Source organism: Microcaecilia unicolor, chromosome 2 (assembly GCF_901765095.1).
Source record: "Microcaecilia unicolor chromosome 2, aMicUni1.1, whole genome shotgun sequence".
Lineage (NCBI taxonomy): Eukaryota > Metazoa > Chordata > Amphibia > Gymnophiona > Siphonopidae > Microcaecilia > Microcaecilia unicolor.
This window is the reverse complement of record NC_044032.1, coordinates 407,296,464-408,174,150: the sequence shown is the minus strand read 5'-3', so window position 1 is coordinate 408,174,150 and position 877,687 is coordinate 407,296,464. Positions and strand designations below refer to the sequence as shown.

Genomic DNA, 877,687 nt, shown 5'->3' with positions numbered 1-877,687 from the left:
GACTCATGGCTCTGCTCCCCCACATAGGGACCTCCAGGCCTACTTCAAGCAATCACTTGTGATCTAGAAGTCTAGGGTAAGAGCAATCCCCAGTCACTCCTGCCCTTGCTGGTACTGGGTTCAAAATGGCACCCATGATCCCTAGCAGTAATCTCATGATAATACTACTAGGGTTAGGGTGCTAACCACTAGTATTTATTGTTGCAGTCACCTATATCTTCAAGAAAAAAGTCACAATCAGGAAAGATTTTTTTCCTTATGTGCCCATAACCAAATGATGGGTACATAATTCTTTTTTAAGAAGGTAGAGATGCTTAATCATGTCCTTCCTATGTGAACAGAGGAGGGCACAGAACTCTCTAAATAATAAAAAAAAATCTCTGGAGGTTCTTCTACATGTGAAGAGAAGGGCACAGCACACTTCCAAATAACAAAATATATAAATTGGTTATAACTGCTGAATGCAAGTTACAGGTATAAAATGCATCTAGCACCTAGATGCAAAAAGTCATATCCTGGAGGGGGAAAGCATAAATATGCTGATGTCAGATTTCCTAGGTTTGAGGTTCCTATATGCTTCATTGTATGAAAGGATGGCCACATAGCAATTCTCAAAAGTCTGGAGGTTCATTCATGTCTTTCCACATGGGAGAAAGGGGCATAGTACACTCTTATAATCATTATCTTATAATCTTATTATCAACTGTAACGGCAAATGCCTTTACAGTACTTGTAAGCCACATTGAGCCTCCAAACAGGTGGGAAAATGTGGGGTATAAATGTAACAAATAAAAAAATAAAAATAAATAAATCTGGGCTGCAGGTTCAGAGACACAAGACCCAGTCAAATATTCCTGTTATATCAATGGCTGTCCACAATTTTTTTTAGATAAAAAAAAAACACTCCACAAAACATATACTCTACCTCCATATGTATGTCTCCTGGATGAAGATACCCTTTAAATACACACAGTACAACATCCTGATGGCCCTCACATTAAAAGAGGCCTATATGCACTCCCCAGTTATTTAGATTGTAAGCTCTTTTAGGCAGGGACTGTCTCTTTGTATCAGGTGTTCAGCGCTGCGTGCGTCTGGTAGCGCTATACAAATGCTAATAATAATAATTATGAGTGGGACATTCAGATAGCAACCCACCCTGCATACTTCAATACACTCCTTCATGAATCATTACGAAGGTTAATGTAAGGTTAGAAGGTAAAGTAACAATACAGTGTGACAAGGCGGTGGCCGTAGACAGAAGGATGCTAGGCTGCAATCGAGAGAGGCGTAACCAGCAAAAGAAAGGAAGTGTTGATGCCCCTGTACAAGTCGCTGGTGAGGCCCCAACTGAAGTATTGTATTCGGGTTTGGAGACCGTATCTTGCTAAGGATGTAGAAAAGACTAGAAGTGGTCCAGAGGAATGTGACAAAAATGATATGGGGCTTGCTCCATAAGACGTATGAGAAGAGACTGGAAGACCTGAATATGTATAGCCTAGAGGAAAGAAGGGACAGGGGGAGATATGATACACACATTTAAATACTTGAAAGGTATTAATATAGAAATACATCTTTTCCAAAGAAGGGGAAACGGTAAAACTAGAGAGCATGAACTGACGTTGCGGGGTGGTAGACATAGGAGTAATGTCAGGAAATTCTTTTTCACAGAGAGGGTTGGGGATGCCTGAATGCCCTCCCAAAGGAGGTGGTAGAGACAAAAACAGTGATGAAATTCAAAAAGGCGCGGGATGAACACAGAGGACCTTCTTTTTATAAAATGGATGGTGTAAAAAAAAACACCTTAAATGGCTGCATGTGAGTGGATGTGTAAGTGGCTCATGGATGGCGACTCCGGTTGTGAAGAACTAAGGCCAGTGCTGAGCAGGCTTTGTAGGTCTGTGTTCTGTATATGGCAATCCAGTTAAGGATGGACCAGAAAGGGCTTCAACAGCAACTTCAGTAGCCTTAATCGAGGACAGTGCTGGGCAGACTTTTATGGTCTAGGTCCCGCAAATGACAAGATGGATTCAGATAGGCTGGAGTGGGCTTTGATGACAACTCCAGTAGTTGGAACGTAAGGACAGAGCCAGGCAGACTTCTATGGTCTATGTCCCAGAAACACCAAAGAAAGACCATAATCAAGTATATATATATCATGTTCATTGTTGATTTAATCATGAATTGATAATCAGTGTGACTATTGGACAAACTGGATGGACCAATCAAGTCTTTATCTGCTGTTATTTACTGTTACTATGTAATATCTGTTAGAAAGGTCACACTGAAGTTAGCAGAGAGAAGATTTAAATAGGAAATCCAATAAAATAAATTTCTGTATTTACACTTACTAAATAAAGTAGACAGTACACTTCTCCCCTAATTCTATAAAAGTCACCAAAAATTGCACGTGCAAATTTGGGCATGCGCCCAATTTGCATGTGCAATTTAATTGAATAATGAGCTAATTAGTGTCAATAATTGTCTTTTTAACAAGGAATTATTGGCACTAATTAGATTTAATTGGCATTTATGTGCATAAGTTTAGGTGCAAGATCTGCACCTAAAATTTATGCACAATCTGAAAAAGGGGTGTAGAAATGGGAGGGTCATGGGCATAACGGGGGCTTCTTAAAATTAATGTACATTATTATAGAATAATAGGGATAAATACATGCTAATGTAGGTGCGTACATTTGCACCATGGTTCAGTTAGGTGAGATTCCAAGACGTAAGTGCTATGCTATAAACCAAGCCTAACTTTAATCGCTGCTTATAGAATGATGCTTTTTTTCAGCACTGATTATTTTTTGGTGCCATATACAGAATCTAGCCCCTTATGTCAAAGTACAACCAACACTTTATTAGACAATTTCAAATCTTTCCTTCCGCAGTCATTACAGCTTCAGGGCTAACCCCTGGGACTATGTATAAACATTGCATAATTTATACAAACTACAAATAACACTTCACAAAGTCCATTCTCATTTACACAGACAGTAGTCCCACAGCTGCCAACTTCTGTGTCTGCAGGATACTGTGGCTCCTCTAATAAAGCACAGATAGTACAGGCACACAACATTTAACAAAAAGAGGTCCATGGAAACAGTTCTGTTGGAAGTCTCTCCTTTAATGACCAGGGGCCAGTCAGCATTTTTTTTAAAGAGTCTATACTAATTAGGGTCCAGTTTTCATACCGTGTTGCCTTCAGGGAAGATACAAACATAAAAACACAGAAACATGACAGCAGATGACAAATGGCCCATCCAGTCTGCCCATCCTCCATAACCACTACATAAGTATTGCCATACTGAGACAGATCGAAAGTCCATCAAGCCCAGCATCCTGTTTCCAACAGTGGCCAATCCAGGTTGCACGTACATGGTAAGATTGCAAAACAGTACAATACATTTTATGCTACTTATCCTAGAAATAAGTAGTGGATTATGGACTTTTCTTTTAGGAAGCTATCCAAGCTATCCACTATCTCCTCCTTTCCCTAAGAGATCCCGCATGCCTGTCCCATGCTTTCTTAAATTTAGACACAGTACTTATCTCTACAACATCCTCTGGGAGGCTATTCCACGTATCCACCACCCTTTCTGTGAAAAAAAATATTTTCTTAGATTACTCCTGAGCCTATAACCTCTTAAGTTCATCATATGCCCTCTCATACCAGTGTTTTCCTTCATTTGAAAAAGGATCAATTCCTGTACATTAATGCCATGGAGGTATTTAAACATCTCTATCATCCCCTCTCTCCCGCCTTCCTTCCAAAGTATACATATTGAAGTCTATGTCTGTCCCCATATGCTTTATGACACAGACCACAGACCAGTTTTGTAGCCACCCTCTGAACTGACTCCATCCTGATTATATCTTTTTATAGTACGGTCTTCAGAATTGCACACAGTATTCTAAATGGGGGTCTCACCAGAGACTTATACAAGGGTACTATCACCTCTTTTTTCCTGCTGGCGATTATTCTCTGTCACAAACTCAAGGAAGCTGAGCCCTTGGGCCACCGCCAGACACCGGCTAGCGGCTGAAAAATCACATGGGCTAGGCACAGGACTAGGCAAGAACCAGGAACAGGGCTTGACTCTGGCAGGAACTGGGAACAGAGATTAGCAGGAGTAAAAACCAGGACAGAACACAGCTGGAGCAGGAACCAGGCATAAGGTTTGGCTGTGGCAGGAACCAGGAACAGAGCTTGGCTGTGGCAGGAACCAGGAACAGGGCTTGACACTTGCAGGACAAGAAACAGGGATTGTTTGAAGCATGAACCAGGAACAGGCTTTCAGGTGCAAGGCTCAGGAACAAGTTTTACAGGAGCGAGGCTTACAGGAACAATGCTTACAGGAATAAAGCTTCAGGAACCAAGGCTTTCAGGAACAAGGCAAATTTGCAGGTGCAAGACTTCAGGAACAAGGCTTCAGGAACAAGACTCACAGGAACAATGCTGGGCAGGAACGAGGCATTCTGAACAAGGCTAGTTCATAGGAACAAGACTCACAAGAACAAGGCTTTAGGAACAGGACTTACAGGAACAAGGCTAGGCAGGAACAAGGCTGGCTTTCAGGAACAAGAGTAGCCTGTTGCGAAGGCAATGCATGAAAGTCCCACGTTTCATTATAAAAGACCACACTGAAGATGTCAGAACGTCTGGTGCCCTGGAATGAGGCTTGGAACACACTGCAGAGCAGACCAGGGACACCAGAGAGAGGCTAAGATACTGGGACAGCAGACTGAGGCTTGGATAGATTCTGGAGTGAAGCTTGGATGTGGGAACATCAGAGTAAGGCTTGGATAATTTCTGAAATTTAGCATGGAAAGCAGGCAGCAGAGTCATCAGTGCAGGGAGAATGCAGTCTGGAGAAACAGCAGAGCGTGACTACCGGAAGGAAAGGTGAGTTTGGACGTGGGGGATGGCCACAGCTGTGACACTCTCCCTATGCACCTGAGCATCCTTCTGGTTTTGACCATCACCTTTTCTATCTGGCCACCTTAGGATCATCAGATATGATCACCCCCAAGTCCCACTCTTCTTTCGTATACAGAAGTACTTCACCCCCTATACTATACCATTCCCTTGGATTTTTGGAACCCATGTGCATGACCCTGAATTTTTTAGCATTAAATCTTAGTTGTCAATTACTGGACCATTCTTCAACCTTCACTAGGTTTCTTCTCATGCTATCCACACCCTATGGGGTGTCCACTATATTACAGAGTTTGGGTTACTAAGTAGTAGTCGGGTTTTCCTGCTCCATCTACCACCATTTCTGAATGTTTCTGGATGGATGTCCCTCTCTGCCACTCCCAGAATTGTCTGTCAGTGGAGCCCTTGATGACTGGGTCAATTGGACCAAATCCAGAGTAAGCTGGATCAGGTTTCGTGCAATGGTAGACATCAACACAAATCCAAGCATCTCGCTTGGCTTCTACAACGCATCACTAATAGAGTGACATAGGGGTACCAGACCTTCCACAAGTTCCATAGAAACATAGCAAATAATGGCAGATAAAGGCCATATAGCTTCCCATTTATTTTTGTTTATGGTACAAAACCCTGGTCCTTACTCATAGAGTGCTTCACACTGGTATTCCAGCTTATCTATCTTCTTTGATCTCCCCTTACTGACCTTCATGTAACCCTCATTCTGCTTACAAGAATCATCTTTCTCTCCCTCCAGTTCATTGTTCCCGTCTCCAGGCTACATATCACTCTGCCTTCTTTTATACTGCTCCCTTGCTATGGAATTCCCTTCCAATTTATCTCTGCTCACAATACTCCCTTTTAAAATTTAAAGCAGCTCTTAAGACTTATTTGTTTACCCTAACTTTCCCCGTGTTTTCTGGGCTGGGGGACCAGTAGCTCAACAGCCTTCTGTGTGCTTAATTTAGGCTCGTGGGGTTTTTTCCTCTCTCTCTCTCTCTCTCTCTCTGTCTCTCTTCTTACTTTTTCTATCCTTTTTGATTCGAAATATTGGAGTTCTTTTCCTTTTCTGTTGTTAAATTGTACACCAATTTACTTCTTTCTTTTTTTTTTTGAAAGTCGGTTAAGCAAAAACTTAATAAACTAAACTATCCAGTCTGCTCATCCATATCATTTGTTATCTCTTCCTCCCCATAACAGATCCCACATGCCTGTCCCATCCTTTCTTAAATTCAGATACAATGCTCATCTCCACCACCTCCACTGGGAGGTCATTCCATGCATCCACCACCCTTTCCATAAAGAAGTATTTCCTTAGATTACCTTTGAGTCTACCGCCCTTCAACTCCATCTTATGCCCTCTTGTTCTTGAGCTTCCTTTCAGGTGAAAGAGACTTGTCTCCTGTGCATTTATGCTGTGGAGATATTTAAATGTCTCAATCATATCTCCTCTCGTCTTTCTTCCATGGTATACATATTGAGGTCTATGAGTCTGTCTCTATATGCTTTATGATGACCACTGACCATTTTAGTAGCCGCCCTCTGGACCAGCTCCATCCTGGTTAAATCTTTTTGAAAGTGCGATCTCCAGAACTGCATACAGTACTCTAAATGGGGCCTCACCAGAGACTTATATAGAGTCATACCATCTTCTTGACAAACCGCTCTGCTTGGCTCCATCTGTGTATCTTCTGTTCTCCTTCCTGACCTGCTTCTATCCAGGAATCTCTTAAGAGTTCAAGTGAAATGGGCACATTTATCAGGTACAACCCTTCAGGTGACACAGCCAGACTAACTAGGTGAGAACCTAGTCCACTGCTCTCATCCCTAAAAACTCCAACAGCATTATGTCTGACTGGACTGCAGGCAGTCCAGGGCGTAGACACTCCAAAGGGTGAGCTATCTTTTAAAGTTCCTACCACTGGGTACACAAATTCAAAAATGTTCACCAGCACCAGTAGACCGGTGTCCATGTATTTTTTAATCTTTCACAGCTAACTGCTGGCCATGGAGACAATGCTTATGGATTCAATGCTTATGGATTCAATGCTGCCCACATCATTTTGGGATTATGGGGTTAATGGGAATAATATACCTTTCACTACCAATTATCACAGCAGGAGATCTCAGTACCGTCTAAAGGACTCTCATTTTGCCCTTCTAGTAAAGTTGATACAAATTCAACTAGTCTCAGATCTAGAAGAGTTTTGCTTATTTTTTTAAGGTTTTTAAGGAAACTCCACCTAAAGGTATGTGTCCACAAAAGAGAGACCTCAACGCTCAACAGAATGGAATACAGTTTTAAACAAAAGAATACATTTTTTTACCCACAAGATGAATAAAACAATAATTCAGACAAGCACATAGAAGGGAAGATTCAAGAAAGAGTGACAAAATTTAGGCACAGGGAAGATACGTGCTAAGAAGATATGTTGGCAGACAGTAGGGAATTTTGATCTACATATCCCCTTCTTGGATAAGTACTGACTGGTGCACCACTTGGGTTTTTTTTTTAACCTGATGATTATTTTGAATAGATTGCTTGTTTTAGAGTAACAGCACACTTTTTCCTCATAGTTTCGTTTTGTTAATGAAACATTGAGAAATGAGTGGGGATTTTTGGAAACCAATGGTCTTTCTCTGTATAAAAAATGTTTTATGTTGGTTCGTTTTTTTTCCCCCTCTTCATTGATTATAGACCAATGATATCACTTTGCTCCAAATATAGTTGAGATGCACCCGTCGAGGGTACAGATATTCATTATTGAATTGTTTCACTAGGAAGCTTTGAGGTCTCCTTTATTCAATATATTGATTGGATTATAGATACTGTGAGATAATCTGCTCAATATTCAAGCTGGTACTAGCTTCATAAAATATATGCATGAATCGTGACTCCACCTGCTTCTGCCCAAACTTCACCTCTGAGTATGCCTATATGCAGGTCATATAAAAGCACATGCCTTCTTATCACTGCATATACTTTTATGCACAAAGTCTGTAAGGTAATTTTATAAAAGCTGTTTTATGCACATAAAATGACCTTCATGCACATAAATTCTTCTATAAAATCATCTCCTTAAAGTGTTTGAAAAGGAATGGCTGCGCTCATGTTCATGCATCTTTTCAGTAAATTTGTTAGTAAATGTTTCCCTTTTTGCAAACTATGCATAGAAATCTTCCATTACAATGCACACATGAAAACTGCAAAAATGAATAATGCATCTTGAATTCATAAATCTTTTACCAATCTCAAATCCTGGAACTTTTTAACTCAGAGTTCATTGAGGAATATTTATATGCATTATTTATCAATTTACAGAGGCACATGCCTTAGTAAAGGCTCCATGACTACTTCAAACCCATTTTTTTTTTAGTTTCACAGAATTAGTTATACATGTCTGAGCAGAAGCTTGGCAAAGAAGATATGACTGCCATAATATGCAGTATATTATTTCAGCATTAATGTGGTGCCTTCAACCTTTTACAAGGTATGATGGACTACACAAATAACAGAGAGGCCATACATAGTGACAGGAGTGAAAATTGAAAACTAGCCACTGCAGGGACCCTTTTACAGAGCAGTGGTAAGCCCAATACACTCTGCTCGCTCTTCTGGGACTTCCGCCGGTCCAACACAGCTGCCGGCGGTAGTCCCACCCCAAATGCGTGCCATTTCTGGAGAAAAAGAAAACCCCCAGAAATGGCTTGTGCGTCGATAACCCAGCGGTAATCAGACATCACCATGTGCTGCCCAGTTACTGCTGGGTTGGCGCGGGAGCCCTTATCTCCACCTCAATGGGTGAAGGTAAGGGCTGCCCACCGCATGGCCATGCGGTAAAAGTTCTGTCACCACGTGGCTATTTTTATTCAGTTTTTTACCAGCTGCAGGAAAAATGGCCCTGATGCATAGGAAAAATGTCCACGCCGCATTTTCTGATGCTGAGCTTTGAAAAAAAAATGTTGACTTTGTTTTTGAAGGTGATCGGCATGGATGACTCCTGGATATCACGAGGGCAAAGAAAACATAAAAATGTGAAGAACTTTACCAGAGACAGTAACTACTGAAGATACTATTAGCATATAACTCAAAGGGGCACCAAAATAAAGTAACAAGTGTATGAACTCATTTGTGTTTATGAAGGGGCCCTTTTACTAAAGGGTGTTAAGCCTTAACACACACTTACCCCCGAATTCTATATAAGGTGACTAAATTTACGTGGGCAAGTCACATGCAAATTAATTGATTATTTAGCCAATTGGCTGCTAATAACTGTCATACTGTACAACAACACACATAGAAATCCTACAGTGTGTATATTCAAGGAGGCATGGCCAGGGCATTTCAGGGGTGTTCCAGGGGGCATTCCTAGAATTTACATGCATTGTTACAGAATAGACTCAATCGGTGCCTTAAGTTAGATGCTATTCTATAAAGGGTGTGGATCCTTTATAGAATAGTGCTCATCGCTTAAATTTTTCAGCACCAATATAGAATCTAGTCCTTAATGTGAGAATGCCATGTTAAATATGGGCTTAGAGTATGGAGAAATATCATGTTAAAATACACTAAGCCCATTTTTATGCATTTTAGTAAAAGATCCCCCAAATCAGCTACATGCCATGGGGGTCCTTTTACTAAGCAGCACTGCCCAATTATCGCCGGGCACATCCCTGGTGCTAGAAAATACAAACTATTTTCTAGAGGCGGAACTAACACCATGCTCCCCCGGGAACCTGGCAGTAAAGCCAAATTGCCGTGCAGCAAGCCAACTGTAGGCCCACCATGCATTTGTAAAACGTCCCCTTTATGTGGTAAAGTTATCCAGATGCCAGTCTGAATATTAGCCAGCACCTGGTTAACATCTGGGTGATCGCTGACACTCAAATAGTCAATTCTAGGAGCTGCACATGCCCCAGCATTGAATATCCAGGACCAGTTTAGCCCAGTGTTATGAACTCAGATGCCACTTACCGCTAGGGGCTGAATATTGGGTGATCAGAGTTTATGAATGTTTTAATGTCACAGGTACTATTGTTTGGTACCTTTTCTGGTGGAATCAAATAAGTATGTTTATGTCACTTAGGAGTCATCAGTGCAGAAAGGCACCAAAACTGATCTTTTTTTATGTTTATTCAATAAACCCTTGTTTGTTGTTTTTCTTTGATTAGGGGTGTTTTATCAGTTAAAGTCCTACTTATAGGTTACCCTTAAGATCTTATATAAAAAAAAGTAATATGATTCCATAGACCTCCTCTATGGAATCCATGCAATAAAAATACATGCTAAAAAGTTTCAGTGTGGACTCACAAAAAATTAAAACACACACATTAAAATGACCCTTAAGAAATGATATAATAAAGATTCAGGGGGCAATTCTACAAGTAGGCACCTCTATTTAAACACACTAAGGATGTGCAATAAGAGATTATTCTGTAATGGTAGCTGAGCACCCATGTGTGGTTATAGAACACCACCGTAACCCAGTATCAACACAGCTAATATTTACATGCCTGCAATTACTCCAGCCATAGATTTGGGGGAAGTGCAGGTGCCTAAATGTGGCAAAGACACTTGTACAGTATTGTGTAAGGTATGTGTGTATCTGGGAGTCCTACTCATGCTCCGTCTATATACATGCCCCTCTTGTATTTATACACTATGGGATCCTTTTACTAAGGTGAGCTAACAGATTTAGCATGCCCTAACAATTAGCATGTGCTAAATTATAAGACACCCATAGGAATATAATGGGTGTCTTATCAAATAGCACACTCTAATCATTAGCGAGTGCTAAATCCATTAGAACATCTTAATAAAAGGACCGCTATGTTAGTTAAATGTGTCATTACTGCATAACACTTAGATGCCTTCCTGGCACTTTGTGGGTAAGTGTACACTTACCACTAAAATGCTTGTATTTTAGACCGATGCTTCTAAACCCAGTCCGTGAGGCACACCTAGTCCCATCAGGTTTTCAGGATAGCCATAATGAATATGCATGAGATAGATTTACATAACAAGGAGGCAGTGCATGCAAATCTATCTCATGCATATTCATTGTAGATATCTTGAAAACCTCATGGGACTAGGTGTCACGATGGTGACTGTTTCCTTGTCTGTGCTCTCCTCGCCCTCTGGTGGCCAGAACCAGTGGCTGCTATGAACTGTCACCCATTCCAGACTTCAGCCCAGTCCGGTCCGGATCTTCCGGGCTGCTAGACTTGCTTCTCTTATTTGTGCCTGAACAGCACCCATAGCTGCCTTGTGATTCCTGCAGTGAACTTCAGCAGCTGATGGGCTTTATTAATCACCTGGAAACCTCTGTGTTTGCCTTTGCATAATCTAAGGTCCCTGGTATGTTGTTGTGCTTGTTGCACTTCTGCCTAGTCTGGTTTCTTGCCCAGTTCTAGTTAGTCTGTGTGTAGTTTAGCTTAGGTTTATTGCTTATTTCCCTAGTCTTGTTTCTGGTCTTTATTCCTTGTCTAGTTTCTGTTTGTCTGTGTTCTTGCTTAGTGGCTGCTCTGCAGCTTTCAGTCCTGACTCTTGTCTGTCAGTGTTTTCCAGTGGCTGCTTGGCAGCTTTCAGTTCCTGTCCTCTAGCTTGTCTATTTCCTGCCTTGTGTAGTATTGTCTGTCTGTGAGTCCTAGCCCAGTTTCCTGCCTTGCTGCCCATGTATATTCCCTTTCTCTCTGGCCCTCAGTCCTTGTTCAGCCTAGTGGGTATCCAGTTCCTGCCCTGTCCGGTAAGTCCTGCCAGCCGCCTGCACCCAGGGGTTCAACTCCTGAGGAACGGCGGTCAAGTGCAGGTGAAGTCTAGCTGTTTCTGTCAGAGTTCTGCCTTGTCTCTGGTGTGGGGTGGTTTTGCCTGCCACTGCTGCTCCATGGCAGTGGCCCAAGGGCTCACAAACCTAGTTTCTGCCTTGAAAACCTAAACTAGGTGTGTCTCAAGGATTGGGTTGAGAAGCACTGTTTTAGACCAGTGATTCTCAACCCAGTCCTTTATATATTTATGTATTTATTTATTTATTTATATTTATATAATTTCTAGACCGCACTATCCAAAGTTCTAGGTGGTTTACAATCTAACATTCATAATAATAAAATGACATACAAATAATAAAACACTCATAATCATAAAATAAAATAACCATCTTATATCATGAAGAATAGATCAGATTTACCACAGAATATTTGAAAGCATCTTGGAATATAAAAGCTTTAAGTAGATTCTGAAAGCTCAGATAGTCTTTCATGGTACGTAGTGTAAATGGAAATGTATTCCATAATTTACCCCTTCCACTTAGAATATTGTACATCTATCCTCTTCCACTTCTATAAGAAGGAAAGAGGGCACATCCAGCACCAATTTGTCAGACGACCACAAAGAATGCAGAGGACAATAAATCCTCAGAGTTGTGACCAGTGTCAGCGGTACATCATTGCTTAAAGCTTTAAAAATAAGAATTAATACCTTAAACTGAATGTGTCATTTAACTGGCAATCAATGCAATTTATTTAAAATTGGTGATACATTCTCAAGCCTAAAATGTCTAGCTGCTGCATTCTGGGTGATTTACAAACATTTCAGAATATTATTTGATAAACCCAGAAATAATGAAGTACAATAATTGAAATGTGGAGTAACTAATGCATGAACAATCTTACAAAAATTATCCACTGAAAGTAGATACCTAAGTGGCCCTTTTACCAAACTGCGATGAAAAGTGGACTTAGCACCACAACCTCAATTCATGTCTTCTAGTTTTACTGTGTTCTCTTCTCTGGAAAATATTTGTTCCTATATTAATACCTTTCAAGTATTTAAACGTCTGTATCATAATGTAATGCAATAAAAAAATGACCATGGGACATCTGAGTGTACTGTAATCAAGCGGAATAGGTAGAATCTATTATCAAACAAAGTTACACCTTCCTACCTTATTTACAACGTGTTTGAGAGTAACAATGGCAAACAAAAAGTGAGAAAAAGCAAAAACACGTGGAGAAAAAAAGACATCAGATCAAACGGAAACTCCTCGTTCTTAAAGGACATGCCTTTTGTATAATGAGGGAACCGTATCAGTCATGTGTCTTCAAAAAAAACTCCACTCACAACTTTCACACTAGCTCAGCCATGTACTCCCCAAACACTTGTAAAGGAGACATAAGTATCATGATTTCCAAAGCTTGGCAAGAGTACTTATCTCAGCTGACGAATTATCCAACCTCATGTTATAAATCCAGCCTCATGTGTAGTATACTCCTCACATCCATAAAGTCCCGACAGGGCAACACTGTTTCACTACAATATAGCTGCTTCAGGGGAATATTTCCATGCTTAAAGTCAGTCCAAACTCTTCACGTCTCACCATCTCCAATTCACTCTGGTACAAAAAATGGGGTACATCTGAGTGTACCCCATGGTAAGGCCTTTTTTGCTGCGGTAAGCACACGTTAGTGCTTAATGCAGCTTAGTAAAAGGACCCCTAAATCTCCTTATCAATTTCAATGTGAACAAAAAAACGTTTTTCACCAGTTTTTATGTGTGACCTAAAAGACAAAGAGGAACAACGAGTGAGGTGATTAAATATGCAGATGATACAAAACTGTTCAAGGTTGTTAAAACACGTGCGGACTGTGAAATATTGCAGGAAGACCTTAGGAAATTGGAAGACTGGGCCAAATGGCAGGTGAAATTTAATGTGGACAAATGCAAGGTGATGCTCACTGGAAAGAATAATCCGAATCATAGTTACCTGATGCTAGGGTTCACCTTGGGGATCAGCACTCAAGAAAAAGATCTGGATGTCATTATAATACGCTGAAATCTTCTGTTCAGTGTGCGGTGGCAGCCAAAAATACAAACAGGATGCTAGGAATTGTTAGGAAAGGGATGGTGAATAAGACCGAAAATACTATAATGCCTTTGCATTGCTCCATGGTGCGTCCACACCTTGAGTATTGCATTCAGTTCTGGTCGTCGTATCTCAAAAAGGATACAGTGGAATTAGAAAAGGTTCAAAGAAGAGCGACCAGAATGATAAAGGGTACGGAACTCCTCTCGTATGAGGAAAGGCTAAAGAGGTTAGGGCTCTTGAGCCTGGAAAAGAGAAAAGCAAGGGGAGATATGATTGAGGTCTACAAAATCCTGAGTGGTGTAGAATGAGTAGAAGTAAATCGATTTTTTACTTCCCAAAGTACAAAGATTAGGGGACACTGGAGGAAGTTACATGGAAATACTTTTAAAACAAATAGGAGGAAATATTTTTTCACTCAACGAATAGTTAAGTGCCAGATATTTGTGACCTGGCTTGGCCACTGTTTGGAAAACAGGATACTGGGCTAGATGGACCATTGGGCTGACTCAGTATGGCTACTCTTGTGTTCTTATATTCTTATCCTGTAAGCCTGACGGCTGGGTGTGCCCCAAGGACTGGGTTGAGAACCACTGTTTTGGTTGAGATCACTGTTTTACGCACACATGATGCAGGTAAATGTGAGTGCTTAGATTTTAGAATTGCCCTTTTAGTGTGACCAAGATAAAACAAAGGTCTGATTTCATTGGCTCAATAGCCTGGACATGTTAAGTATCAAACAGAAGCCTAATAGCACGATGACACTACTCTAGGATTGAAAATGGACTCAGATTTATAAGACAGGTGCATCCAGTTTTGGTTTTTCCCTGGTACTTACACGAAATCAGACATTCCCAATACAGTCCTCAGGGCACACCTAGTCCAATTGGATTTTCAGGATATATTATGACATAAGGAACACTGCTTGATGAGCCTCAGTGATGTGTGACTTTTTTGTTTGAGAAGATTGTGATGTGAATATGTATGTAAGAATTTTTGTAAACAGTTTTTTATTTTGGCACAGATAAGTGTAGTTAAATGTATAAATCCTCCAGGGCATATCATCTCTTGTCATGGCTTTCATTTTTTTCAGCTTTTCTGTTTACAGTTAGCTGAGCCCTTGGTATTTTCGAAACGAAAGATGGACGTCCATCTTTTTTCAAAAATACAGTTTTCCCCACCCCCAGATTAGGATTTTTTACAAATACATCCAAATCCCAACTTGGATGTTTCTTTCGAAAATGCCCCTCTATATCTAGCACTTTGGGGCCCTTTTACCAAGCAAAACTAAAAAGTGGCCTGCAGTAGCCCCAATACTGGTCTTTCCCGCATGCTGAGGCCACTTTTAGTGCTGCAGGTAAAAGACAGATTTTTCTGTTTTCCAATAATGGCCATGCACTGATTTCCCCATTAGCATCTGGTCATTAGTGCCTGAACCATTATCGCCACCTATTTTGTAGGTGGTAAGGGCTCAAATGTTAATCCTGCGCTAATCAGCATACAGCAGTGCCCACATGCTAACCAATTAACATAGCCATGCCCACAATCTGCCCCCCCCCCCCCAAACACGCCCCAGAGCTGGAAAAAATACATTTTATTTTTAGCGCATGGGTAGAGCGCGCCGATTCCAAAACTACCATGGGACGCCTGAGCATGTCCCATGCTAGTGCATTTTAACCTGTGTTATGCACACATTAGTGCTTGCTGCAGGGTAGTAAAAGGGCCCCTTTATCTGATTACATTTACTATTTCTCTTAAATCCATTTCCATCATTACAGCAAGTCACCAGAACAAAACTACACAAAGGTTCAAATGCTAACAATGATTTAAAACTTAACTGAATTTAACACTGACAAACTACATTCATTACCAGCAATGTTATAAATCAGTCTAGACTTCTGAACAATTTATCTCCTCACCACTAAATTTATACTCCACTGATGTAATGTCTATAATGGGGAAAACCTGAACGATAAAGGAAGGCAACAAAGAGCATCCAACCTTCAGTAGTTCATAGCATACAAAGGGGGGGGGGGCGGAGGGTGTTAAACTCTTAAAGAAATGCGATGTAGAAATGTAATCTACAACCATGGACTTCAAAGTGCTGCATGTAATCATTTCTACCTCCTAAATGTTTTTTTAAGTCTTGAATATTTGAAACAGTGCTATGAAGTTGAGAAAATATCTTACAGCAATAGTTTGGAAAGTAATATAAAATATCACCCCATTCCCAACAGTGCCCATTACCACTGCTCCCCCTCCACCATGTTCATCTCCATAAAGGGTATGATAGAACTTGCAAAATAATACATTCCAGCAAAGCCAAATCATGCCAGGCAATACTTATTCATGCCAAGGAGTTAAAATCTAATTTTACATCTTAAACATCAAAATACTGAATTCAGTTCTGAAGGAGAAATTACTGGAGATCACACACTGAGAGAGAAAGGACTTGGGTTTCACTTAAGTTTGGGAAAATGTATGGCTCTGGGATGAAAGCAATTTAGGGGCTCGTTTTCAAAACAGAAAAATGTCCAATAAGCAGCAAAAAGCGGCAGATGGATGTTTTTTTGACAAACGTTCAAATCGCTATTTTCAAAACCATTTCAAGATGTTTTTCTATCCAGTTTGTATGTAGTGCGTTCAAATCACAAGGAAGTGTATCGGGGTGTGTTGTGGGCGAGATTTGGGTGTTCCCAAAACTTGGATGTTTTTCTGTAATAATGGAACAAAGCAAAAATGTCCAGGGCTAAAAATTAGATGTTTTGGTCTACACCTGTTTCAATCATGACTAAGTCACAAAAAAGTGCTCTAAGTAACAAAATGACCACTGGAGGGATTAAGGCATGACCACCCTTACTCCCCCAGTGGTCACCCTTCCACCCCCCCCCCCCCCCCCCAAAGATGTGAAAAAAAAACAGTTCATTCCAACTCTATATGACAGCTTCAGATGTTAAGGCCAGGCCTATTAAAGCAGCAAGCAGGTCCCTGGAGTAGCCTAGTGGTTGATAGTAGAGAATGACATGAGGACGGGGACCCACAGTAACCGAGGGGATGGGGAGGAGGACAGGGCAGAGACAGATCCCACGGGGACGGGGCGGGGACAGAGCCCTCAGGGACGGGGCGGGGATGGGGACAGCGCCCACGAGGACGGGGACAAAATTTGTCCCTGTGTCATTTTCTACTTTGAAGCCTGTTAATGAACCAGACTGTTACTTATGTTTGAGTGATGCCGACAATGATATTTTGATTTCTTGGAAAAACATGCTAGCCACAGCTAGCAAAATTTGCATGTGGAATCCTGTACATTCTGCTACCAGCACATCTTCTAAGACATTTTCTATTGTAGGAAGGACTGTGGAGAGCTAGACTGAATCCTGAGATTGTTGATGACTTCTTATTCATCCACAGATTAAAAAATCATAACAGTGCTTCATAGGGCATATTTCTCCCCTGTAGGGCATACAGAATGGGTTGTACTTTGTACCCCTGGACATTTTAACAGGGTGGTTTAGGATTCCTTGGGGTAGTAGAAATCAGCTATTGTTGGGGTTGGAAGGGTAGAGGGTGGTGGTGAGGAGGGTTATTATAGCTGCTCACTGTTATTATTTTTTTTATTTGTAATTTATATACAATAGTTGTACAGCATATTGTTCCTTTTTATACTTTAATAAAAATATTTAAATATAAAATCATAATTGTTCGAGGCTTCTGCAGATAAGGAATGGAGCGGGGGATGGGGAGAGAACCTGTGGTGATAGGGCAGGGATGGAAACAGGGCCTGTGGGGACGGGGCAGGGATGGAGACAGTCACAGAACCCACGGGGATGGGATGGGACAAACTTTGTCCCCGGATCATTCCCTAGTTGGTACAGTGCAATGTAGAGAAGGGAAGCCAGACCCATAATCCACTCTAACTGTTACACTTGTGGTGGAAAGTGTGAGTCATCCAAAACCTATGAAAAACCTATTGTACCTACATGTAGATGATACCTGCAGTCAGTCATAAGGGCTATTGTAGTGGTACACAGTTGGGTACAGTAGGTTTTTGGTTGATTTTGGAGGGCTCATCATACAATATAAGGGTGTAATGGTGAGATATGTTCCTAGGATCTTTTATGTGAAGTCCACCACAGTGTGCAGTGCCCCCTAGGGCGCCCCACTGCTCTGCTGGGATGTCTGTGTGGCCAGTCTACTAAGAATGCTGCCCCCCTCCCCCATAGATCCCAATAGCTTTTTTGTGGGTTTTTCCCACACACTGAGTACAAAAACATCTAGTAAATGGCCATTTACAAAACAAAAAGATAGACATTTTTCTGGTTCAAAAATCACTATGTTCAACTCTTGATTTTCAGCAAAACATCCAAAATCAGATTTAGACATCATATCGAAAATGCCCCTCTGCATCAAATAATAATTAATAATAAGACATCACTGACATTTTATCAATACATTTCTGATAAGTTTTTTTGCTTTAAGAGATTTATCAGTATTAAAATGTATTCCAAAAAAATAAAAATTGTGCTTTGGAAGGGATTTAACAGATGGAAGCAGTGTGAAAACTCTTTAAGGGGAGGTGAGAATAATCCTGTTTTGTCCCTCAGCCGCCCCCCCCCCCCTCCCCCCCATCTATATGTCTGGACATTTTCAAATAGCATTGTGCTCTTCTGAATTCAATTTAAGTTTTATCCTGCATAGTTGTTAATATCCGGAATAGCAGACTTGTCACATCTGGTAGTAATATCTTACTATACTTTGGAATAATTTTACTGCTCTTGGGCCCCATTGTGTAAATAATACTACAGAGGGAAAGATTTGAGTCCAGAGCATACATCAGGTAACAGCAAACAAAAACCTTTTAGGACCTTTTATTTTACATTACAAACCTTTTTTCCTAGCAAGTTAACATTTTTGAGAGCTACTTGGTACTCATTCACAGGTAGACATGGAATCAAATGATGTTAAATAAATAAAGGAACATGCATCAAAACAGTGGATTATTTTTGACCTGAATACGTCTACCTGCTCCTTTGAGCTTTCAGCTCAGTTAGAAATGGGCTGCAATCTGGCAACATAAGCTTTTATTCACAGCTACTTATGTTATTCTAGTCATTGCACTGATAGTTTTCAGCTAGAAGTCATACACTAGCCACCTTATAATTGAAAGAGAAAAACGCCTAGATTTCGACCCAAATCGGGAGATAGACGTTTATCTCACAAAAACGAATAAATCGGTAAAATGGAAAGCCGATTTTGGACGTTTTCAACTGCACTCCATCGCGGAAGCGTACAAAGTTGACGGGGGCGTGTCGGAGGCGTGGCGAAGGTGGAACTGGGGCGTGGTTATCGGCCGAGGAGAGATGGGCGCCTTTCGCCGATAATGGAAAAAAAGTATGCGTTTGTAGCTAGAATTTAGGGCACTTTTCCTGGACCCTGTTTTTTCACGAATAAGGCCCCAAAAAGTGCCCTAAATGACCAGATTACCCCCAGAGGGAATCGGGGATGACCTCCCCTGACTCCCCCAGTGGTCACTAACTCCCTCCCACCACAAAACATGATGATTCACAACTTTTTATTTTCACCCTCAAATGTCATACCCACCTCCCTGGCAGCAGTATGCAGGTCCCTGGAGCAGTTGTTAGGGGGTGCAATGGACTTCAGGCAGGTGGACCCAGGCCCATCCCCCCCCTACCTGTTACAATTGTGCTGCTTAATGCTTAGTTGTCCAACCCCCCCAAACCCACTGTACCCACATGTAGGTGCCCCCCTTCACCCCTTAGGGCTATAGTAATGGTGTAGACTTGTGGGCAGTGGGTTTTGAGGGGGATTTGGGGGGCTCAACACACAAGGGAAGGGTGCTATGCACCTGGGAGCTCTTTTACCTTTTTTTTTGTTTTTGTAAAAGTGCCCCCTAGGGTGCCCGGTTGGTGTCCTGGCATGTGAGGGGGACCAGTGCACTACGAATCCTGGCCCCTCCCACAAACAAATGCCTTGGATTTATTCGTTTTTGAGCTGGGCGCTTTCATTTTCCATTATCACTGAAAAACAAAAACGCCCAGCTCACAAATTGTCGAATAAAACATGGACGTCTATTTTTTTCGAAAATACGGTTCGGTCCGCCCCTTCACGGACCCGTTCTCGGAGATAAACGCCCATGGAGATAGATGTTTTCGTTCAATTATGCCCCTCCACGGCTCCTTCAAAAACCCCACTAGTCTAGTCACTCAGGGCCCAATATTCAGCCGAAGGCGGGCAGCACATTTGCTGTCCACCGGCGGCGTTATATCTGGATATTCAAAGCTTGGCCATATCCAGCAGCCAGCACTGAATATCCAGGTTTATTTTGGCTGCTAAAACGTTAACCGACTGTGCTGATATTAAGCACTAACTGGTTAACTTGTTCAAAGATAGCCCTGCTATTTAAGCAGCTGCCTATATTGACACAGCTCAGCACAGCTGGTTTGGCAGTGAACATCTGTGACTAACCAGCTATGTCACACGATGTACTAGTTTGGGCCAGATTCTATATATTCCTCAGTTTCGCCTAAGCATATTCTAAAAGATTTATGCACGATACATAGAATATGCTTAGTCGATATCATCACGCCAAAATCTGCGTGTGCCCACTTACACCAATGAAAAGCTTGCGTAAATCCTGACATGTAGATTTAGGTGGACTCTGCCATATTCTATAACTTGTTAAATATAATGAGAAAATAGAAAGTTTCTATGGTCAGTGGAATGCAAGTATTAAGGCAAAAGAGCTATGAGTCATAAACCTGTGAAAATAATAAGGGAGTCATAGAATCAGCCTGGAGCTGGGTAACCTTGTGTGAAACAGAGACAGTCTGTGCTAGGGCAGAAAGAATGTTGCTGGCATTTGTAGATAAGGAAGAAAAAAAAAGAACAGGCAGGCTTCAAAGAAAAGGGTTGCTGACGTGTAGGCATTGGGTGCAGCACGGATGTAAGTGTATATAAACTAAGGAGAATATATGTATCTTAAGCAAAGCAAACATATATCTCTGTATTACTGCTGAGCAAACATATATCTCTGTATTACTGCTAAAAATATATTTTGTGAGTATACTTTGCTTTCAGTGTGATGTTCTCATGCTGCCTCTGTCCAAGGGAGGACAGTTGAAAAAATAAAAAAAATGTTATTATTCTTCTTTATAATAGGTGTCAGTTTCTTTGTTTACACACATATAAGGTGTAAATAAACAAACTAAGCGCGTAAATTTTGGAATGCCCATAAACACACCCCTTTTGAACGATGCACATTTATTTTGAACCATTTAGGCGAGTTCATTGTATGCGGTTACCGAGTTGTGTGCGTAACTTGCAATTATTGTCAATTAGTGCTCATTATTGCTTGTTAAATGCTGTTTAAAATGCTGATTGGATTGTTGAGCCAATTAAGTGCATAGTTTTAGAATGCACCTGGATTTCAGCATGCAAATCTAGATGCTATATTTAGAACCTCCACCTTAGCAGCTAGCCACTAACTGTCATGTCCCCTACCTCAACGCAAGTGGCGTCCTCGGGCTGCGGGGATCCTGTCGACACGCTTACTTGACTGGCACAGCCCTGAGCCATGTGTGTGTAGTTCTTTTGCTGCAGGCTCCTTGATTGCTTTGCTTCCATGCACCTGTCTGCTCTCTCTCTCTGCCTGGCTTCCCTTGCCTCTCTCCTATTGGTCTTCTGGTTCCTCCTTCCCCTGCTCTTATCCTATGGCTGTGCTACTTCTCCCTGCTGGTCCCTGCTGATGTCAGACACCAGCACTTTATCAGCTGAGCTCTTCCTGGACTCCATGCTTCAGCTTCTACTTTGGTAGGTGTTACTTGCTCAGTAGTATGCTTCTTCTCTAGTTTGTTCCTCATTGCTGACTTTGCCTGTGTCTGGATTACTCTCTTGCCTGCTGCCTGCCTACTGACTTTGCCTGTACCCGGATTACTCTCTTGACCTGCTGCCTGCCTACTGACTTTGCCTGTACCTGGATTACTCTCTTAACCTGCTGCCTGCCTACTGACTTTGCCCGTACCTGGATTACTCTCTTGAGCTGCTGCCTGCCTATTGACTTTACCTGTGCCTGGATTACTCTCTTGACCTGCTGCCTGCCTACTGACTTTGCCTGTGCCTGGATTACTCTCTTGCCTGTTGTTTGCCTATTGACATTGCCTATACCTGGACTACTCCCCTGCCTACTGCTTGGCTGCTAACATTGCCTGTTTCTGGATTGCTCCCTTGCCTGCTGCCTGCCTATTGACTTTACCTGTACCTGGATCACTCTCTTGCCTGCTGCCTCTCTGGCCATCACGTTCACCACTCCGCTTCCTGCTCCTTCTCGTAAGCCCTGCAGGCCGCCCACACCTAGGGGCTCAACCTCTGGGGAATGGCGGTCAGTGCAGGTGAAACCTGGGGTTCTCCGGCCACCAAGCAGAACCTGGTCCGAGTACCGGGCTCAGCAGCGCTCTACTTGGTACAAGAACTCGGAAGTCTGACACTAACAGGGGTATTCAGTGGGAGATAACCAGTTATCTCCCGCTGAATATCAATGGTTAGGCACTTTAATGCTATTTAACTGGCCTGGAGCCGTTCCTGACTGGTTAACTAGTTTTGAATATTGGGGGATTTGAGTCACTACTGTGGAATGACCGAGACTCCTCGCCTTTTCGGGGCTAACAAAGCTGCAAAGAAAAGCTACGAAAATAGTATGGGATTTGTGTGGCAAATCATACAAGGAGAGACTTGCTGACCTGAACATGTATACCTTAGAGGAAAAGAAAAACAGGGATGACGTGATACAGACGTTCAAATATTTGAAAGGTATTAATCTGCAAATGAACCTTTTTCAGAGACAGGAAGGCGGTAGATATAGAGGACATGAATTGAGGTTGGAGGGGGGGCAGACTCAGGACTAATGTCAGGAAGTATTATTTCAAGGAGAGTGTGGTGGATATGTGGAATGCCCTCCCGCGGAAGGTGGTGGAGATGAAAACAGTAATGGAATTCAAACATGCGTGGGATAAACACAAAGGAATCCTGATTAGAAGGAATGGTTCCACGGAATCTTAGCGGAGATTGAGTGGCGACGCCAGTAATTGGGAACAAAATGGGAACTGGGCAGACTTCTACAGTCTATGCCCTGATCATGACTGAATAGATAGGGATGGGCTGGTGTGTAAATTTTAAGGGGCTTCGACATTAGCTTCAGAATTTAGTACAAGAACAGTGCTGGGCAGACTTCTACGGTCTGTGCCCCAAGAAAGGCAAGGAGAAATCAAACTTGGGTATACATATAAAGTAACACATATCATGTAAAATGAGTTTATCTTGTTGGGCAGACTGGATGGACCATACAGGTCTTTATCTGCTGTCATTTACTATGTTACTCTGTTTCTAGAGTTCCCAGCCTTGATCAACCTGAGAAGCGGAGACCTGGCCCAGGAACCAAACACAGATCTTCTGAGCTGCTACCATGCCACAGGGATGGTCTAAAATAAAATATTTTCATAATCTGGGTATTGGTGCGAAAGTATTTGAACATGCTAAACGTGAAGTAAACATATTTGTGCCAGCAAATTTTTTAATCTGTCAAGGGCGGCAGGATCTACACCCAAGTTTCAGGGGAACCAAGAACTTGAAATATGTAGATTTGTGAAATAAAATAAAACTTTAATTTAGAGTGGGCACTTTAGGATGCATAATTGGGGAAGTGTAAACTATTGGGGAGAAAAAGAGAAGGAAGATAAGAAAGAACTGAGAGGGACAGAATCGTCAAAGAATCTCTTTCCAGTGAATATTTGTTTTCAGTGAATTGTGTTACATGTGTTTTACTGTGAGGAGCAACAGGAGACTAAGGGCAGGCAGTGGGAGTCCATTCAATTTCAGAAGCTAGAGTCCATTATGGAGTACTAGCGTAATGCGGTATCGGTGCACCTAATATTTAGACGCCAACACATCCACCAGCCATTGAGCTGACGTATGTGTGGGGTCCTAAATACAGCAAGGACACCTGCAACTTAAAATATACTGTGAGCTCTGTGTGTCAGTAGAAACCCCGCTTATGTCCCACTCCGCTCTGCCCCTGTGTATGCCCCCTTGCACATAAGCACTATGCAAGATAGTCATAACAGAATAGCACTTAGGCAGCATACTGGCATATACTCACGTAAGTGCCCACCTACACGTGGATATGCTAGTATTCTAAACATTTATCTGCCCAATATTCATAGAGATTTAACTAGGCAGGAGAGGCTCATTTGTGACAGTTTAAGTGGTGATATTCAGTGGCACTTAACTGGACAGTGCCACTAAATATCACCACAGACCGACCCTGCACTGTCTGGTTAGTGTTGCGGCAGTCCATGGGCGGAGCCTGGGAGGAGCCAGGACTTAACTGTTTAGTGGCCATATTACTACTACTACTACTACTACTTATCATTTCTAAAGCGCTACTAGACATACGCAGCGCTGTACACTTGAACATGAAGAGACAGTCCTTGCTCGACAGAGCTTACAATCTAATTAGGACAAACAGGACAAACAAGAGATAAGAGAATATGAAAGTGAGGATGATAAAATAAGGGTTCTGAACAAGTGAATAAGGGTTAGGAGTTAAAAGCAGCATCAAAAAGGTGGGCTTTTAGCTTAGATTTGACCTCTAACTGGTTAAGGGGGTCTTTTACTAAGGCATGCTAGCATTTTTAGCACGCGCTAAAAATAGGTACGAGCTAAACACTAGAAACGCCCATAGGAATGCATTGGTGTCTCCAGCATTTAGCATGTGCCTATCTTAAGCACACGGTAAAAATGCTAGCGCACCTTAGTAAAAGACCCCCCTAAATAAGCAGCTAAAAGTTAGGACAGCAAACATGTTTTCCTAACATTTTCTGCAAAGTTAACAGGACTCCTGACTGAATACTAGACAGTGGTCAGTTAACTTCCAGATTGCAGCATCATTCCTTCTTGGTGCCTCCTCCCTCCCCTATGATCCCAATCCCTCATCCCTGATGAATCAACCCCAGCCCCCAATCCTCCCACCTCTATAGGCACCCCCCCCCCCCTGGCCTACCTCCTACGTGTTTGGTAGTTTGCAGTTGATCATACACATGGGCACAGTCTGGGTGCAGCACAGGAAACAGGAACCCAAACTATTGCTACGTGATACAAGGTTCCACATAAGGAATCGTCACCCAGGAAAAAGATCTAGGTGTCATCGTTGATGATACATCGAAACCCTCTGCTCAGTGTACAGCAGCAGCTAAGAAAGCACATAGAATGTTAGGGATTATTAGGAAAGGAATGGAAAGCAAAAATGAGAATGTTATACTGCTTTTGTTTCACGCCATGGTGCGACCTCACCTCGAATACTGTGTGCAATTCTGATCACCACATCTCAAAATTAGAAAAGGTAGAGAAAAGGGTGACAAAAATGATAAAGGGGGTGAGATAACTTCCCTATGAGGAAAGGCTAAAGCGGCTAGGGCTCTTCAGCTTGGAGAAGAGAAGGCTGAGGGGAGATATGATAGAGGTCTATAAAATACTGAGTGGAGTTGAATGGGTAGACATGAATCACTTGATTACTCTTTTCAAAAATACTAGATCTAGGGGGCACGCAATGAAGCTACTAAGTAGTAAATTTAAAGCAAACCAGAGATTTCCTCCAGGGCAACTTTGTTTGTTACTTTTTTAACAGAAAAGGATAAATTTTCAGTTTTGAAAGCTTATGCTTTCAAGAAAGATTTGATAGATTGTGGTCAGAAGATTACTAATTTTCCAGATGTATCTAGAATTTCCCAGCTAAGAATGAGACAATTTCTTCAGTTAAAATCTAAAGTATTAGATATTAGAGCTACTTTATTTTTGCATTTTTCTTGCAGATGTTTAATTTCCTATCAAGAGGTTAAATACATTTTAATGACCCTTCTCAGCTGGAAGCCTTCGTCTTGAATAAATAGGTAAATGTGGAAGGGAATGTGTAATTAATAGTTTCATTATTCTATTTTCTTGTAGAAGATGGGTGGGGGGGGAAGGTTATGACATCTCATGTAATGTAACTCTGTTATAAGTTGAATATTTCTCACTTCACTCATATTGATTGGCTTTCTGTAACGTGGTTTACTAAATTGGATTGTTTCCTTTTTGTTGTCAGTATGGATAACTTGACTTATTTGTTGTGAATGTGTATTTTCTTTGTAATTATTTTTTCAAAATGTAATAAGCTTATTTCTAGGAAAAGCAGCATAAAATCTGTTCTACTGTTCTGAGATCTTACCAGGTACTTGTGACCTGGATTGGCAATGTTGGAAACAGGATACTGGGCTTGATGGACCTTCAGTCTGTCCCAGTATGGCAATGCTTATGTTCTTAAATACCCAGGGCTGACCCAACCATTAGGCAAACTAGGCAGTCAGCTAGGGCAGCAGCTTCTTGGGGGGAGCAAAATGCAGCTGCAGTTTATTTCTTGGGATTTATTTATTTATTAGGCTTTATTAACCACCTTTATAAAGAGATTCACCCAAGGTGGTGTACAGCAGGTACAATTTAACATAAAATGTATCATTTTTGTTAACAGCATAACAATGGTAAAATAATCCTATATAATAATTCTCACCTCCAACGTTCGAATGTGCCTGGGACCGTTCCTTCCTCGAAGGTGGTCTGCTAGGCAGGCACGCACTGACGTCAGTGATGTCAGTGACAGCTGATTCCAAAGCAAGGGGAGGAGTAGGGAAACACGCAGAGCTTGTTTCCCTACTCCTCCCCCCGCCTGGGAATCAGCTGTCAATGCACCGCTCCCTGCCACTTCGGAGCAAGTGGCAGGGAGCGGGGCAACACAGACCCCCCTCGCCCACCGAGTTCCACACTCCACACTCCCTCCAATTAAAGAACCCTCCCCCCCCCCCCCCCCCCCCCCCCGTGTTATGGCCCACTGGACCCCACTTCCGCGACACTGACGACCCCCCTTCTCGGAGAAATCCATCCCCCGCCGCCGTCCAGTACCTGTGCTGATGGGGGACCCCAACCCCCGTCAGCCGAAGTCCTGGTCTGGCCTTCGCGGCGTTGCTTCTTCAATGATCTTTTGTTCAAGTTCCTCTGCGTGCATCTGACGTCAGACTCATGCAGAGAAACTTGAACAGAGGATAATTGAAGAAGCAACGCCGCGAAGGCCAGCACAGGACTTCGGCTGACGGGAGTCCCCCGTCAGCACAGGTACTGGATGGCGGCGGGGGATGGATTTCGCCGAGAAGGGAGGTCGTCAGTGTCGCAGAAGGGGGGCCATGACCGGGCCGGCTCGCGAGGCTATGGGCGGGTAAGAGGCATCCCCTCTCCTCCCGGTCCTTTTCCAGTGACGATACCCCTCTGGGAGGGAAGCAGCGCCCAGGTTGGCTGGAAGGGGGCGGTGACCGGGCCGGCTCGCGAGGCTATGCGCAGGTAAGAGGCATCCCATCCCCTCCCCTCCCAGTCCTTTTTCTGCAGTGTTGCCAATGCCACGTTGGGAAGATTTTCCGCCAAATTGGCCTACATTTGAAGACTTGCAGTAGGAATTTTTTATCTTTTTTGCAAGTGCAACACTCATTGCTTGAATAGCAAATATTCAACCAATGAGTGTTGCACTTGCAAACAACCGTCAGTCTGCTGTTTCATCTCTCTCTGACAGTAAACCAAGCCTCATTTTGGTACTCTGCTACTCTCAGTAGTTGCATTCCAAGCTTCATTCTGAGGGTGGGAGGGAGGGGGGACCCTGGAACAGGGAGGGAGGGAGGGAGAGGGTGGGTGGGTGGACCCTGGAACTGGGAGGGAGGACCCTGGAACCGGGAGGGAGGGAGGAAGTGGGTGGGTGGGCCCTGGAACTGGGAGGGAGGGGGGAGAGACACACACACACACTTTGTCACACACACTCACACATTCAACTCTCTCTCTATCACAGACACACACACACTCTCTCTGTCACACAAACACACACACACTCTCTGTCACACACACTCACACATTCAACTCTCTCTCTATCACAGACACACACACACTCTCTCTGTCACACAAACACACACACACTCTCTGTCACACACACTCACACATTCAACTCTCTATCATACACTCACTCTCACACACACTCTGTAAAACACACACACTCCGAGGAAAACCTTGCTAGCGCCCATTTCATTCCTTTCTGAAACGGGCCTTTTATCCTAGTTAAGAATAAAAAAATACAATAAATGAGGTAAACTTGAAAACAGTAAATTGAAACCTAATAATAGATCTACCGCGAAACAGTGTAAAAAAATATACACATTTAACAACACTGGAATTCAAATATTAGAGATATAATACAATGTTAGCATAACACTAACGATCCACATAATAAGCATGCATTAGAACATTCAACTAATATAGTAAAGCAAAATGATAGGATCTGACAGCCACACAAACTCAGAGAACTATCAGTACATATGTTAACCTATATTTTGATAAGAATGATGATCATGAATATTCAGTTCAATTTGGTAATTGAACTCTTGGAGGGGTTGTGAAGGCTACAGACTAGGGGCAAGAAAGTTGAGGGTGGCACCCCCACAATTACACCCGCTCTGTGAATATCTGTGTATAAGCAAGTTCACTCACTGACAAGATGGTGTGTACTTATATGCTTACCTGGAAGTGTAATTTGGACAGAGCAGAGGTAGAGTTCTGATATACGCACATCCCCCTGACATTCAGCCAGCAGCAGTGAGCATTTTGCATTATTTGAATATCTGCCATTATTCCCAGATATTCAATGTTGGGCCCTGTCCAGGCTTCAGCTTTGAATATCTGGGGGGGGGGGGGGGGGGTTGAGTCAGCTAACACATAGCCAGTTAAGTCAATATTCAGCCCTTGACCACATAAGCCAAACTGCTTAAAGATAGGACTGCAATATATGTGGCCTGATTTAAGCAGTTTACTTATGCAGTGAGGGGCTGAATATCAGCACTTAACCCGACTCCGTTCCTGGAATGCGTACAAGCTAGTCACTTTTGAATTTGGTGCTAACTAGTCATTTTCGGCAAAGATAACCAGTTAAGTGCCGCTGAAAATGACCGGATAGCAGTGAAAAGTGATTTAACTGGTCAGCGGCCGTTTCCAGTCAGTTAAATCATTTTGAGTTTACAAACTATGGGGGTCTTTTACAAAGCCACGATAGCATTTTTAGCTCGCAGTAAAAATCAACTGGCAGTAAACGCTGAGATGCCCATTATATTCCTATGTGCATCTCAGCATTTACCTCCAGCTGATTTTTTCACGAGCTAAAAACACTAGCGTGGCTTTGTAAAAGACCCCTTATGAGAGTAAATAGAGAGAGTATATGCACACATCTTTGTCTTCTCAGCAGGTGTAAATTTGCATGAACATTTGTGTGTTACTGGGGATCATTGTGCCTATCTTGCCTTTATAAAATAATTACCTTTTTGGACTTTCCACATAGATGCATTGTTATAAAATTACCCTTCTCATCATAGCCATAGTAACTATTCTTGCTTTTCATGAGGTTATTCCTAGATTGCTCACAACCACCTTCAAACAGTGACGATCCTTGGTCGGCTGCCACACAGGGTGGATCGCCACCGCTCACCACCACCACCACCCCCCCCGGGGTGCAGTGGCATCTGTCCCCTCAGGGTGCAGCACGACCCCCCCCCCCCCCGCGCATCAAACTCCCCCACCCCACCCCCCGGGTGCATTCTTAGCTGCTGGGAGCAGCCGCACGGCTCCGCTGGTTCCCTGCTCCCTCTGCCCCGGAACAGGAAGTAACCTGTTCTGGGGCAGAGGGAGCAGAGAACCAGCTGAGCCGACAGGCGCGCGGCTACTCTTCACCCCTCCAGCAGCATGCACCTGGGGCGGACTGCCCCCACCACCCCACCCTCGGTACGCCACTGCCTTCAAATTGCCTACAGATACCTATACGAAACTTTAGCTTTTTACGGATCATTACACTGGTAAAAAAAAATATGCCCACTGCTGTTCTTGTATATGCATTTAGCTCTTGTTAACAGCTGCAGTGTTCAGAGATCCAGCAAAGGAAATAAGGCAACATTTGCACAGCTGGCCTTGCTAAATTTCAAACCATTTCAGCCGAAGGACTTCATAACTGGTGTCATACCTCTATCAGTGCAATGCGTAATTGCTCTCAATTTATTTCTTTTTAACCCAGTTTCTCCAGCGGGAGATTCTCTGCTCATAGCTGGATTGCAAAGCAAAACTGTAATAGATGACTCTCAAAATGCCATGTTGTATTACTAGATATTTACTGTTTAAGCCAAAAGCACTTTTTTTTCTGCACTATGTGATAAGAAAGAGATTTGTCTGAGGCATGGCTGAAGGTAAGAGGAACAACAGCATCCAGATTGAGGGGTCCTTTTACTAAGGTGCACTGAAAAATGGCTTGCATTAGTGTAGGAGCGGGTTTTGGACACGCGCCGATCCATTTTTCAGAGCGTCTGAAAAAAGGCCTTTTTTACTTTTTGCCGAAAATGGACATGTGACAAAATCAAAATTGCCATGCATCCATTTTGGGTCTGTGACCTTACTGCCAGCCTTTGAACTAGCGGTAAACACTCACATGGTAACCAGGTGGTAATAACCTGCACGCGTCCAATACGCGCATCCAAAAATAAAAATTATTTTTTGGACACGTGTATCGGACGCACGCCAAAAATGAAATTACCACAAGAGCCACACGGTAGAGGGGTGGTAACTCCATTTTGTCTATGCGGCTTAGTAAAAGGGCCCCTTTGTTTAACTTTGCACTGGGATTTGCTCTGAGCAGAGTTAGTATACAGGTGGGATAATACATGAGAAATGTGTTTCTGAATAAAACCTTTAGTAAACAGTTCAATAGTTTGCATTTCATTCATATATAGATGTGAGCAGATACATTTTTCAGTTGATGCAGCCATTAGTTATCCATTTAATTAAGGTTGACTATCAGGCTTATTTTCGAAAGAGAAGGGCGCCCATCTTCCAACACAAATCGGGAGATGGGTGTCCTTCTCCCAGGGTCGCCCAAATCGGCATAATCAAAAGCGGATTTTGGACGTCCTGAATTGCTTTCCATCGCGGGGACGACCAAAGTTCATGGGGGCGTGTCGGAAGCATAGTGAAGGCGAGACTGGGGCGTGCTTAACACATGGGCATCTTCGGTCAATAATGGAAAAAAGAAGGGCGTCCCTGATAAACACTTGGGTGACTTTACTTGGTCCTTTTTTTTATGACCAAGCCACAAAAATGTGCCCTAAATGACCAGATGACCACCGGAGGAAATTGGGGATGACCTCCCCCTACTCCCCCAGTGGTCACTAACCCCCTCCCACCCTAAACAAAAAATTTAATATTTTTTCCAGCCTCTATGCCAGCCTCAAATATCATACCCAGCTCCTTGACAGCAGTATGCAGGTCCCTGGAGCAGTTTTAGTGGGTACTGCAATGCACTTCAGGCAGGCGGAAAAAGGCCCATCCCCCCCTACCTGTTAAACTTGTGGTGGTAAATGTGAGCCCTCCAAAACCCACCACAAACCCACTGTACCCACATCTAGGTGCCCCCCCCCCTTCATCCCTAAGGGCTATGGTAGTGGTGTACAGTTGTGGGTAGTGGGTTTTGGGGGGGGGGGTTGGGGGGCTCAACACACAAGGTAAGGGAGCTATACATCTGGGAGCTTTTTCTGAAGTCCACTGCAGTCAGTGCCCCCTAGGGTGCCCGGTTGGTGTCCTGGCATGTCAGGGTGACCAGTGCACTATGAATGCTAGCTTCTCCCATGACCAAATGGCTTGGATTTGGTCGTTTCTGAGATGGGCATCCTCGGTTTCCATTATCGCCGAAAATCGGGGACGACCATCTCTAAGGTCGACCTAAATGTTGAGATTTGGGCGTCCCCGACCGTATTATCGAAACAAAAGATGGACGCCCATCTTGTTTCGATAATACAGGTTTCCCCTCCCCTTCGCGGGGACGTCCTGCAAGGACGCCTCAGGAAAACGTGGGCACCCCGTTCAATTATGCCCCTCCATGTGGGCCTACTTAAGCAGGTAATGATAACCACGTAGCACTTAGTATCAAACACTATCTGAATATCTCATAGATCTACCCCCTCCTTCTAAATACCCCCAGTCTGTCCTCATGTCTGAACAACTTTTGGTCAGATATCAAGACATCTAATCAAAAGCTATGTGGTGGGCTGCCTGAGATGTTAAAAGTCAACAATTTATGCAGTTAATTACCACTTATGCAGTTAACTTACAGAATATTGTAAGTTATGCATGTCCCTGACACATTTAAGTACCTGCACTATGTGGTATAAATGGGAGCATATAAATGTTAGATGTGCTGATATCAGGGTATGCTAGCATGCTGTTCCTAAATTGTTACAGCTCAATGAAGCATTTCACATGACCCAGAAAACAGCAAGGCAGGCAATCCACAAAATCCAGAACAAAAACAGAAGAAAGCAGATCGACACAATATATACGTAACCATAAAGCAGCAGAGCACAGAAGATTGTCCATTCACCATATAAATAAATCACATTAAAAGCCCGAAACGGGCATATTTTGCCCACTTCTGAGCTGACTCAGTGGCTCAATTATAACTGTTAATAAATATATTAAAACAAGTTAGTAAAATCATAAAATCATACTCATAATAAAGACAATGATAATAACACCTTAGGCAATTCCTTACATATATAGACTATTGTATTAAAAGACTAGTAAAACAGGCCCGTTTCTGACACCAATGAAATGGGCGGGCCGCTAGCAAGGTTTTCCTCGGAGTGTGTATGTTTGAGAGAGTATGTGTGAGATTGACTGTGTGTGAGAGAGAGAGAGTGAATGTGCGAGTGTGTGTGTGTGTGTGTGTGTGTGTGTGTGTGTGTGTGTGTGTGTGTGACAGAGAGATAGTGAGACTGCTGGGTGCGAGTGTGTTTCCTCTGCCCCCCCCCCAGCCACCCAGCGATTCTCCTCTCTCCCCTGCCCCCCTCCAGCCACCCAGTGATTCTCCTATCTCCCCTGCCCCCCCTCCAGCCACCCAGCGATTGTCCTTTCTCCCCTGCCCCCCCTCCAGCCACTCCTCCACTTTAATCCGCATATATTAAATTCCCCCCATGTGCTACAGAAAAGCACCAACCACATCCTATATAATAAAACGCACCTCCAACGTTCTGAAGCCGCAACGTTCCAGAACTACATGTCGTCAATTGAGGAGATGGAGCCTTACAGAGCGCACGACACGTAGGTCCGGAACGTTGCAGGAATGCTTCAATGCTTGAAGGCTTCACTTTCTCAGCTTCAGTACGTTGGAGGTGCATTTTATTATATAGGATTATGGGCACTGTTTATTAAGCTGCACTAAGGGCGCACTAGCGTTTTTAGTGCATGCTAAACACTAAAGACACCCAAATATTCCTATAGGTGTCTCTAGTGTTTAGCATGCACTAAAAATGCTAGAGACTTTAATAAACAGAGCCATGTATATCATTCCAGATCAATTAGAATACAAAGTTAAATGTTTTAACCTAAAAAATATAATATGAGCAAGTGGTGGAATGAAGAGCCAACATACCTAAGCGGTGTCTTTTACAGGTATGACCTTTGTAGTTCAAAGCTAAAAAAAAAAGGCAATAAGTCATACTTTTCAAGTACTCAGATGAACAACAAATTTAGAACTTGAAGCTATAAACCATCCATACTTAATATGTAGCTCAGATAAAATATGTCTAAAAAAACAAAGTCAAAAACACCTACCAGCACTTTCTCCAGCACACATGCTGTCTGACTCACACATTTATCTCAGCTGCCAAAGAGGTCAAAGGTCACTAAATTAAAACAATTTTAAAAACTGGAATCGAAGTATCTCAAAACTTAAAAATTCTTAGTCAGAAAGTGTTTAAACACCAGAGCTGCTAAAACAAAAACAACAAAAATTGAGGAGTGAAAATGCTTGTGCTGGCTTAAAAATGCTAGAAATTGTAAACCTGCACCAATTTAAAAACTGATGGTCTCATTTTTGGAAGAGCTTCTGGTGCTGAACAAAATAGCATATGCTCAAATCACAAAAAAATGCATGCATTCCAATCTATGCTTTCCAATGAAGTCATCAAGCATTGATGATGTGATTGAATGCTCCAGGCACAGGAAAAAGTAGATGATAGCTTGGATACCTCTACAACTCCTCAAAACTACACAAAAACATCTGAAAAAGATATAAAAGCAAGGAGGAACTTCTAAAAACAATACTTTGAGTGCAGGGAAAGGTTGATGATGACTGGGTGATGCCTAGAATACCTCTGAAACTCCTCAGAACCACATAATACTTGGAAGCTATCCAGTGGAATTCAGCAGTGATAATATTACATGGTTCCAAAAAGTGGATTCCTGTTGAAGCAAGTCTCTTACTGCTCCTGGAATAATATCTGAAACAACTCAAGGTTCTTCTGGTGAAATTGATGTCAGTTTCCTAAGGATTCAGCATCATCGAATGAGCTGCTGCTTTTGGAGGAATGTGCACCAATATCAGCTTTATTCTGACTGCACAGGATCACAGGAAGATTCTATGATTTCAGATGAGAGCTTAAAACTCAGAAATGGGGGAGATCTCGCAATGCTGTGAGCTAAGAGGAAGCCTTGCGCTGTAGCTCCGGAACCCGCACCCCCGTTCGCCCCATTAATTCTACATTAAACGGCAGAGAAGATCGCCTTCTAACTCCAAGTGGAAGCAAATCGTATGGACAGATATCTGAGACGCTCGCTGGTGACGATGGCACAGAAACTAGCAAAAAAGGAGAAAAACAAACCCGGGAGTGAGGCCAAGATGGCAGAGAGTGATCCAGACACAGAAACAGGGTTTACAGAAGGGCAGTTGGCGCAAATCACCACGGCGATAACAAAGGCCCTAGCTCCACGGTGGGACGCTCTCTCGCAAAAATTGGATAGTTTTGTTGCTGGACTGGATGGACTGCAGATCTGCATGGGAGATGTGGAAACCCGGGTGGTGGCAGTGGAGGACGACATGCACACGCATCTCCCAGAGGTAACTCGAATTGAGAAACAGCTGAAAGAAGTGTCTAGCAAACTAGAAGACCTCGAGAAGCACTCGAGGCAAAATAATATCAGAATAGTGGGACTGGCAGAGAGCGTCCCAGAGAAAAGCTTGACAAAGTGGGTAGAGCAATGGCTGACGAAAGAACTAGCCCTATCAGACTCGATGGGCCCCTTGGTGGCCACGAGTGGTAGTAGCACAGATTCTCAACTACAAACATAAACTGGAGATCCTACAAGGATTTAAACTGAAAAGAGACTCACCATGCCATGATAAAAAGAGAATTCTGATATCTCAAGATTTCTCGCAAAGTGTGCAAGAACGACGAAGGCAATTTCACCCTCTGTGCTCAACAATGATTAAAAAGAAAATAAGATTTATGTTAACATATCCGGCACGCTTGTGGATTTTACATCAAGAGGAGTGGCACCACTCTGACAAAGAACAGCAAGCGAGAACCTTTTTGAATGATATAATTGCAAATGTTTAATGATGGATCAATGTTGAGACTCATGAAGTAACTGAAGGCCCTGTATTTGGAGGGGGCTTGCGGGGATGGGGGCCCTTAGCATCATAAGAGATCTCACATCTTCCAGACAGAAATCTGGAAGAGCAGGGGAGCATAAGGAGAGGAATAGAGGGGGGAGGGAGGGAGGAAGGGGGGGAAGGGAGTTTCATATGTTGGCCCTTTATGGACCTAACACACCAGATGTAAAGTTTTTTCAGCGTTTGATGTAGAAATGTATGGCTATCCCGAAAGGCCGGTTAATGGTTATGGGAGACTTTAACTTGATAAATGATTATACACTAGATTGCTCTAGGCAGGCCTCCCCATATTATGTGGGATATAGATCGGACACACTGCAGATGTTTACTAGAACACTTAACCTGGTGGACGCTTGGCGGGTTTTACACCCGGGAGAGAGAGATTATACACACCGGTCACGGGCGCACTGCACACAAGCGCGCTTGGACTATGTGTTGGTGGATCGGTTAATTTTCACACATATAAGAACGATGCACATAGGCCCCGAAGAAATCTCAGACCATGCTCCGGTATGGGTGGATATGAAGACGACCGCGGACTCAGAGGGAGGGGGCCCGGGCTGGCGATATCCCACATACTTAGCTAAAGATCCCCATTTTCTTCAACACATACAATCTAAATGGAGTGAATATATGATTAATAATGCCACGAACATAGATCAGCCGATATTGTTGTAGTCAGCCTCTAAAGCGGTAATAAAGGGGGAAATTATTGCCCATGTGAGCAGGAAAAACTGGCGAGTAGCATATTGCAATTAGAAGAACAACTAAAAAAGGCCAAAACACAATATAGTCAGCAACCTACTAGGCAAACACTAGAGAGCCTAAAAACTGCCCAAGTGGCACTTAACACCCTGCTACACGAAAAAGAAATGCACCTTTTTGTGCCTTATTCGTAAGAAAAACAGGTCCAGCTCAAAACGTTCAAGTTTTAGTGCTGGACGTTTTTGCTTTGTTTCATTATGGCTCAAAGACGTCCAAGTCTTTGAAACACCCAAGTCCCGCCTTAAACACACCTTCGATACACCCCCTTGAGATTTGGACGTCCTTCCGACGGACTTATGAGAAAGACGTCCAAAATGCGGTTTCGATTATACCAATTTGGACGTCTCTGTGAGATGGATATCCAAATGCCAATTTATGTCACTTTTTGGACGTCCATCTCTTTCAAAAATTAGACTGTTAGTGTTTGCTTCTCAGAAAGTAATTAAATGCAATTAAAACTAATGAAAACTCCCCTTTTGTTATCCTAATTAGAATAATTGACTATTAGATAAGACTATAAATGAAGAGATGTGCTAGGTGTGGGTGTAAGTTGGGGAGGGTGGGTAGAAATAAAGACTAAACCTATCCTGCTGTGCCTTCTAAAGGCTATCTGTTAATGCTGTATGCTGTGGTTCAAGTTTTAGAAATGATGGGGGAAAGGTAGAAAGACTAGTTAATGAAGTTTGCTTTTCTATATTCTAACTGTTTTTATCAATAAACCTACCTTACCTTTTTTAAATCTCAACCTTTAAATCATCAAAGCAGAGAGTACAAAAAATGTTCACTTACCCAGAGAAATATACTCTTCTTTCAGAGCTTCTCAGAAAGAAAGTTTCCTGGGACCTTTCCTCACTATATAGTTTTGATTCTAAAGGGACTGCTTCAAACAGACATTTTGAAGCTAACACAGTAATCAGATTGCCCTAGTAACCATTGCAGCTATTCTACCTTCCTCACACCTTAATTAACGCCAAATTCAGGTCGTAGCACTGCTACCTCACTTTCAGGCAAGAACAGAAAGTAACTTTCTTTTAAGACAAAGTTTATGTCCTGCTACTATCTTTATAATGTTCTTGGCTGTTACAGTTATGCTTCTGCCTCTAGAAGAAAGTTTCAGTTTAAAACTATGAGAAAAAAGGGTTGTACACCATAGAAACTAGTTAATAAAGCTTGATTCTTTTTTTTTTTTTCAATGAAGACTGAACTAGGCCCTGTTGTGCCTTCTAAAGGCTATCTGTTAATGCTATATGCTGTGGTTCAAGTTTTAGAAAATAAGGGGAAAAGTGTAGGGAGACTAGTGAATAAAGTTTGCTTTTTTATATCCTGTCTTTAACAATAAACCTACCTTACCTCTTTTAAACCCCAACCTTCAAAATCACCAATGCACAAAAAATGTTCACTTACCCAGAGAAATGTCCTCTTCTCTCAGAGCTTCTCAGAAAGAAAGCCTACCTCAGTGCCCCCTAGGGTGCCCCACAGCTGTTCTGGGATGTCTGTGTGGCCAGTCTACTAAGAATACTGGCTCTTCCTACATCCTAATGGCTTGAGTTGGTGTGTTTTTCACTTGGACATATTTTTTTTAATGGTTCAAAAAAATAGATACACTGAGCACAACAATGTCTAGCAAATGGCCATTAAAAAAAAATGATGGACTTTTTTCAGGTTCAAAAAAGTCATATGGATGCAATCCCTGTGACAACAGATCAGCACAAAATGCCACTCTGCCACAAGTTATATTTCCTGAAGGTGGCTAAACAAAATTTTCAGAAATGAATGACAGTTTTTTTTCTTTTGTACCAGATTTTAACAGATAATCCTCTCTGGATTAGAGGATTGCTTTCTAGCCCCACATCTTTATTCTAATTCAGCAGGAATTGAGGATAAATAAACATTTAAATAAGATGTGGCAGCTATTTTTAAATTCCTGACTTCATTAGAGTTTATAGAATATAAATTATGCATTGGTATCATTGCTCAGGGACTGGATTCACAGAGGCAAGTGAAAGTGTAGGTTGCACCAGAGCTGTTTGATTCCCACTTCTCTTTTCTCTCACAAATTCTGTCACAAATTATATTCTCCAAAACTAGTTAAATGAGGGTTTACAGCATGAATGCCTTTTACTAAAATAAACAATGCTTCCATTCCAGAAACTGACACCGCTTTACAGAGGGGCAGCCAGGGGAGCTTTAAAATCATGAAAAGTGCTTATTGGTGATAAATAAACATAAGAACATATGCGTTGTCATAATGGGGCAGACCAAAGGTCCAGCAAGCCCAGTATTCTTTTACAAACAGTGGCCAATCCAGGTCACGAGTACCTGGAAAGATTCCAAAACAGTAAAACAGATGTTATGCTTCTTAACATAAAAGTAAGCAGTGGAGTTTCCCCAAGTCCATCTTAATAAAAGCTTATGGACTTTTCTTTTAGGGAGATATCCAAACTTTTTTTAAAAACTCTGCTAAGCTAACTGCTTTTACCACATTCTCTGGCAACGAATTCCAAAGTTTAATTACACATTGAGTGAAGAAATATTTCCTCCAGTTTGTTTTAAATTTACTAATTAGTAGCTTCATTACATGCCCCCTAGTCCTAGTATTTTTGGAAAGAGTAAACAAGCGATTTACCTCTACCTGTTACTCTTCACTCAGTATTTTATAAACCTCTATCATATTTCCCCTCAACCGTCTCTTCTCCAAGCTGAAGAGCTCTAACTGCTTTAGCCTTTCTTCATATTGAAGTCATTCCATCCCCTTTATCATTTTCATCACCTTTCTTTGTACCGTTTGTAATTCTGCTATATCCTTTTTGAGATTCAGTGACCAGAATTGCACACAGCATTTCTAGGTGCGGTCGCACCATGGAGCAATACAAAGGCACTATGACATCCTCGTTTTTGTTTTCCATTCTGTTCCTAATAATTCCTAACATTCTATTTGCTTTCTTAGCCACCGCTGCACACTGAGCAGAGGGTTTCAACATTTCATCAATGATGACATCCAGATCCTTTTCCTGAGTGGTGATTCCTAATGTGGAACCTTGTATCACGTAGCTATAGTTTAGGTTCCTTTTTCCCACATGCATCACTTTGCACTTGCTCACATTAACCTCCGGATTCTATATAAGGCCTGGCGAGTAACACACATTAAATTGTGCGTGCAGCCAATTTACATGTAATGCTCAATTGAGTAACAAGCCAATTAGTGATGATAATTGGCCAATAACAACCAATTGTCATCATTAATTGGCAATAAGTAGACTTTATGCATGCTTCTTAGGTATATTTAAATCTGTTTATTGATAGACATTCAAAAGATAAGGACATTAAGATCAGGCATACCTGAGAAAGATACATATAATTTAATAACACCTGTTCGAGACTATATCTAATATGCAATACATAATCATAAAATATACAATTGTATAAGTTAAAACTAACCCATACTATAAGATATCAATCTAGATTTTTAACAAAGCTGAAACTCAGCAATTCAAAAATTTCTCAAATAACCATTTTTTCAGCACTTTTCTAAATCATAAAAGACCAACTGTCTGAGAATAGCAGGAAGATCATTCCAAAATGTAGCCCGTATAAAAGAAAATGAGGATTGAAAACCTCTCTTGTACCTCACTGACCTGGGATATGGAAGATGTAAGAGCAATCAGAGACATCACGTACTCAGGGACAAAACCATACAATATTTTAAAGATGAGAGAACAAATCTTAAAATATACCCTTGCCTGAATTGGTAGCCAATGTCCTCTAATCAGCAGGGGGGTAGCCCTGTCAAACTTCTTAGCGTAAAATGAATTGTCACGTTCTGTAAACTTTGTACCTTCTTCGAGATTGTGAACAACCTGCCAGCAGAACATTACAGTAGTCTAATTGACTTAAAATCGAGGCCTGAACAATTAGTTTAAATGCAAGGATTCGAAAAAGTGCCTAATTATTCTTAACCTTTTAAGGTAAAAATGCTTTTTTAGTTAGCTGAGCTACTGGTTTCTCTAAGGAAAATGAAGTGTCCAACACTATTATTCATTTTATTTTATTTTTTTTTTTGTTGATATAACATCATTCGAACGATTAAATTGACTTCATAATGATTTACAAAACTAAAATGTGTCTGAAACAAATCCACATAAAACTGTAGTCTAGGAGGAGAACAACAGGGCCAGCAGACTAGAACAGAAGACTTTTATTATTGTTTCAAACACAAATACTTCAATTTCACACACAAAATCTCTCTGTCAGACAGCACTCCAGCAGCACTTCTGCTCTTCTCCAGGCTGTCAGTTGCTCTGCTCTCCACAAACTGTCAGGCTTCCTTAGTTACCACAACAGCCAATCAGAAGGCTCATAACAACCCTGCAGCTCCCTCTAACATTCCAATTATCTATTGTATATAAAAAAAAAAATAAACCCTAATACCCTCGGTTTTGGATTTTAACATTACAAATCAAATAAGAGCCATGCTCTCACATCTACCCTATAAAAATCTGCATTAATTTCAACCCACAAATACCCAAATTAGAACTCCCTAGAAACAAACTCATTTGCATAAATCCTGAGCTCAGGTAAAGCCACAGCACACATACATCTGCTTCTTACATCTGAATACTGCCATTAAAACTTTTGCACAACCTTTTAAAATTTATTTTTAGTACTTTTAAAATGATCGTCTATTATTCTGGTATAATTAACTTTTACCCTCTCTAACAATATTCTGTATTCCTTTTACTATGTAAGCTGCATTGAACCTGCTTTGAGTGGGGAAAGCGCATGATACAAATGTAATAATAAATAAATAAGTATCAGTGCAGGTCTCCCTGAACCTTACTGAGCATGCACTGAAATTCGCGTCATTTTGGGGTTACTCTGACAACCAAGGATACCTTAATAGCTCCCCTCATCTCCCAGCACTCACTAGGATGAAATTAATTTAAAGTGCGCCACATGCGCACGACTCATGCATGCGCAGATGCACCTATGCCCCAATTTCAGCCATAATTGTAATTTAATTATTAAACCTTTCCCAGATCTCCACTGATCCCCCCTTTGTTATATTAATTATTTTAATTGGTGCTTCAGTGCTTCCTGAAGCTCCAAAAATGCACCAGCACCATCAGCCACATTTACCCCATTGCACATGCACACATGACATCATTGTCAACATCACTGCACTCTTCAAATGCTGCACCCACACAAGTCAGTGTTCCCCGAGCTCCTGTAGACCCAGAAAGCCCGGAGCTTTTCCTGCCGACCATGCCTGGCTTCCTCTTCTCCAGCCACGGTCTGGAATTGCATGGTTTGCGCCACCAACACAGTCCTGCAGTGGACCTGTCCCGGTCACAGACTAACCCAGAGCCCCTCTGCTAAGCTCCCAGGGCCGGATGAATTATAAAAATAAATAAAATATTTTTTCTTTTGGTTACATTACCTACCTTTGGGGTGTATCACCCACAAAAAGCAGGCCAGATCGTGTTTGATTCCAGTGCTCAATTTCAAGGAACCTCTCAACAAGGTGCTGCTTTCTGGGCCTGACATGATTAACAGTCTAATAGGGTCTTGGTATGCTTCAGAAAGGACCCTATCACAAAACAGCAGATATCCAGCAAATGTTCTATTGCTTTGTCGTACACTCAGTCTACAGAAATTAAAGATTCCTGTGGTACCATGACAATGACATCAACCGGGAAATCATAGAATCCAGAATGAGAGTTCTTGTCTTTGGTAACAGTCCATCACCTACAATAGCAGGGCAGCCCAAGAAGGTGAAAGAGAATATGGTACAGATGCCAGATGCTTCCTTGAAATAGACTTTTATGTGAATGATGGTTTGAAGTCCTTACCTACAGAAAGAGAAGCCATTGACTTACTAAAGAAACATAGGCAATGCTGGCAGAGATCAATCTGAGACTTCATAAAATCACCTCCAGTCCAGAAGTAATGGGAGAATTTCCTGCAGAGGATCATGCCAAAGATCTAGCTCTAAGAGTAGACACCCCTTCACTTCAGTGAAACCTCAGATTACATAGGGATCTAAAGAGAAACATTTTCATCTTGCAAGTCTCCACCCAAGAGAATCTATATAAACAGAGAGGTGTCTTGTCTATTGTTCTGTCCTCTAACAGCCTTTCCCTGATTGTGATGTGGCTCTGGGGTGAGTGGGACACTTTTTCTGTCATTCTCACTGCAGAGTCACATTAGCGATGCATTGTGGGGGTGTAGTTGTCAGGCAATGTGACTTCACTAGCCTGTCTGTATAGAACTGTTATATGATTGGTTATGCTGTTGCTAGCAGTGTTGCCAGGTGGGCGGTTTTACCGCCCAATTGGGCGGTTTTCCGCGACCCGCCACAGGAAATTTTTGCCCGCGGCGGGTTGCGGTTTTTTGGGCTTCTTTTTTGTCTTTTGGGTGTTTTTTTAGGCGTTTCTTTTTGGCCGCGGGGGGCGGGGTTAGTGACGTTTTGGGCGGGGTTAGTGATGTTATGGGCGGGGCCGATGACGGGGGAGGCGGGGCCGATGACGGGGAGGCGGGGCCGATGACGGCGGGGCGGGGTTGATGACGGCAGGGGCGGGGGTGATGACGCGGGGGTGGGGGTGTCAGGGGCAGGGTTTGAGTTTGGGCGGGTTTTGGGCTGGATTTAGGCTGGTTTGGGTGGGGAAAAAAATTTTCCACCTGGCAACCCTGGTTGCTAGTTGGCAAGCTCTGTTCCCATTAGTGGTTTTCCCCCTACTCACTGGGTCAGAGTGTGCCCTTTTTTGTTCCCTCTAGTCATAATGTAGGCTCCATTTTGTTAGGCAGTACAGAACCCTTTTCTGCATTACCCTCTGTTAAAGTACTTAATTTTTACCTTGAATATATCTTGCTGAAAAAGATATTGTACACCATTCAACCAGCTCTGAGCTAATGTTGTTCTCAGTACCACGGAGACTCTTTGCCATTGGGGCAGAACCTCTGATCTACAGCTGACTGTGAGCAAACATTGTGTTATTCAAATAAAGGACTTTCAGAGAGATAGAGTCTTCAGGTGTGAACTGGTGTACCGAGGTTATACGTCAAGATATAAGACTTAGAGGCCTGAATATCTATAGTAAATAGTCTGTACGATCCACTGGGTTTGTGGCTCCAGTCACCATTCAAGGACGGTCCCTACTGAGAGAGCTTTCCCAAAGTAACGATGACTGTGAAGCTCCATTACCATTAAATAGTGGTATCTACCAATACTGGGCGGGGAGTGTACTACCCCCATATTCATGTTATATATATTTTATATGAGTATTATTTGTATTTAATTGCATTGTGTGTAATAGATAGCACTGTGTATTAGGACTGTTTTTCCCTATAGTTTCCAGTTCCTCTGATTGACTCCTTGTGAGCTTTCCTTGTTGGCTGTTAGCTCTGAGCCAGGGCCGGCCCTCCCTCTCTGCACCTGCAAGATATGTGAGAGATCCCAGTCTTCCCAGCATGCCTTTGTGATTAGCAGCTGTTCTAAGGGCTGATCCCTCCTTAATCTACTGTAATTCCATCAAGATTTTACACCATCATCCCAAGACTTTCCCCGAGTCATCGCCCAAAGTAATTTTCCCAAGACATTTCCTCAAGTCATCTTCCCAAGTCATCTCCCAAAGACTTACCCGAGTCATTCCCCATTTATGTTCTCTGAGTTCTTCCCCTTAATTTCCCTGAGTGTTACAGCTTTTCCTCTCAGCTGAGCTGAGGTTCTGGCCATGTCCTTGCTTCTAAGGTGGATACATACAGACTCTATGGGCGAAAGGCCACAATTCTTTTACAAGCAACTGAACTGTAAGTTGGATTTTCTTTGTTTATTCTGAGTACTACAATAAAGAAGATTTACTTAAGAACTGATAATCTTCTAGTAAAGCTTCTACTTGGGGATGGTTTATGCTGGCTATTTAAGCTACAGTATACTTTGCCTAGAACAGTACACTTTTACTACTGCTGAAATCCTACATACACAACCATGCATCCAGTCTGTGAAATGCAATTTTGTACAATATGTTTAGCATGCAATTTCCAAATTATTATTGTACTTTTCATTGTTCAAGAAGATCCTCAATAAATTAGCATTCAAGGATCCATACTTAGTCACTCTGACTTACTCTCCTACGTGTTACCACAAAGCTTTGTGATAATCAAGACAGCTACCAAAGCTGGCATAAAGATTGTTACCTGACTATCAGCTTATCTAGGTCTTTTACCCCAAGATGAGTTTAGCAGCCTGAGGAATTCAGCAGTAAGAGAAAGGGGAAAGGGAAATGGGACTTGATATACCGCCTTTCTGTGGTTTTTGCAACTACATTCAAAGCGGTTTACGTGGAGGGGCATAATCGAACGCGAACGCCCATCTCCATGGGCGTCTATGTCCGGGAGGGAAACCTATAAGGAACAGATCATTATTGGAGTTGGATGTAATAGAAGAGGTAAAGAAAAAAGATGGACAGAAAAAATGAGAAATGGACAGGAGACCTTTGGAAATAGAATTAAAAGAAGACAGAAGGAAAACCAGGAGATTGTTTTACGTTTTACTGCACCAGATGCGCTCAGACACTCTCCTCAAGTACTGCTGTGAACAGCTCCAGACCTCCGTGGATAATGGGGAAAAGGAGAGGGAATGTGCGGTAGAACCCCTCGACCTCCACCGGGACTCACCTTCATCATCAGACAACTTTGGAGCAGTTCAGGCTGACGTCCAGTCCCAGGCAAGCCTCTTCTCTTGCAGTCGGAGCCAGCGTGTCAGCGCTGGCCAGCAGTGTTGACGGGGTCTCCTTGAGCCCCGTCTTACATGCAGCTCCCCCACAACCAGGAAGTAACAGCATGGAGATAAGTCCTGCAGTTCAATCTCCCAATGTAGAGGAGACAAACACGCAGGGAGGGAACTTGCCCAGCTGGATGAACAAATTGCATCTATGATATTGTCATCACAGATAGTGAGTACTTTAAAACAGTCTTTAAAGGCTCCCCTTCCTGCTTCTTCTTTGGGGCTTTTGGCAAAGCCAGCCGCAGTGACAATGGAGTCACTCTGGGACTTGACATTTAACTTAGTCTTCTTTACAACTATTGATAACCAAAAATATAAGTGAAATTAAGGTATTGTCTGATGCAGTCCTTATTGAGGCACAGGCAACTGCTCAGCAAACCTCAGAAGTGAAACTTCTAGATGAAAAAATTTAAAAAAACTGGAATCTTTTGGCCAAGTCTCAATTAGGGACAGAAATTTTACATTTCGTAGATTGGAATTCTTAGAGAATCAATCTAGGAGATTAAATCTGAGGCTGACCAATTTTCCCAGATCACCTTTGATTACGCCGATAGAAATGGTTACAAAATATTTGGTGGAAATTTTAGGAATGTCTGCGGACTCATTACCTCTGATACCTCGGGCACAGTATTTGCAGAGTAATGTAAAACCTTCATCTGGAATTCCTCAACCCCAAGTAAGAGATAATATGAACCTCACATCTTTCTTGGAATTCTCACTAGAGGCTATCACCCAGTGGACAACTGTGGTGGTTTCTTTTGCTTTGGAGATGGATCGAGATGCTGTGTCGAAACTTTCTTTTCGTCATTTAGACTCTCTCTTCCTGGGATCTAAAATAAGAATTTATCCTGATTTGGCTAAAGAAACACAGAAAAGGCATAAAGCCTTTTTGGCTCTACGCCCAAGGACTTTGGTATTAGGTGCAAATTTTGTACTTAAATTTCCTTGCATATGTTGAGTATCATTTCAGTCTAAACAATTTCAATTATTTGATCCCAAGCAGTTAGAAGAATTTTTGCTGTCTAAAGAAGAGGTAAATGTTATAGTCTAGTCACAGATAGTACACTGTATGATTGCTTGGAGTAAACTAGCTGGGTAGCAATAATTATAAATTGATTTCCTAGATTAATGGGTTTATTTAAGCTCTTGGATCTAATTTACCTATTTACCTAATTATAGTGGTCGAAAGCGGGGAAAAGATTTCTGTTATTGATAACATTGAATATTTCTTTGTTAAGATTTTCCAATTTATTGTATTATCTCTCTAAGAGTTGTATAATATATAATTTGAATAAAAATGAATAAATCCGGAGGAAAAAAAGACAGAAAGCAATAACCAGAGACTGGTGTCAACACAATTAGAAAAATTAAGTGGCCAGACAACAAAGGTAAAGTTATTGTTAGTAATATGTAAGTTATCTTTAAAATCAAGCATGGTATTAGAAAACTGGAGGGTGTTCAATGTAACATCAATTTTTTTAAAAAGGGTCCAGAGGTGATGCAGGAAATTATAGACTGGTGAACCTGACGTTGGTTCTGGGCAAAATGGTAGAGACTATTACAAAGAACAAAATTACAGAGCATATACATAAGCATGGATTAATGAGACAAAGCCAATCCTGGATTTAGTGAAGGGAAATCCTGCCTCACCAATCTACTACCTTTCCTTGAAGAGGTGAATAAACATGTGGATAAAGGTGAGCCAGTCAATACTGTGCTTCAGGATTTTGAAAAGACGTATAAAAAAGTGCCTCATGAAAGACTCCTGAGGAAATTAAAAATGGTAATGTCTTATTGTGGATTAAAAACTAATTAAAAGATAGAAAACAGAGAGCAGGGTTAAATGGTCAGTAATCTCAATGGAGAAGGGTAGATAGTGGGGTTCCCTAGGGGTCTGTGCTAGGACCACTGCTTTTTAACATATTTATAAATGATCTAGAGTTGGGAATAACTAGTGAGGTAATTAAATTTGCTGATGACACAAAGTTATTCAGTCATTAAACTGCAAGAGGATTGTGAAAAATTGCAAGAGGACCTTATGAGACTGGGCATCCAAATGGCAGATGACATTTAATGTGAGCAAGTGCAAAGTGAGGCTTCTGGGAAAGAAAAGCCCAAACTATAGCTATACGATGCAAGGCTCCACATTAGGAGTCATCACCCAGGAAAAGGATCTAGGTGCTATTGTTGATATGTTGAAACCCTCTGCTCAGTGTGCAGTGGCAGCTAAGAAAGCAAATAGAATGTTAGGTATTATTAGGAAAGGAATGGAAAACAAAAATGAGGATGTTATAATGTCTTTGTATCGCTCCATGGTACGACCACACCGCAAATACTGCATACAATTCTGGTCGCCACATCTCAAAAAAGATAAAGCAGAATTAGAAAAGGTACAGAGAAGGGTGATGAAAATGATAAAGGGAATGGAATGACTTCCTTCTGAGGAAAGGCTAAAGCAGCTAGGGCTCTTTAGCTTAGAGAAGAGACGGCTGAGGGGAGTTATGATGGAGGTCTGTAAAATACGGAGTGGGGTGGAATGGAATGGGTAGACATGTTTACTCTTTCCAATAATACTAGGATTAAGGGGCATGCAATGAAGCTACTAAGTAGTAAATTTAAAACAAATAGGAGGAAATATTTCTTCACTCAACATGTAATTAAACTCTGGAATTCGTTGCTAGAGAATATGGTAAATGCAATTAGCTTAACAGTGTTTGAAATAGTTTGGATACTTTCCTAAAAGGAAGATGGACTTGGGAAAATCCACTTCTTATTTCTAGGATAAGCAGCATAACATCTGTTTTGACTCTCTTGGAATTTTGCCAGGTACTTTAATAATTACCTTGGACTAGTTACCCCACAGGTTGTGTAATTCTCCTGCACTAATTTTCTTGGCCTAATTAACCTGGGGTAATCAGACCACCTCGAGTTATTTCCCTGGAATAATTATCCTTCATAATTAACCTAGGATAAATACCCAGAGTAATCATCATAAGAAAATGATATAAGGTTAATTACATTGGAGTAATTCCCTTGCAAATGTTACCTAGACTACTTAGCCCAAAGGAAATACCATTAAAAAATTCCCCAGGCTAATTACTGTTCTCTGGGATACTATCATCAGGATGTCATGGTTTACCTGAATTACCCTGAAATAATTATCCTGTGGTCAGTGGCGTACCAAGGGGGGGCGGTGGGTGCGGTCTGCCCCAGGTGCACGCCGCTGGGGGGGTGCTGCGTGCCTGTCAGCTCCGCTCATTCCTTGCTCCCTCTGCCCCGGAATAGGTTCCTGTTCCAGGGCAGAGGGAGCATGGAACGAGCGAAGCCGACAGGCGCGCAGCACCCCCTCGCCCAGCAGGTAAAAATGCACCTGGGGGGTGTCCTTTCACCGTGGGGGTCGCGCTGCACCCAGAGGGGGGGGCGCATCGGCGATCCACCCCGGGTGTCAGCCACCCTAGGCTAAATACCCCAGGATAATTATACTAAGTCCAATCCAAAACCCTAACCTTTATGCTAACCATAACCTAAGCTTCTTCTCTAACCTTAACCCTAATCTTACTTCTGACCTTAGCTCTAACAGTAGACACAGCATACTGTGAAACAGACCCTAATACTACCTGCAAACCTTAACTGAAGTTTAACTGTAACTAGAGGGGGCTATTTTCTCCGAAGCTGGTAAAAGCCCCCAAAAATGGCCACGCAGTGAGATAACATTTAACACGTGGCCATGCAGCAGGGAGCCCTTACCACCACCCATTGAGGTGGCGATAAGGGCTCCTGCGCTAACCCACCAGTAGCTGAGCAGTGCGTGGCGATGCCCGATTACCACCTGGTTATCTCAGCACAAGCCATTTCCGGGGGGGGGTTCATTTTCACCCAGAAATGGCGCGCGCTCATGGCAGAACTACTGCCGGCAGCCGCATTGGGCTGGCGGTAGTCCCGGAAGAGCGAGCGGTAAGCCTGCATTGGACTTACCGCCACTCCTTAAAAGGGCCCCTAAATGAGGGTATAGCAAATTGAAACCTAATAATAGGACCACCATGAAACAGGATCAAAAATATACACATTTAACAGCACTGAAATTCAAATAACAGAGATATAATACAATGTTAGCATAATATTAATGATACACCTAATAAGCACACATTAAAACATTCAACTAACATAGATATGGCGCTAATGGTTTTCTACAGTACAGCTTGTGGTTAACACTGCAAGTCATATTATTCCTGAAAAATTACCACCAGCTTTATTTTTCTGTCCTGGGAGCATTAGGCCACAAAGCCGCTGCCTGATGCTCCCAGGCCACTTCTTAAAGGGGCCAGCAATAATATTCCCCTTCCCCCCAATAGCTTCCTAGCTCTCCTTCTCTGCTGACTGCATTAATTCCTTTTGAATATCAGGAGATAACCACTGAAGTGGAGAAACTGGATCACTATAACTTCCAAGCAAAACCAAGGAGACGAGAGATGGAAAACATGTCAGCCATTTCCCTGCTCAGCAGTTCTTATGGGACTCGATTCTTTTTAAGTTTCCTTTGTGCTTTTAAGTAATGTCACTTGCATATTCATCAATCATTAGTCTTTAAAAAAGACTTGATTTGGTTTGCTCACTCTTCAGCTGCATCTACAAGTGATCACCATATACAGACTCCTGAGGCAGGCGTTGTTCACCAAAACACGGTACCATGTCGAGTCTTATCTACTATTAACCCATTAGTGCCCAACGTTCCCATATGGGAATTTGTTCCCATATAGCTTATTATGGGAACATTGGGCACTAATGGATTAAAGAACATTTTTTCCATCTCTCGTCTCCTTGGTTTTGCTTGGAAATGCCTTTTTGAATATCAGGCCCATGCAATATATCACAATATATCACACTTCATAGGTTTCTGCAATATTTTTAGTGAAAATGATGACAAACCATTTTGTTACACAAACTGTACTTCCAAAATCCATCACAAATCTTTTGCGTATAGCACACAGGATATTATAAGAAAGATTAAAAGCTGTCACTTAAACTTTTATAAATGAGAGACAGAACGCTGGCACTGCCAGAAAGTCTGACTCACCTTTCATTGTCTTCCTTGTCATTCCCTGTGTGATAAATCAGAAAGAGAATGAGGGGAATTTCATTGCAATTTCTGTTGAAGAATACTTCATTTTGAAGAAGCATTTATTATGCAGCCTAGAAAAATGAAAATTAATGCGAGTGAGTTGTACCGTGACACAGAACTGGTTCTTGTAGTCCAGACTATTGTGTCACATATATCTCTGTCAACATTTTTCTAGACCATTACTGCTTAATAAAAGTTTGCTTGCTTTGCCTTTTGTGATACTGAATGCAATGCACATACAATGAAGTTCCTGCTTTCTCTGTCAGCTTGCTTTTCAGAGCACGTTTAACAGATCGGCTGCTCATTCACCAGTGCTCTTTTGAGGGGCATGCCAAGCACAATTCATATCGGTTAAGAAAACTGAAAAATTCTACAGTTAGGAGGGAATTCTATATATGGTGCCGAAAAAAATTGGCAGTGAAAAAAACACGATTAGCGCTATTCTATAAACCTGGCCTAAAAATAGGCATCATTTATAGGATATGCGTAGAGCCGTCCCCGCAACTTAAATTTAGGCACAGCCATTTACACCCATTAAATCCTGGTATAAATGCCCACACCTAACTTAGGTGTGGATCAGGCATATTCCATAACTGTGGGGCCCTTTTACAAAGGCAAGGTAGGCTGTATGCACATGCAGCGTGAGCCAAAACGAGACTATCACCAGGCTACTGCACCCCTGGTGGTAATTTTGGATTTGGCGTGCGCCCATTCTGCCAGGACAAATAATTGTTTTATTTCCTACCGGTCACGACATTTCTGGCATTACTGGCAGTTGGCGTGTGCCGACCAGTCACCACACGTGTAGCATGTGAGCCCTTACCGCTAGATCAATGGGTAGCATTAAGGGCTCAGGCCATAAATAGGTACACGCTGGTTTCAATTGTACTGCAAGCTCTTTCCCAGTGGCTTTCTCACAGTGTTTCTGGAGTAACAATTGGCAGGTATTGGTGCAATCAGAAGTGACATCACACGTGCATTGACATTACTACTGCTACTTATCATTTCTAAAGCGCTACTAGACGTACACAGCGTTGTACATTTGAACATGAAGAGACACTCCCTGCTCAAAAGAGCTTACAATCTAATTTCCTGAGTTTCCCCGCCTCCTTGGAGCCTTTATTAGTACTACGCTGTGGATTGTCAACTGGGCTGGCGGTATAGTCGAGGAAGGACAACGCTAGCCCAAGTCCCTGAAGAAAGTTCATCTGAAACCCGCGGTGTTGGGCGAATATTTTTCCATAGAGGAGAGCAGTCTTGTCCTGATTGTTTGCAAGTGTTTTAAACATCGGAGCCCTTAGTGTTGGAGGTCTATTGACACAGGGCTCATAAGATAAGTACTAACATTTACTTTATTATCATAATATATGTTGCTGCGATTGAAATTTCAGGCTGGCTCAGTTGGTTTATAACAGTGCATTGGATTAGTATTTTAAAGGGTGCACAATTACACTTAGCACATATTTATGCACATTATTGCACACAAATATCACAGGAGTGAGCTACCCAATGAATGAAGTGCAATAGTTCAACCGTTAGTGGTCTAGTTAGGCTACCACGTGGGTGTTTACGTTTCTGAGGGTGCTCCTCTTTCATGGATAGATTGCAGCAGGTACATTCTCCTGGTTCGGTTCTTACTGGTGGTATTATAGACAACACATAGAAAGATGGAGTGGCATGAAGAGATTATGTGAAACTATGAAGATGCTTTGGAAGGGGTGAGAGGGAGAGGAAAGCAACAGGTAATATATAAGAATTGTTTTGTCATTTTCTATTGTTAGCTCTTACAAGTCACTTGGTTTGGAAAATTGCTTTGTCAATTAATTGATGAACATGTCTCAACATCTTTAGGAGTATTCAGGGTCCTCTGGTTTCAGACACTATCCTTGCCCCCATGCCCCTCTCATCCAGAGTTCCCTAAGGCTCTATTCGTGGCCCTATTCTTATTCTGCCTATTATATTTAATGTTTCTTGAAAGTACATAATGAAGTATTGTTATCATAGTTAATGCTCTCTTGAAATTATATAATGGACTCCCAGGAAAGGAATTGATAGCATTATCATATTAAATGATGAAGTGATTTGTACTAAATGGAATAACAACATGCTTAGGGCTAAGGATGACATTTCACATGAATCTCTGGAAACCTGGCCAGTTCCTGGGGATGCATTAAGAAACGGTCACATCCTTAAATACACGTCAGCCTTATTCAATTAAATGATGAGATCATGTTTATTGGTAGGTATAAAAGACGGGAGCTAAGGGCAGACAGATAGAGGCTTCATACTGGGAGCAGACGTGCTGCCCAGGTCCATTGTGCCCGCTCAGACTCTCTGCCTGACTGCAACCGGAGCCTCCCAGTCGCTGGCAAAGATGTTGTCTGCAACTCAAGCGGTGATGTATAATTTATGATTTACTTATTTGAATAAAGTTTATGTAATAACCTTTGACCACCTCTATAGTATCTGTCTGACAGAGATATACCCGAAAGAACCTTTTGCTCAGAATTAAAAAGCAAAACAAAGGGGCAGCTCAAATTTTAATACATTGCGCTGTTGCTGGTCAAAAAGGTCATCCTTTAGTTTTGGTCCTCCCGGAGGATCCTCCTTACTGTAGCTGGGTTCTCCGGATGAAGGAGATCGCATCCTATGAACTCAAAATCATATGCCAAAAGTCACTCATTGGAATGGTTAGTCTATGTTTCTTTATGGAATCGTTTTCTGGCCATATGTTCCCACAGCTAAACCTTGGATAACAAAGTACCTGTATAACCTGATTCTACATGCCTTCTTTTGTTATTCTTTCTTCCATGTTCTAATTTTTCTTTCCTTTGCATTTGCTTTACTGGACCAGAATGATTTCCTGACTTAAACTCCCACTGTGATGATTTGTTTGTAGAATGGGAAGCAGACTGAGGGGGTATGGGGGGGAGAGTTCTCATATTTAAAAAATGTTATGCTTCATACATACGTGCTTTTAATGTATGGACAATTTTGATCACTGTTTTCATGTTTGTATGGTCTGATGCATAATCAATAAACATGATGTTTCAAAAAAAAAAAAAAAAAACTACACTAACCTGGATATTCAAGTTTCAGAGGGTGGATATGCCCCAGCACTGAATATCTCAGGCTAATTTAGCTCAATGCTGTGAGCATCATCTACAGAATGCAGTGTTCTCTGTATCATGCACATGATTACATAAGAGTAGCCATACTGGGTCAGACCAATGATCCATCTAGTCCAGTATCCTGTTTTGCAAACAGTGGCCAAGCCAGGTCACAAGTACCTGGCAGAAACCCAAATTGTGGCAATACTCCATACTACAAATCCCAGGCCAAGCAGTTGCTTCCCAATTCTGTCTCAGTAGTAAACTATGGACTTTTCCTCCAGGAATTTGTCCAACCCTTTTTTAAATCCAGATACACAAGCGTTGTTACCACATCTTCCAGCTTGATTATTCATTGAGTAAAAAAATATTTCCTCCTATTTGTTTTAAAAGTATTTCCATGTAACTTCCTCGAGTATCCCCTAGTCTTTGTACTGTTGGAACGAGTAAAAACTCAATTTATTTCTACTCATTCTACACCACTCAGGATTTTGTAGACCTCAATCATATCTACCCTCATCCATCTCTTTTCCAAGCTGAAGAACCCTAACCTCTTTAGCCTTTCCCCATATGAGAGAAGTTCCATCCCCTTTATCATTTTGGTCTCTTTTCTTTGAACCTTTTCTAATTCCGCTATATCTTTTTTGAGATATGGCAACCAGAACTGAACGCAATTCTCAAGGTGTTGGACACACCATGGAGCAATACAAAGGCATTACAGTATTTTCGGTCTTATTCACTATCCGTTTCCTAATAATTCCTAGCATCCTGTTTCCTTTTTTGGCTGCCGCTGCACACTGAGCAGAAGATTTCAGCATATTATCTACAATGACACCCAGATCTTTTTCTTGAGTACTGACCACCAAGGTGAACCCAAGCATCAGGTAACTATGATTCGGATTATTCTTTCCAATGTGCATCACCTTGCATTTGTCCACATTAAATTTCATCTGCCATTTATAAGCCCAGTCTTCCAGTTTCCTAAGGTCTTCCTGCAATATTTCAAAGTCTGTACATGTTTTAACAACCTTGAGTAGTTTTGTACCATCTGCAAATTTAATCACCTCACTTGTCTTTCCGATTTCCATATCATTTATAAATATGTTAAATAGCACTTGTCCCAGTGCAGATCCCTCCGCACTCCACCTCCTCCATTGAGAGAAATGACCATTTAAACCTACCCTCTGTTTTCTGTCTAACAACCAATTCCTAATCCATACCAGAACCTTGACTCCTATCCCATGACTTTAATTTTCTCAGGTGTCTCTCATGAGGAACTTTATCAAAAGCTTTTTGAAAATTTAGATACACTACATCAACTGGCTCACTTTTATCCACGTTTATTAACGCCTTCAAAGAAATGAAGCAAATTGGTGAGGCAACACTTCTTTCGGCTGAACCCATGCTAACTCTGTCCCATTAAACCATGTTTGTCTACAAGTTCTTATTGATCATCTACAGAGTGCAGTGTTCTCTGTATCATGCACATGATTCCTTTATTGATCGTCTACAGAATGCAGTGTTCCCTTGTATCATGCACAGGTTTCTCTTATCGATCTTCTACAGAGTGCAGAGTTCCCTGTATCATCCACATGATTCTCCTATTGATCATCTACAATGTGCAGTGTTCCCTGTATCATGCACAGAACAATTACCTGTAAGGTGTGTTAAATCAGGAGTTTGTGAAATACCGTTATAGGGAATACTACCTCTAAACAGGTACAGTGTCATACTCCTTGCTTCTTCAGGTTGTTTTGTTTTGTTTGATACTGTATAGCAGGTGTGTCAAAAATGTAGCCCACAGTGAATTTCTATGCAGCCCACACTATAATATCTAATGCGTTTTCTAAATTTAACATTTAATTATGTGAAGGAGAATTTTCAAAAGGACATTCAAGTCAGAATAGAGACATCCAGTTTGTAACGTCCAAAACAAATGTCCATCTCACATGTATTTTCCAACAGGAAACATGTCAGTTTTTCCTGTTCGAAAATACATGAGATGGACGTCCGTATCCTGAGGACATTGAGCATGAACATTTTACAAACCGGAACGTCCAACATATGAACAGCAAAAAAGCAGGGACAAGGACATGCAGCATTCTTAGAAGAATGGTCACACAGATTTCCCTGAAGAGCAGATGGGCAGCCTATTGGTTAGTGCAGTGAACTTTAATCCAAGGGACAGTTCAAATCTTACTTTAACTCTTTTATGTTGTAATTGTGAGCCCTCCATGAACAGAAAACAACCTACTGTACCTGGATGTACACCACTTTAATAGCCTTCAGGCTTGTAGGTGGCTTATATATTTAGGTAGAGTAGGTATTTTTCTGTTTCTGGGAATGAGAAGGGGTGCTTGGGTAAGAAGACACCCCAGGTAGGAGAAGTTGGAGCAGAGGAGCCTCACTTCTGGCAGGACTTTCATTAACACTCAAAAGAACCCTGGTCTGGGATGGGACAGAGTTATTGGAGATTGTGATAAAGCTGATTGTGACTGAAATCATTGGTATAAATGTCTGAAGCTGTTCTGTGTCCTTCTGATGCCCTGATTATGCAGACCAAGTTGATGTGTTTCATGAACTGTTTTTCCAAGTCATTGTTTAGTAAAGCAAGTTGAAGTTTATCACTGAGGCTGCTGGATATATTTTTGAGTGAGAGTGAAAAAAAGTGTACCAAGAGAAAAAGTGCCCTTCGGCCTACCGAAGTTAGTCTGGCCCTGGCCTGCACCCAGGTCGATCAAATTACAACTTGTGTTTATGTGAATCCTGATTCTGGGTACTTGACCCGGGAAGCTCAGCTGATGGCCCCAATTGAGGGATAAGCCAGGATTACACTAAGAATGCCCATAATATCTAAACCAACCACCTACTAATCCCTCTAAACTGATTATATTAGCCATATTATCATATTTTTTTCTTTTTCATTATGTGTTATGTAAATTATTCCACAAACATATCTTCCTTAATTCTTACATAGTAATATGTTAATTTAGAACAAACCTCTTACTCTGTTCATAACTATATCTTTTGCAATATAATGTAAGCCACATTGAGCCTGCAAATAGGTGGGAAAATGTGGGGTACAAATGTAGCAAATAAATAATACCTGAAGCTGTCATAGAGTCTAGTATCCCCTTTCAGTTTCACTTTCAGAGGAGGAGGGGACAGCAAGTACTGGGGGATTAAGGAGGTGTTATGCCTTCTTCCCTCCAGTGGTCTGCTGATCATCTATCAGAGCAACGTTTTGTAACCTGGACATGACTGAAACAGGTCTAACATAGGACATTCTTCTTTTTAGGCATGGATGGTTCTTCCCCTTCGGTAAACGCTATTAGACTTCCTGATTTTGGGTCCTCCCTAATCCTGCCCAAAACATGCCCACAACATGTCCCCTTGCTATTTGAATGTACTGCAGTGTTGGATGTCCCTTTTCTGCCTTTGCAAAATCAGGATTTGGGCTTTTCAAGCAAATGGACATCCATTTGGGCATTTTGAGACATCCATGTGCTTTGAAAATAAGCTCCATAATGTAAATTTTGCTCCTAAGTAATTGTGATGGGGAGACTAGGGAGATGAATGTTTTAGTACAGCCCAGCAGTTCCTAAGTAATTGTAATGAGAATAGGGACAATGAATGTATAAATGCACAGCTGCCATAGTGGACCATCATTAGTCACAAGTTTGACATACCTACTATATAGGATCAGTAATGGAAATGGAATGCACATTCCTTAGAACACATAATCAAGGGGGGGTCTTTTACTAAAGATTAGCTTGAGTTATCTGCAACAGGGCCCATAGGAATAAACTAGGACCTGATGCAGATAACTCGACCCCCCCCAAATGTGTTAAAGATTGGCTATGGGGAAGATGATTGGTATACCTAATAAGGAAGTGCATTTGTTTGAAATGTCGTTTGGTGTTTTTTTTGGTCAAAATAACAGTTTAAAAAAACAAAGATTGGGATTTTTTTCTTGTGTTGTTAATAGTGTACAGTCCCCTGAAACAGTATGTACTCTCAGGGGAATGTATACTATTAACAACACTTCTTGAATTCCCTCTTCAAACAGTACACACATTCTCAGGAGTGTGTGTACTTTTTTGGGATAGTATGCACTCTTTCTGAGAGTGTGCACATTTTTAACAATACTGCTCCTGTATTGAAAAAAAATACCAAGCAAACAAAACTAAAATTCCCATAAGCAACATGTGAAATTAAAGGACATGAAAATTTGGGGGCTACACGCCCCTAATACTTACTCTTATAAATTTGGGTGTGTGTCAAGTTTAAGACAGTTACGTGACAGTCCATGCATATGGTTAAAGTAATGTGCTTCTCAGCAGTTAGATTCCAAGCTCACATTTGCATTTTTTTGTAATACAACCATGATTTGTTGTGTGCAAAACAACCTTGTGACCCATGGTTCGTTTATTTTATTAGTGATGACCTTGAACTCACTTCCCTTTCACACCTGACTTTTAAAAGTTCCAGGATTGATTGCATGTTGAAAAGATGAAAACAACACTCCAATAGGATGTGAATCACTCAGGAAGCAGAAAAGTAACATGAAGTACAAACTCAGCATTAACATTTAGGCAGTTCTTTTTGCATGCACATTAAACAATACGATAGACAAATGCTCTAGGTCTCAATCCCCTTATAAGATAATCAGATAACTTTTCCAGTATTCTTTCAGCAGTTTTTCAGCCAACTAATCCAAATAAGTCAGACCACTCAATATACAATGCTAAAGTTGGGTGAATGAGTGATACTAATAAATTAGGAAAGTTCCAGAACTTCTCTTGGTGAGCCTCCACATAAACCCATAAATTTTGGCCAGTCACTGAGATCAGCTGGCCCAAATTTCCAAGGCAAACAATCTTATCTTATCTTTTCAATAGCAAAGCAAAGTCAGCTACACTCAGGCAAAGAAGCATATTGGGTCTCCAAAGATTTGAGGAAGATGAAAAAGAGCATAAGAATAACTATACTGGGTCAGAGCAATGGTCCATCTAGCCCAGAATCCTGCTTCTAATAGTGGCCAATCCAGGTCACAAGTACCTGGCAGAGGCCCAATTAGTAGCAGCATTCCATTCTAACAATCCCAGGGCAAGCAGTGGCTTCCCCCATGTCCATCTCAATTGCAGGCTATAGACTTTTCCTCCAGGAACTTGTCCAAACCTTTTTTAAACCCAGATATGCTAACAGCTGTTACCACATCCTTCAGCAATGAGTTCCAGACCTTAACTATTCTTTGAGTGAAAAACTATTTCCTCCTATTTGTTTTAAAAGTGTTTCCATGCAATTTCATTGAGTGTCCCCTGGTTACCTTCTGCCCAGAAAGAGAATAGGGATAAAAGAATGCAAATTCATTATTATAATCAGAGTACTGAAGAGGCAAAAAACTTATATGTCTTCTATGCCCAAGAGATCTAGAAAAGTGATAAGGAAAGTCAAACATTATTTAAGAAAGTGAAATCCCTGTCTAAGACAAACATTTCAGGGAAGGATGTTGAGCAGGAGTTTCCAACAGCTTCAGAATCAGCTGAATTTTTTTTTTAAACAAAGATAATATTTGAGCCTATTTACTTATTCAATTGTATGATTCTGATCTGGGAGAGGGGGACATGGGGTTAGGACAGGATGGCTGCTTTTTTCTTTTTTTTACAGATGGCTTTTTTTCACCCTTGGAACAAGAGGAGGACTGCTCTTAAGGGGTCTCGGTAGACTGTTTATGGGACAAGTTTCTTTTAGTGGGTGAACTGTAGGTGAAGCATTACCTAAATATGCAATAGGGTAGTTGTGACTTAGACCATTGCCCAGCCTCCCTTTTTAAGAGAATATCAATGAAGGTGATAATTTGGTTAACATTTTTTTAATTAATCAAGTTTTAGGGTATGTAACTTTTCCAGTATCCGTAGGGGATATTATTTTGTCCCCTAGCCTAGGTTAAAGGATGTTGGACAGGCTGGTGTATCTTGCACGATTCATCACCTCACAGGCCATATACCATTACTGGCTAATTTGTTAGAATCTATTACAGCCAGCCAATTACTACACTATTATATTTTAATATTTCAGATCCAAAACAATCAGGGTTAAAAGGGAAATGGGACTTGATATACCGCCTTTCTGAGGTTTTTGCAACTACAGTCAAAGCAGTTTACATATATTCAGGTACTTATTTTGTACCAGGGGCAATGGAGGGTTAAGTGACTTGCCCAGAGTCACAAGGAGCTACAGTGGGAATCGAACTCAATTCCCCAGGATCAAAGTCCACTGCACTAACCACTAGGCTTATTGCCTTTTTTTTTTCTTTAGTTTTGAACTAAGAAGGTCATACCTCTAAAAGACACCGCTTAGGTATGTTGGCTCTTCAGTCCATGTTAACAGACTTGAGAAAAGTGGTAGATACAGAGACAGAAGTATTGGTCCTCCAGTGAGATCTTTCTGCAGCAGTTGATGTTATAAATCATGACAAGAAGATAAAAAATTTGGAAATGACTGGTGTGGCTTACAATTAGTTTTTCACCTTTTTTAAAGAATCGATATGGAAAGCAAGACTTCTTGAGATTGACAAACTTATAATAAGGTTTTCTGCTATCACCAATTATATTTAAGCTGATGATAGTCAAATCCTTATTCCTTTTTAGGAATTGTTACCCTATAATTATGAGAGGGTCAATGCTTTTTTTCAGGTAGTAGTCTCACTGCCTTAAATTAAATACTGACAAAACTAAAATGATATGGGGTGGGAATAGGCATCAAGAGGCACCTAATGTGGGACTTGGTAGGAATTGTTATTGCCTCAGCGTTCATTGATACAGAGTCTTGAGGTGATCATAGACGCTTATTTTACTATGAAACAAGTAAGAAAGGAACAGTGACAAATATTTATAAAGATCAGTGAGACAAATTGCATTTAATAATCCAAGCAATAATATTGGCACAACTGGACTTCAATATCATTGTTTATTGAGGTCTCCCAAGGAGGCTTTTCTTCAGAATACAGATGCCAAGCTGATTTTTTTGTGGTCACATATTTGATAACATATACTGGTTGCCAAAATTAGCAAGAATTGATTTTAAAATAATATGTTTCGTTTTTAAACTGTTACATAGTTTAAGTCCAGAATATTTACCATCTCAAATAAAAAAACAGAATCCAAGAAAACGGTGGCATAGTGCCACTGTTTTTATGCGTCTCTGCCAGTTGTCTAAGAATATAGATTGCTGTGTACATGACTACGCATTATTGGGTTGTGTGCTAAATACTGGAATTTGTTTCCAATCCAGGTTTCAAAGAAAGGCTTTTATTTACATTTTTCTAAATTGAAAGCATAGCTTTTTATGAAGTATTTTGGGGTTTAATAGTTCTGTAGATCAGATTTTATACACTGGGACAGGTTAATTATTATAGGGTCCGTTTACAAAGGTGGCCTTAGTGTTCCCGTAAGCAGGTCTTTCCTTTGCACTAAAGCCATTTTTTCCAACAGCTGGAAAATGGCCAATTTCCTATTTCTGGCATTAATGGCCATGTGCTACTGTTGCCATTAGCATGTGGCCATTAAAAAAGATTATTGCGTGAGCCTTTAATGACACCTATTTTTATAGGCGATAAGGGCTCATGTGCTAATCATGCACTGATCAGTGTGTTGAAGCTAACTAATTAGCTTAGAGACTCCCACTCAGACACGCCCCTCCACAAAAAAATAGAATATTTTTTAGCACATGGCATGTCCCACAGTAAACCCGCTTACACTGCAGTAAGCACATGTTAGTGCTTACCGCTGCTTAGTAAAAGGACCCCTATGGGAGTTACGGAACATGGATTGGCTAGAGGTAGAGCTATCTGTCACAATTCAAGGAAAGTGAACCCTTGGACCATAGCAAGGTTAGCTCCACCTGTGCGGAGCAAGTGCAGCACGGTCCCTCACTGACAGCTGCTGGCAAAGACACTAGACAAACTGGAAGTGGCAAGGGCCAAGCCCAGCAGCAGACAGATCAGGTCTGGAACAACTAGGGCTACCATATTTGCTCCCTTCAAAAAGAGGACACATGCCCCACCCCCTGCCACACCTGGCCTGGCATCGGTTCAGCATTTTGGCCTCCTGTAAATATAATAACTTCTTGTGAGCAATGATGAAAGGATGCAAAACCCCCTCTAGTAGATGTCTCCACAGAGGAGGCATCCACTTCCACAAAGAAGGGATGTGAGATATCAGGGCATTGTAGCATGGGGGCTGATAGAAAGGCTTCCTTAGGCTTTGAAAAGGCTACTGGGCCTCAGGCGACCAGTTGCGTATGTCTGCTGCCTTTCGAGTGAGGACGGTAAGAGGGGCCATAAGGCTAGAGTAATTCTGAATGAATTGTTGGTAATAATTTGCAAAGCCCAAAAATCTCTGGAGGGCCTTGAGGCCCATAGGTTGCAGCCAGTTTTGGATAGCAGCAGATTTGACCAGATCCATTTGGAGGCTTGAGGATGAAATTATATATCCCAAGAAAGGAAGGGCCATCTGCTCAAAGGACCACTTCTCCAGTTCAGCATGTAGGCTGTTCTCCCGCAGACATTGTAGCATAGTCTTAACATGGATTTGATGCTCAGGGAATGATGTAGAAAACACTAGAATGTCATCTAGGTACACTAAAACACAGGAGTAGTGGAGGTCTCAAAACACCTTATTAATGAAGTTCTGAATTACTGCCAGACTGTTGCATCACCCAAAAGGCATCATCAGATATTCATAATGTCCTGTGTACTGAAGGCCAACTGCTCGAATATTGATTAGATTATAGGCCCTGAAGAGGTCAAGTTTGGTCACCCCTTGTAGACAGTCAAATAACTCTGTTATGAGCGGTAAGGGGTACTTATTCTTAATAGTGATAGCGTTCAGGCCACTATAACATAGTAACATAGTAAATGACAGCAGAGGTCCATCCAGTCTGCCCAACAAAATAAACTAATTTACATGGTATGTGATACTTTATATGTATACCCAAGTTTGATTTGTCCTTGCCTTTCTCAGGGCACAGACTATAGGAGTCTACCCAGCACTGTTCTTGTACTAAGTTCTGGAGCTAACTTCGAAGCCCCTTAAAATTTACAGCCCATCCCTATCTATTCAGTCACAATCAGGGCATAGACTGTAGAAGTCTACCCAGCTCCCATTTTGTTTCCCAATTACCGGTGTCGCCACCCAATCTCAGCTAAGATTCCATGGAACCATTCCTTCTAAACAGGATTCCTTTGTGTTTATCCCATGCATGTTTGAATTCCATTACCGTTTTCATCTCCACCACCTCCCGTGGGAGGGCATTCTACATATCCACCACCCTCTCCATGAAAAAATACTTCCTGACATTAGTCCTGAGTCTGCCCCCCCAGTCCTGAGTCTGCCCCCCACAGGGCCGTAAGGATGCAGGGCCATAAGAATCTGTCTTTCTTCCCAACAAAAAAAGAATATGGCCCCCACAGGTTCTCCTGAATATACTCTTCCATAGTCTTTGTTTCAGGAATGGAAAGCAAGTAAACTTTGCCCTTGAGTGGCATCTTGCCCGGCAGGAGGTCAATAGGGCAGTCATACTCCTGATGAGGTGGTAGTCTCAGCATGTTTCTTGCAGAAGATGTCGGCATAAGTGCCATATGCTGCTGGAAGACCAGGAGGCAGTGATGATTTGGTTTTAGCCAGAGTTAGCCGAGGTTGAACAGGTGTTAAGCAGAAATGAAAACAGGCCGGGCCCAAGGCTAGAATTTCTCCAATCCGCCAGTCAATACAAGGTTTATGTTTCTGTAACCAAAGAAGCCCCAAAATGACCTGATTAACTGATCTAGGGAGTACATAGATTTCTATTGTTTCTTGATGCAAGAGGCCTACCTGAAGAGAAATAGGGCTAGTGATCACCAACAGGTGCCCAAGCAGTAGGACCCTGTTGACCAAGGAGATACAAAGGGGTTTTCTGAGGGAATTTACAGGAATATCATACTGCTATATCAGACATTCATCCACAAAGTTCCCGGTGGCCCCAGAGTCAAGGAAGGCTTGAACAATAGTTAGTATATCTCCCCACTGAAGAGTGACTGGTAAGGTAATGATGGAGGTTGAAACAGTTCGAAATAGACCTGGGGTGCCTCCCCAACCAACCCTAGGCCTTGGAGTTTCCCAGTTTCTTGGAACATCTAGTTATATAATGTCCTGGGTTTGCGCAATATAAACATAGATCCTGCACTCCTTGACTTTGTTTCTCCTCTTCCAACAGTCGAGAATGCACCCTCCCCCCCCCCCCCCCCCCCCCCCCCCATTTGGGAGCTTCCTCTTTCACAGCGAGAGAGGAATGAGGCCTGTGACTGTATAGGCTTCTGAAATCGGGATACCAGACTTATAGGGCGACATCTTTCTCCATATTCCTTAGCTCTTTCCTGGAATCAGATGTCAATCTTAATGCATAGGGAAATAAAGTCCAAATTGATGGGGAGATCCCTCCCCATAAGTTCATCCTTAATGCTCCCCACAAGGCCCTGCCAAAAGACAGCCACTTGGGCTTCTTGATTCCATTGTAGTTCTGAAATCAGGGTCCGGAATCGAATGGCATACTGACCCATAGTTAGGGTCCCTTGTAGGCACAGGAGCTCTGAAGCTACATAGAAGGAATGCCCTGGCTCATCAAACACCTGCCGAAAGTGAATGAGGAAGTCCGCCAGAAGTGGGTCATCGTAAGGAGGGGAAGCATCACAGTGCCATCACAGTGGCATGCTGTGCCTGAAAATTGTCCTCTAAATTTTTATATATCCAAAATTTCTCAGTATTATTTATTTGTCAGGTTATAATGTTGTGTGCAGGGTGGGGGTAGACTCTTTCACTTAGCCATGTATGCCAAATTATCTGGCAACAGCTCTGGGTATGCCTCGGCTAATATAATAGATCTACTTTAATGAAGACAATACGGTGTTTTTATATCTCTTAATACAAAGCTGCTAATTCATAAGCTTTCCATCGGGTCCTGCCAGTTACAGTGAAATTGGAAATCAGATGAAATCATTGTGAGGGTCCATGCCAATAATGTGTCATCTGGCTCTGTGTGGCATCCTGAAGTGCTCTCCACAATGGGGAGGAGGTGAGGCAGATGCTGGAGTTTATGCAATAGGCTTCCTTTGGTGTTTCAGAAAACAATAGTACTGTTCCATTGATTCCATTTGGTAACAAAGTACATCAACAGAAGGTGAGAACAACATTCATAACAGTGTTATTGTTTCATTGTTCTTTTAATAGAGCCCTGGCACTGTAGCCTCTGCAAATTGTGCTGTATCCTAGATATTTCTAAAAAAAAACATCTCCCCCCCCCCCCCCCCAGTTAGGTTTTCCACTTTCATCTGATCCACACACTACTGTGTTTAAAGATAGGGGAATATCATTTAATACTCACGCTAAAACCCTTTCTGCATTGCTATCCCATGGTGAAACTGAGCTACACCTGCAGGAAACATATAGGAAGTTTTCTGCATCGACCCCTAGGTTGGGTGGGGTGGAGTGGAGTTAAAGCAGAATGGCAGCTTAGCTGGTTCAGTGATATTCAGTCTGCTAACCCACTAAGTCTTCACCACGGAAGATTTGGGTGGGATACCAGTGCCGGAAATGGTATTCGAAGCTGATGAGTCGGAGAGACTTAATGAATTCTCTGTAAACCTGGAGGATGTAATGGGACAGTTCTACAAACTGAAGAGTAGCAAATCTCCTGGACCGGATGATATTCATCCCAGAGTACTGATAGAACTGAAAAATGAGCTTGCGGAGCTATTGTTAGAAATATGTAATTTATCCTTAAAATCGAGCGTGGTACCGGAAGATTGGAGGGTGGCTAATGTAACGCCGATTTTTAAAAAAGGTTCCAGAGGAGATCCGGTAAATTATAGACCGGTGAGTCTGACGTCGGTACCGGGCAAAATGGTAGACTATTATTAAGAACAAAACTACAGAGCATATTCAAATGCATGGATTAATGGGACAAAGTCAGCATGGATTTAGTGAAGGGAAATCTTGCCTCACCAATCTACTACATTTCTTTGAAGAGGTGAACAAGTATGTGGATAAAGGGGAGACGGTTGATATTGTGTATCTGGATTTTCAGAAGGCATTTGACAAAGTACCAGAGGAAATTGGAGAGTCATGGAATAGGAGGTAGTGTTCTATTGTGGATTAAATACTGGTTAAAAAGATAGAAAACAGAGAGTAGGGTTAAATGGTCAGTAATCTCAATGGAGAAGGGTAGTTAGTGGGGTTCCCCAGGGCTCTGTGCTGGGACCGCTGCTTTTTAACCTATTTATAAATGACCTAGAGATGGGAGTAACTAGTGATGTAATTAAATTTGCTGATGACACAAAGTTATTCAAAGTCGTTAAATCGCGGGAGGATTGTGAAAAATTACAAGCGGACCTAACGAGACTGGGAGACTGGCCTGCTTATAATCGAAGGAGAAAAACGCCCAAGTTCCGACCTAAATCGGGAGATGGACGTTTATCTCACAAAAACGAATAAACTGGTATAATCGAAAGCCAAATTTGGACGATTTCAACTGCACTCCGTCGCGGATGCGGACAAAGTTGATGGGGGCGTGTCGAAGGCGTGGTGAAGGCGGAACTGGGGCGTGGTTATGGGGCGATCAGAGATGGGCGCCTTTCGCCGATAATGGAAAAAAAATATGCGTTTTTAGCGAGAATTTAGGGCACTTTTCCTGGACCCTGTTTTTCCACGAATAAGGCCCCAAAAAGTGCCCTAAATGACCAGATGACCACTGGAGGGAATCGGGGATGACCTCCCCTGACTCCCCCAGTGGTCACAAACCCCCTCCCACCACAAAAAATGATGTTTCACAACTTTTGATTTTCACCCTCAAATGTCATACCCACCTCCCTGGCAGCAGCAGGTCCCTGGAGCAGTTGTTAGGGGGTGCAGTGGACTTCAGGCAGGTGGACCCAGGCCCATCCCCCCCACCTGTTACAATTGTGCTGCTTAATGCTTAGTTGTCCAACCCCCCCCAAACCCACTGTACCCACATGTAGGTGCCCCCCTTCACCCCTTAGGGCTATAGTAATGATGTAGACTTGTGGGTGGTGGGTTTTGAGGGGCATTTGGGGGGCTCAACACCCAAGGGAAGGGTGCTATGCACCTGGGAGCTCTTTTACCTTTTTTTTTGTTTTTGTAAAAGTGCCCCCTAGAGTGCCCGGTTGGTGTCCTGGCATGTGAGAGGGACCAGTGCACTACGACTCCTGGCCCCTCCCACGAACAAATGCCTTGGATTTATTCGTTTTTGACCTGGGCGCTTTCATTTTCCATTATCACTGAAAAACAAAAACGCCCAGCTCACAACTTGTCGAGTAAAACATGGACGTCTATTTTTTTCGAAAATACGGTTCGGTCCGCCCCTTCACGGACCCGTTCGCGGAGATAAACGCCCATGGAGATAGACGTTTTTGTTCAATTATGCCCCTCTGGGTGTCTAAATGGCAGATGACATTTAGGCCCAGATGCATCAACCAAACATAAAAAAATCTAAAACGTAAAAGTGCTTACCAAATTTGAAAAAACGAATGCACCAAAAAAATAAGTTGCACATGTTCGGTGCGGTATTGTAAAGTACAATGCATTACAGATTCGTAACCCCCGTTGGTAATCGGCCCCTAAAACATGCACAGAGCAGCCAAGCATTATGCTGGCTGCTCTGCGCATACCACAAACTTCAACACAAACGTATTAAACCTACGTAGGTTGCTTACGTCAGATGGGGGCGTGCGAGGGGGGGGATCAGGACGTGCGAGCGTTTAGCTCTATGATCCTAGCAGGAGAGTGCAGTTGAAGACGTCCTCCTCAAGACTCCAAAAAGGACGTCCTTCATAAACTCCCCTTTCTAACAAAATACCTCTTTCACTGTGATCCCCTTTAGCTCAGCAGAGAGACCTGGGCCCGCCCTCGGCTGGGGGAAACAAAGGAAGGGAGGGGGACCTGGGCAGCTTAAAGTTGTTTACAGAACCTGGGAAATTGGCTTCACAGGAGAGCAGAGTGTTAATTTTCAAAGCTGTGGGAGAAGGAGAAATAGAGAGAGAGGAAGGGAGGGGGGCTGTGGCTGCTACAGTTTTGAGTTTTCTTTTGATTTTTTTTTTAATACAGGGGGAAGCGGGGAGCCATGTGTTTGTGTGGGTTTTTTTAATTTTCAAACATGCCAGCTTAGATTTTTATGCTGCGGGGAGAAGCGGGGAGCAGTGTCTGTATGACAGCTCAGGCCTTAACGACAGGTCTGACTTCACGTTAAATATATCACGGTAAATGATTCGTTGCAATCGTCGGTATGGTTAGTGCATTGCGAATTGTTCACATTTCAATTGGAAGTGACTCGTTTGCATTCCATTTTCGTTAGCTGCTAGCGTCGTCGGAAAATGGCCTTTAATGCATGCTACGGTTGAAAATTTCTTCGTTAAAGGGTCGTTAAAGGGTCATTAAAGTTTTGTGCATCTGGGCCTTCATGTCAGCAATTGCAAAGTGATGTATATGGGAAAGAGGAACCTGAATTATAGCTATGTCATGCAAGGTTCCACATTAGGATTCACGGACCAAAAAAGGGATCTAGGTGTCGTCGTTGATGATACGTTGAAACCTTCTGCTCAGTGTGCTGCTGCGGCTAAGAAAGCAAATAGAATGTTAGGTATTATTAGGAAAGGAATGGAAAACAAAAATGAGGATGTTATAATGCCTTTGTATCGCTCCATAGTGCAACCGCACCTCGAATATTGAGTTCAATTCTGGTCGCCGCATCTCAAAAAAGATATAGTGGAATTAGAAAAGGTGCAGAGAAGGGCGACGAAAATGATAAAGGGGATGGGACGACTTCCCTATGAGGAAAGGCTAAAGCGGCTAGGGCTTTTCAGCTTGGAGAAAAGGCAGCTGAGGGGAGATGTGATAGAAGTCTATAAAATAATGAGTGGAGTTGAACGGGTAGATGTGAAGCGTCTGTTCACGCTTTCCAAAAATACTAGGACTAGGGGGCATGCGATGAAGCTATAATGCAGTAAATTTAAAACAAATCGGAGAAACGTTTTCTTCACTCAACGTGTAATTAAACTCTGGAATTCATTGCCAGAGAATGTGGTAAAGGCGGTTAGCTTAGCGGAGTTTAAAAATGGTTTGGATGGCTTCCTAAAGGAAAAGTCCATAGACCATTATTAAATGGACTTGGGGAAAACCCACTATTTCTGGGATAAGCAGTATAAAATGTTTTGTACATTTTGGGGATCTTGCCAAGTATTTGTGACCTGGATTGGCCACTGTTGGAAACAGGGTGCTGGGCTCGATGGACCTTTGGTCTTTCCCAGTATGGCAATACTTATGTACTTATGTACATCCATTCTATGCAAAGCCTCTTGGCCTTCATGTTCTCTTTGAGAGTAAAGTGAAAGATTATATGTGACTAGGAGGTGTATTTTCAAAGCACTTACAAAGTTCCACAGATTACTATGGAACTTTGTAAGTCTATGTGATTTGAAAATTAGCTTCTAGGTAATCAAAATGTATGTTTTCACTGAGTAGTTATGTGATTTTAAAATAATTTTCCCTTTGTGTTTTGACACACAATCTTCAGGATATACATTCTATTTATGATGCATTACATGTTGTACTCCACAATACCCAAAATACACTGAGCTACCAAGCATTAGGCCAAGTACCACAGGGTAGCTTTGACCCTTCTCCAGTGCTTCTTTATATCAGTTTAAAAGAAAATACCATTCTATATAAAAGCATTAAATGCAATCTGCAGAAAGACCACAAGATGGCGCCATTATAACATTATAACAAAACTGCTCCTTAGGAAAACAAAATACTACCTCAGAAGATACAGCAAGCAAAAAGATATATTTTTAATTTCTTTAATCAAATGTCTTTGATCATCACCTCTGGGATCACAACACCCTAGTTGTTCGGTCCCCAGCAATACTGCAAGCTGCATGTCCCTAAGTCCCCAAAATTCATGAGCAATGCAGCCTATACACAAAACACAATTTGCCAGAGGTGCCAAGGCAGATCATTCATCAGGACATAATCAGACATCAGCTCCTTTTTTTTTTTTTGCCAGAAGATAGTAGTGCGCACCACATTGCCTGCTACATTTTGCTGTTACCTAGATGTGTATAGTCTGGTGAAAGACATACCAGATATTAGGTCATTTTTTAGACGCCATAGAACACAGAGAAATTCGTCTTGTGTATTATACAGGGACTCCTGAGGCAGGCCCTCGCGACCGAAACACAATTCATGTCAAGTCCATTGCATATATGTTTGAATAAAATTTCTGATGTGAACTCTCTAAGTCCATCGGACGTTTTTTCTACAACATCATTTATTTATTTATTTATTTATTTATTTATTTATTTATTTATTTATTTATTTAATTTTATTTATTTATTTGTAGCATTTCTATCCCACATTTTCCTACCAATTTGCAGGCTCAATGTGGCTTACATTTACCGTAATGGCGGTTGCCATTTCCGGTAACAGAATTACAAATGGTGTTGCATTAAGGTGTATAAATACATGGTAACATATATGGAACATAACATACATGGAACAGTTCATGGTATATATATATATATATATATATATATATATATATATATATATATATACCATGTGCATACATACATGGTAAAGAAGAATACATTATCGTATTGCATGCAGGTTCCTGAGTGATAATTGGATTATAGCATACATTAGGTCATCGACTATGAAGAGATCATATTCGAGATAAGGATTGAAGTTATAGTGCTTGTTCACTAATAGCAAAGAGGTTAATCAATCAAGTAATAAGAATTTGGTTGTGTCTAGATCGTGTATAGTCTTATTATTTAGTATTTAAGATGGATGTTTATGGTATGCTTTCTTGAACAGATCTGTTTTCAGTAGCCTTCGGAAGATAGTTAGGTCTTGCGTTGTTTTTATGGCCTTCGGTAGTGCGTTCCATAGCTGGGTACAAATGTATGAGAAACTGGTCACGTATTTTAGCACTTTGCAGTTAGGGTAGTGGAGATTGAGGAATGTGCATGCTGATCTTTTTGCATTCCTAGTAGGCAAGTCTATAAGGTCTGACATTTATGTCACCTTTGCTGTGTTTGACTGCTTGCATTGCCCAGTGTGGAGGTCCTTTTGTTCTTCTGAGCTACAGAGGCTCCTTCACTGCAACTTGAGCTCCCAGAAATGTGACCTCAATGGCAGAAGGTGACACCTGCCACTGGAGGAGCCCACTGGACCATCCAGAGGTGTGTCTTATCAATGGCAGTATATAAGGAAGTCCAGCCATGCACACCTATGATGGCTCAAGTTTTTGGTAGGACTGACCTGTTTCCTCTGCAATCCCAGTTCCTTGTACTTCTCCGGTGCAAGTTCTTCTCTACTTGCTTCATACTTATTTCCTGTCTCACACCTGATTCCTGCACCATGGTTGGTTCCTGCTGTACATGGCATTGCCGTTCCTTGTCTAATTCCAGCACTATGGCTGGCTTCCACTTTGCCTCTCTATCCATGCTCTTGTGCAAGAGAGAGAGAATGCTGGGGGAGAGGAATGTTGAGGCACACTACCATGTGCTACATTATTTGCACTGCTGTGACTGGGATGGTGTTCATAGGCGCACTAGAAACTTGCCCACACACACAGTACCCAGTAGTGACAGCCAGCCTGCCAACTGTCGTGCTATAGATACATGTTTTCAAAATGCAGTTGTCCCACTTGAAATGTAGGCTCTTCTTAATTGTCTGTTTCACTTATCATAAAATAGGACTCAGTTCCAACCTTTCATCTAATGCATATCTATAGCAGTGAGAAGATTTACACATCAAAAAAAGCTATATCAGTTAATCGGATTGTTCAGTTCTGCTTTTTCCATTTCATAAATCCCTTCTGTATGGGAGATATATGTCAGGTCTTGTATCGAGCTCTTATCTTTTGATAGAGCCATTTCAGGATTTGTTTTCTTTTCTTGTGATATACAAGCATTTGAGACAGTATGTGCTCGCTCTCTCTCTCTCTCTCTCTCTCTCTCTCTCTCTTTTTCCATTCCTCTTAATCAAGAGTTGCTTGCTAGTTTTTTACATAGATATATATAGTAACCAAATGCAATTGTGGAGAAACCCCTGTGAATATTCAATCAGTAGTTTTCATCCATTCTCTTTCTAGTGGTGGTAAGATGCTTTTAATAAGTATCAGGTGGAGGAACAGTATATTTGACATTTTATTGTTGTTGCTATGAATAAAATATCAACCAAACAAGAATCCCAACACTTGCAAAAGACGTTTCTCTCTCTCTCTCTCTCTCTCTCTCTCTCTCTCTCTCTTTTACTGCACATCAACTTGTCTAAAATTAACAGACCGACTGACATGGGCCATGTTTCATGACTGCATCAGAGACAGTGACCAAGCTATAACTTCTTCAACTTGTTTAACATCACAGTCTCTGATGCAATCATGAAACATGGCCCATGTCAGTCGGTCTGTTAATTTTAGACAAGTTGATGTGCAGTAACAGAGAGAGAGGGAGAGAGAGAGAGAGAGAGAGAAACATCTTTTGCAAGTGTTGGGATTCTTGTTTGGTTGAGTTTTGTGTCCCCCGCACTGTAATCTCTACTAGTGTAAACTTGGATGAATTAAATATCAGACATAGGTAGTGCAGTTCTGGAACCTTTTTTTTTTTTTTTTTAATTCCCATGTGAGTACGTTATCAAGTACCACTTCAAGAAACAGATCCTCTATGAGCCATCTCAGCTCACTGCATCAGGGATCTAAAATATTACAGACAAATAAATAAATAAATAATAAAACATAAAAACTATATACATAATTAAATCCAAGAAATGAATGATAAAAAGACATAAATTGACTTGTATAATTAAAATCATAATATACAAAATCAATTGCATAAATACATACAAGAATATAAAAGCAAAAGAACGGCAGAACATAAAACGCATTAATACAGACTTCAATATCATAAAAAAGTGATTATATGAATGAAAGATTACAAAAAGGCAGAACATAATCTTAAAGGCCATAATTTAAAAAAAAACATGACTTAAAAACATAATTCTCAATTACAATCTCCATTAGATACATATAAAAAATTAAAGACGTAGTACAAATAAGACCAGCAGAACTAAGAATAAATAAGAACTGGCATAAAATAAAAGATATATAAATCAAGGAATGAAAAAATAAGGGATGGCATAAAATAAAAGTTATTTAAAACAGAGAAATGAAAAAAAGTATATGAAACTATGTATGCATGGACTACCACAAACTATTCTAGAAACAAAAATATAAAAAATAGGACATATCAAAATTATAAAAAAAAGTGGGCACTATCAAAATCAAATACTAGAAAGTCTCATAAAACATTACTGTAATATTTTAGACCCCTGATGCAGGCCGGTAGGTCCGAAACACGAGTCGTGTCAGGTCCCCTTTGTTTTTATTGAAGATTGATGTTAATAAAGATCTTTTCTGGACACCGTCTGCAAGAGGTTCTGCTTTTTTCCTCTACTGTTTGATGCCTGGTGTTTTCCTTCAGTGAAGTTTTTCTTCTGTTTTTGCTTAACCCTATATATACCACTTAGACCTAAGCGGTTTACAGTTTTCATTTTACAGGATCTGAGTCTGTCCCTAGTGGGCTCACAATCTAAGCAGTACATTGTACTACTGTTGTACCTGGGGCAACAGAGGGTTAAAGTGACTTGGTTCCCCAGGATCTCAACCCACTGCCAACCATCAGGCTGCAGCGGGAATCAAACCCAATTCCCCAGGTCCGCAACCCACTGCACTAACCATTAGGCCACTTCTTCCTGAGTTGGGACCTCTTGGTGAACATCAGCATACTCATCTCATTGCTAGATTCCTTCAGTTTCCAGTATTCCACTCTGGCTCTGGCTTTGTGGTGGCTGCCAGCAACAGAGAGTTCAGCTTGAAGGGAAGGCAGTTGGTTAGGTGGAAGACAACATCCTGGGCTCAGGATTACTTCAGTCAGTGACTTGTCTTGCCCTGGGACCTCAGGTTGCTGATTATTTCCTGGTCCTTCCTACTGACAAGATTGGGGAGGGAGGAAGAACATCTGCAGTCCCCCCCCCCCTAGTCGCCCTTCCCCATCCCGAGCACACACACATTTCCACCCCTGAATACAAACACACATACTCTCTTTCTGAATATACAACAGCCCAATGATAAATACATCCCTGGACAGGCTATTATGTGGTGACCCCATGGGCGTAGTTTGACAGTTTCATTTGGGGTGGCGTGTCTCTCTCCTGCCACCGCCCCCACTCCACCGCCGCCCTCCCCCCCCCCCCCCCCCCCCCCCCGGAGTCTTCCAGTGGCGCCCGGTATCACCCTCCCCTGTCTTCCAATCCCCCAAGCCACTGGCAGCCTCAGAGAAAGAAGCACGCACGCTGCTTTAGACCTGCCCCGGAGGCCCTTCTCTCTCCTACAGCTTCCAGCCTACATGGGAACAGGAAGGCTTCCGGGGGCAGGTCTAAAGTAGCGTGCGTGCTGCTTTCTCGCAGAGGCTGCTGGCGGCTCGGGGATTGGAGGATGGGGTGGCAGCTTGTTTGGGGGGGCACTGCCCCCCTTGTCCTCCCCAAACTACGCCCATAGGTGACCTCCTCATACAAACAGTTACATACAGAAAATTTCCCCCTCCCCCTAACACACACATAGTCCCACTGCAATTAGCAGCAGACTTCACTACATTCACAGTGATGTCAAACACCTTACACCTCTGTGCACTCACAGCAGCGCACTCACATTCACGCTGACCCCACATAACCCAACCCCCCACTCATATACAAGTCGCACTTTCAAACATCTCTTCCCTGCATTCACACACACACCTGACCCCCCCCCCCCCCCCATACACACTCACACACACACTTATAGCCAGTACCACCTTCACACACCCTGCCCACTCATTCACTCCATGAAACATGCCTCAGTGCACCACTTAGATTAGTCTGTGGAGGTACCTACTGCTCTTTATATGTTCTGTAAGAGCTGAAAGCAAGCTGTGGAAAGCTAGCACAAATGAATCATCTTTTAAGGGATTATCACGAGAGCATTTTTAATATTTTAACCTCACCATCCCAGCCAAATATTTTGCTGAATAATTTATTGAAACCACTTTTGTTCAGCTTGAGGTTCATTATAAATAGTTAATGTCTTACACAGCAAAATATTTTAATATAGCTGATGTTACACCTTAAACAGTGCAACTACAGATGAAAAAACTATCATAAAAAAACTTATACTATATGTATGTTTGGGCTATCCCCAAAAAACAAGCCTATGATTTGTTTGTAGATTTTACTACTACTTATCATTTCTATAGTGCTACTAGACATAAACATTATCCCCCGGATTCTATATAGCACGACCAAAATTGTGTATGCAAATCCTGTCATATTCTGGATTTTTGTGCGCTATTTAATTACTTAACAAGCCAATCAGCACCAATAATTGCCACGTAAGCAATTATTGACACTAATCGGCATTAATTAGAATTTACACACACAACTTGCTAGGTGTATTCTGTAAAGTGGTGCAAGTGAATTCTAATTTGTGCTGCTAAAGAGGGGGTGTGGCCATGGGCATGGAATGGGTGGACCGTAGGTGTTATGAAAATCTACACGCACAGTTATAGAACACACCTGCTCCATGCCTAACTTAGGCACTAGTATTTACACCAAATTTTACTTGGCACAAATGGACGCGTCTAGAGTTTGACGCAGGCATGGCCGCTAGGCTTATTCTATAAACCGCACCTAGTAATTGCGTCTAAACACCACAGAGTGAACGGATCGCTTCACCACTCATCTCAGGGGCAGATTTCATCTCCACTTCCACCCAATTATGGAACGCCTTGCCGAGAGCTGTTCAACAAACCAGAACCGTCTCAGCACTGGGAATCTACCTAGGACCAGCCTATCTCGGAAAGCCTTCTTTAAGGATTTAACATATAACCTAAAGTCCTTCCTAATAACATATCCGTGAACCATTTTAGACTCTTTAACCTTTCCCTTTTTCTTTTTTTACCCTGTTCCTTCTATCCTAATTTGATTGTACTTGTATAACAACAGGTCTGGCGTTAGCCTCATCAGTACCTTGTAAGCCACGTTGTGCCTGCAAAACTGTGGGAAAAAGTGGGGTATAAATGTGCTAAATAAATAAATAAATCTAGTGACAGTTTACAGAATACACCTAGATAGAAATATTTTTGGCACCGATTTTTCAGGTGCCATATATAGAATCTAGTCCTATATGCAGGTATTTTCTCTGTTTCTAGTGGTCTCACAATCGAAGGTGGGTTTTTTTTTTGTATTTGGAGCAACAGAGAGTTAAGTGACTTACCCAGGGTCACAAGGAGCTGCAGTCAGAATTGAACCCAGTTCCCCAGGATCTCAGTTCACTGTACTAATCATAAGGCTACTCCTCAATGCCACAATTTTTGATGATGTTGTCATTGTTTCTGTGTGTTTGTTTTATCCTGCCCTACATATTTACTGAGGCAATACAACTATTTCTTGAGAGTCTTACATACATGAACGAGTGTAGGAATAGAGGAAGCAGAAATGCATCAGTGTTACATTGTAAGTGTACACATTCCAATTTTCTAAAATGTATTTTCAAAGATTATTAATAATTTCCTTGTGATCTAAGCAGTCAAATTCTCATCTCTGTTTAATGTTCTGCACTGGGTTTTAGCTTATCAATAGTTATGGCCAATTTGATTCACTGAATTATTATACAAGAGTCTGTTTGAGACAATCAAGGTCTTTTACTAAAGCTTGGCTCGAGTTATCTGCAGTAGGTCCTATAGGAATAAATTGGACCCTGCTGCAGATAACTCAAGCTAAGACCCCCAATGTTATTGTTGCAGGATAGAAATTTTGCTCTGAAATTGTAATTTACTATATTTTAAAATGCTTGCAATTGTTTTATGTCTGGTTATATTATGTTTATGTATTTTACATTTTACTATGTGATCCTTTGTAGCATATTTATGAAAAGGCAGACTGTCACCTATGTTTACTAAGGTGCGCTATGGGTGTGTTAGCATTTTTAATACGCATAAATGGTTTACACATTGTAAAAGGGGGGGTCTGCTTCCTCCTCTTGGGTGGAGCCAGCAAGCCTGCGGGGTTCCCAGGGTTCCAGGACAGAATGCTGCTGATACTGGGACTCGGGGCCAAAGTATTTTATTATCAAGGCAATTTCATACCAAAATTCATAATATATTCTTCAAAACAAAAGGTACAGCCCTCTTAATATAGTCTTCAAAAGAAAAAGGTACAGTCCTCATAAGATAATCTTCAAAAGAAAAAAGGTACCGTCCAGGTCCCAAAATCCCTCAGCAAACACTTAGCTCCTCAAGATCACAGGTCTTCTATTAGGGCATTAGCTTTCCCTTCCCCCTCCTTCAGAAGGGTTTAGTAAGAGTTCAGGACACTTCCAATATAGCAGCACAACAGTTCAGAACAAATCTTCATGGACAGTCTTTGCACATCAAACCAATACCACAAATCACCTGCCTTTTCACAGCACAGAGGGAACCCTTTAAGGAGCAGGGTTGGCAGTTTCTCCCACCTCTCAGCACCACGCCAGGTGTGGCCTCCTCCACTGCCTTCAAGTGCTGGGCAGGGCAACCTTTGAATTCTCCCACTCCATGGTAGCTGGCTCCTCTCCCTTAGGCAGCTCTAGTGGCAGGCTACTTCCTTCCTCCACATACTCCATGAAATCTCTCTCTCCATTCGTCTCCCCTCTTTCCTGGTGACTGAGAGCCTCCAGGAAATCTGCCCTTCCCTTCTCACAGCTGGGGGAAATTATATACTGAAGGTGAAGCCAGGGAAACTGAGCTTCATCCTTCCCTCTCCCTCTGCCTCCAGAGTAGCTACAACTTTTAAGGTATTTTTAACCATGTGGCAATTTCACATAAACCCCCACCTGTGGTGTATCCAGCAATCCCAGTAGTATCTGTTTCAGTCTATTAGCCAATATCTTGGCCAACAATTTAGCCTCGTAGCAGATCAGAGATATGGACGGATATGATTCAGGTTTAAGGTGGTCCCTACTGAGCTTGGGAATCACTACAGTTTGTTCCGACACAGATTTGAACATGATAATCTGGTTACAGATAGCTACAAGGGATCGAGACACAATTTCTTTCAACAATTTATAGAATTCTGCCCAGAGCCCTCTTCCACACAGATTAAAAAGCCCTCTTTCCATGCCATCTACATATGGCAGATCCAAACTATCCAAGCAAGTGGCACCATCTAACATTGGAATATAGCTCAGCATAAAAGTTGGATCTTACCAAATGTCCCCTCTCGTCCCTTAACAGAAGCATCATCCAGGAACCTCCCCAACTTCTGGTCAACTTAGCTAGCATTTTCCCATTTTTATTCCCAAATCAATATAGCTGGTACTGGTAATACACTGAGTTCATTTGAGGGTTAACTGTGTCACTAGTAATTGCCTGCTTATTCTCTTTGGCTGCCTGTCCTGTCTAATCTGCCTATCCCTCACCTTTCTATGACTGAAGTAAGCAAAGTCAGCCCTTAATACAGATTTAGCCATTTTCCCAGAATAGTACCACATCACTCTCATGAGCTTGACTATGTTCTTTGAATAAATTCCCTTTCTGCAGTATATATTCAGGAAATTCAGAGAACTTCTATTGTTTTGTGCCTATCTCTCCTCTACTCAAATCCACCTCTATCCAAATCAGAGTATGGTCTGATAGTTCATATGTTTCTATAATAGCATTTATGTACTTTCCCGAAGAGGTCACTCAAGATCAAGATATATAATCAATACAGGTTTGAGTTGAGTGGGCCTGAAACAGATGCATGTAATCTCTCTTAGTAGGATGCAGGACCCTCCAAACATATCAATCATATCCACAAGTTCAAGGGCTAGTGGAACCCCTTTGGTTCAATTCAGCTTCTCATGTTGAGGGTTATATGTTTTATCTAGTTCTGAATCATGTACCTGATTGAAATCTCCTTTTTTTAAATTTAGTCTTTATTCATTTTTCATAATTATCAAGACAAAACAATTTTTATATGAAAATATCCACTTTAACAAGAAATATAGGACACTTACTTAAACAAACAGGAAATATATGAGATCCTTGTCCACAATTAGCAGAGATCCAAGCAAGGGCGTAGCCAGACCTCACGGTGGGAGAGGGCCAGAGCCCGAGGTGGGGGGAACATTTTAGTCTGCCGCCCCACTGCCTCCCCCCATGCCACCTCACTGCTCCCCCCTCACCTCCTTGTCGCTTCCCCTCACCACCTCATCACTCCCCCCGCAAAAGCAAATACCTTTGCTGGCAGGGGTCCCCAACCCCTGACAGCCAAAGCCTTCTTCAGCGCCGGTCTCCAACGCAGCCACGTTCACAGCCCTGCTCTTTCTTCATCCTGTGCAGGCTCCTTTACGTGAACCTGAACAACATGGTCAGTTTCACTTAAAGGACCATGCAGGATGTCAGGAGGAAGAAAGAGCACAGGTTAGGGAACGCGGCATGCTGGAGACCGGCGCTGAAGAAGGCTTCGGCTGGTGGGGGTTGGGGACCCCCGCCAGCAAAACCAGGGGCCAGTACAAAATTTGCACCAAGAATCAGAAAAGGTCACAGAACTATTGAAAAGAAAGAATCATCAATCATATAATTAGCTACTAAAATTCCTCAAAACCATAAAACTACAAATCTCCTTGTCCATTATTAGTTGAATTCACAGCTACCATGCTAGATGAACGGCTCTGAACTAAAATCTGCAACTGTTCAGTTTCATTAAAAAAAAAAAAAAAAAAAAGAGGCTTCTCTCAGTTGTATCACACATTTATATGGAAATCTAAGGAGAAATTTTGCTCCCAGTAACAGCACTTCCTGCCTCATAGCAAGAAATTGCTTCCTTTGCTCTTGGGTCTTCTTACAAAGATCAGGAAATGTAGATTTCTACATTTTGGTAGTGGAAATATAAATGCATGATGGACTTCTTGTCCTAAGCAAAAACAAAAGATACAACTAAGGTAGTTCTTCCAGTCACAAAGGGGTCCTTTTACGAAGCTGCGGCAAAAGGGAGTCTGCGCTGTCATCGGCACATGTTTTTGACGCCTGCCGAGACCACCTTTTACCGCAGCAGGTAAAAGGCAGGTCTTTGGGGTTTTTTTCAAGAAATGGCTTTGTGGCCTGTGCACAAGTGAAGCACTTGCCGCACAGCCATTTTGGGGGGGAGCACTTACCACCACCCATTGAAGTGGTGGTAAGGGCTCCCACACTAACCCGGCGGTAACCAGGCAGCACGCGGCACTGCCTGATTACCGCCAGGTACACACCGGCGCTACAAAAATTGAAATATTTTTACAGTGCTGGAAATGCCGCACGCTGGGGGAGGGAACTATCGCCGGGCTGCTACGGTAGCCTGGCGGTACTTCCCGTTCAGTGAGCGGTAAGCTCGCATTGGGCTTACTGCTGCTTCATAAAGAGGCCCCACAGTCACCTGATGTTTCCAAACCAGTAACATCCAATGTTGAATCCAGAATTGTGGGGGTCTACCTTGCCCTGGTGCAATGGTTTTAATATAATATGCACTATTCAAAGGTGCCATCATTGTTTCTGGAGTCCCTTTAAATATCTGTAGAACACATCCTTAGGTAACACTGAGAAAATCTGTAGAAAATTCAGAATTTTGAGGTTTACAAAAGTCATATAGAAAGGTTGCAATATTAAAAGGGGAATCTTTTAACACAGAAAACCTCCACAGAGGAACCAACAATGAAAAGTAGAAAAGAAAGTTAGCCAGGGACACAGAATGGGCAACCCAGAGTTAAAATCTTTCTAGATCGATAAGGCAGGGAAATGACATCTTATTCCACAATAATTTCAAATAAGGGAGCTAAGAGCTCAGTATGTATAGAAAAGGAAAAAATTAAAAAGGAAATACATTAAATTATATAAGGACTAAATCATCCATGCACACTACTAGTAAGAGTTGGAGAGGAACAGAAAAGAGGTGACCAGAAGTCGTTATACCTCCAGGGCTTGTTTTTGAAGCCAAACTAACTTTTCCATTCTGGCTACTCACCAAGCTTAATATTGGCACTTGCATCGCATCCGTTCCTGACTCACACATGAACAAAGAATACTATGATAACCATGTACATTGGAGAAATAATTTTGGCCGCAGCTTTATTAACCAATCAAAATTTCATAACCAACACAAATAAAAATTTTATTATCAATATCTCAATGCAACCTTCACTTACATAGTAACATAGTAAATGACTGCAGATAAAGATCCGTATGGTCCATCCAGTCTGCCCAACAAGATACACTCATTTTACATGGTATGTGATACTTTATACCCGAGTTTGATTTGTCCTTGTCATTCTCAGGGCACAGACCCTAGAAGTCTGCCCAGCACTGTTCTTATACTAAGTTCTGAAGCTAATGTCGATACCCCTTAAAATTTACACTCCAGCCCATCCCTATCTATTCAGTCACGATCAGGGCGTAGACTGTAGAAGTCTGCCCAGCACCTGTTTTGCTTCCCAATCACCAGCGTAGCCACCTAATCGCCGCTAAGATTTCGTAGATCCATTCCTTCTAAACAGGATTCCTTTGTGTTTATCCCACGCATGTTTGAATTCCATTACTGTTTTCATCTCTACCACCTCCCGCGGGAAGGCATTCCACACATCCACCACCCTCTCTGTGAAAAAATACTTCCTGATATTACTCCTGAGTCTGCCCCACTTCAACCTCAATTCATGTTCTCTAGTTCTACTACCTTCCCATCTCCGAAAAAGGTTTGTTTGCAGATTAACACCTTTCAAATATTTGAATGTCTGTATCATGTCACCCGTTTCTCCTTTCCTCCAAGGCATACATGGTCAGGTCAGCAAGTCTCTCGTCATACGGTTTACAACGCAAATCCCATACCATATTTGTAGCTTTTCTTTGCACCACTTCCAGTCTTTTTACATCTTTAGCAAGATACAGCCTCCAAAGCTGAACACAATACTCCAAGTGGGGCCTCACCAATGACTTGTAGAGAGGCATCAACACCTCCTTTCTTCTGCTAGTTATACCCCTCTCTATGCAGCCTAGTATCCTTCTGGCCATGGCCGTCGCCTTGTCGCACTCTTTCTTCACCTTAAGATCCTCAGACACCAACACCCCAAGGTCTCTCTCCTGAGTCGAGCTTACTAATCTCTCCCCTCCTATCCGGTATCTCTCTTTTGGATTTCTGCACCCCAAGAGCATCACTCTACACTTCTTGGCATTAAAGTTTAACTCTACAAAATATCAGAAATCCAAACTATGATATAAAAAATTTTTTTAGTATTTTTAAATATGCAAGTAGTGCTCAGTAACTAGGCTGTCACTCAAACTGACTAGCAGTATTTATAGTGTCAAGCCCATCCAGCCATCATTGCACCAGCTGCCTCCTATCCTTTGTATTGCATTCTGCTGGAGCTAATGATTACCGAAACCCCCACAGTACTTATAACATATGGGTATAATAACTTAGAGTCACTTATCTTTTTGAGGCGATGGCTGTAGGCATCACAGCGTTCGGTGGTAGCCAACACAAACCGTAAATGAAAGCATAAAGTGAAAAAAGTAATAAAAACAAGGATTCCCTTGTTAAAGCTTCAGTTCTTGCATTATCAGGGGAACCAATGTTTGTGGTATCTAAACAGTAGCATAGCATAAAATAAAAAATAAAACACTAAACAAATCCTAACATTCATGGGTCACAAAAACCTAACAGTCTTAGGTTATTATTATTGAAAAGCTATTATTATTATTATTATTATTATTATTATTATTATTATTATTATTATTATTGAAAAGCTACTATTTATGTAACAGTCTTGAATAATCATCCTATACGGTTACATAAATAGTAGCTTTTCAATAATAATAATGTTGAGCAAACCTGTAGAAGGAACTGATATCTCACACTCCCAACCGGCAGAGAACACCGGTGCATGCGCAGAAGTTTGATCAGCCCCACCCTCTATTTTATAGCTGTTATCGGAGGTGTGTGATGATGGACCCCCAATCATAACATAGGCAGCCGAGACCCCTCGGGCCTGTAGGTTGTTTGATATCACAATAATCACACGACACATGGTATTTATTTAACATGGCACAACTCGGCCGCAGCTTTATTTATAAACACAACATCATAACCCTGGGAATACCCAAGCCGATCCAGCCTCTGGCTCATTATCCAACCCCCAGTCTGCCGTCCTAGCAAGACTGGCCAATCGTAAACCGTGCTCCCCGCCGCACAGCAAGGGAGCTCAACCGTAAGCGCAGCTACCCCAGCTGCTTAGCTTATACCATCAGGCTTGGGTACCCCGCCACCAGCCTGGGGTAACACAGCTTGCCCCGGGCCCCCCCACCAATGCTGCGGCCGGTTGGTTGTGCCAATTAACAGGGTCTAACACATTCGGCGACAGGTCATTTCGACTTGCCAACGAGATGGGTCCGTCTCTTCGCAAGAACCCTGGGCAGATCTCTTCCGCCCCATCGTGCATCGCATGCCGATTTGCCAATTCACTTTCTTTCTGGGCCTGCTGGCGTTGGATTACTGGGATACGGAGATAGCCCTGGGCCCATTTTGTCCCTCTGACTCCCGTCTCGTGCGTTCTTATGCCCTCACCTTTCTTGTTCAGGCCGAGTGTGCGCCTTACGGTCGCCCAATTTTTGCCGCGAGTCCACCTTCTCGCTCTGCAATATAAGTTAGAGGTTGGTAGGCAGTCATAAATACCAGCATCCTGGCCGCAACTGGCGGCCAATCCCGTCATGTGTTACTGGGTGTCCAACGTCTATCCCTGCAATGTAAACTAGTGGTTGTAGACAATCATAAGTACATAGGTACTGCCACACTGGGAAAGACCAAGGGGCCATCGAGTCCAGCACCCTGTCCGCGACGAGTCCAACATATTGTCCTGCAATTAAAATAGTGGTTCGTAGCTAGTCGTAAGTACATAAGTAAAGCCTCACTGACTGGGAAAGACCAAGGGGCCATCGAGCCCAAGACCGAGGGGCCATCGAGCCCAGCATCCCGTCTATGCCGGCGGCCAATCCCGTCATGTGTTACTGAGTGTCCAACATCTCACCCTGCAATATAAAATAGTGGTTGGTAGACAGTCATAAGTACATAAGTAATGCCAAACCGGGCAGAACCGGGGGGGGGCATCGAGCCCAGCATCCTGTACACGACTGTGGCCAGTCCACCCAAAGGTACACGACTGTGGCCAGTCCACCCAAAGGCACTTGGCCATCTTCTAGACACACAAACATTCTATGGCGTTATTCCTGGCTCTGTGGGTTTTCCCCGGTCAATCCGAAGTGGTTTATGGACTATTCCTCTAGTAAAACCGTCCAACCCCTATTAAACTCTGTCAAGCTAACCGCCTTCCGGAGTTCTCTGGCACAGAATTCCAGAGTTTAATATGCTTTGGGTGTAAAACCAGGTTGTATCTATATATACTTGGTTTTTTTTTTCGTTTTTTTTGTACCCTGTGGTTTCGATGTGAACAGACGCTTCTCATCCACCCGTTCTACTCAATTCGTTATTTTGTACGCCTCCTCTTAGCTGCCTCTTCTCCGGCTTGAGAAAACCCTAACCACCTTAATCTTTCCACGACCATTATCTGGAAGAGCACTTGGGCCTCTGTCCATACTACTCCAGCATTGTAGTTGCTCGGGAACTTGTCCACTGCCCCGTGGTCTTTCTACATGGACCAAGGAACATGCTCCATAGCCGGATGACGTTCTATGTGTGCTTAGGTCGCCCCCACGTAATGGGAAGGCTTTCAACGACTCTGCACCGGGGCGTATCGCCTATGGCTGAATGTCCTGCCCATGCATATCGCCCAGCCCGTTGAGGTTATCTACTAGTGATTGCATGTTTTGCCTTGTTACCTTTTTCTTTATCCAGAAGCCCCTGCCCTGGATGCTTTGCCTGGTTGCCGACTAATTATTGCCTTTCTCGCCTTGTTACCTGTTCCCTACCACAAGGCTCCTGCTATGAGAGTTTTTGTCTATTAGGTTTGTCACTGGAGAGCCTAAACACCATGTCGCGTGCATACCGCTCCGAGCCCGAGAATTGCTGTCTCGCATAAGTGCTCCAAGTTTTGTGTTTCGCTAGGGGAGTACCGACTGACTCTGCTAACCAGGGAAATGGTTTAGTGAGGACTGGGGGGGGGGGGGAGACTGGGGGGGCTTCGCCGTCCGTGAACGTTATTCGTACTCGCCGGGCTTGCTTCGCGCCCCAGTGCAGCAATGTGCTGACGCCTTCACCCCGGAGGAGGAATGTCAGTGGATGAGAATTAACGGATATCTATTGCAATCTGCTACACCAGATCATGGATCAAATTTCATCTCATCTAAATCGAGGTACTTGCGTCCCTATGTTCATGCTTTGCGAAACTTCATTATGTGCGTGCATAGAAATTATCAGGGGGTGAAATGTGGCAATGTGCTGACGCCTTCGCCCCGGAGCAGGATGCCGAGCACTCATGTGCATGCGCTTATCATAGTTACATTAAACCCTACTTACAGCCCGGACATCGTCTCGGTGCACTGGCAACCGTCGTCGGGCCGACTCGATGTCTGCCTTGTCCCTGAAGGATCCCTGCCCTACTTGCCCCATTTGAACACTGATTAGGGAAAGGGGGGGGGCCCGCCCCCTTCCATCAGATCACTACCTTGTCTGCTCTGGACTGAGCCCCCTTGCGCATCCCTAAAGTGGAGTTCCTAACGTTCTTCCAGGACCCGGGATGGAATCAGGAATTGTAAACCCAGGGTAAAACCTTCTTCGAGTATGTGGGCTTCGTTCTTGTGCCGATCACACCCGCAAGTGATTATGTCATTCTCCTATGCCTTCATGCTACAAGCTTCCTCCTGTCAGTTGCTTTGCCCCATTCACATGGTAATTAGTTTTCGACTGATGGAAACCTGCTGCATTCAAATTACATTCGTGCATCGAAACGGTGAGACCCCGCCACTGAAATGTCAATTTATCCTATCTTTTAGTGTATCCTTTATACATGGCTATACCTGTACATATACTCATACCGATATATGTATATACATACCCAATATACTTCCCAAATATGTTGCCACCAGCATGATCTCGCTGTCATCCGAAGCTGCTTTTAGAGAAGGAGAGAACGATATGATTAAAGCAAGCCACTTTGCACTCCGAAATTACCCCTTCTTCTGTGCAATTCCCATAGCCATGTTATACTACCCTCCGCTGGTGGCTGTTGGGGACATCTCTTTAAACAGCAATGATAAATGTTATGCTGATGCTGGTGAACCTCTCTTTTACATACACAGCTACCTTCTTTTATTGGCCGCGGGGCCCAGGTTTTCCCTCTTTTTGTTGAGAGAAAGGTTTTTGTTACCGTCTCCTGGAATTTAGGGAGCTGTTACTGGCTGGCCTGCAATCCCTCACCCACCATTCACAGGACGCTACTCTTGCTAGCTGTAAATTTTCATAAACAGCTGGCCTACCTTTACTTTCTTTCCATTACGTTTATTGACTACTTTCTTGCTCGGGACTCTGTAAATTTAAGAAATAGGCCCCTTATAAGGTATTAGTCACTCTAAGTCAACTGCGTCTTCTAGATCCATAGGGACGAGCTCGTGGACTCGCTTCCCTTTTTTTTTTTTTTTTACATACCTCCTTGTGTTCATGTGCACTGTAGGATACCACGTTTTTTTTTTTTGTTTTTTTTTTGCATTGTTACCATATGCTGCCATCTGCTTTAGAGTGCTGCTAACTGAAACCTGCTAAATTGCGAAAGACAGAGAAAGAGATGAGACATAAGCCAGTTCAACTGCTAACAGAAATTTCCCTGTTCTTCTGTGCAATTCTCTTATCTATATTCGACTGCAATCTGCTGTTCACTGGTGAGGACATCTCTTTCGAGGCCCAGCATTTTTTTTTTTTTTTTATCACACGTGCGTCTGTCCTGGGAAATGTAAACACAAATCAAGTTCTAGTATACACGCAAAGTATCAAACTACATGGACCGTGCAAATCTGTTCTTGCCGTCTCTGTGTGTTTGCTTGCTTTGTTTGAATGAATGGGAATGGTGGCTGCGCGGGGGAGTGGAAACAGAGATTACCCAAATTGGCTTACTTTTATACAATGGACTAGACAGGCTACTGCTACTACTACTATGTATCGTTGCTATAGCGCTACAAGCACGCACGGCGCTGCTCAACATCAAAGAAAGACAGTCCCCGCTCGAAGCGCCCCCCAATCTATTGGGAGAGTTATGGCAGACCAATACGATTAATGTGCAGAAGGAGAAGAGAGTAGTGGAAACAGATATTACCCAAATTGGCATCCTTGCATACACTGGACTAGCTAGGCTTACTTCCACTGTTGTCTATTAACTCCTTGCAGCAGTTAATAGGTTTGCATGCTTTGCTTTGTGTGTACTGGATGACGGCTGCTGAGGGGTAGTAGAAACAGAGATTAACCAACTCGACTTCTTTGCTTACTGCGGACTAGCTAGGCTCACTTCCTATCCTGTTTATTAAACCTCCTTGCAGAAGCTCATAGGTTTGCTGGCTTTTGCTTTGAGTGTACTGGATGGGGGGGGGGGAGTGGAAATAGAGATTAACCCATCGGCTCTTACCAAGATGGCTGCCCCTGTCTCTTGACAAGATGGCCGCCCCCATGCATCCCATCCCAATATGGCTGACATGGGGCCATCCCCCTACACTCCGATCGGGCTAGCTAAGAGCTGAAACGTGCACCCGCCGTGCGTTCACGCGCTGGATTGTGTTATTAAAACTCGCAACGCGCACATTTTTGTTTTTTTTTTTAATTAAAGGAGCCGAGAAAAGGAGGCAATGTGCGGGGAAACAGAGTGGCGATTGGAAGGGCCGACCACACTCCCGCCGCCGCCGTTGGGCCTCACTCTAACCCAACTCCTATCTCCCGACCGTATGGCCCCCATCTATTAACAGTAGGGCTGGGGCTCGAGGATCCAAACGGATCCCACCCCGAGTTTTTTTTTTTTTTAACGCAAAATTGGCTCGTAATAAGGTCCAACAGCAGAAACATGTGGCACTGCACAACTTTTAGCTTTTAATATCCCCGTCTCTCTCAGTCCAGGGGCTCTGGGCAATTCCAGTCCAGTTTTCCCTGGCAACGTTCACATCATTCCTTATTGCTGTACTAAAGTTACAATCCGATTTATAGTCTCGAAAGTGGCAGAAAGCAACGACCATAAATCTCAATATCCAAACCAGAGGTTTACCCCTGCTGGAAAGTTTGCAGCAGCGCCTGTGAACAGACAAGCAAAGTTACCTTCTTCAGCCTGCCGCAGTGTCTTCCCACCCGAGCAGGGGCTGAGGGGTTGTCGGTGTTCCAGTCACATCATACCGATCGCTCGGAGCCCAGTCCGAGTGCTCGGTCGCGAAGCGAAGCCGTCTCCCGGTCAATCCTCCTCCTCCTCAGCAGATCGCTGCCAGTCCGGACTGGTCAGGAGCTGGAACCCATTTTCATTTGCAGACTGGTGCCCGGACGCCAGAAGAGGTCGTCCGGGCTTCGCCCAGGGGTTTTTAACCCCTTCTACTCTCCTCCCCTATCGGCGGGGTGCCCTTGGACGGCGGGAACGTGCCCGCCCCGCTAGCACCCTGCCGGCCCCGGCGCGCATGCCCATCGGGGCACGGCGCCATGTTATCTGTGGCTCCGTGCACTCTTGGGCACTACGCCTATCTTATCTCCTTGTTCAAACCCATGGGGCTGATCATATGCCAATGATATATAAACTGTTGTTCTCTATATAACAAGGTGGACATTGTGTCACCCCCCCCCCCCCCCCCCCGTAGTACATTGATTCTGAAATAAAACCACAAACTGAAGGTCCACATCTGCATGTTTCATTTGTATCCAATGGGTTACTAGTGGGGCCTCCAATTTCTGATGATGTAAATTGCTCAGATGTTCTGCTATTCGATTTTTCACCATGCACTTTGTTTGACCAATATACCATTTCACACAGGGACATTGGATTCCATAGACCACTTGTGTGGATTCACAATTCGTGTTTCCCCGTAGTGTATATAGTTACGTCCAGTAACCAGATGTATGACAGATGAAGTTGTCCAAGTATATTGGCAATACACAAACTTGTAGCATTTATCATACCTTTTCCATAAAATTATTTGTGAATTGAATTTATGTTACATTTGTACCCTGCGCTTTCCCACTCATGGCAGGCTCAATGTGGCTTACATATTGTATACAGGTACTTATTTGTACCTGGGGCAATGGAGGGTTAAGTGACTTGCCCAGAGTCACAAGGAGCTGCCTGTGCCTGATGTGGGAATTGAACTCAGTTCCCCAGGACCAAAGTCCACCACCCTAACCACTAGGCCACTCCTCCAACACAATCTAGATGTATATACAAACTGTTCTTCAAAGTGTGCCATATACATGCACGCCACTATTAGGGCTACCATAGTCCCCATTGCAACCCCACAGATCTGAAGGAAAAAACTCTCCTTCAAATTGAAAGTAATTAGTAGAAATAACCCTGCGTGCCATAGCATTCAGCAGCGTTACCTTCTCATTTGATAAGTCCAACGACTGAAGTTGTATCAATTCAAGAGCTTTCTGTTGGGGTATGACTGTATATTTTAACTGCCAGACCCTCAACCATTCTTCTAACATTTGGCGATCCCTTCTCATCATTTCTACTCCCTCCAGGGTATCCACTCTATTGGTTATTTTCATGTCATCCACAAAAAGGCAAACCTTTCCTTCCAACCCTTCAACAATATCTCCCACAAATATATGAAACAGAATAGGCCCCAGCACCGACCCCTGAGGAACTCCTCTGCTCACCTTCCTTTTCTCCGAGCAGATTCCATTTACTACCACTCTCTGCCACCCTTGGTCAACCAGTTTCCTATCCAGTTCACCACTCCTAAGTTCAACCCTTTCAGCTTATTCTTGAGTCTTCTGTGGGGGACCGTATCAAAGGCTTTGCTGAAATCCAAGTAGATTACATCTAGCGCACATCCTTCATCCAGTTCTTTGGTCACTCAGTCAAAGAAGTCAATAAGATTCATTTGGCAAGATTTTCCATTGGTAAAGCCATGTTGCCTCGGGTCCTGTAACCCATTGACTTCTAGAAAGTTAACTATCCTTTCTTTCAGTAGCGACGCCATTATTTTTCCTACCACCGACGTGAGATTTACCAGTCTGTAGTTTCCCACTTCTTCCCTGTCTCCACTTTTCTGGAGAGGGACCATATCCACTCGTCTCCAATCTCGCAGTACCTTTTCTTATTACCTTTTATAAAGCTAGTCAGTGCCAACCTAGCTGCACATATTTATTCCATCAAATGTATTAATACTCTATGAACCACCTTTTAAAATGAGACCTGCGGTGACGTCAAGGCCTCACTTCTGCTTCTGGCGGTTTCGCACATAAGCAAATTACACTGTAAAATCCATATAGCCAGTAAATTCATTGTCCTTAAATGAAGGCTGCTTGAAAAATTCTCATTTAAATTACCGCAGCTGCGACTTAAACTACCCCTTTTAACATCCCTAAACATCGCTATCCCAACTACAAAATTATCCAAGATCTCATTCCCAATCCTCACTCTTCTTAATTTTGGGAGGGATTGAGTGGGATGAAATTTCTTGCTTCAGTTCCCTCAACTACCTTTCCTCCTTGCTGCCCATCAATTCTCCTCAGCCCAGAGCCCGCCAATTTTCCTGACCTTCTCGTGCTATTTTGCTCCACCCCCAACCTTAAAAGAAATTTACATACCCTTTGAAGTCACCATTCTTTCTGCTCTAATTTGGATGCCTTACTAAACCTCAACATATCTTCCCAGTAATCCCTTCTCATTTGTTTACCCCTTTTTGCTAATTAATTTGTTAATTAATTAATTAATTCAATTACATCAAATTTCATTAATTTTAATTTTTAATTCCTAAGTCTTTATAACACTCACATTGCAAAATAATGAAATTATCTTCCTATCGAGTATATATCTCCCTGCCACCACCCATTTTTCTTTTATCGTTTCACCATAACAAACTATATATAGGCACTACTGCAGCAATGCCAATATTATCCACCCATAATTGATCTTATGGGTTTTCTTTATTCAACCAAAATGCTGGGAAGGTAGAGTAGAATCTTTCTATTTCTATGCAATACACACTTTAGCAATAAGCAGTAATAGTCTAATTAAGTCTAAATGTTCAAAATTAACTAAGGGCTAGGTTTAGTAAGTGACACTATGGGCACGTTAGCGTTTTTAACACACGTAAATGGCTTATGCATGTTAAACACTAACGCGCCCATAGAAATGTATAGGCGCGTTAGCGTTTAACGTGCCTTAAATTTACAGGCGCGTTAAAAACGCAAACACACCATAGTAAACAACCCCTAAATGTGGTAGAGGCATTCCTAGAATAAAAGCAGGGTCTAGAGGAATTTATGCACTCTTTGAGGTGTAAGATAAGTACAGTAAAGAAGTCGCAGTTGTTTGTTAACAAAACTTAATGAGACAGACAAACAAAAACAGTAGGACCAAATGTTAGTCCAAAAATGTTCAACAGATTGTTTCCCAATAAGATTCTCCCAGAGATCCATATAGTGAAGCAGGCAGCGTCACTAGGTAGGCAGCAGGCAAGAGAGTAATCCAGGTACAGGCAATGTCAATAGGCAGGCAGCAGGCAGGGGAGTAATCCAGGTACAGGCAAAGTCAGCAACAAGGGACAAGTAGATAAGAAGCTAACTACAGAGCAAGTAACACCTACCAAAGTAGAAGCCGAAGCATGAGTCCAGGAAGAGCTCAGCTAATAAAGTGCTGGTGTCTGACATCAGCAGGAAACGGCAGGGAAAAGGAGCACAGCCATAGGATAACAGCAGGAGGAGGAGGAGGAAACCGGGAGACCAATAGGAGAGAAGCAAGGGAGGACAAAGAATGTTCCTACCAGAACTCAGTCAGCACACATAGCTGATAGGGAAAGGGAAGCCAAGCAGAGAGAGAGAGAGCAGACAGGTGCACGGAAGCAAAACAATCAAAGAGCCTGCAACCACCGTCTCTCTGAACCAACCCAGAGAAGAACTACACACACATAGCTTAGGGCTGTGCCAGTCAAGAGTGCATGTCAATGGGACCCTGCACAGACCGAGGATGCTGCTTGCGTTGAGGTAGGGGGCATGACAATCTCCATTCCTTTCCAGCTTCAGGTGGGGGTATTGTATCAAAGAGATCCAACTCATAGTCCTCTCACAGTCTGTCCATCCAGTCGTGTTGGGACTCCCTTGGTTGAAGCTTCACTCACCGAGAATCAACTGGAGAACCAACTGGAGAGCGATGGGGCCCTGGTTGTTTCTCGAAATGTATGACTTCAGTGAATCCACGACCCATGGTCTCTCAATGACATCACTATCAGTACCGGACCCCGGCACATCTTTACCTGTGGAATACTCTGATTTCCAGGATATCTTCAGTGAAAAGAAAGCAGACCTCCTACTACCTCATCGAAGTTTTGACTGTCCGATTGACCTTATTCCTAGCAAGATGCCTCCTTGGGGGCAGCTCTATACCCTTTCTCGGGACGAATCCAAGGCCATGAGGGCCTATGTCAAAGAGAATTTGACCAAAATCTTCATTCGACCCTCGACTTCTCCTGTTGGATCTAGATTCTTCTTTGTAACCAAGAAGGATGGTACACTCTGTCCATGCGTTGACTATAGAGGATTGAATGCTATCACCATTAAGAACTGGTACCCTTTACCAGTAATACCTGAGCTATTCCATCGTCTTCAAGGTACTGTAATCTTCACTAAGCTCGATCTCCAGGGATCTTATAACCTCATTCGCATTCGCTCTGGAGATGAGTGGAAAACAGCATTCAATATGCACAAAGGACATTTCGAATACATGGTCATGCCTTTCGGCCTCTGCAATGCACCCACAGTGTTCCAGAATTTTGTTAACCATATCTTCCAAGACCTCCAATATTCGTCACTTATTGTCTATTTAGATGGCATTCTCATCTTCTCCGCCTCACCTCAAGAGCATCCCTATCATGTACAGATGGTTCTCCAATGACTCAGAGATAACCACTTATTTGCCAAATTGGAAAAATGTGCATTCCATCAACAGTCTATCCCTTTTTTGGGATATATCATTTCATCCCAAGGCCTACAGATGGATCCTGACAGACACATGGGGTGTGAGATGCATGAGATGACATGACAGGGAACCCTGGATGCTGTTCTGAAAAAGAGTACACTATAAGATGTGTTGGCAGGGAACACTCATTTCTCAGCAGCATAAATATGAAAGAGTGGCGATGGACTGCTCAAGAGAGTTACAATCATATGAAAAGATCTGGGTTCTTTTACCTGAATTCTCACATTACCCTTAACATTACTTGACTTTTTTCTACTTCATATTTTCTAGACTATGTTAGTTTCTTGATGCTTGTTTATATTGCCTGTGCATTGTGAGTTTTATATTGGTTACAACTTGCATTCTCATGTGCATTTGTTTTATTACGTTACATCTGTTCACTTGTTAATTGCTTTTATACCTCACAAACCTTGAATATAAATATTGAACTGAAAAAAAAGGTTAATGGTGGTTGGGCCTATTTCACACAGCAAAGCGACTGTGTTAGATATGAGACCTCTTGTGAAGCTAAATATTAATGGTTGCTATGGCAACTGTGTGCTGCTTCTTTGCCTTCCTGCTTATTTTAAATGCATGCATACACATTTCAAAAGGCTTTTTATTGGCTTTTCTATCCCAAATCAGCAAAGCCCATTATGGTGAATATATATACTTGTTCCAGGGAATTTGTACACAGCATTCATTTCTCATCTGATAATTTAAGATTTCTTCTTTGACAATAAGGGAGCAGTTCTATAACTGGGTGTCACCATTTAGGTGCCCTGATGCCACAGGATGACAGCCTATTTTCTAATTACATCTAGGCGCCCAGTTTCCATTATAGAATACTAGCATAATCCAGTATCGGCACTGCTATCATATACGTGCCCGCAGTTCTGCCATCCTGGCATTAAAATGGTCATGTATATGCAGCAGGGATACCCTGATTAACACATGCAAAAAGAGTATAAATATGGGCACCTTGTTTACTCATTTTCTCCATTGTTTTGTTGTTTTGGGACGACTTAAATCAGAGAATCAGGTCTTCTGCAGCTAAAGTGAGTTTCTTGTTTGTGTTGTAGATTTGTCCTTGACTCAAAGCACCAACATGCAGCCTAGAAAAGAATCATCCTTCTCAAATGCCCTTTGGTGCTGTCAGCATTCTAGTAACAAGATAACCCGATGAATTACAAAAGGTGCATATAACATATCAATAGATCATCCAATAAATATCTTTCTACTAAGATCTGGTAAGTAAAAAAAAAAAAAAACACCTACATTGTTGTAGTCATTGAGGTTAGAACACATTTTTCTTCCATAGTCGACCGGCTGTCCCAACCAGCTACCCTGCACCGCACCGCTCCTGACCGGCTTTTGACCGAGAAGGCACGGCATCAAGAACAACCAGTTGAGGCAAAGACACCCACGATCACCAGACAAGCGGAGGCAGATTGGTCTACCACGTGAATCTGAAGGCACACTTTCTTTTTCTTAGCTTACCTTAATCCATCTTCCCCTCACTCTCCTCCTCCCTGTACCTGATTTCTGCAGGCATGCGACTCAGCAAAGGGGCAAGGAAAGCGCAGGGTGGCAGGAGTGATTTCTCCCCAGGGAATGAATGCGTTTTCAGCAAAGGACCACCTCACCCTCCCCTAGCAAGACACGGGCCATATAAGAAGAACGGAGGGCAACATGTATCCCTTACCGAGTTCTCATGACCCCCAACATGCCGAATTTGGCCGAAACTAACCACAGGGCCAAGCATGCAATTACTGGAAAAATAACTAGAGAGCAGTCACTGACGGGCCCCACACTGGGGAACATGGGCTTACACAGAGGAATTCTACCCTAGTTCTCTTCAGTGAGGAAAGAGCCCACCGGCACATGTCACCGACGGGCTCTACTCTAAAGAGCATGGATACACCTGGAGGAAATCAGCCCTGAATCTCTCCAGCAAGGAAAGGAACTTCCCGGCACAGCGTCCATAATGGAGAGGGACAAACTCTCCCATGGCACAAAAGTGCAGAACCCAGACAGCCCAGTGCCCATACCCACAGTACAGGAGCACAGAGAAGCTCCCAACTAAAATAAAAAGCCTCTCTCAAACCATTTATTTAAAAAAAAACCTTGTCCCCCACCTTAAGACACTACCTACCCAACTGGTACATCATGCATAATTTTTATCCCCACCCCCAAGGAACCAACTATCCAACAGGAAAGCTGCTAACTTCCTATAAATGAGACGGACCCGTGTGGAGGGGCATAATCGAACGCAAACGCCTATCTCCATGGGCGTCTATGTCCAAAAATGGGTACGTGAGGAGGCAGGACAGACCGTATTTTCAAAAACGTCCTAATCCGAGCCATTTGGTCATGGAAGGGGCCAGGATTCATTGTACACTGGCCCCCCTGATATGCCAGGACACCAACTGGGCACCCTAGAGGTCAGTGCGGTGGACTTCAGAAACAGCTCTCACATACATAGCTCCCTTACCACGGGTGCTGAGCACCCAACCCCCCTCCCCCAAAACCCACTACCTACAAATTTACAACACTACCATAGCTCTTAGGGGTGAAGGGGGCACCTACATGTGGGTACAGTGGGTTTTGGAGACCTCCCATTTACCAGCACAAGTGTTACAGGTAGGGGGGGATGGGCCTTGGTCCACCTGGCTGAAGTGCACTGTGGTACCCACTAAAAGTGCTCCAGGGACCTGCATACACGCAGGCATCTAGGACTTGTTGCTACTATATAACATTGGCACACCAGTTGACACCTGAAGACTAATCTCTCCAAAAACATCCTTTATTGGAATAAGCACGCTTACTCACAGTTAACTGCAGATCAGAGGTTGTGCCCCACTGGCAACGAGTCTCCCTGGTACTGAGATGAGCAGTAGGTCAGAGCTGGCAGAATGCTGTACAATGCCCTCTTTCAGCCACATTCAAGGTAAGAACTAAGTTCTGTAATGTGGCTAACACGTGAAAGGGATCTGAACCTGGCTTACAAAAATGGCCACTACCTCATGGACTACCGGAAACAAAACAGGGCACACTCTGACCCAGTAAGCAGGGGGAAAAGCACCATGGGAGTAGAGCCTACCAACTACCAACATCGTGAGCATTTGCCACAAGCTAGTGGAATCACGGAGCCCAATACCCTACACCCACCACAATGCATTGCTGATGTGACTCTGCAGTGCACATAACAGAAAAGGTGTCACACTCACCCGAGAGCCACATCAGAACCAGGGAAAGACTGTCACAGGATAGAACACATTCTGCTGTCATGGAGGTGGGTACGGCATTTGAGGCTGGCATAGAGGCTGGAAAAAACATTTTTAAAGTGGGTTTTTTTTGGTGGGAGGGAGTTAGTGACCACTGGGGAAGTCCGGGGAGGTCATCCCCGATTCCCTCCGGTGGTCATCTGGGCAGTTGGAGCACTTTTTTGGGACTTGTTCGTGAAAAAAAGAGGGTCCAAAAAAAGTGACCCGAAAAACACCTTTTTTTCGATTATCAGCTAAAGACGCCCATCTCTCCTCGTCCGATAACCACGCCCCAGTTCCGCCTTCACCAAGCCTCCGACATGCCCCATCAACTTTACCCGTTTCCGCGACGGATTGCAGTTGGAAATGCCCAAAATCGGCTTTCGATTATACCAATTTGGGCGCCCACGGGAGAAAGACGCCCATCTCCCGATTTGGGTCGCAATATAGGCGTTTTTCTCTTTCAATTATAAGCAGAATAGGCTGCCCAGTCCTCAATATCCTTTTTGCTACCCAGCACCCCGCATCTTGGATACACTACCCAGCACCCCACACCTTGGACACCCTTCAGGGAGGGTGAGATTTCCCCATACGCAGTGACCATCACGGAACAGGACAGATCCTCTGCAGCACAAGAGCTCAAGGCCAGACAAACAAAGTAACTAAGCAAACACCACAGCAACCATCAGCAACCACAAAATGAACACCACAACAACAAAAGTGAGCAACCACAAAACATAAAATACCACAACAACTGCCAGAAACCACGAACATAAACACCACAAAGCCTAAACACACACACTTCTGAGCCATAACAATCCCCCTCAAAATGGCCAACACAAAGGCATGGGTCTTCTACTACACCATAATAGTATGGATATTGAGAATATCAGAAACAACTTCCACAGAATGGAACAAAATACCAATATGCATCACAGGAAGAAAACACTCACTCCACCAAATGGAAGAGCCTGACCACAACCTAAACAGCAACACAGAGGCAAAACAAATAATCTGCAACTTGAAACCAAATTTAAACAACACCCAACAAAACTGCAACATCAAAATAGACATATCACACAGACAACTACAAACAACACTAAACACGACAGGTGCACCCTGATACCAATATGCTACATAAATGCAAGATCGGCAGTAAACAAACAACACTACTAAGAGATTGGATAGACACAGAACAACTAGGTCTACTGCACATTTCGGAAACGTGGTTACATCTTGAAGATGACTCTGCAATACTAGATCTCTGTCCACTAGGCTACAAAATAATACATATCAAGGCATAGCAATAATATACAAATCCACCTTCACAACAGAACCAGTTGCTAAACATGCACCCACAGAACTCGAAATCATGGCTTGCAAAGCCACTGACAAAACACTAAGTGACCAATTATGCATAACACTATTCTACCATCCCCCAGGAAGCTGGACAATCACTCAAGACAACTTCATGGACTTCGTATCAAACATCTGCACCAATCACTCAAATGGCCTACTAATAGGAAACCTGAACCTGCACCTAGAAAAACAAAGCAACACAAACACCAGAGCCTTAATGAACTTCTTAAACCAATGGAATATCATAACAGCACAAGGTGGTTCATCACACTCAAAAGCACACCTATCTATTGGACATACTAGCCCACATATTCTCTACACAAAACAATCAAATGCTAACAAACCACTAATGGGAAGAGGTACCATGGTCAGACCATAGCAAACTCAGTTTCACGCTATAATGAAAAGTAAATGGCAAAAAAAAAGGACCCAGAACTACATAAACAGTCACAGCCAGAGGGAAAGTGGACACCAATACCGCCTGGACAATAACGACAAGCGAACACAGCAACCTATCACCTGAAGACATACACTTCATAAGAAACTGGAATGAAGCAAGCAAAAACACACTAAACAAAATAGCACCACTAAAAACGAAAACAAAAAAAAAAACAACCATGTCCACAGTTTAACGACAACTTACTAAACATGAAAAAACTATGCAGAAAACTTGAAAGGACATGGGCCAAAAATAAAACAGACACAAAACCGTATAGAGAAAATTGATAAGAACATTCACAAACAACATAAAGAAAGTGAAAGCAGATCACTAGAGCACATATATGAACCCCGAACAGACTAACACGAAAAAAATATTTGAACTCATGAACAAGCTACTGAAAACCCAGAATGTACTAGTGACAACTGAAAAACCACCAACTGCAGATTAACTTGCACTACATTTCAAAGCCAGAATAGCAAACATAAGATCAAACCTCACAAAACCACAAACAACCATCACAGAATATCTACAAAAATGAGAAACAAATGACAACTACACCACAGCAGACCGAATATGGACCACGTTCATACCACCCCAGGTAACACAATACAATCACTACTGTCAAAATAGGCGCCGCCATGCTGCTTACTTGACAATTGCCTCAACTATATGATGAAAAACTCACTGAACTAGTTCATTGAGTGCTTCACCAAACACATCATGTTGCAAACAGGCCAATTCCCTATAAATGAAGGCGAGATAGTGCTCACACCCATCCCTAAAAACGCAACTAGCAAACTCAGCAACATCACAAAATACAGACCAGTGGCTTCAATACTACTACTGACCAAAACGATGGAGGATCTTGTAACACAACTAACGGAATACCTGACAAAATTCTCAGTTCTACATAACTCCCAATCAGGCTTCAGACCACAACATAGCACTGAGACAGTCATACCCACCCTGCTAACGAAATTTAGAAGCATAATAAGCCAAGGGCAAAATGTATTACTACTACAATTCGATATGTCAAGTGTGTTCTACCTAGTAAACCACATCACACTAATGACACTGCTCAACTACATGGGAAACAGCGAGGCAGTGGCAACATGGTTTAATGGCTTCCTAAGGACCACATCCTATATTGTAAAAATGGCTAACCAATTATCTACCCCATGGATCTCTGAATGCGGGATACCACAGGGATTGCCAATATCACCAATACTGTTCAACAGAATGATGGCACCACTCAACAAAAAACTGAAATAGGGTTCAACCCATTTATATATGCTTACAATCTACATATCTTTTCACAACAATATTGCAAACATAATGGACAAAATCAAAAAAGGTCTGGACCTCATGGAAGAATGAGCAACAACTTTCAAACACAAACTGAACAGATACAAAACCAAATTCCTGGTCCTATCCAGCCCACACAACCCTACATCTTACCAAAATTTCAAAATCAACTAACAGACATACCAAATCGAATCAAAACTAAAAATACTAGGAATCATCCTTGACAAATATCTAACCATGGATGACCAGGTATCAGCAGTCACTTCAGACTAAGAAGGATAAGAGACTACTTCCCAAAACAATCATTCAGGATATTATTCCACTCAACGATATTATCACAACTAGACTATTGCAATACAGCATATATTGGATGCAAGGAAAACACACTAAAATCTCTACAAACAGTCCAAAACACATTAGCAAGACCAATTTTCAAGAAGTCAAAATATGAGAGAGCAACCCCATTACTTGAAAAACTACGTGGAGAGGCATAATCGAAAGGGACGTCCAAGTTTTGTTGAGGACGTCCTTGCAAAACGACCCGATGGAGGGGCGGGGAAACCTGTATTATCGAAACAAGATGGACGTCCATCTTTCGTTCCAATAATACAGTCAGGGACGTCCAAATACTGAAATTTGGTCGTCCTTAGATATGGTCGTCCCTAGACTTGGTCGTTTCTGATTTTCGGTGATAATGGAAACCAAGAACGTCCACTAATGACCAAATGCAAACCCTATGGTCATGGGAGGAGCCAGCATTTGTAATGTACTGGTCCCCCTGACATGCCAGCACACCAACCAGGTACCCTAGGGGGCGCTGCAGTGTTCATAAATTGCTCCCAGGTACATAGCTCCCTTACCTTGTGTGCTGAACCCACAACTGTACACTACTACCATAGCCCTTACAGGTGAAGGGGGGGCACCTAGATGTGGGTACAGTGGGTTTGTGGTGGGTTTTGGAGGGCTCGCTGTTTCCTCCACAAACATAACAGGTAGGGGGGATGGGCCTGGGTCCGCCTGTCTGAAGTGCACTGCACCCACTAAAACTGCTCCAGGGACCTGCATACTGCTGTCATGGACTTGAGTATGACATCTGAAGCTGGCATAGAGGCTGGCACAAAATATTTTTAAAGATATTTTTTGAGGGTGGGAGGGGGTTAGTGACCACTGGGGTAGTAAGGGGAGGTCATCCCCGATTCTCTCCGGTGGTCATCTGGTCATTTCGGGCACCTTTTTGTGCCTTGGTCGTAAGAAAAACACAACCAGATAAAGTCGTCCAAGTGCTTGTCAGGGACGCCCTTTGTTTTCCATTATGGGTTGAGGATGTCCTAATGTTAGGCACGCTCAAGTCCCGCCTTCGCTACACCTCCGATACGCCCCCTTGAACTTTGGCCGTCCCTACGACAGAAAGCAGTTGGGGATGTCCAAAATCGGCTTTCAATTATACTGATTTGGACGACCCTGTGAGAAAGATGTCCATCTTCCGATTTGTGTCGAAAGATGGGCATCCTTCTCTTTCGAAAATGAGCCCCATTGGCTACCAATTAAGACACGACTACTTTTCAAAGCATGCACCCTAATCTTCAAAATACTGTTTGGTATGGCACCTGAATACATGTTGGGCTTGATCGAGTTATCCCCCAGAAATGCAAGCCCAGAAACAAGAAACAACCTACTTTTACACCTATCCAACTGCAGAAATATTACCTACAAAACCATCTACACAGCAGGATTTAGTTACCTGGGTTCCAAATGGTGGAATTCGATATCAAAAGCCATAAGAAACATCTCTAACCTCCTCCATTTCAGGAAAGAAATGAAGACCTATCTCTTCAAAAAATTCAACAACTAACCGCAGAGAGTACTTCGCCTTTCCTCCTCAAAGCGACCCTGCAAAACAAATGAAAATAACTCCAAAGCATAACAAAAATGACAAAAGCCACAGATGCCATCTCCCGTCTAATCTACCTCCTCATAAATCCCAAATAACCACACGAAATAAAGATAGGGTCCCACACTGCAAAGCATGATTGTAACTTCACCAAATGTAAATTAACATAGTAGATGACGGCAGAAAAAGACCTGCATGGTCCATCCAGTCTGCCCAACAAGATAAACTCATATGTGTATACCTTACCTTGATTTGTACCTGCCTTTTTCAGGGCACAGACCGTACAAGTCTGCCCAGCAGTATTTCCCGCCTCCGAACCACCAGTCCCGCCTCCCATCACCGGCTCTGGCACAGACCATATAAGTCTGCCCTCCACTATCCTAGCCTCCCAACCACCAACCTCTCTTCCCCCACCTGCTCCGCCACCCAATTTCGGCTAAGCTTCTGAGGATCCATTCCTACTGCACAGGATTCCTTTATGCATATCCCACGCATGTTTGAATTCCGTTACCGTTTTCATCTCCACCACCTCCCGCGGGAGGGCATTCCAAGCATCCACCACCATCTCCGTGAAAAAATACTTCCTGACATCTTTTTTTGAGTCTGCCCCCCTTCAATCTCATTTCATGTCCTCTCGTTCTACCGCCTTCCCATCTCCGGAAAAGATTTTTTTTTGCGGATTAATACCTTTCAAGTATTTGAACGTCTGTATCATATCACCCCTGTTCCTCCTTTCCTCTCCACCATGTAAACTGTAAGCCATTTTGTAAATTGTGAACCACTTTGAATTGAAACTGAATAATAGCGGGATACAAGAATGCATAAATAAAATAAATAAATAGTCTGTATGCAACATCAATTTTTCTTTTAAATAATTTATTCATTCAGCTAAAAAGACGTGGTATTGTAAGGTGCCAATGGTGATCTGAAGTCCAGGAACAAGGCAACTACTATTCTAGTTTTAAATAATAAAACAAACAAACAAAAAGTCTGGTGGCAGCTTGAAGCAGTTTAATGACAGTGTTTGAATGTTTTCTAACCTCTTCAAACTAATTATTCTCAGCCCACAATAATTAATATTGCTGACGTCAAGGTGATTGATAACAAGTGCATGTATTAGTAGATTTAAGGCCTCTTTCTTGAGGCAGGAACAGAGGGTGTGCAGTTGTAGGGAACAGAGGCAAGATCTGAATATAGTGGTGATTTGTTCTCAATGGAGACCCATTCACTCATTCATGTGGAGAGCAAATAGCTTTCATGGAAAGCTCTTTGACTCTCACAGCACTCGCCACTCATTTCTTAAAAATACAGCCAATTAATAATTTTGAATTAATGCACACTCTCCTGACAGGTTTGGGATTACTGAGTCATGGTTATTGGCTACGGATACTGTTATTGCATCAATTATGTCCGTCCACTTATGACTGTTTTCATTTCCCTCATTTGATTGAAGGGATGGTGTATTGTGCTTGGTGAAAAAAAAAACCTTTGCTTGAGTCAGAAGAGTTTGGACATTGAAAAAACTGCTGAAGCATATTTGGTGGATAATAAAGCAGACCTGACATTTTGGGTGGGCCCAGAGCTAATATGGGTGGGCACTATGTATATATAGGTGTGAGTAGTTTTCTGGGGGGAATCCTAAATAAATTTTAATAAACAGTCTGCCCAACAGCAACATAAACCACATACATATTCGGAACCTGTTATAATAAACATTATACCTTTTTGAAATATACGTCTCCCTTATTGATTGGAAAGAGCCTATATTCCCCCACTCTTCTCTTTTTTCTTCTTGCAAACCTTAAAACCACCATACCGAGAATACAAAACACTGAGGACCTATAGAGCAATTCTACCATACCATAAGCAGTCATTTCTACAAGTCACACAAGGAAAAGGAAAGCATCTTAAACACTACAGTGAGCACTAGAACATCAATTCACCTCTTCCAAGTGTTTCTAATCATATACAGCTACCATTGCCCCCAGCTCCAAAAATGCAACAGAACAAAATGCACAAAGAACTGATAAACTGACAATTCTACAAGCGTATAAGTAACAATGTTAAATAAAATATTGTGCATTAAATATTTACATGCATAGAAAACACATAACCAAAGCTAAGCCCCGTTTTACAGAGATGCATCCAATTAACAAAACCCAGAAAACCACATGAGTCAACGGCCGCCCCTTTCCCCTTTTAATTGTCCTGTTGGTTATTTTGAAACCTCCATGTTAAAAACCTGTTTATCCAGACTGGTTTCCACTCCACCCCCAATCCTTCCTTCCCTCCATTTCTCAACCCCCCCCCCCCCCTTTGACACAAAGCCATGCATTGCCCTACCCACCTTCTCATCCCACCCCAGCAGGAAGCTGCCTCTGCAGTAAAGCCCCGGGCTTTGCAGGGCCCTTTTGTGTGGACAAGAACAGCATAAAATAAAAATCCTAATTAAAAAAAACAACAACACACATACACACCATTCAACTATCTACGACAAGGCACAGCCACCTCCTGCAAAAACCAAACAGAAAAACACTATCTCATCCCTTCCCTTCCCAGGCTCATGTATTTTCTGGCCACACTTAACAGGAGCAAAAATTTAAAAAAAAAATCGAGAGATCAAAGAAAGCCCCAGTTCATTGAATCAGCCATGGTGCTCACCAGCTGCTTCTCAGGAAAGTTGAAGCCAGTCCCCATCCAGCCGTGATGCAAACCTCCTCCAACCCCTCTGCTCAGGATAAGGAAAGGAGCAGGCCCCCTTTGGGCGGGACACAGTAAGGGAAGGCCCGAAGACGACAAGGCGATTTCTTCTTTTGTGCAATGCACGCAGGACAGACTCCACCCCCTTCTCCGCCTGGCCTGGAGGGAAACCTGCCAAAGTCTCATCTCTGGAGCCAATGGCTGGAATGCGCCACTGCCCCACGTTCGCCTCTGGGTCTAGCGTTTCCCCTCCTCCCCCTGGAGCGCCAAGGCAAGGACCATTGCAGCGGAGGAACAGACGGAGCAGACGCGAAGCGGAAATCTACTCGTCATCTTCGGGCCTTTCCTCACTGTGTCCCGCCCTCCGAGGGCGGGTCACAGTGAGGGAAGACCCGAAGACGACGAGACAATTTCCTTCTTTTCCAATGCAGTGCACGCAGGGCAGCGAAGCGCTGCCTGCGAAAGCAAAACAGTTTTTTTTAATGCCTGATTTTCCGAGCGCTGACTGGGTGGGCCTGAGTTGTGATTGGGTGGGCCTGGGCCCACCCAGGCCCACCCGTAGCTACGCCCCTGTAAATAAAGATATTTGTTTTTTTACTGATTATTACTTGCCTTGTGTGAGTGAAATTAAATTGATCTGGATGTATTAATTGTGTTTGGAGATTTCAATTTGCATGTAATAGATACTCCATTGTCTGCTGATAAAATTATAAATAGATTGTTGAACTGCCTACTCATCCAAAGGAACAGATTTTGGATCTTATATTTTTTCCCTCAGGATTGGATGTAATGAGAGTTACGTCTTCATTACATATAACTCTGGTCCCATGGACTTATCATTTTATGTTAGATGTTTCTGTGTGTCTTTCTACTCGGGGTTTTCCTGTCAAATAGAATGGCTTACTGAGCTGGATTCTATAAAGTTGCACATCCATATTTCTGACTAGCTTGCAAATTTGGGCATGCAAGTTATAGAATAGCGCAGTGGTATGCCTAACTTAATTGTTAATTAGGAGCAAATTGGCCTTAAGTACCATAAAAACCCTTAAGTGGGGGTTAATTGGTGCTAATTGGCACTAATTTGTAGTTATGTGTATAACTGCACTTAGGTGCTATTCTATACAATTAGGTTCTTATTCCAAAAAAATTATGCTCCTAAATTTACACTCCTAAAATGTATGCTCCTAAACATGCACTCCTAAATTTATGCTCCTATATTACGAACGTAATCTATTCTGGAGCACAGATTAGGCTTGTAATTTAGAAGCATAAATTTAGGAGCATAAACTTTATAGATTAAGGGGCCCTTTTACTAAACCAAGTAGGCGCCTACACGCATCCAACGCGCACCAATTTGGAACTACTGCGTGGCCCGGGTGGTAATTTCATTTTTTACGTGCATCCAATACATGCGCCAGAAAATATTTTTTATTTTGCAACTCGCGGCACTAACCAGGTGGTAATTGGCAGTGTACCTCTGCTGACAATTACCACCTGGTTAACGCGTGAGACCTTACCACTAAGTCAATGGGTGGCATTAAGGTCTCAGACCCAAAATGGACGCATGCCAATTTTTATTTTGCTGCACATCCATTTTTGGCCAAAAAAAAGGCCTTTTTGACAGGCGCGCTGAAAAATTGATCTGTACACATCCAATACACATGCCTACACTAGCGCAGGCCATTTTTCAGCGCACCTTAGTAATAAGACCCTTAAGGCCCTTAGGGCCTTATTCTATAAAGGTTATGCTCCTAAATTTATGAGCATAATTTGTGCTCATAAATTTATGCTCATTAATTGTGAGCATATTTTATGCTCCAAAATAGGTTATGATTGTAATTTAGGAGCATACATTTAGGAGTGTAAATTATGCTCATACATTGAGAGCATAACCTTTACAGAATAAAGCTGCAGGCTGTTTGGAAGCTTGGTGGAGGCTGGCACCTGAGCTGTGCTTGAACCTGAAAAGCTGATGATCCTTTATTGGCTTGCCAATGGAAAAGGCCTATATGCCCCAGTGTAACCGAATTTATAGTGAAAGACTTCCTGCGAACTGTGTTTAATTTAAACTGGTGATCTTTTGTTGGCTTGCTACTGGAAAAGGTCTATAATATGCCCCAGAGAGCCTGCCTGTAAACTATATTTAATTCTCAGCAGCTAAGTGCTGCTTCTTAGCCAGGGAAGGCAGTTGAGACAGGTCTCCTAGTAGGGACAATAATTATTTATTGATTTTGTTAGTTATCTAGCCACAGTGTTTAAAAGAATTAAAAGCCAGTAATAGTAATTTGTCATCAGAGAGGGAAACATGGTTTTTAAAAATCCTTTTAAGTTGGTTAAAGTGACAGGTTCCGAAAATGGCACCGGGTGGACAATGCTGGAGCAACAAGTGCACCACCTTCAAGAAAGACCAAAGTTACCATTCAAGCAAGGTCTACAGTTCCAGCTAAGTGTCCACAACATCACATCGTACAGTTTAAAAGGGACTCTGTTTATAATTTGGGGTATTTACCCAAAATCCAGATCCCTATGTTCATTCCTATGGGAGGAAAAGGAAGCTTGGTTCTGTAAGATAGTAAGATGACACAAAGGATCAATTCCTTGGGCAAAGTTTTCATTGTTAGTAACAAAGCTTAAACAAAAACGTTAATAAATTAAGACACTTATCTGATAATCCCTGTATCCTGAAAGTTCCTGAGAAAGCAAAACTTGATTGAAGTTGGATGCATAATCACTAGTTAAGATAAGTTGTTGTTAAAAGAACATTTTGGTCTTGAATAGCACTTTACACACTTATAAACATCTGAAGAAACAACTTGGCAACCCTAAATTGCACAATATATAACATTCACAATCTAATCTACTGTTTCCTCAAATTTTCTCTGTAAATTCCTTAAGTGGTGTAGGTTGGGAACCCATACACCATGATTAATTCCATTTTACCCCTTTAAAATCTCACCACCAGTAATCTACAATATCCTGACTCCAGCAGTGGCCAATCCAGGACACAAATACCTGGCAAGAACCCAGCAGCAACATTCCATGCTACCAAACCCAGGGCAAACAGTTGCTTCCTCCATGTCTATCTTTATAGCAGACTATGTACCTTTCCTCCAGGAACTTGTCCAAAACTTTTTTAAACCCAGATACGTTAACTGCTGTTACCAAATCCTCTGGCAGTGAGTTCCACATGAAAAAATATTTCCTACTATTTATTTTAAATATATTTCTATGTACTTTCATTGAGTACCCCGAGCCAGTTTAATTATTTTGCTTTGATTGGCAGTTGATAAACAGATAAACAGGCAAAATACAGCACTTGAACACTATGAAATTATAGTACAGTACAGTCTCAATTATCCGATCTTCGCTAATCCAACCATCTGGCATATCCAACAGACCTCCGCCCCCCCCCCCCCAATGATGTCATCACATCGCCGTTAGGAAGGGTGTGTCTTCTCTTTCTGTTTTCTGGCATAGCGCAGAGGAAAGTTTTGCACATGAGACAATCGGTTTTGATCCTAGGATCCTGCTTTTAACCTAAAACAGAACTGTTGTTAGCTGGGACCTTGCTTTTACTGCTCAGTGAGTTTTAATTTCTTTCTGCAACATTTTTAACAGGTACATAATAAACTACAGTTCTTCCCCTTCAGATCTGTAGAACATCACTTCTGCAATGGCCAGTCAAAAGAGGAAAAAAGTTGTTTTGTCTATAGAGCAGAAACTTAACGCTTTAAAAAGAATTGACAAGGGTGAATTCATCCAAAAAAAACTGTAACAGAAGTAGGAGTGAGGAAAGTAACAGCTCTTGACTGGAAAAGGCATCGCAATGAGCTGGAGAAATGGGCCTCAAATTGTGACTCTACATTTTCATTGGACACTAGGGGCCTCTTTTATCAAGCTGCACTAGTGGCTTCCAGTGCAATAATGTCGACAAAGCCCATTCTGTCAGCATTGCCACAAGGGAACCACTAGCGCAGCTTGATAGAAGAAGCCCAAGAAAAACTATGAAAAAAATGTGAATAAGAGAAGGTAAGTGAAGTCTTAGTCCTGTGGTTCACACAGCAAAGACACAATGGTATATCTGTATCAGGGCCTATATTGCAAGAGAAAGCCCTGGTTTTATTTTTTCAAAAAGGAATTCAATTAAAGTGACCTTTATTTCACTACTAGTATTGGGTGGCTTGATTGTTGGAAGAAAAGATATGAAATAAGGCAGCTCTACATTGATGGGGAAAAGTTGTCAGTGAATTCTCAGGAACTTGTCACATTGAAAGCGAAATATCAGAGTTTCCTTAAAAAGGAAGGTGTATCAAGTGACCAGATATACAACTGTGATGAAACTGGGTTAAATTTTAAAATGTTGCCATCAAGAACTCTTGCATCACAGCTCAAAGCCTCAGCTCCATGTTATAAACGGAGTAAAGAAAGAGTGACTATTCTGGCCTGTAGCAAATCTGGAAAGTCAAAAAATCTTTCAGCCTTTAAAAACATGGCTCCTGCTGCACTTCCGGTGACCTATAGGAACCAGAGGAATGCCTGGATGGACAAAGACATTTTCCATAACTGGTTTTTCAAGGAATTTGTTCCATCAGTATAAAACATCTTGAAAATGATAAACCTGCCTAGGAAAGCAATCCTTCTGTTGATGAGGACAAAGTGAGACGTGTTGACATAAAAGTGCTTTTTCTGCTTCCCAATGTCACATCATTGTGTCAGCCAATGGACCAGGGAGTACTGGAAGCCTTAAAGAAAAAACATCACCATAAGCTTCTTATAACGCTTGTTTGTGCAGCGATGAAGGGAAAGGAATGATTGAAGTTTTAAAGAAAATGAACATCAGTAATGGAATGAAATCAAAACTCCAACCCTAGAAAAATCATGGCGAAAAAGTTAATTCCTGAGAATTAAAATGACAGAACATGGAGCAGCCGAGAAAGATCTCCTTCCTTTGTTACAGGAAATACCGGGCTATGAGAATGGTTGTGAGGATGACCTACAGGAATGGATGCAGGCAGACGAGCAAGAAGAGCTGACAATGATGTGATTGCTATGGTGAATGGGAATGGATGCCCATGAAGACACTTCGAGTGAGGCTGAACATTCAATTGTAAAAGTCAGTCATACTGAAGGCATCAAGGCAATTGAGGTTGCACTGGCATATGTGGAACAACAAGAGGAAGTGACAGCTACTGATGTAATGTTATTGAGACGCTGGTGTGACCTTGCAGCGAGAAGTAAAATGAGAAAACAAACATTAATCACAAAATTTTATAAAACAATTTTATAATTTATGGTTACAGTTGCATTGCTACTAGGTATGTGTTGTTACAGTTCTGTATTGATCTTATTTTATGGTATAATACAGTGATTACAGTACGTTTTATGTCTAATCATGTTGCAGAATGTGTTATAGTGCTGTTAAAGAATTTTCGAAAATCAGGAACTCTATGCTTTTGTTTCTGTATTGTTTCAGCGGTTACCATTGTTTTACATATTATCTGACTTTTCACTTATCTAGCACCGGGCAGGTCCCGTTTACACTGGATAATTGAGACTGTACTGTAACGTCACAGAAAGATAAGTCTTGCCTTTTCTCTACTACTGGAGACCATAGATCTTATAGATACCATATATTGATCAAAGAAAAAAGAACAACTCCAGACTTCTTTCTCCTTGCTTAAAGCCTGCGTTACAAATCACTTTCTTTCCTTGAGATTCACTGTTTGGCTCACATGGTTTTGAAACCATCCAGATATAGGACTTGCTCTATGATGTATACTGCCGAGTTGCTTTCTGTCTCTTAGCTGGGCAGCCACAGGTTCACTTCTAGTTCTGTTTAACTCCTGCAATAAAAGTTATTAATTTACATGTCTGCAGTTCCTGTTCTAGTGTTTCCTCAAACTGCTATTGTGTTATATAACAAACATATTGTGGTTTCAGAAATATGAGATATATGTAGCATGTTTAAATATGAGCAAGGTCAGCTTGAGGGGTGCAAAAGTCTTTAGAGGAATCCTGTGCAGAAGGAATGGATCCTCAGAAGCTTAGCTGAAATTGGGTGGCGGAGCAGGTGGGGGGAAGAGGGGGTGGTGGTTGGGAGGCGAGGATAGGGGAGGGCAGACTTGTACGGTCTGTACCAGAGCCGGTGATGGGAGGCGGGACTGGTGGTTGGGAGGCGGGAAATACTGCTGGGCACACTTATACGGTCTGTGCCCTGAAAAGGACAGGTACAAATTCAAGGTAAGGTATACACATATGAGTTTGTCTTGGGCAGACTGGATGGGCCATGCAGGTCTTTTTCTGCCGTCATCTACTATGTTACTATGTCTGTCTCACTCTTACCCCCTGCAGTGATAGGAGTTTGCTCCTTCAATGTCACTGCTCTGCCTTTCTACACCAGTGCTACTAATTCTTTGAAATACAAAAACAGGTATTTCTTGTTTATTGGGAAAATACAGGAAGTGTCTCTTCTCACATTTCAAAACTGCTACAGTGTGGGCAGCTGGAAAAGGACAAAGGAAAGCAGCAAGCTCCTGCTGCTGTATCCAGAATTAATCAAAACGTAGGATTGGGTTTGAGGCTGAGGCTGGAACTGATGCTGGGGCTGGAAATTTTGAGTCTCCACATGGAGGGGCATTTTCGAAAAAAAACATCCAAGTCAGAACTGGAATGTTTTGCTCAATACATCAAAAAAGAAAGAGTCCATCATAGAACCATTTTCAAACAGGAAAAAAGGTCTGGGTTTCCCTTTCAAAAATGGCTCATAAATAGAAATGTTTGCACAGAAAGTGTCTACAAAGAAGAGCCATTTCCCAAAATGACACATCCAACTTATAAATGCCAAAAAAAACAGACACTAGAATGTCTGTGTGGCATCATTTTGAGAGAAATGGCCACAGACGACCCTGCAGATCAGAGGGACAGCCTAGTGGCCAGTGCAATTAACTTTAAAACAATAGCACCAAGGTACAATTCCCACCAAAACTCCTATATTTTGTATTATGAGCCCTCCAGGAACAGAATAAAACCTACTGCACATAATTACAATAGCCTTCCACCCTGCAACTGTCTCCTATATTTAGGTAGTTTTGGAGGGCTCACAATTTCCAGTATAAATGTACCAGGTAGAGTGGGATTTGGAGTAAAAACCTGAAACCAAGATGAATCACCAGAGAGCAGACAGCACTCAACAACAGGCACTGCCCTCATCCTGTCCGATGAAAGATTTGATCCCATTCATATGCAATGAAAGATTTTGCAAGCAAATATTAGAAAGCAGGTAGCATCACAAAATTATTTATCAGCAAATGGTACTCTGGAACTATTCATTTATTGGCAATGATCAGGCATGTAAAGCATCAATTTAAAATAAATGTTAAAACAATGTAAAGATTTTCTGATCTTTTGGTGGGGGAGGGGGGACTACACAGAGCCAATCTGTGAAAAATAAAATGGGGCTCATCCACAAAAATTTGCCCAGAGCCTATAAATCGTCAAAATGGCCCTGAATCTTACGAGAATGAAGAGAACCTTTTCTTACCTTCTTCTGCTGGGTACTAAGGGGAGGGGGAGGACTGGCTTCAGGGCTACTTCCAATCCCACTTTATGTGGGCTCCCAGCACTGCTCTCATTATTATGGTCTCCATGCATGAGGCTCTGATGTCCAATCTGGTAGGCTGTGCATAAAATATAATTTGCATGGTGAATCTACAGTTTTCAATACTGTTAATCTGTGAAGCTTCAAACACAGAAAATCAAAAGCTACAGAAGAATAAAAATGATTTCAATGCCTTGGACTCTACGATCTTCCATAAAGACTCTTTATTTTACTAACTCTTCTGCAAGCAGCAACTCTAGAACCTGCAGACACTTCCAAGCACCATTGTCTCTAGCCTCTTCAATGGGTTCCAGACGCCAATCTGGTCATCTCCTAAGAAATACACTCCTCTTGGTTACTGCCAAACTCCTCTGGTAAGTGAGAGTTCTTTATATCCTTTCTCCCACAATGAAAACGGGCGGGGAAAAGCTGAGGAGGTAGAAGATGCTCTTCTTCGGTGGTTTTCTCAAGTCAAGAGCAGACAGTTTCCTGTCAGTGGTCCACTGCTTATGGAGAAAGCTAACCAGCTAGCTGAAAGTCTTGGACTAACTGAATTCAAAGCCACTGTTGGATGGTTGGAAAGATGGAAGGAAAGGAACAGCATAAAATTCAAGAAACAGCGTGGTGAGAAACAAGACGCTGATGACTTTGGTGCTGAAAATTGGGTTGTTTCAGTTCTTCCTACCATCTTGAATGAGTTTGCACCTCGTGACATTTTCAATGCTGACGAAAATGGTCTCTACTGGCGAGCGATTCCTGATGGAACACTTGCATTCAAACATGCCGAAACTACTGTAGGTAAAACGTAGAAGGACCGACTGACAATCCTCCTTTGCTGCAATATAGATGGGAGTGAGAAGTTGGAACCCCTCGTCATTGGAAAGAGCAAACAGCCCCATTGCTTCAAGAAAGTTAAGCGACTTCCTGTGTCATACGAGGCTAATGCAAATTCATGGATGACTGAGGAAATTTGGAAGCAGTGGCTAAAGAAGTTAGACACTAGAATGCAGGCACAAAAGCGTCAGATTTTGCTGCTTTGTGATAATTGTGCTGCACACAGGGATGATGTCAGGCAGTCTAATGTCAAGGTGGTCTTCCTACCACCAAACACTCCTCTCTGATCCAACCTATGGATCAGGGCATAATAGCCAATTTCAAACAACATTATCGGGCTCTTGTGCTATGTCATCTGATGAGCGTTATGGTTGACCAGACTGGCAAGGATAAGCGTGCTGTTGAACTGGCTCGTAATCTATCACTGTTGGAATCCTTACATATGCAGAAAGAAGCCTGGAATCATGTTACACAGGCAACCATTGTGAACTGCTACAAGCAGGCAAGCTTTGTTAAGGATGTGGAGAGGGACAAAACAGATGCAGCTGTTGCAAATGTGTCAGATTAACAGGTTATTGACGTCCCAGCTGGTGTTACTGAAGAGAAGTTTCATCGCTACATAGCTGTTGACTACGATCTACAAACAGCTGACGACAGCACTGATGTCGAGATATGTGCCTACATACAGGCAACAACGGTTGATGATGAAACAGAGAATGAAATGAGCAGCGAGGCACATGCTGACGAAATTCAACAACCTCCTCCTATCACTTTTGCAAGAGCGCTGGAAAGTCTCAACATCATGCGGGCCTACCTGGAGGCCACTGGATGTCAGTGCTATGACAGTTTTTACCGTCTGGCAGACGTAGTCTATGGAACTCACAGACCCAATAGTGTACAGAGGACTATAACTGATTATTTCAAGTAAGCCTAACATCAGTTAACGGAGACTGTATACTGTATGTATAAACAGTACTGTATATATGTTTATCAGATGTCAAGCTTCTTTGTTCACAACGGTTAAGTGCACGCTCCAGTTAACTGCATGCATTTCTTTGGTCCCAGAGCCTTGCACTTAAGCGGATTGCACTGTATATATATTGCACTGTTCATGGTAAAATGGTCTAATGTCTGGCAGTTCTAATTTAATGCAAAGTGCAAAATGATGCACTTGGGGTACAGAAATCCAAAAGAGAGGTATGTGCTAGGGGTGAAAAACTGAATTGCATGAATCAGGAGAGGGACCTTGGGGTGATAGTATCTAGTATCTGAGGATCTCATGGTGACAAAACAATGTGACAATGTGGTGGCCGTGGCCAGAACAATAGTAGGCTGCACAGAGAGAGGCATAACCAGCAGAAGAAAGGAAGTGCTGATACCTGCCGTCATTTACTATGTTACTATGACTCAGGAGCGCTCTTCCACCTCTTATCAGTAGAAACAAGAAGAAAAACAAGTTTACGCCAAAAGTCCTCTGTCTATACCCATTCCCAGTGGGAGTGCCAGCTAAAAAAATCACTCCCTTTTCTATCACATCACATCTACAGGCAAGGACAAATAGTACATCTGCACTAAAAGAAAATCACACAGGTAAGCAACCATTCGATGTTTATTTTCAAATCTCAAAAATATTCAATTTCAGTGAAATGTAAAATTAGCTCCCAAACCCTCCTGTTTACTAAGCCATGTGCTAATGCTAACACAGCCCATTTACTTTGAATGGGCTATGTCAGCATTGCCGCACGGCGGAGGAAAAGTAATTGAAACCTGGGCCTTTAAACATAAGGACAGTGCATAAGTCAGAAGAAAAATTAACTCAAAATCACCCAGCTGTATAAATTCAACATATTTTAAACTGTATCAAATATAACTTTTTTGGATCAAGAACTGAGGGAGTAAATTGTACATAAGCTGCGTGGTAAATACACTTATAAACAAAACAGTGTCATCTAGTGGCCAAGACATGAAGTGTGGTTGTGTTAATATGGACAATAACAATTTGCAAAAGAAATGGAATATAAGGGAAATTGTGCTTTCATCTACATTAGTAGTTTCAATAAATATCTATGTAACACCTCTTTGCTTGGGCGCTTCTGGGTCCGGGGTCTGAGTGGGCTGGAGCCCCCATGAAGGGCAGACTCCATCACTCCCTCCCTCACTCACTCACTCACTTGGTGTGCACTGCCTCCACCTGGGGAAAGAAGTATTAGTGGGTTGGGTACCCTCTTCTCCCCCAGGAACCTGAATACCAAAATCCAAAAGCCTTTTTGAGAAGTAAGGCTGGCAGTTAGATTTGGCTGTAAGGTGGTGCTCCTTTCAGGTTCAGACCCTCCTGGTTTCACCTCCATCCAGGGTGACCTTTGCGTTAGCCCACCCTGGCCTCGGGATGGGCACTCCCTGGCTCCTATTCTGCACTCCTTGGCCTGGGTCTCTCCACTGCCCACCCAGAGCTGTCCTTCACAGTTACTGTTTTTCTTAGCAGCAGCAGCTCTCCTTGTCCTTAGCCAATGGATTTGCTTCTTTTAAATGGGATCCTCCTTCTCCTTCTTCAGGTCACCTGGCAAAGGCTTACAAGCAACCAAAAGACCCCTCCAACAGGGCCGGTCTTAGGCAGGGGCAACAGGGGCAACCGCACAGGGCCTCGAACTCACAGAGACCCAGTGACCGGTCACGTCCCTGTTGTGATCAAACTCTGCCTCTCTCGTCCCCAGCCCACTCCCGCCACCATTTCTTGTCTGACTCTCTGCGTGCACTGGCCGCCTCGCCACGCCTCACCCACCACTGGCCCACTGCAAGAATGTCTGCTGCTGCGCTGCCTGCGCATATCTTCTCTACTTTGCCATCCCGATACGCCAAGCAGCTGCGGCACTTGTCGGTCCTTCTGAATTGACGCCCCGCCCGCCTGGTCCACTGATGATGTGATTGACGCCGGAACTTCTGTCTGCCACACGGCCCATTACCTGATGTAACTTCCTTCCTCAAGGGCAGGCCACAGCAGAGAATTCCAGGCAGCACCCACGGAATCTTAGCGGAAATTAGGTGGCGACGTCGGTAATTGGGAAGTAAAACTGGTGCTGGGCAGACTTCTGTGGTCTACGCCCTGATCATGACTGAATAGATAGGGATGGGCTGGAGTGTAAATTTTAAGGGGTTTCGACGTTAGCTTCAGAACTCAGTACAAGAACAGTGCTGAGCAGACTTCTATGGTTTGTGCCCTGAGAATGGCAAGGACAAATCAAACTCGGGTATAAAGTATCACATACCATGTAAAATTAGTTTATCTTGTTGGGCAGACTGTACAGGTCTTTATCTGTCGTCATTTACTATGTTACTATGTTACTTCAGCAGAACAGACCACTAAGGACAGAAAAGAGTACGTACTAACTTGGGGGAGGGGGTTGGAATGGAAGAACAATATAATCAAAGTCTGAGTCTCAATAATTTGTCTTTATTTGAAATTTCATAAATAAAATTTTTTTAAAAATTAATAATCTTGTCACTGGGGCAGCGCTAGGGTGGGAGCGGGGCTAGGATGGGGCACCACCAAATCAGTCTGCATAGGGCCCTGCACTTGCTAAGACCATCTCTGCCTCTAAAGGGCAAACACTTAACTTTATCTCCTTCCAAAGTCCTCCCTCCTTGTCACTCTTCAGTCTCCTAGCACTTCAGTCTCTGCATTTTATTTTAAAGCACTCCCCTTGGGCTGGGCTTCCTCCCACCTGGGGGCCTCCCAGTCACTCCCCCCAGTGACTCTATAGGGACTTACTCAGTAATCCCAAACTAACAGGGAATTACTTGTAGTCACACACAAACATTGCAATGTGAGACTAGTCAATTATTATAATTGCATTGTGCATCTAGCCACAGCAGAGGCAAGGAGATGGACAGAACCCAGCGGCGTACTGAGGGCAGGGCGGTAGGGGCAGTCTACCCCAGGTGCACGATGCAGGAGGGGTGCAAAGAGCAGCTGCGCGGCTGTCGGCTCCGCTGGTTTCCTGCTCCCTCTGATGTTACTTCCTGTTCCTGGGCAGAGGTTGCAGGGAATCGGTGGAGCCGACAGCCGCGTGGCTGTTCTAGCACCCCAGGAGATAACAGCAATGCACCGGGGGGGGGGGGGGGGGGGGATCCATCCCAGGTGGCAGCCCACAACTGCCAGAACCTCAGCCTAGCTGAGAAGAAAAGTTGTAACACTCAAAGGAGGATAAGGGGAAGTAGCTCAGGGAAAATAAAAGGGCAATGACTTGGTGAGATGGTGAAAAATCTTGATGGAATTACAGTAGATTAATGAGGGATCAGCCCCCTAGAACAGCTGCTTATCACCAAGGCATGCAAGGAAGAAATGGGCTCTCTCACACAGATGCAGGGGCAGAGAGGGAGGGCTGGCCCTAGCTCAGAGCTAACAGTCAATAGGGAAAGCTCAGAAGGAGTCAATCACAGCAAACTATAGGAAAAGCCGTCCTAATACACAGATGCAATTAAATACAAATAATACTCATATTAAATATACATCACAATATACCCTGCCTCTATTTCTGATTTGGAAAGTTCTCAATGAAAATGTAAATAAAATCTTACTGGGACAGAGTTACAGGCCATTTCCTCTTTATGGTCTGATCATTCTGTAGTTATCCACCGTGTACAAAAAGGCGGGGCTATAGTAGTTCAGAATGCTTGTGATTATTTGGAAGAGGTCAATCGTCAGCTAGCTTGCTGATTCTATGTTTTATACAGAATTTTTGCAAGATCCTACACCAGGCTTATCTCAGTATATACAGCATGTTTTATTGAATGGTTTAGAGTCGCATGTTATCACTGATCAAGAATTTCAATTTTTGTTGCAGAATCATCCTGTCATCCAGGTGATTTACTTTGTTCCTACGATCTCTTCATTTGCCCCCAGGATGTTCTACAGTCTCGGGTATAGGATCGATTTTGGAAACTTTGCCAGATCTGATTGATTATGTGCTGGTCCAGTGGTTCCCAAACCTGGTCCTGGAGGCACCCCAGCCAGTCAGGTTTTCATGATATCCACGATGAATATTTTTATTTTTGTTACATTTGTACCCCGCGCTTTCCCACTCATGGCAGGCTCAATGCGGCTTACATATTGTATACAGGTACTTATTTCTACCTGGGGCAATGGAGGGTTAAGTGACTTGCCCAGAGTCACAAGGAGCTGCCTGTGCCTGAAGTGGGAATCGAACTCAGTTCCTCAGTTCCCCGGACCAGAGTCCACCACCCTAACAACTAGGCCACTCCTCCATACTTGAGAGAGATTTGCATACCAAGGAGGCAGTGCATGCAAATCTCTCTCATGAATATTCATTGTGGTATCCAGAAAACCTGACTAGCTGGGGTGCCTCCAGGACCAGGTTTGGGAACCACTGTGCTATTCTGAAGTTTCTAAAGCCAAGTCATATGTAAAAGAAACTACTGACATGATAAGTGTTTTTACAATCTTGTGAATTGGTTCCAGCTAATGCGCTTCTTGTTATTTTAGATATTACAGCTAATTACAACAATATTCCCCAAGAGGATCTGTCACTATCTGAAGTGAGGGTGGAGTTTCTGATGACTATGGCAAGTATAGCTCTTTATAAGAACTATTTTCAATTTGGTGAGAGATTCTTTATGCAAATAAAAGGCACAGCAACGGGAGCTATGATGGCCCCCACTTTGGCGTGTTTGTACGTGTCTAAATTTGAGGAGTTTCATTTGTATACTTCTATATATGCTACGAAACTTTGGACCTGGAAACGTTATAATGACCATTTTTTTTTTCAGTATGGCTTGGAACTGAAAGTGACTTTAAGGAATTTTTTTACAATGGCTGAAACTCCTTGAATCCCCATTTACAATTCTCTGCTTCAACCAGTTACAAGGCTTTATCATTTTTGGACATTTCAATTCATCTTCAGCAGTCCAAGTTTGTTCTTACATTACACTGAAAAGATACTGATCGCAATACTTTGCTGCACTATACTAGTCACCATCCTAAACATCTGAGGAACGATGTGCCAGTAGGACAATTTTTGCGATTACAACGTTTATGCACTGACATTGAAGAGATTTGAAGAGCAGGGTTATTCCTGTAAGGCGATACGTAGAGCCTATAAACGGGCGCTATATGCCAATAGGGATCTATTATTGCAACCATCATGAAAATCGGATGATACAGGTTTAGTAAGCGTTACCCTATTCAGATTTCAGGTTTCAGATTAAGTACATTAGTAAAGACAATTGGTTCATTCTACAGCAATTGGATGTGTTTAAGGATTTGCCACATTTTGCTTTCTCAAGGGAATAGGGAATTGAATTCACAAGACCACATTACCAGCTCCAGTTTTCGGTCACTAAACATGAAAAATGATGATATACTTAATGGATGCACTTGCTGTGGACATTGTACTGTTTGTAAATATACTAGTTAAATTTTGGAAGTACACCATTTGACTTCAAATTTACAATTCAAACTGAGGGGCTAAACCGATTGTTCCACCCAGGGATCAGTATATATATGATACGATGCCTGTGTTCTAAAATGTATATCGGCCATACTATGTGACCAATCCGATCACGGATGATTGAACATTTAAGCCGCATTAGGACAGTGTATTAGAAAACCCTCTTACTCAACATTGGATTACTCATCAACATGCGTTGGAGGATTTGTATTTTGTGATTTTGGAAGCTCTTTAATTTTCGAGGGGTGGAGATTAGAAGAAATGTTCGTGGAGAAAAGAACAAAAATGGATCTTTGTATGGAATACAAAAGAACCAATGGGGTTGAATAGGGAGGTGGAATGGTGGGAATATCTGTAATGAATTTGATTTCAATGGAATGAATGGGTTCTGGTGAGGTCACGTGTCCCTGTGATGTTTTAAATGCGGGCCATGCCTACTTCCAGGTTGCCTGGTGTCTTGTGTGAGCGTATGAAGTCTGTTCATGAGGTTCTTTCTTTAGCCAATGTGTTGCCTTAAAGTTTATGGTTGGAGTATGCTTATGTTTGAGAATTTGTACAATGCTTATATACATGTATTTATTTTTAGGGATAAAACACAGCCAGAGCACTTGTCAATTGAGTTCCTTGAGACAGCTCCATTGTGAAACATGGTCCTTATCAGGACCTGAAAGAACTGTAAAAAAAAAAAAAGCTTGTTGATAAAGTTCTTTAAAAAATGTAAAAAGAAGTATGCAATAATTACAAAGGGTGGGACTACAGCTTAGACTATTCTGGTCTGTGAGTGTCCTTTGAGGATATATGAAGAGGAAACTACACATCTTATTTCCTCCTCGAAACTAACTACCTGTTCCTCTGATCCTATTCCCACCCATCTACTTAACACGATCTCTCCTACTGTCATCCCTTTTATCTGTCATATACTCAATCTTTCACTGTCCACTGTGGCTGTTCCTGATGCCTTCAAACATGCCGTAGTCATACCACTCCTTAAAAAACCTTAATTGGACCCTAGCTGTCCTTCCAACTATCGCCCCAATTCCCTCCTCCCTTTCCTATCCAAGATACTTGAACGTGCTGTTCACCGCCGTTGCCTTGACTTTCTTTCATCTCAAGCTATTCTTGATCCACTTCAATCTGGCTTGTTTCGCCCCCTTCATTCAACTGAAACAGCACTTGCTAAAGTCTCCAATGATCGGTTCGTGACCAGATCCAAAGGTCTCTATTCTATCCTCATCCTTCTCAATCTATCTGCTGCTTTTGACACTGTTGATCACAGCCTAATCCTTGATACGCTGTCCTCACTTGGATTTCAGGGCTCTGTTCTTTCCTGATTTTCTTCTTATCTCTCCCAGCGTAACTTTAGTGTATACCCTAGTGGATCCTCCTCCTCTATTTCTATCCCACTGTCAGTTGGTGTACCTCAGGGATCTGTCCTGGGACCTCTTCTTTTCTCCATCTATACTTCTTCCCTTGGTACTCTGATCTCATCCCTTGGTTTTCAGTATCATCTTTACGCTGATGACTCCCAGATCTACCTCTCCACACCAGAAATCTTAGCCGAAATCCAGGCCAAAGTATCAGCCTGCCTGTCTGACATTGATGCCTGGATGTCTTAGCACCATCTGAAACTAAACATGACCAAAACTGAGCTTCTCATCTTTCCCCCTAAACCAACCTCTCCTCCTCTCCCATTCTCTATTTCTGTGGATAACACTCTCATCCTTCCTGTCTCATCAGCTCGTAACCTTGGGGTCATCTTCGACTCCTCCCTCTCCTCTGCACATATTCAGCAGACAGCTAAAAAAATCTGTCATTTCTTTCTCTATAATATCAGCAAAATTCACCCTTTCCTTTCTGAGCACACTACCAGAACCCTCATCCACACTCTTATCACCTCTCGCTTAGACTATTGCAACTTACTTCTTACAGGTCTTCCACTTAGCCATCTCTCTCCTCTTCAATCTGTTCAAAATTCTGCTACACGACTAATATTCCGCCAGTGTCATTATGCTCATATTAGCCCTCTCCTCAAGTCACTTCACTGGCTTCCTATCCATTTCCACATACAGTTCAAACTCCTCTTATTGACCTATAAGTGCATTCACTCTGCAGCTCCTTGGTACCTCTCCACTCTCATCTCTCCCTACATTCCTCCCCGGGAGCTCCGTTCACTGGGTAAATCTCTCTTATTTATTTATTACATTTGTATCCCGCGCTTTCCCACTCAAAGCAGGCTCAATGCGGCTTACATAGTAATAGGAATACAAAATAATGTAGAGAGAGTCAAAGTTAAGTATACCAGAATAAAAGAAGAGATGAGTAGGTAGAGATAGGCAATGGGGGGGGGGGGGGGGGGGGGCAAAGTGGGATATATAGTCTGGGTCAAAGTTGTTATCATATGGGTATGTGATAGGTAGATGAGTACATATCTTATCTCCACCCTTCTCCTCCACTGCTAATTCCAGACTGTTCCTTTTATCTTGCTGCACCATATGCCTGGAATAGACTTCCTGAGCCAGTACGTCAAGCTCCATCTCTGGCCGTCTTCAAATCTAAGCTAAAAGCCCACCTTTTTGATGCTGCTTTTAATTCCTAACCCTTATTCACTTGTTCAGAACCCTTATTTTATTATCCTCACTTTAATATTCCCTTATTTATTTATTTTATTGTGAACATTTATATTCCCCTTATCTCGTTTGTCCTGTTTGTCCTAATTAGATTGTAAGCTCTGTCGAGCAGGGACTGCCCCTTCATGTTCAAGTGTACAGCGCTGCGTACATCTAGTAGCGCTTTAGAAATGATAAGTAGTAGTAGTATATGAGAACAGCTAAAAAATGTTTTATCTGTTAAGAGTTTCACTTTGAGTATTAATCTCTGTGGATTCATATTTTGTGGGGCAGAACATTGTATAGGTCAAACATAAACCAGAAATAGCAGAATTCTAACTTGTAGCTTCCTCCAAATTATCAGGAATTAATCTCCCAGTTTAGACATAGAGGGGCATAATCGAACGCGAACGCCTATCTCCATGGGCGTTTATCTCTGAGAACGGGTCCGTGAAGGGGTGGGCCGAACCGTATTTTCGAAAAAAAATGGACGTTTTTGAGCTGGGCGTTTTTAGTTTCCATTATCGCTAAAAAAAACAAACGCCCAGCTCAAAAACGTCCTAATCTGAGCCATTTGGTCGTGGGAGGGGCCACAATTCGTAGTACACTGGCCCCCCTGATATGCCAGGACACCAACTGGGCACCCTAGGTCAGTGCGGTGGACTTCAGAAAAAGCTCACGCATGCATAGCTCCCACATGCATAGCTCCCTTACCACAGGTGCTGAGCTCCCAACCCCTCCCCCAAAACCCACTACCCACAAATGTACAACACTACCATAGCTCTTAGGGGTGAAGGGGGCACCTACATGTGGGTACAGTGGGTTTTGGAGGCCTCCCATTTACCAGCACAAGTGTTGCAGGTGGGGGGGGGGATGGGCCTGGGTCCACCTGCCTGAAGTGCACTGCGGTACCCACTAAAAGTGCTCCAGGGACCAGCATACACACAGGCCGCTAGGACTTGTTGCTGCTGTATAACATTGGCACACCAGTTGACACCTGAAGACTAATCTCTCCGAAAACGTCCTTTATTGGAATAAGCACGTTTACTCACAGTTAACTGCAGAGGTTGTGCCCCACTGGCAACGAGTTTCCCTGGTACTGAGATTAGCAGTAGGTCAGAGCTGGCTGAATGCTGTACAATGCCCTCTTTCAGCCACATTCAAGGTAAGAACTAAGTTCTGTAACGTGGCTAACACAGGAAAGGGAACTAAAACTGCTTACAAAAATGGCCACTACCGCATGGACTATAACAGGAAACACAACAGGGCACACTCTGACCCAGTAGGCAGGGGGGAAAGCACCATGGGAGAAGAGCCTACCAACTACCAACATCGTGAGACTGTTACACAAGCTAATGAAATCACGGAGCCCAATACCCTACACCCACCACAATGCAATGCTGATGTGACCCTGTAGTGCACCCGAGAGCCACATCTGACCCAGGGAAAGGCTGTGAGAGGATCGAACACATTCTGCTGTCATGGAGGTGGGTACGGCATTCGAGGCTGGCATACAGGCTGGGGAAAAAGTTTTTAAAGTGGGTTTTGTTTAGTGGGAGGGGGTTAGTGACCACTGGGGGAGTCCGGGGAGTTCATCCCCGATTCCCTCCAGTGGTCATTTGGGCAGTTGGGGCACTTTTTTGGGACTTGTTCGTGAAAAAAAAGGGTCCAAAAAAAGTGACCCAAAATCGCAGTAAAAACGCTTTTTTTTTTTTCGATTATCAGCTACAGACGCCCATCTCTCCTCGGCTGATAATAACGCCCCAGTCCTGCCTCCGACACGCCCCGTCAACTTTATTCGTTTCTGCGACGGAGTGCAGTTGGAAACGCCCAAAATCGTCTTTCGATTATACCGATTTGGGCGCCTTTGCGAGAAAAATGCCCATCTCCCGATTTGGGTCGAAATATAGGCGTTTTTCTCTTTCGATTATAAGCTGGATAATGTACTATGTGAATTCATAAACATTATCTAAAGAATAGGATCCATCTAGACACCTCAACAAAGCACAGAGAAATGAGCTGGACTTCAAATCCCTCTGATGCTTCTTGTGGTCCTTGGTAATCACAGATGTCAAGTTATTACATCCCAAAGCAGTGTGGAAGTTGTAGTGCTGGATCCTGCCCATTGAAATCAGTGCTGCAGGTCCCATAATGCAACAGGATAGGGTTCTAAAAAATCCAGGACTGTACCATAATCTCCAGCCTAGAACTAAGTTACAGGTAACTTCCCATCTCTAGTTAATGCCTTCAAATTCTAATATAAGGAATGTTGGAATTATCTAAAAAATCAGTAAGCACGCAAAATAACTTTCTAAAGAAACAGAAAGCCATGAAATTTGGTTTACAGAAAGAGAATTGGAACATCTCAGACATTGATGTTCAGGGCCGGTCTTAGGCAGATGCGACCGAGGCGGCCGCATAGGGCCCCGCGCCTAAGGGGGCCCCGCGCGGCGCACCTCAGCTCTGCCTCGCCGCTGGACTGCCGCTGCTCGCCCGCCCTCCACCCATGTCAAACGACAGGACTCTCCGCGTTCCCCTGCTTCCCCTCCCTCCAGGCACCTGAGCCCCCCTCCCGTCCGAGCCCCCCCCTCCCCGACCCGCCAAACGACCCTCTTCTGCCACCCGACCCGGCCGGCACCTCACCTGACCCAACATTTAAAAAAAAATCTTCAAGCGGCGATGCCTGCGTCTGACTAGAAGAAGAAAAACCGCTTTGCGGTTCGTCCATTGGCCGGCCTTCCCTCATGTCCCACCCTTGCGGAAGTTACATCAGAGGGCGGGACATGAGGGAAGGCCGGCCAATGGACGAACCGCGAAGCGTTTTTTATTCTTCTAGTCAGACGCAGGCATCGCTGCTTGAAGATTTTTTTAAAAATGTTGGGTCAGGTGAGGTGCCGGCCGGGTCGGGTGGCAGAAGAGGGTCGTTTGGCGGGGAGGGGGGGCTCGGATGGGAGGGGGGCTCAGGTGCCTGGAGGGGGAGCAGGGAAACGAGTCTCGTGCTGGACAAGGGTGGAGGGCATGGGGGACGGGGGGGGGGTTACTGGACATGGGTAGATGGCAGGGGAGGGGGGGTTGGACATAGGTGGATGGCAGTTGGCAGGGGGGACAGGAGGGTCGCTGGACATGGGTGGATGGCAGGGGAGGGGGGTTTCTGGACATAGGTGGATGGCAGGGGGGACAGGAGGGTCACTGGACATGGTTGGATGGAGGGGAGGGGGGTTTTTGGACATAGGTGGATGGCAGGGGCGGGCAGGGAGGACAGGAGGGTCACTGGACATGGGTGGATGGCCGGGGAGGGGGGGTTGGACATAGGTGGATGGCAGTTGGCAGGGGAGGGCAGGGGAGGGCAGGGGAGGGCAGGGGGGACAGGAGGGTCGCTGGACATGGGTGGATGGCAGGTGAGGGGGTTTCTGGACATATGTGGATGGCAGGGGGGACAGGAGGGTCGCTGGACATGGGTGCATGGAGGGGAGGGGGGTTTCTGGACATAGGTGGATGGCAGGGGTGGGCAGGGAGGACAGGAGGGTCACTGGACATGGGTGGATGGCAGGGGAGGGGGGTTTCTGGACATGGGTGGATGGCAGGGGAGGACAGGGGGTCACTGGACATGGGTGGAGGGCAGGGGAGGGGGATTTCTGGACATAAGTGGATGGTAGGGGCGGGCAGGGAGGACAGGAGGGTCGCTGGACATGGGTGGATGGCAGGGGAGGGGGGTTTCTGGACATAGGTGGATGGCAGAGGGGACGGGGGGGTTGCTGGACACAGATGGATGGCAGGGGGGATAGGAGGGTTGCTGGACATGGGTGCATGGAGGAGAGAGAAGAAATGCTGGACAGGGATGGAGGCGAGGGAAGAGTGAGGAAGGCGATGAGGTGAGGGAAAAGGAAGAGAGGAGAAAAAGTGCACATGGATATAGAAAATAGGCAGAAGCTGAATCCACTGGACAGTCAAGTCTGCAGAGGACCCAGCTTTTACTTACGGATGTAGGGCAAGAAATGAAGAAGAAAGGCGGAAAGTAAAGAAATAAATGGAAAGGAAGCCCTGGAAACGGAGTTAAGAGGACAGATAGCAGCACAATCGGATACTGAGCCAGCATGACAGAAAAACGAAGTTACAAGACAACAAAGGTAGAAAAAAACTATTTTATTCAGGATTTATTAATTGGAATATGTCAGTTTTTGGAAATGGTGGGGGTTCCCTAGCGTTTACAAGCTGCCGTCATTTAAAGATAATTTTATGCACTGAGATATGTTGGGCATATTTTATTATTAAAAACAGTTTTGCTGGATTACATAAATTATACAACTTGGAAATTAAACAGTGTGATATGAATGATAAGAAGGGGATTCAATGAGGATTTGCACCACACCATTGCGCTTGTGACGCAAAGAACATAACTGTTCAGATGGATGTGAGAGGCAGTTAGATCTGATGAACCCCGAAAATAATTTGGAGTAAATCGTGGATGACTATAAAAATTTGTAAACCCTGCAGTGAATATATATGTTTGGGACACTAATAGGATATTGGATGGAAGTTTAGTCCCCACATTTGTTCTATCTGGTGGGCTGTAATTTGAATAGTTTTTGGAAATGTGCATCTGTGATATTTTTCAAGTAAGTTTCAATTTTTTTTGTATTGCTGCATGCTGAGTCTGACTTCTTGAGGTAACTTTCCAGTTCAGTATTTTGCCTTCATGTGTTTTTCAGGTGTGATCAAGGAAGGTACAGTATTCTGCTAGCGTATAGTTTGCAGCCCTTTTTGTTTGGTTTTTTTTCACTAGGTTGTGCACTGGTGTTTTAGAGCCCGGTGTAATTACAGTTGCCTTTCCACGCCACACATAAGGTTGTAGCTCGTCCTGTCCTTGGAATTAGTGCTGTTTATGGTTTGTTAAGGTTATGAGTGTGTTTTTGCACAAGTTTGTGTACAGTGTTTTGCAGTGGAGAGATAGTGTGTTGGCCTTACTAAGGTGGCACCAAACATCAGAAAGGGTGTAGAGCCTAAATCATGACACACTACCTCTAAAAGGGTGATTTGTGGCTCTACATGAGAATTGTGGTATTATGATCCCTTGCTAGCTTCATATTGTTGACGGTCTGCATTTTCCGTATGGCTGGTATATTGGTGTATAAGGTATTAATTGTGTCTATTTTATTTTTACTTATTTTTTTTTCTGTGTGTTGTCAGACAATTATGGATGACAGACAGAATCGGAGTCTTCTTGAGTCAGAGAGTTGTGGTATATATTTTAAAACAATTTTAATACCTTGGTGGTCTATATGTTTTTATATTGTACATTATATTTTACACATCACTTAATTTTATTGTATATCTTTTCATTTCATTTTTATTTTATTGCATATATGGGTTACAGAGTAATAGGGGAATTTGAAAGTACTGAATCTTTTCTTAATATTTTTCCTTTATTCTGCTTTGTTATGAGAATTGGAACTACTAATTGTAGTGGACTTGAACTGAATAATTTCTGGGGAGGGGAGGTTTCATGATAGCATTGTGCTTATTATTTCAATCAGTTTTTTTGTACAAGTTTAGCTTCATTTGTCTTATTTGAAATTTCATTATAAAATGTTATCAAAATTGAATAATCGTATCAATGGGGCGGAGCTAGGGTGGGGGCAGGGCTACAGTGGGGCAGGGCTAGGATGGGGCCACACCAAATTGGTCTGCATAGGGCCCCACTTGCTAAGACCGGCCCTGTTGATGTTTCTAGTCTTCACACTCAGATTCCCATTGCCCTCTTATCCAAAATTTTGTGATTTTTCTCTTTAGTTGGAAAGTTATTTTGCCTACTGACAGACAGGGACCCCCTTACATAATTCTTTCCAATAATGTTGGAAAGCACAGACCTGGATGCTTAGAAAGAGTGAAAATAGCACCCATCGCACTGTGTGCAGGAAATGGTTAATTGGCAGGCTCTCGGGTTCTTCCTGTGCAGGGAGGGATCCTCCGCGCAGGAAACTGAGGAATCATGCTACCTTTCCCCCAGTCTTACCGCGCTGCACCTTGCAAAAAACAGACAATAGAGTTGAATTTTCCGGCTGTCTTTTCTCTGCTAACCTGCGCTCAGCATCTATAGGCACAGTGGGGGATTTTACTTTGTTCCTTAATGGTGCGTGTTCGGATTTAACAAGGAAGAGCTTGCTCCTAGATGATGAATTTCTCTGCAAGGTCAGCGCCTCCTTCGGTGCAGTGTTGGTGCGTCTGAAGGTAAGGGTGAAGCAAGAATTGCCAAATTAAATGTTGCAGTGTTACTTTGAGCCCAATAATGCTAGTCTCTGGGGTTTCTTTTTCCAAAATGTGGAAACTTTCTCCGATCGATCTGTTCATCTAAAAGCGCAAGGATACTATATGAAGTTGCAATATGGCTCCTCCCCCCTCCCTGCAGAAATGTTTATCTCCCCTGCGTCCATGCTTCTGGTGGTTGTGGTTGCCACTTTCCAGCAGAGATAGGCTCTGCATTGGAAAAGGAGCCCGGCACGGTAGTCACAACCCCCAACGTTTCTCCGATTTGTACAACACACTCCCATTCCTGTAGTTGAACTTTGGAACCACTTTTTGTGATAAGGCAATATTGCTTATAAGTTTAAAGGAGGAAATGTGGCTTTTTTATGGTAGGGGACGTCTTGGGATTTTTCAGGTGTGTTTTTTTTCAGCCAATGCACACATCAACGTGCTTTCCTTTTTAAAACAAAAAGTAATGCACAAAGGCTGCATAAATTAACTTAAAAGAAAGAAAGAGGTTGAACAAGATTGTGTTGAAAGAATTGTTTATAATGAATTGGACTACTATTGATTGTGTTGAAAGTATGAAGTCGCTATTCCCCGAAATCCATTTATATTTTGCAGTGCAAATCGTGGCACCATGATAGTCATAATGGTGGTGGTGGGGGGTTATTTAAGCCTACGACCATGGTGTCGAAAGATAGCTCAGAGGCAGCACTGAAAACGCAGAGCTGTTGACTGCATTTTCTGCCACAGTCATACTGGGGGAGAGAGATTAGAATAAGTATGTTACACTGTGGAAACGTTTATCCAAGGGTCTGGCAAATCCAGTGGATCAGTTTAACTTTGTTTTTTTTTACATTTTTGTGTATCTCTGCCGTTCTTTTCAGGTGGAGGGCCTCTGCGGACTAGATTTGAAAAAAACAAAAACCTCCCAGGTCCTGAGGATCTGTTCAGGTGTGGAAACGTTCTCATGGGCCGTCATTCTCTTAGGGGCCCTTTTTCCAAGCTATGGTAAAAAGTGGCCTGCTATAGTGTAGGATTACCATGTGCCAAGGCCACTCTACGGCGTTTGTAAAAACTCTATTTTTAAATGGAGGTCCTTAACGGCTGTGTGCTAATTTTCCAATTGGTGCACGGCCATTTACTGCCAGAGCCCCTTACTGCCACCTATTTGGAAGGCACTAAGGGCTGACGCAGTACTCCTATGGTAATCGGGTAGTGCATGGTGATGGCTGTTCGCTGCCTGATTACCAATGGGAACCTACTCCCTGCCCCCCATGCTAGAAAATAAAAATGATTTTCTATCATGGGAAATGGTGAATGCCAAGAGAGAACGACCACAGGGCGCCTGGGCATACCCGGCAGTTCCGCTGTGTGCTACCCATTCAGTAGCCCTGCAGCCCTTTTTTAAAAGGACCCCTAAATGTAACCGGTGATATTCTGACACGTTCTTATTATGGGTCTCCATATACATTAGCATGGATGAATGAGACAAAGCCAACATGGCTTTAGTTAAGGGAAATCTTGCCTCACCAATCTACATTTCTTTGAACAAACAAGTGGATAAAGGGAAATGGGACTTGATATACCGCCTTTCTGTGGTTTTTGCAACTACATTCAAAGCGGTTTACATAGTATACTCGGGTACTTATTTTGTACCACGTGAGCTGGTCAATATTGTGTATCTGGATTTTCAAAAAGCTTTTGACAATAACTCATGAAAGACTCCTGAGGAAATTAGAAAGTCATGGGATAGGAGGTAATGTCCAATTGTAGAATATGAACTGGTTAAAAGACAGAAAACAGAGCGTAAGGATAAATGGTCAGTATTTTCAATGGAGAAGGGTAGATAGCAAGGCTCCCTAGAACCTAGTTCTAATAGCTTCCTTCACCTCATTTTTTAACCATGCCAGCTGTTCTTTGGCCTTTGTTCCTCATTTTTAAAATACATGGAATATATCTGGTCTGGGCTTCCAGAATGGTATTTTTGAACAGCATTCACTCCAGATATAATTTTTTGACCTTTACAGCTGCCCCTCTAAGTTTTTTTTTTTTTTTTTTTACCATTCTCATTTTATCATAGTCTCCTTTTTGAAAGTTAAATGCTAACATATTGGATTTCCTGTGTGTACTTACTCCAGAGCTTACACCAAATCTGATCATATTATGATCACTGTTCCAGCACCATTACCTCCTACACCAGACCATGCACTCCTCTACGGACTAGGTCTAGAATTGATCCCCCTCGTGTTTTCTGAAGCTACTGCTCCATAAAGCAGTCCTCAATTTCGTCAAGGACTTTTACCTCCCTAGCATGCCCTGATGTTACATTTACCCAGTCAATATCGGGGAAATTGAAATCACCCATTATTATTGTGTTACCCAGTTTGTTAGCCTCTCTAATTTCTGATAACATTACCGTATCTGTCTGTTCATTCTGGCCAGGTGCATGGTAGTACACTCCCATCACTATCCTTGTTCCCTTTTTACACATGTATTTTCTATCCGTAGGGATTCCCGGATGTGTTTTGTGTTCTGCTGAATTTGGTCTATTTGATTCAAGGTCCTCTGTAATGTATAATTCTACCCGTCCACCAATTAGATCCATCTTATCACTGTGATATATTTTGTACCCTGGTATGACAGTGTCCCATTGGATATCTTCTTTCCATCAAGTCTCGGAGATGCCTATTATATCGCTTTTCATTTAGTGCAATATATTCTAATTCTCACATCTTATTTCTAAGGCTTTTGGCATTTGCATACAGAAATTCAAACAATATTCCTATTTACAACAACCTCAGCAATTGACAGTGAAAATTTGCAGTCTCTGAAATCTGCTCTGTATTTAAAGACACATAGGAGTATTTTCAAAGCTCTTTGACTTACAAAGTTCTATAGGTTACTAAAGCACATAGACTGTAAAATATGAAACTTTGTAAGTCTGTGTGCTTTGAAAATAAGCCTCTATTTAACTTTGTAAATGTAAGTGCTTTGAAAATGAGCTCATGGTCTTTATTGGAACTTCGCTATCGAGATTCCCTATCTTCCCAGTTTTGGTTGTCTTTTCAAGATACCTTGTTGTGAACCATGTGCTTTTGAGTGACTGTCTCCCTCTCTCTCCCCCCTTCTAGCTTAAAAGATGCTCTATCTCCTTTTAAAATGTTGATGCCAGCAGCCTGGTTCCACCCTGGTTAAAGTGGAGCCCTCCTCTCTGGAATAGGCTTCCCCTTCCCCAGAATATTGCCCAATTCCTAACAAATCTAAAAACCCTCCTCCCTGCAGTGCACCATTGCCTCATCCATGCAAAGATACGTCTATGCTTTTAAAAAAAATGCTTAAAATAATAGTGCAAGAGTTGTGTGTCAAAAAGAGATTGGAGGCATAATTTGTGTTTCTGTTTAGCAATAACTAACAATTCCCATAGCAACCCCATCCTCCTGTCTGATACACAAATGCCCAGCAGAAGGCATTGAAAAAACATTTAGCTCCTGCTTTTCAGGGGTGTGATTATCACAGACAGTGTAAAGGAGATGAATGCTGTCTAAACGAGATTTCTTGTTTCAAATTTACCAATAGACACCAAATCTGGGGGGGGGGGGGGGGGGGGGGGGGCATACGAAGGTCCATTTAGCACACAAGAGGATACAACTTCCCAGGTTAAGAGCTTGAGTTATCTGATCCAGGAAACTCATTTCCATTGTGAAAGTTTGTCTTTTCTCTCTGCTGAGAATGGCTGTTGCTATCAACATTAAGTGTCATTCTTCATATAAATAAAGTTCTCTCTGTGGTAGCTTTTCTTTTTTTATGTAGGGAATCCTGGGCCACCAGTAAAAGTATTTTTATGCATTCTGCTTGACACAGGCAAATGTCCCAGGCTTGGGAAGGTTTACGGGGTTGAAGTGTTGCCCTTTAACTCAAGGCTGTTGACCAGAATATAACAGAAGAAGCTAATGATAAGGTCTCTCTCTACTCAGCTCCCAGAACTTTTCGTTCTAGAGACAAGGCTGAATGTCCCTTCTGTTGCAGTTTGTTGAAAGGTGATTACAAGGCACAGATCTTTAATTGGAAGAGGCCCAGAGTTTTGGAATAACATTAAAAAACATTAAACATCACCTGTTGTTCTGCATTCAGGAGAGCAATTTAGACTTTCCCGTTTGCTCAGTATTTGAAGGACGCTTCAGTATTGAAGGAAGGAGTATTTTATTGATTGTAAGTTAACTGTAACTCAGTGGGATCTGTCTCATTTTAATTTACATTGTTATCCGCCTAGAGCCTCTGTGGTGAAGCAGAATATAAACGCCAATATTAGATTTGATTAGATTAGCAGCATCAGTGACCTGTGGGAAGCAGCTGGGGAAACTGTGGCCTTGAGGGCTGTCTAAGGAAGGGAGAAGAGGACTTGCTTCCTTCATTTTGGACAGCAAGTGTCTCTCCGGGATTGTCTTGGGGGGAAGTCAGCAGCTGCAACGGCCTGTGCAAGCGTATTAGGCACCCTGGGATCCCTCTCCCCTGATATTTGAGGCTACCATGATTGTTCAGTTTAATTATTATCCAGGGGCGAGGGACCCCAGGGTGCCTAATACACTTGCATAGGCCCTGCAGCTGCTAACGTCTCCACAAGACAGTCCTGGAGAGACATTGTCTCTCTCCTTCCAGAATGATCTTCCAAAAACACATTATTTGGACATCATACTTTTAAATGTTAAACTTTGATATATACACACATGTGAGGGCAATTTCCAAAACTTATTTTCCTGGATCTATTTGAAAATTGTCCACCCTTCCTATGGGTTTGTGTGGTTATATGTTGGGTTTGACTTCAGGTGCTCTTTGCCCCTCCCCCTTCCCTCAGAAGCTGCTGCTCTAATCTTCCTAGTGGTTAAGCCTGCCCAAGCAGCAGTAACCATGGGGGTGGAAGTCTTCATGAGATTCAGGGGTAAAACTGGAATGCTCTTTAACATGCTTGGGACTGTGGTCTTTTGACAGACACAGAGGATTACTCTTGGCAAAGAAAAGAGAAACGCTAGTGGAACGGGAGAGGCCCAGTTTTTTATGTAGGGAATCCTGGGCCCCAGTAAAAGTATTTTTATACATTCTGCTTGACACAGGCAAATGTCCCAGGCTTGGGAAGATTCACTGGTTTGAATGTGTGTGTCTGTGAACTCTGTGCATTTTCCTATTTCGTAAAAGGGTAGTGTGTTTCTGCTCTATCATGTTGAGTATTTTTCCTGAATATCACAATTTTGGAACTTTCAGTAAACCGCGGTGGAAGGGGTGGCAGAAGTGTAACAAGGTTTTAATGTCAGGGGGAGCAGACCTTTTGCAAAACAGGCGTCCATGCAGCTGAAGGGCTGATCCGTACAGGCACCATTTTATTCAAAATCTGTTTGGGGGAGCGGCTGCTTCCCTTGCACGCCACCCAGTTACACCTTTAGGTGGTGGTCCATTTTGAGCACAAAACCTGAACTTGGGTATTTTCTTGGTTGGAATGGAGTGAGGAGAGTGATCCAGTGGGGATGGAGAGGGACATGGTTCCATGAAGCTTTTCTTATTCAAGTGCAAACTGTAGCAGCCATAGCACCAGTGGAAGAAAACGCTACACCCCAGTGTTAGCATTCTGATAATATTTGAAATGTGTTTAGCGGTACCTGGTCAAAATAGCCCCGACGAAAAAGCTCCAAACAATAAAAGCTCCCAACATAATAGTCCCTGCCATAACAGCCACTGTCAAAACGGCCTGCCCACAATATAACCCTTGACAAGTTAGCCACATGACAAAAAGGCCCGATCAGGCTGCCCAGAATATGGGACTGCATTTTTTTTCTGAATAATCTTACCTTGTCAAACAGGATAAGGTTGGCAAGACTATGAAAATGATGACAATATTGGATTGTTTTTTTTTTTTAATTAGCGTGGTGATGGAAGAATAGCTTCTTTAAATAGCAGAACAGATCATGAATACCAGTTTGTAGCTATAGAATTTTGTTTATATATGCTTTATGCAATTAAATGCTGGTAGGAGTCTTTATCAGTGAAGATTTCAGTTGTAGTTTATTATATTTTTTGTGATGTGCTATTTTTTCTTAGGAGGCTGTTAGGGGGACTATTTTGTGTAGAGGCTATTTTGTCAAGGGTTGTTTTGTGGGAGGGGCCATTTTGTCAAGGGCTATTTTGTTAGGGTGTGAAATGTCAAGGGTTATTTTGTTACAAGGCTATTTTGTCAGGGCAATTATGACTGGGTGCCGTGTTTAGCATATTTTGGAAGCAAAGCGAAAATTGGATAACTATCAAGCAATAGAACCCAGGCGTTAGTAGAGATTCTGGGGAAATGTAGTCAAGATTTGGATAGACTGGTTTCTTCTTTTTTATGCTTGGGATTTTACTGTGGGTTTTTTTTTTTAAGGGAATATAGATGCTTTGAGAACATTGGGAATTCCCAAAGTGGGTTGTTGATGACTAGCTAACAATGTTAAATTGGTGGCTGAGGAAGATCAGCTAATTTCCTGCAGGCAAGTCTCAGTGGGGGAGTTGGAAGAGTGCAATTAATTTTAAAATATTTCTAACAGTATTATTGATCTGTTGCCAGATTTTAATGTAAAGAATATTACGTGACTTTGCCACTGTTGCCTCAGGTAATTAATTCTTCCCTACAGTTAAATGACATGGAGGTGTATTTTCAAAGCACTTAGACTTACAAAGCTAAATAGTAACCTATGGAACGTTGTAAGTCTAAGTGCTTTGAAAATGAGCCCCTTTGTCTCAAGGATCTGATACGTGCCCTAGGCAATCCGGTTTATAGAAAAGTGGCGGAGATAAGAATTATCTGTTAGAATATTGTCCTTTGTCTAACTTCCTCTTTGTGGGAAAATTCAATTGAGAAAGTGGTTCCTTGTACAGTTCTGGATCTTTAGATACAAAGGGTGAATTCTCTAAATTTTCCATCAGGATTTTGAAAAGGGCAAGGATCTGGGTGGGTATGTGTGACTGCATTAGTGGCGAGTGACAATAGGTTGTGTTCAAATGAGTGGGATCTGTGTATGCAGTTCTGTTCAAGAGTGTGTCTGTATGTGTGATGAGTGTATTTGGGTTGGTGGGTGCGTATGACTAGGTGTAGTGGGTTTGAGTGGGTGGGAGTACTGGGGTATGATAAAGGGGATGGGAAGATTTCCCAATGAGGAAAGGCTGAAACGGCTAGGGCTGTTCAGCTTGGAGAAAAGACGGCTGAGGGGAGATATGATAGAGGTCTATAAAATACAGAGTGGAACGGGTAGACGCGAATCACTTGTTCACTCTTTCCAAAAATACTAGGACTAGGGGGCATGCAATGAAGAAGCTACAATGTAGTAAATTTAAAACAAATCGAAGAAAATATTTCTTCACTCAACATGTAATTAAACTCTGGAATTCGTTGCCAGAGAATGTAGTAAAAGCAGTTAGCTTAGCGGGGTTTAAAAAAAAGGTTTGGATGGCTTCCTAAAGGAAAAAATCCATAGACCATTATTAAAATGGACTTAGGGAAAATCCACTGTTTATTTCTAGGATGAGCAGCATAAAATGTATTGTACTTTTTGGGGATCTTGCCAGGTACTTGTAACTTGGATTGGCCACTGTTGGAAATGGGATGCTGGGCTAGATGGATCTTCAGTCTGTCCCAGTTTGGCAATACTTATGTATCCAGTGTGTATGTATGTAAGGGGATATGTACGCCTGAGAAAGAGTGCATGATTGTGTGGCTGTGTACTCTGTACAGATTCATGCACTTCCAGGATCACCTCCTCCAGACTGAAGAAGCACTCATTCACGCTCCCCCACCCATGCTTATTCCTTCTAGTTCATCCTCTCATGCTCAGCTTCTTCCCTTCCCACCCAGTTCATTTATCTATTATTTCACTTCTCCAGCTCATCCTCCCCAGATAACTTTCCTCTTCCTCCCCCCTCCCCCCCCCCCCCCCCCCACCACTGATCCACCTCCTCCTCAAGCTCAGGGCCTCATTCTCTTACACTCTTCAGATCATCACCTGTCTCTTTAAAGCACATACCCTTTCCAGGTCGTCCAATCAGTCAACAGGAAGGTTAGCTGATTAAACCTTCCCCAGGGAAATCATCTATGAAGGAGATGATGAGAAAGGGTTGAGTCAGTCGCCAGTTCGTTGTTTCGCTGGCCTACGATGACCTAGAGTTGAGCCAACTCTGTTTGTGAATCCCAAGAGCACCTTCACAGTGCCAGTTGTGTTCCTTCTACTAGCTTGGTGGCTATGTGTGATGTAATTTCCTCTTTTTTGGTGGAAGGGGGAGTTAGGGTGGGTGGTGCTGCCTGTTTTCCTGATGTTGTGCAGCTGTGCCATTTCAGCTGGGTTTCTTAGTTGGAGTGAGGCTGGAGCAGAGGAGGAGGGGCTGCCCTTTAGGGTGGAGCTTAAAGAATAAGAAAAATAAATATGCTGATTTTCAATGGTCTTACCATCTAGGATTGTTCCACCTTGGCTAAAAATATTTGCCCAAAATGTGAACCTTTTATTTGACTATTTAAAGGTAGTTCAGTCATCCTAAAGTTGAAAAAAATAATACATTTATTAACAAAAATGCAGAAACACAAATTTATTTCATGAATCAGTTCTGTATCAATTATGCAACATATTCAGACAAACATTTGTTACGTACAAGTCTATTATGCAGCAAGGCTGTAGAAAAGCAACAAAATAGTGTGGTCCTGACAATGTTTCTTGCTATCTGGAGTAAAGTGGTGTGATAGCTGTCTTAATAAAGGTAATAAATAGAAATAAAACAAAACAAAGAAAATAAAATAAGATGATACCTTTTTATTGGACTAACTTAATACATATTTTGATCAGCTTTTGAAAGCAATTCCTGCTTCAGATCAGAAGAATACATGTGAAACGTTGGAGCATTCCAATGACCACAATCTCAGGACCATACCTGGTTGAACACAGAGCTTGGCTCCGCAGCCCCCAGACGCCTTGCCTGAGGGGTGCGGGTACCTATCTCCCCCACCCCTTTTGCCTGGTCACCCAGTTTGGGTGTATTCCTCATTGGCTCCCCTTACAGTTTCCAGGTTTTCTAAAAAGTGCTCCCTTTGGCAGCACATATCCCAAATAATGATGATAACACTAATAATAATTAATTCAATTGGTCTGGCTAGCTTCGTGCCCCTTGTCAAAGACTAATTCTATTGTAATATACTCAGTAGAGAATTTCCCTCTAGATACAACCAGAGGGCCAGAGATAGCAGAGATGCCGGAGCCCTGGGCCAAGGTAGGCAGTCAGGCAAGCCAGCATGCTGAGCAGGGGTACTGGATTATTTTTCTAGTGTGTAAATGTGGCATATTCAATCTGTCTGCCTTTCTCTCAGTGAGCATTTTACAGGCACTGCTCCCTTCCCCACCTTCAGCACAAAAATGGATACTTCCTTAGCGTCCCTCCGGACCGGCCCAGGGTTGGAGTGATTGATGGGTTGTGCACGCCTTCCAGCAAGTAGAGACTGAGAAACGTCTGACTCTAGAGAGCCAATAAGAGCCCTGGCCATGTGATCCTAGCCTCAGTATTTTCTCAGTCTCCAGCAGGCTGTAGAAGGTGAGCCCATTAGTTTCTCTCTTTCTCTTTATTTAAAAAAAAAAAAAGAAAAAAATTACCCTTCTGTGCCTGGGGAATCCAGTATAGAGGCTAGGAAGAGTGCAATTTTTTTCCTCTCCAGCCTCTGGGGTCCCTCCCCATCTCCCTTTGGTGCAGGGAAGGGCTAACCTTTTTGGAGTCTCCCTTTGGTGCAGGGAAGAGCTAACCCTTTCGGAGGAAAGGTGATTAGCCTTTGGGAGAGGCAGCCACTTTCACTTTTGATTAGAAAAAAAAAAAGACCATATGTTACCTTTCCTCTCCCCCAGGCACAAACGAGCAAGCAGCTCTGTTCATGCTGCACTAATTTGTGAGCCTGCTTCAGTTCCTCTCATCTCTCAGCTCGTGTTTTGAAAAAAAAAAAAAAAACCCGTGGCACAAACGAGCAAGCAGCTCCGCCGTGATTGCTGGTTTCTTTTCAGTTGTCTATCTTCCTCGAGTTCAGCGTCGGCTGCATTTGTATTTAAAAAAAAAAAAAAACTTCACTGGGGCGCGGAGCGAACGATGCTATGGCAGAGAAGTTAAAGCGTTGTGCTGTGTGCCAGAGCAAGGGAGTAGGTTCGCTCGGGCGTGTAAATTTTGCACCGCGATTGTTGAACCAGAGCCACCCCTTCCCCCGAATGCTTCGCAGGCTGCGCCTGTCTCAGTGTCCTTCCGTTCATCCGCAGAGCTGGCTGGCCCGTCGAGTGTGGCAGGGAAGTCGGCCATCTTGCCTGCAACTTCAGCCTCTGCAGCACGCGAGCTCCCATCTGCTGCACAGCCTTCAGTTCAGCCTGAGGCAATGTCTGGAGGTCCTCAGGGGGAGGGTTTTCCCCCTGAGTTTGTCCTCCAGATGTACCAGGCTTTCCTCATGAAAAGGAAGGGATGGGAGTCGCAGGGATAGGGGAGTCGGCCTCCAGACACTTTGCTCCCCCTAAAAGACCTCGAGTCTGCTTAGACCTGGAAGAGGATCTGGGCCCTTTCCTAGGAGAGGAGGAAGGATTAGAGGAAGAGTTTTGGGAAGACCAGCTACCTTCCGATCCCAATGTGGCTCCCTTGCCTCCGAGAGATGATCCTTCGGTGGTCCGGATTTTTCATAAGGAGGACCTTCAGGAACTCATCTCCTTAATCTCATCCATGCTCCATTTTGAAGAGGACCAGACGCCAGCTTCAGAAGTCTGAAAGGTGGACCTCTTGGTCAAAGGTACCAGGTCTTCGCCGAGAACTTTTCCCATGCATCAGGACATACAGGATATCATTCAAACTCAGTGGGATATTCATGACTCCTCCTTTCATCCAGCCCGAGTTATGACCCCGCCTTTACCCGGTGCCAGAGTCAGATAGGGCCCTTCTGAAGGTCCCAGTGGTCGACGTGGTAGTCTCTGCTGTTACCAAGTGCAATATGGTCCCGGTGGACGGTGGTACTGCCCTAAGGGATGTTCAGGACCGGAGGTTGGATGCTGCCCTGAAGAACAGTTTTGATGTCTCCTCTCTGGCGGTTCAAGCGGTGGTCATTGGAAGCCAGGGCCTGCTTCCGCTGGGTGCAGAGAGTGCTAGATAGGTCCTCGGATGACCCATCTTCTATCGATGCAGAGGTAACCAAGATTGAGATGGGCTCTGCGTTTTTGGCAGATGCCTTGTACGATCTCCTGAAAGCATCCTCCAAATCCTTAGCTTTGGGGGTTAAGGCCCGCCGCTCCCTATGGTTGCGGGGTTGGTCAGCGGATGCGGCCTCCAAATCTAAGTTGAGCAAGTTTCCCTTCCGGGGTTACATAAGTACATAAGTACATAAGTAGTGCCATACTGGGAAAGACCAAAGGTCCATCTAGCCCAGCATCCTGTCACCGACAGTGGCCAATCCAGGTCAAGGGCACCTGGCACGCTCCCCAAACGTAAAAACATTCCAGACAAGTTATACCTAAAAATGCGGGTTCTCTGTTGTTTGGGGAAGATTTGGATAAATTGGTGCGTACTTTGGGTGATACGAAGGTTCCTCATCTCCCAGAGGACAGGCCTCGCCCGACTAGTCAGGGTGCATTGTTTGGCCGTGGACGGTCGAAAAGGTTTTACACCGGCTGGGGAGCTCAGGTTCAGAGGTCCAGGGTTTTCCAGAGAACTCAGTCCTTTGGATGTTTACGTAGGGGAGGTTGGGACTCAAGCACCCCTTTCCACTCCCCTTCCCATCCCTCCCAATGAAGGGCGAGGGTCTCTCCTCTGATCCCTGTAGGAGCTCATCTGTCTCAGTTCTTTCAGAGGTGGGCCCCATGTAACCTCTGACCAGTGGGTCTTGGAAATTATTCGAGACGGGTATGCCTTAGAATTTGCCAGGCCTCTTTCAGACGCCTTTCTGGAATCTCCCTGTTGTTCTCGCCTCAAAGCGGGAGCGGTACGGGACACCTTACAGAGGCTCTTGGACCTTCATGCCATTTGCCCAGTTCCTTCTTCAGAGTGCGACCAAGGCCGGTATTCCATTTACTTTGTGGTCCCCAAGAAGAAGGGCTTCTTCCGTCCTATTTTGGATCTCAAAGTTGTCAATCGGGCTCTCAAAGTCACAAGTTTTCGAATGGAGACCCTTCGGTCGGTCATTGTCGCCATCTGTACGGGAGAGTTTTTAACAGCCTTAGATCTCATGGAAGCTTATCTGCACATTCCTATCCAGCCCGGTCACCGGAAGTTCCTTCGGTTTGCCATTCTGGGCCGGTATTTTCAGTTTCAGGCTCTGCCGTTCGGGTTGGCTACAGCGCCTCTCACTTTCACCAAGGTCACGGTAGTACTGGCGGCAGCCCTTAGGAAGGAGGGAATTCTTGTCCACCCATACTTGGACGACTGACTCATCAGAGTGAAATCTTATCAGGAGAATGTGTAGGTCACGGGCTGGGTGATGAATTTCCTGCAGTCCCTCGGTTGGGTGGTCAACTCCGCCAAGAGCCATCTGGTACCGTCGCAGTCCCTGGAGTATTTGGGGGTTACCTTCGACATGGTGCAGGGACGGGTTTTCCTTCCCCAGGGCAGGGTGCTCAAGCTGCGATCTCAGGTTCAGGGGTTATTTCACAGACACGGCCTCTATGCTCGGGATTATCTTCAAGTTCTGGGTTCCATGGCAGCGACGATAGAGGTAGTTCCCTGGACCAGGGCTCACATGGGGTCTCTCCAATCTTCTCTATTGTCCAGATGGTCCCCTCAGACAGATTCCCTTCAGGTGAGGTTGCCCCTGCATTCGGAAGAGTGCAGCAGCCTTTTCTGGTGGTTGCGGGAGGACAGTCTCACCAGGGGAATGCCACTGGAGTACCTCCATGGATAGCGTTAACTACCGATGCCAGCCTAAGGGGCTGGGGAGCCCATTGCTTAGGAAAGCTTGCGCAGGGTCTCTAGTCTCCCATGGAAGGGTCCCAGTCCATCAATTGGTTAGAGACCATGGCACTTTGTCTAGCTCTGGAGAAGTTTCGTTCATAGCGGGCAAGGCCGTGCAGATACTATCGGACAATGCCATGGCTGTGGCCTATGTCAACCACCAGGGGGGAACGAAGAGTTGACTCTTGCAATGGGAGGCAGTGAGTCTCATGGCATGGGTGGAGCTTCACCTGACCGCCATCTCAGCTTCCCATGTGGCGGGAGCTGAAAACGTTTAGGCAGACTTTCTCTGTCATCACACCCTCGATCCAGGAGAATGGTCTCTCAGCCCTCGGGTGTTTCAATTTATAGTGGATCAGTGGGGCATTCCAGTCTTGGATCTTTTGGCCTCCGGACTCAACGTGAATGTTCCCTGCTTTTTCAGTCGTCGAAGAGATTCAAGAGCAGCGGGGATAGATGCACTCTTATAGCAGTGGCCTCCCGGTCTTCTATATGCGTTTCCTCCGTGGCTTCTCGTGGGTCATCTCTTACAAAGAATCGAAGCTCACGGGGGTCCGGTAGTCCTCGTGGCACCCGATTGGCCTCGTTGTCCGTAGTACACAGACCTTCAGCGCCTTTGGTCTGCGCCTCCTCTTCGTCTCCCTGTTCTCAAGGATCTTCTGTCGCAAGACCCAGTCCTTCATCCAGATCCAGCTCGATTTTGTCTTATGGCCTGGCCCTTCAATGGGCTCGCTTAACAAAGAGAGGTTATCCCACTCCGGTGATTTCAACCATGCTCCGTTCGTGTCTTCGGTCTACGTCCCTGAATTATATTCGTACCGGAGGATTTTTGAGGCTTGGTGTTCAGAAGGTGTTATTTCTCCCTTCCGGGCTTCGGTGGCGGAGATTTTGGATTTTTTGCAGCATGGCTTTGATAAAGGCTTGTCTCATCCCTTAAGGTACAGGTGGTGGCACTGTTCTGTTTCCGAGGCCGGGTGCAAGGTAAGTCATTGGCTACTCTTCCTGACGATTCGCGTTTCCTGAAAGGGGTCAGCCTTCTTCGTTCACCAGTCAGAGCTGCCTTTCCGGCTTGGGATCTCAACCTGGTGCTTTCCGCACTGACGGGTCCTCACTTTGAGCCGTTGTCTTCTTGTTCCCTTAAGGACTTAACTCTTAAGACTGTGTTTTTGGTGACCATTGCTTCTGCTTGGAGAGTCTCTGAGCTGCAAGCCTTTTTCTGTAGGCCTTCGTTTTTGGAGTTTTCTAAGGAGCGCGTGGTTTTGCGCCCAGTACCTTCTTCCTTACCTAAGGTACTGTCACGGTTTCATCTGTCCCAGTCAGTCTTCCTCCCTGTCCTGGGGTCTTCCTCAGGTACGGGGTCTCAGAGGAAGCAAGCAAAATAAAACAAAACCCTGTTAAGCCATACCTCTTCTCCTTGGCGGAGTTGTTGGTGAGCTTTGCTGCACGGCTTTGCCGTCCTTCAAGCACGGTTTATGACTGCTTGGTGGCTGCTTAGATTCCACAGGCCACAGAAGGTTGGGTCTTTCTCTTCTTTTCTGCTTTGTTAGTCAAATACTGAGGCTAGGGTCACATGGCCAGGGCTCTTATTGGCTCTCTAGAGTCAGAAGTTTCTCAGTCTCCACCTCCTGGAAGGCGTGCACAACCCATCAGTCCAACCCTGGGCTGGTCCGGAGGGACTAAAGGAAAGCAAATTAGCAGGTAAGGTCTAATTTTTCCATTTGCACTCTCACACACTGTTCGTGCCAAGACAAATTGACAGAATCCTCTGTTCTCTCTCAATTCACTCAGATAGATTGATGATAAAAATCATTAAAAATTTGCTGCTGGTAGGAAGGCGTAACATCTTGCCCTCGCTGGAGCAGGCCCCATCCTCTGGGTAGTGGAACCAGATTCTCTTCACTCACCCCCCCCCCCCCCCAGCAGACCTGCCCCAGGAGTGGAGCCGCCGTGGGTGTATCGGGCGGTTCTGGACCTCAAGGAGGCCTACTTTCTTGTTCCTTTTTAGCCCCCACACTGGCGTGTTCTTCGCCTTCAAGTCTAGGGCATCTCTTTTTAGTTTCAAGCAATGCGGTTTGGGTTAGCTACAGCTCCCAGAACCTTTTTGAAGGTTGTGGTGGTGGTAGCCACCTTCCTGAGAAAAGAGGGAATCGGAGCCTATCTGTGCAGCTGGCTACTCAGGGCCTCGTCAAAGCAGGTGAGTTGTCAAGTGACTACCCGGGTCATGGCACTTTTGCAGTCTCAAGGTTGGATTGTCAATTTGCACAAAAGTCATCTGGTCCCAAGACAGACTTTGGAATATCTGGGAGTATGATTCAACATGACCTTGGGCCAGTTGTCTTTCTCAAAACAGAAGATTCAAGCTTCAAGAGCAAATTCGCTGCTTGTTTCAAATTCCGAATCCCCAAGCTTGGGATTATGTTCAGGTGCCGAGTGCTTGGTGGTGTCCATGGAGATGGTGTCTTGCTGGAGCTCACGTACGTTGACTCCTGCAGTCTTTCCTGTCCGTTAGCGTCTCATCTGGGAACATCTGGCGAAGCCCAGTATGTCAGTGTGGCTTCAGCCGAACAAGCTGCTCCAAGGGGTGTCTCCTCTTTGGATAGTTGTAGTCACGGATACCAGCCTGACAGGTTAGGGAGCCCACTATCTTCAACACACTGCTCAAGGTCTTTGGAGCCAGGTGACAGCGCTGTGGCAGTGCAGTTGGCGTGTGCTCGGAGCAGCGCACAGTGCTCTTCAAGCCTTTTGTTATATTCTGGAGGGAAAGCCGGCTTTGGTTCTCTCAGTCAGCATGATGGGAGAGGATTCCATCAACAAGCAGGGAGGCACTCGCTGCTTTCTCTGACAACAGAAGCATTCTATTTCACTGGGTGGAAAGGCATTTGCAGCAGCTTTCAGCAGCCCACCTAGTAGAAACTCTCAATGGGCAAATGGGTTTCTGCAGTAGGACTTCCGTGGACCCAATTGAATGGGAGCCGGCGCTGGACACATTCCAACTGGTGACTCAGGTGGGGCACTCCCTTCATATATCTTATGGTAACACGTCACACTGTCAGAGTTTCCAGGTTCTTTGGCAGAAGACGGGAGGTCAGTTCAGAAAGGCATAGATGCTCTTCTTCAGCATTGGCTAGAGTTCGCCCAGCTTTGTGTTCCCTCTGTGACTTCTAAAAGGATGAGTTCTTCACAGAGTTCTTCATTGTCAAAGGTTGGTCATTCGGTTTGCTCTGGATAGGCTCAGGAGCCCGGAGTATGTGGGCTTGATTTGTTGTCTGGTAGTTAACTGTTTGCCTTCCTCTGAGTCATGGACTTCTCCATCAGGGTCCCATTAGGATGGAGGATCCCTCCTGCTTTGGTCTTACGGCCTGGCTCTTGAGAGGCCAAAATGGAGAAGGAAAGAATATGCTAACGATATCATTCCTTAGCGTCCCTTCGGACCGGCCCAGAATGTGACTGATGGGTTGTGCACGCTTTCCAGCAGGTGGAGACTGAGGAAAAAACCTGTGACTATAGAGAAAGCCAATAAGAGCCCTTGGCAACAAGAGAAAAATCCAGTAATCTCAGTCTCCAGCAGGTGGAAGATGGTGAGCCCTTCAGTCTCATTCTTATATTATATTATATTTATGTTATATTATATTCTTTGTTTTTTTCTATTTCTTGCTGTAATTCATTTAGTTGGTTTTAATATATTGGTTTGGGTGAATTTATTTCTGTGCATCCGGATATATTAGAATAAAAAAGCCTGTTATTTAGAGTCAGAGGCCCGTGGGGGTCTCTTAGCGCCGCGGGGGTGTCAAACTCAGGTGGCCGGGTCCCTCCCCCATGTCCTCCCTGGTATTCTTTTAAGCTGTGCTTGAGTTAAAAAAAAAAAGGAAATCTCTGCACAGAAAGGCAGTTTCCTCAAGCTCTTCAGGGGAAGAGCTTTTGAGGCAGGGAGAAGCAGCCACGAGAAAAAAAAAAGACAAGCTTTGATTTTGGTTCTCTGCCCTTTCTCTTTAAACGAGCAAGACAGCTTCTGTTTTCTCTCTGTGACGGTTTGCTGCTGTTTTTTTCTGGCTCCTGTTTGGTTTGCAGTTGGCTTAGGCAGACACAATGGCAGAGAAGCTCCGCCGCTGTTCAGTCTGTCAGTGGCAGGGAGTCGGCTCGAGCGATGCTTGTAAGTTTTGCACCGCGGTAGATGCTTTGTCGGAGCAGGGGCTGTAAAAATGTTGGCACCGTTAGCAGGGGGGTCCGATTCGGCAGTTTTAAGTGTGGTCGGGTCAGCCTCACTGGCAGCGCCGATTTCGGCGAGAAATGCCACCATTTTGTCTTCCCCTCTAAATGCTGCATCCTTGCCTGCTTTACCGGCCTCTCTACCGGCTCTGCCTCAGACTCCTGTTTCTTCAGCGGGTGAAGGAGGCTTCCCACCTGACTTTGTGGTACAAACGTACTAAACTTTTTTGTTACACAAAGCTGCTCCAGGAGAGGCTTCAGTGAAGAGGTCTTAGGAGGGTCAAGCAGCAGCTGCTAAGCGGCCCAGGCAGTTTTGAGATTTAGAAAAGGATTTTTCTTCTGATTTGGACCAGGAAATGCCGTCCTTGGAGGAGACATAGGTGTTTCCAAAAGGTCATTTTCCTGAGGACTTCGGTCAGCTGGACGGTGGTGCGGAGCCTCTCTCTGCGGGGGAGGATCCTTCAGTGGTGAGAATTTTTCATAAAGATGACCTGCAGGAGCTTATTTCTCAGGTTTCCACTACCTTGTGGACCAGGAGACTCCAGTGGCGGAGTCCAGAAAGATGGATTTACTGGTGAAAGGTATTCGTAGGCCAGGTAAGACTTTTCCAATGCATCAGGATATTAGGGACATCATTCAGGCACAGTGGGAAGTTCTGGATTCTGCCTTTCATCTTGCTAGATCCATGCTCAGGCTTTATCCTGTTCGGGATTCAGACAAGGATTTTTACGCCCTCCAGTGGATGCCGTAGTGTGCGCAGTCACTAAACGAAATACGGTTCCCGTGGATGGCAGGACGGCTTTGAGGGATGGCCAGGATTGCCATATAGAATTCTTGTTACATAATAGTTTTCATGTTTCTGCTCTGGCAGTGCAGGCTGCTATCTGTTCTTCTTTAGTAGTGACAGCCTGTTTTCTGTGGTCTGAAAAGGTCTTGGACCGTTCCGATGATTTTTCAGCGATAGATGCCGAAGTGGCGAAGTTGGAAATGGGTTCGGCCTTTTTGGCGGATGCTCTTTACGAATTGCTTCGGGCCTCTTCTAAGTCTATGGCTCTTTGCATGGCAGCCCTTCGCTCTCTTCGGCTTCGTGGCTGGTCTGCGGATGTGGTCTCTTAAGTCCAAGCTTAGTAAATTTCCTTTTAAGGGTTCTTTTCTCTATGGCAATGAGTTGGTTAAGCTGCTGCATAGCCTGGGTGAGGCTAAAGTTCCGAGGCTTCCTGAGGATTGTCCCAGGGGGCCTGGACGTGGTGTTTTTTCCGGCTGTGGTAGGGGCTGTGATTTTCGGTATAGACCAGGCAGAGAAGTTCCGTTTCAGTGATCCAAGTTTTTTTTCAGAGGACCTACTCCTTTTGGGGTGCTCGTAGAGGCGGTGAGGAAACAGGAAATTCTTTCTCGTCTTTTTCCCATCCTCAGCAATGAAGGTTTGTGGGCCCAGCCTCTGGTTCAGGTAGGAGCTCAGTTGGCGCAGTTTTATGGGAGGTGGTCCCAAATTACTTCAGACCAGTGGGTTCTAGAGGTTATTCGCAATGGGGTTCGCCTTAGAGTTTGCTCGTCCGTTGTCAGACGCTTTCGTGGAGTCTCCCTGCCGTTCTCTGCTCAAAACCACGGCTGTCAGGGACACCCTATGCAGACTTCTCAACCTTCAGGCTATTTGTCCAGTTCCTTTGGCAGAGCAGCGTCTAGGATGTTACTCCATATACTTTCTGGTTCCCAAGCAAGAGGGTTCGTTCAGACTGATTTTAGCGGTCAGTCGAGCCCTCAGGGTGCCCTCGTTTCATATAGAGACTTTGCAGTCAGTCACTGTGGCACTGCAGACCGGGTAGTTTCTGACGTCGCTTGACCTCACAGAAACCTACTTGCATATCCCTATTTGACCGGCACACCAACGTTTCCTTCGGTTTGCAGTGCTTGGCCAGCATTTTCATTTTCGGGCTCTTCCCTTAGGGCTCGTGACTGCTCCTCGGACGTTAACCAAAGTCATGGTCATAGTAGCCTCAGCACTCAGAATGGAAGGCATTCTAGTCCATCCTTATTTAGACGATTAGTTGATCAGAGCAAAGTCTTACCAGGAGAGCGTTCAGGTGACAGTTTGAGTAGTAGACTTCTTGAAGACCCTAGGTCTTTCGGCTATTTGGCGCTCTCCATGGGAGTTTTGGATTCCCACCCTATATGAGAACTGCTTTGTTACATCCCACAAGTCTCTGGATTCATCTGCTGCAGGTGCAATGGAAGGAGAAATTAAATCTTACCCTGATAATTTTTTTTCCTTTAATCACAGATAAATCCAGAACCCCAGCCTCCTTCAGTGCTCTGTTCTCATGGTTTGTTCATTTCTCCGTTTTAGGGTTTTGGTGGTAAGTTTTTGCTGTTTAGAAAAACATGAACAGTAGAAATGCTTCTTCTCTGTGAGGAAGGGGATCTATTATGACTCTTTATTCTTTCCGCTTTGTTATGAGAAATACTGACTAACCAAGGAGGAGCATACTGTCCTATAAGACAAAGTTCAGTGCTCTCTATCTCTACCTGCTGGTAGATGATCACAACCCACAAGTCTCTGGATTCGTCTCCTGCAGTTAAAGGAAAGAAAATTATCAGGTAAGACAAAATTTCTCCATAGACAGCCAGGTAGATAAGGGGGTAAGCAGTGAAGACAAATAAGAAGGGGAACCAGAACGAACAACCTTAAAAAAAACCTGAGTTAGGATCTTATGTTTAATTTGAAAAGAAATGGGAAGCCAGTGATACTGTGCTAAGAGAGTAGTAACATGTTCGTAGTGAGACATACATGTAAGATACCGAATAGACATATTCTGTACTGACTGAAACCTTTGCAGTAGGGATAAAGGAGGACCCACATAGACCATATGGCAGTAATCCAAGTGTAATGCTACCAAGGCATAAAGTGCCACAAGATGCTACATCCAAATAATGACGAACAGAGCAGATACATCAAAGCAAATAAAAACATGATTTGACCACTGGGGTAATCTGACATGAATCATGACTGACATGAATCAAAAACTACACCAAGATACCTGAAAGAGTCAACCAACATGATGGTTGATCTGTGAAGGGTTAGGGTAAGTGTAGGAGATAGAAGACAGCCTGTGGCTAATAAAGTTATAATTTTGGATTATATTGGTAGGTTCAAGAAGGCGGTGCTGTGATGCTCATGTGCGCATTCAGTCAGTACCACTGTCACCTCTACCCTCCGTCATGTAAAGTTTTTGCGTTTGCTGCCAATCCATTTTTATCAGCCTGTAACAACCCCCTCATATTCACCTCCCCATTCCTCTTATATTCCTTCCCCTTCTCAACAATAACTCCCCTCCCTTCCCCAGGTCTCATACCTGGCTTAGTTTCCCTCCTCAAAGCACTTGCTCTGCACAGGAATTTACCCCAGCTCAGTCCTCCATGTAAAGTTTTTAGCCTGTAACAACCCCCTCACCCCCCATTCCTCTTTTAGTCCTACCCCTTCTCAAGAACATACCCCCCCCCCCCCCCCCAGGACACTCACTTGTTCCACAGACTCTGTCCAAGGCATCATGTACATCTTAGTCTCCCCCTCTTCCCCTCCACACAACACTTGCCCAGAATAAGAACTTGACCCCAGCTCAACCCCTCCTTCTGTGACTATAGCACCCTTCCTATTGCCCAGTTTCTGCACTGGAAGGTGGGAGCATTGGACAGCTATACAGGCTAAATTCAGAAAAATATTCAGGAGTTTAGCTATCCTTTTGGCTTCAAGACAGGTAATTTACAAATATGTAGAATCCTAAAAGAATCCAAAAGGTGGGAATTCTAACTTCCTAAGTCCATCTGCCAGGGCCCCCCTAAACTTCTGGGTCCTAGTTGTGTCCCTAGTTTTCCAAAGCCTTAATCTGAATCTGCACCCAGGACCTTCCAAAGGGGCATGAGTCTCATCCAAGTCTTCCAGACCTAGGTGTAGTCATCCTCAACACACTCACACATGCTCCAGTTTAAGGCAAAAGTTCAAAGCTGCCCTCTAAGTCTCTCAGAAAGCGCAGGCATCTCAGTGCAGACAACCCTCAGGATGCACACTCAAAGCCAGAGTTTCCCAAACTTGGGTCGGCACCCCAAATGGGAGTTACAAAACCTACCTTTGGGGTCATGACCTAGGTGTGCTGTCCATAGGTGCCTCATTATTCTGCACCTCCAGGAGGTCATACATTTTTATGTGGCTGTGATCAAGGAGTCACAGCCACGAAAAGATTGTGAAGCACTTCTTCTAAACCCAAACCATTGTAGGTGTCTCCTGCACTACCCATGCCATCTACAAGACTAGTGCTGCCATTGGTTCCCTACCCTTAGCAGCCTCTCAATGCAGATCATAACATTTCTATTGCAATGCAGGATTCATTATGCCCCACTCTCTCCAGCACAGAGCCAGTGCTGATGTCATCCTGTTTTCCAGTCACAGCACTGTCATTAAAATTGACATTTTCTACGCATTGATTTTCGGTCTGACCCCCACTGATGGTTAAAAGCTGATGTTTCTGATGAGCTCTTTTTTTATGGAACCTTCCTGCATTTTTTAAAGAAGATTTAATGCAATATTTTTGCAAATTTTGCAGTAGGCTGTTTGACAATTCTTTATCAAAATTATTGTGGCAAATGTTGACAGTGTTAGATGGGAGTTTGTTGGTTATAATTAGCTATATTAATGCTGGCTATTTCTCTAAAAGATGATATTCTGATACCTAGAATGGTATTAGTGCAGTCTATAAATTTTTAAAAATAAATAAATACCTCCTCTTTGGGGACAAAACCATAGCTATTGTTGTTTGTCTTTTTTTTTATAACGTCTGACATTTTGTAACAGTGCCTTGGGGTTCAGCAGACCTTAAATATTGAGGATAATTTGTTTGGATTCATTGTGATTAAATTGGGCACGTTGGCATGCTAGTAATTTTCATGAATGAACGTATTTATAGAACCAAAGTAATGGTACCGTTTTGTTTTTCCCTCTGGAATGTATTTATTCTTAAAATTCAGTGCGACTCTGAACATAATGATGGATATGGTGATTTAGCACTGTGCATGAAGTGAATCCTTTTTATTTACAATTTAAATTCCACACCGTCGGAAAATTAACCATCTCAGCAGCAAATAAAATATTGAGAATACAATAAAGCTTTCTGTTGCTTATATAAGGTTAGATAATCTCCACTTGCAGTGCAACAGGAAGCGAATTCCATAACGGAGATCCTGTTACTGAAAAGGCTGTTCTACAAGTAGTGGATAACCTCTCTAATTGAGCAGGGGTATGCGTGATAAATTTGTCCCTATTAATCACAAACTGCATTGCTGTTCCTCTACAGAAGGAAGCAGAACCTCAATCAGATGCATTAGGCCATTTGAAATACATATGTAGCTAGCCTCTCCAAAGGGGGCGAGGGTAGCCTCGGAGATCCTATACAAAAATGTACTTTATCTAGGACTTATATTCTGCTCACATCCAAAAAGATTCAGAGCGGATTACAGTAAGAAAAAACAGTAACAATAACTGGGACAAAGTACAATGTTTGATTAAACTATCCAAATGTAGCAATATATAATTCTCAGGTAGTCAAATGTTCATACCTATAGCAGTATATGATTCTTAGATAGTCAAGTTTACATATCTATACAGGACAGGGCAAGAATAGTAAATATTACAACTTAATGCAACAGTACATATTTCTTAAAGTAGTTTTTATAGCTTTACAAAATGAAGCGTAACGCAGCTCAGAGATCGTCAGAACATTCCAGACCTTGGCTGCTTGGTAAGAGAATAAGCAGGAAAAAAATTCTCTTTGGTGAAGGTGGAAAAAGATAACTTAAGAGAATTTCTAGTACCATGGCCTGAAATTAAAGTCCAAATCAGAGGAAACATGTATGCTGGATCAATTCCTTCAATAATTTAAAAATGAAAACAAAGGTTAAAAATTATTCTTGCCTCTATAGGCAGCCAATGAAATTGGACATACAAATAAGACATCCTATCAAACTTTTGTACTGAATTTTATAGGGATATCATATTTTAAACAGTGGGAAAATAGAAAAACAGCAACTATTGTAAAATTAAGGGCCCTGGTTGATGGGGGGGAGGCTAAGCTCCAGAGCTAAACTGCAGGAAAATTTAAAGTCAAAAGGAACCTGGGCACCAATAAGTATATTCAAATAAAACACTCTAAACATACTATATACTCCTTTAAAATTGGGCAGAAATAGTATAACTGACAAAAAGTAGAATATGGAATTCCGAGTCCTTGAATCTGAAGTACTCCTTGGAACTGTTCCTCTTGTTTTCTCCCTTCTAATGGTCCCTAAATATTTATTTATTAGGATTTATTTACCACCTTTTTGAAGGAATTCACTCAAGACTGTGTACAGTAAGAATAGATAAAGCATGAGCAATAGACAATTACAGCAGTAAAAATATTCAAAAACAATACAAAGTATGGCGTGGTATACTATTTACTATGTCAACACAATACGTAATAGAACATTATAGGTGATAGCGAAGGGTAAAGCAAAGATGTAACATATAGAAGGGTAAGACAGTAGGAAGAGTTAGAAAGTAGGGTGATTGATTTAAAGAAAGTTGCACATGAGGTCAGAGAAATGGTTAAATGTTATCTCAGTAAGAGTAGGAGTGGATAAACATGTTCTGCTGCAGTATGTGCAGCCTGAGTGCTCCTTGTGTGTGTGAGTGAGACTAACGAGTTATTTCTTCCATTAAAGGCCTGGTTGAAGAGCCAAGCTTTCACCTGCTTCCTGAAGTAGAGATAGTCTTGTGTTAAGCGCAGCCTTTCAGGCAGTGCATTCCAGAGTGTGGGGGCTACTCCGGAGAAGGCTCGCTTGCGGGTATCACATTGTGTAATGTCTTTTGGAGAGGGTGTGGTTAGTGAAAGTCCTTGGGAGGACCTTAGTGTCCTTGGTGGTGTATGGAGGATCAACCTATTTTTCAGGTACTCAGGGCCATTTCCTTTCAGGGCCTTGAAAATCAGACATAAGAGTTTTAAATTTAGCCCTGTATTGTACTGGTAGCCAATGAAGTTTTTGCAAAAATGGTGTGATATGATCACGTTGCTTCCAACCTTCTATAAGTCTTGCTGCTGCATTCTGAATCAACTGGAGCTGGTGCAAGCGCTTTGTAGTCAGACCATTGTATAGTGCATTGCAGTAATCCAATCTTGATGATATCATGGCATGTACAACTGGGATAAGTTTTACCTTCTCAATGTAAGGAGAGAGGCAGTGTAGCTGTCAAAAATAGTAGAAGCAGCTCTTGAAGGTTGCTTGGATTTGGGGAATCAGAGTAAGTGTTGAATCTAACTGTATTCCAAGGTTTCTTTTTTTTTCATTATTTAATCATTTATTTATAATTTTTCATTTTACAAGGGTCACTTGCAAACAGTAATACAGAGATGACTGTACATTAATACAATATTAGAGGAAAACAATCTCAACTAGATAAATGGATTATATACAGTCTTTCTCTTTCTTAGACCACAAAATGAATTAGGGAGAGTGAAACAAGACAAGGAGATCAATTAAACAACAGTAAACAAAGAAAACGTATTCCAAGGTTTCTGACTTGTGATTTGAGGGAACGTTCATACTTCCCAAAAGGGATTTTGATATCAGGTATGTATCCACTTGTGTTAGGGACCCAGAGAAGCTCAGTTTTACTTGGGTTCAGGCAAAGTTTGTTGTGTTTAGCCCATTGATGTTAGACAGGTAATCAGTTTATTCAAGGCTGTAGGTAAGTCAGGTTCAATGGGTATGAGTAGCTGCACATCATCCACATAGATGTAGAACTGAGTGTCCATTGACCGAATCAGCTCAGCTAGTGGTTTGAGGTAGATATTGAACAGAATAGGTGACAGTATTGATCCTTGTGGTACCCCGCAGGACAGTATCCATGGTGGTGATGAGTTGCTGCCAAACATTATGGATTGTTGCCTGACTGATAGATAGGATCTGAACCAAGCAAGTACTGTTCCATTGATACCTGTTTCTGTCAGTCGTGCTAGCATGATATCATGATCCACGGTGTCAGAAGCTGCAGAGAAATCAAGCAATGCTAACATCGAGGCAAATCCCTTGTCTCGGTTTCTGTGAAGATCATCTAGTAGGGATACAGGGACCGTTTCTGTACCATAACCAGGTCTGAATCCAGATTGGCATGGATCTAGCCAGTTTCTCTTTTCTAACCAGTCATTAAGTTGAACACAGACTGTTTGTTCTATGAGTTTCCCTAGAAACGGGATGTTGGATACTGGCCTGTAATTTTCAAGTTTATCCTGATCAAGATTGTTTTTCTTCAGCAAAGGATGGACCACTGCCCTTTTTAATGCTTTTTGGTAGCTGCACATTAGAAAGAGAGGTGTTCACAATTTTTGTGGCGCTTTCTATGAGGTCCATACTTGCCTGCTGCACTATCTTTGATGGGCAGGGATCCAGGGAGCAGGTAGTAGGTCGAAGGTCTCTTAGGATTTTGTCAAGGCTCTTCTCTGTCATTGGGTTAAAAGTGTCCCATCCATCTCTGTCAGGAGGGGGCGAGTTTGTACACCCCTGGTTGACTGGTTGGGAACTGAGTGAGATTGCCAGTGAATCCTGGCAGAGACTTTTAATTTTGTTGGCAAAGTATGCAGCAAAATCATTGCAATTCAGTTTAGACTGGGCAGGCTGGTTCTGTTGTGGGGGCTGCAGTAGGCTCTTTACTATACTGATCAACTGCTTGGTTGAATTGGCAGCCTGTGCAATGCATTGTGAGAAATACTGTTTTTTGGTTGCTGTTAATGCTTGGCGGTACTTTGCCATGTGCTTCCTACAGTTTAGTGTGTCTTCATCCAGGTGAGATTTGCGCCATCTCCTTTCCAGTTTTCGTCCTTCACGTTTAAGGATCCGAAGTTCTGGAGAAAACCAAAGTGAGCATTTGTGAGTGGGGCATAAGACCTTTCTTAGTGGTGCTGTTTTCTCTAATGTCTTGGCTAAGTGTGTTTTCCAGATGTCAACTTGTTCTGACACTGTTGTCTTTTCATCCACATATGGATAGTCCCAAGGCCTCTAGGAAATTCTCAGCGGTCAGCTTTTTTTTTTTTGTCTCTGATCTCCTTCCAAACTCTGGGAGGTGCCATTTGTTTTAGGTGGCCACTTATGGAGAATTTAATTAGAAAATGGTCTGACCATGATAGGGGTGTTATTTCAATACTATTATCCCAGAATTCTGGGATATCCACCCCTTTGTAGAATACCAAGTCTAGTATGTGATCTTTTTCGTGGGTTGGACAATTGATCACCTGTGTAAATCCTAGTGCTGTCATCATGTCCAAGAAGGCAGCTGTGGTGGTATCTGGGATTTTGATGTGTAGATTGAAGTCTCCCATGATCATCAGCCCAAGGTAATTCAGGGTCACTTGAGTAATCAGGTCTAGGAGTTCTTGCACAGATAATATGTTGTTACGAGGTGCTCTGTAAAGCATGAGCAGCCAGATTGGTTTCTCCTCTTCAAGTTGTATTAAAAGAGTTTCAGATTCATTTAGCTGGGGGATGGATATTCTGCGCAGTTTGATTGTATCCTGAACCAAGACTGCTACCCCTTCACCCTGTCTTTCTTAATAGGCATCATTCTTCTCACTGTGCTGGTGCTCTCTGGTAAGAGACTATAGCTTCATCGCCAGACAAGTGGGTACCTAGCAACCAAGATAGCATCCTGAATGCCCATACGTATTTATGCTCCAAAGTCCAGTTCTCTCATTTGAGTCATGGGTGTAAACATAAATTTGAGTTAGAGTGGTAGCTCCCTTTCCCTGCAGGGGCCTCGGCTGATTCAGATGAGTTTTTGTGGCAGTTCTCCGGTGTTTTCAGGGGTTGGAGATGAATTCCCTTGACTTGGGTGCAGGTGTAAGGGATGTACCTGTAAGACGGGTCCCTTCTGCCTCAGTACTGAATCTTCTCAAGAGCGATGCAAAGATGAACCTGAGAAGCTGGTCCTCCTCACAGCTCTGGATAATTTACCTCTTTCCTTCCCTCTCAACGGATGGACACACAGTTACCTCTTCCCTTGATACTACCAGCTCCTGTGAAACTGATCTCTATAGGAAATCTTCATAGGCCTCCCTGGATTTGTGTTCCTTTCTTTCAGCCCATTGCTAAATCAAGCATAGCTGCCTTGTGGGTGGATGGCAATCTGTAGCAAGTGTCGAGGCTAGTCAAATTTAGATGCACCTCTGACTGCACAATAACACCTTTACTAAGCTTCACCAACAGGAGAGAGGGCAACCAAAGCAGTTGCCTCCTTTTTGACTCTCCTTTCCAATCACAGCCACCATTCGTAATGGATATACATTCTGCCCTATCCACTAAGTGGATGGGTACAGTTTTTCCTTTCAGCAATGAAAGAAAATAACAACTGATGCTATGGGCTATTTTCCTGTGTTTCTGTCACTTTGAACAGCAAAACCCTACACTGGTGTGAAATACCTCAGGGCCTTGCTCATCTGCTTCAGAAAATTAAAATTCTCCTTAAAGCAAATACCATAGAATCTGTTGCATTTTGGAAAGGAATTGAGGGCTTCCATTCGAGGCATTTACTGATTTCCAAAGAAGACAGAAGGATTGTGTCCTATTCTAGATCTTGGGAACCTCAGCTTTTTCCTATGAACACAAAAACAAACAAAAAAAATGATTCAAAATAACTTTCTCCATCCCACTCTACTTGATGAGGGGAGATTGGCTGCTCACCCTGTATTTTCAGTATGTCTGTAGTTTATCATAATTACAGAAAATATCTGATTACTTTGATACATGTCTGGCTGTACAGTAACACATTTTTGGGTAATCACAGCCTCTCCTGCTTCCTGGACTTTGTTGGGAGGCAGACAACAGGCTCCCGATTACAGGGTCCTGTATACCAACCATTACCAATAATAGTCTTCCCCTTCAGACTTTTCTTTGCCCCCATGCTTTTGTTAATCAAATGATTCATAGTTGTAGCCATTCACCTGCACATGCAGGGATCAGTGACTGACTATGAGCAGTTTTCCTTGAGAGCCCTTGTGTTTTTGACCTTCAAGGCCTGGGTTTATGCTGTTCTCATAACACATATCCATGCATTATTAAACAGCTAGCTAAACCAGCCCGACATCCAAAATAAGATTTGCTTTTCTTAATTTCCAACTGCTTACTGTAAATAAGTAAACCAAATAAATTGCTGCATGCAGATAGCAGAAAACAAAAGTTCTGCTCAGGCAGGATGAGTTCTTGAAACTGGATGCTGATCAATTGGCTGGCAAATTGACTAACTGAAGAGATGGATGTTGAGTGACTGGAGAGAGAAATTATAAATTATTACAGAGGTGAAAGTTTAAATTTTAGTGGGGAAAGTATGTCTGTTGACTGGATAGATGCATGGACCGTTGAAAGAATAATGTTGGGTCTTGTGGTAAAAAAAGAGAATACCTTCACCAGAGGGGAGAAAGGGACAAAAGGCTGTAGATAGCTTGGTCTTGAACCCAAGATGGAGAAGTCTGACCTGCAGGGAGGGGGTGCAGAGAAGCATTGTTCCACTAAGCTCAGCTGGAGTCTTCCATCTACAGTCCTGCCAGTGGGGGGTGCTGTTTCACTATCACATTTTCAGTAGTGAGGGACGACAAGTTCTGCAGGATTCCAGGGAACTTGCCTGTCTCTAGAGATTGAAAAAACAATATTAAAGCACCACCTCCTACCGGTAGCAATGCGGTTGGAGGGCACCCGCTCAGCTTAGAGGGAACAGTGCCCATAAGGCTAAGGAGCTGAGGAAATGACCTATGAGCATGAACTTTGGGCTGAAATTTGACTGAAGAAAATAGGTCACATTCCAAGGAAGACCTGTGAAAACAGAGATTAGAAGTCCTGGCAGGAAATTACTGCTAGTTTGAATCATATAATACAACTGCAAACACAACAAATCTAAATATGCGCACACAACTCTAGGGACAGAACAGGGTTTTCTCATCAACTTTCAGAAATGGAACACTTCAACCTACAATCCAGATTTCATTCGTAGGACCTGTTAGCTTTGTTAGACGAACATCAAATACGAATGCATTACATCCAGAAGATTCAGCTTCCCAGTGAACATGGCTAGGACCTTGTTGCAGATGTTAGGCTATTATGGCCACAACTGTACATATAAAACCAAATAGCAAAACAAAAAGCACCAAGGGCCTTCAAAAAAAAGGGGTAAAAACCTTTAATCATATACGTTGGTGACACAATTCTTGAATGGACCCGACACGGTCCGAGTTTCGGCACACAGCGCCTATGTCAGGGGTCGCGAGAAATTGCAGAAGACGTGCGGCGGTATTGTGAAGCACAATACAATTGTAAGGAGTAATATACTGCAATGCCGTTTGGTCCCAGCTTGGAGAGGAACAGCTTCTTGGCCTTGATGGAAGCTCCCGCTACCGGCCCAGGCTGCACCCGGGCTTTAAATCAGAGCCAGAGAGGAAAGGGACAAGCTGTGGTACTATACTGAGGAAGCCCGGAAAGGAGGAGATCGAGGAGGAGGAAAGGGAGCCTGGCTAGAGCTGCTGCTGCTTCTTTTGTTGCCTGCATCCGCTGTTTCTCTCCAAGCTGGGAGAATACCGCCGCACGTCTTCTGCAATTTCTCACGACCCCTGACGCAGGCGCTGTGCACCGAAACACGGACCATGTTGGGTCCATTCAAGAATTGTGTCACCAAAGTATATGATTAAAGTTTTTTACCCCCTTTTTTTGAAGGCCCTTGGTGCTTTTTGTTTTGCTCTTTGGTATTTTGTTTGTACTTTGCTCCCTCTCTCTGCTATACTACACAACTGTACATATGTCTTTTGTCTGCCTTAAGTGAGAAGATTCTCACATTCCATTGGAATTGGCAAACCTCTACCCTCTTTTTACCTTGATTCATCCTTTTCCTTCACAGTAGTGGATATCAACATGCAGCTTAATGCTCCCTTTGTACCACTGCATCATTCTTGTGTCTTGACAGCAAATGCTTCCAACATCAGCTAGAGAGCCCATTTTGGCTCTCGACTCAGGAACCTTTTTCCAAGTCAGTTGGATGCTCCAAGTCAATTACCTAGAACTCAGAACAATATTTTACTCCTACTGAGTGTTTGCACATTGTCTTCAGGATCAATCATATTTAATACTGATTGACATTCAAGGAGTAGCCTAGTGGTTAGAGCAGCAGGCTTTGAACCTGGAAAGCTAGGTTCAAATCCCACTGCTGTTCCTTGTGATCTTTGGGCAAGCCACTTAACCCTTCATTGCCTCAACTACAAGCTTAGATGTAAGCCCCTACGAGGACAAGAAAATACCATACGTGAATATAACTTGCCTAGAACTAATGAGAGGCATGAACAAATCCAACAAAGGGGCAGGTACCCTTTGTCTGTGCTGGGAAATAGCATGAATTTGGAACTCGGAGATTTTTCTCATTGCATAAAAAGTCATGTCATTTAAAACCCAGGAAATCAGAACCACATAGTAGATCAACTGAATAGAGAACTTCAGCCCCACAAGTGATCACTGGGCCATTGAACCTTGCTATGCCAGCCTTGAAAATTACAAAGCTGCCCTTTTATTGTTTAGTGCGCTCATTCCAAGATTGGCTAACAAGAGATGTGCCGGTCATAAATGTAGTTGGAGGGGCCAAGTCCAGCATCACTCTTCTAGCTGAAACCAGGCACTTGTTTTAGAAACAGCCTAGCACAGGGGTTCTCATAGCTTCATCAGAAAAACAGATTTTCTTCTGTGCAGGTTTCAAATCTTGATGATACAGAATGGGACTCCTTTCTGCATTCAAACCTCAACTAAACAATTATGACAGCCTGAAAGTTCAACAGTGTTTTGTTTCTGCCTTGATCTACCAACAACTACCTATTTCAAGATATCTTCGTGGCAACAAGAAAGCCTTCCACGTTTACCATCTGGCATTTCACTAATGGTCATAACCCCATTAGATATTCTTCAGATACCATGTTACAATACTTGTTTTTTTATCTTCTCTGCCATCTTGAACTGCAAACAGCCTTCATCAGAATATGTCCCAGTGCACTCTATTGTGTTCCCATAGATGGACTTTTGTCTTCAGTGTCCAGTCATTTCCAGATTCATGAAGGGGCTTTTTCAGAAGCCTGAGAGTAACATAGAAAATTACAGCAATTATAATAGACCTTATAGTCTATCCAGTCCTGCCCATCCATACAAACTACTAATCTCTACTATCCTTTCTTCTCCCTTTGAGAATCTCTGGGCCTGTCCCATGTTTTCTTAAATTCAGATACAGCCCTCATGTCCACCACCTCCACTGAGAGACCATTCCACAAATTCATCACCCTTTCTCCAGATATTTCTTTAGATTACTCCTGAGTCTATCCCCTTTCACCTTCATCACATGCCTCCTTTTTCCAAAGCTTCCTTTTAAATTGAAAGAGACCCACTTCCTGTGCATTTATGCCTTAGAGCTATTTAAATGTCTCTATCATATTTCCCCTCTCTTGCCTTTCTTCCAAAGTATACATATTATGATTGTTTGTCCCCATATGCTTTATGTAGAAGACCACTGGCCATTTCAGTAGTCACCCTGGGCGAACTCCATCATACTTGTATCTTTTTTTTGAAGGTGTGGTCTCCAGAATTATTGTACATAGTACTCTAAATGATGTATCACAAGACTTTCACAGAGGCACTATCATCTCCTTTTTCCTGCTGTCTTTTCCTGTCGCTATGCACCCAAGAATTCTTCTGGCTTTTGCTATTGCCTTTTCTACCTGTTTGTCTCCCTTAAGATCATCAGATATGATCACCCCCCAAGTCCTGCTTTTCTTTCTTTCACAGAAGTACTTCATGTCCTATACTGTACTGCTCCCATGGGTTTTTGCAGCCCAAATGCATGATCCTGCATTTTATTTTAGCATTAAATCTTAGTTGCCAATTCAGGGTTGGCTGTGGTCTCCTTTTGTGAGATATGGTGGAACTCAGTACCACTGGAAACTTAATAGCAGTTTCCTAGATGTATAAATTTATTGATCAGTAGGGTTGGTGGAATAGTATTAAAGATCGTAGACAAGCCTTCGCTTTACGCCCTTCAAGTAATTGTCAAGTCCCTAGCTCTTTTCCACTGAGACTGTGATAATTAAACTCAACACTCATGATTTCCCCAACATCACTCTTCCCAGAACAATTCTCAGCAAAGTGGACATTATAATTTGTTGTCATTTATGTAAATATATACAAAGCCATTTATCCAAGTAAGTGGGCTATTTGAAACTGCTTACCCTTTATGTGAATAAAAGTGCCTGACTGTCAGGACCTATTGTTTTGCTTGGCATGCAGCTGCTCCTGCTGCTCTCTTCCCCCCCCCCCCCCCCCCCCTCAAGGTGTCCTTCTACTGCAGTGGTTTTATGTCAGGCCTCAGGGACCGCCTGTCCGATTGGGTTTTCAGGCTATCCACAATAAATATGCATGAGAGAAATTTGCATATATTTGTATGCACTACCATCATTATATCTCTTGCATATTCATTGTGGACTGCCTGAAAACTAGACAGGATAGGTGCATCTTTAGTGAGAACACCTGCTCTACTCAAATGAAAACTGCCTTGGGTATGCATGTTTTTGGAACCCAGGTGTGGGCAGCTATTATACCTAGAGGGCTGCATGAATGTCATTACTATCCATAGCAGGCTACATGAAATAAATGAACAAATGTGCCAACAAAGCACTGACCAGTAGTGGTTAAAATATGGGATCATTTTTTCTTCTCTTTCATATCTCCTTTCTCTCTCCCCCCCCCCCCCCCCCCCCCCCCAAGGTCTCCAGCATCTCTCTCTCCTTCCTCTTCCCCCTCCCTCCCATGGTCTCTTGCATTTCTATTCTTCACTATCTCCCTTCCTCCCTCCCTGGTCTCCAGCAACTCACTCCTATCTCCTATCCACCTCCCTCCTCACCTACTTCCTCCCTTCCTGGTCTCCAGTATCTGTCTCCTACCTCCCATTCACCTCCCCCCTCACCTGTGAGCTGTTTTAATAATTTACCTCACTCCCTTGGGGAGGTGAATCTACAGTCACCATAAAAGACAGCATGCAGCGCAGATGCTCAACGCCTACTGGCTTCCACCCCTTCCCAAACAGGAAAGGGCAGTTGTTCAAAGCTCTATGCTAACCGGCCACGTAAATTACGGGGATTGTAGGTTCACCACCCCAAGGAATGAGGTAAATAATTAAAACAGCTCACAGGTGAGAGGGAGGTGTAAGGTTCCGATGCCTATAGTCTGGCAGGCCACATAAAATTCCATGGCGGGACAAAGAGTGCCCACTCCTCTGGTAACTGAATAGAGTATGGATCTGGGGAACACTGTGCAAGAAGGGGAGGGTTGATGGCATGATGATGGAGATGTATCTTGGAGATATGTCATGCTGTCTTCTTCTGACCTATTTTCACCTGTACTTGCTGAGACTGATTTGGAGAAGGAGGGCCAAAAAGTATTGTCAACTTTTCTCCTAAAATAAGAGAAATGAAAAGGAAAATAATGTATTCTTTTCAGTTTTACTAATTGCACCTAAAATTGTACATCAGCCATACATTAGTGTGTATTGCAGATGTGTAACAGTGTGCACGTGGCCTAATTTTAGTATGACACATCTTTGCTAAATATAAAATCAATCATTGTCAAAGAATAGATCATTTAATCCAGTTCACTAGAACACTCTGTGCACATTTTTCATGTCACGATGCAAGCTAAAAATGGATTGTCAGCTGCTAAGGAGGATTAAGTGGTATCATTCAAGTAAGAAAGAACATAAAACCTATTAATGCGCATTTAAATTAGCATTTTTTATTTTGCATTTGCCTGTGTTATAGTAAAACATAATACTTCGCTAACTGAGCATTAATGAATCTGGCAGTTGGAGCAGTTTACATAAAATGACCACTTGACTTCATGCCACGAGGAACCAGTAGGTCTTGGTTTTTCAGTCTCAGAGCTGTAAAAATTTGGTAATGAGTTAAAAAAAATTGATTCTTTATATGACCTGGCTCCTGCCTAAATTTACATTTTCTCTCATAATTTTGTGTATGATGGTCTACAGAAAGATAGAATCAGATCAAAATTCCATATTAACTCAGGAGCGTGCAGTCAAAATGATTTAAAAACAAACTGTCTTATGTAAATAGTTACACTTTAGGGCCAAAAAATAACTGCACAGACAATAAAGATTAAAAAAAAAAAAGATTTTGAATTTATTAACTGGAATATATCTGTCTTGTTCTGGAAATGCAGTTGTTTCTCTGTTTCTAGTGTTGCTCTGCATGCGGAGTCTGGCATCCTGGGGTTCCCAGTTCTGTTTTTTGTCGCGCGCTCATGTGTGTCACATTTTACTGGTATTTACTTTCTGTGTTGGAATCCGTAGCAGCCTGACCTACAGTGCCTCATTACCACTGGTACGTCTTTTCCCAGTAAATAGTGTATTGGGGTTCTGGGGCTTGGTGTAATATCCTGCAGTGCCGCATTACCACTGGTATGGATTTTGTTGTGCGGATCCTGAAAGTTAGTACTGATAACGGTATACAAAGTGCAGTTTTTGAAGGTTTTATATTATGGTAGAGGGAAACTTTCTGTTAACGTATGGGGTAAACCAATGTCAAAAAATACAAAATCCCAGAATAAACCACTGGTAAAATAGAATAGAATGTAACTGAAAAACCAGGGTCCAATTAGAGAGGAACAAATGAGAGAACAGATGTAATAGAACAAATACCGTTGAAGCTTAAATACGTGTATAAATTTATATTGTTTTTATGGAGCAATCTCAGAGTAAAAACTCACCCAAGCGAGGGAACGCCAAAGCGATTTAAACCTCTAAGGGTGGCTAAGCTTCTCAATCATAGATTTACTCCTGTAATTTTCAATTTTCTTAAGTGAGCAAACACCCAGTGCTCTTAAAATTAAACTTCACACTCTAACAACCGTTTTCTCATAGTCCCCCTCTAATGTATTCACTCTAGCACTCCAGTAAGTAGTGCTACGGAGGTATTTTCACACAAATCTTTAATTTCCAAATCCCCTCAATGATTAATATATCAAAATGATTGTTTATTATAAGGGGGGGAAAAGGAAGACTTTCTCTTAAGAACACTTAGCTTTAGTTATTCTGTTGTTCTGGAGGGATACGTTATTTCTAGCTTTTCCACTATCACATCTCTGGAGTTCCTGACGAAGTTAATTCGAAACCCTGCAGAGTCGAACTTGCAGAGGATGAATTTGGATTACAAAAAGCGGTGATATATGATTGGAATGGTTTAGCGTGGATTTGACGGTATAATGCAGCGTGTGGGAATTTTTTTGGTCAAGATTGTGACTTTTCCAGCATCTGTTATTGGCTTTTAAGAAGTATTGGAGGGGACTTTGTATGCTGTAATGAAGAAGGATACAACAGCGGACCACCTCTACTAAAGCTAAGTGTTCTTAGAGAAAGTCTTCCTTTTTTCCCCCTTATAATAAACAATCATTTTGATATATTAATCATTGAGGGGATTTTGAAATTAAGGATTTGTGTGAAAATACCTCCATAGCACTACTTACCTTGAAGAATGGGAACTATCCAGCCAGGGTTTTCAGCAGATAGTGGACCAATAGGGTTCGCCACATCTGGGTGGCAACAAAAAGGAATGCCAAAGTTTCCTGGGCTTGATGAGGGTCAATGCCGTACTACAGCCCTAGTTGGAGACGCATCTACTGTATGTCTTCCCTCCTTGGCCCATGGTAGGCCACGTGTTGAAACGGATCGCATTGCACTGGGGTCGAATAATTCTCGTATCCCTGGATGGGCCATGGAAACCGTGGTACACGGATCTAATTTGACTGCTGGACAGGGATCATCTCTGTCTTCTGCAAGTATATGGCCTACTGAGGCATGGTCCGGTGCTCATGGAGGATCTGTGCCCCTTTGGTTGTATGGCTTGGCCATTGAAAGGGCTCAGTTGAACCAAAAAGGTTATTCTGATTCAGACATTGCTACCTTGCTTCAGGCTTGGAAATGCTCCTACATCTATGGCATATGTAAAGGTGTGGAGGACGTTCAAGGGCTGGTGTTCTGAGTGCAGACTTTCTCCCTTCTCTGCTCAGATCACGAACATCCTAGTGTTTCTCCAGGCAGGCCTTCAGAAAGGATTGGCGTTGGGTTATCTAAAAGTTAGTTGCAGCTGTGGCTTGTTTCAGGGACCAATTACAGAAGAGGTCTCTTGTGGCTCACCGATATGTTTATATTCTTGCGGGGAGCAAGCCATTTGCGGCCTCTGTTTTGTACACTATGTCCAGAGTAGAACCTTTTCTAATCCTTTGGGTTCCTCAGAAACCTCCTTTTGACTCCAGAAGGCATCCTTGAAAGATCTTACGCTAAAGATAGTGTACTTGGTGGCGGTTGCTTCAGTACTTAGGGTTTTGGAGCTTCAGGCTCTCTTGTTGGGATCCCTTTCTCTGCTTTTTCGGAGGCGGGGGTCTCCCTGCGCATGGTTTCTTCCTTTCTTCCAAAAGTGGTATCATAATTTCATCTCATCCAATCTGTGGAGCTTCCATCCTTTTGCAGAGAGGATGAAGAGGCTTAGTATTCTTGAAGCTTCTCATTAGATATCTGGAAGTTACAAATGAGTTTCTTAAATTGGACAGAGTGTGCTTTTTGGTAAACAGAGGCTTGGCCTCATGGCTTTCAAGCCCACAGTTGCTAGATGGCTGAAGGAGACTATTGCATCAGCTTATTTGCTTGTGGGGAAGCAGGCTCCTGAAGCCTAGCAGGTTCATTCTATAAGGCATACAGCAACATCCTAAGTAGAGACTACCTTACTGTCTCTGGTGGATATTTGCAAGATGGCAACATGGTTGAGGCCAATGTTCACCTTAAGTGGAGTGCATGAGCAATTGCTCATACATTTTAGGAGTGTTGCTCACAAAAATGTATTTTTTTTTTTTTTTTGCTATATGCATTGCTAATACTGGTGCTCAAACATTGTTGGCTTTTAAAACTTGTTGCTCACACAAAAGAAAGGTTTGCACACACCAGGCCACTCCTTAGAGGAAACATTGAGGTTGCATACCTTTGTCAAGTACTACAGGGTGGAAATTGCAACGTGCTCGGAAGCCAGTTTTGGGGCTTCAGTCCTCAGGGCAGAAGTGCCAGGATCCCACCCACTCTAAGGATTGCTTTTAAACATCCCACAGATTCTGGAATAGTGGGAAGCTATGTAATGGAAGGAGAAATTAGGGCTTACCTGATCATTTTCTTTCCATTAGTCCTTCCCACTATTCTAGAGGTTTCTGAGATATTTAGTCAGAGTGAAGTAATGGGTCAGATAACAATTGTCACCTTTCATTGTTGCTTCCTGCATATCACTTTTCTAAGAACACAAGCATTGCAATACTGCTTCAGACTGAAGGTCCATCAAGCCCAGTATCCCGTTTCCAACAGTGGCCTTTCCAGGTCACAAGTACCTGATCCTAGAACAGTAAAACAGATTTTATGCTTCTTATCTTAGAAATAAGCAGTGGATTTTCCCCAAGTCCATCTTAATAATGGCATATGGACTTTTCTTTTCAGAAATTATCAAACTGCTTTTATTACATTCTCTCGCAATGAATTCCAAAGTTCAATTACACGTTGAGTGAAGAAATATTTGTTTTAAATTTACTACTTAGTAGCTTCATTGTGTGCCCCCCCTAGTTCTAGTGTTTTTGGAAAGAGTAAACAATTCAGATCTACCCGTTCCACTCCCTCAGTATTTTATAGTCCTCTATCATATCTCTCCTCAGCTGTCTCTTCTCCAAGCTGAAGAGCCCTAGCCACTTTAGCCTTGCCTCATAGGGAAGTCGTCCCATCCCCTTTATCATCTTTGTCGTCCTTTTCTTTACCTTGTCTAATTCCGCTATATCTTTTTTGAGATGTGGTGACCAGAATTGCACACAGTATTCGAGGTGCGGTCGCACCATGGAGGGATACAAAGGCATTATAACAATCTCATTTTTGCTTTCCATTCCTTTCCTAATAATTCCTAACATTCTGTTTGCTTTCTTAGCTGCCGCTGCACACTTTGCAGAAGGTTTCGACGTATCATCAATAGATCTTTTTCCTGGGCGGTGGCACCTAATGTGGAATCTTGCATCACTTAGGTATAGTTTGGGTTCCTCTTTCCCACATGCATCACTTTGCACTTGCTCACGTTAATTGTCATCTGCAATTTGGATGCCCAGTCTCTGTCTCGTAAGGTCCTCTTGCAATTTTTGACAATCCTATTGCGATTTAACAACTTTAAATTTGCTGATGACACAAAGTTATTCAATTACCTCACTAGTTATTCCCATCTCTAGATCATAAATATGTTAAAAAGCAGCGGTCCCAGCACAGGGACCCCTCATGAACTCTGCTATCTACCCTTCTCCATTGAGAATACTGACCGTTTAACCCTACTCTCTGTTTTCTATCTTTTTAACCAATTTTTAATCCACAACAGGACATTATATCCTATCCTATGACTTTCTAATTTCCTCAGCAGTCTATATTTCTCTGTCCACTGAGATTTCGTCTCTCCTTCTCACCCAGTGTACCTTTTTAATCTGCATTTACCAGTTAGTTTTCCATATTTGTATTTGCACCCTTCCTCCTTCCCCCACTTCCCTACAGCATAGATTTCTGTCTATTCTTACCCTATCCCCAGCCTTCCCATTTCCTTTTCTTCTGTCTTTATTTCTTAAGAGCCACGAAATGATAGTGATGATAATGTTTTATGTTCTTTATTGCAAGTCCCCTGACTCTTTCATTGTACACATTCATCCAACTTTGACCTAAGACTTCTTGCTGGAACTGTAGTTGTTCTGTTTCTACCTATACCACTATATTGTTCCCCATCTGGGAGGGTTGTTTGCTATGGAGTACCCCTATTGTTTTTTTCCACCCCCCCCCCCCTTTAGTGTTGTGATTGTACTTCTGCCCCATTACTGTTTTTGTATCCTGTCTTTGGCTTATTGTCCACTGTTTTTCCCCATCTCTCCTCCCCCCCTTTCATTTTTAGATTGTAAGCCGCCCTGATGGTCTCCAAAGGGTGGGTTAGTAAATACTAAAGAAGCTTGAAAACTTGGATAGCTTTTTTCAGCCTGAGGCAAGGATGAGATAGCACTCCCGGCTCTCCCCCCCCCCCCCCCCCCAACATCTCTCTCCCAACTCACTTCCTTCCTCCCTCAACCCCCTTCCCCAAGTGTACCTTCTTTTTTGGCGGCAGCAGTAGCAGCGATTCCCATATGCTTCCCTGCCGCAGGCACCGGCTACTTCTCTCTACTGCGGTCCACCTCTATGACGTAAATTCCTGTTTCTTCAGAGGTGGGCTGCAGTACAGAGAAGAAGCCTATGCCGGCAGCAGGGCAGCATAGGGGAATCACTGCCACCAACTTTTAGAAAACCAAAAAAAGAAGGTACACTCAGGGAAGGGGGGAGAAGCCAGATGGTGTGGGGGTGCTGCACCATGAAGAGTGCCACCTGATGCCCCTGCATCAGTTGGCGTAATGGTAGGGTTACCACTGGCTCTCACAAGTTTGGAGTGGCCTAGTGGTTAGAGCACCGGTCTTGCAATTCTGAGGTGGCTGGTTCAAATCCCACTGCTGCTCCTTGTGATCTTGGGCAAGTCACTTAACCCTCCATTGCCTCAGGTACAAACTTAGATTGTGAGCCCTCCTGGGACAGAGAAATATCCAGTGTACCTGAATGTAACTCACCTTGAGCTACTACTGAAAAAGGTGTGATTAAAATTTAAATAAATAAATAAAAATGTACTAAATTCACATCTTTCTCATGATACTGAAAGATCAGCAAAGGAATCAGGGCACCATGTAGTTCAAAGTCACTGAAAAGTCAAGAGGTGCTGGGAGAAAATAGAATAGCTGTTCCAGAGGCCAGCAAGCCTCTGCAGAAAATATAGAGAGGATTACACAATTGAAGGCCATCTTGAAGGGGCTGAGGGTAGATTCAGGATGGTAAAAGGTTGACTGGTGGGAATGGAATTTGAGACTAGTTAGGGTGTAGCAGTGGTGTAGCTATAGGGGACATGGGAGGCCCAGGCCCCACCCCCACTCCATTCTTATCTCAGGTCCCTCCTAGTAGCAAATCAGGTGCCTGCTTTTTAGGTGCCAGTTGCCCTGCCCTCACAGCTGCTGCAATTAGGTCAGCAGGAGCCACATGCAGCAATAGTGCCTCATTGAGGTCTGTGCAGTTCTGTTTTATTTTTTTTCCTGCCCTCCTGTTGACTTGCCTGCCTTGTTTGCTGCTGCTCTCAGGGCTTCAGATGGGCTTCCATCGGATGCCGTGGCTGTTCTGGAATTCTACTTTGTCAGTGTGCACCCGGGCTCCCCATGCAGGTCAGCTCAGCCGCAGCCCATTGTGGCTCTCGCTGGCACCTGCTCCCATGGCCCGCACACACAGGTGTATGGTCTCTGGGAGTCGGCGAATTGGGACTTGGGAGCCCCAGCTGGTGCCACCTTTATTAGCCAGCCCTTGTGCCACTGAAGAAATCTTGCCCCCTTGGCCCATATGCTCTGCTAGCATTCAGTCTCATCCAGTTCAGACCTCCACTTCCCAGGTTTCATGCTAGTCTTCAGGGATGAGGGATTGAGAAGGGTTGAGGTTAATGCCAGGCTACAGGGGTGAAGGTGGGTAGGGAAGGACAGGATTGATGCCAGTATGGGGGTAGGAAATGGCAGGGGAGATGCTGGGTTATAGGCGGGAGGTGGGGGAGGGGTGGAATAAGGAAGGGCAGGGTAGTTGCAGGGCTAAAGGAAAATTACTGTATCTTCCCTGCCACCTTTGTTTGGTTTCTTATTGCATTAGTGCTTGCCTGCTTAAGGCTCCGAAGAACGCTACCTCTGCAGTTGCATTCTGTATTCAGGGACTGGGTAAAAACTGGATCTCCCAGATCTTCTGGATCCAGTCCATACCACCTTAAATCCAGAGTAATCTGTCTTTTACCCAGTTGGCTGCATCCCTGGATCCTCTGGTATCTTCCATAAGTGTGTATGTGGTTTATGTTGGTGCAGGACAGCTGTTGGGCAGACTGTTTACTTAGAAATCTGTCATCAAGTGTACTCTAAGGCATTATTTAGGAGTATACCAAGCATTACTCACACCTATATGCCTAATATCCACCTGTGTTGAACTCTCTCTCCCCCCATGTCAGGTCTGGCTATGTCACTGGTGTGTAGTAGAGAGGAGACTTGCCGACCTGAACATGTATACCTTGGAGGAAAGGAGAAACGGGTGACATGATGCAGATGTTCAAATATTTGAAAGGTATTAATCCGCAAATGAACCTTTTCCGGAGACGGGAAGGCGGTAGAACTAGAGGACATGAATTGAGATTGAAGGGGGGGGCACTCAGAAGTAATGTCAGGAAGTATTTTTTCACAGAAAGGAAGGTAGATACGTGGAATGCCCTCCCGCAGGAGGTGGTGGAGATGAAAACGGTAATGGAATTCAAACATGCGTGGAATAAACACAAAGGAATCCTGATTAGAAGGAATGGATCTACGGAATCTTAGCAGAGATTGGGTAGTGACGCTGGTGATTGGAGAGTAAAACCAATGCAGGGCGGACTTCTACGGTCTGCGCCCTGATCGTGGCTGAAGATATGGATGGGCTGGAGTGTAAATCTTAAGGGGCTTTGACGTTAGCTTCAGAACTTTTAGTACCGTTCAGGTCTTTATCTGCCATCATTTACTGTGTTACTATGAGAATGTGTGAGGGGGGGGCAGATAGCGGGGAGACATGGGTAAAAATGTGTGAGGAGAATATGGACGTAGGGAAAGGGAGAGTGTGGGGAATAGATGTTGTTTCAGTTACAATCACTATAAAATGTGCATAAGTAGCCAGGCTGACCACATCATCAGAGGGAGAAGCCAACAGCTGTGTCATTGGAAAAGTAATCCCCCCTCCCCACCCAGTATGTTTGTTTACTTTGCCCAATGATGATCTTGACTCTCCCATTGAGGATTTTTGTCACAATGGGCCCCCATTGGAAAAATAGCGAAGCTGTCTGTATTACAAAGTTTGTGTGCTCATCCAGCACCCCAGCACAAATCTATCTCATGCATATTCATTGTGGGTGTCCTAAAAACCTGACTGGCGTGGTGTGTCCCGAGGACCGGGTTGAGAACCCCTGCGTTAACTCTAAAGCTCAGACAGAGTCCATTCTCTAAGCCTACTACTGAGGGTAGCAGGACACCCTTACAGTTCTTTTTAGTAGTGACTTACAGTTCTGATGTTAGCTGCAGTGAGACTCGGGGATTAGCTGAGTTGTATTGGATCTTCAAGACCTTACTTCAGATCAGTGGATGTTCCTGGACCATTATTAGTAGATGGGATGAAACCAGCCAGCTTATTTTCGAAAGAGAAGGACGCCCATCTTTTGACACAAATCAGGAGATGGGCGTCCTTCTCCTGCGGGCGCCCAAATCGGTATAATCGAAAGCCGATTTTGGGCGCCCCCAACTATAGTCCGTCGCAGGGATGAACAAAGTTCACAGGGGCATGTCAGAGGTGTAGCGAAGGTGAGACTGGGGCGTGTTTATCGGCCGAAGAGAGATGGGTGTCCTCGGCCGATAATGGAAAAAAGTGGGGCGTCCCTGGCGAGAATTTGGACCCTTTTTTTAAAGGTCCAAGTCACAAAAAAGTGCCCGAACTGCCCAGATGACCACCGGAAGGAATCGGGGATGACCTCCCGTTACTCCCCCAGTGGTCACTAACCCCCTCCCACCCTAAAAAAAAAACAACTTTAAAAACTTTTTTTGCCAGCCTCAAGTGTAATACTCAGGTACATCGCAGCAGTATGCAGGTCCCTGGAGCAGTTTTAGTGGGTGCAGTACACCTCAGGCAGGCGGCCCCAGGCCCATCCCCCCCCCACCTGTTACACTTGTGGTGGAAAATGGGAGCCCTTCAAAACCCACCAGAAACCCACTGTACCCACATGTGGGTGCCCCCCTTCACCCCTTAGGGCTATGGTAGTGGTATATAGTTGTGGGGAGTGGGTTTTGGGGGGCTCAGCACCGAAGGTAAGGGAGCTATGTACCCGGGAGCAATTTGTGAAGTCCACTGCAGTGCCCCCTAGGGTGCCCGGTTGGTGTCCTGGCATGTCAGGGAGACCAGTGCATTATGAATCCTGGCCCCTCCCATGACCAAATGCCTTGGAGTTATTCGTTTTTGAGATGGGCGCCCTCGGTTTCCATTATGGCTGAAAACCGAGGGCGTCCATCTCTACAGCCGGCGATCTCAGCATTTGACCCAAATGTTGAGATTTGGCTGCCCCCAACCGTATTTTCGAAACGTAAGATGGACGCCCATCTCGTTTCGAAAATACAGTTGGCCCCGCCCCTTCATGGCGCCGTCCTCGGAGAAGGGCGTCCCTGATCGAAAATGCCCCTCCAGGTCACCTTGCTGGAGAAAATACATACCGTATTTTTCGGACTATAAGACGCACCGGACCATAAGACGCACCTAGGTTTTAGAGGAGGGAAATAGGAAAAAAATTTTTTTCCTTTTTCCCTCCTCTAAAACCTAGGTGCTCCGGTGCGTCTTGTCCGAGTTTTGGACCGCCGTCCCGTACTTACACGATGGGGGGGGGGGGGGGTGTACCTAGGGTGATGGAGGGTTAAATGATTTGCCCAAGATAAGAAAGAGCTACAGTGGGAACTGAACCCATTTCCTCCACTGCATTAACCCATTGGGTTACACAGTTGTCACTAGCTGATCTGGGAATCTTTGCAGGCACTCGGACGGCAAAATTACCAGCTGCCCTATATATATCCTCAGTTTTCAGGTAAATGACGTGTGGATACAAAATAAGGTTGAATAAATATCCAGTGAACAAGAGAAAAGAACATGTTTGGCAGTTATGTAAGTTAAAAAGTTTTTACCTGATTCTTGTGTAGTCCTGGTTTCAAATTGCCACCACATATCCCTTCTGGTTATAATCTGAAGCCACAGTGAGATCATCAGCAAATCATAATAGCTTCCATTTTCATCTGTGATTTGAGTCATTTTCTTCTTGTGCCATAAAAGATAAAAGTTTGGGTAGGAGTTTTCCACCTGCATACCCCTCCCTCTTTTGCAAATAAAGGGATCTGGAATATCCTTTTCATAGAGGCTACTAGATTATACATGGGAGGGAAAAAAGTTTATTAATTTAGTTCAGTAAAGTTCTGTATACAGTATTGTCTCGCTGATCCGACCATCCGGAACATCTGACAGACCCCCAGTGACATCATGTCTTTTCTTTCCATTTTCCAAACTCAGGACCCTACTTTTGCCATATTGTGAGCTGGATAATTGAGACTTTACTGTATTTGAAATCTGTGACATGATGCAGTAAAGAAATAAACAGGCTGCCACCATCAGTCAGGTTACATTCTCTGGAATGGATTACAATGCCCTTATTCATGTCCTCATCTGACAAACATGCGGCAGAAAGCTCAGTTGCTGTTCGAAACCTCCCATGGTGTTTGTTTTTAGTATATTTCAAGTACAACCACACCAATATTTTTTTTCTTCACACTGAGAACATAAAAGCATGCTACTGTTTCAAAGTCCCTAGTGACTACAGCAAAGGTGTCAAATTCCCTGCCATGAATTACAGTGAAAAATGCAGGCGATGATGCAAAACTCCCTGTGCATGAGAAAGTCCTGTTGTGCAATCAAAACATCTTCCTTATTCTGTTCATCCTCCCCCCCTCTGCCCTGATAGCAAAAATCAGGTGATTATTCATCTGCTTGTCAGCATAGCATAGCAGGGGAACTGCCTTTGACCAGAGTCCTGTTTTACATGCAGCAACTGAGTTGGGGAAGGGGGTGGGGGGAGGGGTAAAGCTCCAGTGAAAAATCATTAATTTGGGTAATAAAATACAAAACATTGGGGTCGATATTCAAAGCAGTTAACCAGCTAGGAATGGCTCCTGGCTGGTTAAATCACTTGTTCAGAGCTAACCACTAATTAACCTGTTATTGCCACTGAAAATGACTTGTTAGGACCTAACAAGTCCTGGGGGGGCTTTCTGGGGCAGAGTTGGCACTTGGCTGGTTGTGCCAATATTCAGCAGCACATAAAGACAGGACTGACTTTTGTTCAGTTCTCTCTGTATGTGGTGCCCTTTAGCCAGTTAAGTGTTGAATATCACACTTAACTGGCTATGGGGTATCTGGCGCCTAAACCCGGAAATTCGATGTTGGATCCCAGACGAGGCCCGGCATTGAATTTCCAGGTATAACACTGGCAGCGGTCAGCAAAACACTAAGCACTAGCAGCTGAATATCGACCCCCATTGTCTTCACCTTGAAAACAAATTATAGTTGTCAGTGCTACAAGTGTTAAGCTATGGATACAGCAGGAACAGTGGGGGGAGGGGGAGGGAGATTTCCTGCTATCACAAAGCACTGACATCTAATGCACAAATTCAGAAATCTGTGGATATGGCCTAGATGAATTGCCACAGTAATGTCTTGACTGGAAAGGAGTCGAGATTAACACTTGAGGAAAACCCTGGGCCAGTTGTAACTGAGGGTTTGCAGCGCTGTATCTTGTAACCAGTCAGTTTTGGCTGAGCTGGAAGCCCAAAAGAGCAGGAAAAAAATTCTGGGCCGCAAAATGGTTATTTTGCAACTGGTTATGACCCAATAATTTCTAAAGTAGTGTCATTTGCTGTTATAGAAAGGCTGATGTGCAGCAGCTAATGAGCCTGTGGGGCTTGGCTTGGTGTTGGTCACAGCTGTGTCAGCCTCCATTGTGATGGGAGCAGCTTCCCCACCCCTTCAGTGCTGTTAGGTACAACACTTCATGTGACAGTTACTGCCAAATTTTCAATATAGACTGCTATTTTGAAAGAAGAACAAATAGTAAATATTAAGCCCTTTTTAATAGCACTGCCCACGTCTGTTTAAATTTATTATCTAGTCCACTGATTCTCAAACCTGGTCCCTGGAGGCACTCCAGCCAGTCAGGTTTTCAGGATATCCACAATGAATATTCATGAGAGAGATTTGCATGCACTGCCTCCACTGCACATCACGCTTGAGCAAGTCTGTTAAAGCTGAGGAAAGTCTTCAAAACTAAGATTCTGTTGCTCAGCATGAATGTGACTGATTTCCCAGCTCACATTTTGGCTTCTCCGTCAATTCTCTGCTAGTTAGCAGAGAGGTTCCTCAGTTAACACACACATGACTTCTAGCCACTATCTGTGTTATATGGGAGTAATTAACTGGGCTCCTAGTAAGGAGTCTATTCTATAAAGAAACACAGGTGCCACTTTCCTTTACAAGAATACTAGTGTAACAGTGAAAATTGCACCTAGAAGATAGGCACGAGCACTTACACCAGCCATAAATATATGTACTTGAGTGCCAGTGATACGTGTGTACTTTATAGTACTCTGTGTGCAAGTGTGAGTACCGCCCAGATCACCTTATGTGTACACCTGTCCTAAATATATGCTGTGTAAGATATGCACATATTTACAGAATAGTGCTTAGGTGAAATTTTGGTGATGATGTGCATTCTTTACAGAATTGCTTTTAGAGATTGACGAATTTCAGCTTTGGCACCAAAAACAGCCCGAAATCTGGATACAGCCATGCTTCGGTTTTGGACAAAAATGTAAATGCATTTTTGGCTGAAACTGAAACTCCTTGTCCCCTCTGGCTGCCCACCATCTCTGCCCTCCCCAGACTTACCTGCCAAGTCCTGGTGATCTAGTGGCCTTTACAGGGCAGGAGCAATCCCGAGTTGTTCCTGCATCTGCCACCTCTGCATTCAAAATGTCTACCGTGACTTCCTGAGGCAGTCTTGTGAGACTGCCATGGGAAGTCACAGCAGCCATTTTGAGATTGGAACCAGCATTAGAAGGAGTGTGACTGGGAATTGCCTCTACCCATGCTGGTTCCAATCTCAAAATGGCTGCCTCGACCTCCCATGGCAGTCTCATGGCAGCCATTTTGACTACAGAGCCGGCAGGGGCAGGAAATACTTGTATCACTCCTTCCCTGAAGAGGGCACTAGACCACCAGAACTTGGAAAGTAGGCCTGGGCAGGGCAGAGTTGGTGGGAGGCCCAGGGGGAGGGGTTTTCTGCTGGGGGGAGGCTGACCTGGGGTGACAGTCTACAGGGGAGGAAGAGGGGTGGAGCAACAGTTTAGGCTTTGGTTCTGGACAAAACTGAGCAGCAAATTTCAGCCACAGGTTCAGTTTCGGCCACCTCATTGCTCTCTGTAAGTCCACACCTGTTGCAGTAACAAAAGTTTTTTAGTAGCCTTCCAGCATGGATGGGCCAAGCTTTGGTTTTAACCCTACTACTCCCCAATTCAGTGCATATCCTAGCCAGGGGCGTAGCTGCTATGGGGCCACAGGGGCCTGGGCCCCCGTATATTTGGCCCTGGACCCCCCTGCCAACGACCCTCTCAACCCCCCCTCCCGCTGTCAACGTCTGCTACCTTTGCAGACCCCAACCCCCGCCAGCCGAAGTAATCTTTCTTTGTTTTGTTTCTGAGTCTGATGTCCTGCACGTGATGTCAGACTCACAGAAACAGAACGAAGCCCTGCAGATCGCAAGGCTTTGTTCTGTTTCTGTGAGTCTCACGTCCTGCACGTTGTATGTGCAGGACGTCAGAAACAAAATGAAGAAAGAAGACTTTGGCTGGCGGGGGTTGGGGTCCCCCGCCAGCAAAGGTAGCAGATGTTGACGGCGGGAGTGGGGGTTGAGAGGGTTGGCGGTGGGGGGGGGGTCAAAGTTGTTGGTTTCGGCAATGGCGGTGGGGGGGGGGGGCGGCAGCGCCGGGGGGGGGGGGGCTAAAATGTGCCCCCTCACCTCGGCTCTGGATCCCCCTCCTGCCGAACTGTGGTTACGCCCCTGATCCTAGCTACTGCTTTTTGGGTTTAGCGCAATCTCATGTTTTTCTGTTTGTACCATTTACCTTGACTGACTCTCTCTCCTTTGCTTTGTGAGAATCATGGCCTTTAGTAACAGTCTAAATTTCTCTGAGTAGGTGTTTCCTATATCATCATGCTATGCTCTGCCAGAGTGACAAATGGTGAGCGCCAGGTCAACAGGTCACCTAGAAATTGCACCCTGACGCCTGGGATTTCATGCCCCCAAATGTGTTTCTTTCACAGAGCTGCTTGAGGCAATGTGTTTCCCACTTCTGCACTGTAGAAGCTTGAGCCATATGATTCAGGTGAAAAGTCTTAACTATGAGACCAGTCTGAACTTCCTGCACTGTGTGGGTCAAGCTTCCATAGGGTGAAGCTTTTCCCCCGATTGTGAAGGCTTATTATATTACAGGAGTCAAATCAAATTTGGGCGTAGTCCCGGACTTAAACCTCACACAATTTCTTGAAACTTCACTAGAGGCTATTACTGAACGCACTACTCTCCTAGTGTCGCTTTCGAGACTGACAGGAATAATATTTTGAGACTTTACTTCAGATTCATGGCGGCTCAGTTTTATGGATTGAGGATACAGGTTTTTCCAGATATTAGTAAGTCTACACGGAAAAAAAGGCGAGAGTTTTTGGGGCTTAGGTCTCGAATTCTCTCTCTGGGAGGAACATTTAAATTAAAATTTGCATGTAGATGCCTTGTATCGTGTAGTAATATTCACTATGTATTCTTTGACCCAGATAAATTGAAGCACCTCGTAGTAAGTAAGGAAAGCAGGGACGCTCAAGTCTCGGTGGCACCAGTAGGGAGCTAAAACCGCTGGTAAAGTTTGGAACCCCGTTCTCTCTTTGTTATAAGAATTTTTTCTAATTATTGTTTGGATATCATTACCTTGTATCTTGATCACTATCTCTTTGTGGACTAAGTAACTATGATATTTTCTGAAAATCCATGAATATGTAATGGATAGAGCTTATTTTTCTTTTGGATGTATTGCCTGATTGCCTACATTTATTTTATGTGAATGTATTATTTTTGAAATCTTATAAATAATTAAAAATAAAAGCTTCCATAGGGTGGAAGTGGGAAACACGCTGCTTCTTGGGAGTCCTGCCCCCCTCCCCCAGTCTTTGTACCTTTTTTAAGAGAGTAAAGTATGCATAGCAGCTCAGTGTTTTATTTAACAAAAATGGACATGCATGAAATACTTCAAAGCTTGTTTTTGCAAAAATGATAACAGCACCTCAGTAAGGTGTGGTTATGTTATATGGGTTAAAAAATTTTGGGGGGATAAGTTCCTAGAGGAAAGGTCCATAACCTATTATTAAGTGGCTTTGGGAAAATCCATTGCTTATACTTGATGATAAGCAGTATGGATTCTATCTACTTTTTGGAATCCTGATAGGTGCTTGTGACCTGGATTGGCCATTTTTTTTTAAACAGCATATTGGGCTTGATGGACCTTTGGTCTGTATTCTTACGTTCTTAAGATATGAGTTTTTACTAGGTTTGACACAGTTTTTTATTGCCTTTTTTTCAGAATTACAATTCAGTAAGAGTCACTGGGAAAACATTATTCAGAGGTAGCTTTTCCCGGACCAGTGCCCAATAATGTGTGTAAAAAGCAAACCTTTAAAAGGATACAGACTCTATAAAAGTTAATAGAAACAAATACAATACAATAAATTCCTTTCTAAGGACAAAAGACCCAGACGACCAGGATGAGCTATCCCATATGTCCTTTCAAAAGAGACAGAAAACAGTAACAGCCCATAGGACGAGCCCCCATATGTAGAAGTACTTAGGTTGGCAGAGAATTATGCAGTCATTACTCTGGACTTGTTTACTAAGGCTATGACAGTATTGCTTATGTGGCCCTTAGATTCCTGTCAGGCTGACTACCAATGAAAGAAATAATGCCAAAATGGAAATATATGATTTATTATAGATATAAAAATAACAATATGGCAAAATGGAAAGCAAGTTGCAAAATTTTGTATACCAATAAAATATACTGATTAATATATACACAACTATAATATATCCTGAGAAAAGATTACCCACAGCAGCAGAATTAGACTAATGACCACAGATCCTGGGACAAACCAGTCCTTCACAGGGAAAACCCATACTAACTATACCCTGCTATAGGAAGAAAAATCCTACAAGCTCGCCCTTTCAGGTCCTGTAGATTCAGAGTCCAAGGGGGTGATGAATCGGCTTCTCTTCTAGACTCCAGCAGATTACCTGCAATCTCTAATAGATCAGGAATAATCCAAAATCCCTACTCTCAGGCTGGTTACTCAGGTCATGGAAGGCCAAAGAGCAGGAAGCCAGCAAAAGAATCAGTTGGACCTCTAGATGACCAATGAGTAAAAGGGGCAATCAGAGAAGACAAAGACGTAGCGGAGAGATTAAATGAATTGTTTGCTTCGGTCTTCACCGAGGAAGATTTGAGTGAGATACCGGTGCCAGAAAGCTGACGAGTCGGAGAAACTGAATGAATTCTCTATAAACCTGGATGATGTAATGGGGCAGTTCTACAAACTGAAGAGTAGCAAATCTCCTGGACCGGATGGTATTCATCCCAGATTACTGGCAGAACTGAAAAATGAACTTGCGGAGCTATTGTTAGTAATATGTGATTTATTCTTAAAATCGAGCATGGTACCAGAAGATTGGAGGGTGGCCAATCTAACACCGATTTTTAAAAAAGGTTCCAGAGAAGATACAGGAAATTATAGACTGGTGAGTCTGACGTCGGTGCCGGGCAAAATGATAGAGACTATCATAAAGAACAAAATTACAGAACATATTCAAAAGCATGGATTAATGAGACAAAGAGGGCATTTTCGAAAGAAACGTCTAAGTCGGAATTTGGACGTCTTTGTAAAATGTCCAAATTCAGAGGCGGGGAAAAGGTCATTTTTGAAAAAAGATGGATGTCCATCTTTTGTTTAGAAAATACCAAGGACGTCCTTGGATTTGGACATCTTTGATTTTCGGCGATTTTTGAAACCAAAGATGTCCAAGCCATTTGGACGTTGGAGGGGCCAGCATTTGTAGTACACTGGTCCCCCTGACATGCCAGGACAGCAATGGGGCATCCTATGGGGCACTGCAGTGGACTTCATAAAATGCTCCCAGGTACATAGCTCCCTTACCTTGTGTGCTGAGCCCCCCAATTGTACACCATTACCATAGCCCTTACGGGTGAAGGGGGATACCTATATGTGGGTACAGAGGGTTTCTGGTGGGTTTTGGAGGGCTCACTGTTTCTTCCAAAAATGTAACAGGCGTGGGGGGGGGGGGTATGGGCCTGGGTCCACCTGTCTATAGTGCACTGCACCCACTAAAATTGCTCCAGGGACCTGCATGCGCTGTCATGGACTTCAGTATGACATCTAAGGTTGGCATAGAGGCTGGCATGTAATATTGTTAATGATGTTTTTTGAGGGTGGGAGGGGGTTAGTGACCACTGGGGGAGTAACGGGAGGTCATCTGGTCATTTCGGGCACCTTTTTGTGCCTTATTCATAATAAAACATGGGTCCGGGTGAAAACGTCCAAGTTTTAGTCTTGGGACGTCTCTGCTTTTTTCGAGTATGGCTCAAAGACATCCAAGTCTTAGGAATGCCCAAGTCCCGCCTCCACCATGCCTCAAATACGTCCTCTTGAGATTTGGATGTCCTTGCGACGGACTTCCACTAGAGACGTCCAAAATCGGGGTTCGGTTATACCGATTTGGATGTCTCTGAGAGATGGATGTCCAAGGGCCGATTTATGTCGAAAGATGGACGTCCATCTCTTTCGAAAATGAGCCTGAAAGTCAACATGGATTTAGTGAAGGGCAATCTTGCCTCACCAATCTACTACATTTCTTTGAAGGGGTGAACAAACATGTGGATAAAGGCGAGCCGGTTGATATTGTGTATCTGGATTTTCAGAAGGCGTTTGACAAAGTACCTCGTGAAAGACTCCAGAGGAAATTGGAGAGTCATGGGATAGGAGGTAGTGTTCTATTGTGGATTAAAAACTGGTTAAAAGATAGAGAGTAGGGTTAAATGGTCAGTATTCTCAATGGAGAAGGGTAGTTAGTGGGGTTTCCCAGGGGTCTGTGCTGGGACCGCTGCTTTTTAACCTATTTATAAATGACCTAGAGATGGGAGTAACTAGTGAGGTAATTAAATTTGCTGATGACACAAAGTTATTCAAAGTCGTTAAATCGTTGGAGGATTGTGAAAAATTACAAGAGGACCTTACAAGACTGGGCGTTTATATGGCAGATGACATTTAATGTGAGCAACTGCAAAGTGATGCATGTGGGAAAGAGGAACCCGAATTATAGCTATGTCATGCAAGGTTCCCCGTTAGGAGTCACAGACCAAGAAAGGGATCTAGGTGTCATCGTTGATGATATGTTGTAAGCTTCTGCTCAGTGTGCTGCTGCGGCTAAGAAAGCAAATAGAATGTTAGGTATTATTAGGAAAGGAATGGAAAACAAAAATGAGGATGTTATAATGCCTTTGTATCGCTCCATGGTGGGACTGCACCTTGAATATTGTGTTCAATTCTGGTTGCCGCATCTCAAAAAAGATATAGTGGAATTAGAAAAGGTACAGAGAAGGGTGACGAAAATTGTAAAGGGGATGGGACGACTTCCCTATTAGGAAAGGCTAAAGCGACTAGGGCTCTTCAGCTTGGAGAAAAGGCGGCTGAGGAGAGATATGATAGAGGTCTATAAAATGAGTGGAGTTGAATGGGTAGATGTGAAATGTCTGTTTATGCTTTCCAAAAATATTAGGACTAGGGGGCATGCGATGAAGCTACAATGTAGTAAATTTAAAACGAATCTGAGAAAATTTTTCTTCACTCAACGTGTAATTAAATGCTGGACATCGTTGCCAGAGAATGTGGTAAAGGCAGTTAGCTTAGTGGAGTTTAAAAAAGGTTTGGACGGTTTTCTAAAGAAAAAGTCCATAGACCATTATTAAATTGGACTTGAAGAAAATCCACTATTGCTGGGATAAGCAGTATAAAAGGTTTTGCATTTTTTGGGGATCTTGCCAGGGATTTGTGACCTGGATTGGCCACTGTTGTCAACAGGATGCTGGGCTTGATGGACCTTTGGTCTGTCCCAGTATGGCAATACTTATATATACTTATGCTTTTGAACTGTGTTGTGCAGTGCTCAGCACAGAGTTCAGTTCACTGATGTTTGGCAGATCAGTCTCTCTAGCTCCACTGAGAGATGTATACACCAGGTAAATCTTCTCTTCTCCCTTCTTCTTTCTCTTCTGTTCAACCTTGGCATCCCTCTTGGTCTGAGTGACCAAGTGGATCAATCACAACTGTGTAATTCTGTCCAGCAGAATTTATGGTGATGTCAATAAGAGGCCTTGTGATTCCAGCTCTTATCAGTCACAAGCAGTTCCCTCCATGGTTCACAGATGCTCCCGGAGACCCCATCTCTTGAGAGGCATGCTCCGCATTGATGCATTGTTAGAGCTATAGCCTCAAAAAAAGTCCCTTGTACATGTTTCCACCATGACCATTCATAGCCAGGTAGTGTACAGGATTGCCAGTCATCCCTTTTTTGTGATCCTAATAGCTCCATACTGGATTCTTTGACTGTGGTATGCAGATGTAGTAAGGTTGTTGGCGGGGGATTCAATCCAGTTTCTGCAGTATCAAGGCATATAATGGCAGGGACCGATACTCATGGAGGATCTAGACATGGATTTTGAGAGGCGCTGATTGATGCACAAGGGGTATTACACAGCTGGAGTGACCACTGTTCTGAAGCACAAAGAACTTCAACCTCCCTAGCTTATGTGAGGATCTGGTGGATTTTTGAGAACTGGTGTGCAGCTTAGAACTCTTTGATGCAGAAATCGGATACTCCTATGATTCTGGCTTTTCTACAGGGCAGTCTCAAGTGGCATCTATCACTTTACTTGTTTAGGGTTCAGGTGGAGTACTAGCCTGCTTTTGGGGCTGGGTGGATGGTAGCTCCTTGGTATTATACACAGACATTGCGTGTTTAACAGTGTTGTCCAGTTGCAGCCACCATTCTTAGCAGTAGTGCCCCAGTGGGCCCTTTCCCTAGTCCTGAAGGCCTTGGTAGGGCCCACCTTTTGAGTTGCCAGCCCTCACCTGTAGGATCCCTTATCTGTTTTTCTATTTTTTTTTAAACGACTGACCTCCTTAACTTGATGGATTAAGGAGGTGATTGAGTTGGCATATCTTACACCAATCCATTATAGTGCAAAACAGCACACTGGGGCATGGCGCCTTTACCCTTTCTCTTTACTCTGTTATTAGTACATTAGCCCATATTTTCTATCTTCTCATCTCTTTCTTATCATTTGATAGGTAAACTGATTTGCTGTGTGCACCAGGTAAAGTGGTATATCAAATCTAACAATCCATACCTTCTGAGCTACAAGAAGATTTCAACCACAAAGTCGCAGGCAATATCCTGGGCTGAAACAAGGGCAGTGACCCTGGAGGATATTTCCTTGCTCCGTTTTTTTTTTTTTTTTTTAATTCGGCATTACAGATTGGATGTCCTGGATAAGGTGGATTGCATCTTTTGGTAAAGTTTGGCTGCATCCCACTTGACTGGACATAGCATAGAGAGTTGCACAGGGATAGAACTGTTACCCATCCCCACCCATCCCTGCAATAATTTAACCTGTCCTCACCCAGTCCAGCAAGAATTTAATGGTACATAAAAATTCTGGTCATCTCTCTGTCTCTCTCTGGGTTTGGGCCGCAGCATTACAGGCAAGGAAGAAACGGAAGTTGGAACACTCTGGTGCGCACATGTAAGACTTGTCTCTGATTCACTGGCACTATGTTTTAAGAGGTCGCCACATGCACGTGTCAGTAGGTCAGGTGACATCTGATGTTGGTGCCTATGTCAGAGCTGAGGTCTGTGCATCAGCCCGGGAGTAGAGAGGATTTAATAGTAACATAGTAAGTGACAACAGATAAATAAAAAACAGAACGGCCCATCCAGTCTGCCCAATAGTCACACTCATTATGAATTCATGATTAAACCAACAATGAATGTGATATTATATGCTTGTTTATGGTCTTTCTGTGGTGTTTCTGCGAAATACTCTAAACGTCCACCTGGCCCTATCCCTATGTTTCAACTACTAGAGTTGGCTTCAAAGCCCACTCCAGCCTATTCATCTTCTAATTTGCGGGACAAAGTTTGTCCAGCAGTGTCCTCATGTTCTGCCTGTCGTACTTCATAGTTCATCACAGCTAGAGTCGCCATCTAAGCGTCACACGACACATTCATTTTCTAATTAGAGATCTTCTGTGTTCATCCCACGCCTTTTTGAATTTCGTCATCATTTGTGTGTCTACCATCTCCTTAATGGAGACTTTCTGCATCTGTGCTGTTAAAGCAAGGAGGAGGAGACATCAGTCAAAGAACTTGGTACTCGGTAGGTGAAAGGCTGGTGCAAGTGCAGCATACATTTCCACAGGAACCCTGCAGGAACTGCTTCCGTCCCCACAGGATCCCACAGAACTGCTTCTATCCCCACTGGATTCCAGCAAATCCCGCGAACCCCGTTCCCGTGTGGGAATCTAGTCTAGCAGGATGATTAGCAGACAAGCCCAAAATTCACCTTCCTGATTTCCTTTCCTTGAATCCTACTAGACCAGTCAAGGACCTGCCCAAGACGACTAAGTATGGAGCTATTAGGATCACTTCTGGAGTTTGTCCTCCTCTCGGTTCAGGGAACGTTTATAACATTTTCTTCTTGGGCTAGCAGAGCTTTTGCAGCTTAAACCCTTAGCCTGTGGGGCTTTCCTTCTTTCTGTCTGTCTTTCTTTTGTTTGACGTTTAGTGGTAAGTTCAATTTCTGCTTTTGCAACTAGTTGGAAAGTAGGACCAGTGCCAGGCAAACTTGGCAGGGAGAGACTGAGATAAAGTATACTAGTATTTAATCATGAAGAAGTGGAACCTGTACAGTGCCAGATTCAACTCTGGTCATCTTGATGGACAGACTGGATGGACCATGCAGGTCTTTATATGCCAACATTTACTATGTTACTTTTGGGCTCATTTTCAAAGGAGAAAAATGTCCAAAGCGTGGCATAAGTCTGCATTTGGATGTTTTTCTCACAAAAATGTCCAAATCAGTACTTTTGAAACCTGTTTTTAGACGTTTTTCTCTGAAGTCTGTCAGATGTGCATCCAAATCTCAAGGGGGCATGCCAGGGGTGTGTTCAGGGCAGAACTTGGGCATTCCTAAGACTCAGATATTTTTCAGCCATAATGGAACAAAACCAAACCGTGCAGGACAAAAACTTAGATATTTTGAGTTAGACCTGTTTTTATAACGAATAAGGCACAAAAAGATGCCCTAAATAACCAGATGAACTCCCCTTATTCCCCCAATGGTCACTAACCCCCTCCCACCCCCCCCAAAATGTGATGAAAAACATTACTTGCCAGCCTCTGTGCCACTCTCAGATGTTATACTCAGGTCCATCAGAATAGCATGCAGGTCCGTGGAGTAGTCACAGTGGGTACAGTGCCCTGCAGATAGGTGGACCCAGGCTTCTACCTCCCCCTACCTGTTACACTTGTGGAGGAAACTTTGAGCCCTCCAAAACTCACCAGAAACCCAATGTACCCACATATAGGTACCCCCTTCACCCGTAAGGGCTATGGCAGTGGTGTACAGTTGGGGGTAGTAGGTTTTGGGGGACTCAGCAGACAAGGTAAGGGAGCAATGGTGAGATGTGTACCTAGGAGCATTTTACGAAGTCTACTGCAGTGCTACTACCTAGGGTGCCCTGTTGCTTTCCTGGGATGTCAGGGGGACCAGTCTACTAAAAATGTTGTCTTCTCCTACATCCCAATGGTTTGATTTTATTTGTTTTGCACTTGGATGTTTTTTGTTTGAAAATGGACCAAAAAACAAAACGTCCAAATCACAAAACCTTCTATTTTTGAAAACAAAAGATAGACATTTTTCTTTTTTGAGAATGACCTTCTTTACTATTCAGATTTTGAACGTTTTTGCAAAACGTCCAAAGTCGGACTTAGACGTCATATCGAAAATGCCCCTCCACGTATACAGGTAATGTAACTGAAAGTCAGTGTCCTCTGCCTCCATTTGCTGGTTAAGGTGAAAAACAGGTGTGGTCCTTCTCCACAAAAGTGGAAGTAAAGAAGAGGTTGGGAACTATAGGCTGGTAATTAAATTAATGGAAACACTTTTAAAACGGATAAAAGTAAAGTTTTTGGAATCCAGTGGATTACAGGACCTGAGGCAACATGTTTTCATTAGAGGCAGGTCTTGTCAGACAAATCTAATTAATTTCTGTGACTGGGTGACCAGAGAGTTAGATCGAGGGAGAACGCTAGATGTAGTGTATTTAGATTTTAGCAAGCTTTTGACATAGTTCTACATAAACGACTAATAAATAAACTTGAGTGCCCTTGGTATGGGCCCTAAAGTGACTGACTGGGTTAGGAACTGGTTGAGTAGAAGGCCACAGAGGGTAGTGGTAAATGGAGCTCATTCTGAGGAAAAGGATGTTAACCTGGTGTGCCACAGGGTTTGATTCTTGGGGCGGTTCTTTTTAACATTTTGGTACGAGATATTGCTGGAGGGCTGTCTGGTAAGGTTTGCCTCTTTGCGGATGATACCAAAATCTGCAATAGGGTAGACACCCCTGATGGTGTTGATAACATGAGGACGGATTTAGTGAAGCTAGAGGAATGGTCTGGAATTTAGCAGCTTAGATTTAATGCTAAAAAATGCAGGGTCATGCATTTGGGCTGCAAAACACCAAGGGAAACAGTATAGTTTAGGGGTGAAGAACTTTTGTGCACGAAAGAGGAGCGGGACCTTAAGATGGCCAGACAGGTAGAAAAGGTGAGGGTGAAAGCTAGATGGATGCTTGCGTGCATAGGGAGAGGAATGGCTAGTAGGCAAAAGGAGGTGATATCCCTGTACAAGACTCTGGTAAGACCTCATTTAGAATATTGTGTACAATTCTGGAGACGCACCTTCAAAGATATAAACAGGGTGAAGTCTGTCCAGAGGGTGGCTACTAAAATGGTCAATGGTCTTTGTCATAAAGCATATGGGGATAGTCTAGAGATCTCAATATATGTACTTTGAAAGAAAGGCGGAGAGGGGAGATATGATAAAGACATTTATATAATTATGCGGCATAAATGCATAGGAGGCGAATCTCTTTCAATTGAAAGGACGCTGTGAAACGAGGGGGCATAGGATGAAGGTGAAAGGGGTTAGACTCAGAAGTAACCTGAGGAAATATTCCTTCACGGAAAGGATGGTGAATTCGTGGAACAACCTCCCAGTAGAAGAGATAAGGACTAAAACTATTCTGAATTCAAGAGAGCTCGGGACAAGTACATAGGATCTCTAAGGGAGTGATATGGAGAATAGATGGCGTGGATAGGCCATATGATCTTTATCTGACTACATTTTTCTGCGTTTCTATAACCCACTCATCTGAAGTGGCCTAGCAAGAAGTTATCAAGAAAGCCCAAATTCCACCTTATTTTTTCAAACCTCTGATCATATATTTTAATCTAATAATATCTGGCTTAAATATTTTGAATAGCTGACACAAAGCAAATGACCTACAGCCAAAGTAGGCATTTATACTTTTAAATGAGTTGTAATTTAGAACCACCAGATAGAAGAGTGAACACAGCACTAGGTTGCCTAACTGTAATAAATGCTTTTACGTATAATCATCAGTCCTAAAAGCCATTAATTTGTAGACCAGTTTTTTTCTAAAGGGTGTAAAAATTGTAAGGACAACAAACATCTTTGTCCCTTTTTTCTTTTTTAGATGTGCTAATGACAAAAAAAAGTGTGAAAGTGACATGAGACTCGGAGGTGAAAAGGAGGAATTTGTAGAGGCTGATGAGAAAAAAACAGAATTGCTTAAGAAATATTTTTGCTCATTGTTCACAGAAAAAGGGTTAGGAGTAGGATTGGATAAGAATGGATGTAAGGCAATCCTTAAACAGTTTTCAGAAGACAGTGTTTGTGAGGAGTTAAACTAAAAATAGACAAAGCGATGGGGCTGGATGCATACATCCAAGTGGTACTGCTGTCTGACCTTTTCAGTGCTTCTTAAGTTAGAAGTTGTCTTGGAGATGGACAGATATGGTTCCTGTTCCTGGAAATAAGGAAGAGGCTGGGAGCTACAGGTGAGATAGTCTGACCTCGGTAGTGAGGATGGTGCAGTTTCTGGAACCCAGAAAGAAAAAGGAAAAGCCTCCACAAATGGAATGAATCCAGAAAAAAGAAACAACAAGTTTCTGGAATCCTTTGGATTGCAGGATCTGAAGCAGAATGCTTTTACTTAGAGGTAAGTTTTGTTAGATCAATCTGATCAGTTCTTGAACTAGGTGATCAGAGAGTTGGACTGAGAGAGAGCACTAGATGTGTTGTACTTGGATTTCAGCAAGGCTTTAGACAGGGTTCCTGAAAATTAAATTTATAAGTAAATTGTTACGCTTGGTACAGGAGATCTAGAGTGACTGATTGCGTTCGACATTGACTGAGTGGGAGGGGACAAAGAGTAAATGGTGTTCACCCTCAGAATAGAGCCATTACTAGTGGTGTGCAGCAGAGATCTGTTTTTGGTCCAGGTCTTTTCAACCTGTTTGTAAGCCATATTGTAGAAGGGCTAAGTAGAAAGGTTTGCTTCTTTAGCAGATGATACCAAGATCTGTAATAGGGTAGATACCCTTGAAAGTGTGGATAACATGAGGAGGGATCTAGCAAAGCTTGAGATTTTGGCAGCTAAGATTTAATGCTAAAATGTGCAAGGTCATACATATAATTTCCTTATTTGAATCATTTACAGCTCACCCATCTAAATCAAGGGGTCACTATTCAAAGTGGAGTGGAGGAGTGGCCTAGTGGCTAGAGCACCAGTCTTGCAATCCAGAGGTGGCCGGTTCAAATCCCACTGCTTCTCCTTGTGATCATGGGCAAGTCACTTAACCCTCCATTGCCTCAGGTACAAACTTAGATTGTAAGCCATCCTGGGACAGAGAAATATCCAGTGTACTTGAATGTAACTCACCTTGAGCTACTACTGAAAAAGGAGTGAGCAAGATGGAAATAAAATAAAAATAAAAAAAGTGATTTAACCAGCCAGGATGGGCTCCTGGCTAATTAAACCACTTGTGCAGAGCTGTCTGCCAATATTTAGTTTCGCTTAACTGGTTAATGCCACTGAATATCAGCTCTAACCACTAAAGCCATAGCTGGCTAATTTGTGAGTGGTCTGGGGGTAGAATCAGCACTTATGTGGTGAAGTACCTATATTCAGTTCTTAACCACCTAAGTAATTGGACAACTCTGTCCTATCTTTATCTGGTTTCACTTAGGCATTAAGTACTGAATATCTCACTTAACCAGATGATAGCCGGCTGCACAAACCTGGGTATTCAGTACCAGTGCCCAGACATGGCCTGGCATTGACTATCTGGGCATAATTCCGGTGATGGCCAAAAAAATGCCGTGACTGCTGCCAGCTAAATATTTACCCTCAATTAAATAAATCAGTCAAACTTTAAACATCATAAAGCAATAACAAATAGTAAAACATAAATCAACATAAAAACTAAAATCTAAAACAATACAAACTACCCCCCCCAAAAAAAAAAAATCCCATCAGACAGGTTACAGGCATCTGTGCTTTAGGAATAAAGGTGGCAACTCCAGTGTTTAACCTCTCCCTCTTGCCGTCGCTTCACCCCTGCCATTTACCCTGTGTTATCCCCTGTTCCTTCCCCTCCTATCACTTTCTGATTCTGGGCCATCATTGTCTTGTATTGTATCCACTTGAGCTATTGTAAGCCACATTGCGCCTGCTCATGTGGGTAAATGTGGGGTAGAAATGCACTAAAATAAATAAATAAATTAGGTTCCAGGGCTTAAAAGTCGCCTTCCTCAGGTTAGGGTAGAAAGGGGGCTTTTTAGCCACAAAAGCTAGTTAAAAAATTGACCTAATATTCTTTTTGTTTTGTATTTATTTATTAACCTTTATTTCTATGTTTTCATGTGGACTAACACAACAACCACAGTACTTTATCGTATGCTTTATGGTTGGAAGCGTGGCTGTTTTGCAAAATCTAAAGGAGTGGTAACGTATAGGCGGTGAAGGTCTATGCATGACAGAAGAGCAGGATCTAGAGGTGATCCTATGTGATGATCTTAAAGTGGCCAAACAGATCAGGCAAAAGGTGTATTAGGAGAGGAATGCCAAGCAGGACAAAGGCGGTAAAGATTCCTTGTATAAATATCTGGTGATTTCTTCATTCAGAGTTCTGTGTGCAGTTTTGGAGAGAGCACCTTAAAAACTGAGGATGGTTAATAAAATAGTCAATTGTCTTCATCATAAAATATATGGGATCAGACTTAAAGATTTAAATTAGGGCTACAGTTTGATTAAAATTTTTAATCATAATTAAATGCGAGGCATATCCAGCAGTCCATGAGGGGGGGCACAGGGATAGACTGGGGGAGAGGGCATACACATTTCCTCTCCTTCCCCTCCCCCCTTTGCTAATGAGGATGCCAGTGGCCCCCTTCCTTGTGCTACCTCAGGAGCAAGGAAGTCAGAGGGGTGCCTCCCGTCGCTGATGCTGGCTCTTCCTGAACATGCTTGGAGAGTACAAGCTTTGGTGGCTGGAGGCACCCTGCTGACTTCCTCGCTGTTGAGGCAGTATGTAAAGGGAGATGGTGAATCAGGCAGTGGATTTGTTCAGCTAGTGGGACTTGACCCGACCCCACCAGCCATTGAACCAGGTGGAGGGGGCCTAAGTCCAAAGGAGGGGTTCCAAGTCTCCAAGGCCCCTCCCCTCTCCTGTGGCTATGCCACTGATTAAAGGCCCGTCTTCATTTCTTCCTCTTCCAGGTCCAACTCTCTCTCTCTCTCTCTCTCCCTTCCTCCCCTCTACACCCAGTCCATTACCTCTCTCTCCCCCCCACCCACCCCCGAAGTCCAACACCTCTTTTATTTTTCTTCCTTCTTTCCACTTTTTCCACCCCGGGTCCATTATCTCTCTCTCCTTCCGCTTCCCTCCCTCCATCCTTATCTCCCTCAATTCGGCTTTTCTCCCTATTTCCCCCTTCCCCTCAAGTCCAACGCCTCTCTTTTTTCCTTCCCTTCACCCTTTCCACTCCAGGTCAGTTATCTCTCTCTATTTCTGAGGCCAACATCTCTCCCTCTCCCTTCACTTCACTTCGCTCCCTCCATCCTGCTCTTCCTCAATTCAGCATCTCTCCCTAGTACCCCCTTCCCACATGCACAGTCCATCATCTCTCCCTCCCCTTTTAGTCCTACATGCAGTTCTCTCTCCCCTCCCCCTGGCCACCTGAGGTTCTGTTTCCCCCTCCCCTGGCCACCCGAGGTTTTGTCTCCCTCCTCCCCACCCCCCTCGGCCACTCGAGGTTCTCTCTCCCTTCTCCCCCCCCCCCCCCCCCCCCCGGCCATCCAAGGTTCTCTTTCCCTCCTCCCCACCACACCCCCGGCCATCCGAGGTTCTCTTTTAATCCCCTCCCTCTGCACCCAAGCGTGGTCTGGCATCTCTATTTTCCCTTTCCTTCCCACTGGTTTACATTTTTGTTTGCAGTAAGTCTTCAGCCCTGCAACAGCGGCAGCCATACTGAAGAGCTGCCTGCGGCCTGCACCAGGCCTTCCCTCTGATCCATCCCAAACAGGAAGTTGCATCAGCAGGGGGCAGGGTGGGACAGGTGAGAGGGAAGGCCCGATTCAGGCTGCAGGCGGCTCTTCAATACGGCTGCCACTGCTGCAGGGTTGAAGACTTACTGTAAATTGAAAAAAGTAAACCGGTGGGAAGGGAGAGATGCCGGACCATGCTTGGGTGGAGGAAGGAGGGAGGTAAATTATTAATTGTGATAAAATGTTTTAATCATGATTAATAACACGTTGATCATGGCATTAACCACGATGAATGTGCAGCCCTATTTAAATATGTGTACTTGGGGGGGGGGAGTTGGATGGGGAAATGTGAGAAAGGTATTTGAATACGCCAATGTATCGGGGCACAGGAGGTGGGCCTCTTTCAATTAAATGGAAGCTTTGGGACAAGAGGTCATAGGATGAGGATGAAAGGGGGGGGGTAGGTTCTCCCAAGTCTAAGGAAATAGTTCTTTATAGCCAGGGACGGCCTCCCGGTGAATGTGGTGGAGACGAGGACATTATCCGAATTCAAGAAAGAATGGGACAAGCATAGGGGATTGATGGAGAAAAAAGGATCATAGAATGTAGTATTTACTGTTGATGGGCAGACTGGATAGGCCATATATGGTCTTTATCTGCCATCTGTTTCTATTTTTCAATGTAAACGAGCCAACGTCAATCTATTCAAAGTTAGGGACATATCGTCTCACAATTAAGTGAAATAACAAACGTTGATCATTCTTTTCTAAATATATTGAAGGATTCCAGAATGCTTCAGGGAGGAAGCACGAAAGGAAACTGACCGGGGTGGGGGGGGGGGGGGGGAGGGCTCAGGAATATAAGAAGCACAGAGAAAAAAATCACAAGCAAGCAGAGATGTGGGAAAGACAGAAATGATGGAAAAGACAAAGGGTAGAGGCATCAGGAGGAAGAGGATTCTACGAAGTTTAAATGAAAACTAATGCCTTTACTTCCATCAAACATATAAATGGCAAGAGGCGTACTCACTCGCAAATGCGCAGTAGAGACCCTCTCTGTCCCGCCCCGCGTCAATACGTGATGACGGGGGCATGACAGAGAGGGAACCTGCGCACCTGCGAGTGAGGGAACCGCCGTCGCCACCGCTCCCCCCTCGGGTTGCTGCTACCGCTCCCCCCACCCAGCCCGGGTACCTGGCTTCACTATTCAAACCTGCGGAACGCAGCACACAGCTCAACTGAGCTGCCGTTGGCCTTCCTTACCTGCCTGTGTCCCGCCCTCGCCGACGTTACGTCACACGAGGGCGGAACACACGCAGAGAAGAAGGAAGGCCGACGGCAGCTCTGATGAGCTGTGTGCTGTGTTCCGCCGGTTTGAATAGTGAAGCCAGGTACCTGGCCCGGGTGGAGGGGTGGCGGAGGGGACTCCGGGGGGGGGGGGGGGCGGCGGCGGCGACCTAGCCGGGGGGGGGGGCCTTTCAACCCCCCCTTCCTTTATTAGCCCGTTTTTACGGGCTCAACGGCTAGTAATTCATTAAAAGATGGCAGTACGTATTCACCTGTTCTCTGAAATCTCTTCCTTCACCTCAGTTGGCGAGAAGTGTCTGTGTGCAGAGGCTGTTTTGCTGCTGTTTGTGAAATGGAAGTATGCAGTGAGCACTCATTAGTGTGATTTAAGCAACATACCAAGATAGAATTCCTGACCTTTGAAAGAGTCTTTCCAATTGAAAGTCACCACTGCATGTTTATGGTGATAACTGTGTTGATCATTGGGCCAAAAATGTAAAGATTGTGAATCGGAAGGGCCAATTTGTGTGATCAAAAATTAACGACCCATGATAGCAATGGAGAGGTCTCACACCAAATTGTGAATCGAAATTTTAAAATTGATGGAGAAGTTTATTCATTCAATCATTCATTGAAACTTTTCTTAGATAATAAAATGTCAGTGGAAAGTCAAATTAATTCCCTTGTAAGAAGTACATTTTGTACTTTAAGAAAATTAAGAAGCATTAGGAAATATTTGCAGGAGAACCAATTTAGGTTGGTGGTTCAATCATTGATTTTGAGTTAACTTGATTACTGTAATATTGTCTATTTGGGGCTTTCAAAACATCTGTGAAAGAGAATTCAAACAATTCAAAATGTGGCAGTGTGGCTGATTTTTTTTCTTTAAAAAAATCAAACAGGATTACTCCTTTTTTTGTGATTTTTACATTGGCTCTCAATAGAAGCTAGAATATTGTTTGTTTGAACAATGTCTATTAATGATGCAGCAAAATAGGTACAATCCAGCAATGGTAAAATAACACAACCTCAATGGACTCACAACAACAGAGCCTAACAACAATAAGAAAATTACATAACCTGTCATCAAGATTTTCTACCCCCCACCTCAGCCCCACTGACAAATATGCACAAGGGTCTGTGGGCGGTAGTCTTGAAGCCCCAGACCCTTATTGAACCAACCCTTCCCTCAATCTCCCCATACCCACTGAATCCCCCCCCCCCCCCCCAAATGGATAACAAGAACTGTTCCCAGCATTGTCCTCCCACTGAGCCAACCCACAGTCAAAACCACTCCTCCCTCATTTACAAATGTTTTAACAACAAATTACTTCCTCTAGGACTCAGTGTGTTCAGGTAGGCAGTCCACACCAGCAAAAACGCTTTTTCCATTACATTACTTCCCACTATTCCGGGACATGTGGGTAGTCATGTCTATCGATCAGCAGGTGGAGATACAGAATACAGAACTGAGCACCACTACATAGCCCTGTGCTAGCAGCCCAGTTCCTCAGAATCTTCTGTCTCCAGCATGTGGATGGACAGACTACCTATGTCTCTGGCTCCGAGGCATTGAATCCTGGTCCAGTTGGTCAGTTGGTTACCAGTTGAGCACGGTGTTTTGAGTTAGAGCAGACATACCTGGTGGTGCTTGGGTTCCTGTCATGCTTCCTGCCTGGGATCTGTGCTTCCCCTGTCTTTCCTCTTCTCTGTGTGAGGTGCCTGATCAGTAACTGGTTTAAAAAAAAAAAGGTTAAAGTTAGTAATTAAGGACGACTCCGGATAGCTGAGGCTGTAAGCTTAGGCAGTACAGAGAGTTTGTGCTGGCCAGCAGGGTCTGCTTACAGGGTGTGATTGTGGCCTTTGGCGCTGGATCCAACGCAGTGAGTCTCCAGGGTATGTGGGTGTCGTCGAAGGAACAGAGCAGCAACTTTCTTTTTTATCTGGGGCTTTGTTTTACAAGAAAAACAAACTAGCACCGGGAGATTCTTTGCAGCAGCTCGGTGTGCTTGCTGTTTTGGCAGCAAGTGGAATACCGTCTGTTTCCTGTCAGGCACGTTCGCTGGCATGGCAGCCCCCATGGAAGGGGTGAAACGCTGCTCTTCTTTTTGGGGATGGCGCTCCTGCTTGGGCTGCTGCACAGTGTGCAGGCTGCTAACCCCGATTGGAGAAGGTGGTTCAGGCTGTGGCCTGGGGGAGGTTTTCCGTCGCAGCAGCAAGAGGCCTCTTGTGCTGGCTGTCCAGTCCAGCTTCTTGGTGCCTCTCCTCAGCAGGAGATGGGAACATCGGCCATTTTGTTTTCGGTTGACCACAAGGCTCCTACGCTAGCTGCAGGGGATGTAGGGTTTCCTTCAGGGGGAGTTCCAGAGCAGGCCTTGCCCTTTTCTCCAGCATTTGTGCATCTGTTCCACCAGGCCTACCTTCTGAAGCAGGGAGCTTCTGCCCAGGCGGTCTCAGAGCCTCTGGGGGGGTGGGGAGGCGGGGGTGTCCCCTCCTCCTTCCAGAGGATCGCAGTCGGTTCCTGTGGATGACCCTACAGAAACTTGGTCTCAGGTCTCTCTGCAGTCGGAGGTGGTGTGTTTGCTCTGAGATCCCTCACTGGCAGAGCCTCTGGGAAGGGGGATGATTCTTGGGTGCTCCGGTTTTTTCAGCGGGACGAGTTGGGCTCCCTAATTTTGGAGGCGTTGGCAGCACTTTCCATTGAAGAACCTGTGGGGCTACTGCAGGGTGCCAGCTGGCTAGTCTTATGAAGGGCCTTAGGGGCCTGTCCAAGGCATTCCCTATGCACCCGGATATTCAAGACCCGATTTCCATAGCGTGGAGCGCTCCTGACTTGGTCCTTAAGGTAGGGGAGGGTCATGGTCTGTCTATACCCCTTGGTGCTGGAAGAGAAGGAGAAGTTGGCCTGGTGGATTCATTGGATACAGCAGTCACGAAGAAAACTACCCTGCCAGTTGAAGGCGGTGTAGCCTCGAAGGACCTGCAGGATAGGAAACTGGAGCAGGCTCTGAAGCAAGCCTTTGAGATGGCCATCCTGGGATTGCAAGAATCCATTTGCAGTTCCTTTGTTGCATGTGCCTGTTTGTAATGGCACCAAGGTTCCGGCTCCCAGAGCAATCCTAGGGCAGCCCGGCTGGAGGCGGGCCTAGTCTATTTTGTTGACACACTGTAGGCTTCGGCCAAGGGCATGCCATTGACAGTCACCACCAGGCGTCAGCTTTGACTGTGGGCTTGGGCAGCAGATGCTGCCTCTAAGACCCGTCTGGTCAAGTTGCCCTTTCGAGGAGCTGGGGGGAGACTAAGCCTGAGTGGCTCCCAGAAGATAAGCTTTGTTCTTCTGGTCACCTGGTTCGAGCCCGTTTTCCAGACAGCAAGAAGTACAGTCCGGGTCGCCAGCCTTTGGCCAGTGGGCGCAATTTCAATCTTACTTTTGGGGGGACAGGAAACCTTAGGAGGGACGCCTTCAGGCATTCCAGGACATGTAGGCTGCCATTACCACAGAAAAGTGGGTGCTGGATATTACAAGCTGGAGTTCTCCCACCCGGTCGCTCCTCTCTTTTGGCTTCCATGAAAACACGTGGCCATTTTCGGTGGAACACATGGTTGAAAATTAAAACAACTTTTTGGCCAAACCTGGGCAGAAAAAGGATTTGGGGTTGATTTTGGCACCATAACTGAAACCGAAATTTGGTCATCATCTAACTTCAGGGCTATTTTATCTTTGCGGGTGGGAGTTTTTAATACTGTTCAGTTTTACAGTTAAGTTTTGAGTGTCAGAAGCTAGCATTTTATAAGACCTATTTTGTATGGTGATGGGAATTCCAAGTCAGTGTACTAGAAAAGATTATTCTGCCAGCAGTGTGTGGTATATCGCACTAACCTCTGTGCTGCAACTTTCAAACCCCCATTTTTCACCAAGGTTTCCCCATCCTTTTTGAAATAAATAACGGTTTTAAGCATCTTGCACTGGAAATAGTCAAATTGCAGCGACCATAATCCCCATAAATCATATTGGAAAAAAAAACACAAAAAATCTCGCACATAGCTTATATGAATTATTACTATGTTATTGATGGAACTCTAGGGATGCTAAATCTTATTGATAAAATCATGCCACAATGTCATTTTCACCATGTGTTATGATAGCATGAGATTTATGACCATTGGAGTTGAGGGAGCATATTTTATTTATATTTATAAACACACATTTATGTAATTCCAGCAGTAATAAATCTTCCTGATTAAAAAATAAATAAATAATTCACATGAGGAAGCGTACCACACTGTTTCTAGTGCTAAAATCATATTTCATGTCTTCCTGAGGATGGCAAATAGGAGAGGACGTATACGCTAACAGCCCCAGTGTCACCCTTACTGGGACTCATTTATGGCCATAATCCACAGCTGTGGGACTTCCTGTCACAGCAAATAAGGCACAGTTTATGGAAAGAACAAGTATAGAAAGTAGATAAAGACGCTCTTGAGGCATCATAAAGGGTAATTCCATAACTGCTTGCTCGTATTACATGCCGCTCGTTCAAGTAAATGCACAGAATATCATCACTTTCACAAGTGGCAGTATGGCAACTGAGGGGCATAATTATGAAAATGGGCTACCATAAAGACAGGTTATTTTACCACTAACTTGTGATGTTTTTGGCACAGGACCCATTTTATGCATTGAGACTTAGTTACTAGTAACTGAGGTTTACAATAAAATAACCCCTCTTCATGGTAACCTGTGTTGATAACTCTCCCCCCCCCCCCCCCCCAAGCACTATTCTGTAAGGTGCACGTAAGTAGCATAGTGTGTAAGTGCAAGGGGGCTTTCATATGGGAGGAGCATGAGCGGGGCTACCATTTACATGCAAAACTTATAGAAACATGATGGCAGATAAGGGCCAAATGGCCCATTCAGTCTGCCCATCCTCAGTAACCACGAACTCCTCCTTTTCCTAAGGGATTCCACATGCCTATTCCAGGCTTTCTTAAATTCTGACACAGTCCTCGTCTCTATGACCTGTACCGGGAGGCCATGCCACGCAACCACCACCCTTTCTGTGAAAATGTATTTTCTTAGATTCCTCCTAAGCCTGTTTCCTCTTAACTCTATCATATGCCCTCTCATTCCAGAGTTTTCCTTTTTTTTAAAAAAAAAAGGCTCACCACTTGTACATTAATGTCACTGAGGTATTTAAATGTCTCTAAAATATCCCTTCTCTCCAGCCTCCCTTCCAGTGTGTACATGTTGAGGTTCTTAAGCCTGTCCCTATATGGACCAACTCCATCAGGGCTGGTCTTAGGCAGAGGTGACCGAGGAGGCCACATAGGGCCCTGCTCTTAAGGGGGGCCCCGCACGGCGCGCCTCAACTCTGCCTCTCCGACCCCCCGCTCGCTCGGACCGCAACCACATCATGATCCCACTGCTCGCTCGTCGCTCCGGACCGCATCGTGATCACTCGCTCCCGCCACTCCCCCTTTTTTCAATATATTACTTTTGTAACAAGATCTACCAGGTATCTGAGTTGCCTTAGCAACAGAGGTCCCATCAGAGTACATGACCAGCCAGAAATTCCTTCATGTGGCTGATAGGAAAAGAGAGATGGGGGATGGGAACTAGTAAAGTATACCTGAAGTAGAACTTTATAGCTTATAACTAAAAATTATAGGACAGGGTGAAGCAAGTAGGTTGGAGAGTGAACAAGAGACGGCCTAATGTCAGAAGGCTGAAGCTGGTTTTCCCCAGCAGCCGCCATCGTAGTACACTCAAAACAGTCATACCGCAAATCAGTTGTCAATGCAGTTTATAAAGCTACATTTAAGAGTGGAGTAGAGTCTGCGTCTTGATCTGTGCAGTGGATCCATTCTAATTTTTTTAGTCCGTTGGCTTTGGCTATCAGGGCTCGTTTCCTAAAGTCACCCACACTCCCCACCGCTTTTTTGCTCCCGAAAAGTAAATAGGACTTGTTGTGGCTCCACAGAGCCCCAGGAGCCTGCATGCCACTGCACCCGGAGCTCACACACTTTTATAAATAACTCCTGTCAGCAGCCAGCAGGATGTTTCACACACAGACCCACAAAAACACCTGATCCTGGAGCTTCAAAAACACCATGGTGACCCCCGATGGAGAGCCCCCTCAGAACCATCCTATTCTCCTTAGTCAAGTCTCTTTGTCAGGCCAGGCCGAGGCCCCCCTTCTTCTTCTGCCTCCCCCACTGCTGCTTCCTATCGGGAACGGCCACAGATTTTCAGCTCTCCACTGAACCGTGCACGTGTATACAGGCGCATATGCTGCAGCTCCGCACCTCCCCTCTGTCCCCGCAACGGACCAACTGTGGCTGAAGAGTAGCCTAGTGGTTAGTGCAGTGGACCTTGATCCTAGGGAACTGGGTTCAATTCCCATGGCAGCTCCTTACGACTCTGGGCAAGTCACTTAACCCTCTTTTGCCCCAGGTACAAAATAAGTACCTGTATATCTACTATAATAAAACTCACCCTCAACATTCTGAAGACAACGTTCTGAAGTCACTCAGTCACTCACTGAAGGGTTCTTCATGGATTCATGGTGGTGAAGCCATAACACTGACCATGTCTCTCTGCCCCGCCCTCGCATGACGGACCAATCAGAAAAAACACCCTCAACATTCTGAAACACAAAGAACCATCACAACACCGTTCCCAGGCAACACTAGGCAACGTAAGACGGACCAATCAGAGGAAACTACGTGACAATAAGGGAGGAGCATTCCCCAGCAGAATGGCTCATTATCTGTGCAGCATGGAGAGCACAGAACCACTGCTGGAACGAGAGAAGAATATTCCTGCTGTGAGTATGTGCAAAAATAGACCGGGGGGGGGGGGGGGGGAGAAATTTTTAAATGCCTAATGCCAGTACTGAAGAGTGCCAGAGGGCCTATAGCACAAACTATATTTGGGATCGCTTGACATGGAGTCAGAGGAGCCGGAAAACAACGTGCCCGTCACCATCTGGGACGTGGGCGAACAGGACAAGCTGCGGCCCAGCTGGAAGGATTACCCGCGACCCAGCCAGCAGCAAACAGCAACCAAGGAAGGGGGAGGAGTACTCCTTCCCTGCCTAGGAATCGCTGGAGACTGGCTGCCAAACTAACGAAACAACCGCACACCGATGCACCACCTCCATCATTCGAAAGGCATCCACTCTTTCTTCAACAGAAATGCAAACTAATAATACAAAACAAACAAACAATACATGGTTTCTCAGGCGGCTGCAGGTAACTCCCCACCCACTTCCTCTTCCCCTTTTGCTGAAGCAGCCAAGGACGTGCCCAACCATCCCCAGCCTCAGGCAAGCTGTCTCCCACCTCAGGGATTCCCCGAGCACCCGGAAAAAGACGGCGCTGATTCCTACAGCGCATAAATGTTCCAGCATTCCCCTGCAGCTGGCCTGAAATGGACCAAACATACCGGATCACCCCCCCCGACGGCCTGAGACTGTGCTCTTCTCCCTTCCGCCAACTTAAAACAACCACCCCCTTCTCAGGCAAGCCGTCACCCACATCCCCCAACCCCCAAGCAAAAAACAAAACAAAACAAGACACACATCAACAACCTGCACACACACCGCACACTCACACACACACACAAAATAACTCTGTGACACATACACACACACACACAAAAAAAACACATGCTAGCGCCCGTTTCATTGGTTTCGGAAACGGGCCTTTTTTACTAGTAATATATAAACCGCTTTGATTGCAAACACAGAAAGGCGGTATATCCGGTCCTATCTCCTTTCCCCCCTAAACTCACCAAGGAGGTTTAAAAGAATGGAGTAGGAGGAGGGGAGTGGGATGGGGCAGGGAACAGAGACAGTGTGGAGAAGAGTGGGAAATGATTGAAATGCACAACTCTGTGTGGTGTGCTCCAGACGGGTTCTTGCTTCCTGCTCAACCTTGCCTTCCTTACATCCTTCCTCCCTATTCTGGACAACATCTGTGCGTCAACTACATAGGATGGAGCCTAGAAACTTTCGCCCAAGGAGGTTGGATTTGGGTAACATAGAGGCATATTTTCAAAGCACTTAGCCTTCAAAAGTTCCATAGAAACCTATGGAACTTTGGAAGGCTAAGTGCTTTGAAAATATATGCCATAGTAACATAGTAGATGACGGCAGAAAAAGACCTGCAAGGTCCATCCAATCTGCCCAACAATATAACTCATATGTGCTATTTTTTGTGTATACCTTACCTTGATTTGTATCTGTCTTTTTCAGGGCATAGACCCTAGAAGTCTATGTGGTAATTTCAACTTTGTTAAATGTTTCAGACATATCCGTCTTCTTGCTCCCTTGATGTTATTGAATTTTGTTGTTCTGTCTCACTGTATTTTCAAGCCACATTGAACCCAAGTTTGCTTGGGATAATGTGGGATATAAATGCCAAATAAATAAAATAAATTACTAAAATAATTTATCCACCACCCTTTAAGGCACTGCCTATCCAACTGGAATAGCTTTAGACTTTTTTTTTTTTTTTTAGATGAACCACACATAGGCAGTTCGTTATTTCTAACAAGTATTTCTTATGCTATTATTTTGGGTGACTCAATATGTCGGCAAGCTCCGCCTACTGTCTTTGGTCCACAGAATGGGCCAAGCACGCTCCTCTCCGTCCTGACGTCGCTTGTGTTTTCTCCAACCTCCGTGGAGCGAAGATATGTGGTTGGCGTTTCGGGGGTTGAATTGGCCACTGCACCTTTTAAGAGATAGTGAACCCAAGTTGGGGTCTGCTCTCTCCATTACTGAGGCCAGGGATTCACGATGTTTCTGGCTGTAGCAATGCAAATTCTTATTTACTGCTATTTTACCACTGCTTAGTGACTACCCCTCTAGTCTTAAGCCTTCATGCAAATGTAGTATTTTGTTTTGTTGTAAGCGCCGCTTTGTTCTTCATGTAGAATGGCTTTCGATCAAATCTTAATAAGAAATGTGCTTCATATTCTATTCCCGAGGTAAATATATTGAAATCGCCTTCTGCCATTATAAGTCCAGATACGATGCTGGCGTGTGGCTCCTTATCAGAACCCCGTGTGCTTATCAAACTGGAAGGAATTGAACACCAACAGCTGAAGATTAGACTTGTTTGTTTTTTTAATGGAGAATATGATGAGAAAAAGGTGCAGTTATAAAGAATATAAATATTAAAAACACACACACAAAAGACCTGGGAGTACGACCAAAAGAGGAAGCAAGTGAGAGTCATGTAAACATTTGAGTTCAGCGTGTCACGCTTCTAACCGAGCGCACTCTGAAGGAAACTCTCATAAACACGTAGTTCTCCAGTTCACAAACTGGAAGTTGGTGTTAATAATTTATCCGAAATATTTCTTTTACCCCCATTTCCTTGACTACCCCATACAGCAGTGAAAACATAACATCAATAGGCACAGTAACACCCCCCTCTTTTTTTTCTCGCCACCACAGCAATACAAATAAAACAAGCTCACCCCTGAGATTGTGAAATTGATAAGACACCTTAATTGTGTGCCTGATCAACCCGCAGCCTACATTAGCCAAACAGAAAGGAAAGATGCCTACGTGGTTCTGACGTGCTGCCACTGTTGCTTCTACCCCTTCTTGCATAGTAATTTCTGCTGCACACCGGGAACTGAAGGCAGATCACGTAGAATAATTTTCTGTCCTCTTTTGTGTCTGTGCATCAGCCCTGAAACAAGCTAGCCTGGCTGATTGCTCTGCAGGATCCCCCCCCCATCTCAGTGAATGTTTGGCAATTCTGGCGCTTTTAGCTTCCTGCTGGGGGCACAGACTTGCGAAGGTTATTTTATTTGCTGTTTTCCCCTCCTAATGAAGCTTTTATTCCTACTCGGCATTAACAGCAAGAGCTGTTCACAGAAGACACATTTCTCTGCAAGGTCAACGTTACCTTTACAACAGGCTCAACGTGTCTCACGGTAAGGGAGGCTTTTGGAAAGACCTCTGGGATTTATTTATTTTTTAAGATGGTAAGAATTTTTTTTAATAACACTTATTTGTAACGGGTGGTAGTGACCCATGCCACACACTCAAGTCATAATTATATAACATTTTGTCGACTTGTTTTATGTTAACTGCATTTCGGTGAATGAAACTTTGAAACTGTATGTTGTGAAAAACTGAATATGACAATTTTTAAAGCTGAAAAATTAGTGCGTGTTGATGTTTCAGAGGAAAGATATTGATCTGTTTCGGGGCACGAGGGGGAATCAGACGGCATTATCTGAATTTATTTGAAGTTAATTACACAGGAGAAATGGAACTTCAACAGTACTGAATATTTTTAATTGAATAAGGAGGTTATATGCGTTGATGACCTATTATTGCCTTGTCTTTATTTTGAAACGGGAAGCTGATTTGATATTCTGCAGACCATGGTGATGGTGTGGAATTCATAATAAAACCAAGGCAGAGCAAGACATAGACCTAGAGCAAAGGCAAAAGGAAAATACAGCAAAGACAGGCTACAGATCAATTCATGTCCTACAGCATTGCCAAGTAGATATGGATGTTTGTCTAGGATTACAACTAAATTTGAAATTACATTGTAAATTAAATAAGTTATTGGTGTGTTTTTTTAAATCCTAAATCAAGGATTGTGGTGGTTTTTTTTTTTTTTTTTAAAGGAAATCGGGCAGTGGCTAGTATATAACAAGTTTCACTGCTGATAAACAACAACAAAAAACACAGCAGCAAGGTACTACAGTGCACTGGTGGGCTGGTATGAAGAGCGCACTTGAGTCTGTATGCTGAAATGGTAACTTAGCCCCTCCCAAAATAAAGTATAGTTGTGTTTTTCCAAAATAGGTTCTGATTTCATGAATAACAAATGCATTTTTTTACGTCTCCTTGTGAATGGTAATTCTGTGACTCACCAGAGTTTGTCATTCGAACAAATGTGTGGTTACGCCAAGCAGATTTCTAGTAAAGATATCTATGTGCTCAGTTCTGTGGGTCAGATGTATCAACATCTTTTAACCCAGTTCAGAATTGCTCCAGGTGGTATCAATGAAAATTTCCCAATGGTGAAAATGCCAAAGCAAAGGTACATTTGATTACAGCTGGCTCAGTGTGTACAATGTGTATGTTACTGTGTATTTTGTTTGGAACAATTTCAGCAAAGAACCACATGAAAGACTAAAAAAAATGTAATGCAAAAATAGTTTTTTAAACTTTTATATTTCCTTTAAAACAGGGGTTCTCAATCCATTCCTGGGACACACCTAGCCAATCAGATTTTCAGAATACCCACAGGGAATATGCATGCATATTGATGGTGTGTATCCCGAAAACCTGACTTGACTGGGTATGACCCAAAGACTAGGTTGAGAACCCATGATTTAGAAGTCACCTAACCTAACTGATGCTGTAAGTGGCATAAAAAAAACTTTAACAATAAAACAGTAAACAAGATATAAAAATAATATAGTAAGAAAATATAAAATGATGAAACAAAATAAAACAAGCATAATAAAAATATAAAATAAAACATAATATCCTGAAACTAGGAAACTCAAACTTTACAAACCATAACCTCAAAACTCAAAATAGTCAAGGATTTCTTTTACTAACTGCGGTTCATGCTAGCATGTGCTTATCGCTTCTTAAAACAGCTTACCGTGGGACGTGTTAATTCATCCTGCACTATTATTTGGATCTACGCACACAAACTGCGTGCAAAAAAATTGTTTTTTTGCACAGAGGGGGCATGTCTGGGGGGCAGAGAGTGGATGGTTCTGCGCTAATCGGCACATCTACATTACCACATGCTAACCGATTAGCATAGGATTAGCATGCGAGCCCTTACCACCTGCAAAACAGGTGAACTCACACACTAATATTTTTTAATGACTACACACTAATGGCAAAAAATAGAAAATTGGCCCATGTAAGGGTACGCTAAGAACACTTTTTACCTCAACTTAGTAAAAGGATCCCAAGTTTTTATTAACTTTAAATAAAACAAGCAAAAAAAGCCAATTTCGCTAAAAAATGAAATGGGCACTAGCAAGGCTATCATGTAATGGCGATTATGTTTTTAAGTGAACCGTGATTCTCCCCTCGCCTTACCTCCCCTCCCCTTCCCTCCCATCCATATCCACCGATTCTCCTCTGCCCTCCCCTCCATATCCACCGATTCTCCTCTGCCCTGCCCATCCCGCGATTCTCCCCTCACCTCCCATCCCATTAATATCCAGCAATTCGCCTCTGCCCTGCCCTCCCATCGGTTGTGATGTACAGTACGTTGGAGTGTCCCTCTGCTTTTCCTCTCTCCGCTGCCCCCCCTCCATGTCCAGCGATTCTTCCCTCCCATCCCCTCCCATGCCATCTATATCAAGCGATTCTCCTCTGCCCTGCCCTCCCCTCTGTGTCCCGCATTTCTCCTCTGGCCTCCCCTCCATGTCCAGCGATTCTCCTCTGCCCTGCCCTCCCATCCAATCCATGTCCAGTGATCCTCCCCTCTCCTCCATGGCCAGTGACTCTGTCCTTCCTGCTGCCCTGTCTTTAAGCCATCCATCTTACCTGAGGTCGCAGCGGCGGCAGGCAGGCTGGGCTCGCGTCGCCTCCAGCCTTCCCTCTCAGTGTCCCGCCCTCCTCTGATGCCATTTCGTCTTTATGTGAGGGCGGAACACTGAGAGGGAAGGGAACGCTGGAGGCGAGCTGACGTCAGCATGCTGTTACGAAACCAGCCATCCAGAGAAGCAGAGGTACAAATTATTTATATAGATGTTCAAATCCCACTGCTGCTGCTTCTGATCTTGGACATGACTCTTAACTCTCCATTGCCTCAAGTACAAACTTACCCCCCTGTTTACTAAGCTGCACTAATGGCTGCAGTGTTCTAATGCTAAGGGGCCCTTTTACTAAACCACTGCAAAAAGTGGCCTGTAGCAGTGCGAGTGTGTCTTTTGGGAGCGTGCTGGGCCAGTTTTTATTGTGTCCTGGAAAAAGGGCCTTTTTTTAACGGGGCAGAAAAGACGTGTAGCAAAATAAAAAAAACAGTGCACCTCCATTTTCGGCCTCAGAAGTTACCGCCACCCGTTGACTTAGCAGTAAGGTCTCACGCGCTTCTCGGGTGGTAGGCATGCAGTGCACGCCCACTGCTGTTTGCTGCCGGGTAAGTGCCACATGGTAATAGAAAATATTTTCTACTGCGTGTTGTCAGCGCACGCAAAATTCAGAATTACTGCTCGGGGCACGCGGTAGCCGGTAATGCCGATTTGGCGTGCAGTGGATGTGCGTAGGCACTTGCTATGCTCAGATTTCAGTGCACTTTAATAAAAGGGCCTCGGAATGGCGAAAAAGGCTTGTTCTGCCAAGCCAGACACTAGTCTGAATATTGGCCAGTGCCTGGTTAACTCCTGGGTGACCACACTTCCCCAGCTGTTCAGTGCCAGAGCACAGACATTGTTTTTAATATTGAATATTCAGATTTAATTCATCCTGTGTCTGACAGCAGCTTAACGACTGCTGTGGGCTGAATATCGGGTCCTAAGCTTTTCCACAGAAGAACTGAACTTCCATTTTTTTTGTGAACTCTGTTAGCTTGTTAAATTAAAAATGGATTATCATCCAAAACAGCAGCAAAAAAAGGAAAACAAATGCCTTTTAAGGATTTTAACATTTTTCTTTCTAGTCCATTTATCAGGGAAGAAAAAGTAATTTTTTCAATCTTGCCATCTCCCGGCAGTTCCCAAACTACATCTCAGTCTAACTGTGACACCTGTATTCATTTGTGAAGTATCATAGGGGTGTGGGCTGGGAGTCAGAATTCTAATGAGTCATTTCTTGTTATTCTGATGTCATGCTTGTCTTATTCATCTTTACATAAACAACTTATCTTGAAGTACTTCATTTTAACTGTTTAAAATTGACATCCTCTGGCAACCAATGACATGCACGCCAGTTACAGAGATTTCCAAACATACCTAGCTTGTACCGGAACTGTATTTTCACCAGGCAGATAGGAAGGAAGTGGGTGCAGCTCAGAGCTTGCTGGTTTTCAGTCTTCTGTGGGTGGGTGCTTTTTCATTTTACTCATGTTATTTTCTCACAGATGTTTGTCTATAAAGTCATACTTTTCATTCTGGCACTTAACGTTACTCCTATGTCCTGTTCCTTCAAAGACCTTTGCGTCCATGTCTTGCTACTGTACACATGGAGGATCAAACAAGCAGGAGGAATCCTACCTCACATGTCCTAAGGTTCCTTCCAGATTCTTTCATAGTGGTTGCTCCTGTCTTGTGTCCTCCCTGTGCCGAGAAAGCTGATATAGCTATCACTTTTTTTCCTTCCCAATTGGAGCGTTCTGACAATGCAGACTGTGCCTTGCTTTTAGGCCTGAAAGTATTTCCATCTTTCTAGGCATAAACAGCATGAGACTTAGGAGATCAGAGGTCCACTGGAGTGTACCCGAGAAGCTTTAAACTTTTGTAGAGACTCATGAGCAAAGATATCAAGAGAGTTTAGTGAATGAGTTGTAAGAATTTGTTCCCTGTAAAAATGGTTCAAAAATGATTATAGTGTGGGGGGAGGGGGAGACTTGTAATCAGCCATTACAACCCTGAACACTTTACTGGACAGGTTGGATGGGACATTGTGCTCTTTAATGGGGGGTGGGGGGGTGGGTAGTAATTTTATAACAGGATGCTTATGTGAAAGTTCCGAAAGATTCCCATTTTATAAAGGCAACATGGCCGCCTATGTGCATTCATAAACTAGGCACCCCTAGATTCAACCATGTATCACACAAATGTCGGCACACAAGTTTGTACCTGCTCCAGAAAAGTGTAATTTCTGCATTCATAAAATACGTGATTACGTCACAGGCTCTACCCTGCTCCATTTAAACTCCACCTCCCGGAATACCTATTCACAGATCACGTAACAGATAAATCATATAAAAGTAAGCACTTATGTTCTGTGTATGTACATTTAAGTGTGAATGTGGTCACACCGTTTTATAGAAGCCCTCTTCTGCATGGAAAACAGGTTTAATAGAGGGAAAAAGGCTTTTCATAAAAGAAGTCCCTAATTTCTGTGATCTATATTACAGTATATAAAAAAATCTCACCCTTTTAACCAAGTAAAATTTTCTATGGTGGTCTAAGTAAGTGGTTAGATTTCAGTATCCAGGAAAAGGATTGGGTATGGATTTGCACAGGTAACTCGTTCTTTATTTCTGTTCTTTCAATTCATTCACGGGCCCTTTTACTAAGCTGCAGTAAAATGTGGTCTGTTGTAGTGCGAGTGCGTCTTTTGGATGCATGCTGGGCCATTTTTTACCGCGTCTAGGAAAAAGGGCCTTTTTTTTAAAGGGGCTGTGAAATAGAAGTTCACTAAAATTGAAACCAGCGCGCATCCATTTTTGGCCTGAGACCTTACTGCCACCCATTGACCTTAGCAGTAAGGTTTCATGCGCTATCCAGGCGGTAAGCATGCAGCGTGCTCCAACTGCTGTTTACTGCTAGGTAGGTGCCCTGCAGTAGATAATAGAAAATATTTTCTACCGCATGATTTCAGTGCGCACCAAATTCGGAATTACTGCCCAGGGCATGCGGTAGCCGGGCGGTAATGCCGATTTGGCATGCACATAGGCCCTTACACGCCTTTGTAAAAGGGCTCCTAAATCTGAGTGTATTTTCCTACTATAAAAAATACCTAATTCCTTACATTCAAAAAGAAATGTCCCCATGTCACATGAATTTCAACCAGGGGCATGGGCCCCCACAGATTTAGCCCTGGCCCCTCTACTTTCGACCCCCCTTCCCTTCACCACTGCCAACCCTTCCCTGCTGCCGCCAGGTACCTTTGCTGGCGGGGGTTGGGGACCCCCGCCAGCAAAGGTACCTGGCAGCGGCGGGGGGGGGGGGTCAAAAGGGACGGGGAGGGGCGGCAGCAGGGGGGGAGGTTGGTGGCTGGGGGAGGCAGACTAAAATGTGTCCCCCCACCTTGGGCTCTGGACACCACCTTCCCGCCAAAATCTGGTGCCAGTTAATGCCACTTAAGGGTCATTACTGGCAGTTACAGCCAATTAGCACTCAAATTAGGTGCTGCTCTCTAACTTGTGTGTGCAATTTTGCACTCTAGTTTCAAGATGGTGCACCCGAGTTTATAGAATTAAGGGGGTAAATATTTTAAAGCGCACCAGTGAATGCGCATCCCTACTTGTCTCCTGGTCCCGTATTGGATTTAGCTACCTAGGTTCAAAATGGTGGAACTCAATTCCCATGGTCGTAAGAAACAGATCAGAAAAGATCTAAAGACCTACCTCTTCAGGAAATTCTATGAGTAAAATATGCACTAATCATTCTGGAACAACAATACACAACCTTAAACTGTAACACATCTTTTCATTTAAGAAATGAACTAAAACATATATTCTCAAGAAACCCACTGACTATTCCATGTGCACTAATAGTTATCTTGCCAACCACTGTAAAACACGTGTACACTATTGCATCATACAACCTTGTAATTGAATCAATGTAATCTCTAACAACTATTAAATGTAAGCCACATTGAACCAAAACTCATTTTGGATAATTGTGAGATACAAGCATGAGTAAATAAATATTTAACATCAAGCTATTCATTTCTTCACAAAATGGTGGATGGCCAGACAGACCATCCCCAAAAGGTGCTATCATAAGTACATAAGTACATAAGTAGTGCCATACTGGGAAAGACCAAAGGTCCATCTAGCCCAGCATCCTGTCACCGACAGTGGCCAATCCAGGTCAAGGGCACCTGGCACGCTCCCCAAACGTAAAAACATTCCAGACAAGTTATACCTAAAAATGCGGAATTTTTCCAAGTCCATTTAATAGCGGTCTATGGACTTGTCCTTTAGGAATCTATCTAACCCCTTTTTAAACTCCGTCAAGCTAACCGCCCGTACCACGTTCTCCGGCAACGAATTCCAGAGTCTAATTACACGTTGGGTGAAGAAAAATTTTCTCCGATTCGTTTTAAATTTACCACACTGTAGCTTCAACTCATGCCCTCTAGTCCTAGTATTTTTGGATAGCGTGAACAGTCGCTTCACATCCACCCGATCCATTCCACTCATTATTTTATACACTTCTATCATATCTCCCCTCAGCCGTCTCTTCTCCAAGCTAAAAAGCCCTAGCCTTCTCAGCCTCTCTTCATAGGAAAGTCGTCCCATCCCCACTATCATTTTCGTCGCCCTTCGCTGTACCTTTTCCAATTCTACTATATCTTTTTTGAGATACGGAGACCAGTACTGAACACAATACTCCAGGTGCGGTCGCACCATGGAGCGATACAACGGCATTATAACATCCGCACACCTGGACTCCATACCCTTCCTAATAACACCCAACATTCTATTCGCTTTCCTAGCCGCAGCAGCACACTGAGCAGAAGGTTTCAGCGTATCATCGACGACGACACCCAGATCCCTTTCTTGATCCGTAACTCCTAACGCGGAACCTTGCAAGACGTAGCTATAATTCGGGTTCCTCTTACCCACATGCATCACTTTGCACTTGTCAACATTGAACTTCATCTGCCACTTGCACGCCCAATCTCCCAGTCTCGCAAGGTCCTCCTGTAATCGTTCACATTCCTCCTGTGACTTGACGACCTTGAATAATTTTGTGTCATCGGCGAATTTAATTACCTCACTAGTTATTCCCATCTCTAGGTCATTTATAAATACATTAAAAAGCAACGGACCCAGCACAGACCCCTGCGGGACCCCACTAACTACCCTCCTCCACTGAGAATACTGTCCACGCAATCCTACTCTCTGCTTCCTATCTTTCAACCAGTTCTTAATCCATAATAATACCCTACCTCCGATTCCATGACTCTGCAATTTCTTCAGGAGTCTTTCGTGCGGCACTTTGTCAAACGCCTTCTGAAAATCCAGATATACAATATCAACCGGCTCCCCATTGTCCACATGTTTGCTTACCCCCTCAAAAAAATGCATTAGATTGGTGAGGCAAGACTTCCCTTCACTAAATCCGTGCTGACTTTGTCTCATCAGTCCATGTTTTTGTATATGCTCTGCAATTTTATTCTTAATAATAGCCTCCACCATCTTGCCCGGCACCGACGTCAGACTCACCGGTCTATAATTTCCCGGATCTCCTCTGGAACCCTTCTTAAAAATCGGAGTAACATTGGCTACCCTCCAGTCTTCCGGTACTACACTCGATTTTAGGGACAGATTGCATATTTCTAACAGTAGCTCCGCAAGTTCATTTTTTAGTTCTATTAATACTCTGGGATGAATACCATCAGGTCCCGGTGATTTACTACTCTTCAGCTTGCTGAACTGACCCATTACATCCTCCAAGGTTACAGAGAATTCGTTTAGTTTCTCCGACTCCCCCGCTTCAAATATTCTTTCCGGCACCGGTGTCCCCCCCAAATCCTCCTCGGTGAAGACCGAAGCAAAGAATTCATTTAATTTCTCCGCTACGGCTTTGTCCTCCCTGATCGCCCCTTTAACACCATTTTCATCCAGTGGCCCAACAGACTCTTTGGCCGGTTTCCTGCTTTTAATGTATCTAAAAAAATTTTTACTATGTATTTTTGCTTCCAACGCTAATTTCTTCTCAAAGTCCTTTTTTGCCCTCCTTATCTCCGCTTTGCATTTGGCTTGGCATTCCTTATGATCTATCCTGTTACTTTCAGTTGGTTCTCTTCTCCACTTTCTGAAGGATTGTTTTTTGGCTCTAATGACTTCCTTTATCTTACTGTTTAGCCACGCCGGCTGACGTTTAGTCTTTTTTCCCTTTTTTCTAATACGTGGAATATATTTGTCCTGAACCTCCAGGATGGTGTTTTTAAACAGCATCCACGCCTGACGCAAGTTTTTTACTCTGCGAGCTGCTCCTTTCAGTCTTTTTTTCACCATTTTTCTCATTTTGTCGTAATCACCTTTTCTATAGTTAAACGCTAGCGTACTTGATTTCCTAGTTTCACTTCCTTCAATGCCAATATCACTTAAGCAAAATGCTCCGAAAAATATGCAGATGGTCAAGACAAGAACTGATGCTTCCTTCCCTGGTCTACACCCTAGCGCTGGTCAAAAAATATGAGAAAGGAGGAGTCAGAAGGGCAAAGACAGGTAAAACGTACATGTTGTTCACTTTGTTTGTGGACAGTTTCTTTGTCTGAGGTCATTTAAACCTTTTTTTTTCCTGTTACTGCTGCAGTATTCCTTAAATATACTCATCAATATGCATACAGTCAGGTTACTGGAAATATCTCCTTGGAAGTTCAATATTGACAGTCCATTGTGCATCTTTATATAATAGGCAATCTCAGACCTTTCTGAATTTTTTGGTCTCCACAACATCTTTGTTCTCAGAGATCACCTTTCATCTGTCTTTTTTATTTGTTCCTTTTCAGATTTTTCCCTCTACTGTTTTTCTTATTCATTTTGATAGATAATACTTCAGAAATAACACGAGGGCTTAATAGAAACTTGGTTTGCTTATCTCACTAGCAGACATGACACAACTGTCTTTCTATCACCTCTTTTTATCAGTCTTTAACAGGGGTGCTCAACCTAATCCTAGGGGGGGACACAGGTTTTCAGGATATCTATAATTAATATGCATGTGATAAGTGTTCATACAGTACCTCCATTGTATGCAGGTACAACTCTAGTAATCTTGCTGGGTAGGCTAGATGGACTATACTGGTCTTTGCCGCCATTTTCTTTGTTACATAAGACCCTGGAGTAGCCCAGTGGATCAGCAGTTCCTTAATCATGGACAATTCCCCATGCTGGTCCAGTCGGTTCTTCTGCTGAATCTACCTGTCTCTGCAGCTCTTTTGGCTTCAGTTGTTCAGTTGGCCTCTGCTCCAAAGTGTTGAGAATTCAATCACCAGAGAGCCTGAAAGACAGAATAGAGACACCTTGGAAGATTCAGAAAAGAAGCAGGAGTCACTTGAACCATCAAATTGTTTTTCAACAAGCACCCAAACAAGCCTATCCCAGCCTCATGTCTAAAATCAATAGCTGATATCATGAATCTGAGATGAGCACTGCTTCCTTGACATTTCTCCCTTAGATTTCAGAGGGACGAAAGCATATATTACTTAAGTACATAAGTATTGCCACACTGGAACAGACCAAAGGTCCATCAAGCCCAGCATCCTGTTTCCAACATTGGCCAATCCAGGTCACAAATACCTGGCAAGATCCCCAAAAAAGTTCAATACATTTTATGCTGCTTATCCCAGAAATAAACAGTGAATTTTCCCCCAAGTCATTTTAATAATGGTCTGTGGACTTTTCCTTTAAGAAGCCGTCCAAACCTTTCTTAAACCTCGCTACACTAACCGCCTTTACCACATTCTCTGGCAACAAATTCCAGAGTTTAATTACACGTTAAGTGAAGAAAACATTTTCTCAGATTCGTTTTACATTTACTACTTTGTATCTTCATCGCATGCCCCCTAGTCCTAGTATTTTTGGAAAGAGTAAACAAACGATTCACGTCTACCCGTTCCACTCCACTCATTATTTTATAGACCTCTATCATATCTCCCCTCAGCTGCCTTTTCTTCAAGCTGAAGAGCCCTAGCCGCTTTAACCTTTCCTCATAGGGAAATCGTCCCATCCCCTTTATCATTTTTGTCGCCCTTCTCTGTACCTTTTCTAATTCCACTATATCTTTTATGAGATGCGGCTGTCAGGTTCTCAGGTTCAGAGCCTGCGGGGCCGGGCTCTGGAGCAAACGTGAGCCCTTGGGCTGCTGACGAGGAGCGACAGCAGCAGGCAAAACCCACCAACCAACGCTGGGCAAGCACACCGACACCGGCAGGGACTGCAGGCACCGCCCAGCGAGCCGGAACACACGGACTGGAACACTGGACTGGAATTCCCCGGACTGGAGGGCAGAGGACTGGAACACTGGACGGGAATCCCCCGGACTGGAATACTGGGCTGGAATCCCCGGACTGGAAGACACAGGACTGGAACACTGGACTGGAGCACACCGGACTGGTCCACACAGCTTCACCTGCACTTAGCTACTAAGCCCCCCAGGAGTTGAGCTCCTGGGTTCGAGAAGCCGGCAGGACTTACTGGACGACACAGGGACCAGGACTAGAACAAGCTGTAACTGAAGTGCACCTAAGTGACCAAAAGTGTTCCTAAGCCCAGCACCAACAGAAAAGCTCCTAAGCCCTCCACTAACAGCAGTGCTCCTAACAAACTAACAGGGGTGCCCCTACGCCCTACACTAACAGAAGTGCAGGGAAGCCACAAGGGAAAAGGAAGGGAAGACAAATGCCAGACCTAACACTGGTGCTTCCTAAGTACCAAGCTGCAGCAGCTAAACACGGGTTCTCACCCCGGTGCTTCCTAAGCACCAAGCTACAGCAGCTAAACACAGGTCACGAGGAAAAGCGGGGAAAGCACAAGGAAACAAGCAGGAAAGCCAAATACCCAAACAACAAAAGGTGCTTCCTAAACACTTACTAACAAGGGTGCTCCCAGCACCAAACTCCAGCACTGCACTAACAGCAGTGCTACACACCGTAGCAAAAGGGAAAGCAGGGAAGTCAAACACACACAAGACACATGTGCACACTGACTGCACTAAACTAACCTGGACCTAAAGCAAGTAGCCAGAAGCAAACGTTGCGAAGGCCCTGAAGGAAAGAACCCACTTCCTTATCAAGGCCCTCCCAGATGATGTCACTCTCCCTAGAGCCAGGCAGAACACATTCAAACCCCGAGAGGCCCAACCCACATCAATGCAGCACAGAGAAGTTCTTGAAGCCAGTACACCCAGGGAGAGGTAGAGCAACTCAGACCACACCCACAGCTGCAGTGAAGTGAGACAATTAACCCCATGCTGCTGGAAGCTGCCAGCACAGAGAGACAGAGCCAGCTCAGAAAGGACAGAGAAAAGAAACAGAAGCCAGCTAAGAAGCTGACCCCCAGGAAAGAGGTAAGTTTGAGAGGGGTTCTGACCCCAATCATAACAGCGGCGACCAGAATTGAACATAATATTCGAGGTGGAATCGCACCATGGATCGATACAAGGAAGGTTTAGGTTCCAGAGGGAAAAGCGATGGAAATTATTATTACATCAGTATTACATCTCACTTTTCTATACCACTAAAACCCCAAGTTCTAAGCAGTTTACAAAATCAAGAAACCAAAGTATAGTCCGAAAAGTTTGTTTAGAAGCTCCTAAAAATACAAGATTACTGTAATCTAATTTGGATAATAGTAATGATTGTACCAAAAGTTAACTTGTTAAGTTAATTGTTCTGATTCTTCTGAGATTCCTCAGCATGAAAAAAAAACTCTTAACACAATATAAGCATCCAAACATAAAGACTGGTCAACATGAACTCCTAATATTTTGATGACTGGAAGTAGCAGATATTCTGTTTGCCCTACTAAAATATGATCTGCCAAAGGATGTAGACTATAATCCAGTAACAAAAATATAGTTTCCTTGGAATTTAAGTTCAGATGATATGTGCATTAACAATGAATAAAAAGGAATCAAAACTGTATTACCTGCGTAACTGAAATTGACAAAACCTAAATTTGAAAGTTCAGTTCCCAAAAATGAATAAACAAACAATGGTGACAGAGAGGAGCCCTGTGGGACTCCACAAGGATTACTCCATCGGTCAGACAGGGCTCCTCTCTGCTTAACTCTATAAGAGCGGGAAGTCAAAAAATCATTTTAAAACCATTTTAAAACATTGTTAACAATTCCGATTCTGTCACATTCAGAAAGCAGAATATTGAGATCCACTAGATCGAATGCGGATTACAGGTCAAACTAGAGTAAGAGTGCTCTACCCTTTTCACTCAGTACTCTCCTAGCTGTGTAACTTTGTACTATGATAAGGCCTAAATCCAGATAGGGATATTATGTAAAACTAGTAAAAAAGGCCCGTTTCTGTTTGTAAGGAAACGGGCGCTAGCAATGGTTTTTTTTTTTTTTTTTTTTTTTGTATCTGTAGAGTTGTTAGTAAAATGTGTGTGTTTGAGTGTGTGTCACAGTGAGACACAGAGAGTGGAAAAGAGTGTGTGTGTGTGTGTGACACAGAGCTACAGTGTGCCAGAGTATGTGTCTGCGTGTGTGCATGACCCCCTCATTCTGTCAGATGTGCAGTTACCCCCACCTTTTGTGTTTGAAGTTCTGGGACCACAGGGGCGAGCAGTGAGTGTGAGTGTGTGTGTGTGTGTGTGAGAGAGTGTGTCTGTCTCTGTGTGTGTGTATTTGTGTGTGTGCATGACCCCTTCCTTCTGTCCGTGTTGCAGGGTCGTCCCCTCCCCCCCATGTGTTTGTATTTTCAGTAACTTTTCCTTGTTTTAATCCTGCGATTGTGCTCTTTTGTCCATGCCCTCCATCCATCCATGTGTAACATTTGTCCTCTCCCCTTTCCCTCTCATTCTGTTCTCTCCCCCCTCTCCATGTGTTTTTGTCTGTCTCCCCTTGAAGTTCCAGGCCCCTCTCTTTTCCTCCCCCCCTCCCTGCATGTGAGAGAGAACGTGTGTGTGTATGACCCCTTCCTTCTGTCTGAGGTGCAGGGTAGTTCCCCCCCCCCCACCCCGGTTTTTCTGTTCCTTTTCTTTTTTTTTTTAATCTCGTGATTGTGCTCTTTTTTTTTTTTTCCTGCCCTTTCTCTCCCATAAGTGTACCTGCTGTTAGGAAAGTTGGTCCGTCTGCTAGGCTTCAAGCAGCTTGCATTATAGTCGACCCCGCTGATACGCTGGAGGCTGTGTCTTCACCTTTGTTTTTGTTTTGTTAGTGCGGGTCCAGAGGGCTGTTCAGCTTCCTGCTGCTTGCTGAGGTGCCCGGAGCCTGTGTGTTCACTTTTTTTTTTTTTGGTTAGTGCAGGACTGGAGGGCGATTCAGCTTCCTGCAGCTTGCAGTGTGGTCGAGGGCCCCTGCTGAGTTGCCCGGAGGCTCTCCCTTCACCCTTTTGGGTTTTTTTTTTTTTTTTGTTACTGTGGTTCTGGTGCCTTTTTTTTTCTTTTTTTTTGCACGTGCCAGCAGCCAGTTCCTGCGTTCAGCTGTGTTTGTTGACGTCATTGAGTTCGATGCTGCCTAGTAGACCACCTGCTGAGGGAGCCACGGTCCCAAGCATTAGAACGTTGGAGGTGAGTTTTATTATATAGGATATCATGTTTTGTCAAATAATCATTCAGCTAGGAACAGACCAGATTTTCCATTATCTTTGTAAATAATGGCATCGAAGCCACTGGTCTGTAATTTGAAACCAAATTATTAGGGTTCTCTCATATCCTTTGTCATTAGAGTAATAATAATCTTACTCAAATTCATCATAAATTGCCCTGTAGATCATAAATATGTAACCAATTGAACAATAAAGTCAAAACTTCAACAGGAGGAGAGACCAATAAATACAGTGGACAGTGATCTAAAGTACAATATGAGAATACTTATAAAATAAAGTGGTAAATAAATCCCAATCTATAGGGAAAAAAGACTCTGACCATATCCTATCGGTTGGAAAAACCTCTGAATCGGACTCATTATGGGAAGGTACATTTATCACTGCTGTCAAGAAAAATAGATCTAGCCTTCAGAATTTTAGTTTGGAAAAAAGTAGACAACTGAACGGATGGCACTTGACCCTCATTCTGCTGAGAACATTGAGAAGTGTCTGTGAGTTTATTAACCAACTGAAAGAGGGCCTTTATATCAGAGTCATCTGTCCCAATTTGTTTGAAATACCACAACTTCCTTTTGGCATCTAGAGCAGCCTTATAAGTATTAATTGCTACTCTCCAGTCCCTTCTTATTTCTAAGTCAGGAGTCTTTATCCGTTTTTTGCTCAGATTTCCTTCAAAGTGCAAAGTTCTGCATCAAACCACTTATTCCTACAAACAATTTTTGATCTCAAAGATTTAGGAGCAATCTCATCCAAAATTTTCTCACTAAACCAGTTGATTCCATAATGCTCCAGGTTATTAAATAAATTGGAATTATGATGAAATGTTTCCTAAAACTGAGCAAAATCAATTTATTTATTTATGCATTCTTGTATCCCACTATTATCCAAAAACAAGTTTTGGTTCAAAGTGGCTTACAGTTTACATTTTGGTGCAGTTACAATAGTGTTGTGCAATGTGGAGAGGGCATCCGTAGTTCATGTAGTTGTTTAAATAGTTTCTGAAGAGACAAATTTGAAGAGGAAAAGGTGGTGGTGGTTCTTATGTTCATTGTTGAGTTTTGGTGGTGTTTATTCACATAATTTTGAGAGGGAGTGTTGAAAGGAGGCGGCAATTTTTAGCTGTGGAATTTTTTGAAGAGAGAGGTTTTGATTTCTTTTCTGAATTGGAGGAGATTTGTGATGCTTCTTATGGTTTTTGGTATCGATCTCCACCATTTGGAATCCAGGTAGCTAAATCCTGTTGTGTAGATGATATTTTTGCAATTAGGTAGCTATAGGAGTAGGTAGTTTCTGTTTTCTGGGTTTGAATTTCTTGTGGATAGTTCAGTCATTTCAAGCATATATTTTGGTGCCATTCTGAATAGTATCTTGTAGATTAGGGTGCTCGCTTTGAAAAATATTCTTGCCTTGACTGGTAGCCAATGTAGTGTTTCAAGCTGTGGGGTTGCTCTTTTGTATTTTGATTTCTTGAAAATCAATCTTACTGCCGTGTTTTGGACTATTTGCAGTGATTTTAGTGTGTTCTCCTTGCACCCTTGTTATGTTCCTCACCTGGTTCCAGGCCTGCGCGGCCGATTCGCCGGTGAGGCGCGGTCCGCAAGAGATAGCCGGCTATTTTGGATGTGGTTTCTCCAGGATGGGTCTGTTTGTTTCCTATTTCTGGCAGCCGTCAACTTGGTTGGATCAAGGACAGCAGCCATCTTGGCTAGCTCATGAGGGGGCAGGCATCTTGTATACGAGAACAAGAAGGAAGCCCATATTTGGGCGTAGAGCATCTCTGCTGATGGGGGCAGCCATCTTTAATCAACTGCACATGTTTGAGCCTAATTCCTCCATTACTTAAGGCTCTGCCTCCAGCCCTTCGTTGCTTCGGCTTCTGCTGCGTAGAGGTCGTGGTTCTCATCCATGGTCCATATCGGCTATCCGGATTCCAGTGTTTCCTGTGTTCCAGACCTTGGCTTGTTTTCCTGACCACGCTCGTTTGCTGTCTGCCTAGACCTTGGACTGTTTGACTATTCTTTGCCCTACGGATTACTTGGCTATTGGACTGTGCCTGCTTGCCCGCCAGCCTGGTCAGCGGTTGTGCAACCCCGCCGTTTCCAGAAGTCCTGGTGGCCGCCTGCACCTGAGGGCTCAACTCCCAGGGAACGGTGGTCGCTTCCCAGGTGAAGCTAGGGGTTGTCTGGCTGCCTGACCGAGTGCGGTGCCACTTCATTTTCGCCGTGCTCAGTCGGGGCACAAGGGCTCACGCTTACCAGGTCATAACAACCGTATGCTGCATTGCAGTAGTCTAGTTGCGATAGTATCATTGACTGGACCAGTATTCAGAAGGATTGTCTAGGGAAATAGTCTCGTATCCTTGTCAGTTTCCAAAGTGTTAAGTATTTTTTTTTTTGGAAATGTCTTTATTAAAGAATGGTTCACAACATAGTTATAACAAAACATTTTGAAAAGTAATTAACTTTACAATTGACATACATTTCATAGGTCACAGTACCTATAATAGAATGCTCGTTTACAACCAGTACAACAGTATCTCCACGTGTACCACTCATTTTTCTTTTTTCTCCCCTAAGCTCCCCCCTCCCCCCAACTCCCTGCTATTACTCCATGCCCTTCCCAGAAGGATTAATACTCTCCTGTCTGTCCAGGAAGACCTGTGCAGATTTCCAAATATCCCTGTACCATCCCCTTCCAATTGGATTCTCCCCAGTGAGAGGCTTACTCATCAGCTCCCAAGTTTCCATTTGTTTCATACTGGCTTTCCACTCGGCCAGTACAGGAGGGTCCTTACCCACCCAATAGTGGCGTACACTTTTTCTCGCCAATAAAAGTGCAAGCAAAATAAAGCGCTATTGATGCTCATCCAAACCCTGGGAGTCTAAGATAGAGTCCAGGCCCAACAACAGGGACCCGTACATCCATTCACATGTTACACCCACAATTCCCTCTATGCACGAGAGTACACCCGTCCAGAAAAGCTGAAGTTTAGTGCATTCCAAAAAGTGATGCACCGTGTTACCCTTGCCCACTGCGTATTTATCACACGTGTCACTCTCCCAAAGACCACTCAGCTTCCCCTTGCTTTTTGATATATATGCATCATGAAGAAGCTTAAATTGGGTTTCATGTAGTCGCGCATTTGGTGTTATCCTAAAAGCCAGTTCAAAACAGCGGGCCAAGTCCTGTCTGACAAAGGATTCCCCCAGGCTCGCACTCCAATACCCCACTAGTTTTTCCAGAGTCAGAGAGACTCGCTGCTCCTTTCCCAGCCTATACCACCCAGAAAGCTTATTGGAGGAGGCCAGCAGCTGCCATCAGCTGATCCAGTTGTGTGAAAGCAGGGGTACAGTCTTTAAATTCCAAGGTGGAAATAATATAATGCCTGAATTGGTAGTAGGAGAAAAGCAACTTATCAGAGAGATGCCACTTTGCTTGGCTTTGCTGGAAGGAGGGTATGCTGCCCCCTCCGAGTTCCACAAACTGACCCACATATCTGCAAACCCTTTTCTTCCATACATCTCAAACCGAACACCCTTGCCCTGCAGGGAAGTCTGGATTGCACACCGCTTCCAAAAAAGGTGAAGCTCCCCTATTCGTGTGTGCCACCACTCCCACGTCTTTCTTAACGGTCTCAATAATGGTGATAATGTGGAACTCATTCCCTTGGCATGAAGGGCATTGAACATGGTATATGGTTGTGCCTCCTGGGACCATATGTACCCAGGAGAGTAGCGGTCTGCCCCCGTATGTATCTCGTGTAGCCAGCGAAGCAGGGCCGCCACATTATATAAGCGTAGGTCTGGTAGATTAACTCCCCCTTTTGCCCTGGGTTGCTCTATTTTGGTCACACCTATGCGTGCTCTCAGTGCTGATCGAATAAAAGAGGACACCGCAACCTTGTATGTCCCCTCATCCTTCCTGGATACCCAAAGGGGCAACATTTGTAGGGGTTATACGATCTTAGGTAGCAGAACCATCTTAACCAGGGCTACTCGTCCTAGCAGTGAGATAGGCAAGTCCCTTCATCTGTGGCACATGGCACAGACTCCCTCAATTCGCTCCTGCACATTTTTCTTGTAGCTAGTCACAGGGTCCAGATGCAGATATACTGCCAAATATTTCATGGGGCCCTTAGTCCATGTTAATGGGAAATCTACCAGGGACCTACACGGGCATGCCGATGACAATGCCATCGCCTCTGATTTCTCAAAATTAATCCTCAGCCCAGAAAAGGAGCCAAATTGTTGGATGATGGTCACCATGGAGTTTATATTGTGGGAGGCATCATCCAAAAATATCAGCATATCATCGGCAAAGAGGTTAATTTTATACTCCTGTTGGCCCACCCATATGCCCTATAGAAGACTAGACTGATGGATTTTACAAGCTAGTGGCTCCAACGAGAGGACAAACAGCATTGGCGACAACGGGCATTCCTGTCTCGTCCCCCTTTGCAGCATAAAAGAGGGAGTGAGCTGTCCATTTACCATAATCTGCACTTTGGGGCATGTATAAAGTGCCCGTATGCCAGTCAGAAATTCTCCCAGAATTCCAAATTTGGGGAGTACCCAGAACAAATAGTCTCACAGGATTTCGTCAAATGCCTTTTCAACATCCAAACTGGCTATGACAGCATCCCCGGGTTTTGTTTCCTTTTGCTTGAATTGCGCTCATTGCTCTTAGTATATTCGCAGATGCATACCTCCCAGGCACAAACCCAGTTTGATCCACATGCACCAGCCCGGACAACACCTTGCCGAGCCTCGAGGCCATGATCCTGGCAAACAGCTTAAGATCTTGATTCAATAGGGATATAGGCCTGTATGACCCCAACAGTTCCTTGTCCCTGCCCGGTTTGGGGAGAACCACTATGGTGGCATGCGCCATCCTACCAATATCTTGTCCTCTAGTGCATAACGCCTGATATAGCTTTTGAAACGGGCCTGCTATGTTGTTTCCTAATATTTTGTAGAATTCCGGGCCTATCCCATCCGGTCCCGGGGTCTTTGCCAGTTTCAAGCGCTTCAAGGCTAGCTGTATCTCCCTCCTATTAACCGGGGCATTCAACTGTTGCAGTTGGTCTGGAGACAGGCTGGGATGCTCCAGCCCTCCAAAGAATCTCTCCCTTTCCTTCACCTCACAGCACCCCTTCTCATATAAGGACCTATAAAAGTCAACAAAGGCCTCTTCTATATCCTTCTCCTTGGTTGTTAGCTTGCCTGTTTTGCTCCTGATTTTATTAATCACATGCCTCAGGGCTCTAGCGCGAATCATCTGAACTATAAGTCTTCCCGCTTTATTCCCCCACCTATGTAACTGGTATTTGTATATTTGAATGTCCTTAAGGGCTCTCTGATTTAATAGTGAATTGATCTTATGCCTGATATCCAGGTACTGCTGCCAAACTTGCTCTGGACCACCCCTCACTAGCCGTGCCCTAATGGAATGTAGTTGTGCCAGCGCTAATAATGCCCTCTCTTGTTCTTTGCGTTTCCTGGAGCTATATTCAATTATTGTTCCTCTAAGGACTGCTTTCCCTGCTTCCCAATATACCACAGGGTCCACTTCATCTGGATCATTCTCCTCCAAATAGTGCTTCCACTCTTCCCTAAAAAACACTTAAATTCAACATCCAAATAAAGGGAAGGGTTCATCCTCCAATCTCCCTGTTGTCTCCTAGGAGAAAGACTCATCACCACCCACACCATACTGTGGTCCGAAACCACCCCATCCTCTATATCTGCTCCTCTGGCCACTGATAGAAAAGGTTGAGAGATTAGTATGCAATCCAGTCTTGCCTACACTTTATGGACCTGAGAGAAGGTGAAGTTACGTTCGTCCAGGTGAAACACCCTCCAGATATCAAAGAGGTTCAGTTCTTGCATTAAAAAGTTTACTCCCCGTGCCTCTTGGCCCTTGAGCCTTCTCTTTGGGGGGTTGCAATTGATTAGTGAGTCAGCTGTTATATTGAAGTCTCCTCCCATGGATACCCATGAAGGGTTACCAGCAGAGCTATCAGTTTGGAGAAGAAACTGTGTGAGTAAACATTAGGGGCATAAACAGAGCATATGGCTACATTTTTCCCTTGCAATTCCCCCATCCAAACTACATAGCGCCCATCAGGGTCTGCAATAATCTTGTTTCATACTTGGTCTAATTTCTTATGGATCAGAATGGCCACCCGCCCCCCCTCTGCCTACCATTATAGGATACAGATGCAGCCACTGAGTCCTTCAGTTCATTCATAGCAACATGCAACTTGGCAAGTTTGTCGTCTAAGAGCTGTGACATATTTTGCATGGAGAGCTGGATAGTATTGTCGGTAACCTATGGCGCCGGGGACTCCCGCTGCTGGGCCGCCATCATGCGCGCGCTCCCTGCAGCTTGTTCCCTGCCGGATCGAGCTGCTTTAATCTGCATACCAGCCTTCCCCGGCCTCTTCTGCCGTCAATTCGGTGTCCAGTGAGTCCCCCCCCCCCCCCCCCCCGAGTTCCAACGTTGGTGGGTCCCTATTAGGTAGAAAAAATTCACAGAGGGGGTGCCATAAGAAGGAGGTTTATCAAAGCGAGGGAGCAGATCTGAGCTTGTAGGCATCCGCTCAAGCTGCTGCCATCAAGTGACACCCCCCCCCCCCCCCCCCCCCGTGTTAAGTATTTTGATATTATTGCTGATATTTGGTTGTCCAGCGTTAGGTGTTTCTCGAGTATGATCCCTAGTATTTTAAGGCGTGTTTCAATTGTGTATGTTTGTTGGTTGAGTGTGAATTTTTGGTAGGATGTGAGGTTTTGCTGGCTGTTGGAGTGAGTGTCTTCTTCCTGTGGTGCGTACTGGTAATTTGTTCCATTCATTTGGAGTTGTTGCTGGTATCCCCATTATCCATATTGTTATTGTATAGTAGAAGATCCATGCCTTTAGGTTGGCCATTTTGGGAGTTGCTTCTGGCTTGGGGGTGTTTGCGTGTGACTGTGTGTGTGTTTGGTCTCTGAGATTCTTGTGTTTGTTTGTGGGGCTGTCCCCCCCCCCCCCCCCCCCCGGGCTTAACCTCTACGATCAGACAAAGAGAAAGCAAAGAGCACCCAAGGGAGTTAAGCACTGGCTGATTTTGTGCCAGAGAAAATTCAGGCTGTATGATGCAGAGCAGGCAGATTCCATAGGAATAAGCTTGACAGATATTTTAAAAAGAGCACTACCAGTGTTTGTGACACATTGCCCTCTTCAAGTGCTTTGGGGTCTTGATAATGTTTTTACTGATTTGCCCCTCTTTTGGTACCTGGAAATCTTTGCTTTACCCTTCTCCTGGTGCCATGGTATCTTTATTCCACTGTTTGTGCCACTTTGCCTTCTCATAGTGGTTTAAAGTCTTTATGTCACTGAGTGCCCTTCACCGCTCTTTCGGTGCCTGGTGTCTTTGTGTCAACTTTGGTGTCTTGTAGTGCTGTTCCTTCTGTTACAGATAAAGGTCAGCAAGTTTTAAAAATATTTTGATTTAGATCCCAGTAACAGTTCAAGTGAGTTACATTCTGTGGTTGTAGCCCACCACTGTAACAACTATTGTTTTCTTCGTTGAATTTAATTGAAGTGAACAAAACAAATCATGTGGTATCTGAAAAAGAATTGAATGGAAGATTAATCTGGAACTGAACTGACAAATTTTCCCATGCTAATTGTTTAGTCTTGTTTTTATATGCTTCCGCCCTCCAGCGCTAAAACAGTTTGTTTGTACTACATTACCAAAGCAGTGGAGTTAGACAAAATACAAAAGACATCTTAATCTTTGGTGCTTTAGTATTTCAAGGCGATACTGATGCAGTATTATTAATCAAGTGGGAAAGTATTCTGAGTCTGCTACTCTGCTCTTCTGAATATATGGAGTACTTCCAGGGAGGAACAAGTTCCAAAAGAAAATCACATATAACTAATGCAGCCTGGCTGGATTAAAGAAGTAACCTAATACAAAAGTAGCAAAAGATTCCAGCCAATATTCATGTGTTGGTGCGATGTTTAGTGGGTAAAAAGGAGAAAAAGCCCTCAGAAACCTTTGGTGAAATACCAGCGGTTTAGTGCGAGGTTATGCAAGGTTTTTTATAGTATAACTCACGCAACAGTTCTATCATGGGGCTTTTTCTCCTTTTTACCCACTAAACATCGCACCAACACATGAATATTGGCTGGAATCTTTTGCTACTTTTGTATTAGGAACAAGTTCCACCCAGAAGTTAAGAAGCCTATTTAATGGAATGTGTGAATGTACACATCATGCACATGCATGGATCTCAAAACAAAACACCCTTGTCGGAGACATCGTGTGTCGTCCCCTGAAAATGTTGGTGTGGCTGGGACATCAAACCCAAAATATATATTTGGTTGTGGGAGAGAACAGATATATTGATTGGGTATATTGGAGTGGAGGGGTGGACTTTGGTCCTGGGAAACTGAGGAACTGAGTTAGATTCCCACTTAAGGCACAGGCAGCTCCTTGTGACTCTGGGCAAGTCACTTAACCCTCCATTGCCCCATGTAAGCCGCATTGAGCCTGCCATGAGCGGGAAAGCACGGGGTACAAATGTAACAAAAAATAAAAATATATATATATTGATCTGATGGAAGCCCTCTTTTCTTTTGTAAAAAGGGTTGAATATGTTGCTTCTCTCCAAAATTCATTCCAATGTATTATCCCTGGTGGTTAAAATTAAGAGGATCTTCTCTTGCTCTTACCTCGAAAACTTTAGGACTTTCCCTTCAGACCACAATAGGATTAAAATGGGCTCTCTGGGGATGTGTTTTCCCATTTTGATTTACTTGCTTAACCGAGACTGGGATCACTGATAAGCAGAGCCAATGCAAGGGTATTGGACACCCTAGGTAAATTTTCAGCCTTGTTCCTCCTCCCCCCTGCGATTTGCATAATTAAAATCAACAATCCATGATTATCCCATCATCACCCATTCCGGATCAATCCTGTAAATATATATAGATGGACATAATAAAGTTGTTCTGTGTGTATCTATGCATGTGTATGTACATAAAACCGTCCAATTAACGGGCAATATTGTACAAGTAAGGTTAAACTTGATCAAATATAGGAATAGGTATAAATAGGCAACATTATAAAAGTCATGTTCCACTTAGTCATACATATAGATAGGTATATATACAATTTACAGATTTATCCCACAAGTCGTTGCATTAAAACCAGTAGAGTTAGTGTGTGTGCCATAGTAAAGTACAGTATTAGAAAATTCCTGACAACTGATTGTACCTAATGTTCAATCTTGGGTCATATAGCTGAAGTGGTTATAGTGTTACAGTACAGTATTGAAGTAATAGAGTAGCCTTAGATAACTATCAGCCTTATTTTCGAAAGTGTTGGGCGCCCATATTTTGACCCAAATCGGGAGATGGGCGCCCATCTCGCAAAGGTGCCCAAATCGGTATAATCGAAAGCTGATTTTGGGCGTCTTCAACTGCAATCTGTCATGGAAACGGGCAAAGTTGATGGGGGCGTGTCAGAGGCGTGGTGAAGGCGGGACTGGGGCATGTTTATCAGCCAAGGAGAGATGGGCACCTTCGGCCGATAATCAAAAAAAGAAAGGCGTTTTTTAGCGCGAATTTGGGTCATTTTTTGGACCCTTTTTTTCACGAACAAGTCCCAAAAAAGTGCCCTAAATGACCAGATGACCACCGGAGGGAATCGGGGATGACCACCCCTGACTCCCCCAGTGGTCACTAACCCCCTCCCACCAAAAAAAAAAAAATAACTTTAAAAACTTTTTTTCCAGCCTGTATGCCAGCCTCAAATGTCATACCCAGCTCCATCACAGCAGTACTGTGCCCACATGTAGATGCCCCCCTTCAGCCATAAGGGCTATGGTAATGGTGTAGAGTTGTGGGCAGTGGGTTTTGGGGGGGATTTGAGGGGCTCAGCACCCAAGGGATGGGAGCTATGGACTTGGGAGGTATTTAACTTTTTTTTTTTAAATTGTTACAAGTGTCCCCTAGGGTGCCCGGTTGGTGTCCTGGCATGTGAGGGGGACCAGTGCAGAACGAATCCTGGCCCCTCCCACGACCCAATGCCTTGAATTTATTCGTTTTTGAGCTGGGCGCCTTCGGTTTCCATTAACACTGAACAACGAAACCGCCCAGCTCAAATCCACACAAATCCGATGCATTTGCGGGGCACAAACCGTATTATCGAAAAAAAAAGATTTTTTTTTTAAAATACGGTCTGTCCCGCCCCTTCACGTACCCGTTCTTGGACATAGACGCCCATGGAGATGGGCGTTCACGTTCGATTATGCCCCTCCACGTATTCATAGATGGAGTGAGATGGAAACAATATTTTGAAGTATGAATGATATTGTAGTGAAATAATTACATGTTCTAACGTGCTTTGATTCTTTGAGTGAAATTAGCGGGATTAGAAAAACCGGAACAGAATAGAATATCTCCCGTGGGCAGGAACGTTTAACAACGCGTTAGCAAAGGCATTGGGTGTTTGGTTTGCATTGATTTTAGGTTCAGGGAAACAGGGGTCTAGTCTCATTCTTTTTAGTTTGTTTATTCGTTGTGTTAATCCCTAAGGCTTTATTTTATAGGGTTGTGGTTCAGCTTATTGAGAGTCAAAGGCATTCCGTAATATTTGTGAAAAGGTCAGGTTTTCAGTCATCGTCGGAAGTTCATATATTCTGATGTTAGTCTGGTTTCTAAAGTTAGGGAGTTCATAGCTCAGCACCTCTTCCTTGTAGGGTAGTGTTGAAGGTTCATTTTAGCCGGCAGACTTGATTGTTGGGTATGATCAGTTTAATGTCTTTGAGGGGGTCTTTTACTAAAGGTTAGCTGGAGTTATCTGCAGCAGGTTCCATTTTATTCCTATGGGTCCTGTTGCAGATAACTCGAGCTAATCTTTAGTAAAAGACCCCCAAAGAGACCTAAGAGCCCTCCTGGGCTGATAGACATGTACAGTCTTTTGTATGTATCCTGGAGACAGACCATAGAGACCTTTGAATATGGTCAGCAGCTTGAATTACACTCTTGCTTTGCAGGGGAGCCAGTGCAGCTTTCTGAGGAATCATCAATGTTCATTAATATAGGAGACTTAGTCTGAAGGTATTTCTTAAATAAATTTGGGGTCCTATATGTGAAATGCAGAACTTTAATCAGTGTGACATAGAGGCCAGGGTGATTCCATGAATAATTTTGAATAGTAAACAATATAATTTATTCAAGTAAATGGACTTGAATACATTTCCCATCTGCCCAACAGATGAAAGTATGTGCTAGTGCTTCCTGGAGTTACCTGGCTTTCAGGACCTGTTTTGCTTTGACTGTATTTGCCCTTTACTGCCCATCACAAGCTGCTACTCCAGGTGCCTGCCTATTTTGCATGATGGTTAAGCTGGCCCTGCTGATGAGGGTCCAATATAATGCAAATATTCTTTTCTCCTTCCCAAGGAAGATTTTTCAAACTTAAAGCAGAAACTAGAATCCTAATTCTCTTATGTTTGGAAAGGGCACTCCTCACTACAGGATACAATTCGTCAAAGGGCTGATCCCTTCTTCTCTTTCTTCAGATCCTCAGTAACCCCTTTTGGAGCAGTCATGGTGGACTACAATGGACCAGTCCTGCTTTAAAATCAGGAGTCCAATGAAACCACTCAGTTTCAGCCACAAGTCACATGTTTACTAACATTGGGGGTCATTTTCCAACAGTGCATGCTAATGTCATTAACCTGCATTATTTTTCGCATTAAAATGGGTCCTGAGGAAAATTACACACATTAGTAGCTTTAGTTCATGCTGTTATTAAATGGTTCTAATTATCTATTATAGACATATTCGTCCCCCCCTTTCTTTCTTTTTTAAATAGTGCAGCTCACCAAAGGGGTCCCTTTCTAAGTATCGCTAACAGATTTAGCACGTGCTAAATAAGACATCCATAGAAATATAAAGGGTGTCTTATCATTTAGCGCATGCTAATCATTAGTGTGCACTAAATTCATTAGTGCACCTTTGTATAAGGACCCCCAAGTAATTTTTGACTTATATGGTCTGATCATTTTGACACCCCAGGAGGCTACCTATTTCTGACTATACTGCTGGGAGTAAGGGTAACTGCATTTTGAATTTTACATGTTTAAAGTAGAGATAGAATACTCTATGGAAAATATTCAACTATTTGGGTTTTAGGGATTTTTAAAAAATTTTTTTAGTAGCATAAATGCATGTCTTTTTTTTCTGCCTCTGAAAACAGTAATCTGAATAGGGCTTGAGGTGAGCCAAGTGGACAGGAACCCACCCACTTTAAGTTCAGGCCCATCTTGTGTAACTGACAGAGATTCCCCAAGCCCTGTCAGTAGAAGATGTCGCTACTGGAACTCATCCAGCCTATGTGAACACTGGGGAAGTTGACAGCTCAGTTCACATAGGGGGAGGGGGGTTCCAGCAGGTGACATCTTCACTAGCAGGTGCTTGGGAATCCCCAACAGCCGAAGTATTTTTAACCTGGAGGGTGGGGGGGGGGGGGGAGGAAATGCTTGGGCCCACCCAGAAATTTACCTCTGGCTACTCTACTGCTTGAGCACTCTGTTGCTTTACACCCATGTCCTCCTCCTGCTAGGACAACAAGATAAGCACTTTTCCCTAGAGCTTCCCCTTTCTGTAAAAAGGAAGTGTTTCTTCTTCTCTGTTGTCAGCCAGTTCACATAGAAAAAAAAAGGTTCTCATAAATCAGAGCTCTATAGATTTTTTTTTAAGTATGTCATAAAAGGCAAATTGTTGTGCCTGCTTAAATAATAAAGTTAGATGTGACAACCAGGGTAAAGCAGGAAATCAAGTTAAGTCTGCAGTTCTGCAATAAGCACCTGATTTATTAAGGCCCTTGTCCCATTCTAGGCTCAATGTAATAAGCTGTGCATTAGAACAGTGTACTATCTCCAGTGTACAGCAGGGGTGTAGCCAGACACCCAATTTTGGGTGGGCCTGGGCCCGAGATGGGTGGGCAGAACTCCGCCTTGTCCCACAAGTGATATGGTCTCACTCTCTCTCGCCTGCATGCCATATGGTCTCTCAAATATCCCCCCTCCCCCCGCATACCTTTTGAATAGTACATTTTCATTGGCAGTGAGCAGCAACTAGTACACACTGCTCATGTTGGCCCCATAGCATGTATCAGTTGCTGCTAGCTGCAGGTGAAGATCTGCTATTTACGAGGTACGCAGTTGTTGAGAGTTTTCGGCTGGTGGGGCTTGGAATCCCTGCCAGCCACATCATAGGTGTACTGCTACTGAGTGGGCCTGAGCTCAAAGTGGATGGGCCTGGGCCCACCTGGGCCCACCCTTGGCTACGCCACTGGTGTACAGCATTCTAACGCACACCAAAATACCTTATACTTCTGTCGCAGTAAACTAATGGCATGCATAAAGAAACAATGAGACCTAGAATTATTTTTTGCAACCAAACTGATTAATTTGTACAAGTATAACAACAGTGTGTCTTTTGTTGCTTATAGAGTAATTTTTTGTCTGAGACCTCAGTTTGGGGTTTCAAGCACACCAATTATTTACGGTGAATGCTTAAAGGCACCCGACTCGTCACTGGTACTTTTAATGTGCTCGTGTTTGTAATGAAACCAAGTTTTTCGAAAATTCTTTGTTTTTTCCTTATAATTTATTATTTTTCCTTTCTTTAAAGTTATATTATGCTATAAATTTGCTTAGCTTTTTCAGTGAAAGCATGGTATCAGCTTCAGAGGGATGTTGTTCCGACATAAGTCATGTTTCTTTTTCAAGGATACCCCCTGGATATGGAATAAACATTTAGTTACCATTCAGTTAAGTATATACAGTTGTTAGTAACTACTGAGAGCAAGATCACTTTTTGTTAAATGGTTATTCATACCTCTTATTGTTGCTCTGCTAACATGCTGGCCCATCTGGGATTTAAAATATGCCAAGATGGCGGCTAAGCGTCCTACTTCTAATTTAAAGGTCTACCTTTGGATGATGTGGCCCAGTAGGGAGGCTTGAGTTCTGAATAAGTTAGGGCTCGTTATTTAAATGAGGGTGGACCATTCTAGCTCTGCATTTAAACCCCTAGGGGGGGGTTACTGTGTTAAGTGTATAAATCCACTGTCTCTGTTTTTGGTTTTACTCCAACCAGGGACAGAAAACTCCAGAACTGGATAAATCTCAAGGGGGCTGGAACCTTCATTTAGCCAGTCTGTCACAATCATGTGGCTCTGTGTGTGTGTTTTTGACCGGGACAGTAAAGAACAGGAGACAATCCTTTTTGGAAAGGTGCAATTCCCAGCCTAACTGCTATGTTTTATTGTATCAAAGTTTCAATTCCTTAGAACAGGGTTCCTCAAATCCAGTCCTTAAGGTCCACAACCCAGCCTGGTTTTCAGGGTTTCCACAATGAATATATATGAGATCTGTTTGCATTCACAGCTTCCATTGCATGCAAATAGATCTCACTGTGGAAATCCTGAAAACCAAGCTGGGTTGTGGACCTTGAGGACTGGATTTGAGGACCCCTGTTGTAGAAGCTAAAACTGCTTTTCCCATAGAAATGCATTGGGCCATTTTTTTTTTTTTTGGAGGGGATTATATTTCTCTGTAACTAATAGTCTAGTCTGACCCATTTTTGAATCTGAAGTGTCTTTTCTGCAGTTTTTTTCCCCCATGGCAAATTTGATCAAATTTCTTTATATTTTTGGAGAGTCAATACGCTCCCGGGCAGACATTCTCGACCCCTTATGTATCATTCCAACATAACTTTAGGTTGGAAAGAGTAAAACTACATTAACTAGCAAGGCTGTCTAGTTTATTTGGATTTGCTATATCACCTTTCCTGACAGGCATCTTTAAAATGGTTTACAATGTAATAAAATAGAAGGGAAATAGAGCTACATTATCTAATAGGATAGAATGGCAAACAGAAACCATAAATTAAGCAACAACAAAAAAAGACAAGGCACATAGTATATCCACAGTAATCTAGTAGAACGGAAACTTCAGCTTTGGATGTGTTCATGCTGTTTGAATGTCACAGTTGGGTGGGGATACTATTGTTTTTACCCATAAGAGCTGTGATCCACAGAAGTTAGTTAAGACTATCACCAGCTCTCACTTCACACTCCCTTGTAACTTTGTCTGGTGTATTATTCATCTCTTGCCAGTCCTATTTCTGGGCTCTCTGCCATTGTGAATAGTTTTGTGCAGACTGCATGCTGCCACCTCAGAAACATACTGGCTTATTTTGTCAGGGTGCTGCTGCCTGCTGTGCAAGATTAGTCAATTAGAGCAGCAAAGGGAGAGACCCACCCGAAACCTGGAAATGATGACACTTGAGAATAACAGGACTATTGTCAACCTGTGTTCTCTTCCAGCTTTGTGGTGGGCTGTTTTATTGGACAATTTCTTGTACTAATTTAATGTTGAATTAGTGGATTGTATTAGCTTGCTACATTATTTTCTGATTCAGTGAGAATGGTTATGAGGGGGGGGGGACACATGGGTGGTTTTTTGAAAGATGTTTCCCTTAACTTTGTTGCACAACCTCTTGCTCCCCTTCCCCCCCCCCCTCAATTCCCCCCCTTTTTCCCCTTACTCCAGTCCCAGTCTTTCCACCTTCTATATTTGAGGTTCTCCAGGTTCCAAACCAGCTCTGTTTTCTCTTTTAGTTTAATCTCATAAGTTTATTTCTGTTTTATTTGTTCTTTTTCTGTCAACTTAGCATTGTAAACCGCTGTGATATGCACTTTTGAGTGTCTGCAGCAGTATGATAATCACTTGTCTAATATAATAAAACGCACCCTCAACGTTCTGAAGCCACGTTCTGTGAAGCCGGAAGCTTGAAGCCGGAAGTCTGAAGCCTGAAGCCTTGAAGCCTTGAAGCCGTGAAGCCATCTGACGTCACTCCCAGGCTGAGGCTGAAGGGTTCGGGGATTCGTGGTGTGAAGCCTTCAAGCCAGCCAGCCGTCTCTGCCCCGCCCTCGCGACAAAACAAACAAATCCGGAAGCGAAACGTCAGGGAAGGAGGCGGCACTCCCGACGTCTAGCCTTCCCTTCGCTGTGTTCCGCCTTCAAAACAAGGCGGAACACAGCGAAGGGAAAGCTAGACGCCGGGAGCGCCGCCTCCTTCCCTGACGCTTCGCTGCACGAACCGCCACGGAGGTAAAGTTAAAAAGAATTTAAAAAAAAAAAAGGGATGCATGGATGCGAAGGGGTGGGGGGGCATGGATGCGAGGGGGGGGGCATGGATGCGAGGCATGGATGCGAAGGGGGGGGCATGGATGCGAAGGGGGGGGAGAAGAGGGCGGGCCAGGCTGGGACATGGGAGAGAGCGTAGCATGGATGCGAGGGGGGGGGGTCATGGAAGGGCGAGAGGGGACTTGCTGGAAAAGGATGAATGGAGGCGGCAGGGGACAGAGGAGCATGGATGGGTATGGATTAGGAGGGCAGGGCACAGGGAGAGAGGGGAATTACTGGAAATGGGTGAATGGAGGGGGCAGGGGACAGAGGAGCATGGATTACAGAGCAGGCCTCAGGCAGAGAGGGGAAATGCTGGATAGGGAAAAATGGAGGGGCCAGGTGACAGATGAGCATGGATGGGCATGGATTGGAAGGGCAGGACTCAGGGAGAGGGGAATTGCTGGATAGGGATGAATGGAGGGGACAGATGGGCATGGATGGATATGGATTACAGAGCAGGCCTCAGGCAGAGAGGGGAAATGCTGGATAGGGAAAAATGGAGGGGCCAGGTGACAGAGGAGCATGGATGGGCATGGATTGGAAGGGCAGGACTCAGGGAGAGGGGAATTGCTGGGTAGGGATGAATGGAGGGGACAGATGGGCATGGATGGATATGGATTGCAGAGCAGGCCTCAGGCAGAGAGGGGAAATGCTGGATAGATGAAAATGGAGGGGCCAGTTGACAGAGGAGCATGGATGGGCATGGATTGGAAGGGCAGGACTCAGGGAGAGGGGAATTGCTGCATAGGGATGAATGGAGGGGACAGATGGGCATGGATGGATATGGATTGCAGGGCAGGCCTCAGGCAGAGAGGGGAAATGCTGGATAGGGAAAAATGGAGGGGCCAGGTGACAGAGGAGCATGGATGGGCATGGATTGGAAGGGCAGGACTCAGGGAGAGGGGAATTGCTGCATAGGGATTAATGGAGGGGACAGATGGGCATGGATGGATATGGATTGCAGGGCAGGCCTCAAGCAGAGAGGGGAAATGCTGGATAGGGATGAATGGAGGGGGCAGGTGACAGACAAACATGGATGGCCATGGATTGGGAGGGCAGGGCTCAGGGACAGAGGGGAATTGCTGGAAAAGGATGAATGGAGGGGGCAGGGGACAGATGGCCATGGATTGGAAGGGCACGGCTCACACTCTCTCTCTCATATACAATGTCTTTCTCACTCTCACACACTCTGTCTCACACTGTATCACATTCACTCTCTATGTGCCACACAGTCACTCACACACTCGCTTGGTCTCATACACTCACTCAAACAGAGAATCTGTGTCTCACACACACTCTCTCTCTCGCCCACACACACACACTCTCACTCACACTGTGTCTCACATACACACTTGCACACACTCTCATTCTCACACACACACTCTCTCACAAACACACTCACACCCAGACTCACGCTCTCTCTCACACAATCACACTTTCACTCTGACTCTCAAACAGTCACTCTCACATACACTCTCCCAAACATACACACTCCGAGGAAAACCTTGCTAGCGCCCGTTTCATTTGTGTCAGAAACGGGCCTTTTTTACTAGTCTATATATATAATTCTCACCTCCAACGTTCTGTCCTGCCTGGGACCGTGGCTCATGTGGTCTGCTAGGCACCATCATGACGTGTGCCCCCCCCCCCTTCCAGACGAAAACACTCCCCCCGCCGCCGTCGCGTAACTGTGCTGACGGGGGACCCCCGACAGCCGAAGTTCTCGGCTGCGCCGGGGCGTTGCTTCATGAATGATCAGCTGTTGAAGTTTCTGTGCATGCGTCTGACATCAGACACATGCACAGAAACTTCAACAGATGATCATTCAGCAAGCAACACGCCGGCACAGACGAAAACAGAACTTCGGCTGTTGGGGGTTGGGGTCCCCCGTCAGCACAGGTACGCGACGGCGGCGGGGGAGTATTTTTTGTCGGGAAGGGGGGGGTCGAGGGGGTCGCAGCAGGGGGGTCCAAGGGTCCATAACGCGGGGGGGTTGAAGTCGGAGGGAGGGGGAGTCTGAAACTCGGTGGGAGGGAGGGAGGCCTTGAACTGGGAGGGAGGAAGGCAGGGAGGGAGGGTGGCCTTGAACTGGGAGGAAGGGTGGGTGGCTTTGAACTGGGAGGGAGGGTGGGAGGTGGGTCTGGAACTCGGAGGGGACAGAGCGAGACAGCGAGGGAGGGTGGGGGATTGCCTTGCTAGCGCCCGTTTCATTTCATAACGAAACGGGCCTTTTTTTACTAGTAATAAATATTTCATATTTGGGCGGGAGAACAGCTTCATTCTCTTTTCACCTGTCTTGAACATAGGTGTCTTTTGGAATAGCAGAATATTTATTTATTTGAAGATTTGTATGCCACACAATCTACCATTCTTGGCAGCTTACATAGTAACAAATGCAATGCAAAAACCATAACCAATACTGTAAAACATAAAACACAAAATTTCAGTAGCAAAATAAAAACAACATAAAACACGTCTTGTTTTTATTTTGTTCATGAAGTTAAAATAGCATACTTGAGACCAAAAAAATGAAATACAAAACCAAATTTAACTGTACCTACATTTTCAAAGCGATTCACTTTAAAGAGCACGCAGAAAAAGTTCCCACATACTTTGCCACTACTTTTACCTATTTGCAAATTAGTGACTGATACATTCAGACTTTGCCTGACAGAGAACCATAAAGTAGATCCACGCTTACTGAGCAGAATAATGCTCCCTGGCTAGAATTATTTCTCAGAAGTTGTTTGCAGAACTCACATTGATATTAGAACATGAAGGGTTCCCTATACAAATGGTATCCACATTTTTTTGTTGTCTAATACGCTAATCTAATATGTCATCTGGCTCAGAATCTCAGTTGGCCTGCAGTATGTATTTCGAATTCCTAAATTTATGTGAAACACAGACTTCCCCAGTAAACTAATTTGAGTAACTGATTAAATCAGAAAAGTCCTTGCATGTGTCTTGCCAGGAGAGTGATAATCAGTGTGCATGAAGGTGGCTTATGTGTTCGGGAAGGATGGTGTATATGTGTTACAGATACTTCAGTTATGCTAAGGAGCAAATTTGTTTGAGAGAGTCTGAGGGTTAGTGGGGGTGGAGGGGGAATATTACCTTTTTCTAAAATTGTGGGTGGGAAGTGCTTGGAACCCAAGTGATGCAGGTCAGCAACTGACATCAGCCCTTTCCTTTTCCTCAGACTCAGGGGAGTACAGCTCATCACTTTCCCTCTCCCATGTCCTCAGGCATGGTGTTTGTCTAGTTATAGCTCATGGAAAAGTTGGCAACCCTAACACAAACACACACAATTCTGGTGGTGTTCTGCTGCTCGTGTGCTCACCTATTGAGCACCATGACCCCCCCCCCCCCATTAACAGCTCTGCCCTTCATCATGTAAAGTTCTTGCAGTTGTTGCCAGCTCTTTTCCTCAGCCTTCAGTAGCCCAATGGTTAGTACAGAGAGCTGAGAACCTGCAGCTCCTTATGACTCTGGGCAAGCCACTTAACCCCTCCATTGCCCCAGGTACAAAACCTTAGATTATGAGCCTACTGGGGACAGAAAGTACATGTATTTAATATATGTAAACCACTTTGGTTGTACCTCAGAAAAGTGGTATATCAAATGCATTACCCTTTCCACTGTCATCACTTTTTCTCTCCCATTCCTGTTCCTCCTCAGTACCTCCCTTCAGGACACTGTTCTACCACTGGATCTTTCCAAGATCAATTCAGTGCCCCTTGCAAAGCCCAGTATTTCCCCCTCCCCCCCCCCCCCCATCTTATACAGAAAATTTACTTGCACAGCACCAAAAATGCTCCATAGCTTTCAGACTCTCTTCCAGTGCCTAAAGCAAACCTCCAGTGCTCTCCGCCCTTCCTAGAAGCTGGATCCTACCCAAAGTGTCTGCCATTAGCAACCCTGGCAGTAGGCAGGACAGGCTCACTCATGCAGGGAGAAGACTGAAAAACTGCAGATAGAGGTCTAAACTCTAGACACTTTTCAGCTACTTAAGCCATCCTTCTGGCTTGTGGACATTACTGTTTTTACTGTATTCTTTACCATGTAAGATGCTTTCTTTTACTATGTAAGCCGCACTGGACCTGCTGTATGTGGGAAAGAGTGGGGTACAAATGTAATAAATAAAATAAAATAATGCAAAAATGTGTTCCATCCTGCAAAAAATCTACACCTGGCAACCTTCCCCCCTGAGTCCCGAACACAGCTCATAAGCCCCCATAAACATTTGGGCCCTAGGCATGGGCCTAATTTGCGTATGCCTTAATCCTGCCATTGCAAACACTGCCACAAACAGATTTCTCTAAAGCCTAGAAAGATAAGTACGGGGAACAAGAGGATGGTGGGGTGGGGGTTGGGACTGCTAGGAGTGAGAGGGGACTGGTGGGCAATGGGAGGAGGGAGACCTGAGACAGGTGGGGAAGTTAAGAGGGAGATACTGTAAATATAGAAGAAATTAGAGAGCACTGTGGGTAATGAGAAGAGGAGGCGAATGAGAGACCAGAAACAGGGGGGTCAATGCAGAAAGCAACCACAGGGTTATCGAGGGTTCGACACCAGTTGTACGTTCTGAGGAATGCAGAGAGGACTTGTGCGCGCGAGTGCAAAACACAGACACAAATTGTATTAAAATGTATGCTGATGAGGTAATTCAGGTATTCCGTGGTATGCCGCCCACTTTTAACGTGTGCACAATGCAAGAATTTTTCCGCAAGGGTCCGGGGTACTGTAGAAGGTTTCAGAGAGAGAATTTCTTGTCTGTCTTTCACATTTAAAGTGCTGGTTTTTCCTTGTTATGAAAGCAGAAGGAAGCCCGTTCAAGTTTTAAAGGCAGATAGTAAGTAACAAATGTGTGTATGTCTACACAAAACTGAAAGTGAAAGCATATATTGACGCCTGTTCTGCACCTAAATATGAGCCTTTCAGAATTTTCAAGTGGAAACAAATTTGTGCAAGGTTCATATTTAGGCACAGAAAAACAAGCACCGATTGTTGTTATGCTTTCGTTTTTGGTTTGGAGATGCACACAAGAAACCGTGCTTACCACGAAACCTTGTGTGCATGTGTCCAGCGTACTTCCCCCCCCCCCCCCCCCCCCCCCCCCATATTTGCTGCAGGTTTGCCGTGCATAAAATTTGTATTCAGTTTACTTCCTGCATGCTGTGGTATTATGCTCTTGGTAGAAGCCACACACTCCCACATGCGGCTCTACTACGAGCCTGTTCGCATCTCCCTTAGTGTGGAGGACTGAAAGAATGATTGGTGGAGATGGTGGCAGCTGGTTTAATTAGGAGCCCAATTTACTAAGCTTTCAAAGGCAATCAATATAAATAAATTAAAATAAAACATAGAAAAGCAAATAAGATGATACCTTTTTTATTGGACTAACTTAATACATTCTTTGATTAGCTTCGAAGGTAACCTTCGAAAGCTAATCAAAAAAAGTATTAAGATAGTCCAATAAAAAAAGGTATCATCTTATTTACTTTTCTATGTTTTATTTTATTTCTATTGATTACCTTTAAAAGTGGACTAGCATGGCTACCACATCTCTCTCTAACCTAAGCTTTCAAAGAATTCCAAAACTGCCTTCATAAATCAAACTTAAAGAAGCTGCAGCAGTCTTCAGAAAAGATCTCTTCACCTCACTCCTCTGCTCTTTAACTTCAGTTGGGGGGGGGGGGGTGGAGGTGTGATCTGTTGGCTTCCTAGATTTGGTGAAAATTTGTCAAGGCTTAGGTTAAACCACAGAGCAGCACAGCTTGGAGGACAAGTTCTTTCCTGCTTGACATATAACCGTAAATCCCTTGAGAGCATTTATCAGTTTACGCAGTTGTCCTGTGTGTTTGTAGATGCAGTGCAATTAAATAAAAGTATTTTTCAAGGATGTGTTTAACAGCAGCCAATTTAGTTAGTGTTAGCGCCTGCTGTGCTCACTTGCCACTTATTTTTTTTTTGTGCCAGATATAGTAAGCATTACTCACATTGGATAGCGGTGTGTACCTCCTGCATAGCTGCCATAAATTTCAAGCACAACATTGCAAGCATAGATAGATGTAAAGAAAAGACACAACCACCTTGATATTTTAAATAAGATGAGAGAGAATTGAGGAAATGTATTTATCTGTTTGGAACCATCAGCCACCTAAATTGCTTTAAGCATCATCTCTGTCGAGCTGCAGTAACATAACACAAAACTAGGGCAAGAATTTAGCTGAAACCCAGTAGTGCTTAGAGAGAAGGGCAAGCTTTGGTTGCCCTGCTTTTCTCATTACAGTGTAAGCCTTAGGTTTTAGACATGGCCCTTTAATGTCGAGAAAGCTAAGATTCAGCAATTAAGATACGTTCAGGTGTACATGTACTGTACTGATGAGTTTGCAAAAATTGTGTTCATAATAAACCTTTCTAGACATGGTACAGAAAGGCCCAAAAGTGTTGTTACATTTCTTTATGTATTGGGCTCACAGTCTGCCAACGCATAGTCCTGAGAAAGTATTCCGCTGGTGGAAATCCTTCTGAGGCACAGAGGAACCTTCACAGATTGAGGCTTTTTAATAGCTTATTTTAAATTACAAAGTATAAGCACCGGTAGCAGGTAGCAAGACGGGTGGTGTTGGTTGCAAAGCGTTTTTTGCTATACAAGTACACAAAATGGTGATTTCTCAGCTGTGAGTTCAGAGCAGCCACCTGTTAAGAACTATAAAAGTTATCTTAAATTCTGACATCTCCATGTGCCTGCTGTAATAAAACCCCTTCAATTAGGTGTTATAAACAATTACTGTCGAATACATTGTTTAAATACGCATTGTTACCTGTTTGCATTCTGTTATAGTGTTCTTATTTTCCCATTTAATTTTGGCAGCATCTATAACATGAGTGTATTATCTGTAATAAGGTGTTTGCTGCTCTGTGTCTTTACTTTGTAATAGGGATACAATTGAAAAAAGCAGAAAATCACCAAACATTACAAATTAACAGGAAGACTAGGGGACTGGCACAGAGTTGCAGAGCCTTTCACTTGTGGGTCACCGGTTTAAATCTAGGTCAGGCATCCAGTGACCAGAACCTATTCAATGGCATGTCTGAATTGAAATTTGCCAGTGGAAAGGTGACCACACCAGTCTTTGACACATGCAGGCATTTTAAGCCTACATGCTCCTTGGCTGCTGGAGAGGTAGCTCATCAGGGACCTCAAGTGTTAATTAAGGTGTGGGGAAGTAGAATACTTGCATAGGCTGCTGAGTCAGCTTCAAAGAGTCTGTTTAAAAAAGGCCCCTTAGATTCAAAACTATATAAAGAGGAAAGGTCCCACTGAACTTTCTTTCTGAGAAGTTCCGAGAGAAGAGGACATTTCTCTGGTAAGTGACCGCTATTTTGTTTTGTGCTTTGGGAACTTAAAGATTAGGGTTTAAAGGAGGAATTGTAGGTTAGTGTTAGGCAAAATAAAAATATAAAAAGCAAATTTTATCAACTAATCTCCATAGTCTTTTCCACTTAGTTTTAAAAACTTTGTACCACAGCATTAACAGATAGAATCTAGCAGGCACTGCAGGATCTCATGCGTCACCTAGATAGGATTTTAGATAGTGCTGGGGAGGAGCCGGCTGTCTTGGTACATGTGGTTACCAATGACATAGGAAACTGTGGGAGAGAGGTTCTGGAAGCCAAATTTAGGCTCTTAGGTAGAAAGCTCAAATCCAGATCCTCTAGGGTAGCATTTTCTGAAATGCTACCCATTCCATGTGCAGGGCCCAAGAGACAGGCAGAGCTCCGGAGTCTCAATGCGTGGATGAGACAATGGGGCAGGGAGGAGGGTTTTAGATTTGTTAGGAACTGGGCAACATTCTGGGGAAGGGGGAGCCTATTCCGAAAGGATGGGCTCCACCTTAACCAGGGTGGGACCAGGCTGCTGGTATCGGCATTTAAAAAGGAGATAGAGCAGCTTTTAAACTAGAAACGGGGGAAGGCCGACAGTCGCTCAAAAGTGCATGGTTTGGGAGAAGGTATCTTTCAAAGATATCATCAAAACAGGGAAGATAGGGTATCTTGATAGTGAGGTTGCAAAAGAGACTGTAGTAGATCAGGCGTCCTTAAATAAAAATCAGACAAAAGATTGCAAATTAATACTGTCAAGTACTAAGCATGATGTAAATAGGAACAGCAAGCATACTTTGAAATGTCTATATGTGAATGCCAGAATATATTGCACTAAATGAAAAATTAGATATAATAGGCATCTCTGAGACCTGGTGGAAGGAGGATAACCAGTGGGACACTGTCATACCGGGGTACAAATTATATTGTAGTGAAAGGGTAGATCGAATTGGTGGAGGGGTAGCATTGTATATTAACGAGAGCCTTGAATCAAATAGATTGAAAATTCTGCAGGAAACAAAACACTACTTGGAATCACTATGGATTGAAATTCCATGTGTAAAGGGGAAAGGATAGTGATAGGAGTGTACTACCATCTGCCTGGCCAGGATGAACAGACAGATGCAGAAATGTTACAGGAAATTAGGGATGCCAACAAACTGGGCAACACGATAATAATGGGTGATTTCAATTACCCCGATATTGACTGGGTAAATGTAACATCAGGGCATGCTAGGGAGGTAAAATTCCTTGATGAAATCAAGGACTGCTTTATGGAGCAGCTGGTACAAGAGCCAATGAGAGAAGGAAAAATTCTAGACCTAGTCCTTAGTGGAGCGCATGATCTGGTGCGGGAGGTAATGGTGCTGGGGCTGCTTGATAACAGTGATCATAATATGATCAGATTTGATATTAGCTTTGAAGTAAGTATACATAGGAAATCAAATACATTAGCGTTTAACTTTAAAAGAGGAGACTATGATAAAATGAGAAGAACAGTGAATAAAACTTAGAGGAGCGACTGCGAGGGTCAAAAATTTACATCAGGCGTGAATGCTGTTCAAAAACACAATCCTGGAAGCCCAGGCCAAATATATTCCCCGTATTAAAAAAGGAGGACGGAAGACCAAACGACAGCTGGCATGGTTAAAAAGTGAGGTGAAGGAAGCTATTAGAGCTAAAAGAAAATCCTTCAGAAAATGGAAGAAGGAACCGACTGAAAATAATAAGAAACAGTATAAGGAATGTCAAGTCAAATGCAAAGTGCTGATAAGGAAGGCTAAGAGGGACTTCGAAAAAAGATTGTGTTGGAGGCAAAAACACATAGTAAAAATTTTTTTAGGTATATTAAAAGCAGGAAGCCGGCAAAAGAATCGGTTGGACCGCTAGATGACCGAGGAGTAAAAGGGGCGATCAGGGAAGACAAAGCCATAGCAGAGAGATTAAATTAATTCTTTGCTTCGATCGTCACCGAGGAAGATTTGGGTGGGATACCGGTGCTGGAAATGGTATTCAAAGCTGACGAGTCGCAGAAACTTAATGAATTCTCTGTAAACCTGGAGGATATATTGGGGCAGTTCTACAAACTGAAGAGTAGCAAATCTCCTGGACCGGATGGTATTCATCCCAGAGTACTGATAGAACTGAAAAATGAGCTTGCGGAGCTATTGTTAGTAATATGTAATTTATCCTTAAAATCGAGCGTCGTACCAGAAGATTGGAGGGTGGCCAATGTAATGCCGATTTTTAAAAAAAGTTCCAGAGGAGATCCAGGAAATTATAGACCGGTGAGTCTTGCATCGGTGCTGGGCAAAATGGTAGAGACTGTTATTAAGAACAAAAATTACAAGATGAACTTACGAGACTGGGAGACTGGACATCTAAATGGCAGATGACATTTAATGTGAGCAAGTGCAAAGTGATGCATGTGGGAAAGAGGAAACCAAATTATAGCTACGTCATGCAAGGTTCCACATTAGGAATCACAGACCAAGAAAGCGATCTAGGTGTCGTCGTTAATGATACGTTGAAACCTTCTGCTCAGTGTGCTACTGCGGCTAAGAAAGCAAATAGAATGTTAGGTATTATTAGGAAAGGAATGGAAAGCAAAAATGAGGATGTTATAATGCCTTCGTATCGCTCCATGGTGCAACCACACCTCGAATATTGTGTTCAGTTCTGGTCGCCGCATCTCAGAAATGATATAGTGGAATTAGAAAAGGTGCAGAGAAGGGCGACAAAAATGGTAAAGGGGATGGGACGACTTCCGTATAAGGAAAGGCTAAAGCAGCTAAGGATATTCAGCTTGGGGAAAAGGCGGCTGAAGGGAGATATGATAGAGGTCTATAAAATAATGAGTGGAGTTGAACGGGTAGATGTGAAGTGTCTGTTTACGCTTTCAAAAAATACTAGGACTAGGGGGCATGCGATGAAGCTACAATGTAGTAAATTTAAAACAAATCAATTTTTCTTCGCTCAATGTGTAATTAAACTCTGGAATTCGTTGCCAGAGAATGTGGTAAAGGTGGTTAGCTTAGCGGAGTTTAAAAAAGGTTTGGACTGCTTCCTAAAGGAAAAGTCCATAGACCATTATTAAATGGACTTGGGGAAAATCCACTATTTCTGGGATAAGCAGTATAAAATGTTTTGTACTTTTTTGAGATCTTGCCAAGTATTTGTGATCTGGATTGGCCACTGTTGGAAACAGGATGCTGGTCTTGATGGACCTTTGATCTTTCCCAGTATGGCAATACTTATGTACTTATGTAAAGCCATTGATCATGTGGGCACTGAGATTGAAACTGTTTTCTGGCCGCTAAAAATAATCCCTCCAGACACAGTGCTAGGGGTCAGTATAGGGAAGTTTGCATTTGGTCTTTGAAGAGCTTTTTCGCTTCCTTCCCTTTTGGTGCCGGTGGATTCTCACCAGTGGATTTTTTCTAGCAAAAAAGGTGCCGGTACTCAAATGCTAGGCCCACCCTTCAAGGGTGGGGTGTTCACTGAGGAACCCACCCCAAAATAGCCAGGCCCCCTGCAACCAGTCACAGAACCTATGACAAGGCAGAATTGGTGTGTAGAGCCTGAGCCCTTTCATTAAAATGTGGGGTCCATGGGTCAATATTAGAAGGCAATGGAAAAGGTGCCGGTACTCAGTACCCCCTCAAAAAAAAACCCCTGATTCTCACCCACTCCTTCTACTCTTCAGAAAGCTTGGCCACATTTACTGATGGCAATGTTTTCTGGAAGCTTTCTTTCATATCTTCATACTTTTTGTGCATTTGGATTTAATTATGCCATTAAATAAGCCTGGAGGCCTGTGATAGTAACTTCATAGGTATAATCTATTTCTATGAAACCCATTCCTACTATAGCTCTGGGGAAATACTATCTTGGTATACACTCTCTCCCCCCCCCCCCCCCTCCTCCCTCCCACACATCCTGGCATCACTTTCTCTCTCTCTCTCTCTCCTCCCTCCCACACATCCTGGTATCTCTTTCTCCTCCCCCCTTCACCCCTACCACACTTCCTGGCATCTCTTTCTCTCCTCCCCCCTTCTTCCATCACCATCCTGGTATTCTTTTCTCTCACCTTCCCCGATATTCTCTCCCTTTCCTTCCCGAGCGGCCCCATACGGCATCTGACACTTGCCTGGCTCCCGCAGCCCACCGACCATGCTTGATGCTCCCGGCAGTATTGCTGAGTAGATGCTACCTCCAACCAATGCGGGGCCATTTTCTACTGCACCGGCCTCCTCTGACACTATTTCTGGTTTCTGGAGGCAAGGAACAGCAGAAGAAAGGCCCCGCGTTGGCCGGAATCAGCATCTATTCAGTGCTATCACTGGCAGCCTGAAGCATGTTTGGCAGACCACGGGAGCCTCAGCCAGGAAAGTGAGAGATGCTGAGCCAGGCTTGCGGGAGTAGGGGCAGGAAAGGGAGAGGGCAGCAATGTGTAAGATTCATGCAGTTATGTGTATGAGCTGGAGTCGGGGCCCAGATGCATGAGTTACATGCAAAATGTGTATGACTTAGTATATCTTTTCATCTGTAGTGTCTGCACTATCAATAACACCATCATTAGCCCTAGTACATAAGCTACAGGTGGGGGCACCTTTTATCATCAGTGACATGCAGCAATATATACTCTTCCTTTTCTTTCCAACTGTTAGTGTCGCTGTTCTGAGATTTGGTAAAGATTTTAGGATCACCATGTGTAGGTACTCGGCAGTACTTGAGGGGAAAAAAATCATTCTCTCCCCCTCAGAGATGCACAGCGATCCACTAGCTACTGCTGTTGAACTCCATGCTGCACTTCCCTTGACCCCTCCCCCCTTTCTCAAAGAGCGTCCTTAATGGTACCCTCACCAGAGGAAATCGTGCACGGTGACACCTGCCAGTGAGCCTTCTCCTGGAGCAGCACCCACACCCTGGAAAGAGGTGAAAGCCTGGCTCTTCTCCTCAGCCTTTAAGAACATAAGAATCCATACTGGGTCAAACCAATGGTCCATCTAGCCCAGTAAAGAAGGTCCAAGAACAGATTTGGAAAATAAAGTTATACAAGTCCTAGTGTAGATGAAAAGGATCTAGCATCCGTTATTTTTGTGCGGGCTCTAGATATTCTAGTGACATCAAGAAAAGGATCTAGGACTTGATTATAAATTCCTATTACAACAAACTCACAAGGACACAATGCAGCCAATATAGTGATAAGTCCTGCAAAGAATTGGGAAGTAGGACCAGTTGGCGCATTAACCACTACAATCTCTCTACCGCCCTTTTTTTTTTTAATATTAAAGCTTTCTACCATTTTTATCAAATTGGTTATCTATTATATCTATATTAGTAGACTTATTAGAGTAACCACTCCAGATTTCCGCCCTACAGCAGGAGCTGAATGATATTCTTTTACCCACCCACCCCACAATTTGCAGGCTTCTTCAGTAGGTACATGGGTTTGTTAAAGAAAACATATATCTACTTTGACTTTTTTCAAATTAGAGAGTAGCGCTGCGTGCGTCTGGTAGCGCTATACAAATGCTAATAATAATAATAATATTCACTTTTGTTTAATCAGGTAGTTAAGACCATTTACATTTGGTGACACAATGTTTAGCCCTCCCATAATACTTTGAAGAACAAAATATTGAAAAGCTCTATAATTACTACTATAGTACACCTTAGTGAAAACAAAATTGCATCCTCAGAATATAAGAAAATATAATTAAAAATTTCCAACACATACATGCCACTACACCACCCGCTAGTGATCCAATCATTAATACATCCGATCCACCTCATACCCTTAGACCCACACTAGACCATTTATTTCTGTTCTCCTTAAGAAAAATATTCAGATGTATTTCCTGCATATAGTAAAGCAACATTTAGGCAAGATATATAATCCACAGATCAAATTAGAATCATACCCATCTCTTTCAAAGAAACATTGTGGATCAAAAGAAATTAAGTAAAGTATCTTCACTGAATATATTAACAAGTAATAAACAAAACTTGAGGATCAATAGCATCTGTTAACAGACCTCACATAGTGCAGCAGCAGTAGTTCAAAAACCATCAAATTCATGGAGTAGTTTTCCCATGTTCATTAAGAAATTTCTGTAGAGCCTTTGAAGTTAAAAGTTGTGAGTACGATTTTCAAGGGTCTAGCCAGGTAAAATATCCCAAATTGCATTCCAAGTGCTCTAAGCTGCGGTCAAAGGGCCAAAAGATCCTTTAGCTTCTTTATGGTCATCTGAGCTAGATCAGGTAGAATAATTAATTTTGCCCCATTCCAAGGAATGTTTCTGGCGGACTTTGCCTTAGACAGTATTGCAAGAGCTTATGGATATCTCAGTATTTTTAACAAGAAAGGCCTTGCTCCCTGCATGGATGTCGAATATGTACTGTATGTGCCCTTTCGAGCTCAGTCTGCTGAAAAGTGAGGCCAAGCAGGGCAGGAAGCAATTTTCAATAAATCCCACCGGGTCTTGACCTTCTTGTTCTGCCATGTTACTCTTTGGGGTTCGACATGGAATGTTGCTACTAATTGGGATTCCGGAATCTTGTAACTCTTTACAATTTAGGATTCCAGAATCTTCAGAATTTTTAGTACAGTAACAGTACTGGGCAGACTTTTACGGTCTGTGCCCTGAGAAAGGCAAGGACAAATCAAACTCGGGTATACATATAAAGTATCACATACCATGTAAAATGAGTTTATCTTGTTGGACAGACTGGATGGACCGTACAGGTCTTTATCTGCCGTCATTTACTATGTTCTTCTCCCTCAGTTAACCCTAATATAGGAACATAATCTCAACGGCTAGGATTATTAGCCGCCTCAATCTCCAGCTGAATCCTCTCCAGTGATTTTTGCTATTGTAAATCTTTAACTGCAAATTCATTTTGTACCACATGGCCCTCAAGAAACGCTTGTTGTTCACATATATTTATTTGGATTTTGTTCACACCTTTTTCAGTAGTAGCTCGAGGTGAGCTGCATTCAGATACAGTAGGTATTTCCCTGTCCCTGGAGGGCTCATGATCTAAGTTTATACCTGGGACAATGGAGACTTAAGTGACTTGCCCAGGATCACAAGAAGTTGCAGCAGGATTTGAACCCTGGCTTCCCTGATTCTTAGTCCAGTACAGTAACCACTGAGCTACTTCTCTGCTTTACTCTGCGCTGCTCTGCATCATGTTTTATTTTTCTGTAGAACAAACAACTGGGAATAGAATAATAAAACTCTGCCCCCCTAAAATAGGTCTATGATAAAACTATAAAATTATCTCTGTCAATGACTGTCACTTGTATAAATATCCAGGAAACTTCATGATGGCAGAACCTACTTAAATAAAGGGGGACATTCCTTGATACCAAGGCAGCATTTGAAATTAACAATAATCATCAACTTTGTAACCAAGTGACCATTATTTTTCAGGAAATATTTTAAGAAACTGCTTTGCTCCATAATGTTTTGTTTGTGTTAGAAATTTTATTGTGTCCTTATCTTCTAGTGAAAAACCCCTGCCGACCAACTGTAATTACTGAAATATAATTATGTCATGATTTGCAAAAAATATTTATCACGCTACATATTTGTTACATCATTTTATAGCTCTCATAAATAAAAGGGGTCTTTTTTTTTTTTTTTTGAAAACTGTATTTTAAATGTACTTGTCTGCAGGCTTTGCACCAGTGGCGTAGCTATGGGGGCTTGGGCCCCCACAAATTGGCTCTGAGGCCCCTGGTTTGGCTGGCAGGGGTTCCCATCCTCCGCCAGGTGAAGTGTTTGCCCTGCACTGGTCTCACCGCATTGCCTACCCTGCTCTTAGTCGCACCGTGCATGCTTGTTTTAGTGAAAATGAGCATGCGCAACACTTCACGCATGCTCGGTTTTGTTAAAATGAGTGCACATGGGTTTTGTTAAAATGAGTGCACATGGCATGACTGAGAAGAGAGCAGGGCAGGCAATGCGAAACCAGCATGGTACAAATACTTCAGATGGTGGGGATTGGAGACCCCAGCCAGCCAAGGTACCATCATGCAGCGGTGGATGGGGGGGGCATTGGCAGCAGGGAGGCGGGCCAAAATGTGTCTACCCTCCCGTCGAGGTCTGGCTACACCCTTTTTTTCTCCCATGGAGCCTTTTTAAAATTTTATTTATTTATTTATTTATTGCATTTTCCCACCTCTTTGCGGGTTCAGTGTTGCTTACAATAAGATATGAATAATGGAAATACATTTGTTACAACTTGGTTATAGGTTACATTGTGCAAGTTTTGTGAAACCATCGAAGTATCATTAAGAATATGACAATGGGAGATCAACATTGAAACGTTGGAAAGAGACAATGGGAAGCTTAGAGGGCAGTGTTAAGACACAGAGATATATGGTGTACATATTCCTGTGAGCAGATGTATGAGTGATGTGGAATTACTGGGGATGAAGGTTAGAAGTGGATGTATGGAGCATTGATGATCAGTGAATGTGGACTCTATGTGTTTTGGCTCTTGCCATAAATTTTTTCAAACAGATGAGTCTTCAGTAATTTGTGGAAGGAGGCTTGTTCGTGAGTCATCATCAGTGTCTGTAGGTGACTGAAGAGTAGTATGGTCTTATTACTTGAGTAGATTTAAGATTGGCTTTATGTTGCATGGATATTTTCAGCTTGTTGAAGATCCTGCATCCTTTGTTGGCTCCCTTCTGTTTTTAGGTACACATTTGATTATTTACAAACATTTGATATACCGCTAATCGCAATATGAAAAAAGCAGCTAAGTGGTTACAGTCAAAGAGAGAGAAACAAACTGTAGCTCCTTCTGGGGAGGGTCATTCTGTTTGTCCATCTGTATTCATATGTTTGTGAATACACAAACAATCCTACACATACCAATTAAAGCTGAAGTGGAGAACATCAGAGGAAGAAACAGTGTGGTGATGAGGAGTTAAGGCCTCCGCCCAAAGATGGTCCAGGGCACTGGATGAGAAGTTGATGCTGTGCAAATGCCAAACCTACAGCAGAAGAACAGAAGGAAGCTTGCAGTGGCACAGTCTGGGTATGCCAGAGCTGATCCAGCCCCTCCCAAAAGAGGAGCTGCGCATTGATCAGCAGGCCAGCAGCAACCTGACTCCTGCACCTGTGGCGGTGAAGGAATTGGCTTGGGGCAAAGAAAATGAGAAGAGCAAATGAGTGCCGGGAGGACAGATACCATCCCAAGTGTATGGGTCAAGTGTGAAAAAATGTACTACACACATTCACTCTTCTGATTCACCCAGATTCATGCAGCACACACACATGCAACAAAGTCATTATGGGCTAGATTCTATATATCACGCCTAAAAAATATTGGCACTGAAACATAATACACCTTTATAGAATACGCCTACATTTCTGCACAGTTTAGAGAATATGCCAAGCGCCCATCCACATAACTAAATTTAGTTGCGGGCAGTTACGCCAAGTAAAACTTGGTGTAAATGCTGACGCCTAAATTACACGTCAAGACTTGCTTTCTCAATCTATGGAGAGAGGCAGCGTAGTTGTCACAGATGATAGAAGCAGCTCCTGAGGTTGCTTGGATTTGGGAGATTAGCAAAAGTGTTGTCTAGCTATATAACCCAAGGTTCCTGATATGATTTAAGGGGGTGTTTGTATCTCCCAGAAGAATTTTGATGTCAGGTATGTACCCACTTGTGTTAGGGACCCACCAGAGCTCAGTTTTACTTGGATTCAGGTACCACCCACAGAGCACAGCTATACCACTTCTTTTAGAACAGTGAGCTACATTTTAAATTACTTTGTGTCATCTGTTCTTTTTTGTTTGCTGGATAGTTCATGCTGCAGTGTTTTTAATTTATTATTTATTTATTTATTTATTGCATTTGTATCCCACATTTTCCCACCTATTTGCAGGCTCAGTGTGGCTTACAATACATTGTGAGTAATCGAAATACAATTGGTCACAGTACGATTATGGGTACATTGTGAAGAGTTATGGGAAGACAAAATCAAAGTCAAATAACATCTGGTAGAACAATAGATTGTAGCAAAGGGGACATGATAGGGCGGTAGAACAATAGCAAGAGAACATTGGGTAACAATTTTATCTATGATGGAGTTTTAAGTGTAATGAAAGTAAGGGGAAGAGTATTCAGAAGAGAGTGAATTGGTGCTTTTCTATTGGCGTGTATGGATTCATGTGTTTTGGTCTTTGCAGTAGATCTTCTCAAAGAGGTGAGTCTTCAATAGTCTGCGGAAGTCGGTTAATTCGTAGGTCGTTTTCAGGTTGCGTGGTAGTGTATTCCAGAATTGCGTGCTCATATAAGAGAAGGTTGATGCATGCAGTACTTTGTATTTTATGCCTTTGCACTTGGGGAAGTGGAGATTGAGGAAGGTTCAGGATGATCATTGCGTTTCTTGGTGGCAGGTCTATTAAGTCAGACGTGTATGTAGGGGCTTCACCATGAATGATTTTATGAACTAATGTGCATACTTTAAAGGTGATACGTTCCTTGAGTGGGAGCCAGTGTAGTTTCTCACGTAAGGGTTTTGCACTTCCGTATTTTGGTTTTCCGAAGATGAGTCTGGCTGCTGTATTCTGGGCTGTTTGAAGTTTCTTCAGTATTTGTTCCTTACAGCCTGCGTATAGTGAGTTGCAGTAGTCCAGATGACTGAGTATGAGTGATTGCACTAGGCTACGGAAGACAGATCTCGGAAAGAATGGTCTTAGTCTTTTCAGTTTCCACATGGAGTAGAACATCTTTTTGGTGGTGTTGTTTGCATGAGTCTCAAGTGTGAGATGGCGGTCAGTAGTGACTCCAAAGATTTTTAAAGTTTCTGAGATTGGCAGATTTAGTTTGGGTGTGCTAATAGCAGTAAATTTATTCGTGTTGTATTGGGAGGTAAGTATGAGGCATTGAGTTTTTTCTGCGTTCCGTTTCAATCGGAAGGCATCTGCCCAGGTGTTCATGATGTGTAGACTTTGGTTGATTTCGTTGGAGATTTCATTAATGTCTTGTGTGAAAGGAATATATATCGTTACATCGTCGGCATGTATGTATGGGTTTAGGTTGTGGTTTGATAGACGTTTTGCCAAGGGGACCATCATAAGGTTGAAGATAGTTGGTGAGAGGGGGGATCCCTGCGGTACTCCACACCTAGGTGTCCATGCAGCAGACGTAGTTGAATTTGATATGACCTGATATGAGTGTGAGGTTAAGAACCCCTTGAACCAGTTTAGGACATTGCCTCCGATGCCAAAATATTCAAGTATGTGTAGTAGGATTCTGTGGTTGACCATATCAAAGGCACTTGACATGTCAAATTGTAGGAGGAGTATGTTGGTGCCGGTTGCAATCATTTGTTTGAATTTGGTCATTAGGGTAATTAATACTGTTTCTGTGCTGTGATTTGATCGGAATCCTGATTGGGCATCATGTAGTATTGAGAACTTGTTGAGATAGTTTGTGAGTTGTTTGGTTACCATCCCTTCGGTTATTTTGGTTATTAGTGGTATAGATGCTACTGGTCTGTAGTTAGTTATTTCATTTGCATTTTTCTTTGTGTCTACATGGAATACAGAATACAGCGGCGCGTATGATATGTAGGGCCCGGAGAGATGACAGAGTAACACCTTTACTGCATCAATTGCATTGGCTTCTGGTTGAAGCAAGAGTCAAGTTTAAAGCCTTAGTCTTAACTCATAAGGCCTTTCATACACTAAACTCGGATTATCTGTCAAATTTAACAATTCCTTACACCGCTACGCGAACCCTTAGATCTCTAACTGATAACAGGCTAGTCATTCCTCCTCTTGCTAGAGCCAGATGGCAATCTACTCGGAAATCGGCTTTTTTCTATTTGTCACCTTCTCTTTGGAATAGCCTTCCAAAAGAGATCAGATTAGAGAAATCTTACATTCATTTTCAGAAACTTCTTAAACCTTTTACTTTATCACCTATGTAGAACAGAATAAGGGAAACATGGTTTCATTCATCTTTTTTTTTTGTTTTTAGTTAATTTTGTCATTCGGTGTTGTCCGTATATTGAAGCATAACCTGTATTGTTATACTATGTAGTTAATTCTGGTTTGCTGTGCTTTCCTGTCATGATTGGAGTTCCATTGTCTGTTTTATTGTACATAATGTTGCAATGTTTTCTTTTTACAAATTGTAAACCGTTCTGTTTTGCAGTAGCAATAAGATACGGTATATAAATTGACATAAATAAAATGAAGAGGGACTGTGATACTTGGAATAGTCCGTTTATTTCATTCAGAGATTATGTTCTGTGTAATCTCTCTGTCCCTAGTAGTGGTCTGATTTAAAAATCAACCAGAAGAGCTCTGCCTTGTGAAACATATGGTTCATGGCATTCCTAGTTCCTAGAGGATAAATTACTCCAGAATGCTAAGGGCTGTCGTAAACAGAACCAGTATCAAAGATATTGAAGACACCTTTGAACCTATATGACGTGGGTGGACATTTTTAACATGTATTAGACGGACCTTGCATTTAATTGTTCATTTCAATAAAAATGACCGTTTTTGTAACTTTGAGTGCCATAAATCAGATTTTGCACTTTTAGAATGAGAGTCTTGTGAGGACTCATCTCATCATTAGCCCTGTGATTCACCTCCACAAATGTCAGTGCCATTAACTTCATAAATATCAAATCAACAGCATTATAAGCAAGAAAGGTTGCAGTCGGTGATTAAATTGGTTGAGAGGTGCTATATGATATTAATGGTTATTGTGTTCCACTTTTATTACAGGAGACCAAAATCTATTACAATAGACATCATCTAAATACAATACAATAACCGCAAAATCTAGCGTGTCAGGATGTGGTGCTGTCTAACCTTTGTGTGTTAATTATCTTAAGACCTCACAGTAACAAATCCTCCTACAGGAAATGCTGTTTGTGGATGTCAGTACTGATGCATCTGCAATGTTTTGTGGTCTCTTATAAAGCTAGGAAGTAGATCTGTGTTGCAGTAATATGTTACCAGGCTGAACCAGCACTTATGCATGAAGAATAAGGCATCATAACTATGTAGCAATCTAGGAAGTGTTAATACTTCACTACACAAGATGCTATCTCAGGTCTGTAGTCGGTGTCCTAGAATGTTCAAGCAAACCAAATAATTTTATTAGCTAATGTCCTGTACTGTATAATGATTATCATATGCACAGACATTTCTACTATTCCCTGTTAAATGCAGTGTAAAATATATTAACATGGTAAATGAGGCAGATGATGACTAATTTTCTTATTCATTCTTCTCAGTCTTCCTCTTTGATTTTCTACCGCTTTGAGTACGTGAGCATATAAATTTCCCTACTTATATGAGTGGGGATACTGCTGTTAGTTTATTTTATTTGACCTCTCATCCCTGTTCCCAGGGCTGGCCCTACCACTAGGTGGACAAGATGTTTGCCTAAGGTGACACAATTTTGGGGGTGCACTGACACAGCTGTAAAGAAGAGTAAGTACAGCTGGCAAGGGACTTTTGAGCATATGTGCATGCTCAAGGCCTGCTGCGTTCCACCATGCTGCACATTCTGCTTTGAAAGAGGTAAGACTTGGCAGGTTTTGAGTATGTACGGTGGTGCTCAAAGGCACTGCATCAGCCATGCTGACTCTTTTTTTTAGTTCCCTGGGCCTAGGCAGAAGGTGGCAGCAACAGCAACTACAATGGGTGGGGATAGACCTGGCAGAGAAGGGAAGTGTAGAGAAGATGCTGAGTAACTGGGGAGGGGAAATGCTGGACACCTGGGGGAGGGGTAGCCAAGGGCAAGTGGGTGGTGCTGGATACCTGGGAGGGTAGGCAAGGGAAAGGGGGAGACTCTGGACACCTGAGGGTGCACATAGGAAGAGAAAGGAGAAGCTAAACACCTGAAGGGGATAGGGAAGGGATGGGGAGATATTGAACTGTGGGAGGGATGTAGAGACACAGAGCAAAGAGAAGGGAATATGCTAGATTATGCGGGGGAGGGGTAGAGAAATAAAGATGCTGGACTATGGGGGAACTAGGGAAGAGAAAGGGAAATGCTGAGCATGGAGCAGAGGGAACGGAAGTGAAAGGGAGGTTATGGACATGGAACGTGGGGGCGATAGAGAGGAAGGAAGTTAGTGAAAGACTGGTGAAGGGGAAAGAAATGTTTGATTGTTTTATTATACTGCCTTCCGAATAAACACACAAAGTGGTGTACAGCTAAGGTTAGAGGAGAAAGGAACATCATTAGCCAACAGGTTAGGACAGAGCAGCAGACTAGAAGAATTTAGAGTTAGAAGCAGACAAGGGGCAGACCTAGGACTCCTCAACAAACAGCTTTCTGAAAAAGGTAAGTTTTCAGAGCAGAACTGAACCTGAGATAAGGAGATTCTGACTGAAGGGTCATGAATTGAGCCAGCCAGGATCTTGGATAGGAAGCCAGTGGTGGTGAGTCAATAGAGGAATGATATGGTCAGATCACTTAGCATACAAAGTACCCAAATGGCTATGTTCTGAATAGTTTGGAAACACTTAAATAGACTGGTGTTAGTGCCTGCATAAACAGTGTTACAATAGTCTAGACATGAGACAATAAGAGCATATATAAGTGTTATGCAGGCAGAAGTATCAAAGAATTTACAAGTTACCCGAAAGTGATGGAGAGCAATGAAGGTGGATCAAATGACGGAGGTTATTTGATAATCAAAATTCATTTCTTGATTTAAATAGACATCAAGGTATTTGAGGGTGTTTGCTAGAGTGATTGTTTTACTTTGGATAGAAGACGAAACTCTAGGGTGATGAGCAACTGGTGTGCCAGGAGACAGTGGTCTTAAAGATTTAGAATGTGAGCTAAGTGATAATGGATTCAAAGCAACGCTGAATTGTGGTGGTAAATGTGAGCCCTTCAAAACCCACCACAAACCCACATGTAGGTGTCCCCCTTCACCCATAAGGGCTATGGTAGTGGTGTACAGTTATGGGGAGTGGGTTTTGGGGGGCTTAGCACACAAGGTAAGGGAGCTATGTACCTGGGAGCAATTTCTGAAGTCCACTGCAGTGCCCCCTAGGGTGCTCGGTTGATGTCTTGGTATGTGAGGGGGACCAGTGCACTACGAATGCTGGCTCTTCCCACAACCAAAGGGCTTGGATTTGGTTGTTTCTGAGATGGGCGTCCTCAGTTTCCATTATTGCCGAAAATCGGGGACGACCATCTCTAAGGACGACCTACATTTCGCAATTTGGACGTCCCCGACCGTATTATCAAAACGAAAGATGGACGCCCATCTTGTTTCGATAATACGGGTTTCCCCACCCCTTCGCCGGGACGTCCTGCGAGGACGTGGGCGCCGCTTTCACTTATGCCCCTGAATGTTCTCTTGTGGATTAAGAATTGGTTATTGGACAGAAAGCAGAAGGTAGGGTTTAATAAGAATATAAGAGTAGCCATACTGGATCAGGTCCATCTAGCCCAGTATCCTGTTTTCCAAACAGTGACCAAGCCAGGTCACTAGTACCTGGCAGAAACCCAAATAGTGGCAACACTCCATACTACAAATACCAGGGCAAGCAGTTGCTTCCCATGTCTGTCTCAATAGCAGACTATGGACATTTCCTCCAGGAATTTGTCCAAACCTTTTTTTAAACCCAGATACACTAACCGCTGTTACCACATCCTCCGGCAAAGAGTTCCAGAGCTTAACTATTCATTGAGTGAAAAAATATTTCTTCCTATTTATTTTAAAAGAATTTCCATGTAATTTCCTCAAGTGTCCCCTACACTTTGTACTTTTGGAACGAGTAAAAAATCGATTTACTTCTACTCGTTCTACACCACTCAGGATTTTGTAGACCTCAATCATATCTCCCCTCATCCATCTCTTTTCCAAGTTGAAGAGCCCTAACCTCTTTAGCATTTTCTCATACGAGAGGATTTCTATCCCCTTTATCATTTTGGTTTCGCTTCTTTGAATCTTTTCTAATTCTGCTATATCGTTTTTGAGATACGGCGACCAGAACTGAACACAATACTCAAGGTGCGGATGCACCACGGAGCAATACAAAGGTATTATAGTATTTTCAGTCTTATTCACCATCCCTTTCCTAATAATTCCTAGCATCACAGAAGATTTCAGCATATCTACAACACCTAGATCTTTTTCTTGTGTGCTGACCCCCAAGGGGGAACCTAGCATCAGGTAACTATGATCCGGATTGTTCTTTCCAATGTGCATCACCTTGTATTTGTCCACATTAAATTTCATCTGCCATTTGGATGCCCAGTTTCCTAAGGTCTTCCTGCAATATTTCACAGTCCGCACGTGTTTTAACAACCTTGAATAGTTTTGTATCATCTTCAAATTTAATCACCTCACTTGTTCCGATTTCCATATCATTTATAAATATGTTAAATAGCACCAGACTCAGTAGAGATCCCTTTGGCACTCCACTGTTCACCCTCCTCCATTAAGAGACATGGCCATTTAACCCAACCCTCTGTTTTCTGTCAAATAACCAATTCCTAATCCACATCAGAAACTTGCCTCCTATCCCATGACTCTTTAATTTTCTCAGAAGTCTCTCATGAGGAACTGTATCAAAAGCTTTCTGAAAATCTAGATACACTACATCAACTGGCTCATCTTTGTCCACATGTTTATTCAAAGAAATGAAGCAAATTGGTGAGGCAATACTTTCCTCGGCTGAACCCATGCTGACTCTGTCCCATTAAACCATGTTTGTCTACGTGTTCTGTAATTTTATTCCTTATGTTTCCAGTATTTTGCCTGCCACCGACGCCAGGCTTACCGGTCTATAGTTTCCCGGATCACCTCTAGAACCCTTTTTAAAAATCGGCGTCACATTAGACACTCTCCAATCTTCAGGTACTACAGACAATTTTAACAACAGGTTAATTATTACTAACTGCAGATCAGCAATTTCATGGCCATTTCTTTCAATGGAGGAGGGTGAATAATGGAGTGCCACAGGTTGTTAAAACACATGTGAGCTGTGAAAAATTGCAGGAATACCTTAGGAAATTGGAAGACTGGGCATCCAAATGGCAGATGAAATTTAATGTGGACAAATGCAAAATGATGTACATTGGGAAGATTAATCTGAATCACAGTTACCTGATGCTAGGGTCCACCTTAGGGGTCAGCACCCAAGAAAAAGATCTAGGTGGTATTGTAGACAATACGCTGAAATCTTCTGCCCAGTGTGTGTCAGCAGCCAAGAAAGCAAACAGGATGCTAGGAATTATTAGGAAAAGAATGGTAAATAACACCAAGAATATTGTAATGCTTCTGTATTGCTCCATGGTGCGACCTCACCTTGAGTATTGCGTTCAGTTCTAATCGCCATATCTCAAAAAAGATATTATGGAATTAGAAAAGGTTCAAAGAAGAGCGACCAAAATGATAAAGGGGATGGAACTCCTGTCGTATGAGGAAAGGCTAAAGAGGTTAGGGCTCTTCAGCTTAGAAAAGAGACGGATGAGAGGAGATATGATTGAGGTCTACAAAATCCTGAGTGAAATGCCAACTTTTACTGCACCTTAATAATTACCCTCCTAAATGTTTATTTAAAGATATTTTGAGGCCTATTTTCAAGCACTTAGACTTACAAAGTTCCATAGAAACCTATGGAACTTTGTAAGTAAAAGTGCTTTGAAAATGAGCCCCATTGTCTCTCTTACTTGACCTATGTTATCAATTGGATATCCTAGTGAACTTTTTCCTGTATTTCTGTGTTTAGTATATATTTGGAACTTTATACAATTAAAATCAAATATTTGCATAAAGTTACCAAAGCACACCTGTGAATTGATTCAAAATAGGACTGCAAGTTAATCGCAGTTAACTCTAAGATTAATGTATTAATTATTAATTGCAGTTTTTAAAAAATTAATCATATTGCAATGTCTCCTGTCTCCTCCAAACATCTCTTCTGCTCTCTCACTCCCAATCTGTCTTTGGTGCAATCTGGCATCTTTTCCCTCACCCGTAACTTAACATCTCTCTCTCTCTCCATCTCGAGAATGAGAGATGTTGGATCTGGGGGTAGGTGGAAATGAGGGAGATTATCAGTCCTTTAGGAAAGAGAAGAGGGGTGGGATTTGATATACAACTTTTCCGTGTTTGCAGTCAGTGGTTTACATATATCCAGGCACTTATTTTGTACCTGGGGCAGTGGAGGGTTAAAAGACTTGCCCAGAGTCACAAGGAGCTGCAGTTCGAAATAAACAGAAAATAAATAAATTACCTCTAATTTTTCAATTAATCATGATAAAAATTATTAATCGAAATGCATCCCTAACTTAAGTGTTAAGAAATGTGAATGATGAATACAGGTCTCGCAAGTTTGTTAAATATTAACAAAGAGATTATTTTTGAACTGTGACAGTAACGAACTCTTAGCAAAATCAGAAAAATAAAAAGCAATATTTGTCACATTTGCCAGAATATTTGTAAAAGTGAAGAGAGAAAAAATTAATTTCCCTAAGGTATGTAAAATTTAGTGGTATAAACTTTGTTATTTGATGGATGTGGACCCTCAAGCATTCTTAGCATGCCAGAGCCCAATATTCCTCATAATGAGCTCTGCCAGGTCCAGAACCTGTCAATAATCATCATACATTTTGTTGAAAGGAAGGGCAGCCATTCTCAGCAGCTACATTTGACCTGCTTTGAAGCAGGCACCAGGGTGCCCACGGGAGAGAACACTGGGCTTCAAAACTGAAATCGCCGCACATACCCTCCCTTCCTCAACCTTACCTTTCTAGCCACAGATTAAAGCACCTGCATTGTGATCAACATGAATATTTTAACCTCAGTGTATGGAGGGGGGGGGGGGATGCAATTTTTAGCTGGCCTTGTTCTGTGGGAAAACAGCTGTTTATCCCCGGAGAAATATTTGAAATGTTTTTTTCCCCATTTACAACATTCATAGCTCTTTCTGCCATGATCCAATCAAGGGAACATCATTCCTGAAAGCTAATCACAAGTATAATAAATTTGTTCACTAAAAAGCTTTCCCCTGCATCTTGTTTGGCCTTTTTATTTCTTGAAAATTTCAGACGTACTCTAGATTCAGTCCCTGCTGTTCTGCTACTTTGTCATACAGTCATTCATGAAATCAGTACAATGGACCAGAAGCTTGATGGGGGAAAAAACAACAACCTGAATTCAGAATATGTCTATACTTTTATAATATCTATGAGGGTTTTTCTTAATCTGTTCACCCTCCCTCAACATTTAGCCACTGTTTGCCCTGGGATTGGTAGCATGGAGAGGAGGCGGGTAGAAAGAGAGATCAGGAAGACACTAGAGAGAGGTGGATGGAAGGAGAGATCAGTGGAAGATGCTGGAGAGAAGGCCATGTGAAAAGAAATAGGAGAAGATGCTGGAGAGGAGGCCGGGTGGAAGGAGAGATCAGGGGTAGACACTGTACATGGTAGAAAAGTAGATGGTAGCATGTACTGGACGTAGAAGGGGAGATCAGGGGGAGATGCTAGAAATGGAGGAACATTGGAAATCAGGGGGGCATGCTGGACATAGTGGAAAGGGAGATGGGAGGGCATAATGAACATGAAGGTAAGTGATAGGGAGGAACAGGGAGAACTAACTGGATATGAGGGAAGGGAACAGTGGAGAGATGTTTGACAAGGGTGGGGGAGAGATGGAGAGCTAGATAGAAACAGTAAAAAGAGAGAGCTCGAAGACTGGAGGATGAGAAGGAGACATGAAATTTGAGAGGCAGAAAATAAATTGGAGAAAGCTGAGTGTGAAAAATCAATGAGGAAGTGATCAGAATATAGAAAAGAAATGGCAAATGGACAGGAGGCCCTAGGCAGCACACAAAGAGGATAGAAGAAAGAAGAAGCAGAAACTAGGTTATATGATTAGAAAAAAAAAGTAGAAAAATAATTTTATTTTCCATTTAATTGGAATGTGTCAGTTTTGGTAATTGACATCTGCTGTTTATATTGTGAACATTAGAGGAGCAAATGCAGAGATGGTATTTCTCTGGTGTTGTGCTGCATGCAGAATCAGTCTTTTTGAAGTTTCACATAAATTTTGTCTACATATTTATACTTTTAGTTTGTGGTCACATTCTGTATTTGGAGAGGGTCTTTTTGTGTTCTGCATGTGTGACTAGGGTCAGTTATTCTGATACAGTATTCCGGCTTGTTCAGATATCTCAATACGGATCACCTGTGATATTTATGATTCTTCCTTTTCCTAGGAAGGTCCTTGTCGGTGCTGATATGGAATAGTAGATTTGACTTTTGCAAGGTTTTGTATTCATTCATAATAGGTCTGCTGATGGAGTGGGGTTATGTTGGTGCAACTGAGATGAAACTAGAATCAGATTTTTATTTATTTATTTATATGGTGAATTCTTTAAGAACATATTGTTCTGCTCTGTACACATTGCATGCGAGAAAGACTTCTGTGGATGCAGAATGTATGTTTGCTTTTAACACTTGTGTCAATGCAGAGCCAGGGTTCTGTATTTTTTTTATGTTAGAGTTCCAGGCAACATAATTTATCTCAAACAATTTTTTTCTGATAAAATTTACTTTTTTTTTTTTTTAAGTAAAGCTTGAGCCTATAAATTGCATTGCATTATTTATTTTTCCTTGGGACAACTGCCTGACTAGTCTTCAGAGTAAGAGGATCTCTTCGCTCTCCTTCCTAACCAGAGTTTTCAGAGGCCTTCTTTTTTGGGAACTTTGGGAGGGGGGTGTCACCACATCCCTCCATGTGGCATGATATGGTACTAAAAGTATCTAGCTGTTGTTAAATTAGAAGAACTAAACAGGAGGCAATGTTTTGCTTATGATGATTAGTGTGTTATGCATTTTTATGAAAATGTGTATGTTAGTTTGTACACCACATAGAATGGTAGATATTGTTATGTATAAGTTTTGTAAATAAATAAAATGGGGACATGCTGGTAAGGAAGGAGAGAGATAGGGAGAGGAAGGGAGAAAGTTTGGAAAAGGAGAAAACAGGAGGGTGTTGGTGTCAGGCCTAGGGAAAGGAGAGAGGGAAAGTGTTCTTTTTCTGTGCCAGTTCATGTGAATGCAAGAGGGGGCTTTATGAGAGAAATGTTCCATGGTGCTGGCTCATTTCAGTTAAAAAAAAAATATATATATATATATATGTATGTATGTGTGTGTGTGTATATATATATATATATATATATATATATATATCTTCACTATTTTGGTATGCTGCTTCAAATTTGGTCTTGGCCTGTTTGTTTTTTTCCTTTGGAATAATCATGAATATGTAAGAGATGTCTATATGCAAATGAATATGTTAATGCACTAAGCAGCACCCTTCCCCCCCCCCCCCACCCCCCCCCCCCCCACCCACCATGAAACACTCAAACTATGCCCATGGATATAGATCACGAATATATGTTGTATTGCAGTACATGCTGAATCTATTTTATTGGGCAGACTGGATGAACCAGGTCTTTATGTGCCGTCATCTAGTATGTTACTATGCATAAAAGCAGGTGTGGTATTTTATGAATGTCTACCTTTGTGTGTATGTGTGTATATACAGTGGGGGAAATAAGTATTTGATCCCTTGCTGATTTTGTAAGTTTGCCCACTGACAAAGACATGAGCAGCCCATAATTGAAGGGTAGGTTATTGGTAACAGTGAGAGATAGCACATCACAAATTAAATCCGGAAAATCACATTGTGGAAAGTATATGAATTTATTTGCATTCTGCAGAGGGAAATAAGTATTTAATCCCTCTGGCAAACAAGACCTAATACTTGGTGGCAAAACCCTTGTTGGCAAGCACAGCGGTCAGACGTCTTCTGTAGTTGATGATGAGGTTTGCACACATGTCAGGAGGAATTTTGGTCCACTCCTCTTTGCAGATCATCTCTAAATCATTAAGAGTTCTGGGCTGTCGCTTGGCAACTCGCAGCTTCAGCTCCCTCCATAAGTTTTCAATGGGATTAAGGTCTGGTGACTGGCTAGGCCACTCCATGACCCTAATGTGCTTCTTCCTGAGCCACTCCTTTGTTGCCTTGGCTGTATGTTTTGGGTCATTGTCGTGCTGGAAGACCCAGCCACGACCCATTTTTAAGGCCCTGGCGGAGGGAAGGAGGTTGTCACTCAGAATTGTACGGTACATGGCCCCATCCATTCTCCCATTGATGCGGTGAAGTAGTCCTGTGCCCTTAGCAGAGAAACACCCCCAAAACATAACATTTCCACCTCCATGCTTGACAGTGGGGACGGTGTTCTTTGGGTCATAGGCAGCATTTCTCTTCCTCCAAACACGGCGAGTTGAGTTCATGCCAAAGAGCTCAATTTTTGTCTCATCTGACCACAGCACCTTCTCCCAATCACTCTCGGCATCATCCAGGTGTTCACTGGCAAACTTCAGACGGGCCGTCACATGTGCCTTCCGGAGCAGGGGGACCTTGCGGGCACTGCAGGATTGCAATCCGTTATGTCGTAATGTGTTACCAATGGTTTTCGTGGTGACAGTGGTCCCAGCTGCCTTGAGATCATTGACAAGTTCCCCCCTTGTAGTTGTAGGCTGATTTCTAACCTTCCTCATGATCAAGGATACCCCACGAGGTGAGATTTTGCGTGGAGCCCCAGATCTTTGTCGATTGACAGTCATTTTGTACTTCTTCCATTTTCTTACTATGGCACCAACAGTTGTCTCCTTCTCGCCCAGCGTCTTACTGATGGTTTTGTAGCCCATTCCAGCCTTGTGCAGGTGTATGATCTTGTCCCTGACATCCTTAGACAGCTCCTTGCTCTTGGCCATTTTGTAGAGGTTAGAGTCTGACTGATTCACTGAGTCTGTGGACAGGTGTCTTTCATACAGGTGACCATTGCCGACAGCTGTCTGTCATGCAGGTAACGAGTTGATTTGGAGCATCTACCTGGTCTGTAGGGGCCAGATCTCTTACTGGTTGGTGGGGGATCAAATACTTATTTCCCTCTGCAGAATGCAAATAAATTCATATACTTTCCACAATGTGATTTTCCGGATTTAATTTGTGATGTGCTATCTCTCACTGTTACCAATAACCTACCCTTCAATTATGGGCTGCTCATGTCTTTGTCAGTGGGCAAACTTACAAAATCAGCAAGGGATCAAATACTTATTTCCCCCACTGTATATATATATAACGCACCTCCGACGTTCTAATGAAGCCTCACTTTCCCAACGTTCTAAAAGTGAAGTGGCTGAAATCGATTTTTTTCCATGAGTGTCTGCCCCGCCCTCGTGTCACAACGTGATGACGTCGAGGGTGGAACACTGACACTCAACCAATCGCATCGCTCAACCTATTTGACACGTTGGAGGTGCATTTCACATAGACAGATGACGTCCCATAGCAACGTTGGAGGCGCAGTATCCGCCCTTCGCCACGGCTCCCCAAAGTCGCAGCACCTCACCCCTACACTCCCCCAAGTTGCCACCACTACCACCTTCCCCCCCCCACATGTTGGCACCGCTTCCCCCCTCCACCCACCCCCCGAGGTCGCAACAGCCACTGCTCCACCCTCCACCCCCCCCAAGGTTGCACCAGCCACTGCTCCACCCTCCCCCCCTAAACAGGTCGCCGCCGCTCACCCCCTCCCCTCTGTCCTACATCAGCTCAGCGATGCTACCCCCCCCCCCCCCCCTGTCTGATACAAAAACAAAGAAAAAAAAAGAAACTGCAAAAAAGATTTTAAAAAGGAAGCGGGGCACCGCAGGCAGCCATCAGCTGTCAGCTGTGCATCCGCTCCTCCTCTCACCTCTGATGTCGCTGCGCAGTGCGCTCCTCCGGGGTTCTTCTCCAGGGGCAGTGACGTCAAAGGTGATAAGAGGAGCGGATGCACACCTGACAAACGATGGCTGGCTGCATGGCCCCGCTTCCTTTTTAAAACCATTTTTAAAGGTACAATTTGATTTTTTTTGTTTTTGTATCGGGGGGGGGGGGGGGGTTGACCGGCGCTGAGCTGATGTAGGACAGAGGGGGGGTGAGTGGCAGCGACCTGTTTGGGGGAGTGGAGGGTGGAGCAGTGGCTGGTGCGACCTTGGGGGGGTGGAGGGTGGAGCACTGGCTGGTGCGACCTCGGGGGTGGGTAGAGGGGGGAGCAGTGGCAATATGTGGGGAGGTGGAGGGTGGTGTGGTGGCAACTTTGGGGGGGAGGGGTGAGGGGCGGGGAATTTGGGGGGCGTGGCAGAGGGCGTCCTGAGAGGGGGAGGGAGATGAAAGAGGGAGGAGGAGGGAAGGGGGAGGGGTCATGAGACCTGAGAGGAGGGGGAGAGGGGGAAAGAAGCAGGGGAGGGGTCCTGTGACCACACAGAGGGAGGTGGGAGGTATCTCTGGCACACACACAGTGTCTCTCTCACTCTCATACACTGTCCACCACACACTCTATGTCTCACACTGTGTCACATTCACACACACACTCTCTCACAGACACACTCGCACCCACACTCACTCTCTCTCTCTGTCACACACACACATATTCACTCTCTCTGTCACACAGTCACTCTCACACACAATCTCTCAAACATACACACACTGAGAAAAACCTTGCTAGCGCCCGTATCAGAAAAGAGCAAGGCAAGCGGTCTACTAAATCCAATGTGGAAGATAAAACAAAGAGGCATACCTTGTGAGAAAAAAGTCTTTATTTATTAACCGAAAGCTCCCAGGAATTCAAACATCTGTGCCCGACATGGCCATATTTCACCTGAGATACGAGCTACATTAGGAGCAAGATCACTAGAAGGACAAACATAAAAGCATCCAGATATTATAGTAAAAATACACATGCAAATAATGTTAAAATGTGAACTCCTTCATATAAAAGCTATAATTAACAATAAATGCCACTTTAAAATTAAATGAGACTAAACGTATTCAACATCTACATCAAAATTAAAACTCATACATACTTGAGGACAGCTAAAAATACACAGAACTGAAAATGCAGGTGTAAAAATCACTAAAAGAAAGATAGTGAGAGGCTTATTCAGATGGTGTAAAGCTACAGACGTCACCAGGGCTGGTCCAACAGATAAAGTGAAGCAAGCACAGTGTTATAGAAATAAAAATGTCCACCATGTTGTTAAAACAATCAGTAGCTAAAAGGAATTAAAACATTTTAACAACATGGTGGACATTTTTGCTGCTATTTGGGTTTCTGCCAGGTACTTGTGATCTGGATTGACCACTGTTGGAAACAGGATACTGGGCTAGATGGACCATTGGTCTGACCCAGTATGGCTATTCTTGTGTTCCTCTACTGAAAAGTAATTCAGCTTTTATTCACTTTCGTTTCAATCTGGAATGAGTTAATTGGTACTGGCCAAGTTCACTCAACCTGAAAGCTGGATAACAAACACAGAAACAAAAAGCAGCATCATTTATCATATTTGTTTTTCCTCAATCAGAGCTTCATAGGTGCTTGGAAAATATGTATATTTACGTTCATAAATTTTACCTGATGTGTTTTATCCAAGCCCTTAACTCCTTAAAGTGCTTTGCCAAGGAAAGATCATATCAACAATGATAATAAGAAAGCAAGGATTGATGGAAAGAGACAGCGAGTCACAGTAAAGGGAAGCTGAACCTAGTCCCTGGACAGTGTTTTAAGTGCAATCAATACTTTGTGAGTGAAATTTTCATAGCCATTTACCGGGGTAAACTAGAGAACAACTGAAATTGCTTTTTTCAGTTTCGTCCAAAACCAAAACTTCTACTGAACATAAACACTTTCATCCGTAACTGAAACTTAGGCCGAAACTTGTCACCAGTGGCGTACCGAGGTAGGGGCGGTCCGCCCCGGGTGCACGCCGCTGGGGGGTGCCGCAGCGCGCGCCTGCTCCGAGTTCGCTAACTTCGCTCGTCGTTCGCTGCAGCTTCCTCTGCCCTGGAACAGGTTACTTCCTGTTCCGGGGCAGAGGGAGCTGCAGCGAACGAGCGAAGTTAGCGAACTCAGAGCAGGCGCGCGCCGGTGCACCTGGGGGGGGGTTTATTTCGCCGGAGGGGGGGGAGGTGTCATTTAGCAGGGGGGGTGGGGCGCATCGGCGATCCGCCCCGGGTGCCATCCAGACCAGGAACGCCACTGCTTGTCACCTGGTTTCAGCTGAAACCGAAACCTAAAGTTGTATGAATGTCAACACATGAGGTCCACTGGGGATTGTCAGAGTTTACAGTCTGCAGCCCTCTGCTAAACTGACAGATTAACTTCCAATCCCAGGAACTGCATGCACGGGTTGACAACTGGGAGTACAATTTTAAAAAGGAGTTCTCAACAAGTCTAGCACATTTAGATTCCCAAGTCAATGCAGATGTAGTTAAATAGCCTCTGAGGCAGGAACTTTGTGAGAATGTGTAAAATAAAAAATAGTAATCATGATTACCAGCTTTTTATGCTTACCCAAACTGTGCATAAGTAACAAGAGAAAGTAGCACTGAGATGTTTCCTGTTTTGTATTTAGTTATAAAACTGATTAAGGACAAGCATGATAGAGATTCTTACTAAAGCACTGCAAACTATACCAGTCTGATGATAATCCAGAATTTAAAAAAGCATTGAATGTGAGGATTATAGGAAGAAATATTTTTTTCACTCAATGAGTAGTTAAGCTCTGGAACTCTTTGCTGGAGGATGTGGTAACAGCGGTTAGCGTATCTGGGTTTAAAAAAAGTTTGGACAAATTCCTGGAGGAAAAGTCCATACTCTGCTACTGAGACAGACATGGGAAGCAACTGCTTGCCCTGGGATTTGTAGTATGGAGTGTTGCCATGATTTGGGTTTCTGCCAGGTATTCGTGACCTGGCTTGGCCACTGTTTGGAAAACAGGATACTGGCCTAGATGGACCTTTGGTCTGACCCAGTATGGCTACTCTTATGTTGTTATGCTCTGAAAAATTACAATTGAGCAATACATTTCTCAAAATATTTTCTAATATATAAACTTCATTTCATTGTAAAATCATTTCTCTACTAACACTATAAGCTGACCAGTACTTGTGCTTGAAAACAATCACTGCAGGTTCCTTTCTCATAGAATCTAGCTTTTGCCTGCCACAAGTTTGACTAAAACGCTGCATCTTCATCATACCTAACAGAGCCTGGAGATTCTTTAGAATCCCCCAAGTAGTATCCAAGCAAGAATATATATAAGAATTTAACTAATGAAAGACTATATTTTACCTCCAAGCAAAATAGCCTCTGCACACATGCTCCTCAGCTCAGGAGCGACTAGGGGTCACACCTGCCTGATTACACCCCTAGTCCACTAAGGGTTGTAAAATAGGCCCAAGGGGGGGGGGAGGCATCTCCTGTTCAAGGGGGAGGGAGGGAGACAAAAAGGACAAAGCACACATTTTCAGCTTCCACTGAAAACCATGGTGGTAGCCTTTTGGACGAAACTGAGCAGAAAAAGGATTTTGGGCCAGTTTCGGCACCATTACTGAAACCGAAATTCGGTCGGCCTCTAGGGTCATCATTAATTTATCCAAATCATCGGCTAGTCTGAAAAGGTTTCCAGTCTGTGTAAAAGTGCACAGGGCTCCGCAGCACATGTATGCAGCATTCTCAGCATAGTATTTAGGTGGGGGAGTAAAACAGTGTGTACACATGGGATTTTCAAAAGTATGTGTGCTATTTTTACTCTCCCTCTTCATTTGTCCTCCCACATGGATTGTAGGTGCAAAGCATGTGGATGCTTTAGCATGCATTATTTACACTATCTAATATTCAGAGAGACGCTACCTGGGTAGGTTCACTTTGAAAATTAACTACAAATTATGTGCAGTATATTTGAAAATTTCTCCCTGTAATTTCAGAGGATATCTTTGACGATCTCACTGAGCACTGAAAGGGTGGTGGTGATGGGGGGGGGGGGGGGGGGGTCACTGTCATATCTTCAAGGCTGATATCCCAGTACAAAAAAAAAATGCAGACAGCGGTATGCTGTTTTATTTACCAGGTGCATATAAATTCTGTTTGCATTTAAAAGCTGATCACTAAGAAATAATGTCCATGAAACATTGAAGAGGTAGAGAAACATTTTACATTTGCTTACACATTTTTTTGACTATACAGCAAGGGGTGGATAATTAAAATCATGCGTTTGCAAAATAGATACATTAAGTAGCTTGATGCATAATTAATGGAATTTTTCAAAAGCATGGTGAACTAGTTTTTATACAGTGCATGATTTTTTTGATGAGTGATTAAATAAGGGAACACACATTTGAGTCAGTATATACTTGCCTTATGGGAAGTTTTAAAGAGGAGGAATAGGGAAGACCATAGAACAGATGGTTGTACAAAGACCGTCTAACTCTTCAGAACAAGCATATAAACTGATTAAAGACAGCTTCAGTTCATAAGTTCCCTGGGGTGGAGATCTAATATGTGGAAGGTCCAGAACATCACCCCGTCTCACAAGAGAGCTGATGAGAGGGCCTTTAAAAGCCATAGTTTAGGATGTGCAAGTTGGGAGAGCCATGATGGGCATAGGTAAAGGGGAATCCCTGGGCCACAGTGCCCAGGAAGGATTGGATACCCTGGCAAAGAGAGAGTGGAGGAGTTGTTACGTAGAGGATAGGAAGGTAAGGTCATGCCAGATTGTAAGTGGGTTCAGCTGCACACAAGGCAAATTATATAGGGGGCCTTTCCTCGCAGGGTGGAGTTAGGCAAGGCAGTAGGTTGGGTGCCAGCTTAATAATGGGGAATTTGGTGTTGGCAAGGACAAGGTTATGGGCCTGGGTGCATTTGTTCCAAAAAGCGCCAAAGAATTGTTAAGGGCAGGGCAGGATCAGTGATAGTTTCATAATAACTGGCGGGGGGGGGGGGGTACCACTGAGCAAATTGGAGGGGAGAAATAGACCTTGAGTTTAACTAACCATCAGATTATCCCAACTGACTCTGTACCACGCATCTTATGATACACTCAATAAACATGCATTAGAACTTTCAACTAACGTAGCTATGATGCTAAAGATTTTGTACAATACAACTCCTCTTATTTTGTACAATACAACTCCTCTTATTGACCTATAAGTGCATTCACTCTGCAGCTCCTCAGTACCTCTCCACTCTCATCTCTCCCTTCATTCCTCCCCGGGAACTCCGTTCACTGGGTAAAAATCTCTCTTATCTGCACCTTTCTCCTCCACTGCTAACTCCAGACTCCGTTCCTTTTATCTTGCTGCACCATATGCCTGGAATAGACTTCCTGAACCAGTATGTCAAGCTCCATCTTTGGCCATCTTCAAATCTAAGCTAAAAGTCCGCCTTTTTGATGCTGCTTTTAACTCCTAACCCTTATTCACTTTGTTCAGAACCCTTATTTTATCATCCTCACTTTAATATTCCCGTGTCTCTTGTTTGTTCTGTCTGTCTGTCTGTCCTAATTGGATTGTAAGCTCTGTCGAGCAGGGACTGTCTCTTCATGTTCAAGTGTACAGCGCTGCGTACGTCTAGTAGCACTTTAGAAATAAGTAGTAGTAGTTACCATATAGCTGAGGTACCAAGAGCAGATATATGATGGTAACAAGAGACATAAGTACATAAGTATTGCCGTACTGGGACAGACCAAAGGTCCATCAAGCCCAGCATCCTGTTTCCAACAGTGGCCAATCCAGGTCACAAATACCTGGCAAGATCCCAAAAAAGTACAAAACATTTTATACTGCTTATCCCAGAAATAGTGGATTTTCCCCCAAGTCCAATTTAATAATGGTCTATAGACTTTTCCTTTAGGAAGAGTTTTAAAAAAAGTTTGGATGGGTCAATCTACAATAAATTCAGAAAGAGGTAGTACAGTCGGGGGGTATATCATGCTGATGGTGGGATGTTCTCGTGCCAGGTAGGTGCAGTGGTAGAGATGGCTCACTGCGTAAGGGTACAAGCTCCTACTCAAGGATGTGGGAGGTTGAAGTCCCCAGCCAGGGGTTTCCAGTGGGTGCAGTAAACAGGGTACACCCCACACCACCGTGCAATGTTCTCATACAGGTGACACAGGCGAGGGCAGAGCAAATGGCCATTTTACATCACGTGGACAAGCAAATGGATTTGCTTGGTAATGGCTGCCAGAATACTCTGGGTGTCAAGCATGGAAGTGCATCGTAGGAGGCAGCAGATGTGCATAAGGTCAAGGCAAAGTAACCAGAAAATAACTATCAATAAGGGCAAAGTAACCAGGAAGCTATTAATAAGAGTATCATCCACTGTGGAGACAGGAATTGCTAGGGTGTTTCCAAGGGCCCCGATGACTGTTCAAAGTGCTGCCAACTGGGCTCACAGACAGAGCAGCCAGAGCTAGACCTTTAAAAGGCTGTGCAAACAAAGTGGGACATGTACATCTGAAGGGTCTGGGATGCTATTCATCACCAGCTGATAAATATGGACAAATGTTAGGATGGTGTACACCAGTCAGCCAGGTGGACTGATTTAGTCAATGGGATTCAGCAATTTTTGTGAACAAGATCACCGCTTCATGGGGTGCCTAGTGGCGGGTATGAATTGCTGCACCTGGAATGTGGCAGATATCCAAGCCTTAAGTCCATCCAATAGGGACAAGTAAGGCCTGGACGGCCAGGTGGAGATGCATGGGAAAAGGATGTGAACTAGCACCAGATGGCAGCCCTAGCCACTGTCCTAGCTGGACTGGCCCCAGAAGGCAAGCTGGGGTGCACATGGAAGGAATGGCCAAGTTATTTGGCTCAGGTAATGTCATAGATGTACATCCAATAAACCACGATCTTGTAACTCCAAGAATGAAGTGTGTGCAAGGAATTATTGTGGCATGGGTGTAGAGGGAGCTAAATGCCATCAGAGTTAGGAAAAGTATCTTTAAACCAAGTGAAAGTGAGAAGTTTTGTATGCATTGGTCACCGAGGATATAAAGTGTACCCACAAGAACCAAAATTGAACGCTTTTGCTTTCTGTCTTTCTAAGTAGGAAAAATAGAAGACTGGATTGATGTTTCAGTATGATCAGAATGCCTAACTATGAAAGTAGCCTTAGGCCAATTGCCAAACTACTCTGGTGGATAACCGGATTAAGCCTTTCTGGGGCCCAAGCAGCTGAATTAGAAAAACTTGGCTTGGGTTTGAAACCAAGACTGTCATAGCTGCTGCACTAGAGGATTAGGAACAGAAATGTTCTTTGTTCAGTGACTGCACTACAAGTAGTTACTTATAAGCCCTTAAGTTGGTATTTGGATATTGCTATTAATAAAGCCAGTCCACACCAGATCTGGTAAACAGATGCCTTCAGACTGTACAGGAGAGCTTAGAATGTTGACCAGCATGGAGCCTCCCTCAACATAACATCTCATAACCTCAAGGGGCCTAACCTGTACAAAGCTTTTTGTAGTTACTACACGGTAATTGCATAACTTCTGTGTTAACTGTAGAGGATAGTGCCACGTTGATTTTTGCTGGTGTTCAGCAACACTGTCCCGTTAAATGCTACTTTCAACAGAAGCCTTCCCACCCAGTTAAATCCCCCTGAATATTGATCAGGCAGACAGTAAGAGCACATAAAGACCATATTGGCCCATCCAGTTCTGTCTATTCACATGAACTACTAAGTTCTACAATCCCTTCCTCTCCTTTAGAGATCCTCTCAGTTTGTCCCATGTTTTCTTTAATTCAGATACAGTAGTCATCTCCACTGGGAAGCAGTTCCACGCATCCACTATCCTTTCCATACAGAAATATTCCTTGTCATCAAGCAGATGAAGCCATTACGTATGGGTTGTGTCCATCAACCAGCAGGGGGAGATAGAGAGCACTCAACTTTTCACAGTGCCTCATGGCCAGCCAGCTCCACTGCCTCTTCAGTATTCTCTATCTCCCCAAGCAGGGTGGCTGCAGCTTTTTCGAGCTCCATCAAAAATCTGCCTGGGGGTGGCTCCTGGCTTGCCAGTTGTTAGCCGGGGTGTTAGAGGCTATATTAGCTTCACTTTGAAGGCACATAGGTTAGCCCTTTCCCTGCCTTACCCATGCCTCCGTGGATGTGGACATATTAGCTTGCTTTTCCCTGACCTTTCCCACTCAGTGGATGCAGGCACATTGGTTCGCCTTTCTCTGCCTTTCCCACTCATCTGTTCTTCCAAAACATACATATTCAGATCTCCGTGTACTTTATGACAAAAAACACTGACCTTTTTAGTAGCCACCCTCTGGACTGCTTCCTGTTTATTATTCTTTCCAACAGAACAAAAATTGGAAAGAATTAAACAAAAAGGGTCCAGACTGTCCATCTGTCTGTCTGGAGGCAAAATAGTTCTCCAAAAATGTATCCAAACAAGTGAAACTTGGCATGTGGGAAAAACCATTAATAAAAAGACATGTTGAGTCCAATAATGATTAGATCGGATTGGAGGTCCAGAGAAATAAGCCCCCCCCCCCCCCCCCCCCCCGTAAAAAAAATGGCCCAATGCATTTCTGTGGGAGATGCAGTTAGAGCTTTTGTAGCACAGAAACTTACAGTGAAACATTACAGCTTTAGGCAATTACTCCTTTCAATCTGCCTCACCCTGGTCTCCACTCTCCCAACCTCCTAAACTGCCCAGCCCCCCCCCCAAAAAAAAAAAACACTCCCTCACCACACAAATTGTCCCACTACAAAAAACAGCCACCCCCCAAAAAAATTACTCCCCCCACCAAAACTACTCTTCCCCACAGCTACCCCACTACCCTGCAAGTTGCCCCATCCTTAAAATGTACCCCCACAACTCTTTCCCCACCCTGGAAAATCTACCCCCAACCGCCTCATCACCTTGCAAACTGCTCCCATTCCCCTAACAGTTCCCGCAACTTCCCTTGCACCCCACAAACTGCCCCACCCCAAAAATTACTCTCTACCACACCTGCCTCATCCTCCAAAAAATATATACCCCACAACTCTCTCCTGCCCCTCAAAGCTACCCTCTGCAACTCCACCACCATGCTGCAAACTTCTGCTTCTCCCCCACAGCTGTTTCCCACAAACTTCCCTAGCCATCCCCACAGACACAACACATACAGAGCAAGCACAGACACACATACATGGATTACAAATAATTCCCTAACTGCTTTACTGCATTTTAAGTTATTCAGATATATATTTCATTTTCTTTGATATTTTTTCAGGGGAAACTTTGTGACTGAATTGTACTGCCAACAAATATCTGTTGCTGTGGACAGAGCTAGATTACGACACTGGCACACTAAGAACTTCTACTTTTTAGCTGTAAAATTTAGGGGAGCCCTGTCAGATGTGCTCAGGACTCAGGAATTTAGGACTGACAACTGTGTGGCCTTCAACAGCTGCAGCACACAAATACAGATTCACAGTAACACCTCCGTTACGGAATTGTACCTTTCCAAAAGTCCTCCCTTATCGCCTCTTCCTGTCACAGAACACTGGGGTGCCAAAACTGTATCCTGTCCATAATGATGTCATACAAGTGGACAGAGTGGGAGCGTGATGGGAGCACTTGGGGGGTGTGTCACACACAGTGTATTTTGAACTTGTGATGATCCTGCTTCATTGTGGCTGCTCAGCGAAATAAGTTAATTGGACTAGTATGGCAAGACCTACAGTTAGAAACCACGTCTGCTTTTGTGGCAAGGGACCATATCTACTACTACAAACTTTAAAGAATCATTGAAAATGTCAGACAGCATCGCCTCAATACCCTCAGATGTAACCCAGCTGGCCCCATTGGTTTGTTTACTTTTAGTTTAGCTAGTTCCTCATGAAAGTCTTCTGAAAATCATTTGGTATCTACCTCACTTCAATTCTTATATCTGTCTTTTTTTCTTTTTTTTTTTGTGGTCCTGCGCCCAGTCCTTCATCTGTGAATGCAGAACAGACATATTTGTTAAGCAGTTCTGCTTTATCCTCATAAGCTTCTACATATTCGTCTTCACCCTTAAACCTCACAATGCCACTTTTGCACTTCTTCCTATCACTAATGTATCTACCAATCAATCTTGTCTCCTCCGTCATTTTACAGTATATATTCTATATTTTCTTCTATTTGTATCTTTGCTTTCCTGACTATTTTACCAGCTTCTCTTTGCTTTTCCAGATACGGTTGCTTGTCTTTGTCTCTTGTAGTTTATGAAGGCTAACCTTTTTTTCCTTTACCTTTCCAGCCAATTTCAAGGACCATAGTGGCCTCCTTTTCCTCTTACTTGCATTTACTTTCCAACAAAAAGATTTGTTGCCCTTAAAATAGCACCTTTCAGTTTTGCCCACTGCTTTTCTACTTCCCCCCAGATGTTCCCATCCAGCTAGCAGTTTCTTTAGGTACTAGTAAAAAAGGCCCGTTTCTGACACAAATGAAACGGGCGCTAGCAAGGTTTTCTTCGGAATATGTTTGAGAGAGTGGGTGCGAGTGTGTCTGTGAAGAGAGTGTGTGTGATTCTCTTCTCTCCCCTGCCCTCCCCCTCCAGCCACCCAGCGATTCTCCTCTCTCCCCTGCCCCCCCCCCCCCCCCCCCACAGCCACCCAGCGATTCTCCTCGCTCCCCTGATTACCTCCGTCGACGCGGCGGCATCATTGAGAGCCCTGCCCATCTCCAGCCTTCCCTTCAAGTTCGTTCCCTCAGAGTCCCGCCCTCGCGGAAAGAGGAAATGACATCAGAAAGCGGGACTCTGAGGGAACGAACTCAAAGAGAAAGCTGGAGACGGGCAGGGCTCTCAATGATGCAGCCGCGTCGACGGAGGTAATCAGGGGAGCGAGGAGAATCGCTGGGTGGCTGGAGGTGAGGCAGAGGAGAATTGCTGGGTGACTCGGGAGAGACCTGTGAAGTGACGCATGCGCAGAAGAGCTGTGCTGTTCTGCGCATCCGCGGCATGTTGGTCACAGCTCATTTATATAGTAGGATTCCTCCATCTTGACAAAGTTAATTTTCTTGAAGTCTAGGATCCTCACTTTTGAATGAATTTACTATGTGCATGGCCTAGTATTGAACCACAGCACCCAGTGATCACTGAATTCCAGATGACTGGCCACTATTACATCAAAAACATTCTCCCCATTTATAAGCACCAGGTCCAGTATGGGACCATTACAAATTGCCAGAACAGTTTGTTTTATGTTTGTTTATTTTTCCTGTAGAGAATCCAAGATCTCCCTATTTCTAGACACCGCCACAGTCGGGAAGCAGATTGAAATCATCTATCAGTAGTATTTCTCCTTTCAGAGCAGTATTGTGAGTGTCTTCAATTAAAGTTCTGTCCACTTTTTCTGCCTGTGAAGGAGGTCTATGTATCACATCAATAATAATAGATGTTCAATTCCCTCTTTCCAGATTAATTCACAGTGCCTTGTCCTTTCCTCGTAAGTTCTAGAACTCTGTTCCTTTACTATTATCTTGCACATAGAATGCCACTCCTCCTCCCTTTCTTCCTACCCTGTCTTTCCAGAATAGATTATAGCCCAGTATAACTATATCCCAGTCATGATTCTCTGAATGGTGCCTCCTCCTGCATTATGCGATTAACTTGGAAATTACTTGTGTGCTAACTGCTAACGCACCGGATTAACTGTCAGCGCAATTACCAAATAAATAGCTAATGCAACATAGTAAATAGGGGTCTAAGAGAGCAATATACATACTGTAAGCCCAGACACCTCAGCACTGGTTTTGACTTCCACCAGTCTCAAGAGGCAATAATTTTACCGATTTATCTCAGATTTTTGTAAACTGTGACCTAAGTAGGGAAAGGGTCCTTTGCGTGTACTTGCATGCATAAAAGACCCCAATTGTATTTGCAAACAGTCTTTCACAGGGATGGGCAACCTACTTCCCGACAATTTTATGTGGCCTGCAAGCAGATCGCCACTCTCCCTTCTGGTCCTGTGGGACTGAAGGAAAGTACCTGGCCCAGGTCAATACCAGTGATTAAATTCTGTCCGCAGGAGCCTTGGTGCCACATATGCAAAGGCCCTGTTGGTCCCACCCCTACCGATGTATACACAATGCGTATAGAATGCATCAGAGGGGGCAGGACAAGCAGGGTTTTTATGCATGTGACGCCAAGGTTCCTTCGCGCCGAAGGTAATCACCGGTAACTCAGCGGGCTTGGCCAGGTACTTTTCTTCAGTCTTGCAGGACTGGCAGGGAGGGGTGAGGTCTGTTTATGGTAAGACAGAGAAAGACAAGGGGTGATGGGGGGATAGTGTAACTGCGGTCCCTAGAAAATTGTTTAATATGTAGCAAAACCTGCTCCTAGTCACTTTAAAGCAGTGGTTTCCAACCTAGTCTTTGGAGGACCCCCAGTTAGGTTTTACAGATATCCATAGCGTGGTCTCCTTTGAACCTAGTGCCTTGCTACCATGGTCAGGGTACCCTTTGGGGATTTTTGTGATCTGTAATCAAAACCTGCTCTTGGTCATTTTCCACCCGATTTTCAAAACGATTAAAGCAGGCAGGAGAGGTAACTGTCCCGTTAAATCGCTTGTTTGCGGCTGAAGGCTGCTACTCAGCAGCACGTAACCGGTTAGCACTGCTGCATATTCGTGGTCAGCTCGTTTGCCACAATCAGCTAACTTGTGGGTGCTCCAGGGATGGAATTGGCACTTATGCAGTTAAGGGCTGATCATCCCTTGACCACATAAGATAACTGCTTAAATTGGGCCGCTTAAATAGCAGTCCTATCTTTAAGTGGTTCAGCTTATGTGGTCAAGGACTGAATATTGTACTTAACCGCATAAGCTTTAGCGGCCAACCTAGAACCTGATATTAAATGCTGGTACCTGGACATGGCCTGTAATTGAATATCCAGAAATACAGCCTACGTCGGACATAAAAACGCTGACTGCCACTGGCTGAACACCGGCCGGTTCAAATATATCTGACATGAATTTTGAGCCTTCCAGTTAAATGGTCCAACTAACTCAGGGGAGTTCCTTATTTGGCCTTGTTGGGTCGAACTATGAATCTTATATTTGACTTCTATGAAAGGAATATGGTAATTAAAATCAGTGACAGGACATTTATGGGGTCAGTTCCACTATTATGCAATTCTTTCCTTGTCCATTTATGTCAGAAATTAAGTTGTGTGTTTAACAGCGCTGCGTAACCCTAGTAGCGCTTTAGAAATGTTAAGCAGTAGTAGTAGTTTAAGAAAACTATCAACTTGGACTTGATCCCTGCTTTTATTGCTCGTGTTTAAACCAGAGGGGCCATTGCAATAAAGAGCACTCCGAAGCACAGTACCAGAGAGAGTCGCACAAATCCAGAAATATTTACCCTGAAGAAAAACTAAAGCAGTCGCAACTGCCCAGAGAACCTGCAAGTCCCGAGAGAGAGAGGTTTACTGGCCTCCTCAACCATGAAACAAGGAGTGATTCCCTACGAGAAGGCTAGGACAGCTGAAGGAGTAGGGAAGGGATATGTAGGCCTAACCAAACAGACTGATCTCCAAAGGTAGTAGTAAAATTTAACTTTCTTGAGGAATCAGTCTGTAATATCTGGTTTGGCCTACATCCCTTCCCTGCCTCCTCTGTCGGGGGACAGTGTCAATCGGGGTGCTGTTGGCTGCCAGTAAGGGTAGTTGAACAAGTCCTTTGGCATCAATGCTGGTTGTCATCCAGCTGACATCACTGAGTGGGGTCAGAAAGCAAAACTCTGGGGAAGTCTTGTTTACTTTTTAAAATCTTGTATGGTCATTGTCTTGAGTATCTTGTTCCTTATAGGTTCTCGCAGGACCCGCGGGGATATAATTAGATTGACACACTTGGAAATTCAACCAGAAATATTTACGCCTGACGTGACCACATTTCGCCAAAGGCTGCTTCACAGGCAAAACTAAAAAGGCACAGTCAAACACACACCTCTCTAGAGAAACAATCTAGGCATAAGTATTTCTGGTTGAATTAAAAGTTCTTGCTACTGCTTTTCATGTGTGTTGGTCTGCGGTTTGTTCTGCTGTGCTTGCATCACAGATCTTCTGCCTCTCCTGCTTTTTTCTACAATTAGACTGATCCATATGAACAAATTTTCAGTTCCTTTACTGTCTTCCTTGAAGCTTAATTCTTCCTGTAAAAAGCTAGTTTTGCAGCAATTATATCTTGGAATTGTAGGCAAACTGACTTAGAATGGAACGGGATTATTTGAAATTTTGTAAAAAAAAAAAACAAACGAGCTATTTCAGAAACATTTTAACTAATAGATAGCAGTCTTTGTTTAGGTTAATGATTTGAAATTATTTTGTAAAATTTTGCTAATGTTAATTTTTGCTTTGTAAACTGTTTCAAGCCATTGGTTGCTACAGTATATAAAAACCATTATGTTATGAAAGTCACAGAAACCCAGTTGTGTTTGTCCTGAAGAAAAGCAGATGCATCCACAAATTCTTGGATAACCTGAGAATCCCTAACACTATGACCTCTATTAAAACAGTTTAGTTAGATGAGCTGTTTCATCAGCTGAAAAAAAAAAAGACAGACATAATCCTTTGACTACTTGTTATTGTACAGTATACTCATTGAAAATCTAAGCTGCTGCACTGAAATGCTGGGCACAACCATTTCCTTTATTTTCAGCACTTCATATACCGCAAGTGATCCCTGAGTCGACTATGCGGTTTACAATTTCTATTACAGGTACTTTGCACTGTCCCTAATGGGCTCACAATCTAAGTTATATATATTGTACCTGGGGCAACGGAGGGCTAAGTGACTTGCTGAGGGTTACATGGAGCTGCAGAGGGAACTGAACCTGGTTTCCCAGGTTCTCAACCCATTGTATTATGAATACAGCTTTTTGTATTTGTCATAAAGGTTACAAGATTATCTAAAACTATAAAGAGTGGTGTGCAAGCAGTGCTTCCCAGCCATGTCCTGGAGACACACAATCTGCTTTCCAAGATAGCTGCCATGAATATTTATATACCCCGAACCTCCAATGTATGCAACTATATTTCATATATAATCATTATAAATATCCTGAAAACCGGATTGGTTAACATAACATAACAACATAGTAACATAGTAGATGACGGCAGAAAAAGACCTGCACGGTCCAAACTCGAGGACAGGGCCCAAATTGTCTTTACTCATAACAATGAGCTTCTCTGGCTGTGCTTCATTTCTTGAGGCTTGCTTCATGACTGAAAGCAGCCCAACACGGACAAGCTGTATAGCAAGTCCAGGCTCACATTTAACATAGTAAATGACGGCAGATAAAGACCTGCACGGTCCATCCAATCTGCCTAACAAGATAAACTCATTTTACATGGTATGTGAGAGTTTAATTTCCCCTTGCCATTCTCAGGGCACAGACTGTAGAAGTCTGCCCATGAGTCTTCTCTTAATATAGATGGCTTACTTTAAATGCCCTTTTTTAAACTGAGAAACTTTTAGTCACACATCTAAAATAAGATGTATTGGAAAATAAATTACATTATTTTAGCTTTTGTTTATGTACAAAAATCTCCTGAACTCAAATTCCACCATCCATTCTAATGATCAGATTGTCTGAAAAGCAGCAGCTGACTTTAGTCTTCCCTCTCTCTCTATCTCTAATTCTAATTCACTAAGCCCTGGCCAATTATTGCAATTTTAACTTAAGATGATTAGTGGATAAGGAAATGAAAGGAGAAACCCATTTCTGGATTACATCTCCAAATGAATAAAGTCGTGCGGTTGCCCCTTCAGACAATCACTGGATTGCTTATGATTCAATTACATTTTCTAATATTGTCATCTTTTGCTCATTTTCTTTACCCAGAGGGAAGACTGTTTTAACTCTCGCGAGCTAGTCAAGAAATCTGGGCACCTATTGGGACCTCTGTATAGAATGTTAGCTTAAAGGTCAAAGTTGCATCTAGATATTAGGTGTGAGCACTTAATACCAGCCATAGGGCTGACATAAATGCTCACACCTAGATTGCTGAAAAGTGCATGTAAATTGTAGTATTCTATACCCATGTATCTGTGCATCTTGTCCAGACTCCGCTCAAGTGTACACCCACCTTCAATACATACCATCATATTCAAGTACTTTTTTGTAGAATAGCACATAGCTGGAATATTGGCATTTATGCATGTATGTACATATTTAGGACCAGATTCAGTAAATGGCATTTAAAAATGGGTGCCGACTAACTTTAGGCGCCAGACTCACGCCTGCTGAAACTGATTCAAATGCTGGTGCTCAATTTAGACAGGCTGAGGCAGTATTCTAGAACTACACATGCACCATTTTGGAATGCCCCTGGCACACCCATGCCATGCCCCCTTTTGAGTTACATACTATTAGAGTTAGGCACGAAGCCTTATAACAGGGGCTTTCAACCCAGTCCTCGGGGGACACCTAGCCAGTCAGGTTTTCTTGATACCCAGTATGGTAATACTTATGTACCTACATAAGTACATAAGTAAAATTAGGCACAGCCATTAATGAAATAAATAGAAAGGACTATTTTACGGCCACAGTAAAAATGGCCTTAGCGCGCGGGAAAGATCCAAGTAAGGGCGCATTAAGTTATTTCTTACCATAGCTTAGTAAAAGAGCCCCTGAGTCTTCTCCTTGGATGCTGGTTTATCTCACCGTTTAGTACTGCAGTGGAATACATTATCCTTAATACATTTTCACACATTGTTCAATAAGGAGGTCATGCTAGATAGTTGTATGGCATTTACACAGGTAAATGGTAGTTGCAGATGTATAAATAGTGGTTTTATAATGCCGCTATTGACACATGTACATGTCATGGAATGAATAGATTGTAAAGCATGTTCTTCACATTAGAATATAAGAACAGCCATTCTGGGTCAGGCCAATGGTCCATCTAGCCCAGTATCCTGTTTCCATCAGTGGCCAATCCAGGTCACAAGTACCTGGCAGAAACCCAAATAGTGGCAACATTCCATGCTACCGATCCCAGGGTAAGCAGTGGCTTCCTCCATGTCTATCTCCATAACAGACTATGGACTTTTCCTCCAGGAACTTGTCCAAACCTTTTTTAAACCCAGATATACTAACTGTCATTACCACGTCTCAGGCAATGAGTTCCAGAGCATAAGTATTCTTTGAGTGAAAAAACATTTCCTCCTATTTGTTTTAAAGTATTTCCATGTAACTTCTTGGGCCGTTCAAAAACTGTGAGGGCAGTTCTGTAACTGGGCACTTATGTAGGCTTCCCAATCAAGATGTGAAGCCTTTTCTACAATGGAACCTCGTGCCTAGATTCTGTTCTAGAATACTAAGTAACCCAGTATCGGCATGCCTAATATTTAGGCGCCTGCACTTATGCCAGCTGTATGGCACAAGTGCAAGTGCCTAAGGGGCCCTTTTTACTAAGCCACAGTAGGCACTAGTGCATGCCTACCGCGCTCCAAAAAAGCACTGCCACAGTACATGCTAAGGCATTTCGTGGTAGTGTGCTGTTCAGCACCTGCTAATCCTATGGGCCATTACGGGCTTCGGCACTGAATTTCCAGGTTTGTAGAGCTGGCTAATGCATAGCTGGTTAAATCAATATTCAGCACCAAACTGGCTATGCATAAAGATAGGACTGACTTTTATACGGTCCTATTTACATGGTTACCTTGGCCAGTTAGGTGCTGAATATTGGCACTTAACTGGCCAAGTGCTGACTCCTCCCCCAAAACACTCCTGTTAATGACTGGTTGGCTGTGAACAAGCAATTTAACTGGCCAGAAGCCGTTACTGGCCAATTAAATCACTTTGAATATTGATCCATCTGTGTTGAACAGAGAGCCCTTTTTGTAAAATACTCAGAGAACAGTGAACCTTCTAAGGTGATCGTTACAATTACGAGCTAAACGTCTTAGGCAAAATGATGCCACATGTGTTTTAATGTGTTTGGTTCAGCTGAAAATCTCAGAATGCGTTTCTGCTTTCATCTCTCCCAATCAGTTATTTTTGTAGTAATATCACAGTTGAGAAATCAAGAATGATTTGTTAAAGACTGAAGTGTGGATTTTAGGGATTCTGCAATGAATGTGCATGAGATAGATTTAGATATGCTGCCTTTGTTGTGTACAAATCTATCTCATACACCTGTATTTTAGATATCCTAAAAACCAGACTGGGTATACTCAAGGATTGGCTCGAGAAGTGCTGTGATACATTAAATGCTACAGATTTATTCTGTATCAAATCCAGAAGAAAACCATCTTTGCCTGGTAAATACAGGTTAGAATGCCATGCCTGTCAGGTTTTGCTAGGGTTACCATATTTGCCATGAGAAAAAAAGAGGACACAAAATGTCATTCGGGCCTCTTACTCTCGGCGCCGCTTCAAAGTGGTTGCAAGAGCTCAAGCAGTGTGGTCTAGTGACCTCTTTGGGGTAGAAAGGAGCCTCCTCTTTCCTACCCAGTGTGGCTGCAGACCTCTTACTTCTGGCACCACTTCAAAATAGCTACTGAGTGTTCAAGTGGCGGCCTTGCGAGACTTCTGCGGAAGTCTCGCAAGGCCACCACTTGAACACTCGGTAGCCATTGAAACTGCGCCAGGAGCAAGAGGTCTGCAGCTGCTCTGGGCAGGAAAGAGGGGGGGATTCTTTTCTGCCCCAAAGAGGCCACTAGACCACCAGGGCACAATAATGAGGTAGGGAAGGATAGGACACGCTAAGGCCCGCCTGCTCGCAAACCCAGACAAACGGGCAGGCTGGCAAAACCTGCCTGGATGCCCCGCAGTGTGCTCAAAAAGAGGGCATGTCCGGGTAAAACCGGATGGATGATAACCTTAGGTTTTGCCTTGCTATAGGGTGCCATACTCAGGCTCAAAGAGGAAGGAAGACTACTGTTAACTCAGAAGCCTCCTTCCAGTCTGACTCATCTAGGCCAGCCTTCTGGAGAGGAGGGAAGGAGCAGAGATTGTTAGAAAGAGAAAAAAAACAAAATTAATGTGGTGCTACTTGGAAGTTATTTTATGACTTACTAAAATAAATTGTTCTAAATACTGAGCACATATCTTTCCCATACATACATGAGGTCCAATTCAAGCTTTGAGGCCAGTGTACTAGAGTGTGCAGAACTGTACCCAGGCCACTTCATACACTAAATTGACAAGCTTGCGCATTCTGAGGCTGATGTAATAAGCCGTGCACTGAGCTTCAGCACACTGTATTCTAAAGCATATGCTGAAAAAACTTTTATTTCTAATGTAGAAAACTAATGGTATGCAAATTACCTTGTGTTAAAAAAAAATGTGCACTAAGGAAAAAAACAATAGCATTCCATTGTTTAGAGCAATGCTTCTCAACCTGGTCCTTGGAGCATACCCAGCCAATCAGCTTTTCAGGATATTTACAATGAATATTCATGACAGATTTGCTTGCACTGCACTGCCTCCATGGTATGCAGATCTATCTCATGCATATTCATTGTGGATATCGTGAAAACCTGACTGGCTGGATATGCCCTGAGAAGCACTGGTTTAGGTTATTGGGTGTAAGGTATCTCCCTTCCTGACAGTTTGTGGGCAGTAATTGGTTCATGCACTGACAAGAAGTGAGGATAAAAGCCCACCAAAAAAATCTGGGCTGGTTAGTGAGCCCTGGACCTCTTGATCCCACCCCACAATCGTTCTCAGGTGCCTCAGTGGACTCCAGTCTCCTGACCCTCTTACCAACCTCTGGAGTTGAGATGTATTAATAATGTCCACTCATTCTTCTTTCAGTACCACCATCTTTCAAAGTGGCAGTGTCTAACCGTTACCAGTGTATATGGGACATAATGCTAGGGGTCAGACTATCAAGAAAGAGGGAAAAAAATGTCCCTTAAGACTGTCTAGTTTAGAGCACTGGGGGCCTGAGCACATGGTACTGGAGGCTCTCAAAGAGCCTCCATTGCTGCCTCACCCCGCTCCCTATGCGCTACCCAGTGTCACATTACAAAATGACAGTGTCTGGCCCCTAGTGGTACATTAGGATGCAATGCTAGGGGTCAGTCTGCCAACTAAGGGAAGTGTTCTCTTATTTGGGGATCTCTGTCAAATAAGGGACGCACTACCTTATTAGGCAGACTGACCCCCTACCAGTGCATTCTGATGTATCACTAGGGGTCAGGCACCACCAGTTTGGAAGATGGCAGCAGAACAAATGGCTGTCTACCTAGGACCAAATAGGTATTTGTTGGTCCACAGGGATAGGGTGCCACAGCACTGGAGACTCTCTGATCGAGGGCCTCCCTATGTTGGGTGCCCTTATCCAGGGTGCCCAAGCCAAGGATGGTTTGGCCTGGGGCACCCTGGTCCATCTAGCTCCCAGGAATGCTGTGGTGGGGGCGGAGAGTGGAACGATACATCAGATGAGCTGGAGTAAAGATTCAGCGCTCTAAAGAGAGTATAAAACTGTGCCAAAATTTGTGCAGTTGTTTTGGCATTTTACATGCCTGCTGTGCTATCATTTATTGCAGTGCTAGTACTTTTGATTTTTCTGTGCTAAAAAAATTGACTACATCAGGAATAAAATGAATGCTGGAAAACTGAGTAAACTGCTGTGCTTCAAAGTTAACACTGCTTAGTACATCAGCCCCTTGGTGGGATAACCAGAACTAGTTGCCTTTTAATGTATAGCATTTAGCCAATAACTTAATTCACTGATGTTGGAATACCTCCAAAACAATCTGGACTTAAGCAATAGACAGTTTTAGCAGCAAAATAATAATAAATAATATTATTCACTAGAAGATGCCAAATCAGTCAACTAAATGCCTTTTCTTTTGGTGTCTCAAAACTCAAATATGGGGGTTGACCTACAGTTGCAGACAAGGAGGTAGATGTAATAAAATAGGCAGAACTGCATGCATTATTTCCATTTTAGCATGTCTTATTATGCTGCTGGGATTTATATGCAAATAATCCTTGCAACATAGCAAGTATAGGTTCTGAAAGAAATGTTTTATAAAATCTAATTACACTTCCTTAATATATAGTTACTTTTTTGTGTGTGCAAAACATTGTCAGATAACATCAAAAATCATAATCATACCCAAAGTAATAGTTATTCTCTTATACAGCATAACCACAAATAGTGTTGCTTGTTTTTTTTATTGTAGGCTAGAACCACTGGTTATTCCTGATCTGTAATGAAATTTGAATTGTTGTTGATGGGAGTGAGGCACAGCGCTTTGTGTTTAACGTTCTGGGTCTATTTGAATATCATTTTGCCTTAGGTTAGAATAAGACAACCATCTTTGAAGAGGGCCCTTTTATGTTTTATGAATGTTTCATTGAATTTCAGTTGGGAGGTGGTGGATGAATTTAGAAAGTTCAGTAAGGATGTCAAACATCTTACAGTAGTAGAAAGATTGACGTGATAGCAGCAGCTGAAAGATTTCATAGCTGTTGTTCACAATCTGCTAATAATCCTTTTGCACTTATTTCCTTTTGTCTTTCAGAAACAGAGTCTGAGGATCTGCTTCTGGTGACATCGCTACTAGCAAAAGAGTGCTGACAGAGCCTGACGTGCGTCACAACACCAGGGCAGTTCCATGGGGACTGTACCAGATTCTCAGATATCTATCAAATCACCTGCAGTTACTACTTCTGAAGAAGAAGAAGAAGCTAGTCTTGGAGGCTTGCCGGTTGCTGATCACCCACACAGCCAGCCAGCCACAGATAAGAATAGTAATGGCATCTCTCTATCAGAGTCGAAACTCAGAGTACTTTGCTTGTTTGATCCAAACTGCAATACAGTTGAAGAAACCCCCATGGGTGAACAGATCTGTGGGCATAGTGGATGTGATGATGCTCACCAGACTGTGATGTCTTCTCTGGAGATTTCCGGCAAAGATGGAAAAATAAATGCTTTGGAACCAGAGCATTCTTATGAGCCACAGTGTAGCAACGACTCTGGAAAACAAACTATAATGAAGAGCACCTCATGTAAAGGTGCATCCAACCACTCCATTCAAAAAGACTTGTCAATATCCATTCCATCAGTGCAAAGTGAGTGTAACATCGGGATGGTACATCAGGCAGCTCTTGAGATGCCTAACAGTGTGTCTCAAGCAAATGCTGAACAAATGGAGCAAATAAAAACATCAGCAAAAGATGTCCTTATGCACGAGTCCACTCGGTTGTCTGCTCATGTGGTAGACTGTGAACTGGAGGGAACAGAGTTTTCCTCCAACCCGCCAAATAATTCAAAGACCTGCCCTGTTTCCAAAACTGTAACAGCGCAGGGTCTTGAGTCATCTCCACAACCCCTCTTAGTTCACGCACAGGTAACTTATAGTGCAGAAATGGATCAGCAAAAACAAGCCCAATGTAAAGAAATAGGTACAATGACAATTCAGCCTGAGATCTGGACTAGGCGGGATGTTGAGGTTCAGGCTGTAGCCAATGTAGAGAGCAAATCAGTATGCACCAGCCCAAGTATCCTTGCAGCTTATGTAAAAGAAAATCTTTCTTGTGATGCAAAAAAGAGTGGTTCCACCCAGAAGCAATCAGAACCGGCTGGCAACTTTTCAGCACAGAAAGAGTTCACTCAGAATGCCATATGCACTCCAAAAGCCTGCTTTCAAGCATCTGGCAAAACACATGCAAATACAGGAGAATCAACTGACATAGTCTGTACAACATCACCAGACGTAACAACGCATGACCATCAATGCCTGCAATTAGCTACGGACTCCCAGGAAACATGTAAAGGTGTGTCAGGAGATCAAGCAAACAGTGTTGTCATAGATGGCCATGGCACACCTCAAATTCAATTAGCTTCTCCAGCGTTTCCGAACGTGAAGCCTGTTTACCAAATTACCATTGAGACCAATAACCAACAAAATGAATGTCAAAATCTCTTGGGAATGAAAGATGAAGAATCTCAACTTAGAGCCAGTGATCCAGAAAGCAAGCAGCCACACAGCATTCACAATGAAACTGGGCTATCCGAGATAAGAGAAAGCAGTGTAGCTCTAAAGCCTTTCCAGTTCAGAGTAACTGATGAACTAGGAGCTACACAACCTCTAATCAGTACAGACACAAAGCCAAAGAACGAAGGTAAACCAGTTTCTCTGCATCTTGAGGCAGAGATAAGCAGCAATATTGGCGCAACTGGTGGCACTGCTGAGGAATTTCTTCAAGTTTTTGTCAGGCAAAAGCAAGATAGGCTCTTAGAGGACGAGGAACAATTAAAGAAGTCTAGCAACTTAAGCTTGCAGTCCAAAACGGCTTCAGATTCTAACCAGAATTCTGTGCCACATACCCCTAGGTTCAGAAAAGCCCGGGAAGATAAGAAGGAACAAAAGCTGAAGACCTCAGCCTCTGAGCAGCAAAAGCTCCATTCTGGGAAGAAGTCAAGCCCAAATACCGAGGCCAAAAACCAAGTGAAGCCATCCAAAAGGGTTAAGGATGTCGTCTGGGATGAACAGGGCATGACATGGGAAGTTTATGGTGCTTCCATGGATCCTGAATCTTTAGGGATTGCTATTCAGAATCATTTACAAAGACAGATACGAGAGCATGAGAAACTTATCAGGGCTCAGTGCAACCAGAACCGGAAGTCCATTTCCTCTGATACATCAAGTAAAAAGCTCAAAGGGAGACAGCATAGTGTGTTCCAATCAATTCTTCAGAACTTGAGGCGACCCAACTGCTGTGTCCACCCTCCCTCTTCTTCTGTGCTGGAATGAGAGGTTCCGGAAGCAAGATATATGTCTGTATCTATATCTGTCTATCTATATATATAGATATATATATACCAACAGTGGTGATGAAATCTTGGTATTTCCTTCAGGCTTATGCAGCAGCTGTATTATAGAGTATTTCCACAGTTGATGATTACACCGGTGTTGTTTTAAAGCACAAGCAAAAGTTTAAATCACTTGCCCTGGGGACCAGTTATCAGATATTTATCTTAATATAGTTAAGTCTAAAAATGTGTTTAAAAAGGAAAATTGTTTATATATTCAACGGTGTTTTATCACAGGTCTTTTAAACCCTTTGCATTCATGCTTACACCCTAAAGTATTATATGTAATAAGGACAGAGTTGTCTTTGTCGCACTCCCATGAGTCTGACTTCATAATGTCATCAATCAGCTTTTGAACCAGTTGTCATGCAGGCAAGCAACCACGTCGCCAGTCTTCTGCTCAAAGCCCCTGTTACCTGAAAGGAGATTCCCAGAAATCACTATAAGAAGTGAGTAAGGGAGGCTTTTAAGACTAAGGGAGATGATGGTTGGGGGGTCAGTTGAGGTTGAAGGAAGGAAGTGGCTTTGGGGAAAGACTGTGTCGGTTTTACAGAAAGAAAGGAATGAGTTGCAGAGGAGGGAAAGATGCAGAGTGAGGTTGCTGGGGGTGTACTGAGGGGGACAAATGAGCCCTTGTGATGGGGTACTGAGGGAAAGGTAGGGGAGGGGAAAGAGGATTGAGCACCGTACAGACAGACACACAGTATAACCAGTACCTTTGAACTATTGTGTATTCCATTATTGAGAGGGAATGGACTGTGTGTGTGTGCTACATTATCACATTCAGAACCCTTATTTTATCATCCTCAATTTAATATTCCCTTATCTCTTGTTTGTCCTGTTTGTCTGTCCTAATTAGATTGTAAGCCTGTCGAGCAGGGACTGTCTCTTCATGTTCAAGTGTACAGCGCTGCGTACGTCTAGTAGCACTTTAGAAATGATAAGTAGTAGTAGTAGTAATTTTTAAATGCTACAATCCTGTCTTGCATCATGGGCATTCGTCTAGATGTACAGAAAAGGGGAGCTTGTTAGAAACCAAATTCCATCTACGTATCTTTTGGCAACACTGCATTAAGTATGCTGGCCAGATTTGAGAACTGGACCAAAAAAAAAAAAAACTCACAATGAAACCCTCCACAATTGTGAGAATTTGCAGTAGCAAGCTTTGGGGCCCTTGAGGAAAAAGGATGCTTAGCCCTTAACACAGCATTAGCACAGGAAAACAGGCTACCGCAAAACGCATTAATGTGTTTTGCAGTATTTTGCACATGTTAAACTATTTTTTAAAAATATTTTTGTAGATGGGGTGTCTCATGGGCAATCGTGTGCTGTCCTGCTACCGCATCCTGATTAGTGCAGGCAACCCGGATAACGCAGAGTTAACGCGGGAGCACTTACTGCCTCTTATTTAGGAGGTGCTAAATGCTCACTTGTAAACTTTTTGTAGGTCTTGCCAGCTAATGGCATTAGTGCATGACCTGTAAAAAAAGAAAAAAAATGTAAGCCCTAAAAAGTGCCATGTTAAATCTGTTAGAAAGTGTTAAGCCCAGATTTCAGCCCACTTTAATAAATGGGCCCCTTTATTTAACATATTGCCAAATTTAAGGCTGATGCAAAAAGTGTTTAAAATTCTAAACTTGTACCAATAAATCTGCCAGTTAAAATGAAGTAGCACTAGGGATTTTTTCATCACAAAGAGTAATTGTCATTTTTTAAATAGCATTAAGTTAGGTCTTTGGAAACCAAATTTTCCCTTCGATTTTTTTTTCTGCTATGGCTGTTCTATATCTGAAGCTAGTATGTTGTTTGTCAGTTTGTAGTCTGTATGAAATAAATTTCTTGTTGTTAAAAATCGACAAAAACAATTTCTTCCTTTTTAATTCTGAATTTCCTCTTACCAAAGGAGATATAAGAATTTATGGGCCCTACTTACTAAGCCGCGCTAGCGTTTTTAGCGTGTGCTAAGCATTAGCTTACGCTAACCGTGTAGGTGCCCATAATATTCCTGTGGGCATCTACATGGTTAGTGCCTGCTAATTTGTAGCACGCGCTAAAATCGCTAGCACACCTTAGTAAACAGGGTCCTGTATTTGTTGTTCTCTTCGTGTATAGGTGAAATCTACACATTCTATTTGCATTTAAATCAGCAAGTTGCCAATTAAGCTTTGACAAACAAATTAAAAAATTTCTAAACTACATGTATTAAACCCATTTCTTTGGTGAAAATACGTGAAAGGCTAAGAAAAAAAAAAAGAACCCTGTTTGTCCTCCAGAGCTGTGAACTTGTATAACCTTTTCTAAAGTGCCAAGCAATGAGGCAAAGTCCAGCTTTCTCAAGGGCCCTTTTACTAAGCCACAGTAAAAAGTGACCCACGCTAGTTTGGATGCTAGTTTTGACATTAGCTCACACTGGGCCGTTTTTTACCGCAGTGGGTAAAAAGGCCCTTTTTTTTTTAATGAGGCGGTAAATGTCCGTTCGCTAATATTAAAAGTAGCACGTGGCAATTTACTGCCTGAGCCGTTAACACCACCTATTTACTTGGTGGTATGGGGTCACACGTACTCCTGTGGTAGTCAGACAGCACGCGTTAATGTGGCAACACTGCCGATTACCGCCGGGAATGCCCTCTGCGGTAGAAAATAGAAAATTATTTTCTAGCGTGGGAAACAGCGCACGCTAACTTCGAAACTACCGCAGGGTGCCAGCACTACCCCGGCGGTAGTGTTGATTTAGCACGTGCTACTCACGCATTAGCCCTACAGTGGCTTAGTAAAAGGACTCCTCAGTCTTTTGTCCAAAGTTTAAATCTCATCTAAATCTAAACTGTTAGCTGCATCAACTTCTGTAATTACTGTACTATATAATAGACCTCCTCAAAATTGCCGCGCATTTAGAAATTGAGCAAAGGTGGATGCAAAGCAGCAACACAGATTGAAATAGCACACAATGGCCGAAAAATTCTGCTCAGAGAAAGCTGAGCAAGAAAAAAAAAGTGCACGGTAAAAGGTGTGCAAAAACTGCAAGACTTTTGGCCAGTCCTACTATAACATGAGGTTCAATATTTGAAGTACAATGATGTATAAGTAGGAAAATGGTACTTCCTTTTTGGAGTTTGCAAATATTTGAAAGCCTAAATAATATTTTGACCTTGGAGAAGTATTATGAAATAAGAAATACATGCATAGAGTCTCTGTGCTCACATAAGCTGTAAATGTTCAGATTTCGGAACCCACAAGTGCAAAACATCTGCATTCTCACAGTTTTGTCACGTTAACCTGAATTATGACTGTACCTTCAACAGGATCATTTCAAAAATGTGTAACATGTAAGTTGCAATTTTGAACTGCTCACATTGGTACAAGATGCATAAGTACTTCTGAGTCTGCAGAGCTTGTAGCAAATTTTCAAGGGGCAACTGAGTACTTTCACTTCGAAAAGTGCCTGCAAACCAGCAGCACACTTTGTACCCACTTTACATGCAGCTTGAAAAATGGGGGCAACCCAAAGGTGCCAAGTTACCCATTTCCAGGTGGGAGACTTTTTGGCTGGTTCAGGTTTTGAACTTACCTAAAACAGTGTGATATTTGTAGTCCCTGATTCTGTGCATCCAAGTCAGCACAGAGCCCATCATGCATCAGGGCATACTTGTCAAAAATCCAGGACTGGCCTACAATCTCCCTCCTGGAATTGGATAACTTGGAAGCTCTGAAATCACATGTAGTTATCAATCAAATATTTGTGTCATTTTTGTCCTCCAACCTAAATACCCCCCTGGTACCACCTCAAATAGATCGGTGGATAAACGTATGTGTGTTAAAGTCTGTTTTTAGCTTCACTGAAGGGAACTGTTTTCATGCAGCATAAGCTGCCTCTTTAAGGGGTCCTTTTACTAAGCTGTGGGGAAAAGGGCCCTGCAGTAGCCGTTTTTCTCACGCACCAGGGCCCTTTTTAACCGCAGTGAGTAAAATGCCCCCCAAACTCCTACCCCATGGCTATGCGGCGGGGAGCATTTACCGCCACCCATTGAGGTGGCGGTAAGGGCTCCAGCAGTAACTGGGCAGCGCACGGCAATGCCTGATTACTGCTAGGTTAGTGCCGTGCTATACATTTTTTTCCCAGCCCACTGGAAATGGTGAGCACTAGAGCCGGAACTACCGCTGGCAGCCATGTTGGGCCAGCGGTAGTTGCAGAGTAGCATGCGTTAAGACGGCGTTGGGCTTTACTACTGCTTTGTAAAAGGGCCTCTAACTGTACTTTTCAAATTTATCCCCCTAAAGAACATCACTCTATCATCAAATGTGGTACCTCTGTTTTTCAGTACTATTTGTAGAAGAACCTTAAGTTGCATTATTACATTCATGGTTTATCCTACTTTTTTAAATAGAACACTTAATGAAATATCTCCCTTTCCAGCATGCCTTCTAACAGCATCTTGCTTAAACACGAAGGACTAGAGTTCGCACAAGGTTGGGGCTTGTGAACATTAGCTTTAATCTGCAAGGCAACATCATTTTCCTGGGGTTCTACAAACTGAAATTTTCCACACTGTCAGTGTGGAAAAGCCTGTGGGTGCAATAGTTTGTGTATCTACTCTAGTACTCATGTGTTTTGTTTTTTTTAAAGACACTCTGAGAAATGTCTCTTCTGCCCTTTTTATGTAGCTCAAGTTCTCCACGCAAGCCGTGATACATATACTCCCCAGACTCAGGATCATCCACTATTACATCTCTAGCAAATGGGAAATACCAAACCATGTCAGAATCTTATTAAATGACCGCCTGTTTTAACAATGGTGTTGTTAACTTACAGTTTTACTTCACTGCAAAGTAAAGGATGGATGTTTATTTATTTAATTTTGTATCTACTGCCTGCAAGCCCATATTCAAGGTGGGCTCACAGTCGGAGTTTGTTTCTGAAGCACTAGAAAGTTAAGTGACTTGCCCAAGATCACAAGGAGCTGCAGTGGGTTTTGAACCGGCTCCTCTGGTTCTCAGCCTGCTGCTTTAATCATTAAGCTACTCCTTCACTATTCTTTGAGTATTTGATTTGGTAATCACAGCACTTAGCACAAGGGTATTAGAAACCTCAGGTGAGTCTTTGGTTCATCTATGAATTAGTGGACATTAAACTGATTTTAACACATTAGAATTTTTTTAATATGAATTTTAAAAATTTATAAAAATGAGTGTGTGAGAAACCAAAACAAGCCTTTAAAATTGGTGTCTTTATTCCTTAGATCACGCCTCACTTTTTTCTGTTCATGTGGTGCAGACTTCCTGGTTCATCAGTAAAAATACCACTAGAACTTTTTGCCTATTTTTCCTTTGCAGATTTTGGTGATTAGATGCAGGAAGGGAGAGGTGTCTGGCATGAACTTATGGGTAATTTGTATACTCGCCTGCTCAAGATAGTAAAATACAAGTGAAGTCCACAAAAACTGCCCTGGATAAGGAGAGAGATTTTATAGGTAGCTGTGCTTTTTGGCTGGCATGAGCTAGGATAGATCACTGACTTGAATAACTGGAAAGACTGGTTCAGATTGGCTTTCTCTGCTATCACCTACCATGATACTGTGTTACTGACTCCTCTGCAATATTACTTCTAAACGTGTTCAAGTGGCTCCACTGGAAACCCTGTTTCTGTGAAGTAAACACCATTTATCACCATACTCTTTGCTAACATTTTATCTTTGCATTGCTCAGCTTACTTATGTCATGTCTTACTGTCTCCTTTCAGCCCTTCCAGATATTTCCCCTGTTTTCTTGTCTCTGGGATCCATTGTACCTTGAATGTTCATAATTTTGTCCTTACTGTGTCTGACACCTTTTTATTAAGATCTCTTTTCCCATATGATTTTACTTTCCCAATATAAAGCTGTGTTGCTCTTACAATCGCATCTTTTAGTTTGAAGTGCTGTTCTTCTAATATTTAAACTTGTGAAGTGGAGAATTGCCTAGTGGTTAGAAGCAGTTTGCAGTCCACTGAAGCCAGGGTCAAATCCTGTTCTCCTGCTGACACTGCTTATGATCTTGGGCAAGACACTTAACCCTGCATTGCTTCAGGTACAAGTTAGACTGTGAGCCTTCTGGGCCTGGAAAATACCAACTGTACCTGAATGTAACTCACTTTGAGTTTGTATTTTGAAAAGGCAAATAAATTGAACTATAACTAAACTGTAAATTCTTTTTCTAGAAGGTTGCAATGGAAAGAAAATTGTGAAAGTGCCCAGACATATTTTGTTTATTTATCTATTGGGATTTATTAACCACCTTTATTAAGAAATTCACCCAAGATGGTGTGTAGCAGGTACAGTTTAACATAAAACTTACAATTTTGTTAACAGCATAGCAATAAACATAAATACAATAAATGAGGTACACTTGAAAACTGTAAATTGAAGCCTAATAATAGAACTACTATGAAACAGTATCAAAAATATACACATTTAACAGCACAAGAATTCAAATACCAGAGATATAATACAATACTAGCATAATACTAATAATACACCTAATAAGTTGCATTAAAACATTCAACTAACATACATATGATGCTAAAGATTTTCTACAATATGGCTTTTTACCATATAGCTGAGGGACCATGAGCAGGTAAATGATGGGAACAAGATGCGTGGTGTAGAGTCAGTTGGGATTGTTGCCAATTACCATCAATTAAAGCCAATTATATCTAATAATGCCAATTAACAGTGAATTTGAATTAAATTGTGTGCACAACTAAACTTGGCATACAAAGTCACACAGTTTATAAAATGATTATAAAGTTGGGCACTCAACTTTATAGAATTAGGTACACTATTTGATGGTAATTATGCTTATAAACGAACTTGAGATGTGGATCACAGTTTAACCAATCTCAAAAAAAAATCTCTTTAATTGACACACAGTACTACACCATATCAAAAATAGATAATCTGTGAACCTTCTTCAAAATTGTATTCGTACTCTATGGGGTGAATTCTATAATTCGCACCTAAACAAATTGGTGCTGAAAATGCTTAAGCGCTATTCTATAAGCTGTGCCTAAAGTTATGTGTGGTTTGTAGACTAGTGGATACGTGCAGGGATTGCGCATAAATTTAGGCACATCTATTTGCACCAACGAAAATGTGCAAATTCCCCCTCCTAAATTTGCGCACATAACCCCCTTATTCTATGATTGTGTGTGTAATGAATCCACGCCCAAGCTCTGCCCTAAAATGCCCATGATCCATTTCCATCCCCCCTTTTCCAGGACATTCTTAACAGCTAATTGATTTCAATTAGCCCAATAATTGCTTGTTAAAAAGCCAATTAGCACTAATTGGCTCATTCAATTAAATAGGGCGCATGCCCAATTTTGCATTTTTTTTCAACGTCTATAGAATTAAGGGGTATATGGAGAAGAAAACAAAAACATCTCTCCAAATTTGCCAACATAAGTTAGCCACATCTGGGGCCATTGTGGCTGCCATAGCTATATCCTTAATCTGCAAAACTAGATTGTGAAACATAAAATTGGTAAAGCAATGACGGCCAAATCACATTTTAAAAACTAAAAAGAGGTTCGTACATGGGCAATATTTTGTTCCACTACATCTCATAAAACTTGGATATCTGCCAATTGGAGGATATTTGTATGTAAGATTTCAATATCAGTTGTTACCATCAGAGTACTTTCAAAAGGACCAGTATATTGTTGCAACTGGACCATTACATCTGTGGCATACCTAATAAAAGATGGCAACCTAGGGACAAAAATCTCAAACATTTGTCCATAAAAATAGACAATGGCTCTAATAAGGAACCCTTAGGTGAAATGTTAGGATGGCCAAGTGGATTCTGCAAGTCCTTCTGAATCCTAGGCAGGACATATATCACAGTCATAACTGGGAATTCCACTTACAGAAAATGGAACTGTGGAGGTAATAAACCTTTGTTTCAACCCAGAATGTAACTATCAATTTCATGTTTTATCTGCATTATGGGATTGGATTCTAGTTTCATATAGAAAGATAGTTGTCTCTCAATCTCATTCACATTCTTTATAGTGGCACACTTTTATGTGCCAGCTTAATTTTTGTTTTGTTACATTTGTACCCCGCGCTTTCCCACTCATGGCAGGCTCAATGCGGCTTACATGGGGCAATGGAGGGTTAAGTGACTTGTCCAGAGTCACAAGGAGCTGTCTGTGCCTGAAGTGGGAATCGAACTCAGTTCCCCAGGACCAAAGTCCACCATCCTAACCACTAGGCCACTCCTAGTGTATGTCAGTATTGTCCTTCAAAGCTCAACGTTCTTAATGAGAGAGATTGTCATATCACTGTCATATCTGAGTGAACAACATGAAATTACATGTGACAAAGATGCAAAAATCACAGTGTCAACAGGACCAGAAAGTAGCCACTCAAACCATCTCCTCACTACAGACCCCCTCTCTTCTTCTTCTTCCTGATAGGAAAGAAATAATTTCAAATTAAACAACTGAAAAAACAATTGCAAATGTAACTGGGTTTCAAAAAGGTCCAGTTTTACAGCTGGTACAAATAACACCTTCTGTAGTAGTGTCTATTGCACTGCAAATAGGTATGTGAAATATTGGTCTCTGAGGTGGTTGGTCCCCCTGGGATTGAATCCAGGGCAATAAGTTGGGTTACACTATTCTGTGGGCTCCCCCCTTTGTTGTCCCCAAAATCACTGATATACAGAACTGCAGGACTGTCTACTGTGAATATAACCTTCATCTTAGGAGGGCTAAAAGGTCATATATTTCCAATAGACTTCTGAAATCTAATCCCTCCAAAGACCTTTTTTCAATTTACCAACAAATGTGTCTCCAGCAATTTCTCCTGAATTTTTACTCATCTTTTTCTTCTCCGCTTAACCTTTCTTCTCTGGGGTTCTCTGTATCTGAAACCACTTCCCCTTCGTGTCTTGCTTCACAGTTTGGTCTACACTCCAGCCATAATCCTTGCAATCTCTGAAAGCCATATTGTCCTCCATGGAGTCTATCTTTTGCTCAGCAGATCCCATTCCTGCATCCTGATTGAAGAACCCTATATTATGATCTAAGCCTGTCCACTGGCCAGTTCCCAGATTATTGAAAACTAGCCATAGTGCATCACATCTTAAAGAAAGCCACACTTGATCCTGCAATTAGTAGTCATTACCTCCCCATGTCCAAAGTCCTTGAAAAAACTGTCTTCTTGCAGCTTTCTGATTTTGCTGAAAAGACACTTGCTTTACATTCTCGTCAATCTGGCTTTAGGACTAATTACAGCACTGAAACTGTTTTGACAACACTATTAAGTGAAATACATTCCCATTTCGACAAACATAAACTTGTTCTGGCAGTTTCTTTAGCTCTATCTGCTGCCTTCGATCTGGTTAACCACTCTCTCCTGATCTCTTGTCTTTCTTCTATGGATATCTGTAGCGAGGTCCTCTCTTGGTTTACTTCCTTTTTTTTTTTATCCAACCACTCCTTTTAAGTTGTTACATCCATTTCAACCTCTCTCAAGACGGATGTCTGCTGTGGGGTCCCTCCAGTGTCAATCCTTTTACCACTCCTTTTCAACCGATATCTCAGCCCATTGACCACTCATGTTCAATCATTTGGAATATCTGCTTACTTCTACACGGATGATATTTGATTACTCTATCCAACCAATGCATCCTCTTTTTCTATCTCTCCTTTTCAGTCTTGTCTAGATTCTATTGCTAATTGGCTTTTTTAGTCCTAAATGCAGCCAAGACTGTGGCATGTCGGTTTTCAAGCTCAGTGAATCCTCCGCACCCATTTCTCTTTTTGGGACAGCAATCACTCTGGTCTCCCACTTTCACTATTTAGGGGTAATTCTCGACTCTTTCTTTTTCACAGCACATCTCACACTTGTCCAAACTCTGCTTTTTCACTTTTCGACAGCTACGAACTATCCGTCACCTTTTTAATCACAATGATTCCTACACACTTATTCTTGCATTCTTTACCTCACGTCTTTGACTATTGCAACATCATCTATTCAGGTTTACCACTTTCTGCTCTTAAGAAACTTCAAACTTTACAGAACACGGCTATCAGAAAACTTTACTTTGTCACGTTAGTCGTTTTGATCACACTTCAGCCTTACTCAAACAACGTCACTGGTTTCCCATACAATTTCAAATTACTTACAAAATCACCCTATTGACATTTGAGGCTTTTAAGTACACTAGACTGTCTCTCACATCTTACTATTCCCTACTCACCAGCAAAAGTCCTCCGTTCTTTGAACGATCATTTTCTCGTACTACCAGGTCCAAAACCTGCCCAGCTAGAAACAACCAGACACCATGTCTTCTTTTTCCTCTCTCCCCATATTTGGAATTCTTTGCCTGTTTCCCTTCATAGCGAACTGTCCCTTATAAACTTTAAGGTAAACCTGAAAGCCTGGCTTTTTAGTCAAGCTTTTGAAGCTCAGAATTAACCAGAAATTGCTGCCAATTGATTAGGTGAACCAACCCTTGTTCTTGGCTGTGTGCTTTATTTATCTTTCCTGTCAAAAATTAGAGTTCATTTTCTTTTTATGTTTTAGTCATGTACACTGCTCTGCTCTGCCCAGGCAGCTAGAGTGGTGTAGCAAATCTCATAAAGTATAAATATCCCCAAAGAAACATGATAGCAGATAAAGGCCCATCCAGTCTGCTCATCTGCGGCATCCACTATCTCCTCTCCCTATGAGATCCCTCATACCTGTCCTGTGCTTTCTTGAATTACATGATATGGGTGTCTTCCTAAAAAAAATTTTAAAAAGACTGAACCACCCAATGAATTTCCTCTTGTAGATGCAGCTATGTCTTATTCAAAAGTTACCCTACAGAATAAGAACAGATTCCTTGCAGTTTCATCCATGGATATACATTGTTCTTAATCATTTTCATCCCTTAAATTTTTCCAAATTTAGTTATCCTTCATGATTCCTTAAAAAGTCACTAACTGTGAGTCTATGAGGTGTATTTTCAAAGCATAGACTTACAACGTTACATAGTAAATGAGCCCCCTTGTCTTTCAAAGAAATAATTAGCACCTCAACAGAAAAAAAAAGTTCAAAATCTTCTAAAGTTCTGTGCATTTCAGATGGAATACAGCAGGACATTTTTTGTACTTGCTCAACTAACAAAATAATTAGCTGTAATGAATACTTCTTTAAAATCTTTTCCCCATTTTTGTACAAACTCTTCATCATCTTGGTATAGATGAGGTTCTTTTAGCATATGAAGCTCTCTTGGAATCCATTGGACCCTCAGATATTCCACCAAAGTGCCAGCATGTAAATCAGTCCTAATCAACTTACGCTTTACATCGTGGGAACTGGGGGTAGGGCTATATCTGTGAGGGTCTCAGTGAATATGGGAGGGGCAATTGGGTTTAGTGGTTTTGAAGGAATGAATGTTGATATGATTTAAAAAATTTTGAAGATTGCAAGAATTGATATGCACAGTATTTTGATAAAATAATGACTTGTTCATTTTAATGAACCGTTTTTCAATCCTAGGTGTTTTGGAAGTCTGAAGCTGTCCCAGTTGAACTTGTTTGAAGAGCTGCTGTTTTGCATTATCATTTTAGCTTTCTGTAATTGGTGGTTGTATTTGTACCAGTGCAAAATGACTAACATTTGTTGCTTGCTGTCAAACTATCCCTTCTATACCCTGCCAGACTTACTGATTTTGCAAATAATTGTAAGCATTTTTACAAAAAGTGTAAAATGTATTTTCTGTTTTCATAAACAACCAAATATTCATGAAGCATTTAGAAAGTTAACTAGCAGGCAATGTGTTGTTTGTTTTTATTTTGTTTTTTAATAAAGAAATTAAGAGAACTGGAAGCAGATGCTTAGAAAAGAGTGGGATGGGGATTATCCTTGTTTGATTAAAAGATATAAATGTGTTGAGAGGTGATAACAAGACAAGAACTTCTGCCACATAATATTATTCAACTCATTCAAGATTCAGGGAAATGGAGAGAGACTCCTTACTGTATTTCTTTTGGTCTTCTCTCTCCTGTGGTGGTTATCTGTATTCCTAAGTATATAATCTGTGTGCTTCCAGATTTCCTTCTTTCTTGGGCTAAAACCAAACTTTCCCCATGGTTAAGGTTACATGGATACTTTATTGCTTGTTAGGTAACAGTCCTCTGCTTCTGTGCTTATATCTACCTGCCATAGCACTCCCAGCTATTATCACTTAGTTATTTTGAGTAAGGGCTTGATTTGCTAAGCTTTTTCCCTTCAAACACAGAAAGAGTAAAAATACCTTAGGGCAGGGTTCCCAAACCTGATCCTGGAGGCACCCCACCCCACAGAATGTGGTAAAAGCAGCTAGCTTAGCAGGGTGTAAAAAAGTTTTGGATAATTCCCTAAGAGTCTATAAATCATTATTAAGATGGACTTGGGGAAAATCCACTGCTTTTCTAGGATAAGCAGCATGAAATGTGTTGCCAGATACTTGGATTGGCCACTGTTGAAAACAGGATGCTGGGCTTGATGGACCTTCAGTCTGTCCCAGTATGGCAACGCTTTTGTTCTTATGGTAGTCCACAATTAATATTTATGAGAGAGAGATTTGCATGCAGTAGAGGCAGTGCATGCAAATGTTTCTCATGAATATTCATTGTGGATATCCTGAAAACCTGACTGGCTGGGGTGCCTCCAGGACCAGGTTTGGAAATCACTGTCATATACTAACTGCAGTGTGCAGTGCACGCCAATTCTCTGCCCATAACCTGCCCAGTTCTCACCCCCTAACACGGCCTGCAGTTAATACATAAATTAGTACACAGTTTTATGCCAGCACAGTAAAAGTTAACAGTAACATGCTAATTTGCACATTTGCCTCCAATTTCTGTAAATGGTGTGTAACTTTGTGCACAAAATCATATGTTGTTCTGAGATGTCCAAGCAACTAAATTGGTTGAGCCAATTAGCACCAGTAATTGGGTGCTTACAATTATTGGCATTAATAGGCAACAGTTTGGATTCACACATGCATCTTGCTAAGCGCTATTCTGTAAAGATCTGCATGCAACTTCAAAAGGGGTTATGGCCATGGCAGGGGCATAGGCGCATCAGGAGCATTCACCAAAGATGCGTGCAGTATTACTGAATACCGGGATCCGTGCCTAGCTTACACGCCAGGTTTCAGTTGATGTAAATCCTCATTCCCAAAGTTTGGCGCAGAAATCGGCTGTAAGCACTATTCTATAAACGGTGCGCAACTCTGAGCACCATTTGTAGAATAATGTTCCACACGTATTTTTTTCGGCACCAAAATATGGGCACTATTTACTGAATCTAATCCTAAAGGTGTAATCCTACAACAGTGAACCTATATGGCACTTATTCTATAAAGGAAAGTAGGAGCCTGCTTTACCATATAGAAGATGATGAGCATAACAGGTAAGAAATGCATGTTTAATAGGCACAGATGGGTGTAACTGTGTACACCTATGTTCCAGAGATATGTGCATAACTTATAGTATTCTAAGTTATGTGTACAACTGCCCCTTGTCCATGCTCTGCCCAAACTCCCCTTATATGTACACCCACCCTCGAACTAAAAGAGATACAAACAGATCTTATTGTCTTGCACTTAAATATATATTACCCATAAGATTAGAGGTCAATGTTCAGCCGCACAGAGACCCCAAAATTCTATATGTGGTGCTCAAAATTGCATGCACAAATTTGTATGCACAATTTAATTGCATATTGAGCCAATCAGCACCAGTACTTGGGCACTAACAATTATTGGCTCAATTGGCAGCAATTTAAATTTGTGTGTGCATCTTCCTAGTCAGGATTCTATATAGATGCGCGGGTAGATTTTTCCAAACATCCAAAAAGGGGACATGGGCATGGGTGGGTCACGGGCATTCACTGAAGATGTACACATTATTATAGTATATGGAACATCCATGCCTGTGGAGTGGAGGAGTTGCCTAGTGGTTAGAGCACCAGCCTTACAATCCAGAGGTGGCCGGTTCAAATCCCACTGCTGCTCCTTGTGATCTTGGGCAAGTCACTTTAACCCTCCATTGCCTCAGGTACAAACTTAGATTGTGAGCCTTCATAGGACACAGAAATATCCAGTGTACCTGAACATAACTCACCTTGAGCTACTACTGAAAAAGGTGTGAGCAAAATCTAAATAAATAAATAATATAGGCACAAGGATTTCCACCAGTTTTAATTGGTGGAAATCCTTGCACCCAAAACTGGGCACGGATATCGGTGCTAGGCGTGATTCTATAAACAATGCCCAGTTTGGAGGGCCGTTTATAGAATAGCACTTAGCACCCATTTTTTGGCACCCAAATTTGGCTACCATTTACTGAATTTAACCCAGAATGCGTAATTGGGAAATGTCCAATTTAGATTGTTTCAAGTCATACGTATATTTGGCGATGCTAAGTGGCACCACTCAATTGCCATCCTAAGATGGGCATTCTAAGTTGTACTCGTTCTTTACACAAGTCACCTAGGCCAAATTTTATAAAGTCATTTCCAGGCCTATATATACCCCTTAGGGCTAGATTCTATATATGGTGCCTGAAACTTCCATAAGGAAAAGAAATATGCCTAGGCGTATTCTCTAAAGTATGCCTAAATTTTATAGAATAGGCTTAAATTTCCACGCGGTATATAGAATTACACCGAGCACCTCTCCACGTGACCAAATTTAGTCCTGGCCATTTATGCCACGTTTTACTTGGTGTAAATCCCGACGCCTAAATTAGGCGCAGAGCCGGGTATATTCTATAACAACACGCATAGATTTTAAAAACGCCCTGCCCATGGCCATGCCGCCTGTTCAACTATTCAACTTAGAATTTATGCACACCACCTTACGGAACACACTTTGCAAGTTCTACTTGTAAATCTTAATGCCAATTAGTGCTGATAATTGCTTGTTCACATCCAATTGACAGTGCTGATTACCTAGTTAACCAATTAAGTTACGCACATTGTTGTAGAATATGCTTCGATTTCTGAGTGGAAATTGAGACACGATGTATAAAATCCTAGGGATAATGCCTTATATAAAATTACCCCCTAGATAGAAGGACATGCATTCACTGTATGCCTGTTCTTGGGCAGAGAATAGGCAGAGTCACAATTTACAATCTAGTTTTATAAAATTATGCACTATCATGGGTATTCTACATACCTGGATTTACACCTGTTTTACCCATGTTTCTGCAGGGTTTGTTCTAGTATTTTATAAAGACACACCTATGTTTCTTTGTAAAAGTAGGCTGCATATAGTTGCCTCGCTGCCCTCATAATCCAAGTGTTCAGTTATAAATTTATCCTCATAGCAGCTGAACATTGCCTGACCCTATTTCTAATTGTATTTGCTTAACCCCTACCGTACTTGGCGCTCACCAATACAGTTCTTGTAAGCCACATTGAGCCTGCTAGCGTGAGGGAAAATGTGGAATATAAATGCTGCAAATAAATAAATTAATAAATTACTTGGCTAAGTGGTGCTACTCCTGGAGTATCTCAAAAACCCATTCTCTTTTTGGATGGAGAACTATGGACATACAACAATTTATATGTTCAACAACCTTGGGTGTGTTTTTATTTAAACACTTAGGGCCCTGTTTACTAAGCCGTGTTATAGGTGCGTTAGCATCTTTAACATGCGTTAACCATGTACACACCTACAATATCCCTATAGGCACCTACATGGTTAGCGCATGCACTAATTGTAGGTGTGTTAAAAACGCTAACGCGCCTTAGTAAACAGGGCCCTTAGTGCATTGCTGACCTCATAATTACTTTTGAATGTATACATAAATCCTGAAAAATAAAAACAATGCATTTGTTCTCTAACTTCTGCTACAAAAATATTCTCTACATCATGTTTTCATCCCATAGAAAATCATTCTGGCATAGTTCATTTGTATATATGCAATCTAGAAAACAAATAATTGTGTGCAGGCACATTCAGGGGGCCTTTTACTAAGCTGCAATAATTACTAACGTGGTTACCGCAGCAAAAAATAGCATACTGTGGGGCAAGCTGAGGTGTCTCAGTAATTTTGCTATGTATGCGTGCTACTCTTGTGCTACAAAACAAAATGTATTTTTTCGTAGAGGGGGTGTGTCTAGGGGTGGAGAGTGGGCGTGTTTCACACCATTGGTTAGCACAGCTACATTGCCACACTCTAGCCAATTAGTACGTGCTTAGTGAATGAGCCCTAACCACCTATGTAATGGGTGGGGTTAGGAGTCATGCCCTAATCTGTTTTAATGGCCATGTGCTAATGGCAAAATTAGCTCATGACCATTAATCTCAAAAATAGGAATTTCAGTCATTTTACCCCAGTAATAAAAATGGCCTTAGCATACGGGAATGACCCACCTAAGGGCAGGTTAAGGCCACTTTTTATTGCTGTTTGGTAAAAGTGCCACTCAGTGTTTTGGAATTTTAGTTGCTGTATTGATCCCCAAATTAAGGCTGTAAACTACAGAAGTCTGAGGGCTTCCTTTACAAAGCCATGCTAGCGGTTTCTACTCAGCAAATGAAAGGAAGCCCAGTCAGTTCCTATGGGCTTCTCATTTGCTGCGCAGGAATCACTAGCACAGCTTTGTAAAAGAGGCCCTGAATGAGCTATATTTCCTATTCTGTAAACATCAAGTCTGTGTGCAGAAATTCCTTTGCTGGAAAACACCTTGCATCAACCCTGACTCTATTTTTCTAATCACATTGTGCCCATCACCATGCCTTTGAAATGTTTATGTATATATAATACTGTGAGCGAGGGTTGAGGGTAGGCCTCCACATTGCAGATGCTCTACAGTACCTTCTAACTGATAAACACTACTGTAACTGTAAAACTTTAAGCCACTTTGAACCGAAATCTGTTTTTGGAAAACAGTGGGATACAAGAAAGCATAACTAACTAACACAGCTAGCCAAGGTTGTGGAAATAAGGTAAATACTTTATTTACTAAACCTGAAGCCTGTTACTTCACAGGATCAGGAATAAAAGGTAAGGTCTCTTCAATTCAGAAGGACAAGTCTTGACACGGGCTTGTGGCTGTCAAGGCCCAAACACAGTCCATGGCCTGTGACTGCCACGCCTGAAACAGTCTTTAAAGTTTCTCCCTCACTCTCTCTGGGCCAGCCAGGCCTCAGAACTGGGTTCACAAGTACTCAAATGAAAAGGTTGGCTTACCTAAGCCAAGTCATAGTGGCTAGACGTACGTGGTGAAGGTTGTGAAGAAACCGTGTGTTGTAAGCCTGTATAATGTATTGGATGCTTTCCTGTCTTAATTCTGAAGAATGTTTCTCTAGTTTGAACTAAATTTTGAAAATGGGCGTGGAATAACAAACGCAAAGGGAACGCAGTCTGTGAAAATTATTTTTGCCTGCTGGGACCCTGAAGCAGTTTTTGAAACGCTGGCCATCGTTTGCATTTCCAAACATCCACCTGATGCAGTTTCAGTGATTGATGCCATGAAGATAAGTGTTTTTCAACTTTTTTTTGAGCATTATATACACGTAGATTGCATTTGTTTGTTATATGAACTCACTGCAGCTTCAGGAAGGTTTTTGCCTATGATGAACTAGAGATCTACATAGATCAGTATAGCTCTTTAGACCTATGTTGAGTGGTTTTGTAGGAAGTTGACCGCACCTTGCAATGGCCTCTGGTAGAAGTGGTAGAGGCTGGTCTAGTCTAAGTTTTGGTATTCACTCAAAATACTCTTCCAAAAAAAATTTTTTAAAACATGCATAAAGTACTTTGTAAACAATGAATCACTTGCGTAATACAATAAATTTGAGAGGGGAAAAAAGCCTCAGTACTCTCACCTCCACCCATTTTAAAACTTACAAGGTGAAAGGACTTAACAGGGGTCAACTTTCATCACAGGCATAAAATACCCTTCCAAAAAGAATTGTTAAAACTCCACTTGTGTTCAATTACATTGGATATGTTCAGCAACTCTCCTCTTTCCCCTGCCCTCCCCTCCATCCATCCATGTCCAGCAATTCTTCTCTCTTCACTGCCTTCTCCTCCATGTATATCCAGCAATTCTCCTCTCTCCCCTCCATGTCCAGCGCTTTCTCCTTTCTCCCCTCCCCTCCCCTCCATGTCTGACGATTTCTCCTCTCTCCCCTACCATCCCATCCATGTCCAGCGATTCTCCTCTGTCCTCCCCTCCAATCCGTGTCCAGTGACTCGCCCCAGCCCCCACCTGCCCCCCTTTTAAGTCCCTGAGTTCTAGTTCAACCCCAGCCCTCACCTGCCTGCCCTCTTCTCCCACAACAGCCCTCCTTTCCTTCCTGCCTTTAAAACTTTTATTTTACCTGAAATTGCGGCAGTGAAAGCGGCAGGCTCGGCTCCAGGCTTCCCTTCCAACCTATGGATCAGGGTATAATAGCCAATTTCAAACAACATTATCGGGCTCTTGTGCTACGTTGTCTGATGAGTGTTATGGATGACCAGACTGGCAAGGATAAATGTGCTGTTGAACTGGCTCGTAATCTATCACTGTTGGGATTCCCTACATATGCAGAAAGATGCCTGGAATCATGTTACACAGGCAACTATTGTGAACTGCTACAAGCGGGCAAACTTTGTTAGGGATGTAGAGAGGGACGAAACAGATGCAGCTGTTGCAAACGCTATTGACATCCCAGCCGGTGGTACCGAATAGGAGTTTCATCACTACGTAGCTGTTGATTACGATCTACAAACAGCTGACGACAGCACTGATGTCGAGATATGCGCCTACACACAGATGATGAAATGAGCAGCGAGGCACATGCTGACAAAATTCAACAACCTCCTGTCACTTTTGTAAGAGCGCGGGAGAGTCTCAACACCATGCGAGCCTATCTGGGATGTCAGTGCTATGACAGTTTTTACCGTCTAGCAGACGTAGTCTATGAAACTTAGTCTATGGAACTCATATATAAACTCATATATATATATATATATATATATATATATATATATATATATATATATATATATATATATATGCAAATGAATATGCTAATATGCCCTGCCCCATCCTTTGCCCCCCCCCCCCAAATGAAACAGACAAATTACATCTTTGGAATTACCGCCTGGGGCACACGGTAGCCAGGTGGTAGTTCTAATGTGATGTGCAGTGTACATGCCTAGGCGCCTATGCACCTTAGTAAAAGGGAACCTTTAGCTGGTTAGCAAACTGAATATTTCTGCTAATTGGCTACATTGCTGCTCTTCCCAAACTCTGCCCCCAGCCCACCCCTAACCCCACCAGTTAGGACACAACCAGTTAGCAGGAATATTCAGTGGCACTATCTGGTTAAGTGCTGCTGAATATTCCCGCTTAGCCCTAACCAACTGATTTAAACCATCAGGAGCCTCTCCAGGCCATTTAAATCACTTTGCATATCTACCCCATCATTGAGGAGCATAAATTTAGGAGCTCACCTTTTTTTTTGTTTGGTTTGGTTTTGCTTTTGGGGGGGGGGGGGGGGTTGCTTTTTTTGGGAGGGGTGAATATTGGGCCCTTACAACATAGTCACAACAGCTAACACAAGCATAAAATTATCAGCAAATCAGATGAATTGCTCTGCATCCCTGAGAGGGAACAGAATAAATTATTATCCCAAGATCTTGCTGACTACCTTTACAGAGTGACACCATTATATAAAATCTATAGTAAATCTCAGCAAGGTAAACTACAATGGAATATGGATGGAAGGAAAAAGGATATATATACTAGCCGCACGTCACCCAGGATAAAGCGGTGGGTTCCATTATCTTATCCACTAGGGCTAAAGATGGTGTCGCAGTAGGTCAAAACCTTCAGGGCAAAAAAAACATCCCTGATGTTGCAACAGGCCACAATGAACTTATTCACTGCAACAGGGGATAAACCACAGAAGTTAATGAAAACGTTAAGAAGATTAAAAATGATTACTAACTCCTGATGATAAATGGGAGATAATGTACTGCTTCTATTACATCTAAAATACCATATTTGAAAAGGCCAGCCCTAGAAGTAAAGCTGAGAGATTGCGATCATACCCAACATACCCTGGTGCTGGAGTGAAGCTCGTTACTGTTATAGTATGCACAAAATTAACCACTTTTGGATACACCACCCATAAAAGAAAACAATCTACCTCATTATTTAGTCTCCAGTAATTAACAAAAGGCTTTAAGTAGTATCAAAATAAATAAATAATTTGTTATTGTCTTTAACTGCTGTGAAAGACTCTACCCTAATGCAGGGACAGCACCTGAAAAACCTCTTTGCTGTAATCTAACTGTATGAAATGCTCCTGATCCTATGATGGCAAAATTCCACAGCTAGATCAAAGCACCTGCTATTTTCTCAAGCTTTCCCTTTTGTTAAAGATCCCTAATGGTTGCAGAAATTAACCAAGCACACTTATCAATGAAGAGCTTATCCTGACTTCATATGTTTTTTTCCCATGACCTTTACTGAGGGAGGGGTTATAGATAGGCCAAAACACACAATTAGGGGAACTATTCTGTCAAACACTTTGATGTTTCCGGCGAAGCCAGCTCAGATCTCCAGGGAGTTAAACTGTTAATGTGCCAAAACCTGAATCTGCAGTGAACAAGCATTCTCAATATGATAAAATTAATTTTCCCTACTCCTATTAGGTATAATATGGGGGTTATTTTAGAAGCCTAATTCATACTTTCCTTGTGGAAATTCCAGCATTTTCACATGGATATGACATCCCCATGTAAATGACACTTTTAGAAAGAGTTCAATTTACACTTGGATGCCCATAATACGTAGAAATTTCAAGGAGGATGTTGGGAGTGTGGCCTGGGCGGGTCAAAAATATATACATGTATTTCTGTTTTATATAAGGAATCCATGCATATGATCTAATATTTCCATGTTAGGATTTACAGCTGCTCCATAGCATGTACAGCTTTTTGAAAAAAAGCTTGTTTCTGCCAGCCCATTACAAGAGGGATTAAAGGCCTCTTTTACCAAACTGCGATAAAAATGGCCCTGCGGTAGCACTGGCACGTGGATTTGCCGCACACTGAGGCCCTTTTTGCCGCAGCAGGTAAAAAGCAAAAAATAAAGGAAATGGCTGTGCGGTAACTGCACACTTACCGCGAGGCCATTTCGAGGGGGAGCCTTTATTGCTACAGAGGCAGTAAGGGCTCCCATGCTAACCCAGTGATAATTAGGCAGCGCAATTACCACCAGGTAATCCCGCGGCACAAAAATAATAATTTCCATCACGCCAGAAATGGCGCATGTGGTGGGCCGGTGGTAGTGTCGGACTGGGGCACGCCAATGCTGCGGTAGCTTTACTGCAGCATTCTAAAAGAGAGCCTAAGGGAGGTATCCTCCTTAATTCTCCCTTCAATTTGAAAAGAAATACAGATTGTAGACCCTGTAGCATTTATATGTAAGCTGGTTAGGAAAATGGCTCACATACATATGTAAGTGCCAAAGTACCAATTTATGTAACACGCCTGTTAATGGGAATTACCCAGTTTGAACATATACACCAATTTCAGCAAGGTTACATTGGCTTCCTGTTTGTGGAGGACTCAGTTCAAGGTATTGATATTGATTCATTAGTGATTGAATGGTGAATTACCTCCCTCTCTAGGTCTTCACTCTCATTACAGAAAGGTCTACTTGGAGTGCCGTCCTTCAAGCAAACACAACTTGAAGAATTTTGATCTTCAATTTTTCATGTAGCTGGTCCTATTTTGTGGAACTCTCTACCATTAGAACTGAGATCATTGACTAATCATTTGCATTGAAAGCGTTTTTATATTGGAAGGCTTTCCATGATATTCTATAATTATGATTTTGAATATTTGTTTTTAGAATTATTTTGCTTATTAGTATTGTTTTATAGAGTTTTTTTTGTTTCATATTATGGGTGCTTTAATTGGAAACTGCCTAGGATGTTAAGATAGAGTGGTTTATAAATTTTAAATTTAAATAAATAATAGGCTCCTACATGTCAGTTGTTGAGTTTCCTCCATTGATTTTTTTCCCATGTATAGATTTATAAACTGGCTGATCTGGCTGCACATACCAGCAAATACATGTGCACTTCTGCAGGTATTTAAGAAAGACGCCACATCAGCAGGTCCTTTTCTAAACAGTGGCGTAGCCACAGGTGGGCCTTAGGGCTCAGGCCCACCCAACAGTAGCACATGTTTAGCGGTAGCTGGTGGAGATCCCAAACTCTGTCAGCTGAAGCAGTGGCGTAGCAAAGGGAGGGCCCAGGCCCATCCACTTTGGGTTCAGGCCCACCCAGCAACACATCTATAATGTGGCTGGCAGGGATTCCCAAGCCCCACCAGCCGAAAACTCCCAACTGTCCCTCCTCCATACCTTTTAAATAGCAGATCTTTGCCTGCAGCAAGCAGCAACTGATATACACTGTTTGCACCGGCCCCGCAGCCTTCCCTCTGATGTATTCCCGCCTATGCGGAAACAGGAAGTTGCATCAGAGGAAAGACTGTGGGGCCAGCATGAGCAGGTGTATTAGTTGCTGCTCACTGTTGGTGAAAATCTGCTATTTAAAAGGTATTCAGGGAAGGGCGGATGTTTGGGAGATCATATGGATGCAGGCAAGAGAGGGAGAGACCAAATCACTTGTGGGACAAGGTGGAGTTCTTCTGCCCACCCATCTTGAGCCCAGGCCCACCCAAATTTGGGTGTCTGGCTATGCCCCTGAGCTGAAGACTTTCCCCTGATAGTAACAAAATTCTACTCTCCACAATACTGGCACCTGCGCATGCTCAGCTTTCAGCGCATGCCTGCTGCAGACTGCCAAAGTAGAAAGAAGCATTTTCCTGCCAGATGAGATATTTTTTTGGTGGTGGGGGGGGGGGGGGGGGAGAACATTTGGTGTCCACCCACTTCTTACCTAGGCCCACCCAAAATCTGTTGTCTGGCTACGCCCCTGTTTCTAAATATCATCAGAAATCTGGACATCTGAATTCTGATCTCTGCAGTCTATGTAAAATGGGACTCCACATCTACAAAAGAGTATAAAAATGAATGAATGGAATAATTATTGTTTATTCAGCTATTATGTTTTCACTTAAGGTAACATATGTAATTATTGTGTGCTAGTTATAGGACAGCAGAGCTAGTTGGTGTGTTGGCTTTCCTCCCTCCTTGTACAGCTAAGCTATGTCCTAGAACACAAAGGGGGTCTTTTACTAAGGCGCACTTATGTTTTTAGCGTGCGCTAAAAATAGGCGCTCTACACGTTAGAGACGCCCATAGGAATACATTGACGTCTCTAACGTTTAGCATGTGCCTATTTTTAGCGTGCACCAAAAACGTAAGCGCACCTTAGTAAAAGACTCCCAAAATTTGTTCTTTCATTTACAAGCATTGTTTAAACACAGAGTAAGTGAAAATGTGTAAAACATTAATGTAGATTTTTGCTGAAATGATGGTATTCATATGAACATCAATAAAATGGAAAAGCAATATTTGGAAACTGCATGAATCGTTCTAGAAATGGTGTACCTGCTCGGGTGATGGTCCTTCCTTACCGTCCCTACTCCTCAACATGCAGTATGTGCTCATACCGTAGAGTCATCCTGTTAACTTAGATTTCAATATTTTTTTTAAATAATAACGAAGTACAGTACAGCACTATCAATAAAATTGCACCACAATGAACATGTGACAAAATCTCACGCAAACAGTAAAAAAAAAAAAATCCATTAACATTTCCCAAATGTCCCCCCTCCTTTCCTCTCCCCCCCCCCCCCCCAGCATCACCACCCCACACTCTTCAGCTATACTCCCATACCAGTGAACAAATTCTAACAAGAAAGAAAGTAAATTAAAAAAAAAAAAAAACAATCCTGTGGGGCAATAGGAGCTTTTGCCCACCCATTCTGTAATACCAGACACACACAAGGCCCGTTTATGACATCCCTGGCATCTAACACCTCACAGTCCCTGGGTCTCTACATAACAGTGCCAAAGAGGGTCACACAATGAGGAATCAACTCAATAACGTCAAAGAGTAACCAATGTGAACTGTTAATGTGGTCTCCACCTTTTATATAGGCCTCATGATAATGTATTAAGCATTACACTGTGGACTCTGGAAGAGAGCAATTGTATATATATATGCATCCTGGTTGTAATGCAAAGCAGTTCCTTCTTCTCCAGCATAGAAACTACCCAGTTACCCCCAACTGCCACGTCACCCCCATACTGCCCTCATCCTCCTAAATATATCCCAAAGCTACCCCAACCCTGCCAAAAATACCAGTCCAAAACTACTCCCACAACTGTCCCACTCCCCAAACTGCTCCACCCCAAAACTACTGCTACAACTGCCCCATAACCTCTAATCTGTCGCACCCCTCTAAATTACAGTCACAACTATCTCATCACCCCTAAACTGTCTCCAATCCCCAAAGGTATCCCCTACACGTGCCCCACCACCTTCCATGCTGCTACATCCCCAACTGCCCCTACCCTGCAAAATATCCCTCACAACTGCACCAGTCCCCAATATTACCTTTACAACTGTCCCACCACCCCCAAAACTGAATCACCTCATAAAACTGCCAAAATAAACCCTGCAAATGGCCCACCATCCCTAAATTGCCCCACCTTGTTAAAATACTTCCTGCAACTGCCCCACCCAAATCTACCCCCTGCCACCTCCCCAACCCCCAAAGTGCCTCCAAATTCCAAAACTCACCTAAAATGTACCCACCTGCCCCAAAATTCTCCCACCCACCAAAACTACACCCAATTACTCTACCACACCACATTGGCCCTTTCTCCTACACATGTACGCATACATTCACAAACTCACAAGCAACACTTGCAAACAGGCACAAATAAACACATACATATTTCCACACCCACCAACCTACAGGCAATACAGGCATACATGCAACCAAATACATGTACAATGGGTTTGGAAAAAAAATCATGAGTCATGCTTCACATTCTTCACCACTTTTTTTTTTGTTTGTTTTGTAAATTCAGGCCCTTCTAACAGGTTTGGCAAGTGGAGTCAAAATGTATTGGTTTACGTTTAGGAGGGGCCAAGAGCATTCCAGGTGTGTGGACAACACTTTATTGGATAGTAGTGATATTCAGTTGCTATCTAGATAAATGTATCTGTTTAAGACCACTGTACTACTAGCAGTCCTAACTTGAAGGGTGTAATGTTATAACCTTTTTTCACACATAAAACAGTTTTTATAAATTACCACATCAGTTACATGCATAAACATACACATGATGCCTATATTTTTATGTGACCTATGTGTAAATGTGTTCTGGGCTGAAGTTTGGGTAGAATACAGGTAGAGTCATGACTTACACATGTGGCTTATAAAATATGTGTGTACTTTTATCTAATATAATAAAACGTACCGTGAACGTTCTGAAGACAACGTTCTGAAGTCACTCAAACACTCCCTGAAGGGTTCGTGGATTCATGTGGTGAAGCCAGCCAGCCGTCTCTGCCCCGCCCTCGCGTCAAACGTCATGACGTCGAGGGCGGAAAAAAAACGGATCGCACCCACGCACGGGGAGGAGTAGGGAAACACGCGGAGCGTGTTTCCCTACTCCTCCCCCTGCCGACCCACCCGCGGAAAGGGAAAACACCTCCAAAGCTCCGGAGTCCACAGTCCCGACATCCAACACCCCCCCCCCCCCCCGCCCGCACGCCAAATGTCAAAAACTAGAAGCCCCACCCACATAATGGTAGATCCGCCCACCTCCGACCCGACCCCCCCCAAAGCTGCAGGTCAAAAGAAGGAGGTCCAACACCCCCCCCACAACAACCCCCTACTAAGCCACCCACCTTCGTGTTGCTTTGCCGGCGGGGGACCCGAAACCCCGCCAGCACAAGTCCTGTCTGCTGACTACGGCGTCATCTTCGGCGTTGCTAGCCTGTGCAGGCAGCCAGGGCTTCTGTGCATCTGACGTCCTGCACGTGCAGGACGTCAGACGCAAAGAACCCCGCCCTGCACAGGCTAGCAACGCCGAAGATCGCTGGAGGAGTCTGACTCACTCAGCACACACACAAGACTTCTGCTGGCGGGATTTTGGGTCCCCCCGCCAGCAAAACTACGCGATGGTGGGTGCGATGGCCACGGCGGGTGGGATGGCGGCAACCGGGTGCATCGCTGTGGGTGGGATGGCGGCGAGAGGGGGGGCATCGCGCGGAGGACACGCTTCATTACTTCTTCTTCTAAAAAGCAGGATTCTCCCTCCCCCCCAAAAACTGAACCATACAACACACACACACACACTCTCATCCTCATCTGGCACCGCTTCCTTACCCCCCCCCCCCCCACACTTACTCACTCACTCTCATTTGGCCACACTTCCTCAACGCCCCCCCCCCAACACACACACACTCTCATCTGCCAGCGCTTCCTGAAACCCCTGCCCCCCCCCACACTCACTCATCTGGCTGTGTTTCCTGACCCCCCCCCCCAAACACACACACTCACTCTCATTTGGCCACACTTCAACGCCCCCCCCCCCAACACACACACACTCAGTCTCTCTCTCTCTCTCTCTCTCATCTGGCAGCACTTCCTGAAATCCCTGCCCCCCACATACACACTCACTCACTCATGTGGCAACCCCCCCACCACACAAACACACACTCAGTCTCTCATATCGCACCGCTTCCTGAACCCCCCCCCCCCCCCACACACACACACATACTCTCGCTCATCTGGCAGCGCTTCCTGAAGCCCCCCACCACACACACACACTCTCATGTGGAAACACTTGATAAAACGCCCCCCCACACACTCACTCACTCATCTCGCAGCACTTACAGACACCCCCACACACCCCTCCTCTTCCAAGCTGAAACCCTCAACACACACCCCCCACACACACCCCTCCAACACACACACACACACACACACACTCTTTCTCACTCTCATCTGCCAGCGCTTCCTGAACCCCCCCTCCCCCCACATACACTCTCTCTCTCTCTCATCTGCCAGCGCTTCCGGAAACCCCGTACACAGACACTCACTCTCTCTCATCTGGCAGCGCTTCCTGAACCCCCCCCCCCCCCCACACACACACACACACACTCTTACTCATCTCGCAGCGCTTCCTGAAACCCCATACACACACACTCACTCTCTCTCTCATCTGCCAGCGCTTCCTGAACCCACTGCCCTCCCCCCCCCCCCCACACACACACTCAGTCATCTGGCATCGCTTCCTAAACCCCCCCCCCCCCCACACACACACACACACACACTCTCTCACTCGCATCTGGTAGCGCTTCCTGAACCCCCCGCACCCCTCTTCTTCCAACCTGAACCCCCCCCAACACATCCCCCCTCCCCCTCTTCCAGCACTCCAATTGCTTGGGTGCAGTGGCGGGAATCTCAGACACCAGAGACAGAGGGGAGGGGGGCCTGACACCAGAGAGACACAGGAAGGGAGGTATCTCTGTCACACACACACTCTCTCTCTCATATACAATGTCTTTCTGACTCTCACTCTTACACACTCTGAGGCATATTTTCAAAGCACTTAGCCTCCCAAAGTTCCATAGAAACCTATGGAACTTAGCCTCCCAAAGTGCTTTGAAAATATGCCTCTCTGTCTCACACTGTATCACATTCACTCTCTATGTGCCACACAGTCACTCACACACTCGCTTGGTCTCATACACTCACTCTCACAGAGAATCTCTGTCTCACACACACTCTCTCTCTCGCACACACACACACACTCTCTCTCACACTGTGTCTCACATACACACTTGCACACACTCTCATTCTCACACACACACTCTCTCACAAACACACTCACACCCAGACTCACTCTCTCTCACACACACACACTCACACTTTCACTCTGTCTCTCACACAGTCACTCTCACATACACTCTCCCAAACATACACACTCCGAAGAAAACCTTGCTAGCACCCGTTTCATTTGTGTCAGAAACGGGCCTTTTTTACTAGTGTGCTAATATTTATGCCTGCTCCCAAGGCATGTAAATGTCTGGGCTTCAATCTATCCATGATTTCCACCAGTTTAACCCTTTGTATTTTAAAAAAGATAATGCTTATGTGACCTTCATGCATCGACAACCTGTTATAAAATTAACCCCTAACGCCTGGATTCTCTATATGGCACTAAAAAATGCATGCACAAATTTGCACGTACAATTTGAGTAATGAGCCAATTAGCACCAATAATTGGGTGCTAACAATGGCATTAATTGGCAACCATTTAGATTTGTGTGTGCGTCTTGCCTATAAAGATGCATATATAAATCTTAATAGCATATAACTGAAAAGGGGGCATGCCCATAGAAGGGGGCATGGGCGTTCGCTAAAGATGTGTGCAGTATTATAGAATTCAGGGGATCCACACCTAATTTACACATGAGGATTTACACCAGGTTTCAGCTGATGTAAATCCTCAGGCAGATCCCTATGCTATTCTGTAAACAGCACCATTTAAAGAGTAGCACTTAGTGTATGTTTTTTTCGGCACTCAAATTTGAGCACCATTTACTGAATCTAGTCCTAAATGGATAAGTTATCCATTTAAGTTTAGAAAAGCATATTTGTCTGTCATACTTAAGCGGATAGAGCTATTGAATATTGAGCTAACAGATAAATGGCTAACTCATCTGCTTATTTTCATGGACAGGCCATTGCTTTGAATATTGGTCCTTTCTTTCTGCCATGCAAGATGTTGGTTTAGTTTTGTTTGCTGGGCCCTCCTATTTTGTAGCTATTTATTTCTGTGAAAAGTTTGATATTATAATAAGATCTTATAATGCACCCAAGGAGCATTAATGAATCAATTGCTTGTTAGAGTTCTTTGAAGAATGTTTGTTTAGGTTTCTTATTTGACACCCATATTTTTCCTTTTATTTTTATTCATTCCAACCAAATATTAAAGCTGAGCAAATCATTTATTTTAAGACTGTAGCTACAACTGTATGTATTCATTACACCTTCTGCTGAAGACACTTATATAATACTTAAAAGATTCTATAATGTTCTATTTCCAGAGAATAAAACCTTCTGTTCTTGATGTCACACTTGATGTCTTTGGAAACGATTGGGCTGTTTTCTGCTTTAAGCCAAAATTGCCAGTTCCAAGAACAGAGGAGGCATTTGAAAACCATCAATTTAAAAGCATGTTTGCTCTCTCTCAAGGATCTTGTGAGAGCTTAATTTGCAATAGGACAAAAGGAGTTGAGAGTTCAATGGTTTAAAAATTACATATCTCACATTACAGCGTCATTGTCAGGGCAAAATACTGCTGTTCTGAAGGCAACCTAAAACAATCCTCTACGCTTGCCTTTATTATATATAGAAAAAAAGGCTTTATGCTGAAAATGAAAACACTAATAAAACACTCTTTATAGAAGTTAGGTAGCATTGTGACAGTGAACTAAATTTCCACAGGAGGAAATGGGTTGAAAGTTATTTGACTCAAAAATGAGACATGAGATTCTTCTAGTCAGGAATCTGGTGGATATTTGGTCACTGATGAAACAATACTTTTTGCAGAATTCTGAATCAATAGAACATCACCTTTGCTACTTTCGCCCTCAGAAAAAGCTATTTTTGTGTTCTGAATAGGTTTTATCAACAGATAAAAGGAACAGCAATGGGGTTCACTATGGCCCCCTGATATCACAAATTTTTATGTTGGAAACTCTGAGAGTTAATTTTTAACTGACCATCCTTTTAAGATCAATGTTTGTTTTTATAAAAGGTACACTGATTACATATTTCTTTTATAGAGAGGTAGAGAACAGCAACTCATAGCATTCTATTTATGGCTAAACATGAAGGACACCAATTGACATTCAAAATAAATACAGTATAGTATAAAATAAATTAATTATTTAGATATTTTCATTAGACACGATACATACCAACTCACTAACTCCATCTACAAGAAGTCCACCAATAGGAATGCTTATCTTCATTATACAAGTTTTCTTAATACTACTTTGAAAAAGAATTTACCATTATATCAATTTCTTAGGCTACGGCACCTGTATACAGACCAGCAAAGATATTGAAAGACACACAGGAGCAATGAGTTAGGTTTAAAAAGAGAAGCTATCGTGATAAGTGCATAAGGGAGGGATATCGAAAGGTGAAAGTGGCAGATAGAGAAGAATTACTTACCTCTAGTAGAACTAAGCCTACCACAGATATTGTCTGTACGTTACATTTTACACATTTAGCAAGCCTGATTAGAAGGTGATCCAAAAGCACTAGCATATCTTAGAAGGACAATCCTGTTTTAAAGACAAACATTTGGTAGTAGCTTACTGTAGAGGAAGGAATTTACTTTGCCTGAACTTGAGGCTATGAATAGGAAAGAACAATATCTAGGCCGTCGGAAATGTGATAGGTGTAGTGTGTGTATACACTCTATTGATGTCTCAGTATTTAAACATCCATAAACGCAAAATAAATGTGTTAAGGCACAATTCTAACTGCAATGCAACTGATGTTAGCTATATCATCATATGTCTTTCTGTATGTTGCTCTCTTCTGTATGTTCTGTATGTTCTCTTCTGTATGTTGGAAAAATTCAACGTAAGATAAAAACAAGAATTATATTTTTAGAGCTGCCTTAGGCCCCCTTTTACAAAGTTGAGCTAGTGGCTGTCAGTGTGGTAATGCCGACACAGCCCATTCCCCTTTGTAAAAGGGGGCCTTAGTCGCAATATTGTTACAGCCCCTTTAATGGAACAATGGAACAAGGCAGAACATTCCATCAATGATTTAAAATGTTTAGCATTTAGGAAGTTCTAAAAACATGGAGAGCTGGCGATGTAGTTTCCATGTTGTTATGCAGTGAGCAGAGACTGATTTTTCAATTGAATTCCATTATTCCAAATGGGCTTAATATGGACATTGATTTAAAACCCTTTTTATAAGATTTAATGTGTCAGAGTACTTGGTATGTTTTTTAATATTACATATTTTTGTTTGTTTACATGTTGTAAAACAAATGTGGATTTATTGTTCATACAGTTATAAAATTGTATATCAGTTTAGAATAATTTGCACATTTTCTTATACAGTAGAGTTTGAGTAATCAGTTTTCTACCTTTTTAATACATATTTTGTCATTTATACATTTATTTCACATACATTTATATTAGCTTTTTATTCATGTTTAAATTCTGTATTAATATAGTCACATCATGTGTGTGTACATGTATCCATTTAGAACTAGGACATAACAAATTTTTCATTTGTATAACATTATTTTATTGGTTTTTAAATCTTATTATTTATTTATGTATTTTTATGACATTTGTATCCCGTATTAGCCTGAGTAGAACTCAGGTTCAATATGGCTTACATAACAATTAGAAAAGCATGAGCATGTTCAAAATATATTAACAGAAAGTAAAATACATCATATAATATTAGACCAGTAAAACTTGTATTAGGAGCAGATGTAATTAAATACTTAGGGCCCTGTTTACTAAGCCGTGCTAGAGGCACATTAGCATTTTTATCACATGCTAATCAGTGTGCGCTGTGTAGACGCCCATAATATTCCTAGCACACTTTAGTAAACATGGCCCTTAGTGATTTAAGCTAGACAATTGAAATATGGAGGAAAAAGATAATGGCTAGGATTAGCTGGGATAAACAGGAGTAGTAGGAGGTGAGATGAGGTAAAAAATTATTTCCTTAAAGACTAGACTAAAGAAGAGTGTTTTCAATAGACTTCAGAATAACAAATAATCATCGGTGCATTTAATGGCTTTAGGTAAGGCGTTCCAAATTTTAGTGCCTTGATATGAATAGTTAGTAGTGTGGATTGCTTTGTAGGTTACTTTCTTACAATTCAAGAAATGTAGGATAAGATATTCTCTAGATGATTTAGAGGCATTACATGAGGATAATTTAATTAGGTTGTTCATGTATATTGGAGTCAAACCATACAAAAGTTTGTGAATGAAGGTATAGAGCTTGAATGATATTCTATCTTTTATTGACAGCCAACGCAAATTGTACAGAAGGGGGTGCTTTGACAAAGCATGGTAATCTGAATATGGCACATGTGCTAGTGTTTTGAACAGTTTGTAGTTTTTTTAAGGAGATCCTCTTTATGTCCTGCATAAATAGAGTTGCAGTAGTAAAATTTTGTTACAACTAGGGATTGAACTAGAGTATGGAAGACTGAGTTTGCGAAAAATGGTCTTAGTCTCCTCAATTTCCATAAAAGGGATATGTGATGTTCTCAGTGGTAAATGATTTACGATTTATAGCGTGATGAGGATTAGTAACTATTAAGAATTTAGGTTTATCGGTGTTGACTTTTAATTTGAAATTGGATGCAAGATTCCTTTAGAGAGATACCTAATCTGATGATATGAGTAATTTAATTTATTTCTTTAGTGTCTGGAATATAGATGAAAACATTGTCTGCATAAATGAATGTTGTGAGACCATTTTTTCTCCAGTATATTGCCTAATGGAACCAATATGATGTTGAATAGGATGGGGGACAATGGAGAGCCCTGGGGCACTCCATAAACAAGGGACCATGCTGATGAAATTATACCTGATTGTTTTACTTGGTATGATCTAGACCTTAGGAAGCCTGAGAACTATTTTAACACAGCTCCACAGATTCCGTAATGGTTGTTTAGAAGGATATTATGATCAACAGTGTCAAAGGCACTGGCCATATCAAGTTGGAGTATTAATATTTTATTACCAAACCTAAGTTCTCATTTAAATTTAGCTAGGAGGCTGGTGAGAGCCATTTCAGTACTGTGAGAAGGTCTAAAACCGGATTGTGAGCTATGTAAAATGGAGTGAAGGTGGAAATAGTCCATTAGTTGGTGTGTGACTAACCCTTCCATTACCTTTACCAATAATGGGATTGAAGCCACTGGTCTGTAGTTAGAGACTACACTTAGGCTGGTTTGGTTATTCTTCAGTATGGGAGTCAAAATAATATTGCCATTTTAAGGGAAGAATAGGCCCTGAGATAGTATTAAAGTTATGTTTTAGTGCAAATAGCTTATGAGTAAATTTGGGGCTGATTTGAGAAGGTAACTAGGGCAGTTATCAAGCAGGCATTGCGGGGCATAATCGAATGGGGCGCCCAAGTTTTCCTGAGGATGTCCCTGTAGGACGGCCTCATGAAGGGGCAGGTAAACCGCTATTATCGAAACACGATGGGCGTCCATCTTTCATTTTGATAATACGGTCAGGGACGCCCAAATTTCAACATTTAGGTAGACCATCTGAGATGGTCGACCTTAGAGATGGTCATTCCCGGTTTTTGGCGATAATGGAAACCGAGGACGCCCATCTCAAAAATGACCAAATCCAAGCCATTTGGTCGTGGGAGGAGCCAGCATTCGTAGTGCACTGGTCCCCCTGACATGCCAGGACATCACCTGGGCACCCTAGGGGGCACTGCAGTGGACTTCATAGCTCCCTTACCTTCAGTGCTGAGCCCCCCCAAACCCCCAAAAACCCACTCCCCGCAACTGTACACCACTACCATAGCCATAAGGGGTGAAGGGGGGCACCTAGATGTGGCTACAGTGGGTTTCGGGTGGGTTTTGAGGGGCTCATATTTACCAGAACAAGTGTAACAGGTAGGGGTGATGGGCCTGGGTCCGCCTGGCTGAAGTGCACTGCAGTCAGAAATACAGAAGAAACCTGTCTTCGCAACAACAACAATAATCAAAAACAGCGAAGATGACACAAAAAAGAGGGGAACGACAAAAATAAAAAAAGAAAAAAAGAAAAAATGATTAAAAATGAAATTAAATAAAAATTGTAGAAAATATAAAAATCAAAAAGGGAGACGACACAAGAAGAATAAAAAAATAGATAGATTTATTGAGGTGATATGACTCGACACAGCTGTGTTTCGGCCCAACTGGCCTGCGTCAGGAGTCTGTTACACCATATATGTCCTCTCTGCACACAGCCTTTTTAAAGGTAGAGTGTTACTGAATAAAGGTGTGTTTATTTGAATACTCTATAAGGACTTTGATTGCCAGAGAGGACATATATGGTGTAACAGACTCCTGACGCAGGCCAGTTGGGCCGAAACACAGCTGTGTCGAGTCATATCACCTCAATAAATCTATCTATTTTTTTATTCTTCTTGTGTCGTCTCACTTTTTGATTTTTATATTTTCTACAATTTTTATTTAATTTCATTTTTAATCATTTTTTCTTTTTTTCTTTTTTTATTTTTGTCGTTCCCCTCTTTTTTGTGTCATCTTCGCTGTTTTTGATTATTGAAGTGCACTGCACCCACTAAAACTGCTCCAGGGACCTGCATACTGCTGTCATGGAGCTGGGTATGACATTTGAGGCTGGCATAGAGGCTTACAAAACAAATTGTAATTTTTTTAGGGTGGGAGGGGGTTGGCGACCACTGGGGGAGTAAGGGGAGGTCATCCCCGATTCCCTCTGATGTTCATCTGGTCAGTAAATAACTTACATAGCATGTATTTGACAGGAGGCATTCACATGGATGGAGTCAGGGCATAGCATGAGTGGGACTCATATACAGACCATAGAATATTATAAGTTATGCACGTAGTGGACACATAGGGGCTCATTTTCAAAGCACTTAGCCTCCCAAAGTTCCATAGAAACCTATGTAACTTAGCCTCCCAAAGTGCTTTGAAAATATGCCTCATTGGCACCCGGTATAAGAGGCTTGGGGAGGCTAAGCCTTCCCAGCCGCAGCAGGAAAGAGTTAGGCGTTGGGCGGGCAGAGTCCCGCCTTCTGACATCATTTCCTCGAGGGCGGGACTCTGCCGAACAAACACATCGCGAAGGGAGGGAAGAATAGAGACAGGCAGCAGGGCGGGCTTTCAAATGACGCGGCGGGCCAACGCTGGGACGCAGGTAAATTAAAGATGGCGCGGGGCAGATAGTAAACAAGGGGAGGGAAAGGGGAGAGGAGAATCGCGCTGGCGCTGGGTATGGATGGAGGGGGGCAGGGGACAGAAGGGAATTCAATTGCTGGATATGCATGGAGGGCAGGGGAGAGGAGGGTTGCTGGAATGGGTGGATAGAGGGGATGGCAGGGGAGAGAGGAGGGTTGCTGGAATGGGTGGATAGAGGGGATGGCAGGGGAGAGAGGAGGGTTGCTGGAATGGGTGGATAGAGGGGATGGCAGGGGAGAGAGGAGGGTTGCTGGAATGGGTGGATAGCGGGGATGGCAGGGTAGAGAGGAGGGTTGCTGGAATGGGTGGATAGAGGGGATGGCAGGGGAGAGAGAAGGGTTGCTGGAATGGGTGGATAGAGGGGATGGCAGGGGAGAGAGGAGGGTTGCTGGAATGGGTGGATAGAGGGGATGGCAGGGGAGAGAGGAGGGTTGCTGGAATGGGTGGATAGAGGGAATGGCAGGGGAGAGAGGAGGGTTGCTGGATATGGGTGGAGGGAAGGTCAGGGGAGAGGAGATTTGCTGGACATGGGTGGGTGGCTAGAGGGGAGAGGGAGGGTTGCTGGACATGGGTGGATGGAGGGGAGGGCAGGGAAGAGAGAGGAGGGTTGCTGGACATGGGTGGCTAGAGGGGAGGGTTGCTGGACATGGATGGCGAGACGGGAAGACAGGAAGGAGATACACATGAATGAAGGGGAGAAATTCTGGACATGCATGGAGGGGAGGGAAGACAGAGGAAGGAGATGAGATGAGGGAAAAGGGAGAAAACCTGCACATCGATGGAGAAAATAGGCAGAAGCTGGATCCACTGGACAGTCAAGTCTGCAGAGGACCCAGCTTTTACTTACGGATGTAAGGCAAGAAATGAAGAAGAAAGGCAGAAAGTAAAGAAATAAATGGAAAGGAAGCCCTGGAACCGGAGTTAATAGGACAGATAGCAGCAGAATCGGATACTTGGCCAGCATGATCAGAAAAACAAAGTCACCAGACAACAAAGGTAGAAAAGATTATTTTATTTTCATTATAGTGTTTGGAATATGTCCACTTTGAGAATCAGGTGCTCAACATTAAAAGTTTATATTTATTTACTTATTTATGGCATTTTATCCCACATTAAACATGAATTAGGGTGTTTTGTGGCTCTACATGAGAATTGTGATATGATCCCTTGTTTCATATTGTTGACGGTCTGCATTTTCCGTATGGGTGGTATATTGGTGTATTAGGTTCTGCTCAGTGTAATATTTATGGTACAGTAAGGTTCTGAGTGTGTTTTTGCACAAAGTTGTGCATAGTGTTTTGCAGTTGAGCGATTGTGGTTAGTATATGCTTTGAGCAACCACTTTATTCTTTGACATATGATACATAGCTAATATCTAAATTTAATAAAAGGTATTAATTGTGACTTTTATTTTTTTTTTTCTATGTGTTATCAGACAATTATGGATTTAAGCTCCACCCCTGGCCCCACCCCTAACCCCACCCCCTTTAGCCTCCCCAAACAGTTGGGCCACCGACCGCCTATGAGTGGACACTTACATCAGCTAGCATAAGTGTTCATGCCTGTTATGCATGTATTTAAGCAATTAGCTTAAGGTTCCCAGGTGCCTTGTTATAGAATTGCCCTCTAAGGGGCTGATGCTCTTAGTATGCATTATTTATTATTATTATTTGTTACATTTGTACCCCACATTTTCCCACCTATTTGCAGGCTCAATGTGGCTTACATAGTACCATCAAGGCGTTCACCAAGTCGGTTGAGAACAAATACAAGGTTACCTAGATTGTAAGCTCTTTGAGCAGGGACTGTCTCTCTATGTCAAATGTTCAGCACTGCATGCATCTGGTAGCGCTATATAAATGCTATTAGTAGTAGTAGTAGTAGTAGTAGTAGTAGTATATAGTGATCGAATGAGGTAGTTGTGAAGGGTCAGGAGGAATGGAGATTGTATGTTGACCAGTATAATCACTGGTCATGCTGTGTTGCTGGATGAAGGGGTTTACGTAGGATTGTTGGGGTAGGTCTTTTTGAAGAGGTTGTTTTTTAGTGATTTCCTGAAGTTCAGGTGGTTGTGGACTGTTTTCACAGCTTTCGGGAGTCCATTCCATAGTTGTGCGCTTATGTAGGAGAAACCGGTTGCGAAAGTTGTTTTGTATTTAAGTCCTTTACAATTTGGGTAATGTAGGTTTAGGTATTACCACTGTGTAATAGGTACTGCCTTGACTAATGTGTGTTAGCAGTGCTAGCAAGCATTAACTGTTAGTAAATTACCTCCTACATGAAAATAAATCTCTCTCTTGGTTTTAAGTAAACCTTCCCTTTCACCAGACCTTCTTGTGTTGACCTTAATTTTTTCACTCATTGAGCACTCACTTCCTCTTGGGACTGTTGCTAAAATAGAACATCTTCCTCTTTTGATCTTGAAATCCTTTAGCTGACTCACTCTTTCTTCAGTTGACTGATTCTCTCTCTTTCTCTTTTCAAAGTTCCTGCTGAAAACTTCTCTGGGATGTGCTGTTCTCTGAATATACTTTAAGCCAATGCGTTTTGTTATTTCTCTGGCTTACTGGATGCTGTGAGAGCGATCATAGGAAAGCTACAGAAAACAAAAATACCAGAGCAATCCATCATTTGTGTGCCAGATATGTCTACATTGTTTCTTGTCAACCCAACTTACTGAGATGCTGTCATCTTAGTTCTCCTGGCCTACACAGAAGCATTCAACCATTAAATCCAAAGACTATATTACTATATTATACAAAAGCAGCCAAAGCTGGAACAGAAACCTGTACACTATTCCAAAAGTAGTTATGTCAAATAAAAATACATATTTTTATGATGATTAAAAATGTCTCATAATTCTATATTCTCTAAGCAACCTCCTCAATTCCTAGAACTAGCTAATAAACAACCATGGCTATACTAGCCAACAGATCAGATGAGGAAACATATTTTAACTAGCTCTACCCGGCCACGCGTTGCTGTGGCTCAGTCTGGTTAAATGGAAAAGAAAGAAAAGAGGGAGCGCACATCTAATCTAATATAATAAAACGCACCCTCAACGTTCTGAGGACAACGTTCTGAAGCCATCTGACGTCACTCCCAGGCTGAAGGGTTCGTGGATTCGTGGTGTGAAGCCTTCAAGCCAGCCAGCCGTCTCTGCCCCGCCCTCGCGTCAAACGTCATGATGTCGAGGGCGGAAAAAAAAACAAACAATTCCGGCAGCGCAGCGTCAGGGAAGGAGGCGGCGCTCCCAACGTCTCTAGCCTTCCCTTCGCTGTGTTCCGCCTTCTTCTGACGTCAAGGATGACGTCAGAAGAAGGCGGAACACAGCGAAGGGAAGGCTAGACGCCGGGAGCGCCGCCTCCTTCCCTGACGCTTCGCTGCCGGAACCGCCACGGAGGTAAATTTAAAAAGAAGAAAAAAAAAAAAAAGAAGTTGGGGGGAGAGAAGAGGGTGGCCAGTAAAGTTGAACAATGGGAGCGGGAGGGCAGGGGAGAAACGACAGCATGGATGCGAAGGGGGGGGGCATGGATGCGAAGGGGGGGGAGAAGAGGGCGGGCCAGGCTGGGACATGGGAGAGAGAGGAGCATGGATGCGAGGGGGGTCATGGAAGGGAGAGAGGGGAATTGCTGGAAAAGGTTGAATGGAGGCGGCAGGGGTCAGAGGAGCATGGATGGGCATGGATTGGGAGGACAGGGCTCAGGGAGAGAGGGGAATTGCTGGAAAGAGATGAATGGAGGGGGCAGGGGACAGAGGAGCATGGATTGGGAGGGCAGGGCTCAGGGAGAGAGGGGAATTGCTGGATAGGGATGAATGGAGGGGACAGATGGGCATGGATGGATATGGATTGCAGGGCAGGGCTCAGGGAGAGAGGGGAATTGCTGGATAGGGATGAATGGAGGGGGCAGGTGACAGAGGAGCATGGATGGGCATGGATTGGGAGGGCAGGGCTCAGGGAGAGGGGAATTGCTGGATAGGGATGAATGGAGGGGACAGATGGGCATGGATGGATATGGATTGCAGGGCAGGGCTCAGGGAGAGAGGGGAATTGCTGGATAGGGATGAATGGAGGGGGCAGGTGACAGAGGAGCATGGATGGGCATGGATTGGGAGGGCAGGGCTCAGGGAGAGAGGGGAATTGCTGGAAAAGGATGAATGGAGGGGGCAGGGGACAGATGGGCATGGATTGGGAGGGCAGGGCTCACACTCTCTCTCTCATATACAATGTCTTTCTGACTCTCACTCTCACACACTCTGTCTCACACTGTATCACATTCACTCTCTATGTGCCACACAGTCACTCACACACTCGCTTGGTCTCATACACTCACTCTCACAGAGAATCTGTGTCTCACACACACTCTCTCTCTCGCCCACACACACACACTCTCTCTCACACTGTGTCTCACATACACACTTGCATACACTCTCATTCTCACACACACACTCTCTCACAAACACACTCACACCCAGACTCACTCTCTCTCTCACACACACACACTCACACTTTCACTCTGACTCACAAACAGCCACTCTCACATACACTCTCCCAAACATACACACTCCGAGGAAAACCTTGCTAGCGCCCGTTTCATTTGTGTCAGAAACGGGCCTTTTTTACTAGTTTCTAATATGTTTAATTTCACAATGCTTGTGGGTATACAATATTTTTTGTTGTTCCATTGTGTGTGCAGAGATAGAGATTGTCTGGTTTGCCGACTGTAGAACATGCAACATATAATTGTCCATGTGAGAAGCAATCCATGTGTAGATGTAAACGGGTGAATTCTAAAGATTGGCCCTGAGCTTTGTTGATGGTGATTGCAAACGCCAATCGAATTGGGAATTGCAATCTGTTAAATTGAAATGGGATATCTGTTGGAATCATAGGACTGAGGACATGTTCACCTTTGAAAGGTCCTGTCAAGATTGTTGCTTGTACGACATTGCTCATTAATTTTTTTACTGCAAGCCGCATGCGGTTGCAAAGCTTTGGTTGGTTGATATTTCACAACATGATAATTGGCACGCCGATTTTCAATTGCAGTACGTGCGGTGGCATCCCTGGCAGATCGAGTGAATTGAAAAAGTCTGTTGGATAATTAAGCGCTTCATCTGCTTCCAGAACAGTGTCGACGGACTTGTATGTGAGTGGCTCACTTTGAATGTTAGACTGAATAATATTGTTCAGTTCGTAGACGTGTTTGTTCTTGGCTGCAAGAATAGCTCGTTCACTCAGCGAATCGTGATTCTTATAATTGGTTTGACTATTGGGAAATACTTTTTCAACCAATTGTTCTTTTGAGGTCACAAAATTGCAGAAGTTATGAGGCAATGAAATTCGTCCTGAGGTCAGATCAACCAGCACCTTTCCGTTCCCAATTTTCAGCAATTGATATGAGAATATCTGAGCTGATTGATCGTTTTGCAGCTGGACACGCATATTTGTAGTTAAGTTTAACGTCTTTACCTGTTGCCACACAGTAGAGTATTTTAGGAAGCATTTATTTCATCCGCTGGTGTGGATCGAGGAACTACAGGTAATGTTTGCCTGAAATCTCCTGCAAGCAATATTAATGTGTTCCCAAATGGTCTGATGTTTCCACGCAAATCTTGCAATGATCGATCAAGAGCCTTGAGCGATGTTTTTCGCTGTGCTGTTTCCTCGGCACGTATTTGAGCCATTCTTTGTCTGTTTCGCTCGTTCGCTGATGCCCGTTCTTCCTCATTTTGATTTGCAATTGTAGGTATATAAAAACACGCGCGTATTCGAATGCAATGTTGTGTCAAAATTTCAAAGCAATCGGTGAAGAACTTTCGGAGATTTAAGCCACTCTCAGCCTGTCGCGTTGATTCTGTTGAGAACGAAGGAGATCTGAAGCTGCAGAACGCGATCGCCGTGCTCGCAACCGTGCATCATCAAGTCTGGCTGCATGTCGCTCTGCTGCTTCCTCGGCACATATTTGAGTCATTTTTTGTCTGTTTCGCTCGTTCGGTGATGGCCGTTCTTCCTCAGTTTGATTTGCAATTACTCGTCGCACTGCTTCCGCTCCGCAAGTACGACAGCTGTGACATCTATATAATAGTAGGTAAATAAAAACATGTGCATATTCGAATGCAACGTTGTGTCCAAATTTGAAAACAATCGGTGAAGAACTTTCAGAGATTTAAGATTTTGAACAAACGAACATTTACATTTTTATTTATATAGATATTATTGTCTCAAAAGGATTTTTTGAGAAACTTTTTCAAAGGCAGAGTGACAGCAATAACATGGAAAGCAGGAAAACTTTATAAGCAAGTATATATTTATCATATTTATAGTCCTTTATCCAAAGCGGGTAACAGGTTAATATACATAGAGGGTCTTTTACTAAAGCTTAGCTCGAGTTATCTGCAGCTTGCTTCAGATAACTCGAGCTAAGCTTTAGTAAAAGACCCATAAAAACTTACATGGAGACATAGACAATTACAAACTTATATATATATATATATATATATATATATATATATATATATATATAGATATAGATATAGATATATAGATATATAGATAGTGGGATCTCTTGTTTTTGCTCCCTGGACTCCTTAGCAGTGACCTGGATAGGCAGCTCACCCTCTCTCTCTCTCTCATAAGAACATAGGTGTTGCCATACTAGGACATGCCAAAGGTCCAGCAAGCCCAGCATGCTGTTCTCAATAGTGGACAATGCAGGTTACAAGTACCTGGCAAGATCTCAAAACAGCACATTTTATGCTGCTTATCCTAGAAATAAGCAGTGGATTTTCCCCATCTTAATAATGGCTTTTGGACTTTTCTTTTAGGAAGCTATCCAAACCTCTTTAAAACCCCACTAAGCTAACTGCTTTTAGTACATTTTCTGGCAGCGAATTCCAGAATTTAATTTCTGGATGGACCATTCAGGTCTTTATCTGCAGTCACTTACTATGTTACTATGTTGAGTGAAGACATATTTTCTCTGATTTGTTTTAAATACACTACTTTGAAGCTTCATTGCTCTTTCTTCTCCTTTCCACATGACCAGGTGCCTCACTTCTCACTTATGTGAAGATCTTCCTTAACACTTAACAGACCTGAGTTCTCTTTCCCCATGAAACAACTTTCCAGAATGAGATGTTTAACCGCTCAGAGTGGGGATCCACATCACTCCACTCACTGATGGATCCCTCAGGAACTGGTCGAAGCAGCTTCACAGGCACTGTACTGTGTGACCCTCTGTATTCAATGCAGAAATTTATGCCCAGATGATCAAAAGCCCTGCGCTGTTCCAAACAGCGCTCTAAAATAGCACTGGAACAGTGCGGGGCGCTATTGGACCTATGATCAGAGATAATGCATGCAAATTTAAGCAGCACAATTATCTCTGATCATGGGGTAGAAGTGCGGGAGAATTGTGCCTGAGCATGCACTCAGCACAATCCTCCTGCACTTGTTTGACAGGTCTGGGCTGTCAAAAGCCCAAATCTGTCAAACACAGGGGCTTGGAGGTCCATGGGACCACCAGGCCCTGACTACTCCTGCCCAAAGCAAGGGGGGCTGGAGGTCCGGCGGACCTCTGGTCCCCCCCCCCCCAGGTTCAGGGAGGGCTGGAGATCTGGTGGGTCTCCAGCCCCCCAACCCCCTAGCAAATGGTCCCTGGTGGTCTAGTGGGCGCCGACCAAGCCCCACCCCCCAGCGACAGGGGGGCTGGAGGTCCACTGGACCGCCGGTCCCCCCTCCCCAACCCAACCCCCAGCATTGACAAGGGTCCCTGTGTGATGGACCTGTCACTCCATCCGCCGCCCGCCCTCTCTCTCTGCCCGCTCGCCCGTCCCCCTACCTTGGTTGGAGGAGGAACGCAGCCTGCCTCCCTCCTCTTCCTTCAACGTCGCAAAATGGTGATGCCCAGCCCTGCCCAGTGCATCCTGGGATGTGCTGGGCGGGGCTACTCACCATATAAGGGAGTGTTTTGAGCAGTTTGTAGTTTTTTGAGGCGATCCCCTTTAAGTCCTGCGTACATAGAGTTACAGTAATCAAATTTTCTTAGGATTAAGGATTGAACTAGGGTACGGAAGACTGATTTTGCAAAGAATGGTCTTAATCTCCTCAACTTCCATAATGAATTGAAGGTACTTGATACCACTTTGGAAATTTGGTTATCTAGAGTGAGGAACTGGTCAATTGTGACTCCTAAGATTTTCATACTTGAGTCAAGGGTCTATGTGATGTTCTCAATGGTAAATGATTTAAGATTTATAGCATGATGAGGATTAGTAACTATTAAGAATTTAGTTTTATCAGTTTTGAGTTTTAATTTGAAATTGGATGCCCAAGATTCCATTAGAGAGATGCCTAATCTGATGGTATGAGTAATTTCAGGAATATAGATGGTAACATTGTCTGCATAAATGAATGTTGGGAGACCATTTGTCTCCAATAAATTGCCTAATGGAATCAACATGATGTTAAATAGGATGAAGCAATGGAGAGCCCTGAGGCACTCCACAAACAGGGGACCATGCTGATGTACCTGATTGCTTCACTTGGTATGATCTAAATATGAAAGGAACTCCATTAAAATATAGGAAAGCAAAGCAGTCACACCAAGAGACAAGTAAAACTAAGGAGAAGAAGGCAAGGAGAAAGAGAGGGAAGAGGGGATAATCAAATGCATTAATACCAAACATAAAAGTAGGTCAGAGGCAAAAAAAAGGTTCAACTGATGGTTTCAGACTGTTTCTCCAAAGGCTAATCAAAAAAGCCAAGCATTTAGCTCAGTTTTAAAGATCTTGAAGGAGAGATTTCTATGGAGAGATACAGATTGTTTCAAGTGTGAGGTGCAAGGACGAAAAAAGCACTATGACATGTAGATTCCAGATAGGCACATCTTGGACTAAGGAAGGACAATAAGGATTATTAGTTTGATAAGAAAGGTAATCGGGAATGCCCAGTCTAAGGACCTTGAAGGTAAGAGTTGCAACTTTATATGTGATCCATTGTTCAACGGGAAGCCAATGATAATTTTTTTCAGTAGGGGTGAGGTATGATCAATGCAATGGGAATGACATTGTAACCTGATGACTGTATTCTGGAGTGTTTGGAGTTTCTTTAATGTGTTATCAGGTATATCTGCATATACTACATTGCAGTAGTCCAGATGAGAAGTGAAAAAAGAAAGGACCAGTGCATGTAAATGCTGAGTATTGAAAAGGTGACAACTTGCTTGTAACTAGTGGAAAATCAGAAAGTTGACTTTAGTTAAGTGCGAAATTTGTGTCAAGAAGAAGGATAATGCCCAAATAATGAAAACTGGATACCAGCATAATTGAGGTGCCAAATAGTGTAATGTGAGAAGACAGAAAGGTGTGCCAGAGAATCAACAGGTGACAGTTTTATCAGGATTGACGGTCACTTAGTCAACTGGCAACTGATTCGAGAGGAAAGCTTGAAAAGGAACAAGGAAAGGAGAAGAGGGGGGAGGAAGGGTATAGCGAAAGAATGTCATCAGAGTAGAAATAGGCAAAAATTCTGAAGGACTGGATGAGAGCAGCAAGAGGACTCGGGAAAACGTTAAAAAGAAGAGGGGAATGGATTGAACTATGGGGCACCTTATGGTGTAGTTCTCACTGTTAGCGACAAGGTTAGGTTAGTGCATAAGTAAACTAGACACATGCCTAGGGTCCAAAATCAAAGAAAGAACCCACAGACTTGATGAGTCTTCAGCATCAGAGCAACAAACACCCACAGAATGTGGCAGACTGGAGGCCAAAGCACAGTTGTCAACAGGTGCTTTTCATTATGAGAGGCCAGTGACCAGTAAAAAATTTAAACCAGCAATATAACTGAGAGCAATCCACTGACTTCCAGCCTCCCTAGTTATCTCTGGTAGCAGTCACCCTAATCTCAAGCATCATGACTCTAATCCCTCCCCAGTTCCCCCAACTCCATGCCTACTCTCTTGTTCCCTCGCTACCAACAGCCTGGTCTTCCCACGCAGATCCCTACCATCAAGGACTCTCCTATACCACCAAAGTAAGTGGTGTATACCTAGGTTGAACTCAGGATTCAAATATTACTTTTCTGCTTCATCTCTCTCCAGCGTTTCAGCTGCCACATCCCTCCCCGGCATCTCTCCTTCCATCCCCGCCCCCCCTACCCCGAGCCATCTCTCCTTCCTTCCCCTGTATTTACTATCATTTGCTTTCCAAATGTTGCTGGTGGCAGCAGCAGCGATACACGTACACTGCCCTACTGCCAGCCCTGGGGTCTTCTCTTTACTGTGGCCCGCACTGAGGAAACATGAAGTTATGTCAGAAAGGGCGGGCTGCAATAGAAAGAAGATGGTAGGGCCGATGGCAGTGAATTGCTGCTGCCGCCAGCAACTTTTGGAATACAAATGAAGGTATATTCGAGGGAAGGAGGTTGAAGAAGGAAGGGGGAGATGCCAGACTACAGCTCAGTGAGGGGGGGGGGGAGGATTGGGGAGAGAAAGTGTGAGTGATGTTGGATAACAGGAGGCAGAAGGGAGAGATATTAGACTTGGGGAGGAGCTAGGAAGAAGGGAGGGAGCGATGTTGGACTCAAGAAAGGAGTGGAAGGAGGGAGAGATTTATTTGTAAAACTTGTACACTGCCTAAAAAACTAAGCAGCTTACAAAAATACATATATAAAATCAATTATATACCATACATATAAAACTCATCTCTGCAATCACACACTGCCATATTTCAAAATCATCTGCTTCAATAGGGCACCGCAGTAAATATTTGTATAAGCCCTATAAGAATAAATGTGTTTGGCTCCTGGCAGGGGGTGGAAGAAGGGAGGGAGAGATGGACATTGGAGAGGGAGTGCCAGGAGGGAGGGAGATCTCCGATTTTAGGGAGGGGGTGGAAGAGGTAGACATGACTGGGAGGTTGGGGGCAGAAGGGGGAGAGAAAAAGAGAGTCTTGGGGAAGAGCAGAGGGCTGTAGAAGAGGCACGGAGAGATAGAGGGCAGAAGGGGAGGGAGAGATGGATTCATGGGAGGGTGGAGGGGAGCAGAAGATGGAGGAGAAAGAGATGGACTCAGGGGAGGGCAGATGGAGCCAAAGCAAGAGAGAAAGCGATGGACTCAGTGTAAGGTGGATGGGGCCAAAGGGGAAGAGGAGAGCTGGACTCAGGAGAGGGTGAAAGGTGGCAAAATGGGGAGAAATGGAAGGGATAGAAAGAGAGAGATGGACTCAAGGAGAATAGAGGGAGCAAAATGGGGAAATGGAGAGATGGACTTGGGGGAAAAGAAGGACAGAAAGGGGAGGGAGAAATGTCAAACTTGGGGGGTCAGAAGGGGGGAGAGAGAGATGGACAGGGAGAGGGTGGAAGGGGAGAAGGATGAGGAAGGAGATATGGGCATAGGGGAGGGCAGAGGAAGAGATGGACTTGGGAGTAGAAGAGAAGATGTCATGTACTCAGGGAGGGAGCAGGAAGGAGGGCCAAATGACAGACTTGGGAGGGGGAAAGGTGGGAAGGAGAGATGCTGTACAAATAACACTTAGATTGTGAGCCCACCTGGGACAGAAAGTACCTGTACAAAATGCCTGTGTGTGAACTGCTTAGGTTTAGGCAGTATATAAATAGTGAAAATAAATAAATAAATGTTGGCCGTGGAGGGAGGTGGATGGGATGGAGGGAAAAATCAGGTTTCAAGCGTGTGGGGGGAGGGGATAGAGGGAGGGAGGAGATGCTATGTAACAAGGGTGGAATAAGGGATAGGGAGAGAAGATTCTAGGAATGGTGGATCCATGTAGGAGAAGCCATGCGAGGGTTGTCAAGGACATGAGTGAGAAGATGATAGGGAGTACAGAGGATAGAAATGTGGTAATGAGGAGCAGATGAAAGATAAAAGGAGAGGGGAAGAGAAAGAGATAGAAAGTTGATAGGTAAATAGAAAGTGAAAAGAAGGTCAAGAAGTTGAAATTTGAGTGGACAGAGAGGCAGAAAAGGAAAAAAAATGGAGAAGCTTTAAGAGAAAGATTGATAAGTCAGAGACAGGAGTAGTAAGGGAATGAAATAAGACAGCAGAAGAGAGGAAAATAACAAATGGACAGTGTCCCTGGAAACAGAATTAGCAGAAGACACGAAAGCAGAAAACAGAAACTTGGAACTGTGATGTAAAAATAAAATGCCCAGACATACAAAGGTAGAAAAGAAGTGTTTTATTTTGAATTTATTAACTTGAATATGTTAGCTTTGGGAGATGCAATACCATTCACCACTGATAAATCTAAACAGACCTCAGCAGTGTTGCTGTTCTACTATCAAACTTCTTCACAGTTGCATACACCTCAATCGTCATTGGTCCCAATAAATTTTGTAAGTTTCTATTTCTCTCTTTTTTTTATCAAAAGACTTTCTCCTTTATTATTCATATGAATAATTGGTGGTGAATTTGTTCTGGATTTTGTATGTAATCTTTTGTTATCCGCATAGTTAATTAAGCAGAATATAAGTGAATAAACTAAATTAAAGATATACCCTGATTTTATACTGAGAAGTGCTTAATTTAAAGATATTGTAGCTTTGGGAAATGTGCATTGCAGTATATGCTGAGCTTAAGTTCTTGGGGTTCCCCAGTTCAATTTTGTCTTCATATTTCTTTCTCTAATTTGGGATACCTTGTTCTGTATTTAGTGAGGGTCTGTCTGTGTTTTGCATGTGACTGATGTGTGATATTTGTTTGCATATAGTTTCTGTGTTGAGATCTGTAGCAGTTCCACTTGTTCTGCTTTACTTGTAGTAGGCATTTTGGTGTTTTAGGGTCCAGTGTAATATTTGTATTACTACCTATACATAGGTTACTCCTGGGGAAATTCTGTGCCACTGCGCAATGCAGAATTTGCGCAGAATTTTGCATTTACCTTGCAGAATTCTGCACAGGGAACAGAAGACAGAATATTTGCCAGGTTTCTGATCCCTGTTCCCTTGCAGTGCATACCCACAGACTGCTTGTAAAATCTTCTCATCCCGGCTTACCTGTCCTCCCAGATCATGTGGCATAAGGAAGAAACAAGCGGCTGCACATGCTGGCCTGGGCCCAACTGTTGTGCAGAGTCCTGCCTGGCTCAAAAAAGCAGTGGGCCGAGGGCAGCAGAGGAGGAAGAAATGGTCTGATATGCAGCTGCTTGTTCTTGCTTATAATGCCACATGATCTGGGAGGAAAAACACGATAATGTGGAGGCAAGGACAGAAAGAATACAGAGGATAGGGGCTGGGGGCTAAGCAAAGAGAAAGAACTAGATGGCAGTTTTCTTTAGCAAGAAACAGGTTCTTTGATAATAGATTCTTACAGGAATTACTTCAGCCTTCACTGGCTGCCATAGTTTAATTGCTCAGGAATCTAACTGTGCTTACCTGATCGTAGTCTGTCTCCATTACTAATATTGTTCAGCCCCTAAAACCATTGCTTTATTCTGAACATTCACTTCCTATCTGTCTTCGGCCCTTTACACCTCCTTTCCTTTATACCAGGGGTTCTCAATCCAGTCCTCAGGATACACCCAGCTGATCAGGTTTTCAGGATACCATAATGAATATGCATGAGATAGATTTGCATACAATACAGGCAGTGCATGCAAATTTATCTCATATATATTCATTGTGTGCATCCTAAAAGTATGGCTGGGTGTCTCCTGAGAACTGGGTGAGAACCCCTGTTTTATACTATTTTTTTTCCTGTAATAAGCTAAATTTGTGTTTTAACAGATGTTACAATTTTCTAAGGTACTTTAACATTGCTTGACCTTTATCAAAAACTAGTAAAAAGGCCATTTCTGACACAAATGAAACGGGACGCTAGCAAGGTTTTCCTCGGAGTGTGTATGTTTGAAAGAGTGTGTATGAGAGTGACTGTGAGAGAGAGAGAGAGAGAGAGAGAGTGAATATGCACGTGTGTGTGTGTGACATATGAGACTGTGAGAGAGTGGTGTGTGTGAGAATGAGAGTGTGTGTGTGAGAATGAGAGTGTGCGGCAGGGGCCCCCCTCCCCTCTCCTTCCCCCCAATCCCCTCCCAGTGTCCAGGTTTTGTCATCCCCCCTCCCTCCGCTTTCAGGGTCGTCATTCCCCCCTCCCTCCCTCCCTCCCCCTTACCCACCCTCCCACCCACGTTCAGGCTCCCTCCCTCCTACGTTCACCTCCCACCCTCCCACGTTCAGGCAGGCTCCCTCCCTCCCTCCCTCGTTCAGGCTGGCTGGCTCCCTCCCTCCCTCCCACGTTCAGGCACCCTCCCACGTTCAGGCAGTCTCCCTACGCTCCCTCTCTCCCACGTTCAGGCTGGCTCCCTCCCAGTTTTCAGTGAAACGGTCCCGGTCTCCGTCAACCACGGAGTTTCCCAGGTGCAGGTCCCAACGTAACTCGACTGTGCTAAGCCGTGCGCTCAAACCTGGGTTCTTCTATTGGTCGCGATGCGGTCAGCTACTCCGTCCCTCAACGCTTCTGTTTCTCTGTGAAGCTCCGCCTCGCCCCTGTGCCCTGTCCCTTTCGCCCCCTCCTCCTCCGTCTCTGACGTCGGTCGCTGTCAACCATAGAGTTTCCCCAAGTGCAGATAGTAACGCAACTCGACTGTGCTAAGCCGCGCACTCGAACCTGGGTTCTTGTATCGGTGGCGACACGCTGGGCTACTCCGTCCCTTGATGCTTCTGTTTGTCTGTGAAGCTCCGCCTCCGCCCCTGTGCACTGTCCCTTTCGCCCCTCCTCCTCCGTCTCTGGCGTTCTACATGACGTCCACCTGGGAGGGGGGGCGACGCATGCGCAGAACAGCCTGAGCTACAGAGCCTAGCAGACCAAGGAACCATGGTCTGAGTCAGCAAGACGATTAGAACGTTGGAGGTGAGAATTATTATATAGGAGGAAGTAGCTATAATGAACCTCAATTTCTACATCATGTTCCTTTTTACGACCATGCTTAGAACAGAAAAGGGAACATTCACTTTGAAAAAGGTCAAATACAGATCACAAAATTCTTTTAAAAATTACTGCATTGATAAGTATAAATGTAGAGCCATCAATTCAATTAATTCAATTCTTGTGTACCGCTAATATCCCCTTTCCAGGGTTCAGTGCAGTTTACACTTCTAGGTGAGACAAAAGCAGACAGTGTTAGTGTGAGGTATGAGAAACTTAGAGACCATTGGTATAATGCATGAGACTAAAAACATTAAAGGAAAGGATAATGGGTGAACTAGGAAGTAGAAGTCATGATGGATTATTATGAAGCAGTCTTCGGGAAGAGAAAGTTTTTAGTCTCTTCCTGAAGCTGAGGTAGCTGTTTTCTGTTCCTGATGGAATAAGTAGAGAGTTCCATATTTTGACTCCAAATACGGCGAATAGAGAGCTGAAAATCTGATTTGAATTGTCTTTTGAAGAGGTGATGCTAGCATTAGTTGTTGTTTCAGTCTGTTAGACTGGACCCAAATATAGCAAAGCGGTCTTAGTTAGCAGTTCGAGGTGACGCCCTGTAAGATTTGAAAAACTAAACAAGCAGCTTTGACCTGAGTCTTTCTGCTATGGGAAGCCAGTGCAGTTTGTTTAGATGAGTTGAAACACTAGTATATCTATTCAATCTGTATATTAGTCTTGCAGCTGCATTCTGATGATTTGCAGTTTTTCTAATATTGACACTTGCTACCAGAAATAGAACATTACAGTAATCCAAGTGAGGTAGGACTAACATTTGGACTAGTAGTGTGAAGGCTTTTTGGTCGAAGAATGGTCTGACTAGACATAGCTGTCTCATTTGGAGTAGTGTTTTCTTCCATAGCTGATTAATATGGAAGAGACCATTGGACAAAGATATTGATGATGGGTCCTCATCCCCTGATTTTGGAACCACAGGACCTTGGTTTTTTGCGCATTCCAGTTTGTTTATTGGTCATGGCCCAGGTGCTACAGCAGTCATACCATTCACTACAGACTGAGTTGGATCTTTAATGCTTTTACTGGTAAGAGAAGCAGAATGTCATCCTCATAGGATAATAGTAGTTCATTAAGGTCCCAGGTGTATTGAGGCAAGGGATTACATAATGAGGTTGAACAGGATGGTGAAAGGGAGATCCCCGCAGTTAGTAGACCAGTAGTTGAAAAGTTGGTTGATTTGCTTGACAGAATAACTTCAGTTTGAAAGGAAGTCACTGAAACATTTGAGCACAGTCCCCTGTTATTCCTATCTGATCCAGGTGTTCGAGTAGCAATGTGAGGCCAAACTGCATCAAACATGCTGATATATCAAATGGAGAAGAATTACTTGGTCGCCTTTCATAGGTGTTGTTTGACATATGGTGTTAGGAACTTGCAGTAATGTTTCCGTACTATGGGACAACCAGTGTAAAAGAGAAAATTTTTCCAGTTAAAAAAGAGAGTTCTTTACTAAGGTAGTTTCTAATGCTTTTAGTAAAAAGGAGTATGCTTGCACTGGATGGTAGTTTGAGGCGATGTTACATGTAACCCAGATCCCTTCAGTAGTAGAGTGAGAACAATTTTGCCCATATCAGGAGGAAGACAGCCAGTTTTTAACAGCTCATTGAGATCATCGAGTAACCAGTTTACTGCTTCCATAGGCAGGGCCGCCAAGAGACTGGCCCAGGCCCAGGACAAGGCCACCCCCGGGCCCCCCCCCCCCCTGAGGTCGCTCCGCTCCCCTTCCGCCCACCACCGGGCCAGGCCCCTGCATTGAAATCACAGCGCCTCTCACCTCCATGTGAAAGCGCTGCAGGCAGCAGCAGATCGCCTCCCTCCTTCGGGCCTTCTTCCCTCCCTGTGTCCCGTCCTCGTCTGATGTAAGCTTCTGTGAGGGCGGGACACAGAGATGGAAGGAAGCCCGAAGGGAGGCAATCTGCTGCTGCCTGCAGTGCTTTCACATGGAGGTGAGAGGCGCTGTGATTTCATGCAGGGGGCCCGGCCCGGTGGCAGACAGTCGACGACGGACAGGGCCGGTCTTAGCAACTGCAAGGAGCTGTGCAGACCAGTTCGCTGGGGGCCCACCCACCCCACCCCAGTATACCCAAAATGGACAGAAACCAAATTAGCATACAGATTCTGCATGCAGCACAATACCAGAAAAACAGAACATTGCTATACATTGCAAAATAAGACAGCACATGTAAAATTCTCAAATTGGACATATTCCAAATATTAAAATGAAATAAAATGATTTTTCTACCTTTGTATGTCTTGTGACTGTTTTTCAGATCATGTTGGTCCCAGTCTCTGATTCTGCTGCTCTCTATCTGCTCCCGTAACTCCACTTCCAGGGTTTCCTTTCCATTTATTTCTTTACTTTCCTCCTTTCTTCTTCACTTCTTGCCCTCCATAGGTAAAAGCTTGGTCCTCCGTGGACTTGACTGGAGGAGGTATAGAGTGGATCCAGCTTTTGCCTATTTTCTCCAGCCATGTGCAGTTTTTCTCCTCTTTCCCTTTCCCGAATCTCCGTCAGGATGCATCTCCTTCCTCTCTCTTCCCTCTCCTCCATCCATGTCCAGTATTTATCCTGTCTCTTCTCCCCTCCATCCATGTTCATCTCATGTCCTCTCTTCCCTCCCCTCCATCCATATCCAGCATTTCAACTCTCCCCTCTCCTCCATCCGTAGCCAGAATTTCTTCTCTCCCCTCTATCCATGTGCATCTCCTTCCTGTCTACCCTCACTTCCATCCATGTCCAGCAGTTTTCTCCTCCCCTCATCCATCAATAGCAAACTCTCCCTCTTTCCTCTGCCCTCCCCTCCCATCTATGTCTAGTGATTCTCCTTTGCCCCCTGTCCTCCCTTCTCATTCACATCCAGTGATTTTCCTCTGTCCCCTGCCCTCTCCTGTCTCTCCCCTCCAGATTTGAAGACTCTAGCAGATCCCTGAGTAGAGACACTTGTTCCCACAGAATCTAGCGTTGATACAGATGCTGGGACAGGAGTGAGTTGAGACTTGTGTTCCAAAGGGGAGAGTGTTTGGTTAATTGCAAAAGGTAGCAAGGTTTTTTAGGCCTTCGAATATTAGCCATTTTGTTCTGGTCCGTAACCATAGTGGTATTCTGACAGTACATATTGGCATTGCCTAGAAGGTATCTGACATTACAATTAGGGTGTTTCCTTTCCAATCATGAGAGAAGACATAGTCTGAAGTCAAGGACAAACTGAGGGGAATTCTATAGTGGGGAACTAGAGGGCGCCTGATTGGAGCCTATTTTATAAAGCACCAATATGGCAACCTTGTCCTTGGGGCCTTCCAGCCAGTCAGGTTTTAAGGGATACTATGATATACATGAGATAGATTTGCATACCAAGGATACAGTGCATGCAAATCTCTCTCATGCAATACATACCCCAGATTCTATATATCATGCCTAGTGTTCTGTGCCCAAAATCCAACGTATTCTACAACACACATATCTTAATTGGCTAACCAAGCTAATCAGTGTTGATAACAGCACTTAACAAGCAATAATGAGCACTAATTGGCAATAATTAGAATTTACAAGCACAACTTGCTAAGGGTATTCTGTAACGCAGAGCACCTAAATTCTAATGCGTACAGGGCAAAAAGGAGCATGATTATGGGCAGAGAAATGGGCATTTCATGGGCATTCCAAAATTTACGCACACCGTTATAGAATATGGCCCTAATCAATGCACCGGTACTTACACCAAGTAAAACATGGCCTAAATGAACGTGACAAAATTTGGTTGTGTGGAGAGGCGCCCGGCGTATTCTATATACTGCGTGGAAATTTAATCCCGTTCTATAAAATTTAGGCATACTTTAGAGAATATGCCTAGGCATATTTTTTACCACGCTGGATTTTTAGATGCCACATGTACAATATGGCTCATTGTGCATATCCTGAAAACCTGACTGACTGGGTGTGCTCCAAGCACTGGACTTAGCAGCACTGCTATAAAGAAAAGCAGGTGCCTGCATTTCTTTATAGAATACGAGCATAACTAGCTATACATGTATACATGGTTAGGCACCAGCACTTATGCTAGCCATGCTGCTATATAGATTCAGGAGATACACACTTAACATAGTATTTATTGCATGCGTGTAAGTCCTGCTCACGCTCTGCCCAGACTCCACCCATTTGAATGCATACCTGTAAAATATGCACATCTCAAAGATACCGTATGCATATATTTACAGAATATGCCATCGCTGGATGTTTAGAAATTCCGTGCGTGCGTGCACACATATACACATATATACGGGTATTCTAGTCCTTTATGCATATTTATTATTAATACTTTGTTTATTATTTTTAGTGATAATACAAAGAATACATCTTTGATAAGATACACAGGATATTAGAAACATATTCAATAAGATTTATACTAGATAAAGAAAATTCTTACCAATCTAGTCTAGAACAGTCCACTAATTAAATGGATTCAAGATATGATACACCAAAGGAAGTTGGCACTATTAAACTTTAGATTTTAAGAAAACAAGCAGTGGTACTCCTTAATTTACAAAACCAAAAATGGACTTAACATTGGTCTCTCCTCATATCAAGGAATGACCGTAATTGTTCAGGTTCAAAGAATATATATTTTTTATCCTTGAATATCAAAATACATTTACAGGGAAATCTAATTGGAAAATTGCCCCAGCACTCAAAGATTCCTGCTTCATGTACAGCCCTTCCGGATGCATGCGGAGGCGTCGGGGTCACAGGTCCTAAGGGACTGATGCGACAACTCACTCTCCTGAGTGGGGCTCTTCCCTGCCCTGCTAACGGAAACGTCTGGAGTCGGAGTCTATACCAAAAATGTAGTCAAGGACTGCTGCCCAGGTAAGGTAGGAGTCTGCTTTGGGAGGGGTGGTCCCCTTGGCTTTCCTTTCCTTTCGGCATAGTTTGCAAGAAAAAAATCATCATAGGAAAATTTTTTCTGGGAGCGTCCTTGCTACACGTCCTGCTTGGTCGCCATCTTGAAACCTCCATATATGCATATTTATAAATGACCTAGAGATGGGAGTAACTAGTGAGGTAATTAAATTTGCTGATGACACAAAGTATCCAAAGTCGTTAAATCACGGGAGGATTGTGAGAAATTACAAGTGGACCTTACGAGACTGGGCGTCTAAATGGCAGATGACGTTTAATGTGAGCAAGTGCAAAGTGATGCATGTGGGAAAGAGGAACCCGAATTATAGCTATGTCATGCAAGGTTCCACGTTAGGAGTCACGGACCAAGAAAGGGATCTAGGTGTTGTCATTGATGATACGTTGAAACCTTCTGCTCAGTGTGCTGCTGTGGCTAAGAAAGCAAATAGAATGTTAGGTATTATTAGGAAAGGAATGGAAAGCAAAAATGAGGATGTTATAATGCCTTTGTATCGCTCCATGGTGCGACCGCACCTCGAATATTGTGTTCAATTCTGGTCGCTGCATCTCAAAAAAGATATAGTGGAATTAGAAAAGGTGCAGAGAAGGGCGACGAAAATGATGAAGGGGATGGGATGACTTCCCTATGAGGAAAGGCTAAAGCGGCTAGGGTTCTTCAGCTTGGAGAAAAGGCGGCTGAGGGGAGATATGATAGAGGTCTATAAAATAATGAGTGGAGTTGAACGGGTAGATGTGAAGTGTCTGTTCACGCTTTCCAAAAATACTAGGACTAGGGGGCATGCGATGAGCTACAATGTAGTAAATTTAAAACGAATCGGAGAAAGTTTTCTTTACTCAACGTGTAATTAACTCTGGAATTCGTTGCCAGAGAATGTGGTAAAGGCGGTTAGCTTAGCGGAGTTTAAAAAAGGTTTGGACGGCTTCCTAAAGGAAAGTCCATAACCGTTATTAAATGGACTTGGGAAAATCCACTATTTCTGGGATAAGCGGTATAAAAATGTTTTGTACAATTTTGGGATCCTGGATTGGCCACTGTTGGAAACAGGATGCTGGGCTCGATGGACCTTTGGTTTTTCCCAGTATGGCAATACTTATGTACTTATGTGGTCATGTAAGTGTTAGCACTTTCTTTACAGAACTACCCTCACAGTGCCTTCGATAAAGGGAAGCAATGGCATGAGCTGACTTCCACATCACATCTTCACTCCATGTTACTGAGCTTTCACACACTTAGCAAGTCATCACTGGCAGATCATTTATAGAAATGGCATTTAGCCACATTAGCATTCTGTATGCTGCAGCAAGAAATTATATGATTAAATGTACATCACAATACACTAGGGGCCTTGTTTACTAAGGTGCGTTAGTGTTTTTAGCTCACCTACACTTAGCGCGCACGCTAACCATCTAGGCGCCTATAAGGATATACAGTGGGGGAAATAAGTATTTGATCCCTTGCTGATTTTGTAAGTTTGCCCACTGACAAAGACATGAGCAGCCCATAATTGAAGGGTAGGTTATTGGTAACAGTGAGAGATAGCACATCACAAATTAAATCCGGAAAATCACATTGTGGAAAGTATATGAATTTATTTGCATTCTGCAGAGGGAAATAAGTATTTGATCCCCCACATCCAGTAGAGATCTGGCCCTACAGACCAGATAGATGCTCCAAATCAACTCGTTACCTGCATGACAGACAGCTGTCGGCAATGGTCACCTGTATGAAAGACACCTGTCCACAGACTCAGTGAATCAGTCAGACTCTAACCTCTACAAAATGGCCAAGAGCAAGGAGCTGTCTAAGGATGTCAGGGACAAGATCATACACCTGCACAAGGCTGGAATGGGCTACAAAACCATCAGTAAGACGCTGGGCGAGAAGGAGACAACTGTTGGTGCCATAGTAAGAAAATGGAAGAAGTACAAAATGACTGTCAATCGACAAGATCTGGGGCTCCACGCAAAATCTCACCTCGTGGGGTATCCTTGATCATGAGGAAGGTTAGAAATCAGCCTACAACTACAAGGGGGAACTTGTCAATGATCTCAAGGCAGCTGGGACCACTGTCACCACGAAAACCATTGGTAAACACATTACGACATAACGGATTGCAATCCTGCAGTGCCCGCAAGGTCCCCCTGCTCCGGAAGGCACATGTGACGGCCCGTCTGAAGTTTGCCAGTGAACACCTGGATGAGCCGAGAGTGATTGGGAGAAGGTGCTGTGGTCAGATGAGACAAAATTGAGCTCTTTGGCATGAACTCAACTCGCCGTGTTGGAGGAAGAGAAATGCTGCCTATGACCCAAAGAACACCGTCCCCACTGTCAAGCATGGAGGTGGAAATGTTATGTTTTGGGGGTGTTTCTCTGCTAAGGGCACAGGACTACTTCACCGCATCAATGGGAGAATGGATGGGGCCATGTACCGTACAATTCTGAGTGACAACCTCCTTCCCTCCGCCAGGGCCTTAAAATGGGTCGTGGCTGGGTCTTCCAGCACGACAATGACCCAAAACATACAGCCAAGGCAACAAAGGAGTGGCTCAGGAAGAAGCACATTAGGGTCATGGAGTGGCCTAGCCAGTCACCAGACCTTAATCCCATTGAAAACTTATGGAGGGAGCTGAAGCTGCGAGTTGCCAAGCGACAGCCCAGAACTCTTAATGATTTAGAGATGATCTGCAAAGAGGAGTGGACCAAAATTCCTCCTGACATGTGTGCAAACCTCATCATCAACTACAGAAGACGTCTGACCGCTGTGCTTGCCAACAAGGGTTTTGCCACCAAGTATTAGGTCTTGTTTGCCAGAGGGATTAAATACTTATTTCCCTCTGCAGAATGCAAATAAATTCATATACTTTCCACAATGTGATTTTCCGGATTTAATTTGTGATGTGCTATCTCTCACTGTTACCAATAACCTACCCTTCAATTATGGGCTGCTCATGTCTTTGTCAGTGGGCAAACTTACAAAATCAGCAAGGGATCAAATACTTATTTCCCCCACTGTAGTAGGCATGTACATGGTTAACGTACATTAAAAACGTTAACACGCCTATAACGCTGCTTAGTAAACAGGGCCCTAGGTAACCAGTGTCCCCACATCCAGCCTAGAGTGAAAATGTCACAGAATACACAGGACAAATCATCCTGAATTTTTCTCTCTCATCTGTTGTTAGTGAAGGCTCAAGACTGGCATCATTTATAATGGCCTAATAGTTTCTTGCAAGTGTGCTGGATATATTTCTATTTATTTTATTTAAGTATAATTTTCTCTTGATAGTTTATATCTAGTTGGGGGTTTTCGGTTTACATGACATTTGCCAAACAGACAAATTAAAATAATGTTTATTGATGCTGCAAATACAATTCAGCATATGCAGAACTGCAGACAAGGAATGGCCAAAAGGGGATTATAGTAATTAAATCAGAAGTCTGGTTTTTATCAGTTTCCAAAATTATCCCTTTTTATACTACTCTAACAAATGCTTCTGTCCAGCTACCTTTATAGATTCTCATCTGTGTTCTCCACAGCTAAACTTCTCTCATATCTCCTTAAAAAATGTTCCCTAGCTCCTTAAAAGTGATGTCCTTGCTTTATTTTGTTTAATTACCGTAATCATTATCCAATAAATGAAGTGGATGCTAACTGTGCAGAACATTAAACAGGAAACTTATACATGACTAGTGACAGAAACAAGATAGGAACATTGTAATGGACTTTCGGACTTTAGATATCATCTACTAAGGACTTTGCATCCTGTTTAATGGTGACCTAATGTTACAAGTTTGAGATTAAGTTTTATGTAAAACTTGTTTCCTTTTTGTACATTTCTTCATTTTCTCAGACTTGTAAGGGTTTCTTGAGCAATTATATACTTGTGTAAACTGTATTAAACCTATAAAAAAATTAACAAAAAAAAAAAGGCTCACAGAGCCCTAAATGGTTGATAAAGACCTACAGAGCAGCTTCTCTCTAAAGGAGAAGCCTAGAGAGTAAAGCTGTAAAAGTACTTTTGCTAAGAACCTCTACCAAGAGAGTGAACATACGGAAATCTACTAGAGACTGTAAGCGCTCAAACCTGTTTTCCATCTTTACCTGTATATAGTTGTTGAGAATTGTCCCATTGTTCCCACCCCACAGGCCAATCAGTTCTTTTCCAATTAGAATACATTTGGGCTTCTCCACAGCCTTTCCCAGTATGGGCAATATTTCCTGTGGGTGTTAAAACATTTAAACCCTTTATACTAACCTGCAAAAACAAATAAAACATTCAACTAGGAAAGCTATATCTTCACTTATCTTTAAGAAATGTAACCCTGATCTCACCACATACACATTCCAGGCACCAGCTAGCTCATCACGGGTCAACACCCTTGACAAGGGCCACAAAGAAATCCAAACAAAGAACCTCACTTGGTTACACTGAGCTGTGCGCAGGCCTGGGCCGGATAAAAATCCAGTAGGACACAGGGTTATGAGCCGGAGCTTTATTTCTCGTTACTCTCTTTCTTTTACCAATCAGGGAGTAAATAAGTTTCACTCTCACTCAAAGAAAGACTCCAGTCCAGAGTGTATGCAAACAAACCAAACTTCACTGAAGATTCTACAACAGGCAGTTCAAATCCTCTTTGGAACAAACAGTCAATTTATAATCCAATTTGGTAGCAGATACAATCCAGACCCAACCTTAGGGATATGGTGTATCTTCTTCAATACAATTCATAATCCTACAGTATGTACATATTTACAGCTCCTCCTGTCCATACTCATCCCTTCTAGGTGTAACAACCTAAAGCTGTACCTGCAGCACGTGTAGAGCAAGCAGATATTCCTCTGGTTCAGACTTCTCTGTCTGTCCACCTCCTTTCCTCCAAAGAAGAACTCTCTGGGCTACCACCTTTGACTCCAAACAGTTCTTTACTGTTCCTACTCCTGGGCTGGGATCCCCTATTTCCCACCTGGAGAACTCCTCCACTTCATGGTTAATGCTTCACTGGAAGAAACCTCCTCTTTGGTCAGCCTTAGTTTCTTGAACCGATTCAGGATCCCCCCCCTTCTTCTCAAGGGTTGCGGCAGGGGTAGAGGCAACCAAAGACCTCATGAACACCCCAACAACATTTATTAACTCCTAAATCCTCCCCTACTATCATTCAACAACCAGGAACATTTCCCTTTGCAACTTACCCTGGAACCCACCCCCTTGGGCTGGATCCTTTTCCACCTACAACCTCAGAACCCCACCCTTCAGAAACTCTGGAAAGTTCTCTCATAATCTTTAAAAATCCCCATTATAATGGGGGATTACAGAAACTTTTCTAAATGAATAGGGTCCAAAAAGGTATACCTATTTTCCTTATATGTGACCAGGCATTTACATGAAAATTGCAAAAAAAAAAAAAAAAACAACCCAAAACAACAAGTGTGGCTGCATTATCCTTGTTCATGGGAAACCTTTATTCAAATGGGATCTGACATGCAGGGGCGTAGCCACAGGTGGGCCCGGGTGGGCCTGGGCCCACCCAATTTGGGGTCAGGCCCGCCCAGCAGCACAGCGATTCCGGAGGCTCTGGCCCCCATCATCATCCATTCCCCCGTGGCGTGCCGCAACTTTCATCCCCATCTTCCCTCACCCTCACCCTCGCAGGCCCGCCCAGCAGCGATTTCGATCGCAGGCAGCTCCTTCGGCTCGTACACGCTGCCTGCCGGCTGCCGCTCAAATCTCCTTGCAGCTACTAGCAGCGCTAACCCGGAAGCCTCTCCTCTGAGCTTCCGGGTTAGCGCTGCTAGTAGCTGCAAGGAGATTTGAGCGGCAGCCGGCAGGCAGCGTGTACGAGCCGAAGGAGCTGCCTGCGATCGGAATCGCTGCTGGGCGGGCCTGCGAGGGTGAGGGAAGATGGGGGTGAAAGTTGTGGCACGCAACGGGGCAAGGGATGATGGGGAAAAGATGTTGGAATGGGGGAGGGAAGACGGGGACAGCAGCTGCACGGGGGGGGGGGGAGGGAAGAAGATGGAAGGAAAGATGCTGCACAGGGAGGAGGGAAGATGGAATGATGAGGCATGGTGGGTGGGGGAGAAGCTGCATGGGGAAGAAGGGAGAGATCCACTAAAGGGGTGGAGGGGTCAGGAAGGGAGAAGTCTTGACTGCATATGAGGTGGAGGAGAGGGAGACATGCTGCATAGAGAGGGGATAAGTGGCGAGAGGGGGAGATATGTTAAACATAGGGGTGGAGAGGAGGGCAAAATGGTGGGCATAGGGGTGGAGGGAAGGGAGAAATGTTAGACATGCTGGTAGAGGGGAGGAAGGTAGATATGCTATATGGGAAGAGGAGAGAGACCTTGGACAGTGGGAATGAGAGGGGGAGATAGACATGGGGGTGGATGAGAGGTACACAGTAGGTGGTGAGGGGGGAAATGCTGGGCCATGGGGGAGAGGACTACTACTATTACTATTTAACAGGAATGAAGAGAGAAGGGGCAGGAAAATATAAGGCTACCATGGTGGGGCGGGGAGGGGATCAGATGCTGGTTAGAAGGGTGGAGGGAGAAGATGATGGGAATGGTGGAACCCTGTGGGAGAGGGCAAGAGGGGGAGGAGGGGTGGCAAGGAAATGAATGAGAGATAGTGATTACAGAGGGTAATATGGTAATGGGGAGTAGATTAAAGATAAAAAGAGAAAGTAGGGATGGGGAGGAGTAAGATGGGGAATGGGAGAGCTAGTGGGTGAAAGAAGAAGATGGAAATTTGATAGGTAGTTGAAAAGTAAAAAGGAGACAAAGAAGGGTGAGAGAGAGGCAGAAAAGAGCTACAAAGGAATGACCAACATGTCAGAGGCAGGAATATTGAGGGAACAGACAGGAGAGAGGAGAAAAGACAAATGGACTACAGCCGCTTGAAGAAGAATTAGCAGACGGCAGAGAGGAAAGCAGAAAAGAGAAATTGGAACCAGCAAGATGGAAAAATAAAATGTCCAGACAACAAAGGTAGAAACAAAGCATTTTATTTCAAATGTTTTAAATGGAATATGTTAGCTTTTGGAAATGTGCATAGGAAATGTCTTTGTATTGTGTTCTGTAGAAAAGGAAATGCATGTTTTGTGTCTCCAGTGTTGCAGTAATGCTATGTTAACTTCTTGGGGTTCCTTTTCAATTTTTGTCTAAATATTTTTATTTCTAATTTGTGATCCCTTGTTCTGTGTTTGGTGAGGTTCTGTTGGTGTGATAGTAATGGCAGGTGGAAAATTGGAAGGGAGGCAAAGAGGAGAGGGAATCGGGGAGGGGAGCCCTCCTTTATTTCTGACCTGGGCCAAGTAGGTCTTACAACAGTCCTAACCCTTGCTGTATAGCTGGTGAGGATTCCCAGGCATCCCCAGCTAAGGACCTCCTCCAAAGGCGGCCAGAACTCCCTTCTACCAAGCTCTGGCAACAGCATCCTTGAGCCATCGACAGCTAAGCATGTGTGGGGTGCTGGCATCAGTGGCTTAGGGTCATTGCTGCTGCCTGCCAAGCTTGGTAAAAGAGAGTTCTGGCCACCTTCAGAGAAAGTCTTCAGCTGACTGAGCTTGAGGATCCTCATTAGCTAAAGTATTTATATTTTGAGGTGGAGGTAGGGCGGAGCAGAGAAAATTTTGTGCCCACCCACTTTGGGCTCAGGCCCACCCAAAACTGGCTGTCTGGCTACGCCACTGCTGACATGGCCCGTGTTTCATCAACAATGCCTGTGTCAGGGGTCGGTATCAAGCACATCTATTATACTGGACAAGTGGTTCACATCCTGCACAATGTTTATTCAAGCAAATAGTATACCTACAATACCCAGCCCAGGGAAGAGTTTTTGTCTTTAGGTTACTGTCTCTTTCCATTGTACTAGGATACTGCTAAGGGACCAGGCCTGGCTCTTACATCATCAAAACCCATCTATTTTAAAGAAAGAGTCCCTGGCCATCTAGGCCAGAACACTTGAAGAAGGGAACTAAAGGACAAACAAGCACTAGAGCTGGGGAAACCTGTTGCACTTGTTGAAGGACGAAATTGCTATGGGGGAACTACGTTCCCTATCCCTATATTCTACAAGGAGAAATTAAGATAAAGCCTGAACCATCTGATCAGCAATTACCACAGGAGTCACAAGCTAAGTTCCAGGGGGAAAGGAACCCATTTCAAGGACTATAAGGAGAGACTCAATAAACTTAAAGCCTTAAACATATCAGGAACTGTACAGGCAGGGGAGTTCCCTCTGAGGCCGAGCCCACAGAATTAAATGATATTGGCTTTTCTTTGGAGCGTCTGAAAGAATACAAAGTGAGGAACAGTTTGGGTAAATTTTTTGAGCTGAAAATTGTCTTCCACCCTGTAGTTAAAAATATGTATATCAGTTTCCGAGCACATGTACTTGCAGTAAAGGGGAAAGGAACAGGGCAAGTTGTTCTCAGATTTCTTCTTACTGGTTGGACCACTTGGTTTATTTCTCTAAGGCTTGACATTCACTAGGGTTATCATATTTGCCTAACAAAAAAGAAAACACCAATAGCCACACCTCACCACCTCACACAGTCACCTTGACAGGAGACAGGAACAGAGGAGGAGGAGAAGGGGGTCTGGAGCGAGCTGGGAGTAAAAGAAGAGCTGTAGCAGTAGCCACAGAGGCCATTCTTCAGACAGAGAAGCAATACTAGCAAACTTTAATAATTGGTACCAACATTAAGGAACATAACCAACAAGTGTTTCTATTTACTTTACCATTTAATAAACTATTTAATATTTTTTTTCTTGTCAAATCCCTTGGTTGCGTGGAGTTTATTTGGGAACCCTGTTTGAAACTGTGACATTCCTATATATTTATTTCTTTAATTATTGTAATTTACCTGCTCCACGACTAGGGGGTTTACACTATTATGAACCTTAGCATATTTGGCATTTTCTGTTATAGTTTTGTCAACATTTTGATGCAACTTCCCAGGGCCGCCGAGGGGGGGGGGGGGGGCTGGAGGGACAAAATTCTCCGTGCCCAGGCCTCCAAGGGGGGCCTGGCACTGCAGTCCCCGGTCTCACCCACCTGCCCTCGCCTTCGTCGACAGCCCCCCTCCGTCCGCCACAGGACCCCCTGCATTCAAATCACAGCGCCTCATCTCCGTGTGAAAGCGCAGTGGCAGATCGCCTCCCTTCGGGCCTTCCCTTGTCTGATGTAACTTCCTGTTTCCATGAGGGCTGGACACAGGGAGGGAAGGCCCAAAGAGAGGCGATCTGCCGCTGCGCTTTCACACAGAGGTGAGGCGCTGTGATTTGAATGCAGGTGGCCTGGTGGCAGACGGAGGGGGGCTGGGGTGGGCGGGTAGAGACTGGGGTCTGCGGCGGCAGCGGGGGCCTGGGGGGGCCCGGCCCAGTCTCTCGGCAGCCTTGCAACTTCCCAATACTGTACTCTGGTCTGTATTTTGTAAACTGCCTTTGACCATCTGGGATTAGGAGGGCTCTACATGTACAGATTAGATATACCCTTGAGCCAGCCCTCTGTATAACTTGACAGATAACACTAATCAAGTTTTCAACCCAACTACAAATTAAAACCCCTAAATGCTCAGAAATCGGAGCAAACATAAACCAATTTCACAAGTCAACATAGATGCCGCTGCAGCCGCTCCTCATCATCACCACGAGATGGCGGACACGACCTGCGAAGGGCAGGAGATCTACGGGCTGGCACGTGCACTGGCAGCCACTCTGAACACGCAGTCAGACACCACCAAGGGATGGGGGTTAGGAGATTCAACCTCCTTCTTTAATAGTGTAGCCTTACGCTAACGCCATACCCCCTTCTTGTAGCTGCATGGGCAACCGACGCAACGTAAACAGTCTCGGTGAATAGCCGGAGGCAGCGTGCACGTGGCGCATGTTTACAATCTGCAGGGAGACAGGGAGTGAGGTAGTAGGCGGGCTGAATGGGTGGGGTTGGCATGTTTGGACTACGGCAGGTCTTGGAAGAAGGGTGGCACGCGGAGGAAGGCGTGGCGCAAAACCCCCCATTCGGTGCAGGTACTTAGACCCGTCACTCACGTGCCTTTGAAATAGGGCGCGAGGCGGGAACCTTGGGTTGGCCGCGCGCCTGCCAGTGCCCACAGGTGGTGGCCGCTGGAGCTGGGCTTGTGGAGCCTTGCCTTTTTCTCATCGCAGGGTGGGTGTGCGGCGCGCCTTGTGCTTGGTAGAGGAGGGCAGGAAAGCACAGTGTACTGTTCGCGGCCTTGCTCGCTTCTGCAGATTTGTTTTACTGTGTTTGGGGGCTGGCGGGAAGAAAGGAAGGCTCTTTTAGACTTGTAAGTCGGGGACTGCCTTCCGTCGGAGCAACGTGCAACCCCCAAGGGCGCAGATTTGCCTTGCTGGTAAATTTCTGTCTACAAGCTGAAAGAATTCCAAGATGACGCTGGTAAATTTAAGTGGAAAGTTGCTTAAGAGAACTGGGTTGAGGGAAACATTTTTTTCTTCATTATTTGATATTGTTTACAATTTCTAGTACAGGTACTTTGCATGGTCCCAAATAAGCTCACAATCTAAGGGCCCTGCAGGCTGTCAACCCACGGCTGGCCATCAGGCAGCAGTGGGAATCAATCAAACCCAGGTCCGCAACCCGCTTTACCAATCAGTGCCAAGTGTCGCACAATATTGTGTCATTTTGAAGGTTCTCGCTCATTACAGCCTCAGTGTCAGTCAGGGTTGCCAGGTGGAAAATTTTTTTCCAGCCCACTGGAGCCCAAAAAACAGCCCAAAAACCGCCCAAACACAAACCCCGCCCCTGACAACCCCCACCCCCGCGTCATCACCCCCGCCCCCGCCGTCAACAACCCCGCCCCCGCCGTCACCGGCCCCGCCTCCCACGTCACCGGTCCCGCCTCCCCGTCATCGGCCCCGCCTCTCACGTCATCGGCCCCGCCTCCCCGTCATCGGCCCCGCCTCCCACGTCATCGGCCCCGCCTCCCATGTCACTAACCCCGCCCAAAACGTCATTAACCCCACCCAAAAACGTCACTAACCCCGCCCCCCCGCGGCCGAAAAAACCGCCCGAAGCACAAAACCAGCCCAAAAAACCGCAACCCGCCGCGGGCAAAAATTTCCCGCGGCGGGTCGCGGAAAACCGCCCAATTGGGCGGTAAAACCGCCCACCTGGCAACACTGGTGTCAGTGCACTGAGTCTGATCATTACTTTTATTAAAGACAAGCCTAAAAGAAGAATAAATAAGTGGCCCCATCAGTAGAAAGAAATCTGTGTACATCATCCTACCAACACTGCTGCCCTCTGCCCCATCCTTTTTTCCCTGCACCTACAGTGGGCCATATGATCTGAAGTCATTATTTATTTGGATTTATTTACAGCCTTTTCGAAGAAATTAGCTATCAACTGACTATTGTTTTCCAATTCTGTACTGAAACTGGCCCAGTAATCCAAGTTTGGATTTCTGCTGAAAATGCTAGTGCATTTTTGTCACAAACCAAAACTTACCCCCCTCCCCCTCATCCACAGGCCTACCTTACAACCTTAACAAGCCCTGGTAGTCTAGTGGCCTCTTCCCAGTGATGCTGAGACTTCCCAAGGCAGCCTTATGAGAGTGCTGTGGGAGGTTATGGCAGTCATTTTGAGACTGTTCTTGCTTACACCGGTGTCAATCTTAAGTCACTCCTTATGCCAGTGCCAGTCTCAAAATGGGTGCTAGGCCATCCCACAGCAGTCTCTGGCCATTTCCATTGAGCAGTGGCACTGAGCAGGAACAAGTGAGCTTCATTCTTGCCTCTGAGGAGGCCACTAGACCTTCAGGGCTTGTTAAGGTAGGCCTGGTGGCCCAAGGGACCAGGTCTCTGGGGGGGGGAGGAGGGGGGTTGGCCTTAAGCGAACATCTGCCTGGAGGAGATGGGTTGGTCTGGCCAAGCATGACACTTCAGATTTTTGTTCTGGCCGAAACCAAAGGGCAAATTTTATCTACGAATAGTTTCAGTCAAAACCACCAGTTTTGGTTAACCTCTTGTGATGTACGAAATCAAGCTGAACATAGACGAGACAATGGCAACATAAAAAACATATTCAAGTAACAGTACATATTATGGCCCAGTATGCTGCTTAAAATGTTGACACAATAAAACATCTTAATAATCAGCATAAGGTATAAGCAAAGGTGGTGCATATAGACGTAAGATAGAATAAAATAAGTTGGAGGATAAGGTTCTCTAGAAATGGAAGTTGCATCTGAAGTCAGAAAAGTGTATGAAATTGATCTTGGATAGAGTAGGAGTGGATGTGCTACAGTATATGCAGCTGGTGTTAGTCCATGTGTGAGATGAGCAAGTTGGTTGCTTCTTCCAATAAAGACTTGGGAGAGAAGACAAGCTTTCACTTGTTTCCTGAAGTAGAGATAGTCTTGTGTTGAGTAAAGCCTTTGAGGGAGTGAATTCCAGAGTGTGGGTCTACTCCGGAGAAGGCTCGTAGTGTGTTATGGCATGATTTAGATTAATCAAAATCTGTGAAATCTCTTCTGAAATAGTGACTTCATATCCGTTAAATAGCTTTGCAGTGCTTCCAAACCATATTGTACTATCCATTGAGGTTTTTAGTAAAAACCTTAAGTGGACTACATTCCCAGATATTAGATGGGTTGCAGTTGACACTCGGGGTACACCCTGGATGGCCCTAAAGTACAAGTATAGGTTCTGTGAAACCAGTGAGGGTAACTTCAACCCAGATAATTTACTTAGGTAACTGCTTAGTTACCTGGGCAAACTTTGTTTGAAAATTCTCATATTGCCTGCACTCACTCTCATCTGTAAAGCACCAAAGAAAAGCAAATATCTTACACCCCCCCCCCCCCTTTTTTTTTTTTTTTTTTTTTGGCAAAGCAATATAACTTCTAGATTTATATTCTGGAAACACCAACTGGAAAAAATCAATTTGTTGGCCTTTACTCTCCCTCTTTGGGGTGGTCTATTCTTGACATTTGTTTTGTATAAGAAAGTTGAGAGTTGAAGAAAAGACCAAGTTGACCAAACTAGGATGTAAAGCTCAAAAAGCATTATTGTAGTTTGCTTCTTACATTTGGGGAGGTGAGCACAGGGTAAGGAGTTCATATTGGTGGTGGTGGGGGGCATGGGCACCATTTCAAAATTATTGGTGCCAAACAATACAAATTACCCCTCCCCAGACACAATGAAGGAGCTTGCCCAATATTGGAGGTGCTCAGCTGGCTCTTATGGGGGAGATCAATTCAGCATTAGTGCCTGCAACCTTGGGGGTGGGCACTGCTCACCCCAACTACATCTCTACCAAAAAAGGAGTTGCATAGTGTGGGAAATTGGCCAAATTCTATATGGTGAATATAAAGGAGAATACACAAGCTTCTATGGATAAAATCTAGAAGGTGAGGTACATTCAAATAAGAAATGAGAATGTTATAACAGAAAAGAGAAGGAAATATCACATGCTTTTATATGGGAGGGAGGCAGCTTAACTGATTATTAAGTTGACTAAGTGGTCACCTCGGGTATGCGCTTCTGGAAAGTTATGAAGAACAGCTGCAGTAAAGGCAAAACAGCCACACAAACTTATCAGCACGTCCTGGGAGGATGGGCAATTTTCAGTTCACCCAGCTGGCGTTTGGAAAGTACTCTCATATATGAAGCATGACTTTATATTTAAGTAGAGAGACTCATAGATCACTATGTAACTTTGTAAGTGTATGTGCTTTGAAATTGAGCACCATAAATTCCAATAAGCAAAGTTTAGGGGCTTGTTTAAAGATGCACTGAGGTTTTGAGCCTAGATGCATTAACAAGCAAAGCTAAGATGCACTGGGTGTAAAGTTTCTGAGTTTAGTGTTGGGGGGCATTCCAAGCACTTTGGGGAATGCAACCTTGCAGTTAATGCAGAGAAATGATCACTAATAGGTGTTAACAGCACAGCCAGTAATGTGGATTGCAGTTAACTACCCTTGGTAAGGTATAACCTTAACTGCACTATGTTATCTCCTGCATTTGTAAGGGTAATGGGATTTGATATATCGCCTTTCTGTGCTACAGTCAAAGCAGTTTACAATTATATGCAGGTACTTTTTCTGTCCCTAGTGGGCTTACAATCTAGTAGTCGCTGTTAACACAGAGGGCATTACTGCACATTAAGGCACAGTACACTAGCAGAAAATTCTGCATTCGGTTTTAATGACAGTTGGCGTGTACAAATACTTATGTGGCACTGTGCTGCTAGCTTGCAATACACAACATGGTTTGTCAAATAGGTACCTAATATTTAAAAGTATGACGTCCAATTAAATGTTTCCACATGATTCTTCTGCAAGGGTTGGGTTGGGGTGATTATGATGTAACAAAATTTAGGAAGGGGCTGCCTGAAAGCTGTTATGTCTGAAGGTTTGTCTAGTGTGCTTAATGCCCTGTACCGGACTAGTACAGAGGAGAAACTTGCTCCTGTTTCCTCCCTGAGGTATTCGTTTGTCTTCCTCTCTTTGTGACTGCAACTTTTAGGAAATTTTACATCAGAAGTTCCAGTCTGAGGGGACATTTCAGTTGCCACCTATAAATTGGAACAATTGCTTTGGCAGCTATTTATCAGTGTTTGAAATAAATATTTGTGCAAACCAGCTTTTCTCTTGTACTGGCATATATCTTGTTTTTACTGTTCCGGACTGGAATTTACAGCCATGTTCCCTACCCTGCCAAAGGTATCTTTGCACTTCACAGTTTGTAAATGGTCAGATAATAACATAAGGGTTGCAATACTGGGACAGACTGTAGGTCCATCCAGCCCAGTATCTTGTTTCCAACAGTGGCCAATCCAGGTTACAAGTACCTGTCAAAATCCCAAAACAGTAAAATAGATTTTATGCTGCTTATTGCAGAAATAAGCAGTGGATTTTTCTCAAGTACATCTTAATAATGGCTTATGGACTTTTCTTTTAGGAAGTTAGCCAAACCTTTTTTAAATCCTGCTAAGCTAACTGCTTTTACCACAATCTCTGGCAACGAATTCCAGAGTTTAATTGCAAGCTGAGTGAAATATTGGTTGGTTCTCCGTAGCTGTTTTTTTGGACAGGTTTTGATAGCTCATGGATTTGTAACTTTCCTTCCAAACTCTGCTTGAATCCTAGTCTGGTCCCTGATATCAGCAGACACCTGTGTGTTCTTCTCTGCCTTGTCAGTCACCCACACTCCTGACTTAACCTGACAATCTGTAGTTCTTGGACTGTCAAGGCAGATCACCCACATGCCTTTGCTTCTCAGTTTGGTTCCTTAAAGCTTGGACAATGATTTTAACCTACAGTGGCACATGGTGCTGCAAATCAGTAGATGCTGGCTGTTACTGGGCTGGAAGAGCAAAGGAGCAAGAATGAAAAAACCCAAATTGCTAGATTGTGGAAGCAGGCTGTTATATCATGGTAACTAAGTATTATCCCCCCCGATATTCAGCTGGTGGCAGGCAGTGTGGTTAGCTGCTGGCAGTGGCACTGACCCTAATTATTCAATGCCAGGCTGTATCCAGTGACCAGCATTGAATTATCTGGTTTCAGTTTTGGTCACTGCAACTTAACCAACTAAGTGAATATTCAGCACTATTTGGTTAAGTTAATAGCGGTTAGATAGGCCAAGCAGCTTATCTTAACCACTGAACTTAGCTGGTTTAGTGCTGAATATTCGTGCTTAGCGGGCAATTTGCATGACACAGCCAGTTAGCAACTAGCCACTAAGCGCTAATATTCAGCGGAGATAACTAGCCCACCTCTTTAACTCTGTTTTTGACTCCTAACCACTATTCACTTGCCCTGTACCCTTTTATCCCCACCTCTTGAATTCCCTTACCTCTTAGTTGTTCTGTCTGTGCCTGTCCTGTTTAGATTGTGAGCTCTTTGAGCAGGGACTGTCTTTTCATGTATGGTGGGTGTACATCACTGCGCATGCCTTGTAGCGCTATAGAAATGATAAGTAGTAGTAGTATCTTGCACTGAATATTAGTGATTAGCCAGCTAAGTGATATTTAACTGGCCAGGAGTTGTTCCTGGCTGGTTAAATAGTGCTGAATATCAGACCCAACGTGTAAAACTCTTACCCCTCCCACACACACAGACACACGCTTTTACAAAGCTGTGCTAGTGGATGCCACTTGGCGATGCAGACACAGCTCGTTCATTCTGTTTTGGCATTACCGCACCAGCAACCACTAGCGTGGCTTTATAAAAGGGAAGGTTAAACATAACCACCTGCTTACTTTATAAATAGATACAGTTCTGTACTTACCTTTGTAACTGCATTTCTAATCCGGATTGTCCTCAGATTCCTGCGGAAGGCTCACATTAAAATCTCAAGGATAGTGTCAGGGCTAATGTTCTTTTTTTTTTTTTTTTTTTTTTTTTAATTCTTTTGATCCAGCAGATTTCTCTTGCTCCTTTTTTACTTCCAGTTCAGTTTGAACTAGGGCTGTGAACTAGTGCTATGAGCCTTAATTTACAACTACTAGAAGATTTATTTCTTGTTATTTTATATCCCCCTTCAACATAACAGGTCATAGCAGTGGCAGTCCTCTGCAGGGTGCTGTGCTTCAAAGCTTCCTTTGGAGCTCATGGACATTAAATCCAGCCACTAAGAGTCACCTTTAAGCTATCATCATCATCATCTGTGAGTCACTGTGATTGGGTCTGCTACTTTGCCTTAAGTCCACTGGCCTGCATCCTGTTGGTCACCAAAGCTCCTCCTTGAGATGTAAAGCATTTGCACAAATAGGCCCAAGTTGGGCAAGTCTGTCAGCAGGTAGCCTACCCTGGCTCTTTCTGAGAGTAAGTGCTCTTTGTGTCCCCAAGTAACAGTCTGGGCTTTAAAACCCCCCAGTAGATTTCTTTAGTCTTTAAGCCATTGTCCAGCACTGGCAGGATACATGCTGAGGACAACAAAACAAACAATGCTCAAAAACCAGTGGGTTGATGCTCAGAACTCCCTTGGTAAGACACCTAGCTCACCAATACTCAAAGGGAATGGTATTCAAATTATATGTGCTCTGAAAAAGTGAAAGCAAGGGAGGGGATGCGCTTGGCACTCGTGCAGAAGAGTTTTGCTATAAGCTCAGCTCCTGTGTGCATGCGCCTGGAAAACCCAAAAGTGAATAACACATTGGCGTCTGTGTTCTGTGCCTTTAAATATAAGCATTTCAAAACTGTTTTTTTTCTTGGAAAGCTTATATTTAAATGCAGAAAACAGGCACCAATGTTTGCTTTCGCTTTTGGGTCTGCTCTGACTTGCATGCATTCCTCTCTCAATACCAGCGCTTAGGGCTTGCATGGGCTTCCTTGTGCTTCCAAATTACATTAAAAAAAGGCACATTTTAAAGAAAGAATCATGAGAAATACTCTTGTGTTATTTTTTCAGCAGTAAGGGCGACCTTGTTTTATATGCTGTTCTCTGAGCATTGGGAGGGAATTGGAAATCTTTGGCACACATGTTGTCTCCTGCATTAGAGCCTCTGAGTATTCTGCGCTCAGTAATGCAGCTGCTAATCGCCTCTAGCGCCCGTGTTTGCTTCTGAGCATCGGCCCACAGGAAACTATCTGGTACCCTCTACTCTGCACCACAAGCATGATATCCTCTTCACCCACTTTACAGGTTTTTAGTTTTTTTTTTAATCCTTTATTAATCATTTAACAATTCACACAACAATGTGATCATGCAATTCACATTCAGATAACAAGAAAATCTCTTTACATAAAGATATGAGGAAACAGTAAGCACTATTTTCCGTCCACTATAAAAAGAAAAGCGATTCCAAGAAAAGGAAAAAATCAAAAACATTAGATTATTATTACACAATTGCTACCTCTAAGTTTAGACTCCAGCCTGCTATGTAGGAGGGCATGTAACAGTCACTTCAACTCTAGCATCTAGGAAATCTTTAAGCTGTTTAGGGTCTACAAATTGAAATTGTTTGCCCTCAAGCAATACGATACATATACAAGGAAAACGTAAAACAAAATTTGCTTTCAAGGCTTCTACTCTGGGACGCAGTTCCAAAAAGGCCCTACGTCTCGCTTGTGTCGGCCTAGAAAGATCAGGAAAAATCCTAACTTTGGAGCCCATAAACAGTTCATCTAAATGCCTCAGGGAAAGTCTTAACACTGCTTTCCGATCCGGCTCCAGCACAAAAGTGACTAGCATTGTAGTCCTATGGGTAATCACATCCAATGAACTTTCCAGGAAGGAAGTAAGGTTCATTTCTTCACCCATTTCTCGTCTAGGGGGGTCTCCCAATGTCCCCCAGATATTCCAGATGTAATGGGCCCGAGTTATGGGAGGCAATGAATCTTTGTCCATTCCCAGAATGTCAATCATATATTTTTTCGCCATTTCAGTTGGAGGAATTAAAGGAGACTTGGGGAAATTAAGGAACTGAAGGTTAAGTCTCTGAGACTGGTTTTCAAGGTATTCCAAACGTTTATACAAAAAGTTATTATCCTTAACCAAAGTGGATTCCAAAGACCCCATTTCTTGAATTTTAGTATCCACTTTTTCAATCTTGGAGGCCTGCTGTGCTGTCACCTGTGCCTGTATCAGAACTGCTTCTGAAAGAGTTTTAATATCGTTAGTATTTTCTTTTAGCATACTTTGCATAGAGGAGTGGGTGTTATATACCATATCCCACAGTGACTCAAGTGTCACGATAGAGGGCTTGCTTATTCCACCTGATGGTAAAAGGAGGTGTGGTGGGATCTCAGTATGAGAGAGCTTATTAACAATACCTTGCGGCAGTACCTTTAAGGCCAATTCGGCCGAAAACATAGGGTCCGAGGTCCCACTCAAATTCGCCGCTGTCAGCTCCGAATTTACCCCTTCGGTGTCGGATACTGGCTGGGCTGCAGCGAATAGTTCACTTCCTGGCTGTGGTGGATCCCTGCAGTCTCTGGGGCTCAGAGAAACCCCATCTCCGCTTCCCATTGATGTCGGCGCGTCGACAGTTGCAGAAGGAGTCGACGTGCATAGAGGGTCCCGGTGGCGTCCTGGGGAACTGTAAAATCGATTGCTTCAATGCTGACGAGGGCCCAGGAGCCGAGGGGAGCTCCCTTACCTTCCCCCTCCGTTTTCCCATCGCGAACGACGAGACGAGGGACCCGCAAGAGGCAACAGTTCACAGCGTCCCCAGGGAGCTTACTCAGGTGCGTGTGATCAAAGCGCCATCTTGGATTCCTTCTAGCAGGTTTTTAGTTTTTATCTCCGAAACCTACGTAGGTTACTGACGTCAGACGGGGGCAGGCCCAGGAGGAGAGAGACGCGCGACCAAAGCTGTGCGAAGACAGGCATCAGCTTTTCTTCTTGCCCGTGCAGTGCCTTCGGACAGAGGAGAGAGGTGCTGCATGGGCCCGGTAAGAGGGAGGGGGGCCCGGTGGAGGGGGGGAATGGCAGCAATGACCCCCAAGAGGGGGCGGGGCACAGGGCGGAGGATGTCGGGAGGCGGAGCTGAGGGGAGACAGAGTAGTGAGGAAGGGAGGGGGGCCGGGGCTGCTAACGATATGTTTTGCTTTTTAATTTATAATGCAGGGGGAAGTGGGGGGGGGGGGGGGAACGGCGACCTCGGGCGGGGGGGGCAAGGACGGCCATATACAGGACGCTCCTGATGAGCGCCTTTGCCCCCTCCTGACCCTTTTTTTATTTTTGTTTTGATTTGGGAGCCATGTGCTTGTGTTTTGACTGTTTGTGGCATGCGCAGAGCAGCTAACATAACGCTTGGCTGCTCTGCGCATGATTTAGGGGCCGATTACCAACGTGTATTGTGATTCTTTGATACATTGTACTTTTCAATGCCGATCCGAGCATGTGTGACTTGTTGCTTTGGTGCATTCTTCGTTTTTTGAAAATCGTTAGGGACTTTAACGATTTAGATTTTTTAACGTTTGCTTGGTGCATCTGCCTCTAGGTAGCTATCGCCTCTTTCTTCAGTCTCCTGAGGAAGAATGAGGTTTCACTTCCTCTTCTCTTTTCTTATACCATCTTGCTCCTATAGTAAGGGAATTGTATTCTAAGACTCTTTTTCAAATTATCTACTCCCCCTATCAAGTGGAGAAGAGATGTTATCAAAACAGTCTACTGCTCAAGAATTGGCACTTTTTTCATTTTATATTTCAACATTTTTATTGATGACAGTTCATAATAACACCTCCAGATAATATAAGTATACAGAGATTCAAATAAGAAATTGTACACAACTTATACAAACTTATATAGTCCATCATCAAAAATTTTTTTTTAACATTTTCCTCCCCACCCCTCCCCTATCCTCTTTGCTAGTTCCAACAGTTTTTATTGTTATTTTAACAGTTGTAAAATGTGTAATTAACATTTGACATTTGGTATTATACTTCCTACTTATGTATATACAACCTGAACTGTTATCCTCAGTGTTTTAATTCCCCTCCCTCTCTTCTTCCCCCATGATGACCCAAATGCTTACAGATATCGTGAAACTAACAGCACAATAAAGTGATTAAATCAACTGATGTTCCTTGTTGTGTGATAGGTATTATTGTTGTATCTGAGTTAGGCTATTGGTCATTGTAATTCTTTAAAGCTTGTTCGAACATGGACATTCTTTATGAACTTTCCCCCTTTCCCCTCTTCCCCCTATCCCTACCTCCCCCTCCCCACCCCTCCCCTATGATCCAATAAAGTTTAACTGTGGTTGTTGTCCTATCAGTGTATACCCACATCTCAAAGCGTATTAAGTATTAGACTCCGGCCTCTCTGAGACAGTGTATCTATCATAGGTCCCCAGATTTTAAGAAAACATTTTTTCCGGCGGCAGCTACCTTTTGCTTCTCTTGCTTCCCATGTCAGCAAGAGGTGTATCTGGTTGCGCCAATGCCAATATTCAGGGGGCCTATCTGACGTCCAGTTTTGTAAGATGCATTTTTTTGCTACTAAGCAGAGCTTACGACATAGCAACGTCTCATCTGCCGTAAGGCCTCGAAATGCCCCTGGGCAGTCCAGTATCAATTGTAGGGGGGTGCCCACTATTTTCCGTGATGTGGTGGAAGTCAAAAAATTCACTACTTTCCTCCAAAATGACCTCACTTTTGTACATTCCCAAAATGCATGATAAAAGGAATTTTCAGCTAGCTTGCATTTCAAACAGGTTGGCGTGTCGATCCCTCCCATTCTAAAGAGCTGGAGCTGTGTAAAGTATGCTCTATGTATCACCCGGAATGCGCATTCTCTATAAGTTGCACCACTGATCAGTTTGGGGATGCTCCGAATATAGGCTGTTATATCCCAGTTATCTAAATTTGCCCCCGTATCTGCCTCCCACCGTTCACGGAGTGGCAACCACTCCCTTTGTGTCGTCAGTGTCCACAGTTTTATTTGGATTTGGGAGATCGAGGGAGCCTCATCTGATATGTCATCATAAAATTGTTTGACTTTTTCTCCCAGTTGAAACTTTAGCGCTTCCTCGTCTAAGGAGTGGACATAATGTCTTACCTGACCATACCCAAAAGCATCCCCCCAGCCCCCACCCTCAGCTGGTATGAGTTGTCTGAGGGGCTTAATTTTCCCTTCCCCATCTAATAGTGTCCGTAGACATGTGATACCTCTAGCTGTCCATTGCTGAAAAACTGGATTATCCATACCCGGTGCGAACATCGGATTTCCTCTTATGGTCAACAGTTCTGATGTATGTGGCTTGCCCCCTATTTTCTTCCCTAAAATTTTCCATGCCTCTTGTAGGGGGAGCAATAGAATACTACTTCTAAAAGTCTTGGGTATCCAAGTAGTAGTGAGATGCAGCAAGGTGACTAAATTATAAGGACTAAAGTATGTTTTTTCCAACTGTAGTGGTGAATGTGTGTTTGTGGAAAAGATCCAATCTCTCACCAGCCGTAACAAACTAGCTATATTATCGTATTGCAAGTTAGGCAAACCAAGACCGCCCTGTTGCCAGGCTCCCAGCAGAAACTGAATCTTGAGCTTAGCTTTTTTTTGTGCCCAACAAAACCGCCCCACTAGCTTATAAAAACGCTTGATATCTTTCTGTAGTAATTTCAGCGGCAAAACTTGTAGCACATATAGCCACCTGGGCAGAATTACCATTCGTATAAGACAGACCCGACCTATCAATGGCACTGGAAGCAACTTCCACTTTGTCAATTGTTGTTCTGTTTGGCTTAACAGCTCGGTGACATTTATTCTATAGATATCCTTTGTCTGTGAAGCCAAAAGGACTCCCAAATAGCGGAAGGGGCCTTCCGTCCATCTCAAAGGAAAATCATTTTTCCAAAGGGTTTTGGTATGTAATGGAATTGCCAAGGCCTCAGATTTATCGAGGTTTAATTTGAATCCTGAGTAATCCCCATACTCCTTAAATACTTCAATAAGATCTTCAAGTGATTGTTTGGGATTAGTAAGAATCACTAATAAATCATCGGCAAATGCTGCAACTTTAAATCCCATTGCTCCTACCGCGACTCCCCTAATGGATCTAGTTGAGATTATGTCTCGAATCAAGGGGTCTAGGTATAATGCGAATAGTAATGGGGAGAGAGGGCATCCCTGTCTAGTCCCTCTAGAGATCTCGAAGCTCACAGACCACCTCCCATTGACCAAGACTTTTGCTCGAGGTGAAGTATATAGGGCTTTAATTGCTTGCACAAACCAACCCGAGAAGCCATAATTGTCCAAAACTGAGAACAAAAAAGGCCACTCCACGCGGTCAAATGCCTTTTCAGCATCAAAGCTGACCATCAGCGCTTGTTCTGAATTCCTCCTGCGGTGTTCTAGGGCCAATATGATACTTCGCATGTTCTTAGTTACAGAACGTCCCTGAACAAATCCCACTTGAGCTTCATGAATCAAATGCGGTAATACTTTTCCTAGCCTCTTAGCTAATATTTTTGCTAGCAATTTGACCTCATAATTTAATAGGGAAATAGGTCTATATGATGACACGAGTTGCTCATCACGTTTCGGCTTTGGCAACACTATTATCTGGGCTAAATTTAGGTGTTCCGGCAGCTTCCCCTTTATCACCCATTCATTGAAAACCTCCGCTAATATCGGAGTAATGTGGTCGCTCATTAATTTGTAAAATTCGGTTTTTAGCCCGTCTGGCCCCGGCGCTTTCCCCAGTTTACTTTGGGTAATTGCCCAAGTGACTTCATCACAACTTATGGGTTCATTCAGGTGTTCCAACTCTATCTGGTTCAGCGATGGTATGTCGATATTCTGCAAATAAGAATCATTCTGTACTCCCTGGTTATCCCCAGCACTATATAATTGTTGATATTATTCCTGGAAAATATTGCTAATTTCTGTATCCTTATTTAATAATTTGCCGTCCTTGCCTTTAATAGCAGCTATATGTCTTGATATAGATGGGGGGTTTATCAGTTTAGCCAAAAATTTGCCACCCTTATTACCATGTTTATAAAGTTGAAAGCGGTAATAAGTTTGGGACTTCACTGCCCTCTCATGTAATACTGAATTTACTTCGGTCTGAATTGAGATTAGTTCTTTATGCTCCCCTGAGGTCGGATTCTGCCCATATTGTTTTTTCAAGCGTGCAAGTTGTTTTTCCAACCGCAGTAGTTCTCTATCCCGTTGTTTTTTGTAGTTACTGACATAACTAATGACCTCCCCTCGGAGGACCACCTTTGCTGCTTCCCAATATGTAGTTGTCTCCATTACGGACCCCTCGTTGAGTTGTCTATATTTGTCCCATTTAGCTATTAGGTAATCTTTAAATTTCCCATTCGAATAGAGGTAGCTAGGGAATGTCCAACCTCCCTCTCTCTGGGAATTGTCGCCCCCCTCTTGCCAGGTCATCCAAACTGTAGCGTGATCAGATATCACGCAAGGACCTATCTCCGCTTTATCTACATACGTAAACATCGTACGTGAGATTAACAGATAATCTATCCTGGAGTGGGTCTGGTGAGCTCTAGATTGGTGTGTGTATTCCCTTTCTGTTGGGTGCAGAGTACGCCAAACATCTATCAAGTACTTTTTTCATTTTAAAATTTATGAAAATTAGATCTGATCTTTTGTTGAGTAATATTACCGTAAATGTTATGAATATGAGACAGATTGATTCTTCTAACCTTATTCCTACAGATAGATTATGGCTTAGGTTTGATGATATTTCATTTCAACAGGTTCAATCTCAGTTGTTTAAATTAACAAAATCTTCATTTTCACTTGACATGTTGCTTTTTTGAAAGATACCCCATTTCAGATTGTTTACTGGATTACTTTTTTATTTTTTTTTATATATTTATTTATCATTTTTAATCAAATTAAACAGGTTATTAAATTTGAACTGGTAATACAGACAAGAAAAATTTAGAAGAACATAATTTTCTCCCATAAAGGGAGCAAAATTAACAAAAAGAAGAAAAAAACCCATTTTACTCTTCTTTAGACCACAATATTGAGGGGGGAGGTCTACCTAATAAAGAAGACTAAAATTTCCAAGTAATTAAACAGCGGTAATATGCATAGCATGCAACCTAACTCAAATTATATTTCTATTATCTTCAAGTGGGTCAACGGCTGGCCAATTTCTTTGCACTTGTAAATGCCTTTAACTGCTCTGGTTGATGGAAAATATACTTTAAACCCAAATACTTTACAACGCATTTACAGGGGTAATTAAGGTAGAAGGAAGCTCCTATAGATATAACCTCTGTTCTCAATAATAAGAACAACTTTCTCCTTTCTGGGGTTTGTTTGGTTATATCGGGATATATCCATACTTTTTTACCCCTGAACAGTGCCTGCATTTTTAAAAAATATAAACGTAGGACAGCATCTAAATCTTGCTGAAAAACAAAAGACACAATTAGTGTTGATCTTTCAGAGTTCACACTTAAAGTTGTCTCTAATATCTCAGTAATATTTAAAGAGTCCTCTTGATTTTCCTTTGGGATAGCTGGAAGAGAAGTTACAGATGGGTTTTTTTTTTTTGAATTAACTGGTGAAATGGATTCCGGGGAAAAGTTTAGTACTTCCAACAGGTACACTTTAAAGGCATCAATAGGGTTAATCCCCAGTTCTTTCGGGAAATTCAAGAGTCTCAAATTAAGTCTCTGATTGAAATTTTCTACTTGTTCTAGTCTACGTTGTGTAGACAAATTGTCTTTTATCAATGATACGGAGACTTCATTTAATTTAGTAACATCTTGTTTTAGATCATCCAGTTGTTCCTTAGTTTTTTGCTGCGCTGTAGTAAATGTTTGGGATAAAGTCGCTACAGTACTTACAAGGTCTTTAATTTCTTTTGCCGAAGTGGCCACCGTTGATTCCACTCTCTGGAGAGCAGTCCAAATGCTCTCCAGGGTCACTGCTGGTTTATTCCCCGGCGTCCGGGCTTGATGTTCAGCCCTCGACATCGGGCCTCCCTCAGCCTGTGCCGCTCCTGTTCCTCAAACCGAGACCGCCGCATCGACCTCTTCCGGGTCACGCGGGTCACGCAAGGAAGGGCACGCTTCGGGGTTCGGCGGTGGTTGAAGCTCCGGAGGGGAGAGTGTAACTTCAAGCCCCAAGTCAGCTAGGGAGTCTTCACCCACAGAGACAGCAGGGCCCCTCTCGGATAATAAGGTAGGTGGCTGCGTGGCATATCTCTCGATAGACTGCTGAACAGGAGAGGACGTCCTAGTAGCCGAGGCTGCTACTTTGACTGTCCCCTTGCGCTTGGTGTGGGGCATCAGGATAGAGGAAAATCGCTAATTACAGCAGAAAAACGGAGAGCTCCAACGCAAGCTCTCAGCATGCCGCCATCTTTGGACACCCCCCCCCCCCCCCCCGGATTACTTTTTTAATTAATACCATTCTCGGCTCAGGTTGTTATCCGGAAAGTATGGGCCATATTTTACTGACTCCTATTCCTAAATCAGATGGATTAGATCTTGCATTACTTTCAAACTTTAGACATATTGCTAGTATTCCTTTGCTGTCTAAGCTAATGGAATCTTTGGTAGGGTTGCAACTTTCTCAATGTTTGCACAATACTCAGTTTGACTTTAGGGGTCAGCATAGCACTGAATCTCTTATTTTGGTTTTGTTAAATAAAGTTGAAAGAGCTTTGAGTCTTGGAAAACAGATGGTACTCCGACAGTTTGACGTATCTGAGGCCTTTGTTTCTGTACGTCACTTTAAACTTCTTGGGTTTGGCTTGGGTGGCTCAGTGATTAGTTGGTTTCAAGGGTTCTTGAAGAACCATAGTTACTGTGTACTGAAAAATGGTGTGCGTTCTAATATTTGGGAACCTTTACGTGACATTCCTCAGGGTTCCCCACTTTTGCCATTACTATTTAATCTTTTTATGTCGGATTTGGGTGCAGTTGCCTTGCCTAAGGATGCCTTTTAATTTTCGTATGTGGATGATATTTATGTTCTGGCTCTGGTATAACAGTTGACTTTTTCAGTTCTAAAACAATGTATTACAGTGAGCTTAAACATCTGTTGAAACTGAATGCAGAAAAGACTAATATTCTCCGGTTCAGTAATTCCTTTGTTCGATATTTCTGCCTGTTACTTTACAAAATAGAGTATTTTTACCAGTAACACATTAAGCACAGGTACTGGAAGTTATTTTAGATTCAACTCTGTCCTTTGAGGCTTATGTTAAAAATATGATTAAGAAGGTGTTTTTCAGACTTAAACAGTTGCGATCTGTAAGCCTGTATTTTCATCAGAAACATTTTGCGCTAGTAGTTCAAGCAACTGTATTATCTAGCCTAGATTATTGCATGCTATATATTTTGCTTTTCCTCAGAAGTTAATGTCTAGACTACAACTACTTCAAAACACGGCTGCTAAGATGATTTGTTCCAAGTATGATAGAGCTACTCCACTATTGTGGACCTTCATTGGCTCCCGATATCAGCCAGAGTATGTTTTATGTTCTATTAACGAGGCAAGTTATGGCTTTGCGCTGGGTCTTGCTTGACAACTAAATTTGACTTCCTTTTCTAGGAGTAATATATGTCATTCTAGGAATCGCTGTATATTGTCTTCCCCTTCTCCATTGGGCTTAAAATATAGCAGACATTGGGAAGCTTCTTTTTTTCTGTTTCTTCAGTTTTACTTTGGAATGGTCTTCCTTTGGTGATTAGTATAGAGTCCTCATATCTTTTCTTTAGGAAAAGTTTGAAGACTTACCTTTTTGAAAAAATTTTCTTAATGCATTTATTATTGATCTTTATTAGGTTTTTGTAATATGTTTACTTTGTTATATGTACTATTTTCTATATTGTAAACCGCTTAGGACCTGCTTTGATTCTGCAGTATATAAATACCTGGATTAGATTAGATTGAATCTGTGTTTCCTGTCCCCTACCTTGTTTTTTAGAGGGGGGTACAAAAAATTCTGTGGCTCTCTGTTATTTTGGTGTTACGGGACATATACTTCAATCACCCTTAAGCAATGATCATCACTACCCCCTGCCCAGCTGATCTGGGGAGCAGATGGCTTGAATTAGGTATTGAACAGGGTGCTGTTGGCATGGTAATACATAGCATTTGCCATTCTACATAATAATGTTGAATGGAACTACTTTGCCTCAATGGATACTATGTTATTGCAAGAGATGGATTCCTAAAGCAGTTTAGCTGTGAGGGTGATTACTTGGAATGTGGGGGGGGGGGGGGGGGGGGGGGGCATAAAATCCCAAATCAAAAGATCTGAGATATTACAGCAACTACAGAGATAAAAAGCAGACGCCCTATTATAAGAAACCCATCTCTCAGATAAAGAACATACTAAACTGAAAAGGTGATGGGTAGGTGATTGTATTGTGGTCTCAGCTGTTGAGAAGAAAGGAGGAGCAGTGATTCTTTTTCGTAAAGAAGTAGCTGATCAAATAAGAGGTATCATAAGAGACCCAGGGGGTAGATATATTTTTTGCAGATCTTTTAGAGTGAGAGAGGAGGTGCTACTAGGTAGTGTCTGTGCCCCAAATTATATGGAAATACCTTTTATAAACACTTAGAGCCCTGTTTACTAAGCAGCGATATAGGTGCGTTAACGTTTTTAACGTGCTTTGACCATGTATACACGTTAACCATGTACGTGTCTACAATATCCCTATAGGCACCTACATGGTTAGTGCACGCGCTAAGTGTAGGTGAGCTAAAAACACTAACGTACCTTAGTAAACAGGGCCATTACTAATCGTATTGCTGAATTGAGGCCAAAAACATTTGTTAATTGGAGGAGAATTCAGTGCAGCTTGGAACCCAGACCTAAATAGGTCACATAACTCCAAGAATTTGAAACTAACTGGTCTAGAGGGCTCCCCAATTTTTGCTGCTTCTTAGATCTTCTTCTTGATGTTTGGAGAGTTTTATACCCTTTGAAGAAAGACTTTACAAATTTGTTGCGGGCACACTCCAAGCAGTCTCACATTGATTATATTTTAGTCTTGAGGAAAACATTCACTTCCATTACTGAGTCACAGATAGATCCATATATGGTGTCAGATCATGCTTTGGTGTGGCTTGACGGTCTCCCCTATGGGACTAGTAAACAGGCTCATAGTGTGGAAATGTCCATCTATCTATGTAGGGATATGAAATTTAAAAGAAAATAAAATCACAAACAGCTGAAATGGGATTTGAATCTGGGTCCCCCTGGCTTTCAGCTCACCATTCTAACCATTAGATTACACCTCTGCTTTACATGGAAATAAATGTATGTGCCCATTTGTTAACAAGGATGTTCCTATGCTGCCACAGAGATATCCATATCCCTTATTTTTCCTGTTCATAATTTGGACATTTAAATTTGTAAATTGAATGTTAATAATGGATGTCACCAGCACATGGAAGTCCATTTCTCATGTATTTTAGAACAGGCTGTATCTTGGTAGATCTGTTCTAAAATACATGAGAAATGGACTTCCATATGTGACGTTCTGACTTGGACATTCATATTCTAAGTTGGACGTCCTTTCCAGAAGCGGAGCCATGTTGACGGCATGGGGGGAGCGAAAGCGGCGTGAGAGTTGACTTGCGCCAGCGCACATTTTCTATGCAGCACGATAGGCGCCAGCAGAACTCCATCTTTACGCAGACGATTCTCAGATCTACATCTCCATCCCTGAAATCTCAACCTTAATCCAGGACAAAGTTTCATCCTGCTTATTTGACATTGCTGCTTGGATGTCTCTTTGCCATCTGAAGCTAAACATGACTAAAACTGAACTTCTCATTTTTCCCCCTAAACCCACCTCCCCTCTTCCCCCATTCTCTATCTCTGTTAATGGCTCTCACATTCTCCCTGTCTCCTCTGCTCGTAATCTTGGTGTCATCCTTGATTCCTCTCTCTCTCCTCTGCACATATTCAACAAATCGCCAAAACCTATCGTTTCTTTATCTACAACATTAGCAAAATTTGCCCCTTCCTTTCTGAGTACACTACCAAAACCCTTATCCACACCCTTGTCACCTCTCGCTTGGATTATTGCAATTTACTTCTCACTGGTCTTCCGCTCAGTCATCTCTCTCCTCTCCAGTCTGTCCAAAATTCTGCAGCACGGCTTATTTTCCGCCAAAATCGTTATACCCACACTAGCCCACTCCTCAATTCACTTCACTGGCTCCCTGTCTGCTTCTGTATGCAGTTCAAACTTCTCTTACTGACCTTTAAATGCATCCATTCTGTAGCCCCCCATTACATCTCCACTCTCATCTCTCCCTACGTTTCTCCCCGTGACCTCAGCTCGCTGGACAAATCTCTCTTGTCGTCCCCCTTCTCCTCCACTTCTAATTACAGGCTTCGTTCCTTTTCTCTCGCGGCACCTTATGCCTGGAATAAACTTCCTGGCATAACTCCATCTCTACCTGTTTTCAAATCTATGCTGAAAACCCACCTTTTCACTGCTGCTTTTGGCTCCTAGCCACTACTCATTTGCCTCCCTTCTCACCCAGTACTTCCCTCGCCCTTAATTGTCTTGTCTGTCTGTATTATTTTAGATTGTAAGCTCTACTGAGCAGGGACTGTCTCTCTATGTCAGGTGTTCAGCGCTGCGTGCGTCTGGTAACGCTATACAAATGCTAATAATAATAAGTCCGTTTGGGGGAGCGGCCGCTCCCCTGGCACCCCACCTAGCTACGCCACTGGCCCTTTCTAAATTGCCATTCCATCTTAACATAAAGATAATAAACTTTCAATCTCCTTTCTTCATGTGGTAAGTGAAGAAACAGTATAGTCACATCAGGTTTAAATAGTACAGAATGCGCCTCCTGATACCCTACCAAACCCAGGGCCAGCAGCATGCAGGCAGGATAACTGGGAAATATATGTGGCATGCAGCAAACAGAGAGAGTGAGAGTGAGTCCACTTCTCTGCTGATGCAGTGCACATTGTTTTATTTTTTTTCTTTTAGGCTTTCTGTTAGGACATTGATTAGGTCTCAAAGATTTGCTCTAAGAAACTGAATTTGAAAGGAAAATGTGAATAGGTTACAATACACTTATCACATGATCAGTCTGGAGTACCAATGGAAGGGCTCTGGATCAGATTTCAGTTGCAAGGCCCAGATCAGCCCCAGCTTTGTGTGTGTGTCCAATCCTAGCAGCAAGCAGCACGCCAGTGAAACTGGCAGAGATTTGTAACAGTAGCATGCTGCAACCAGAGGCAGGCTCTTCTGTTGTTAGCAACTTCTATTTTGTTTTGTTTTTCTCCCCATCCTGGTTGTTCTTTGGCCAGTTCACCCACTTTTTGGCTTGCGGTGCTGTGATGGGACAGACTCTTACCTGTCTGTTGGAGGAGTGTTTCTGAATGCTTGTATCCCGAATGCCAGTCACTTCCTCAGAGGATGGGGGCAGGAGCATTAGCCCTCTGTGTAAGTACAGGCGCCGTCTATTACTCTACACCATGCGGCTGGCACAGGCCATCAGCAACAGCAAATGTGTGAAACATTCTCCCCCTCACGCTGCCCCCCCCTCACACCCACCCACCCACCTTTTAAAGATCTATTGAATGTTTCAAAACTAAGAGAAACAGAAACATTTTGTATATTTGGTAACCCTTTGTGTCACTTTTTAGCGTTCATTTATGGGTAAATTTTTACTCTTGCTCATAGCCCCCCTATTTGGGGAAACTGTGTTTGATTCACTTTCTCTTTTTTTTTTTGTTAAATAAATGTTGCATGGTGTAGTTAATGGTTAAATTACAAGTACAGTTTTTAAAAATTGTAGAAGAAAATAGGCATGGGCTTTGCAGTTCAGTACCAGATACAAATATATAAAACTATTTTATAGCTGAAAGCTGATTTGCATGTGGACCTTACATTTCAGGATGTGTGTGGGTTTTTTTTTTCCTTTGGTGTTTGATATAAAGGAATAGCTGAAGGGCCACAAGTTAGCATGCGTTTTCTATTGCATTGGCTACGCAGACTTATACGGTCTGTGCCAGAACCGGTGGTGGGAGGCGGCGGGGCTGTTGGTTGGGAGGCAGACTTATACGGTCTGTGCCCTGAGAAAGACAGGTACAAATCAAGGTAAGGTATGCACAAAAAGTGGCACATATGAGTTTATCTTGTTGGGCAGACTGGATGGACCATGCAGGTTTTTTTCTGCCGTCATCTACTATGTTAATATGTTACTTCTAAGGTTGTCTTGTGATGTTTTCTATGGAACCTGTGTGTGTGTGTGTATGAGAGAGAGAGAGAGAGAGAGAGACTGACTGACTCTGTGTTTTGCTTACAGTAGGCTGCATTGGAGAAATTTGTAATAGTATAAGGTCTGAAAAGTAAATGTATATATGGCATATATCTGAGAAGAAGGGTTCACAGAGGTGGGCTGTTGGTTTGGAGAGGGAGACTGGATAGGCCATATGATATTTTTCCTTCTGTCATTTTCTGTTTTTCTGTGTAGCCAGCCCCTAGATAAATTATGCTTGGCAGTTCCAGGACTCAATAGATTTTTGCCAGAGATACCTCCCCTTACCTCCTTTGACGCATCCTGAGGGGCAGGGAGAAGATTATGCTTCGAGGCCACCACTCACTACTTCTGTGTCTTGGTACCCTGTCAAAATGGCCCTTGACAAAGTAGCCCATGACAAAATAGCTTACCTATAGAAAAACAACAAAAATAAGTTTAAATGTAGTTAAATGGAAGATATATAACCCAATCTCCATTCTAATAGGCCTATAGAAAATGATACAATACTGAAAGTTGTTGCATATCATATTAAAATTGATATGCTTAATACAACATAAACTGCTGCCAATCATCAGCTGCAGTCTCTATTCATAATGTGTATAGTGACAATAAATTTCATGCAAGAACTATCATATATTTTAATAAAATGAATTGAAGTACCAACTTTAAGGGCTAGATTCTATATTTGGTGCCAAAAAAAATCTGTGCCGAAAAAAGCACTATTCTATAAGCCGCACTTAAAGTTAGGCACAGTTTATAGAATAGTGCTTATGCCCAATAATCGTGCTGAACATTGGGTGCAGCCATGTATGCGCCTAAATTAGACACATATCCCTGTTATTCTATAACAATGTGTGCAAATTTTAAGAATGCCCCCATAACACCCATGACCCATTTTCACACCCCCTTTTTCAGATCACATGTAAATTTTAGGTGCGGATCCTGTGCTTAACTTTACTTACGTAAATGCTAATTAAATCTAATTCCATAGCGTCCCACAGATCAATCCAGAGACTTGTGGGTTGTGTCCCTCTACCAGCAGGTGGAGATAGAGAGAACCTCCGAGGTTTGCTATATGTGGACCTGTGCAGCCAAGTAAACCTCAGTATTCTCTCTAGCGGGTGGAGGGACATCTCTGTGCAGCTCTGGTTTGATCTGGCTACTGGTGTCCTTTGGGCCTAGTTTAGCACAGTCAGGGGTTGAGTGGCTGTTTGTAGCTTCTGGTGTACACCTGGTGGTGCCAGGTCCCTCCCGGTCTCCTCCTATCTTTCCTCCGCCGCTGGGGGCTGTGGGCCTGATCTGGTGTTGCCTTTCTCTCTTGAGTGAAAAAAAAAAGAAAGGTAAGCGGTGAGTCTGATGTCGGTGCCGGGCAAAATGGTAGAAACTATTAAGAACAAAATTACAGAGCATATTCAAAAGCATGGATTAATGAGACAAAGTCAACATGGATTTAGTGAAGGGAAATCTTGCCTCAACAATCTACTACATTTCTTTGAAGGGGTGAGCAAACGTGGATAAAAGGGAGCCGGTTGATATTGTGTATCTGGATTTTCAGAAGGCGTTTGACAAAGTACCTCATGAAAGACTCCAGAGGAAATTGGATAGTCATGGGATAGGAGGTAGTGTTCTATTGTAGATTAAAACTGGTTAAAAGATAGAAAACAGAGAGTAGGGTTAAATGGTCAGTATTCTCAATGGAGAAGGGTAGTTAGTGGGGTTCCCCAGGGCTCTGTGCTGGGACCGCTGCTTTTTAACATATTTATTAATGACCTAGAGATGGGAGTAACTAGTGAGGTAATTAAATTTGCTGATGACACAAAGTTATTCAAAGTCGTTAAATCGCGGGAGGATTGTGAAAAATTACAAGCGGACCTTACGAGACTGGGAGACTGGGCATCTAAATGGCAGATGACGTTTAATGTGAGCAAGTGCAAAGTGATGCATGTGGGAAAGAGGAACCCGAATTACAGCTATGTCATGTAAGGTTCCACGTTAGGAGTCACGGACCAAGAAAGGGATCTAGGTGTCATCATTGATGATACGTTGAAACCTTCTGCTGAGTGTGCTGCTGCAGCTAAGAAAGCAAATAGAATGTTAGGTATTATTAGGAAAGGAATGGAAAACAAAAATGAGGATGTTATAATGCCTTCTTATCGCTCTATGATGCGACCGCACCTCAAATATTGTGTTCAATTCTGGTCGCCGCATCTCAAAAAAGATATAGTGAAATTAGAAAAGGTGCAGAGAAGGGCGACGAAAATGATAAAAAGGGATGGGACGACTTCCCTATGAGGAAAGGCTAAAGCGGCTAGGGCTCTTCAGCTTGGAGAAAAGGTGGCTGAGAGGAGATATGATAGATGTCTATAAAATAATGAGTGGAGTTGAATGGGTAGATGTGAAGCGTCTGTTCACGCTTTCCAAACATACTAGGACTAGGGGGCATGCGATGAAACTACAATATAGTAAATTGAAAACGAATCGGAGAAAAGTTTTCTTCACTCAACGTGTAATTAAACTCTGGAATTCGTTGCCAGAGAAAGTGGTAAAGACGGTTAGCTTAGCGGAGTTTAAAAAAAGGTTTGGATGGCTTCCTAAAGGAAAAGTCCATAGGCCGTTATTAAATGGACTTGGGAAAATCCACTATTTCTGAGATAAGCAGTATAAAATGTTTTGTACATTTTTGGGATCTTGCCAGGTATTTGTGACCTGGATTGGCCACTGTTGGAAACAGGTTGCTGGGCTTGGGCTTGATGGACCTTTGATCTTTCCCAATATGGCAATACTTATGTACCTTTGTACTTATGTACTCTTTAAGAGACTTTGTTGTTGTTTAATCATATGGAGGAGCTAGACGGGCTGCCGAGTCTGTTTGAGGGGCAGACGTTTGTGGAGCATGTCAGTGCCTTCTGAGCCGGCTAAGTGCTGCTCCCAGTGTGGGGCCGGAGAGCAGTGTTGGGGAAGTGTGAGTCATGCCGCCGTCAGCCCACAGCAGGTGTTCAGCGCGACGGGGGTTCACTTCAGGTGTCCAGTGAGTTGGAAGCGCAGGGGATAGTTTCGGCGGTTTCCTCAGGGCAGTTAGTGCAGTGCGCATTGGCGGGTGCCATTTTTTCCTCTCAGTCGCGACCAGCTCCGCACGTGGTGGTTGACAGACAGGAGGCACAGTGCGCTTCTGTGGCACAGGCTCCAGTGGAGGAAAGCAATTTAGAGGGAGCAGAGGAGTCCCTTTCAGTTTCTTTTTCCCCGGATTTTGTTTTATTAATGCACAATGCCTTTCTTCTGAAGAAGTCAGGAGCTTCTCTTCAGGCAGCCCCGTCTCTTCCTCAGCAAACTTTGGTTGCTGCAGCCTCTCAGTCTTTCCTGCCAAAACGTCCCCGGGTGGAGATTTTGGATCCCGAGGAGCTATCTGACACAGATGGCCCGGTTTTGTCTCTGGGCTTTCCCTCAGAATCATTGGATTTGGCAGATGAGGTCACCCTGCCTTCTGAGGAGGGGAATGACCCGACGGCTGCCCGCCTTTTTTGCAGAGAAGAGCTTCCCTCCCTGATTGTTAGGGCTTTTGAGGTTTTGGCCTTTTCACCCCCTGAATCGTCAGGGGGAACAGGTCTGGTGCCCTCTATTATTTCTGGCACCAAATGCCCACCTCATTCCTTTCATGTGCATGAGACCATGAAAATCCTTATTTTGGCACAGTGGGATACACCAGACAGTGGGCTTAAGGTTGCTAGAGCTATGTTGTATCTTTACGCGCTGCCTTCTGTTGACTTAGACTTGCTGAAGGTTCCTATGGTGGATTCATTAATCACAGCGGTCACTAAGAAAACCACTTTCCCTGTGGAGGGTGGCACGGCACTCAAGGACCCTCAGGATCGTAAGTTGGAGACTTGCTTGAAGCTGTCCTTTGAAGTAGCGGCCCTTTCCCTGCAAGCTTCAGTTTGTGGCTCCTATGCGGTGCGGGCATGCTTATCGTGAGTACAGAAATCCTCCTCCCTGAAGGACCTCGTGGCTGTTTTGCCAGCCTTAGAGTCCGGTTTAGCCTTCCTTGTGGATCTTCTTTATGATCTTTTGAGGGCTTCGGCAAAGGAGGTTTCCCTAACGGTCACCGCTTGTCGCTGGCTGTGGTTGCGACATTGGTCTGCAGACGTGGCTTCTAAGTCATGGCTGGCAAGGCTTCCTTTTAGGGGAAAGCTTTTGTTTGGTACAGACCTAGAACAGATTGTGAAGGACCTCGGTGACTCTAAAGGCCAGCGCCTCCTGGAGGACAGGTCCAAATTTGTGCGACCAGCAGGACCTAGACCTAAGTTTAGGGATACATGTTATTTCCGTATAGGTCACGGGGCCTCTTTTCAGAGAGCAAGGTCTTCTCAGAGACCTCAGCGCTTTCGAGGTGACGGGAGGGCCTTCCTTTCCGGTAACAGAAACCAGCCCGCAGCCAGGTCCGCCCAATGATGGGACCCTGGTCCATCTCCAGCCGGTTATTGGGGGCAGGCTGTCTCTATTCCTGGTGGAGTGGACCAGGGTAACATCTGACGGATGGGTCTTGGAGGTTATCAGAGATGGCTAAAAGTTGGAATTGGCTCGTCCGATAGTAGACTCATTTCTGGAATCTCCTTGTAAATCTCCCGCCAAGGTGCGGGCAGTTCGTCACACCCTTCTCAACTTACGACTGGGAGTCGTCCAGCCTGTACCCCCAGCAGAAAGAGGATACTCCATTTATTTTGTGGTGCCAAAAAAGGGCAGTTCTTGGCGACCTGTCCTAGATCTCAAGTGCGTCAACAGGTCCTTACGGGTTCGGCATTCCCGCATGGAAACCCTCCGCTCGGTGATTGCAGCGGTACAGCCAGGGGAGTTTTCAACATCTCTCGATCTCAAAGAGGCCTATTTACACATTCCAATTTGGCCTCCCCACTGGCAGTGCTCGGTCGTCATTTTCAATTCAAAGCGATGCCCTTCGGCCTAGCCACAGCACCTTGGACTTTTTCCAAGGTCATTGTTGTAGTGGCAGCCTATCTCAGAAAGGAAGGGATTCAAGTCCATCCTTATCTAGATGACTGGCTTGTGCGGGCGTCTTCTTTCAAGAAAAGTCGACGGGCAATCAACAGAGTGGTCGGGTTGCTTCAATTGCTTGGTTGGCTGATGAACTTCCCATAGTGCAGCCTTACGCCCTCCCAGACGCTGGAATACTTGGGAGTGTGCTTCGATACCCGAACAAGGATCGTTTCTCTTCCTTCAGCTCGAGCACAGCGGTTGCAGGGTCAGTTGCGAGCTCTATTCCAAACTCCGAACCCATGGGCTTGAGGACTGCTTGGGTACATCCCACAAGTCTCTGGATTGATCTGTGGGACGCTATGGAAGGAAAAATTAATTCTTACCTGATAATTTTCTTTCCATTAGTCCCAACAGATCAATTCAGAGGCCCCCCCCCCTGGATTTACTGTCTGCAGTTTTGTTTGGTTGGTTAGTTTTTTCGGGTTTTGTTGTTCTGAATCTTCCTTTGTTTGATTAAGTAATAAAAACAAATAAATTTGGAAGTGGTAGAAGTATGTTGGGCATTTGGTCTGACAGTGCCAATAATTGCTTGTTAAAAAATTGGCACTAATTAGCTTATTATTCAGTTAAATTGTGTGCACAAATTGGTTGTGCACCCAAATTTGTGTGAGCAAGTTTTGGTGACTTTTATAGAATTAGGGGGTAAGTGTGTATTTCTCAACAATCCAAAGCATTACAAATTGGTGAAGCCTTTATTTCTGAAGCCTCCTTTTAATCTTCCATGCCACTTTTTATCAACCTGTTTGTTTAAATCCTATTAAACATCAAAGTGTAATTGGGCCCTATTGCCAGGGGCTGATTTCCCATGAGCCATTTTGTCCAGGGCAATTTTGTGTATAGGTCATTTTCTCAAGGCTGTTTTAACTAGGCTATTTTAACTCAGTACCATGTGTCTCACTTTTCTTCTTGGGCTCTCCCTCAATAGAAGGAAGCCCATTGTTCGCTCCAGAGTTCACATGCGTGATGTGGAAGCCAAGGATATGACCCCTAAGAAACAGGGAACCAACCTGAGGGGTGGGGTTTCCAGATTCCCAAAGCCTAGGGCTGTCTATCAAAGGAAAGAGTGGCCTTTGGGGAGGGGATTGAAAACACAGGCAGTTAGAAAGGAGGAAGGGGAGGGGCGAAGAAAACCGGATATAAAGGAAAAGCCTCAGCCTACGGAGGTAGAAGCTGCAGAACCAAATGCTGAGGAGGATTACCAGGACATGAAAGTGGAGGAGGCCAGAGATCTGGGTATCGAAGGAAATAATCCTGATGGAGCAGAGGAAGACAAGTTCATGATTACTTTTCCTGGCTAACTGTTTTGTAATAAAAAATTCCAAGAGAGAGACTTCTGTTTATGATTGTGAAGAACTATATTAGCTGAAACGAATCTTATTTAGGAGAATTGCTCTATTTTGGTCTGTGACTGGCTGGAAAACCCCAAGGAAACAAGAACACCCAGGATCAGGGTTATCTTGCCTGTGATTCTATTTATCTACGTGTATAAAATACACTTAGAGCCTCTGATTTTAGGTTGTAACCAATAAATATTGATAAAGCACCATGGTAAAAATAAATTAAAATAAATATTTATTGGGTAAACACTGAAAAACACCACTTCTCCTAGTGCTATCTCCCCTCCCCTGTCTAGTCTTGTACTTTCTTAGTTTTGGTGCTTTTTCTGCATCAACAGTGCCTAAGTGACACAAACACACATTTGATTCTACTGAAAAAGGCTGTATTACAAAAGAGGCATTCCCTTGGGCATGTTTAAGTTGGGAGAGGAAAATAGCATGTGTAAATGACATTTTAAAATGTAAGAATGCTGTTTTTTTGCCCCACCCGCCATACGACCCACACACAGAATAGCTAGCACAGACTATATGGTTGGTTGTAAGGCATGTTTCATCTGCAGATTTTCAATGGGTGTGCAGTTGCATAGATTCAGTTTGAAAATTCAGGTGAACTGAACGCATTAAGCCACCTATGTATTTAGCAGCTGTGTGGATGTTGCAGTGAGGGCAGAGGTAGTCGTTGGGACTTCTGTTTTGGTGATGGGGGTTTCGGCTCCCCACCCAGTTTAGGTACTGCTTTTCTACATCCCTCCTGTCTCTGGGTTCATCTGCTGCTGACGCTAAGGAACAAAACATTTTGTCTTACCTGATCATTTTCTTTTCTTTAGTTGCAGCACATGAATCCAGAGTTCCATCCTGAGCCGAATAGAACGTGGTGGTGGGGGGGGGGGGGGGGGGGGGGGGGGTGGATGTCTGGCGGAGGTATGTGCTGCAAGGGGTGGCTTAGTGTCTCTGTTCTGTTTTACATTTCAGGTTATGTCAATTTATTGTTGGAGGGTTCTGTGTGAAAGGATTTGTGTTTTTGTTTTCATAATATGTTTCTCTGCTTTATTATGAGAAATACTGAGGATGCCAGGTGCACACTGTCCAATAGAGTTCAAATCAGTGCTCTCTATCTCCACCTGCTGGTTGATGGTCACAACCCACCTGTCTCTAGATTCATCTACTGCTGACGCTAAGGAAATAGTTGTTCTGAAATTAACAAGCCTCTACAGAAAATTATTGGGGGGGGGGGGGGGGAAATAAAACAAAATATGGAGTGAAGGCCAGTGGTGTATTTAGGGTAGGTGCGACTAAAGGAAAGAAAATTATCAGGTAAGATAAAATATTTTGTTAGTTTTGTTCCAGCAACACTTGGCTTTAGAGAGTTTGAACTGTATGATGCCTTGATTCTGTTACTGCTCTTTCAGTCTTGTGAAAAAAGCGCGGGAGTTTAGGATGTGACAGAGGAATAGCCTGGTGTGTAAAGCAGCAGTCTATGAGCCAGAAAAGCTAGGGTTCAAATCCCACTGTTACTTCTTGTGACTTTGGGCAAGTCACTTAACCCTCCATTGCCTCAGATAGAAAATTAGATTGTAAGCCTACCTTCTTTGCCTAAATGTAACTTACCTTGAACTACTGGAAAGGTGAGAGCTAAATCAGTAAACAAAAAATATAAGTACATGGTTCAAACTTAGAGAGCTATATAGAAACAGGACAGCTGTGCCAGCTGCAAGTCTTGGGTCAAGGTAGGGGGATACAAAACTAATGGGGGCCATCACTGGCCCTGGGCCTTGTAATGGTCTATGATGAGGGAACTTGAAATATTCACTCCACCTCAACCTTTGTTAATGAAGGAAGAGAGAGATGCAGGTTTGTTTCTTGCTCTTCTGAGTACTGTTGTGGACCTTTGAACCAGCAGAAGTCTTTACATTTAAATGGCAGTGCTTTTGAGTTTCTTTATGCTGAGTGCTTGATCTGCGATTATTCTCTTCCTTGTTTTTTTTTTCGCTGTGCTATTTTTATTTTGTTGCTGTGGTGTCATTTATGGCCTCTTCAAAACGATCATTGGTGTTGCATTAGAGATTTGCAAAGGGTTTTTGTTTTGTTTTCCAACACTGACCAACTGTGACTCTCATGTTAAGCTTAACCTGGGTCTCCAAAAGTTGTACTCAAGTGATATGCTTCTTTCTAACTCTATTTCAAATCTATTTATTAAATTTTAAACACATGAATAATAATAGGAAGATGACTAGCTGCATTTACAATTAGTTCATTAATGAAACAGGGTTAAACATTATGTAGAGAGCTTGGACTCTTATAGCTCTCCACTATAATGGAGCAATACCTCATAGAAGTTAATTTTATTTAAAAAAAAAAAGCACCTCTCTGTGAAGGGTAAAAGTGTACCTCAGCAGTGTAGCCATGGGTGGGCACAGGCCCATCTACTTTGGGCTCAGGCTTACCCATAAGTGGCACATCTATGATGTGGCTACAGGGCTCCCCATGCCCCTCTAACAGAAAACTCCTGGTATCTCCCCCTCCCCTTCCCTGTTGGCATTCTGGCACCTTTTAACTCCACCCCCTGTACCTTTTCAAACCTTCAGTTCTTCACCAACAGTGAGCAGCGATTGATACCCACTACTTGTGCCAGTGCAAAGCCTTCTGACACAACTTCCTGTTTCCTAGGGTTACCATATGGCTCCAGAAAAAGGAGGACGGATTGAGCCAGCAGGGTTTTACTTCCATTGCCTTCAATGGAAGTAATTGACCCAGCCGGGTTTTACTTCCATTGCTTTCAATGGAAAGCAATTGAGCCAGCCGGGTTTTACTTCCATTGCTTTCAATGGAAAGCAATGGAAGTAAAACCCGGCTGGCTCAATCCGTCCTCCTTTTTCTGGAGCCATATGGTAACCCTACTGTTTCCTCATAGGCAGGACCAGGTCAGAAGGAAGGCTCTGGACCGGCACAGGCAGTGGTATTTGTCACTTCTTGCTGCACTGAAGGGTTGCAAAAGTACAGAGAGGTGGAGGGGAGGGTGTAGAATTGAGAGATAATTGGTCACTTGGGGGGGGGGGGGGGAAGTGAAGAGAGATATGCTGGATGTAAGGGGTAGGGTTCTTGTGCCCACCCACTTTGGGCTCAGGCCCACCCAAAATTTGAGTTTCTGGCTATGCCCCTGGTGTGCCTGTTTTATAAAGACATGATGGTGCCTCTAGGGCTCTTACTAAAGAAGTGATAAGTTTGCACATTAAAAGCAAAACTTAATATACAATAACTAGAAAACCTGTGTGATAAATGCAGGAGGCGTGTCCTGAATCTGCCCTTTATTTAGCACACAGGGCACACAGTTAATACATGGCCACTGAGTTATGTGTGTGGGCCACTAGTGCAGAAGGCATGCGCAATTGTTCTGGGCATATAATGCAGTGGCTGTGAATTACACACACTACAATAACTATCCACGACATCACTACCTGTTCTTGTTCTCCCTCCCACTCACAGCCCTAACCCTGCACCCTGACGTAATACCAGCCCACCTGATACAATCCCAACCAACCCCAGTACTATCTTTACCCCCCAATCAGACCTGATCTGACCCCTCGCCCATAACCAAACCCATCCAGCCAAATCCAAAAACCCTGCCCCTCCTCAAGATGCCTTGCCCCCCAACAGAAAACCCTGACTTCCCCCATAGCCCTATCCTCTCCCTGACCCCAACCAAGATTTACCTGGGGGAATGTTATAGCTCTCCACTGTAATAGAGCAATACCATCCCACCCTACCCCCCAACCCTTAAATTGATCCCCAAAACCCAGTATTTACAGTAGTAAGAACCAAGTTACTGGCATGAGAGAGAAGAGTTTGCACATAAGGTCCCTAAATAGATCAAAATCGTTTCTTGTGTTTATCAGTGAGACATGCATCATGAGCTTCCATCATCATTAGTGTATGAAATGCATCCCTCCAGTGCCAAAATGTAGGGGGATGATCCTGAGTCCAGTGTTGCAAGATACATTTTTTTCCGACTATACACACTTAAATAAGAGAGAATGCCCACCACTAGAAAGGAGACCACAATGGTCCATTTTCCCAAATAAAATACCTAAGGGAAAGGGTATAATAAATTCTCCAAATAAGTGAGCAGCTGATTCCAGCTTCTTTCTAACTTTAAAATTCAAGTTGCAGATGCATTCAGATCTGTGAAGATTAAAAAAAAAAAAAGAGTAGTGGAGTAGCCCTTGCTCATGATCAAACTTTTAGTATTGTGGACTTTAAGCAGGCCCTCCTTATAACACCACTCTCTTTGACCATCAGTTTTTGCATGGTCTTATCTTGCTCAATTGCCATTTCCATTGATAAAAAAGAAAGGGTTACATATGTTAGATATGTTATGAGTAATTCTATAAACCATTTTTGCAATTAAAATGCTGTTTTAGTTGTGTAAAAGGGTGTGTACTTACAAGCAACATTAGAGTTGGAGTGTTCAAGGAAAGAGTTTGGGCAAAGCATGGGTATAAGTGTGATTTGCTTGGGTATTTTAATGTCTGCTGCTTAGTGTAGGCACTTTCTACAGGATTTGTGGTAGCATTTTATAAAGACACGTGAAGGGGCATAATCGAACGGAAACGTCTATATCCATGGGCGTTTATCTCCGAGGAAGGGGCAGACCGAAGCGTATTTTCGAAAAACATGGACGTTTATCTTTTTTTGAGCTGGGCGTTTTTGTTTTTCAGCGATAATGGAAACCGAAAGCGCCCAGCTCAAAAACGAATAACTCCAAGACATTTATTCGTGGGAGGGGCCAGGATTCGTAGTGCACTGGTCCCCCTCACATGCCAGGACACCAACCGGGCACCCTAGGGGGCACTTTTACAAAAAAAAAAAAAACAAAGTAAAACAGCTCCGAGGTGCATAGCACCCTTCCCTTGGGTGTTGAGCCCCCCAAATCCCCCTCAAAACCCACTGCCCACAAGTCTACACCATTACTATAGCCCTAAGGGGTGTAGGGGGGCACCTACATGTGGGTACAGTGGGTTTGGGGGGCGGTTTGGAGGGCTCCCATTTGCCAGCACAAGTGTAACAGGTGGGGGGGATGGGCCTGGGTCCACCTGCCTGAAGTCCACTGCACCCCCTAATAACTGCTCCAGTGACCTGCATACTGCTGCCAGGGAGGTGGGTATGACATTTGAGGGTGAAAATAAAAAGTTGTGAAACGGCATATTTTGTGGTGGGAGGGGATTTGTGACCACTGGGGGAGTCAGGGGAGGTCATCCCCGATTCCCTCCAGTGGTCATCTGGTCATTTAGGGCACTTTTTGGGGCCTTATTCGTGGAAAAACAGGGTCCAGGAAAAGTGCCCTAAATTCTCGCTAAAAAGGCACATTTTTTTTTCCATTATCGGCGAAAGGCGCCCATCTCTGATCGGCCGATAACCATGCCCCAGTTCCGCCTTCGACACGCCCCCATCAACTTTGTCCGCATCCGCGACGGACTGCAGTTGAAAACGTCTAAATTCGGCTTTCGATTATACCGCTTTATTCGTTTTTGTGAGATAAACGTCTATCTCCCGATTTGGGTCACAATATAGGCGTTTTTCTATTTCGATTATAAGCAGGATAGGCATTTATAACGACACACAGGGGCTCTTTTACTAAGCTGCATTAAGCGGCTGAAGCAGGTTTTACCATGCTGTAGACATTAGCATGGGCCTGCACTAATGTCTCCTGTGCTAGAAAGGCAGCCCTCATAGTTAAAAACACCATGTTAGCTGCCTGAGATGGGTGTGACACGGGTGGGTGGAAGTGTGGCTGACTAGCTGTCACAACTGCTGATAGCGCTGCTGTACTTCCCACCACGTCAAGAGGAGGTGGTAAATATAGGTGTGCTGCTAACAGCCCACTGGTGCACAGCATGCTGTCCACAGGAGATGCAGCAGCACTCCTCCTGATTTCCTCTCCCCCCTTCCTGATCAGACCCAAAACTCCTTGTTGACCAGTCCAGATTCCCCTCCCCCATGACACCTAACCAGCCAGATTAAGAAACCTCCAGGACTTACTTGGGGGTTAGCATTGGTGGGGCAGTGGACCTGGGTGGCAGCAATCCTGCACTGCTGCCTGGGTTAGCACTGTAACCCAAAATGGCATTGATGACCCTTACCAATAGTTTGAGGTACTACCACTAGAGGGTATTTTATATGGAAGAATGCCCCTTAATGGGGATCATCAGCATAACTTTGGATTATGGTACCAACCCAGGTGGCTGCAGAGGAGGATTACTGGTGCTCGGGATACTGCCCCACCAGTGCTGACCCCCAGATAAGTCTTGGGTAGGATCAGGGGAGGCTACTGCTATGGTGAGGTCAGGGTTTTCTGTTGGGGGTGAGGGAATCTTGTGGAGGGGCAAGGTTTTGGATTTGGCTGGTTGGGTTGGTCATCGGAAGGAGGGTTGGGTCTAACTGGGGGGGGGGGAGTTAAATAGTGCAGGGGAGGTTGGGATTGTGTCAGGTGGGCTGGGATTATCTTGGGGGGGGAGGGTCAGGGTTGTGATCGGGGGGGGGGGGGGGGGAGGGCATAGGAACCGTAGCGCTGTTGTTGTTAGTTATTGTAGAGTGTGTGTAACGCACAGCCACCGCATTATATGCCTAGGCTGATGTGCAGAGGGCCCAAGCTATCAGCCCATGCATGTGTGCCCTTTGTATTAAATACGGTAGTTTCAGGACATGCCTCCTGCATTTACCACAAAGGTTTTCTATTTACTGTATGTTAAGTTTTGCTTTTAATGTGCACTAAGTTCAGAACTTATCCCATTTTTAGTAAGAGCCCCATAGGTACCTGTGTGTCTTTATAAAATAGGCACATTTACCCTTCACACAGAGGCGCAAATTTTATAAAATTAACTTCTGGAAGATTTTGTTTTTATTATTTCTTTTTAACTGTAAGGATAATTACGGAGTGGAATATATTACTGGCAGTAGGGAGGGAAGTAGACAAGCATCAGTCTTGGATGGTGTAGGTACAGTAGTTACTGCCTGTTGACAAAGGGAGGGACTGGTGGGCCCATCCAGTGTTATTCTGTGATTTGTGGTTTTCTGTGTGTGTTGTACCAGTTAAAAGTTGCATTAACATCTCCTCTCAATAACTCACAGCCTTACTGGCTCAGAGACCAGGTAGAAAGAGACTCTTAAAATATTTCGGATAGGATTGTGTTGAAATTCATGGAGAATGGCCGAATCTGAGAGAAATAGTCCAAATAATGCAAGTTGTGCTTATTGTAAATAGAGTGATATTGCCATAGTTCTGTGACACATATTTTCTCAATACCTATTTTGACAACATTTCAGGTTTCCTAGGGGCTTTCCTGTGCTCTGGAAGATAAAATTCTCAGAATCCTCAGACTCAAGGGAGGGAGAGACAATAGTAAATATTTCAAAATGTTGTGATTTGTGTAATGTCTAAGCATTGCTTGTGTTTGATAGATCAGGAAATAAAGATGGATTTTTGCATCATTGCAGGTGGTTTTGAGTTTGTTTTGTTTTCTGATTTTACTTTTTAGTTTGGAATATCAATTTTCTTACCTCCCCCCACCAATTATACTTTATGGTCTCTCTCTTTGGCAGCTTGCCAAAGATAGTACTACAGACAGGTGAGGCTGCAGTCTCTCTGTCTGCCCCAAACACCCACAGGGGCCATGATGCTGAGTACAATACATGCTATGAACAGGTGTGTACCTTACTTGTGCTTATTTATAAGGACTGTTGAATCAAGGTGCACCACAAATCTGTTTTTCAAATGCATGTGTTGATATATGAGCATTATATTATGATCATGATGTTTCTATATATAATAGCAGAAGCCCTTTCTCCCATTGTTCCTATCAACCACAATGATATATATTCAAATGCCTACAGAAGTTCCTTCTCCCTCCTCCCCTCCGCTCTGTGGCTTCCTCTTTTTGCTTTACATTTGCAGTTTATTGAAGCTGAAGTCACCTCTCTGTCACTCCATCCACATACTCTAGATCCCCTCCCACCTGCACCTAACAAAAAAACACCCTATCCCATCAAACACCTTACTTATACCACTCCTTACTCATTGCATACCCTTCATTCCTTCCCCATCCACCAGAAATCCCACCCATCTCCCTTTTCTATCACACACACACTTCACCTACTACACATCCAACGTAGACCTTCAACCACAACACAATACACATTACTACTCACACTTCTCACTAATACATACCTTGGTATCCACATACGACTGCTCCCCACTACACAACTGTGATACACCATCCTCAATACCCCACCCACAACACACTACATACCTCACTTCACCCATCACATACACAGTTGATCAGTCACCAAATACCCTATACACACATACCCCCCCATTCGCCAGAAATCTCACACACACAGTTTGTCTGACACAAACTCCACATATGTCCCTCATCCAGAACACCACTCTTAATTCACACATCATGTATGCTCCTCACACACCACTGGTAACCCAAAGCACACCCCACACCCTTCAGACAACCCCTTACACCTGACACACTATTCTCTCTCACACAAATCCCAAATACTCACCCTCACCCACCACTAATGCATGCACCCTCACTCAACTTACAAACATGCCCCTCTTTACCCATCTCAGCTGACTCATAACTCCTTTACCAAACATGCACCCAATTCACCACACATTCCATAAATTTCCCACCACACCGCTGTAACATTCCCTCTATCTGTCCATCATAAACTTTTGTTTACCCACCACATGTCATCACCATAATTCTCTTCTCTCTTTCTCTGCTCATATCCATCAGATCGCCAAGACCTGTCGTTTCTTTCTTTACAACATCCGTAAAATCTGCCCCTTTCTTTCCAAGCACTCTACCAAAACCCTCATCCACACCCTTGTCACCTCTCGTTTAGACTACTGCAATCTGCTTCTTGCTGGCTTCCCACTTAGTCACCTCTCCCTTCTCCAATCGGTTCAAAACTCTGCTGCCCGTCTCGTCTTCCGCCAGGGTCGCTATACTCATACTACCCCTCTCCTCAAGTCGCTTCACTGGCTCCCTATCCGTATTCGCATCCTGTTCAAACTTCTTCTACTAACCTATAAATGTACTCACTCTGCTGCTCCCCAGTATCTCTCCACACTCGTCCTTCCCTACACCCCTTCCCGTGCACTCCGCTCCATGGATAAATCCTTCTTATCTGTTCCCTTCTCCACTACTGCCAACTCCAGACTTCGCGCCTTCTGTCTCGCTGCACCCTAAGCCTGGAATAAACTTCCTGAGCCCCTACGTCTTGCCCCATCCTTGGCCACCTTTAAATCTAGACTGAAAGCCCACCTCTTTAACATTGCTTTTGACTCGTAACCACCTGTAGCCACTCGCCTCCACCTACCCTCCTCTCCTCCTTCCTGTACACATTAATTGATTTGATTTGCTTACTTTATTTTTTGTCTATTAGATTGTAAGCTCTTTGAGCAGGGACTGTCTTTCTTCTATGTTTGTGCAGCGCTGCGTACGCCTTGTAGCGCTATAGAAATGCTAAATAGTAGTAGTAGTACATTACCCTATACCACACCCCACACAATTTTCCTCTCCCATCATACACTACACACGTTACTGGCAGACCCGTTATCACACCACACACTATTCAAACTAGTCCTTTCTTAGCGTCCCTCTGGACCGGCCCAGAAAGATGCTGATGGGTTGTGCACTCCTTCCAGCAGGTGGAGACTGAGAATTCTGACTCTCGTGAGAGCCAGTAAGAGCCCTGGCTAGGTGGAAGGTGGTGAGCCCTTCAGTCTCTTATACTTTATTCTATTTTTGTCTCCTTTTGGTTAAAAGACAATCTTTATTGTTGGTCCTATACTTTATTCTGTGCAGCAGGATTAAAAAAAAAAGGCAAGTTTTGTTACTGAAGGAGGTTGAGGCCGTGATGGTTCTCTTACAGCCTCGGGGGGGGGGGGGGGGGGGTCACCCTCAGATGGCTGGGTCCCTCCCCCCACAATTATCTCCCTAACTTCTTTTATTAGTACAATTTAATGTTAATTGGGTCTGCCATTCTGCACTAACCTTAGCCCCTTCAAGGGAAAGGTTTCCTGAGGACAGAGAGACAGCCACACTGCTTGGGGTTGTGTAAAAAAAAAAAAAAAACTGCCAAAAGAGCAAGGCAGCTTAGCTTCTAGCTTGCCGCATCTGTATTGCAGTTGGTAGTTAATTATCCTGTATTTTCAGGAGCTCTTTTTTTTTTTGTTCAAGCGGTTTTTTGGGTAAAACAAAATGGAGAAGCTGTGGCTTAGTGTGGTATGCCAGCGCAGGAGCCTCATGGCATCTGCTAGTTATAAATTTTGTACCACCAAAGAGATCCTGACGCATTTCTCGGAGTCGGGGTGTGTATCGGGCACTCTTCTTTCTTCTCTGGTGCAAACAGCTGTTCTTGCTCAACCTCCAGTTTTGGCGGGAAGCGCTGCCATTTTGCAGTCAGTCTACCGCATCAGAGCTCTCTTCTTCGGCTCCAGAAAAGTCCCCAGAGGTTTATTTGATGCCTGGGTTGTCACAGGGGGGAGAACATCAAGGGGGTTTTCCTCCCAAATTTGTGTTGCAAATGTATAGAGCATTTTTAATGGATTTGGATCCTGAGATGCCTTACCTTGAGGAAGACCTTGGGGTAGAAGAAACAAGTTTTTCTGAGGAAGCTGCTCCTGCTGATCCAGTATCAGACTCTCTCCTACCTGGGAAAGATCCTTCTATAGTATGGATTTTTCATAAGAAGGATTTGCATGAACTCATAGCTCTGGTCTCTTCTACATTAAACTTTGAGGAGGATTTAGTAATTGTTCAGGATTGCAAGGTGGATCTTTTGGTAAAAGGCATTAGGAAAGCTGGTAAAACTTTTTGTATGTATCAAGATATATCATCCAAGCACAGTGGGATATGCCAGATGCTCCCGATGGTTCGCCTTTACCCGGTTCTGGATCCAGACAAGGCTTTTCTTAAACTTCCTGTTTACCCCTCTTATTTCCTTACCCATAATACACTACACTGCACAATCCCACCTCACCAACACATACCCCACACACTGCTTATCCATCTCATACACTAGATACCCCATATAGCCCCCTTACACCATTCATTTTACACTGCATTGTTCACTAGCACACATCTCAACACCCCCCAACCCAGTACACAATCATCCACACATGCCCCACAGTCTTGAGATCAGTTTTCACTCACCACACACTCAACATACCATCCTTGTCTACCACAAGTCCCACACACCCCTTAACCCTCACAAACTCCATACTACCCTCCCTCATCCACAACATATCCTCACCCACTTCACACCCTAAGCATAGGTCCTAACCATTCCCCTCCCTCCAAATCCATACAAAGTTGCTTACTCACTACACACCTGCGGCAGTACTCCTCAACACCCAGCACCCCACATATCTACCTACACACCACTCACTTTTGAGACAAGTCTTCATTCACCACATCATACCCACTTCTTCCTCATTCAACAGACAGTGCATGTGCCCACAGACCCTGCTCATCACCCACAAAATAGCTCTGTCCTCTTCATCCACCACACACCCAATGCTCTCAAGCCAGCAGCACATTTCCACACACTTGACACATCACACAGACCCTTCCTCACCCATCACATCCCCTGAGATCACTCCTCATCCACCACACACACTTGAAGCACCCCATGTCACCCACAACAATCCCTACCTATCCCTCACATATTTCTGCACACGTACTCAGTGGTGTGCTGAAGCCGGCTCGCACTGGCTTGCAAGAGCCAGTTGTTAATTTTTGTAACATTTTGCGAACTGGTTTGCCTCTCCTCCCCCCCGAGCCGCAGGGTCCCAGCGCATACCTGAAGGCAGCCACCCTGGTGGTCTACTGGATTCTTCAGGGCAGGAAAGATCCACAGTCTTTCCTGCCCGCTGCTGGCGCTGACCCTCCCGATGCTGCATCGCTCTTTAAAAATGGCTGCCAAGACTTCCAGCAGCGGCCTCGCGAGATTTCCGCTGAAGTCTTGCGAGGCCGCCCTTGTAAGTCTCGGCAGGGCTGGCTATACCAGGAGAGTGAGCCTGTTGTTAAAAATTTACCAGCACACCACTGCACGTACTCCACCTGTGACACACATCACACACCACTCAGCATCCATTGTACACCTCTCCCATTAGCCTCACTCACCACAAATGTGAAATAAGAGGAAGTGACGTCACCGCTGGGCTGTTGACACTTGGAGAGTAAACTCTGTCAGGACCTCAGTTTAAAAGCTATACTTTCCAGCTATCCTACAAGTTTTGCTCCCTCTCTCTATGTGGACTTTATTCTTGTGCATCATGTCAACCTGCAAGAAGTTAGAGAAATTTAAATTTGTGGTGGAAAGCAGGGGCGGCTGTCAAAGCATACTGCAAAAGGCCACAATTCCTCGTCGGAAAATGGTGAAGGCAGAGTCCGAATCTGAGGATGAGACGTGAGGACGTTATTCATAGTGAGGGTGAGAGCTCTACGCATACGTTGGCTGGCTTAAAGATATTAAAGCAGAACTCTCGGCTGTCCCAGCAGATATTAACGCTGCAGTATTAGACCTGAGACCTGAATAAGCAATATCGGCAACAGAATTGAACAGTCTGAAGGCAGGCTAGACGGCATTGACGAATCCCTGCACTCACTTGAAACCAGTTTGCAATGTGAAACTAAACTGAGACAGGAGTTACACTTGGTGTTGGAAGATGTGAACAATTGTTCAATGCGACACATTCTGAGATTCAAAGGTATATCAGAGGCTGAAAAATATCTGAATTGCCAGCAGGTTATTAAAGGTATTTGTGAGATGTTGCTAAAGGGGCCTAATGGCGACTCTACAGAGCAACCAACATGCCAGGTGGTGCTGGATAGCGCCCACAGGAGTCTGGGGCCTCAGACAGAGCAGATAGACCAGGCTCCGAGAGATATAATAGTATGTTTTCACGATTATAGAATCAAAGACCAAGTGTGGCATAAAGCTCGAGCTTTTGGAGAAGTGAAATGGGACAAATGCCAGATTTCAATTTTCCAAGATTTGGTGCGGAGCACTCTTCTCAAATGCCATGAATTGAGAGAGGTTACCAACTATCTGCAACAGGCTGGAGATCAGTTGTCGCTGTTTCTAGGGGAGTGGGCCAAGATGACTTCAGACCAGTGGGTCTTGGAGGTCATACGGGATGGCTGCAAGCTTCAGTTGGCATTTCCCCTTTCAGATTTTTTCTTGGAATCCTCCTGCAAAGCACCAAGCAAGGTGATGACAGTCAGGTCCATGCTCTTGGCGTGGGTCATTCTTGTGGCCCTGGCATGGCCCAGGTGCCTGTGGAATGTGGACCTTGTCAGGTTGCTGATCAACATCCCCTTTTGGCTGCCCCCTCCAAGAGGGGTCTTCTTGCACAGGGTCCCATTTTCATAGAGGATCCCGCCCCCTTTGGTATTGCGACATGGCTCTTGAGAGGGCGAGTCTGAGGAAGAAAGGCTATCCGGACACTGTCATTGCAACAGTGCTTCAGGCCAGGAAGCAGTCCACCTCGGTTACACACTCATGAGTGTGGCGCACGTTTGAGTCCTGGTGTGCGGCAGCGGGCCAGGTGTCTTCAGCGTCAGTAACTCACATTCTTGCCTTTTTGTAGGCTGGGTTGGAAAATTGCCTCTCAGTTCCATGAAGGTACAGGTGGCAGTGCTGGCTTGTTTTTGGGGACGGGTGTAGAACATGTCCCTGGTGGCACACCCAGATGTAGTCCACTTTCTTCAGGGAGTGAACCATCTGCAGCCCTCTCGGTGCCCTATTTTGCCCCCGTGGAGCCTGAACTGGGTCATTCAGGCTCTCCAGAGGCCACAGTTCGAGCCTTTGGACTATCTTTCTTTGAAGGATTTGACCTTAAAGACAGTTTTCCTGGTAGGCATAACTTCAACTTGGAGGGTTTTGGAACTGTAGGCACTATTGTGCAGGGATCCATTCCTCTGCTTTAAGGAGGTGAGAGTTTCCATCCAGACGATTCCGTCCTTCCTCCGAAAGGTTGTGTCGGTGTTCCATCTAAACCAGCCGATCAACTGCTGTCTGACTTATCGTTTTCTTTTGCTGCTTGGACATGGGAAGGATTCTGGTCAAGTACTTGGAGGTCACCAATGACTTTCGACACTCAGATCATCTTTTTGTAAGAAAGGGGATCGGGCCTCTAAGGTGATGGTGGTGCATTGGCTGAAGAAAGCCATCGCTTCTGCTTTAAGCTAGCAGGCAAGTCTCCTCCACCATTGTTGAGGGCATACTCAACTAAGGCACAGGGAAAGGCGTAGGCGATCTCTGTCGGAGACTTGATAGTTGGCCACGTGGTCCTCTGTTTGCATGTTCTCAAAGCATTACAAACTGGACATGTTGGCACTTGGGGATGCAACTTTTGGGGCCTCAGTGTTGAATGCTGGGGTCTCCGGGGCCCTCTGTACTTGAGGACTGCTCTGATAACATCCCACAAGTCCCTGGATTGATCTGTGGGACACTATGGAAAGAAAATTTAGTCCTTACCTGTTAATTTTCTTACCATCAGTTCTAAGAGATCAATCCAGAGCCCCCACTGATATTTGTTCTGGGTTTATGTGCAGTCTGGTTGAAGCGGATGGCAGAGTATGAGCTTTGCTGAGGGCCCTGCACCTCAGCGCTTCCTGTTGTGAGGTGGTTGTTTTCTTCTCCTGGGGGGGGAGGTGGTGTTTTCCTTTCCCAGGTTGAGCTGCTGCTTGTTCTTCTTGAGTGAAAAAAAAAAAGGAATGAAAAATATAATTGCCTAGTGGGTGAGCGTGGCTAGAGGACATATTGGTGTCCTTAATGGAGGCAAGAGATTATTGTGTTCAGTGGTTTTTGTCACTGCGTTAGAGAGTGACACAGGGACAAAGATTCATCACCATTCCCTCCCTGCAACTAAAACTTTTTTCCGTCCCCACCCCATCCCCGCAGTCAAGCGGACTTTGTAATCTTATCCCCTCACAGTTTCTGCATTCTCCATTCCCGTCCCATCAACATCCCCACAGTCTTAATTTTCTTCCAGCATCTCCTCGCTGAAAGGAAGTTTTTATGCTTCCCACCCTCCCCTCACCCCTTCCTGCATCTTCTCTTCTCCTCTCTGTCTGTCACTCTCGCTGCTCCTGCGAGGAAGTGTCTTGGTGGTAAACTTTTTCCACGTTATAATGATAGATCTGACAATGTCCCAAACTATATTCAAACACATTGAAATTTTCTTTTAGCCTTCCACAATCTGTAACATAACATAGTAGATGACGGCAGATACCTTTGCATAACTTTATCCTGGAAATCTTTCAACAGCAACTTGTTTGGCATGTTTTGATCTTTGCTTGAAACTTACTTCGTACAACAAAACATATTGATTCTTCATCTCAGAGTATCTGAATCGGTTCAGCCACTGTAATTGGATACAGGTGGGCTCTGTCTAATATGGAAACAAAAAGAGAGAGAGAGTAGAAGGCACCAATGATGAGTTCTCAGGATAGCCAACAAGGCTCAATTTATTCAAAATAGTCGAATCATATATACAAAACAGTCTTAAAATGCCATATACAGGATGCGTTTGACATACAAATTCTAGCACAGGCCTTGTTTTGGCAGAACGAGTCTTCATCAGGGGTCCTCATGAGAAAATTTTAAAAAATGAACTGAAAATCTTAAAATATACATAAAAACAAAAGAAAAATAACATACATAATAACTTGAATGGATACTCCATAAAGACGTGAAAAAAAAAAAACTAAACAGGGAAGATGTGCGACATGAAGTGACTAGAAAACATATGTTGCGGACAAACAAGAAAAAGAATGACTATAAAAAGAAGATAATACAAAAAGGAAATGATGCAAAGCCAGAAATTAGAAACCAAAATATGTGCATAAACAGAGGGAAACAGAAAAAGTGTGTCAAAGGGTTATACACATATATTTCAAAGAACAAGTGAAAATGACAATATAGAGCCATGCAGAAACATCATTGTAGTGAGAGAATTGTAGTTTGTCTGTCTAATATGGGTCTTGTTAAGGTAGTTTTCGGAAATTGTGTTAATTTGAGTTTGCTGTGAGAAAGGATGTGAAGACTTAAGCAATCCATTCTTTTGTTTCTTAATTACCTTTTGAATATATATATATTTTTTACATTTGTAAGTGTAGCCAGAAGAAATTTGTTAGGTGCCTGCCTCTTTAACAAGGAAAATATGTAGTTTATTTACAAGTATTTGATCTACCGCCCATCACATAAACAAAGTAACTATCTAGGCAGTTGACAATAAATAAAAAAAAAAAAAAAAGGAAGGACCGGAGGGGGGAGGAGGGTGAAAGGTAGAGAGAGAGAGAGAGAGAGAGAGAGAGAGAGAGAAAAGCCTTTTGGAAGGGATGTTAGATAAGTTTGCTAAAAGAGCCAGGTTTTGAGCAGTTTCTTGAAGTTGGTGTAAGATGATTCCAGTCTAAGAGAATGGGGCAGTGAGTTCTATATAGTTTGGGCCCAATGAAACAGAATGCTAGAGTCCAGGTGCAGGACAGAAAGAGGGGGAAACGAGAGAAGAAATTGCTGCGAGGGATCATAAGGTGGATGACAGCATGTAGAGGGTTAAGAGACAGTGAAGATAAGTAGGCAAGGAAGAAAGATGGTCTTTAAAGACCAATGTTAAAATCTTAAATTTTATTTCGGCGGATATGGGTAGCCAGTATTGTGCAATGAGAATGGTCAAAGCGATGAGACTTATAAAGTAATTTCATGGCAGCAGATTGTACTAACTGCAGATGTTTAAGAGCAGTGAAGGGGAGGCTAGCTTATCGGGGTTGCAGTAATCAAGTTGAATAATGACAAGACTAAGGAGGATGGAGCGAATGGCAGGAAGGGGCAAGACAGAACAGACAGCATGAATGTGATGTAAAGCAAAAAATGATGAATGAAGGACTGAATCTATTTGTGATTTAAATGTCAATTTGGAGTTGAATATGAAGCTAAGAATTTTCACCGAGTCTTTAAATGGGAGAGGTTTGGTTGTCAATGGTAGGTGATGAAGGAGTGAATGAACCAGGGTTGGGGGAATGTATGGTCTCATATTTAGCAGTGTTGAGAGAGCTTTTTGCCCATGACCAGGAAGAGATTTGATGCAGCGAGGTAAGAAGTGGGAACTCAGTAAAGAATCTGGTGTAGCCATATGATCGGATACGAGTGTGCAGAGATGCTCCTACTTTTTTTCAACATCTTATTGATCCTCGAAGAACCCCTAATGTTAAGGGGAATAACACAATAGAACAGAGCATCTAAAACAGAGGGTCCATGTGGATGGGGGAGAATGAGTTCAGGGCCTAATAGGTAGGTGCCTGCCTCCTCTCTCGCCTCTAATGCTGATGCTCTCTTTAGAGACAATTATGTCTTTCTAATTAACACTGACATCTGAGTTAAGGGACTCCAAAATATAATCTCTGTTCTCTAGGCTCTATATATATACATTAGAGGATCCACTTGTTCTACTCCCAAGTGCAAATATATAAAAGTATTTAGGAAAATTATATTAAATGGAAAGTTGGGGATGCACCAGGTTTTCAGATTTTTTTTGTTCTGTCACACTGCTGCGTTCTCAAATTGCAGGGTTGGGATGCACCTGAGTGTTCGGTCCATTCTTATAAGCTGGAGCGCAGAGATACCAAGGTGCTAATTTTTAAAGTACATAGACTGTGGAGGGGCATAATTGAACAGGGACAGCCATCTCTAAAGGCGCCCATCTCTAAGGACGTCCCGGTGAAGGGGTGGGGAAACTCGTATTATTGAAACAAGATGGGCGTCCATTTTTCATTTCGATAATACGGTCGGGGACGCCCAAATCCCAACATTTAGGTCAACCTTAGAGATGGTCGTCCCCGGTTTTCGGCGATAATGGAAACCGAGGACGCCCATCTCAGAAACGACCAAATCCAAGCCATTTGGGCGTGGGAGGAGCTAGCATTCATAGTGCACTGGACCCCTTCACATGCCAGGATACTAACCGGGCATCCTAAGGAGCACTGCAGTGGACTTCACAAATTGCTCCCAGGTGTATGGCTCCCTTACCTTGGGTGCTGAGACCCCCAACCCCCCCCCAAAAACCCACTCCCCACAACTGTACACCACTACCATAGCCCTAAAGGGTGAAGGGAGACACCTGTATGTGGGTACAGTGAGTTTCGGGTGGGTTTTGAAGGGCTCCCATTTACCACCACAAGTGTAACAGGTAGAGGGCGATGGGCCTGGGTCTGCCTGGCTGAAGTGCACTGCACCCACTAAAACTGCTCCACGGACCTGCATACTGCTGTCAGGGAGCTGGGTATGACATTTGAGGCTGGCAAAAAAAATTTTTAATTTTTTTTTTTTTTTAGGGTGGGAGGGGGTTTGTTGAGCACTGGGGCAGTAAGGGGAGGTCATCCCCGATTCCCTGCGGTGGTCATCTGGTCAGTTCGGGCACCATTTTGAGGCTTGGTCGTGAAAAAAAAATGGACCAAGTAAAGTCAGCCAAGTGCTCGTCAGGGACGCCCTTCTTTTTTCCATTATCGGCCGAGGACACCCATCTGTTAAGCATGCCCCAGTCCCGCCTTCGCTATGCCTCCGACATGCCCCCGGGAGCTTTGGTCATCCCCGCAATGGAAAGCAGTTGAGGGCGCCCAAAATTGGCTTTCGATTATTCCGGTTTGGGCGACCCTGAGAGAAGGACGCCTATCTCCCGATTTGTGTCGGAAGATGGGCGCCCTTCTCTTTCGAAAATAAGCCTGATAGTAACCTATGTAACTTTGTAAGTCTGCGTGCTTTGAAAATGAGCTTCCAAGTAACTCAGTTCCAGGCTGGAGATTTTGGAACAGCCCAGGTTTTGAACTTACATCCCAAAACAGTGTGAGATTTGTAGTGCCTAATTCCTACCCATTGAAATCAATGCTACAAGTCCCATAATGCACCTTGATAGGATGGTCAGAAATCCAGGACTGTCCAAAAATGTCCAGCCTGCAACTGAGTAACTTGGTGTCTCTGAGTGTTAAAGAGAACTTTTATCTTACTTTACCACAGATAGGATCCTCTCCTCTTCACAGACCTCTTCTACTTTCTCCCTTGTTTCAGTGTGCTGCTGTTCCAGGCTAGCTGGCTTGCATGTGACTGCTTCCTTTCTTGTGTGACTATATTGTTCACAATAGGACGCAGCACCATGGTTGTTCTGTGCCTCACCTGTGGGCTCAGACAGCCTTTCTTTACTTCCCCAAACTTTTTGTGAAAGGAGATCCTGGACACTGGCTTGCCTGGTCCTTTCATAGTTCTCTCCAAATTTGTGGAGATGGCTCCTCCTGTCCAGTAAGGAACTAGACTACTCTAGAATGTTTCTCATAGAAGCTATGGGAAGCACATGGTGGTGTCCTGCTACAGTGTGGAGTATAGTGCGTGAAACAAACCATTTAGTGCATTTTGTAGTGGAGGGTTATCTAATGGTTAGTGCAGTGGGCTGAGAACCAGTCTCAATTCCACTTCAGCTACTTGTGAACAGTGGGCAAGCCATTTAACCCTTCGTTCCCACAGGTACAGGAAAAAAAACCCTTAGATTGTGAGCTAACTAGGGAAAGGGAAAATATCTACTGTACCTGTATATGTAATATGTAAACTGCTTTGGTTGTAGCACATAAAGGTTGTGTATCAAGAATCTAATGAACAGGAAAAAAAATTTTGAATTGTATTTGTTAGAATCAGAATGTGATAAAATGTCAAGGGTGTGGTCAAGGCACTGTATTTCCAAACTTTTGAATTAGCTGTATTACAGAGTCATTAAACATCTGCTGGGTTACTTGCTGATAGGAAATGTACCAAAATTTTGGTCTACCGCTTGTCTCCCTAAGAAAACCCCAAAATATTTAGCCGCTGCTGCCATCAGCTGCTGTTCCTCCACCTTCCTACCTGCATGCAGGAGACACTCCTTTCCTTCATGTTCAGATGCTGCTGCAGGTCCTTTTCCAGCTACTCTCCACCTCATGCTGCTGCTTTCTCCTGCATGCTCCATCTTCTGCCTCTTCAGTCTTCAAACTCCCCATCTTATGCTGCTGGTGCCATTTTTAAGGTTCTCTTCCTTCTCCTTGCCACTGATATTAAACCAATAAATATACCACTCACTCAACAGTACAGACAGGGGGGCCCACACCTGACCTTCTTTGTGGCCGCTGAGTTCTTCTACACTCCCCCCCCCCATACCTGAAAATGGGGTTTACTGACGCCCTCATTTTTATTGTGGTTTCTGTCAGCGGCTCGTCTAAACATGCTGCCTGCCTGCCTACCTCCCACCCCACATTTGTATTCATCTTTTCTTGCTAGCAACTTTCCAGATGGAACCAAAACCAACGTACTTCTAAAAATGGCCTTGCTGGAGCATTATGACATTACTTTTACTCAGCAACCCTTGGAACAGAAAGCACAATACTGTACAAAGAAATCCACGATTTGGGGGGAGGAGGGAGGAAATAGCTCCAGGAGCATTTTTTTTTTTGTTACAAGCTAGACACCAAGGCAGATTCTAAGTATCCACACGATCTACTGAAAGATCAGAGCCTATTAACATGATGGTGAAGTTATACAATCATTTTAGCAGAGAAATTTGTGACCCCCTGCCTATGTTGCATTTCAGGTTCACAAACATCCTTTTTTTTTAGCCTAGTTTGCTACAGGGAATCTGCTGTTGTAACTTGTAAGATTGATGTATATTGCTTCCCCCCCTCCACCCTACTCCAAGTGTATCTGTTTTTTCCCCCACTTAATAAGTATTCAATAGTTTATCCAGAAAGTTGACTTAGAAGAAAAAAAAAATCCTACAGGTAATAGAGCTCAGTGATTCCAGGCTCACATTTTCATGTGTATCATACTATTACCTGACTAGAATCCCTGCTTTCTCTTTCCTAGAGGATAGGCATACCCAACTTTGACCCTGGAAGGCCACAAACGATTCCAGTTTGTAATTTCCACAGCGAATAAGCATGAGTACAATCTGTGTGCATTGCGTCTATTATTATTATTATTAGCATTTGTATAGTGCTACCAGACGCACGCAGCGCTGAACACCTGATACAAAGAGACAGTCCCTGCTCAAAAGAACTTACAATCTAAATAATACAGACAGACAAGACAGTTACGGGTGAGGGACGTAATGGGTGAGAAGGAAGGAAAGAAGGGACAAGGGGAGGGCAATTGAGTAATGGCTAGGAGCTAAAAAGCAGCAGTGAAAAGGTGGGTTTTCACAGTGCCGTAGCGAGGGCTGCTGACACCCGGGGCGGTTCGCCGCTCCACCCCCCCGGGTGCAGCACGGCGCACGCAAGTACCCCCCCCCACCCAGAGCACGCACCCCCCCCGAGCGCATTCTTACCAAGGGGGACGGGCGGGAGGGCCACTCCACCCCTAGTGCACGTCGCTGGGAGCTGCGTCGGCTCCGCTGATTCCCTGCTCTCTCTGCCCCGGAACAGGAAGTAACCTGTTCCGGGGCACAGAGAGCAGGGAACCAACGGAGCCGACACCCCCCAACGGCGTGCACCTGGGGTGGACCCGCCCCACCACCCCCCCCCCTTCCTACGCCACTGGGTTTTCAGCATAGATTTGAAAACAGGTAGAGATGGAGCTAGACGTATAGGTCCAGGAAGTCTATTCCAGGCATAAGGTGCCGCGAGAGAAAAGGAGCGAAGTCTGGAGTTAGCAGTGGAGGAGAAGGGGGACGACGAGAGATTTGTCCAGTATGCCTCTATCGTATGCAGATATATCCATGGTGGGCTTAACCATTAGGCAAGACTAGACAGCTGCCTAGGATGGCAGTTTCCAGGGGAGGGGTGAGCAGGGCAGCAAAAAAAGCTGCAGTCAAACCAATATAATTATGTTCTAACAGTCACATACTTTTTCTCACAGGAAGAGTGGCAGTTTTCAGATTGCCGTTTAGCCATTAATACATCAATATCCTTATGTGTGTGTATAGATACACAAGTTTTAAATCTATGATGTCCAATTTTGGCATTTTTACAGGATTGTTGTGTGGGAGGAGGAGTGGTGTTGGGATGTTCATGAATATTTAATTTTATTATCGAGATGTAAGGGGGACTATGAGTCTGAAAATGAATCAGGGGTAAGGAGCACAAGACTGAAGGTTTCTCTAGGGTGCTTAATATAGATTTGCATTGGCCAGAACTATATTTCATGCATATTTATTTTGAAAATCTATACTGGTTTGCTCTGCTCCAAGGCTGGATTTGAAGATCTCTGCAATGAAGAAACAGTTCAGTTGAAATCTCAGGGAGACTTGAGCACATTTTGATCTCAAGAAGCGTTCTGGAAGCTGTCCTACTGGTTGACCCAAAGCATTTGTGAAGCTGTTCCTGTGATCACACAGCAGACTTCATTAATTTCCTAGTTTCCTGTTGGGAAAAGCCACGTCTGATTTTCTTGCTTTGCAAAATTCACACAGCAAACGTCATACTGTAGAAACTTTTGTGGAAACAAGACACCATGAAATGTTCACACATCTTGCAGTCCGCAGCTGCCCTGTCTATGGGCTGATATGTGTCCTATCCCCAAATCTATGGCTTTCCTCTTATGAATATATATAAATAAAGGTTAATAAATAAAACAAAAAAAGAATATAAGGTGAGTTTTATTGGACTGACTTAATACGTTTTCTGACATGCATTTGAGATCTAAAGCCTCCCTTCTCAGGTCATGACAGAGTTGTGTCCTCCTCAGCCTTTGTTTCATCAGGTTAGCGGCTGTGGTCCTTGGTTCTCAAACTGTGAAGTTTCTGGCCTTTGAGAGCTAGTGCAAAAACATATACGTTAGTCCAATAAAAAAAATCATTTTATTTTCTTTTTGTGTTTTGCTCTATTTCATGAAGGGGCACTGTGCCTGCAGAGTTGCTGCTGGTGCTTACCCTTGTGGCGGGGCTTGCCTAGTAGATATCCAGTTTCTCTTCCTAGCCATGAGTCAGGGCTGACAGGCGAGCTCCTCCTACCAGCTGGAGCTCTTCCGTGAGAGCGGCTGGCCTGCAGCCTCCTCAGGGAAGACGGGGCTCTGCTATGGAGTGAGAGGCAGGGAACGCTGACTGACATGCCACAGCAGTCTGTAGCCATGCAGCCTCCCGTTGTAAGCCTGGCTGACTGCTCTCTCTTCCTCTGCTCCTTTAAGCAAAGCAAGACGGCAGTGAAGCTGAAGGAAGACATGAAGAAGATAGCGGCCCAACGCAGTTGCACAGGAAGCAGGAAAGTGTTTGGAATTTCTCTCCTGGAACTGCAGCAGCAGCAGAGACTGGCACAGAATGGCATTCCCAATGTGGTGTGCGATGTTGTGGAGTACCTGAAGACCAGCAATGGTAAGTAAGCTGCCTGCTGCTTGCCTTTTTAGAGCAGCATTGGGTGTGTTGGAGAAGAGTGTTTTATCTGCTATCTCCCATTCTTTAATTTAAAATTTTCCCTGTTTTATTTGTGTGTGTGTTTCTGTTTTAAGTTAGAAACTAAGGAAGTTATTTTAGAAGGCATTTACACATGTAAAGTGCTACTTTACATGCAAATAGGCATTCACAGGTAAGTAGTGATTTTAGAAAAGCCACTACTTACATGTGTATATCCACAGCATACACAGAATTCAAGGGGGCATGCTCTGGGCTTACTTAGACTTTTATAAATGGAGTACATCATGTCAAAACATTCCAAAGGAGAATAAAAGAATTGTTATTTTATTCTCATTTGGAGTCTATAGCATCAGCCTCTCTGTATTTAAAATTCTCCATCAACATTTACATCTCTCCTGAATTGCACACAAGCGTGAGCAAACTGCTTGTTTCAACCTGGGGTTTTGTAAAAAAAACAAAAAACATAACCTGAAATAAACCCTCCAAATTTGAGGTTTAGAACTGGGCTCCTTAATTGGTTCCTCTTGTATGTCTAGTTTTACAAACTCTGGTACTTACACATGTATGTCGTAAAATCAGTACTTCCTTAGAGCCCTGTTTACTAAGGTGCATTAGTGTTTTTAGCTCGTACATGGTTAACATGCGTTAAAAATGTTAATGCTTAGTAAACAGGGCCCTTAGTGTCCAGGCTGGATCATCCTGACTAGTGGGTTATCGCCACCTACCAGCAGATGAAGGTAGAGAAACTAGAGCCCAACCAAACCCAGGATCTTCAGTTTCTTCTAGTAGAGTGATGTGGTAGCCGCGTTAGTCCACTTTTAAAGGTAATCAATACAAGTAAAATCAAACATATAAACGGCAAGTGACCGACTCACCTGCAGATGCGCAGTAGAGACTTCCCTCTCTGTCCTGCCCTCGAGTCAAGACGTGATGACGTCAGAGGGCAGAACAGAGAGGGAAACGGAGTTGGAGTCACTGTCGGACGCTGCCGCCTGGAAACGAACATCGCGTGCACCAACCTCCCCCCAATCCCCGCCGCCGCTCTCGCCCTCCTCCGCATCGGGCTCCCTGCACTGACCTGACAGCGCCTCTCACCTCCGTGTGGAAGCACTGCAGGCAGCAGCGGAGAGATCTGCTGCCAGTAGCGCTTTCACATGGAGGTGAGAGGCGCTGTCAGGTCAGTGCAGGGGGCCTGGCACGGAGGGGGGAGGGAGCGGCGGCGAGGAGGGTAGCTGGAAATTTCACCCGTTTTTACGGGCTTAACGGCTAGTATAGAAAAGAAAATAAGATGATACCTTTTTTATTGGACTAACTTAAAACATTTTTATATTAGCTTTCTAAAGTAACCCTGCTTCTTCAGACCAGAGATACTGAAACCAAATCTGCAGCTGAAACTGACTGCTCTGTTTTGGCAGAAATCGAAACTGTAAATGAAACTCACTCCCCTCCCTCCCCCCCCCCCCCCCCCCCCCGACTTCCTCACCTGACAAAAAAAGGCCACTTCCCCTGTGATCATTTCCCCCACCCATCCCACCCTTTGGCCCTCCACAAGCCTATCTTAGGTAGGCCTGATGGTCAAGTGGCTTCATGGGGCAGGAATTACAGGGGTGGGGGGGGGGGGGTTGATCATGAGGGAGGGAAAAGTTTTTGGTTTTAGCCAAAAATGGACAGGCATTTTCATTTGAAACTTGAACCTAGATTTCGGTCCAGTTTCGGAACCGAAACCAAAATTCAGTTGGCCTGTAAGGGAAACTGACTTCACAGCGACATCCCCAAGGTCTGCTTGGAGTCCAGGGTGGTGCGCATCTTCTTGCATTTGGTGGCCCCCACAGTAATGGGCCAAAGGTGGCTCTGTCTGCATCATAGTACTGCAGATGCAGTGTCCAAGGAGTTTCTCAGTCAACTGCCTTTCAGGGGGAGGTTTCTGGAGAAGCCGGTTAAGGACATAGGGGGATGCTCATCCTCTCTGGCTCCCCAAATTATGCCAGAACACAGCATGTCCCTTCAGCCAAGGCCTGCTCGTAGGGCTTGGGGGATACTTCCATTTAGACAAGCATCAGTCTTGGTTGGCTCTGGGACATGACTCTCTTTCATGACCCCAACAGAGCTGGAGAGTCAGGCTCCAGAGCTTCCCAATGGACCTCTCAATGGCTTGAATAGGAGCAGACTGTCTCTCTTCAGCCATGAGTGGGCTCGTATCACCAGTGGCTTCTCAAGGTAGTCAGATGGAGCTATGCTCTGATGTTGGCTTGTTCAGTGCCTGAAGCTTTCATGGTTTAATGGTTTAGCCCTGTTGCTCAGTGGTAAAGTGGCAGGCAGTCATTCTCACTCTATACCACTTTCTAGATCTGGGAGCAGTAGAGCCAGTATTGCTTGGACAATACTCCCATTTATTTCTTGTTCCCAAAGAAAGGGGGATCATTTTGGCCAATCCTGGACCTCAAAGGGATAAATGCCTGCCTCAAGGCCCCGCACTTTTGAATGGAGATACTCCCGCTTGGTTATCACCTCAGTCTGCCTAAGCGAGTTCTTGACCTCCCTGGACCTTTTAGAAGCCTATCTCCATATTCCAATCAGGGTGGAACACAATTGCTACCACCATTTTTGTATCCTGGGTTTCCACTTCACTTTCAATTTTGAGCCCATCCCTTTGATCTGGTGACTGCCCCTCACACCTTCTCCAATATCATGTTGGTGGCTCATCTGGGTTACCAGAGCATTCAAATTCATCCTTACCTGGACAGTTGACTGGTCTGGGCTAATTCTGTAGTGGACTCCGTAGCAGTCACATCTCATGTCATCCTACTTTTGGAGTGCTTGGGCTGGGTGATGAATCGGGCATAGTCATTTGTCCCCTCCCAGACATGAAATACCTGAGGCTTCTCTTCGATACAGCTTTGGGAGTGGTCTTTCTCATGGAACAGCGCATAAGCAAGTTGCAGGCCCAGAAGCACAGCCTCTACAGTCTGAAGGCCCCTTGGGTCTGGAACTCCTAAGTTTTTCAGCTCCATGGCGGCAACCCTGGAAATGGTACCCTGTGCTCAGGCCCATATGCGTCCTCTTCTGGTGGCCCGCTTGTCTCATTCGGCACTGGTGTCACAGGACATTGATCTGAAGAAGAAGGATTATTTTCGAAAGCTAATCAAAAGATGTTTAGCCCAATAAAAAAGGTATCATCTTATTTTCTTTTCTATATTTTGATATATTTCTATTTATTACATTTAAAAGTGGACTAACACGACTTCCACACCACTTTACATAAAATAGCTGGGAAATCTTGACTGTCCTGACTTGCATGTCCCTTTTCTGACCTATATTGCCTATGAAAATGGGGCTTTAAATGTACAAGGTATAAGAAGTGGTATATCAAGTTGTGAGAGGAATGTGCGGTTCCCATGGTAAAATGTTAGGTTGAGTGTGCCAATGATAAAGCAATGAATTAATCATTTTTATTTCCTTAAATCTAATTCTTATTTCTTGCCATCAGTCATAAATCTGTGCTGCACAGCTAAGGATTGTCAAGGCTGGCTAGACCACTAGGATACCAGGCAACCACCTAGAACAGCACAATTTGTGGAGGGCAGCACTGGGGTGGCAGTCAGTATGTCAATAAGACAGAAGATTGATCGTGGTTGGCATGGGATCTCGAATATCCACACATGCTGGGTCCCACCCCTCTGAATTTCCTGTTTTGGAGGGGGGTGGGACCTGGCAGGCCTTGAGCACTTGCGCATGCCCAAGGCTTTGAACCAACCATGATGCCACCCTGGAGGGGGTACAGAAGAGAAACAACTGAAAGCCTCGGAAGGGTGAAGGGGCAGTGATGGACACCTGGGGAAGGGAAGGTAGGGAAGGAGAGAAATACTGGACACTTCAGGAGTGGGGGAGGTTGGGAAGGAAAGATGCTAGACTACTGAGAGGAAGGGAAGGGGAGATACTGGATATGGGGGTGGGGGAGGCCTTTAGCTGCCCCTTGGTGGGGAGGCAAAGAGCTGAAAGTTCATCTACAGTGGCAGATACTCTTGAACCAGCCCAGTTATTTAAAAAGAAACTAAGCAAATGGGTGATGTACTCACTGTCTAGAATACGTCTTCTCTAAGTCCTGAATTTAAGGCTGGTCAACTGGTGCTTCTTACAGCTCCCTTTTCTGTCATTGCATTGGAGCCAGGATAGATGAAACTCTTTTGCAAGTCCGAGTCTCAATGCTGCCTTTTGTGAGAGCGATCTGAAACCCAGTTGTGATGAAATGCATAATTGAATAGTGCTGTGCTTCCTTTGCAAGTAGATACAGCTTTAAAAGCAGAATTTCAGCTCTTTCTACAGCAGTTCCGCATTACAGAATTTACCTCCTGTCTTGGGAAACCAGTCCTGTCCACTTGGCCTCATCCATAATCCAACAGTTTCCTGCTGCCATTGGTCTACATCTGCCTGTCCCCACCCCCTTAGCTACTTCTTGGATAAAGTATTATGACATTATGTGTTGGCTGGAGTGGTAGGGTGGGGAGACTTGTTTCAGCAATGAGAACTGGCAAGTTTGGGGGGGTGGTTCAAATGCAAAAGAAATTAGGAAGGAGAAGAGGGGCATAGAATAAGGAAGCAGAAAGATATACTGGAGGCTAACGAGAAGAGAGAGAATGAGAGGAAACCAGAGGATAGACTAGGTGATAGAGTGGAGAAGTCTTGACAGAAAGGAAAAGAAGACAGACCATAAGGAGGGAAGAGAGATAGAAACCAGAGAAGTAAGCAGGAAAGACTGGGGTAGAAGGAAGATGAGGGTGGAAAGAGATAGATGATAGAGCAGAGGGGGAAGAAGGATGGTGGGGAGGAGGTGAATGGCATGGAAAGGAGGAGAGATTGGTGGACTGGGAAAACAGGCAAATGAGAGGAAAAGCAAAACGTTTGAGATCGGGAGAAAGGCAAAGGAAGATTGAAAAGAAGAGGGAGCATAAAGGAAGTGTGAGAAAAAAAGAATGAAAAATAAAAATAGCAGAGAAATTGAAATGACAGTCTGGGAGCCTTACATTCAGAATGCCTGATAGAGCATGGAGTGTGATAATCAATAAACTTGATTTCTAAGTAATAGGACAGTGCTTACTCTCCTTGAGGATTGCCTGGAGGAAGGGAAAAGAGGGGAAGTTTCTTTATGAGAGGCTGAGTTGGAGATTTCTGAGGGTGTATTGTTTAAGCTGTTACCAAAAACAGAACGATTTGTCCTATCAGGTATTTTTACTCTAGGATTTTACTGTGAGACTATAGCTTTGTTTTGTTGTAATATTGTTCAATTAAATTGTTTAAACAAAAAAAACCAAAATGGATGTGCTGTTATGGTTTATGGTTTATTATTGGGTGGCATTAAAAGAAAAGGCTTGGAAGGCAGAGTGAACTGCGGAGGCCACATGAGCATAGAGGCCTGTGCTGAATGTGGAGTACAGAAGGGGTGAAAGAATAAGGTGTATAAACCTTACTTGGCAGCTCAAATTAAACATTTGGTGGATTTGAAGGTGGGTCAGAATAAGCATGTGGTGCAGACAGAGCAAGTGTTGATAAAGGGAAGAGTGTTACAGGAAGTATTATGGTGTGGTAGTCGCTATATAAGAAGGAACTGTGATAATCCATTCTAAAGCATTACCTTACAGTGTGGGAGGAGTTGTTAGCGCACATAGGTTTAAAATGTAAAATGTTTGATTAGTTAATGGGTTCAGATTTTAATAAGATGGTGAGTAGGTGGGCCCAGAAGGGGTTTTTAGGTTTCAATAGTTAGTGTGTGTGTGTGTGGGGGGGGGGGGGGGGGGGGGAATTTAGATCCTTTAGGGCCCTGTTTACTAAGCCGCACTGTACATGCACTATCATTTTTAGAGCGCATTAAAGCTAGAGACACCCATAGGAATATATGGGTGTCTCTAGCGTTAGCATGCGCTAAAAACGCTAGCATGCCTTATTGTCTTGCGGGCCTAGTATGGGACTGCTATGGATTCAGTTCATGATGAAGAGGGATATATATGTTGAGAGAGGGTGAGGGGGGTAAGGGTTTTCCACTTTGGTGGGATATGTTAGTATTCCATATCATCAAGCTGATCAATCCATAGACTGGTGGGTTGTGTCCATCTACCAGCAGGTGGAGATAGAGAGCAAACTTTTGCCTCCCTATATGTGGTCATGTGCTGCCGGAAACTCCCCAGTATGTTCTCTATCTCAGCAGGTGGTGGTCACACACAGCAGCAGCTCTGGCTAGGCCTCCAAGCCTAATTTTTAGGTTTTGTTGAGTGCCTGGGGTTGAGGGCTCTTTTGAGCAAGTGCAAACCTGGTGGTGCCAGGTCCCTCCTTTTCTCCCCCCCTCCCGCTGGCTCCGTTAAAAAAAAAAAAAAAAAAATTTTTGAACGTCTTTAAAGGCGTTTATTTCGACGTTTATTTAAACGTTTATTGCAGCTACTCACTGGGACACCAGGTCGTTACAGCTCGGAGCGGCAAGCAGGTAATTTTTACCTTTTTATAGCGGGCAGGGGGTTCCCCGATTCTTCTCCTCGTGGCATATGGCGTCGGAGGGCGAGGGCGCAAAGGGTCGCTCCCCGGATCGCTTGAGCGCTTCTAGAGGGGATGCGGGGGTTTTAAAGCCTGATTCGCCCTTGTTGGGTGACAGTTTCGTGACCGATGAATGTCCCGGTCCTTCCTCCGGCGTGGCGGTTTTTCCCGCCATAAACGCCCATCCCCCGCTCCTCGCCTCCGCCATCTTGGCCGGCCACGCGGCTCGGACGGCTTCTTCGTGGGCCGCCCTTGAGGTGGGAGACATTAATGCCATGAACGCCCTTAATTTGGGCGACGGCACAAAAGCGGCTAAAGTTAAGCGCCGTTCTTCCCGCGTGGCTCCTTTGCGGAGTGTCGCGCCGGACGCCATTTTGGATGCGCAGCATGTCTCTCCCCCGCTCTTGCGAGCGCCGGTTGAGGGTGCGTCTAGGGCAACCAGGCTGCGGAAGTGCACAGTCTGGGGGGTTTCTCCCCCGGGTTTGTTTTGCTGCTGCATCAGGCCTTCCTCATGCAAAACGCTGCCCCTGCTCCCTTGTCTGGTAAAGAGGTTGAGGTTCCCAGAGGTAAACGCCCTCGGGTTGATTCCCAGGCCTTGGAGGACTTTGTCTCCTCCGATGTAGATGACGGCAGCGTGTCTGAGGTCTCCCAACGGTCCTTTGCGGATTCCTTGGAGGAGACGGATCCCCGCTCGGATGGAGCGGATGACCCCTCTGCAGCGCGGCTTTTTAGCCCAGAGGATTTGCCCAACCTGTTGATACAGGCCATGGACACTTTGAAGATTTCCTCTCCGGAGGACGTCTCTTCCTCAGCCCCTGTTGGCTCTGCCATTATGCTGGGGACGAAGCGCCCGCCTAGAACCTTCCACGTGCATGATGCCATGCACACCTTAATTTCGGCTCAATGGGATGTCCCGGAAGCGAGCCTTAAAGTGGCTAGGGCTATGTCCCGCCTCTATCCTTTGGCTGTGAGTGAACGTGAGGCCTATCTGTGGCCTACCGTGGATTCTTTAATCACTGCGGTGACTAAGAAAACGGCGTTGCCGGTGGAAGGTGGCACGGCCCTAAAGGACGCCCAAGACAGAAGATTGGAGGCGGCCTTAAGGTCGTCCTTTGAGGCGGCTGCTTTAAGTTTGCAGGCCTTAGTTTGTGGCTCCTATGTGGCCAGGGCGTGCCTGACTATGGTGCAGCGGGCTTCCCCCTCGGATCATTCCTTGAGGGCTGATTGGCCGGCCCTGGAATCGGGCTTAGCCTATTTGGCAGACTTGCTGTGTGATGTCTTGAGGGCCTCAGCGAAAGGCATGGCTCAGACAATCTCTGCGCGGCGGTGGCTTTGGCTGAAACATTGGTCTGCTGACCACGCCTCTAAATCCCGCCTGGCTAGATTGCCTTTTAAAGGCAAGCTGCTCTTTGGGGTCGAGCTGGACAAAATCGTGACCGATCTCGGCACGTCTAAGGGCAAAAAATTACCAGAGGTCAGGGCTCGGGCTAGTACTCGTCCCGGTACCTCCAGAGGACGGTTGCAGGAAGCCCGTCGGTACCGCCCGGGCAAGTCGGGTTCCTCTGCCCCCTCTTCCTTCAAGAGGAATTTCTCCCCCGAGCAGCATTCCTTTTGCAGAGACCGCCGTCCCGGAGGTGCTTCCTCCGGTCCTCCCCCAGGGTCTCGTACCCAATGACGGGGCCTTGGTCCACGCCCCAGTGCAGATTGGAGGACGGCTGTCCTCGTTTCTGGGCGAGTGGACCACAATAACTTCAGACGCGTGGGTGCTGGAAGTCATCAGAGACGGCTACAAGCTAGAGTTCTGCCGACCCTTAAAAGACGGGTTTGTACTCTCTCCCTGCAAGTCTCCGGTCAAAGCTGTGGCAGTGCAGCAGACCTTGGACAATCTGATCCGCCTGGGCGCGGTCGTTCCGGTGCCAGAAAGTCAGCTTGGCAAGGGACGTTACTCCATTTACTTTGTGGTACCAAAGAAAGGAGGTTCTGTCCGGCCTATCCTCGACCTCAAAGGGGTCAATCGGGCCTTGAAAGTGCGGCACTTTCGCATGGAGACTCTCCGCTCTGTTATAGCGGCAGTGAAGGCAGGAGAGTTCTTGGCTTCCTTGGACATCAAGGAAGCGTACCTGCATATTCCCATCTGGCCTCCTCATCAACGCTTTCTGCGTTTTGCAGTCCTGGGACGACACTTCCAGTTCAGAGCCCTCCCATTCGGGTTGGCTACTGCTCCGCGGACCTTTTCCAAAGTAATGGTGGTCATCGCGGCCTTCCTACGAAAGGAAGGGGTACAAGTCCATCCTTATCTGGACGACTGGTTGATCCGAGCCCCCTCTTATGCAGAGTGCGGCAAAGCTGTGGACCGGGTAGTTGCTCTTTTGAGCTCCCTGGGATGGATCATCAACTGGGAGAAGAGCCAGCTGCGCCCGACTCAGTCCCTGGAGTACCTGGGAGTTCGATTCGACACCCAAGTGGGCAGAGTGTTCCTGCCAGACAATCGGATTGTCAAACTTCAGGCTCAGGTGGACCAGTTCCTAGTAGCCTCTCCTCTTCGGGCTTGGGACTATGTGCAGCTGTTGGGCTCTATGACGGCCACGATGGAAGTAGTGCCCTGGGCCAGGGCTCATATGAGACCACTTCAACACTCTTTGCTGCAGCGCTGGACTCCGATGTCGGAGGATTATGCTGTGCGCCTTCCCTTGGACCCAGCAGTGCGCAAGGCGCTGAGCTGGTGGATGCAGACAGACAAGTTGTCTGCGGGAATGCCTCTGGTGACCCCAGAGTGGATTGTCGTCACGACGGACGCCTCTTTGTCGGGCTGGGGAGCCCACTGCTTGGGAAGGACAGCGCAGGGGCTCTGGTCTCCTGCAGAGGCAAAGTGGTCTATCAACCTCCTGGAACTCAGAGCCATTCGGTTGGCGCTTTTGGAGTTCATCCCGGTACTGGTGTTGAAGCCTGTACGGGTCCTGTCGGACAATGCCACGGCTGTGGCCTATGTCAACCGCCAGGGAGGTACCAAGAGCGCCCCTCTAGCCAAGGAGGCTATGAATCTTTGCCAGTGGGCGGAAGCGAACCTGGAGCAGCTTTCAGCGGCCCACATTGCCGGAGTCATGAATGTTAAGGCGGACTTTCTCAGTCGCCATACCTTGGAGCCCGGAGAGTGGCAGCTATCTGCTCAGGCGTTCTTGGACATCACGAAGTGCTGGGGCCAGCCGAGCCTAGATCTGATGGCGTCATCGGCCAATTGCCAAGTGCCGCGTTTTTTCAGCAGAGGACGGAACCCTCGATCCCTGGGAGTAGATGCTCTTCTCCAACAGTGGCCGACACAAGAGCTCCTCTATGTGTTCCCGCCCTGGCCCATGTTGGGCAGGGTGCTAGACCGGGTGGCAAAGCATCCCGGCAGGGTAATCCTGGTGGGTCCGGATTGGCCCAGACGTCCCTGGTATGCGGACTTGGTCAGGCTCTCAGTCGACGATCCTCTGCGGCTGCCAGTGGAGCAGGGCCTGTTACATCAGGGTCCCGTGGTGATGGAGGATCCCTCCCCCTTTGGTCTTACGGCCTGGCTATTGAGCGGCAGCGTCTGAGGAAGAAGGGCTTCTCAGACAAGGTCATCGCCACTATGCTGAGAGCGAGGAAGCGCTCTACTTCTACTGCTTACGCCAGGGTTTGGCGTATCTTTGCAGCGTGGTGTGAAGCAGGCTCACTTTCTCCCTTCACTGCTCCAATTTCTTCAGTGTTGGCGTTCCTGCAAGAAGGTCTGGAGAAAGGCCTGTCGCTCAGTTCCCTTAAAGTCCAGGTAGCGGCTCTGGCTTGCTTCAGGGGCCGCCTGAAGGGTGCTTCCCTGGCTTCGCAGCCAGATGTGGTGCGCTTTCTCAAGGGAGTAATCACCTGCGCCCTCCTCTGCACTCAGTGGTGCCTGCGTGGAATCTCAACCTGGTGCTAAGAGCATTGCAGAAGCCGCCTTTTGAACCCTTGTCGAGGGCATCTCTGAAAGACCTGACGTTGAAAGCGGTCTTTTTTGGTGGCTATCACTTCAGCCAGAAGAGTTTCCGAGCTCCAGGCGCTCTCATGTCGAGAGCCTTTTCTGCAGTTCACTGAGGCAGGAGTGACTATTCGCACAGTGCCTTCCTTCCTGCCCAAGATTGTTTCTCGCTTCCATGTGAATCAGCAGCTCTATCTCCCTTCCTTTCGTAGGGAGGACTACCCAGAGGAGTACTCTGCTCTTAAATATCTGGATGTGAGACGAGTCATCATCAGATACTTGGAAGTGACCAATGATTTCCGGAAATCGGATCATCTGTTTGTCCTGGTTGCAGGTCCTCGTAAGGGTCTGCAGGCTGCTAAGCCTACAGTGGCAAGATGGGTCAAGGAAGCCATTGCAGCGGCTTATGTGGCCGCGGGGAAGGTGCCGCCTATCCAGCTGAAGGCTCACTCCACGAGAGCTCAGGCGGCCTCGATGGCAGAGGCCGGATCCGTCTCCTTGGAAGAGATATGCAAGGCGGCAACTTGGGCTTCGGCTCATACATTCTCCAAGCATTACCGTTTGACTGTGGCTGCACGGGCGGAGGCCCGGTTTGGAGCTTCAGTGTTGAGGTCAGGGATTTCACTGTCCCGCCCTGGGTGAGTACTGCTTCGGTACATCCCACCAGTCTATGGATTGATCAGCTTGATGATATGGAAGGTAAAATTATGTATCATACCTGATAATTTTCTTTCCATTAATCATAGCTGATCAATCCATAGCCCCTCCCAGATATCTGTACTGTTTTTATTCTGGTTGCATTTCAGGTTCAAGTTTAGTCTTCAGTTACTTCAGAAAGACTTCGTGTTCAAGTTTTTTCACTTGGATTCTTCAAGAGTTGAGACGAGTTTGTGTTACAGTGAGCTGCTGCATTCCTCTCCCCTCCGTTTTACGGGGCTGGATTGAGACTTAAAATTCTGCCGGCACTCCCTCCCGCTTCGTGCGGTTGTAGGGCAGCTTTGTACCCCTCCCGCTTCGGCGGTGTTAGGGTCAGTCAGCTCCTCCCGCGGTTGCGGTTGCAGGATAAGCCAGATCCCCCCGCATCGGCGGGTGTGGTGTCCCTCCCCCGCTCCGCGGGGATGAGCTGGACGGATTCCCCTCCCCCACTTGTGTGGGGATGAGCTGGGTTAATTCCCCTCCCCCGTTTCGGCGGTGGTGAGCTGGGCAGAGTGTCCCTTCGTGGGTGTAATTCTCTAAGTGCTGAGTCCTGCGGATGGAGCTTTGATATCAACATACTGAGGAGTTTCCGGCAGCACATGACCACATATAGGGAGGCAAAAGTTTGCTTTCTATCTCCACCTGCTGGTAGATGGACACAACCCACCAGTCTATGGATTGATCAGCTATGATTAATGGAAAGAAAATTATCAGGTATGATACATAATTTTACCTTAAGTAAGGAGCTATCACATAGGTTTCTCAGGGGGAGAATAAGGCATCTACAAGGTTTGAGTGCATAGGAGAGAGGTATGGGAAGGAACTTGAAGAGTAGTGGAAAAGAATATTTAAAGAAGTGAGTAAAACTTCTATTTGTGACTCTTTAATAGAGAATGCATATAAGATCTTGTATCGTTGGTATTTTGCCGTATTTCGGCAATAGGCCTGTGTCAGGGGTCTATTAATAAAAATATATATAATCACCTATTTAAAAAGAACTACAACATATAAATCAGTACAGTTAAGAGCTACAAAAATATTGCAAAATTAAAATCATAAAAATATATACAAACATGCATGTACACCACGTGTTAAATTGACAAATGGAATGTCGAAGTCAAATGAAAAGATAACCACATATATTAGTGCTTTAAAAAGGCATGAAGTTTACCAGTTAATGTGTGTTCCAAATCATACAGAAATTCTTTAAAATCAGTGAGTAATGAAATCCAATATATATCTAAAACTGAAATGAAGTAAAATCCCAGATATTGAAAAAAAATAACAAAATAAAATAACATTCTGTATCACAAACCATTATTATATACTAGTAAAACATGCCTGCTTCTCACACAAATGAAACGGGCACTAGCAAGGTTATCCTCCGAGTTCCAGCTTGGCCCCCTCCCTCCCCCCCCTCTCATCCGAGTTCCAGGCTCCCCTTTCCTCCGAGTTCCAGGCCTCCCTCCCTCTGTCTCCTCTGAGTTCAAGGCCCCCTCTCCTCCCCTCCCTCCTAGTTCCATGCCCCCCTCCCTCTCCTCTGAGTTCCATGCCCCCCTCTCCTCCTAGTTCCATGCCCCCCTCCCTCTCCTCTGAGTTCCATGCCCCCCTCTCCTCCGAGTTCCATGCCCCCCTCCCTCCCTCTCCTCCGAGTGGCAGCCCGACCTGCGTTGCCTGCCCTCTTCTCCCAGTCCTCTGCCTGCCCCTCGCCTTCCTGCGTACCCCTGAATTTAAAAGTTCTTACCTTGGGGTCCGGCGGCAGCAGTGAAAAGCGAGCAGGCACGGCGCTTCAGGCTGCCTTCCCTTCTGTCTCAGCTCTGCCTCTGGTCCCGCCCTCATTTCCTGTTTCCAGGAGGTACAGGTAGGTACAGTAGGCATTTAGTGGGTTTTTATGTTTTTGGAGGGTTCACAAGTTCCACCACAAGTGTACTAGTTAGAGTGGGACATGAGCCTGTGTTCCCTTCTGTAGTCCACTGCACTGGCCACTAGGTTACTTCTGGGACCTGCATGCTGCTCTAATAGGATTGGCAGGGGATCATTGAACACTGGGGGAGTAAGGAGGTGTTATAAATCCTTCCAGCGGTCATTTGGTTATTTAGGGCACCTTTTGGTCACTTAGTCATGATTGAAACAGGTCTAGCCAAAAAGTCTTAATTTTGGCCCTAGATGTTTTCATTTTGTTTGATTATTGTAGAAAAAATTATTTCTTTTGGTGCCACTCAGGTCCCACCCACAACCTGCCCTCTTGAAATATGGATGAACTGTAGAGCAAAATTGGGTGTAAATAATCGCAGCTTGGATGTTTTTGAGAGAAAAAACAGCCTTCTGCCACCTTATGACGTTTTTTGGATGATTTTTTTGTTTGAAAATGAGCCCTATAATATACTAACTCAGTACTTTAAGAGTTTTAGATATATTGGATTTCATTTTTTAAGTAATGGGCGATTGTATGTATTTTTATTGTAGACCCCTCACACAGGCGTATTGCCAAATCATGAACCGTGTCAGGTCTTCAAATAAATTTGTTCCTTCATACCAGTTCTTGGGGCCCATTGTGCTTGTTCTCTACTGTGTAGGTATTTTTGAGAGAAGAGTTTGGCAAAATCATGGGTAGAGTCGCTATTTATGTGCGTATTTTGTAAAATATGGAGTCGACAGGAATACAGAAGAACAAAAACCTCGCAGAGAAAATCACACTCAGGAGACAGCAGATAGATTGTCTCCTGAGTGTAGTCATCTTCGCTGTCTCCTGAGTGTAAAATATGGAAGTAGCATATCCATGGATTAATTTTAGCCAGAGTTTCTTCAGGATTTGTGGGGCAATTTTATAAAGACATATGCATGTATTTGTCTATAAAATAGGCACTCAGTCTCCCTAGCTAAGCACCTTTTTAAAATAAAATTACTCCTTAATTAATATGCTTTGGTTAGCATATCTGGGGTTAAAAAGATTTGGACAAGTTCCTGGAGGAAAAGTCCATAGTCAGCTATTGAGATAGACATGGGGAAGCCACTGCTGTCTCTGGGATTGGCAGCACAGAATCTTGCTACTATTTGGGATTCTGCCAGGTACTTGTGACCTGGATTAGCCACTGTTGGACGCAGGATACTGGGCTAGATGGACCATCGATCTTGCCCCAATATGCCTATTCATATATTCTTTATGTAATTCTCTCACTTCTGATTTTCAAGGCCCTTAAAGGAAATGGGCCAGGGTACTTGAAGAACAGGATCTCCCTCCATGCACCTCTGAGATCGCTAAGGTCTTCCTCAAGGAGCATTCCTAACCACACCCTCTCCAAAGAAAATCATAGGATGTAACACCCACTAGCAGTGGCATAGCTGGGTGGGGCCACGGAGGCCTGGGCCCCCCAAATTACCTCCGGGCCCCTGGTTTTGCTGGCAGGGGTCCCCAACCCCCGCCAGCTGAAGCCTTGTCCAGCGCCTGTCTTCGGCGCCACTGAGTTGCCTGCCCTGTTCTTTCTTCCCCCTCATGTCCTGCACGCTCCTTTTAGTGAAATTGAGCAGTGGGTGGGGAGCGTCAGGGCGGCGGCAGGGCAGCAGACTAAAATGTACCCCCCCATCCACCTCGGGCTGTGGCCCCTTCCCACAGCGAGGTCTGGCTACGCCCCTGCCCACTAGTAAGCTTTCTTAGGAGTAGCTCCAATACTCTGCAACAAACTCCAGAAATGCATTGCCTAACACAAGACTATCTCTACTTCCTTTGTGTCCTTGCCAGACCAGTCCAGACAAATAAGTAGTTGTGCTCATCCACCAGTGGATGGAGAGAGAAATAGAAAGTAGATCCATGTGATTCGCCCTCTTAAGGCCCTGTGCAGTTGTAGAATGCTCAGTATATTCTGTCTCCAGTGGATGGTGGATGGTATGAGCAGCTCCCTTCTGTGTGACTCAGTCACCTCCCGTCCTGGCGGGGGGGGGGGGGGCCCTCTAAGAGTCAGTTGAGCAGTATTTCATGGCTCAGGAAGAGGCTTCCCTTTTGCACTGCAGTGTGGTGCATTTGGAGCTGGGGGAAACCTGGTGGTGCCAGGTCCCTACTCCACTTTCCTTCCTTCAGTTGGCCTTGTCAGGGGCGAAGTGGTACCGGAACCTATCAGGTGTTGGAGACACTCCATGCTGTGGGTTTGGGTTGAAGAAAAAAAATGATTACAGTAAGTTTACAGTGGTCTTCTGTGCCTTGGTTGACCGGACCAGGGGTTTGCTGTCTTCGTTTTGGCAGCATATTCTGTATGTTGGCAGCTATGCGGTAATGGCACAGGCCAGCATTACTTGCCAGCTGTGTGTTTCCTGTTGTGGTGTTCGGGTCTGTCTCTTTCTTCTAGTGGGCGCCTTTTTCTGGGTGCGTGTTGTGGCTGTTCAGCTTGGCATTGGGGCCACTCTTTGCTGGACTTTTCTTTTACAAAAAAGAACTCAAAACAACTGACAATGGTACTGTGGCTCTTTAGGGTGGTAGTGTAGCACTGCTTCATCAGTGATGCCTTACTATTCCTGTTTGTGTTTTGGTGTGGACCTGGAGGTTTCTTCAGGGCCTGTGGATGCTTCCTGCAGCACAGGCCTTGTTGGGCTACTCGTGTCTTAGGGCTGTTCTAGGGGTGACAGTTCGTTCTTGGGCTCTCAGGGCAACTAAGTCTTGGGCCTCTAGGTGTCCAGGGGGCATTGCAGCAGGTTCAATGGAAGGGGCTCGTCCTCCTTTATGGCTGCATCTTCAGGCTAGTTGTGTCAGCTGGAGGTAGTGTTGCTGCATTTTAGAGTGCCATTGCTCTTGTCTGTTCCCTGATGCCCTTTCCTCTGGGTTGCTGAGGTCTCCTGTATAGCAGCGCTGCAGTGGTCTCCTCGTGTACAAGTCAGGACTTTCCAGTGTTTCAGAGTCTCCTTAGTCTTTTCTTGTCTGGGGGCAGATGCCTTCTGTGTTGGAGGGTGTCAGCGGTCTCCTCTCTTTGCTTCAAAGTGGTAGCCGTTGCCTCTAGGGCTGCAGCAGCAGCTCCTTCTCCGTAGAACCATTAGCCTTTCTGCTGAATCCCAGTCCCCTTTCTCCTGAGTTTCAGTCATTTCTGGTATTTCACACCTGCCCCAGTCTCCTCTGAGTGGCAGACCTCCCCAGGTTTCACTGCTGCACTAGTCTCCTCTCTTCTGGAATGCAGGCATCTCTCCTTCTCCCGAAGGTGTTGGGTTCAATATGACTTTGAGTCAGTCGTCTCTGTTCGGAGTGGTGGCCCTCTCTGGAATTTCACAGCTATGACAGCCACCAATCTTCGGGGTTGTTGACGTCTCCGTTGTTTCATAGGGGCACCAGTGTCTGCTCTTTGGAGTTGCAGACCTCTTTAAGGTTTCATGACTAGGCCTGTCTCCTCATAGGATTTGCAGACATCTTTAGTGTTTTATTCCTGTGTCTGTCTCCTTTCTTCGGAGTGGCTGTCTTTGCCAGTATTTCACAGCTTCACTGGTCTCCCTTCTTTGGAGCTGTAGTCTTTGCCAGTTTTTCGTAGCTGCACCGGTCTCTTCAGACCTTGCTGGTATTTTATGGCTGCACCTAGCTCCTCTCTGGCCATTATTTCACAGCTGTGTCAGTCTCCTCTTTTCAGAGCTGCAGACCTGGCCAATATTTCACAACTGCACTGGTCTTGTCTCGTCGGAGTTGCAGACCTGGTCAATATTTCACAGCTGTGCTGGTCTCCTCTCTTCGGAGTTTCAGACCTTGTCAGGTTTTCGTGGCTGTGCTGGTCTCCTCTCTATGGAGTTGCAGACCTCTTCAGTATTTTACAGCGGCACTGGTCTCCTCTCTGTGGGGTAGTAGGCTTCTCCGAGTTTCTCTGGTGCACCAGTCTTCTCTATGTGGAGTTGCAGACATCTCTGTTATTTCTCAGTAGCATCAGGCTTTTCACTATTACACCAGTCGCCTCTCTTCGAGTGGGCAGGCCTCTTTTCTTGTTCACGGCTCCAGCGGTCTTCTCGCCTGTACAGTAGTAGTTTTTATATTTCTCCGCTGCTCACATCTCCTGGGGTCAGCAAGTCCAGTGTTTCTCGACTGCATCTGTTTCTAGAGGGTTGCAGCTACTCTGATTTCCTCTAGCTCTCTGGGGTACAGATGACCGATTTGGCCATTCAGCATTGGCCTCTTTGGGACGGTGGTATGCCACCATGCTCTCTCTGTTTCGTTCTGAGCAGGACAGCTCTGACACACACTGGTCCTGTGTGGGTTCGGTGGTGCCAGCAGCACTTCATCCTTGCGGGGCTTGCTTTACATCAGTAAGGCTGTCCTCCTTCTTCTTTGAGGGACTTATTTTAACCTGGGCTTTTTTGGGGTTTGGCCTTTTCCTCCCTTGGGAATAACTTCGACTTTCTATCTCTGTTCGGGTCAGGTCATACGGCTCTGTCTGCTCCTTTGCAAGGGGCATAGTTGGGCCGTTCTTTCTCTGCCCAGTTCTGGTTCATATATATTCAGCTCTATGCTCTTAGATGAGTCTGGGTTATATGTGTTTTCCGCACTATGGCAATCTCCACCGTCGGAGGAGATGGTTGTTCTTTCTTTATTGCAGAGACCCTCTCAGACTCTCTTAGAGAGTGGTCTCCTTCCTTGGAGATATCAGCTGTCTTCCTGTACCAAGTAGCTCGGTTGAGCTTCTGTCTCCACGTTCCCTCTTATGTGTGCTGCTCTTTTGGAGCAGAATGGATCGTCAGCTGCCCTCTTTTTCCTGCTGGCAGTTCTGTTTTTGGCTCCTCTGGGGAGGTTCATCTCTAGCCTGTCTGTCAGGTTAGCAGCGTTATTTGGGAGACTTTGATACATTATTGGGCCTGGTTGATGATGAGCCATTGCTTTGTCTGGTATGTGCTTCTCAGCTGGTATAAGGGATGAGTGTAGAACTGTCATCGAGGGGTGTAGTTCTACAGTGCCTACCATTCTGGTTTCTCTCTGTTAACCTGGTTTTATGGTTGGGCTGTCTCGTCCCTCTTTCGCTGGCGATTGTTCTCTAGCACTTTTTCGGTTGACCCTCTTGGGTGGTATTCCAGTCAGCATGCTTTTGTGTTCCCAACTGAGGAAGTTGTGGGGAATGTCACTTCTGCGCTGTGATAGCAGTAGTTTTCCAACTGTGGTTTCCAACTTCGGTTGTTCTGGGGTTCCTGGGCTGGTACTGGGGCCAGCTGTGTCATCTTCCTAGACTTGAATGCGACATCCTTCCAGTTTGCTGGGACAAGTTTGTTAGACTTCCTCCTGTTTACGTTTGCCTTGGTGCTGGGTTGGAATGGACTGCTATTGTTGAGCGAGGTCTGCTTTTTTTCTTCCTTATTGGTTCACTTTCTGGTGTTTTGCTCCTGGGCCATTAATGTTGGCCTGTGCGGGTTCTCATGGGGCATTGCATTCTTGTTGGGGGTGTGCTGTGTTTCCTTTTTCTTATGGGCCAGCGTGACCTGCTGATTTGGTTCTGTTGGGCTGGTGTCAGTGTGGTAGTCCCACCCTATTTATGGAACTGCTTTGTCACATCCCTTGTCTGAACTGGTCTGGCAAGGATGCAAAGGAAGGGAAAATTTGTCTTATCTGATAATTTTCTTTCCTTTAGTCCTCCCTGTTTGTCTAGTTGTTTTGCAGGTTGTTTCCTTTCTTTGATGTTGGTCTTCAGGCTCCATTTCAGTGGTAACTCCTCTGTGAAGTGGTGCTCTGTTAGTTGACTGCAGGCCTACTGTTGCTGTAAGGGCCTGAGTGGGTGCCTCCAGTCTCAGTACACCAACTGGCGGGCAGTGGAGGTAGTACCTTCTTTCTCCAGTCACTTTTGTGCACAGTGTGTGTCTCCTGACTCAGTGGTATATCCGTTTGTTAGTTGAGAGTTTGCCTGTTTTCTTTGGGCGCGTTTGGGCTGAAGACTTACCTCCTAACTCGGTGAAATATCTGTCTGTCAGTGGAGGATATGCCTGACTGATTCAGTGTTGTGCGGACTGATTACGCCATTCTGACTCGGTGAGATTTCTGGAGATTAGTTGTTGGTTTGCCTGCTGTCTGCAGTCATATTCTGGCGATGATTGAATTTCACTCTCCTTTGTTCTTTTGCCGATTGTTCAGAGTCAAGCACCATGGCTTGGCTAGACGATGTACTGAGCAATGTATAGCTGTGCGTGGCCTTAAGATGGCAAATCACATGGATCTACTTTCTATTTTCTGTCTCCATCCGCTTGTGGATAAGCACAACTACCCATTTGTCTGGACTGGTCTAGCAGGACTAAAGGAAAAAAAATTACCAGGTAAGACATAATTTTTCCCTTCAGGAAGCAGGCAAAAGCTTGGCTCATATTCCACGCCTTTAATAGAAGAGGCAGCTAAGTGGTAATCACACACACACACATACTAAGCTCGGCTGCACCTACTGCAACATAATTTACTTATCACGTGTACTCTAGCTGAGAACAGTTGCATGCACCTTTGTTGTCTATTAAGATTTTTTAATATGTATAGTGTTGACATTGTAAGTAGCTTACTATGCTATAATGTGTAATTTTATTTGACTATTTTGCTATTGCAATTAGAGGGCAGTCTATAATGGGGTGCCTGGTAGGAGCCTGTTCTATAGAGGAAAATAGACACCTACTTTCCTTTATAGAATATTAGTTTTAACAGGGTATATACATGCTTAATATTTAGGCATGAGCACTTATGCCAGCCATAGGGTGTTAGTACTTAAGTGCTTAACAGTATTCTATAAGTTAGGCGCGTAAGTTTGAGCTCTGCTCATTCTCTGCCCACGTTTCATCCACATTTACATACTTCTAAATTCATACTATGTAAGTTGTTGGGGCAAGCCAGCCTTGGTGTTGATAGTCCCTTTGCCCCCAACACAAGTTCATGGAAACAACTCTTTCAACATCATACAACACAATTTTTTAAATACATTTTCCAAAACAGAACACAGACTTAACATGAGCAGTGAAATTAGCCCAGCAGTATCCAAGGTAGTACATTCATTACTGCAGCAGGCAGCCCCCTTCTCTTCATCGACATTACATTCACCAGCATTTAGAACATCTTTTTTAGGTCAGGTTTCCCTGCTCTCAAGGGTTGCCATGCCTCATGCCAACTTCTGCTCCTGCGGGGCCTTTGCAGAAGCAGAGAGGAAGGCTCCTGCCTAATTCCCTTTACTCTTTGGGAACCCTCCTCCCTTCCTTAGACAGCAAACAAACACAGGATTCTGCTTGCCGTTGTCTTTCAAACACACCGTACAAAATTAACCTTGAGCATAACTCCCGCTCTCAGTTCATCTTTCCCAAAAATCAAATGTCCCAAAACTTTTCAGGGAAAATCCTCTTGGACAGTACCTTCATGTGGTCATACCCAGGTCACTCTGTTCCAGGCTGGGTCTCTCCCCACGCTTTCCATCAGGCTAGGCTTAGCCACATTCCTAGCTTCTCGCCTGCCTTTTAGGGAATACTTGACTCTGGTCGAGTTTGTACTTTGTGGTCCTCATTGCCCTGGGTTAGGTAGCCCACTTACTCTCGCTGGCCAGCTCTTAGGGAGTTCCCTTCTTCCTCTTTCTTCCTGTTTGCAAAACTCTTTTCTGGGCCTGAGGACAGAGGCATAGCTAAAGGGGGGGGGGGGGGGGGGGGCACAGGAGAGCGACTACTCCCCCAAATGGTCTTCCAGTGAAAATGGTGCCTATGTGGTTTTATAAACCTACTTGTGCTGGTGCCTATTTTAACACTTTCTGCTCCCTGATGCCAAAACCTGGCTATGTTGGCTGAGGACTGCCAGGTGCTTCTATAACCCTGCCCTTCTCCTGGCTCAGGGAGATGACATCATCAGCCCTCTTACTTTCTAAGAGGCATAGGGCTAGACTACAGTTCCCAGAAGACCTAGCTCTGCTCCCCAGACTCTAGCTACTGTGGATTTCATGAAGCCTATTCACCTGTCCCTCGTTGGTCAGACATACAGCTTTCTCCTATTACATGAGAATTCTCTTGCTGCTGTCCCAGACAGGAATCCTTGTAACTAGGCGATAGCTGGGCTTACCCTGCTTTCCCTTCCGTTTGTGGCCACTCCTGTGACCCCTTAGGTGTCGCAAAGTTAAGCGCATCCTATATAATAAAACGCACCTCCAACATTCTGAAGCTGACTGCATGGCTGAGGCATTTCTGCTCTCTGTATCTATCTCCTGAATTGACATCACAAGCAGAAGTGACCAACCACACGAGATTTCTCGGCTTCAGAATGTTGGAGGTGCATTCTATTAAATAGGATTGGTCAGTTCCTTGAAGCACAGCCAGAGCTCAGCGTCCTGCACAGTAACGCTCGGACACCAGAGAGAGGGGGGGGGGGCTGACACCAGAGAGAGGGAGGGAGGGGGGCCTGACACCAGAGAGGGGGGGGGAGGTATCTCTGTCACACACACACACACTCTCTCTCTCACAGTCAATGTCTTTCTCTCTCTCACTCTCACACACTCTATGTCTCACACTGTATCACATTCACTCTCTATGTGTCACACAGTCACTCACACACTCTCTTGGTCTCATACACTCGGTCTCACAGAGAGTCTGTGTCTCACACACCCTCTCTCTCACACACACTGTATCTGTGTGAAACACACTCTCTCTCTCACTGTGTTTCACATACGCACTTGCACACACTCTCATTCTCACACACACACTCTCTCTCTCACAGACACACATGCACCCAGACTCACTCTCTCTCTCACACACTCACACATTCACTCTCTCTCATACACACTCCGAGGAAAACCTTGCTAGCGCCCATTTCATTTGTGTCAGAAAAGGGCCTTTTTTTACTAGTATTTATATAATAGTGCTGGGGCAGATTTTTAGGAGTTACATGCATGTGTGCATATATATGTGTATGTAAATACCATTATTCTAGATGTTTACGTATGTAATTTTCATTGTAGAACTACCTCCTTATTGCCTATGCTCAGGTCAATAAAATAGTTAAAAGCTCTTTTTTACTTCTTAGGAAGTTGAGGGTTATTTGCAAGTTTTTTTTTGTATTTCGACTGCTGGTCAGTCTTTAGTGCTTTTAAAGCTTGACTATTGTAACTCCATAATTGAAATTTATGCACGCATCTTTTTAGACATATTCTAAAAAGAGGTGCGTGTAAATTCTAACTCACGTAGCTGAAAAGGGGGCATGGCCATGGGAGTAGTGTGGATGTGTCAGGGGCGCTCCTCAAATTTACATGCATGGTTGTAGAATTGAGGGGAATGCACTTAAATTTGGCATGGGTATTTACACCAGGTTTTCAGTGATGTAAAAGGCTGTTCCTAAATGCAACTGACTGGGTCTTCCCTCCCCTGCAGATCCTGGAAATCCAGCCCAGACGTTTGGCTTAGCTCCTGCCTTGCTTACTGAAAGAAGAGCTCTATGCATTATTCTATAAACCGCGCCTAACTTTAGGTACGGTTTATAGAATATCGCTAAGCACTAGTTTTGAACGTGCCTGTTTTTTTAGATGCCATTTACAGAATCTGACCCATGGTGTGTACATGGCATATACAAGGGTGGACTCTAGAATGAGTGTGGGTGAAGCACACATTTACACACATAATATATAGGATATTGTAAGTTATATGTGTATCACCGGCACTTAGGTGCACACACTTATGCCAGCTCTAAGGTTGGTGTAAGTGCTCATGCATATATATCTGGTTTTGGTAATATTTGGTAAAGGAAAGTAGGCACCTACTACTACTTATAATTTCTGTAGCGCTACTAGACGTATGCAGCGCTGTACACTTGAACATGGAGACAGTCCCTGCTCGACAGAGCTTACAATCTAATTAGGACAGACAAACAGGACAAACAAGAGATAAGGGAATATTAAAGTGAGGATGATAAAATAAGGGTTCTGAACAAGTGAATAAGGGTTAAGATTTAAGAGCAGCATCAAAAAGGTGGGCTTTTAGCTTAGATTTGAAGACGGCCAGAGATGGAGCTTGACGTACCGGCCTACTTTCCTTTCTGGAACTTCCTCACTCTCTCTCTTGTTTCCAAGTTGTAGGGGAGATTTTTGGATTTATAATATGACACTGTGTTTCTTTTTGTCCTTCCATAATTCTATTGTGCTTGTTTAGCTTTTAAGTTTCAACAATTTTTATTGATGACTATTCACAAGGTACGCATACCACAACCTGAATGTACAGAAACTCAACTGTAAACAAGTTTACATTAGTTCAAAGTGTTCCATTTCGTCGTCATACGTTTTAAATTATTTCTCTCCCCACCTCTCTATGTTAGGTTGCAACAATAATGGATGTTAAAACATCAACTTAAACGTACAATTCCTAGGCCCTATTGATTGTGCTTGTTTAGCTTTTTACAAAGTGTCAGCCACGTTGAACTTCACGGATAAATGTGGGATAGAAATGGCTAATAATGTAATTCTAATCATCTTCATGTGTTATCAGTGTGTAAATATTAGTGTTTATTTTATAGAATTATCCCTTTAGGGCCACTACATCGAGGGGTTGAAGGCTTCTCTGTGGAAGATTTTGGACTGTTTGTGTGCACATGCTGATAGTTTCTGCACAGGGGAAGCTTTTTTTGAGAGTTTTCCATCAGTAACTTATTTTCGGCATCAAAATTCTCGGAGTCCATTGAGGCGATCTTTGTACTCTTGGTGACATTTGAGCACAATGTTTGATTGTGTTCAGGACCGATGCACAGGAGGCATTTGGTGTGCATGTCGAAATTCTGGATTTTCTTTTCACATTTTGGGCGTGGGCAAAAGCCTGACTTAGGCAACATAGCAAATGAAAATTATTAAAAAAAAAAAAAAAACTCGACAAAAAACATGCGGGAACAGAGGGCATGGGAGACCATGCAGCTGACGAGGGAAAAAAGGAAACCGTGGAACTGAGGAGACTGCTGCGCCTGGGAAAGGCTGCGCATGCTCAGAACTTTGCACTAAAGATCTACACTCTGGGAGCACAGATCCTTCCAGGCACCATCAGATGGCATCATCCATTTGTGTGACTGTCTCAATCCTGCTTGTCAAAGGCAAAATTTCTTTCTTCTCACTGCCTTTGCCATGGGAGAAGCATGGGGACAATGGCACTTACCTGTTTTCTGTGTAGAATACTTTACTGTTGCCCCTCTTGGTCACTAGCCATTTTCTTTAATTAATTAATTTAAAGAGTACAAGAGCCTTTGATTTTTATAGCATAATTGCCACCAAATTAATAAGTGATCAATTAAAGGGCCCACTTCAGTTACACACAAAAACAAACACTCTCTCTCTCTGACATGCCCACTGGATGAAAAAGAGGGGGATGGGACCCGAGATCAGTTAGTGTTAAAGTGGAGATATATGGGATAAAACTTTGGGGAGCAAAACTGTAGACTGTTCTTTTAAAACTCCCAGAGTGATCTCAGCCTTGCTGCTGTATGTATACACCCTATGTTGACTAAAAGGTGTCCTCTGTTAACAGCAATACAGTTCTCTGTATATTACATAGTGTTCATATCCTTTTATAGTATAGCAGGGAAGAGGAGAAGGGACCCTGTGAAACAGTTAGCCTTCCCTGATACTTGCCTTATTTATAGTAGAAAAGCCCTTTCAAAACAGTCTGCTCTTATTTCAGTAAGCAAGGCAGGAGCTGTGCTGACCCTGGGGGGAAAGGAGAGCAGAATTCAGGTCCCGAGTGGGCTAAGCCAAAAGTCTGGGATGGGTTTCCATGATCCGCAGGGGAGGGGACCAGGATATTCTCTGCCCCAGAGCTTCTGGCTACTTCCGGGTTCCAACCAGCAGGGGTGTGGAATCCTGTATAACAGGAGAGCCTTAAGAGAGAAATGGAGAGACTGGGAGGAGGAGGAGGAGGCCTAGCCAGCTGCTGTTTCACAAAACCATATTGGGGAAGAGATGAGCACCCAAAAGCATTTTCCCTGTTGCCATTGCTTTTAAAAATACCTTTTGGAGTTGTTGGACTGGTGAGGTATCTCGCTGAGCCAGACTCCTTGGCTGCTGTTTGGGCCTGAGGGAAGTAGATCCATAGTTGGGTAGTGAAGAGTGCAAGTATTCCCACCGGCCCCATCTCCCAAACTCAATGGTACAGGGCAAAGCCCTAGATTGCTCTGACTGTTTGCCTGATTTTGAACTCTTGCACTAGAAAGACAGTAGTTCTGCCAAGTTTAGTTTCCTACCAGTGGGGACATTATTTGTAAAGAGAACAAGAACTGAGAACAGCCTGAGTTGGGACTTTGTGCTGGGTTTTTTTTTTCTTTTGGAGGCAGCAATGAAGACAGCTGGTGCTGTATTATAGACTGTTTGTTTGCTTTTAAGCAGGCAGAATTTGGGCCTGCTGAGTTTTGCTTTTGTTTGTTGCTGCTAGGAGGTCGTTCGTTCGGGAGGGTCCTGCAAGTAAAGGATTGGATGGAGACTTCCTTCCACTTGTCCCCTAAATTTTGTGTATTAGGAGCTGTTTTTCTTTTGCTGTTTTTAGAATGTGAGCACTTTTTTGGGGACTGTTTTGGACAGAAATATATGATTATTTTGGTGTGGATGCATTGTTTAGGCATCACTTTAAGAAAATGGTTAAAACCGGGGTGTAGCCAGACTTCGCGGTGGGAGGGGGCCAGAGCCAGAGGAGGGAGGCACATTTTAGTCTGCCGCACCCCCTGCCACCCAGCCTCTCTCCACCCACTGCTGCAGCAAATACCTTGGCTGGCAGGGGTCCCCAACCCCCGCCAGCTGAAGCCTTGTCCAGCGCCTGTCTGCCCTGCTCTCTCTTCCTTCTCGCGTCCTGCATGCTCCTTTAAGTGAAACTGAGCATGCTCAATTTCACTAAAAGAAGCATGCAGACGTGAGAGGGAAGAGAAAGCAGGGCAGGCAATGCGGCAGCGCCAGAGACAGGCGCTGGACAAGGCTTCAGCTGGTGGGGGTTGGGGACCCCCGCCAGCCAAGGTATTTGCTGCAGCAGTGGGTGGGGCGAGGCAGGGTGGGAGGGGGAGCGGCGAGGCAGAGGGGGGGGGACAGCAGGGCGGCAGCGCCAGAGACAGGCGCCGGACAAGGCTTCAGCTGGTGGGGTTTGGGGACCCCTGCCATCAAAACCAGGGGCCCAGAAGAAATGTGGGGGTCCAGGCCCCCATGGCCCTATGTAGCTACACCACTGGGTTAAAAAAAAAAAAAGAGAGAGCAAAATTACATTCACACTTTAAAAAAGGCATAGAGAGGATAACCTGCACAGTTTCTTGCTGGCCAAGGACAACAGAGGGCTCTCTCTCTCTCCATTTCCTTGATCCTCCTCAGCTCACCCCTTGCCCAGTCCCTACTTTGAACATTATTGAAAACTGCACGCAGTGGTCCTATCCCCTCCACTCTGATCCTCCTCCTTCCCCCATCTTGGATGATCCTCTCGCACCCTTCTCCCTCATGCTGAGCTCCCCACCATCCAGCTTGGTGTCAGTTCAGGCAGCATCCTGTTCCTCTTCTTGGTTTTTAAGAAGGTTTGTTTACTGGTTTATTTTTCCCTTCTGGAAGATTTTTTTTTTCTAGATTTATGACCTCAGTGACAGCTATTCACCAGTAGGTGTCACAATAGTTATTAAGATACAAACTAGCCATACCTTGCCAGAGGTAAAACAATTTTTTTTCCAGTTATTTTTAACTCTTGATAGTGTTTAGACTTTGCGATGATTTGGTTTGAATGGGAAATCACTAAGCCTTGCAAGAGACCTTTTCTGTAGCAGATTCAAGTGTTTTGTTTACTTGAATTTTTCTTTCATTTATGCCAGCATTCAGAGTTCAGTGTTTTAAGATGTTAGAAGGATTTTGTCATAGTTGTTCCCTGCTATGTGTAGACTTCTTGTGTTGTTTTCTTTCCATACTCATACAGGGCAGGGTGTGGTTTATGTTGGGATATTTTCACTCAAGAATGCTGTGATCACTTTCTCCAGTATGTACATCTGAAAAATAAGAATTCGAATACCATGTCAGCCAGGAATGTTTGTTGCTGCAACTAAGGGGGAAAGATATCAGTGTGGGACGGGCTGCCATTAAGATGTTTTATTTTACCACAAGTTGTACTTGAGGCATTGCATAAAATGGGACGCTGTGCTGGGAGAGTATGACTTGTCGTAAAGTAACACATCATAATGATGGCCCATATAGATAACTCCCCCCCCCCCCCCCCCCCCCCACTGTAAATGTGTATTGTAAATAGGGGGAGGTTGTTAGATTTATGTTTTATGTTCAGATTATTATCTGATAGAGCTGTGTTCTTCACTGTAAAGCCTGGGAGCTAGTGGTGGTTTCCATCAGTCCTGTGTGCAGCAAGCAGCCTGTCTTTCTGCCTCAGTATATGTTCTCCTACCTTCTCTGCAGTCTTGCAGTCAGTGATGCTTCCAGAAAGGCTGTTCCATTTTCTTCTGGCACCCTGTGGCTCTTGCTGAGTGTCAGCAATATGGCGTCTGGACCCTGCTCTTTTTTTCGCAAGATTGTGAGAATGGTGCAAAATGAGACCCACTGAAAAGTGTGTGGTGATGGATGAAAAACAGAACTGCTGTTCCAGAGGTGGTAATTGCAGAGAAAGTTAGAGGGGGAAGGATGGGGCTGTTGAGGAAGGTGGAAGAGTGCATTGGGACATCGGTGTAGATTTCTTACTTGGGTTGTGGAGTGAAGGGCAAGGAAGTCATATTAAGGGTGGGGGAGGGGACAAATTCAGCATTAGCACCCGCAACATTTGGGAGTGTGCTGCCCACCTGTGTCTCCCCAAACTACGCCTGTGGTTGGGGGTAACAGAAAGAAAAGAAGAGTGAGAAGAAATGGACTGAGAGGGAAGGAGATAGTGTGGGGGAGAAGGGCTGAGGCAGAGATAGCGGGCGTAGGAGAGCACTTTGAATGCCAAGATAGTGGAATGATCTCCCAGCAATTGTAATCATTTACAACTTAATTTAAATTAGTGCTTAAAAATTAAAATTGATACCCCATTTATAGGGCAGATGAGGATTAAAGAGGTGTATATGAGGACAGGGAAGGGCTGGGGAAAAGCTGTTTTAACATTGGTAGTAAATTAATAGAGGCCTGTGGCCTATAAAAGTTTCATTAATTAATTAATAAGGGAATGGGGAATGTTCTGTGTGTGCATAAAATCAGCATGTTGCTTATTGTAAACATGATTGTTTTTCAGTGTTTGTGATAAAACTTACCAATGAAAAATTAGTTATACAGTAACCATCCTTCACTGTGGCTTTACCGTACTGTGGGGTCCATTTACTAAAACCGCGTAGGTGCCTATGTGCGCCGAATGCACACCAAATTGGAGTTGCCGCCCGGTTACCACGTGGCCCTTGCAGTAATTTCAGTTTTTGTGCGCATCTGAAAAACATTTTTTATTTTCCAGCGCATGTAATGGATGCGCTTAGGTCATTACCGCCCAGATTCTTTACTGCTAGGTCAATGGCTGGCGGTATGGTCTTAGACCCAAAATGGACACGCAGCAATTTTGATTTTGCTGCACGTCCATTTTCAGCAAAAAAAGAGGCCTTTTTTACAGGCGTGTTAAATGGATCGGCGCGCACCCAAACCCATGCCTACACTACCGCAAGCCATTTTTCAGCTCGCTTTTGTAAAAGGACTCCTGTATGATTTATATTTGTGTGTCCATATTGAGTAAACACAAGTGGGTTTGGTCTGTTTTTAATTCAATCCTCAGCTTTTTTTTTTCTCCATTTGCAGGGCTGAGACAGGAAGGTCTGTTCAGGGTGAGCGGCAGTGTGAGGGTGGTGGATCAGCTGCGTCTGAAGTATGAGAATGGAGAAGAAGTGGAGCTGGCCAGGGATGCGGATGTAAATTCAGCAGCGAGCCTCTTAAAACTATTTCTCAGAGAGCTGCCGGATAGTGTGATTACCGCCGCACTGCATCCCAGATTCATACAGCTCTACCAAGGTAAGAATGATGCAGACTTTTTCCATTCCAAATTTCTGCAACAAACATTACCATTTGATCTTGTTGAAAGCTTCCTTGTTTTGTGATTTTATATTATACTAGTAAGAAAGCCCCGTTTCTGATGCAAATGAAACGGGGGCTAGCAATGTTTTCTTCTGTGTGCATGTGGGAGTGTGTGTGTCCCTGCCCTCTGGCCTCTCTCCCCTCCCCCCTCTGAGTCCTTCACTGTTACAGAGCCAGCGATTTGATTTCCTGCTCTGCTGTTTTCCTTCACTGACTGTGTTACAGAGAGGGCGGGGCAGACACTCGTAGGGAAACCGAATATCTCGCCCCCTTCACACTTCCGGCTGGAGGCTTCATAGAACGTTGGTGTTGCTTTTTATATAGAGAGATATATTGTTTCACAATAATTCTATTATTAGGTTTCAATTTCCTGTTTTTAAGTTTCTCATTTATTGTATTTATTTTATTTTTTTATTTTAGTTACATTTGTACCCTGCGCTTTCCCACTCATGGCAGGCTCAGTGCGGCTTACATATACAGGTACTTATTTGTACCTGGGGCAATGGAGGGTTAAGTGACTTAGCCCAGAGTCACAAGGAGCTGTGCCTGAAGTGGGAATCGAACTCAGCTCCTCAGTTCCCCAGGATCAGAGTCCACCACCCTAACCACTAGGCCACTCCTCCACTCCATTCTTGGTTATTTTATTGTTATGCTGTTAACAAAATTATAAGTTTTATGTTAAACTGTACGTACTGTATTCTGCCTTGGGTGAATCTCTTCATAAAGGCAGTTAATAAATCCCAATAAATAAATAATATCTATATCAATTTATCTTATCGCACTTTGTTGTCAGTTTCATGTGTGTGCCAGGGCATTTCCCAGGGGATTTCTGGCCTGAAGCATCAGCAAGGGTAACTTGCGCTTTCATTTTTCTGGTCTAGATAAAATGACCTAGTGTAGGCAGACAGCAGTAATTGTGCAGTCTGTAGAACCATTTCTGGTAGCACCACATGACAGCATACATGCAAAATATCTTATGTTTTACTATCCATTGTTTAATAAATAAATAAATAAAAATGTATCAGAGTGACAGATCTGGTTACATTCCTGAAGGTTGGAAACCAAATAAACCTTCGCTGCTGTGTGCTAGGTTTGCATGCCTAAGTTGTTGGATTGGTGCAAAAGGATGCTTAAACAACCATGTCTTTTACTCTATGCAAGGTTGCGGTTTTCATAAGGTATCAGAGGGCAAAATCAGCTGGGCCATTTTCAAACTTAAAAAAACGTCTATCTCTTTGTTTCAAAAATTGCCATTTCCTAGACGTTTTGTGCTTAGTGCGTCTATCTTTTTGGACCATTTTCAGAAAAAAAGAAGTCCAAGTGAAAAATGCACAAAATCAAGCCATTGGGATGTAGGAGGAGCCAGCATTCTTAGTAGACTGGCCACAGACATCCCAGCCGAGCAGTGTGGCAGCTTAGGGGGCACTGCAGTGGACTTCACATCAAAGGTCCCAGGTACACATCTCACCCTTACCCCCTTATATTGTATGGTGAGCCCTCCAAAACCCACTAAAACCTTACTGTATCCAACTATATACCACTACAATAGCCCTTGTGCCTGCAGGTGTCTTCTATAGGTGTGTACAGTAGGTTTTTGTGGGTTTTGGAGGGCTCACACTTTCCACCACAAGTTAGCATGGATAATTGGCCTGGGTCTAGTAGGCTATTCCAGGGACCTGCTTGCTGCTCTAATAGGACTGGCCATGACATCTGAAGCTGTCATAGAAGCTGGCATATACTGTTTCTTTCACATCTTAGGGGTGGGAAGGGGATCATTCCTTTGTTCCTCCAGTGCTCATCTGGTCATTTAGGCCATGTTTTTGTGACTTAGTCGTTATTAAAACAGGTCTAGACCAAAACATCCAACTTTTAGCCATGGATGTTTTGTTTTGTTCCATTATGGAAGAAAAAAGTCCAAGTGTTAGGAATGGCAGAATCCCACCCTTAACACACCCCTGACATGCTTCCGACACGTCCCCTTGTGATGTGGACGCACTGCAGATGAACAGCATAGAAAAACGTCTAAAAAATGGGTTTTGAAAATAGCGATTTGGATGTTTTTAGGAGAAAAATGTCTACCTGCTGGTTTATTCCACTTTTTGGACATTTTTCTCTTTTAAAAATGAACCCCAAAGTATTTTAACCCTTTTGTATGTCATATTCCTTACTATGGGGGTAATTCTATAACTGTACGCCTGAATGAGGGTGCATACTTTTTTCTTCATAGAGTTGTAGCGTAACTGGGTAGATTCATACATAGTATTTAGGTGTGACCATAGAGCTGATGTAACTGTAGGCATCTGAATGCCAAAGATATGTGCTTTCTTTATAGTATTCTTTAAGCCATGTGCGTTGAGTGCCACCCATGCCCCATCCCGACTCCTCCTGTGTGTACAGTTACCAGTGAAATACATGGTATGTAAGATATGAGTGTACATATTGAATAACACCAATGGATTTTGGCATTTACACAGATAATTCAAATAATTACTGGGTGTTCTCTAAATTCAGTTCCTATTATATGTCAAATATATATAAATCAGGAACCATATTTTAAGCTCAATGCAATAAAATAAAATTATAAAACAAATATCAACATAAATAAATATATGTGAACTTGGGAATATTTGATTTTGTTTTGTGAATGATTGAAAATAAGTTGCACTAGAAAAGTATTGCACTGACCAGGAAGCTACACAAAATACTTCATACACGTCAAGAAACAAGATTAAATCTACAGCTCAAGCTAAGTAACAGCTTCATACTGCATATAATTTTGCAATTTTGTATATTGAAGAAAAACTTTTGAATAATTCCCTTTGTAGGAGGCGGTAGGACATGCTATGATGTCTATGAAGGTGTTATTACATCTCAGCTCCTGAGCCTTTGTATATACACCAAAAAACTGAGCACAAATCACATATATTTATTTATGTTGATATTTGTTTTATAATTTTATTTTATTGCATTGAGCTTAAAATATGGTTCCTGATTTATATATATTTACACAGATATGCCATTATTCTAATTGTTTACGTATGCAATTGTGTAAATGTAAGTGATACTTTATAGATTTAGGGTAAGAGGCCAGTCTAGTAAAGCATGGTAACAAGGGTAATGCACACATTATTTAATGGTTCAGCCCCACTGTAAATAACAAGAACTATGGGGCCCTTGTACTAAGTTGTGTAGGTACAAACGTGCACCTAACACAGCAAAAATGACCTAATGCAGGACATGCTAAAGCGTTCTGCATTAGTTCTGCCATCGGCACGCAGGGTATTTATTTATTTATTTTTTGGAGGGGACGTGTCGGGGGAAGATAATGGGTGCTGATGCACTCATCAGCTAGAACACTGGTGTTACCAGCATGCTAATGGTAATTTTAAATTACCGCAGGCTAATGTTAACAAAAAAAAGTGATCTACAAAACTGTCCACTCTGCAGACTTCACTTACCTAGGAACCTAATGGTGGAACTCCTTACCACCCAAAATAAGAAATATACAGGAATATACTAGATTCCACAAAATCCTCAAATTGTTCCTATTGAAACAAACCCTCACAAAGAACAACCATAATTTCAAACAACTAATTATTACCTGAATTGGTTATTACTCTATTTTCCATTAACTTTCTCTTTGCTTCATGTACAATTTCTTATTCATAATAGATTTTCATAGCTATCCCAGTATGTTTATGACACTGTTTTGTAAAATTGGATTCTTACAACAAATTACTTTCTTATGCATTATTCTTTATGTATCCTATAGTATTTGCCACATTGAACTCAAACTTGATTGGGATAATGTGGGATATAAATGTCATAAATAAAAATAATATTCGTGCACAACCAGAAATAAAACAACTAGAGAGCCCTTTTTGACTAGAAATGGGCTTAGCGCACAGGAAAGGCCCAAGTAAGGGCGCATTAAGCCCTGTCCTTAGCGCAGCTTAGTAAAAGGGCTCCTATGTCCATTAACGTACGTAAATCTGTGTTAATATTAGCTCAAGTTAATGTGCCTTAGTGAATCAGTCTTGGAGAAGGGCCCTCACGGCAACAAACTGTTGACTCAAATCATGTGGTCTTGATCCCTGAACAGGTTACTAGTGTTGCTGCTGGTCATAGCTTCCTTTCCTCAGGGTCCTTTGAACTCTCCAGCATCCCTAGCCTGCCTGGGGATCCAAATCTAGGTCCTGTGGATGGCATTGCACCGTGCTGCTGCTGGGCAATTAGGTTGTCCTATTCCTTCAGTTTTTCTTTCTGTCAATATATGGTTTTACAGATATGAGTCCACTGCCACTCCTATCTAGAATGCATCACAAATGAAATTGCACCAGATGAATAATATAACTCAGTTTAGAAAGTAAGCGAAGGACCATTTTTTTCATTGGGCTTTTGTTAGAAATCGATATTCCTTATGATCCTTCTCCCCTACTAACAGATTGAGGCAGTGAAAACTGGAATTTCAGTGACATCACCACCAGAACAAGGGGTTGAGCCAGTGGTATGCTGGAACCAGCTTTTCACCAGCTCACAAGAGCCATTTGTTAAGTTTTTAAGAATTTTTGGGAGCCAGTTGTTAAAGTAGGCCCCCGTGGCTACTTTAGCTACTTTAACAACCAGTTCCCAAAATTTCAGCTTGGCCCCCTCCTGAACTCCCTTTTACTTTGCTGGCTGGGATGCCAAGCTCTGCCAGCCAAATAAATAGACTGCTGCAGCTCCCCACTGCTTGTTTCTGTTTCTGAACAGCATGCTGGGACAGTGCCAGGAAAAAGCAGCGGGGAGCGGCAGCAGTCCATTTATTTGGCTGGTGGGGCTCGGCATCCCTGCCAGCAAAGGTATGTCTAGTGCACCAGCACGGGCCCCATTCCACCCCGGACACTTACCACCAAACAACAGGGCTGGCTACACCTGTAGAGAGAGCCCATTGGTTTTTTTTTCTGTTTATAGCTTTTATTAAAGAGTGCAGCAAATCGCAACAGTAAATAACCAGTTTGGGCACAACATCAACCACAAACACAACAAAAAAACAAATATTTCAACACATATCTCCCTACTAGAAAGCTATACAGATAGTCTTTAAACCCCCCTCCACAACTGACTCCCACCCTTCATACTCTGCTGTCTCTATAAGACAAGAAGAGAAGAGTCCGAGCAGGCAGACCATTTCACGTATGGGTCCCAAACTTTATGGTACGATAAGCGACCAGTTCACAAGGCTGTTAACTTAGACATCAGTGCTGTCTGTTTCCAAGCCGCCGCAAGCACCAGCTTGCTGGCTACAAACACAAAAGTAATTAAATGATGCACTTGAGTCTTTACCCCTATCGGCTTAACATGCAGGAGACAGTAGTCCATCTTCATAGGGTATGTAAGCTTAGTGAGGCTGTAAACAAACTTCAGAATATTAGACCAATACTTCTGGACACAGGGACAAGCCCACCATATATGGTACATATCACCCTCTATACCACATTGACGCCAGCATAAAGCTGGCTCCAAATGAAACATTTTATGCAACCACTTAGGAGTATAGTACCAAGTATACAAGATCTTGTACCCATTTTCCATTAAAGCACTAGAAATAGATACTTCAAGCAATGATCTAAAGATCCGCTCCCACTTTGAGAATTCATAAGACACACCCAAAGCCCGCTCCCATTTCAACAAATAATACATGTTTACTGTGTGAGAGGAGAGCCCTTGTATAATCTGGAGATTCCCCCTCTTCCCCCTCCACTCATCATCGCCCTTTCCAAATTTGTTTCTGCTAAACTCAAATCCCCTCTATCTTTTCTAAAGATAAAATCCCGCACTTGGTGATATTGAAATGTCTGAGAGATAGGGATCCCATATTCCTCACGAATATCCTCAAACGAAACAGTCTCCCTCTTCCCAAATCTGCCCCAATTCACATAAACCCAATTTTTCACATAAACCGTACCCAGAGGCCACACCTCCCAGGGCAAACTGGGGGGCAAATCGAATAAACATATGCAGATAATATCTGCGACCCAGGAAAAACTTCCTCCTAATATCCCTCCAAATTGACAGGGGTCTCTGGAGCAGTGGTAGCGTCTCTTTAGCCAGCATCCCTAAAAGTTTGTCGGGCAACCAAGGGACTGCTGCCAGTGGGAACTGGTCCAACCATGTCTGCTTGATGGATTTCCACAATTTACCTGTCCCCTGCATCCATTCTGCCAAAATGCGGAGATGAGCTGCCTGATAATAAGCCAAAAAAGAGGAAACACCCATCCCTCCAAACGCTCGCAATTGATTCATCACCTCCCTTCTCACTCAGGGTGGTCTCCATTTCCAAATAAATGAAAAGACTCTATGTCTCAAGCCTCAAAAAAACTTTTCAGGTAAGAGAATGGGAATCGCCATTAACAAATAAAGCAACTTAGGGAGCAGAATCATCAATTGCTTCAATCCGGCCCAGCCATGAAATTGTCAAGCCCTCCCAGCGCTCAAGTTCCAGAAAGAGCTCCCTGAGCTTTCCTGGAAAATTTGCCTCATATAAATCCTTAAACCTTTTTGTCAAAGTTACCCCAAGGTACCGGATACCTCTAGACGCCCAGCTAAAAGGAAAACTAATCTTTAGCTACTTGGTCCTCAGGGATAGTCATATTCAAAGCTTCTGACTTATCCATGTTAATTTTAAAGCCTGAAACCTGACCATATGCATATAAAACCGAGGTTAATACTGGAAAGGAAGCACCCGGGTCAGCAAGAGTCAACAATATATCATCGGCAAACAATAGGATTCGAGTCTCAAGCCCCCCCCCCCCTCTTATTCCTTGAATCTCTGGATGCATATGGGTGTAGCCTGTCAAAGGTTCAACCACCAACGCAAAAAGAAGAGGGGATAGGGTGCAACCCTGTCTCGTACCCAGAGACAGAGAAAACGAAGGAGACCTCTGGCAGTTAACCCGAACTGAAGCACAAAGAGCCGTATAGATAAGATGGAGCCAGTGGAGGAAGGAACCTGCTATTCCAGCTCTCTCTAGAACCGCAAACATAAACGGCCAATGTACCCAATCAAACGCCGTCTCTGCGTCAAGCGATAGTAAACATAAAGGTACCTTTGCAGATTCAGCGTACTATAGGAGGTGTAGGGCGCATCGTATATTATCAAATGTTTGACGACCATGAACGAAACCCACCTGATCTTCATGAATCAACAAGGAGAGGTAGTGCTGTAAACACATAGCCAATATTTTGGTGAAAATCTTATAATCTACCTCCGAGAGAGAGATTGGGTGATAAGAACCACATAACTGAGGGTCCTTACCCGGCTTGGGTATAACTGCAATGGTCACCAAATTCCACGTCTCTGGAAGGTTCTGGCTCTTACTAAAGAAATTAAAGACCTGCAAGAGCAATGGGGCCAGCAGCTTGCTAAATATCTTATAAAACCTATTAGTAAAGCCATTCGGCCCCGGTGCCTTCGCAAGAGACAGGGCTTGAATTGCTTGAAGAACCTCATCTAATTCAATGGGCCTAGACAGTTGTTGCTGAGCCCCAGGAGTAAGCCTGGGTTGGTGAATTTGTTCTAGGAAGGCAGATATATCCCTTTCTGAAGGGGCGATATCTGGAGTATAGAGCCTCTCATAAAACTGCTGAAATAGCCTCTGTATATGCAATGGGTCCGAAGTTATCACCCCGTTTTCATCTTTCAGACTGACAATATGATTGCATGTAGTCTGCTACCTAAGTTTGTGAGCTAAATGTTTGCTAGCCTTATTGCCAAACTCAAAATGAGTCTGCCGAACCGCTGAAGTTGCTCTGAAAGATCCTCTAATTGTAGTTCATGTAATTCCTGACGGAGCCTATGTGCTTGATCTGTCAACTGGGCCGAATGTTGGGGCGGCTGTCGACTTAAGCATCTCTCTACCTCCAATAGTCTTCTACACAATGAATCTTCTGCCTGACCACGCTGCCTTCGAACATGGGCCTTCAGTACAATAAGTTGACCACGCATTACCGCATTCAACCCATCCCACAGAATGCTTGAAGAAACCTCCACATTATCATTAAATTGAATATACTCTTTAATTTGCCTTTCGATCTGAAATACGTAGGACATATCCAATAATAAAGAATCATCTAGTCGTCATTCCGGATGGGTTTTAGGGGGATCCGAAATATGAAGCTGTAATATCACTGGGCTGTGATACGACCAAGTGCGTGACTCAGTCTTAAGATCTAAAATCCTATGGGAGTACACCACCTCACCCAGCCACAGATCTATTCATGAAAAAGAATTGTGCACAGATGAAAAATAAGTAAATTCCTGGAGAGTAGAGTTAGCTTGACGCCAAAGATCTATCACGTGCCATCGCACGAGAAATGCACGAAACATCTCGTGATCCCGCTGTGCATACTGAATTGCCATGGTAGAAATATTTAATCCAGGGTCCATCGTTAAATTTTATTCTCCTCCCAATAGTAGTGATCCTACCTTATGTTTTAGTAATATTTGATCTAATTGCTGGAAGAAAATATCATGCTCAGCATTAGGTCCATAAACATTTAATAAAGTATATAACGCCCCCCACTATCCTGGACTACTTTCTCAATCTTCCACGGTCGGGAGCCAGAAAACACCACCAATACCCCTTTAGTCTTTGTACCATCTCGATTGGAAGCAAAATATTGTAGGGGAAATTTACGATGCTTGCATAAGAGCTCGTTAACTGGTTTCAGATGTGTCTCCTGAATCAGGGCAATATCAACCTTTAACCGGATCAGCTCTCGAAACAGAAGCTGACGTTTCATAGGAAATACTACTACTACTTAACATTTCTAGAGCGCTACTAGGGTTACGCAGCGCTGTACAATTTAACAAAGAGAGACAGTCCCTGCTCAAAGAGCTTACAATCTGACATTCAGGAGCACTAAGGTTATATCAGACATCAGAGGTCAAGTTTTTGAATACCAAACCCCACATGCAGTCTCCCTCCTGAACCCAACTCAGTCCCCTCCTCTCAAGCCATAACCACCTAGAAAAAGCCCATTGTTAAAAATTTACCAGCACACCACTTGGTGGTGCATCTCTGGAACATGCCAGTATTTCTCTGCCTCCAGCAGGTGGTGCAGATTGACTGACTGGTTCAGCAAAGGCCCTTTATTTGGAGGGGGTCTACTATTTGTGTAGCCCTGTAGTGAGGAGGAGGAAGGGGAGCTCTCGAGGATTGGTCTATGGACCTTTCCCTTGACTGAGTGGGATAATTCCTCCCCTTTCAGTCCCCAAGCCTTGATTTGCAGGCGTTTGCTTGGTGAGGGAGACTGTTGGATAGGCCTCAAGTCACATTCTCCAGGGCTTGGTTGGCTGAAGAGGTGGCTAGTAGTGGTCCCAGGGGGCTGCCTCCAGCAAGGGTGAGTATCAGTGTTCTGTGATTCCATGCCTCCCCTCCCCTGCACTGCAGCTGCCCTCTCCCATCTCTCCAAGTGGAGGAGGGTTTGTTAAAAAAGAGAAAAAGACATTTAAGGGAGCAACACAGAGGCAGCATAGATCTTGTAATGAAAAAAATCAAACAGTATCTTCCATAGTATCCTACAGATCAATCCAGAGACTTGTGGGTTATGCTCATCCACCAGCATGTGGAGATAGAGAGAACGTCAGAGGTCTGCTATATAGGGTCCTGTGCATCAGTTGCTGTGTTTTCTGTTAAAAAAAAAAAAAAAAGAAGAAAAGAAACATAGGGGACAAGGAAGATTTTGTGGATCAGCAGCGACGTCTTTGGAGAAGTTAGTTCCTTTCAAGAGGCAGGAGGTTGCTAATGTCCGGGAACCTTTTGGCACTGCTTTGGTATCGACAATACTGAAAGGAAGGCTGCTGCACAGGACCCTATATGGCAGATCTTTGACATTCTCTCTATCTCCACCTGCTGGTAGATGGTCATAACCCACAAGTCTATGGATTGATCTGTCAGAACTAATGGGAAAAGAATAACAGGAAAGAGCTAATTTTTCCTTGCCGTTCAGATTCAAGAGGGAGCTGCACAGAGGCAGTGTGAAGAATTGGGCTATAAAGTAAAACCTAGTCAAGCAAAATCAATGAGAGAATCTTTTATTCAGTACTGCATAATAAATAAATCGCCAAGGTAATGAAGGCAGGCAGACCATGAAAGAGTAACCCATCAAGTCTTGAGTTCCTTGATGGACAGCGGAAGTGGTACAATTTATATAGGTGAGGCAGACAAAAGAGAGGGAATCGAAGCACAGCAGACCAAACAAACTGGTGAAAAAAGCACAAAGGGCCTCCAAGAACAAGTTGGTGTCAAAATGTGGCTTTATAGAAAGATCTGACACGGTCCATGTTTCATCAACCTTGCTGTGTCACGGGTCTGATCAAAAGGCAATAAATATTACATAAATCAATTATACAATATAAAAAAGGTTACACAGTATGAAAAAAGATAAAATCATAGATAAAGACATTGAAATTATAGCATTAATGTTAAATGTATAAAACATACACAATGTCAACAGAAACTAAAAAACAGCCAGTAAATTGCCTTAACATCAATATTATTTATTAATGCATGCATGCATTATTATATCCCACTGTTATCCAAAAACAAGTTTTGTTTCAAAGTGGCTTACAAATTTACAGTTAGTTGAAAATTACAATGGTGATTTACGTTTAGGATGTAAAGAGGTCATTGATAGTTTATATGGTTATCTATAGAATTTTGTGAAGAGGTAGGTTTTCAGTACTTTTCTGAACTGAAGGTAGTTAATGATACTTTTTGCAGCGTTTGGTATTGCGTTCCACCATTTGGAACCCAGGTAACTAAACCCTGCTGTGTAGATGGTTTTGTAAGTTATGTTTCTGCAGTTGGATAGGTGAAGAAGTAGGTAACTTCTAGTTTCTGGGCTTGCATTTCTTGAAGATAGTTCAATCATATCTTGCATGTATTATTCAGGTGCTATTCGAAATAGTATGTTTAATATGAGGGTGCTAGCTTTGAGAGTAGTCTTGCCTTGATTGGCAGCCAGTGTAGTGTTCCAAGTAGTGGAATAGCTCTTTTCGTATTTTGATTTTTTTGAATAGCAGTGTGTTTTCCTTGCATTCTACATATGCTGCATTGCACTAGTCTAATTGTGATAGTATCGTCGATTGTACCATTATCCGGAATGATTGGGAAAATTATCTCTTATCCTTCTCAGTTTCCATAGTGTTCTGATGCATTTTGATGTTATTGCTGATATTTGACTGTCAGTAATAGATGTTTGTCTAGACTAACTCCCAATATTTTTAGTTGTGTTTTGATTTGGTATGTTTGGTGGTTGTTTGTGAAATTTTGGTGAGATGTGGGATTGTATGGGCTGGGAATTTGGTTTTGTTTCTGTTTAGTTTGAGTTTGAAAGTTGTTTCCCAGTTTTCCATAAGGTCCAGGCCTTTTTTTTTTACTTTGTCTAGTATTTATGTGATACTGTTGTTAAATGTTATGTAGATGGTGACAAGAGGCCACCTGGGAGTCTGGATCAATATCCTTGAAGTTCTTATCCAAGGGATGAGTTGTGCCAGGGAGGACTGAGGGAGGGAAAAACAGAAAGAAATTAGAGGTCAAATCAGGGAACTGGAGGTGGGATGGGGGGGAGGTTGTTTGGCAAGAATAAGATCTAAGATGTGAATTGCTAAATGTGTCAGAAATGGAACATAGTGTGACAGATTAAGATCAGAAAGTAGATGAAAGAAATATTTGTCCTGAAATCTGACAGGGTTATCCATGTGAAAAAATCCCCAAGGATTAGAATTCTGGGATATTGCACTGTCACTTTTGATAAGGTCAACAAAAGTAAGTCCCAGAAAACAGGGTCAAGGGAGGATGGAGAGAAAAAAAAGGTGAGTAGGGACAGGGATCCGAATCAAAGAAGCAACGCGTTTGGGTAAGTGATAGAATCAAAGTGAAGTTCCATAATCTGGAGCGCGTCATGGTTCTGGTTTATTAGATTTGATATAGCATCATGGCAATCAGATCATGGCAGTTAACAATAGTCCAAAAGGGAATATAAAAAGAAAGGAACTGCAAAATTCGATAGGAAAGAGGTTAGTCATTCCAGCAAGCACACACAGATAAGGACTGTCATGGCTACACATCCATCCCTTCTTGTAAAACAATCTAAAGTTAGATGGAAAACTGAGGACGTAACTACAAGGAAAAAAGAGAGGGTCCAAAGTACACCAGTCAAATAAAGTAGAACAAATGGACCTCTAGGAACAGGACAGTGGGAAATTCTTTATTTGAAAGACCCGATATGGTCCATGTTTCAGTTACCAAGCGCCTGCATCAGGGGTCACGACAATAAGCAGAATCCTTTACGAGGGAATATAGAAATCTGCCACTAAACAGGGCACAACAATACAATCCCACTTCTGATAAAAAAGTAAAACATTCATATAATCAGAGTAATTCTGTTAGTTCTGTGGTTGCAAAAACTGCCGTCAGAAAAAACTACCAAATTAGAAAGTGAGGACTTAGCTAGTCAACTAAAGAGATAGGTGTTTAAATTGAGTAAACAGAGGGAACAACTGCAGGCATGAGGGAGGTGGGTAGAAACAGGGAATAAGGACTTGTGGTCTAATAAAACTAGAAACGTGTGTAGGAGGGGATGGACAATACCCCCAGAACATGGGGATAGGCTGGGAGTAGCCAGGATTGAGAGAAAAAGAGATAATCAAAGTGACGTACTTCGAAATAGGGCATGGGTTGAAGTGTGAGGTACAGTAAAAAGGCTATAGTACCACAAAGGAGTTGCACCAAAGAAACTCGCTCAAAGAGCATGACCTGCTTCTTTGGCTCACTCCTGTGGTGCATACCACTGCAGCACGAATGCCATAGTAGGTGCAGTTAAATAGAGGTTTGGTGATATCACCTGGGCATGAGAACAGTAGGTCAATGAGTGTATGACATGGCGCCCAGATCAGGACAGCATCTGCAGAGGGAGAGAAACAGTAAAGCAACAGAGGTCAGTAACAGCACAGAAAAACACTAAAAAGCAAGGAAGCAATCAAACACCGCAGTAGAAACAGTTAAATAGAAGGCTGGTGACATCACCTTGGTGCATCCAAGTAGGTGGGTCATTTGGGTAGAGTTGACAAACATATGGCAAAGAGTACAGGTCGGGTCGGGACAGCAACTTGGCATGTCATTAGGGGGGACTAGGAGGGCTGGGATGATGGAGATGGACAGCTGCTGGTTGATTCAGTTAAAAAAAAATGAGAGGGAAGTTGAGGACTGAATGGTAAAAAGGAAGAGTGAAATCTGAGTGGATAGAGAAGCAGAAAATTAAATAGAAGAAACTTGAAAGAGAAAGATCAGTGTCCGAGATGGAGATATAGGAGGAGGGAAAAGAAATGGCAAATGGATAGGAGACTTTGGGAACAGAGTGAAGAGAAGACCAACAGAGGAATGCAAAGATCAGAAAACTAAGAAAATAAAATTGCTAGACAACAAAGTTGGAACAAATAATTTTAATTTCCTATCAGTTTTTGGAATTTACATCTACTGTCTCTGGAAGTCTTATCTGCCATACCATTGATTGTAACCAGCAAATTTTCCTGGCATCTATTTCTACAGTTTACAAGGAAGAGATTTAACTGAATGAGATCGTTCCATGGTGCGACTGCACCTCGAATATTGTGTTCACTTCTGGTCGCCACATCTCAAAAAAGATATAGTGGAATTAGAAAAGGTACAGAGAAGGGCGATGAAAATGATAAAGGGGGATGGGACGACTTCCCTATGAGGAAAGGCTAAAGTGGCTAGGGCTCTTCAGCTTGGAGAAAAGGCAGCTGAGGGGAGATATGATAGAGGTCTATAAAATAATGAGTGGAGTGGAATGGGTAGACGTGAAGCGTCTGTTTACACTTTCCAAAAATACTAGGACACGGGGGGCATGCGATGAAGCTACAATGTAGTAAATTTAAAACAAATCAGAGAATCTTTTTCTTCACTCATCGTGTAATTAAACTCTGGAATTCATTTCCAGAGAATGTGGTAAAGGCATTTAGCTTAGCGGAGTTTTAAAAAGGTTTGGACACCTTCCTAAAGAAAAAGTCCATAGACCATTATTAAATGGACTTGGGGAAAATCCACTATTTCTGGGATAAGCAGTATAGAATGTTTTGTACTTTTTTGGGATCTTACCAAGTATTTGTGACCTGGATTGGCTGGGCTTGATGGACCTTTGGTCTTTTCCAGTATGGCAATACTTATGTATGTTCATATCTGCACATATGAATGGGTTAAAGTCCATTAATTCCAGTTTTTTGCCAAGTGGTGTCAATATTACATTGAACAGTATAGATATTGGAGATCCCTATGGTACCTCACATTCTGGGATCCAAGAAGCTGATACCTGGTTACACATCGTTACAATGTAGGATCTGGTCCTTAGGAAGCCATTGAACCATGCTGCCACTGCACCGCTGATTCCCATGTTGTCGAGTAGGGCCATTAGTGTTGTGTGGTCTACTAGGTTAGACGCACTTGACATATCGAATTGTAGTAGTGGTCTGAAACCTGATTGGGAGTTATGAAGGATTGAAAATTGTGTCAGGTATTCCATTAGTTGCTGTGCTACCAGACTCCCCATTGTTTTGGTCAGTAGTGGTATTGAAGCCACTGGTCTGTAGTTTGTGATGTCGCTGATCTTGCCAGGTGTGTTTTGGGGGATTGAGGTGAGTATGATGTCGCCTTTGTCTGTTAGGAATTGTCCTTTTGAAAACATGTATGTGATGTGTTTGGTGAAGCATTTGATGAACCAGTCCAGTGAGTCTTTTATCATATAGTTAGGGCAATTATCTAGCAGACAGTATGTGTGTGCGTATTTTGTCAGTAATGTCTTTACAGAGTTTAGTTTGGGTGATTTGAAGGAATACCAGATTCTGTCTGCTGTGGTGTGGACGTCATTGATTTCACATTCTTGTAAAAAGTTTGTGATGGATGTTTGCGATTTCTTGAGGTTTGACCTTGTCTTTGCCAGTTTGTATTCAAAATATTGTGTGAGCTCATCTGCAGTAGTGTTTCAGTTGATGTCAGTACATCTTGGATTTTCAGTAGGTTGTTCATGAGTTTTAATATTTTTTTTCGTGTTGATCTGTTCTGTGTTGGCATATGTGCTGTAATATTCTGCTTTAGCTTTCTTTATGTTGTGTGTGTATGTTCTTATAGCTTTTCTCCATGTGATTTTGTTTGTCTATTTTGTTTTTGGCCCGTGTTCTTTCAAGTTTCCTACATAGTTTTTTCATGCGTAGTAGTAGCCTGTCAATAAACCAGGGGCATGGTTGTTTTTTATTTCTTGTTTTAGTTTTGAGAGGTTCTATTTTGTTTAGTGTGTTTTTGCTTGCTTTATCCAAGTTTCTCATGAAGTGGATGTCCTTTGGTGATATGTTACGTTCATTCATCGCTATTGTCCAGAAGGTCTGGTTGTCTACCTTCCCTCTGGTTCTGAATATGAGTGGTGTACACCCTTCCAACCTCCTCTTCTACTACTGCATCCCTAGATTTTTGACTTACCTCTGTGTCTTCTTGGCTGCAAGAAAACATGCTGTTCCTTAACATCTCCAAATGCAAGGCTATTCACTTCCCCAACCCTGGATGTCCTCCCTCCCCCGCCTTAATTTCTGGTCAGTTAATTCCATTTTGTGAGTCTGTAAAAATTCTGGAGGTTATTTTTGATCCATTACTTTCTTTAAGCTACAAATTGACTCTGTCATACAGTGTTCTTTTTTTTTATTGCTCTGTCAAGCCTTATCTTCCCACCTCTCTAATTCACACTGTTATCCTGGATCTAGTAATTTTCTTGTTGGACTATTGCAACTCTCTGTATGCAGGCCTTTCACTTTCTTCTCTCATATGCCTACAAGTACAACTTGTTCAGTCAGCGGCTGTCAAACTTCTTCACAACTTCCCTCACTTTGACCATGTCATGCTTCTCTTAAGGGAAAGGGAAATGGGACTTGATATACTGCCTTTGAGGTTTTTGCAAGTACATTCAAAGCGGTTTACATATATTCAGGTACTTATTTTGTACCAGGGGCAATGGAGGGTTAAGTGACTTGCCCAGAGTCACAAGGAGCTGCAGTGGGAATCGAAATCAGTTCCCCAGGATCAAAGTCCACTGCACTAACCACTAGGCTACTGGGTACCTGTCTCTGCCAGAATTAAGAGTGACCCACTGAGCAAAAAAATGGCAAAAGTGATGTAATGTAATGTCAGCAGAACATATTACAGAAAGGCTCAAGTATGGAATAAATATATAATAAAGAAATAAGCTACATCAATTTAACGTCAAAATAAAAACAAATGTAATTATTAAATATTATATACAAATTAAAAGGTGAAACCTATTCAGTGGCGTTCCTGGGGGGGGCGGTAGGTGCGGTCCGCCCCGGGTGCACGCCGCTGGGGGGGTGCCACGCGCGCCTGTCCTCCGTTGTTCCATGCTTCTTCTCTGCCCCGGAACAGGAAGTAACCTGTTCCGAGGCAGAGAAGAAGCATGGAACAACGGAGGACAGGCGCGCGCGGCACCCCCCCAGTGGCGTGCACCCGGGGGGGGGTCCTTCGTGGGGGGTGTCCATTCGCCGGGGGGGAGCCGCTGCACCCAGGGGGTGGGGCGGGTGTCAGCCCCCCTAGGAACGCCACTGAAGCTATTAAAAAGTGTTTAAAATGGGAAGGAATGAAAAAGTCCAAGTAGACATACCTTAATGGAAATTATCATCTGCAATGATATGCTAAGTCAGTGGAGAAAGCCAATTAGAATATTATTTTTAAAATGTTGAAAAAAGGTTAAAAATTATTGTGAAGAAACATTGCCAGTGATTATCTTAGTGATCAGAATATGTGGAGGATGTTACAAAAACCTTTGTGCTTCAAAAATAGAGGTAATGTCACTAAACTGTGTGATGTAAATTAGTAACAGTAATACAAGGGTGCGATACATGCTAAGGTGGGCGTGACATCACCGCGGTATAACTTTCAATGAATTGCTAAAAATATTCAAATTAGAGATCAGATAAGCCTGTGGGTAGAGTGCTATATGGACAGCTCTTAGTTCAACGTGAAAGATGATAAGGAAACATAGGGCTTCTTTTACAGAGCCGTGCTAGCGATTCCCGCTCGGCAAATGAGAGGAAGCCCATAGGAATTGAGTGGTCTTCCTCTCATCTACTGCACCGAGAGTCGGCAACTCGGCTCTGTAAAAGAGGTCCATAGTGCTGGAAAGCAAGAAGTTAGTTTTTATTACGATTGTGTTTTTCTACAAATATGTAAAGTGCAAGCAAACTTATCCCCCTGTTTACAAAGCCGCACTAGAGGCTGCTGGTGTGGTAATGCGGATACAACCCACTCACTTTGAATGGGCTCTGTCAGCATTGCTACGCATCTTTGTAAACAGGGGAGTTAGTGCGTGCCATTTGTATGGGTGTGCTTTGTGCTTCAAAAATATAATTGATGTACTAAACTTGCTTAATGCAAATTAGTGACGCTGATACAAGTGTATAATACATGCAGATGAATTGGTTGTGGTGTCACCAAAAAAAAAATGGAAGGACTAGACAAGACCAAAAAAAAGTTCTTGCATATAGTGCAAATACTATGCACAGTATATGGTCATGAAGAGTGACAAATTTTATCCCACACTTACATATAAAGTCAGCATATTGACATTAGGATGAAAGGGTAATAGCTAGGCATTTCCAAAGTGCAATAATGTGAATGTTAGGGCTCTTCAGCTTGGAAAAGAGACGGATGAGGGGGATATGATTGAGGTGTACAAAATCCTGAGTGGTGTAGAACGAGTAGAAGTAACTTGATTTTTTACTCTTTCCCAATTTCACAGCACAGTAATTCTCATTATTGTCACAAACATCTCTCGTGTTTTTTGGATGTCACAACACTAGTGTGCTTTTGACATTCTGAAGCTCTTTCTAGCATTTCTTTGCTCTTGCTTTTTTCTGGTTTTGATCTACAGCAGCTTTTGCTGGATCTTTCTTTCTTATATCACAACTGTTACAGTGAATTGAATCATATATTTGGCATGAGATTTAACATATTGTATGGTACATTTCTATTCTCTTAGGGCATGGAATGTTCACATTATTGTATTTTGGAAATGCCTAGCTACTACCCTTTCATCCTATCTGATTATCTCAGTATGCTGCCTTGTTTATATGTAAGTTTGGGTTGAAATTTGTCACTCTTCTTGACCATAACTTGTGTACTATATTTGCACTATGTGCAAGAACTTTTTTTGGTCTTGTCTAGACCTTCCTTTTTTTTTTGGTCTTGCCCAGACACTGGTTTTGCTCTTGTTCTAAGGAATAGCACATTGATTTTCATGATATGAGCACGTTGTTTTCCATGATTTTTCTTGCTTTATATATTTAAGTAAGCCTATTACTGTATTAATATATTTTAGTTATTTTATCCTCATTTTTACATATCACTTACAATGTGCCTATTTATACATTTTATTTATATTTCATGTTTTAGAATTTATATTGTCCGTCCACTTATGTGAACTTTGTAAATTTTGGCATTCATAAGTATGACATGGTTTGTGATGTCCCCTTTGTATTTGATTTGTTTTTTAATTGATCTTTTGAAAACTGATTTGTTTTATTCCTATGTAATCTTCTTTACACTTTTTGCATTTTTATGTCCATTTATGTTCGTTTTTCATGCATATATTTGTTTTGACTGAGGCAGGCACAATCAGTGCCAAAACATGGCACCATGCCTGCAAGTTGTTAATAAACTCTGTATATGATATCTTTGACTCTCTTGTGTTGTTGAAAGCATTATACTACTCCTTTGATTTGTCCCTACCACATTTATGGTATTCTCTGTTCCTCACCCGGGTGGTTGACCTCTACAAGTGCAAAGTGACACTCATAAGAGCAATCTAAACCAGTGGTTTTCAGTTGTTTTTCAGTCAAGACACACCTGACAGACCATGCTCATATACGTGGCACACTACATGTATAAGCTTCATGGACCTTTGGTCTGACACCATATGGCAGTTCTTTGGGTGTTTGTGGATGCTGAGAATGTTCAAGTTTACCCCTGGATTTTATATATATGGTACCCAAAATTGCATGCCAAAATGTGCACATAACTTAATCAATGAGCCTTTATCTAGCAAGAATTGGGCACTAACAACCAATTATTGCAGTTAATTTGACATCCATTAGAATTTGCACGCAACTGGCCACGTGGGCATGCTTCCTTTTTTTGTGCCATTTATTGAATTACCTCTCCCCCACCCTAATCAGCAGTGCCAATCAGAACTAGCACACTCCATGGAAGTCGTGATACAATAAAGTATTTTGATTCTCATGTTATCTGAGCAGCAATAACATAAATCTTTCTACTACCAATCAAATGGTGAAATAATACAAAATCTGAAAAAAATCATAATTCAGCATACATGTAGGAAACCTCCTTCCATACAACAGTAATACTTATTCCTTTAAGTCAAACAACATGAACCATACTTATGAACAAAATTAGTCCAGAAATTTATAGATAGTGGGGGTAATCAACACAATAATATAGTATCCCATCACTAAACATTTATTTCTTTACCAGTTTATCACACTGAAGTGTACCCAAATCTTCAGAAACGTCAGTGGCAAGACTTTTCACGTAAGGATCTCAGCCTTATGATTCACCAACATCTTCATCAGTTTCACTGCTTTTATAATTCATACCACATATTTTCATAATACTTTAATGGAAAAATCTTAAAAAAAATGTTTTTTAAAGTAGCTTCAAATTAGAACCCCTCACCAACATGGGCCGTATTTTGCTCCAAGAGACTGCTGCGCTACTGAATTAAGTTAAAAAAAATCCAGCATTGCTCTTTGTAATTTAGAAGACTGATATTGTAACCACCCTCCCACCCCATCTGCACCTGATCCAGGACACGCCAGCAGATATCAACAGTATGTTTCATTTCTGTTCAGTGTGAAACCAGCAGAGCTGTGAGCACTGAATTAGAGATACATGATTTATGTTCACTCAGCCTAATTTTTATAGGTCTTGATGTTCTACTTATTTACAGGGGCATATGATCACATAAATTATATAAGTTGAATTGCAAGAGGTATTGTATTGAGAGGTTAAAATGCAACCCGTTTCAGGATGTCTCCAATCCAAACCTTCAATAGTACTTACACACCAGTGGTACATTCCACAGGCTCTGAGGCTGAGTATTTTTCTCCCTTGTAAATTGTAGTTAATACACTTATATGACAAATTCACCAATAGAATGGCCCCTTTTATAGACAATAAGAGACAATTATTTAAAGAATTTGTGAACCGATAATACTATCCAAAATTTTCAGATCAAAGCAGCTACACATTTACTCTGTTCATAAGGTAGTACTGCTACCAACTTGTCTTGCAGTTGGTCATTCGTGTACTGTGCATACTTCACTCGCAAACGCACTTTGCGATAATTCTTGCTGGATAACCACGCTGTGCAAAACTCACTATCCTCCTCTCAGTCATCTCCTTGATAAACCCCTATGGCCTCTCCCACAGGGATCCACCATTCCAAGCATCTCTCTTCCTTCACCTTTTTGTAGCCCAGCATCTTCTCTCTCTTGCCCCCTATATATATGTATGTACTTTCACGCCCATCCTTGTAGCCTGACATATACCTGTCTCCTCTCCTTTCCCTTCCACCCCTATGGTCCAGCATCTTTCCGTCCCACATCTCCCCCCAACAGTACTTCATCTTCCCTTCCCTGATTCAGCGCAGCATCTCCCCTTTCCAATGTGACAGAAGACATGGCCCACGCAAGCCTCAGTATTCTCCTGTAATTTGTCGTGAGCTGCACTCCTTCCTCAGAATATAGCAGTGCACAATCACCTTTCTCTATTTGTAACTTGGTATGCCCAAGCCCCAACTCTGCTTTACTTCTGAGCTGGCTGACCTCTGAGGAGCTGTGGGTTTCTCAGGAAGTGGTTCAGTAGGGGCATGCCTTTCCCTGATTCCATACAGTATCTTCATGCTAGAGACGATGTATGGTTGTTGAGAGAGTTGCCTTTTTTCAGACACTTTTAAATGTAAGTTCTTTCATTTTTGTAGGCATTTAAGATCTCATGACTTTTATTGTAAGCTTATGGAATGGGGTGCTTAACCCAGTATCATAGTTAAATTTCAACATGCCTAGACAGTGGCTCTTGCCATAATTTTCCCTGTAGCAAAACTGATTCATCTCAGGCAGAGATCCATCTTCTTTGTTTTATTTATAGGTCTCTTGGCAGACTCTGTACAGTGACATACAGTTCTTTATTCTGACATTTTATTGGCATATAATTGTTTTTATGTCCATTTTACCCACTAGATAACAGAACATGCTTTAAGAGTTTAATCAATTTGGGAAAACCTCAAGGTTTTTGGCTGTATGTTGTGACATCTTTGTGAGCATGTGGCTCAAGCTAACGGGAGCCATCTCAAAATCCATGTTAAGTATAATGCCTTGGTCTTGGCAAAGGCTGGGTTATTCATTGGAGAAAGTGAAAGAGATAGAAAGAACGGGCCTGTTTTGCTTGTAGAATTCAACCTATTAATATATGACACAATTTTCACCATAGTTGACATTCCAGACAGTGAAAGAAATAGACTGTGATTTAAGAAAGCTTTGGGTGGGAGTAGAGGGATCCAAGTTAGACCACTGAGCATCATGCTCACATGAACTCTGGGCTCCCATCCTCCTTATTAGAGATCTGCCAGCATCTGCTTGGTTCAGCTGCCTATATTATTGTTAATAGCAACACGTATAAAGGGCAGATAGTATGAGGCAGAACATACAGTTGTTACCTGTAGCAAGTGTTCTCCGAGGATAGCAGGCATATATTTTGACATGTGGTTGGCATTATCCAGAACCCGATGCAGACACTGCTGTCACGTCTATGGCCGTGACCACCCTCACGGGTGGTCAGCTTCTAAGCTGGCTTCTGCCTATCCTTTCTGGAGTAGTTTTCCTTCTGTGTGCTGGCTGCTTCCAGCATGGCTCTAATTACTCCACTCTACTGCACCTGGGAGTGCTGCCTGAGTTAGCTCTTCCTCTGTCTCCAGCCTGGCTCTGTTTGCTCCTCTGTGCTGCACCTAGGTATTCTAAGTCTCTCTATTTTCTGTGTGCGCTCTGCCTGCTCCTTGGTTTGTGCTCCTCTCACCCGCTGGTGGCCAGAGCCAGTGGCTGCCATAGTTTGTCTTGCTGTTCCTACCTGTTCCAGACTTCAGCCCAGTCCAGTCCGGTTCTTCCAGGCTGCCGGACTTGTCTCTCTTGTTTGTGCCTGGACAGCCTCCGTAGTTGCTTACTGATGGCTGCAGCTGCTCCTCAGGTGTTGAAGGGCTTTATTAATCACTTAGAGACTGCAGCCTTTGCCTTTGCATCGTCTAAGGTCCCTGGTATGTTTGACTGCTCTGTGCACTGCTACCTTGTCCAGTTCAGTGTGAGTTTCTAGCTTGTTACTAGTAGCTTGGGCATAGCTTTTCTTGTTGGCTTGTGTACAGCTTTACTAGTTCTCCTGTGTTTTGCTTAGTGTCAGTTTCTAGCTTGTGACTAGTTAGCTTGGGCATAGCTTTCTTGTTAGCTTGGGTACAGCTTTACTAGTTTTCTTGTGTTTAGCTTTCTGGTTTCCCCGTGTGTGTTTTCCTTTGCTTCTGGAGCTTCAGCCCTAGTCCTGTCCGCTGCCAGTACTCCTTGCTACTGGAGCTCCAGCCATAGTCTTGCTACTTGACCTGACCATTGCCTGAATCTGACTACTCTCTGCCTGCTGCCTGACCTGACTATTGCCGGAACCCGGACATTCCCTGCCTGTCTGCCTTGCTTTCGCCTAGGTGCCTGGGGGCACTTCTGTATCCTGATTCCTGTTGTTCCTGCTTGCTAGTTCCAGTTTTCCTGTAAGCCCTGCTGGCCGCGCGAACCTGAGGGCTCAACCCTTGGGGAACGGTGGCTAAGCGTAGGTGAAGCCTAGGTCCAGTGTGTTCCTGTCCAGCGGGTTCCAGTCCAGTGGGCTCCACTCCAGTGTGTACCAGTCCAGTGCACACCCGTCCGGTGCATTCCAGTCCTGTGTATTCCAGTGCAGAACTCCAGTCCGTGGTTCCAGTCCAGCCTTGCCTCGTCTCTGCTTTGAAGGTGACCTTGCCTGCCACTGCCGCTCCTCGGCAGTGGTCCAAGGGCTTACAAACCCAGTGCTTCCAGGGAAGAAGCCTGTCAACTGCCAAGTGCACTATCACTTTAAATCTCCAGTGCCTCCACCGCGCATGCGTAGGTGCCTTCCCACCCAAGCGCGGGACCAGCAGTACAGTACTAAATCTAAGAAGACATCTCCAAGGGGGAAGGCAGGAGGTATATGAGAAACTCATGCCTACTGTCTGCGGAAAACACCTGATGCAGGTAAGTAACTTAGCTTTCTCCGAGGACAAACAGGCTTGATATTCTCACATGTGGGACTCGCTAGCTGCCAGGCTCACAATATAATAATGAACCTGGCAACTATGAAGAATGTGAGCCTGGCTGAATAAAAAAGGGCTGGAGGGCGGATTTGACTTTTAAGTTGTAAAAAGATTTTGCAGGACTGCTTGTCCAAACTGGCTAGCCCGCCTATAATGCTGCTGTAGACAGTAGTGAGCAGTGAAGGTGTGGATAGAAGATCATGTAGCTGCCTTGCAAATGTCTTCAATGGAGGGAAAGCACAAATGGGCTACTGAAGCTGCAATGGCTCCTACATTGTGAGTAGTGACCCAACCATGAAGGGTCAGCCCAGCCTGAGTATATGTATAGGAGGTACAGTCAGCCAACCGTGTAGATATTGTACGTTTGGTGATGGGAATCCCTAATCTTGGGTCGAAGGATACAAAAACTTGGGAGGACTGCCTATGAGGTTTGGTAGGCTCCAGATAACACGCTAGAGCACACTTGCAGAATAAGTTATGTGGTGCTGCTTCTCCAGGATGAGTGTAGCTTAGGGAAGAAGTCAGGGAGTACAGTGCACTGATTGAGATGGATCTCCGATACCACTTTAGGGAGGAATTTGGGGTGGGTTCAGAGGACAATCCTATCATGGTTGTCCTCCGAACCCATCCCAAATTCCTCCCTAAAGTGTCCTCCGAACCTTGTGTAAGGTGGGTCTGTCACTAGGATTTGACATTTGCTTACTCTTCTGTTAGAAGTAAGAGCTATTAAGAGCACTATTTTATATGTGAGGAATTTTAAGGAACAAGAATGAAGTGGTTCAAAAGGATGTTTCATGAGAGCTGTGAGGATCACATTGAGATCCAAAACCACAGGGGGGTGATTTGATAGAAGGTTTGGTTTGAAATAACCTTTTCATGAATGTTACTATCAAGGGATGAACAGAAACTGGTTTGTTATCAACTTTGAAGTGAAATGCATTAATGGCACTCAAGTGTACTCTGAATGAGTTTGTTTTGAGGCCAGAATGAGAAAGATGGTAAGAGTGGGAAGAGATCACCTAGAAGGGTCGAGTACTTTGGCTGCACACCAGAGGAAAAAACTCTTCCACTTGAAACTGTAACATTTCTGCATAGAAGGTTTTCCTAGAGGCTAGGCATATTCTAAAGACTCCTTCAAGAAGGTTTAAGGAATGTAAATCTATATCAGGAACGAAACTGTCGGGGCTAGAATGAGGGTCTGGATGGAGGAGAGACCCCTTGTTCTGAGTTGTTAGGATTGGAAAAGGATCTAACAATGTTTTTTTGGATGATAATTCTGGGAAAAAAGGGAACCAAATTTGACGCAGCCAGTGTGGAACAATTAGAATACATAGTCCCTTGGTCTTGACACAGTTTGAGAAGAATTTTCCCTGTGAGAAGTAGTGGGGGAAAGGTGTATAGAAGATCCATTCCTCAGTGGAGCAAGAAGGCATCTGGGTCTACAGGGTTGGGAACTTAGAGTCTGGAACAAAAGCTGGAAAACTGCTTGTTCTGAGGAGCAGTGAACTGGTCTGTCACTGGGGTTCCCCACAGCTGGAATATTCAACAAACTACAGGCATGCTGAGGGACTATGAGTCTGAAGGACTCTGCTCAGTTTGTCTGCTACAGCATTTTGTTTGCCGGCTAAGTAGACAGCTCTTATAAAGATGTTCGTGAAGCTTCTCAAGTCCATATCTAGATTACTTGTCGACAGAGGTGGTGAGAACATTTTCCTCCTTATTCGTTCAGGTAGTACATCACAACATGGTTGTCTGTGTGAACAAGTATTATCAGATTGAATATGTGGTTCTGGAACATTTTGAGAGCATTCCGAACTGCTCGCTGTTCTAGGAGTTTGATATGATGTTGTTTCTCCCGTGAGGACCAAGAACCCTGAGTGTAGAGACCATTGAGGTGAGCACCCCAACCTACTATGGATACATCTGTGGTGAGGATCTTGTGATGTGGAGAGGGCTGAAACAGAAGACCCTGGATTAGTTTCTGGGACATCATCCACCACTGTAGAGAGTTGTGCAGCTGTGGAGTGACTCGAATACGGGCTGAGAGTAATCCCATGGATTGGAACCACTGAGGAATGTGGAAGTGGCGTCAAGCCACTGGTTTTACATGGACTGAGTAAGTGAAGCATCTGACAAGCAGATATTTGGTGGATTTGAAAACTTGAGTTGAGAGATGTAGAATATGTTCGCTCTCGGTTGAGAAAAGAAGGCTCGGCCCTAAATAGTATCAGGGAGGGCTCCTATTAATTCTAAGGTCTGAACCAGTTGACGATGCGATTTTGGATAATTGATCACAAACTCAAGAAGTTCTAGGAGCCTGATGGCGGATAGAAAGGAGGTGTGTGCCGACTCCCGTGAGGCTGCTGTGATTAAGCAGTTGTCTAGGCAGGGGAAGACATGTATGCCCCACTTGTGACTCATTGCAGCTACCACTATCAGGCACTTTGTGAAGACATGAGGAGCTGAAGCCAAGCCAAACAGAAAGACCTTGTTTTGATTATTCAGAATGCCACAGCAGAAGCAGAGGAACTTTCTGTATGCAGGGAGGATAGGTATATGCGTATATGCCTCCTTGAGATCTAGAGAGCAAAGTCAGTCATTGAGTTGTATCATGGGAAACAATGACCCCAGAAAAACCATGCAAAATTTTTTTTTGAGTAGAAACTTGTTTAAGTCTCATAGATCAAGAATTGATTGTACTCCCCCCATCTTTTTTGGTATGAGAAAGTATCTGGAATAGAACCCCTGAGCCCTGTCTGGCAGAGGAACTGGCTCTATTGCATTCTGCTAGAGAACGTCTGAGAGCTCCGTTTGAAGTAGTGTCATTTGGAGGGAGTTGAAACGAGGCTCTCTTGATGGATGGTTGGGAGGTCTTTTTTCCCAATGCAGAGAGTAACCATGCTGTATGGTGTATAGCACCCAGTGGTCGGAGGTTATGAGAGGCCATCTCTATTAAAAGAGAATGAGTTTTTCTCTGACTGGTAGGTCGCTTGGCATGGACAACTGTACAGTGGCAATGCTCTCTAGGAAGGAGTCAAAAACTGGGTTGTTGTTTAGACCAGTGTTTCCCAAGTTCGGTCCTGCAGTACCCATTGCTAGTCGGGTTTTCAGGATATTCCCATTGAATATGCAGGAAAGAGATTTGCATATAATGGAGGCAGTGTATGCAAATCAAGTTCATGCATATCCATTATGGATATCCTGAAAACCTGACTGGCAAGGGGTACTCCAGGACTGGACTTGGGAAACACTGGTTTAGACTGAGAGGGTGTCTGGTATATTTGACCCCGCTGCTGCCTTGGACATGAGCATTGAGGCGTAGTCCTTTGAGGTGGAGGAGGAGGAGTATAATGACACTTATAGTAATTGGAGCATCAAAATCCTCCTACAAATCTTCAAGTAGAAGAAGAGGTAGCACAATTCTGAGGCCTGGATAGAGTTTTTATGGTATCTGTATGTTTTTTGATTAGGTCAGCCACCACCTCGACTTTGTCACCAAAGAAGTTTTCTGCACGACAAGAGACATCCGCTAGACGCTCCTGGACAGCAGAGTCTAGGTCGGAGTCTCTAAACCAGGAGAGACGTTGCGTTGCTACTGCTAAAGCAAAAATGCATGAAGAGACATAAAAGGCATCAAAGGCTTGCCTTGCCAGATACTTACTGTGAAGCTTATGGAATTCCTGATCTTTCTCAGGGGTAAAGGATTCTGCAAAGAATAGAGTACTCTGTATTAGAGATTTTAAGTAAATTGTGGAGTAAAGTCGATAATCTATTACGCAATTGGTTAGAATTGAAGCCTGAAAAGTTTTTCTGCCAAAAGAGTCCAGTGTTCTAGTTTCCCTTCCCAGAGGAGCAGAAGTATGAGATCTTGCACTGTAAGTGCATTTTAACGTAGATTCCACGTCTAGGGAATGATGAGGTAACTGTGTTTTTTCAAACCCAGTGCATTTTTGTATCCTCTACATTATATCAATTTTCTTTGGGACTACCTGAACTGTCAGTAGAGTCTTCCAGTTTTAATTTAAAGTATTTTTCATAATTGTATGAAATGGAACAGTGATTCCTTTTCTAGGAGGAGAGTCATAATCCAGAACCTCAGAGGTCTGACCGAGGTTCTTTCTCTGCCTGTAATTTGAAGGGTATGCTTGAGCCATCTTACGGATGAAGCCAGGAAAGGACATACTTTCTGGAGGTGACCTACATCTCTCAGGTGATGGAGAAGGATCAGATGGAATGCCATAGGACTCCTTAGCTGAGAGGTCCTGTGGGTCCTGATCCATCTCCTAGGAGAGGTCTGAGTCTGACTGTTCAAAGTACAGTTCATGGGAAGTATGTGGAAGAGAGTATCGACTAGAGCTTTGGCTGTGTGTTATGGTGCATCGAGGCAGATGAGTCTCCAAACATAGTAACATATTAAATGACGGCAGATAAAGACCTGTATGGTCCATCCAGTCTGCCCAACAAGATAAACTCATTTTACATGGTATGCGATACTTTATATGTATACCCAAGTTTGATTTGTCCTTGCATTCTCAGGGCACAGACCGTAGAAGTCTGCCCATCACTCTTTTTGTACTAAAAGTTCTGAAGCTAACATTGAAGCCCCTTAAAATTTACACTCAAGTCCATCCATATCTATTCAGTCACGATCAGGGCGTAGACCACAGAAGTCTGCCCAGCACCGGTTTCACTTCCCAATTACTGGTGTCGCCACCCAATCTCCGCTAACATTCCGTGGATCCATTCCTTCTAAACAGGATTCCTTTGTGTTTATCCCACACTTGTTTGAATTCCATTACCGTTTTCATCTCCACCACCTCCCACGGGAGGGCATTCCACATATCCACCACCCTCTCTGTGAAAAAATACTTTCTGACATTACTCCTGAGTTTGCCCCCCTTCTACCTCAATTCAGTCCTACCACCTTCCCATCTCCGGGAAAGGTTTGTTTGCAGATTAATACCGTTCAAATATTTGAACGTCTGTATCATATCACCTCTGTTTCTCCTTTCCTCCAAGGTATACATGTTTAGGTCGGCAAGTTTCTCCTCGTACGGTTTGCAATGCAAATCCCTTGGAGAAGATTCCTCTGCCATTGTTCACACATGCGTCGGTCAGGTTCGTGCTGCTTCAGATGGTTGGTGCTAAGCCAGCATGTGATATCTCTCCAGTGACTGTCTCTGTGATGTATCAACGGGCTGGACTGAGGCTGGCGTACGCACCCTGTAAGCCTGTATAGACTACGAATACAGTAGCCCTGAAAGTTTCTTCTTGAGCATAACCCTGATTTCCTCCTGTAGAGTAGGCGTTGGTACCAGCTGAGAAAGTGGTGTGGATGCATCTTGAGTTATAGCCTGCACAGGCATAAGAGATCTCGAAGATCTCAAAGACTTTCAATGAGAAATGTTGAAGAAAAGGAGAACGGTCACTGCGGCATGGACAATTCCTGTCCATCGAGGTGTGGGCAGAGTGCATAGTGGGAGAACAATGGCAATGCTTCTTATACTTTTTATGCTGCAGGTCCCTCTATGTACGCAGTACTGAGGACATAGAGTCCTTATACGTTTGGGGTACTGAGTCTGATGTAGGACCATCTCAGTGTTGCATCGGTGCACCTGATGTCGATGCCAATGTCAGTGCAGAACCAAAAAGTTTTTCATGCTGGAATCTATAGACTTTAAGGGTTCTCGCTTGCATGCGCAGGCAGAGGCTACACTGTATGTCCAAGTGCTCTGAACCCAAGTATTAAACACACCAATTATGGGGGTCTGTGCCTGAAATAGTCCTATTGCATTGAGTATTCTTAAAGCCACTTGGCACCCTCACTGATCCGGAGGGAAAAACAGCCAGCACACGGTCAAAAGGTTCTATGGCCCGGAGAGCTCAAGTAGTCGCGTACCTGAAATTGGTCAGTGTTTTCTGGGCAAAAGAAGGGCGCAGAGGCCCCAATGGATGAACAATGAAAAATAATTGAAAAAAATGAATACATTGAACAACTTAACACAGAAAAAAAGAATAGAAAGAAAAATTATCCCGAAAAGGGAAGGCACCAAAAAAGCAAAAGTTTGAAGCACTGATGAGAGATTAAAAAAAACCAACCTCTCTGCTCCGTGGAAAACAATAGACTGCTGGTTTCGCACTCAAGCATTGGGCAGGAAGGCACCCATGCATATGCAGTAGGGGCACTACCTCAAAGATTGAAAGTGACAGTGCGTTTGGCAGTGTCTGCACCAGGTTCCATAGATGACATCACCCACATGGGAGAATATCATGCCTGCTTTTCCTTTGAGAACTAGACAATCACAGATTACTCCCAGTGTAATGCTGACAAGGAAGGAGGCTGAGATTGACAAAATGACAGCTTTAGAGGTTAGAGTTGGAAGAGCAGCATGTACAAAAGAGCATTCTAGTGTTAGCTGAAATTCACTTTTTCCTTTCCATTATGAAACAAATGACAATTGATGCAGCAATGTTAAAAGTTAAGATGTTTGTTTATATTAAGTTTTAGGTTTTTTAAATAATTTTATTTAATTTTGCTTTATTTATTTTTTGCTATACTATCTTTCTGATATGCATCAAAACAGTTTACAACGAAGTCAATTAAAATAATGCAACGGGGTGAAAAATCACAAGTAGAAAGTATAAAACCAACTTTACGCAGAAGGAAAATTATATTCTGTTATATAAAGGAGAGAGAGGTCAACTGTCTTTTGGGAGGAAGTGACAGGAATCTGAGCTGGCAGCTGGATTTTATGATACTAAATGCTCAGGAATCTAACATCTTCTATCATTCCTGCACCTGACCTCTGTGTATGGTGAAGGCAATGGCAGTATTCAGACAATGTGAGTTAATGACTCAGAAGATAACTAGTAATACATTTGAAAAAGAAAAGTCTAATTGAGGTGCAGCTGATTCATCTTCCACCCAATTAGTTTTGAATGTTGAGTTTAAAAAAAGGTTTGGACAAGTTTCTTGAGGACGAGTCTATAAACAGTTATTAGTCAGATAGACTTGTGGTTCTTCATTTCCTACTTATGTGAGTAAGGAGTAGGGAATAGACTTTCCTAATAGGATCTGTTAGATTCTTCCAACTAAACCAAGCTATCCACTGTCAAGACAGGATCAGCAATGTAGCCAGGCACCCAATTTTGGGTGGGCCTGAGCCCAAAGTGGGTGGGCACAACAACCTCACCCCCTGCCCAGCATCTCTCGCTCCTTCCCCATGCAATCAGGGGGGTCACAGTGCCACTTCCCCGACCCCCCCCCCCCCCCTCCAGGGTACCTTTAAATCCTGTAGGTCTTCACTGGCAGCGATTAGCAACTCATTCCTCTTACTCATACCGATTCCAAGCTTTCCCTCTGATGCAACTTCCTGGCCCAGTCAACAGGAAATTGTATCAGAGGGAAGGCTCGGCCCGGTGAGAGCAGGGGGAATATGTTGCTGCTAGCGAAGCACTAAAGGATTTAAAGGTACTGGGGGTTGGGTGAGTGGAGTTAAGTGACCCCCTGATCTCCTGGAGGAAGAGATGCCAGGAGCCTTCAGCTGGCAGGGCTTGGGGATCCCTGCCAGCCACATTGCTGCTGTGCCGCTGCTGGGAGGGCCTGAGTCCAAAGTAGGAGGACCTGGGCCCACTTGTGGCTATGCCACTGGACTGGATGCTAGGCTCAATGGGCCACTGGTCTGATATTGCATGGCATCTCTTTTGTTCAGAATGTGGTAAAACTGGCAAAATGCATGCAAGAATCAGAGAGCAGGGTCATTACAGTAGAAGCATTTTCCAAATGCAATTACATTCTGTCAGACATTCACAAGATACTGCAGTGTTTTAAAACTAAGCCAAAGAACAAGAAAAGCAGGTGATACCTTCTTATTGGACTAAATATGTTTTTTGACTAGCTTTTGAAGACCAAAATCTCCTTCTGGTTGGGAAAGTACACTGCTGTTATGGCAGTCACTTAGCCAGACCTCAATGTGTGTGTGTGTTGGGGGGGGGGGGGGGGGGGGGGGGGGTCGAGAGTCAAAAGTTGGGGGAGGATATTTTGGCCCGCCTCCGCTGCCTCATATATCTTGGCTGGCAGGGGTCCCCAACCCCCGCTAGCTGAAGCATTTGTCCAGCGCTGGTCTCCGCCGCATTGCCTGCCCTGATCTTCCCCTCACATCTCATACACACTCGTTTTAATGAAATTGAGCATGCGCAAAGTGTCACACGTTCTCAGTTTCACTAAAACAAGCATGCACGCGATGAGAGGGGAAGAGCAGGGCAGGCGATTTGGCCGAGAGCCAGAGACCAGCGCTGGACAAACGCTTCAGCTGGCGGGGGTTGGTCACCCCACCAGCTAAACCTGGAGCCTTTAAAGGACAAACCTTGCCCGTCTACAGCTTTGGACTGTTTCAAGTTGATTGCTTTCTTGAGACTTTTAGGTCACCTAATTTCTTTCATGTACAGTCATATTACATTTGTTTTAGGTTTTCTTTATTTCTTAACTCTCTTTTTATTTTCTTTGTGTTGTTACCAAAATACTTAAATAGAAGAAGATTGTTTTTAGCATTAACATTTGTAATAGACCAATGTTGACATTTATGTCTGATGAAGGGTCCATATTGTTTCTTAACTATTCTTTTAGCTTGTATGTTGTGTCTTCCTTTATACCTTTGAAATTAAAAAAAAAAGAGCTTGTATTTGCAAGGGGTAATGCACATGGGCAGAGCATAGGCAGGACTCACACTTAGCACATGTAACTTATAGAATCCTATCGGCTATACGCATATCTCCCTCAGTTAGGCAGTAACACTAAAGCAGCAACTCTGTGGCTGGCATGGGTTATGCTAGTATTCTATAAAGAAAACTATCCACCCAGTTATAGAATTCCCCCCCCCCCTTGAAATTTTCCTAGGTGTGAATGATTTTGTATTTTTGCTGTTTGCAACCATTTGCAAGTTGGGATAGATCTTTCTGCATGTTACGAATGGAACTTTTTGGAAACCTCTGTTTTACTTTCCAGACAGTGTAAATGAATCGGAAATGGAAGCTGAGTTGAAAACATTAATAAAGGAGCTGCCTGATGCCCACCATAGTCTGCTGAAGTATCTGTGCCAGTTCCTGGCTGGTGTTGCTGAACATCATAACGAGAATCGCATGAATGTTTTCAATCTTGCAACAGTATTTGGACCCAGTTTTTTTCGGTAAATTCTCTTACTGTTTCTTTATCACTTTGCTGTTTAATCCAATCAGAATTTTACATTTTTATTCTTCTATTTGATTCCTGTTCCTAAGGGAGAAAATTTAAATAAGTACCTTTTGTTTGATCACTCTGTCTGTTATGAATGATAATAGACTGAAGGACTGCTGTGCTACTTCTCTTCACACTAATACTATAAAATCCAAATAATGCCAACTGGGGGGGGGGGGGGGAGATTTTTATAAAAGGAAGAGAAAGGGAGGCAGCAACTTATGATAAAGTGCACCTGGTAAATCCAAAAAATTGTAAATACATTCAAAATTAAAATAGAATATGTTGTAGAAATCAGGGGTAAAAAAGAGACAGGTGCACCACAAAAGAGAAGAAGAAAATGCATTCCAGAAATAACAACAAAAACAAGAAGAGCTCTTTTTAAAAAAGAAGTATTTATTGACATAACATGATCCACCTAAAACCCGATATATTTCACTGTCAGGCTGCTTGATGGGTAAACAACGAAAGTAAATCAAGCAGGTTTGCCTTTGATGAGACTCCCCAAGCACAAAGACGCAAAACTCAAGGCTTTCCAGCTCACTAGCACATGTTATTACTGCAACTGGAACAAACCCCCACACTCCACTAGGGGCCCTGTTTACTAAGCCACGCTACAGTTTTTAGCATGCGCTAATGATTAGGACGCGCTAAACGCTAAGTCGCCCATAGGAACATATGGACAATTCTAGCATTTAGCGTGTGGTAAAAATGCTAAAGAACCTTAGTAAACAGGGTCCTAGGTGTTATGTTACGTTATTCCAGTTCTTGTATTCTGCCGATACCTATTCAGTTCAAGGACGGCTCACAGTTAGTCAAGAGCTGGACTAATCAATCTAGGGATTACAGAAAGATAGAATGACTAATGACATATCTTTAACATCAAATGAACCTTTGTTAATAGTTCATAGATTAAGCATTAGATAGCCCTGCCCTACAAAATAAGACGATTTTTAAAAGCTTTCTAAATTGAACGTAATGAGAACAGAATCTCAATGATACTGGAAGTTGATTCAACAAATTAGCTAGCTGATATTGGATAGACAGAGTAAGATATTTAATTGACTTTAGGATCTTATGCATTGGAAATTTAAGCTGAAGGAGGTTGCGAGTGTTATGTCTAGGAAAAGAACCGCGTAGCAAAGGTACTAAATTCAACATGTAATCAGGGATATCCCCAATAAGAATTTTAAAGGTAGTAATACCTAGTTTAAACTGTATTCTCTCACTAATTGGTAACCAACAAATGAATAATAAATAGTTATTTCTAGTTCGCACTTTCTTTTCTTATGTAGAAATCAGGCCAGCTAAATGATGGCAAATAATACAACCAAGAAGAAGAGGTGGTAATATTTTGTTCTGCCCCACAGTTGTATGTGCATATTTACATTTGTTATGTTTGTATTTGTATTATGTAATTCAAGCTGGCAGTGACTTCCTGGTAGGTCTAGTAATCTCTGTTTTCATAGGTCATCCCTTGCATGTGACCCATTTCATTAGTCACTGAGAAATCTGCCAGGTTCAGGCTTCAGCTCAAAGTTCATACTCTGATCTTATTGGTCATTTCCTCAGTCCCTACTCTTATATATATTCTCTACACCCGTCCCTGCAAAGCAGATTTCTTCATTTTGAACTGAAGAGCAAGCTGACCATGACCTCTGTTCCTTTTTTCAACAAGCCCTACATCTATCCAGTCAACAGATAGACATCCTTATCCCACTGAAGTTTAACGTCCACCTCTGCAATAATTTAACAAATCCATCTCTCCAGTCTCTAAACATCCATTCTGCGAGGACAAGCAGGACATCATTTACCACTTAAAGGTGACGTCATTGACAGAGCCCAGCATAGATGCTACCCAGCATGCCAGCATTTTCTGAAGCCTTTGGCAGCGCTGTACCGTGCATGTGCAGGTGCCTTTGTGCCTGATGTTAGTGCACAGTTGCGTCTTGCTGGCTCTCCTCAGCACGATTCTTGTGTTCTATTGTGTGCCTTTCCTTGTGGTATGTGAGATTCCTTTTCTTGTTACTTTTTCGTTTTCTAAGTTACTTATCCTCCCCTTTTAGTTTTATTAGAGTTTTTTTTACCTATTTTAAGTTTGTTTGTTTGTTTTTTTTTGCTTGGCTCCATTGGCCTGGGCACCTGGTTAGGTATCCCTTTCTTAAAAAAAAAAAAAATTGAACCATTTGATTTTGCTTTGACTATTTCTGCTTCGTCCCTTAAAACTCCCAGTGGTTTTAAGAATGTTCTAGGTGTGGCAAGGTCTTTTCTGTGATTGACCCTCACAATTGGTGCTTGCCTTGCCTAGGACCTGACCATGAAGCCTCTAACTATAACTGTGTTCTCAAATCAGAAAAGAACCCAGAAGAGTTGAGAGACCGTGTTTGGGAAATCTATTGGCACATCTAAGTCCAGTCCATTGACATTGGCATTGGCGGCATCGGTCCCCATAGTTGGTGGAGTAGCATTAGACCCTGGGGTACACTGAGATTGAGGAGGTCTTTCTCTGCCTTGACCTCAGGCTCCAGTAGGGCCCCGTTGGACTGACCTACATTGGACCCAACATTGAGGATGAACCAGGATTTAACCATCCTTATCAACACTGAGGGATCCTGATATCATGCACCTAGCGAAGGTGAAGGAGCATTGGCACTGGTCCCACACGAAGCACGTTGCCAGGAGCTCTGGGATATTGGTATTGCCAGTACTGGAGAAGAGTCACAGTGGAGAGGACTTCTCCCCCTCTGTGGAGTTATTGCTGATGTACCAATATCCTCAATTCTGGGACCAGCCTTCCAGTTCAGCTCAATCATCTTCACAGTCTGTTCCCATACCAACACTGGCCCTGCCTTTGCTGATGCTTGCCCCTGGCAAATGGCTCTGGGCCCTACTTCAGGAGGAATTTGAATGGATCTTGGCTCGGCACGATGCTGAAGCCTCGAGGGTATTGATGCCAACCATGGCTCCAACCCAACTGATACTTGAGGTCCATTGCCCTCGAGGCCCATGCTCTGTCCATTCATTGACACCGATGCCTCGATAGGGGCCAGTGCTGGCATCAGAAGAGGCAGTGCTCCTCTCCAGCCCGTTGGGGGAGGAAACTTTCCTGATGTCAAGGAAAGGACCTGTCCCTCAGCACTTTCACTCAGAGCCTAGATGTGAGTCCAGTAGACTGAGACGGTCACAGGCTGAGCCTACTCAGGAGTATTTTGCTGAGTGTGACTGGGACCACTCTTGAGTGTCTGATATTGGAGCAGAGGAAGGCTCCCTTGGTCTACCATGAAACTCCTCCCCACCTCAGGCAAGGAGAAAGTCCCCACCAGAGCAACTCTTCCAACTTTGCCAACTTTTTGAGGGAGATGGGGAAGATCATCCCATTTGATTTGGAAGTTGAGGATGAGCTCAGGGCCAAGATGTTGGACATCCTTGACTATGAGGATCCTCCTAGGGAAGCTGTGACAATGCCTGTGGAAGGCATCCTTTGTGCAGCATATCTGTAGAACTGGGAGAGACTCCTCTCTCTGTGTAGCCTGTACCTCAGAAGGCAGATTCTATGCACAGGATCCAGAAGGCTTCCAGATTCAAAAAGCAACAGTTGCCACACCATTTTATGATGGTCAGATCAACTCTGAAGAGAGCTAAGAGTTCTAGGACCCCTCACCTCAAGTGCCCCCCGGAGCAAGATGCTAGGACTAGAGTCTTTTGGGAGGAAGGTTTAACAAGGCTCTGTGCTCATGCCCACGTTTAGTACTGTCATCTCTATATGAGCATCTACTTGTGGGACTTGGTGTGCAGTGTGTTGGAGTTTGCAGACACTCTGCCCTCAGACAAGGCTGGAAGAACTCTGTGCATTAGCAGCCAAGCAAAAGGAGAGTTGAAACCACTGAGCCCAGTCAACCTATAATGCTTTTTATCAGTGCTTTTTTTGTAGAAAAAAAGGTGCTGGTACTCATTATGACTCCACCCCTTTTATAGCCAGACCCACACTAACCACACCCCTTATACCAGCCATGGCGCATATAAACAGACATCCTTGAAAGTATTATACGTAATAAAAAATAACGTAATTTATTTTCATTGTAAATAATTTCTGTAAGCTGTTACAGCTCCAGTATACCCAGTGCAAAATAAGACAGCAGATGTAACTTCTCAAATTGGACATATTCCAAACACTAAAATGAAAATAAAATGTTTTTTTTTCTACCTTTGTTGTCTGGTGACTTTGTTTTTCTATCCATATTGGTCCCAGTCTCTGATTCTGCTGCTCTCTATCTGTTCTCTTAACACCGTTTCCAGGGCTTCCTTTCCATTGATTTCTTTACTTTCCTCCTTTCTTCTTCATTTCTTGCCCTACATTCATAAGTAAAAGCTGGGTCTTGCTCCGTGGAATTGACTGGAGGAGGTATAACGTGGATCCAGCTTTTGCCCATTTTCTCCTCTCTTCCCTTTCCCTCATCTCCATCCATGTGCATCTTATTCTTTTTTCTTTCCTCCCCTCCATCCATGGCCAGCACTTCTCTTCTCTCCTCCCCTCCATCCATGTTCAGCATTTCTCCTCTCTCTTCCCTCCCCTGTATCCATATAAAGCAATAATTTTCCGAGGACAAGCAGGCTGCTTGTTCTCACGACTGGGTGATGTCCGCGGCAGCCCCCACCAACCGGAAGAAGCTTCGCAGGCGGTCCGCACGCAGGGCACGCCCACCGCGCATGCGCGGCCGTCTTCCCGCCCGTGCGCGACCGTTCCCGCCAGTCTTGTTTTTTCCGCGCTGGAGAGAGTCGTGCGTGAGCCGCTCTCTCTTGTCAGCCTCGGAAAACCGTCGCGTTTCGCAAATTTCTTATTTTTTGTTTGTTTCTGGTTCCCGCGCGTTCCGGACCCTTTTCTTTTTCTTGTTTAAAAAAAAAAAAAAGGTGAACGCGCTTGTTTTTCCCTCGTTTTATAGCGGGGGCGTCGCGTTGCGGCCTTGTGGCCGCGCGGTCGATTTATTTTTCGAGGTGTGATTTACCGCCACCATCGACGACTTTAATTTCGCCGACGCGATTTTTCCGTCGATGTCCTCGATGGTCCCGAGTGGATTTAAGAAGTTTGGTCGGTGCGGCCGGCCTATCTCGCAGACCGACACCCACGCTTGGTGCCTCCAGTGCCTCGGGCCGGAGCACAATATCAAGTCGTGCTTTTTGTGTCTTGGTCTCCGGAAACGGACTCAGGTTGCGAGGCAAGTTCTTCGGGACCGTCTTTTTGGAACTTACGCCGGCCCCTCGACGTCGACCTCGACGGCATCGGTATCGACGGCCGGTTCTTCAGTACCGGTATCGATGTCCGCGAAATCGGCACCGATGGCATCGACCCCAGGAGCACAGGTCCCGTCGGCCCGCCGGTCCTCCGGTGAGGGTAGGGGTAAGAGGCTGCGTGGGCAATCGGCCCCGGTCACTCCCTCTACCCGTGGCCCTCGGGACCGAACCCTGTCTGACCCGGTCCCTCGAGACAGAGGGGGATCGACCTCCTCCTCCTCCATTCCACCTGGTGCCGATGACGGGCACCGCAAAAAATCAAAGAAGCACCGTCATCGGTCGCCTTCGATGCATCCGGCTCTCGGTGCCGGTGAGGAGTCGACGCAGAAGCGTCAGCGTCGAGAGGAGAGGTCCCCTTCGGTAGTGGAGGTATCGACGCGTCAGGGTCCCAGCACTTCGGTGCAGTCTCCTGGACCCGAGCAGCTTCCGGCACCGACACCTCTACCGGCCCCCCCGTCTTTCCCGACAGCGGGCCTGGACGAGTGCCTCCGAGCCATCCTTCCGGGGATCCTGGAAGGGCTGATGCGCCAGGCTCTAGCCCGGTGCCGAGGCCTTCGACACCGCCGCCGCTTGCGGCGCCGGTCTCGACCGCCACGCAGGTGGAGTCCCCATCGATGTCGATGGAGGGAGCTTCGTCCCCGCCGGCGCGGGAGTCCACCGCTCAACGACACCGAGGCCTCGGTGCCTCAACGTCGAGCCGGGCCCGGTTAAGGACTCAGCTACATGAGCTTATGTCCGATACCGAGGAAGAGGCCTCGTGGGGGGAAGAGGAGGACCCCAGATATTTCTCCTCAGAGGAGTCTGTGGGCCTTCCCTCTGACCCCACGCCTTCACCAGAGAGGAAGCTCTCACCTCCTGAGAGCCTCTCCTTTGCCTCCTTTGTAAGGGACATGTCCATTTGCATTCCCTTCCCCGTGGTCTCTGTGGATGAGCCGAGGGCTGAGATGCTCGAGGTCCTCGACTATCCATCACCACCTAGAGAGTCCTCCACGGTGCCGTTGCACAATGTCCTCAAAGAGACACTGCTTCGGAACTGGATGAGACCATTATCTAATCCCACCATTCCCAAGAAAGCAGAATCCCAGTACAGAATCCACTCGGACCCAGAGTTAATGCGGCCCCAATTGCCCCATGACTCGGCGGTTGTGGATTCTGCTCTCAAGAGGGCACGGAGTTCGAGGGATACCGCCTCGGCGCCTCCGGGGCGGGAGTCTCGCACTCTGGACTCGTTTGGGTGGAAGGCCTACCAATCTTCCATGCTCGTGACCCGCATCCAATCTTACCAGCTCTACACGAGCATCCACATGCGGAACACTGTGAAGCAACTGGCGGACCTGGTTGATAAGCTCCCGCCGGAGCAGTCCAGGCCTTATCAGGAGGTGGTCAGGCAGCTGAAGGCGTGCAGAAAGTTCCTGTCCAGGGGTATCTATGACACCTGTGACGTGGCATCTTGTGCTGCGGCCCAAGGTATAGTGATGCGCAGGCTCTCATGGCTGCGTGCCTCTGACCTGGACAACCGCACCCAGCAGAGACTGGCCGACGTCCCTTGCCGGGGGGATAATATTTTTGGCGAGAAGGTCGAGCAGCTGATGGACCAACTACATCAGCGGGAAACCGCCCTCGACAAGCTCTCCCACCGGGCGCCTTCAGCACCCACCTCAGCAGGTGGATGTTTTTCCCGGGCCCAGCAGGCTGCGCCCTATGCTTTTGCCAAGCGTAGGTACACCCAGCCGGCCCGAAGGCCTCGACAGGCACAGGGACAGCCCCAGCGCGCTCGTTCTCGTCAACAGCGTGCGCCTAAGCAGCCCCCTGCGCCTCCACAGCAAAAGCCGGGGACGGGCTTTTGACTGGATCCACGGGAACATAGCCGCCCTCAAAGTGTCCGTGCCGGACGATCTGCCGGTCGGAGGGAGGTTAAAATTTTTTCACCAAAGGTGGCCTCTCATAACCTCCGACCAGTGGGTTCTCCAAATAGTGCGGTGCGGATACGCCCTAAATTTGGCTTCCCTTCCACCAAATTGTCCTCCGGGAGCTCAATCCTTCAGCTCCCATCACAAGCAGGTACTTGCAGAGGAACTCTCCGCCCTTCTCAGCGCCAATGCGGTCGAGCCCGTACCACCCGGGCAGGAAGGGCAGGGATTCTATTCCAGGTACTTCCTTGTGGAAAAGAAAACAGGGGGGATGCGCCCCATCCTAGACCTGAGAGGCCTGAACAAATTCCTGGTCAAAGAAAAGTTCAGGATGCTTTCCTTGGGCACCCTTCTGCCAATGATTCAGAAAAACGATTGGCTATGTTCCCTGGATTTGAAGGATGCATACACTCACATCCCGATACTGCCAGCTCACAGACAGTATCTCAGATTCCGCCTGGGCGCACGGCACTTTCAGTATTGTGTGCTGTCCTTTGGGCTCGCCTCTGCCCCACGGGTGTTTACAAAGTGCCTCGTGGTGGTGGCGGCGTATCTACGCAAGCTGGGAGTGCACGTGTTCCCATATCTCGACGATTGGCTGGTCAAGAGCACCTCAGAGGCAGGAGCCCTCCGGTCCATGCAGTGCACTATTCAACTCCTGGAGCTGCTGGGGTTTGTGATAAATTACCCAAAGTCCCATCTCCAGCCAACCCAGTCTCTGGAATTCATAGGAGCTCTGCTGAATACCCAGACGGCTCAGGCCTTCCTTCCTGAAGCGAGGGCCAACAACCACCTGTCCCTGGCTTCGCAGACCAGAGCGTCTCAGCGGGTCACAGCTCGGCAGATGTTGAGACTTCTGGGTCATATGGCCTCCACAGTCCATGTGACTCCCATGGCTCGTCTTCACATGAGATCTGCTCAATGGACCCTAGCTTCCCAGTGGTTCCAAGCCACCGGGAATCTAGAGGATGTCATCCGCCTCTCCACCAGTTGCCGCACTTCACTGCTCTGGTGGACCATTCGGACCAATTTGACCCTGGGACGTCCATTCCAAATTCCACAGCCCACGAAAGTGCTGACGACGGATGCATCTCGCCTGGGGTGGGGAGCTCATGTCGATGGGCTCCACACCCAGGGTCTGTGGTCCCTCCAGGAAAAGGATCTGCAGATCAACCTCCTGGAGCTCCGAGCGATCTGGAACGCACTGAAGGCTTTTAGAGATCGGCTTTCCTGCCAAATTATCCAAATTCGGACAGACAATCAGGTTGCAATGTATTACACCAACAAGCAGGGGGGCACCGGATCTCGCCCCTTGTGTCAGGAGGCCATCGGGATGTGGCGTTGGGCTTGCCAGTTCGGCGTGCTCCTCCAAGCCACATACCTGGCAGGTGTAAACAACAGTCTGGCCGACAGACTGAGCAGAGTCATGCAACCGCACGAGTGGTCGCTTCATTCCAGAGTGGTACGCAAGATCTTCCGAGAGTGGGGCACCCCCTCGGTGGACCTTTTCGCCTCTCAGACCAACCACAAACTGCCTCTGTTCTGTTCCAGACTTCAGGCACACGGCAGGCTAGCGTCGGACGCCTTTCTCCTTCATTGGGGTACCGGCCTCCTGTATGCTTATCCTCCCATACCTTTGGTGGGGAAGACCTTACTGAAGCTCAAGCAAGACCACGGCACCATGATTCTGATAGCGCCCTTTTGGCCCCGTCAGATCTGGTTCCCTCTTCTTCTGGAGTTGTCCTCCGAAGAACCGTGGAGATTGGAGTGTTTTCCGACTCTCATTTCGCAGAACGACGGAGCGTTGCTGCACCCCAACCTTCAGTCCCTGGCTCTCACGGCCTGGATGTTGAGGGCGTAGACTTCACTGCTTTGGGTCTGTCTGAGGGTGTCTCCCGTGTCTTGCTTGCCTCTAGAAAGGATTCCACTAAAAAGAGTTACTTTTTCAAGTGGAGGAGGTTTGTCGTTTGGTGTGAGAGCAAGGCCCTAAAACCTCGTTCTTGCCCTGCACAGAACCTGCTTGAATACCTTCTGCACTTATCAGAGTCTGGCCTCAAGATCAACTCAGTAAGGAATCACCTTAGTGCGATTAGTGCTTACCATTATCGTGTGGAAGGTAAAGCCATCTCTGGAGAGCCTTTAGTCGTTCGATTCATGAGAGGCTTGCTTTTGTCAAAGCCCCCTATCAAGCCTCCTACAGTGTCATGGGATCTCAACGTCGTCCTCACCCAGCTGATGAAACCTCCTTTTGAGCCACTGAATTCCTGCCATCTGAAGTACTTGACCTGGAAGGTCATTTTCTTGGTGGCAGTTACTTCAGCTCGTAGGGTCAGTGAGCTTCAAGCCCTGGTAGCTCATGCTCCATATACCAAATTTCATCACAACAGAGTAGTGCTCCGCACCCACCCAAAGTTCCTGCCGAAGGTGGTGTCGGAGTTCCATCTTAACCAGTCAATTGTCTTGCCAACATTCTTTCCCAGGCCGCATACCCGCCCTGCTGATCGTCAGTTGCACACATTGGACTGCAAGAGAGCATTGGCCTTCTACTTGGAGCGGACACAGCCCCACAGACAGTCCGCCCAATTGTTTATTTCTTTCGACCCTAACAGGCTAGGGGTCGCTGTCGGGAAACGCACCATCTCCAATTGGCTAGCAGATTGCATTTCCTTCACTTATGCCCAGGCTGGGCTGACTCTTGAGGGTCATGTCACGGCTCATAGTGTCAGAGCCATGGCAGCGTTGGTGGCCCACTTGAAGTCAGCCACTATTGAAGAGATTTGCAAGGCTGCGACGTGGTCATCTGTCCACACATTCACATCACATTACTGCCTCCAGCAGGATACCTGACGCGACAGTCGGTTCGGGCAGTCGGTGCTGCAGAATCTGTTTGGGGTGTAAATCCAACTCCACCCTCCAGGACCCGAATTGGTTCTGGTCAGGCTGCACTCTCAGTTAGTTGTTCTTCGTAGGTCAGTTTTCTGTTGTATCCTCGCCGTTGCGAGGTTCAATTGACCTGGGTTCTTGTTTTGAGTGAGCCTGAGAGCTAGGGATACCCCAGTCGTGAGAACAAGCAGCCTGCTTGTCCTCGGAGAAAGTGAATGATACATACCTGTAGCAGGTGTTCTCCGAGGACAGCAGGCTGATTGTTCTCACCTACCCTCCCTCCTGCCCTTTGGAGTTGCGTTTTCATCATTTTTGCTTGTCATTCAACTGGCGGGAACGGTCGCGCATGGGCGGGAAGACGGCCGCGCATGCGCGGTGGGCGTGCCCTGCGTGCGGACCGTCCGCGAAGCTTCTTCCGGTTGGTGGGGGCTGCCACGGACTTCACCCAGTCGTGAGAACAATCAGCCTGCTGTCCTCGGAGAACACCTGCTACAGGTATGTATCATTCACTTTCTCTCTCCCCTCTCCTCCATCCAAGACCAGCATTTCTCCTCTCTCCCTGCCAACTCCTCCATCCATCCATGTCCAGTAATTCTCCTCTATCTCCTACTCTCCTCTCCATCCATTTACAGCATTTCTCCTCTCTCCCCTGCCATCCCCTCCCATCCATGTGCATCTCCTTCCTTCCCTTCCCTCCATCCATGTCCAGCATGTCTCCTCTCTCCCCTGCCCTCCCCTTCCATGTCCAGCAATTCTCTCTCCCCTTACCTCCCCTCTCATCCATGTCCAACGATTCACCTCTCTCCCCTGCCCTCCCCTTGCATGTCCAGCGATTCTCCTCTCTCCCCTGACCTACCCTCTCATCCATGTCCAGCATTTCTGCTCTCTCCCCTGCCATCCCCTCTCATCCATGTGCAGTGATTCTCCTCTGCCCCGTCCTCCCCTGCCATCCATGTCCAGCGATTCTCCTCTCTCCCCTGCCCTCCCCTCTCATCCATGCCCAGCAATTCTCCTCTCTCCCCTGCTCTCCCCTGTCCATGTCCAGCAATTCTCTCTTCCCTGCCCTCCTCTCCCCTCCCCTCCATGTCCAGCATGTGTCCTCTCTCCCCTGCCCTCCCCTCTCATCCATGCCCAGCGATTCTCCTCTCTCCCCTGTCCATCCCTGTCCATGTCCAGCAATTCTCTCTTCCCTGCCCGCCTCTCCCCTCCCCTCCATGTCCAGCATGCCTCCTCTCTCCCCTGCCCTCCCCTCATCCATGCCCAGCAATTCTCTTCTCTCCCCTGCCCTCCCCTGTCCATGTCCAGCATGTCTCCTCACCCCCTTGCCCTCCTCTCCATGTCCAGTGATTCTCCTCTCTCCCCTGCCCTCCCCTCCATGTCCAGCAATTCTCTCTCCCCTCCCCTGCTCTCCATGTCCAACATGCCATCCCCGTGGGGGGGGGGGGGCAGTATGCAGGTCCATGGGGGGGGGAGGTATGTATGTGTCAGCGGAGGCTTAATGAAGCCATGGACGTCCTTGTTTCAAACATTTTGGACATCCTCAACTGCCCCTCACAGGGATGGCCAAATTTCAAGGGAGTGGAGTAGAGTGGAGGAATGGCAGAGTGGCCTAGTGGTTAGAGCACTGGTCTTGCAATCTAGAGGTGGCTGGTTCAAATCCCAATGCTGCTACTTGTGATCCAAAATCCAAATAAATAAATAAATAAAGAGGGTGTCAGAGGCATAGCAAAGGCATGGCTGTCCTTCTCACAGAAACATATTGGACGTCCTCAACTGGCGTCACAGAGAAGGACGTCCTCAACTGCCATTGCAGGGAAGGACGTCCTCAACTGCCGTCACTCCCCCTCCTTAGGATGGAAATCGTGTGCAAATGAGCAGCTCATTTGCATGCAATTTCCTTCATGCATGCCCACTCCTTTCCAGATTGGTAAGGGAAGGACTTTTTACATTCAGTTAGTGGGACCAGTGCACTACAAATGCTGGCTTCTCCCATGACCAAATGCCTTGGATTTGGCCAGTTTTGAGATGGCCAGCCTCGGTTTCCATTATCGGCGAAAACCGATGCCGGCTATCTCAAACCCAGCGATCTCAACATTTATGTCGAGATTTGGCCGGCCCCAACCGTATTATCGGAAAAAAAGATGGCTGGCCATCTTTTTCGAAAATACGGTTGGCTCCGCCCATTTGCGGAGACAGCCACGGAGATGGCCGGCGCCGTTCGATTATGCACCTCTTTATGAAGTAAGTTATCGCTTCTTTGAGTATTGTATTGAAAGGAAATAATAAAAAAATTATTGGGAAATAAATTCTAAGGTTCAAGGTTCACTTTATTTGATTAACCGCTTAAGGAAGCTCGCAGAGTAGAGTACAAACAAACTACAAAGCATTAGAAAAGAACTCCATTAGTTTAAAGGAAAGTCAAGATAATTGAGTACTGTAGTGGCCCTCCTATTCTGTCCAGTTTCAGTTCTAATGGAGTGCCACACACTCCCAGTTGATCTTTGGATTTCCCCTCTTTGTCTCACCACCTCCATTTGTGGTAAGCATTCTTTGTGCCTCATACAGTTACTTGTTCTAGTGCATTCTTTCCTGTGAAAAAGGTTTGCCTCGTGCATTAGTTATACCTTTGAGGTATTTGAATATCTCTCTCATGTCGCCCGTCTCTTCTGTTCTCCAAAACATACACACTTAGGTGTTTAAGGGGGAAAGTTATCAATGTGGACTACTGTTAACATGGGCTATTTTATCACAAGTCATGCTATTTTAGCACAGTGTCTCATTGTATACAATGGGACCCTGTTCTAAAGTAGTATGACTTGTGGTAAAATAACCTCTTTAACAGTAGCCAATGTTGATAACGTCCCTCCTAAGCCATATACAGTATCATATGGATTTGTAACTCCTCATGTGTTTAGTATGACTTGGCATGGAGTATCGTTTTCAGTGCACAATTTGTTTCATCATCTAATCTTTATATGCTTTGAATTGTTTTACTTTGTAGTTCCAATGAATCAATTGATTATTGTCTACTGTGATATAGTTCATGCATTACTGTTGAAATAGAGAGAATAGTTTGGAGGGGGGGGCACTGTACTTGGTTACATGTAGTTTGCTCTGGTAGCTGAAGAAAGAGTACTAAGTATTAGTTTGTCGTATGTGAAGACCAATTTTAGATAGAATGCAGAAATTGGAATTGAGACACCCAGACTCGGAAGTACAAATATTGGTAGTATTTTAGAAAAGGATATAACATAGAGGTTTTTCTAAAATACATGGAAGAATGCATGTGTATTCACCTCCATATGCAGTGGGAGAAGTCATTTTACAAAGATACATATTGAAATAGTGAGTGGAGGAAACCTTCCCCCCCCCCCCCAAGAGCTCCCCTAGGCCTATCTTCTGTATTCATTGGTAATCCAGAGGGTCACGGAGTCACTTGTGTCCCTGCTAGCTCCAGGTTTCAAAATGGCAGCTATGACCTCTAGTGGTAGTACCATGAGACTACAGCTATGGGTCAGGCTGCCATATAAAGGCAAAATGAATACAGAATTTAGGCCCAGGGGGTGGGGGAGGGGGGTCTTTGAGGTTGTCTGGGGGGGCAACAAGGAATGGTGGGGGACAAACCTCTTGGCCCTTCCCTGTCTTCATGTGTTAAGGGGTCTGGGGGTAGGGTGGGGGAATCTTGAGATATTTCTTGAGGGCCAAGGCAGGATTTCCATATCTTGAGACTTGTTGAAGGTACTGGCCCCTTTAAAAGAGGCTCCCCAGGTGCGTTGGGCTGCATGTTAGAGGTTTAACCACAGGGTGCCACTGTCCCATAGCTACAGCTATTGACGTGCTTTACCACAACTCTTAGGGCCTTGTTTACTAAGGTACGTTAGTGTTTTTAGCGCACCTGCACGTAGCGTGCACACGCTAACCATATAGGCGCCTATTGGGATATTGTAGTCACATACATGGTTAATGTGCATTAAAAATGTAAGTGTCAAGCTCGTCACACTGAGAGGTGAGCCCCTGTACTCAATGAGGGAAATCCCTCATTGGGCTGTCGGCCAAAACCCTGAGTCCTCCCCCGGTGCCAACCACCGGTCCCCAGGGGTTGAGCCCCTGAGTGCAGGTAGCCAACAGCGGAGAGAACAAAGTCCAGCACAAAGTCCACAGGGTAAGACCAGGCAGCGAAAATCGTAGATCCAGGGACAGGCGGTCAATAGCAAGTGCAGAGACAGGCAAAGGTCAAAACCAGGCAGCGGTCAATAGCAGGTCCAGAGACAGGCAAAGGTCAATACCAGGCAGTGGTCAATAGCAGGTCCAGAGACAGGCAGAGGTCAATACCAGGCAGCAGTCAATGGCAGGTCCAGAGACAGGCAGAGCAACTATCCAGCGAACTGAGTAGAAGCCGAAGCACAGAAGAACTGAGAACAGGGCCTTAAATAGTGTGAGAATTAGAGCTAAGTTTGCACAGCTGAAAACAAGATGGCTGCCCCCATTGGAGACGCCCTGTACCCAAATATGGGCTTCCTTCCTGAAGCTGCCGCACTCCAAGATGGCAGCCACCACCACAGCTGCCCCTAACAAAGATGACCGCCAGAACCTGGAAAAACCCCAAACAAAGATGACCGTCAATCCTCCAGTGCCCTATTCTGCAGAGACAGAGAACATGACAGTAAGTATACATAGGAAATCAAATACGTTAGTGTTTCACTTTAAAAAAGGAGACTATCAGGCTTATTTTCAAAAGTGATCGCCGGCGATCTTCCAACATAAATCGGGAGATCGCCGGCGATCTCTCAAAGGTGACGAAATTGGTATAATCGAAAGCGGCATTTTTGACACCATCGCCGTTTTCCCGTCGCCGCTCCAGCGAAAGTTCAAGGGGGCGTGTTGGCGTAGCGAAGGCGGGGCATAGGCATGGCTACCAGATGGCCAGCTTTCACAGATAATGAAAAAAAAAGCGGCGTTCATCAGTATTTCGCTGGGTTTACATGGTCCTTTTATTTTCACGACCAAGCCTCAGAAAGGTGCCCCAACTGACCAGATGACCACCGGAGGGAATTGGGGATGACCTCCCCATAGTCCCCCAGTGGTCACCAACCCTCTCCCACACTAAAAAAATACAAATAAAAAACTTTTTTTTACCAGCCTGTATGCCAACCTCAAATGTCATACCCAGCTCCCTGACAGCAATATGCAAGTCCCTGGAGCAGTTTTTAATGGGTGCAGTGCACTTCAGGCAGGCAGACCCAGGTCCACCCCCCCCCCCCCCCCCACCACCTGTTACACTTGTGGTGCTAAGTGTTGAGTCCTCCAACCCCCCCCCCCCCCCAAAAACACACTACTACTACTACTACTTGACATTTCTAAAGCACTACTAGGGTTACGCAGCGCTGTACAATTTAACATAGAAGGACAGTTCCTGCTCAAAGGAGCTTACAATCTAAAGGACAAATGTACAGTCAGTCAAATAGGGGCAGTCTAGATTTCCTGAAAGGTATAAAGGTTAGGTGCCGAAAGCAACATTGAAGAGGTGGGCTTTGAGCAAGGATTTGAAGATGGGTAGGGAGGGGGCTTGGTGTAAGGGCTCAGGAAGTTTATTCCAAGCATAGGGTGAGGCGAGGCAGAATGAGCGGAGCCTGGAGTTGGTGGTGGAGAAGGGTACTGAGAGGAGGGATTTGTCCTGTGAGCGGAGGTTACGGGCGGGAACATAAGGGGAAATGAGGGTAGAGAGGTAATGAGGGGCTGCAGACTGAGTGCATTTGTAGGTAAGAAGGAGAAGCTTGAACTGTATGCAGTATCTGATTGGAAGCCAGTGAAGTGACCTGAGAAGAGGGGTGATATGAGTATATCGGTTCAGGCGGAATAAAAGACGTGCAGCAGAGTTCTGAACAGATTGAAGGGGGGATAGATGGCTAAGTGGAAGGCCAGTAAGGAGTAGGTTGCAGTAGTCAAGGCGAGAGGTAATGAGAGCGTGGACGAGAGTACGGGTGGTGTGCTCAGAGAGGAAAGGGCGAATTTTGCTGATGTTAAAGAGAAAGAAGCGACAGGTCTTGGCTATCTGCTGGATATGCGCAGAGAAGGAGAGGGAGGAGTCGAAGATGACTCCAAGGTTGCGGGCAGATGAAACGGGGAGGATAAGGGTGCCATCAACTGAGATAGAAAGTGGAGGAAGAGGAGAAGTGGGTTTTGGTGGAAAGACGATAAGCTCAGTCTTGGACATGTTCAGTTTCAGGTGGCGTTTGGACATCCATGCAGCAATGTCGGATAAGCAGGCCGATACCTTGGCCTGGGTCTCCGCGGTGATGTCTGGTGTGGAGAGATATAGCTGGGTGTCATCAGCATAAAGGTGATACTGGAAACCATGAGATGAGATCAGTGATCCCAGGGAAGAGGTGTAGATTGAAAAAAGAAGGGGTCCAAGGACAGATCCCTGGGGAACTCCAACAGAGAGCGGGATGGGGGTGGAGGAAGATCCATGAGAGTGTACTCTGAAGGTGTGGTGGGAGAGATAGGAGGAGAACCAGGAGAGGACAGAACCCTGGAACCCAAATGAGGACAGTGTGGCAAGAAGTAAATCATGATTGACAGTATCAAAAGCAGCGGATAGATCAAGGAGGATGAGGATGGAGTAGTGGCCTCTGTACCCACATGTAGGTGCCCCCCTTCACCCATAAGGGTTATGGTAATGGTGTAGAGTTGTGGGGAGTGGGTTTGGGGAGGATTTGGGGGGCTCAGCACCCAAGGGAAGGGAGCTATGCACCTGGGAGCTATTTGTGTATTTTTTGAACATTTTTAGAAGTGCCCCCTAGGGTGCCCGGTTGGTGTCCTGGCATGTCAGGGGGACCAGTGCACTACAAATGCTGGCTCCTCCCATGATCAAATGCCTTGGATTTCGCCGGGTTTGAGATGGCCGGCAGCTTTTTCCATTATCGCTGTAAAACAAAACCGGCGAACTGAAACCCGGTGAACTCTGGCATTTGGCCAGGCTAAACCGTATTATCGAAAAAAAAAGATGGCCGACCATTTTTTTTCGAAAATACGGTTCCGGTTTGCGCAGCCCCCAAAATAGATCGCCGGCGACCTATTTTGCCAGCGACGTTCAATTATGCCCCTCCATGATAAAATGAGAAGAACGGTGAAAAAAAACCTTAGAGGAGCGGCTGCGAGGGTCAAAAATTTACATCAGGCATGGATGCTGTTCAAAAACACCACCCTGGAAGCCCACGCCAAATGTATTCCGCGTATTTAAAAAAAGGAGGACAGAAGACTAAACGACAGCCGGCATGGTTACAAAGTGAGGTGAAGGAAGCTATTAGAGCTAAAAGAAAATCCATCACAAAATGGAAGAAGGAACTGACTGAAAATAATAAGAAACAGCATAAGGAATGTCAAGTCAAATGCAAAGCGCTGATAAGGAAGGCTAGGAGGGACTTTGAGAAAAAGATTGCGTTGTAGGCCAAAACACATAGTAAAAATTTTTTTTAGGTATATTAAAAGCAGGAAGCCAGCAAAAGAATCAGTTGGACCGCTAGACGACCGAGGAGTAAAAGGGGCGATCAGGGAAGACAAAGCTGTAGCGCAGAGATTAAATGAATTCTTTGCTTCGATCTTCACCAAGGAAGATTTGGGTGGGATACCAGTGCCAGAAATGGTATTCGAAGCTGATGAGTCAGAGAAACTTAATGAATTCTCTGTAAACCTGGAGCATGTAATGGGGCAGTTCTACAAACTGAGGAGTAGCAAATCTCTTGGACCGGATAGTAGTCATCTCAGAGTACTGATAGAACTGAAAAATGAACTTGCGGAGCTAATGTTAGTAATATGTAATTTATCCTTAAAATCGAGCGTGGTACCGGAAGATTGGAGGGTTGCCAATGTAACGCCGATTTTTTAAAAAGGTTCCAGAAGAGATCCGGGGAATTATAGACCGGTGAGTCTGACGTCGGTGCCGGGCAAAATGGTAGAGACTATTATAAAGAACAAAATTACAGAGCATATTCAAAAGCATGGATTAATGAGACAAAGTCAACATGGATTTAGTGAAGGGAAATCTTGCCTCACCAATCTACTACATTTCTTTGAAGGGGTGAACAAACATGTGGATAAAGGGGAGCCGGTTGATATTGTGTATCTGGATTTCAGAAGGCGTTTGACAAAGTACCTCATGAAAGACTCCAGAGGAAATTGGAGAGTAGTGGGATAGGAGGTAGTGTTCTATTGTGGATTAAAAACTGGTTAAAAGATAGAAAACAGAGAGTAGGGTTAAATGGTCAGTATTCTCAGTAGGGAAGGGTAGTTAGTGGGGTTCCCCAGGGGTCTGTGCTGGGACCGCTGCTTTTTTACCTATTTATAAATGACATAGAGATGGGAGTAACTACTGAGGCAATTAAATTTGCTGACAACACAATGTTATTCAAAGTTGTTAAATCACAGGAGGACTGTGAAAAATTACAAGCGGAACTTCTGAGACTGGGAGACTGGGTGTCTAAATGGCAGATGACGTTTAATGTGAGCAAGTGCAAAGTGATGCATGTGGGAAAGAGGAACCCGAATTATAGCTATGTCATGCAAGGTTCCCCATTAGGAGTCACAGACCAAGAAAGGGATCTAGGTGTCATCGTTGAGGATACATTGAAACCTTCTGCTCAGTGTGCTGCTGTGGCTAAGAAAGCAAATAGAATGTTAGGTATTATTAAGAAAGGAATGGAAAACAAAAATGAGGATGTTATAATGCCTTTATATCGCTCCATGGTGGGACTGCACCTTGAATATTGTGTTCAATTCTGGTCGCCACATCTCAAAAAAGATATAGTGGAATTAGAAAAGGTGCAGAGAAGGGCGACGAAAATAATAAAGGGTATGGGACGACTTCCCTAAGAGGAAAGGCTAAAGCGGCTAGGGCTCTTCAGCTTGGAGAAAAGACGGCTGAGGGGAGATATGATAGCGTTCTATAAAATGAGTGGAGTGGAGCGGGTAGACATGAATCACTTTTTTTACTCATTCCAAAAATACTAGGACTAGGGGGCATGCGATGAAGTTACAATGTAGTAAATTTAAAACGAATCTGAGAAAATTTTTCTTCACTCAACGTGTAATTAAACTCTGGAATTTGTTGCCAGAGAATGTGGTAAAGGCGGTTAGCTTAGTGGAGTTTAAAAAAAGGTTTGGATGGCTTCCTAAAGAAAAAGTCTATAGATCATTATTAAATGGACTTGGGGAAAATCCACTTTCTGGGATTAGCAGTATAGAATGTTTTGTACTTTTTTGGGATTGTGCCAGGTATTTGTGACCTGGATTGGCCACTGTTGGAAACAGGATGCTGGGCTCGATGGACCTTTGGTCTTTCCCAGTATGGTAATACTTATGTACTTATAACGCTGCTTAGTAAACAGGGCCCTTAGGCAGTACATGTAGCAGCCAGTGGAAAATTACATGGTTCACTTACTAGGTGACACTATACAAAGCTCTGACTGGTATATAAAATTCTAACAGCTGCTGACTTAACCTGCATCAGCACACTCCTCCCAATCCTCTTATCTCTTTGCTGTTCTCACTCCTCCTCAACACCCCCCCCCCCCAACAGACTCTCCAAGGTCAGCCCAGTACCTGTTGCAGAGTTCAGTCCTTCCACATCCACATCATGGTGAAGCAGAACTTACAGACAGGAACTTCTCCCTCCCTTCCTGTGACTAGAGCTGCCTTATACTGTTCCCATTCCCAAGACTAGATGATCCAAAGTAAACTCGGGCGCTAGAGGCCATTAGCGCTCAGAGGGGTCTGGCGCAGCAAACAACGAGCACCAGGCCTTAGCACAGATAGCATGCAAATGTAGTCAAGCTCATTTAAATGTGGAGTGGAGGAGTGGCCTAGTGGTTAGAGCACTGGTCTTGCAATCCAGAGGTGGCCGGTTCAAATCTCACTGCTACTCCTTGTGATGTTGGGCAAGTCACTTAACCTTCCGTTGCCTCAGGTACAAACTTAGATTGTGAGCGCTTCTGGGACAGAGAAATATCCATTGTACCTGAATGTAACTCACCTTGAGCTACTACTGCAAAAGGTATGAGCAAAATGCAAATAAATAAATGAGGTCATTTTGTATCCCTCCCTAATGATCAGAAAAGAGTGCCCAAAACAGAGGTGCCTTTACTGCTGTAAAAAAATAACGCCAGGTCTGAGCAGCCATTAGGGTGTTGGAAGAGAGGATTTCCCATTAGTCTCATGCTTCTTTCTGCAAAATTTACCGGTTTTGGTTGATTGTGGAAATATAAGAAAGCCCATACAAGCCCTTGAGCACTGGTTGTGAAAAACAGCAGACCCGAACATGAAGCCACATTGGCGTTCTTGTCCTGCATCTAAATTTAAAGCGGCCATGTTTAAAATAAAAAACAAAGCACACATAGGTGTCTGTTAATTGCATCTAAATATAAGCATCCAGAAAAAAAATTTAAAAATGCTTATGTTTAGGCTGCAGAAAACAGATGCCAATGTGTGCTTTATGTTTGGGTTTTACCAGGCGCATGTGCACAGAAGCTGAGCTTACTGCTGAACTCTGCGCATGCGCCAAGCACAATCCTCCTGCTGAACTCCCTAATTCTCAAAGCTATGAGCGCGCCTATATTTGCATCTCATTAGCTTTGAGCATTAGGGCTTTGTTCTGCGCTGTTCCTGTGGTATTTTTATGGCGCTTTTCAGAATAGCACAGGAGTTTTGTTCATGGCCCCCCCCCCCCCCCCCCAGTGCCTCCTCATTGGCTGCACCCTACCCACGGGCTGTACTTCTGGTCACAGTGAAAACCAAGACAAGGCAGGCTGCCTTGCATAGGGAGAGGATTGGAGAGCTTCAAATAGTTTTTAAACGCTGAAAAATGTCCTGAAATATTAGCCATCCATCTAGGTTATCAATATTAAAGTAAAACTCTGTAGACTCCTGAAAAAATTTCAGACGTTTGGCAGTGTTAGCCTCCTGAATTCTGACAGGGTCCCTCTAAGCATTTAGCATCTAGGCATGTGCCTAAGGGCATGTACCCTAATCCATCCTTCACTTTGGCAACAAGTGTTAATACATATAGCGACCATTACGAACATTGTACAATTCTGTCACTGTTTCACAGTAGAATTTACAGCAAAGAAAGTGAAATACTCTGAATCCTAGGAGCCACCCCAGAAGGGATAGGGGTGTAGCAGCACATATAGGGGGAAGGGGAGGGGAGTTGCATGGTGGGGAAAGCATACTGAGCATGCTTCATGGAATTATTCTAATCTTTCTGTGTTTGTGTGCGTGTATGCTTGTATGTCTGTGTGTGTACACAGGGCCACCAAGAGGGAGGGCAGTGGGGCAAGATTCCCTGGGCCCGGCCTCTAAGGGGAGCCTGGCGCCGGAGTCTGTAGCTCTCCTTCTCCTGTGTGTCAGGACCTGACTGACCGTGCTAATGCGATAACCCAGGTCCAGGCACACAGGAATAGGGGAGTAACAGACACCCAGGAAGGAAAGGGGGATAGTAGAGGGGAGCAGAGGGCATTGGCTGCAGCAGTGCTGCCCTGGGCCCAGCTCTGTCTCTCTGCGGCCCTGTGTGTGCAGGTTAGCTCTGCATGTATCTTTGACAGTTTGGAAGGTGAAATTCCTTAACTGCTGTGTTTCAATATTTCTGTGCTACAGAAGCTTAAACTGCTTCTAACTATAGGAATCCATTAGGCCACTTCTTTAGGGTTGATTTTTTTATTAAATTTTGAACAATATAGAATGACATAGAAAGCAGTAAAACATTGTAACAACAATAATGGTAATAGGAATATAATAATGTTAGTGGGTAAGAGTAACAATATATTTGTGAGTTATTTTCTGGAAGAGGAATCACAAAATTTTAGTAACGGATCCCAAATCTTATTAAAGTTGTCTTAATTTGTTTTGACGTTCTGCTAAAATCCTTTTTATATTTAACTATATTTCATATAGAAGACCACCAAAATTGAAAGCAAACATGGCTATGATTTTTCAAATTATGAATTGCGATGGTTAGAGCAGTAGCTATAAGAGGGAGGTTTATTTCCTTAGAACCACCAGTCTGATCTAGCCCATTTTCATATTCAATGTGTCTTCTCACTGTCCCCCCACCCCCCCACATACACACCACAGTTAAGCTTTTGTAGAGTTATTTTGCTCCCAGACTGACTTTCTTCAGCTGTTATATATATACTGTAATTTCTTTCCAGCATCCTTTGGATTGGAATGAATATAAAAAGATTCATCCTCAAAGGAATCAGAAAGGCCACTGTAAAGCTCATCTGAAAGAAGCAAGATTTTAATTGGTCAGATTTAGTGAGGACAATCTTGGCAGCCTGATACTGTATTATATACTTACAGGAAAACTTGAAAAAACTTCTATCTCAGTAGACAGAGTCAGTTGTACTACAGAGTTTTCCCCATATTGTATCTGTGGAAAAATGCTTAAAGCATCTACACAGAGTTTGCTGATGTAATTTTAAACAACTTCTATTATTCTGCATAATTCTAGACATTAGGGAAACACATTTTTTATCCTTTAATGAGGGGGAAATATGTGAAGCATGGCCAATGAACAAATCAGGCTATTCAAAGATAGGGACATATCGCCTCACAATTAAGTGAAATATGTTTCCAATCCCTATGTGTGTGATGTGCACTGTTTGAATGGGGTAAAGTCCAAACATCCTCATGGTCTGTAAACAATAATAAAATGAAACAGTGTAAATATATAGAAAATGATGTCAATGTCATTTTAAAGGATGGACTTTACAGTTTAATCACAGGTTGCCAGTGTCCATTGCTGTGCTTTTCCATTACTAAGAAGCCACATATGTAGCACCCAGTAGCAAACTATACAGTTCAGTCACTAGGGAGGCAATTCTATAACCATGCACCTACAAATGTAGGAGCCTATTCTATATGTAAAGGAATATAAGCATCTCTTTCCTTTATAGAATACTAGCTTAATGGGATAGATACGCATATATGCTCTTAGGTAAGTGTATGCACCTATGTTCTTGAGATACACACATAACATATTCTACATAACTGTGCATTCTGCCCACACTCTACCTTTGTATATGCCTACCTGTAAATCACATATTATCAAATATGTGAACAGAGTTACAGAATAATTCTTAGGCAGAATATTGGTATATATGCTTGTATTTGCACATATGTATGACCATCTCTGGGACATGATGATGAAATTAGCAGATCCAAAATGTTGCGTGGCTGATTTTTCATTTCATAGGTCCATAAGCAGTCTATAAAAGTTATTTATTTGAACAACTGTAACTTTTTTAATTTTTTTTTTACATAAAAAGATGGAGTTTGGACTGTAGTATTACAAATTGTTTGCTCTACTAGAATTTATTAAAACCTCATTTATTGTTTCTTGTGACTTTAGTCGCCTTTTCTTGTTAATATTCTAAACATGTGCATAACTGGTGTATAAATGTGAGTGCCTACTTTATAAAACCAGCCCATAGATATCACCATACATAGTAACTATTAATCTCAGTAAAAATTACAACAAAGAAAATGAAATACACATGATCCCAGCAGGGATACGGGTGTGACTGTAGTGAGGGGTGCTTGGTGGGGAAAGCATATACAACCTGCCCAATACATCTACATGTGTATGGTGGTGTGTGTGTTTATTTTTTTTATGTGTGTAATATGGGTCAGTGTATCTGTTTGTTTTGTTTGTATGTGTCTGAGCTTGTGCTTTATATGTGTGTTTGTGTTTCTATGTCTATTTTGTTGATGTGTTTGATTTGTGTGTTTTTTTTTAATGTGTGTGTTTGCTTTTTTTTTTATATGTGTCTGTTTTGTTTATGGGTATTTGTATATATGTGTTTGTGTGGCTATGCTTTGTGTGAGAGTGTGTTTTTGTGCATGTGGCAGTGTTGATAGTTTTAAGGTTTATTAAAATTTGATTAACTGCCTTTTGTCAAAAACAATAAAGCACTCTATAAATCATCAGTAAAATTAAAATAAAATTTTGTTTTTAAAACCAACCAAACCACAAACAAAAGGATTAAAGACATAGGTTTGTAAACTGCATTAGTTATCCTTATCAATAAAGGAAACATGATGAAAGGGAAAGACAGGACGAGAGAACCCAGCTATCTTTAAATTATACAGGAAGACCTAGTGAACTATGGAAAATGCCTGATGAAATAACCAAGGGGCCCTTTTATTAAAGCTTAGTTCGTCCTAAATGCCACATGGCCCATAGGTATAAAATAGGATGCGCAGCATTTAGCGACCCGAGTGGTGACACCGTGAAAAAGTATTTTCTGATGTTACTCTTAAGTCTGATGCACCACAACCTCTATCATTTTCCCTGTCTCTGAAAAATATCTGTGTGTCCAGAAGAGTTGCAGTAAGAGGACTTCAAAAGAGGGAAAGAATTTCATTGATGAATTTGCTGGGGCATTGCTTTTAAACTTGAGGAAAGGTAGACGTAGAGTTAAATAGGTAACCTCAGGGACTTAATAAAGTTACTCTGCTTAGCAAAGGAGTTTAAAGAATAGTTTTTAAAAATGTTTTGGAAATATAGAGTCTCTGTTACAATTCTATAGGCTAGCATTTAAAGGGACTATTTTAAAGTTACAGTAATATCAGTACAAAGCACAGTTAATAGTCACAGTAAACCTCAGTTTAGACTTTAATTCCCCCACCCACCCTTAGCCTGATCTCTGATTTATAGGTCCTTGAACCAGTTAGGAGGTTACAGATTGAATTAGGGCATCTCTATCAGCCAGAAATTAGTTCTTAGAAATAGAGTCTACTTAAATCCATACAGGGGAACCTACTAATAACATAATAATAATTTATTTATTTATTATATTTATACCCCACCTTTCCCCACAAGATGCAGGCTCAAAGTGGCTTACAGTAGTCTGAAAAGGCTGTCGCCAATTCAGTGATTATACAATTACAATATTAAATAGATAAGTAAACAGAGTAGAGAGAAAGAAAAAAAGAGGAGAGATAAAAGGAGTCCAAAATGGCCCATTTAAATAATAATTTAAAAACCTAAATATTGGCATGGCCTAGCACAGCAGTTCCTAAACTGTGTGCCGCAGCACCATAGTGCGCCGCAGTGAACTTTCAGGGGTTCTGCGGCAAATCCTGACTTCCCTCCCACAATCCAGCATCACTCCCTACTATCCCCTCACGCAGGACTGGAATCTGCTGCTTCCTCCTTCTTCCCCCGCCACCGCTGCAGTGCTTGCAACTTATATTTTTGGGCCATGTATGATTCACATGGGCACTGCAAGGACTTCCTCTGCCTTGTCCGGCCCTCACAACAGGAAGTTGCATCAAAGAGGGCTGGACGCAGCAGATGTAAGGCACTGGAGTGCCTTTGTGAATCACGGACAGCCCGAAAATGTAAGCTGCCAGCACTGCAGCGGTGGCGGGGGAAGGAGAAGGAAGTGGCAGCGATCCTAGACCTGCGAGAAGGAAGGTAGTGAGTGATGCTGGATTTGGGGAAGGCAGAGTTGTGCTATACTTATGGGAGGAGGGGGCTGCAGGGAAGGGAGAGTTGTGCTAGGCTTTCTGGGAGGAGGGGGTCTGCAGGGAATGGAGAGGTATGATGGACTGGCTGGGTGTGTCCCAGTGAATGAGTTGAGAACCCCTGCTCTAGGGCATACATATTCAGGTCTTCAAGTCTCTTCTCGTACATCTTTTGGAGCAAACCACATACTATTATAGTCACCTTCCTTGAACTTTCTCAAGTTTTTTTATGTCCTTAGCGAGATATGGCCTCAAAAACTGAACGCCGTATTCCAAGTGGGCCTTAACAGTGACCTATACATGGGCATTAGCACCTCCTTTCTTCTGTTGGTTATGTCTCTCTCGATGCAGCTTAGCATCCTTCTGGCTTTGGTCACTGCCTTGTCACATTGTTCAGCCACCTTTAGATCTTGAGACATTATCACCCCAACGTCCCTTTCCCAGTCTGTGCTTATTAGCCTCGCTCCCTATCACATACAACTCCTTTGGATTTCTACACCCCAAGTGCATCACTTTGTATTTTTTTTTAATTTTAACTGCCATACCTTACACCATCCTTCTATTTTTTTGTAGATCAATTCTCATGGTCTTCACTCCCTCCGGGGTGCCCACTGTTGCAGATCTTTGTGCCAACCATAAAAAGGCAAACCTTTCCATCTAACTCTTCAGTAGAATCAACCCTAGTACCAATCCCTGAGACACTCGTCTACTCTCCTTCCTTTACTTTGAAGGAATTCCATTTACACCACCTTCTGTCATCTGTCAGTAGACCAGTTTCCAATCCATTTTGCCACTTTGGGTCCTAACTTCAACCTGCTCAGTTTATTTATGAGCCTCTTGTGAGGAACAGTATCAACGCTTTGCTGAAATCAAAGTAGACTACATCTAGCACATGTCCTCTAACTAGTTCTCTGGTCACCTGGTCAAAGAAATCAATCAGATTTATTTGGCACACTTTCTCTTTAGTAATATTTTATTTTTTGTTAGGATTTATTTACCGCCTTTTTGAAGAAGTTCACTCAAGGCGGTGTACAGCAAAAATAAGTCAAACATAGGCAATAGACAATTACATTAGTAAAAAAATATTCAAATAACAATACAAGTTATGCTACATTACAATGTTAATACAACACGCAATGAAACATTTTAATAGACAGCATAGGGTGTAAGCAAAGATGGATCATATAGATAAGATAGAGAAACAGGAGTTAGAAAATAAGGGGACTAATTTAAAGAAAGTTGCATGTGAAGTCAGAAAGGTGCTTGAATATTATCTTAGCTAGGGTAGGAGCGGGTAAACATGTCCTGCTACAGTATGTGCCACCAGTGGCGTACCAAGGGTGGGGGCGGTCCGCCCCGGGTGCACGCCGCTGGGGGGGGGGGGGGGGTGCCGCGCGCCTGTTGGCTCTGAGTCCGCTCGTTCCCTCCCTGCTGCTCCCGCTGCGCGGAACAGGCTACTTCCTGTTCCGGGGCAGAGGGAACAGCAGGGAACGAGCGGACTCGGAGCCAACAGGCGCACGGCACCCCCCCCCCCAGCAGGTAAAAATGCACCCAGGGGGGTGTAATTTCACTGGGGGGGGGGGGCGCATCGGCGATCCGCCCCGGGTGTCAGCCAGCCTAGGAACGCCACTGTGTGCCACTGGTGTTACTCCTTGTGTGTGTGAGTGAACCTGTTGGATTACAAGATTCCGTCCTGTAACATGGGAATCTTATTTTCCCAGTCATGATAACTGCCACAACATAGTTGCAAAATATTGTTAAAATATAAAACAAAACTGCTTTTCTGTTCAGTACTCATGAGTATGTGTACAGTATGTTGCTTGAAATGTTTTCACTTGTTCTTTATCAGTGTGCCCACTGGAAGTGAAGGCATGAAAGAGCTGGAAACCTGCAATCGAATTGTGATAAAATTGCTGGAGTCCCACAGTACACTTTTTGAATCTGAGTTCACAACGGTGAAAGAGGAGCCATGTGAAGACATGTCCAGAATCATTATAGTGAAAGTAAGGGCTTATTTTGTTTCCCAGTTTTGAAAGCAGCACTTTAATAAAAGGTTAGAGCGCATGTGGGTTCAATAATAGCAGAAGTGGATTAAGAAGTATTCAGCCAAGCCAACAATTATGTAGTTCAGTTTACACCAAAACATGGTTGGGCTGCAAATAATATATAGCGGGGGTCTACCCTGAACCATTTTTCAATATGTGTTGTTTAATGCACTTAGACAATATCTTGGAATCTCAAGCATGTATGCGTTTCTGATCCATTTTTACTGTATTCCTGGAGTGAGTCTAGAGACCATCTGGTATAATCATTGGTAAAATTGCTTTTACTACTGATTTGTGGCTCATACTTATATGGCTCCATTATTTGTATATCCCGAGGAGAAGCCTGATGTTACATGGGTGACAGCAATATGCAGCCACTATTCATATACCCCAAAATTCTATAAATGGCACCTTAAGTTGTGCGCTAATTTGGCTTCACAGTCAAATTGCACGCACAGCTTAATTGATTAAGAAGCCAATCAGTGCTGGTAATTGGTATTTAACAACTAATTAGCAGCACTAGTTAGCTTTAATTAGAATTTATACGCACAACTTTCTAGGTGTATTCTATAATACGCACAGCCGAAGATGGGGCGTGGTCATGGGCATAGAATAGCAGATAATGAGCGTTTCAAAAAATTATGCACACTGTTATGGAATATACTCTATCTGGTATTTAGGCCTGGTTTTACGTGGCCTAAATGGGTGCGCCTAACATTTAGCCGCAAGAACAGTCGCTAAGCATATTCTATAAACTATGCCTAACTTTAAGCGTAGTTTATAGATTCGCGCTAAGCGTGTGGTTTTTTAGCACTGATTTTTAAGAAGCCATTTATAGAATTTGGCCCATAACCTATATTTATAAATCAGACTTTAGAAACAGAGGGCTTGATATTCAAAATGATTTAAGCAGCAAGAGAGGCTTTTGCCCATTTAAGTTGGATTGGAAGGAATATCCACTCTGACTGCTGCAGCACTGTCCGTGCAGTGTTGGATGGTTGAGTGGCGTCTGGGTAGACCGCTTAAATAGTGGTCCTAACTTTGTTATGACACTGAATATCAGCCAAACCCACATAACTGGAAGCTGGAAGACTGGGCATCCAAATGGCAGATGAAATTTAATGTGGACAAATGCAAAGTAATGCAGATTGGGAAGAATATTCTGAATCATAGTTACCTGATGCTAGATTCCACCTTAGGAGTCAGCACTCAAGAAAAGAAGATATAGGTGTCATTGTAGACAATACACTGAAATCATCTGCCCAGTGTGCAGCAGTGGCCAAAAAAAGCAAACAGGATGCTAGGAATTTTTAGGAAAGGGTGGTAAATAAGACCAAGAATACTATAATGCCTCTGTATTGCTTCATGGTGTGACCTCACCTTGAGTATTGCGTTCAATTCTGATTGCCATATCTCAAAAAAAGATACAATGGAATTAGAAAAGGTTCAAAGAACAACCAAAATGATAAAGAGAATGGAAAGCCTCTCGTATGAGGAAAAGTTGAAGAGGGATTTTCCCCAAGTCCATTTTAATAATAGTCTATGGATGTTTCCTTTAGGAAGCCATCCAAACCTTTTTTAAACCCAGCTAAGCTGACTGCTTTTACCACATTCTCTGGCAACGAATTCCAGAGTTTAATTGCACGTTGAATGAAGAAACATTTTCTCCGATTTGTTTTACATTTACTTCTTTGTAGCTTCATTGCGTGCCCCCTAGTCCTAGTAGTGTAGTGATGGGTGCAGGTGTAGACAGGTGGACCCAGGCCCATACCTCCCACTACCGGTTACACTTGTGGTGGAAACTGTGAGCCCTGATTTACTGTTATCCACCAGATCTGTTAAGTCCATGATATTATTATGCACAATGTTGTACTGTTATGTACTGTTCCATATTGTTTGTTATGTAAGCTACATTGAACCTGAGATTCTCTCTGGATAATATGGAATACAAATGTCATAAATAAATAGATGAAGAGAGTGTAAAAGCAGTCCAGAGAAGCACTACTGTACAATAAGATTATAAAATAAGACATGCTCCAAATATGTAGTCATTTTTGTTATAAATATGAACATTTATTTGCTTGGTGGGTTTTAAATGTCAAGGGAAAGGGGATTTGATATACCACCTTTCTGTGGTTATAATCAAAGTGGTTTACATCTTTTATTCAGGTTCCTATTTTGAACCTGAGGCAATGGAGGGTTAAGTGACTTGCCCAGAGTCACAGGGAGCTGCAGTGGGAATTGAACCCGGTTTCCCTTGTTCTTAGGCCACTGCACTAACCATTAGGCTACAGTGTATACCCTAGAGCAGTTCACAACTTTTTTTGAGTGTTCATATACCTTTTAAACCTACATTAGTTTCACATTCCAAGCCTATTCCCAGTCATTCTAGAACCCCCTACCCTTTAGCCCATCCCTTATTCTCCACCCCCTAATCTGTCGCCATCAAACTCTTTTTCCCGGTTATTCAGCCAGTTCCCACCATTCTCTTCCCCCTCCTCCTCCACCAGCACAACCTGTTTCACTGCACGCTGTCCCTCTGACTCATCCTAGTGCTGCTGGTGTCAGTCTCCTGGCCTGTGCATGCATCTGCTGCTGTTGTTGAATCTCCCAGGAATAGATCCTTGTGTGATTGTTTTTCTTTCCCATAGACCACCAGGAGTCTGTGGACTACAGACTGAGAACTACTGCAGTAAAGGGCAGAGAGAGAAGAGGAAATACGATTAGAGATGTGAAAAAGGGAGGTGATGGGGGGAAAACCCACATTTTGAGAGGGAGTAAATGAGTCAGGAAAAATGGGAATTTTGGTGCATATATGTTTAAAACTTCAGTATATGTTTCCCCGTTTTCTTAAAATCAGTAATGTAAATTCAGAATAGTAAAGTAGTTCTGAATATTCTTAACATATATATTATTTTGTAGGAATCATGGAACAATGGTCGATTTGCACCTCTAATTCTACCACTATCTTCACCAGGGACCCTAGCTCCATGTTTCTCCTCCTTTTTTCCATCTTTCTCTTATCGGCTTCCATTTTTGCTTCCTTCCTTGGTATCTCTTTTTACTTCTCTATAGGTTCTTTCACATTTTTTTTAACTCCAGTTTCTTCACTGCTGCCCACCAACTCCTTTATTCCTCTATCTCCTTGTCATTTCCCTGCTTGCCTCCTACTCACCTTTTGACTCTTCCCTAACATCTGCGCTCTGTCAATTTCTGTCCCTTATGCTGTATCTGGCCCCTGCTTCTTACCTCCCATTCTCAGTCTCTCTTCCCCTCTGCATGCTCCTCTGGGCCTGCATCTGCCCTCTGTCTCTCTCAATTAACTAAATAGCAAGAGCCCTCCTCTCAGCTGCCAGCCCTTATGTGTAATCTGTACCAGCACGGCAAATGTTTTCATAGCTGGCATGTCCTGGCTGCTAATCATATGCGTCGGAAGATCAGTATAATGTTTCTCCTGTGTTTCAGAAATCAGGACCAAGGGCTTACAGTTAGGATAGTTGTTGTCATTCTTTCTTAGGGGATGATAAGCTAAATTGTGAGTTCCCTCACAGAAATGAGCCAGCTCTATGGGATGTTTTTCACATAAGTACTTAATTTAGCTGCTCTGAAGTATAGCTAACTTTTGCAGAAAATCTCATCTTTGCACAATTTTCCTCATGTATTTTAGCTGTGCACCAGTGACATTTCTGGACAAAAGTATTTGGGGAGACAACAGAAAGGGCAAGCTAGGTATAGCGAGGACAAGCCTAAGTGACATTTCTGCACCTCACAGCCCTCTTGTCCCCACACCACCCCACATTTAGATCAGCTATAAAAGGTACTACAAAAAAGGATCCAACAGAATTTTATGTATAAAGAAATCCTAACTCAGTTTCAACTACTCAATACAATTATCATTTATTCATTTCTTCTACCTGAGAATGAAGTCCGGAGTTTATAGAATGGAACAGAATCTCACTATCAGCCCCACTACTCTCAGCTCTGTAACACTCTCCACATTCCCCAGCAATGAAGCTAGGACTTTTCCCCTTACAACTCACCATACATAGTATATAATTATTAAAATTGATATAGGAACAACACATGTGCTTCCACTACTAGGCACTTTGTGAAGTAGCATACAAACCTGCAAAAAAACATACCTAACAATATAGCAAAACATCATACCAAAACACACTAGCTCCTAAGACTCAAAGTGCAAAAATCCTACCTATGAAAAGGCAGCGCTGCAAATATTTCACTGGGTCCTAGAACACTCATGCTTCTTCTGTTGGGAGGTGGTGGAAAAGAAAACAGTAAGCCCTTCCGCGGGAGGTGGTGGAAAAGAAAACGGTAACGGAATTCAAACATGCATGGGATAAACATAAAGGAATCCTGTTCAGAAGGAATGGATCCTCAGGAGCTTAGCCGAGATTGGGTGGCAGAGCCGGTGGTGGGAGGCGGGGCTGGTGGTTGGGAGGCGGGGATAGTGCTGGGCAGACTTATACGGTCTGTGCCAGAGCCGGTGGTTGAGAGGCAGGGATAGTGCTGGGTAGACTTATACGGTCTGTGCCCTGCAGAGGACAGGTACAAATCAAGGTATACACAAAAAGCAGCACATATGAGTTTATCTTGTTGGGCAGACTGGATGGACCGTGCAGGTCTTTTTCTGCCGTCATCTACTATGTTACTATGTTACTATGACTGATACAGAACGTTACACTAGTACATAAGTATTGCCATACTGGGACAGACCGAAGGTCCATCAAGCCCAGCAGCCTGTTTCTAACAGTGGCCAATCCAGGTCACAAGTATCTAGCAAGATCCAAATAAAGTACAATACATTTTATGCTGCTTATTCTAGAAATAAGCAGTGGATTTTCCCCAAGTCCATTTTAATAATGGTCTATGGATTTTTCCTTTAGGAACCCATCCAAACCTTTTTTAAATCCCACTAAGCTAACCACTTTTACTACATTCTTTGGCATCAAATTCCAGAGTTTAATTACACATTGAGTGAAGAAACATTTTCTCTGATTCGTTTTAAATTTACTACTTTGTATCTTTATCGCATGCCCCCTAGTCCTAGTATTTTTGGAAAGAGTAAAAAAGCGATTCATGTCTACCTGTTTCACTCCACTCATTATTTTATAGACCTCTAACATATCTCCTCTTAGCCATTTTTTCTCCAAGCTGAAGAGCCCTTGCCGCTTCAGCCTTTCCTCATAAGGAAATTTTCCCATCCCCTTTATCATTTTCATTGCCCTTCTCTGTACCTTTCTAATTTCACTATCAAGCTCATTTTCGAAAGAGATGGATATCCATCTTTTGACATAAATCGGCACTTGGACATCCATCTCTCAGAGACGTCCAAATAGGTATAATCAAAACCCAATTTTGAACGTCTCTATCGGAAGTCCGTCGCAAGGACATCTAAATCTCAAAGGGGCGTATCGGAGGTGGGACTTGGCCGTTCCTAAGACTTGGATGTCTTTGAACCATAATGGAAAAAAGTAAAGACATCCATGACTAAAATTTGGACTTTTCACCCAGACCTGTTTTTATTACGAATAAGGCACAAAAAGATGCCTGAAATGACCAGATGACCACTGGAGGGAATCGGGGATGACCTCCCGTTACTCCCCCAGTGGTCACTAACCTCCTCCCACCCTCAAAAAAACATCATTAAAAATATTACTTGCCAGCCTCAGATGTATACTCAGGTCCATGACAGCACATGCAGGTCCCTGGAGTAGTTTCATAGTAGGTGCAGTGCACTTCAGACAGGTGGACCCAGGCTCATACCCCCCCCCCCCCTACCTGTTACATTTGTGGAGGAAACAACAAGCCCTGCAAAACCCACCAGAAACCCTCTGTACCCACATATAGGTGCCCCCCTTCACCCTTAAGGGCAATGATAGTGGTGTACAGTTGGGGGTAGTGGGTTTTTTTTTGGGGGGGGGGGGGGCTCAGCATACAAGGTAAGGGAACTATGTATCTGGGAGCATTTTATGAAGTCCACTTCAGTGCCTCCTAGGGTGCTAGACTGCTGTCCTGGCATGTCAGGGGGACCAGTGTACTACAAATGTTGGCTCCTCCCACATCCAAATGGCTTGCATTTGAACGTTTTAGACTTGGACGTTTTTGGTTTTGAAAATCACCGAAAGTTTCTGTCTGCCTCCCCCCAGCATGTAAGCGCGCACACACATTTCTCCATCACCTCCCCATATACCCTTCTGTGGCATATGCTTCTCTCCGCCCCCCCCCCCCCCGGGTAACTGTCTCCCACTGATGAGTTCCCCCCCCCCCAAAAAAAAAAAAAAAAAAAAAAAAACTGAATTCTTAATACTGCTCTCCAGCTTTTTATCTTCTCCACCTGCACTTACTTCCCCAGCTCCTGCACCCCAGCACACTTACACTAGTCCACGCTTCCCTTCCCCCTGCCTCTCTCTCACTCCCTCTCTCACCCCCACTCCCTCCAGCAGCATAGACACCCAGGGCCCGATGCACAACAGTCCCTGTTAAAAACCGTGTGCATTTAGATGCTCTGTAGACCTTACTGATTTGGAAATAGGAAGCAATGCTCAGAGAAATTGCATGCAAATGAGCTGCACATAATTTCAGCAAGCAGCTCAGTAGGGAAAGCACCTAGCACAGTGATGGCGAACCTTTTAGAGACCGAGTGCCCAAACAGCAACCCAAAATCGAATTATTTATCGCAAAGTGCCGGTACTCATTATGGGCGGGGTCACCACATATGACTCCACCCCTATGATAGCCACACCCCTTACACCAGCCATGGCGCATATAAACAGACATCATTGAAAATATTATACTAGTATAGGAGAAAAAAATAACATAATTTTCTTCCATTATAAATCATTTCTGTAAGCTGTTACAGCTCCAGTATACCCAGTGCAAAATAAGACAGCAGATGTAAATTCTCCAATTCGACATATTCCAAACACTAAAATGAAAATAAAATGATTTTTCCTACCTTTGTTGTCTGGTGATTTTGTTTTTCTATCCATATTGGTTCTAGTCGCTGATTCTGCTGCTCTCTATCTGTTCTCTTAACTCCGTTTCCAGGGCTTCCTTTCCATTGATTGTCCTTGTTCTGCGCATGTGCTAGCGCTGGTGTACTCTTTCCTTTCTCCTGCAGTTCTTGCTGGCTCCACTGTCCCCCTGTCTCCTTTCCCTTGCAGTGCTCTGGTGCTGGCTCCACCTTCCTCTTGCAGCTTACTAGCCTTCCCTCTGCCCCAGATGATTCGCTTGAGAATCTCCTCCTTGCTGACCCCCCCCCAGCTGACATCATAGGGGCTTTCCCCAGCCGATTGGCTGTCTGCTTGTTTCTCTGCCCCCCCAGCTGACGTCGTAGCTGACATCAGACATAGGGGCTTTCTTCAGCCAATTGGCTATCTGCTTGTTTCTCCACCCCTAAGCTTTTCTGTGCTTTCGGACACTGTTTGCTGTTGAAAAAAATCTCCACCTTGCTGAAGGCCCATCCCCCCCCCCCCCCCCCCCCCCCCCCCCGGTAGCTGTTTCTCTGCACCTCTAAGCTGTTTTCTGGTATCTAACACTGCTTGCTATGGGAAAAAAAACCTCCTTCTTGCTAAAAGACCCCCCCCAGCAGTTTCTCTGCCTTTCTAAAGCTGTTCTCTGCTGTCTGACAAGTTTCGCTATTGAAAAATGCAAGCAGACTGCTTCTCCCAGAAGTCTCCCTCACAGAATGACAGCTCCAGATCTGATGGAAAATTTTGCATGTTAAAGGTAGGTGCTCCTTTCTGTGTATCGCTTGGAATGCTCATTTAGTTTGGTATGCTTTTCTCTGTTCTTCCTGCCTTTTCAGGGTCTCCTGTCTATTTGACTTTTCTTCTCCATGTCTTCCATCCACCTTCTCTCCATGTCTTTATCTATTCTACCCAGCATCTGATCTGTCCCTGTCCCCCCCCCCCCTCCCATGTTCAGCATCTGCTCTTTTAGTGTCCTATCCTCACGTTATATTCAACATTGTCTCTTTATGTCCCTATCCTTCTCCCTGTGATCAACCATGCCCCTCTGTGTTCCTATCCCACCCCTTTTCCAGCATTGCCTTGTGTCTGTTCTAACTCCATGCCCAGCATCTCTTGTCTGCTCTGAACTTCCTCTCTCTTCCCTTCCTTCCACACATCTGGTCCAGCATCTGTCCCTCTCTTTCCTCATGCTCTGGCATAACCCTCTGTCTCTGTCAGTGGGTCCTCCAGCCTGCCCCCCCCCCCCCAAGGTCCAGCACATCTCCATGTTCCTCCAGCCACCCCCCCCCCCACCAGGTAAAGCACATCTCCCTCTGCTCCCCCAGGTCCAGCGCATCTCCCTCCAGCCCCCCTTCCCGGTCCAGCGCATCTCCCTCCAGCGCATCTCCCTCTCCCTACCTCCAGCCTCCCAAATCCAGCAGCAGTCTGTCACCCACTCTGCTTCCCCCCTCCTCCCAAAGCTTATCTTGATCCCCAGACATGCTGCTGTGGCTGGCTTCGGAGCTTTCCCTCTTCTGATTCCTGCCTGTGAGGAAGCAGGAAGTTGCCTCACAGAAGGAGGGACCCAGCAGAGGGAAGGCTCCAACACCAGCCAGAGCAGCGTGTCTGGATGGCAGCTGCTGCTGCTGGGGATCAAGATAAGCTTTGGGAGGAGGGGGGAAGCGTAGTGGGTGAGAGATTGTTGCTGGATTCGGGAGGCTGGAGGTAGGGAGATGGAGAGAGAGATTTCAGCTGGATCAGGCGGGGGAGAAAGGACGACAAAAACCTAGGTGCCAGGTCAGATTTTTTTTTTTAGGCGCCATGGCAATCTGGCACCTGGTGTTTGTCAAGCCCTGGCTTACGCCATCTCCTATTGCCTCTTTTACTATCTTATTAACCCCATTTCCACCTTCACTGAACCCCTCCAGAGACTATTGCCTTCCTTTCTCATACCCTTCCACAGTGTTCTCACAGTACCTCTCATCCTGTCTCCAATCCTCCGGGTTATTCTCAGCATGTCTCAACCTCTTCCCACACTTCATCCCCTTTCTCTTAACCACTTTTCACACCCTCATTCATACACCTAATCCATTAACATACCCCCAATCATACCTCCAATTGTCAGGTCCCTACTATCCCCTTCGAATTCCCACTCAGTTTGTCCCATCCATAATTCTATGCTCTGCCCTCCAACACTCTCTCACTCACTTTTTCCTAGTTCTTATGAGTCCTGTTCTTCTTTTGCTTTGTTCCCACTCCACACCAAGTCCTATACACCTTCTGTTCTCTTCCTCCTAGTCTCATCCATCTGCTGCTCCTCCTCTCCCTCCTTGAATCCCATCCATCTTGTGCTCTGCATCTACCCATCTACACCTCAGTCTTCAAGTTCCCAAATTCCATTCTTGGCCTAACAGTTGTAAGCTGGTCTGGCTGTAGTTGCAGCTCTGATGGCAACAAGTCACAGGGCCCCTCCTTCCCTCTTTCTTAAAGGGACTGGGCTATGTGGTTCAACTGTGCTGTCTTTGAACCACAGGACTCTTTGTCTGTGGCGTCCTGTGTAGTTCAGTTTCAGCTGCACCATTGATACAGACGAGTTTCAGACACAGACACAGCCCTGTGGTTCAAACAGAGCTCAGTTGAATTATAGAGCTGCATGGAATGGGGATTGTGGGAATCCTGCAGAATCCGCAGGATTTCTGTGGGTATGGAAAGAGTTGCCACGGGATTCCTGTGGGGATGGAAGAAGTTGCCATGGGATTCCTGCAGGATTGTAGTCACAATCTCTGGTGACTCCAGAATGAGGCTTGGAATGCACTGAGAGGCAATTGGAGCACCAGATGAGGCTTGGAACGTATGGAAAGAGGCAGTTGGAATACCAGAATCAGATGATGTTTGAACTGCACAGGGCTCTGTAGACATGGAGCCCCTGGTTCAAAGTTCAGCAGAGAAATTGTGTGGCCCAGCCCCGATGAGAAGATGAAGCTGCCATCAGCGATTGCCAGCACAAGCGCAGCAGGTTAGGTTGGATGCACCCCAGGGAAGGAAGAAAGAAAGGGGAGCAAAGTAGAAGCTGGATAGCTGGTGGGTATATGATGGCAGGGGGAGAAGCTGGATAGAAATATGAGAAGGGGGAACCTGGATGGGACTTGGGGCATGTAAGGAAGGAGAGCAGAGCAAGTAGCTACATGCGGTAGTGGGGGGGGGGGGGGACAGGAGAAGTAGGGAACACAGCAGAAGCTGCTTGTGACTAGGAGGGAGAGGGAAACAAGGCAGAAGATGGATGTGACTTGAGGGGTAGGGAACGGAACAGAGCAGTAGGGATGTGACTGATGGTGATGGAGAATACAGAAGAAGCTGGATGTGATAAGGACAGGGAGGGGAACAAGGCAAAAGCTGGATGGACTGGGAGGAGGGGAACAGGACAGAAGCTGGATGTAACTCGAGAAAGGAAGGGTACAGAGCAGAAACTGGATGGGACTAGGAAGAGAGAATGAGAACAAAGCAGAAGAAAAATTGGACTTGAAAGAACTGGGACTTGGTGATTGAATGGGAGTGTGTTGGGGACAGAATAGGGAATTATAAATGGGAGAGACTGAGTGGGAATTTGGAGGGTATAGTGAGGTGTGTGTTCCAGGGAATGGTGATATTGATAGGAATTTTGGGGTAGGTATGAATGAGGGTGTGTTAAATGGGTTAGGATTATGAGTGAAAGTGTGAAATGGGGGTAAGAAAAAGGGGATGAAGTATAGGGAGAGGTTGAGATGTAGTGTGAATGACCTGGAGGACTGGAGTGAAAATGAGACATATTGAAAAGGTATGGGGATACTGTGGAGGGGTATGAAAGGTAAAGGGGGTGAGTCTTTAAAGAGGTTGAATGAGGATGGAAATGAGATTTAAAAGATGGTAAAAGAGAGGCAGTAGGAGATAGAAGAATGGCCTGGAGGTAAGGGAGGGAATGAGAGACTCATGAATGGAGCTGAGGCTGGTGAGATGAGAGGCAATGGAGGATAGATGAGGGTAGTGAGGGTGAGTACAGAGGATAGAAATGGGGGTCTCGGGAGTTGGTGAAAGAGAGGAAATAGGAAACTGGGGAAAAAGAGAGACAGAGGGGGGCGATGGAAGTCCTGCAAAGTGGATGAGAGAGATATTGGAAAAGCTGGTAGGGAGATGAGGGATGAAAAGAATGAGACTAAGGGAAAAAGGGAGAATGACTGGTAAGATCAGAAAGGAGTGGATATAAAGGCAAAGAAGAGAAAAGGGGGAAAATCCCCCATAAAGATCAGTGCCAGACAGATGCAGAAATGAAAGGGAAGAAGACAAGTGAAGAAAGACGAAATGGAAAAGGCCAATGTGGAGAAGAATTTAGGAAAAGACCAATTTGTAAAATGAAATAGAACAGCAAAGGTAGAAATTATGAAATGTATTTGTATTTAATACTTCTTAAGGATTGAAATGTGTCCACATTAAGAAATTTACATCTTGTCTATTTTTTGTATTTAGCAGAGTACAGGAGAAAAGTATTTCTGTTTCTTTTTTTCCTGTATTTTAATTGCTTATTGAGTCTGGCTTTCTTGGGGGTTGCCATTTCAATTTTTTTCAGGTTTTTTTTTTTTTGTGATTCCCCTATTTTGTATCAGGTGAAGGTCTGTCCATGTTCTGCATGTGTGACTGAGGTGAAGGATTCTGCTAGCATGTAGTGTCTGTACAGGAACCTGTAATGGTCTAGCTTATTCTAGTTTCCCAGAAATAAGTATACTGGTGCTTTAGGGCCCAGTGTAATATTTATAGCACTGTCTTTTCATAGATGTTAGGGCTGTTATAGTGCGATAAGTTTCCTATATAGGTCTTGAGTGTGTTCTTGCAGGGTCTTGTGTTATTTTGCAAAGTGTCTGGCCCTTTTTGAAAGCAAAGGTGGCCCTTGTCACCCCAAATGAAAAATGCTCAGGACTAACGGTCTCCACATCCTATAGAGTCACCACACAGACAACAACCTGTCTGGCAGTGGAAGGAACATGTGCTGTTCCTGAGGTGATAATCACAGTTTGAAGATGTTTGTATGGTATGTTGTAATATGTAGTTCTATTGTTGGGGAACATTGTATTGACACAAAAATGGAGAAGCAGGATTTATATTGAGATTCTCTCCAATCCGGGAGAGATTCCAGACTTCACTTCCACAAAGAAGAATGATGGGGGGTATCAGTTATAATAGTGTTTTTACTGGGTAACTAAAATTGGCTGCGGGGGAGGGGGGAGTGGGAGTTCTGTATGTATAGAAGGCGTGATAACTTATATTGCTAATTTGAAAGAGGGGTATCATGTGGGGAAATGTTATTTTGGCTTGCCCACTCCCCATATCTATCTTCCCCCCCCTATTATCACCCCAGATTTTTCTGTCTAGAGACGCCACTAGCCAGAATGAGGCTTGGAATTCCCAGAGAGGCAGCTGGAACACCAGACTGAAGCTTAGAACACTCATTGGTTGAATGGTGAATACCATCCAAAAAAAACCCACTGGAGGCCGTTAGGGTTGGGAGGAAACAGAGGGCTAAGAGCGAGTAAATAATAGCGTTTACTCCTGCAGGTATGGGTGGGGATGGAGGCGATTAATTGTGGGGATAGAATGGGTCTTAGTGGGTACGGGTGGGTTTGGGTTAGATTCCATTGGGGATGAGTAAAATTTCTGTCCTCATGCAACTCTCTAGGTTGAATCATGCAGCTCAGCCCCTATTAGAAGGACAAAGGTCATGCAACCTGAAGCCACTGTTGCTAACACCAGAGCTGCAGTCGCAGTTGGTGCAGCTTAAAAGTACTGGTTGAGGTGGCAAGCCAATTTTTTAGGGTGGCAACTGCCACCCCATGGCAATACATGTGCTATGCAGAAATACTAATGAGCTTATTTGCATGATATTTGAGGTCATTAGATGATTTTGCTTAAAATTTATAAACTGGGTTACCTGTGAAAAATTATGTATGCTAAAATAGCAAATCGTGCAGTCTATTTTTGTAAATGTATTAGTGCATGATATTTCACACTTGCAGGAAGTGGCATATGCTGTTTGACATTTTGATATGTGCTGTCACATTTCTGATTCCAATTACAGATTAATATTTCACCCCAAGTTGCCTTTATATGAAGCCAAATTTTTAACCTCTGGTGGATTAGTGCTTCTACCCAGAATCTGGTTTGGAGCATAAGCAGAACTGAACTAGTAGGAAGCACAAGTACATCCTGCACAGAGCTTCTCAAATATGTCTGTCAGGGTCATTACAATCAGCAGCCAAGAACTGTTGGTCCCAAAGTTTTGAAAGTGTCTGTCTGTGTTTCTGGTGCAAACTATACATGGCAGTTTTCAGCTGCAGGATGAGCTCCCTCTACTTCTTCTGCCAGGTCCTCAGTACTTTGGATGCAGCAGTCTGCACAGCCAGATTTGCAGTGTTGTGCCCCTTTGAGGGAACATTAACCAGCCCAGGAAATTGTTGTATCACAGCTGGGCTTCTGCTGTACCAATCCTGAAGTAGAAGACAGGCTAGAAACAAACAGAACTTTGTGACTTCTGTTACCATATTTGCAGAGACAAAAAAAGAGGGGACAAAAAATAAAAATTGTTGCTACCTCTGCAAAAGAAATATTTAATCGTAGCAAATGTGTACATGGCTTAGTGTGCTTAAATGCTTTTTCTTAGTGCCTGCATTCACTTCAGCTTCAGAATATAATTTCAGCTTCAGTTACCAGATGCATGTAGGCATAGGCACCATTACTACTACTACTAATCATTTCTATAACGCTACTAGACGTACGCAGCGCTCTACTCTTGAACATGAAGAGACAGTCCCTGCTCGACAGAGCTTACAATCTAATTAGGACAAACAGGACAAATAGTCTATGGGTGCCAAAGCACCTCCAATATTTTTCCCTGTAAGTCTGTCTGTAGATTTGGTATAGCAAGCTCCATACCGCAGAGCTACAGGAAAACACTAAACACATGAAGTGTGCTTCTGTATCCTAGTTAACTGTTCCCACGGCCCGCCTCCCCCTGCAGACTGTTGGCTGGCTTTGTCTGTCCAATAGACTGCAGGGAGACGAGGAAGTTGCTGTAGTCTAGCAGCTGCCAATTGGGAAGAGAAATGTAGCAGACACAGACAAAAGGACCATATAATTTTATTGGCATAACAATTTTACGGATGTTGCTAAAGTAATACCTATAGCAGTAAGGTAAATAAGAAAGAGGTACTGGGGAAGGAATAAAGGGGGCTAGGAAAGGGTGAAGGAATTTAAAGGTTATTCTGGCTGGGAGAGAGAAATGTGGGAAGAGACAGAAAGGAGCTGTGAAGGGAAGAGGGCCTGGGTGATGGGGACAGGGACATAAGTGGAGCTGTGGGAGAGGAATAGACACATGCTGAGAGGGTGAGAGGAACTCATGGTCTGTGTGAGAGAAGGTTGCTAGCAGAAGACATGATCTGGGAGAGAGGAAAAAGAGCAGGTGAAGGGGACACAAGCTGCAGACAGAAGAGTTGCTGAAAGAGTACCTGTGTGGCCTGGGACTGGGAAAAGATTGGCTGAGGGAAAGGGCGGTCATGGTGGAGCGAATAGACATGAAGGTGAGAAAAGGGTGAGAAGTGGAGGAAGGAGTAGAAGAAAATGAGATGATAGAAACCATGGAGAGATAAATTTACATGGAGGAAAGAGAAATGATGGTGACATGGGAAAAAGACTGGAAGAGAATCCTTAAAAGAAGGAATGTGAGGATAGAGAAAACCAAAAACAAGTAGAGACAGAGGCCTGAAGTTAAACAATTTTCCAACCTTTGTGTTAGTAGTATAAGTTTTTAGTAAAGATTTCTGTGCCAGCTGGGCTGGATCAAGAATAGGCAATAGCAGTATTTTGCCCTTCTCCAGCCCTGTAGTCATCAGAAGTAATGTTATTTTACTGGAAGGATATGGGGGAGCAGGAGGGGATTGTGTCAGTATTTGGTGCCATGGTCTGAAAAATATCTTTAAAATTGCTTTGCTTTGGCAGCTCTGAACTGTAGAGACCTATTATGTTTGGTAAAAGGAGAGAGAGGGATGTTGTGCTGGAGTCACCACTATTAAAGGAGGGGGCTTTGTGCCAAAGCTGTTACCACCAAGTGAGGTGTCAGTTTTCATTTTTGCAGAAGGCACTAGTCAGTGCTAAATTAGTTCCCCAAGCCAACCATTTGCTGTGCCATTGTATTTCAGTCTGTGAGTTCCAGTTGTGAATGGTGCATGGGGCTCTGGGAGGGGGGAGTAGGAATATGATCCTTGTCAGGAAGAGTGGGTTGAAATGTGAGATGAATCTGCTTAGGAGATATGAGGGCTGGGTGAGTCTAGCCTGCAAGGGAGGGGCACTGACCAAGGTGGAGTGAGGGGGAATCCAATGGGAGGGAAGAATTAGTAGGGGGCAAAACAGGTCAGGAGGAAGCAGTGCTTTTTTTGTAGAAAAAAAGGTGCCAGTACTCATTATGAGCGGGGTCACCACATATGACTCCACCCCAATGATAGGCACCCCCACATTAGCCACACCCCTTATACCAGCCACGGCGCATATAAACAGACATCATTGAAAGTATTATATTAGTATAGGAGGAAAAAAAAATAACGTGATTTTTTTCATTATAAATAATTTCTGTAAGCTGTTACAGCTCCAGTGTATCCAGTGCAAAATAAATTCTCAAATTGAACATATTCCAAACACTAAATTGAAAATAAAATGATTTTTTTCTACCTTTGTTTTCTGGTGACTTTGTTTTTCCTGATCATGTCGATTCTGCTACTCTCTATCTGTTCGCTTAACTCCGTTTCCAGGGATTCCTTTCCATTTATTTCTTTACTTTCTTCTTCATTTCTTGTTCTACATCCATAGGTAAAAGCTGGGCCCTCCGCAGACTTGACTGGAGGAGGTATAGAGTGGATCCAGTTTTTGCCTATTTTCTCCATCCATGTGCAGTTTTTCTCCTCTTTTCCCTTTCCCTCATCTCCGTCAGTATGCATCTCCTTCCTATTCTTCCCTCCCCACCATCCATGTACATCTCCTTCCTCTGTCTTCCCTCTTCTCCATCCAAGTCCAGCATATCTCCTCTCTCCCTAACCCTTCATCCGTGTGTATCTCCTTCCTCTGTCTTTCCTTCCCTCCAACATTTCTCTTACCTGCCCTCTACGTCCAGCATTTCTCCTCTATCCCCTCCCCTCCATCCATGTGCATCTCCTTCCTGTCTTCCATATCCTCCATCCATGTCCAGCATTTCTCCTCTATCCCCTCCATCCATGTGCATCTCCTTCCTGTCTTCCCTCTCCTCCATCCATGTCCAGCATTTCTCTTGCCCTCCCCTCCATCAGTCCATGTCCAGCAACTCTCCTCTCTCCCCTGCCCTCCCCTCCCATCCATGTCCAGGGTAAACTTCTACAAAACAGATGAAGATGTGATTCCATGTGCCCCAATGAAAGGAGAGTTTAAATCTACTTCCATTTCATTTTAATATATTCCATCGTCTTTATAAACACCAGGCTTCCCAAGGCAGATTACAACCAGTTAAGATGAACCCATCAGGAAACAGAGGCTGTCAACGAGGCTGTTTCTTCTTACAACAATACTCTATCCTCTGCCTTAGACACTCTTGCACCTTTGATGACCCGCCCTGTAAGGCGTACAAAACCCCAACCTTGGCTGATTTCTAATATCCGCTACCTACGTTCCTGTACCCGCTCCGCCGAACGCCTCTGGCGGAAATCTCGGGCCCTTGCTGATTTCTTACACTTTTAAGTTCATGCTGACCTCCTTCCAATCTGCTCTTTTACGTGCCAAACAGGATTATTATATCCAACTGACCAACTCTCTTGGCTCTAATCCTTGACTTCTCTTCACCACATTGAACTCTCTCCTCAAGGTGCCCCCTCCCCCAACTCCCCCTTCATTATCTCCTCAGACCCTTGCTGAATTCTTTCACAACAAGGTTCAAAAGATAAACCTTGCTTTCTCTACCTCACCACCTCTCCCTCCACTAGTCTGTTCCTCTCTCTCTCCTTCCCCTCATTCCCTTTCCTCCTTTCCTGAAGTTACTATTGAGGAAACTACACTTCTCCTTTCTTCCTCAAAATGTACCACCTGTTCCTCTGATCCCATTCCCACCCACCTTCTTAATGCCATCTCTCCTGCTCTTATTCCTTTTATCTGTCACATTCTCAACCTCTCACTTTCCACTGCGACTGTCCCTGCTGCCTTTAAACATGCTGTGGTCACACCTCTCCTTAAGAAGCCTTCACTCGACCCTACTTGTCCCTCTAATTACCGACCCATCTCCCTCCTTCCTTTTCTCTCCAAATTATTTGAGAGTGCTGTTCACCGCCGCTGCCTTGATTTTCTCTCCTCACATGCTATTCTTGACCCACTACAATCTGGTTTTCGCCCTCTCCACTCAACCGAAACTGCGCTTACTAAAGTCTCCAATGACCTATTACTGGCTAAATCCAGAGGTCAATATTCTATCCTCATTCTTCTTGATCTTTCCGCTGCTTTTGACACTGTCGATCACAGCGTACTTCTCGATACCCTGTCCTCACTTGGATTCCAGGGCTCTGTACTTTCCTGGTTCTCTTCCTACCTCTCCCTCCGCACCTTTAGTGTTCACTTTGGTGGATCCTCTTCTACTTCTATCCCTCTGCCTGTCGGCGTACCTCAGGGTTCTGTTCTTGGTCCCCTCCTCTTTTCTATCTACACTTCTTCCCTTGGTTCATTAATCTCATCCCATGGCTTTTCCTACCCTCTCTATGCTGATGACTCCCAAATCTACCTTTCTACCCCTGATATCTCACCTTGCATCCAAACCAAAGTTTCAGCGTGCTTGTCTGACATTGCTGTCTGGATGTCTCAACGCCACCTGAAATTAAATATGACCAAAACCGAGCTTCTCATTTTCCCCCCCAAACCCACCTCCCCGCTCCCCCCGTTTTCTATTTCTGTTGATGGCTCTCTCATTCTCCCTGTCTCCTCAGCTCGAAACCTTGGGGTCATCTTTGACTCTTCTCTCTCCTTCTCTGCTCATATCCAGCAGATTGCCAAGACCTGTCGTTTCTTTCTTTACAACATCCGTAAAATCCGCCCCTTTCTTTCTGAGCACTCTACCAAAACCCTCATCCACACCCTTGTCACCTCTCGTTTAGACTACTGCAATCTGCTTCTTGCTGGCCTCCCACTTAGTCACCTCTCCCCTCTCCAGTCGGTTCAAAACTCTGCTGCCCGTCTCGTCTTCCGCCAGGGTCGCTTTACTCATACTACCCCTCTCCTCAAGACCCTTCACTGGCTCCCTATCCGTTTTCGCATCCTGTTCAAACTTCTTCTACTAACCTATAAATGTACTCACTCTGCTGCTCCCCAGTATCTCTCCACACTCGTCCTTCCCTACACCCCTTCCCGTGCACTCCGCTCCATGGATAAATCCTTCTTATCTGTTCCCTTCTCCACTACTGCCAACTCCAGACTTCGCGCCTTCTGTCTCGCTGCACCCTACATCTGGAATAAACTTCCTGAGCCCCTACGTCTTGCCCCATCCTTGGCCACCTTTAAATCTAGACTGAAATCCCACCTCTTTAACATTGTTTTTGACTCGTAACCACTTGTAACCACTCGCCTCCACCTACCCTCCTCTCTTCCTTCCCGTTCACATTAATTGATTTGATTTGCTTACTTTATTTTTTTGTCTATTAGATTGTAAGCTCTTTGAGCAGGGACTGTCTTTCTTCTATGTTTGTGCAGCGCTGCGTACGCCTTGTAGCGCTATGGAAATGCTAAATAGTAGTAGTAGTAATATTCTCACTGACATCTGGCCATCTGAATTGTTTAGAAGAACAGTGAAGAAAAACGAGCACATACAGAATTTATGATTGCTGTTTCTACTAGCTCCATGATGGCGAACCTATGACACGCGTGTCAGTACTGACACGCTTAGCCATTTTCGGTGACACGCGGCCGCATGTGGCCGCATACAGAGAAGCAGCGGCGTTCCCCGGGGCGGATCGCCGATGCGTCCCCCCCCCCAGGTGCAGCGCGACCTCCCCCCCCCCCCCCGCGGCGAAATCACCCCCCCCCCCGGTGCATGTTTACCCGCTGGGGGGGTGCCGTGTGCGCTCCTATTGGCTCCCTCCGAGTCCTCCGCTTGTTCCCTCCCTGCTGCTCCCTCTGCCCCGGCTCCTGCACGGCCGTTAGGGGATCTTTGACCTCACTTCCGGCTGGCGGAGCAGAGAGCTGCGGAATGCCATGGGGGACGCATCTCTGGGGGCCCTGTGATCGCCATTACCACATAACCACAGCAACCATCATCCAATCTACTGTTCTGGGGTGTCGTGGATTTCTAATTGACCATCATTGCTGAGATAGGTGAGGGGGAGGCTGGGAGAGGCGAGGGCATGTGCTATGGGTGCCGTTTCCCGCCATTAGAAATAGCGGCAGCCATCTTAATTTACATAAGGTGGTCAGTTAGGCTAGTTAACCCCTAATTGCCTGCAGGGCTAACAGGCTATCTATAATTCTATCTTCTGTCACTGCCCCCCTGATGGAGAACCCAAAAAATAAAAAAACAAGGTTAAGTAAAGGAAGTGGTAGTAGCAGTAGCCGACCCTTTCAAGAGACATGGACCGAGATGTATGGCATTATAGAAAAAAATGGCAGATCATTTTGCGTTCTATGTACTGAAACGGTAGTAAGCAGAACGTGGAATATAAATAGACATTTTGAAACTAATCATTCCCAGCTCTTGAAAAAAAGTGAGGATGAAAGGAAGGAATACATTTCCAGGCAGCTACACTTTTATAAGAGCCAATCTAAGTCCATCCTTAAATTTGTAAAAGGTTCTACAAATTTAACATCTGCAAGTTTGAGCATTGCTCACTCCATAGCTCAGCATGGAAAAGCACTCAGTGAGGGAGAATTTATTAAAGAAACTCTCCTAAGATGTGCACCAGTTCTATTTCACGATATGCAGAATAAAGATGCAATTATTAAGAGAATATCTGAGTTACCAGGAAATTTGGAGTGCCTGGATCCGATTACCAGACACTTTTAGCACCCTGAAAAATATAGCAATGGCTTTACTCACAATTTTTCCCTCTACGTAGTTTTGTGAAACCTTATTCTCAGCGTTAAATAATATCAAAACCAACAAAAGAAACAGATTGAAAGATGAAGTTAGTAGTGCTTGCTTGGGCTTGAAGTGTACAAATTACCAACCTTCAATTGAAGATTTAGCCAATGAAATTCAGCAACAAAAAAGTCACTAATAGGCAGATTAGTTAAAGAATTCCCCCTCCCCCTCACTTATCTTAGTTCACGACACCCCACACAAGTTAAATAATATCAAGACCAACAAAAGAAACCGACTGACAGATGAACAAAGAAGTCACTAAGCAGGTAAGTTAAATAAATAGGTTTTGGTTTATTAAATACAGTTATATATTACAATTATACATTTTTGTTATTTAAACTATAAATATCGCGAAATTATGGTTTTTTTCTCGAAGTGACACACCACCCGAGTTATGCTCGGTTTTTTGGCGAATTTTGACACACCAAGCTCAAAAGGTTGCCCATCACTGTACTAGCTACAATAATTTTTGAAGTTGTTTTAGTGATGTTCAATTACGTTTTTTCTCCTCCACCTGATAAGGCACTGCCTATCCAACAAAAACAATGTTAGACTTGTTACAGACAATAAAGAACAACAACGTGGATGCAGCAGCTCACAGGTTTGCTTGCTGTATTTTGAGTGAACAGCGACAGCTGCGCGGGGGAGTAGAAACAGATTAATCAAATGTCTTCCTTACTTACAGTGGACTAGATAGAGAGTGAAGTGAGCCTATTTACTGAAGTCGCGGCGTGCTTGAGATCAGCCTCTATAGAAGAGATTTGCAAAGCATCAAAGTGATTGTCAGTACACACATTCACATCTCACTATTACCTTGCGCAAGATACCCAACGCGATAGTCGGTTTGGACATACAGTTCTGCAGAATTTCCTAGGCCCATTTTGTTCTGTCAAACTGCTCTCTTACACAGTGTGTATATAGTTTCAGGTTAATTAATATTTTGAACTTGCTATTGCTAGTTTCAGTTGTCCTACTGTTGTTTTTTGGTGAGCCTGGTAGCTAGGGATTCCCACGTGTTAGAATTTTCTGGCCTGTTTTCCTCAGAGAAAGTGAAGATATTTACCTGTAACAGGTATTCTTCAAGGACAGCAGGTCCTCAATTCTCACATACCCTTCATTTCCACATGGAGTATCTTGTATAGCTATTTTACTGTACTGATGGTCCCACACTCTCATGGCAGGTGGGAAGGCACTCACACATGCACCATGGGAGTACTGTCGCGGGCTCTTAAAGATACAGTATTTTGTAAAAGCGTTCCGCATTGGGCGATGTGGATGAAGTCACCCACATGTGAGAATTGATGGCCTGCTGTCCTCAGAGAATACCTGCTACAGGTAAGTATATTCATTTTACCTCAGAGAAACAGCTTTATCCAGGGTCCATATTTTACTGTTATGGCTCTCCACGTCTTTTAGCTATGGCAATATAATGCCATAGACTGGAGGAAGGAGCAGGACATCCAGGACACAACCACCGGGTGAAGGTGAAGAGCTAGGTGAAGCCTTGGACTCACCGAGATTGGTCTGTCCTTCTCTGATATTGGCGCACTGGTGTTGTCTCTCCACCTAAGGGGCACTTTTACTAAAATGTGGTAGAATCAACACTTAACACATAGTAACGCAAGATTTTACCGTGCACTAAGCCCAGGTTTAATGCAGCACTGTTTGGAGGATTTATAAATATATTTCATTGCAGGTTGTGCGCTAATGTTGTCATTAGTTCTTTGTGGTGCCTTCTATTTAGGAGGCGTTAAGTGTTCCCACATTACACGTTCTAATTGGCTAATCAGAGTTAAGTATAATGCTTTAGCTGATTAACATGTATATGGCTCTCTGCACCCACGGCATACCACCTCCCCAAAATATTTTTAAAATATCAGTAACACATAGGTTAACATGTGAAAACAGCTTTAACGTGTTTGTGTAGGATGCTATTTTTCCATGCTAACCGTGTGTTAAGGGCTTAACACACATTAGTAAAGGGGCCCTAAGTGAGGAAGGAGCAGGATATCCAGGGCATAAGCACCAGTTGAAGGTGGGGAGCCAGTCAGGGGAAGCCTCGAACCATTGGAGAATGGCTAATATTTGGCTCTGCAGATTTCAGCACAGAGACTGAGAGATGGTAGCAGCTAATTAAGTTGATTGAAGAGAGGAAGCAGCAGGTTGGCCAAATGGATGGGAACAGTGGCAGCATCAGTGGTGTCAGCATGGGCAGGAGCAGCTGGTGGGGTAGAGAGAGAGAGAAGGGGGCTGAGCCTTGGAGGTGAGAGAATGCTGGGTGTGTCAGAATGTTGGTAATTCAGGCTATGGGGAGATGGGAGGGAGCTAGGGTATTGACCTTAGGGAAGCCTGATGAGGGATTCAGGTCAAAAATGGGGAGAGAGCTGAAGGTGACTGTGTGAAGCCTGGGTGATAGCAAAAGTGATGGGTGCAGTAACTGGAGTCACGGAGGAGATTGCCCCATCCCCTGTGATATTAGCACACTGGCTTTTGGTGAAAAGGCAGCAGTTGCCCCATGCTGTGGCTGCAGGTGTATGAGGCCCCTTTGGTGCCCTTGAGGTCCTGTGAGGAGTCTGTGAGGCCCAGGATTTTATTTTAATTCCTAATGGGGAAAAGACCAGCTTTGATTTCAACTCCTGTAAGTATTGGTCCAGTGGATAAACATATACCCCTGGATTCTATATGGGTTGGCCAAATCCGTGCATAAACTAATTAGGCACTATCAATTATTGGAGTTAAAAAGCACTTAATTGTCAGTAATTAGTTATGCGCAGATCTGCCCTAAGCCCAATTCTATAATGTGTGCCTAAATTTCATAGCGTGTATCTCCAAAGGGGGTGTGCCCATGGGAGGGGCATGGTGGGGCAGGGGTGTTCACAAAAATTAGGCATAATGTTATAAAATACCCCCTTATTTGCACTTCTAACTGCTATCAGTGGATGCCAGCATTTATACCAGCCTTTGGCAGGCATAAGTGCTCATGCCCAGAGTTAGGTACAAAATGTATTTTATAAAGGACTTCCGCGCAGAGCATCCTTTACAGAATACTAGCTTAGTGCAGATCATCCCAGCGCCTAACTTTGGGTGCCATTTATTGAATCTAGCCCACAGGGCGCACCTCTCATGTAACAATGATTGCACCTGGTAGTATTAGTTTGCCTTCCTCTGTTTCAGGGGTCTCTTTGAGCCCCACTGTTAGAACCCTCCTTTGCCACTAGAATCTTTTAGCAGTGAGGTGATATACCTGCTCCTAAGACAGGTCGGCTCCTACCTCTCCTGTCACGGCATCCATCTTTGAAGGAGCTTGTTTTCTTTATCATCAGTACTTGATATTTCTTCAGGACTGGGAGGGGGTCAGTATATTCCTAGTGTGGGTTCACAAGTGGACGTTTTCTTTGAAGGACATTTGGACTTGTTTGAGACTACATCTAGGATTGAGTAGTTTCTTCCTTAAGTTGCTGTAGTTTCTTAGCAGGCTGTAAATAACCTGGCAGAACAGGACAGTAGATTTAGTAGTCTAGAGCCTTCTTTGGCGTCTTTGGAGAATCAGATTACAGCTGTTCAGGCTGCAAATGTGTCATTTATTAAAGATAGTTTGTTTTTGATGAGCTTTTGGAAAATTTCACTTACTAGCTCCTAAGGAGCTCTTTAGTAGATATTTAAAGCATGTCTGAGACGGAGAATCTGTTTTGGTTTCTAATATATATAATATTTCTTCCGCTAAAGTTATGTCTAAAGAGAATGAATAGGTGATGAACTGGTGGATGAGGTGTGATAAGAGGACAAAAGCAGTAGCAGAATTCAAGAAGCATTTGATACATACCGAGGAGCCTTAGTTGTGAGGAAATGAAGGGAGACAGAATGAGATCAGGTACAAGAGGAGGAAAAAGGGCAGACTACATCAGCCTTAAGGCCCTTATCTGCCATAATAATCCATGTTTCCATGATATGGAGGCCTTAGGTAATGACGAAAATAATGGTTATGCTTTGTTAGTTCACATGCAGTTGAATTGGTACAGCTATGTTATTGCTGGTGAAAAACAGCATTACTGGTCTGGTTTAAGTTGACTTTGCAGTATTTTTAGTGTCAAGGGAAAGTTCCATGCCTGTGTCAGCCCTGCTTTGTTGTGTCTGTTGGAAGTTTTTTTTCAGCGTTGATATAGTTGTTATCAGTTTCACTGTCAGCGTAGGCCTTGACTCTCTACTGAGGTTTGCCAACCCTTAACTATTCCAGGCAGCAAAGGCTTCCACAATGGTTTAATGTACCCTTGAGTCTTTTTTCCCCTTCACTAGACATAATAAAATGCACAGTTATATAATATATCCTTCTCATTAAGACAGTTCTGTAGCCTTGACAAATAGACTTGATTTTTGTTTTTTTTTAAATTTTTGTTACATTTGTACCCCGCGCTATCCCACTCATAGCAGGCTCAATGCGGCTCCTTTCTGCAGTTTGTCTTTTCTGTCACTTATTTTGTGTAATTATTTGGCAGTTGATGGGAAGATAATGTTTGCTGCTAAATACAATTACATATTAAATATTTACTACTACTTTGTGTGTGTTAAAAAAATTGTGTAATGGATTTAGGGGCATAGTTATCAATATGAGCAACCATTGAGACGTTATTTTACCAGTAACTCATGCTATTTTAATACAGGTAATATTAAAATATTAATATTAATATTAATATTAATATTAATATTAATGCACCATCTTTGAGGTTCCATACAGCTGACGATTTAGTTTTCAGTGTTAATTTGGTTTATCTAGATGGTTTTGTAGCGCTCTTCCTGAGGCAGCCACGAGGTTGGCGAAACAAGGCGCTTTTGTCGAGGGGCTGGCGTTTTTTCGCCGCTGCAGAAACTTTATAGGACTCCGGAGTCCCTTAGTGTGGGATATTTGGTTACAGTCTTTTTTCTGAGGGTGTTTCACCTGGTTTAAGCTAAGTATTTCACACTTGTTATATCTGGGGTTAAGCCTGAGTGGGTTTCTGATTGTTGCAAAATGTATAAACAAAGTTTCATGAAGGTTTAAAACGTTAAAGAGTGTGCAACAGATAGTACCTCAGTATATTCCAGGGTGTATCCTTGTTTTGAGGGTTCTCCTTAGATAGTCCTTTTACTGGCTATTGTCAGTCTTTTAGGGTGGTTTGATGATGGGTGTCCATTTGTAAGATTGATATAGAATTTTTTGAGAGAGGAATTGAGTTTTTTATCCCATCGGTTTTCTCATGTTTTGTGAGTTTTTACGTTGGGATTTTTTCTCTCTTGACTCTCTTAAATAGAACCCATGATAGTACTCTACTCCTATTGAAGCAGAGGTTTAGCAATAACTTTGTATGATTCCCTGCTAGGAGGTTTGAGGTTCATTTTGTTAACACTATTTATCAATCCAAAGGACACCTTCACACCATCTCTATATATTACTTTATAAGTAAACTCCTTTTGATAGGTTGATATTGTATTTTTGAGTTTATTTTCTCCTGTATAATTTAGAGGTATTTTAATACAGGTCCCATTTTAAACTAAGACCTGGTGACTAATAATTGACAGAGGCGAGTCTCTGTCAATTCAGCATAGCATGAAGGAGAAAGAGGATAGACTCAGGAGTAATCTAAGGAAATAATTCTTTATGGAAAGGGTGATGAATTTGTGGACTGGTCTCCTGGTGGAGGTGGTGGAGATGATGACTTTGAATTCAAGAAAACTTGGGACAAGTATATAGGATCTCTAAGAGAGAGGAAGGGATAGTAGATGGTATAAATGTGCAGACTGGGTGGGCCACATGATCTTTATCTGCCTTCATTTTTTCTCTGTTTCAATTTTATTTTCCAAAAAATATATGTAAAATACTGCTGTACATGATTAATATATCAAATTTTTAATAGAATATCAGTGCAATTATAAGTAATGTGAGGAGGAACCCTTAAATCTCAAGCCTTCTTTACAGCTCACTTTTCACTGCTATTGCAGGCTAAGACTCCACTTCTAATCACAGGGTATCGATAAAAAATAATTGTGTTATGTGCACATGTAAAACTTTACATTCTATTTTATTTTCAACATTTATGCAAAAATGTTTGTATCATAATTTTATAGCACAAGTTATAAATGCATTTGTGTAATTTGCCTGTGATCTTATTGTTTCACTTTTTCTTCATTTTACAGGAGGCTAGTTCTGAGCGGCCCCTGCCAATAAGTCTAACAAGTCTAACAAATTACACAGGAGCAGACATACCAAAACCTTCTCCAAGAAAAAAGGTAACACAAAATTTAGAACTGTATTTAATTTGTGTTGGGGCATTTTGTCCAATTTGACATTAATTATTGTAGAAAAGTGGATGGCTCAGTTTATTGATGCAAACATAGAGGACTTCTCATTCCTGGGTCACTAGTTCAAAGCTGTTTAGCTCAGTTTTCAGACATTTTTAGCCTTAACCAAATAAAAATGTGGTTTGAGAACTACCCCCTGTCCTAAATAGTGGTAAATAAATATATGCACACTTTTCACAGCGCATGTACTTTTACCTGTAAGATAAAAAGGGCAGCAAATAACTTAAAATGACAGCAACACACCTCAGGAAATGGGGAATAATTGTTTTTCCATACGTCAGTGACTGATGATAAAGCATGCCACCCATCAGAGGTTATATCTAGCTCCAAGAGAAGTAGTCTTGCTTCTCCAGTTCGTGGGTTTCATCATCAGCTTCAAGAAGTCAACACTAATCCTATCTCAGAACATACTCTTCAATTAGGCTGGTTCAACATCTTCCTGAAATAAAGCCTTCCCCCTGATGGCTGAAAGCTAACAGACAGTGTTGACTGTGTGTGGGATCAAATATTTTTGTTTGTAGTTTTCCTCCTATTCTTTTCTCAAAGCAGAAGGTGAAAGAAGGCCAGAGTGATCCTCTTAGTACCTTCCTGTTCTCAGCAGGTATGGTTTCCATTTCTCTTTAATCTAGCTCCAACCTGATCTCCCAAGAATGTGGGTCCATTTGTCACCCAAACGACCACTCCCTCCTGCTGACAGCATGGAAGTTGAGCACTTAGTAGTACATGCCTCCAACTTTCTTAAGAGAGAGAAAATATCTTCATTGCTTCTAAGAAAACATCTACCGTTGTCGTAAACAGAAAAGATTTTAATTATGATGTGCCAAGGAAGGTCTGGATCCTTTCAGCTATAATCTTTATAGAATTTTGTAACCACTACTGTATTCTCACATAAGTAAAGGTGTATCTGAGTGCCACTGCCAGATTCACTTGCAACTAGGAGATCACCCAATGTCACTCCATTTGTTCATCATTTGTGAAAGGCATCTGGCATACAAAGCCTTTTATTCTCTAGGACTGAAATGCAGTCCTCACTCAGTTAATAAACCTTGCTTTGAACCATTTGAAATGATAACACTGAAATTCCTGATGTGGAGAGTTCTTGGTGGCTGTCACATCAGCATGCAGAGAAAGTGAAAGTACTTGTCTCATACGCTTTATACTTCCAATTGTTCTATCAGAGCGTTCTTGAGCACCCATCTGTACTCTGGTCTGAACCTTCCACATGAACCTGTCCATAGGTTCTACATTCTTCTCTAAGCCATATACTAACAAGGGGAAGGAAGTCTCACACACATCGGACTGCAAACAAGCTTTAGCCTACTACCTTAAGAAGACTTATTTGCTTCACAAGACAACCATCTGTTTGTTTTTCTTGACCCAAACAGCTATTCTTGATCCACTTCAATCTGGCTTTCACCCTCTTCGTTCAACTGAAACAGCCCTTGCTGAAGTCTCCAATAATCTGTTCCTGGCCAGATCCAAAGGTCTCTATTCTATCCTTATCCTTCTCGATCTATCTGCTGCTTTTGACACTGTTGATCACCGCCTACTCCTTGATATGCTGACCTCACTTGGATTCAGGGCTCTGTTCTTTTCTGGTTTTCTTCTTATCTCTCTCATCACACTTTTAGTGTACACTCTGGTGGATCCTCCTGCATTTCTATCCCGCTATCAGTTGGTATACTTCAGGGTTCTGTCTCGGGACCTCTTCTTTTCTCCATCAATACTTCTTCCCTTGGTGCTCTGATCTCATCCTGTGGTTTTCAGTATCACCTTTTTGCTGATGACTTCCAGATCTACCGCTCCACACCAGAAATGTCAGCAGGAATCCAGGCCCAAGTATCAGCCTGCCTGTCTGACATTGCTGCCTGGATGTCTCACTGCCATCTGAAACTAAACATGACCAAGACTGAGCTTCTTATTTTTCATCCTAAACCTTCCTGTCCTCTTCCCCTATTCTATATCTCTGTGGATAACACTCTCATCCTCCCTGTCTCATCAGCTTGTAAACTTGGGGTCATCTTTGACTCCTCTCTCTTTCTCTGCACATATCCAACATACTGCTAAAACCTGTAGTTTCTTTCTCTATAATATCACCAAAATTCATCCTTTCTTTCTGAACACACTACTAAAACCCTTATCCATACTCTCATCACCTCCTGCTTAGACTATTGCAACTTGCTTCTCACAGGTCTCCCACTATTTGTTATGTACCCCGCTTTAATGGTTGCCCTTAAGCAGTTTATCAAATAAAATAACCTTGAACCTTGTATATTATTTGAAAAAATATGCTTCATCTTAGTGTCTATCAGACTCCTGCCCAATTTATTTGATGAAGGAAGCTTAACTCAATCATTAACAATTAAGCTTGAGAATTTTTCCCCTGGAGATATTGGCCAGATTATCTTAACACCTAAGAATAATGCGGGAAAATTAAATGAGGTTAGAAACTATTGGCCTGTAGCCTTGATCCTATTGTTAACAAAAGCAATGGAGGGAATTGTGGCTGAGTAGCTGAGGGCCTCTTTTACAAAGCCGTGCTACCAATTCTTGGTGCAGCAAATGAGATGAAGCCCGTTCAGTTCCTATGGACTTCCTCTCATTTGCCGGGTGGGAATCGCCAGTGCGGCTTTGTAAAACAAAGCCCTTAGTGATTATTTGGATTACATGAATCCCAATCACAATTCAGAAGGCTATAGTACTTAAACAGCATTAGGAACATTGTTGTCAAAGATCAGAAATGAGATTAACCCTGTTAAAAGAATATTGTTGATGCAATTTCATTTGTCGAGTGTGTTCGACTTAGTCGACCATAATATTTTATTGAATTTGCTTTGTCAATATGGGATTGGTGATTTGGTTAAAAAAAAATTGGTTTCAGGGATTTTTGAGGAACTGAACATATCAGGTTAAAATTAAATAGGTTTATTCTGTTTCGTGGGTTCAAGATTGTGGAGTCCCTCAGGGTTCACTAATTTCACCCATACTTTTTAGTATTGTAATAGCTTCATTGGGTAAAAGATTAACTGATATGGGATTCATTTATTTATGCTGATGGCCTCATATTATACCTTTTTCTGGGGATTTTGCTGAAGTTTTAATAGATATTTCAAGAGGGCTAGCTTTATTGGAATTCTGGGCTTCTCAGTTTAAACTGAAGCTTAATAAGGAGAAGACAAAATTCATGTTACCGATTAGTAGTTTTAATTGTTTGCCCATGGTTGACATTTCTGTCAACAGTGTAACGTACAAGTTAGAAAAAGAACTCAAAATTTTAGAAGTATTATTTGAGAGCATACTTTCTTTTGAGTCACAAGTGAACGATATTGGCTAAAGTATTTAGAACATTATGGAAGTTTAGGAGGATAAAGAGCTTATTTTGTCTCTGACATTTTTCAAATAGTTGTGCAGACACTTATTTTGGCACACCTGGATTACTGTAGTGTCTTTTATGCAGGGTGTAATAAATGTTTATTGAGGAGGTTACAAGTACTGCAAAATATGGCAGCCAGACTGATATGCCGGCTGCCAAAATTTGATAGGATTTCACCTTTATTAGTAAAACTACATTGGCTCACTGTAGAGGTCAGGGTAGTGTTTAAAATTTGTGTATTAGTGTTTTTGATACTATATGGCCAGACCATGGCTTATATGTTGAGTCTGGTAAAGATCTCAGCAAAAAGTTATAAAATTTCATCCAAACATTTTATAACTTTTTATTATACAGGTGCATCAAAGGTTAGATATAATAAGGCATTTTCTATTACTTTCACTGTTCAAGCTACAAAAAATTGGAATCTACTACCGCATTCCTTGAAATGTATCCTATATAATAATTCTCACCTCCAACGTTCTATGCTTGGGACCGTGGCTCCCTGGCTGCAAGTGGTCTGCGAGGCAGACACGCACTGACGTCACTGACGTCAACACAGCTGATTCCAAGGCAAGGGGAGGAGTAGGGAAACATGCCAGTGTGTTTCCCTACTCCTTCTACTGCCTCGGAATCAGCTGTCACCCCCCCCCCCCCGCGCTATGGCCCCCTCGAAACCCACCCCCTCCCGCGAACCTGTCGATCTCCCCCCCCCCCCGGAATGCCGAAAACCGCACCCCCCCCTCCCACCGCTGTTGTGCACTACCTTCGGGATGCTCGAGACTGGCTGCCACGCGCAAAGGCTCCACAGTGCCTGCAGCCCGCCCAAACGTGCCGCGCTCGGTAATCGACAGTACAAAACTGATCAGCTGGGAACACTGCCAACATCGCGAACCGCACTGTCGAAACGACAGCTCAGCTGACAACACTGCCGGACTACAGAAGCCCTGTACAGAAAGTGCCGCCCGCCCTAACAAAAACACGTAGCCTGCAAGCCACCGGCCGACCCAACAACACTGCTGGCCTCCCGAAGCACCGTCACTAAAGTGCCGCCCACCCTCACAAAACCACAAAGATTGCGAGCCAGCGGGCGTCCCGACACTAACGCGCTCACAGAACTCCCTGCAGAAACAACAGTAATAAAACAGGGAACTCCTACTGACATGACAGAGGCAACTGACAGGCAGCACAGAAATGAAAACGACACTACTCTGAGTAAGTGTGCTATGTACAGGGACGAAAAGAAGGAGGGGAGGGGAAGGGAAGTAGGGCCAAATTCACAGGTCTACAATGGAAAAACAATACTTCAAAGGGAACCAGCCCTTCTACAGGGTATTAAGTGCAGCTAAAAAAAACGGCAGGAGGGGGGAGGAAAAACTGCACCAAACACACAGACACTCTCTCTCTCTCTCTCACACAGACAGTCTTTCACTCTCAGTCACTGTCACACACACTCTAGAAAACACACACAAAAACACACACACTCTATGTCTCTGTCACACACACACACATACACTCTGAGACAGTGCCTACCCCTGTGCTCCTGCAAGGGCAAGCTGCAAGGAGGAGGATATGGAGAGAGACACACACACATACTCTGTGACACACTATATCTGTGTCAGACACACACACACACACATGCTCTCTCTCACACACAACCAGTCTTGCACTCTCTGTGTCTCACTGCGGAAGGAGGGGAGGGTAAGTAGGGGCGAATTCATACAGGTAAACAATGGAAAAACACACACACACTACCAGCAAAAATTTAATGGTGCTCATTTCAAGAATGAAGTTACACACACAGGAATGCATCCAACAATTTGAACATGCAAAAAAAAAAAAAACAGCACCACAACACATGAGTTCATGCACAAGCACAAAGACAAACATGTTGGCAGAATTACAAATTTAGGGAAAGAAAAAAGATAAAAAAAAAACAAGGACACACAGATATTCCTTCGGATTATAACACTTTTATAACAACTGTTAGGTTACAAAAAAAACATTCATATAAAACCTTGCTAGCGCCCGTTTCCTTTAAAACAGAAACGGGCCTTTTCTACTAGTATCTAATAATTTCGAAGATCTCTGAAAGTGTTTCTATTTAGAAATATATATTTTTTGAGTAGGTTCAGCATGTGCTGGTTAATATAATGTTTGCTTTTGCTGTTTATTCTGAGAATTGGTGGTAAAAACATACACCTAGGCATATTCTCTAAAGTACGTCTAAATTTTATAGAACATGCTTAAATTTCCACGCGGTATATAGCGCGGTATATAGAATAAGCCGAGTTCCTCTCCACATTACCAAATTTGGTTGCATCCATTTAGGCCATGTTTTACTTGGCGTAAATCCCAATGCCTAAATTAGGCGCAGAGCGGGTGTATTCTATAATAATGCGCATAGATTTAACCACGCCCCCTTTTCAACTGTGTGACTTGGAATTTACGTGCACCACGTTACAGAATATTCTTAGTGAGCTATGCACGTAAATTGTAATTAATACCAATTAGTGCTGATAATTGTTAACATCAGAGAGCGCTGATTAGCTAGTTAACCAATTAAGTTACATGCACGGTTATAGAATATGCTTCGATCTCTGTGCAGAAATTAAGGTGCGATATATAGAATTTGGGGGTTAGTCTTTTGTGAACTTCCTAGAACTAGTTTGGCAATGGCGGGCTATAGATGCAATTTGTAATGTAATACAATATATTTATGCTTAAGAGTAATGCTTTGATTTAATTTTTTTTCTAATGTCAGCTTTCCATCTTGGTTATCTCTGTTTTACAGGTCATTTGTGAGCATGCCCTGCCAGTTAATTTGACTAATGATGTACAAAGAGAAGTGCCAAAACCATCTCCAAGGAAAAAGGTAAGATGTAATGCCCGAAGTAGTAAGCTAATGATAGGCCAAAGTATCAGGCGTTAACAAAAATCCTTGCTAAGACAAAATGCTCACTGAATGTCGAGTAAAAATGTGCACTCTGCTTAGTGTACGCTTTTATATCATAAGATGCTTGAAACATGGTACTAAGGGTAAAATCATTATTCTCCTTTTAATTTTGAAAAAAAACAAAACAGAGGCTCTCAGGTTCAGGTTGGGACCTGTGAGGGAGAGACCCTCTGACCTGTAACCCAGAGCCACAGACCCTGGGCAGGTGGAAATGCATTAATGGGCCACTAGACCACCAGAGATTTTGCCCAACCTCAAGGGGAGTGGGAAGACTTAGTGGATTACTAGCTAAGTCTTCAGGGATTTCAGCCATGGTTAGTCATATTCATCTTTATTTGATATAATGTCAGTCAAAATCAAATACCTAAGCAGTTTACAATCATAGGAACAGGGGGAATCACATGATACTGTGACCGAGGGAGGCAGCTGAAGAGCGCTCCTCCAACCACCCTGACCTGAAACCCCGATTTTGGGGCAGCACTGATCCCTCCAATTGTTGCTGTGCATTCGACAACTGTAGCAGCATAATCAGGGCTCCTGATACTATGGCGGTGAAAGTTTATACTAAAGAATAGCATTGCAACAGGGTAGTCAAAGACAAAATGGCGGCCCCGGTGGGACAGTCTGTGTCCATGACCTGGGTCACAGAGATTACAGCAGAAATGAAAATGGCGCTGGAGGAGATGTTGGAGCAGAGACTAACTCTGATCACAGCCAAAATAGAACAAGTCCAGATTCAACTGGGGGAATTAACCAGAGACTATTTGAGTTTCCAGTCCAGGACTGGGCCTGTGGAGGATCAGGTTTCAGTAGTGGAATTCAGTCAGGCACAACTTATCAAAAGAATCACAGTACTAGAGGATAAAGTTGAAGATCTAGAGAAGGGATCCAGGAGGAATAATCTCCGCCTGGTCAAATTACCTGAACCGGTGGAAGAATGAATTGGCTTCCTGGAATTGTGGCTTCAGTGAGAACTACACCTCCCAGAATGCTATGGACCCTTGAGTGTGGAGAAAGTGCACAGACTGGGTTTCAAGCAGACCATCTAGGCCATGGGTGGTCATCCTAAAGGTATTGAATTTCTCTCATAAAAATGCAATTATGCTAGTGGTGCAGTCTGGGAAGCTTTTGTCTTATGAGAATAAGCACATCTTATGTTTTTTAGACTACTCATCTAAAGTAGCAGCATAACGTAAGGTTTTTGCCTCCATCTGTTCAAAGCTGTTCTCCAATAAAATTTGCATTGCTCTGACATACCCGGCCACGTTGCGTGTGACCCACAATAGTACTAACCACACATATACCACGGTGTTGTAGGCTCAGGAGCTCCTGACAAGGATTGAAGGAGGGGAGGGGGCAGCTACTTCATCTCGTGGCTGATTAGTGGTGTGGTTTCGGCCTGCATTGCGAAATGACGACTGTGTCTTGGCCTCCTCTAAGAGAGAAGTGGATGTATTGGGCCCAGGGGGGCGCTGTCCATCTCCCATGTTTGATGACTTTTGGGTCTGGGCCCCGGGGGCACCTGAGAGACACCTGTCCTTTTGCGAAATCTTCCATTCTTACTATCGCCATCTATATGCTGCCCTACATGATGAGGGGTTGTCGAGCAGCCTGTATTTGGATAGTTTAGCCTTACCTACCATAATGCAGGCAGATAGAGAGCTTCTGGATGCATCTATACAAGAAGATGAAGTGTACTCATCTATACAACATAGCCCCCTTTTGAAGGCATCAGATACAAATGGGTTCCGAGCCGATTTTTATAAGTTGTTGGGGGAGGAGGTAGTGTCACCTGTTACAAGGATGTTTAATGCAGTCATAGCCTCTGGATCAGTGCCTCCCTCGACTTCCACTCACTTCTTATCAGCTTCGACACTGAGAAAGCGTTTGACTGCGTTCATTGGGATTTTCTCTTTGATGTGTTAAGTCGATACAGTTTCTCAGGCCAGCTTATTTCTATACTAAAAGCTTGATTATTGGTGAACGGGGTGAATGCGCCTGATTTTTCCATATGTTGGGGGACGAGGCAGGGCTGTCCTCTTTCCCCTCTTTTGTTTGTATTGACCTTAGATTCACTGCTTTGAGATATCATGGCTAATCCTTTGATCCACAGAGTGGAGGTGGATCCTCTTTGCTTTAAGGTGGCAGTGTCCATGTTATGCGGCCTTGGGAATCTCTTCCGGCGCTTCTAGAGATTTTACGGGAATATGGGGATTATGCTGGATTTTGCTTGAATGTCACTAAATCAGAGGCCTTGCCATCCTCAGAATATTTGTGGCGCACTTGGAGCCCTGATTTCCCCTTGCGATGGATAGATGGTTCCTTTACATACTTAGCTGTGGATGTTCTTTGGCTATATCAGTTAAATGTCTCTGCCCTTATGGCAACCACCAAAAGACAATTGGAGAGATGGTGGGACCCCCCCTTGATACTGTTAGGCAGGATAAACTTTGTGAAGATGGTGTGATCTTTCTGAGGTGGCTCCATTTCCTACAGATGCTGCCTCTCCGACTGCTACAAAAAGACCTTAGGGGGCTAAATTGAATACTATCTCAGTCTTGTTGGGCTCATAAGAAACTGAAGATGAGATTTATATTCTTGTTGGGGGGATGGCAACAGGGGGTTTAGGCCTTCCTATTGTGAAGCTGTATAATCAAGCCTGTTTATTGTGTCATATAGGGGCTGGTTCCGTCACACCCCCACTTATATTCCCTTAGAGTTTGAGAGAGCATATTATGCCCCTTACAACTTTTACTCTTTACTACATCTTCAGTCCATCCAAATCCCTTGAGCTCTCAGAGGCAGCTTCCTGTTAGGCCCCTATGAGCTGTGTGGAATGCTCTTGTCAAACACTTGGGAGGCGACTCATCAGTCACGGATCAAATATTGATAAAGGGGAATGTAGCTTTTGAACCAGGGTTGGATAATCCGGTTTTTGCCCTGTGGGAACAAAAAGGTGTTTCTCTGTGGGAGCATGTGTTGGGCAGGGGTGGTGATTTGATCCCTTTTCAGGAGCTACAGGATTGTATTGGGGAGACTTGGGGTAACCGTTTTGCTTATTGTCAGATTAAATAATATATAACCTCTCTGGATAAAGGGATATTGAAACATGGAATTGGAGATCGGATGCATGGATTTTTTAATGAATCTCTGATGAGGAGATTTTGGTTTTGGGCCTATACCAGGCATTGGCTGGAGGGGAGCCCAGAAAGAATTTTGACGCTCTTAAGCATAGATGGGAGGTAGACCTGGGTTATCCACTACCTGACTGGGACGTTTTGAACAGTCTGCTGTTAGGTTCTCAGATTCAAAACATGCAGGCATGGACTCTGGAGTAATCATGAGCCCTTGGGCTGCTGACGAGGAGAGGCAGCAGCAGGCAAAACCCACCAACCAACACTGGACTGGAACACATTGGACTGGAACGCACCAGACTGGTACGCACTGAACTGGAACACACTGGACAGGAACACATGGGACTGGACCTAGGCTTCACCTACACTTAGCCGCCGTTCCCTGGGGGTTGAGCCCCTGGGTGCAGGCAGCCGGCAGGGCTTGGAGGAAAACCGGTACTGGAACTAGCAGGCTGGAACACCAGGAATCAGGATTCAGAAGTGCCCACAGGCACCTAGACAAAAGCAAGGCAGACAGGGGTTCAGGGTACTCAGACAGGAGGGAAAGGAAGCCAAAAGCAGACAGGATTCAGAAGTGCCACCGGGCACCCAGACAAGAGCAAGGCAGAAGTGCCAACTGCACCAGGAATACAGGGTTCTCAGACAGGAGGGAAAGGGAGCCAACAGGACTGGAATCAGGATAGGATTCAAGGCAAGCAAGACAAGGCAGAAATGCTAACAGCACCAAACACTAGCCTGGACCTTTGGCGTTTGCAAAGGCCCTGAATGGAAGAACACCACTTCCTTATCAAGGGCCTGACTGATGATATCACAGCTACAGGACTCAGGCAGAAAGCATACTGAAGCACAGAGAGGCTCAACACACACAGGTGCAGTATAGTGGAGTAATTAGAGCCACGCTGGAAGCAGCCAGCACACAGAGACAGAGCTAACTCAGGAAGGACAGACAAAAGCCAGCTCAGAAGCTGACCCCCAGAAATAAGGTAAGTCTGAGAGGGGTCACGACCACAGTCGTGACATCTGCAGAGTATCTCAGCTCTTACGCCCTGTGTGAGATTATGGGAAACCTACTTTAGAGTGGTACATTGTACATATTTTACCCAATTACAATTATATCAGCAGGATCCAGAACTTCCTTTAGTACCTGAATATATGTAAACCGCTTTGAATGTAGTTGCAAATACCTCAGAAAAGCGGTATATCACGTCCCATTTCCCTTTCCCTTTTGTCCCAAGTGTGGGCATGATGCTAATTCGTTCTATCATTCCTTCTGGACATGTCCCAAAGTAAGAGAATTCTGGGCAACCATTAAACACTATATTATCTCTATCCTGGGGGGAGGGGTGTCCGGTTCTGCAGAACAGTTTCTAATAGATAAAAAGGGGGCATACCAAGGCCGGCATAGGGGTAACACTTTGCTGTTTCGTAAGATATGTCTGTTGGCACGTAAGTGCATTTTACAATATTTGATATCCTCTGAGCCCCTGTCCTTCTGGCATTGGAGGAATCTATTTTATTTGCTGGCAACATGGGAGGCTAGAGATGCGAAAGGGCTCGCCCAGGCAGAGGAAGCAATTCCTTTTGGTGTGGGAGCCTTACTTGCAGACCCTGCACCCAAGAGGTCGAGGTCTAATTCTTAACAGTATGCTCTGTCTAAGTATGTTGTATGTCTAGATTAGTATCCCTGCAGGGTTGGGGGGGCGGTGAGGGTTCATGGGGTGTGTCAGTCCCTTGCTTGGGGTTCAGAGAGTAATCAGAGTACAGGCCCTCCGATACTGACTGTGGTTGATTTTTGGGCATTGGGGAGAGGGATATTCTAGGGAAAGGGAGGAGGTTTTTGGGGTAGAGAATGTAGTAATAAGTGGTAGTTTATATAAAACACAGCATCATGTTGGTTTGTTTTCAATGTTTATTCTTTCAATAAAAATTGTTTCAACAATACAATCATAGAAACGAGTGAGGAGAGAAAGAAGGGGAGGCACAAAAGGTGGTCCTGGGTTGAGGATTCAAGGTCAGAGTCCTCTAGCTCAGGGGTCTTGAGTTAAAGGATGTCTTGGCTGGTGCCCCTGGGTCTGTGGCTGTCTGGTTCAGGGGTCATGGGCCAGGTCCCTCTGACTTAAGGGTCCCGGGGTTGGGTCAAACCTGGGGAACCCAAATGTTTTGTGATTTTTTTTTCATTTCCTTTTACTTCTTTTAAAGTAAAACTCACTATCAAGAGGTAAAGTAAGCAATATTTTAAGTTTAGGTTATTTTTCTGCATTGGCAGTAATTCTGTATGCAGTTTTTTTGTCATGCATTTGCATGGAAAGCACCCTAAACTTAGAGGTTTTTAGCATGTGTTTTTTTGAGCAGTAAGTGCATAATAAATATCTGAGTAGAATTAATGCTTCAAAAGGCATACAAAAATATTTAGTAAGGTCAGCATGTTTTACTACAAATGCTATAGTGATATATGTAATGAAGTGTGGAAACTAGAGCAGTCTGTGGAGTGATGCACAACAGTAGATCATTTGACCTCTAGTTTTTCCCATTCAATTCCAGCTTAGAGGCAGTGGTGACCAAAAATCCACTACTATTTTAAGAATTGTTGTGTATCTTATGTGGCATCAGTGGTTTTGGTGCAGTTCCTAGAAGATGGCTGCTCACATTGCAAATAATATCGTCTTTTGGGATTAACGTGTTCCAGCTCTGGTTGTCAGGGCTAGGGAAAGCATGAGTGTGGTAAAGAGCTCTGACTTTCTTTATGGAATGTTGTCATCTTTTCAAAATTAGGAGACAGTGTAAATTTGGAATATTCTTTCTTGGCTAATCAGGTGCCAAGTACTGGCAGATAATTTGAGTTGGCCAGTCAGATGACATTCCAGGGAGAGAAGTCAGAAGAAATTTGAGTGCAAACTGAAATTTCCCAAAAATGGAGAAGGGCCTGGTGGATGTATTAATGCCAAAAGGGCTGACACAGAATCTAAGAGAACAGTTAATGCTGAACCTCTTATGAGTATGTAGAAAGTTTACAGATGTTGAGAAATAAATATTAAAAACAAGGCTGCTGCTAGAGGTTGCAGCAGCCATTTGGACCCCAGAATCGGTATGGGCAGGAGCTAGTGACGATACCTCCTGCCCTCCCTACACTAAACTACCAAAGACCCTTAAGGTAGGCCTGGAGAAAGGGGAGACTACAGGGGGATAGGGGTTGGGGGAGGAGATACTGAGTAAAGTTAGGACAGCCTTTATGTTGTCCTAACTTTACCCGGTTGACTAGCAGGCAGAATATTGCCATTGCCTGGTTAACTACCAGCTCTACTACAACTCTGCACCCAGACCATCACCTTGGTACCAACCGGATAGTTCTGTGGCAGTCACAGACAATATTCAGTGGCACTACCACTGAATATTGGCAGATGGCCAGCTCAGCAGTGTTTAACCAGGCAGGAGCCTTTCCTGTCTGGTTAAATCTTTTGAATATCAGGCCCCCATGTTTAAAAAAATGTAGTAAGCCCAGCCTCTACAATTTACAGTAGGGTAATGGGCTTTGTGGTGATAGATCTTCCCTGACATAAAGTGTTACAGGAGGAACCACTAAAATTCACATTACTGTTGTGTATCAAGGTTACCTGGGCCGGTTGGGCATAATTATGAGATTGTCTTCTAACCTGATGAGAAGCTGAGGACATGCACTTAAGCTATAAGAGAGCTGCAGTTTCCTGGTGATGAAGAGCCCTTTCAAATGGATGGATTTAGTTTCTATTTAAGTAATCTGCCTATATTATCAATGTCCTTGACAAGTGGATTGCTGGACCACTGAGAAGAACTTCCTGTGGCCATGCTAGATCTTCTTTTGCCTCTTCCTCCTTTCTGTGTTCTAGCAGTTTCCTTCTGCTTTAGACCAGGGCTGGGGTGGTGCCATGAATCTTCTATTTTATACCTACCAGAACCAATTGTTTTTGGTGGTGGTGGGGTGATGGGTAGTCAGTAGGCACCCCATTCCCTCTGCCTCTCCTTTCCACTCCCCCCCCCCCTTAATAGGTGAGGATACCCAAGTCCCACTAAAATGGCCATTTAGTGGCAGCACATTACTACTACTACTACTTAACATTTCTAGAGCGCTACCAGGGTTACGCAGCGCTGCACAATTTAACAAAGAGAGACAGTCCCTGCTCAAAGAGCTTACAATCTAATAGACAAGTGAACGGTCGGTCCGATAGGGGCAGTCAAATTGGGGCATTCTGGATTCACTGAACGGTAAGGGTTAGGTGCCGAACGCAGCATTGAAGAGGTGGGCTTTAAGCAAAGACTTGAAGACGGGCAGGGAGGGGGCTTGGCGTAAGGGTTCAGGAAGGTTGTTCCAAGCATAGGGTGAGGCGAGGCAGAATGAGCGGAGCCTGGAGTTGGCAGTGGTGGAGAATGGCACTGAGAGGAGGGATTTATCCTGTGAACGGAGGTTACGGGCGGGAACGTAAGGGGAGATGAGGGTAGAGAGGTAGTGAGGGGCAGCAGACTGAGTGCATTTGTAGGTAAGAAGGAGAAGCTTGAATTGAATGCGGTATCCGATCGGAAGCCAGTGAAGTGACCTGAGGAGAGGGGTGATATGAGTATATCGGTTCTGGCGGAATATGAGACGTGCAGCAGAGTTCTGAACAGACTGAAGGGGGGATAGATGGCTAAGTGGGAGGCCGGTGAGGAGTAAGTTGCAGTAGTCCAGGCGAGAGGTAATGAGAGCGTGGACGAGAGTTCGGGTGGTGTGTTCAGAGAGGAAAGGGCGAATTTTGCTGATGTTAAAGAGGAAGAAGCGACAGGTCTTGGCTATCTGCTGGATATGCGCAGAGAAGGAGAGAGAGGAGTCAAAGATGACTCCGAGGTTGCGGGCAGATGAGACGGGGAGGATGAGGGTGTTATCAACTGAGATAGAAAGTGGAGGAAGAGGAGAAGTGGGTTTTGGTGGAAAGACGATAAGCTCGGTCTTGGACATGTTCAGTTTCAGGTGGCGGTTGGACATCCAGGCAGCAATGTCGGATAAGCAGGCCGATACCTTTGCCTGGGTCTCCGCGGTGATGTCTGGTGTGGAGAGATACAGTTGGGTGTCATCAGCATAGAGATGATACTGGAAACCATGAGATGAGATCAGGGAGCCCAGGGAAGAGGTGTAGATTGAGAACAGAAGGGGTCCAAGGAACGATCCCTGGGGAACACCAACAGATAAGGGGATGGGGGTGGAGGAAGATCCATGAGAGTGAACTTTGAAGGTGCGGTGGGAGAGATAGGAGGAGAACCAGGAGAGGACAGAGCCCTGGAACCCAAATGAGGACAGTGTGGCAAGAAGTAAGTCATGATTGACAGTGTCAAAAGCGGCGGATAGATCCAGGAGGATGAGGATGGAGTAGTGGCCTCTGGATTTGGCAAGGAACAGGTCATTACAGACTTTAGAAAGTGCTGTTTCTGTTGAGTGAAGAGGGCGAAAACCGGATTGAAGCGGATCAAGGATGGCATGAGAGGAGAGAAAATCAAGGCAGCGGCTGTGGACTGCGCGCTCAAGTGTCTTGGAGAGGAAGGGTAGGAGGGAGATGGGGCGGTAGTTGGAGGGACAGGTAGGGTCTAGTGATGGTTTTTTGAGGAGTGGCGTGACTACAGCATGCTTGAAGGTGTCAGGGACAGTTGCAGTGGAGAGAGAGAGGTTGAGGATATGACAGATGGAGGGGGTGATAGTAGGAGAGATGGTGTTAAGTAAGTTGGTGGGGATGGGATCAGAGGAACAAGTGGTGCATTTTGAGGAGGAAAGAAGGCGGGCGGTTTCCTCCTCGGAGATATCAGGAAAGGAGGAGAAGGAGGTCTGGGTTGGTTGGTTGAGGGAGAGGGTTGAAGGGTGAAGAGGAGGAGGTGGCTTGGTAGTGAACTCAAGGTTGATCTTTTGCACCTTGTCGCGGAAGTAGTCAGCCAGTGATTGAGGAGAGAGTGACGGGGGGGTGGGAGCGGAGGGCACTTTGAGGAGGGAGTTAAGGGTGGCGAAGAGACGACGAGGGTTAGAGCTGAGAGAATTAGTCAATTGGGTGTAATAGTCCTGTTTGGCAAGGAATAGTGAGGACTGGAAGGAGGATAGCATGAATTTGTAGTGAAGGAAATCTGAATGGGTGCGAGATTTCCTCCAGAGGCGTTCAGCAGATCGGGCGCAGGAGCGAAAGTAACGGATGCAAGGGGTCAGCCAGGGCTGGGGATTAGTACGCCTTGTGGGACGGGAGGTGGATGGTGCAAGGGTGTCCAGAGCAGAGGAGAGAGTGGCATTGTAAGCGGAGACAGCCTCGTCAACAGACTCAGAGGACATGATGGAGGGGAGGAGATTAGAAATACTAGATGATAAGGTGGGAGGGTCAATAGTCTGGAGATTCCTGGAAGTAGTGGTTAATGTTGGGCGGGGCTGAGGGGGAGGGTGAAGAAGTGTGAAGGTGATCAGGTGATGATCAGAGACAGGAAGAGCTGAGGTGTGGAAATTGGAGGGTGAGCCGGAAGAGGAGAGGACGAGGTCAAGGCAATGGCCATCACGGTGAGTAGGGGTGGTGGAACATAGCTGGAGGTTGAAGGAGGATGTTAGAGTGAGGAACTGAGAGGCGTGAGAGTTGGACAGGTCATCAACGTGTATGTTGAAGTCTCCGAGAATGAGGGATGGAGATGAGGGTTCAAGAAAAACAGAAAGCCAGGTATCGAAGTCGGTGATGAAGGAAGGGAGGGATTTATCAGGGGGGCGGTAAATGACTGCCACTCTGAGTGGCAACGGGTAGAATAGACGGATGGAGTGGACTTCAAAGGATGAGAAGCAGTGAGACTGTGGTAGGAGGAGGGGTTGGAAGCTACAGGAGGGCGAGAGTAGTAACCCGACGCCTCCTCCACGGCCAACTAGGCGGGGAGTATGGGAGAAGAGATAGCCTCCATGGCATAGAGCCGCAACTGAGGCAGAGTCGTCAGGGGAGAGCCAGGTTTCAGTTAGGGCAAGCAGGTGAAGGGAATGAGAGATGAAGAGATCGTGAGTGAAGGGAAGTTTGTTGCAGACCGAGTGGGCATTCCACAGTGCACATGAGAAGGGGAGGGAAGAGGGGGGGAGGAGGGGAATAGATATGAGATTGGAGACATCCCGGAAACGTTTGCATGGATAGGACGAGGACAGGTGTGGGGGACCTGGATTGGGATTGATGTCTCCTGCGGATAGCAGGAGGAGGAGCAAGAGAGTGCGGAGGAGGGTGGGGGAGGTAGGGCGACGAAGGCGACGAAGACGGGATGCGCTTAGGAGGAATGGGGATGGGTTAATGGCAGGAAGGAAGTGTTGAAGGTTGAGAGCTAGGAAGGAGGAGGGGGACAGGAGAGATGGTGAGGTGGTGAGGGACGGGGGTGAGTAGGGTATTGCAGTAGTGAGCAAGATGGGAGAGGACATGGGTGGGCATTGAGTTCCAGTGGTAGACAGCGGTAGGGGGAGGGGAAAAAGATTAGGAAGGGACAGGGCAAGGAAGAGAATGTGTAAAGGGGCCATAAGTAGTAACTGAGGTGTTACGGGTATATATGTAGTGACTGAGGTGTTAAGCGATAGTGTAAATTTGGAATATTCTTTCTTGGCTAATCAGGTGCCAAGTACTGGCAGATAATTTGAGTTGGCCAGTCAGATGACATTCCAGGGAGAGAAGTCAGAAGAAATTTGAGTGCAAACTGAAATTTCCCAAAAATGGAGAAGGGCCTGGTGGATGTATTAATGCCAAAAGGGCTGACACAGAATCTAAGAGAACAGTTAATGCTGAACCTCTTATGAGTATGTAGAAAGTTTACAGATGTTGAGAAATAAATATTAAAAACAAGGCTGCTGCTAGAGGTTGCAGCAGCCATTTGGACCCCAGAATCGGTATGGGCAGGAGCTAGTGACGATACCTCCTGCCCTCCCTACACTAAACTACCAAAGACCCTTAAGGTAGGCCTGGAGAAAGGGGAGACTACAGGGGGATAGGGGTTGGGGGAGGAGATACTGAGTAAAGTTAGGACAGCCTTTATGTTGTCCTAACTTTACCCGGTTGACTAGCAGGCAGAATATTGCCATTGCCTGGTTAACTACCAGCTCTACTACAACTCTGCACCCAGACCATCACCTTGGTACCAACCGGATAGTTCTGTGGCAGTCACAGACAATATTCAGTGGCACTACCACTGAATATTGGCAGATGGCCAGCTCAGCAGTGTTTAACCAGGCAGGAGCCTTTCCTGTCTGGTTAAATCTTTTGAATATCAGGCCCCCATGTTTAAAAAAATGTAGTAAGCCCAGCCTCTACAATTTACAGTAGGGTAATGGGCTTTGTGGTGATAGATCTTCCCTGACATAAAGTGTTACAGGAGGAACCACTAAAATTCACATTACTGTTGTGTATCAAGGTTACCTGGGCCGGTTGGGCATAATTATGAGATTGTCTTCTAACCTGATGAGAAGCTGAGGACATGCACTTAAGCTATAAGAGAGCTGCAGTTTCCTGGTGATGAAGAGCCCTTTCAAATGGATGGATTTAGTTTCTATTTAAGTAATCTGCCTATATTATCAATGTCCTTGACAAGTGGATTGCTGGACCACTGAGAAGAACTTCCTGTGGCCATGCTAGATCTTCTTTTGCCTCTTCCTCCTTTCTGTGTTCTAGCAGTTTCCTTCTGCTTTAGACCAGGGCTGGGGTGGTGCCATGAATCTTCTATTTTATACCTACCAGAACCAATTGTTTTTGGTGGTGGTGGGGTGATGGGTAGTCAGTAGGCACCCCATTCCCTCTGCCTCTCCTTTCCACTCCCCCCCCCCCCCTTAATAGGTGAGGATACCCAAGTCCCACTAAAATGGCCATTTAGTGGCAGCACATTGACTTGCTGATAGTAGCACGTGAGCATTCTCAATTCTTATGGCCACTGACTGCCCTGTTTTAACTGACTAGGGGAAGGCTTCAAATTGCTTCAGCTGGCGGGGCTCAGGGATCCATGTCTGGTGCAACTGGTTACTGGGTGGGCTTGAGCCAAAGTGGAGGGAGCCCAGACCCACCCGTGTCTACACCCCTGTTATGCACTATAAATTTAGTTTACACCAGTCATTTCCTCCTTGGTTTCCCAGTTCCTGGCTGACCTGGGAAGTGGTAGACCTGAATCAGAAATCCTAGCCTTCTCTCTTTTTGCTTCTTTCAGTAGAGTTCCCTTATAGTCACTTATTGTCTATTATATACAAGACTAACATCCTACTACTACTACTTATCATTTCTATAGCGCTACTAGAGGTACGCAGCGCTGTACACTTGAACATGAAGAGACAGTCCCTGCTCGACAGAGCTTACAATCTAATTAGGACAGACAAACAGGACAACCAAGAGATAAGGGAATATTAAAGTGAGGATGATAAAATAAGGGTCCTGAACAAGTGAATAAGGGTTAGGAGTTAAAACAGCATCAAAAAGGTGGGCTTTTAGCTTAGATTTGAAGATGGCTTTACTATTTTACCTATATGCATGTGTGGTTTTCAAATATTGAAGGGCTTTAACAATGGTTCTCACTTGTAGAATATTTGTATAGAAAGGCTTGCCTGCTAAGCTTCCCCTCCAATATTCAAAGCGATTTAATCAACCAGACACAGCCGCTGACGGTTAAATAGCATATCAGCGTCTAACCACTAATATTCAGTGGCAGATACCCTGTTATCTCTGCTGAATATTGTCGGCTAGCACCTAGTGCATACCCGACTATATCATGCAACTTTATCTGGTTAGGTGCCGATATTCAGCGTCTAGCCGGTTAAGTTTAGTGGTCAAATTGGACCACATAAATAGCTGTCCTATCTTTAACCATTAAAAAGTTAGCACTGAATATCTGATAGCCGGTTAACTTTTTAGCGGTTAAAATAAATACGAATATTCAATGCCGGTTGTTGGAAACGGCCCGGCATTGAATATCCAGGTTTAACGCCAGCTGTGGACGGCAAAAGCGCTGCCTGCCATCAGCTGAATATCAGGTCCCTTGTTTCTACTGTCAGATAGGTACTGGCATTGGGAAAATGATCCACCTTGCTTCAGATAATCCATTTTACCATTGCTTTAAAGAATGTTTGGCATGACTGGATAGAACAATGTACTATAGTCACTTTTTATCCCAACTTGCTAGAAATAACACTTAACATGGAGAGGTCTCATCATAAAAATTGCTTGCCTAATCAATCTTATTGCTGAATATATTAATTCTAGGACTCTCAGACACAGTATTCCTATGATCTTACTTGCTTCTTTTATTTTCTTTGTGTTTGTGATAATCTGTGGCAGGACTGGTGCAAAAGGATTACGTGCCCTAGTCAAACCTTCAGCCTCACACCCCCCTCAATTAATTTGGAGGCCCCTCAAATCCCCGCCTGAGATTTTGATAATTAAATTCATGCATCCATATATAATCCTCTTAATTCTTTAATCTTGTGCGTATATTTTCACAGTTAGGACTAGATTCTATATATCATGCCTAAAAAATTAGTGCTGAAATGAAATAGATGTGCTTTATAGAATGAACCTAAATTTCTGCGCGATTCTAGAATATGGTAATTATGTAACTTATTAAAATTAGGTGCTAATTGGTGTTAATCAATAATTGGCAATAATTGGAGGCAATTGGCACCAGTGGCGTAGCTACGTGGGGCCTGAGGGGGCCGGGGCCCCCGCAGATTCACCCCAGGACCCCCCTCCCGGCGAACCCGCCCCGCCGCCGCCTACCTTTACTTTTGCTGGCGGGGGATCCCACTCCCCGCCAGCCGACGTCTTCTCAGTCCTTCCTGCTCTTCAATTTGTTTGCTGACGTCCTGCACACGTAATTGTACGTGCAGGACGTCAGACTCAGAGAACGGTTCTGTTCTCTGAGTCTGACGTCCTGCACGTACAATGTGCAGGACGTCAGCAAACAAATTGAAGAGCAGGAAGGACTGAGAAGACGTCGGCTGGCAGGGAGTGGGATCCCCCGCCAGCAAAAGTAAAGGTAGGCGGGAGGGGGGGCGGCAATGTCGGCGGTGGGGGGGCGGCGCCGGGGGGAGGGCTAAAATGTGCCCCCTCCCCCGGGCTTTGGACCCCTCACCCACGGAAGGCTGGCTACGCCCCTGATTGGCACTAATTTGCAGTTATGCATGTAACTGCCCTTAGTTTGGATTCTATAACAGCCTGTAATTCCTTTAGTGTGCAAATGCTAGGGGGGTGTAAACATAGGAGGGGCATGGGCAGGTCAGGGTTGTGCCCAGCAGTTATGTGCTAATACTCTGGAATACTATCATGTTGGAAGCATTTGCACCAGTGTTTGCAACTAAAGTTAGGCACTAAAATGTGGACTTACACCAGTATTCTATAACAGCAATTACACGCCTAATTGCACATATAGAATTTGTGCTTAGCACTCTAGAGAATTACCAAAGAAATTCCCAAAAGCTATTCACCTGGGTAAATGGGCCTATCTCAAAATTGTCCACCTTCCTTGTAGGTGCAGGTACATGCTGATGATTCTTTACATTTGTGTGGCTGTCAGGACCTAAGGTTTTCATTTGACATAAGAACCTAAGAATAACCATACTGGTTCAGACCAATAGTCCATCTAGCCCAGTACCCTGCTTCCAGCAGTGGCCAATCCAGGTCACAAGTACCTGGCAGAAATACAGTTAGTAGCAACATTCCAAGCTACCAATCCTGAGGCAAGCAGTAGCTTCCCCTATGTCCATTTCGATAAGACTATGAACTTTTCCTCCAGGAGCTTGTCCAAACGTTTTTTAAACCCAGATACTCTAGCCACTGTTACCACATCCTCTGGCAGCGAGTTCCAGAGCTTAACTATTCTTTGAGTGAAAAAATATTTCCTCCTATTTGTTTTAAAAGTATTTCCATGGGATCATGTGATGGGCTGAGAGGAGTAGACGCACACTGCTTCCTCTCTGAGGTTTCCGCACCTTTGGCACACAAAAATGCTGGACAACAATTTTTTTTAGAGAGAAACTCATAGAAGTGAAGGTGAAGCATTGCATGGACAAATTTCTCGACAAGATGGCACCCACGGAGCCGGTCATACAATTGGCTTTCACTACAGCCCAAATCCAGCAGCTGAAAGAGGTGGTGGGACAAGTATTGGAGCCTCAAATGAAACAACTATCAACCCAGTTAACTCATCTGGAATCTCTAGTCGTGGAGACAATCCAACACACAACAGATCTCGAAGAACGGGTCTCTGCCATAGAACATATGGCTGCCACATCTGTGAAGCAGATCACAACACTGGAAAATAAGGTAGCGGGGCTCGAGGCACAGATTAACAATCTTGAAAAATGTTCTCAGAGAGATAATCTCCGGATAGTGGGCCTACCTGAAACAGTACCGGAATGCACGCTGGGAACACTGCTGGAATGCTGGTTGACTTCAGTGTTCGCTTTGTCAGACAGTATTGCACTAATATGCCTTGAAAGAGTGCATTTTGTGGGCCGGCTGCAAGATGGCCGCAATAGACCTAGAGTGGTAATCATAAAACTTCATAACTATATACATAAAGTAGAAATTTTGTGTGGGTTTCGCCAGAAAAGGAACACACTCACTTATGAAGGGACATCAGTGAGTATTTTTCAGGACTATTCAATTGCATTGCAAGAGCGCAGATGGCAATTTTCCCCAATATGTTCAGAACTTTGTGGAAAGCCAATTTGTTTCTTTATCCGGCACTTTTGAAGATATTCCACAAAGGACAATGGTAAAGCTTTGCATCTCCAGAGGAAGCTCAGCAGTGTTTGCGGGAGATAAAGGATAACGTGGACTGTGCTACTTAAGCTAAGACATTGATATTAAGAGTGCATGCACATAATACAAAAGTTTTGTCATGCATCAAAGTTTAACAAAATGTCTGTATAGTTAAGGACTCACTTCTAGAGATGAAATGATAAGATAATGTGTGGTATGTATGACTGATTGAGGCACTTGTGGGTGCGGGACCCTATACATTGAAGCGTGTTCTCCAATTTTCTTGTCATATGGTGTTTGCTGATCGGTTGGCTGTTCTTTTGTTCTCTCTGTGGATTAACTTGCATACATAAAGGAATTATTCAAGCCTATTAGCTTCTTTTCAGAGAAAGTTGATTGTGACCCCTGAGGCAGGTGCTTTGGCGCCGAAACACGGACCGTGTCGGGTCCTTGATATTGATATGAATATTCTGAATAAACTGTTTTTTGATACTATCTCCGTATTGGTTTGCGCATTTGTCAGCCTCTACTTTTGCTGTTTTGCTTTGACTTTCCGTGGAGGCTCCTCCTGTCTTCTTGGATTTGCTCTGATTTTCCACTTCATGAAGGAGCAGTGGGGAATTTTTTCTTGGGGACTTTTTGGGAGAGATTTTGGGACAGGGAATGGAAGGGAAGTTAGGGGATGGGGAATGGAAGGGAAGATAGGGGAGAGTTACAAGGGGAAACAGATAAGGTTTAAAATAACTGCGCAAGGGAATGTGGTATGTTAGTGGAGCAATGGGAAGAAGGAGAAACTGGTGGCAGAGAGTATTACAATGCATTATTTCATTCTCCAGTGAGGCTGGACACCTGAGGGCATTGCTGGCAATATTACTGTACTTTTTTGTAGTACATGAGAATCTTGAGGCATGAGTGGTGGGAGATCTGGAAATGTGAGAGTGAATACATGGAATGTGTGTGGAATAACCTCTCCCATCAAATGCGCAAAAATCTTGAGGGCATTGAATTAACATAGAGCAGATATAATTTGCCTGCAAGAAACTCGCCTCTCGCACGCTGAGCACCAGAAGTTGAGGCACCAGTGGGTGGGTGAAGTCTTTTGCTCTCCTTCAGAGAAGCGCTGGGGTAGCTATTTTAATCCGGAAAACTGTTTTATGCACTGCTTGGCAGGTTTTCAAGACAACCGGGGTCATTATTTGGGGACACACCTTGATCTACAGGGCCAAGAGATGCTGCTGGTGGGGGTATATGGCCCTACACCTAGAAACCTATCTTTTTATAGTAAGTTGCTGCGAGAATGTAACCACTATGTGGAGCTACCCCTTATAGTGGCTGGAGATTTTAATCTAGTCCTAGACACTAGATTGGACCGCTCTTCAGGGCGGCCACCCCCAACAGCAGACACTGATAGCGAATTAAAATCATTTTGTAAAGCCCTTAATCTCCTTGACCTTTGAAGACTCCTCTATCTGAAGGAGAGAGACTATACCCACACATCTCGCACACACCACACGCTATGTAGATTAGATTACATTCTGGTAATGGAGTGCTTGTTCCCCCAGGTAACTGCAGCCACTATTGGTCCAGAAGAAATTTCTGACCACTCCCTGGTGTGGATGGACCTTGAACCTTCTCTCGCCCAAATTGGCAGTTTCCATCATATTTATACTCTTCAAAAGAGTTTGCAGAATACTTGCAAAGACAATGGCAGGACTATGAATGCAATAACCAGGTACATGCACATAACTCCTTGTTTTACTGGCCGGCCGGCCGGCCGGCCGGCAAGGCTGTGATGCAAGGGGCTATCATAGTCTACACAAGTGCAGGGAAAAAAACGACTGGCTCTAGGGATAGTGACCTTGGAGCGGAAGCTTAAAGCTGCTAAGAGAGCATACGAGGCACGTCCTACCCCAGATAACTATGATACGCTTCAAGCTACTCGTATAGCTCTAAATTCACAGGAATGCACTATGCATTCACTGCAATTTAGGAGACACAAATTCTTTTCATTTGGAAACAAATCAGGCAAAACATTAGCTCAGGTGACGCAGTCCTGGGAGGGGTACCGCTCTATTCCAATTATCTGCACTCCAGAAGGGCGCACCACCTCTGGGCCCCAATGGATTCTCTAGAGAATATTATAAAATACTTCAACTCCATCTCTTGAAACCTTTATTGACCTACTTTGAAGGGATAATAGAGTTACAGCATTTTCCCCGGTATGAAAACACAGCATTAGTTAGCTTGATTATTAAGCCAGCAGGGACAAGACTAAACCTCAAAATTATTGGCTCATTTCTTTAATCAATGTAGATGTTAAAATATTGTCACGTATCTTGGCTTCCAGATTAACTGTCTATCTCCTGGACATTATATATAAGGACCAAGTGGGTTTTGTATTTTTTGCGGGACTCACGAAGGCTGTCATGCTGGAGCTTTTATTATGTATAATAAGAGACAAGCCAGGGGTGGAGGGTGTGTCCATCGACCAACAAACAATTAAGGTTCTTGCTTTAGCTGATGATTTACTCTTAACCTTGACGGCCCCTCAACGGTCTGTTGCTCAGCTGCTCCCTATAATTTTAAGCTATGGCAAGTTGTCTGGATTCAAATTAAATTTGTTAAAATCACAGGCACTCCCTTCTACTGAGGAAATTCTCACTACTTGGAAAGGCAAATTTCCTTTTAGCTGGGTGGAAGGTTATATTAAGTATTTGGATGTCACCATCCTTGCCAAATTGTCTGAGTTATATGTATGCAATGTACTTCCTCTATTGCAATCTACTAGAAGGATGCTTGGGTTGTGGGGTGCCTTCCCAGTGTCCCTTTTGGGGAGAATTGCCTTATTCAATATGATACTTTTGCCTAAGTGGCTATACATATTCCAGATGATTCCACTATACTTGAAGGCCAGGGACGAGCGTGTGTTGCATGTCTCCATTCAGACCTACTTATGACAAGGGAAATGAACCTGTTTATCGATGGCTATCATTCAGAAGGAGGATTGGTGCTGTTAAATTTCCGTACTTAACAGTGTTGTGTGCAATGCGGCAGTTTAATGACTCTTCTATTTCAAGCCTGGAGCTCAACCAAGGATGGTGTGAAGTCTCATTTTAGCTGGCAACTTCACATCATCCTTGGTTGAGCTCCTCCATGTTTACAGTGGAATTTGTTTGTGAAATCAGCTGGAGCAGCTTGGCACTGGCTATGCAGATGTCACCATTTTTCTGCTCTGGTAACACCATTTTTTTTTTGTTACATTTGTACCCCGTGCTTTCCCACTCATGGCAGGCTCAATGCGGCTTACATGGGGCGGTGGAGGGTTAAGTGACTTGCCCAGAGTCACAAGGAGCTGCCTGTGCCTGAAGTGGAAATCGAACTCAGTTCCTCAGTTCCCCAGGACCAAAGTCCACCACCCTAACCACTAGGCCACTCCCTCACTCCTTCTTGCCATTTGTCACAATCCGGACTTTCCAGCAGGCACAGATAATGCTACTTTTGTACGATGGAGTACTCAAGGGATTCATTATCTATTCCAGTTGCTCACAGAAGAGGGCCATCTACAATCTTTTGAAGAACTGAGTACTACTTATAAATTACCCCCTAAGGATTATTTTACCTACTTGCAACTTGCACATTACATTAAAAGCCTGCCTTGGGAAGATTTATGTGAAGACGTTCAAGAGACTGTTAATGGAGCTCATAGTTTAAGCTCACAAAATCCGGTTCCGTTGGCTTGTCATCATAAATACCTGCAATATTCTTCTGAAGAGACAGATTATGGTAGACTATCACAACAGTGGTCTCATGATTTGGCGGTATGGATAACGGTGGACCATATTCAGACTAGCATTCATAAAGTGAAAAGATATATGCCATGGGCCCTGATGTGGGAGATACAATACAAGTTTTTGCTGCGTTTGTATGTTTCATCATCTAGAGTGTACAGAGTGACTTTTGCCACCACAACATCTTGTCCAAAATACCCCACAGACCTGCAACATTAGGCCACATGTTCTGGTCTTGTCAGGAGATTCAAGTGTTCTGGAACAAATGGACAATGTTTGTACTTGCCCAATGGTCCTGGCTAATTCAACTGACTCCAAAGCTTTTGTTTGAAGATTACAATTTGAATGTGCTGGTCCCTCCTGGGCTTTTTGAGGCAAATGGCTTTGATAGCTACATGAGTGATTCTTCTCTACTTGTGTGAACCAACGGCACCTCCTCTCTCTACTTGGCGGACACATATGATAATGCTCCTTAGCATGGAGTGTAGAGACATTGCTGCATTTCCTCTCCATTAGGGAAGTGTTTCCAGAGACAATGGGAATGTTTTTGGATGGCCCTCCAACTGACTGCAAGGAGCCGCCTACTGAACTAAGACATACCACACCCAAATTACCTTTTCATAGTGGGTGGGAGGGTGGGGAGATGAGGGATTGTAAGGGGAGAGAAATACTTTGTTTTGATGGTTATGGTTTCATTGTATTTGGTTTCTGTATGCAGTTTATTGCACGGCTGTTGTTTCTTGTTTTAATAAAAATGATTGATATAAAAAGTATTTCCATGTAATTTCATCAAGTGTCCCCTGGACTTTGCACTTTTTAAAAGCGTGAAAAATCAATTCACTTCTACCCGTTCTACACCACTCAGGATTTTATAGACTTCAATCATATCTCCCCCTTAGTCGTCTCTTTTTGAAGCTGAAGAGCCCTAACCTGCATACTGCTGTCACAGATCTGAGTATGACATCTGAGGCTGGCACAATATATTTTGAAAGATGTTTTTTGAGGGTTGGAGGGGGTTAGTGACCACTGGGGGAGTAACGGGAGGTCATCCCCGCTTCTCTCCAGTGGTCATCTGGTCATTTCGGGCACCTTTTTGTGCCTTAGTCGTAAGAAAAACAGGTCCAGGTGAAAACGTCCAAGTGCTCATCAGGGATGTCCTTTTTTTCGATTATGGGTCAAGGACATCCAAGTGTTAGGCACGCCTAAGTCCTGCCTTTGCTACGCCCCTGTGAAATTTGGCCATCCCTGGGACGGAGTGCAGTTGGTGACGTCCAAAATTGGCTTTCGATTATACCGATTTGGACGACCCTGGGAGAAGGACGTCCATCTTCCGATTTGTGTCAAAAGATGGGCGTCCTTCTCTTTCGAAAATTAGCCCAATAGACAAACATGGTTTAATGGGACAGAGTCAGCATGGGTTCAGCTGAGGGAAGTCTTGCCTCACTAATTTGCTTTATTTCTTTGAAGGCGTGAATAAATGTGGATAAAAGTCAGCAGGTTGAGAAAATTAAAGAGTCATGGGTTAGGAGGCAAGGTTCTGGTGTGGATTAGGAATTGGTTATTGGACAGAAAACAGAGAGTAGGGTTAAATGGTCATTTCTCTCAATGGAGGAGAGTGAACAGTGGAGTGCTGCAGGGATCTGCACTGGAACCGGTGCTATTCAACATATTTATAAGTGATATGGAAATCGGAATGACAAGTGAGGTGATCAAATTTGCAGATGATACAAAACTATTCAAGGTTGTTACCTGACGCTAGGATCCACCTTGGGGGTCAGCACTCAAGAAAAAGATATAGGTGTCGTTGTAGGTAATACGCTGAAATTTTCTGCTCAGCATGCGGCAGCAGCCAAAAAAGGAAATGGGATGCTAGGAATTATTAGGAAAGGGATGGTGAGTAAGACCGAAAATACTATAATGCCTTGTATTGCTCCATGGTGCATCCGCACCTTGAGTATTGCATTCAGTTCTGGTCGCCGTATCTGAAAAAAGATATAGTGGAATTAGAAAAGGTTCAATGAAGAGTGACTAAAATGATAAAGGGGATGGAACTCCTCTCGTATGAGGAAAGGCTAAAGAGATTAGGGCTCTTCAGCTTGGAAAAGAGACGGATGAGGGGAGATATGATTGAGGTTTACAAAATCCTGAGTGGTGTAGAATGAGTAGGGACACTCCAGGAAGTTACATGGAAATATTTTTAAAGTAAATAGGAGGAAATATTTTTTCACTCAACGAATAGTTAAGCTCTGGAACTCTTTGCCAGAGGATGTGGTAACAGCGGTTAGCGTATCTGGGTTTAAAAAAGGTTTGGACAAATTCCTGGAGGAAAAGTCCATAGTCTGCTATTGAGAAAGACATGGGACGCAACTGCTTGTTCTGGGATTTGTAGTATGGAGCATTGCCATGATTTGGGTTTCCTGCCAGGTACTTGTGACCTGGTTTGGCCACTGTTTGGAAAACAGGATACTGGTCGAGATGGACCATTGGTCTGACCCAGTATGGCCTCTCTTATGTTCTTATGTTATGCAACTTCATGGCCATTGTGCTGCCTGATGACAGACATGGGGTGGAGGACCTGGGGGAGCTGGATCTGCTCCTCCAGCAGAGACACACGTGGGCAATGCCTGGGAAAATCAAAGGGCTGGAATTTTACGAGGAATTGCAGGGCAAGAAGCAGAGACTGATGAGTAAAAAGCTAAGGAGGAAGTTGCAGATGTGGCTGTGGTCCCAGACCTTCTTCCCTGTCCTTTACACATGGAACAATCCGGGTAGCATATTTTGGCCTCGCTACCTGAAAGTGGGCAGCTTTTACAGTAGATGGTCTTGTTTCCAGCTCTTAAATCTTCCTTCCTCCAAGAGATCCAAGCCACTGATTTCCCTTGTACAATGTTCAAACATAATCTAACAGAAATCTGAACTGAAATCAATCACAGCCTTCAAATAATGAATTAATGGGCGGATGCTTTCCAACTTAAGCTCAACACAGAAAAAACACAATGTCTAATCCTCTCTTCACAATGTAACACGAACAAATCCACCACTATAAGCACCCCGACTACACCCTTCCTATCTCGGACAGTCTGAAAATTTATGGAGTTACAATTGACCGAAAGCTCACACTAGAAAGCCATGTGAAAAATACAACAAAGAAAATGTTGCTAGGAATTATTAGCAAAAGGGATAATGAATAAGACCGAGTATATTATAATTCCTCTGTAGCGCTCCATGGTGCGACCTCACCTTGAATACTAAGTTCAGTTCTGATCGCTGTATCTCAAAAAAGATATAGCAGGATAGGCGCTGACTCTGTGGGTGCTCGAGCACCCCAATATTTTAACCGGCCCAGCTCAACAGTCCTCTGTCCTCACCTTCTTGCCGCCCAGAATTTAAAACTCATCTTACCTCGGTCCTGGGCCTTCCCTTCTCTCTCAGCTCTGGTCCCGCCTTCGCGGAAACAGGAAATGAGGGCAGGACCAGAACTGAGAGAGAAGGGAAGGCTGAAGCCGAATCTGCTTGCCTTTTACTGCTGCCGGCCCAAGACTGAGGTAAGATGAGTTTTAAATTCTGGGCTGCAGGAAGGCAAGGACGGAGGACTGTTGTGGGAGAAGAGGTCGAGCTGGGGTTGGGACTGGCACTCAGAGAAGAGGGGGGAACTGGCACTTGGAGGAGAAGGGTGGGCCTTGGAACTCAGAGGAGAGGAGGGGGGGCCTGGAACTCAGAGGAGAAGGGGGGCTGAAAAGGGGCAGATGGTGTTTGGGGTGAGTTACTGGACATGGAGGGGAGAGAGCAGAAATCACTGGACAAGGAGGGGAGGGGAGAGTGGAGAAATCACTGGTCATGGAAGAGAGAGCAGGGGAGAGATGAGACTTGTTGGACATGGATGGAGGGAGGGGAGGGCAGGGGAGAGAGGAGAATTCACTGGACATGGATGAGAGGGGAGGGTAAGGGAGAGAGGAGAATTGCTGGATATGAATGGAGGAGAGGGCAGGGAAGAGAGGAGAACTGCTGGATATGAATGAGGGAGGAAGGAGAGGGAGGGGAAGGTGTGGGGGGAAAATGCACCACCTGTTAAAAAAAAAAAAAAAATCACCCCCCAATCATTTTGAAAAGTTGGCTCCTATGTATAGCAGAATTAGAAAAGGTTCAAAGAAGAACAACCCAAAATGATAAAGGGGATGGAACTCCTCTCATATGAGGGGGTGGACAGGGGAGCACATATTTCCTCCCCCTCCTCCTCCATTAAGCATTATACCTTTGCCGGTGGGGATGCCGAAACCCTACCAGTTGAAGAAATCAGCTGCTAAAGCGGCCCGCTTCCTCCTTGTACTGCCTCGGGAGCGAGGAAGTCTGCAGGGTGCTTCCAGCCGCCACTCCTCAAGCATGCTCAGTTCATACACGAACTTGGTGTGTGCAAGCATCAGTGGCTGGATGCATGCCACTGACTTCCTCATTCCTGAGGCAATACAAGGAGGAAGGGGGTGAGTCAGGTAGTTTAAACAACCCCGCCACCCCACCCCAGGTCCATTATCACTCTCTCTCTTCCTCCCCTCTCTCTTCTCCCTCCAATGCCCTCCCTCAGGTCCATTATATATTTCTGTTTCCTCTCTCACACCCCCCCCCACCCCCAACACTTCTCTCTCTTTCTTCCTTCCTTCTACCCCAGGTTCATTATCTTTTTTTCTCTCCTCTTCCTCCCTCTTAGCCCAACATCTCTTCCTCTCTCTCCTCCCTCCACTGCCCTCCCTTCTTCCTTCTCTCCCTGTTTCCCTCTGCGCAGTCCACCATCTCTTCTTCCCCTTTTAGCCCTGTCCGTGGTTCTCTCTCCATGCCTTCCTTCCTTCCCCCCAAGGTTATGCATCTTTTCCTTCCCCAGTCCCTGGCTCTCCCAAGGCCCCTTCCCCCTGTAGGTCTCTCAAGGCCCCCTCCATCCTCCCCCCTGCAACTCTCTCAAGGCCCCCTCCCCCTTACAGCTCTCTCAAGATCCCCCCTGTGGCTCTCTCAAGCCCCTCTCCCTTGTGCCTGCCTGTGTCTCGCTCTCCCCCCCCCCCCCCCCCGTGCACCCTCTCTCCCCTCTTGGACCTGACCATGGGTCTTCCTCCTCCTGCTCGCCCCTACCGCACTTCAACCAGCACCCCTTCCCCTCCCCAGTACCTTTTGAAACTCCAGGTCTTTGGCCCTGCAGGCCAGTGGCAGCCATACCGAAAGGCTGCATGTGGCCTGCTCTGGGCCTTTCCCTCTGACCCGGCCCACCCCTATTTCAAACAGGAAGTTGCATCATAAGGGGGCGGGCTAGGTTAGAGGGAAGGCCCAGTTCAGGCTGCAGGCAGCCTTTCAGTATGGCTGCCGCTGGCCTGCAGGGCCAAAGACTTGCAGTTTCAAAAGGTACTCTGGGTGGGGGTGGGGGGGGGGGGAGCGGGAGGGAGAGCCACCAGAAGGTCCGGGAGTGATGCCAGGCAGTATGTGATTAATTATTAATTGTGATAAAATTTTAAAATTATGAATAATAAGTAACACTTTAATTGTGGCATTAATCACAATTAACGTGCAGTCCTAAAACAAATAGGAGGAACTGTTTTTTTTCACTTGACAAATAGTTAAGCTCTGGAACTTGTTGCCAGAGGATGTGGTAATAGTGGTTAGTGTGTCTGGGTTTAATAAAATGTTTGGACAAATTTCTGGAGGAAAAGTCCACAGACTGCTATTGAGACAGACATCAGGAAGCCACTGTTTGCTCTGGGATCAGTATGAACTTTGCTACTGTTTGGGTTTCTGCAAGGTATTTGTGACCTGGATTGGACTCTGTTGGAAACAGGATACTGGATGGACCAGTGGTCTGACCCAGTGTGGCTATTCTTATGTTCTTATGATTTTGTCCCTTCAGGCCTTACTGAAGGGACATCGAAACTTTAATATACTTTTATTTTGTTATAATGTCAGGCACCGTTTGTGAAAGAACCATAGAACTTATGTATATGTATCATTTTTTTCTTCTGCGATGGCAACTCTAGTGCAGACAGTTGACTGTAGAGGGATGAAGTTCACAGCCTTCTTTCTGACACTTCTCTCCTATGCGGAAACAGGAAATGGCATCAGACAGAAGGCTGTGAGCTCCGTGTGAGCAGTGTGTGTGAAGAGCTGCTCACTGCTGGAGACCTCTGGAAGAAAAAAAATACTTTTAAAAGGTATGGGGGGGGGGGGGCAAGAGGAGATATCAGATTGTTGGCTGAGGGAGAGGCAGGAGGGAGAGAACTGAGTCTGATGGAGGGGAGGAGGCAAGGCAGCAAGGTTAGGGAGAGCACAGGGGTGGTAATGACACTTCCAGAGCCAGAAAGATTTTGGGACAAATTAAACCCTGGACATGCCAGGCTGTGGGGCCCCTAGGAGCACAAGCCCCTGTGCAGCCTCTCCTATCGCCCCTGCCTAAAACCAGCCCTGGATTCTGCTCTCTCTCAAACTCCCCCAATGACCTTACTAATAAATGGTCCTCCCCCATATTTCCGTGGCGCACCTGTAGACCATTCGCAGCACATCACTGTGTTGCGGCTTAGTGGTTGAAAATCGCTGCTCTTAGAAAAGCTTTCAGCCGAGTGCCTACTGCCCACTCCAAACCATAAAGATCTCTTGTTGCCCCTAAATGCCTTGGGTTAATCTCTTCCTAAAGGCAGTTAATAAATCCCAATAAATAAATCCACACCCGACCTTGTTAAATGTACATTATGTTATTTAAACAGTTTGCTACTGTCAACAAGATTGGCGTTATCTTAAGAATGCTGGACCTTGTCAGCAGGACTGTTAATTTCTAACTGCAAACCCTACCACAAAAAGATAATTGCATTACACTAACAGATAATTTACTTTGCTAGAAAGTTTCCAGAAGTTCAGAAACTTTCTTTGAGGCTGCTCTGTCATTTCTTCTGTTGTTTCTTTAAGAGATGTTGACCCCACCTATGGAAGAATTTACCTGATATTAACTTTAGGGTTACCAACTTTTTGAACGAGAAAACCCCACCTCTTGCCCCTCAGCAACCCTCCCTTGTTCTGCCCCCAGTCTTGCTCCCTTATCTATGGACACATCAGGGCTACTGTGCAATAATAAAAAGCTTCAGCTTCTGCTGTTAAAATGCTCATTTTACCCATGGAAAGGGCTTTAATTATTGCCCTCTAAATGTACATCATAAAATTAGCATAGTTCACAATATTGTAAATATTAACCTACAGAAAAACATCTATGCCATTTACCAATCCCATGCATCTTAACTCGAATTTAATGCATCACCCAGAGCTCCCCACATAAATGATTCACCCCTAGCTCCCCTCCATTTATATGATCCCCCTAATTTAGGTTCTGCAACTTTTCAAAACAGAAATGCCACGTTATTTTTTAAAATATTGTGCAAAATAATTTAAGAGCTACAGTCTTGTCATGAATCAGAACACTCGTATAAATTGCTTCCTCTCCTGCCTTCACACCCAGTAGTCACACTTCCCCCTTCCCCCTATCCCCAGTAGTCAAATATAATCACATTCTCTCTGCTCTTCCTCTCCAGTACAGCAGTCAAAGGTAGTTCTCTGAGCCACTGACAACAGCACTCCAGGCATGCTCATTTCTTATCAATGAACTGAACAGGCATGAGATCAGAATATGACCATAATGCTGGTGTTGGCAGTTTGGAGCAGCACCACTGACTGCCATGGTTTCTTGATGGGGGGTTGGCAAGCTGCAGATGTCTTCAGCTTGTGAGGCTTGGAGATCCCTGCCAGCTATGTGACTGTTACGGGTTGCCAGCTTTTTTGAAAGATAAAAACTCCAACAACTGCCACCATCCCTGCTCTACCACTGTTTTGCTCCTTGCCACATCCCCTCTTGCTCCCAACAATGAGGGCAGCAATATAGGACTGGTCACCTGCAGGTCATATTGAGGGCTGGGAAGGGGTAGTACAAAAGGTTGCTCTCTTTAACCCCCAATGAGCCACAGCTCTCTCCATACTCCCTCAACATACATATTCTTCCTTCATACAGTATTAAATCCAAACATATATTTTGTATTCACAGAACTCTTGGCCTCTCCCCCAACCATAGGCGCTCACGCTGTGGGTGCACGAGCACCCCTAATATTTTGGGACCCAACCAGAATGCATTGGAAATGGAACTACGGCAGCTGGCGCAACCCGGTAAGCGTCAGTGAAAGCAGCAGGCTCACCTCCATTCTTCCCTTCCCTCTCAGTGTCCCGCCCTTGTGGAAACAGGAAATTACATCAGAGGAGGGCAGTAGACTGAGAGGGAAGGGAAGGGAAGGCTGGAGGCGAGCCTGCTGCTTTCACTGCCGCCGCAGCGACTTGAGGTAAAATAAAAGTTTAAACACAGGGCGGCAGGAAGGAAAGGAGAGCTGTTGTGGGAGAAGAGGACGGGCAGGTGGGGCTGGGGTTGGAACTCAGGGGCTGAAATGGGGGACAGGTGGGGATTGGGGTGAATCACTGGACATGGATGGGAAGGGAGGGCAGAGGAGCATCGCTGGACATGGATGGGAGGGAAGGACGGGAGAGAGGAGAAATCACTGGACATGGATGGTAGGATAGGGGAGAGGAGAAATCGCTGGACATGGAGGGGGAGGGTAGGGGAGAGAGGAGAATTGCTAGATATGGATGGAGGAGAGGGCAGGGGAGAGAGGAGAGTTGCTGGACATGGATGGATGGAGGGGAGGGCAGGGGAGAGAGGAGAGTTGCTGAACATGGATGGATGGAGGGGAGAGCAGGAAAAATGTTGGACATGGGTGGAGGAAAGGGAAGGCAGGAAGGAGATGCACATGGATGGAGGGGAGGGGGAGAGGAGAAATGCTGGACATGGAAGGAGTGGAGGGCAGGGAAGAGAGGAGAAATGTCTGACAGGGATGGAGGGAAGGAAAGACAGAGGAAAGAGATGCACATGGATGGAGGGGAGGGAAGACAGAGGAAGCAGATGCACATGGATGGATGGAGGGAGGGGAAGGAGAAATGCTGGACATGGATGGAGAGAAGACAGGAGGAGATGCACATGGATGGAGGGGAGAGAGGAGAAATTCTGGAAATGGATGGAGGGGAGGGAAGACAGGAAGGAGATGCACATGGATGGAGGGGAGGGAAGAGAGGAAGTGAGATGAACTTGGATGGAGGGGAGGAGGAGAAATGCTGGACATGGAGGGGGAGAGAACAAATGCTGGACATGGATGGAGGAAAGGGAAGAGAGAGGAAGGAGATGCATACTGACGGAGATGAGGGAAAGGGAAAAGAGGAGAAAAACTACATATGGATGGAGAAAATAGGCAAAAACTGGATCCACTTTATACCTTCTCCAGTCAAGTCCGCGGAGGACCCAGCTTTTGCCTATGGATGTAGGGCAAGAAATGAAGAAAAAAGTAGGAAAGTAAAGAAATAAATGGAAAGGAAGTCCTGGAAACGGAGTTAAGAGAACAGATAGAGAGCAGCAGAATCAATAGACTGGGACCAACATGATCAGAAAAACAAAGTCACCAGACAACAAAGGTAGAAAAAAAATCATTTTATTTTCATTTTAGTGTTTGGAATATGTCCAATTTGAGAATTTATATCTGCTATCTTATTTTGCACTGTATAGGAGGAAACATGTTTCTTTCCGTTTTTCTGGTATTGTGCTGCATGCAGAGTCTAGCTTCTTAGGATTTCAGGTTAAGTTTTGAAGAATTTGAAGAGGGGCTATCTCTGTTCTGCATGTGTGACTGCAAGGCCAAGTGTCTGAATAAGGATCTGTTTTTTAGGTTCTGAGATTTTGATAACATATTGTTTCATGTTTGGCAAGACTGTCGGTGTTGACATGAGTCGTCCAGTGCTTCCCCGAGTGGGACTACGGCTCTTTACTTTTGGGTATTCAGGAACACTTGGTGGAGCAGGACATCTTGGCCTTGCAGTGCCACTTCCTTTATAATGCTCTTTTGCTCATCAAGAAATTGATTCTGTCCTATTGGGTGGCAGAAGATTCACCACCACTATCTGCAGTTATGGTTTGTCAATATGAGGGAAATGGCCTGTTTTGAACTTAAGATCTATCAGCACAGCAGTCCCACTGTCTCCCACAGCTGATGATAAGAAATGCTGTGGTGCGCTCGGACTTCCGGGGGCGTGTCAAGATGGCGGATTACTAGATGGACGCTCTGCCATGTCGCTGAGATCTTCCCTGGTGGATAAGATTTTTCCTATTTAGAAGTATATTCTTTCAAGTTTTAAATATGCCTCACACCAAGAGGAAGGGGGCACTTAAGGGTTTGCCGACGACTAACCCTAAAACTGACCTTACCCAGACGACAATGGACAGATTCGCCACTAGCACTCCTCGTCAAACCGGCTTGAGTTTGAACCCCGCGGGGGGAGAAAATGGTGGAGTTTCTCCCTCACAGGAACTAACAACTTTGTCCTCGCCGGATGTTAACCCGCCGCCATGCCCTGCAGGACTCAGAAGCGGGCTAGAATCCTTTGAGACGTCCGAAAGTGGCGCAACGGGATTCTCTATCGTCGGAGCTCGGTCTGAAATCCCCGGAGATATTAGCAAAGTTGAGCTTGAGGCTCCCATGGCGGCAACATTAGACTCTATCTCGGATGTTTTGCAGTCACTGACTACTTCAGTTGCTCAGGTGGTGAGTAAACTGGATGTTTTGACAAATGCATTTGAAGCCTTTAAAAAAGAATCGGTTGAAAATAATAATGTTGTTGTACAAGACCTTTCCACCCTAAAGCAGAAGACAGAAGCTTTGGTAAAAGATAAATTAATGATACACCGTAAGATTGAACAGTTCGAAAACTATAATAGACGTTTAAATCTTCGTTTACTGAACTTTCCAAGATCTATAGAAATGGATGCTATGACATTGTTTAAGAAATATTTGCATGAAATTCTTCAATACTCTCCAGAGTCTTTTCCTCCAGTTAATAAAATTTATTATTTGCCTTTTAATAAAAACCCTGGGAGATTGAAGGAAACAAAGGTAATACAGAACTTAACTGCTTTTCTAGAACGATCTGAAATTGAGATACTTGAAAGAAGAACATTACTGGTATCGTTGGTTTTTGAACAGGACTTAAACCAAATAATGAAACTTTACTTCAAAAACTTAACAAAAGTCTTTATGGGTGATAAAATATGGATATATCCTGATGTGGTGAAGACCACACAGGATAGAAGAAAACTTTTTCTTTCATTTAGAGATGATATTAAAAATTTGGGTGCACGATTTACTTTGTCTTATCCATGTAAATGCATGATAACTTATTTGGAAAAAAAATATGTGTTTTTCGAACCTGAACAGCTGAAAGTGTTCTTAGAAATGAAGAAAATAACCGGATAGATTCTGATGTTAAGAGATCTTGGTTTAATGTGTATATAATGAGGAGTAAATCCTGCCTTTCGTTTCTTATTCTTAAATTACCTAGATTGATGTCCACCAGATTATTTCTAACGCCCCCATAACCCTTATATTGGTGGTCTAAGAAAGAGTATTGTTTACTTTTCTTTTCTCTTTTATTTTAAAGGAGAGGATATTGCATATTTTCTTGAAATTATATGTTCTGTTTTTCTTTAGCAAGAATTTATCTTGTATTATATTGAAATTATAAATAAATAAATAAAAATAAAAAAAAATAAAAAAAGAAATGCTGTGGTGCAAGTTTTTACATTTGTACCCTGCAACTACTTAAACTCATTTTGCACACCATTCATTTTCGATTTGGTGTTGCTCTGTTGTTACTGTTTTATCTGACTGTTGCAATAAAATATATATTTAAAAAAACAAAAGAAAGGTGAATGTAGTCTAAGACTATTTCTTTTTTGGTGGTGGCGGGAGAATATTGGGTTGCGTTCATTCAGCATTCCCAATCATTTTGAAAAGTTGACTCCTATGCTCCCAACAACTGGTGTACAGCAGGGCTAAGACATCTTATAAAATAATTCTCACCTCCAAAGTTCTATGCGTCTGACTGCCTGTGTCCGTGGCTTTCTTCAGAGTTGGTCTGCTAGGCTCCAAAGCCCAGGCTGACGTCACACGCAGCACTGACCAACCGCATGACAGCAGCACGAGGCTCTGCCCCTGCTGCCCTCGCCACCATGCCCCTCCCCCAAGGTTGCTGCTGCCGCTCCCCCCCCCCAAGGTCGCCTTCGCTCCCCCCTCCACCACCCCCCCCGATTTCGCCACCACTCTCCCCCTCCACCCCCCCCAGGGTGGCCACCATTCCCCCCCCCTCCACCCCCTCTCCCAAGGTTGCCCCAGCCACCTAGGTTGCCCAGCGAATTCTTCGGGGCAGGCAGGAAAGATCCCCAGTCTTGCCTGCCTGCTGCCAGAGCTGACCCTCCCCCGCTGCCGGATCGCTCTTCAAAATGGTCACCGAGACTCTTGCAAGGCCGCCGCTGGAAGTCTCGGCGGCCATTTTGAAGAGCGATCCGGCAACGAGGGAGGGTCAGCGCTGGCAGCGGGCAGGCAAGACTGGGGATCTTTCCTGCTTGCCCCAAAGCATTCGCTGGACAACCTGGGTGGCTGGAGGGGGAGCAGGGGAGAGAGAGAGAGTCGCTGGACATGGGTGGCTGGAGAGGGGGCAGGGGAGAGAGGAGAGTCGCTGGACATGGGTGGCTGGAGGGGGGCAGGGGAGAGGAGGGTCGCTGGACATGGGTGGCTGGAGGCGGGGCAGGGGAGAGAGGAGAGTCGCTGGACATGGGTGGCTGGAGGGGCAGGGGAGAGAGGAGGGTCGCTGGACATGGGTGGCTGGAGGGGGGCGGGGGAGAGGAGGGTTGCTGGACATGGGTGGCTGGAGGGGGGGCAGGGGGGAGAGGAGGGTGGCTGGAGGGGGGCAGGGCAGAGAGGAGGGTCGCTGGACATGGGTGGCTGGAGGGGGGGGCAGGGGAGAGAGGAGGTCCACTGAACATGGGTGGCTGCTCACAGAGACTCTGTGTATCACACACATACCCTCTCACAGAGACTGTGTCTCACACACACTATCTGTGTGAAACACACTTTCTCTCACACTCACTGTGTCTCAGATACGCAGTCGCACACACTCTCATTCTCACACACACACTCACTCTCTCACAGACACACTCGCAACCAGTCTCACTCTCTCTCTGTCACACACACACACTCGCACATTCACTCTCTCTCACAGAGAGGCTCATTTTCAAAGCACTTAGCCTCCCAAAGTTCCATAGAAACCTATGGAACTTAGCCTCCCAAAGTGCTTTGAAAATATGCCTCAAAGTCACTCTCACACACACTCTCTCAAACATACACACTCCGAGGAAAACCTTGCTAGCGCCCATTTAATTTGTGTCAGAAACGGGCCTTTTTTACTAGTTTCCCCATAAAATATACTGTGCAAAAAAAATTTGTTTCTAAGACAGTCTTAACAGCAGTAACAAAAACTCTATCAGTACCAACAGGTACTGACAGAGTTTGTTTTGACATGAGGGGGAGTAGACTTTTGTAAAATAGGCACTGGTTGGTGTCGGCTAGGTGGCAGTGCCAGTGTTGTCACTCAGGTACTGTGGCTGGCATTGATTAACACAGGTGTCCCATCTATGAGGAAAACAGGAAATTACATCAGGGGCAGGAAGCAGCAGAGGTCCCAGTATTGGCCGGAGCAGACAGCCTGTCTTCAAATATTCAAATTGTGACCATCACCTGAGGGACAGCACACCGCTGCTAGACACTTTGTTTAAATCAGATGGCCTTTTGTTTGTATGGTGATTCTACAGGATGTTGGAGACCTCTAGTCCTGAGCATTTTTACTTTGGGTGATAAGGGCCGCCAAAGGTAGCCCTGCCTTGCCCCAGAGCCTACTTTCATAGGGCCACACACTTTGTGAAATAACACAAACTCCTGCAAAAAGACATTCAAAACTTACACTGAAACTTACCACACTGTAACAGCCTTAGCACACCTATTTAAAAACAGTGATATAAATATTACACTGGGCCCTAGAGCACCAAAACACCTGCTACTGGGAACAAGCTGGACTGTTACAGATTTCTACACAGACACTACATGCTAGCACAGGGATGGGCAACCTCGCTTCCCAAGGTTCACAATCTAGTCAAGTTTTCAGGAGTTTCTCGGTGGATATGTGTGAGTTCTATTTGCATTCTCTACCTCCATTGTTTGTAAATAGATCTAATGCGTATTCATTGATCACAAAAAAAACTAACCAGGCTCACAGTCTAAAGTAAAGAGATGATAATGTATTAACTGCCTATATAAAACCACCTACAACACAACTTTCATTAATTACAATTTATCATTATCTTTCTTAAATTCCAATAAAAAAGCATGCAATAGAAAAATGTTGCATACCAAATGCCATTTACTTATTATAGCAGGAAGTAAATGGCATTCGGTATGCAGCATTTTTCTATTGTATCTGGCATCACTTCTGTCACTCTCTCATCCCCCCATCCAACATCACCTCACTGTCTTTCACCCCCTTACCATTCAGCATCACCCTTCTATCTCTCATCCCCCAGTATCAAGCTTTACCCTGTCTTTCCTCCTTTCCTCTAGCCAGATTTGTCTATCTCTCCCCCTGTACTCCTGACTCTCTCTTTTTCTCCCCCATTCGTTATGCAATGTCATCCCGACTCTCTTCCCCTCACTCCACCATTGGCCCCATCTTTCTCTCTCTCTTTCAGCCCCCTTTCCCTCCCCCTCCCGGTCACTCACTGACACTTTCTCCCGGTCACTGCCATCTCGAGTCTGTGGAGACCTTCTTTCCCTTGCCTCCAAGGCCAGTCTTCTATCTCTTACCCTATACTCCAGGTCCTATTGCCTCTTTCATCATCTTTTTGTTAACCCCATATCCACCCTCATTCAACCTCTTCAGAGACACATCCCCTTCCTTCCTCCCATACCCCTCCCCTGTACCTCCTTCCCTCTCATCCTTTTTTCACTCTTTAGGTCATTCATATTGTCTCAACCTTTCCAATATATCATTCCCTTCTCTTTCCTCTCATTCTCTGAATCCTTCTCCACCCATTAGTCTTCTGCTCCATTCCCCCTCCTCCCATCCATGCCCCATCCTTCCATCCATCTTCTGCTTTTCAGTGTCTCCTGTCCATTTGACTTTTCTTTTCTCTGTGCCCCTGCCATTCCCTCTGTGTCCCTGCCCTGACTCCTCCATATTCAATATCTGCTCTCTGTACTGCATGTCGTTCTCTCCCCCCCCCCACCACTCCCGTCCAGCATTTTTCCCATTTTTCTCCCCTCCTCATTCCAACATTTGTGTGTGTCTTCCTCTCTGGGTCCATCTTCTCTCTCCTATCTCCTCAATTGCGCTCTTGATCCCCTCTCCACATTCCCGCTCACGGACTGACATCTCTCTCTTTCTTTCTCTTCTTTCAGTATCTCTCGCTCTTCCCGCCCCCTCCCCCGCTGTGCTTCTTGACCTGCCCCAGAAGCCACCTCTCTGCTATTCTTCCTGTTCTCTCATAAGTGGGATGCTGCAGAGAGAAGGTTTCTGGGGCAATATGCTTTCATTGCTAACACTGCCGGCAACCTGGAAGATTAGAGGACTGCAGCGCGGGGGGGGGGGGGGGGGGGGGAAGGAAGAGAGATCAGGGCCGCAGAGAGGGGGGGGGGGCAAAATTCCCCGGGCCCAGGCCTCCAAGGGGGGCCCGGTGCCGGGGTCTCTCTCTCTCTCCTGACAGGAGCAGGAGAGAGAAAGTTGTGGCACCAGGCCCCCCTTGGAGGCTGGGGAGGACCCAGAGGAGCAGACACGGCAAGCTGGCGGGGGGCCCTGCTAGCAGAAGAGATATTCCTCTAGCGCTGCTCTTCTTCACGGTCTGCTGCATTGCCTTCAGCAGCTGATTTTCCCCTCAGGCCATTCATGCTCGGTTTTGAAACCGAGCTTGCGTGACCTAAGGGGAAAAGCAGCCGCAGGGGCAGTCCACGTGGCAGAGAGAAGAGCAGTGCTGAAGGAAGACTCTTCTGCTGGCGGGGCCTTGGGATCCTCGCCAGCCAAGGTAGTACAGTTGCGGTAGGCTGCGGCAGGCAGGCGGATGGGGCGGTGACAGCGACAGTCCTTGGGGGGCCGGCGACAGTGGCTGTGACGATCCTGGGGGTTGGGCCCAGGGGCAGCAGCTCTGCCCCGGGTCCAGCTCAGTCTCTCAGTGGCCTTGGGAGAGATATACTGGACCTCGTAAGGGGTGGAAGGAGAGAGAGGTATGCCACACCCATCCGTGGATTGCCAGACAGGTAGTAAGGAAAATGGAGTGACAGGGGTGACAAGTCATTTTTTTAGGGTTGCATTTGCCACCCATATTGATGCCTTGAGCATCTGCCACCATCAGCTTCCTTCTCCCATCCCCATTATCTGCCAGAGTCAGTCCCTTCTCCTATCCCCACCAGTCCTGCTTCAGTCTTTAGCCCCCTTCTACAAGCCTCAGCATCAGACCTTTTTCCCAACTCAACTCTCATCCTCACCATTGCCAGCATCATCTTTCCTCCCTCATCTCCAACATATGCCAGAATCAGCCCCTTCAACCATCCCTTTTCTTCTAGCCTAAGTATCAGCCCTCTTCTCCCAGATCACCACCCAGCCCCATCATCCATCTCCTTTTCTTATCCCTAACATTTGTCTTTCAACCCCCTTCTCCCATCTCTAGCATCAGACCCTGTCATTTGCCATCATCGGCCTCCTTGTAACTCTCCTTCACCCTCCCCAATCCAGAATCTCCCCTATGTCTCTGTATTCTCTCCTTGTCCAACATCTCTCCTCTTCCTTATTCCCCCTTCCCCCTCCCCTGCATCATGGTCCAACCTCTCCATCTCCTTCTCTCCTCCCTATCCAGCATTTCTGTTTCTGTTTTCCTATTATCTTCTTCCTTGTCAGCATATCCCCTCTTTTCTCTCTTTTAGCCCCTCCTCACCTATCCTCTCCCCTTCTTGCTCCTTCTTCCCCACCTGTGATCTGCCCCATCCCTTCAAACTTGCTATCAAGGCTTTTTTTTTTTTTTTTTTTGCATTAACAGCATCAGGACTGTAAAAAGCAACTACCGTGGAACTTCACACTCATGCTCACGTCGAGTCCCTGCCAGGTCCTGCCCCCTTTGAAGCACTCTTCCTGTTGTATGTGGGCAGAACCTGGCAGGGACTTGTGTGCATGAATTTGGGGCTCCATGATATTTCTCTTCATGCTGTTGCAGCAAAAAAGCCATGATGACAAGCTTTGTGGGGATGGGGCAGACCACGGGAGGGGGAGGCCAGAAGTGGAGATGCTAGACGGGGAGGGGCAGGAAGAGAGGAAAGATTCTCAGAATTGTGTTACACCCCCCCCCCTCCGAAGGGACACCACCTTGTAGTGGTGGAGGGGCTTCCGTGTTTCAGTGACTCAGAGGGCTATGCTGAAGGGCTACCCATATCAGACAGGCCTCTGAGGAGAAACCAGACAAAGAGTGTCCCAAACTGGGAGAATGATGAGATAGTGACCTGGAGTTCGTATGCCTAATGGCCCAGCTGCTCTCTGAGGTTCTGTCTTTATGTAAATGTCCTCCCTGCAATTGTATTTTCCTTAACTGAGAGGAAGGGAACAACCGGTGGTCAGCCGCTGATGGCCAGCGTTTTGTCCTCTGAGCTGCAAGTGCGGGACCGCTGCGCATTGAACTGCCCACAGATGAAAGGGTTGGTGAGTCCTTTGATTAGCGCCGGCAAAGGAGCGTTGATGCTCTTGGACCTGGAAAAACAACTCCATCGCTCCCTAATTATTCAACTACCATGTCCAAAGGAGTGGAGGAGTGAGTTAGAGGCATATGCTGAAACGGAGGACGTTTACAGCAGAACCCGAATCGGCAGAACCACTCCTAAACACCTCAAGAGAAATCATCTTTGGAGTTTTTGGCTTCCGTGGAGGTTACATTGAATACCATCTGGAAGGCGCTTCGGGACCTAACGGCGATAGTAAATAACGTTGTTTCAGATATGATCTTATTGGAGAGTTGCATGGACAATTTGACTGAAACCTCTGAGAGTGAAAAAATTGATGTGACAGATGAAGTTCTGTACAAGCAAGAAGTGGTTATGATCTTGAAAATGATAATGGACCAGAAACTTTGAATAATAAGGTGGATGTTTTTGTGGATGATTAATGTCGAGATTATTTTTCCCAGAGTTCCAGGTATGACTCCTAAAGTTTTCCTCAAAAATATTTCCTTAATTATTACTTCGAAAGGAGTGAAGCCTGTGAAAACTGGGATTGCTTTAATCAGTGGGATTTGAATTAGAGATTTGAGTATATGTATCGTTACATAATTTCTGTTTTTTTAAAAGAGAATGTAATCAGATGTATTATTTCTAACTAAAACCTGGATAATAAGTATGTTCTCAATGAAATTAATTGACTATGCACCGTATTTGGTCTTGAGGAAGCCAACCAGATGATCAATGTGGAATAATGAAGTAGATGAGTAATATCTGGGGATAATCAGGTTAATACCATGTTTTATTTTTTCTGTTTACTGTTTAATTGATCTCCTTGTCTTATTTCACTCTCCCTATTTTTCTTCACTTTGTGGTCTAAGAAAGAAAGAGAAAGATTGTATATAATCCATATATCTAGTTGGGATTGTTTTCTTATATTGTATTAATGTGCAATCATCTCTGTATTACTGTTTGCAAGTGACCCTTGTAAAATGAAAAATTATAAATAAATGATTAAAAAAAAAGAATTGTGTTACACCCGTCAGTGGGAGACTCAGCTTTCCCAGCAGGTGTGCAGGAGATGGTTCCCAAAGCAGGAGTCTCCCACTGAATGCAGGAGACTTGATAGGTCTGAATAGGGTTGAAACCAAGACTGGATTAGCCTGATTATTATGACATGGAGTCAGGTAGTAACCCTACTTTAAGCATCCCTTACACATCTCTGCATGCCATCTTCCCTTGTGCCAGCCACTGATGCCTCACCCACAGTCAGCAGGAGCCATGCTTCTTCCACTGATATTGTTGCCACAGTTGCATGGCCACCATGTAGCTGTGGTTCCTGAGAGCTGAGTGACTTTTGTATTATGGGAAGTAGAATCAAACAGTGCCCAGGTAGCAGCATTGATGGCAGCATGGTAGTAGCAGCCTATGATGACTGAAGGCGTCAGTGGGAAGGGGTAGAGAGAAGAGCAGTGACAACTGTTGACACGTGATGGGAAGCCACAACAGGCATAATGAAGGTCAGCAGAGAGGTTAGGTGGTCAGTTGGATGTGATCCTACCACAAAATGGCAAACAAAAAGGGGCTGAATTAGCTCAGGTCTGAAATTTGTGAGCAGTTGTCAAAGCTCCAACCCTGATACTCTCTTATCACACATTTTCCATACACACTCATAATTCAAGGAGAGAAATTCTGCCAAAGTTGCTGCAGCCATGGAATTGCAGCAGGCTATGCTCACGGGTCAGACCAACATGGAGATGATTTTCGAGTAATGCATGTTGTTGCAACATGCATGGGCACGGTTCGCATTCATACTTGCAGCTAATTTTCAAAGATAAACCAGCTGGTTAATTTCTCTTTGAACATTATCTAGTGTAAAATATTCACTTTAAAATACCCACATATTTGATATCCGCTATTTGTGCTAGTGGCAGAGGGGTGTAGCTTGCTTGCTTACTTTTGGAAATTCCATGTATATGTGCTGTCATCCTCTGCTGAGGTAAATACACTGCTAGGAAATGCCTCTTATTAAACTGACACAAAGTCTGCATGTACTCTTAACTGGGCAGAAAAGGGCAATTTTCAGATAGGCCAGCTAAATAGCTTTGAAAAATGTTCTCTTTTTGGTCAGTGTGTCTATAAAATCATAAATGGAGTAGAATAGGTAGATGTACTTTTGGAAAAACCAAAAATGATTGTGAGCACTAAAATAGAGCCTTTTTCTTTTGTTGGGAGTAGCCATGTTGTACCAAGAGCAACAGAGCAGTGAATCAAGTACAAAGTCCCTTTTCTCCTTTAATGGGCAGGGCTTTCTATTGATCTTCAAACACACACCATTAGGAGCACTCTTTCAAAGTAACCCAGCTCACAATCCACTTCATTCTACGTTTTAGTGTCACAGTCAAGGGTTCTTTTAGCTGGCTGAACAATAAGCTGTCTGTAATTTTTAGTTTACTGTACCTCTTCAAATTAATTAAAGCAAATCAGTAGGTTGAAAAGGTACTGTTAGTTGTTTTGAACCATTATAGTACTGTATATATGAGAGATATGTTGTCTGATATGGCCTTTGAAGCTCTTTACACACCATGTGAGGGCAACAAGGGAGGGAATATCCCAGATTCACTATCTGTCCTAGATTCACAAAAACTTAAATGTGAGAGCCAATATCATTGCTGGACAAAGAGGGTAACATTCTGGGCAGAGGAGGAGTTCCCATCCTATGACATAGGTGACCCAAAGGGTTTGCTGTTCCAATGATGCTCAGTAGCATTCAGTATGATTTGTGTAATTATAACAAGATGATACCTTTTTGATTGGACATAACTTACTACATTTCTTGATTAGCTTTCGAAGGTTGCCCTTCTTCGTCAGATCGGAAATAAGCTTATTTCCGATCTGACGAAGAAGGGCAACCTTCGAAAGCTAATCAAGAAATGTATTAAGTTATGTCCAATAAATAAAGGTATCATCTTATTTTCTTTTCCATGTTTTATTTTGTTTGATTTCTATTGATAACCTTTAAGAGTGGACTAACACGGCTACCACACCTCTCTACTGTAATTATAACAAAATGTACTCCCCCTACACCATTCCGTTTTGTAAGTCCTTCCCCCCCTTGCATTTTCTGTCCCTGTGCCCCAGCCCATCTCCTCAATCCCCACCTTCCCCCAACTCCTCTCCCTTACATACTCTCTTCCAAAGTCATCCCAATCATTCTCAGTTTCCATTTTCTGGTCTCACTGTCAACCTCCACCACCGTGTATGCACATCACCCCTTTTGAGCCATCTCTTCACTCAGATTTTATTATATTTATGTGAATGTTTATGCTTATTGCAAGTTTTAATATACCACCACTCATTGAAAACACTACAGTGGTTTACATTTATAGGCTAAAACATATAGTAGGCAGAAACGAAAGAAGGTAGAAGAAAATACAGATATAAAAATGATCTTACTGTCCGCATGTACCTAAGTAGTTCAATGCAGATAACAAAATTAAAGAAAAACAAATATTCATTGGGAACTACAGCACCAATTTAAACTAATAGAAAACTCAGAGAAAAAATGCATTCTAACCTAAGTATTTCTTAAAAAGATAAGTCAAAGATTTTCTAAACAGATAGGAACTGATTTTCCTTAATGGCAAGAGGAAAGGTGTTCTAATTATGCACATCTGGATAAGATAGAGACAAATAAAAAGCCATTTGTGAATAATACAATCTTGGAGTAGGAAGGGATAAAGTTATGAGATTTCTAGATGACCTACGAGTTTTTCTGTCCAAAAAAAAAAACAATAGAATTTACAAAAGATGGTGCCAATCCTTGCAATATTCTGTACACCAAAGTGCATATTTTTTAACTCAATACATGCAGATATTGGGAGCCAGTATAATGAAATCAAATGTTAAGTGGCTCTTTCATAATGATGAGCAGAGAAAATTAACCTAGCAGTGGTATTTTGGACCATTTGCAATCTCTTTAACAACATTTTTCAACTCCCAAGATAGATTACATTACAGTAGTCCAGTAAAGAAATCAATAAACTCTGGACTACTAATTGAAAAACCAGAGCATCAAATAAATCTCTAATTCTACGTAACTTTCTCAATAATAAAAATAATTTTTTAATCAAAAAGGAAATCTGTGCATCACATGTTAATTGACTCTATAGCAAAACAGTCACAGAAGGAGAGAAGAAAAGTGGCCCTGCCATAACCACCATCCCCTCAACCATACATCAGGATAGTCACTCCTCACAGCCCTGGGAGAAAAAAATATGCCTTGAGGCCTGTCTTAAATTTGGCCAAGGAAGATATTTCAGTTGTCAGTTCCAGAGTAATGGGGTCAAAATATGAAATGCTGAACTGCATGTTGTCTCAAGATGTGCTTAAGAAGGAGGCAGAATGAATACTGCCCTTCCCCATACCATTTCTGGAAACTTGTTATTGGTTCCATCTCTTGAACATTCTGTTTTCTTCTGACACCACATAGCTTTCATTGAGTTTGAGCTGCACAGTGTCTGAACTCCCATACACTTTCTCATATGAGAGGAGTTCCATCTCCTTTTTCATTTTGGTCGCTCTTTTTGGAACCTTTTCTAATTCCGCTATATCTTTTTTGAGATACGGCGACCAGAATTGAATGCAATACTCAAGGTGCGGTCGCATCATGGAACGATTCAAAAAACATTATAATATTTTTTGTTTTATTGCTCATCCCTTTCCTAATAATTCCTAGCATCCTGTTTGCTTTTTTGTCTTCCACCGCACACTGAGCAAAATATTTCAAAGTATTATCTACAATGATTCCTAGATCTTTTTCTTGAATGCTGACCCCCAAGATGGAACTTAGCATCAGGTAACTATGATTTGGATTATTCTATCCAATGTGCATCACATTGCATTTGTCCACAGTAAATTTCATCTGCCATTTAGATGCCCAGTCTTCCAATTTCCTAAGGTCTTCCTGCAATATTTCATAGCCCGCACATGTTTTAACAACCTTGAATAGTTTTGTATCATTTGCAAATTTAGGGGGTCTTTTACTAAAGATTAGCTCGAGTTATCTGCAACAGGTCCCATTTTATTCCTATGGGCCCTGCTGCAGATAACTCGAGATAATCTTTATTTATTTATTTGTTACATTTGTATCCCACATTTTCCCACCCATTTGTAGGCTCAATGTGGCTTACATAAATCCGGAGAGGTAATTATGGACCCCGGGGTAAGCAGTTAAAGAGTGTGAAATATAGTAAAATAGATCAGTTAAGGACTGTCCCAAGCAGATCGCAAGGGGTAGGATCCTGCGGCAGGAGATTTGTTATTGTTCATTTCCTATTTTCGGTGCTGTCCTTCAATTTTTGGTGACTATGTTGGGTCTGTGAGGTATGCCTTTCTGAAAAGGTGAGTCTTTAGGTTTTTTCAGAAGTTTAGAAGAGTGTTCGTGGTTTTCAAGTCTTTTGGTAGTGCGTTCTTTAGTAAAAGACTCCCTTAATCACCTTGCATCGTTCCGATGTAATTTTAATCTTTATAATAGTTTCCACTATTTTGCCTGGCACCGATGTCAGGCTTATCGGTCTGTAATTTCCCAGATCACTCCTAGAACCCTTTTTTAAAGTCAGCATCACATTGGCCACCCTGCAATCTTCAGGTACTATGGATGATTTTAATGACAGGTTACATATTACTAACAGCAGATCAGCAATTTCATGCTTGAGTTCTTTGAGTACCCTTGGATGTATGCCATCCAGTGCAGGTGATTTACTACTCTTTAATTTGTCAATTTGACTCAGTACATCTTCCAGGTTCACCGAGATTTCTTTCAGTTCCTCCGCATCATCATCTTTGAAATCCATTTCTAGTACAGTCAGATTTCTTACATCTTCTTCCGTAAAGACAGAAGCAAATAATTCATTCAGTTTCTCCACTATGGCCTTGTCCTCCCTGAACACCCCTTTTGCTGCTTTGTGATCTAATGGTCCCATGGATTCCCTCAACGGTTTTCTGCTTCTGATGTACCTGAAAAAATTGTTACTGTGATTTTAAACCTGTGCTACAAGTTTCTGTCCATATTCTCTTTTAGCCTTCTTTATTAATATTTTGCATCTGACTTGCCAGTGCTTATGTTACTTCTTATTTTTTTTTCTTTTGGGTCCTTTTTCCATTCTTTGAAGGACAGTTTTTTGGCTGTAATGGTCTCTTTTACTTCACATTTTAACCATTCTGGAAGTCGTTTTCTCTTCTTTTCACCTTTGCAAATACGTGGAATGCATCTGGACTGGGCTTCCAAGATGGTTTTCTTGAATAATGTCCACACTTGATTTAGAGGGGCATAATCGAACGCGAACGCCCATCTCCATGGGCGTCTATCTCCGAGAACGGGTACGTGAAGGGGCGGGACAGACCGTATTTTCAAAAAAAATGGGCGCCCATCTTTTTTTCGATAATACAGTTTGTGCCAGGCAAATGCATCGGATTTGTGCAGATTTAAGCTGGGCGGTTTTGTTTTTCAGCGATAATGGAAACCGAAGGTGCCCAGCTCAAAAACAAACAAATCCAAGGCATTTGGTTGTGGAAGGGGCCAGGATTCATAGTGCACTGGTCCCCCTGACCTGCCAGGACACCAACCAGGCACCCTAGGGGGCACTTGTAACAATTAAAAAAAAAAGTAAAATACCTCCCAAGTCCATAGCTCCCTTCCCTTGGGTGCTGAGCCCCCCAAATCCCCCCCAAAACCCACTGCCCACAACTCTACACCATTACCATAGTACTTATGGCTGAAGGGGGGCACCTACATGTGGGTACAGTGGGTTTTGGGGGTGGTTTGGAGCGCTCCCATTTACCAGCACAAGTGTAAGAGGTAGGGGGGATGGGCCTGGGTCCACCTGGCTGAAGTCCACTGCACCCACTAACAACTGCTCCAGGGACCTGCACACTGCTGTGATGGAGCTGGGTATGGCATTTGAGGCTGGCATATAGGCTGGAAAAGAAAGTTGTTAAAGTTGGTTTTTTTTTTTGGTGGGAGGGGGTTAGTGACCACTGGGGGAGTCAGAGGTGGTCATCCCCGATTCCCTCCGGTGGCCATCTGGTCATTTAGGGCACTTTTTGGGGACTTGTTCGTGAAAAAAAAGGGTCCAAAAAAAGTGACCCAAATTTGCGCTAAAAACGCCTTTCTTTTTTCGATTATCGGCCAAGGGCGCCCATCCCTCCTCGGCCGATAAACACGCCCCAGTCCCGCCTTCACCACGCCTCAGACACTCCCCCGTCAACTTTGCCCGTTTCTGCAACAGATTGCAGTTGAAGACGCCCAAAATTGGCTTTCAATTATACCGATTTGGGCGCCTTTGCGAGATGGGCGCCCATCTCCCGATTTGGGTCGAAATATGGGTGCCCATCACTTTCGAAAATAAGCTGGTTAGTGTCCTAACCTTAGCAGCTGATCCGTTTAGTTTCTTTTTAACCATTTTCCTCATTTTATTTTAGTTGCCCTTTCAAAAATTAAATACAGCTACAGTAGATTTCCTTTATGAGTTCATCACAGATAGTAGCTCAAACATGATCACGTTATGATCACTATTTCCCAGGGGACCCAAAACTGCTTCCTCTCACACTATGCCATGCACGCCACCAAGGGCCAGATCCAAAATGGCTCCCCCTCTTGTTGGTTCCTGAAGCAGTTGTTCCAAGAAGAAGTCGTTTATTACGTCTAGAAATTTTATTTCCCTGGCACTCCCTGATGTATCATTTAGCCAATCAATATTGGGGTCATGGAAATCACTAATATAAAGAATCTGTAGAACTCTATATCATAGATGAAAATCCAACTTCTACACAATTGTATTCTGTATCTCCATGAGTGTCATATAATCTATATATATAAAAGGCACCTCCAACGTTCCATTGAAGCCTCAAGCCGGAAACTTGAGGCGCCCGAGATATCCGGTTTGGCCTGCAGGCTGCAGTCACTGTAGCTCCGCCCTCGTGTCAAAACGCAATGACGTTGAGGGTGGGCCGGGTCTGCAGTCAGTGTACCTACGCCCTCGCATCAACACGCGATGACGCAGAGGGCGGGGCGGCGAAGACACAACGGACGACTTCCACACATTCTCTGACAGCTGCTGGGAGAGTGCACCGAACTTCGCAAACTCGCAGCCACGTCACTGAGGGACGGAGGGAAGGAGAGGAGAGGTGTGGAACTCGGAAGGGAGGCACGGAGGGGGTGTCTGGAATTCGGGAGGGAGGACGGTGGGGGGGATTATCCTGCTAGCGCCCTTTTCATTTTCCCCCGAAACGGGCATTTCTTACTAGTATCATATAAACATATGAAGTAGAGAAAAAAGACTTCAGTAAATATGAGTCACCCTTACTTGTAAGGCAGGACCTTCATGAATATAGGAGGCTCTTTGTAATCATAAGTCATAAAAAACCTCCACTTACATTCTTATTATTATATTTTTCAAAATGACAGGCCTTCCATAGATACAAAATAAGCTGAAGAAATAGATATGAAAAATGTTGCCCACAATTATACTCAATACTTATCTTGGATTTCACAGTCTCTCTTTTTTTCTCTTATCTTGCTGCAGTCCAATGGAACTTCTTAATTCTCAAATCCTGACAGGGGTTCCCTGTTCGTCTCTTCAGGCTGCTTCAGGGGAAAATTATATAGTATAATCTACACATCCAAGATGACAACAACATTTTTATGCAGCTTTGAAATACAGGCTTTCAGCTGACTTTACTGACCAAGCATAGACATTGCATTCAAGCACGAAAATTAAATGAACCTTTGGTGTTTCATTTTCTGGAAAAACAGCACATTATTTTGTATCTGGTGAGAGTCTGAGAGTGTGTTGGACAGAGACTTGGATGACCTTTCCTTAGTGGATCAGGAGGTGACTATGTTGGAGATGGGGTTGGCCTTTCTGTCAGATGCGTTTAATGGCTTTCTGCGGGCATCTACTATGTCTGTGGCATTGAGTGTGGTGATGCGTAGGACCCTCTGGCTTTGGGGCTGGTTGGCGGATACAGCTTCAGAGTCGAAATTGAGTAAGTTCCCGTTTAGAGGATCCTTGTCATTCGGGAAGAAGTTAGAGAAGTTGGTCAAGAGTTTGGAGGAATCAAAGGTTCCTCATTTTCTGGAAAATCATTTGAACCCCTTTGGCTGTGGAGCTTCTACCTCTAAAGGACATGGTCATGATTTTAGGCATTTTCGGTCTGGCAGATCACCTACCTTCCAAAGGTCTAGGTACTATCAGCGTACTCAGCCCTTTCGTGGGGCCAGGCGGGGAGATCAAGACAGTAGCTTCTCCTCTCCGACTCAGAGTCGTCCGGCCCATCTTTTTGTCCCAATAGGGGCGCAGTTGAGGGATTTCTTTGGAAGGTGGGCCCAGATTACCTCTGATCAATGTGTACTAGATATTATTTCCAATGGCTATGCTCTCGAGTTTGTCCATTCCCTGCCAGATGCATTTATAGAATCCTCCTGTCATTCATTGTTAAAAGCAGAGGCAATTGGGGACACCCTAGTGAGGCTGGTCAGCCTGAAAGCAGTCTGCCCTGTTGCGGACCTCGAGCGGGACACAGGCTGGTATTCCATCTATTTTGTAGTCCCGAAAAAAGAAGATTCCTATCAGCCTATCCTAGATCTCAAATGAGTCAACAGGGCGCTCTGTGTCCTTCCTTTCCGGATGGAAACGCTGTGGTCGGTTATTGTGGCCATGCGTTCCGGCAAATTTCTCATGGCGCTAGACTTGACGGAGTCCTATTTGCACGTTACCATTTGGCCGGTGCACCAGAGTTTCCTTTGGTTCACAGTGTTGGGGCAGCATTTTCAGTTTTGTGCACTGCTGTTTGGGTTGCAATGGCCCCCAGGATGTTTACAAAGATTATGGTGGTAGTGGCTGCTGCCATTTGCAAGCACAGGATTTTGGTCCAGCCTTATCTGGACGATTGGTTGATCCAGGCCAAGTTGTATCAGTAGAGTTGTCAAGTAACGGTTCAGGTGGTGCATTTCTTGGAGTCCTTGGGTGGGTGATCAACCCACTTAAGAACCGTTTGCTGCCGACGCAGACATTGAAATATCTGGGAGTCCCCTTCGACACACTTTGAAGATGAGTGTTTCTTCCAATGCCATGTATCCTCAAGCTACCGAGTCAGGTATGGACCTTCCTAGCCCACAGGGCCCCATGTGCTCGGGACTATCTTCAGTTGCTGGGATGGATAGCGGCGACCACAGAGTCAATGCAATGGGCCAAGGCTCACATGAGAGGGGTCTCCAACGGTTGCATCTCTTCAGATGTTTGCTTCAGTCAGACTCCTTGTGGGTAAGGTTACCTTTGGCAGCAAAGCTGCATCAAGATCTCTGGTGGTGGCTCCAGAAGATCAACTTATCAAAAGGTTTGCTATTGGATCCTCCATGCTGGATGGAGGTGACCACGGATGCCAGTCTCAGGGACTGGGGAGCCCTCTGCATGTGTCAGCTGGCACAAGGACTGTGGTCCATAGAGGAATCAAATTACTCCATCAATCTCTTTGAGACCAGAGCAATTCATCTGGTGTATGAATTTTGGAGCCTTCTCGAGGGAAGAACGGTGCAAGTATTGTCAGACAATGCTATGGCGGTAGCATACATCAATCATCAGGGCGGCATGAAGAGCCCCAGGTTGGCGCAGCAGACAGCCATGCTCATCTCCTGGGTGAAGCAGCACCTCAAATATTTGTCGGCCCCCCAAGTCTTGGGAGTCCTAAATGTGCAGGCGGATTACCTCAGCCAACAGACTCTGGATCCAGGAGAATTGTCTCTCGGCACAGAGGCATTCCAGAAAATAGTGCAAAAATGGGGTTTACCGGTGATGGACTTGATGACAATGTGAAAGATTGCCAAGGTGCCTCGCTTCTTCAGTCACAGGAAGGATCAAGATTCGGAGGGCTTGGATGCGCTTCTTTGCTTGTTGCCATTGGATCTCCTGTATGTGTTTCAGTGAATAGAAAGACACACAGGTTGGTTGGTCCTGGTATCTCCTGATTGGTCGAGGCATCCATGGTATGGGGATCTCAGATGTCTTCTTGTGGCGCGCGAACTGCGCCTTTGTCAGTTGGCCTTCTGCCTCAGGGACTGGTGCTTATGCCGAATCCAGCTTGATTTTGTCTTATGGCCTAGCTCTTGAGAGGACTAGGTTGAAAAAAACGTGGTTTTTCGGCTAATGTGATAAGTATGATGTTGCGTTCTTGCTGGCACTCTACCTCTTTGGCGTATGTCCGAGTTTTGTGAGTTTTTGAGGTATGATGTTCTGATCAAGAGATCGCTCCGTTGCATGCTTCCTTGCCGCAGGTGTTAGATTTTCTGCAGGTAGGATTTCAGAAAGGGTTGGCTTTGGCCACCCTTAAAGTGCTTTCAAGGTCGATTTAATGGCAAGTTTTTGGCTAGTCATCCAGATGTGGTACAATTTTTCAGAGGGGTGAATGTTACAGGTTCTTTCTTGTTGGGCTTCCTTTTTGGAGTTTCTGGAGGATTGGGTAGTATTGAGGCCGGTCCCATCTTTCCTTTCGAAAGTATTGTCATCCTTTCATGTTAATCAGTCTTTGGGCCTTCCAAGGGGTTAGATGAGCAGAAATCCTTTCACAAGTTAGATGTCCCCATGGTGTTGAAGGAGTATTTACGTCTGATGGAGGATTTTCGTCGGTCTGATTATCTGTTTGTTTTGCTAGGTGGTGGTCATACAGGTATGGCGGCATCTAAAGCTACCCTGGCCAGATATAGAAGACGATTAGTTCAGCCTGTATTCTTAAAGGCAGACGGGTGCCACATGGAATTAAAGCTCATTCTACCAGGGGACAGGTGCTTCCTGGGCAGAGAGCTCTATGGTTTTTCCAGTGGATATTTGCAAAGCAGCAACCTGGTCTTCCTTGCATTCATTTATCAGGTATTACAGAGTGGCTGTTCAGGTGCATCGGGAAGTGATTTTTGTTGACGTGTTCTGAAGTTGGGGCTGATTGGGTCCCTCCCTTGATTGACTGCTTTGGTACTTCCCACGAGTCTTCTGGGCCGATCCGGAGGGATGCTAAGGAAAGAAAAATTAGGTCCTACCTGCTAATTTGCTTTCCTTTAGTCCCTCTGGACCGGCCTAGTTTCCTCCCTATATAGACTGTGTTTTCTTTTTTATTTGGTGAAGTTGTTTGGTGTTTTTTCGTAGTGGTCTGGTTTTGCTCTTGTCTCTGTGAGGACAGGTTGGGGAAAAAAGGCTGTATACACAATTGCCATACGTTGGTTGATTGCCAGCATAATGTTTAACATGTATATGTATCCATGGCAGTGAAGTCAAGCGGTGCGCAGAGGTTCTTTTTATTATTTTTCCTTGCTTTTGTTACTGATATACTGAGGCTTTTAGGGGCTGAGTTGAGCTCTTATTGGCTCTCAAAAGAATCAGTTTTCTCAGTCTCCACCTGCTGGAAGGTGTGCACAAACCACCAGTCTTCTGGGTTGGTCCAGAGGGACTAAAGAAAAGCAAATTAGCAGGTAGGACCTAATTTCTCCTTTTTTTTATGTGTGTGTGTGGCCGGGATTGCTTAATTGTTGGGGAATATGAAGTCTGTGATACAGAACTTCAAGGTTTATATAGAGACTCTGTAGAGAATCCAAACTTCATGCCCACGTAGAAGAATTTATTGAATGATGCTATCAGTTATGATGATTGTTTTACTGGATAGTTTAAACAGGTTGGAGGGGGTAGGGTTTCTTTTATGTATAGAAGACCTGCTAATTTAAGTGTGTGTGTGGGGGGGGGGGGGGGGGAAGGGGTTATGTACAAATGTATTGATTTGACTTGCTCCCCCCCCCCCCCCCCCCCCCCGTTACCACACCAAATATTTCTGTCTAGAGACATTACTATCTTTCTTGGAGTACTGTAGCTTGTGTAGGATACTGCAAATTGCATTGTGTTCCTAGGGAGCATATATCTCCTATTTTGAGGTTTACATTAGCTACAAATCTCTCGGTGTATTGTTTTTAAGATTTTTGTTTGCTCTGTGCTGCAGAATGGTTTCCTCATATACCTGGCTCAGGTTTTAGTTAAACAACACTCCTATTCAGGTAGCAAGATTATTGTCAACATAGAGGATGGCCTTTTCGGTGTATGGTTCTTCCTTGTGGCATGCCCTCCCCATTTTGCTTAGGGTGGAGACCAATTATAGATAGTTTTAGATAAAATTGAAAACCTTCCTTTTTGCAAGTGTGCAGTGCTATTGATATGTTTTGTTGTTATTTTTGATCTTTTAATGGAGGATTTGTATATGTTTATGTTATGTGGTGTGATATTTTATTTTATTTTATGTATTTAGGATGTTCTATGCTGTATTCTGCTGAGATTAATATTGTTTTAGATCAAATGGAATAGAACTTGGAAAAATAAATAAACAAATTTCAATGAATACTATTTCAGACTGCTCCATTGTTTCCTTTGAGTTCTCTTTTGCTTCCTTACCAACCTGGTTTTCCCTCTTTGTTTTTTTTTTTCCACATTGCTATCAGTCACTGGTGTTTGCCTTGGTGAACAGGTAGGTAGCAGAGTGTTTGATGAACTTTTGAGAGCTGTACAAATATTTTGTTCAATCAGAGCCTCCTGGCACAGTGCTGACTGCACACTAGGATGGATGAGAAGTACAGTATGTATTTTCAGTTGCTGTCAAGAATGGTGCAGAGCTAATGGCAGGTTCATATGCTGGGTAAAACTGAACTGTCTCTTTCTACAGGCATTAGGATCCTTACGAGGTGAATATTTTTCATTCTTTATTCTTTTGAAATGCATATTTGAAACACTTCAAGAAAACAGAATTGGTAAGCCTTTAAATTTAAGCCAATAGATGCAAATCTGACTGCAAAGCAGCAGGCAGAGGAAGAGTTGGTGAAATAATAGCTTGGTAGCCAGGTTTTGATACTCAGCTTTCACAAAATAACTATAACATTGCGCTGTTGTACAGGGGCTATGGAACACCTTTTTGTTGGAGGGGTCAAATAGCCAAATCTCTGGCCCCATTCCCAAGTTCTCTAATTGCTGATGCTTTGCTGGACAAAATATTAGCGAGGCTGTGGCCCACCCCATTCCTCTGTGCATGCTCTGGTGTGCTTACTTTAGCTACTGTATGGCTTCTGTAGATGTGCAGTTATGACTTATGATGCTTATTCCTTCCATATATAATATAGCATATATAGGATCACCCATGTTAGGATCATATTTGGGAAATGTTGTTAGTACCCATGTTTCATGCCTGGATTATTGAAAGCTTAATAGACTTAGCTGGTTCAAAACTCGGCAGCATGAATATTATCTGATGTTGAATCTGGTGATCATATTTGAGCAGTACGCACTTTTCCGCTACTTGGTATTCAATTAGAGGTCATTCACATGCATAAATCGCCACTTACACATATAAACAATTGGCATACCATTATTTGTATACCTTCTTGCCACCTACATCAAGGCAGCTTTTTATAGCATTATCCCCATAATGTTTAATACTTAAAAATGTTTCCTATACCAAATTTCTGTACAAACATGTCATATGATTTATACATAATGCACAATAAAATGCATAAACTAACAAACAAAACACTCCTTACAAAGCATAAAATAACAATCAGATCATCATATCACAACAAAACACAATGGCCTTCATTTTACAAGCTCTATTCGCTTTTGATACATGCATAAACTGGCACTTAAATGTTTATTTCCCATAAACAACTAAATCCCCATTTTACAAAGCCAGGATATGCACATCTTAAACTTAAATATGTAAAAATGACAAGGGGACATGTTCTTGAAGGTGTTTTGGGTGGGACAAGAGCATGGAAGATGTTTATTCCCCATTTCAGAAGAGGACTAAATATCTATGTCCTAAAACATTGATGTCAGGAGTTATACCTGCTACTACGCACATTTAGGATTTGGGAAACAGCTGCTATTGAGCAGCACTCCACTGGAGGGAATAGGGGAGATTGCCCCCTTAATCCTCCAATGGCTTTTGTCCTATCCAAATGCCAAACTGGCAAGGAAAACCTGTCACTGTGACAGTGTTGGGATAATAACCAGTTGTGTTTCTAAGGTTGGAAATATAACTGGTTATGTGCCGGCACATGCTCGGTTCTGTTGCCACTGGTGTAAATGCCTACACCTAAATTAGGCACGGAGCGGGTGTATTCTGTGCGCTAATCAGAATACGACCTGATTTGCAGCTGCAACTGAAGTCACACTATATAGAACCTGGAGGATAACTTTGTACAGATAACTTATCCATATAAAGTTATAGAGCTAGTGCCACACTAAATATTTGCCTCTGAGTCTTACTTAGGTGCTTAATCATCCCATTGTTGGAAATTATTGTGCTCTGTCGGTTACTTTTCTGGGCAGCGTGTCTCTTTACAAGGGACTTCTATTGGAAAAGGTTTTTTGTTTTTTTGGATCCATTTATGCCTAATGTTTTCTTTTGCCCATTCATTCTAAGGATGCATTGAGCAGCAACTTGGTTGGACCAAAAAAAATCACAATATTCTGCAGCATGAAATAATACCGTTCAGCCCAGGTGCACAGGATTGAAAGAAAATATGCCTTTACAAGAAGTAAAAATATTTGGTGGTGTAGGTACTTGTGAGTTTGTGGTTTTATTGTTCATTGTCCCTTTGTTTGATTGCATGCATAACCATGGATTAGGAAAGGAATGTGAGTAAATAAGGAAAAGTGTTACTATACAGTGTCTTTGGCTGAAGTAGAATTACAAAAGGAATTTCAGCCAGTACTACATTAAGTACAAATAAACAGTTTGGCACTTCAACATAGGGAGTTTAATCTGGGATTAAAAACATTGAACTATATTTTATCACAGGGAATTATTTGCAGGAAAAAATCCAAATGTATGCAAACTTGTTTGTTATTTACCCAATACATTAGAGCAATGTGTAAACATTCCTCCCTGGGCCCAAGCTCATGTTCACTTAAACCTTCATATAATTTTAGGGAATTACATTAACCTGTATAAATATTTAAAATACAGGTAATGCAATGATTTTAGAAGGCAGTTTAGGGATTTTACACAAGGGAAATGTGCCACAAGATAAATATTGTTAGCAAGGCAGAATTATTAACTATGCTGGATTAATTGTAACTCACTTTGATTGAGGCTCAAATGTATTCTGCTGCTTGCTAGAGTGGTGAAGGAGGTCTTTTCTCTGTAGCTGGATGGTGGATCCTTTGTTGGAGAAAGAAGTCTTCTACGTGCAGAGTTAATGCTGGAACCTGGCTTGGGCCCAGAGAGATTCAGTGAAGGTCCAGAGAGGTGCAGATCATCCAGCAGGCAGGGTGTAGGGAAGGGCACAGGTCCAGAGAGGTAAAGGAAAAAAGAAAAGATGCCAGACTGAGAGTGTTCTAGTTTTTTCTTGTATAATTTCTTGTTGGGCCATAGGCTGAAGTCAAGTGGGGTGTATTGATCCAATGAAAACTTAGGGATAGGTGAAACTGGCTCTATCTGTTTTTTTTTTAATGGAGCATGGTAGCTGGTCACATGTTTCCTGACTAACCAATTGCAGTGGTATACACCCCCAGAATGTACTTGACAGGATTAGGTGAGTCATTGTCTTGGAGTTTCAGGTAGATTGTCTGTCTTTTGTTAAATCCAGCTTTTTTGACTGCTGTCAATATGCAGGCTCTGTTCTTTAGAGAATGGTGGTGATTAACTTTTCAGTATCCACCCAGCCAGTTCTGTTGTTACACTGGTTGACCATTCAACAGCCCTTTTGTTTCAGACTTTCATGATCTGAAGGAGGAGGGTGGAGGTCAGATCTGTTTTTCTGAGTAAGTTACATTCAAAAAGTCTTTGCCAAACATATTTATATATATATTTGTATCCAGCAAATTAATAACTCTGAAAATTCAACACATCATGCTACACCAGTAGATGGACTCCTACTCAACCTGCACATGTGTTGGTCTTCTGATGATCTACCGCCAAGTGTCAGGCTGTGCAATTGCTATTCTAGATTTGCACCTGGCCTTCAACCTCTGCTTGTGCCACTGATCAAACATTAAACCCCTTTTATTTCCCTGGCCAGGATGCCTCCTGTTATCTTTGTGAGCTCACAGATTTAAAATGTCTTTTTCCTGTGGCCATTGTTTCCTGGGGTTTGGTCTTAAGTTCACACCTTTGCTTGCTGCAAAAGTAAGTCTTTGAGTTCACATGGGGAATTAATGCAATTATGAAAGCTTTGATCATGTGGGCATAATTTCTTGGACCACGGGTTCTCAACCCAATCCTTGGCCGCACTCAGCCATTCAGGTTTTCAGGATACCCACAATGAATATACATGAGATAAATTTGCATGCACTACTTCCATTATATGCAAATCTCTCTTGCTCATATTCATTGTGGGTATCCTGAAAACCTAATTTGAATTTACTCGCGCATCTTCCTAGATACTATTCTATAAAAATGCGCGCGTGTAAATTTTTTTGTGCACAACTGAAAAGAGGTCATGGTCATAAGAGGGGCATAGGCGGGTCAGGGGCATTCACTTAAGATGCGCACAGTATTACAGAATACAGTAGATCTGCACCTAATTTAAGTGTGAATATTTACACCAGGTAGCCTCTTTCTCATTACCAGCATATGTGTAGGTTTGTAGAATAGCTGACATACATATGTAGGTGCTGACACGACAACTATAAGCACTTAGTAGCTGTGTTTCCTCCATTGACTTTCCCCATTTTTATCTTTGTAAAATGAATGCTCCCGCTGCATATGCTGTTATACACATTTTAAATCCTGCATGCATTTTAGAATAGGCTCTATATGATGGTAGATCCTGTTCTAAAACATTACTCAATTGTGAATGTACCAACTTGGGCATGTCAATTATGATGTCTATGTGCTGTCTAAAATGGATCCCCTTATGATCTAAGATGGCGTTTTGAATGGACACCCTGGAAGAAGCTCTGTTCCTCACTTGGTTTGTTTGCCTTATTCAGCGTTCCCCATTATATTCTGATGGGGGAAAGTTCAGCAACAACCTCCAGCACTGGCCTCAACCCTGCTGTTAAAGCAGACTACTTTTGAGGATTTTTGAGCGTCAACCGGTTTGGGTGCAATGGTCTCCTCAACTCTGCCACGAGAGATTTTTTCAGGCAGCTGTATCGATGGGGTTTCCTTGAGCCCCGCACCTGCATTGGTTCCACCACAACCCGGAAGTTCAATCAGTGCAGGTCGGGTTGGTGAAGGCTCTGTGACTATTGTGGAATCCGGACTGCCCGTGGAGGACCCCCCAGAACTGGAATCCCCTTCCCCCTGAAAGTCATCAATTGAGTGGGGAAGAGCTTGAAGAATAGAGTCATCCAAAAGGGAGTACCCCTTTGTCCTCGGGGGAAGGAACTTCTTTGGAAGTGCTGGCTGTGCTTGCAAGGCCGAATGTAGTCATTTTGGACTGTCTCTGGAACACTATCCATAATTCTTCTTTGGCAAGAGTGGTGGGAAGCTTTTCTTCTGAATTTATTAATGTTAATGGTTCACTTTCTGGCCAGCTTCAAGTGGTAAATCAACAAGGTTCTCAAATATCTGTCCTGGATTCCAGGATCTCGGAGCTATAAGAAGTGTGTAATGTACTGGTCAAGGATAAGATTTTTATGGCTAGAAAGATGGAATTTTTGGAAAATCAGACCAGGAGGAATACCTTGAGGTTTTTGAATTTTCCAAAGTCCCCTTTAATTCCAGCTATTGATATGGTGAATAAATATTTGAGAGAGATTTTGTTAATGCTGTCTGAATCATTGCCACCAATTGTGAAAGCTCAATACTTGACTTTATCAAAACCTAGGAATGAAGAAGAGACTATACAAGGGACATCTCTTTTTAAACTTAACTGAGTTCCTGGAATCATCATTAGAAGTAATCACCCTGCTTGTAACATTTGCTTTGGAACCGGATAGAAATGTGGTCCAGACATTGTTTTTCCGGCATGTGGATCAATTGTTCTTAGGTTCTAAGATTAGAATATTTCCTGATCTTTTGACGTTTACCCAGAAATGTCGCCAGGAATTTCTGGCGCTTTGCCCTAGGGTGCAGGATCTAGGGATGTCTTTTTGTTACGTTTTCCTTGTATGTGCTATATTTCCTATAAGGCTAAGTCTTATTTATTTATTTATTAGGATTTATTTACCACCTTTTTGAAGGAATTCACTCAAGGTGGTGTACAGTAAGAATAAATCAAACATGAGCAATAGGCAGTTACAGCAGTAAAGATATTCAAATAACAATACAAGGTATGGCATAGTATACTACTTACAATGTCAACACAATATGTAATAGAACATTTTAATTAACAGGGTAGGATATAAGCAAAGATGTAGATAGGTGAAAGAGTAAGCGGCATTAGAAAATAAGGTGACTAATTTAAAGAAAGTTGCACATGAGGTCAGAGAGATGATTAACATATAGATAGGTAAGAGAGTAAGAGGAGTTAGAAAATAAGGTGTCTAATTTAAAGAAAGGTGCACACGAGGTCAGAGAAATGGTTATTATCTCAGCTAGAGTAGGAGTGGATAAATTTGTCCTGTTTATGTTATGTCCTGTTATGTCTTTAATGAACCTAAGCATTTGTTAGATTTTGTGGTACCTAAAGAAGGGAGGAAGGTAGAGGTATATTGTTTTGTTGAATACAGTATACTGTTGAGGTTGGCTGAGAAATTTCCCCAATTAGGCTGTTCATTCTGTAAGAGAGGGGGAGAGTTTCTCTTTCTTTAAATTTTTTTCTTGGATAATTTTTTCCTTACAATGTGGACTATATTATGGATTTTTTTAATTGCCTGTATTATTGTATTTTCTGCATAGGTTTTATATTTCTGGATTTCTTTGAATTGCATTGAATTGATGTAATTGCATAATTGGAAGTTATATGGATACGTACATATTTAATTTTGGAGGCCAGAGACAATCATTCTGTTGACAAAATAAATTTACAGTTGAAACAACCTTCTATTTTGTTCCATTTCTTGGATGGAACAAGCTTCTGCACTAACTGGAACATAATTTTCTCTAGATAAAATACATCAACAATTGTAGCACTCGCGCTATATTTCTGTAGAGCTCTCAACTGTGGCACTATAGGGGTAGTCAGCTCCAGAGCTGGGCTTGGCAGCTAACTTCCCAACTGAAAACAGACAGCAGAGGGAGTTTAAATCTAGACAGCTCCTGGGTGGTAGAACAGACAGAATGCCTGATTTATAATGGCTCCTACCTTGGAATGGTTACAAGGGAGACAGTGCAAACCTTGCAGTATGCATTAAACTTCATGCAATCACAAGCATTTATCCTCCTTCATAACCCCAGTTTCAGTTGTCATGAGACTCTTGGCCATTAGATCATTAGCCCCCAGAAGGCTGATCCTATCACCCTAAATTACAGATACCATAAGACACTTCTGGCATTAGAACCATTAAAATGTTCTCACTGTACTATAGCTAAACTCAATAATTCTTTCTCTTACAAGGTTCCAGAAAAATGTGCATTTTCAGTGACAACATTGCCTGCTTCTTTCCCACAAGATAGACATATAAAAGGAATTTCCTCACAGCTTTAATGAGTTTCCAACAGTCTCACCAGATATCTCATTACAATCATAAGACAGGTGTAAAAAGGAAAAAATAAAATCAAACCATGTGCCTCCGCTGAATAAAGAATGTTCTGTTGCAGGTGATTTGTAAACAGTGTTAACTCCAAACCTAAGACTATTCCAGCCTCCAAACCTAAGACTATTCCAGCCCAAGAGATATTTACCAGAGGTTAAGCATGTACCGGAAGAGGCGCTGCCATCAATAGTAAATGCATAGTTTTTGCTGCTGACTAGAATTAACACTCACACGTATGTACCAGAAGATGGATTTATATCCTGTATTTTGGCTTTTCCAGAGCTAAGGCAGCTCTGGGACATAGATATCAATGTGGGCTACCGTTAAGACATGTTATTTTACCACAGGTCTCATTTTATATAGTGAAACCTACTTACTAATAACTGGGGTTAACAGTAAAATACAAGTCTTTTAATAGTAGCCCACATTGATAACTTGCTCCCTTTGTTGGTTATTTTTGTGCTAAAGAAAGATTAAGACTTGATAGAATAAAGGTAGAACAAACAAAAGTAGAGGCTGGCCAACAGACACTCTAACATATGAGATGGTGCTTAAAAGATGCTTTATTTGCTGCTTGGACAAACGGACCCGACACAGTTCGTGTTTCAGCGCAATCAAACGCCTACCTCAGGGGTCACAATAGTGTTCTAAAAGACATATATCATACAAGTCATACATCATACAAGTCATACATCAACAATATGTATACATAAACAAGTACATACTTCATGCAATAATCATTAAAAAAAGAATTAGCATAAAAACTAAATATAGGATGCATAACCAGAATTAAAAGTAATAATAAAAGTGGACATACACAATAAAAAGGTAAAATGAAATACAATGGACTGAACCATTAGTGGACCTACAAACTTGTGTAAACAAATATTCATATACCATCTATACTTTGAAAACAGGTCAAACCTTAATCATTACCATAGTGAAAAAGCAGTGACACTCAGAGCATAGAACAGACTGCAGAACAAGTAAATATCTACCCAGGTGAAAGTGCAACAAAGCCAAATTTAAAGGTGTTTATAAATATGAAAAACAGGTGGAATAATGAAATAAAATAAGGAAAAACTAAGAAAAAGGTACTGCTTAAAGAAAGGAGTGAAGGAGTTGCAGGGTGCCATTTGTAAAGAATGACAGTGAAAGAAAATCTATTGAAAAACCATAACTGAAACTAATATGAAACTAATAAGTTAGAGGTACTGCAAAAGAAAAAAGTACGCAAAAGAGCCAATACAAGGCAACACATAGGACTACAGAGAAGGAAAAACCGGGAACACTTACCAAAACACTTGAGAGACTGTATCAAAAAAAGTAACTATGCATATTACAATGGGCTACACATGCACAAACGAAATGTTCTGCTTTGAGAAGTACAATTAAAACAGAGGAGAAAAACCAGATGAGACAAAACCTATTTGTATATTTAAAACATAGATGGACCCAAGATGCATAGGAAAAGATGCCATGGAAAAATGTAACAACGCTAAACATAAGTCAATAAAATCTACAAGGAAAATGTGTGACTACAAAACCTGTGCCCAATCGCTTGTACTTAAACAAACATCATGAGAGACACACTGCTATATACCCACACATTACATTTTATAAGGGAAACTTATATATTAGTTTTAGTACTGTGATAACCAAACTGGTTGCGTGCTCATAAATAGTTTTGAAAAAAAAATCACAAGCAGAAAAAAATGGACCAACAGCACTTACCAGAAAAAATGCTGGACTAATAGCTCTACTTGAAGGCGTCCATCCAGTATAGTACAAAAACCCTTACCAGAAAAAACGGTGGACTAATTGCTCTGCTCAAAGTAGTACATTCAATATACAGCAAAAGAAACCACCAATGAAGCAGTGTGTTAAAATAAATGTCTGAATGATATGAATGGGCATCTCATAAATATTGAAAAATGTTCCACCACCGTGAGTTAAAAAAGAAAACATTGACGGATACTAAACAGTAAAAAAAAAACCTAAACCCACTCCTGGGTGCGTCAAAAATAAAATACCAGTACAGTGTAAAAAATTGACCACAGGAAAACCAGACCTACAATCCGATAAGAAAAAAAGTAATTTATAGCGGACTTGCAGTTTATTGTTTCGTCATTGCACCATAAGAGATCAAATCCCCTGCAGATAACTAGAATAGCTACCCTTAAAGGACAGACTAGCTTGGAGTGATACTGATCAGAACTTCCAAAATTGCTCTGGGGTAAATTTTTTAAAGAATTTAAATACCTAATTCTACAAGAATAAACTCCTAAATTGGCCCTTTTGAAAACAGACAAGGGCTGAGATCCTAAATTTAGGAGGCTAAAAAGTGGTCTTGACCAGGGATGGGAATAAGGTGGGAAATAGTTTTGTTGGCGAACACTAATGTTCGCTGCTATCAGGCCTAATTTAAGTGCCTAACCACAGTCTCAGAAGTACTTGGTCTGAATCTTTCTAGCTGGCACCCAATCATCCCTCCACTTCTGCTCTCAACAGCCAAACAATAAAGAGCCCCCTGCCATCGCCCTCTCTCCCTTCCCTGAAACAATTTGCTGGACTTTGTGCTTACCTCAAACTTTGCCCAGGTACCTGTACAACTTCTACTTCTTTCTGTCTGATACCCTGCTCAAGCACTCAGTCATCCCCATTCTCCACTTAGCACCCCACTAACTTCCCAGTGAACCTCTTCCACCACCACTGCTCCTCTAGGCTATGTGCTTGTTCAAATTTCTTCCTACATGGATCTCTCTCTCTTCACCCATCTCCTATCCCCCAGAACCCTCCACCCCAATCTAGGTGGCAGGCAGAGATATGCTTATATCTTCCCTGCTCCAGGTGAAAAATCTGAATCCTTCTGTTCTTTTGTAATTTTATTTTATTTTCCTTTATAATTACTTACCTATTTCTTTGGCAACACACGGACAAATCATCATGTTGAATAACATTTCTTGGATCTGAAAGAAGGCCCATGGTTGTAACAGATAATTTAAAAAATAGTTAAATAGGTGAAAGAACACAGTATAGGAGCTTGGGAAGACTGGAGAATCATACATTATATATTCAGAAGTTTGAATCTGGTTTGCATCTTGGAATTCAATGCAGTAACAGGCCAGCATGCCAGAAACAATTTTAAATATTTTCAGATATCTACTGTGATGATGAAAGGTTCTGTGTATATGTGATGCACATCATTCTAACAGCTGCTGTAGTAGCTTGTCTAATCCAAACACAGGAAAAGAACCAAATATTGTCATTTTTTCCTCCCATGGAGCATTAGAATAGCTGCTATGTGTTGTTTGGAAAGCCCTGAGAATTCATACATCTGGAATCTGGTTTTGGAAGACAGAAAGGGTGAGATTCTATGGCCTTTGATAGAAAAGTCTACAGGGTGAGGCCAAAAAAGTAACCGCCCTAGAGGGTTTTTTTTTTTTTTTTTGCTGTTTTCTCAGCAACTGCTTTGAATTTCAATGAGAGATTTTACATATATACTTAGTCATCATACTTATGTCTTTCTATTAAACAACATATAATTATCTAAAGCTATATTGATGTTAGTGACATTTTAGCATTACTAGTTGGTGATGTTTGCGTGAAATGTTCAAGGTAAAACATGGTAAAATAACGTCTTTCAATTTCGCAGTCACTGTGAATGCTCAAAGTGTCCTCCTTCGATATCCATGTAAGTGTGTGGTGAGACATCAGTCAAACAAATATGTATTCTTTGATCTGGCTCAATTAACAGCATTTCTTACCTCAAGGCAAAATAGGGGTTCTTAGAACATCTTTGCCCTTTAATTGAAATTGTAACACTGTATAATGCTGGCAGTTATCATTTGTTGCTCTATCTTTGATAATTTTTGTTATAGTACATATTCCATTTCTTATCATTTTGTTCCAAAAATGTGGACTTGAGCAAGAAATTTCAGTATTTTTCCTGATTTGTATTGTCCTTAAATGTGTTGAAATGTATTGCTTTTCAAACAAGCGTTTGCTTGATATATTAAAAATAAAAAAAATAATTAAAAAGAAGTGTCCTCCAGCTTTAATTGAAAGAGGGAGGGGCTCAGTATGACTGAAAGAATTGAAGAGAGAAGGAGAGAGATGTGTGTGAGGTCAATTGGTCCCTGTGGCAGGCTGTCCCAGATCATCTGTAGCACTTCCTTGAGTTTAGCGATTGTTTGTGGCTTTGGTTGGAGCTTGTGATAGGCCTCCAACATTGCTTCCCAGACAAAAGTCTACATCACTGTGACATCATTAATAGTAAGCTGGTACCCTGGGGGGGGGGGGGGTTCTTCAAACAATGGTACAGTGCAAATATTTTTGAATGTGCAAAAATCGCTTGGTGGTCACGCTAAAATAGTTTGTAACTTCACTGTGTTTAAAGATAATCTCATTCCACTCACTACATAAAGGTAGATAGTAACAACAAATAAATCTGCAAAATATAACTTTGAAATTTCAAGCGGTTGCTGAGAACAGCAAAAAATTGTAGGGGGTTACTTTTTTTGCCAAACATAAGAATAGCCATAATGGGTCAGACCAATGGTCCATCTAACCCAGTATCCTCCTTCAAACAGTGGCCAATCCAGGTCACAAGTACCTGGAGGAAACCCAGATTAGAAACAACATTCCATGTCCCTGTTGGGGGGGGGGGGGGCAGTATGCAGGTCCCTGGAGGGGAAGGTATGTGTTTGTCAGCAGAGGCATAACGAAGGCGTGGATGTCCTTCTTTCAAACATTTTGGACGTCCTCAACTGCCCCCCCCCCCCACAGGGACGGCCAAATTTCAAGGGAGTGGAGTGGAGGAGTGGCCTAGTGGTTAGAGCACTGGTCTTGCAATCCAGAGGTGGCCAGTTCAAATCCCACTGCTGCCACTTGTGATCCAAAATCCAAATAAATAAAGGGGATGTCAGAGGCATAGCAAAGGCATGGACGTCCTTCTCACAGAAACATTCACATTTTGGACGTCCTTAACTGCCATTGCAGGGACGGAGGCATAGCGAAGGATGTCCTCAACTGCCGTAGCAGGGATGGAGGCATAGCAAAGGACGTCCTTCACCCATACTCTTAAAAAAAAAAAAAAAAGACAAAAGTTTTTAAAGTTGATTTTTTTCAGGGTGGGAGGTGGTTAGTGACCACTGGGGGAGTCAGGGGAGGTCATCCCAGATTCCCTCTGGTGGTCATCTGGTCATTTAAGGCACATTTTTGTGGCTTGGTCATAAAAAAAAAAAGGACCAAGTAAAGTCGGCCAAGTGTTCATCAGGGACGCCCTTCTTTTTTCCATTATTGCTTGAGGATGCCCATCTGTTAGGCACATCCCAGTCCCACCTTTGATACGCCTCTGACATGCCCCCAGGAACATTGTTCGTCCCCACAACGGGAAGCAGTTGGGGACGCCCAAAATTGGCTTTCAATTATGCTGATTTGGGCGACCCTGAGAGAAGGACGCCCATCTCCCGATTTGTGTCGAAAATGGGCGCCCTTCTCTTTCGAAAATAAGCCTGATAGGTACCTAGATATAGGCCCAAAATAGCTGCCTGCTTGCCCTTCCAATCTAGGCAACCTGTTATAAAATTACTAACCATGTGACGTAGATTTAAAAAAAATATAAGTATAATAGCAGAATATGATTATTACTTCAATTTGGTTTAATTGGACATCCTGGCAATGAAAAAGCATCTGGGTTTTAGAACATTTTCTAGTTGGGAAAAAATTGTACCCTTTTTAAAGCTTGCTGGAAACTTCAATTTATCACTGTTTGAAGTGTTTTATGGATTCAGTTCATTCACTGTAAGATATTTCAGTACTATTAGTTGACATACAGGAAGAGCCAAATCAGTAGTAGTTTGTACTAAGTCTTGTACCTCAAGACATCCAGTCTCAGAATTCTATGAATTAAGGAGTTTTCAGATTAATTATATATAGGTCTTGACAAGATATGGGAGGAGGAGTTAAACTATGGAAGGTTGTAAAGTTCTTGGGAGCCTTGAACATTTTTCACATTCTTCTGTCTAAAAAATACAATTCTTGTGTCTTTTTAGACGGGGGATGAAGATTTTAACAAGGCACCGTATGCAAATATACACGTGTTCTTAGTCTTATTCAATAAAGATTTTTCCATCTGAACAGACTAGGCAAAAGTCCTTTATGAATTCAAAGCACCAAGTTCATACATAGTATTTGTGTGTGTGTGTGTGTGTATGTAGCTCTTGGTGGGGGGGGGGGGGGGGGGGGAGGAGTATAGTTTGACCACTCTATGGTGTAGGATGGAATATTCGAAGAAACAGCAGATGGTAATATACATCTCTGAAAAAAAAAAGGCATCCATAGGTATTCTAGAGTGCAATCCTAGTGTTCCACTGATTAACTTCTTGTGCCCTTGAGCAACTCGATGTACCATTGCTTCATTTAGGTCCTTATTTATTAAGGTGTGCTAATACACATGAATGCACTATAATTCAGTTAAGCACATTACAAATCGGTCTATTAAGAATAATGGCACTGCATTAACACGCATTAAATCTCTTTAATACAAATTATTAAATGAGAATATTAGATTGGAGGCCCTCTGGGGAAAATGTAATGATCTTCTGTACTTGAATGTAGCTCACTTTCAGCTACCAATGAAAAGGTGCAAGCTAAATCCAAATAAGTGGAGCTAAATCCAAAGGAGTGGAGGAGTGGCCTAGTGGTTAGGGTGGTGGACTTTTGTCCTGGGGAACTGAGGAACTGAGTTCGATTCCCGGCACAGGCAGCTCCTTGTGGGGTACAAATGTAACAAAAAAAAAATAAAGAAAATAAATATGATATTACTGTGTGCCACATTATGCCATTTGTTTCTTTGAATGAAGTTACTTGCCCTCGTACAAATGTAATCGCAACCCATTTTGTCACTAAGCAGGTCACCTCAGACAGCCGGGATTTTAGTCATTTGGATCCCATGGCTATGCTTTTGCTCCCTGCGTGTCATTCCACTGTTTTGCAACTAGCATTCCTCTGTGTTCCACATGCAGCTAAAAATTTCTTTCTGAAATAAATTAGCAGCAGAAGCTATGATGCCTCCTCTTTCCTCTTTGCTAGGTCCCTATTTCGAAATGTGAAGCACCTCTCCAGCCATTTTCTGTGCCACAGCCAGGACCATCTACTGGAACTCCTCTGGTGAGGCTCGGATTTGCAGACAGAATCGCACGCTTAGAGGATATGGACTTAGCAGATGATATCTTCATTAACAGCCCTGAGTCTCTTTCCAGGTTAGTGTTTCTTCCATTTTTCCAAGACTGCTGTTTCAGAACATGCAAAGTGGTCAAGGCAGACACAGGTGAAGACATAGAAGGGGCATAATCGAACGTGAACGCCCATCTCCATGGGCGTCTATCTCCGAGGACAGGTACGTGAAGGGGCGGGACAGACCGTATTTTTGAAAAAAAATGGGCGTCCATCTTTTTTTTCGATAATATGGTTTGTGCCGGGCAAATGCATCGGATTTGGGTGGATTTGAGCTGGGCGGTTTCATTTTTCAGCGATAATGGAAACAGAAGGCGTCCAGCTCAAAAATGAACAAATCCAAGGCATTTGGGTGTGGGAGGGGCCAGGGACTAAAGGAAAGCAAATTAGCAGGTAAGGCCTAATTTCTCCTTTGAGTAGATTGTGTCACTTGCTTCCAGCAGTGGATTTTGTATGGGTGGTGGAAGACATGGTGTTAACTGGCTTGGATTATTGTAACATTGACTATTAGGGTTGTATTTACTCCTTGCAAATTGTGCAGAATTTGGCGGTGCACCTCGTTTTTGGTCTGTTGAAATTTGATCATATTTCATCATACTTAAAGTGGTAGAGGTGGCTACCGGTTGCATTTAGGGTGAAATTTAAATTATTGATGCTAGTTCACCATGTTTTGTTTTCATGACACTGCTATGTATTTAAAGAATGTTATTCAGCGATATGTTCCACAGAGACAGTTGCTGTCAATGAATGCTAGAAATTTAGTTGTGCCCCCCCCTTGAATCACTTTCGACTGGATGTGACTAGAAAAGGATCCTTTTTGATTGCTGGGCCTTTCGAATGGAATCATTTGCTAGCTAGACTGAAACATGAGACTCATTTGTTGGCATTTGATGTATATGACTTTTCATGCTATTCCTGGTCAAGTATAAGGTTGTGCCTCAGATGTTTTTGTTGACTGCTTATGAGCTATGAAGTAGGTTAAGTTCTGACTGGTGTTGTTATGTTTTTGCTTTGTATGTTTTATGTATTTTTAGATGTGTATGTTGTACCTTGCCCTGAATAAGGATGGGTTATAAATAATAAATCTAAATCTAACCCTATCCTGGTACATTATGGGACATGAAGCACTAATTTAACTTGGTAGTATCTAGGACTTCAAATAACACACTGAATTGGCATGCAAGTTCAACCACCAGATTGGCCAAAAAAGTTTCCCTCCTGGAGCTGGGTAATTTGGCAGCTTCAGCAGTGAGTCAAGAACCAAAGAAGTTGTGCAAGTCATTTTCACCCTCCATTGCCTTTGGTACAAACCAGAGGTGCCAAGGGACAATATGTCTGAGGTATACATTTACAAAGCTTTACATGTGAGAAAAGTTTCACAAATGGAAGCAGCAAAATAAAAAAATGTAACTTTCTTTGGTGTTTATGAAAGGATATAGATAGAGAGATGGCTGTATTAGGCCAGTGTTCCAAAGAATTTGCCCAGGAAACTTAATAGCTGGGTAAATTCCATGAGCTGAAAACTTCCTTTCATTTAGTATGTGTACAGGTCAAGGATGTTGAAGAAAACAGGAGTCAAAGTGAACCTATCTAGTCCATTATATAAGCTGAAGCCAGAAGGTGGAGCTTCCCAGGGTTTTAGTACACCCAAAGCAATAGCAAACGCTATTTTATAAACAATAGCAAAATATTATTAGAAATAAGGTACTGCCTATGCGCGGTCCATCTGTAAAAAGTCAAAAGCTATTCAAGTTGGATAGGCAGTGCCTTAAAAGGTGGAGGATAAAATTATTATTATTATTATTATTATTTTAAACTTATTTGACAGCTTTTTAATTTATTTGAAAGTTTCCCATATTTAGATATTAATATCATGAAATAAAAAATTGAATATCACTAAAACAGCTTCAAAGACTAATGTAGCTGGTAACAAAAGCAGTTATAAACTCTGTATTTTGCGCTCATTTTTCTACACTGTTCTATACAGTACAGACGGCCAAATTTCAGTGAGGATATCCTGTTTCCTGATGGGTTCATCTTAACTCTTGTTGTAATCTGCCTTGGGAAGCCTGGTGTTATAAAGATGATGAAATATATTGAAATTAAATGGAAGTAAAATTAAACTACCTTTCATTGGGGCACATGAAATCATATTTTCATTTGTTTTATAGACGTTTACCTTTTAGATACACAAATGGATTATTCTGTTTTGAATATGTTTCAAGAGCAAGTGGTTTAATAAGTCAAAATAAAAATAATAAATTTTGCTTCACGCAGATTTCTTTTGTTTAAACACAACTAAATGGGCTATAAGCCCCTAACGTAGTCTATTGGTTTTCTTATATTTTATTCTTGTGATGACTTATACTGTGCCAAAACTGAAAACTCTTATCTCTGGTTGATAATAAAAGGAGCTCATTGTGAACACTATCCACCCTAAAAGGTTGTTTTGTGGCTGTACATGACGAATTGTGATATTGAATAAATACGTGTATGTTTGTGTCCCTAGTCGTGCATCCAAAGTTTATATAATCCTTTCAAGAAAGCCAGTTAATCATTTAACTTATTAGTGGAACATAACCATAGAGGAATGGTATAGTTTCATTTTCAATATGGTAATACTAGGGCCCATCTAAGGATCGGGTTATTTTGAGTTAGTCTTCACTGGACCACCACTACTACTACTGCTACTAGTACTTATCATTTCTATAGCGCTACTAGACATATGCAGCGCTGTACACTGGACATGAAGAGATTGTAAGCTCTGTTGAGCTGGGACTATCTAATTAGGACAGACAAACAGGACAAATAAAGGCTATGGGAATTACTAAGGTGGGAATGATAAATTCCATATCATCAAGCTGATCAATCCATAGACTGGTGGGTTGTGTCCATCTACCAGCAGGTGGAGATAGAGAGCAAACTTTTGCCTCCCTATATGTGGTCATGTGCTGCCGGAAACTCCTCTGTATGTTCTCTATCTCAGCAGGTGGTGGTCACACACAGCAGCAGCTCTGGCTAGGCCTCCAAGCCTAATCCTTAGGTTTTGTTGAGGCCTGGGGTTGAGGGCTCTTTTGAGCAAGTGCAAACCTGGTGGTGCCAGGTCCCTCCTTTTCTCCCCCCTCCCGCTGGCTCCGTTTAAAAAAAAAAAAAAAAAATATTTTTAAACGTCTTTAAAGGCGTTTAATTCGACGTTTCTTTAAACGTTCATTGCAGCTACTCACTGGGACACCAGTTCGTTACAGCTCGGAGCGGCAAGCAGGTAATTTTACCTTTTTATAGCGGGCAGGGGGTTCCCCGATTCTTCTCCTCGTGGCAATGGCGTCGGAGGGCGAGGGCGCAAAGGGTCGCTCCCCGGATCGCTGGAGCGCTTCTAGAGGGGATGCGGGGGTTTTACAACCTGATTCGCCCTTGATGGGTGATAGTTTAGTGACCGATGAATGTCCCGGTCATTCCTCCGGCGTGGCGGTTTTTTCCCGCCATAAACGCCCATCCCCCGCTCCTCGCCTCCGCCATCTTGGCCGGCCACGCGGCTCGGACGGCTTCTTCGGGGCCGCCCTTGAGGTTGGAGACATTAATGCCATGAACGCCCTTAATTTGGGCGACGGCACAAAGCGGCTAAAGTTAAGCGCCGTTCTTCCCGCGCGGCTCCTTCACGGAGTTTCGCGCCGGACGCCATTTTGGATGCGCAGCATGTCTCTCCCCCGCTATTGCGAGCGCCGGTTGAGAGTGCGTCTAGGGCTGTTGCCCAGGCTGCGGAAGTGCACAGTCTGGGGGGTTTCTCCCCCGAGTTTGTTTTGCTGCTGCATCAGGCTTTCCTCATGCAAAACGCTGCCCCTGCTCCCTCTTCTGATAAAGAGGTTGAGGTTCCCAGAGGTAATCGCCCTCGGGTTGATTTCCAGGCCTTGGAGGACTTTTGTCTCCTCCGATGTAGATGAGGGCAGCGTGTCTGAGGTCTCCCAACGATCCTTTGCGGATTCCTTGGAAGAGATAGATCCCCGCTCGGATGGAACGGATGACCCCTCTGCAGCGCGGCTTTTTAGCCCAGAGGATTTGCCCAACCTGTTGTTACAGGCCATGGACACTTTGAAGATTTCATCTCCGGAGGACGTCTCTCCCTCAGCCCCTGTTGGCTCTGCCATTATGCTGGGGACGAAGCGCCCGCCTAGAACCTTCCACGTGCATGATGCCATGCACACCTTAATTGCAGCTCAATGGGATGTCCCGGAAACGAGCCTTAAAGTGGCTAGGGCTATGTCCCGCCTCTATCCTTTGGCTGTGAGTGAACGTGAGGCCTATCTGTGGCCTACCGTGGATCCTTTAATCACTGCGGTGACTAAGAAAACGGCGTTGCCGGTGGAAGGTGGCACGGCCCTAAAGGACGCCCAAGACAGAAGATTGGAGGCGGCCTTAAGGTCGTCCTTGGAGGCAGCTGCTTTAAGTTTGCAGGCCTCAGTTTGCGGCTCCTATGTGGCCAGGGCGTGCCGGACTATGGTGCAGCGGGCTTCCCCCTCGGATCATTCCTTGAGGGCTGATTGGCCGGCCCTGGAATCGGGCTTAGCCTATTTGGCAGACTTGCTGTATGATGTCTGGAGAGCCTCAGCTAAAGGCATGGCTCAGACAGTCTCTGCGCGGCGGTGGCTTTGGCTGAAACATTGGTCTGCTGACCACGCCTCTAAATCCCGCCTGGCTAGATTGCCTTTTAAAGGCAAGCTGCTCTTTGGGGTCGAGCTGGACAAAATCGTGACCGATCTCGGCACGTCTAAGGGCAAGAAATTACCAGAGGTCAGGGCTCGGGTTAGTACTCGTCCCGATACCTCCATACCGCCCGGGCAAGTCGGGTTCCTCTGCCCCCTCTTCCTTCAAGAGGAATTTCTCCCCCAAGCAGCATTCCTTTCGCAGAGACCGCCGTCCCGGAGGTGCTCCCTCCGGTCCTCCCCCAGGGTCTCGTACCCAATGACGGGGCCTTGGTCCACGCCCCAGTGCAGATTGGAGGACGGCTGTCCTCGTTTCTGGGCGAGTGGACCACTATAACTTCAGACGCGTGGGTGCTGGAAGTCATCAGAGACGGCTACAAGCTAGAGTTCTGCCAACCCTTAAGAGACGGGTTTGTACTCTCTCCCTGCAAGTCTCCGGTCAAGCTGTGGTAGTGCAGCAGACCTTGGACAACCTGATCCGCCTGGGTGCGGTCGTTCCGGTGCCAAAAAATCAGATTGGCAAGGGACGTTACTCCATTTACTTTGTGGTTCCAAAGAAAGGAGGTTCTGTCCGGCCTATCCTCGACCTCAAAGGGGTCAATCGGGCCTGGAAAGTGAGGCACTTTCGCATGGAGACTCTCCGCTCTGTTATAGCGGCAGTGAAGGCAGGAGAGTTCTTGGCTTCCTTGGACATCAAGGAAGCGTACCTGCATATTCCCATCTGGCCTCCTCTCCAACGCTTTCTGCGTTTTACAGTCCTGAGACGACACTTCCAGTTCAGAGCCCTCCCTTTCGGGTTGGCTACTGCTCCGCGGACCTTTTCCAAAGTAATGGGGGTCATAGCGGCCTTCCTGCTAAAGGAAGGAGTACAAGTCCATCCTTATCTGGACGACTGGTTGATCCGAGCCCCCTCTTATGCAGAGTGCGGCAAAGCTATGGACCGGGTAGTTGCTCTTTTGAGCTCCCTGGGATGGATCATCAACTGGAAGAAGAGCCAGCTGCGCCCGACTCAGTCCCTGGTGTATCTGGGAGTTCGATTCGACACCCAAGTGGGCAGAGTGTTCCTGCCAGACAATCGGATTGTCAAGCTTCAGGCTCAGGTGGACTAGTTCCTAGTAGCCTCTCCTATTCGGGCTTGGGACTACGTGCAGCTGTTGGGCTCTATGACGGCCACGATGGAAGTAGTGCCCTGGGCCAGGGCTCATATGAGACCACTACAGCTATCTCTGCTGCTGCGCTGGACTCCGATGTCGGAGGATTATGCTGTGCGCCTTCCCGTGGACCCAGCAGTGCGCAAGGCGCTGAGCTGGTGGACGCAGACAGACAAGTTGTCTGCAGGATTGCCTCTGGTGACCCCGGAGTGGATTGTCGTCACGACAGACGCCTCTTTGATGGGCTGGGGAGCCCACTGCTTGGGAAGGACAGCGCAGGGGCTCTAGTCTCCTGCAGAGGCAAGTGGTCTATCAACCTCCTGGAACTCAGAGCCATTCGCTTGGTGTTATTGGAGTTCATCCCGGTACTCGTGTTGAAGCCTGTACGGGTCCTGTCGGACAATGCCACGGCTGTGGCCTATATCAACCGCCAGGGAGGTACCAGAGCGCCCCTCTAGCCAAGGAGGCTATGAGTCTTTGCCAGTGGGCGGAAGCAAACCTGGAGCAGCTTTCAGCGGCCCACATTGCCGGAGTCATGAATGTCAAGGCGGACTTTCTCAGTCGCCATACCTTGGAGCCCGGAGAGTGGCAACTATCTGCTCAGGCGTTCTTGGACATCACGAAGCGCTGGGGCCAGCCGAGCCTAGATCTGATGGCGTCATCGGCCAATGGCCAAGTGCCGCGCTTTTTCAGCAGAGGACGGGACCCTTGATCCCTGGGAGTAGATGCTCTTCTCCAACAGTGGCCGACACAAGAGCTCCTCTATGTGTTCCCGCCCTGGCCCATGTTGGGCAGGGTGCTAGACCGGGTGGCAAAGCATCCCGGCAGGGTAATCCTGGTGGGTCCGGATTGGCCCAGACGTCCCTGGTATGCGGACTTGTTCAGGCTCTCAGTCGACGATCCTCTGCGGCTGTCAGTGGAGCAGGGCCTGTTACATCAGGGTCCCGTGGTGATGGAGGATCCCTCTCCCTTTGGTCTTACGGCCTGGCTATTGAGCGGCAGCGTCTGAGGAAGAAGGGCTTCTCAGACAAGGTCATCGCCACTATGCTGAGAGCGAGGAAGCGCTCTACTTCTACTGCTTACGCCAGGGTTTGGCGTATCTTTGCAGCATGGTGTGAAGCAGGCTCACTTTCTCCCTTCACTGCTCCAATTTCTTCAGTGTTGGCGTTCCTGCAAGAAGGTCTGGAGAAAGGCCTGTCGCTCAGTTCCCTTAAAGTCCAGGTAGCGGCTCTGGCTTGCTTCAGGGGCCGCCTGAAGGGTGCTTCCATGGCTTCGCAGCCAGATGTGGTGCGCTTTCTCAAGGGAGTTAATCACCTGCGCCCTCCTCTGCACTCAGTGGTGCCTGCGTGGAATCTCAACCTGGTGCTAAGAGCATTGCAGAAGCCGCCTTTGGAACCCTTGTCGAGGGCATCTCTGAAAGACCTGACGTTGAAAGCAGTCTTTTTGGTGGCTATCACTTCAGACAGAAGAGTTTCCGAGCTCCAGGCGCTCTCATGTCGAGAGCCTTTTCTGCAGTGCACTGAGGCAGGAGTGACTATTCGCACAGTGCCTTCCTTCCTGCCCAAGATTGGTTCTCGCTTCCATGTGAATCAGCAGCTCTGTCTCCCTTCCTTTCGTAGGGAGGACTACCCAGAGGAGTACTCCGCTCTTGAATATCTGGATGTGAGACGAGTCATCATCAGATACTTGGAAGTGACCAATGATTTCCGGAAATCGGATCATCTGTTTGTCCTGTTTGCAGGTCCTCGTAAGGGTCTGCAGGCTGCTAAGCCTACAGTGGCAAGATGGGTCCAGGAAGCCATTGCAGCGGCTTATGTGGCCGCGGGGAAGGTGCCGCCTATCCAGCTGAAGGCTCACTCCACGAGAGCTCAGGCGGCCTCGATGGCAGAGGCCGGATCCGTCTCCTTGGAAGAGATATGCAAGGCGGCAACGTGGGCTTCGGCTCATACATTCTCCAAGCATTACCGTTTGACTGTGGCTGCACGGGCGGAGGCCCGGTTTGGAGCTTCAGTGTTGAGGTCAGGGATTTCTATGTCCCGCCCTGGGTGAGTACTGCTTCGGTACATCCCACCAGTCTATGGATTGATCAGCTTGATGATATGGAAGGTAAAATTATGTATAATCATACCTGATAATTTTCTTTCCATTAATCATAGCTGATCAATCCATAGCCCCTCCCAGATATCTGTACTCTTTATATTCTGGTTGAATTTTAGGTTCAAGTTTAGCCTTCAGTTACTTCAGGAGGACTTCGTGTTCAAGTTCTTCTTTCACTTGGATTCTTCAAGAGTTGAGACGAGTTTGTGTTACAGTGAGCTGCTGCATTCCTCTCCCCTCCGTTTTACGGGGCTGGATTGAGACATAAATTCTGCCGGCACTCCCTCCCGCTTCGTGCGGCTGTAGGGCAGCTTTGTACCCCTCCCGCTTCGGCGGTGTTAGGGTCAGTCAGCTCCTCCCGCGGTTGCGGTTGCAGGATAAGCCAGATCCCCCCGCATCGGCGGGTGTGGTGTCCCTCCCCCGCTCCGCGGGGATGAGCTGGACGGATTCCCCTCCCCCACTTGTGTGGGGATGAGCTGGGTTAATTCCCCTCCCCCGTTTCGGCGGTGGTGAGCTGGGCAGAGTGTCCCTTCGTGGGTGTAATTCTCTAAGTGCTGAGTCCTGCGGATAGAGCTTTGATATCGACATACTGAGGAGTTTCCGGCAGCACATGACCACATATAGGGAGGCAAAAGTTTGCTCTCTATCTCCACCTGCTGGTAGATGGACACAACCCACCAGTCTATGGATTGATCAGCTATGATTAATGGAAAGAAAATTATCAGGTATGATTATACATAATTTTACCATATGGGTGCTGAACAAGTGAGTAGGGGTTAGGAGATAAAAGCAGCGTCAAAAATGTGAGCTTTTAGCCTAGATTTGAAGATGGCCAGAGATGGAGCTTGATGTACCGGCTGAGGAAGTCTATTCCAGGCATATGGTGCAGCAAGATACAAGGAACGAAATCTGTTGTTAGCAGTGGAGGAGAAGGGTGCAATTTTACTGTCCATTCCTCCAACAACAAAATTGGAAAGTTAAGTTTTGCTTCTGTCCTTTTCTACATTTTTCCAGTGCTTGGTGTTATGTTTAGTATTCGTGAACTTTGGAGAGAGATTGAATTAAGACCTCCAGGAGGGAGATTGCCCTCGGGGGATTAAAGGATCTTGTTTGTACATGGATGCCTTTGAACAAAAAGCATTATTATTTTAAAAGATAAAAACAGATGTACCTAACCTGGGGTGGGTAGCTCATGTAGATGGGCTGCATACTCAGGGTCTCTAGTATTCTCAGGAAAAACTTCATCAGATAAACTTCCTGGAGCTAAGAGCAGTCTGGAATGCTCTAAAGTCTTTCAGAGATTGGTTATCAAATCAAGTAATTCCCATTGAGACAACAAGGTTGCATTGTACTATACAGTAACATAGTAGATGACGGCAGAAAAAGACCTGCACGGTCCATCCAGTCTGCCCAACAAGACAACTCATGTGTGCTACTTTTGTGTATACCCTACTTTGATTTGTACCTGTGCATAAGCATAGAGGGATGGGTTCATATCTCCTATGTCAGGAAGCTGTCGGACTGTGGATGTTTCTCAGGGTCACATGTCTGGCAGGGAAAGACAACTGTCTGGCAGACAGGTACTGCAATCTCATAAATGGTCCTTGTATGAGGATGTAGCCCAGAAGATCTTTTGAGAGTGGGGTGCCTCTTCATTAGATCTTTTGGCCACGCAAACAAAAAGAAAGCCCCTCAGTTCTGCTCAAAACTGGGATTGCATGGCAGGCTATCAAGTAGAAGGTAAACCCTTCTCTGCTAAGCCTGTAGTTTGCTTTATTCTATAAAAGCTTATTTTTGCACATAAGTGGCTACTTATGCATATAAATGACCAGAATATCACAATTTAGCACCTTCTTGCTGTCTACAGCTATGGGGCTCCTTATAGAATTATCACCTAAATGACTTTGACATGCAGTATGATAAGGATGTGATTTTCTATTGCTGACAAGAAAAATGAAATGATTCTGTTTTTCTTTCTTTTATCTGTGGCACTGAAGTACATTTATCAAATAATCACTGTGACTGCTTGTTTATCATTATGGAGTTGCCCCTCAGATATAAGATTGTAAATCTTACATAATAATAACAGCAAAGAAAGCAGATTGCATTTTCCTTGAACTTTTGATAACAGAGTTCTCAGCAGTTCAGTGCTCTGTGACTTCTGTTTTCTCATTTTGCCATTCACAGAAATCTTGTGGATAGCAGAGTGACTGAAATTTTCTAGTTTCTCTTTTCATAATTCCAAACTGAAATATTTTATCAGACATTACTTTTTTTATTTTTTTTTTTAAATACATTTTCTTAAACCAGCCAATATTTTTTCTCCAATTATCTAGGGGCATAGCCAGACCTGACATTTTTGGGAGGGGCCCAGAATTAACATGGCGGGGGGGGGGGGGGCAACTAGGCATATAAGCATGAGTAGTGCTTGGTATACTCTTAAATAATTCCTTAGAGTGCACTTGATAATGGATCTCTAAGTAAAAAGTCTGTCCTGCATCAACATAAACAATGTTCACAATTATGGAAACCTTGGAAGCATTGACTTTTTAAAATGATGTTGCATTATCCCATAACTTAAACTTTACCATTATAGTAGACTTGAGTCTGGTCAACTTCTCAACACACATCACATTATCCTGGAAAAATTTTTTTTTTTTTTTTTTTTTAATTTTATATTTATTAGTTTCAACTTTTAAACAAGTATTACACTTGAAACAGTAAAGGTACATTTGTCTGAAATAAGACATCTTTAAATAAAGAAAAAGCAAAATATTTAACAAAGTACACTCTAGTCCACCATATAGATCCAAGATTAACAATGCGGAGATTTTACCAATTATTACAATAAGAAATTAAGACAGGTCGCTTTGGTATCCATTTACAAATTCAATGCTTAACCTCTAAGACCTTCTAGCTGAAATAAATTCAGAAAGCTGTATAGATTAAAAAAAAACATACTTAACCGACTGATAACAAATTATACACTTGCAAGGATAACGTAAAAGAAATGTAGCTCCTAACTGGAGAACACCTGGCTTTAACAAGAGAAATTGTCTTCGTTTTTTTTTTAGTGTCTCTAGACACATCAGGAAATATACGGACATTGAAACCCAAGAAAGTTTTCTCTCTATTTCTAAAAAACTTTTTCATAATCAAGGCTTTATCTAACGATAATGCCAATGTTACTAACAGAGTTGCTGATGTAGTTAAGTCTGTTGTTGAAGCTTCTAATATAGCAGAGACGTCCAAGGGTTGATCGGTTTGTTGTACTAAGGTTTCAGAAATTTTTATTGGTAAGTAATAAACTTGCTCTATAGGAGGAATGTTGTTATCTGTAAATCCCAGTATTTCTTTAAGGTATCTATGTAACATTTCCCTTGGAATAGTTGTCACCGTCCTCGGGAAATTCAAAAATCTCAAATTATTAGACCTTTGAGCATTCTCTAGATTTTCAATTTTTCTTCTCATACTAGTGAGATCTTTTATTGTATTTATTTGTACTTCTTGTACTTTCTCTACTTGTTCAGTTAGAGATTTAGTCTTAATCAATATTTCTTTCTTATCAGCTTCAACTGCTGTAACAATTTCTTCCAATTTTATAACTCGAGTCTCAATGTCCTTAATTTGTGGACATAAAGCTTTGCCCAAATTAGCTACTAAGGCCCATAGGCTTTCTAAGGTAATCTCTGCAGGTTTCTCCTCAAGAAATTTAAAAGTACCTTGGCTTGGTGTATGTTCGGTAGAAACAATTTCCCCTTCTGATCTTACATCAGCCATCGTGCCTCCCGCAAACTGAGTTGGAATCACCAGGGTAGACTGAGGGGAAACCCCACTCTCAGCTCCTCTGTTCTCCAGGTCAAGATTTCCAGCTCCCATCGTCTCTCCCGTGGCCCTATTTTCCAGCTGCCTCGGGGACGACGCCAACACTGGTGAACAAACGCTCTGGGGTTGCGGGGGAGGGGCTCGCTGATCGGGGCTGAGTGTTACATCCAGGCATCACAGGTCCTCCTTTCCCCCCGGATGCCACCATTCCGCCGCTCACCGATCGAGTCTCGGACACCTGAAGTCCCCGCAAAAAGGAGTCTATTGGGCCACATAACGTTGAGGTTCGTCGGTCTGGGGGAGCAATGGCCGCCGATTTCCCTTGGCGTTTTGGCATCACGGATTCACAGAGAGAGCGGTAAGACCTGCGACCTGTTCAGTCGGCCATCTTGGATCAAAAAAAATTTCATCAGTGGCACATATCCCTCAACTTTACAGTGATCGTGATCATTTTGAGCTTTTATCTGGGATGAACCCTCAAAGGAAATCTACTATAGCTGCATTTAAATTTTGAAAAATGGTTAAAAAGAAGCTAAAAGGATTGGCTGCTAAGGTTAGGACACCAAGGGGCATGCCAAAAATTGGCCTGCGCTGGTGTAGGCATGTGTATTGGGCGCATGCTGGTCCATTTTTCAGTGCACCTGCAAAAAAAGGCCTTTTTTGTGGTCAAAAATGGATGTGTGGCAAAATTAAAACAAGTGCATGTCCATTTTGAGCCTGAGGCCTTACTGCCACCCACTGACTTAGTGATAAAGTCTCACGTGTTAACTGGGTGGTAATTGTCAGCATGCGTACACTCCCGATTACCACCCGGTTAGTTCATTGTGGTAGAAAATGGAAAATATTTTCTGCTGCACGTTTTAGATGCTCATCAAAAATAGAATTAGTGCCCGGGGCACGCAGTAGCCGGGCGGTAGTTCTAATTTGACTCGCATTGGCCCCCCCATAGCTTCACCACTGCAACTATCAAATGCTATACTACTACTACTACTACTACTATTTAGCATTTCTATAGCGCTACAAGGCGTACGCAGCACTGCACAAACATAGAAGAAAGACAGCCCCTGCTCAAAGAGCTTACAATCTAATAGACAAAAAATAAAGTATTCAAATCAATTAATGTGTACAGGAAGGAGGAGAGGAGGGTAGGTGGAGGCGAGTGGTTACAAGTCAAAAGCAATGTTAAAGAGGTGGGCTTTCAGTCTAGATTTAAAGGTGGCCAAGGATGGGGCAAGACGTAGGGGCTCAGGAAGTTTATTCCAGGCGTAGAGTGCAGAGAACGGAAGGCGCAAAGTCTGGAGTTGGCAGTAGTGGAGAAGGGAACAGATAAGAAGGATTTATCCATGGAGCACAGTGCACGGGAAGGGGTGTAGGGAAGGACGAGTGTGGAGAGATACTGGGGAGCAGCAGAGTGAGTACATTTATAGGTTAGTAGAAGAAGTTTGAACAGGATGCGAAAACGGATAGGGAGCCAGTGAAGTGACTTGAGGAGAGGGGTAGTATGAGTAAAACGACCCTGGTGGAAGACGAGACGGGCAGCAGAGTTTTGAACCGATTGGAGAGGGGAGAGGTGACTAAGTGGGAGGCCAGCAAGAAGCAGATTGCAGTAGTCTAAAACGAGAGGCTGACAAGGGTGTAGATGAGGGTTTTGGTAGAGTGCTCAGAAAGAAAGGGGCGTATTTTACGGATGTTGTAAAGAAAGAAACGACAGGTCTTGGCGATCTGCTGGATATAAGCAGAGAAGGAGAGAGAAGAGTCAAAGATGACCCCCAAGGTTTCGAGCTGAGGAGACAGGGAGAATGAGAGAGCCATCAACAGAAATAGAAAACGGGGGGAGTGGGGAGGTGGATTTGGGGGGAAAAATGAGAAGCTTGGTTTTGGTCACGTTTAATTTCAGGTGGCATTGAGACATCCAGACAGCAATGTCAGATAAGCACGCTGAAACTTTGGTTTGGATGCAAGGTGAGATATCAGGGGTAGAAAGGTAGATTTGGGAGTCATCAGCATAGAGATGGTAGGAAAAGCCATGGGATGAGATTAATGAACCAAGGGAAGAAGTGTAGATAGAAAAGAGGAGGGGACCAAGAACAGAACCTTGAGGTACGCCGACAGGCAGAGGGATAGAAGTAGAAGAGGATCCACCAGAGTGAACACTAAAGGTGCGGAGGGAGAGGTAGGAAGAGAACCAGGAAAGGACAGAGCCCTGGAATCCAAGTGAGGACAGGGTATCGAGGAGTATACTGTGATCGACAGTGTCAAAAGCAGCGGAAAGATCGAGAAGAATGAGGATGGAATAGAGACCTCTGGATTTAGCCAGTAATAGGTCATTGGAGACTTTAGTAAGCGCAGTTTCGGTTGAGTGGAGAGGGCGAAAATCAGATTGTAGTGGATCAAGAATAGCATGTGAGGAGAGAAAATCAAGGCAGCGGTGGTGAACAACACGCTCAAGTAATTTGGAAGAAAAGGGAGGAGGGAGATGGGTCGGTAATTAGAGGGACAAGTAGGGTCGAGTGAAGGCTTCTTAAGGAGAGGTGTGACCACAGCATGTTTAAAGGCAGTAGGGACAGTTTCAGTGGAAAGTGAGAGGTTAAGAATGTGACAGATAAAAGGAATAAGAGCAGGTGAGATGGTATTAAGAAGGTGGGTGGGAATGGGATCAGAGGAACAGGTGGTACATTTTGAGGAAGAAAGGAGAAGTGTAGTTTCCTCTATAGTAACTTCAGGAAAGGAGGAAAAGGAATGAGGGGGAAGGAGAGAGAGGGGAACGGACTAGTGGAGGGAGAGGTGGCGAGGTAGAGAATTCAAGGTTTATGCCATTTGATAATACTTGATACATGTAAAATATTGAAAGCTCATAAGAATTGCCATACTGCGCCAAACCGGGGAAGTACAGAAAGACAGTAAATGGAAATCGTGTTAAGATTCGATTAATCCCCTCAGGCAGCAGCATTCACACATGAAATGTTGACCATCATTGGAAGCACTGTCTTTCTAACTCTCCTGAACACTGAAAGTTAAGTTCCTTAGTTTAGGTTTTTTGAGAAGTGGTAGTACTCTTTTTCAAATTATTTAAAGATCAGAAGGTTTTTATGCCAATCATAAATGATTTGGTGAGCACAACTAAATGCCTGATATATATCTGAGGCTTTTCCTTCTGAAATAATTTCTTTATTTAGTGAGATTGTATGAACACTAGTCTAGTGGAGTGTTTTGTTTATGTACGTTGAATACTTTAGTAGAATTTCACCCCTCACTATTACATCTTGTAAGCAAACCAAAAGTCCATTCATTCCAGTATCTTATTTCTAACTGTAGCCAAACCAGGTTACAAGTATCTGGCAGAATCCCCAAAAGTAACAAGATTCCATGCTACTTCCCCCTTTCCTCTCCTAAAAGAAAGATTTAGGCTGTCTGTTTGAATCGACCACTGCAAAATGATTATTGAATTGGCTGGCGGAAAACAATGGAAAAAATTTACATTTTTGACAGCTACAAGGGAGAGTTGTTAACAGTAATATTAGTTTACTAGTAAAAAAGGCCCGTTTCTGACAGAAATGAAACGGGCACTAGCAAGGTTTTCTTCGGAGTGTGTATATGTGAGAGATGGAGTGTGTGTGTCAGAGAGAGAATGAGAGAGAGACAGAGTGTGTGTTAATGTGAGAGAGAGAGTGTGTGAGAGACCAGAGTGTGTGTGTGTGTGAGACTGTGTGTGTGTGTGTGTGACAGAGAGATAGAGTGTGATAGACAGAGTGTGTCAGAGAGAGTGTATGTGAGAGACAGTGAGTGTGTGCCCCCCTCTCGCAGGGCCCCCACCTCACCCCCACCTCTCTGGTCTCAGGACCCCCTCCCCACTTCCCTCTCCCTTGCCCCCCCCCCAGCCACCCATGTCCAGCGACCCTCCCCCTCCCCCCTCCAGTTGTTGCATGTGCATTTTGGGCATTTATCCAAAATTTGGTGCTCAACATTTGGCATGATATATAGAATCGGGGAATTTGCATTGGTTTATGACATGTAAGCTTTAAACTGAATGACAAGCTGGGCTATTAAGGGATAATTTTATGAAGAAGATTTTGTGGTTAAACCTTTTGTATGCGTGTAAAATTGCCCAATGTGTAAAAGTATTAGTGGTACATAAGTACATAAGTATTGCCATACTGGGAAAGACCAAAGGTCCATCAAGCCCAGCATCCTGTTTCCAACAGTGGCCAATCCAGGTCACAAATACCTGGCAAGTTCCCAAAAAAGTACAAAACATTCTATACTGCTTATCCCAGAAATAGTGGATTTTCCCCAAGTCCATTTAATAATGGTCTATGGACTTTTTCTTTAGGAAGTCGTCCAAACCTTTTTTAAGCTCCGTTAAGCTAACCGCCTTTACCACATTCTCTGGCAACGAATTCCAGAGTTTAATTACACGTTGAGTGAAGAAAAGGTTTCTCTGATTCGTTTTAAATTTACTACATTGTAGCTTCATCGCATGCTCCCTAGCCCTAGTATTTTTGGAAAGCGTAAACAGACACTTCACGTCTACCCGTTCAACTCCACTCATTATTTTATAGACCTCTATCATATCTCCCCTCAGCCGCCTTTTCTCCAAGCTGAAGAGCTCTAGTCACTTTAGCCTTTCCTCATAGGGAAGTCGTCCCTTCCCCTTTATCATTTTCATCTCCCTTCTCTGCACCTTTTCTAATTCCACTATATCTTTTTGAGATGCGGCGACCAGAATTAAACACAATATTCAAGGTGTGGTCGCACCATGAAGCGATACAAAGGCATTATAACATCCTCATTTTTGTTTTCCATTCCTTGAACTTTTATGTGACTCAAGGGTAGGCATTTAAGGAAGGAGTTTGGGCAGAATATGGACTGAGTCCTCAAGTGCATGTGTAGTTTATAAAATACTTATGTGCTTTCTTGAGCCACATACATTTACCCACCAGCTCCTGAGCTGTCATTTGGATGCTATTTTATAAAGACACAAAGAGGGGCATTTTTAATATGTCTAAGCCCAACTTTGGATGTTTTGCTAAAAACATTCAAAATTCAAGTGAGGAATATAACCATTTTCAAAACAAAAACTATCTTTTTTTATTGACCTCTATCATATCTCCCCTCAGCCGCCTTTTCTCCAAGCTGAAGAGCCCTAGACACTTTAGCCTTTCCTCATAGGGAAGTCGTCCCTTCCCCTTTATCATTTTCATCTCCCTTCTCTGCACCTTTTCTAATTCCACTATATCTTTTTTGAGATGCGGCGACCAGAATTAAACACAATATTCAAGGTGTGGTCGCACCATGAAGCGATACAAAGGCATTATAACATCCTCATTTTTGTTTTCCATTCCTTGAACTTTTATGTGACTCAAGGGTAGGCATTTAAGGAAGGAGTTTGGGCCTGGGTCCACCTGTCTGCAGTGCACTATACCCACCACTAAATTACTCCAGGGGCCTACATGCTGCTCAAATGAACCTGAGTATAACATCTGAGGCTGGCATAGATATTGATAAGTAATGTTTTTAATCACGTTTTGGGGGGTGAGGGAGGGGGTTAGTAACCACTGGGGGAGTAAGGTCATCTGGTCATTTAGGGCATTTTTTTGTGGCTTATTCGTTAATAAAACAGGTGTAGACCAAAACTTCCAAATTATAGCCCTCGATGTTTTTGTTTTGTTCCATTATGGCAGAAAGACGTCCAAGTGTTAGGAACGCCCAGATCCAGACCTTAACATGCCCCTGACAAACATTCTTGTGATTTTAACACACTTCTGACAGACTTCATAGAAAAATGCTTAAAAATTGGTTTTGAAAATACCAAATTGGACATTTTTGTGAGAAAAAGTCCAGATGCAGATTTATGCCACTTTTTGAATGTTTTTCTCTTTTGAAAATGAGCCACATAGGCGATTGTATATCTTTATAACATAACCTTAAACAGGCACTTGAAAGTGAAAGCAACATAGGGCTAGTTTAGATTCTTGGTACTTTTACCGAACATCCCTTTTATGGAGCCTGCCCAGATTTACCCCGTTTTTGTAGTACTGTCATGAAAGCTGTTTGAGGTATACAGTGCAGAATGGTGGAAAGCATGAGGGTCAGAAGTTGGCAATGAAGGAGAAAGGTACAGATAGCAACAGAGTTTTGTAAGAGGGGTGTAGGCAGGGGATAGGAGGAGAGTAATGAGTTGCTTTAGAGCAAAGGCACAGAACTGCTCAGTTTAAGGAAAGGGAAAAGGGATGGGAGATGATCTACCACCTTTCTGTGGTTACAATCAAAACGGTTTACATATTACATACAGGTGCTTATTTTGTACCCGATGCAATGGAGGGTTATGGGACTTGCCCAGAGACACAAGAAGCTACAGTGGGAATTGAACCCAGTTCCCCAAGATCAAAGCCCACTACACTAACCACTAGGCTTTCATATACACTGTGTTTCAAAAAGCTATACAAAGCTTGTTTACTGCATAACTTTGTCAAAACTTGACCAATTTCAATAAAATGTTGGCTATGTCATCTTAAATAAATTTGCAATAATCCTACAGTCACATCAGCCACCACCTAGCATTTATTGTCATGATACACATAGACTCCATTTTGCATTAAACAAAAACAGTTACCATGGTTTTCAGTCAGGAGTAGCTGATCCTTATTAAAAATGTGTTTCCATATCATCATGCTAATCAATCCATAGACTGGTGGGTTGTGTCCATCTACCAGCAGGTGGAGATAGAGAGCAAAGCTTTTGCCTCCCTATATGTGGTCATGTGCTGCCGGAAACTCCTCAGTATGTTCTCTATCTCAGCAGGTGGTGGTCACACATAGCAGCAGCTCTGGCTAGGTCTCCAAGCCTAATCTTTAGGTTTTGTTGAGTACCTGGGGTTGAGGGCTCTTCTTGAGCAAGTGCAAACCTGGTGGCGCCAGGTCCCTCCTTTTCTCCCCCCTCCCGCTGGCTCCATTAAAAAAAAAATAAAAAATTTTGGACGTCCTTAAGGGCATTTATTTCGACGTTTATTTAAACGTTTATTGCAGCTACTCACTGGGACACCAGGTCGTTACAGCTCGGAGCGAGAAGCAGGTCATTTTTACCTTTTTATAGTGGGCAGGGGGTTCCCCGATCGATCTCCACGTGGCCTATGGCGTCGGAGGGCGAGGGCGCGAAGAATCGCTCCCCGGACCGCGTGTGCGCTTCTAGTGGGGATGCGGGGGTTTTAAAGTCTGATTCGCCCTTGTTGGGTGTCAGTTTGGAGGCCGGTCAGTGTCCCGGGTCTTCCTCCGGTGCGGCGGTTTTTCCCGCCATAAACGCCCATTCCCCCGCTGCTCGCCTCCGCCATCTTGGCCGGCCATTCTGCTCGGACGGCTTCTTCTTGGGCCGCCCTTGAGCTGGGAGACGTTCATGCCATGGCCGCCCTTGATTTGGGCGACGGCAAAAAAGCGGCTAAAGTTAAGCGCCATTCTTCCCGCACGGCTCCTTCGCGGAGTGTCGCGCCGGACGCCATCTTGGATGCGCAGCATGTTGCTCCCCCGCTCTTGCGAGCGCCGGTTGAGGGTGCTTCTAGGGCTGTGGCCCAGGCTGCTGAAATACACAGTCTGGGGGGTTTCTCCCCCGAGTTTATTTTGCTGCTGCATCAGGCCTTCCTTATGCAAAACGCTGCCCCTTCTCCCTTGTCCGATAACGGGGTTGAGACCCCCGGAAGTAAACGCCCTCGGGTGGATTCCCAGGCCTTAGAGGACGCTGTTTCCTCTGATGTAGGTGAGGGCAGCGTATCTGAGTTCTCCCAACGGTCCTTTGGGGATTCCTTGGAGGAGACGGATTCCCGCTCGGATGGAGCGGATGACCCCTCTGCAGCGTGGATCTTTCGCTCAGAGGATTTGCCCAACCTGTTACTGCAGGCCATGAGCATTTTGAAGATTTCCTCGCCAGAGGACGTCTCTCCCTCAGCCCCTGTTGGCTCTGCCATTATGCTGGGGACGAAGCGCCCGCCTAGAACCTTCCACGTGCATGGTGCCATGCACACCTTAATTTCGGCTCAATGGGATGTCCCGGAAGCGAGCCTCAAAGTGGCTAGGGCTATGTCCCACCTCTATCCTTTGCCTGAAAGTGAACGTGGGGCCTTTATTTGGCCTACCGTGGATTCTTTAATCACTGCGGTGACTAAGAAAACGGCGTTGCCGGTGGAAGGTGGCACGGCCCTAAAGGACGCCCAAGACAGAAGATTGGAAGCGGCTTTAAGGTCGTCCTTCGAGGCGGCTGCCTTAAGTTTGCAGGCCTCAGTTTGCGGCTCCTATGTGGCCAGGGCATGCCTGACGATGGTGCAGCGGGCTTCCCCCTCGGATCCTTCCTTGAGGGCTGATTGGCCGGCCCTGGAATCGGGCTTGGCTTATTTGGCAGACTTACTGTATGATGTCTTGAGAGCCTCGGCTAAAGGTATGGCTCAGACAGTCTCTGCGCGGCGCTGGCTTTGGCTGAAACATTGGTCTGCGGACCACGCCTCTAAGTCCCGCCTGGCTAAGTTGCCTTTTAAAGGCAAGCTGCTCTTTGGGGTCGAGCTGGACAAAATCGTGACCGATCTCGGCACGTCTAAGGGCAAGAGGTTACCAGAGGTCAGGGCTCGGGCCAGTGCTCGCCCCGGTATCTCCAGAGGACGGTTTCAGGAAGCCCGTCGGTACCGCCCGGGCAAGTCGGGCTCCTCTGCCCCCTCTTCCTTCAAGAGGAACTTCTCCCCCAAGCAGCATTCCTTTCGCAGAGACCGCCGTCCTGGAGGTGCGCCCTCCGGTCCTCCCCCAGGGTCTCGTACCCAATGACGAGGTCCTGGTCCATGACCCAGTGCAGATTGGAGGACGCCTGTCCTCGTTTCTGGGCAAGTGGACCAGAGTCACTTCAGACGCTTGGGTGCTGGAAGTCATCAGAGACGGCTACAAGCTAGAGTTCTGCCGACCCTTAAGAGACGGGTTTGTACTCTCTCCCTGCAAGTCTCCGGTCAAAGCTGTGGCAGTGCAGCAGACCTTGGACAATCTGATCCGCCTGGGTGCGGTCGTTCCGGTGCCAGAAAATCAGCTTGGCAAAGGACGTTACTCCATTTACTTTGTGGTACCAAAGAAAGGAGGTTCTGTACGGCCTATCCTCGACCTCAAAGGGGTCAATCGGGCCTTGAAAGTTCGGCACTTTCGCATGGAGACTCTCCGCTCTGTTATAGCGGCAGTGAAGGCAGGGGAGTTCCTGGCATCCTTGGACATCAAGGAAGCGTACTTGCATATTCCCATCTGGCCTCCTCATCAACGCTTTCTGCGTTTTGCAGTCCTGGGCCGACACTTCCAGTTCAGAGCCCTCCCGTTCGGGTTGGCTACTGCTCCGCGGACCTTCTCCAAAGTAATGGTGGTCATCGCGGCCTTCCTGCGAAAGGAAGGAGTACAAGTCCATCCTTATCTGGACGACTGGTTGATCCGAGCCCCCTCTTATGCAGAGTGCGGCAAAGCTGTGGACCGGGTGATTGCTCTTTTGAGCTCCCTGGGGTGGATCATCAACTGGGAGAAAAGCCAGCTGCGCCCGACTCAGTCCCTGGAGTATCTGGGAGTTCGATTTGACACCCAAGTGGGCAGAGTGTTCCTGCCGGACAATCGGATTGTCAAACTTCAGGCTCAGGTGGACCAGTTCCTAGTAGCCTCTCCGCTTCGGGCTTGGGACTATGTGCAGCTGTTGGGCTCTATGACGGCCATGATGGAAGTAGTGCCCTGGGCCAGGGCTAATATGAGACCACTACAACACTCTCTGCTGCAGCGCTGGACTCCGGTGTCGGAGGATTATGCTGTGCGCCTTCCCTTGGACCCAGCAGTGCGCAAGGCGCTGAGCTGGTGGCTGAAGACAGACAAGTTGTCTGCAGGGATGCCTCTTGTGACCCCGGAGTGGATTGTCGTCACGATGGATGCCTCTTTGACGGGCTGGGGAGCCCACTGCATGGGAAGGACAGCGCAGGGGCTCTGGTCTCCTGCAGAGGCAAAGTGGTCTATCAACCTCCTGGAACTCAGAGCCATTCGGTTGGCGCTTTTGGAGTTCCTCCCGGTACTGGCGTTGAAGCCAGTACGGGTCCTGTCGGACAATGCCACGGCTGTGGCCTATGTCAACCACCAGGGAGGTACCAAGAGCGCCCCTCTAGCCAAGGAAGCCATGAATCTATGCCAGTGGGCGGAAGTGAACCTGGAACAGCTGTCAGCGGCCCACATTGCCGGAGTCATGAATGTCAAGGCGGACTTTCTCAGTCGCCATACCTTGGATCCCGGAGAGTGGCAGTTATCGGCTCAGGCGTTCTTGGACATCACGAAGCGCTGGGGCCAGCCGAGCCTAGATCTGATGGCGTCATCGGCCAATTGCCAAGTGCCGCGCTTTTTCAGCAGAGGACGGGACCCTCGATCTCTGGGAGTAGATGCTCTTCTCCAACAGTGGCCGACACAAGAGCTTCTCTATGTGTTCCCGCCCTGGCCCATGTTGGGCAGGGTACTAGACCGGGTGGCAAAGCATCCGGGCCGGATAATCCTGGTGGGTCCGGACTGGCCCAGACGTCCCTGGTATGCGGACTTGATCAGGCTCTCAGTGGACGACCCTCTGCGGCTGCCAGCGGAGCAGGGCCTGTTGCATCAGGGTCCCGTGGTGATGGAGGATCCCTCCATCACCACGCTGCTATTGAGCGGCAGCGTCTGAGGAAGAAGGGCTTCTCAGACAAGGTCATCGCCACTATGCTGAGAGCGAGGAAGCGCTCTACTTCTACTGCTTACGCCAGGGTTTGGCGTACCTTTGCAGCGTGGTGTGAAGCAGGCTCACTTTCTCCCTTCACTGCTCCAATTTCTTCAGTGCTGGCGTTCCTGCAAGAAGGTCTGGAGAAAGGCCTGTCGCTCAGTTCCCTTAAAGTCCAGGTAGCGGCTCTGGCTTGCTTCAGGGGCCGCCTGAAGGGTGCTTCCCTGGCTTCGCAGCCAGATGTGGTACTTTTTCTCAAGGGAGTTAATCACCTGCGCCCTCCTCTGCGCTCAGTGGTGCCTGCGTGGAATCTCAACCTGGTGCTAAGAGCCTTGCAGAAGCCGCCTTTTGAACCCTTGTCGAGGGCATCTCTGAAAGACCTGACGTTGAAAGCAGTCTTTTTGGTGGCTATCCCTTCAGCCAGAAGAGTTTCCGAGCTCCAGGCACTCTAATGTCGAGAGCCTTTTCTGCAGTTCACTGAGGCAGGAGTGACTATTCGCACAGTGCCTTCCTTCCTGCCCAAGATTGTTTCTCGCTTCCATGTGAATCAGCAGCTCTGTCTCCCTTCCTTTCGTAGGGAGGACTACCCAGAGGAATACTCTGCTCTCAAGAATCTGGATGTGAGACGAGTCATCATCAGATATTTGGAAGTGACCAATGATTTCCGGAAATCGGATCATCTGTTTGTCCTGTTTGCAGGTCCTCGTAAGGGTCTGCAGGCTGCTAAGCCTACAGTGGCAAGATGGGTCAAGGAAGCCATTGCAGCGGCTTATGTGGCCGCGGGGAAGGTGCCGCCTATCCAGCTGAAGGCTCACTCCACTAGAGCTCAGGCGGCCTCGATGGCAGAGGCCGGGTCCGTCTCCTTGGAAGAGATTTGCAAGACGGCAACTTGGGCATCGGCCCATACCTTCTCCAGGCATTACCGCTTGACTGTGGCTGCTCGGGCGGAGGCCCGGTTTGGAGCTTCAGTGTTGCGGTCAGGGATTTCAGTGTCCCGCCCTGGGTGAGTACTGCTTCGGTACATCCCACAAGTCTATGGATTGATCAGCATGATGATATGGAAGGTAAAATTATGTATCTTACCTGATAATTTTCTTTCCATTAATCATAGCTGATCAATCCATAGCCCCTCCCAGATATCTGTACTGTTTATATTCTGGTGGCATTTCAGGTTCAAGTTTAGTCTTCAGTTCCTGTTCAGGAGGACTTCGTGTTCAAGTTTTTTCAATTGGATTCTTCAAGAGTTGAGACGAGTTTGTGTTACAGTGAGCTGCTGCATTCCTCTCCCCTCCGTTTTACGGGGCTGGATTGAGACCTAAATTCTGCCAGCGCTCCCTCCCGCTTCGTGCAGCTGTAGGGCAGCTTTGTACCCCTCCCGCTTCGGCGGTGTTAGGGTCAGTCAGCTCCTCCCGCGGTTGCGGTTGTAGGATAAGCCAGATCCCCCCACATCGGCGGGGTGGTGTCCCTCCCCCGCTCCGCGGGGATGAGCTGGACGGATTCCCTTCCCCCACTTGTGTGGGGATGAGCTGGGTTAATTCCCCTCCCCCGTTTCGGCGGTGGTGAGCTGGGCAGAGTGTCCCTTTGTGGGTGTAATTCTCTAAGTGCTGAGTCCTGCGGATGGAGCTTTGATATCGACATACTGAGGAGTTTCCGGCAGCACATGACCACATATAGGGAGGCAAAAGCTTTGCTCTCTATCTCCACCTGCTGGTAGATGGACACAACCCACCAGTCTATGGATTGATCAGCTATGATTAATGGAAAGAAAATTATCAGGTATGATACATAATTTTACCATCTGGACAAAGGTGATGGTTCTTATAGATTGGTGCAAGAGTTTCCAGAAAAGAGGTGGAAGAGGGTAAGTGTAGAATATGTTTTGAAGAAATTGTGAGAAACTGGCTCAACTGATTGCAAGTCAGGAAGTGGCAAAGCCTGATCAGTTTGCAGTGAAGAAAACATTGAGTGAGTTGAAGAACTTGTATTAAATCAAGAGGATGCACCTAAACCTCACAAATCCATTCATCAAATTAGTTGAGCAACTGGCATTTCTCAGTTAATGATGTATGGAGTCATCCACAGTGATCTTGACCTACATTGTTTTAAGCAGAGGTGAGTGCAACAGTTGATTGAGAAGAACCGTATTGCTCATATGACAAAGTCCAAGGAACTATATTGCAAGTTCCCCCATATGCTGTCTATTTCATTTGGTTTACAGATGAGAAAATTTCATGGTTAAGCCACTATCAACACTCAAAATGACTGACTTTATGCACAGACTGCAGTGAAGAATCACGATATTGCTGCCAATTGTCTTTTATGTACTCAACATTCAGCAAATTGGTCATGGTCTCTGTTGGAGTGTCCAAAATGGGATACACAGAACTTTTGTCCATCCAGGTGCAAAGATTAATGGTAGTTCTATTGTGAAGTTTTACTATCACAGGAACTGCTATTGGCCATTTGGCATAACACTGGCAACATTTACGTGTTCACAAGACAGTTCACCTGCTCATTGTGCTTGTGAAACCAGACCTGAACCCTGTTGATTGCAGGATTTGGGGTCTTGTGTTTTTCAAACATTTCCTTTTGGCTTATTGCAAATTTATTCATGATGATATATTCCAAATTTTATTGAAATAAGTCTGGTTTTGACAGAGTTATGCAGAAAACAAGCTTTGTATAGTTGTTGTGGGGGTTTTGGGTTTTTTTTTTTAAACAAGTCACTGCACTTCTATATTCCATTTCTTATTTCAGTAGGTGGGCACTTTAAAAATATGCCAGGTAGCTGTTTCAAATCATATGGTGGCAATCCCTTGAAACAAAGATGTCCTTCCAGAAAGCAGTTATTTTATTTTAAATGAGTTCTCGTATGCCTCTTATAGCAGCTGCACAAAAGAAACTGATGATAACTTATATTTAAGACCAACCAGGCTACTATTCAAAAGAGATGATGTGTTAGCAACCTCCAATGCCTCAACATTCTATTGTGTTCTATTGAAGTCTTATATACTGCCCATTTTCCATAAAGGATTCATAACATAAGTACATTAGCAATTCTTGAGGAATGATAATAGGAAGAATAAATCACTTACACGGGTGATCTGAAACTGTTGACGTAATACCTAACCATTTGTCAAATGGCCTTCCTGAAGGACAAGTAGGAGGACATGTGCGTTAGATCTGGTGGTAACATATTCGATAGTCTCATCCCTGCGAAGGAATTCTCAATAATGGTTTTGAAGCAAATTCACTTCAGTGATGGAAAACCTAATTTCAGCATTCTCATAAAATCCAAAATTCTGATAGGAGATGGCACAATAAGCAGTTCACTCAACCCCTCTGAATTTCATCCGAAAACAGATTTGACAATTAAGCAAAGTACTTTGAAATTTATATGGTGACGAGTTGGCAACTAGTGGAAATCATGCATTGATGATGACAAGCTGTCGAAGCAACCCAGTCCGCAGACCATCCTAATAGCAGTATTTTGCATCAGCTGTAAATGGGTGAGTAGCTTGCTTGAAATCTGAAGGTATAACTAATTGCAGTAGTCTAATTGTGGTCGCAAAACTGCCTGGGCTAGAATCCTAAAGTCCTCCTTTTGAAATAGCAATCTGATTGCTCTTAGTTGTCTGAGTTTATAAAAAAAAATCTTTTGCTAAGGACATTAATTTATCAGATCTCAAACCTGAATCTAGAATTATGCCAAGTACCTTCGAATGGTCTTCTGTTTTTAGGAATTCTCCTGTGTTCAGTGTTATCGATATTGCTGGAAGTGAACTGACCTCGCCAAACCAGAGTATTTTCATTTTTTGCTTGTTTAGTTTCAGGAAATATTTTGTAGCCCAGCCATTGATGACAGAAATGCGACGCCTAATGGAATTTAAAGTGTCCTCAAATTTTTCCAGTACTGGGCATAAAATGAGACTATCACCTATATATGATAATACAGTGATCCCCCTGACTGACCATGAACTCAGGTAGATATTAAAGAGAGAAAGCAAGAGCGGTGAGCCCTGGGGAACCCCCACATCCTGGGCACCAGCATGTTGATTTATCATTCTTGCCTTTAGCACAATATGATCTGATCTTCAGATATAATTCGAACCAGCTCAACACTTCCTGGTAATATCTGTCTCATTTAGCAGGAAAAGGAGGATTGAGCGATTCATAGCACTAAATGCTGTTGAGATGTCGAACTGTAGTAAAATGACCTGTTGGCCTCTGCTCAGAAATTGTCTAACTTTGGTAGTGAGGGCAAGAAGCAGTGTTTCTGTGTTGTGTTGGGATCTAAAGCCATGTTGTGTTTTATGTAGGATGTTGAAAGAGTCTAAGAAATTTTGGAGCTGTTCATTTACCAGAAATTCCAGAAGCTTAGCCATCCATGGTATGCCCTCGACTGGGCAGTAGTTTTCTACTTTGGATAAGTTGGCTCCTATGGACTTTGATAAAGGTGTTTTATTTCAGACAAAGACTGTGGATAGCAACCTGATTGTAGTGTCTTATTAATGAAGGCGATTAACCATTGCAAGATTTGTGGTGGGACCTCACTCAACAGATATGACGGGCAAACCAGAAGGCAAGATTTTTTTTGAAAGTCTAGCAAGCGTCTTCAAGACTGTAATAGAAGAGATTTCTATGAAATGTTTCCATAGTCTGTCCACTGTAATATTTCTTTGGTAGTATGGAACTAACATGATGATAATGATGTGGTGTTTTCCAGCACAAGAGATCATACAACTCAGTATGTCAATGAATATGTGTAATACAAAAGAGCAATTGTGCCTTAATACTTTGTTTACAGATGTTTGAATATCTGCCTCCATCAGAGCACGTGTTGTGGTCGTTGTGCATATTCCTGTCTAATTGCAGCTCTCTGCCCTATGCTGTTTTCTAGTTTTACTCTCTTACCCTCTCTGCCCCCATTTGTGCAGGTTCCTCCTTCCATGGATGTGAAAGATGAGATTTCAGGGCAGAACCTATAATTAGAAAACAGTTAATAGCAGGGCTTTGTTTTTCAGGGGGTACCTGGGGATATTGAATACTAGTACCTTTTCCATTGCCTGCTAAAATTGATCCATGGTCCCCAAGTATTAATGAAAAAGCCCAGGCTTTTAACACCAATTCTGCCTTTTCATAGATTCTGTAGCTGGTTGCATGGCCCTGGCCATTGTGGGACAGCGCTGCGTACGTCTAGTAGCGCTATAGAAATGATAAGTAGTAGTAGTTTCTCAGTGATCATCCCACCCCTTAGGAATGGTCTGGCATTTGGTCACCCTTTTTGCTAGAAAAAATGCACCGGATAATAGTATGAATATATCACATGACATCATACCTATTTTAGATGTATCATTTACAACTCTTCTGGTTTACAGTACTTCTACCAAGATTTGTTCCTTGTAGGTATGAGCTTTCCTATGGAGTTACAATTTAATTGTGTAAGCATATGCACCCGTTGATGCGGGCTTGAACTTATGTTTTTTTTACTTTTTTTTCTTGTTGAAAAATGTCTTTGTTTTTTATGAAACTTATAAATAAATTAAAATTTAAAGAAAAAAAAAGATTGTTTCCTACATGTGTTATTTCAGGTGGCCTTATAGATGTGTATCATAAGGGGCTTGTAGTTCTTGAGAAACTGGAACTGCATACCCATATGTACAAAGGGTTTGAAGAAGACTGCCTGATCTTGGCACTTGAGCTCAGAGCTGTCCCCCTCGTTCTATATAGGGCATGCGCAGTTAGGCGTACAGTTGGGTGCCCAGTCATAGAATAGTATTAGTTAAGTGCATAACTTTAATTGGTGCTAAGTTGGCATTCAGTTAGCAATAAGAAACAATAATTGGCTTTAGCAAGCATTAATTGGCACTAATTTACTGCTACACACATTACTGATTTACGACCCTTTTGTAAAGTGGTGTGGTAGCCTTGTTAGTCCATTTTTAAAGGTAATAAATAGAAATAAAACAAAACAAAGAAAATAAGATGATTGCCTTTTTTATTGGACTAACTTAATACATGTTTTGATTAGCTTTTAAAGCTTCTTCTTCAAATCAGAAATGAGCAAATGTTGACAAATATCAGAATATATATGTGAAACATAAAAGCATTTCAATGACAGTCTCACAGGAAGGAGGGTGGAGTGGGTTAGGTGAGAAACAGAGAGAGCTGGTTGGGTGAAAGACAGGGAGAGATGGATGACTAATAAGAGGATAGCAAAGCAGTTTATCTTTATGGTTTAATAGAAAACCTAGATCTTTAAGTCCTACCTGGTGGGTGTCAAAATATTTCATCATTTTGACTTCAAAGATCTTCATTCCTGGATTGTCTTAAAAATTTCATTTTAATATTCTCGCACAAAACTGCAAGTCAATAATTTTAATTCAACTGAGTGATTACCCTAAAAAGTAGGAGGAAAAGACTTCAGGTGCTCATTTACCAGTGCAATATATGCACAGTTTTACTGAGGAGCTTCTTCACAAGTCTAAAAAGCCTCCTATTCAATTTTGTTTTAATTCAATCATTTCTTTCTTTGTATTTTTTATATATTTCCATTCAGATTAAGGAATTATATTTTCATTCAACTTGAAAAACAATCATTTATATAGAAGGCCATTTACCTGAAAAAAAAATATGTGCTCAACAGAGCGCTGCCATTTCATAAAAAAATGCATCATCAGGAGCAACACATTTGTGGATTTCTTAACATCCTTAACAGCGAAATGCAACTTAGTTCTCACATTCTCTTCTTGCATTTTCCACACTACTTGTTTAATTAATATCTAGTGGATTTGTGTGGTGACACTTAGATCCGTCTGGTTAATCTATTGTTACCTTAGTTGTAGAAAACCGATTAAAACTTTCTTGTTTAATCAATATCTAATGGATTTGTTCACTGATAGTTAGATCCATCTGGTCAATCTATTGTAACTTGGTGGGATTTGTTCACCTATTCTTTTGTTCTTTGGGATCCACTTTGAGCCTGCTAGGTAAAGCAGAATAGAAGTGTCAAGATTAGGTTAGGTGCCCAAAAGGGTGTCATCAAAGGCTTTCAGTAACTTCAGATGCAAGATCAGAGAAAGCCAATGCAGGGTTTGTGAGCCAGCATATACTCACAGGTCTTTTGGCAGCCCTGTTCTAGTTGTGTGCACTTCCATACTAACAGGAAGCCCACGTGAAACAAGGGAACATGGCCACTGTGGGGCCTGAGAGCTTGCACTGGCGCCTTGCTGATTTTGTCCTCCTCTAGGTCTGCTTTTTTGACGCTCTAAGAGGTGTATTTTCAAAGCACTTGTAAGGCTAAGTGCTTTGAAAATGAGCCCCAGTCTGTCACCTTAGTTTTGAGCAGTACTTTGTTCATTTAGCCTCACACCAGTTCCAACCAGACCAGAAAGCTGAAGCCTGAGCCAGGAATGAAATCTAAGTCTAACATTTGGCAGTGTACGGCACACAGAGCCTAGGACCAGATCATCTGTGTACCCCACATGAGAGAGAGAGAAAATCACAGATTAGATTTCTTAAAGACTCATTCCTACCTTCCCTTGTTACGCCAAGAGTAAAAAGCATCACCAGTATAGTCTTGCTTTTCACTTTGGGAATCTCTTCATCTTATCTGGGCATCTGTCTACATGACATGCACGTCAGAAACAAGTAAACAAGATTTTCAGATGATGATTGCTAAATATTCACCTTCAGCTAACTATGAGAAGCAGCCATGAAACCAAATTAGATAGATTACAGTTTCACTTTTATAGTTCAAGAGGAGAAATATTTTTGAACACTGTGTTCTGCCCAGCATTATATTTATTGTAAGAGGTCAGCTGGGATACTGGTAAATATATTTTTAATCTAGGGTGAGTAGCTGGCAGCAAATTTATGAACCCATGGAGTGATGGAGTGATGTGGAGGAGTGGCCTAGTGGTTAGGGTGGTGGACTTTGGTCCTGGGGAACTGAGGAACTGAGTTCGATTCCCGGCACAGGCAGCTCCTTGTGACTCTGGGCAAGTCACTTAACCCTCCATTGCCCGCCGCATTGAGCCTGCCATGAGTGGGAAAGCGCGGGGTACAAATGTAACAAAAATAAATAAAATGGTCAGGACTTCAAAAGGTAAAAATATCACTCTGCTCTCTTTCTCTTTGTTTAAACAACTCACAAATTTATCTCTCTCTCACTCCTCATAAACTGTAGGTTTCTTATACATAATCTGCATGTGTGCTGGTCTATCTGTTTGGTTTTCTCTTGAGAGAATTAAGAACAGCAAATTTCCTATCGGAAGTTTGTTCCATTAGAACATTTTTTGGCTCATTTTCAAAAGAGAAGGGCGCCCATCTTTCCATACAAATCGGGAGATGGGCATCCTTCTCCCAGGGTCGCCCAAATCGGCATAATCGAAAGCCGATTTTGGCCACCCTCAACTGCTTTCCGTCGTGGAGATGACCAAAGTTCCCGGGGGCGTGTCAGAAGCATAGAGAAGGTGGGACTGGGGCGTGCTTAACACATGGGTGTCCTCGGCCAATAATGGAAAAAAGAAGGGCATCCCTGATAAGCACTTGGTCAACTTGGTCCATTTTTTTTTTTTGCGACCAAGCCTCAAAAAGGTGCCTGAACTTACCAGATGACCACCGGAGGGAATCGGGGGTGACCTCCCCTTACTCCCCCACTGGTCACTAACCCCTTCCCACCCTAAAAAAAAAAACTTTAAACATATTTTTTGCCAGCCTCTATGCCAGTCTCAAATGTCATACCCAGCTCCCTGACAGCAGTATGCAGGTCCCTGGAGCAGTTTTAGTGGGTGCAGTGCACTTCAGGCAGGCATACCCAGGCCCATCCCCCCCCCCCCCCCCACCTGTTACACTTGTGGTGGTAAATGTGAGCACTTCAAAACCCACCAGAAACCCACTGTACCCACATGTAGGTGCTCCCCTTCACCCCTTAGGACTATGGCAGTATTGTACAGTTGTGGGTAGTGGGTTTTGGAGGGGGGGTTGGGGGAGCTCAGCACCCAAGGTAAGGGAGCTATGCACCTGTGAGCAATTTCTGAAGTCCACTGCAGTGCCCCTTAGGGTGCCCGGTTTTTGTCTTGGCATGTCAGGGGGACCAGTGCACTATGAATGCTGGCTCCTCCTATGACCAAAGGGCTTGGATTTGGTCGTTTCTGAGATGGGCGTCCTTGGTTTCCATTATCGCCGAAAACCGGGGTCGACCATCTCTAAGGTCGACCTAAATGTTGAGATTTGGGCGTCCCCGACCATATTATCAAAACGAAAGAATGCCGCCCATCTTGTTTCAATAATATGGGTTTCCTCGCCCCTTCGCCGGGTCGTCCTGCGAGGACATCCTCAGGAAAACTTGGGCGCCCGTTCGATTATGCCCCTCTTTGTACACTCTTTTCCTAACCAGAATTAAAATCGGACTTATTCCAGTCTCACAGTGCTTTCTTAGGATAAAGCTAAGTGTGCTGGCCCAACAGATGTAGCTGCCATGTGGAGTAACTCTAGTTTGATCCCAAAATTGGTCTATTATAAGTATTGCGTAGGATTGACACCAGGAGAGGATGGGTCCCACTCATGTTGGGGCAAGGGAGGGAGTGTTGGTGGTTTTGTTAGATTTGTGGCTCATGAATATAGTCTTTCATGTTTTGTAGCCATAGACTCTGAGTCAGTCCTGAATGCAGCCAATTTCTATTGTACTGCCTTGGAAGAGGGAGGTCTCCTAGAAGGAGAGCATCACCCTGGTGAAGTAGGAAGTACTCCTGTAGCCAGGACCTGCCCACCAGAGGATGCACTATGCTCTCATACCGAGGATCAGTGGCGTACCAAGGGGGGGGGGTGGAGGCGGTCCGCCCCGGGTGTCAGTGGATGGGGGGGGTGCTCCATCGGGCGTCTGCCCTGCCTGCTTGTAAAAGAAAGCGCCGGCAAACCTCCTTGTCGACGTCACGACGTCGCGTCGGGTCTTCCCTCACTGGGTCGGCGGGACCCAGTGAGGGAAGACCCGACGCAACGTTGCAACGTTGACGAGGAGATTTGCCACTTTCTTTTACAAGCAGGCAGGGCAGACACGAAGCATGCCTGCCATGCCGCTTTTCAGATTTTTCTTTAAGGCACAGCAGGATGGAGGCAGGAGACGAGGGCTGTCGTCTCTCCACGAAGGTGGCAGGTGGGTCGAGTTGGGGGGGCTTAGATGGGAGAGGAGGACTGGGGAGGGGGTTTTCAAATGGGAGAAGGGGAGATGGTCAGCAGTAGAGAAGTTGAGGATCATCATTCAGCTAGAATCAAGAGATATCTGACTGGTGCTGCAGAGTTTCTTTCCATTGCTGCAGGACAAGGTGGTGCGAGTGATGTTCAACAATATGACTGCAGTGACTTACATCAACAAGCAAAGAGAAACAAAAGACATGGTGGTATCTCAGGATATCCATTAGCTTTCAAGCTGGCAGAGCTTCACCTCGTTGAAGTCTTGGAGGTGCACATTGTAGGAGAGGAGAAAGTATCTCAGCTGCAGGTTATGGGAGCTGAATGTCTTAGCCTTTTAACTTCTGGCAGACTTTTGGTGCCTTTTGAAGTTGATTTGATGGCCACCTCTGGAAAATGAAGACACAAGAGGCAATGATCTGCAAAGCACAAAGCAGACCAATTTATTGATACAGACACCCCACATTTCACCATAAGGCTGCGTCAGGAGTTAGAACTATGATACAAACAATAACATAGGTGCTAAAATCAAATTTGAAATATGTGTGTTTCAAGCCTTTTTATACTATTTAAGCCATCACTATAAAGTGGATTTCTCGCACTTTTTGGTGCTTTTGATTTAGATTTTAAGTATTTTAAAATCGTGTTCTGAATTTGACCTTACACCTTTGGAGCAAGCTTAAAAGCTAGTCCTCTGACTGCAGTATGGCAGATTCACAGCTTTTACCTGTGGAGAGGAAGTGCTGCTGCTCCTTTAGAGTACCTGCTGTTTTAATCCAGTGTTTTAGCCTTCTTTTTTTAGTTTTTTTTTTTTAAAGTACTTTGGGTTCTGTTTTTACTTTTAGGCTGTTCTGGATTGAACTCAGCTTTTAGGGGAAGTTTTGTTTTATCCCCTATTAGGTATGTGTCTTTTTTAGTATTCTTTTGGCATTTTGGAATGGCTCACTATTATATAACCAACACTTCTGCTTTGCTCTAGCACTGCTTGCTATAATAAGAAGTACAACTAATGAATCACTACTGTTTATCAATGAGTCACATATTGCTGGCATACCTCTGGATGTTCTTTTTTATGCTCTTTCTTAAGTATCTATTTTTTTATTTTTTCAAATTTGAATCTAGCACCTATAGCTGTCTGTTATACTTTTAATTGTTTAATGCATGTGATTAATACCATTTGGATGTTTTATGTTTGCTTTTATATAATTATATGATTTATATTTTCTAAAATTAATGTTATTTTTTGTATCATAGTTCTATCCCCTGACGCAGCCCTAGGGTGAAACATGGCCACGGTGGGTGTCTGTATCAATAAATTGCATACTCCTACTCCGATTGGTCTGCTTTGTGCTGTGCTGGCACCCCTGGAGAATGCCAAGTTCTTGCTGTTGTTCAGTCAGAGATCGTGGGTAGACCTGCTGGGGGTAGATGCATTGTTTGATAAGGAGTTGTCTGAGCATAAGGGCACCTAGTGAAAGAGCTCTACAAGAGATAATCCAAAAGTCAGGCATACAACCCCGCATTACAGAACAGCTGTTCTTCCTTACCACCCCTGGACCAGCTTTATGGCTGGCATAAGTGCACGTTCCTAAATGTTAGCATCAAAACTGGGTAATGCTAATATTCATGGTAACATAGTAAATTACTACTACTACTACTATTTAGCATTTCTATAGCGCTACAAGGCATACGCAGCGCTGCACAAACATAGAAGAAAGACAGTCACTGCTCAAAGAGCTTACAATCTAATAGACAAAAAATAAAGTAATCAAATCAATTAATGTGTACAGGAAGGAGGAGATAAAGAAAGAAAGACCTGAACGGTCCATCCAGTCTGCCCAACAAGATAAACTAATTTTACATAGTATGTAATACTTTATATGTATACCCAAGTTTGATTTGTCCTTCCCTTTCTCAGGGCACAGACCGTAAAAGTCTGCCCAGCACTGTTCTTGTACTAAAATTTCTGAAGCTAAGGTGAAGCCCCTTAAAATTTACACTCCAGCCCATCCTTAATCTATTCAGCTACGATCAGGGAGTAGACCATAGAAGTCTGCCCAGCACCGGTTTTGTTTCCCAATCTCCGCTAAGATTCTGTAGATCCATTCCTTCTAAACAGGATTCCTTTGTGTTTATCCCACACATGTTTGAATTCCGTTACTGTTTTCATCTCCACCACCCCTCCTGCGGGAGGGCATTCTATGTATCTGCCACCCTTTCTATGAAAAAATACTTCCTGACATTACTCCTGAGTCTGCCCCCCTTCAACCTCAATTCATGTCCTCTGTTTCTACCACTTTCCTGTCTCCGGAAAAGGTTCGTTTGTGGATTAACACCTTTCAAATATTTGAACATCTGTATGTGAGATGCCTAGGTTCTTTTATAGGATAGCTCCTACTACATGCCCTTGAGCATAGGCGGTCGGTGGCCCAACTGTTTGGGGAGGCTAAAGGGGGCGGGATTAGGGGTGGGGCCAGGGGTGGAGCTTACATCCATAATTGTCTGACAACACAGAAAAAAAATAAGTAAAAATAAAACAGTTACAATTAATACCTTTTATTAAATTTAGATATTAGATATGTATCATATGTCAAAAAGTAAAGTGATTGTTCAAAGCATATACTAACCACAATCACAACCTTTTTTTTTTTACATCCACTACTCTAGGCTATTACGATAGTGTACAGCGTGGATTGGATGATATTTTAGATAAAATTAAGAAAATGTAGTGTAATGTAGGCATTGATTAGTAATACCGCACTCTTGCTACTCATTATAATTCTAAATGACATAAGAGGAGAACTTGTTTATCTAAAACTCTATAAACTTATACAAAAGGTAATTTGTTTTGTAACAGGTTCTTGTTGTGTCTTGCAAGGCGCAACTGTTAAAGACGCTTGCTCACTTTGCATATATAAATACTTAAATTTAATACTTAAAGCCATAAATCAAAACATTGTATAGTGCTAGTAGCTGAAAATTTGTTACTATAATATTTCAAAAGCTACCACTGAACAAAGATTAATTTATTTTCTACACAGTAAAACTTGTAGGCGAACCGTTTCACATGCAGTGTGATTCACTAAAACTCGTTTGTGTACTGGGAGCAGAGAATGAAAATTCACCTCATCAGCTTTCCAGAAAGCCTTTTCTTCTTGTTTGAGTCTTTTTAACTGATTCCTAAATTGTGGAACAATAAAATCCTGCCAGAAAACATTTTCTTTTAAATACACATTTAAATAAAAATGTAAAACAGTCATATTTACAGCAATTTGTTCAACCATTGCATTTGTACGTCTGGATTTCTTGTCAGCATGGTTCCACTTTAGAGCTAGGGTCAGGGCTAAAGCAACTACTTTTGTTTTGGCATGTGGAGTACTTATGCAATTGGCAGCAGTTTAAGCATTGCCACTGCACATTAACAGCTCTGACTGCTTTGCAGAAGGTCTGCAGTTACCTCCAAGTCTGCTGAACTCTTTGGCTCTAATTTCTTGAATCCTGCCTCCATAGCCATAGCCTCTTGCAGGGTCTGAAAGTGCTGAAAAAAAAGCAGATCGCCCGCCTCCTCTGCTATAACTTCCTCTTTGGAGGTCAGCTGGAAGATGAGGCAGCAACTGCTGTGTGGAGAATCAGGGTCCCGCGCAGCTTTGCTTTACAATTACTACTGTACGAAAGGCAGAGATCGAAACAGGAGACAGGGAAGGAAAACGTCTACAGCCTAAGGCAGGAGGTGGGGCTTGGGGGAAAGAGGGGCAATACAATACTAGGAAGAAAGCAGCAGGCATGGAAGGTCGGGCTGGGGAGGCTTAGCCTCCCCAAGCCTCTTATACCGGGCGCCTATACCCTTGGGGCACCTAAATGGAGGTGCCAGTTACAGAATTTGCCCTTAAAGTGTGAGACAGAAAAAGACCTCCGTGTTTACGTCGCATTTAATCAAAAGGTTTTAATTATAGCTGATACCAAATTAGTGGTCTTAAAAAACCTCCATAATTATGAGATCATTTTATTGTTTGCTTTGATTAACACTTTCTGATTTCCCACATCTCTATGTATCTACCTCTAGCGGTAGCCTTGCAGTACTTTTTGACTACTGCGAGGCTGTCATGAGAGTTCACAGCAGCCATTTTTGTGAGGCAGCTGCTAGGGGCAGGAGGAGCAAGTGGGGTTCATTCCTACCACCATCACCCTCACTAGACCAGGGCCTTTAGGTAGGGCCAGGGAAGCATATTGTGAGTGTGTATGTGTGTGGGGGGAGAGTTCCTTTGGACCTGGGGGGGGGGGAAGAGAGCTGGGAGGGGGATCTTGCTTGTTGGGGGGGGGGGAGTTAGAGGGAGGATCAGAGGGGAGTTGCACCTTGTTCAGGGGGTGGGAGGGATGGAGGGAGGGAGGATTGGAGGCGGGGCTGCATCTTGTTTGGGGGGGGGGGGTGGGAGGAAGAGGAGAGGGTTGGCACAACTTCAGGCCAGGACCTGGAAGTTGCTACTAATTGGGTTTCTGCCAGGTACTTGATTGGCCACTGTTGGAAGTAAGATACTGGGTTAGATGGACCATTGGTCTAACCCAGTATGACTACTCTTACGTTAAGCAGTGACCGGCCAATATTTATACCAGTGCTCGGTTAACTCTCCGGATAAAGTTAGGACAGCTTTATTTCTGTCCTAACTGTATGCGGTTATTCATCTACTTATTGGACTGAAAATTGTCGCTAACTGTATAAGCTTCTGCTCTGCCCTAACTCTGCCCCTTGACCACCCACGAAATAGCCAGTTTTGGCATGGGCGGTTAGAGAGGATATTCAGCAGCACTGTCTGGTTAAGGGCCACTGGATATCTCTTGATAGCCCTGCACAGGTGATTTAAAAGGCCAGGAGCCTCTCCTGGCCATTTAAATTGCTTTGAATAACTGTTACTCTTCTTCCTCTCTCTCCCCTTCCCCCCCCCTTGGAATCAGCACCACTCCCTCTTCTCTCCTCAACACCCCCCCCCCTAGAGTTCAACATCTTTCTCTTCTCCCTCCCCTTCCCCCGTCCGTCAAACCTACTTCTATAGTGGCCTCTGCAGCGATAACAGGCTGCCTGAGACAGCGCTGGATCCTTTCCTCTGATGCACCCTGCCCCCTGATCATAACTTCCTGTGTACATGAGGGTGGGATGCAGTAGAGGGAAGGATCCAACGCTGGCTCAGGCAGCCTGTTATTGCTGCAGAGGCCGCTGCAGAAGCAGGTTTGATGGACTGAGGGGAAGGGGAGAGAGAAGAGAATGTAGTGCTGGACTCGTGAAAGTAGGAGGGAGGGTTGAGGGAAGAAGGAGGTGCTTGACGAGGCTGAGGGAAAAAGAGAGCAGTGCTGGACTCAAGGGAGGACTGGGTAAAAGAGTAATGTTAGACTTACAGGGGAGGGGCTGAGAGAAATAGAGAAATTGGTGCTTTACTCACAGTGGGGGTGAGGAAAAGTTGCTGGACTCATGGGGAGGCTGAGGGAACAAGAGGGAAAGTTGCTGGACTCACATAAAAACAGAAAATAATGAGAGATGAAAATCATATGGCCTGTCAAGTCTGTCCATCCACATCAACTGCTCATCTCTACAATCCCTTCCTCTGGAGACTAAGGTGGAGACTAAGAACCACTTATTTAATGATGTCACCCTGTAGAGGCATGTGCAGTCTACAGCTAGTCAGTATTTCTAAGTCTCCAGCAGTTGGTAGGTGAGGGAATCTGTGGAGTCTGTATTTGGTCTGGTAGTTGTCTTAGGGAACAGATTTAAAAGTTTTGGGGTTCGTTTACTAAGCTGCAGTAAGTGCCCGTGCATGCTTACTGCAACTTGAATTGGCTTACTGTGGGATGTACAAACCATGTGCTAAAAAATACCTTTTTATGGCAAGGGGGGGGGGGGCGGAGGGGGCATTTTTGTGCTAATTAGCATGTCTATATTTCTCCATGCTGTTTAGTGCAGGATTAGCGTGTGAGCCCTTAAATCCTACAAAATAGGTGGTGACAAGTTCTCCCATGCAAATTTTTTTTTTTTTGCTTGTTTTTTAAATGGCTGGGCGCTACTGACAACATAAGTAGAGAATAACACAGGGACAAAATTTGTCCCCGTTCCATCCCTGCAGGCCCTGTCTCTGTCCCCGTCCTCACCCCATCCCCATGGGCTCTGTTCTCATCTGCAGAAGCCTCAAACACTTACGATTTTATATTTAAATTTTTTTATTAAAGTATTAAAAGGAACAATATGCTGTGCAACTGTTGTGTATAAATTACAAATAGAAAACAATAATAACTAGCAGCTCTAATAACCCTCCCACCACCCTCTACCCTTCCAACCCTAACAATAGCTGACTTCTGCTACCCCAAGGAATCCTATTCCACCCTGTTAAATTGTCCAGGGGTACAAAATACAACCCGTTGTGTATGCCCTAGACGGGAGATTTTTAAATCTGTGGACGAATATGAAGTCATCAACAATTCAGTCTAGCTCTCCTGTCTTCCACTGCCCCTGTGCAATAGAAGATGTCTTTTTAGAAGATGTGCTGGTAGCAGGATGTACAAGATCCCCATACAAATTTTGCTGGCTGTTGTTAGCATGTTTGCTTGTTTTTCCAAAAAATAAAAATATTGTCAATTACTTCAAACAAAAATAAATAACAGTCCAGTTCATTAACAAGCTTCAAAGTAGAAAGTGACATAGGGACAAAGTTTGTCCCCATCTCCGCTCTGTCCCCATCCCTGCAGTTACTGTGGATTCTCATCCCCATGTGATTTTCTAAACATAAGCACATGTCAAGACCAAATAAAAAAAAGGGAAACCTAGCTTCCCACTCCAAATAATGAAAATACTCCAAAAAATGGGAAGAAATCATAGGAACAAACAGGACAATTACAGAAACATGCTTTGGCTAAACACTAGAGTAAATTCAGATTATTATTATTTTTTTTTTTGCTTTTCTAATTTTTAGAGCATTGGTTATGTACTTGACAGGTCATAGGATCTTTTCTAGAGAATATCTCCCTTAGCATGTCCAGACCTTCTTCTCAATTGTTTGCCCAACAGTTTTAGCAATATAAGCTATGCTTCATATATGAAATGAAAAACAGTCTTTAAATCAACAGGCAAATATTTATCTGAAGCAGCACTACACAAAGGGAGCAAGAGTTAATCCACCCTTAAAAAGTCCTCGCTCTGTTTAAAAGTTAGTTCTTCAAAGTTATAATAGAAAGGCCTTAGAGGGTCATAATCATCTGGCTGGTTGTAGAGTTGCATAAGGATATAAATTTCATCCATCTCCAATGGAATCTAACCCATATCTACCTGAGTGGAGGAGTAGCATAGTGGTTAGAGCACCAGTCTTGACATCCAGAGGTGGCTGGTTGAAATCCCACTGCTGCTCCTTGTTATCTTGGGCAAGTCACTTAACCCTCCATTGCCTCAGATACAAAATTAGATTGTGAGCCCTCAAGGGACAGAGAAATATCCAGTGTGCCTGAATGTAACTTATCTTGAGCTACTACTGAAAAAGGTGTGAACAAAATCCAAATAATGATGATAATAAAGAAGATCCATTCCATTGCCACAATTAATCTCCACACCCACAGGAGTCAATGCTTATTTACTTACTTGCAGCCTTCTGTTTCCTCAACAGCCTCCCATGGTTTTTTTGTATGGCATTCACTATTCAACCAGTGAGTGTTCCAATCCTCGGTCTGGTGTTCCAGCTGCCTTTCTGGGTATTCCAAGCCTCATTCTAGCACTCCAGCTGCCCCTCTCGGTGCATTCCAAGCCTCATTGTGGAGTCACTCCTGTGGAAATTCCACAACAACTTTTTCCATCCCTGTGGGAATCTCTTGGGAATCCCATGAGTTCTGTGGGATTCTCGCTATACCCATTCCGCGCTGTAACTGGTAGCGGACTTACAGAAATCCTTCAGGCTCACTTTTGAGGCCAATGTTCAGTCTCCATCTGCTGGTAGGAGTGGAGAATCCACTCGTCTGAACTGGTCTGGAGGAACTAAAAATACTAATTTTCACCTTATTTGGAGAGGACTTGGACAAGCTTGTGAAGGGCTTGGGAGAGTGCATAGTGCCTAGGTTCCCTGAGAATAAATCCATGGCCTTAAATCATTTTGTATTGGAAAGAGAATTTGAGAGAAGTCGAGAAATATTTCCTAGGAAGAGTGAGCAGCGCACAGTGAAATAAGTTTGTGGGTGGCCACAGAAGCAGACAGAAATTTGGTACCGAAGGTTCCGGGGCTGCTCAAGGGGTGCAGTGAGGCCTTGGGGATCCATCATCTGGTTCTTCCAGTGCATAGTTTAATGCAGTTTTACCAGAGAAGGGCCCTGATAACTTCAGACCAGTGAGTCCTCTAATTTGGAGCTTATCAAACATTCTGTGGCTACATGGCATGTGACCCTTGGGTGCACAGGACAGTGAGGTCTCTGGAGGGCCAACTTAGTTTGCAACTTCAAATGCAGGCTTTGTGATTGTTTGAGGTCACAACCCACAGTTTGGGAAGCTGTTCTCTAAATTATATGCAAAGGTTACTCCTTTTCTTTCCAGCATTTTATTAAAATCCTCTTGCTGATCCCCCACTAAAAGCTTTGTCAATCCTGTTGGTGCCTGAAAGACTATTGCAGCTGGAGGCAGTTTCTCCAGTCCCTCTAGAGGAATAAGGAACAAGAAGATACTAGATTGATTTTTGTAGGAGAACAGATTCTGTCAAACTTTGGCTGTCAAGCAGGTGAGCAAGGCACTACAGATTCCAAGGTTCCAAATAGAAATTCTGAGGCCAATAATAATAAGTGTCCATCAGAGGTAGAGTTTAACATCTTTAGGCCTGATGCCTTTTAATTCATGTAAAATCATACAGGGAGAATGAGGAGGCCACAGCTCATTTGGTTCAATTCCTTCTGAAGTTAGGATGGGTTGTTAGCTCATCCAGGAGTAAGCTGATTCTGTCTCAGATAATCGATTTAGGAGTATGTTTTAATATTCGTGAGGGCAAAGTGTTTTCTGAGGAGAGAACACAATAGTTGCATTTGTAGATCCAAGGGTATGCTTATAAAGTGGAGGCCAAATACTTGGGATTATCTCCAGTTCTGGGATTGGTGCTGTGTGCCGGGGCTTGTATTTGCTCATTGCTGAGAGCATGATTGTCCCACTGGTCACTTCAGAGGCAGGATCTAGATATGCCCATGCCTCTACTGGTGGAGGGGGGGGGAGGAGAGGAGCTGAGGTACAGCCTGTCATGCGTGGGATAAACATAAAGGAATCCTGTTCAGAAGGAATGGATCCTCAGGAGCTTAACCGAGATTGGATAGCAGAGCCGGTAGTGGGAGGCGGGGATAGTGCGGGGCAGACTTATACAGTCTGTGCCAGAGCCAGTGGTGGGAGGCGGGACTGGAGGTTAGGAGGCAGGGATAGTGCTGGGCAGACTTATACGGTCTGTGCCAGAGCCGGTGGTGGGAGGCGGGTATAGTGCTGGGCAGACTTATACAGTCTGTGCCAGAGCCGGTGGTTGGGAGGCGGGGATAGTGCTGGGCAGACTTATATGGTCTGTGCCAGAGCCGGTGGTTGGGAGGCGGGGCTGGTGGTTGGGAGATGGGGATAGTGCTGGGCAGACTTATTCGGTCTGTGCCCTGAAGAACATAGGTACAAATCAAAGTAGGGTATACACAAAAAGTAGCACACATGAGTTGTCTTGTTGGGCAGACTGGATGGACCGTGCAGGTCTTTTTCTGCCGTCATCTACTATGTTACATGGGGGGCTGAAGAAGAAGGAGAGGTTCTGGACTCAAGCAGGGGGAAGGGGCTTAGGGAAGAAGAGGGGGAAGGGTCCTGGACACATAGGGGAGCTCCTTGTGACTCTGGGCAAGTCACTTAACCCTCCATTGCCTCCATTGCCCCATGTAAGCCGCATTGAGCCTGCCATGAGTGGGAAAAGCGCGGGGTACAAATGTAACAAAAAAAAAAGAAGGGATAAGTGTTGAACCCATGGTGGGGGAAGAGGAAGGGAAGGGGACAGGTCCTGGACCTGCAGAGGTAGGGGGATAGGAGAGATGCCAGGCTATGGATGAGGGAACCAGGAAGATCACAGACCATTGGGGGGGGGTCTGGGCAGAGGGGAAGATATCAGACCATAGGGGAGGGAGAAAGTGAGTAAGAGAAGGGGGAGGGATGATGAACTAGCAGGAGATGCAGGTACACAAAACCCTGATGCTGTGCTCCTTCCTGGGTTGTGTAGCTGGTAATCCACAGGCTTTCACTTTTGGTGTGCTGTTTGCCGCATACACAACCTGGAAAAGTGCATGGCATTAGGATATGTTTAGCTGTGTCTCGTGGCACCAGGCTGGGTTTCCTGAGTAGGCTCTCCTCTCCGAGCCGCTGCCCTGCTGAAAACTAAGCTGCATTTTTTTTGAGGGGTGGGGAAATGAGAGTGAGAAGGGACAGGGAGCTGCTGGACTATAAGGGGGAATGGTAGATAGAGGGGACAGCATAGGGGTGGAGGGGAAAGGAGAGGGACAGGGAATTGCTAGACCATATTGGGGACGGGGGAAAAGAGAGGAGACAGGAATGTACTGAACCAAAAAGACGAAGGGGGAAAGTGGACAGGGAGTTGCTGGACCATAGGGGTGGAGGAAAAGAGAGAAGGGTCAGAGAGTTGCTGGACCATAAGAAGGAAGGGGGGATGAGACAGGGAATTGCTGGACCATAGGGGCGGAAGAGAAGGGAAGAGGAGGCAGGGAAATGCTGGACCATAGGGGTGAAAGGGAAGGTGGGGACAGGGAGATGCTGGGCTACAAGAGTGTAAGAAGGGAGAGGGAAGGGAGATACTTGGCATGTTGGAACCATGTGTGAGAGACCATGGGAGTTCTCAAGGAGATGAGTGAGAAGAGGATGGTAAGTACAGAGGGTAGAATTACACTAATCGGGAGTGGGTGAAAAAGAAGGAATAGGAGGCCAAGGAAGATGTAGGAGTGAGAGGAGAAAATGGAAAGTTGATAGGTACTGAAAGTGAAATATAGGTGGAGGACTGAAGAGTGAGAAGGTGAAATTTGAGAGGACAGACAAAAGAGAGAAAGATGAAATATATCAGAGACAGATATAGTGAGGGAATAGGAAAAGATAAGAGGAAAGTGGAGAAAGGTGAAATAGATTGCAGTCGCTGAAAAGAGAGTAGAAGACAGAAAAGAAGAAACTGGGACCAACATGCTTGGAAAAATAAAGTACCTAGACAACAAAGGTAGAAACAAGTGTTTTATTTTGAATTTATTTGGTGGAATATGTTAGCTTTGGGAAATGTGCATCATGGATGTCTTTATATATTTTTTTCTTTTAGTACAAGAGGAAATTCATTTCTGTTTTTATTTCTTCTATGTTGTGGTACACACCTAGTTTGACTTCTTGGGTTTCTCAGTTCAGTTTTTGTCTTTATATTTCTAATTTGTGATCCCTTGTTCCATATTTGATGTGTGACCAAGGTGTGGAATTCTGTTGGCAAATAGTTTCTGCGTAGAACTCTGTATTAGTCCCTCTTGTTCTGTTTTGCTAGTAGTACGTGTATTTGGTATACTAGGGCCCAATGTAATATTTGTAGTGCTTCCTGTTGTTAAGTAGGGTGCTTATTGTTTAAATCATAGGAATCAGTGCTACTGTTCTATGGTAGATTTGCTCCGTGGATGTTGTGTTAGGATTTTTTCAGGTTTTGTGGTTTTTGTTTTTTTTTCACAATGTGCCTGATAGTGGAGACATATATTTAGCTATTACTGAGATAATGTGAGAACCAGAATTTTTTATTTTTAAAATTTTTGTATGGTAACTTCCATGGAGAAAATGTGCATTTATGATCTGCACCTGTTGTTTTGGGGAGGGTGGGGGTGACAGGGTTTTAGTGGATGCAGAACATTTAATATATAACAGCTGACTTTCTGTATCAGCCCAAAGGTCCGTGAGGGTCATGTATGCAGTATGTTATGGATGTGAGCATCGTCCATCAAATGTGTCCTGACTGAATAAAGGTTGAGAACCACTGTTCTAGGTTGAGAGAGGTACAAAATGTTGGCCCGTTTCTGCATCTGATTTATCCTTCCCTCTATGGAGAACCTTTGTTACAGGTAAGCAACTCAGCTGTTTATGCTCAGAAAGTATTTTAAAGAAGTTGCATGTACCAGTCTCCTGAAATAATAGAATGCCTGTAGGTTCCTGTTCAGCTTTACTACTTTACTGAGAACCGGAAAGATTTGCCCACAATAGAAAGCAGCTTTGCGGTGATAAAAGCACCCAGAAAAATACAAAAGAAGTATTTAAATACTAATTGCATAAGAGGTTTTATGATACTTCAGAATCAAATTTAACAAGTGCAGACAAAAACTGAAAAGAAAAGATTACATAATAAATGCATTTCACAAGCCTTACCCTGGTGGAAATGAGGCGCAATATGCCATTGGAAAATGTAGCCAAGTTGGAAGCACTTTTTGGTATAGTATAGTGTTACAGGTATCATGGTATTTATTTACTGCTCCAGTGTTAGCTGATGCTTTCTTGTGAAGTGGGGCGTGGCTCTATAGAGAGGCAAGGTGTAACCCCAGCAGTAGTTGTCATAGGTTGTTTCTTAGCAGACAATATACTTTCCAGAGAAGTCCAAAGATCTGGGGCGTAGCCAGACACCCAATTTTGGGTGGGCCTGGGCCCAAGATGGGTGGGCAGAAGAACCCTGCTCCCTCCCACAGGTGATTTGGTCTCTCCTCTCACCTGCATGCCATAGGGTCTCTCAAACATCCCCACTCTCCCGCATACCTTTTAGATAGCAGATTTTCACCTGCAGCAAGCAGCAACTAATGCACACTGCTCATGTTGACCCCACAGCCTTCCCACTGATGCAACTTCCTGTTTCCGCATAGGCGGGAATACGTCAGATGGAAGGCTATGGGGCCGGTGCAAACAGTATGTATCAGTTGCTGCTTGCTTCAGGCGAAGATCTGCTATTTACAAGGTATGCAGGAGGGACAGTTGTTGGGAGTATTCAGCTGGTGGGGCTTGGGAATCCCTGCCAGCCACATCATAGGTGTGCTGCTACTGGGTGGACCTGAGCCCACCTGGCTCCACTCTTGGCTACGCCACTGCCAAAGACCATAAGGTTAAGGCTGTTTGCAGAGCAGGAATTCTGTCTAAGGGGTTCTGAACCCAGGCCTCAGGACACACATAGCCAGTCAGGCTTTCAGGATTACTACAATGAAATGTGCATGAGAGAAATTTGCATACAATGAAGATAGGGCATGCAAATCTAGCTCATGCATATTCATTGTGGGTATCCTGAAAACCTGATTGGCTAGGTGTGTCCTGTGGCCTGGGTTGAGAACCTCTGGTCTAAATACTGCAAGGTAAGTATGTTTAAAGGGAAAATAAAAAAAGACAAACTGTGGATGTTATACAGTAGGATAATAAATGCCGTGGGGCTTAGGATGGGGACTTTGAAGGAATATTGTTTTACTTTATTCTGTTACACTGAATATTTGTTCTAAAGGCAAGGGTATAAAACCCCTGTTCCATAATTACCTGTTTACATGAGTGTGGAATAAAAATTCCATATCTCTTCCAGTGTTTGTATATATAATGAAAAAACACATTAAGGGCAATTCTGTAAACTACGCAGTAACATCATGTGCCCATTATACACATAAATATTTAGAATACTAGAATGTACATGCATAGGTGTGCACTTATGTGCAGATATACCAGTGTGCCTCTGCATTATTCTATAAATATGCAATTGTCTTGCATAGCCCATATTTGCAATGAGGGTATATTCATGGATGAAGCATGGCCTGGACAAAGTGGGTCTCCCACTTATACATGTGACTTTTTTTCTTACTAGTCAGCTAGTATAATCTAACAGAACTGCTTCTACCCACCACTGAAAAGAGAGCATCATCGGAGGAAAACCCCTCTCATTTAATTTTCATTTCATTTTATTTCATATGTTTTTAACTTGCCTATCCTCTTGTTTCTAGGCAGCTTATAAGAAGTATATATATTAAATACTGAAAAGCAAGACATAGCCAGGGTAATTGTATAAAGAAAGCACTAACATTTACATGCCAGTTACAACGTGAATGACTAGAATTGTGCCATGGGGGATCTCTTATGGTAAGGGGGCTCCCATGCTAACCTGGGTAAGCCCCCGGCGCAAAATAAAAAAATCCAAACACCAGAAATGGCATGTGGCATACACCAGTAACCTGGGTAAGCTCCCAGTGCTTAAAAAAAAATTCTGAGAACTGGAAATGGGGGCACAGCATACACTGGATCTACCGCCAGGCTCCTGTGGTAGTCCACAGTAGGGCCAATTTGCCATGCACCATTGCTGTGGTAGCCCTACTGCGGATTTCTGAAAGGGCCCCTTAACCAGCTATGCATTAGCTTGCTCCACAAACCTGGAAATTCAATGCTGGTGCCCAGCATTGAATTTCTTGGTTTAGCTCCAGCAGCAGTCAGCAAAATGCTGATCACTGCCAGCTAAATATTGGGTCCAGGAAGTTCTCACAGAGGCACAGAATTCATTTACTATCTCTTTTCCATAATGTCACAGTTGTAATTCACCAGGCTGTCCAAGTGCCTCAATACATCCATGTCCTTCGGTACTGTTTACAAAGTTCTTATTTTTGTAGAATTCTTTGAAAAATTACATACACAGATTCTTCAAATAAGTACATTAGCAACAGTGAGCCTCTACAAGAACAGTAACAAAGAAACATAAAAATAAGCAATAAATAAGGGAACTAAAATACAACTTCATAATTAAAATGTTATCAACTTATGTGGAGAAAGTGAGCAAATCGGGAGATGGGCGTCCTTCCTTCAGGGTCGCCCAAATCGGCATAATTGAATGCCGATTTTGGGTGCCCTCAGCTGCAGTCCTTCGCAGGGACGACCAAAATTCATGGGGGCGTGTCAGAGGCTTAGCAAAGACGGGACTATGGCATGCTTAAGAGATGGGTGTCCTCGGCCGTTAATGGAAAAAAGAAGGGCGTCCCTGACGAGTATTTGGTCGACTTGGTCCATTTTTTTTTCACGACCAAGCCTCAAAAAGGTGCCCAAATTGACCGGATGACCTTCCCTTACTCCTCCAGTGGTCACCAACCCCCTCCCACCCTAAAAAAAAAATTAATTTTTGCCAGCCTCTATGCAAGCCTCAAATGTCATACCCAGCTCCATGACAGGAGTATGCAGGTCCCTGGAGCAGTTTTAGTGGGTGCAGTGCACTTCAGGCAGGAGGACCCAGGCCCCCCCCCCCCCCCCGGAGGAGTAGCCTAGTGGTTAGTGCAGTGGACTTTGATCCTGGGGAACTGGGTTCGATTCCCACTGCAGCTCCTTGTGACTCTGGGCAAGTCACTTAACCCTCCATTGCCCCTGGTATAAAATAAGTACCTGAATATATGTAAACCGCTTTGAATGTACTTGCAAAAACCTCCGAAAGGCGATATATCAAGTCCCATTTCCTTTTCCATTTCCCTACCTGTTACACTTGTGCTGGTAAATGTGAGCCCTTCAAAACCCACCTGAAACCCACTGTATCCACATCTAGGTGCCCCCCCTTCACCCCTTAGAGCTATGGTAGTGGTGTACAGTTGTGGGGAGTGGGTTGGGGGGGCTCAGCACGGAAGATAAGGGATCTATGCATCTGGGAACAATTTGTGAAGTCCACTGCAGTGCCCCCTAGGGTGCCCGGTTGGTGTCCTGGCATGTCAGGGGGTCCAGTGCACTACGAATGCTGTCTCCTCCCACAACCAAATGGCTTGGATTTCGTCATTTTTGAGATGGGCATCCTCGATTTCCATTATCGCCAAAAACCGGGGACGACCATCTCTAAGGTTGACCATCTCAACATTTAGGTCAACCATCTGTAAGGTCGACCTAAATGTTGAGATTTGGGCATCCCCGACCGTATTATCGAAACGAAAGATGGACGCCCATCTTGTTTCGATAATAGCGGTTTCCCCGCCCCTTCACGGGGCCGTCCTGTGGGGATGCCCTCAGGAAAACTTGGGCGCCCCGTTTGATTATGCCCCTCCACGCTATGCAAGGAATCTTCCAGAAAGCAGTAAGACCCCGGTACCAGTTAATATCTGCACATCTAGATCCCCCTCTTCCTCACTCTCCAATGTGTCCTGATTAGGTACATAATATACTTTAGATTAGAGCTTCCCAAACTTTGGGTCATCATCCCAAATGTGATCAGAACCCTGGTGGGCTTTTCATAGGTACATCATTATTCTGCACCTCCAGGGAGTCACTCAATTTTATTTGACTGCAATCATGGGGTCATAGCCACAAAAATATTGGGAAGCATTGCTTTAGATAAAGCAATCTGCTCTGATTGAACACTGTTCAGTACTACTTTAAGTATTTCCTTAACAAAATTTCACAGGAAAGCAAACATACAAGGAAAATTTAAAGTACAGATTATTTTTCTTCATGGAATTTTCTAATTCTTCTGTTGTATCATACATATTTAGGCTATCCTTAATAGCTGATGTTCCCACAAACTGTAAAGAGGAAGTCCAAGCTTCTAATAAAGAAAAACAGCTATACAGAGATCCAGTATTAGCATCATGCTCTCCAAACTTTACCACTGCTTCAGTAGTGAAAGAGCATAATTGATTCACAGTCCCTTGGAGAAGACCTTCTGTGCTATTGACAACTTTCCAAATATCAATTAATGAAACAATCTGAGGAACTGGTTTCAAAGATAAATTGATTCAAATGGGAAAACCATCACTTTTGGTAACGTCTCATTTTTTGGAAGTAATTGTGGTAGTAGAAGGCCCGCTATTCTCTGGTTTAGATGCAACCAAAACTGGAGAAACTGTATCAAATCTTAGAAAAGAGGGAGAGGAAGGGCACAGTTGGCAGAGCTCTAAAACACTTCTTCAGAAAAAGGTGAGGTGGAAATGTTGGAACCTTACTTTTGAACATGTCCGCGTGCCAAGTGCCTTTTAGTACTACAGTAGACACTATAGTAACCTTTGACTTTACTTTGTGTTTACCCATAAATGCCTCCGAGCCCAGACCACCTGAACATACCAGAAGCAAGAAATAGACTTATCTCATATGATGAATAAATAGTCGCCAAATCCTCTACCAAATCTCCTAAGGGGCATGACCCGCCTCTTATGGCGTGCATGCAGCATGACTCTGGTTTTAAAGACCCCTTCCTGATTGTGCTGATGAGAATAGCAGGACACTGCCTGCCTGTGCTGCTGTTTAGACTCAGAAATCATCCCACTCTTTCCTCCTCCTTCGATAGGGCAGGACGTTCTATATTTGATTCAAGCAAATATCTGCATGGTTCTGGTTTTAAAGGCCCTTTCTTCATCATGCTCATGATGTCAAGAGAACACTGCCTGCCTGTGCTGCTGTTCAGAATCAGGAACTATTCCACTTTCTCCTTCTCCTCCTGTGGTAAGCTGACATGTTCTTCCTTTGCATCAGACAGCAAAGTTTTAGCTTGATCTTGTGCATGATGGCATTATCCCTCTTAAGGTGGCCAAGCAGGTAGAAAAGGCCATCAACACTATTTCTCCTATCCAAGCACCATCATCTACCCCCTCTGGCAAACCCAGGCACCCTTGGTATACTCTTGATCTACGCCAACTAAAACGGCAACGTAGACTGGAAGAACACACATGAAGTTTATAGTTTATTAAAAACTTAGTATACCACGCAAGCTAAATCACAGATCTGGGCAGTTTACAATCTAAAATAGCAACAAAAGGAAACATTGAAAGGAACTACAATGTGTAGATAGGACAGAGTACAACATTCATCAGTAAAGCTCACTGGTAGACAGCAATAGACAAGTACAAAAAAGGGAGGGGGCTAAGGGAGGAAGGGAGGGAGATGCTTATATACTCCACAAACTCTTTCTATTTTCAGAGTCAATACCCATTCCTATAAAGTGGCTCTGCTAACTGCTAAAAAGAACCGTTACAGAAAAAAGAATATCAAATGCAGCAAATACTGCAACACCATACAGAATCCTTAATTCCTTGACCACTACTTCTACTCAGAAAGAACCAGCAGCCACAACACCCACTGCTCAAGACCTGGCACTGCACTTCAAAAGCAAAATTGATGGCTTGCGTGGCACCTTATTACATCCTCTGCTTTGGCCCCTGTCACATCTCTCTCACCCACTTGATTGCCTTTCAGTTCATTAGATAGCTTCGCCATCCCTTCTTCTCACACCTTCTCCATGACCATTAAGTCCATGAAGCTAACTACCGCCCTGCATGACCCTGTGCCCTCATGTCTAATTGAAAGAGTGTTAGATGTCTTCTTCCCTTTCATCTTATCCATGATCTCTACCAGCCTGACCAAAGGCTACGCCCCCCCCCCCCCCCCCCCAATACTGGAAAACAGCAGTCATCAGGCTAAAGATTTAAGACCCCATCCAACCACTCGATGATTATAACAATTTTCATCCAATTGCAAACCTACCATTTCTGGCCAAAATTGAAGAATCTATAGTCCACTCCCAATTAGTCAATATTGTCTTTAAAATACATGCCATTCCAGCAGCACCATAGCACAGAGATAACACTACTTGGAATTATGACATATCTACTATTATCTAGATCACGTCAAATCCATCCTACTTCTCTCTTTTGACCTGTCAGCTTCTTTTGATATGTTTGCCCATGATATTTTACTATCCAGGATTCACCAGATTGAGCTAAGGGACACTATTCTCTCTTGGTTCTCATATCTCTCTAACCGAAACTACTTAGTCAAACATACTGAAATTTCATCCTCATCCTTCTCAGCATCAGGGGTTCCCCAAGGTTCCATCTTAGCACACATATTTTTTAACATCTTCCTTGCACTTCTATTTACACTTTTACCATCCTTGGACTTCACAGCATACATGTACGCTAATGACATCCAAGTTCTCTGCACACAGATCCCACTGACCTCCCTCAGATCCAAAATATTAACTCCAAGCTGTCTCAAATAACCAACTGGCTTTGAAAAAACAAGCTTACCTTAAATCCTGGTAAATCTAAATCTCTTTAAAAATAGAACAAACCAAAGATTAGTAATTCCTATCCTACTCTGCTCTGCCTCAGTCCCGCTTGCGCCTACTATTAAAATCCTAGGGTTTATCATTGACTCTTCACTCACATTCTCGCAACAGATAACTGCAGTAGTCAGGCGCTCCTTCTAAATTGCGAATGATTTGCTCTGTCAAAAGCTTACTAAACCCCCTGCCATCAACATCCTTATCTACTCTTTAGTTATTAGCCAGCTGGAGTTCTGCAACACCCTCTATAAAAGTCTCAGAGTAAAAGATCTTTGTCACCTACAACTAATACAAAACACAGTCATTGAACGTTTACAAGGAACAGGAAATATGATCATGTTACACCACTATTGAAGTCTGCAAATTGGTTGCCATTGACTCACCGCATAACCTATAAAATTCTTCTTCTGGCCTTCAAAATTTGTGCATCTGGAGTACCCTTATTTCTTTCCCAATTTCTGACCCCACCCCCCCCCCCCCCCCCATCATCCCTCTAGACCTCTAAGATCATCTCAACAAAATCTACTCATAGTTCCCTCCCTCGACGAAATTGTCGATACCACTCGACATTCCATTTTCTCTAAGCAAGACCCAGAAATTTGGAACAAACTACCTCACCACCTTCGACTTTCTTCTTCCGTTCAACAGTTTAAAACCGTCTCAAAACCTTTCTTTTCTCTGATTCCTACAGTTAATACTTGCTATGGGAACACCTCTTCGTGTGTATTCCACCCCCCCCCCCCCCCACACACACACACACTTACCTATTGATTATTGTAAGTCAATCTCGTCTGTCTTGTATTTTCTGTTGTACTTTCCTCAATATATAAAATGTAAGCCGCTCAGACAACTTTGTTTGATGGGCAGGATAGAAACCTCGAATAAACTTGAAACTCTAGAAACACACAGACCAATGTGCAAGTCATAGCCATACCTATGTATTAAGTAACAGGTCTGACAGGCCTTATTGACCTTATATTACTACTGAATGCAGTTTATTTTAATTTTGTTACATTTATAGACTTCAATTCTGCCCACTCTATGCTGTGTACAACAAAAAGAAAATACATGCAACAACAATGGTAGGAAATACACAGCAGCAAATTCAATCTAGTTGAACCCCTGACCCAAATCAAAAGTCACACATATGAGTAACATCATCGGGGCGTAGCCACAGGTGGGCCTGGGTGGGCCAGGGCCCACCCACTTAGAGCTCAGGCCCACCCAACAGTAGCACAGGTTTAGCGGTAGCTGGTGGGGATCCCAAGCTCCGCCAGTTGAAGACTTCCCCCTGATGGTGATGAAAACGCTACTCTCCATGATACCGGCATCTGCGCATGCTCAGTTTTTAATGCATGCCTGCTGCAGACTGCCAAGGTGGAAAGAAGCGTTTTCCCACCAGCTGACATATTTGTTGGGGGGGGGGGGCGAGAACACTTGGTGCCCACCCACTTCTGGTCTAGGCCCACCCAAAATCTGTTGTCTAGCTATGCCCCTGCATCATCCGTTGCTAATGCAGAAGTTTTCTAGAACTTTTCAGCAAACGTTTGAAAACTCTTCTGGTGTGCGCAGCAGCTTCTGCATTCCTAAGGCTGTGTAGCATGCCTTGGTTTATTTTTTTTTTTTTGTTAGTACTAAAAGTCACATAACAGAGCTCTACTCTTTGTTTTACTGCCCAGATTGTGGCTTCTGGTGAACTGTACTCATTTACAATTTCCACTTAGGCATTCTTTTGTTATGTTTATATATGTTTTGAAGTTGTATTTCTTTTTTGTTGTATCTGTTGGCTCAAGATGCAAACAATAATAATAATCATCATGCTAACATATATTGCCAAAGAACATATATTGCCGTTGGTAGGGCCAGATTAAGCCATTGGCAAACTTTGCACATACTTTGTGTCCACATTTTTTAGAGAGGCTTTGTGAGATGTTCTCAGGACAGAGGAGGTTAGGATTGCCAGCTGTCTAGCTTTTTAAAGGAGTCAGCAGAATTTTTGATTACTGTTCAGAAGGTAGAATGATAGGTAATGTGTAGACATTTTTCTGATTTTAAAACTCCCTATCCCAGAACCACAATATATTTCTATTCTACTGCAAAATATACGTAGGGGGCAACTCTTATAATCTAGGTGCCTGCACAAATCTATAGTCTAGCATACTTTCATTTACATGCATAAATCAAATGTACAGTTATCCGTAAAAGTGCCATCATGGCACCTAAGTGCTATTCTGTAATGACACACATAACTTATATAGCTTGTAAATGCAAGGGAGCATACACATGGGCAGGACATGAGCAGGGTTCTCAGTTATGCATATAATTTCAGAGTACTGTAAATTAATGAATCACTGCTGCATTTAGGTCCTGCAATTACACCTGGTCTATGGCTGGTGTAATATGACTGATGTAATTGCAAGTACATAAATGTTAGGCACTCCGATACTGGTTTATACTAGTATTCTGTAATGGAACCTTGGCACCTAGGTGCTGTTACAGAATAGGCTGACCCCACGGCCTTGAGGTACCTAAGTGGAGGTGCCCTCTTATAGAACTGCCTCCATATCAGCTGGTGTGTTGCGAGCATCCTGTAGATGTATCATGGGGCTGGCCAGATCAAACAACGGTAGCTCAGAAGGGAGAGTGACAGCAAGAGACCCAGCTTCAAGAACCCCTATGCTGTGCTTCTTCCCAGGTTGTGTGCAGAATACTGGAAGTGAAAGTCTGCTAAGTGTGATTTGCTGCCAGCAACCCAGGGAAAGAGCATGGCATTGGGGTTCATGTAGCCATGTCTCCTGCTGCTGGTCTGTGTTACCTTCTGTTGCTCTTCTCTTCAAGCCACTGTCCTGCTGAACATTGATGCTGCACATTTATTTCTTTATTTTGGGATGAGATTAGGGGACAGAGAGCTGCTGGACCATAAGGATGGAGGGAAGGGAGATGAAGCATGGAGCTGCTGAACCATAAGGGTGGAAAGGAAGGGAGTGAGGACAGGAATTTGCTGGACCGCAAGGATGAAGGGAAGGGATAGGGGTCAGGGAGTTTCTAGACCATAAGTGTGGAGGAGAAGGGAGAGGGAGTTGCTGTTCATAGGGATGGAGGGGAGGGATGAGGACATGAAGCTACTGGACCATAAGCATGAAGGGGAAGAGAGAGGGGGCAGGGAGTTGCAGCATCTTAGAGGTGGAAGGGAAGGGAGAGGGAACATATGTAGCTGCTGGACCGTAAAGGAGGAGAGGGGACAGGGATGCTGGGTTACAAGTGTGGGAAGAGAGAGACAGATGGAGGGGCAAAGAAATGCTGGGATACGAGCATGGGGGGCGAGAAAGTGGGGACAGATGCTAGGCTACAAATGTGGGTGCAGAGACAGAGAGAGAGAATGCTAGGCTACAAGGGTGTAGGGAGTGGGAGGGGAGATGTCAGGCATGGCAGAACCATGTGGGAGAGACCTTGGGGGGTTCTTATGGAGTTTAGAGAGAAAAGAATGGTGAGTACAGAGAGTAGAAGTGTAGTAATGGGAAGTGGGGGGAATATGATGCCAGGGAAGGAGTGAGACAGAAAAAATGGGAGAGGTAGGGTGTGAGAGAGGATCTGGAAAGTTGATAGGTGAAATGTAGATGAAGCACTGAAAAGTAAGGAAGTGAACTTTAAGTGCGCAGACAGAACAGAAAGAAAGAAGAAATATGTCAGACAAATATAGTGAGGGAGTGGAAGAATACAGGAGGAAAGTGGAGAAAGGTCAGGACAAATGAACAGCACCAACTGGAAAGACAGCAGAAGACAGGAGAGCAGAGAAAAAGAAACTTTGATCAATATGCTTGGAAAAATAAAATGACCAGACCACAAAGGTAGGAAAAAGTACTTTATTTTGAATTTAAGTGGAATATATTAGCTTTGGAAAATGTGCATTTCCGATGTCTTTTTATCTTGTCCAGTACAAGAGGAAATGTATTTCTGTTTTTATTTCTCCCTTATTGTAGTACAAGCCTAGTTTGACTTCTTGGGCATCCTAGTTCAATGTTTGTCTTCATGTTTCTATTTCTAATTTGTGATCCCTTGTTCTGTATTTGGTGAGAGTTTGTCAGAGTTTTGCATGTGATTGAGGTTTGGTATTCTCTTTGCATGTAGTTTCTGTGTGGAACTCTGTAGCAGTCCTGTTTAACCAATAGAGATGTATTGGTGTAGGGCCCAGTGTAATATTTGTAGTGCTGCCTATCCTTAGGTAGGGCTCACGTTATTTGAATCAGAGGAATTAATGCTACTGTCATATGGTAGGTTTGCTACATGTAATGTTGAGTGGAGATTTTTTTCTAGTTTTGTATTTCATAATGTTCCTGGTGGTGGGGAGATTTATGTTACCATTAATCAGATTACATGTGAATTATGTATATATATATATATATAATTTTTTTTTAAATTTTATGCCAACTTCCATGGAGACATGTGCTTTCCCTACTTGTTTTATAGTCCATTTATGCAAATAAAATTAGGGTTTCTTAAAATATTTCATCATATATGTTATCTGGTTTGAGCTCATAATCTATCCAGTAGAAATATTTTTAGAAACAAATGCTGCAAACAGTTGGTGGTAATAACCTTTTCATTGGATCTACGTTCAAACGTTTTAACAGTTGAAGTGGATAATGTATTAACTATGCAACATCACATATATATTTGATAATAAAGAAATTCATTCCATATTCTCAGAAAGCTGAGGGTTATGTTTCAAAGTATAAACAAAAGTTTAACAGTTCAAAATCCGACTGCATGCTGGGTTTGACAAGGTCAACCAGAAAAGTTTCCAAACATGAAGGAAATGCTGGCCTTCTGGGTTGCTAATGTCTTTCAATCTGGACCGATCCATGTGTAATTGCTCAATCACATAGTCCTCCAATGTTGTAAGGAAGATGCTTGAACTTGGAGCCAAGTATGCAATATAGTTTTTATTCCAAACAGAGCCGAATATGTCAAAAAGGATTTAAATCCTGTAGCTACTGGGTTACTCAACTCATAGTGCCCAAATAAAATGTGAGGCTATAAGGTAACTGTACAATTTCACCAGCTAGTTATATACTGGATCAAAGCGTGCCAAAATATTTGAGCCTTGTGACAGTGCCAAAACATGTGGCCTAGGGCTGCTCTTCCAGTCCCACATTTAGGGCAATGGCCACTCTCTATCATTCCAGCTCAACTAGCTTGATGAGGTGGTATGTATTATCGTAGCACAAATTTGTAGAGAGTTTCCTTGTGTTGTTCATTAACCACATGTTTATGTAAATACAAAAGATGTTTGGAGTAATGGTGATGATATAGTACAATTTAAGTCACAAGACCATGTCTTGGTCAACGCCTCATAATGTATGTCAGTCGTAGTGTCTTGAAGATTCTATGGTGGTAAGTCAGGGGTACCCTCTGTTGGGCCCTCAGTGTCAACACCTCCGTTAATATGTCCTGTACGCCCTCTGTGAAGTCTGTCCATACCAAGGAAGATATATAATGGTGTAATTGCCTATAGGCAAAGTTTTGTGAAGGTGGTAAGCCATATTCCCTCTGCAAATCTTGATATTTTATGTGACCTTCTTCTGTTATAACTTGCAGAATATACTTTTAATACCTTTCGCAACCCAACAGGTGAAGGCACTACATCCCTGTGCAGGAGGAAAAGTGGGTTTTTCACAAATGGATATAGAGGAGTCACTGACGCTGAGAATCCATAAGGACGACATAACCGTTGCCACTCTTGATGTGCAGCAGAAAAAAATATGGAAAGTTTTGTATATGCTAGTGGGTAAAGGGCAGGTACCATTAAGAATGTGACTTAGATGCACTTGAGGAACCAGACCAGTCTCCAAAACTGTTCCATTCCTCGAAGCCAGTCATGTATATGTTGCATTCAGCTGGCTACTGTCAGGTAGCGGATGTTAAGCAGCCCCATGCTGCCGTGCAACTTTGGCTTTTGTATGGTTGTTATAGGTATTTGTTTGGTGGTTATGGGCATTTACATTATTTAAGAGTTGAAAGTCTATTGGAAGATAAATCCTTAGACACTTAAGTTTCCGGACTTCCCAATGTAAAGGAAAGGGCCCTTTCCATATAGTGTGGACGTTGGGTAGAATTGGGAGAGCTCTAGATTTAAGGAGATTATGAGAAAACCCAGAGCACTGCCCAAATTCCTGAATTGTTTGTAGTAATCATGGTAATGAGGACCTGGGATTCGTAAGAAGCAGAAATAGATCATCAGTGAACGCCATGGTCTTAAGCTCCTGTGATGAGACAGAGATTCCAGAGATTAGAGAGTCTTGAGCTATATGTCGAATCAGGTGATCCAGACATAATATGAATAATAGCGGAAAACGTGGGCAGCCCTGGTGGGTGCCTCTCTATATAGTAAATGGCTGGGTGCGTTCTTTATTTATTTTCTTCTTATCCCCTGCACTGTGGAACTCCCTTCCAAAATCAATCAGGGAAGAAGAATCATACACTCATTTCCATATATCTCTAAAAACTTATTTTTTTAAAACTGCTTTTGAAATATGATCTCTTCTGTTGATCAAGAAAACCACACAGGTATGACATAAATTGCTTTACGCAATAAGGAGGGCTATAATTTAGATAACTATCAGGCTTATTTTTGAAAGAGAAGGGTGCCCATCTTTCGACATAAATCGGGAGATGGGTGTCCTTCTCCCAGGGTCGCCCAAATCGGTATAATCGAAATCCGATTTTGGCCATCCTCAACTGCTTTCCGTCGCGAGGACGACCAAAGTTCACGGGGGCGTGTCAGATGCGTAGTGAAGGTGGGACTGGGGCGTGCCTAACACATGGACGTCCTCGACTGATAATGGAAAAAAGAAGGGCATCCCTGACGAGCATTTGGGCGACTTTACTTGGTCCATTGTTTCTTACGACCAAGCCTCAAAAAGGTGCACGAACTGACCAGATGACCACCAGAAGGAATCGGGGATGACCTTCCATTACTCACCCAGTGGTCACCAACCCCCTCCTACCCTAAAAAAAAAAACTTTAAAAATATTTTTTCCAGCCTCTCTGCCAGCCTCAAATATCATACCCAGCTCCGTGACAGCAGTATGCAGGTCCCTGGAGCAGTTTTAGTGGGTGCAGTGCACTTCAGGCAGGCGGACCCAGGCCCATCCCCCCCTACCTGCTACGCTTGTGGTGGTAAATGTGAGCCCTTCAAAACCCACCACAAACCCAATGTATCCACATGTAGGTGCCCCCCTTCACCTCTTAGGGCTATGGTAGTGTTGTACAGTTGTGGGGAGTGGGTTTTGGGGGGGGGGGTGGGGGGCTCAGCACACAAGGTAAGGGAGCTATGCACCTGGGAGCAATTTGTGAAGTCCACTGCAGTGCCCCCTAGGGTGCCCGGTTGGTGTCCTAGCACGTGAGGGGGACCAGTGCACCACGAATGCTGGCTCCTCCCACAACCAAATGGCTTGGATTTGGTCATTTCTGAGATGGGCGTCCTTGGTTTCCATTATCGCTGAAAATTGGGGACGACCATATCTAAGGACGACCATCTCTGAGGTCGACCTAAATGTTGAGATTTGGGCGTCCCCGACCGTTTTATCGAAATGGAAGATGGCCACCCATCTTGTTTCGATAATATGGGTTTCCCCGCCCCTTCGCCAGGATGTCCTGCAAGGACGTCCTCAGGAAAACTTGGGCGCCCCTTTCGATTATGCCCCTCTATGTATAACAGATGAAAATGACTGTCGTCATTATTATCTCTTGTATGGATGTTTTGTTTGTGCTATCCTATCAAACATGGATTTCCTAGTTTAAATTATATACTTTGTTGTTATGTATTTTTAGATGTGTAAACTGTTCTGATTTGCAATGCAATAAGTGACAGTATAGTAAATAATAAACAATAAGAGCTGTGCTTGCGGACGATGATAGAGTGTTTCAGTAGCCGCTAAAAACCATCCACCTATACCCACATTGGACAAGACCGAAAACATATGGGACCACCTCATTTTATCGAAAGCCTTCTCCGCATCCATACTGACTGCTAAAGCCTGGAGATTTTGAAGCTTGCATAAGGACATCGCTACTAAACTTTTTTGAACATTGTGAACAGATTGACAGTGCTTCACAAAGCTCATCTGCTTTGCACCAATTACTAGCAGAAGGTAGGGTGCCAATCGATTGGCTAACATTTTTGCTAACAGTTTAATGTCAACATTCAGAAGCGATATTGGCCTATAAGAGTCGGCCTCTTCTTTGGGCTTACCTGGTTTGGGAATCAAAGTAATGAGAGCTATGTTGTCATAAAGAGGGAAGACTTTCTGTGTAACTAGTGACAGGTAAAATTCCAGTAGCGGGCCCAGAACCTGTAATTGGAGCATCTTACAGGAAGCCCCAGAGAACCCATTCGGCCTGGCGCCAACTAAGGCCATAGCGATTTAGTGGCCACTGATAACTCCTTGCCTGAAATGATGCATTAAAGGATTCAATGTCCTCATCGGGCAGCATGGGCATTGCTGCATGATTCAAAAATTCTGAAGGTGTATCATTAGTCATAGGTGAAGTGTTGGAGTATAAAGTTTGAACGTGTTGTAAAAGGATAGACGCTATACGATCATTACGATTCATACCCCCTCCCCCTTTCTGGATCTCTTAAGGTTGAAACTGCGCACATGTTTCCCTCCCCCTAGATTTCACCATCCGGACTAATAAGCAACTGGCCTTATTCCCAAACCTATGAAATTTATATTGGTGAAACACTGTACTGCGAGTGGTCTGTTCATGGATAAAGCTGTTCAAAGTGATTTGGGTCGAGATAAGTATGTCTTTGTGGGTTTGGGTAGGAGCCCTCGCATAATCCCTTTGTGCTCTACACAGTTTGTTTTCTAGTTGTATTATCCCCGCCGTGAGTTGTTTCTTTTGACGGCTAGTGTAAGCGATAACATCTCCTCGTAGTACTGCCTTTGCAGTATACCAAAAGAGTTTGGCCTGATATAGATGTTGAGAATTATGATATACAAAGTTCTCCCACCTTTCTTGTAGGTAAGTTTGAAAATCCAGGTTATTTAATAAGTAAGAGGGAAAATGCCAGCCCGGGGTAGCCCGATAATGTGATGGCACCTCTAAGAATACCAACACCATCACATTGTCGGAAATGGCATCTAAACCAATGTCTACCTAGTGCACTGACTCAAACAAACTACGTGATACAAAAATGTACTTCAAGCGAGATTGGGTGTCATGTGCTCTAGAACGATGTGTAAAGTCTCGGTCTGTCAGATGCAACAACCGCCAGGCATCATCAGCAAGATCAAGGGCTTGCACAAAAGATGGTAATACCCCCCCCTACTTCCAGATCCCAAATATGCACACGGAGAGGCACTATCTAATATGGGATCCATCACTAGATTCAAGTCCCCCCACCACAGTGATGGGGGAGTCAGGACAGGGAATGAAGCGTTGAAGGAGATCTGTGAAAAAGCCCGCTCAAACAGAGTTGGTTCATAGACCCCTAACAAGTAAAACTCTCTACTCTGTACCCACATATGTAATAGTAGATAGTGTCCACGGGGATCAGCAAAAACAAGTTGAGCTGTACAAGCTAGCGTTCTCCGAATGAGAACAGCTATACCCCCCTCCATGCTCCAGAGGAGGAATAAAATACTTCCCCCACACATTGCCTTTAAAGTTTCCAATGCTCTGCATCATTGAGTCGAGTCTCTTGGAGGCACACTATATCACACTTATTTCGGTTAAGTACAGGTAAAATTTTGGCCCTTTTGATCAGTGAGGTTATTCCACCACATTCCAAGAGACAATTTTACACCCATTAACTACCAGTTTCCCCCTCAACAAACATGTTCAGTTTCATGTTCAAAAAAGTAAACAACACTCCAGAGGCACCCAGCCCTGCCTCTAGAGAAAGATCCCCTCCGCTTCCCAGCACCACGCCCAAAGACCACAATACAGCATAACAATAGGTTGAAAAGATGTACACATCATCCAGTTCACCCAGTTAACCCCCCCATCCATAATCCTGTCCCCTTTTGCAATCCAACTCCCCAAATCCTCCCCATCTTCTATCACCTCAGCAACTCCCCTCCCTACCCCTCCTACCTCCAGTACCTACCAGAATCTCAACCACACTAAGATGCAGCAGAGGTTCCGAGATCACTTTGTATGCAATGGGACTCCATGCTCCCTCCCCCAAGTAGAAAGTGACACTCCCCCTAATAAGTGACATTCCAAACCCGAGTAACATGGTAAAACAACTAACACATAACAAGGTAAACCCTCAAAGCCCCCGGACCACAAATCCCCCACTTGTTACCATGGAACTCCGTAAGTCCAAGCTCTCCAAAAATGAACCCCAAAGTAAGCAATAGTAGACTTAAACAGTGTTCCAACTTCCAGCTTGTATAAGTGTAATACAAATTCATCTGTTTGCCATTATAATAAAAGAGAAATGGGATAAAGTGAATTTGAGAAACAAGTCAAGTGCCTTCTTCTGTGGGTGCTAGAAGATTGGCTACTTATTCCTGGGCTGCTTCAATAGATTCATAGGAGTGCCATTTACCACTGATATGAATTTTTAATATAGCCAGAAAAATCAGCATGAACTTCAATTTCCTCTCAGAGAATGAAGCACGCAATGGTGAATATTTTTGACGATGTTCCTGCAGATACAAAGAATAGTCTTGGAATATTTTAACTGGTTCTCCTGTGTACTACAAGGTATCTCATTTCTGTTTGTATCCCTGAAGAATCTCTATCTTGTGCATGTAGTTGTGTACACCTCCTCCTGCTGTCTTGCAGTTGCCCGAATCAATGTGCTCTTTCAAGACAGAGTGGACCCACACTGTCAGCGCGAATTCCGAAGACAGCCATCGCTCCAATTCTGCCAAAAACACTCTATCTCCAACGGTCTCCGGCAGCCCTATAATCCTGAAATTGCTACATTGGGACCTGTTTTCTAAATTGTTGATTTTCGCTATCTGTTCTCGCAACTGTTTTTCAAGGTTTGCCAGTGTAATTTCCGTGGGAGGTGCTACATCCTCCAATATGGACACTCGGTGTTCCAGCTCTCCCACTCTGCTAGTGGTATCTATTAAGATTGCCTCCATGCTGGATAACTGGTCAGAGAGCTGCACAAAATTTGACTCGAAAGCTTGTCCCACCATGTTGCTGATCGGCTTCAGCTGTTGTGTGGAAAATACAGGTGCCGTGAGTAGAATGTCTTCCATCTTGTTTTTGGCTGCCCGTGATTTTTCTTTGGTTGTCCATTGGCCTTTTCCTATCATCTCACTCCCAGAAGGACGTAAAAATTTGTCCATGAGACTCAGTCACAGTTGGAAGGTTTTGTGTTCCGTTGCACGGGGGAATTGGAGCCCCAGTTTCAAAGCTGGATTTGAGTGGTTTATATTTAGCCCCTGGCTTGTTGTGAAGGTGAATGGGAGGTGTTCATCACCCTTTGAGCTCTATCATGGAACTGCTTTTTGCGCTGGTGATAGAGCCATTGGCACAGAGGGTGTGGGATCAGGAGTTGATCCAGGATGTTCAGATACATAGTAAATGATGGCAGATAAAGACTTGAACGGTCCATCCAGTCTGCTCAACAGTCACACTCATTATCAATTCATGATTACATCAACAATGAATGTGATATTATATACTTTATCACGAGTCTTTCTTTGGCATTTCTGGGACAGTATAGTCAATAAGATTAGCTTATTTGCTGATGGTATATTGTTTACGCTAATTAATCCTACTGACTCTCTCCCAGAGGTCATGCGAGAGTTGGAGGCTTATAGAAAAGTATCCATCTTCTATGATAATATTGGAAAGTCAAAGATTTTGAACATATCACTCCCTCTGCCCCAATTAGATGATCTTCATCAGCAGCTTCCATTTAGATGGGCTAGATCTTCTATTTGATATTTGGGGGTTTGATTGGGGGGGGGAGAGATACTAGTTTATATGGTTTCATCTTTGGGCCTTTACTGAAGCAGATCATTCAGAATCTACAGACTTGGGCTAAACTGACGGATGCAGAAATGTTAAAGGAAATTAGGGAAGCAAACAAACTGGGCAACACAATAATAATGGGTGATTTCAATTACCCTAATATTGACTGGGTAAATGTAACATCAGGGCACGCTAAGGAGGTAAAATTCCTTGATGAATTCAAGGACTTCTTTATGGAGCAGCTGGTACAGGAGCTGACAAGAGAAGGAAAAATTCCAGACCTAGTCCTTAGTGGAGCGCGTGATCTGGTGCGGGAGGTAATGGTGCTGGGTCCGCTTGATAACAGTGATCATAATATGATCGGATTTGATATTAGCTTTGAAGTAAGTATACATAGGAAATCAAATACGTTAGCGTTTAACTTTTAAAAAGGAGACTATGATAAAATGAGAAGAACAGTGAAAAAAAAACTTAGAGGAGCGGCTGCGAGGGTCAAAAATTTACATCAGGCTTGGATGCTGTTCAAAAACACCATCGTGGAAGCCTAGGCCAAATATATTCCACATATTAAGAAATGAGGACGGAAGACCAAACAACAGCCGGCATGGTTAAAAAGTGAGGTGAAGGAAGCTATTAGAGCTAAAAGAAAATCCTTCAGAAAATGGAAGAAGGAACCAACTGAAAATAATAAGAAACAACATAAGGAATTTCAAGTCAAATGCAAAGCGCTGATAAGGGAAGGGTAAGAGGGACTTCGAAAAAAAGATTGCGTTGGAGGCAAAAACACAAAGGAAAAATTTTTTTTAGGTATATTAAAAGCAGGAAGCCAGCAAAAGAATCTGTTGGACCGCTAGATGACCGAGAAGTAAAAGGAGTAAAAGCCATAGCAGTGAGATTAAATGAATTCTTTGCTTTGGTCTTCACCGAGGAAGATTTGGGTGAGATACCGGTGCCAGAAATGGTATTCGAAGCTGACGAGTCGGAGAAACTTAATGAACTGGAGGATGTAATGGGGCAGTTCTACAAACTGAAGAGTAGAAAATCTCCTGGACTGGATGGTATTCATCCCGGAGTACTGATAGAACTGAAAAATGAACTTGTGGAGCTATTGTTAGTAATATGTAATTTATCCTTATAATCGAGAGTGGTACCGGAAGATTGGAGGGTGGCCAATGTAACGCCAATTTTTTAAAAAGGTTCCAGAGGAGATCCGGGAAATTATAGACCGGTGAGTCTGACGTCAGTGCCGGGCAAAATGGTAGAGACTATTATAAAGAAGAAAATTACAGAGCATATTCAAAAGCATGGAATAATGAGACAAAATCAACATGGATTTAGTGAAGGGAAATCTTGCCTCACCAATCTGCTACATTTCTTTGAACAAACATATGGATAAAGGGGAGCCGGTTGATATTGTGTATCTGGATTTTCCGAAGGCGTTTGACAAAGTACCTCATGAAAGACTCCAAAGAAAATTGGAGAGTCATGGGATAGGAGGTAGCATTCTATTGTGGATTAAAAACTGGTTAAAAGATAGAAAACAGAGAGTAGGGTTAAATGGTCAGTATTCTCAATGGAAAAGGGTAGTTAGTGGGGTTCCCCAGGGGTCTGTGTTGGGACCGCTGCTTTTTAACATATTTATAAATGACCTAAACATGGGAGTAATTAGTGAGGTAATTAAATTTGCTGATGACACAAAGTTATTCAAAGTCGTTAAATCGCGGGAGGATTGTGAAAAATTACAAGAGGACCTTACAAGACTGGGCGTCTAAATGGCAGATGATATTTAATGTGAGCAAGTGCGAAGTGATGCATGTGGGAAAGAGGAACTCGAATTATATCTACGTCATGCAAGGTTCCCCATTAGGAGTCACAGACCAAGAAAGGGATCTAGGTGTCATCATTGATGATACGTTGAAACTTTCTGTTCAGTGTACTGCTGCGGCTAAGAAAGCAAATAGAATGTTAGGTATTATTAGGAAAGAAATGGAAAACAAAAATGAGGATGTTATAATGCCTTTGTATCGCTCCATGGTGTGACCGCACCTCGAATATTGTGTTCAATTCTGATACAGGAAGCATAGGGGCTTTTGAGGAATTGAGACAGAGGAATGGGTTGGAGGTAGGGATCTTACTTGCAAATTAGACATTACCTTAGGAAACCGAGAATGATTACAGACTTACAACAAGAGATAAGTGTTTTTGAGAAACTTTTGGGTCCTACTACTTCCCAGATATATCAGTGTCTAAATTCTAGAGGGATACAGAAATGTCATTACATGGAGGCTTGGAGAGGGTTTTGAATATGGCTGAATGGGAGGAAGTATGGTTAAGAGTTTGGAAATTTCTACCCTGGTAGTGGAAAATGGCTACAAGGTTCTGTTTCGCTGGTACTACATACTTGTCTCCTTAAACAAAATGTATAATTTGCCTACTGATCTTTGTTGGAGGGGATGTGGAGAACGGGGTACTTATTGTCATATGTGGTGGCATTGCTGTGCCCTCTGGTTTAACTGGGGACATGTGCAGTGAAGAACACACTGTGCGCATCTGCTGTACTGTTGTTTTATGTTTTGGTTGAAAACTTAAGGTTAATTAAAAAAAAAAAAAGAAGCCTTAGGCCTAAAATTCAGCCAGCCGCAATCAGCATTTTGCTGACCAACGCTGGCATTTTACCCAGAAATTCAGTGTCAGGCCATGTCCAAGCTCTGGCATTGAACTTCCAGGTTTATAGAGCCGGCAAAACCATAGCCGGTTAAGTGTGATATTCAGCACTTAACCGGCTATGGTGAACCGCATAAAAATAGGACTGACTTTTATGCAATCCTATTTATGCAGCTATCTTGGCCGCTTAAGTGCTGACTCTGCCCCTAGAATGCCTCCAAAATAGCCAGTTTAGAGTTGGGCATGCCACTAACTAGTTAAGTGCCACTTAAAATGACTGGTTAGCCCTGAACAAGCAATTTAACCAACCAGGAGCCGTTTCTGGCCGGTTAAATCGCTTTGAATACCAACCCCCTTTTTCCCAAATATTGTCACCAGCAGCTTCTAAAGGTCTGGTTATCAGGTTATTTACTATGAACATTCATGAGAATGTATTTGCATACACTTGTTCTAAAACTGGTTGGATGGTTTGAGACCCCCTGTTCTAGAACGAGGGGGGTTGCTTGGTACTTAGAGTAACAGACTAGGAACTTACGTCATTGACATTCACTTTGATTCACTGCTTCCACTTCTCCAGTTACATTCCAAGCTCTTTGGGGCATGGAATCATTTGTACCTGTATGATATGTTTTGTACAGCTTTCTGGTTTAGAGTGTGGTATAAATTACAAAATTAAAGTAGAATAATCTGAGCTGCATAAAATTAAAACATAATATACTGTATGCCCATCATAAATGTCTGCAGGTTTAAAAAGGTATTATTTTCTTTGGAAAGCAATAATTTATTGCCCTAGGATATAATTAGCAGCACTATTGCCCGACAGTGTTTCTGAGGAGACTGCTTTTTAGTTTGCACATTACACACTGCTTAAGAAATGTTGGCACAGCTGAGCAGGAGGCACAGTGGCCTCTCTGGAATGAGTGCGCAGCAAGCGGAATCTCTGAGGAAATCAGTTTGGCAGTCTGAACCTGCGTTCTAATCCAATCTAGCCAACAACTGTGAGACTGTGTTAATTGGACATATTTAGGTAAATAGTCATTCTGTTTTTTGCAGGTGCCCATTCCCCCAACATGTAAACAAAACCAGGAAGTAGTTTTCAAAATCAAATTGGGACTTCTGGTTAAAAAGTGATTATATATTTATTTACATTTATAAGTCAGCTCATGAAACACTTATGCTCTAGGTGCCATATAGTTTAAAAACATAAAACCACCTGAGTCACAGGCCCCATGGATAAATATGTCTATCCTTCAGCTTTAAGTCCATTGACTCCAATTAATGGCCCCATGGATTCAGTCGCCTCCTTGAGTTCTAAGGATAGGTCCACACCATTTCTATCTTGGGTTCTCAGCATAAGGAGTTTTCTCCAAAAGGTTTGCCCCTAGGTGAATTGGATTCTAGTCAGGATCAACATACTTGTTTACATCTCAGAAAACTTTAGTGAGTTTATTCAAAGTGATTGAGTGTCCGGTATTTCTTGAATTAGAAATTGAGGCATCAAACGGAAGTTTCATTGTTTGATGTATGGAAAGTCATAGCTAGGACAGAAACTTGGTTACAATCTTCCTTGATTATGTGAATTTTCTGAGTAGATTGTCCTAAAGTAACGGATATAGACTTTGTGTTTAGATAAGTTTCGAGTTCAGGTAGATAGATAAAGATTTACAGAATGCTGGGACTTCAACTATTAAAGATACTCTTTTGCTTCACAAAATTTGGAAACTTTAGAAAATTAGTTCAGAGCAAAGAATTTTCGATTATTACGTTTTTCATATCATCACTTGTTATCACCTGAAATGCTTCTGAGAAGGTATCTCAAGGAAGTTTTGCTTATGGAGGATGATGATTCTTGTCCTTTTGAATTGTTGTTATGTTTATTACCAAATAGTGGTGAGTTAGGAGAAGAGGAATCTCTTGATTTAACCAGTTTCCTTAAAACTTTGCAGGAAATAATTGCTTCAAGGACTACCTTCCTAATTACTTTAAATTCTGAAAGGGCCAAAATTAGGGTGTCCATCAACCAGCAGGGGGAGATAGAGAGCACTCAACTTTTCACAGTGCCTCGTGGCCAGCCAACTCCACTGCCTCTTCAGTATTTGACTTGGAGGGCTCCCCTTCCTTTACCTCTGGTACCGAACCTGTTGTCACAGGGCCCAGTAGCCATGGAGGATGCCTGCCGCTTTGGTCTTATGGCATGGCGATTGAGAGGGCACAATTGAGGGACAAAGGCTATTCAAACACAGTCATTTCCACTCTCCTGCAGGCCCGCAAGCATTCCACTTCCGTGGCTTATACCAGGATTTGGCGCCAGTTTGAGTGTTGGTGTGCTTCAAAAGCGATCACACCCATGCGGGCTCCTGTCTCGCCGATTCTGGACTTTTTGCAGGATGGTGTACAAATAGGCTTGGCCTATAATTCCCTGCGGGTGCAAGTGGCAGCGTTGGCCTCCCTTCGTGGTAAGGTTGAAGGCGTGTCTTTAGCTGCTCATCCAGATGTGGCACGGTTTCTTAGTGGGGTGCTTCGGCTCCGGCCTTCTGTGCGAGCACCCTGTCCAGCTTGGAACCTGGGGCTAGTTTTGAAGGCCCTGCAGGCTTCTCCTTTTGAGCCGCTTCGGCGAGCATCGGAGAAAGATTTGACACTAAAGGCCGTTTTTCTTGTGGCCATTACTTCGGCGAGACGGGTGTCAGAGTTCCAGGCGCTGTCCTGTAGAGACCCATTTCTGCAATTCTCAGAGTCCGGGGTCACGGTTCGGACCGTGCCTTCCTTCATGCCTAAGGTGGTTTCAGCATTTCACCTAAACCAGCCTATTTTCTTGCCCTCCTTTGATAAGGAGGAGTTTCCAGAATCTTTTGGGCAGTTGCACCTGTTGGATGTGCACAGGACTCTGCTGCAGTATCTGCGAGTTACTATCTCTTTCAGGATCTATGATCATAGCAGATGAAGCCACGAGCCCTCCCTGTATGATTGTCTGTATGCTGTGAATCTGTTTCAGGTTCTGTTCTTGTTTCCTGAAGTTCCTTCCTTGGGAGAAAGTTGGAAAACGTTCTTCAGGATTCATGTTCACTTATAGGAGGATGAGTCCATTCCCTCCAGTTTATGTTTTGGAGGATGAGTTTATTCCTTCCAGGAGGTTGCGTGTATCCCCTCCAGTTATACAATAAGGAGGACGAGTTTATTCCCTCTAGGAGGATGTGTTCAATCCCTCCTTTTGAGTTCATGCCCTTGTTAAGGGGCCATCGTTCGCTGTGAGGAAAGTTCATGTTATTCCCATTGCGGTTTGCTATACTGCTTTGGAAGCTTCAAATACTGAAGAGGCAGTGGAGTTGGCTGGCCATCGCCGAAAACGGCGGGAAAATTCAAAATGGCGGTTTCGCGCCAAAAACGCCCCGATTGCGCCGAATCCTCACAGCCAGCAGGGGGAGATAGTACTAATTTATTTGTTACATTTGTACCCCACATTTTCCCAGCTATTTGCAGGCTCAATCCACTTCTTATCCTAGAAATAAGCAGTGGATTTTCCCCAAGTCATTTTAATAATGGCTTATGGACTTTTCTTTTTGGAAGCTATCCAAATCTTTTTTAAACACCTCTAAGCTAACTGCTTTTACTACATTCTCTGGCAACGAATTCCAGAATTTAATTACATGTTGAGTGAAGAAATATTTTCTCCGATTCGTTTTAAATGTACTACTTTGTAACTTCATTGTGTGTCCCCTAGTCCTAGTATTTTTGGAAAGAGTAAACAAGCGATTCCATTCCACTCATTATTTCATAGACCTCTATCATATCTCCCCTCAGTTGTCTCTTCTCCAAGCTGAAGAGCCCTAGCTGCTTTAGCCTTTCCTCAAAGGGAAGTCGTCCCAACCCCTTTATCATTTTTGTCGGCGTTCTCTGTACCTTTTCTAATTCCACTATATTTCTTTTGAGATGCAGTGACCAGAATTGCACACAGTATTTAAGGTGCGGTCACAGAATGGAGCGATACAAAGGCATTATAACATCCTCATTTTTGTTTTCCATTCCTTTCCTATTAATACCTAACATTCTGTTTGCTTTCTTAGCTGCCGCCGCCGCATACTCAGCAGAGGGTTTCAATGTATCATCAACGATGACACCTAGATCCCTTTCCTGGTTGGTGACTCCTACTGTGGAACCTTGCATCACTTAGCTGTAGTTTGGGTTCCTCTTTCCCACATGCATCACTTTGAACTTGCTCACATTAAACGTTATCTTCCATTTGGATGCCCAGTCTACCAGTCTCAAAAGGTCCTGTGAGTCCCCTGCCTATGTGCTGGTTGGAGTCACAAAATGGCTTCTGGAATCTCCCCTGGCAGTCTTGCGAGGCTACTGCAGGACATGTCAGCATCCATTTCCATTGGAACAGCAGCACAGGGTTGGAACGAGTGGGGTTCATTCTTGCCCCTGAAGAGCCCAATAGACTACAAGGGCTTCCTAAGATAGGCCTAGGGAGGGTCTGCTGGGGTTGGGCAGGAGTGATTGCGGGGAGAGGGCCAAGTTTTGCTTTCAGTCTAAAATGCATAAGCATTTTCGACCAAAACCCAAACCCAGATGTCGTCAGTTTCGGTGCCGAAACCAAAATTTGGTTGGCCTCTACAATCAACTTGCAGATCTTCTTGCCTGTCATAAAGTAGCAAATGAATAACTACCAGCACAACTTGCTGGTATTAAAATCAGCTGTCAACTATATAAAACTAGACCATTCAAGTTAAAGTTGATTTGTAGTTTAGACTGTAGTTGAGTATTCCTAGTAAGACAGTAGTATGGTGACCATATAGTTTCCTCTGTGTTAGGTTTGCTCCTATTGCATCTGCAGACCTGTGATGCCACTTTCTTAAGAAACAATGGAATTAAATCTGCTTCCTTTTCATAAAAAGCTCTGTGATCACCTAAGCCAAATAGGGCATCATGAGATTAATTGTTGGGCATCAGTAAAGGGAGGAATGGTTGAAAACCAGCAGCAAAAAAGAGATCTTTAGTCTAAGGATGCTGTGGAATTATTTGCATCCAAGACCATGGTGTTACTAACCTACGTCAACACATGAAAAATTGACCATCCTGAAGAGGACCTTCCTATGCCCTGGTTATATTTCATATCCTATATAATAATTCTTACCTCCAACGTTCTATGGGTCTTGCTGCCTGTGTTCGTGACTTCTTCGGAGTTGCTGTGCTAGGCTCCGTAGCACAAGCTGACGTCACCGTACCCATTATGATGTCAGCATCAGAACCCGCAAAAAAAGGTGCCCATTGGTCACGGTGACGATGGCAGAGCAGGGGAAGAAGATGAGCGACGTCAGCAGCAGCGAGTAAGGCACGTTGCTGGCATGGTCTGGGTTACAGAGCAGTGAGGCCCGCGAGAAGTAGACGTGGATCACAGTGCCGCCGGGGATGGCGATGGGAAAGAGCAGGGTGGGGGGCAGCAGCCAGGTCACGGCGATCAGGAGCTGCACCTGCCACCGGCTCATCAGGCGCCCGCAGCGCAGCGGGAAGAACACTCGGAGGGAGGGAGGGGATGACCCTGGAACTTGGAGGGAGGGAGGGGGGCCCCTGGCACACACTCTCATTCTCTCACACACACACACACACTCTCTCTCACACAGACACACTCACACCCAGTCTCACTCTCTCTGTCACACACTCACACATTCACTCTCTCTCTTCCTCACAGAGTCACTCTCACGCACACTCTCTCAAACATACACACTCCGAGGAAAACATTGCTAGCGCCCGTTTCATTTTTGTCAGAAACGGGCCTTTTTTACTAGTTTCAAGATAAGACGCACCTTTCAGAGCAAAAGAGGGCCATGTTTGCCGTTTGCATTATTTCAATTATGCACTGATACATAACCCCTATAGCCTAAAAGCTCAAAAGACAAATTAGGCCACGCCCATACCTACATATATAACCTAATTCAGGCATTGTTTCTTTTTATTGACATGTATACCACACAATTTAGATGGTGATTATCTCCCATTGTGACTTGGCCCACTTTTGTTCTTGGGGGCTCAGTTCATGATACCAGTTATACACTGTGCAAAATAAATCCAGCTGCTCTAATACATTTGTGTTGTCTTGTACTGTGTCCCTTTCAAGGCAGGCCCAAACATTAGGCAAGAGACTAGGCAGTCGCCTAGGGCAGCAGCTTTTTGGGGCAGCAAAAAGCAGCTCTAGTAAAAGCAAAACACTAGATCCTGAAAGCCACAACCTCAAAGGCCTTTAATTAAAAAAAAAAGTGTTGGAAAGGGAGGCTGCAGGCTTGAGGACTGAAAGTTAATTGGGAGGAGTGGTTGGGTATAAGGCTTAAGTTAAGCGGTATATCAAAATAAACAACCCTTGCATTGGCTCAGTTTTTTCTCTTGATTCCTGCTGCAAGCTGTTTTGGGAAATCGCTGGCCCTGGTATGGTGTGCGTTTGAGGAAATGGGAATAGGTATTTTTTTTACACTTAAGGAAGGAGTGCGCATAGCACATAAAAAATGAAATGTGCTGGGGTCCTCGGGAGCGAGTGCTACGTGCAGCGCGTGACGTCATCCTTTGCTTGCTTGGGACAGTAAGTACTGCAGTAGGCTGCAGCCAGCGTGTGTGCATGTTTACAGGAAGTGCAGAAAAGGGCGGCACATTATCCATTTCACGGAAGAGCCAGAGGAGAAGAAACAAAAAAGGCCAGTAACGGTATGGGGTGCTAGTTCCCGCGCTGCAAAACTACTGTGGTACTGGAACTCTAGTGCCTTGCTTTTTTTCTCGATTTGGATTGTTGCCATTTGTGAGAGCTGCGTGGGTGCTTCTACGAGGAGCGCTCTGGCATCTGTAATTCTGATTGGTCGCTGCATGGAAGGGCGGGGTCAGAACGTTCTGCAGCAGGGGAATAATAGCGAGCTGCAGAAGCGCAGGTAAGCGAGTATAGCTGGAGCAGATCCTGTGGTTCTTCTGTGTCCCTAGAAAGAGATCGGCACTTGAAGGAGCACATCACATTGCTATCAGCCACTATGACTTTCCTGACGAGAATGGCTTGCGAAATCATGCCTCTACATAGGTAGGGCAACTCTGCTGAGTCTTTTTTTCCCTTCTGCTTAGTATTTTCTCAACTATTTCAGCATTGTCTGAACGTTTTTCGTCTGCAAGATTAGATTAATTATTTAATTTGATAGTTCGCTTAATACTGTTAGGATCAAAGTGTAGTATAGTCATCTGGGTGGCTCCTGTACGTGCATGAGATGTGTACATTACCATTTAAAAAACGAGTACAGTAGTGAAACCTTTTTTAAATAGAAACTTGTCTTGTATATTTGTGTATACGGCATTTTACAGACTTCAACTGGTTTTTGTACTGAAATGAAACCATAAATGTTGGAAATAGTAGTGAGTGAAAGAGTTCTGTTATAAATTGGAAACTTCATTTTTGCAACTTAAATCATAAGTAGCTGGCAGTATGGCTGCATTGGGGAACGAAGAGGAGGCAAAGGCATTGACAGAGCAAGCTGTCCATTGCACAGTCCAGATGATCAGTCTCTTTTTTTTTTTGTTTTTTGTGAAATTTAGTATTCCTCTCTCCCCCATTGGGAAATTTATATCATGGTGTGCTGGTTTTCTCCCAGCATTCCAAAGATAGTCTATTTATTTATTCTTACGTCCCACAATTATCCCAAAACAGGTTTCGGTTCAATGTGGCTTACAATTAACAAATATTATAGTGTTGTATTACAGTTAAAGGTATTATGGAACATTAGGAACCTTATTAGCACATGTTATTAACCATAAATTTTCTTGAAAAGATATGTTTTTTAATTCTTTTCTGAACTGTAGGTAGTTTGCGATGCTTCTTGTGGTCTTGGGTATTGAGTTCCACCGTTTGGAACCAAGGTAACTGAATCCAGCCGTATAGATGGATTTGTAGATTGTGTTTTTGCAGTTGGGTAAGTGAAGTAGTAGGTAGCCTCTTGTTCCTGGACTTGCATTGCTTGGTGATAGATCAGTCAGGTCAAGCATGTATTCCGGAGACATCCCAAACACTATTTTGAATATTAAAGTGCTAGTTTTGAAAAATAGTCTAGCCTTAATTGGTAACCAGTGTAGCATTACAAGCAGGGGGTTTGCTCTTTCGTATTTCAGTTGATTTTTTTTTTTTTAATCAGTCTCGCTGCCCTGTTTTGAATGGTCTGCAGTGTTTTTAGCAAGTTTTCTTTGCAACCTACATATGTTGCTTTGCAGTAGTCTAGTTGGGGTAATATCAAAGCTTGTACTGTGAGAAAGAATGATTTTCTAGGAAAATAGTCTCTAATTCTCAGTTTCCATAGGATTTTGAAACATTTTGCTGTGACTTCTGCAACCTGAATTTCAAAGGACAGATGTTTTGTCAAGAATAATTCCTAATATTTTTAGTTGTGGTTCAATTGGGTATGTTTTTGGTCGATTGTGAAGTTTTAGTAAGAAGTGGGATTGTGTGAGCTGGATAGAACCAGGAATTTGGTTTTATCTCTATTTAGTTTTGGTTTTAAAGTGGTGGCCCAGTTTTCCATGAGGTTGAGACCTTGTTTAACCTTGTCCGATATCTCTTTGATACTGTCCTTAAAAGGAACATAAATGGTGACATCAGCATATATGAATGGATTGAATCCCATGTTTTCCAGTTTCTTGCCAAGTGGGGCCATCATAACATTAAATAATATGGGTGATATTGGGGACCTTTGTGGCACTCCACATTCAGGGTTCCAAGGGACCGAAAACTGGTTGCACATCCTTACTAGTGAAGAGAGAGGCTGTACAGGAATCTTGCAAGACTGATGTGTGTCAGTTTCTGTGCAGGTTGTATTAACTTGATGATCGGAGAATCTCTTGGTGAATAGAGATATGGGAAATTTTATTTCTTAGGTATTGGTATTGTACTTGCCTTTCCAGTATCATAAGGCAGCATCCTGTCCTTTTTACAACTTTTTGGCATATGGTCCAGTTGGCATATTTAGAAAAAAAATTAGTTGATATATTTAGATATGCATGTAAATGAGGTGAATGTGTTCACAAAAGAGTAATAAAAGAATAAAGCCAGCATTTAATTGGAAAATGGGGTAAACATATAAGAGGCCTCTAAATATGATAGCATGCATCCAATTTGCTCCCTGCATACATGTTTATTTACCAAGAACAAGTCTGCTTTTTACCAGTAACAGAGCATTGTTATGTTAAGAGCTTTGAAGGGCAGGACTGTTGGCTTTATACTAATTAATGTGCATGAATTTGAGATCTAAACCATCCTACTTGGGCACAGGTTGTAAACATGCTGGATTGGTGTGTATGTCACTAATTCAGGCTCAAATAGAAGTCCTGATCTATTCAATTCTGCTGCCACAGCATTGGTTGGTCTTTGCTGAATCAAGGGAGATCAGGAGCAGGAATGCCCCTCCCTTTCTTCACATAGCCTTAAACCTCCCCTGCTGGTCTTTCCCTTTACTCCTACACTTTTATTTCACCCCAGTCCCCACAACATGCTCATCTAGGACAGTAATCGGGGCAAAAGAGTGGCAATGAGGCTCCAAAGCTCAAACGTTAACGCGGGCGCCGTACCAGTGCCCACATTGACTTGCACAGAATGTTCAGAGGCCTGGTGTGCAGGAACAAACGTGCAAGCAGACCAACAACGCAAGTAGTATGCTCATGTTAATGAGGTCATTTTGTATTCCTCCCCAATGCTCAGAAAAGAGTGCCCAAAACAAAACTGCCTTACTGCAGGTGATTGCAGGGACTTACTGAGTGTGAATGTGAGTCTCCCCCCAGCTGAATGAGTCTTGGTATATAAGAGAGAGGGAGTGAGACTAAGAAAAATGGTCCAGGGGTTAGAGGGGGGGGGGGGGGAGAATGAACTATGGAGGTATTATAGCTCAAGAAAGGGTATATGAAAGAGAGAGTATAGGGCTGTGAGGGGAAGCAGGACTAGAATTCTCTAACCCTTTCCCCCAAATCCTCATATCACCATACATTCCTCTCCTCTTTCTCAACAGCCCCCCCCCCCCCGTCCATCCTTCCTGTTCTCCTTGTTCATTGCTCCCTCTTCTTCCTTTCCCATGAGATCCTTTTTCTTCTCAGTACCTGACCCCCCCCCCCCCCCCCACCACCACCATTCGTGAAACTCTCAAAGGAACAAAATCAATTATACAGGCTCACAAGAATGGATGGGGAACTACTTTTCTTTCTTTTTAACCCAATACAACTACTTTCTGTGTCATCCAGCTCAATCTGATCCAGTGGGTAATGAGCCTTTATTTATTTATTGCATTTGTATCCCGCATTTTCCCACATATTTGCAGGCTCAATGTGGCTATCTTGGTATCACCATGACTGAATAGACATATACAATTAGTAATTACATAAACTGAGATTGGGTGGCAGAGCCGGTGGTGGGAGGCGGGGTTGGTGGTTGGGAGGCGGGGATAGTGCTGGGCAGACTTATACGGTCTGTGCCCTGAAAATGACAGATACAAATCAAGGTAAGGTATATCTTGTTGGGCAGACTGGATGGACCGTGCAGGTCTTTTTCTGCCGTTATCTACTATGTTATAAGAAACATGGGAAAAAATAGTGGATAAAGTAACATATATAGAGAAAACATTAATGTAATAACAACTCCACCGAGATTTCCCTGTGTTAATAAACCTTTCCACTGTTCTAGACAGGTCATTGCAGCAGTGGTCCTGAGTTAAGGAGCCGCGCTCCAAAACTCCTTGAACCATGTAGCATGGGCTCTAAATAATCTGTACATACTACATAGGCATTTTTTCTTCAGCAGAAGTTTCCACCAGACGAGAGAGGTTCTCCCACTGGTTCTTTCCAGCTTGTCCTCCCATCGTCCCTGAAATCACCAGCAATGGTGCCTAGACACACAAGTTTCCAACTTGTGTACATAACTAGGATTTAGTCCATTCAAGACTTTAAACATGAATATGGCTGACTTAACGCTTCTCCTGAACCTCTATGGACAACCAGTGGAGACACATGATCCTTCACCTCAACCCAATCCAGCTAAGAGTTTTCAGGGGTCTTTTACAAAGGTGTGCTAGCTTTTTTAGCGCGTTCTGTGCAGACACCCATAATATTCCTATGGACATCTACACAGTGCATGCTAAAAATGCTAGTGCACCTTTGTAAAAGGTGCTGTTCAGTGACCCAGGTTCAAAGCTCACTGCAGACTATCCTGACAGGAATTTCTGCAAGAGTAATAGTATCACATCTAACACCACCATGTGCTGCTCTGTTCCACACAGAGTATTTGTAAGCTGAAACTCCAGGACTTTGGAATAATAGTGAAAACATTTTTCCGTGCAGGAAAAAGCTATATTTCATAATATATAATGCTTCTAATTAAATTGTTCTGTTTTCCTGTAGCACCCGATTACAAGGCATTATCTGATCTAGTTTGCTGGTAATAAACAAGTGATGCCTTCTAGAACCGTTTTAAACTGGCATAATTATATATGTCTCCTGATTTTTAGGTTTTAAGTGATAAATGCCAGTAAAACATTCTTGATGCATAAAAATTACAGTTAGGTGTTTATACAAACATTGGAAAAACACCACTTCCCCTAATATTCTCTCACCCCTCCCATGGCTTGGCCTGTGTTGTCCACTCAGCTTTTGTACATATTTGCTGCATCAACGTGTTGTGTCCTAAGTGACACAAACATACTTTATTTGATTCAGCCAGAAAAGGTAGCCAGCGATAGTACCTGTGGAGCAAAAACATCAGTAAACACAATTCTTTTGTACCCTCAGAGAACCCCTAATTAGTTGGAAAATAAACAGGTAAAATTGCAGTTATATATATATATATATATATATATATATATACTGTAATTGGGATTTCCTTTTTAGTTGTTTATAACATGAATTCTCCTATAAAAATTCAGTTAGGTTTATTGCTACAGGTCAAATTCCAGAAGATTAGGACCAGAGTAGCCTAGGTTGAATTGGATTTACCTATGTCGGTCATGTTGTTTTGGTTCAGCACTGTGTAATACAGCAGAGTGGCTTCTAACACAGACCCTACACTGCATCATGTCAGGTGCAGTGTATAAACTCCAGAGAGAAACAGAGCACCGGTGTGCAGCTCTCTCCTTCTGTAGCCTGCCACAATTTGAGTCTTTTGCTTCTGCAGAAATAGCTCACTTATTTTTGAAAAAAGATCACTGTTCCTTTCATTATGTAACATTTGCAGTGTTTTGATTCAGTTGAATTAGCAAATGTTGAGGAAGGAATGCATTATAACAACAGTCAGTGATTTCGAAACCTGTAATTGCAGCCACAATAAAGCATTCAATTTCTGACAGCATATATAATTAACAAAATGTCCATATGTAGGTTGTGACTGTGTACATGGATATCAAGATCCACAAATAACATGAATATATGTGTATGTATAGCTAAGTACAGATACTGTGATAAGTTCAGGATATCTGCCTTCTGGTGAGGAGCTACAGGGATGCCTCTTAGCCCAATAAATAATGCTCTTGCTTCTGGATCTTGGAAAGGGACTTTAATTTGCAAACGTTATGGTATCCTTCCATTATGTAGCTTCCCACTATTCCAGAACCTGTGGGATAGTTGTCCATCAACCAGCAGGTAGAGATAGAAAATATTGAGGGACTGGACTGGGTACCAAGAGAGAGACACTTTTCTGCATCTGATTCTGAGTGATTTGCTCTTGGTCCATTTGGTCCCCAGTTCAGCTTTGTGGTGGCTTCAGTCTGCAGAGTCATATCTGGAGGTCTTCAGATCCCTGTCTCTGGTGGCCCGCAAATTTACTTCTTCCCTCCCTTCACCTTTCTTCTGTTTCCTGTGGAGCTTCCAGCACAACAACCAAACTAAAGTTTGACTCAGAACTGCTTGGAGGGCTGCAAGTTCTAGTTGTTGCAGAGGAGGTATCCTGACTTACTGCTTGGGACTGCTTTATGCTGTGTTTATGCCAGTCAGAGTGAATGGCGTCTCCCGCGGAGGAAGTTAAGCGATTCCTGCTGTGGGGAGTTGCAGTGCATGCAAGCTGGGAGTCCCATGGGACGTGGGGGAAAAGGTCAGCGGCAGCACGTCTTCGGATTTGGTGCATCATCCGAATATATCGGGGAATGTGGGGTTTCTGGCAGGGGCATTATGCAGTTTGATGCAGGAGAGCACAGGAGTGTTGCCATTTTGTCAGAGCTGGCTGGCAATGAGGAACAGCCTCTATCTGATCACATGCAGAGCATAGCTGCATTGGGATCTTTGTTTTCTCCAGAGTTTATATTATTCTTTCTACACCAGGCCTATTTACTGAAGCAGGAGCAGTCAAGAGCAGCTGCAAGGTGCTTCAGTTTCTCGCCTTGCTGCCCCTTCAGCTCCTAAGAGATCTGGTTTAAACTCATCTGTCCACACTTGGAGGTCTGTCTCTGCTTCACTCTCCTTATCTGATATGGCCTCAGTCTATTCAGAGGAGCCATTGTTTGAAGGCGTCGTTAGAGGAGGGAGATAATCTGAATGTACTAAGGTTGTTCATAAAGAGGAGCTTGGTACACTTATTTCTGAGACATTAGCGGTGCTTTCCATTGAGGAGCCATCTGCTTTGGTGTCAGGAGTCCATCTTCATCTATCATGAAGGGGCTTAGAGGTCCTTCTAGGCCTTCCCAATGCATTCAGACATTCAAGACCTGATTACAGCAGAATGGGTCTCACTGGACTTGAGGCTGAGAAGAGCTATGGCTCACCTCTACCTGTTGGTTCCAGAGGAGAAAAAGAAATTGCATCTTCCCAGGGTGGACTCCCTGGTTACAGCAGTGACTAAGAAGCCTACTGTGCTGTTGGAAGGGGGCATTGCCCTAAATGACCTCCAGGATAGAAAGCTAGAGGGCTCGCTGAAACAAGCCTTTGAAGTGGCCTCTATGTGGTGTTCGAGTGACAGTGTGCAGCTTGTTCGTGGCTAGAGCATGCCTGAAGTGGCGGCAGCAGTCTGCAACATAAGATAGGTGCCATAACGCCCAACTAGACGTAGGGTCCACCTACTTGGCAGATGCCATTTATGACATTTTACAGCCTGCAGTATGTCTTTGGCTGTCACAGCACATCAGCAACTCTGGTTGAAGCTAGTGTAGATCCCATTACAGTAGTCAATTTGGGATTGAATTAGTGACTGGACAAGGATATGAAATGCAGTAGCAGAGAAGGAGCTTCTACGTCTTCTTAGTTTCCATAGTGTTCTGAACACCTTTGTATGACTGCTGTTACTTGTTCTTCTCAGCCGCTGGTCTCAGGTGTCACAGAAGTACGACCTTCATCTTTCTTGGATGCTGGTTGCCAGACGGAGTAAACAGTGGTGGTTGTTGTCCAGGAGTTTGACTGTCAGAGCTCCCTTTCCGATAATACAATGGGAGGTGGTGACAACGGATGCTAGCAAGTTGGGTTGGGGAACTCATTACATGTTCCATCTGGCACACAGGGCACCTGGATGGAAGAAGAGTCTCAGTGGTCGATATCCCTTTGGAGCTCAGGGCAGTGTGGAATGCTTTGCGTGACTTTGCTCCCTTTCTGACAGGGGCCCCGGTCTGCGTTTTCTCCAACGATGCAATGGCGGTGGTTTATATCAACATGAAAGGCGGGACCTGCGGCCACCCAGTGATAGTAAAGGAATCCTCCCTCATGTCTTGGGCAGAAAAAAATCTTCTCTGCTTATCAGCAGCTCACATTGCTGGTCCTTAAATGTGAAGGTGAACATTTTCAGCAGGTACTCCTTGGACACAGGAGAATGGGAACCCACCATTCATGGTTTTCAGCTGATAGTGGACCAATGGGGTTCTCTACTACTACTAATCATTTGTATAGCGCTACTTCTGGATATGATGGCAACGAAATGGAATGCCAAAGTGCCAAGTTCTTCAGCTATTGGAAAGAACTAGGCTTGATGGGAATTGATGCCCTACTGCAGCCCTGACCAGAGACACATCTAATGTATGTCTTCTCTCTTTGGCCTATAGTAAGCTACTTGTTGAAAAGAATCGCATTGCATCGGGGTCGAATAATCCTCTTAGCCCCGGATTGGCTGCAAACACTGTGGTATGTGGACCTGATTTTCCTGCTGGACGGGGATCCATAGGTACATGGCCTACTGAAGCAAGATCCAGTGCTCATGGAGGATTCGTGCCCCTTTGGTCTTACGGCTTCGCCATTGAAAGGGCTTGGTTGAGGTGAAAAGGTTATTCTGATCCGGTCATTGCTACCTTACTTCAAGCTCGGAATCACTCTATATTCATTTGAGGATGTGGAGCACGTTCAGGGGCTGGTGTTCTGAGTGTGGACATCCTCCCTTTTCTGCTCAGATTGCACACATTCTAGTGTTTTTCCAGGCAGGTCTTCGGAAAGGGTTGGCGTTGGGTTCTCTAAAAGTTCAGATTACGGCTTTGGCCTGTTTCAGGGGCTGACTACAAGAGATGACTTTTGCGGTTCTCCTGATATCTTTCAACTTCCTTTTGTATGTCATTTCCAGAGTGGAACCTTAATTTAGTTTTTTTGGCTCTTCAGAAGTCTCCTTTTGAGCCACTCTGGAAGGCGTTCTTGAAAGATCTTATGCTAAAAGCAGCGTTCTTTGTGGCGGTTGCATCAGCACATAAGGTTTTGGAGCTTCAGGCTCTCTTATCAGAATCCCTTTCTCTGCTTTTTGGAGCTGGGGGTCTCCCTGAGCACAGTTACTTCCTTTTTTCCGAACATGGTATCAGTATTTCATCTCAACCAATCTGTATATCTTCCTTTCTTTCGCAGAGAGAACGAAGAGGCTCAGTATTCTTTCTTGAAGCTTCTCGATGTGTGTAGAGTCCTCATTAGATATCTGGAAGTCACAGGGTTTCACAAATCGGACAGACTGTGCATTTTGGTAAGCAGAGGCTTGTCTTCATGTCTTCCAAGCCCACAATTGCTACATTGTTGAAGGAGACTATCGCATCAGCTTATTTGTGTACAGCAACATCCTGGGGCAGAGACTACCTTACTGTCTGTGGTGGATATTTCCAAGGCAGCAACATGATTGACACTGCATATCTCTTGCCAGGCACTACAAGGTGGTTGTAACAGCGCACTCGGAAGTTAGTTTTGGGACTTCAGTTCTCAGGGCAACGGTGCCAGGATCGCACCCACTGTAAGGATTGCTTTTAAACATTTCACAGGTTCTGGAATAGTGGGAAGCTACATAATAGAAGGAGAATTTAGGTCTTACCTGATAGTTTTCTTTCCATTAATTCTTCCTGCTATTCCAGGGGTCTGTCTGAGTTTCTGGAATGTTTAGTCAGTGCGAAGTAATGGGTCAAATAACCCTGTAGTGCCTTGCATTGTGCTTCCTACATTTCTCTTGTTCTCTACAAGTTGTTCAGAGATGGGAGAGGTCATCTGGTTAAGGTTAGTTTAGCGAGTTGTTTAAGGATGTTGTTTTTATTCTGAGTTTCTCCTTACTGCTTTTCTATGTAAACACTGAGGATCTGGACTGAATGTCAAGAGAGATGTGTGTCTGCTCAGTTTTTAGTTCTCTATTTACACCTGCTGGATGATGGACACAACTATCCCACAAGTTCTCCGTATGCCTTGTAGCGCTATAGAAATGATAAGTAGTAGTAGTAGTAGATGAGTCCTAATTTCTCCTTCACAAATTTACGTACCTTACAAATACAGAAAACAAAAGCCCAATTATGTGGCTGACTGCTCACAGAGATGGTGCGCATACCATTCCATTGTACTGCAAGCTAATTTTGTTAGGCCCCCTCTGCCCATCAAGCCAATTACCTTCCCACTTCAGGAGCTTCCATGGCTTGTTTTCCAGTTCTTATTCTCCAAAGTTTCCCCAAGGCTGTGCTCAGTGACTGCTGCTCTTTCCTGACCCTCCCTTTTCTGTGTGCCGCCATTTTTTATTTTCCTTCTTCCTGCTCTGTTTTTGGCTGTGAGGTATTGGGTGTGGAGCACAGTTTCTCCTTCCTGGGATGTTCTCTAGACCCCTTGCTTTTGTATCTTACAGGCTGTCTTGGAGCAATGAACTCTCTATCTACTTTCTCATTCCTCTCCTTTCCTATGGCGCACATAAGCTCCATCACAGATAGGTCACACATGTATAGTTGCGTGCAAATGTTAGGCACTTCTGGTCAGATTGTATGAATCCTTAGCAAACCGAAACTGACAGCACTTCTACATGGTAAAAAGTTAAACATGTCATTTTCTGCAAATTTTAGTGGATAATTACTTTCTATTTGCTTTTTGTTTTTGTTACATTTGTACCCCACGCTTTCCCACTCATGGCAGGCTCAATGCAGCTTACATGGGGCAATGGAGGGTTAAGTGACTTGCCCAGAGTCACAAGGAGCTGCCTGTGCCTGAAATGGGAATTGAACTCAGTTCCTCAGTTCCCCAGGACCAAAGTCCACCACCCTAACCTCTAGGCCACTCCTCCAGTATGAACACAGTGAGTACAGCAGATGCAATACTTTGAATGCCCTTTCAAGCTGTGCTTTCTAGTTGAAATAAGCTTCCATACGCTTCCTGTAGCCAGCTAAGAGGTTTTCTGTTATTGCTTTTGGAAACTTTTTCCCCTCTTCCTCAAGGCTGGAAGAGCATATTATAGTCCTCCATAAATACCATGTGACCCACATCCATTGAGGAAAACCGTCAGCAAAATATATATTTTTTTAAAGTATGACTAATATTTTCAGACCCTTAACTTTTTACCGTTGAAAGAAGAACTAGGGGCCCTGTTTGCTAAGTTGCACTAGCATTTTTAGCGCATACTAAAAATTAGCACACACTAACCATGTAGATGCCCATAGGAATATTATGGGCATCTAATTGGTTAGTGCACGCTAAAAACGCTAGCATGCGGCAGCCAATTACTTGGTACTCTTTCACGTTTCTTTGTAACACTTAGTTCCACTGGACTAACTTCTTAGTATGTTCACTTTATGGTCATTTTAGTGATTTTCAAATACAGGGAAGGGAAAAATCCTGTGTTTTGCTTGCCTAATAGTGGCAGCAGCTCAAAGCACCTCAAACGTAAGTATTTTCCTCTGTAGACATCTCAGTACTGAGGGTTGAGAAAAGCAAGGCGCAGTGCCCCAACGGGTGCACGGAGCCGCCATTAACATGGCGCCGTGCCCCGACGGGGATGCGCACTAGCCCAAGCGGGGTGCGAGCGGGGCGAGGCGGGCTCGTTCCCGCCCCTCAGAGGCACCCCGCTGAGAAGGGTGGGGAAAGAGGAAGGGGTTTAAAACCCCTGGACTGAGCCCGGACGTCCTCTTCTGGCGTCCGGGCATCAGCGTGCTCCCAGCCCCCCCTCCCAGTTTAATATTGAAATGTACATGTATATGTTTGTCGCAGCTTTGGCGGGGTACCCAAGCCTGATGGTGTAAGCTAGGCAGCTGGGATAGCTGCACTTGCAGTTGAGCGCCCTTGCTGTACGGCGGGGAGCTCTGTATACGACTGGTCAGTCTTGCTGTGACGGCGGACTGGGTTTGGCTGTTAAGCCGGAAGGTTGATTGGCTTGGGTATGCCCGGGTTTATGATGTTTATAATTTAAATAAAGCTGCGGCCAAGTTGTGCCATGTTAAGAAAATGCCATGTGTCTGTTATTCTTTGAATATCTTGTCTATTATTCTTTGAATATCTCGAATATCAGCAGGTCCGAGGGGTCTCGGCTGCCTATGTTAATGTTCATGCTGCTTCCATAGCACCCCCCGGTGTAGGATGACTGAAGCCAAAGCTTTCCACTGAGCCACTGGGCCAGCAACAGTGAAACATGGTCAAAATCCCAGAGAAACCTTTGGATTAGCCCTTTGGTGCTTTACGCTGTTGACAGACCAGGGTCATGGACAGCTAAAATAAAGCAGCTTTAAACCAGGTGTAAAGGATATGTAGAGGATGTACCTTCTGTACCAGACGGTAACTCACCTTGAACTACTATTTAAAAGGTGTGTGTGAAATACAAATCTAAATAAATGTTCACCACTGCATAAAGTTGTCTTTTAAGGCCATTAGGATCATCCTGCAGCTGACACTTCCTATCTCCACCCCAGGCAGATTTCCTGGCTCCATTGAGTAGATGCTATGAAGAAGAAATTAATCCATCACAGACAAAATACCAAGATGAAGGCAGGACAGATTGAGCTGCCACTTCTTACAGTTAGGCTGAACAGAAACTTGGAAGGCAGGGCAAGGATGCAACACAGTACCATGAACCTTTCAGGGATTTACTGTTTGTTTACTTATTTATTTAGATTTTGCTCACACCTTTTTCAGTAGTAGCTCAAGGTGAGTTACATTCAGGTACTACACTGGGTATTTCTCTGTCCCAGGAGGGCTCACAATCTAAGTTTGTACCCGAGGCAATGGAGGGTTAAGTGACTTGCCCAAGATCACAAGGAGCAGCAGTGGGATTTGAACCGGCCACCTCTGGATTGCAAGACCTGTGCTCTAACCACTAGGCCACTCCTCCAGCTTTGAGGTTCAAATGCATACCTGCTCCGAAACAAAACACGGTTGGTATCTTTGGGTATTCATGTGTACGGTCATAACCCCTGGGCCCTCAGTTTCTGTTAAACTGCAGCACAAAATTCAGAGCCTTTTGCTAGTCTATTTCATGCTGTTCTAGGGCTCAAAGCAGGAACAGATTAGTGGACAGGGGGAGGGGTGACAACAGGATATGCAGGTTGTTTGCCAGCACTGCTTAATGCATTTGCCATCTGTCTATAACTTTCAGGAACACTTTTCTGTACTTTAAAATTTATCTTCAGCAGCTCCTCTGTGCACTGAAGAGTTCAGTATGGTTTAAATTTTAGAAATTCTAAATTAGAATACTTAATTTCTTGCTTCTTGAAAAAGGTCAATTTTAAGCGAGTTGGTACCAAACATTCAGAAGTTCCATGGAAATGAAAGACTTGGCCAAGATGCCTTGTCGGGTCTGTTCTTGTTCCTAGAGCCAGCGGGGGATAGGGGAGCTTCAGAGGTAGTTGTCGCAGCCTGGTGAGGAGGTCCCAGCCTAGGCACAGCCTAGGCATACATCCATCAGGCTGAGGCATGTGTGCTTGATTCCAAAAGGAGCTATTCACAGGCTGTAGAAGGAGAGAGAGGGTATAAAATTCCTGGACAGAGGCAAGATTTCTATTTCTTCTATTCCACAGTCTTCCCCATTGTTTTGTGCTTCACTGAAGTTTTCCTTGGCTTTAAGGTGTGGATAGAGAGAAGAGAGAAAAATCAGATAAAAATAGCTTTTGTAATTGTTTCATTCTTTTGCTACCAGTGGTGTTTTGCTTGTGATGCCCCCTCCCCCCCAATTGGTTTTTTGTTAATGGTTAATTTTATTTTATTTTTTTTCAAGTTGCAGTAATTTGTGCTTTCTGTCTTAACTTTAGGCAGGGCAAACAGTTTATGTGAAAGTAATTACAACCTTGATTTGGTATCTGAATTAGTTGTCTGTCTGCAGTGGGAAATATTTATATTGAAGTTAAAATAAAACTCTTCCTGACCTTTTGGTAGCCCTGCTTCTAGTTTCAGACTCTAGCAGAAGTTTTTGCACTTCACCTTTAGGAGATGGACATGAGCACAGAAGCCTGGAGGTTACAGAAAACTAACCCCCTAATTCTGTAACCTTAGCACCTAAATGTCAGTGTCAATTGTGCACTAAGATTATAGAATAGTAGCACTTAAGCACTTGGATTATACATTCACCCATGTTAAGTGTAGGCATTCTATAGTATGTGTGCAACTCACATAGAGATGAATTCAGTAAAGGTCGCCCAAAGTTAGGTGCCGGGATAATGCACACTAAGCGCAAATTCTACAGAGGCGGTTCTACATGGAACTGTCTACATACAATACTAGCTTAGCATGCCATTTGGCACCTAATTGTGAGCATTTAAGCCACCCACAGGCTGGTGTAAATGCTTGCTCCCAGCTACTGTCAGACGCAGAAATGCAAGTATTCTATAACTATGTTCCTGAATCCTGGGAATGTTCCGACCTGCCCGTGCCCTTCCCCTGGCCTTGGAGTTGTGGGCTAGATTTAGGCATGCAGGTTATAGAATAGGGGCATAGGGCAGATCTGTGCATAACTGCTGATTGCTAATTAGCACTTAATGCCAATAATTTTCATCTATTGCGTCGATTAGTTTACGCATGAATCTATGATCCATGCCCAACTTTGGTCAACACATAATCTGGAGGATATTGTATAAAAGCAAGGGAGCGTGCCCGGGGGTGGTGATGGGTGTATCAAACATGGACGTGCATAGGTTATAGAATACTTGCATTTGCACACTAAAGTGTTACAGTTAGGCATGCACATTTATGCCTGCTGTTACATCTAAATGTTAATATGTAAATACCAACTTTCACTAGTATTCTATAATGGAATCTCTGCCCAGATTCCATTACAGAATTCACACTGGGCTCTCTGCATTTTGGCACACTTACAGAATTGACCTTTAAGAGAAATGAGTTTAAACAAAGGCAACATGGAAGGTTGCAAAACAAAATTGGGAAATGTTTATAGGACTAACGGGGAAAAAAAATGTAAAAACTCAGTAAAGTCTCACCTCTTTTATTGGGCCTAAAATGACCTCTGCTGTTAAGTGTCTATAGCAGAACTGATGTCTGGGTGTTTTTGGCATGGAACCAAGGGTCATGTTATGACACAGGCTCAGAGAGCCTCTAGGTACAAATTACCTGTTGAGCAAGTTGAGATCGTGTTTAAAAGCATAGTTCTTGCACAGGAAATAAATCCAAGTATTTGAACTGTGCAACATATCAGACTTCTTAACTTCCAGCTGTGCAAGGTGATAATGTAATATCGTACATTACATTACAATCTATTCTTGTGTTCCGCTAATATCCAATGGACTCAAAGCGGATCAGAATCGAGAACTAGGTAAACCACCTAGGACCATACACAAAATTTTAAAAACTTCTGCAAATAAAAACTAGGTTACATCAGTTTAGAAGTGACATAGTCACAAAAAGAGTAGTTTTTATCATTTTTCTAACTCTTTTTACTCTCTTACCTATCTATATGTTCTATCTTTGCTTATACCCTTCACTGTCAATTAAAATGTTCTATTACGTATTGTGTTGACGTAAATAGTATACTATGCCATACTTTGTATTGTTATTTGAATATTTTTACTGCTGTAATTGCCTATTGCTCGTTTGATTTATTCTTACTGTACACCGCCTTGAGTGAATTGCTTCAAAAAAGTGGTAAATAAATCCTAATAAATAAATAGCATAAAATTATACTCTGTTCTTAAATTCTCTGATAATACATTCAAAGCTTGAACTGCCTGATAAAAAAGAGACTTAAAAAGTCTCTTTGATCTTATCCCTTTAGGATCTGGAAAATGTAGTTGGTTCAGAGATCATGAAGAATGTTTGTGGAAGACACATAAATAATCAAGTAAATGAATTATATAGGTAGGAGCTATTCCTTGTCAAATCTTGAAAGTCATGCAGTATAATTTAAACAATACTCTGGCTTCTGTAGGCAACCAATAAAGCTGAACATACAAAGGGGTTACTCTATCAGATTTCCTACTAGAGTAAATCAGTCTGAAGTATCACATACAATGTAAAATGAGTTTATCTTGTTGGGCAGACTGGATGGACCGTTCAGGTCTTCCTTTACCTGCCGTCATTTACTATTTTTTTATTTATTTTTTATTTTTGTTATATTTGTACCCCGCGCTTTCCCACTCATGGCAGGCTCAATGCGGCTTACATGGGGCAACGGAAGGTTAAGTGACTTGCCCAGAGTATGTATGTTACAACATTCTTCATTGTCTGCAGTGTGTTTTTAACAGGGCCTTTGCACATCCTGTATACATAATGTTGCAATAATCTAATTTATATAAAATCAAGGCCTTCACAATCAATCTAAAGTGTTCTGTGTTAAAAAAATTCTAATTCATCTGTTTTCTCGTTGTCCAGAAACGATTTCTTATTAGTTGTGATTCTAATGTTAGATTACGGTTTAAAATTACCCCTAGTATTTTCAAGGTGGATTCCAATTTATAACTAACCTTCTCAATAACAATGAAATCTTTCCACTTGATACCCCACATAATAGTGAGAGGTGTTGTTGAGTCTGTTGTTGTGCCTGAAAATGAGTAAACCTTTCATTTAGTTTTGATGCAGCAATACTGTTCGTACACATTACACATTCACAAACATTGGCATTCTAATTAAAACATATTTTTGGCCTTAGTTTGTCAAGGGCTTCCTCCCATTCTGTGCCTGTGGGAAGAGCCAGAGTGGTTTAATTTAAACACTTGTACTCTCTGTGCTCAGAACTAAGCAAACAGGTATTGGCATTAATTACATCACATAACCCTTAATTATAAAGTGAACAAGTATGTGGACCAGTGACCCTGACAGAGAGAGTCCTTAAGGAGTCTAATTTATGCCTGATCTGAACTGGCTGATGTGAGTTCCAAGGTGTTTAACTATCTGTTACAAGTTCCTGCCCCTCCCCAATTATACATGTAGCAATACAGAAGAGGAAGAAGAACAGTTTAAATTTGTCCAGTCACCCCAAATTTCTCTTCCTTTTCTTGAGCTGGGTCTCCGTGCTAGTGTGTTTTTTTTTTCTTTTCTCCAACAGAAAGCTTGCAGCAGGAATTGTTCACTTCAACTGTATATCTTTTATGCATTCTCATTTACATTCAAAAATTAATTACATGAAGTAAATCAGTTCAGTGCCAAACATTTCTTTTTAATTAATATAGTTTCAAAATAAACAAGGACCTATACAGGGAAAACAAAGTTTTGAATTTAATTTTTGGAAGTCAAATGAAAATATGGAAGAAACAAAGAGGGGTATTTTCAGTGATGTCTAAGTCCAATTTTGGATGTTTTGCTCAAAACGCCCAGAATCCGAATAGAAAATATGGCCCCTTGATGTTTTAATGCTCTCTTTGTTTATCTTTTTGGTCCATTAAAAAAAAGTAAGTCCAAATGAAGAACTCACAAAATCAAGCCATTTGGATGTAGGAGGAACCAGCATTCTTAGTAGACGTACCACACAGACATCCCAGCAGAGCAGTGGGGCACCCTATGTGGCACTGCAGTGGACGTCACTAAAGTTCTTCCAGGTACACATCTCACCATTCTCCTTTATATTGTATAGGGAGCCCTCCAAAACCCACCAGAAACCTTGAGTTTCTGCCAGGTACTTGTGACTTGGCTTGGCCACGGTTGGAAACAGAATACTGGGCTAGATGGACCATTGGTCTGTCCCAGTATGGCTACTCTTATGTTCTTATGTACTGTACACCACTACAATAGCCCTTATGGCTATATATGGGTACAGTAGGTTTTTGGTGGTGTTTTGGGACATCTCACGCTTTCCACCACAAGTGTAACAGTTAGGAGTGGATTATGGGCCTGGGTCCCCTTCTCCATACTGCACTGCACTGACCACAAGGCTACTTCAGGGACCTGTTTGCTGCTCTAATAGCCTCAGATGTTATAGCCAGTACAGTCATAGAGGCTGGTATGTACTGTTTCTTTCACATTTTTGGGGGGTGGGAGGGGGTCATTGACCACTGGGGGGGAGTAAGGGGGGTCATTCCTTTATTCCTCCAGTGGTCATTTAGGGCATTTTTTTGTGGCTTAGTTATTAAAACAGGTCTAGCTCAAAACGTAGTTTTAGTCCTGGACATTTTCATTTTGTTCCATTATGGCTGAAAAGTGTCTTAGGAATGCCCAGATCCTACCCTTAACATGCCCCCTTGAGATGTGGACACACTGCAGATGAACTGGATAGAAAAATGGTGAGAAAAACATCCAAATGCTTATGACATTTTTTTAGATGTTTTTCTCTTTTGAAAATGAGCCCCAAAGCCTGTGATGGTATAAGTAACACACTCTGTCCATTTAGAAATGCTTTTTCTGCCCTCACATGTGTCCTTTCCTTTAGTTGCAAGTAAATGGTACCTGTCCTATGAATATCATTGGCACAAAAAATAATAATTATATAAGTTGGTTGTCACCAGCCAAATCTTACACTCCCTTACATAAGAATAGAGAAATTATTGGCATTACGTACCCTAGTGGGAGAGTATTTCAAGCAAGACAGAATATGTAGGGATGCGTTGAATTGTTTCTTGAGAATTATTATAATTAGGATGGATATGATGAGATGTGTAGCAATGCATTAACAGGGAAACTCACGATTAGAGGCAGAGTCAACATACATGTTAGAAGTGGGTGGAGGCTGAACACACTGTACACCTAAAGAACTTTGCCCTCTGGCAAGAGAACAATGCCAGCTGGCCTTGCCTGCTTCTAGTTCATGGTCTGGTATAAATAGCCATGCAGTAGAAAAGTGTGTCCTGTAGTTTGAGATAAAGTGCTACTGTTTCTGTACACCTGCAAACAAATAACCAGGAAGACCAGGCAAGTGAAACAAACATGTTGGTGGAGAATTTCAAAAAGAACAAGGCTGCAAAATTAGTCTCTTCGCCACTGGAACCTAAGCAGCCTTTTATATCTGAATTAAAAGAGAATCTCGACTTTAATGGAATATGATTTGTTTTATTTAAAATTGTTTATTTGTTGCATTTATGGGCACTTTTACTAAGCTGTGGTAAAAAGTGTCCTTTTCCTGCACACTAAGGCCATTTTTATCACAGCAGGCCTTTTTTGTATTTTTGGTATTCATGGCCATGTATTAATGTTGCCATTAGCTGTGTTAGGTGCACACTAGCACCTAATATAGCTTAGTAAAAGGGCCCCTTAATGACATAATAATGAAGTCCAAGATTAAATTTTGTGAAAGTCTGGTTGGGAAGAATCTAGGGCTATATTCTTGCCCCTATCATTTGGAGGTCTGAATTACCTTGTGGTGGGGTGTGTCGTCATTTTTAAAATATCATTCTTGTGCTAGAAATTTTAAACTCGCTCTCTTCCTGCAACGAGTTCTTTCTGGTTGCATGAAGGGTGCTGCCTTTGAAAATATTTCTTTCTTTGGGTTCCGATTCTTCATGTGTTTTCTGTCACTCTATCTTTGTAGTAGCTGTTCCTTAGTGTATTAGTGGAAGCCTGTGAATGATGATTTCTGAACAGTGTGCTCATGTACATTTCTTTATCCTTGGTCTAAGTTCACACTGTGACAAACATGGTGTTAAAGTTGTAACTTTAGGACGTGAGGTAGGGGAGAAAGAGACCTAATTTGTTCTCTGCAATAAGAAATAGCTTCTATGCATTAAGGTCCTCGTTCAGTCTAAATCAACCCAAAAGGACACTGGCGAGAGTATGAGACAATTAGAGAATAAGAGTAGGTAAATAAAGATGCATTGGATGTAAATGAGACATTAACAGGCTTATGGAAACATGCTCTCTGCCATAAACTATTCTGGCATGCACGTGTTAAGACCTGAAATTTAACATCGACCTGATGCCATGTGTTAAACTTCTTAGTTCATATGCTATTTCAATGGCCCAGCAAATGGCATGCATTAGGATTTATCAAAGGAAACATAAGGACATAGAAAAATGATGGCAAAAAAAAATTGAGACATGACATTTGCAAAACTAAAAGATTAGTCTGCCCAGCACACTAACTGCTCAGTTCTGCAATTCATTTCTCTCTTTCAGAGATCCTTTGTGCTTGTCCCGTGTGTGTGTATTTATAAAATTTATAAAGGCAGCATCCAACAGGTGTAGCTTGACATAGACAATGTAGATTATTGTAACAGTATAACAAAATGACTAGTTGTCTCTATAATACCCTATTAGAATTGCGAAGTAAACTTGTAAATAGGCAAATTAAATTATAGTAGTAGTAATATGATACAGTGTCATTAAACAGCACAGTAGAACATTCATTTAATCCAGGCCTTGACAAGACTTTCATTGAATCTTACAACTAGCCCAAAAATTCAGTAGACACCAGCTGAGACCTCCTCCCCACTTCCTCAATGATGACCCCAGTGAAGTTTGAGTCGGGAAAGGGGTAATTATTATTGAGGTCTGCTGAAGCTTTCAGAAACTGATTAAATCTGCTTTTTCCATTCTGTGTTTGTGGGAAAAGAGAGTTTAGTAGATCAGTCCTTAAGGTGCCACTGCACTGGCAGAAGCATCAGTTTCCGTTTTCCCAGAGCAAGCTATCTGATGGCACCTCCTTTGATTTGCGAAGCAAAGATGCAGTTGCCTCATGGTATCCCCATCAATCTTTCTTTCTCGTACTTCTGTCACCCGTTGTAATTTATAGAAATTAGAAACCTCTCTCTCTCTCTCTCTCTCTCTCTCAAGCACCTGGTGGGCTAGAGAGCCTGCCACCTATCCAGCACACCTTGCTGTTTGCAACTGCTTTAAAAACTGTGGGTTTCATACCTCTCCACTGCATTTGTGGCTCGCTATAAGGTTGAGCCACGTGGTGCAGGAACTTGTGGGCTTGTCTTGTGATTTCAAGTCTCACAAGACTTGAAACCACAAAACCACCCCAAAGGTCCTTCACTGCGTGGCTTAAGATTACAGAGAGCTAAATCGCAGTGGAGAGGTAGGAAACACTCCTGGCTTTCTTTCACCATTGTTGAAACCTCTCTATTGGGATTCCCTACATGTCCTGTTTCAATAGTATCCTTCAAAGATACTCCACACCGAATCATGTGCCCCTGGACGACAGTCAGCTTTCCTCCCCATTTTAGTTTAAAAGCTGCTCTATCTCCTTTTGAAATGTTAGTGCCTTCAGACTGGTTCCATCCCAGTTAAGGTGAAATCCATCCTTTCAGAATAGGCTCCCCCTTTCCCAGAATGTTGCCCAGTTCCTAACTGCTGTCTGCATCTTAGTATTATCGAGTTGTTTAATTCATTTTAGGATCTTGGCCCAGGTGATTTTGTTGCCACTGTTGGATTATTGCAATCCCTTATATGGTAGCATCGCAGTTAAATTGCAACATCGGTAACAACTGTTACAAAACATAGTAGTTAGATTGATATTTAGTAGAGGTTTCTTTGATTCTGAATTCTGTGTCTAACTTTATGAAAGATTTTTACTGGTTGCCTATTAAACAGCTTATTAGATTTAAGCTATTTTACTTGGTTTTTAAAGCAATTTACAGCTTGAATTCTGTAGATGTAATAAATCTTATGGTTTTTCCAGCTGTTGGATGGAGTAACTGTTTCTTAGTCGCTTTACAAATGGGCAATCCCACATCTAAAAACATACGTTTAAAAAGGGTCATGAGAATTCATTTTCTTTTCAAACAGTCAACATTTGGATTGATCTCACTTGAGATGTTAGATCCATTTCATCATATTTTGCTTTTAGAAAGGCCTTAAAGACATTTTTGTTTGAGTTACACCGTAATTGTACTTGTTTGATGTAACTTATAGCTAACTAAATGTAATTCCCTTTTATGTGAAGGCTTATTTCTGTTAACTGCTTTGAATACTGTGGGAGAGTTGGCAGTATATAAGACATAAATAAAAATAGGTACTCTTTTTTTTCTCTGCCTCTAAAATAACGGACAAGTTACTCATTTTTCTTCCTCTATTTGGGTTAATTTTGAGAGATATGGAACCTTGGCATCCAGTAATTCTCTTAGCCACAATTTTGGCTCCAAGCAATCCTATATAATAATTCTCACCTCCAACGTTCTATGCTTGGGACCGTGGCTCCCTGGAGGTGGTGGTCTGCTAGGCAGACACGCACTGACGTCAGGACAGCTGATTCCAAGGCAAGGGGAGGAGTAGGGAAACACGCTACTCCTCCCCCTGCCTCGGAATCATCTGTCACCCGCCACTCTAAGGCCCCCTTGACCCCCCCCCTCCGCGAACCTGTCGCCCCCCTCCCCCCGGACCGCCGAAAACCGCCCGCCGCCGTTGTGTACTACCTGTGCTGACAGGGGACCCAAACCCCCGACAGCCGAAGTGTTGTTGTGCCCTTCGTGTTCCTTCCTCATCTTCTCTGGAAGTTCTTCTGTGTGCGTCTTGCGTGTGTCAGACGTGAGACGCATGCAGAGGAACTTCCAGAGAAGATGAGGAAGGAACGTGAAGGGCACAACAACACTTCGGCTGACGGGGGTTTGGGTCCCCCATCAGCACAGGTAGTACACAACGGCGGCGGGGGGCAGTTTTCGGCGGTCCAGGGGGGGGCGACAGGTTCGTCGAAGGGGGGGCGAGGGGGCCGTAGCGTGGGGGGGAGGAATTCCTGTCTAGGGCCCGTTTCCTTGCCTTCAGAAATGGGCCTTTTTTACTAGTATGGAATAAAGGCAGGCACCTGGTTCACATGGTTCGGAGACAGAGCTTTTCCAACCACCAGACAAGTTTGCTTGTACCTGTCTACTGTAGGGCACAAACTGGTCATGTTCTCTTAACATGCAGGTTCCAGTGCCTTGTTTCTTAACATAGTAGCTTAGTAGGTGACAGCAGATTAGGACCTAATGATCCATCCTCTCTGCAATACTATTTTCATGTTCAATTGCTGAGATGGCATTCACATACTTTCTCAAAATATATTCCCTGGATATTAAGCATTCCTAGCACCCTTACAGTCTTTCTCTACATTAGTGGTGCTGCTTCCATCTTCCTAATTGCAGTATTTTTCTTATTTCCCTAGTCCCACCCTTCCTTTTGGGCACTATTTTGCTACATTTCAATGGTCCTGGACTGGTCTGGTATAGACGCTAAGGAAGGAAAAATTGATAATTTTCTTTCATTTAGTCCTACCAGACTAGTCCAGAAACCTGTCCTGCTTCATTCTTTAGTTTATTTCCATTAAGCGGTTTTCCTTCCTAGTGGTCTCTTTTTTTTTTTTTTGACAGTCATTCATCCTGTTTGCTTGTTTCTTCACCGTGTTCAGTTTCGCACACCTCCTGACTCCGTGAAATATTTCATGTCAGTAGAACGTATACCTTCTTGATTGCTGAAATTGTTGGCTGGGAGGGACTTATGGTCTCGGCTTTTCACAGGTGACCAACAATATGATCATAAGCACCACTGCTTGGCTAGTCTAAATACTGAACATTCCAGGCTACACAATACTCTTAAGGAGCAAGTTACAAGAATTACTTTTCTTCTCTGTCTCCATCCTGGACTGTAGGACTAAGGGAAAGAAAATTATCAGGTAAGATATAGTTTTTCAGTCTTCACTGCCACACACCCATTCTGTAAATACATTTTTATTGGGTTACTCCTGAGCCTATCTCCTTTCTCACCCTATGTAACATAGAGGCATATTTTCAAAGCACTTAGCCTTCCAAAGTTCCATAGAAACCTATGGAACTTTGGAAGGCTAAGTGCTTTGAAAATATGCCTCCTGGTAACATAGTAAATGATGGCAGATAAAGACCGGTACGGTCCATCCAGTCTGCCCAACAAGTTAAACACCAGTTTTACTTTCCAATTACCAGCATCGCCACCTCATTACCATTGAAAGAGGCCCACTTCCTGTGGGGTTTTTTTTTCTTTTTATTTTAGGATTGAGTCTTTTAAATACTTCCATCTCCACATCTTGGCTGTCATCCAGGATATACAGTGGTGGAAATAAGTATTTGATCCCTTGCTGATTTTGTAAGTTTGCCCACTGACAAAGACATGAGCAGCCCATAATTGAAGGGTAGGTTATTGGTAACAGTGAGAGATAGCACATCACAAATTAAATCCGGAAAATCACATTGTGGAAAGTATATGAATTTATTTGCATTCTGCAGAGGGAAATAAGTATTTAATCCCTCTGGCAAACAAGACCTAATACTTGGTGGCAAAACCCTTGTTGGCAAGCACAGCGGTCAGACGTCTTCTGTAGTTGATGATGAGGTTTGCACACATGTCAGGAGGAATTTTGGTCCACTCCTCTTTGCAGATCATCTCTAAATCATTAAGAGTTCTGGGCTGTCGCTTGGCAACTCGCAGCTTCAGCTCCCTCCATAAGTTTTCAATGGGATTAAGGTCTGGTGACTGGCTAGGCCACTCCATGACCCTAATGTGCTTCTTCCTGAGCCACTCCTTTGTTGCCTTGGCTGTATGTTTTGGGTCATTGTCGTGCTGGAAGACCCAGCCACGACCCATTTTTAAGGCCCTGGCGGAGGGAAGGAGGTTGTCACTCAGAATTGTACGGTACATGGCCCCATCCATTCTCCCATTGATGCGGTGAAGTAGTCCTGTGCCCTTAGCAGAGAAACACCCCCAAAACATAACATTTCCACCTCCATGCTTGACAGTGGGGACGGTGTTCTTTGGGTCATAGGCAGCATTTCTCTTCCTCCAAACACGGCGAGTTGAGTTCATGCCAAAGAGCTCAATTTTTGTCTCATCTGACCACAGCACCTTCTCCCAATCACTCTCGGCATCATCCAGGTGTTCACTGGCAAACTTCAGACGGGCCGTCACATGTGCCTTCCGGAGCAGGGGGACCTTGCGGGCACTGCAGGATTGCAATCCGTTATGTCGTAATGTGTTACCAATGGTTTTCGTGGTGACAGTGGTCCCAGCTGCCTTGAGATCATTGACAAGTTCCCCCCTTGTAGTTGTAGGCTGATTTCTAACCTTCCTCATGATCAAGGATACCCCACGAGGTGAGATTTTGCGTGGAGCCCCAGATCTTTGTCGATTGACAGTCATTTTGTACTTCTTCCATTTTCTTACTATGGCACCAACAGTTGTCTCCTTCTCGCCCAGCGTCTTACTGATGGTTTTGTAGCCCATTCCAGCCTTGTGTGCAGGTGTATGATCTTGTCCCTGACATCCTTAGACAGCTCCTTGCTCTTGGCCATTTTGTAGAGGTTAGAGTCTGACTGATTCACTGAGTCTGTGGACAGGTGTCTTTCATACAGGTGACCATTGCCGACAGCTGTCTGTCATGCAGGTAACGAGTTGATTTGGAGCATCTACCTGGTCTGTAGGGGCCAGATCTCTTACTGGTTGGTGGGGGATCAAATACTTATTTCCCTCTGCAGAATGCAAATAAATTCATATACTTTCCACAATGTGATTTTCCGGATTTAATTTGTGATGTGCTATCTCTCACTGTTACCAATAACCTACCCTTCAATTATGGGCTGCTCATGTCTTTGTCAGTGGGCAAACTTACAAAATCAGCAAGGGATCAAATACTTATTTCCACCACTGTACATATTTATATCTTGAAGTGTATCCTCGTATGCTTTATGATGAAGGCTTACTGACCACTTTTGTGGCTGCCCACTGGACAGATTCCATCCTGTTTATATTCTTTTGAAGATGCTGTCTCCAGAACTGCATACAGTTCTCCAAATGAGGACTCACCAGGAGGCTTGTAATTCCCAGCTTCCTGTTCCTCTTCTAACTCTAAAGAAACTTCTATACCACTACTAGAAGTAGGCAGTACTTAATACCTTCATTGTGCCCTATCTTGCCCCATTGCTTCCTTCATGTTTTGCTAGCACTTCACATGAACGGTCTTCTGAAAATTACTTTGTGGCATTTCTATTTCTGTTTGTGTCCATTTTCTGTGGTCCTACCAGTTTTTCCTTGGTGAACACTGAACAAAATTATTTGATATTCAATTTTGCTTATTTTTTTTTCTTATCACCCTCTTAAGTCTCACAGTGCCACTTCTGTGTTTCTGTTAGTAACAAACTGTTTAGATATTGTTTCTCCCTCTTCCCTCTGTTTTACTGTATTTGCTTTTTTTTTTCTTGCATTTGCTCTCTTGACAGCTTTCTGGCTTCTTTCTGTAACTTTTAACACACTTTAGTAAAAGAGGCTCAACCAGTTTATATGCAGATTAGTGCAGGAGTATGGTAACTGTTACCACAGTGGCATGACAGCACGTGCTGATTTGTGGGTTAACTCTGCTATGTTAAGGAGTGGGAACTGGGTGGGTCATGATTAGAGAATGGGCATGTCGCTTGTGCAGTGGATGCGTCCATGCTAATCACAAGACAGTAATTGTAAAGAACATTTCAGTGCAGTAATTGCAGAGGACCTGCAGGACTCACCTCCTAACAGCAGTCTTTGCACTTACATTTTTTTTTTTTTTTGCTGTTAAAAGGCAGTAAGGGCAAAAACTTGCTGCAGTTTTGTAAAAGGTGGCCCCCATTTTCTTTATTTCTGCTGCTTTTTCCTCATTTCCTAATAGACCTGTTGCCAGTCACCTGAAATTGCTTTGTTGGTACAGTGATACCTCGGTTTTCATTGATAATCCGTCCGAAAACAATCAATGAAAACCGAAACAGATGAAAACCGAGGCAATTATTTCCATATGAATCAATGTAAATCCAATGAGCAGGAGAACGTGTGGGTTGCCCTTTGTTTTTGCAAAATTAGCAGCGAAAACCGAGACAACCAACGAAATCCGAGACAAAATTTTCACTGAAAAAATCAACGAAAACCGAAACCAACAATAACCGAAGTCAACGAAAACCGAGGTTTCACTGTATTTGGTTATTTGCTTTTGATGTCTGTAGTCTGTCAGAGATTATTCTAGGCTTTCTAAGGCTTCAGCATGGGCAGTTGTTACTGTTGTTGCTACTCCAACATTACAGGGTGCTCAGAAGCCAGTGTCCTAATTCAGGGCCTGCAAGTTTCCCTCTTTGGTATCAATAGGATGGTTGTGTTGGGATGGCTAGGGCGCTTCCTAATGCCTGTGTCACAAACATATGCTTTTCTTCTTCTTTTCACCTCCTCGCTTGTTCAGGTGCAATGTTATTTCAGCTCTTAGCATTGACAACCAGTCTCTTGTGCCAGGTTGCTTTCGTTGAACATGCTGAAGACAAGTATAAATTTAGTATGGGCTCACTCTCCCCCATATTCAGCACTCAGCTGCCGGCAAATTTAAAGAAGTTCAACACCGCAGGCTGAATTTGACATGGATATTCTATGTTGGACCATGTTCAGGCAGTGGCATTGAATAGCTGATTATTTGATGGACCCAGAAATTATTTAGGTGCCAGTCATTATTTAGTGCTGGCACTTGCATGCCTATGCAAAGATAAGATTGCTTTTTATGTGGTCCCGTCTGCCTGGTCAGAGCTGCAGACACCAGCAGTGCCTGCATAACTTCTAGGTCTGCCCTAGCATTGTGCAGATTGTACTGTGCTGGTCAGAGCCAATTTCAGCAGGGGTAAACTAGGTAGTAGAAAATAAATCAAAACCAATGACCCACTAATATAACAAATAATATGTGGAAGTGCAGTCCATCATATCACGAGGAAGGAAAAAGCCTCAAAGAGCTCCAGACCTACAGATCTTACAGGACTAATTATGATCCAAATGATGAATTCCTCATCATTGGCTGAAAAAACCTTCTTCAAAATGTATCAAAAATCTGGAGTTAAGTTCTCACATAGGCACCCTTCAATTAAATTACCCCCTCTGTAGCCAAAACTTATCCATCCAAAGTAAGGTGGACTTAGGTACATCCCATGGATGGGGCTAAAATTTATATGGAATTTACAGTACCTGTTCTCCTTATAACTGCTGCTGACAAATAGCATTTATATTGTTATACAGAAGTTGTCCATATAAAATTTGTGCAACTATATACATCAGTGTCCTAGTCACAGCAATTCAAATGTATAAATGTAATTGACATTCAAAACTAAAATATTTCAAATATTTCATTTTTACTTTTTGGACCATCAGAAATAGCGAACCATAACAATGCAATACATAACTGCTTTGTCTTCGCTTCCACTCCTCATTGGTCCTTTTATACTAAAATAATAATCTTCTTAGACTCGTATTACATTTATTCAGTACTTGAATATGTTTTCAAGAGTGAGTGGCAGCACTGTGCTTGTAGATATGAACCACTACCCTGAAGAAGGTGACGAAACTGGCCATGTTGGCAGTGTGTCCAGAACTTTTAAGTTAAGTACTGAATAAATGTAATACGAGCCCAAGAATTTTATTATTTTAATATAAAAGGACCGAGAAGGACTTGAAACAAAGATAAAGCAGATATGTACTGCATTGTTATGGTTCGCTATTTCTAATGGTCCAAAAAATGAAAATGAAATATATTTGAAATATTTTAGTTTTGAGTGTCAATTACATTTATAAATTTGAATTGCTGTGAAATCAACGTATATATATTCAACAGCATTACTGCTGAATATAGATAGTACTTATCCGTATATAGTTATATGGCTGTCGATTGCATATTTACACTATTGTCTTTATCCTGCCCTGCAAGGTCTTCTTTCTATCTCTTCCTCCATCACTGTTGTATCGTTCATGTTCTTTTCCAATTTCTTGTGCATACACTGAACAATTATTGTCAAACTTCATGATTCAGTGTCTCTCTAAGAGAGCGCTTCAGTTTTTTGGCTGTCTGGTTGGCACAGTAAGAGCAGTACTTTGATGCAACACCCTGCACCCCAGAAACAGGATCCTGAATCAGGAATCGCTTCCCAGCTGTCATCTTTGGCAGCACCAAATATGAAAATGTCTGTCTTCTGTCTTCATTGCAGAAAATGTTTACATTGGTTAAATACAGTTTTTGCTGCCCAGTGTTGCTATTTTAATAAAGGATTTATTAGTATTGCTGCTCACTCTTCAGTTCAAAGGCCAGATGAAATGCTCTGGTCACATTATATTTATGTGAGAACTATTTGGGACAGTTTCCAAAAGGAAAGGGTCTCTGGTGCAGGAAATGTTCCTAAAATGCTACAGCATTCCAGAGGTCCTGGGAGAAGTGTATATCAAGCATGAGTTCTAGAATCTGCTATATTAGAATGCAAAATACATCTATCAAAAGCATCTATACAGAAAATATGCATTGCTAGACAGAGAGTCTGGCTACTGGAATGCAACTGAGGGCAGTGTACATAGCTCCATGGGAAGAGGGGAAGGAGTCTCTATTGTCACTCAATAATGATACTTGATGGCTAGACTCAGGTCCATGTTAGCCCAGGTTCCAACGTGAGTGACAGTTTGTGGCTCCCTGGCCAAAGCCCTTTCTGATGACTGAGCTGAGTGGGGAGGGCGTATGAAAATGGAGCAAAGAGGACTTGTATTGTGATTAAAGTTTTTATTTTTAATTTCTATTTGCAAAATACAAAATGAAAACAGGAAATAAACCAATCCACATTATAGGGATACAGTAAGAGAATTCAAATACAAGAAAAGAAAAATAAGAGAAATCAAGATAGTACTATTCATATTATATATATGCCTAATCTTCACCTTTATTCTTTCTATCTAACAGGAAAGATACCATTTGAGGGGGATCATAAAAATAAATCTCTCTTCTTTATAAGTAATAAAACAATGACAAGGAAATCGAAGAAAAAAAGTTGCCCCCAGGGCCAACACATGAGATTTATATTCTAGAAATTTTCTCATTAGTTGTGTTGCCTTAGATACATCAGGGAAGATAAGAACATTATGACCACAAAACGTTTCATCTTTCTTAGAGAAATAAAGTTTTATAATCATGGTAGTTGTGGCCGCATTCTTGCAGCAGCAAGCCATCAGAGTCCACCCCTGTCTGGACGGCTGGTTGATCCAGGCTGCTTCCCTTCAGCATGAGAGGGCAAAACCGAGGAAGAAAGGGTATCCTGATGTGATAGCTACTCTTCTGCAGGTGAAGAAGCGGACCATCTCAACAGCTTATGTACAAGTCCAGCATATTTTTGAGTCCTGGTGTGCAAACAGGGCTATATCTCCATTTCAGGCTTCTGTGTCACAGATCCTGGCGTTCTTGCAGGATGGCCTGATGAAGGATCTGGTGTATAATTCTCTGTGGCTCCAGGTGGCGGCTCTTGTCTGCTATAGGTGTTGACTCTTGCATTCTTCATTGGCCTCCCATCCTGATATGGTCTGTTTTTAAAGGGGGTCAATTGGCTGAAACCTCTACTTCATCCTCCCTGTTTGGAGTGGAACTTAAATCTGGTGTGGGTGTGACAGAGTGCCCAGTTCCATCATTTCTTCCTTTCATCTCAACCAGCCTTTGTGTCTTCCCACATTCAAGGAAGAGGATTATCCGGAGGATTTTCAGTCTCTGCTTGCTTTTTGATGTTCACCAGGTGCTAATGTGCTATCTGGAGGCGACCAACAAGTTTCATCACTCAGATCATTTGTTCGTGCTTTGTTCGGGGCCTTGGAAAGGTGATGCAGTTTCTAAGGCCACAATTGCTCACTGGGTAAAGGAGGACATCGCGTCCGCTTACATGTGGGCAAGCCCCTGCTGATGAATTTGCGCATTCTACCCAGGTGGTCACGACTTCTCAGGTGGAAGCTTGGTTGTTTTCTCTGGAGGAAATATGTCAGGAAACAACATAGTCTTCCTTTCATACTTTCTCCAGACACTATCGTCTGGATGTCTCCACGTAGTCAGATGCATCTTTTGAAGTATTGGTGCTCTCCGCCTGCATTTCTGGTGCCCACCCTACTTAAGGACTGCTTTGCTGCATCCCACAAGTCTCTGGATTCATCTGCTGCTGATGCTAAGGAAAGAAAAAATATGTCTTTCTTGATCATTTTCATTATTTTAGTCACAGCAGATGAATCCAGAGGCCCACCCTGATGAGGTTTATTGGTTCATTTTCCTTGTTGGATTGGTTGCTGCATTGTTTAATTTTACCCGATCTGTTCTATTAAGTTCAGGGGTCTAATTTCTGGATATCGCTTTTCCCTGTGAGGAGGGAGAACTGTTCTAAATCTAGTTCTATATCCTCCTGCTTTGTTGTGAGTAATACTAATTGACAAAGGAGCATTCCATTCTATAAGACAGTTCAGTTCAGCTCTCTTTATCTCCACCTGCTGGTAAATGGTCACAACCCACAAGTCTCTGTATTCGTCTGCTGAAGGAAATAAAATTATCAGGTAAGGCACAATTTTTTGATCTATCCAGCAGAAATGTTGAAAGGTATATGGTCAAGACTTTGACATTCTCTCCTGATTAATTTCTTTCTGTGCTCTTTGTTCTGTTCCATCTTCTAAAAGACATACCAGGATTATTGAACTGGTGAATATTTTGATAATTTCTTTGGATAGCTTGGACTTATTAGCTCACCTTAAGTCCTCTAGGGAAGAACTTTCTTTGGCTACAATGATTGACATTTGCTTTTGAATCTGATTGTGATTCTGCCTTGAAATATATTTTAAATATAAGCAAGCTTTGTTTTGTTTTTTACTTTTTATTTATGATTTTTCATATACTATTCATTCAGCAATCCAAATTGAATGACAGAAATAGAATTAAAAAAAAAAAACCCAGGACATATACATATAAACGAAATAACAATCAAATGTTAGTCCACAATACAAGAACCAAGAGTAAGGTAAATCAATGTAGGAAAATTAAAAAAAAAAAACATAATATCATAGAGGCAGTGGAGTGAATATAGCAAGTTGGTTAAGGATTAACTATGGGAATTGCCAAAACATTCAGCTAGCCTTAAAATCCGGAAGCTGTTTAGAGGTGAGGAAAAGAAAATATCCACCATAAAGTACACAAGAGAAACATGGAAATTAAAAAAAAAAAAAAAAAATCAATTGTCTTATCCCTCCCAAACCTAGGATTTAAGGTTTTAAGGACAATAAGTCCCTCCTGAGTTGGATCAAAAAAAGAAAATCAAGAAAAAGCACTGAACAACACTTTCACAGACAGATCCCTCATATGTCCAAAGCAGAATTCCAACACCATAATCTGATTAGGCCCTATCAGAAAGATTAGCAATAAAAGTTCTTAAATTCAGTAACCCCATGGAATTCTCCAGAAGAACAGTCAAACCCAAAGAGTCACTTTATGCTGACTGTTTCCGGACACAAACCCTGGATGCTCACCCAAATCAAGATTGGCAGTTATAACGTAATTAAGATGTAGATAACCATGAAGATATCACCTGTAGAGAAGAGTTCACTGTCTGAAAGGCATCTCGCATCTGGTTCAGAATGACCTCAGATCTTCCCGCATCTAGACTGATAACTGACAGAGGGAATAAGCTGACCTCAGATCAATGATACTGTGTTTATTCTACTCAGCCACTCCTCCCATTCCTCTATGGAGAAAAGGCAGCCAATATGTTCCCCTTCACAGAAGCAACAAACCTTCTCAGACAGTGAGCCCTCCAGAGCTTCCAGCTGGAGTGAGTTGTGGAGGTGCACTTGGTATGGCATTCTAGCTGACGTATATTCCAAGCTCTGCCCCAGCCTCTTGAGACTTCCTGCAGCCATACTCCCCCAGACCTGCCAGGTCTCCTGCATTCAGCAGGTCATCTCCCACCAAAGCGGGAAAGTCTCTATCTGAGATATGGAACTGTTTTTTCTCACACTGCTTCTCCCAATGAGTGGCGGCGGCAAAACAACAAAAAATATCAAGCGCAGGGCTGCAGCAGCCTTCAGGCATGCACTTTCAGTTCTGCCAATCATCTGCCCCTGGAACTGGAAGTTCAAGTCAGCGGGGGCAGAGGACTAGCAGAGCCAACAGCGCATGCCTGTGCTTGTGTTTTTTGTGTTTTTTTTTTTTTTTTTTTTTTTGCAGCAGCTGCTTCCATGAAAGTTGAATGAAAACAGGAGATGGGATGAAGTCAAAAAGTTGAAGCCAATAGGTTAGTCTCCGTTTCTCCTTCCCACTCAAAACAAAGCAAGCAAACCTATGAGCTGCTGCATCCACATTGTCATTCTTTATTGTTGGTAGCGTTTTTTAAATGTAATCTCACTTATATTTTCAAACATACCGGTTTCTTCAGCATATTTTTCATAGGTAGAGTATTCATTTGATATAAATCGTAATTAGTGTGTCATTTGGAGGGGCTGGGGACACCCTAGCACTGTTACATTTGTGCAGAGATTTTTTTTTTTCTCAAGGTAAAGGGCCTCTAAAACAGACATCATGTTATGAGAATCAGGTGCTCAACATTCAGAGTTTCTATCTATTTATTTACTTATTTATGTCATTCATATCCCACATTAAACGTTAATTAGGTTGAAACCTGGGAGCATTTACAATCTTTTTTTTCCTATGCCTACATCAAAAGAAAAAGATGGCATTTTGGAGGGGAAAACCATCTAAGAGAAAAACGCCCAAAAACCAGCCATTGGGATGGCCATTGGGATGTCTGCGGGCCATCATTTTTAGTAGACTGGCCACGCAGACATCCCAACAGAGCAGGGGGGCAGTTTAGGGGGCACTGCAGTGGACTTCACATAAAAGGCCCCAGGTATACATCTCACTTTAACCCCTTTATATTGTATGGTCAGCCCTCCAGGAGCTGAAAAATACCTATTGTACCTCACTGTACACCACTACAATAGCCCTCAAGCTTGCAGATGTCACCTATATGTAGGTACAGTAGATATTTAGTGTTTTTTGGAGGGCTCACACATTCCACCACAAGAGTACCGTTAATAGGATGTGGGCCTGGGTTCCTTTCTGTACAGTCCACTGCACCAACCAGTAGGCTACTCCTGGGACCTGCCTGTTGCTCTAATAAGAATGGCCATCATATCTTAAGCTGTCATAGAACCTATGTACTGTCAGTGTCACATCTTAGGGGGTCTGTGACCACTGAGGGAGTAAAGACGGGTTATGCCTTAATCTCTCCAGTGGTCATTTGGTCACTTATTTGTGATTGAAACAGGTCTAGTCAAAAGTCTTAATTTTGGCCCTAGACATTTTCATTTTGTTTCATTATTGCAGAAAAATGTCTCTTTCTTTTTGATGCTGCCAGGTCCCACTCAAAGCATCCCTCTGTAACCTTATATTTTTTTTGTTTTAAAAATGCCCCATAGTGTTATGCTTGTAAATGTATTTTTAAAATTCTATAAATAAGAATTAAAAGGCCTGACCTACTCCAGTTCAGTGCTGCATCTTCTTACTTTCACATTAGATAAGTATAGGTGTGCTTGGCTTATTATTGATTTGTTCTCTATAATGGAACTAAATAGTACTTTTTATTTTTTAGCTCCCAAGAAGATGATCGACCCATGTCACCTTTCTACCTAAGGTATTTATATACTTTATTCTTTTTCATTTAATGAACAGCTAGCTTTCCTATGAGTAGGACTGAAATCTTCATTTCATGTGTAGTAAAAATATGCAGAGTAGCTGAGGACAAGATGCTGTATATGTGCATTTTCTAAAACACTTGGGTCGAGATGTCTAAAGTGTGCTATCTCATTATCACATGCATTCCCATTGTATAAAATGGGCCTTCTGGGGACTTGCAAGTTAATTAGTGGCAGTGTATTTCAGTACATCTAGCCCTTGATGCTGAACTGAGTGGCATGCATAGCCAACTTTGCTTCCCTTCTGGAGCCACAGTTCCCAGTTCATGGTCACACCCATGTCTTTTGTATTTGGGTTTGGCATTAAAAGCCAAAATATTTCCTCTGTAAGGTAGAGAAACCAGTAAACAGTCAGAGTAAGAGTCTGACCTTTTAGAGAACCTGACATTTCTTTATGCATATAGGAGTAAATTCTCAAACGGTTACCAAAATTTAAGTGCCAGAATGATACGTGGATTGTATAATTGGAGTTCCGTGTTTAGTAAATGATAAATATGCGATACAGATGGGAGATATACTACTACTACTACTAATAGCATTTATATAGCGCTACCAGACAAACGCAGTGCTGAACATTTGATATAGAGAGACAGTCCCTGCTCAAAGAGCTTACAATCTAGGTAAAACAGACAGACAAGACATTAAGGGCAAGGGAATTATATGGTAAGAGGAATAGGGGAGGAGGAGGGCAAATGAGTAGCGGCTAGGAGCCAAAGGCAGCAGTGAAAAGGTGTTTGTGTTTTCCCTGTTCTGAGTACTCAGTCCCTGTGTAAGTGGATTACAGAATATTAGCATAAGTCTACAATTCCACACCAAGCATTAGACGCAAGCACTTACAGCACTCAGTTGTAGGCAGGTAATAGCTAGTATTCTATAGCCTGCGTGCGTAACTCCTAGGCACACTCCCTGACCTTTCTATGCCCCTCTTAGGTCCACACCCCCTTCCAGTTGAGTGCTGTGCAAATTGATTGCCTAGTGTATAGAATGCTGGCTAAGGTCTGTTAAGCTCCTAACTGCCAATTAGAGCCAAGTAACACCAGTGATTGGCAGGTATTGGTTGTTAAAGCCTATTAGCGTCTAACCAGACAAACACGCAAATGCTCAAAACAGCGCTGTTCGAACCACACCGGAAAAATACCGCCGGATCAGTATGGTAAAGGAACTCCCTGTTGCTCAACACCAATGAGATACAACTTTAAGCACGTTCATAGCGTTGAGCATTAGGGAGTTTGGCAGGAGGATGGTGCGTTAAGCACAGCTCTTCAGCACATGCCCAGTATGCCAGAGTGGGGGGGGGGGGGGGAGGGTGGAAAGAAGAAGGAAGAAGTGCCAGTTGCCCAGCTCCAAAATTTAAAGGCAGTGGCTCCCATTCCCTCACACTTGCCTGGTTCTTGGTTCTGTTGCTGCTAGTGCCTTTTGCCTTGAAGTACAGGGGAAGGAAAGCAGAACTTAACTGCTTGAGTTTAATCACTGCCTCCTGTGGGGGACACAACACTGAGATGTGCGTGCTGATCTGGTCTGTGCTGTCGCTGAGATTAAATTGGTTTCTGATATGTAGTTTAAGAAATATTGAGATTTTTAAATGCACTTTAGACTCTGAGTTGGTAAAATATGCTTTTCCATTTTAGCTACACAGGGAGAATCAGCTGTGTGGCAGCGAGCTGTGACGGGGGGGGGGGGGGGGGGGGGGGGGGGGGGGCTGGCCGAGCGATAGAAGTGCCGTTGTTCAGCATTCTGTTTTTGAGCATAGGAGAGGAATAGGAAAACAGCTCATTTGCATACATTAGCATGCTCATTGTGCTCTTCTTCTGTGTGCTTGTTCCCCATGCTGGAGCCCTCTGAGCATTCTGCGCAAGCAAATGCAGGCGCTAGTCCATTGCTAATGGCCTCTAGCCTGCATTTGCTTCTGAGCATTGGGGCCTAAGTTAGGTGTGTAATAGATTTTATTCTATAAATTGAATATGCAACTTTGAGGACTAAGCATAAAGTTGGATGCCCAACATTAATAGAATTTGGGGACTAAGGTTCAGCTCTGCAAAATTCCTGATCTGTGTAAAAAAAAAAAAAAACAGACCAAAAAAACAATCCCTGGCCATACTTTAGACCTAGAATCTTTTTCTCATGGTACAAAAGCTATTTGGGCTGGTTCTGGGCCTAGGGTCTCTGATTCACTGTTCCACACACATGAATTTCACAGAATTCTACTGGAAATACAGATAAAATATATATTTCTTATGAAAATCAAAGGTGAAAGGCTCACAACAGAACTGCATTTGTTTAAAAAATAAGGGTTCTGTGCACTCAGAATTTTTTCCATAGACCCAACATGGGAGAAAACCTTCAGTACATAGACCCCATAAATTGATACACATATTCTTTCTAAGGAAAATATTTTCTTTCTTTGATTTATTTTTTTTGTTTTGTTTTGTTTTTCACCCTGTTGATTTGTGCTGCTGTGGTGTCTTTACAGGATGTTTTCTTCCAATCTTATTAATGCCTCATTTATTTATTACATTTGTACCCCGCGCTTTCCCGCTCATCGCAGGCTCAATGCGGCTTACATAGTAACAAGAGAATACAATCTATAGTAACAGAATCAACAAAGGGGGGTATGTGATCAGACAAATGAACAAGGAGTAAATGGAATAGAAGAGGTATGAGAAGAAGGATAGGGATAGGTAAGGCAGTGGAGCGATTAAGGAGAAGATGGGAAGAGCATGGAGAGTAAGAAGGTTGGTAGGAGATATTTCTGAGTCATTGTAGATAATGGTTATTTGAACCGGTTAATGTTTGGGGTTTACTTTTGATGAATTCTCATATGCTGCATTTTTTATTTTATTTTTTTGTGCAGATACTTCTCCCTGCTCCAGCTCTGAAACTGACCCCCCCCCCCCCCCCCACTCCACCACCACATTATCTCCCCTCAGGCTTCCTCATCGATATCACTCCCCAGGTTCCATCCTCCTCAACTTAGCTAAAAAAAATTTATTTGTTGATGCGCATTTAATATACCGCCATCATAGCATACAAAAATTAATGTGCCCTTTTACAAAGTGGTGGTAGGGCCCAACACGGGTTTACCACATGTTAATCTGGAGCTACCTATCCATGATATGTCCTGTCTGTCCTAACCCTTATCCCTTACTTGTCCTGTCAGTCTGTCATAATTAGATTGTAAGCTCTATTGAGCAGGGACTGTCTCTCCATGTTCAAGTGTGAAGCGCTGCGTACGTCCGATAGCGCTATAGAAATGATTAGTAGTAGTAGTAGTAGTAGCCACCACTGGCCCAATTCGGGCGCCGGTGGTAGTTCCAGTCCCAGCTCACACCATTTCCTTTGCTGGGAAAAATAGGGCTGTATTTTTTAGCACAGCGCTAACCCAGCAGTAGTTGGGCAGAGCCACGCGCTACCTGGTTACCGCCAAGTTAGCGTGGGAGCCCTTACCGCCACCTCAGTGGGTGGCGTTAAGTTTGCCCCCTTGCATGGTCACATGGTAAGAGCAATCTTATCACATGGCCATGGCTATTTTCAGCCTTTTTTTACCCGCTGCGGTAAAAAAAAACCAGCCCCCGCTGCTAACGCAGGGCTCCTTTTACTACTGCTTGGTAAAAGGACCCCTCAGTGAGCAGATCCATAAGACCAACATAAAACATATAATAAAAATCACAGTTGGCCAAAAAAACAGGTAAAGGAAAAAAATAGCACAACATTAAATAACCATGATACAATTACTGCAAGACACAATAGGAAAAGAGAAAAAAGAAACCAAAAAGCATAAAAAACTAATCATTCCTTGATGGAAGCATTTCAGATCTGCCATAATGTGCAATTCACAAAGGCTCTACTAAAAAGCCAAGTCTTCAGTAAAGTTTTAAATTTAAGAAGAGCTGTCTCGCCACGAATGTCTCCTGGTAAAAGATTCTGGAGAGTAGGTGCTACACAAGAAAATGCTGAATCCCCTGAAGATATAAGATTTGGTTTCCTAAGGCAGTGGTTCCCAAACTTTGAGCCACATCACCCTGGTGTGCTGCAGCAAACTTTCAGGGTGCCGCAGCAAATCCTGACCTGCCACCACCCAAACCACTACTGCTCCTCCCCAATCCAGCATCTACTTCCTCTCTGTCCCCACTGTCCCCTCAGACACCCATCCCTGCTGCTGCTGCTGCTGCTTCTGCTTCTCTAGATGAGCGGAACATCAATAAAGTAGTGTTACAATAATCCAGTCGATTTTAAGAATCAAAGCATAGATCAAAGTTTTCAAAATATGTGATTCTAAAAATGGCTTTAATAATCTAATTTTCTGCAGAGAAAGAAGATATGTGTACTGCCTATGAAATATGACATTTTCTCTACTCTCTGCCTCTTCTTGTCCAAAGTAGAGACCTTCCAGGTTTCTCTTTCTGCCCCTTAATTCTCTCTCTTTTTTTTCTTCCCACCCCCTCAGTCATTGCAACTCTCCCTCCCCCTCCAAGACTAATTTCTGCCTAATTTCCAACCATGCCTTCAGTTCTGTGCCTGTCCCCAAGTTCTATTCCTCCCTCACTCCGGTACATACCGGATATATCTCTCCCACCCACATCCCTCCCCTCTACCTCAGCACAAACTTATATGACGTACTTTATATTCTTCCCCCAACCAATCATGCATCAAGAAGAGGCAGCAGACAGGTGCATGTAAGGCCATGTCCTCCTCTTCTGCCACCTAGCTCACAACTGCTAATTGAACTGTGCAGCTGTATGAAGTACCACAGTTCAAACACCACGTGATGTGCAGCCATTTGCTGCGTCCTCTTGCCTCGTGATCTCTGCAGCAGTGGTGAGAGGAGAGGAAGAAGGGAGAGCTGCTGGGTTTGAAGCTTCTGTCTCCTGCTCAGAATTCTGCATAGCAAGTAGGGAATACTGCGCAAATTCTGTACAATATTCCCCAGGAGCAGCAGTTTGGCTGATTCTTGGGAAGCCACCTCTGGATAGAAGAGGCTTTTTTCAGTGCGGCTTCCAGAGAACTGAAGCTTTGTTGGTTTCTGAACTGAATTCTGTCTGAAGGGATCTGTTGTAGATGAATGTTGGTTGATGATATTAGATGTATCTATTCCTTTCAGTAGTCTTAATCACACCATTTTACTTGGCTGTTTGGAGAAATTAGGATGTAGCTTGGTTCTTTGTAATTGGTTTGAATCTTTTTCTTAACTGGCAAATTTCAGCAAGTTAGATGTCGGTTAGAATAGACTCCTATTATCTATTCTGTTTTGTCTTACAGCTTTTAATAATAATTTTGCTTCTTTTGGGGTGACTGAAGTACAGGCTATATGCAGATTCTATTCAGCTCTTTCTGTCCTGCCAGCCTATTGTATGTGCAGGGCAGACTGCGCTGACCAGTTGGATACATACTAATATGTTAAGAAAACAGACATTAATGGGTTTACTCATGGGCAGTTATGAATATGAGAGCAATAATATGGAACTGGATAGTGATCCTGTTCTTAGAGATATGTATAGTCTGGTGGTATTACTGGACTCCGTGTGGCCCTCATTTGCATGATGATGGCAGATTGGGATTCCCCAGAATATCCCTTTGGTGTTCTGTGCCTTCGTTGAGATTGAAAAGTGTTGTGTCTTCCTGAAGGTGAACACCCTCGTTATGGCGGTCATGAAGGTGACCACTGTATCTGTCCAAGGGAGCTTGGCCCTTAGGGAGCTCTATGAAAAGAATGTGGAGCAAAAGCTCCGCCTGTCATTTTCAGTGGGGACCCCAGCATTCATGCTACTATTTGTGATGGTTATGTGGTTCCAGCAGTTGTTAAGGTTCTCGGAGATTTCTTGCCTGGAGCCGGGACATCCTTTTTGGGTGGACGTTCTCTACAATCTGGTCTGTCTGGCATCTTACTCAATGGCAGCATCAGGAGTCACCGTTGGTTGTGGCTTTGCTACTGGGTGCGGATGCAACTTCCAAGAATCTTTTGAATCAGCTGCCCTTTAAGGGGGCACTTTGATGATGACTTGGAGACGTTGGTGAAGGATATGGGGGAGGCGTAGCTCTCCATCTCCCTGAGCTGCTGCAAGGGTACGCAGCGAATTTTGGCCTCAAGGGGGCAGGCCACTTCACATCCAGTCGGTGCCCTTTGGTCCAGGCAGGCAGCATAGTTGGTCCATTAGAGACCGGTAAGCCTGACATCGGTGCTGGGCAAAATAGTGAAAAAAATATGGCCGACAGGTAAGAAGCTCCCTCGCCGAGCTCCCGACCCCCCAGACGAACTGACCACCTGAGCCGCCCTCGACCGGACCGGAACGGACCGGGAGGGAACAGGACCGCGGCCGATTCCTGCCCTACCGAAAAAACCCAATTAGGCGAAGATCTGGAGGGCAACTGACGAGGCTCGGAGAAGCTGACCACGCCACGCGGCCCATCGACCAGCAGACGACCAGACCCAGAGCGAGCGAACTCGCTGGGTCATCCAGGTAGCTAGTGGCTGATCAACCGGCGACCTAGCGACGAGCGCCCTGACCGGACCGGAAGGGTTCGGACAGCGCTGAAGTCAAGGCCCCTGTTCGGAATTAATTAAACTTCCTGAATCGGGGGACCTGACCCGACCTAGAGACAAACGCCGGGTCTGATCCTCTAGGCCGCGAATGACGGCGGGAAGAAAACAAGCAAGCCGCAACTGACCTGACGGCTCCGAGCGCCTTGCAAAGAGGGACGCCGCAGAACGCAAAGCAACGGAGCTGCAAAAAACCCGACTCGCCGAACCACAGCAGGACCGCAGGACCTGACCCACCGAGCCAAGCGCCAGTGCCTGAGGCCACGCAACGCCAAGGACTGGTCAAGACGCAGGAACGAGTCCGGAGGATCGCCGGGAGCAAGTCGAGCTCTCCACCGACCAGACAACCAAGCAACTGGTCCCTGTGGCTGCCGTTCGTGACGCCAAAGCCGACCGTCGATAACCAAGATCGACTGAGAGGGCCAACCTGCCTGGAACAGAAACTACCTGCCGTAGCAGAACAGAGTAACAAAATACTGCATGCATGCAATGCTTTAGCATAATTTAAAAAATCCTTGCTCTACTCTGCACTGCTTACTTAAACTGAAAGCAACTGTATCCTACGCCAATATAGCGCCTGCAACTGTTGCCATGCTTTAAATTATCTAATAGTGAACTGTTACTAAGGAAGCATGCATGTACTGCTTTAGCTTTTAGCTTTTACATAATTTAAAAAAATCCTCGCTTTACCCTGCTTTGCTCTGCTTACTTATAGCACCTTTTAACTGTAGCCATGCTTCAAATTAAATTGCTGCTAATATAAACGCAAATGCAAATACTACCTCATATGCCTAATAGTGAACTATTGTCAAGCACTCAGTGCAGGCTTGCCCAGTAATAATAAATTATTACCAAGCTCTAAATTACATTACTGCCTTACTTAAATACAAATATAAGCAACACTGCGCCTGCCTAGCACTGAAATGCTGCCAGCTCTAAATTAAATTAAATTGTTACTAAGCTTAATTGAAAATGTCAGCACTACCCGCTTGAATTGTAGCTAAGCTCAAATGCAATTGCAAACCTTGTATCGCTCAAATGTACACCAGATGCCTATTTGTCACAGCGTACAACACATAGAAATGAACACCAGCAATATACTCATAACCATCCAGTGTCTGATTATATTCTTACACCCAAACACAACCCACAACCTAAACAACAACAACCCCACTACTCACAATCCCCATAACACTCACATACACATAATGCACGCCCAAAACAATAACCACAACAACCCACTTACATATCACCAATCCTATGCACAACCTTTAAACAACCTACCAGATCAAAGACACAACAACCAACCAACTGGAATAAACCCCGGATATGAACATCACCGACAAAATAAGGAAAACAGTGACAACCACAAACCCAACCACCGAAGAAACAGACAGTTAATAAAAATAAACACATCTAACCCCACCTCGGAACCACATCACCCAATCCAACTAGGATACGTCAATGCAAGATCAGCAGTAAGCAACTCAGTAGACATACTAGATTGGATTACCACAGACAAACTAGACCTCTTATTTATCACAGAAACCTGGTTTCATAGTCCTACAGACCCCGCCATCCTACAAACATGCCCACCAGAATACAAAATCACGCACTGGACAAGAAATGGAGAAAAAAGAGGAGGCGGAATAGCTATAATATACAAACCTGAATTCACCATCACAATCACAGGTGAATCTACCTCACCACAACTCGAAATTGCATCGACAAGAATCAACCATCCAAGCCTAATAGGACACCTCAACACAATCCTATTCTACAGGCCGCCAGGAAAATGGCAAGACACCCAAACACAACTCATGGATTTCATCTCGAATACCTGCGTATCAGCCTCAAACATCCTCATACTAGGCGACATCAACTTACACCTAGAAGATGACAACCTACCAAGCACACGAGAATTCAAAGAATTCCTACAACTCTGGGATCTGCAAACACCCAGCTTACAACCAACCCACAAAAAAGGACACACACTAGACATAATAACAAATAGACTCGAACCGGACTCAACTATCACACTCACCAATACAAGATGGACACCCACACTATGGTCAGACCACCATAAAGCAAACGTTACTCTTTTCTGGCGAAAAACACAACTAAACACAATCAATAAACATGAGCGAACAACCTACACAACGAGAGGAAAAATAGACCCCACAACATTCTGGCAACAAATCTACCAGAGCGAATGGACTACAAACGCTAACACCATCCAATTCCTCCAAGAATGGGACGATATAAGCACAACGACACTAGACAAAATCGCCCCAGCCCAAACCAGAACATCACACAGGAAAAATGCAAATCCATGGTTCACCGAAGAACTAAAAAAACTGAAATCACAAGTCAGGAGACTTGAACGAGCCTGGAATAAAAAGAGAGACGAACAAACACTAAATGACTGGAAACAACTACGGAGAAAATACAAATACACTATCAAACAGACAAAAATTCTACATTATAAAACATTAATAGGACCAAACTACAAAGACACACATAAACTCTTCAACCTCGTGAACAAACTGTTAGACACCACACCTGTTACAACCAATGACAAAGATATACCAAGTGTCGACAACCTTGCAAATTACTTCAAGGAGAAAATTGTACTATTACGACACAAAATACCCGCCAGCCCTACAGAATACACCACTCTCCTAGACTGTCTAGACCCAGAAGAAGGAACACACCCAGCAGACAGAACCTGGACCGAATTTGAACTATTATCAGAAAACCTCATCTCCAAAACTCTCAAAAAATATGCCAAATCCAACTGCAAACTAGACATATGTCCAAATAGCCTCATGAAATCTGCTCCTCAACAATTCATAATAAACCTAACTAACCACATAAACTACATGCTACAAAACGGACTCTTCCCAGAAGAAAAAGGAAAAATCTTACTCACACCAATTCCCAAAGACACAAAGAAAAACGCGAGCGAAATAACCAACTACAGGCCAATAGCATCCATACCACTAATAACCAAGATAACAGAAGGTGTGGTAACTAAACAACTCACAAGCTACCTAGACAAACATTCAATACTGCATGATGCCCAATCAGGATTCCGTTCAAATCACAGCACAGAAACAGTATTAGTCACCCTTATGACTAAATTCAAACAAATAATCGCAACGGGCAACAATATACTCCTCTTACAATTCGACATGTCAAGCGCCTTCGACATGGTTGACCATGGAATCCTACTACACATACTTGAATACTTTGGCATCGGAGGAAACGTCCTGAATTGGTTCAAGGGGTTCCTAACCCTGCGCTCGTATCAAGTCACATCAAACTCAACCAAGTCCAAGGCATGGATACCGGAATGTGGAGTCCCACAAGGATCACCTCTATCGCCAACCATATTCAACCTAATGATGATCCCTCTAGCAAAACTCCTATCAAAACAAAACCTAAACCCATACATATACGCCGACGATGTGACAATATACATCCCATTCAAACAAGACACCAAAGAAATCTCCAACGAAATCAATAAAAGTCTACATATCATGAACACATGGGCAGATGCATTCCGCCTGAAACTAAACGCGGAAAAGACCCAATGTCTGATACTCACCTCCCAATACAACACAACCGAAGTCAATGTGATAAACACACCAAACCTAAAACTTCCAATCTCAGAAACGCTAAAAATCCTCGGTGTGACAATCGACCGCCACCTAACACTTGAAACTCACGCAAACAACATAACCAAGAAAATGTTCTTCAGCATGTGGAAATTGAAAAGGATAAGACCATTCTTCCCTAGATTCGTCTTCCGCAGCCTAGTGCAATCCCTTGTCCTCAGCCACTTGGATTACTGCAACTCATTATACGCAGGCTGCAAAGAGCAAATACTGAAGAAGCTTCAAACAGCCCAGAACACAGCAGCCAGGCTCATCCTCGGAAAACCTAAATATGAAAGGGCAAAACCACTGCGTGAGAGGCTACATTGGCTTCCACTCAAGGACCGCGTTACTTTTAAAATTTGCACGTTAGTCCATAAGATTATTCACGGTGAAGCCCCAGCGTACATGACTGATTTAATAGACCTACCACCCAGAAACGCCAAAAAATCATCCCGAACTCACCTCAACCTTCACTACCCAACTTGCAAGAGGTTGAAGTACAAGACGATACACGCGTCAACCTTTTCCTACATGAGCACTAAGTCTTGGAATACACTACCGCGCAACCTAAGAACGATTAGTGAACAAGCCTCCTTCCGTAAACTACTGAAGACTCACCTATTTGAACAAACTTACGGAAAGAGCCAAAACACTTAGAAACCACACTCATTGGTCACCAACTCAACACACATCCACTTCTGATCCCCCATCCCTCTATCCTGTCAATCATTCACTTACTCATGAAACAAAGTACATTATATACCAGGTTTCTAACAATGCCCTTTTTCCCATTGTCTCCTCTAATGTTTCCATGTTGATGTCCCATTGTTATACTCCTATTGATATTCGAATGTCTCGCACAACTCTGTTCAATGTAATCCATAACTTAGTCGAATCAAATGTATTTCTATTATTCATGTCTTATTGTAAGCCACACTGAGCCCGCAAATAGGTGGGAAAATGTGGGATACAAATGCAATAAATAAATAAATAAATAAATAAAGAATAAAATTACGGAACACATAGTCAAACATGGTTTAATGGGACAGGGTCAGTATGGTGGGTTCAGCCAAGTGAAATCTTGCCACACCAATTTGCTTCATTTCTTTGAAGGCATGAATAAACATGTGTATAAAGGTGAGCTGGTTGATGTAGTGTATCTAGATTTTTAGAAAGCTTTTGATAAAGTTCCTTATGAGAGACTTCTGAGAAAATTAGTCATGGGATAGGAGGCAAGGTTCTGGTGTGTGGATTAGGAATTGGTTATTGGACAGAAAACAGAGGGTAGGGTTAAATGGTCATTTCTCTCAATGGAGAAGGGTGAACCGTGGAGTGCCGCAGGGATCTGTACTGGGACCGGTACTATTTAACATGTTTATAAATGATATAGAAATCGGAACGGGTGAGGTGATCAAATTTGCAGATGATATAAAACTATCCAAGGTTGTGGACTGTGAAATATTGCAGGAAGACTGGGCATCCAAATGGCAGCTGAAATTTAATGTGGAGAAATGCAAGGTGATGCACATTGGAAAGAATAATCTGAACAAATCAAACACAGCGAGGTTGACAAAGGAAAAAGCAGTCGACGATGTCCAAACAGTTATAACATCTGTGACTCGACATGAGTCGTGTTACAGCCTGAAAAGGCCTTCCTCAAGAGTCTGTAAACATATATATATATATATATATATATATATATATATAAACAAATATAAATGCATCAATGAAATCTTGACAAAGTATCAGTAAATAAATGAGCATAAAAGTGACATATGGTCTTAAAGGATATGTATATATAGAGATGATAAATAATTCTTCAAACACAACATTGATGAGAGAATAAATCAATATGTATATTAATATAATAAAAAGTATTTTTGCAGAACAAATGTATAGAATAAACATATCGTCCAAAAAATGTACCTTCTAAATGGTTAAAAAATATGTAGCTGATGTGGTACCTCTGTACTTCAAAAAATATATGTACATATAGGGAGGTGCCAATAGAAAATAAAATGAAAGAAAGTTGTCACTAGGAAATGTGCAGTGTTTTCTCTAAACTGGGGAAAAAGGTAACAGCCACAATGCTTTAGTGGTAAAACAATTTAAAATATAAGAAAAAAGGAGAAAGAGTAGTAGTTTGACAAAGTGCCGCACGAAAGACTCCTGAAGAAATTGCAGAGTCATGGAATCGGAGGTAGGGTATTATTATGGATTAAGAACTGGTTGAAAGATAGGAAGCAGAGAGTAGGATTGCGTGGCCAGTATTCTCAGTGGAGGAGGGTAGTTAGTGGGGTCCCGCAGGGGTCTGTGCTGGGTCCGTTGCTTTTTAATGTATTTATAAATGACCTAGAGATGGGAATAACTAGTGAGGTAATTAAATTCGCCGATGACACAAAATTATTCAGGGTCGTCAAGTCGCAGGAGGAATGTGAACGATTACAGGAGGACCTTGCGAGACTGGGAGAATGGGCGTGCAAGTGGCAGATGAAGTTCAATGTTGACAAGTGCAAAGTGATGCATGTGGGTAAGAGGAACCCGAATTATAGCTACGTCTTGCAAGGTTCCGCGTTAGGAGTTACGGATCAAGAAATGGATCTGGGTGTCGTCGTCGATGATACGCTGAAACCTTCTGCTCAGTGTGCTGCTGCGGCTAGGAAAGCGAATAGAATGTTGGGTGTTATTAAGAAGGGTATGGAGTCCAGGTGTGCGGATGTTATAATGCCGTTGTATCGCTCCATGGTGCGACCGCACCTGGAGTATTGTGTTCAGTACTGGTCTCCGTATCTCAAAAAAGATATAGTAGAATTGGAAAAGGTACAGCGAAGGGCGACGAAAATGATAGTGGGGATGGGACGACTTTCCTATGAAGAGAGGCTGAGAAGGCTAGGGCTTTTCAGCTTGGAGAAGAGACGGCTGAGGGGAGATATGATAGAAGTGTATAAAATAATGAGTGGAATGGATCGGGTGGATGTGAAGCGACTGTTCACGCTATCCAAAAATACTAGGACTAGAGGGCATGAGTTGAAGCTACAGTGTGGTAAATTTAAAACGAATCGGAGAAAATTTTTCTTCACCCAACGTGTAATTAGACTCTGGAATTCATTGCCGGAGAACGTGGTACGGGCGGTTAGCTTGACGGAGTTTAAAAAGGGGTTAGATAGATTCCTAAAGGACAAGTCCATAGACCGCTATTAAATGGACTGGAAAAATTCCTCATTTTTAGGTATAACTTGTCTGGAATGTTTTTACGTTTGGGGAGCGTGCCAGGTGCCCTTGACCTGGATTGGCCACTGTCGGTGACAGGATGCTGGGCTAGATGGACCTTTGGTCTTTCCCAGTATGGCACTACTTATGTACTTATGTACTTATGTACTTAGTTAGTATAAACTAGATAAACTACATGTGGGAATCTGACAACGGTAGTGATGATGTCACAAAGTCCAATCTGTTTGAATGCTGCCAGAGAAAAAGAGAAAGAAAAATATCTATATAAAAGTGTTCTAAACCAAAATCACACAAGGGTAACTATCCAAAGTGAAGCGATCAAAGTGAAAAGTAAAAATATATGGGCACTGTAGCTCTACGAAGTGTAAACAAAAAGGTGAAGGTGGGAATAGATGTTACTAACCCAATCACAGAGGATACAAGACCCCTAGCCAAGACATACAATAATGATAAAAAAGAAACCAAACAAAGATAAATACTATGGTAATGAATAGGAAGTTGGTTTAAGGTTGTATTGTGTGTTGTCTAAACTCAAATGATAGAAGGCAATGAATACACAAAATAAATGACACTACATCAAGCGTGTGAGGTGTAATGTTAGTGTAGTGTGAAAAAATATGAAAATCGTTGGACTATGGGAGATACCGAATTCACACAGAAACTAAATAGTGAAGAGACAGATGAAGCCAAAAACTTTATTGGTCATCCACAAGAATTAGAATACCGCCCACAGAAACTATCTGAAAAACACCATGTTATATACACAACAGTGAGAGCAGCTGTCTCAATAACAAAGTGTCCGGAAAGTTTGAACTATATATAAGAAACAACATGTAAAAATCAGGCTAAGGCTATGGCCAAACAGTAAAAAGAAAAGGAACTGCTAAGTACTAAAAAAAAAAAAAAAAGACGTAAAGAGCTGTGATAACTACACTAATACGTTGAAATATCTATGTATACAAAAGATTATAAACTGCTGAGTTGTGAATAAACATCACACGAGAGTGACTATCCAAAGTGACATGATCTAAATAAAAAATATAAGCACTTTAGCTCTACAAAGTGTAAACAATAAAGTGAAAGCAGGAACAAACGTTACTAACCTAATCACAGAATGTTCAATAGTAATAATAAAATGGAAGTAAGATGAAAATAGATATTATGGTATCTAATGCAAGAAAACATAAGGTTATGGTGTGTTATCTAAACTCAAATGATAGAAGGTAATTTTTACAAAAACATAAGTGGCACCATGCCTCAAGCTTGTAAAGTATGATGTTAAAGTATAGTGTGAAAAGATTATATGAAAATCGTTGAGCTGTGGGAGATACCTAGAGGGCACTGCAGTGGATGTCGTATAATGCTCCCAGGAGCATAGCTCCCTTACCTTGTCTGCTGAGCCCCCCCCCCCCCAACCCCCCCCCCCCAAAAAAAACCCCCACTACCATAGTCCTTATGGGTGAAGGGGGCACCTAGATGTGGGTTTGTGGTGGGTTTTGAAGGGTTCACATTTACCACCACAAGTGTAACAATTTGGGGGGGGGGGGGGAATGGGCCTGGGTCTGCCTGCCTGAAGTGCATTGCACCTACTAAAACTGCTCCAGGTACCCTCATAGTGCTGTCAGGGAGCTGGGTATGACATTTGAGGCTGGCGAAAAATATTTAAAAAGTTTTTTTTTTAAGGGTGGGAGGGGGGTTAGTGACCACTGGGGGAGTAAGGGGAGGTCATCCCTGATTCTCTCCCGTGGACATCTGGTCATTTCGGCCACCTTTTTGTGCCTTGGTCGTAAGAAAAACAGGACCAGGTAAAGTCGTCCAAGTTCTCCTCAAGGATGCCGGTCCATGTGTTAGGCATGCCAAAGTCCCACCTTCGCTACATCTCCGATACGCCCCCTTGAAATTTGGCCGTCCCTGCGACGGAAAGCAGTTGGGGATGTCCAAAATCGGCTTTCGATTATACCGATTTGGACGACCCTGTGAGAAGGACGCCCATCTTCCGATTTGTGTCAAAAGATGGGCGTCTTTCTTTTTCGAAAATGAGCCTGTTAGTTTTCCCTATACTCACCAGGAGAAATTTAATGTTATATATTCTTAATGGAGTTTTAAGTATCTGGAGTGGTTCTTGTGATTTTAGCAGTGGTATCCTACAGTGTTGTCGAAGCTGTGGTAGGAGAGGAATGTTCGTATATATATGGTGGGAGTGCAAACTTTGAGTTCTAGTGTCCAGTTAAACATGAACGAATGGATATTCAGGGTGTGGACCCATGCTATCCTCATCTGTGTGTTGAGATATGGGGATCTTGGAAATGTGAACTCCTATTCAAAAATAATTAGCTGCATCTGGTACATGCAGCAAGACAAAACAGTTGTCTTGTGCTGGAAAAATGCCCCATATTAGCCTTCTGGAGGCGATGCGTAGCTGAAATTGTGGTTTTTGAAAAACTGACACAGGAGTGCCAAAAAGATAAATATGAGAAACGTGGCATTGTTACATTTTTTTGTTTGTTAGGCTGTTATGGCTGTCCTTTTTTTGCTGTCCTTTATTATGTGATCGTAGCACTGAGGAAACATAAGTTCATGTAGAGCATACTTTTCAATATTTATCCTTACCACTCAAATTTTGGATTTTTATTAAGTTAATGTGAAATTTTGTCTGATAATTTACGTAGCAACAGAAGTTTGCATACCGGTTAATGTTAGGAAAATTAAACAGTAAGGCAGTTACCAAGAAGAATTTGTGCCCTGTAAAAGACAGCTACCTTCCAGGTCTATACATCTGAAGATCGTCTGTCTTTTGTCTCCCAGCTCATGAAAACTGATTGCTAGATTCCTCTGTTTATGCTTGTTATGGCCAACTGGACTCGCTGATTACTCCTGGGGGTAGCTTGATGTAAGCAGCCTTTGTGAATATGGTGTGAGATTTGTTTATGTTCAGATTTGTCATGGGCTTTCACCTTCCTGCAAATTGCACCAGTTACCTCTACAGAAAATCATGTGTGCAGCATATCACGTAAACATTTCCACATAATTTACAGGAGTGCTGCTCTGAAGATATTATTTTTTTGAAGTTCAGGTCAAATTCCAGTATAGTATAATCCCTACCTTAGATTAGTCAGCATTCTTATCAGTTTAATTAAGGTCATAATACTGTTTTATGAGAACCTGTTGCTTGATGCCATACCAGACATCCAACGGTACACACAAACTGGAAACACAATTTTCTACTTTCAAAATGAACAAAATATTTAGTGCTAAAGAAAGGAAACAAAAGTGGGGTAAGCACCGTAGTTACCACCTGAATGAGCGCACAGTAACAGTTACTACATAGCCATGATACTTATTGTGCACTTAGGGGCCCTTTTATTAAGGCACGCTGAAAAATGGCCTGTCGTAGTATAGATGTGTGTTTTGGGCACGCGCAGAATCATTTTTCAGCGCACCTGTAAAAAAACACCTTTTAAAAATTTTTGCCAAAAATGGACGTGCGGCAACATGAAAATTGCCGCGCATCCATTTCGGGTCTGAGACCTTACCCCCAGCCATTTACCTAGCGGTAAGGTCTCACACGGTAACTGGGCGGTAATGGTCTACGCACGTAAAATATTACCGTCCGCACGCCAGAATATTAAAAAAAAAACAATTCCCAGCGCACGTAGTGGATGTGCTTCAAAAATGAAATTGCTGCAAGGGGCCATTCAGTAACTGAGTGGTAAATTGACACGCATTGGGCATGCATAGGCGCCTACGGGCTTAGTAAAAGGGCCCCTAATTCACTAATTAACACTTGTTGCAGCAGAGAAGGTGGCAAAAGAATGGAGAATGGGCGGGTTATGTGGTCGGCCACTGCATTTTTTTGGTAGGATAACCACTAGTAGTAGAACCATGAAACTACCAGTAGAGATCAGAGGTTCCATGGAAGGAGCAGCTGGGGGTCACTCCTGCTCCATTAGACACCAGCAACTCCTGGTAAGAGAGAAAAGGATGTCAAGGAATGGAATTGGGGCACTTTAGAATCCTTGTTGGCACTCCCTCTGTCTACTTCATTGTCCCAAAAAAGGAAGACACCTGTTGTCCACTCTTAGATCTCAAAGGTCTAAACTGCTGCCTCCGAGTGTCCCGCTTTTGCATGGAGACACTAAGGGCCATCATAGCCTCAGTTCAAGCTTGAGAATTTCTTACTGCCCTTGATCTCAAGGAGGCATACTTTCATAGACCCATATGGCTGCCACATCAGAGGCTTCTGTGTTTTGTGGTGCTGGGCCACCAATTCCAGTTTAAGGCTTTACCTTTCAGTCTTGCAGGTTTTGGAATAGTGGGAAAGACTAATGAAAATAAAATGATCAGGTAAGATCTAATGCCTCCTTAATTTTCTAGGCTGAAAACACTGGAAAAATGAATCACTACATAAGAATTACCTTTCTAGGTCAGACCAAGTGTTCATCAAGTCGAGTATCCTACACCCAAGAATAGGCCAATCAAGGTCAAAGTTACCTGTCAGGATCCTAAAAGATTCCATGCTATCTACCCCTTGAGTTAAGTAGTGACTTCCCCCAGGTGTACCTTAACAATGTGTGGATATTACCTCTAGGATGTTGTCCAAACTGTTCTTAAACTCATCTATGCTAACTGCTTGTACTACTTCCTCCATCTGCGAATTCCAAAGCTTAATTATGCGTTGAGTAAAAACTTTTCTCCTATTGTTTTAAATGTATGGTTTTATAACTTCATGGAGTGACCCCTATCTTGTTGTTGTTGTTGTTTTTTGAAAGAATAAACAATTGATTTGTTTGTACTTGTTCTGCTTTTCTCAGGATTTTATAGGCGTCTGTCATATCTCCTTTCAGACCTCTCTTGTCCAAGCTGAAGAGCCTTAACCTCTTTAGCCATTCTTCTTGAATGTTGTTCCATCTCCTTTATCATTTTGATTTCCTTCACTTACCTTGTCTAATTCTGCTATATCTTTTTGAGATGAAACATTCAAAATTGCTCCAGTGCTTGAGGTATGGTTGCACCATGGAGCGGCCCAAAGGCATTATGATATTTTCCATTTTATTCTTTATTCCTTTCCTAATAATTCCAAACATTCTGTTTGCTTTTTCTGACCACAAATGCCAAATGAGCAGGAGATTTCAACACATTTTCCAAAAGGCTTCTAGATTCTTTTCATGGATGGTGACTCCTAATGTAATACCTAATATCATATAGTAGCTGTAAATTGGGCTATTCCTCCCTCCCACTTTGAACTGTTCCATATTAAATGTAATCTGCCATTTGGATGTCCAGTCTTGTAAGGTCCTCCTGTAGTTTTCTCACAATCCGCCTATGATTTTTAAAAACATATAATTTTAATGTCGCCTGCAAGTTTGATAACTTCACTCATTGTTTCCATCTCCAGATCATTTTTTAATGTTAAAAATCCCTGGGGTACCTTTTTTTCCCCTTCCTCCTTTGAGAGAATGGAAAAATTATGCCTTACTTGATAATTTTCTTTTCTTTAGTCAGCAGAACACCTGCTGGTGGAAAGGGATAACAACCCATTTGTGCAAAATGGTTGAGCTGATGTTGAGAAATGATTATGTAACTCAGTAGTTCCCAAACCTGGTCCTGGAGGCACCCCAACCAGTCAGGTTTTTCAGAATATTCACAATGAATATTAATGAGAGAGATTTGCATGCAGAGCTCTCTCGTGTATATTCATTGTGGATATCCTGAAAACCAGACTGGCTGGAGTGCCTCCAGAACCAAGTTTAGGAGCCACTGATTTAACCCTACTTTCTGTTTTCTGTCATTTAACCAGTTTATCTTCCCCTGTCCTATCCCATGGCTTTTTAATTTTTAATCTTTCACAAGATCCTTTATCAAATGTTTTAGAAACCTTATTCACAACTTCCCCCCATTTACTGGCATTTACACATATCTCACATACATGTCTACAAACCAGTTTGAGAAGCTACTATTTACATGTAGAGTTCCACACTGTTTAGAAATTTCAAGGGTGTATGGGTTAAGCATGACTAAAATCTACACAGTTTCAAAAAGGGGCACACACATGTATGGGGAAGAATTTCCACATCAGCTTTTACTCCTGCTCAATGGCATATACAGGGGTTGATAAAAAGCATAGTTTTAAGCAGGAAAGAGAGGCTTCCACCTGTTTAAATCATCCTGAGCTGGCTGACCAGCTGCTGATGTTCAGCATCGCTTAAACAGACAGTACTGCTGAATATCTACTCTGACCACCCTGGCACAATCAAGGCAGAGTCCAGAAGGACGCAGAAGTTATGTGGGCACTAGTGATATTTAGCACTGGTGCCCACATACATAACTGGGTAGATAGGGACACATAAAATGGAGTCCTGCCTTTGCTCTATTAGGTGTGTGGGTACCGGCACTGAATGTTGGCTGACACCGCATAACTTCGGGTTCATCAAAGACCCAGATATCCAATGTTGCTTACCTGGACATGGCCTGGCATTGAATATCCAGGTCTAATGTACCCATCAGTGGTTGACACTTCAAAAAAAAATGCTCACTGCCACCAGCTGAATATTAATCTGATATTTTTTAGAAAGTGTTAATTTCAGCTAGGGCTTTACACACACGATTAAAGGGGGTCATTCTACTTAATCTCATGTACTGTAGTTTATGTCCACCTCCAAAATGAAACATCATTAAAATAGCTGTCTCACCATTTAATTGGTGGCACTTACACATGCAGGCTTTTAAAATGTGGCGACGACACATGAAAGTGTTGGCGTGTGTATTTGTAAAATGGCTGTTCCTGCTGCACGTCAGCAAATATCTGCAAGAATACAAGTGCATTTTAGAAAAAGCTCTACGTTGGTAGATCCTTCTCTACAATACCACCAGAACTAAGTATGTCCCAACCTGGATGTCTCGGTTCCGATCTCTATGTTCTGTGTGAAATAGGGCATTAAAGTCATCAGGCTCATCTTTATCCACGTATTTGTTCACATCTTTAAAAATATAGCAGATTGCTGAGGCAAGATTTCCCTTGGCTAAATCCATATTGACTTTTTTTTTAGCTAGGTTTTCAGTAATTTTGTTCTTTGTAATAGTTACTACCGTTTTGTCTGGCACTAATGTCGAGCTCACTGGTCTATAATTTCCCGGATCACCCCAGAACCTTTTTTAAAAACAGACTTTATATTACATAGGGGCTCATTTTCAAAGCACTTGGACTTCCAAAGTTTCATAGTAACCTATGGAACTTTGTAAGTCTAAGTGCTTTGAAAATAGGCCTCATAGTAACATAGTAGATGGCGGCAGAAAAAGACCTGCATGGTCCATCCAGTCTGCCCAACAAGATAAACTCATAAGTGCTACTTTTTGTGTATACCCTACCTTGATTTGTACCTGTCCTCTTCAGGGCACAGACCGTATAAATCTGCCCAGCACTATCCCCACCTCCCAACCACCAGCCCCGCCTCCCACCACCGGCTCTGGCACAGACCGTATAAATCTGCCCAGCACTATCCCCGCCTCCCAACCACTATCCCCGCCTCCCACCACCGGCTCTGCCACCTTTAGTCTTCAGGCACCTTAGATGATTTTAATGATAGGTTACAGATTACTAATAGATATGCAGTTTCATGTTTTAGTTGTTTCAGTACTCTGGGGTGTATACCATCCAGTCTAGGTGATTTGCTGCTCTTCAGTTTGTTGATTTGACCTTATTACATCTTCCACCAAGATTCGTTTCCATTCCTTCAGGGCATCATTATTAAATACCATTTATGGCATGGGTAGTTCCTTTACATCATCTCAGTAAGGACCGAAGCAAAGAATTCATTTAGCCTCTCTGCTATGGTGTTGTTCTCCCTGAGTGCCCCTTGTATCCTTGTACCCCATGATCTTCTAATGATGCAACTATTTTATGAGAACCTGTGACTTGATTTCCTAAGCACTATGATTATGAAAATGATTACAGAATCTGATGTGGCAGAGTGAATATAGAAGCTGTGAGGTTCAAATAAAGTAACATTTGAATGACTTTTTGTGACTCAGCTTGTTATAAGGCAAAAGATGACAGTCAGTCTGTTGTGTCCTGTGCTGCCTGCCAACATTGAGAACTGGTTCAAAGAGTAACATGGTTCAGGGCTGTTGATAAACACAGCTCATTGGACCATGAACTACCAAGTTATCTGGTAGTGTAGAAAAATGATTGTTTCCTGTGCAGAAGAATAAGGAAGATTGATTATTCATGATGAACTTTTTTCAAAGTCTTGTAGATTAAATAGGTTTCAGCAGATTATGGGGTGATGTAGGAGCGGGGAATAACTCGTCTATAGTTTTTTAATGTTAAGATGCCCTTAGATGTCTAAATAATAACCTTTAGGCACACTTTTTGAAGTGAGAGAGGGAGTGGACAAAAGTCAGAGGGATAGGCAATGTACTATAACCTCTATTTCCTATCTTAACTAAAACTGAATTTCACCATTAAATTGTGCTATTGCTCCAGTTGACCCAGCCTATCATCTAACAGATGGTGTTGGTATCTGTTAGTCACTGTGAATACAACTAAAGAGAGAAGGGAGATAGAGAAACCCCCAAAATAAGATAGAAATGTGTATCCAGATTCAAATAAACCCAGTTCCATTATTTGCAGTAACCCTGAGCAATGGTTTAGACAACTGCAGTGACTATGATCTGTCTGTACTTCAGTGGGCCAAAAAAAAGACTAAACAAACCAGGATGAGGTTGGGATAAAGTTGTTTAGTGCAGGGGTGTCTTAAGTTTTTCAGCATTGTGCCATGTGATCAGAAATCTGTATGTGTGTGAACCACATGAATATTTTAGCTTGCAACTTTATATGTGCCTACTTTTCTTTATAGAATGCTAGCGCATCTTGCCAAAAATGGGCTTACATTTAAGGTGCGAAAGTTTGCACCAGCCCTGTAGCTGGTATATATGCACGTACCTAGATGTTAGTGTGAATGTACATAAATGGTTTTAAAAAACAAAAATCTTAGAAGAACTAATGCCAGTGCTGGGCTGACTTCGATGATCGGTGTCCCGTATATGGCAAGATAGTTTAGGATGGGCTAGAGAGGGGTTCGTCAGCAACTCAAGTAGTTGGAATGGGAGGACGGTGCCAGATGGACTTCTACAGTCTATGTCCTGTATATGATAAGAGAGTTTAGAATAGGCTGGAGAGGACTTTGACAGCAACTCCAGTAGTTGGAATGTAAGGACAATGGTGGATGGACTTCTATAGACTATGGTCCAGATGCACAATGCTTACCGTTCTATTAACTTTTGCTTTTGACTGGTTCTAGCCAGTCTGAAGCAAACGTTTATGTAGCTAGTAATGAATAAAGGGGTTTTCTGTGGCTCTAGCGTGCGCCGTTAGCAGGCACTGAGAATCTCATGCAAATGTATTACAGTGAGCTCATTAGTATTCTAATGAGCTTATTCGTAATCTAATGTGTATTCCAAGGGATGCAGAGCTCCAGAGCAGCCCCAATTTAACAAGCAAATTTTACGGCTGCTCTGGAGCTGTCTGAGAGGAGAGAAGCACAAGCAGGCGGCTGCAAAGGCTGCCTGCTTGTGCTTCCTATCCTCATCTCCAGGCGCCCCTCCCCCCTCCTTTGAAATAATTTATTTTTTAATTTCCCTGGTGGTCCAGTGGACCCTGACCCCCCCCCCCCCCCCATTTTTTTTAAACTTTCACTGGTGGTCCATCCAGTGAACCGCGACCTCCCCCCCCCCCAACCCCCGAACCTTTAAAAAAAATTTCCTTGGTGGTCCAGTGGATCAAACCCTTCCCCTGTACATGCACACCCTGCCTCCCACATCCAACCCCAGCCCCTCCCTGTACGTTTACAACAAAGTGGAGGCAGGAGGTGGTCAGGGTCCACCAGACCTCCAGGGTAAATTAAAAAAAAAAAGTATGTGGTCAGGGAGGTCTGGTGCATTAGAGCTGTCAAATGGATTTGACAGCAGTGTCAAATCTATTTGGCAGCTCAGACTCACAAACAGCAATGATGCACAAAGGGGGATCCGTGCAGCTGGTTTGCATGCTGGCTGATAGCGATTCGCAAAATTTTAGCGATTTAGCATTGGGGCCTATGTCCCTGTAATGACAAAGACCAGGATCAAGTATTTTATATCACATTTGTTGTTGGTTTAACCATGAATTGATACCGAGTGTGAATGTTGAGCAGACTGGTGGACCATTCACGTTTTTATCTGCAGTCATCTATTATGTTACTATAAATGATGAGATTCTATAATTTATGTGCATACTTGCATGCTCCACCCAAATCCAGCCCATGTGCACACCCACCGGTAAAGTCTATGCCAACAGATCATGGTGCATGCTTTTCTGCCAGCCAATATTTTGTATAAGAGGTCATTTATGTTCCTTCTATCACCTGAAACTAGGCAGTTCCTCATAATCAAAATACACTGGATTTTAAGGAGAAGTCTCAAGACACAAAATCAATACCCTTTTTTGCCAGTTGCTTGCAGCGTGGGCCTGTGTTTTAACCTGTTGCCAGTGTGCTGTTCAAATCAATAGAAAAGTTTCACTTTAATAAAAGATGGGATTAGATGCAATGAATTTCAACTTTGTCAACTCAAGATTACAGCAAATTTGAAATGTTCCCCAAACATATATATAATCCTATAACACTAGAAAAGTACAAAAAAAAGGTAACTTTTTATATCAGAACCCAAGCAGAAGGGAATGATACTCCCCTTCCAAGATAAAAATATAATTAAAAAGCATTTAGTGAAGGATAAATGTCACTAGCAAGGTTAGAGTAGCTCCACTTGTTAATTATCGCAATATAATTACTTTGACAACAAGCAAGGTCACTGAGTCCCACAGGGTTCATGTGAGATCTCTAAGCCTTCTGGAAAGGTCTCATGGTATTTATGCTCCTGCACAGCAGTTCCTGTGGTTTCTCTCTTGTTTCTTTTTCTCCACCAAGAGCTTTATCTGTTTCAGTGACCCTGCAGTACTAAAAACATTTACCTTCTTCAGACTCTTACTGCTTAGGATATTTAACATTTCATGCAAGCTTTTAGTTTTGCTATTAGCAGTTCGTGAAGACATTGTAGTGGTTTACTATCAAATAAAAATCATCAGTCACTCAAGCAGCTAATCAAAGCATTTGGAAATACATTTCTTTCTTATCCTGTGAAACTGGCTTCTGGTTTTTTTTTTTTTCTTTAATACTGACTTGCCAACAATCTGCCTACTTTTTGTTTCTCAAAAAAATTGAGATGATTCCCATTTGGATAGATCTAGGTATGGTTCCTGGTTTCTGTCTTCACTTCCAGTGTTGGCAGTGGTTAGGGGTTGCAGAGATTGGAGCCCCTGGGGTAGTGATTGCACAGTGGAAACACCTGGTGGCTAGACTTAGGATCTATCAGGCTGATATTCAAAGGTACATATCTGGCTGACAGGTGCTGCTAACTGGATAGTGCCACTTAATATTCCCGCTGACTGCCTTGGCACTATCTGGACAGTGCTGGAGCAGTCCCTGGGCAGAGCTTCAGCTGAGCTACAGTTAGGAGTGATTATTCAGACTGCTAACCAGATAAAGCTAGCTATCTGGCTAGTAGATTACATTGCTAATCAGCACTAATTCCCAGGTATTCAGCACCAGTCTGAGCGCTGTTGTTGGGCAGTCACTGCGCAGCCCAACACTGGCTGAATATCATCGTGGGGGGGGGGGGGGGGGATATAATTCTTTCAGGCCTGTGAGCATAAGCATGTTTTAATGACATCAGAGGAAGAAATGTAGTAGTGCTGGAGAACTTAAATGGCCTAGCAACCCAACGTGCCAGTTAAAGTAGGAACACAGTAATGACTGAACATGGCATACCCTATAGGCTATGTTGAAGTGCTTCTGCATGGGCATATAGCATTCTCATGTTATGTATAGGGATGGGGGAGGGGGTCCTGGAACCTTGCTAGTGCCCGTTTCCTTTCTGTTGGAAACGGGCCTCTTTTGCTAGTTATGTATATTTTAGAGCCTTGTGATGATTTGCGAAGCTTGGGTGTTACTCATTTGAGATCCAGGGTATCCTTTATCTTTTCATGACAGTGTCAGAAGACATAAAGATGCACTGTACAACAAATGAGTCTTTGGTGTTCATCTCTTGTGATACATAAGGTAACTCAATAGGATTTTTTTTTTTTTTTTTTTTGGAGATCAGCAAACTCCATTCTTTGAGTGCCAGATAATGATCAGAATTTCAGGTTAAGCAAAGAATATATAAATACATTTCATATCTATTTTGGATATCCTAAAACTTTGACCCGTGTACAGTCTCCTAAGTAGAGTAATTACATTACCCCTGTACCTGGAATTTGGTAACACTTCAATAATTTCTCTCTCGGAGACCTCTAGAGCGGTTAGAGTAGCAGGCTGAGATACAGAGAAACCAGGGTTCAAATCTTTCCATTGCTTCAACTACAAACTGTAAAACTCACATGGGAAAGGAATAACTTGGAAGCGGCAAGTAATTTAAATTTAAAAATCTAAATTCAAAACAACATGATGTGGTTGTGCACACAGTAGCTGAGATGTAATCTTGGAGCAGTAAAAGCAGCCCGTAGGCTGTAGAGTGTAGACTGATTTGCTGATGATTAACCTCAGTCTTACGTTCACCTTATTCTATTAGTTGCTTCACTTTTGTTGTTAAATTGATTAAACACATTTACTCCTTTTCTAAAAGATATGATAGGAAAAATAGGCAAGAAATTCAGAATAGGGTCAGTATAGGTACAGAATAAATAAGTCAGACAAAAAACCCAAACAATTACAATTGTGTCGCTTATTCAAATGCCGTGGTTAGCAATTTTTTAATGCTGGTCGTGGCTTTTGAAAAAAAATCTGTATATATGTTGTCTCTATATGGGTAACTAGCCGTATAGAATATAGATGGATAGTCATGACTGCCACTGGCTGTGCAGATAGCTACATGGATAACTGCTGAATACTGCTGCTATATGGTTTAAGCTAGGGCAGCCCTTTTGCTGGCCTAAATTTACTTAGCTGTATGCATATTAGCTGAGTATCGCAAACTATCCGTAGTTAGGTGGAATGCCCTCACTGAATCCCTGCACCATCCGAATAGTGTCGAGGTGGTCTGCTAGCTCTATTTCTAGCTTCGTATTTTAAATTTATTTTAAAATTTCTATTCTAGCCCACTCTATGTAAAAAGCTAAGCAGGTTAAAACTTACATTCATAATGTGAAAAAGCATATTACTAACAGAGTCATAAAATAGTAAACACAATCACGTAGCTTAAAACACAGGATCATAATAAAATACTAAACAAATAGTATTTCTCGGCACATATTCCAACCTTTCTAATACTGTCAATAAAACTGTCCTGCCAAATTAAAGCAAATTATTATCTGAGAGCCCATAACTCTCATAAATGGACTTCTATGAATAAATATGCTTTCAGCTGCTTCCAAAATGTTGCAGCATTGTTGAGTAATCTCAGTTCCACTGGTAACAAGTTCCATAGATTTGGACAAGAATAGGTCTTCTGTAACCAAATTTGACAATAAGATGGTATATTTACAAAACATTGATTCTATGATTTTTAATATTTTAGCATGGTCAATCAAGCTTCAGTAACATGGTAATGGATATAGGAGCTCCATTGCTTAAAGTTTATGTATCAAAATGAGAATCTTAATTTTTTCAAGAAACTGAAGACCACTATAATGAGTACAGTAATGAAGTCATATGTTCAAAATGACTAGACCCTGCAAAACGTCCACAGCTGTGTTTTGAATAATCTTCAGTAACAAATGCAACATTACAATAGTCAAGATGTGAGATTACAAACAATAGAACACCACCACAAGGGAGCGGCATTTTAGATAGAATGTCAAAATTGGAATTTAGACATCCAGGTCAGGATGTTTACAAATCCAGCAGTAAATTAGAATAGGATATACCAATGTAGAACCTGTTTTAAAGTACATGCAATAATGGACATATGCATCACTTGCATATCATGAGAGCATCCTGTTTACAAAGATCAACACCCAAAAAGTCAATGGAGGAACCACAGGTACGTAGACATAGATGTGCCAGTACATACATGTTTATGTAGGTGCTCCAGAACATGTGCATGTTGATCTGTTGGCACATACACATATTTCGTGTTGAAAACTCACTTGATAAGATTGACCTCTAACAATAGAAATAACTAACTCTGTAACTAAACTTGCAATAACAACTGTCCATATTCATATTCTATCTTATGTGTTACAAACATGTTATGTGATCAGGATTTTATGTTATACTGTTATTAGTAATTGTGTGTGTGTGACCCAAGGACACACATGTTATAAAATGTGCACAAATCCAGAGGTAGAAGGAGGTCCGCACAACTTCCACAAACATACAAAGTCACAGCAACAAAAAGTGGAAGAGAAAAAAAAAATATTTCAAACGACTCGGGCAAACTGTAAAGTCTTGAGCTTCCTAAAAACAGTTTATTGCCAAGAAACATAGATACCAATCCACAAAGATATGAGGAGGTAACCCAATCGACCCTACACGGGCCGTGTTTCAGCTTAAAGCCTTCATCAGGGGTCTAAAACATAAATGGACACAATTCATGAGTGACTAATTGTCATAATGAATAAAAATAGAAACAGCAAACTGTGTATCAATATGAGAGGTAAATGAAAAGGTGAAATGATGAAAAAAGGATGGAGACGTGAAACAATGTATCACAGTGAGAGGAAATGATATATTCATGACAATAAATGAATAATAATGGTGAGAAAGATAAAAGTGGTAAAAATAATTATGTGATCACAAAAAGAATAAATGTTATAATAATGGTGAATGGAGGACAAAAATCAATGTGCAGTTCACTATGTATATGTGAAGAGTGATATACAATGTAGACCATCAAGTTACCATGCTAAGGGATCGAAAGAAACCAGAGGGAGAAAAAGAACTAGTGAAATAGATGCGGAGTTTAGCAAGAAACTGAAAACAGGCTAAAAATGAGCATTTTAAAAAATAAGTACATAAGTAGTGCCATACTGGGAAAGACCAAAGGTCCATCTAGCCCAGCATCCTGTCACCGACAGTGGCCAATCCAGGTCAAGGGCACCTGGCACGCTCCCCAAACGTAAAAACATTCCAGACAAGTTATACCTAAAAATGCGGAATTTTTCCAAGTCCATTTAATAGCGGTCTATGGACTTGTCCTTTAGGAATCTATCTAACCCCTTTTTAAACTCCGTCAAGCTAACCGCCCGTACCATGTTCTCCGGCAACGAATTCCAGAGTCTAATTACACGTTGGGTGAAGAAAAATTTTCTCTGATTCGTTTTAAATTTACCACACTGTAGCTTCAACTCATGCCCTCTAGTCCTAGTATTTTTGGATAGCGTGAATAGTCGCTTCACATCCACCCGATCCATTCCACTCATTATTTTATACACTTCTATCATATCTCCCCTCAGCCGTCTCTTCTCCAAGCTGAAAAGCCCTAGCCTTCTCAGCCTCTCTTCATAGGAAAGTCGTCCCATCCCCACTATCATTTTCGTCGCCCTTCGCTGTACCTTTTCCAATTCTACTATATCTTTTTTGAGATACGGAGACCAGTACTGAACACAATACTCCAGGTGCGGTCGCACCATGGAGAGATACAACGGCATTATAACATCCGCACACCTGGACTCCATACCCTTCCTAATAACACCCAACATTCTAATCGCTTTCCTAGCCGCAGCAGCACACTGAGCAGAAGGTTTCAGCGTATCATCGACGACGACACCCAGATCCCTTTCTTGATCCGTAACTCCTAACGCGGAACCTTGCAAGACGTAGCTATAATTCGGGTTCCTCTTACCCACATGCATCACTTTGCACTTGTCAACATTGAACTTCATCTGCCACTTGCACGCCCATTCTCCCAGTCTCGCAAGGTCCTCCTGTAATCGTTCACATTCCTCCTGCGACTTGACGACCCTGAATAATTTTGTGTCATTGGCGAATTTAATTACCTCACTAGTTATTCCCATCTCTAGGTCATTTATAAATACATTAAAAAGCAACGGACCCAGCACAGACCCCTGCGGGACCCCACTAACTACCCTCCTCCACTGAGAATACTGGCCACGCAATCCTACTCTCTGCTTCCTATCTTTCAACCAGTTCTTAATCCATAATAATACCCTACCTCCGATTCCATGACTCTGCAATTTCTTCAGGAGTCTTTCGTGCGGCACTTTGTCAAACGCCTTCTGAAAATCCAGATATACAATATCAACCGGCTCCCCATTGTCCACATGTTTGCTTACCCCCTCAAAAAAAATGCATTAGATTGGTGAGGCAAGACTTCCCTTCACTAAATCCGTGCTGACTTTGTCTCATCAGTCCATGTTTTTGTATATGCTCTGCAATTTTATTCTTAATAATAGCCTCCACCATCTTGCCCGACACCGACGTCAGACTCACCGGTCTATAATTTCCCGGATCTCCTCTGGAACCCTTCTTAAAAATCGGAGTAACATTGGCTACCCTCCAGTCTTCCGGTATTACACTCGATTTTAGGGACAGATTGCATATTTCTAACAGTAGCTCCGCAAGTTCATTTTTTAGTTCTATTAATACTCTGGGATGAATACCATCAGGTCCCGGTGATTTACTACTCTTCAGCTTGCTGAACTGACCCATTACATCCTCCAAGGTTACAGAGAATTTGTTTAGTTTCTCCGACTCCCCCGCTTCAAATATTCTTTCCGGCACCGGTGTCCCCCCCAAATCCTCCTCGGTGAAGACCGAAGCAAAGAATTCATTTAATTTCTCCGCTGCGGCTTTGTCCTCCTTGATCGCCCCTTTAACACCATTTTCGTCCAGCGGCCCAACCGACTCTTTGGCCGGTTTCCTGCTTTTAATGTATCTAAAAAAATTTTTACTATGTATTTTTGCTTCCAACGCTAATTTCTTCTCAAAGTCCTTTTTTGCCCTCCTTATCTCCGCTTTGCATTTGGCTTGGCATTCCTTATGATCTATCCTGTTACTTTCAGTTGGTTCTCTTCTCCACTTTCTGAAGGATTGTTTTTTGGCTCTAATGATTTCCTTTATCTTACTGTTTAGCCACGCCGGCTGACGTTTAGTCTTTTTTCCCTTTTTTCTAATACGTGGAATATATTTGTCCTGAACCTCCAGGATGGTGTTTTTAAACAGCATCCACGCCTGATGCAAGTTTTTTACTCTGCGAGCTGCTCCTTTCAGTCTTTTTTTCACCATTTCTCTCATTTTGTCGTAATCACCTTTTCTAAAGTTAAACGCTAGCGTACTTGATTTCCTAGTTTCACTTCCTTCAATGCCAATATCAAAACCGATCATATTATGATCACTGTTATCAAGCGGCCCTCGTATCGTTACCCCCTGCACTAGATCATGAGCACCACTAAGGACTAAGTCTAGTATTTTTCCTTCTCTTGTTGGCTCCTGAACTAGCTGTTCCATGAAGCTGTCCTTGATTTCATCAAGAAATCTTATGTCCCTTGCGTGTACAGATGTTACATTAACCCAGTCTATATGCGGGTAATTGAAATATATAAGAACTACATGAATACAACCATATAAGAAGAAACAGCGATATATATAGTCCAATGACTCACCCATGGTTCAATATCTATTGAAAAATCCATACATGATGGCAATAGCGGAATAAGATGCTGAATAAAATATAAAATCATGGGTTAAAAACTTAAAACCATTGCAAGAGCTGGAAAACCATTGCTAGAGCAGGAATGCTGTCATCTAAAGTTAAAACCATTGAACAAAAACTAAATACCAATCCGAGATCAGGTATGCCATCATATAAATAATGTGAATGATTGAACATTGAAAAATATGTATATGTGCACAGCTATATTATCTCACGTAAGTACCAGGCAATGACAGAAAGATTAAGGGCCCCTTTTACCAAGTTGCGGCAAAAGGGGGCCTGCTCTGGCGTCAGTGCATTTTGCTGCGTGGCCATTTCGGAGGGTGCCCCTACCACCACCCATTGAGGTGGCAGTAAGGGCGCCCGCTCTAACCAAACTGTAACCGGGCATTGGTTGGCACTGCCTGATTACTACTGGGTACACACTGCCGCTACAAAAATATATTTATATGCTGGGGGTGGGAACTACCTCCGGGCTGCTGCGGTAGCATGGCGGCCCTGCGTTGGGCTTATTGCTGCTTTGTAAAAGGGGGCCCTAAATGCAAGTACCACTTGTGCTATAATTAAATTGTGCCGTCTGACATATTTATACAGTCGTGTGATGAGAAAATGTAAAAAGCTACTGTGTACAAAGATCATTTATAAAACAATTGTAACCAGCCGAATATAATGATAATAATCAAAGAGCAAGTTTGCTAGTTTCTTATGCTATACTCAAACTATGCCGTATGACATATTTAAGCAGCCGTGGAATGAGAAAATTGTCACCAGCCGAATATAATAACAATATTCAAAGAGCAAGCATGCTAATATAAAGCCGTGCATGGCATCCAATAGGAATAAAATCCAAAAAAGAAAACAGCATAACAAGGAAAAGCAGAACATACCTCAAGTTTAAAAGCAGCTCTTGCACAACGTCTTGCGTCTGTCACTCAGTGTAACGGAAACTGAATGAAAACCACACCAAAAATAAACCGTCACGATCCAGTGACAACAGTGGTCACATCAAGAATATTAAAGCTAACTAGGGGCTGTACTAACGTGTGTATGTGGCTCATAAATATGAATAGCAGGTGACGTAAAAATGCGGCTTCCTCGGGGGACTGCCATAACTTCTTCTGTGATGCTGCCAGTTCAACTGAAAAAAATGAAAAGGTCATAAAACGGTGAAACAGGTCCCCATACAGATGTTTTTTCTACTGTCCCGCACTGCCATGTAAAAGCTAAGTTTGATGTTTTCTATTTTTTTTTCACAATTGAAAATGTTTTTGCACTAATGAAAATTAACAGTTGGGCGTTTTTATGACCAATGATAGAAGCCAGCACTGTGACTGAGACGCTGGTGTTTAATACTACAACAGCGCAGGAGGTGTCACAGGCGTCTAAGGTCTCCCCCCCCCCCCCCCCCCCCCCCACTTTTACACATACAGGCTTATTTTCGAAAGAGAAGGGTGCCCATCTTTTGACACAGATTGGGAGATGGCCGTCCTTCTCTCAGGATCGACCATGTGTAGAGATCTGTATCTGTCCCATTTGTCCTGTTTTACCAGTAGGAGGAAGAGGTGTATTAGTGTTTTTTGGGCCCAGTGTAATGTTTGTGATGCTGCCTATTTATATGTAGAGTTCTTGCTATTTGAATTTTAGGAATTGGTTCTACTGTTGTATGACATATTTGTACATGTATGTTAGAATTTTTTTAAGGTTTTGTATTTTTTCACAATGTGCTTAGTAGTGGAGAGTTTTTTTTGTTTTATTTTTTGCTATGGCTCAGATGACATAAGAATAAGAAATTCTTTTTGAATGGTGTCTTCCATGATTTTGAACGCATGTTATTTGTGGCTAATTTTGTTATCTTTGAAGTGTTTTGTTGCCCTTTTGCCAACTTATGTCTTCAGTAAAAATATTCAACTATAAAGATAACACAATGATTAAAAATGTAATTATTGAACTTTAAACACGATCTAATCATTAATGATTACGTATATATCCTTTAAAAAAAACTCATGGTGTGCCTTGACAGTGTGCTGTGAAATGAAAACATTAAAAATCACTGATCTGAGTGCTTTGAAATGAGCCCCTAAAGGTCTGTACAGCAATTTGTTGGGAGGCAGTTTAGAAGTGTCAGCTAAAAATAAGATAGTGATCCTCTGTGACAGCCAGTAGACCATTGCTTCTCAACCTGTTCTGTCACAGAACCCAGCTTAAATTTGCATCTCATCAAACTGACTTCAAAATGATGTGATTGATACTGTGAAAACAAACTTCTCAGACAACTTCATACCTAGAGATAGCTATTAACATAATTGCCATGTTAGTTTACTTGAGTGTATCAGAATAAAGGTCAGTGAACAAAGTACATGGTGATACTTTAACTGGATTAAGGTAATATAGTTCTTGACTAGCTTTTGAGAACTATAATTCATTAGCTCAAGTAGATGAGAAAATACATGTGTTTTTGACTTGATAAAGGAAATGTAGCTCTTAGCATGTAGTGGAAATATGTAACAGATGTCTGCTTATATAATTTGTTTTGCTGATCTTGTAGGTTTAGAAAAGTATACCATGTTGCAGCCTTGCTGTGACCGCCCTTTGTTTCATTAGTCACCTTGGGGTCCTTTTACTAAGCCGCAGTAGCGTTTTTAGCTCGCGGTAAAAATCAGCTGGCAGTAAATGCTGAGACGCCTATAGGAATGTAATGGGTGTCTTGGTGTTTACAGCCAGCTGATTTCTACCACAAGCTAAAAATGCTACGATGGCTTAGTAAAATACCCCCCTTGTGACTTGCTTGAAAGTATTCCATGACCTACTTTAGAGGTCTAAGCCTGCAAGTTAGGGACCATTACATTAGAGGTTGTCCTCGAGGGTCATCAATGGGCCAGCTTCTCCGGATATCCCTAATGAATAAGTATGACACAGATTTGAATGACTACTCCTTCTATTGTACACAAATCCCTCTCATGCATATTTATTAGGGATATCTGGAGAAGCTGGTCCATTTACAGTCCTCGAGGACTACTTTAAAAAATCTGTCCCCTTGAGGACTGGGAGTGAAGACTGAAGCACGAGAGGGTGAAGGATTATGGAAAGATGCTGGCATTCTTCTCAGTAAATATAGGATACAGGACTGTATAAGAAGTACAGACACCTTTCATTTTTTCCCTGGTACTATGAAATGTATGCTGTTTAAAGTATCAATGGGAAGGAAATTATAAGTATAAGGTGCAGTCCCTCCGCTTAAATGTGAACCTTCAGTCACATGATGCTGGAAAGAAGAATTCATGTCATCTGTAATTCATGATGGTGAAAAAATGGTGTTTGTTTCCTTTCAAATTATTATTTTTTAATTAACATTTTTATTTTTGATAGAAAAATACAGTTTTATAGTCAGAGCTAGAGTGGAAGACATGGCATACACAGTGCTTGTTTTGAAGCATACATCATGAAGATAGATGCTGCAATAGTAAAAGGGAAGGTAGTGTCTTCATAATTTTTGAAGATTAATTCCTGTTGCCACTGGATTAGTTGAATTCATTTTATAGAGGACAGAAGTTAATGACTGGGTAAAGATAATGGTAATAAGGAACTTGAACTCTTTCTGTTCTCTAGCTGTATCAGTGTGCTCACCCTGTGGAGCATAATGTAACTTGCTTCTTTTGTGCTCTTTTCTCCATAGTGCCCATGTACCTGTATCACAAGCTACCACCATTCCTTCCAGCGGAGAGTAAGTTCAATAAATGAAGGACTATAATGTGTCTTGGAGATGTGTTTAGGCTCTTTTCCAAAGGGAAGATGGCTTATGAGATCAGCATGTGCTCTGTGTTTGTATATGCATCCCCCCCCCCCTAATTATTCAGAAGCACACTTGCACAGTATAGCAGCATTTTCCATTTAGCTAGACTACTGAATATGTTGTGGCTTGAAAAAGTCTCATGAGCAAACAGATCATTTTTCAGTGTTCAAGTTCATATACAACCAGAAGTTATTTCATGGTATAGGAGGACACCTTTAACCCTCCATCATATAACAGTTCATTAATAAATATGTAATATAATATATATAATATCATAATTCACAGGCTACCCACTCCTTGTAACCCTGCCAGCCCCTATTATTACAATTAAGATCATAATAGCTAGAACTCATGTAAAATGGTCCACAAGCCATTTAAAATCTCAGAATCAAAACTTCAAGCAGACGTCATTATAACCTTGACAAAACAGCCATATCGTCACGGCTTTATGAAACTGAAAAATAGCGTAGCTGTGGATTTCGTTTGGAATTTTATTCCAACGTAGAAGTGCTGCAACTGAAAAAGTTCTCTCTTGAAACGTAAAAGTACAAATCAGCCCAATATTAAATATAGCTGAGAGCTTCTACCACTACCTGAATAGCGAAGAATATAGCGAACTTTGGCCCATGACCAAACCTATCCTGCTGGCACTTAAATTTTGGCCCGCTGCACACTGCTGACTTTTCTTAAAGGCTTCCGACCCATGAACAACTACCCGATAGTTGGCTGCTTGCATCATCACCCAGAGTCTGGAATGTCCCCACAGATGTTGGCATGTCAATAAAGGATAACCGAGCATTGAGTGTTGTCAGCAGAGTGACGGATACAATCATACCAGCCCTTCACAACATCTACTTGCGGGACTTGGTGCACAAGTTGCTAGATTTGGATGACTCTGTCCCACTGGAGCAGGACAAGTTGCTTCGCCAGTTGGCCAAGCAGCCAGAGCCAGATTAAGGCATAGGCAAGCTAGGCACATGCCTTGGTCCCAAAAGTTTAGGAGGGTCCTTGTCAGATGTGCTCAGGATTCAGGAGGCTAGGATTGTCAACTGCCTGGATTATTTCAGGATTCTAAAAATGTGTAAATTACCTGTCTCAAAGCCAGAAGGATGGCTAAGTGTGTGGATATTTTTCAGTTTAGCCCACTACAGCACTCCATTCTCCCCCCTTCCAGTGCAGAAGCTGTGGTAGGATCCAGACAATGGGGGAAGGCTTCTAGTCAAAGAAAGGAGGGGCTGACCTGTGGGGGAAGCTGAGCTTTGCACAGGGTTCTTGGATAGAGCCAGTGGAATCAGTGAGTGTTTTGGAACTTGGGGGGGAAATATTGTTGAAAAGGAGTAGGACTGAAGAATGAAAGGAAAGTATGAAGGGTCTGCTGTCAGCTGAGGAAAAGATCTGGCATCAAATGCCATACATGTTGGTGGGCAGATCAGGTGGAGGTGGGGGCACTGACTGGTTGAGCACATGAGCAGAGGACCCAAGGAAGGTGGATGAAAACAGGAGATGGAGTAAGCCCATCTAGTCCATTATATGGTGTGATGGGCCTCTTGGGCCAGCGGCCTTCTCCACCTAATCTCCTCTGGCACCAGTTTGAGGAAGTCACTTTTCTCAGTGCTCAACATAAATGAGAGGAACCACTAAATTAGCTCTGCAGTATCCTACATCCTAAACAAGGCTTCCAACAGTTTGCTCATATGGGCCCTTTTCCCAGCTCTACCTTCCACCAACACAGGCCTGTAATTTCTCAGTGCCCTGGCAATGCATTAATGTTCCAACACAACACAGGTATAGCTTTCTGGGGCAGATTCACCTGGCAGTACTCAGGTCGTAAAAGGTCTCTCACACGGCTTCCTAAGAGTTTATATAGTCCAACGCACAAACATGTCTTAGCATTATTAAAGTCATAAGTATGTAAGTATTGCCATACTGGGAAAGACCAAAGGTCCATCAAGCCCAGTATCCTGTTTTCCAACAGTGGCCAAAAAAGTGCAAAACATTTTATACTGCTTATCCCAGAAATAGTGGATTTTCCCCAAGTCCATTTAATAATGGTCTATGGACTTTTCCTTTAGGAAGCTGACCAAACCTTTTTTAAACTCCGCTAAGCTAACCACCTTTACCACATTCTCTGGCAACGAATTCCAGAGTTTAATTACACCTTGAGTGAAGAAACATTTTCTCCAATTCGTTTTACATTTACTACATTGTAGCTTCATCGCATGCCCCCTAGTCCTAGTATTTTTGGAAAGCTTAAACAGACGCTTCACATCTGCCCGTTCAATTCCACTCATTATTTTATAGACCTCAACCGCCTTTTCTCGAAACTGAAGAGCCCTAGTCGCTTTAGCCTTTCCTCATAGGGAAGTCGTCCCATCCCCTTTATCATTTTTGTCGCCCATCTCTGCACCTTTTCTAATTCCACTATATCTTTTTTTGAGATGCGGCGACCAGAATTGAACACAATATTCGAGATTCGGTCGCACCGTGGAGCGATACAAAGGCATTATAACATCCTCTTTTTGTTTTCCATTTCTTGCCTATTAATGCTTAACATTCTTTTTGCTTTCTTAGCCGCAGTAGCACACTGAGCAGAAGGTTTCAACGTATTATCAACGAAGACACCTAGATCCCTTTCTTAGTCCGTGACTCCTAACATGGAACCTTGCATGACTTAGCTATAATTTGGGTTCCTCTTTTCCACATGCATCATTTTACAGTTGCTCACATTAAACGTCATCTGCCATTTAGACGCCCTGTCTTGTAGGGTCCTCTTGTAATTTTTCACAATCCTCCCGCGATTTAACGACTTTGAATAACTTTCTGTCATCAGCAAATTGTGGCTAATTTTGTTATCTTTGAAGTGTTTTGTTGCCCTTTTGCCAACTTATGTCTCCAGCAAAGTTGGGTTCAATGTGAGACAGAATAATAGAATTCAGTTACATCGTGGGAGCAAATAGAATGCTATGACTGAAACATTTAACAAAGTTGAGATTAGCATAGATACCCAACTAGGCATTTAAAAGTCTTTCCTTTAATGATGCTGTATGTTCGGAAATCAGATCCATAATTATAGACAGTTATTCAAACATTATCCCATTCATACACCAAAACAGGCATCCATCCCTGTACACAATGCAAAAGTAAACAACAACTTCTACAGAGTACATCCAAAACTTAATTTTTATTTTCTCATTTCCATCTTCAGAAATTCCAGACAGCAGATGTACTGATCAACAGGACCCAAAACAGTCCAAAAAAAGTAAAGTCAGAAACAACAACAGTTTATACCTAATTGTTCCACAATCCTTAGGATTCACCTTTGGGTTTAAAAAGCAAAACCATGTGCATGTAAGGACTAGATAAATGAATTAAAACAAAAGTTTAAAGCAGATGCCCTTAATATGTAATACTTGGTAGCAATAATGAAACAATGATGGAACAATCACATTTCAAGCAGCCTGAGCCAACAGATGTATTTTCCATTGAACATAATTAATTTTGTATGAATTTGGCGGCTAATATGAAGTGCATTTTTTATAATAAACCACTGCAATCCACAAAAAAGGAGCGCGTTCCCACATGCCATCTTTCTCTTTTGATCTAGGCACAGGAAAGAAAAGATTTTAAATGCTTCCAGGTTTCAACCTAATTCATGTTTGATGCGGGATATAAATGTCATACATAAATAAACTCTGTTGAGCACCTGATTCTAATAACATGATGTCTGTTTTAATGGCCCTTTACCAGGAGAAAAAAAAATCTCTGCACGAATATAACAAATGCTAGGGTGTCTCTATAACCAGCCCCTCCAAATGACATACTGATTACGATTTATAACAAATTACTACTCTACCTATGAAAAGTTATTCCGTTATACTTCCTCTGTGTACATCCGTATGCTGCACAAATTGGCATGTTTGAAAATGTAATTGAGATGAAATAAAAATGCTACCAAGTATAAAGAATGACAACATGGATGCTGCAGTTCATGTTTGTTTTGAGTGTACTGGGATGACGGCTGTGCAGGGAAGGGGAAACAGAGGCTAACCTAATTGGCTTCAACTTTTTGACGTTATCCCGTCTCCTGTTTTCATCCAACCTCCTTGAGCAGGACAGCACTAGAAAAGAGCTAGCTAGAGAGTGCATGCATGCATTTGTGTATGTTTCTGTGTCTCTGGTGAGGATAGTTACCATGGCTGTGTGTCTCTGACTTGGAACCAGCATTTCAGCAGAGATTGGCAGATGCCCCATGCTAGGGACATAACCTTTTTGGAGAGAAGGTTGAAGAGGTTGCTGACCAGATCAAGAAACACACTGATACCATCTTTTCTCTCTCCCACCAGGCGCATTCTTCATCTGCCTCCTCCTGTAGGAGGTCTTTTGGCAAGTCGAGAAGGAGTGCCTACTACTCACAGAGGCATAGGTTTCCCGCCACCTCTCGCCCGCCTTGTTCCTAAGGCTCCTGTTGCTGCCCAGTCAGAACAAGGGACGAGCTTTTGACTGGCTCCAGCAGAGCATAACTGCTGTTCAAGTGTTCGTGCCGGAGGACTTGCCGGTTGGGGGAAGGCTGAAATTTTTTCATGAGAGGTGGCCTTTTATCACTGACGGTGGGTTCTTCAAATAAACTGTCTCGGATATGCCCTCAATTGGCTTCAGAAACCTCCAAATTGCCCACCGAGAGTTCATTTCTTCAGCTCTCAGCGCGAGCAGGTACTTGCAGAGGAACTCTCAGCCCTCCTGAAGGCCCATGCGGTTGAGCTCTTTCCACCAGGAGAGGAAGGGTGGGGATTCTATTCCAGGAGCTTCATTGTGCAAAAGAAGGGGGGGTGCGTCCCATCCTACACCTAAGGGACCTGAACATATTCCTGGTCAAAGAAAAGTTCAGGATGGTTTCCTTGTGCACCCTTCTTCCCATGAGTCAGGAAAATGATTGGCTATGCTCTCTGGATTTAAAGGATGCATATACTCACATCCCGATGCTTCCAGCCCATTGGAAGTATCTACAGTTTCGGTTGGGAACTCAGAACTTACAGTAATGTGTGTTGCCATTTGGCCTCGTGTCAGCTCCCAGGGTATTTACCAAATGTGCAGCAGTAGTGACAGCATCGCTACACAGACTGGTGGGAGTCCATGTGTTCCTTTATCTGGACAATTGGCTGGTAAAGAGCATGTCAGAGGATGGTGCTGGGGAGTTCATGCAGAGGACTATTTGGGTGCTCAAGCTACTAGGTTTCGTTTTAAACTACCCCAGGTCCCATCTACACCCTGCCCTGCAATTGGAGTTCATTGGAGCACTGCTCAATATGCAGAAGGTTTTAGCCTTCCTCCCGGGGCCAAGAGCGGACTGTAGTCGCACTGGCCTCTTGGGTTTGAACCTCTCAGCAGGTCTTGGCTCGGCAGATGTCGCAGTTGTTGGGACACATGGCATCCACAGTTTACGTGATGCCCTTGACACGTTTTAAAATGAGAACTGCCCAACGGTCCCTAGCTTCTCAGTGATGCCATGCCACAGGGAACCTGGAAGATGTCATTCAAATGTCTCCAGAGCTTGCTCGCTCCCTGTTGTGTACCATTGAGACTTCCATTCCAAATTCCTCAGCTGCAAAAAGTGCTGATGACGGATGCATCTCACCTTGATTGGGGAGCCCATGTAGACGGGCTTGGTCTGCCCAGGAAACCTATTCAGATCAATCTCCTGGAGCCTCGCCAAATTGTACTTATTCAAACAATCAGGTTGCAATTTATTACACAAACCAGCAGGGGGCACCGGATCACACACACAGTGTCAGGAGACCGTTTGGCTGTGGCATTGATCTGTGCAGCATGGTATGCTCCTTTGCGCCACTTATCTGGCAGGAGAAAACAGCCAGTCCAACAGATTGAGCAGAGTCATACAACTGCATGAGTGGTCTCTCCACATGGGCATTGTTCACAAGATTTATTTATTTATTGTTTGCATTTGTATCCCACATTTTCCCACCTCTTTGCGGGCTCAGTGTGGCTTACAATAAGATAAGAATAATGAAAATACATTTATTACAACTTGGTTATGGGTTATATTGTACAAGATCATCCGAGCGTGGGGCACCCCCTCAGTGGATCTCTTTGCCACTCTCATCAATCACAAGGTCCCTCAGTTCTGCTCCAGGCCCACAACAAACTAGCATTGGATGCCTTCCTCCTTAATTGGGGACAGGCCTTCTATATGTGTATCCTCCCATACCTTTTGTGGGGAAGACTTTGTTGAAAGTCGAGCAAGACCACAGGACTATGATGCTCATCGCTTCTTACTGGCCTCGACAGATCTGGTTCCTTCTTCTTCTGGAGTTATCCTCCGAAGAACCTTGGAGATTGGAATGTTTTCCAACCCTCATCATACAGAACCAGGGGGGGTCTCCTCTTCATCCCAACTTCCAGTCTCAGGCCCTTATGGCCTGGATGTTGATAGCTTAGAATTTGCTTCCCTGGGTCTGCCAGAGGGTGTCTCCTATGTCTTGCTGGTTTCCAGGAAAGATGCCACTAAGAGATGTTATTCTTCCAAGTGGAGGAGGTTTGCCATCTGGTGTGAGGGCAGGGCCCTAGATCCCATTTCATGTCCTATACACACCCTGTTTCAATACCTTCTACACCTTTCCAAGTATGGTCTTAAGACCAACTCTGTAAAGTTTCACCTCAGTGCATTTATTGCTTATCAACGTGTAGAGCAGTGGTTCCCAAACTTGGTACTAGAGGCACCACAGCCAGTAAGTTTTTCAGGATATCCATAATGAATATTCAAGAGAGAGATATGCATGCAGTGGAGGCAGTGCATGCAGCTCTCTCTCATGAATATTCATTGCGGGTATCCTGAAAACCTGACTGGCTGGGGTGCCTCCAGGAACAGGTTTGGGAACCACTAATGTAGAGGGTAGGCCTGTCTCTAGACAGCCTCTAGTTGTTCGCTTCATGAGAGGTTTGCTTTTGTCAAAGCCCTCTGTCAAACTTCCACCTGTGTCTTGAATCAATGTTGTTCTCACCCAGCTGATGAAAGCTTCTTTCGAGCCACTGGATTCCTGCTCTCTGAGGTACTTGATCTAGAAGGTCATTTTCTTGTTGGCTGTTATTTCAGCTCGTAGATTCAGTGAGCTTCAGGCGTTAGTGGCAGATGCACCTTATATAAGTTTCATCACAATGGAGTAGTCCTCCGCTGCACACACCTCAAGTTCCTTCCTACTGTTGTGTCGGAGTTAACCCTTGCCTGAATTGTGATTGTATTTTCAGGAGTTCCATCTAAACCAGTCAATTGTCTTGCCAAAATTCTTTCCCTGACCTCGTGCCCATCCTGGCAAGAACGCCTTGCACGCCTTGGACTGCAAGCGATCGTTGGCCTATTAAATGGAGTGGACTAAGCCCCACAGACAGTCCACCCAACTTTTTGTTTCTTTTAATCCCGACAGAATGGGGGTCGGGAAATGCACAATCTGTAATTGGCTGGCTGATTGCATTTCTTTCATTTATGCCTAGAGGGTCATGTCAAGGCTCACAATGTCAGAGCCATGGCTGCATCAGTAGCCCACTTGCAGTCGGCCTCCATTGAAGAAATTTACAAGACTTGCAACATGGTCTTTAGTCCACACGTTCACATCACGCTACTGCCTTGAGCAGGATACCCATCGTGACAGTCGGTTTGGGCAGACAGCGCTGCAGAATATTTTGGGGTCTGAAATCCAACTCTACCTCCCTAGGCCTGTTTTCTTCTGTTCCAGGCTCCACTCTCACATAGTTTCAGGTTAATCTATGGTATGTCCTCGCAGTTGTAAGGCCTAATTGACCAATGGTGGTTTGTTTTCGGTGAGCCTGGTAGCTAGGGATTCCCTCTACGTGAGAATAAATAGGCCTGTTTGTCCTCGGAGAAAACAAATATACTATCCTTTAGCAGTTATTCTTTGAGAACCGCAGGCCTTATATTCTCACAACCTCCGCCCCCCCCCCCCCCCCCCTGTTTTTATTTTCATATGCTATAGTGTTGTACTGCAGTAGTCGCACTCTTCGGTGAGCAGGTAGGCATTCGCAATTGTACTGTGGAGCGTGCCTCATGCTCCACAAAGCTCTTAATAGCTTGTCATATGCTCTGGACTGGAGAGGAATTGCGATGGACATGAGTATTTTATAAAATATGCAAGTTCAACTGTAGTGTCCATGCCAACTTTGGAGAAGGTATAAATAAGTGATCATCATTTGTGCACCACAGAGGCTAGTTCTGGGGGTTTATTTTATAAAGGCTTATAGGTGCTTCTGCTTTTATAAACTAGGGGCCCTGTTTACTTAAGCGCGCTAGCATTTTTAGCGCACGCTAACTGTGTAGACACCCATAATATTCCTGTGGGTGTCAACATGGTTAGTGTATGCTAAAAATGCTAGCGCACCTTAATAAACAGGGCCCTAGGTGTCTTTTTGGACTTCTCACATAGGTTTTCTGTTATCAAATCAGGCTTTAAGAGTTGGAGTAACACAAGTGAGCCTCCAAATTGGGGCAGGTCTCCTTGAAAGTTTCTAGGTCCAGAACTCAGTTGTTCTCGCACAGAGCCCAGGTGAAGGCATCCTTGAAAGTTCTTCCAATGCACTGGAAATGCACAGGCACCTTATCCCCAGTGTAGATCAATGATGCACCTGTCTTCAGCCACATATATTTACACTTGTCCCTGAGGCCAGTGCTTAAGTATTTTATAACCTGTGCATACTTTGTTACTCTGCCCAAACTCCTCCCCTAAACATATCTATCTGGCTGGTGTAAGTATGTGCCTGCTTGTCATAGTGTGTAGTTGTACACATGGGGTAATTTTATACTGGCATATATGTGTGAAAAATCCTTAATAAAATTACCCACTAAGAGAGCAAACTTAAAACTGGCCATTGGACTTGTATCCTGTGGAACTACAAAGTCATCCCCCTTGCAGATTTCCCTTTTGAAAATGAGGGCTGGCACACACAGCAGAAATACATAGTACGAACCGGAAATGATGTGCAGAGATGTCAAATTATCCGCATGTACTTTGACTTCTGCTACTTATCCGCACCCCCTTTTTATGTTGCTCTCACAAGTGTGCGTGCTTCTAGCTGTATTAGGGGATGGACAATAATGAATATGTCCCTCCAGGTTTTTTTTTTCTTGTGCATTTCATTGTGTTCACCAGCTTTCTAATTCTTTCCACTTCTTTGCCACTCTTTCTGTCATTTATCTTGTTCTCTTCTTTACCCACCTCATGCTATTTGAGACATTTCAGGAAACAGGCAGTATGTGTACTGAGCTGTGGTGCTGAGAATGGCTCTGGAAACTTATTCTTTTTAAGTTGCCAGTTCAACACCAAGCTAAACATTGAAAAACAAATTAGGGAGGATTATGGTAACAAAGCAAAATAGGGCCCAAGATCCTTGGCACCTCTTTAAGAGTGCATTAAAAGTGTACTGCTTTTTTTTGTCCCTACTTGTCTTTCACACATCAGCTAATGGTGTTTGTTTTTCTGAAAGCCTTTCATTACGAAGGTATTACATAACACTTACCTGTGGCTCTGTTCTCATTATTACATAATCAGTATGCATGATATGATTGTAACACAGCCAGTGACACTGTGCAGTATGCAGACCTCTAAGAAACGAATTACTGTACATCATCTGAAGGCAGTTCTGCAATGAGGTATAAAACCCATTCCCTAGGCCAGATAGTAACAGTTTGCTGACAAGAATAAGATTAACACATTTCTATAACATATCCTATTAGATTGTAAGCTCTTTGAGCAGGGACTGCCTTTCTTCTATGTTTGTACAGCGCTGTGTACGCCTTGTAGCGCTATAGAAATGCTAAATAGTAGTAGTAGTATATAATAATTCTCACCACCAACGTTCTAATGTGTGACTGCCTGTGTCCATGGCTCCTGGAGTTGCTGAGCTAGGCTCCGTAGCCAGGCTGATGTCACTCACAGCTGATTCCCAGGCAGGGGGAGGAGTAGGGAAACACGCGGAGCAAGTTGCTCCGCATGTTTCCCTACTCCTCCCCCTGCCTGGGAATCAGCTGTGAGTGCGCCGCTCCCTACCACTTGCTCTGAGCAAGTGGCAGGGAGCGGCGCATCAAAAAACTACAAGCACGGCACAGCAGACAACCCCCCCCCCCTCGGTGCATCAAACCCCCTCCCCTCGGCGCATACCCACTTTATAGAATTACCCCAGTTGAATTGGAAAACAGGCCAAATGGACATGAGTTCCAGAGAAATGGACTCCCCCAAAAATGACCCAAAATTTCAGTTTCAACAGCATAGAAATACTGTTATGCTGAAACATAGCAGAGAATTGTTCCTTTCAAACTGTCTCTGCTCTTCTCTACCCTCCCAGTCACAGACACACACAGTGGTATTGGAAAGGCTTCCATGAGGAATGCTCCATATGTTTTCCCTACCAATCATGCCCCTTCCCCTCACTGTTGCCACACCCTGCTGAGCTGGCTGTTAATGATTCAGATGTATTTCTTTTTCTTTGTTGGAAATTGTACTGTGAAACCTAGCAACTGATCCATATAGCTTTCTTAATGATTGCTGTGGCACCTATGACCCATGTAGTTTGCTACTGGTTGCTATGTGTACTGCTTTTGTGGTGAGTCAGTGGCACATTATGGTTTATCCTGTAAAATCCATACCTTGAAATCTCTTGATATTGTCGTCTGATAGAATGATATATTATCACACTTGTTTTAACTTTATTACTTTCCAAACCAGCAGAATGTTTGGGTACATCTCCATTCAGACTCCCCTCCCCTCTCCTCTCCAGGTCAGAGACAATCACACATGCAAAACACAAACAGACACACACAGAGGGGTTGGAAATGAATCATGCTTTTTCCACTTGTTCTGTGAAATCGTAACCTTTGAGCTGATGTAGCATTAGGAGACTGATAGTAGCTTTGTACTTTGGGTTCCTCAAACAAAGCACATACATAGTTCTACTCAACATCACTTGTATTCCACATCACTTCCTACTCTTGCACAATGACTGTAAGATGTGATTTTTAGGTACTGTGAGATTTGCCAATCAGTAAAGGAAAATATGAATACTTCAACAGGAAGAAATTTCTTGTGGCCTCAGAAATTTTTAAATAATTATGTCTTGCACTGCTTGACAGGTTCTTAGAAAGGACAATCAGGTCAGCTGTGGAACAGCATCTTTTTGACGTATATGGCTCAGGAGGTCAGAGTTCAGAGGACTCTGAATCTGGGACTTCTTCGGCTTCACCCATCCTGTCTGCACGACAGAGGAGGAGACACCTCAAGGAGCAAGATGAAACCCGAAGAAACCGAGAAAGGTAGGATGAGATTGCTTTCATTTATTAGGCCTAGAATGGCAGGCAACCCATCCCCGTAGTGGCTGTGCCTCTAGTAAATACAACTCTATGTAAAAAAAAAAAAAAGACAGGGAGGGGGAGAGGATCTGTGGATATTGAGAGCAGTGATTTTGAAGAGCTGTTCCCATGAAAATCTTATGTATAAAGAAGGGAAAAACTCTGACTGTCTCGCTTTGATTGAAAGTAGCATTGGCTGCTAGACCATTTTTCTGTACAGAGGCAGATGGGAACAATTCTGTAAGTAGGCACCACAATTTAGGCGCCATATTTCCATGGACAGCGATCCTGCTCGATAAGGTCACTTAAGTGCATAAAGTGTTCTTATACAATACTAGTGTAAGTCGACAATGGCATGCCTAAATGTAAGCCCAAACGTTTATGCCTGTGGCTGGCATAAATGTTAGTACCTAATTGCAGCAGTTACGCACATAACTTACAGTATTTTGTAAGTTTTCCATGAAAGTCAGAGCCTCGCCTATGGCCTACCTATGTGATCGCCCCTTTGACAATTACATGCTATGGCCGTTTAGTGTGTTTAGGTGCTATACTGCTGTGTACACATGTAAATACACATGCCTGCGTGGGTGGCAGTATTCTATAAATTTATCCACGCAATCAATGTGTAAATTTAAGCATCCTATTATAGAATAAGGGTGGGGGAAGTGACTTATCCGTAACCGATGACTGAAGTAATGCATTGTTAGATAGCAAAAAGTAGCAGAAATTATGGGCAAAAAGAATAATTATGTTGTAAGGACTCAATAGCCTTATATAAACAAACATTAAATTTTGTACGTCATTGATTTTTGACAAAATAAATTTAAAAGAATGATTTTATCTAGTTAACTTTTATACAGATATTCAGTCTGAAAAGATTGGGCTAACTAATTAGGTCAAAGGTTAATCAGATTAACTTTAGGCCTGCTGTTTAAATATGAAATGATATGTCGTTACAAATGAGTGTACATCCCTAGGACTGAGCCACACCCTAGGAATGCTCCCTGTGGAAATTTTTTTTTTTTTTTTTTAAGCGAGATACATTTTAGCCAACCATTTATTTTTGTGGTCAAAATTTAGCCAGTGGTCAGGATGGAATTTTTTTTCTCCGAGGACAAGCAGGCTGCTTGTTCTCACTGATGGGTGACGTCCACGGCAGCCCCTCCAATCGGAAACTTCACTAGCAAAGTCCTTTGCTAGCCCTCGCGCGCCCGCGCGCACCGCGCATGCGCGGCCGTCTTCCCGCCCGAAACCGGCTCGAGCCGGCCAGTCTTCTTTTGTCCGCACTCGGTACGGTCGTGTTTTCGCCGTGTCGAGCCCCGGAAAGTCGACCTCGCGCGTCCAATTTGTTTGAACGTGTTTTTTTCCTTCGGGAAAGCTTTGTCCTAGTCGGGAAGTGCTCCGGAAACCCCCCGCCGGGTTTCGTGTAAATCCTCCCCGTACTTCCAGCTTTTTTGCCCCGGTAAGTTTTCTTTCGTCGTCGGGGTAGGCCTTTTTTCGGCCTCGGTCGAGATTTTTTCTCCCTCTAAATTTGGTGCTTCGAATTTCGCCATTTCGGCTTTTGATTTCGCCGGCGTGATTTTTCCGCCCATGACATCGAAGCCTTCCAGCGGCTTCAAGAAGTGCACCCAGTGCGCCCGGGTTATCTCGCTCACTGATCGACACTCGTCGTGTCTTCAGTGTCTGGGGGCCGAGCACCGCCCTCAGAACTGCAGTCTGTGTTCCCTGCTTCAAAGGCGAACTCAGGTAGCGAGACTAGCCCAGTGGAACGTGTTGTTCTCGGGCTCTTCGTCGGCATCGGCACCGGGATCTTCGAGTGCATCGACGTCGTCAGCGTCCAGACCATCTTCCTCGGCCGCCCCTGCATCGAGTGCATCGAGGCATCGGGCCTCTGCATCGGCGCCGAGACATCGGATAGCTGCATCGACGTCGGTGGTACCAGGACCTCGTCTGCTGATGTCGTCGGACGGTGGTGCATCGGGTGGAGTGCAGGTGAGGGCTGTCCATTCCCCTGCTGGTGGCGGTGAGCCCTCGGGTGGGTCTCCGCCTACCCTGAGGGCTCCTGCGGTACAGCCCCCCCGAGATCGACCTTCTTCAGTCTCGGCCCCGAGGAAGCGACGGGTGGATTCGACGTCCTCCTCGTCGGTGCCGGGGAGCTCCGGTGACATGCTTCGGAAGAAATCGAAGAAGCATCGACACCGGTCTCCTCCCCGTGTCGGCACCGAGAGCTCTGGGTCGCCGAGGGATTCGGCACCCAGCAGGCATCGGCACCGAGAGGACCGCTCACCCTCTGTTCAGGAGGTGTCGATGCGCTCCGCTCTGGACAGCCCGGAACAGCCTCCACGCCCGGAACAGGTACTGACGTCGACGCCTGCATCGACCTCTCAGCCTTTCTCTGCAGCCGCTCTAAACGAGAGCCTCCGGGCCGTTCTCCCAGAGATTCTGGGAGAGCTGTTGCGCCCTACCCCTCCGGTACCGGCGGTGCTTGCGCCACCGGTACCGTCGAGCGTGGCGCCGGCTGGCCCATCGCCCAGGTTGAGGTCCCCGACGTCGGTACCGCGTGCGGTACCGACCGCGGCCACCTCCCAGGAAGGCTCCCCGACTACGTCGGCGGAGGGAGCTTCGCCGATGCGGGCGAGGGAGTCTACCTCTCGACGCCCCCATCGTGGACAGGGTTCCACGGAGTCGAGCAGGGCGAGGTTGCAGACACAGGTCCGTGAACTTGTGTCTGACACCGAGGGTGAGGCCTCGTGGGAGGAAGAGGAAGATCCCAGATATTTCTCTGACGAGGAGTCTGGGGGTCTTCCGTCTGATCCCACTCCCTCTCCTGAGAGACAGCTTTCTCCTCCCGAGAGTCTGTCTTTTGCCTCCTTTGTCCGGGAGATGTCTACGGCCATCCCCTTCCCGGTGGTTGTGGAGGACGAGCCCAGGGCTGAAATGTTTGAGCTCCTGGACTATCCTTCTCCACCTAAGGAAGCGTCCACTGTTCCCTTGCACCATGTCCTGAAGAAGACATTGCTTGCGAACTGGACCAAACCATTAACTAATCCCCACATTCCCAAGAAGATCGAGTCCCAGTACCGGATCCATGGGGACCCAGAGCTGATGCGCACTCAGTTGCCTCATGACTCTGGAGTTGTGGATTTGGCCCTAAAGAAGGCTAAGAGTTCTAGGGAACATGCTTCGGCGCCCCCGGGCAAGGACGCTAGAACCTTAGACTCCTTTGGGAGGAAGGCCTACCATTCCTCTATGCTCGTGTCCAAGATCCAGTCTTACCAGCTCTACACGAGCATACACATGCGGAATAATGTGCGGCAGTTGGCGGGCTTGGTTGATGCTCTTCCCCCTGAGCAAGCCAAGCCTTTTCAGGAGGTGGTCAGGCAGCTGAAGGCGTGCAGAAAATTCCTGGCCAGAGGAGTTTATGACACTTTTGATGTTGCGTCCAGGGCCGCTGCTCAAGGTGTGGTGATGCGCAGGCTCTCATGGCTGCGTGCCGCCGACCTGGAGAATAGAGTCCAGCAGCGGATTACGGACTTGCCTTGCCGTGCGGATAACATTTTTGGCGAAAAAGTCGAGCAGGTGGTAGAGTCTCTCCACCAGCGGGACACCGCATTCGACAAGTTCGCCCGCCGGCAGCCTTCAGCTTCTACCTCTACAGGTAGACGATTTTTCGGGGGAAGGAAGACTGTTCCCTATACTTCTGGCAAGCGTAGGTACAATCCTCCTTCCCGACAGCCTGCGGCCCAGGCTAAGCCCCAGCGCGCTCGCTCTCGTCAGCAGCGTGCGAATCAGCAAGGCCCCGCGGCTCCCCAGCAAAAGCAAGGGGCGAGCTTTTGACTGGCTCCAGCAGAGCATAGCCGACATCCAAGTGTCAGTGCCGGGCGACCTGCCTGTCGGAGGGAGGTTGAAAGCTTTTCACCAAAGGTGGCCTCTTATAACCTCCGATCAGTGGGTTCTCCAAATAGTCCGGCAAGGATACACCCTCAATTTGGCCTCTCAACCTCCAAATTGTCCACCGGGAGCTCAGTCCTACAGCTTCCAGCACAAGCAGGTACTTGCAGAGGAACTCTCCGCCCTTCTCAGCGCCAATGCGGTCGAGCCCGTGCCATCCGGGCAAGAAGGGCTGGGGTTCTATTCCAGGTACTTCCTTGTGGAAAAGAAAACAGGGGGGATGCGTCCCATCCTAGACCTAAGGGCCCTGAACAAATATCTCGTAAAAGAAAAGTTCAGGATGCTTTCCCTGGGCACCCTTCTCCCCATGATTCAGCAAAACGATTGGCTATGCTCTCTGGACTTGAAGGATGCCTACACACACATCCCGATACTGCCAGCTCACAGACAGTATCTGCGATTTCAGCTGGGCGCACGCCACTTCCAGTACTGTGTGCTACCCTTTGGGCTCGCCTCTGCGCCCAGGGTGTTCACAAAGTGCCTAGCTGTGGTAGCAGCGGCGCTTCGCAGGCTGGGGGTGCACGTGTTCCCATATCTCGACGATTGGCTGGTGAAGAACACATCCGAGGCAGGAGCCCTGCAGTCCATGCAGATGACTATTCGCCTCCTGGAGCTACTGGGGTTTGTGATAAATTACCCAAAGTCCCATCTTCTCCCAGTGCAGAAACTCGAATTCATCGGAGCCCTGCTGGATTCTCGGACGGCTCGCGCCTATCTCCCAGAGGCGAGGGCCAACAACTTGTTGTCCCTCGTCTCGCGGGTGCGAGCGTCCCAGCAGATCACAGCTCGGCAGATGTTGAGATTGCTGGGCCACATGGCCTCCACAGTTCATGTGACTCCCATGGCCCGCCTCCACATGAGATCTGCTCAATGGACCCTAGCCTCCCAGTGGTATCAGGCCGCCGGGGGTCTAGAGGACGTGATCCACCTGTCCACGATTTTTCTCGAATCCCTGTATTGGTGGACGATTTGCTCCAATTTGACTCTGGGACGTCCCTTCCAAATTCCTCAGCCTCAAAAAGTGCTGACCACGGATGCGTCTCTCCTGGGATGGGGAGCTCATGTCGATGGGCTTCACACCCAAGGAAGGTGGTCCCTCCAAGAAAGCGATCTACAGATCAATCTTCTGGAGTTGCGAGCGATCTGGAACGCTCTGAAGGCTTTCAGAGATCGGCTGTCCCACCAAATTATCCAAATTCAGACAGACAATCAGGTTGCCATGTACTATGTCAACAAGCAGGGGGGCACCGGATCTCGCCCCCTGTGTCAGGAAGCCGTCAGCATGTGGCTCTGGGCTCGCCGTCAAGGCATGGTGCTCCAAGCCACATATCTGGCAGGCGTAAACAACAGTCTGGCCGACAGGTTGAGCAGGATTATGCAACCTCACGAGTGGTCGCTCAATTCCCGTGTGGTGCGACAGATCTTCCGGGCGTGGGGCACCCCCCTGGTAGATCTCTTCGCATCTCAAGTGAACCACAAGGTCCCTCAGTTCTGTTCCAGGCTTCAGGCCCACGGCAGACTGGCGTCGGATGCCTTCCTCCTGGATTGGGGGGAAGGTCTGCTGTATGCTTATCCTCCCATTCCTCTGGTGGGGAAGACTTTGTTGAAACTCAAGCAAGACCGAGGCACCATGATTCTGATTGCTCCCTTTTGGCCGCGTCAGATCTGGTTCCCTCTTCTTCTGGAGTTATCCTCCGAAGAACCGTGGAGATTGGAGTGTTTTCCGACCCTCATCACGCAGGACGAAGGGGCTCTGCTGCATCCCAACCTCCAGTCCCTGGCTCTCACGGCCTGGATGTTGAGGGCGTAGACTTTGCCTCTTTGGGTCTGCCAGAGGGTGTCTCCCGCATCTTGCTTGCTTCCAGGAAAGACTCCACTAAGAGAAGTTACTTCTTTCATTGGAGGAGGTTTGCCGTCTGGTGTGACAGCAAGGCCCTAGATCCTCGCTCTTGTCCTACACAGACCCTGCTTGAATACCTTCTCCACTTGTCGGAGTCTGGTCTGAAGACCAACTCCGTAAGGGTTCACCTTAGTGCAATCAGTGCATACCATTACCAAGTGGAAGGTAAGCCGATCTCAGGACAGCCTTTAGTTGTTCGCTTCATGAGAGGTTTGCTTTTGTCAAAGCCCCCTGTCAAGCCTCCTACAGTGTCATGGGATCTCAATGTCGTTCTCACCCAGCTGATGAAACCTCCTTTCGAGCCACTGAATTCCTGCCATCCGAAGTACTTGACCTGGAAGGTCATTTTCTTGGTGGCAGTTACCTCGGCTCGTAGAGTCAGTGAGCTTCAGGCCCTGGTAGCCCAGGCCCCTTACACCAAATTTCATCACAACAGAGTAGTCCTCCGCACTCACCCTAAGTTTCTGCCAAAGGTTGTGTCGGAGTTCCATCTGAACCAGTCAATTGTCTTGCCAACATTCTTTCCCCGTCCTCATTCCTGCCCTGCTGAACGTCAGCTGCACACATTGGACTGCAAGAGAGCATTGGCCTTCTATCTGGAGCGGACACAGCCCCACAGACAGTCCGCCCAATTGTTTGTTTCTTTTGATCCCAACAAGAGGGGAGTGGCTGTAGGGAAACGCACCATATCCAATTGGCTAGCAGATTGCATTTCCTTCACTTACGCCCAGGCTGGGCTGGCTCTTGAGGGTCATGTCACGGCTCATAATGTTAGAGCCATGGCAGCGTCGGTAGCCCACTTGAAGTCAGCCACCATGGAGGAAATTTGCAAAGCTGCGACGTGGTCATCTGTCCACACATTCACATCTCATTACTGCCTGCAGCAGGATACCCGACGCGACAGTCGGTTCGGGCAGTCAGTTCTTCAGAACCTGTTTGGGCTTTAGGATCCAACTCCACCCCCCGAGGGCCCTGTTTGTTCTGTTCCAGGCTACACTCTCAGTTAGTTGGTAAATTTTTTAGGTCAATCTCAGTTATGTCCTCGCCGTTGCGAGGCCCAATTGACCATGGTTGTTGTTTTGAGTGAGCCTGGGGGCTAGGGATACCCCATCAGTGAGAACAAGCAGCCTGCTTGTCCTCGGAGAAAGCGAATGCTACATACCTGTAGAAGGTATTCTCCGAGGACAGCAGGCTGATTGTTCTCACAAACCCGCCCGCCTCCCCTTTGGAGTTGTGTCTTCCCTTGAAGTGTATTGTCTTGCTACATACTGGACTGGCCGGCTCGAGCCGGTTTCGGGCGGGAAGACGGCCGCGCATGCGCGGTGCGCGCGGGCGCGCGAGGGCTAGCAAAGGACTTTGCTAGTGAAGTTTCCGATTGGAGGGGCTGCCGTGGACGTCACCCATCAGTGAGAACAATCAGCCTGCTGTCCTCGGAGAATACCTTCTACAGGTATGTAGCATTCGCTTTTAAGCCAAATTATTCCTTTACATATGGAACCCAAAATATATGTAATATAAAAACTGGTTCTCAAACATCAGTCAAATAAAATATCCAAAGTGGCCATGTTTCTGCAGCACTGCCTGTATCGGGGATAATTTGTAGAAAAATACAATATCAAAGAACAGCATAACTATTATGCACAGTGCACAAATTTCTGTCACATTTTTGCTCTGTCATTCTTCCTGGCAGTTTAAAAGCAGATTTTAGAAAGAACCTGCAGAAGAGAATTCAGAAGTCCAAGTCAAAATAATTTTACAAGAAGCCTTGCCAAATTTAAAACTTCTTGTAAACTAGGAGTAGGGCTGCACATTCCAGCTCCTCCATATCCAGAGAGAGCAGGGATTTTTAGAAATCTGGATGTGATTGTGGGAGTGGGGGGAGCGGGGCAGGACGGGATGTACTTTCCACCTCCACATAGACATGGGAGCACCTTAATAAAATCACTGCTTCCTTTGCCAATTCCCCCAAACAACCGTTGGTGGCTTCCCCCAATAGATAGGCTTCAATAGGCAGCGTTTTATTATTTTGTTATTTATTTAGCACCCTAAATCAGGACACCATAGAACAAATTACAAATTTGTTTAATTTGATTTCTGTCCTTTCTTGGGTACTCCAAAACAAGTTACAATCCAAATATCAAAAAATGGCCCTCTTTCCCATACTGCTACACTGAATCCCTTCCCCAGAGAGCTTATGCTGTCAGTACATGAAGAAATGGAAGATACTAGGATGTGACCTAAGCTCACAACAGCTTAGTCACAGCAGCTTGATTTGAAACTAGGTGTCCTTGTTCTCCGAGGACAAGCAGGCCAATAGTTCTCACAAGTGGGTAATGCGACCTGCTTTTGCCATGTCTGGAGCTTGTAATGAGCTTAAAAGAGCTTTGTGGAGCATGAGCCACACTCCACTGCACATATATGAGTGCCTTCCTGCCTGCTGCGAGAGCACGGTTCCTGCAGTTCTTTTACCCCAGTGAGGACAGGATGTGGTAGTTTTTTCGTGCTCCTCACAGCTTGGTCTGTTAGAGCTTTTTGAGTGCCTTTTGGCTAGTTTTTTTTTTTTTTTGGGGGGGGGGGGAGGGTATTTTGTATTTTCCCATGTTTCGGGTCTCTTCTTCCCATCCCCTTATTGTATTGATTTATTTTGCCTGCTTTTAGGTTTCTTTATTTTTTGTGTCAGGCCACTTGTAGGCCTTGACTTCAGTTGGATTCTCCTTTGTTTTTCTCTGGTGCTTGGCCCCTTTTTCGACACCATTGAGTCATTTGATTGGCTACAACCGAGATTAAATGAATTCTTTGCTTCGGTCTTCACCGAGGAATATTTGGGAGAGATACCGGTGCCAGAAATGGTATTCAAAGCTGAAGAGTCAGAGAAACTAAATGAAATCTGTGTAAAACGAGAATGTAATAGCGCAATTTGACAAATTGAAGAGTAGCAAATTGCCTGGACCAGATGGTATGCATCCCAGAGTACTGATAGAATTGAAAAATGAACTTACAGAACTATTGTTAGTAATATGTAATTTATCTTTAAAATCAAGTATGGTATCTGTGATAAAGTCCCCTCCAGGATAGTTGGGTTAAGGCAGTTTCAGTCTGAAATACAAGTCCCAGAAGGCATTGCAGGCAAGGAGCCAGAGGGTGAGATGAAGAACCTGGACTGGACTCCTAGCTGCAATCGGGGAAGACATGGATGTAAGCTGGCAGGTTGTGTAGAGTGGCTGCCACTAGGTGGAAAGAGTTAGGAAACCCTGTGTGCAGGAGCTCATCATTGGTCTCATTAGTCTAATGCTTAACTCAGCTGGTTTGGGTGTGAGGAAGCTAATGGAAGGAGAATGATTGGGTGGTGGTAGCTGAAACCAGGGATTAATTAGGCAGGTGGGAAGGAGTCCCAGGAGTGCAGTTCAGTTCAGGAGAGAGAAGCAGAAGGAGAGAAGCAGTTGCAGGCTGAAAATCCTTGGGCAGGGAGGTCCCTAAAGTACTGAAGCAGGCTGAGATTCCTTGGGTGAGAGGAAGTCCCAAAAGTATTGAATTCACTGTGAAGCTGATGCAGGGGAAAACCATTGGGTAGAAGGAGTCCCTAAAATATTGAACTCTCCTGAAGGTAAAGAGGATAGAAGGTAGAAACTGCTACTTGGTGACTGAAATGTGATGATGAACTGAAAGAACTGTTTGTCCTGGGAATTGAATTACTGTTTATTGTGCACTGGATAAGGAGCCCAGACTGAAGCCTGTAAGCCTGTATTGAATCCTGGTATGTGCTATGCTGCTGTTGGAACTGTGTACTAGAAACCTGCATGGAATAAAGTCCTTGAGTTTGAAGTTACTGGTGGATATCTGTTCCTTCATTGTACTGGGAGCCTGTGGTTAGAGGAGATTGTTCTATCCCTGGCTGCACAAGAGAGGCGCCTGGTTACATACCGGAAGATTGGAGGGTGGCCAATGTAACGCCAATTTTAAAATCAGGTTCCAGAGGTGATCCAGGAAATTATAGACCAGTTAGCCTGACGTCAGTGCCGGGCAGAACGGTAGAGACTATTATAAAGAACAAAATTACAGAGCATATTCAAAAGCATGGATTAATGAAACAAAGCCAACATGGATTTAATGAAGGGAAATCTTGCCTCGCCAATCTACTACATTTCTTTGAAGGGGTGAACAAACGTGGATAAAGGTGAGCTCTTTCGTCTTTCTCTGTCTTTTGCAGTGCCTTCCCATTCAGATATTTTTCCCCATTTTTTCAATAATTTTTCATTTTTTTGTCAGTGTATTTTATTTCCTTTTAATTTTAGTAGTTTTTTTGACCCTTCAAGTATCATTTCTTTTTCGCTAGTTGCTAGGCCCGTTTAGGCCAGAACACCAACCTCATTTTTAATACTGCCCCATTTTCAGTTCACAATTTAGGGGTTTATGTTGGCTGCAATTCTTTTCTCGATGTCCCAGGAGATCCCTAGCGGCTTCAATGGCTTCAAATGTGCATCCAATATAAACAGGTGATTTCTGTGACAGATCTGCACTCTTGTTGCATCAGGTGCCTTCGACCTAACCATGAGCTTTAAAAATGCAGTTAAGGACACAAGAGGATGCAGCAGGTCCAACAGAAGAGACTTTTGGGTCCTCAGAGGCCAGTACATCGTCATTGGCACTGAAAGCATCAACCTTGATGGCTGCCAAGATTTCAGAATCCACTGGGAGTGCACCGGCATCGAGAAGGTCTCTCAGGTTTGGCCACTGAGATTAGGTCCCAGGACAGGTCACAATCAGACCCAACACCAAGGACACACATGGGTTTGATGGCGTCCTCGTTGGCACCAAAGGATCGCAGTGCTGAGCATCGGGGAAGCCCAAGAAGCATAAGCATCAGTCCTCATCAACACACAATGGGAGGAGCACTCCTCCTCTTTGGAAAATGTGCACAAGTCTCCGGGCAGTCAGGTCCCTGCTACTAGTTCGACACAGACACTTTCTCAGACCCGCTGTTGTCACAGCTCTCCTGCCTTTGTCAGTGCCTTCCTTCGATGAGCGGTTCCGAGCCATCCTCAGGGAGGAGCTGGCACAGTCCACTCAGGCATCGAGAGTGCTTGCATCAACTGTGGAACAGCCCCCAGAATTTTCCTAAGGCTCAACCCATGCCTGTGCAGAGATCCTTGACCCTGGCATCTCAAAGAGTGTCGACATCAAAACATACAGTACCACTTTCAACGTCAGAGAAGGAAGCTTCATTCACCCGTTCTGAGTATGGTGAAGAATCTGAGTGGGACCATTCACAGGACTTGGAGGAGGACCCACACTACTTCTCGGAGGAGGAGTCTTATGAGGTACCTCAAGAGAGACATAAATCTCCACCTAAGGGTTTCTCTCTTTCACTAGTTGTGTCAAGCAGATGGCATTTGCCATCCCATTTAAGTTAGAAATGGAGGAATAGCCCAGGGCGGAGATGTTAACTGTCCTAGACTATGAGTATCCTCCAAACAAAGGGGTCACAGTACCATTGCACCCTATCCTTAAGGATGCACTGTTAAGGAACTGGGAATTTCCCTTCTCAGAACAGGTCGAGCCTAAAATAGTGGATATGCAGTATTGTATCCTGAAGGCTCCCGGATTCGAGAGGGTCCAACTGCCTCACCACTCTCTGGTAGTCAAATCCACCCTCAAACAAAGCTAGGAGCTTCAGGACTCATGCCTCGGCGCCCCCAGGTAGAGTGGCTCAGGCACTGGACTTGTTTGGGAGGAAAGCCTTTGGCCCAAAGTAAACTCAGTCTTGCAGGTTCTCTCCCACAGGAGAAGACCACAGAGCTTTGCCAGTTGGCCAGTAAGCAGCTAGAGTGCAGAAATTATCTGACCAGGGGCACCAATGACTTAGTGTCCAGACTCTCCGCCATGGATGGGGGGAACCACAGAGACTCATGTCTGTATGTCTCTCATCTGGAACTAGCAGTTCAGGAGAGGTTAGAGGACATTCTGTTCCAAGGTGGCAGTCTGTTTGGAGATAAGGTAGAGAGGTCACTGACCGTTTTAAGAAGCATACACATACCATCCAAACCCTGTCTTGGCACCCTCCAGCTGTTCTCTCTTCCTCACGGAGATTTTCCAGTGGGCCTAGGCATTGGCCGAACTACTCGCAAAGGCATAGGTTCCTGCTGCCTTTATTTATTTGGATTTTCTCACACCTTTTGTCAATAGTAGCTCAAGGTGAGTTACATTCAGATACACTGGGTATTTCTCTGTCCCTGGAGGGCTCACAATCTAATTTTGTACCTGAGGCAATGGAGGGTTAAGTGACTTGCCCAAGATCACAAGGAGCAGCAGCGGGATTTTAACTGACCACCTCTGGATGTCAAGACTCCTCCACTCCGCTTCTTGCACTCTGCTAGCCAATCGCAGTGTTCATTTCCTTCACTTAGGCCTAGGTTGGGCTGACTCTCTAGAGGTTCATGTCATGGCTTATACTATCAGAGCTGCGTTGATAACCTACTTGAGGTCAGCCTCCATAGAAGAGATTTGCGAGGCTGTGACATAGACATCTATCCATACATTTACATCACCTGTTGCCTAGATCAGGACTCCCATCGTGACCGTAGGTTTGAGCAGATAATCTTCCAGAATCTATTTGTGGTTCAGAATCCAACTCCATCCCCCCCCCCCCCCCCACCCCACACACACACACTAGGCCTTTCTTTTGTAGCTCCAGGCTACCTTTTAAAGAAAAATGATAAGTAGAACTTGTTGCAATCAAAAATGTTTGGTGTCTGCCTGTTGTAGAGCCATTTGTTCACATTGTTTCCCCTTTTTTCAGTTGAAGGCAGCCTGTAGCTAGGGAGTCCTACATGTGAGTATTTAGTAGTCCTGCTTATCCTTGGAGAAAACGAAGTTATTTATTTGTAGCAGGTTGTCTCCGAGGACAACAAGACTTAAATCCTCACAACCTTCCTACCTCCCTAAGGAGTTGTATTCCTCTAGCTTCTAATGGACTGAGGAGGTTCTGTGTGATAGCAGGCAAGATTAGAAGTACATGCATGTTGAGCCTACTCAAAGGCGTCTTAGAAAAGTCCTTCCCATGTCAGTGATTTTACCCATTTCTGAAGATAAATCCAGCTGTTCTCAGAGAACATCTGCTGCAGTTAAGTAATTTTTGTTTTACATACCTTTTTATTTGCAGAGAGGTTGTCAACAAAGAGAACATTCCCTCTGTATTTGGTGGTTTGGAAGACTGCATTCTGACTTCTCAGGAGGCGGACAAGTTACAAGAGAATTGCTCTAGCTACATTGAGGAGAGGATTAAACCAAAACGTCAGAAATCCAGCAGCAAGCTTTCAGAATTGCATGAGAATCAGGATAGCCCTCTGGTAAGTGAAGTGGCAGCGCCCAACCCCTGTTCCATTCATCTCACCTGATGAAAATAATAATTTAAGGTGTGAAATAATAAAGAAGAACTGTGACCTTGCAGGTAGAAGTCAACCTACTGCCTCATAACATAGTAACATAACATAGTAGATGACGGCAGAAAAAGACCTGCACGGTCCATCCAGTCTGCCCAACAAGATAACTCATATTTGCTGCTTTTTGTGTATACCCTACTTTGATTTGTACCTGTGCTCTTCAGGGCACAGACCGTGTAAATCTGCCCAGCACTATCCCCGCCTCCCAACCACCTGCCCCTCCTCCCAACCACCGGCTCTGGCACAGACCGTTTAAGTCTGCCCAGCACTATCCTCACCTCCCAACCACCAGCCCTGCCTCCCAACCACTGGCTCTGGCACAGACCGTACAAGTCTGTCCAGCACTATCCCCGCCTCCCAACCACCAGTCCCGCTGCCCACGACCGGCTCTGGCACAGACCGTATAAGTCTGCCCAGCAATATCCCCGCCTCCCAACCACCAGCCCCCTCTCCCGATCTTGACTAAGCTCCTGAAGATCCACTAAGGTACTTGGTCTAACCAAGATTTTGTCAAGATAAGTGTGTTTGTTCAGTTCTGTTAGGAAATGTAACTGTACAACAGTGTTTTTAGGTTTTATTGCTTCTGGCTACTTATAGTTATTACATGTTTGTTGATCGTTGTGTTTTTGGTTTTGAGGAATGTTTTTCAGCCTAGGTATGCTGCAAACATATTCCTTCTCATTGATGATCTGCACTCATTGTGGGACCTATATATGCACAGTGGAACAGAGAGGTAGAATGGTTGATTTTGGGGGTAATTGGACAGTTGTTGGGGCAATTGCAGGGGTAGTTTTTGAGGTTGAGGCAGTTTGGATGGGTTGGAAGAGTAAAGAACAGAGAGAAGCAGTTTGAAAGGAAGCATTCCTTAACTGCTATGTTTCATTGTGTGCAAATTTCTATGCTTCAGGAGCTGGAATTCCTTCTCCCATGGAAATGCATCGGGCCATTTTTTTGGGAGTGGTTTATTTCTTTGGAACCTATGGTCCAATTTACCCGTTTTCAAATTTGGTGTGTCTTTTTTCACCAGTTTCTCCCACATGACAAGTTTCATGCCATTCCATTAACTCTTAAGAAAATTAAGACAGACATTCTATCTAGGCCTCTTTTGTATAATTCTTTCCAACTTCTCTTGGGTTGGAAAGAGTAAAAAAAAAATCAAGATGGTACAGCTATGCACTGATCAAATGTGTGGGTCAAAAATTCCAATCTAACTTTTCATTTTCCATCATACTGTTATCAAGTACAATCATGCAAAACTCTGTTGGTTCCTTTTTTACATATTTCCAGTGTTTCTGTACAGTTTTCTGCCATAAAACGCGTGTTATTTGGTCAGTAAAGGTCCTTCATCTCTTCTGGTGTCACAGCGCCACCCTGTTGAAGATCCTGGAATCATCTTAAATATTCTTCACACAGTTCCTTAGAATGTAAAGGAGAATCTACTATAATAAAACGCACCCTCAATGTTCTGAGGACACTGACGTCACTGCAGGCACTCACACACCGGTTCATAAGTTCATGGTGATGAAGCCACAACACTCACCATGTCTTCATGCCCCACCCTCGCGTCACACGTGATGACGTCGAGGGCGGAACAAGAAAACAAGGCAAATGAACGCACGGGGAGCAGTAGGGAAACACGCAGAGCGTGTTTCCCTACTCCTCCCCTTCCAAGAAATCCCAGCCGTCGCCGACGTGCCCATCACCCCGTCCCCTTTCGCCCCATCGCCCCGCCCCCGGTAGCACACTCTTCCCCTCATCACCTTCCCTCCCCCCTGTTATCTCCCCTCCCCTTACGCCACTATCCCTGGTTGTCTAGCGGTACCTGTTCACTCGGGCAGGAACGAAGGAACCCCCGCTTTCCTGCCTGGAGCGCTGCTGTTAGCTGCCCGGCTGCATCGTGTCTGAGTCTGGCTCTCGGTGATTCAAAATGGCCGCCGAGAGTTGAAGCTGCCTCGCGAGACTTCAACTCTCGGTGGCAATTTTGAAACGCCGAGAGTCGGACCCCCACACGATGCAGCAAGGCAGCTAGCAGCACTGCTACGGGCAGGAAAGAGAGGGCTCTTTCTTTCCTGCCCCGACCGAACAGGTACCTCTAGACCACCAGGGAGACTAGCGTAAGGGGAGGGGAAGGGACTCCCGTGCCCGCTAGCGCCCGTTTCATCAGAGGCAGAAACGGGCCTTTTTTACTAGTATTATATATTACTTATTTTGCAAGATCTGTAGGTTGTGTACAATAAAGTTATTTACTTAAACGTTTATAATCTGCCTATCAAATTAGTTAGAGGACAAAAGCACATACATAATAAACTAAAATCAAATAGCCAACAATCAGTAAATGAGCATGGGGCACATTTCCTGTAGGACTCAATAAGCTTGTGCTTGTCCCTCCCCTGTGGCTCACAGAATCTTGGCTTGTACTGTTACTCCCAAGAATCTTTTTGTAGGTTGTCTCAGGAGTACTGGGCGCTATATTATACTAGTGTTCTGAGTAGTGCATCATTCATGTATGTACGGTCTTTTTAAAGACCACTCCTCATTTCCACTCAACTGCACAATCTCATTTTTACTCCCATTTTATCAGACTCCTGAGGCAGGCCGAAACACCGTGCCATGTCAAGTCTTAAGTATTTATTTTGTGCTGTTGTGCATTGCTTTTTACACATTGCAGTAATAAACTTTTTATGTTGATCCTGAAGTTTGTCTACCACTTTTTGGTGTTTGCCTATTTCTCTCGCGAGACTTATGTGTTCAGTTACCGTCTGGTTTGGGGCACATTTTCGTCATATGAAGCTACATCAAAAATATGTCATCTGGCTAGGAATACCACCTTAAAAAATATTCCGTAGCAGTGCTGCACACTAATTGTTAGATTCAATTCCTAGATCAGGTCTCCTGCACCCGGAATTATCTGGTCCTGAGGAGGGAACATTTCAGGCTATCCAGGAGGAGATTGACCTGATGTTGGAGGGCATGGACCAGTAGAGGAGACCTTACAAAGGATGCAGTTTATTCTAGGGCAAATGTTAAGTGCTATGTGCAACCTAAGCTTTGCCCTATATCGTACTGGAATCAATAGTCAGGAGCACCTTTGATGGCCTTCAGCTGGCAGTCATGAACTAACTTTATAAATACTTTTATTATTATTATTTGTTACATTTGTACCCCACATTTTCCCACCTATTTACAGGCTCAATGTGGCTTATATAATACTGTGAAGGCGTTTGCCAGTCGGTAGATAACAAATAAGCTTGTTTTACAAGTGGAAAAGGTCTTTTATAAAATTTCATAGCGATATATATATGTGGCAACGTAATGGCACATAGGGATGGCATTGTGATGTAAATATGCATATTTTATAAAAGAATATAGCTTTATGCTTATCCCAAATGATCACTTTGTTAACTGGACCATCAAGACCGTGGCTCCATTATATGTGGATTAATACAGAGTATACACCAAGCTCCTCATATGTTCTCTCTTGTCTGATGGAGATATCCAGTATTTTAGGTGTTATTGAAATTATTGTTATAAGCTAGCATCTTAAATATTAAGTTCTTCCTCAGAGCATGGTATATGTAGGTAACCCCTCGACATGACCAAGTTTCGCTTCACTGCATCAGGAAGAGATCCCTTCAAAAAAATAGAATTATGAATTTCTGACTTCATTACATTCACTTAAATAACTTTGGGTCAAAGAAAATTCTATTAACTTTAATCACACTTTAACAAGAAAAACTCCAAATCTTTAGTCACTCTTAATCTTCATTACTAGCAAGAACTATAGTCCACAATATGGCGCCAGCGTTCATTCCCTGTTTAAATACAGTTCAGCTGACTTTCTCCACCAATCCCATCATACCAGCGTCATCCATTCAGTTTTTTCATAAAACATAAAAATCCATAGTTCTTTATAATTCAAAAACTTTTCAAAATCACCATGATGTGCCAATGCATATCTGAAAGTTGATGTTGGCAGAGGTGGATCCCAATATGGGGGCCGACTGGGCCCCTGGCCCAGGGGCCCGAAGGTTTTGAAGAGAGAGGCCTTCTCATTATCAAGGTGGGTTTTGCATAGCAGCCTACCTGTACAAGTCCGGTGGTTGTGTTTTTCAGGAGCGTGATAAATCTATTTTAAAACTCTGCTGAAATCCTGATATTTACCATTTATTACTACACGTATCAATACCCGATAACACTAACAGTAACGATGGATTAAAAACTGGTTAAAGATTAAAAAATCAGAAAGTAGGGTTAAATGGTCAGTATTTTCAATGGAGGAGGGTAGATAGTGGACTTCCCCGGGGGTCTGTGCTGGGCCCGCTGCTTTTTAGTATATTTATAAATGATCTAGAGATGGAAATAGCTAGTGAGGTAATTAAATTTGCTGACAACACAAAGTTATTCAGAGTTCTTAAATCGCAAGAAGATTGTGAAAAATTGCAAGAGGACCTTATGAGACTGGGAGACTGGGCATCCAAATGGTAAATGACATTTAATGTGAGCAAGTGCAAAGTGATGCATGTGAGAAAGAGGAGCCCAAACTATAGCTTTGTAGAGCAAGGATCCACATTAGGAATCACCGCCCATGAAAAGGATCTCGGTGTCGATGATACATTGAAACCCTTTGCTCAGTGTGTAGTGGCAGCTAAGAAAGCAAATAGAATGTTAGGAATTATTAGGAAAGGGAAAATAAAAATGAGAATGTTATAATGCCTTTGTATCATTCCATGGTGCGACCACGCCTCGAATACTGTATGCAGTTCTGGTGACAGCATCTCAAAAAGGATATAGTGGAATTAGAAAAGATACAGCGAAGGGTGACAAAAATGATAAAGGGGATGGGATGAAAGGCTAAAGCAGCTAGGGCTCTTCAGCTTGGAGAAGAGTCAGCTAAGGGTACATATGATAGAGTGGAGTGGAACGGGTAGAGGTGAATCGCTTGTTCACTCTTTCCAAAAATACTAGGACTAGGGGCACACAATGAAGCTAAGTGGTACATTTAAAGCAAACAGAGAGAGTATTTCTTCACTCAACGTGTAATTAAACTCTGGAATTCGTTGCCAGAGAATTTGGTAAAAGTAGCTTTCTTAACAGGGTTTTAAAAAAAGGTTTGGATAATTTCCTTAAAAAACATTAATAATGGATTTGGGAAAATCCAATGCTTATTTCTAGAAAAAGCAGCATAAAACCTGTTCTGCTATTCTGGGATCTTGCCAGATACTTGTGACCTAGATTGGCCACTGTTAGAAACAGAATATTGGGCTTCATGGACCTTCGATCTGTCCCAGTGTGACAATGCTTATGTTCATAGATCCGTAATTGTACAAATTTAAAACGGTTGTACAGCTGCATGTATAGTGTCTTCCTTGTGGAATGGATAGAAAAACTATGTACTTGGCAGTAGTAGCTTGGAAGAGGGGGTGGGGCCCTGTGTGTGTGTTAGCCCAGGGGCCCACAAATTTGTGATCCATCCCTGTGTTTACTGCACCAGTGTAGTACCAATGGTGATGATTCCTGCTCTATCTTAATCCAAGATTTATGTACTCTTCAATGTAGCTTCACCGGGCAAGCAGTTCTTCCAATATAACATAATCCACATGGACATTGGATATGATGGATAGCATTTGAAATATCAGAGGTGGTTATAAATTGTGTTGCATGAACCCAATCTGTACCAGTCATAGAGAACTCGCACCATTGGCAGTGTCCACAAACTGAATGGTTTCTCTCCGCTGACTGACTACTTAAAACCCTTTTCCCACTGTTAATATGTTTTCCAGTCATCTTAGGTTGTTGAAAGGCCAAAATTGTCCTGTTCCGGTTATTGGTGAGCCCTTAGGTTCCCCGAGGCCCTGTAAGACCTCAGAGGACCGCCGCGCACCCCGAATCTTCACCCGCGGCGACCGCCGTTCACCGAGGGTTGAGCCCCCAGCTGCAGGCGGCCAGCAGGACTGCTGGAACCGCGGGGTGACGGCCGGCCTGGCTGGTAGTCAGCAATACAGTCTCTGAAGGGCAGCTAGCAAGGCTAGCACTGAAAAGGAACGCAGTCACTGAAGGTGGCTAGCAAGGACGGCTAGCTGGAAGAGGAACTCAATCTCTGAAGGTGGCTAGCAGGGACGGCTAGCTTGAAGAGGAACACAGTCTCTGAAGGACAACACTTCCCGATCCACTGTGTGGGCTTCTGACATTCGAAACGGAAGCACTGGACTCTTCCCGTTCCGTTGCTTAAATTCCCCGCCAGTCCATCCCCTTCCAACAGCTGGAGCCAATCCCCCCGGCCTAGGCAGGCAAGGGACGCCTGGATTGGCCAGCCTGCCTGGCAGGCGGAGTCTCCCCATCAATGCGCCAATCCGGCGCGAGTAGGCGGAGCTGGCTCGCTGGTCCGCTCCAGAGCAGGGAGACGACGACGCCGGCGCCGCCATCTTGGCCGGCGTATCCCCCTCTCCGAGGCCGGCGCTCGCTCCAGCGGATCGCCGGCCTCGGACCGACCCGCGGCAGCGCCGGCCCCGTCGGCGGCTCGTCTTCGCCGCACTGGATCCCGCGGGCTCCGTCGACCATTGCTCCCCGCTGCGGGAGCCCAGGTAAGGGCCCGGGACGGGACAAAAATAGGTTTTTCGGTAAACATCTTTAATAGTTATAAAACATGCCAATGCCGATGTACTAAACTGTGAATATGGTCATACAAAAGTTAATTCCTTTTCTTGTTTCCTCTGTCAATATTGTAATAACAAATCTCTAGGTTAGGGTGGTGGACTTTGGAACTGAGGAACTGAGTTCGATTCCCACCTCAGGCACAGGCAGCTCCTTGTGACTCTGGGCAAGTCACTTAACCCTCCATTGCCCCATGTAAGCCGCATTGAGCCTGCCATGAGTGGGAAAGCGCGGGGTACAAATGTAACAAAAATGAATAAAATAACGAGCTCTTAAATATGTATTTTTCCTGTTTTATCAGGATAACCTCACTTCAAAAATTGTTTCAAAAGAGAGTCTTGATGCTTAGTCATCCAAGTTTACACACGCTAAATGTGTGTCTTGGTATTTGCCCATTATTGAGGCAGATTCTGGGACCTGTTTTCATAAAAGCACCTAGGCACTTATGTTGCCTTTTATTTAAAAAAAAAAAGTGTAAATAGATGCCTTTTTGAACTTCTCAAATAGGTGTTCTGTAATAAAATGAGGCCCCGAGGAGATAATTCTGTAGCAGTATGTACTTCCTTTATTGAATACTAGGTGTAATAGCTGAATTACACACCTATAATTTAGATGCTGGTGTAAATGCTTACATCTAAGTGCTGGAGGTGAACATATAACTTACAACATTTTATGTTACATGTGTGTGAGTCTTACCCATGCTCTGCCTAGGCTCCACCTACCTTTAAAACATCCATTGTGTAAGATATGCACATATGCATTCATATTTGCCATTATGCTGAGCTTTTATATGCGTTAGTGTCCACTTTATAGAGTTACTCCCCCCCTACAATGTAAGCATACCAGGTTGCACTGGGAATAGAGGTCTGTAGAGTCTGGCTGCTCTAGGTGGGGGCATTATAAAAACAGGAAAACATTCAGTTAGTTGCGAATGAAGGCTTACGATGCAGTAGCTCAATAAATGCTGGCTCTGATCGACCTCGAAGCTCAAAGCAACAAGAGGAAACTACCAGACCAAAAATACAATTTAAAAAAATACTAACAGAGCAATTATCCTATATCTGTTTCAGCTGTTCCTCTGGTCCCGCCCTTCCGCAAATAGGAAATGAGGGCGGGACCAGAGGAACAGCTGAAACAGAAGCGAAACCAAAGGCTGTCTCTACTTGCTGGACTTCACTGTTGCCGGCAGTGCAGGAGGTAAAACATTTTAAACGTCCTCCTTGAACTCGAAGGCCACAGAGTCAGAGGGAGGGAGGCGCTGGGCGGTGGAAATTGGAGGAGAGGGGGGCGTGGAACTCGGACAGCAGTGGGGCTGTTGGACTGGAGGGGGGAGGGGGTTCTGAGACGAGAGAGGGGGAGGGGTGGGGGAGGGGGTTCTGAGACGAGGGAGGGGGAGGGGTGGGAGAGGGGGAGGGGTGGGGGAGGGGTGGGGGAGGGGGCCCTGGAACCTTGCTAGCGCCCGTTTCCTTTCTGTTGGAAACGGGCCTCTTTTACTAGTTGGAAATAAAATGCAGCAGCCATCGGAGACACTGCATTATGAGGTCACTTCTATATAGTGCACCAAAATGCAGCACGCTGAGTACAAATTCTGTAACAGAATTTGGTGCTCAAATTCCATTTATAAAATACTAATGTAACTGTCAGCTATCGTTTAGGCACGCCTGCTTACACCATGTCAATAGCAGCACTTCAGTGTGTAAATGCAAGTATTCTTTAACCTACGCATGTCAGGGTTTGACACACCCATGCGCCTCCCCTGTGCATGCCCCCTTTTCATTTATGCACTGTGCAGCCTACATGCACTTATTAATAGAATAACACTGAGCTTGGGCCTTTAGTGCACAAATGGCACTTACATTTAGGCACTAAGGTTTTAGAATTAGAGTGTGTGGCACCCAGTTTTAGAAATGCCCCAAAGTTAGGCCCCTAGGTGCAGCGTGCCAAGCGCGAATTCTTTAACAGCATCTGGGCACCCAGATTCCATTATTGAACACTAGCATAAATCAGCATCGATATATCGTGTCAATAATAGGCATAAATGTGGCACTTTTTGCAACGTACCTGTTCTTTCCATTGTTCGGTAAGTTATGTGCTGAAGTAGGAGCCCTGCCCTTGCTCTGTCCATCTGTTTGCCCCCTTTGAATTTTACACATTGAGTGAGTTGCACGTGTCAGTTATAGAATTGTTCTTAGCGCCACTAGCACTTACATGCATAAGTGTACAATCCACACATGTAAGTGCTGGTATAATATTATACTATAATAATAGTGTGCAAATGATGCTTACGTTTAGGTGCTAAAGTTACAGATTGAGGGAGTAAATGCGTTCTAAGCTTTGAGTGTCTTCATGCCAGCATTTCACTGCAATGCAGAGCTGTGTTCATCGTCACTCTTACGACATAAGTACATAAGTAGTGCCATACTGGGAAAGACTGCAAAAAGCTGATTGATAAGTAGTTATTATATAGAACCAAATGAACTGGATTTGCCTTGTGAGGTGTAATTTTACAACATGGCGCCTAGGCTTTTGAGACATCTATGTAGGCACCTATGTGCTGTTTATAAAGTAGTTTATATGAAAGCTGCTACACAAAATTATGCCCGCTTTGAGGCAGGAATGATTATATGCACATATGTGCTTGTAGAAGTTGTGTGTGTTCTAAAGTAACGCAAATAAGTGCTGATCCCACCCCATTCATGCTCAGTCTCTGCCCTCATGAATGCCCACGTGTACATTGTATTAAAGTTTGTTACTTTTTAATGTGCATATACCTCTAGGGCAGTTTTTACAAGCACCTTCTTGAGCATGCAGAACACATTCATATGCTCTAGTGCAGAAGTGTACAACCATGATCCGTAATGGGCCACAGCCCAGTTCGATTTTCAAGATTTCCTCAATGAATATGCATTTAGATCGATCTGCATACAATGAAAGCAGTACAGGCAAATCAATCTCATGCATATTAATTGTGGAAATCTTGAAAACCTGACTGGGTTGTGGCCCTTGAGGACTCTGGTTGCCTACCCCTGCTCTAGTGCCTATAAAATTACCCCAAACCCCCACACACACAAACATGGTGTGACTCACTTTGTGGCAGAGAAAAAATGAGTTAGTGTGCCATCTTGGTTTTGCATGGTACCTGAGTGGCCAGCAAGTAAAATTTTACTGGTTTTTATTGTGTGTACCTTGGAGCATGCTCATTCGCTTTTCACTGAAACTAACTTGTTCTTCCTTGGAATGTGTTTGGGTACGTGGGAGTTTTTCTTTGAAAATTAGCTGGGATAAAATTATCCACAAGCTTTGCATGTGCACAGGTTACTCAAAATTGGCCCCTTCAGTGCAATGTGATAACCCTGAGGATGATAAATAGGAAGCAGGAGATATTCCATTGTGTGCAGCCTGTTCTGTATCTGTTTCCCATCCTTCTCCCACGCAAAGGCTGCCATTGAAGGGTGCTCAGTGATGACAGCTGCAGACAGTTAAGGGAAATGGAATAAACATGGACAGGTTCCAGTTCTGCACATTCAGAACCATCTCGCTCAGGGCTTCAAAGCAAGCCGCAGGCATTGTGTACGGGTGAGTAGACAGCACAGGTGTACTTGGAGGGAGTAGAACTAGGACTCTAAACAATTGCTTGTAGCATAGTGACAGATAGGGAAAGATTTACAACAAGCTATTAAAAAAAATAGTAGGGAAAGCATTCAGAGCATGACTTAGGGAATGCTTTCTAACTCACTTGCATGTGTTTGTGTGTGTCTGGCACACATGCGCATACCCTTCTAAATTTCTGTCTCCATTGCCTGTGTGTGTTTCTTGTATCTGTGTTCTTCAAAATGGGGGGAGGGGGGGACGGGACAGTTTGCTAGCAGCTGGTTTTGGCGCCTACGCACCTGCTCCAGGAGTCTACAAAACATATAAAAATTAAAATAAACATATAATGCTGATAAGACAATAAACATAAAATTATAAATGTAAAATTGAGGTTATAATACATATAAAAAACCTTATTACACAAATGATAAATTAAAAAACTTAAAAAAATGGATAATTTTGTAAATATTTATTTATTTGTTGCATTTGTACCCCACATTTTCCTACCTATTTGCAGGCTCAATGTGGCTTACATGGTACCATAATGGCGTTTGCCAAGTCCGTTGATAACAGAGACAAGGTTATATTGTGGTCCGATGAGGTAGGTGTGTAGGTGTGTGTCACGCACCATGAGGGTCGAAGGGAATGTAAATTGTTTATTGTCTCATACGATCATTGGTTATGCAGTGTTGCTGGGTATGGTGATTTACGGTAGATTGGTGGGGTAAGCCTTTTTGAAGAGGTTGGTTTTTAGTGATTTCCTGAAGTTTAGATGTTCATGGATTGTTTTCACAACTTTTGGGAGTCCATTCCATAGTTGTGCGCTTATGTAGGAGAAGCAGGATGCGTAAGTTGTTCTGTATTTAAGTCCTTTGCAATTTGGGTAATGTAGGTTTAGATATGATTGTGATAATCCGATTCTGTTTCTGGTTGGTAGATCTGTGAGGCCTATCATGTATGCTGGGACTACGCCATAGATAATTTTGTGGATCAGGGTGCAGATTTTGAAGATGATCCTTTCTTTGATTGAGAGCCAGTGCAGTTTTTCTCGGAGGGGTTTGGCACTTTTGAATCGTGTTTTACCAAATATTAGCCTGTCTGCTGTGTTTTGGGTGGTCTGGAGTTTTTTTTGTGAGTTGTTCTTTGCATCCCGCGTAGATTCCGTTGCAGTAATCTGCATGGCTTAGGACCATTGATTGTATTAGGTTTCGAAAAATTTCTCTCGGGAAGAAAGGCTTTAATCGTTTGAGTTCCCACATTGAGTAGAGCATTTTCTTTATTACGGAGTTTACTTGGCTCTCAATGGTAAGGTTGCGGTCGATTGTAACTCCGAGTATTTTTAGGCTGTCTGAGATAGGGAGGGTGTGTTCTGGGGTGTTTATGGTTGTGGGTTTGTACTTGTTTTATTGGGATGAGAGGATGAGGCAGTGTGTTTTTTCAGTGTTCAGTTTCAGTTGCAATGAATTTGCCCAAGAGTCCATGATGTTCAGGCTGTCATTAATCTCTTTGGTTATTTCTGTTAGACCATGTCTGAAGGGAATGTAGATTGTTACGTCATCTGCATAGATGTACGGGTTAAGGCCTTGATTGGATAGGGACTTTGCCAGCGGGATCATCATTATGTTGAAGAGTATTGGTGATAGTGGTGATCCTTGGGGTTCTCCGCAGGCTGCTTTCCATGGTGGTGTTATGTTTGAATTTGATTTTACTTGGTATGTTCTGGTGGTTAGAAAACCCTTGATCCAATTAAGTATGTTCCCATCGACTCCAAAGTGGCCAAGGAGTCTTCGTAGTATGTTGTGGTTTACCATGTTGAATGCGCTCGACATGTCGAATTGGAGGAGAACTATGCTTTTACCTGTGGCTATTTCCTGTTTGAATTTCGCCAGGAGAGTGACTAGGACAGTTTCAGTATTATGGTGGGGGCGGAATCCTGATTGTGAGTCGTGTAGTATTGAGAACTTGTCCATGTATTTCGTGAGCTGTTTGGTCACCAAACTTTGTCAGTTTAACTACTAGTGGGATAGACGACACTGGACGGTAATTGATGAGGTTGGTTGTGTTTTTCTTAGTGTCTTTTGGTATTGGGGTGAGTAGGATGTTACCATATTCCTTGGGGAAGAGACCTTGTTGTAGCATGAAGTTAAGGTGGGATGTGAGGTCTGCTATGAAGCGACCGAGAGCGGATTTAAGTAGATGACTGGGACATATATCCAGTTTGCAGTGGGTGTTGGTGAACCTATGAGTCGCTTGTGTAACTGATTCAATGGTGAGGAGGGTAAATGTTGTCCAGATACGGTCAGCTGGGTATCCACCAAGGGTTAGATCCAGGTCATTGATGAAGTTTTCGATGTTGGTGTTGTGCTGAGGAAGTGTGCTGCATAATTTTATTATTTTTTCGTTAAATTAGCTAGCAAGTTTGGCTGCGGGTGGGATGTCTGTGTTGGTTGTGGTGGTAGGGGTGGTGTCTAGTAACTTATTTACGATTTGGAATAGTTTCTTCAGATCTTTGTAATCCGGTCCTATTTTAGTTTTGTAGTATGATCTTTTGGTTTGTCTGATTGCATGTATTTTCTATGTATTTGTTTCCATGCATTGAGTGTATGTTCATCTTTTGTTTTTTCCCATGTTCATTCAAGTTTCCTGGTTTGTGTTTTGAGTTTTTTTAATTCGTCATTGAACCATGGTATCAAGTTTTGTCTTCATGAGATTCTTGTCTTTAAGGGTGATATTTTGTTTAGTACGCTTCTGCATCTATCCTCCCAGTGATTGAGGTAATGTATGGAATCCGTTCGTGTTGTCCAGTCATTGTCGTATATCAGTTGCCAGAATATTTTTGGGTCTATTTGCCCTCTTGTAGTGTAAGTTGTATGTTCTGGTGTGCGGTTTAATCCCTTCTCTCGCCAGTCTAGGGATAGGTTCAGTTTGTAGTGGTCGGTCCAAGGTGTTTCTGTCCATTTGATGTCGGTTATTAATAGGTTAGGATCCGTGGACAGTTTATGTGATAAGAGATCAAATGTGTGTCCCTTGGTGTGGGTAGCTTGCATGTGACGCCATTTTAATCCCAGGTTTGTAGGAAGTCTTTGCATTCACGTGCGTTGGTGGAGTCGGGGTCTTCTAGGTGAAGGTTTATGTCACCTAGTATTAGTGTTTTGAAGTTGTTTACACAAGTGTTTGAGATGAAGTCCGTGAAGATAGGCTGGCTTTCGCTCCAGTTACCGGGCGGTCTGTAAAACAGGACATAGTTCAGATGACCGATCAGGGATTTGTTATGGATTCTGAATGAGGCAATCTCTAGTTGGGGTGTTATGGATTCGGCAATAGTTTCGGTGGTGAATTGGGTTCGGTAGATTAGTGCTAAGCCTCCACCTCTCTTTCCCGATCTGGTCCAGTGAATGATTTTGTAACCTGGAAGGCATAGTTCAAGGATTATGGGGTCCTTTTGATCGTGGATCCATGTTTCATTGATGAAGATAAGATCGAGATTTTCTGAGGTGATCCTGTCTGATATTCTTGTTGTTTTGTTGACTACGGACCTAGCATTAATGTAGCCCACTTGGATATTTTGGTGTGGGGCTGCTAGATTTGATGTGGATTTTTGTTAGTTGTTCCTTGGATGGTGTGTGTTTATTATGAATTTTCCTTCCGTTTTGTTGGTATTGTCCGTGTTTAGATAGGCTTCCTTTAAATTGGTGGGTGTCAGTTTGGTGAAGTGTGGAGTGTTTGATCAGTCTTTGGTGATTTTGTAGGATACATATGATATTATTTTCTGTGAGTGGGATGGATAGTGTTAGGTGGGTCAGTGAAAGGGAGTAGATAACTAGGAGTATTTTGATTGTGTTCATTTTGGTGTCAGTTTGGGTAGATGGGCTACTCACAGTCAGATGTTCGGGAGTGATGTTCTGGTCGCGGAGCTCTGTAGTTGTGGACACCATTCACACTCCTCACTGACTGTCTCCAGCGCCCCAGCATTTATTCTCAGTGGTGCTTCTCTTTCTCCTGGTCTCCTTCCTCTCTTAATGGACAGCTGGTCGGCACTCCAGGGATGCGGACGAGGGGTTCAGGGTCCGCATGGTAGCACTGCCCCCCGAGGTAGGGAGGAGTCACCGTCAACTTGCAATTCGCTGCGCTCGTCTGTGTCTCCACTCAGCTTCCCAGGCTCGTCAGCCACGTGGGCTCGCGTCTCTCTCGGCAGCACTGGGGCATCAGTGAGCTCCAAAATTTAACAGGGTGGCGTCGCGCCCTCGAGCAGGGATGATGTTGCGGCAGGTCCTCACGGCTTGCAGCGATCTGGCCGGGCGCAAGACCTCGCAGCTGCACAGCCCCCCGGCAGGTCCTCCCGTCTGGTCAGGTCGCAGTCGCCGCCGGCCTCGGATCCGCTCAAGGGTCGGACAGGGAGGCCGAAGTCGACCCTCGGTGGTTCCCAGTGAGCTGGCCCAGAGGACGATCACCAGTTCTCCCGACTCCCGCAACGAGGCCACGGGTCGGGGCCGGCTCTAGCTGCCGTCCATCTGTGGCCACGGCGCACTGGTTCCCGGCTCTGAACTTGCTCGGGTGAGGCTCGTCCGGCTCAGTGCTCTGGCCCAACAAGGCTCGATGAGGCGGGGAGTCCTTCCAATTATCCAATTGTCTGATATAACATAAAAGTATTAAACATATGATAAATGAAACATTGAAATTGTATTAAAAATATATTTAAAATCTTTTAAAATTATGTATGTGTGCTCTAGACCACTGACCTTGTAATGTTTCCAAGGTCTAAAAAGGATAACTGCAATTATCAAGGAGGATAACTTTTTTGCAGAGAAGGTTGAGGAAGTCGCTAACCAAATCAAAAGGTACACTGATACCATCTCTTCTCTCTCCCGCCAGGCGCCTTCTGCATCAGCCTCCTCATCCAGGAGGTCTTTTGGCAAGCCAAAGAAGGGTGCCTACTACTCACAGAGACATAGGTATGCCACTTCTTCTTACCAGCCTGCTCAGGCTCAACCCTAGCGCGCTCGTTCTTGTCAACAGTGTGCACCTAATGCCTTCTGCTTCCCAGTCAAAGCAGGGGGCAAGCTTTTTGACTGGCTACAGCAGAGCTTAGCCGCTGACAAAGTGTCCGTGCCGGGCGACTTGCCAGTTGGGGGGAGGCTGAAATTTTTCCATGAAAGGTGGCTCCTTATAACCTCTGACCGGTCGGTTTTCCAAATAATCTGTCTCGGATGCATACTAAATTGGCTTCGAAAACATCCAAATTGCCCGCCGAGAGCTCATTACTTCACCTCTCAGCATGAGCAGGTACATGCAGAGAAACTCTTCACCCTTCTACATGTCCATGCAGTTGAACCTGTTCCACCAGGGGAGGAAGGGCAGGGATTCTATTCCAGGTTCTTCCTCGTGCAAAAGAAGATGGAGGGATACGTCCCATCATAGACCTAAGGACCCTGAACAAATTTCTGGTCAAAGAAAAGTTCAGGATGGTTTCCCAGGGCATCCTTCTTTCCAAGATTTGGGAAAATGATTGGCAATGCTCTTTGGATTTGAAGGATGCATATACTCACATCCCGATACTTCCAGCCCACCAGAAGTATCTTCAATTCCGGCTGGAAACACATCACTGCCAGTATCGCGTGTTGCCTTTTGGCCTTGCGTCAGCTCCCAGGGTCTTTTCCAAATGTCTAGCGGTAGTCACAGTGCCGCTACACAGACTGGGAGTCCATGTGTTCCATTATCTCAACGATTGACTGGTGAAGAGCACATCGGAGGACGGTGCTCGGGAGTCCATGTGGAGGACTATTCAGATGCTGGAGCTCCTCGGGTTCATTATAAACTACCCCAATCACCCTGCCCTGCAGTTGGAATTCATTGGAGCCCTGCGCGATACGCAAAAGGTTCGAACTTTCCTCACAGGACCGAGGGTGGATGCTCTAGTCACCCTGGCCTCTCAGGTTCAAACCTCTGAGCAAGTCGTGGCTTGGCAGGTGTTGAGGTTGTTAGGCTACATGGCTTCCACAGTTTGTGACATTCATGACACACCACATGAGATCAGCCCTATGAATCATAGCCTCCCAGTGGTACCAAGCTACAGGAGAACTGGAAGACGTCATCCGATTGTTTCCAGACCTTGTTCACTCTTTACTCCGGTGGACTGTTCGATCCAGTTTGACTGTTTGATCCTGGGACTTCCATTCCAAATTCCTCAGCCTCAAAATGTTCTTGCAATGGAAGCATCGTTACTGGGTTAGGGAGCTTATGTAGATGGGCCGCACACTCAGGGAGCATGGTCCTTCCAGGAAACAGGTCTTCAGATCAACCTTCTGGAGCTCAGGGTGATCTGGAACGCTCTAAAGGCTTTCATAGATCAAACTGTTCAATCAAATTGTGCTCATTCAAACAGACAACCAGGTTGCAATATATTATTATTATTATATTTGTACCCACATATTGCAGGCTCAATGCGGCTTACATAGTAAATACAATTATAGAGTCTAGAGGAAAATATTACAAATTGTGATAAATGTAGTAGTTGTGAGGTTATGGAAAGCAGTAACTTATAATGCCAAAATAAAACATTCATGGTCTGTGGCAAATGGATTAGCCACATGGCTACCTACCTGGTACAAGAACAATTGGAAGATTAATACCAAAAATTTGAGAGGTAAAGAATTGTGGCAAGACATTTGAAATTATGTACAAAATACTAATGTTGCTGTTTTTCATGTAGATGCTCATTGCAACGGTGACACTCTAGAATGCATTTACAACACAGTGGCTGATGAACAAAGCAAAATTTCACCTCTCAAGGTGGAAACTTTGGAAGAACAGGATAATTACAAGCAGGGGGGCACTGGATCATGCCCTCTGTGTCAGGAGGCCATCTGGATGTGGCGATGGGTCACCAACATAGCATGTTCCTTCAGGCCGCTTATCTGATAGGCAGAAACAGACTGATCAGGGTCATGCGACTTCATGCGTGATCTCTCAATATAGGCATTGCTCGCTATATCTTCCAAGCATGGGGCATCTCCTCAACACTTACCTAAATCACAAAGTCCCTCAGTTCTGCTCCAGATTTCAGGCCCATGACAGACTAGTATCAGATGCCTTCCTCCTACTTTGGGGGACAGTTCTGCTGAATGCATACCTTCCAAATCCTTTTGTGGGGAAGACTTTGCTGAAACTTAAGCAAAACCAGGGGACAATGATCTTAATTGCACTTTCCTGGCCTCGGCAGATCTGGTTCCCTCTTCTAGAATTATTCTCCAAAGAACCGTGGAGATTGGAGTGTTTTCCAACCCTCATCACGCAAAACAAGGGATCTCTTCTACATCCCAACCTTCAGTCTCTGGACTTAACGGCTTAGAATTTGCTTCTCTTGGTCTATCAGAGGGTGTCTCTCTGGTCTTGCTGACTTCCAGGAAAGATTCCACTAAGAGGTGTTATTCTTTCAAATGGAGGAGGTTTGCCATCTGGTGTGAGGGCAATGCCCTAAATCCTGTGTACTGTCCTACACTGTCCCTGCACATTCTGCACCTCGCCGAGTCTGGTTGCAAGACCAGCTACTTATGGGTTCATTTCAGTGCAATTAGTGCTTATCATCCATGTGTAGAGGGAAGCCTATCTCTGGACAGCCTCTAGTTGTTCGCTTCATGAGAGATTTGCTTTTGTCAAAGCCCCCTGTCATACCTCCGCCTGTGTCATGGGACCTCAATGTCATTCTCACCCAGTTGATGAGAGCTGTTTTCGAGCCACTGAATTCCTGCCATCTGAAGTAGTTGACCTGGAAGTTCATTTTCTTGGTGGCCGTTACTTCACCTCGTAGGGTCAGTGAGCTCCAAGCTCTAGTAATGATGTGCCTTATTCTAGGTTTCATCACAACAGAGTAGTCCTCCACATGCACCCTAAGTTCCTACCAAAGGTTATGTCGGTTCCATCTGAACCAGTCGATCATCTTGCCAACATTCTTTCGCCGACCTCATGCCCATCCTGATGAGAACACCTTGCACTGCAAGTGAGCATTGGCCTACTACATAGAGTGAGGAAGGCCCCACAGATAGTCCATCCAACTTTTTATTTCATTTGACCCTAACAGGCTGGATGGTGGTCGCCATCAGTAAATACACAATCTCTAATTGGCAGATTGCATTTCTTTCATTTTTGCCCAGATTGGGCTGGCCCTGCAGGGTCATGTCAAGGCTCACAATGTCAGAGCCATGGCTGTGTCGGTAGCCCACTTGCGGTCAACTTCCATTGAAGAAATTTGCAAGGCCGAGATGTAGTCTTCAATCCACAAATTCACATCTCTTTACCGCCTCGAGCAGGATACCCAACACGATAGTCAGTTTGGGTAGACAGTGTTATAGAATCTGTTTGGTATCTACAATCCAACTCCACTCCCCTAGACCCATTTTATTCTCTTTCAGGCTGCACTCCCACTCAGTTGTATATAGTTTCAGGTTAATCTGAGTTATGTCCTCGTCATTGTGAGGCCCAATTGACCAAAGTTTGTTGTTTTCGGTGAGCCTGGATGCTAGGGATACCCCACTTGTGAGAATTAATGGCCGGTATTCTCCGAGGACGGCAGGCCTTATATTCTCACAAACCTTCCCACTTCCCCTAGGGGTTGTCTCCTATTTTTATTTTTATCCTTATTTTTCTTGCTGTAGTATTTAACTGTGGTAACTGCGCCCTCTTGGTAGGTGGGAAGGCACCCGCATATGCACGGTGGAGCATGTCTTGCACTCCATGAAGCTTGTTATAAAGCCCGGATGGACCGGGCAACGTGGTATCGCGTTACCCACTTGTGAGAATATAAGGCCTGCTATCTTCGGAGAATACCTGTTACAGTTAAGTGTCTTCGCTCTCTGCCCCAGCAATTTGCAGAATGAATTTTTCTCCCATGGCCAAACACCCATTTGCCTGCCTTGGGACAAACACTGTACATGTTTTTACTCATGGCCTCTGTATCTGTTGTCTCAGTGAAAGCATGTATGTATTTCAACTTTGAAACTTGACATAACACTTTGCACCTGCTACTTGTGCAGGTAAGACTGTTGCTGGAAGAGTACACATGCATATTTGAAAATGTCATCTATGCATATATTTCTTCTCCGTCAACCTAAACAAACCCCTAGAAATGCCTTATCTCAGTTGTTAAAAGTACATGTGCTGTGAAACAACACATATTGAGAGAGACCAATTCTGAGAGACAATTAATGCATGTAAAGCTCTCTTCACCTGAGTAAATCACTTTGAAAACTGTCCTATTTCTGACCTGTACTATATTTCTGCCAACTTAGAGGTGAAAGGCCTTGTGTTAGTCCATCATTCTGTTTAGTCCCCCAGCTAAAATAAGATTGTGAGGTATGCCGATCATGGTTCCCCTTGTGCTCAGACCGTTCACAAGAATGATAGGAAATAGCTTGCAAAAGTCCTAGAATAAAATAACTGTGATTAGCTTCTGCATTTCCAGTGAAGTCAACCATATATGATTTACCAGCAAATCCATATAAACAAAATGCACTTTGTCCGTGCTGTTTGTGTGCATTGTTAACATTCATTTGTGTAGTGGAAAAAATTGCCATACCCTCCAACTTGCCCACTGTGTCAACAGATTCTGAGGCACCTTTCCACCCCTCCCCCCCCCCCCCCCCCCCCCCCCACTTGCCTCCCAGTAGCAGCACTAACTGTGTATTTTCAATCATTGATGTGTTGTAGAGCATGGAGGGTTTTGGCACCCCAAGAACTGCAGACCAATCAGAAACTGACAGCATGGAAGTTTTGTCTGAAGCCAGGTAATTCTCTTAGCTGCCTGCTGCACAGTTTGACTTGTCTTGGCCCAGACAGCTGCTTACTGCAGTCTGTGTTTGCCATATTGGTTTGTGAAAAATGGAGTCTACTGAAACAAGGGAATAGGAATAATTTTTCCACTAATCAGCAGTCCAGCTCTCCCCAGCAAGACAACTTCCTGATACTATAAAGCCAATACTAAAAACAACAAACAGAGTGCCTGTTTTCAGCAGACAACTTAAGCTTCTGAATTCTGCTGAAAATATGTTCCTAAAGCAAAGGTTCCTAAGTTTTTAAGCACTTAGCACTGAAAATCAGCATTGAGTGCTTAATTTTCTTTCCTTGTCCTTAGGCCCCTCCCATTTTTTGAGGCCTACTAAATTTAGGAGCTCATCAGGGGAAATTAGTTCATAACGCCTTTCATGTCAAAATGTGACATGATTTGCACTTTGCAGGAAAAATAACATGAAATGCTTTGAAACACACAAAAATGCCATAATGCTTGTGTCTGTGCTGTTTTTTTCCCATAGAATACACTTTTGTGAAATCACTGCACAAAAGTGCAGTGTGGTGGCACTTCATACAATAGTTTATGTAAATTTTCTATTACTAAGCAGCTGTAATGCAAAATCCATTAAAAACTGTGCATTAATGTAAACAGTGTGAAAATGAGGGCCCAAAGCCAGCTTCTAGAGCTGTTACTTTCCCAAGCAGTCTAAATAAATGAAAATTCCATGCCTTTGTGCAGCAGTGCTGAAATTGTCCTCTAGCCCCAATAGGAGGTGCTGCCAAACACCCTAGTGACCCAAAGGATTGGAGCTGCCCCACTCCTTCCGAAATAAAAGTGCCAGCCCCTCACCCTGCATCACTTCAGCTTGACTTACCCCAAGATCTGAGGGGCAATGGGGTCAGGGCAATTCTCACTCCTGCCTGAGTGTCTGCTTTCTTTCAAATGGCGCTGCCTGATTACCTAGTGGTAGTGTTACACTGCTACCTCTAGGGGTCAGATTACCAAAGAAGTTTAGGTTAGTGATTCAGGATAAGGGTTCAGCTGAAAATACACTGGTCCATATTCCGCTGACTACTGTCAGCTTTTTTTTGTATGCAGTGGCTGTCACCAGTTAAATTAGACCCGCATATTTAGTACTGGGCCATATCCAGGCACCAGTTTTGAGTATCCAGGCCTGACCAGATATGCTTTGGCCACCGGAGCTTATGTGGATCTCAGGTGAAATTCAGCTGGGATCCGCATAAGATACTTGTGTGTGTCCTGGCTGAATATTGTCCAGGACCTGCATAAATTCCTAATCCCCCCCCCCCCCCCCCAAATCCAATCCTCCCAGGGCTGCCTTAACAGACTTGGTGGTCTAGTAGTCCTCTGGACCTCTCTTGTAATAGTATTGGCTGACCCTAGTTGTAACAGGTTTATTCCTGCAAGCTAAGCTTTCTGTCTTCAGCTTGCAAATGATGATTATAATGTATTTAGATGTTCTCATATGCACCAAAACTGAAGTGGTTGCTTTGTGTGTGCTGACCTGGTTTCTGAATTTTTATTGGCCTGAACCAGAACCAGACGGGAGCAATTTCAGTTGCATCTGAACCCAAACTAGAACTGAATCATAAAACGTAGCAATTAGATTTGCTGCCAAGCTACAGATTAGAAGCAAACATTGAGCAGCGGTTTAGCCTGAAAATATGACTGCTCAAGGTGACTTTTTCATGGTAATGTAGCTACTGCATACACTAGAGATATGTGGAAATAATCATAGCCTTTATCAGATACAAGTATTCCCTGTATTTAGAGTTTGTTGAATTATGATCATAGGCTACAGTAAAAGAAATTTAATACCCCATAGAAATTTGTATATAAATGACAGAGGCCTCAGTTGTACCAGGGATGTTCTGATTTAGCTTGTCTGTGTCCTTGGTTCTTAGAATTTAATTCTCATCCATGCACTTGTACTTGGGTTATATGTGTGGTAGTTTTTACCCACTTCTACCAAGTACACTGCTGTATTACTGTACAACATGGGCATTCAGTACTAAACTACACTAGTCTAACCTACATGTTCACATTTTATAATCCATTTATACATTTTTGGTTTGTTTTTTGTTTTGTTTTTATAGCAAAGAAAATGAGTTTGAGGGGAACTATTTAAGACTCCCACAGGTTAGTGATTCTCAGCATTCTAAGCAGCTGTTATTTGACACAAATTGCAGGCCATTCACTAACTCTTTGCATTGGGACCAAGCCCATTAAAAATAAAATGTGCAGAACTGAAAAAGCTATCTACATCCATTATTTTTCTCCCCCAACCTAAACATGCCCCAGAACAACATCACAGTCTTTTAGCTGTGTTGATAGAGAACATTTCTTCATGAGAATAATTCTCTAGCTTTCGGGGGGGGGGGGGGGGATAAAATTTTGATGGTTTAAGACAAGTTTTTGATTCATGATGCATATTTTATTTTTAGTTATTTTAAAACTACACAAAAGGAAAAAATATAGGGGGTCTATTACTAGGCTACAGTAGTATTTTTAGTTCATTGTAGAAATCAGCTGGCAGCAAAAACCAAGACACACATTATATTCCTATGGGCATTTCAGCATTTACTACCAGTTGATTTCTACCATGAGCTAAAAATGCTACCACAGCTTAATAAAAGACCTCGGTAGTGATTTTATTTGAGATGTTAATGGTGAACTGTCAGCTGTAATATTTTGCTTTCATGGATTTATTGAAGTATTTAGATTTGATAGTAATGTGGCTTGAGTTTTATAATTTTATTGTTAATTTTATTTTATTCTCTGCTTTGATCTCCTTTTTAGAAAAGTGGTATGTAGACACTGTATACATTTAAAAAAATATTTTCAGTCAGCTAATGAATGTGGAAAAAATGTTTTCTGCTTGCATAAATTGCTTTGAAAATTGTCCACCTTGAGGAGCATGCTTCTTAAGCATATGCTTCATCTACTTTAAAATATGTGAAATACAAGTCTGTTAAACCAAAAGATTAAGAAACAAATCACAAGTACACAACTTTGCAGACAGGTAGACATACCTTATGTTTTATGGCAGAAACGCATACATATTTCTGTGATCTGCAGCAGGATCATTGGCAGAATCATAGTATAGTTCAGTGAAATTCAAAGTGTGAAAACTAATGGCTTTTACTTAGGCTGAAGCAGGGGTGTAGCCAGATCCAGTATTTTGGATGGGCCCTTCCATGCCCCCCTTCACCCTGAAATTAAAAAAAAATACAAGTTTTTTTTTTTTTCAAACTTACCCCACATCCAACATCTCTCCTCTCTTTCCTCTTTGGCTCCTGTTGCTGGGCCCCATCCCTCCCCAGTGTGCCTTATGAGCGTCCCCAGCGCCTGCAGTGGTTTACTATTGCTGCCTGCACTTGCCCCACAGGCTTCCATCTGCCGTGATGCGGCACGTCCCACCAGACAGGAAATGTCAGCAAGGGTAGGATGCTGTGGAAGGAAGCCTGTGGGCCGGCACGGGTAGCAGCGATAGACAGTAGTTGGCGCCGGGTGCACCGGGAGGGATGGGGTTTGGTGACAGGAGGGCAGATGCTGGGGCAACATAGAGGAGAGAGGGGAGAGATGTTGGATGTGTAGTGTCGTCGCTGGATGGGCCTGAGCCAAGAATGGGTGGGCCTGTGCCCACCCAGGCCCTCCAGTAGCTACACCAGTGGGCTGGAGATATGGTAATATGGAAGTAAATTATGAAGTAATTTTGTATAGGTGATTACAACACACACAGCTGATTGTCCATCCTATATGGCCCCAGTTATGAGCAAGGAAAAGACTGTCACGTGTAAGTCCTTATTTGCATCATGCTCCCTCACATATAACATAGCTGTTGACACCATCACTTTGTTCTACTTCATAACTAGAGCAAGGACTCTGGAGAGCAGCACCCTGCTTCTGAAATAGCAAAGCATCAAGAACAGACAGTTCACATTGAACTTAAAATTATGTATGACCTCTTTCAGCCTGCAGAAATTATGTGCTCTTGTGACAACCCTAAACTTAAACAGTGTTCCCAGCAGGAATTCTCTGCAAATTCTGAACCAATAAAAATTATCCAGTGATGATGATGCCGGTGAACTTTTGACGTCATTTAGATCACCTGTTCCTTTGTGACCAGGGCCCTTTGTTGACTCAAAAGCTTGTACACAAATATCCTTGCATAAGTGACTGCTTTGTGTATCAGTCTAGAAGAGAGTGTTGCAGTCCAGTTTTTCTCAACAACTCTGGCTAACATGAAAAATGGCAGCACTGTTATGGTGGATGAAAACTCGTGTTTTGAATTATTTATGTTGTTGGGATGTTATACATCACCAGGTAGAGGTTTTCTTTTCCAATTTCAAGTTCTGGTCTCCAGCATGTACTTATGTTGCTTGTAACAATGTAAGCAAGGAGTAGCATCTGAGTGGATGATAATTACCTGGTTTGTTATTTTGAAAGGCATTCAAAAGTCCATGGCACATAAGTCATCTTTCTTCTGATTGCTCTAACAGTGCTCTTGACATGATAATCCACATCCTCATCTGTAGCCAATTTGTCAGCTGTGATGGCGTTCCACTCAGAATTATTGAATTAGTACTCTCCCCTACCATTTAGAAATATTGTCATACCCACACGTCTTAGTGCTGATATTGCAGGGTGTGAGTGGTTTTAATGTGATTGTACACAGCATATATTATTATAGGTAATGTTCTAGTCATGATTCAGGTCCCAAATAGTAGAAACCAACATTCAAACACAGCATTGTGGAAGACAGGGATATGTTAAATTGATGGGAGCGTGTGTCCTGTATAACTTAATGTGGAGGGCTAGTGGTCAGAATGAACCTGAGGAAAGCAGAATTCTTTGCAGATTATGATTGCTTTTATTGAGCCAATGCAAGACAGTTTAACATCTGACGAAGAGAGTTATGTGGTCTGGAAAAATCACATGCCACAACAGTGTTGGATTGTTTCATTCATCTGAGGCTATTTTGCTGCCTATTATATCAGAGGTAAAATAATTGCTTAGGGTACAATGTAAGCCATATTGAGCCTGCAAATAGTGCCCTTCCCTCTCACTGTTCTCCCTCTCACTGTTCCGCCCTCGACGTCATCACGTTTTGATGCGAGGGTGGGACAGAGAGAGATGGTGACAGACTGACGAACCTTACGAACGCTTCACTTCAAGTGTGCCACGGTCAGCTTCAGAACGTTGGAGGTGATTTTTATTATAGTAGATATGCTTGTCCAATGAAAGCTATTACAGTTTGCAAAGATTCCATAAGATCCACATCTGTCATTCATCTATAGAAGTAGTGTGCCAGACCAAATGCCAACGTCTCTCTGATCGATTCCACTTTAAATGGGTCTTTGTCAACAAGCATGGTTAAAGGTAAAGGTGAAAGAGGCTACTAGAGCCAAAAGAACAATTTTCAAAAAATGGGAAAAGGATCCAAATGGAAAAAAAAAAGAAGCAGCATAAGCACTGGTAAGTGAAATGCAAACCATTGATAAAGAAGGCTAAAAGAGAATTTGTAAAGAAGTTAGAAGCATAAATTCCTAACAGACTTTTTCATGTACATTAGAAGCAGAAAGTCTAAGGGAGTCGATGAGACTACTAGATCGTAAAGGAGTAAAAAGCTATGATAAAATGCAGAATATGATTAGAAAAAAAATCTAAAGCAGCTTCAAAGGTTAATAGTTAGAACCAGGCATAGATGTTCTTTAAAAATGCAATTTTGGAAACCTAGACCAGATGTATTCCATGCATTAAAAAGACAAAAGATGGCTTTTTAAAAGGTAAGGCAAAGAGGTACTGTAGCTAAAAGAACATCTTTCAAAAAATGAGAAAAAGGATCCAAATGAAGAAATTAAGAAAATGCACAGGCACAAAAAGGGAACATGAAAAGAAGCTTGCTACAGAGGAAAAAACTCATAAAAACTTTTCTCAGGTATATTTTAAGCTAGAAACCTATCAGGGAATCAGTTTGATCATTAGATGATCAAGGGAAGAAAAGGGGGCACTTGACGAATACCGGGCCATAGTGGAAAGACCACATTAAATCTTTTCTTCAACCTTTATTGAGCCATGCTATAAGGGAGATAGCCCATACCAGAAATAGTATTTAATGCTGATGATATGGAGGGACTGAAACAAATCTCAGAGAACCTGAAAGATATAATAGGAAAAATTGTCAAACTAAAGATCAGCAAATCACCTGGACCAGATGGATACACCCCAGAATATTGAAAGAATTCAACAATAAAATTGCAGACCTACTACTACTACTACTACTACTATTAGTCATTTTAAAGCTATGATTGATACCCAAAGATACCTGAAAATTGGAGGGTAGACATTGTAATGCCAGCTTTAAAAGGGTTTCAGTGAAGTGGAGGAGTAACCTAGTGGTTAGTGCAGTGGACGTTGATCCTAGGGAACTTGGTTCAGTTCCCACTGCAGCTCCTTGTGACTCTGGGCAACTCAATTTAACCCTCCATTGCCCCAGGTACAAATAAAGTACCTGTATATATAATGTAAACGGCTTTGAATGTTGTTGCAAGTCCCTTTCCCTTTAAGGGATAATGAGTAGCTGTGGACTGGTGAGCTTGATTTAGGTGTGGGGCACAATGGTAAAAACTTTTATAAAGAACAAAATTACTGAACATATAGATTTAATGGGACAAAACCAAGATGGACATAGCCTAGGAAAGTCTTGCCTTGCTGGTTAAAAGATGGGAAACAGAGTAGGGCTAAATGATCAATCTTCTCGGTGGAGGACTGGTAATAGAGTGCCCCAGGGATCAGGGTTGACTATTGTTTGATATTTTTTATTTATTTAAGTATTTATATACCACCTAGACCTATATAGTTTCTTACAAGTACTGCCACAGTCCCAAATGGGCTCACAATCTAATTAGTATATGGTACCTGGGGCAACGGGAGGGCTAAGTGACTTGCCATGGGTCATATGGAGCTGCAGAGGGAATTGAACCCAGTTCCCCAGGATCTCAACCCACTGCCAAACGTTAGGCAACAGCAGGAATCGAACCCACTACAGTAACCATTAGGACATTCCTTCACTCCATATATATAGATATTTATAAATATCTAGAAATGAGAACAAGTGGCATAATCAGATTTGAAGTTTCTAAAGACGAAGTTAATAAAGTGAAATGGCACATACATAAAGTGTAAAACAATTGTAAAAATTGATTTAGAAATTACAAAAACTTATGGTTGGACCAGTGAAGACGCTAGGATTTTTTGTTTAAAGTGACTAAGAAATCACAGGTCATTCCAAATCCCCACTGAGGTCCTTTAAACAAACAAACAAACAAACATAAAAATTAATAAATAAATAAGTTAGTATATCAGAACTATACGTACAAATTGCATTTTTTCACCAAGAGGCTATCACTCTTGGGGAACTTGTGGAATTATTTTTATTAATATAGCCGGTGGTTATCAATAGAATCTTAAGGCTGACACTTAAGATGCTTGGGTGCTTGATTATATGATAACTCTTTATACAGCATGGGGACAGTTCTGTAATGGGTTGTAATGTTAAACGCTTAGATGCTGTTCTCTAAACGCTAATTCTATAACGGCACCTAGGCTAATGTAAACGGACAGCTGCGAACCTACAGTTAGGCACACTGACTTATGCCATGTCAATAGCAGGCGTCAGTGTGCTCACATAAATGCAGCACTTGAACGCATAGCTTATAGTATTCTGTAAGTTACACGTGTAAATGTCTGACCTGTACATGTTCTCCTACACATATTCCCCTTGCATTTATGTGCTAAGCGAACGTTGCTACGCTTATGCTCCATGGTTCTTCTATTTCCGCCTTGCAGATACCAAATGCAAGACAACCTGAAGAAAAAAAATCTAGGAATTTACAAAGAAGGAAAAGTATTTGCTACAATAATTATAATTACATTAAAGAAAATATTTGTTGAAGAAATACGTTTTAATTTCGTTTCGAGAAATAAAATAATTCTGTAAATTGCAAATTGGCATTGACAGTGAATTCTACACTGACACCTAAAGCCCGTAAGTCATTATTAAGATGGACTTGGGAAAATCCACTGCTTATTTCTAAAATAAGCAGCATAAAATCTGTTTTACTGTTCTGGGATCTTGCCAGGTACTACTTGTGACAGGATACTGGCCTTGAAGGACCTTCAGTGTGTCCCAGTATGGCAATGCTATGTCCTTATTTATTTTTTAATTTTTGAATAGCCTTACATTTTTGTGATTACCTTTTTTTGTTGGATTATATTTGTAGGTGATTTTTTTTTTCTTTCATGTCATGAAATGACTCTGGTGGCTTTCTAGGTTATTCTGGCTTCTTTCCTTGGAGTAGGAAAGCTCTGAACAAGTGGAACGAGCAGCTGCTGATCCTGGGGCAGCAGATGGTTTGAAGTAGGACAAAACACATTTTTCAAAGCTTTTCCTCTTTCACACACAAAAGGAGAAGGAAGTGTTTTGAAATAATGGCCTGAGCATGTGTGTGTTCCTCTGTCACTGCACTTGTGCTGTCCTTTTAGGGGTCTTTTGTGGTGGAACATGATGTTTCTCACTGCAGCTTGCTCTCGCAGACTTTTATTACTTGATGGGGTCTCCCCCCCCCCCCCCCCCCCGCACTCTTTCATTAAGGCAGCTGATGCTTTTTACAAGTACTCCCTAGGCACCAGTGGAGGTATAGGAGGCTCTTTTGCAATATTTTTAAGAAGTGTCTTTTTAGTTTGGCAGACAGAGGTTTCCCCAGTACCATGAACCCTTGGGATGAGAAGAGAAGACTCTGGAATGCTGTTGGTAGAGTTTGTTTCTAAAAGGAACAGGTTTATTAACCATAGGAGCACAACTTCTAATCTCCTTCATGATAATATGAATCTTTTCTCAGAAAACAGGATTTTGGATCTTTTGTTTTGTAAAAGCCGAAAACTTAAATCCATAGAAAATATCTCCTTGGAAATCATTTAAAATCTATTAAAGTGCTTCTTTCAAAGGAAAATACCTAGAATTATTACTCTCCACCAGAATTACGTTATGTGGAATCACAAGGTGCAAGGAGTGTTACATTCCTCTGGGATAGTTACACATTTCTGGTGCCCCCTAAGCCTTTGCTGAGGGAGCTTAAGCACATACCTTTAGTAACAAATACCTCATTTACTATTAGAAAAGAATGATGTTTGGAAGGAAGGGGCAGCTGTCTTCTCCTTTTAAAACAAAACTTGTGAAAGGAATTCAAAGATATTAAGATAAAGATTCTATAAGCAACATTGATGGCTGCAGTTTCAGGTAAGCTTTTCCCTGATGGTTTTGTTTTCTGTACTTGCAAACTCTTATCTGTTTGTCTGCCCTGACCTTGGTCTCTCTTGCCTTCTGCCCTGAACACAAAACTGACAATAATCATGATGGTATGGCTGTTTAAACAAAGGAATATCCTCAGCTAAAAAATGTTCTATCCATGCAGATCACATGCCTATCCTGTAACACTGAAACATAGAACAGTGAAGACAAATAATGACTGTATGCCCTATCCAGTCTGTCCATCCATGCCTTTGCTGGGGTAGTTTTCAGCCCCTCACAAGCTATCCTAAGACCAAATCCAGTTAAAAAACAAAAGACCTGAATACCAGGGCTATTTTTCCACTGTACAAACACTGCTCATTCTAAGATAGTCCTTTGGCATTTCAGCAACTGAGTGTGACAGCTTGGCCTCTTAAAGGTTGCCGTGGGTGTCAGCATAACATGCCATTGTGATCCTACATTTCTTTTCAATTATTAGATTCGTGACATTCCCATCTTTTTACATTTCTAGGCAAGGAACAAAATTAACATACATAGGGCTCCTTTTACTAAGCTGCAGTAAGTGCTAGTGTGTACTTACCATGGCTTAAAAGCGCTTACTGCGAGATGCATTGAGGCATCCTGCGGTAAAACCCTAACGTGCGCATGCAAGCCATATGCTAAAACATTTTTCTAAGTTTGCCAATCTGTATGGTTCTATTGTACACATTTTGTGAATGTATCTGCTTGCCCCGGTACAAAATAAGTTCCTGAATATATGTAAACCGCTTTGAATGTAGTTGCAAAAAAAACCTCAGAAAGGCGGTATATGAAGTCCCATTTCCCTTTCATGGTTCTGTATACTCGTTCATAACAGAAAATCAATAAGTACATAAGTATTGCCACACTAGGACAGACCAAAGGTCCATGAAGCCCAGCGTCCTATTTCCAACAGTGGTGAATCCAGGTCAGAAATACCTGGCAAGATTCCAAAAAAGTTCAATACATTTTGTGCTGCTTATACCAGAAATAGCAATGGATTTTCCCCAAGTCAATGTTCTCTGATTCGTATTAAATTTACTACTAACTTCTAAATGTTTCTCTAAGGGGGCATGTCTGAGGGACGGAGAATGGATGGGACAGCACAGCCACATTACCACATACTGAATAGTGCAGGATTAGCGTGTGAACCCTTACTGCCTACAGAATAGGTGGTGATAAGGGCTCGCACACTAATTTTTGGTATTGGCAGCATGCTACTGGCAACATTAGAGCATGGCCATTTTCTGGCTGCGGTAAAAATGGTCTTAGTACACAGGAAAGACCTGAGTCAGGGCATACAAGGCCACTTTCTATCTCACCTTTGTAAAAGTGTCCCATAATAAGCAAAATAATGTCACTTCTATAATGGTGCTAGAAATTAAGCTAAGGGCTTCTTTTACAATGCTGTCCTGTCGATTCTTGGTGCAACAAATGAGAGGAAGCCCATTCAATTCCTGTGGGCTTCCCCTCATTTGCTGCACAGGAATCGCTAGCACGGCTTTGTAAAAGAAGCCCTAAGTATTCACATGAACTAGAAACTTCAAAATGAAACTCCAAAAGAACAAAGTTTCTATTAAAGGTCAGACAGTTATTCCACCTGCTTGTATTAAACACATATTTTCAAACGTGAAGAAAAAAGACCTCGGCACACGCTCAATAGCACCATACGTCGTCATCAGTCAGAAAAACACTTCACTAATATCACTGTCCAAGCAGGAAGTAGAGCAGACTGAAATGAGATAGCTACAGGAAAAAATTAAAATGTGATAGCTGTGCAGCACTGAATCAAAATTTTCATCATTGCTAAGTGCTATTCTATAAAAACACTCAAGCACATGGTTTTGTAGAATACTAGCATAAGTCACCAGAAATGTGCCCGCATTTAGGTGCAGCCACGTATACCATATCAGTTTCTTTTTTGTTTACAAGAAGTCTTTATTAAACCAAATATCAATACAATACAGCTTCATATTTGTTGGGTACAATGCGCTTCTGGTGTGGATAGTAGAAAAAGAATAAACACCTACCCAGCACGCTACATTTACATTGTAACTTTCCCATAGGTAACTTCTGAATTTTTTTTTTTATTTATTTATGTTAAATTTTTTTATATTACATGTATTGATTAACTGGAACTAAAATGAACAGTTGGAATCCCTAGCCCCCAACCCCCCCGACAACCCACCCTCCCTGACCTTCCCATACCCCTGCTCTTTGACCCTATAGTCCAAATGTAACAGTTCATCTTTCGTTTGACCTGTAAAGCTTACTTTCTCAAAAAGTACTCCCATATAGACTGCCATCTGTGCAGCTGATGTTTTCTGTCGGCCATCAGCCGCTCCATTTCACATATGTATGTCAACTTGTTTTCCCACTTCTTAATGGGAGGAACCCCCTTCTGCTTCCAATGTGCTGCGATTTCTACTCTAGCAGCCCCCACCGCCTGCCGCAACAGAGCTTGATGATGTGGTTTTAAGCCATGCATGTCTGCAGAGAACAAGAAAAACTTGGGGGTCCACGGAACCACACACCCCACCCAACTCTGTAGTCGATGATGTACTGATTTCCAAAACGCCCGAATCTTCACACATCCCCACCACAGATGCCCCATAGTCCCCTTATGGCCACACCCTCTCCAGCACAAGCCCAGTGTGTTCGGAAAGATGCGCTGGAGACGATCCGGTGTAAGGTACCACCGAAACAGAACCTTCAACACATTCTCTTTAAGGGGGACATGAACAGACACACCACTCGCTGCTCTCTATTCTCTCCCACTCGGGTCCACCCAGAGACACTCCTAGTTCCCGCTCCCAACTGGACCTATGCTGGGTGTAGCTGGAAACCTGTGCATTGACACTTTTGTATAAGCGTCCTATCAAGCCTCTTGATGAAACAAATTTAAGACAAATCTCCTCCACTTCCAGTCTTTGCCTCTGTATTACCTGACCCACCGCCTTCATTTTAAGGAAGTGGGTAAGTTGCTGATAGGCGTATGCGTCCCCCTCTCTAACTGAATATGTAGATTGCAGTGTGGCAAAAGACATCAGCGAGCCATTCTCTAACAATTGTCCCCAAGTCCTCAATCCCTCCCTATACCACCTCCTGAAAGGTCCAGCTACTGTCCCTGGCTTAAACAACGGGTTAAAGGCTATGGGTGACATCTGGGTTAGCACACAATGACCCTGGGGAAATAGACTATCCCAATAGTGGAATGTGACACATATGGACGGACACACCTCCTCACCCAGCTGTCGAAACTGCCTAGGCAGCCACATGAGGGCCCCCAACGGCGTGGACCCCAAAGAGTGTTGCTCCAGGTGCACCCATTGTCGATCAGGGTATTCCTGGTACCATTCAATGGCGGCTCTTCCCTGACTAGCCCTATAGTACCAATTAAGGTTAGGGACCCCCATCCCCCTCCTTTTCTTGTCTTGATAAAGCAACTTACGAGCTAGCCTCGGACGCTTGCCTGCCCAGACGAAGCGCATTACTGAATCCTGTAAGGAAGCAAGGAATCGCCTGGGCATCATCACAGGCAGGGCCTGAAATAAATACAGCAGCCGCGGCAACACGTTCATCTTGACGATGGCTATCCGCCCGAACCAGGAAAATTCCTGATCCCCCCCATTTTTCCAAATCTCCCCTTATCTTGCTAGGCAGCCCTTTGTAATTAGCTACAAATACCTCTGACAAATCTGTTGTTATATTTACCCCTAAATATTTAATGCTCTTGGTTGCCCACCGGAAAGGCGCCGACGCTTTCATGGAAGAAACTACTTCTGCCGGGAGTGTCACATTCAAAGCTTCTGACTTGCTCATATTAACTTTAAATCCCGACACTGCAGAATACTCCTCTATGTGATTCAACAAGGCAGGGACCGTAGTCACTGGGTGAGTAATATACAACAAAATATCATCTGCAAAAAGGGCCATCTTATGCGTAGTCTCTGCCACTCGAGCTCCTGAAATGCCCACATCAGACCGCACCCGGGCGGCGAAGGGCTCCATAACCATGGCGAACAATAGCGGTGAAAGCGGGCAGCCCTGTCTTGTCCCCCTATGCAACGCAAACAGAGCGGAGTTACTTCCATTCACCCTGACACAAGCCTTGGGTTCCGCATAAAATGCCCTAATCCAACTTCGAAAGTGTGCACCAAAGCCCATAACCTCTAGGACCTTATACATAAAAGGCCAGTGGACTCTATCAAAGGCCTTCTCAGCATCTAAGCCGAGAAGGCACAATGGTTTCTGACTTCTTTTTGCAAAGAACATAAGGTCCAATGTACGCCGAATATTATCTATGGCCTTACGATGGGCCACAAAGCCCACTTGGTCAGGGTGAATAAGAGTCGGCATGAGAGGTCCAAGTCTATTAGCTAATACCTTAGCCAGTATTTTTACGTCTGCATTCAAAACCGAAATGGGTTGGTATGAGCCGCATTCCGCTAGATCTTTATCGGGTTTGGGCAATACCGCGATCCATGCCTCCATCATAGAGGAAGGCAGAGCACCCTCCCCTCCCACCTGGTTAAAAAGATCAGCAAGCAACGGCGCCAAGTCAGGGGCAAACTTTTTATAGAATTCATTGGGCAATCCATCCAGCCCAGGGGACTTGCTGGAGGGCATACCTCTAATAGCCTCCTGCACCTCAAGCGGGGTAACCGGTTCCTCAAGCTGGTCCCTAAGTCGACCCGCCAGAGGCGCAAGTGGGCAGCTCGCCAAATAGTCCTCGATAGATTCCATAGAGGGGTGAATCTCCTGATCGTATAGTGTGGTATAAAATTCCACAAAACGGTTACGTATCTGCTCAGAGGTAAACAGCACTTCGCCACTCTATTTCTCACCTGCTTCACCATGCGGTCTACCTTCTGCCTACGTAACTTAGTAGCAAGGAGCCTACCCGCCTTATTAGAGAACTCATACGTTCCCACTCTATGCCTGTCCCGTGTCCAACTCAGCTGCTCTGAGTAAATAGAATCTAACTTCATCCGTTCCCCACTCAGTTGTTGAAGGGTATGGGGAGATCGGTCTACCTTATGTTGGCTCTCCAATTGGCGTATCCGCTCCAGACAATCGGCTATTTGACTCCTACGTACCCTAGCACGCTTACTGGCTACCTGCAGGAAGTAACCCCGCGAAACCGCTTTCATAGCATCCCAGACAATGGACAGGGGTGGTCCTGATTGTCTATTCAGCTCCAGGTACTCCTGCAACATAATGCGATAACCCCCCTCCACCTCCGGGTCAAGAAGCAAACTAGTGTTTAAAGTCCATCTCCTTTCTTTGGGTTCAGCCCGCAGGGTGGGCAGTGTAACCCACACCGGAGCATGGTCCGATACTGTCGCACTGCCCAATCCCGCTGCCGGCCCCCTCTCCGCCAAGGCAACATCCACAAATATGTAATCTATTCGTGAATATGAGTCGTGAACCCGTGAGTGGAATGTGTAATCTTTGTCCGCTATATGTGTCAGCCGCCACAAATCTAAAGTTCCCAGGGAATATACCAAAGATTCTAAAGCAGACGCCTTCCTCTTTCCCCCTTCAGTTTTAGGATTTCCAGAACGGTCCTGGGCAGGATTCATCACTGCATTGAAGTCCCCCCCCAGAATTAGGGAGCCCTTTACAAACCCTGCCAAAGAGTTCTTCACCTTAGTAAAAAAATTCCACCTGCCCAGTATTGGGAGCATAGACAGATGCTATGGTTAAATCCACCTGTTGAATTTGAACATGCATAAAGATAAAACGTCCACCCGGATCCCTCTTAATGTCCATTACCTGCGCCCCCACCGAAGAATGAATCAAAATAGCCACACCACAGGTTTTAGAGGCCTCTGCTGAAGCACAATATACCTCTGGGTAACCCGGGCAGGAGAGAAGCTTAACATGCCTACGACGAAGGTGTGTCTCTTGTAGAAGTACCACTTGTGGGCTATAATGCTGTATCTCTTTGTATATCTTTTGCCTTTTTTGGGGCATATTAAGACCTTTGACATTATATGATAATACTTTCAAGTCCATACTCAACATTTACATAAGTACATAAGTAGTGCCATACTGGGAAAGACCAAAGGTCCATCTAGCCCAGCATCCTGTCACCGACAGTGGCCAATCCAGGTCAAGGGCACCTGGCACGCTCCCCAAACATAAAAACATTCCAGACAAGTTATACCTAAAAATGCGGAATTTTTCCAAGTCCATTTAATAGCGGTCTATGGACTTGTCCTTTAGGAATCTATCTAACCCCTTTTTAAACTCCGTCAAGCTAACCGCCCGTACCACGTTCTCCGGCAATGAATTCCAGAGTCTAATTACACGTTGGGTGAAGAAAAATTTTCTCCGATTCGTTTTAAATTTACCACACTGTAGCTTCAACTCATGCCCTCTAGTCCTAGTATTTTTGGATAGCGTGAACAGTCGCTTCACATCCACCCGATCCATTCCACTCATTATTTTATACACTTCTATCATATCTCCCCTCAGCCGTCTCTTCTCCAAGCTGAAAAGCCCTAGCCTTCTCAGCCTCTCTTCATAGGAAAGTCGTCCCATCCCCACTATCATTTTCGTCGCCCTTCGCTGTACCTTTTCCAATTCTACTATATCTTTTTTGAGATACGGAGACCAGTACTGAACACAATACTCCAGGTGCGGTCGCACCATGGAGCGATACAACGGCATTATAACATCCGCACACCTGGACTCCATACCCTTCTTAATAACACCCAACATTCTATTCGCTTTCCTAGCCGCAGCAGCACACTGAGCAGAAGGTTTCAGCGTATCATCGACGACGACACCCAGATCCCTTTCTTGATCCGTAACTCCTAACGCGGAACCTTGCAAGACGTAGCTATAATTCGGGTTCCTCTTACCCACATGCATCACTTTGCACTTGTCAACATTGAACTTCATCTGCCACTTGCACGCCCATTCTCCCAGTCTCGCAAGGTCCTCCTGTAATCGTTCACATTCCTCCTGCGACTTGACGACCCTGAATAATTTTGTGTCATCGGCGAATTTAATTACCTCACTAGTTATTCCCATCTCTAGGTCATTTAGCGCGTACTAAGCACATGTGCAAAACAGTGAACACAAAAAAACAAACAAACTGTGAGACAGTTGATGGCACCTCGGAAGGTTAGGGTCAATGCTACTCCCCATGTCCTACCTCTGCGGTCCCTGTTCCATTGCCCTTGTCTATTCTCCCCCCCACCCCCAACCCCCCTCCCTTCCCTCCTCCCCCTTACCACACACACAATATGCATCCAGACTCCAACTTCCCCCCCTCCCCCCTCCTTCCAACCACCAGACAATGCCATCTAGCACTGAATGGGATACGAAGGATAAAGTGAGCCACCAACCCAGGCAACCACCCGGCCTCCCCTCCCCCACCCCACTCATACACCTTCAACGCCTTTTATTCTATATCACATAATTCCAATATACCCAATACCCCTCCACCACCTCAATAGGAATTACAGCTGGAGCAATGTCCATCTTATGGTATAGCAGACTTAACCCAAAAACAATAACACTGCACATTTATGCAAGTTCAACTATACGCAAACCAGTTCAGGTCCCATGCTTTGATGACTTCGGCCCTACTCGCTTCCACTTCTGAAGTTTCGCTTGCGTAGCTGGAGTCAGCCCCATCGGAGGAGTCTCCGTTGCAGTTAGGCCTGCTTCATGAAGGTTATGCCAGGCTTCCACCACTCGGCGGAACCGGAGTTGCTTGCCTCTCAGCGCGAAGCACACCGCAAAAGGAAAACTCCAGCGGTAGGCGATTTTCTCCTTTTGCAAAATTTCCAGGACAGGTTTCATGGCCCGTCTCTGTGCCAGGGTGTAAGTCGAAAGGTCCTGATAGACTGAAACCCGAGCTTCATTATATTCCAACGTGGTCAATTTACGGGCCTGTTGCCAGATGCGCTCTTTAAAAGGGTACGACGCAAAGCGCACTACTATGTCTCGTGGTCGGTTTCCCATAGGTTTTCCCAACGACCGATGCGCTCGCTCAATCAGCAATTCACCCGGGGTAAGTGCTTCTCCCAGGATCCGTTCACAGAGTGCACGAATTATAGTAGGCACATCTTCTCCTCCTCCACTCTCCGGCACCCCACGAAAGCGCAAATTATTCCGACGACCCCGATTCTCGAGATCGTCGAGTTTATATTGTAAATCCTCTGTTTGATCGGTTAATTGGGTTATACGGGCGTCCATTGCCGCGCTGGCTTCAGTCTGCTCCTCTACCCGATCCTCCAGGCTCTCAACTCGTCCGCCCAATTCCCTTAAGTCCAAGCTGATAGCGTCCACGTGTTCAAGAATCTCCAACCGAGAGGCCTTGATTTCCTCTCTAATCGCCTCTAAGCATTTCGTGAGGTCCTTGGGCGTAGCGGTCTTTTTTATTTTTTTAATTGTACCTCGAGGCTCAGCAAGAGAAGAGGCAGTGTCGGAATCAGAAGACCTCTGTATTTCTGGGGACGCATGGCGGGAAAGGTCCTTCGCCAGCTGTCGGGTGGAACATCGCTACCCCTCTCGCTGCTGTGATCCCGATGTTTTGCTCATTGTTGGCAGCAGTGTCTGCGCTCTCTTTCCAGCTGTTTAAGTAGCAATACGACTGTGGATGGGCATGGATAATGGCTTAATGGTGTAGGGAAGTGCGGGAGCCAAAACTCAGGCAGCCATCTAGTCTCGTGACGTCACTTCCTCCCATACCATATCAGTTTCAAGCATAAATGTACATGCCTAAGTGCAGCACTTCAGCATGTAACTTAAAGTATTCTGTAAGTTATGCATGTAAATGTTGCACCATGCCCTTCCCGTACACACGCCCTTACCTTTCTGCCCTAAGTAAATTGGGCGCTAAAGTTGTAGGGTACCACTTAGCCCTCAGCTAGTACTTACTGAGCAACTGTAACAGTCATGTGCGTAAATGCTATATTCTATAACTTACACATGAGAGGGATAATAATTAAATATTATTTGATTTTTATTAGGGGTGGGCATTTAGGTACACTATTAATGCGATTAATTTTTATTTTATTTTTTTTTATCTGCGATTAAATTCTGTTGTCCAGCATTGCTTTCTCTCCTGCCTATCCCTATTTCACCTTGCTATTATATAGCAGAGAGAAGGCATAGGCATCAGTTGCAAATAGCATGTGGGACTCGCTACCAGAGACCCCATGAAGAACCAGAGTGGAGGAGTAGCCTAGTGGTTAGTGCAGTGGCCTTTGATCCTGGGGAACTGAGTTCAATTCCCACTGCAGCTCCTTGTGACTCTGGGCAAGTCACTTAACCCTCCATTGCCCCTGGTACAAAATAAGTACCTGAATATATGTAAACCGCTTTGAATGTACTTGCAAAAACCTCAGAAAGGTGGTATATCAAGTCCCATTTCCCCTTCCCCAGATAAGATAAATGTGTGGGGGAAGGGGGTTGCTGGACCTGTATGCTGGGGGGGTCAGCAACATGAGAGGGGTAATAGGTTTAATAGCAGAAAGGGAGACACTTGGATTTATGTACTGGGGAAGGATTAGCAGGAGAGGAGAAAGGTAGATACCTGTATGGAGCATCTCAAAATTTTAAATTAAGCATAAGGAGAGACTGAGGAATATTGATAAAAGGAAAAAAGACATTTAAAATAAATCAGATGATCCATGAAGATGTGCGCAGCGCCATAAACTATGGGACTGCTGCTCCCGAATGGGTCTTGCTGTTAAATATTTTGATGATCCCCATACAAAAAAATCGTTTATGAAGCTAAAGATGATGATTGTGTTAAATCGGACTGTGTACTACATATAAGTTGAAGTGTTTGGGATAAATCAATCTGAAAAATGACACATTTAATAGTTGGCATGTAGCTTCCTGTGACGGAGTCAGGGTTCCTCTCTTGAATGCACATTTTGTTTCACTTGTGCAGTAGATCTCCTGTGCTGTGTGTGCCTGCTTCCTTTCTCCCTAGCCCAGACCTTTATGGTCCAATAACTCACTCCAGTCAGAGGTGCTCCTGAATTCTATACGTTTTCACCATGGGGAGTCTACCACGCAGCTTTCTTAGCAACCGCCCCCATGAGGGGCGCAAAGAGCTTTGTTTTTGCTATGTATGTTTCTGTTCTGCTCAGTTCCTTCAGGAGTGCCATCAGTAACCAGATACTGAGCTGCAGACAGACAGTCCAAGAGCACTTGTAACTCTTGTGCCAGGGAATATAAAAGCCAAGCAGACAGGAAGATGTGAGGGAGTTTATGTCCATGACCGATTAGCATTTGGGGGTCACTGAGCAGGAAAGTTTGGGTTGCTGTGAATCACGCCCTAGGACTTTTGTGAACCTTTGGCTAAAGAGGCATGAGTTGTTGCATGTGGCTGCAGTAAAGCAGTTTTTAAATGCCTTGGGATTTTTTTCAGGTTTCCAGCATGAAGATTCAGGAACATCAAAGCAACCCAGAAACTAGGCAGCAGAAAAGCCAAGATTCCAGTAGTGTGGAAGAGAGCTTTGTCCCTGAAGTGCCTCGTCTGGACCTGAGCTCACTTTGTGAGGACAAGAACAGTGAAGGTAAGGTGAAACCTTCCGGTGCTCAAGATCTGTGTGTGCACACCACATTTCTTCCAGTGATATGGCAAAAAGTCCTTCAAGTATTCCCAAATGTTGCTGCAGCTAAGGAAAACATTGGTTTCATATTGAACTCTATTTTTCTTAATGTTCTTAATGGACAAATTTCTTCATTCTCATAAGGAGTTAAGCTTATATTTCTGCTAAATACAATAGTTTGTTACACCTGCTTCCAGCCCCTTTCCCGTGCAATGAGAATCAGTTTTGAAACAAAACTGATCTTTTTGTCTGTTTACCTACTGGCTTTTAAGATCAGTCTCGATCCTCATTTTTGGCTTGTTTTGCTCCAAATCTAGACCCATAAACAGAGAGAGAGAGCAGTTCTTGGAACTAAACAGGTATTTACCCATGGGAAATTCCCACTGAAAGTCAGCCACCCCTTTCTATGGTAAAAGTACCCACACTAGTCACAGCAGAGGTATTGGAGGGGAAAGAAGGAGGGGAAATTTACACAGACCTTCCATACACTTGTTACACCTGCTTCAGATGGAGAAGGACCACTAATGCTTATTCCCATGTCCTTTCCAACCTTTCAGAGGGAATCCCTGTGCAGAGTTCCTCTTTGAAAATGTGGCTGCAGGCCTTTGAGGGGCCTGCAAGCACTGTGGGCTCTCTATATTTGCTGCAATTCTTTGGAGAGCAGTACTTAAAAAGGTTTTTGGCATAAATTGCTTGTCTGAACATTTTCCATCATTTATGCAGGTAACAGATACAGTTTGCTGCATATCTTGAGTACTCTTACTAGTGGAGGCATTCCTGGAGTGGAGTTAGGTTAAGGAAGAGGTGCACATACACATGCATCAGACAGTGAGTAGAGGGACAGCCTGAATTCTGTATTATAGTATGTCACAAGTGTCACATCTGAACTTTTCCAGGTTGCCACCACCTTGTATTTTTGTATTTGTTAGTGGATAACTGTGCCCCCTGCAGTTCCTATTTAGTTAATTGTGGAGGAGGTTTCTTCAGGGCATCAGTTTCCTTGCTTAGTTTGGCTGGGGGGGGAGGAGCAAGGGATAGGGAGGCCATGTTGTTGGTGGAGGCAAGGACCCATTCAGCATCATTTGGAGAGGTACTGCCCCCCCCCCCCCCCCCCAAGTACTCCTATGCTTCACGGCTACCATAAAGTGATAAAATGTACTCATCCAGAAGTCCCCGTTAGTATGTGGTTTTCCTTAGAACTGTCATTCTGCATGGTTAAAGGATTCTTGGGTAGCTTGCTATCTGGTGGTCAAACTCTCTGCTTGTGCTTTCTTAGGTTAAGGGTCTGTAGTAAATGGCCAGGCTACTACTGACCCGTCTACAGGTCACTTGCTGCTTAGTAATAGGCCCCTCCCTCTCATTGAGGTTCACATCCTTAGCTGCTTAAACTGTCTCTGTCTTTACATTTTTAAGATGACGAACAGTGCTACACTTCCCTCACTTGTAAGTGGTTCCCTCAAAACCTTCAAATGTTTGTTGTGCCCAATGAATAAAACAGCAACCAGAAAAAAGGGGGACTAGTTAAACTGCCCAGAGAGGTTGCAGTCCTGCAGGCATAGATCCGTACACCACAGGTACAGATGACCCACAAACTTTGCACCTGCGCTGAAGCAGTTTGCAAAGTACAAATATATTTGGTGGTTCCCCAAGAATTCACCTCACCACTCATTGTTGGTAGAAGTAGGGCTGCACGTTTGTGGATAAGCACCTGCTTACCCACAGAAAAATCTTTTCATAATAATGCTTCCCATAAAAGTGTGTAGACATGAAAGAAAAGTAAGCAACTTAAGGTTATTTAGATTCAAACATTCAAATATTTTTTGTGAGTGTGGAGGGTGGGGGTGTTGTTTTCTTTTGTGTTAAAGACATGTTTGCAAAATGTAGAATTGATCCGTGACACTAGAAAAATTGTATTCTGAAAGGATTTGTTTTTAAAGCCATCCAGTCTGCTATTGTAGGGTATCAGATGTTTTATTTTTCTTATTGTTTCTCTACCATCATGGGTCGATGATCAAACAGGTTCTCATACTTATCCAAGAACCAGCCCCTCCCTTTATGTTCTGCTAGCACTATTGAGCATGTGTTACCACCAATTTTATAATAAAATTCCTACTAAAAGTGGTGGGGCTGTTTCCAGGTATCCAGCCTTCTAGGTCCCTGTGGTCTTGCTGGCTAGTACCAGAGCACCACCAGCAACAGTCTGCCAGCATCTACCCAGTTTGGCTCCAACTTGAGTACTTGTGCTTTCTTAGGTGTCCCCTTGTTATGATTACATCCCCTTGGCTTCTGCTGTCTAGGTCATAAAGGATGTGGTTTTAGTAATATTGTAGGCCTTTAAAATCTGTTCCTTCTCTATCACTATCTCTGTTCCAAAATGTGCTTGACTTATATCATAATACTGATTTCCACCACAGAATGCAACATTTATTTTTGGTAATTTAAGGAATAGGGTCTTTTTACATGAAAAGATACAAAGTGAATATCATTTTGGATGAACTCCTAAACTCTTATCCAGCAATGTTTTCTAGAAACCTGATAGGAACCCAAGATACAATTACATAATTCATAGTGAAGGGAGGTAGGAATTATGTAAATAGGCGTTGGACCATTCTGCTTGCAGCATAAATCTGTTTATAATTCTTGTATTTGACGAATGTGCCTCTGTCGTCGTCCCCACGCACACACACAACAGGTTCATCCCAGTACACTTGCTCTTCTCTCTCTCCTGAGACAGTATTTTAGTGCTTTCCCCATTTGGCCATTTATGCCTGGCCCTGTACCACCCCTCCCCTATCCCTGTGTCCATTTTCTTCTTTGCTTTGTGGCCCTATTTTTTTTAGATGAGGGTTTCCTTGCTGTTCCTGTAGTGTTGCAGGGGTCAGCTCATAATCCTAGTCCTGTGATGCTAAGCAGGAGTATGAAGATCAGAACCACGTGGCACAGAAATGAACTAATCACACAAGAGATGAATTTTTAGTGCTGCAGATCTTTTCCAGTGTTTGTCGGCCATCTGTATTTATGGTGCAAACTGATTGAAGGGTGTTGTGTAGTTATCCTGAACATCAGAAAGTCCATTAATTAGAGTTACTTTAAAAATGAGATTGCTACTATTTAGTTCAGCAACTTGTAGAGACAGCAAAGCCAGTGTGTCTCCTTTGACTGCATCACCCACTGCTCCACTTCAAGCCCCGCTTCATGGTCCAGCACTTCACTTCTCCCTGAAAAGACAGCAGGCTGTTCCTCACCAGTGAATGGTAGGGGTGTGCCGTCAGAATAGTTTTGTTTTGTTTTTAGTTTCATGTGTTTATGGGATCTTTATTTTGTTACCCCTTTTGTGTTTTCCCCGTTTTGGAGTCAATGTCGTAACTAGTGTGCACTGTTTGCAAATAGGGGGCACTCCCTCTGAAGAGTGCAAACTGGGGTTTTTTCCTGTAACGGAAATAAACATTTTCCCCCTGTTGTATCATATTTAAAACAAAAAAAAAATGAAAGAGCATGGGAAATATCATTTCTATTGCACATATTTATACAGTTTTCTGATGCTACTACTACTACTACTTAACACTTCTATAGCGCTACAAGGCATATGCAGCGCTGTACACCATACACACAAAGACAGTCCCTGCTCTCTTACATATTCACATATATTTTTTATTTAGTTAATTTTATAATTCTTTATTAACTATAACAGTTTATTGTTATTTTGGATAAGAGTTGTTTGAGTCCCTCACCGGCTATGGTTTTTCCACTTGTTAGGTTGTGAGCAATGGGAAATATTGTTGAATGATTTTTATGTCATTTCAAACAAATGCACATCCCTAGTGAGTGGCAGGGAAGTTTTGCCACTTGAAGTTGCATTAAGAGGAGTGATCTGCAGGGTCCTGTGCACTGTATGACATTTCCTATATAACTATACAAATAACACATTAGATTGCACAGAGAAGTGCTTGTAGGTAGGTATAAGATCTATTCAGAGCAGTGTGCTGTGATCATTGACAAGCTGACAAATCACAGCATGTGTATGCAGGTTTTTTTGTAAAACCTTTTACATTTTAACATTTTTAATTTATTGGCAGAGCCCGTTCTATCATTGCCATCCTGGCAACAAGAAGACACGGATTCAGAGGAAGCATGTCTCTCCCCACAGCCTGGCCATCTGATTCGTCAGCTCCTCGATGGAGACAGTGATCCTATGCTGTCCCCTCGCTTCTACGCCTATGGACAAAGTCAGCAGTACCTGGATGATACAGAAGTTCCTCCTTCACCTCCCAATTCTCATTCGTTTATGAGGTAGGCTTCTGTCCAGTTCTAGAAGAGTCGGACATCTTTTGGCATCTCGTTGCGCTTCACAGTTTCTTCAAGTGATAGGAATCTACAAGTCAAGCTGATGTAGGTTTTGACTTGTAGTTCTGGAGGCAGGAGAGTTGATTTGACTATATATGCAGACACATACATTTCTGCACAGAGTTTGTACCTACAGGTCCGCAAGCTGATTTGTTCTTTAAGGGAAGCTCCCCATGGAGTTTTTGTTTAGCTGGTGCTGCAGTAATCTCTTAGGCCTACACACTTTGTAGAGGTAAAGAATGTACTGGTATTTAAGAAGGAAATGCCAGTGCAACTGCAGCTGGCCCAGTCTCACCCCTTTTCCCCATGGGCAAAAGTAGAAACTATTCACAGCTTGGATACTTTTCCCTATGGAGGGGTAAAGCAGTTTTTTGTTTTTGTTTTTTTTAAAGAGGGGTTTCCCTACAGGTAAAAACATGCTTTCACCTTCAAAATTCCTGTTGCAAATTGTCCCATCTGGCGATAATCTTATAACTGCCAACTTTAGTGAAAAAGACGTACACAGTGGCGTACCAAGGGGGGGGGCGATGGGGGCGGTCCGCCCCGGGTGCACGCCGCTGCATTTTTACCTGCTGGGGGGGGGGGGTGCCGCGCTCCTGTCTGCTCCACTCATTCCGTGCTCCCTCTGTTCCGGGGCAGAGGGAGCATGGAATGAGAGAAGCGGACAGACACGCGGCACCCCCCCCCCCCCCCAGCAGGTAAAAATGCACCCGGGGGGGGGGTGTCCTTTTGCAGGGGGGGGGGGAGGTGGCTTTTCGCCGGGGGTGGAGGGGTCGCACTGCACCCGGGGGGGGGGTGTCCTTTCACCGGGGGTGGGGAGGTTGCGCTGCACCCAGGTGGGGGGCACATCGGCAATCCGCCCCGGGTGTCAGCCACCCTAGGACCGCCACTGGACATACATACTTTTAACTCTGCGGACTTCGATTAATTTTGAAAGTAAAATTAGACACATGCTTTCACTTTGAATATGAAAATAATCCAGGAAAAGTACTCACACATTTACATTCGCTAATTTGTGTGGAAACTACTTTTTTTGTAGTAAATTATTTTGAAAATCTCTAAAAGTAAGGTGCAGTGACATTAGTTTTCATGGAGTTCTTTTAGCCTGCTGTATTTCTCGTCCCACTTTAATCATGTACATAGTTAAGTGGTTGGGTTGGTTGACAGAAAATCACAGGCCCACCTGAATTGTACACTGCCTAGGGCTTCGCTTTGTAGTGTATTGGTGGTTTATAAAACCTTTAAATTAACTAATTAATTTAATTTAACCTCACTAATATTCCAGAAAAAGGCAAAAAAAAAAAATCAAATGTGTGTCCGTACCTAATTAAGCTGCACCAATCTCTTTCCCTCCTAAAATATATTCAGTTTTGCATTTCCTTGCCCCTCTCAAAGCTCTCCTAAGCCAGTAACTCTGAACAGGTGCCTCAGCAGTTTCCAGGTACAAAGCAGCATTAGGAAAGGGGTTTTCAATTTGTAAAGAATCTGTAACCAGTGCCTAAAATGCTTATCCTATGAAAGTGATCTTTTTGCCATCACCTAGTCTATTACCTACCAGGCCATTGAACCTGGTCAGTTATTGCTGTCTACACAGCTAAGGATATATGCCAGCTGACCAATCGCAGGATGTTGTATCTTATCCAGTTAGCGTGTTACTCATTGGTTCTCTTCCGTCCTGGGAGGATGAGCATGTGTAACCCTTACTTAATCCAGCAACCAGTCTCCCACCATGTCTGTCAAACAGATTTTGGAACGATCTAAGCATCTACCAAAAGCATAATACTGCCTGAATATCGGACCATCTGCATCTCTCCTGCACAAGTTTTCCCTTGCTGCACATTTACGTAAAATCTGTGTGTGTGTGTGTAAAAAAATTAATTAATGCTATACTTAGGTTTTGCTTATTTATTGACACCCCTCTTGCACGCCACTGTTTTCATACTCATGTCAAACCTGCACCTGTTCTTCCCTTATAAATAAAAATTCAACACACCCTCCTAATTTTGTAGCTTAATGCAATATCTATTAAGTGAAAACTGCAAAGAAAGAAGAAACCAAATGTGTCTGGGAGGGGAGGACAGTTGGGGGGGGGGGGTTAGTATGGTATTGCTTCTTGGAGCTAGGACATAGCAGTTGGTCTGGTGATGCCTAATGACTTTTAATGTGAGCAAGTGCAAAGTGATGCATGTGGGAAAGAGGAACCCAAACCATAGTTACGTGATGCAAGGTCCCACATTAGGAGTCACTGCCCAGGAAAAGGATTTAGGTGTCATCGTTCATGATACGTTGAAACCCTCAAATGTGCAGCAGCGGCTAAGAAAGCAAATAGAATGTTAGGAATTATTAGGAAAGGAATGAAAAAGAAAACTGAGAATGTTATAATGCCTTTGTATCACTCCATGGTGTGACTGCACCTCAAATACTGTGTGCAGTTCTGGTCACCGCATCTCAAAAAATATATAGTGGAATTAGAAAAAGGTACAGAGAATGGCGATGAAAATGATAAAGGGGATGGGACAACTTCCCAATGAGGAAAGGCTAAAGCAGCTAGGACTCTTCAGCATGGAGAAGAGACAGTTGAGGGGAGATATAATAGAGATATATAAAATACTCAGTGGAGTGAAACAGCTAGATATGAATCGCTTGTTTTCTCTTTCTTAAAATATTAGGACTTTATGGTAAAAGCAGGTAGCTTAGCAGGATTTTAAAAAGGTTTGGATAATTTCCTAAAAGAAAAGTCCATATGCCATTATTAAAATGGACATGGGAAAATCCACCGCATATTCTAGGATAAGCATCGTAAAATCTGTTTTACTGTTCTGGGATCTTGCCAGGTACTTGTGATCTGGATCGGCCACTGTTGGAAACAGGGTACTGGGCTTGATGGACCTTCAGTCTATCCCAGTATGGCAATGCTTTATGTTCTTATGGTGAATGGTTTTTGCATTCTTGTGTGCAGTGCTACTTGTGAACTTGTCCTGTATTCACAGCAGGAGACGGAGCTCATCCCTTGGCTCCTATGAAGATAATGAAGAGGACCTGAGCCCTGCGCAACTGACCCGGAAGATTCAAAGCCTCAAGAAGAAAATCAGGAAGTTTGAGGAAAAGTTTGAAGAAGAAAGGAAATACAGAGTGAGTTCTGATGACCTCTAGTGGCTTTAGCAAATGATCCTATATAATAATTTGCACCTCCAATGTTCTACATCTGGATGCCTGGGCTCATAACACAATTCCCATTGGTCCGCCCTCGCATCGGAATGTGATGATGTCAGAGGGCAGATCAATAAGAGGGAAGGGAAGCCAGCACCAGCCAGCCACAGAACGTTGGAGGTGAAGATTCAATCGCGGGAGAATCGCGCCCCTCCCTCCCCCCCTGTCCTCCGAGTTCCAGGCCCACCCCCTCCCTTCCTCCCTCTCTCCCTCTCCTTCCTCTCCTCCCCTCCCCTCTGAGATCCATGCCCCCTCTCCTCCGAGTTCCAGACCCCTGCACCTCCCTCCCTCTTCTCCCAGTCTTCCGCCTGCCCCTCGCCTTCCTGCGTGCCAGCCTGAATTTAAAAGTTCTTACCTCGAGATCCGCTGGCAGCAGGCACAGCGCTTCAGCCTGCCTTCCCTTCTGTCTCAGCTCTGCCTCTAACTGAAACCGTGCGATCTGATCAGTCCAGGAATAGAAGTGACGTTTTTACACTGCTTTTAATACAGCTGTTATAGTGGAATAACCTGTCACGTTATTTGACTGTTGCTCATTTTGTTTGCATTGGTTTTTGTATAATTTAAAACTGCTTTTAATACAACTGTTATAGTGGAATAACCTCCCACGTTATTTGACTGTTGCTCATTTTGTTTGCATTGGTTTTTATATAGTTCAAAATAAAGTAATCTCATCAGTAGGTGATATTTTGGGGTTTATCGGGGAAAGAGGGTAGAGCCTGGCATTTAATTGCATAATTCATATTGTTTTCAAAATTCAAACATAAACTCCCATTTATGTGGTATAAAACAATTTTTATTAAAGAAAACAATACAATCAACAAATAACTGTAGAAACAATTTTGTTGGTGTTGTATTATATGTAACTAAGAATGAAGTCCCCCTTCTACCCCCCCTCACCCCCCATCCCAGTGTGTTGGTACCATAGACGTGTATGAGCACTGGCCCCCCTCCTCCAAACAACCAGGAACTATAGCAATGGCAAAGGGAACCTGAGCCTTGTACTCCCCCCACTTTCACATAAGAAAAGGCCATACCGCACCCACCACCAATCCATGACATGCTAAAAAGGCAGCCCTCCAGACCATTTCCCTTCTCCAGAAGAGGCAGACCAGAAGGCCTGAATGATCAAAGAGTGTTCAAGATCAAACTCCGCCCCGGGGATGTTACATTTGCAAATAGGAATCTCTGATCTGTAAGAAGTTTGCTTTACGTTTTGGTGAGCTTCTGGCACCATGGGCCTCCACACAGCCAGGAGGTGCACCTGATTCCTCCAATGCCAGGAATTAGGGGGTTCCTGTGAAGTCCAGTATTGCATAATGCACTTCCTAGCTACCAGGCACAATTTCCAAAGAAGTAAGCCTGCTTCTCCGGCACAACCTGAAAAAGCCCCTGGTTTATCCAAAAGGAATTGATTAATAGAATCAGTTCCACCCCATCCCAAGGCTGAAGTAAAATAAGCCTCCAGCTGAATCAATGGGCAGCCCAAAGAGCATGGAAATAGGAATTATCCAGTACTACTCATTTAGCACAGGAAGGCGAGGGTATGCCTCCTGCTCGATATAGATGTGTCTGTGTGCAGTACGCTCTAAGGATGATACGGTAATAGCTCTCCTGCAGCCAGGCACAACAGACAAGAGCTGGTACTCTCCGAAAGTTAATGAGCAGATCCCATCCAAAAAGGTCCCTCCTCTAGACCCGGGCACACTGCTCATATATGTACTGCAGATCTTTGGGCGGTGCCAGAAGCCCTGTGCATCCCTGAAACACTAATCTCCTCAGATATGAAATCAAAAAAGGCTCTGAGTTCTCCCCCATACTCTGTTTTGTTGGGAACCCATCTCCAAAGATGTCACATAATGCTTAACTTGGCAGTAGGCGAACCTGTTCCCCCAGCCCACTCCGATGAGCCACTGCAGCTCCTCATAAGGAAGAAGGATTCCTGCCTCCCCCAGTCTGATCATCTCTGACTATCCCAATACTGAAAGACAGCGTTATCCATGCCCAGCCCAATGGCGATGTTCCCCCACACAATGTGAGCAGATCAGTCACTAAGGGATTGCCCACGAGACCTTTCACTAAAACCCTTCAAACTGCCCACAAGGGGGGCAAGAGTAGTCCTCTGTGAAACCGTCAATGCACTTGGTGCTGTGCAGTAATGATAGGAGATGATAGGGTTATTGTAAGCCTGCTCTAGATCTAAGGGCGTAAAGTGGGACTTTCCATAGAGTCTGTCCCTAATGTGACAGAGGAGGCATGCCTGATTATAAAGACGCAGGTTAGGTAACCCCAGCCCCGTGAACCCAGTTCCCCATCAACAGTGAGAGCTTCAACTTGGGTTTCCTAGATGCCCAACAGAACTTGGAAAATAATTGGTTTAGGACACAAAGATCTTTACAAAGCAAATAAAGCGGGAGAGTCTGAAGGAGATAAAGTCATCTAGGCAAGATAATCATCCCGTTAACGACAAAGGTAAATCCCTCCACCTCTCCAAACATGTCCGTGTACTCGTCAGCAACTGAGAGACATTAAGAGCATAGAGAGAAGGAACATCCATTGCTAGTTGGATACCCAGATATAAAAAGGGAAAGGGAATAGGACTTGATATACCACTGTTCTCTGTTTTTTGCAGATACATTCAAAGAGGTTTACATAGTATATAGAAATACTTATTTGTACCTGGGGCAAAGTGGGATTGAGCCCACCGTAAGGGGAAATGAGGGCCCCATAAATGGCAAACCTGCTCCAAGGAGGGGATGGCTTCTGATTTATCTAAGTACAGGCGGAAACCCAACAAATCAGCTAAACATCAATCAGGAGTGGTAAGGTGAACTAGGATATCATCCACGAAAGCTGCTAACTTGAAACAATGGGGTCCAATTTGCACTCCTTATACATCCTGAGACCCCTGATTGTCACGGAGCAGGGGTTCTAGAGTCAATATGAACAGCATGGGGGATAAAGGGCAGCCCTGCTGGGTGCTTCTCAAGATAGGAAAAGCAGCAGATTTCAGCCCATTCACCAACACCTTTGCACAGGGCAAAGAATTCACCGTCTTCACCACAGACACAAATCTCCCTGAAACCCTCAGGCGTCAAGAGTAGCAAAGAGAAAGTCCCAATTAACACGGTCAAAGGCCTTCTCTGCATCAAAACCTATCAGTAGGGGGAGGCCAGGCCTTTCCACCTATGCTGCTCCAAGGATGCTAATATCTTCCTTAGGTTTTTAGCGATTGTCCGCCCCTTCACAAACCCCACCTGGGTTTCATGTATCAAAGCTAGTAAAATCCGCCCCAGTCGCCAAAATTTTAAGCTCAGCATTTATAAGTGAAATCGGCCTATACGAGCCAGGCATTATAGGTCCTTCCGCGGTTTCGGCAACACCACTATCTGCGCAATGTTTGACTCCGGCGAAACAGCCTCCGCGTCAACCATAAGATTGAAAACATTCACTGGGGGTGGCACCACCTCATCACCTAACAATTTGTAGAATTCCATCCATAGCCCGTCATCCCCTGGAGCCTTCATAAGCGGACTTTGCTGGATGATAGAAAGGACTTTGTCCGGATGAATAGGAGCATTCAAACGTTCCACTGTGGCAGCTTCCAGATGAGGCAAAACAAGGCCCTCCAAATACACATGACTAGGCAGCCCCTCGTCCGGTGGGGAATCATATAAGTTCCAATAATAAGCCTGAAAAATGTGACAAATCCCCTCATCCGAGTTGACCCGCTGTCTGGTGGCAGATTTCAGCATCAATACATGTCGAGGACCCTCCATATTATTTATCAACATAGTTAAGAGTCTACCCCCTTTATTGCCATGGCAGTAAAGTTGATATTTGTAATATGCCAAAGACTTTATCACCCTGGCATGAAGGAGCTTATTTAGGGCAGTCTGAGTTTCAAGGACCTGCTGTCTTTGGGCCTCCAAATGGGACCTACCATATCGTTGACGCTTAGCTCATAATTGCTTCTCCAACAACAAAATCTCCCCATCTCAAGCCTTCTGAACATGGCAACTTATAATCTTTCCCCGGAGCACTGCCTTGGCAGCCCCCCAATAAATCAGAGGATCATTCTCATGTTGGCAATTATGACATTCCTTCCACCATTGCAGCAATTTCTCCCAAAACTGCACATCCTTATGTAGTGCTAAAGGGAAAGTCCAGCGAGAACCAGCCACTTGCGCCCCTGGGAGTTGCCAATCCATCCACATCCACGCATGATCAGAAATTGCATATGGGCCTATCTCCACCCTAAAGAGACTTGAAAACAAGGATGCTGAAAATAGAAGGTAATCTGTACTTGATTAAGTGGTATGATCCCGGGATAAGAGAGTATAGTCTCTATCAGCTAGATTAAGGACACACCAGGCATCCACCATATTTAACTGCTGACATAAATTGGGTAGGCCCCAGGCCTGATTAACTTGTCTCCCCCCTGTGGTTATGGGACCTATCGAACTCCAGATCCCAAACAGAGTTGAAATCGCCACCAATAATCAGTGGATAAGCACTAAGAGTGAGAAGGAGAGTGGTCACCTTTCTATAAAACTCCCAGTCAAAATGGTTGGGGGCATATAAACTGCGCAGCACCAGCTCCTATCATGCAACTTCCACCTGGCAAATCAGGTATCGCCCATCCGGGACTGAGACAAGGGGGAGAAATTTACCACCTCTTTCTGAATTAAGACAGCCACTCCCCCTTTTTGCCTTTAGCAGGGGCTGCAATGCATTCCTCTACCCACCATTGCTTCAGCTTCGCACTCTCATGGGCCGTTAAGTGCATCTCTTGCAGTAGAGCTATATCCACTTTGTGCCACTGGAGCTGGTGTAAAATTTTTTACCTCTTAATTGGCAAATGTATACCCTCACAAGACCTGAAATCAGATTAAAAAAAAAAAAAAGCTAGTACAATTATGAATGGGGGTGGGGCCGTCCCAGCCTACAAAACCCCTCCCCCCCCCCCCCCCCCCCCCCGCATGACACCTAAGATGACCACCAGTGGCTTAGCTACATGGGGCCACAGGGCCAAACTTGCTCTGGCACCTGGTTTGGCTGGCGGGGGTCCCCAACCCCCACCAGCTGAAGCCTTCATCCATCGCTGGTCTCCGGTGCCGCCACATTGCCTGCCCTGCTCTCTCTTTCCCTCATAGTCCAGTGCGCTCCTTTTAGTGAAACTGTGAACATATGCGCATTCTTAATTTCATTAAAAGAAACGAGCTGGACGTGAAGGGAAGAGAGAGCAGGGCAGGCAATGCGGCAGTGCCGGAGACCAGCGCTGGATGAAGGCTTCAGCTGGTGGGGGTTTGGGACCCCCGCCAGTCAAGATAGGTACAGCGGTGGAGGAGAGCGGCAGCGGACCAAAATGTGCCCCCCCCCCCCCCCCCAGTTTGGGCTCGGGCCCTCTCTCACCTTGAGGTCTGGCTACGCCCCTGATGACCACGAGAGCCTCTCTGTTAGGAAGCCACAAGGGCGATAGTTCTCCTCCCTAGAGCTCCAAACCCGCATACCAACACACCAAACCACCCAAAGCTCCCCTCCACCCGCCCATCCCCAGTTGCCCCACACCCCTCCTTCCCCAAGCATCCCCACAAAAACCATACACCCTACCAGAAGGGTCATCACAGAAAACGCCCACTCCCACCCAGTCACCCATTCAGCTTCAGATGTGTCCTAAACCCAATTCACAACAAGAAGGAAATTCCCCTTAATGAACTAGAATGTCCAGGGAATGTCATCTTCTGCCAAGCAGTGTACTCTCTCCTCTCTTCGCGCTGGGTGGTCCATCTTGTCTACCCCGCTGCTGCTTCAAAGGGGGGAAAAAAGGAAAAGGGGAGGGGAGACGAAAGAACAAGGAAAGATAACTGTGTACTCGGGGGGGGGGGGGAGGATCTCATGCACTCCTTCACACAATCCAGCCAGCTTGTCCCAATCAGAAAGAGCCCAGAAAGGCAAACAGTCAAAAATGTCCAAGGACATGGAGTTATCCACTGACTGCTCCCGAAACCTCAGGTCTTGGGATCCAGTAAAGAACTCTCTGTCCCCGAGGGCGCCACGTTTAAATTAAGTTTATCCAGGAAGCACTGCCATTATCCACAGTGTCAAAGAAGTGCGAGTGATTTTGGTACTGGACTCTCAAATCAGGCAAGATAGAGCCAGAGCAAAGCGGATATGGTGTTCAAACAGCTTAGAGTGAAGGGGGGTGGGGGGTGAACCCACACCATCTGGTAACCATGCTGGCCAAATAGTCCTGAAAACAGAAAAGTTTTCTACCATTGTAGGTGAGAGCTTTCCCGCTGTGCAGCACTTGTAAGATAGCTGTTTTATGGGCAAAGTTTAGCAATTTGATAATCATCACTCTGGGCCGCCCGTTGGCTAACTGTTGGGAACCCAGTCTATGAGTTTGTTCCACTCTCAGGGGCCCATGATGTGGGGGGAGCTCCAGTTCCTGGGGGAGCCATGCTTCCATAAACCCTATGAGCTCTGCATTTTAGATAGATTTGGGAAGTCCCACAAACCTTAAGTTGCTGCGGCTAGAATGGTTTTCCAAGTCCTCTATTTTCTCACAGCAGGCAGATAGGGCTTTTTGCATGGCGTCCTGGGCATCCTCCAGTTTTTTTGGCACGGTCCTCCAGCTACCCCGTGTACTGTTGACATTGTGCGAATTCAGGGCCCAGCTCCTCTAGTGTCCCCTGTACCCAGTGGTGTGCTGGTAAATTTTTAACAACAGGCTCTCTCCCCGGTCCACCTCGGCGCCCCCCCCGTCCACCCCTGCGCCCCCCGTCCACCTCTGTGCCCCCCCAAAAAACAATTGCAGAGCTGGCTATACCCGTGGGGGGGGGGGGGCAGTGGCCAACACATTACTCTCTCCAGGAAAAAAAATTAAATAATCCCAGGTTCCAATCTAATTCATGTTTAATATGGGATAAAATGCCATAAATAAGTAAATAAACATAAACTTTTAACGTTCAGCACCTGATTCTCAAAGTGGACATATTCCAAACACTATAATGAAAATAAAATTATTTTTTTTCTACCTTTGTTGTCTGGTGACTTTGTTTCTCTGATCATGCTGGTCCACTATCTGATTCTGCTGCTCTCTATCTGTTCCCTTGACTCCGTTTCCAGGGCTTCCTTTCCATTTATTTCTTTTCTTTCCTCCTTTCTTCTTCATTTCTGGTCCTCCGCATACTTGACTGTACAGTGGATCCAGCTTCCTCCTATTTTCTCCATCCATGTGCAGTTTCTCTCCTCACTTCCTTTTCCCTCATCTAATCTCCTTCCTCTATCTTCCCTCCATGTCCAGCATTTCTTCTCTCTCCCTTCCCTCCCCTCCATCCATGTCCAGAATTTCTCTTGCTCTCCCTGCCATCCATGTCCTGAAACTCTCCTCTCTCCCCTGCCCCTCTCTAGCCATCCATACCCAGCAATTCTCTTCTCTCCCCTGCCCCCTCTGCCCAGCAATTCTCTCCTCTGCCCATTCATGCCCAGAAATTCTCTCCCCTGCTTCTCTCTGCCCATCCATGGCCAGCAAATCTCTCCCCTGCCTCCCTCTGCCCATCCATGGCCAGCAATTCTCTCCCCTGCCTCCCTCTGCCCATCCATGCCCAGCAGTTCTCTCCCCTGCCCCCCTCTGCCCATCCATGCCCAGCAATTCTCTCTCCTGCCCATCCGTGCCCAGCAATTCTCTCCCCTGCCTCCCTCTGCCCATCCATGCCCAGCAATTCTCTCCCATGCCCCCCTCTGCCCATCCATGCCGAGCAATTCTCTCCCCTGCCCATCCATGGCCAGCAAATCTCTCCCCTGCCTCCCTCTGCCCATCCATGCCCAGCAATTCTCTCCCCTGCCTCCCTCTGCCCATCCATGGCCAGCTGTTCTCCTCCCTTGCCTTCCTCTGCCCATCCATGCCCAGCAGTTCTCTCCCCTGCCCCCCTCTGCCCATCCATGGCCAGCAAATCTCTCCCCTGCCCCCCTCTGCCCATCCATGGCCAGCAAATCTCTCCCCTACCTCCCTCTGCCCATCCATGGCCAGCAAATCTCTCCCCTACCTCCCTCTGCCCACCCATGCCCAGCAGGTCTCTCCCCTGCCCCCTTCTACCCATGCAGCGATTATCCTCCCTCCCTTGCCGCTCCTTCGCTCCCACCCTCCCCTCCGTCTTTTTTGAATTACCTCCGTCGAAGCGCCGCCATTTAAAGCCCTGCTGCGTGCTGGCTGGCCGTCTCCAGGCTTCCCCTGCTTGATTCGGATGATGTTCGTGCCTTAGTCCCGCCTTCATTCTGACGTCATTTCCTTTTTCGCGAAGGCGGGACTAAGGCACGAACATCATCCGAATCAAGCAGGGGAAGCCTGGAGACGGCCAGCCAGCACGCAGCAGGGCTTTAAATGGCAGCGCTTCGACGGAGGTAATTCAAAAAAGACGGAGGGGGGCGAAGGACATGGTTGTGCATGCTTCGGAGCGGCAGGGGAGGTAAGCATGGCCAGTGATGGCGCCCTCCTGCCATGCTTACCTCCCGCAATGGAGCCGGCTCGCCCCCAACAACAACCGGCTCGCAAGAGCTGTCAAAATTTAACAAGCGGCTCTTGCGAGCCGGTGCGAGCCGGCTCCAGCACACCACTGCCTGTACCTTCCCCAGTTTGTCTTCCAGAGGCTGAAAACGTTTGTCGAGCATTGCCTCCATAACCGTCGCCAGTTCAGCAGCCACCTCCGTGACCCAGGCCAAGCTCAGTGTCTGACCTATGGGACTCCAGAGCACTGCCATCTTGTCTTCAACGTCTTTCGAGCGAGTCGGGTCTCGGTGCGCAGCTTTTGATCCTATAACGGGAAGAACCAAACTCCTCCACAAGGATCCTGTTAAGTATCAGCAATCAAGGAGCATTGTTCCTCTAGCAGTGGGGAAAATTATGACTTAAAAGTCAGGGTTAAATGGGCAGTGTGGCAGGAGAGAATGAACTCAGCGTCCTCTCTCCTGCTTGGCATCACATGAACTACTCCCGTTTATTTAATGAGCACAAAGAAAATAATGGAGGAAAATAAATGTCTGTGGTATTATCTTTCTGTGACTGTGACCTGAAATTATAACGTGGCCAGCAATTTAATAGATTTAAAATGGACTTATTAATTACTAAAGGTTTCTGCTCTTCCTCTTCCAGCCTTCTCACAGTGATAAAGCTGGTAATCCAGAGGTATTGAAGTGGATGAATGAACTGGCAAAGTTTCGGAAGCAACTGAAAGGTAAGCAAATACTGAAAGAGACGGATAGCAGTTGACAGTCTATCTTGAACTGAATTGTCTCAGAGAACCATTTCTTGCCTTAGCTCTGCTGACATTTTACTTCTCTGTCACACAGAATCCAAACTGAAGCAATCAGAAGAGGACCTGGCTCCACAAGTGCGCCAGCGGAGCAATACCCTCCCCAAGAGCTTTGGGTCTCAGCTAGAGAAGGAAGAGGAGCGGAAACAGGAGACAGTAGAAAAAGCTATGAAACCCACCGTGGAAGCCACGCTGGAGATCATTCAGAGAAGGCTCCAGGAGAAGCGAGCAGAGACGAACCGGCCAGAAGACATCAAGGTACTGTTAAGCAAGGTTCTGGGCCACATCTTATAGCGTGGGTTATTGAAATGTTACCAGCTGTCTCTCATAAGGTCCAGGGACTTCATGTGTTTAGTTAAAATCTGTATTTGTTTTCCTTTCTTTCTTGTAAAAATTATTTGCCTGCAGAATAGGAGATATCTTCCTGGATGATTCTGAAATGTCATTTCTGCTGTTAGACTCTCTGGTTTATGGATATCTGTGTGGCCAAGGCATGGTGTATTGCTTTTGTCTTATGTGCTCAAATAACTAAATTGCAGAGTTAGGAGTTGAGTGAATGTTACGTGCATAATACTGTTGATTTCCTGCTCTTGTACAGGACATGACTAGGGATGAGATAGCTGCTGAGAAGGTGTCTCTTCAGAAAGCGTTGCTCTATTATGAAAGCATTCACGGGCGGCCGGTAGGTCTCTCTATACTCTTCCTATGTAGAATTACCAGCAGAGAGTAATCTTATATGGGAGTTGTTACTGGATATACCTTGTGAACAATAAGCATTTGGTGTGTGTGGCGGAGTATGAATAGATAGCAGTTTCTTGCTCTTTTTACAGAGCTGTAACCATCTTCAAGGGTCCAGCATTTATGGGACTATATTCATTTGCAGTCACTTGTAAACAGCTAGGACAGTGGGGAAAAGGCAGACTTCATAGAAGCAATACAAGTGAATTTAGTAATTTAGTACTTTAGTAAGACTTGTGTCATTTTTCATGGGAAAAAAATCCTCACACTTCAAGCCAGGTCCATTGTTTTTTCACCAACCATTCTGAATCCAAAGCATCTAGCATAGTTGCCAGCACAAGCTCAGGCAGCACGTCATTGCTACATTAAGAGGGTAATTTTCTCTAGCTTTTTCCACATAAAAGCAGGGGCCTAGCCAGACCTCTCAGTGGGAGGGGGCCAGAACCCAATGTGGGAGGGGGGTAAATTTTAGTCTCCCACCTCGCCCCCCCCCCCCCCCCCCACCGCCTTGCCGCTCCCCCCGCCACACCCCACAGCAGCAAATACCTTTGCTGGGGGGGGGGTCCCCAACCTCCGCCAGCTGAAGCCTTCTTCAGCGCTGGTCTCCAGTGCCGCAGCGTTCGCTGCCCTGCTCTTTCTTCCTCCTCATGTCCAGTGCACGCTCCTTAAAGTGAAACTGAACATGCTCAGTTTCACTTAAAGGAACGTGCAGGACGTCAGGAGACAGAGCACAGGGCAGGGAACACAGCGTGCCAGAGACCAGCCGCTGAAGAAGGCTTCAGCTGGTGAGGGTTGGGGACCCCCGCCAGCAAAACCAGGGACCCGGATGAAATTTGAGGGGGGCCCAGGCCCCCGTGGCCCCAAATAGCTACGCCACTGCATATAAGACATGTTTTTCTGTTGGTCAGTAAGGCACACTAGTGGGTGATGTCAACATGCTGCTGGGTTGGAATAGCTCTCCCAGAGCTCAGGGGGGAAGTTGCTAAGCTGAGGTATAAGAAAACCACATCCTACTTTATTTTGTTTGGTTGTTTTGTGCTTCATTTATTTTGTTAGAAAATTTTGTTGTTCTTCCTTGGATTTTGCAGCCTGTTCAGAACCTGCCAAACCCAAAGAGAATGTACTACTTGTCTTAAGACCACATTGAACAATCCCTGGGACTCTTTCTCCCCAGGGGACTGTGACAGCTCCCTCTGGCTCATCCCTAGCACTCTACGTACTCAGAATGCAGGAGCCAGGTGCTGAAATTTAAACCCTGGCCTCTTGTGTGGTAGTACACAGCACTGCCAGTAACCGGTTGGCCATTGATCTCTGTTAACCTTCCTGTCACAGTCCACTCCTGGCTCAAATGCAAACAAACAAACAAAAAAAAACTAAAAGTTTTATGGGGTAGATGCAGTTAATGGTTGCAGACATATAAGTATGCTTCCACACAAGCCTTTGAATACTGTCTCCATGTGTCTGGGACAGCTGTGGCTTTTTAAATTATCAAGTAATAACAAAAATACAAATTATGGATGTGGAACAAGTGATCAATAACTGAGTTACAACAAAATACAAAGGTAAACATCCACAGCATGTACTTAATATAAGCAAGGTGTTCAAAAAACACATTCTGTTTTTATTTTTTCCTCCCCTCCCCATATGTTTGAATACGCTATCCCATACCCACCCTAACAGATAACTGAACACCCAGAAACCAATGCTGTTCCTTCGGCTCCCAGAAATAGAAACTAGGATGAGACATTAGCATAATCCACTTTAACAATTTAACACCCAACTGGGAGCACGATGAGGCTCCGACACCCTCTGAAATTTAGCACAATGTATTGGGTCATTCCACCCTGCCCTGTGACCTTACATCAGTATAGTGACATATAATAAATTCAACCACTGTAATATTTGGTGAAATAACTTGACGCCCATCTGTTACTTTTATTCTGTCTCCATTAATGAAGCTGGAGAGAATTTTGATTAACCAAGACAAAGGGAAGTATGTGTCAGATGTTACAGTTGACATTCTTTTTCTTCCTTACTTCAGGCAACTAAGAATGAGCGACAGGTCATGAAACCGCTATATGACAGGTATCGGCTGGTCAAGCAGATACTCTACCGAGCAAGCACAATACCAGTCATTGTGAGTACAGTGCTTCCCACTTTTCTAGTTTTGCATTTGTTCTCTGCCCACTTGCTACAGTAAGCTCACCTCACAGGTCTCTGTTATTTGAGCATAGTCAGAACAGTGCAGTCATGGCAGGATGCAGCTAAGTATACATTATTGCATGTGCATGTTTTGACGATATATACAGAGTGCCAGAAAAAAACAGCATGGCAAACATTAATCCCAAAATAGGTAATAGTGACTGACAGGGAAGGTTTCATTACCAGAAAGTGACTAGTCCATCTCGGTGTATTATTTTCTATGCAAGAGCATTGATGACTGAGCAGTAGCTAATATTTGAGTTAGTTTTCAGTTGGCATGATCGCTGTGATAATTTAAGTGCCAGCACCGCATTTAATACGGATATTTAGCTCTGCTGTCTGTGTAGGTAGGAATAGTGTTGGGACCACAATAGTGCTGTCTTTAGTTTAGGCCAGTTATTCAGCTAAATGGATAAGCACCCTGCCCACTTGTGTCTGAGATTTGGTCTACACCAATGATTTCCACACGTTTTTGCCCAGGACCCCGTTTTAACATTCCTGACCACAGCCCTACCTCCCTTTATGTGTGCTTGACTCCTTGCCAACTTCTCTCATCGAGCCCACACATGCTGAGTTAGTTTTTTTTTTTTTTTTTTTGTTACATTTGTACCCCGCGCTTTCCCACTCATGGCAGGCTCAATGCGGCAGGCAATGGAGGGTTAAGTGACTTGCCCAGAGTCACAAGGAGCTGCTTGTGCCGGGAATCGAACTCAGTTCCTCAGTTCCCCAGGACCAAAGTCCAGCACCCTAACCACTAGGCCACTCCTCCACTTAGTGTTAGTGTCCTGTCGGCCTGTGCAAGCTGATGATGCTCCCTCCCCCCACTCGCAACTCCAAATGAGGGTATTGAGACCCCACTTTGGAAGCCGTGAGTCTATACTAATGGAAGGTGTTGTTACAAATATGTAATGTGTTATAAATATTCTGTGAGTTCTAGCCAAAACCAGGCTACATGACTTAAAATACTGGCCACTCCACCCCTTTTTTTTTTTTTTGCAAACTAGCAGGCATATCTTTAAGATGATAATTTTGTAACAAGGTAGCCTTTAGAAATTTGTTACTATATCTTTGTATAAAAACGGCAGAAGTGCCTATTTTCCTCTGTAAAAATACAGGCTTTCAAAGTAGTAATCCCCAGTAGCTCACACCTGCTTCAAATATAAAGTACATCTCTAGACCGCAGCTCCACCCAAACTACACCCCTGGGAACGTCTGCTCATGGATTGAGTGAAAGTACACATGTTCTTGGCATACACACCTGTATGCATGTGTACACCAACACAATGCTATAGAAACTATTTTCTATGTGTACAACATGCTTTACACGAAGAAAATGCTTTATCAACTTCTATGTTTAAAATTATATCTCAAATTGGGGTAAGTTGATAATGCATTTTCCAAATGTAAACCATGCTTTATGGGCAGAAAATTGTTCTTACCATATTGTGATGGTGTATACAGACAGACACTTACATGTGTGGAATGTGCATAAACGTTCCCGGGGGTGGAATTTGTGCAGAGCATCTACAGTTAGGATGTACGTGTGTACTGTATAAAATACAAACATACCCACGTGCAGGGCAATTCTATAACATGGTGCCTAGAATTAGACATCTGGACGGCACATGGTAAGAGCCTGGATTGGCCACTGTCGGAGACAGGATGCTGGGCTTGATGGACCCTTGATCTTTTCCCAGTATGGCGGTGCTTATGTACTTATGCTTATGTAAAGGAACATTGGGGGCAATTTTTTAAATAGTCATCCTGATGTCATGTGGTGAGAAGCTAAGCTATTCTGTAATGGCATCTGAGCACCCAGATTCCATTATTGAATTCTGGCATAATCCAGTGTCTGTGTGCCTTTGCCTGCAGTTACTCCAGCCATAGGTGTGCAGTTGCATCAAGGTCACAGGGATATATGTAACTTAACAGTGTGCTGTAAGTCACACATGAAGCGGGAGCCCTGTGCACCTGCTTGTACCTATGTGAACACCCGTGTCTCCTTGCATTTTTGGGCCATGCTACTTATACATGTCCTTACAGAGTAATGTATAGTCACCCTGCTTGCACTATTCTGTAAATTTGCATGTGCACAAACGAGCACTCAGTTATAGAATATATATGAAAGTTGACATCTCCAATGCATCTGTATCTTCTAGCAGTTCCATAGGTACGCATGTTAGTGTGTAAACACTGCCCTAAATGTTCAAGCCACTTATAAAATTACTCCCTAGTGGCCAGACTTAGTGTTCATGCTAACTGGCTTCTGGAGATAGTTTTTAGCATGGGGTCACAATTCACACTATGTTTGTACTAAATTTATATATCAGATTTATATCCCGCATTAGCCCGAGTAGAACTCCGGTTCAATGTGGCTTACATAACAATTAGAAAAGCATGAAATGTTCAAAATATATTAAGGGTCATTCCATGCCAAGTGGTCTAAAACTTCCCACCATCATGTCTCCAATTTTGTTCAAATTTTATCTGTTGCGCGAGTCAGGTGTTAAACGAAGTATCCCAAAATTTGAGTTCTCTAACTGCAATAGTTGCAGATCTAGACCCTCTTTTCTGAAAGGTTGTCAATCCATGAGCGCGTGACATTCACCAAAATGCCATTTTTGGGGTCTAATAAAATGCAAACACATTTATAAGAATGGCTAAAAAAATTCAAATCCTGCACAGTTTTTGATGCTAATTCCGATGAAATACATTTTAACATTATGGATGCAAAATCCAGTCAAACAAGTTGACTCAAAGTGTGCATCAAAATTGGTCGCGACTCACCGGAACATATTTGGACCAATATTCAGACCGCAACAACTTCCATGCAAACAAAGATACGGATTTGAAATTTTGAACATGCATTATACTTGTGCTGGACATAATACTGCCAGATTTGCAACTAATCAGCATCTATAACCGCCCTGCAGGATCACTTCAAAGTTGGCACTGTCAGTGCAAATGGTAAAATGTACCAAAGTTCAAAGCCAGTTATTAAAAAAGAGTCTGCCTGAATCAGCTTTTGAACAGTATCATCTGAAAGAGAAAATTGTGCTCTACAACACTGATATGTTTTTGTTTTGCAATGCCACCATTAAGTAGCCATTTACTCAGGTCAAAGTATATTATATTTAGTATGCTTGATGCGCTAATTTTTCTTCATTTCTAGGAAATTAAGTCTTAATAGTCGCTTAAAAGTATTGATATAATTATTTATTCATTCGTATTTTATTCGTTGATTGTCCAATCGTTTATTGTGCGCTGTTATTGTGGATTGGAAACGTTTGTGAAACGTCAGTTGAACAGAAAGATGCTTTCATAAGCTTTATGCATCCTCATGATCCCGCTACTTCATTTTATTGGCCGGTAAGACGCGATACTTGCTGGATCCCAGAACAACTTATCATTGCTGTTATTCCAGCTCCATCAGTGACATCATCTGGTCGGCAATATAGTTTCCCTGAAACCGTTCTCTTGCAGATCAGTGATGCTTTCAGAATGATGAAGTAACTGAAGAAGGCAGGCTTGGGAACCTGCAGTAAAGAAACCCACAATCAGGCTTGGTATCCTGCAGTAAAGATACCCACCTGTGGCTGTTACTGCATGGCTATAGGGCGTGGCCCCTATGGCCATGGGGATGCTGGTTTCAATGTGATAACCAGTAATGGCTCAGCCATCATGGACCAATGCAATACATTGCGCACACAAAATATAACATACTTTGACCTGAGTAAATGGCTACTTAATGGTGGCATTGCAAAACAAAAACATATCAGTGTTGTAGAACACAATTTTCTCTTTCAGATGATACTGTTCACAAGCTGATTCAGGCAGAATCTTTTTTAATAACTGGCTTTGAACTTTGGTACATTTTACCATTTGCACTGACAGTGCCAACTTTGAAGAGATCCTGCAGGGCGGTTATAGATGCTGGTTAGTTGCAAATCTGGCAGTATTATGTCCAGCACAAGCATAATGCTTGTTCAAAATTTCAAGTCCGTATCTTTGTTTGCATGGAAGTTGTTGCGGTCTGAATATTGGTCCAAATATGTTCCGATGAGTCGCGACCAATTTTGATGCACACTTTGAGTCAACTTGTTTGACTGGATTTTGCATCCATAATGTTAAAATGTATTGCATCTGAATTAGCATCAAAAACTGTACAGGATTTGAATGTTTTAGCCATTCTTATAAATGTGTTTGGATTTATTAGACCCCAAAAATGGCATTTTGGTAAATGTCGCGCACTCATGGACTGACAACCTTTCAGAAAAGGGGGTCTAGATCTGCAACTATTGCAGTTAGAGAACTCAAATTTTGGGAAACTTCGTTTAACACCTGACTCGCGCAACAGATAAAATTTGAACAAAATTGGAGAACATGATGGTGGGGACTTTTTTTTAATTTTAGACCACTTGGCATGGAATGACCCTTAACAGAAAGTAAAATACATCATATAATGTTAGACCAGTAAAACTTCAGTTAGTTGGGGGGAAGATATAAAAACTGAAGAAACAATTACAGTTACTAGCAAAGACTCGTGGTCCAATAGCACAGTGGAGGCTGGTTCCAAATAAACGGAAAGCCCAAAGGACAGGAGTGCACGGACAGTCATAAAGAAAAATACCCTTCATGGTGCAGTTACCAATACACTAACCAGAAGGGAGGTGATCTTTAAAGTCAGTTGCACAGATAAAAAGCCTTTTGCCCATGTGAACTGGTGGACTGAAATTGATGGATACTTGTTGGCCTCTGTGCTGAGAATGTCAGGGAGGATGATTTAGTGACTACTGTGATGGGTTTTCAGGTTCCACTGGAAGCTGGATTGAACCATCAACCTGTTTTTCGTATGGTCCCCTAAATAGCTTTCAGAGGGTAGTTGCAGCCAGTGGCATTAAGTCAGATATTGTGCTGTGAGTCCTAAAAGCTTCCTGAAGAGGTTGAGCACTTAAACCATTTCTGATCTTTTTAGCTTGTTATTTAACCAGTGCCCTTGAAATTTCAGTGGATGCAAAGTCTATTGTGGTGTTACTGCATGTTTAAAGATGTGCTGCCATCAGAATACGCCAACTTGCATGGTACTTTTAGCCATGTTTTTAATGGTCACTAATGTATAGAGACATGGTGGAGGGGAAAGGGGTTCACAATGTAATGTACTTGTTAACACCTGTCACAGGGATCCCCTTCCAGCAAGCGGAGAAGCCCTTTGCTACAACCAATTATCGAGGGCGAAACAGCTTCCTTCTTCAAGGACATAAAGGTGAAGACCGCCAGCTGCTAACTGCTAGAAACTGCATTACTCTGCCCTTCCTCACCCCCACCCAACACAGTCAATTGAACTGAATGATTTAGCTTTAATCGCTATGCTTGAATATTTGCACTGTCTCCCAAATCAACAGCTGCTTGAGCTTCTCCGGTCTTGAACGAACTGCCGACTCTCTCATCAATGCATATGATCCTAGAATGATTGCTTTCTTTTTGTCAGTGTTTTACTTTGCAAGAAAAGTAGTTAATGCCACTTCTCCTTTTAGCTGTGTTTGTTTTAGGGTTTGGTGTATTTTACCTGAGGTTTGCACCGACAGGCAGCACCTTATACTTTGCGCTGACTTTTTCAACCTTCAGGAAGCCAAAGGCTGTTGTTGGTCATGTTTCACTTCACTTTCCCACTTTGCACTTCTGTAAGAGGGGGCAGTTTTCAAAGCCATTTCCACAGGTAAAACAGCCTTTTACAAGTGGAAAAATGCTCTTTGAAAATTGGCCACTCTCTATACAAGTAGAGGAATGCACAGAGTTTCATTTGCATTTAATGGAGGTGTGTCTGGACTGGGGTTACAGCAACACAGATATTTTTTTTAATTTTCAAGAGTGCACATGTCTTACTTGGGAAAAAGTGCCGGTGGAAAAAAGAGGCAGAAGTGCCTACAAGTACTATCCTCAGGCAGTTTTCAAATGAATGTATCCCTGGACTTTGCAGCTTGGTATGCAGTATGTAAGTTGCTCCTAAATTAAATTTTAAGTGGTCTGTGTAAACCTCAGTGGGACATGTGGTTAGCATGCAGTGGTGATCTTGCCCCTGATTTATGCACATCTGACAACTGGAACTTCCTCACCTGCTGCACGGCCTTCAGATGCATGAAAGCTTGGATAGGATATTGTATGTAGAGGTATGCAGAGGTGAGCTCTGTTCCATTACGGATATTTTAGAAAACCACTGATTTTCCTTCAAAACTTAAGACTTATTGAACAAATTCAGAAAATGCATTTCTATAGTGAAGAATTCTAGCATCCTTCAAATGTGGCATCCAGCAACTTTTTTGTAAGAGTTTTTTTCTTATTGCACTTGTGCCTGGCTCCCATGATTCAGATTGCTATTATAATTTGGGATATTTGGAATTTGTTCCAAATCCGGACCTAACCTTGCAGGCATTCTCCCATTTCACAGCTGTACAGAAGTTCCATGTTTGTGGGCTGCTAGATTTCTGGTGTAGTGTGGCTGACCGTACGGAACAGGTGTTGCTGCTGTCCATGAAATCTAGAGGAGTGAGCTAAAAATATGGAGGGGAGACCAGGACCAATCCACTCTGCCATTCTCAGCTCCAGAGCTAATGTGCTGAGCAACTGCCATACTGTTACCCCACCACCACCACCATGAACACATTCATGGTGCACGTTCCAAATAAATCAAACACTTCTGTGTGGCATGAATTCATGAAATGCAGCTTTTGTAGCACTCACTAAGCCTACAGTGCTCGAGCCTCTGGGAATTGTTGAATTGATACTGTAGGCTCAGGATGTTAGCAAATTATATTTTTGTGTGTTTGAAATGTTAATGTGCTATACTTCACACTGCATGGCTGGGGAGTGAGGGGGACAAATCAACAGCCAGGGTATGTGCGGAGGAGTAACCTAATGGCTAGTGTAGTGGCCTGAGAACCAGGGGAACTGGGTTTGATTCTCACTGCAGCTCCTTGTGACTCTGGACAAGTCACTTTAACCCTGCATTGCTCCAGGTACAAAATAATATACCTGTATATAGTATGTAAACTGCTTTGATTATAACCACAGAAAGGCAGTATATCATATCCCATCCCTCTTCCTCTTCCAGGCTTGGTATCAGAGCAGAGAACAGAGGGTGCAAACAGCCATGGTATTGTAAGGCACCCTGGATTTGGATATCTTTTTATAATTCGCAAATAAAAGTAAAATACTAACACATAAATATGCCTCCATCACCCAGTCAGGATTAAGTGTGAGTTGCTGCTGATTGTTTTAGAAACGCTCATTTGCCACTCACTGAACCACAAAGTCCCTCAGTTCTGTTCCAGGCTTCAGATCCACGACAGGCTAGCGTCTGATGCCTTCTTCCTTAATTGGGGGACAAGCCTTCTGTATGCATATCCTCCCATTCCTCTTGTGGGGAAGGCTTTGCTGAAACTCAAGCAAGACCGTGGGACCATGATTCTGATCGCACCTTATTGGCCTCAGCTGATCTGGTTCCCTCTTCTTCTGGAGTTATCCTCCGGAGGACCATGGAGATTGGAATGTTTTCCGACCCTCATAACGCAGAATGAGGGATCTCTTCTGCATACCAACCTTCAGTCTCTGGCCCTCACAGCCTGGATGTTAAGAGCCTAGAATTTGCTTTTTTGGGTCTTTCAGAGGTGGTCTCCCGGGTCTTGCTGGCTTCCAGGAAAGATTCTACTAAGAAGTGTTACTCTTTTAAATGGAGGAGGTTTGCTGTCTATTGTGAGGGTAAGGCCCTAGATCCTGTTTCCTGCCTTATACAGACCCTGCTTGAATACCTTCTACACCTTGCAAGGTCTAGTCTCAAGATCAACTCCTTAAGGGTTCATCTCAGTTTAATTAGAGCTCATCATCAGCATGTAGAGGGTAAGCTCATCTCTGGACAGGCGCTAGTTCACTTCATGAGAGGTTTGCTTATGTCAAAGCCCTCTGTCAAACCTCCACCTGTATCATGGAACCTCAATATCATTCTCACCCAGCTGATGAGAGCTCCTTCAAGCCACTGAATTCCTTCCATCTGAAGTTCTTGACCTGGAAGGTCATATTTTTGGTGGCTGTTACTTCAGCTCTTAGAGTCAGTGAACTTCAGGCCCTAGTGGTGGATGCACCTTATACTAAGTTTCATCACAACAGAGTAGTCCTCTGCATGCACCCTAAGTTCCTGCCAAAAGTCATGTCGGTGTTCCATCTGAACCAGTCGATTCTCTTGCCAACATTCTTTCCCTGACTTCATGTCTATCCTGGCAAGGCACCTTGCACACCTTGGACTGCAAGCGAGCATTGGCCTATTACAAGGAGTGGACACAGCCCCACAGACAGTCTGCCCATCTTTTTGTTTCTTGTGATCCCAACTGGATGGGGGTTGCAATTGGGAAATGCACAGTCTCTAATTGACTGGCAGATTGCATTTTTCACTTTTGCCCAGATTGGGCTGACCCTGGAGGGTCATGTCAAGGCTCACAATATCAGAGCCATGGCTGCCGTCGGTAGCTCACTTGCGGCCAGCCTCCATTGAAGAAATTTGCAAGGCTGCGACATGGTCTTCAGACCACACATCTCATTACTGCCTTGAGCAGGGTACCAGACGCAACAGTCGGTTCGGGCAGACAGTGTTGCAAAATCTGGGATCTAGAATCCAACTCCACCTCCTAGGCCCGTTTTATTCTATCCCAGGCTGCACTCTCACTGTTTGTATATACTTTCAGGTTAATCTGAGTTATGTCCTTGCTGATGTGAAGCTCAGTTGTCCAATGTTTTTTGTTTTCAGTGAGCCTGGATGCTAGGGATACCCTAGTTGTGAGAATTATGGCCTAATTGTCCTCGGAGAAAGCGAAGATACTTACCTGTAGCAAGTATTCTGCGAGGACAGCAGGCCTTATATTCTCACAAACCCTCCCGCCTCCACTTGGAGTTGTCTCCTGTTTTTCCTTCTTTATGCTTTAGTATTTAACTGCGCTCTTGCGGCAGGCGGGATGGCACTCATGCATGTGCGATGGATCGTGTCTCACGCTCCACAAAGTTCTTGTAAAACTATAAGCTCTGGACCAAGCAACGCAAGACCGCATTACCTGCTATCCTCTGAGAGTGCCTGCTACAGGTAAGTATCTTCGCTTTACTTGCAATTGCATTGCACCAAAAAAAAACCAAAGAGTAGCTCCCCTCCCCCACCCAAGACTACCTTACAAGTCCTGGTCGTATATTCAGGGCTGGAGTGATCGCCAGTTGCTCTTGCTCATGTCAGCTGTACTCTCAAAATGGCTGCCATTACCTTCTGGTCGCCTCATCTCAAAAAAGATATAAAGGAATTGGAGAAGGTGCAGAGAAGGGCGACAAAAATGATAAAAGGGATGGGACAACTACCCTATGAGGAGAGGTTAAGATGGCTACGACTCTTTAACCTGGAGAAAAGGCGGCTGAGGGGTGATATGATAGAGGTCTACAAAATAATGAGTGGGGTAGAGCGGGTAGATGTCAAGTGTTTGTTTGCACTTTCTAACAATAATAGAACCAGGGGACACAAGATGAAATTAGAATGTGGTAGGTTTAAAACAAATCGGATAAAGTTTTTCTTTACTCAGCATGTAGTTAGACTCTGGAACTCATTGCCAGAGAAGGTAGTGACAGCAGCTGGCCTTGCTGAGTTTAAAGGGGGTCTGGACAGATTCCTGAAGGAAAAGTCCCTTGATCATTATTAAATTTGGGGTTTTGCCAGGTTCTTGGGCCTGGATTGGCCGCTGTCAGAGACAGAGTGCTGGGCTTGATGGACCTTTGGTCTTTTCCCAGCGTGGCAGTGCTTATGTACTTATATATGTACTAGTCTCATGAAATTGCCGCAAGATTGTGGCAGCCATTTTGAGAGCAGAGCTAGCATGGGCAAGAGCGACTAGGGATCACTACTGCCGTAACTACACTCCTAGACCGCCAGGGATTGTAAGATAGGTCTGAGGAGGCACCTATAGGTGGGCAGGGGGAAGAGGCAACTCCTGTTCAGAGGAGAGAGGTAGACCAACAGAACAAAGCACACATTTTCAGCTTCCACTGAAAACACCCGGTCAATTTTGGCCAAAACTGGGCAGAGAAAGGATTTTGGGAAAATCGGACAGCCTCTAATATAGCAGTTATCCATTTGGCCCACAGGATTTTTTTTTTTTAATCTCTTATGTGGCTGGTGGTGGGGTCAATTGTATAAATATTTTCAATATATTTTTTTAATTTAATATTTATTATATTTTTAGAAAATTCAAGTAATTACAAATAACTTATCCATAGCAAATAAGCATAGGATGTTACATACACCAATCTTCACATAAAGCAGAACTAACTGTAACCCCACAATCCCACAAATGGAGAGAGGAAAGAAAAAGGTACAATATACAATCAAAATATTCCTTCTATCTGCCCAATTTAAATATCCCTACTATCCACACCAGCCAAAGGACATAAATCATGGTCCAGCGGAACCTTGTTCTTTACTAACCGAAAAAGCTTCCGATTGAGAAGGTTCCATATTACCTGTAATAAATACTTTAATAGGATACTTTAGAAAAAGGCCCAGTCCTGCATTTTAAGGAAGAAATTTCTTCTAGTTCCCCTGTGGAGCAGCTGCCTGTTAAAAAGAGACATCCTATTCCTAAAAAACTGCAATATCCTGTCTCAATTGGAGACCAATAGAAGATGGCAAGCAAGGTGACCCTTCCAGTGGCCTCTTCAGTAGATGCCTCTAATATGATAGTTAAAATCACCAATACCAACTTCTATTAAATCTGTGGCCCTCATTTTACAAGCTCTATTTGTGTTTGAGACGTGCATGCAATGGGGGTAAGTTGTCAGTGTGGGCTACCGTTAAGACTGGTTATTTTACCAGAAGTCATGCTATTTTACCACAGGGTCTCATTGCATAAACTTGGACCCTGTGTTGAAATAGCACAACTCGTGGTAAAATAACCCATCTTAACAGTAGCCCAAGTCCCCCCTCCCCCCGCCATGTCCCCATTTTACAAAGCCAGGATATACACATCCCAAACCCAAATGCATGCAAATGGCAAAGGAGCGAGGTCTGGGCAGGACAAGGGCATGACAGGTAAATACACCTTTATTCCCTATTTCAGAAGGGGACTAAATATCTATGACCTAGAAGATTGATGCCAAGAGTTAAACCGCTACCAAACACATGTAAGATTTGTAAACAGCTGCAATTGATCAGCAATTCACTGGAGGGATTAGAGTAGGTTTTCTCACTAATCCCCTAGTGGGTTTTTCCTCCCCCACCCCTCCATCCCCAAGCCAGCTGACAAGGGAATCCAGTTTTTGTCACAGTGGCAGGATAATACATGGTTATGTTTCTAAAGTCCCAAAGATAAACAGGTATGTACTTTTGAACACTTTACAGCACATAAACATCCATTTTCCTGTATTTTAGGACAGGGTCTGTGACAGTAGGTTCTATTCTAAAATACTCATGAAACTTGATGTACTGACCTGCACTCTCAATTCAGAGCTCTGTGACCTGTCTAAAATGGGGCTGCCCATAACCCAGATTTAGGAACATAATATACCCTAGAAAGATTTGGTAGATGGTCCGATCAGTATGTAAAAATGTCAGTCAAATATCTCTTCAACACTTCTTGCATACAGGAAAATTAAGAAAGTATAAATAATATCTATAAACATATTTTTCTGTCCTCTCAATTTTATTCTCCAGCACGATTGCCCTTAATCAAAACTTTAATAAAGTATCAAGTTCTTCCAGCCTAGCTATCTACAGACGTATTTTATTGACACACCCAGCTACTCCCCCCCCCCCCCCCCCCCACACACACACACAAACAAACAATACAGACATTTTTTCAGATATTTCACCTGCAAATTGACATAATTGAGATGAATAACTAGAGAGAGTATCTTCCATCCTAGCCACTGCCTTCCATATTTTTGTTTTGGTGACCTCTTTTGTGGGGTGGAGATTGCTGCTCCTTCCTTCTCACAGAAAAAAAAGTAACAGGCTTTAAGGAGGTACTATGCAAACTATTTCCGTCTCCAGTAATTGATGACACAAATGAAGTCTAAAATCTTACTGTTGCTGTCTTGGCCTAATACTGAAACTTGCAAAGCATTAGAAGGGCTGCTCAAATCACTTCAGTTCCTAATAGCCTGTCCTACTGCTCTCCAGGAACAGTTTCAGAATTCTGGTAGGTGAAACGGGGGTTGTCCACTAGATTGAACTAAATGACACACCAATCTCTAAAATCTTAAGAGTCCCTGAAATTGCTCCATCCTTGTTTCCTCTTTGCCTCTTAGCTGTACAAAATTGTCCTTGGGATTATACATCAATGTAGAATTAGTGACGGAATACCTGCCCCTTCCTTTTTCCCATGACAAAGTGGCTAGAAATGCATCCAGTCAAAAGATCTTACCATGTAGATAATTGCTTAAGTTGGTTCCACACTGATTCCAAGATGCTCCCTTTAAACACACCCCTTCAGATGTGTGCTGGTGACACTATCCCACTTTAAAGGCTGGCACTGCTGCCTTCTGATGACATCTTCCAATGTGGTATATATCATTCAGTGTAAAAAATGTAACGAAGGATGTTATATTGGAGAAACAGGCCAGATGCTTAAGACAAGATTCAATTTACATAGACATCACATGAACAATACTGGTGCCAGTAGGGCTCCCACCCCTGTTGGTCAGCATTTTACAGGACCAGGACACTGTTCCAGTGATTTCACAGTAAGAATCCTGAAAGGTAACTTTAAAACCATACAAGAACGTAAGACCTTTGAAGTCAGAATGATTGAATATTTTAACACCCAACAGAAAGGACTTGACTTAAGGATCTGGGTTTCCTAGCCCATTATAAACCATAAAGCTGTAAGTCTCTGTTGATCACCCCTCCCCTCACCTATCCACACCCGTCCTGTTAGAATATCAATGATATGCTTTGATGTCCCCATGCATACCTCCTACCCACCCCCACCCTGTCAGACTGTCATAGTAATGCTTGAATGTTTTCACTTATATACACTGTCAGCTAGCACATTTGCTTATTTCCGATCTGACGAAGAAGGGCAACCTTCGAAAGCTAATCAAGAAATGTATTAAGTTATGTCCAATAAAAAAGGTATCATCTTATTTTCTTTTCCATGTTTTATTTTGTTTGATTTCTATTGATAACCACTGTACCTCTCAAAGTACAGTTTTCAAAGGCATTTAGGGAGGTAACCCAGCTCATTGGCCGTAGTTGAAAATAACCTCCTTTAGTGTGGGTGTATGTATGGACTTTCACTGTCCCCTAATTCTATAACAGGCCACTTTAAATGTAAGTGCAGTTTGCACACACAGTTATGGAATACCACCATCCACGTGGGTAAGTGTACAATGCGCATAAATGGCAGCTGCACGCTAAGAGTTATTGTATAATTAGGACACAAGTGGCTTAGTGCGTAATTGCAAGGGGTGTTCACAGGGGAGGTGCATAGATAGGCAGAGCTGACATTTTACATTTTTTGTTTGCAGAATAGTGTAATGCTGCATTTAGGCACTTGCATTTACATGAGCCATAGACCTGTTGTAAATGTGTTCACCTAAATGTAGACACATTGATGCAGGTTTACACATGTAAATCTTTTTGTAGACTAAGCTCACCACCCACAGAAAGTAGGAGCCTACATTTGGGCAACCTATTATAGAATTGCCCCTGATCTGCTTACCTTAACCAGATTAAAAGCGGTGTGGTCAGGTGTGTAAACATTTCTTATTCTTCTTTGTTTTCTGTTTGGATTTTGTCTTTTTGTAGGAAGAAGAAGAGGGCTCAGAAGATGACACCAGTGTAAAAGCAGATTTTGAAGTGACTGCAAAACCAGATTTCAGCTTGCGAAACTTCCTAGAACACCTGGAAGATGGCGCAGATGGCTTTATTTCACCAATGGATGACAAAATGCCTTCAAAAAACAGCCAAGATCTAGGGCTTTCTAATCTCCATTCTGCCTCAATGTATGTTTGTTTCCTGTATAGATGAAATTACTCATATATGCCTGTGTTAGAATGTATATAAAGCAGGATTGATTGGGGGGGAGGGTTTATTGGCTGCATGTGTGTTGATGTGTCAAGTGGTGCTTAGATGGTGACTCCGGCTATTAAGATCCAAGGTCTATGGTCTGTATCCCATATACATCAAGACAATTTAGAATGAGCTTGAGAGGGCTTTGACAGCAACTCCAGTAGTTGGAAAATGAGGACAGGGCTGGGCGGACTTCTGTGGTGTGTGTTCTATATATATGACAAAACAGATTGAGGTAGGTAGGAATGGGCTTTGATTGCAACTCCAGTAGTTAGGAGCATAAGGACAGTGCCAGGTAAACTTCTATGATCTATGTCCCAGAAATGTCAAAGAGAGATCAGGATCCAGGTATTCATATCACATTCATTGTTGGTTTAATCATGAATTGAAAATGACTGACTGTTGGGCAGACTGGACGGATCGTTCTGGTCTTTATATGCCATTATCTACTGTTACTATGTTAATAGACCTTTTTATAAAACTGCCTATAACGTTTGAGTATATTTAGCCTGATAATAAGAAGGAGTTATGCATTAGCTTCCGGATTGGCCAACATATAACTCTCCTCTCCATAGGTTTTTCGAAATCATATGGATATCAGGCCTTTTCAGTCACTAAATTCCTGATACTATTCTTATAATTGTGGGCTAGATTGAAAACGCAAAGCAGTCCCATGAGTTATATTGTTTATCTGTTTCATATATGCCTGCTGAATTGTAGGCCTCAACTAAATGGGTAGTGCAGATACGGTCACCAGTAAATACATATGTTCGTGCTTCTCTCTATGCAGATAGGAGCACTGACTATATAGATTAAGCATCAGCAGTTACCTTAACTCAGTGATTGAGCCAGTGAATATATACAGCCTATTGTTTAAGAACAAATAAGAGTTTAAGAGTCTGCTTTCAGGTTTCTTTCCACTCAGTTCGTAGATCTTCACTTCTAAGCCACATTGAGCCTGCAAAGAGGTGGGAAAATGTGGGATACAAATGCAACAAATAAATAAAGAAAGTGGAAGACAAAGTGTGATAGGTTTCAAAAACAGTAGTTCCACATCATCAGTCCAGTCTAGACATGTGGATTTATGCTGAGAACCACTGCTTTGATGACCTAATACTATAAGGATCCTGTGCAGTCTGCAGGTAGCTAGTATTTCTCAGTCTCCAGCAGATGCTAGACAGGTCGTCCCTGTGCAGTCTGAGAAAGTGTGGACAAATTTGGTGGACCTCGAGATTCTCAAGTCAGGCTCTCTTGGAGTCTGTCTGGGGATATAAGGGTTCAAGAGGGATAAAGACTGGCTACATGGTTCGAAACTCTGAGGTACAGAACCCAGTAGTTCTAGGTCCCACTCCCCCTGCCTGGCCCAGATTTCCTAGGGTTTTGAGGATGTAGATCAGCTGTTCCTCTTCTTTGACTTCCCTGCTTTTTGGAGGGAGTGAAGAGCGCTGAATAGGAGTTTGCATTGGAGCTCATTAGAGTTAGTTAAAAATAAAGAAATGAGCCAAGCGCTACAGTTGTCCTTAACCCATTAGTGCCCAACATTCCCTTATGGAAGTGTATTATGGGAACATTGGGCACTAATGAGTTAAGAAGGAAACGAGACATCAAGCACAGCTTCAGTAGCAGTCCTGCTTGGTGGGGAGGGGGCATTAGATGCTGTAGGAAAGTGAGTCAGGCCATGGTGGAAGTATGTGAAATCATGTTTTGGGCAGACAAAGCAGTGTGTGGACTAAGGCAATCCCACACTTAGCTCATCAGGTTGGTGCTAGGGGTGCAAGGAGGAGCACCAGTGATGTTGTTGGGGCAACTTCAGGGGTTCTTTTTTCAGCAGCAGCACTAGGGAGTTCAGCAAAACTTGACAGCAGGACAGTGCTTAGTGGCCGGTTTTAGTAACAGCCCTGTTTGGCAGGCCTGGCCACAGCCAGGTGGAGGGGCTGCTATTTTGAGTTCTGTTTGAACTCAGGAAGCAGGAACAGTCCTTGGTTGGGGTCCAGGTTTTGGGGCAGATATAGTGTTTTTTTTTTTATAGAATTTGTATTATTGATGCACCAGGTCTGTCTGAAGAAGGGCCTGCACTCGGGTTCCCTGAAGAGGTTCCCATCTCCTGACGGGCTGTCCCTGAAGAGTCATGCAAGGTCAGTGAGAGCCCAGGAGATTTAGAAGATGTAGCATCACTGGATTTGATACAGCCAGGGGAGTCTCTTCCAAAGGCATGGCAGAGTTAAAAAGGAGGCCCTTGAAAAGGGAGAGATTACCTCAGGGAAAGATACCTCTGTTGTCTGAATTTTTCCTATATGCTGGCAGCCCTGAAGATCTTGGAAGAGCATCTAACTGGTGCTGAGGCAAAGGATGATCTACTGCTAAAGGGGATTCATAAACCAGCTAAAGCCTTTTCCTATCCTCAGAGCAATCAAGGATATAATCACTATGGAGTTGGGATACCCCGGATATGAGGTTGAAAGTACCCAGACTCTGGACCTGGTAAAGGAGAAGAAGAGATTATGGCTGCTCAAAATGGATGTGTTGATCTCGGCGGTAGCCAAGAAGACAACCATTATGGTTGAAGGAGGAGCGGCTCTTAAGGATCTGCAGGACCAACAGATGGAGGCACTGTTGAAGCAGCCTTTTGAGGTATTAGTGCTAGCCCTACAGAAGGATATGTGGCAAGAGCATGTCTGAGATGTACATAGCAGTTGCCTGAGGCTTCTTACAAGCTCCTCAGAGGAAATTTCAGAAGTAGCACACTTGGAGATAGATAGCACACTTGGAGATAGATAGGCTCTGTATTTTTTGGCTGTTGCCTTGTGAAATACATGCCTTAGCAAAGAAGATAGCGACAGCAGCAAATGCACATCGTCTTCTTTGGCTAAGGAATTGATCAGCTGGCCTGGCGTTGAAGTTGAGACTCAGTAGGCTTCTTGTTAAAGGAAGGTTACTGTTTGGAGAAGAATTGGAAAGCTGGGGAAAGATTTGGAGTCTAAAGTCCCAAGGCTTTCATAGGATAGGTTGCAGGGAGCGAGTTGTTTTCCCGAGCTAAGGAGATACAGCCTGGGGAAGATGCAGATTTCTCTCCAGGGGTCATTCCTTTTAAGGAGGCAAAATAGGAGGTCAGGAAGGTGCCTCGGGGCACAGTAGGAGTCCATGCTCTAGTGCAGCTGGTAGATGGATATTTGATAGCAGCAAATATCTGTATTTGATCTGCAAATACTTGGGGAAAGCAGATAAAAGAGCAGACCAAGCGCACCAGAAGGTGAAAATAGTAGGGAATTTATTAAAATAGAAGAGATAAACAGTGCCCACGTTAGATGAAACGAGAGATGTGTGATGGATGTTTAATACATTTTACTGAAGATGGACCCATATCACTTCAGATTGTTGTGTTCTCAATATAATCTAAAAAGACTGTGCTCTCAAACTAGCTCATCCTCGATTCCCCTTGCTCGTCCCTTCTAAAAATGAGACAGTCAAACTCTAAAGAGGTTGTTGCTGTTAGAAGTTGTCATCCTGGTACCTATAGAGGAGAGAGGATGTACTCCATATATTTAAAAGGAGGAAAGCATGTTTTGCCCAATTCTGGACTTGTAACAAGTCAACAAGGTGATGTGGGTGTCAAAGATTTTCATGGAGACCCTAAGGTCACTTATGGTGGCTATGAGATAAGAAGTGTTTCTCATCTCTCTGACTCTTACAGGCCTACTGTATCTTCATATTATCATTTGACAGGATCAACAGAAATACCTGTGTTTCACGGTCCTAAGGAAGCACTCCCAATTTTAAGCCCTGATGTTTGGATTAGCCATGGCTCTGACCTGTCCCTTGGTGGTGGTAGTAGCTGCTCTCCAGAAGGCATGAAATCTGGTGTAACCTGTATCTGGATGACTGGCTGATCCAGGCAGACTCATACTTGGAGAATGAAGCGGCTAAGGCCAAAGTAATTCATCTCCTTCAGAACTTGGAATGGATCATGAACTAAGCTGGTTCCATCCCAGACACGAGTATTTGGGAACCCTGTTTGATATCCTAAGAGGCAAATTGCTTTTGACCAGGGACAGAATTCTGAGGCTTCAGATCTGGAACCTGCTCAAGACAGCTCAGGTCTTGGGATTATCTCCATGAACTAGGGTCAATGGCAGCAGCCTTGGATTTTAGTGCTTTCGGCTAGGGCCCATATGAATCAGTTAATGGTCATTCCTATCTTGATGGCCGGTTCAGTCGCAGGATCTGCGGATGAGACTCATCCTTCAGAGGTAACACAGAACCAGCTTGAGTTGGTGATTGATGACACAGAATCTGTCTGATGGAGTGGATGTGGAGGTTCCAGAGTGGGTCATAGTCACAATAGACACAAGCCTGCGTGGTTTGGTGGGTCCGTTGTCTGGGTGAACTAGCCCAGAGGAAGTGAACTGGTCTTATCAGATGCTTAGAGATGTAGGCAGGTCCACTGTCTCTGCAGTCTTACCTTTCGTTGGTACAGAATAAAGTGGTATGGATCTTAGACAATGTGACAAGTCACATCAACTGGCAAAGGTGGTACTCGAAGCAAACAAGTAGCAGAGAAGATCACTCCTTTGGTGATTTAGGTGGAAATACACTTCTCTGAGCTGTCAGCTGTACATGTAGCAGCATATGCAGGCAGGTTTTCTCAGCAGAAAAACAGTGGATTCTATTGAATGGCACCTAGCGAACGCAGCATTCAAAAGATTGCTAGAAGGAAGGCAGCATGGTAGCACTATGTGTATATATTTTTAGTATTGTGTGTGTATGAAAGGGGATTTTGTGGGAGGTGAAAAGGAGCTTTCACTAGTCTATGGTGTTTCAAAGTGTCTTACAGGCAGTTTGCAAAGGGTAGCTTCTCTTGTGTACCTGCACACTTTGGGTAGTTTTCAAAGTGCCTATGTATTTGCACCTATTTCTATCCACATGAGGACAAAGCATTGTTTGAAAATTCAAGTGCATGTGTCTGTACTACTTAAACCTCAGCAGACTCCTGGGAACTTCTTTAATCTGGCTATATGTATTCATGCTTTGGAAAAGCCTGCAGATACACCTGCTATGAGGGAGACAATATTAATCCAGGATGGTCTAGCCAGGCAGTTGCTTAGTTACTGAGTGAAAAGCCTTTGACTATTCTAATTGTCCTTTAATAATAATTACTTTTTATAATTTGTTTTTATCTTGTCTATCACCAGGCCAGAGCTCATGGAGCAGCTTCAGGAAGCAAGAGAAGAGAAGAAGAAAATCCGTAAAACTCTCAAAGATTTTGAAGATAATTTTTTTAAGCAAAACTCAAGGTACAATAATACAGTTTTTCTGTATCATAACTGTGCTGTGTGTATATTAGGATAAGCCCATCTTCCAGGTTCAGTCTTGAAAGAAAAAAATAAGATTGGAAAACATGTTATAAGTTTAATTATTCAACAATAAAAATGCATTCACCCAAAACAAGCAGGATATGCAGCTCTCACAAATTTGTGATATTGTGCAGCAGAGCATGGGCTAGAAAACAAAAAAGTAGCTTTCTAGGGTGGTGCATCATACATGTGCAGGAATTCCCGCATCAGCCTCATCACCTTAGGTCCAGAGTTTTCTGTGGAGCTCATGGATGTGATTTTCATCCCTGTGGTGCTTTCATAGGTCATGAGTACTTTTCTAAAGTGTTTTATTATCTCTCACTCTGCATCGCAAACTTGTGCAGAATTTAAACAAAGTGTGAAAACTTACCGATTTCAACAGGCCTTTGGAGGCTACCTTAAGAAGCAAATGGAATGAGTAAGATAATTGAACATCAGTATGATTTTGAGCAGTAATGTCATTGAGATGGAGCATTACATTTATGGTTTGATTAGTATATTTTATGTATGTAAAGTTTTTATTGTGTGGTGATATGATGTATCTTTGTTTCGTGATTTTATTATGTATGTTGATTTGTTTGCTACCAAGTACTTTTGGATTGTTGGGGTAACAAATATTTTAAATAATTCTTAATATAGAGTTGCCTCTCATGTTTGAAATTCCCCAAAGTTTTGGCATCAGTCGACAATTGTACCATCAAGCCATTTGATTTCCCACCATTAGTACTTTTTCTTCTGATGCAAGACTATTGGGGGTAATTTTATAAAGTGGGGTTTTTTTTTTAAATAAATGGTGCTCTATGGTCTTAAATGCCTCAAGTAATGTTACCCCACATATATAAATAATTGATATGACAAGTAAGTGTGTACTTGTGTGTGAAGCCAGTATAGTTGTGTTTGAGGGAGAAGTTTGGATAAAGTCATGAAATACACATGTAGTTATAATGGGGTCGATATTCAGAAGGGTTTTACCGGGCAGAAGAGGCTCCGGTCTGGTTACACCCCACTGAGCTGGCCATTCCCAGATATTTAGCAGCACTTAACCTAGTCAGTTCTTTGGCAGTCCAGTTAGGGGTGGTCCGGGGGTGGGGTGGGGACAGCACTTAACTGTTTAGCGGACTCAATATCGCTGCTAAGTGGTTAAGTGAGCTGATAAAGTTAGAAAGCTGAAAGGATGTCTTGTCTTTATCTGCCAAGCTAACTGCATACCGGTCTGAATGTTGGCCAGTACGTGATTAGCTTTTGGATTGTTGTACTAACCTGGACTATCCTGGAATATCCAGGGTTACAAGCTGCTTATCACCATGGGCTGGATATTAAGCCTGACATATACATGCGTACGTCAGGTATGTACGTGTACACTAGTTCCTGACCGGGTATAAATGTATGCAGCCACTCTTTGGCTGTGATTTGGGCTGCTTTTGTGCTGGAATTTTATCAAGACACACAGGTGCCTATGCATGTGTATAGAATAGTCTAATAGGTCACCTAGATGAAGAGGCCAATTAGGCACCTGCTACAAAATTAAACTCTTAGGGGCTAATTCTGTAAGGAGGGATCCAAAATTTAGGCACCAAGAATGTGGGTAAATAACATGAATACCGGCATTTGAATGTCTATGCATACATACAAACGTAAATGCCAGTATTCCAGCTACATGTTATTCTGAAAAAGGTATTGGCACATAGTTTGCAGGTGGGCGTTCATATGGGTGGAGTTTAAGCAGTCAGCAAGGAGTGAGGAAAGATGAGGAAGCCAAAACAGAATGATGTAAAAAAGATTTTATTGCTTCCAAAGTACTGTAAGCATATTGTCGAAAGACTCGACACAGCCGTGTTTCGGCTGACGTGCCTTCATCAGAAGACTTGACAAACACAGTGCAACAAATGTGGCAGTCAGGGAAGGTTCAGTGTTATAAGTATCAATCTTAATTGTGCCAAACGGCATCATCAATCATCAGATGAGCAGCCAATTGGTTCTCCGTATTGTGGCAGATAAGTTGGCTATTGTTACACTTAACAAACAATGAAAAGATGTGAATGTTTTAAAATTGCATTTTAAAACGTATTAAAAATATGTTGACCAATGAGGAAGCATAAACGGCACTGCAGTCCTGGACTGAGTAAGGATATTATCAGCTGCTTCTGTTGGTCTATAAAAAAAATATTTAAAAATATCAAACATTTATCAAAAGTATTGTTGGGGGTGTTTGAAATCAAGGCAGACAACATATATATAAGAAGAGTCGTCAAGCATTTTTAATTGTGTGGAGTTTTTGTGGTGTTAAATTGTTGGAGGCAGGTATAACCGAATTTTTAGATGGAGTGGCACAATTATATTAAAAAACTGCCCAGCTCTACTGTGTCCTGGTTGGGGCAGGAGCCATCTCCAGTTGATCCTATTTTCCAACACTGATGATGCAGAAAAAGGACTGTTGCCGGATCCCAATATCAAATCCCTAACCCTTTCAGCTTGGTTGTTGAGTGGTTAATGAGAGCTTCTCTAAACTTGGGGGGAGACCAGACTCCTTGTGGGCAGAGGTCCATGAGTTGGCAGGGCCAGATGCCACACCAACTGAGATCTGGTAGATCTACATTTTAGATCGACAGTGGCTAAACCAGCAGCAGCAGCGGCGAGAAAAACAGGTAGAGCAAAAGCGATGAGAGGAATTACAGCTGCAGACGATGGCGATGGAAATGGCTCTCATGCAAAGCTCCAGCTCAACCCCTGCACCAAAGCCAGAGGTAGGATCCACAGCCCTGATCAGGCCCAACTTGTTTGTGCAGTTTGATGATACCTGAGGTGACATTGATGGATATCTTACTGCCTTTGAAAAAAATTGCCACCTCAGTGAGATTCCTTAGAAAGGCTGGGTGCGCTATCTGGTAGAGCTCTTGAGGCATTCCAAGAACTTTCAATGGAGACATGCTCCCAGTTTGAGGAGATGCACAAAGCTTTGTTGAACCATTATGCCATTACCCCCGAGACCTACAGACTAAATTTCCGGACTTTGCAAAAAGGGGGTGGATGATACTTGTAGCAAATTTGTGATTCAGCTAAGATACCATCATCAACGGTGGCTCAGTGGAGCTGAGGTTAAAACCCTGAAGGACTGCCAAAACCTGATGGTATTGGAGCAGTTTCTTAAGCATTGTCATCCAGAAGTGAGGGAACATGTTCAAGATCACCAGCCCCATACTCCAGAGAAGGTGGCTGAATTGGCAGACATCTTTATGACTAACCATCCCTGGTTGACAAAGAGAAGCCGTCTGGATCTGCGGCAGCCATGGCCATTAGCCAAATATTTCTGCAACCTCTGAGTCAGTCAGCAAACCCTCCAGTGTTCCCCAGAAACCTAAAGACTTTAGGCATGAATGTCCTTGTTACCGGTGTGGGCATACTGGATATTTCAAAGTGGATTGCCCAGACAATCCCAAGCCTGCACTAAAAAGCATTTCAGTTCCTGCACCAATGCTGACAGTTTTCATGGGTGGCTCCAGTCCTACAAAGGGGGCACACACAGTTGCTGCATTACAGAAAGCCACTGGTCATTCGTCAATCAAGGAGGCAGATGACTTGCCATAACACTACAGCACCCTAATAACTGTGAATCAGTCCCAAGTGGCTGGGCTTATGGACATTGGCTCCAGCATGACTTTATTATGACCAGAACTAGTGCCAGAGGATGCTATTCTTCCAAGGCGCACTGTGGAAGCAGTGTTAGCTAATGGATCCAGAGAGACTGTACTCATTACTTGAGTATTCATGGAATGGGGTACCAAGCCTAGATACAGAGAAGTAGGAATAATGAAAAACATGCCAGTACCAATACTGTGTGGGACCAACACGGGTCCAGTGAACATTACTCTTAATAGCATAGTCAGCATTTCCGCTATTGTGACCCGTAGTCTGGCCCAGGCGGACCAACAAGCAGAAGCAGCAGAGATCATCTCTCCAGTTCCAGATCCTGAGCCAGTCCAAGTGGAACCAGCTGACCAAGCAGCAGGAGGAGGCGCTCCAGTTCCTGAGGTGACTGAGGTTGTGAGTATGGAACAGCCTGACTTAACTGACATACCTATTGAGCAGACTTGACCCTGATTTGTCAAAGTCACCAGCAGAGATCCTTCCAGTTATGGATACTAATATAGGACAGAGACATGCTTTTCAGAAAGTACAACACTTTGACCCTGACCTGGAAGCCCTCAGGCAGAGGGCTGGTCAGCCTACCTATGAGACTTGTAAATATCATATCCTATGGAAAGGAGGCTTTCTGTACAGAGAGACTGATCCCATTGATCCTAACAGGCCCAGCACAGCAGTCAAACAGCTTATAGTGCCCAAAGCATAAAGAGAACAACTCCTACAGATTGCACATGATATTCCACTAGCAGGACATCAGGGGTGACGCACACGCACTAGACTGACACCAGAACCTCTATTGGCCGGGAGTATCTTGAGCCATGACTGACTATTGTCGAACCTGTGATGTGTGCCAAAGAGTGGGTAACACCCAAGATCACCTTCAAACACCCCTGAAAACTTTATCCATTATCAGTGAGCCATTTGAGAGGATAGCTGTTGATATAGTGGGGCCTCTAGCTTGTCCCTAGCTGGACTGGGAAAAGACATATATTGACAGTGGTGGACTTTGCTACCAGATATCCTGAAATGGTAGCCTTATCCTCATAGAATCAGAGAAAATTGCTACTGCCGTGCTAAAAATATTTTCCCGTGTAGGATATCCACGAGAAATACTCTCAGACCAAGAGACACAGTCTGTCTGAGCTGATCCAAAATCTGTGGGCACACCGTGGAGTGAAATCTTTACGTACCACTCCCTATCACCCTGAAACTAATGGGTTAGTGGAAAGATTTGATGGTACATTAAAGCATATGTTAAAGACTTTTGTGGAGTGGGGAGACCAAGACTGGGAAAAGTACTTGCCCTATCTACTATTTGCATACAGAGAAGTACCCCAGGAGTTTACCAGGTTCTCCCCATTTGAGCTGCTTAATGGCCGGAGGATGAGAGGGCCCCTTGACCTAATAAGAGAACATTGGGAGGGGAAAGTTGATGCCTGTAATTGACTATGTAATCAATAGAATGGGATAACAGATGCAAAAGCATACTAGACGAAATAGCACCCTTACAAACGTTGGCAGTCAAACTGATGGAAAGCATGGTAACCAAACATTTACAAATTACATAAACAAACATTCAATACTACATAAATCACAGTCAGGTTTTTGCCCCCTCCACAGTACTGAAACAGTACTAATCACTCTCCTAGCCAAATTCAACCAGGAAATAGCAACAGGCAAAAACATCCTCCTCCTCCAGTTCGATATGTCCAGTGCATTTGACATGGTAAACCATAATATATTAATAAGATTTCTAGACAAACTTGGGATTGGTGGAAACTACTTAGCTGGATCAAGGGCTTCCTAACCACAAGAGCATACCAAATAAAATCAAACTCAAGCATATCATCACTGTGGAAAACAAACTGTGGAGTACCGCAAGGATCACCGCTATCACCGATACTCTTCAATCTAATGATGGCTCCACTAGCAAAATCCTTATCCAACCAAGGCCTCAACCCTTCCATGTATGCAGACGATGTCATAATATACATTCCGTACAATACCAAACTGACAGAAATCACCAACGAAATCAAGCTCAGCTTGAACATCATGTATCCTGGAGGGCACAGGTCTAGGATTATGGGGTCCTTTTGGTCATAGATCCAGGTTTCATTGATGAAGCTTCAGGCCCAGGTGGGCCGGTTCCTAGCCTCCTCAGCTCCTCGGGCTTGGGATTATGTGCAACTGTTGGGCTCCATGACGGCCATGATGGAGGTAGTGCCCTGGACCAGGGCCCATATGAGGCCACTACAGCACTCTCTTCTGCGGCGCTGGACTCCGGTTTTGAGGGCTTAGGCAGTTCGCCTTCCCCCTAGACCTGGCGGTGAGAAGGGCGCTAAGTTGGTGGCTGATGTCAGACAAGTTGTCAGCCGGTATGCCTCTCACGTCCCCGGAGTGGATTGTCATTACGACGGACGCCTGCTTTGCGGGCTGGGGAGCCCACTGCCTGGGAAGAACAGCGCAGGGGATATGGTCGCCAGCGGAGGCGAAGTGGTCCATCAACCTCTTGGAACTTCGGGCCATTCGGTTGGCGCTTCAAGCGTTTCTTCAGGTACTGATACTGAGGCCAGTTCGAATCCTGTCAGACAATGCCACAGCCGTGGCCTATGTCAATCGCCAGGGAGGTACCAGGAGCGCCCCCCCCTAGCCAGGGAGGCCATGAAGTTATGCCAGTGGGCAGAGGCGAATCTGGACCAGCTGTCGGCGGCTCACATTGTGGGAGTCCTGAATGTCGAGGCGGACTTTCTCAGTCGCCATACCTTGGCAACTGTCTGCTCGGGTGTTCTTGGAGATCACGAAGCGCTGGAGCATGCCGACCTTGGATCTGATGGCGACCTCTGCCAAGTGCCGCGGTTCTTCAGCAGAGGACGGGACCCTCGATCTCTGGGGGTCAATGCTCTTCTCCAGCAGTGGCCGGTACAGGAGCTTCTCTATGTGTTCCCGCCTTGGCCTATGCTGGACAGAATTCTCGGCCGGGTGGCGAAACACCCAGGCCGGGTGGTCCTGGTGGGTCCAGATTGGCCCAGACGCCCTTGGTATGCGGACCTGATCCGGCTTTCCGTAGACAGTCCTCTGCGGCTTCCAGCAGAGCGGGGCCTCTTACATCAGGGTCCCGTGGTGATGGAGGATCCCTCCCCCTTTGGTCTTACGGCCTGGCTCTTGATCAGAAGCGGCTGAAGAAGAAGGGCTTCTCGGACAAGGTCATCGCCACAATGCTGAGAGTACGGAAGCGCTCTACTTCTACTACATATGCCAGGGTATGGCGTACCTTTGTATCATGGTGCGAGGCAGGATCCCTGTTGCCGTTCACGGCGCCAATTGCTTTAGTGTTGGCATTCCTGCAAGAAGGTCTGGAGAAAGTCCTGTCGCTCAGCTCTCTTAAGGTCCAGGTAGCGGCTCTAGCTTGCTTCAGGAGTCACCTGAAGGGTGCTTCCCTGGCTTCTCAGCCAGATGTGGTGCGTTTTCTCAAAGGGGTTAATCACCTACGCCCTCCTCTGCACTCAGTAGTGCCTACGTGGAATCTCAATCTGGTGCTGCGGGCCTTGCAGAAGCCGCCCTTTGAGCCATTATGGCGGCTGTCTCTAAAGGACCTGGCGTTGAAAGCGGTCTTTTTGGTGGCAATCGCTTCAGCCAGGAGGGTTTCCGAGCTCCAGGCGCTCTCGTGTAGAGAGCCGTTCCTGCAGTTCACAGAGGCAGGAGTGTCTATTCGCCCAGTGCCTTCCTTCCTGCCCAAGATTGTTTCTCGCTTCCATGTGAATCAGCAGCTTTGTCTACTCTCCTTCCGTAGGGAGGATTATCCAGAGGAGTATCGTGCTCTCAGATGCCTGGATGTTAGACGAGTTATCATCAGATACTTGGAAGTGACCAACAATTGCCGGAAGTCAGATCACCTGTTCGTGCTGTTCGCGGGCCCCCGTAGGGGTCTGCAGGCATCTAAACCTACCGTGGCATGTTGGGTCAAGGAAATGATTGTGGCGGCTTATGTGGCCGCAGGGAAGGTGCCGCCTATCCAGCTGAAGGCTCATTCTACTAGAGCACAGGCGGCTTCGATGGCAGAGTCCAGGTCCGTTTCCTTGGAGGAGATTTGCAGATCGGCGACTTGGGCGTCGGCTCATACCTTCTCAAGGCATTATCACTTGGACGTGGCAACACGGACCGAGGCCCAGTTTGGAGCGTCAGTGTTGCGTTCTGAGATTTCCATGTCCCGCCCTGGGTGAGTACTGCTTGGGTACATCCCACCAGTCTATGGATTGATCTGCTTGATGATATGGAAGGTAAAATTATGTATCATACCTGATAATTTTCTTTCCATTAATCATAGCAGATCAATCCATAGTCCCTCCCAGATATCTGTACTGTTTGTTCTAGTTCAGTTATATTTCAGGTTCAAGTTTAGACTTCAGTTCCTGTTCAGGAGGACTTCGAGTTCAAGTTTTTCCACTTGGATTTCCATGGAGTTGGGACGACTTTGTGTTACAGTGAGCTGCTGCTTCTTTCCCCCCATTTCGACGGTGGTTGGATTCATAACTAAATTATGCCTGTGCTCCCTCCCGCTTCGTGCAGTAGTAGGGTAGCTTTGTTTCCCTCTCGCTTTGGCGGTGATGGGTTAAGCCAGCTCCTTCCGTGGTTGTGGTAGCAGGACATGCCAGTTCCCCCCTGCGTGGGCGGGATTGGGTGCCCCCCCCCCCCGCTTCGGCGGTAGTTGGATGGCGGAGTGTCGCTTTGTGGGTGTAATTCTCTATGTTTGGTGTTCTCCGAGGACAAGCAGGCTGATTGTTCTCACGACTGGGTGACGTCCGCGGCAGCCCCCACCAACCGGAAAGAAGCTTCGCGGGACGGTCGGCACGCAGGGCACGCCCACCGCGCATGCGCGGCCGTCTTCCCGCCCGTGCGCGACCGCTCCCGCCAGTTCCTTTTTTTCCGCGCCTGGAGAGAGTCGTGCCTTGCCGCTCTCTCTGTTCAGCCGCCGGATTGTTCGATCGCGTGTACGCTGATCGTGCTTTTTTCTACTTTTACTAACGGTTTTCGTTACCGCCCGGTTTCTTTTTACCAAAAAAAAAAAAAACCCTGCGCGTGTGGGGCACGCGCTCCCTTTTTTCCCTCGCTTCCAGCGGGGCCGCCGCGTTGCGGCCTAGTGGCTGCACGGTCGTTTTGCTTTTTCGTGGTGTGATTTCAGCCACCATTGACGACTTTGACTTCGCCGACGCGATTTTTCCGTCGATGTCCTCGAAGGTCCCGAGTGGATTTAAAAAGTGTGGTCGCTGCGGCCGGCCGATCTCGCAGACCGACACCCACGCTTGGTGCCTCCAGTGCCTCGGGCCGGAGCACAATCTCAAGTCGTGTGTTTTGTGTCTCGGTCTCCGGAAACGGACTCAGGTTGCGAGGCAAGTTCTACGGGACCGTCTTTTTGGAACTTGCGCCGGCCCCTCGACGTCGACCTCAAAGGCATCGGTATCGACGCCCGGTCCTTCGGTACCGGTATCGATGCCCGAGACATCGGCACCGATGGCAGCGACCCCAGGAGAACAGGTCCCGTCGGCCCGCCGGTCCTCCGGTGAGAGTGGGGGCGAGAGGCCGCGTGGGCAGTCGGCCCCGGTCACTCCCTCAGCTCGTGAGCCACGGGACCGAACCCTGTCTGACCCGGTACCTCGAGACCGAGGGGGATCGACCTCCTCCTCCTCCATGCCCTCCGGCGCCGGTGACGGGCATCGGAAAAAAGACAAGAAGCGTCGTCACCGGTCGCCCTCGGTGCACCCCGATGTTGCAGAGGAGGCGACGCCGAAGCGTCACTGTCGAGAGGAGCGGTCTCCGTCGGTTGTGGAGGTACCGACGCGTCAGGGTTCCGGCACCTCGGTGCCGTCTCCTGGCTCCCAGCAGCTTCTGGCACCGACACCCCTACCGGCCCCACCGCCTTTCCCGGCAGCGGGCCTGGACGAGTGCCTCAGAGCCATCCTTCCGGGGATCCTGGAAGGGCTGATGCGCCAGGCTGTGCCGGCGCCGGGGGTGCTTGCGCCCTCGGCGCCGATGACTGTGGCGCCGGCGAGCTCTAGCCCGGCGCCGGGGCCGTCGACACCGCCGCCGCTTGCGGTGCCGGTCTCGACCGCCACGCAGGTGGAGTCCCCGTCGACGGAGGGAGCTCCGTCCCCGCCGGCGCGGGAGTCCACCGCTCGACGACACCGAGACCCTGGTGCCTCGACGTCGAGCCGGGCCCGGTTCAGGACTCAGCTACATGAGCTTATGTCCGATACCGAGGATGAGGACTCGTGGGGGGAAGAGGAGGACCCTAGATATTTCTCCTCAGAGGAGTCTACGGGCCTTCCCTCGGACCCCACGCCTTCACCGGAGAGGAAACTCTCACCTCCCGAGAGTCTCTCTTTTGCCTCCTTTGTGCGGGATATGTCTATCAGCATTCCCTTCCCCGTGGTCTCTGTGGAAGAGCCGAGGGCCGAGATGCTCGAGGTCCTCGACTATCCATCACCACCTAGAGAGTCCTCCACGGTGCCGCTGCACAATGTCCTAAAGGAGACGCTGCTTCGGAACTGGGTGCGACCATTAACTAACCCCACCATTCCCAAGAAAGCAGAGTCCCAGTACAGGATCCACTCTGACCCAGAGCTAATGCGGCCACAATTGCCCCATGACTCGGCGGTCGTGGATTCTGCTCTCAAGAGGGCACGGAGTTCGAGGGATACCGCCTCGGCGCCCCCGGGGCGGGAGTCTCGCACTCTGGACTCGTTTGGGAGGAAGGCCTACCAATCCTCCATGCTCGTGACCCGCATCCAATCATACCTGCTCTATATGAGCATTCACATGCGGACCTATGTGCAACAACTGGCGGACCTGGTCGATAAGCTCCCGCCGGAGCAGTCCAGGCCTTATCAGGAGGTGGTCAGGCAGCTGAAGGCGTGCAGAAAGTTCCTGTCCAGGGGTATTTATGACACCTGTGACGTGGCATCTCGTGCTGCGGCCCAAGGTATAGTGATGCGCAGGCTCTCATGGCTGCGTGCCTCTGACCTGGACAACCGCACCCAGCAGAGACTGGCCGACGTCCCTTGCCGGGGGAATAACATTTTTGGTGAGAAGGTCGAGCAGATGGTGGACCAACTGCATCAGCGGGAAACCGCTCTCGACAAGCTCTCCCACCGGGCGCCTTCAGCATCCACCTCCACAGGTGGACGTTTTTCCCGGGCCCGGCAGGCTGCACCCTATTCTTTTGCGAAGCGTAGGTACAACCAGCCGGCCCGAAGGCCTCGCCAGGCACAGGGACAGCCCCAGCGCGCTCGTTCTCGTCAACAGCGTGCGCCTAAGCAGCCCCCTGCGCCTCCACAGCAAAAGCCGGGGACGGGCTTTTGACTGGATCCACGGGAACATAGCCGCCCTACAAGTGTCCGTACCGGACGATCTGCCGGTCGGAGGGAGGTTAAATTTTTTTCACCAAAGGTGGCCTCTCATAACCTCCGACCAGTGGGTTCTCCAAATAGTGCGGTGCGGATACGCCCTGAATTTGGCCTCCCTGCCTCCAAATTGTCCTCCGGGAGCTCAGTCTTTCAGCTCCCATCACAAGCAGGTACTTGCAGAGGAACTCTCCGCCCTTCTCAGCGCCAATGCGGTCGAGCCCGTACCACCCGGGCAGGAAGGGCAGGGATTCTATTCCAGGTACTTCCTTGTGGAAAAGAAAACAGGGGGGATGCGTCCCATCCTAGACCTGAGAGGCCTGAACAAATTCCTGGTCAAAGAAAAGTTCAGGATGCTTTCCTTGGGCACCCTTCTGCCAATGATTCAGAAAAACGATTGGCTATGTTCCCTGGATTTAAAGGACGCATATACTCACATACCGATACTGCCAGCTCACAGACAGTATCTCAGATTCCGCCTGGGCGCACTGCACTTTCAGTATTGTGTGCTGCCCTTTGGGCTCGCCTCTGCCCCACGAGTGTTTACCAAGTGCCTCGTGGTGGTAGCGGCCTACCTACGCAAGCTGGGAGTGCACGTGTTCCCATATCTCGACGATTGGCTGGTCAAGAACACCTCGGAGGCAGGAGCCCTCCGGTCCATGCAGTGCACTATTCAACTTCTGGAGCTGCTGGGGTTTGTGATAAATTACCCAAAGTCCCATCTCCAGCCAACCCAGTCTCTGGAATTCATAGGAGCTCTGCTGAATTCCCAGACGGCTCAGGCCTACCTTCCCGAAGCGAGGGCCACCAATCTCCTGGCCCTGGCTTCGCAGACCAGAGCGTCTCAGCGGATCACAGCTCGGCAGATGTTGAGACTCCTGGGTCATATGGCCTCCACAGTTCATGTGACTCCCATGGCTCGTCTTCACATGAGATCTGCTCAATGGACCCTAGCTTCCCAGTGGTTCCAAGCCACCGGGAATCTAGAGGATGTCATCCGCCTCTCCACCAGTTGCCGCACTTCACTGCTCTGGTGGACCATCCGGACCAATTTGACCCTGGGACGTCCATTCCAAATTCCACAGCCCACGAAAGTGCTGACGACGGATGCATCTCGCCTGGGGTGGGGAGCTCATGTCAATGGGCTTCACACCCAGGGTCTGTGGTCCCTCCAGGAAAAGGATCTGCAGATCAACCTCCTGGAGCTCCGAGCGATCTGGAACGCACTGAAGGCTTTCAGAGATCGGCTTTCCTGCCAAATTATCCAAATTCGGACAGACAATCAGGTTGCAATGTATTACGTCAACAAGCAGGGGGGCACCGGATCTCGCCCCCTGTGTCAGGAAGCCGTCGGGCTGTGGCGTTGGGCGTGCCGGTTTGGCATGCTCCTCCAAGCCACGTACCTGGCAGGCGTAAACAACAGTCTGGCCGACAGACTGAGCAGAGTCATGCAACCGCACGAGTGGTCGCTCCATGCCAGAGTGGTACGCAAGATCTTCCGAGAGTGGGGCACTCCCTCGGTGGACCTTTTCGCCTCTCAGACCAATCACAAGCTGCCTCTGTTCTGTTCCAGACTTCAGGCACACGGCAGACTAGCGTCGGATGCCTTTCTCCTCCATTGGGGGACCGGCCTCCTGTATGCTTATCCTCCCATACCTTTGGTGGGGAAGACCTTACTGAAGCTCAAGCAAGACCGCGGCACCATGATTCTGATAGCGCCCTTTTGGCCCCGTCAGATCTGGTTCCCTCTTCTTCTGGAGTTGTCCTCCGAAGAACCGTGGAGATTGGAGTGTTTTCCGACTCTCATCTCGCAGAACGACGGAGCGTTGCTGCACCCCAACCTTCCATCCCTGGCTCTCACGGCCTGGATGTTGAGGGCGTAGACTTCGCTGCATTGGGCCTGCCTGAGGGTGTCTCCCGGGTCTTGCTTGCCTCTAGGAAGGATTCCACTAAAAAGAGTTACTTTTTCAAGTGGAGGAGGTTTGTCGTGTGGTGTGAGAGCAAGGCCCTAGAACCTCGTTCTTGCCCTGCACAGAACCTGCTTGAATACCTTCTGCACTTATCAGAGTCTGGCCTCAAGACCAACTCAGTAAGGAATCACCTTAGTGCGATTAGTGCTTACCATTATCGTGTGGAAGGTAAAGCCATCTCTGGACAGCCTTTAGTCGTTCGATTCATGAGAGGCTTGCTTTTGTCAAAGCCCCCTATCAAGCCTCCTACTGTGTCATGGGATCTCAACGTCGTCCTCACCCAGCTGATGAAACCTCCTTTTGAGCCACTGAATACCTGCCATCTGAAGTACTTGACCTGGAAGGTCATTTTCTTGGTGGCAGTTACTTCCGCTCGTAGGGTCAGTGAGCTTCAAGCCCTAGTAGCTCATGCTCCATATACCAAATTTCATCACAACAGAGTAGTGCTCCGCACCCACCCAAAGTTCCTGCCGAAGGTGGTGTCGGAGTTCCATCTTAACCAGTCAATTGTCTTGCCAACATTCTTCCCCAGGCCGCATACCCGCCCTGCTGAACGTCAGTTGCACACATTGGACTGCAAGAGAGCATTGGCCTTCTACTTGGAGCGGACACAGCCCAACAGACAGTCCGCCCAATTGTTTATTTCTTTCGACCCTAACAGGCTAGGGGTCGCTGTCGGGAAACGCACCATCTCCAATTGGCTAGCAGATTGCATTTCCTTCACTTACGCCCAGGCTGGGCTGGCTCTTGAGGGTCATGTCACGGCTCATAGTGTTAGAGCCATGGCAGCGTCAGTGGCCCACCTGAAGTCAGCCACTATTGAAGAAATTTGCAAAGCTGCGACGTGGTCATCTGTCCACACATTCACATCTCATTACTGCCTCCAGCAGGATACCCGACGCGACAGTCGGTTCGAGCAGTCGGTGCTGCAGAATCTGTTTGGGGTGTAAATCCAACTCCACCCTCCAGGACCCGAATTTATTCTGGTCAGGCTGCACTCTCAGTTAGTTGTTCTTCGTAGGTCAATTTCTGTTGTACCCTCACCGTTGCGAGGTTCAATTGACCTGGGTTATTGTTTTGAGTGAGCCTGAGAGCTAGGGATACCCCAGTCGTGAGAACAAGCAGCCTGCTTGTCCTCGGAGAAAGTGAATGATACATACCTGTAGCAGGTGTTCTCCGAGGACAGCAGGCTGATTGTTCTCACCTACCCTCCCTCCTCCCCTTTGGAGTTGCGTTTTCATCTTTTGCTTGTCATTCAACTGGCGGGAGCGGTCGCGCACGGGCGGGAAGACGGCCGCGCATGCGCGGTGGGCGTGCCCTGCGTGCCGACCGTCCCGCGAAGCTTCTTTCCGGTTGGTGGGGGCTGCCGCGGACGTCACCCAGTCGTGAGAACAATCAGCCTGCTGTCCTCGGAGAACACCTGCTACAGGTATGTATCATTCACTATTCCTGCGGATGAAGCTTTTATATCGACTATACTGAGGATTTCCTGGTAGCATATGACCACATATAGAGAGGCAAAAGATTGCTCTCTATCTCCACCTGCTGGTAGATGGACACAACCCACCAGTCTATGGATTGATCTGCTATGATTAATGGAAAGAAAATTATCAGGTATGATACATAATTTTACGTTAGTTTCAACAATTTTTATTGATGATTCATCAGTGTAAACAATCAACACATTCAATATGCAACAAAAAGAACAATTAACATAACCCTCTGCATGCGAAAGAGATAGTAACTGTATAGTAGTACTTTTTAGATCTATAATATATCTTTCAGGTTTTCATCTTGTCACTGAAGAAATAATTTATTTTTTTGCCGTGTTCTCTCTCTCTTTTATCTTTTAATAAGTAATCTTTTGAAAATAATTACAATGAAGCAAATTGAGGGCCCCTTTTACAAAGCTACAGCAAAAGGCCTGCGCAGTGCCGAGGCCCCCTTTTTACCACAGCGGGTAAAAGGGAAGTCTTTCTTTCCTGCTGGAAATGGCCGTGTGGCAGGTAAAGCACTTGCCATATGGCCATTTCAGGGAGGAGCCCTTACTGCCACCCATTGAGGTGGCACTAAGGGCTCCCACGCTAACCCAGCAGTAAGCGGGCAGCGCGCGGCACTGCCTGATTACTGCCAGGTAACCCTGGCACTACAAAAATAAATACATACATTTTTGCAGCGCCGGATATGACTCATTTCGGCTCGTTTCAGCTGCTGTGGTAGCTCGGCAGAACTTCCTGTTCCGCGAGCGGTAAACCCGCATTGGGCTTACCACCGCTTAGTAAAAGGGGCCCTGAATAAATTGTGTACAATAGAAATAGTTGCAGTGCATCCCAGACCTGAGTCATGTAGATTGAAAGTATGCAGCATGGATCGTGTCATTTGGAGTAGATCTTTAGGTTATTGGAGACATTTGAAAGGTTGGGCAGATTCTTAGCACAAAAGTGAGTAAGCCAGTCACCCATGTCCTTTCCCTGCCTTTCTCTAGAAACGTTCAGAAAGAAGATCGTGCACCTATGGCAGAAGAGTACAGTGAGTACAAGCATATCAAGGCCAAGCTGCGGCTACTAGAGGTCCTCATCAGCAAGAGAGATGCTTCAAAGGTTGTGTAATTACAAGAGCACAGTGCAACAAAGAAACACTGCAACGCTGTTGAAGGGGAGAGTGGATATGTGAGGAACCCTTTAGGCATGCACCTGTAGGGTGAAGGGGAGCAGGGAGAGGCAGGAGTTCTCCCTCCAAAGACTGGAAAGATGACTTAGCCATGAGAGATTGGGGAGAGTCAATGCCTCTTTCCTGTTTTATATATTGTGTGGTCCACTCTGCCTCCTTGCCAGTTATCTGAACTGCTCTCATGGATGAACTGAGGTGTTAGTTCACTCCAAGACTGTGCTGGAAAAGATCTACAGTCAGCCACAAATTCTTTTAAGGTTGGGCAGGCAATCCTATTTCTTTGTTTTATTTTCTTCTGAAACACTACAGTGTTGTGTACCTGTTGAAGCATGAATTTGTGATCTAATGAGTGATAGGCATTTGTGTACAGTGCCCAAGTGCCCTATCAAAAATATGTTGAAGGACACACCACAAACTCAGTAAGGCAGGAGGCACTGTGCAGTTTCTGCTTAAGCAAAATTTCAGTTCAGCTTTTGCTTGATAAAGTCCAAGCGGGTATTCCAGGTTGGACCCCTTATGCTAAAAGCTTCAAGTCCTGCCTACTGTTTTGACATTTTGGAGATTTTTTTAATCTGGCACATGATTTCTGCTCGGTCAACCAGGTGCACCTCTTCTCAAAATTGTAACAAAAGAAAGCCATTCAGCATTATGTAGCTTGTTGGGATTTCCTCAGACTGCAAGTTAGTATCATGATAAGGGTGCCATTGGGGAACAAGGGTCATATGAGATGGTTCAATAAAAAAAAAACACAGGGCAAGAAAACCTTTTCATAATCAACTCACATTGTGACATTATCACCTCATGTTACCCAGACACATGAAAATATCTAAGCATGTCTGAGGATCCTCCTACCTCAGTAGTTGCTACTTATATTGTCATCATAGATGTTGCCAGTATGGGTCAACTCCTGTGGGCAGCCTTTGCTTATTTTTCACGCTCTCACCATGCACAAAGTTGGGGGTCTGATATATTTGTGTGTGTGTGTGTGTGTGTGTTGCGTGCAAGAAGAGGAACTTTCAGCAAGACAAGAAGTGGTTCTCACAGACAGATGTAGTGTACACAAAAAGTTACACTTTGGGGGGGGGGGGGGCGGGGGAATGAAGACAGTGTTCTCCCCAATGAAACCAGCATGCTTGGGGGAAAGAAAATGCAAGTATCCTTTCTGCTTCCACTGTCTTAATCTTAAGATGCTGGCAGAAATGGCCTTTTCTTCTGGGTTTTGTTTCCGTGCAAAAGCTACAATTTCTGATCAGTTAATTCTAGGTCTGAATTTTGATTTGCTGGTCTATAATACAGTTAACTAGACAGACTGCATAACTTTGCTGTTTGGGTAATATCTGTCTGCCAATGTAGTATATGCAGTGTTAGCTGGGATATTTCCATTTTGTATCTTTGAATCCTACTGGTAACTTGTGGTGTGAGTGTGGAAAGGGACCTGAGATGTCTCAATTTTTCCATGGCGAAACCAAAGTGGATTTTCACCTCTTAAGTTTCTGTGAATCTCCATCTGTTTTTCTAGTGAAATGTATCTTTAAAAGTGTAGGAATTTCTGATTACATTTGTAGGGCACTTCTGCAAGTTTTAGCCTGACGACTTCCGTAGTAAATATGTTCAGTGTTATTTCCCCAAATTTCCTGGCAATAGGTATAAAATAAAACAAAGGAATATAGGGTGATGTCTATACTTTTCCCTAGTTTTGTCTGTGGGGAAAGTTCTTCCACTTGTAGGAAACTTGTAGATTTCTCGCCAACTTAAATATTCATCATTAAAGTTCAGCGCTTCCACTGAATCACTCAAGCATTTAACAAAGGAAAAGGTAATTTCTTCATGTTTTATAGAAGTGATACCCAATTTGAGGATCGGGCATTTCAGCCTGCCCACTTAGAGCTTTTTAGAATGACTACTTTAAGTCAAGATCAGAGCAATGACTAGATTACAGTGAAAGCTGACATTCTAAAATTAAAAGAGAAGCATTAGGATTATGTGAGAGGCTGGGCACTTTCCTAATGTGTTTCCTTAAATGCCAGAAGCAGCATGGCAGAGCTTTAGAGGATGTGGGGCTGTTTTCAGGAGCTAGTGAATGACAAGAAGCAGATGTGTGGTGAGGCTAGAGATGGCAGGTCATGCATAAGCCATATATCATCCAGGAACCTTTCTTTGTTTTTTTTTTCAGTTTTGGATTTAGCTTGGTACTGACATGACTTCTGGAGATCGATGAAAGTTGATTCAACCAGTAAGTCTTGCAGAGCTGACCTCTGAATCCTCAGCTATTTCTGTTTACAAAACTTGTTTCTGTAATCTCAGAGAGCTATAAATTAAGTAAAATTATGCACTTTAAATATGTATTTTTGTAAGTTGAAAAGAGAAAATATAACCAAAATTGTATTTTAAAACTATTATGTAAGTTGTCATCTTTGTTGTATGAGCTTTTTATCTAAACTCAGCAGAAGACAATTAATCTGTTTAGGTTACTGAAAGCATTATAAAATCAGTTATAAGATGTGTTCTTGAAAAAAAGAGAAATTAATATAATCAAAAGAAATAATTATAATGTAAAAATTGAGATTTAAACATGCAGTGAACTTCCCACTGTGTAACAGTATGATCATTGAAAAAGAAATGCCTCCCATATTTGTTTATTGCAAAATGATTCAAGAGAGGAATAACTGAGGTAAACAGACGTTCTGGTGTTTTTAGTTATTTTGCTTTGAAATGCCCATTGAATGCTCAGATTATATAACTCTCATTATACTGGCAAGGGATGGGCTCATTTGAATCAGAATGTGTTATGAGAACAATCAGAAGTGTGTTTAATAAGTGTGAAGTGCTTTAGTAGTAGGTATTCTAAATAGAATTAGCATGAAGCAAAACAGGTTTTCGTAGATATGAGGCCTGGAACTGTATGGTATGGTGAGAGCCTTGCCCATGAGTGGGTTGGCTTTGAATGGACCAGTTTGAATTTTATTTGGCTTGCACATAGGTTTTTGTAACTGAAGGCACGGCTGCCATAGTAATATACAGCAAGGACCCTACTCAGTAATGGTTTCCTGAAAGTAGTTAAAGAAAACCATTACAGTACTGTGCTTTTTTTTATCCAGCTCATACAATGCAAGCTTTAAGGACCTCTAAAGTCCTTTCCTCAAGCACCTTGATCCTCTCTCTTTATGATAATGGACAAATGTGCCCCTGTATAACATGGGATATATATGTTTTTTGACCCAGGACTTTTCCTCCTCCTGTCTTGTCCTCCTAGCTCAATCAGAACCAGGGCTGGGATATGGCACCATTTGCAACTGACTGAGGATTTTCCTTCTATCTTATACTCCCTCACAGATTCTAGTCCACTAATTGCACTGACAGTCCTCGCCTCACACTAGGGGTCTAACCTGACTATGGTACCAGATGTCACCATGAATTCCATCCCTTCTATTTTCATTCTGGTTTTGATTCTTAGCTTTTTCACAGAGTCAGGGGGGATCTGTTTTGATAATAATGATATTCAAGTCCATTTGTTAGCAGCAAAATAGGATTTTAGAAGTTTCTGGATTGTTTCACATGCATCATAGATTATCAATATTTATTTTAATCCCATTCGTGTGACTGCTTGGGAGTTAGAATCATGTTCTGTTTCATTTTAGTTTATTTGTTATTTCTTTGGTCATTGTTTTATTGTGTATGTTTTTTGTTGTACCTTGTTCAGAATTGCAGATGAGAAAGAGACAAGCTCTGTTAAATAAAAATATATTTAAAAAACAGGAATAAAGAACAGCAAAGTGCAAATGTTTCCCCCACCTCCACATATGGACACTTTTTGCATTTATCATTAAGTAATGACCTTAACACCCTCCTCCCCAAGAGTTATGAATACTGCCTTCAAACCAGTTTGGTTGACGTGAGGAAAACCTGTCCTAGGGATCAAGCCAGCAACTACCTGCATGGCAGTACACAGAATAAGCTGCCAAGCTGGCCACAACATAAGGTAAACGTTATTTGTAAAATGTCCTAAGTCTAAAACAATCTGTACCTACAGGAAAATCAGTAGGGTAATAGTGAAGGCAAGGTTAAGAAAATGTGTCTTTTATGATCTGGCAGTTCCGCAAGAACATAAATGTCATTCTAGGTCAGACCAGTAGTCCATTGAGCCCAACATCCTGTTTCTGGCAGTGATTGATCAGGTGATTTGGAAGTACCTAGCAAATCTTAATAGAGAAATCATTCCCTGTTGCTCACCCCCAGAAGTAAGTGGTAGATTTCTTGATTGTTAATAGACCTGCCCTGCAGAAATTTGTCCAACTCTTACAGTAGCACATTTGAATGGTGGGTCTGCATTTTTTATATATTGAATTTATTCACAACTCTGGGATGAGTACCATTAGGTCCAGATGATTTGTTACTATTTAGTTTTTCAAATTGATCTATTTGCCTCTTCTGCATTCACATGATTTGCTTCATTTCCTCACAGTCATCACTTCCAAAGCATTGTTCCAGTGTGAGCATCTCCCCAGCATCCTCTGCAATGAAAACTGAAACAAAGCAAATTAATTTAGTTTTTCTTTAGTGAGTTTATCTGCCCTGAGTGCCTGATCATCTAGAGCAGTGGTATTCTCTTCTAGTCCTCAAAGGCCACAAACAGGTGAGATTGTCAAGTTAGCACTAATGAATATGCGTGAGAGGTTTTCATACAGTGGAGATAAGTTTGCCTACATAGTTATCTTGTGAATATTCATTATAGATATCATGAAAACCTAACCATTTGCAGCCCTCCAGAACTGTTCATGAATAGCGCTGATCTAGGTGGAAATTTTAAACAGTGCATTTTGGGATAAAGTGTGTGTGTACTTTTCAGTTATAAACATTGCCCCAGTTATCAAAGCAGAATTACACCTGTTTTATTTTTAAACTTGCCATGGCTGCTCACACTGGATATGAAGAGCCATCAGTATGTAGTCCTGCACCCACTTTCTCCGAGGACAAGCAGGCTGCTTGTTCTCACGACTGGGTTGACGTCCGCGGCAGCCCCCACCAACCGGAAGAAGCTTCGCGGGACGGTCGGCACGCAGGCCACGCCCACCGCGCATGCGCGGCCGCCTTCCCGCCCGTACGCGACCGCTCCCGCCAGTTACTTTTTTTCCGCGACTGAGAGAGTGGTGCGTTTGCCTCTCTCTCTGTTCAGCCGCCGGATTTTCGACCGCGTTTACGCGGATCGTCGCTTGGATCCCGTTCGGTTCCTCTGATTTTGTTTGTATTGTTTTAAAAAAAAAAAAAAAAAAGAAATTTTTTGCGCGTGTGGAGCACGCGCTCCCCTTTTTCCCTCGCTTTCTAGCGGGGACGCCACGTTGCGGCCTAGTGGCCGCTCGGTCGGTTGATTTTTTCGTGGTGTGATTTTAGCCACCATTGCCGACTTTGACTTCGCTGACGCGATTTTTCCGTCGATGTCCTCGAAGGTCCCGAGTGGATTTAAAAAGTGTGGTCGCTGCGGCCGGCCGATCTCGCAGACCGACACCCACGCTTGGTGCCTCCAGTGCCTCGGGCCGGAGCACAATCTCAAGTCGTGCGCTTTGTGTCTCGGTCTCCGGAAACGGACTCAGGTTGCGAGGCAAGTTCTGCGGGACCGTCTTTTTGGAACTTGCGCCGGCCCCTCGACGTCGACCTCGACGGCATCGGTATCGAAGGCCGGTTCTTTGGTACCGGTATCGATGCCCGAGACATCGGCACCGATGGCAGCGACCCCAGGAGAACAGGTCCCGTCGGCCCGCCGGTCCGCCGGTGAGAGTGGGGTTGAGAGGCCGCGTGGGCAGTCGGCCCCGGTCACTCCCTCAACTCGTGAGCCACGGGACCGAACCCTGTCGGACCCGGTACCTCGAGACCGAGGGGGATCGACCTCCTCCTCCTCCATGCCCTCCGGCGCCGGTGACGTGCACCGGAAAAAAGATAAGAAGCGCCGTCACCGGGAGCCCTCGGTGCACCCTGAAGAGGAGTCGACGCCGAAGCGTCATCGCAGAGAGGAGAGATCTCCGTCGGTGGTGGAGGTACCGACGCGTCGGGGTTCCGGCACCTCGGTGCCGTCTCCTGGCCCCCAGCAGCTTCTGGCACCGACACCCTTACCGGCCCCACCGCCTTTCCCGGCAGCGGGCCTGGACGAGTGCCTCAGAGCCATCCTTCCGGGGATCCTGGAAGGGCTGATGCGCCAGGCTGTGCCGGCGTCGGGGGTGCTTGCGCCCCCGGCGCCGATGACTGTGGCGCCGGCGAGCTCTAGCCCGGCGCCGGGGCTGTCGACACCGCCGCCGCTTGCGGTGCCGGTCTCGACCGCCACGCAGGTGGAGTCCCCGTCGACGTCGATGGAGGGAGCTCCGTCCCCGCCGGCGCGGGAGTCCACCGCTCGACGACACCGAGACCTTGGTGCCTCGACGTCGAGCCGGGCCCGGTACCGGACTCAGCTACATGAGCTAATGTCCGATACCGAGGATGAGGACTCGTGGGGGGAAGAGGAGGACCCGAGATATTTCTCCTCAGAGGAGTCTACGGGCCTTCCCTCGGACCCCACGCCGTCACCGGAGAGGAAGCTCTCACCTCCTGAGAGTCTCTCCTTTGCCTCCTTTGTGCGGGATATGTCTATAAGCATTCCCTTTCCCGTGGTCTCTGTGGAAGAGCCGAGGGCCGAGATGCTCGAGGTCCTCGACTATCCATCACCACCTAGAGAGTCCTCCACGGTACCGCTGCACAATGTCCTGAAGGAGACGCTGCTTCGGAACTGGGTGCGACCACTAACTAACCCCACCATTCCCAAGAAAGCAGAGTCCCAGTACAGGATCCACTCTGACCCAGAGCTCATGCGGCCCCAGTTGCCCCATGACTCAGCGGTCGTGGATTCTGCTCTCAAGAGGGCACGGAGTTCGAGGGATACCGCCTCGGCGCCCCCGGGGCGGGAGTCTCGCACTCTGGACTCATTTGGGAGGAAGGCCTACCAATCCTCCATGCTCGTGACCCGCATCCAATCTTACCTGCTCTATATGAGCATCCACATGCGGACCAATGTGCAACAGCTGGCGGACCTGGTCGATAAGCTCCCGCCGGAGCAGTCCAGGCCTTATCAGGAGGTGGTCAGGCAGCTGAAGGCGTGCAGAAAGTTCCTGTCCAGGGGGATTTTTGACACCTGTGACGTGGCATCTCGTGCTGCGGCCCAAGGTATAGTGATGCGCAGGCTCTCATGGCTGCGTGCCTCTGACCTGGACAACCGCACCCAGCAGAGACTGGCTGACGTCCCTTGCCGGGGGGATAATATTTTTGGCGAGAAGGTCGAGCAGATGGTTGACCAACTGCATCAGCGGGAAACCGCTCTCGACAAGCTCTCCCACCGGGCGCCTTCAGCACCCGCCCCCGCAGGCGGGCGTTTTTCCCGGGCTCGGCAGGCTGCACCCTATTCTTTTGCGAAGCGTAGGTACAACCAGCCGGCCCGAAGGCCTCGTCAGGCACAGGGACAGCCCCAGCGCGCTCGTTCCCGTCAACAGCGTGCGCCTAAGCAGCCCCCTGCGCCTCCACAGCAAAAGCCGGGGACGGGCTTTTGACTGGATCCATGGGAACATAGCCGCCCTACAAGTGTCCGTACCGGACGACCTGCCGGTCGGAGGGAGGTTAAAATTCTTTCACCAAAGGTGGCCTCTCATAACCTCCGACCAGTGGGTTCTCCAAATAGTGCGGTACGGATACGCCCTGAATTTGGCCTCCCTGCCTCCAAATTGTCCTCCGGGAGCTCAGTCTTTCAGCTCCCATCACAAGCAGGTACTTGCAGAGGAACTCTCCGCCCTTCTCAGCGCCAATGCGGTCGAGCCCGTACCACCCGGGCAGGAAGGGCAGGGATTCTATTCCAGGTACTTCCTTGTGGAAAAGAAAACAGGGGGGATGCGTCCCATCCTAGACCTGAGAGGCCTGAACAAATTCCTGGTCAAAGAAAAGTTCAGGATGCTTTCCTTGGGCACCCTTCTGCCAATGATTCAGAAAAACGATTGGCTATGTTCCCTGGATTTAAAGGACGCATACACTCACATCCCGATACTGCCAGCTCACAGACAGTATCTCAGATTCCGCCTGGGCGCACGGCACTTTCAGTATTGTGTGCTGCCCTTTGGGCTCGCCTCTGCCCCACGAGTGTTTACAAAGTGCCTCGTGGTGGTAGCGGCCTACCTACGCAAGCTGGGAGTGCACGTGTTCCCATATCTCGACGATTGGCTGGTCAAGAACACCTCGGAGGCCGGAGCCCTCCGGTCCATGCAGTGCACTATTCAACTTCTGGAGCTGCTGGGGTTTGTGATAAATTACCCAAAGTCCCATCTCCAGCCAACTCAGTCTCTGGAATTCATAGGAGCGCTGCTGAATTCCCAGACGGCTCAGGCCTACCTTCCCGAAGCGAGGGCCACCAATCTCTTGGCCCTGGCTTCGCAGACCAGAGCGTCTCAGCAGATCACAGCTCGGCAGATGTTGAGACTTCTGGGTCATATGGCCTCCACAGTTCATGTGACTCCCATGGCTCGTCTTCACATGAGATCTGCTCAATGGACCCTAGCTTCCCAGTGGTTCCAAGCCACCGGGAATCTAGAGGATGTCATCCGCCTCTCCACCAGTTGCCGCACTTCACTGCTCTGGTGGACCATACGGACCAATTTGACCCTGGGACGTCCATTCCAAATTCCGCAGCCCACGAAAGTGCTGACGACGGATGCATCTCGCCTGGGGTGGGGAGCCCATGTCGATGGGCTTCACACCCAGGGTCTGTGGTCCCTCCAGGAAAAGGATCTGCAGATCAACCTCCTGGAGCTCCGAGCGATCTGGAACGCACTGAAGGCTTTCAGAGATCGGCTGTCCTGCCAAATTATCCAAATTCGGACAGACAATCAGGTTGCAATGTATTACGTCAACAAGCAGGGGGGCACCGGATCTCGCCCCTTGTGTCAGGAAGCCGTCGGTATGTGGCGTTGGGCGTGTCGGTTCGGCATGCTTCTCCAAGCCACGTACCTGGCAGGCGTAAACAACAGTCTGGCCGACAGACTGAGCAGAGTCATGCAACCGCACGAGTGGTCGCTCCATTCCAGAGTGGTACGCAAGATCTTCCGAGAGTGGGGCACCCCCTCGGTGGATCTTTTCGCCTCTCAGACCAACCACAAGCTGCCTCTGTTCTGTTCCAGACTTCAGACACACGGCAGGCTAGCGTCAGATGCCTTTCTCCTTCATTGGGGAACCGGCCTCCTGTATGCTTATCCTCCCATACCTTTGGTGGGGAAGACCTTACTGAAGCTCAAGCAAGACCGCGGCACCATGATTCTGATAGCGCCCTTTTGGCCCCGTCAGATCTGGTTCCCTCTTCTTCTGGAGTTGTCCTCCGAAGAACCGTGGAGATTGGAGTGTTTTCCGACTCTCATTTCGCAGAACGACGGAGCGTTGCTGCACCCCAACCTTCAATCCCTGGCTCTCACGGCCTGGATGTTGAGGGCGTAGACTTCGCTGCGTTGGGTCTGTCTGAGGGTGTCTCCCGGGTCTTGCTTGCCTCTAGGAAGGATTCCACTAAAAAGAGTTACTTTTTCAAGTGGAGGAGGTTTGTCGTTTGGTGTGAGAGCAGGGCCCTAGAACCTCGTTCTTGCCCTGCACAGAACCTGCTTGAATACCTTCTGCACTTATCAGAGTCTGGCCTCAAGACCAACTCAGTAAGGAATCACCTTAGTGCGATTAGTGCTTATCATTATCGTGTGGAAGGTAAAGCCATCTCTGGAGAGCCTTTAGTCGTTCGATTCATGAGAGGCTTGCTTTTGTCAAAGCCCCCTATCAAGCCTCCTACTGTGTCATGGGATCTCAACGTCGTCCTCACCCAGCTGATGAAACCTCCTTTTGAGCCACTGAATACCTGCCATCTGAAGTACTTGACCTGGAAGGTCATTTTCTTGGTGGCAGTTACTTCAGCTCGTAGGGTCAGTGAGCTTCAAGCCCTAGTAGCTCATGCTCCATATACTAAATTTCATCACTCACCCAAAGTTCCTGCCGAAGGTGGTGTCGGAGTTCCATCTTAACCAGTCAATTGTCTTGCCAACATTCTTCCCCAGGCCGCATACCCGCCCTGCTGAACGTCAGTTGCACACATTGGACTGCAAGAGAGCATTGGCCTTCTACTTGGAGCGGACACAGCCCAACAGACAGTCCGCCCAATTGTTTATTTCTTTCGACCCTAACAGGCTAGGGGTCGCTGTCGGGAAACGCACCATCTCCAATTGGCTAGCAGATTGCATTTCCTTCACTTACGCCCAGGCTGGGCTGACTCTTGAGGGTCATGTCACGGCTCATAGTGTCAGAGCCATGGCAGCGTCGGTGGCCCACTTGAAGTCAGCCACTATTGAAGAGATCTGCAAGGCTGCGACGTGGTCATCTGTCCACACATTCACATCTCATTACTGCCTCCAGCAGGATACCCGACGCGACAGTCGGTTCGGGCAGTCGGTGCTGCAGAATCTGTTTGGGGTGTAAATCCAACTCCACCCTCCAGGACCCGAATTTATTCTGGTCAGGCTGCACTCTCAGTTAGTTGTTCTTCGTAGGTCAATTTCTGTTGTACCCTCGCCGTTGCGAGGTTCAATTGACCTGGGTTATTGTTTTGAGTGAGCCTGAGAGCTAGGGATACCCCAGTCGTGAGAACAAGCAGCCTGCTTGTCCTCGGAGAAAGGGTATGATACATACCTGTAGCAGTTGTTCTCCGAGGACAGCAGGCTGATTGTTCTCACCTACCCTCCCTCCTCCCCTTTGGAGTTGTGTGTTTCATATTTTATTGCTTGTCATTCAACTGGCGGGAGCGGTCGCGCACGGGCGGGAAGGCGGCCGCGCATGCGCGGTGGGCGTGGCCTGCGTGCCGACCGTCCCGCGAAGCTTCTTCCGGTTGGTGGGGGCTGCCGCGGACGTCAACCCAGTCGTGAGAACAATCAGCCTGCTGTCCTCGGAGAACAACTGCTACAGGTATGTATCATACCCTGTACAAGAAGTTGTATGCTTGCATGGGCCTATTAAAATACTGTGCAAATTCTTCACTTCTTAATATGGATGTCTGAATGTTCCGCTCCATGTCCTTTCTAAAACAGGGCTCCACACATAGACAGTACACACTTAAGCAGACAGCTGAATATTTACATTTCAATCTCTGATTTATCTGTAGGACTCACAGGCAACTATAGGACGTCGAGGTAGGAATTGAGATGTCTAGGTCAGGGTCTTCACATTCCTCCAGTATTTGAGAAAGTGCTCTGCTGAACAAGGAACTTTTTTGTAAAATATGTATAAGGATGCAGGCAATTCAGTGGGGGCATCGTTCCCACAAACCTGCGTGTTCCAAAAAAAAGAACAATACTCAGGGCTTTCATACCAGTAATTCTGTGTGCCAATTTTGCAACATATATATGTATATGCTGTGCATTTTAGCATGCATAAGTGCAGAATGTGTACATGAGGAGCTGAGTAAGAAATATGTCAAGCTGCACCTGCTGTACACTGCCATAGCGGAATCTTTTCATAGAGTCAGTTAATAAATCCCAATAGCTGTTTTAACATTTTTGAGATGGTGTTTAAATACAGAGGTAAGCACTACTGGAGACCCCAGGACCAAACAAGCAGGTAGCTGACATTATGCAAGGAAAAAAATGTTTTTAAATATATGTGTGTATCCATTGCAAAATGCCCAAACCGTGTCCCACAGCACTTACTCTGTAAATTGCTAAATTTGGTGCAGCACTTACACATAGAATTGCTATCAAGGCTTCTAAAGTAGCCTTCAAAATACATGAATTTACTAAATAAATAAATAAATTGTTATGAACTGTCTTGCATTGCTCATGGCAGACTTCTGTCTTCTCAAGAGCTCAGCAGAAGTGTTAGTGTGTCCCCTTCCCCTGTTCATAGTATTTGTAACTGCCAGTTCCAAGCTTCAGCGAATCTGTGCTAGTTCAGCCACAGTAGGAATTTCTGCTCTAGGAGATGTCAAAATGCTTTTACTCCCTATGGGCCTGCAGCTACATCTTAGGAGGGGACCTATATATACATATGTAGTCTTTAAAGTCAAACAGACAACAAAACAGAAGAAACAGTTCTTGCAAGCAGCACAGATAGCAAACAAGCACAGCGAATATGACAATGAAACAACACACAGTAAGTGTTTTTGAAACTTTTAATCAAAATAAGGCATGACGCAACACAGGCCTGTGTTTCGGCCACCTGGCCTGCATTAGGAGTCTGATGCCACTGATGGTATTGAACTCAAGTTGCTATGTACCATGTTAATGATCAATTAATGTTGGCAAGCGTGCAACACTCACTCTCACATTCACAGGAATAACATGTATAGAATGTTTGTACGTTTGGGAAGCTCGCCAGATGCCCTTGGCCTGGATTGGCCGCTGTCATGGATAGGATGCTGGGCTCAATGGACCCTTGGTCTTTCCCAGTGTGGCATTGCTTATGTACTTACGTAATTGTCTGGCTCCAATTGAACACTCCAATCTCAATAGGACAGAATGAAAAATGTTATGTACATGGGCAGCCTATAAAGAATTCAGAAGAAAACGATGTGTGGAAATATTTGCCTCATTTAGGGGTCCTTTTACTAAAGGGCTTTAGAATCTGGGCTTAGGGCGTCTTAATACAGGTCTTTCCTTCTGCATGCTAAGCCTAGATTCAACACAGCAGTATTTAAGGAGAGCGGGAGCCAATGGTAGCCCCTGGAGAGTTCTGGGGCGGCCCCCGTTGTCTTTGTTTTTTTGTTTTGTTTTGGGGTTTTTTCTGCTACACTCTGCCTCTTTACTCAAGCTCAGACCAGAAAGGGGAAGTGATGAGGGGAAGAGCCCATGCTGGAAGGACAAGGCATTTCTCAATAGACAAAGAGAATGCATTTGGAAATGCCAACCTCCTTGAGGGTACCCACCAATGAAAAGTTTGAAGGTGTGCTGGCAGAGATGGACGTCATTGACACACACACACTGGTTAGCAAGGATACAGCCCTGCATGGGAAGATATTTAGCTGCTCTTCTTCAGCTCATTAGAATCCAAAGTGGCCCTGACTTAAACCTTAGGGAAGACCACTGATTTAGGGCCATTTATTTATTGCAGATCTTGTGCTAACTTTTTCATTAGCATGTAGGACTTGCAAAAAACTTAAACATGAACACTTAAACTATCTCCTGTTTCGGGGGCGCTTAGTGGATCCATGATAACTCAGTGTTAGCCAGCTAGCATGCACGAATGCAAATGCACTAGCTGGTTAACACTTCCATGCCCATTTTCCCACATATGAGAGCCCCCCCCCCCCCCCCCAAAAAAAAAAATATATATATATATATACAGTGGGGGAAATAAGTATTTGATCCCTTGCTGATTTTGTAAGTTTGCCCACTGACAAAGACATGAGCAGCCCATAATTGAAGGGTAGGTTATTGGTAACAGTGAGAGATAGCACATCACAAATTAAATCCGGAAAATCACATTGTGGAAAGTATATGAATTTATTTGCATTCTGCAGAGGGAAATAAGTATTTGATCCCCCACCAACCAGTAAGAGATCTGGCCCCTACAGACCAGGTAGATGCTCCAAATCAACTCGTTACCTGCATGACAGACAGCTGTCGGCAATGGTCACCTGTATGAAAGACACCTGTCCACAGACTCAGTGAATCAGTCAGACTCTAACCTCTACAAAATGGCCAAGAGCAAGGAGCTGTCTAAGGATGTCAGGGACAAGATCATACACCTGCACAAGGCTGGAATGGGCTACAAAACCATCAGTAAGACGCTGGGCGAGAAGGAGACAACTGTTGGTGCCATAGTAAGAAAATGGAAGAAGTACAAAATGACTGTCAATCGACAAAGATCTGGGGCTCCACGCAAAATCTCACCTCGTGGGGTATCCTTGATCATGAGGAAGGTTAGAAATCAGCCTACAACTACAAGGGGGGAACTTGTCAATGATCTCAAGGCAGCTGGGACCACTGTCACCACGAAAACCATTGGTAACACATTACGACATAACGGATTGCAATCCTGCAGTGCCCGCAAGGTCCCCCTGCTCCGGAAGGCACATGTGACGGCCCGTCTGAAGTTTGCCAGTGAACACCTGGATGATGCAGAGAGTGATTGGGAGAAGGTGCTGTGGTCAGATGAGACAAAAATTGAGCTCTTTGGCATGAACTCAACTCGCCGTGTTTGGAGGAAGAGAAATGCTGCCTATGACCCAAAGAACACCGTCCCCACTGTCAAGCATGGAGGTGGAAATGTTATGTTTTGGGGGTGTTTCTCTGCTAAGGGCACAGGACTACTTCACCGCATCAATGGGAGAATGGATGGGGCCATGTACCGTACAATTCTGAGTGACAACCTCCTTCCCTCCGCCAGGGCCTTAAAAATGGGTCGTGGCTGGGTCTTCCAGCACGACAATGACCCAAAACATACAGCCAAGGCAACAAAGGAGTGGCTCAGGAAGAAGCACATTAGGGTCATGGAGTGGCCTAGCCAGTCACCAGACCTTAATCCCATTGAAAACTTATGGAGGGAGCTGAAGCTGCGAGTTGCCAAGCGACAGCCCAGAACTCTTAATGATTTAGAGATGATCTGCAAAGAGTAGTGGACCAAAATTCCTCCTGACATGTGTGCAAACCTCATCATCAACTACAGAAGACGTCTGACTGCTGTGCTTGCCAACAAGGGTTTTGCCACCAAGTATTAGGTCTTGTTTGCCAGAGGGATCAAATACTTATTTCCCTCTGCAGAATGCAAATAAATTCATATACTTTCCACAATGTGATTTTCCGGATTTAATTTGTGATGTGCTATCTCTCACTGTTACCAATAACCTACCCTTCAATTATGGGCTGCTCATGTCTTTGTCAGTGGGCAAACTTACAAAATCAGCAAGGGATCAAATACTTATTTCCCCCACTGTATATATAAATTAAGTTAGTGTGTGCTTAGTGCATGCTAACAGGCAAATTCTTTTAACATGTTTTTCTTAGCACTATACAAATGCTAATAATAATAATAATTAGGGATTAACACCCTTTAGTAAAAGGCCCCTTTATTTTTTTAATTCTCATAAGGTTTATTGCCAGGTTGGAAAAAGCTTTACCTTTTGTATGCTGCTGCTGTGTAGCATCTTGTACACACCATGCCTGTAATATGCAGACCGTAGGACTTGCACTGCTGTGTAGAAACACCACATTCCTTTCCATACACAACAAATACCAGATTATTCTGGATACATTGCAAGTGCTTGGTTGGACATCGAATGAGTCATAACAGCAATGCTGAATTTAAAAAAAAAATTGTTTTTAATTGACCTGGCTAATATATATATTTAAAATATTTATTACCCACATCATCCACCATTTTGAGTGGCGTACAACACCCACATAATAAGAATAGGAAACATGAAGCCAATATAATAAAAACATGAAACATTTAAAACAGGCCATATCCCTGTGATTTCTGGGCTTCATATCCCTCAGGGCTCCATCCTCTCTTTTCACCCTAACATCTTTCTCACCCCTTTCCTTACTTTAATCCAAGATCAGGGTTGTGTGCCATTCTGTTACACAGGTGACGTATAAATTTTATATAGGGTCCCTGATAACACTTCATTCCCCTTATCCACACACCACTCCTGTCTAGATGTCTGCCTGGTTGAATGATAATGGCTTTTTCCTTAAATCACTCTAAATGCAAATCCATTTTCTTTCCCACTCCCAAATGCCCAATACCCTCAGTTCCAAATATTGATAGCTACCCTCTCTCCCTTTGTGAATCGGTTAGTATTTCTTGGGATCATTTTCGACTGTAAACTTGCATTCAAATTTTGATTCCATTGTTCTGCCTTTTTTGCCATCCACCATATTTGTGCTATTCGTTTCTGTTCTCTCAGTCCATCCGGACCCGTTTCTCTCTGGTAATCTCAAAAATTGTCTACTGTAACTCCCTCTAGTCACTTCTTAAAGCATCCAACTCAATCAATCAATACGAGAGTCTCTCAGGCGCAGACTCATTAAAGGCCTTCTTAAGTCTCACCTTTTTTTTACCTAGCTTTTGAATCCCCCCCCCCCCCCCCCCCCCACACACACACACACACAAGGGCCTCCCTTGGCCTCTCCCATTGTTCTGGCTAGCATCCTTATCTGCATTGTACTGATATTTTTCTTGTCTCTAAACTGCTTAGTTAGAACATAAGAGTAGCCGTACTGGATCAGACCAATGGTCCATCTATCCCAATATCCTTTTTCCAAACAATGGCCAAGCCAGGTCACAAGTATGTGGCAGAAACCCAATTAGCAGCAGCATTCCATGCTGCCAATCCTGGGGAAAGCAGTTGCTTCCCCATGACTATCTCATAGCAGACTATGGACTTTTCCACCAGGAATTTGTCTAAACCTTTTATAAACCCAGATACGCAAACTGCTGTTACTACATCCTCCGGCAAAGCGTTCCAGAGCTTAACGAGTCATTGAGTGAAAAAATATTTCCTCCTATTTATTTTTAAAGTATTTCCATGTAACTTCCTCGAGTGTCCCCTAGTCTTTGTACTTTTGGAACGAGTAAAAAATCGATTTACTTCACACCACTCAGGATTTTGTAGACCTCAATCATATCTCCCCTCATCTGTCTCTTTTCCAAGCTGAAGAGCCCTAACTTCTTTAGCTTTTCCTCATATGAAAGGCGTTCCATCCCTTTTATCATTTTGGTCGCTCTTTTTTGAATCTTTTCTAATTCCACAACCAGAACTGAAAGTAATACTCAAGGTGTGGTCGCACCATGGTGCAATACAAAGGCATTACAGTATTTTCGGTTTTATTCATCATCCATTTCCTAATAATTCCTAGCATCCTGTTTCCTTTTCTGACCGCCGCCACCGCCATACACTGAGCAGAAGATTTCAGCGTATTATCTACAACAACACCTAGATCTTTTTCTTGAGTGCTGACCCCCAAGGTGGACCCTATCATCTGGTAACTATGATTTGGATTATTCTTTCCAATGTGCATCACCTTGCATTTGTTCACATTAAATTTCATCTGCCTGTTTGGATCTATTTTGCAATATATCAATCCCAAATAAATAAATACAAGCCAACTGCTGCCCTTATCAATCCTGTTTTGCCCAAAATGGGGGGGGGGGGGGGGAAGAGGTGAGGACTGAGCTGAGCATTCTTTCCAAATCCATGAACTTCAGTAATGTCTGTCTCAGGATGTTTCCAGCTGCAGTTTCTATGAGTAGTAGAGTTAAGGCAGTAGTGCTAGCCAGTTAGCAGAGATCCAGAATCATAAAGAGGGCTTTTTATAACATTTTATAGGAGATGGAAGGGTTTGTTTTTTGTTTTGTTTAAGCAAATTAGGGGCTGTTGTGCTGGTCATTGTGAAGACACCATGCTGAAAGCTGCAAAGTATGAACATAGCAGCAGCTCTTTGAGAGGGGATTTAAAGAACTAAAAGAGCCTTTTACTAAGCTGCGGTAAAAAGTGGCCTTACTGTGCCCTTGCACAGATCTTTCCCGTGTACTAAGACCAATTTTTGCTGTAGCTGTAAAATGGCCAAGTGCTACCACTGGGTCACTCCTCCACTTTGCAGGCAGTAAGGGCTCATGCAGTATTTTTGCGCTAACCAGTTAGTGTACACTAATATAGATGTGCAGGAACACCCACTCTATCCCCCCCCCCCCCAAACACGCAGCTGATGCAAAAATGCTTGCATAGCTTGGTGGTAGCTTTATATGTAGAGGTGTTCCAGTGACCAAAGAGCAGTTCTTGAGTAAAATCCCAGAACATGTTACCAAAATGAAAGAAAGAAACATGGACACACAGGGGTGAAAAGCAGGGGGATCGATTGAGGCTGAACTGGGGGGGGGGGGGTTATAACTAGTTCTACTAGTTAAGTGCTTCTATTTAGCATTTGTTCTAAATCTTTTTATGACTGTGTTTTACAGGTAGTACAGAAAGATGCTACAAAACATGACAGGATCCTAATATGTTGGGTTGTATGTTCTTGTTGTCTTTTTTTTTTTTTTTTTTTTTACTTTTACAGTAAGCTTTACGATGGTTACATTAAACTAGGAATAGTTCCCAGAGACCAAAGAGTTTATTACCTACAGCATCAAATGATAGCACCCAAACTTAGAAAATCCACCAAATTGCAGTTGGTAAGGTCTTGGGGAAAAAGGCACATTGCAGACGGTGATGTAAATCGAGAGCATTTCCCTTTTCACAGCATACAGAAAGTGAAAGTATGCGTATGCTAAAGGGAAATGTCACTGAAATCTCCAGGGAACAGCTTCATACACAAAGTCACTGTCTCCTGTTAGAGAAAAGTAGGAACCTTCGTGTAGTTTCTGGAGAAAATATAATTTTCTACACAAAATCATGATTTATCAGTCATTTGCTTTTTTTTTTTTTTTTTTTATACAAACTAGTGGTTTTTAGCAGGTTATAGTGACTGTAGTTGTACAGATAAATGGTGCCTGACATGTAAATATGGGATATAGTTTCCCTAAAGAAGGTCTATTGACAAAGTTTTTTTTAGAAATCCTTTGTTGTGTAAGTAGGGGATATATATTTGATTTAAAGCAATTCTATAAATAAAAGTTCCAAAGTATAGTGTACAAGTTGTGATAAGCAGAGCAATACAACCAGTCATATATATGTGACAATGGGCATTTCAGACATACATACCCTACCCACATGCATGTATATGTTGCCGCCATTGGGAACTGGTTTTATATTAGACTAAGGTTGTAGAGGATGTGAGTGAAGACCTACAAATTCACTTTTTTGTTGGTCTCAGCCCAATCTCTCATGGATATTTGTTCACAGCCTAGACCCAGCACAACATTTTTGCATACCTTGTGGTCCCCAACCAGGAACTATCAGGTAATGCCCGGTGCTCTCTTTTTATAAGAGCACTACAATCCACCAGAATTAAAATGCATATGTGTATATAGCAAAATCAGTTGTGTAGTTTGCTTGGAGTTCAGAGGCTTGTTGCAGCCTGAGGCTGGCTGACAAATAAAGGAAGCATACAAAAGTCATTCTCTGTTCTAATGCAACTACACAGATCTTGTGCAAATGTATTAAGCATTTAAGGATTTTTGTGAATATGGGCCCAGTTATAAGTTTACACAACTTATGTAAGAAAAATTTGAAATTGTGTTTGACTTTTTGTATGTAATCAGATTGAAATGTAATGTGTACATTTTTGTACATGATTGTATTTTGTATTAAAGAAAATAAAATTTTAATTTTTGACTGCATGGGTTCAGAACCTTTTGTTAAGTAGATGGTGTTATGGAAAAAGTTAAGTGATGCTTCTTAGACCACTCTTATCCTGCTTCTTATATATCACAATAAAATATTTATTTTTACATTCCACCAAACACCAAACTGATTCTTCATAGATCACTTCTTCGTCAGATCGGAAATAAGCAAATGTGTTAGCAGATAGTATATATATAAGAGAAACATCAAAGCATTACTTTGACAGTCTGACAGTGGGAGGGTGGGGGTATGCATGGGGACATCAAGGCATTTCATTGATATTCTAACAGAATGGGTGTTGGTAGGTGAGAGGAGGGTATTAAACAGAGAAATACAGCTTTATGGTTTATAATGGGTTAGAAAACCCAGATCCTTATTAAGTCCTTTTTGTTGGGTGTCAAAATATTCAATCATTCTTATTTCAAAGGTCTTACGTTCCTGTATTGTTTTAAAATTACCTTTCAGTATTCTTACTGTGAAATCACTGGTGCCATGTTCTGGTCTTGTGAAATGTTGGCCCACAGGGGTGGGGGCTTGACTGGCACCGGCTATTTTCATGTGATGTCTGTGCAGATTGAATTTTGTCTTAAGCATCTGGCCTGTTTCTCCAATATAGCATCCTTCGTTACATTTTTTACACTGAATGATATACATGTGGGGGCATAATCGACCAGAAACGCCTATCTCCATGGGCGTTAATCTCCGAGAACGGGTCCGTGAAGGGGCGGAGTGAACCGTATTTTTAAAAAAAAATAGACGCCCATGCTTTATTCGCCAAGGTGTGAGCTGGGCGTTTTTGCTTTTCACCGATAATGGAAAATGAAATCGCCCAGCTCAAAAACGAATAAATGCAAGGCATTTGTTCGTGGGAGGGGCCAGGATTCATAGTGCACTGGTCCCCCTCACATGCCAGGACACCAACCGGGCACCCTAGGGGGCACTTTTACAAAAACAAAAAAAAAGGTAAAAGAGCTCCCAGGTGCATAGCACCCTTCCCTTGGGTGTTGAGCCCCCCAAATCCCCCTCAAAACCCACTGCCCACAAGTCTACACCAGTACTATAGCCCTAAGCGGTGAAGGGGGGCACCTACATGTGGGTACAGGGGGTTTGGGGGGGGTTGGACGACTAGTAGCATTAAGCAGCACAATTGTAACAGGTAGGGGGGGGATGGGCCTGGGTCCACCTGCCTGACGTCCACTGCACCCCCTAACAACTGTTCCAGGGACCTGCATACTGCTGCTTGGGAGGAGGGTATGACATTTGAGGGTGAAAGTAAAAAGTTGTGAAACATCATTTGTTGTGGTGGGAGGGGGTTAGTGACCACTGGGGGAGTCAGGGGAGGTCATCCCCGACTCCCTCTGGGGGTCATCTGGTCATTTAGGGCACTTTTTGGGGCCTTATTCGTCAAAAAACAGGGTCCAGGAAAAGTGCCCTAAATTCTAGCTACAAACGCATCCATTATCGGCGAAGGGCGCCCATCTCTGTTCGGGTGATAACCACGCCCCAGTTCCGCCTTCACCACGCCTCCGACACTCCCCCGTCAACTTTGTCCGCATCCGCGACGGAGTGCAGTTGAAAGCGTCCAAAGTTCGGCTTTCGATTATGCCGCTTTATTTGTTTTTGTGAGAAGAACGCCCATCTCCCGATTTAGGTCGGAACTTGGGCGTTATTCTCGTTCGATTATAAGCAGGATAGTAACATAGTAGATGACGGCAGAAAAAGACCTGCATGGTCCATCCAGTCTGCTGAACAAGATAAACTCATATGTGCTACTTTTTGTGTATACCTTACCTTGATTTGTATCTGTCATTTTTAGGGCACAGACCGTATAAGTCTGCCTAGCAATATCCTCGCCTCCCAACCACCAGCCCCGTCTCCCACCACCGGCTCTGCCACCTAATCTCAGTTAAGCTTCTGAGGATCCATTCCCTCGGATCAGGATTCCTTTATGTTTATCCCACGCATGTTTGAATTCCGTTACCATTTTCCTTTCCACCACCTCCTGCAGGAGAGCATTCCAAGCATCCACCACTCTCTCCGTGAAAAAATACAAGTGGGTAGTTATGTCCATCGACCAGCAGGGGGAGATAGAAAATACAGAACTGAGCACCACTACATAGCTCCCTGCTAGCAGCTCAGCTTCTCAGTATCCGTCCTCAAGCAAGGAAGAAAACACACCCAATCAGGAGCATCGTCAGCAATCAACATATCCAGCCCCAAGAACCATTCAAATATAAGCCCCCTGGAAAACATGATACAAAGACAGTACATAGAGCCACCAACAAAGGCGTCGCACCACGGGAGGGCTCCTGCAATAGTGTGAAGAACTAACAGAAAGAAAATTGTCAGGTAAGACCTAATTTCTCCTTCCATTACGTTCATTCCCACTATTCCAGGACAAGTGGGATGTTCAAAAGCTATCCCTACGATGGTGGGAAGCCGAATCTGCCATACGCAGAACCGACGCCCCAAATGTAACTGCTGCCTGAGCGGCACCAGCCATTCTACCATACGTACTGAAGATATGCAGCAAAGCGTACGCCGCTGACCTAGATAGCCATCAGAGAAGACAACGAAGCCTCCGCCCAAGACATAGCCACACGTCCAGGAGAGAGAGCCTTCAACCTGAGAAGCGCCTCCCAGAATATAGGCTGAGACCACAGCCACCTTCACCTACTGGGCAAAGATATATACCACATTGGAAGATGAGCATGTAAAATAGTCCTTTATGTTGAATATTTTTCCTTTGTGAATGACGGTGGGGTCTTGTGAAATGTTTTGGCATAGTTTGCAGCTGGCTGTGTTACACAGAAATGTGCCCTTTTCTTTTTCCGTCTGTGTTGGAAGTTTACTTCTGATCAGCTTGTGTTTTAAATTTGGTGGCTGTCGGAAGGCCAGCACTGGTGGGGATGGGAATATCTCTTTCAGTAATTCATCTTCCTGGAGTAGTGGCTGTAGGTCTCTTATGATTTTCCTCAGTTTCTCCAGCTCTGGGTTGTATGTCACTACAAGGGGAATTCTGTCTGTGGCTTTTTTTTCTTTGTACTGTAGCAGATTTTCCCTGGGTGTTTTGAGGGAGGAGGCAATATTCTTGGAGATTATTTTGGGGTTGTAGCCTTTCTGTTTGAAGGATGCAGTCAGGGTTTCAAGGTGTCTGTCTGTCTCCTCTGGGTCCGAGCAGATACGGTGGTATCTTGTGACTTGGCTGTAAATAATGGATCTTTTTGTATGTGAAGGGTGGAAGCTGGAGTTGTGGAGGTAGCTGCATCTGTCTGTGGGTTTCTTGTATATAGATGTTTGTATACAGCCATCACTGATTGAGACTGTGGTGTCCAAAAAATTGACTTTTTCTGGGGAGTAGTCAATTTTGAATCTGATTGTAGGATGGTATGTATTGAAGGAATAGTAAAATTGTTTCAGAGTTTCTTCCCCCTCCGTCCAAATCATAAAAATGTCATCGATGTACCAGTAGTATTTTAGAGGTTTGGTCTGGTATGTAATCAGAAATGTCTCTTCCAGCTCAGCCATAAAAAGGTTGGCATATTGGGGTGCTGTCCTGGTGCCCATTGCAGTGCCCATTATTTGTAGATAGATATCATTGTTAAAGCGGAAGTAGTTGTGAGTTAAAATAAATTTGATTAATTTTGTAATAGTTTCTGGTGAGAATTGATGGTCCAGTGTGGATTATTTTAGGAGTCTTCCACATTCAGCTATGCCATCCACATGTGGAATGTTGCTGTATAGTGATTCTACATCCATCGTGACCAGAAGGGTGTTTGGTGGTAATTGTTTGATATTTTTCAATTGTTTCAGAATTCCCTCTATGAGTCCAGATATTTCCTCCGTGAGCGTGCCAATACCTGATATGATTGGTCTGCCCGGGTTTCCAGTTTTGTGGATTTTGGGTAACATGTAGAATGTGCCCACAGAAGCCTGGTTTGGTATGAGCTAATCAAGAAATGTATTATGTCCAATAAAAAAGGTATCATCTTATTTTCTTTTCCATGTTTTATTTTGTTTGATTTCTATTGATAACCTTTAAGAGTGGACTAACACGGCTACCACACCTCTCTTCATAGATCACAAAAGACTAGCTATATCTAGGAAGTACAATTAAAAGCGGAACTCTTAACAAAACCCTCATAACCTAACGATGTAAAAAAAAAAGTCAGATATGTAGGTTTTTGTAAGAAATAGAAAACATAATTCTTTTCTGCTCTAATGTACTAATGAGTTCCACATTAAAACAGTTTGATAAGGTACAACACATGCTTGGATCGATGGACTTTAATCCCGTTTTTAGGGAGTAGTATGCACTACAGTTAAGATTTTAAAAGTCATTACATGGATGGGGATCCCCACAGGACGTCGGATCCATCAGTGAACTCCTGAATGAGCTAAGTAGAACCATCTTTATGGAATTTTTAGAACATTGCTAACATAACGACTAGCTCTGAAGATATTGTGGTAGGCAGGCAGGAGTGCTATGATGGCTTAAGGGGTGTCAGCAGTAATATACTGCAAGACGATCCTGTGACCCCTCCTACTGAGCACTATCAGCATATAAAAAAAAATGAAAAAAATCATTTGTATTGCACAACCTACACTAGTTTGTTTATGGTTTAAAAAAAAGGATGAGTGGTTTCTATGTATGATATTTAGATATATTGAAAAATATGAAAGACAAGATTTGTACAGTATTCCTTTGTGGTGGAGGTAGTGGAGAGTCAGAAAGTTGCAAGTGCCTACTGTGGCATTCCTCAGGAGAAGATCTATTAGTATGTGAGGTATTCAGGGGATAGCCTGAAGAATCGTGAAGACAAACGTTATGATCTTGAAGATAGTCCTGGCTTTTATTGGGAGCCATTGAAGTACTTGTAGCAGGGGAGAGGCCCTGTGGTAATGTGGGGACCTGAAAATCAAGTGTGCAATTACAGTTGCATTCCAGTTCTTCAGTTCAGGATTTGATAAAATCCATCTAAAGAAGGCAAGACCATTGCCCAAAATTTAGAGGGATCAGTCAGGCCCCTAGAAACATAAATACAGTTTCTTAATGGGCTCCTCTAGGTTCTCCTCACCTATGTCATATTCATCTTAACCATTTTTGCAGTTCAGTTCCTGCAAGTTAGAATAAATATTATTTTTTAGGGGCTGTATGTTGTGTGTGTTTATTTTAAATACTAGAAAAATTACTAGGGTTAATTTTTTCAAATATTCAGCCTTTTAAGTGGGTCACACATTTTGCACAGTAGAGATGACTGTATGTGTGCACAGAAGTATGATAATGAGCATGGCCAAATTGTGTATGGATTTTTCTCCGAGGACAAGCAGGCTGCTTGTTCTCACTGATGGGTGACGTCCACGGCAGCCCCTCCAATCGGAATCTTCACTAGCAAAAGCCTTTGCTAGCCCTCGCGCGCCGATGCGCACCGCGCATGCACGGCCGTCTTCCCGCCCGAACCGGCTCGTGCCGGCCAGTCTTCTTTTGTCCGCGCTCGGTACGGTCGTGTTTCGCCGTTCGTGCCCCGGAAAGTTGACCTCGCGCGTCGTTTTCAACTCGTTTCTTCACAGAAAGTTTGAGAAGTGTTTCGGGAAGACCCTTTTTGGTTTTTCCCTTCCCGTATTTCGAGCTTTTCGCCCCGGTAAGTTTTCTTTCGTCGTCGGGGTAGGCCTTAGTTAGGCCTCGATCGAAATTTTCTTCTCCCGATTTTTGTGGTGCCAATTTTCGCCATTTTGAGTTTTGATCTCGCCGGCGTGATTTTTCCGCCCATGACATCGAAGCCTTCCAGTGGCTTCAAGAAGTGC

At 44.0% G+C, this 877,687-nt stretch overlaps 2 protein-coding genes across 4 annotated transcripts; both read left to right on the top strand.

Annotated features, from left to right (window-relative positions):
* The first annotated feature begins 126,916 nt into the window (after nucleotides 1-126,916).
* Nucleotides 126,917-287,651, top strand: GPRIN3 (GPRIN family member 3). 2 transcript variants are annotated; one of them, XM_030190688.1, is made up of 2 exons: nucleotides 126,917-127,157; nucleotides 284,581-287,651. In XM_030190688.1, the coding sequence occupies exon 2, from the start codon at nucleotides 284,674-284,676 to the stop codon at nucleotides 286,813-286,815; it is 2,142 nt and encodes a 713-aa protein (XP_030046548.1). In that variant the 5' UTR covers nucleotides 126,917-127,157; nucleotides 284,581-284,673; the 3' UTR covers nucleotides 286,816-287,651. The 2 variants fall into 2 exon arrangements, with proteins under 2 accessions (XP_030046548.1, XP_030046549.1); XM_030190689.1 differs by lacking the exon at nucleotides 126,917-127,157 and adding an exon at nucleotides 200,951-201,282.
* A 64,324-nt stretch (nucleotides 287,652-351,975) lies between these two features.
* On the top strand, nucleotides 351,976-853,637 carry FAM13A (family with sequence similarity 13 member A). 2 transcript variants are annotated; one of them, XM_030190686.1, is made up of 25 exons: nucleotides 351,976-352,151; nucleotides 403,003-403,186; nucleotides 432,098-432,307; nucleotides 464,868-465,048; nucleotides 492,552-492,705; nucleotides 519,040-519,132; nucleotides 525,369-525,449; nucleotides 590,611-590,780; nucleotides 698,010-698,051; nucleotides 732,917-732,964; nucleotides 744,183-744,362; nucleotides 757,409-757,595; nucleotides 777,633-777,709; nucleotides 779,832-779,874; nucleotides 797,472-797,619; nucleotides 801,732-801,945; nucleotides 804,990-805,131; nucleotides 814,361-814,442; nucleotides 814,558-814,778; nucleotides 815,119-815,202; nucleotides 817,300-817,395; nucleotides 822,640-822,723; nucleotides 831,286-831,482; nucleotides 836,739-836,840; nucleotides 852,395-853,637. In XM_030190686.1, the coding sequence occupies exons 1-25, from the start codon at nucleotides 352,143-352,145 to the stop codon at nucleotides 852,516-852,518; spliced, it is 3,153 nt and encodes a 1,050-aa protein (XP_030046546.1). In that variant the 5' UTR covers nucleotides 351,976-352,142; the 3' UTR covers nucleotides 852,519-853,637. The 2 variants fall into 2 exon arrangements, with proteins under 2 accessions (XP_030046546.1, XP_030046547.1); XM_030190687.1 differs by lacking the exons at nucleotides 351,976-352,151; nucleotides 822,640-822,723 and having other exon boundaries at nucleotides 402,920-403,186.
* The last annotated feature ends 24,050 nt before the right edge of the window (nucleotides 853,638-877,687 follow it).

Excerpts from the sequence above, each read along its gene's own strand:
- FAM13A (XM_030190686.1), top strand. Across the intron at positions 757,596-777,632 it reads AGAATCAGGATAGCCCTCTG|AGCATGGAGGGTTTTGGCAC; the intron begins GTAAGTGAAGTG and ends GATGTGTTGTAG. Across the intron at positions 815,203-817,299 it reads AAAGCATTCACGGGCGGCCG|GCAACTAAGAATGAGCGACA; the intron begins GTAGGTCTCTCT and ends TCCTTACTTCAG.
- GPRIN3 (XM_030190688.1), top strand. The coding sequence starts at position 284,674 with ATGGGGACTGTACCAGATTCTCAGATATCTATCAAATCACCTGCAGTT.